This window comes from Colius striatus, chromosome 3 (assembly GCF_028858725.1).
Source record: "Colius striatus isolate bColStr4 chromosome 3, bColStr4.1.hap1, whole genome shotgun sequence".
In the NCBI taxonomy this organism is placed as follows: Eukaryota; Metazoa; Chordata; class Aves; order Coliiformes; family Coliidae; genus Colius; species Colius striatus.
Window position 1 is genome coordinate 87,285,719 of NC_084761.1, and position 1,153,433 is coordinate 88,439,151.

A 1,153,433-nucleotide genomic window follows, 5' to 3' on the forward strand; every position below is an offset into this window, starting at 1 on the left:
GCCTAAATCAAATTTAATACTAAAATTGGGCGCTAAAGGTGTCCAAAAAAAGAGGCAAACCCTAGCTAAAACAAAAATAAAGAATTATGCTTCTCCATCAGCAAAAGGCTAGGAGGCAGAGGTTACTATTTTGGCTTGTGTTCATGTTTCTTACAAGATATATTTTTGTATACAGGCTTGTCAAAAGGCCTAAATGGGACTACATCTAGGGTGAGCTCGGTTCCAGTGGCTGAAGATACTGTTTGCACAAAAGAAACTGAGTTAGCCAACGTAGATGACATACTGCTTTTTGGAAGTCTAGGAGCCACACGTTTAGCAGTGAATAAAATAAAGAAAACCCTTAGGATTATGCACACACAGAACACTTACTTTGACATCTTACATAATATTGACTTTCCTCAGACCTGTGTGTGTTCATATATTTGAGAAATGTGTCCTGGTAGTGTACACCTGAAAAAGGTATTATTATTTTCCCAATTAAGAATCTTAATTACTACTTTGGCGTGTCTTTGTCGTATTTTCAGGCCTACAGGCCCATTTTCACTCATTTACTATGCTAAAAATGTCGCTCTTTCATTACTCTACAGTTGTGTAAACAGTTCTGATTAAGTTGGCATTTAATCAATTGGAACAAAATTCTTGAGGATCTCACCTACTAAAGCCGACTTTCAATGGCATCAATCTTCTAATAGACGACTTTCCTTGCAGATGGGCTTTCATTTAGCAGCAAAATAAACTTTATTTGCCAACCCTACCCTCGGAGTCCTTAAGGATTTCAAAAGGACCTCAGATTACAAATACCGCCACACTCCCATCATTACATCGCATTTCCTCCTTCGTATTCCTGTCTCGGCCCTGGGTGTTTCCCTCTCTGTCGTTACCACCCAGCCAGCCCTCCCGAGGGGGTGAGAGTGGCTCCCGGCGGCGGCTCGCTGAAGGGAGGTAAGAGGAGTAAGGGTGGCTCCCACCGGCAGCTCGGCTCGCTGAGGGGAGGTAAGAGGGTTAAGGGTGGCTCCCGCCGCTAGCTCGCTGAGGGGAGGTAAGAGTGGCTCCCGCCGCTAGCTCTCTGAAGGGAGGTCAAAGGTGGCTCCTGCCGGCAGCCCGCTGAGGGAAGGGGAGGGGAGACGAGGGTGGCTCCCGCAGGCGGCTCGCTGAGGGGAGGCGAGAGACGGCCGCTGCCCGCCTCCCCGCCGGGGTGACGGCTGTACCGAGGCTCAAGGGACGCTGCCGCTCCACCAAGGCGGCCGTCGCTGGCTTTTCTCCCTGTCGCACGGACGGGGACTTTCAAACGCCTTGCCCGCCCCTTTTCCTCAAGCGGCTGGTGGACAGTGCGGCGCAGTCCCGGCGGGCGGGGCGAGCCAAGGCTGTGCAACTAAGGGAAAAGGATACTTTCCCTTCCCCACCCGTCTGCCCGCTCGTCCTTTGCGGCTGCCCGCCATGGAGCCGACTCGTTGGCGCCCGGACACTACTGGACGGGGACAGAGGGACCCAGCCGCCCTCTCGCAGCCCGCGGAGCGCTCGGCGCGTCCCTCCCTGCGCGCGCACACACTTCGCGCAGCCCCACGCCTGGCCCGCGCGCCTGGGCGGTGGCATCCGGGCCGCCCTCTGGGCGGAAGGATACGGGGAGGAGCCTGCGGCGCGGCCCGCCGGGGCGCTGAGTCCCGTTGCCGGGTGACGGAGCGGCCGGCCCCCCTCCCTCCCCGTGGCGCTGGGAGCCGCCGCTGCCGCCGCCGGTTTACGTAACGCCTCCCAGGGCAGGTCCCGGCTCCGTCCCGCCCGCCTCACTCGGGGACGGCAGCAGCGGGACGGAGTCTGCCGCCTCCTCCGGCTGCCAGAGGCCCCGGGCACCCCTCTGCGCCACCACGGCAGGTAAATGCTCGCCGCGGGCCCGGGGAGTAGAGGGAGAGACAGGGCTAGAGGGAAGGCGGCAGCCGCCCTCCCTGTGGCAATGGGAGGACGAAGCCGGGAGGCGGTGGTGGGCGCCATCCTTACCCCCACCGCTTCTTTCCCGCCGCTGCGTTGAGGGACGGGCGAGCTCAATCCCGGGCTGCGCCGGGTCAGCAGCTCGAGGCCCGCCCGAGGAGGCCCGCGCCGGCCCGCTCTCTCCTCCCTTCTCCGCTAACAGCCCGGGAAGAGGAGGAGTTGCGGGGCCGGGCCTGGCGGGCCCTGGGAGGACGATTTAGGGGGACGGCGCGCCTTCTCTGTTGCGCCTGCTGCAGCGCGGCGGGAGCGTGCCGGGGAGGCCGGGAGCAGGGCCGGGGGGAGAGGGGAGGAAGCGCGGCGACGGGAGGAGAGGGGCCGCGGAGGGGATGACAGGGAGTGCGAGGGGCCGGGCGGAGGGGCTGGCTGCAGGCCGGCAGCGAGGCTGGGCTCGGAGGCGTGGCTGGGGGCCCGGCCGGGGTGCCCCGGTCCGAACGCCTGCCTGGGAGCTGAGCCCTTCTCGGACCCCTCCCGCACTCCTGCCCGGTCCCGGGGAGCCCAGCGTCAGGTGAGCGGCTGGCACCGGAGGTCGGGAGGGAGGCGCCGGCCTGGAACCTGGATTTCGTGCCTTCGGGCCGGGTCACGTCAGGGAGGAGAGGAGGACGGAGGGGGAGGCGGCAGCTAGCACCCACCAGTCGTGGTTGCCGGCCTGTGCCGCTGTCACCCCGCGCAGTGGACGGGAAACCGGAGGATGCAGGGCTTCGGATCTGATAGGGAGAGTCTGAAGCGGGCAGCCCCTTCCCTTCGCTGCCCGACCTGACTGTGAGGTTGAATTGACAGGGCTTTCCGCCAGCCCCCTAGGCTGCTGCCAGGCCCGGCTGATGTGCGGGTATGGCTCACGCCGTGACCTTTCATCCTGTGCGTAATGGTACAAAGCGCAGTGGCCAGTGAGGAGGAGCCGGGAGCCGTGTCTGAATGCCCCGACTGGGGTGGATGCGGCCGCCGCTGGCTCTGCTGCGGCCGTACAGCATTCCCCCGGGGGCCGAGCTGGTGGGGCTCGCTCCCATCCTCTTCCACCCCTCCCAACAGCATTGTCCTTCGGGGCCTATTGAAGGCAAAAGGCGGATAGAAAGGCTAGGGCTGCTGCTGTTTCAGGAGGAGGAGCTGGGCTGATAGGAGACTGATGGGAGCCGCATCCTATGGCCGTTCGGAGCTGGCGTCGGCTGGGCGGGCCCACGGGGCCGCAGCCTCTCGCAGGCAACGGGCGGGGGGGGAGCGGGGGGGGGACAGGACGACGACGGCGACGACAAGGTTTGGCGAAGGTTACAGCTGAATGCAGAAGTAGCACAAAATGACACTTCGTTCGAGCAAACTCATTTCCATCTTCTCCTCGTGTCTACTCGATGAAAAGTGTACATTTATTTAGTCGTGTTATCAAACTTTGAGAAAAGCGAAGTGTGGTGCTTTTTATTTTTTTCCAGATTTGTCTTTGTTTTAATTACTCATTGCAGTACCTGATACTGGTCTGAAGGGTGAAAATAGTATGATTTGCTTATCCTTTCTGTATTCTGGTGTTTTCTGTACATAAGTAGTTTGGGTTGTAGTTTGTAGGCCTGGGATCAGAGGACACTGTGGTACAGAGTAGCAGCTTTTCATTATGCAAATCACTATTCTGTTGTGCACCATATATTACTTCTGTGTTCCTGGGATGAGGTGGGAATTGCAGATCAAATTTGAGTTTGTAGCTATCAAAAGTAAGCCCTTGATGATTCGGTAGATAATTGTGTAGAACAAACTACTTCACTGCAGTGCTTAAAACCCAAATACTGCAGGCACCTCACAAGCTATGGGAGTCTGGAATTGACATTTCTCTTTGTTATTTAAGACAAAAATGTGTCTTATAAAAGTAAATGACATGGAACTTGATTGTTACTTGACATGTAACTGTACAGATTTTATTTTGTACTAATCTTCCATCTGCTGTTTCTTGTCAGTATGGATATGCTAAAATGGTAGTTTACAACCCCTTCCAATCAATAAAGCATATAATATAGGTATCAAAATCTTGTGTTTTGAGCACTGAGATATAAGAGGGAAGATCAAAGGAACTTGAAAATGTTTTATAATGTTTTTAATTTCCAAATACTAAGAACTCTGGGGGGAATCCTGATTTGTACATGCTGTTGAAAGTGTCAGCAGTTTATGTCCCCGCCATATTCTGCTTAGCAGATATTTTTACACATAAGAGTCACATAACTTTATCAGTTTGTGTGCTATGGGGGAGTTAATGATTCTTTGAGACCAGTGTGTGCAAATTTGGATTGGATACTTGACCCTTTGGCTTTTCTGCTTGTCAGTGAGGGAATCGGAAGGAAAGGGGCAAAGAGATCTATATGTGACCCAAGAGGAAAAATGGGAGGCCTTGAACTTCTCTTGTTATCTTAATATGCTGATTTCATAGTCTGCATTCCCCACTGCTTTTGTTGTTGCTATTTGTTATTCTTCCAAGTAAGATAAATTCCATAGGGGTAAAATGATGTCAGCATTTTCCTTTTGCCGTGCATTCTGTCAGGAATAGAGAGAGAGGAAGACTGAAACACTAGTCATAACTTCAATATTTGTCCTTCCTGAGCATCTTGTTTCTAGATGAATAGAGTGAATGAAAGAACCCAAGAGGTTGGTTTTTTTGCATTTAGAACAGGTGTATTTTCTGTGGAATTTCATTGGGTTTTAGGTGTAGTGCTGTAGAGTCAGAATATACTCGACTACAATCTTAACGAAATCATCGCTTTGCTGCTTCTTTAAGCTTTGCTTAAAGCAGCATACAAAATTGGTAATGATGTTGAAAGCAGTATGTGTTAAGTGTTTTCTTTAAAGGTGTCTACATGTTAATGTGTTAAAAATGTGTTTCTGTTTCTAATCTACCTTTTTTTTTTTTTGTAGTTTGTTAAAGACCCTTATTTCTTGGTATTCCAGTGCAGTTTGTTTTCCTTTCTTAAGACGTGCTTTTATAGTATAGGTTTCATACCTATCTGATAGACTGATAATGTGAAGCCCCTTAATTTGTATAATGGTAGTAACAGCTGGTAGCTAATAACTAAAAATAATAGCTTTATTACTGTAGGGACTAACAATGTCTGGTAAAGCAGAATGTGATGAAGACTGCAAGACATAGAATTCTTGTAGGCTAAGAGATATGCTAGTTATCTGCAATGCTAGTGAAGCTTGGAATACAAATGATCTTCTAAAAGCTATTTAACATGCTCTGTTTATTGGGATAGTTTATTCTGTATTCCGGAACAGAGATTGGAATCCTTCATTTTAGTCCAAGAATAGTGACAAGCTGGTTAGGTAATTTGTAAATGTAATTATAGAAACAAGTTGTTGTGTTTTGTCCATCCCTCCAACCCCACCCCAAGAATTTTTTCCAAGTAAAGTCAATTTCATGATACAAAATAAAAGTGTTCAAATGAATATTTGAACGCTGAGTTGCATTTCAACACCCAAATGAAAAAGAACATTGTTTGATAGGAGGGAAAAGTATATGTTGGTTTGTTTGGGTTTTTTTTTTCATCAGTTGGAAATTATTTACCTTTCAAAAGAATCTGTTTGTAGCAAGAATTAAATCTGAATAGCTTTGTATTCTTTTTGTAGATTTAAAAACTCTTTTGCTAGTTACTATCAAATTTATATAAGGAACAAGGTCTGCTGGGTACAATGCTGGATTAGGATTGAATATACCTGCAGTTGTCTGTCAGCAAATTGTTTCGTCTTAATATGCCTGTGTTTAAAATGCTTTACAGACAGGAGGAGCTATTCTGCCTTTAATGTCATTAAATTATGGTAGTGTGGGTTTTCTTCTCTTTTTATAGTTTGGTTAAATGAGCTACCTTGGTTATATAGAAGAGTTCTGAAACAAGCCTTAGGTGCATTGCAGATGAGGTTTTGTATGTATAGAAAGTGGAAGAAAGGAGAGGTAGAGAGAAAAGAGACTAGGGGTAGCTGAAGTCTGGAAAAGCTAAGGCAACTTTTCATAAGATAAACTATAAACTATACTTTTAACATCAGAACTGCAGAGATGAGTTCCAAGATACATGTACTGCAAGGTCGTTCCAGGTAGTGTTGGCTTAGACAGGACTTCACTGTTGAAGATTATTATCTCAATCTAAGTGGGAAAACATGCTAAAACATAAACCAGAGTGATTACAGGAATTATTTTTGTAATTTAGCATGTACCTTAAGAAAATTAGGTGTTTTGTTAGCCTAAAAAAAAAAGGCTGCTTGAAACATCACTAATGAAGAAATCAGTTATGCATATTGCTGCCATTGGATGAGTAATTAATTCTCACCAAATTCTTGTGACATTGTAATCTGTTATTACAAACTTGAAACAAATTTGAAGACTCTGTCTGAGTGGGAGTGCAACATTCAAACACTGCACTGAATTTAGGACACTGGAGTGTCTTGAAGAAACAGAGACAGCTTACAGTGATTGGTCTGGTTGCTAACCTTACTTAGAAAACTTCAGGAGAAACCTTTCCTGTTTTGTGGTATTTTAATTCTGCTGGCTGAAGATTCTGAGCTAATGACTGTCACTAATTAGCTAAAGGTTGCTGTTGAGTAAATTCCTATTCTCCTTGTTCTGTCTTCTGGGTTAAAATACACTGCTGCTTATTTGACTATTGCACTTAACAGTGAAACTAAATTACCTATAATAATTTTTGATTTGTTGAAGTTTTTGTACCTACTTTGCTGGAAGTCCTGTTGAATTGTGTAGGGTGATACAAGAGTTTTAAATGTTTCTGTAAGTTCAGATGTTTAATTTTCATATTTATATATTTTTTTCACCAGCTTCTCTGAACAGGATATCTTATCAGCTTGAGAGAAACCTCAGAGTTCCAGTTTTTAGTAGCTTTTTTCTTTAGTTGTGAAAGAAGTGCCTTGGTTAACAGTACAGTAACTTCCTTGAAGAGAAGTAATATAATGCTGACCTGCTGTTTTTGCAGAAGGTTTTCTGGTGTTCATACTTAAATATTTTGCATTTTAGTAAAATAAAATTTTCAGCAAAGAGCAAATTTAGTATTTTAAGAGCAGTAATAACCTGTCCTACCTGCTCAGTTTGTAAAGATTGTCAATTTTTTAAAATAAGCACTAGTGTTTTTAAGCAATATAATAAAAATGGAGATTTGATATGGCAACAAATATCACCAAAATTTTTAAGCAAAAAAAAAAGAAAAAAGTTTTCTTGGAAATCTTTTAAACTGAACAAACAATGCTTATGCAAATGCATAACCAACTTGTCAGAACTCTGCAATTAGAGTGTCTTGTGGCTGACACATTTTTCATTTTAATGCATTTTTTTAACGAAAACATTGTTTATATGTAACTTCCAACAAAATTAATAACTTTTTTTTATGAAAAGAACTATTGAAAAGTCTATATAATTAGGCAATAGTTACATTTGTTCTCAAGCCCTTCATGAGGCTATTTTAAGCTTTTCAAAAAGGTAGAACTCTTTGAATCACAGACCAAGTGTAGAAAACCTCAATAGTAGGCATTCAGTGATGATCTTCATATGAATTAATGAAGTTAATAAAAGAAAGTAGCATATATTGTGTGGTCACTAACTGGTTAGATGTTTATATACAACTGGATTGTTAACTTTGGAAGTATAAATAGCTGGAGAAAAACTCACTTTTAAATGGGTAGTAGTTATTGCACCGTTGGAATTCATAATTCATTTCCCTTCCCAACTAAAAGATGCAATGTATGCCTAAGAATAAATTGTATATTAATTGAAAAGAATCCTGTATGGCTGCACTAAAGGAGTGGCCACTGGGCTACTTGGTGCTGCAGTAGCGTTCCAGCTGATCTGAAGAACACTGAATATTTTTATTGGTGCCTGAGGGATAACTGCTTCTGGTGGCTGCCTGTGCCTCAGAGGAGGCTGGCAACACCTGCTGAGGCCGCCTATCTACACACAGAGATGTTATGGAACTGGAGGCAAGTCTCTTTAATAGGCGCCCAAGCAACTTGTCTTTTTGGGCCTCCAGGCCATTATCATTCTACTTGGGAAGGAAGTTCAGAGGTAGGCAAATAGTTGTCAGTACTAAGTATTTCATACTGCTTTATAAGTTGAGTAAATCAAAGACATCAGGAGGGCAGGAAGAGGAGTGATTGTAGTAGTAAAGAGCATGTGTCTGATCCTTCCATTACTTGACTGCATCCTCTGTTGTGGTATGGTGCCCCGCATATGTTCTAGGTGATAGAAAGGCTAGTTAATATAGTGAGACATGAGTAGTAGAAAGCTTACAGATTTTACACGCCAAAAATTCTGAAGATAAATGTCTCTGAGCTTAAAATGTGTACATCCTTTGTGATCCTAATTATAGTTGAGTTTAGTTTTTATTAACTCCATTTGTTACCTTAAATCTGGGAGAGTTATTGAGTATGATGGTAATCAAGGATATGTAGTCTGTTACTTGTGTACATAGTAAAATATGTGGCTTTTGATAAATAGTGTCCCTGTACAGATTCTTATGGGACTGACCAAAAAAGGACTTTGTCTCCTTAAAGTTACAACTAGGCAAGTATTTCTCCTCAGGATCTCTCAGGCCCTGTAGCAGTCTATCCAGGTAATCCTTGTGTGTAATAGATTTGAGGTAAATGACGGCGAGTGAAGTTGGCTTTGCTCTGGTATGCTGATAAGATCTCGAATTTTGAATTCAAAAACTTAAATCATACCACTGCTTTCAATGTTAAAAGGAATTGTAACAGAACAGTCTGAAAACTATGTCAGTGATACTGAAATTACACCAGTGGCTGGGGAATACTGTGAAGTATGACCTGAGGCAATGTCTGTGTTTTTGAGGTGTAGACATGCTAGCTTTTTCTCTTGAGTTCTCCACATTTTGGTGGTGCAGAATATTGCAGGCTAGTTACAATGAAACACCTGCCTCTCCCTTGCTGAACTTGAAGCAACCAGTAATTTCTTTGTCATCTCCAGGCTACTGTTGTGGGATTTGTTTTGAGCCTGAGTTTGCTGAATGGTCAAAGTATGTTGCAAGAGTCAGCAGGAAATTTCTGTAAAAATGTGGAAACACATGTATCTGTTGAAGTACCTAGATTGACTTTCACCCTTCACATCCCAGAGAATAATTGGTGGTCTGAAAGGCTTGCATCTGAATTAGCTACAGTGTAGTTTTGGAACTCTACCCTCCTAATGTTATCTTGCTATGTGTAAGTGGATGTAACAGTGGTCTGCGGCTGAAAAGCACAACCCCACTTCGTCCTTTCCAGATGTAGACATTTGTGGCAACAGAGTTGATGGCTTATTTTTTGAAGACTGGCACAACAAAAAATAAAACTTTTCCATTTAGAACAAACCGATCTGGTTTGTCCTTGCAGTCACACAGTGGATGGGTTAAGTACAAGGACAAAAGGGTGAGAACACAGGAGGGAACAATGGTAGAAACTGTAGAACACCCTCTCTTGGTTGCAATCTGCAGGTGCAGCACAGTTTGTGTTTTGCTGATAATTTTTTGAGTCCTCCACACAGATTCCTCTGTCAAGATGCTGCTACTGATGTCATTCTCTTGAAAGTTAGTTACTGCTGGTACTGAAAGCATCACTTCTGGATTTTGCAAGCTGACACTTGTGCTGGCAATAGTAGTAATTACTTCAAATATTGTCAGTTGTATGCAACAATGTTTTGAGTTAACTTCTAGTGTGAAAAATGTTTCCGTGTCATAAGGTGCTAATTTGTATTTTTAAACTTCGAAAAATGCTTGTATTTCTAAAGTATGTGATATATGTACATTTTTCTTTCCTTGGATAAGTTGTTTTGTTTTTTTTTACTCTGACTTCAATAAAGGAATAAAATTAAGTTCAAACACTAGTTTAAACAAGTTTGACATTTAGTTCAAGTCTGGACAGTAACAAACTAAACCGGAAAAGAAGTTTCTTATGGTAGTTTATGTTCATCATTTTAAAAGAATAGAATGGATTATTAGGACTGTATTGGTAGCTCAATAACCTTATTTGGACAAAATCTTATCAAAATAATGTAAATATTGCCATTCTTAATGGCAACTGAAATTAGTGAGGCAGTATTTATTTCCTCTAGATTCAGAAAGTCCATAAATATCTTTCAGTTTATTAGGATCTGATCAAAGTTTGTAAGTGTTTTTAACACTGTAAAACCTTTGTAAAATTAATACAGAATTTTTTTAGATGTAATGCTTTGGGTTGGAGTGGCACAGGTTACAGATAGACTGTGCTTAGAATTACCTGGTGCAAACACATAACAAGCTCTGGTACCAGAAATTGTTTTATTTGACAGTTTTTTAGCTTGTCAGAAATGCTCTCAACTCCCTTATGTTTCTTGAAAATGGAAGTGATGGCTCTGTGCTACATAATGTACTTATTTTTGATCTTTTTTAATGCACCTTTAATACTGAATCTTGACCTCCTGAAAGAAACAATTTCCTGACTGATGGTATGAAATAACAATACTTCTATCTTGAAGGCAAAATTTGTTTCCTGAATTACCAAGACACCTATGGAATCATGATCTGTAAAACTTGCCAACTCTCAGGATTTATTAATTAAACTTTTAAAGTCATATTACTGTAGTAATATGTAGTAAAGAACCACTTCTAGATTACCACTCTGCAGAGATGCTTCTTCATGAGCCTGCTGGATGTAATAGGAACCCTTTGAAAAGAGTCTGTTTATGAGGCCCCTTTCAGACCTTCTTTCTATAGAGTGATGAAGTTGTAGTAAATGATGGACATAGTATGCTGTGATTGTTCTTTAGTCTTTGTAGGTTTTGCTGCTGAGTCATGCCTTTTCCTCCTTCCATCTTGCCTTTTTTCCTAACTTAAAAATTGTACATTTTCCAGTTACAGATTTGTTTTGATGACATGGAGAATATTCAGGTTACTGAGAATTTGGGGACTTGGATATGCAGCTGAACCCCTACTGCAGATGCCTCACCTGCTAATTCTAGAGTCCATGAACAATTGTTTCCCATAGATCAGTTTTTGCTTGATGACAGGACTGATGTTCTGACATCTTGTAACAAAGTTCATATATGTTAATAATGTGCAGCCCTGTGAGGCAATCAGCTGATTAAACTCCTCCAGCTACTGTTTTTTGAAGTGATGTTCTTGGATTATGGTGAACATTAATGTTTTATAGGAACAGCTGTACTGGTTCAGACAAAGGCTTTGTCAAATCCCGTGCTTGTCTGCAGCAGCATCTCTGAGCTGTTAGGGATGAAAAAGAACAGCTAGAGTATATGTGATACCTCTCCTGAATACTCACTCAGCCTTGCACCATTTTCAGTCTAGGGAATTTCCTGTGCCTGATGTGGTTTGTCTAGTTTGAAACTCTCAAGGGATCTCTCTTGTTCAATTTCATTTGAAGCCCATCTAAGGTTTTTTTTGAGTTCTACGTGTGTTTTGCCAAGGGATTTCTGCTAGCTGTTGAGTGAAGTTTTCTACATAGTTCTTGCTAACTTGTTGGTACTTTAAATATTCAATGCCTTTTTTTAACAGAAAGTATCCATCTCTATCCATGGAGAGGCATGTCTTCTTTAATATACAGGACCAGGGTTGCATGTTATATACAATATCTGGAAAACAATTCAGTGACACAAAGATGACTGTGGTTTTGTGCTGTGATTTGCTCTTTTGACTGCTGCTGGGTTTGAGCTTGTGTAGTTTTGTGAAGTATCTAACATAATACTTAGAAACTAGATCCTGGGATTGTCAGCTCACAACTCATTGTTCTATGTATTAACAGCATGAGGTTATTAGTCCCCCTGTGCCTCATTTCATTGAATCATAGAATCATTTCAGTTGGAAAAGACTTTTAAGATCAACCACTAAACCTAATACTACCAAGCCCACCACTAAACCTAATACTACCAAGCCCACCACTAAACCATGTTCCTCAGCACATCATGTATGCTTCTTTTAAATATCTCCAGGGATGAATGGTGACTTCACTACCTCCCTGGGCAGCCTCTGCTGGTGCTTAACAACTGTCTTGGTGAAAAAGCTCTTCCTGATCTCCAATCTAAACCTCTCCTGGTGCAACTTGAGACCATTTCCTCTTGTCATATCATTCCTTACTGAGGAGAAGAGACAGAGCCCCACCTGACAATAACCTTCTTTCAGATAGTTGTAGAGAGTGATCATGTCTCCTCTCAGCCTTCAGGCTAAACAACCCCAGTTCCTCAGCCACTCCTCATAAGAAAGACTTTTTCTCCAGACCCTTCACCAGCTCTGTTGCCCAAATTTCAAATTTACCTGTGCTGAATTTTGTTTGCCTTGTTCTTGCCTAGTCCAGTTTCATAACATCTATCCGCATTTTTTTCAGCTATTTTGTGTTCACTATCTGTGATAACTTTCTGTCATTTGGTAGCTTCTTAACTGTGTCACCCATCTCATCTTTGAAGTTGATTACGAATTTAAATTGTACAGGTCCGAGTGCAAAATCCTACAGAACTGTCCTGGTGATTCCCCTGGTATCACCTTGGTTGTGTCTCTGTTCTTTTTATTTTTTAACTTGAATAAATGAGGCTTATGTGGTAGCTCTTGAATCCTTTTGAGTAATTCCATTAAGCTTTTATACAGGATTAGCAACTTCAGTTTTTCATTTGGATAAGTGTTATGAAAATAAGCTTGCAGATTTGCAAGGAAAAAATCCTGCAGTAGCACCCACGCACTGCTTTCTGTCTCCTATGGGTTCTCTGACTTCACTTGAGTTACAGTAGAGCTGTAGTATATGCCCCGCCTCATTAGACATCAGACAACTCTAAAACATATCCATTACAAATGAGATTTTATCACTCTTGCACTCTCTGATAATACTTATTAAAAAAGGGGAATTCTGTGGATATCTGAAAGTTAATTCACAGAGCTACCTTTATGCTTCGATCCACTTGCTTTGATTCCAGCCAGATGTTTTAATCTGTGTTTCTCATGGAATGGCAACACTTCTGAAGCTTTGTGGCAGAAACTCAACTGAGATGGAAGGAGAGTTTTGTTTATAGTATGGGCATTATCAATTTTCTTTTTTTGTTTTACAATAGTGTTTTGGTGCCTTCATCATGAATCAAGCCCTTGCTCTGGTGTTTATCCTACAATAATATCAAATATCGCCAGTGTATTAAATAGCTGTCCTTACTCTGAAGACTATACAGCCAGATTTCCTAGATTATCGAGGAATGTGATTATAAAATACCAACTTCTTGTACTTCTGAATTCACGTCTTTTAAATGCCATGTGAAATTTATTAAGGACACAGATTCCATTGTTCACTAGATTTTAAATAGGCTTTGTTTCTGGGCTTTGACAGTGCTCTCCCCAGTGTGTTGCTGTTTGGTTTGTATATTAAGTATTTGTTTAGACTTCTCACTGAAAGAAACAAAAGAAATGATGGTAAAATTGCTGATTCCTCCATAATATGTAGGAACAATTTTGGACTTGTGTAACACACATATGATATGACTCTGCTTTTGATTATCAGTCTTCTAGAGGGGACTGAAATTTACTGGAATAGGTGATTTTAGTTTTTTATTGACCAAAGTTGAGGAAATTTTCACTTTGTTTTCACTCATTAGGATTTACATGTTTTTGCTTCGTGTAGTTGTTAGGGAAAGCAAGGATTGTTTGTTCTTAGTACAACCGTGTTTGGAAAAAATACTGCTTCTAAGAAACTTTGTTCTTGTTAAAAATGTGGATGCTTTTTTTTCTGTACATTGAAAAATTTTCATACACTGTCAAAGATCATAACAAGGAAATAGCCTTTTGAAAATAGGAGCTGTTAATTATAAACTGTGTAATGCACTGGCATATTTCAAAGAATGATAGAGGAAAGTTTTTGTATAAAATAGGACTGTGAGAATGTGTTTGATCTAATTGGTAACATGTAGTAGGCAGAGTGAAGCACTGGAAAGACATCTTATCTCTTTTTGGAATGGAAGGAAGGAAAAGGGTAGCATCTGTAGCTTTATCAAAGATATCCACTTCTCTGTAGCAAATGTATCAGCATGTGTAAAGAGCAACTTTGAGGCCTGAGAGGCTTTATTTGCAGATTGTATAAGTAAATATATTAGTTTTCAACTTCATCATGTAGATTCTGTGGGATTTTTTTTCCCAGTGTGAGTGTAGGCCACAGTGTAGTGCACTTAAGCCTGCAGACAATTTGCCTCAGACAATGATCTCTGAGAAATAGCCTGTGCATCTTTAGTTTACCTGAAAGAACAATAGTAAAGGGTATGTGTTTTACTCCAATATTTTCTGTTACTTTAAGTGTTGATAGTAGATATATCTTTAAGAAGGCCTGAAAGATTGTTAAAGCATTGTCTAATTTTTATTTACAAAAAAATGTTTGTTCAGAAACTTACTGTGTGGATACATGATCTTCAGAGGCCTCTTGATGCTGATAAAATACAGATGAGGTTACCTTAGATTAATTGCATGGGTTTTGTGTTTTGGCTTTGGTCACTGTTTCCCACGATTTAAACCAATTGGAAATAAAGGTCTTATTTTGAACCTCCTTAAAATATCTTTTTTTTTTTTTTTGTAAGAAAGGTTGTTACATAGAAAAAAAAAAGCTGTTAAAGACATGGAAATGTCTGTTGTGAGCTTTTAGCCAATCTAATCTTCTTGTTGATAGTGTGATGAGGACCTTTACCCATGCTAGCACTTTCTTGATGGTCTTGCATCAAGTGTCATTACGGTGATTTAATCCTTTTTTTTTTGGTTTTTTTTTACTGTAATCTTAGTGTAATTTTACAGGAAAGCAGCATGATAGTGTAGACACAACTGTCACAAGAAGGTGTTGGTGTAGCTCTCATTATTTATAGTACCAAGACATTTAAAAATAAAAAAGTATTTGTTATAACAATAACTATTCAATTTCACTTACAGCGGAGATTATTGAGCCTTCAAGAAGGTTATTTACCATACAAGAACAATTCTGCTGTAGGGAATGAATGCGGAGCATTCCAACTTCAGTTTCTGTACCACTAAGCCTCCTTGTTTCTTGCTATAGCTGATTTGTGTTTTTTGCACACCTTAGGAGACTAAAAGTCAGTTACAGTCTTCTCCTGTGCAAGTCAGAAGAACTTTGAGTAAATATCACACTGAGTAGAATTTAGAGAAAGTATCTATTCTAAGATAGTCAGTCCAAGTGTTCACACAATATTGTATTTTCATTCCTTTACTTCAGAAACTGGTCTTGTTAACTGTTAAGCTTTTGACAACTTATCTAACAGTCATGGTCATTGTTCAGTATTACAAAAACTGAAGGTTACTTAAAAGACAAGTTCTACTAGGAAGTGCATTATGTGGAAATTCTATTGGAAGAAATTAATAATAGATTTTTTACAAGCATTTGTAAGTGATCAGTAATTTTCAGAAACTATTGGAAGAGATGTGTAAATTTTTATTTGGTGATTCTCATATCTCTCCATATTTCTATAGCTGGAAATGGAGAATTCTTTCTAACTTGGTATTTATAATAACTCACCTTAAGCTTATTACTTAAGTGGTGTTGCAGTTTCCTTGTTCAAATTGGCCATGATTGTAGAAAGTTATTGGCTAAGGATGCAGAAAGTTATTTTTAACAAGACAGTGTGAAAGAGGGAGTCAGCATGGCTTCACCAAGGGGAAATCCTGTTTGACCAACCTGATAGCCTTCTATGAGTGCATAACTGGCTGGCTAGATGAGGAGAGAACAGTGGGTGTCATCTACCTTGACTTCAGCAAGGCTTTTGACACTGTCTCCCACAACATCCTCATTAGAAAGCTCAAGCACTGTGGCTTGGATGAGTGGACAGAGAGGTGGATCGAGAACTGGCTGAATGACAGAGCGCAGAGGGTGGTGATCAATGGCACAGAGTCGAGTTGGAGGCCTGTGGCCAGTGGAGTTCCACAGGGATCAGTTCTGGGGCCAGTCTTGTTCAACATCTTCATCAACGACCTGGATGAAGGGACAAAGAGTACACTCAGGAAGTTGACTGATGACACCAAGCTGGGAGGACTGGCTGATTCCCCAGAAGGCTGTGCTGCCATTCAGCGGGATCTCGACTGGCTTGAGAATTGGGCAGAGAGGAACCTCCTGAGGTTCAACAAGGACAAGTGCAGGGTCCTGCACCTGGGAAGGAACAACCCCATGTACCAGTACAGGCTGGGGGTCGAACTGCTGAGGAGCAGCTCTGCATAGAGAGACCTGGGAGTCCTGATTGAATATGAGTCCTCATTAAATATGAGCCAGCAATGTGCCGTCGTGGCCAAGAAGGCCAATGATATCCTGGGATGCATCAAGAAGATTGTGGCCATCAGGCGAAGGGAGGTTGTTCTCCCCCTCTCGTCTGCCCTGGTGAGGCCTCCTCTGGAGTCCTGTGTCCAGTTCTGGGCTCCTCAGCTCAAGAGGGACAGGGCCAGCACAGGGCCACCAAGATGATCAGGGGACTGGAACTTTCTTCCTTATGAGGAAAGGCTGTGGGAACTGAGGGTATTTAGTCTGGAGAAGAGGAGATTGAGGGGAGATCTTAACACTTATAAATATCTAAAGGGTGGGTGTCAGGAGGTTGGGACATCTCTTTTTTCTATAGTAGATAGCAACAGGGCAAGGGGTAGTGGGATGAAGCTGGAACACAAAATTTCCACTTAAATATAAGAAAAAACTATTTTACTGTTCAGGTGAGGGAGCAGTGGAACAGACTGCCCAGAGGGGTTGTGGAGGCTCCTTCCTTGGAGGTCTTCAAGACCCACTTGGACATATTCCTATGTGACCTGATCTAGGTGAACCTGCTTCTGCAGGGGGGTTGGACTAGATGATCTCTAAAGGTCCCTTCCAACCCCTACCATTCTGTGATCCTATGAAAGAAATTTAAAAGGGATCATTACTTGTTTGTCATAAAATGTTATCTCTGGAACTGAGCCTCATATCTGTTAAGAGAAATGTTCACTCTTTGAGTGACTTACATTAATATGATATGGAAAACATCTCTCTAGTACTGGGATGAGAAGATACTCAGTTGGTTTGACATCTCATTAATTCAAAAGCATAAAGGAAATAGATATAAGACCCTGTGAAACCAAGTAATTTAGACAGTGGTAAAATGAGGACTCTCTAATATTCAGAATTTTGTTAAATTTCCAGTTTTTATATAATGTACATATTTTCAAAGTTAAAATAGGGTTAAAATAGCTTATTTAATATGATCTTTCAAAGAGTTGGATTGTTGTAGAAATTTTGTTGCCTTCTTTTCCTAACTTGACTCCTGCTTTCTTCCCTTTCGCCCCATGCAAAAAAAAAAAGCAAGACAAGCTTTAATTGGTTAGTCAAAGTAAATCAGATTTTGTTAGCCTAGATCTCAAGAACTTAACATTTATTTTTATGAGGCATTTCAGAAATTAAGATAGAAAATAGGCCACATTATCACCTCATTCAGGGAAAAGGTGAAGTATAAACTCAGTCCTTACTAGGTGCTAAGGATCTAAGTCATGTGTCTAGATGTTTTGATTGAAGTGACTCAGTGTACAAGAAGTCTTTTGTTTTGATATACCATAGAATCAGAATGATTTGGGTTAGAAGGAATCTTCAAAGATTATTTAGTGCATGCTTCCCTTCTGTGGGCAGGGCCATCTTTCTTCAGACCAGGTTGCTCAAAGTCCTGCCCATTCTGATCTTGAACACTTCACATAGGTCATTCAGCTTCTCTGGATAAGTTATTACAGGATCTCACCACTCTCACTGTAAAAATACGTCTTTCCTTTGTCCAATCTAACATAAAAAAACCACCACTTTTATGTCTAAAAGTTTTAAACTTTTTTTTTTTTTTTCCACAGATTTACAGACTGGTAGGAGTTCGAAGGGATCTCTAAAGATCACTCAGTCCAACCTCTCCCTGAAGAAGCAGGTCCACCTAGATTAGGTCACACAGGAACATGTCCAGGCAGGTTTTGAAAATCTCCAGAGAAGGAGACTTCAAAACCTCCCTGGGCAGCCTGTGTCAGGGCTCCCTCACTCTTACAATAGAGAAGTTTAAACTTAAATGGAACTTCTTGTGGTCCAGCTTTTGTCCATTACCCCTAGTTCTATCACTGAACACTGCAGAAAAGTGTTGCCTCATCCTCTTGACGTACACCTTTCAAACACTTGATAAGGTCCCCCCTCAGTCTCCTTCTCCAGACTGAACAGTCCAAGGTCCCACAGCCTTTCCTCATAAGAAAGATGCTGCAGTCCCCTGATCATTTTGGTGGCCCTGAACTGGACTCTCTCTAGAAGTTTCTTGTCTCTTTTGACCTGTAGAACCCCACTAGCCACAGGTGTCCATTTTGATCTATTGATCACCACCCTCTGAGCTCTGTTATTCAGTTGGCTCTTGATCCACTTCAGTGTCCACTCATCCAATGCACACTGCCTGAGCTTTTCAATGAGTCTCAAAAGCCTTGCTCAAGCCAAGGTAGATGACATCCACTGCTCTCCCTCCCTTCATCTAGCCATACAGTTATACTCTCATAGAAAGCTATCAGGTTGGTCAAACAGAATTTCCCCTTGGTGAATCCATGTTGAGTCTAATCCACAACTGTCTGTTCCTTCCTGTGTTTTGAGATGGCATCTAGGATGCGTTTTTCCGTCACCTTTCCAGGGATGGAGGCAAGGCTGACTGTAGTCTCCTGGATCCTCTTTCTTGCGCTTTTTGAAGAATGGAGTGGCATTGGCCTTTCTCCAGTCCTCAGGCACCTCACCACCTCACTTTTTTTTTTTTTCTTTTCCTCCAATTTAAAACCATTGGGCCTTGTCCTGTCACTACAGGCCTTACTAAAGAGTCTGTCCCCATCTTTCTTGTAAGCCCTCTTTACATATTGAAAGTCTACAATAAGATAAGCCTGAGCCTTCTCCAGACTGAGCATCCTCAAGTTGTTCAAACTTTCTTTGTAGGAGAAATTCTCTGGCCCTCTGATTTCTGTGCCCTCCTGGATCTAGTCTGACAGATCCATGCCTGTCCTGTACTGGGACCTCCAGAGGTGGATACAGTACTGCAGGTGGGGTCTCACCAGAGTGAAATAGAGGAGTCTCGTCCTTCAACTTGCGGGCTGCACTGCTTTTGATGCAGCCCAGGATATGAGTGGCCTTCAAGGCTGCAAGCTCTGGTTCATGTCTAGTTTTTCATCTACATGTATCTCTGCATTCCATGTTGATCTACTAGTAATTCATTCATCCCCCGCTGTGAATTGATACTGGCAGTTGTTCTAACCCATGTGTAGGCTCTTGCACTTGGCCTTGTTGAGCTTAGTAAGGTTCACATTGGGCCCACTCTTCAAGCCCATCAAGGTCCCCCTGGTTGGCATCCCTTCCCTCCAGCTAATCAATTGCACCCATCAGCTTCAAGAGACCCACAGAAGTGCTGAGAGGACAATCAATCACACTGTCATGGATGAAGGTGTTAAATAGTACTGATTCCCAGTATGGACCGTAGGGGAACACCACTCATTACTGGTTTACACTGGACACTGAGCCACTGATTAACTCTTTGGGCACAGCCATGCAGCCAATTCCTTACCTGTCTACTAATCCATCCATCAATTCTGTATCTCTCCAGCTGAGCAGCAAGGATGTTATGTGGGATCATGTCAAAAGCCTTACAGGCGGTGTGGGTGACATCTATAGTTCTTCCTTTATCTGCTGATGCAGTCATTTTTAATTGAAGTAACTCAATTTCTGGAAACCCATTGTTTTCCTTTGCAAAACCTTCAATGGAAAGTGTGATCAGTGTAACCAAGTCCTCTCCATCCCACCTTTCTGAACTGTTTTTGATGGTGCATTTACAAACCAAATACTAATTTAAAGTTGTCTTTGCTGCCCCTCTCAGTTCTCCATACACTTTGTAGAAAAAAAGGTTATGGGTAGATGGGAGACTTGAATTAGAATAAATTAATTTCTCATTCAGTCACTTTATTACTTTTTTTCCCCTTTGATTTTTTTCATCTCTATCCACTCATTCGTAATTCCCATTTTCAGTGGAACTTTTGTCAACTCTATCAAAGTTGTTCATTTTCTGAACATTCAGGTATCCTTGTCACAAAATCAATTTTTTCTTATACTTTCTCTTAATTATGTGATGAACCAGTAACCTCCAGGCTCTTTGGAGGATGTTTCTACCTACTGTTATTTGTGCTTACTTAGGATATTCTGAGTAATACAAACATGTTATTGATAATTATTGATTACTCTTGTGCTACCTAATTTCTGAAAATGACCCATGGCATTGGAAAAGGTGGCTTTAGCATAGGGATGGGTTTTGTCAACTTTATAGCAATGGATAATTTGTTTCTTTTTGTCAGTATTAACTTAGCAATGATCTGGAACATGTATCTGGGTCGTGATGCAAAGAAATGTCTTAAAACCTACAATCTTCTGTTGTGTGTATGTAGATGTCAGCTGTAGGGTCAGCGTTCAGTTTTGTTTGGCCACAAAGCACATGATGCCCACATGAACTGCTGCACACAGTATATAGTTTAGATGGTTATATTAGGTGATGCCTGTTTTCAGGTGTTGGTCATCTTATAGTGAGGCTGAAACAAAACAGTAGATTTTGTTTCTATCCTTTAGTACTTATTTCCTTTCCACTGATATTTTCTGCTAGGATTTAAGCTTCCTTTTCTCTTGATGAGAAACTTGAGAGACAAGAAAAGGCCTACACAAATGCCAGATTGGCATGTGATTGATTGGCAGACCAGTTCAAAATCACCTTTTTTTTTTGGACTGGCTGCTTCTGGGTTAGAGGGCAGACTGCCTACGTGTGTGATATTTGCACCTTCTGCCCCTTACTTACCGAGATTGATTTGGGATTGTGGGTGATATAAGTCTTAGGATGGCTTGACTATTTTAGGATATGGTTTAGAGTGTAAGCTCTCAGGTGAGACTGGTGTATACTTTCTGTAAAGAGGGTTAAATGTTATTTCTGACACTGATAAATTATATTCTTCTTTTATGAAGTCAGACTTTGGATGACAAAATGTTTTGCTGTCTTGAGACAAGGCGAATATTGAAACTAAAAAATCACAACCAACCAAAAAACCCCAAGCCTGGAGATAGCAACTATCTGGTGGCAGTGTTTATGAAAATTCTGGCCAGATGAATTTCATAAATTCAGTGTTTTATAGACAAGATGCTGCTTTTTTTCCTGTTCCAAACCCAGAAATCACCGGAAACCAGTAGGAGTATATTGTCTTCTAGTTGTTTTTTTGTTTATTCATTTGTTTTTTCCTGTATTAAAAATTACCTTTTCGAAAAGTCACTTTTAAACTCAAACTCCTGTTACTCTTTGAAAGTATTTTGGTGTACTATATATGTGAAGTGAGCAGTATCTAAATGACTGCATTCTACACTGGATGTTTTTTTATTCCACTGTTTAATATTATTCACGTATGGATACATATTATCACAACTTATCATTTTTTCCTCTTTATAGGTCCTGCTGGGGACTTGCATCTGGCCTCAATGTGAAATTAAGGTAGAAAAACACATCTACATATGTGTTTGCTATTAGGATTTAGTATTTTCACTGGTCATGCCTGAAGAGTGATGTTCGTCTCTAGATGGCTAACTGCCAGGAAATATAAATGATTGTCCTAGAAGTCAAGCCTCTCTCCTATTTACTGGAGTGAAAATCACCTCCAGATATCGACGGAATATCAACTACAGAAAATGCTTCACGTTATAAGGATGCCAACCACCTAGATTCATGCGCCCTATCTGTACAGTTGTTGTGGATGGTTTGCCATCTGAAAGCTCCTCAAGCTCTTATCCAGGCCCTGTATCTGTTTCTGAAATGTCTCTGCTACATGCTTTGGGTCCAGTGCAGACCTGGCTGGGACAAGAGCTAGAGAAGTGTGGCATTGATGCCATGATTTATACTCGGTATGTCCTCAGTCTTCTGCTGCATGATAGCTATGACTACGACCTGCAGGAACAGGTATTTACTTATTTTAGATGTTGTCCAGTGAAAGTGAGTTTTTGTATCAGTTATGTTTTGTGTATTATACATGGGCATGGCTCAGATGCGGGGCTGGTTGTCTTTCATTGTGTGGGTGGAAGGGGGTTAACCACGTGGGAATCGTTTGATGGGCGAACTGAGATTAATGTAGTTACTTTGCTGTATGAGCAATTACATTAAAGAAAATTTTCACATTGCTACAATTAATACCACAATTATTAACATTAGAATGTTCTGTGTCATAAATGCAGACCTTCAGTACCCCTGAGTATAAGGTTAATTTAATACTGAAACATTAAAAAACTAATGTAACTCTTGTAAACTGTGTGTCAAGTTGGCCTGCTTCACAGTAGCTTGTAGATTCCCTATCACTTCACATGGATTTAATCTTTCTCAGTAGAAAAAAAAAGGGTTTTTTTAATAGTATGGATGTGTTTCAGATACATTATTGCACGTACATTATTTATATTGTCAAAGAGAGTGTTAATGATGAATTCTGATAAAAGGCATGCAAAAGAAATACAAAGAAGAATTTCTTCACTGTGAGGGAGCACAGGAACAAGCTGTCCAGATGAGTTGTTGAGTCTCCTTCTCTGGAGACATTCAAAACCCACCTGAATGAGCTCCTTTGTGACCTACTCTAGGTGGTCCTGCCCTGGCAGGGGGTGGTTGGACTAGATGATCTTTTGAGGTACCTTCCAGCCCTTGAGTTTCTGTGACAGTTGGCTCTTAAGTCAAAAAAGGCAGGAGAAGAAAAGTGAATCTGGGTGTCAGATGGGCACAAAGTTATTACTGTTACCATGGATTTTGTATGCCCCTAGAACATACTTTTCAGTCCTGATTTCACCTCTTTTTTTCTAACTTTGATTTGTCTGCATCATCAACCTATATAAAAATACTCTTAAGAGTGGGGTTTTCTGGATGTAGGACTCGAGGTTAAAGTGTTTCCAACAAGGGATTAGGAAGCTGTTGATCATAGACTTCATCTTACAAGGTGGCTCTGATTACAATGTGAAGGAAGGAAAGCAAATACTTCTTATTTGATGGCTTAATTATTAGCTCTTTTTTTCTTACTGCTGTTTTGGTTATGCTTCACTCATTGCTACCTAACTACTTCAGAACTTTCATTTTTTTATAGTTTAAAAATCAAGCAGGAACAGGGCTGGGTATTGTGGAATAGATGCAAATGTAGCTGAAGCAGAAAAAAATTTGTCAGGTGCTGTCAGTTTCTGAACTCCTACCAACTATTACTGTGCATAAAAGCTTTCATGTGTCTGTTGTGTAAGACAAACTTTTATGTGCAAAAGTAATTTTTGTTCAAAAGTTTATCTGGCAACAGTGGAAGTCATCAGGAACAGCCTCATGATTAATAATAATTTAAAAACCCACACTTGCAAGCACTCTTTGGAATGTACTTTGGCAGTGAACTTATTTAGGTCTTGCTCAGGCATAAATAGCTATATTTTAGAAGAGGACAGAATAAAGTTCCAGAACCTATTTGAAAGGAGAGTGTGAGGTGAGGACAGGGAAAAAGAAATTGAGACCACACCAGAATTTGAGGATCTTTAGATAGTCCTGTGGCCTTGGGGGAAAATGAAGACTTGTTTCTTTTTTGGTCCATTTTAGAATGTAGTCATAACTGAAGTGATAATACGAAGTGCCAACATTAGTTTGCTTCTTGCAAAGCCTGATCAAAAGAAGGGTAACTGTATTATGAAAACCTCATTCAGTTTACTTCCTGTTTTGATACTTTAACTGGATGTCTTGTGGGTTGAGAGCAGAGCTTTAAGGAATGTTTCTGTTCTTTTTCCAATTTGATTATCTGAACCTGATGAGACAGAGGAAGATACCACATGCTGGCAGGGTAGCCAGAACCTGTGTTGCTGAGTGGGTGCTGTAGTAGAAACATAGAGGGAGCCTTCAGAACAACACGGACATTAGAAGAAGCTGAACGTTTCTTTTCTACCTTCTCCAGTTTGATCCTACTTATACTTCTATTGCATTTGTTCCCTTTACTTCAAATAACTTCTCTGAATTTGATGATGAAAAGGCCAAATTTAAGGAGTCTTTGTCTTATGAATATCTGTATAAATCATCTTCATTAGAAGTGTTGTAAACTGAAGTTAAGATGGTCCTTAAAATTTTTCCACCTTGGCATGTTGATGACATCATTAGCACTGTTTTAGTCACTTCAGAGAGCCTCCTTCCATGCTTGCTTTATAGTGTTCTGGTGTCATCAACTGTAGCAGGGAAATGGAACTCTGAAGGCCTGGACTGAGGTACTGTCAGGTAAGTACAGAAAGATCTAAAATTAAATGAATGAAAAATCATACCCAAGCTTTCTAGGCATACCCAGCTATTCTAGATATCAGTGTTATTGTGTTATCAATCACTTTTGTTTACACTTAAAATAAGAATTTCAAAAGAATAAGGGAGTCTTGATTAACTAGATCTTCAGGGTAATTTTTTACAATAAGCAGGATGTTCCATTCTGGTTTGTTAGTGTATTATATATGATTTCTAGTCTTGGTTGTGCTGCACACTTCTGTCTTCAGTTACTTGTTCTCTCTTTGTCCAGTAGTATCTGTCTCTGTAGTGAGGTAGTTTGATATGTGGATAGAAGATAAAATGTGCTTGAAGGTTTGATTTGTGGGGTTGTTTGGATTTTTTCTTTGTTTTTTAGGTTTTTTTAGTGTATGAGTTGGGTTATTTGGGAATCTTTTGTTGGAGGCTTTTTTTATTTTATTATTACTGTTAGTTACATGCCTTGCTCAATTAGCATGGTCTCTGTTGGGTATCATTATGTGGAGGCAAGTTTAATATCACAAAACAATAGAGTAGTAAGTCATGAGTTTTTAGAGAGTCTTTATAGCTTTTTGCAAGTTCTCATGTAGGAGGCACTGAAGGGAAATCCAGTAGAGAAAAGAGCTGAAAGTAAAACCCTGATAGTTTGCAATCAAGTTTTACTCAAGTATTTGCAGTTTTATCTTGAATTGTTGGCTTAAGTTGAAATATCAGTTACATTTTTGGGAGAATTAATGAGCAGATATGTTTTGCCCAGTTATGTTCCAAAGTACTGGAGAGCCTTCAAGAGACCATTCAAGAAAGAAATCTTGTTTATAGTGAATCACACTGTGGTACCAAGATCTTCCAAAGCTGCTATGGCTATACTGTATACATAACTATCAGGAATTACCATAACACCTTGTAGTGGGTCTGGGATGATAGTGATTTTCCACAGCAGCTCTTGCAGTGCTGTGCTTACTGTTGGTATCAATATTATGACTACTGCTTGCACAGCATCAGGGCTGTCCCTCCAGCATTCTTTCCCTCACCTTCACCAATAGCTGTGGGTGGGCACAGTCTTGGGAGGGGCCAGGGCCAGAACAGCTGACCCAGGCTGACCAAGGAGATATTCCATACCATATGACTTCAGCTCAGTAATATAAACTGGGGGAGAAGAGCAGGAAGGCGAGGCAAGATTCATTTCTGGCCTTCCAAAAGCAACTGCTAAGCGTCCTGAAGCCCTGCTTCTTGGGAGGTGGTCGAACATCACTGCTGATGGGAAGTAGAGAGTAACAGCTTTATCTGCTTTTGCTTTGCTTCCCGCACGCGCAGCTTTGCTGTTAATTAAACTGTTTTTATCTCAACCCATGAGACTCCCATCTCCCACCTGCTGAGGAGGTGGGGGATAGAGTGGTGTGGTGGGCACCTGGCATCCAGCCAGGGTCAAACTACCACAGCCTTTTGGTGCCCAACGTGGGGCACGATAATAGCAGTTTTACATTAAATGCATTGTAATTACAGTAAGCCAATGAGTGCAAAGTTCCTGTGCTGGTCATGGAGCCTTGCCGTAATGCAGCTTATCTTTCACTTTGTAATGTTTAGGAACATGCTGCTACTAACACTGCGCTCTAACCTTGATAGTTGGCTGTATGATTTTGTGAAAAGGATGAAAGGGCCTGGGAACATGATGGCCCAAATAATAGTTGTGAGTCTCGTTCTGTTACTGATGGATTTAGTGTGCTGTGGGAGCTATCTTATGGAGGTCGTGGGGCAACGCACCTCTTTCCCCTAAACTCGGACTGATGTAGACAATTTTGTTATACAGACTTCCCAGATCCTTAGTCACCCTTATATGAGAGTTGTAATATTACTAATTATTATGGCTGGTATATTGCATATTTTGTGGAGTCTGGACTCATCTGGGTATCAGGACAAATTTGGGATGGAAAGGTGTTAAAATGCCTCCTGAAGCCGCCAGTCCCTGGGTGGCAGGGTGTGTGGGTGAATTTGAGCAAATTCCTAGGATGGTTATCAGCTCCTGTAACTTCTTAGGGCTCAGCTTTTTCTTTTATTTTCCCTCTGCCCCCTGTTTATGATACTGCTGGTGGAGCTCTTTCAGATTTCTTTTTTCCCCCAACATCGACTGATGCAAGAGAGAGTACAAAGACTACAAATTGGGTTGCACATTTTCCTTGATTACTGTGACACAGCAGGTTGTTTGTAGAAACAGTTTGGGGTTTTTTTGTGGCTGATTAGTTGAGATCTGTCATGTCAGAAGGCAAGTCTGGACTTCAGGTGAAGATTTGCCAAATTTTTTTTCTTCACGCGCTTCCCCCCCCCCCCCCCTTTTTTTTTTCCTCCTTTTCTTTTTTTCCCTCCTAGAAACAAAGTTATCTTGTTCTTACAGTTTCTGGAGAACATGACTATGTGTACATAGTCAAAATAACTGAGGGAATCTGTTGAGACAAGTTATATAACATGGTGTTATGGTTTTTTTTTTTTGTTAGTTTTGTTTCTTTAAGATTTGAGGCCTATCACTGGTCTCTGCTCAAAATTATTAGAACCTAGTAATGTTTTATTCTGAGGCAGATGGCCTTCAAACAGACTTTTGCTCTGTTAAGTAAAACCTTATAAAATTGGTACAAATCTGCTGGTAAGACTGTGCAGAATGTTTCTGTGAAGTATATATGCTTTCATCATTTGCATTTTTACTGGTTTTTGTCTTGGAATAAAGATTAAGTTGAGGAGAAAAACTCATAAGGACCCATAGAATTGCTGTTGGGAGACCTCTGAACTTTGTGAGACAGACTTTTGACTTCACACTAGATGGACTTTTTCCTATTTTTTATTTTAAATCAGAATGCCTTGCTCTTAATTTCCTAATATTATATTAACTAGGTGCTTTTAAGGCTTCTGAATGTTATTTAAATGCTAATTAGAAGTATATTTGTAGATACATGTGTTCTCAAAGCAGTTTGTGATATAGTAAATATTGCATTAAGATTGTCATCTGTGTGAAGTAGAAAGGATTGCAATAAAACATATTTTTTGTGAAACATTATTTCATTTACCTTATTTGTACAATATTAAAATCAGTGTTCTGTGGTGTGTCTTTCGTATGCTATTCGTAAGCATATCGTTTTTTGAATTTAACAAGATCATGTGGATTTTTTTCTGGAGACTCTTCTTCCTTTTGAAGGGGTGGATCTTTATTTGAAGAAGACCCAACAGCTAGACACTCTGTGAGATAACGGCTTTGTTTTTAAGTGTTTGGTCATGCAATGTGGAGGTCTAAATGCATTTGTTATGCATACTTCCCATATCAAGTGTCTTGTGTTGCTTTTGATCTGTTTCTTTCAACTCATTTTTTGAAAGTTTGTATTTTTTTCTGACTCCCAAAAGTAAGAATCCTTTTCAAAGGTTTTTTTTTTTAAATTATTTTTAAAGATATTATTTTCCGAACTCTTGAGAATGAAGTAGATGTTTTTCTTCTGTGATCAACATGAGATTTTTTTTTCCCTTTTGATTTCTACGAGGGAAGGTTTTGTTCATTATTTGTAGACCAACCATTCACATAATCTTTACATGGAGGGATAGAAAAAGTCTTCAGAATGATAGCTGCACATTTGCTGACTGTCTGATCATAGTGTTTATTCTTGCTTTTTTATCATTAGTACATATTTAAAGTCCAAAATGTAGTTTGTTTTTTTTATATTAAGAGGTAGTGGAAAAGAGACCTCAGACCATATGGTAAATTTGAGGTATTTACTCTGTGGATTTATTTCTGTAGAATGCTTTTGGCTGATCACCTTGAACTGGGATGAGAGTATCATTGCGAATGGTTTTCTATTTGGGTAGTGTGTGCTGGTGACATGGGACACTTTTTGCTGACAGCACTTGTGATGTACCTGCTAGGTTCCAAGATCCATTTGAACTTGGGAGTTTGTTCTCTCTGCCATTCCATGTTAACCCAGTAGAGGGACCCGATGTCTAGATTTATAGTCTAGTAATAGATTTTTAGTTTCTCACATATATATTTTAGGGGCACAAGAAGATGTGTTTTGTGTTGAAGTGAAAATCTCATCCATAACCTGCAGTAGAAGGGGAAATGAGGATTTGGTCCTGTGCACTACGCTGACCCTGTATTAAATGTTAGTGTGGTTGGTATGCCTGTTTAACAAAAGATGACAATGCAGGTGAAACCCAGTTTTTAAAAAATGCGGAGTATAGTTCAGTTACAATAGAATAACACTGTGTGACTGCACATAAAGTTTCAAAGTTAACCAGAAATATGTAGAAATAAATTTCTTGAATGCAAACCATTTTCAGTTTCATTTGTTTGTGTTACTTAAGCTGTGCAATGTTCCTGTAGGAACAGTTTTTTACATTTTTAACCTTATTTTTTAATGATTATCCAAACTACATATGTAAAATTCAAGCTGTGGCAACTTCTGTATGAAGAAAATAATAGTTCAGTAGGAGAAGGAAATGTGAGACCAAGGCTTCTGCTTGTACTTTTTTATATGATTAATTTGAAATCCTATGAGTATACAATTGTGTTTATGTTTGCAGGGTTGGGAATAAACTCCCTCTTCATATGTAAACATGTAAACTGAAGATAGAGCAGATTCATCGGAAGACAGAGCAGATTCATCATATTTAGGAAACAGTGCTATATCCTTAAGTCAATATACCCATTAAGCATATTTATTATTAATAGAAAACAGTTAAAGTTTTGTAAAAGCTTTTATAAGTGACTAACTGAAGATTCTAAGACTGACATATTGAAACTTTAGAAAATAAATCATTTGTATACAATATTAACTTGGTGAGAAAAACGGGCGATGTGAGTACCTCTTCAATTAAGAAGTGGAAAATGACTAGAACAGTTTTACTGTTGAAGGCACGTGCCTCAGAAAACTCTCAGATACTCCCTCTGAACTGCTGGATGTGCAGCATGGTAGAGCCTCTTGTTTTCAGTTGCCCAGCTGACTGGTGATTCCCACAGTGCAATGAGTTTTGTCCTGTGAATTGTTTGGTGTGTGAAGAACATCTGCATCTATAGCTGTTTGGCAGGTGCTGAAGGTATTTCTGTTGGGTTCTTTGCAAGTCCTGTCAGTACAAGAGCTTCCAGCCAAAGTTCGTGTAACAGTTCTGACCAATGCAACTCAAGTTCTTAGTGGTGCAGTGTCTCTGTGGAACTTAGTCTTTTTTGTTTGTTTTCTTTCTTTAACAAAAAAGTTTCCTATTTTTTAATTGGTTTTTGGCCTTGTTAATTATGAGATGTCTGTGCTGCTCTGTATTTCTGTCTTGGTGGCTGACAGATGTGGGATGGGTTTGGGATATCTCAGACTGCTCATTTGTATTTGCTGTTCTCTAGTGATAGGAGTTGCAGTAGCAGGGATTGGAACTCAGTAATAGGCTCTCAGGGTCATTATATTTGCACAAACTGGACAGTTTTCAGGGTAGTCAGCCTAAACTGATATGTCAGTGCAAAAGAAAAGTATTTCTTCTCAAGGACTATGGTTATCTGAGAATTTTTTCTTTCAGACTGTCTTCTGCCTTTGTACCAGTGTGAGAGATCATGTTGAAATGCTGATTCCTTTGCAAATGTGTCTGTTCCAATATGAGAAACATCCATTGCAGGACATCAAACTTAAGTAGACTCTCTGGTGCTTATCTTATGTATTGTGCTATTAAAGTAGGCACATCTATAATGTAGTTAAAATGTTAACATTAGCTTCTGCTCTTAATAATCAAAGCTGTTGTTTAAGACAGTACTGTATTACCTTTTGTGACTTCTGAATAGCATTTAATGCTTAGTTATGGTATCTCCCAGTCATGCAAAAAGTATAACAGAATCACTTTTTTTATTTTTATGGCTACTAATGTGTTCTTACAAAGTCTTACATAATGCCAGGCTGGTTAGTCCTTCTAACAGTCAACATTTATTTGCCCCCATCTCTGTGCTCATACAATTGTACTATTTGAGATTCTGGGGTTAGCTGAGATGCCTCCTTGGTGTTCTTTGTACAGTAGAATATTGCATAACAGTACATTTGCCACATGTATCAAGCATAGATGCAACAGAGCTACCATAAATGCTGTGAAATAACTTCTCCAGTCATAACATGTTCCTTTTGGGTATCTGACTGTAGTGGCAGTTTCTTTTGAGTTCTTGGCTTTATTTTCTGCCATATAGGTCAGATGTGCAAGTAAAATGATGTCTTTGTAGGTCTTAGTAGCTGTAGCTTTACTAAATTTTTTTTTTTCTTTTTCTTTTTTCTTTTTTTTTTGCTATTACTTTAATGGGAAAATTCTACAGGCATCCTGCTCAACAAACATAGGATTTCAACAGATGCAGCATTTGCATGTTCTCTCGCTCTTGGGAGTGGGTGTGATCAAATTTCTTCTGCTTGGTTTCAGCCTAGAGTAACTTCTAATTAGCAAACGACACATTCACTGCCCTTTCAAGTTGTTAGAACTATAAGCAAGAGTTTGTAACTGACAGGAACTCAGATTACAGGATTTTATACTCAGACTGTATTGTTTTTGATAGGTAGAGTTCTTCCCTGCTTGCAGATAGTGTAATCATCAGTCCTGAATACTTAAAGGACCTTGAAGGACCTTGCATGATGTGGTGTGATACATTGTCAGCTGTTCTGTTACAGTCCAGCTGCATAAGAGTGTAATGTTCCAGTTATAGCAAGTGGAAAGGAGTTGACTGTAGTGGTTAGATGGTTCTCTGGCTTTTCACAAAACATCCAAGATGAATTACTTCACTGGTAATCCTTGGCTTTGCAGTAATTATCTACTATTAAGTAATGTGTTCCAGTTGTCTCCATTCTGTGGTAACATGGCTTTTGACGTTGGAAAAACTTGTGCTGCTCTCTGAAAGTGTATATACCTGCTGTTTGTTGAACTTATGGCCCGTGTCCTTTGAAGAATATATACTGAGCTTGTGACACTATTCTTGTCTTCTCTTCTGAATTGTCTTGCTTATGTAATATCTCGTTATCTTTGGGTCTGAGGCAGCCTGTGAGGAATGTCTGAGCTGATCCTGGCCCATTATAGACCTTTCTTAGTAATTATGAGATGGAATGTCTCATAAAAATTTTCTCAAGCAATTATGAAAACTTATATATCTCTGCAGCTCTAAGCAATCAGTGTGGGTTTTTTTTCTGATTCTCAGTTTAGATGAAGTATTTTTCTCAGGGAAGATAATTTAAAGTATTTATACAGTCTGCATTGCATAATTTTAAAGGTGAAATACATGTGTGATCTGTTCCAGTTTTCCCCAAATTCTGCATTGTGAGATCCTAGAGGCAGTGAAGACCCACTCCATTTTGGATATGATTTATGGCTATTTTCTTCATTCCCTGTCTATACAAACATCTCAAGAGCTGCTTTTTGGAGTTCTTCGAAAACTTTCTTGCAGTGCATAATGGTTCATACATGTCTACCTGAACATTGCATTGCATTTATTTAGACATCAATGCTTTGAAAAGTTGTTGCCAGGAGAGACCAGCATTGCTGGTCTCAGATTATATAGTCTTTGTTTCATTTATTCATTGTAAACCTTAACAGTTGTCGCTGACTTTTGAGATACAGTGATAACAGACTTAAGCAGGGGAATTTTTGGGACTGTGTATTGATACTTTGGAATTATTTTGCATATGTTTGTGAAGAGAGTACGTGAATGCATGCCTTTGGAAAATGCTGCTGGCTTTAAATGAGGCTATTCTCAAAAGTAGTTCTGCCAAAACATTTTGAACTTTGTGGCATCTGGTACAATCCAGGACTACAGTATAGCAGTTGATTTTTTTGGAGTATTTTGAATTATTGATTTTTAGTGTCTTTAAAAAGTTTTTTTTAAGAAAGACTTGGCCTACAGCTTGGTAGACGAGTCTGCGCCTCATGCCCCAGTTTGGAAGGAGCAGATGAAACTTAATCTTTATGCACTGCAGTGGATGGGAACTGGTTAGGCATTCAGTAGACATAAAACTCTAAACTATTTATGTCAGAAGTACCGGTCAATTGTTCTACTGAATCTTTGGCAAATGTTTGCCCCTTTAAAAAAAAAAAAAACAACAAAAAACTATGAGTAGATAATTATTTTTCTTCTTCCTTGGAGATATCTCTTGATCTGTTAGCTGAGAGTTAAGAAGGAAAAAATGTTCATGTATCTTATTCAATCTTGTATATAATAGTTTGGGGAGTTCTTTTTCACATTGGATGATTTTTGTCTAGATGCTTAAGTTATTTATTTTGATAGTATGTGTTCAGTTGGATCCTTAAAAAGAGAGACTCTGATTATTTTGTTTATTGACATTTTATGTTTTTTGAATCAGAAATTTTTGAAATTCGGTATTTTATTCTCTGAGAGAAAAGTCTCTTATATATAACTTGAAGTAGGTGTTGACCACATAGGTAATTAAGACTGTTCTCAATGCATTATCTGAAAATTCAATATACATTGTATTTGTTTATCTTAATATCTAAATCTGTAATGCTTTTACTCAAAGAATCTTAGGGAATCAGCTTATCTGAAATTAGTTAAGAAAATAATGTCAGATTAAGAAAATAACGTCAGATTTTTCCCTGGTGAAGGGAGAGGGTGAGGGATCACTAGAACAGACTGCCTAGGGAGGATGTCGAGTCTCCTTCCTTGGACGTCTTCAAGACCCGCCTGGACACGTTCCTATGTGACCTGATCTAGTTGGACCTGCTTCTGCAGGAGGGTTGGACTAGATGATCTCTAAAGGTCCCTTCCAACCCCTACCATTCTATGAATCTATGATTTAAAAAACCATGTTTTTCTGCTGATTTGATTTCCTCATTTTGTGAGTTTGGTGATCAGGTTAATTAAATCTGATTACTTTCCTGTGTATTCTGCTGATAAAGCAAAATTTAAGCTTCTTACCTGAATAGAAACTGGGACTTTGAGTCATCCAGTTTCTGCATCAGTAAGCTTGACTCCAGCTCATAAGGGCAGTTCCTGCAATATTTCTAAAGTATGTTAAGGTTTTCCTTTTATATAGACTGTGAGCATCAAAACAATATTGTCTTATCGCAAGGTGCCATGTTGGTTCTCTTACCAATGGTACATAGTTCTCTATTATCTTTCTAACAAATGAAAGTAAGAAGAATCAAACTTGCCATTCTTTTGCTTCTTGGTAGTGTGGATGGAAGTGGTAGAATTGCTGCTTTTGCAGGGTTGAGCAGAAACAATTTAGAGAAAGTTTTCTAAACTTTGCACTGGTATATTAGTTCAGGATTGAATTAAGCACTCCAAATCCTGGATTTCTTGAGGCAACATTAGCATAAAGAATATAGCTACTTCACCAGCATTTGTTTAGCCATATCATAAGTTATTCTTGTCGCTTTGTGCTTTCAATATCTTTGCAATTAAAAATCTCTAATATGAAATTATCTGGTTACTTAGAAGATAGGTACAGTAGGACTCTGAAGAACAGATGTTTAAATAGCAGTTCAGATATTCAAACTTGATTATTTCCAATATCTAGATGGCCTCAGCTTATTTTTGGTATTTATTTAAAAATGAGTAATTGACCCTTAAAAACTTGTAGTGGTAGTCTCTTTTAAATATTAGAATTGTATAAGTTAAATTTCAGTTCTGTCTGTATGCATGCTTTTTAAAACCTATGAGTTGGAGTGGGCACTGCTTTTATGAAATTTTCAGTGACTGCTGATCAGAATTGAAATATCTCAAAGTTATGATAGAGCTATTGCATTAAAATGAGCATTATCATATAATCTCAAAATCTGTTAGAGACAAAGGTAAATGAGCACGTCTAGTTGCTGAAGAGAAGTCCTTAGTGATTCTTTCCATGTGAAGTAACTAGTTTACTTGCCTTCATGCATGCAGAATGTCTTGTTGAACTGCTTACTTTCCTGTTTGTCATGGGCTTAATATTTTCCAGTCTAAGGCGTAAACCTAATAGGCTCCTGACCACTGGAGACAAAGAAAAAAAAAACAGGGAAGAAAGCAAGAGATTAATTTAAACCATTTGAAACTACTGGATTGTCTTCCTTTTCTAAAAAAAATTAATCAGTTTAGTCATTGTAAAAGCGTAATTCTACTCTGCTTCTATGTCACATTCAAGTTCTATGAACTCTATAGAGTCATTGTTTTGTTTCCTAGCTGTTCTACTGTAATGCTTTTTTTTTTTTTCTTTTTTCTTTAAAACAGATTTAGTGTGGTGCATAGTTCTGATAGGTTAGAACACAAGAATGATATGTAAGGATTTTCTTTTTTACTGTTGTGTAATCCATGGTGATTGCTAAAAAATTAGCAGGTTTGTCCAGGAAAAATGTTTTCAATAGGCTTTTTCCTATAAAACCTAAAATGGTAATGTGAAGCACTAGCAGCCAGGTGTGACTGAAAATCATACAGTCATGTACAGGAACAAACTTTTTGTCTTGTATAAAGAGGTAGGAAGCAGAGCATTCTACTGGAGCTCTGTCCTTGATTTCTCTATCCTACAAAATGACCTATCTTGTTCCCAGAGGGCACAAGCAATGTGCTTTCTCATCCTCTCCTTCCAGAGTCTGTGATACAGGTGGCTTTGTGACAGAGGCCTGAGAGAGAATTGCATTTAGTTTCCTTCTTTCATTTAAAAAATCGACTATTTGTTGCAAAGGTTAATTTTTTTTAATTGTCAAAGTTGGGAGACAAGTGTCAGATACTTTTCAGCTCGTGTATGGAGAACCAAATTTCTGTGAGTATGAAGATTCTCAGTGCTAATGCTTTAATGTACCAGTTTATTGATATTGCCTTAATCAGCTTTCCACCTAAAAGTAGTATAAATGACATTTACCCAGTGCACATTTACTGTTGTGTCTGGACTTTGATTTTGAGTAATGTATTACAAGTGGGTGTGCATTTTTCAACTCATAATTGTGCCCATGTGGTTGAGCAGGGCAGGGTCTGAAAGCAGGTGCAGGAGGAGGCAGGTCTGAGTTTGTGTACCTTCATGAGGGTATTGGGAAGTTGGAGTGCTTTACAGCCTCAGTGTGTGTAAAGAAATACAGAAACTAGAATTTTGGAAAAGGGAAAATAGTGTGTCTGGTAGATTTTTGGGTTTTTCGGTACTGAATCCATTTTCTCAGTTTTGACGATGAAATAAGACTTTTAGAAATAAATTCAACAAATTGCTATATTCCTGTACAGTTACGGATGGCAGCCATTTCAACAGCTGCTTCTGAAGGTAGTTGTTCCTTTACTCTTTTTTTTTTTTTTTCATCAAGTCATTTTATTTCACAGAGACTACTAGTTTTCACTGACAACTTGTTTTTACTTCATTTTCAAGTCCTGGGGAACTAACAGGTATATGGAAAAGGTTGAAATGGGTATGTTGAAAATCATCAGGTGATTGTACATCTCTGAAGAAGATGGTTTATACCAGTATACATTAAGAGACTTGGAAGGTTGTTTTCTTGGAAGCTAAAATATTTCTTTGAGATGAACACGGGAAATGATGTGTGTACCTAAACAGACAGTGAAGAATGAGAAATCCGATAATAAGTTTGGTAAATCCTGAAAAGCAATATAAACTGGATGCAATGTATCTCAGATAATTACATATAAAACAGTAGAATTCTTCTTTGGTTTTATGTACTTAATTAAATGTCCTTACACGTGCAACCTTCCCTCAGGCCCCTCAGTGTTTCATTTGCTGAAAAGAGTTGAGGTTCATTTTAATACAAGCACTATCATCTCTAGTCATAATGATGTTCTTTGTGAGACTGAGTTGAAGACTTTGGGATCTAACATCACATTTTCTTCCTTTTGCTTGTTTTTCTTTCTCTTAAGTTTGAACCTAACTCTGAGCTACTTCCTTTTCATCTCTATTATTTCAGAGATCAATAAACATAATTTTGTGTAAATTGCAGTAGTACATTCAAACGGAAGTTAGACATAATGATTTTTACAGATAATGCTTTGCAATTGGAAAATATTGTAGTGAAATGCTTGTATGTCTCCGTGTCCTGTGAAAAATATATGTGCTTTACTGAATAGTAAGTGCAAGTTTTCTGTAATCAAACTGAAGTTTCATTTGGCAAAAAAGTAGGTTTTTGCAGGTAGGATGAGATAGTTTTTATTTTGAACAGTATGTTATTGGTAGTCCGGTTCTGCTATGGTACTGAGATATTAATGTATTTTAAATAATGTAACTTCTTTATTTTCACATTAGGAGAATGACATCTTCCTGGGCTGGGAAAAGGGAGCTTACAAGAAATGGGGAAAGAGTAAGAAAAAGTGCTCTGATCTAACACTAGAGGAAATGAAAAAACAGGCTGCGGTCCAGTGTCTTCGCTCTGCTTCTGATGAAGTAAGTTTTGGGCAATTTAATAGATTCTTAAGACTTGATGACCTTCTTCGTGTTAGATACATTTACCCTGTTATGTTTGTCTCTTAATTTGTGGCTTCTTAAAATGCAAGTTTGTCAAGAGCACTCAACAGTTCTTTATTTTTATTTAGGAAGTTATGAAATCTGTGTATGGCAGCAGGATTTCACAAAAGAAACTATGATATAGTGTCATGCTTTCCTTTTTGTCTTCACCTGTTGTTGTCAGGGACAGTTGCAATGCACCAGTTTGTTTTGAAATTACCACAAAGCCTTGCATAAAGATATTTCTTAAAATTGTAAATTTTCTTAATGTTGTGTGCAAGCAGCAAGGAGTGGAATATTTGGGCCAGAAAGTCATCTTGCTTTATGTGCACTGTATGTGTAATACAGGATTGCTAAAATAAATGCAATGTTCAGATTACCTCATTGAGTGGAAGTGGAGTTGAAGTACACTGACTGGTTAACTTCAGGAGAGATGAAGGCAACTTGTTGAAGGAAGATACCAGATGTAGCAGTTACCATGTAGCTTAATGGAACAGTGGAGAAAGGGAGAGACCAGCAAAGGATATGTTTAAAAAGTGAAAATTTTCTGTAGCTCAGGTCAAGGAAAGCACTCCATGGAGATTCTTCAGACAGCACAAATTACAAAGTCAGTCCCTTAGTTTACAGAACTACAAATACTCTGATCTGTCACTACTGTAAGACAGAACTCTACCCTGCCTGGTTGCATTATTGCTCCATACAGCTTCCTGGTCACAGTTTGTGCAAGCTGTGTGGGCAACTTGATTGGGAAAGTGAATCAGTTTCCTGAGATTAACCTGTTTGGGGCGGAGGAAATATTAACCGAGAGAGGCTTGCTGGTCAGATTTGTAGCACAGACACCAGCGCCAGCAAGAATGAGGAAAGTATGTGTACAACAATAATGAAGGAAGTGCGGTTGATTTGCAACCTTCAGTAGTTTTGCTATCATAAACTTACTTAATGTTTGTGAAGCCACTTAACATTTCAAGTTCAGTTAATACAGTGCTAATTGCCAATTGGGAGATATCTGAACTCTCATGTTCCCACTAGTTACTGTCCAAGAAGGGTGATGCTAAACATAATTTTGTTGGTAACTTGCTCTGCTCTCATAGTTACAGAATATTGATATCGGCACTCTATCATAAAAGTTCACTTAAATATGAAGCAAATGTAAGCAATAATTGCAAGAAATAATGTTGTTCTTGAGGATATGACAATTTGTATACATATGAACAACAAAAAGTAGTAGTCTCCTACATAGACCACAGGAATATGGATGATTAATTCTTGACTTCAGAAATGACTCTCCTGATGTGTTTTACATAGCTGAAAATAAGGGGAGCATCACTTAAAGTTAAATTTATATAGAGAAATCTAGTTGAAAAGAAGTAGGTAGATTTATTAATAATCCTTGGTCTGTCTCCACGTGGGAAATTTGTATAATCTGAAACAGAAGGGAAGAAGCTCTTGAACTAGCATTCTGAAAGAATACCTGATCTAGATGAAACTGCTTCTGCAGGGGAGTTGGACTAGATGATCTCTAAAGTTCCCTTCCAACCCCTACCATTCCATGATTCTATGAAAGGTTGTACAAGTAACTTCCTCCTTTGATTTCTGCTCACCCTGTCAGATTTTTATTGTTCAATATTAACCTATAGTCTACAGTTTAGATTTGTGTTATTTTGGTCCTCTATTGATTTCTGTTGCATGCTTAGGCAAAAGTTGCTGTCTGTAATGAGATTGTAGGTCATTGTCTGTGTGTGAAAATATATTTTTTTAAAGAGTGGAACCTTTAAACATATAAAAAACCAAAAAGTGTTCTGTAGGTAAACACATGTATTGCATAAGAGAGGAATACAGATATTTTTTTTTATGCCTTGGAGTTGAGGGAAGGATGTTAGTGATATAATAAAGTAAGAAGTAAGGTATCAGTAGTTTTTGGACTGTAAAGCATAGTGCTAAAATGCTATTTCTGCTGAGGCATTTGAGCTGCTTCATGTAATGTTACTGGTTTAATCTCTACAAAACGATAAAAATAGTCTATTAACTGTAGCCAAAATTGATGTGTACTGGTGAGAAGCATTTATAAAAACTGTTGAAATACAAATTAATACTTTATTTTGCGATTTTGAATGGCTTTAGATTGTTTACCTGTAGAGATTTTTTTTGTGTGTGTGTCAGATAAATGTGTTCATTAGGATCTTCATAAATACATCAACTAGCAGCTTTGTTCTCACAAGTTTTTTTTTCTTCTTGCAAGGGATCTGGCAATAGTCCCTGGGTGCAGTTCTGGAGCTTACTTTTAGTTTTGCTATCTTTCTGGGATCTTTTGTCCAAGTAGGTGGATATGAAAATACCAATATCCTCACATGGACATGGAACACTTGCTCTTCCAGCCTAACCTCTTCTTTCAACCTTACAGAAGCAAAGCAAGCAAGGCTGAGGTAGCTCTATTACTGGGAATAATCAAAAGAAGTCAGTGTATTTAAACTTAAGTATTTTTAAAGAAAATTGTATTTAAGTGAAATGGTTAAGAGTGTTTTACCCTGTATGTGTCTGTAACAAGAATATATATCACAGAATCTTAAAGATTCGAAGGGACCCCAAAAGATCATGTAGTACAACCCCTCTGCCAGAGCAGAACCACCCAGAGTAGGTCACACAAGAACTCATCCAGGTGGGTTTTGAATGTCACCAGAAAAGGAGACTCCACAACCCTCACAGTGAAGAAATTCTTCCTTGTATTTCTTTGGAACTTCTTAATTTCCAGCTTACACTTGTTGCTGATTGTCCTGTCATTGGACATCACTGAGAAGAGCCTGGCTCCATCCTCCTGACACCCAGCCATTACATATTTGTAAATATTAATGAGATTACCTCTCAGATGGGGTGCATCCCATTAGAGACATTGGATTTATGTACACCCAGATTAATCCTTATGTGTGTGTGCACAGACACAAAAAAACAACCAAAAAACCCCCAAACAAAAAAAAGAAAAGCCCCAATAGGACTGTGGACTTCGGGATTCTGCAGCCTGATAACGTTTTAGGGGGAAAAAGTGTGCAGAAGATGAAAAGGTACTGAGGGTTATTAACAACTTTTTGAAGTCTCATAGGAAATGACAGAGATTCAGGTACTGTGATTTTGCTATTTAGTTATTTAAACCACTAATATGTTGAGAAAATGCAGTCAGTCTGCCTCCTCCCCTCTACTTAGTAATCAAAGGTCCTAAAATTGGGCAATCACTTAAAAAAGGTGCCTGGTAGAGAGAGGAAGTAATGAAGTAGATCATATGAAAAAGGAATACTGTTTTGTCAGTCTTTTATTATGAGTGAAATAGAAGAATAATGCTGTAAAACATTAGTCTGAGGCAGAAAGACAAGATTCTAGTTAAAATTTCATGGTGTAGAAAACAAACATTTGACTTCAAAAGCCTTCAGTTTAGTGTTCTAACATTTCCTAAGTTATGAAGTAAGACAAGTCAGAGAAACTGCAGGCTTTTGACTGCTCTGCATCACTGTCTTGCAGTGGCAAAGCAGTTGTGGACCAAGTGCTTTTGTGAGAGTAGGCCTGATTTTGACAAATATTATCTGGTATGTGTAAGAGTGTAAACTGTTAGTGTGTATATGTTCTAAGGACAGTACTTTCTGTGTGACAAGCATTTTGGTGTCTCAAATTGTCTGTTTGGCTGCAAATGCTCTTGATGCAGTCAGAAGCAGAGAAAATGTAAATACATTGCAACTTGCCAGAAAATGAAGATAGAATTATGGTGAGAAGAACTTTTAAGACAAGTGCTTTAATGTAGCAATCAATTGCTATTCTTAAAGCAATTCCAAAGTTTTTTTTTTTTCGAAACCACTTGAATAGAGTATAAATAGCAGTTCAAAGACATGCAGAAGAACTGTTGAAATTCTAAAAAGATTGTTAATACTGACCTTGAGTAGAGATTTTTTATCTTAAAAAAGATAAAGAAACTTTAAAATGTTGATTTGCAATTTATTTGTCGCAATCAATTTGGCAAAGTAGCTGTGTCTATTCTAACAAAACTGGGTAAAAATCCCCAAGCCAATAACTGTTTAGGACTAGGAAATGTTTATGTAGAAATTACAGCCTCACAGTAGTAGTAAAAACTTCTATTTCTGTCACGGTGAAATGGCTGATTTGTTTGATTAAGTTTTTCAGTAGTTGTTGGTTGTTTTGTTTATTTAAATTCCTCTTTGGTATACCTAGAACTCTAGAAGGCCAATTTGTTCACATAGAGAAGCATGTATGGTTTCTGAGGTGGACTTTTTGTTTTCAAAGGGAAATCTGTAAATTATTTTGGATTTGAATAATGAAACCCATTGGTAACGAGACAGAAAACAGTATTGTTGAGATTCAGTACTTGAGTAAAAAAATCAAGAGTTTAGAAATTCGCCTGTGTTGTATTTTTGCAGGGTGGATATTGTGAGAGCAAGATTGCAATTAAAGGTTGCTTAATGAGACTCTGTATGAGACTTTACAGTAGGTATATTACCTAGCAAAAATATTTAAATTATTAATGTTGCCTGCCCATTGGTCATAAATCCAAGCTTAATTACCTTTTATTTGACTATTTTTCTGCTATGTTGCACGGCTCAGTAGAGTAAGCAGATTTGCAGCTGTGCTGTGGCAGTTCCTGTGTAATGTAGTTCAATCACTGAACACTCGCAGTATTGCATCTAAAATTCCACCCCAAGATGGTGCTAGAGTTTCAATTAAAGCAATCGATGCATCTTTATTCTGCTGAATAGGATGTATTTTAGAATGAGCAAAGGAGCCCATTTCATGTGTAGGTTTCTTACTACACATTGCTAGTGTCTAATGCTGCTGATCTCTCAAGGTGTATCCTAATGGGATTTTGGCAACGTTGTCCATTTCTGAACTAACTAGGCTGCTAAAATCTGCTGATACATGAAATAGTGTGCAACATGTTAAAGTGAGGATTAGTCTTGGTTGATAGATTCCACAATGAATTTTGAACACAAAAACAAACAATGCCTTCCGTCTCACTGTTCTAAGAAGTTATTTGGTTGGGAGTTAACACTGAAATGTGATTCTTAACAGCAATTTCATTGAAACGTAGTCAGATGTGGGCATGCTGTTGTTTGCTTACTTAAATTATGAGGGGGGAATAGAACCCTTTTGATGTCTATATTATCATATGAGAACACTTAAAGGAGCAATTGTGGCTCTAGTGAACAGTGTTGTTAAGGATTTGAAATTATAGTCTTACTCACAAATGTACCTGACTTTCAGCACAGATTTGAGATGTGTCTAAAAGAAGATTCTGTTGGAAATCTCTTAGCATTTGTCATCGTTCATACTCTTTAAGTGCAAAACTGTCAAACCCTGCATACAGTTATTGCAGTTCTGAACATAAACCTTATTTGAAGAAATAAGCTCCCAATCAGGCCAAATTAATAACCAATTGGTTATTATTCCATATCTGAGCATGTTTTTATTGCTGGATTACTCTGGCCAACTATAGTGGTCTGCAGAGATGATGGTATCTGTGTGTCAGTTAAAACAAGGCACCATTGTGTTTTCTAGTTTGCAGGAGTGGTGTGGGAGAAAAGAGGCAAAAGGACTTGTGGAGTCTGTAGTGTAAGGTCTCTGTTTCTTTCCTCCTTATGTAGGATGCCAGAGCAACTAGATTATTTAAAATTCATTTTAGTCACTGATTTATTTCTGCTGTTCTCTGCTTCTCTGTTTTAAGCCAATATTAATTAGTAATAAACTCTGACCATTATGCTAGGGTATCAGGAAATCAGACAGTATACATAAGATGGTTTAGGTGATTTAATTTGGGCATCCTTGTATAACTAGTAGTCTCTTGCAACCCCTACTATTCTATGATTCTATGACATGAACGAGAGATGAGTAAATTAGGTGCCCAAAATAAAGTGACTTTATTTTTAAAAATAAGGAGACATATTAGTCAAAAAGCACTGCAAGGAGGATAACGAAAGTACGGGGGTGAACACCATTAATGTAAAGATAAAGGACAGCACAAGAATGAAGCAAGTGGTGTAAAAGCCATCTTGATCAATCATAATATTGAAATGCTGAAGCTGCTGTTATAAAATCTGAATTTTTTAAAGGAAAGAAATAAAGTTAAAACTTAGAAAATAACCATAATGCTTCTTAAAGCTAGCTAGTAAATAGTAAATGTATCTGAGGATGATTGTTCAATTTTTTCCAGGAAATGCCAAAACACTTTACAAAACCAGTGAATATCTATCTTCTGGATCATATCCAGTTGTCCCACTGGAAGGGGGTATACAGGCTCTTTTTAGAACACACAGCATTATTTAGGAAAGAATTTTCAAATATTTTCAGGAATTTTAGACAATTGTTTTGAAAAATCAATCTAGAACTGATGTTGCTCAGCTTCCTTGGTGAGAAGGTCACCACAGGGTTGGAAAATTAGGAAAAATTCTTTTTTCCTTATGACTTTGGCCTTTAAATAGATAATCGTAGTAACACATACCTAATTTATCAGGTTTCTGAAGCTGCTGCCCTGAGCATAGTAGTAACTTTAACAGAAGTTGACAGAACTTTCAATTATTACAATTTTTGTGAGGTTTTTCTTGATACAGAAAAAGTATACATTGAACTGGAGAAGCTCTTTGTGAGAGTTTTGGCTACACGGAAGTTACCTTATAGTATTTGGGGGAGAGGCATTTATTTCCCAGTTTACATCAATCCATCAAAAGTAAATTAATGCTGAACTGGGATTTCTTATGTTCAGGATTCTCCTATACTATATAGAAAATTTGGCCTTGGAGACTGAAAGCTCATGTTCGATGTGATTGAGCAGGTCCTCTCAATGGTAATAACAGCAAAATGAGACAAGGTTTTCTCAGCAGCAGCTTATCTCTGATCAGTTTGCTCATGCACATCTTCAGATGGAGAAGGCAGTACAGTCTTTCAGATACACCAGCATGGCCACAAAAAAGGCCAGAAAAGTCAGTTAATAAAGCTCTCCTGAGTAATGCCTTATGTTTCATCACGGAACAATGTTATTAGATGATAATCTTCCTTAATGTAGAAGACCTGTTTTCGCTAAAAACTTGAGTTGGAGTCCATTACAAATTCTCATCATATGCACAAGCAGACTACAGTGAATATGGCATAATACCTACTGAGGAAACTTCAAGTGTCTTTTCTGTATTTTGCTTGATGCAGAAAATAACTCTTGCATAATTGGTGGGAATGCATTTTAAAAAGTGAGTCCCATTTCGTTGATAATGTAGCTAAGAAGATTTCAGCATCTGCAAGCTGAAATACTGTGATTAAGTGAAATCTCAGCAGCACTGCTTACAAGGATAGTCTTTTTTTCGGCTTTAAGTCAGCATGTTTGTTTATAAGTGATGAATAAGAATCAAGAAGAGTAGTTTCTCAAGTGGAGATTTATCCGTTCTCGGAGGAATAATTTTTATGTCAATGTAGCCCACTATGAGAGGGAGCTACAAGAATTAAGTTTTAAATAACAGAAGTCAGATTAGCTGCTCCAGTAACCTACATGTAGGGATGGCGTGTTCATTTTAAGTCAACTGGAGCTGGTAGTTGACCTCTTTTATCTAGCATTAGCAAATAACATGTGCTAGGTGGTGTCAAGTGGTGAATTACAGCTCTGAAATCTGAGCCTGATCCTAGATATGTGTTTTAACTTTACCTATTGCTTTCACATTGCTTGAAATTTCTTGGATTTTTGTGACATTTAAGTCATTTTGCTTGGAAATCAACATTCTAAGGTTTCAAATTCAAGATAATTTGAATCAAATATTCATGAATCTCAAAGGAGAGGCTAATACACAGAAGTTGTTGTTCTTGACTAGCCCAATATCTTGTAAATCAATTTTCAAATGGAAACATGAAGACTTAATTTGTTGTCACTGCTGAAGCACTAAAAAGGTGGTGTGCACTTACATACTCTTAAATGGTTTTTAGTGTCATTCGCCTTATGCTGGAAAAAATTGCATAATGTGAACTGGAACCTTCTTTTGTGCCTTTGAACTCTACCTGAATTGAACACCCCAGGGAGGCTGCTGATTTTGTAACTTTATTTACACAGTGGTCATCTTGGGGGTAGGAATTATTTTCTTTTTTTTTTTTTTATCTTCCTATCTCTTGAGCATCTCTTCTGAGATTATTGCTATCCAGATGCATTATACTGTCTGAGAATGTTAGAAAATGAAAACCTAGACTTTTCTCTAGCTCTCATCATCCTACAAAATATAGAAATAGATGTGTGGTTGCAATGAATCACATTTTATGTCTTATTCAGTTCATGTGGCTTAACAGCTGATTCATATAGAACAGCTACCTAATCCTGCTCTTGGTGACAGGCTACGTGCCAAGAAAACAGTCCCAGTACACTAAAGTCAGACTACCATCTCTGTCTGGAGAATCTTATGACCTGTTAAAAGAATGATTTGAAACTCTAAATATATTGATTTACTTTTAATTTCTACTTTGTTTGAACCTATTTTCTGTGAAAGGTGTGTCTGTATTTTACTCTAGCTGGTTGTGTTTCAGCAGGGGTTTGGACTACAGGAACTCCAGAGGTCCTTTCCAACCTAAACAATTCTGTGCATCTGGGAAAGTGAAATTAGGATTTGTTTTAAAAGCATCAACTAGAAAGCTCTCAAAAACCTAAAAGCAAATGAGTGATTAATTTGTTAAAGTAAAATTAAATGTAACCTTTTTTGTCTTTTCAGAAAACTTAAAGAGGAACAAGGAACTTTCCTCATACCTTACAGGCCTCAAGTAACAAGCCTTATTTAGTCATTATTTACACTGTTCAAAGATTCTGGAGGAAGCTATTAACGCTAGGCTAGCAAGGGACAAAAAAGAGAAGAAAGTTCCAAAAAGCAACTCTTCCCTTTGAGTTATATAATTTGATGGATTTTTTTTCAGTTTCTGTGTATATATTTCTGGTGCATCAGATGTGGAAAACTCATTCTGAATACTGGCTGTCACAACTTTGTTTTCCTTTGTCCAGAATTTTTGTCTGTCGCATCTACACAAATGTGCAGAACAAAATATGTAAGTGCATGGCATTTTTTGGGTCAAAGTACAAGAGCCATCTCAAGGGAGACATTATCACTAGGTGATGGGAAGGGGTGAAACCTCAATAAAAATGAATAATGTTGCTGATCAATGCTATCTTCAGTTGCATAGAATAACCCTGTGAAAAAATAGTGGTTCATAAATGTTTGTTATCAAATTCAGGAAAAACTTGTTAAGTCTCCTGGATGGTGACAATACCCTTGTTTGGAACATTTAGGAGTCATCTTCTAGCAGAGATAAATGTCAATAAGAATTAAAGTGATTTTTTTTCTCAAGAATCTGAGAAGAGCTAATGCTTTGCTGCTTACTAAAATATCACAGAACGTAGAAGCCAGTGCCCACTGTTAGCATAGGCAACATCTTTTAGTGGATTTTAATTTGATATTGTATTGTGTATTTTCCATGGTTCACAATTAATTAAACCGATGATTTAAACTTTATAAAAATATTTCACAACAAACTAAATTTATAGACTTAATATCTTTTGGGAACACTTTCTGCAACTACACATGGTTTGCAACATATGTAAAAAGGCAATCGCGTTGCTTTAAGCTAATGAGACACTACTTGTCATTTCTGACTGCTCTGCTTCTGAAGTAGAGCACATGAAAAAGATAGTTGATTTAAGATTTGGCATTACACGCGTATACACATATAATATATCTGCATGTTGAGGGGGGAACCACAAACCTTTTAATATATATATATTTAAAAGGTGTGCAGGCTTTGCTGATTCTTTTTAATTACTCATGTTCCTTGTTATGCAGAATTTCCTTAATTTGTCTCTGAATAGAGTCATGTTGGTGAGTAAGGAGAACAGTGGCTATTAGAGTCCTGCAACTCCACCAGTCAGATTGACTGTCCTTGTTTCCTGCCGGCTGATCTCAGAAGCTTTATTTATCTGTTAGCATGATCACTCCTATGCCAGTAACATAATACCTGTCCTTTATGTAATCCTTCCCTTGCTTCAACCAGTGGATGAAAAACCAACTTTCCATGGAACTGGATTCAAGTTAAGGCAGGGGAAGAAACCAGAAGTATGTTGGAAAGAGCGGAACGGAATAAAATGTGTTTTCATTGTGGAGGATGTGTTGTTATGCAGAATGTAAAAACTGAAAAAAAATTACTTGCTGCCTTTTGTAGTTTGAATGAGAGAAAATGGTTAGTAGAAATATGGGTCAGTAGTTTAAATAAACTTACAGATAACAATAAGATTGTGGCCTTTCACGGTGGAATTATAGAAGCAGTCATAATTAGGCACTTCCATCTTGGGAAGTGATTTTAAACTACTCCAGTATTTGTACTATTTGGGGACCATCTTTAAATTTGAACACAAGCAGATCAGTTCAGGCACATCTAGTTTTGTTAACTGATTGTTTGTTATTGAACCAAGCCAGTCCCTGGAGTATCTTATTTTCTATTAATGGGGTTGCTGCAACTACAATTTACTAACTTCCACAATGAAAAAGTGCACTAACTAAATCTCATGTTTGGAAAATGACACTGACATGTACAAAATAATTGCTGAGGCATCAGTTACATGAAGTCTGCAGCTTCTTTTTCTATACTGCAGTAAGGGTTTGAGCAAGTGGTCTCTATAAATTTGGCAATTTGCACAGTGGCTTCCCCCCCTCCTGTTTTTTTTTTTTTAAAGCTACTGCTGGCTACATCAGTGTGCTGTGGGCCAGCACGCAGTCTGTCAGCTGACTCAAGTATTAGTTTCATGGCACAGGAGGAAATGAAGTGTTTGATTCCTAAAGTTTTCACTTCTTCAGTATAATGGTGAGCAAGTTGTTGTCTGTTTGGGGGGATTTTTTTGTTTTTTGACATGATGATGTAATTAAGGAAGTGAATCTATATGCCTTAGATTTTGCATGTTTGCTACAGGTGTCCTTTTGATTAGGCAGTTTGGAGAGCTAGGCAAAAACAAGGCCAGCTCCTCCTCTGTTGCCCTTTTGGGGGGAGGAAGGGGGAGTCAGGAGTGATCTAGGCATAAAATGACAACTATTACAACTGTGTAGATTTATTCATATTACTGTGCTACTTAGTACTGTCTTGATGATTTAATTTTTGTTGTTAAATTTACTAATATAGAGGATGCCTTCTAAAGTTTTAATATTGCTAAGTCATCCTCAGTTAACTATGTGGCATAAAGGTTTATTTTTAGCACTTCAGTGCAGCAGTGCAGTTAGGAATAGAAAACTGGTTTCTCTTTTGACTGCAAATAATTACAATTTGGAAGTTAGTGTACAAGTCATTGCTTCAGTATATATTTTTTCGAGTTTGTCTGACAGAATTGAACAAGCTAGTTTCAGTGTATGAATTAGTATTGTCTTTTCTATAATAATCTCTTGTGCTTTGGCTTACATGTATTAACGCTTATCAGCAATTTCTAGCCAGTAATCAGGAGAGAGGAAAAATGAAATCTTTGTGCCATCATGGTGAAACACCAAATCCATCTCTATATTTCTGTAACTCAATATTTGATCTGCTTTGGAGAGAATGCATATTCCATGACTATATGCACAGAACATCATGTCAAATTCAGAAGTTTAGATAATTTTGTAGGAGTTTTGTACAAGGAATTTTGTACAAGTCTCAGTCTCCAAGTATGACAGGGACAAGATGGTGGAGTTGTTATTGAGGAGACTGCATAGGACACAGGAAGCTGCACAGGAAGTTCTCCCTCGTTACAATACCCAGCTGTATGGTTGGGTGTGCAGGCAACTTCTTATGTTCTTCTCACTTGTTTTGCATAGAATGGCCTCACAGAAAGGCATCACTGCCTTTAGTTATGATTCCAGCTTTCTGTTTGTACTTATGGAAAGTGCAATTTCCAGGGATGATCCTTGATCATCAAAATATTGAGAACATGAATATCTACGCTGTACCCACCTCACCTACTTTTCTCCATCAGTAATAGTCATTTCAGGCAGTAGATTGGTATTTAGTATTTCATTGACTGGTATTCAACTTAGATTCCATTAGAGTACCCTGGGATTTTCCTTTTTGGGACAACTGATAGTATATTATATTTTGCTGTTCTGATTCTGTTGCTTTATCTAGAACTGTGCTTACAAGTCTGGGCAGATAGTAAATGCAGAAGCGTGTGAGAATAACAGCAAAAGAGGGTTTAAAAGGAAACTTGAGTTTGTGGAAGGTTTATATGGAGGAATAAAGGAGGCAAATAGAGGCTCCTAGAGGGGAAAAAAAGTCACTCTGCTTTCCTGAGCAAACTCCACAATGTTTAATAAGAAAAAGCCTGGACATTGTAAACTGACAAAGCTATGGAATACATTTTGCATGAAGATACTATAGTAGCTTTTCTCCTCTCTCTCTGCCACCTACATGTCTTCACACTGTTCTACTTTTCACCTTTGCTCCTGATATTCTGTATCCTTTTAACAGCTCCATTCTCACAGGTACAAATTGTGCAACCAAAAGGGTCAGACTTAGCTTATTTAAAATGCATTTTTAGTCAGTTGATTCTTGAACTTTCATCCTGAGAGTCTAGGCTAAATACTAAGTGATGCAGTGCTGTGAATGTGACAGTGCAGTTTTCAAAACCTTGGGTAAACAATGATGCGACAATGTGACCTGTAGTTTGAAACCTATATGTGAATGTGTCTACGTGCTTTGTGGAATCATTTTGACCTTTAATTAATTTAGAAGAATGAATTTATACCTAGTAATAATTTTGGTTGGTTTTTGATGTGTAATTACTGTGCAAAAAGAAAAATGTCTGCTGAGATGTGTTTATTGTATTGATCTCTTTCTACAAAATTATTATTTTTTTGTAATTTATGTTTTGGGGTTTTTTTCCTCTTTCCTCTCTCTGTGGTTTTGTCTTGTAGAGCTCTGGGATTGAAACTTTAGTGGAGGAGCTTTGCTCCAGACTGAAAGACCTTCAAAGTAAGCAAGGTGAGGAATAAATCTTCTGAGGCCATATATTTGTATATATTGATGGTGTAACTAACGTTCTGAGACGTGGGGATGGGGGAGCAGGCTGTTAATTCAGTAGTTTCTAATGCAAGAATGCAATTTTAAAATGCGTTTGAATAATTGCAGTAGTTTAGGCAATTCTGTACTGTACACTCTGTTTACTTAAGAAGTAGCCATTCACAAATGGAATTTTCTTCCTGAAAAGCTCTAAGTGTTAATATCCAGCTATGCTGCTTTTTAGTAAGTATTCCATATTCAGCATCCCTTCTCCCCATCAAAAGAAATCAAAATATAATAGGCTTGATTCTGTTCCTTTTGTGTATTGATGTTTGCAAGGAATAGATTGGCCTCAAAATAGTTATGCTTAGCTGTTCCTGTGAAAAGCATCCATTGCATAGAGGTATACTTCAATTTCCGGGCTTTAGGGAATGATAATGGAATGCCTTATGTTGTCAAGCTTAGGGCAGGTGCATAATAGATAATGCTAGTGTCTGCAATGAAAGTTGCATCACCCATAAAGGCACATAGCAACAACCTTTGACTTATTGATGCCCTTATGTAGTATAAGGGATACATGTTTACCTCCTTAAAGCATGATTTTCACTGTTTCCATTTCATTTTTCTCGTTTTAAACAGTAATTACTACTCAGCTCTTAGTATTTTGTGGTGCTGTGCTGTGGACACGTTCTTACTGAGATGTGGTGATGCTGACCACTTTTTTTGGACAAAAAAAAGTAAAATTAGTGTATATCTCACAGTATTTGTTGAGCAGTTTACAGATTTTAATATAAATAATTAGAAATGTGTAGAGCCACCTCTCACACAGGAAATATGTCTTTACATCCACCCAAAGCACAGCAAGCACTGCAACGGTATTTCCTCTTAGTGAAACACGAGAAGTTTGATGCAACCATTCACAAAAATACTTACTTAAATAGTTATTATTTTTAGGGGTTTTTTAAAATAATCTGTTTTCATATGTAGCAATGCTAGAAGGAGATGAGAATTTGGATATGAAGTAACTGAAAATTCAATAGAAGGTCTCCTTGGGGGGTCGTTGTTAACCATGAACTTCCCTGCAGGTTGCGTATCCAGTCATGCTTGGTGAAATTCGCAGGGTTTAACAAGACAACTGTGGAAAACTTTAATCTTGGGTGGTAACTTGTAATTTCTTTCTGTGTAAAACTTACTTTAAATTGTTCTGTTATTTACAGTGTTTTATAGAAATTTACTACTATTAAAGATATATATCCTGGTGCTTTTTATTAAATACTGTTATAAAATACACTGGCTTTTTGAATTTTTCTGTTAAGCATTTGGAATTTTCTTCCAAAACAGAGGAGAAGATTCACAAAAAGTTAGAAGGCTCTTTGTCTCCTGAGAATGATTTATCTCCCACAGCAAAGGATCAAGTAGAAATGTATGCATATTTTATTGTTATTATTATTATTATTATCTGAATTACTTTTCTCCTTTTACTCTTATATTTTAACACAGTAAAGTTTACTTAGTGGGGAATCTTGAGTTTTGTGGATATTAAGAAATAAAGTTTTTTCCCTTCCATCTCATTTTGTTAATCTCATATATTTAAATATAAGCATTTGGTACCAAGGGCTAGTTTAATTCTGGCAAAGTCCTGACTGAATTCTTTTGACAACAGCAGTATTCCAATCATACTGTATTTTAGTTTCCTTAAGACCAAGTTAACTAGACAAAAGCCTTAAAGTCAAAAGTAATGCACTTGTTAGACTTGGAGGGAGAGAATCTGTTTCCTGGGTTCAGAGTTCTGTTGTCTGTTGCAGAAGTGGGAAACAAACTCATAAATGACCTTTAAACTCTTTATAACTGAAGCGGTTTACTAGTTACCAAGTACCTGAATCTGGTGTTACTGAAGTACCCAGGAGTTTTATCATTGACTTCTCTTGGAGATATGACTGCTTCCATATAGTTTAATAATAACCCTTAGTAGGAACAGTCAAACAGAAGTGTTTTTAAATGGATAATACTTCAAGAGACTGCCTGTGGTAACATGCATTTAACTTTAATGATTTCTCAGTGCTTTTTAATAGGTTTACATTTAAATATATCTAATTCAGTATAAATCTCTTTACTCTCAAACATACAGTACTTTAAATGTTGCAGAAAAACACATTTTAATCTTGTCCCTGTTGTGCAAAGCTGTTAAGTATCTTGAATTACTCAAGGACTAATATTTGCTGTAGCTTTTTACCAGACAATCAGACTATGTAGAACTTAACAGATAGTGTCTTATTTCATAAAGGAGAATTAAAAACCCTAAAATTGAGGGCTGAACTGACTGAAATTCAGGACTTCCTCATTTATACTCTAAATCAAACATGTTTTAAGACAACTGTAGTGAATTGTTAGATTAGCAATGAATCTGGAGTCAAGCCTTCACTATTGTAAGCACGCACAATTTCTGTCTACGGTGAAGTGTAGTGCTCCCTAAAAATGGAATTTATTTGCTTGGCAGGATATTTTAAAAGATATATAAGCACTTTTAAAGCTTCATTTTCCCATGTTATTGTTGAGATATGCAGATGCCACTCATTGAGGTGTTTATGTAGCACAAAATAGATTTTTTGGCCACAGATTGGTAGTGGTTTGATGTGTTTTTAGTAATACTTCTAATTGTAATGCCTGTTGGAAGTTCTACTGTCTGAATGTCACCTTTTTGTTTTGCTCTCAGGTATTATGAAGCATTTCCTCCTCTTTCTGAAAAGCCAGTTTGCCTGCAGGAAATTATGACCGTATGGAATAAATCCAAAGTATGTTCTTACTCTAGCTCCTCATCTTCATCCACTGCTCCACCAACTAGCACGGATACATCTTCTCCAAAGGACTGCAATAGTGAAAGTGAAGCAACTAAAGACAGAAGTACTAAAGTATCTGCCACTGTACAAGAAAGAAGCCAGCAGAAGAAAAGTAAAAATGAGAAAGAAAACAAGTTCAGTAACAACACTGTTGAAGAGAAGCCCGTTTTGTACAAAAAGCAAGTCCGACATAAGTCTGAGGGAAAGATGCGTCCTCGCTCCTGGTCATCTGGATCCAGTGAGGCTGGCTCAAGTTCTAGTGGTAATCAAGGAGAGTACAAGGCATCAATGAAGTGCATTAAAGTAAGACATAAAACGAGAGAGGTTCGAAATAAAAAAGGGCGTACTGGGCAAAGCAGGCTTTCGGTGAAACCTAGTGAAAAGGCCGATAGAAAAGTCCACAGTGGAAGCAGTAGCAGCAGCAGCAGCGGGTCCATCAAACAACTGTGCAAAAGAGGTAAAAGGCCATTAAAAGAAATTGGAAGAAAAGAAGCTGGTGGTAGTGATGGAAAAGATTTGTATTTGGACAGCAGAAATGAAAAGGAATATAAAGAAGAACCCTTGTGGTACACTGAGCCGATCACAGAGTACTTTGTTCCTCTTAGCAGAAAAAGCAAGCTGGAAACTACATACCGCAACAGAGAAGATATATGTGGCGTAACATCAGAGGCTGTAGAAGAGTTGTCTGAATCAGTGCATGGTCTTTGTATTAGCAACAATAATATTCATAAAACATACCTCGCAGCAGGTACTTTCATCGATGGTCATTTTGTAGAAATGCCTGCAGTTCTAAATGAGGATATTGACCTCGCTGGGACCTCAGTATGTTCTCAACCAGAGGACGACAAATATTTAGATGATGTTCATCTGTCAGAACTAACACACTTCTATGAAGTGGATATTGATCAATCCATGTTGGATCCTGGTGCCTCAGATATGATGCAAGGGGAGAGTCGGATTTTAAATATGATTCGACAAAAGAGTAAAGAAAAAACTGATTTTGAGGCAGAATGTTGCATAGTGTTAGATGGAATGGAGTTGCAAGGGGAAAGTGCAATATGGACAGATTCGACCAGCTCCGTTGGTGCTGAAGGGTGGTTCTTGCAAGACCTTAGTAATTTAGCTCAATTTTGGGAGTGCTGTTCATCTTCTAGTTCTGGTGATGCAGATGGGGAAAGTTTTGGAGGAGATTCTCCGATCAGATTCTCCCCCATCTTGGACAGCACAATGCTTAATTCACACATGCTTGCTGGCAATCAAGAGCTCTTTTCAGATATTAATGAAGGGTCGGGTATAAACTCTTGTTTTTCAGTGTTTGAAGTGCAATGCAGTAACTCTGTTTTACCATTTTCTTTTGAAACACTCAACTTGGGAAATGAAAATGCAGATTCTAGTAGCACTGCTAATATTCTTGGGAAAACACAGTCTAGATTGCTAATATGGACCAAAAATAGTGCCTTTGATGAAAATGAACACTGTTCCAATCTTTCAACAAGAACCTGTAGTCCATGGTCACACTCGGAAGAAACACGTTCAGACAATGAGACTTTAAATATTCCATATGAAGAATCCACACAATTTAATGCAGAAGATATTAATTATGTAGTTCCTAGAGTGTCTTCGAGTTATGTAGATGAAGAAATTCTAGATTTTTTGCCAGAAGAAACCTGCCAGCAACAAGCTAGAACTTTAGGAGAAATGCCCACTTTGATTTTCAAAAAAAAATCTAAGCTAGAATCTGTCTGTGGTATTCAGCTAGAACAAAAGGCAGAAAGTAAAGACTTTGAAACTACACAAGGGTGTAGTGAAAGCAGTCCACGTGGAGATGGCTACAGCTCAGGGGTTATTAAAGATATTTGGACAAATATGACAGACAGAAATTCTGCAGCGATGGTAGAAATAGAAGGAATAGAAGATGAATTGTTTCCAGCTGATGTAAATAACTATTGCTGCTGTTTGGATACAGAAGCAAAAGTTGAAACCCTCCAGGAGCCCAATAAAGCAGTGCAGAGATCAGAGTATCACCTTTGGGAAGGTCAAAAGGAGAATTTAGAGAAGAGAGCCTTTGTCTCAAATGACTTATCAAAAGTAGATGGTGGTGACTATACTACACCATCAAAACCTTGGGATGCAAACCAGGATAAAGAAAACTCATTTATACTTGGTGGCGTGTATGGGGAACTCAAAACATTTAACAGTGATGGAGAATGGGCGGTGGTGCCACCTAGTCACTCAAAAGGGAGCTTATTACAGTGTGCAGCTTCTGATGTAGTGACAATAGCTGGTACAGATGTTTTTATGACTCCGGGTAATAGCATTGCCCCGGGTCATAGGCAATTATGGAGGCCATTTGTCTCATTTGAGCAGAGTGAGCAATCAAAGAGCGGAGATAACGGATTGAATAAGGGTTTTTCTTTTATCTTCCATGAAGACTTATTGGGAGCTTGTGGTAACTTTCAAGTTGAAGAACCAGGGCTTGAATACTCATTCTCTTCCTTTGACCTGAACAATCCATTTTCACAAGTTCTTCATGTAGAGTGTTCCTTTGAGCCAGAAGGAATTGCATCTTTCAGCCCTAGTTTTAAACCTAAGTCAATTCTGTGCTCTGATTCAGACAGTGAGGCTTTACACCCCAGGATATGTGGTGTCGATCGAACGCAGTACAGGGCTATACGGATTTCTCCAAGGACTCACTTTCGCCCAATCTCTGCGTCTGAACTTTCTCCAGGTGGTGGAAGTGAGTCAGAATTTGAGTCCGAGAAAGATGAGGGAGGTATTGCTGTCCCTTCTCAAGTAGATGTATTTGAGGATCCACAAGCAGATCTCAAACCTCTGGAAGAAGATGCAGAAAAAGAAGGGCATTATTATGGAAAATCAGAGCTTGAATCTGGAAAGTTCCTTCCCAGATTAAAAAAGTCTGGAATGGAGAAGAGTGCGCAGACATCATTGGATTCCCAAGAAGAGTCGTCTGGGATGTTGCCAGTAGGGAACCAAGATCCCTGTGTAGAATGCAGTATGAAAGAATCTCTAGATGGGAGGGCAATGGAGAGCTCTAAAGTAAACTGCAGGATAGTGGAGCCACGTGAGGAGACTGGCAGGTTTTGCAGTTGTAAAGCTGGGTGCCATTTCCCCACGTACGAGGATAATCCTGTTTCTTCAGGAGAGCTTGAAGAGGTATGTGGATATATAAAATTAAGGAATTTGCAGCTGGCAGCTGACAACCAGCAATTTGTCATGTGACAGTTCAATTTAAATGTTTGTGATTGTATAGCTCTCACTGGAGGTTCCATCTGAACATAAAAAAAACCCTGTTTTTACTGTAAGGATAACCAAGCACTGACACAGGTTGCCCAGGAAGGTTGTAGAGTATCCGTCCTTGGAGATGCTCAAAAGACACCTGGATGCGATCCTGGGCAACCTGCTTTAGGTGGCCCTGCCTAAGCAGAGGCAGTTGGACGTGATGACCTCCAGAGTTCCCTTCGAACCTCATTCTGTGATTCTGTGAAAAATTACCCATCTTCAGGCATCACGGTGTCATCTTGCATACCTTTAGAAATATATGCATGTATACACTCATGTGACTTTACAGTCTGTTTACCTTAGGTTTTTAGCTTATCTGATTTCCATATAATGTGTTAAAATGTGCATCAAGTTTTAGAGATGAGATCTTACTGATTTTGATTCAAACCTATTTTAAAATTTTGAAGAGGAGGATCTGAAGTCAGTCTTTTCAAGATATTTACTTCCAAGGAGAATTTGGAGTTGAATTATTGGATGTAAACTTCAGCAAAGAAATTTTTGTAGAAAGGCTTAATTGTCTGGAAATTAAAATGTTCTCATGTCAGCATAGACAAAAAAACAAAGCATGGATGCAAAATATCCAGCACTACCACAGTACTGTAAGGAGGCCTAAACTATGGGTTAAGCTCAGAGTTTTCTTTCAGGTAATTATAGTTATAGATAACGATTTCATTGTAATTAGCTAATGATCAAGAGCAAAAATCCATTCCAGACAAAAATACCCAAGTTTTTCTGTCTGTGAGCTCCCTCTGCTCTCCAGAATAAATGTTTGATCGACAAAATAATTATGTGGCTATCCCAGAGATAGTCTCTGGATAGTTAAAAATTTGCATCTCAGATCTACCTAGTTAATCTAGGTGAATCTGCTTCTGTAGGGGGGTTGGACTAGATGATCTCTAAGCGCCCCTTCCAACCCCTACCATTCTATGATTTTATTTTCCTCTTCATCCTGGTCTTCCACATATTCAGCAGTTGTAGTATCTACATCAGGAGGGAAATTGTTTCATTTTCAAATTAAGAGTCGCACCCAGTTGTGCAACTGTATACTCAGTTATAAATTTGAAACAGTAATGTATGGGAAAGCTAAACTTTGTTTTGTTAAAGCTAACATTTTTTCTGAACAAAATCAGAGTTTATTTTCCTTCTTTTGCATTTGTTTCTCCTCTTGTCCTCCTCTAAATTTAACTGCTATTGCAGCTTCCTTTCTCAATGTCTGTAAATTGGATGCCTGTTGCTTGCCTGAGAGTCAAATGTGACTTTTCCGTGCCCTTTCTAGATATCTTGCTTCCTGTTGCTTTGTTAACTTAATGAAGTGGCTCCAAAAACCTTCTCTGAAATCTGGGAAGTTTCTGTGTTTGTGCCAGGCCTTCCAAAAAAAGCTACCAAAAAAATTAACAAACTTAGACAATAAGTCTGAACAGATTCTAGAGTTACCTTTAACCAGGAGTAAGCAGAATCCAACTTTCTCATGCAGTAGGCCATAGCAAATGAACAAATTGTATAATATAGTCACTTGTGACAGCAAGAATCTTAAAAATTCCTTCCAGCCTATTCCAGATCTCTTTTCTGGATGCTTCTGTAGGGGGGTTGGACTAGATGATCTCTAAAGGTCCCTTCCAACCCCTACCATTCTATGATTCTATGCTTAGTGATCTGTGAGGCTGTTTATTCTCATCTTCACTTCAACCACTTACCCATTCAACAAAGTTGTAACTGACAAAGTTGTAAGGAGTTTGTGGTGGTTCCATAGTTTACAGTACCTTTGAGACTTGAAAAAAACCCTCCAAACCTTTAGTACTGAATAGTGCTCAAAAAGCTCTAGTATTTATTTTCAAGTTCCTTAGTGCAAGAAGGAAAATAGCTGCCTCACTTGCTCAGGTTGTATGATTTTATAGGCATTTTCATAGCTTCAAAGTTAGAAGCCACTGAGAAGTACAAAGGGCCAACAACTGTCTCAGCAGTCTAAGCTCCAATGTGGTTTGCAATTAAGCTCTTTCCTGAAGGCCTGAGGAGCCTGGTTACAGCCTAAACTCAGAAAGGCTGAGTTAACTATCCCTCCTTCATTTTGCATGTCTCAGAAGGATGTGTACTTACTGTGGGCTTTTCTGAGAGCCATTATTGTGCATTTGAAGATACATGGCTTTTTGGCTTGAGAACATTTATCTGAATTTATTATTGTAGCTAAGTCTACCTGTCAAAGAAGAGTTTTTAAAGCATTACAACAATTCTAATATGTTGGTTATGAAGTAAACTTTAATCAGTAAAGATGCTGACCATGTTGTGTGCTAGAAGGGGTCTATATGGCATGCAAATGTGTCTTACTGTGCAAATTCTTTTCGTTTAAGAGTTATATTACTTATTTTCGTGAACATTAAGCAAATTCAATGTCAAATACCTAGAGATAGAACAGTTTAGCACAAACATTCTTCCTGGACACCCCACACATTCATGCATGGGAAAAAGTTTTAACTTTAGCAGAGGCTGTGGAATTTACTACTTAGTACAGATCTATCAATATCTGTAAATAACTTTTTTCAATGAGATTTCTGTGCTTCCTTTTATTGACATGACAAAAATTAAAGTTATTGTTTAACTGACTTATCTAAGAAAGTTTGAGTTGTGTTCTGAGGTCTCCACCATTTTTGCATAAATAATACATGTGTAAAAAACTAATATAGACCACAGTGTAACAGTAACACATTCTATTTTGCATCACATAAACTTGAATTCTATACATGCTGTGCAAACACACGTCTTTGAATACCTCCTATTTGTAAGACAGTAGAAGAATGTGATTCAGTTTCTTCTATTCCATATTAGAGCACTTCTTTTAGAATTGAGGAATATTTTGCAGCAAGAATTTGCTGATAGCTCCTGCAGATGTTCTTCAGAAGTGAATGATAATTATATGTCTAGCCTTAAGATTAGAAAAAAACGAAACACCATCACCCAAACAAACAAAAAACCTACACACACACCCCCAAGCCCCCCAACAATAACAACAAACTCACAAAGAATACCCCTGAGTACTGACCTTTTTCTTCCAAATAAATATTCGTACTATTTAGCTGTGCAGTTGTTGGTAAGTACACAGCCTGGTCCAGTTAATGGTTTCTGAAGATAATGCTAAACCTCTTATCAACAGACTTTCCATGGACTAATCTAGTATCTGTGCCCTAGGAATGCTTATACTGTTAGGTCCTTGTGGGTTTTATTAGGATCAGTACCAAATTTTTAAGGTCTGAACATGCCTAAGACAATATGTTTGGGGATGAGGAAATAATGGAAGTGTCTATGGACCTCCTCACTTGGCCTGTTAGATTTGGTGAGGTACTTGGCTTGACTGGAGTAATGCAACATAAGTGTGTAACAACTTGAGGGAAAAGAAGAAGGATGCCTCTATGTACATTGGTTCTGAGATACTCTACCTAAGTTTATGGCATGTTAAGAGGGAGACAAAATTTGGAGGGGTCTACTTTGTGCCTTAAAATCAGAAGTGAGTGGGAAAAACGTTAAAGAGAATGCAGAGTCATTCGTATACAAAGCAAAGGGCTTGATTGTGAAAGAGTCATCTTTGGGCTAGCTGAGGGAAGGATTGGTGCAGATAGAAGTTCTGGGTATCTGCTGATCGTGGCAAATGATGAAAATGCCTCCGAAGACTTGGGAGTTCTAATTGTCTAATTAACAAGACGTTAATTTGCTGAAATCCTGAAGAGTGAAAGTAACTGGTTAGAGAGAGACTTTAAAAAGGGTTCACAATGATAGTGTAAGATTGTGATTGAGGAAAAAACAAAGTATTGATTTATCAGAGAGACTGCACTCAAACTAAGTCATTTGGTTTAGTAGGGGACAAGGGAGGTAATCAACTTTTCTGGTCTGGAGTGTAAAATATCCCTGTTGATAACAAACTGGGAGAGTCTGCAGTTAGGCTGCAAGGCAAGGTTAGAATGAAAAGGTTGTTAAATTGGAGAGATGGTCTGAAAAATCAAATGTAATATAGCAGGAACAAATACAAACCTATAAAGAAAATAATAAACTTGAAACAGTGTGAGGAATGACAGGCAAGGAAATTATGTAAAGCAGAAAAGCATCTTCAAGTAGGTCATAAGCCAAGCATAAATCAGCAATGACATGGTGCAAATGACAGCAACATTGTGATATATAAATAGGAATGCTCTTCTATAAGAGGGGAAGTAATTATTCTGCTGGAGCTGGAAAGCAGTCTGCTGGAGTACTGGGCTCAGCTCTCATCGCCTTGTAACAAGAAAGATGTCCTGAGGAGAGCAATATAAAGATCACTACTTCTGAAAACAGAGTGAGGGAAGTGGGATTGTTTTAACTAAAAAAAAGATAAAAACTAACACAAAAACAAAACAAACCCCCAGAACTTGAAGAACCCAACAGTTTTGCGGAAGCTATGTCCATAACTTGTAACAAAAAGCTGTGTTGTACTGTGGGCTCCAGTAAACAGAAAGGAAGTAAATGTGATGACCTTAAATCACAGCACAGGAAATTAAGAGAGAGTTCAAACTGAAAAATGAGCTTACTGTAATGCTCAGTTATTTTTAGGGAAGCAGGGGAAGTTCAGTGTGCAAGAGGAAAGACTGTATTATCTCCAGTACATATATATTTTCAGTGAAATTCAAGAATTGGGTGATTGTCAAATAGGTTTTAAGAAGTCTAGGCTCAGGTCCCTTTGTTTATTTGTGACCAGCTTCTTAAGCCAGATATATCTTCTCTGAGTTAGCCGATGAACTAAAATTGGGATCTGATCTTTTGGAGCGAGACTGCATTCATTTTACTTTGACTTCTAAATTATTTATGTGTTTCTTGCTTTCCTTCTAATGGTAAAGGGTTACAGAGCAAGTTCAAGGAAACTTGTACTTAGAGATTAATACAGCTGCTTTTTCTGTGGTTGGTTAGGAAACCGTCAGTTGAACACTTCAGATAATATTCAGATCACGATGAAGCTTCAGTGCTCATTCTGTTCAGACTCAGCCCTCGTCAGCACACGTTCTGAAAGCCTGGAAATACTCAGTGTTGGTGTTTTCAAATTAGTATCTAAAGGCCAAATAAACTGATAGCTATATCAATTTAAAATGAAAAATAATACCTGTTTAGATGGGTAGCTGGAAAATTTAATAAAATTTTTCATAAAATACTTGAAGTACCCTTTTTTCCAAGACCTTCAGGCAGATGGTCCTTAAAACTATAGACCTCAGCTCTGAGAAATGCTTTGCATAAAATTTTGCTTGAAGGATAAATTACTGGCCAGTGTAACTTTTCTAAGTAGCACATGACTAATCTACCATATGAACTTGCTGTGGACTCTTGTCCACAACTTGTGAATGTTCAAAACTTGTGATGGAAGCAAGGAAATGAACAGAAATGATTGTTACGTCATGCAAAAATGTTAGTTAAGGAACAGAAAAAAAAAAAAGTGCTAATGTTTCTCCCATGCAGACTGTCGATAAAATAAGATTAAAGTTGTTAAGCACATCCTATACCAGTTCTTAGTGGAGAAAAAAAATGTGTTGCATATTCATAAGTCCTCTAAGAAATTTGTCTGAGGTTACAAAATAAAACTGTTCTTTTCTGCCAAGAAGAAAGAATAAAGTAATTCCTTGGCTGCTTTGTTCCAAATATGTGAGTGGAGGAGGTGAGGAAAAATCCGATCATCTGGAGGAAAATGGCATTCATGGTTCTCTGCTTGTATTCTGTTTTATTCAGTTGTATCCCTAAAACACTGAAGTTTGTTGCCATCATGACTCTGGAGATCAAATGAACTGGCTGCCCGGGGAGGTAGTGGAGTCCCCATCCATGGAGATATATTGAAGATACATAGGCGATGTGCTGAGGGACATGGTTTAGTGGTGGGCTTGACAGTGTGAGGTTAGTGGCTGGACTTGATGATCTTAAAGGTCTTTCCCAACTAAAATGATTCCATGAAAGTAGTCTTGAAGGTTAAAGGCCACTCCTACTAGATTACTGAGTTATTTCACTGCAGTTTGATCTTTGAAGCAGCACTAGATTTTCTTTGTTTGAAAAACCCCAAAACTTACTTATATTCCTTTAGAACATCTTTGTACTGATGTTTGCAGAGGGATGGTTCTTTGGTACAGAGAGGTTAAATCTGAAATTTTGGATGAAAGACCTAAGTGGAAAACTCTTGAACCTTCTGAAGAACTTAATGCATTTGAGAAAACAGACTTCATGGTTGTTTTTTTCAAAAGCGATGTTGGAAGGAACAAACCCAAGCTGGATTCCAATGAAAGATGTATAAGTGCCGTTCAAGGTTTTGAAACTGTTTTACACTCAAACTCTTAACACAAACAACATAAAACATTAAGATTTTTTTTTCCTGCGGTTAGCTCTCAGTATGGGAAAGGAACGGGGAGACAGAAGCAAATTTGGAGTTTTATTTTTCTGTATGTAACTGTACAACTCTGACCCAAATCCACTGAAAATTCATAGACCATTGCAGTTGAAATCAGCCAGGATTTGGGGCAGGAGAATCTTGCATAACTACTGACATTAGCAGTATTGTTTAACTTGTGAATGCTGAAGTCCTCAAATGATTTTAGATCAGCTCAACCAGAGGTTCTTAAAGAAGCCTCAGTATGCCCATAGAATGATGAAGGAAACCCATCAGTTGTCTCTCAGCTCTCCAGTAAGAGTGGCAGTGAAACAGCGTTGCAGTTGGATTTGTCTTTGAGCTCTACTTAAGAAGAAAGGAAAATAAATATGAATGGTTTGAGAGAGGAAAGACTTCCACTAGAAATTTCTAATACCAGCACCATTGAGAATAATAGCTGTGGAGATGGGTAACCAAAGAATGCCAACAAATTTAGATAGAGTCGTGGTACTATTCTGGAATTTGCATTTCGTATTTACTAATTGGGAGTATTTAATTCACAGAAGTTTTCATAATGATAGGCTGTGCAATTACAGTAAAGCAGCTGTAGGGAGAAATGGTTTTCTTCAGTGAATGTGCAAAACAGACATTTAGCTTATTCCCTCCATCCTCTCCCAAACAGGGCCCCCAAATGGATTTTGTGTGGAGAGTGGGTCTTTCCTTTCGCTTTACACATCTGACCCTAATGCTGGTTTAGAAATGACATGAGTCATTCTAGGAGGGTCAGCATGGGGTCAAAAAGGCCCAAGTCTGAGCTCAAACTGAAGTCCTGCTGGGCTGCTACTCAGTTCAGACAGGAGATGTGTCTCTGGCTTTCTCTGACTCTTCTAGTATCCAGTCAATGCTGGAAGGACACAGGAGCTGAGGCAGCCTGAGCCAACATCACTTCAGTCACAGAGCCATCCTGAAGTAGATCTGTAGGCTCTGTCAGTGACTTAGCCTGGGAAGCAAGAGGGCTTGTAATTCCCTGCCAGGTTTAAGCTGGCTCTGCTTGTAACCTGCTGTGGTGCATCCAGCATATCCCCTGTACAGATGTGACACCAGTGATGTGACCAACTGGGAAGCTAAAAAGCATTGTGCCTATGGAGTTCAGATGCTTCTGTCTGTAGTCAGCAGCAGAGTGAGGCAAGGAAAAAAGTGTAATCTTGCACACATTTCTAAGCACAGCACTTTTGAGTTACTTGTTTGGTTTGAGAAGGACTTAATATTCTTTATTAAGTGGTAAAGTATTTCTAAGTTTAGGTTCTTGAGGTGTGTTGTTCTACAGTTGCTTATGGAGGAACAAAAGACAATTAGTTAATTTTCCGTGCTTAAATGTCCTCAGATTTACAGAGGAGGAAGCTGGGCAAAAACTCACTGTTGAACCTCATTTGTTAATGTTTTTAGTAGATAGTTGCACTATAGTTTGGTTGTGAATCATTCTACCTGATACCTATAGGGAATGTTACAAGCTGGTGTCATCTTTTGAAGGCTCGTGGGGTTACCTTTATGATGCAGTCATAAAATTAAGGACTTGTGAGTTGTGCCAAACCTTTGGTATTTTAGCCACATCTGGGAAAGGACTCGAGTAAACATAAATTACAATTATAATGGGGTAGGGGAAGTATTTGGGCATTTTTAGTGAGTGGATTGAGATTATTTTTATTATAACGACAGCTTATTAATCATAACCAGTTTTTCTCCATGTTGACGCGTTAATTCTCTAGTGCAATTCTATGTTACCACATTGAGGCTGCTGCTAATTCCCCACTCCAGACTTTAAACGTTAAATTTTGCTGCAGTTTCTTGGCTTTCTTTTCTGTTTCATTTTACCTGGAATTACGTGTCACATTGACTAATGCTGTTTCGCTGTATTTTCATCTCTTGGGTAGCTATCTGTTCTCTCTTGGTTTGTACTTAGATTGTAAAGTGTAGGGGTTGAATTAATCTTTTTGTTCTGGATTTATACAGCTCTCTATGAGCACAGTATGAGCTATAAGAGTTCAGATTGTGGATGCTATGTTATAGTTTGATAGCCCTTTCCCATTAGTATTAGAAATGGAATGATGTGATCTATGAGACGTAACAAATTGGTTGTAATACCAGAGTTTTCTCCTTTACATGTAAGTATATTTATGGCATAATGAAGTGTGATTATTGTCTAAATGCTTTCCTATATTGAATACTAATCTGCAGAGAATGAGTGGCAGCCAGGAAAAGCAATGCTGGTGGGAAAAGGCGCTCTATTCTCCCCTTTTTCCTGCATCACAGTGTGAAGGTAAGAAGCTATGCCTGTTTGACTTGCTCTTGCACCTATGTTAGAATGAAATGCTCTTTCTTACAGACTGCAGTTGTTGGAGATGAATTAGAACTACCATCTGTATTTTTAAAACAAACAAAGTAAACTTCCATAGTAAATTATTTTTATCTGAGAGACAACTGGGATTCCTCAGTTGCATTTGTAAGAAAACTGTCATGCTCTTAGTCTTAAAATGAAAGTACTTAGTAATCTTAACTATGCTAACTATATTTATTCTATGCAAATAGAGTATTAATCTCTGACTCTAAAAATATTTTATTACATTTTTTAATATGTTTCAACCTGAACAATGCTCATTAAGTAGCTAATTTTACAAGGATGTGAAAACATGGGAATTCCCTTTTATGGGTTGGCATAAATAACATGCTAGTTATCCAGTGAATGTGTAGAATTTCTCCCAAGCAGGGAAGGAGAGGGATTTGTCTGTTGGCCACTCCTTTTGGAGTGACAGTCTGGAATTCGTGTGTCCCGCACAGAGTGTAACTGCAGCCTTGCCAGGCAGGCTACTGGCAAGCGGGAGCAGGTGTGCTTGCAGCACTCCTTGCCTCCCAGGAATTTGGAGCATCTGACAGCTGGCCCAAGCCCAGCCTTTCAGTGGGCAGGCAAGAATCCAGGCAGCTTCTGGTTTTTTCTCTATACCCATTTACCTTTTCTGGAGAGAAGGCAAGATGCTAAATAAGAACATTCTGTAAACTGACATTACTAGCAACACTTTCTGATGGCAAGGGCTTAGTTCAATAAGCTTTTGATCAGAAACGTGGTTCCTTAATAACCTGCAAGTAAGTTAGCCAGTAATTATTACTGAACTATTTTTGGAATGCAGCTTAAAGTGCAACCAAGTAAGCCGTGGTTTTGATGCCTAAAATGCTCTAATTTGATGTTCAGGAGAGTTTGGAAAAGCAATTTCTTATTTTAAGAACAACTTTACTCCCAACAATAGAAGTGTGTTGCACAGTGGGAGAGAATAGATTGATCTTACAGGACTGTGATTTGCCTCCTGGTCACAGAAACTTCCCATATTAGAAAAATACCCAGTATTTACAAAGTAAAGATATTTAGTGTCCTTTTGTAAAGTTGTGGGGTTTTTTCCACGATGATAATTGCAGAGGTATGACCGGTCTAACAGCAACTGCAGACTGGTACTCTTGAGTCGATATTTTACACGGTAATCCTGTAAGGAATTCCTGTGAGCGAATTGTGTCACCTCCTGGTGAACCTGCAGAACTGCACCAGTGCTTCACCACTGCCTTCCTCTGAAGGAAAATCGAAGAGACGGTATAAAATACGAAGTCCAGAAGCTCCTTGATACAGTGGCAGAATTTCTGCAAACTAGAATAGTTCCAGGACTTCCACTTTCAAACTAAGTTTATCTTCAGAGCAAGTGTTAACTTTTCAGCTGTGTCTACTTTTTGGTGTGGGTATTTTTTGTATATGGATGTTAATATGTGTGATCCATACTATATGATACATGTTGATGTTGCATATGGAGGTTTACTCTGGTAAGTAGAAACCACGGCCATATGCATCAACTTTATTTTTTTTGTTCAGTTAGGATCAGGTTGCTGTTGCAGTACATTTTGTAGGACTATAGAAATGATCTAAAGCTCCATGCAGTATCAGAACTGAAAAACATACTGAAGCATTTTGAGTAAAAAAGAGGTCCTTGCTCTTTGCAGCTTACCAGTTCAGTGTTTTTATTAACTAGGGAGCTCTTTTTTAGTCATTATTTGGTTATCCAGGTAAGATATGATGAAGGTTCTATAGGGCATTATACTTATCTCTTTAAGGATGTCAGACTATAAACCCCCCCCCACAAGCACAGACTTTACATGCCTTAGAGTGTGAATTTCAAGAATGCTTCTCTAGATGCTTTCATTTTGGAAATAACAGTGTTCCTCAATTCTGTTTTTTCTTCCTTTTTCCTCTGCCCCCCCGTCCCCCCCAAAAAACACAATGTCAGAGTGTTACACAAATGCCAAGGGAGAGAATGGTGTAGGAGAATTTGCGGATGTAAAGGAAACATCCAATGATGATGAACATCTTTTAGATTTTAATATGGTAAGTTTGTCATTGGTTTGTGGGAGGAATTTGGTTATTTTATGAGGGTGTGCATCTTTCTTTCATCACAGTTTTCAGTCTGGTCTCAAATGAAATTCCTCTGAAAACCTTCAAAATCTTTTCTTTCCTTGCTTTGTTTTTTTCATCTTCTCTGCATCTTGAACATTCTTCTGAAAATTTCTCTGAGTGATGCACTTTGGGGAGTACCAACAGTTGTACTTCGGGTAGTTAAGCAAACTCACTTTCCTTTGGGAACACTTGGCCTTTGCTTGTCTTGTGTGTTAAACATGAGTCTTCTTTTCTCAACTTCTAATTTCAGTAATCTTAGAGTGGGCTGATGTGCACTGTGAAGGTAGAAGGGACCAGTAACTAGAGACACAAACATAATGTATGCTGAATTCTGTCCTTGTCACAAGCAAGAAAAAAAAACTGATTACTTTTCTGTGGGGGGAAAAAAAGAAATATTGTCTATATGGGCACTTACTGTTATACTTTTAAACTTTATAGTGATGATAGCACTTAAATTTATACTCTGACCTGCTTGCTAAAGCTTTACTGATTCATCTGAAAATACACTGGGTTTACTTGGAAGTTTAGTCTGATCTCTGCTTTGTTTTCATGATACTTACACTTGCTACCAAAATTGGGAGATGACTTTTGCAGTAATTTTCTAACATGACCTGTGACAATGACGCACTCTCACTGAGTTCGCTTTTGATTCTCTTGCTGTTTTGTGCAAATCCTGAAATTAAGGAATAGGAAACAATAATTAAAGCCCCGCTTTTTTTCCCTGCTGTTCTGCAGTCCTTTCCACATAGGGGACTAAGTCAGGAAAGAGGAGGACTTGCCCGGTAATTGTGACATCTCTTGAACAACTACAAAGCTACATCACCTCCCAGCCCAGAAAAAAGCAAGCGTATTCTTTGTTGTTCCCCATCAACACTGTCAGTTTAAATCCTTAGGTTTCTTCTGTTTATGAAGCAAGATGTGCAGATGATATAAATGCTGAGGCAAAACCAAATGGCTTCAGGAAGAAGATCTACTCCAGCGATAGCTCCAGCTCTGAAGACACAGCTTCAGAAGGTGGAAGCGAATGGGCTGATCCATGTGAGGAGGAGCTTTTTTCTCGAACTCAACTATAAACACTGCAGAGTAGAACAGATGAGTTAACAGTAACATGAGACGGAAAACTATCCTCCTTGAGGGTCTGTAGCTCTAAAACAACAACTTCAGTTTCCTCTTCAGTTAATGGATTCAGATGTGTATTTATCTTTCTCTTCTTGCTTATTTTATAGATGAGGACACAGCTGTCCTGTTGAAGATTTCCCCCTCCCCCCCGAAAAAAAAAAATCCAACCTGTTAAATTCTTGGCTATTTGAACTAGACTAGATTGTGTTGTCAAATCAAGAATGGATGTGCATGTGCTTGTCTTAGTAGTACCACTGCTTTGTTGCATCTTAATTGCAGTTATTTTCATTCGTAACTGTAGTCCTACCACTATTACTATCTTCTTAGCATCGCAGTGTCTACAACTCCTTCTGCTGTTCAGAGACTTCAGCTTTCTGCACATTAGGCTTTGTTCTTTAAGAACTGGGAGATAAATACTTAACACTGTAATCTATCAGTGCCTTTCTGAATGCAGGAGTAAAAGCATGAATGACTTGTCCAGTCTTCATTCAGTAAATCTCATAACTTTGAAGTAGGAACAACAGGGTTGTGCTTTAGAGACTTACAGAAACTGTGTTTTCTATCATCTGATCCCCCTCTCCCACAAACCAACACTGAGGATACCATGGTTTGTATTTTTGCTAACTGGAGAAGCCAAGGATTTTTTTGTAGGTATGGAGGCAATGTGGTGGGGTTATTTTGGGTTTTTTTTCCCCTTTTTTTTCTTTTTTTTGTCCTTTTTAGCAACTTGCCAATGTGGGGCAGAAGTTGAAAAAAAGTTAACACCAAAAATAGTAAACCACTGGGGTGATGTGTGGATTGTTGTGAATTTTGTAACGAGTAATGAGAATGTTGTCTTGTTGCAGATGATGGCATTCATGTAACCTGCAAAAGCATCCTGTACTGAGCTTGAGCCCGAATGACTGAAACTATCTAAAATGCTCAGAGTGTTCCATGTTCTAAATGCAAAAGGGTCAGTGCGTCACTTGAAAGGAATCCTGTGGCTGCTGCAGTTAGCTGCTGTTGTGGCTGTAATTTAGTAAACCCTCGTAGCTCATTTTGTGTTTCCGAGAGAATGTGTGGGGCAAGATACGTGTGGGGGGCGGGTGGGGGCGGGTAGGGAAGGCGATGACTTACAACATACACGTGTGATTGCAGTAGTGATTGTTGCTTTATGTGACTTGCTTTTAAATTTATTTTGTTAACTTAGAAAGTCAATACATCGTCAAGTTGCATCTGTACAAGACTATCAACTCCTTGTGCTTTGAACACATTATGCAAAATGTAGAAGCCAGGAGGAGCAATATTTGCAAAACTAAACATTCTAAGTTTTTACCAACTCATAGTTTAAAAACCAACAACAACTAACTAGTCTATACACTAGCAGCATGTCTATAACATCGGGAAGTGCAGAAAGTCCAATACTGACTTGAAAAGCTTAACCATTGATTTTTGACGGGCAATAAACCTCGCGAGAACTACAGCCGTTTGACACGTGAGCTGAACTGCCTTTGAAATATGTTCTGTGCTAGAAAGGCTTTCAGAGTAACTGGGTCTTGTTGCCTTTATTCAATAGATGATGTAAGAATTTAAAGCCGTGGTGTTCCAACCCTGCCATTTGTTGTGCAGCACTTTTGTTGAGATCCTCACTTAAAATCGGCTTGGTTTGCCCTTACCCAGGGACTTTCTTTTGGTCCTCCTCTTAGTCTGTGTTTTAGGGTTTGTACTCGTACAATGATCTTTTGACACTTTACAGTTTCTTAATTTATTTGCAGACTTTGGATAGATTTTTTATATATTTTAGTTTCTTCTGGAGCTTCCTTGAGAGGTTGTTTAGCACCTGCACTGAGAACTAGTTAACTGTAACATGAAAGTAAAAAAGAACTTTACACACCAATTCTTCAAATCACTACAGTGACGAATGGAATAGACCTTCATTCAAGAACAAGAAATGACCAAATGGACATATTTCAAACACAAACTTCAGCTCAGTTACTTTTGGCTAGAGCTGCTTTGGTAAGAAAGGGCTCAAAACCGAAAAAGGTGTTGCTTGTAGTTACATCGTGGCACGTAATAATTCCAACACCTTTGGGGAAAAGAAAATCGTACACTGAGCTTGGGCAATAACAAATTGTCTTTACTTGTTTTCATAGTTTAACGGCTAAAGCTCTAAAGCTTTCGGTGAGAGTTGAAGTGTGGATTTTAGTTTTTCTGTATGGATAGAAACACACACAACAACAACAACAACAACAGCATTAAAGGTTGGCATACGCTGAACTGCACTGTGGTATGAAGCGCATTGCATATCCATAGCACTGAAGTATCAGTTTTCCATTCCTGGGCTGAAATTTGTTTCTACTTTTTGCTTCAAGTGGTTGTATTGTTCTGATTTCACGTACACCAGAGTAACTGATTTTGTTTTCTTGTGGAGTTACTTAACACCGAATAAAAATGTAAAAGGACAATTGGATGGCGTGTGCGTGTGTTCCTTTTCTTTGGCAAACACACTTCACTCAGCTCTAACGTGGCAGTTGGGCATTAAACCTTCTGGAGAGACAGTATGAGATACCTACTGTGAGAATCCTTTGCATTGCTATCATTTTTTATTATCTTTTTTATACTTTTTCAATACAAGGCGAGAAAATCAAATGTACTTCATACGTTCTTAAAAAAAAAAGACAAGGAAACAAAAGCAGCTTAATCACCGCTTGATTTCTGGAGAAAATACCATCATTTCATTACAGAAATTAATTTGTAATGACAACTTCATGTTCAGAAAACACAGGACCCCCTCTCAAGTAAACCCAGACCTTCTCTCACATAACAATTAAAGAACTTCTGTGTAGTACAGGATCTCAAATAGCAGGCTTTTGTTTCTGCTTTCACTTTGTGTTGAGCTGTCAAATGGTTGGTATCTGATTTTTCCTTTTAGAAAACCGGCATCTGTGACAAGAAAGTGCATATTCCGCGGCCAGACCTCTTTCTATGAAAAAGAAATAAAAGGCCCAGTTTTCAACAGCTCACCTAGAAGAGCAAGGAAAACAGAGAATACTTTTGTTCATTTCTATCTAGTGTGCTTTAAACTCATTAGTTGACACTTTCAAAGGCATAAATGACTTTTCATTATGTGTGAAATGTAGCAGGAGTGTTATTTTCATTGTGTTTGCAAAGATGCTTGATTAAAAAAAAATCAGCCAGGCTTTTCAGTTCTTCAGGATCTCACATCATTTTCTTTTATGACCTGTGAAACGAGTAGCAACAAGACTCCAGTGGTTTGGGACAAATGAGACTTAACCAAGACATTTTTCTTTTTACAGTAAGATCCCTTTTCCATTCAAGTTGCTTTTAAAATGTACTATGATGTGCAAAGGCTTATACATTTTATGAGCTATTTCTGTGTTCCAAGGTGATAATAATGGGATTAAGAAGAGCAAAGCTGAGTGAGTGGGCGGCAGATCAACACCCTGCTGAGCAATGGCAACTGGGTGGCAAAGTGCAGCTTTCCCTGCTCTGCTCCATCCTGGTGTCGAGCTTCACCTGCAAAGAATGCACTGGGGAAGGAGACTGAGGCAGAGACTCCCAGGTACACTGCCTCCTCCCATGTGACAGCCATCTCGGAGGACAGGTGCTTGGGGAAGAGCTGGGTCTGTTACTGAAATGTGTTCCAGCTTCATCTCATTACCCCTTGTCCTGTTGCTAGCCACTATAGAAAAAAGGGATGTCCCTACCTCCTGACACCCACCCTTTAGATATTTATAAATGTTCTCCCCTCAATCTTCTCCAGACTAAACAGCCCCAGTTCCCACAGCCTTTCCTCATATGAAAGATGTTCCAGTCCCCTGATCATCTTGGTGGCCCTGCACTGGACTCTCTCCAGCACTTCCCTGTCCCTGTTGAGCTGAGAAACCCAGAACTGGACACAGAACTCCAGATGAGGCCTCACCAGGGCAGAGGAGAGGGGGAGAAGAACCTCCTGGCCACACTGGCCTGCTGGCCACACTCTTCTTGATGCATCCCAGGATGCCATTGGTCTTCTTGGCCACGAGGGCACATTGCTGGCTCATATTTAGCTTATTATAAATCAGGACTCCCAGGTCTGTCTCTGCAGAGCTGCTCTTCAGCAGTTCGACCCCCAGCCTGTACTGGTGCATGGGGTTGTTCCTTCCCAGATGCAGGACTCTGCACTTGTCCTTGTTGAACCTCGTGAGGTTCCTCTCTGCCCAATTCTCAAGCCAGTCGAGATCCCACTGAATGGCAGCACAGCCTTCTGGGGAATCAGTCTAAAGAGTCCAGACTCTTAAAAAAGTACAGATGAGTATATTTTTGTGTTCATTTCCATGCTTTTCTTGTTGGTAGCCATGGAAATGCCCGTGCAAAGGGCACTGCAGTGCAGTAGCAGTACTGAGAGCAAATGCATAAGCATTAGAACAAACTGTCTGAATAAGGCATTCCACTTCGACCATCAGAGTTTTAGGAATAGATTAGGCAAATGTGTCAGAAATTATGTAGGTATGTATATGTACATCTTGCCTTGGGGGAAAAACAAGTAACTAAGGGATCCTAGATGTCTCTGAATCCTCTTTTCCACACCGGAACAGTTTATATCCATGAGAGATACTACATTGGTTCATAGTTTAAATGAGAAAAAAGAACCATCAGTCTGCCTGTGGGACATGAAAACTTGTGCAGTTTGTCCTTTATTGATCTCAAAACCAGTGTTTGAAAAAAGTGCACCTTGTGCAGGGTTTAAGCCCATTGTCCAAAGAATCCTTGGCCTCATTAATCCCTCCCTGTGGCTGTGCCAGAACCACCCTGACCCCTTCCAGATACAGCAGAGAAATTAGTACTCAGTTTGGTTTTTTTGCAGTTACTTTAATCATACAATAATGACTGTCACCCGATGGCATCCTTTTTGTTCCTGCTAATCCTTTTGGTAGGATTTTTCCCTTTTTCCTTTTCCTGTTTGTTTTTTTTTAACATTTCCTAACTTCTAATTTTTGTATTGATGTTTGGTTTTTAATTGTCTTCACTTTACAAAGGGAGTTTTAGCCCAGTCTTCTGACTCTGGAACATTTGTCTATTTGACCAGGCAAGAAATCTCAATTGTCATTCATGTTGTTATACTATTTTCCTATAGTTTTAGTCACTACAAAACATTAAATTCTCGGCAGCACTGCAGATCCATACAGGCATCATAACTGGATCTGTTATCTACTCGAATGGAATGATATTTGGTTTCATTCATCATTACTAGTTCTAGATAACAACTAATTTTTAGTCCAGTCCTTCTTTTTCCTAGCAAGTTCCAATAGAAAGTTACCATGGAACCAATCCATTTGCATTTGGAAATGTAGTTGAAATTGTGCTTGCTTAAGAGAATAAATGTGCTACAGCATCCCCAGTTTTCCTCATGCAGATGCGCATAATAAAAACCTTGTTTCCTTCTCTGGAATGATTAAGAGATGAGTGAAGATCCGTAACAGAAGCAGCAGAGAGGCTTTATTAGCAGTTATGTGTGGGCACTTAAGATTGTGCAGTTCTGGGATAGTAATGCAAGTAGCGATATTTTTAGTTGTATAATCTTCACACCTTATTACTCAGTTTGTTTTTCCCAAACAGCTTGTAGACAGCCAGAGAAACAAGCCAGCCACACTCAGCACGTTTCAGCAACATCAATTCAAATGTGCTAGAAAGTCTCACACCATCTTCCCCCACCTTTCTGGCTCTTCGTTTTCTTGCTGTCTCACAGAGGGGAACTTTAAACAGTGTAAGTCTAGACTCAGTGGTAACAGAAGGGTTAACTCATGGTAGCTGTGGACCTGGCTTCATTTTCCTCATTCTTTGTCAGGGGTAAGCTCCTATAGGAGGAGGCAGCCTTTTGGGAGGCTGAATGGCACATTCTCCAGCTGCTCCTCTGCAACCTGGGAGCTGAGTGCAGCGGTTTGGCGCACAGATGTTCCAGTGCTGGCAGGAATGTCTGCAGGTGGTGGCTGTGTTGGAAATGCACTGCTGTCAAACACAGCAGACAAACATTACTTGTGTGTAATTGGTGTTGAATTTTAAGCAGAAGAGCATGGTATTCTCCATCAAAAACATCACTGTTTGCTACTTTGCTGTTGTATTTTTTATCAAATCATCATCTTGTTCATTGCTATGAGTAAGTAGAAACCTGAATTCATTCATTGTTTCTTTTTCCTGTGTCATAAAACATGCTTAAGTAATTCTGTAAAGCAAGGAGGCTGAAGATCAATGCCTCATCTCTATTTTGGCACTTACTTTCCAGAGAGAACTTTTCTTTCTTAGCACAATGGACAATAGCAGAGGTTACCCATTAGTTGCTACCCTTAGCACGCTTGCACTCCTGATTCATAGAACAGAATCATAGAATGGTAGGGGTTGGAAGGGACCTTCAGAGATCATCTAGTCCAACCTCCCTGCAGAAGCAGGTCCACTTAGATCAAGTCGCATAGGAATGTGTCCAGGCAGGTCTTGAAGACCTTCAAGGAAGGAGACTCCACAACCCCTCTGGGCAGCCTGTGCCAGGGCTTCCTCACCTCAACAGTAAAATAGTTTTTTCTTATATTTAAATGGAATTTTTTGTGTTCCAGCTTCATCCCATTACCCCTTGTCCTGTTGCTAGCTACAACAGAAAAAAGGGATGTCCCTATCTCCTGACACCCACCCTTTAGATATTTGTAAATGTTAATAAGATCCCCCCTCAATCTCCTCTCCTCTAGACTAAACAGCCCCAGTTCCCGCAGCCTTTCCTCACAAGGAAGATGCTCCAGTCCCAGATTGTGTGAGGGATGGGAAATGAAGACAGTAGCTGTACATCAGCTACCGTTTGATTATGTGCTTCTGTTGTACCTTCACAATGTGTAAGTCTTTTGTCAACTAAAGAAAAAAAAGTATTCTATTGAGACATCTCCTAGTTTATGACAATTCCCGACCTCAAGATGGGCGGGGAGCTGCATAGCCAATTCAAATGAGGCTCAGTTTGGCTGTCTCTGAAAGCAGCTTGCATCATACTTGGCTTCTGATGAATGAAAATTCCATCTACATGTTCCTATCTAGTTCTTGGGCAGGGAGAAGGGGGCAGGACATTGTATCAGTTGCAAAATTGTGGAAGCTTCAAAACAGAACTCAAAGTGTAAGAGGAGAATGGTTTCCCACATCACCAGGTATAAGCAGTGTGAGGAAAGCTTGTGTTTCTATCCCTTGACTCCAAAGGAACTAAGGAAGGACTATTGACACGCTTTTTTCATGTCCATTTGGGAGAAATCAGAGACAGAACAGAACACAAACTCTTCATGCTTTCTTGCCAAGTAGCCATAGAACCAGCATGTCAAATTCTGCTGGCATGAAGGTGAGTTTGTATGACAGAGCTTTTGAGTTCAGTGTTTTTGAAAGATTAGGTTTTTACTCACTCGGTGAACATCAGTTGCCAGTTTGTGGCTGCTCTATGTAGAGCTTCATTTCTACACAGCAGCCACATGCAGCACACTCTTGAACAAAACATCAGGATATTGTCCCAAGAATTTTTACAGAAGTATTTTACATGTTTACCCAACTGAATCAATGGTAGAGGACCGATGATAACCACACTGAGTGAGCACCAAAACTAAACCACGTTTTTGAGGATTTACTTCCAACCCATCTCTTAAAAGAAGATGACTTATTTCTTGGTGTGCCTTTCTGGATGAACTTTTAATTTTGCACAGATGAAAACAAAGGCACTGGAAGGTCCCCTTTGCACTTGCTCATGCATTTATACTTCCCAGACCTGTTACTACCTGCTCTGTTTCCTTTCAATAATTAGGACATGACACACTTCCCTGAGAGGTAATGGTGTGACACTGTATGTAGTCACTTGGTGTCAGCCCTTCAGCTTTTGCCAACATAGAGGAGTAATAACACAAAACATTTACAGATGGAAAGGACATGACCTCGGATGGAAGGGGCTTCAACAGAACTGATGCTAACTACTGAGGCAAAAAGCCAACTTTGCTGATAGTCACAACAACCAGAAATGCCATTTAACCTTTTCCATGAGCTACACAGGCATTCACATGCCATAAAGAGGTGGGGTTTGTTTGTTGGGGCTTTTTTTACATTAATTGGGCTGTGACTTTCTGTAAACGTTGAAGGCTGACCCTGGTATTATTACACTGCCTAATACATTGGGACCCTGGTTGTTCTGTGCTTCTTCAGTGCAAAGAACAGTAAGAATCTTCTTGTGAGTGGGTATCAACCTGTCAACTGAATAGGAAGAGTTATCTGTGGGTTGGAAATGGAAAATATCCACTAAAACAGATCTCATTTAGAATGGGATCTCAAAAGGGATTATGGCTAGGCAGAGTTCTATCCTTAAATGTGCTGACTCAAAAAGCATTTTAAGCACCTAACTCCTTGTAAAATTTGAACCTCTACTCAGTGCTCTGCTACTGCTGAAAGGTTTCCTGTAGCACAGATCTCTGAGTTTCTTCAGCCCATATGTTATCAAGACAGAAGCATCATTATTTCCTTTGGAGACACTGCAGATGTAGAGAACTCATGACTGTTTATTACCATTCAGTTATTTACCCTGAGAACCTAACAATGTCAACCCAGCTTGCACTCTTCTGGTTGCTCCAACAGAAGAACTGATTCTCACTCTCAAAACCAGAAGGAAAATATTAATACTGGAAAAGGAATCTGTGACAGCATATGCTACAAAAGAGCATGTCTCTTGTGTGTAAACAAGTTTATAGTGCTTCAAAGCTGGTTTATTTTATTTACCTTAATACCTACGGTGTCTGCAGAGGTAGCAGTGTTTTTCAAAGAAAGATATGGAGAAATCAGTGCAAACCCTAATTGTCTTATGTTGATACCCAACTTAGAAATCCACTAGAATAGGCACTGATGTTTATTGGTCTCTGACCCAGTCACAGAGAGTATCAGCAGAGGTATGATTTTAGGTTGCCAGTACATTTTCAATGCCTACTTCTCATCTTGAAAATGACATAATTATCATCTCCATAGCACAGAACTGGTGTCAATGGGGTCATGGTGACAAGTACTTCTGTGGAAGTTTACCTCAGGCTCTCCCAGTTTATTCAGCTGTAACTTGCCCATATCAAAGCTTGAATAATCACGGCTTTACTCTTCTTCACCACGAACTAATTAACACAAGTTCAGATACTTCTGCATTTGCTGTACATATACTTTCAGCTTCAGGGCAGACATAAGAGGCTGCTAGAATCTTCACTTAAGATAGGGGACAGTGTTATCTTACTGCCATTCCAGAGGCATGATCACTGAGCCCAGGTGAAAAACGTGTATGCCACTAAACCATTAAAAAAACAAACCCCCAAAGCAGTAACAACATTCAAAGGTAAGGAAAAGGTGTGCACCAATGTCCACCATGCAGCCGCCAAAAGGGAACACTTCTGAGGTGCAAGGTGGAAAGATAAACCAAACATTCTACAGTAGCAACGAGCATCCTCAGAGCCTCTGCTTTTGGCACTGCAGGCCAGTTCCACAGAGCTATGGATACAACTTCACTCGAAGCCCCAGACCTTCTGCAGTCCAAACTTACAAACCCCACATTTAGCTTTTCTCTTAAACGCGGGCGGGAACAGCAGGAGAGCCCCACCGCAGCCCCGCTCCCCCCAGGGCCGCCAGCGCCGGCCCCCGCGCTGCTGCGGCCGTACCGCGGGGCCGCCCGGCACTGACCGAGCAGCGCGCGGCTCCTCTCCGCGACCGCCCTCCGCCGCGGCCCCGCGCTGCCGCCCGCCGCTGCCCCCGCCTCGGCCGCGCTCAGGTGATGCAAAATGGCGGCGGCGCGCAGCCCCGGCGCCCAGCGGCCGCCTCTCGCCCCCCACCGCGCAGGCGTTTCGTTTCGCTCCTCGGCGGGCGGCGCTTCGCTTCTCCCCGCCGCGCTGGGAGGGGGAGCGGCGGCGGGGCGGGCGGAGGCTGAGCTGAGGGTGCGGGACGTCCCGTCCCGAGAGGAGCCGGGCACCTGTCCCGCCGGCAGCGCCCGTAGCCAGGTGTGCGCCGCGCAGAGCCGAGCCGAGCCTGCCGCCGGGGGCGGGCGCCATGGGAGGCCCTGCACCGCGCGGAGAGGGCGACCAGCGGGCGGGGGCTGTTCCGCCTCGTCGCCGCTGAACCCGCCGGTCCTCCGCGGAGGTCGGAGAGCGACATGGATCGCCCGCCGCAGCCGCCAGCCGCCCCCTAGTCCCGCAGCAGCTCCGAGGCGGGTTGGGCATGGCCCAGCCCCAGCATGAGGAGAGCGACGGAGGGCAGCGCTACCCCGGTGAGGCGTCAAAGTTTCTGCGCGGCTCTTCCTCGTCGGGCGGCTGAGCCCGGCGGGCGGCGGCTCGCAGCTCTGCCGGGGTGGGGGGTTGGTGGTACCTGCCGGGCTGCGGGGCAAAGTGCGGGGGCGAGCGGGCGGCGGGGAGCAGATCCGGGGGGTGGGCGGCTGCTGCTGTTTGCCCGTCCGTAGCTACCTTAAAAAGTTAAGAGGAGCAGCTCGACGCCGCTGGAGTCTTCACCGAGTGGTTTAGAGACCGCGGAGGACGGTGAGCGTGGCTTCCACAAGTCCTTGGGGAGAGGCATCGGCTGTGAGGTTTTGCTTTTGTTTCTTTTGGTATTTTAATGGATGAAGGCTAGCAGCTAGGAAACCTTCGCAGTGTCAGGCCAGCCTCAAAGCCCGTGAAAAGAAATCAGCTTTCATCTCCCCCGCTGTCTCCCTAGTCGAAGTCTCCTAGGCGCTTCCCAAAGACAAAACTGCAACTAACATGAGCTGAAGTTCTCACGACGCTGCTGCCAATTCAGCGTGCTCTCGGGTTTTTCAGTAATAGTGCTGTGGGGAGGAAGAAAGCCCTGTAAACTGCTTGTGGAGCAGAGGCTTTAGAAAAGCACTGTGACTCATTTTTATTGCTTGCCTGACATAGCAAAAAAACCCCAGAAATCTGGGAAAGCGGTGAATGAAAGCTTGGTTTATGTATGATCGCTTTCCGATCGCTCTCCAAGCGCTGCGCTCAGAACCGGATCGGTAAAGCCCCCGCTTCGTCAGGGGCACCGGCTGGGACTTAGATAAAAGACTTCTTAATGAAAAGAGACAATCCCAACTTGTTTCTTTTCCTTTTGCTAGTAAAGTGTTGGCACTGCTAGATATGTAGCCTTAATCGCCGATTCTCAGGCTTTGTCGAATATTCGACTTCTGTAGGGTCAGGAATCTTTCACTGTCGGAAGTGTTGTGGCCGATAGAAAGTCAACACTGAAGTGTGAACCAAGAAATGTTTAACAAACTGGGCTTGATGTTCTTGTGCACTGAGAATCACCTGCAGTTACACTTGATAACAGCAATGTGTTTCTTCTTCTTGGTACATGCAACAAAAATATTGTCAAATGCATGGAGGATATAAACCTTCCCCCTCTTTTTTTATATACTTTGAGAAGAAAATCAGTTGCAATTTAGTGATTCAGGAAATTCCTTGCTCTGAAAAACTTTAAAAGAACACCAAAATTGCTGACAGAGATAAGTGTTGAATTGACAAGGTCTGTGATAAAAATTGAGATGTTAACTCTTTGAGAACTGACAAGTGTATATATATATAAACTCTTCTTATGCCTACGAGGTAAGAAGGTATAAAGCCAGCTTTGTAGATAGTTGCCTTACCATTCCTTCTAAATAAGTCCGTTGTCTAAATTGCATTGCAAGCCATGGCAAAGTTGGAAGAATGTGGCCTGAGTTGGCATTTTTCTGATCTTTGCTTTAATAGTTTGGCATTGCTGTTAACTTTCTTTACCTTTTACATAAAAGTGGATTAAAAAGATGTTTTCTTCTAAATCGTAGGGATTATAATAGAATTATAATAAAAATTGTGGCTTGTTCCCTCTGTGTAGTTGAGTGATATGCAAAGTGAAAATCTGTTGTAAAGCCGCTGGTTATTGTCAGAACATGCCATCTTGCATGCTGTGATCAGAATCTGGGGAATGTGAGGCCGCCTGGGACAGACCAAAACTCCACCTGTTGTAAGACTTTACCTGGGAGAGGGTTTGAAAGCAAGACTAAGGTATACTGGCTGGTTCCATTAAGTTCTGATGCTTACAGTTCAGGGACTTCCCGAGTTTCCTTTTCTTTAGGAATCCTCAGTGATTTTTTTTCTTCTCTGAGCTTACATGTAGACTTCTGGCACCCACAGTGTACTAGGGCAGGAGTTATGTGGTTCAACTACCCTTTGAGTGAATGGCTATGTCCTGGTGTTAATTTTGAACCTGCCTACAACAATATATTTTTCTGGTGCCTCTTCTGTTGTAAGAGTTAATGAGTGAATAATATATACCTACCCTCTCCTTGCCAGTTGTGACTTCTGCTGTGTTTTCCTGTCTCTCGCTGTTTACCTTGTTATCTCTTCGGGGTATTCACACTTAGGAGATCATGATTGTTGTAAGACATAGGATGTTAAGACTTGGAAAATACTTTATTTAGGTGATAATTTATTTAAGTAAACCATGGAGCTTATGAATGTTGTGCAGACAAAATTGCTGTTTCTTTCTCAATAGTTTATTGTACTACTAATATACTACTAATGTTAAAATAATAAGTGAATAAATGATTTATGAAGTTAGTATTAGAGCACGTGATGCTTAGAATATTTGACACCAGTTGTCAGATTTTGCGCTTACCAGTGAGGCAGCTAAAATAAGGAGTAAAAATATCACTTCACTGTGTCCTTAAAAACAATGCTACAACAACCTAATGCAAAATTAATCAAGGAGCTGTATGTTTTTTGACGGCTGATTACATCTCCAGTTTTCACTTAAAGCCCGTGATGGGTGTACTTCAAAGCTTCCCACAGTTTCGCTGAACCGTGTAAAACCTTTGTAGCTTGTTACTGTGTAATTTGCTCTAGCAAGCTGTTGCTGTTATATACTTCTGTATTTGCTGGTTGTCCGTTTAAAGGATCTCTTCCTGTTAAATTTCTTGCTTTAAAAAAAAAAAAAAAAAAAAAGCCAAGTTAAAGTAGCTTTAGTACCCAATGTGGAAATTTATTTTCACTTCTCTTTGACCTCTTTTGTTTACATAATTGTTTGGCATTTTGAGCTGCTGTATTTACCGTCTCTTCCAAGGCCACTGGAAAGCTTAGTCGAGAAGAGCTGTGCAATTAAACCGAAGACAGGCTGCTGCTTGGGAAAATCACTGAGCAGAAGCAAAGACAGTTGCTGTAGGAATTCATTATGGGAACATGCTTGTGCTGTTTACCCAAACATCATCAAAGGTGTTCCTGGCTGACTACATTTCTGTACTTTGTTTTCTGGACTGCATTTTCTAGATGTATTCATAAGTGTGAATTGTGATAAAGCAAACACCTGCACCCTTGCTTATACAGTTACGTTGTGTGTGGGTATATACTTTATAGAGTGATGTTAGGGCTGGGTGAGTGATTTAAGAGTGATTATAATGTGTATGAAGGAGTGGATGAGCACAGGGAAGAGCAAACAATCAGACTTAGGTTAGAAAAATAAGTAAATCCAAGAAAGAAGCTCTGAGAACAGCAGATCTAGGTATATGCAGTAGTAATTATAACTAATGCTCCGTGTTATGTCATATTTATACTCAGGCAATCACAATTGATATCATGAACAGTTTATTGCCTGTATTCAAGCATAGCTGTTGGGGGGGGAGTGGTATTTATTGGAGTTTTTTTTCTGTCTCTTGCAATTTCAATTCAGTGAGCAGACAGGTTTGTGATGTATGCAGCAAGCGATCACAAGGCATCACTTCTTTAAACTGCAGGCAATGTAAACTTTTCGAACCCTGGTAATCTGAAAAAAGGAGAAGTTGCTATAGCAACTCTATAAGAAAAGTGTATATCTTCCCAAGCTTTTTAGTCAAAACAATAGGTTTGAAACCTTGCTTAGCCAAAGGATTGGGCAGTTGATGCATTGATTGATTTGGATGGGCAGTACATAGTTGGCTGTTAGAAAATTCTAAAAGAAAACCTAAAAAGAAATATCCAGGATTGTTTCTACTTGATTTTCCCTAAACTAAGGGATGGATTGTACTGGAGTGTCAGATTATCTAGTGAGTAGCATTTACTTAGTAAGCTAAATAGTATAGCATACAAAGCACATTTGGATTCGTTGTACTTATGTGATTGAAAGCCTATGGAAAAAATAGTTATGATTTAGACCAGTGGAATATGTTTGATACGTGTTTTCTGTCAGTCACTGCCTATCAGAATCACAGTGGCAGACTGCATTGATGGGCTCAGATCTGAGAGCATGCAGCACATTGAACCCTGGTGTTTGGCAAGGTTTGGGTGCCATTAACTGGGGAACTGCTGGGAGGAACCAATTTTCCCCAGGGAGATGTTTGGGTGTTGTTTTGGGGTTTGGCAGTGGTGGGGGAGTTCTTGATTGATTGAGTTTTTTTAGAAGTAGAATGCGGGAAGGGCCTCCTAGAGGCCAGCTGGCACCTGGAAGTGCTACACTTGAGAGAGGAGACCAGAAGCAGGAGAGCAGGCTTCAGGAACTGGAGAAAATTCTATCCAGAAAGCAAGCTGTTTGCAAGATGGGAGAAGCGTTCTTCACTCCTTCACACTTAGCCCAGTGTTTCAGAGTGAAGAAATGAAAGCAATATGTGCATATTTGTTCTGCCAACTGCTGCAGAGTAATTACAGCGCAAACTTCAGCAGAGCTGTAGATAGTTTAGATATTTGTATAGAAAGAGAAGAGCTATGCATTGTAATAATAATAATAACAACAACAACAACAACATAGTGTTTTTAAAGGGCCAGTAGCAGTTCTGGGAGCCAGAGCAGGAGTCCTAATGATGTTCCAGGTTTATGAAAGGCTGCATTTGTCCATGAGGACAGTGCATCTAACCTGCAGCTCATACTTGACTGCCCCCTCTTTCAGGGTTGCTCAGATTTAGACTGGAAGTGGGATACTTACGAGATTAACTAACATGCTGTCAGTCCCTGGGAAGACAGTGTGAATGTAAATTGCAAATATGAAGGATGGCAATTCCTGACTGCAGTAAATACAATATATTTACAAGCGTCAGTTTTACTGTATGTGCACTGGTGAAGTACATGGTGTGCATTGTCAAACCGTTGACTATGTGGACAGCTTTATAGCTACTCAGGTTTTGCATCTCTTCCTTAATGCAAAACTGACACATTAAGCACTCCGTTTCAGTGGCAAATGTATTACCAGTTTTATGGTCTACAGAAAAGTGCCAAGAAATGTTGTTTAAATGAGTACTTCAGAATTTTGGATTTTGGTCTAAGTGTATGGAAACAGGTTTTGTAGCCACCCAACAAACATAAACATGCATTTATCTAGGTTCCACTTAAACGTAACAAAAAACTATTTCACCGTGAGAGTGAGGGAGCCCTGGCACGGGCTGCCCAGGGGAGTTGTGGAGTCTCCTTCCTTGGAGGTCTTCAAGACCCACCTGGACATATTCCTGTGCAACCTGATCTAGGTGAACCTGCTTCTGCAGGGGGGTTGGACTAGATGATCTCTAAAGGTCCCTTCCAACCCCTACCATTTTATGATTCTATGATTTATGACTGTATAAAGACAAATGTCAAATATTTGTCTTAATATTGACATGGAACATTCAAGCACTGCAGTTTTTATGGTATGTGATTTCATTTGCAGGAGACATATATGAAGCAAACACTGACACCCAAACTATTTATGGAAAGGTCTTTCTGCATGATGTTTTTTAGAAGCCTAATTTAAGTTGCCATGGTCCTGCTTGTTGAAACAGGGGAAAAGGATAGTAACCATGTGCAAGAGAGTATGAGTAGCTTTTAACTAAAAGGTTAAATTATGACAGGAATCATAGAATCATAGAATGGTAACAGCCAAGAAAATGCCACAGCTTTCCTGCAAACACATTATCTTGTTTTTTTCTTTCTTTTTAAGCAGTTACAAGTTGGACCAAGACAACTGATGCAAATTTATCGAACTCCCTAAACGGTTTGAGCTTCAGGGGAATTCTGGATGCAAGAGTGGGCAGCAGTACACAGGGCCTTCAAAATTTGAACTCTGGGACCCCAAGATCTCTCTCGTTGTCGGAGAACGGGCCTGGCCAGCTGTCCAGTGCTTTAGAAGATTGTCATAGCCTTAAATCAGTGGATTCTGGTATTCCAACCCTAGAAATAGGAAACCCAGAGCCTGTTCACTGCAGTGTGTTAAATGTGAAGAGAAAGCAGTCAGAACCTGACCTTGTTCCTGACAGGGCTTTTCAGAGCGCGTGTACGCTGCCGCCTTACGTGCCTCCACACTCTCAGGCTTCTGAACATGACCACGCTGTGCGAAAATCCTCTACTTTCCCAAGAACTGGGTACGACACTGTCAAGCTTTATAGTCCAACTTCAAAGACACTGAATCGAAGTGATGATATCTCTGTCTGTAGTGTTTCTAGTCTTAGCACGGAACTGTCAACAACTTTATCAGTTAGCAATGAAGACATTTTGGACTTTGTGGTCACAAGCAGTTCAAGTGCAATTGTGAACCTTGAGACTGATGAGGCACACTTCTCGGATGTTACCCTGAATTCCACTAAAGACACTAGTGACCAGAGCCAGCAGGAGTGTTGTCAAGAGACAGACCTGGACAGTAAAAGAAAAATACTGGGACCTTTTACAAACTTCTTTGCCAGGTAAGGTTTCTGTAAAGTAGGTTTGTATTTTAACAATGAGGTTAAGTAGGATTATAGGAGAAAGGTCTTGTGTGATGTTTTACTCTGAAAGAGATAATAACTTGCTTTTTTAATGTAAATGTGTATTAATGTACTGTTTGCTGAGGGAGTAAGCAAATATTACTAGGGATTAATGCTCTGAATCCTGCTATGTATTATCTCTATGATCTATGGAAGCCTCTTAAATGTTGTAAAAAGATTCCTTCTACCTCTCAGTAAAAGCAGTTCTGAACAAGATTTTTTTCCCTCTGAACAGGGCTTTTCTTCCTGCCTTCTCCAGTGGTGTCTTTTGTGATTTTGGCCAAGGTCCTTAGTCTCATGTCCCATAAATATAAAAATATAGATAGGATCCATACCTGCATTGAAAGCTTTGACATCTGAGGGTTCAGAAGTGGTCTAGTAATGATGGGAGTGTTTCATTGCTCAATGTCAGTGTATGATACTTGCCCAACACTTGTGTGACTGTTGGGTTTTTTCCAAATCTCAGTTAGTTTTGTTAACACTTTTTTCCTTATTTTTTATATGGAATGAGAGCATCTGACATTTTGTCCCTCAGTTGTTGAAATGAAAGCATTAGCCACTCAAAGCAGTTACGTGAGCTCTTGTGCGAAGAGTCACATACGTGTGGCCCCTGTATGAAGGATAAGATGTTCTAAATGCAGATCCCCAGTGGAAGTGGTGAATGAGGACTAGTCCACTTTTTGGAGGTATTTTTTTTTGTTGGTACCTTTTGGGGGTTTGTTTGTTAATGCCTTTGTAGTGTCTCTTAAAAATAAGATGTAGTGTCTCAAGTAAGACATTTTGAAGAAAGGGTTCTAGAAATAAACTTTAGCCATCAAGCAGAGTTGACTGTATCTAATCTGTTTTGAACACTGCTTCAGCTAATCTCTTTTTCCTCATGCAGTTGAATGGACTGATATGAATAGACTGATAAAACTACTTAAGAAATTGGCAAACATTATTCTTTGAAAGGCTGCCTTATTTGCCAAGCTTAAGAGAAGCAGTTTCTTTAGATCTCCTGAACTGGCTGAAACCTTTATTGATCTTTATTCTTAGGTTAAAGTTTGAGTACGATGCAGCAGAACTCCAGTTATCAGCCATATTTGAGATGTTGAAGGTTTTGTGGACTTCTGTCTGTTTGTTGCCATGGGACCAGACTTCATTCTGAAGCAGGAGGCTTCTAAGCACTTGAATGCATGAGCTTTTGTTACCCATTCTGATAGCGCAACTGTTAACTCAAACAAATGTCCTTCGGCCTTGGAGGGAGCACAGTGGAACAGGCACATTTAGACACTGCTCAAAGGAGAATGTTTATCTGCTTCTCAACATTTCTCATCCAACAAAATAAAGCCATCTGTGCAATAACCTCTAGTGATTTTGCCAGCGTTACTGAAAGGGTTGTAGTCCTTAGACTGAGCTTTTTAACCTCAATCTTACATTAAATTCAAGAGAACAAAGGCTGTCCTTAGAAACCTTTATGGGGAATGGGTAATCTTGGTCAACTCATGATGTTATCATGACAATATGAGGATTAAGTTCAAACTGGGAACTTCACATTGAAGTTCCAGATCTGTAACCTGGCTTTTAACTACCACTTTCTGTTCTGTTTTGAAAAGAGTCGCTCACTTTTTGTCTGCACTTGCACATTGTGCACCCATATTTTGTGCATAAGTTCTCTTATGTTGTGTTGATCTGGTGGTGAGTTTCACAGGCAATGAAAAAGGAGGGAGCTTTTGAGGACCCTTCTGTGTTACAGGGAATACTATCCATATTTATGCTGTCAGACTTGTCAGGGATCAAAACGTGCTGTTGCTAGTTTTTGTTGGTATTTGCAATCTGCTGTCCATGGAGTTGTAATTGCTTCCTTTGATGTTCCCTGGGGTTTCTGGGAGCTCCTTGGATTCCCAGGGTTTAAAGAAGTACCTCAGTAAATGTACTTGTGCCCTGCAATGTTTTGTTTGAAAGTAACTGACTTCTAGGGGTCTCCTACCTAGCTCACCCTGCACTGCATGCCCTGGATTGGTACAGTGTTAGAAGAGGAGGTGGCATGTGGAATAGCATCTTTGAAGACCAGCTTGCTCAGAAGGGAGCTTCTTGAAGCAGTTTCTAAGAAGTGCTGCAGTGGTAGGTATAAACAGAGTTCCGGAGACCAGCATGTTCTCAGCATTTCACTGTGCTGAAAACAGTTTCACTTGAGAGTCTGTCTTGCAGATTTAGTACATAAACCTTCTCATTTGGAAAGCAAAGATGAACTATGGCAGGAGAAGGCCAAGTTGCCTTGTCTCTGGCCGGTGGCTGGCACACTTGCGTACAGTGTGGAAGATCCCAGCACCTGAGTGATTGTTACACAGCCTTTCTACCTTCCAGCAGCCTGATGGTCGTGGTGTACTCCTCTGAGTGGTTTGAACCACTGAGAGTGAAGATGAGTCAATTTTTGCTCAAGTTGTTAATGTTTGGTAAAAGGAGCAACCTTGCTTCTTGAAACAGCGGCTGTGCTTATTGAACCCTGTCTGTGATCCGAGAGTGTCTTTGTTCCTCTGAACTTGGCAAGGCTGCGTTTGCTCTGTGTATGTTAATTAAAATTTGCAACTGCCTGTAGAGAGAATGCTGACAAAAATTAGATCCTTCCTGTTATTTGTCACGTGCACCTAAGCTGCTTACTTATCAGTTAAGGGTAAATCTTTGGTAGTATCAAGAAAATATTTAAGGAAGCACCTACTCTGGAGTGTCTTTTTATTTCTTAGCACTCTATTCATGAGATTGTATGTTCCATATCAGCTATGGCAGTGACTGCAGTGTTTTATGAAGTGTTGATGTTGGCTTGGGGCTGCAGTTGAAAAGTTGTAGAAGAGTTGTAGAAGAGATAAAAGAAAGGACAACCCCATTGGATCATTGCCTGTCAATACTGGAACCTTCAAGGGCACTTGGGGATGGACTACCCCTGCCCTGCCTTCTTGAGCACTAAGGTGAAGAAAGTTTCCCAACTGTTCCTCTGGCTCAGTTCCTGTCTCTCCTGCAGTTGGAGGCCCTGAACAATATGTCTGTTTCCTCAGGCTGTTACGTGCCTCTTTGGGTGTGACGAGATGATCCAAGTGAGAAAAAGAGGGTGCTTACACATAACTTCCCTCTCAAAAGAGCTTAAGGCATCACAGGTACAGTGCTAGGTGGAGTACTAGGCTCTCATTAGGCTCCAGATTGGCACATGAAAATGGGTTATTGCTTCTGAAAGCAGCTCTAACCGTGATAAAGAAGCCTGATGTGTTGATGTTTTAAGTGTCCCATGTACTTGTATCAGCTCTAAAAGGCTGGAGGTCTTTCACATAAAGCAAGAGTTAGAATTTATTTTCTTCATTTGAATGTACACTGGAACCTGGTTTGAGAAATAGTGTGAGCAAGTAATTGGCTGGGAGACAAAAGAGTCAGTGGCTTGTCTGTCCCTTTGCCCTGGTGACCCAGAGCAGCAAAGGTTAATGAGTTTTGCTTTTGGACTTTGCTTCCATACAGTACTGTTGAAACACACACTTTTTAAGTTGTTGGGTTTTAAACAGCTTTGCTAATTCAGGACCATTGTAGAAGTCATACTTTTCATTTATTGTCTTCATTCATCATTTTGGAGACTGAAGATGAGTCTTTATGGTTAAACGCAGAGTGACCATATGTTATAAGCCACTCAGTTCTTTCCTTTTAATAGACTTTAAGAATCCTGAGCCTTTATTTAGTCAATTGCAATGGACATTGTCTATGTTTCCAGGAATCGGGATCTTCTTTCTTTTCAGACTACTGTGAAATGTTTTTTGATCCAAGTGTTCTAGTTAGTGGGATCTCAGGAAACCTCCACAGCGAATAAGGACTACATTTGAAATAAAAGGCTTTAAGAAGAGTGCTGCATTTTACTGTTTCCAAAGAATCTCTCTATTTTCCAAGAAAGCTTCTGAAGCAGGATTGGTATCTTAAGTTATACATTGAAGCACAAACCTAGTCCAGACTCAGCCTTGTAGTCTGATAAGAAAAAGGGCTTAAGTTTTGAAATAATAGCTACTGGTGTCAGCATTAAGTGTGAAATCACGTGAATTTGATATGTTTATGTCATGGATACACACTCATATGTTTTGAGATGTCTGGTAGTGCATAATTTGGAGTCTGAACTTAGGAATTAGGTCTGTTGATAGCATAGGTAAGTCATCAGTGTTTATGAATAGAACCCTTTCATAATGATGTTTATTGTTTTTAGTGAGAAGACCGCTTACGGTACCTCTTTAATTTTTGTGTTAAAAGGAAAGTAGAATAACAAGGACCATTATGGTGTTGAATTCCCACTTTCATCTCTCCAAAAGGGAATTCACTGACCATAGAAGGGAACAGAAAGGATGAAAAAAAATACTATTCACTAGTCTGAGATGTTGAACTTTATATATGATATTGTTTCGTCTTCTGTGCATGTTTTATGTTAAATGAAGTCAATTAGATAGAGTATAGGCTTCAAGAGGAGACAGGCTGAGAACAGGACTGAAGTGTGTCAGGAGAGGGACAGATATACTGTGGGGGAGGAGATAAGGAAACTGTTTTTAACCACAAATGAACAAAAACTAGCTGAACTGCAGGTGGAGTTGTCCTGAAGCTGGGAGGAAGGACTCCAGAAGCCCAGCCTCTGATGGAGGGAACCCGCATGGACACACAGCACAAGGTGCTTCACTGGACTGTGTGGTGCCGCGGTTGGCTGACCCTGTAGGATTCACACTCCTCTTGGAGGGAAAAGTAAAAAAAGCAAAAGGGAATTTATTAGCAGTTTTATCCCCATGCCCCTCCCCCCCCCCCCCCATCTGAGTGCTTATTGACATATTTGTTGTCAATGTTGGGCATCTGAAAGCGTTGAGGAGAGCAGAAGGAAAAAAAGCTTCTGTTTCCATGGTGTGGGAAGCAACATAGGCACTGGGGATCTGTATTAACAAATGGTACTGGAGATGGTATTTCAGCAACCCACAAAGCATGCAGGTATACTCATCTGATGGATGCTTCAGTCTTCAGAATATGGTTTTGAAGACTGCTTATCTGAAAGCCACTTTATACTTGAGACAAAAGAGTTGTGGTCTTCCCCTCCTCAGTACTTACTGTCACGTGTCAGAATGAAAGAAAAGTTTGCAGAATTTGTCTGAAATAAACATTTTCTTGAAGCAGATCTTCGATAGGTGCAGAGTCAAGAGTTCTATAAAGACAAAGCCTTTTCTTTTGATAAAGGCTGAAAATTGCTGGAAATTGTATGATACAATTTTGAGAATTCCTGTCCTCTAATTCAGTGTGAGATTTCGAATTTTGTAGTGTGGCCTGTGCTCAGCTATATGATGAATAGAAACTGTTCACGTTAGCTTTAATCCTTATTTTCTCTCTGTGTGCAATGACATAACTTTTGTTTAGAATGACTGTTCTGTTCTTCCTTAAATTTTGCACGACATCTTAATTGCGATTTGGCCCTTTAGAATAAAGGGAAGTTGTTTTTGCAGAGAAAATTGTGCTTTATTTAAAGTCCTATTTGTGTGAAATGAGTTTTCAGTTACTCAACAGCAAATCTAGGAGGCTTGTTGGAGATATTTGTTCGTTATGGAAGTTAAAATCTGAGGAGCGGTGCTGTGAGTTTTAGGGGTTTGGATTTTTTTAGTAATGGTGCAAAATCATGCAGTGAGTGAAGACTTAGTTTGGTCCAGTTAAGTTGGTCAAATTTGTAGGTTTCTTTACTAGATGCTGGTGGGAAGCATTAGCAAAGCCTTGTGCTGGGTAATGGATGAGATTTGTAGAACAGATGGGGGTTGTATGTTGCTTGCAGCATTCCACTGTGATATCTTCCCCACACCATTCCTTCTCCTTTATCTCCTGTGTGGGACTGTCTTGTGGAAAGCTTGTAGTTGTTCAGTTCTACTTGCTTCTGAGTAAAAAGAGTTACATATGTTTTGATAGATATATACAAGTCCTCAGAAAGTAATTCAAATTAATGAAATTTAAGTTTGTTTTCATTCTGATTCTTTGTCTATATGAAGATTTGGTGAATTAGTGGGTTAAATGGTCTTTGTGTTTTCAGTTAAATTGCAAGAACTTTGCTGATATTTCTCTTTGTTAAAAGGAGCTGTGGGAGAAGTGGATGGGCAGTGGGAAAGAGGGAGAAGATAGCATGATCGCTGCCATATGACGATCTGTCTAATCAAAATACAATTTATTGGTCAACTGACCTTTTGTTTCCTCCTTCTTTATCGGCAATATCAACTGTTGTAAGTTATTGAAAGTACAGAAATAGTTTTTTAAAAAATTGAGTGTAAAGTGTGCTTAATTGAGAGTCAACATTGTGAGGGAATGTTATGTATGCTTAGGGTTTGGGAAAATGCAGTGAGGAAGGTGAAGTTAGATGGAAGAAGTATCAATTCTTGCTCTTGGATTATTTTTCTTCTTTAATAGTGTCTTCTTGTGCTATGTCATCCATGGGAAGGTTGGAGTCAACATTAACTTTTGATTTTAAACTCTTTATAGTCTCAAACGAGATAGTATGTTCATAAAATTCTATGTATGGGTCAAGACTTATTTAACAGAAATGGTATATGGAGACCACAGGTTCTCTGGAGCAGGAATATGTGTTTTTATGCCTTGCTCTGAATGTTCGGGATTCTCTTAAATACATGTTGAGTGTGCTGGCAGCAACAAAAAGTGATCTATGAATTAATCTTTATGAAGTGTCAATCTCAACTTGGGCATTAGTTAATTGCTGTTCTAAGGATCTGTCTGTATTAATCCTCTCTTTGTAGTCCTTAAGTGACTCAAAGGTTTTCAAACCATACTGTAAGAACAGTAAAGAAATAATCCTACAATAAATGGGTCATTACTCACACCTTACATTGACAACTGATACAACCAACTTCCTGTGTTTATTCTAATCATGAAGTAAGGTGAGGTATTTAGTTAGGTTGTTGTTTAACCCCAGCTGGCAACTAAGCACCAGGCAGTCACTCACTCGCTCTTTCTCCTCACCCTGATGGGATGGGGAAGAGAATTGGGAGAAAACAACTTGTGTGTCATGATCAGTTTAGTAATTGAAAGAAAATAGATTATTAACAATAGATTGTTAACAAAAAAGAGATATAAAGAAAACCCAAGAAAGATAAGCGATGCACAATGCAATTACTCACCACTCACTGACAGATGCTCAGCCAGTCCCCGAGCAGCAGTCCACCCCCCTAGCAAATTCTGCCCAGTTTATATACTGGGCATGAAGTTCTATGGCATGAAATAGCCATTTGACTAGTTTGGGTCAACTGTCCTGGCCCTGCTTCCTACCAGCTTTTTGCCCACCTGGTTGCTGGCAGAGTATGGGAAGTCATTGAGTTAGGATAAGCGCTGCTTACCAACAACTAAAATGTGAGTATGTTATTGACATTCTTTTCACACTAAATCCAAAATACAGCACTGTACCAGCTACTACGAGGAAAATTAACTCTGTCCCAGGCAAAATTAGGACAAGTTAGTTGCTGGACTACCCTTTCTGAGCTGCAGCTTTTTGTAAGTACAGAATCACAAAACAGTTCAGATTGAAGGGACTTCTGGAGCCATCTGGTGCAACCTGCTGCTCAGTGCTGGGCTGACTTCAGCACTAGATCATGTTCCTCAAGACCTGGCCCAGTCAGTTGTGAGTATATCCAAGGACAGAGTTGCTGCAGCCTCTCTAGGCCTCGTGTCCAGGATGTATCCACTACCACTGTTTTGTTTTATTTTTCTCCCCCTCCCCTTTTATCCAGTTAGAATTTACCTATCAGCAGCTTGCTGCTTCACCTCTTGGGTTTTTTTCTGTTTCCATCTCTGAATGGTCATACAGACTAAATGAACCTACCTCTCTCAGCATCGCCACTTGTATGTCATAGGCCTCAGCATCCAGCCATCATAGTGGTCATCCACTGGATTTCCTCTGTTTTTTTCCTCTCTACTTTAGTCTAGGGGCCCAAACCTGGGTACAGATATGGGTACCATGTAGAGATTTTAAATATTTTTTTTTCCTTTTATCTTGTAATGCGAGTCAGTCCTTGTTCAATCTTTATTGCTGCAAGGTCTTATTGCCAACTGAGGTTCAGCTTTTTGCTTAGGGTGACACTTAATGAATTCATTCCATTTTGGATTTCTGTGGCAATAGTACTGCAGATCAATGCACAAATCTGCTTGCAGACTCTGGAAATAGAATTTTGGATTATTCTGATAATATTGGACTAACTAGGAATTTTGCCAGCTAGAAAAGCACCATTATGTGTTGCTGGTTGACTGCAATAGTTTGAACTTGACCCAAATACTGCTTTTTGTATGAGTCTGAACTTGCTGAAACTCCTGTTTCTGTGAGTTCTGCACCATTCGCATGATAGGCCAGCACTGTGCATCATCCTCATGCAAAGTGGTTCTTGGCTTGCTGCAACCAGGCCTAACTGATAAACATACAGGATTATTATCTGATTTGTCTTTTCGTGTCTTTGACACTTCAGTGCAGTCAACAGCTGGCTGCTGTTTCAGCTCTTCTCTCTTATTTGCCGAAATGAGGACTGCCCTCTAAGAAAAAAAAAGGTAGATGCAGAACATCGTTTTCTTGATAATTTGCTTATCAAACCCTGTGTTTTTTTCCCCTCAGAAATCTAAAGAGGTTTTCAAGTTACTCTATTCCAAGCTATTGGGTGTCCTGTACTGTTAATTTGTATTGTGTTACTTGTCTCCCTCAACTCCGGGAATCTTTATTCAAACCCACAGGTATTTGTTACACTGTGAAGTTTCGTTATTCTTGGTTCTTACTGAACATACTGGAATGTCAGTGGTTGGAAAACTTTGTTTATAAAATGTGATAAGGATTTATAAAACATAATTTGTCATTAGTTACCTCTTTCCTAGATAGGTCAACTTCTAGACTGTGTGTCTCTGCTTCTGTTGGGTTTGTTTATCCATAAACCAAGCATTGTTCTTCCTTTACCTTGACCTTTGGCAATCACTCAGAAATAAAATTCAGCAAAAGCTGCTTTTGTATGTGACTTTTGGAATCTTGTCTAAAGCATACCTTCTGACTTGTTGATGGAGATTCTTCACTATTTCACTATAGCCAAAATACTTCCACTCTTTTTTTATTATGTTTTGCTTTATTGAGTTTTCTGTTTTGTTCTGGATTTTTTTTTGGGGGGGGTTTTTTGTTTTTTTTTTTTTAACGTAAAAAGATGATTGAGAGATGATCTGGGGTTGGGAGAGAAGAATGCAGAAACTGACAATCATTCCATCTAGTGAATTTTTTCTAGAAACCAGTGTCCTCTGGTCATGGGTGCCAGTGTCCCCCAGTTGGGATTTGGTACCCAGTATGCAGTAAGTCAGTCTTACCCACAGAGCTGAGATATTTATTTCCTGTTGGTGCAAAGATAGGTGCTAGGTGGTAATGTTAAAAAGCTAGCACGTCCCAACAGGACCTCCTGTGCTGTGTTTATACACAAAACATTAGCATATTTTATATTCTGATACATATGTATTGTTATTCTACTTAGTCATCAATTAGTATTCTTAGGACTGGCGTGTAAATGAGTACACGTGTTTAGTTCACTCCCTCCACCCTCTTCTTTTGGATCTGGGATATGAATTGGGTAAGTGGGCTATGAGCTGATGGTCCCAATCTCCTACTGCCACCTTTGCTTTTCACCCAGCTATTGCTGCTTGTGCAGTCATGGTCTCTGGCACCTTGTGCAGCAGAAGGTTCCATTCTTACCAGTCTGTCCTTCAAGAAAGCGGTCATTAGCAAGACGTGCATTATTTATACAAAGTAATCAGGCTCACACCCTGAAGCTGATGATTAATGGTCATTTTACCTCAGCATCACTGTAGTCTAGACTTAAACCAACTTACAGATTTGTTTGGTCTACACCAACTGTTGGCTTTTACCTGTGGAGAATGTAGATTTAGGGCTTCTCAGAAAATTTTGGTAGATCTTCTGGCAAGAGTTTATTCTCAAGTCCATCATTACCCAAGTCATCATGATTTACGTTTGTTCCTCCACTAATCGAGTAACCAATATTTCCTATGACAGAATATGTTGCTGATTTTTCAGGGTTTATTTTATGTGCATCTGAAAATTAATTGGGCCAGAGTGCACACTTGAAACGTAGAGACGGGAATCTTTCATCTGTTTATTGAGGGTAAGTTGTGAAGGTTATGGTGTTACACAGAACACGAAAGGTCATTGAAGCAGGAGAAGAAAACAATGGTGTTGCACCTTTTGCCTAAATTCCTAGTAGTGTGAGACTGTTTCCCAGATAGCGTTAATAGAATTTGCACCATGCCCAGGTGAGGTGATTGTGACACTTTTGCTCACAATGCAATAAAATTTATGCTAATATATTTTTTTTCTTTAAGTACATTACTTAAAATGTCTTGTTTCAGTGTAGGTTTCTGGATGTCTTGTGGAATAGTGTCTGTGGAGACATCTCTTACACTGTGCTTGTGCTCAACATGGATTTACTTAGTTCTTAAGATTAATATCTGCTTACTGTCAGACTCTCTACTTACTGTCAAACTCTTTAGATAAAGTCTGTGATACACTCCAGTATAATGGACTTTGCAGTCTTGAAGGGCTCAAGACCTCAGTGCTCACTCCTCAGGTTAGTTTAGATTTATCAGGGAATTTCAGGATCTTCCTCCAGAAGCAGTTGATTAAACAAATATTGATTTACCTCACTTCTTTCCTGCTTTTTAAGAATACATGTGACTCTGAGACTAATTTGAAATTGTTTTTCAAGACAATTTTATTCTTCAAAATCGGAACCTTTTGAACTTTCTCCGCTGTCCTTATTTTTCACCTACTCTACTCCTGAGACTGTAAGTCCTTCTGGTTGTTAATTTGCATGACTGTTCCAGTTGTCTCTGAAAATAACCTTCTGAATTGAAAGGCTAATTCAAATTTGGATGTGGCATGCATCTGGAGAGAGGGAAGTGTTGAATGTGTTTCTAACACTTGTAACAAATTTATTTGCAATAGCAACTTAGATTTGGGTAAATGGAGATAAAAATTGCATCAGTCTATGTGAGTTGAGTCAGTTTCCAGTTAACTCTTGTTTCTTTATAGCAACTATCTTTAGGAGGAAAGAACCTGTTTATTTGCAAATGTAATCTCTATGCTAGGCCAGCAGTGTTCAAGAAATCTATAACAGAGCAGCGTATCACTTCTCTTTAACTCACAACTGTCATTCCATACTGCTTGCTAGTAGTTCATGTACTGCAGAACTTTGTCCCAGGAGCCACAGCAAAATAGTAAAAGTCATTACTTTCAGATTTTCTGAAGAACCAAAACACTCCAATTGTGAAAGCTCCAAAGTCCTAAGCTTCCATGCCCTTATATTTCAGGGAATTGATATATCTTGGGACTTCTGGGGAATGAAAACCCGAAAACTATGCATTGCTTGGAAAATCAAGTGTAGGGTGTATGTGTGCACCAACAGACATGAGTGAGTGCACATCTGTCTGACTTGCTCCACTGCACCTTCCGACAGCTACTGTAGAGTACTGAGCCAACCTGACTGGAGAAAACTGTGCTTGATTTTTCTAAAATAAGCAGTTGCAGACACTTAGTGTAAAATGGTTAGCATGTTCAATAGCAATGCAAATGTAGCCTATGACACTTCAATGGCTCTACACTAATGATAATGCAGACATGATGTATCATGTCAAATATCTCTATTAATATCTCTGTTGTAAATCAACATAATGGTTGTGAAGAGGACAATGAGTCTGAGACAATCATCAGCATGTGATCATTTCTTTCCAGGCATGTCAATAGTTTTTACATTCAACACCTCAAATTAATTTTTGGATCTTAAAACACTTGTAACTAAACTTTTGAAATCTTTAATCCTAGGTTTGCTGAGTTTGTCTGTGGAGTGAAGATCTCTCTGTGTGTGTGCTTGTTTTCTAACAGAGATTTTTTTTTTTTCTCCTTGGTAACCTGTATTTTCCATTAGGCAAAACCTTGTGGGGTTTTTTTGTGAATTGTATTTGCTTAGAAGTGAGACTGCTTAGTACTGTTTTTGAAAATCCTGGCATGGCAGGAAAGGAATTCCTTTTTGTGCTGTGGCAGCAGAAAAATGAAAGCTTTTACTATGAATTATTTGCTCCAAGATAGATAGAGAGATGTACGTATAGGGCAAAAATCATTACTTCCTTCTAAGGAATGTTTTAAGGATCTACTTTCAGCCCAGAACTCTGAAGTAGTTGGCTTTATCAGGACCCCATGGTGTTGTCCAGATTTATTGCAAAGCTCTGCAGAAATCAGACCAGAGAACATTCCATAGTATTTTTTTCTCCCTTTAAGTTTTCTAAAATCAAATGCAAAGGGAGCAGTGTTTCTCCTGCTCCTTCCATGCCAACTCAGCTGTCATGTGGTTTACTGTTGGCTTTTTCCAGTCTGGGGCAGATGAGAATTTACCAATGTGGTGTGTCCTCAGTCAAAGCAAGAACAGGTTGTAGTTTGCTGGTTTACATCCAATTGTGCCAATTTGTGACTTTTGATAATGTTAGGCTTTGTGGGAGTTTTGAGGCCTTTTGGAGTGTGTAAAGAATGTGAACACCAGCAAAACACCGGGACTTAGAGAGCAGGGAAAGTGAAGAAAGGGAGAGTAAAGTCACTCTGTACAGAATGAGAATTGTATATTGATCAAGTTTGGTGCTATCAGTTCTGGAAATCCCAGATACAGTAAAAAGAGAGGATGAGATGCCTTAGAACATACAGTTGAAGTCACACAGATGGAGAAGAGTGAGCTGAGCAAGTACCATGACATCTGCTAGATAAACTGTAGAACTTATGATGCTTCCTCTAAAGGGAAAACAGAGATAGGATTTTGGAACTGAACTGAAAGTGAATATCGGGGATTGACTTTTCAGGTTTAGTTCATCTTAGGCAGACACCTGCAGCAGAGAGCTATTTTACTTTATAACTGCAACTGATCTTTATTTTGCTCTTATAATCCCTCAGAGGAGATGGAGGGGATTGTTGCTTGTATATACTTGTGCTATCAATCTTTAATGTGAATAGGTAGTGAGAGAAAATTACCTGTGTGTCCTTTAATTTTCACGTTATTTCAGTGCTAATGAAGTGTGGTGAAATCCTTTCACTTGCAAAAGGAAATCTGGATGTGCACAGAGTTGTCACATATAAAATGGACCTCCTTATGGGGCCCTTGCAAGTGTCCCCAGTGCTAGAAGTTCTTGTTTTCTCCAAAGACAGACAGTATGTAGTCTGGAATTTAGTTTGGTTGCTTCTAACGAAGTAACAACCTGAAAGAGAACTTTTTCCAATAACAGACAGCCTGTCTTGTTATTCCTGTCATGTTTTCCTTTTTATTCATGATTTTAAAACTTGATTGATATTTCTTCATTTGAAATTAACTAAACGTACATAGAAAAAATAATCTCACAACTCTCTGGCTTTACATTTTATTTCCCTGGTAGCTACCTCAAATGCTCATACAAATCCATCATCTCAGGCTGTCTTACTTAGATGTCATGAACTTGGGCAGGGGTAAGAAGGTAGGGAGTCATAAGGCCTTCAGACAGAATGGATTCTTTATTTTGCCAAGGTGAAAGAATTGCCAGCTGTGATAGCTTCCTTGGAGGTTGTTTTTACGATGGTATGTTTTTCCCAGCACTTGCAGTTGTAGTGATAGTAGTGTAGTCAAACTCTCTGATTAGCCAAAGCTTATAAATCTCTTAAGTAGTGTTACAACTATAACGATGAGCTACAGCAGAACCTCATAACACTGAAATGGAGTATGCTAGTTCTAGAGACAAAGCAAGTCTTTGGTTTTGAACCAGTAGTTTACCTGTAGAACTATAATTTTATGCTTTGAAAGAAGTGGAAAGAGAAAACATGTCAGTATGTCTCTGTTTTCCATGCTGTTCTTCAGTGCTTTCCCTACAATTGTTTCCCCTACATCTTTATACTAGTTTTTATTTTATGTGATGTAGGGTAGAGGAAAGCTGAAAGGGTTTTGTACGAGTACAGTTACTGCATGGCTTTGACATCCGTTGTTATTGACTTGTGTGATTTCTATACCCAAACACTTTGTTCTTATCTTTAATATGATAATCTGTTCCTGTTTTGGGTTTCAAGGTAACTCTACCCTTGTGATATAAAAGCATGTGATCATTCCTGTAAATATATGCATGTTTAAGGATGCCAGTGTACCCTATTAACTGTATAATACATTCCATTGCACTCTGATGTTTGTGCCTCAACTGTTTTTTTGTATTAAACATTTCTTCTGTATTCCAAGCATTGTTATCTCTGTTGGTGTATTTATGGTATTGCTTGTCTTAGCTGATCTAAAGTGGCCAGGAACCATGCACCAGTACAGGCTGGGGGTTGAACTGCTGAAGAGCAGCTCTGCAGAGAGAGACCTGGGAGTCCTGATTGATAATAAACTAAATATGAGCCAGCAATGTGCCCTCGTGGCAAAGAAGGCCAATGGCATCCTGGGATGCATCAAGAAGAGTGTGGCCAGCAGGTCAAGGGAGGCTCTTTTCCCCCTCTACTCTGCCCTGGTGAGGCCTCATCTGGAGTCCTGTGTCCAGTTCTGGGCTCCTCAGCTCAAGAGGGACACGGAAGTGCTGGAGAGAGTCCAGCGCAGGGCCACCAAGATGATCAGGGGACTGGAACATCTTTCATATGAGGAAAGGCTGCAGGAACTGGGGCTGTTTAATCTGGAGAAGAGGAGACAGGGGAGATCTTATTAACATTTATAAATATCTAAAGGGTGGGTGTCAGGAGGTTGGGAGATTCCTTTTTTCTATAGTAGCTAGGAACAGGACAAGGGGTAATGGGATGAAGCTGGAACACAAAAAGTTCCACTGAAACATACGAAAAAACTATTTCACTGTTCAGATGAGGGAGCCCTGGCACAGGCTGCCCAGAGGGGTTGTGGAGTCTCCTTCCTTGAAGGTCTTCAAGACCTGCCTGGACATGTTCCTATGTAACCTGATCTAGGTGAACCTGCTTCTGCATGGGGGTTGGACTAGATGATCTCTAAAGGTCCCTTCCAACCCTACCATTCTATGGTTCTATGAATAACAACTTTTTAGGGTTGCAGATGTGTATTCAGCCCTTTTAGAACGTTAAGCTTAATACAGTTCTGTTTCCCAAACTGCCACACTTTATGAATAGGAAACAATCTGAACTTGATGGATCAACCCACTAGGCATTAAGGTAATAACTGGAAGGAAATGCAGTAATGCCAGACTGAAAGCATCGGTGGTATGAAGGTGCTACAACTGCCTACTGGCTGAAGTAGCAAAAATACTTTTGTCTCATTGGAATTTTTTTTTTCTTTCAAATGATGGAGTGAAAGCCTGTAGTTCCCAGAAAAACCTACCAGAAGGCATGTAAATAATTGAATTAACCTGGGCATATTTGAATATTTGCTGAATTAGACATAAGGACAAAAGAAAATCTGTTACTTTAATAGTCTAGACATACCATGGATGTAGAATATCTGTTGTGCTCTTGGAGGAGCTGAGTGTTACCAGAAGCATGAAGACTGACCTGTACTGTATGTCCTCTTTTGGAAAAACATGTTTGTGGTGTGAATATGCAGGTCTGACTTATCAACTCATGATTAAAAACTAGCAATGTCAGTAAAAACAATTTAATTTTCAGTGGCTTTGTGTCTATCTTTATGACTGATACAGTGTTTAAGCTGGTTAACTTGAGACTTCAGAATTAATGTGTTTTGATAACTGCTTTTAAGTTTATACAGAAAAAATTTATTTCGTGAAAGCAGATCATATACAGTAAAAAGCTAATATGTCTGAAACTTTTTTGTGATCTTTTAGTACTAGTTTGTTGTAATAGGCAGGTGGAGAATGTTTGTGCAGCAAGAGATTTGGTGTCTTAGTCTTTTAAAAAAATGAGACTGAGTGATCTAGAGGAAGGCTAAAATAGAAGACCACTTTCAAAAAGTTACACATGAACTTTTTTTTTATCTACTAAAAGTTCTTATTTAACAAAGTCTGTTGCCTAGTATGGTGATAATACTGTGTGATATGCCTCTTGAGGATGGGAAACGCTGCTTTCCAGCACAACCACAAGAGGAACTGGAATATGTGACTGGGATACATAAAGTTAGCAGATTGTCTGTTCTTCTTTTTATTACAATTAATCAATCCTTTTTCTTAAACTTGCTTTTTTGTAGGAACTTGTTTACCAGGAAGCAAAATGCAAGATTTGAAAAACAAAATGATATGGGATGGAGGTTGTTTGGAAAACAGCTCAGAGAAAACTCACAGAAAGACCCAAAGAAAATGCAGAAGGTATTTGTTTAATTCTGTGTTAGGATTAACAGTGAATGTAGAAGCCACTTAAGTTTATGATTTGTATATATGACTGTAAAGCCTCTTTATTGAGTTGCACACAATTTCTTGGTCAATATGAAAGAAGGTTCTTCATTAAAATTGTACTTCTGTTATAACAATGCTGTTCAAAAAGAACCATCCTCTATGTGGTCATTACAAGGAGTACTCTATGAAAACACTCACCACTTTAGCGTAAAGCATTTCATGTGAAAATTCAAAGTTTACAAATGCATATTGTTTTCTTATAGTCAAGCTTTGTGGGTATTTTGAAAGTCTTTCAAATTTCTTTATGTTCTAGCTTTCACTAGTTTTCTAGCCCTTGTTTCATAGATCCATCTATAATATGCTGATTGAAGGGAAATTGTTTTCTGCTGGGTTTTAAATACATTGTGAATGTGGTAGAGTGCCAGAAACTTGTGTTGGAATGCTAGTTTCACCTCTTCCTAATTTTCTGAAGTCTTTGCTGTTTGGAGGCAAAATTTTCCACATGTGGTCTTTGATGAAAATTTGTTTTCTGTTTTGAAATGTTGGAACAACACAGTACAGTTTAGGACAAGTGAATGGAATAGTTTTTTTTCTTTGTACAGTATAGCTCAAAAGGGAGTGTGTATTAAAATTGTTTATTGAAGTGGTTCCCTGAATAAAGAAGAACTTTTAAAGCATCAGAAACGCCAAAGGATTTAGGTTTCTCCCTGTCTTCATTGCCGCTTAACTAGTTCTGACACTTGTTTTTTATTTGTGTGTCTGTTGCTTACATATGCCAGTAGTTAGATCCATGATTTGTCAAATTTTAGCAGTTGCTTTTTGGGAACAGGGGAAAGGGATGAAGGGATTATACAAAAATCCTCAGGCCTTCCTTAGTGTGTCATAAGAAAATAAAAAAACCCAACAGAGTGAAAACCCCTTTTCGTCTCATTGCAACACAGCGTTTTAGAGGACTGGTTCTACTACACACCAATCCAGGTGAATCAAATGCTTTCCTAATGGGGAGGAATCTTATGAAATCGAACTACGTGGTCGGTAGTTCATGAGCTGCTCTTTCAGTGAGAAGAAAACATCCTTTTTCAATCTGTCTTACTTTATCTGGAGTTTTAGGGTTGCATATAGGCATTTTATGTGTTTGAGGCTTTTGTCGTGTTCCATTCAGTTCTTGCTTCCCTGTTTAAACCACCGTGGGAACAGGAAGGTTTGTACAGCTAGAGACCATGTAGTAAGGACTTGAAAACCAGCTGCTGTATGTGAAATGAGAACACTTACTTGAAGGACTGTGGTGCTTAATTTGGGGTAGAGTGCTCTGGAAACCCAGGTTTGTCATCTGATTGTTCTTAGCTGTAGCTTGGCTGTTAATTTAAGTGAAATCTAAGCAGCTTCTTGAAGTTGTCACTGATCAGCCATTCAGACTTTTAGATAAAGCTGGTCTTGGTACAATTAACAGAGTGTTCACTGAAGATTTTTGATGATACAATGGAAGAGACTTAATGATTGCAGTACTTGGACACTTTAGCAGTGTATCTTATTGTAGTCATCTGTTCTTTGGAAGTGGGTTAAATAATTTGGTAACATTTTGTGGTTGTTGCCGGTCCTGTGAAAGTTTATCTCAAGGAAGAGCGATCTTAGACTGTGAGTATTCAGTGTTCCTAGCTTTTGATTGTATTAAATTTGTTTAAAAAAAGGTAGGTGTTAAAGAATTATGTGGTATGGCACCCAACCATTGGTGAGTTTCTGGAAAGACTGCAAGTCTGAAACAATTGTGTCCAATGCTTCTTAGATAATAGTAACTAATCCTTTATAATGCTTTCCTGAAGTTATTTTTGACACTTAGACTTGGAGACATTTACATGAGTAAATGCTGTAAATACTTGAGCCTCACCAGTGCCCAAAAGCACATAGTGGTTAAAGTTACCCCTCACAGGTTGCTTTGACAATGGCAAAGTAGCACTTGTGTTGCAGGAATTTTTCCCATTTACAGTCATGTCTTTAACCCTTTGATTTGTGCCTAAAGAACTTGTATATGTCTAAGTGGGGAAGGTGACAGCATATGGCTATTGAGTTGATGCATGTTGGCCAACAGCCAATTCCTTCTCCTTCCTTGAAAAAAAAAAGGTGCTAGGCCAGAAGAATAAATGCTCTGGCTCTATTTATGCCTTGAAGTATGTATTTTGTTTCCAAGGCCAGAACAGTAGGTGCTTGAAAGATGGAGATACGCAATGAAATATGGGAGATGGGTAAGAAGATGGCTGTGATTAAGGTAAATGATTAGTGTCACAGAATGGTAGAGGTTGGAAAGGGACCTCTAGAGATCATCTAATCCTACTAAAAGATTTCAGTGTCTGCACTTTTTCCTCTGGGGCATGAACCAAGGTGCCTAAACTCTTTCCTCTATAGACAACTGTTAATTATCTACACTTTATATATAAACTTTCCTTGAAAGTGGCCGTGATTCTTTTTAAACTTATTTTTCTTTCCAGAAGTGCTGGGGCCTTCCTTAAATCTCAGTGCCATAGGAGTTAATACTTGTATTATATGAAAGCTATTTAAACATTGGATGCCTTCAGAAGCCAATTGTTTGGGGCTGCAAAGTTGGTGACTGTTTTGGAGCTTGAGACTACATGTCTTGATCAACAGTGTTCACTACCACACTGTCTTACGCAAAGACATGTAGAAAACATTGTGGAACACTCTTACGTGGGCTTGTCAGTATGGGAGCTGGGGCCTGAGGACTGTGCAGGGAGTTGTCAGGCCCTAAACAACAGTGGCAGCATCGTAATTGTTAATTGAACACTGCCAGCTCTACATAAGCTCTACCCTGAGTGAAGTGTGTAGAACACACAGTCCAAGTGGAAAATGTCACTTAGACAGAAGGGACTAATTCAAAATCTATGTGTTCTTTTAGCATACCATTTTGTGTCACTTGCTTTGTGTCAAGAAAACCCAGTTGGAGGGGAAAAAAGAGTCTGTTTTTCAGACATCAGAAGAAATGAGTGGGGTTTGGAACCCTGATGTCTGTTGATCTCTTGAGCTAACATAGTGATTTGTAGCAGCAGTCACCTGTCACTCCATACCATGAATTTCTGATTTTGTTACACAACTGGGCTTGTGCAGACTTGATGAGAAATAGACATTGCTCATGTGCTGCTGCCTGCAGTTGTCATGGGTATTGCTTCCTTCCCATAGTACATTTTATTCCTTCTGTCTTCTGTATGTACAGGATTATCCAACTTCATTCATAGGATTCAGTGATCTAATGGACTTATTTCTAGTGTTCTGTGCTGCTGATGTGATGTACAAAAGAGTTGTATGTTGGCATACCCTTTTAACTAACTTTTCATCACTCTGCGTCTTGAGTATTCATCTGGATTTGTACTGAAGAGATACTCTGTGCCCTGTTAAAGGATTTCATGTTTATTTGTTGGTGGCAGAAAACTGACAGGCTTCTTAGAGTCTGTTACTTGAGGTCCCTCAATATTGGGAAAAGGTGGAGATGTAGGCTCTGCTGTCCTTTTGAGCTTGACCCTCTCCCTGCTGTTCTGGTTCCTGCCTCTGTTGGTGCTGGTACTTGAAACAGGAGCTGCTTATTGAGCAAGAGCCTTTTTGTTCTCTGGCTGCTCAGGCTTGCCTTACTGATTCTTTTCAATGAAAAAAATCGAAACTTATTCATTCCATACAGTCCCAAGTCTTCCTGCAAATTGTCTGCTTGTTGTGATGATATTGTCTACGTGGTGAAATACTCATTAGCCCATAGATTGTAGGAGACTCAATCTTCCTAACTACAGTGGGTCTTGAGCAGTGTTTCTATTAACAAAATCTTCTCAAAGTTTATTTTAAAAGGCAATGTAGTGAAAAAGTGATAAATCCTTCATCGTGATTTTTAGTTGATTATGGTTATCAATTTCTGTTTGTATCAGTCCTCAAGTTTCACATACCCAGGGAGATCCATTTGATTGTACATGTTTCATATGAAGCTCTTTGGGCACAGGAGCCAAGGTAACTGAGCTACCAAGTGATCCTTTCTCAAGTCAGCTTCTTTTGCTTAAGGCCAAATGTCAAAGAAATCCTTTGTGTCACGTCACTAATTAAAGCCCTGTGATTATCCCATTAATTTGGCTGTAGACTCCTGTAAAGTGTTCATTTGAATGTTTGTGATTCAATCTTCTTATACCTTTATTATATGAATGAAAGATAAGTAAATAAACTCCATTTCCCATTTTCAAAAGGAATGTTATTATACCATGACTGAAGATGGCTGTACACATACAACTGAGCCAGACGAAATATGTAAGAAGTAGCATTTTTTTTCTTCTGACTAAAAAGTGGTCAGGCAGACTTTTAAGTACATAAGCCTTTTTTCAAGCCCTATAAAACCTCTTCTGACAGCACTCACTTAGAATCATAGAATCATGGAATGGTAGGGGTTGGAAGGGACCTTTAGAGATCATCTAGTCCAACCCCCCTGCAGAAGCAGGTTCACCTAGATTATGTCTCATAGGAACATGTCCAGGTGGGTCTTGAAGACTTCGAAGGAAGGAGACTCCACAACCCCTCTGGGCAGCCTGTGCCAGGGCTCCCTCACTCTCATGGTGAAATAGGTTTTTTCTATATTTAAATGGCACTTTTTTGTGTTCCAGCTTCATCCCATTACCCCTTGTCCTGTTCCTAACTACAGTAGAAAAAAGGGATGTCCTAACCTCCTGACACACATCATTTAGGTGTTTGTAAATATTAATAAGATCTCCCCTCAGTCTCCTCTTTTCTAGACTAAACAGCCCCACTTCCCACAGCCTTTCCTCACAGAAAGATGTTCCAGTCCCCTGATCATCTTGGTGACCTTGCACTGAACTCTCTCCAGAAGTTCTCTGTCCCTCTTGAGCTGAGGAGCCCAGAACTGGACACAGGACTCCAGATAAGACCTCACCAGGGCAGAGTAGAGGGGAGAAGAACCTCCCTTGACCTGCTGCCCACACTCTTCTTGATGCATCCCAGGATGCCATTGGTCTTTGTTCAATTAGTATATGTTTGACATAGCATCGTACGCTGTTTTAACAGTGTGGGAATTAAAATCACTCCAGCTCTTTATCCTACTTTTAATGCTGACAATATACATGAACATTGCCTTTGATGAAGAGTCAATATTGGGATATGCTCAGATTGGCTTACTTTCCATGGTAACCAAGAGCTTTTGTACAGTTTTATCCAGTTAGATGTTTTAAAGCTTAAAAGCCATCAGAAAAGTAATGTCATCTGAGAAGTTGAAGGTACATTTACAGTGGAGGTTTGTGTAATTAATTTTTTAATCGATTTTGATCCTTTTTGAGCAGAACTGGTTATGCTACCTGGTTTTGTAATTGATGTGTGAAAATGCATTAGAAGTCAGATAACAGTATTTCACTGAGAATTACCACCAAAGCTAAATTCTCTTCCATTCTAGTATATCATAGAGCTGAGATAGGCTTTGTGTTCTCCATTTCTTTCAGGAGCTCTTTTCAAGATTGTCAAGAATAGCAGGTGTAAATGCCATATGTTGACAGCTTTCTTTCTTCTTTCTTCCATCAATGTTAGTGAATGCTCTTGAAAGAGAACTTCCTTAAAAAATTCAAGAAGCAGCGACACCATCCTTAGCATACCATTTATCCCCTCTCGTGGTCAGTCAAGATCTTGTGTGTTAAGAGATTAATGTCTATAGAGGAAAGTCAGATTTTAGCTGTATCCTAGAGACATGTTACTTCTGTCTTCACTGAAGAAGCAGCCTAAATTAAGTTACTTTTTTTTATAGTATATGTCTCCTTTTTTTTTTTTTCTTATAATAGGAGAATCCATTTTTTAATCAGTGCTTAATTTTTTTCCCTTACAAGTGTGGCTTGACTCTATGGAGACTATTCAGTGTAGCTTCATGAATTCCATAAAGAGCTCAATGGATTGTCTTCACTTTCTTTGACTTTCAATACTAGTAAAATTCAGCACATAAAACAGTTGAGACTTTTCAATAACAATCTTTACTCATAAATTCAGGTCTCAATATTTTATAATCTCATTTGCTGATGTTCTGTATCAGAATATTTGTAATTCCTAGTGACAGTTGCTTAATAACAAGAAGTAGCTATGATTCTTAACCTAGGGATTGTCATCTTCCCAAACTTACAAGGACTTCTATTCAGAGAGCTATAGTGTGCTTCTGTGGGGGAGTGAGGGAGACTTCCCCTCTCACCAAGGATAAGGATTCAAATAAATGAATTGCTGGAGAGTTGGATTCCTGTCATGAAGCTACCAATGATGACAATAGTCTGCCCACTTCAGATACAGTGGAAAACTATGGGGGCTTATGTGCAGCTAAGGATAACAAGTTTGCCTGTGCAGGGTGCAGATGTGCATAGGATGGAATGGCAGCTTATAGCCAGGGTTTTCTGTACACCTTGCTTGTTCTGCCCTTCCCACTGCATCAAAGTAATTTCAGACAGATTATTCAGCTTTGATGATCCCATTAATACAGTATTGCTTCTGTCATATGAGCTGCGAGCAACATGTTCCCACACCCTCCTACCAGACTATTTTGAATTCTCTTTTTCCCAATCATTCCTATATTTCTTTCTTTTAAGGAAAAGGGGAGATGGAAAAGTATCACACTTTTTTGTGTCAGTGATAACATTTCTCAACTGGGCTGTCTTCAGCTGGAGACACAACAGGCTTTCTTTTAGGTGTGATGTGCCAGCTGTCAGTTATGTTTTTCTCTAATTAGATCTTGACTGTATGTTGAATCAACATTTTGGTCAATTGAAATCAATTGTACTTAAGAAACTTACTCTGCAGCGTATGATAAAGTGAAAATGAGCTCTTGAAGTAGCTAAATATGTTGCTTGACTCATAGATGATGCTTTTTATGGGATGAATAGTTAAGCTTATATCAGTAGTGCAGGAAAAGCCTTTGTTGATGGGTTACTTATCATTCATGTCGATGTTCACTGATTTTCTTTTTCTAAGCTATAATCCTAATTGATTAATTAAATCACTTTACTCAGTCTGTTTGCTGGCCTGAGCCTATTAGGTGGAAAAGAGTTGCAGAGCAACAGCGTTGAGTGAGAAACACTGAGAGAAATTACTACAACCCACACTTTAGGAAGACAATGGCAAGAGCTCTGTTGAGAGCAGTGTGTTTTATCCAGGGGAGAAAAAAAACCAAACCAACCAAAAAAAAGCCCCAAAACCAAACAAACAAAAACCCCAAAAAGAAAAAAGGGAAAAGTCTACTGCTTGCTGGTAAATGTGAGCTCTCAAGGTCCTCAGGAAGGTCCGTGTGCAGCCCCACGTGCAGCAGCACCATAGATGGAAGCTGTGCATGGGGCTGGCAGCTGCCACATGTTTTGCTGATGGGTAGCAGTTGTCTAAAAAAACTGAGCCTTTCTAAGTGTTTGTTTTAACCATGCTTTATGCTGTGTTCAGACCTGCAGGGCCTTTTGAAGAGGAAGTGGTTGGTTCAAGCTCACTGCTGATTCTGGCAGGAGCTAAATATACAATTTTGGATAAAGTATTGTCTTCTGCTCTTGTTGAGTTTGTCTTTGGATAGACCACTGAATAAATCATTGTGACTAATGGCTGTAGCTGTTAATGGCAGGGTGAATGTTTGCATGCAGACTCCATTCACACTTTAGAGCATCTAGGCTACAAACTCTGTAGTGCATTTTTTTCTGTTCTGTGTAAAAGTCTGAGGGTGTAAATGAGTCACTTCCTGTGTTTTCCTTCTCTGGGTTAATTTCTACTTGTCAGCATTCAAAAAGGCAGAGTTTAAATCTGTCATGGTGTGCCAGAGTTCCTTTTTTTCCAAAAAAAAAAAAAACCAAAACACAACAGCAACAACCAAACAACAAAGAAGTAGAATTTCCGTTTCAGTGCTAGATAGCATAATCTAAAACTAACCTATGCTTATTCTTGTTGCAATCTCTAGACATAAAAATGTAACTCTAATTTTCCTACTTAGAAGTTGTAACCAAAACCTTGCAAGTTGCCTTAATGCATTGCTATTTCATGTCATTCTTTCTGATCCCATTTAAAATATTTTAGTTTTACTGTAATAGTAGGGACATCTAATTTTTGTGACAGGAAACCAAAACAAGAAAACTCCTTTTGCCTCTGATAGAAATAGTCTAAAATATCTTTTTTTCTTCCAAGAAAAACTGTATTAGATTATTCATCAGTTCCAGTAGGCTCTATTACTCTACAAAGACTGTGTTGCCGTTGTTCTGACTGGAAAATTACTTGCCTCAAACAAATCGACTATCATATTTAAACAGATAAAGCAAGAGTAATAGCTCCATCCACAGCAAGTGAAAGGGTAATTTAATACTATGCCAGAAGGATTGTTCCTGAGTATTTTAATAATAGAAGAATGTAATATGAACCACCCAGGTATCATAATCCAGAAGAGTCTGGCTGCCAAAGTGCTGCTTTTGATGCCATTAGAACATCTTCCCTTAAGTTAGGAACATGTGAAAGCCCAGAATATCAGGTTAATAGAAAATAATAAGCCTTGAGTGCCAGTTTTAACAGTTACAACAAACAACAAAGTATTTTTTTAAGAACATGAGGGAGGTTTTTTTTCTCCTTTTATGGCTTTAAGGCTTTTATTTTAGTTTTATGACTCTCTAAAGTTCCTTATAAATTGTCTGGGTCAAAAGGCCCCTGAAAGCTGAAGGACTCCTAAGTAGGTATAGCAGGCAGTATTTAAGGCTAGTTATTTCCTTTCTCTAATAAAGATACTAACTCGATAGGAGTATAAACTTTGTTAGTTTTTAGTCCAGGTAAAATGTCGGCTATTAGTCTCTACTGAGGAGTCAATTTCTGTGCCAGTGATATGTTTTGGGGGAAATGCAGTAAGCTTGAAGTTGTTGAAACAGTTGCTTTGTATCCAAGGTTGGTGCTTAGCATTAGATGGCACAAATTCACGTGGCACAAGTTTATTTTTAAATACAGGAAGCCACAAATTCGTGGAAAAATGCCTGACTTCTGAGGGTGAAACACACAGTTCTTTCTACCCCCAAAATTTCAAGGCCAGGGAAGGCAATTTTTCAGAAGACATGGTACATCACTGGAGTTTGTTCTCATTTGTTGTTAAATGAGAATCCAACACGCAGCTGGTGTTTGCGTATCTGCCAGTGCTTATAGATAGGTACATAAATACCTATGTCCTTGTGTAGACAGCAAGTTTTTGGTGTAGTAACCTTCCACTATAAGTAACACAAAGGAAGCTTTTGGATTTTCCCCTCCAACACCATTGGGTTTTGAATGAAAATAGAAGTCTGTAGAGAGCAATCCTGGAAATATTGGCACATACTTTTGAATGTTTTATTGCACAAACACTTGTCAAAGCATTACCCTGAAGCAAAGGCAGATATGTTAGCCTCTAAATATTGTGGTGGAACTTCTTGTCCAAACAGTAGACTAGAACTTGGACAGCTAAAATGCAAAATTGAGAAACCTTTGCTAGACTTCAGCAGATTATTTTTGTGTTAAACAGAAGCAAGCTCTGAGGAAACCTGACCCAAAGGTTTTCTTTGTCTGTCTTGCAGTTTATACATCTCAGACTTCATCTAAAATTAAAGAATGGGGGGAGGTGAAGGTTTTTGAAAGGCTTTTTACTATGCTCACTAGCAACAGCAAGTAAAGCTGATGTTCTTTGGCTTTGCAAAATGAATGGAGTGACTATGTGTTACTGGAAACCCCAAGGATTCAGTTGTAAGGAATTAGAAAAGTCAGACTAATACATTTTCCTTAGATGTCTTTCTGAAGAAAGACTGGGAAAATATTTATTCAAATTATATGTTCTCATTCTCCCTCTTGATCTCATTTTTGACATGATTTCATTACATGTTTTTATGCCTGTTACAAATTTCCACATAATTTTTTCCTTTTGCTGTGTTAACTTGTTTATCTAGAATGACAAAGTTCAGTGGAAACAGTTTCATGAATATAAAAGACTGGGAATAGTCACTGTTTTAAGCTAGACTATGAAGATATGTTGTTTTCCTTCATATAATGTATTTATACTTGTGTGTAGCTTAATAAAGCTACAATCTCTTCTCCTCAGGACTGAAACTAAAGTAGTAAATAAGATTGTTATTCAGGAAAATTTACATTTTGATACAGTTTTTTGTAAAATTAAATACAGAGTGCACAAGCATCCACTAGTTCGAACAGATGAATCATAGAATCACATGATGGTAGGGGTTGGAAGGGACCTTTAGAGATCATCTAGTCCGACCCCTCTGCAGAAGCAGGGTCACCTACATCAGGTCGCATAGGAACATGTCCAGGCAGGTCTTGAAGACCTCCAAGGAAGGAGACTCCACGCCCTCCCTGGACAGCCTGTGCCAGGGCTCCCTCACCCTCACAGTGAAATAGCTTCTTTTTATATTTAAATTTAACTTTTTGTGTTCCAACTTCATCTCATTACCACTTGTCCTGTTGCTAGATACAAGCAATGATGAGAGATAATATGAAGCATACCAAAATCATGAGTAGAAAAAAAGCATTTATTAGACATGTAAGAAATTGGCACCTGTAGCTGTTTCAAGGCTAACTTCAGGGATCAGAGAAGTAAATACGAATGGAGAAAACCAAGAGGCTTTAGTGCACTAGACTTATTGCCTTGCTTTTCTATCACTTCTAAGGGCAGACAGGTATCAAACTTGAAAAGGCCAGAGATCTGTAGAGGTGCACAAATTCTGATGAGGAAGCAGAATAGAAATTAGCAGAGGAATTTGAAAATAGGAGGGGAGTGGAACATGGATAAGAGTATCAAATTAATTACCTTTTCTCACGCTAGTTTGGTGTACATACTGGAGTCCTGTAGCTCAATCCCAGCCTGCATACACCTCTGTAGAAAGCAAACAAAAAACCAGTAACTGCCTGCTGCAGTGGGTATCCAGACTTCACAATAGGATGAGTTGTTGTGCATGGTGAAGCAGGTGGCATTTCTGGGTGATTTTTATACTGTCTTGATTGCAAGTACTTGAGGGCATATTTGCAACGGATTTGAGAACTTGCAAGATAAAAGATGCCATATTCCTGTAACTTCTGGAGTTAACCTGCTGGTTTGGCCATTTCAGAATGGTGTCAGTGTGAAGCTGATGGGGCATGGAGAGCCCTTTTACTTCTGTGTGTTGCTTGTAATGAGTGGGACAGTTCTGACAGTAGTCTTCAGCCAGGCTGAAGTACATGCTATTTGAGACTTGATAGTAAAAATAAGTTTTCTTCTGCAACGTCAGCACTAATGTGAAATGCTGTAACAAAAACTTGTTGAGAGATTACTTGGAAGGGTATAGTGCTGAGGGCTAGACAGAAAATTGAGGAGGAGACATCAGTGTGTGGACAGATAGTTATGTAAAACTGTTTTTACATGAAGTCCATATGCAGTGTAATCTCAGTCCTTGGAAGTGATGTTTAAGGGATAGGCTGAAAACCATTTAGCTTGTACTCTCTTGCTCAAGCATTTATCAGATGCTTGCACTGCCAGAAGCATTTTTTGTAGATATTTCCACTTGTTTGATATTGCAGTGTATCAGATAGTATCAGCGTATAGGGAAACTGTACACATGTTTATATCTGCAGATTCAGTTTCATCCTTTTCAGTGTTCTACCTAGTAGGGATTTTTGTTGCTTTTGTGACTCACATTGGAGTTACTTGTAACACTATGGTGTATGATCGGAGTGAAGATCCTGCCTTTGAGAGTAAAGAGCTGTTCCTAAGCCACGTGGTTGATAGGTACACTTTGTCTTTCACAGTACTTCAAATATAGCAAACTATTTGAGATTCCTTCCCTGATTTTAATAAAGCATGTCACTCTATATGAAATAAAAAGCACTTAAATTATTTACATACAGCACTAGTGAAACATGAGAACCATCTGATAGGTAGCACCTTGCATGATTAGAAGTGACAGACTCCAAACCAGCAAACTTTTATCCTTTCTTGGGAGATTTAATTTAGCCTTATCTAGGTTTAGGTTTTAAATACTCCTTAATTTGATGCCTCTTGCTCAAAATATGATGCTATAAAAAGTACATATCCATAAAAATTTTTAAAAATAGTCCAGAGGCTGGAGCACAGGACTGCAAAGCAGAGTATGTGGCTTCTCGTTTTACTCTTAACCTTTTGGAAGATGTGTGCATTATTTTATTCATTTAACATCAGTGTGGTTGCATGGGACGACAGTAGTTGCAAGCCCGAGGTCTTTTATCAGTTGTAATCAGAAGAGGGAAGTAGATGCTTCTTAGGGGAGAAAGGGGAAATTTCAGAATGCTTGAAATGATGCCTAAAAATAGGTAGTGTGGCCATAGTCTCTTACCCTTACATTGCTTAAGCGTTCCTAATTTGTTACGTATGGAACTGGAGAAATCCATGGTATTCAAGACAAGAAGAATGTCTGGTGGAAGATAAAACTTCACACATGTAATGTTATATCAGTCAAATTCTGTCATCACATTGATATCTTCTAGTATCCATAAGGGGATTAAATATATATATATAGATGCGCCAAGTTGATTCTTGAACCATTAATTAACTGTAGAACTTGCCAGGATCACTTTGGCAAATTGTGTAGGTTGAGTGTGCAACTCGAATTTCTCAGGTTTAGATCAATAACTAATAAACTAATTGCATTTCAGAATAGCTCTGCACTGGATTTGGAGTTATATAAAAAGCCCACATATATATCCCTTAAGGTGTTGTTTGAAAGTTTAATATCAGAGCTCAGCAGTTTGTATTCTCCTTCTGTTAAATTTTGAAGGATATTCTCATAATCTGAGCTTTGCCTGAGGTGTCAGTCTCCTTAAGTTCACTTTGATTACTGTACATGTAAGAGTCTCCATTAAAATTAACTTTTTCATGGCCTGGTGCCATGTCAAGAATCAGATCTTAGTTTCCTGACTCAAAGATCATCACAAGTTTCATGATCTACTGGTTTCAATTAAGATTCTGGAATAAATGCCTTTGCTGCTTGTTCCTTTTCCTTCCTTATTCTTCCACGTTGACATTGCCCCACAGCAGGCATTGCCAGAGTAACCAAACTCACCCCACAGAACAAAGGGTTAGTTTTTAGCAGTTCTGTTTCCCCAATTCAGTGTATTGTACAGTGACACAACTACTTAACAGTGGCACAAAAAAAAAAAGTGGTGTGAGAGGCAGGAAGGGCATGGAAGTGCTGGTTGTGTACTACCTTAAATTTATCTGGTAAACCCCATTAAAAGGCAAGTGATTGCAAATGGACAGATGGACGTGCAGAAGAAAGCTATGAAGCAACCAAAGGGAATGCTGAAGCAATATTTAGGTAGCAGTCAGATTTAAAACCCAGAAAAAAAAAATCTGTTGGCTTGTGCAGAGCTGGTCAGGTTGCTGTCTTGTATGCTGAATGAGGCAGGAATTCCAGTGGAAAAAATACCATGTCATTAAACATAACTTGTTTGAGTAACCTCAGTTAGCCTTATAATTGTGGTAGCCTAGAAATAGTGACTGACACGAACTGAGTCTTGTGTGGCTAGCTATGGTTTTAGTTACAGAGCCTGCTTAGCTTTTGACTCCACAGAAGTCTCTTCCCATGTCTCTAGGCATCACTCTTTCCCAATCAGTGCTTTGCAGAATTCATAGTTGATTGAGCTCTTTTTTAAATATATTGACAAATGGCCATTTCCACCATCTAGAAGAGCTGCAACATCCTTCTATTTTCAGCCTCTGAAACCACAGACACATACCACAGGAATAGTGTTACGCACCTAAGGTTGCTCTTCCTTGTGACCTGAAGCTTTCATCGTGTTAATAGCTGTAATTTTACATAATTTTTTTAATGTCTGCTAATTTACTGCTTCAGATAGCTTATGAGAAAAAGCATTAGCACAGCATGCTTTAGTGCTTTTCATGAGCTGCATTGACTTGCCATCCTAGTGAGTATTAGTGCTCTTGGGTGGCAGACAGATGTAACTGGTGGTGGTGGGAGTGAAGCTGAGATACTTTTAAAACAGTGAGCTGTTCCTCATTTGGCATAGTATGGCCGCATCCATGAGTTAGGTAAGTCGCAGGTTGAAAACAGTAGCTGATAAAACTGCTAGAAAGTTATCTCAGTATTTGCAAAGCTACCTCTTGAAAGCAGAATACTTGAGTGACTGGCTGTTTTAAAGTCAGTCCCAGCTGCGCATTTTGTGATTCAGGATCAGGCCGTGATAAAGGCCATGAGCAACAGCAGTTGCAAACTGTAGTCAGTGAGATTAAAGAAAATGAAATCCGTGGTGTGATGCTGAGAGAAGGGTGACAGTTGCAAATGAATAGATAATAGGATAAAAGGCGGGTCTACCAAAGATAGTGATGCATCAATGTGGATATCTCCCCTGAGCTAGATAATGGAGCTTCTGGCCAAAGGAAAGACGGCCAATTTAATTCATCTGGACTGAGGCAAAATATTTAACAAGATGTGATGTGGAAGCTGTCTGAGCTGTGAAAGATTGATCTATATCTAAGAGCTGTCTGAAGAGGACAGAGAGTCAGTTGTACTGAAAAGATGTGTATGCTGTAGGAAGTATTTCAGCGTTAACAGTGCTGATGGTTCTTGGGGCTTGCTGTACGGGCTGGAGACTTTGAGCTGTCCTTGCCCAAGGGAGACTGTCCCAGAGGCCGACTCAGCCGCGCACAGCCCCGGTACCCGGAGCCAGGGCTGTGGGAAGGCGAAGCGCGAAGGTAGGGAACGAGAGGAGAAAGATGCCCGTGTGTCGGGAATGCAGCTGCGGCTCAAGACAGCAGCGGCGGAGTCCTGGGCTGGGGTAGGCGAAGTTGATTGTAGGTAATGCAGATGAGCGCGTGCGAGGTTTCAGCTACCCCTCTCCGGTTTGAAACGGGCTGCGAAGGGCTGCGGCACAAGAGGTGGAGAGCTGAGGGCGGGCGGAGCCCGGCGCCTTGGCAGGGCGAGCGCCCGCCGCCCCGAAGCTCGGGCCGGGGAGCCGCGTGTCCGGCGGCGAGCGGGGCGCGGGGCCTGCTCAGGCAGCGCTGGGCGAGACGGAGAGAAGCGATCGGGTGCGGCGGCTCCGCGGGTGATTAGCGGGGCTGGCGGGGCGGGGCGCGGCGGGCGGAGGCGCGGGGCGGGCAGCGCCGGGCCGGGCTGGGGGCGGGCGGCCCGCGAGGCCGTGCGGGCCCGGGCGGCGGCGCGACGGGAGCCAGGCCCGCGGGGCGGGCGGGCGGGCATGGGGCTCCGGCGCCGCTGCCTGTGAAGGACCCGCAGCTTTCATGGTGAGTGAGGCCGCGCTGGGGCTGAGGCTGCGGGCAGCCGTGCCGCCGCGGGCACGGCAGGGCAGGGTAGGGTAGGCGGCTGGCTGCGGGGCGCTTAGGTCAGAGGGAGAGCGGATGGAGAGGGCGGCGGGGATGCGCACTTTAACGCGTATCGATAAAACGTGGCCTCGTCCGCTTTTAAATCGCTGGGTCCGGGAGAGAACCAGCTTCCCGGGAAGCGCGGAGCTCTTTTGTGCGAAGCGGGGCGGGGCGGCGGGACCCCGACGGGGAGGGAGGTGGTGGCACAGGCCCGGCCGGGGGCTTGGGCTGCCCAGCTGCGGGGACAGCGGCCGGGGAAATGCCCGGGGACAGCCGCCTCCCGCCCCGGGCAGAGCTGCTGTAGCCGCGGAGCGAGAATCGAGCAGTCTGGTGTCTGCCACTCCGGCAGCTAGCAGGAGTATTTCATATTCGACTTCCTCGGAGGGTGGCTACCTTTACACAAACACGGCCGAAACAAGATGACCTTGATAGAGCAGTATGGGATGTTGTAGGCTCAGCTCCGCCGTGCTGCTGGTCCCCGAGGACGCTCGGTGCCACAGCCCTCGTTCGGTTAGTGCAGCCGATCCTTTAGCACTTGCCCTCTGTCGTGGTGGGTGGTTTGTGCTTCTCTGTGGAGGTTGTTAAGGATCCCTTTACAGATTAGTTTCTTTTTTTTGAAAAATTGTGGAGGATCACCACAACTTGAGCTTCTTGTATCTCAACTGTGAAGCTGTCAGGATCACCCAGAATTAAACTTGATTTCGGGAGTTGGGTGTATCTGTGGGTTTTTTGTTGTTGTTTGATTTGTTGGTTTTGTGGGTTTTGTGTTTTGTTGGGGTTTTTTTTGTTTGTTTGTTTCTTAAGCGAGTGCTTTAATCTGTCACCCGCTGTCTTAGAACATCTTCAAACCCAAGTTCAGCTATTGTGGCTGAATGTTGAATAGGTTAAGATGAAACCTGGAAGAAAGCCCAAGTGATCTCAGTGATAAGGATATTTTCTAAGTCGTAAACGATCATCCTAAATTGATCCTAAAATTAACTTGCAACTGTATCAGGTTAGTAACTCCTAATTACAGTATAGGATGTAAATAGATGCTGAATTATTATTACCTAGTGAGAGATTTGAGTCTGTTTTTTAAAGTAATGCAAAAGCTTAACGTGAACTATTGTGTGGTTCAGCCTATTGCAGTATGTCTGTATGTGCAAATACTTCTACTTGCTCAGTCAGCAGATACTCTTAATATGAGTTTGTGGAGGCTTCAATCTGTTTCATTGCTCTATCATACATTGTGCTCTGTTCAAATTTACTTTGGCTTCTTACTATAATAAAAGATGGTTTTCATGTCTTTGTGAATTTTGGGCTGTTTGATTTTTTGTTTTTGTCGTCTTGGGATTTTTATTTTTTAAACTGTTTTTTCTGTTTGGGTTTGGTTTTTTTCATTTTCCACAGTGAGAAAGCAGTCTTGTAGATAATCACTGTCACCAACAGATGTTTTTATTCCTTTTTTTGGCTACCACAGGAAAGGATGAAATTGTTACAAAGGACTGGTAATCTGATAAAATGTGCCACTCCCATTTTTGTGCTAGTCTAGCTTCTTTATTGTAGGGTAGTGCTGAATGAGACGTGTCTGTGAATACATGCTGAAATGCAACATGGGCTTTTGCCTTTAAGAGATTTGAATAACTGTACTTAAATGTCAGTAGTGTACCTAGCTACCTGTATTCTAAAACAAAACATTGCTGAACCAAGACATTCTTTGAAGAATTCTATGTGTAGTGATAGTCTGGAGAACTTTGTGCTTAGCTGAATGAGATTTCCAAATTCATTCTACTGTACGGAATAAAATCCCCATTGCAGCCCAACGTGTACAGTTTTTCTTACCTCCCAAAAGCAATTTTGCTCCATAGTTAGCTTTCAATGAAAGATAACGACCCTGAAAATAATTTTTATTAGCCAAAATTAAGCACCTTTTCTAGAACTTCTGCTGTAATAAGCATTGGATGCATATGTTGGATGTCAAGTTTTGTGGTGCGTTAGAGAGATCAATATATGATGATTTCTGCGTATTGGCAGTTTTTTGTGGATGCTGGATGTTTTTTCTTTCATCAGTAGTATCTCAGAAGAGTAAAAATGCTAGATTTAGGGACAAGGTTCACCTTGTCTGTGGGAGCAGTAATAGAGGTTAATATTTTACTATCTTAATTTGTGAAAAATGGGTAATAAAAAACCCAGTCTCCTAAAAGAAACTGGGAGAAAGAATAGCTATTTGCTTTGTTCCTGTCAGCACAGTTGATGTAGTCCACTGTTGAAGGTGCAGCCAAAGCACATTGTAATGGTGCACTTATATGCTCGTTACTATCAACTGCTTGCAAAGAATTCTAAATGCAAGAATAGTGTCTTAGCTTTCTGAATATGATGTTAACCACAATACCTTTTCTTTTTTTACTATATTTCTTTGCTTATTTTCTTGCTAGAGGTTTTGGTGCTTTGTGGGGATTTTTGTGAACAACTGTGTCAGCATGAGCACTGTCACTCTACTAAACAAAGCCAAGTGTTATTAAGTAGCTGAAATACATTTTTCTTGGTTCTTTTCCTTGTTTTCAAACTGATGTCACACATAGCAGTGTTAACTGGTATTAATGAGCCAGACATTCCAAAATCATGACAGTGTTTCCCGTCAGAGCAATGTGGGCATCATAGGATTGATTGCTGAAACAGTGCCAGTTAACAAACATGGGAAAAGAGAGTTTTTCTTTGTCCAGAGAGTTCCACAGACTTGTACCCGTGGGTCCCATAGAATTATCTTTAACTGGAATGGAATTGTACAACAGAGTAGAAGACCGTAGCTGAGTTCCTCTGCATTCATGTGTGGTTTCCATCCATCCTTTTCTTTAAGGTAGGACTGGAGGAGAATGCCTTCCTGGAAGCAGGGCTCTTGGTTTAGATTCTGAGTGGTCTAGGCTGTTGTGATTGTGTTAGAAAAGTTGGATCTGTTGCCCAGGGAAGTTTTGATGCAATTTACAGGTTCGACTGAGAGAAAGAGATTGGTAGCACTTGAGGAACTGTTTATGCTAATGGGAAAACGTCCATGTCTGGAACAGTTCTCATAGTGCTCATTTATAATGACTAGTTTTCACAGTGTAATTTCTTTGTCTATATAAATAAAAAAAAAAGTATAAATAAGCTGCACATGGAAGCAGGTGGATTTTGGAAGTGACAAAATTCATTATGAAGTTGAATATAACAGTGTCTATAATATGAATTTCTTTTTTCCGTTAGACAGTTGGACCATGTTTGTTGTTTGTATGTCACTGCTACTTTGAGTACTTAATGATTGCTGTGGTACTTCAAGCATTGGAGTAGATGAAGTTGTGTAAAAGTTGTTTTATCCCATTCAGTCATGGTTTTGATACATTTTCTTCCAAAACAGTGTTCGTAGGAAAAACAAAAATAGCATTGTACGTGTAACACTAAGTCTTCTACTGTAGGTCATAATGGTACAGTAAAGAAGGGTGGAAGGACCTCTACCATTTAGCATTGTGGTACTTCAGGGTATCATAAAAAGTTGTGGGGTTTCTGTCTCACTGTGATTTTAAACTTTTTTCCCCTTCCCCCCTATCGTTGAACTATTGATGTTGGAAAATAGGTTGAGTAGGAGGAATCTCATGGTGAGATTTTAAGAGAAGGAGCTTGTTGGTTTTGGCTTCAATTTCAAAACCATGTAAATCAAAACAGAAATATTTTAAATAGGTCTTTTATACCTCAGATAGTATCTGCTTTTTGTAAAGCTCATTTTTAGCAGTACTTTGTAAAAGTAAGCTGTCAGTCAGAGGAACTTAAGATGTTTCAGCAAATAGAAGGAATGGAAAAAACCATCACTCTCATCACTCCTGACTGTTTTCAGTTCTGAGATTCTTCTCTTTAAATGGGCTGTAATTGGGCAGAGATTTAAAAGCATTATCTTAAAGACTTGTAGACTCTTTGTATGTTCTCCTGTGCATTGTCTTGGCATTCTCCACACTTGTAACTTGCCCTATCTTTTTCTTCTTTAGGAATGTGAAGAAAAAACTGGACGAGCTCACAGACCACTGTCTCCTAAACAGAACGTGAGGAAAAATCTTGATTTTGAACCACTCTCCACTACAGCACTTATTTTAGAGGACAGACCAGCGTAAGTTTTGAGAACTACCATAGTGAAGGTTTCGTTAAAATGAGGCTAACAGAGCTCTTCTTACTGTGTGTCTGATTAACTTGAACAGATGATTTAAAATTTGAGCGTATCTTTTTTTTTTAAGACTACAGAATATGAAAGTGGGATGACTATGAGAAAAATTATTCAAACAAAAGTAGCCTTATTTTATAATAAAAGCAATAGTTTTGTACAGAAAACTAGGAGAGGAGAGCTCTAGTTTTGAGTAATTCTACCTTACAAACACAAGTAAGAGGGTTTTATTTTCCCTGAGAGGACATAAGCATAAAACTGAAGCTGGCGTATGCTGAAGAAAATGAGAAGTAAGGATATGGTGTCTTGTTTAGACAGAGAAAGACCACACCTCCATAAATAATGAAACAATATAATTATTGTTCTGCAGTGGGTTCAGCTTTGTATTTTAAAGGTTGTCAGGTGCTAGATGTTGTTTCCTACTTCTGTTACTGCACAAAGATTCTTTCACATGCAAACTAACTCCATGATGATTTACTGGCAGCTGCTTTGCCATGGTTTGCTGCAGAATTACACAACTTCAGTGATGGTTAGTCACTTTATGGATGGTACCCAGCTTTACAGGCATGGCATTGGTAGTTTTACCAGCTTTATGCATTGCTATAAAGAACTGACATAACGTACAGCTTTTTTTTCATCAACAAATCTGCATGAGGAAGGCTCATATCAAACTAGCCTAGTTGTAGGGTTATTTAAGATATTTTTTGGCTTGACTGGGAGACAACATGGCAAGATTTCTTGGGACATCTAGAACAATGTAAGAGTGTTTGTTAGAGCAGGTTTTCTGTGTACAGCTGGAAACAGTACATACTAGCTTGTTTGATATATTTAAAACCTGTCTGTTATCTATCATTCTTTATGTGAGGTAATCTGAGGAATACAGATTGCTTGAATTGGTGATACATTACAGAGTAACATTCAGATTTTACTTTCCTAGTGTTGATAGATTGAGGAACTTCTAGCAGAAAAGATATTTTTAAGATTCTAAATGATTGAATCATCATTTCTTTTGTCTATCAGGGAAAATTGTTCCGGACATCAGTGCTGTCATCTGATAAATCTTTCTAAAGAATCTGTTTTTAATTATTTACTTACAGTTTGCATACTATCTGGTTTGAGGATTTATTTATTGTTTAACCTATTAAGCTTGAAGTAAGTTCCTGTTGATTTCCTATGACAAAAGTTCTTAAGGACTTCTGAAAGAAAAATGAAGTTAGATTTACTTTTCTAAAATGGCTGCTCTTGGTTTGGTACTCACTTGTACAGTTTAGATGAATATCCATAGCCCATCTAAGTGTTAATTGAATCTCAATAGATACTGAACATCATGTCACATGTATGATGATGTCATTAAAAGATAGGACATATAATTTAGGTGGTGGAAGTTTAAGTTAGCAGAACATGTTTCATTTAGTTTTCCTTGTAAAACCTTCCCTAATTTACTCAATTTCTAAAGATTTGGCTTTAAAACAAGATGCTGGCCAGTTTACATAAATTAAACTGGAGAAGAGTAGATTGTGGTTAACAGTGACACTGATGTGAAAATCCACTTCTGTTATTCTTTTATCATTCTTGATTTTAAAAAGTACTCCTAGACATGGATCCTACGGTTGTGCATGCTTTACAGATAATATGATTGTGTAAATGATTGTGTAAATAGTAAAGCATTCTAGTATTAGTGGTGACTGTATTACTGGTTAACAACTGCCTTAAATGTCACACCTTACAGGAATGTGAAAGTGAATTCTTGGATATCTTTTTTATTAACCAAAGATATGAACTCCTAGGAATCCAATACAGTGTTCTACAATACAGAACAGTATACTTTGTCATTTCCTGTTCTGATGTTTTGGTGATCTTGTAGCTGTATGAGATACTTGCTCATTATGTTAATTATAAATATGATTAGCTTAAAGTTAATATGATCTGACATATGGCCATGTATATTTGTATGGCAGAGGTGTAACTAGTCCAGGCTTTAATCACAAATGAAGATGGTTGTGTTGGTATGAATAACTGGAGAATACAGAAGATAAGTCCAGCACCACCTGTTTCTGTAGAAGCAGGGAGAGGAGTTAAGTCTTTGAAATAGAAATGAGAGTCTCAGAGAGCAGAGGGGAAAAGGAAGCTGGTGTAGGGAGTCATTACTGAATGGATAAAGATGCACAGTAAGAGTACAGTCTTTTATCTTTAGAGATCAGTTTTGAAGCAAAACTACCAGCTTGGTATATACCAGTATATTCCTTTTGTTTATCAAGATCAGCCTGCAGGTTCACTTGGTTTAATAATAAAAATGCTGAATTTACCAAACATAAGGAAATTAGTCAGCATATTTTGTCTATAAAAGTAGTCCTAGCTGGTCAGTTTTCTTTCCCTCTCTTCTGCTGACTCTGGCAAAAAAAAAAATTCTTTCCAAGGATTTTTTGCTCTACTCTTTGATCAAATATTTTGACAAGAAGCAGTCTGCGCTTTTCTTTCAGATGTGTCTAGAATTTTCTTGACATAGGCATGCCAACTTTAAATACTGATCTTAATTTTTTCTTAATTTAAGGAACCTCCCTGCAAAACCAGCAGAAGAAGCTCAGAAACACAGGCAACAGTACGAAGAAATGGTGGTTCAAGCAAAAAAAAGAGGTAATGGAATTTCTTGTCTTCACAGGAGAGAAGTAAAGTTAAGGGGTATTCCTAAACTTGAAATGCACTTGTGTCAGTCTGTTGCTCAAGTTATGTGGGGAATCTGTACATGTTCTCAAAGAAAAATCGATCCAGAGAAGAGAGTCAAAGGTAGTTTCATTAAAAAGCCTCACCCTAAGCTGAAACAATCCTAGAATCAGAAGGAAAGGATTTTTGAGGTTCATTTGAGGTTATAAAGATCTACTAATATATTGAAGTAGGTTATTGGTCGAATTAGCAAAGACTAATTTAGATAACTACAAGATTCATGTTGGGAACAACCTGAGGCCATAGTACTAAATACAAATTTTTCTACATAGGAAAGTGTACATAGTTATGTTTATTTAATAATCTGTCTTCCATTTCAAATTTACAGCTTTCCCAAAGTTTTGCTTGTAATTTCTTGTCTGATATTGTTCACAGAAGTGTCTGTACTGTGCTCAACAGGTAAAGTTGACAGCAGTAGTTTCCTTCTGCTGATGCTTTTGACAATCAGGGTTTTCTAATTAAAAACAAGCATTGCAATAATAGGAAAGTTTTGTGTCCAGTGAGAGTTACTGGAAATATGCCATATAAACCAGTGGAAAGACTATAGGATCACAGAACTTGCTTGCTTCCTGCAATTGACATATTAAAAACAGTATCCTTTTGTGGTTTTGAACATCATACACCCACCAGTGTTAGTGTATCCACTTAAGGTGTCCAAGGGAGTTTCTCTGTTCTTTCTTCAGGTGTCAGGTTGATGGTTTGGGAGCAATGGGATGATGCTCAGGTTCGGCAGTGGGCTGGGTCCTTGTGCCGTCACTGGTCTGGGCTGTGTCACTCTGTTCAGATAATACCCTGACAAACCCATTTTCCTTGAAGCTGTTCCAGATGAACAATTTTGCAGAGTGATGCATTGTGTAGCAGTCAGGAAATCAGAGAGTATAAACGCCCTCTTTTTGTTTAGAGAAAAATTCAAAGCCTACTTTTAAGCAGGCTTACAAAGCCCTTATATCAAAGCTGAAAAGAGTGAGGCAGTTGATCTGTTCAGACACAGCTTCAGTTGGACTTTAAAGTGAAGCCATCAGGTTGTGCGTGTTCATTCCAAAGACCTTGTTCATGGTACTGCTTTTCTTCTGTTAGTTTCCCTTCCCAGATCAGTGCCTTCCCCCATTGTAGACAGTGTGTTTGTGCACACAGACATTTCCTGTATTTCCAGTGTGCTACTATAAAGACTATCTTGTGTTAAGTTGCACATCTAACAAATTTGCCAGTGGGAAAGAAGTAGTGACTGATGATACAAGAAGAAAGACTCAGTGATAATGTAAAAATGTAAAATATGTTTAAAGTAAACACAAAAAATGATTTCATTTTAATGAACTGAAGGTTTACAATACAAATATAAATATAAATATAAATATAAATATAAATATAAATATAAATATAAATATAAATATAAATGTATTTGTGGAGCATGACATTTAAATTAACCTACACTCTATGTAGCGTCAGAAATGTGGCTCTTGTGGTTTCCTGACAACATACCCAAATCATCATTGACAAAGACAACACATAAAACCAAAACACAAACTTTATATTATTTTAGCCTGTATTTTTGAGTCTGGCAAAAAAAAAAAGGGGTGGGGCTTTATTAGGAAATATTCTGTGTTGGCCTACTAGGTGGGGCAGTTGACTGTCAGATATGCTAATTCAGAGTTAATAATGTGGTTAGATTGGAAGGGTCAAAGAAGCCATATGTTATCTAACTCCCTTTGTCTTGTCCATGGAAAATGAGCCTTATGCATAGTTCCACTTTATTCTTTATTCACATTTAGTTTGCTGTGGCTGGAAAATCTTTAGAATTTGAACAGTCCACTCTACATTTGAGTGAATATCATGGGCTGTTACATGGCTATATAGCCATGACTACCTAACTATGAATATTTGATTCCCGAATTTACTAACTTAAAAAGGAAATTGCTTTTTTGCAGAGCTTAAAGAAGCCCAGAAGAGAAAGAAACAACTGGAAGAACGCTGTAAGCTGGAAGATAGCATCGGCAATGCTGTTCTAACTTGGAACAATGAAATCTTGCCCAACTGGGAAACCATGTAAGACAGTAGGTTATACTGAGTTTAATTAAACTTGCTGAGTCTGTATCCTGAAGAGAAGAGACAAAGTTAACAAGTATAATTTTAAATGGTCTGTCTAGCTTTTGTTTGAAAGTCACTTTTGGACAGTTGCAAAGAAAAGGAGCAATATACATTTAATTATTTCTAGAAAGTGGCTGAAAGTGATGCAGTTCTAACTATTTGTCTTTATTGGAGATTCGGGTTATTCAGAAACTGGGAAACACTGAAGTGATCCGTGGTAGAGAATGTCAAAGCAGAAAGCTTAATGCTTGAGTGCCATGCATTTGTGAGAAGCGAGCTTTCCTTGTCTACTTGAGCTGTTGATGTTATGTCAGATGTAGATTGAAAGATGTGTATGGTATTATGAAGCTCCTTTAATTACAGAGTGGTATACCTGCTGGGCTAATCAAGGGATTGAAAAGAGAAGTAGGGAAAAAGTTATTTTAAAAAAATACTAAGTGCTGAAAGATTTCCTGCAAAGACACAGCACAGGCAATTGGTAAGCTACCTTTGCTGTCTGTTTTTTTTATGGACTTAGCTAGTTATCTTGGATAAAAGAGCCCTCTCCCTGCCCTGCTCAACATAACCACCACTGCAGCGTTGTAAACCAAGCTCCCCAACATACACAAGTACCTTTTGCTCGATCATGGAATTCATTTGTCCTGAGAATAGATGTTAAAATATGGACAGAATTGGTTGAATAAAGGCATTACTAGGGAACTGAAGTAATGACTTCGATATAAGCAAATTGTAGATTTACACATCTCTCTTCAGAATTTGATTATGACAGCTATAAAAATAAAGACACTTTTTCCTATCTTGGTTTATAAATCCAGAACTTCCCCAGCTTATTCTCTGTTTTACATTTTAGTTCATAGTCTTTTTTTTAGCTGAATGTATTGTTGAGGTTTTTGTCACTACCACAAGCTCTCATTGGTGCTTAGGTGCTGTTGTGTTCAGGGTTCTTAGATTGCTGAACATCAGCTGCAGCCATTTCAAAGCCCGTCTTCTGTTGAAATGTCTTTCATGCTCCCACCTAAAAGTTATTACATGTTATATCTTGGTGCATTTCTCTAGAGAGTTAGAGCTGCAAAGGTGAGTGGGAAACTGCTTATCTCATTTGCACAGTAGAGCAATGACAGAGGACAGAATTCTGTCACTTAATTGTGTATTTCATTTTACATGGAGGTGTCCAGCCTGTAGCATAGGCAGTGACATAGATGTGGATTTCTTTTGCATTTTTTTCTGTCCCCTAACATTTTTGCTGATCAAGTGTGATTGCAGGCTAGGGATATTGTGGTTGCAGCACTTCTATCAAAATAAACCATTAACTTGGAAGTAAGCTTTCCTTTATAGTTCAAAGCAAAACAGTACAAAAGAATAGGTATGAGCAAATCAGGTTGGATTTGTTTTCCTCTTTATATTTGTTTTGGTTTGGATCCCTTCAGCAGTGGTAGGAGGACACATTTGTAATTCAGCAGTGCAATACTTGAAATCCTGTGTTTTACTTGAAACAGGTGTTGTTCCCGTAAAGTTCGAGAGCTGTGGTGGCAGGGCATTCCGCCCAGTGTGAGAGGCAAAGTCTGGAGCTTGGCCATTGGCAACGAGTTAAACATCACCCATGGTGAGACTGTTTTTCTTTTTGTACAGACAAATAGTAAGGGAGACAAGCTTGTATTTATTATGGTTCAACTAATGTGTTAGAGTTATTGTTACTTGTAGTGACTGGGGCAGCATTGCTGGTGTGGTAGATAGTACCTGACAGTGAACATGAGGCGTGAGTGTGAGGAGATGTTATCTAATTGCACTTTTTTGGTGATGCTTTGACATGTTTTGTTTAAAAATAGTGTCTTTTAATCTTGTACCTACTGTAGGAATGCTGTTGTGAATCGTTTCTGATTATTCCTGTCGCTCTGTCTTGTTTTGATGTTAGATGGAGATGGTCAGAATTAATGACAAAGCTTGTCATTGTTTCTTTTTTCCATTTTGAAACTTATAATTGTTGTTAATTTTGTAATGCCTATGGATATATATGTAGTGTGCTTCCTTTAATTTAGAGCAAGACACTAGGTTTGTGAGAGATTAGAGGACCCCTTGGAAAACTTGTTTATGTGTATGTTTGTGAAAATAAAAATCGTGCTACTTCAGAGTACAGGAGAACACAGCTCTGAAAGACTAACTTACATAATCAATTCCAACATGGAAATGCAGTAGACTGCCTGTACTCCTGCTGTATTGTGCTGCTTTTCTGTGCTTGACTTAGTTATTTTGGGGTAGTACTTAGGTGGGATTTGCTAGACTTAGCACAATTATCCATCCAGACTATACTGTTGAACGTCAGTGCTCTGTAAGAAAAGCGAATGCTTGGTCATAAAATGCAACTAGTGTCTAGACTGCCTTGTATTTTCATTTAATCTTAAGGTCTTTCAGAACCACAACCTACTTAGAAGTTCAACTACGGTGTTTGTGTTATTGTTACTTGTAGTGAGTGGGACATCATTGCTGCTATGGTAGGTAGTTAGTACCTGACTGTGAACACGAGCAGATACAAGTACTGGACTTGCCCTTCTCTATTTTTCTTTTTCCAGAACTGTATGATATCTGCTTGGCTCGTGCCAAAGAGAAGTGGCGATCACTTAGCACAGGAGGCCCGGAAGTAGAATGTGAAGGTAAGCTTTTTGTAAACATTTTATACTATGCCATGAGAGAAGAGATTTTGAAAATTGTTCCTAAAGTGAAATCACAGATTTTAAACAAACAAAAAAATCAGCTGTAAAGATTTGTTTGGTAAAAAGAAAACATTTGGTGGAAGCAAAAAATATCTGTGTTCTTTCTTCTCAATGAAAGTGTGAACTCTTACGAAATGCACTTGATTGGGGAACTGGAACATCTTTCACACGAGGAAAGGCTGTGGGAACTGGGGCTGTTTAGTCTGGAAAAGAGGAGACTGAGAGGGATCTTATTAATATTTACAAATATCTAAATGGTGGGTGTCAGGAGGTTTGGACATCTCTTTTTTTCTGTTATAGCTAGCAACAGGACAAGGGGTAATGAGTTGAAGCTGGAACACAAAAAGTTCCACTTAAGAAAAGACTGTTTCACTGTTCAGGTGAGGGAGCAGTGGCACAGGCTGCCCCGGGAGGGTGTGGAGTCTCCTTCCTTGGAGATCTTCAAGACCCGCCTGGACGTGTTCCTATGTGACTTGATCTAGGTGAACCTACTTCTGCTGGGGGGTTGGACTAGATGATCTCTAAAGGTCTCTTCCAACCCCTACCGTTCTATGATTCTGTGATTTTTTTCTTTATAAGTTATCTCTAGGTAAAGTTCTTACTTGATGCCAATTTGTAAGAAAAGTTGGAAAGTTTTGGGGCTGTCATTTGAATTGCAGCACTAAAATACTTTGCATCTGTCACTTTGGAATTGAAACTCGAAGCAGGAAATTGCGTTTTAGTCCCTTATTGCAGCTCTGAGCCCATCTCTTGGGTGTGTTTTAAATAGTGGCAATTTATTTTTGCAGATGAAGTGGTTTGAGATTTACTTATTGATTGGAAGAGTTGTCTGTTTTTTAGAGAGGACAAAACTGCATGCAGATGCTTGAAATTGCCTTTAGTGAGTAATTGTGCTGAGCAGAAAAAGAACATACATACTGGCATTTATCAACAGAAAAACGTTTTTGATTGGAAATCCTGTACTTTGTTCTCTTAAGATTGACTGCATGTTAAATAAGATGACATCTAGTAGGTTTCCAGCTTCCTCTTGCACCCTTTTTTTTAGTTGCTCATATGAGATGTAAGCATTGGCTAGTGTGACAACTCAAGTTTTTTGATTGCTCAATAAAAAGCAGTAGATAATTCCTAATTATGCTTACCAGAACAGACAAAATCCAAAGAAAACTTTTCTATCAGAAGGAAAACTAGTACTTCAGAAATTTACTTTGTATGAGATCCATGTCAGTTATGGAGAGTGTATTGCACTGTCCATGATTGTGGAAGGAGAATGGACAGTAGTAGAGATATGTGGCATCCATCAAATGCTTCCCACCACAGTATTTCCATAGAGTCAGCTGCTTCAGGAGCCACTGGGAAACAGTTTTGAGGATGAGGGATCCCAGGTTAACAAGCCTGTGTCTGTGATGTTTTGTCAGCAGATAGCAGTAAAGTACCTGCCCTGCTTTGCCCTGTGTCTTTTTCCTCAACACTTCAGAACACATAGAGTGTCAGTGTGCACCAAGGGTTGCTTCGAGTCAGCACATACTTGCTTCTTAGTTTGTGTGCTTACTTCAGGAAATTGTCCTAGCTTATGGTGGTTTAGCCCTGGCTGGTTGCCAGATACCCACCTAATCATTCTATCACCCCCCTCCTAAACTGGACAGAGGAGAGAGAAGTATGATAATGAGAGGTTTGTGTGTTGAGATAAGGATGGGGAGATAGCTCAGCAGTTAGTGTCACGGACAAAAAAGACTCAACTTGGGGAGAAATGGTTTGATTTATTAATGAACAATCAAAATGGAATAGGGAGATGAGAAATGAAACTGAATCTTAAAACACCTCCCCCCACCCCTCCCTCTCCCTGAGACTCTCTCCCCTCCAGCAGTGCAGGATTGCAGTCAGTTCATTACAGATGGACTTTGCTGCTGCTTCTTCTCAGGGGGAGGCCCGCTCACACTTCCCACTGCTACACTGTGGTGTCCCTCCCCACAGGAGACAGTCCCTCACAAATTTTTCCAGCGTGGGTCCTTCCCAGGGGCTACAGTTCCTCATGAACTGCTCCTGCATGGGTCCTCCCACAGGGCAGCTCCTCACACCCTGCCCCAACATGGGTCACTCACTGGGAGAACAGTCCTTCAGGTACCAACTGCTCCAGCCTGAGTCCCTCACAGGATCACAAGTCCCGACATCAAACCTGTTCTGGTGTGGGCTCCTCTCTCTCCATGGGCTCCCAGGTCCTGGAACTTGCTCCAGTATGGGCTTCCCACAGAGTCACAGCCTTCAGGCATCTACCCACTGTGGTGTGGGGTTCTCCACGGGCTGCGAAGGAGTCTCTGCTGCTCCATGACCCATGGACTGCAGGGGCAGGACCCTTAGCATGATCTTCACCATTGTTCACAGGCGAATCTTCTAGGGCTTAAGCCCTCCCCCTCCGTCTACCCTGACCTTGGTGTCTGCAGAGATGTTTTCACACTCTCACTCCCTGTTGCTGCTGCAGTTTAGCACCTGCACAGTAACTTCTTCCCCTTCTCAAATATGTTATTCATAGAGGCGTTATCTTAGAGACACTAATGGCCAAACCTGGGTCAGGTGCAGTTCCATCTTAGAACTGACTGGTCTTAGCCCTGTCAGCTACAAGGGAAGCTTCTCGCAGCTCTTTGTTTAAAGCAGCCACGTCTGTAGCCCTCTCTGCTACCAAAACTTGGCCCAGGCAAAACAAACAGAAAGGGCTATACCCTTATTCCCTAGCATTTCCATGTAGGTAAATGAACTGTGCAAAAGCTAACCTTGACTGGGGAGGGGGAAAATCAATGCAATAGCAATAACAAAATCCATTAAATTAGTGCAATAACTTTGGCTTTTGTAGATGCTGGATTTTCTGCAGCTGACAGAGAAGCAAGCTTGGAGTTAATAAAACTGGATATCTCAAGAACATTTCCTAATCTCTGTATATTCCAGCAAGTAAGCAATATTAACTTTTGTTTTGACTTCTCAGGGAAACTGAGTTTACATAATCTTGTCCATCCCTTGGCTGAAACAGCCAATTGAGTTCAAATCTGAAGGAGTAGATGTTTTGAGGGCAAAAAGTTCCTAAAGATTTTGGAAAACTATAAGTAATCCAGAAAAGAGTGATGTCAAGGTATTACATGTTTGGAAGAGGCAAATCCCTATCTGTTGCCTAACCATTATTACTCTTCTAGCCTAGTTACTGTTGGTTTCTGTCTGATGAAGTGATGCAAATGAGTGTTTCCAAGTCAGTGAATGAGCACAATAAATAAGAGAGCACAGCTCAGCCAAGCAAGATTTGGTGGCCTTTGTTTGGTTCCTTGCAAGACTTGTATGGTTTTGGTGTGCTTCAACAACACATTTGTGGTTCTATACACAAATTTCAGCAGCCCTGTTAAAAGTTTAGATTGTGATGAATCAACAGTTCTCCTTACCTTTGAAAACTCTTGGTCAGTTGCAGTATTTAGTGATATGGCAGCTGTTTCAGTCAACAATGTGAAGTTGTTTTTAGGTGTATGTGTCATTCTTGATATGCTCTGTTTGTGTTACAACATGTCGGTTTTTTAACTGTTTTCTTCATGGTTGAATTCTGCCTGTAGTCTTAGTAGACAATTAAGTAGTTCTTGTAGTTGTTCTGCTTTCTTGCCAGTATTGTTAAAGTGCTGCTAAGCTATAAGGAGTCTCGTAGGCTTACCTTGCTCTGCTGTAAGCATTTAATATGTAATCGATGGGTTGGATGAACTGTTTGCATTTGTAATAAATATGGTATAGAGGCCTGTTTCATGCTTTTAAAGCCAAAATTATTTTGAAAGACTTGGGGCTATTCAAAGCTGCATAGGGAAATAATGTGTCCTTCATCACAAGTAATGGATACTGTCTGTAGCACTGAAGAGTTTTTGACATGTTCGTTATATACTCAGATACATTGTCTTTTTGTTTCATTATAGGGCGGTCCTTATCATGACACGTTGCACAGTATTTTGGGAGCCTATACCTGTTACAGACCTGATGTAGGCTATGTAAGTAAAGAATTTTTTTGAGCATGTGGGGAAAGTAGAGGGAGGGAGGATTCTGTTAATCAGTTATTACACAGAAGTGTATATAATGGTTCTGATGCTAGATTTAAGCTTTTTAACAGGTTAAATAATAAAAAAACTCGTAAGTGCTTCATAGTGCCTGAAAATTGGAGTCAAAAGAGAAAATTTAGTTAAATTGGTCCTTTGAAGCACGTATTGTTCTTAATGGAAGTCTTACTGAGACTCTTCTGTTGAATTGAGTATCTTACTCACCTTAACAGGCATTTCTGTGCCTTAGCACTATGAGCTTCTGAAACAGTCTTTAAAGCGATGCTCATCAAGGCTACCTGAGCTCCCACAGAGTATCCAAAGTAGTAATTATCAGAGGACTGAGTGGATTTTCAGATATTTCATTTAGTCTTTTTTCCCAGAGCAGGGGTGTATCTAGAAGCTTTATTCGGGAGCAGTTGTTTTAGAGGAGGTAACTGTTGAAAGGTGACATTCCTATTTTGTGAGCAGCACGCGATGCTTGGCAGAAGCTGTTGAATGAGACTGCTGGGAAACAGAACAAAGGGCAGATCAGGTGGTGTGCTCACTTGGCATGGCACCTGTTGTGTTGGGAAGGAGCTCGTTCCTCAGGTTTGCAGGAAGGACTGTCACACCTCGGTCCACATGACTCTGTAATGGCAGCCCTGCACCCTCTGAGTGAGCTTTGTCTAGTTCAGCATTGATTCCATTGCATACTTTGTAGAAAGTCCAACAGCATCATGAGCTTTATGGTGAATGAAACCAGAGTTTAATCTCAAAATGCTACTACTGCTTGTCAGATGAGTCACTGCAGTGTGCAGTTGTCTGTAGCTGCCTTTGTTTCTAGTGTCTTAGTCCAACTTTCCACAAATAGGGGTATCTGTGACTCATCGTTAGGAGAAGAGGAATTAGAAGCAGCTTATTCTTAAAAAAAATCTGCATATTTTAAAATGCTGTCATCCTAGCCTATCTTAGGAATTTTACTTCAAGTCTTTGAAAGGAGGGGAGGTGGGGATCATTAGCCTCATGCTGTGGACAGGCAGTTACCAAAGGGTCACGTGGGTAAGAATCTCCTGCTTTCCTGAACATTTTGCAAAATCAACAGCATAATGGACACTTTAAACACTAGTCATTATGAGGACCAAATGGGGCAGTGTTCTTGGAAAGAACGGTTATTGCTGAGTGGTAACACTTCTCCTTTCTTCAGGTACAGGGCATGTCATTCATTGCAGCAGTATTGATCTTGAACTTGGATACTGCAGATGCCTTCATTGCTTTTTCTAATCTTTTAAATAAACCCTGTCAGATGGCGTTTTTCCGTGTGGACCACGGCCTTGTAAGTACACAAGAAAACTGTAATCTATGTGTTGTAGATATTTGATGGGAAAGTTTTTCTTAAATAAAAAATCAGTGGGCTCAGTAGCTTGGAAAAAGAAATCAGAATTTGTTTTAAAGCACCACTCTTGATAAACAAAAACAACCCGAGTACACATGTGTGAGTGCACACCCCTTCAAAAAACCCAAACCAAACCCCACTAACCTTTTTGAACAGGCAGGTGAAATCAATTGTTCAGCTGCTGTTTTATGACACTCAGAATAGTTAAGGGAATGTTCTTGTAGGTGTTTCTCAAATTGAGCACTATAATAGAAAAATGAAAACACCTTAATATTAGAATTCTGACAGCATTGCTGGAAGCAGTATCAGTCATCTCCTTTGTGTACTTGGAAAAAGAGGACATGCTCAGGCACTCAGTGTGGAAATATGGTTCCTGTGAAGGTCATTTTGGAATTAAGTTTGCTAGAATAGGGGTTTGGGTTTTTTTTATCTGAAATAGTGGTTTTGGTGTGCTCTTGGATAGTGCTGTTAAGTTCTATTAGCCTGTCTAAATATAGGCTACAGGACAAATGAATGTATACTGAAGAGTAGGAAGAGTATTAACATCTCATGAAATTACAAAGCCATGATTCACACCACAAGGGAAACTTCATACCTAATATTTCAAACAGAGCTGTGAGACATAAAGTGAGACACTTTGGCTTCCTGTGGTTAACATACTCATCTGCAGTCTTCTGTCATCTCTTTGTGTCAGTTTTATAGCTTGATAACCAAATGTTGATTTGTTTTAACATATAATAAATTAAATAGTCCCAGCATAAATGAGTTGTGGAAATGTTACTAATTTATGCCAATTGCTCTTTATTTCTTTTGTTGGTAACAGTTTCATTAAACTGGAATCATTTTTAACTACAACTGAGTAAATGTCTTGTGGAATGTTGATTTAATCAAAATAAATAACTGCTATTGCATTTCTAATAGAGCTGCCTGTGTTACTGCCAACAGATGTGATTGTAGCAGTTATGATTAAGATCCCTTCTCTAAAATACTTCTGAAACTTAGTGTGGTGCTGGCATATAAACAGATTGTTTGAGAAGTAGGACTGTCTGTTTCATTATTTACTTCCTTCTTTATACTCACAGATTTCATGTGATGCTTGGATTTCTTGCATTTAAAAATCCCTGTTAGGAAACTATTTCAGTTGTTCAACTCTAAAGTGGGTTTCTAGATTTCTGTTGTTGTGTTTGCCATGAAGCTCTTTCTCAGTAACTGAAGGTTCGGAGATTTTATGTAACTTTGGCTATTTCTGTAGCATGCACCTATCTCTGATTGGCTTTTAAGCCTTATACTCTTGCTCACTGCTAGGCTCCATTTTTTATTTGCCACTGTTAGTGAAGGTAGTCCACCATCTGTTATTTCATTCAGATTAAATAGGAAAAATTTCTGTAGGGACATCAGGGAAAAAAAAGGAGGGAAACAAATCTGTTAAAAGCGTTTCAGATGAAAGGCTCCAGAAGGCTCCTCTTTTCCCTTTACTGTTGCGGTGTTTTGGAGAGAAGCAGCATGATACAACTTGTACTTTGAAGAAATCACAGCCATTCTTTATTGATTTGATTGGAATACTGTAATGAAAACTACTGAGTCATGCAAAGACTCTGCTTAACTTTTCTCTCTATAACATTAGCAGAACAGAGAAGGAGGGAATGGAAGAGCTAAAAAGCCTTTTGATTTAACTTACTTGGATTGGGAGATTTTGTCTGCCGTCTTGTTAAGAAATTTGACCTAAATATTAAAATTTCCAAATGACATTAAAATCTTTGTTTTAAAAGCAGTACAGCTCAGAATTTATGGTATCAGATGGGAGTTACAATCTGTTTCTCTCCCACAGGTGTTTTGTCTTGATCTTTGGCATTTCTGTGTAAAATAAACTCTGGTATTAGAATACGATTTATGAGAGCAGCTAAGTGGATGCTTCACTCCTGCTAGGGACTATTCAATTATTTTAGTTTCATGTTTCATTTAATAATCCACTGGGCCTTGGATTTCATTCAGTATAATATTAAATTACTGCCTCAAGCACAAAACACCATTCTGTTATCATAATTATTTAGGGAAATCAGCAAATAAGTTCTCTCCTGTTGGTATTTTTCTTGCCAAAGGAAGCTGGCCAAGACCCAAACCAATAATTACGTTGCTCAGTATGAGGATGGTATATAGGGTGGATCTAAACTCTTAGGTGCTTGCAGATTCTTTCCTTTATGTAAATGTTTAGCTTTTTATTGTAACTCCTACAGTCCTGTTTTTGAAGAGCGTTAGTTCAACAGCAGATGATATATTTAAGCTTATTAATGCAGCTAACTGCCTTTTTTTTTCCCCATTGTATCTTCCCAGATGTTGACTTACTTTGCTGCATTTGAGGTATTCTTTGAAGAAAATCTGCCAAAGTTATTTGCTCACTTCAAAAAAAATAACTTGACTCCAGACATCTATCTTATTGATTGGTAAGGCATTGAAAGGTTGTTTAATGTGCGTGCTAGCGTGTAGCATGTAGTATTCATGACAGGAGCTGGAGTGCTTTTACCTGATACTCTTTTGAGATAAAGGCTTTATCTTGTCTTCAGTAGTTGAGTTTGTCAATCCATATCGTTCTCACACACTTCTGTGGTATTTAACATTTGCCTAACCTTTATTATTGTACTTCTATTGAGCTTAATGCCTATTTTGAAATACAGCTGTATCATAGTGCTTACCCATATTTAGTGCCTTTTGGCACTAAATAATCTGCTGAGAAAATGTGTTAGTTTCTCTGCTTTACATGCAAGATGTGAACCAGGGGTGTATATCCACACAGGATTACTAGGCTTACATTTGAAAGCTTTAGTTTGTCTTCTTTCACAGAACAGGAAAAGAGTAGTTAAAACATGATATTTCTATCCGTACAACAAGAAGCTGGAGGCTGCAGAAAAGCAAGCTTTTGGCAGGATGAACTATGGCTCCTGTGCAGTGTCTCACCCATATGTTAGGTGGCCCTAGATGCTGTTCAGAGGATCCCTGTACAGGTTAGTAAAAAACTGGTCTTAAACTCATTCCAGTTGAAGAGCTAAAGGGGGAATGTTTTAATTGCTGCAGCTATTCCACTTAGCAGACAGCCAATTACAGCCTTTTTATTTGGTGAAACTACCTTCCTTTTTAGTTCTTTTTCCTTAAAGACAAAAAGAAGACAAGGCTCTTACCTGCACTTCTGCCAAATTTTGGTTTGATATAAGACACTCCAACTTGAGTGTTTGCATTTCTGTCTATCAGACTCAGGTTTGAGGCAGCTAAAATGTCTCTTAGTGGCAGCCAAGCCTTTGGTGTCAGTTTTGGGATGATATAAAATCTTTTTGGTGAAAAACTGGTTTGCATTAAGTTCTCGACAGCTTCTCCCATCTCAGGTGTCTGACCGAGTAACTTCTGCAAAAGATTTTTTTTTTTTCTAGAAGTGGTACATTGTTATTTTGGAAAACATTTGTACTGTTAATACATTACCTGAACCAAGCTCTTGATACCCTGGTGATGTTTAAGACCTAGTTGTTAGCACTGAACACGTCGCTGATCCATTTTCATCCAGAAATCCATTTAAAGTCACAGAATCATAGAATTGTTATGGTTGGAAAAGACTTTTAAGATCATTGAGTCTAACCACTAACCTCACACTACCAGACTCATCACTAAACTAAACCATATCCCTCAGCACCTCATCTATGCATCTTTTCAATATCTCCAGGGATGGTGAGTCCATCACCTCCCTGGGTAGCCCGTTCCAATGCTTAACAACCCTCTCGGTGAAAAAGTTCTTCCTAATCTCCAATCGAAACCTCCCCTGGTGCAACTTGAGGCCATTTCCTCATGTCCTACCATTCATTACTGGAGATAAGAGATGGATTCCTGCTTCACTATAATTCCCCTTCAGGTAGCTGTAGAGAATGACCATGTCTCCTCTCAGCTTTTTCTTCTCTAGGCTAAACACCCCCAGTTCCCTCAGAGGCTCCTCATCAGACTTGTTCTCCAGACCCTTCACCAGCTTAAATATCCATCTCTGGACATCCTCCAGCACCTCAATGTCCTTCTTGTAGTGAGGGGCCCAGAACTGAGCACAGTGTTTGAGGTGAGGCCTCACCAGTGCCAAGTATAGGAAGACAACTGCTTTCCTGGTCCTGCTGGTCACGTTATTTCTGATACAAACCAGGATGCCATTGGCCTTTTTGGCCACCTGGGTACACTGCTGGCTCATGTTCAGCCTCCTGTTGATTAACACTCCCAGGTCGTTTTCCGTAAGACAGCTCTCAAGTCACTCTGCCTCAAGGCTGTAGCGTAGCATGGAGGAGTTGTGGCCCAAGTGCAGGACCCGGCACTTGGCCTTGTTGAACCTCATGCAATTGGCCTTGGCCCATCACTCTAGCCTGTCCAGGTCCTTCTGAAGAGCCTTCCTGCCCTCAAGCAGATCTACACTCCCACCTAGCTTGGTGTAATCAGCAAACTTACTGAGGGTGCGCTTGATCCCCTCATTGAGGTCATTGATAAAGATGTTGAACAAAACAGGCCCCAGCACTGAGCCCTGGGGAACACCACTGGTGACTGGCCACCAACTGGGTTTAACTCCATTCACCACCACCCTTTGGGCCTAGCCATCCAGCCAGTTTTCCACCCATCTCAGAGGGGGTCGATCCAAGCCATGCACAGTTTCTCCAGGAGGATGCCGTGGGAGACTGTGTCAAAGGCCTTACTGAAGTCCAGGAAGGCCACATGTACGGATGTTCCTTTGTCCACTAACTGGGTCATCTTGTCCTAGAAGGAGATCAGACTGGTCAAAGAGGACCTGCCTGTCATAAAATCATGATGGCTAGGCCCTGAACCTTTGGTTATCCTGTATGTGCTGCAGGATAATCTGCTCCATAACCTTTCCTGGCACCGAGGTCAGGCTGATGTGTCTGTAGTTCCCAGGATGCTCCTTCTGACTCTTCTTGTAGATGGGTGTCACATTTGCCATCCTCCAGTCCACTGGGACCTCCCCAGTGAGCCAGAGCTGGTGGTAGATGATGGAGAGTGGCTTGGTAAGCACTTCTACCAGCTCCCTTAGCACCCTTGAGTGGATTCTATCCGGCCCCAGCAACCTGTGTGTGTTGGAGTCGCAGGTTGCACACCATTTCCCCTTGGACTAAATAGCTCGAAGTTGGAATACGTGAGTTTTCATAGAATGGTTGGGGCATTGGAAGGGACTGGAGATCATCCAGTCTAAACCTACTACTCGGAGTTAACTTGAGAAGGTTGCTCAGGACCTTGTCCAGTTGAGTTTTGAGTATCTCCAAGAAAGGAGATTCCACAGCATCTCTGGGCAACTCTGTTCTGTCATTTACCACCCTCACAGTGAACAAGTTTTTTAGTTTCTTATGTTTAAGTAAAATTTGCTGTATTTCAGTTTGTGCCCATTGTCTCTTTCAGTGGAAAAACTGAGAAGAGTCTGGCTCTGGATTCTTTCTGCCCTCCTATCAAGTATTTTTACACATTTAGGTCCAAGCCATCTCTTCTGGCTAAGCAGTACCAGCTTTCTCAGACTGTCGCTATCAGGTGCTCCAAGCCTATAACAATATTTGTGTCAGGCTGGATTTGGTGCAGTATATCCATATGTCATGTACTAGGGAGCCTGGAGCTGGCTCACTGGGACTGACCTGCCTTGGGCTTTCTGTTTGTGACAGTGTCTTGGCTTATTTCCTCCTCAGGAACAGGACTTTGTGTTTCCCTTTGCTGAACTTTGTGAGACTCTTGTCAGTTCATTTCTCATGGTCCCTATGGAGTAGTGTATCAGCTACTCCTCCTAGCTTGTATCGCCTCCAAATTTGCTGAGGGTACAGTGTCACCCATCATCTAGGTCCTTATGAAGACATGTAAAGGTATTGGATGGGTATCAAACCCTGGAATACTACCATTTATACTAGTGGATTGACTCGAAGCTGTACTTCATGCCACTAATGGTGACCTTCTGAGTTTGACAGTTCCAGCCAGTTTTCAGTCCACTGTCCATTTATCTACTTCTTACTTCATCAACGAGGGGTTTAGGGGATACAGCATTGAAAACGTTGCTAACATCAAGCCAATCATTAAACTAAAACCAAGCTAGTCATCTTATTGAAGAAAGGCATCAGGTTGCTCGGAAATGATTTTGTATTAAATCCGTACTGACTCCTCCCAGTCACCTTTGTGCCCATCATATATTTTGAAATGGTCTCCAGGACTTTTTCTTACATTATTTTTCCAGGGATAGAAGTGGGACTGACCAGCCTGTAGTTCTCTGGATCTTGCTTCTTGAAGCTAGGAGTGACATTTGTTTTCTTCTAGTACTCAGGAACTTCACCTGATCGCTGAGACCTTTCAAAAATAATTGAGAGTGGCCTCACAGTGATACAGTAGATGGTTACCTCAGCACTCATGTCTGTATCTCACCAGGTCACCTGCATTTGTATTTGTCCCATTTGATTAAATGTTCCCTAACATGATCCTCCTCTCAGAAGGCTTTCCTATTGGTCTGGGGGACCTGGGATTCCTGAAGGTAAGTTCTCAGTAAAGACTGAGATGAGGGCAGCAGTGGCCTCCTGCATGTGCTTTGTCACTGGTTTCCCTGCCCCATTCAGCAACAGGCTTGTCTTCTCCTGAGTATTTTTTTCTGCTGATGGACCTGTGGAAAGCCCTTCTCATTACCTTTCACATCCAGTGCCACATTCAACTCCAGATGGACTTTGACCTTTGTAACACTTTCACTGCCTACTCAGAAAACATCTCTGTATTTCTTCAGGGTCATCTGCCACTCCTTCAGCCTCTTATATGCTTCCTTTTTGTATTGAAGATTTGTTGAGAGGTTCTGGCTCATCCATGCAGACCTCCAACTGCCTTTGCTCGAGTTTCTTCATTTTCATATGCCTCTTGCACAGAGGTTTGACTTGGCTTTTATACTGGGATTAAATTTTAATGCAACAGGAGTAGAGGAATGAGGGGATGTGTAATGGGTGGGCTCATTTCTCCCAGTATTTGGTGAAATAACATTGGAAGGATTTTGATGGCTAAAGGCTGAGAATATTAGAACTGGAATAGGATAGAGGGGAAGGAAAAGGACAGAGGCTGATCTATTGGATGATAAGGGAAAAGAAGCTGAAATTATGTTGCCTCAGACAATGTTGTGAAAAGCCTGTGTGTACAGGAAGCAATTGAGTAAAAGGCTTAGGAGATTGTCAACATGCTGAAGAATAAGTGGATAGACAATTACCACGTTATCTTTTTAATGGATTACTACTCTAATACGATACTGCTGTAAATAAGGTGAGTTTTTTTCGGTAAGAGAGACTAAAAATGAATGTTTTCGTGATACAGGGAAGTTTTATCACTTGGTTCTCTAACTTCGAGCTTTACATTGTAAAGACAAAATCCTGAGAAACAGATGAGAGACATAGGAAAAGACTGTTTTGATGAAGGTTGAAGGTTTACCTTCCCCTCAACAATTTTGTTTTGATAGATTAGTCTTTACTGAATTTTATTGAGTTAAACATTTGTGATCCATTTACTCTGAGCACATTTATACATTAAATAAGAAAAAAAGACTAGGTTGTGAACAAAGAACTGAAGTGTTTGAAGTCTGAGTGTGTGGGGCACATCAGGCTTCCCTTTCATTCCTTCAATGAATATTGAGAGCACTTGAGAGAACCTTCTGTCAGGAGTGCTTGTGGATGGTCCGTCTCGAGGTCTTTGTACGAATGAACTGACAACCCTTAGCATTTCATGCTGACTCCCTGTATCCACATTAAAGCCATTTTAATCCCAAGGACAATTTACTGTGTTCCTCCCCATCCCTGGAGAGTCACAACACTAATCTCATACGGGAATTAAGACAGTTGAGGTTTTTCTGCCCAATCCTGTATTAAACTTTTTTGACATTTGTCTTACTCATTCACAGCTTGTCTCACTCTGTCTTTAATTTTGTTAGACAGTGGAGCTGGTATTTAACTGTGTAAGATTTAGGTATAATATTTAAATATGTGTGTGTTTATGTGTGTATAAGTATATGGATACATACATGTGTGTGCATACATACATATACTTTCTACTTTAAAATACTTTAATCCTGTGGGAAGCAGATGCAGGTATTTTATTTATTTATTTGGTTTTTAATGGCCACTGGAATCTTAGTGAATTGGACTTTATATGTGCTATCCTTCCATTATTTCCAGGAAGTGATGTAGGAACGATGTAAGGAGAAATCAAGTGGGTGAGTGCTCTCACAAGTGAGTTAACTATTAAGGCTGGAAAATGTTGTTTATAAGGTTGCCTGTGGCTAGAGGCAGACAATGGATTTGCTGCAGTACAGGTACTGCACCATTAAAAACACAACTGTTTCCAGAAAGATAAGGATGTGGTTTCAGTGTGTTTAAAGTCAGGGAAGAATACGGTACAGCGTCCCTCTGAATAGACAGACCTTTTGGTTGTAGGCGAAAATCTCTATGAAACAGCCTTACTTGTATTTAAATATACCTTTGTTCTGAGCTCCAAAGGGATGCCTGCTGCGATCCTGGTGGCTGGTGTCGCAGGCATACGTGCAGCAAATCTCAGTTGGTTCCAGCTTCCAGGAGAGCTCCACTAGCCAATGCTGCACAGACTAGTTGCTGAGGAACCCTCCTGCTCCTGCTGTAGTTAGATCAGAATCAACTCATCTCCTTTGTACTGCTTCCTGTAGCCAGGGAACAGTGGTAAAATTGGTGCACCTCAATCATTTGGTGAAAAAAAAACTTCCAATAAAAAGAAGTACTGTGTGTATAGATGGACCCGGCTATGCAGGTGATACAGTGCTGCTTTGGGTTTTCTTGGGGCTGGTAGAGGACATGAGAAAGGAAGACCCTCTGCCAGTTCACTGCTACCACTGCTTTCTGTGGTGGGAAAACACCAAGGACTTGAGAATTTAAAAGGTACCGTGACATGATTGTCAGCAGATACCTGCCAGAAGGAAAACATCTCTTTTATGAAAAGACGTGTGTGCTTCAAGCCCAAACTCCAGCTGATGAATCTCATGGAAAGAATTAAAGAGCTAGACAAGGTTTTACTTATTTTTTGAAGAATATAAAGGGCATCAAGTGTGAGAGAGTTTTAAAGAGCAACGTGTAGCCAAGTTCACAGAGAATAGAGGGGAAATAGTGTATCTGAACAGCCCAGTTTTGGCCTCTCAGCTTCATCAGCTGATGTAGCACAGGCTCTTGTGAGCATACAATGTGGATTTGCAAAGCACACATGCTGTCTATTTATGGCCTGCTGCTGCTATGCAAACACCTCTTTATCCCTGCTCAGAAAAATGATTTTGACAATAATTATAGCCGAGGGCTTTGTTTGTTCTGATGGATTGATCGGTGGTTCTTTAGTATTACATTGTCTCTGGTTGTGCTCCGTGAACACTGGCTTTCTACTGACACCATTTGCTTGTTATGATAAGGGCCCAAGCCACTTTGTGTGAGTGTTCATAGTGGGGACTTCAGTGAAGTGTTCATAAGCTTGCTATCTGTTAGATTAAGAAAAGCATAGTCCATGTCATGCCAGTAACACTCAGCTCCCGCTTCTCCCCTGCAAATGAAGCTTAAGATGATGCTTTAAATGTGCTTGCCTCCTTTTCAAAGGAAAAATGGACTGCAGTTCTGTCCAAAGGTTTCTGGTGTCATCCTGATTTTTGGAGTTGGGCTTGTTACTGGACTACAGTCTTCAGGGCAGTTTACAGTGTGCTCACTCATGCTTCTGTGGCTGCAGGGTAGGGTGGAATCCAGTGCAGTCCCGCACTGCTGTGTAGAGTGGGGCTTTTTGGGTGCTTCCCACTGGCTGGAAGTTGCCCAGAAACTCACACAGTACTTGTATTGATACATTTTACAGTGCAAACATTTGTTGAGTGCTAAGAAGCTGCTCTTTGGTACATAAATATTTAAGTTTTTCTTTTCCTCATAAGGAACAAAGTAAATAATTCACTGCAATAATTCCCAAAGTGCTAGTAAGAACAGAGATGACACTTTACAATAAAGTAATGTATGAACACTTAGAAAGGTGCAATCTTTGTCTCAAAGCAGATGTTGTTGAAACCAGAATGTAACGACTAAAAATGAGTACTGTGCTGAAGGAGGAAGGATCCAAGAGTAAATAAGAAAGATAAATTAGTTCATCAGTTTCTGCAACTGAACTCAAAAGTTGCAGAAATATTTTTATGCTGTTACAGACTTGGGAAGAAGACTGTGTAGTGCAGGATTATGTAAGGTTTGATTTGTGTCAGCATTGTGTGTGAGTTGTCAATCCAAAAGCCAGCATACCTGTGTCCAGTGCTGTTGCTAACAACAGCTTATTCAGCGTTTTTAATTAAAAAAGAGGGGGAAAAAATGGGGGAGAGGAGGGGAGAAGGAAGGACAAAGGAAAGAAAACACAGGGCCTGGGATTATCATGGTAACTGTGTTTTTTTCTTAACATATATGGTCATATGCTTTCCTGTGAGTAGCAAACCAGCCCAGGATTTCATGCATCTCTCTCAAAGCACACTTTTCTCATAAGCAGGGCTGGGAAGAGCATGAACATCTGGTTCTTGGGGCTACTTTTCCCCTCTTTCAAACAGATGGGGGCTGGCAGCCTACAGTGATGGTCCTCTGACACTGGCCATCTCTGTGCCACTTAGCCCTGCTCTCTGCACCTGGGACTTCTGAGCTGGAAGAGAGCCGCAGGCAGAAAATGATCCTGCAGTGGAGCCAGAGCTGTGCGTGTGCCAGTCGTGTGCTAGCACTGAGAGCTGCTGTTGTAGTCTGACAGCTGCTTTGGTAATAGATTTCAGTGGGGTTTTATACTGGTACCTCAGATGTCTAATAAAAAATGTCTTTCACTAGGAAACGTTTGAGAGGAGCAAATGCTGTGTCCATCCTTAGCAGTAACAATTCCTACTCTTGTTTCATTGCTTATCCGAGGGAGCCCTGTCTCCATTCTTAGGGCTTTGATGCATTTAATTCCATGCTAGTATTAATGAAATTAATTGCCTTGCAAATTTCCTGCAAATTGAACTTCCTTCCAACTATGAAGAGATCAGTGTCAAATAACTTATTTGATGTGACAGCTTTTTTGATGCAGATAAATCTTTTCCTACAAAAAGTAGTGTTCTAATAAATGGTTCTGACTATTTCTTCTGACAGTTAATTTTCTGCATAGCTGCAGATTTAATACTACACGTAGGTAATTCAGGTTAGATCTGAATCATGACACAATAATAGCTTTTGTGAATAAGAACAGATCCAAAAAATAGGCATTGTTACTTAACCAGGACTAGTTTCTGTCTGAACGATGACTGCTACTTGGTGACCAGGAAAGGATCCAATTGAATTGCTTCCTATTACACTGTTCTTCTGAAATGGAAGAGCTGTTGCTGTTTCCTGTGCACGTGTGTGTATAGACAAAAAAGTCCTAAGGCTGCTGTGTTCAGTTGTGGGACATTTTTGTATGGCATGTGACTGTATAAAAACATTGGAATAGTGTACAAAGTGCAATGCATGGTCAGCCAGTAACCCAAAGAGGCTTTTCTTGTGCTGTTCTTCTACATTTGTATATGTATGTGAAATAGAGATATATGAACAATAGTGGTTTTTTTCATCCCAGGTATTACCTGTTAACTTCTAGTTCAGTGTTTTGGAGAATGGAATTTAAATGATTTCTACCTACTATAAAAACATTGCAGTGAGATGTAAAAATAGGAAAAGAAAAATCCGAAGGATCCCAAACATGCATTTAGTTGTCACTTGAATTTGTTGATACCATTTAGTTTTGTCTTGTTCTTGTAAAATTATTTTCCTAAAGTGCAGATTCACAGACAAGCCAGGTGCTTCACAAGACATCATCCAAGTGATCTTTAAAAAGTAAAAAGGAGATAGTGCAGAAAACCTTTGATTATTAATGTTTGCTGTGAAAATGCATTAATTCCTATTCTATCCCTATGCATATGTCTATGTATATATCTGTTCCACTGTATTTTTTTGAATGTGAACCCAAAACTGTTTGATTTAGCATCCTTTAAAAGAAACTTTGTGTTGAAAGATGTGGAGAAGTTTTACTTAAGTCTGAGGCTTTGCTGGCCTCTGCTGGAGAGAGACTTGTTTGCAGTCTTACAGAATCCTTTTATGTAGTGTGTCTGTGGGGAAATGTTCTCTGTACATTCTAAAGGAAAAATCATTGACACTCTTTTCCCTGATAGACTGTAGCATGGTGCCAGGAAATGGAATTCTCTTCACTTGCTGTTATTATGTTGTTGGTGGCAACAAAAACTGCTCTGTCTGTAGTGAAGTGTTGGATAGGGGAGAGAGTAAGGAGCATCTTCACCTTTCAGGCTGCAGGGCTGTCAGCATTTTGATAAAAGAATAAATATGCTCTTGGAAGTTGATGGAAATGCAGTTTGAGCAGCTGGGAGGAGATGCTTACTTCTGCTGCTGCCTTTACTCTTTGGGAATCTCACACGTTTACACTGAGCTACTGTGTTATCACAGCTTTCTACATGTTCTCACTGGACATCTTTTCTGTTTCAAACTCATTAGAGTTTAAACTGATCTTTCCTTCAAAGCTTGTGCTATTATTACCTTGGCAGTCAAGCCTGGAACACAGCATTAGTTTTACACATCTCCTTCGTCTGATCCACAGAATTTCCTTTACAATATGTTTTATAGTTCATTTTTTTGTGTTCTCGCAGCTAAAACTGCATCAGTCTTCAACTCTGAAGTGATTATTAAGTGTGCATTTGATTCTAGCTGTGGCCAAGGTGTGTCCATCATAAAACCACATATATTGTTTCTTCTGGTGTAATCTGATAAAATTTAACTTGGAGACGCAGATTGATAGCAAGAGGCCTGAATGCTTGTACAGTTTTTATTGTTTCATAGAATGGTAGGGGTTGGAAGGGACCTTTAGAGATGATCTAGTCCAATCCCCCTGCAGAAGCAGTGTCACCTAGATCAGGTCACACAGGAACATGTGCAGGCGGGTCTCAAAGACCTCCCAGGAAGGAGACTCCACACCCTCCCATGGCAGCCTGTGTCACTGCTCTGTCATCTCCACAGTGAAATAGCTGCTTCTTGTGGTTAAATGGAACTTTTTGTGTTCCAGCTTCATCCCATTACCCCTTGTCCTGTTTCTAGCTACTATAGAAAAAAGGGATGTCCCAACCTCCTGACACCCACCCTTTAGATATTTGTGAATAGTAATGAGATGAATGAGTTTCATGTGTTGGTATGCTTCAGACTCACTGATGGATCGGTCTGTACACTTCTGTGAGTATCTAAGACATTTTTCTTGTTGAGTAACTCTGAAAATGTTATTGTGTTTTTCAGGATATTCACATTGTACAGCAAATCTTTGCCACTAGACTTGGCATGTCGTGTGTGGGATGTGTTCTGCCGTGATGGAGAAGAGTTCTTATTCCGTACAGCCCTGGGAATATTAAAACTTTTTGAAGATATTTTGACCAAAATGGACTTCATTCATATAGCCCAGTTTTTAACAAAGCTACCAGAGGACTTGCCTTCAGAAGAATTCTTCGCATCTATTGCTGCCATTCAGATGCAAAGTAGAAACAAAAAGTGGGCTCAGGTAAAGAAGATGTAAATCTTTGATAACAAACTATTGTACTGTACTCATGAAAATGGGGCTTGGCAACACCTAGAGGCACGCTTTAGCAGTGCTGGTGTTTGCAGGTAGGTAGGGCTATGTAGCTGGCCCCGTGCTTTTAATATACATTCAGGTGAGAGGATTCCCTGAGCTCAGTCTCCTCTGGAAAGGGGACAGCTTGGTCAACATTCAGAATTGAAATGTTGAGTGAGTGTCAAAACTTTTATGACTTATTAATCAGAAAGGTTGCTGGCAACCTTCCAACTTGGTTTTTAAAAGCAGAAATATACTCTTTGGGAAAATACGACAATTTGTCAGGTCACATCATGCAGTCATCATCTCAAATATTCTCGAGGACCTACTTTTTTTGCCTAATTTTGGGATGTACAGAAGTCATGGCATCTCTGACTTCTTTAGTGGAATTTAGCACTGAAGCATTTGTTTCAGAAATTGTTCAATCACTGTATTTTCAACTGAGTTCCTGTTTAAAGAAAAAGGTGGAAGTGTATTGTCTGAATGTGGAAATAGTCAAGTGGCTATAACAACCACTCATGCTGGAGAGTTAGGTCAAATGTACTCCATAGTGTTAGGAGTGGAAACTCCTTTTTGTTTTCTTTCTTTCTTCAAAGCAGTAATACAGCCTGCTTCATGAGTCATGCTGTAATATAGAGCTCTGCCCTTTTTATCCAAATTCTTTTCTTGCAGTGAAACTGAAAGGTGATGTTAAATGTAGTGGTTATGGCAATTCAGCTGTAAATGGGAGTTTGTGGTTCTTTCCTGGAGTCATAGTCTGCCTTTAGATGCCAACTTGCTATTTGAGATGAGAACTTCTAACCTTCACAGCAGGAGTACATTGTAGCCTTCTGAACCTTATCTTATGTATAAAGGAGAACACAGCTACTGGGTAAGAGCAGCACACTGCCAGCATTTCCTCCCTGACACAGCTTTCCTCACAGCTTAGTTTGCATGTCTCTTCTGATCTTGGTCATAAGTTGCTAGTACAAATGAATTTTGTTTCTATCAAGAACATTTTTCAGCCAATAACACCTCTACAAGTAAACTCTTTATCTTGTTTCTGTTCAAATGGCTCACTTGCTTTGAACATGTTGCATGGGGATGAGAGTTGCATAGCAAATACTCAGCCTACTGCTACTTCACTTACAGGGAAGCACAGATAAGGGCGCTATTCTGCCAAGTACTCTAACAAACCTAGGCTTTCTTAGCCTCTGGTTTTCAGTCTGTGACACTTGTGAAAGTTTAGTGGTGATTACCACAACAGGAGGAGGACTTCAGAATAACCTGGCCCAATCAGTCTTCCTCCATCTCCTCATCAGATCCATTCTGCTGGAATTTGCCAGATTGTATTTGCTTGTTGTGGTAAACTGAAGAAAAAATGTTGCTGAATTGTGGTTCAGATAGATCTCGGTCAGGATGCTGTAGGATTGGTGTTGGCTGACCTTCTGCCTATCTTGACTTCTGCATTAACTGGCTTTCTTCACCAGGTATTTCCATTGCTGAGCAAGTTTTCCTTAGGAAGCCTATTGACTCTCTAGCCCCTGCCATCGTTTTTTCCAAGCCAGAAGCGAGCAAGGGCTATGAGTTTGCTCTCATCATGCACTTACTGGGACTGCTCAGTTGCTGAGGTACCGCTGTTGGAACGAATCTTAGAAAACAAAGAGATTTTGTTTTCTATTACTAAGATGCTGCCTGTGGTGGCTTCTTAACCACTTTCCCATCTTTAAAGGTAGCCAGGAGGAGTTTGGGCTCAGAAACCTGAACTTTGCTTTTCTAGGACAGACTGGCATTTGGTAGCATGTGACTTGCTTGCACGGGGGGACTCATGGCAGTGCTGGGTGAGTCCCACAGTGTGCCTGAGAAGCCTGTCTGCGGTTGGGATGCTTCCTAGCTGAATAATTTTCTGACTGTGACTATAACCATGGGAGTTAGGTGCTTTGCTGTAGTATCCATGTATTTTCTGTAGGAAATACCTTTCCAAGTTAGCAAAATGAATGTCAGGAGTGATGAATGCATCATGTTCAAGATAATGGCTTGAGTGGATTGACTGACCAGGCACACTTCTTCCCAGAGGCTGCAGAATGCTCTCAAGCTTAGAAAAGTTGGCTTTGAGTTCTCACCTCTAGTATCATCTCATTTGGATACAGTAACTGTATTGCATAAGCAAGCAGCAGAGCTTGAGGTATTACTTCTTTGTAGGAGTATATTAGACTGTAGACCTCAGGAGTAAAATTCAGCTGCATATCTCTGCAGCTGATGTACTTGGCACTCAGAAAAACAGCCCCTTACTCAGCCTTTCATCTCACTGTACTATGGTAATCATAGTCCTGTTATCCCGTGGGTCACATTCTGACCTGATGCTGTCTAGAGATGATGTATGTAAGACATGACAAATGTTACAGGCTGCTTTTGAATCTGGTTCCCACTATGCTAGTTCCCTCATCAGACAGACTGGTGTATGTTTTTCCACCTCACTCCATTTTTCTTTGGTCACTTGCAATGTGATCGGGGAACAACAGACTGAAAGGAGTCCTGGTAAATCATGGACATGGCACTTTCAGTAACAAGGACTCTGTTTATCAATAAGAAACCTGCAAGCTCTGTTTTTCTTCTGGAATTACCTAAAAAGAACCTCCAGGGCCTTGTGCCAGTAAAGCCATAGCCTGATATGTGAGTGAATGTTTTTACACCTACTGCTTTGTCATCAACGATAGAGGGATGGAGATGACATAACAGTCTGGACTGCTGACCTAGCATTTCTGTAGTCTGTATACTTCAACTCTTAGCTCCATAAAGTTTTCCAAATAAGTAAAGATCCTGAGCTTTGTTAGTTGGCTTAAGACCTGTGCATTTCTGCTTGTCTGAATCAGTATTTTCGTGTCATTCTCACATTCCTTAAAAAGGGTAACTTTTGTCCACCAAGGACTTTGCTGCTTTGGCATTTGAAACTCCTGTGAGTCCCTTTGGTTGAGTAGCTGTTGATTTACCCTGATCTCTGTGAAGAGGACCTCACTGAAGTCTCTGTCCAGTTCTAGAAACTGCTGAACAGCCAGCCAGCTGCATGGTGAACTCCTTTGTTGCAACAGCTATGGGTGCTTTTGCATCCAAGTCTAAGTGGTGTGTGATTGCCCTGTGAGTGATTTAGCCCCACCTCCTGTTCAGTTCTGACGGTCCAGAAGTTTGAAGTCAGGCAGAGGGAGAAAAGAAGATTCCTTACTCATAACTGCAGTTCTTTGAGATGAAATGTGCCTCAGTACATTCAATTGCAGAGTGATTCTTGAGGATGCTGCTGGACTTGTACAGTTATTGTCTGCTGAAGGGCAGGGCACATGTTAAGCATGATGAGAAACTGGCTGTTGCTGTGCCCTCTGCATCAGGGCTAACAGAACAAAGTTGTACATAGGATGTTAGGAAATAGAAATTTTCAGCATGGATGCAAATGTGGGCTTTTTTGCTTCAGAAAAAGACGTCAGCAGATCTAGAGACAGTGATGTGCTTTTGACAAGCAGCAGTCAGCTCTGAGGTAATCCTGCCCTGAACTCTTTAGCTAAGGTCATACTGCTTGGGCTCCCAACTTGCTGCATTTGAGACATTCCATTTATCTTGACAATTATGACTTCCCTTCAGGCAGCATCCCAAATAAGTGCTAGGCTTGTATAATCTGGGTAAGAATCTCATCTCTGGGCTTCAAAGGTGTTTGTTGGGGGGGAGTTGAGTTTAAGCCTTTATTATATCTATTTGTATCTACCATGCTACAGGGACTTGTAAGCATCAGCAGAGAGGTGCTCTAAATTTGAGTATGGTTAATAGTTAAAATGGTATTATAGAGATAATAAAATAGGCAGACAATGATTGATTGGGTCACTTTTAAAGTCTAATCCTGTTTTTTCTCCTCATTTCATTCCTTGAAATGTCTAGATACTGACTGCTCTGCAGAAGGATAACCGGGAAATGGAAAGAGGAAGTCCTTCACTCAAACGTTAAGGTTATGGCTGCCTCCAGTGGCTCACGGGAACAGAGCTCAAGTGGCAGACATATGGAGTACTATTTGACATGTGTGAGCCTGCAAATCAAAGTGTTATTTCAGAGTTTTGTTTAGCAGTAGGATAGCCTTAAAGGGGAGAGAGGAAAAAAGAGGAGGAGGGGGAAAAAAAGAAAAAGAAGGAAATTAAGGGATAAAACCGTTATAAACGAGACCTGGGCTTAGCCTTAAACGCTTAGTGGAATGAGCATTTGCTCTGGACTGCGTTACACGGTCTGTGCTTCTGATGAGGGCAGTGAAACTAAACTATCCTAAGGGGGTTTTGATTTCTTTTTCCCTTGATGTTTTAACAGACGACATTCAGCAATGTCTGTTGTTTTGAAAGCTATTCCCCAGTTCCATTCTTAGGCAGGAATATTTCCTATACCCGTAACAGTAGCTGGATATGAACTTTAAATAACTGGTGCTTGAATTTAGAGTTAAAAGATGTAAGGACCATTTCTTTGGAAATGTTTTTTGTTTTGTAGGCTGTGGGTCCCATTTACCAAAGAACTCATGTAGACATAGAACTACATTCCATTCTTGAGTACAAAGTTAAGTAGAAAGTGAAGTTGGATGACAAGTCACGCTAGCAGTGCAAAACCGATTATTCTTCAAGATGCCTTGGAAATCAGTTTCCAATCTGGATACATATGGAAGAAGTTCCATTAATCAGACTAGATTACAAACTTACTGGAGGGTTTCTGGTATAAGCTGGTATCATTTCCCAATTGTACTCTCTTTTTCCTTTTTAAAGGAAGGGTCACATACCACTAAACGTGTGTTTCTGTGTCTTCTTCCACTGGGGCAGTGCTGTTTCAGGATGTTCTGGCCTATGAGCTGCTCATTCCTGTGCTGTCTCTCCTCTCATGCTCATAAAACTGTGGGCCGAGCAGATAAACTGAGAAATGGATAAAAGCAATTTTTGTAGTTGCTTTAAACCCAGCTCTGCTCACTGGCATAATGGAGGAGGAAGAGTGTAGGGGAGAAGTTATATCAGCCAACATTGCTGCTGAAAAGAAAAGGTTCTGTGGGATCTCCTGAAGCTGCTGCTGCCACAACAGGAAAGCATTATGTAGAGCTGACCTGAATGTACTACTAGTGAAAGAAGTTTATTGGGGAATGTGCCAGACAAATGCCATCAGGATAAGTACAAGCTGTCACTTCCTAGCGTTTTATCCAGCCTCTTAATAGGCGGCAAACTGCGGTTGGGTAATTCTGTTCTACAGCTTAGATGCCTGCCCTGCACTCAGATGAATGTTGAGCTGTTAATCATGAGTGCCTCTGATTTACAGGAATGTTTATTGCATAGTGTACAGTGTAAAATCTATTTTATAAATAATGATGATCATCGAAAAGGGAAACTAACTGAAGCAATATCTGTGTTAACTGTAAACAGGCGTTACTAAATCCTCTAGCTGTGTGGTCAGCGGTTTCCCAGATCTCTTCAGTCTGCTTGATGCTGATGAATTTGGCATTGTTTGAATAAAAAAGAGAATAGTAGTTGCACACTGCTCAACTCAACATGTAATGGACTGTGGGGCATGATCAAAATACTGTCCTTTAGTACAAGTGTTATTTCTGTGAGAGGGAATAATTGGTAGGACTAAAAAGAAGATTCCCTGGTAAGTGAGGGCTCGTAATCCCTTTGGAAGGTGTGTAGTGCAAATGCAGCTTGCAAGTCTTATACCTCATTGGCCTCTTTTCCTGTCCACGTTGTGTACCTGGGTGTCGGGGTTTTTTTGTTGGCCATTTTACTTCCTCTGTAACACTGTTTCTAGGTCATCGCTTAATGGAGAGAGACGTTGAGATGCTGATAGGAAACATGTTAATTCTCCCAGAATTTGTAGGCTGGGGTCCCTCGATGACTGGTACTTGTATGCCACACTGCTTTGAAGTGCAATAGAAAGCTGGAAGGTCAGTAAGTGGTTTTTTAATATCCCTTTTTCTGTTAGTACAACTATACCTTTCCATGAGGGATGTGAGGGGCCTGACACCTAAAACATTTGCACTATGCTTTTAAACAGTTCATTAAACCCAGAGACAGCTTTTCCCTCAGTATACACTTTTAGGTGGTACTGTAACCAGCTTTGCGATTTCAGTCTTCATTGCAACTAGATTTCTATTTCCTTTTCAACCAAGTGTGGCTCATTTGTCTGGTTAAAACGTATTCTTTTAGCTACTGGGTATCTCTGCAGCCATGGACAGAGCCTCTTCTTTTTCTCTTCAGTAAGATGTTGAATGTACCAGTGAAAATGGGCAGAGCTGTGGGGAAAAGGCCTGCTGCAACACTTGTGCACTGTTTGTTACCTGCAAATGTAATTATTTTGTTTTGTGATTTGATCTTTCTGTTCTTAGAAGATGTACATATTTTCTAAACGATTTCTTTGTGTATATAAGGTCTGTTCTTTGATGAAGAAAAGCAATGCAATAAGGAGCTTTGCACAGTTCATTTTCAAACACAATGCATTTGGAAGAAACAAATCACCTGCCTAAAGATGCAATTGTTTCAGCTTCTCAGAAATTGATTTGGAAGTAATGCTCAGATTTTGATAAAAACAAGAGATAAGTAGCAAGGGCATAGAATTATTTGCCACTAGGCTTCTTAAGTTTCTTGCAGCATACCAAATTTCTTAATTACCTATTAAGGAAGATTTCTTTAATAAATACAGGGATTGCATTGAAAAATTTGACAATTTTATTGCCCAGGGGCTTGAGAGAATCTCTAACAAGACACATGAGATTTTCTTTCACCGAGCGAGTGTCCCCATCAGGCAAATCATCTTTTCTTCCCGAGTTTAAGGAAAAATGAAAATGCTGCAATACATCAGATGTCTGTGATTACCACTGTTTGTGCAGCAGATTAGAGAAGCCAGGAAACTTCAACCAGGTTTGGAATTCTGTACAACCTGCACTTTATAATAAAGCTGTTTTGCAACTCCAATCAGCAATCAGTCATCGACGTTGTTTCATTTAGTAAAGAATTTTATTTGAGAGGAAAATGTATCTTGTTACAGCTTACTTTTGAATGTGTTAAGAGAGTGACCTAGAGAGAACTGTTGATACATCCCTTGTACGTCATGATTAAATTGCTTTTATGTAGTTACCAAGTTTGTTATGTTTAGATATGTGTGTCTGACTGGAACTTTTTTCAACTGTAAATACACAGTTTTGTTAAATAAAGTCATGTAAAGTTATCTTAATCACCTATTCTCAGTGAGAGCCAGAAATTAAAAATTCATTCTTCACAGGCTTAGTTAGCAGTTTGTGTCTGCCTCAAGTCAGGACTTTTTAAGTCTTGTGGGTCTGGGGTTTCCTGGTGATGCTTTCCAACTTCTTGTGTTGAAATACCTGTTACATTAGATGTGACATTTAGAAGTTTTGATACTCAGGTGCCCATGATTTAAGCCATTTCTCTGGACTAGCTCTGAGATCTGATAAATTTATTACAAAAAGTAGATGTGAGTAGGTCCTTGTGAGATGTGCAGAACTGGGAAATGGTTGAATGCCTCACTCTTAGCTTTGAAAGAGGAAGTCATCTTTTCTTAAAATCATAGAATCATTTCAGTTGGAAGAGACCTTTAAGGTCCTCGGGTCCAGCCTTTGTCCCAGCCCTATCAACCACTAGACCATTTCCATAAATGCAACATCCACCTGTCTCTTAAACTTCTCCAGGGACGGTGACTGCAGCACCTCCCTGAGCAGCCCTTTCCAGTGCCTGACAGCCCTTTCAGGAAAGAAATTCTTCCTCATATCCAGCCTGAACCTCCCCTGGTGCAAATTGAGGCCATTTCCTCTTCTTCTATTGCTTGTTACTAGGGAGAACGGACTCACTCCCACCTTACTACAACTTCCTTTCCTTTCAGGTAGTTGTAGAGAGCAATAACATCTCCCCTGAGCCTTCTTTTCTCCAGGCTAAAGAGCCCCAGACCCCTCAGCCCTTCCTCACAGGAGACGTGTTCCAAATCCTTTCCTAGCTTGGCACTCTGCCTCTGTATCCTCTCCAGCACCTGAATGTCCTTCGTGTAGAGAGGGGCCCAAAACTGAACACAGTGTTGGAGGTGCGGCCTCAGCAAAGCCAAGTACAGGGGAATGATCACCTCCCTGCTCCTGCTGACAACACTGTTCCTGATCCAGGCCAGGATGTCATTGGCCTTCCTGGTCACCTGGGCACACTGCTGGCTCATGTTCAGCCACTGTCAACCAACATTCCCAGGCCCCTCTGTGCCTGGCAGCTTTCCAGCCCAAGCCTGTAGGGCCGCTGTGGGTTGTTGTGGCCCAAGTGCAGGACCTGGCACTTGGCCTTATTGAAACTCATGGAATTGGCCTTGGCCCAGCCATCCAGCTTATTGAGATCTCTCTGTACAGCTTCCCTAACCTCAAGCAGATCAACACTTCCACCCAGTTTGGTGTCATCTGCAAACTTGCTAAGGGTGCACTCGATCCCCTCATCCAGATCATTAATAACAATGTTAAACACTACTGGACCCTGGGGGGACACCACTTGTGACCAGCCACCAACTGGATTTAACTCCATTGACCGCAACTCTTTGGACCTGACCATCTAACCAGTTCTTCACCAAGGAAAGTGTATGTTCATCCAAGCCAAGAACAGCCAATTTCCCTAAGAGAACACTGTTTTGTTCCAAGTTTCATAATCGAGGCACTTTTGTGCTCACCTTAAGACAGTATTTTTTAATTCTTACACCAGCATAACTTCAGAGGTTGAAGTGGAGAAGCTTTCTGTTCTGTACTTAACTTTTCAGAGTTTAAAGCACCAAATAAGATACAAGCAAAGGAAGGAAGACAGTACCTGTACAACAAGGCTATGTGGGAGACGCAGTCAAAGGCTGGCTGCTGTGGATCTGATTTCTCCAGAAAGCATGTCTCTCATTTTTGTCTTACTGTTTCATTTTCTGCCTTGGAACATAAAGTCAGAATTGGTTTATATAAACCTATAGATAAGATTGGTTACCAATAGAGGTAAATACTACAGGAGCTGCACAAGATTATGCAAAGCTAGATTTACTTTTCCGTATCTGTTTTCCCAGTACTAATTGCAGTCTGAAGAGAAGCAAAATACTTCCCTGCGTGCCAGCAGATGAGATTAGGAAATAAAAAGACGTTTGTCTCCACTGCTTCCTGACAGAACATCTCCCTGTATTTATAGGAGGAAAATGCAGGACTCTGATCTTCACCCTCAGGGTAGCAATGGCTTGTCTCAGCAACTCAGCACTAGGAAGTTAGAGTTCTGGATGTTAGTTGTTTCAGTAGGAATACTCAGTTAAGGGAATATACTATCAACCTGAGTTGCACCTTTGCCTTCTTCAGATGTCCAACACACAGTAGTGAAAGGCATCTTGAGGTTTATTTTCCCTTATTCTCCCTTTATCCATCCATATTTGTTAGTTAATCGTGTTTAAGAAGTAAAAGCAGGTTTGTATGTCTTGAGGCAAAAGTAGCAAGAGGCGTAAGAATTTTCCTGGCAAGAATTTGTATGAAGTCAAAACAGGTAAAAGTAACTTGTCTGAGGGAGATGACTGCTGGCTGTTCTTAATTCTTAGTGAAAAGAGTTGGGGAACACCAGGAGGCTACTCAACTACTTACTTTTCAGCAGAAGAAGAGCTCACTCTTGGTAAGAAGACTTAAAATGGAAGGTACTGAGTCTGCTGTCCATTATTTTTTAAGGCAAGCGTTTGACAGTTAGACTGGTCTCCTTTTGCTCTCTAGCAACAGCAGAGAGAGGTAGATGTACCAGTATCTTGTGAAAAGTTCTTCAGTGTTGGATGTGTAGTATCTCAGCACAAGCAGAGTGTGTGAACTGCTGAAGACAGAGAGGTGTTTGCAGAACCAGAGCTTGCTGTGTTCTCCTGTGTTCATGCAGTAGTTCTGCAGAACTGTGAGGTCCTTGGGAGAATATAACCACGTGGCTATTGCATAATAGCAGGAAGGGCAGGAAATCATGGAACTGTTATTTCCCTATGACAAGAAGATTTAAACCCTCGGTAGTGTAATAACCACTTTAATTACATTTTGTCTTTTAAAGATCCAGGCAATTCAGAAAACGTAGGTCAGAGATGATATAAGAGGGGAAGGTGTGAGTCATTCTGAGAAATGTCTTTATGACAGTTATCTACTTTATATCCCCGTGTAAGTGGCTCGTGGGCTTTGTTTAAAGGCATGTGTGACTTCTTTGGGAACCAGAACCAGCAGCTCAAATACAGCTCAGCAATACTGGTCCCACAGGGTGAAAGTCCAGCCTGTGGTAGAAAACCAAAAGACTCCACTTCTGGAGTGGGATGTGGTATATTTCCTACAAAATTCACAGCTGTTGAACAACTCTTGACTATTAAAATGGGACTAAAGATTGCTGGTTTATCTAAGCAAAGTAGTGGTATGACACAGAAATGAGCAGTGAATGAGGCAGAATTGATTCAATAATTGGGCACATCAGAGAGTGGTGGCCTTATAGGAATCCTACTAAAGCTGCAACTCCTTCAGAAATGTGAAGGTGGGATATCAGAGCTGCAGCATTTTGCTGGCCAAAGATGTTTCTGTATTCTTGATACCCATCCCATGCCGTAAATCAAAAGTAATGCTACAAGGGCAACTCTAAGAAGGTCTTCCTATCTATATATTTATAGTGTGAAAATAGTTCTTCAAATAATAAACCTTTCTTCTGGTGCACCACGCAGGCAAGCAGGGCAGCCAAGGATACCCACAGGATGGGTGAGTGATTTGGTGCTTCTGCAGCATAGTGGCTGTATGCAAGTCCGGTCAGGCATTGACAATAAGCTGCTCTCTGTTTTTCAGCCCCAGTATGAAAATGACCCGTAGCCAGGAGGCAGGTGTTGAGTTACTGTACAGATAGTGTCAACAGTGAATTATAAAACCATTCAGAGAGTGGCAGGATCAGGACTGGAGTTAGGCTGTGGGGAGTGCTCTGTTACACAACATGGCCATGGCCTTAAAGGCCTGAATGCCAAAATGGATTTCTAAAAGCACACACTGGAGGCTTTTTTTGTTTTGACAGGCAGGTGTATGTGGGTTAGTTCAAAAGGAGTAACTAGTGTCACGGTCCATGGGGTGTGTAACACCCGTCCCTCGGGAAAGGCTTTGTTGGGAACACAGGTGTAACACGTTCCCCAAGACTTGCCAAGAAGCAGCATGTTCAAAATGACGCTTATGGAAAACTTTATTTCTTTTTCATGCTTTCTTTACTTTGGTCAGCCTGGGGAAGGAGGTAGGAACTGGCTTCCTTGATTTTCTTCTGCATTCTCCTACAGGCGAGGACCAGAGCAGCATGGCGCTGTTGCAGCGTTTCCAGCCGCTGACTGAGCAGCTCTGCAGTATCTGCTTTTTCCTCAAAGTCCCGAAGCAACACCTCATCTCCAAGCAGCCCACATTTCTGCTGCAATTGCACGTTGTTCCTCCGCAGTCTGTCTCTGGCCTGTTTTGCTTTGGTCAGAAGGTCTCTCTTCTGTGACAAGGCGACCTCAATGTTCATCACTTCAACCTTTCTGCCTTTATTTTCAGCTTCCACGAAGTGTAGTTTTTCCTTGACCTGGCTGAGAATGTTCTCTGTGGTCGATATCTTCTTTCTGAGCTTCAGGATTTCATTGCAGAGGCCATCAATCTTTTCATTGTGTTTCTGATTCTCTTTCTTCATGTGCTCGAAGTCCGTAAGCTGTTGACTCTCTACCACTTTTCCATGAGCTTTTAAGATGGTTTCAAGAGTTTGGATTTCCTGCTTCAGCTTGATGTTTTCGGCGCGGGCCTAGACAAGGAGAAAGAAAAGAGTAATTACTTATTTTCCCCAGCAAGGCAGGGATTAGAAGTGCTTCTGTTTAAAGTAAGTAATGATAATAATAAAGCTTCAAGGGGAGGAAAGTGTCATACACCATTGGTTGTTTAATAGGGAGCAGTAGATGTCAGGGGAGGAAAGCCCCGGCGCTGTGAGAAAAGGAAAACGTTGCCCTTTTCAGAAATGTTTTTCACCGAGAGCAGACAGATGGAGCTGCGCTGGAGGCGCCTGTGGCCACAGCTCTGCCGGCGCCGGGGTCTTACCTCCCGCACTTGCTCCTCTTTAGCCTGTTCCGTGGCTTGGATGCTATCCACCAACGCCGTCGCCGCCTGCCTGCTGCCCAGCAGCCGCGCGACGTAGGGCACGGCCACCGCCTTCTTGCGAGCCTGGAACGCGGCCCACGCAGCCTCGGCCCGGGCCCGGCGCTCTTCGGCGTCCTGCCTTAGGGCTGCCGCCCGCTCCCGGCAGCTCTCGGCCAGCCGTTCCCGCTCCTCCCGCAGCTCCAGCAGCTGTAGGAGCTGCTGTGCGTACAGCCGCGGCCCGTCCGCTCCCAGCGCGGCCGGCGGCCGGCTCTCGCCCCGCTGCAGCCGCAGCCGCTCTCCCAGCCGCAGCTCCAGGCGGGCGATGGTCTGCCGCAGCCGCTCCCGCTCGGCCGCCAGCCGGCGGTGCCGCTCCAGCAGCGCCGCCCGCTCCCGCCGTTCCTCCTCGCTCTGCTCCGCCACGTCCCGCTGCTCGGCCGCCGCCCCGCCGCTCCTCCGCTCGGCTCCGCCTGGGGCAGCCGGGACCGCGGGACCCCGGGCCTCTCCGGCTCCGCCGCTCGCCTCCTGCTGCGCGGCACCGCCGGCTGTCGGCGTGGACACCGAGCGCTCCAGTTCTGACGGCCCCGGCGGCTCCTCAGGTCCCGCCACTCCCTCCGGCCCCGGCGGCTCCTCAGGTCTCGGCTCTGACGGCCCCGGCGGCTCCTCAGGTCCCGGCTCTGACGGCCCCGCTGGCTCCTCCGGTCTCGGCTCTGACGGCCCCGGCGGCTCCTCAGGTCCCGGCTCTGACGGCCCCGCTGGCTCCTCCGGTCTCGGCTCTGAGGGCCCTCGTGACTCCTCGGGTCCCGCTGCCCCCTCCCGCCTCGGCGGCTCCTCCGCCCCTGGCTGCTCCTCCTCTGATGGCCCTGGCGGCTCCCACGGCTCCTCTGGCCCCGGCTCTAACGATCCTGACCGCTCCTCGGGTCCCGCCGCCCCCTCCAGCTCCGCGGGCTCCTCCGGCCCCGCCATCCCCTCCGGCTCCGGCGACTCCATTGGCTCCTCGGGCCCCTGTTTCTCTGTCTCACGGGGCTGCGGCTCCTCTGGCCCCGGCGGTTCCGCGGGCTCGCCGGGTCCGTCTGGCACCTCGGGCCCTGGTGACACCCCTGGGAAGCCCGGGCTCAGCTCCGCCAGCCCCGGCGCTCGGGCCGCCGCCTCCATGGCCGGGCCGCTCCCCGCGTCCACCGTCGCCCGGGCAACGGCGCTCGGCCCCGCCCCGCCGCGCCGGGGACTACCATTGAGCGCCGGGGCCGCGCCGAGCCCTTCCTCCCATTGGTCGCGGGAAAGGAAGACGGATCCCGGCTGGCCAATCCTAGCCCTTCATTCATTTCAATAGCCCCACCGCGCCCGTGCGCGCCGGTGCCATTGGCCGGCGGGGCGAGAGACGGGACGAGCCCTCTGCGTCCATTGGCCGCGCGTGGCGGAACTCCGCCCGCCGGGCGCGCTGCCATTGGCGGTACGGGCGAGGGGGCGTGCCGGCGCGTGCGCGCGGCGGGCGGGCGGGCGGGCGGGGTAAGATGGCGGAACTGGGGAAGAAGTACTGCGTGTACTGCCTGGCGGAGGTGAGCTCCCTGCGCTTCCGCTGCACCGAGTGCGCCGACATCGAGCTCTGCCCCGACTGCTTCTCGGCGGGCGCCGAGATCGGCCCGCACCGCCGATGGCACGGCTACCAGCTCGTCGACGGCGGCCGCTTCACCCTCTGGGGCGCCGAGGCCGAGGGCGGCTGGAGCAGCCGCGAGGAGCAGCTGCTGCTGGACGCCATCGAGCAGTTCGGCTTCGGGAACTGGGTAAGGGCGGCGGGGCGGGCGGCGGGGCCGCGTCCCGCCCGGCAGCCAAGGAGCGGGGCCGCTCCGCGCCGTGTGCCCCCGCGGCGGCGGGCGCTGCCCTGGGGCCGGGCCGCGGCGTCCCGGGCCCGGCGGGAGGGCGGGAGAGAGGCCCCGCCGCCGTGTCCTGCTCCGCGGGGCTCCAGCGCGCTGCCTCTGGCTGGCGAGGTCCGGCCGCCCCGGGCTCCGTGGCGGCTTCTGGGCCCGGCCTGCGCTCCCTGCGGCACAGCTGCTGGCCTGGGGAGCGCTGCAGGCGTCTCGGACCTGTTGCTGCCTTAAGCTCCGGCGCACGCCTCCCCACGGCGTGTTTGTGTGGCAGATGTTACACCCTCTGCTCAGCCAGCGTTCAGGCCTTCCCCTCGCTGTCACAGCTTTAAGCAGCTGCCCGCCTGTCCTGTCAGTGTAGGGCCACGCCGGGTTCTGCAGAACAGGAGTGAAAAGCATCAGCATTTGGTTCACTGATACTTGGTTATGTTTTGCTGCATTAAACGTAAAGACTGTTTAAAACTCTGAAGGTTTCTGATCATTGTAACATGATTTAGTTCTTATATAACTAGGAAAGAGTAAGTACCACCATTCCTCACTGTAAAAGCTGTCTTTATTTCTGCATTGCTCTAAATGTGCTTCAGCAATGCAGTAGAAATGAACAAAATGCAGAGGATGAGGTGATCTTGGCACTGCATTGGGACTCAGAGAGCCTCCTGGTATTGTAAGATGCTCAGTTCAGGGTACTCGGGAATCACCACATGGATCCAGTGTCCAGAAGATGTTCCTGTGCAGGTGTTTGCCTTGGCAGTGTTTGTGATGCTGCTTCCATGGTTTTTGTGCGTGCCCTTGTGTGCTTGTAAACACTTTCTGGACCTAAACATTCAATTAAAACTTAAACACAAGGGAAAACTTCTTTACCGTAAAGGTGAGGGAGACCTGATACAGGCTGCCCAGGGAGAGTGTGGGGTCTCCTCTGGTTTTCAAATCCACCTGTGCGACCTGATTGAGGTGAACCCGCTTTAGCAGGGGATTGGCCTGGATGATCCGTAGTGGTCCCTTCCAACCCCGATCACTCTGTGAAAATGCAGGTGTGTTGGAAACGTGCCCCGTTTCAGTGTTGGTAGGAAGGCGTGGGCGTTGCCAGCTGGCCTCTGAGGAGCAGGGAAGGAGTGGCGCCCCAGCCCGAGTGCCCGTTGTGCCGGAGACACAGTGGGGGTGGTTTGACTGGTGCCCCTTCTCTCCCGTGCAGGAGGACATGGCCGCTCACGTGGGGGCATCGCGCACGCCGCAGGAGGTGATGGAGCACTACGTGAGCATGTACATCCATGGCAACCTGGGCAAGGCCTGCATCCCCGACACCATCCCCAACAGGGTGACGGACCACACGTGTCCCAGCGGCGGCCCGCTGTCCCCCAGCCTCACCACGCCGCTGCCGCCGCTCGACATCTCGGTGGCGGAGCAGCAGCAGCTGGGCTACATGCCCCTGCGGGACGACTATGAGATCGAGTACGACCAGGACGCTGAGACCCTGATCAGCGGCCTCTCGGTGAACTACGACGACGACGACGTGGAAATTGAGCTGAAGAGAGCTCACGTCGACATGTACGTCAGGAAGCTCAAGGAGAGGCAGCGGCGGAAGAACATCGCGCGGGACTATAACTTGGTGCCGGCCTTTCTGGGGAAGGATAAAAAGGACAAGGAGAAGGCTCCCAAGCGGAAGATCACGAAGGAGGAGAAGGAGCTGAGGCTGAAACTGAGGCCTCTGTACCAGTTCATGTCTTGCAAGGAGTTTGAAGACTTCTTTGAGAACATGCACAAGGAGAGGATCCTTCGAGCGAAGATTCGGGAGCTGCAGCGGTACCGTCGGAACGGGATCACCAAAATGGAGGAGTCGGCGGAGTACGAGGCTGCCAGGCACAAACGGGAGAAGAGGAAGGAGAACAAAAACATCGCCAGCTCCAAGAGGGGGAAGGAAGATGGCAAAGAAGGAGAATTTGCTGCCATTGAAAACTTACCCGGCTTTGAACTCTTGTCGGACAGGGAAAAGGTGCTCTGCAGCTCGCTCAACTTGAGCCCCGCACGTTACGTGACTGTAAAAACTATCATCATTAAAGACCATCTCCAAAAGAGACAAGGAATTCCTTCCAAGAGTCGCCTTCCCAGTTACTTAGATAAGGTACTGAAGAAAAGGATTTTAAACTTTCTAACAGAAAGCGGTTGGATATCCAGGGATGCTTCATGAAACTCAGCTGATGTGACTAAACCCAGCAGAGCCCCCATGCAGGCCTCGAGGACTCCGTTATTTTTTTTCCTTCCCTCCCCAAAGATACAGAAATTCTGTTACTTTAAAAAGAAACAGGCGAACACAGAACCCCCTCCAGTGTTCATGATCCATGGTTCAAACGGACTTTTGCTTTGGATCATGGCAAATACTTAATTGTGAAACTTCTGCATAGGATTTCATTGCTTTTGGTACATTATTAGAACAGACTTCCTTCACGTGAACTTCCTCAAGTCCAGTAGTCCCAGAGTAGTTACTTTACTCTTACTACTGGACGGCTGAGTGTCGGTGTAATCCTTGCTTTTCTTGGAAGGTGGGAGAGAGTTTAATTTGCTGGAAACTTTCTTCCCCCTTTGTTTTGTAGTTTGTTTTGGGGTTTTTTTTGCGTTGTGCTGTCAGCAGAGTGAAGCTTACAGAAGTCTTGAGCTGGGAGCAGGGTGAGCAGGGATTTTTGTGACCATTGCTAAGCTTTTGGGATGTTCTCCTGAGTAAGTACAGCCGTGGGGCTGGGACAGCTGGAGCGGCTGTCAGGAGAACGTCAGGGAAGAGCCCTGGCAGGGAAGGGAGGGAACGTGGGAGGAGGGAGGCCTTCAGGTGCTGCTACTGCTGTGGAGAGGGCTCTTGGAGAGCTCATCCGGACAGAGTTTTGTCTTAGTTTTTTGCTGAAGCAGCCCCCGCTGAAGCTTCCGTGTTAACTAATGAGTAGAGAAGTTGCAGGAGTGTGTGACGGCTGCGGTGCCCTGTTCTGGAGGACGGGTCAGCACTACTGTGGAGAGGCTGATTTGGGCCAGAGACAGGGTTTAAGCAAATAAGCAGTGAGTTGTCTTGCAGCAGTTCAGAGCCTCAGGCAGCAAAATAGCTGTTTCTGCTGGAGGAGCGTGCTCTTTCTTTGCTATCAAACTTCTGTGCTGCATGGGCTGAGGGGGTGGAGCTGATTGGGAGGGACAGGGGAAGGGAGTGAGATTCTCAAGAGAGGGATCACTGAGATTGGTTTTTAAAGAACGAAAATGAGAAGTGATATGCATGAAGTCAAGATGCACAGCTCCTGAAGCACAGAGCTGCAAAGCAAGCCATCGCAGGGTTCTAATTGCACTTACCTTGAAACGTGAGGGACTGAAACACGTTGAAGTCACTGCCATGGTGGGAGAGGCGCGGCGGGCACGGCTCGGGCCACTGTCATCTGCGCCAAGTCACAAAGGCCAGCTCCACGGCAGTGTCTTCAACAAAGATGTTGAAGGAGGACTTGGAAAAGGATTTTAATGCTCATTTCATCCTTAAAATTCCCATGGTGATATTTAACCAAATGAGTAAGAAGTGGTGGTTGCCACATGGAAGAAGGCACGGTGATCCTGTTCCCAGGCTGACGGTGCTCAGAGCGGGAGGCTGCAAGCGGAGGCCAGTCAGGCAGGTGTGCCAAACAAGGGGATTGCCTGGCTTCTGAACAAGCACAAGCTTGGAAATGTCACCTTAGCCTCATGCTTTGGGCTGTAGTCAGCGAGGATACCACAAAATGTTACCACAATGTTATTTCTGCAGCTTGGCAGGGGTATTCTGATCAGAACCGGGTTTTAGTTAATCCAAACTAGTGTTACCAGGGAGTTTAGAATAAAAAGGGTACAGTTACAAAGCCAGCATTTCTAAGGTAAAAAACCAAAACTCTAGTGCCTTTTTCTTTTGAGCTTGTGATGATATGTCCCTTCAGAAAGGTAAGGGCTGTGTCCTCTCGAGTGTACTGCTGTGTTTGGCTCATCCACCCTCGAGTGGCTGGTGTGGAATCGGTGTGGCAGCAGCAGCACTGCCCGCCGTGTGCCAAGCAGCTTTACCAGCCATTCCCACCTCTGCGTGTGTGCACACAGCACACAAGTTCCTGAGCTGTGAACCCTTGGTTGTTTTCTCTGTCCTGCTCCTTTGGAAAGGAAGCTCAGCCTTTCTCATCAGTATTCTAGTTATGCAATTGGGTTCTTCCTTCTGTTGTTCAACTGCCATAACACACCATTACCAACAGCGTTCTGCAGCCTCAGCTGGGAGTTTAAGAGAACTGGGTGGTTCTTCTTAATTATTTTTTTCCCCTCAAATCTGTGATTTTTATATTTCTAGACTGTTTTGGCACATCTAACTGAAGTCTAACTGAAGCAATAGCCTAAAGCCCATTGAACAATAAAAAAACCAATCCAGGCACCAAGGAGCGGTGTAAATGCCAAAGTGAATTCTGCATTTACACTCTGTAGTTTTCCTGATTCCTCAGCCCCTCCAAAATGTTTCTTTGGTGCTAGACGTAACTTATTGAACATCGAAATGAATGTAAAATAAAAGTATTTTTAATGTATGAAATATGGATATCAATATTTATTTTATATTTGCAAGCAAATTCAAGGTGGTGAATGTTTGTTTTAGCAATTACGGTCCCTTGGAAAGGGCTTCCCTAGAAGCAGTGTCTCGCTGTCAGCTATGCTTTTCATTCTAAAGGCAACTTGCACTAGAGGATGCTGCTGTTCCGTATGTTCAGGTGGAACTGATTTAGTCTAAGCATTCCTTTGTTATGAGCTGCTGTTTTTTGTTTGTTTGTTTTTAAGCTGAGATGCAGTTATGTTAAGCCAGCAACTTACTAGAGCTACGCTGCTTCTCTTCTGTGGTGAAGGGGCTGAGGGAAAGCCTGCCAAAGAGCTCCTCAACTTGTGTCTTGTGTTGATCGGGAAGTGCTTCCTGTACTGTACAATAACTTGGCCTTCATGTTGCTAATGAAAAGCTGTTTTATATGCTTAATGCTCTTGACTCTTCTAATTAAAGATACTACTCATGCTAGCATCTGCTCTAACAGCATTGATGTAAGCCTACGGAAAAAGTGACACTCCGTAAGCTGTTCAAAATACTGATCTCTGCTACTGCCAGAGGCACCACTAAGTCTGTTTTAATGCTGGATGTTACTTCAGTCAGCCAAGTCCCAGTCATGTTTTACAGGAGTATTTGCTCGCTGGGGAGCATTAATACTCGTGCCATGTGCAGAGGGGCTGCAGCCTCTCCTGCCCACTGCTGCAGTCCCATGGAGCGGCGGGCACAGCGTTGGTAGCTGTGCACCAGCCTCTGGCCAGCGCCTGCCTGGCCAGGCAGCGAGCCTGCCGCAGCTTTCTCTGCAGCTCCAGTGCACTTCAGTAGCCTTTGGGTTCACTGTGTCTTCTTGCACAAAGTTTCTGCATGCGTGCCAGTAGCTCTGAGATGGCGATACATGAAATACTGTGAAGGAAGGTGCCTGGTGAGCACATTCAGCTCCGGAGCTTCTTCCTGGAAGGGAATGTTGCACTCAAATGAGTAGTGTACTGGTGTAGCTGTGCCAGACAAGCAGATGCCTGTGCCCAAATCATGTAAAGCTGAACTGATGTGCACACTCATCATTTTACAAGGTCTTTGCTTTGTATATTGGTAAATAAACTTGTATTAAAGTTTCTTTCTATTGCTGATTTAATGGTTAACGTAGCTCAGGTAATGGGGAAAAATGACCCAAGTCTCTGCAGTAACACAGGGAGATGCATTTTAACTGAATGATGATGGGTGCCGAAGTTGGTTTTGTGAAACAGTGAAACCAGAGGTTTTCCAAAAGCTTTGCTGGCTGCTCCTAGGTTCACCTTTCAGAACCCTCTGTTCTTCCATTTCTCTGGTGCTTCTCACTGCTGTACGGCAGAGCACACAGGTGCCGTGAGCTCCTGGTGAAGACTGAAGCTCTCCATGCTGAAAGCCTATGAGAAGGCAGGCCCAGGAAAGGGAGCCACTTCAGTGTTAATCAGCTTTAAAGCTACTAGTTTCAGTCTTGGGCTAACCGTATAACAGTAACTTGTTTTTAAGAACACCCTGAATGAACAGTCCAAAATAGAGTTTGTGTGAGGCATTGGAAACCTCCTCAATAAAACCTTAATCTGACAGGGAACTGTCAGATCTGACAAGGACACTGTCCCTTTGTTTTAATGGCCCTACTGGAAAAACTTTTATACCAATGGATTTGTTGTTAGATTCAGTTTAGATGCAGAGGGGTTAGGAGGGGGTAGACACATGACAGTTTTTGAGTCGTATGTAAATTGACCCTTGGTGGCAAGTCAGTTGAGCTGGGGTTCCAATCGAAGCACAACAAAACCCTTTTCAATCCTACTTCACACAGCTACAGCATGCTCTAACCCAGAGGGAAGAGAGTTTCTTACACTTTCAACTACATGGAATCCCCTTTCTTTTTCCCTGTAGTTTCACACTCAATCTTTGCATTTTCACCTCTGTACTCCATTAGTTTAAAAAAAAAATCACACTCTTGTATTCTTCCATGCACCTAAAATTTTTCTCCCTCCCCTGTTTAGTCAAAGGATTGGTTTTCTTTCTTAGGGGTGAGAAAGAATGAATCCTTAAACACAACTAACCCCCAAACAGCAGCGTGTGCTTAGCTTGGTCCTTGCTAACTGCCTCTGTGAGTCAAACCGGCACTGGGGAAAAGAAAAAGTCTTAGAGAACAATCACTTCTGAGCATGAGTGGTAGATCGAGTGTTTAGGTCAGTAAATTGGTGGCAATGCTGCATCTGGACCCCAAAAAAATAATCCATACTTGACCTTAAGGTAAGCAGATCATTATCATAGAATCATAGAATGGTAGGGGTTAGAAGGGACCTTTAGAGATCATCTAGTCCAACCCCCATGCAGCAGGTCCACCGAGATAAGGTCACATAGGAACGTGTCCAGGCGGGACTTGAAGACTCCACAACCTGCCTGGGCAGCCTGTTCCAGTGCTCTGTCACCCTCACAGTAAGGGTGATTAATCCAAGACAACCAGAAACAAGGGTGCAAAATTCAGTCTTATTACTGGTTACCAGGTCCTAGTGACACATTGGAAGTGTCTGTCCTGTGTGTTAAATGTAGGGGCCCTGAGGACAGAAGCTGTGGCACTTGGGTAACTTGCCAAGTCCCATCCACTCCCATCCCTGTGAGCAGCCAAAGGCAGGAGAAAGCTTTCAGTTCCTGCTGGGTGGGATCTGAGAGCCGGACCCTGCAGACTTCAGCTCCAAGTGGAATCACAAGTGGCAAGAGCTGTGTACGAGACAAGTTCTGTTGCAACCTGAGATCCAAGCTGAGTAAATGCAAGAAAAGAAGGTGGAACTAAGTTCACATTTTTGTTTGATCACTCACATGCAATTATTTATGTAACTAAAAGACAGCATATACCAAACTCTCAGCTACTCACTTCTTTGGGTATCCTGGCCCTCAGTAGGGCTGTAACTACAGTTTGCATAACAAACTGATTGTAAAGCTTGGCAGTTACAAGACTATCAAAATTGTTTAAACCAATTTATACAACACTAAGTTAAAAATCCAGACCTAGGATAAATTCCGTTGGTTCTTCAATGCCATACAAGCATTAGATGTTTTTCTTGAGTCAATGTTAGTACAGAAGAAAAGGGGCTGAACACCTACAAGGCACGTCTACTCTCCATTCCTTTTATTCACAGGTCAGAATTCATAAAGGGTTCAATTTCAGTTGTTGAGATTATTTCTGAATAGACAAAAGGGGAAATTTATCACATCAGTGTGTGCAAGCTGATGGATGCTTGCAGAAAACAGGGTATTTGTACTGCTTCACCCACTTCTACCACGCCAGGTTCTACAGAGGAAGTGTTTGAGCCACCATTTGGGTTTTCAATGTACGCACAGTGATAAACCTGAGATCACAACACTCTTGTGAGCATTTAGATACTTTCAATCTAACCCACCTTCAGTAGCAATTGTCATAAAAAATGTTACCTAACCTACAGCATCAGAGGGCCAACTGGCTCTTGTGTTGAAGGAGAGAGCAGACAGAACAGTGATGATGAAGGCCATTAAGCAGGAGAATTTCACCAGTTCCTTCATCTTCACTGGGAGACCTCAACCGATTCATTTAAACCTCTCAGGGGACAGAGGAATGAGGAACGTGTGGTTGGTAAGAGAAAAACCATCCAAGCTGTTTAATAGCTGTATGGCATTTGGGGTGCTCTGGTTAAGCAGCTACACGTCTTTCACAACGCCGACGAGGGCAGGCCGCAGCGTGCGCCCGTGCAGCTTGTAGCCGATCTTGGAGACCAGCGCGATGGTGCCGGGCTCCTTCCCTTCCACGGGGGTGTGGAACAGCGCCTCGTGTTCGTAGGGATCAAACTTGGCGCCGATGGGATCCAGTCTGAGCAGCCCGTGTTTTTTAAACACTTTTTGGATCTGTACTTCTGTCATGACAAGACCTTCATATAAGCTCTTCAAGTGAGGGTTCTCATCCTTAATTTCTTCTTTTGGGACACTTTCTGTTGCTTTCTCCAAAATGTCTGCAACTTCTAGTAAGTCCTTACAGAAGCTCTGAATCCCTGAAACGAAAGAAAAAGAGAAGGGAATGAGCTTAGTCCACTGAGGCAAACAGCGCTAAAAACCCCAACCCCAGCCCCAACTCCTACAGTAGTAATCTGTACTCTTGTAGATTTTTCAAAAGGTATGTGATACTATAAATATTTGGGGTAAAATGTCCTTCCCAGTTCTACCTGATACTATTACAAATACCTTGAAATTCACACTGCCCCTTCTAATTCTATGGAAAAAATGTATTTCAACTTAAAAGAGCTAAAGCTATGGTGATGACCTGACACGTGTTACCCTGTAATCTGATGTGCTAACAACACTGGCAGAAGAAAATTAATGTAGTCAGACTGATGAGGAATCCAAGAGATGAACAGGGATTCTGCTTTGAATGAAAAGAACTCACACCTCTCCCCTCCGGTACAAACCACTTTAACAGAGTCAGGAGCTGTGCCTTGTAACAACTGAGCGATTCCTAAGCTAACGACAGCCCGTGTCCTGAAGCTGTGCTCTGGCTCGCACCAGAAGAACCTGCACTGATCTCACTGAAGGCAAACTGTCTCCAGAAATCATGAAACACCAAAATGATTCAGTAGAATAACAAACTTCTGTGTAGAGGTAAGACAATGACAAAATGCACTCCGTTTTGGTAGCCTTGTTTTGGGTTTGTTTTAACCACAGAGAGCCTTTTTCATGCCCTTTTTAGATGATTTTTTTTTTTCCTTACCAAGAGGCAATATGAGCATTACCAGAGGACAAGTCCTTGGTTTGAACAAAAAAAACCACAAAGTACAGAAACACCCTGCAAGACCTGTAGGGCTCTGCTGGTTCTCAAGAGTCACTGTGACAACTGCACAGCTACAAAGAGACTCAAGCTCTTTACAGAACAGTAACTAGCAGCAGCCAATAGTTCCAAGGATATGAACAAATCAATCAAAGTTTTAATGTAAAACTAAAACTGATAGGGCTGAAGTGTCCCAAGCATCTGGATCAAACTAAATAACCAAACTCTTCAGAAGGTAGTTTGGGTTTTTTGTGTAAGTTATTGCTGCAGGGATCTGTGACTGAATCTCTGTGCATTTATGCAAGTCTCATTTCAGAAATAAGCTTTTCTTCCTTCAAAAGAAGCAGCAGTCCTACACAAATGACAAAACCATGCAGATTACCTGTAACTTTGTTTTCACAAGAAATTTTACTTGGATATTCCTTTCTATTGTAGCATCTCTGAGCTCAGACGTGACTCAGAGTCCTCCTACACCCAGTAATGTGTGAGTGATATTGAAATGCTATCAATGCTATAAAAAAAAAAAAGCTATCAAAAGCATTCAAATGTCTATCAAAATGACACAAGAATACCACTACATCACTGAGAAGTGCTTTTTCTTGTAACATTAACTGGAGACCCTGTGCTCAGAAATGAAAATTTCTGTATTCAGAATTAAGCTATCCAGCTGTACTTAGTGTGTGGCATGAAAGGCCAACTCATTTGTCAAGCCAGAGAGACACTGGGACACTGAGATGATCCAGCACTGTTCTGCTGCAGTGTTTCCACACAATTCCTGTTTTACACATTTGTCTTTGAATTGTCAAAACCATCAGCTGTCAGTAGCCTGGCTCTTGAAGAAAGATGTGTTTTTAGCCCTCCTTGTAGCAGGTGATTGTACATTCCTACCACTGAAAAGAATCCACCTATCTAAACATATTCTGTTTGAAAGCGATGAGCTTCAACAGAACACAGAGGTTATTCAAACATAAAAGGCTGAAAAAAACCCACAACAGAAAACCAAGAGAACCAAACTCAAACCAAACACCAAGAACAACAAAAAAAAACCCAAACCAGAAGGAAACCAGTCAGTTTTTTGCAGTCAGTTCTGAGAGCAAAGTGTGTCGAAAAGGCAAACTCCAGGCTGCAAACCTTACTGAAAAATCTACTAGGGCAGTTACATCCTGAAGGGAAACAGATACCAAATGGAAAGAAAATATAGAAGTTGCTGACTCTGTTGGTTCAAGTCCTGCCCTTACCTAGCAAACTGACTACAATGCTGGTGCAAAGTGAGGAACTGTTCAAAGCCCTCTGCTCAAACACATCTTTTAACCAAGCAGTCAGAACTCCTGTGAATTACAACTTGTTAAAACTGAGGGCCTGGTCAGCTCAACTTTCCAGGCTTTGCATTTCCTGGCTCCTATGAGTATACACAGAAGGAGCCTCCACTGACCGTATAACTTTGCCTCTTCTACCAGCTTCTGGCTTCTTTGCCTCACGTTCTCTGCATCTGCCAAGGCACGCTTGTACTTGTCCTACAGGAGAAAAACCAGTAACAGAAAAGAGTTCATTCCTGGTGGTTGGGTAATTGACAGTAATTCAACACAGCACATTCAGTATAGAACAGCACGTTAAACATACAGCCTAAACCCACCATGTAAAGAGAATTGAGAAGGCAGCATCCTTCCTACCAAGGCAGATGTGTGCCTCACTTCAGTGCAGATGGAAGAGAGAAGAAAGAAGATGGCTTTCCAGCCTGCCAGTATTTGTCCAGAGATTAGCTGGAAGAAACTTCTACCTCTAGGGATATGTCAAGTTTTATGAATCAAAGATTTCTGCCTTTTCTGATGAGTGTTCAGAGAAAGCCTTCATCAGTCATAAAGTACTTTAACACTATGGCAGAGGAGATTTAACCCAGCAGTGATTTTCAAACCATCTGTTCCCTCTCCATACACACCACAAAGTGTCTTCTTTATAAACTATTAAGACTTAACTCCTCTGTTCCCGAGATTAACTTTTGGTCTGTTCTTACCAACATAACCATCTGGCAGCAGTTGTACTAAGAATGAAATTCAGTAACTTAGGCACTTGTGGTGGAGTGCTTCCCCACCTAACCCAGAAGTCTATGCTGGGCTGCCACTCCGAGCTTCACATGCTAGTGAAGAATCTCAAAACAGAATAAAAAGAGTCAACGGGTTGACTGAAGAGCCACATTAGGCAGCCAATAGCAAATGCTGTCAACAGAGATGCTAAATGACCTTTCAACTTTGTCCTTCGCTGCTTTGGGAAGGGCAACAGAAACAAAACTCAATTCACTTATGGCCCACAGGCATTGCTTCTATAGGAGGTTCTGGGCTGCCTCTGAAAAGACATTTTATTTGAAGTACACATCCAGAAAAGCAACACCTTTGTTTAAGCCATGCCTCTCACTTCTCAGGACATCCTTCACCCTCTGCTGATGTCATGCACAGGAGAGAATTCAAGAGACATTATGCCAGCCAGAGGAAACGTGACACTTCAGCCTTGTGCTCAAAGGGCTCTCTAGCAGAGAAGGTTTGAAACTTCTGCTTCCTAAGCATGTAATAAGTACCCTATTCTGTAAAAGCTAAGCATCATTAAGCCTGACCTTTGACAAGTCAGCAGCTGTTTTTGGGAAGCCTACTCTTACCACGCACAAATAAACACATCACTCTCCAGCCCTTAGTGGGCTTAAACATTTACTTCTCCACTGAGCAAAATCTAAGAGAGCTGGAGTCAGCGGAACTCCACAACAAATTTTCAGGCTGGAGAAGGTCCAGTTCCATCCAGAAATCAGAAAGCAACTATCCAAAATCTTGATTTTGGGCCAGGGATGCAGCTTGGGTCTTGTAGTATCTACTCTTAAGTTTATAGAAATGATGGAATTGCAGGCTTTTATTCAGCAGTCCTGCAACTGCACCCAGACTGTGCCCTGAGAACCCATAAGGAACACTAAGGGGCATGCAGTTTAGAAGGTGTGCAACCTGATGACCAAAGCACACTTACAGTAACTTCTTTTAGTTGTTCTTCCAGTTTGGCCTTTTCTTCAGTCAACATTTTTTCAGCAGAGCTGGGTTCAACCTTCTGCTCATTTTGGCTCTGACTCTGGTCTTCTTCCAAGTTCTGGCCAGTATTTTTCTGTTGTGTTGCTACACAAAGCAGTCGTGGAGAAGTCCTAAGGCAAAAACATATGGACAATATTACTCAGTTGCTTACTTTGTAAGATGTACGTCTTTCCTGGACAGACTAGACACTTCATTTAACACATCAATGTCTACAAAATTCTCACACTGAAGCACTACTTACAGAACCTTTCACCAGAGGTAACTGAACTTGGCTCATCCAACCTATTGCAAAAAAATAACTTTGCTACAAGATTACAACTGGGCAGCAGCTTCTAAGTGTCCATTCCATTCAGTTTATAAAGTTGCGGCACTTTTAAGAGGAACGTGAACTTGTTTTCAGCACAGTACTCTATCAGGAAGCAAATCCAGTTTAGGTGATGCAATCACTTGCAACAGTCTCCCACAAAGCACACCAACGAGGACAATGCTTTGCTGCTGATAGCTACAAGAGCAACGGAGAGACTCTTTTGTGTCACGCCTGTATCTCATTGCACTGTCACAAATACTACGTTAAGAACGGGCCAGTCTCAATGAAGATGACTATCCCTTTCTAACATTTCTTAGGCTGAACCGGCTGAGCTACCGGAGCAAACCAGAACAGGGACAAGGCACAATGGTAAAGGGCCTCGGATCGCTGCACGCCACATCCAGGCTTCAGGCCCGCAGGCCTTCACACTCGGGACCGGGGCAGGAGGGCCCCGCGATGCGCGGCCGGGCCGCTCTCCCGGGGCACGGAGCGAATACGGCAAAGGGCAGCGGGGGCCGGGGGCCAGCACCAGCGTCTCCCAGCTGTAGGAAGGGGCTCCCCGGCGCAGAGTCGTGGGGCTGGAGCTCGGGGCTGGGCCCCGCTCTCCTCCTGGCGCGGCATGGCCGGGCCAAGGCCAGGCGGCAAGTACGAACCCGGACACGGACGCAGACCCGTTCAGACACGGACGCGGACCCGTTCCGACGCGCCCGGCCCCGAGTGCGCCCGGCGCGCCCCTCACCTGAGGGAGATGCTGAGCAGCGGGTACCGCGGGCGCAGCGCGGCCCGCACACACTGGGCCACCGCCGCCATAACGCCTTCCTGCCACCGGCCGCCTCAGCCCGCCCCTCCGCGCCCGCCCAACACTGCCGCCAATCAGCGAGCGGGCAGGCGAAGAGTGACGCGGCCAAGAACCAATCATCAAGGCCGATGCGAAGATCGGTCCGAGCAGGAGCGGCGGGAGGCGGAGCCTGAGGCTGTTCCGGCGCGCTGCGGGGCGTGGCTGCCGCGCGTGGCGGAAGGTGACGCGCCGGGCGGGGCGAGGCGGGGCCGCGCCGCGCCGCCATTTTGTGCCGTGAGGGGTCGGGGCGGGGAGCGGTCGGGGCAGATTTCCGCGGGGTCTCTCTGGGTCCGGACCGCAGTTCCGCAGGGTGATAAGGTGTAGTGTCGGAAACGAGAGGCTGTGGGAGTTAGCAGGGTACTGGCTGAAGGCAGCTGTTGGTGATTTCCTGTCGAAAACCCAGTCAGCCACTGTGAGGGTGAGGGAGCACTGGAACGGGCTGCCCAGATGGGTTGTTGAGTCTCCTTCTGTGGAGACATTCAAAACCCACCTGGACGAGTTCCTCCGTGACCTACTCTAGGTGGTCCTGTTCTGGCAGGAGGGTTGGACTAGGTGATCGCTTGAGATCTCTTTAAGGTTCTGTGAAGGCAGTTGGTTAGTAGCAGGTTTTGACATCATTCCTGGGCAACCTGCAACTGAAATAAAAGTTTGAAGAGTGCATCCGTCTCTTTTTTTTTTTTTTAAACTGCCAAATAACTGTGCTATCAGTCATGCCTTGTATTACTGATGTACCGTCTGTCACAGAATCACATACATGTATACCTATATACCAGAGCACCTGTGTACCATCTGTCAGTAGTTTATCTGCAGACCTCCACATACAGGTTTTTATTACGTGTGTACCTGCTCCCTCTTAACTGCTGTGTACACACTGGCTGGAGTTTTCAAATCTTGAGCTTTCATTGAAAGGGATAACGCTAATCTACTGCTCCCAAATTTGGCCACCTGCTTGTGCTACGTGTAGGTGTCCTGTGTAACTGAATGCTCCAGAAAACTTGCTTGATGGTACTTGGGTGACTTTGTAACTTCGGTAGTGTCATCAATTAGATTGTCATACTTTTAAAAGGGCAAAAGAAAATCCAACCAAGCAAGGCCATGCATTTATTGTACAGTCTCAAAGTGAGTGCTAGATTATTCACAGATGCCTGAACACTGTTAACTTGATTTTTTCATGCATTCATGAACTTTCCAAATGAAATCCGAAGGACAGAGAAGATGCAGATTCCATAATGAAAACTCAGTAAATGTTATATTTGAGTGTATAATTCAAGTATTACTAAAACAGAAGCTGCAGAAGACGTTTCTGGCTTGCTGCATGAGAGTCCTGCAGGTTAGGACCATGCTAAATTCAATCAGACTTTGGCCAAGTGCACTCAGTTTTCAGCATGACCTTTATTTGGCAGGTTTGCTTGTCTTTGATGTGTTGCTTCATGGCCTCTGCATAAAGCAGGATAAATGGTGTAATGAGTCCAGTGGCCTCGTACTGTGACAACTGTTAAATCCCAGGGAATCTCAATGTCTCTTACAGTTACATAGATGTGATTTTCTCCTGGTGTGAGAAGATGTAGAAGAGCTGCAAGCATACTAATAAACACTACTGGGTGATAGCAGGCAACAGCTGTGAGACAGCAACCAAATATTTTTGCAGCTCATGGTTTTTCTGTTTTGATGATGGTTGTTTTGTGATGTGACACTGGTACAGTCCAACAGCTTGTTTATACAGAACATGGCAAAGAAAAAAGGTGTATGCCATGTGCTATCCACAAGAAGGAGTGGCTGCGATGCTGTCAGTATCTGCTTTCTGGAAAGTAGATAAGCCACAAATTCCAAGCTTCATCCTCAGAAACACTGAAAGAAGTAGTTGAGGAAATATGTTAAAGATGCCGATAGTGCTGAAGAAGGAACAGAGAGAACAAGGAGGCAAATAGTAATTTTTAAGATCTTCCACTGTGAAAATGAATTTTATCATGATTTTCTCAACTTGGAACAGCTGTCAAGGAAAGCTCACAGCTAGCACAGATACTAATAGGTAAAGACTACAAAGTGCACCACAAAATAAGAGCTTGCAAGTGTTTGTTTGCATCACGACTGACTTTGGCTTTGAGTATTGTCCCGCTTTGACCCAAAAATGAGTTTCTATGCTACGTTCTGCCTGACACCATTGCAGTCCTCTGTTCTATTTGAACTGTAGTGCCACCTAGAGGGTAGCATTTTGTTTTCAGCTCAGCGAGTGTTCTGCATCTGTTGCTTGACTTGGTTGGCAGTCACCGATGTTCAGTAAGGAGCATAGTTTTGTTCTTGAACAATCCATTTCAAGTTTTTTGCTGTTCACATAATTAGAGGGTTTGAATATGATTTGATGATAAGTAATGCTTATCCTGAATTCTAAAACATTAACCAGCTGCTACTTTTCAACTTGATGTGGTTAAAAGTGACTCCAACCTCTAATTTCTGTGGACTACTGATAGAATCAAGTAGTCTGGATGTAATTCCCAGTTCAAAGTGATTCACTTTGGTGTCTTGTGCAGTTATTTAACCTCACTCCCACATCTCTAGAACTGCAAATTAAAGGTAGTAATCTTTCAGTACCTTACAAGAAAGTTGTTTAGAGAGCACGAGGGAATTTCTGTGGTATTTTAAAAATTCAAAATGTCAACTGAACGATAAGTCTCTTTTTTATTATTAACATTGCACTTGTAGGAAAGAGATTTGTAGTCCTTTGAGATGAAAGATGCCATAAATGCAAGATTTGTGCTTGAAAAGTTAAATGAAAAATTAAGGCATTTCTGTTTCTCTGCACACAAAAAGCATGCTAGTTCTGTCTCCTAAGTGAACTGATATTCAGCCAGCAAACAGAATGCCATTACGTTTGTGTTTCAGATATGAACTGTAGTATTAATATTTTGAGGGTAGAGGCAAAAGGGTCTCCTGTCTTACCTGATCAGAAACGTTATATGTCATCCCAACCAGAACCAAATGCTGAGCTGTGATGGGGAAAAAAATCAAACAAAAATGTCTTTATAAATCTATATGTATATATTCATAGCAATGACCTTTTGGGCTGCTTACCTGGAAATACCTAAATAAAATTAAAACCTCTTAATTTAGGTGTCAGCCTGTTACTGAAAGGTATAGCAGCAAAGACAAACTTGTTATTCATCTCTGTGCCCTTTAGAAGAGATCACAGCTCAGACCGCTTAGCCGTAGCATTCCAGAATCCTTTGTGGGAAGATTTCTGGTGTAAAACTAAGGGACTGATCCTTGTGTATAAAATAATAGAACTTTTTTCCTTGATAAGGATGATTGAGACTGAGGATCAGCCACAACTTGGAGCTGTTTCAGACAGAGGGCAATAAAGCTTAAAGCATTACTTGAATCCAGAAATTTTAAATCCTGAAATGCAGGTTGAGGTGTGGGGCAGAGGTAACTTTACTTGCTTTTCATTAGAGTAGTACTAAAGTGATTAGTCTATATGTTCTGAATTCATAATTTTTAATACAAACATTTTAAGAAATCTCTCCCAAGAGAGAACGTGCAATACCTACTTTGCCTGTTTTCTCCTGAGGCTGAAAATACAGAACCATACATCTTGCTCTGATTAAAGGAGTACTCTTTGAGTTCCCATAGCTTTTTGCTAACTAGTTTGAAGGGTACATTTTGTAACTATTTTGTTGCCCGGAGAATGTTGTCACTATGTTGGAAATGTAATAGCTATAGCCACAGGGCTCTGAAGAGAGCTAATTAGAGCAATTTAGAATAACAAAAGTTCTGTTCCTGGGAGGAGATCCTTCCCCAAAGCAGCATGCCACAGTTTCAGAGACAATTTATTGTAATATTCCTGCATAAGTCATCTGGTATGGCAAGGTTTTACAAATCTGGCTATCTATTACAGTGTGTTCTCTTAGCCCTTATGCTATCAGGGGCACTCGGGTGTGTCTTGTGATATTCCTGGAGATATAAATGTGGAAAAATTCTGTAAATCAAGCATTGTCTATCTTACTTTTGTCTAGTTACCAGCCAGAACCAAACTGTTCAAATGCACAGAAACAGTCTTCTGTCATGCTGATGTGGCTTTCCACCTCAAAACAAATTTATTGAACTTTGAGAGCAGAGTTTTCAAATCAATTGTGATTCTCTCAGTGTGATGTCGTGGATTATCCTAATATTTTTCCCAGTTGTCTCCTTGCAGTTTACCAGAACGATTTGATAGAAGGGGAGGTCAGCTCTCTGCTGTCACGTTCAGATTTGCCAACAGGACAGCAGTCACTGGTGACCATTTCTGTACAAAGGCTGACAATGGCAGTGCTGTTGCTGGAATGGTATTTTGACATTCAGAGGTACATTTTTCTTCAGTGTTTCTTTTTCTTGAAGATTTGATGAATTAGTTGCTGGGGGCCCATATTTGCTGCCGTTGATGTACAAGCGATTTGTATTAGTCAAAGGGAATGTCGTAGGGTGAAGCACTGCCAAGCCAGGTGCTAGGCAAATAGGCTGCCAGTAGCTCTGTAAAAGCCCGGGGCCTGGCTATTTATTGCTCAAGTGTGACTTGTGCAAATGTTTCTGCCTTGCCTTTTACATATTTTCTCGGATGGCTGCCGGGATGTTGAGCGGTGTGGTTGGCTGGGCCGGCGCGTGGAGCAGCCGTCAGGCACCATCTTTTAGTGCTCTGATTTGCAGTTGGGTCCCACAGGCAGGCTGCTCTTTGTGCACCCAGCTGGCAAACAGAGGAGGAATGCTCATTCCGCTGGCGGTTGTGTAAGGGTATTGAAAAGCTAAGAAGGAAAGAAATGTTAAACAAAATTGAAAAAGGTTTTGCTTTTCTTTTATTCATCTCCTCTGGAAAGCAACGAGAGCTTTTAATTGTGTTTCTCTGCATAACTAGTGAATGGGTTAACACTCCTGTGGGATCATTACTGTGCTCCATGATGATCAGGGCACTGGAACATTTTTCATATGAGGAAAGGCTGTGGGAACTGGGGCTGTTTAGCCTAGAAAAGAGGAGACTGAAGGTGGATCTAATTAATATTTACAAACACCAAAATAGTGAGTGTCAGAAAGTTGGGGCATCCCTTTTTTCCATTGTATCTAGCAACAGGACAATGGGGTAATGGGATGAAGCTGGAACACAAAAAGTTCAGTTTAAATACAGGAAAAAACTATTTCACTGTGAGAGTGAGGGAGCCCTGGCACAGGCTGCCCAGGGAGAGTGTGGAGTCTCCTTCCTTGGAGGTCTTCAAGACCCGCCTGGACACATTCTTATGCAACCTGATCTAAGTTGACCTGCTTCTGCAGGTGTGTTGGACTAGATGATCTCTAAAGGTCCCTTCCAACCCTATCGTTCTGTGATTCTAATCTGGCTAGGTGAGTCTGGCCACAACGGGGACAAAGGATTCAGATAAAAATAGCTGGAGTGGGAAGGAATAAAAAGTTTACAAAAATCTGAATGCCACACAAATAAAATCTACCTTACACCTTTTTGGTGCTTTACATGAAGGTCGTGGTCTTTGAACTTGGTCTTAAACCTGTTCCCAAAATGAGGGCTACACCCTTTGTTCCCTTCCCACAAGCATCTGAGAAGGCACATCAGTCCTGTTACAGGAGCTCATATCATCATTAGTTTAATTAAATTTAAGTGGTGTGTTTTTCACAGATTTTCCTCAAAATCTGCTGGGTTGTGTTACCAATATCTATACTATAAAAACTCCAAATTTTGGAGTTTATTTGAATCTAAAACTTTTGCCAGGCAGATACGGACAGAACTGAATGAAAGCCCTTGTTCAACATCCACGGTATTTGCACCTTGTCCAGAAAGCAAGAGCACAGCAGCTTTAAGTTTTCTAATAATTGTCACCCAAAGTACTTTCACAGCTGTTTTAAAGGTCACCTCAGATTTATGAATAACCTCAGGTTAATGTGTAATTAGTCCATCAGAAACTGGTTGGAAGTTATTGGTCCAGCACTGTGCATGCCCTTGTGCAAGATGCCAGGAAGAGAACGTGTATTTCCATGCTACATGTTAAATAGGAATGCTGTGACTGCACTTGAAACCACATTGTCTTCTGCTGTGACTCCATTACCAGCTGATCTCTGTGCTGTTCTCTGATCTGACCGGGCAAACTGCTTCTCATTGCCTTTGCAACCCACTGTTGTCCTTGGATTTTGTCCAGCCTTACACCCTCCTATCTCCTTCTTTTACCTTCTGCTCTTCACTTTTCATCAGCACATCTGCTCTGTTGGAAAAGCACCGCTTCCATCTCTGCTTGATCCGTCGTTCTCAGGTTCTGCTGAAGGAACTTGCTTGAGATCTCATTGTGATTTGTGATCAGGAGGACCTTCACCTTTTTGATAGTAAACATTTCTTCAGTGGTACTTTGTTCATTTCTAGAGATGGTGTGACCAATACCCACTTCTCTGGTTCATGATACTTGTGTTGGTTGATAATTAGGCTTGTGCAGTTGTAAAGCATTAAGGTGGAGAATCCCTGCCTCGCTGTGGCTTCCCTTTTAGTCTTTATTACTGAACAAAGCAGACTCTTCCATTTCAAAGAGCTTATAGCTTTTTTATGTCAAGTCCAGTCTGTAGTATATTAAGCCACCTTTTTCTGCTTGCTTAATTAGTATTTTAAGTCTATTTTAAGTTATATTTCTATTGTGTCTTTTAAAATATGTTGTTTATTACTTTTCTATTAGTCCCAAGTGCCTTGGCTGGCAAAGTCTTAATGAATAAAATTACTGTTATGTTATAGCCATAAAAATCCACTCCCTCTTTGGAATGGGGCATGCAAGTTTGAAAAATCTGAGGAAAATGAGACATATAGTTATTTTGGAGTTATTTTAAGTAAAATAGGATAAGTACATAGGAGAAGTTTATAAAATTATTTTGCAGTTGTGATCTTTCTAATTCTACGTTATACACATAAGCCAAATGATGTATCAGTCCCATCATTACAGTGATGTTTGTTCTGTAGGACAGATCCACCCAGGCTAACTTTGGACAAGTTGAACGATTGCAGTAGTCTGGAAGTACCAAAGAATTCTGCTTATGCTAGAGGACCTGCTAAATGTCATGTGCATTGTTATGCCAATTAGATCTGAGCTGGTTGTGCATCTGGAGAGAAACTATTATCTGAAGCAACTTGTTCATCATCCAGCTCTGTACTGCTCTGCTGCTGCATTAGGGACTAGCTACACATTGATTTGACAGCTTTTCAGTTATTTGTAGCAGAAGGAGCTGGTTTGGACTGCTGGTTGTTGCTCTTCAATAACAATTGTTAATATCTTGATGCAACACAAAGTGAATAAAAGATAGACAAACAAGAAGTTGAGGCTTCAGAGATAATTGAGAGCTGTAAAGTAGATGCTGTAGAAAACAGCTTGACAGACTCAGAGGATCTCCACATTGCAAATAACTGTTTCAGAGCCAGATTTTCAGTGAACTCCAGCTAAACTGTGTAGGTTTTGAAAGCAGCTGGTCAGCACAGCTACAGGCAAGGTGAAGCAAAAGCATGGGAAATATTTATGTATTAATGGCAGTTTCCTTGTTAGAGCTCATGGCTTGCAAGGATTAAATTCCCAGTTGAGGAATTCTGAGGCAGCAAGCAGATTTACCCAGGTTTTCACTTTTCAGATATTCCCTGCATTTGTAAGGGTTCTGCAGTTCACTAAGTCAGTGCAAAATACTGATAAAGCTTGATGATGACTTAAAGCAGTCTCACCTTTTCAGGCAGAATCAGTGAACAGGAGGGACACCATACATCTGTCTTCCTCTGTTGGCACAGTGTGATGGGTTGACTTAGGCCAATGACAAGGCACCCACCAGCCACTCGCTTACAATTCTCCCAGCAGTTACAGGGGAGAGACTCAGACGGGTGACAGCAATAAAACCTTGTGGATTAAAATAAAAACAATTTAATAAGTGAAGGAAAAACTGAAAATATCCCCAACCAAGTGATGCCAGAGCAATTGCCACCTCTCACCAACAGACTGATGCACAGCCAGCCTATGTGCAATGACTGCCTTGGAAAGACTTCCCTCCCCAGTGTTACTGCTGAGCACGACATATGGCCTGGAGTAACACTTTGGTCAGCTTGGCTGTCTCAGTCATGTCTCCTCCCTGTCCTGCTTGTCCCCAGCCTATTTGCTTGGGGGCAGAGGGGAAACTGGAGAAGCCTTTGGCACTCTGTAAGCTTTGTTCGGCAGCAGATAAAACATGTTATCAATGCTTCTTTTAGCCCTAAATCTAAGTCATGGCATCCTACAGTTTGCTGTGAAGAAAATTAACTCCATCTCAGCCAAAGCTCCTACCTAAAATAATAGATAGGCCTGACCCTACAGTGGAATAAACACCGGACTAACTATAAATTCAACTTGACTGGGTTTATATCTTCTCTCTGTATTTTCTTAATTTGTGTTAATGACATGTATCCTGTTGACATAAATACCAGTACCTTAAACTCTTCATACATTTTATACAAGCTATATGCAAAGTTTCCAAATAGAATGGCTGAAATTGTGCATTTGAGCTTTATTTATGCACATAAATATTTTGATCTTCAGATTTTCTTTTGTTCTTCACTTGCAGTTCCAAAAAATTTTTATTAGTTTTCAGTTTACAGGGGTTGTATATTCATCACTTTTTCCTTGCATTTAGTCATATATTTTCATTGTATATTTAGGTGGAATTCTAGTTTAGAGAAATCTGTAACCTAGATAAATATAAACATCTGGTTTAGAGAAACTTGTTCCTTTAGAACTATCTGTTTTCTTCTAGAACAGTTCATACCTTGTGGTGAATTCTCACTGTTTAGGGACTTTCTGGAATGTAATTTCTAGCATTCCTCTATTTGCTCTGTGAGTATTCCTACTTTACTTGAACTCCTGTTTATTTATGTGAATTTTGTTACTCTTATTTCTGGACTGGACGATCACTTGGAGCACAGGAGCTGAGATGCATGTAATTTGAGATGGAGATGATATTAGGCTGGAAACAGCAATACATTATTAAAACTAAGCAGTGTTTTGATCTACAAAGGGTAAAGGGATAAGTTGAGTGCCAGGCCTCATTTTCTTTGGCCAGCAATGCCACTGTGGAACTTTTGTATCTGTTATTTCGGCTGACAGCAGAGTTCTGTGTTTTTTCCACCATATGAGTTACAAAGCGGGTGGTTCAGGTGCTAAATGTGTGCAATTCCTTTTGTAGACACCCCACATACCCCACCCGGCCTCTGGCAGCTGTTTCAGAAGTGCACAAGCCTGAGTAAGTATTCATAGAATCATAGAATCATAGAATGGTAGGGGTTGGAAGGGACCTTTAGAGATCATCTAGTCCAACCCCCCTGCAGAGGCAGGTCAACCTAGATCAGGTCACACAGGAACATGTGCAGGCAGATCTTGAAGACCTTCAAGGAAGGAGACTCCACAACCCCTCTGGGCAGCCTGTGCCAGGGCTCCCTCACCCTCACAGTGAAACAGGAGGTTACTCTCTGCCCAACTCTCAAGCCAGTCGAGATCCCGCTGAATGGCAGCACAGCCTTCTGGGGAAGCAGCCAGTCCTCCCAGTTTGGTGTCATCAGGGAACTTGCTGAGTGTACACTCTGTCCCCTCATCCAGGTGGTTGATGAAGATGTTGAACAAGACTGGCCCCAGAACCCATCCCTGTGGAACTCCACTGGCCACAGGCCTCCAACTCGATTCTGTGCCACTGATCACCAGCCTCTGGGCTCTGTCATTCTTTTGTTTCCACCAACTCTATGCTGATGTCTCATTTTTAGGCACCTGAATCACTCTTTATACATCAGTTCTAGCAAATATATCTTTAAAAGTCCTGTAAGCCACAGTTCTGCACCTATGTCAGCTATACCATTGCAGCTAGTGTACAGATTCCTCTGCGCATGTGAAAAGAAGAGTCTCTGACAGATATTTAAGGCCCAGCAAGTTGCTCTCTATCTTGCAGTAAGGATGCATCTCTACATCATTGGGTTTGTCTCTCCCTGTGCATCCCCTGTCTCTGTGATTCTGCTTGGCTCGTGACAAAGTTATTTGTGCCGTATCCAGTCTGCTTTCCAGAGTCACCCTGAGGCCCTTTTTTTGGCTCAGTGTTCTAGTCTTCGGTCTGTTTTCTTATGAACTCCTGTTTATTTATGTGAAATTTTTTACTCTTATTTCTGGACTGGATGATCACTTGGAGCAGAGGAGCTGAGATGCATGTAATGTGAAATGGAGGTGGTTCCCTGACCCTACTCTCATTTGCTACACTTAGTAATTCTTTTGATGATGGCTCTTGTCGGTGGTTTATCCAGCTATTTCAGGAGATAGCCTGTCTTTTGACTCTTTTACATTTTGTGCTTCAGTTGGTGAGCAGGCCTGAAATGTGAGAGTCACCATAACCTTGGTTTGAGTCATCTAAGTGCATCCCTATGTCTTATGTTGAATTCCTATTTACTATCATGTTCTTCTTGCTTTGAACTCTAAGACAACCTCAGGAGACAAGCTTTTAAATCAAACATTGGCCTAAGAAGGCTTGGGATGCTCCTTAAGAGCCTCTTTCAGTAGCTTTGGATAACTAGTTCCTTCTAAATGAATAGGAATAAAGGTAGAGTCTTTAGAATGGTGAAAGATTAGTTTAACCTCAGGAAGGACTTCATAAGCCTTAGCCAAAGTTGAGCTTGCTATTTTCAAATCAGATCATCTTTGTTCAGCAAGATTTGTGATAAGCCAAATTTTGCTTGTCCTTGATGTCTCTTAGGCTAACATACATTGGTGCGAGAGAGGAAGTATGTGCATCATACAGACAGAAATATGTGTCATGGTCAGGTTAACACAGTGTCAGGATACTACCGTGGCTGTTTGATGAGCATATCGATGCATATCACAGACTGAACTGAACACGTCACATACATTTCCTTGTTTAGAAGAAAGCATGCAGTGCTAGTAATGGCATTACAAAGATCTCTTTTCAGTCATGTCAACATTGGTGCATTTATTCCTACTTGTTAAAAAAAGATAACATACATTGATGTGATTTAACCAGAAATACTTACCTTGTGTTTGGACCACATAAAAGCTAATTCCCGTTGTATTTAGCAAGAAACGCCTCTCTTTAAGCTGCAAAGAAATGTCAGCCAGCATACAGCAGATTCAAAAGATCTTCTATGATTTTTCTGAAGTTCTGAAGCAAAAAGAACATGTCCACGAAAATATTTAAGTAATATTTTCTTTGTATGCTGTAGTTTGTGTTCTATAAAAGCTCTGAAAATCAAAACCAACAAATCATATCTGATGTATTCTGTGTTCTGCAAGGTGGGCGAGCCTTTCCCCGTGATTTATTAATGTTTGGAAAAAACTCATTGCATATAAAAATCCTATATTAAAAATAGTTATTCATGGTGTTTTAATATTTTTCACCTAGTTAAAGATAGGTAGGAAGTATAGGAGTGATTGGTTTTTACTGCTGTGAAAATATTTCTATTTTTGGCAGTAACTATCATCAAGAATAACAATAAAACAAATATAAGCCATAGTCCTCAATGTTTTGTGTCTACTCAGAGAAGATAGGGTACAGACAATTGTTCAGCTGCAATAAAGTTCTCATTTTTGTTATTCAGAGCTAAATTTATCCTTGCTGTAATTTTTCTGAAATCAGCAGTTACTTCTGCTAGGCTCCTGCAGTGACCTGCTCTGATTATGTTGCTGTTCTGAGAGACTGCACTCGAGCGGAGTTTCTTCCTTTCAGCTGAATACACACGTACATGTAAATGGTGTTTACCTCTGCAACTGCTTGTGTGATTGTAGCCAGCGCAGATAGAAGAGCACAGTGACTTGAATCTGTGGCTTTCAGGTGGATAAGATAAGCATTTGTCATTTCAGAGGAAGGATGCTGTTCCGTATTCACGTACTTCATCTAAAATACTTCACCACATACCTGCCTAGCAGAAGCCTTCTTTAGAAACAAATCTGGAGTTAGTACTCACTGGCTGAATGACAGAGACCTGAGGGTGGTGATCAATGGCACAGAATTGAGTTGGAGGCCTGTGGCCAGTGGAGTTCAACGGGGATCGGTTCTGGGGCATCTTCCTTATGAGGGAAGGCTGCGGGAACTGGGACTGTTCAGCCTGGATAGGAGGGGACTGAGAGGGGACTTCATTAATACTTACAAGTATTTGGAAGGTGGATGTCAAGAGGATGGGCATCCCTTTTTTCTGTTGTGTTCAGTGATAGAAGTAATGGACAAAAGCTGGAACACAAAAAGTTCCACTTAAGAAGAAACTTCTTTACTATAAGGGTGAGGGAGCCCTGGCGCAGGCTGCTCAGGGAGCGTGTGGAGTCTCGTTTTCTGGAGATTTTCAAAACCTACTTGGATATGTTCCTGTGTGACCTGATCTAGGTGAACCTGCTTGAGCAGGGGGGTTGGACTAGATGATCTTTAGAGGTCCTTTCCAATCCTACCATTCTGTGATTCTGTGACATCCAGTTTTCTGTTTGGAGATTATTCATTTTTTCCCTGTTAGGCTGTACAGGCCCAAACTGAGCAAGTTTCCTGTAAACTGAAGATTCAGAATTTTTTCCCAGCATTTCATGTTAGTATTTCTTGTATTGGTGAGACTGAGTCTGGATTTTTATTAGAGCTGATCCTTTTTTCCTTTCCCCTGCCTTGGAAGTATCAGATGTTCAGAATTTTATATGGTTCATTTCTGTGACTGCTTATTTTTATTTATCTTTAATGGATTCTCACTCTCATCAGTAGCTTATGTATGATACAGGTTGCCATGGTAGATATAAATTTTTTATTAACATTGTAAATATTAATTTAAAACATGAGAAGCTGGTAACTGAGATGTTAACAGTGCTTTGGAGATTTTCCTGCTCCTGAGGTGATAGAAATGATATATGGGATTACAAATGTGAAAAGCAACATGTCTTGGGAAGGAGGTCTGTCACCTGAAGGATGAGGGCTTGACATTTGCCTATCAGAGTCCCTCCCAGGGACTTCACTGAAAGCAGTTTTGCAAAATTAAGAGTTAGAATTTGGTTTATGAGCCAGAATTTCAGAAGGCTGCAAAATAGGTAATTTATTAAGGTGACAGGACACATTTGAGATTGCTGTTGATAAATACATTTACTGTAGTAGTGCTAATATATGATGAAATGGCAGCAATGGCTGGGGATTCTTACCAAGAAGGTGTCCCTGTCTTGGTGCAGGAAGAGGAGTACAGCCCATTGATTGTCCCGTCTGTGTCTTTAGCCTCTTTCTCTCTCTAAGTTGACTTGGGAAGCAGCAGAGCAAAAACACAGAAGGCTAAAAGCTAGAAGAGCTACTCTAAAGAGCAAAAGGCTTGCCGTAAGGAAGAAAAGGGTATAAGCACTAAAAGAACTCAGAAGAACTAAAAAAGACTTTTATACCTCAGACTTTTCTCACTCCTCCCTGGGGTGACATTTTACGTGGTTTTTAGCTCATTATCCTACTTAGGAGTGTTAAAGAGGTGTTAACTTTAATATCAATATTATGGTTAATTAGGCAAAGGTTAGGGATGGTGTGGAGTCTCCTCTGGAGGTTTTCAAAACCCGCCTCTATGTGTTCCTGTGTGACCTGATCTAGATGGATCTCCTTTGGCAGGGAGGTTGGACTGAATGATCTCTAAAGGGTCCCTTCCAACCCCTACCATTCTGTGATTCTGTGAAAGGTTTCACTCCTTGCTGAAAGTTGCCTTGCTGAAGCTGTTTTTGAAGTTGTTTTTCTGCTTATTTATAGCCAAAACAAGACCATCCTGCCTCTGCAAGGAACCTTGGCTGGTTCTCATGCTGATCTCTCAGGCCTCCACCTGACAGGTCTGCACAAGAGCTAAGTGGGCCCTGGCTCTTTTAACCTTTTGTATGCGATTCCCACAACATCGTGCAGTGATAGCCTAAGGGCACAGAAATGGACTGTGAAGCAGAGACAAAGGGAGGTCAGACATAAACTGCTGAAAGTGAATACTAGAGGTGACATGGAGCCCAGGTTCGAGTTTTAAACTCGTTCCTTACATTTCTAGGCTGTTTGCAACCAGTTCTTTGCATCAGAGTGTGACCAGTTGGCTCAGCTAACTCCAAAGGAAAAAGAGTCTGAAGAGATGTGCTCAGCTTCAAGGCACAGGGGCACAAGAGAGGGGCACAGGGTTGGCCTCCCTAAGATCCATTTATGAGTTTGCAGCTAATTTGCTGTATGGAACAGATCATTTTAAGCAGATTTTTTGAAACTTCCAGTTACTCAAATTTCATTGAGCTCAATGGAAGTTACCTCCTAGGAAGATACTGAAAATTCAAAATTTCTAGACATATGATATCTCTAAAACTCATGTCCTTCAGCCTCTGTTAGACTGTGAAATGAATCCCATACTGCTTGCTTTCTTGAGAGACGCAGAAACAGAAGAATTTTTGGAGAGGTGGTAGTTTTGGCCAATGGTTTTTTTTCCTGATAACTTATGATTGCTTATGGATTTTTATTCATCCATGAAGTCCCTGGTGTTATGACAGTGTTAATTTTTCAGTGTGGATTCACTTTGGAGCAGAAAGTTATGAGGTTGTTTGTTGTGCTGCCCCAGGACTTTGACTCGTATTCGATGCTGTCACTGAAGAGTGATTTTAGAAGAAGCTACATGATGAGAGGTACTATCTCTCAGCTGATATGTTAAATTGAGGTCACTTCTGTCAATGGCCCTCTTAAAAATCACCTCTATGTCTTGTCAGACATTCCATTTCCTAGGGAAATTAATTCTAAAAACCAAGGACTGTGCCTGAGATATTACAAAGCCCGTAATGGTGGCTCTGTTTGCCCTGTCTTCATTGTACTACTGCCATTCCACTTACTATTTTTGTCAGGACTTATATTATAAAACTCAATTTTACTCCGTTCTATATCACAAAGCAGCATATGTCACACGAACTTCGCTGAGCAGAGTAAGATTACTACATGAAATCTTATATCATCTTGTGATATATATACACACAAGATTACTTAGAAAATAACTTGTCACCACTGTAGACACTTCATGGTTGCTGGAGAAAACACTCCATACTGAAGGTCACATGTATATATACACTGATTTAACAGCTCTATTCACCCTTTGCTATAACAGTGCTGCTAGCAGAATGACAGGAGGAGACTAGTAAAGCTTCAGACTTCACAGAAAACTTTCTGATACCTTCTGTTTAAAGGACTAATGTTCTTTATATTAAAAGGACACAGAACATAGAAACTGTGTTATTTAGTGAGAATAAAAGCACTCTCAATTCTGCTCACACTATTAAGACTATTAATATTGCCCTACAGCACACTGTAGTGATTGCAGCATTACATTTGACACTTTCAGAATGTTAATTCCTTTGTTTAAATCAGTTCAGCTAGTTCAGTGTCTCTGCCTCTCTCAGCTGAAATGTTAGAAAGATGTTAGAAAGTTATATTATTTGTAGACTGAAATCTTGTAACCCATTACTGAGAATAGGACTTAGGAAAGCTGGGTTTGGGTACCTCTTTCTCCTCCATACTCTGTCCCTGTATTGCATACTCTTCTTTAGATGTATTTCAGTAGTGATTTCAAAGGCAAGAAGGCTTGCTTTCTGCTGCTCTCATGAAAGCCACTTAGATTTTGCCAATTTTTAACCTATTGAAATATCACCTTTACTGGTAGTGTCCTGTGCCTTTGATGTGTCTCCCAAAAGCCCAGCTCTTTCTGTTGGTTCTATGTGTTCTCAGCTGAGACAGTTTTGCAGACTCTCCTTTTATGTGTTCTGACTGTGTGTCTAGAACTAAAGTTCATTTTGGCTATATGACTGGTTAATTTCTTGTCTCAAAACATTTCACAAAACCAGTAAGTTTGCTTTATTTCTGTGGAATGTATTTGATAAGAAGTGACAACATTTCACATTCTTCTTTTGTCACTACACAAAAATTTTATCCTAAGTGACAAGACTTCTAAAAGGCCCATATTCAGTTTTTCACAAGGTTCTGATTTAGCTTTGTGTTAATTGATTTCGTTAATAGTTCCAGCAATATCCTACAACAGAAGAATGTTATATTCAGCCCAGTAATGTTGTGCTCTTTGAGGTCCACAAATCAATAAATGCACTTAAAAAGCTAAACTCTGAAAACATTACTTATACATATAGGCAAAGATCGCTTTCTCTGTCAAATTCCTCTCCCTGTCTTATTTCTCAATAAAGAAATTATAAAGCAGTATGCAGTTTGTGAAAGTCTAGTGACAAGGTTTGCTCATATATAAAAATTAGACTGTAAGGATTCCATTTTGGAAATGGAATGGAAAAAATGCAGTGAGCAGAATTCCCTACCTGTTTAATAAAAGTGGAGTCTCTCTTAGTGTATTATGTAATGACAACAACAAATCCAGAACCATTATTGTGCTCACTGTCAGTGTCTCTGTGTGGGATTACTTCTTGGTTGTAAAATGGCAGCAGTTTCTTAGCACTTTCTCAGCAACCAAGCTGGGACCTAATTTGGTACTTTACCACTTTCATTTAAATTTTAGCAATTATATAAAATAAATAGATAGGCACCTTTTGATATTTTTTCAAGCTCTGAATGTTGAATCAGAATGTGAAACTTCCTCATTATGTCAAATGCTGTCATGAGGAGTTCACTTGAAAGCAATTCAGACATTACAGAGAAGGGAAAGGCTTAGTCAGCTTATTATTTCTTTCACTTAACTTGAGTTCTAATGTGAAATTGCTTTAATAGCTCTGTTACCGTTTTAAATGTTTTATGGACTTTCCTACTCCACATAAGTTTCAGTCATTGTATTTAATTTAGGAATCTTTCCTTAATGAAATTATTGTTATTTATAAAAGTTGGCAACCTGGTAGGCAAGATTCTGTGCTTATTCTCAGGACAGGTGTAGCATAGACAAGGAGATGTGCTATCCCTAGGTAGACTCAATCCCTAGTTGTCTCGATCAAGCTTAATCAACTGAAGCCACCATCACAGTCCCTGGAAATGGCAGCACCGTGTCCTATGCTCTGCAGGGTGCTGGTTATCCTGTCATGGTCTAGTAAGGAGCAGCTTTTGTGTGGTAACAGGGGGAGGGTTTTGCAGTGAAGACCCAGTAAAGAGTTTTTGGACTCTCCCCCAGCTCCTGGGTTCAGACCCACCTCTGGCTCGACTGGGCCAATCTGGCACCTCTGCGATCACTATTTAGGGATGGGAATTTGAAGTGCTGGCAGGAGATGTAAGAGTGATACAAGATGGAGATGAACACACGGACCCCACAGTAAGAGAAGGAGGAAGGAAGGAGGCGCACCAGACCAGAGACCCCTCTTCAAGCCGTGGTGAGAATGCAGCTGTACCCCTGGTCTATGCCAGTGTAATGTGAACGCAAAACACTTTTATTTTGAGTTAATAACACTGAACACTTCTGCCTTATTTTAAATTGCTGAAAATTATGTCATGGATTTTAGGACTTTGAGGTTTTTCCACATTAGATAACAGGACTTGTGATAACTGTGTGATAACTAAGCTGTAAAAACTGTAATATACACAGCCTGTTTTTCTACAGCAGACATAATTTTGTTTCTTTTTAAGGTAGCATTTATAAGTAATTATCCTCATGCTTTTTGACATGTTAATTTTTTCACAAGAACCAGTCCACTTGCTTTGTCAATTTTGGCTTGACTTAAAAGGGCACTATTGAACCAGTATTTGAATCACATGGATGCTGTTGAAATGTGGGTAGACCTGCTATCCAGATGGTGGATAAAGGGACAGATACTCTCTTCAGCTAGAGGTTAGCACACCTGCTGCACAGCATCAGATTGGTAAATGTACAACATGCTGCAAAAGCAACCAGTGTAGCTCCAGGCACAACTGGCATGGTTTAAGGTAAGCTTTGACCTTGCCCTGAAGAAATGAGGCAGACTCACACATTCTGGCTTCTTGGCTCTCGTGCAAGGGGAATAACTTCCATCTGAGAGATGGTAACATGGAGTTTGAGGGCAGTGATTCTGCCTAAGGCAGTGTTAGGGCTGTGACTGCTCCAAACAGCTGCTAAAAATCTAGTTTATATTTCTTAGTTTTGTAACATAGAAATACAGATATAACCTCTCATAAACTCAGCAGCAGATGCAAACTACACAGGTGTAAACCGGATTACATGTAATTCAAGAATGTCATAATATTCATGTATAATACCTCAAAATTGCATTCATGAGCCTGTGCAAGTCACAGAGAGATTAGGGGGGAAGAAAAGAGTGCTACATTAAAAAAAGTTTCTAAGCCTCACTGTCTAACTCAACTGAGGCATTGGAAAGGATAAATGTCATGGAAAATCACTAAGGCTTGGCTCTTGAGTAACCCAATGCTCTGTACTAAATAGTGATTCATTCTGTACATGTTACTGAATCTTCTTGGGAAATGATCTAGATTAAACTAATGCCTGTGGAAGGAGCAGTCGCTCCCTGGCCATCCATTTCTGGTTTTTGATTCTTTAAATAAGGATACTCCTGCAAGGGATCTAAGAGGAAAAATGGCTCATAAACTAAAGGTGACCCAAATGCTTAGTAAAGATCTATGGCAAAGAAACCAAAGGTGTCAAATGTTGCATGAATTCTGAGACAGGAATGTTACATACAGAGGCAGACACACAGCTCTTAAGTTTAGTTCAGGTCTGAAAGAGGTTTCATATGTACTTACAATTTTCCAGTAAATATTTCACTGAAGTTGTATTTATTTTAAAATAAACATCTTTAATTTATGGAGCTGGATACTATAGTGTTTTCCAGTTTCTCCTCTCTCTAAACTCTGCCTAAGTATCCTCAAAGTAACACAAATGGGTTTAATTCTCAAGTGGTTAACTTTTAATTCCAGGTTGTTTTTTGGAGGAAAGCTGTTTTTCAGGTTCTGTTGGAACAAACAACATCAGATTGTATGTGTGCTGGTCTCAGCTCTTGCTTCGTGATACTCTTGTACTCAGTGCAATCAATGGCTCAGTCTAACACATACTGAAAGCACTAGGAGGTATTCTGCTGATGGATAGGAGTTGGGCTTCTAAAAGAAAAAGAAAATAATCCTCTGAGATCAGAATCTGGCATCCAGTTTCCTTCTACAATTTTAAGTATACTTCCCGACATTTTTTGTGAACATGAGAGAGATTTTAGAGGACCATCTTTAAGTTTACAACAGGAGTTGAGGAAGTGGAAATATTTTGTCTTGTTTCTGTTGTAACCAGGTACATGCTTGATTATAGTATTCTCCCGCATGACACCATAGAAAAGATCTGGTAGTTAATAACTCTGTTTCAAAAGCTGTGTACTTTGGCTGTAAATAGCATTCCATGTGGAAAATTGGCACAGCAGGTGTCAGCTCAGGATACTCAGAATTCTTCCTCCCTCTGCTACCGAGACAGGCACAGGAAACATTGTAAGGCTTTTGTGGTTTCATGTTCCACTGTGCTGCTTTTCATTCTCGTTACTGTCGCGTTCCCTCCCATCCAGCCTTCCACAAGTTTCTTAAATGTATGAGGTTCTACAAAAGTGCAAGAAGGAGGTCTGTGTGAACTGCAGGCTTGGTAGTATCACCTCAGTCTCTGAAGAGATTATGGAGCAAGTCATATTGGAAGCTACTTCCCAGGCATTTGGAAGAGCAAGATAATTGCAAACAGCACAGATTTACCAGAACAAATGATGCCTGACCTATTTGTTACCTTCTAGAGTGAAACGAGTACTCTGCAGCTGAAGTAATAGCTGTGGGTGTTGTTTACCTTGACAAGACTTCTGACATGGTCTCCTGTACTAGCTTTGTAGTTAAAACTGGTGAGATATGAATCGGGTAATGGATGAAAAGCTGGACTGTTGGCTCAAAGAAGAGTGATCAGTGATTTGGAATAAAACTGGCAAGCAACTACAAGAGATTTTCCTCTGAGATTGGCACTGGGGTTGATACTGTTGAACATCTTCATGGGCACGAAGGGGCAATATGCACCTCAGCAAGTTCATGAATGATGCCAGATAGTGTGTGGGAGCAGAGCATCTAGATTGAATCAGAGCTTCCATACAGAGGAACCTCAGCAAGTGGGAAGAATGGACTGGTGAAAGCCTCATGATGTTCACAATGCAAACGTAGTGTTCTGCCAAGACAGAGTAGTACAGGCTGGAGGCCAACTGGCTGAAAAGAAGCTCTGCAGAAAGACTTGGGAGGTCCTGGTGGGCAATGAGTCAGCAGGAGCCCTCAGAGCAATGAAAGCCAACTGCATACTGGGTTGCCTTGTCAACATAGTGCCCAGCAGGTCAAGTGGTTACTCCTCTCTGTTCTTTACCTACAAGACCTCATGTAGAGAAGCATGTTCAGTTTTGACCTCTTATGCAAAAAGAGATTAATAAACTGGAGCAAGTCCAGCAGGGAGTAAGATCATTAGGGAGCTGAAGCATAGAAAATTAAGGGGAGTGAAGGCAGTGCAAGGAAAAGTTGAAAGCGCTGTGCTTGTTTACTCTGGACAAGTTAAGGCTAAGGGAGGATCTAACTGTGGTCCTCCACTACCTCAAGGAGGTATATAGAGAGGATGGAACCAGAACTGCACATCAAAAGGACAAGATGCAACAGATAGAAATTGCTACATAGAAAATTCGAAGGCATTAGGAAAATTTCTTAGATATAAAGTAGTTTTGTTTCACAGGAAGGGTGCTTAAGTACTGGAAAAAGTTGCCCAGAGTAGTTGTGGAACCTCCATCCTTGAAGATACTGCAACTTGTTAAATCTCTGATTAACATGATTTCACTTTGCACCTCACTGTGTCTTGTTGATCTTCAGAGATCCTTTCCAACCTAACTATTCTATAATTATCTCATTTTATAATAAGTCTTTACCTCTGGATGTAACATCCTTTTGAAATGTAGGAGAGATGTAGTGAGGAGATGGGAAAGAAGTGTATGTTTTGGAAGTTTTTCTGTGTACTTTTGTAGAAGATTTTTTAGATCTTCTATTAGGCCTTGCTCAGCTCTCCTGATTTCCATGGGAGTATTGATCCTTAGAAGCACTGCAGAGCTCAGGTAATTCCTGAAGAGGCAGCATAGCCCAGCATGTGGGACAAGACTGATTTAGCTGGCTTCTGGACTTGACCATGCTGCTGCCTTCATAATATACAAGCCACTAGTTTATTTCCCCTTCTCATTCCTTCCCTATTTACACTACAAACTTTTTGAATCAGGAAATGAATTTTTAGTAGTAATTTAGCATACAGCATGCTAGGTCCTTGTATTGGGTAGGCCTGTAAGTGCTGTTTTTTGTAAAACATCATCTGAGGTGAACAATGCTGTGAAAATGCAAAGTGTTACAGCTGGAATTTCCCTCACACTACAATTCTCATGTAATCCTGAGAGAAAATAAAAGTCCTCAATGCTGTACTGCATCCAGTGAGAAAGTTAAATAAACTCGTATTATAAATGGAAATGTTAGCAATGGTGACTGGAGACAGGGACTGAATTAGAGGGATGTGGAGGAGAGAGGCTGAAGAGTCTTGTTTCAGTTAATGGGGTAAGACAGTGGAGAAGAATCTGTATTTGCTCATAAGACTCTGCTTGTTGCTTGGTTCCCTTAATTTCTTTTCTTCTAAGAAAAAAAAGCTCAACAAAACACAGAGCTGTATTTGAGGCTGAAATTCTTCTGTGACTTGGTGGAAGACTTTCTGTTGATTCTGTAGTGTTAATTCCTGGAGAGTATTGTGAACCCCTGGCTTCCAATTAACATTGATGTAAAGTGCTCACAGGATTTATGAACCACAATTAAGAAAAATAACTGATGTGGACTGCTGGCATAAGCTCTTGAGATTCTCTTGTAGCCAACTTTGCTGCCACTGCAATTGTTTCTGGCAAAGTACTGCAGCTTCATTTCTTTTCCTTTCCCAAACAGAAGGAAACGTCTGATCATGCAGTGTGCACGTGTTCTCTGCAGCTTCTTACACAAATATTGAAAGGAAGAGTTCAGAGACCCAGTGAATAGTTTGACTTGCATTGCCACCCATGAGGCCATGAAAGAGCAACTGAAAAGCCCATTCCATGGCCAAGGGCAGATTAACTCACCCGTGGAAGTTTGATGGGTTATTGTTACTTCTTCCTGGGCCATGCAGCTGTGGGTATGACTGAGACAAGATCTGGTGCTTCAGTAGTGTTAAATGCCTCAATACCCCACCTTCGCTCCCCCCCACCCCAACATCTGCCAAGTGCATTTCTGACCATTGGATAAAGGAATTGGGAACTATATTTGCAAATTTCCTTACCTTTCCTAAACTGGAAGCCTACATTTGCAAGAGCTCAGAATGGGACTGAAGCTCTAAAAAATATTTGTTGCTAGCAAGAATTTTTCAGAATTCACTTTTTTTCCATAGAAAAGAAAAAAGAGGTTCTTACCTACTGAGAGTATAAGGCTCTGGAAATGGTATTTCTGAAATAGTATTAAGTTTAGAAGTTTTGCTCTTACAGAGCTACTATCAATTTAAGGCAGATGGCACAGGAAGCTTTTAACTTAATTTTGTTACTGCCCCTGCTTGACTCATTGTTCCTCATGAAGTTCCAGGATGTGATCTATGAATAATTTGAGACTTTATGCAAATAGAAAGGAAATGCTGGTCTTGCAGGAAAATCTTAGGATATGATGGCAGGAGTTCTAGGTTCTTTCAGCTTCATTATGTTTGTGGCCTTCAGCAAGTCACTGGATTTTGGTTTCTCACAGCACCTGTTTGCCTAAGGGGGGTCAGAAGCACTGGCAAGTACAAGAGATATATATATACAGATTTGCTGAACTTGTAATGGGCTTCTGTGTGAAAGTTAATGATATGATTTTGTAAGTCTTAACCTAATATTTAGAGCTTACCTAGGTAGCATGTTTCTGATGAAAACATTGCTGCTCTTACTTCTGTTGTTTGGAAACTGGATTAAGGTGCATTCAAGGGAGGAAAAATAGCAAGAATGCCTGAAGTCTTAGTAAAAATATGGCACAGGGCAACTTCTGCTTTTATGTTGTAGCAACGTTGCTATCTGTACTTAAAATAACTGTTTTTATGATGGTCAGTATTATAGTGTAGCTTCAGAAGAGGAATTGAAATCCTTCTGAAATTAATAGGCTGTAATCTGAGTACCTTGACTAAATACATATTTGAGAAGAAGTCTCTTCCAATAGCCAATTTTCTGACAGAAAAATCTTGACCCATGGTAATTCTTCGAAAACTGATCTACAGCTTAATCCTGCACACAAAATAGATTAATAGATGGCCAGAAGTAACAGGATGTCTTTATCAAAGACATAATTCTTATTGATTAAGGATTTTTTTTTTGTTGGTTCATTCTGTTGTAGATTGTGATAACTGCTGTGCACAGTGACACCTGGAAAAGAGCTGAGTACAGAGAAATTATTATAAGGCATAAGCTTTCATTTTTCCTTTTTTTTTGTTGAAACACATTTATGACAATGTAGCTTACTGTTATGATGGCTGAAGGAGAAATATCTGTGCACATACTTCTGTAATATGTATTTTTATGAGTAGTGTATTTTTATGTGACAAAGGGAGGAAGATAAAGTGATATAGAGAAGCAGAAAGATCAGTTGAACTCAAGTGATCTCAAACTGTATGCTGGAGTCACAGGCTCATTTAACTGCAATATGGAGAATTCTAATTCCTGAATACATTTTTTGGGGTATGCTGATTTTTAAATAAGCCTTTAAAGTGTCTGTATTTTTAAGGACTTTGTAGTTTTCTTGAAAGTATACAGGAGTAATGGATTGACTTTTCCTTGAGCTTATAATTCTGGTACCTTTATGTGGCAGTTGTCCTGGTTATTTGAAATTTGTGTTGATAAAAGTTGGACTTGAGAACAGATACAATCCTTCATGTCCTTGACATATTCACACTCTCAAGATTTCTGATGGGTTTAAGCTTTTGGATTAACCAACAGGAGGCATTATTCGTGTCTGTCAGGTGCTTTGAAATCCATATATGAATGCTGTCCTAAAAGCAAAAAGCTGTTCTTTGGCCATAACAGGAAAAACGGGCATTGTTTTCAATGTGGACCATGGAGTTATTCTCAGCCCCTCCCTTATCATTACTTGGCTTTATGAAAAAATAAATAAAACAATGGGGTATGACTGGGCTCATTGAAAACATATTTTGTTATTAAGCATCCTATAAAGAACATACTGTAATATCAATTACTGGCTTCAGCAGTTTTAGGAAATGAGAGCACTGAAGTACAATTAAGTCACCAATGGTGTAGTCATTGATTTCATAGGACTATGGGAGTCAAAAATGGAAATTGATATTGCAGTGATGTCCTGGGTAATTGACCATTTAAGTGATTCGTAGTAGTCATGTAGGTAAGGGAAGAAGTGCCCTTCTTTGGTGCCTGTTTCATATTAATGAGTTTTGTACTTTGTCTTTTATGCTTCTTTCACTTACAGTAGAGCTCTAAGTACCTGATCTTGACTTGAGAGTACTTGGCATCTTGCAGGATCAGGAACTGTGCCTATTGAAGCTTGCTGCATTTAATTTAATTGTATCATTTTAGTCACCATTCTTCACTTTATCTCTCCCAGGGGGAACAAAGAAAGGAAAAGAGAAGGGAGTGAGTGCTAATAAACTATAATAGCAGAAAGAAGGAACTAATTTTAAACTGCTTTGAAACATGCTTTGTGTAAGCAATGTTGTCTTTTCAACAAAGAGCTTAACTATTGAGAAGAACTGCAATAAACTTAGGTTTTCTTCTGGTGGCATAACAGTGGTTTGATAATACATACTCACAAACACTGTCTAAAATGGGGGTGCTAACCTAGGGAAATCATCAAATGGATAAGACCTAAAACCCCAGAAATCCTTATTAGGATCATCATTTATAGTGAGAGTCATACAGGAGGCTAATAAAAGACTTAATAGATATTTGAGGAAAAGGCAAATCAGCCATTACAGTCCAATAGATTGCTTATGGTCATTGTTCCTATCCATTAAAACTTTCAATGATGTTGTCAGTGTTAATATGTAAAACATTTAACTATATCATCTTTGTAACATATTGTAATCATTTAAACTTTATAAAAATTTATAAATGGAACCTTATTGTAAGTGCAGCCCATGTTTTGTGTCTTTAGTTTCCACTCTGCAGCTTATTGTGCAGATCGATGTTGTCTTATTGCTTTCTTGTATTCCTCTATCTGCATCTAGGTAAGAAAAGAGGATTTTATTTAGATTAGTATCCTCATGATCCTGTAAAATCGTTCAAGTGTGTTTAATGGCACACACAAATATTAGGAACAGCTTCAGAAAGATCAGTTCAGGAAATGGCAGAATGAATATTACCTGTCCCAGTTAGAGGCACTTGCGACTCTGATGTGAAGGGCTCTCATCTCACACAGATGAAATTGGGAGTTAAGCCTCTGTGCAATGTTGTTTGTGAAGCAGTGTTCCTCTTCTTCCTTCTGTGCCATGACATCCCATGTTAGAAAACTACAAAGATCTCTGTCTCCGTTAATATTTTACCCGTAACTTCAACTTCATTCTAGTGAAGGCAAACCATGAGGACAGTACCAACCTTCATATTAGTACATAAACTATGTGTGTATTTTAGGTGACTAGCCATAATAAGGACTTGGCTTGTTTTCTTCCTCTTTCTTAGCCCGTGTGATAATGAACAAACAATTCTGATGAGTTATTTATCAAACTTGCCTGTCAGGATAAAGTAGAATAAAAATAAGGTAATTGAAAATTAATTTTTAAATTGAAATGAAACATATTTTCTTTTGAAAATACATCTTTTCAAAAAATACCTTTAAAACATGGGTATCTACTAAGCCCTGGCTTTAGCAAAACCACTTTTAGTTGTTTTTATACATTGAAAATTTATTGTATTGTTGTCAATATTTTTAGTAGTCCAGCCACTGCAGCTAATGGATAAGTGCTTGAAGGCATAGGTTACTGAGGCTATAGTACAAGGTTAGGTTTTTCTGCAGACACAAAAATATAGTCCCTTATTTTGGCCTTTTCAAATAGTTCAGTTCAATAATTATTTAACTTCAAGCTAAGAAACTGACCTGTGCTGAAAAAACAGAAAAAATTGTTTTTCACTCCCAAACTGTTGACAGGATAGGAGGATCAGATCTACTAATTAAACACTTGGAGACAACAGCTATAACAGACAACTAGATTAGTTTGCTAATTTTAGATTAGTGAAGCCTTCTTTATCAATTTGAAAGTTTTGAAAAGAAAATATGAGTTGACAAACATTTTTCTTCAGGTACAGCATATCAAAGATTTTTACTTAATTTAGAAAATAGCTTCAAATGCTGTGTTAGGCATTTGGTGTGAATTAGAATTTTTAGTCTAATTCAGTTTGACAGAAGTTACACAAAAGCAGTCATTTAATTTACAAGGCAGATGCTACTCACAAGAGTCCGTCTCTAAGACCCTGAAGAATCAAAATCATTACATATTACTCCAGTAAGGTCTTAAATTATTTCTGTCAGCAAAGAGAAAATAGCGAGGCATGCCACCAATGAAAATTAACTAGGTAGAGAATACAACTGCAAAACAAAAGTAGTGATTATTTAAGGTTTTCTACCTGGTAATTGAATTTGCCATTAAAATCTGTAACTATCAGCATAGCTATAAATTATCAATAATTCAAAGGCATCAGCAGAATGTTACTCTTCAGACAATCTCAGTGTTCAAAGATAGAAATTTCTGTGGCAAGATGGGAAATAGAAGAAAAATTATATGGAAGGAGACTGATGATTATGTTTTCTGTAATTTCTCAGTGTCAAAATGCTTATTCAGCAATTGAAATGTTCTTACATATATTGAAATGTTAACTCTGTCTGTGGGAAATCACATCCATTGCAGTGTGGTGTTCAGCAGTGTGGTGGTTAGTTAGTATAAGACCACTTTTTTAGTTTCATCTTTCTTACTGCTGGTAACACTTTCTCTGTATTTTTAACTGTAAGTAGCTAAAAATAAACTGACCACCATAAGGAAATTAAGCCAACAAAAGCAGCTTACCTTTGGATATGAACTTCATGGAGAAACAACAAAAGCTCTCAGAAGACCATTAATTTGGCCTGAAAAAGCTGAGCTGTATTTTTAGTTGTAACACTTTTAAATTCTGAGCTGTTACTTCATGTTGTTTCTCAATGGATTTGAATGGTATGTGATGAATAAAATATTGATTGGTGGTTTCGGATGACAGATGCTTCTAAATCTGAACAAACAAAACTAATATGAAATTCAAATTCTGATCAAACAAAAAAATTAATATGAATTTCATATTTTCTTGCTTTTAATAACCACAGATGTCTTGCCAGTGGCTCGGGCTCTGTCAAGCATCGCTGCATCACTTTTTGTGGGATCAGACAAAAAGCTATAGAGTTCTATCTGTGTCTGTGCCTTGCATGCAGAATCAAACTGGTTGATATTCAGGCATAACTGATGTGGATTTTCTCTAATGGCAATCATGGTCCTAATGTGAAAATCCTGAAACCCTTTGCTTTTCTAGTATGATACACAGTTAGTAATTTAGGACCAGGGTCCCAGCTCATCAGTGAATCACATCCCTTGGTTTTGTAGACAGTTTGATCACATAATCCTTTTAGCAGACCAGTGCAGCTCTGTGCCTCTTACTACTTGTCAATAGGTAAAGAAGATAAAATTTTGGATAGTTATTTTATCTTCTAGCAGGTTACTGAAGAGACATAATACCTTTGCATAAATGAAGTATCAGCTTAGTGAACGATGAAGCATATGAACACCAGAATTGTCATGTAGGTCAAAATATTGTAGAGCTAGTCCAATATCCCAAGGTCATGTTCCAGAGTGAGATTTAAGAAACTTTTCTGAGTCACCACACAGTGACCTTTCTCTGGGGGAGGCATTTTTATAATGGCTGTCAGTGAGAAATTCACACAAATATGAGATATAACTTATGTGTTCATCCTATTTATATAAACATTTGCTTTTAATGCCTTATAATGGTTGAGTTTCAGAGGTAAACTTGGCAATTTTTATAATTTTTACTATTTCTGTCTTTTACCTTCAGTACTTCACTGAGTGAAGGTATACCAAACCTTGACTGACTGTGGCTACGCTACTGTTTGTTTTATTTATCTCCATCATATGTCTTCTTGTTGGTGTCTTGCTGAAGCACTTCGATTTCTCCAGTTACCTTTGGAATTAAGATGCCCAGAACTAAATGCACTATTTCAGCTGAAGGCATACTGATGACTAGAATAAAAAGGCATGCTAACATGTTTCATTATTCTTTTCTGTATCATTTCATTACGGAAAATAAGGCTGAGAATCTAAAGAAATCATCTTTTCCTCTTATTCTCCCATAATCCTCACAAATTGTTTGCCTCTCTATTTGCAGTTGTGTGTTGATCAGAAGCTTTTGTGTTCAATCTGTTTACAGTAGTGCTCCAGTCTCTTTCCTGACAGGTTCTAATTAACTTAGAATTTATCAGTGTCTGAGTAATTCAGACAGGATTAATGTATAGTAAACTGTGTCTGGATTGAAATCCTCATGTGTTGCGTTGCTGTGCAGACTGCTAATAACACACAATGCTTTTCAGTTCTAAGGCAGTTTGCTATGGTAGTGACCAAAAATTTTCACCAATAGGAATTGACTTTTGTGGTAGTATCATCTTGCTACTTTTTCTTTTTTCATAATTGGTGTGTTTTTAGGAAGTCTTCATCAAGAGGCCAAGGCTGGCATGAAGTAGAGCTTGTGCAGGTGTGTCAGGTGTGACATTGCTGTTCACTCTGCATTATTAATTCTAAAAAGGCCCTATGGAAGAACAGGAAAGTATTTTTTTGTCAGTCGGGACTTAAATCATATTTCTTCCCTCTCCAAAGTGATATCCTGAATGTCTTTTGCTCCTTGGGTCAGACAGCTATATCATTCCTTTAATAATCTAACCAAACTCAGCCTAAAGATGTGCTTGGGACTGTGGTCACAGCCAAAGGATACAACAGTAATAATACATTCTGATTAGGAGGCAGCTATGCCTGAGGATTATAGCTTCATTAGCCACAATTAGCATGAATATGCACAAGCTGAGACATGCCCAAGAGCACAGGATGAGAAAAATCTGAAGAAAATTACCATTTACATCCCATTGCCTCAAAATACTTAAAGTGGACAATAAATATCTGACTGTACAGGAGCAGTACAGTGTACAGCCTATTACCTGGTTGAATCCTGGTGTGCATATAGATATGGAAATGTCATTTCATGGCTGGAATGTACACACAGTATTCAAAGAGTGAAACGTAACCAACATATTGAGTACATGAATTATCAATTTATGAGTAACTACCTATCATTGTAGATTGATGTAACTAGTAGATATGTAGTAGATTGATAAATCTAGTGCATGTACATATATATTGGATGCAGGAATAAAATAAAATAAAAGATCTTTGCCTAGTATATATCTGACATTTTATTAATTGCACACATTTCATCTAGACAGCAGTGTGTTTTGGGAAGAAAAATTAGTCCTTCCAGAAGTCCCATATGCAAAGCAATAAAAATCTGTGGGTTTATTACAGACTTTCTGTTATTATAAAAGAATATGCACCTATTGCATGTGTCAACCCATCATGATAAGCTTTATCAGAGATCATGGGCTATTACGTACATGCTCAGCATTCATCCCCAGTGTTCCCTCTTAATAGTAACATTCCATGCAACACTCATGCTAGACATACGATATTAGAAGGACATTACTCTGTCTTGGTACTGGAGTTGTTAATAACTCTACCACTAATCACCAGTATTAACACCTGTCTCACTTGGAGGACCTGAAGAGGACCAGGGATTTCCTGTGCTACTGACAGGAAAGTGCTGGCTTCTGCAGCCTAAGGTTTAAGGTTGCCAAGAGAGCAGTGAAGAAGCATACAAATATCCAAAACAAACGAGCATTAGATGTGTAGTGTAGAGTACACACATACCTGTATCAGGACATACGTTTTTGCTAGTTTAAGTAGAGAAACCATTTAGTTTAGTTACAGGTTAGCTCATTTCTTCTGGGAATTGTGGCAGAGCCAGGTAATAGTAAAAAAGGGATGATCTAGGTGCTGCTCCTCTAACCTGATGGGAGTTTAAGTCTCAGGTAGATAAATTCTAGAATCATAAAATGCTTGTGTTAGAAGAGACTTCTGGCTGTCATCAGTGTCGTTCCCTCATCCCAGACTTCCCTGGCTTTAAATCCACAGAGGGACCTGACTATATTGACAGTCCTCATACAAATTGAGATTCATTCTTTCTTTGCTCTTAACTTCATGTACTCTGTTCATCTTAATTACGTGAAGCACAGGTGCCTAAGCAGGTAATTTTTCATGATGCTGAAAGATTGATTTAGCATACTGAATAAGCAAAATGCAGCACTCTCCATTTCTTTTGCACCTTGCATTGTTTCTGTGGCTTGTGTGGTAGCAGCTAGCTATTGTGGTTTTGTTTGCGCTGATTTTTACCAGTTCACCTTTAGTCTGGCTCATCGCACAGCACATGCCATACACATAGTTTCTAGTGATATAATAACAATTCTAATTCAGGTTTGCTGCTGCTCAATATGTCTGCAAACTGTCAAAGTGATCACAGCATTCTCATCATTCAGCGCTCTTCTGCATAAGGCCAATAGATTGCAGCGTTTGAGCAGCTTTCATGATTTCAGACTCCTTGTTTCTGCTTATACACATTTTGCACAGAACTGAGAATTTATCAGTATTTTTATGAGAAGGAAATAAAATCTCAGGAGCAATTTATTTTCATTTTGTTTATGATGTCTTCTGTTGTGATTATAAGATCAACTAGTCCTTTTATCAAGGAACAGGGATTTAAAAATAATTTTCATCTGAAGTTTGCAGGAAAAACTTTGATTTTTCATTTTAAATGCATTTTCAGTTTTTCTGTGGAATATGAGTTATTTATTACTTTCTTCTTTTCCTTATCACAGAGTATGAGGTTCTTAAGCTGTTATGGAGCTGTATTTCCACTTTTTTTCCTACATGGACCAAGTTTACCTCCAATAAACGTGCTTTTCATTTCAGTAGGTACCATTGTGGTGAGAATTGTCTCTCTGATTTTAAAACTGCTGAAAATCATTTGCTTTCATTCAGAGAGTTGAAAAGACAAGAGAATGCTATAAATAGACCTAAGAAGAAAGCCAGCACCAGATGCAGCCATAATGTAAAAGAAGGGATGTTGCTGGATGACTGCTTCTGTATCTGCCTAATATCACGTGCTTCTCTTGGTCCACTGCTTTCCCCATAGCCACAGCAGTGGATCTGCCTTTGTGAAGTGTAGGGAGAGAGAAAGGAGTAAAGTACCATGTCCTGACTTTCCTCCCCATCTCTTCCCCTTCTTTGTTTTGTTTTTGGTTTTTTTTAATTTTTTTTTTTTATAGCTATATCTCTTCTATTTATGAAGACAATGATGTACTTTTGCAGCTGGACATACCACTTGTGGTTTAAGCTTCCTTTGTCCTCAGAGCAACATTGACAAATTTGTCAGTCATTTAGTGACAGTAAACAATAACAGCCTGCTTTCCTAGGGAAATGACACAGCCAGGTCTGGTTTTGCCAATAGCAATGTTTAAATCATGTGAGTTTGAAAGGGAGTAGAGTTATCAGAAGTATTACCCTCCTGCAGGTTGTGTGAGAACAGGCTGGCTGATGAAGAAGGTGTCATGTGTTAGTTTGATTAAAGCACGTTCAGATGTCAGTGCCAATCCATCTTGAGTATTAGATTTTCTTAATGCTAGTAAGTGTAGAAGTATGTATTGTAAAATAGAGACACTCACTAAATGATGGTTTATTTTGATTGGAATTTATCAGTGGAACGCTGTATCTGGGAATAACTGGATTCTCTGTTACTTTTTCTTTAATTACTTCTTTCTAAACTGGGTAGCCTTTTGAATACAGCTTCTAAATATGGCACAAGAAATAACTGGCAAAATTGTAAAGGATCTTAATTTCCTTAAAAGCTATTGAAAATTATAGTTCTAATTTATTTATTTGTAAAGAAGAGTTTCTATTGCAGGAGCTCAAGATAGATACTTAAGGCTCTCTAACAATTCTGTGCTTATCACCTCTCACGTACTGTAACAGCAGATATAGCACTTGGATCCTTATGTTTGATCCACTTTTCAAACTCACAGAAATCAGGTACATCATGATGCTTTCAGAATGTAAATATTTAATACAGACTACTTCCAGGAGACAGAACCATATTGATCTTGTATTCTTAGTCTTTACAACTTTATAATTTGTCTGACTGAAATTTGAAAGCTATCCGTTGTGGATTTTGGAGTTCTCTTTCCATTTATGCTGAATCACCTGCCTAAACTCCAGATCATTAGGACTGTAATTTGTGTAATTTCTCAGCATCTCTATTTCTCAGCATCTTTCCATCTTCTCATTGAAAAAGTGTGGTTTCTTTCATTATTGAAATAGACTGTAACTTACTGTTTAGCCTTCAACAGGTAAGCTAAGGGTCTAAATGTCAATGAAGGGAAAAATTCTAAACATACACAGAAGCTGTAATTTAAACAGCAAAGCAGATATTTTTCAGAAGCAGTAGTCATTAAATAGAATAAAATCAAAGCTTCCAACATTTTGTCTATGTTGAGATTGTAAATTAGCATAGTAAAAGCTTCAGTAATGAGGATCATTTGATTGAAGTCATATACAGACTATGAAGTCTATGAAATTAAGCATATGTGTTTTTCATGTTCTAGATCTAGGATTTTTAACAAGTAACAACTACACTGTGTTCAGGTGAGTATTAATGATAGGTTAGAGCCCATAATTTCTGGTATTGTCAGCTGGTGACAAGACTGCCCAAATCAATCTGGAACAGACTTTGGACTTTATGGAAAAGCAAAGAAGCACGTAGAGGCCATGTGGTGCTACTCTAAAACTGAAGTTGTCACCCTGCATAAGGCTAGAATGTAATGTTCAGAAAGTTGACAGTTTGCATGTCCTTTTCCCTGGTGAGCATTACTGGAATTTTGCCAGCATAATGCAACAGGAAGTGTTCAATGCATTTTAATGAAAATTGTTGCTGAAAATGTCCAGTGACTAATAGTAATCTTTCCAACAGATACAGCCTTTCTTTCTGCAGTTCTGTTTTTGCCATTATGTCTTTAAAGTTCTTGGTCCAGACCACATACTCCAGTCCACCCTCACTATTTCTGAGGCACTAAATCATTTCATTTCCCTAAATCCCTCTGTGACTAGATGATGAATTCTTGCAACTCAGTAATCTTGCACCATTTCCCTCACTGAAGTAACCTATTCAATAAGAGGGACACTTTAAGCTTGCTGCTTTTGCACCAAGTTTCTTGAGATCCAGATGTTCATGTGGCTGACTTGCTTAATGTCTTGCAAAAGTTAATTCAGCTTCATTACATTAATGGGAATAAGACATATTTCTGGTAGTTATCTGGTTAGTGAAAATGACATGTAAATAATTGCATTTCACATGCTTGTGGTTTTATTTTTTTATTACTACTCCATATCTGATTGTCACTTCATAGAGATAGAAAAGTGCTTGCTGTTGCTCTCTCCTTTTATAGTTAAGCTACTTTGCATTTAGAAAGTTAAAATGGTGACACAAACAGAGCAGAGATGTATAAATAGAGCACTGTTTTTCAATATCCACTAACAGATGTTCAGGGAAAAGTGAGAGAAACAGGGCAAATACTGATAACCTTTCTCTGGTGCCTTCCAACCTTTCTGTAAATGGCAACTTAGGGACCCTCAGCCTCAGATGTTTCATCTGTACCATGATGCTCAAAAGCCTAGATGCACCATTACCTCTCTCTAAGGTCTCTTTATACTTCTGGCTTCCACGGTGTCTCGTATGGAATTTAATTATGTTACAAAGTATTTTATTTTGTGTATTTTAGACCTGCTGCATGCAGCATTCACAAGCTACTTTCTCCCTACCAATTATTTTGTAGAACTGTACTGTAGTTATTCTTCATCCAAGCTCAGGAATCTGGCAAGCTTCTCATACAGATGTTGCTTATACTTCCCATCATCATGTCTTTGCATCTCTTCTGAATTTGTTTTCTAAAAATTTGGCTATCCTGGGGGAAGGGAATGTTTGAATACCTCCTTATGACATTTACAAGGTCTTTACAGACCTTTACATCACTATCAGCTATAAGTTCATTCAGGAAGGGGAGACCGCACCCCTTAGATCTGGTCTAATGCACCCATTCCTTGTCTTAAAGAATTGCAGACCTCCCAGGTGGCCAGATTCTCTTCCCTAGATATGACTGGCTCTGGACCAGATAGTTCTTTGACCTGTATTTCCTTCAGGCTTTTCAGTTCTGAGCCTCAGAAACAGCTACTGCTGGCTGCTTGTTTATTGTAACTGCTACTGCTGCAAAGGTGCATCCCAGTCCACACATGTCCATAGTCTCCCTTCTCCATTGTTTTGTTTATCTGTCTTTGTTTATCCTCTCACTGCTTTCACAGACATGAAGTACCATGTTCTTCCTTCACTCCCTGCTTCCCTTTCAGGGTCTTCCACTTCTACATTTGTTTGTATTATTTTTTCCCATTTCATCTTTTTTAGAAACGAATGGTGAAGGATTCAGTGTGATGGGAGATTAGAGGTCTGTGTCTTCTTTTGTCAAGCAGCGTACAAGCTTGACAGAATAGGTAGCTGTAGTTCATAAGAGCTTGCTATATGAGTTAAAGGTAATTGGGGGCTGTGACAAGAGAAATATAGCAGAGCAGTAAACTGTAAAACTAGAGGTAGTCACAATGGCACTAAAAGTAGACATAAGTCCTGGAGACCTATAGTAGTGAAATGTGAAGTGGTGGGAATAGTCCTTGTGTTTATAACAGGCAAAATCAAACCTTTGATTTGGATGCCACTAAGCACTAAGGTAAGAGAGTGTTTAAAATTGAGACAATATTTTCTTGTGTCTCAGACCCATGTTCAGGTGAAGACTTAAAAAAAAGTCTCTGCAGCTACAGCAATAAAAACACTAAATAAAACCACTAAATACACTGTAAGGTTAATAACAAGCACTCCCTGTCATAGTGTTGTATTCATGGTTCTGTGCACAGGAAGTCTTTTGTACCTATGACATGACAAAAAGTTACAATTGATGGATGAATTATCTGCTTAAAATAGCTAAAAAGTATTCCACTACTAACAAACTTCTACCAAAGATATACTTTTCTACTCATATTTTTTAATAACATCTTAAAGTGCTGTCCTAGACCTGTATGTACATGTAAGGGTTTTGAGAATAATAGATGAAAGTTGCTACAGAAATAATACAGGAGTGCTTAAGAATGACTTTTTAATGGTTTGGTGAAGTAGATACTGGAACACCAATCTAAATTCTATCAGACAAGGTAATGGAGGATAAAGAAGCTGGCAAACAGAGTGACTGGAAAACGAAATGATAGCATAAGCCTAAAGCATAGAAGAGCTTTGAAAAGCTATACAAATGGTCCAGGAAACTAATGTATACATGAAGGACTGTAGCTTGAGAGGAGTAAAAGGAATATCTGGTTAAAAAGGGGTCAAGGAAGAGCTGAGCCACAGGTGTTACTGAGTGCTTTTGCATGGCATCCATGCAGTTGAGGGCTAAATTCCCATCTATGGTGTTTTGATTAAAATAAGGACTATACACAAACAAAATGGGGCTGGTAATGGTCATCTGGTGAACCTCTTGGCTCCAAACCAGGATCAGCTCTACCTCAACCATTCTTACAAAACCTTGTTCTACTGGTCCTTAAAATCCTGCCTGGGGATCTGCACCCACCAGAGGTATTCTTTAGCGAGTGCTGGGAATTCACCTTGAGGAACTTTTTCTGATACTCCACCTTAATATTTCTTTCTGCACTTTGGAACCCTACTAGCCACATCCTCAGCTGACAAGGATGAGATCTTGCTGCCATATTAGGCTGAATCTCAGGCTTCACTTCTCAGCTTCCACAGTTATCCCTGATGTCTGTATGATATTCCTTGGGCTCTAGTCTGGAGTGACCCGGCTCGTCTCTGTACACAAGGATCTCAGTTCATTGGCAAAATGTTACAGATGCCATATTTCTGTCCAAGGCATTTTGCACAGAAATATTTGCACGGTGATCTGATAGCTACTGGTAGCTGCTATTTTAGCTGGTACCCTGGATATCTAGCAGTCAAATGTAGGAATCCTCCATGTTAAACCTGGAAGAAAATCCTGGCTTGAGAAGAGCATTTTAGAGAAATCCATGGGAATACAACCTAGAGGGGAAACGTTCGTAGCTGGTGATTTCTAGTTGGAATGTGTTTAGTCAGAAGTGTTCTAAGAATGGAGTGTTGATTGATAGTTATTTGAGAAATATTTGTAACCGTAATAAAAAGAATAGAGAGGCAATCTCAGTTCTCATATGGAACAACCACTGAGAAAGTCGTTCCTAGTGCTTTTCTAGAACTAGACAAGTGTTCACAGGTTTCTTTAGCAGTAAAAGGGCTTGAAGAAGAAAAGTATCCTGAAGGAGTGAATCAGTGTATCACATTTGCATCACAGGGGAATCCTGTTGGGGTTTTATAGATTTGGTGTGTACTGATGATGTGGCTGCTGCTGAATGTAGTAAACCAGCAGCTACTATGTTGAAATTTTGATTGAAGATAAGACTGTATGTAAGTATCTCATCCAGCATGTTTCCTTGAGAGTTTGGAAGGAAGGATGTTCAGACAAGATGGCAGATGAATGTCTTTTTCTGTACTGGTCAGTCCTACAGCCATACTTGGTCTATAATCAAGCCTAAGCTTCTCAGCACCTGTGGTGTTTGGAATAATTATCTCTGTTGACTTCACAAGGGATAAGAATTTGATGTAATTTGCTCTGGTTTTAGCCAGTTGGACAGTGCCACACATTATTTAGTTTTGATTAGCTTAGTCAATGCACAGAGCTAGTAAATGTTAAACATCAATATTAGTCATGCAGTGCCACTTACTGGCTCTCGGCATTCTGATCTTTAGCCAGAAGTGCAGGTGTGCAAATGAGGAATGTTTTGGCTTTAAAAGCCAGACCTTTCTGCCTCTCACACCTGCACATGTATGGAAAATAAATATAGACAATAAAAGCTTTTCTAAAGTATTATTGCTCAGGGATTTCCTACCCAAACACTTGTGAGATGTGCACACCTATATAAAAGAAGCAGATGCTATTCTGAGAAGTGTAAAGCATTCACATTGCACAAAAATTGATGTGATCTACTCATGCTCATCAGAAGAGCAGCTTGTAGGAAGTATTTGATTACCTGCAGAGTCTGGCCTTGGCTGCGTAGACAGGTATATGATTATCTAAAAAGCCTCATCTTGCTTCCTCTGAAGTCAATGAGAATGTTCTCTTCTTGTCATTAGTGGCAATATTTCTTGGCAATATTTCATTTGATTGTAGTTCACATACATGATCTTCCAATTAAAATCTTTGCAAATATCTCCTTTCTTATTTGTTTTAAGGGAGATATTTCCACTTGCCTTCTCATTTTTTTGGTTATCTTATTGTAGATTATTTTTTTTAACCCTCAAAATTACAATGTCAAAATAACTACAGGAGTAAGTGGTATGTTACTCTGTTGATTTCAGTAAACTTACAAATGCATAGTTTACAATCTGCATGGCAAAATACAAAATCTGGTATTAATAATCTCAGTTTTTGTAAGAAAACCTACTTTGAACACTGCTTGTTGCACTGTATTTTTGAAGATGTTTGTTTAGAATGAAATAAGAATTTGGTAAAGTGTATTTGTGAAAAGAATCAGTCACACAGGGGTTAATGACCTCTGAAACTTGCACAGACCCTCATGAGAGCTCTGCTGCTGGAAAGCCAGGTCCTCTTGTAGTATAGGATACACATATGCCTAATAAGTACCTTAGGAAAGTCAAGGAGGAGATAAGAAGATCAAAAGTGGTAAAGAACATTCATAATCAAGAAACCTTTTATGAAGAAAAGTTGGATTCTGATTTTCCCTCCCAGGGAGCTGCCAAAAGAAAAAGCAAGTATGGATATGAATCTCTTCCTAGTGTCCAGTGAGACAAGTGATTTGAGAAGGAGTTAGTGCAGTTGCTGTTGGAATTTTGGCTGTGTGAGTTAGCATGAGCACAGCAACCTTGGTAATGTAGCTGGGGAAGCTACAACTGAACTCATTTAGAGCTAGTTTGGTTCTCTCTTTTAACAGTACAGATGAATCTGGATTAATGTGTAAAACTTGGGAAAACCTTAATTACAAGATGATTATGATAATGGGAAATATTGACAGAACTATTAAAAGCCAGCAATGTGTCCTTGTGGCCAAGAAGGCCAATGGCATCCTGGGATGCATCAAGAAGAGTGTGGCCAGCAGGTCAAGGGAGGTTCTTCTCCCCCTCTCCTCTGCCCTGGTGAGGCCTCATCTGGAGTCCTGTGTCCAGTTCTGGGCTCCTCAGCTCAAGATGGACAGAGAACTTCTGGAGAGAGTCCAGCGCAGGGCTACCAAGATGATCAGGGGAATGGAACATCTTTCATACAAGGAAAGGCTGTGGGAACTGGGGCTGTTTAGTCTGGAGAAGAGGAGATTGAGGGGAGATCTTATTAACATTTACAAATATCTAAAGGGTGGGTGTCAGGAGGTTGGGACATCCCTTTTTTCTGTTGTAGCTAGCAACAGGACAAGGGGTAATGGGATGAAGCTGGAACACAAAAAGTTCCACTTAAATATAAGAAAAAACTATTTCACTGTTCAGGTGAGGGAGCCCTGGCACAGGCTGCCCAGGGCGGTTGTGGAGGCTCCTTCCTTGGAGGTCTTCAAGACATGCCTGGACACATTCCTATGCGACCTGATCTAGGTGGAGCTGCTTCTCCAGGGGGCTTGGACTAGATGATCTCTAAAAGTCCCTTCCAACCCCTACCATTCTATGACTCTATGAATAAACATCATAAAGGGAAGAAAGATTAAGGTTTTCAGAGGGACTGAGAGGATATCTAACTAAATGTAAATAATGGAACAGAGTAAAAGCAAAACTGTTGGGAAATGCATCTCATTTGCATTGTGGCTCCAATGGAGTTGCATTTTCTTACACCTGAGCTCATTTAAGGAATACATCCACCTAAAAAGATCACTGTGGGCTTGGCTTGCATGGTAGTAAGTCTATCTAAAGTTTAAAATCAACATTTATTATAGGAGAAGAAATAAGTGAATGGCAGTAGCTGTTAAGACATGATTCAATTTGATGTATATGTCAGAAGTGGTTAACTTCTGAATGGCGAGAGGCTACTTTTATTATCTGGTAGGTGTTCAGTGACCAGAACTAGCAGCTGCATTTCTGTGGCATTGTATGACCTGTCCTAGATTTGCACCTTCTGTATTGCCCTCACACAGAGGTGTCCTTTAATTTGGTTTTTCTGTTGACTTGATAACATTCCTGGAATCCAGCTGTCTCTGAGGTTTCAGCACTGCAAAACCTATAAACCTCAGATTACTAAGTGGTCACTCCTTTTAACTGTGCTACAAATGGGTTTCCAACCCAAATTATAGGTCACAGCATGAGTAAGATTTTAGGGTAAGCTGGAAATAGAAACTTCAGATGACAAATGTGACAGCTTATATTGGGGCATCACTAAGATGGGAAATTCTACTATGAAGTCAATCCCTTCCTTTGAAATGCTAATACTTAGTGAATGCAATGGACATGAAGTCAGGATTTTCTCCTATTTGTATCTTTTAAAAAATGTGTTTCAAGGGGTGCAAGGGAAGATTCCTCGTGAAACGCCTGGATCCACTTGCATGACTGAAGTTGAATCTGTGCTCAAGGTCTCTGCTGATTTGTGAGCCTTGGCAAAGACCGCCCTTTATTGCTCTTTTTTGTCATTGCAAAGTCAGTAATGTATTCAACATATTTTCCATAATTTATAACCCAACAGTGACAAGCACTGTATCAAATACTGCTGTAATGACTGATTGAACTAATGCAGTCCAGGGGCCATGTGCAATATTGCACAGCTTGACAAAGAGTTAAGCTCTTTTTGGAGATGAGGGGAAGCTCAGCTAATTTAAAAAAAGATCAAGTATGCACCCAATTCACAGTAATACTGATATCCCTAGGGATAACTACTAATATAGCTAAGTGGAAAACCTAGAAAATGAAGGTAATTGGAAAATAAAGAGGTAGAAGTAAACTAAGGATGAGAAAAATTCTGCATCAAGGAGCTACAGGTGAATATCTTCAGTACTATTTTTTTCTACTGACAACAGAGACCCCATGAGCAGTCTTTTTTTTTTTTTCCTTTTTCTTCTAAAGCCAGAAGATTTGTGTCCTGTGATGCAGTTCCATGCCAGCCAAAACTACAAGAGCGCTGCTGGAAAATTGCAGGGACAATGATTTATTCCTGAGTTGAAAACTGAACAAGGGAAAACACATAAACACTGCACTATAGGCACAAAGGGTGATTATTTTTGCCACATGAAAGAGTTTTAAAATTCATGGGAAAAAGTAATTTTTTATACTATGGTGTAGGTGGTTTAAGTCTTATAAAAACAGCTACAGATAATATATTTGCTTTTCAGACTGCTATCTTTGCTATACCATTCAGGTATTTTTAATGGCTTTTCTTGAATAAGACTCAGGGTAGTTATGTTTATTGATGAATGAATTTCCATGATTACAGCAAACTAAAATTGCATAATCTTTACAACAGCAGAAACAAATCTGCAGCCTTAGTGTATTTTTCTTGAGCAAGTTGTCTTGGGACAAAAGATCTGATCATCTATTTGATTGATATTTTTTTTTCTCCAGTTGTATTTATTTTAATAGATAAATGTAGTGCTTTTCTGAGTGCTACATTCTAAATCATATATGAAATTACAGAGGAGTATGAGAATTTAGCAGTAGGTTTGTCACTAAAACATACATAAAAGTAATTATTTGTTTCTTTGTCTATTTTTACAGTTTGTTCTTCCATGAGCCACAGGCAGATTTGTTTTATTAGATGTTTTGTTAGGCATTTCTAAATCTTTCAAAAATTTATGGTTCTACCTTCTGTAGATCAGGGATAGAGAATTACAAACTAAAGATGAAAAAAAAGTCCTAGTTAAAGTCCTTTTTTCTTAAAAATGATTTCCCAAGTATCATTTGAAAACCAGAAGAAGTCAACCCAGCTCCTGTAACATACTAATCACTAAAAGCCTTTTCAAGTTTAGTCAGGCAGAAGAAGATGGTTAGAAAATAATGCTAGATCTTTCTGCCCTGCAAAAGAATAACTAAAATGTTGGGAAATCATGAGAATATCTTAAAGAATGTGATATTAAAATGAAATTCTCTACTCCACTATCTTTGTCTTCCAATATCCCAAGTCTAGAGGATTAAATTATGCTGTGTTTTTAGCTTTTCTTTGAAAATATGAGGACTATCACACTTCCTAAGTATCCACACTGAAATTTTTATGCAGTCACCCGATTCCAACAACTGGAGCTCTAAGAAAAACACTATGAATCTATAAGCTGTATAAGCTTTATATATCATTTCCTATGGATACACATTTGCTCTTATTTACCTCTAATACAGCACTTAGGCCTAGTTTCCAAGTAAATGATATAGCAGGCATATGGAAAACCAGCCAAGACGCCTAGACTTCCCTGCTCTTTGATAATCCCAAAGAAAATTGAAAGAGCCGTTCTTGCCAGTTTTCTAAAAGTAAATTCATTTTCTAAAGCATTTGGGCTCTTAGTTCCCATTGATCCTTGTAGAAGTTTTGAGCCAAAAGCATTGAAAATATCTACCTGCATCTTTACAGATTTAGGCTCTTTCAAGATCCTGGACCAAAGGGAACTTTGACTGTTTGGGATTGGAGAGAAAACATTGCACAGGGGAAAAAAAAAGAAGAGAAATTATTTTCTTTTGGATTTGTTTTCATCCTATGTGTTTATAAGAGGTACTGATAATGGAATTTATAGAGGGCTGTTCAAAACAGTTTGATATCTATGCACCAGTTTGTTTTTTTCAAGTCAGTTAGGTCATGCTATACTCATAGGACAATACTAAGAGATACCTTTTCTTTGGGAAAAGTAGTACATTGTTCTGATATAAGTGACCTGGCATGGTGCATAAAACAAGACTTTAAGATGTTAAAAATATGGTTTGTTTGGGTTTTTTAAAATTGTTTTACTAACTGAAATACAGTGCGAGAATGATTTAAAATAAATTAATGTTTAAAAGTAGAAATAAAATTGACAAGGGGAACCCTGGAAAGTGTGAAGTCATTTGTATTTCTCCAACTTGCGATGCCAACGCACTCCTGCCTTTTACTTACACAGAACACCTGCTTTCAGCTGTTCCATTTTTCAGGAGCAATAGCTTGTAGGAGAGGAATGGGTGCCAGTTGTCTATTTCTTTAATTTTCGCTATTACTCATAGGGCTTTTTTTGAAAATGATGTTCTCAAAAGTGTGTGATAGTCAGGTTCCCTGGCATCTGATAGTACACCTTTTTTCACAGTGCTACATTACTTTCAGTGTCTTGCTTTTTTGGGGGGAAAAGGGGAGGAAGACTTATCTTTATCTATTCATGTAGACCATGTAAATCTATATTGCAAACAAACAAGGGGGAAAAAATGATATGAAAAAGAATAAGCCAGCTCAAAAAAAATACTACCTAAACAAAATTCAAGTACTAGTCTGTTAATTAATGAAAGCATCTATTCCTGAAGGTTGTTACTTAACGTAAATCTGTTTCACAGATTGAAAACAGTATGGTCTTCTATGATGTTTTTGTTGAATAAGTCTTCTGCATGAAACTCTCTCATTTTTGTTGGTTTGGCTTTGAACCAGCCACTGCTATATCTGCAGACCTTAGCCATGAGACAAAATTTAGCAAACTCCTTGGCAAACTTACAGTAAAATCCTTCCCCACCCCTTCAAATAAGCATGCAAGACCACACAGTTAGTACCCAGTCCCACATCAACTTAAGCTTGATTGCTTCCAATTGAAAGGACTTGCTCTGTTGGTTGAAACCTATTAACCATAAATTGGAGCCTACTCACATCTGCATTCCTCCCTAAGCTCTTTTCATGAAGAGTTTGAGAGGATCGAGGTAGCTGTAAACATGTCAGACCAACTTCCCACTAAACATTTACCAGATGGGAAGACCTCCTATTAGAAAAATGGTGCCTTCAGGGATCCTTTGCAAATGACCAAAGACCGATGTAGAATGGATTGGTTTGACTTATTTAAAAAAACATTTATTTATTTTTCTGATGATTAATAAATGATGATAATAAGCTGATGAATAGAGTACCACTGCTAAAAACACTGGTAGGATTAGATCAGAATGTAAGTGGTTAGTAGGACATTAACAGTATTTGTCACATAAAAACAACTGTATATCTGTACCTATATGAAGCTGAATGTAAACCTGAGAATTACATCTTTCACACCACGTTTTACTTATGTAAATACCCAAATCTTTCCCAGTTTTCCATATTTTCTCAAATAAGCTTCATGAAATTTTAGGACAGAAAAAGCAAAGCTATTCTGTGGAAAACAAATTCCCACAGTTCAGTTAGCCACATCAAAGAAAAAGTTCTTGTTCTTTGTGGCATCTTAAGGTCTAGACAATTAATCCAACTCTCTCATGTTTTCAGAACTCTCTTCATTATTTGTTGGTAAGAAATTATGAAGGCTGAAGCCAGACAGTCTTACAGTAGCCACCACAACATTATGCTTTGTTTTATGTTTTCTATTTCAGATTAAGCTACTATTTCAGGCTCTGTGGCATAACAAATTTATACAGGTTAGTCATATTTTTGTTTGTTTTTTTTTTTTTTCTAATGGATGGAAGAGAAAACTTGGAGGCTGAAGGCATGTTGTATTCATTGTCAGCCTATTTTGTGACAGTAATTTTACAGCTTTTTTCTCTTTATGAGCTAGAGAAAATTATAGTGTATATTTACCTACTTATGAGTAAAAATCCTGCAAGATGATGAGCTCCTCAGTTGCTTTCACTGAATTAGAGAACCACTGTAGATGCTCAGAAGATAAGCTTCTAGTCTGCCTCAGTGACTTGTTCATGAGCTACTGGGCTATATCAGCATGAGTGTTTGTGTCAGTTTTTTCTGTGTATGTACTGTTTGTTATCTTGATCCTGATAAAATTAGAGGTTATTTAGCTTTCCCTCAAATGATTTACAACTCTTCCATTTTTTTTTTCTCATAAGTGTATGTCAGCAAACTCATGGCTGATCACAGCTCTCCATAATACTCAGCAATAATACACTGTACTGGAATCCTCTCTCTTTTATATTGTTAAAATTTGAATGGGATAATTGAACATGTACTTTGTCGCTTCATAGAGTCCTTCATAGAACAAAGACAGCTTCTCACTTTTTTGACTTCAGAGCTGCCCACAGAAGTAGAGTTTTGCTTTACTAGTGACAAGTATTGCTTCCTATTAATGAGGCTTTCTTCCATGGGCATTAGGGCTAGCTGCTGACAGCAACGTATCACGGAATTAATGTGAACAAACCAACCTGACATCTGCTTGATTTTTTATTCTCTCAAATGGAACTATTGAGAAAAGTCTTAAGACACCTAGATTTGCTGACTATAGAAAGAGATCCTTTTTTTTGGCAATTGTAGTAATACAAATTGAAATGATTTTGGACCCTGAGAGGCCTAGCTAAATAAAAACTCTACTATTTGGCACAGAGGAAATGAGGGAAGGCATTATGTATAATAATTTGCATTTAACACAGAAGAAAGCATTTGTTTGTTGTTAATTGGATAGCAAGGCAATAAAGCTTTGCCCTTTATTAATTTGTTAGCTTAGAATGTGGCCAGAGTGAATAATAAGGCTCTTTTGGAGTCAGGCGTTTTGATAAGACACGTATGGGATTAAGTTGTTTTCATGTATGAGCATTTTGTCGAAAACCCTGCAGGTCACTGTGCTCCTAATGATGTTGTTAACATAAACACAATGTGGATGGAAACTGGTTTATATCTAATGAATAGAATAAGGTATCCTAAATACATGTCAATACATTAATTTAAATCAACCTTTAAATGAGGTATACAATCTATAATAATCATGCTTAAATGGGTAATTCTTCTGTTATTTCCTACTCTATTATGCACCTGCAGCCATCTTGCATTATCAACCTAAAGCTGTGAATACGAAACATATAACAAATTGTTATCATTATTTTTATTTGCAAGAATACTTCTTAGGTCCAGTCACAAAAGGAATATTAGCATTGCATTTCGGTTTCTGCTCAAGCAGAACTCGTGGTTTTCTGTAATACTTTCAGTGCTTGATCAGAAGTGAACCTGGTAAAGATAAAGTGGGTTAATTGAAGCTTTTTTGTCTTCATCTAATCTGGCAGACAATAAAAATGTGAGTAGAAATTATTAGTAGAGTACTAATAATTCAGCCATTAACAGGAAGACACTTGCCTTGGATTTACAACATGCTGATTCTTTTTCAAGCTTTTTCTAGTTCTACACTGGGACTAGAGGAGCTCAGAGATGTCTGATACTGGATTATTTGTCTTTTTGTCTGATTGCATGTATTTCCTGAGCCAGAGTTTATAGGAGACATAAAAGGTGACAGAAATTTAGGGAAGCCTCTTTTGTTTTAGGAATCCATAAACTCAGTCTAAAATAGCTTTTTGGCAGCCCTTAAGAAGTTCCAGATAAATAAGCTCTAAAACTGGGAAAGCCCTTCATTTGTCAGAGTTGTTCTCTTACATTGTGTAGCTTGTTTGGGCTTCCAGACAAAAATGAGACTTGCTGGTCTGTAAATTAGCTTCCTTCCTTTATTAACATGATGTTAACATACCTAGAAAAATCAGTAGCTGTTCTCTTCTGTTTGCGTTTCAGTGGAATAGTCGCAACGGAGTAATTAAATATTCTGGTCACGCTTTGGACCAGGAGTATGTTAGTTTGATTATCCTTTGCATAACCAAACATTTCTATGAAGCTGGATCACCCTTTGTTTTCTCTTCTTATAGAGCACCTATCTAACACAATTTAACCCTGATCTGTGCTGTGGTCCCCTGACTTTGGACAAACCAAATATATGGTTTTACCTTTTAGGCAATTCATCTACAGGACTTTAGGTGGCATTCGTGGGGACTGAAATTCCCTTTCCTGTTTGGCAAACCTCACCCTTCTCATCCAACCTGCTTGACAGTTGTACTTTGAAAATATACTGTGATTAAGCAGATACATCAGTGATATAATGTGATACAGGTATTGTTGCTACCACGTCCCTAGTCTGAAGTTACAACATTTTATTACTGTGACTTATAGGTATATTAAATATACATTATTTATTAGATTGTAAAATTCAGTAAGTGTGTATTAATCTGGGTGATGTAAAACCAGCTTCAACAGCCATTGAAGAAGTGGCTGGGTAAAAGCCATTTAGTGACAGAAGTTCTCTTTATCTGTCCCGAGAATGTCTATTGCAGTTAAGAAATGGTGCAAATATTTTCATAGCATTGCCCACACATCTGTCTTGGTTATGATAATCTCTAAAGGAGGCCAAATAGAGAAGTTACTTTCGGTTCCATTTAATCCTTGACCTCTTAAGAGCTGGATACAAAGGGATTCAATTAGTGACAGGCGCAGTGGTAGGTTGAGTGATTCATCCCCAGACTCAAGTCTCAGAATTCATACAGAGAAATAAGAATTACATCAATTTATCTCTGCTTTAGCATCCTTCAGGTGAGATTTTTAATTGACTAGCCTATGAATAAATGGCCTATACGTTAATTTTTGGTCAGTGAGCAGTCAGCTGGGCTGCATGTCTGTCCATCCACCTTGGTCAACATCTTCCAAACCTGTAAGACAATTTCAACTAAGCTGGCAAACAGGGAGAGGTCACAAAAATAAATGACAAGTTTTGTGTTTGGGCAGACAAGGAGGACTTTGTTAGTGAATTTGTTAAGTTCCTGTGAAGATACACGGGAAAGAATTCTGACAGTGGGAAAAGATTCAAGCACACCTTGCAGTTGACCATAAGGCTGGAAGAAATCCTGATTCATCAGTTCTAGAACTACTGCTTGGTTTTCTTTTCCTTTTCAGGTCTCACTGTGGGAAAATGCCAGTTACTGACAGACATAAAGAGCTTGACTCTTAGGAATGTGGATGTTCTGATATCTTCTCTTATCTGCTGCTCGCTGGGAGCCCTACCTGTTGAACAAGGAGATGGAACCAAAATGGATAAACATGACAAAGTTCAACCGTATGCATTCAGATGAAGCATTAGGTTTTGTAGGCCACTTTTAACATGGAGGGTCTCAGGCCCTTCAGTCTGAGTATTTTTAGGTTATTCTACAAATGTTGAGTGTTATTCAGAATTTCACAGGAGACAGGCCATGATGTCAGAGTCAGAATTACTGAATTCCTAATAATGGACAAATCACCTCTTCATGTTTGTTGATACAACTGTTGTAGATAGGTTTCTTCTTAGCAATTCAGCATTATGTTTTTCCCTTGGTCCTTTTTATGCAGAGGTGAGAAAGACAGAAGGTGACATGCTTAACACACAAGTGTCACCCCAGCAGGAATGACCTCCCACTCCTGTGTCTACTGCAAGTGGATGAATCACTGTCTAATTTCTGAGCCCCTAAAGAACATGTCCAAGCAGCAATGATTCAAAAAGCTCAGTGCCTGGAACTCTGAAAGAGGACTTTATTGGCAGCTGTGGAAACACCTGAGATTTAAAAATAACAAGTTTTTATTTTAAATCTTTATTTATTTTGAAATGTGAGAGTCCTCCTGAATTTGAAACTGCCTTGGAGTTTGGGCCACTACAGTAGTAACAGGGCACGTTACTATAGGTCTCCTAGCACTGAAGGTTTACAGCGCATATGTAATCATACAGGTTTATGAAAGTAACTGTTGTATGATTTTGGGATGACCAGGTTACTTTAGGTCACTATGGTTGTCAACCCAGGTCTGCAAATGGTGTAGAGTTAAACCAGCGGATACTATTTTTTCTATTAATCTTCCTAGAAAAGCCTCTGTAATCCTAATTTTCTAGGCCATTAGGGTAAAGGCAGATTACAACTAAAACTGGGTTATGGACTTAACTCACCTTGGTTTTACCCAGCCCAGGTCTCTTCTGTTAGCTGTCATCTAAGGTGTCTGCCTGTACCTGGAGTCAGTACTTCCCTCAGTGATCTTTTAAATGTGTTTTTTAAGATTTAGGTCTGACCAACCTTATCTTACTACAAAGTCAGACTGAGTTTCAGAGTTGGCCCTGGACTGTGCTGCAGGTCAGAGGAGGAATCCTCTGGAGGTCCCTGGAGGCCAACTTCAGTTTCCCTGTGATTCTCACCTGCTCCCTCTCACAGCACCAAAAGGCCTCACAAGCCCCTGTTCATTTGCAGTTATGCAGAGTGCTGCAGTGGAGAAAGAAAAGCATCTGATTTCTGAAGCCTAAAATCTTCTTCCACCGCCTCACCCATCTGTTTTGAGTTACCCTGCACCGCACAGACCCTGTCACTGCTCTTCTTGGCCTTGGCCACCTAGCCCTGAGCACTTCCCAGTGCTTCTGTGCGTCGGTCACAAGTTATGGGTCGCATGTCCCTACAGTGGGCAACACTGGATTAGCAACCGGCTCCGGGAAATGCAGGTGCTGAACCCGGTGCCTCCTCGGAGCCGAAGAACGGGCTGGCTCCATTTCTCCACGGATGAACACGTCTTAATCCCCCAAATAGCGTTTTTGCACCTGCTTCACTTGTTCCTCGGCTTCCAGCTGCTGACAAGCAGACCCTTGCCGACTTTTTCGCTGCCGTCTCCCGAGACCCACGGCCACACCAGAGCCGTGTCCTATGCCGACAGAGGCAGGGGCGAGCGCTCGACCCCTGGCCCCGCGGGGCTGCGTGAGTTTCGCTCGAAGCGCTGTGGAAAAGCCTCTCCTCGGCGCTCCGCCTGCCCGGTGGCAACCAGCGGGCTCGGCCGGTGCGGCCCTTTTCCGCCGCGCCGGGAGCGACCGTCCCCGCGCCGCTCCCGGGCCGGGGGGAACGCTGACCCCGCGCGCGGCCGCCCGCGCCAGAGCCGCCCCCCCGCCGCCCGGCGTTTCGGCGCGGGCCAGCAGATGGCGGCGCCGCCCCGGCTGGGCGCGCAGCCCCGCGCACGCCGCTGCCGCGCGAGCCCCGCTCCGGTTACAACCCTCCCCCGCCCCCGCCCTCCGCGGCGGTGTCTCCCTCCCCGCCGCTTCCCCGCCTGTCACTACCACGCCGGAGAGCCACCATGGCGCACGGCGGGCCACGCGTGTCCGCCGCCGCTCCGCGCGGGGCTGCCCGCTTGCCGCCGCCGCTGCTGCTGCTGTTGCTGCCGCCGCTGCTGGGCGCCGCAGCCGCGCTGGGCTGCGCGGAGCCCGGCGGCCGCCCGCGCCCCGGAGCCTTGACCCGCGGGGCGCGCAGCCCGCCGGAGCCGCGGCGCGGCGGCGGGCCGGCGGCGGGGGACAGCCGCGCCAAGAGAGCATCCTCGGCGGCGGGCCGGGAGCAGGTCTCCCTCATCAGCACCTCCTTCGTGCTCAAAGGGGACGCGTCTCACAACCAGGCGATGGTGCACTGGACGGGCGAGAACAGCAGCGTGAGTGTGGGGAGCAGTGCGAGCGGGGTGGGAGGGTCCCCGCCCTTAACCCTGCCTTCATCCTCCGTCGTTATCGCAGCTTCGCTCCTCCAACTTGCGGAGCGCAGTCTTGCCGTTGCCGCCTGCGTTCCGCCGGGCTCGGTGCGGCCGGAGCCCGCCGCCCGCTGCCTGGCCGGGGGCGCGAGGGTCCCCGCGGGCTGCCTTCGGGCTGAGCAGAGCCCCGACGGCCGTCAGGGTGCCGCCGGGAGGCGAAGCGCTGCCGGAGTCGGGCCCGACCCGCGCACCCTCCGCCAGTTCCCCAGAAGTTTGTAAAGTTTGCGAGCGCGCATCTTCCCGAGGGGCTGGGTTTGCGGTGCGCTCCGCGCTGCGAGGAGGAGGAGGAGGGCTTGGCTGCGGAGCGGCGAGACGGTGTCCGTGTGCGATCGGCTTGCCCCCGGGGCTGTGCGAGAGTCTCCGTGTAAAGGAGAGGCGAGGGGCGAGCTGCGGCACGGGGATTATCTCCGCAAGCCCCGCATAAAGTCTCAGATTAAATTGTCGCGGTTTAATCGATTCATCTCGATTCAGTCATCCCTGTGTAATCTTCCCCGCGCCGCGCTCTGCCTCGTCAAGCGCCAGGGAAAGAAAAACCCCAAACAAACAAACAAAATCAAATAAAACCTCGTCCTGGGCTGGAGGTGAGCGGCAGGAGCGGGAGATGCGTGGGGACGGCTGAGGCCGGGCGCGCTCCCCCGTGCGCGGCCCGCGGCTCCCCCCCGCTTCGCCGCACGGCCCAGGGTTTCACCTCCGCAAAGGTCCGGGAAGAGCAGCAACTCTCTGAGGACCTGTACAGCCTCACCGATGGGTAAAAATCGCGTGCTGGGACCAACGTTATTGAATTAGAGCATCAGTGTTTCACAACTTTCCGCAGTTAAAGCAATGTGCCTTGCTTTTATTATTTATTTACCTATTTTAGACAGCAGCTCTCACAGTGAGCATCCACAATATATTTTTAACTCATTTTCGATTCCAGCTGGTCTTAATTTCTTTATGTATTGACCCATTAATGGTTGTGTATTTGCACGGGTAGTTTCAGGGATTTGCTGCTTCTAGTTTATCCTTCACTGAAACATTATATCGTAACTGTGGATGTCATAGGTAAATATTACATAGCACCTTGCACTGTCTGTGTAACTTCATAGGTAGGAAAATACTGTTATGAAGGCTCAGGGTCAGCTTTCTCCTGGAGGATTTGAGTGTTTCTGGAAAACTCTTGAGAGCTTTTACTGCAGGTCTGCTAAGCTCTGACTCTGCTTGAACTTTGCAATTTTAGCATAAAGTTTACTTAAACTTGGCTCAGTTCAGAGAGCTTGTATTGTACTTCTTCTAAGGATGTGAACTATCATTTCTCAAGGAAATGCCTGTTTTGTTAGGGCATCACCCAGGATGTGGAGCTGCTAAGGCTCCATTGGTAAGGATGCAGTAATTCCCTTGAGCATGCCTAGCGCTTGTCTTGCTGCTCTTGTATAATCAGGTGTCAGAGTGGGGCATCATAAAGCTTGACACTTTCAAAGGCAGTTTTTGATTTGCACAGGGAGGAAGCGTAAGATGATGGCCATTTTCTGTGAAAAGAAAATGTTGCAAATCAGCAGGCTCAGCTGTTCTGTCTTTCCTCCATTTCTCTGTTGTTAGACTGCTGCCATTTCTGTGGACAGTGCTTGCAGGCTGCTCAGACTACTTCCTTGAATTCAGTATTAAAAAGTTGGCACAAGTTCATTTTTGACATAAAAGGCAAGTAACAGCTTTCATGCAAAGTGCTCTGCACTCCAAAATGAATATAGTAGAACCTTGCTAATCCACATTTATGACTAGTGGTCTCTCCTCACCTCTTTGCAAAGATTTAATAACAGATGCTGCAGTGAGGGCTTCTATTGCTAAAGTGTTATTTTTTCACTGTTCACTTACTAGAATATTACCAAGTGTATCTTCAAAAGCAAAGATAAATGGCAACTGTCAGAATAAATGAAAGCGGTTACAGTCTGCTGCAACTTTGTTCATTTTTGTTTGCTTAGTTACTATCTGCTAATTGAGGCTTGCGGGATGATACTCCCATCAGGAATGACTACAGACGTTCTCTACAGTATTTACTCATTCAATAAAAAATACTTTTTCAGAGTTACTTGAAAAGTCTCGTGCTTACTCTGCCTGCCATTGAGTGATTACCATCAAGCAAGATGGGATTTGAATGAGTGACCTGGTAACGAAAGACTCTTTGCTCCCTTGACCCAAGTGAGAGCAGCCAGTTTTTTTGCACTGGATGTTTTACAGTATGACTGTCAGCATTTTTTTTGCACCTTCTTTTCTTGTTAACTTTGTTTTATTGCATGCTTCCAGTAGAAAAGCTGATTTTAACAAAAGCTTTCAGAGAAAAATGATTTGTAAAGACAGTCAGTAAAATCTTTTTTTGTGTCTTTTTGGTTTTTTTTTAAGGAAGTGGGACAAATATGTTAAGCCCAATTAAAGAGGATGGGCTTTAAGAGTTTGCAGAGAATTTTGTATATATGTGAGATTAAAACAACTGAATATAACCTAATCCAAAATATACTTTAAGTAATCTTGGTTTTTCTTTTCTTAAATCTATCCATCTATTTATTTATCTATTTTACTCTGGGTTAACTGTTTGGAGGTAGGAATGCTAAGATCCAGTGCTTCTCAAACCTGACACTTTACCCTGCCTACTTAAATCTGTGGCAAATCCTGCCTTGCTTCAGAGGCACAGGCTTGAGCTGTTCTCTCCCAAGCACATTGCAGTTAAGGGAGGGGCTCTCATTCACAACAGTGGGGTTTTCAGATCAGGCCCTTCGAAACTCAGGAGGCACTAAGCAATCTTAAAATGTCACCATGCACATTTGGCACCTCATTGGAGGTACTCAGCACTTTGTAAACCATGGAGCTAAACTAGCTCCTTTGCCTTTTACAGCTGTGTGGCTCAAAGTTTGACAGTGATGAGCTCCAGATGACCACGTATCCTCTTAAACACCTCACCTAGTAAAATAAATGAAGAAGAAATATGCAGTAGCATTTTGAGCTCTGTGATGGAGGGACAAGTAACAGTAAAAGCAGAAGAGGCAGCTGCTTCTCTGTGGGATGTTCGCCTGTGTGGATAGATCATTGAAGGTGCTACCATGGAGTACTCGTGTGTGGGTCAAGGGCAAATAAATAAACTTGAAAGGGGCAGAGGTTAAGTTGATGTGCACATGGAGCTTTAAAAAAATGTATTGACATCTTGTAAATTCTCTGCCACAGTAATGGGAGCATTTGATTTTTGATTGTGTGAGATTACAGAATCACAGAATGTTAAGGATTGGAAGGGACAAAGATCATCTAGTCCAACCCCCCTGCCAGAGCAGGACCACCTAGAGTAGGTCACGCAGGAGCTCATCCAGGTGGGTTTTGAATGTCTCCAGAGAAGGAGACTCATCTGGACAGCCTGTATCTTGAAAGAAACTAGAGAGGCTATAAATTAAATTAAATTGATCCTCTCTCCCCCCCCTTCTTTTCTCTACTGTAGAAGTCTGAGATGTGCTTTATTATGATCTAGGTGGACCTGCTTTGGCAGGGGGATTGGACTAGGTGATCTCTAAAGATCCCTTCCAACCCCTACCATTCTATGATTCTATGATTATCTTCTTGTAGTGCCATTACTTTTGTGAATTAGAGAAATGGTGGATTTGATAGGATGGCAGAGTCTATGGTTGCACTGACTATGTAGTGAGCTGAAGTAACTGTACACTTCCTTGCTTTGTCAAGAGACAACTGTGCAGGGAGGTATGCAAATTGCTTCCTGATTTATGTCTTCATGACTTTTATTTTGTACTTGAATAATTATTTATAAATTCTATAAACAATGAGCCTGTCCCTGACCTTTCTTGACAGTGGGATATGTAGTTAAAACCATCACTAGTGGTGCAAGTCTTGCAAAGCTAGTCCTTTTAACAAGAGAAAACGGTCTCAAGTTGCACCAAGGGGTTTAGACTGAGTGTCAGGAGGAATTTATTCACCCAAAGGATTATCAGGCTCTGGCACAGGCTGCCCAGGGAAGTGGTTGAGTCACCATCCCTGGAGGTATTTAAAAGATGCGTACATGAGGTGCTGAAGGATAGGGTTTAGTGGTGGACTTAGCAGTATTAGGTTAACAGTTGGACTCAGATCTTAAAGGTCTGTTCCATCCTAAACGATTCTGTGATTTTTGTAACATCAAGAGTGTATCTGGTTAGTGAATTCCTGCAATTAGTATTTCTGCTCTCTGTCCCTTACGCCCACAGAAAGCTGTTGTGTACTATTACTTTCAAACAAAGGCTCATGCAAGTGGAACTAATTTTCTTTCCAGTCTTAAAATATCAGAAACTGAAGACATGACGGGTGAGTGGTGCAGCGCACCATTTACTCTGGTAAAGGCTAGTGACTGACACTGGTGTAACTGATAAATAATAGAGAGTTGTGTACCAGAATATATACAGGTAGCACGCTTACAGAATAGCCTCTTTCTGTGTTAAGCTGAATATGCATCTTCCCAGATTTACTGAAAATACACTACCCTTTCTGATTTGGGAAAAAAATAGTCAATTGATAACAGCTTTTAAAGAACTTGGGGTTTTTTTTAGAAGAGACTTTATAGTTATCCCAGGAGGGTTTTTTTTGTTTTTGTTCTAGATATGTAACTTTCTTTGCAAAACTATGTTCTTTTGGACCCTCCCAGAAAACTCCCATTGTGCATTAATACCAACTGATTTAAAAAAAAAATAAATCAAAGCTAAAATGAGAATATGTGGAGAATGAGACTTGTATTCACAATTGATTTTGATTCATGGGCTGCTCTTCATGCTGTGTGCAGACTGCTAAAGGGTTGTGAACAGGACTCTGTCCAACTAGTTCCAAGTCTGCAGTTTTGTGGTGCCAGTACTTCCTTTTTTTTGTTTGTTGTCAAAATACTAAGTGCATGCAGACACTTAATTATCCAGTAAGTTGATGTCATGATCCCTCATAAACATGTAACTCTTTGTTATGGAAAATATAAATATACACACATTTTTTTCCAGACTTAATACTTAGCATCCCCTTATCAAAAGGAAGCTTTATTGCACTTCTACAGAAATTGCTGCACACAAACACTCTAGCTGATCCAGAGTTTTCTGTATTTGATATACAGATACTTCATTTAATTTTAAAAATATTACTCTTTGCTCTACAGTTTCACCATATATTATTTATACTGAGCAGTGATCGCTAAATGTATTCTTCTGGCAGATATCTTGTCTAATTGGTTTTCTGTTTTGTTCAGTTTGCAATAAATTTTGCTGAGGGGATCTATAAAAAACACTGACTTCAATATTACTGCAGCCATATCTGTAATGGTGTAATTATCTATTCAAACTGGGCAAAAGTCCATTCGTGGTAAGGTTTTGGTACTGTTTCTCCAGAGCAGCCAGATTACTTTTAATGAAACTAAAGGGAGCATGAGGTTGAAAACCCTGATGGCTCAGACCTTTGATAAATGTCAGATATATTGCAAAGTGAAAGTCAGATTTCCCACAGGGAGGGTTTTTTCCCAAAAATTCCTTGAGATGATAGTGTGATTAGAAACCAAACAGAAACCAAACCAAATAATTGTATTTGAATTGAACAGCAGAAGCCCCATGGAAAGCAGAATAATTTTAATTTTACCGACTTAAACATATCTTTTACTATTTTTTTTCTCTGATACAAAGTTTATGGCTTACTTCATTTATTTATTTCTACCAGCCTCTGTTTTGCTTCTCTTCCAGCCTTACATTTTGTTAGTCATGTTGCTGCCTGCTGAGCTCTCTCCACATTTCAGCAAATTCTACCTGCTAGAGAAAAGAGAGAGCACCTCTCGTCGTCCTCTGAGTAGACACTTAAATTGATACATACTTTAATTAGTAAGTGTGTGTTTCAGACCTACCTGAATGTTCTTCTCCATGCACAGCCCTCAACACCTGCAGTTATCCCTGGTTTAACTGGCATTGCCTGCTTTGCTTAGGAGCAAGCTACTAGCAGCCTTAGCATGAGTAGATATTGCTGTGCCGACATTGGGATGAGTTCTGAGAGTTTAAATCTAGGAGGGAAGTTGAGCAATGAACACTAAAGACAGACACCAGATTGAAATCCAATCTCTGATACTGCAGATGTATTACATGTATATGATAAACCAAATACGGCTTAATACCAGTCATTAGATATGTCTTTAGGCTCTTTATAGCAGATTCAGGTAGCACAGTAACAACATACTGCATTCTTCCCAAGCTTGGCAGTGTTAGGACTCCACTGATAAAGGTCTTTGGTGAAACAATTGAGGATATGCCTTTGATGAAAAGCTCACCACTTTCCCCTTCTATTCTTTCAAAAAGAATCTACTAGTCTATTGAATTTTAATACAATGGTGAGCTTTTCAGAAAAACAGAAATTGTTCTTCTAAAGTGGGAAGTTCTGTGAGGTGTGGACTGATTTATTAATTTAAAACATGAAACTGTCCAGATTTGAGAAGATTTTATGCCAAACTCTTTGTATGTCCAAATAAAATATTTTCCTAGAATCGTTTAGGTTGGGAGAGACCTCCAAGTTCACTGAGTCCAACTATAAACCTCACACTGCCAAGTCCACTATGGTCCTGTCAATTAAGACTAAAGGATGTTAGCATAAGGAGACATAATCTGCAGTACAATGCAAATGAAATTCTTCCAGTTCTTGAAAGCACAAATTCATTGAAGCAAAAGCTTAAAGTGTAGCTTGAAAGTAGTCTGCACTACATGACTGCTCAACATAGCTCAGGATGAAACTTCATGACCTTCAACATTCCTTTGGCATTTTATTCCCATAGTCACACATTCTTCACCAAACATTCCCATCCTCAGCCCTCTGTCTCAGTAATAATAATTTTAAACCCTAACAAATCACCAATGACAAAACCACTTTTGAAAGAAATAATGGATGAGGTCCTTTGTTATTCCTGACTTCAGGCTTCAAGTCTAAGCTTGGATTTCTGCAGTAGGAAAGAGGTGGAGATAGTTCCTGGATTGATCTCTCCCCTGACAGTTTTAACATCTCTACTTGGGAAGGCTTGGGTGAGTTGACTTCTAAAAGTATGTATCTCTGCTTATGGTAAAGGGGCCTAGATGACAAACTTTGATAAAACACAGAATTTAAAGTTATCCCTAACCCAAATATCTGGAGTTTATTGCTGCTCTAGTTATTTTCTTCCTTACTTATTGTAGCATGGTTGTTGGAGTTTTAGTTATGGATTAAGACTCTGTTGTGTTAGATATTGCACAACCTCAATGCAAAATACAGATGCATCTCTAAAGATTTTATAATTACAGTTCTACCTGCATACATCTCTGAGAAACAGAATTATACACATAAAGGATGTACGTTGATAGAAGTTACCCAGGTCTAGGCTTCAGTCCAAGGACTGCTCCAACAGCTCTTTATTTTCTTTTCTGGTGACTTGAAATATTAACACATAGGCAGTCACTGGGACAAGACCTAAAATTTGCCCTCCAAGTTGAAAGTTAATCAGGAATTTAGAAATTTGCCCATCTTTGTGTGTGTATGTAGGTATATTTTTCTCTCTTTTGTCCAAACCAGTAGACACACAATGCATCAAGAAAAAGTGAAACATTTTAAAGTAAGGGTTGTGAGTCTCTGTTCTGGCAGGAGGTGTGCATTTCAAGTCTTCATGTTGATGGGGGAATTTGGCCCTTCTGCTGGGTAAATACTCTCAGCCTGGTGCCGTTGTCCAAGGGAGAGGAGGACAGTGTCACCTCCTGTGAGAAGTCCCATTTTGATGGGCATTGCCTCTGCACGCTGTGGAACGCACTGTACGGTAGGTGCCAGCTCCCTCATTTGATTGCGATGAGTGGGGAAGTGCCACGTTTATGGATGCTACTGGGTTTTGTCAGCCCTGGGGAAGGCTGTTGGGGAAAGAGGAGAGCTGCTGAGGCGCTGCTGTCCTGCGGGACCATGGGCGTGTGTGCTGTCCTTGGCAGTGCTGGTGATGCTCTGTGCAGCCCCCTCACCACCCTCCACCAGCTCTGAGGCAGTGCTGCAGGGTTCACAGTGTGCCTTGGGGAGATCTGAGGCTTGACCAGACATGGGGCAGGAGGTTCTGAATGAATGGCTATTGGGTTAAACTGAAGCTGAGTTGGAGTACTGAGGAATTTTGCCAGTTACCTACCAATATCCTCTGAAATAGCACTTGTTCTTTTATGATTTTATGCCTCAGTTTCCTACCTGCAATGTGAGAATAATGATACTTCCCCATCTCTTATGACTGCTATATATTCTATATAAGCTGTGCACTTTGATATCAAAGTAATGGTTATCACCTAAATACCAAAAAGAGGCAGCAATATAGAAAATCACATGGTTTTTATTTTCCTTTGACTGTTTCATAACATAGTGTAGGAATTAGAGAAGAAAAGACTGTCACAGGTCATGCAAACTTGTTCTGATGCTTGTTTTTAGCAGATCTCCTTCTAGTGTGTAGTCCAGCTTAATTTAAATGTCTAAACTCTGGCAATTCAGGATCACTGAAGAGACTTAAGATTATCTGACTAAAAACATTTTCAATCAATCTTAACGTGTATTTAACATGATTTTTTTCTGCCCTCATTTGCCAGTATACTGAAATAACTGTGCTTCTTTCTCAGTGTTTGTACTTTTCTTACTGTTGTGGGACAGTACAGGGCAGTTGTAGGACAGTACTGTCATACTGCAGTACCATACTGTGGGACAGTGTTTTGACCTTTAAAATTTTCTTTTATAACTCATTTTTGCTAGCTCCTTAGTTGCACCATGAGGACAGGACAGTACCTACATATAAGAGTATCTACCTACTGTGTATTTGATTTGACACAGTTTTAGAAATATATATATATACACACGGATTATTGTTAATTTCTTACTTCTGTCTAATCTCTCTAATGTCCTTGTGATTATCTGTTTTATAAAAAGAAAACCCCAGAACAGTAAGTAGTTTTGTTCTGTTTTTTTAAAAAAAGAAGGTAAGTCATAAAAACACTTCAATAATTATCGAAAAACCTAATTCCTGTGGTTTCTGTACACAATAGCATTGTTAAAAGTTTGTTCTGTTTCTTTTATGGTCTCTGGAAGCTCATCAGAGGTGTGCCAAAACCACATGAAGTGTTGTTGAAGGGTATTTGCAAGAGCCAATTACTGGGACATGTCCTTTTCCTGAGGAGCACCAGGCCCGTGTTTAACTAGCCAGTGTGTTCCGTTTCAGCAGATGGCAAACTACACTGTCTGAAAACACCTTTTTTTTTGGTCACTGTGACTGTCTCTTCTCTGCATCTAATCTAATTCTCACCTCTTTCAGTTTGAAGCCAGAGTCCTATCACTACATCCTTGTAAAAAAACACTCTCTGGATTTCTTGTTGGCCTCTTTAGGTTCTGGAAGGCTGCTATAAGGTCTCCCCGGAGCCTTCTCTTCTGCAGGCTGAAAACTCCAACTCTGTCAGTCTGTCTTCATAGGAGAGGTGCTCCAGCCCTCTGCTCATTTCTGTGTCCATCCTTGGGGAAATAGCTGCTGCTTCACTGAAAACACAATAGTATCAGGGAAAGGTAGAGTGCCATAAAATCCCCCTGGGTCTAAGCTCACTAAGATATTTTTCCTGTGTTTCCTAGCAGAAAAAAACTTGCTCTTTTCAGAGATTTGGAACTGCCTGTGATGTCTAAGACATCTGAATCTGCAGCTGTACTTGTTAAACCTTGCCATTTAGGAAAACAGAGTGCTTGTTTCTTGGTTCTTCTTTTATACTTCTAGCTGTTGTGTTGGATGTTCAGCACAAGTAGGCATCAGTGTTAGCATGGGCAGAGTTAAGAGTAACCCTGAGGGAATGAATGAACACGTCTTATATGAGCAGCTCTTTTTCTAGGCACGATTTTTGAGGAGCTCCATGGATGAGGCAGGAAAAAAGAACTAGAAAAAACAAAAGCGACATGTACCAGCTACAGGTGATTGCTTTTTGGGTGCATAGAAGTCTTTGCCAATCAATTAGTCCTGCAGAGAGAGACCTGGGAGTCCTGGTTGATAATAAACTGAATATGAGCCAGCAAGGTGCCCTTGTGGCCAAGAAGGCCAATGGCATCCTGGGATGCATCAAGAAGAGTGTGGTCAGTAGGTCAAGGGAGGTTCTACTCCCCCTCTACTCTGCCCTGCTGAAGCCTCATCTGGAGTCCTGTGTCCAGTTCTGGGCTCCTCAGCTCAAGAGGGACAGGGAGCTTCCAGAAAGAGTCCAGGGCAGGGCCACCAAGATGATCAGGGGACTGGAACATCTTCCTTATGAGGAAAGGCTGTGGGAACTGGGGCTGTTTAGTCTGGAGGAGACTGAGGGAGGAATCTCATTAATATTTACAAATATCTAAAGGGTGGGTGTCAGGAGGTTGGGACATCCCTTTTTTCTGTTGTATCCAGTGCCAGGACAAGGGGTAATGGGATGAAGCTGGAACACAAAAAGTTCCATTTAAACATAAGAAAAAACTATTTCACTGTTCAGATGAGGGAGCCCTGGCACAGGCTGCCCAGGGAGGGTGTGGAATCTCCTTCCTTGAAGGTCTTCAAGACCTGCCTGGACATGTTCCTGTGCGACCTGGTCTAGGTGGACCTGCTTGAGCAGGGAGATTGGACTAAATGATCTCTAAAGGTCCCTTCCAACCCCTACCATTCTATGATTCTATGAATTACTGCCACAAGGGAATGAGTACCCATCGGGAAGTAGTGCACATACACAGTACTCCCACATTCATCCTCTAACAGAGCTTGTGAGGTGATCTCTGGGGAGATTTGTAGCAGCAAGTGCCTGAAGATGTGCAGGGACCTGACTGGTGATGTTGAAGACCTGTAGCCACATGCAGTTGGATGGCACAGAAACATTACTAATGCCCTTTGCCCGGCTCACCTCGACCTGCAGTGATCTCCCTAGTGGGAAAAGAAGTCAAAATATTTTAGATCTGCTGTGTTTGTGTATTTGTACTTACAGGCTCTAATCTCCATGATTCTTATCCTGCTCCACACCAGGTTGGTATTATACTTCTCTCTCTAGATTCTCAGCTGATTTATAGAGATCTCTCTGTGCCCTTTCAGAGCACTTTATGGGGCCCTATTGGGGCTAGTAAGGGTTCACATTAGATTTGGCTGCTACATGTTAGTTTGCAGAAACGCTGTGTGGATATCATTCCTTCTGGCCTCTCTCATTCTAGTCTTGTAAACTGCAAAGTTTAATTGATAGATATAGGACTTTGGAGTCTTGGGTATTGTATTTCATGTGGTTAGAGCACAGAAGCAAGAAGGCATGAGAACAAAAAGGCTTTTCCTCTCCTGGGCTCATGTGCACCCCTCCCAGGCACTAGGACTTCATCAGAATGGCAGCTTTTGATTTAGAGGGCTCTTTCTAATTTCACTAATTTGTTTGGCTTTTAATCAGTGGTTTCCTATGTATCCTTGACTGTTACCCAACCACATAATGGCAAGCATGTCAAAGGTCTCAGCTGCCTTGAGAGCTGTCTTGAAACATATTATTTGCCTTGAGTGAGAACAACAAACTGAACATAAACTGTGTATGTCGGGAGTACTGTGGCTTTGGGGTGAGAACTGTGTCCTGAGCACCACAGACAGCCTGTAAAGCAGTTGCAGCAATCTCCCTGGTTGCCCTTGGCTGTGCTGGTGCTGGGGTTAGAGAATTGGGAAGGTGTTACTATTGGACATTTTGAACTTTTCTTTCCCCCAATACTGGCAGAGTAAGTTGAGACCTGTTCCTTTTGAGTTTTCTCAGCTTGATGGAACAAACAAATGTGAAAGAATCCAGAATTATTTTTTCCTCTCTTGTATATGACATCCACTGAGGTGCTGCTGAGCACATGCGGGAGGGAGGAGGATGTGTGGATGGAACAAAAGTGCCCATATTTTTGGAACAAGCAGCCCACTGTCAATGTTTTAAATTTCTCTCATGTCACAGATATTATGATTAAGCTCCATCTAAAACCACTGCAAAGAAGAGAAGCAAGAAAGTATGTTGTACACGAGCCAAACAACATTTCTGTAGTTCTGTGAAACTCACTTTGTGATTCACTGGTCAGACTGTTGGCTCTCACCAGCTTCTGCAAATGAAGACAGAGAAATACATTCCCCTGGATATAGGCTGAATCAGGTACCTTTGCTTAAAAGTGGTAAGATGTAGCTCAGCAAACACTTTTTCAGTTCATAATGAAATACATATGTTCATCTTCATGCAGCATCTGTCAAGGGATACTGTGTGGAGCACTGAGGGCTGCTAATAAGATCTCCTTTTCCTTCCTTCCTTCCTTCCTCCTTTTCCAACTGCTTTAAAACAGATTATTTCTTTTTTTTTTTTCTTTTTTTTTCCCCTGAAGTGGGCTACATTAAGAAGGCTGTGAGCCTTGGTATGCCTTTAATATTCTCATTGCTCCTGGAGAACTAAGAGACAGTGTTTTAAAAATTTGTTGTATAAGCACCTTGTGCCCTATGTTCCATTTCTTTATTTAAAAAACCCTTGGAGAAGAGGAGAGAGATGATTGATAGCTGCCTACCGTATATAATCAATGTAAGAGATAGGCTGTTAATTGGTAAATTATCAATATAAAATACTTAAAAAAAATTAGCTAAGTGCAGAAAAGGCACTTCTAAACTGGCATGAACTGGCACAACTTAAGAACTGAATGAAAGGCAAGCTTCTCCGTCAGTGGGTGGATTTGGTTCAGCTTGGTCTGCCTGCAAGCACACAGGAATGTATGAGCTGCTTTTGTGTGTGCTACTGAGGCAAGAGATGTTTCAGGAACACTGGAGCTGCATGAAAAGAGGAACCTCCACTTCCCGTTTGAATCAATGTCCATATTACTATGAGGGATTACATTTTGGCTCCAATGTTCACGATGGCAAAGAGACTGTTCTTGAAGATGGGAATGTGAGGCTAGAGAAGGATATAATCTTTATCTTGTCTGCACAAAATGCCAGCAAGTCTGGTTATTGCGTTGCTGTATTTTGTGAAGTATATTGAGGCTCCCTGAGGGCGCAGGACTCAGTCCAGTGTGATGTTTCACAGGGGTCGGTAGCTCAGAAGTCAAGCCCATTCAGATGAGAGCACTGAAATTCACATTTAGGCATAGACTGTGTGCCAGGAAGTAATATAAAGAGTTCACAGTCTTTGATCCACAGTCTGTTGTATGTGAAGGGCTTGCACAAAATATGCAAGCTTTTGATTTTTTTCTAGCAACTAAATAGACTTATATTTCTTAACTCTACCTAATCATGAAAGTCACTATTACTCAGTGAGAAACTCTGCTCCCCTTTAGGCAACGTCTGTGTCTGTCCTTTGTTTCTGTTACTTTTCTGTGCACTTTTTGTATATCTCTCATTCCTCCTCCCTCCTTTCTTTTCACTCTCTCTCTGTGTTTCCTTTGTTATTCTCCCTTCATTTTCTTTGCATTAAATCACCTTTCTCACCCCTGAGGGCTTAAATAGCATCATCGTCCTGGTTCTATTTGGAAATAAAGATCTTCAAAGACATGGTTAGTAATGACACAGACATATCATCAGTTTTTGTCATTGCAGTGAATATAGATGTTCACACTTGGTCACATGCTGTCTGCAGGCTTGGACAGATAGCAGGGCATTGCCTAAGGAAATCTTGCGTTCATGGCAGTATCTGTAGCCCTAGAGGACAGCAATAGCAGATGTTTTAAAAAAAACCATTGCATCCAAATACATAATCTAAATTGCAAGTGGCCCAGGAGCAATGTATTTCATCTCATGCCCTCAGCCTAAAGCTGTGATCTCTTGAGTTCACTTAGGGTGAGTTTTAGATTTGGGACACTAAGTTAAATACACTGCTTCTATGTCAAGCTTCTGAGTGAGTTTAAATGATCATTGTTAGGCATGAGAGAATCAAAATCCCATTTCCAGACATCCAGTTCTGCAATCTGCACATGCCATCTAATAAGATTTTGTATACTACCCATCCCTGGAATTACTCTGCTGCCCATCCAGGTTTAACCAAAAAATAATCATAATCTATTCAGTGTTAGACTTAATGCATAAATGAGGTATCATTGAGCAAAACACAACTTCTAAAACATCTATTACGTTGGATTTTATTGTCTGGATTAAGTTCAGGTATTAGTACATGGCATTGTGATGTTTGGGCCATGTCATTCTGGTATGTGACTTCGTCAAGTACATCTCATTATAAATTAACACCTATAGGCAGTGAATTCTCTTTCCTTTAAATGAAATGAGATATTCACAAGCTGTTAGTTATTGCAGGAATTTAAATGAATGAAGCTTCTTTTGAAAACAAATGCAAGCTGAGGAAAAAGACCACAGATGAGTGTGAAGCTGTCATTGGAGGGAAACTGCAGCTCATCTGTGCAAGCTCTGGGGCTTTAGCTGAACCTCGAGAACGGGGGAGTCAAAAGCAGGAAAGTGCTAAGGTCTTGGTTTCTGGCATAGCTTGTTTCTCTGATACAAGTGCACTTGCTGTGCAGTCACTACAGTTCATGGACTGAAGGAAGATGAACAGATTTAGAGTGCTTTTATCTAACATGAAATTGATGCCGTCTTACGGGAATGACTTCTAAGAAGAACATAGAATGAATATCTGTACTAGGCTAGACCTGTGGATATCTAGGGAAGAGCATCAGACTCAGATGAATATTTTGTGATCCTTCACTAGACAGCTTTTCTGGGCAACAGCAATTTGTGGCTCAGAGGTAAATAGAAAAGCTTTTCAGGTGCAAGAAACATACCTTGTTTACAAACATGAACATGAGATGGAAGATGAGCTTATACACTTAAATGCAGCAGCTAGCCAAAATTACCAGCACTGGATTTCCGTTGATTATATCATCCTTTCCTCAAACCTAAGTGAGTTCAAATTTTGAGATATGTTTGTTGAGTGATTTGAATGTTGCAGATTTGTAGTTACATTTTTGATTTTAAGACCCATTTCTAACTATACTGATTTAAATAGTACTTAAATTCCAATGAAATATATAAAACAGCAAGTAGACCAACCAACACATAATTTACAACGTACTTCTATTCTTAAGTTTCTCATGAATTTGAGAACTTGAAAGGATACTATTTGTCTTGATTGAATGGTGTTTCTAGAAAGTCCGGTGCATGGTAGAAATAGTTTTTAGGTTTCTTTGTTTATGTGGAATTTATTAAAGCATCGTTTTAGAAGTGTTGGATGATGATACTATCGTATGGAAAAAGTACTAAGTATCCTGAATGTTTTCCTTGGTTGTTTAAAGTTGAATAAGTGTTCATTAAATGGCCAGCTTCATCTGAGCCAGGATTAATTTTAAATTCCAGCCATTATTCTCTTGGTACATAACCAATACAGTATGTTCTTATCAACAAGTGAGTCTCATTTTTAATTTATGAAAGTTTACCTGAGAGTATTCAAATGTCTCACCCTTTCTGAGTATTAAAAAGTGCCTTTGATGTCTCAGCGTTTGGCTTTAAAACAGCTGATGTTCTGGTGTGCTGTATAATAAAGTTGTTTTGATACATACAAGAAATTCTGCTTGTTTGTTCCCAGTTTGCATGGCATAATTAAGCCAGGTTTTTGTTCAGTAAAAATTGGTGATTCTGTTGAAGCAAAAGACAATCCTTTTAAGTTACTTTAAGGCCAATTTTTAAACACACATGATGAAGTTTCTTAGACTTTAAGAAGTGCTGAAGGTGGATTTAAAAAATGTTGCACATTCTTATTTACAAATAGTTCATGATTTTTAAATAAAGATTTCCAGTGCTCTCTTTTCATTTTTACTATTGGATTGAAGGATATCAATAAAAACATTCAATTATAGTTGAATGTCTGTGGGCTCCACAGGAGCCCGTGCCATGATTAGATTTCTCAGCTAGAGTAAAGCAGGATCATTTTATGGACTTAAATTTCACCCATTATGGAAAGATTCTCAGCTTTGGTTTGTCTCACAGTTAATGAGATGTTCCCAGTAATGGAAAAGAGGTGCAGGAGCCTAGAAAATGGAGAAAAGTAAACAGAAACAGGTAATGTCACAAGAATTATATCTTAAAGGTTGAATTACACACTGTTCTTTTTTACTGCATTTCCTTTTTTTTTTTGGTCTTAAACACTTCTATATTATTGAGTTTATCTAGACAAACCAAGCTTGTTAACTTGAGCAGAGTTTTGTTGGAATTTTTGCCTTTCTTTGTCTTCTTACTCTTAGTCCACTCCTTTTCTTTTTATGGGTTGGTTAATTTAGTCTTTTTGGCTGCTGTGTTGGTTTGTTCAGCATCACTAAGGTCAGCATGTTACATATGGAAGGCACCTCAGCTGAAGGAAACTAATATCCCGATCAACTTACCATCACTGCAGAAAGAGGGAAACCAACTGGCATGAGTGAATTGATTTTTTCATCCATCTCTTTGCACAGGCAATCAATTCAACAGAGAGAAACGAGACCCGAGTCCTCATCACTTTTCTGGTGTAGAAGGCTCCCTGTATCGAGTCTCTCCTTCTTCTGAATTCACTGATGCACTCTACTGTCACTTAGCTATGAGAGCAGTGGTACTTCATACAGTGTTACTGAACCAAAAGTCTGTGCAAGCCAACAGCAGGCTTTAGTGTCTTTTGAATCAGATCCTTGGGCTAGCACTGCAACCATACTGGTCACTGGGTAATTAAGCCCCAAAAGCATTAGGAGGGATCTCCTATCTCTCAGTGCTACCAGCCTGAGGCTCATCCTGATAACAAAGCAGGACCAATTTTATCTGCATTTTTTTTGGCAGGCACAGCTGCTTTTTGTAGTTTCTGAATCACATATATACTAATAATTCTGAGGAATGACATACAGTTTTAGTAGGCATTATTATTGTATCTACCTGGGGGAAAACCACAATGCTTTTGTTCTCCTTCCTCACTTTTTTGGTGGAGGAACAGTAGTGCAGCAAAGCGAGTCTGTTCTATAATAAAAATTTTCAGGGCACTGTACTGTATTGCTTAGGTAATGGCTTAAATAGTCAAGTTAAGGAGAAAATAATTAGAAGGATAATATGGATTCACCCTTCCTTATTACCACTTAAAGATGTTGATGGTAGAGTTCTGTTTCTGTTCCATTTAGCTTCACTGTTGCAGTGATCTCACTCCTTGTGCATCAGACTGTACTTGTTCAGATATAAGGTAGGGTTTTTGTGTGTCAGACTGTACTTGTTCAGATATAAGGTAGGATTTTTGTGTCACTGGATCAGAGTATGTAGTGCATGTGGCTTCTCTGCTACTGTTGAATTAGGAGCAAATAAGCTGACATTGGCTTACTCAAGGTAACAGATGTGGTCTTCTTTGGTCCCAGAGGTGTCAATTCTATTTGTGTTACACGGTCAAATATTTGTACATGGTATCACTGAGGCTAACAAAAGGTTGTCGTAGGGCAGTGTTTATGTCACAAATTGTGACATTTACTTGTTGATGGGATAGTATAATGTCAACATATCATGGTGCAAATGTCATAATTTTGTGGTGTGACAAATTGTCCCTAAGGATGGACTTTTCGGAGAGACCTTAATGGATGCTGAAAAAAAGGAATAGGTTTAGACTGATTTTATTTGCATCATATTTAGGAACAATCAGAAGTTTAGAAAGCAAAGCTTGCAGCAATTTGTATCACATGTAATTCTTGAAGGCTCTTTGCTAATGTCACAAACTTTAGTCATTATATACATGATGCTTCCTTAGCAGATGAATTTGTCGACTCATCATGCTTCAAGGCAGCTCCAGAGATGACAATTCTTCAGTAGCTAACATTCTTCATTTGTAGCAGGCTGGATTTTCCTACTTTAACTGCAAAATAGTAGGAGAATTTAGAAATTTTCCAGTCTGTCAAAACTAAAGTGCAATAGGAAGTAGGATAATTTTGTTTGTATTTGTTCTGTCCTTCATTCAAACTTTGTTAGAGGCAATTGTGAAGCATACTAAACAGCACTAATACCTTATCTACAAGGCAAATCCAGCTGAGATGGCTGGACTTTGTTAACATAACTAAACCAAAACAGAAGTGTCTTTGGTATTGTAGTATATTCCTGGTCAGTTCCCCGTGTTTGCTTGAGACATGCTGAAAGAAATTGGAGAGGATGTCCTGTAGTTTCCAGAAGATGTTTCAAATAAACTTAAGGCACGTAACCTGTGCTGAAATCAGAGCCTTTGAGAATGTCGATTGGATTTCTTAAATACAAAGGAGTTATTCAGGCAAAAACTGAAGGTAGATTTCTGGTTCTATAGAAATAGACTCAATATAAACATTTTTTTTTGTCCAAGCAGAGAATAATTAAAACATAAATTTGCTCTTCAGGTGAGTTTTTTTCTGGATTTAATGATGAAATTTAGTTTTAGACAGGCCTAGTCATGGTACGGTGTGGTAATGGCACACAGGCTTATCCTGTCAAACGTAGGTCAGAAATGCAACATGTCATAGCATCAGGAGGCAAGATCCTTCCCTCTCTTCTTGAAGAGCTGTGTGCTCAATTCTAAGCTGGACTTCAGATAAGTAATTTTGTACAAAACTACTTTTCATTAGATTTGGAAAAAATTCTGGTGAAATTTGTGCTTTCTACATCTGTGTGTTCTCAACTTTGTGTTTGCACAGAAATTTACTTTTGTGTGTATGAAACTATATACAGGTAGTTTCAGGCACTTACTCTGCATGTATAGATTTAATGCAGAAGTTTGAGGTCCCGTTCTTTGAAAACACAGATAAATACAAATGAAATCTAGTATAACATTTTCTAAGTGGGGCTGGGATGGACAGTCACTGGAGGACTCCTCCCTAGGGGCCAGTGGGAGCCTATCCACTTAAGTCAGCTCTAACTATGACACTACTGTCAGAGAACTGTGCTCATGTGGACTCTTCACTTCTGGCTCACATTCTGGTAGTGGAGAAAATCTGTGTACGCATATGAAATGGAAGAAACATCATTACAATGAAAAGAACTGATCTCATTGTAAGTGAAGATATTAAAGGACTCCTGTAGCAAACGTCTCTATATTGATTTCAGGGTGATATTTTAAATAACTATAGCAGAGGCAGCACACTTCTAATTAAGAAGACAGAGGTTGGACTAGATGATCCTTCAAGGTCCCTTCCAACCCTTAAGATTCTGTGATTCTGTGATATTTGGCAAATGTTGAGCTAATGCACTATGATTACACCAGGCTCTAACTTACTGCTAAGGAAGAAAAAGTCACTAAAGAAAAAACGTAGTGTTTGGTGGAAGTAACAGTGTAGAAAAAACCCTTTGATCAGCTTTCTAATCAAGATATTTGGATGTCAGGTACTTTTTTTCAAACCATTCGGTCTGGAACTGATCCAGAGCCAGTCGTTCTCCTGAGAAAATTCCTAAAGTAGGACATTTTTCCTCAAGTTACCAACAGCATAAGTCTCTGTTTCCGTAGTTTCTGTGTCAGTTCAAAGACGGACTCCAGGTGAGTTGTGATTTCTCTACAGATGACTGTCAGTGGTTGCAACATGACACAGTTCCTGCAGAAATGGCAAACAAGGAGGGTCTGGTTGTTTTTGCATCTCTTGGGGTTCAGGAGAACCACTTCTGATTTGTGGGGCTGCCAGAGGCTTTGTGTTTAACCTTGAGCAGGTAACTTGAATCTTTCTATATCTAAATGTCACATATGGAAGTCTTGTTCCGCCTCTTTGGTTATAAAGGGCAAGATCAAAGATCATGAAGTGTTTGGATACTTTGGAAATTTGTGTGATCATGTTACCATAAGTAAACAGAAGGGAAAAGAAAGGCAAGCTACACAGGAAAGTTATTTTTCTGATGTTAGTCTGATATAAGGGAATCTCATTTTACAGTCCCTTATCCAGAGCTTTCTTGTGGCCTTACATCTTACATGATACTGCTTTTTAAATACTGTCCTGTAAAAACAGTAGAGCATTATGAGTGACTTTTCTTTTATGTATATTTTTAATGCGTGATCCTTGCATTAGTGAAATATACTTCTTACTAAGCTGCTATTTTCTTTCATAACATCTACCTTAAAAATCACTGGGAAATTTTACCTTCCTTAAAGAATGTTTGGGATTTGAAAAGTTCTTTTTCTCAGTGATGTGTTTTTTAAAAGTTTTAATTCGTTGAGAGTTATAAATTTCTTAGAATCATTGCAGACATAATAATTTGAAATTTTTCTGGCATTAGTTCTGTAAAAACAATCTGGATGTTCTCTGATCTGGATCTACAGAGCCATAAAATATATATGGCACTGTATTAAGTTTTATAATGCTCATTACTTCCATGTTGTACCTGTTGGGTAGAAAACCACTGAAGCAGATGAAGAGTATTGCTCTTTGAGCAGCAGAAATATTAGAAGTGCTTTTACATGGCTTTGTCTAGAGATGAGTTTCACTGCAGGGTTCAGCAAAGAAATAATTAGTATTTAAACTGTTTGTGAAGGAATATGACTGTTCCTCCAGAGCAGAAGAATTACAAATCAGTGGAGCGCTGCAGAATTTTTCTTTGGGCTAAAATAATTGCCATATGAGGTTTTCAAGATATAATGAGGGATATCTGTGGTCTAGCAAAGTGGGCTTAAAATTTGATATAGTAGGACCCTGTTTTAATTCCTGAATCTTTCACATGACTGTCACTGTAATTTGGGGCAATGCTCTTTGTTCCTCTTCCAGTTGTTAGAGCTGTATTAGCAACGTAATCTGTGTATCTTTAAAATTAACCGTGCCTTTATATTTAGTTACTTTCAGGATCACTTGCTAAGCTACTTAGACAACAAATTTAACCTACCTGCTTTGTAATCACTGTAATTGGTACTCTGGAAGGCCTGGGATCTACATGCATGTTCTTCAACATTGACTATTGTACTCCAGCAATGAGCTCTGAAAAGTTAAATATTTAGATAGTGTTAGCCAACCTTCCACTTATAATTATAGCCCTAATAAACCCCAGTATTTGTCTTAATATCTTTCTGTTTTTATAAAGGACTTTTTATTTACGATCTGTAGAAAATGTGTTTGTTTAAAGGGCATTGTGTTAGCATTGCTAATGGTCATAGCATGTTTAGTTTCAAAGGATACCTGCTTTGAAATTTACTGCAGAATAGTGGAAGTGCCACCATTCACTTGGGAGTGTCTAAGAGAAAGTTGTATTAGAATATGTCATTGTAGTGTTCCATTACTGAAAAGGCAGTTGTATGGTCTTAGTGAAGATGTACGGAACGTGAAATACTTCTGTAAGTATCATGGTGCAAAGCCATAAGAAAAGGTGGAAGTTTTTGGTGAGTGTATAATCCCCAGTTCAGTTTTGCATGAAGAGAGCTTGTTGTCTAGGTTTTGGATGTAAGTGACTTTGGAGACTACAAAGCAGGATACGTGCTCCATCTATGTGTGTGACCCAGGTTCATACCTCCCATGCGGGTTTGGATGCTTTACAGTATGTTGATTCAGCATTCTCCCATGTTATAGCCCACTTAAACCATCCAAACCCAAAGTTGCTTCGAAGTTGGCTCATTTCGCTGTAGTGGTGCACAGTGCAGCTCTGAACCCATTGAAAAAGCATTGGGCACAGGCAAAGGGCTGAGAATAAGTGGCCAGAGCAGTAGGGAAACAGGGACTCCAGGAAGTAGCTTCAGTGCTGAATGAGTGTATTGTGAAACAGATTCCTTCACAAGGAGTTTGCTACCTGTTTCTCTGAGTAGCCGTGTTGTCTTAAGCAGCCACGGAGTATCTCCAGGCCCATACAAACACTCAGCTGGTGTCAGAGTAGTTGTTTATGGTGAGGTGAACAGGAGAATTGATCATGATAAGAACCTGGACAGCTGGGTTAGATTATTTTCTTTAATGTCTGATTTAAATCTGCCTTGCTTCAGTTTACTTCTTTCTCTATCCTCTAGGGATATGGTGAAAAGTTTATTCCCTGTCTCTTTTCATCAAGCTTTAATATATCTGAAAGCCTTTATTATGCTTCTCCTATATCTTGTGTTCTTTAGATTTAATAACCTTAGCTTTGTCATCCTTTCCTTGTTGCTCACTTGGTGCTGCTTTTCTAGACCTCTCATCATTTTTATTGCATTCTTCCAGGCTCTCTCCAATTAATCCATGTTAGTCCCGTGATGCTCTGGCATGAGCGCACTCTTCCAACTGAGGTCTTCAGGATGAAGTAGAAGTTTCCTTTCTGAGACTCATAGTCTGCATGTGTCTTGCAGCCTCTTTATCCTGTCTTCTGGTATGCACCCCAATTTCCATTAATGCTTTAAGAAACAAGTGATCTCATAAGTTATGGAAGTGCTTGAGGGTCTGAGGATGATGTTCATCTTATCTACTGGTGTGCTTCTATTGCCTGAATTCTTTTCCTTTTCTCCATCTCCAGGCACCTGTTATTTTTTTCAATGCATTTCACTTAGCTTTGCCACTACAGCTCTTTGTGTGACTTTGTGGTAAAGCAGATGGGTCAACCAATTTGTGTAAGAGTAGCTCTGTAGTCATTCTCCACAATGCCTTTCATGCTTTGCTTGATGCCTCCCATACACCCCATCCTTTAATCCACACCCCTGCACTGGGGGGAATCAGAAGTGGAAAAGTCTGTATCCAGAAGTGACTAACAGGAAATTTTGGCAAAGGCTGTATCCTGCTGCATTCCTTTTCCAGAATATGTCTTCTGAGGAGCTTTATTCACTTTATTGTTAAACTCCGTGAGCTGAATTATTCTTTTTGAGCAAAATATGCAAAGACAGGAACCTTTTGGAAAAATATGAATTTCTATATCTCTGTGGGTTTTACTTCGCTGGGCTGCTTTGAATTAGTGCATCTTCTTGAAGACTTGCAACAGTGTCACTGGGTTTTCCATGCCATTGCCTGGATGTTCTTCCACATTGGTGTATGGACATACAGCTTATGGCCTCCCATGCCTCCTCTCACCTCAGCTTCACTGCACTTTCACTGCTGGGCATTCTCTTGGTCTTCCATAATTTGTTTTATTTTTATTTCTTCTCCCGACACTGCTAGAATTTTCTTTCTCTCTCCCTCTGCATCCTTAATTCTTCAACTTGCTTCCTAATGCATTTTTGGATTATAGATATTTATAGGTAAATTTTGTATGATGAAAATATGCAGCTGGTAAAATAAGTTCTATTAAAATCAGGGAAGGCTCAGAAGCTCTGTGTGTGTGTATATATACATATTTATATCTCAGTTGAAATACTTGGTAGGCTAGCCACTCATTTATATTCTCCCGAGAAAATCATTGAAAAGTTTACAAATAATGACTTCTGTTGCCCTGCTTCAGTGTTTACTTTTCTCTGTCCCTTTGCTCATGTAGCCATTGTGAAATATATGCTTCAAAAATAGTACCTTATATGTCAGTATGATGTTGATTTTGATCTTGCAGTAGGACATATAGGTGCTATGGTGAAGCAGGTAATAATATTCAGCAGATGTTAATGCATTAAACATAGGAGTTGAGAAGCAGGCTTCTCACTTTTATTATTACCACACAGCTTGTAAGTGCCGCTGTGTCTTCCTAGGCAGGTATCTGGAATTTATTGAGTGGAGTAGATTCCTTCTGGGTGTTTACAGGAAAAAGTGACAAATGTGATTTGATAACATTGACAATTACACGATTCCCTTCCTGCTGATGAATCCAAAACAATTTTTGAGACCAATATGAGATTAAGTTATGACCAAGGCCAGCCACTGTGAGTGACAGTAAAACCCAAGCGTTTGGTTAAACCCTCAGAGCTGCAGAATTTCTGACAGAGTCATTCAGAAAACAGAAGAAAAATATCAGAATGTTAATGAGATTTATGCCTACAAGAATTAAACCGATTTTCCAGATAAACAAAAGTGCATAGATTGTGGAATAGAACAAAGAAGAAACATTGCCGGTGCTCGTACTAAGGCATTGCTACACAGTGTGATGAAGCTGTTGAGAAAGATCTTTTGAAAAGTAACCAATGGGACAGGGGGTACTAGTGAGCAAAGTGTGTCTACTGTGTACACGGGAAAGCTGTGGTAATTACACACCACATTAGGTGACTCATCCTGGTGCAGTTCATGTGTAGCAAAAAGCCTCAGTTACTTGCCTGCTCTACATTTTAAGTTGAGTAGTTTTTATAGGCTACTGAAAGTGGGCAAGGCTTGGCCTAAGCATGAGGAAAGTGAAGTGCTGGAGGTATAGAACTATGTATTTTCAGTGTGTTTCTACAGAGCTCAGTGAAGCTGTATCAGCAACTGGGCACACAGTCCTGGGGGACCAGTGTTGTAAAGAAGCACGAAGAGCTGTGATACAAGAATTACCTCTGGTAGGATCCAAAGACTGCTAGCTGAGGGCTATGCAGAGCCACTGCTCTTGAGAGTGCTGAAGGAAGGCTTAGCATGCCAGAAGAGAGAGGTCTTGGGTCTTCAAAACACATTCTAAAACACTTGGCGTTGAGTAGTTTCAGTAAATATGAAAGAAAGCTCTGAATTTGACATTGTTACTGATTGGACTGGTTTTTAATATGGACAGTGAATTTTTGGAGCTCATGATGTTCTTGCTGTAGGAAGAAATAATGAAGTTTGTAAATATGTAGCAAAGACTCTGAAGACATTTTTGGAGAACTTTAGAAACAAACAGAGGAGATTGTGCCAGTGGGAGTTGCCATCGTGATTTTAAGTCTGTCACCTCTTGGGAGCCAGGAAATTGAGCTGTGACACAGTGTAGGGTCATGTTGAAAGTGTGAGTATATTTAGAGATGCAGGAGTTTTGTGATGGGGAAAAGTGATACTATATTGTGGTCCTCAGGCTCAGCTTTTCACTTTGGCTTTACTAGAGCCAGATTTGAATTTTGAACAACTCCTGTAATCAATCTCTTTCTTGATCTTGATAATCTACCTTTTATTTTCTTTTTGATCCTTTCTATCTATTCAGATAATACTTAAAGGAAAAGGCAGTGTTTTTACCATGCATTTCTGCAGCACAAAGTGCAGAGGAATCCCAAATTTGAACAGAGTTTTAAAGTTCTACAATGCAGGGAGAGAAGTTAACCTAAAGCAGAACTGATGCAAATTATTTTGCCTACTGAGCTGCAGCAGATCTTAAGGAAAAAGTTTACAGAGAGCCTTGGCTCCACTTGTCTAATAATCCATGGTTCAGTAGTGTGTATCCTACATATGTTCTGCTTCAGGCTAGATAATTAGCGTTGCTAGTGGTTATCACTTTCTGTGTAATAACTCATATCTGTCCTGGGCTAGAGGATGATAAGCTTTTGTTCCATCTAAGGGTTGCTGTGCATCCTCATGCTGCTGTATATATGCTACTTAAACAGTAGTAATTTCTCTCTGGGCTTTCTTTCTCTCGCTTTTCCATGCCAGTGAGCATCTTTGAGGGTTTGAGAGAGAGAGTAAGTGAGTGGGTGACACACTTCACTGGGGAATGAGGACTGTGAGAGGAGGTCATGCTATGTCATGCTACAGTATTTCTTTATCTTCAGCTTGGACAGACAAGATTTCCTGTCACCTAGGGCGCATATTTTAAACTTCCAGAGTGGGAAAAAAAAGGCCCATGCGTTTGCTTCCTAAGTTAGAGACATGTCATACAGGGCAATGCAGCATATAGAACTTAATAGGAGTATTTAACCATTGGTCCATGTCAGCACACAGCAGATCAGCCTGTAGAGTTTCTGGTAACTTGATGGTGGCTTGCAGAGGGCTTATTTGAAGATGACACTTGCTGCACCTGGACAGCAGCAATAACTTGCAGTGGGAAGGGGTATGGCTCCATGCTCCCAGTTTCCTTGGGAGAAACGTTTACTGTCACAACATCCAGTTGTGACTAAGAAACAGAGTGTACAAGTGGGGAGCAGGAGGCCATTACCTTAATTTATAATTGTAAATACTCCTTTGTAATTACTCTGTTCTGAATCTGAGTCAATTAGGAATAAGCAGTGAGGAATACGCAGAAGTTGTGAGTAAGCCATACCGTGTACCCAAGCCCCAAAATGTTTACAAGATCATACTTTGATTTTTAAACAAGTGCTTGAACAGATAATTTATTGACACAAGAACGTTTCTTGAGTTTGAAAATGATTTAAGATTTGTACAGTAATTGAAGTGGCAGTTACTTCATCACACTTAAGTTTATTGATTGCATTAGTACACTGACCTCCTTTCTGCTGAACCACCAGTTTGAATGTCTGTGCTGTGTGGGATAAGTTGAAAGGAGAAGATGCCATTTACCTGACTATGCAGGACCCAATTTTCTGCAAGAAATAAAAGAAAGAAAGCAAACAAACTAGTAGAAAATGAAAAATCACAGAAGAAATGATGCTTCTCTTTACATTGAAAGGATTTTTCAAAGTAACTTTGTGTTTATCAGAGAACGTGTCAGGTCAGTGATGGATGCCAAGTTTGCTTGCTCTGTTTAAGTGGCCAGCATCTATATTACAGCTGTTTGAGTGAGCAGAAGTCCAGAAGAATATGAAAACCATCATATGAGTGGGAGAACAAGGCCAGCTGGAAAGTGATTTCTGTATGATTTCACTTCATATATTCTACATGTTTAGTAACAGTTTCTGCACTTCTGTTTCTCCCAGAAAGATCGCTCATAGTTGGGCGATGCTCAAAGCTGAACATAAAAAGGTGGAGCATTGGCATGTGAACTGAATGGGAGCTGAAAGACTGAAGTTACAGAGACAGAAATCTCTCTTTGCTGATGTTCTGCTGGGGAAGCAGCTTGCTTCTCCTCTGGCCTCTTTGGAACAAGCTGCCTTCTGCTGCAGTTTCTCTGTCTTCTCTCACCTTTGGGAAGATAGTGGCTTTGTGCAACAAACAGTGCCTGTAAGAGCAGGAGCTGCTGCTTGGCCAGGAGCAAGTGAACCTCCATCTCTCTCTGCCCTCCCCGAGCTCCTGGCATTGTTCAGCTTGCAGCAGTTTCCCTGGACAGGGTGATATGAAAGCTGGTGGGCTGCCATGGCACTGAGTGCTCATCTAGTCTGAGCATGGCACCAAGGAATGGACATTTTGGCTTTGCTGTGTGTCTCTTACATTTGACAGGTTTTCTGCTTTCTCTCCTTAATCTCTGATGAAAGTCAGCCAGACTGAAAGGACGTGTTTTGCTCTTTGTAGCTGGGAAACAGAACAAAACAAAGTAAAGATTTGGCCCTTGGGATAATTGAAATGAGGATAACCCATCATTCTGTGTCTGGTGGAAGGATAGTTAATATTTTTACCATTGCTTGTACATGCTGGGCTGTGTAAAGCTTCAAAAGCACTTGTAGGATATTCTTACCATTTAATAATGCATTTCTGAAAAATAAAGAAATTACAACCAAGGCTTCATATAGCAATATCAAGCTAACGTTCCAGGTCTCTTAGCAGTACTTAGATACTGGTAGAACAGGTATTTAGCAAACTCATCTTAGGAGCATCATGTTTTCAATGGCATTTATGCCTGGATTATCACAAAGTGAGTTTTGACGTGACTCCAGGAGCACCTTTTAGTGGGATTTGGCCCAGACATGCTGTACTTTCGCTGGAGTGAGCCTGGACAAGCTGAATGGCAGAAAAAGAAATTGGGAACTGTCATGCTCTTTCCAAAAGGTTTTTAAAACAGATTTGTTTTCATCCTATTGCAAGATGGAAACTTTTGGATGCAGAGCCTGATTCAGAGACCAGAGGGATCACATAGTCTTGCATTTATTAAAGATGTGTGTTGGTCCATATAGCACAGAAACAGAGTAGGGGGACTCTGAAGGGTTTTCTTCGGGGATCCAACTCTCTTTCTGTGCCTACAATGGAGTTATTGCCATTTCATGGTGCAAACATGCTCAGATGCTGCACTGAGAAGTGCAATACAGTAATCTGAACTAGACTGAGTTAATTTCCTCTATATGACAACAAAGTCTCTGGCCATATTATGAGGTTGGCCTCCTGTCATCTTTTTTGATGGTGGTACTCTAAATTTGGACCATATGTGTGGGGTTATGTTACTGTTGTTGCTCAGAAGTTTACAAGCTTTCTAACAGCCAAGTGGAAAGGGCATTTCTCATTTTGGTACTGATGGCTGAAACATTAAATGCATGTTGTTGTGTTCACAAATGAGTGTACAGATTTTTGGCAAAACGAAAGAGTCAGATTCACTCATGCAGATTAAGATCTTATTACAGTATGTCCAAAGGGGGTTGTATAAACTCAGGTTGAACCACCAGGTCTTTCACGTGAAATGAAGAGTAGGTTTTAGATAAATGGTAGAACTGGCATAATATTTTATCACTCCATTTTTGTTTGTTTGTTTTCATCACTTTGATTAAAGACAAAAGCCAGGATCTAATTTGATTTCCCTTCCTCCTCCCTGTAAAAATCTGTGTTACTGGCAAATCAGGGTGATGAGAATTTCTGAAAATTTTATCAAGCAAATACTTTCCATCTGACAAGGCTGAAACTCCAAAGTTGCCAGGAAACCAGAAAGCTAGTGTGACATTAATTAGAGGAGATGGTCTGGCTCTTGCTTTTGCCATCTAACTCCATTGTTCTGTCCTTGCATCATTGCACAGAGAAAGACCAATAACTACTTCAGGTTCTGTAGCCACCTGATTGTCTTGTCTTTTATCCTGCAGAGCATGAATAAAAAAAGGGTTTATTTGCAGAAGCATCATGAAATATTTGGCTGTGCTGCCTATGAAGATCTAGTAAATATTTTATTTTGTGTGGCCTGAGCTTGAATGAGAAAAGGGGAAATGGTGACCAAAAGAGTGTCTGAATACATAAAACCTGTGAGAAATCCTTCCACAGGCTCACTTTTATTATTTTATTAGAATGATGATTAGGAACCAGAATGAATACTTTGAATACAGAGGTTATGCTTCCCACCTCCTGATTTAAGCAGATGCACAAGGATTAAATTAAAGTAAATATGCCTGTAATTTACTGTATTGCATGCATTCAGCATACTTGCTCTTTGACAGGTATCCAGCTCCATTCAGTGCCAGCTACTTCCCAATCAAGTAATAGATGAAGCTGGAAGGAGGCTGTTCAGCATCCTCTAGTTGTGCTTTTGCTGCTGAGTAAAGAGGTTTAAGGGGGGCCAGATGCAATATAAGCAAGAGTAGGCAGGATGATATAGAAGCATGGATGCTGGGATGGTGGAAGGTGCTTCAGCTGCTTGTTGTAGGCATTATTTATATCTTTTTTCTTAAAGGATCGTTGGTTAAAGTGCATAAATGGTTATTAAAGCAGCGGATTTAGTGTCTACAGTTGTGTTGATACTTGTCTCAAATTAAGTGATCTCCTATTTCCCTGGCTAACGAGGGTTGGACAAAATTTTTTGAAGTGGTGGTTTTGGATGCATCCATGTTGTCTTTTTTGCTAGCATGAATATTAGGTACCTTTTTTGTCATGTAAGCATCATTGCAGTGTTCTCTTGACTTGTTTGTAAACACCTGCTGCCAAAGCCACTCAAAAAACTAATTATGAAGGAAGTATGAATTTAAGGTGAAGCTTCTTTAGTCCTGGAATCAGAGGGACTGACTACATTCACTGATCTGTAGTATGGATATATTAGTACTGCGTCTTCTACAAGGAGAATTAAAACAGATATTAGGGATGAGTTTAACAACCCTTCGGAAAAACTGCAGAATAGTCTGTTTAGACTGACATAAAGTGAATCCATTTTTTTTCTCAAAGTATTTCCATGGACTTTCCTGAGAGTTTTGGTTAGAACTTTGGCTGCAATGGGATCCTTAAAGTCATAGTAATAGTGATCCTTAGTGTTTGATGATAGAGATCTCAGTTTTAGATCAACAAAAGACAGATCAAAGTGACCATTTTCTGGGATCTTGAGCTTCTTCACTGAATCTGTAAAGTGGGAATAACCATAGCTCCTTATCTTTGTGTAGTTTTCCTGAAAATTAATTCATGATCATCTAGTTGCTGATAATGGGAGACCTACAAGTATGTGGTGGGAGAGATTGGTATTGGATATGGTTATGTACATACTCTATCCAATTGGATTCTGTGGAATACATAGTGGTATTTTTGAGGTTTTCTGAAGTTTGGTACTATGGATTACACTGAAATGAGGGCAAAAGTGGAATCTGAAGTTTTTGTTTTCTTCAAGACTATCAGTTCACATAACTCTTTGTTTGTAGCTGGAGACTTTGTTCTTTTCAACCACGGTCCAAGTTAAAACAAAAGTGAAATGTTTTCCATTGTCTCCCAGTAGGCATTGGAGATGATTGTACGTGTGCCTGCACCTTAGTTGTGTTATATAGTGCATGTAATGGCAATAACTCTGGTTTGTGTTACAGAGCTCAGTCCTGCAGTGTGCCAGACACTCCTGCCAGTTCTCCATGCCCTTGCCATAACTCAGAGTGTTCAATGTGCCCCCTAGAACTGTACCGTGTAACCAAGCTGAAACACATTGCAGTGCTTAATGTTTATATTTTCATGAGACTGTTTTTTCCTTCCCTTTCTCTTCTTTGTTAATGATTTTCTTCACCTGGCTTTGGGCTGTAAATATTCTCAGGTGCTGCTTCATTAAGCTTATTAAGAGTGGATCTCATTGGTGCTCAGTTAAGCTGGTGCACGCTGACAGGTCAGTGAAATTGCACACATCCCTGCTATGCCAATGTGAATGATGCTGCTGTTCTGTCTGCTGACATACTTCAAAGCAGAGGCAGTTTTGAGAAAGTGCCATACCTACCTTAACTTTCACGTTTAGAATGGAATAATGTCAAATGCTGTATCACGGAGTAGGAGCTGGCACTCCTGGGTTTGATTTTCCAGGCAGATCTGTAAGACGCTGGCGCTGGCTGTCCTGCTGATTTGTCATTGCTGTTTCTTATGGTGTTACCACATGTTTGTTACCACAGCATGTAAGCATCCCAGGAGCTGAACATCTTTGTTCTATGTACTCTGTACACAAAATAGAAAATGTGGTTTGGGGAACACTTTAAAAACTTGTATGAGTAAAATTAATTTTCTGAAATTTGTGCTTAATTATTTAGATGAAATTGGCTGGTTCTTTTTCTGAGAGGTGATAGTCTACCCTTACAAAGACTAAGGACCTAGCTCTTATGGACATAAATTGAAATAGCAAAACAAAGAGTTTTAGAAGTGATTAATTATAATAACATATTTCCAGGTGTTTATTTCAAATATTTAAGATCTTTGGATAACCCGTTTTGAAGGTTTTTTTAAAAGGATCATTTGAAAGAATTGAGAATGAAGGACTTCATGAAAATTAGATCTAATTAAGGTTGCCTAAAGTGGAAATGAGTGCAAGTCAGCTCACCAGTCATTTTTGAAAATCTACATCTAACTAAAGTCAAGAAGCCTGATTTGAAGTCCCTGTTTGGAAACACACATGCCTTTTATTTTTCCTAGCTTCATCAAATCCCTCTGTACGGGGGGCTAAAAGAGATAGACCTCATCATGCTGCTGTCAGAGTTAATTCTTTTGAAAGACTCCAAACGCTTTACAAATTACACCTCTAAGGTATGAATTTATTTGTTATTGTGACTCCTGGTGGAGACATACTTTACTTTTCTGTATCTATAGCTCTCTAAAATGAACACAATGGTATTATTTGGTATTAATCTGTATTTTTCTTGTGGGGAAGAGAAACGAGTTGGTGGAGGTAGGAAATTCTGATCATATCCTCCTTTGCAGGTTTTGTACCTTAAGAGTTTGTTCTGCCACATTGCTGTCCCCTTAAACTGAAATTTTAAGTTGTTTCCCTCTCTCATTTTGGTGCCTACTTTGTAAAATATTCCTATTAGCATCACATTTGTGTCCTGCATTAAATCTGGTGCTGCTTTGTAACTGAGAGGTGCAGGCATTTCAACCCAGTTTGTGGCTGGTATTCATATTCAAATTTTGGTATCATCTATCTATGAAATTATTCATCAGATTCCTCTGTGAATGCTTTTAATGGTTTAATGTGTTCAGCTGATAACAAACTGCATGCTCAAACGTGATGTTGCTCTTTTTAGACTTGATTAGACTCTATCCTTGATTGTGATTTAATGGCTGTTCACAAGCTTGTTCGCTCTTGCTGTTGCATATTAAGTACCAAAGTATCCAGTCAGGTCTGCCAAAGTCTTTCAAGGGACTGTGGTTTCTCAAGGGAGATGAAAAGCCCTAAGTAGGCTAGCGTTTTGATTCAGGACTTGGATTGTGTTTGATTGTTCTTGATCACCAAAGATTTTGTCCATAAATCCCTCTGGAAATAATGCTGAAAGACCTATCTCAGCACTGGATTTTACTCTCCTAAAATGCTATTTAAGCAATCAAACAAAACCTTTTTTTAAAGTAATTAGCACACGGAATAGCCATCAAAATAATTCCAAATATAAGTTTTATTCACTTTCTTCTTTTCATTCCCCAAATGCCTATCTGAGCTGTTGTGCCAGAAAATGCACTGTACGATTAGAAGTCAGCTGTTTCTCATATGTTTTGTACATAATCTCTAACACCTCATGTTTGTGTATCATGGGTACTTGCATGCCCTTGACTACCATAACCTCTGCTTTGTGGCATAAGTTGTTTTTCACTGTACTTCTACAGAAGTACCGATGAACCTAACTCACAAACAGAAGGATGTGGGGGTTTCCACAAGTCTACAGAGCACAGGTTTGAACTACAGTCCTACACTAATGTCATTACCAGAGAGTTACTTTTCCCATAACTAACTAATCTCTATTTAAACTAGGAGAGTATTAAGAAAATGTGGCAGTGATGCAGTAGTTAGGAGATTCTATAAGCTAGACTTGAAATTATACCATACACTCGAACAGCTCAGCAAGAGATGAAATGTCTTCAGTAGTTTTTCGGACAGTGTCAGTTGAGAGAAGATGCCCACTGGGCAGTGGGAATGTGGGACCAAGGAAGTAAGTTGATGTCTTCTAGTGATGTGCTCTTTACCTTTGGCTAATGTGTCTTTTATGAGCCCTGGTGAACTCATGTTCTCTAAGGAAATATCTGTAAGAATAAATTAGCTTTTAAAGTGTAGGTTAATGACAGCTGACCCTCAGGCAATGTTGAGAGTAGCCTGTCAGCAATGGTGTTTTAAACCAGACCTGATTTCCACAGCCTGCTTTAACAGTTGCTTTTCTAGAGAAAGAAATAGTCTAAGGATTCCAGTGCTTTTTTGTACCAGCGAGTCTGTATTGATTTTGGTGGAATTGTTTCTGGTTTGCTCCTGCTAGCTGAGAGGAGTTTAGTTGCCAGTGCCTCTCCTTTCCTTTCTCATGTCTTGCTGTGGCTAATATATCTGCTACAAGATTATTTCAAGATGATGTTTTCATTTCAGTTGACATATGAACTGAGTCCTTTTGAACTGTATTTTGTTTATTAAGCAAAATATGTTGATTATTTAAAAAAAAAAAGTGCAAAAGAGAATAGACTAGAGTAGAACAGACTATTTCAGTTGGAAGGGACCTAATCTTACTCTCTGACCAGTTTAGGGCTGAGCAAAAGTTAAAGCATGCCTTTGGTCAGCCACTGGCTCTCCTCCAGCACTTTGTATACCCTCCCTGAGCCAGCGGAGTCACAGGCCCCTGCACCTCTCACCTGGGGCTGCTGTCAGGTCACAGCCCTTGGCCTCCTTCTTGCTTTCAGGATGGGGCAGAGGGAGGTGGAGCCCAGCATGAGGGTGCAGACAAATAAATGTGGTACACAAACACCGGGGAGCAATTCAGGTGTTTAACATGCTATCGTAGTGCCAGTTTGGCTATCCGAAGGCCCAGTATCCTATGAATATACATAAAATTGGCAGAATACTGGACCTGGGAAAAAGACATGTTTTTTTAGGTCAGCCAGGTGGGGAGCACTAAGACATCTGAAATGGCATTGAATACTCATTTTAATTCCTGTTGTAATGCCTGGAACTCCACTGGCTCCATCTATGGACAGCTAGCTCACACCTGGCTGAACACCTGTGCTTGGGAAAGATACCAAGCTCACTAGCCTTTTATTAAGCACATCTAGAGATTAAATGCAGAAGAATGTACAGGAAGGAATGAGTTTGCTGTAATAAGTAATATGGTAAATACCAGTTATCAGCGAAATGCCATATGTAAGATGCAATTCTGACCCCTGCTGAGGAGGTGCAATTGCCTTGCCTTGAAAGTAGTCTTACAAGGAGGCAGATTCATGTACGCTGCTTTAAAACACTTGCAAAGATGAAAACCTCCAACATGCCTGTTCTCGTCCAGGTGTCTCTTTTGTGCTTGTATTCAACCTCATGCCTTCAACATTGCCTGCTAAAAGTCCTTCACTTTTCTATGGGGAAATAATCACCAGCTGAAGTGGATCAAGAATTACTTTTATGTGGATCATACTAGCAACAAGTTTAATTACAACTGAAGTGGCAGATATCCTTCTTTTATTGACACCAAAAGAAACATTTATCAGTGGAGGTACTGCGAACTTCCAGAAGAATATTCGTTTTTTTTCTGCTTCTCTGACCAGGTGACTTATGTTAGCCCAGCTGCCCCTTTCATCTTCCCTTCAGGAGAGAAGCAGAATATATCTTGTGATTTAATGCATACCCAGCACAAGGACTGGGTGTGATATTTTAAAATCAGCAAAATATTCTGCAAGCTGAAATTGCACGATAGTATTTTATTAAGACAGCAACTCTGGATTTTGTTAAGATGTAATGTAGACATTTTTACTACTTATTAATCAAATCCCAGGTATGTCAAGAACATGATTTAATTCCTACTTGATAATCCTCTAAATGTAAATATTGGAACTCTTTAAAACAAGCTAAATTTTTTTTTTTCATTTGAACTTTATGAAGCTGATTAAGAAATATCTACAGTAAATTCATTTAGTTCCAGTGTTAACTATTTGTTTAATAAAACAAATTACCACTTCAGGGGAGTGTAAAGAGAAACACTGGAACATACTAAGGGCAAGATTTTCAGAAGGACTTTGCAGTGGCTTTAACTCTGCTCTGTGACTTTTACCCTTCACTTCAAATGGAGGAAGGTGAGGGAAACATCCGTGTCCATCTTGGATAAACAGCGCACAGAGAATGCAGAAAGTTTTTTTTCCTCTATATTCCCTATAAAATGTTTGTTCAGCAATGCTGTGAAATCCTGGTTGTCTTGCTAAAATCAAAAGTCTTCTGCCAAAGGCAAGGACAGGTTAAACTTAAGTGAGCTGAAAAACAGCTGTACTTACTGGCAGTACTTTATTGTCTGTGCCTTGTTAGCTTTTTGTTGGATTTGGCTCAGTTCCTTCAGAAACAATCTCATCTCTTGAAGAAATAAACCTCACGTTACCACCTTAAAATACTATGAAAAGTACTTGATTCTTCTTACTACATTCCTCCCATCTTCTTCTCTCTTCAAGCTGTGGTGTTTGGCCGTTTTTATGTCAGCCTCTTTTGGTACTGAACCCGATACCTGCAATATTTTTCATTCCCTTATCCCCTGTCATACTATTTCCCAGAAGACTTTCAAGCAAAACATTATCAATTTATGAAATATCTTTAATTAATATGCATAGACTTATGAAAAATAGGAAGTGTTAAAGACTCTTCAGCCAAACTAAGCATCTTGCTGTTGTTTTTATCCAGATCTCCCCTCCTTCCTTTGTTTGAATCTCTTTAATCATAACATTAAGCTGGGCGTCCTTCAGAGGGTGTGGGATTCAAGTCGTTTGCCAGGGAGTTGGGATCCACCCTGCCTTCTGCAACCTGGGGAATAATAGGCCATGTTAGGGAAACAGTGTGGATCCCATTTGAAGTCTGAGAAGCTAAGACATTTTGTGGCAGAGCAAAAATGCACAGCTTTTAGCCCACTTTCTCATGCCGGGCTCTTGCTGATGTCCTTGAGAGCACAGTGATGAAACATGACAGCCAACACGCACTACTCCAGCTAAGCACAGTGGCACAGGGACAGGCAGAGTTGTGGCCTTAAATCTGGATTTTCCATGGTTTTGTGATAGATGGGGCGTGACTCTGTTGGTGCTAATTTACACGTGCGAATTTCATGTGCTGAGAGGGAAGGCACCAGGGCTTCCATGATGCCCCACGTGGCTCCAGCCTCCATGAGAGCAGGGCAGGGCTGGCAAGCAGTGATGCTTTGCAAGCTTATGTGTCAGCAGCTGTTCACAGCCACCTCTTCTGCAGAGCACCCAGATTACAGATGGATTAGCTGTTATTAGTTGTCCTTCTGGATGTTGATAAAATACACAGTGAAAGATATACTGAATGCTAACTGTAGTGCCTTTTTTTTGCGTGATGGAGTTGGGTGCATCTCCTAGTGTAAGTTGCACACTGTAGGAGTGGAGTGAATTAAGTGTCCTCCGGAAGTTCATTGCCGGAGAAACTGAATGTGATTGCCTTTGAGAAGTGGATATATTGATTTCAAGACCCTACTTACTAAGCTTTCATATGGAAGGAAAACGTGCATGATCCTTTTCCTGCAGATTGAAAACCTCTCTCCACAGCTGTCTGCCTTCTCTAACTCTTCGTTCTGTGCTAGAAGCTCACAGACAACTTTACATTGAGAAGGCTTTGGTTAGGCAAAGGAACCAAAGGTGAGGTTATATGGTTTTATGGCCAGTTCTTATCCCTGACTGTCTTTGCAGCCTTAAATAAGTCATCTAGGCCAATGTCTTCTGAATGCTGATGTCCGAAGTTAGACATCCAAACTGTTAGTTAAGCATGTAAGTAGGACTGCTCTGATTTTTATAGACATTGACTCCCACAGTGTCTTTATGTGTTATATTGTGTGGGGGTTTGCAGCATTACTGAGAACTAAATGTGGATTTAGGAGCAAAACGTAAGGCAGTTGAGTTTGAGAATGTCAGCCTTGACCTACACAAACTTAATGTTTTTCCCCTCAGTGAAGCTAACCTAATAAGGCTTACCTAGCTGAAGAGGATGCCAGAAGGATATCTGATGAACAGTGAGTTTTCCAATTCTGAAAGTGTTTTGATCAACCAGTAGCTGATATTTTCTAGTTTATGAATAAAGGCAGTGATTGCTACAATATAAGGAGGTAGATTTCTTCAGACCCATTGCCCAGACGTAGTGCTTTTGTCAGGGGCAAATGTAGCAATCTAATACATTCCTGAATATCAAGACTGCTGCTAAGCACAGCCTGGTTTGATCCACCCTTCACCAAAATGCAGTTTCTTAATAAGCAGTTAGTTTCTTAGGGATGTGTGCAATATCATATTGATGAGATAAGGGCTCCTTTGTGGCATTCTGGATTCAGAAGCATTCTGGCTCCATGGACTGGGGCAAAATGTTTGAGCATTTTATTAAGAGAAAAAAAATTCCACTGTTTTGTTAAACTTTCAGGGCCACATTCCAATCCCGTTCTCATCATGTATCTCTGGCATAGAGAACAGAGGAGCTTACAGCTACTCTGGTGGCTAACTTCCTTTTCATCACATATGGACCAAAACATAGAGCTCTCCTTTTAGATTGCTATAGTCCAGATTTGAAGAGGCAAGGACATGTTAATTTGGAACATAAACAGAGTGAGCTCCATGGCATACTTTAAAGAACTAGTTTTGATGGAAGTAAGTGCATTTGCAGCTTTCAGCTTTTTGCAGAATGAAGCTCCAGAGCGTGTGTGTTAAAAAACAAGTTCCCATTGAATATCATATTATTTGCAGGCAGAAGCGCCTTCAATCTAGTTTCTCTCTCCCTTCCATTTCATTAGTGCTGTGACAACTCTGCCCCTTTTGGGGACAGACCAAAGTCTGCTGCAACTTTGTGTGGAACGTGTATCAAAGCCTACTTTTGTCTTGCTGAATTCAATGGGAATTTTGTCTTTAAATGTAGTGGCAGTCCCGCTGGATTCCTTCTGTTATAATTTATTCTTTAAGGAGTTTATGTCCAGAAGAACTGCCTCTTGCTTCCAGTGAATTAAACATGAGCTGACTGCTTATCACCCTTGGAAGGCAGGGTTCTTTCCTGCAGAAGATTCCAGTTTAAACAGACAGACATAATTGCTCTGAAACAATTTTTCCCTTGGCTCCTGATGAGGCTGTCTCAAGTCAGGCAGGGTTTGGTGTGCTTCAGTACAGAGGTGTGACAGTGCTTTTCACGTAACTGGGTTAACACTGAAAGCGTTGTCTATTTCAGTTAACATGGTGCAGTTTTTCTTTAACAGGTACAGAACCAGTACAGATACAGAATCCTTTTGACTGCCAGAGGAGTGTTCTTCAAGCAAATGGGTTAATCGGATACTTGATCAATCTTTCAAACAACAGCTGTTGAGCAGAATCAGCACAGGCAATTGTGTTTTCTGTGATTTTAAATAATGTATCAGAAAGGATCTTGACTTTTAAGAAACATGTTACCTCTGTTGTTTTTTCACTCTTCAGCCATGAAGCTGCTTTGCTCCAGGTTGGATTCCAGCATCTTGTGCAGCACAGGGCACACAACTGCTGGAATTGTTTCCTTTTTTAACTAAGAGATTGGCAGCCACTTGGATGAGTCACAACCATGAGCCTAATTTTAGCTGGTATGTATGTATTGGGAGAATCTACTAGAGATGGTTGTATCCTTAAAGGTTGAGAGAGGTGAAATGATTTTAGTTTTGGAGCTTCTTAGAAATCAGCTTTTGTGTCTGCATTCCGTTTCTTCTCTTGTGGTTTTGTGGTCGTATTATATAACCTTTCTGTTGAAGTTCACCCAATTCCTTCACCTTCAAAGAATTTGTTGAAAAGAGAAAGTCTAGAGTGACATCAATACCTTGATTGATGCTCAGTTGGTATTTTTTTGACTTGTGTTTGTGTTTTGAACCTAATGAAGTCCAGAGTTTAAACTGTCTGTAGTGTCCCAATTCATTTGTTAAGTTATCCATATGCAGCCTCTGTCGATTTCCTCTAGCTGGCCTAGGAAATAGTATCCAAGAATGTGTAGTAGTATGTAGTTTGAGAGGAGTTTAGTATATGCAGTCAGAGCCCTTCAGTCATTCAGGTGGCATAATCTGACTGCCAACACTCATACCACTGTTTAGTGACTGCTGCTGTTATTTTGAGGCAGTAAAGGATTCTGTTGAATACTGTATTTCACTGTGTTGGTCCACCTGTATTGAAGTAACACAACCTCTGGCAGGAGCTGGTTCCTGCTTCTGGCACGCTGTTAGGAAAGCAACATGAACAGCAGTGCCTGCCTTTAAATGCTGCATACATGAGAAAGAAGAGGCTTTTTATGGCATCTTGCTGTTCCCTAATGCATTTTTCTTGTTTCCTGTGAGGCAAAGGTGACAGACTGGATTGTGCAAGGAGATGGAGGCCAAATTGTCATTTACTGCCCATGTTCAGAAAGCAGCTATTAGTAGTACCCAAGTCCCTCCTCTGCTTTGTGTTCTGCTCAGCCACCATGTGTACCTAGGTAGTAAACTGCCATATGTTGTTTATAGAGAATGCAAAGGCAGTGTATCATTTTCCACTTAATCAGGATGTTCCTAATCGGGAAATTGCCCAGAGAACTAATTAAAGCCAAATGTACTCAATAACTACTGTTTAAGAAACACAGTAATTCTGCTTAGCAGGAACATCCTCAGGTGATTTACAGGTACCTGGGCCACGTCCCATTTTTAAACTCAATGTGGCTTGGTTTCTCCTAGGAGAGCTCTTACTTTTGTCAGAGTTATGATGCAAGGAATGTCTGTACAAACAACTTCTTTCTGATCTCTGTTGAAGCACTATCTTTTCTAGACCAGGTAGGAAGTGTCTTCCCAGCCATTGCTGTGGCTAGACAACAAGCTCTGCTCCTGCCCTGGGCAGAGCCACTTTTTTCCGTTACCCTGAGATGTCTCCGGCTGTGGGCTGATGGTGGTGATGGTACCTTCTAAGTTTTGCTTATGCTGAGCATAAACACCTCCTGGCCCTGGACACATGTTCTTGATTTGTGCAGCTTCTGGTGTTGTCCTGGCAAACTGCTTGTTCAGCTGTGCAGCAGCTAAATCTGGATACTGAACTGGCTGAAAAGTAACCCACAGAAAGCGAGTGGAGGGAAAGAAAAGAAGAGAGGTGTCATATCCAAATCATTTTTCGAGCTTGGTTCATGATGTGGCTATGCAAACAGCTGTACAAGCACAAAGAAGGGAGTGGTAGGAATAAATGGGTGAGGTCAGGCAGAACGGAGGCTATTAAGCCAGCACTGCTGCCAAAATATTACTTGCCAAATTACTTCTCAGCTCCTCTGTTTTCTTGAACGTTTCCTCATATCTGCTCTGTCACAGTAAACTCATATGGATGTTACCACTTTTGCATAATAACGTGACAGCTGTACTGAGTCAGACAAAGGCTTCACCTAACCCAATACCCCATCTCCAACAGTGACTATAATAAGCAGACCCAGAGAGTAAGAAGCAAACAAGCGTGTCGGATATTTCCATGAATGTTCTCTTAGCCTCAAACAACATTTAGCTCAGAGGATTTCTTGAACCTGATATAATTCATTTACACAGTAACTCTCAATGCGTCTCTTAACTACTTGTCCAACTCAAGTACTCCCCTGAAGGCCATGTAAAATCATGGTGGTCATGACATCTTTTGGCAAGGAGTCTCATAGTTCTCCTACTTGAGATAATCACAAGGTCCATAGGCAGGGCAGACCTGTAGTACCAACATAAATGGGCCTGGGATCACACACTGGTTTAGAGCATGACAGTTGTGAGGGCAGCCCAGGGCTATCACAGCTTTGCTCAAACAATGTGTCCTCCAAACCAGGATACCTCCGACTGCTCCTCCCCTTGGGACTGGCCTCTGTATCACCATGGTTCTCAGGCTGAGTCAAGGAATTGTTGGCCATGTTGACTTCAGCCCAATACGTGTGGGGCCTCGTGACAGCTCTTTAATTTATAGGAGGAGGTGCAGCCATGGTGCCTTCAGTGAAACATATGTGAACTAATATCACTGGGATGTTCCTATATGAGCATTTTTAACCTCTGAGGGTTTCAGGAAGATGCCAATTTCCAACAAGAGATGATAGCGCTTATTTAGTGTGCTTAAATGGATAATTCCATTGAAACAGGTTTAATGTCCAGTCATTATTTTTATTAATATATCTTTTTACATAATGATGATTCACCTGTGCAACAGATGAAAATGTTGAAGAAAAGGCTTCCCCAAAGAATTAGAGTTATCATGAAGTTGATAACACTTTCCAGCTACTGCTCAGCAAAGATGAAATGTTTTGGTTGTCTCAGTCCAGTATGTGAAAAAGATATGAAGGTACCCTTTTCATAAGTGAGGAGTAATGAAGTTCTCAATTGATGTGCTCAGACAAAATGACCAGGAAGGAGCATCAGGATGCACATTATATATTCTCGTCTGGGGTAGATGGGTTGACTTCATGTCTGAAAGCACACCAGCCAGTGGAAAAGCTTGCAGTCTGCATCAGTTCTGTGGGCAAATGAAACTGATTTAGACTACAAACTGTCTGACTCTGTATACCATCATTTTCTGTGCACATCTGTGCTTTATGACTAAGTCTGTGCATTGTGGTCCTGCTGGAGAAGACTGAATCTGCTGAGACAAGGCCATGTTGATAAACCAGGGCAGATTTTAAATCGTTTTTAGTGATGTGCTTGATGGAGATTATAATTGTTGTTAGAATGTACATACCCATTTACTGGGATGAGAGGGAAAACTCTCCAACCCTTTTCACCTGATGTTCATTTTGTTTCCCACAGTGATCCATGCTTAGGTCTGTGAGGCAGTGCTGGTCGATGCAGAGATGCCTCAGCCACCTGAGTTGCTATGTCAATGAGCAACACACGGGCTGACAATAAAATGACCTGGCATTTATTTGCACATTAAACTATTTTTATGAATAGGCTGTAGGTTCCTTTGGGATGTGGTTCCCCCTTTGTAAAGTATTCACAGTTTATGTAAATGATTGTGATTGCCAAACTAATCAAACCAAGGACAAAAGCAATCACAGGCGCTCATCTAACAACCAGCTTCCTGACTCCAGCCCCTACATTAGCTTCTACTTCATTAAAATATATATGACCCAATTCAAGAGCTAATTTGGACAAAACCATTAGGCTTCTGTCCTCATCACTGGTAGAAGTCTGAAGTTCATTTTCACACACGAGTGAGCAGTTGCAGCTTTAAGATGCATGAAGGTTATTGCTGTATATGTGCATATGAAGGGGAGAGGGAAAGTGGCAGACAGTGGACATACTGTTATTATTTCTGTAACGCCATCGTTTTATAGAGTCTTATTTGTGCTCCACCCATGGAACACTAAGCAGGATATAGAAATATATAGGTGAGTTAAACGTGAAGCCTCTGAAAGGGAGAGTGGCAGCTTGCTTATGTGGCATCATAACTGTTAGGTGGCTGATAAAAAAGTCAGTGGTGGTCTCAGTGGAGTCCCTGGTGGAAGGTGTCTGATTGGATCTCCAGAGTCTTTGGATCAAGCCTGGAAAATCTCTACACATTCTGCAAAGTGTTTTGTTTTGTTTTCATATTGGATAGCTATTTCAAATGCCTTAACTTCAAAAGAAGCCCTCAGCAGGCAGAATTTGCAAAAATACTTAAAAGATCTAGAGATTCAGCATCTCAAGACATTTGTTAGCCCAGAAAATCCACATAATTTATCCCAGTAATTTCCCAGTCTTGGGAAAGATGCCGTGACTAGATTGTGTCAGTAATATCTACCAGCATGTGTGGCATGCAGGGGTTTCTTCCCTGGAGCCACTATCTGGGCTATCAATTTACTCTCTGGACTGATGGATGAGTCTCTAGAATCTCTGTTTTGTTTGTGAGTTTTATCAAAGATCATCAGGCAACCATCAGTATGACTGACTAACTCTGTGCCAAGTGTCAGGCAAAAGTAGCTGAAGTAACACAAGTGACAGCTAAAGAATAAGCAACAATCTGTCTTTTCAAATGAGTTGTTCGGTTGGCAATTTGACAAATTGAACGGTGTAACTGAACATTGTAGCTAATGTGTTACATTACTTTATTTCAAAATATTCTGTTATGAATTGCTTACATTCAAAGTCTGCCAGATAGAATGCTTCATGACATCGGTACAAATACAATAAAATTGACATAAAAATGCTGAGACAGTGTAAGTCTTCTGAGATTTATTCCTAAATATACTTGCAGAGTCCTGTTTCAGCATTTTGAAAAATAATTTGACATTTTTGTTTTCTACAAAAAAGAATGTAATGGAAGAGTTCTTGATATAAATGAGCAAGAGTGAAAAAGGGTGGGATTGGAAACAATTTGTTTGGCCACAGAAAACCTGCACACTTTTGCTCAGTAGATTTATTTAGATGCCATACCAACAGATTCATATAATTTGTCTGCCTTGCACAGGTAATTCATGTTTTTTTCTCATCCTAAAAAAACTTGACTTCTTTTTTCTTTGAGTTTCATCAAAATTACTCTGGTTCCATGATGTTAGGATGCCATTTTAATAGGACATATAAATAAGGACTATCTCTGTGAACTCCAGTTTTGTTGCACAAATACACATCAGGAATGTTGGAAGAATTTTCTTCCAATCTTCTGTTTTTCCTGGCTGGTTAATGCCTTGGGAGAGTTCACAGCTCTTGTGATTGTCAGTGTTTACCCATATTTCTTGAAATTACTATCATTCTATTAAAAAATACCAATCATGGTTAATTGAGCAGTGGCTGTATTAATTTATTATGACCATATTTCAAGGTCTCATAATTTGTTTCTCACAGCCTGGCCAGTCAGAGTCCTGTACATGGCTAGATAATGATACAGCTTGTAAAAAAGCTTTACTGGAAAAATTAAAGTGTGATTTTAAACAATTGCAGTTTTTACTGGTATATGTGCCTATGGGGATATCCTTATTCTACAATGAACTTTTATTTTCCCTTTTCCCCTAGACTGACAAGTCAAATTTGTGACTAAATTGAAGTGTTATCCTCTGATCTCAGAGTAAGCATCCCCACATGAAGAGCTATTTGTAGGCAATCGAGTGGCCATATTTAAAATCTTGCCGTGAAGATGCTGAAAATGACTTTGTTTTAGTTTGCATTGCAAAGGACTAGGAGCGTACATTGTCAGTTGCCATGCTCAACTGAGAGCACTAAGTCAACCACATATGATCGTTTAAAGTGTTCACTGTGCATTAGATCACTAATGTTCTAGTTTGGGCTAAGATTGTTTGGATGTTTGCAACAGTTTGAAGTATCTAGGTGCTTGAGGTTTCCTGTCATGCTTGTTAGTCTGATAAAATGTGAAGACACATTGTTTCTGTTGTCAGATATGGGTTGTAGATTAAGCACCAGTTGTACAGCATTGCATCTCCTGTTTGTCTTTGGCACTGCTATCTGCTCATGCTGTGGTCAAAATTGGTTCAGGAGTCTCCATGAGAGCAAGAGCAGACAGCAGGAAGAGATTTTTGGAACTGTCACTTATTTTACGAGACAAGCAGCAAAGCTTTTTTTGCACGTAACATTCTTCAAATTTTAATCTTATCCCTACTGATGATAACTGGCATGGTTGTTGGGAAGCAGTGTAGACTGTGGTTTACCATCATCATCATGAGGAATGGGATTAACACAGAAGACAGGGGAAAGCTACTTGCTAGTTGCTCTCCTGAAAGCAAGGCAACATCTTATTGGTGTCACTCTTGTGGGACTGGCACTCTTCCTGCTGATGCTAAGGCTCTCCCTCATGCTTTGGCTTGATTTAAGCACCACTGGGGTCTAGATGTGTGACTCTTCTAGCGTAGCTGATGTGATCAAGTTTCTTTGTCAGACTAGCTTGATACTGGAGTTCAGAGAGAGGCTAGGTGGAAGCCTAACATAGATGAGAGGGAGCAGAGACCATTTAAATAGAAGATTACCGGCAAGTTAATGCAGAGAATATAACCACTGCTTGCCCTGAAGATATTTATGTATTCTCTAATAGCTGAATTTGCAATGACATTTTAGTGCCTGTGGCAAATGGTGCCATAAGAACTTTTTCTTTCAGACACAGGCTTTGTATCTAACCTTTAAAAGGCTGTGGTACCCTCAGAAGCTGCTGTGTGTGTATGCTGGAAGCAGTGAGGCTGTGCTATCTCAGCAGACCCCGCTGCAGCTGCAGCGAGGCCAGTTGGTGCCTGTATGACCTGTGGCCCCTCACAACACTGTCTGACTTGGGACTCCCTGCCCTGTACCTGGGGTGGCAGTTTTGGAGAGGAGAGCACATTTCTGTGTGGGATTCTCCACCGATGAGAAGCTGACGGGGTTTTTTTGGAGGACATATATCTGCTGGCATCTTTCCAGAAGGTGTTAGACATGACTACTTTTGAGATCTGTTTTGGAGAGCTGTAGGTGGACTCTCTTGGCAAGAGTTTTTAGAAAAGCAAAAAAGACAATTGTACTAACCTAGCTTTTCTTCCCTGATTTAAAACCACTTGAATGTTGGCGTTTTCTCTTCCACTTTCAGAAGGTTGAACACTAATCCAGAAGCAATGATCATAATGGTTAGTGCGTTTACTTTTGTTTTATAGTGAGTTTTGTGTTATCCTTTTGTTCTGTGATTTATGGTTAAAAATAAAACTGCTGACAGTTCTGAGAATGCAGGGGAGGCTTGGCTAACATACATATTGAAAAAAATACATTATTAGTATATTTCAGGCTAATTTTTCTAAGGCAGATAAAAAAATTATGTTATCTAAATTCAAACAACTGTATTTAAAAAATTTCATTACTTTCTCGACTCTTTTTTTTTATTATATATCCCCAGACTTGTGAAACACACAGATCATCTAAAAGAATCCCACCACTACCTTAGTTTGCAAATTAGCCCATTGAAATATCAGCTGTACATATTTTGCCTTAAATAAATTAATTAAGGAAACAAGAATTTGATGGTTCAGTTACTGTGGATCAGACACCAAACATCTTAGTATGTTAGATGAAGCATGAAGCTGATCAATAAAAATGTTTCATTGGCATTTCTTGGAAACACCTTTCTCTAAATGTTTTTAGACCATGTGACTGAAACGCAAATGTCCTGTGCAATGGATCTGTGTCTGATCAGGAAATTCATTATGTATGAAATGCATTCCTGGAAAGAAGTTATACATGTTTGTTTGTATTCTATATGTCTGAGCGAGAAATATGGCTCCCATGAGTAAGAAACACATTATAAAATCTACACGCACAAGAATTTTGTGTATCTTAACATTAAAGCTGTGCTGAACACTGGCAACTGTCCAGAATCAAAACTGTCACGGGTTGTATGTGTCTGCCTCTTTTCTTCTTCTTAAAGATCCTTTAAATCTTGGCTTGAGAGCAGGCTTTTCCAGATAGCTTATACAGGATGCTGCCAAACTCATGGTGGACATGTTAGAGGCCACACAAAACAAAAAAAAGTCTTTTCACTGGGAATTTATGTGCAGAGTGATTGCTGAACAGTTTGCCTACTTTTTGGGAGAGGGAGTGTGTAAAAAATGTTTCTGTTACAGCTGATGGAATGGATCATGTCTTACTATGTACTGCATAACAATGACAACATACATCTGTTTTGGGATGCGGATAACTGAATATGACCCAGTGACCTTAACATTGATTTTCTTAATTTTGCTTCTTTTGGATTCTAAATATGGAAGCATCTGGCCATTGCTTGCCATTGTAAATATCTACAAAATAATGACTGTGATGGGAAGTAGTGTAATTATTGTGCTTTTGTTTGCACATTTCTTTAATAATCTTCAATTTGGATTCTCCAGGCCAAGTTCTGCAATCGTCTAGGTAAGTCTCAGACCTTTGATCTTTGACAAATATTGCATGTGGTTTGCATAATGTACTGAGATTAAGGAGATGACAGTGGCTTCAGTAGAGTTTCTTTCTATTTACACCTGAATAACCAAGATCAGAGTCAGGTCATTGGTGTTTGGAGCCCTGTTTTTTCTTTTTTCTTTACGAGAATCCATGTAATGATACTGAGCTACTTGAAAAATTTCAAGGGAGCCAAAGCCAGTATTGCTCCGTGGTTTGGGAGTTTTTCTTATCTTTGAAGAGTTTTATTTTGAAAAGAAAATTGCTCAAGCCAGTTTTAATGCATTTTTCAAAACTCTGTTTGTGGTCTATGATTTTTGTTATTCTCTTCCAGCCTGAAATCTCCCAGTTAGTCCTGGGAGATGAAATAGTAGTAGAAGAATCTTTATCCCTCTGTCTATGAACCTATAGAAACTACCACCACAAATCTACACAGATGAAGGAAGCAAACCAAACTAAAGGCAGACTTATGTCCCTTTTTAGACAAACACTTCAGCATACATTTGACTACAGACATAGATTTAATCCATCTTTAGTCAACAAGTCACTTAAGCGCGTGACTAAGTCTCACTGCAGTACCAAGAGAGGTGAGCGTGGGCAAATGTGCTTTGCTGGCTTGGATTCTATTCTACACGTAAGTGCAAGAGTCTGACAGTGTCATGTGTATGACGTTTGTGCTGTGGCAGTTAGGTGTAAAGCCACAGGCTAAGGGTGAATCATCAACATCACCACAGCAACAAATTTCTTAATACTTAAAACCTTTGTCTCTTATGAGACAGACTCTTATTGGAATGAGCTGAACAGGGAGTCTTGCACGTGTTCAGCCAGCAACCCTGCTTGGCTTTGCCCAGGAGAACTCAGTTTGGACTTCATGTCCTGGAGTTGCCTCCCAGATGCTGCCCTGGTGCCCACATGCACTTGTGGGAAGCTGCAGCCATCCCCACACCGATGGACGTGTGAGGAGACAGGCACTCACTGCCCTGCTGCTCCCTGCCACCTGCCTGCAATCCAGAGAGGATCAGACTTCATTAAAGCCACAAACATTTGTGTATCAGCAGCAGCTACATCTAACTGCGCTATGTAGAGCCATCCATGAAATTAAATTATTTGATATACCAGATTCTCAACTGGTGAGATTCAGTACCTGAATTAATTACAACGATGTAAACCAGCCAAGGGGAGGACCCATCTTCCTGTGTGAGTTTTCAGTTTGGAGAGTTTGCTCACCGAGGCAGACATTTAAAGTGTTGTTTTTGGTGGTTTTTTTTAATAGCAACATAAATTGATTATTTTGAGAGAATACAAATGTTCAGAACGAACAAATTTTAACCTATTTTGGGATTTGAATGACTGTACCAGAAACTGAGGCTGTTATCCCTTCCAATCTCCAGTAGAGTGATGAACTTTCTAGAATGAATTTGGTGTTGTCTCATTCTCCTCATTAGCATGGATACAAATGTTTCTGTGAAGACTCTGAAAAGAAAAGATATTTTTTGATTCTTTGCATAGTGATCTGAAGTCAGTCTGAGACTCCTTATGGGATATGGTTTGTCAAACACCTGTCAGTCATGTAAGATTCTCCGCTTTGTTGAATTCTCAGAAAAGGCATAGGATGCTGTTTTCAGCTTGGTGCTTTGAAATGATTTAACAGCCGTGATGAGTCAAATGTTTTATGAGGCTTTTTGGCTTCTGTATGCTTTTCTTGATATGGATGAAGGCACTTGAAGATGAACTCAGAGCAAGGGTCAGAAGAGGGGTTAGGATGAAATGACCATCATGGGAGTCCTTTTTTCCCCCAACAGTTTTTATTCTGATAATAGAGCTCTTGATGGCAGCAGCAAAGAGATTCATGTCTGCTTGTGAGCAAGAGGGCATGGCAGGCATAGCAAGGTTGGATGCTCATATGAAGAGTTTGCCAATATTCTTTAATTTGTTGTGATAATTACAGTTTGAGGTTTTCTCTGTTCCTAAAAAACAGCAGGAGGAAGAGAATATTAAAAACTACCTGAGAAGATACCACAGTAACTGTTCTTCAGTTGATGGCTCTTGCACCTGTGTGCCTTAATGTTTTTCTCTACCTTGACAAGTTTATTTAGAGGTAGTAGAGACATTTCTAAATTAAAACAAACATCAAACAAACAAACCCACAACAAAAAACCTGAAAGAATTTGCTGTTGTATGGGGGAGAGAGGAGACAAATGTATGGCCAGCTCATCAGTGTCTTTGCTTAACGACAGTCTTTGTCCTGATGGTTATCTTGCACATCTGACTAGGCTTATTTCCCCAAATTTATACTCATCATCTATAATCAGAAGTCAATGTAGTAGGGTAATTCCTGATTCTGTGCTCCCTCTCGTAATTAAATTACTTGAGACAGTTTGAGGTCAATATGGGCTGTGCTATCCCGAAGTTGTTACTTTCTGTCTGTCTTGATGGAGACAAGAGCTATGTCATGGGTGTTGCCATCAAGAATAAGAAGCTTCCTTCCCAGACAAGTGCAGTTCAGTTTAATGGTTTATGTTTACATCAGTCTCTGTTAAACCAAGATTTTGTGCAAGAAGAGTGCCAGCTAGTACTGAGAAGTCTTTCCAAATGCTCTGCCCAGCTCTTCCAAACATACACTGTTTTTAATATGATACAGTCGTTGGAGTTTAGTGATTTAACAGGCTTCAGCTGGCTGTCGCCTGGCAGTACTTCTACAATGTCAGTGTTAAGCACATGTCAGCTATGCATTTTGGTTCTGGGAATTTGATTACTATATTTATAGTTGATATTTTGAACTTTTAAGTGCTGGATGTGTTATACAGCATGGTTGCCCTCCATGACTATGTTTTTGTACAATTTTTAATGTATCATACCTATTTTTTTAATCAGTTAAAAAAAAGAGCACTTTCATTCCTGATAGCACTCTCTCCCGTGATAACAGATGTGAAATAAAGGGTAGAAAACCTGTGTGATACAAATCTGTTAATACAAAAATGCACAGGAGAAATAAGAGGACATTTTCCCCAGGTAATACAGCCTGTAGCTTGTTACTCTGCAAAGCAACAAAGGTGATGTGATAACTGTGCAGCTCAAGAGATATTCTTCATTGTAGTTTTTGGTCATTTGAACCAGTCAAGACCCTTATGACTGCTCAGTCTTAAAGAAATAAATGACTTTTTTTTTTCTCTTGAATTAGCCATTACATTTGTAGTTCAGCAATATTTAAATACTGCATAGACTCTCAGAGCTTTCCTTCCTCTTTTGATGTACACATTATAGTCATTTTTTGAAGCAGGATAGTCCTTTCCAGACACAATGTAAGGGTTGCTAAATAGTTCATGTTTAATTCCTGAAATGTGCATTTCTAGGGATATTCCTGGAGATGAAGCAAATATAATATAACATTATGGTTTTCTTTTCAGTCCACATGATTAATGTTTTCTCATGATATGGATACAACCCAAGATTTATCAGTTTCAGTTTATCAGGTCAACGATGGCCTTCTCTCCAAATACAACGTATCGAGCTTAGCAGACAGCAGCCTTTTCACATTTCTGTCTTCTAAATTGCCATTTATGTAGAGAAGACAAGTCAGTGGAATCATCTGGATTCACATTTTCCAAGGTCTTCAGAATGGAAGACACTAGAGGAAAATAAACTTTTGAGTGCCTTCTGGGTCTAATCAGCAGAGGTGGGTGATTCTCTGCCTATATTAATATATCATAAGATATTCCTTGCTGTCCACAGGCTAATAAATTGTACTGTGTACTATCAGGGGAGAGTAAAATATGACCTCAAGAATTTTTTATCCTTTTATATTGAGGGCTAGATAAGATATGGGTTCTTTATTTACCTTGAGGGTTCCAGAAATAGTTTCATATTTAATGGCAGCTATTATTTACTAGTTTTTTAATTCTGTCCTGAGAGGCTGGAAAGTGGAGTGCTTTTACTCATACATGAAGTAACAGCAAGCAAAATTTTCAAATCCCAGACACAGCTAAAGGTAGACCCCTAAATCAGCATCATCTCATGGGTGATCTTTGGACTACTACCTCTTGCTTTCTGTTTTCCTCCTGTCCAAGGAAAGGGACTCAGCCTGGTCTATGAGAAGGCTCCAAATCTGGGATGTGGAGTCTCTCTTTTATATGAGATTTTATCCCTCTTAAATAATCAAGTGACCTGATCTGTATCAGTGCCAAGCACCTGTAGTCTCTGATGACCTTCCTAAGTTTCATGGCGTGCATCATTTGGAAACAAGTTTCTTAGATAAATGTTTTGCACCTTTAGGATAAGTCTTACAGTATTTTAGCCTTTATTTCAATGACTTGATCATAGGCTTCGGTGCAGATTTCTGAAATAGTCTTTTAGATGCATCATCTTTTCGGCTGCCCTTACCTTCCCTCCCGCTTCTCATATCCCTCTCATCTCCCATCAGCATTTACAGTTGCTGTTCTTGCACTTGTCTGAGTCAGGCATATTGAATACTGGCAAATGAAACCATCACCATGGTTCCTCTAAGCCCTGGTATTTCACTCTGTTATCCAGAGCTGCCTTGAAGACTAGGGATGATGCGAACATCCATATGTAAGTGCAATTAGAAGCTGCGTCCCAGTAGCTCCATGCTATTGTGCCTCTGCCTGTGTTTAGATGTTGAGGCCATTATATTGAAGTAATGTTCATTTTTAAGCTTCAGAATACAGTCATGTCTACATTGTATGCTTTTGCTCCTTACCACATTGATGGCTTGCATGGCTAACAGTTCTTTTGATACTATGGGGATTTTTGTTTGCATGGACACTTTTCCATAGAAAACCTAGCAGGTTTAGTCTTTTAAGGTGGAGAGCACGGGTTTTTTTAAACATAAATTTGCTAATGCAGCATTTGTGTTGTACAAATAATAGTGCAGGCCTAGCCTGATTGATTGAAGTAGCAGACTTTATGTGTTTTTTGTGTTAATGCTAAATATTGTCTACTTCCTTATCTGTTTATGCATTGATATGCAAGGTGACAAGGTAAGTTGAAAAAGCTGAATTGATATAAAATGTTATACGTTTGAATAAATAATTTAGAGGACTAAGTCACTCATGCTTATTACTAAAAAATGAATGTTTCAAGTATATAGATGAAATTCAGTGTGAGCTTTGCAAAACAAGCAGTTGAGCTTCTTTCACTGAGTGATGGTTTTCTCTGGCTTTGCCTAACTCGTTGAAAATACATGTTTTGTCGTGTACCACAAAAAAATCCTCTGTAAGCCTCACTGGGAATTTGGTCCATTCATGGAAGAGATGTTTAATTTGTTAGGCAGACTGATGTTTTCTTAGAAAGAAAACTTCAAGACGTCTATAAAGGGTTTGGTATACATTGAATGAGTATGTGATTGGTGTACTGCAGAAAGAGAGAAACTATTTTATCTTGTGGTCTCTTGCCTATATCGAAGCTTGTGATATGTTAGTAAGGTTATTGGGATAGTGTTGATAGCCCATATTGGAGGAAAGACGAGCTCTGCTTGTATATTGCTTCAATTTTACTGAGTAATTTTTTATTATTTCAATTAAATTATTCTGTTTATTTAATTCCATAATGTCTTGATAACACAGAGGCCTGTGCTGCACACCTGCAATGTTGATGTCATGTAATAGCTGCAATTTGGGAGGGTGATAATAGAAGACAGCAGAATTCAAAAAAAAGTTGAATATAAACTTGCTGGTTTCACCTGGTGCTTACACCAAGAGTTTAACAGTGTGTTCTCTAATACATTCCCGTCTTGTGCATTTTGCTAACACTGTCAAATAAACATAATAACATTTTGGAAGAACAAATTATCAGTTTCTACTAAAATGAAGGATCTTTCTTGTAAGGAAAGGCTGTGGGATCTGGGGCTGCTCAGCCTGCCGAATTGGAGACTGAGGGGGACCTCATTAATACTTCCAAGTATTTGCAAGGTGTATGTCAAGGGGATGGGGCAACACTTTTTTCTGTAGTGTCCAGTGATAGGACTAGGGGTGATGGACAAAACCTGGGATGCAAAAAGTTCCACTTAAGAAAAAACTTTTTCACTGTAAGGGTGAGGGAGCCCTGGCACAGGCTGCCCAGGGAGGGCGTGGAGTGTCCTTCTCTGGAGATTTCAAAAACTTCCCTGGAGGCATTTCTGTGTGATCTGATCTAGGTGGACCTGCTTCTGCAGGGAGTTGGACTGGATGATCTTTAGAGGTCCCTTCCAACCTCTACCATTCTGTGATTTTGTGAAAATAATGTCATTTTGCTTGGTTTCATGTTTGGAGTGTTGGCTGCACTTGAGGCAAGCCTGCAGCTGTTCTCTACACTATTTCAGATCTCTGGTCTGTGGCATTTGGGATCTGGTACCAGATACCAGTTTCATAGCATTTTTCTTCATTATCATTGAGGTTTTTCAGTGGTGCCTATTCATTCCAAATAACCCTTTTCTTCTTCAAGGGACAGAATTATGCAATTGCCATAACACTCCTGCTGGGTTTGCTGACAGTGCTGGGGTATTTGTAAGGGTTGTAGTTGGAAATGCAGCTTCTGTCTTAGGCAGAGAAGAAAGAAATTGTACTCCTTATTGGAGATACTGCATAGCTGGGCCAGAATGGAAATCTTTACAGGGGGAATTTTCTTGTGAGTCATAGATATTGATGTAGCTACTAATTTTTTTTCAGTCTGACTCTACTAATTATCTGATAGGGAACTACTCAACCAGAAGGCCAGGCTGTTGCTTTCTAAGCTTAAGATATTTGCATTGCTGGAATCTAAATACATTGCTGGAATCAATAGGATGACCAGTTTTGTGCAAGCAAAGGCAGCATAGTGTATCTTGTATATGTAGCTTGTTGAAGTGATTAGAAAAATGATGGCATCAGTCTTTATTACAGCACTTGGGTTAGTTAGGGCTCTAGCTTGCAATATTATCCCAGAGACAGCAGATAAAGCAGCTGTTAGGGAAGCTTTACTTGTTCCTGTTTACAAAGAGCTTGCACCTGTACTTGTTTGTTTTCCAATGTGTGAGGAAAAGGCTGAGAGTGTAAAGCCACTAAGTGGCCAGAAATGATACCAGTCCATTACAGGTTTCATGGTTCATATTTTTTTACTGTGCTGTAAGTAGTTAATCCAAGCCACTCATGGAAACACACATAAACCACGTGCCTCCTGTGCTATAGTGGATGCTACTGTTTGTCCTCATCTTTCTCATTTGATATATTGCTCCTGATCCCATAGCCTTCCCCCATGTTGAACAGTAATCCTGACTCAGCAGGACCCTCTCTGGAACTTTGTGTTGGGGAGAACCTGCAGAGTCATGTTGGGGTTTCTGTTTTAAATTCCCAGGTGCATAGATTTCTCTTATTGATCAAAACCAGTAGAAATAAATATGCACATGCAGAATTAAGACATACAGACACCGTGCAATTCTTCCATTCTTTGGACATATATGATTTGAAGGGTAGATTTTTAAGTTTGTTTCATTTTTGGAGTATATGGGTTTTTTTAAAAAACTTTCCTTGTTAAATCTTCTCTGGGCTTTGAAATAGCTGTAGTTTCATTTTCAAAGGCATTGAATACTGGATCTCTTGACATCAGAGTATTTTCAGGGATTTATAGATAGAGGTTTAGAAATCCAATTTAGTTTCCAATGAAATATGAAGCTCAAGATATTTATTAAGCTTTGTTTTCAGAAAAGGAAGAATATTGGTATATATTCTAATGAAGATCGTCATTTGTTTTGCATTCACAAGCATATGAATGAAACATTCCTTTTTCTGCTTGTGGTGATGATTTTTATCGATGCTTCACCTAGAAGAAGTTTTCTCCAGAATGCAGTTTGTTTTTGGAGTTAAACAGCAGGCTTTGGCAAATTTCTTTTGACAAGGACTTTAATATTTGGCATCCAGCCATTGAAAATACACAGTCCTTGCTGCTTCGCTCAAAGCTGCATTGTTCCTCGAGAGCAGAGCTATCGTACAGGATCATGGAAAATGAGTGGATTGTAGAGGCAGCTTGGGTAAAGGCTTTGGAAATTTAAGACAAGGCTTTAAAATAGTCCTGAAACTAAAAGGAAACATTCATGTACTGGTGAGATATGTTTGTGTAGATGTGTGTTTTCATAGTTGTATACCGTGCGCTAAATATAGACAGATAGAGCTGTATCAGATCTCCATGGGAAAAACAGTCCACTGTCAAATTTGCTTTCATAAAAATGTCCTGCTGTTGGCATTATTAATTAAAACTAGGAGGCTTCCCTTAACAGTTGTGGCACTCAGAGGAAGAAAGGTGATCTTAAAAATAGCTTGGACTTAAGCCATGTAAAGATTTTTGAAGCTCAGCGTCAACATCTTGAACCGTGTTAGGGTTAACAGAGCAGTCATATGTTCTGAAACACTGTTATGTTGCGTTCCTTTCTCCATTGCTTGCAACTCTTAAGTGATCCACAGCTGCTCTGCGTAAAAATCAATACAGTAATCCATTCTGGAGGTCCTAAGGTGTAGCAGCAGTGGCAATTATGCTTTGACAACAGACTTCTGAAGTGTTTGGTATGGCTTCATTACAGCGAAGAACTTTAAATATACTGCCAGTTTTCTGACCAGGGCTGAGCTGATGTGGGGATCTTAAATCAAGACAGCTGCTCTATCTGAGCATCCCAAGTAAATGGGTCTTGATGGTGGCAGCTAGCGTGGTAATGAAAATCTGTTAGACTATTGCTTGGTGTAGCAGAGCTTTGGATGCAACAAAAGTTTGTGTTCATATGAGATGGAAGATTAGGATTAGTTTAAGGCAGACAGAGCAGATGGTTAAAGAAATTTAGCCATTCTGTATTTCATGAGAACAGTAGAGATTTCAGATTAGTTTGTGCTGCCTTAGTTGTTTTTTGTTTGTCTGTTGTCGACATTTGCAAAGTTTACTTTGGATGTGTGCATACCAGTAAAGTAACTTCTAGTTTATGCAAACAAGGAGTCTAGCTTGCACATTTATCTGAGATAAAGAAGATATTTAAGCTGTTAAGGAAGTGAAAACATAATGCTACAAATAAGTCCATATAGATATGACATTACTGTATTCTGTCTTCTGCCAGATACAGCCCATGGAGTAGTATGAGTGTTTTGCTGTTTTTAATATAGAGATGTGGCCACTGAGTTGGCCAGAGTTGGAAGTTACTTAAATCAGAATGCAGGATTGCCTGTTGAGGCTTGCAGTTGTAGGGGACTCTACCTTCATCGATCAGATCAAGATGGATGGCTGGAAAATTGGATCTCCAGCCTCTCTGAGCCACACTGGAATATGAAGGATGCAGGCAGGGGAATTATGCTCGTGTTTGGCCACATAGCTCCAGCCATAGCCCCAGGGCTACTGCTGCCATCCCAATGGCCTCTTGGCTAAAGCGTAACTGCCTCGCCTTTGAAGAGTTTAAGATAAAAGAATGTGTATTCTAGTCTGGAGAAAAAAAAATGTTTCTAGCTGTCAGTGCAGTGTATGTAGCAGGCCTTTTCTGCTCCAAGTTAGCTTCAGGTTCATATGGGAATTAAAAAGGTCAGTCTTTTTCAAAGTAACCGACAAGACAGCAATAAGTTGCTCAAACAGACATCCATCCATCTGTTTCTGTGAAGCTAATCTATCAATCATTTCTCAGCCTCTTTGCTGTCATGAGAATGATAGCAAATTAATTGTAGGTCTGTGCATCAAACTTTTAAGTGCATCTGTGTGCTTTGCTGCAAAAGTAAGTTTCAAGTACCTTGGAAACTGTAATTCTAGTGAGTGCTCTCCTTCAGCCTTAACACTTTATGAAGTCATGACAAAGAGTGAAACTTGGTTTAAATAGTTGATCACGTGGGCTTCTCTCAATAAAAAAATGCAACCACTCCCTTAGGGTCCCAAACCTCATTGTTGCTCAGGTTTTATCTAGCAAGCTGTCTTTATAAATGGGGAAAAAGTTTCCATGAAATTGATTTGTTTGACAGGAGTATCCAAAATTGCCAAAAATGCAGTATTATTCACCATTTTTGAAAGGGCAACAGGCTCCGGTGAGTTTGTGGGTCTTGCAGCAGCAAATGGGGATCTTGACTGCCTGTGCACTTGTGGTAGGATTGACCTATACAGAGCGACATAAAAGGGCATGGTTGTATTTTCACAGCAAAGTAAGCTTTAAAAATGGCATTCTTTATTTCTTAAACTGATTAGAAGGTGAGCACCTTTCGCAGAGCCTTTTGGAAATGCAGTTCTGTAAAGATAAGTATCTAGGTCAGAAGCTAGAGGTGCTGTCACCTGTTTTTTCAAAGCTATAGTATGTTTGGAAACACTTCAATAAAGTTGAATTTGATGAGCTTCTGAAACACTCATTGAATTTAACTTGTGAATTTTGACTTCCAGCAGGTTAACTGAGGATGATCAGCTGGTGCCTACATCTCAGGCTGACGTGGAAATTGTGAGAAAAAGCAAAGATAAAAAGGCAATATTCTCTTTATCCAATTCACATGCTTTCTGAGTTCTTCTCATTTACTTCACTTCCTTGATTACATTGCTAAATTGAGCTTAACTGTCTGTGTTTTAGCAGTGCAGAGCAACTGGCCGTGTGGCCTCGTTCTCCTGCTAATGAGGTACTGACTGCTGTACTGAGGATTTGGTGGCTGCTGGTGCCTTCTCCCGTTGGGTGCATCCAACAGCAGGAGCTGCTGGTAGCAAAGGAGGGAGCAAAGTGCTGTTGGCTCCATGGAGCTGAGCCCTGGGTGCAGCAACTTTGGCTGGGTTGTGTAGAAGCAAGCCATCAAATGCATGCTTGTTAGGACAGAAAACCCATCCCCCTAAAGGGGGCACCTTTGCACTGAAGGACTTTTTGGGACCATATATACGTTGCTGGTGACAGTGTGGTGGGGTTTTTTTGTTGTTATCAAGTGATACTTGTTGCTCTGGAAATCAATTTAATGAATCAGCTGTCTGTGGGAGTCTTCAGAAGATGCATCTTGCTGATATAAAAATACATTCTAGTTCTTGTTTAGATGCTTTTTCTTCTACTTCAAGGAAAGAGGTTTTGTAAAAGCATGTGTAGGTACTTAAATATTCAGGCAGAGACCTTGTGACATTTTAAAAAACAACCTGTTCTTAACCTGCAGTTACTCCAGGTGCCTAAATGCCTTTAAAATCTGCCATGTGGTTTCTCTACTCTAGATATTCCTTCAATAAAATGAAAAGATAACCAAGATTAATTCACCCATGAAAATGTATGGTAGTTGAACAATGTGCTGAGGATAAAAAGTAACTTCCAAGAATCTCATAAATGTGAAATTGTCATAATGCCTTTATGGGGCAAGTATGAAATACGTAGGTATGACACAGTGGTAGAGGTAGTAAGGGAGAAGAAGTTGCCTCACGTACTCTGTGATGAAACAACATCCCCTTAATGGCAAAACTTTGGGATCTTTCTTTGGAGAAAGCAGACTGACAGCATTTGTAGGTTAAATGAAATGAATTAGCACACAAGTAATTATATTTGCATGTAACCTTGTTAAGATGATATCCTGTCCATCTTAAACCTGTCGTATTAGACATACTGAATCTTTTTGACGCATGGAGCAATATATTATGTTTGACAGCTTCTAAAGGAAGAAGGACGAGAGCCTGTAATTGGAATGCTGCCGTTGGATAATAATGATGAGCACTTCTCATCTTCAAAGGTTTTTCAGCCTCTCTAGTTAATCCACACATCCGCTGAGTGGGAAAGGTAAGTTTTATCCCTGTTTTACGGATGGCGAAACTTAGATGGGAGAAGAATCACCAGATTAGAAGTTGAAGTGCCTGGATGCTAGCAGTCCTGTGTAAGAACAAAATTAATTTAATTTGTGCACTCAAAGTAAATATATTGTTTAGATTACATACATTACATCAATCATCCCCACAGCTGACCCTTCAGATATCAAATCAGTCTCCTGCACTAGCAGTATAGCAAGTGTTCTCTAGTAATTGTATTACTCTTGAGTTCAGTAAACTTTACAAGATGTGCAGTTTCTGAATGTTTGCACTTGGAAGGGAAGATCTGATCCTGAAAGCCTTCTGGGTATAGAATCTATTTTGTAATTAGTGGATCTTCAGACTCAGAAAACTGGGAGAATATCACTCATTGCACTGGCAAAAAGGCGTGCAACTCCTAAAGATTCCTGGATTGACATGTTAAGGCAATTTGAGTTTACTTGTTGTTAAAATGGTAAACTTAAATTAGTTGCTGATGTGTACATTTTCCTCAAGTAATTGCTTTTGGTATAAAACAAATAGGTGGTTTAAAATGGACATTATCTTTTGGTTTTAACTATGTACCTTGCATTATTAGACCGCAAAGTCTTTTTAAAATTGTTTACCTACTAATGGTCAGACTTTGTACTAGAATTTCTTTTATATGAAGAGCTAAAAGATGGGTCAGTTATTACACATATTATTCACCTCTGTGTGGTTCTGTTGTCTCATCAGCTAATGAGAACAGATATACATTAGAAATTTTTACAAAAATTCTTTATTGAAAAAGCAAATACAAAATTATTTTCTCCTCATTTTCAATTTAGTAAAACTTCCCTGCTGTCACCAAATTTTAAGGTACAGATGAGCCATAAATTGAACCATGCTATTGTCCCCCATTGGAACCCAGTGCGTGAGCTTTGTGCAGCTGGTGAACGGACACAAAAATATTCTGACTGCTGACATGTCTAATGACTCTCTATCTGGAGAATGATTCAGACATTAAAAAAAAGAGCATCATTTAAAAACATCATTAATAAACCCAGAAATGCTCCTTTTTCCTTTGCAATGATAGTCTTTCCCCTTTACTCATTTTTAGATTGCGGAACTGCCCAGTAACGTTGTGAGTAGACACCTGTTTTGTTTCCTTTCCCTTTAGTATTTTCTGGGGAAATTCCTACATACAGTTGTTAGTTCCCCAATAAAAGAAAATGTTTTTACGTTGCTTTACCTGAGTTCTATTGGCTGAAATGGCAACGCTGTTAAAAATCAATGTGCAGAAAGCCAGATCATTACTGAGGTTTTCCCTTGAACAGTTCATAGAGACTCAGGAAAACGGCCTGAGCAAACTGCATCGGGATTGATTTCAAGTACATCTGATGGAGTACAATTGTCTACATGTTCATTTCTTTTCGTTCTCTTCTCTATATGGTTCCTCTTTTTGGATCAAATAATCAGTAGCAATAATCACAAGCATCAAGAATAAAAAGAGAAAATACATAGAAATGATCCCCTGTCAGTTTTGGTTGACAAACCAAATAGCAGTAACTTTATATTTCATTTAAGAATTCTCATATTCCAGTATAATATCAGCAGAATCTTTGGAAAAGCCCTTACTCCACTTTGTATTAGCTTAATAAAAATGCACACATTAGTTTATGTTGATGATTTTGCTGTTAGTGGCATTGAGACTAGATTTTCAAATGTGGCAACATCATCACCAATATCTTCTCCCTTTTAATTTCTATTAAAATGTGGCAAGAGGATCAGTACTGTGAAGGGTAAGGAACCCAACATTTCTGGGTGGTCTGGTGGTTTTGTGTTTCTTATTTTTTTAATTGACATTCAATGATACCCAAAATGCAGACTCCCAATTCAGAAAATATGACTCTAACTGGCCATTTTGAACAGAACATTAATTGTTCAATGTGATCTGATACCTACTTGTTACAAATCCAGACTATTAAATTGATATTAATAAACTCTCTTCAATAGGAGTCCCAATGAAAATAAATTTAGATTTTATCACATAATCTTAACCTTGTAAATTTACATCAGCACAAACTCTGCTTAAATATAAGAAAAAACTATTTCACTGTTGAGGTGAGGGAGCCCTGGCACAGGCTGTCCATAGAGGTTGTGGAGTCTCCTTCCTTGGAGGTCTTCAAGACCCGCCTGGACATGTTCCTGTGTGACCTGATCTAGGTGAACCTGCTTCTGCAGGGGGGTTGGACTAGATGATCTCTAAAGGTCCTTCCCAACCCCTACCATTCTAAGATTCTATGATCAGAAGAGTGATTATCTGCCACAGGCCATAAATCTGTTTTAGAAAAATCGCACTCTGATTAAAATATTATTCTAAAAATTAATAGATTGGCATTTTTGGTTTCATGCACAAAGAAGTATCTTAATGCTACCTAAGCAAACAGTCTTGGAAAGATTTTTAAAAAAACAAACCCCAAAACTTATCGTATTACCTATGTGTGGTTATAGGCAGCCTGTGAATTGCTGTTACTGTGCTGAAAGAAACTGTTGTCATGACTGCGGCCCTTTTTTGGTTTGTTGTACACCCTGTGCTGTAACTGCTTTCATACCACTGAGGATGCCATTTGAGCACTGTGATTTGCTGTGAATGTTTGCTGTGAATGTAAGGTTGGATGTTACTCCTGAGCTTTGTTTAGTCTAAATTTCTCTCGCAAATAATGTCTTCATCAGTACATCCTAGGGGTCTATACCTGCAATTTCTCAATGTTTTTTGTACAGAATTTACTAGTGTAAAGCTCTCTGGTTTGGGGTTTTTTTTCTGTCAGACCCATAAAAATGCAATGTGAGAATTAAGTTATGTTTCTCCTTTTGTGTGTGCATATGTGTGTGCTTAAATCTATCTCCACTAAGAGATAAGCTTCTTCAGGCAAAAAGTTCATTGACATCAGGGAAAAAAAAATCCACTTTTTCCAGACTATGCCTTTAGTGACCTCACCCACTGAAGGTGATGGGACTGCAAGGAGAACAAAGTTAGAAGGAATGAAAGGAGTAGTATTTCATTTTGTTCAGGTATGTCTCTGCAAGGAGCAGATGCCATGGAAAAGAAGATGTCATTTTGTTTTGAAGCTCTTCAGAACAGAACAATGCTATGAAATATCAAAAAAGTCCCGTCTGCTGTCATTTTTATATGAAGACCATTATACACTTTGTAGCTATTGAAACATTTTCTCCCTTTGCACTCAATTTTAGGTGTACTAAATTCTTCCCTTCTTTCCTTTTTGCTTTTCTCATAGTTAATCATCAGCTACATTCATGTTTCCTTCTTTTTCCTTCAGCTCAACCCTCATCGGTTTAGCTTGCTTTAGACATTAAGTGTAGGCGAGCCTCTCCAGCTCTCATCATGTTTTGTTACTCTCAGTGAGAGCTCTCCAGTTTATCTGCATTTTTCAAATAATATTCTGAATAGAAGTGCTGGTTAGCCAACTAGAGTATGTTAATGGAACCTGTCAATAAGTGATTTAAATGTTTTCAGTTGTGTTACTATGTCAGTACAGGTAAATTTGATTGGTAGTATATTGGCAAATACATTTCTATAATCACACAAACTTCTGTATATTTTCTTTCTGTCTCATCTGTGACTTTAAGGGAGTGATGTTTACTTCTGCCATTCTGAGTGGATTCTTACAGATGTTTAAAAAAATGAATAGGAGGGCCCTACCTGCCTTGAGATCTTCACAAATAGTAAAGTTTTATGGGAAACAACAATGAAGAGGTTTCTGAAGAGAATTCTAGTTGCATTATTTGATTGTTTAATTGTATTAATTGTTTAATGCAAACTAACATCATGGGTCTTTTTATTGTCTCATGAATTCAGCAAGACAGCATAAAGCATAATGAATCTCTGGTTTAAAATGAAGGAAAACATTTGAGTCTCATGTGTAGACTTGAGTCTAATATCCACCTTCTCCTTCTGTCCTCTCTCTCCTTGTGTTTCAGGGGAGTTCAGATGTATCAGTATAGTCTGTGAAACTGTACAGCATGGAAAAATCTGTGGGATTTGATTCTGAATCCAGGATAAAATTCCACACACACACACAATTCTATCCCTACATTTTATGAGCTTGCAACCTATTTTTTCTTATTAATTATTACTAAAGTGCTTCTACAAGTAAAATCTCCTGGAATTAACTAATTATTTTTTTTAAGCTGTCAGTATGTTAGAAATAAACTTTCTGACATTGGAGGAGACTTTGAGGCGTGGTTCTCAAAGATTTTGGGCCATGATAACCCCTTTTTTAATTACATATTCATAATCAACTAGCCAATTGAATTCCTGGGAGAAGGAATAAATGTAACAGCTAATGCTGCATTGAATGTGACTAACTCAAAGGTCTGTTTCAATTGCACGTTAAAGCACAGGAACACACGGTTCTGATTTCATCTGCTTCCAAGCACAAAATTACATGTTGTTCTTCATTAATAATATTATTTTAAAAATAGTACAAGGAAGAATCCAGGACTATCTCTTAAAATGATATCCTGGAGCATTAGAGATACTACAAGCTACTGAGATACTTGTGAGCAGTGAGCAAATGGAAAAAGTCTGTGTATCGAGAGGCGATGAAGTCTTCCTGAATACTCTCATGCACACTTTCTCTTTGTTTTAGTGGATTTGGGTCTATACCCCAGTGTTTTAACTCCTGTGCAACATAACACATTAGTTTGTAATTACACTGCTTTTCAAACCAATGTAGATCTCCAGACTGTTTTTAGAGGTGATGGCTTAATACATTAACACAGAATACCAATCACATTAGCTGTCTGTTGCTGAAAATACAGAAGCTGTGCATTTATGGAAGGGGAAGACTACGTTGTGCCTAATGAAACCTGAGAGACTGAGACTCAAATTATTTCTCTTCCACAGGATTTCTGTGAAACTGTGAGAAAGTCATTTAGACGCATAAAAAGATTTGGGTCCTAGAACTTGCTTCCTGTGCTGTTTATTTCCCCTCTCCTTTTACCCCGCTTTTTTAATTGTGGAATACATGGTCAATCCCTTACACGGGCAATCTTAGTCTTGGAAAATATCTCTGTCCCAGTTGTTTAATGACCTAGTGGTTAGAGGACCTCTACCAAAGCAAGAGATGCAGGTTTCACCGTAGGACAAGTATCTATGGGATAAATGTTTTCTCCTTTGTATTAATATGCAGAACTGTGATAATTGAGAGTAGTGAATGACAGTAATAAGCTGTGAATATTGAATGTAGGTAAGTGCATAACCGAATGCAGAATTAACTCCTCTGCCAGGAAGCTTTGCTTTTTCCTTGTTGCTTTCAGGGATTTAAATTTACCAAATAAAACTTGTTCTATACAACTAGTGAGAAGAGTAAGAGAGACTGGTTTGGATGTGAGCCTTTGCTGTTGGGATGGGGTACCCTCCTTGGGGCTTTTGGGAAAATGCTTTTGGGAAATCTGGCTATTGATAGAGCCAAAAAGAAGCCATAGAGGGGCCATAACAACAGCAGTAGTGTTGGAAGCAAACAGAAACAGAAATTTGAAAGGTAATGCAGGAGGACTGAAGTACAAGATACCAGGGCAACCTGTCAGAAGAATTATTCTCATGCTGCCACGATGATTGTATATACTAGACTGAGAGATGAAAGACTAAAACCAAGTCACTTGTGAGGAAGACAAAAAGGTGCAAATCTATCAGAGACATCATAGTTGATGTTTCTAAATTTAGATGCTAATGCAATATTGTAGCTATATAAGGTGAGAGGAGGCTCGGTATATATGGCAATAGGGTTCCATTGCTTTGGAAAAATGCCTGTTATGTCATCCACCTGATTTGTTGCTAGAGCAAATCATCAAGAGAAACAGAGATCTTTGCAGGGGGAATATGTGTGGTTCTTACCACGACTATGAAAACTGCCCTCAAAAAAGAGGCATCCCTACTACAAAGCCTGCAGGATTTTCATTAGTTTTAAGGACTCTGATCAAAACTCCCAGATTTCCTCTTCAGTTCCTTTTTTGGTACTTTGTTTTTTCCTCTTCTCTGCCAAGGTTGTTTACATTTTATTGCTGTGTATTGCTTGTAGGCTATTTAGTCTCTATAAAAGACCTGTAGCAGAAAAAGGTCTAATAATGTGAGATGCTCAGTTCTTGTTAGTGCAGCTGCCATGTGTGCAAAGGGAATTCTGGTTGGGTGGCTGTAGGTGTGAATTGAAAAAAATGGGCAGGTGGTGAAGAAATCAAAGATGTTGTGAAAGTGAACAGAGAAATTGGATTGTTGAACATTTCTTGTCTTGCAGCATAAAATAATTATTGATAAAAGTTTTACTCTGCAGAAAATCTGTTTTGAGCCTCATGCACACGAGCTGCTCTATTTGACATACAGATTTATGTGATGCAGAGAGCTGTAGTCTCTTTTAGAAAGCAGACATTGACAATAGTGGCACTAACCTGGAATTTGTTTCTATTTTCTCTGAGTTTGGCAGAACAGACTGGAAAAGCATTGAGCATCCTTTGCTGTTCTCATGATGAAGAGGACTGATCTTTTGCACTGTGCTTTTGGTTCCTTTGACTCCACAGAGTAGATTATCTGTTGCTTTTTCAGGAAGAAGTTATAATAATTGTATTGATTGTCTTTCATTTGACTCTTGACTGAGAGGAATAAAAAGCTTCAGGATTATTGATTTAGTTTTGCACTCAAGTGTTTTACTTTTGTTTTCACTTCCCATAGGACGTAATCCCAAGGCAATTTAGGCACTTGTGTAAGGCCTTAATGCAGTGCAGATAATGCAGTTTTACTCTGCAGAAGCCTGAATCAGCAGACAGCATATGTGTCTCCTTGCACAGGCGTTTATATCATCTGAGAATAAACCTAAAGTGCATTAAGAGAAGTTTAAACAAATGGATTTGTTTGTTCCACCTTTTTAGGAACTTTTCTCTTTTGCACCCAAATCATAAAATCATAGAATGGAAGGGTCTGGAAGGGACTTCTAGAGATCATCTGGTCCAGTCCCCTGCTAAAGCAGGTCAACCTAGATCAGGTCACACAGGAGCATGTCCAGATGAGTTTGAAAACCTCCAGAGAAGGAGACTCCACACCCTCCCTGGGCAGCCTGTGTCAGGGCTCCCTCACCTGAACAGTGAAATAGTTTTTCTTGAAGTTTAAGTGGTACTTTCTGTGTTCCAGCTTTTGTCCATTACTTCTTGTCCTGTCACTGGATGCTACAGTGAAAAAATTGTTGCCCTATCCTCTTGACATATTTAAAAGGTTAAATACTTTTAAATATTACTGAGGACCTCGCTCTATCTCCTCTTCTCCAGGCTGAACAGTCTCAGATCCCACAGCCTTTCCTCATAAGGAAGATGCTCCAGTCCCCTGATCATCTTCGTGACTCTGTGCTGGTCTCTCTCCAGAAGTTCTCTGTCCCTCTTGAGCTGGGGAGCCCAGAACTGGACACAGGACTCCAGATGAGGCCTCACCAGGGCAGAGTAGAGGAGGAGAAGAACCTCCCTTGACCTGCTGGCCACACTTCTTGATGCATCCCAGGATGCCACTGGCCTTCTTGGCCACGAGGGCACATTGCTGGCTCATATTTAGTTTATTATCAACCAAGACTCCCAGGTCTCTCTCTGCAGAGCTGCTCTCCAGCAGGTCAATCCCCAGCCTGTACTGGTGTGTGGGGTTGTTCCTTCCCAGGTGCAGGACTCTGCACTTGTCCTTGTTGAACCTCATGAGGTTCCTCTCTGCCCAACTCTCAAGCCAGCTGAGATCCCGTTGAATGGCAGCACAGCCTCTGGGGAATCAGCCAGTCCTCCCAGTTTGGTGTCATCAAGGCACTTGCTGAGGGTACACTCTGTCTCCTCATCCAGGTGGTTGATGAAGATGTTGAACAAGACTGGCCCCAGAACCAATCCCTGTGGAACTCCACTGGCCACAGGCCTCCAACTCGACTCTGTGCCATTGATCACCACCCTCTGGGCTCTGTCATTCAGCCAGCTCTCCATCCACCTCACTGTCCACTTATCCAAGCCACACTGCTTGAGCTTTCTGATGAGGATCTTATGAGAGACAGTGTCAAAAGCCTTGCTAAAGTCAAGGTCGATGACACCCGCTGCTCTTGCCTCATCTAGCTAGCCAGTCATGCTATCATGCTGTCAGGTTGGTCAAACAGGATTTCCCCCTGGCGAATCCCTGTTGACTTCCCTGTATAACCATCTTTTCCTTCATGTGTTTAGAGTTGACATCCAAGGATGGAGGTGAGGCTGACCTCACCTGTATTTTCCTGAGTCCTCCTCCTTTCCATTTTTGAAGACTGGATTGACATTGGCCTTCCTTCAGTCCTCAGGCACCTAATGTGTGCTCCATGATTGTTTAAAAATGATGCAGAGTGGCTCAGCAGTAACATCAACCATCTCCCTCAGTACTCGTGGCTGCATCCCATCAGGTCCCATAGATTTATGGGTTTCCAGCTTGCTCAACAGTTCTCTAATCTCCTCCACCAAGGGAAGGTGTTCCATTCTCCAGACTTTCTCACTATTCTCCAGGGACTGGGCTTCCTGAGGACTGGCCTTAGAAGTAAAGATGAAGCAAAGAAGACATTCAGGAGCTTCACCTTCACTTCATCTTCTGTGTGATTCTGTGATCCTCTGTGATCACTGTCCTTGTTCAGCAGTGGGTTCACATTCTTCCTAGTCTTCTAGATAGATCCTTGCATATCTATATCCCTGTCAATGACCAGCAACAGAGGGGCAGAAATTTAGGGCTAAGGATTTTCAAGTGCTGTGCACACCTTCATCTTCTTGTTACAGAAATGCTGTATCTATTGTGGTAAAAACAGTCAGTGCATCTTCCTTTGCAAAATCCATGAGTAGGAGTTAGGCAATGTTGTCATAGTCAGGACTTAAATATTGGTGTTTAAGTGGTATTTTCATCTCCTTACGCGCCCTTCTGCACCCCCAGTTAAAGTAGAGCTTAGACAATACCAATTCAAGCAATTCTGAAGGAAAGGCTATTGAACTCTGTGCTAATTGCAGAGGTGATGCCTGGCTCAGAAGCTGGAAATGAGAATTCTTTTGTCAGTCTCTCAGTGCTTCAGTGTTTGTGGAAAACAGTCTGCCCTAAATGTGTTGGATTTTATGTTTAATAATGATTTCACCAATTCCTATTCTTGGAAAAATAATTAAATATAAACCTGTAAGTATAAACAAAATTTGGTTGGACAGAAACATTTAGTCACAAAACACAGTAAAGCAAACATGTAATACAAGATAAGCACAGAAACATGCCACAGAAACAAGTAAAACTTACTTCATGGATTAGGTTCTGTTGAGCTTAAAGGCCTTGTGGTTCAAAGAACATAAACAATTAACACAACTGTATCTGGCAGCTTATACACTTTGCCTATATATGTAGTGCTAGTGTGTGTAGGCGGAAAGAAAGGGGGCACATGAATCGATTGTTTATATAACACAGTTCCTGTGTTTGCTGTGCCTTTATTAAAAACACACAATGCTGTAATAATGTAAGTTTGTCTTAGACTACCTGGCCACATTTTTTCCATCTCTTTCAAACAGTTTTGCAGGAGTTACATTGGTGCAATATCCCTATATCCCTCCACCACCTCATTTTCTTGATGTTGGAGGTAAGGGATATTAAAAACTAGGAAATGCTTTGGGATAAAAAGGTGGGTGCATTCAAAATTGTTTGACTATATTAAATTCAGCTTCCACTCCATTCTGAAATAGTGCCTTGTACACACAAGAATTTTAGGAAGGCAATTAAATGTACTTAAATCCAGGTCAGGCTTGTTCTCTTGGACAAAGTTGTTTCTCCTAGGATGGTCTTGTCCTCTAGTATTGGTTTTGACCTACTGCATGACCATGGCAAATCTTTTCTGTATCTTGTCCTCATTTGTAAGATAAAGACAAGGAGGCAGAGATCCTTTACAAAATGCTTTGACACCTCTCATGAAAAATGCTGTGCTAAGTTTTTGTTATCATTCAAGTGTTGTCATTAGTATCCTGTTTCCTTGAGAATGTTAAGCTCTTCTCCATACTGTTCTTTTTTTCTTCAAGACTGATCATTAATATGTACATACCTTATGTCCAGGAACCTGCTAAGTAGTTTAGAAAGATGAGTGGATAATATTACCTCTGTTTTACAGATGTAGCAATGGAGAAGCTGTGAAGAGTAAGATCCTTCTTGGAAATTATACATCTTGCTCAGTGGTCCAGGTTCCTGTCTCCCAACAGCTTTAATTGCTAGACAGCTTTGCTACCCTTTGTAAGAGAGAGAGGAATGAAAAAGCCATCTGCTGCTTGTGCTTGCTAGGGAGTCATGTGCTGCCCTCAGGTTGGGCTGATGCACTTGCACTTGTGTGGACCACTGCTGAACTGAAGTTGACTTAGCGCTTGCTTTTTTTCTCCCTCTCCCTGTAGCAAGGCAACTGGACAATTCATGATAGGCTGCATGAGTTTAAATGTATAACCTCTTAATAAATATATGCAGAATGGGGAAAGTAAATGTAGATTTTGTAAAGCATTGTTCTTCTACTTGCTTGTTGTCTGCAGCTTGCAGCATGGATGAGGAAGAAAACTGCTGTTAGTGAAGAATACTCACACCCGAGACACTGACAGAATACTGAGGTTTATATAAATCTGTTCATTACGGCTCTGTGGGGAATTTCCAAGTGTATTAGCATTTTTAGGTCCTCTTATCAGCACTTCAAAGATAAAATGGTGTGAGATGAGCGCTTCTCCCTTAGCGTGCTGGGTTTTATGCACGCTGTGGACCCAAAATAGGTAGGAAAGTCTAAAAGAGGATTTATAAGCAGATGTTAAAAAATGCAGTGAATGATTTTTTGTATGGTTTTTAATTATGATTTGTCAGATGGCTTCTCATAGGAGCATAATCACAAACCAGATAATCACTGATGGTTTATTCAAAGAAAAAAAAGAAAAGAAGAAAAGGCATTCTGGGTAGTGTTTTAGTGAGGTACTGCTGATGGGGACTCTGTGTGTCTCCGTCATGTTTATCTCCCTGCTCACTGTCGTCATGGAAGCTCAGAGCCAACTGGGAGATCCTGCTCTGCACGGGCCTGGATTACTGACCCTAATGCATGGAAAATTGAATGTATTAAGCAGCAGCCGCATTTTCAACCCCAAGGACTTCACAAGGAATTTGAAACAAAAGGCCAGAGCCCTCTGAGGAGATTTTCATCCCAGGGGGGAGTCTCATTTTTAAAAAACAAATTAGCATCACCATAGAGAAGCAGCTTCCAATGACCAAAAATTAGAATACAAAATGAAAGATTTTTCATTCTACTGGGTGCTACTTTCCATCTTTTTTCTTTTTCTTTTTTTTTTGCCAGTTGAAGGAGTGCTCTTGTCTTAGATGTAGCTGAGGTGAGCTAAGCTCTGACCTCAATGCAGTCGGTTGCACTCACATTGGAAGTGGGAAAACTAGCAACATCAGAATGTCTTGCCAATCCATGGGTGAAAGATAAAAGAGGCTCATTCTTTTATAGAGGGTTAACAACAGCCATGTCTTGATTTATTTGTATATAAATTCACCAAAGGTCCATGAAAGGACATATCTACAGGAGTTAATCTAGCAGGAACAGATAGTCTTCCCCCAGCACCCCCTACTTTTCTTTCTCATGGCAAATAAAGTGTTTCACAGACTTCTAAGAAAAGATAGTCAGAATACTGAAAAGATAGTGAAAGAAAGCTCATGAGCTATAAAAGCTTTGCTTGTATGTACTTCCGTGTGGCTATCATATCCCTCAGGACATGGATAACCAGGAGCTGTGGGGAGCAGGCTAAAAGTTTGCATTTGGAAATGCCCAGGATGGAATTGGCAGAGGTAAGGAATGGACACGCCTCTTTAATACCATTTTGCTACCTTGTCCCACAGATTTGTGTGGCAGCAACTGGATGTTGAGTTGCATGGTGAGGTTAATGGCAGTTGTGCGTCTGTGTGTGAGAGATGGAGGGTGCAAGGCAAGCCTGGGGGAGTTGTTCTGCCATTTGTCCCCCTGGGACAAAAGCAGAAGAGTTGTGCCAGGGAAGGCTATGGGGTCTGTGTGCTGAATTAATGCAAAATGTGTTTTACCTGCCTTTTCCTATGATAGATGTTGTCTTCTGAGTCCAGTGTACATCTTTTGAACTCCTCTAAGGAGCTGTTTTAGCCTCACTGCAAACAGTAGCAGGTTTTTTAAGCTAACAAGCTTATACTGATGAGTGTTTTCTCTTAAGCCTGGCTATCCAAACGTAATAATACTCCGCAGATTTTTCCCTGAAGGGTGCCTGTGTAGTCTGTCACTTCAGAGGATAGGCAGTAAACCTGAAACAACACTTCATTAGAAAGAATAAGCAAATTTTAATAGCTCTTGTTGTATGAGATTCTCAAGTGAAGCATGCATTTTTGGTGCAACCAAACCAAGAGCAGACTCAGCAGTACTGTCAGTGCTTTTTGATGTTTAGCTGTAGTAAAAATACTGAAAATATCTGCACTTAGGGGGCTTTATATGCAAAACACTTCATAAATATTAAATAATTAGTCCTCAGAAAAGAGATACTCAAAGCCAAACCTATCACAATGCCCCTCCTCCCCTCTCAGATTGTTTCTTACTGTCTAATTTGTTTTTGATGGTAAGTACCTGATAAAATTGTAGTAGAGGAATGAAATACGTAGCTACCTAATTTATTTTAAAGGATTATACGCAACAGCATCCTTGCATGTATTTGTGTATAAGTCTGTTTGTGGTCATGTGTCTCTCTGTACAATTAACAATACTGACACAGCAGTTTCACTGGTGGACACTGCAGAACATAATAAGAATCTTTTATTATCAAGGTGGTGGCAAAATATCCCTTTTCTGCCTGGTACACTGAACATTTAAAGGTCATGCTTGTTGAGAACAGAAGCTTTATTTTTAGAACACAAGGGTAGTGTTTTGGCCAGGGTTTTATATGTTTTGCTCTGACAACTGAGTTGTGGCACTTGTAATGTGACTTTGCACTGTTTCATTCTGGTAAGCATTGGGTGACATACACTACAGGCAATGGGGGCTTGGGCACAGGAGCAAAACACTCTGCCATGATTTTGATAAACAAAGATGCTGAATCACTGTCTGCCCTGAAGAAATCTCCTTCAACAACATGTTTAAGATTAAATGACGGTAATTTCTCAGCTGTTCACTTTTTATTTTCAGTGTCTACTAGTGTAAGCATGCAGTAATGGTGAAAAGTAGGACAGCTAAAACATGACACATGGTAAGAGAAAATGGAACAAGAGGTTGTTTCTCCAGGGCCAAAGCTATAAGGAACATTGGGTGGGGGGGGAATGAAACAAAAAACTCTACACAAAAATCCACGCTCTGATTAACATTGCAAAAAAGCAGAGATGCTGGCATTCCTGTGTGTGAATCAGGAGAAGATAGTGATGACAAATGGACATGTGACAGCCCCCCCAGACATTTGCAGCTGATTAGAAGCACTACAGACGAGCAGCTGTCATGCCAGTGAAATATTATGGAATTGAAATGAACTTACAGCTGGTTGGGGTGCCACCCCTCGTACTTCAATTTTATCACCACTGCTCCAGGCTCCTACTCTTCACCTAGTCAATGAGTCTCTATCTCCCTGCATGCATCCCATTTAATTAGGTTCACTTTAAATCAAAATGGGGCTCAGTTTCTGTGAGCCTGTGTTTTATAAAGTGGTGAGACATGGAGCAGATTCAAGTGGTTCTAAGTACAGTTGGGATTGGGTAGATTATCACCTGTACAAGTGTGATGCTGATTAGCTAACAGTTACAAAAGTTTGGAGACTGCTAGCTTTCAGAAAATTCTAGTATCTCTTTGCTTTTTGCTCATCATTTGTCTTGCTCTTCCACACTCTTTTTTTCTCTAGGCCTGTACAGAAAGCTTGTTAATATTTTGTTCAGCTACCAGAATGAGGTTGCAAATAAGGGAAAGACTTCTGGAGTAGCTGTGTCCTTAAAAAATATATATACTTATGTACTTAAAATTCTGAGCCTTGGTATAACATGTGTAAAATATATTTGCAGATCATTTAGCTCCAGCCATGGTGTGAAAGGTAATTCTAGTTGACTGCTGGGAAATAGGAAGTGTAGCCTCTCATTTTCTGCTTTCAGTGCTGAGCTATTCATGGAATCTGCAACTTTTTCTTTTCAGTCTCTATTATTTTACATTATTCTCTAGATTTAGCTGCTTCTAAATCCAAAGGAATACTCTGGATTTAAAATACTGCCTCCGGGAACAGAAAGTCTGTTTTCCTGTAGGATGGATGTTTTGCTCTTGAGTCTATTAATTATGGCCTTTTCTTTCAACGGGAATAATTGTGTTATTAATAGTCTTTTCATGAACAGAAGAAAGGCCTCTTTGGAAAGAGAATGCTCTTGCTTCACAAAAGGTTTCTGATAGCCTTAAGGTGGATTTATCTGGTGAAGCCTTGGCTAACCTTCATATTAAACAGACAGAAGCAGTTTAGGGAATTAGGGGATGTGAAGCAAATTAGAAAATAAATTAAAAGCATTATAGCTCAATAGTATAAATTAATGCAGCTGCCATAAGCCCCATCCTGAGAGAGTTGTCAATATCTGCAAAGCTCCTGCGATGGGGAAGAAAATTAATGTGTGTTTTAACATTTGTGTTTTGCCCCACAAGAAGCAATTTGAAAAAGTCCCCTGTAGCTTTGATGGCTTTCCTTATCTTAACCGCTTCCACACCAGTGCCTCAGGTGTCCTCTGGGGACTGTAGAGCGAAGGGGCTAACAACCCATCCCTGGCAGTGCATGTTGTGAGTAAAAGCTGTGCAAAACAGATGCTGACAACACTGATGTCCAGGCTCCCCCCTGCAGCTGCTTTGGGCTCCCGGCTGTGCCGGTTCTGGCAGGCTTGGTCCACCAATTTCTCTGTCTTGCAGATGAGTAGTTTAGAGATAGAGGCATCAGCTGAGTCTGCATACACAGAACAAAAGCCTCTTCTGTTCTGCTATGGTTTTGTTAGTATTGGTGGGAGAACAGCACTAACTTCCCTCCACCTCCTGTATCCCAGCCCTCTGCAGTGCCATTCCCTCTGCAGCAGGTCTTTGTGTCTGCTATTGTCAACAGAGATTTCATTTTTCTCCCTTTCCTCCCCCGACACCTGAGTGGAGGCTCTACCATGAGACAGAGTGCAGGAGCAGATGTCTTTTTAGTTACGGAACAGAGAAAGGAGCGCTGCTCATCCTAAAGCGACCTGAGACAAGCCTCCCAAAGCAGGAAAGAGTAAGATAACAGGATTTCTTCAGGATGGGTGTACTCATTCAGAGTAGTTACAGGAGAATTGAGGGTACTGGAAAAAACATGCTAAATTACTGATTTAAAAGAAAACTCTATGGTATTCGTGTTCTCTGGAACTCTTAATGTATACAGGAAAGGAAAACTCTTGTTGCTGTTGCATTGTAGTTACACTGAGCACTCTGTGTCAGATCTGGTCCATAATGTTCAGAGAACTGTGCAAACACATAATAAATGAGAAATTATGTTCCAGGGAGTTTGTGATCTTGATCCAAGATGTTTTAAAGCGTATGAAGGGATGGAAAGTGCTGAAGGCAGCCTTGATGTGGCCCGTGTATGGCTAGGTAAAAATCAATCTCTAAAAGAGTTAGCAGAATGAGATAGTATCTGGCAAGAATTAAATGTTAATCTCTGAGAGAAATAGGTTTTAAAGAGGAACATTTTCAGCTGCTCCTGAGACAGCATTCCTAGTGCTAGATGTGTCAGAGAGAGAGTTTGAGGTGACAGAGGGCAAATGGCTCTTTAAGGTTGCTCTTATTGGCATGTTGGAGCATCCTGGAGTGAGACAAGTAGTGGACATGTAGGCTGTGCAAATGCTTACTGCGGGGGACAAGGATAGTGTCCTTGAATGAGAGCCCATGGAGAGACTTCAGCGATATGAATGATGTGTCAGGGCTTTCAGATGGTCCTTGTGGAGCCGAGCTGGGTGTTGAAAATGGCAAGTATGCATGCTGGGTGCATACTCCTCTTCCATGAGGAGGAGGATGCAATCTGTGACAGAATATGGCAGCAGATGATCTGGAGAAAATTTGATAAGTGTAACTCATTTGCTGTTATCTATGAGGAGATATCCTAGAGACCTCATTCCAGGGATGTTGATAAGACAGAAGATATTTTCCTAAATTTTAGCTTGCTGGCTCTTTTCAGGGTTTTTTGTATCTCAATAAAAAGAAATACTTGCTATCTTTAATAAATGCTACTATTATTTAAACATGAATTCAAAACCTAACACTGTGAAATAGATTATAGCATGCTTCTGGCAGAACATGACTTGCCTCCAGAGCAAACAAGAAAACCCATAATCTTGAAAATCTGACCTTTGCTTAATTTTGTCTTACTTTTCTCAGTATGTGTTTCTCCTGTAGTCTTCTCTTTATTTAAAACCATGAGAGAGTAAGAATATTAGCTTTGCCTTTCTGCCTTCCTTAAGGTTTTCAGTGAACTTTGGATGGCTCAGAATTGTGTGTGTAAGCAGGTGGCTGTGGGAAAAGGAAGATGAGGAATTGCATGTATGTGGCGAAAGATGGAACAGAGTGTCTGGAACAAAGTTGGACTGAAAAATTCTTACAAAATGAAAGCTCACCTAGGCATCACTCTACATTTAGTATGTAGCCTAAGCTGCTTGCAGCCTCTGCTGCAAAACTAGAAAAATACTATCTGGGCAATTTGAACTCTAAACATTACAAAAGGAGTAAGGAGGCCTAACATGTGACAGCAGGTGTTAATATCTTCATTCTGCAGCACCTGAGACCCTGACATTTTCCTTCTAGTTCTGCTGAAAATGCAGGTCAATTAATAGGAGCAGAGTTCTCATTTTTGATCCGGTATTTAATTCCCTGAAGCCGTTACTGCCTTGAGGGAGTGGGGAAAAAGCAGAGAAGATAATTAGACTTGACCTTATGCTATGGACTTCTGCAGACTATTGGATTAGCAATGAACACTGTCAAAGCTTGGTTAGAGAGTGGTGGGGGGACACGACACATTGTAAAGCATGTTGTTGTACATGCAAGAGAATAAAAATTGAAATGGAAAGGAAAAGAGGGAAGTGGAACACACGGTGAGGCTAACTCTTTAAGTGTGATGCTGTCAGAAGTTAATGTCTTCATCTTTTTTTGTTGTCAGAACATCAGTGATAATCAGACAAAATGGTGCTTGCTGCAGAGAAACAATTAAGTTGGGCCATCACAGCCTAAATGATTAAAATGAAAAGAAAGTGAAAAACCCAGGAATTACACTAAGCGAACATGTTACAACAGAAGTTGTGATGGCTAAGTGGCAGCTGTACATCAAATAGATGGAGCAGAACAACAGATTCTTATCAGCTTTGCTTTTTCTTTTCCATTTCTCACTGCACATTCTCTCACATTATCCTACTATTAGCATTACTGGCTTCCATTTTGGTGTGGATTACAATGGCTTGAATAAGTCTTTTTTGGAAACCATCTGGCCTTAGACATCAAAGAACAGCTGTAGATAGAGCTGGCTTTTAATATAGATAAAGTTCACGTCTCTGTGTAAAATAAAATGGAGCAGTTCCCACATTGATGCTGACATGGTGACACTGAGCCTTGGGGAATTCAGTCTCTCAATTTTGGTTTCTTTTCCTTCAGCCTCTTCCCCCCATTAGGGATTCTGGCCCAAATCCCATTCACCTTGCTCGTTTGAAATAGTTTTTGATATTAGTAGGATTCTTTGCTTGCATCTTTGACTGTGCAGTCTGTGTCCTAAATGTAGGCATTGTTCAGCATCTAGGGGTGAAAGGAAATTATTTGAAGCCAAACATAATCAGATATTTTGTTACGATTTAAGTTTTGATAAATGCTTTTTCTTGTTTGTCTGAGTCTTTGTGTCACTGGAAATCCAAAATCAAAAGCACTTCAGCAAAATGAAACACACCAGAAAACACTTCAAAGGGTGAAACCTTAGGGCTGGACTCTACTCTTGTTCCTAGTGGTGTAAATCTAGAGCAATGTGGACATCTTCCAGATTTATGTAGCTGTCACAAACAACTGTACCCAGCCTAGGAAATGGAACTGATTATTGTTTTCAAGACCAGGCTGAGTGCAGGGGCGGGGGGGGAAATTTGATGTGATTTATGAAGATGTATTAATTTTCTGAATTCCTAGGATTTAGCAGTTGCATTACAGCTCAGCTGGAGCTATAATGTGAAGTTATTTCAAAGGCAACATTAACAGGCAGATTGCTTCCCAGGAAACGGTGTGGTTGTTGCCTTCCCTGTGCATGAGTCCGCAGAAAGGAGAGCAGTGCCACGACTGTTTCCTGCCTACCCCTGGGACTTTGGCACAGCAGGCCATGCTGATCTGGCCCAGCCCTGCTATGCAAAGGAGGACAGCAGTATGTGAGAAGATTTGGCATCTTCGTACACTCCTCTGGCTTTTGAGAATCCATATAGAGCCTGGGAGTGATGTGGCTTGCTGGTCATCCCTTTCTACTCTAGTTTCTGCACATAAGAGTACCTGAGGCCCCATTGTTCTGGGACGCAAGAACTGTATTTGTGTTTTTGCTTTAGCAATGGGTTACACTTGACAAAACTGAGCAAATGGGGAGTATGCAATGAGAAAGGAAACTAATCCCCTTGCTTACACAAATCATCTTCCTTAACTCTCTCTGAGAGGAACAAGAAGAAAGTGAAGGGAAAGGGAAGAGGGTGCTGCAAAAACATGTTTCAATTACTTTATGAAGAAATAACTGTGAACATTCTGCTTTAAAATTTGCTAAGCTTCATTGATTTAGCATTGCACTCAACGTGAGGATTTTCCTCCTGAGCAGTTAGCTTACATTATACCTGACCTCTTCCCTGCTCTGTCTTTTATTTTTCAAGAGTGACTTTTTAATAATGATTGGCAAAACAAAATGCAGTTTGCTTTGCAAGTGCTCCTTCTACTTTCTTGTATTCTTTAGATGACTATATTAATGTTGTGAAAAAAACCCAGACCTGTAAGTATAGTGTATCCAAACTCATGTCCTTATCCTGAGCAGATTTATTTTTAAGATGAAGTGCCCTTGCATACAGTCTCACTTTTAACAAAATGCCATGACCTATAAATATTCCAGTGGACATTAAATGAAATAGATATCGGGCTGGTTGAGCTCTAATATTTTGTACTTCCTCCACGGAGTCTGTGAAAGTTAATCCAAACCCTGCTTCCCTTGGGCTGCCAAGGTAATGAAGAGCAGAAGAAAAAGGAAAAGAAAAAAAAAATCCCCAGAGAACTGAAGGGTAGAAGATTATTACAGGAGGGCACGAAATGGTAAAAGAAAAGCTTAAAATTACTGCCCAGCTACACTGTTGATTATACTTGGGTTATCTAATGAAAGCGGAGTGGGAGGAGGGTATATGATGTATCTTGGGGTGATGTAGATTATGTGATTATCGTGCTGTATCTAAGGAGGAAACAGTGCTTTAGATACATTAGTTATTAGACACAAAAAATATTTCCATATTTTAGGTGATGCGTAGGTGAATTCTCTGGTTCAGAAGAAGGTTATATGATGTGCTGGGGCTACTGAGCCAGTCGCGGCGCTGGGATTAACTTTCAGTAACCTCAGAGTGAGGGATGCAGTGTCCGGCTGTTGCCGACAGCAGGGCTGGGAACAGAGGGTCTGTACATGCAGTGTTCCTCAGGATAAAATTACAAATCACATACAATGTTCTGGTCGATTAAGGTTGAAAATAACCTGATTGCTGAAGATTTTTTCCCCTCTTCTTCGTTTCAGTTGTTCTGGCATGTGTCTGCAATGAAGGGGGGAACTTTCTCTGGCCTTGTTGCTGTGACATCTCTACACGTCTGTGGCCCTGTAGTTAGATAGCAGTCAGCAAATGGAATTAAAGGTATTTTCATGAGCTAACTTGATCCTGAGGAGCCAGATTTCATACTTGTCTGCCACTTTCAGAAAGAAACAAGTTGTGATTCTGAGTTACCTTCTGGAGGCTTTGTTTATCTTCTGGAAACTTTTACCATCCGCGGATGTGTCCAAATTTGATTTGTCTGCCCAGGCCATAATTTTCTTTGCAACTGTCTCCCTAGGAGTCTTGCTTCAAGGTGAGGGAAGGAGAGCTACCTGACTATCCCAGGCTCTCTTGCTGATATTTAACCAATGACTTTCTGGAGTTGGGCTTTCTGGGAATTGAGTCTCATTTTTCTTGGCACCAGAGTTCTTCAGATAACTCAAACTCACCATAGGTATTGTTGCTTAACCAGTTACTGTAAATCAGCTGAGCCGTGCTGACTTTCTGCTAGTGCTTGTTCAGAAGTCTCAGCCCTTAAATAAGCCCTAATTACTTCACAGAGATCTCCAGTCAGATCTCAGTGATTTAACTGGCTGCACTAGCTTACTATCTGCTCTCTTTGTTTTTCAATGATGTATTAGTACTCCAAAGCCAGAAATATGCTTGAAGTTTTAAATCAGCAGTTAGCGCCGGAGAAAGCTTGTTTTTTGTTCATCTTTAGATTCAGTTTCCTGTTTAGTTTTTTTTCCTTGTTTTAATCAGAATGTATATTACACGATAATTTGATCAACGCTGCAGCAACAAAGGCCAGGCAGTATCTCAGAGCCTGTTGTGCCCTCTGGTTTGAATAGCAGCAGCACGTTTTCATGCTGAGTTTAGATGAATTGGCTCCTGCCTGTGTATGCTGGGTAATGTCCTTTCATATTTTTGGGATTGATAATGAATAGGATTTTGAACACAGCTTGCAGATGTTAAGAATTATTGTAGGAAAAAGCCTCACAAAAACTTTAAGCTTATAATATATGCCTAAAAGCCAAAGAGGCTATCAGAATTATGGTACTAATTCAGTTGCTATTGGTTGCTTGCTAGCTCTCTAATTGCCTGTACAAATACTTAAATACATTTGGTGACAGGTGACTTAACTTTATAGTTCTCAGATTTTTTTTTTCCTGTCCTTTTCTCCATACACAAGAGACCTTTGTCAATCTGCTAACTTTTAGACCTGTATTTGTCTTTGATTTCCTGAATATCTTCTTGAACATTAGTGATGTTCTTGCATCTTAATTAAGATCAAAGTTTGACCTGTTTGTTTTTTTTTTTTTTTCCCCTGAAGTAACCAAATAAGTGTTACTGATACCATGGTTTACTACAGGAAATCCCAGAAAAAAACCCCTCTAAATGTCCAAACCAAAAACCCAAAAGAAACAAAAAAACCCCAAGATCCTGCTTAAATGTCTCTTGCCTGAAGAGAGTCGGAGTATTTTCAACCTTGTGATTTATTGTCTGGAAAACCAGAAATTGAAAATACCTTTGCAGTGTCAAAACTATCAGCTTCTTCTTTTAACAGGATGCATTTCAGAAGAGTAACACAAATTATAAACAAGTAACAAATAATAATCTCCTTTTTTTTGAGGAATTACTGTGATTTGCAGATCCTGTTTGATTTGACAGCAGAGAGTAATGCTATTGAAAAGCTGGATTTAACACAAACAGTTAAGAGGGATTCCATGTGTTGGGGTTTTTGGCTCTTTTTTTTCCTCTTTTTTTTTTTTCCCCCCTACAAGAGAGATGTTTATTTCAGCTGTGGATTTAATCCTTCCTTCAAAGAGAACTGGAGGATAAAGTGAATGCCAGAGCAGCACTGCAGGTTTCTACTGTACTTTTCCTCTTTGTTGCTGCAGTGCTAAACAAGTTTCCATAATGTGGTGGTACAGGTGAAAATGCTGGGACTTCATTCTTCATTAACAGTCCTGCTGATGAGGTGTGAGCCAGAATAAAAACCAGTTCCTCCTCTGTTTGCTGAGTGAGATTTGAAGGAGGAGCAAAAGCAGCATAGCCTGCTTGTGTTATTCCGCTGAACAGATTTCATCCATGGAACAGATTTCACCAAGACTCTACATGGGCAGTAGAGTAAAAGAAAAACAGCAATAAAAATGTGAAATCTTTCTGCAGTCACATTTCTGAGTAAACCCAAACATCTGAGACTTTCAAAGTGAGACTTTGCAGGCAAATTACAATGGTCATCTGTGCTGTAGCCAAAATATACTGAGAAAAATAACTCAAGAATGACACATTAACAAGGAAAAGGTAAGGAAATGAACACATCGTTTTTTACCTTGGAGCCTGTGTAATTCAGCACAGAGTCAGAGAAAGGGGTCAGACTCCAGCACAGATGCATTGTACTGCTTGTAATGGTGCCTGGCTTGCTGCCTCCTGAAGTGCAGAATGCAAAAGATGGAGGCTCTGGTGGCCAAAGACCTCATCTGTGTCTTACAGGTAAGTCTGAATAAATGATAATGATTTTTCCCAATGTTCTGGCTACAATGAATTAAAAAAAAATTGGAGACCAAATAAAGTGTTTAAACTCAATTAAAGCCATTGATTTTTTTCCTGCCCATTGGTCCCTACTCTCATGTGAGAGTATATTAAGTGATGTGTGGGTACTGTTGCGATGGGATGGTGTGAGCAGACAGGCAGGTGTGATCAGTCCTACCTGATTAAAAAGTAGCCAGCTCACAAAAGAATTACAGTAGATGTAAACAAAAACCTGGCTTTGTTCAGCCTTTCATAATCTCTCTGGTAGAGCTTTTTTCTAAACAGTGTTTTATCTAAAACAGTTTAACTCATATTAAAAAGAATGCTTCAACATGTTTTTTTAAGAGAGATGAACAAAGCAACCCTTTTTAAACAACAGGAAGTACATGTAGCAATTCACTGTTCTTAAGTGTCATAACACATCAGAAAAGGAAAAGTAGAAGAAAATCAGAGTCAGATGAAGATGGTAACAACAGTTCTTTAAAAGCCAGTGTTTCTTGTCTCTCGGTAATGCAGTCAATATAGTCTCTGTAAGGCAGTAGGAGTTTCTTTAAATAGTGGAGTAGTTTTTAAATTCCCTTTCATACCTGGGTATAACAACATTAAGTCAAGAGACAACATCATCAAGCTTGCTTTTACTTGTAAAAGGATGGTTGTCTAAGCCTAGTCCTTTTTTTATGTAAGAGACCATGTTAGCTGCAAGACAAAAGTCAGATTCTGCCTCCATATTACCTTCCTAGAGAGATCTTTGCAGATCTGACCAGTGTTTTCCCTTTTCCCTTTGTTCCTCCCTAGGAGTCACCAAAGTCTTCACTGTTTTTTACTCAATCATCAAAGTCTTCACTGTTTAAATTTTATTCAATCATACATACCCGAGGATTTGCTTATTTCCCAGGGCAGACTTCAGATGATGCATGCAACTTGGTCATGAACCCTGGTGGTAATTAAAGATCTATGGTATGTATACTCTAGGTTGTTAACTTGAGTATCTGGGCAGAATTCCAGCTTGGGTAATTACGTGCTGTCTTACTGACTTCTGTCAGCAGCTTCCTCTGGTTGGATATTGTATTTAAGTCTTCTCCTACATGACTATGTAATATTAATTGTTCCGGCTCCTCAGCTTGTGGTTCTAGGAGCTGATTTACCCTTTGAGAAATCACTAATGATTTTATATATCTATCTTGACACCCCATAGAACTCCAGTTCTGAGGGAGCACAACCTCAACACTTAATGAAAATCAAGTCTTTTCAGTATTTCTTATTAAATGAAGTATGTGAAATTGCCAGTTTGGAAAATTAAGCTTTCAGCAGAAATTCAGTAATTTCTGGGTAGGTTTTGTTCACTGGTAATTTTCAGTGCATTAAGAACAACAAAAACTCCCTTTTCGACAAAATGCCCCCTCTTCCCCCCAAATAATGCTGAATTTGTCTGAGGGTATGTGTACCTTTCTATGAGAGAAGAATGAGAGAGAACTGCAGTTCATGCTAAGTCTTTATTGGACAGGAGTCAATTAGTAGGAGAGAATTGTCATTGCTATTATCCCAATGTATTCATGTATTTATAAATATTGACATTATGTTCCACTGTGTTGCCTGAGTGTTAGTTGAAGGCTTTTGAATATCCAGATTATTAATACTGTAACGGATTCTAGTTTGAGGAAAATAATGCTACGTTTTATTCCACCAAATGCTTTGTGAGAACTGTATTTTGTCATGGGCATACTCTGCTGTGTATTATTGCTAAGTACCCAACTCCTGACGACAATGGAGATGTAGTGCTAACAGCATCTTAAGCTGCTCATTTGGAGGACTAAGTATAGCTATGGACATTTTTAGTTTAAAAACTGAGTTTTATTGTAAGAAGACGTTCCAGCAATGTATCCCAAGGGGCTACTGTGATGAAGTTAATAAAGCAGAGATTTTACGTCTTATAACATCACCTGTGGCAAAGTGTGTTGTCACCAAAAACATGCTGCTGTTGTGGAAATAATCTCCTCAGGCATAATTTCTGTGGGTTTTTTTGAACAATGGGAGTGGAACTTCAGAATGAAAATTTCCAGAAACATAGCATAGGTATTAATGGATTAGAAATATGTATCATGCCTCTCTAGAGACAGCTTCACCATCTGTAAATTTGATGCTGATACTGTTGACTGCTTCCACAGGCTTTGCTTTCTGGTGTCGAGAGGAATCACAGCGGTTAATGTCATGGATTCTGAGATGCCAAATAAGCAGATTTTCTCCCCTTTTCAGCTTCATTTTTTTTCCTGTTAAAAAAAAAGGGGAGAGGATATAGTATGTCATCATACAGTATGTGATCAGGAAACCTCTGTGCTATTGAGGTGGGACTAGCTACATTTCAGGGACATTCTTGATCCTTTGGTGCTCTAAAGAACATAAAAAGTACTTTAGATATTAGTAAAACCTGTTTCACCATGAAAACCATCAGTGGTTAAGTATTACAGCAGGTGTTCAGGCAAGTTATGGGATCTCCACTGTTTGGCTAGGTACAGCCCTCGGCAGCCTGCTCTAGCTTGGAAGCTGACCCTACTTGCAGCAGGGTATTGAACCTGATGACTTCCAGAGATCCTTTCCTTTATATTCCGTGATTCTAAATATCCATCTGAATATCTGGAGAGTAATTTATCACTTGTTATTCCACTAACTTAACTAAATGCTCTCTAAAAGGTCTGTCCATGTGCCATTACGGCAGGTGGAGATGTTAATTTTGACTTTGAGTCAGTACATGTTTCAAGGCTCTGTAGTCCTGTTCCAGCACCCATTAAATCAGACCTTTTATGACTCTTAATTCGTTTCTCTAATTTCTCTAATCCATTTATAGATGTGACATCTGTAACAGTGTGTGGGAGGCAGTTCCACAGTATCACTGTATGAAAAAAACCCCCCATCCTGTAGCCTAAAAGTTTATCTACTTTTTTATTTGCATTCCTTCCCAGTGCCTTCTCTCTGTGTTTTGATATGAGTTTGTCAGACCATTTCTATGAAGCAGAAACAGTAAAAAAACCATTTTGAATAGAAGAGCTTAGTATGTAACGCTGGATTGGGAACTGTCAACCATGACAGAAGATGAAAGTGTTGAAATTTAAATAAGCATCCTGGGCAGTGTATTTCTACCTCATCCTCAACACTAATAGCCTTGGCTGTGGTAGTAAGACATTCTGCATGCAGAAGTTACAGCCCCTTCTAAGAACAGGACTGATGTGCAATGGATTATTTCTCAAAACTTGCTGACTAGCAGCAAGACCTTAGCTGGTGTAAGAGTGTCCTTCTACCCAGCTGAGGAGCTTGTCTGGCAGTCTTATTGCTCCTGAGAGGAATCAGATTTGAGCCAGTGACTCGAAGGTGAAAAGCTCTGTATCCCATTAGCTATTCTCTGGGGGATGTTCAGTCTTTCCAATTTTAACCATTTAAAGATTGCTGCATTTCCTCCGATGGCTGCATTTGACAGATGTGAACTGTCAATAAGAAATGAGATCAGACCCATTCCCACAAGTTTCCTTCCTTACCCTTTCCGCTTGTAGTTCAACAGTTTGAATAGTGAAGAAATTAGTTCTTTATCAACGCTTTACAGTGGTCAAGCAGAAAAATGTCACAACATCTCTCTCATACAGTGTAGCTCCAAATCATGCAAGACAATGCTTTGAGATGGCTGGAGAGATGTATGACTGCATCAAGCAGAACAATTCTAACTGACAGGTTTGCAATCAAGTTGAAATGACTATATAAGAATATTTCCTAATATTTGCACCACTTGTATTGTGAGAGCAGTATTTTTGCTACTTGTAGGCTGGCTTTTTCTTGTAGGTGTTATTAGCGTGAGGAGGAAAATTTGGCTGTTTGGGTCTATCCCTTGTGCTTCTCACCCTTTTACAGCCACCAGTTGTGTGACCCTTTTTATTACTGGCAGGTGCTGCCAAGGTTTGTTAGTGCAGAGCTGAGCGGGACTAACTTCTGAACTAGCTGTAACCGCTAGAAATCCGATCAGCTGAAAAACAGAGGAGAAATTCTCTCTTAGTATTTTCTGCTCTGAGGCACTGGCTATGGTTCCAGTGCGTTGCTGAAGCCAACACAGAAGCGGCCTTTCAAACCAGACTTGTAGGCAGTACCAGCAGCAATGTGGCACGTGGAAGTGCAGTCTCATCCGAGTGCATCTTCTTGAACCTGCTGGGTACTGGAGTTTGACGTAACTTGCCTGCAACACAGTTTGCAGGTGGCAGTGGTGTGTGTAATGTTTGTAGCCACTTCACAGACTGCTCTTTAGGGCACTTAGTCAATGACATGACCTTCCTAGGAGATGGAGGGTGACATCTCCCAAGTTTATGCAGGAAACTATTTGTTTCGGTAAAAAAAATGTTGGCTAAAGTAAGGAAATAGTGGACTTTCCCATGAGCCTAATTCTTTTTCCCCGGAGAGTATATAGTGTAGGAAATGACTTTTATTGCAGGCATTTTGGTCTTCAATGATTAGTGAGAATGGGTGGTTCTACTTGAAAGAGCATGTGATAAAAAATGAACTGCAATATTGATATTATTTTTTTGAACAAACCAGCTGAATGAATTCTGTTCCGATGCTCCTGAGTATGGCCATATTCAGCTGCCTGTTAGAAGGAAACCAAGCAAGACATCTCCTACTATGTATGGAGAATCAATTTGAGCTGATAGGCTGCAATGTTGGCATCTGCCACGGCAGCCATGGTGCCACTGGCAGCGCCGGATGGCATTCCTTGTGGAGCCTGACAGGATGCCTCTGTGCAGTGCAGCTCTGCCAGCTGTCTCTCTTCCATGGACTGTAGCATAGTCCATTTAGATTCAGTTTTGTTTTGATTCTTTGATGAGTGTTTAATAACCATTTAAAAATCTCTGCACAGTTGGAAAGTGACATTGTCAAGAACAGGTGCAGCCAGCTGAAATTATGTGGTAATGCTTGTTGTAACAGCACTGGGAAGAAGTAAAGCAGAAAAGTTTTATTTCCTTCAGGGCAGAGTTGGCTAAATGGAATTGAGATGTCCTGGGATAAAATAACTACCCTCTTGGTTTTGGCTCACTCCATCATGAGAGAAATGGGATGGCATTTTCAGCTAGGAATAAAAAGTCATATATTCTCGTCCCAGCCTTGATATCAGCTTGAAAAGTCACATGGACAAAATTTTGAGTCTACTTGTGCTACAAGCAGGTGCTTATGTAAGCCACTGCATTTGTTAAGATAAACTCACAACTCTGCTTTTCATTCTGGACACCCAATGTTTCCAGCACTCACTGGGAGTGGAGTTATCAACCAAACAACATTTTGGTTAATTAACTGTATGTTGATACAGACACTTGGGACTGAAGGTTTCAGCTCTAATTTTTGTTACAGAAACTCTCTGGGTTTCAATAAAAATTTGTGGAACCAAGAGGCATGCAGCATCTCATGAAATAATTTCTTTGTTTCTCACAGGTTAAATTGGAGGCAATAATTCATATCTGATTGTCTTGTTTCAAGGCTTTTAATCAATCAGAGTTGGGTACTGCAAGATATTGAGCATTGTCAACTGTGATGGATATTAATAGATGAGCATGCAGAGCACCTGGTGAAAACAGAGATCTTAATATTTCTGTTGCTTTGAGATCTTTGCCTTGAGCTGCTATTCAAGTGCTAAGGCTTATTAAGCTCTATCTTTATGTGAACAGCCCACTGCACTAGCAATGGAGACTAGCAGGTTTTAGCAGTGTTCTTTTTATTCATGACACGTTTTACTACTTTTTCTCTGATCTTTTCTACTGACTGCTTCATATAAATGTTTCGGTGAACTCTGTAAGTGCTCAAAAGCCTCCTTTCTTGCAACTCTCTACTCTCCTCTGTTTTCATTTTCTGATATTGCACCTTTTGCTTTGCTTCTTCAGAGTGGCAAAACAGCAGGTACACCATTGTCTGTCTGATTACAGGAGTTAAATGTTGTAAAAGTATACATTGAATACATAATTCCCATTAGAACCCGGAATTGTTGACTAAGGGAAGAAAGAGAAGAAAAAGGCTTACTAAAAATTGTTGTTCCCTGTTGAATCCTTGTTAGTGTGAACAGCTGATGTCTGTGGAAACTCTTTAACCTCTTTGCTTTAACCATCAACCTCCTCTTCATTAATTCAGCTCCCTTTCTGCCAATGGAAGGGTTAACTCAGTAGATGGCACTCTCTTTCCTCGGAGTCAGCACAGAGAGGCCAGAGCTTGCAAGGCCTTCCTGCAGATGCCCTCTTGGAGAAAACACAAAGCCCCCCCGTCTGGTGCACTGGAGTTGGTCAGGATTGCAGTACAGATTTCATGAAAGTAGGTATGTTCCACCCCACTAGGCTCCAGCTCACATCTTATCTTCCCAAGTTAATAGTTTCTCCTTTAATTATACCCTAAAGTTTGGAAACGAGACATACATGAGATCCAAGCCATGTCTCACTAAAGATGGCTTTACATGACTGTTGAGCGCTGGAGCTGCTTTTTATTTATGTATGGGAGTGGAAGCGGGAGTTGATCACAACGTGTTGTCTTTAGCAAGGTGTTTGCCAAAAATATGAGAAAATCCCCATGAAAAATGGGTTAAACCCTAATAACATATGACTTACGAGGAGGTGTGCTGCTCCCAAGTGCAGCTGCTCACACAGATGTCCTGATGGAATAGAAGCTTTTAAAATTTTTATTTCAGTCACATTGTCACACTTGCAGCAAAAACCTGCACTGTGTTTAGTATAACACTAAAAATAATTTACTTTGTGTATTTTTTTACTTATCTTTAATTTAATGGTTGATATTTTATTAAAATATTTTAGAAAGAAATGCAATTTAATATATTGAAAACATTGAGTCCTAAGTCAGTGAATTAGACTTAAAAAGTCACTCCCAAATCTTAAGAAGAATCTACAGTGTATTTTAAAGTTGGGTTTTTTTGGCTTCTGAGTGAGGTGCTGCATGGTTTGACTTACTCCAAGAGAAACTAAGGTTGCTTTTAAACACTGCTTTGGGTTATCTGAGTGTTACCATGAGAAGGCAAGTCAACTTTCATCCCCAGGCACTATCATACGATGGCAGAAATTCCATGCAGGAGCTTACCATTAAGGATCAAATAGTGGCTAGATGTGAAGCTAAAAATGGATTTTTTTTAAAAGTTTGGTGGGATTTTTTTTAACTTTATTCTCATTGGTGAGTACAGTGAGCAGAGCATGAATGTGTGTGTGAGACAGTGGATCCGTTACTAACAGGGCAGCTGCTTGTTACACTGCTTGAAGTTTGGTTAGATCTCTAGCTTTCAGTCCGACGCACTGTGCATACAACACTTGGGCTTGGAGGTCATATATAATGTGGGATGATCCTTATCCCATTAGTACAGAAGAACATAAAGGCTTGAACAGATTAGTTAATGAGTTCACTCTAAAATGTCCTTGCTTATTACAATTTTTGCCCTCTGAGCTTAATATTTTTTTTTCTTAAATTAGCTATTAATACCTCTAATTTTGGAGCCACTGAACACATTTTGGTTAAAGATTTTAGCCCCTGGATTTTTACATACTGTAAGCTACCGTAGTATCGCTACAACACCTGCTTTGAATTCTTTTCTCTCCTACCTGCCAGTGCATCATTTCATGCTCCACTAAGTGGTGCGAATAGCAAAACCATCTGTTCATTACTCATGTAGCCATTGTGTGAAATATGAATGAAACATCTCATGTCTGAAAGAGTCATTGTCAACAGAGTCCAGCTGGTATGGCTGTATTCTGCCCAGAATCCAGAGCCCAGTTGCTTCTTTCAGTTGTTGTACTTGGTCTCAGTAGAGTACTTGTTCAAGCAAATGTCGAATCCGTGCTTCGAAATCTTCTGGTTATTCACTTTCTCTCTCTTGAAGAATACATTAAGGTTGAGATCCTTGCTAGATCCTCATTAACTGTGGCATGGGGTCATTCTTTGATTTTATCCTTGCAGGCACAGATAAGTGAATAGTATATGCACGCATACCTATAAATGAGGGAAGGAGATGAATTTGTTATGTGTTACAGGAAGTTAATGAATGCTTTGAAGAACTCATTTTTTTCTCCCACACTGTCTTTACTGAAAAAACTTCCATCAAAAGTTTTCTCCACCAGGTCTAGAGTTCCGTCTCCGTCAAAGCTATTCGTACAGTTCTTCTGCCAGAAAGAATCGTTCCTTGGGAAACCATCATTGTCAGTACTGCACAGATCAGATGGCAGTGGTTTCTAAAACAGCAGGTTAATATCTCTGTCTGACAGGATTAAATGCTTAACAGTGATTCTTGCTTTTACAGCTATCAGGGTAAGTGATGCCATATGCAATGATAAAGATGTGACATTGTTCAGCTTGCCTTTTGGAGAATGATTAAATAACATGCTTAAATCCTTTGTGGCCTCACAGATTCAATGGTAGAGTGATACAGTGCAACAGAACAGCTGTACCTTAAGTGAGGAACAATGGCTAAGCATTGTAGTTAAAATTTGGTTTATGCTTACAAGTTGAAGCAGAAGGAACAGCACGTACTATTTTCATTTGTAAGTAACAAACTGATGTATTATAAAATCTGTCTCTGGTGTAAGCTTTCCCACGCTCCTCACGAAGGCACTCATCCCTTTAGGGTGGAAAAGACTGGATGACAACACATTCAGTAAAAGCTGAACCTGCATCATCTCTTTAGACTTCTGTGAATTTAAATATCTGAATAGTTGTCAATATGTGAAGCAGAAAGAGTCTAAAGCTATTCAGCTTCTAAAGCACTGTGGTCTGGAGCTCTTCAGCTAACCAAATTTAGGGACCTATTTTAGGATGAGCTGAGCAGCTGATGTGGACTCTGTTGATTGGGATGAGTGCTCAGGTGACTTCTTTGAATGCCTGTGTGTGGCATCTATGTTTAGGTGTCCATCTGCAAGCCAGATTCAAGCTTCTTTGTTTGGTTTGCAGCGAGATGAATATACCGTCTCATGATCCATGGAATCATCTGGAACACTGCAGCACAACAGATGAGGAAGTTTGGCTTATTGAAATAGAACTGTCATGGTCAGGTGAACCCAGGGTACAAAGTGAGTTGCACAGACACACCTGAGACACTGAAGGAACAGCTGACCTGTAGGATTTTGAGGCTGGTATAAGACTTCAAGAATAAAAAGAAGGTACTGAAACAGAGGTTGATGTCTAAGTATCTTTGACAATTTGGGCCTTGGCATTGTGCACTGGTTGCTGACATCATATTTAAGAACAGTATTTAGAGTGGTAGTTTGTTGTGCTTCAGTGCTTTTTTTAATTGCTAGAATGGAGTTAAGCAGTTGTGTTTTATGACATTAATTCAAAGGATATTGAAGAAGACAGTACTGGGAGATGTATCAAGTGCTGAAATAATAATTCCCCCAAAGTCAGGATCAAGTGTACCAGTATATTTGGAGAAGGCTTTTGGTTGAGCTTGGCTGGTAGGTACTTGGGGGCCTCATCCACCACTGTCATGCTAATAGTCCTGTTGATCTGCCTTCTCTTAGAGGTGTTTAAGGAGCTTCTCTTCATGCTTTTTTTTCTTGAATATGGAGTTAGAAAAAGAGTACTCTAACTTTGGTATTCCCAGTGTTTTGACTGTTAATCTGTAGTCTTTTGGTGTTCTCCTTTGAGCACCATGTATTATTTCACCTATAGAAATGACATCATTAACCAGAAATATTGGGAATATGAGAATTCTGAGACTAGATTATAATATAATATTATGTAAGGCTTTTTTTGTTTTGTTTTTTAAATTAGAAATTGTGTCTGTCTGCTGTAAGCCTTCTGCCATCAAGAGCAAAACCTGTGATTCTTCAGTCTGTCTGTTGCACATCTGTAAGAGGTTCCCATAATGTGAGATTAACCCTTATATACTCAGGCACCTAACACTTTACAGTAGCATAAAATATAACCTGCAGTTGTATTATGTGCAGTTTCCAGGCTTGTAGGATGTGAGCAGGTTTGGGTCAGCCTTAATGCTAGAAAATGACTCAAAGTTCAGAAATCTGGAAAGCTGACAGTGTTTGCTTTGCCTAATAAAGCAAACTGTAAGTCAAACATTTAATCACAGCATTCTGGTAACAGGGGACAGGTTTTAATACAGCTCTTTTATTGGCCTCTTTGTAGTTCAGAAATAATAAAGGCGATTCTGGCGGATAAGGTGTTTTCAATGCAAGTCTCATGTGGAACCTTTATTTTCAGACACAGGCCTTGTATAAGAATATGAATCACCGACATGAGAGCTGTTCTGATCTATGGTGGTTTTTCCAGTAGGGAAATAACCTGCTGAGTTTATTAATGTTTGTCTAATTTACATCATTAGGGTCACTTTTTAAATAGCCCTGTCTGTTTGGTTTATTGCTGGTGCCGTGTTGGGAGGAGGGATGCCAGAGCTGGAGTGCTGCTCATGTCTGAGCTGAGAGGAAAGCTGAGCTCTGCATCCTCCCAGGCACTCCCTGAACAGAGAAGAACCTTGGAGGCTTCAAGCTCCAAAGGCCTGCACACCACTGCAGGTGGATGTATTTCAGTATGTTTTTTCTGGTTCTGCAAAAGACCTTTGTGACAGCAGTAGAACAGGGCAGGGGAGGTGGGAGAACAGAGTTTATAAGCTCAGCAAGGAAACAACAGGACACCCATTTCAAGATTTTAAAGGGGAGCCTGTGCCATCCCTCTTCTTACAGGTGTTGCACATGTCAATTAGCCAAAGGGATTTTTGTAGCTCATTGTGGGCTGATTGTTTGGTAGTGCCTACAGAACTCAGTGGGTTACACTTGTGCTTCTTATGGTGGAGACAGTGGTCCTGGAGAACGCTACAGTGTTTCTAAAATGCTTGTCTAGCTCCTCTGAAAGATGGATGGTGTTTTGCCGTGTCATTACAGGAGACAGCATTGTATCTGTTGCTACCACTTCTAGCAGGAGTACAGGTGAGACTGTGTAGTTGAAAAGACTGATCTGGAGGTCAGACTGAAATTCTGGGTTTTTTCCTCCATTTTCATTCTCAAAAGGGAATAAGTAAAAGGAATATGTAATACTAAATTGAAATCTGGCAGACCAAGTTGTGGTCTTTGTCTTCTCGTGAAAATCTGGAATCTCTTTTTGCTTTGTTAGTTACACAGGATTTACTATGATGAGATTAGAATTTTATCAAGCTGCTGTAATTTTTGTGAACTGTTTTTAACTGATATCTAGCTGTATATACAGAGGTGATATGTGGATAGCTGCCTATACTTGACTGAAATTGTCCTTTATTGTTGTAGTGGCAGAACCAATTCAGTTCTGCAGTTTCTGCGAAAAGGCCCTTTTCACCTCAGTGAGAGAACTTTAAGGAATTCCCCAGTCTGAGCTGTAGTGACTGTTGAGTTTGCTGGCAAGAAGCAGTGAGATGCTGTGTTCCATAGTGTGTCTAGACAGGCAGAGATTCTGAAAAATCCTGATCGTTACTGTTTCTGGTTTTCTATTAAATTTCTGAGTTAAACTTAACTCTCTCACTAGTAGTGTTATACAGATTCCTTGAAGGAATTTGAATGGCTGATTCTCCTTATGTAAATACATTGCAGAATTTAAAGTTTTGAGATTATTTGGATTTTAGATAAGAAGGAACTCTGAAAGAGCTGCTTGATCTGGTACACTGACTGTACAAAGTTCAGTATTAGACTGTAAGGAAGAACTTACAGGCAACATTTTCTTCTTTTTCCTCTGTAGGAATTTATTTTCTTCTTTTTATGTGGACAGCTGCTCAGCTGCAGGTAAAAAATGTTATAGTTTATGGGTCTGCCAGCTGGAGCCAATTAAAAGCTAATGGGCCAGAGTTGGCACTAAAATATCTTATTCTGCCCTAGCAGTGTAGAGGTTTTGTTCTGCTGCTTATACATGATTTAAAACATTTACAGTGTTGTTAAAAACCAAACTGATGTATCATTTTGTAAGTCATGATATGTTAGAATTTAAAATCTGACACAAATGTTACAGTTTGGGTCCTTTGATGAAGCTATGGTTCTACCAAGCATGAAAAGTTGTGATAGAAGGACTTGCTCTGCCTGATGATGATCTCCCCTAAAGAAGCAGAGACCTGAATGACTTGCTTTGCTCACACCAAGGATCTGCTAACTAGGAAAAAAAGCAGGTCTTAATACAGATGATATGTCTTTTACTTCTGTCTGCCTCAAGCAAAAGAGACACAGAACAAGACTAGGAGTTTGAGTTACGGTGCTGGAGAGTGAAAGTCATTAGAATTGAGAGTAAAATGGGCAAAGGGAAACACAGATGAGTTGTGCTAGGGGGACAGAGTGACAGCTCAGCAAAAATAATCTATTTCTGGAAAAATCAGTTCATTGGAATTGGAAGGAGCTGTTTGTTCTTCAAAAGTATAATTCAAACTAGTCTCTATGTGCAAACCTAAAGGTTTAAAAGGCATTTTTGGCCTTTCTAGAGTAAAGGTTGTCATGGTTTAAGCCCAACTGGCAATGAAGCACCACACAGCTGCTCACTCACATCCTCTCCCCCTCCTTCTGTAGGTGGGTGGTTCCAGTAAGATGGGAAGAGAGAAGATAACCAAGGGCCTTGTGGACCCAAACAAGGGCCTACTGATAATTGTGGCTCCAGGCAAAACAGACTTGACAACTTGTGGGAGAAAATAAGAGCAGATTAATCTTCTACCAACTAGAAGCTGAACAGATAGAAAGCAAAAACAGGTTGATGAGACAAATACAATCAGCACTTTAAGTTTTCCTTCCCCCATCACTCCCTTCTTCCCAGGCTCAGCTACCTGCTCCTGATATCTCTACCTCCTCTCCTCTCAGGAGTGCAGGGGGACAGGGAATAGGGGTTGTAGTCAGTCCCTCACAAATGGTCTTTGAGTCTCCTTCCTTCTCAGAGGAAGAGGACTTCTCACATTCTTTCCCGACAACAATGTGAGGTCCCTCCTATGGGATACAATCCTTAATGAACTGTTCCAACATGAGTACTCACTGGAGCTGCAGCTCCTCACAGATTCCTCCAGCGTGGGACTCCTGCTCCACACATTCTGCTCCAGTGCCTCCCCTCCAATGTATTGCCTCCCCCAGAGTCACAGCCACCCCCTCTGGCTTGGAGTCCTCCATGAGCTGTCAGCAGATCTTTGCTTCACCATTGCCCTCTATGGGTTACAGTGGAGTCTCTTCTCCTCCCTCACTGACCTTGGAGTCTGCCTGGATGCTTCTCCCTCATTCCACTCCACCACTATCTTCACCCCTCTCCTCCCCTTCTGTCTTCTTCTCCTTAAAAAGTGATCATGGAGGCCCCTAGTTGGCTCAGCCCTAGAGTTGGGTCTGACTTAGATTGAAGGAAAGTACTCCAACAGGGGCCACCACTGCAGGCGCTCCTTAGTTACCAGAAACAGCTCCATACAAACCCTATACAAGTATTTTTGGAGATTGAATTGAGGCTTTTATGCTTGGTTTTGAAAGTGGGAAGAATGGTTTTTTTCAAAACCTTACAAAATTTACCAACACTCTATGGAAAATGGCTTACACAGGCAATCTTTCCATAGGAAGCCTTTCTATTTCTTTATGGTAGTTTAAGAGCATTTCACTTTGTGTTTTCATTGAGAACATTTGATTGCTTAACAACCAAGGTTTGTGTTATAAACAGGGATGTGTGATTGTTTCTTCACATTCTTAAAGATTGCTCAGGGCACAAAAGATACCCCAATGAGAGGTAAAAAGGTAATCCTGTAGATGTTTGAAAAGGGAAGAGATGATTCTTAAGGTATCAATCTGGAGTGTATTGTCCCATAATTTCCACAAATAAGCAGCCTGTGCATTTGTAAGCTTGAGAAATGTGAATGAGAAAAGTGGGCATTTGAAAATGTGATGAACGTAGGTCAGACTTCTCTCTTCTGCTATTCGTGAGGCATGAAACATCCTTGTAATAATTCTGCCGTTTATTCAAAGATTCATGTATTCAAAGACTGGTCAACATGGCTGGTTTTAATCCTGATCTGACCATTTTAAACCCAGAAATGGGTTATTTCATGTAAGTATCATACTTGCTGCTTGTGGTCAAGTAGGCAGGAATAGAAGATGATTGGAAGTACAGTAAAAGAACATGAGAAATAATTGAGTTTAGAAATACTTGTATGGAAGAGATTATACAATGCCTGAAGAACTTGTGTATTTGGATGAGGTGCTTTAAAATGTCAAAGAAAGGTCAGAAGATCCAGGGCGCATCTAGTGTAATGGTGATAACAAGCGGTTGATGTTTGTCCTGTCTTGAGTGGACACCAGTCTCAGATCATTTTGTGTTGAGGGGCATTTACTCTTAGACCACTGGGAGGTAAAGATGCAGAGCTCAGAAAGAGCTGTTCTCAGAGGAATGAGACTGAGGCCAGGCCTAATTCAGTCCTAATTTTAATTTTTTCATAATCTTTCTTTTCGAAGGTCTTCAACAACCATTTCTATCAGGTTTTGTGAAAATAAGTTAATGAAGTTGCAAGTAATTTCTTAAAGCTTTACACAGTTAAAACCATGTAGCTCTTCTCCTTATGGGATATTCAGCTCCTCTGACTACTGAAATCAAGGGTTGAACTAGGACAGGAGGTTATACAGCTGTAGGGTGGTCCTCCGGCAGAGGACTGACACACTCTCAGGAAACGATTGGAAATATTGCCTAGGTAGTGGCGTTATGCCTTTATCACAGCCTCCTCTCTGAACTTGTCGATATGTCACTTTATTATAAGCATTGAGTTTAATATTTCAAGAGACACACAACTTTGTAATATTAATAACAGTTTCATAATGCTAAAGAGAAAGATATGAGATAATTGGAAAATGAATGTAGGCTTTTTTGGCTGCTCTTCCAACAGGAGATTTATTAGAAGCACTGTAGTACTCTAATTCCTAATCCATCTCCTCTCCCAGTTTAGAGTAAGTTACTCCATTTGCCTCTCTCTTTTAGGACTACTCTTGAAATGGCATCTTTTTATGTACCTGTATTGTAGAGAATGTGTGGAGGAAAAGGCAAAACAAACCAATCCAAACTAAAATATGGATGATTCATAGAAAGAACTAGTGAGGCTGTAAAAAACCCTGCTAAAGATTCTGATGTGTTGGCATATCTCCTTTCATGTCAGTAAATTTCTCACTGGTGAAAGTGTTTATTCCTTCGTAGTTGTATGATTTATGCTGGACCTTTTGTACTACATATGTGGACTTATAGCTCATCCTCAAACAGTAGATGATGAACTCTGACTAATGGATCTCAGCGACTATCCTGCAATTTATGCAGGATTAGTATTTTAAAAGGGTAGTGTGCATGATTTAAGTAGGATTTGAGTATGTAGCCATGGTTTGTCCTTTGCTGTCAGCAAAGCCACCCTAAGTTCATTTCTTTAAAGAAGCTCCAGGCCAAATGTCAGGAAAAATTAAATCAAGCAGTGCTGTAGTCCCATAGGGGAAATGTATTTCAATTGTGAGGTATTCATGGATATAATATGTCATCCTGTAGTCTGTGACTGTTGGGTGCACTTACAGGCAATGTGGCTTGGTAATTGCTACTTGTTAAGAAATTTGGCTATGATAAAAAATGACCTGCCAGAGAGAGAGACAGTTTTGTTAATTTTATTTATGAGACTTTCATCAAAATTGGAAGGGCGTGTGTATGTGGCAGCAAGTCTTCTGCGATACAGCATCTTTTATTAAAGAACATTGGTTTTGTCTTCCAGCAAGGAGATAAAATGATCTTTTAGAGTTTAGGCTTCTGCAAACTTAGGAACAAGCTGGACACAAGCTCCTTATCTTGCTCAGCCATCAACATTTTGCTACTCAATTTGCCCTTCCTGAGGGCAAGTTTAAGCAAATTTTCCATCTTCCCAACAGATGTGGGACAAAGCTACACTTGTCAGATCACCCTGGATTCAAACCTGGGAAGAATTAACCCCATCTTCTGTAGTGTTGTTTTCATAGAGAGTTTATTTATATTTTTTTTTCCTGGAATATTTTAAATAAAGCAAACCAGACCCTTACAGTTTGGATAATTCTTTAGTGTGCATACCTAACCCAGGAGCAAGATTGTGTAGGTCATAATTAGAGGTCTGGCAAGCTGAGATGGAGCCACAAACTGCCTTTCTGTGAGATACTTCCCTGACCATGCTGTTGTACTAGCTTATTCTCTAAGCTTTTCTGAGGGCATTAGAGCTTGTAGTGGTTTTCTGCATTTCTGTCTTTAATTACAGCTGGGTTGACTTTGTGGTATCAGTAGCCATACACACTGATGTGTGCCTTTCAAACATCCATGTTCTTAGCTCTGTTACTTGGTTACTGTGAAGCATTACATGTATAAAACACCTATAATTTAGGAAGAGTATCTTTTCACATGCAAATGGATGATTAAAAACTCAGAAACCTGAAGCACGTTTGATAGCATCATCCTTCCAGAATGAAAAGATTTATCACCTATTGAATCGTTAAGGAGCAATAGACCTGCTCCTTCAGCTGGCCAAAATCTTTATATTGCTTTGGACTTTAATGACCCACTGATGTTAATGATCTAACCTGGTATTGTTCCTATACCTGAGGAAGTGAGTAATGAAGCCACGTCTCATGGATTATTTTAAGGACATGAGAAATAGAAGGGGCCAGATTCTGCTTCAACTTGCGCCTCTCAAAGTCGAGAAGAGGTGAGTTAAAAACCCAAAGTAGTTTTAAGCAGAGTACTCGTGTTATTCCACAGTAACACTTTTCTAGCCAGAAGCTTAAAACCAATGACAGAAAAAAAAGACTGAACCATAAGAATTTCTGAATACTTTCATTGTGTGCTAGTACAATGCATGAGATGTTCTGGGGAAAGAAATAGGTTACACAGTTTTGAATAGGAAAGAAAACCCCATGTAGTTAACCCTTTGGAGTTTGCAGGCACAGGGAAGTGTCACACCAGCTTTAGGCAGGAAAATTAAGGTTGGGCTGTCACCAGATAGGTTTATCTTGCATGTCTGGCAAGCCAGTCCTTTTGGGGAATATTTTATTATTATTCATGGATAGTTGCAAAATAGTTCTTTTCGCATCAGGTTTTTCTTTAACACTTTTTTTTGGTGTGGATTTCTTGAATTAAAAGACCCATCTAAAAGAAGACAAGTTTTTCTTGTATCATTTAATATTGATTCTTCTTGTATGTCTTAGGAGAATCATGGATTACTTGAGGTCTGCTGAAACAAAAGTACTTCGGGAGACAGTTAACCAATGCCTCTTTGCTTGAAATGGAGTCAGTTGACAGATCAAAAAGCACATTTCCCATGACAGTGAGTGAAACATTTTAATGGAGCTGCCCATATGACCATGAAGGGACAGTCCTTTTTCCTGGAGAGTCAAGGCTGATTTTGAATTCATTGACTCTTCCCAAAGTGCATTTCATTACAGTGACTTTCCATTGTTATCTTGCTCAAACACTTTGCATTGCTTAGGTTTAGCAGTTTTACCCAGGTCACTTAGTCCAACCTAAAAGATACTGTGTCACTCACAGACATCAGTTTTAATTATATAGATTTTTGATGAAGATGGTACATAAACCAAAAGGTGCTAAGAGCACAGAAGCATATCTATTGATTAATTTCTTATCTAAATGCTTTATGTAATTCTTATTATAAATGCTTTTCTAAACATTGGTACTGTCTGTTTAGACCAATATCTAGTGTTCACAGTTCTGGTATGAATAAGCATTCATTCCCATTCTTTCTTCACCAGGTTCTTCACCTTTATTTCCTGCCATTTCCCTGCCTTTGATATTACTGCCTGCAGTATTTTTCTCCTTTGGTTTGTCTCCTTTCCAGTTTTTTTTTCTTCATTGGAACGACTAATTACTCTTTTTTCTGTATAGGTAATTTCCTCAGCTTTTTTCTTAGTCCTCTCACTTTTTTTTTCATGCTCTCTCCTCGTTTGAGACATCTTTTCCTTCATCTTGGTTATATTTTTTGCAAGTTGTTCAAATATATTTTCATGTTCTACATTGATTGTACTGGACATGAGGTGGTGGCTGTAGTAGCTATTACCTCTTGTATAATTTTCAGCAGTACCTGCAGGTATTTCCTTCCTTTTTAGAAACTCATTTATTGCCTATTGGCTTTGGTTGAGTCTCTTAAGAGCCAGAAGCTCTTGCTGAAGCTATTAAAAACAGTTTGTTAAGAGGGAAAGAGGAGAGTATTGTGCAATTGGTAAATGAAGCAATCTTTGCTGAAGACTGAAGACAGCACAGTTGTTGGCAGTTGCTCTTCCTACCTGTTCTTATTTGACAAAATAATTTATGTAGATCTTATCAAATCTTTCATGCATGTACTGTCTGCTTGTGGCCTGAATTTGCTGGTGGGAGGTGAGGAGAGCACATCCTAGAGCCAGCCTGTGCTGCTGATGGTGGTGGGGGCTTAGCAAGCTCCTCTCGGATCACTGAGGCCTTGGCTGTCCAGGCATGCAGCCTCCTAGCCTTTGAAGAATGCAATTAAAAATTTCAGACTCATTTGTGTAGTTTGGTGCATAATGACAAACGTGCTTTTTTAAAAGAAGCTACTTGTAGCACAATGGTTATGTTGCACTTTTATTTCTGAAGACTTGAGGGACTGTTTCCGGGCCGTGTGACTCAACTTTGAAGTCACTGAGCAAAGGGTCAAGCCCTTCTTTACTCAATAGATGCTTTCAGCTCCAAGTGCTACTGGTACATTGAAGGCTAAAAATCTTGTCTGTTGAAACAGCTGTAGCTTCAAAATGTTGTGAAGCTGCATTAACGCTTCGTTTCCTGCAGTGAATCATTTTGCTTATGAAAGTATAAGAGCTAGAGAATTTTTTTTTTAAAGAAGGGAAATAGAAAGAAAGAAACCTTCTGTGCTCTGGAATGGATCTCTTCCCCCTCCCCTCCTCCCCTCATTGGATGACTTTATCTCATCACAGCAGTAAAATGCAATGATATGGAATAATTATGTGTTCCTAAGCTTTTTCAATTGATGTACTGTTGTGAAAATGTATTTAGTAAATTCACCTGAGTGACTTTGGACAGCAAAACACAAAGACGTTATGAATAAAAGCAACACTTATTTGCCTGATATAATAGAATGTTGCGACCACAGGAACATCATTGTCAACCTCTATTCTGGATTAAAGTGGGTTTGTTGTCAGAAAAATGGGTACGTGTTTCAGAAGGTGAACTGCAAAAATGACTTCTAGAAGCCTTATATTTATTCCTTCCTTCTACTTTCTCATCCTAAAAGTTAATTTTGGACTGGAAAGTCAAGCTCTCTTCTTCCTGTTACTGTTAGCAGGAATGTGATTTTTTTTTTCCCTGAGAGAAACCAAACAGCAATTTTGCTGGGTGAGGAAACGGGAAAAATAAAGTCTGGCTGTCTTCTCTTGATTGGCTTTCTGTTACTACTCATATTTAAAATATAATTTAGTTTTAGCAACACTGAGATTTAAAGGAGCAGCTACTTGGGGAAAAAAAGAACAATGTGCCATTATTAGTGATTTGCTTCTATCAGTAGCTGCATTTTGAAGCAGCACTGTTTTCCCCAGGCTGTATTAGCAGTGTGAACAATGGGAACAGAAAAATGCAATGTCATAGATAAAAAGTATACTCATTAGTATTCCTCTGTTTTCCTGCAAGTATTCATCTTCTGCATTTGTCAGCTATACTTTAAAATACGAGGTAAAAATTGTTTAAATGTTTGTCAAACGGGGATGTAGGAGTTAGAAAATGCTGTAATGAGAAGTTGTTTGAATACAGGAGATAATATATATGCTATATTATACAGCTTGATATCATTAAGACATTATTGCAGAATTAAGAGATTTCAAAAAGACACTGTGTAATAGCCAGCAAATATGATTTATTGCAAATAAGGTCATCTTGTTATATAGCTAGAAGTAATAAATTTCTATGGCTCGTGATTGTTTTCCTACATACATCTATCCTGCAGAGGCATTTGAAATTTGTTTTTCTTTGTGTCTTAACAAAAGAAGTTACTGTAAAAGCTCTGAAACAGCAAAAATAGAAGGAAAATCTAAGAAAAGAGAGGAAGCAAAGGGCACTGCAGAGGATGGGTAGCAGAGGAGAATACCCATTCAAAAGTATGCTTTTTAATCTTTAATTTTGAGGATATAATTTTAATGAGAGACTGTAACCTCCCAAAGATTGTCTGAACAAAGAGAAAAGGAAGCATTCTGTGCTTTCAGTTCTTGCCTTATTTAAAACTTTAAAGTTTCAGCAGAAAGTTTAAAATTTTCTGGGTATTTAAATTGAATTTAAAATGCCATTTCCATATAGCTGCTGCCTCCCTCATTGATTTCACTACTGAGAAATGAGAGGATGTGGAAGATTTGAGAAAAGGATAAAAACCCCCAAACTACTATGGAGTTAAAAAAAGGACACCTATAAGTTTGTCAAAGAAATTAAAGTCTTTAAACCTAGATTCCATCTTTTTCCCCTGTGTTTTTAATTACAGAGAAGTCCATTTTTGTCTATAAACATCTACTATGGAAAAGAAATGGACTAGTTTTGTAGGGGTTTTTTGTTTAAGTTGTTGTGGTAGAAGTGAGAACATCTTAACATGTTTCTGAGTGGTGTGATAACTATAACTACCCAGACAGGGAATAATTTTTGAGACTAGAGGAATCTTTGGTCTAGGTGTCAGACGTGGCAAGATCAAGTGGCTGGAAACCAAAGCTAGACAAATTCAAGCAGAAGGTTTTTAATGGGATGTGTGGTGAGGGTGTTATTCATAGGAACATCTTGTCAATCAAGGTATGCTGCTCTCTCTGCATCACTTGATGTCTTACACTGGTAGGAAGGCTTTCTAAAAGATGTACTGGAAGGAATTGAGAGATTTCAGGGATTTAAAGGCACCATTCTGTCTGGGATTTATATACTCCATTCTGTAGGACGGGAAGTCAGATGAGATATCACAGCAGTCCTTCTGGTCTGGAAGTCAGAATCTATGAAACATGTTTTTTGGCAGCTTTGAGTCTCTCCTCTGTAGTTGTGAGATTTATCCTACATGCTGAGCCAGAGGATCCAGAAGAGTTTGCAGAGAAAGGCTTATCTGACTGTTTCAAGGGAATGGCTCAGAAGACCTGCATTATCCAGTACAGCACGTGTTGCAATCAGGGCTGCCATGGCATCTGTGAACCAGCTGACATTTGTGTGTATTGCCTTGTAAATACATACAGCTGAGACACCCTCATTCCTCCTCTGCATGTGCTTCTCTTTATTTGAATTTACACCTCGTCCCAAATCAGCTGGTAAACATGCAGTAGTGTCTTGATGTCCCCCTGTAACATGAAGAGGAATGTACTGACCATGTTACTGACACTCATTTCTTGAAGAATCCTAAATTTGGGAAGAGCAATTTTTGAGCCCAAAAGGATCTGCTCTCTTCTGTAGCTTTTAACAATGATGCTTATTGCAAAGCTAGGGAAAGGAAGAGGAGGGTCGTTTCTGTGAGGTGAGCAGCTCTTTACTGTTGACTAATAGGTCTCCTGCTGAGAGGTCAGTGCTGGAGAAGGCACATTTTCCACCAGGTTTTAATATTGGATGGAATTAAATGTGGTGTCACTAGCCCTTCTGTCTCTACAGAAATGTACTGTGCAGATCATATCCTGTAATTTCAGGAAAAGAATAGGTGAAAGAGTCAGACTTAGCTTGCCATGATTAGTTACAGAGCTGTTAGCAGCACAAAAAAGTTATCGAGCAGAGGGTGAACATCCTCTGAGTAAAGGAGACTGCTGCATGTGAACAGGAAGGTTTCACTTTAATCATAAGAAATATGACTGAAGAAATAAGATGACTGAGGAGATGAAAAAGTTATGTGAGGATAGGCAGAGTTAATGTTCATATTAGCAGAAGGAGTGCAAATGGGAGAATTTGGCTTACCTTTTCTGGGTTCTCTGTCACTTTGAATGCAGTGACAAGAGCCAGGATAGTATTACATTTTGTTGTATTTGTAGACTAGGATATGTGGTTGCCATTCCTTATATAACATGGCTTCATAGTTACCCAGAGGACAAATAAAAGTAATTTTAAGTTCACACTGTGAAGGAGTGAGATTGAGACAACTGAGATTTATCTGAGTTTTTCTCTGTAGAATATCTCTGTAGAATATTCGACCAAGAGAGGAGCTTGTCCTATGCTAGGATCAACTGCAGGTGGCTTTGGCTCCTGGTTTGCTCAAACTTCTGCCTGTGTGGTGGAGCAGTCAGGGTAACATGCGGTCTGCCATGGCCCAAATCTTCCCAAGGACAAGGGAAGTGAAGCTGGATAGAGCCAATGTCTTTGTGCCTGCTCAAGACTTGCTCTCGGGAGGACCCAGGAGACCTTTTAGTATGATACTGTAGAATTTTTGTTATCTCAATGGGCAAGAGGAAAGTAGCACCAGGTTAAATTGCGTACTCCAAAAGAATTCATTAGTTAAATCTTGATACATCAGAGGGTTTATGCAGGATTAGTCAGCATTAATACTGGGCCATTAGGAGTTAAATTATTTTCCCAGAGTCTCAGAAAAGAGTGGAATTCGAGCCAGGATTTGAAGCCAGGTCCTGTGGTTGGACAATGAGGCTCAGCTCTCTCTTGACGGGGTGCAGAACAGCTGGGTAGAAACATTTATTATTTGTAATATACATATTCAGAGTGTCTGCACAATTAAATGGTAGCATTGATACTTCAGCAGTTGCATTTGAGACCTCTGTGGACTATAAGATTCAAACCTTAGTAGATTTTATGTTTCCTAAATTGATTTTGTAATTATGTTTTCACTATTTCAAATATTGCCCCTGAAACACTGACATTTGATATACTTTCTCCATCTGTCTCTGTCTGGATTTGAATGGTTTGTGAGGTAAATTTAATCTCTCTGTTGCGTCATTAGATTCAACAGCTGCTCAGCATTTCCATCCTGAGCCATATTATGGATGTCTTTGTAACTCATCTGTGTACTGGTGAAATTTGGGCTTAAATAACTAAGATGTGAGTGGGTTTCCCTCCTGTTGCTTATGGGTAATTAAAATAAATTGGTATGGAATGCATTTTTAAGTTTGAGGAAGACCTAATGTTTACACAGGGAATTGCTTAGGAGGTTGCTTTTGCTGCTTACACTTAGATAAAGCCTGCCTCATTAGTGCAGTTTGCAGTTATTGTTAATTAGTCCATGTAAAACGAAGGAGATTGCCTAATTCTCTTCTAAATCTCACCTTTTAAAAACTGGTGTTATTCCAGTGTCTCTGATAGTCATTAAGTGTAAATCTATAGTAATTCTACCATGACATGCTGACTAATGCTCTCCAAATCAAGCGTGTTTCTTGCTTGGTAAAACCCGAGCTCTTTGATCTTCAGTTGCACTGAGTTGTATTTCAGGTCAAACGAGAGTATAGCTCATTCCCTGTGTGTACTTCAGTCACCTACGTTTTATTTTGGGTATTTACTGCCATAAGCACTGTATGCCTGGAGGGTGCAGATTTACACAGTTGTGTATCTTATACAATTCATTTAGGCTATTCACTGCATCAACATATAGTGGGACAAAGTGTTGAGCCAGGGCTTGTGGCAGTGTGAGGTCTGAACTTTGTGCTGGTACCTAACTCAAGGTACACCTGCTTGGAAACTTCCAGTTTTTGCTATGATTGACCTTATTTGTTCTATCTCATTCCTCTTATCAAATCTAGATATACACAGTGCATACATTAAAGGAATTAAACAATCTATTGAAAACCCACCTTAGCAACCCTGCCTTGTATGTCGTTCCATGCATGCCCAAAGAACCAGGTATGGGGTTATCAAGTGTGAGATTGATTCACGAGGAATGAGTAAGACAGAGCTAAAGGTTATGAAGACAAACAAGCAAATGTGGTTTACTTAACATGTTTTCAGATGCATTGCTGCCTGCATTATGTTCATCTGGGAGAGACCTGTGGTGTGCTGAGATGGGAAGAGCCTTGACATTGTTGCAGATTGCCTGATACCTTTTATTAAGACTGACAAGTGGCAGTGCAGGACCATTAGAAATGATAAGTATAACTTTTTATATGCTTTCATTCACAATGCAAATAGAGTCCTGAAGGGAAGTCTACTTTTTTTTCCCAAAGGGATTTTGAATGATAACAGCATTAATAGGATTAAAACCCCAAACACTTCCTGTATAAGAAGCTGGAGGCAGTCTGTAACACTTGTGCCATTCTGCTGTAGCCAGTGTCTCTTTCACTACTGCCTGTGCATCATGCAGTGGGTTATACCAGTGTAGCTGCTAAAATGAAATAATTACAAAATCTTAATTGGATAACAGTCTTAACTTTGCTGGCTGACGATGTCCAGGTTAGAATTCCTTTTTGGTGGCTCAAACTGTTCAGTTCATAGCAATGTGTACTCTTCTTAGTGCATCTGGCAATCTGCTGAACTGTTGTCTTGGCTTAACTCCACTGGCGACTAAGCCCCACGCAGCCACTCACTCACTCCCCTTGATGGGATGGGGGAGAGACTCAGAAGAGTAGAAGTGAAAAAACTTGTGGGTTTACAATTGTTCATACATCTCCAGGAAATCAGGGCTCTAGCATGCGTAACTATTACTTGGGAAGACAAACACCATCCCTTTGAATGTCTCCCCACTTCCTTGCCCCAGATTTATGTACTGAGCATGTCATATAGTCTGAGATATCCCTTGAGTCAGTTGGGGTCAGCTGTCCCAGCTGTGTCTTCTCCCTTGTGAGGCTCCTTGTGCATCCCTAGCCCACACATTGGTGAGGTAGTTTGAAAGGCAGAAAGGCCTTGTCTCTGTGTAAGCACTGTTCAGCAATAACAAAAACATGTCTGTCTTATCAACACTATTTTCATCACAATTCCAAAACCTAATCCCATAGTAGCTGCTGTGAAGATAATGAACTTTGTCCAGCCAAACTCTGCACATTCTGCACCCTTTATTCCGTACTATTAATATCATGCTCTGGTCCCATACTGACCAATACATCCTCATTAACCACCACTCTCCTTTCCATCCTTTGATATAATGGCCAGATATCATTCCCTTAGTCTTTGGACTATCTCTGTAAAATGTCTTTAAAATGTTCACTGAGTTCCTTTAGTCTATGCCTTTGTGCTCAGTCTGTTGTGGTGCTCACTCAGGATGGGAGAATCATAGAATTGTTTCATCTGGAAGAGACCTTTGAGTCCAGCCTTTGTCCCAGCCCTATCAACCACTAGACCATTTCTCTAAGTGGAACATCCAGCTATCTCTTAAACACCTCCAGGAACAGTGACTCCACCACCTCCCTGGGCAGCCTGTTCCAATGTCTGACAATGCTGTTGTCCCTGAGAAGTGGTGTGTTGTGTGGAGTTGCTGTCGCCAAAACCAGCTCAGGTTGGATCACTGCTGCACTTGCACTGTTTCATGCAAGGTATATCCTCCTCTGGGTCTGGTGGTTCCTGCTGTAGTTGATTCCTCCTGTAACATGCCACTCAAATCCTGGGTTGCAACAATTTAAAGGTTATCTCCATTACAATCTCCTCCTCTGGCCCTTTGAGGCAAGGTAAAGGATTTAACATTGCAAAGTACTCCCCTTCCCCCAGCTCCAGCTCAGACTTATCCCCCACAGGCTGCAGTCCCTTAGGGCTGTGCCTGCTCCAGGAGGAGCCTTACCTATGAGCCACAGTCTCTTTAGTGCTATGCCTGCTGCAGCATGGACTTAGCCACAGTCACTTACAGGTGTGCCTGTTCCAGTGTAGCCTTATCCATGGGCCACAATGCCTTCAGAGGTGTATCTGTTCCAGCATGGCCTTAGCCACAGTCCCTTCAGAAATAAACCTGCACCACCATAGCCTTACTGATGGCTGCAGGCCTTCCAGGAGTATACTTGTTCTGTCGGTGGTTTATCTACGGCCACACACTTTAAGGTGCTCCAGCATGTCCTCGTACACAGTAGATAATGCTTCAAAGTGTATCTGTTGCAACACAGACATAACCATGGCTGCACACAGTTTGAGATGCACTTGCTCTGGCATAGACCTGTTTGTGGCCACAGATACTTTGGGATGTCTCGTCCTGTGTGCAGTCATCTACAGGTCACAGTCCTTTCAGCTCGAGTTTATGCTGGAGATCCAGCCTGTCCAGTACAGCAGCACAGAACCAGCAGTGATGCCCTGGCTGTCTGCCAGTTCAGGCACATCACCATTGCTGTAATCAAAGTGTTCCCAGGCACAGCAGAGTGAGATGAGCAGTGAAAGCAACAAGCAGCCACTAACAAGCACTATACTAATTTACAGTAAGGCAAGCAAGCCCCATGGCAAGCACAGGAGCCTACCAATTAAAAGCTAACCAGGAATAACAGCTATAAATTCAATCTTGCACATTCCTATCAAACTTGTCATTATCTCAAACCCTTTGATCCCCATGTTAGGTGCCAAAAGGGACTATCGTGGTTTAACCCCAGCCATCAACTAAGCCCCACACAGCAGTTTACTTGCTCCCTCTCTGTGGAATGTGAGAGAGAATAAGAAGAGTGAATGTGAGAAAACTCGTGGGCTGAGATAAACACAGTTTAATAGGTAAAGCAAAAGCCATGCCTGCAAGCAAAGCAAGGAATTCATTCCTCATTTCCCGTGGTCAGGCAGGTACCTGGCCATCTCCAGGAAAGCAGGGCTCCAGCACGCATAATGGTTACTCAGGAACACAACCGCCATCACTCTGAATACCCACCCACTTTCTTCTTCTTCCCCCATCTTTATATGCTGAGCAGGATGCCATATGGTCCAGTATATCCCCTGGGTCAGTTTGAGTCAGCTGTCCTGGCTGTGTCCCCTCAACTCCTTGTGTGCTCCCAGCCCACTTACTGGGGTAGTGTGAGAGGCAGTTGTTGCTACTGTGAAGAAAATGAACTCTGTCACAGTCAAAAACAAGAACATCTGTTTATCACAGAGAGTTGACCTGTGTAACACCAATGCAGTATGTAGGACAGTCAGGGGGCCACTCTGGCTTCTGTATGATCAAGGCCAACAGAACACCTGTTCTGGAGAGTTCTGCAGACTTGGGAGTCTGTCAGCGATTACATTCTGAAGCTTCATTTCCTTACTTGCATTGTACTTCCTTATGTTTGCTTTCGTCATAAATCTCTTATATTCTGTGTCGGATGAAATGGTGACTCATCTGAAGTCATCAGGGCCAACATTTGATTTCAGATCTTTCTGGTCTTTATGCTTTGCTCTGGGAAGGATTTGGGATAGTTACTAGCCTCTGTTCAAGAGGTGAAGGTGAGCTCTCCCTTTCCACACCAACTCCATGGGAAGCTTATTCAGTAGCCCTGCTCTTGTCAGAAATCTTCACTGTATACACTTTTGATCTTACTGAAGTGTAAATAATACCTTTTTTCAGTCATTGGGTTAGTTGCATGCACACAGTGTAATCCAATATTTGGAGGAGTAGTAAAACTCTCCAAAGTGCTTCTAGCTTTTTGAGAATTTTAAGCTTTGCAAATTGACTTAACTTTTGGCAGAAGACTAGTATAAAGTGTCTGAGTAGAAAGTAACAATTATTGCATATCTATTGACATTGTTTGTGTGTTTGTTCACTGTTTGACAGTAAGTAATGTGCTAATGTGTTTTTAAAAAATGTTTATCTTACCACATTGTGGTGCACAGAGTACACCTGTTTGGCTTAAATTTAAGAGGAGAGATTCTTACTTTAGTGGTGAGATAGAATACTTGTCAAAATAAGAAACTAAAAATACATATAGTCTAGGACCATGAACCCAGTCCTCATTTTGCTTATGGTGGTCCAGCCGTTGTCCCTCCTAAGTTCCTGCACGTCTACTGGATGGATGACAGTGCACTCGTGTACAAAACTAGCAAAATAAAAGGAGTTCTGACTTCAGGGGTGGTCTTGCAGACTTGCTTGAGGTATCAATAGATTTGATTGCCAAAGTCCTTTTATTGAACTCCCTTTCATTTACAGATAATTAAACATACAGGATGCTACATAGTAGCTTTGTGCGTGACTCCTATTTTATTTGTGGCTGAACTGAAACAACCAAGCTTCTGAAGAGGTCTTTGGTAATTTAAAGATAGTAAGTTTGTAGTGTAGGCCAACCTTATATCTTGTATTTTTTCAGTCATGTGAGTGGCGTCTTCACATGATATTTAACTGTGTGGAAGAAGATGTATCCTTAAAATGTATCCAGAAAACTGTGTTGATGCTGTTGTCTTCATTCAGCTGCAGTCTCTCCCTACAGTCTCAGAAGAGATATTGCATGACCTCCTGATGAGAGCAGTTATTGTTAAAACAGTTAAATTCAGTATGGCTCTAATAAAGACAGATTTTATGCAGTAGTCACATGGAGGGTCTCTGCTGCTGTATTTACGACTACATAGCTTTATATTTTAGATGACAACAAGTCCAACTATTCTGACCAAAAAGGCTTCTAGAAATACAGGAACTATGGATATGACATATTAAATACAACATCTTGTATTTAAATAACTCAAATGTATGTGTGTGGAAGAGACTGATGCCAAAAAATCCAAAGCTGTGCAAGCCTTATCTTAGCTTCTTACTTGATTTTTTTTGGCTTTTTTAATCTTGATGGCTGGCATGTTTTTGTCATTAATATCTCTGTAGTACCAAAATATTTCTGATAACAAGTTCTAACTCAATTTGTGAAACTTGACTGTATGTATTTCCTGGCTTTGCCACTTTGGATAAAGCTTGAACTGCAGATAGAAAAAGAATGAAAAGGTCCATTAATATTAACTTTGTATATGGATATTGCTGGGGAGTCCACTGACAGCTGTGGCTTTTGGGGCTTGTGGTGCAACTGGCAACTCAGACCAAGAGATCCTCTAGTTTGGTTCAGCCTAAGGCAGAAGGGAGTTGTATTTCTAAGGTCTGCTGAATTACCACAGGAAAGTGGAACTCAGCTTAGTGTGGCTTCAGGGGTGACAGACATCATTGTCAAAATCTTTCTTGCACACTTGGGAGGTTTGAAAGAGCTTAAAGACCAACACAGGTGGACTCTGTAAAGAACTTGCCTCCAGAGTAGCGGGGGAAGCGTTTGCTTTCTTTTATGCACTTCCAATTTGTCCTATTTCATTTGTTGCTATCAGTATGAGGTTACGTTTATTTTGCATTTATTGTGATGGAGCAACTCTTTTTCAGCTTTTAAAGACTTTATTCAGCATTCTCTGGGCATCTTATTTCTAAATGTATGCTTTCTGTCTGTGACAAATGCTGGGAGTTGGCAGCCTAAAGGGAGAGGTAGCAGGAGGTGGGGGAGTTTGGTAAAGAAAAAACAAGAATTTGCCTTCAGTGTGGAGAGAAAGATCAATAATAGCTTTGATCATTGCATTTTTGTAAATGATTTGACACAGACCATTGGTGACTGGAGCATGCTAAAGCCATGTGGTCACTTTGCACAAACAATCAATATATTAATGCAAGGCAGACAGGAACAGCATGAATAACTCGTTTTCTTGAATACTTGGCTGCTTCTTGGCAAGTGCAATACATAGATGGCCTTTACGAATTGATGGCTGAACATAACTTTTGTGGTCTTATGTGTAGAAGCTTAAGCTACAATGATAAAATCCAATTTAATAATTTTTCTTTGGTGAAGATCCAACAAGGTTAGCTGTACTAGCAAATACTAACTGCAGTTTCACCAGGGCTGGTGTGCTTGCAGCTCATCAGTAGTGTGAGATAGGAAAATAGAGTGAAGTCGCTGTTTTCAGTTCTTTTCAAACCCCTCCATTACATTTCTTTTGTGTTTAGTGGTCTGTGAGTGCCAGTGTTGCTATTTTTCCTGTGTGCATATGTGGGTGAGTGATACTGAAAAGTGAAAATGAACTGTTCCATCCTCCCTTCTATAGACTTTCATCTCTCTTAGTTATCATCTGTTTTACTTTTATTAATGAACCTATTTTCATTGCTACATGATAAAAAGGAATGGCATTTGCATTGAAAGCTTTTGGAAACTTGGATAAAGGGATAGGGAATCTGACATGGTGAATATGAAGACAGGAGATGTATGTGTGGCAGATGTTTCTTCTTTTGCTGGTGAGCCCAGTTCCTGAGGTTTCGATTACATCAGAAAGCCAAACTCAGATCTGACTAGGCAAAAGCCCCGAACTCTGGAGTAGACTGACTTAAAAAAACCTCAGGATAGAAATTTTACTGTTTCCTATCAGCTACAGCTTTGAAATGTAAATAAGTTAATATTGATTTTGTGTGCATGTGAAAGTATGCAATGCTACGTATTTCCTTCCCCCACCAGCCAAGTATTTTAGAATTCTCTTTTCTGTATTTTTTTTCTTTCCTCCTATTTTGTCCAAGGCATTTCTACCATTTCCAACACATAAAAGATGCTATGGAATAAAAACACACAGAGAGGTAGGCACCTTAAACGAGCAGTCTGCATGTTACTGCCATGTAGGCAGATGCACAGACCATTTGAAGGCACTCTAGTTTGAGGAGAAAACCAGCTTCGGAGGAAAGATGGTGTTCGAGAAATAAAACATCAACTTTCTAGGACTGGAGCAGAGGTTGGATGGCATTCAGATTTTCCCTCAGTGTATCCCTTTCTGAAATTTCAAGTTTTAGGTCAAACCCCTGTTTTTCACAGAACTCTAGCTACTTCAAAAGCTACTTGCAAAAGGTTCACAGCTTGACCTGAAGTTACTGATTCAATGGAAGGTGCTATGGCTTTGAGATCTTGGGATGTTGCAGCCAAAATGCTCTTGTTCCTGAAAAAAAATAAAGTGGAAAGTTAAAAGCAAGCTATGGGAAAGAATATATACTGTTTTTTAAAAGTCTAGACATTTTAGGCTTCCTAAACTTTTAAGATTAGTGCATTTTATTGTGTTTTCCCAATGTTAAAAATTACCATGTGGCATTCAGTAGAATACATTCTAATACTTCTGTAATTAGTTATTGTTATGCTGGTGACATCGACTTATTCCCCCATAAATTAGTACCTTGTCTCTTGCAGAAATGAACCAATAAACTGGTGAGATTTGAATAGATTTGAAGCCTAAATTTATGGGTATTAGCAGTAGCTGAAGGATGTATTAGTATCTCCTTTTTGCAAACAGGAGGTATAGACATGGGGAAATTTGGTGACTTGGGCTTGCATATTCTGCATCGGCTCAAGGCCTGGATCTCCAGGAAGAGAGTCCACATTTTTCAAAATCTCTGAAAATATGAATCTCTTTTATATGACAGGGTCTGCCGTTGAACAGGTCACAGTTATTTAAAAATGATGCAGAAGGTGGTCTCCCCAAATCCTCACGATAAGTGTCGGTATTCTAACTGCTCTTTACTGAAAAGAGAACTGATAGAGAAGTGACTTGGGATTTCTGTGGTATTCCCAAGCCACATGTCCGAAAGAGGGATTACAAGGCTAATGTAGGAATTCTCTTGCTTTCACAGGAGTTCTTTGCTCAACTTTCACCTCTGAGATATAATGATAAGAATCACAGGCTTTAAAATTAAAGGCCGCTGCTTAGGTAAAAGGCAGGTACATGAAAGACTGCAAGCTGCTATATGCCTATGTGTGATCAAAGCAGCTCTAAAATTCCACCACTGTTCTAAATAAAAAAATGCTGTTGTATCTGTTAGTGTTGAGTTTGTTCAGGTTCTGACTGTGTAAACATTGGAGTTGGGTCCTCCATAGCCTTAGAACTAAACAACATGGTAATCTGATCAATAATAATAATAATAATATATATTTTTGTTGTAATTTCCTCTTTCTATTTAATTCTTTGTATTTATTCCTATCAATGCAAAAATCAATCCTTTTTGTTAATACTTTAATTTTTCTAAAAGTCAAATTTTTATACAAGAGCTAGTATTTCTCTGAGTTGGTTTTAGGGTGAATTAAAATCTACCTTTTGGTGAGCAGTTTTCCTTTTAATCATCTTTGTGAACCAGTAGTTGTGTGAATGTTGTTTCTTGCACTAAACATTTAGTTAATTTCCTTCCTTGTTATAAAACCACTTTCTATAACAGGATTGACGTTTATTTCAACAGTACAGAAATGTTCTGTATCATTATCAAAGTAACCACCTGGAGTGCTATAAGTAATGCACATACATGGAACAAAACTCTGCTGTTTATTACAGATTTTTGAATTCAAAGTAGCTGCATGTCAGTTTAAAATGACTTCAGCAGAGTTGCTCAAGATTTATACTTGTGTAATTGAGAGCAAAATGCAGCTTCATGTATACATCTTCTAATAATGCAGAAGTATTGCGTGAGAAGTAAATTTAAACTTTAATGCTGTCTAATAAATTATCCGGTAAGCACTATAATTAAACTACAAACCAGTTCATTAGATGCAAGCAGTATCACTAGATTGGTTCTAATATAACCTAGGTAGTTGCAGAATGTGAGTGGTTGATTGTGAATATTATTGCTGTGACAGCAACAGTTAATTCAAATAATGATGGAACTTTAATAGATGAGGTTGTGTGACAGAATTAGCAAAAGCAGATTTGCAGAATAATTGGTTCTTTCTTGGTACAGTAAGTCATTGATTTCTATTCTTTTTCCTCCTTCCTCTTACAGTTGTAATCATCAGTCTGACCCTATGTGCGTAATGCCCTGAGATTTCAGCTACAGCTGTAGCAAAGTTCCTGGCACTGGAAATGCCAAATCAAGTCCATCACCAAGCGAGCAGGTGCATGGTTCAGAAGGTGCAGGTTGTGAAATACAGCAAGAGAAGGGCCTCAGCTGGTGCTGCAGCCAGAGTGGGGGCAACAGGGGGTTCTGTCACAAGCCTGTTGAGCTCTTCTGCTTGTTTCTGGTTTGTTTTAAGTGAAGTTGCAGCCTAATTTAGTGCTTTCCAAGTGTAAATTGCTGTGTCCACACCACATACAGATTAGATGTGGTTGGTATTTTCTTCATGCACTTTTCTTTGGCTTGATCTGTTGCTAAAAAATTCACAGTCAACTTAATTTACTCCCAGATCAAACACTGTTTCTTGCTGTCCTTTTGTCTTTTGGTGTGAATACTTATCTGCTTTTATGTATATGAGCTTTTGCAAAGTGTGTGCATGCACATGAGCTCGTGATTGTAGAATCATGGAATGGTAGGGGTTGGAAGGGGCCTTTAGAGATCATCTAGGCCACCCCCCTGCTAAAGCAGGTTACTCAGGAATGTGTCCAGGCAGGTTTTAAAACCTCCAGAGAAGGAGACTCCACACCCTCCCTGGGCAGCCTGTGCCAGGGCTCCCTCACACTCACCTGAACAGTGAAATAGTTTTTCCTTATATTTAAATGGAATTTTTTCTGTTCCAGCTTTTTTCCATTACACCTTGTCTTGTCACTAGATATATCAGAAAAATATCATGCCCCAACCTCCTGACATATACTATTTAGATATTTGTAAATATTAATGAGATTCCCCCTCAGTCTCCTCCTCTCTAGACTAAATAGTCCCAGTCCAGCAGCCTTCCCTCATAAGGAAGAAGTTCCAGTCCTCTGATCATCTTGGTGGCCCTGCACTGGAGGTTCTCTGTCTCTCTTGAGCTGAGGAGCCCTGAACTCCACACAGGACTCCAGCTGAGGCCTCACCAGGGCAGAGTAGAGGGGGAGCAGAACCTCCCTTGACCTGCTGCCCACACTTTTCTTGCTGCATCCCAGGATACCATTGGCCTTCTTGGCCACGAGGGCACATTGCTGGCTCATGTTCAGTTTATTATGAACCAAGACTCCCAGGTCTCTCTCTGCAGAGCTGCTCCCCAACGAGTCAACCCCCAGGCTATACTGATGTGTATGTGAGAATACCCGTACTAGAATGTTTTCAAAGCTGTAATGCTGTAGTTTGTCCACAAATTCTTTCAGGGTCTGTAGCATGATCTAGTACATTATCCCATTTAAGGTATTTTTTCAATAGCACCAAACCGAGGGTTGTACTGACAGATTCAAATTTATAGTAGTTGTTGCAATAGCCATTTTAAGGAGAAATGAAAGACATGAACTAGCACACTGGAGGCAGTTGGTTAAAATGTGGCTTGATGGGCAAGTGTCCAAAGATCAAATGTAGCTCCAGACTCTGTATTAGGATAAATCAATTTTCTTATACAGTAACATTTCTCAGAAAGTTAAGAGTTGAAGCTATATTTAGTACCTCAAAAGCCATTCTTTGATTTTGTTTCTGCATGCTGAAAAAGCTTTGACTGGACCTGTGTGTTAACTTGCCACCTCTTCAAGGAAATGTTACATAGATTCATCAATACTCATTTTCCTGTGCCATGACTACCTGACGTGTTCTGCAGCAGATGTGGGGAATAACAGCTCTCTGCTGCCAATGTCTCTACACATCTCTCATACACAGATTTGGGGTTTTTTCATCTACTTTCCAAACTCTGGCATTGCTGAAACAAGGCTTTTTACAGAATCATAGAATGGTAGGGGTTGGAAGGGACCTTTAGAGATCATCTAGTTTAACACCACTGCAAAAGCAGGTCCACCTAGATCAGGTTGTATAGGAATATGTCTAGATGGGTCCAAGGAAGGAGACTCCACACCCTCCCTGGGCAGCCTGTGCCAGGGCTCCCTCATACTCACCTGAACAGTGAAATAGTTTTTTCTTATATTTAAATGCAACTTTTTGTGTTCCAGCTTCTTCTCATTACCCCTTGTCTTGTTGCTAGGTAGAATAGAAGAAGAAGAAGATGCCCCAACCTCCTGACATCCACCATTTGTATACTTATAAATATTAATGAAATCCCCCCTCAGTCTCCTCCAGGCTGAACAGCCCCAGTTCCCGCAACCTTTCCTCATAAGGAAGATGTTCCTGTCCCCTCATCATCTTGGTGTCCCTCTGCTGGAGTCTTTCCAGACGTTCTTTGTCTCTCTTGAGCTGGGGCCCAAAACTGAACTTTTGAATTTCAGAACTTTACAAATTTGAAGAATTCTAAAAAATACCATTTTTTCATAGGTGCTCGTACACTGGAGCAACAGGTACAGATTGTGCAGGTACAAAGAAAACGATTCCTTTCCTATGTGCTGTGTGTTATATCCTTGCCTTATTATGTCTTCTGGATTCAAGCATGAATTCACTTGGATTCTAGAATGCCTCTGGCTTTGGGTTAACCTTTTGGATTATAATTTCATAGGATAATGAGTTATTTACCCAAATTATGGACTATAATGTCCACACAGCTTAAAGAGATAGAAATTATCTAGATAATATACATGTTTTGGTTCCTCATTTACTAGTCTGCAATTTTTTATTTCATTTCAAAGAGTTGAGAAAGTCAGACTTTTTAATTTGCAGTCTGTAGGATTCCTGCAGATGCTCTGGACTGATCCTTTGCCAAGATCCAGGAGATATTCTCCTTTTTCTGATGAAGCAGGCAGTCTTTGCTTGGTATCCTGTTAACCAAGATCTAGACTAGCATAATGAAATACATGCTGCTCTATTATAATCTTTGGTGATTGGATCGCATTTAAAGTAATTTCCAAATTGTAAGCTCAATTGCAGTTCATCATTATGGTCCTTGTCTTACACAGAGACAAGATTAGGTGCAACAGATTAATAGCTCAAACCCTTCCTTAATTATTATAAACCTAAATACTTTTGAGATCTGTAACTCTATGCTTTAGTTCTGAAAAGGAATAGGCATATATTAGTTCTGTTATGTGCAGACTTTTTCATTCTTCCTTCTATCTGAGGAATGCTTTTAAATGACAATTATTTTTGTTTCATATCTATTTGTACTATACCTAAGACAATCTGATATACCCCTTTTTGCAGCATTGGGATGTTTGTAGACAAATTAAGCTTTGACTCTGGACATCTATGTTAATAAAGCATCAATTTCTGTTTACACACGTGCTAAATAAATAACAAAAATTTAATTTTCCAACTTCTCCATTATGGATCTTTTCTTACCAGTGCTGACTGAAGCATCCAGTTGAGAACTGCTGCCAGGTACTACTGGCATGGAATTTGTATAGTTTATGTAGAAGTGTTAGATTGTTCTTGGTTCCAAATTCTCTTCATATTTCAAGTTCTGCAGCTGATAGAAACTAGTATAGAAATTAGCAAATGTTGACATTTCTTTTCTGAAAGTCATGGATTTGCCTACACTTTCTTTTGGATTAGTCTTTTCCTTCTGGAATGATAACAAATGTAAATATATGAACAAGTAGCTCTGGCACCAGTTTTTGCTACATTGTCAGTGTTTTTGGAGCAGAAGTCCATAGAGTCTCATAAAACTATGTAGTTTTCCTGGTTTATTTGTGGGTATGCCAATTTAAAGTTGTGGGTTTGTTGTGCTTGTACTGTTGAAATTAATATTACTTAACGATATGGAAGAGGAGATTGAGTGCACCCTCACTAAATTTGGAGATGACACCAAGTTGGGCAGGAGTGTTGATCTTATTGAGTGTAGGAAGGCTCTGTAGAGGGATCTGGACAGGCTGGATTGATGAGCCGAGGCTACTTGTGTGAGGTCCTGCACTTGGGCCACAACAAAACCCATGCAACGCTATAGGGCAGAATGGCTGGGAAGCTGTCTGGCAGAAGGGGACCTGGGAGTATTGGTCAACAGCTGGCTGAACATGAGGCAACAGTGTGCCCAGGTGGCCAAGAAGGCCAATGGCATCCTGGCTTGTATCAGAAATAGTGTGGCCACCAGGATGAGGGAAGTGATTGTCTCTTTGTATTTGGCACTGGTGAGGCCTCACCTTGAATACTGTGTTCAGTTCTGGGCCCCTCACTACAAGAGGGACGTTGAGGTGCTGGAGCGTGTCCAGAGACAGGCAACAAAGCTAGGGAATGGTTTGGAGAATCTCTCTGATGAGGAGAGGCTGAGGGAACTGAGGTGGTTTAGTTTGGAAAAGAGGAGGCTGAGGGGAGACTTCATCACTCTACAACTACCTCAAAGGAGATTGTGGTGAGGTCAGTATCAGTCTATTCTCCCAAGTGTTAGGACAAGCAGAAATGGCTTCGAAGTGCTCCAGGGGAGGTTTAGATTAGGTATTGGGAAAAAATTTCTTCCCTGAAAAAGTTATCAAGCATTGGAATAGACTTTCCAGGGAAGTGATTGAATCAGGGACATGGTTTATTGGTAGGCTTGGCAGTGTTAGGTTTAAGGTTGGGCTTGATAAATCTTATATGTCTTTTCCAACTGAAATGATTCTATGACTCCGTGAAGTCATGGAATGGTGTGTTATATAACAAACCTTACAGCAAATCACTAACAGGCAATTCCTGAAGGTTTTTCAAATTTAATTCAACATTTTCTGGCTGGATTAGCTGCCATCTCTTATGTTAGTACAATGACAGTTTCCCTATAAAATTGTGTATAAAATAGTATGATTTAAAGAATAACGTGGATAGTTGCCTTTTGACTCTTTGATAATTATTATGATTGTTAATCCTTAAAGATCCAAGAAGCTGTGTGAAACTAATTGAGTCTTTTAGAGCTCTGCTGTTTTTATCTAAACAATTTAAGTGCTTCTAAATTTAGTTTGAAATTTACTTTTATTTAAGAATAAGTAAAAAGTAACAGATGTATCTAAATGGATGTGTATTCTTCCATGCACAACTTTTTTTTTTTTAAACCAGTTACATCAATTTAATTTGCATCTGAATGTTTAGTTGTGGAAATTAAACCTACCTGAGTTAGATTTATTTTGTTAAGGGCAACCACATGGGGTTCGGTAATGCAGTTTGAAATGACATTGTTTATGGTATGGACACAACTCAGTGTGGAATGACTCTAATTGCAAAGTAAAGCAAATTGATTGAAACTGCTTGTAGTGGTGCTTCATGTAAGTACCCACACAGTACAGTTGGTAAGTGGTAACTTCTTAAGTGATTGTAACTTCATGACTCTAAGTGAAGTACCCATATCTTCACTAGAAAATTAGGGCTCAGACTTGTAATCAGGTTATTACAGCTTAATACTTTACCATTACCATACATTACCGTGCGTCATCTGAGGCATAGTAGTGAAAGTCCAGCAACATAATCTACCTTAAATCTCGGTGTAAGAGGTTTGAGCTACCTGAGATTACCTGGCTGTGGGCCAAGAGTGCGCATAAGGAGAACAGTTGTGGTAACACGAATTTGAGATGACAATGAATAGTGTGTTAGGGATAAGCATTTCTTTGTTTTTCCTAAGGCATTAAAAAAACCTCAAGTGCCTCAGTGGATTACAGCCACCAGTTTGTAAATGAAGAATCTGTAGTATAATTCTTCTTCTCCAAAGCCCATAAATTAATTACATAGGTATTTATTTGCATTTCCTTTGCAAATTCCACTAAGCCTGTGTTTAGAAGCTTAAATTACATACTGTTTTGAAAAAACGTTGAACATTCACATCAATGGAAGTTGCTACAAGTGGAGCACCTTTAAAAACAAGCCATAATGTTTAGGTTCTTAATGAAATGTGTGAGCTCACTTTTTGCACCCTCAGGATATGGTCCAAAGTCTATTACATTAATAGGATACCTTCCATTTATCTTAAAAATGTTAACTCAATCTGAAAGTTGATTTTGAGCTATTATTATGTATTTTAAAATAAGCCTTTTAAAGAATACCTCATACTCCAATGGAAGGGCTTCTGGAGATATATGCACATACTGTCATCACCTCCATGTAGCTGCACAAAACAAACCAGTGACTCAGGTTAGAAAGAACTGTTCAGGGACTGAAACCTGTACGATACTGGTCAGCAAGTGAAAATGCAGACTGTGTAATGTATAGCATTTCTGTTATTTACAGATGTAATGTCTCCTCTGAATTTTCTAAAAAATAAAAGGTATTAAAACTCAATATTTTTACTTGAGCTTCTCTCTGAGAGGTGAAACAGTGCTTCTAACTAACCCTCTGTTTCCCAGCAGTGTCAAACAGTAGTCTAAAGTATGTTCATTCACTTTTGAAAAAGGAAATCAGGATATCAGGACTGCAGGCATCTTCCTGTTGACTTGCACCCAGCAGTCATTTTAATTAACACAGCCCAAGCTGGTGTACTTTTCTTTTCCCAGTTGACTGGGTGGTATGAAGTAGGCATTAAGACTGTGGTATAATTTTTCCTACCTGTGCATTTACCTTGCTTTACAAAAGCATGGCAATTTAGTGGTGCTGCAAGAGCTGTGGGAGCCAAACTAAGCTCTCTTCTTCTGGAGACCCATCGGGTGAGTTTGGAGGCTCACAGTTGGGCATGCCAGACCTGCTCTCTTGAGGTCAGCAGGCTTCATGCTGTCACACTCTTCTCTGTCTGTCTGCGTCACTGGTGTGCCATCGATCAGAATGTACAATGGAGCAAGTAGGTAGATATCTATAGCACTATTTTGAGACTTCCAACAATTTAGGATGACGCTTAGGTTTTCTGTTTCTTTGATTAAGCTGCTTTTGAAATCTAAGTACTAGGTGTTTAAAATTAAGATATATGAAATCAAGATGAACTAGTAAACTGGAATGATATTTTTTAGGAAATGAACCAAGATAGGATCTTGTCACATAATAGAGTATTTTTTATTAATGCATTTAAATAGTCAAACTCGGATATGATCAGACAATTAATGGGATTACAACTGATGTAAAGTTCAATTCCCATGTTCATAGACTCTGCAATAACGACTGAGTAGGGTGCTAGTTCGAAAGGACAGCTCTGCCATGGAGCTCCCTGAGTGAGCACACGCAGTCAGGAAGTGTCTTGGAATGAGTCAGAATTGTGTATTTAATACTGAAAGGTTTCTGTGATACTGTAGTGTTCTGTAAATATTAAGACAGAAACAGTAGCTAATTAAGGTAAGCTTCTGTCTTATGAACAGCAGTTTAGGTAACAACCCCAGCCTGGTTAAAGATGAGGTTTGTAGGTTTGGATTTGCTTTTTATTTTTTTTTTCTTTCTATCTGGATTTCACTTCCTTACATTAATTATTGAGCAGAAATGCCAGACTGACCAAGCTTCATCGTAATTTTTCTAGAGGGGAGTAAAAAAAAATCTCCACATAAACAATTTAACACATTTCTTTTTCTGAGGTTAACAGATAAGAAAGAAATGATAGAAGATTGAAGAACCGATAGTTTCTAATCAGTCCTTTACTGAGGTTTTTCTTCTTTTCACTTATAAAAGTAATTTTGATTTGAAGAGCCTCCATATGTATTTGCTTCCAGCTCTGGTCTTGTTTAGCCTTATATTAGAAATACGCTTGCATTTTCTTTTTGATATTATCTGTTTTTCACTTCTTCCAAGGGATACTTTTAATACTAGCATTACAGTCTAGAGGAGAAACAGTCAAAAATAATACCTGAAAACACAGACTGAAGAGTATGTGCTGCAAATATCTTTATGTGACTGTGTTTGTTGGTAGACAGTCTCTGTCATCTTTCCAAAAGGCTGATGGGCTTACTTTGATATTATTTGAAACTTAAGTAAGGTCAGAAAATGGTTATAAAAAACAATGTGAGTTCTGGGGTTGTGCCTGTTAGAAAAACCCTTTCAGGCCAGCACCTGTGAATAATGGTGCCAGCAAAGTAAAGAGAAATAGGACTGCACCTGACTTGTTTCCTTTCACTATTTCTTGTCCTAGTTTTTTAGCAGTAAACTAGAGGCTCGAAGCTGTTCAGTGGCACTGTATGGTGCTGTTCCTTTCCTGACAAGCTTGTTCCAATGTTATCCAGGTGTGAAAAAGCCTTTGAACCCTTTTATAGGTTGAGTGTGACTTTCTGGTAATCCTTTTCCATGTTTTTTTTTTTTTCTTTTATTCAGCAAGGGTGACAACTGCCTCTTTCCTAGAAGCTGAGATCTGAAATTGAGTAGCTTTGGTAGCTGCCTTTCATCATTCTGCTAGGAGGAAGAGGTCAGGCCACTTAAAGATGATGAAGACTGATGTATCACAGACAGGGTCAGAAGCAGAATTTACTTCATTCTCATAGAATTATGTTAACTGTTGAAGCACTGGATTTCTGTCTAGCTTCTACTCTGGTGGCAGTATTTTCAGCTGGCTTTTGTGAAGCAGTTCACAGAAAATGTCTTCTGTCAAGATGAATACATCACCTGAGTCATTGATTATATAAATATGTTTTTTCCCACCTTTCATCACTTTATGAACAGCTATCTTACATTTCCCTTCTTCAGAGTTTGAGTTTTCATTTTGCTTTAGTTACTGAGTTGCATAAAAGGGCTTTCTTTCAGCCAAAACAGGAATTATAATAAAATTCCAATGCATAATCTTTCTTAGTGCATCATGTGTCCATTGATATCAGCAGAGGTCCTTATAGTGGCACAGAGTTCTTGTTACAAAGGTTTACTTGTTGAAATCCAGTAAATGGAACTGAAGTTTTCAAACTCAATGTGGCTGCTACCTTGAACAGTTTAATTCTTTGCTTAGTGTGATATAGTAGTGAAAGAATATAGAAAACTCATTTGTCATGTATATTTTCAATGGTTCCTAGTGAACTAGATTGCAACAAATTTGGGAATTCCATCTGAGGTGGTTATTTTCATGGCTTCTGGTCATGTTTGTAAATAGGGATATGGAAATCATTTGTTGTCAATCTCTATATGTATAGGATGGATTTCTCAAAACTGTCTAGTATAGTCTGCTCTTGTTGGGACATCAAAGATAGTTTTACCTTTGACTTCGGTGAGAACAGAATTATATGCCTGTTTTACTTGCTTTTAACAATCCAGTTCCATAGTTGTTTTAAATATGGATACACTTATCCCTGGCAAATGTTCTTTGCCTAATGAAGTTCCTTCTGGACTTGGTTCTTCACTGTATCCCATGACCAGAATACCCTTGCTAATACAGAATTATAAACTTGTGAGTGATTTCATCTGACCTAACTTTCTGTGGTAGTGCCTTTATACTTTCACGATTTGATAACATTTTTGCTTTACTTGAGCAAAGAGTCTTTAAAAACCTTTCAGGTCTTAGAGGAAATTCAGCGGAAAGAGATTTGAAAAAGGTTTCTTCTTGAACATCCTATTATCCAAAGAATACGTAGAAGGCATAGTTATGGTACCATGAGGCTTGTACGAGAGTAATTGCTTGGAAGGTCATATTTTAATGGTAAGATTTATGCTGTATAAAAGACTTGACAGAGTATCACTTTGCATTGAATAAACCAGTAGGTGAGATCATCACTTAGGTAGTCAGAGAAATGACTGGCCATATCTGTCTCCTTGTTATTCTCTCCTTCATTCTCAGCCATTCTTTTCCTCTAGGTCATCCCATTCAAATTCACCATGCAGAACAGCTGCCCTGGGCCAGCTCCTGCTGAGCTGGGCTGATGTGAGAGCACAGATTTTTGTTGCTTTTCTGTGATAGGTTGGGGGTGAATGTTGGACATAATGAGCCCAGACCAAAAAAAAAAAAAAACCCTATAAATAATTTAAAGCAACATCCTAAACGCAAAATAGAGCCTGAGCACTTTTGGGGAGGGTGAGCTGGTGTTCTGGGAAAATGCAACTGCTGTATATTCCATCCATACTGGCATTGGAGAGGAATGGTTGTTAGAGCAGGACCCAGAGCATCACACCTGCAGACCAGTCTCTGTGGGATCAGTAATTACGTGTTAATTAACAAGTCTGGAATGAGTGAGAGTTTGCATGTCAGCAGATAATCTGTATAGTGACTAATAAGCTGCAGAATGTTTTCAATTAGCAGGCTTGAAAAGGAAATCCCAGTGAGTGTTTTGCTTGGTTGGGAAAGGACTGAATGAATGCACTCTGTTGTTAGGACCCTTAAAATAGGAAAATAGGAGATTTAAAAACTACATTGTAAAGATTGAGATCTTTGAAACACGTATGCTTAAGTTCCTTGCTACTGCTGTGCATTGATGAAATCTTACAGAGTAAACTTCAGTGAAATGAAATTTCTTACTTGATTAAGTAAGAGCAAATATGGAAAAATTCCACTCTTGCACAGATTCATTAAGGCATTTTAGTAGTCTAAAATGTAACTTTTTTACAAGTTTTTTTTAATGGACTGAAGTAGGGACAACTCCAGAATCTATTCACTGGGGATGGAAACAAATGTATTCTTTCTTCCACACAGATTCTGAGAATCATTCACTATACTGCACTTCTGTTAGGCCTTTCACTGTGATCTCCAGGTGTTATATTCCCTCCATTATACATTATATGTTTACATAGTAATGTAAGGAGAAAAGTTACTTCCCAGTGACCTTTCTTGTCTACTTTGACTTGACTTTATTTCTGTTCTGTCCATATTTGCACTCAAGGGCAACGTTTGGAGAGGTAGTTTTCAGAAGTGTTTCTGCAATTGTGGATGATGTTATAAGGGCATGTAATCAAGGATACAATTTTTAAATTAGCTACAAGGAGAGCTCACACAAGAGAAAAATGATTAAAGTTTGTTTGGGCTGTTACAATTTATAAAAGTGAATTATGAAACTTTTCCACTAGATTAGACAACAGCTTCAAGATACACAGTATATAATTTTGAACAACTTGGATCAGAACTGGTCAAATTACCTTAAGGGCACTGCTTTCAAGTTAATTCTTGATAGATGAGCTGTATTCAAATTACAGTCAGACAGAAGACATGCACTGTGATGGCCTTGGTGTGTTGAGAATTAGTTACAGAGAATGCTCCAAATATGAATGATTTTCCTACTTGTGAATATCCAGAACTACCTGGGCCTGGCTCCCACAGCTGCCTTTAACATTTTCTTCTAGTGAGGATTCTTTCTGGGACAGAAAGGCTGATAGAGACCTGCTCACTTGCCGTGGCTCATCTTCAGCTCTTTCCAGGCAGGGTTGGATGTGAGCTCACCCTGCCTAGACTGAACTGCGGGAGCAAGAGTCCAAACTCCACTCCTGTGCTGACGCCACATCATATATCTTGGATAATGAACATTTTGCAGCAAGTGGTGTTTTTTATGATCTTGGAACAAGTGCAGCTTGGATATGAATAATTCAACAGTTGTAGCTTTTCTGCTTAATAACCGTCAGCGTTCAAGTTGGCAGCGAGCTGTTGGTGTGTCTGAAGTGCAGAACACAGAATCCTTCCTTTTCATCACAGGTGATACCTCTTGCCCCACGGAAACCACTGAACTTCTGCTTTCAGTGTTGAAGGCTTGAGGGTCCTTCTCTCAACCTCAGAAGTGCTATTTCCACCCTCTTTCCCCGCCCTATCCCTCATTTTGCTGCTGCTGCCACACTTAGGAAAGCAAGACAAAAGGCACGTGAAGAGGTGCTCAGTCATTTCCATGTGGGGAGATGTAGCAGAGTTGGGCTGGTGACTTAAAAAGTCCAGATGCTACAAAAAATTTTTGTCCAATTTCTCATCTGCATTTTCCTGCAGATCCCTTCTTGGCTGCTGCACTGAACTCATGTTGCATGTAGGAGATATTGATACCATTTAAGGTATCATGTCATTCATGTAGCTGAAATTTTTATTATCTTGTAATTAATTTGTAAGGTTCTCTGTGGTATCCCTTAGAAAGTTGAATTGCATGTACAGATTTGACCAAGCTCTTCCTAGAGCAGGCAGGGAAGCATTCTGCTATGTCAGATAAACTATGATGCTTCACTTCAAGCCTTTTTAATTCTCATGGGGCTTATTAGTGCTCACCTCAATCAACTGCATGCTAGCAGGTTATTTTTAATTATATTAATCTAGTTCAAGATCTTCCCCTCCTCCCACCAATTTCTGAAGGACACCTGAGTTTGTGTCTCATATCAGCTTGCAGATTTTTTTAGCCTTCTCTTGTCATGTTAAAACCAGAATTGTTTGGAGCCTAAGAAACAGCATACATTTTGCACTCTGAAGACAGTATGCATCTAGAATTATGTCCTCACAGGTAAATGAAATTGCAGCTGTTGTACCAACTACCTCTTTCAACACTGTTAGGGAACAGAGGCATTGTGGAAGACATTCACCTCAAATCAACAGTTTGTGTTTCTAATGCATGCAGACCATTATGTGTATATATGTGAAGATTTTAAAATACATTAGAGTAACTGTAAATTGGTTAACATCAGAAGTTTCTTTGACTATAAAATGTTATTGTGGTCATCTTGTATTAATCCTTCTGGTCTTCCATCAGTCTGACAGCTGTCCTTAATTTGTTGAGAATGTTTGTAAAGTTATGACAAGTCATAGTGTTCCTCCCTTACCTTATTCCAGATTGAGTTAATTTAATGTAGTTATTTAAAAAGTAATTTTCCCTCCTACTTTTGGATACATGTAGAAATGATTCCTCTTAGAAAGTACCAGGTGCATTCCTGCCTCCCCTGCACTTGGACAGCTTATGCTATAGCAAATGCTAAAATAAAAATGCAAGTAAAACATTAGATTTAGTTGTCTGCATGTTGTGTTTGACACTGCTGTACCACTGAATGAATGGGCAGAATTTTTCATAGAATCATAGAATCACAGAATGGTAGGGATTGGAAGGGACTTCTAAAGATGATCTAGTCCAACCCCCCTGCTAAAGCAGGTCAACCTAGATCAGGACACTTAGGAACATGTCCAGGTAGGTTTTGAAAGCCTCTGGAGAAGGTGACTCCACACTCTCCCTGGGCAGCCTGTGCCAGGGCTCCCTCACTCTTACAGTAAAGAAGTTTTTCCTTAAGTCTAAGTGGAATTTTTTGTGTTCCAGCTTTTGTCCATTACCCCTTGTCCTGTCACTGGACACTACAGAAAAAAGTGTTGCCCCATCCTCTTGACATATTTCAAAGGTTAAATACTTACAAGTATTACTGAGTTCCCCCCTCAGTCTTCTCCAGTCTCAGATCCCACAGCCTTTCTTCTTAAAGATGCTCCAGTCCCCTTCTCATCTTGGTGGCCCTGTGCTGAACTCTCTCTAGAAGTTCTCTGTCCCTCTTGTAAATTGCTATGAAATAAAAACACGTGAAAGTGGCGTGTAAACTTAGCCTTTCAGTTGTTCAGCCAGCCTCACAGAACTTCTCTGTCTCTTGTTTGCCATCACCTGTGTGATTTGTAGTTTCTAGAAATTCGTCTCACGAATGTCTCTAAAATGCTGAGACACCTGTATACCAAAGAATTGTAAATATCAGCAAATACTTTTCTAATTCTTTGAGCTGCTAATTCTAATTCTTCTTCATACTGCTGTCTGAACTGGGGTCACCACTGTAGCTTCAAAAACAGACTCTCAAACTGCCATCTTGAATGAGAAGTTCTGAAAAGCTGATGCTTTTCCCAAGGTTTGTAAACCCAGCTACTCCCAAACAAAAGCTGATGTCCCTAGTTAATTTCCCTGTAATTTCTGCAAAGTTAATGGCTCTTATCCTGGCTCCACAATGAATCTGCCTGTGTGCCGTCTATAGGGGCCGCTTGAAATGATGCGGAGTGTGTGAGCTGAGGTGACTGCCCAAAACTCCATCCTTCTGTCTGCTGCAGGTTCAGCATGCCACATCAGGCTGGGGTGGCATGCTGAACCTGTTGAGTTTTTAGCTAGGCATCCTGATTCAGACACTTTACTGTTAAAAGTGTAGAGTGTGGGCTATTTAATTATTTGTTAGCCATAAGAATCAGAGGATTCGTGAGCCGCCTCTTTTGAGGAATGCAATGATTTCATCAGATAAATGTTTAAAGTGGGGCTAAGATAGGAGCCAACCACAGCAGAAAAATATTTTTTTTCCTTTGAAATAACCTCTTAAAGATATACATATTTTAAGCCATTTTATCTTCTCTAATTCTAAGCACCCCTTCTGTCAGCAGCAGACAGACTTTAAAAGAGAAAACCCTCAGTGGATGCCTTTAATTTTTTTGTGAAATGTGTCAGATGATAAGCAAAACGTAACTGGGTATTTATTTTACTTTTCATGTGCCCTGAAAACTATGGAAGGCAGCAAGAGATAGAGCAGCAACAGCCCGATAAGCACGTTTTTTCACTTTATGCTAGCTTTCTGTTTATACTGCCTTTGAGTGAACGCTGGGCTGGAGACCAAATGTTTTTACTCATCTGGGAGATTTCAGAGCTGCTGGGAATAAACTGGTGCAAAAAGCAACTCCTTGATTACAAGATCTGTAGGTAAATGTTACCCTTGCAATAATTGCCATTTCTCCTCCATCTCCTCCACGGCACATTCTGCTCTAGCAGTGCCTAACAAACCATAATAGCAAAAAATAAGGCGTGTTTTTTACACTGGTTATTTTCTGTCTCCTTACTGAAAAGGACACATAATGGAATGAATCTGGCTTCCCATCTGTTGCTAGGTACAATTCAAAGTGGCAGTTTTGACCTATAAAGATTTGGCTGGTTTGCGTCATGCCTACCCTAGAGACAGCCTCTCCCCTTTAATTTCTCTGTGTCTCCATTTTCAATCTGTGAAAAATCAGGATAACACTACTTTTCTACTTCACAGGGATTTTACAAGGACACATTTATTAAGAGACACAAAGCATAGGCTCTGTGTTAGACATCATATAAATGTCTATGTCTAAAAACTTACTGCTGCCCTCAGTCCCACAGAAACCAAGTTGGTTGACTTCATTACATGATAGAAGGTAAGTTGTTGTCCTAGGCTGTATTGTGGATTGCCAGTTCCTAATCTTGCCATTTAAAACATCTGCATAGCATGATATTTGCAAGTCACTCAGCTGAATTTGGTGTTTCTCATCAAATAGATTGAGATGTTCCAGGAGTATGAAGTTAGAAAAGTGTTTATATGTTCATCAGATAGCTTCATAAATGAGTATTCTCAGGTGTGTTTTTGCAGTCACGTGCCAGTCAGGTTTCAAAGTCCTTGTTTGGGAGAAGATGTCTCCAGGGCGTGTTGGCAGATCAAAGCATTATTTTAGACCTATACTAAATCATGGAGTCAGTTCTGCAAGAGTTCAGGGGACAGGTAGGGGCATTTTAAGGAGCCCTGGCTTTAAAGCAGCAACCCTTCAGTCCAGACTTAGGGTATTTCATACCTGTCCTGTTTCTGATGTGATTGTTGGAATGAAAAAGCTCAAGCTCAGCAGTAGTAGTAGTTCTGCAACTGAACAGTGGACAGGGCAGCAGCAGCATTTCTTGTGAATGATTACAAGGCATGGACCACCAAGTGAGATAGATTAATTTCCTCATTGGTGTGGCTCTTCACTTGGAAAACGTAAGGTCCATCCCTACCAGACTTTTATAACCCCTAGTCTTATCTTAATTTCTAAATCTTATTTCCCTGCTGTGCTAAGCATGGGCAGCACATCTACTACCAGGATGTGAGCCCTTGGTGGGGATTTTGGTGGCTGTTCCCACACTCACAGAGACAGATAAGATGCAGGCTGTGACAAAGTAGCACATGGGAAAGTCTTATAAGGTCTATTAAAGAATCGTTGCCATATTTTATGTTTTCTACCATATCAAATCCAGATATTCTGTTTTTTCTTAGTATTATCTTCATTACAGTAATGAAAATTGACCTAATTTGCTTTGATACTGTCTCTTAAGACTTTGTTGCAATATGTATGTACACTTAAACACACTGAGCAGAGCACATGAGGTCTTCTTCAGAGAGCTCCACCAACTGAAAAAAACCCTGGAGCTACCACTCAACCTAACTGAGTCCCCTTAATTCTGTGGTTTGTGTTTTTGTTGCATTTAGGAATTTAGCCCTTTCAGGTCTGTGTACCCTTTAGGAATCTTGTTGAGAGAATTTTAAAAAAAAAAAACAAACTAAAAATTAACCGCAGCAGAGTTTTTTTCAACCTCTGCTTAAAATATATATTAATAAACTTAAAATACGAGGCAAATTAAAATGTAGCTTAAACTGTCTTCAACCACAGGCCCCTTCATTTGGTTGTCAGTGATGTGGAAGCTAGAGTTTTTGAGGTTTGGCAGTGACATGGCTTCTGAGAACTGGAAATAACAATATCAGGGAAAGATAAGACAGCGCCTTATCCTGAAAGGCTTTACTCATTTGAATAGCTCTTCTTATTTCCTTAGGGCATGTTTGCCCATAGCACTGCATTCCAGTGAAAGGAGTCTTGATTTTGCTCAAAGAACGGGGTCAGGAGGAGGTGACTTTCCCCTGCATATGTGGAAGCCGGCAGTTTGAGCTACTCTGAACCTCCTTGCACTCCTGCTCAGATTGAGGAGCAATGCTTTAGCTTCACCATGTGAACTGTCTCACAGCACCTCGTTAGCATGGGATGATGGCTTTATTGAGGGAACAAGTCATAAAAAAGCTTCCTTTGGTTAAAAATGGGCAGTTTCATTTTAGTGCGATGACAGCCTGATACTGAGGATTGAATTTTTGCATTAAAGCGAGTTTTGTATGCATGAAGGCAAGAGAGGGGAACTGTGGGGGCACATACCTTCCAGAAAGCAACTGTTGCAAGGGGTGAAATCAAAAGAAAGAAAACCTGTGGCGATATTTTTAGCTTTTATTTCTTAAACTTCTGAGTTTTTCATTCTCCTGTCAGCTCAGTGGGCATCTCTTTAAGTAGCAGAACCTGTGTGTAGGAGTCCTGTCTCTGAATCTCCCTTATAAGTGATCATTTGCAACTATGCATGAGCAAATAACCAAGGATGAAGGTATCAGATGTGTTTTCTACTAACTGTAAAGCAAACTTTTAATTAATATATTGCACAGTCCTGTATATTTTCATAATGGAAACATAGTCTACAGAAACTGTCCATCTTATCTGCTCTAACTGGAAAAATCCAATGTGGGAAAATGTAATGGGATGTAATTTAGTGTAATGTAATACCAGTGTTTAACAATCCATGTTCACCTTTCATGTGAAGATCTCAAAACACTTTTCAGATGGGGAAAGTGGGGCACAGATTAATGATATACTACTTCTGGCTCCCTATGGCAATATATTTATTTCATCTTTTGTATCTTGTTACTTAGGAAGGCCAGGCTTTTTTTTTTGTTAATAGATCATACCATAGTAGTGCCTCCATCCTGCCCTGGCCCTGAAGTCTCCAAATGCTACTGTGATGTAAATAATGCCTATGAGCAGGTCACCTTGTGAGACGGGGGCAGAGGCAACAGAAGGCAGTCTCCAGGGCATGTGTTCCTCACCACAAGACTGCACTGCCTCCCTAGTGTTGCTTTCATCATTGACATCTTATTCATGTCCAAGGAAAACGCCATAGAGAAGCAGCCATGCAATTGTTGAAAACAGGGCCAAGCATAATAGCTGTTAGATTGAAAAGTGTAATGCATATGTAGCTCACCCAGAAAAGCACCTCATTATCTAGAGTCAATCAGAAGCTACTATGTCTGTCACAGGATAACCAAAGATATGTACCATGAGGAACATCATCAAAGTTCTTCCAGACAGACTTCTGTCTGCCATGTCAGTATAAGCTAGTATATGTGAGAACAGATGTGACTCAACTTCTTCTTAATGACTGGTTATTTTTGTGATGAGACCAGTAGAGGGCACTGGTAGATGTTGATATGGTACAGAGCGATGCATTCACTTTGCATAAGAGCCCAAATAAACCCACACAACTCCATGTGACTTGCTGACAAGATTACATTACATTTCTCAACACAGTACTTTATCCACCAATAGCTTAGGTCTGCTGGAGCTACCAGCAGGACGATTTAGTTCTTCAGCACTTACTGAGATCTCGTGCTTTAGGTCAAGAGGTCTTTGTCCAACTCCATTGACAACCAGAACAATAGTTCTTATGACACAGGATTTTCTACTGGAATAGCAAATAGTAATTTATGGGATATTCATGCCTTCATAATTGGGATACCTGTATGTAATATCCATACTTAGAGATTCAGTGGGGAAGGGGACAAAGTGTTGTACATCTTGTAGAGTTTAACCACCTTGATTGGAGGTGAACCAAACTGGAGATACTATACTTCTGTCCTTATTGATTATGGTTTTAGGTGCAGCTGTTCTCTGTGACATCTTTACTTGTCTAGATGGTGTGATGTACACCTAACACAGAGACATACTAACTTTGAAGGAGGAACTCATTTAAAAGGGGTATTTCATGTTGTGGGCAGGTCAATAAATTATTTGATAGACTGTACAGGCCCAAATTCTCACATGTGACACTGAGGCCTTGTCCCATTCTCTGCTATCTACATATTTACTATATTTTTTTAATTAGATGGGTCCAGTTGTGTCTCATTCTTTGTAAAATAACTAGGACAGTGATGCCCAGATTGTGATCATGGTCTGGGCATTTTCATGCCATAAATAACAGTAATATCATTTCCAAGTTTAAAGCAAAACTTATGATGACATCATGTTCTTTTAAATTATGTTCATTATTATTCCTCACAAAGACTACAAGAGAAACATTGTCTTGCCACTGAGAATATTGAATCTTAACAGATTAAGTTATGGCCATTTTTGGGTATTTTGGTGCCTTTGTATTCTTCAGGTTAAAGTACTGTTTATTCTTAGTGCTGTTGACCTGATTTTAATTGTAGTTAATGTCTTGCAGTCATTGAATGGAATATATTGAGTATAAAAATAAATTCAGTCTTACACACTGATGCTATAAGGGCAGTTTAAAAAGGTCAAAGATGGAATTTATTTTCTCTGTGTTGCTGGAACTCCCATGTCTGAGTGTTTAGAAACTTGATATGCCTTTATAACAAGTGAATAAATCAGAGACAAGCTAGAGCCTTATATTGGCAGTTCCTGAATACCTCACTGAGTAGCTTCTCCTTGGAGGTAATTCAGTGAGAGGTAAAAGGTGTTGAATGTCGTCAACTATTTGTGGATATAGAACAGATTGGAGCAGGATGGAATAGAATCCATCCACGAATTAAGTCGCCATAAGTGGTTTTCAGTCAATGCACAATTTTTTCACATACTAGAATAATAAATTATGGGGATGGCTGTATCAGAGGTCATAAGAAAAAAAAATGAACTGTGGTAAATGATTGCATCTGTCAATCCTGCTCTTTTTGGATTGGATGGAAAATAGATGAAGAAATCATGGTGCATGTCCGAAATGACTCTACACACAATCTGAGAGGTCTCCAAGGATAGTGTTTGATTCTGAACATACATTTTTTTCTCATTGGTCATCAAAGTGGCATTGTGTTATTAAGCTATTACCCAGCTTTTGTGATATGCACAGAATCTTTGCAACAAGATAATACCCTAAGTGAAACTCTGTGACTCACAACAAACACTTGTTGAACAAAGCAAAGTTCATAACACTGTTTTCTTCTGATGATATTGAGGGACATGTACATTTAATACATTAGTGTATCAGAAACTGTACAAATGGTTGTAATTGAGAGTCTAAAGACATGAAAATATTGATGGAAACCTACTAATGAAAATTGGGATTTTGTAGTTTGTTCCTTGGAACAGTAAGATCTGTTGAGCACTTACCTGTGATTCCTGTGACTTGATCAGGGCATGTGGAACTACTCTTAGAGGAGAAAGGAAAAAGCTTCAAAGTAGATATAGTACAATTTGCTACAGGGATAATTGGTGATTTATATTAATTTATTGACAAATGCTTTCAACTGTACCAAAGTACCAATTCACTTGTGAATTTAAACAAAATCCTGATGACTGATGGTAAGTATTTTCTTTGTTTTGGAGACTATAAGGTTAGACTGTGACTTCCACTGACTTTGCTGGTATAGGCCCAGAAAAAATTTCTCTTTTAGGGGGTAAAATGCTTTGGGTTTTATTTTTTTATTTTGTGTTGTTTTTTGCTAAAACTAAACAGAGTTTTATCTGCTCTTTTCTAGGAGAGAAAGAGGAAACTTACTTTAAATACAGCATTTATAGTAGAATCTTAAAAATTGTTAGAAATAATTAACACAATTTTTTGGAAAAAATTAGTTCTTTATTTCTTAAGATGCTTTGCCTGCATTTCAGAGTTATGGTACCCATAAATGGTACCCTTTTGGAAATGGGAAAAGTAGACAAGGAAGACAGGGAAATGATTCCCAGTATTCATTTAGTTTTTATACTGAAAGACATGAAAGATTCTTTTGGTGTTCAATTTTCTACAGATCGTTTAGAGCATATATTAATCTACAGTAGGTACATGTATATGTAAACTCTCAACATTTGGAAAAAAAAACAACCTTCTTATAATCTGTACAGGGTTTTTTTTTTTTAAAGACCAAATTCTCCCTTGTTATTCAGCAGAAAGGGCTGTATTCATAAGAGGACAATAGCAAATGTAGCAGAACTTTGCCAGCTGTATAGTAACACCTTTGTTTCACTTTGGGAAGGTGACTGTTTTAAAATGGCTTTTCTAATTCAGTATATTTTTCTAGTAAACAATTTTAAAGAATCAGGATTGAATGCCTTTAATAAATGTGTTTTAACTTAAATAGGATTGGAATATTTTTTTTTTTCTGCCTAGCATCAACTTGCCCTTCAAGTCATATTTTTGGTTAGCTCTGGATCCTTCACTGCATAAAGTCACAGAGGTCAGCAGAGTTAATCTATGCAAACGATTTTGCCCAATGTCATTTTTTGGTAACTTAATTTGTGCTTAATTGTTCAACATAATTACAAAGAGCACTTTAGTGGTAGTTTATGAGAGGTAGTCTCAATGAACCATTGCTAACATCATGTCTCCACAAAGGAAATGCTGCATCACAGTCTGCTCATTCTGGCATCAGGGTTTTTTTGTTGAGTAAATAAAAAGTGACTTGAGTAGATTTGGTGCTGAGTTCAGCCTACAAAAAAGAATAATTTCCCCCTTTACTCCATCAAAATTTCTTTCTTCTTATATCATTTCTCTACATCATTTCTCTGTATAAGCCATCTTCACAGTAGAATGAGTAGCTTGTCAAATAGCCCGGTGTATTCCCGCCTTGTGGATGGGCTGCTGTAATGGCACAGCATTGTTGTACTGGAGAGTCTGCTGCTTAAACGTAGCCTTTTTAATACTGTGTGGGTTGCGGAGGACTGTATGATTTAATTTGAGCACCAGCATTATCACAAAATGCTAGGCTGCCTTAAACTGGTACTGCAACTCAGAACGCTAAGGAGAATGATACCACCCGCAGACACAGAGCGTTATACAAACTGACATTCATGCTGCTGTAAAAAATAACAAAACAAAGGCTCAACACTGAATCCTAATGAATGAGATCTTTGTGTTAATTCAGAGAATGTAATAAGATTTTGTAGACCTTTTCTTTTTCAGGTGCCTAGAGTAACTCTCTACTAGAGCTATGAAAGGACGAGTCCAATTACCTGTGTAATGCTTCTAAGTGCTTAATATACTGGAAGTATTATTTGGATGTAAACTTGCAGTAGATGAATACTCTCTTGTCTTCAGCTGGTCACAATATTTTCCTTTACTTCTCTGAATTATACAGAGATTTCTGAGGTTCCTTTCAAGCTATTTCCTTAAATATTTGATCTAGTTAGTCTTATGTAAATACTAGCAATCTGCGACAAGATTCTGGTCTATTTTCATTTTCCAATGTCTGGAGTAACTGTACTTGTCTAAGTTACTCTGGACTTATGTGGTAAAGGAGATCACAGTCTGGTCCCTACAAGTAAACCTGAATTGTAGTCTCCCATTTGATTAATGCATGTTCCTTTCATTATCCTTAATGTCGCAGACATATATTGGTAGAACAGACCCTGTTAAGGAACTGTCAAAGACGTGAAATGAAAATGATACTCACTTTGTCTTGGATGAGGTATCATATTTATTCTATGGGATTTAAAGGATATTTTAGTGTTTAAATTATCTAATGCATTAGAGAATGTTTTAGGTAGGCTGTGGTTGATTGACAGCAGTGGGTATGTTTTAGAAAATTTTTTTACACTTTGGGATTTTAAGTTTGCTGTGAATGATATTATTTTTGGCGATGTAAATTGATGTCTCTCCCAGGAGAATAGTGTGCTTCTTATTTGATTTTTAGCAATAATTCAAATGATATGTTAATTTAGACTGAGGTAGTATAATGAAACAGGACAAACCTACTTGTGGGAGATTGTTCTGAGTCCTTGACAAAGCATGATTTTTTGGTAGTAAAATAAATAAACTATTACTACTAATAATAAATTACCCAGTAAAATAAAACTAGGTACCTTGTGGTTTGTATTGTAGAAATAATCTTTTTCTGTCTGTATCCTCACATAAGAAGGGCAAGAAGTCTGGCAGAGAGACAAGGCAGCAGAGCCGATCACTCGGACTGAGGGTGGGTGCTCTCCAAATCAGAATTAAACTAGTTGAGGAACAGATGAGTGGACATTGGCTTGCCTTGCCTTACTTAGCTGCCACAGAAGACAAACTTTGAAAGCTGTTGATCCTTTAATTTTCATCCCGTGTTATTCAGATCAGACAAGGCTGTGACTGAGGCAATAAGTACCTACATAAGGGCTCTGAGGGAGAATTCGCCACCAGCTGCATAGTGCAAAAACCTGCAGGTTACATTTCAGATCACTGGGCTTTGTGTTAGGGCTGAAGGAGGGAGTAAGGTCAAAAAACAGATCATTGGGTCTCCTTGTTTGAGCTTCATGGCTTCCTACCAGCAGCCCCAATTTACTTAAGGTTGTTATTTTCTCCCCTAGAGAAGAGAAATCACAAGAAAAGTAAAGTGACGTTTGTTACAGCTGATGGGAAGCAAATTGAGTGCAGTGAAGTGGGTGATCTTTATTGAGGACTATGTGGCAAAGTCACATATCAGCCTCTCAGCAGAACCTGGCAAGTGTAAAAATCTTCTTCCCTTTCTAACCAGACTAGGAGATGGTTGTCATACTAGATGGATGGACCAAATGTGGGAAGACTTATGGAGTTTTTTTATGCTTGTAATTGAGGAGAATCTGAGATAAACTGAATCTCCAAGAGACAGCAAAGAAAGTTTTATTCAGAGAAAGAAAAAGACTTAAATGTGAGTTCTAGCAAAGGAAATTGTTTCTAAATAGTGGTGCATGTGTTTGTGCTTGTACATCCTTAAATGCTCCAAGCACAAGGTGTTTGAAGCACAGGGTTGGGATTCGGAATAGCATTCCAATAATTTCCTAAATTCCAGCAAAGACATGTATAAATCTATCATATCAGGGAACTACAGAAGTAAGACTTAAATTAGTTTCTGTTTTACTGCCACATCTGCATATGCTTTAGAATGACGTAATTATGGACATGTTCTGTGATTTAACCATGCCGCTTATTACTAAGGTCAATCAGTGCTTTGAGACCACTTACTATCAAAACATTGGAAGGACCATGAAGAATACGATTCCTAGCATTGATTTTGAATCCCTTTCCATTTTTTTTTTCATGGGCTTTACAAGTACAATTTCATTTCAAAAGTCTTGTGTTTAATTACAAATCCCTTGTGTTCTTTAATCCTATAGGTGACTGTGTAGTCATAATTTAGGTTTTAATTTACTTGAAATAATTTAGTAAAAATTCAGATGTGGTAGGAACAATCTCAGGGCCTCAGATTATAATCCTCAGTGTCTGGGGAGTGTAAGCAAAAATTAGCAATGTGGTATCCAAACTCCACGGAATTAGGGACCATCTACCTAGATAGCCCTCTAGGCAAATCTCTGAACATGGTGGAAAGCCAGATACAGGGAGTGTGCAAAACTTGTAATGCTGCATCAGAACAACTGTGTGATTCTTATAGTCTCTCTTGCTAGGTAGTACTTGATTTTTCCAAAGGCAGGGATAGGAAATGGCCAGCAATAGGTAGCTGCCAAATAAACATTAATTTCAATGTTATTGAGGCTGATCATAAGCAAACTGAAAAAAATAGAATAGTATTCTCTTCAAAACATTATTTATAATATTAGCTGGTCTACTGATTGGATATCCTCTCAACCAATGTTTCTGACTTTATGTTCTTTTCTGCTCATCATGGTACTTATTCCTTTCTTTCTTCCTTTTTCATAGTTAGAGGCAAAAACATCATTTCATCTCAATAACAATAGGACTTGATGATTTTCACATTCATAAAAAAACAAAGAAGCCTGAGAAGATCCCCAAATCCTCCACATTCTTGATATTTCTGTATCACTTTCCTCAGCCACCTGTGCCTGCATCTTGATGACCACTTCCTTGGCAAATCAAAAAAATCTTCCTGCTGTCAGAGAAACTCCTTATTTCTGGCTTCTATTATGTGGAACAATTTCTCCACATCTCTCCACCTCATCAGCTCACCTTATTGACTGTCTCTTATGCTTCACATTTTGTCTAAGAATGTGTATTTCTCCCTCTCTGTATCTTTGCTTCTTTGTCATTCTGCTCTCTCTTGATCTTAGTCATTAATTGTATAATTTCAAGGTAAAAAACAATACGGGCACAGTTTGTTTAAAAAACTCAGTTTAAGATGTTGTATAATATTTTTTTTTTATTCTATTAGTTCCCCAGGCTGCTTTTCTCCCTGAAAAATGAGGCTTGCTTTCTGGAAGTGTTTCCTATCAGCTCCCAGTTCTAGCATGCAAAACTTCTTGAGGTTGGCTTATCTGTGTTGATTAAGTTCATGGAGGAAAGGAAGGCAAGCAGCCTTTTTTTTCTTACTCTTTCTGTTAGAACAAATGGGAATCACTCCTTCTCAAAATTACAAGCAGGTATTATTCAGCCACTTGCTGTGTAGCACATGTAAGGAAGAATATCACAGAGAAATGTCTTGATCAAGAAATATTGATAGCGTATTTCTAGATAGGAAGCTTTTGTACAGCATGTTACTGATATCTCTTGCGCTAAAACATTGTTGTGGAATTATTTTTCACTTTAGTTTGAGTGAAATCCTTGGAAATACTTTCAGAACTGAATGTGAGCAGAATGAATTTCAGCGTTTCTTCTCATTATTTGCTGTTTCCGCAGCAGAAAATAATGATATGCGTGGGCTGTCAGTATCATCAGGCTCATGGGAGGTTTATATCCTCTTTGGACAGCTGTCTGTGGCCATCGACAGTGGAACCACATGAAAGGTCTCTCTGACAAGTGCTGCTGGGTGGATGTAAGTTTGGCAGCTAAGGTACCCATGCCAGTGACAACCTGGGTAAAGAGCAAAAAGTGTTTTTTGCCAAAAGAGACAATATTAACCTGAAAGGAAATTTGAGCTGGAATAACCCCAACTGACAAAAAACTCAAATCCCTTTGAACTGTGTCTTCACCATGAGCAATTTTTTGCCATAATAAAGCAGTATAGCCATAGTGACAAAACTTTACCTATAGAGATGTGGCCAGAGAAGCCTGGATCTGCCCAACCCTACCAAGCTTGCTGTGTCTGTTAGCACCCTCACCTATCTTAGGTGCTCTGATAAACAAGAGCCTTACTTTTCTATCACATGAAGTAGCTTCATGTTAAGGAATTGTGCTGTCTTATGGGCAAGCTGCATATCAGTGTCTTGGCACAGAGTAGCTGTCTGGTCTCAGGGAGTGATGTTTTCCTCTGCTTTTGAGTGTATCATATGTTTTTCACAAATGAATTTCTTAGTCTGAATGTGATGCCATGGTGCTTGGATCAATACTGTTCCTCTGTGGCAAGGTGTACAGAATGCCAAATGTGTTTGGCAGTCTGTTATTATAAGGCAATGTAGCAGAGCCAAGAAGCCTGCAAACACCACATTCATTAAGGGTAATTATCCTTGAGCAGCTGGGATAGGAGCCAGAAGCCTGAATGATAATTAGCTGCAATTGTTAGGAGATACGTTTTCAGGTTCATTTTTTTCTTTTTTTAAAGAATATACTGAGGGAGTTGTGATAAATCTTGAGTGCTTGCTGTTGGAGAGGAGCTAGCTGCCTCCTGATCTGCTCAAATTAGGATGTTCTTTGTATGTCCATGTGGTCTCGTTGCAGTGAGAAATCATCCTGTACTTGGATGGTTTGGCTCTTTGCAGCAATGTTAACATTTTCCTATCTGTTTTCTCAACAGATGTATTGCTTTATTGTTGAGGTTTATGTTGTTATAAATTAAAGTGACAACTACTGCAGATCTGTTTCAATTCAGTTTTGTTATACAGGTAGAGAGATGCATGTCACCAGTGAACAGAATTATGAAACTGGTAGAACCAGACAGATGTAACCTCAGTAACAGATAAGACTGATATGTTTCTATCCATCAATGTTTTCAAAATGTACATTTTTAGTAGATGTCTGGTGCTATATTTAAATGGAAAAATAACTTCTCATTTTTAAAACATTTTTTTCTCCCCACAGCTTTCTTTGGTGTTAGATTTTAATGTCAGCAAATAGCATTGGATGCACTTGATGAGTCTTATGTTCTTGCTGCAACATCTTTTCATGAAATGAGAGAATTTGTAAAAAGAGGAAGAAGAATTAGTAAAGCTCAAATATATTACACACTTGATCACCCTAGCCCTGTCCTTGGACAGTAACAGTCCTTCATATATACTAGTGTTCATCTTCAAAACTTTTTACAAGTATTAGTTAATGAACTCTTGAACTACTATTTAAGCATTAAAAAGAGATGCATGTTGAAAATCTGAAGTAAAGATATTAGGTAGTACATACTTCTCCTGTATTGTATCTCAGTGTAGAAAAAAATACTTTTTGTTAGTTTAGAAGAAAAAATAAAGATCTAAGATTTGCTTCCGTGGTTTGCAAAGGAATCGTGTCAGTGAGAGTCAAGAGCATTCCCTTAGGAATTCCCTAACGAATCGTGTCAGTGAGAGTCAAGAGAATTCGACATGTCTGTCCTAGATACTGGGTCCTGGTAGGATTTGTCCTGGATGTTACAGTTGTCTTTTCTGGTTAACAATCATAGAATCAATTTGATTGGAAAAGACTAACCTCATACTGCCAAACCCACCACTAAACCATGTCCCTCAGCAGCTCATCTGTATGGCTTTTAAATATGATGGTGACTCTACCACTTCCCTGGGTAGCCTGTGCCAATGTCTAACAATCCTCTTGGTGAGACAATTCTTCTTGATCTCCAATCTAAAGTTCATTGACCGCCCAATTATGTTTTCTATGACTGGAATGCGTACTACGAAGAATAATTATTGACTTCTTTTCACATTGTATGTGAGAATAAACAGTGATTATCTCTGTAAAACAGACTTCATTTTCATAGTATTACAGATTTAACTGCATATCCTTAGAAATGTCATTTTTCTTGTGACCAGATTTTTTTTTTTTGCCAGTTAAAGTTTTTCTGCTTTCTGTTGGAAATCTAAAACAATGGTTTGATCCTCCAGTTCTAGCAGAATTTCATCATATGCTATTTATGACAGTACTGAGGATCACTGATGAACTGTATTGATGGGAGAGATTGAAGCATTTGAGGCACAGGTCTGTTTTTTGCTGTATGCCTTCAGGTAGTTTTTCAACTTTCTGAAAGCCTTTTTGGAAGTCTCCACTGACCTCTGGAGGGAAGGCCATGCTGATCTCTCTATTGATCAGTAGAAGTTTTCACCACCAGGTGCATTTATTTCTCTGATACTTTTCCTCTGAAAACCACGAAGTCCAGAAGTGCATGTTCTGTTGTAAGTGTGCTTTGTGGGTGCTGGTGCTGTTTTGACTGCTGCTTTTTTATATAGAAAAGAATGTGGTACGAAGGCTTGATTATCGTGACACTTGACAGGGAAGAGCTCAGAGTAGAGATGTTCTGATCTTAAAATAATAATCCACTTAAAAATAACAGAATCTATCCACATACCTTCCTTTGCAGCAGCTCTTCTCCCTGCCCTCTTCTTCTTTCTTTGGCTGTTCTTCCTGTCCAGCAGCTGTTTGCTTGTAGGTTATGTGAAGCTACAACTTAATAATTGAAATTTCCCCATTTGCTGGCTACATATAGGCCCCCTGGTGCCTTGTTAAGTGCTCTGTTACCACTGAATATTCTTAATTATGTTCTGGAAGATGTTGCTCGAGTCACAAGTCATTTACTCAAGGTTTGGGCCCAGCAGGTAAACATTTTCAAATTAATTTAGGTTGCTAAATGGAATCCACTTAGATCTCTTGAATGCTGATAACTTACACTGAATTCAGTGGGAGAAGAGATTATGTACCACATTTTGAAATCAGGCTGATTGCTGGTTAAATTACAGTATAGTCTTTTACTCCTCTCCCAGTTTGGAATGTGTTGCATGTGATTTGGCTAGAGGGGTGTCTATGAAGCGACTAACTTGCATATTTAGAAGGGATACTGAGCATGTGGTAATGAAAGCAGTCACCCATAAATTACTAGGAACAACATCTGATAATAAGTGACTGAACATGAAGATTTGTTGTCCTCTGTCTTACCCATTTTACATAAAATAAAACAATAAAACTGTCTTAAGGATCTCTATTATTCCTTTGTGCATGCAGATATGTACTATAGAAAATGCTCTAACTGTTGCAGATACTGAAGGTATTTATAGGTGAATGATTTCTCTTATATCCGTTTATAGAAGGACATAACTTTGGTTTTATAGATCTTCTCTTAATGTAATTTTTTTTCCCCCCCATTCATTGAAAGCTATAGAATCTTTCTAATTTCTTTGCTGTCATTATCATCATCAGCTTTGTCCTTTTGCACTTACTAATTGATGACAGCATTGGAAACCCAGAGTCAGCAAAAGTTATACAGAACTGTGTGCAGCGCAGAGGACAGGACTGTACTGCTGATGGACCCAGACCTTTACAACAGCAGACTTACAGCTTGACTAAAACCAGACACTGACAAATAATAGGTTCCCTGCCCACCATATCCAGTTGTAAATCAGTCAATAAATAAAGCTAGCAAATAGCAAACAAAAAACCCCTTCTGAACTGATATAAGTCTCCTTTAGCTTATCTTAAATAATTCTATGAATCTTTAGTGAGAAGAGCGGGCCCATATCCTGCTGACCAAAAAGAGAAGTGGAAAGTTGCGAGTTTGACATGAGCATGGCCTCAATTTCTGGTGCAGATATGCATCAGTTACCATGATACCTTAATGTACGAATCTTCATTTCAACAGGATCTCTTGGCAGGAGTATAGCTTGTATTAAAAGTGGTCATGATGGTTTATGTAGCAAACTTGCAACCTGGGCACGGGTATTTTTGTATCTGGAATGGAGGGCTCTTGTTATTGCACCCTGAAGTACATGCAGTTTTGTTTTTTATTCATTCACACTGTTAATAACCTGTCCACTTTTGGGAAAACGTGTTAGCTGTTTTAATCTGAGCTAATAGTGGTGAATATCAATACTGTTTAGTGCTATACTTTGGTTTCTCTGACTTTGTTAGTATAGAACTTCTGACTTCAGCACAGCAATCTTAATCATAGAAAATCTTGAGCTTGCAGAAAAACTTGTCAGCAACAAAATTTAATTTTATAAATAGCTGTAATGCTGTACTTGTTAAGATTTCATTGGGAAAATATCACTTCAACACAAAGCCACATTCACCTACAGTAAAAAAAAAAGATTTTTGGCTAGGTAAAACAAAAAAAAAATACCATTAAATGTCATGCAGGTTGTTCTATGTGGTTTGTAAAGTAAAATCTATGTATTTGTAAGTGAACTTACAATAAAAATGCAGATTTTCATCAGTGGATCTTGCTCAAAATAGTGTACGTGTAGGAGAGGAACTGAAGATATCAGACTTTATGAAAGTGAGAAATACAACCCCTGACTGACATCTCTTGCAAGCAAGAGGGTTGCCTGAAGCATTTGACAGGAAAGCTGTAATGTGGATGGACTACTTAGTCACCAGGAGGTGGGTGGCACTGAAAATGGGTTTGTGAGACTGGTGCGTGTAATGAGATCATGCAAGTTGTGTGGGTATTTCACAACTGAGTGGTCATGGAAACTGAAGGGCTCCCATTGGAAGATCACATAAATGATGGGGACTCGGGGTACTTTGGATAAAAAAGCAAGTAAGTGCTTGGTTACTGAGTGCTTGAGGAGTGTGTGCTACAACTGGACTTGGGAGAACTGCTAACCCAGAACAGTAGACCTTCTGCCTGATGGTTGTGCTTCCATGTCCCTGTGGCTTTTGCTAGTAAGCATTGAGCAGCTGGAGAGGAGGGCTCCAACTGCCCTTTATGGAGTGGTGGCTGTGCTCCTGGTGTGCACATGCCACGCTCAGTGGGACTTGAACTTTGGGCCAGAAGTGGTCTGAGACGAGGAATGGTGGAGGATCCCTCTCTGAAAGGTGGGCAGCCCACCAGGTTCTGCAGGAAGTGGGCCACAAAGACAGGGATCCTGCTTAAGTACCAGTAAGCATTTGGATACATGGTTAAAGTGAAAAAAAGACAAAAGCTTCAGACTTTGTGGATCTAGTGGTTGAGACAGTTACTAAAGTGGAAACTGACTCCACTGTCTTTGTAATATGGATTTCAGCCTCTTCATTTTTAACATTTCTTTAGGTCCCTTTCTAGGAATCAGCTAGCACTGAATAAAAATAGTGATCTTTTGAAAAATACATCATTGGCAGTGACTGATTTCTCAAGCTTATGTGACATAGTTGGCAATTTTATTCCAAGCTAGGTGTCTAGGATATTCACTGAAAGAGTTATTAACCACTGGAAGAAGCTGCCCAGGGAAGTGGGGGAGTCACCATCCCTGGAGGTACTTAAAAGACAAGTAGATGTGGTGCTTAGGGACATGGAATTATGGTGGACTTGGCAATGTTAGGTTTATGGTTGGACCTAGGATCTTAAGAGTCTTTTCTAACCTAAATTATTCTATGATTGTATGAAGAATAAAGAGATGACTTGTCTCAGATTTTTCTGCCCTTTCATTGTCCCAGGTCAACATAGATACAAATTTCTTTCTGCTTTCCCAAACACTGCTGAAATCTGTTTAATAAATAATTCACTTTTTTTTCCTCTCATGCATCTGAAGTTCCATTTGCTTCTGAACAGCCAGACATGATGTAGCTATCTCCCTGTGTACCAGATGACTTCTTCAGTTGTTCTGCCAAAGAATTCCCACTCTTTCTTCCCCACTTGCTGAGGATGTGCCTCTGCCTTTCCTAAGCAACCTAGATCAAAAGGGACAGAGTTGACAGGAGTTATAGTAGCCTCATCTTCAGTCTATTCATCATACTTGCCTGCTAATCTCCACATGCTCTTTTGTCAGTCTTTTTCAGTCATTTCAATGGGACAATGTTTCCTATAATATTCATATATTGATATCAAAGAGTTCATTGGGATTCCAGAAGCTGCAGTTGCTGATATGTATCAACAGTAACTAATATTCTTCAAGTCCTTGGTCCTCATCTATAACAAGATAACATCAAGGTCCCTGAAAATGAAGGAGCAGTAGCATCTAATAATGCAAAGGCTGTTTTCCAGGTGGTACATCTACACTTGTGTAGTAAGAGTTTGAGAGCAAAACTAGAAGCTCTATTATTTTTATTGCTTACAGGAATCCAACTACTTTAGTCTGTCATGTATGCAGAAGGTGTGTATACCTGCCTACTACTACAAGCAAGAGTGATCATAGTTGGGCAACAAAAAGACATTTTAAAGACTTCGTTGAGTAGAGGCTCTGGGTTTATTCTGTCAGTTTTTCAGAACTGATACCCCACTGCTGTGTAGTGAAGCACACTCAGCTGTTACCATATTTTTCTTCCCGCTTCCCCCTGGGATGGATCATCTTCCCCTTCCTTTCAGAGAATCGAGAGATGCTTTTTGATGTATGAACTCCTTGATGTTTTAACCACCAAGAATAATCTAACTAGCTTCTTAGTGACTATGTGAAAGAACTTAGTTCCTTTTTCAGTTGCAGAGACACCTCTTCCTGGTAACGATATGTTGCTCTCTTTCCTCTAATACTTCTGATTTTTCATATTTAGGGGTGCTGTCCTTAAACCACAGGGCACTGTGACATTACTGGCCTGTGAGCAGAAATGACCTTACCCACCCTTGTTGCCTGAATAGTTAAATCACGGTGGAACATGTGTTTAGAGAAGCCAAATATAATCAGTGAGGTAGAGTGGCAACATGTGCTGTGCTGGCTGGTGTCTGGAAGAGATGACAAAAGTCTCTCCTGACTTCTTGTTGGCATCGTTCAGACTCCAAACCTGAAATGTAGCGGTTTATCATCTCCAGGCTACTGGCACTGTGGGCAGTTTTAGGTCTCTTCAAATGCCTGATTCAAATGCTTCTTTATTCATGATATGAAAGTGGAGCAGTCTGAAGTATTACATGTTTCACTGCTATATCCATAATTGTTTTAGCCCACTTATTGGTCTGCAGCTCTTACACTACACGGTTGAAGAAGGTAGCAGGCCTTTCAAACCAGCTTATATGAGCTGATAGGGCTTCAGAAGGGGTATTTTCCTTGAAAAAAACCCCGAAACAAACACCCCCCATAAGCCCCAAACAACAAAACCCACTTGATAGCCATATCTGAAAAGTTGCAGATACCAAGATCTGCACTGAATATCTGCATGATACTCTCCCCAATGAAAAGCATCTTTGTTACAGAAACTTCCCCATACTGTTTTGGATGACCTTACTGAGAACACTGTCTTGTAAAACCTGCGAGCAGAAGCAAATTGTTAACTAGATCACTGGATTGAACTGCTATTGAACTACTCCAGGCTCAGTAGCCTTAGTTTCCTTCTGTAGATATATTGATGAGCCAACACTAATTCCTCAAGCTCTTTATGCTTCATGTTGTCAGAAGATCAATCTAATGCTTTTTCACTCCCTTCAGATGGCTGAGAGAATACTAAACTGCATTTTTCTTTCCAAGTTAATATTACACTGAAAAACATGTATTCAGCTCATTTCAGCTATCCAAGTGTTTCAATCCCCCCTAGCTGTACCTACTGATCACTTGCACTACTTTCCCTTACCCAGCCTTTATTTTTGTGCACCTTTCATCAAAAATTGATAGTTGCAGCAGTCTCATCTGGAGCTTTTTAGCTTAAAAACACTCATCCAGGTTCATTTCAATAATATCCTTAGTAACACGACTTGATTATGCTACATGGAGTTTGTCTGAACCACCAAAGAGAGCAACTGGTTGCTTAGTCAGGGAATGAGAGAGGGTGACTGCTTTGGAGAGGGACAAGGGGGACTACCTTAAACATCACCCAAAGCTAGGTTTGTTCTATTAATATGCTAGGAATTCTAATGAAACTGTCATCAAGGGGTGAACTTTCTTTTTAGTACAGCAGTATTAGAACTACTAGTCATTAAATGTATATATGTACCTTTACAGTGAGCAAAAACTTCTCATTCCATTGAAAGTATCGTTTTTCTTTTTTATTGCAGAGGCTGGTGGTGAGTTATGATTGATTTTCAACTTTTAGAAGAATAAAGAAAACAACCCCTCAATTCATTCCCAGTTTTATTCCATCCATAATCACTCTTCAGGGCCTTGCATCAGACCATGCTCTGGTTTTACAGCCCTCATCGTCTCCATTTGTCTAGCAACAGGTATCTGGGCAACTCCTCATATAGGCTGCTGTGCTAATTGCTGCTGGTTACCATTCTGTGTCAGCCACTTCTCAGTTCCCTGGCATGACTGGACTCTGCAGTTCAATCTCCAGTGTTCTTTGACTTCACATTATCTCTAAATGTCAGCCATTTGCAGACTTGCCTTGTAAATTGATCTTTCTCATCTGATCCTCAGGATACCAGTGACTAGCTTGCACATGGACCTTTTCCAATTTTTTTATCCACTTCCCTCGCAGTCGTTTCTTGAATTGTTACATCTGGTGTGAAGTAGTTGCCCTGAGGCTAAGAATTAGACCTGATAGATTTAAGAAAACCCCAGCTTCAGTATCTACTTTGTGAGTCTGCATATGACCATGTCTGTAGATTTTTGCTGTGTGTTTGCATTGCTCATGAGTACATTAGGAAGCTCCCTGGTTAATTATTTGCAAACTGACTTTTCACAGATGATCTCTTATGTCTTACATCTGGGCACAGAACTCTGACAAGGATGCCCTTGCCAGGTCTGGCACAACTGGCTTCCCCTCACTTAAACTGTCTCTTAAGACAACTGGCACGAGGAAAACTGCATGAAAGTATTTGCAATGCATACAAATAGGCACACAGAATTACTCTTCCTGTCTGCCTTCTGGCTTACCATCCCTTTTGATGCTTCAGAAGAGTGGTCTTTCCTGCCTCCTCCCCTGCTTGGCAATGCTTTAAGCTTGCACAGCTATCTCTAAGACCCACTCAGAAACTGCAAGCAAAAGGTCTTGGTATCACTGTTGAACATCCTGATAGACATAATGCAGGGATTTCTTTAGCTTTTTCATATACAGAAAGCAGTAACTCCAAAATTCAAGTACAAGGATGCTCATTTTTATCGACATGATGAGTACATTTAATCTCATGTGGAAATGCTTTTGCCATCTGAGTCTGCTGGCAGCACTTCTTATTTTGAAAAATCAGAATTTTTCAGCACAAAAAATTAGAATTTCATCAGACATAGGGAGGGCACAACTATTTGTTATTTGCTGTAATAGATAACCACTGTCGTCTTATCCTGCTTTAACACTAAGATATGTGTCTGCTGGGTTTTTTGGCTGATCGGTATGGTTTTACTTGGCAAATGCAGCTGGCTTGCTATTTCAGTTTATCCAGAAGTGACACAGCAGATTATACTGCCAGAATCACAGCCAAAATGATACAGAAAATGTGAAGAATTTCAGAATGTGAAAGCAGTAAGGGAGAAGGCGAGTTTACCCAAAAAGGTGACCTGTCTGTGCTGTGTATTGCAAAGGTGAAAAGGCAAAGGGCCAAGTCAGCTTGGGGCTCGTATTAGTATACTTCCATGTCAGGATAACAATATTTTCTTGTTATATAAAGAGATTGCAACCAAGCTGCATCCTTATTATACTGAACACGTACGACCATATAGCATTGGAAACCTTGCACTTCAGAAAAACTAGGTTTAGTGATGAGTGAAACAAATAAGCCAGGAAAGGAGAGGGCAGAAATCTTGGGTGTTGGTGGTAATTGCATCATTAGCGGTACTCCCAGCCTGCAGGACAGAGTTCTTGTGTCAGGCAGATGAGATCCTAGAAGGGATTTTGTAATGAGAGATGGCACCTTTTACGCTTCTAAAAACAAACTAACCAAAGATGGACCACAGTCTAGGAAAATTGTAGCATATGCTCATGGGTTGCTTGTGCTGAACCCCACTGCAGAAAACCTGGAAGCCAGACAGGTTTCTGCGCCTCAGCAAAGGCATAGTAGGTGTTTGGAGAGCAAGCTGATAGAGGTAACAAAATCACTGTGATGTTCTGCAAGTTGCCATCCTAATGCGGCTCAGGGCCAAGACTGAACAAGCTTTCTGGCCCCATATCCCCACAGATAACTGGCTCTTGTTGCTGAAGGACCCAGCTTGTCTGCACAGCCTGCCAGCATGTACTCCCTGCCGCAGTGGCCAGAGGCTGATGGCTGGAGACCATGCTGGAGAGGAGCATGGGGCTGAAGCCAGCTCTGCCTGCTCTCGCCTTGGTGAGTGGTGTGCCCTGGGCTGGTGAGGCAGAGTGGCCACATGTGCTCAGCACTGGTGGAGGCTGGGGCTGAGGGCAGGCCCTGACTATGAGAAAGGCTGGGAGTTACTCTGCTGAGATGGCCAAATGCAATTTAGCTGACGTTTCCTAGAAGCTGAAATATGACCCAGCTCTTCGGAAACAATTTAGCTGTGGAAGGCTATGCATCCTGCCTGCAGTGGCTCAGCTTTAGAGAGCGCAACGTCTTGTGGCTCCATGATGCATTGCTAGTCCCCATGGCCTTCGACTTAGTTTCCCTGTTTGTGAGAGAGATAATGTGCTTAGTTCATAATATACAGAGAAAAAACATAGTCTCAATAGTGCACATATTGGTGAAATTTCTTTTCTCTGAAGTTCAGAATCAAGCTGCACTTATGTGGATTTGCACTGAAGAAAAGATGGGCAGCAGGGTTTTGCAGAAACAGAAACCGAAGTCCCATGACTTAGAAACCATCTCTTGACGTAGCTTGCCAACATCTTGAGAATGGGATTTAGCTCATATGTTGAAATGTTGTCTAAACTTCTAGATTTTTAGTGCATGCAGATGCCAATGATTTGAATCTGTCCCGAGGTATGAGTGCATGGGACAGTGATCTGCAGAACCTGCTTGCTTACAGCTGTGAAGGAGCTGTTCAGTTTCTTTAATCATCAAATGCTCTAAGCATTAACTGTATTTTTATTCATTAAAACAACACAGTTAAACACTTTTCTTTAGTATTGCTTTGCCTGGAGCTGTTAGATACTCTTACAGAGTAATTAGGTAGTTAAGACACTGTTAAAATATGTAGAATTTGAATGGATTTTTCACTTATAAGGCTTTACTATACATGTATGTGTGTGTGTAGATATATATATATACACACACACAGCTGGTGGAGAAAAAACCCACCCCAAACCAAGAACAAAAAAGGAAATTCCACTAAGGAACATAAACCAACAACGAAGTAATAGCAAAGAATCTGTCTTGAGCTCAAAAATCCAAGGAAATTCAGAACGAAGGTTGAAAATCTATGTTGATAATGAGGCCCGATTTTTATTTCTCTTTGTTTTTTCAGTAATGAGAATGGAGGGTGGAGTTGTCAATCCTTCAGCTGTAGGTCAGAATCCAATTCCAAAGTCAGGTAATTAATGTTGCAGAAGTAAAAAAAAGGATTTTTATAAATCAGTGTTTTTTTTAAGAATGTGGTGTACTACATCTATAGAGAGGAGCTCTTAAAGAAAGCTATTCTTCCAGGTAACAACACCTCCAGCCTAGCATGCTAAGATGCAAGTATGAATGTGGTGTCTCAACAGCAGCAAATGTTCCTAAGGAGCACAACAGGATCACCACGTAGATAAAAGAGAGATGTGAAAGCAGAGAGGATGCAATGTTCTGCAAACCACAGGTGATCAAAAATAAGGTGATAAAACTTTTTCAGAAGTCAGTTAGTATCTTACTGAGAGCACGCATAAATGTGTGTATTCTGTCTATATGATCAGCATATATAATCAACGTATATGATATTTCTATCAGTGCTTACTTTCTGACCTCTGAACAGCTAGGTTTTACTTGCTGCACTATTTTAAACTTTTCTTTGAACTTCTATGTTGGGACACACTCATTTAAAGTTAAATAAATGAAAATATACTGTGGTGTTTAATTGGAATAAAATGTTAGAAATTGTTGATGCTGAATTCCTTTCCATTTAGATGGTCACTTCAACTTCTTTCTGATTTGCACTTTATTGATGTGTAGTTCTAATATTTACACCAACTTAGGTTGTGTTTTTTGGAAGTCTAAAGAACTCTCACTCTTCTGTCTCCTTGGCTGAACAGTGTTTCCCATGGATGCCGCGAGACCTCCTCCTACCATTTCATTTTGGTTTAAACACTGAGTGCACACAATGTCTATACAGGGAATGAACATCTCAGACTTTTTGAATGAGAGTTCCTTGAAATCATACAAAACAGCTAGTGCATATTGATCACTCATTGTGGTCCTCCCAAATGGCCATGACCAAACCCTTTTCCCCAAGCGAGATGGCTTTTCCTGCCAGGCTCCAGTGCTTCCCATTTCAATTGTGAAGTAACGTGTTCTGATGGGAATATCTTTAATGCAAGCTCCTCTCAAGTCCTCATTGACTGGAATCAAGGTTATTGACATCCACTGCCTTTGAGATGGAAAATAAATCTTATGATCTAGAACTCAAAGAAAATGTTCCTTGAATTTCCCTTGAGAGCACTAACCCTTATCTTCAATTGAGAGGTAAACTTGAAACCAAATATTTGAGTAGGCCTCATGTTCCATGAGGTGAAAGTGCAGTTTGCGTGGCAGCACCTTTGTGGTCCAGTGGTAGTGAAATAAACCCTTGAAATGGGTATAAACAGAGAGATGTTTAAAGTGTGCCAAACATCTTTTAGGAAAATGTTGCTAACATGCTGTGGTGTTGTTGGGATTTTTGATTGTTCTTTTTTTTTTTTCTTAAACAAATGTATATATACCTCTAAAGAAAGAATAGACTGTATTTAAAAATGAAATTACTAGATAAATCACTACAAAGGCTATTGCCTGTTCTTGGCTTCTTCACATTTATGTATAAAGTCATAAAGCTTTCATATTCTGAGTGTGTCTGGGGAAATTGCCATGCAGTTTAGAGTCATTTCAGGATGTTTAGAGTCTAAATGTCGGAAACATCACCTGAAGGTAACAAGCCTGCGTGATGCTATAAACAGATACCCACAGTTCTCTTGGCAGTACTGAGCTGTCTTGGGTAATGCTCTTACCTTTGCCCTCAATCCTACTCCAGCATCACATGCTTTATAGCTCTTGTAGATGTGCATGGCTGCTGTAAGCTGGATGCAGACAGGCTGTACTCTGACCACAGACATGCTCTGGTAGCTTTTTGTATACAAGACATAGACCTCTTAAGGATTTTTGTGGGCAAAAAAGCTCAGTTGCTGGAAAATGAAGGATAGTCATGCCAAGGACAAACCAAAGTAGCTTTATCATCTTACAGCGTAAAGCTTTCTTACTTACAGAGGAAAATACTAAATTGTGGTTTCAGTTAGTCTGGATCTGTGGATTGGAAGGGTTGACTTTAACTTCTTGGAGTCCATCCTGTCAGTAAGTGTCCTGCTAAGGCTGGCCTTTTTTTCCTAATTGCCTTTAGAAATGCAGTTGTAGTGAATTCTTAACTTCGGAGCTTGCAGTCCTGCTAGACTTGTTGCATGGATGGTGAACTTTCAACTGTGAAATTCTGAATGAAGGATGTTACAGGGACACAAAAATCTGAGCTAATTTCTCATTTTTCTCCTCCTCCTGAAAAAAAAAAAAAAGTCGAATGTCTTTTCTTACACATCGAATGAACTGTTTGGGTTCTACATGTCTCTCTGCACCTCACATTACAGAGTAAGCAGTCAGGACTGTTTTTACTTTAATAGAAAAAAACCCCTGTGTTTCCAAAGAAAAGGAGAAGCTTGAATTTGCTTAAACTCCTTAGCAGTTCTAAGTAATTGAAGCTATAGCCCATTCCTTATAGATCTGATAGCTGAACTCTGTATCTGACAAACATAATTAAATTTAATAAAGTGTAGATTTGAATCACAGTTTGGCCTGAATGTAACCCTGTAGTAAGTGTCTTATATTAATATTTACAATTGATATCAATCATTGCAATTAGTAATAACACTAATGAGACAAAAGGAATCTAGTAACCTTATTAAAATTCTAATTTCAATAATGTAATGTGACTCAGAGATTTGAAGTGAAGAGATGCATGCTGATTAAATTTGAAAAAGATTTTTTGTTGAGTCTTTTTCTTCTTAAAACCCCAGCTATTTATAATTTGATTTGTCACCAAAGTTTACAGTTAACTGTGCTGGAAATGCAGAGCTTCATAAAAATAAATCGAGACCCAGAGACAAAATAGCTGGAAGATCTACTCTTGTAACATGATCCTGCTACAGCAAGTTGGGTTATCATTTATCTCTGGGGTTATGTGTCTTGTAATTTAAATACCATTTTACATAACCTAAAGTCATTAGAAATATTTATAGTAACTGTAAAATATGTGATGATACTATCAGATATAGTATTCATAGCATCAGGTGTATTAATGTGTAGTGATCAAAATACTTAGTTTTCAGGTACTTTACCCGCTTTTCTAATCAAAACAGCACAATAAAAGAGAAGCACTCAATTTTGTATTGCTGTTATGATCTTTCTGCTAACTCAGACAGTAAGAGAGCACAAATACTTCTCACCACGTCCTAGCCAAGAAATGCACATTTACAAATGGATTCGTAGTAGTTTCTCCAGCATTCTGTGTTCTCCTGCCAGGAATCCTCTGTTCTGATCCTTTTCAAGCTGCAATCATGTAAGCCATAATGATAATGAAAGGTATTTGGTGCTCTAAGAAAATATGATAAGCAAGAGGGTAGAAAACTTTTTTAAAGGTGTCTTGGACTTTGCAAGCTTAATAATGTGACTGCTCTCATGACTGCAGTATTTGCCAAAACACCTTGTCTTGGATTCTTTCTCAACTTTTCATCTGAGTCTCTCCATCTCATCTTAGCTGTCTTTTTTTTCTTCAATTTCAGACTTTCATAATTGCTGCAAGACCTAGTACACAAAAATCTCATCTGAATACATCATGCAGAATCTTCCTGGCTGTTGCAGAAATTATTTCCTGGTTTTTGGTGTGTGTTTGTTTTCATTCAAAATTCCTACTATAGTAATTAAAAGCCTCCACCTGTTTATACCATAGGGATCGCGTACAAAGAAATTAATCAGCTTCTGTCTCTCAGTCATAAACCTGTCTTTTCTGTTTCTAAACCCATATTTTCTCTAGTGGTGAATGCTACAGTTGCCTCCTCTTGGCTGTCTACATTTGGAAAAGTACAGTTTTCAAAGTTCTAGGTAAATTAGGGATTTTTGAACCACCATCTTTGGTTGTTTGATATTAAGAATCTCCATTACTCCTTGGTATTGGAGAGATTTCCTCTGCAGCTCTCCGTTCTTGTGTTTAAAAAAACGCCAATGTTTACATTTTAGAGTTTTAAAGGATTTCCTTTTGGGTTTTGTTTTCTTTCCTCCCTGCACTTACGCATTCATTACAGCCGGTCAAACTTATGAGAAGGCCTTATGAATGCTGAGGGTGACGGAGCAGTGGAACAGGCTGCCCAGAGGGGTTGTGGAGTCTCCTTCCTTAGAGGTCTTCAAGACCTGCCTGGACATGTTCCTACGCAACCTGATCTAGGTGGACATGCTGCAGCAGGAGAGTTGGACTAGATGATCTCTAAAGGTCCCTTCCAACCCTACCATTCTATGATTCTATGTGTTTTATCAGAATGCTTTTCCATCTCACCAATGAGCACAATATTTCATCTTCTGGCTACCTATCTAGAGGGGTGTTGTGTTTTTTTCAGGCTGTTATGCTGAAATAATTGCTTATGGAATGAGAAAGAAACGTGGACTCAGTCTTTGGGAGTTTCTAACTCATTTTTCCAATCAGAGTCATATAAGTATAGCTGATTTTCTCCTAGAAGATGAATGATGTCCATTACTCTCCATGAGGATGTACAGGTTTGGCAGGGATTTTTTGGAGTCAGTGTTTGTGCAGCATCTAGTACAGTGGGTTTAATTAAAGACCTAATATGCAATGTCATCATGCAAACTAATGGTCTGTTAAAGTTCAGAGGATGGTTTAAGTAAAAACCCTCAGTCTTTCTTTTTATCTGTCTTGTACCAAACTTTTGGCTCATTGTCATCCCAGAAACAGCTCCATGTAAATGAAAAGCAGAGTATACAGGACAATTACAGAGGAGACACAGGGCTACTTGCCATAATTAACTTGCTATCCTGAGTGTCTTCCCTGTCATCCGTGTTGTTTTCACATGCTTTCATCTTTTCCCATGAATTCGAGAATCAGTTATTTCCTCCTTTTTATCATAATGCTTCTGAACTTGCAACCCATTGCTAGAGGCCCATCAGTGTTTTCTTGGGTTTAGGACAGTTTTTCATAACCTTGACTGGATTTTCATTGCTATCTGGGAATTTGACTGACAGGAGAAATTGTGAGAGTTTTCTTGCCTCTCATGCTAATGGTTTGGAAGAGAAATTTCCAGCCCGTTGTGCAAGGCTAATACCTGTATGTACCTTATACTGGGGTTACATATAAATTTGGTTTTATTACTGTAAGCTTTTGTTTCCTGATAGTTCCTGCAAGTCATTCCTTCATGGATGATGTTTTGGCACCTTAAACTTTATTTACACCTGGATATCATGGCTGCAGACTTAATAAAGTGTGATGCTAGCTGATTAAAAGTAGTCTTTTTGTATTCCAGTTGAAGAATTCACCATCTGTGATGTATAATTAGACTTCTTAGCAATTACATATAACACAGGTACATAATGCCAAGTTTGAGGAATATTTTATTAGAAATATGATGTAATATGTGACTGACTGTTTTTATTGCTTAACTGTAAATACAGTGTTCCTCTCCTGTCCTGGGTATCCAGAGTTTCCTACCACTGTAGGCTTAAACAATTCCTTTCAGTTATTCATGACACTACATTGGTTACTATAGCGATACCAATTTCCTGTCTCAAATTATTGTACTTCAGAGGTACATGAGGTCTTTTAATCTTCCTTCCTCCCCCCATTTTCATACTTGATTTTACAGATGCTCTTGCTGAAGGACTGGAATTCCTACATTGTTGATCTACTTTTTCCACTATTTGATAGAAACCAGAAGAATTTTATACCCTTTCCCCACAGGACAAATGAAGATTCCAGTTGCTTTATTGGTACCCTCACTGAACATTGCTCTATATCAAAGCCTTACAAAACTTAGTTAGTTTTGTTATGGGTCACTAAGCTAGAGTAGCACAGTCTGTTCACCTTGCCCAAATCAAGAGAAGCTGCATCCAACCAAGTGGAATTTACACACTTATGGCTTGTCTGCCATGATAGATATTATGTTGAGCAAGATGCTACTGAAATGCAGTATGAGATGTCCACTTGGGCCAAGGCTCCATAATGAGACTTGATAGGGACTGAACCCCAGCTGAGACAATTTGCTGTTTCTGTGATACATGTAATAGAAAGAAACCACAGAGCTGCATTATCTGATCCACACTCCCTTTGTTTCTCTACATATGACAAAGTTTGTGTGGTGGTTGAATTTTCTGGAATGATCAAGCTGGGGTTGTCACTGTACTAGGCATCTCTATATTGCTTCCCACTCTCTCAGTACATCCCTTGGAGGGCTGCTCTGATCACAAATGGTTGTGCATGCCACCATAACCTTGATCATCAGTATTATGTGGCATTTGGTATGTTTTGTGAGTCGCATAACCCTAAGCAGCCTCAGTTCAAAGGTCTGTATTGCTAAATGCCTTTCTCCTCAGGAATCACTTGTACAGATGAATGATGCAGTTCCTGATGCAGATCACATCCTGAAAACTATGAAATCAGACAGATTGACAGAGTTTCTAAGCAGAAGAAAAAAATTAATTACTGAATAAGGTAAAAAGGAAAATATTCCATGGGGAATTACTGGATTTCTAAATGGGCAAAAACTGTGTGGGGGAAGGTACATATAGAAAACATTGAGGAAAGCCAAGAAAAGGAAGGGATCTGTGTGGCTGGAAGCAAGTAATGTGTTTTTATTTTCATGCATAACACATGCTAAAATTGAAGAAGAAATGGAAAAATGAAGATGGATGTGTGTGGATCCCAGGATGAATTCATATCCCATGGAATCATTTGCAAATTAAGCAGGGTGGCAACAATGTTTGTGTAACTGAGAAGGAATGTACAATGTGCTCTTCTTTACTAATATCCTTCTCATCTAAACATAAGCTATTCTACCACATTTTCCTTATAATTTAGACTCTCTTCTGATTTCTGGCCCTCAAGTGGCTGTCTAGCATGGTGGATTTATGCTGTTTGTTCAGCAACATCCCTACTTTTCTGAATTCTGTCCCACGTGCATTTAGCATAATCTTCATTTGCACTTCTACTTGCTGCCTGCTTGTTTTAACACTTTTTCTCCCAGGCCATTTTCTTGTGGGGAAAAAAATATTATATGGCAGAGTAATTAAGTGTCCTACACTAAAATCATCTTCTTCAGGACACTCCTGATTTACTTCAATATCACTCCTACAAAAAAAATGAGTTGGTGACAAAAATAAACCTTGGCTTCTCATACACCTTTTCCAGACAATAGAAGTTTCTGTAGCTGAACTGGTTGGCAGCAGGTGGGTCTCAAGGCAGTACTGGCACCACACTATTAGAAGCTATTTGCTTTGGCAGCCAGAGACTTACCCTATGGTGTTTTCTTTCTTATCTGTACTACTGTTCTTGGGTAGCAGCTACTTGCTTCACTATCTCTTTTTAGCTGCCTGTGTGTGGACATAAAACTCATGCAAGAATCACTATACTGTGTTTGTAATAGCAGAAAATAGATGTGTTTTCATTTCTAAAAGGATCTTTAGATCTTTTCAAAGTGAAGTGAACTGTGATTGTGCAGGGTGAGAAGGGTCTTGTGCTTTTTAACTTCTATATGATGGCATGAGGGACAACTGCATTTCTTCTTTTTCTGTTGCTTTTATTGATGCTGAGAATTCAAAGCTTTGTCTAGCTCAGGGGAATCTACAGAATTTATAATTTCTTTTTCTTTAATACCTATTTGACTTCATACTGATGATTGGTTTAAATGTATTTTTATTAGCTTCTTAATATTATTGTTAAATATTGTGGTTCTCTCTTTGCCCCTCAGCTGCCACTCTATGCTGTTACCACCTCTTAGAACCTGGAAGAACATTGTACAATGAGCTTAGAAGAGTAGGTCAACGAGTGTCTGAAAATTTTTACACTTTCAATTTTTTGTTGCTTTTTAAATTTAATGTGGGAATAGCAATCCTAGATTAAAAACAATGTAAAATTAATATTTCACTATTTGTGGGCAGGGTAATATGTCAAGTCTGAGGTCAAACAATGGAGATCCAAGCAATGGTTCAGGAACATCAGGGAATGAGAATGGAAACAGACACACTTACAACATAGCTCAGACCAAGACCCTGGACTGGAGCTGAAATGAAGATCCCAGGACTGTGAACATGAGGCTGCATGGACTGGGATGAACTTACCCAGAGCAAGTGAAGTCCTATTGGTACTCTCAGGACCCTGACAAATTTAATTTTCTTTACTGGGAGAATCTTATGGCCAAAGTCACTGTGACAAGTTAGAAGTGCTGAGTAGAGCTGAAAGGTGGATAATGCTGACTGTGTTGAAAATGAGCATGAGGAGCTCTTGATGAGTGAATGATGGCTTTCAAATTATGAGGGAAAAAAGGAAGGGAGATAATATTGCAACAGTGGGCTGGATGAAGCCCACAGAGACCTCTGATTCCAGTTCATGTCCTCTCTTATGAAGACTTCTTCTACAGTAGAGGAGCCTGGTAAGGGAAGAGGACAAGTCTGTTTCTTAAAACAGCTCAAAAGGTGATAATTGTAATTACATAACTGAAAAAAATCAACAAACTTAGTTTATACCTGCTACCAAAGGTTGGCTTTCCAAAATCTTTTTGTGTTTTTAATCTGTGAAAGGAGCTGCAGGTGATACCTAGGTCATATTCATACCAAAATACTCAATTTCAGACAGAAATCAAGTACTTAGAATAATAAATAATTTTAATTCCTGGTATAATTATTTCCATGAAAGATAAGGATGCAAAAGGAGATAACAGTGAAGAACCAAGGTCAAAAACCTGAATACTGTCTGACTAATAGTGAAAACATTTTGTTTCCCAAGTAATTTGTCTTTTAAGCAGAAGACTGTTGTGGTAGGGGTATTTTTTTACACAATGCACTTGGCCTTCTGCCAACAGATGAGTGCTCCAGATTGATACTAATGAAAGAAATATTAATGCACCATAGCATGTCAATTATCTTGAAAAGGTCTCCAGCAACCATTTATCACTTAAATTTCACATCTTATAGCTGGGGATCAAATTGTGTTACATGTTAGAATAGTTCTGCCAAATTTGATCCATCATTAACTTTCATTTGTTGATAATTTGAACATGAATTTTTATTTAAGTTATACATCTTTGTCAACTTGATGGAAGCATCCTGAGTTGTCATGTTGTCATAGATGACTAATGCTGTTTCCCAGTTGAGACTCAACTATATTCTGAAATGGCTTCAAGGATATATTCCCTTGGTAGAAATCCAGTCCTGAGGCCAGGGACTTTGTTGCATTTAAGGGTAAAAAAGAACAACAACAAAAAAAAAGAGAACAAAAAAAAAAAGGGAATAAAAAGACTTTTGTGACTTAAATTGGATCTTCAGTTGCTGAATCATGCACAGAAACTTACTTGTGGTGGGTTTTTTTTCTCCTTTAACCTCATTTATATGATGGCTTCTATTGCTAGAGTTGCCAGGCTTCCAAGCAAAACAGAATAGTTATAAACGGGAAAGGTAACACCAGGGTAAACTTTATTTCTCTTCTAGGTGGGTTTCAGTGGATTGAGTGATGTATCTCAAGCGCAAGAACGTGAATTAATCCATTGTAGAGGATGTGATGCAGTCACAAGTCTCAGCACTAAAGAAACTTAACAGCAATTGCCACAGAATTTAGATAAAGGCAACACTCAAGAAGGTTTTGACCAAGGAGGGTCAACACAGAAAGCACCCTCTGTTACATATTGTGAGGGAGATCCTGTGGCTAAAGGAGTTCTATTGACTTGTGCAGTATGGAATGGCTACTTCTCTGTATTATTATGGTGTAACATGTGGTAGGCTGTGAAAAATATGTATCTTTCTGTATGATATTGGACCACTGCAAAGCTCATCAACTTATTTTCCCTGTACAAGGCATAATTTTTCTGCTTGCCTTTTTAAAAGCAAACACACAGCAGCTTAGACTTGTGTTATTTTTAAAGCTCACAAATAAAATTCTTGGTGGCATGCAGAATTCTGGCTGGAGGAAGCTCAGAGATGGCTCATATATAGCAGATTTTAATTGCAGTTTAATGTACTTCTGTAGTGTGCTTAAATACTGTTTTCAGTAGAGTGTCGAATAAACAGAACAAGAATCAAGTAAAATGTATTAAAGCAGCTAGTAGATAATTTAACAAGCTCAGGTGACACCCTCAGATGATCTGAATTAAAACCAGACTTAAAGAGACAACATAGAATTAAACACTGATTGTACCTGTATGAAGTGCCTTGGAAATTGAAGTGAAGCCTTGGTATTGGGAAGAAACAAATTTATTTTCCTTTTGGAATAGCTATGTCTGATCAGTGTTCTCATCAATGTTTAAATGGACAGAGCAAGCGGGTTCTAAATGCAAAACACAAGATTGCTGCCAATATTGTATTGGTGCCTGTGTTTGATTTAATTTCCTCTTCTGAGAACCTGTAGCAGTGTAGAGGCCTTAAGCAGCCTTTCACATCACTTGGTATAGTGGTTAGATCCTTGCATTCTAAGTCAAGACATCACAATTGTAGTCATTTCTCCATTATCCAGGGTATTGGAAGGTTGGCATTGGCTTTGGGTAATGTACCTCATTGAGGATCAGCTTGGAGTGTAATTTAAAGACCCTTGAATCATGTTCTGGGCTCCCCAGGTTTCTGGAAAGGCTAATTTGCTCAGGTTGTGAATGTGACATGAAATACCTCCGTTTGCTTCTAGAGAAAACCTGGGCAAGAAGCAGCAAAAATGAGTTGTTGTTGCACCTGAGCTAATAAACCTTTGTGTGCTCTGCAGAGAGCTACGTCCATAACCCTGTACAGTTAATTGGCAGCTTGAATAATTTGGTCGTGTCTGGGCATTATTGACAGTTGCCAGCATTTTGCACCTTTGTCACGTTGTCCCAGCCTTACAGTGACCAGGAGTTTGTTGTCTCTATCTCTGAATTGTTCTGACTTCGCTTGTTCTGAGTTGGCCCTTTTGCTATAGGTTGTTTTTTGGTTCAGCATGTAAAGTCCTAGTGTCTGTCAAAGGCTGTTTCTGCACACGTGCTGGGTACAGAGTGGAGACAGCTATATTTCTCATGCTAATTAAAAACCTAACTGTTTGTGTGGTTTTATGGTGATATCTCTTTAGGGAACCATGCTACTTTGTGGGGGAGTTCTTTTCTGCTTCTCTTAGCTTTTAAAGCAAAGAGGCAGTGCTATTAAAGCAGCTTGGGTTTAGAGAGAGAGCTGCTGAGAACCCAGGCTCAGTTATGAAGCTGTCACAAATGGATCAATGTCAAGTCACCTATGGTACCTGGTGTTAACATCCCTGGACACTTTTAATACATCTGTTCCTTATTTTGTATTGCTTTAAAAGCACCATGATTCATTAGTGGTACATGAAGAAAACCACTCCAAGTAATGTCTCAATTTGCTTGTTTTGTCACAAGTTGAGTTGTGCTCTGACAGTGAACATATGAGCATGTCTTTATCTAAGGGTAGTATACAGATTTCTATGTTTGTCTTTGTTAGTAAAAGGTAGAAAAGCTTGCAAATTTTCTTAGTAGATTGTTACTTTGTATCTGAATTACTCTAGAACCTATCTGACAGTTTTCATTTGAATTTTATATGTATTCCTTTACATCTTTTTGTACCTCTTGATTTTTACAGTTTATTTCTTCTTAATGTTAGTATCTCATCTACTTAATAGTTTAGAATTTTGCTTCATGTTTAGATTTGTCAGAAAAACAAATGTGTGAGTCATCAAAAAACCCAACAAAAAACCATTTCTCCCTCCTGTTTGCAAGAAATAATAGTAAAAAAAAATATAATCAGGCAGTGTGTGTGTATATTACAGGACAACAATGTATTGCCTGAGTCAGTAGTTTGATATCCTACCAAGAATTTAGTTGACGTATGTCTCTGAAACAGGGAGGATTTGAGTCCATCAGTCACTGCTAAAAGAAGAACTTTAGGATTTATTTCTAATGATGATGCTTATATGTTGATTGACGTAACTAGGGAAGTTTTTGATGACTCTTATTTACTTACTAGCAAGAAGCTATGTGATGAAAAACTCCATAGCAGGAGTAAGACTGTCTTTATATTACCAAGCTCTTTAGCTGATCACTGGATTAAGTAATGAAACTCAGTCATCTTTGTTTCTTGCTGTACTATGGAAGCCAGCTGGATGCAGAAATTTGTGTTTAGAAGACAAGTCATGGTCAGTCACATTAGCAGTGAGGCACAGGGGAATTGTTATGGAATTGATTTTACTCAAAATATTCTATAAGAAGGAATAATTCTGTTTCAGTTGTTATAAACTTTCTGCTTATTGGTAACATAAAATAAATTTTGAAATGGAAATTGTCCTTGGAAAAATGAGTTACAACAATTGTAACACCAAACTGTTGCTTCCTGTATCCCCTGTGGAGGTCTTGCTATCATTTCCCATACACACGTTCACAGTTCACGTAAGTCTGTTATCGACTGAGAGTGGTGTAATTTCTGTCTTTGGAGGTTTTAGGAGAAAATAAATGTAAATGCCAGGGATTTCAGTTATAAGCTTATAAAACCATTAAACTATATCCAGTAGTGGGGTCCCAGACTGACAGTGTGTCTTGACATTTTCCACTGGATGGTAAATAACCTGAATGGATGGAGTTTGTAATGCCACACTGTCCAGACTGGCCTGATCAGAATTACGTCTGTGCCACTCTGCTCAGTCCAGTGTGGCTAGGGAGTTATTTCACCCACGTTTGTAGCTCTGCAGCATGAGCAGATTACTGCAAGGCTGTTGCTCTGTCTCTGTGCCTTCCTTGGATGAGAGAAATGCTACTGGAGCTGCATGACTCTGACTGCCTTCAGATACCCAGAAACTGGGGTCATCTCAGTGCACAGTCCTAGGGGAAGGTTCTCTCAGGCTCTGAACACAGCCCAGGTTTATCAGCACGCTATTGCTCTGTCCTCTTCAGGAGCCTATTGCTTTTCTCAGGTCAGTGTGAATCAGAAGTAAGAGTCCATCTCTATGATTGTTAATCCCAGACCAGGCACTCCTTCATCATCCAGCAGCCCAAGTGTGATCTGGAGCAGTGCTGTCAAATTAGCCGGGCAGCGCAGCGTGAAATCCGTGCTGGCTCCATGCCTGATGCTGGAAGACAGATGTTACCTGATCCATAGGGATGATTGGAACGGTGCAGGCGGATAATACCTGAGCCAACATAAAGCTTGACAATGGAAAATTAACTTTTCAGCATTTGCTTGTCAGATTTGAACTGTCAGGGTGAGTTAATACTGAAGCAGCGCTTCAGTGTTTTTTTAAGAGCCCTTAGGGTAGCTCTGCTGTAATGTCTAACTACCTATGATACAGCAGCTGTTTATGTAGTGGTGAAACGTGGAAAGAAAACGAGTGGTTAAATGTCCTCAACTGTGTTGGAACCCTTACCGTGAGAGAGATTTGCACAGAGTGAGCACTGCAACTCTTCCTAACCAACAATTGGACTTTTGGCTCATCTTAATTTTAAAATAAAATAAGCAGTCTGGGCACATTGCTGCAGACTTGATTTTTCTTTCTTAGCTTTAAAGTTTTTAGGAAATTTTACTATTATTTTGAGCTTGTTGTATTTCATCCATTTTTCATTTCCAGAATGGGAGAAGGAGGTTACAGTAAAATGAGTTTTCCTTTCACATTATCAGCAGCAACACCATTTGCCATTTTAAAGACAGTGCTTGTAGTCTGGCAATGTGTTAGATACGTTCGTAAAAGAACAGATAACTTTTGTAAATGTTAAGGCTTACTCTTTACTAAATTAGTTCATTTTCTAGGCTGAAAGTACAGTGACTATCAAAACATTGGCTTAAGGATATAAATTGGTCTTAAAGGATGATTTGAGGAGAGATTCTTTTTCATGGTGCAGCATACTTATTGCAAGGTTGTAACCATTAAGGAGAGAATTCTTGCTTTAACGTATCTGGCATTATCCACTTGGACACAGACTATTGTTAGGTTTTTTCTACTATGAGAATACTTTGCAGTAACCGGATGTTACAGTGGTAGAATATATCATATTATTTAGAATTCTTTGAAAATATAATCTGTAGGTATGGTGTAAATGGCTTGTGGAAAGATGACTTTTTGAAGCTATTTTGTTCAAGCCATCAGTGCTTTCTGTTTAAAAGGAAAAGATCTGGTTCAGAACAAGAGCTGCAGTTTAAATGAGGTATAGGGTTTTTTATGTGTTCATGTAGAATCTAATGGGACATATTTTGATGCATCACAACGGACTGTTTAAGTGATCACATTCATGTAACAGGAGATATTCATATAACACTGAGTCTGTAGAGAAGGAAAGAACAAAGAATCAGACCAGCCAATTTTGGTTTTGTGGGAAGAACTTTATCCCAACTGAAGCTACCAGTCTTACTCTTTCACACTGAGACATTCTTAAAAGCAGAAATTCTGTGGTGCCATGAACATAGTCATTCTGTGGGGGCAAGGATTGGATGCTGAAAGAAAGTGTCTGGTTTGTGAGGTTTTGTTTTGTTTTTTTTTTTAAATAAATAGCCTGTGACAGCTCTGATATTTACAGAAGCGTGACAGGAATAACCTCACAGCTTGTCCAATTATTTTTTAATACTATAAATAGATTTGAAATATTGGGTGCTTCCAAGGTGTTACAGGCATTATAGATCATTTACAAAATTCTTGTCTGTGTTATAAAAGAAACCTTAGCTGAGCATCACTTAAATGGCACTCTATTGCATTAAAGTTCAGTCATGTTTGAAGAATTAACTCCTGCTGTAGGGATATCACAGTTAAAAATTAGACTAATAAAAAACCCTCTTGTTGCAAAGCATTTTTTCTTTAATTCTAAGTTGCAACTGGTCAAGGATATTTGCTAGCCCATGATATGAATGGAATAAGTTTGTTTAGAACAAATTGCTGCTAGCTTGTTCAGCAACACATTTTTCCTTTAGAAAAGGAGCTTTAGGACTTGAGACCCAATTTGATGAATACTTGGTATATGCCAGGATGCTTTGCTGAATCATGGTTTCTGTGCTGGAAGTACAGGGTTGGCTTCTCCTAAGTGACTCCCCTTTGGGCTGTCACAGAGTATTTACTGGATGGTATTGCAATTCTGGGAATCCTACACACTTAGACTGAGCTTTTTTTGTTGAAGGAACATCTTGCGCAATAGGGAACTATGTGAACTTGCCTGTCCCTTCTGTGGCACAACTACTGTGTTAAACTCCTTTTGTTAAATAGAAGCCTGTGTTTCTGTGCTTCCTAAAGGTCGTGATTTCTGTCCCCTTTGAGCACCCTGCGCAGGGTGGTAGGGAAGGGTCACTTTAAGTTTATGATGAATATTTGAGAAAGTCACCATTCAGACTTGGAAAATGTTGCTCATGCAGCTGAACAAGTCCATGCTTGTTGCACTGAGCTGTGGCCACTTGCTGCAGCTGCATTGCTTTTCTTGTCTTTTTTTGTTGTTTGTTTCTTTTCTTAAGCTATGGGTCCTTTTGCTCTGAAAGGTTCCAAGGTCTTCTCTCTGTGTTTGTGTGCAGCCTAACAATAAAAATACTTTGTCAATGGCTTTTGTATTTTTTTTTTATTAGCATCATTGATTAAGACAGCAATTCATGACATTTTTGGCCATCAGCCTCCATTGTGGTTTTCACAATAAACCATTTTCTTTCGTCTTCATAGCGGGCTACTAGCCCAGACTCCTTCCACTCCTGCTACAGTAACAGGATGGATTTCACAGATGTTTCTCTGGGCTCAAAAAGAAAAATGACTCACCTCCTCTTGCTCATCCACTCATGAACATCCTATTAAAAAGAAGTTTGTTTAATCATTTTATTATGAATGTAGGATATAGATTTGGTCTTGTCTTTGCAGTCTGGTAAATTTGTCATTTAAGTGAATACATTCAAAAGAGTGAATGCTACCTTGGAGGCAGGTGAGTATTCAGGGCAGACACTGCTCACTTGCTCTTCTGCAGCAGCACTGCTGACCAGCCTGGCTGCTCCACCTCATTGCAGGACGAGATGTGGAAGACATACGTTGCAGCTCTAGCCCTGGTCACTCTGGGAAACCAGGCACCCTAGCTAAAATTAGTCTTCTCTAAGTTTTGCTTGTGTATACACAGGCATGAAAAGCTGATTTAGGTAATAAGAGAATCCCATGGTAGACTAGGAACCAGAGCAATTTGATTTGAGACAGACAGGAGAATGACAGAGATGACAAAGATGTAGTGGTTAAAACCACTAGCATTGCCAGTCTATGGAGCGGTTGATGTTGCATCCTTTACTTTTGCTAACTACTATGTATTTCCTTAAGGTCTCAGTCAGGGTCAGGATTTCATCTCACTAAATGCTTTACAAATGTATAGGAGCAAGCATTTGTCTCGAAGACCATAAAGTTTTAGCAAACCAAGGAGAACTATTGTATCTTTGATTATGGGGAGTTAAGGTGAAGGAGATTTCCTTAAGAGGCTGGAAATTTCCCGTCAGAGGAACACAATCTGAATTTTGTGGGCTCAGGATGTGAGCCTCCAGACCGATTCCCCTCTTCACCATATTCCTTTTGACCTGGCTTCTTCCCTTTCCCTCTGCAAAGCTTTCTGTTACCCCAGTTCTTTACACTTGTGCAACTGAATTGAGCTAGTCCTGCTCCTGGAAGGAATTCCTCCACTGTGGGGTGATGCTATACTCATCGGTGTTTATTCACTGGTGGAACCAGCTCATTTTGTCAGCTATGGAAGTTTTTCAGCAAAATCATTTATGGTACAAGGATGAAAAAAAATATGAGGGTTGGGAAATGAAATAGATAAAAGCTTAAGTGGTCAGAATTTAAATCTTAAGTTGCCAATTGCAACTGGCTGGCTAGAAAAAGGAAATGTGAGAAGAAAAAGGAAGCAGTAAACATGATGATTAAGTGAATCTTACTCAGAGTAAATTATAGCATTCCTGAATGAAAGTCTTCCCTTTAACACAGAAATCATTAAACTCACAGAGAAGTGTTAAGCTCTCACTATTATTTGCGTTTCATTGAGTAGACTTGCATGTGCAGAAATATCCATTTTAATTAGTGTTGAAAAGAAGTCTCATGTACAGAGCACTGCCTGGTAGGTATTTTTATACTCTCTTTCAGTGAACTAATTTTATGTGATGATGATTTCCTCTAATTTTTAATTAACATGTCTAAGTTAGAGTTGGGGAAAATGATCAGTGTTTCATTAACTGCCTCACACTTGGAGATCTATGCAAACCTAATTGATACGGTTGCTACAGGATACTTTGTCAAAATGAGCTGTCCTGCCACTACGTTTCTCCCCTTGCTTTTCAGTTGAGTGAAAAGCATGCTGCAATAGCATACAGTTTTACCTCTAAAATGGCAGGATATTATGTTGCGTTGTATTTCAATACAGTATTTCATCCAGAATATTTCAGAGTATTTTACAGACTGTGTATTGGAAGTTCATTTGTTTATCACTGGTATATAGTGCCCTCCCTTTGCAAACAGCATATATAACAGGAAAAGAAGTGAGAATGTCTTGTCCCTTGTCTGGGGAAAATTATTTGCTCAACTCTAAGCATCACAATTAAAAATACACTTGCTCATCTATTACAAATACCTCTAAATTCATAATGTTTAATATCACAAATTATTAAACCCTGATGTTGATATTTATTGATTTATTTAACTATATATTCAAAGAAATTGTAGTAGCTCACTGGAAAAAGTAGTTGAGGTGTGTGAAGGCAGGAGGTCTCGGAGTAAAGGTGATGTACTTACAAGGCCTTGGCTCTGGTCCCAGCTCTGCTGCTAATGTGCTGAATGACTGGAACCAAGTCACTGGATACAACGACTGGTGTCCTAAAGAAGATAATTTTGAGGAAGGGGGAGAGACTATTGTTAGTCATAGTCATTAGTGAGTGAATATATTTATAGTAAATGTTTGTTGAGGGGTTTAGCTTTAGTGATAGGGTTCCTGTTGCCATACTGTGATAAAGTATATGAAAACAGCAAAGGTAAACAGAGCTGAAACCTAGCAGTGCACTCAGGACTCTGCCCACAAGATGTAATGTGAAGCTGAGTTAAAAATTGTAATGTCCGAGTAGGAATGCTATCCCTGAACTTGCTTTATCTCAGGAAAACCAGACTTCTTGGTGTCTGCTTATAGTGAGAAGAGCTAACTGACATAGCAGTAGTAGAGTTGATATAGTATAAATTATTCAAATATGTTTTTATGAAGCCATTACTAAAAGAACAAAAGCTTTGTTTTCTTTATGAAGTGCTGAAAATGGTTATGGTATTAAAATATACTTTGTTTCCTCTAAAGTTTTGGACTTAGAAGTTTGATCAAGAAATCTTCTGTTTTAAAGTGTGATGTTCACGTGAGATATGTGACATAGAATTGTAGAATAATTGAAGTTGGAAGTGAAATCTGGAGGTCATTTGACCCACCTTCCTGCCTCCTTCCTAGGTCAGTAAGGGCCTAGTCCGGCCACATTTTGAGATCCCCAAGGCTGGTGATTCCTCAGCCTTGCTGGGTGACCTGTCCTAGTACTTAACTACTGTCATGGTGAAAATATTTTTCCTTTTATAGCCCATTGGAATTTACCTTCCTGCTTGTGGGTTTTCTCTTTTTCTCAGACTCTGAGAAGAATCTATTTCTTTCTTCTCTTTAGAAGGAGTGGAAGATGCTGCCTTGGTGATCTTCACTAGACAAACGTAGCTCCCTTACTTTTCCTTATGTCATGTGTTTTAGCTCTCTAACCTTGATCCTCTACTGGACTCACTTCAGTCTGCCAGTCTTTGTTGCAACATAATCCCAGAAATACCATGAGAAGCTGAATGCAACCCAGAAGGATGAGTTGCCTAAATCTTTGCCTTGGCACCTTGTTTTCCAGTTCTGAGGTAAAAAAAAGAGATAGGATAGAAAGAAGAGTTTTAAAAGGAGGAGGGTAGAATGCTTAATAGGGATATTAATCATAAATTCCAATGCTTCATTTTCCTGGAGAGATGATGAAGTGAGTTATGGAGAGATGAGTGAGCGTGTGTCTTTTGATTGGAGCAAGCACTTTGGAAGCCCTCAAACTAACTGAAACGCTGGCGCCACTTTAGTGCTAAGCTTGATGTAATGCAGGGAACAGTTTCCTTTTTTAACTGTTTCCAGTTCTGCAATTAGGAATGTAACCCATTGCATTATGAGAAGAAAATTTATTTTTCCTGGTGGGCTTTTTAGTGTTGGGTAAATATGACAGTCGGAACACATGGTGTTTCCTTAAAAGCTGTGAATTCACATGTTGACTTAGTGTTGAAAAAAGGATCTTGGGTGTTTATAATCCAAGGCAGGTCTGTCAGCTACAGAAGTCAGAGCATGTTTTCCAAGAGCTAGAATAGTCTGCTTGGGGCAAGTGCCAGAAAAAAAAAAAATCTCCCTTGAGGAAGCAGTGGGGACTTAATTCACAATTTTGTGGGAACTCATTACCTTAGTTTCTAGGCTTTAGTTCTGAATCCAGTGCTAGTCAGTATTCCGGTATTTTCAACCAGTGATAGGGCAGTGACATGAATTTGTGCTGTTAAGTTTGTGGATGGCATGCAAACTGCTAAAATACTGAAGGTTGTTTCAAGGATAATTGGAAATGGTGGTGGATTAGATGCCAAAGTTCCAGCAAGATTAATTCTAATACATCCAAGTGAAAAGCTGTACATCAGGAAGTTAAAAAAAAATTAAAAAGGGTAAGACTCTTGGAGTGAAAGGCATCTTTGGGAAGCAGCATCCCAGACATAGGTGTAAGGTTATGGAGGGTAGCTTGCTCAACATGTACTTAAGCTGTATTGGTGTGGCAAAGAGGGCTCACAAGGGTAGTTCTTGATGCTGAAATTCGTATCTCTATTTGTGAACTGAACTTGGAAGATTGTTCTCTCTTTTATATATATTTTTTTCTCCTTGTCTCTGGCTGCAGACTTGTTCTTGACAAACATGTTCTTTCTTCTGCAGAAAATCATTTGGATTCTACTGGCAATTAGCCCAGGGAAGCAGAGACTAGTTAGAATAATTATTGCTGGAGGTGTAGGTGGAGGTCTACAAAGCCTAAGGCTGAACAAGAGGAGATAGATTAGAAACAGCTCTTTGGAATCTGAGACGAATGATGTCTGGGCTTGGAGTGTTCTTGGATTTTGAGGAGAACCTGATGTCGTGGATGAAAAAATGCTGCTTATTTTTGTATGTATCTGCATTCATTTAATCCCTCCTCTGTACGCCCTAATTTTACTGGTTGTGTTTGCCAAGTGATCTTACCCTTTTAGGGAAAGAAGAACAAAATGTTTACTATAGCTCTCCAACAGCAGCACTATGCTGACTTGTCCCACTACTCATGGGAACCTGTGATGAGGCGCCTGTAAGCTGTCTATGGGCTGTCCATAAACGGTATATCAAGTAGAAGTTAGAAAATTATCTTGCCTTTACCTCTGGTAGCTGCTGTTCAGATCTGATGCCCTCACCTCAGAAGAGTCCTCAATTCTAGAGGACATAATCTGAAGATAAAGGGTGATAGGCAGGGATAAAACCCACAAGACATGATCCAGATGCTGGAAAGTAGCTTTATGAGGTGAACTGTAGGGGAGCTAGTCATTAATCTTATCAAAGAGAAAAGGTCAAGAGGTAATGTGATTGCTGTGTATAACTACTTAGATATGGAGAATATATTTGTCAGCAGGGGCCTTTCAGTCTCTTATACAAGGACATGACAAGATCCCATAGCTAAAGACCGAAGATAGACAAATTTAGCCTTGAAATAAGTAATCATTACTTGACTATACACACAAATGAATACAGGGACTCCTTACTAGAAGAACATGTAAGAACTGTATGTTGTTTAAATATTGATCCATGTGCTTCAAGTATATTTCTGAGTTATATATATTTGAGTCTGGAAGGGAAGGGGAGGGGAAGCTGGAGCAGAAGGACCAGGTGATCCTTTCTATCTTTGGGCTTTGCATTTGATATAACTTCAGTTTGTTCCCTTCATTCAAGGGCCATTTGAATAGTGTTGTTTGAGTGTACATAATGGCTGCAAGTCTCAAGCAAAATGATTATCTAACACCTCAGAACATCAATCTGCAGGAGGTCAGGAGAGATCCCTTTTCCTCCTGGACACAAGGAGTCTGAGATAATAGATGCAAAGAACCTAGATTGCTGGTTTAACACCTGTTTATAAAAAACTTTTTAGGAAATATGACTGCATTTTGTGCTTTGTGAGGGCAATTTTCATTGCCCAGATTTGTGACTGCCTCATTGCTGCATTGAGGCACCATCTTCTCCTTATCCCTGTGTCACAGGCAAACAGCCTGTCCCCTTTTCCCAATATAAGAGCACAATATCAAATTAATAAATTAGAATAAATCGCAATATCATGCTTGTTTCTGATCCATAAATCTTTAGGAACAATCATAGGATCTTACACAAAATACAAATAACATTAGGCTAAGTTAGATTACAGGTGCATCTGAAGAGCTAAAACCTACAGTTTAGAAAATCTAAAAGCCAGACTGCTAAATGCCTTACATGCTGTCTGAGATGTCTAAATACAGAAATCATTCACTTTACAGTAAAAAGAAACCACCACTGGGAAGAAAAATGTTTTATTTTAGTAAAACCATGGAGGTTTTTGTTGATTTTTACTTCTTTTTTTTTTTTTTTTTGTAAACCTTTCTTCAATTTCTTTTTAGTTCAGGAAAAAATTGCCTTATCTACCACCCTAGTAAACATTTACCTCGTAGCCTTTATCCACTTGGGTTCATTATGAACTTAGGCAGAAAACATTTAGCTTTTGCGATCATTACCTGCCATTGCCCGCTATGAGGACTGTTACACTTCACTGTATTGAACAGTACGGGAATTAAGGTTGTAGCTGCAATTCCTTTAAGAAATACCTATTTCCCTGGATTCGCAGCTCAATTCTAAGCATTGTGGAGAGGAAACATTTAGCTACGGGCATTTATTTAATATTTTATTTCTGTCTTCTTCCTTTGCTGTAGAAAATAAAATTTTAAACAGAAACAATAAAATAAACAGATTATCTTGGAGGTTTACTGATTCCCCCCATCCCCAGTTTTTATGTTTGTCCATCCTCCTATCCCTCTCCTAGATGAAGTGGGATGAACCCTTTTCTCTAGTCTCAGTGTGAAATAACCATGAGAGTCGCTGCAAAGCTGGATGGTAATTAATAATTAAAAATAGATCCAGAAGAATGTATCTATAATGCATAGATTTGTGTGGGGAGGAGTGTGTGACTTGCCTTTTATTTTTATTTTTCTAAATAAAGACTAATGGCATAGTCTCAATTTTAGACACAAACCTATTTTACAAACTTCAGACTGAGCTTCTTATCAGTCACCCCGCTGCTTTTGGGGACAGAGACTTAGATACTTGGTTTGCAGATCACTCAGTCCTTGTTCATATTAGCTGGTCATGCACAGCCACAGACTGTTGTTTGCCCTAAGAAAATTAAAAAAGGAAAGGACAGCCCTAGGTACCAGGAAGCTAAAACCAAACCAAAAACTTGCCTCAGCTGTGATCAGAGACCCTGCACATTTCCCTAAGCTATTTCTCTTCAGGCACTGAGGAGTAAATGTTTCATAGGGACTGACAGTTTTCCAAATAGCTTAACCCGCTGAGAAAATGGACACTGCTTGAGTTGGATAGGAACCAAAGAACTGAACTGACGTGTTTGAGCATCTGTTTGCCCCTTCCTGGTTGATATATTTCTCTGGTAGCACGTTTTCTGCCTTTTTATTTTATTCACGGGGAATCCACATTGTTTTCAGGTATCTGATGATTCCTATTTTTTCACTATAGTCCTCCATGTCCTTTACATTCATACTCTAGACCTCTTCTTTCTTTGGTTTCAGATTGTTTTGATCATTGTCCTTGTGCTTTAGTTAGTTCGTGTAACTGATTAAGAGCACTATGCATTATGTCTCTTCCCTGAGAAATACATTTCAGACTGCTTGTGTCATGACTTAGGGAAGGAGAGGGAAGCTGCAGAAAAATATAGCTTCAGGTAAATTGCTGTCTGTTTGTTGTCACAGCAATTCAAGGATACTTTCACCTTCTCTGGACCAGGCAATATGGAGGAGACTTGATTTCTTTATATGATAGGGAATCAATGCCCTTGAAATTACATAGGATTGTGTGGGTAGCTCTCTGAGCTGGGTGTTTTGTGAATATAGGTACGAAGTGTCGGGACTGAGTTAACATTTCCCAGCACTGCACTTTAACATTTATAATTTTCTCTTCATGTATCAGTAATGCTGTATTAATTAATACTGTAATGTGTTATTCTTCCTCATTTTAAGTCTCTGAAAGAAAGCCTGAGGCATTTGGATCTGTATTGTTCCTATATTGTGCACAATAGTTTTCATTGGGATACCATTTGCACTCCTGACTCTTGAAAGACAAATTTTAGTTGAAATAAAGTTCCGTTTCCTTAATTTTGACATTGGCTTTCCTGAACAAATGTCACTGTTCTCACATTGGGAGAAAGAGAGTTTATTGAATAATTGGCAGGGAACACTCAATTTTTTATTTTTATTTTTAATTTTTTGTCAGCTTTTGACATGTTCCTGCCTTCAGGAGCTGGCTTGAGTAATCTTGAATGGATGTTCTATTCATCTTATTATGTCTACAAAATAAACTTCTACAAGCTATTTCTTGGACTGCATTGAAAACATCCTTTCCCTTCTATATGCTGGTGAGAAATACAGGCCTACTTCCCTCTCTGAGAAGATAATGGCACTGGGAGAGGTTGGAATAGTCTTTCTGTGCTGATGAACTTTTTGTTCCAAAGTGGGGAAATTAAAGGAGTTGAATGTTGTTTTATATATGTGAGACAACATATTTTTCCTGTGGCCTTTGATGTTGTAAAATCCCTGCAAGATATAGTATTTACAAAACCTTGAAATATATGTAGGTGTTCATGGATTGACATAATAGGTCTGAGGTAATTTCCAGGAGTCTATCTCTAGTCACTTTCTCTTCTACATTGTAAATGACCTTTTGCTGTACGAAATGTCTGTTTAGAAAGATCTTCAGAAGTAAGTTCCCACTATAGGATAGAAAAAGATTGCAATGTTAAGTGTAACCCCAGCTGTTCTCTTTGAGCAATCTTATATCCCTTTTAACTTGACATTTAAAGTCAGAAATTTGTACAGTTGTGCATTTTGATTGTTTCTCATGTGCACAGACTATACAAGCCTATTGGAAATACTGATTTTATCAAATTTGGATTGTTCTTTTAATTAAATAAATTTCAAGATCTAATTTACTGTTAATATGTTTAGAACCTTAATCCAGGTTCCCATTGGTTTAAACAAACTTCGGATTAGGCTCTTAAAAAATGCATGGTTATGGAGAGGTGAGGAGGGAGGAAGAAAAACATCCATTTACTGCAAACATCATACTGAAAAATTGCCCTTGGCTTTAGTCTGTATCCTCTGTGCTTTGGTTATTAGTGCTTTTCTGTCATGGCATCAGTTAAACTCCAAACTCAAGAAAAACAATTTGCAAGAATTAAAAGCTTCAGATTTTTTCTTTGTTTTGGAATAAGGTAATCTCCATAAGTAAAAGACTATTGACTTGTAAACAGAGAAGGTTATGCTGTAATTTTCAGAAATAAAATATAGAGACAGACATTTACAATACAAATATAGAACTCATTAGAAAAAAAGATTGGAGAATAAATGAGTTCCAGAGAGATACTCAATATAATGAAAGACAACAGTAAATGTTAGATATCTAACATGTGTTACATCTGTGTGTGGAAGCACAAAACTGTACAGCCAACTTTGCAGCCTCTTAGCTCTGCAAAGTGTTGATGCAGTGCTGTAAGTCATGGGTACCAGTGTCAGGGTAAGTCATCCTGAACAGATGCAAGACTTGAGTCTGCAAGCATCTTGTATGGGAAAAAAAGATTCTTAAGATTAGTGAGACATAGAATTTATATTGTGTCTGTTGATCCTGCTTCTTCATTTCTCCTTGTTTTGTATGTTCTTTTCTGTTCTGCTTGGACTTCTGCAATTTGTTTAAATACAGATTCATCCAGTCTTTCTAAGGGGGTCAAGCTGGAACTGTAATCCCTCAACATGGTAGATCAATAGGAAAATAAGTACTTCCAAAGGACTATTTAGCTCTAGATAGGCAAAACAATCTTCAGAGTTATCTGTTTCTGTCCCTAAGGACTGGTATGTCCTAAGGTTAGGTGGGATAAATCAGTGATACATCTCTGCCTCCATTTCCCAAGTGTAAAATAGTACTACCACCTGATGTTAGGAGGATGCAGGAAGCCTGAGGACTGCATTTCTACAGAAAAGAGCCATAAGAAGGCGTGTCTCTTGGTTTAGGCTAGGACAGAGTTAATTTTCTTCCTAGTAGCTGTTACAGCACTGTGTTTTTGATTCATGTGAGAATAATGTTGATAACACACTGATATTTTAGTTGTTGCTAAGTACTGCTTATCCTAAGTCAAGGATTTTTCAGTTTCCCATGCTCCACTAGTGAGCAGGTGCACAAGAAGCGGAGAGGGAGCGTGGTCAGGACAGCTGACCCACACTAGCCAGAGGGCTATTCCATGCTTTAGGAAATAATGCTCAGCACAGAAACTGGAAAGAGTTGGCTGGGGGGAGTGGATTGCTGCTTAGGGAGTGGCTGTACATTGGTCAGCAGGTGGATAACAATTGCATTGTCTTTTCTTGGGTTTTATTTCTCAATCTGTGATCTCACTGTTACTGTTATTACTGTTAGAAATAACAGTCATCAATTAAAAATATTTCCAAGTCTCGTGCTGTTCAACTGTTGTACTTCTATGTATGAAGACAGAAAAGAGTAGTTCTTGTAACATGAAGAAAGAAGTTCTTAACATATTAGTAAAAAAATCTGTGATTGCAGGGGAGAGACCAAGCATGAAAACCATGTCTCTAAGGGGAAGAATTTCACATTAAGAGTTTGTTACTGAAACTGCTTTGCAGCCCTAGCTACAGCATGCTAAATGCTGGTGTGCAAAAACTGTCTCGAAAGCATCTGTTAAATGCCTAAGTCTTTGCTGGAGTATAACAAAGAAATATAGAACACATTTATCAGGGCCTACAATCTTTTTCTACTTGTTTCTACTGGTTCTGAAGGTCATTTAAAATGTATTAGAGGTTAAGATTGGAATGCAAGGCTAATTTGAAACCTTGATCTAAGATGATCAAATGTGTTAATATTCTTCATACTGGTTAAACTAAAGTGTAGTGTCTGTGTGACAGGATGGATCTAAAATGACATGGCATTGCCTGGTGAAATAGCTGTTTCCTTTCACAGATAATGCTGTATAATTCCATTTAGCTTTAACGGCCCCATGGCTCTTAAAGTAATGAACACCTGGGGCTGAGGCTGAGGGAGAAAATACAAAAAGCTGGCGAAAAAGTGCTCACAGATTGGAAACCTCCTGGTTTGGCTTTGGATAGAAGGTGGAGAACTCTCCAGCACTCCCCTGGCCCCTTCCAATGTTTTCTCTGACATATTTGGCCTCTGACCAATTTTCCCAACTGCTCCCATACCCTTTCTAATAGTCTCCTAACCCAGTTGGATGTTCCCTCAGCTCCTTTATGCCCTTTCCATTGGCACAGATATGAAGTTCTGCTGCTTCAGGGATAATGATGAAGATAAATGTGCTTTCATCCTTCTTCCTCTCAAAGGGGGTCATTCCCAGTGTTTTACAGTAGCCGAATTCGGTTAATGTTATTTGAGATGTTCCAAATTTATTCTGAATGTGGCCACAGGGAGCAGATGGGCTGGGCATTTGAGTGGGAAAGGTCCCCTTTTGTGCTGTACTGGAGGCAGTGTGTTGGTACTTCTGCTGAAATTAATTATTTTAGCAAGATTAGTAGAGGTGAAACAGTTAAAGTAAAAAGCAGTTACAGAGAGACCAACTTCCACCCAGCAAAAGGGACAATGAGGGGATGGCACTGGGCATAGTCTGTCCCTGTGTGAAACTGCAGAGCAAATAGTCCTTGCTCGGAGAGGCACCTGTACTCACCTCGCTGGGAGAGTGTGCTGGGGGACTAGAGAGCTACTGTTAGACAGCACGTTAAGTAACAGGCCCAGATATGTTTTGTGTTATTCCTGTTTTACTAAGCAACCCTCTGACTTTTGATGTTTTTTGTTTTCTTGTTCCCTCTCATTCCCTTTTTGTGTCATTGTTCAGGCCTGATTTTGCCTTTGGCATAAGGCCTATTAAAGTACCTTGGAGTTAATGCCATTCAGTGCAATACACAGACACTTCATATCACAAAAGGTGCAAACCAAGTTTTGCATCTGCCTCTGCTATGGCTCTGATATTCTGGCTAAAATATTAATGAATATCACTCTGTCACTATAATATAACTGCCTTGATCTGTAGCATGTTCTTCTTGGCAATATGCCTTTCAGGTAGGAATGTGCTGTTGTCTCCTTTTGATTGTTTGACCATGCTTATCTTTTCTCATTTATAAAGAACAAATTCAGGTACTTACCATATTCAGGAAATATAAAGTCCAGTCTTTATTCATGGTGAGAAGGATATTAAATGTTGCAAGTCTTTGGCTGATTTTGATGCAACATTGAAGTCCTTGCTTCCGTATACAAAGCTCTTATAAAGCCTGGTTATGATAGGCTTTTATTTGACCTTATAATAGGTCTTATTTGAAGACTATAAGCTATTCTCAGATATAATTAAATGTAATTGTGAGGTTAGTATAGGTTGATGCAACCTCTGATAAATATGATGTTATCTGCTACAATGATATTTAGTTGTGTGGTTCTGGTGAAGACAGAGCAGCTGTGAGGGAGAGTAACCAGTCTAAACATATCTGCCAGCAGTCTTGTGTCAAATGAACAGTTTTGCCAGCCTGTGGTAACATTCCTCTACAGATATTTCCATATGTCTTGTATAACAATATCTTTCTTAAAATAAAGAGCATAATTATTTTTATATGGCAATGTTTTGGCTTTTGTTTTTTTTTCTTTTAACAAAAATTCTGGCTTTGAACAGGATTTAGTGATGCAGGTTGGAAGCTTGCTTTCATTTTCTTGTAGTTTGCTATTGGGTAGTAACACTGCATGACAAACCATGAGTTTTTCCCCAACAGTACTTAAAATTTCAGCATTCTTTTTCTGATGGTCAATACCTGTATAACATTGATGTCTGAGTTCAGTTGCCTATCCATAACGCTGGATTCCTGAAATATCCAGAAGAAAGAAAAAATGCTTTACACACATCTTTGGTTGTCAGCTCTGCTTCTTGAAATTTCATGGGAATAGAAAAGAATAATCAGACAACAGGTTTGCTTCTGCAGAAAGGACTGTTATTTCAATATAGAATACATTATTAGAGGAGATAAGTAAAGCTAGTCTATATTTTAAAACATTTACAATGAGTTAAGATGGACAAAAAATGATTTTTGCTTCCTGTATTAGAAATTTATTCTCTTGGGGTATTTGAAGATGTGGTTTTAAGAGCTTATAAAATGATCTGTTAAGTATTTTAACTTAACAAACTTTCTATTTGTGTAGAAAACCACAAAGGCAGAGAACTTGAGATTTTTGTGCCAGAGGTGACATTGTTTTGGACTTTCTGAAGAAGAACAGAAAGTTTAATTGAACAGGTAGTTAAAATGTTAGACATTGTTTCCTAAGATGCAGATTTAATCTAGATTTCTGGACCCTGTAATTCTGTGGCCTTCAAACTGAGTTCTCATTTGCTCAATGAATGAACTTTTCATCTTCAGCAGGCTCAGAAATCTCAGAGCTGCATCTAATGATTTTAGAAATGACTAGAAATGTGAATATGTTATAGTAGCAGCAATCCAGATTGGTTGATCAATTTTACATATCCTTTAGTTTTTGAAGACTAAACGTTAAAAGTTACAAGCACAATATACTCTGGGTCAGGCAGGATGACCCAGAAGCCTGTCCTTATCGAAGCAGCCAACTGCTATCAACTGAACTAACAGCCCAGTTGAGTTGCAGATTACTGAAGACTCGAAAATATCTTTAGGAAGCATCTTTCTTTATATGCTTCCTCCATTCTTATCTGTTTACCATCGTTGGAGCCTGACCTAGATGAACCTTGGGCCTGTGGTATGAAGTGAAATGGTTACTTAAGCTATCTGTCTCTGTCAAATACAATTGAAATCAGTCAGTGGATTTAGAACTTAGAAAGTAGAGATGAGCAGTCAAATGCTTAGATATACAGTATTACGTGCAGTGCCATCACATAAAAATAATTTTCTTAGGAGCTTGCACTGAAAATCTAACTTCAGTTCTCTTTTTCTGAACTTGGACTGTAGGCTTCCAAAGACAGTAGATTGTCTTTTTTTTCTGTGTTTAAACAGTGCTAACGGAATATAGTCCTATTCTGTACTAGATATCTTAAAGTTACTCGTCTGTATAAATGTTTGCAGGGTCAACGTGTAAGGTACTATATTTAACGTGGGTTTGAATCTGGAAGCAATCGCAGCCATCAATTTCAAGACTCTCCACTTGTTCAGCTCTTGTGGATATAAATACCTTTTAGAGAATAGGGATTGAGCCATTATCGTGTCTTTCCTTGAATTATTAATAAATTCACCATACAGAATTATTACTAATGCTTAAGACAAGTGCACTGGTCCAGTCAGTGACTTCATATGCAGTAAGTTCTCACTTCTTCCAATACAATTTAGTAGGAAGAACTATAAATCTAATTCTTTAAGTCTTTCATGTTAAGTCATGGGTTACTTTTATGAACTTTATTACCAGAGAGGAGTAGAAGCTTATACAGTGAATTCTTAATAGCTTTAGCAATGGTCTAAATGTCTCCTTTCTCACCTTTCATCATAAAGCTGCAACAGAGTAAACTTCTCTTTTTCCATTTACAGTTCTCCCAGCGTAATCAAGTTATTATGAAATTGTTAGTAGTATTATGGCAGTCCATATAACAGACTTGTGGTAATATACCTTCATGTTAATAATATCTTATTTTAGACTTTTCTCGTAAGTGCCTTTGTTTTAAATAGTGAATGTAAAAACTAATGTTGACCTTAGCATAATGACTGAAGAGCCTGCTGCTGCTGCAAAGTGAAAATGGCTTGAGGGTTTGGAGCAGTAGGTGGTTGCCTATAATTTGCTGGGGAGTTTTTTGATTGTTACTTGTCAAGAAAGTTTTGAAAATATAGGGGGTGGTGGTGATGAATTAATAGGCTATGCCTAGAACATCTTGATCTCCATGAATTAGTTACAGTTTACAGAGGAATGCTTACAGTTTAATAGCTGAAAAGGTGAGTTGGGCTGTGTTCTTGAAAAAAACAGCAGCTTATGTTCCAGTCACACAGAGTATTAAGTGCCCATTCAAGTGACTCTCATAAACACTTCTCTTGATTTCAGTGAGTTCATTCACATGAATTAAATTAAGCAGATGCTTAAAAGTTTTCAAGAATTTGAATCTGTCTGAGCAGCATATTTTTCTAGTAGCTTTGGCTGCCTAGAAGTATTTACAGTGTTCTCTAGCCTTTTAATAAACTTGGGAAAACACAAAAACTTGCAATCATACTCTCAATTATACATTTGAAAATATGAGTCCTTTGCTGTTAAATTTCTGAGTAAATGCCAAAAAAAAAAAAATTACTTCAAATCACAAATGGCTGGGGGCTAATAAAGCTTAATCCATAAGAATCTCTATGAAGACAGAAGAAGAGAGATTTGTGTTAAGAGTGGTTCATGAAAGAAAATATCATTCAGGACACATGGAAAAACCAAAAAAGAAGGGTATTTTTTCCCTAAGCTAATGAATATAAAAAAATCTGAATCTTGGCAAGTTCTTCATAGGAAAGGAAAAAATACCAAAAATAAAATAGAAACACTAGAGAAAATAATTGATCAAGAGTTTGTTCCTTTTTCTTTTCTCACTCCTCCTCGATGACATAGTGATGAGAAGATAGGATTAAAATAGGCTATTTTAAAGCCAGGATTTTATTAGGAAATGATTAAAAGCATACTGTATTTCTTAAAGTGAAGGTTTGCACTTTTTGGTCCAGTCTTGCTGCAAGACATTTTCAGAAGAGAGCAAGAGAAAAGGAGAGGGGAAAGGTGTAGGTCATTATAATTTAATTATTCAAGGATAATAATGTCTATGGAGTTTTCCATTTGTGTTCCTTGTCTGTCTTTCACTGAAAACTGAAGACAAGTCTATGTCCAGAATAGATTTTTGAGTCGGAAACTGCAACAACTCTCTTGTTTGGAGAGCAGTTTTCAGCTGTAACTACCATAACAGTGAGAATCCACTAAGGCAGCAACTAAGTTACGGAAGCAGGGGAATGGCTTGGGAGAATCTAAATTTTCTCTGGGCAGCCTCAACAAGAGGTAGGAGGAGGACAAAAAAGTAGAGGTAGAGGAATTTCTGAAATTCAGGTTTTCCAACCTGGACAATTTGACCAGAAATACAGTTATTACTTCCACTGAAAACATACTTCTAATGCACGGTGCATATGGCTTCTGGAATCTTAAAGGATATATCTTCCATACCTTGGACTGTGTGGAGAAATTGTGACTCGGGCTTTATGGAGAATTCAAGGACTTCAGTATAGAAGCATGCAATGAAGCACTGTTTTTGTTGCAAAAGCTGAAAGCTTTTATTTTCCTTTTCATGTTTGAAATCTGTACTGTTTGACATGGTTGATGTATGCCTGTCCTGTAGTATCAAAATGAAACAGTTTCTTGCAAAGAAAAGGGTGAAAAAATTGTCTCCTGAATTCTATGCAGGGAATGGGAGATCCAATGTTCAGTTTATGCTAATGGTCCCGAAGGGAGGTGAAACTGCAGTGGTGTCCCATGTGTGTATGAGCTCGTTAAGAATCATACCTTTGATCATGGCTCAGTTGCTGTTGTGCTTCAAGCTTCTTCCCATATAAAGGCCACCCAAGCACTTTCACTAGGTCAGTCATGTGTGTGAGCCATTGGCTTCCATCCAACCTGTAAAATGCCTGCAATTATAGAGTCCCATTGAAATTAAATCAGTGGAACAGGGCTCTGCTCTTACAAATGATGCACAGAATCCAGAGATCCTGAAGAGCTTTATGTTTTTTGGGGACACCTCCTGTTGTTCAGATCTGTTTATTAATTGAGAAAAAACCACCTTTCTGGTTAGCAGCGTCACTGTTTAGCCTGAACAGATGCCCACAGTTCATAGGACAATGCTGTAAAGTCTGTGAAATATCTGACCTAATTTTTTTTGGATATTGGAATGAAATCTACTGGCATAGGTGAAATAGTGGTCAGCTCACTGGCAGTGTCGTGCTTCTTAGGTTGCGAGAGGAATCTGCCAACAGTGTTTAAGAATTCAAAGACGGTTCATTATGGCTTTGTTTTTCCTACTAAGTCACTCTCCATACTTCTGAAATGTAAAATAAGGTATTTTAATTTTTTAATGAATTTACCAGTCAGATTGGAAAATACTGATACCTGTTTCTGAGAGCCATGGCTTGGATTAAACCAAACCTGCAGCATAAATAAGTCATCATGATGTGTGTGGCTGCCTCACAGTCCAATTTGCAATTACCTGAAAGCCATTCACTTGAAGTGTGTGGAACAACAGTAGCTTTCTTATTTGGTGTGTAAATCCCTTAGATGAACTATAGCCACCAAGCAGTACAGAGAGTCCACTCCTTGTTCCTGCATGTCTTTAATTTAGGATAAGTGCTTATCTGGGAGATGTTTTGTAGACTCTTCCATAGAGGTTAAGTTCAAAGCAAGTAGATTAAGGATAACCCAACAGGTTCTTCTGTGAGTGATAATAATCAGATTAATTTGGGAATTAAACATTTGGCTTACGCTGTGGCAGAGTAACTCCAACATACGTCTTTAACAGTGATCTCAATTAGAAAAGTGGTGGTTATACAGTGTACAGGGATAAAACAACTTGTTTTACTAGCTTCAGGATACAGTCTTTGGTTCTACATGAATGTAATGAAACAAAGTGTAGTTTCTTATCTCTTTTGAAATGTTCTTTTTTATTTTCATGTGTCAAATATTTATTATTTTATCTATTAGAAAAAAAAAAAAATCTTAGGTCATTTTTTGTGGCCTAAGAGGAATTTCAGTCATTCAGAAAAGCACGATCTGAAACTTTTTCCTTAATAATTGGAGTCAGTAGATGCTCCCAGTAGTGAAGTTTATTTCGTTTTCTCCTTAATTGCAAGCACCAGCAGAAAGCTGTAGTTAAGATACTGACAATAGAATAAATAGCTGACCCGATGGAGCGTGCTTGGGCTGTAGCCAGGAATCTCATCAGTAGATACTCTCCCCTTTGGGAAATGGTTATTCCTCTTGGCTTTGCAAGTCTTGTAGTAACAGATTTAAAAGTAAAATGTTCTTTCTTGCTTGCTTTATTTTAAACCAAGCCCTTATTTTTTGTAAATCATCAAATTCTAACAAAGTGGTCTGTTAGATTGTGACTCTTGTGAATTGGAAAGATTACTGCTATTTGTGAATTATGGATTAGTTCTGCTTCTACTTATATCCATATACGTATAGCAATATGTGTTGTGAATTTATTAGGCTTAGATAACCTTGAGTGAGACTGGTATTATAGCTCAGTTCTTCACAAAGTTGTGTTATTTCCAAAATGCCCTGTACATAACACCCGCATTTGTAGTTCTGTTCTCAGGCTCCAGTGTACAGAGACTGCAGCATAAATGTATCATCAGCATATTAATTATCTGTGTAATCAAAGTGAATGCCTACAGTTGCTGTTTGCTGGAGATTTCATCTGGTGGTCAGGAGCAGAGGAAGTGCCAGCTAAATAACAGCATGCTGCAAACTGTTGGAGACTGACGTTGACCCCACGTTAAAGAAAGCTAACAGCTGTGTGAGGAACCAGAGGTTCTGCCTGTTCTATCTCTATGGGGTTGCTATGGGAACATAAGTATAAGAACCACTAAAATGGACTGGAAGCAAGTGAAGGAAATCTGCTTTAAAAGATCTAAATATAAAACATAGCATTCAGCTTCATAAACCTGTTGTGGACTACTGCTTTATGTTGTTTGACCAGTAGATTCGTTAGATGTTGAGTGAATGCAAGATGTTTCTTGCTGACTCTTCTCATAGGTTGAAGATGTTTTGTGGATGAAATCTGTTTGTGTATTTTGTTAGCTATTGGTGATGTAGATGAGTAGTTTACAGAGCAGATTCTTGAAGGAAAAAATGTGACTAGGAACAAAAAATTACTAATATGGAAGTTGCATTTCTGATCTTATAGGGAAGACTAGAGCTCATTTTCTGCCTGAATTTATCTGGATAATCAAAGTTATTACCAGTGTTTAACACTTTGGATAAAAAATAAAAATTATGTCCGTAGATATGCAAGAGAGTTGTCTCCTAAATTTAAACTAGCTACCAGATTGGTTCTTCCTGCTGAGAAAGGCATACAAGTTGCTTGGGGGCTGTTATGGGGTGAGGGGATTTATGTGACTATTCCTACTCCACTGCTCATGTAAATCGGGCGGTCTTTCACAAAGTCACCAGATTTGCAGAAACCTTTGAGTGCTGAAATCCATCCTCTTAGAAAGGAAAAGCCCCAGTGTAAAAGCAAAACTGGTAAGAGGTTAAAATAAAGTGGGAATAATAACTGAGGTTTTCAGGAGCCGCACTTTGGCATTCAGTACAATGCCCATGATCTACTTCTATTTATTGTATCAGTTTCCATATATAAATATATTTATTTTTGTTTTTCTTTTAAGGTGATCCTAATCCTTACCAAGTATTATCATACTGACATGGGGAAAGTGCTGGAGAGCTCTCTGTGGAGGTAAGTTCACTGTTTTTCCTATAACCTTTCACCACTCTGTGGTCTCAGAACACTTGCATCTCTTTTTCCCTTTCCAAATTGCTGGTGAGTTGAATTGGTAGCTAACTGATGCTAATACAGCAAGATTATTCATATTGTCATGAGCTCTTGCTCCTTCACTAAATGCAGTTTCTGCAGTTTAGTAAGAAAGTTGGACATAAATTTTAACAGTAGAGACAAGCAAGGATAGAGTATAAGGTACGTTTCTGATGTCACTTTGCCACTTTCTTTTCCTTTATCTAGAAATTTTGAATCAAAGATACTTAAAAACTTCAACATATTTATTGTGTTGGGATGTGTCTATTGGGAGTTCTTACTTCAGTTTCTGTATTGAGGTTAGTAAACAATCCTGATTTGGAAGCAGTCACAATTGGATGAAATATAATACCAGTGCAGGTTGTACTGTGCCTTATGTCAACTGGAAATGTATGGTAAGCCAAATAAATGTCTAAATTTATTCTCATTTCCTTAACATTCATGAATTAAGGTATCAATATGCTTGTTGTGTGTGTGTAGCAAATGCACACTCAGCTGTGTATCAGGACAAAACCAAGGCTAGGATAAGCCTACGTTATACTAGTCATACTAGTTATCTTCTCACATGTTAATATTCTTTTGCTAAGTGAACTTTTTGTGTTCTAATTTTCTGTATATCTATATAAATCTTCCACCACAAATTTTTGCTAGACTCTTTATGTAAACTTAAAAAATGAAAATATTTCACCCTTACCAATAAATACAATGTTGCTGCAATGTTTACTAGGCTAGTTTTTCTGTGCCACCTGTAGCAGTACAAATATTCTTGAAATAGTCTGCCAGGATATCTAAAGAGTTGTTATAAAAAACAAAATAATTATTTGAGGAGTCTTATGTGACATTATGTAGCCTGTAAGCTTTAGGTCTAGAAACAAACGTGTTATCTAATACCTTGCAGCTTAGGTACTTGTAAACTTCATACTGTGCCAAGAGCTTGTACTGGGAACTTAACTTTCATCTGTGTGCAAGGACCTTTACACAGAAGATCCAAGAAAAGGAGTGGGCAAGAGAATACAGAGTGGGAAAAGGCTGTGACCAGGACATGCTGCACACCAGCCTTGTTACTTGTTTTGAAGGAGGCTGCATTGTTTTAACCTTGTGGGATTTCTCATAGTGACAGCATGTCTTTGCAGTACCTTATTGTCATAGGAGTGGCTTAGTGCAGTTTGGCCAGGGAAAATGGTCCATGCAGCACAAAGGTATTTTCACGTAAAAAAGAAATTTCTAGTCATAAAAAAAAGTATTTAGGAAAGACAGTAAGATCAAATGGAGATTGCTTAGTGTTGGCTCAGGATTGGCCTTTTTAGGGCTATGATGGTTCATTTATAATTGTCCTTTAAACTTACAAGATGTGAAATTAACTGCACATTTGTTTCTGGTTTATTATTTTTCCAACATCTCGTGCAAAGACAGCAACCAAATGGCAATTTGGATACTCCCATAATTGTGTCTGCACACATTGCTTTCCTGTTATATGCCCCTGGCCTGTACATGTGCAATAAGTTGCAAGTTTTGCTATCTATGACTCGGTGTAATCTATCATAGAAGTCTTTTAAACTTATTCAGTTAGACTCTTCAAAAATAAACTTTTGGCTCTTTCATAATAAACATGAAACAGGCTTCAGATAATGTTGCTTTCTTTTGAGAACATAAACACTTTAAACAAGGTCATTCAGAGCTTGCTGACAGCTGGTGTAAAGAAGAACTGGTGTGAACTGCATTCAAATAAAATTGATGCTAGCGTGCATCACAAGGAAATCAGGCCCACTTACTTATGAGAAAGGGATGTACCAGCTGCTTTGGCTGTTTATAAAACTAGCATAGAAGAGCTGAAAGGAAGCAAGTGCTTAAGATTAGCAGTGAGGCTAGAGGTAGTGGCTGATCCTTCCCTAGATATTTCCTCCTCTGGGCTCACCCCCTTCCTCCACCTTTGCCCAGTGTGGCATAAAAGCAGCACATGTAGTTGTCAGACTTTGGGAGTGACAAAGTGTCTGGATCTGGAAAAGCATAAATGACACCAGCTGGTGCAAAAGTATCAAATAGTGCCTCTCTCTGTTGAGATGTAGCCTTTTGCTTGTACTAAATAAAATAAAAATAAATACTGTCTGTGACGTCAGGGGACTTTTGTTTTTTTCTCTGTGTAAATTGGTTGGGTGTAAATTGATGAGACTCCGTGTTTGCTGATGGAGCTGGGGTCTGGTACTGACCTTGGCAGCCTGCCCAGAATGTATAGTGTATATATTTTTACACTGGTTTGTTTGATTGTCTTTTGCATTCCTCTCATTTGCATCAGAACAAATATACTGTAAAATAGGTGTGAAAAATGGTATAGAGTGAGGTTTTTTTTTTTTGTCAGTGGACAAAACTCATTAATCTTTGTGAGGTTTGTGTGCCTCACAGAATGGGAGAATGGATCCTGTCCAGTTATTCCCTGAATCAGCCCAATGTTTTCCTTGTTCCTGTCTTGCTTGGCTATGTCATACCAGACACTTCTTATTCTCTAAGTGAAAATAAACTTTTCTAACCTGATCAATCCCGAGCAGGTTAATTTGTTAATGTCGTTAATCTCTTACTTCTGTCTTACCAATCAGTAAATCTTATCCCAGCTTGACATTTATCAATTCTTTTCTTTCTTGAGACTGTATTGTTCTTTTTTTCTCTAAAACATAATTCCTCTTCATTTCTCACTCTTTTTCTCCCACAAGTAATTTTTTTTTCTGTCTTAGTGGAATGAAGGAAAAGGGAAGGATGACTCAGTGATGCTTACTTGTTCTTAGTGCCTTTGGAGCTGCAATCAGCCTTTTAAGAGTAATGCTTTCTTTTAAGAGTGGGGGAAAACATACATGCCCATATAGACTTTATGTTAAGAAGATCCATTTTTTTGGAAGTAGATCTAGGTGATGAATTTCTATGCCTCTGCAGAGCATTGTTAATTTCTGTGGGTAATTTATGCCTGCCCACACAATTTAGATTACAGGATTGGGATGCCTAAATTTTAATTACCTAGGAATTTTTTCACTGTTGGATAAGACGGGAAAACGGTGCTGGTTAATGAAAGTCTTAAGAGCTTTGTACTAGTAGCATCCATGTCTGATTACACTGAAGAGGTTGAGTGGAAGCGCGTAGTTAGAAAGCATCAGAGTGTGCTTCTCTAGCCAGCTAGTTCTGATACTTTGTCCATTCACTTATTAAATATCGTCAAGGTTGGGGTAAAAACAGAGATGACATCAATTGACTCTTGAATACAATTAAAATAACTTTCTGAGAAGGAACAGAGGATTGTTTTCAGATTTATTTTTCAAGTTTCTAAACTGCAGTATGCAGTGGGAATAAAGTTTGGTTGTCACGCCAGGCTTCTTTAGCATAGTGAAGAAACTGATACTATGACTAAAACCCAGAATTCAGGTGCTAAATAATCTTCACAATTTGTGCCCATATTGAAGATACTTTTGCATACCAGTGCTGTTCCTGTCAGAGTCTGCACACATATTTATCCAACACAGTGGCAATATGAAGAACCTGAATCAGACTGTCTAGGATAATAGATAAAGATGTGGGTTCGTGCCCTTTATGCACCAGTGAACGTTTTACAAGTTCAGATACCTGCTTGCATAGACTGCATGCCTGCAGCTATAGATTTATGTACTTGAGTCTTACAGTCAAATATTTTAACTTTTAATTGGTAGCCACTAAAAAAAATTAATGCTAATGCTTATCTGTGCGTGAGTTACTAGTAAGGACTCTTGGAAATATATGTACATTATTCCATTTTGTACACAGGACAGCTGAGATGGTAACTAAATGCTGAATGTTATGCAGTGACTCAGCGCTATATGGACCACACAATTTAGGTTACAGGATTGGGATGCTGTGCTCAGAGTCCTGCTTTTAGTAGGCATGCAGCCTTCCCCTTCTTAGCTTGGTCTAAGCAATGAATAATAGATGCTGCTGATGATTGCTAATAAAGTTTTGATTGCATATTATCAAACTGTAATGATATGGTGGTGCTAAAGTGACTTGCTGTGTAATTGCCATTTTTCCCAATGGCATCACCATGTTTTTATTACTTCACCGCAGCAAAACAAATGGCATTATTCGATGTTAACTGCACTGCTAATTCCTCTTAGCATTGCATGCTGAACCCTAGGTGGGCCTGTTTTCAGAGTTGTTGGGCTATTTTGCCCCATGTTGTCCATAAGAACTGCTCAATGAAGAAGCAGACTTCCCTGCCTGCTTAAATATGTTTGGGTACTCTAGTTGAACTTCCTGGGAGTCCTTTACTCCAAAAGCAGTCTGAGGAGGAGGAGGCAAAGTTGTAGTGCTGTATGGGGAGATTTTAAATCCAACTCAGTTGCTGTGCAGTTGGAGGTGAGAGCAGAGCAATTTGGTTAGCCTCATGCACAGCATGAGATTTGGAAAACCTCAAGGAGTCAGGAAAATCCTATCTTTGGTGACATAGCTGTTTCTACCTGCACCCGCAAAGCCCCGTATATTTGGGGCAAGACCTGTTTGTACAAGCACACTGGCTATTGTTGGCAATTAATGCCCAGTGACTACGTGGTGCTTTCAGACTACAAAAGGCAGGAGATTCCTTATAGGCAGATGCAGTAAACAACATATCACTCTGGAAAGTAAAATTTCTAGACTGTGTGTAGTTCACAGAGTGTGAGAAAATGAGTGTGGGCATTTGCTTCCAAACTCTTTGGACTTGCAGGTGAAACTCATTTCACCTGTTCCCTGAAATTAAGTTAAACAGCAAAACAAAAAACCCCCAATAAAAAGTCTAGTGCCCCACTGAAATTCTTTCTTAGTGTGAAGTGATACTTAATAAGCGAGCAACTGTATTCTGCAGCAACTTATGCTTCCAGTTGGTTTTACATTGTGGTTCTTCTTTGAAAAGTGACTTTGTAGAAATGGCCCCAAGGGGTGTAATTATTGCACCTGTGATTTCCATATCAAATTTGCACTCTTTCCAAATAAAATAAAAAAAAAAAGGCTTTCTAATTATTAGCCTTGCGATCTCAGCTTGGGATCTAATGTCTAGCTGTGCTTTCTCTGGCTAATGCATCATCATGAGTAATGCAGATTCTTCAATCAAAATAAACTGCCCTGAGTTATACCTGAGCAGCTCCTTTGTCCTCCTATTATATCCTTATTTACACCTGTTCCACCATGAAAAGGTTTTGGGCAGTACTATTGAAAAGGCAGTCCTACAATTAGGATTTTATTTCTCTTATTGAACAACAGATTTTTATGTTCTCTTTGATCATAATTCCATATTCCCCTAATAGCTTTACAAAGACTTTCATTATCTTTGATGCAATTTCTGTCTTGCTAACACTGTGGATCATTATGAGCTGATTTGTGCAAGAAAGTCTCTATTTTAAATTTATTTTGGACATTTAAAATGAGCTGTAAAACCACAGAAAGTGAATGTAGTGAATTTCAACCTATTAGCAATGTTTTATAATAGGTATCAGGTAAGAAAAATAGGTAAGAGATAAAGGAAATGAAAGGAACATGTCTTGACAAACCTTAGAACGTACAATTTATTGAAGAGATGATCACTGATGTTTCTGACAGGCAGTGATATTGATTTAGGTATCCAAAGGGGGAAGATATTGCAGTGTGCTTCTGATGGACACACGACCCACCATAGACTTTCCTAAGATCAAGACCTATCACAGAGCCAATAACCTCGCTGTTACCATAGTGCTGCACTCATCCTGTCACATGTTTTGTCTGTAGCCTTTGGACATTCAATGAAGAAATGAACTTTGGTCATGGATGTTGGCAACCATCATTCTGAGTCGTGACCTGGAGACCCTGATGAAGAAAATGTCTTTTAAAAGGCCCTCCAGGGCACAGGACATAACTTAAGGAGGTCCTTTTATGTCTGCGTTACCATAACAGCATGAAAAAAATATTTTTATGTCTAGTATGTATGAAGGTCTGAACTGAAAACAATAAATCTCACAAGCAAAGTAAAAGCTACCAAAGAAGTCCATTTAAAATTCTTTACTGAGTATCTGTTGTTCAGAGATGAGAGCTCTGTGTTGTAATGACCAAGTTTTCAGCACCTCAGAGTCATGATAATGATTTTGAATGTTGACTTATTTCTAGACTGGTTTGTAAATACACAAAGAATATATGACGTACTGATTAAGATCCAATTGGAAAGCTGTGATTTACGTAGTTAGGAAAAGGCTCTTAATGGTACACTTGTATTTATTGGAGCTGGTTGCTAAATGTCTCTTGGAGCACAGGAATTTTGCTTCTTCACAGGTTGATTTCTTTGGGTTTTTTTATTTGATTTTTTTTTTAATCTTTAATCCTCCTTCTGGAAAACAAATCATCGTGAGATACAACTCATAAATTAGTCAATTTATTAAGAAAGAATAACCATTCATTTTAAAAGGTTTAAGAATCCTGTCCTATTGTTTAAGTAACATGAACCTAAGTCATAGAATTTCTGATTGCTTTAACCGGAACTGGTATCATAAACATTTTTATAGGCACAGACTGTGTGGGAAGCGTGCCACAGGTTCATGTTTTAAGTAGATTCCTTTTGGCTGGGACTGACAGTAATAGGATAAGCAATCTTGCCTGCCCAAAACCCATTGAGGTCAGTAGCTTTAGAAAGGTCAGTAAAGCCACTTCACTGGCGTTTCCTCAGATTTGTCGTGGTATCTTATTGCATAAGCCTCCTTACAAGAAATGATCATCCTTCTTGCTAGCCTTAGCAGGCAGGTTTAAGATGAGGAGTAGAGAAACAATGACCTTCTATACGTTAGTTGTCTGTGAGGTTTGCGAGTTGCTTTTGCCCTCCCTCCCAGAATAAAACAGGGAGGCTTGCATTGGCACTGCCCACAGACCACTTCTATACAATCAAACTGAGAGTTGCAATCTCAGAGCTTTTATTGTGGCATTATGCCTCAAAATTCATATAAAAACAGTCGAGCCATCAGTTTTTAGCTAATCAGAAGTACTTCCCTGCATTGCCATCCATTAAGTCCCACTGTCAGCAGGCCAGCACGGTAGGGAGCTGCAAGGCCCATAACCTAAGGGCAGATGGAATGACACCATATATATATTAAGCAGTGTTTCCTTTGCCACTCTGCAAATGGAATAAATAAAAAACCCCAATCAAAGCAGCTAGTTTCATTGTTCGTCACATTTTTATGATAATGAATGAGGTATAAAAACCTGAAGAGGATATCTTTTTAAAACCTGAGGAGGGTGAAGGCATGGCTTAGGGGAGCATGTGATAAAGTAGGTATGACGTTGTGCTCAGCAGCTAGTGATGGTGCTGGTTCCACTTTCAGCCTACTGTGGGACCTTGTCTGAAGAATCTACCCTTCCTATGGTTTTCTCTGCTTGCTGTTTGCCCAATTTGTTTCTCTAGAATATAATTTAGAGAAGTGATTATACAAGTGCAGTGGGACCCCCATCAGTGCTGAGATCATTAATGAGAATAATAAAAAGGAGCTATAACACTTAGGAATGATTAACATTTGTCTCCTTGAAGTTTTTGACTTGAACCTGAGAAGGACAGGTGACTATCAGAGAGCACTAATATACCATGAGATTCATCCAAAACCACTTACCCATAGTTTCAGTACAAGGCAACTAATGACAAAGTGGCTTTTCTCAGCTGTTGTTTTGAAAATGCTGTTTTGCAACCCCCTGTTGCTTCTCTTAGTGCTGGGTACCTTGTGTCACTGATGTGGTATGTGGCGTGCAAGCAGCTTTGCGTCCATAGTGTGTGCATTCTGCTCTGTGGATCCCCTGCAAACCGACTGCAAATTAATTTGGTTGTTGGGCCTGAATGAACAGCTGCATAGTTAATTATGCAGAATGGTATAGAAAAATGTAGCGTTAATGTTTTATACTCTCATTATCCCTTCAGTATGGAATATATTTTTTTCATTGTGAAAATAACAAAAGCAGTATTTCCACATAACTAATTTATTAGGAACTTTGTGCTCTTAGGCAGCTTTCTCTGCTTTAATTTCATAGGGATTGGGACAAGTGAAAATTCCACACAGGGTAATTTAAAAAATGTAAATATAATCTTAGGTGCTGAAGAATTTAGGAGCATGGGTAGTTCACAAAAATTAAACCAATTTTAAAGTAAGATTTATATGTCAATTCTTTTGATGTTCTGGAATATGGAAGGTTAGTTGAGAGTTTTTCCTTCTCCCCCAACCTCTCATTAAACAGCTGATTGTTATTAGTGAATTGAATCTCTGTTTCAGATACATTTTGAGTGTTTTGGTTGTTTTGTTTTCATATGACATTTGCTTTTGTCCCTTCCTACTTCCACTCCACCCTCATTCCCCTTCGGTGTAATTTCCTTCTATTGCATAATAAAGCAGGGATAGCAATTAACATGGCTTCAACAAATAGCCATTCTTGAGCAAACTTCCAGAAAAGATATTTCACTTTCTCATCAATTTTCTCTCTTAGTGGCCTTTTCTCACTAGTTGTTAGCCTCCCTCTTTCAGAGGGCTGGGTTTCTGTCTCTTGCAGGCCTGTCTTCTCCAGGTCTGACTGGACAAGCTGCTTTTGCATGAGGTGTTAATCGTAGAATCATAGAATGGTAGGGGTTGGAAGGGACCTTTAGAGATCATCTAGTCCAACCCCCCTGCAGAAGCAGGTTCACCTAGATCAGGTGTTAAGTGCCTATCAAAAGTTTTTGCATTTTGCCTAACATGTCAGCTCCAAGGTGGGCTTTCGAAGCTGTTCCAGAGCTGGTGTCCTTCTGATGGCAGAGCTTTTCCCCCATATCTGATTTGACAGACTGTAGATATTTCCATGACCTATGGGTGTATTTGATCCAAATTTTCTATCATAAGATCTGAAATTGTAATTTCAGCCAGGACTGGGGGATGAGGGGCAGGAATGCCTGTAACAGCTGATATGTTCAAAAGCACCTGTCTATCTTAGTTTTCCTTTTTTCCGCATCTGATATGTGTTTTCTTTGCCAAATGGATATTGTTTTTCTTTAAGGGGGTGCATGATGTTGGAATTACACCCCTTGATGAAAAGACATTGCAGTGTCAGTGAAATACACTCACTCCTGGGCAAAAGTCAGAGAAACAAGTAAAGTAGATGTGCAGAAAAGTGTGCTTTCTGGGTCTCAAAAGGATGGATGGTTCACCTCAAAAGCATGTATATTATTCAACCTTTTGATATCCAGTCTTTTAAGCTTTCCTTTCTGGCAGGAAGAGGATGTATGGTCATGCTTTCTGTATGATTCAGATAGTTTTCTGTAACACTGATCCATCCTTAGGATCAGTTGGCTGTTCTGAAGACTTCAACATAAAATGTTAACACATGGGAGAGAAAATGATTTGAAATTTTATTCGCTTCCAAGAATTTGGAGACTTATCACTGTTTTATCTTAATTCTTACCATATGCTGTCCACTCCTTAATTTTGTAATGTCTCTTTGGGATAGAATTTAAAAATAAAGTTGTGCTGTTCTGAAGTACATGGAATAGTTTGAGATTTCTATCCCTTTACCCTAGCTCGAGGTACAGTGTCTGTGCTAAATACTGGTCTCTCAGGTTTCAGCAGTTTTTAATTTGCTTTTCATTTGCTTTTTCTTCAGCCTGACATGTAAAATTAGAAAAATAGTAATATTTAAAAATAATTGGAAGCAAAATATACATGTATTGAAGTTTTGCACGCCTGATGATTTCGATATGCAATACTTCAACTCTCGGTGCTATTTTGGTGCAATTTTCCAGACAGCTCTGTGCTGGTGGGAAAGACGCAACAGTAAAATATTATTCCTTTGTGCTGTGAGAGAGCAGCATTTTCTGGCAAAATGCAGAAGCCCAGAGTGAAAACTCTCATGCCTTGACTTTCCATATGGCCTCAGGTGAATATATGAATCTGTCAGTTTCAGAGTGGAAAGCATCCAAGAAGCACATTTAAATACAGTTAAAGAAGGAAAGGAAGTTAATTATTTAAAGATCAGAAAAGTGTGTTACAAATATAATGCATAAAACACTATGACCTATCACAGCATTACCTTAATACGTCACAGCTAGAGGAGATTTTGCTTAAATATCCTACAAGTACAAGATCTCTTATCGTGCACTGGTATGTGAAATGCAGGGTTGAATTTCCAAGTGCTTCGCTGTGATAATAGGACTTAGCTTCTCAAAAGGCATGTTAACATTTGTAAAGTACTTCAATAAGTAAATATAAGTAAAATATTTAAGTATCAGATTGTTTTTGATTTCCATGTTGACTGGAAGTCTTGGTCTTCGTACTTCCAAATACTTGAATTTAAAAAAAAAGATAAAAATTTGAGACTTCATCTTTGGAATTGATACATATTGATATTATTATAATAAACTATTATTTCTTTTTTCTTTAGCATGTTTAATAGGGTTAGGAATAAGATACAAGTTTTCTGATTCCTGGTTGATCACTTCCATAATTGCTTTGCAGGGAAGTTTCTTCTGTATCGCATATCTTTAGAGAATTATTCCGGTTGCAAGGGAGCTCTGGTATAACCCCTGCTCTAAGCAGAATTCAATCAGGTCACTCATGGCCTCGTCCTGTCCAGTTCTGAAAATTTTCCAGGTTGGAAATCTCATAGCTGTGCTGGGCAACCTCTGCCCATGCTTTGCTACTCTTATTGTGAGGGTTATGTCAGCTGGAATTTCCCATCTTGTAGCGTATGCTTGTTGTCTATCACTTTTTCACAGTACACCCTGGTGCTGTCTTATTTATAACCTCCCCTTAGTTACTGGAAAACTGAAACCAAATTCCCCATGAACCTTGCTTTGCAGAGTAACCTAACCCAGGTTTCTGATCTCTGAAGTGACAGGAAATTATTTTATCCAATTTGTAGAAGTGGGATGATCTGTGCTCTGAGGATCCCTCTCTGCTATTCTCCCCATATAAAATAGATGCTGCTTGGGTGAATGATCTAGAATAGTTCTTATTTATTTGAATATTAAAATATGTGTAAAAATCTCAAAATCTCTAAATCATCAACAGGAAATTCAGTTCTTTAAAAATTACTTAGGCAGCCAATTCACTTCATTACCTCTTGAAAAAAATAACATAGGTCTTGTTTGCCCTGATCCTCTCAGGGTAAGAACAGTGGGGATACCAGCATTTACTTTTTCTCCTCACTGTTGTTGTGCAGTATGAATTCTTGATAGGTTTTGATTTAGTTGCTGGTACATTATTTATGACATGTCTTGGCTGCAGCTGCTATACTCCACAAACCAAAGCCAAGTCTATTGTTTCTAGTCATAGAATTGTAGTTTGTTGTAGAGCAGCTCTCAGGTAATTAGGTGGGATGTGATGTAATTGGTTGGAACATGGACACTTCTAAATAAAGCATTAATCAGACTGAATGACAGATTAAAGTTGTTTTTGTTTTGAAAGTTTCTCTGTCACAGGTAGACATTATTGTGGCCAGAAAGGTTAGGAAGATTCATTGCTCTAGGAAAGGAAGGAGAATTATTTGTGGGTTTTTTTAATGATCCTTTACTTAGAAGAGAGTTCTTGTAAGTGAGAATATTGCAATGTGCAAAGTTTTTGAGGGCAAGAATTCACATACTAATCCTGGGATATAGGTAAAGTTAAAGTCATATTCAAACAGTGGGCTTCACACAGCAGGTCTTACTGCTGTTTGATTTATGAAGTTTTGGATAATTTTTGAGTGATCTTTAGCTTGACTTACAAGGTTTTAAGGGTCAAAGGTAGATGCATGAAATCACTGATTGCTTTAAAAAGTAATATGAATTGAGAATAAATTGTAAAAGGTTTGGTGGGATTTCTTGTCTTATGGCATCTTCCCATCAAAGCTGGATTCTTTTGTTGAGTATGTGATGGATACAAGTTAACTGGAAACAACACAAGGGAAATAGGATGAAAATCAATGTTAGCTCTGAAAATCAGCATATACAGTACCCACCCCAAAATATGTGTGTGAAACTAATGGATTTGCCTCAATTCTTGCAGCAAGATTGTGAAACAAGTCTTTGCCAGGAGAACATTCAGGACTGGGGATGGGAAACAAAAGGGCGTCAAATTGCATTTGTTCCATTGAAGGTTATTCTCTTGAAGATGTTATTTTGCCATAGCGTTTTGTCAGGAGAGAAATTATAGAATGAAGGTTCAAAGCTTTTCTTTCATCATTCTGTCCTTTCCTGTACTGAATCAATGTGTTCAGTTTGACTGGCCAATGGGGAACAGTGCTTGTGACTTTGCACAAGACCAAACTCCAGTCTGCGCTTTTGCAGGTGGCCCAGAAAAGTGAGTTACTGTGTTACACGTTACAAAGCAAGCATTGGGATGACACTGAGACAGAGCCTAGACCAGACAGGAATTACTCCAGTTTTCATTTTGTACCACAGAGTGCTGCATATTCAGTATGTAATTTTTCTTTGCACTCTGTCTGTAAAATTCCCATGAGAAGTAGCAGCTGTTGTTGCTGCTGTGCTCACAGTGAGCTGGATTTCCCCATCGGCAATGCACAGAGTGATTTCTCTACCAGAAAACAGTCACTGCAGAAGAAGTGAACTGTGTGGTGTCACCCTTGGGGACAAGCTAACCTGCGTGACCCTCCACCTTCTCTCCTTGAAAACAGTATTTTAGGGCACAAATGCACGTGCCCTACTGAGGGACAAGGCAATAAATTGTGATAATTGGTGTAAAGAGTTGCCAGTGTTTTTGGAAGCAGTAGGCTGTAATGATTTGCACAGGTTACAAGTCAGGTCTTAAAACCAACAGTAGACTTCAGCTGTAGTTTGTACCAATTGTGGATATTTTAGAGCAAAAGTTTGTCGACTGCAATGTTATTTATTGTGGAAGTAGTAATCATCTGTTACCATTCAATTTCCCCTCTGCTTGGTAGCCTCTGAGGAGAAACTCCTTTGGTCACTGGAATATCTGTTCCACAGATGAAGCCCTGCAACAGAAAAGGGGTTAAACTTTTACTCAACAGCAGGAATTTTCTCATCTTGACAGTTTGCACAGCAAATTTGTTTTGCATCATAAAGCATTTTCATCTAGGCAGAAATTGGGTAATATTACTTGGGGTGGGAGACTGGGAGGAAGGCAATGTCAATTGTGGACACATTATTCTGACTGAAAACTGTAGGCTTGAAAGGCCTTGGCTTCCTCCATGCATCTGATGGTGATTGTGTTGGTCTGGACATTAAAGTGGAGAGAACCGGCATGTTAGAATGAAGTCTCCTGATCCATTAGTTCTCAGCTCCCTGACCTATTTTTTGCTCTGTCACAAACAAGGATCTTTGTTGAACCTTATCCCTTGTCACTCATTTTGTCACTTAGTGCAATGGGCAGAAGATTTCGAGGAGGTACACTGGAGGCAAAGTGGTTCTGGAGTGGATTCTTGGCTCCTGGTTTCCTTCTGAATTTAATAGCAGTTGGCAAGAGTCCCAGTGTTGAACCATGCCCTTCTCCCCCAGCCAGGCTTAACTCAATCCTGCCTAGGCAGCTGAATAAATCTGGGGCCAGTCTTGTTCAACATGAGCCAGCAATGTGCCCTCGTGGCCAAGAAGGCCAATGGCATCCTGGGATGCATCAAGAAGAGTGAGGCCAGCAGGTTGATGGAGGTTCTCCTCCCCCTCTCCTCTGCCCTGGTGAGGCCTCATCTGGAGTCCTGTGTCCAGTTCTGGGCTCCTCAGTTCAAGAGGGACAGGGAACTGCTGGAGAGAGTCCAGTGCAGGGCCATGAAGATGATCTTCCGTATGAGGAAAGGCTGTGGGGCCTGAGGCTATTGAGCCTAGAAAAGAGAATACTGAGGGGGGATCTTATTAATACTTACAAATATTTAAAAAAGTGTTATGTCAAGAGAATGGGTCAGTCCTTTTTTCTGTAATGTCCAGTGATGGGACTAGGGGTAATGGATGAAAGCTGGAACACAAGTTCCACTTAAGGAAAAACTTCTTTAGTGTAACGATGAGGGAGCTCTGGCACAGGCTGTCGGGGGAGGGTGTGGAATCTTGTTCTCTGGAGGTTTTCAAAACACACCTGGATACGTTCCTGTGAGCCCTCATCTAGGTGGACCTGCTTGAGCAGGGGGATTGGACTGGATATCTTTAAAGATCCCTTCCAACCCCTACCATTCTGTGATTCTATGATGAATGACAGTGAGGCAGCCAGCTGCAGAAAGGTAATAGCTTCTGTCTGTCACAGTTTGCTAACAGCACTTGGCTTAGCTCCATATTGAAAACAGGCAAAGGAATCAGTCCCACCTCTGCTTAAAGACATGAATATCAAAATGTAAGCATAAGAGATACGATTGCCTCCAGCTATCTGAGGCTAGTGCTCAGAATTTGTTCAGTGGTAGGGCGCACACTTGGTGTGGCGTTTGGCCTTCTCACTTTATTTTAAAATCATCACAATACTTGCCTGGAGTCTTTTAAGACTCACCATAGCTATTACCTTGTGCCTTAAGTTGATCACTGTATTAGTTCACATGCTAAATGAATTAACACAGTATTATTATAATGTATAAGTAATTACTAATAACCCACCAAACTATCAGAGGGTGGGTGATTAATGGTTTCTAGTTAGCAAGTTCTTCCCTCTAAGTACCCAGAATGAGATTTACCCCAAATTTTTATCAATCTGAAGATTAAATGGCAATGTCTTTAAATAAAAGAATTTGATAAACTAACAAAGAAAATGTACTGTTGACCAAGTTTTGTGTTTTAGTTACTGAGAATCCAGACCTCAGGATCTGGTAAGAATGACAACTGTTTCCTTTATGGAATAGAGCCAGAAGTATTACCAAAAAAAATTTAGAAGTGGAAGTGGTTTTGTTGATTTCCATTTTGTTTTTCCACATCTTGACCAAAATTCTGCCTAAGCTTTTTTCTTTAGAAATTAGTGTGGCAGTTTTTGTACTGATATATCCATCTCCACTGATTCTTTTCTGTACCATATTCTGGGAGTTTCCTATCTTTTTAAATGGAAATCTCCTGATACTCATTCTCTGTTTCAGGGGATGAGGGAAAAGCACTATGCACTATCAATAAGGCACAGGTTAAATGTTTTAAAAACTTGTTAATTCACAGATCTTTTCAATTTAGTTAACACTTGAGTAATTTTTACTTCCATCAGTAAAAAAATCAGAGTTTAGCAGCCATCATTATCAGCCTTGCTTCTAGTCAACATTTAACCACTTACTTTGCAGTAAATACAAATGATTGCTGATTACAGTTGCGGATGTCAAAAAAAGACTTGACAGCGGTATGAGAACTGGGCTGACGGGAGACCTTTAAGTGAGCCCATTATACCCAAGTTCAGCTTAATGGAATACTATTTATCTGGTAACAAGAAATGTGGGATATGATGTACAAAATATGTTGGCAAATGGTAGAAAATTGTGACGTTAAAAAGGCTCAAGGGATCAGAGAAGTGACCTCTCCATGGTGGAGTAATTCTCTTGGGTGATATGAACTTCATGTAAACCACAGTCATTGGTAGGGAGAGGAGCGGTATCTTGCTTTGCTTGCATGCTGCTGTGAGGGTGATGGTGGAATATGTCAGAGCCTCTTGTCCATATGTTCAGACAGATGTAGAAAATTGGAAGACAATCTTTGGAGCATTTGAAAGCTGGAGAAAATGACCTGGTGTGAGACATGCACAGAGTCCAATCTTTCAGTAAAGTAAAGGGCTCTTTAATCTAGTGATTAAGTTTTACAAGAAGGCTTGATGCTGCTCTGCTCGGCCCTAGGTGACCTTGGCTGTAGCCATTAGGCTGCAGGGAAATGATGGCTGGGTGTATTCATTTGTGCTTGCTTTATGAAATCTCTCATCTTACCTGTTTTGACCAAAAATACCTTTCTGACTCTTTACTCCTTAGATTTTTCATAAACTATTTTCTAGTAGTTTTCCTTAAAAAAAAAAGGGAAGGAGGAACTGTTCTGTTGGATGGGCATATTCAACCTCCAGTTGTTTTTGCAGGGATGGGATAGAGTGAAGGAAGGCCCAAGAGTAATAAGAAAACAAGTAAGAAAATAACGACATGAAAGAAGTCATTGCTGTCCTTTACAAAAAAGTTTCCAACATTCTGACATGCTAATGATGCTTTTTAAACAATATTAACTTAGTTTATAAATTTTAACAGTAGATAAGCACCAGTTGTGTGCCGGAAGAGCTGATAGTCTCAGTCTGATTGCTCACAGCAAAGTTCTTAACGTGATCAGAAGCCCCACCACAGTAGATGCTGATTCACGTTCCCATAGACAGCTACAGCAGAAGGACTGGGGAGCTAGTACAAATGCAATATGAAATATGCTCTTCTCCATGGATATGGATAATTCAGATCAGAACTTTGGCCATGATCATGATGATCAGTTTTATTTTCTCATCTGTTTAGTTTCATGTACATCAGGTTTTGAAACTCTGAAACATCGCTAGTTAATCCTTTTATAGACCGTGTGAAGTAAGGAAGTATCATAACCGGCTGGCTTCAGTGCATAACCGGCTGGCTAGATGAGGGGAGAGCAGCGGATGTCATCTGCTTTGACTTCAGCAAGACTTTTGACACTGTCTCCCACAGCATCCTCATCAGAAAGCTCAGGCAGTGTGGCTTGGATGAGTGGACAGTGAGGTGGATCGAGAGCTGGCTGAATGACAGAGCCCAGAGGGTGGTGATCCATGGCACAGAGTCAAGTTGGAGGCCTGTGGCCAGTGGAGTTCCACAGAGATCAGTTCTGGGGCCAATCTTGTTCAACGTCTTCATCAGCCACCTGGTTGAGGGGACAGAGTGTACCCTCAGCAAGTTCCCTGATGACACCAAACTGGGAGGATTGGCTGATTCCCCAGAAGGCTGTGCTGCCATTCAGTGAGATCTTGGCTGGCTTGAGAATTGGGCAGAGAGGAACCTCATGAGGTTCAAGAATTACAAGTGCAGACTCCTGCATCTGGGAAGGAGCAACCCCATGCACCAGTACAGGCTGGGGGTCGAACTGCTGAAGAGCAGCTCTGCAGAGAGACCTGGGACTGCTGGTTGATAATAAACTAAACATGAGCCAGCAATGTGCCCTCGTGGCCAAGAAGGCCAATGGCATCCTGGGATGCATCAGGAAGAGTGTGGCCAGCAGGTCAAGGGAGGTTCTTCTCCCTCTCTCCTCTGCCCTGTTGAGGCCTCATCTGGAGTCCTGTGTCCAGTTCTGGGCTCCTCAGCTCAGGAGGGACAAGGAAGTGCTGGAGAGAGTCCAGTGCAGGGCCACCAAAATGATCAGGGAACCGGAACATCTTTCATATGAGGAAAGGCTGCGGGAACTGGGGCTGTTTAGTCTGGGGAAGAGGAGTCTGAGGGGAGATCTTATTTACAAATATCTAAAGGGTGGATGTCAGGAGGTTGGGACATCCCTTTTTTCTATAGTAGCTAGCAACAGGACAAGGGATAATGGGATGAAGCTGGAACACAAAAAGTTCCACTTAAACATAAGAAAAAAACTATTTCACTGTTGAGGTGAGGGAGCCCTGGCACAGGCTGCCCAGAGGGGTTGTGGAGTCTCCTTCCTTGGAGGTCTTCAAGACCTGCCTGGTCATGTTCCTATGTGACCTGATCTAGTTGAACCTGCTTGAGCAGGGGGGTTGGACTAGATGATCTCTGAAGGTCCCTTCCAACCCCTACCATTCTATGATTCCATGATCATCACCTCTGTGTAACACAGAGACGGAAAGGAATCCACACTCCAAGAATGGGTGGTGTTCACCAAGAACCTGCTTTACTAAGGTGTCTTATCAAAGTTCAGCATGTACAGATCGTTTCTATGTGCCTTCAGGTGCCCATGCAATCTCAGGCTTTGGGATTTCCTTCTGAGAGAGAGGCAAGGACATTATTGCTGTCTTGTTTGCTTCTCATCAGCATATTCTGTCACTTCAAATGGGAATGTTTTCCCAAGAGAGTGTTAATTAAAAGGAAACAAGATATTTCAAATTGAAAGGTTATCAACAAATGTTGTGTGATTGAAAATGTTAAATGAATCTCCCAAATGTCTTCTTGGTCATTGCTACTTACAGAAACAATCCCAAGGAAGAGAGGAAACACCCAGTGACTTAGATTGGTAGTGTTAAACGATTTTACATATTCTGATTTACCAATGTAGTTGTCGGGAGAATGGGTTGGTACTTGGAGGGAGAAGAGATGACTTACATTGATTCAGAAACAATATACATTAATAAATGTGGATTTTGTTTATGTTTAAATAGAGATGTTATGAAATGATGTAAGACAGCTAAGATGTGGGGCATTTCTCTAAGCGGAGATTATATGTTTTCATAGATTTTAATGGTCAATATGAGTAGCAGCCACAATGAGTAAGCAGTCCTCTAATTTGAAAACTCATTGAAGTTTTGTTCTAAATTGCACTCTTATGTTTAGATAGATTGAAAATTATATCAATTTAAAGTAAATGGTCAGGATGGGGAAAAATAAATCGAGATTAATTCTCTATTGGGGGATACGGGTTTGAAACCTCCTACTATAAATACCTTCCAAAACACCTTGTAGATGCAGAGAAAGCTTTCTAGGAGGTTATTGGTTTAGGAAAATTCTTTTACATTTTTCCCTTTCTTGCAATGTTTTTTTCCCTTTTTTTTTTCCTATCAGATAAGGAGTGAGAATAAGTGAGAATAAACTCATTGAGTATGGTGATAGTTTGAGTGATGTAGTGCAAAACAATATTAAAGTCATTCTCAGCTACATGTTTGTCATTTTCAGCCATGTATTCTTTGAATTGGGATAAGGAACCATTGAGTCCTTTTCAGTTAGCTCCATACACATTCTCCTTTAGAAGAAAGATAAAGAAGAAAAATATTCTTCAAATAACATAACCTCCCTTTAAATCCTGTGGAAGTTGTATTAAAAGGAGAATCACTCCCTGGAAAGCTTTTGCAGTGTGAGAATTGAATTTAACAGGCTAAGCTTTCTGTGATAATAATTGCACAGCTAAGGATGATGCAAATTTAATGGCTCTAATCAGATGAGGTGAAAGAAAGCAAACATTAGGTTTATGCTTTAATTTGTGGTTTGCTCTACTCTTGATTATTCCCTGCAAGAAGAAAGGTGTTTTGTGTGTGTTGCTATTTTTCCCCTTTTTTCCCCTTTTCCTTTTTCTTTACTCTAGAAAGCTTTGGAAAATCTTAAGAGTACTTTTCATCAATATAAACTGATTTTAGCTTTAAATGATACATTTAGACTTAAAATAGTTTTAGAAAAATTATCATCTAGAGAATGAGAATGACCATAGCAGGTCACAACTACTGTTGTGCTGCACTGGACAATCCTTTCTCCTATGTCTCTGCCAGTAGCTCATTTCAAATATGGACTATAGGAAAAAGACACAAATCTGAATCGCATAATGATTGGGAGTGGAAGTAACCTCTCTCCAGATCATCTAGTCTAAGTCTCCTGCTCAAAGCACAGTCACTATAGCGAGTTGCCTAGGACTATACTCAGGTGGGTTTTTAATATCGCCAAGGATGGAGTCTCCAAAACCTCTCTGGGCAATTTATGCCAGTGTTTGACCCTCCTCACACTCAAAAGTAGTTATGTTTTAATGGAATTTCCTGTCTTTCAATGTATATCTGTTGCCTCTTGACCTGTCACTGAGCATCAGAGAGAAGAATTTGGCTTAGTTTTCTTTACAATCCACCCGTCAAGTATTAATACACATTAATAAGGCCCCCTTGGCTCTTTTATTCAGCAGGATAAATACTCTGAGCTCTCTGTCTCTCCTCATGTGTGAGATGCTCCAGTCCCTTAACGATCCTTAAAGCCCTTGGCTGACTTGCTTCAGTATATCTGTGCCTTTTTTGTGCTGGAGAGACTAGGCTTGGACCCAGCACCCAGACTGCTCTTTGCTGCTAGCCATGCTTTACATAATGCAGCACAAGAGACTATTGCCCTTCTTTGCTGCAAGGGCACAGTGCTGGCTCACCTTCAACGTGTTGTTCACTCTGGTTGAATTTCAGGAAATTCCTGTTAGCCTGTTTCTCCAGCCTGTGGAGGTCCCTCTGAATAGCAGCCCAACACATCTGATGTATCAGTCACTCCTCCTGATTTTATATTCTCTGCAAACTTGCTGAGGTTACAGTCTGTGCCCTCGGCCAGGTCATCAATGAATATATTAAGTAGTACTGGCCCCAGTGTCAACCTATGGGCTATGTTTCTACTGCCTCACCTCCAGCTGGACCCGTGCTGCTGATCACAACCTGATGAGTCTGGGATTTCAGCCAACATTACCATGCACATACCTAGCCCATACTTCCTCAGTTTGTCAATTTGGATGTTAGAGAGATGATGTCAAATACAGTATCTACTACACTTTCCTTATCCTGTGAGCTATCTAGAAGATTATCAGTTTGGCTAAACATGATTTTCCCCTTTATAAATCCATAATGACTACTCCCAAAGCTTCTTGTTCCTATATGTAGAAATGGGGTTCAGGATTGTTTACTCCATCGTTCCCAGGGATGAATGTGAAGTGGACGTACCTATAGTTCCCCAGTTCCTCCTTGCCCTTCTTGAAGATAGGAAGGACATTCATTCTTTCATGAACACTGTCACAGCCTCTAACAATTTTTGACTTGGGCAATTCCTGAGCCTGAGGAGCTGCAGTGTCTTTATTTAATCTCCTTTCATAGGATTTTTTTCCCTCCCATCTGAGGTTCCTTTTTTTTTTCTTTCTTTTATAATTTGGGGACTTTTTTTAAACCATAACCGTATGTTGTGATGAAACATCTCCTGCACTTTATCCTGTAAGTTTTTGATCTTATGGACACCAGAGCTTTTGGTCCTTGAAGAGAAGTCATTTCATCCCTTCTCTGTATTATGTGTATTTCTTGTGCTTTCCTTGTGTCTTGTTTAAGTAAAGCACTATTGAACACAGTGTTAAAGGTAGGGGCACAATGAAGGGACTAATAGAGTGCTGTACTTGAATTTTCTGTTTTGTTTTCTGTTACCTTCCTAAAAAAAAATCTGAATTTATTTGATTTTTGTAATTGTCACTGAATGGCAGATTGATGTTTTCATGGTACTCTATATCATACCTCTGAAGTACCTCTGTGAAATGGTAATAGTTTGTGCAGAAGCTTTAATTTTGCATGCAATGTTAGACCATCTCTCAAATTTATCTACTACAAAATTCTTATGCCATTTTAATGACCAGTCACCCAGTATCATGAGGTTCATCTACAACTTTTTATACTTACTTTCTCATTTGATATTTACTTGTCTTCATTTTATTCCTTTGCATGATGTACTATTATCAGCAGACTTATGTCACCCTCTGCCCTTGTTTCTGTAATTATGAACATATGAAATAGGACTGACTGAAACACCTTGTGGGACTCCTCTGATGACTTTTCTCAGTAGCAAAAATGAATCAAACCTCCCATTAGATTATTTTTAGGATAATTATTCTTCCAAATGAAGACCTGTCCTCTCACCCTCTTATTTTCTAGCAGTATATTTCTTGGACACATTTTGCGGGGGATCTTTCTTGAAAGATTATTTTAGAGTAGGCTATTTGCTTAAATTTTCCTTTTTATGTATTCACTGATCCCGTCAAAAAATGAGGATGTTCATGACTCATGCATTCCCTCTCCGAAGTCACGTGGACTTCTTATTTCTCATACTACTTATTTCTCTGTCTGTCAAATTACAGAATTGGAATAGTTTATACTGATTTTCCTATTGCTGACACCAAACTTTACTGCCCTCAAGTACCTCTCTAAATTGCTCTTAGAGACCTTTAAAAAATTGGAATCCATATTTGCAATGTTCATTTTTCTAATACAAACATTATTTTAAATGAGAAGACACTCTGCAATTAATGACTTAGTGATTTCATCCTTGAGTTCCTTTAGAACATTTGGATGAGTACCATCTGGTTTGGGCAGATGAGTGGTGTTGATTTGTGTAAAATGTCTTTCACTGACACTTTAATATGAGACGTATCTTAATACAGTGACAGCAAAGAAGAGCTCCGACATGGCAACCTTTCAAAGCAGCTCCAGGGGGAACAAAGATGCAAAACATTATTTTGCTTTCTCTGCTGTGGCTTCATCTCAGATGCTCTTTTCTCACCTTGCTCATGTTGCTGGTTACAAAGAAAGCTGTGCTAAGCTTCACATCTTTTGATAGGTTGACAGAAGGTTTATTATTACAGTGTAAACTTGTTCAAGTTCTGTTTCAAAGGTTTTTATTTTGGCCTTTTGCATTATAGTGTTATCCTTCTGAGGTTTTTTCTTTCCACTGTTATCTTCAACTGGACAAAAACTGAGCTTGTTAAAGTTGCCTTTCTTCAAGTAATGTTTGTTTTTAATCATGCCTTATTTTCTTTGGTCCACTTTAGGTATTATGCACTTGTGCTGAAATTCAATCTCATGCCTTTAAAAAGACATTTCTGATATTTTTAGCTAAATCAGTGCTCCTTTTACCTTTTTTTTTAACCAAGCATCCTTCTTTTTGTGCAAGAATCCTGTTGAACCCACTCCCATTGTGGATATTTTGGCTTCCGTGCTTATGCGCACATGTTGAATCTACATCCGTGCTGATCCCGGTTGCAGAGTGACTCACTGACAACCCTGCTGAGACGCAGTGAAGAGTTGCTTCCCCTCGCAGTTTCCTGGCTAGCTGCTCACGAAGCAGGCTGTGAAAATTTGCTCTTGGCATGGTGCCCTGATTTAACATTTAAGCAATCGACATGGGGTCAGCGAAATTTCCCATTACCACTATGTTTCCTGATCTCGCAGTCGTTGAGTTCACAAAGCAAATCAACGTCCTTCCTCCCAGTCCAGCTCAGTGGTGGAAATGCTAAATAGTCTCACTGCACTTCCAGCTTTGTGTTGGACTGAACTTCCAGCCCACAGGGACTGCATGTTACTTTATACAGTTCACTTATTTATTGGATTTAGCGTTAAGCTTTTCCTGATGGATAGTACCTTTGCTAGTGTTTTTTTCTGTAGTCCTCCCCCTAAGTCCTAAAGCAATAAACAAATATCTTAGATATCTAAGGACATTATCCTCTGGTCTGATTTGCTTTTTCAGTTTTTTTTTTTTTTTTAAATGCTTGCTTATCTGGGACTTTATTATATCTGACTGCTTTTAATTGTCTGCTATTTCAGATTTGCCAACATATCTCCTGTTCTTTGCTTAAGAATACAGCATTTGACTCCCTTCTCAAAAAGATGCTGTGTCCCAAACCGCATGTCCTGCACGTTTCAGTTATTTTCTTTGTGTCTTTTCTGTTTGCTTTCTCATCAAGTGGCTAGCAACATTATTGACTTCAAATCTACTACTAAGTAGAAATATGAGAGGAAGAAGTCTGCATGAAGTTCTCAGTTAAAATAAAAAGGATAATTATGCTAAATATTATCATATACATATTTTTCCTATCAATATGTTTGGGGATGTTCTTTCATTTTCTCTTTTTCCTATGACTATGAGTTTATACATTGGAGGTGTTAATAATGAGGCAGCACTACATTTCTTTTTAGGGAAGAGTCCTGAACTCCAGCGGCTTCCATGGGAAAATTTTCACTAAGAGCAAGGCAGCCTTTGTAAAATACTTGGCCATGTGTTTTGTGTACATTTCTCATCTGGCCTTTTCCTTTTTTCTCCCCACCCACCTCTTTCTTTTATTCTTTTAATTATACATATTTGATGTAAAACCAAGTTGAAACTAACCAGAATTCAGAAGCTTTGACTTCTCTGGTGTATAAACCCAAAGATAGTGCATATGAATAAACCAGGCTTTGCGTGTCTGCAGCAGCATCCCACACTCCTCGTATCTAGCAGCTAACATTTTTTGTTGGCTTTTCAATTGAAGCTGTATGCATAGGGATGGATTTGCATCATTTAAAGTAAAACTGCTATTTAATGCTTTATAGACATTACCTCCAGCACATTATTATTCGTTAGTTTTTACGGCTAGAGACAGCTTAATCATCTGGATTGTAGTTTATCTCACTACCATTTGTGCCTGTAATAGATCCTGCCTGTCTGTGATGCAGAGATGTTTGGTAGCCCTTTTCTCACTGTCTATGCCTCTTGCTTTTGCATCTCCTGTTATAAGGAGACATCCCTTATAGTCTTTCACTTGAGAGGAGATCTCTCCTCATCTTCCGCCACCCATTTTTTTCAGGGTGTTTTGAAAATACAAACTGTAATGTTAATAAGAGATCTGCATTCTGAGAATTTGAATATTGTTGATAATTTCTAGGAGGAATTTCTGAGGAATTTCTTCATGTTTCCATACATTTCCAAACATATATTTTTTAAGACAAGGGCTTTTGTTTGTTTTTGCAGTAGGAAAACTCTGTTCGTGACAGAAAGTCCTTTTCTTGCTGAGGAGCCTATTGCAAGAACAAGTCTTTATATCAGACCTGTCAGGAAAAAAAAGAAGAAAGGCTTGTCCCCACATCCCTGCATATCTTTCATCAGGTGTATTCTATGACTGAAGAAAAGGAGAGGGTAGCAGGAGGTGAAAACTTGAAGGAATTAAAAAAAGAAAGAGAAATGGGAGGAATTCCTAGGAGACTATTTAATACTTTCTCTCTTTCTCTGCAGAAAATACTAATACACGACATATAACTAAATGCTGCATGCCAGCTAAACAGTGAATTAAGACTTATATCATCATTAGATAATCAGCTTCTGTATGTCACCTCAACTGAATGTATTTAGGAATATATGGTTGCATGAAGAGATACTTGGGAATCTGAAGTCCTTCTTAAGCAAGGACTGATTGTCCTTCTTTTGGGATTTTGCACTGCTCTTCATCATCAGGAGCAAAACAAAGACTAAGTACCGAAGAGTATTTTTTAATTGGCTTTTAGTACCAGTGTCAGTGGTTTAGGATGAGACCTCAGGATATGCCAAGTATATATGGAAATGAACTTGTCTGTCATGGGGTCTTGATCGTGGGTAATGGTGACGTGTACTCCATGTGTTTGTGTGTGTTTCTGTATTCTGACATGTATAACATTTGGAAGAAATTCACTGTACTTTTAAACAGAGGAAGTACCAAATACTGGAGAGTTCTACATGAGTAGGAGCAATGGCTAGGAATTGAAGCAAGACAAATTCAAATTAGGACTCAGATGCACATTTTTAATTGGAAACATAATTATATGCTGGAACAAACCAACTAGAGTAAGTGATAAGATTCCTCTAGTCCAGACTGAGTATCTTTCAGAAAGATATGTGTTGGTCAGACAAGAGTTACCATAATTTTATGTTGCTATATTTAAATGAAATTCTCTGACCAGTTTTATGCAGCAGGTCAAGTTGGAGGCCCTAATGCTTTTTTCCAGATTAAAAACTAAGTGAATCTAAGTGCTAACAGTGTTGTTGAGAGACAGATGTATCTCAAACTGGGGGGAAAAAAAGCAACCTAGTTAAAATGTAGAGGTGCAAGTGTTGAAGGGAGGCTTGTGTTAAATTCCTAGTTTTGAATTCCTGATTTCCAGGTCTGTTTGTAGTGTGACTTTTACTTGTTTTCCTTCTCATGGGTATGTTCTTTACCTGTGTTGGCAAAGAATTTAAATGTAGGACAGCTTTATAAATTGAGATGTAACTGCATTTCTTAATATTCTTTTGTCATTGGTTGGATTGGGCAATAATAAGATGCTTTCAGTTTCTGAAAGGAACTTAAATAGAATTAAATAGAATTTCTTTTCACATGTAGATTTAGGAATATTTTTCTCGGTGCTTTTTCTATTGTGTGTGTATCCTATTTGTCATTAATTTGTGACTTCTGTATTATCCAGAAGCTTAGAGTAGAAAATTGGATAATGTGTATGAGAAACTTCCAGTGGTCTTTCAACTGGAGGAGGCAGCTTGTCCATTTCCTACACTGGCTGCTCCATCAGCCTTAACATCAGAAGGAAGAAGCAGAGTGCTGGCAAAGTGAGAACGGGGGATGCTGAAAGAACTGAACTGTGCCAGCCTCTGAGGAAATCGTAATGATTGCCCTTGTATTCTAGCAAACCCTGACTCTGTTTATATGTCTTGGGGGAATGAAGAGAAGTAAGGTCTGAACAGGCATTTTTAACTGTTTTTCTGTTCCTTCTGACAGTATGTTGGCAGCCAGGAGCTGCTGGCATTCCCTGGAGGGACAGGAGGATTCCTGCCTTGAGATTACATGGACATGATCAACTTTCAGTACTTGTACGATTACAGCCTCCCAAAGCTGCTCTTGCCATCCATCTTCTTCATTTCAAAAATCTGCTTTTGAACGTATTTCCTTAAAGCTACAAGAAGACATCTCGTAGCAATGAGTACAAGAGTATGCAAGATTTTATATACCTGGGAGACTATGTAATGTATTGGATCTCTTGAGGAGGGTGGATTGTCTGTTTCTATCTCTTTTTTTTTTCTCTTTTTCCTTTTCTTTTCTTCTTCTTTTTTTTTTTTTCCTCTCTGTGGTATACAGATTACACAGGAAGTAAAAATGCCCTTCCAGCTGCTTTCACAAATTCTAAATAGCTTTGGAAGCTTCCTATGAAGTCATCAGTCACCTAGTTACCACACATAAATGTGTTCCTAAATGTAACAAGTTTCAGATTTCTGGCTGAGTTCCTCTTTCCCTATGTCAGAAAAAGCCCCACAAAGTACAGACAGCTGGAGCTAAACAGAAATAATCATTCTCTGGAAGTGCCTTTACTGTGTATGGCAAGTGGACTACAGTTACTTAACTGCTTTTTAACTTTGTGTATTTTTTTTTTAAAGACTGTACACAATATTAAGGAAGTTATAAATTTTAAATTGCCCTTTCTGCTACTTTTCTTATAGGGAGTAATTTGGACTTGGGGAACTTATTAGTGGAGGCTTGAATCCATTTGTTCTGCCCAGCAGAAACTATCTAAAATATTTAGCAATGCTACTAGAAACAAATTGGAAAGCAAGGAAAATACAGATACTTAAGCTTTCATGAATAGAGTTGTAACTAACTCCATTTCCCATTTCTCCTCTCCATGTAGGTTTTATTTTTTAAAGGAAGAGTTCTCTTCTAAATGCATCAAGTGACTGTGAGCCCCAGATGTTCCTATTAACTTAAATGTGTAAAGTAGGCAGGTAGGTGCCTGAGGCTGTATGTATAGCTAATGGAGATGAGTAGAGGTCCCCAGAGGATGATTGGGAAGATAGCAGTAATGACATGACCATGGCCATTCCCCTTCTCTTTCCACTATTTTCTGCAAAGTGATTGTTAAGTGAGATGGATCAAGACCATTGGGAAGGGAGGAGTTGGTAGGTACAAGCTCTATAATTCTTTTGTTTTGGAATTAGAGATGGTGATCTAAGACATGAGCAATTTTGAGGAGGTGGGATGGGTGAAATTCAGCTTGGTGGTCTTGTTAAGCAAGAAACAGTAAAGAAGGTGGGAAGAATACAATAGGAGAATGCTTTTCTCACTCCAGGACTGAGTCAGTAGCAGATCAATCTTTTAGAGTACCTTTCAGAGGATACTCATGTCTGGTTCACTCCTATTGCTTAAGTCCATGTACAACATTTCTGGAGTAGGGAAAGATTTGCTGATGGTGTATTGTGTACTTGGAGGTCTTGCTAGATAGGTGATGATAACTGTGACTGGTCTGTTTGATGCAACAGTGATGCTGCTGCCATTGCTTCCAGCCTTGTTCAGTGAGTTGCTAGATTTTTCCTTTTGAGGAGGAGTATCTAAAAGAAGTGGACAATGCAGTCATCCCTGACAAATTTCTGGATGTTTGGGTAGGGAGGCTTCCTTTTCTTATGGAAGGAAACAGCTCAGTGTGCCATCTCCATCTGCTGGTTGAGCAGATTGGCAACAGGAGTATCTGAACTGATTTTAGAAGAAAGAGAATTAACACATTGGAAAAAACACCTAAGAAAATCAAAAGCATAATATACCTATTAACCCTGAGTGAAAAAATGGCATTCAGTCAACAAGATATTAAAAATTACAGCCTTCCCTTGGATTATTTCAGTAGTATTTTTTATTTCTGTGGCAAGGATATAATTACATGTTGTTTGATTCATTGCATAAGATATTACTGTGGAATAAAATTTGACTGATACACACCTATCAGTACATCTGTATTACTGAAAATATGCTAAAATAGGCATCTTTACTGGGAAAAGGTATTATGGTTTGTTTTAACATTTAACCGTGTGTAAAGCAATTATATAAATTGTATATTTTACAAACTCTGTGCTTAGTTTCTAACAATGTGTGTGATAATTTCATTGTTATCCTTAGGGTGTAAAATTACTTAATTGCTAATGAAAATGTTCAGCCCACCTGAAAAAATGTATTACATAAGTACTTCTATTACATTTTTTTGTGTGTTCTGTACATAGCAGGGGAAGTTCTTGTGTTTAAACTGAATGTCACTTAAGTATTCACTTACTTTTGCTACACTTTGTCATTTGAAATGTGCTTAAAGGAGGAACTTGGGAAATGTATTTTTGTTTTCAAACTTTAGTACATAAAATAGACTGAGTGGCATGCTGATAACTTCCAGGGCACTGAGATTTCTTCTGTACCCAAATAATGGAGGTGCAGATTCAAGGCTCTCCTGAAGCAAACTAGAAATGTTAAAAAGGGTAGAGGGGAACTCTGCTAACTGGCAAGTTTTCTTGGCAGGTTAACTTCACTAAAATAGTGTATTAATGAAGTAATGATCTGTAGCTTTGCAGTTCAATCATTAGAAGGTGTGTATTTACATATTTTTAAATTTATGCATGTGTGTGTATATTACAAGTACATTCCTGAAGTTTAACATTTGGATCCTCAGCAGAGCATTATATATATATAGTTTCTCTGCTGGTTTAATCTACATTCAAAGTGAAAAAAAAAAGGTAAACCTATATAAGCACTCTGCTTTCCTTATTTCCATAGAGTATGGTTACCTTGAAATCAATCCATCCCTCCAGTCAAACATGTGTTTTTGTATGCATGTGTATGTGTAGTTACATAGAGAGCAATGTGAATTTCTCTGATGCACATTTCAATGAGAAGAAAACCGAAGTGATACAAGAGCAATTGTTCTCATCATCTTCTGACCTCTCTGTTTAGGGTCATGGTTTTACATCTGGATATCATAGGGACTTTTTGATGGAAAAATAGTATGCCTTCACATTCAGTGAATCCATTGTGAGAGACTAGCGGGTTCCAGTTGCAGGCAACACATATAACCAAAACAACTGAAGGCAGAATTAAATTAATTAAAATAGAATTAATTTTCTTATTCTTTTTACTAGAGGACTACATAAAAAAACCCAACAAATCAAACCAAAATGAGTGTTTTAGTATTCTAAAAAATGTTTGAAGTGTAAGCCAAACTGTTGCTAACTGCAAGTAAGAAGCAAATTATGGTGGTATCATGGTAGGTATAAATAAATAAACCTCATGCTTTGCTCCATGTTCCTCCTCTTCCAGAGCGGCAGACAATGTAATTAGTATTATGTAACTGTAACATGCAATATTAGTAGTTAGATATAACTACAATACAAAAACATTGTGCAATAAGGAAATTTTAACTGTTTGAATAGTTCTTCCAAAAGCAGAAATGAGAAGGAACTGATATAAATCTAATCCAACTGTTCATTCTTTAAGAGCTGGTTATCCTTAGGTAAGATCCTCTATCCAGTGTTTGCCAGTTTGTAAACCGTGACTGGCAAGAATATATATCCAATATGAAAAAGAACTGACTTTTCATGAAGTCTCCTAGAGATGATGGTCTGATAGACGTCCTTTTGCCCCATTCTCTCCTGTGAAAGGAGGAAATAGTTTTGCCTTCATGAGAAATATTTTCTCAGTAAGTACACTTTTGATTAAGAGATCATTTCTATCTTTAAAAAATTCAGCTCAAATAGAGTTTGAATGACCAGCAGCAGCTGTGCAATATTTCCATATCCTATTAGAATATGAGTATGTACCCTGATATTGCAAGCAAGAGAGCAGCTTACATAAATGCACTTTGAAGAGCAATAACTGTCAGCCTTTTCACTGGGCAGTTGGTTGTATATTCCTGGATAACATACCACTACTAAGAACTTAAAAACCTGTAATTTGTTGCTGCCTGGACTGGTGGAAAATATTTTAGTAATGATAAAGCCTGTGAATGTTGGGTCAATGAGCCTATTAGTGGGGCTTTGTGCTAGCTCCTGCTTCAGAGGCACTGATATTCCTTCTTCAACCTTGCCTACAGGAAACTTAATTAAAAAATGAGAGCTTGTTTTATTGCTCCAAGACTTCAAATCCAAAGGGCAGAAAATATACTCAGAGGGATCTGAAAGGATATGCTGGTATGTCTGCCACAGAAATGTCTGGTTTTGATGTCTTTCCTGGAAAATAAAATACATTCTTGTGATACCCCTCAGGCTTTTGAGCTCTTAAGCTATTCTTCAAGCCATGGATTATTTGAACAAATGACCCATATCTCTCTAGCAGGCCCTTCCTACAGGGGTGACAGCACTAAAGATTTTTTTTTGTTATTTGTCTTGGATTTATTTCAAGTGAGGATATAGAGTTCTGGTGATGTCTAAAAGAGGCTAACTATATTTCATACGCCATATACCAGGTCCTTTTTGTAAACTCTTCTGAAGGGGAAGAGTTTGTGTTTGCAGCTGGAGTTGCCTGCTTACATTATATCTACTGGTGTTGTCTTGGCTGAGCAGGCCAGAGGCAGGGTTCTCACTTTTGGGAATAGTGACTAGAATGAAGTCTTAGCTCTGAGAAGTCAGAAGAGGATAACTCAGCTACATGACTAAGTTGCAGAGCTGATGTAAATACAGAGGTAACTGGGAAGGAAAGGAGCTTTCTCAAAGGTGCTGCTGAATTTCTGCCACCCTTCAGTGCCAGGATTGAGTGTACAATGCTTGAGTTTCTCTTAATATTTCTGTCTTCCCTTGGCAGAAGGATGTTTGAAACTATTGTTATTATATCTTCAGACTGGGGAGCTTGGGGACTTGGACCTCCTACCAGATGAGACACACTTCTATGTCCATGTGCTACAGAGTGCAACAGAGGTTGCAGGTGTCAGGATGAAGCTGAGCTACAGGCATCTCTAAGGACATCTCCAAACTGCCTCTGGCACGGCAGCAGTGGTTTGAGGAGAGGTGGCATGGCACAGAGGTAGTGCAGGAAGTTTCCTGACATGAGATGAACACTAATTCCCTTTGTAGGGACTGGAAATGGATTTGTTTGTGTGTGGTCTAGTCTGAGACTTCATTAACCACAGTTTAAAGCTCACAGGAGCTGTAGAAGCAAGATCACAGAATTACAGGCATGTTGGCTGGAAGTGAGTTTTGGAGATTATGTAATGCAACCTTCTGAGATCTTTGCACTGGGCAATTTCACCATCAGCAGCTGTGCAGACCGAGCTGAGGGATTATTGCTGACGTATCTGTGGGGCTGGGTATTTAGCTTATCTGTTAGCATATGTTTCAGCGTTTTCTTACTTTAGTACTGTTTCTTTTCCTTGCAATAAAGGTACCTTATAAAGGGCTTATGAGAGGGATCAAGCCACTGAGGTGTACTCATGTAAGAAAAAAAAGTCTTGGATGTTTGCATCCTTCCATCTTTGCTGCTTACAACACTGCTCTTTACAAGAATTTCAGGACTTGGCTCCAGACATTTGACTTTGAGTGAAAATGATGGAAGTTATGGTCAGTTCATTCCAGATGGACTTTGCTGCTGCTTCTTCTCAGGGGGAGGCCTCCTCACACTTCCCACTGCTACACTGTGGGGTCCCTCCCACGGGAGACAGTCCCTCACAAACTTCAACATGGGTCCTTCCCATGGGCTGCAGTTCTTCATGAACCACTCGGACATGGGGCTTCCCATGGGGGCAGCTCCTCACAGCCTGTCCCAGTGTGAGTCATCCACCGGGAGAACAGTCCTTCAGGTACAGACTGCTCCAGCCCAAGTCCCTTAGAGGATCACAAGTCCTGACAGTAAACCTGCTCTGATGTGGGCTCCTCTGTCCCCACAGACTCCCAGGTCCTGCCAGGAACTTGCTCCAGGGTGAGCTTCCCACAGAGTCACAGTCTCCTTCAGGCATCCACCTGCTCCACTGTGGGGTTCTCCATGGGCTGTGGGTGGATCTCTGTTCCCCAGTGGTCTCCATGGGCTGCAGGGGCACAGCTGCCTCACTGTGGTCTTCACCACAGGTCACAGAGGACTCTTTCATTCAGGGTCTGAGCACCTTCTCCACCGACCTTGGTGTCTGTGGAGATGTTTTCACATTCTCACTCTCAGTTTAGCAGCTGAGCGGGAACTTCTTCCCCTTCTCAGTCAGTAATTGGCCAGGCCTGGGTCAGCTGTGAGTCTGAGAATTGACTGGCATTAGCTCTGTCAGCTACAGGGGAAGCCTCTGGCAGCTCTTTGTTTAAAGCAGCAACCCCTGTTGCCAAAACCTGTCCCAGGCAAAACCACTACATGAGGGAAATAATACGAAAGTGGAAATCAGGCTTGCATACTCACAAAGCACTCCAGGGTTTTTTATGTAGAATATATATTTATCCCTTGATGTTAGATAAGATTGGTAACATCTAAAAAACATGTAAAAATGTACATAATAGCTGAGAACTCTCTCTTGCTATGTTTCTGAAATATCTTAAGGTATCTGAAGGACAAGTATTTAAGAAACACTTAGTGGTTTTGAAATGCCGGAGAATCATAGTGTTGGAAAGTAAAGGTCACCTTTTATCTGCAGAACTGGTTCAGCAAAGGTCGAGGTAGGAACTGTTTCTCAGCTCAACACTGTTTGGAAGGACCACTTCTAGCAGAGGGAGAGTACAGCCTCCAATGCTGAACCACTAACATCTAGTGTGTGATTGCCAACCAGGCTGTCAATTACTGCTATACTGCTAATTGTGTTGGTAGTTTTTGTAAGTCTGACTTTTTCAAACCATTTGAACTGCTCTCCTTAGTCTTGCTGAATTATTCAATGTTGCTCTGGAGAAGACATTTATGCTTAGGTCACATTGGTGCTGTATTAGATGATTTAATAGCAATACTTTGTTGAGAGCTGATTCTTGCGGCTTAGGAGTACCTGGATGGAAATAAACACAGACAGCATCTAGGAGTAATAATTTGGTTCTCTCATTTTTAGTTGCAGGCTTTTGCACATAGATGACACCTGCAGGTGTTAATAAGCCTGTGTGCTCTTCCAGCATTTGTCCATCAACTCAAACAGGCCAATAGGATAAGCGACCAGAGCTAGATGATGGGCCATGTCTTTGAAGATGTGACTTTATGTCTACCAGATCTGATGAGTTTTACTTTAATTTCTCTTATCAAAGCATTTGTCTGGGAGTAGTGTAAGGAAGTGTTCATGTTTCTGTACGTGATGGAGTAGGGACTAGGACTGAGAATGAAAGTGAGCTCTTGGAGCAGAGGGGAAGGTACAAGATGTTAGTCTTCTGCTTCTTAATATAGTTCAAGATGTTTCTTGGCTATTGGAGGGTTCCTCACATTGACAGGAGCACTCAGCTGAGTGCTCTGGCATTTTGCCACTTGCTAACTCATCTGAGGCTAATCTGCAAAGTAATACTAATTTTTCAAATAAGTGTTTTAAAGATATAGGATGTTCACACACTGAAAGAAACTCCAGGGGAGCATCCATTTCCTCTTTCCTGCTGCAGCAGGGGAGGTAATTTCTACCTCTTTCTTTCCATACTATTTTTTCCAGCAGTACCCATTGTCCCAAGTTGTACAGTAACCTAGACACACAGCACTGCCAGTCAGAAGTAACTCAGGAATTCAGAATTGTGGGTCACAAGCAGAATGAATTATTTCCCACCCTTTATTTGGCTCTACAGTACTGGATGAAAAGAAAATTGTTATTTTGCTGTAGGAAGCGGTGAACCTTTATGCTCCATAGATTAATTCGCTGGGTATTCAGAACTTGATATATTCTGGCTTTGTTTTTTTCTAGAATGAACTGCAAAATTTTTGTTACAGTAAGAGCCAAAAAGCCTATTTACTTGATCTTTGAGGAAAGATGACATAGAAATATAAATATCCATTGGCATTTTACTTAAGCACCATTTAAAAATTAATAAAGGAACTAGCAAGGACATACATTTTCTTGTTTGAACGTGTTTTTTTAGATGAACTAAAGGTTCCTGTGGCACTTATTCTAGGTAGTGATCTGTCCAAGATGAAAAATTTAGCCTTAGATCCTAATGCAGTTTGTGAGCATCCTTTCTTATTGCTAGAAGTCATGGACCTGATATTATATCCTTAAAGAGGTGGTGTTGAAGAACTGAGAGCATGTTCAGAATGTAGAATTGAGCCCAGAGATCTGTCTTCTCTATTGTCAGATTTGAGAGCCTTTAAAAATTCTAGAGTTTTGCCTTGGTTTCACCAGTTTTATTCCTTAAGCTTATTATGTATAAAGGAGTCAGATGGGGAATATTTTTTCTTCTTTTTTTTTTCTTTTTTTCTTTCCCATTTATGAATACTGCTTTTGCTGTCAGGGCACAAGAGAGTTTCTTTAAGGAAATTTATTGCTGAAATAAGGGAAGAAAATGAAATTCTGCTGGCTGTTGCTTAAGACTTATGGACAAAGAACATACGGACAATAATTACTTTTAAAGCCTCTCTGGAAAATGTAAAATCTCTTGCTATTAACTAAACTGCCTTTAAAACTAAAGAAGGCATGTGCAAGGCCTGCACAATTTTTTCACGTGTGTCCATGTGTGATTCTCAGTAGATTTTTCATTTCTAGTCTACATTTGGAGTATTCTCCATTTCTTTCTTATTCTTTTAAAGAACTTCTGTCTGTTTAGACCCAGAAGATCCATAATTCCACTGGTGAGCTTGTTTATTTCTCATGTGATTATTACATTTTATTAAAATATTGCATGGGCATCTTGGTTAGCGAAACATATGTTGAGCTGATTAATTTACAGTTGGTGCATATGTCTTAATATAGGCATTTCTTCCTTCACAAGGACTTTTCTGGTAGCTTGCAGTCTATTTGCACTTTCCTTGGTAATATTTCCCATAGGTGGGATTTAAGGAAGGAAATGGAGCAAATCTAGATTCAGACTTTGCTTTTGGATCTTCTTTCTCTAGAGGATCAGAACAAATCCCTCAATTTAATGATGCACTCGAATGTAATGAAAATTTGGATATTAATCATCACTGGGAGTTTGTGTTTCGTTCTTATTAAATAGCAAATTTTGGTGAGTGCTTCTCATTCCCTTATGAGATACCATAACAGCAGGTAGACACCAAGCAACATCAGGTCATAATGCAAATTTTCTTTGAGGCAGAGCAGTGCATATTGCATTAGTTTTCAATGAAACCTCAGATGTCACTTCTACTGATGTAACTTTAACATCATAAATATGCAAAACTGCTTTATCGTATGCAATATGGGAGCCTCATCACTTTTGTTACTGAAAGTCTAGACTATTTAGAAAGATCAGTTGTTTGATTCGACATGTAAATTAGATTGAGAAATGGATTTCAGGAGTGAAGAATAATAATTCAAGTGGCATTAGAAATAAATAACTGCTGAAATATTTTCTGATGTACTAGTGAAGTATATCTTTTACAGTTAATTCTATTTGTATGTAAGGGTGCAACGTGGCCTAAATCTTTGGGGTCATACAGAACTCTCAGCAGTGTTGTCCATCTGATTCATTCAGAAGGCAGAAATAAGCTTGACTTAATCAATTTTGAATTCTTTATGCTTGTCTTCCGGTGTTTTTCCCTCTAGGACCTGTATTTTGAAGTCTTTTTTAGAATTACAAAGAACGTAAATTTTCTTTTGTAATCTTTAAAACAAGAAGAAAGATGGGTGATTTTGTATCTCCCTGAAAGGAAACAGATCATTTAAAAGGAAAACAAAAATAATCTTAGGTGTCAGGATGATACTTAGATTTGTCGTAAGATTTCACAATATGAAGAAAGAAGATAATTTCCATGGTTAGACCCGTGTTTTGCCTGTTTCCAGAATAGGGTTCCTTCCTCTTGTCAAAAAGGCCCACATTTGGTGCAGCTAAAGTATATTGAGTCATGGCGTAGGAGTTTTCTGATCTGATGCATTCCTATGCAGCGGGGCTATAGGAAGACATTCAGAGTCCAGCTACAACTTACACTCCAGGTTGCTTCATGTGCCACCATCCTCCTTCCTTACTCCAGTTAGCTCTGGTTTTGCAATATGTCCTGCTGCTGACACGTGTGGAGACAGTAAGGACTGTGAGTTTTAAACAGCGATGACTGCATAAGGATCCATGGAGCATTTCTGTGGAAATACAGTGTCAGTGTGGTGGCTCTTCCACCCTGCAAGAAATCTAGCTTTTTATATTCTGCATAGGCACATGATGTTCCCCCATATTTACTGTTTGGTTTACACTATAGGAAGCAAATGAATGACTGAAAAATTACTCAGATTCCATCTACAGTACAGGCTGGGAGTCGAACTGCTGAAGAGCAGCTCTGCAGAGAGAGACCTGGGAGTCCTGATTGATAATAAACTGAACATGAGCCAGCAATGTGCCCTCGTGGCCAAGAAGGCCAATGGCATCCTGGGATGCATCAGGAAGAGTGTGGCCAACAGGTCAAGGGGGGTTCTTCTCCCCCTCTACTCTGCCCTGGTGAGGCCTCATCTGGAGTCCTGTGTCCAGGTCTGGGCTCCTCAGCTCAAGAGGGACAGGGAAGTGCTGGAGAGAGTCCAGTGCAGGGCCACCAAGATGATCAGGGGACTGGAACTATGAGGAAAGGCTGCAGGAACCGGGGCTGTTTAGTCTATAGAAAAGGAGACTGAGGGGAGATCTTAATAACAATTATAAATATCTAAAGGGTGGGTGTCAGGAGGTTGGGACATCCCTTTTTTTCTATAGTAGCTAGCAACAGGACAAGGGGTAATGGGATGAAGCTGGAACACAAAAAGTTCCACTTAAACATAAAACAAAACTATTTCACTGTTGAGGTGAGGGAGCCCTGGCACAGGCTGCCCAGAGGGGTTGTGGAGTCTCCTTCCTTGGAGGTCTTCAAGACCTGCCTGGACATGTTCCTGTGTGACCTGATCTAGGTGACCCTGCTTCTGCAGGGGGGTTGGACTAGATGATCTCTGAAGGTCCCCTCCAACCCCTACCATTCTATGATTCTGTGTTTTATCAGAATGGGTGAAAAAAAGGATTTTTTTTAGGCAGTAATCAATACAAGGCTCTTAAGAAGAAACTAACTATCACAGTGAGTTTAAGTTGTCTCTTTCCAAACTGCTTTCAAATTGCATTAGTAATATCCATATTAACCTGTGAAAATGCTACTCAAGTTGCATAACGTCTGAAATTACTGAGTGATAGAGGTAAAACGGTGTTTTTAGAATACAAGTATGAATTCACAAATACATGTGTGTTGTTGTTGTGAAGGCAATAATCACTCAAAGACGTAGAGGGTCTAAGTAATGCACGTGCAGAGACGTACAGGGGCAACACAGTACAACCACCAGAGTTGACTCAAAGCCACCCTTCCTTTGCTAGCTACCTCCTTATATGCTGCTTCTGCCCATGAGATCACCCAGGGCCCAATTGATTAACTTGCAGCACCTGTTTCTGAAGTAGCATGCCAGCTGCATTAACTTATCCCTACCATCTTTATTCAAGCTGGCTGGTCCAAGCTACGTCTGTGCCTACAATTCCCCCCTTTTTCTTTTTTGAACCAGCCAGCCTTTAGCAACACATTTCAGAATTAAAGGTACATGAAGAAAACATAAATATTTTTACCCATGGCCATGAGTTTACAACAAAAGGTCAATAACAGCTACATCGCTGAACAATACAATACAGAAATCCATAAAGTCAAAATAAACAATCTGATATGTGTTGGTAGGAGGGACGCACACTGGCAGGAAGGGATGAGGTCTTGGTAGCTCCACTGATATTTCTTTTTCCTGATGTAGTTCTGGACTTTTCTTCAGATCCTTTAGCATGCTGATCTGTGAGCATTATCAATAAGATGGAAGTATCTCTTCATCTGTTGGTCATCTTAAGTTCTTTAATTCTTTTATAGCTGAAGGAATTTACAGCAGCCTAAGTGGTGCCACAGTTGCGAGGGTTTACATTTTAATAGAGTGATGGATTGAGGGTGGATCACTTGGTTCTTTCCTCAAGATTGTTTTTTCCATTGGTCTTACAGTTAAGTCCTTTCTGTTGATGTGGCTTGATCCATTTTGCCGGAATCCATCGGGGACCTTGATCTGTAATGACACAAGCATAGCCTCTTCCCCACGTTAACAGATCTGCAGGTCCTTGCCACTCTCCAGTAGTGGGATTCTTATACCAAACTTTAGGTTTGTCAGTGAAATCCAAATCCCGACTCATTTGGGCAAAGTGTGTTAATGCCGGTGGTTCATTCCGGTTTGCCACAATTCTGAGATGATTCATTGTATAAAGGGCTTTCATTAGTCTGTCTTGAGGACTCACCCCCTCTTCCCCCATTTTTTGTTTTTCTAGAAGGCCTTTTAAGGTTTGATGTGTCCGTTCAATAATGGCTTGACCGGTGGAATTTCCTGGGATACCAGTAGTATGTTTAACACCCCATAAGTTTAGAAACTTACGTGTTTTACTGGCTATGTATCCCGAGCCATTATCAGTTTTTATCTCTCTTGGAACACCAAGGACAGCAAAGCAACTCCTCCAATGTCTTATGACGTCTCGAGAACTGTCACTGGTTAAGGCTGTGGCCCAAACCATGGCTGAATAAGTATCAATAGTAACATGTATACGTTTAAATCGCCCAAAAGGAGCATAGACAGTGATATCTGATTGCCATATACCTAATGGTGCCAGACCCCTGGGATTGACTCCTACTCCTAGGCCGATCTGATTCTGGCATGCAGGGCACGTGGAAACAATACCCTGAGCGTCCGATATGGTCAGGTCAAACTGCTTCGCCAGCATTTTCGCACTTTGATGAAAAAAATCGTGCGATCTTCGGGCTTGAGAAAATTTGTCAATTATTGGCCCCGTAGGTATCAATAAAGGAGCTGCCACTATCCTGTCAACAATTTCATTGCCAACTGATAGGCCATCTTTTAAGCCCGAATGGCTTCGAATATGTCCAATATAATAAGCAGTTTGCCGTTCATTTATCTGATGCCAGAGTCTCAGAAATAAGTTATACAGATTCTGATTAGAGATTTCTTTCAACAGCGCTCTCTCTAATCGAGTGACAGCATCGACCACATAGAGGGAATCGGAGATGATGTTTAATGGGACGTCTGACCATTTCTCAAAAGTTTTAACTACAGCCATCAGTTCCAGCAGTTGAACTGAACTGCCTGGGGAGTGGACAGTTAGATTTTGCCATTTTCCATTTTCCCACCAAACCACTCCTGCTTTGGCTTGGATCTTACTGGCGTCGGTAAAAACAGTCAGGCCTTTAACGGGTACTGCTGATCTCAACGGCCGGTCTTCCATTTGAAATTTAACAGAAAACAATTTATGGGCCGGATAATGATTATTTATAGTTCCTGGATATGACAATAAGGCCCACTGTAATTCATCAGATTGTTGCAGTGCCCAGTTCAAGAACTCATCTGTGAGAGGAACAAAAATGATGTCTGCCTCAATCCCTGCTATTTCCAGCAGACGTTTCCTGGCCTTAACTATTATTTTCGCAATTGCCTCAAGCCTCGTGGTAATTGTTTTTTGTAAATTATATGGCAAAAATATCCACTCCAAGATCCTCAATGGGTCTTTCGCTACTGAATCCCATTGCATCAAGATTGCCATTACATGCTGGTTTTGACTTATCACAGCAATGTTAATTGACAAGTCAGGATCATATCGGTGACTGTAGTTATTGACTATCTTGCTTCCTATTTTTTCTATTGCTTGGATTTGCTGCCGAGACAGTCTTCGCGCACTATCAGCCTCTACTGAGCCCTTTAACAAAGGCATTAGTGGCGCAAGATCCTCATTTGTGATACCACATATGGTTCGTACCCATTGGATATCACCTATCAGCTTTTGAACGTCTGTTAAGTTAGCAATATCTGTTTTAATTGCCACCTTCTGAGGATAAATGCGCGCATCAGTGATAATATTACCTAAATATTTCCAAGAGGCGTGCATTTGTACCTTCTCTGGCGCGATCACCAACCCGGAGTTGCTTAACTGTCGGTTCACTTCTTGTAGAATGCGATGCTGGTCCAGGTCTTTTCCTGCAATCAAGATATCATCCATATAATGGTAAAATAAGACACGAGGGTATTTTTTGCGCAGAGGTGCCAGCGCCCAGGCAACATAAGTTTGACAAATAGTTGGTGAGTTCTTCATTCCCTGAGGTAAAACAGTCCATTGATATCGTTTTGCTGGCTCTTGTTTGTTAATCGATGGTACTGTAAAGGCAAACTTCTCACTGTCATCCTCATGTAAGGGAATTGTGAAAAAACAGTCCTTTAAGTCAATCACCAACAGGGGCCACTCTTTTGGAAGCATTGCAGGAGAGGGTAATCCTGGCTGTAAAGCACCCATGTCCTGCATCACTGCATTAACAGCTCTTAAATCATGTAACAGCCTCCACTTCCCTGATTTTTTAGGGATAGTAAAAATTGGTGTATTCCATGGACTGGTGGATGGTTTAATATGACCCTTCTCTAGTTGTTCATTTACTAATTCATGAATGTGGGCGAGCTTTTCTTTGCTTAGCGGCCATTGATCAATCCAAACTGGTTTATCTGTTAGCCAGGTTAACTTCAGGATTGGTCGCCCATCAATGGCCGCCATTAAAAATTTTCATTTGACAAACGAAAGCCCATTTGGCTTAAGGCGTCTCTACCCAAAAGCCAAACTGAAGTATTCATTACATAGGGCCTAATTTGCACACATCTATTCTCTTCGCCCTGTATACATACCGAAATCAGGTCTGTGCTAATTTTTGTCATCTGTATTCCTCCTACTCCAACGACAGGGGTGTCTAAATTCTCTAAAGGCCAGCTTTTTGGCCAATAGGATAATGGCACAATAGTAACATCTGCTCCCGTATCCAGTAATGTGTTGTACCCAACCATGTGTTCACCATTTGGATGTTGGAATACAACTGTCTGAGTGGGCTTTCCCTGTGAAAGCGGCACCGCCAGTCTTACCTCAGGTACTCCAGTGGATCCAAAACCACCGTCTCGACGCTTACGACTTCCTGCGAAAGGAACTTTAGCTCTGAAAGGAACTAATTGCGCTATTTTAGTTCCTTTAGGTATATGAACTGGTGGCTGCCAAACTTTAACCATTATTCCAATATTTCCTTCATAGTCTGCATCAATTACACCGGGGAGCACAAAAATACCCTGTCGAGAGGCCGATGACCGTCCTAAAAGCAAAGCGCTTAATCCATAGCCAAGGGGTCCATTAACGTTAGAGGAGATAATTGTTACCTCTGTGTTGTGGATGGTTACATCTACTGCTGTTTCCACATCCACTCCTGCGCTTCCTGCAGTGGCTGATCTGAGGCCATCCAGGCAGCTCTTGGTGTTGAAGGGCGTTTTTGTGTCATCGCGCTCGCCCTTTTTGCGCTCGTCAACCCGTTTCCCTTATGCATTGTATGTCTGGCCACTCGAGAGCGGCACTCAGTGGCTCTATGGCCAAACTTGCCACATCTGTAACAATTACCATGAAATCTGCCGTTGGACCCATATGGCCTGGCGGAGCTGTTTGTCCATACCAATGGTCTGGACCGACATTGATTTTTCACGTGTCCTATTTTTCCACAGTTAAAGCACTTTGGCCTCCGATCTCCTTTGTGGGCTTGAACTAAAGGTTTCAATGCTGTTGCCATTGCCTCAGCTAAATGTGCTGACGATCCTACCCTAGAGCAGGCTTCTATCATGTCGACCAAAGTTGCTGTCCGCGGGAGAGCCTGCAGGATCTTTTTGCAGTCATGATTAGCGTTAGCAACTGCTAAGTGTAATCCTATTTCCGCCTTGACTTCAGCCGACATGTTTGGTACACGATCCAGAGCTGCTCTTAGACGGTCTAAGAAGGTCATGAAAGGCTCATTAGGTTTTTGAATAATAGTTGTATATGAGGGAACTGGCACCCCCATATCAGGAACAATCTTAAATGCTTGACGTGCCAGTGTCTGTGTTTGCTGCAAGATAGCTTCATGCAGCCGGGCTTGTACCTGAGGATCAGCGAATGCTCCTTTACCCAGCATCATGTCTGCTGTGACAACTCGCCGCGGATCTCCCTGTTGTAAGTCCATGTTTTCCACCACCGTCAGATCAACTCTTTTTTCCCATTCAGACTCCCATAATAATACCTGAGTGGGCTTCAGGAAAGTTTCTGCAAGCTTCCGGCAGTCAAATGGAGTCATTAACCCACTGGCAAAAATATGATCTAGTAATGTCTGAACGTATGGGTTGGACAAGCCATATTGCATTACTGCTTTCTGGCCTTCTCTTACCAATTTCCAATCTAAAGGTGCCCATTGTCGTTTTCTTTGTGCTGTTATTACTGGAAAGGCTTGCGGAATAAATTCGCCTTCGATTACCGCATCACGTATGAGGCCTCTCCATTTCTTAGCCGGATCATAATCATCTGGACGAGGATCTCTGAGTACCTGTGGGGATGAAACTTTAATCTTTGTTTTGGTTAATTCATTAATTCGTTCCAACAGCTGATTAGCTGTTGCTTTTGGTTTTTCTATCAGTTCCTCCAGCTGGGCCAAAGTGTGTTTCATATCTTCTCCATGTTGTATTAACTCTTCCTTTAATAATTGTCTTTGTTGATCTTCACTAGAAGTTGGGGGTGATGATGGCAGAGGAATACACTCAGGGATTGATGAGCTCAGGGGCAACGGCATATCATTTGTAAAACGTACCTTCCGTTCTCTGTTAGGTACTCCTTCAGGTATAGCAGAAGGGTGGGATGGGGCAGGATGGTGAAGGGTGGGTGGGAGGGGAGGAGAAGCAATGTGTGTATTCGGCTCCTGGAACGGTGCTCTAGGGGGTTCTGGGGGAGGTGGGCTCACATCCATGCTCTCCTCTTCCAGAGGTGGAGCCGAGGGTATTACAACATTATCCCCTCCGAAGAATCTCTGAGTATTTTCTTCTAGAGGTGGAGCCGATGGCACTATAAAGTCACCACCTCCAAAGAATCTTTTAGCATCCACTGGGAACGCAGATGGTGCAGCAGCTTCTGCTTTCATGGCAGCAGCGGCAGCACGCTCAGCTTCTAGCTGGTGTATAATGGATGATACCAATTTACACAAGCCAATAGCATTATTCAACATGTCTCCTAGCTTTTCCCAGTGTCCTTTTTCATATACTTCTTGGGGGGAAGCAAAGAGACCTACTTCCTGTCCCCATCTTACAAGCCTTAGCAAAGGCTCTCTTTCATAATTGAATCCTTTTTCCGCAAGGATATGCTGGAGGGTGTCAATAGGACTTTCCTCTTTGCTTAGCATTTTTCCCATTATATCAGTTTGCTCAGATTACTTGCCTTTTCCAGCAGAAATCCAAGTGCTTTTCTGCCGAGGGTTCTTGATCCAACCGATTCAGCGAATCACGTCGGGGTCACCAAATGTTGTTGTTGTGAAGGCAATAATCACTCAAAGACGTAGAGGGTCTAAGTAATGCACGTGCAGAGACGTACAGGGGCAACACAGTACAACCACCAGAGTTGACTCAAAGCCACCCTTCCTTTGCTAGCTACCTCCTTATATGCTGCTTCTGCCCATGAGATCACCCAGGGCCCAATTGATTAACTTGCAGCACCTGTTTCTGAAGTAGCATGCCAGCTGCATTAACTTATCCCTACCATCTTTATTCAAGCTGGCTGGTCCAAGCTACGTCTGTGCCTACACATGTGTTTTTAAATGTGCAATACACCCCTGGCAAGTGTGATGTTCTGGATTAAGGACACTGCAGTTCCCTGCAACAGCTGATAAGTTTGTATGCATGAGGCTTGCAATCCCAAATCCAGAATTTAGCAAGAATGTAAGGGCAGTATTTTCAGATTAATTCCTATATATAGTATAGGATGGTATATGTTTAAGTCTATGCTTATAGATTTTTCCAGATGTTTAAAAAATGCAAATCAGATTAGAATATGACATTTTTCATACATGTTCTTTACTGGCCAATGTTCTTTTAAAACAGACTTTATATGTATTTCTTTTCTATAGATACATGTTTGTTCTCTCCATAGAACAAAAATTACTTGCAAAGTTAATTAGCTTGCTATGTTTGTACTCAATTGTATATTAGAGAATTACACATTAATATGTTCCATGTTATTTATTAAAAATGAAGCCTCTGAAGAATATTTCAACTTCTCATTGTTTGTTACTGATTTTATGCAGTGGTACTTGAATATTCTTAGTTCTGAACACTGAATAGGAAGTGCTGGAATGGAATAGTGTCAATTCACCTGCAGCACTGCCTCATTGTTTGCATCTTTGGATTCTTTTAATTTAAAGAAGAAATGTTTAGTGTGGAAGTGTCAGCTGTGTTTTTATGTTTGTCATGGGTGCTAAGCTGATCTACTTCCAAGACTGGACTAGCAAAACTATGTGCTTTTATACTAATGAACTTAATATTAGATTTTATACAGATTACTTAACAAAGCCCAAATGGGAGCAGACTATTGATGATATTCTTCTAAATCCTCTTGTGCAGTTTCATACTGATCTATGTAATTCCTGGTTAAATGAGTATCTGCAATTATTTGCTCAGTTGGCATTCCTTCCTAAATGTCATCTTCTTGTTTGCTTGGTTTGTATGCAGGAGAGGAATGGGGACACAAGTTTGTTTTATTTTAATGTTATAATAGCACATTTTACTTTACATGTATATATCAGCAAATGTAGGTTCTGTGCAATAAAAGTAAAGAACATAACTGTTTTTTCTAATATTTAGCATAAGTTGCTTCAGTTGAGTCTAGGTTTTAAAAACTGAGATCTTCAGCCCTGTAAACCCATTTGTCTGTAATTTACTGACTATGAAAGCCTGTTATTTGCTTGTCCTTCCCATGCTGTGCTGACTGACTGGTTTGAATTTCAGGAGTAAATGAATTTGTGAGTGATGGTTTGTTCCATTCTGACTTTAAGGCTTAATGAGACTGTAATGTATCCAGGCTGAGGTTTCTGTTTGATCTCATAATAGTAGGAAACAGACAAGTAGATTCCACTCATCATTAACAATTGCTAATACATTTGTTTAGCTCTGTTCTGACAGAATGACTCTGCCATGCGTAGGTTGCAGTCGGGCACGTGGTAAAACAAGAAGGGTTATATTATCTTACTTACATAATGTCACTGGCAAAAAAGACATAGTTGGTCATGGAGAAGGCTGGCCATTTTCTGCATCACCCTCCTAGGAACTGAAGATGGAAGGGTTAGATTTGTTCAGAATATAGCAGTATGTTTTTATTGGGAGCCTTCTCCTGTGATTCCGTGAGCCACTCGGTAGGCAGGACAGAGATCATCCTCATGCCAATGGAGGAAAAGGGATGCTTTCAGTCCTGCTGTGTAGGAACTAATAGTCCAAAGTATTCTGTTGGAACTGACAGCACATTTTTCCTGTGAAAGTAAGAGTTCAACTTTAGTGTAGTGACTCTGATACTCTCTGAATTAATTCTTAGAATCACAAAATGGTAGGGGTTGGAAGGGACCTCTAAAGGTCATCCAGTCCAATCCCCCTGCACAAGCAGGTTCACCTAGATCATGTCACTCAGGAACGCATCCAGGTGGGTTGTAAAAACTTCCAGACAAGAAGACTCCACACTCTCCTTGGAGGACTCATGTTTAGTTTATTATCAATCAGGACTCCCAGGTCTCCCTCTGCAGAGTTGCTCTCTGGCAGGTCAATCCTCAGCCTGGTGGTGAGGTGCATGGGCTTGTTCCTTCCCAGATGCAGGACTCTCTACTTGTTAAACTTCATGAGGTTCCTCTCTGCCCAACTCTCAAGTGGATTGAGATCCTGCTGAATGGCAGCACAGCCTTTGGGGAATCAGCCAGTCCTCCCAGTTTGGTGTCATCAGCCAACTTGCTGAGGGTACACTCTGTTCCCTCATCCAGGTTGTTGATGAAGATGTTGAACAAGACTGACCCCAGAACCGATCCCTGTGGAACCCCACTGGCCACAGACCTCCAACTTGACTCAGCTCTGTTCATCATCACCCTCTGGGCTCAGTCATTCAGCCAGCTCTCAATCCACCTCACTGTCCACTCATCTGAGTCACACTGCCTGAGCTTTCTGATGAGGATGTTATGGGAGACAGTGTCAAAAGCCTTGCTGAAGTCAAGGCAGATGATATCTGCTGCTCTTGCCTCATCTAGTCAGCCAGTTATACTCTTACAGAAGGCTATCAGGTTGGTTAAGCAGGATTTCCCCTTGGTAAATCTGTGTTGAGTACCCCAGTAACCGTCTTTTCCTTCGTGTGTTTTGAGATGGTATCCAGGATGAGTTGTTCCATTACCATTGCAAGGATGGAGGTGAGGCTGATGGGCCTGTAGTTTCCCAGGTCCTCCTTCTTGCCTTTTTTCATTCCTGAGACTCAGTCCTTTTATTCTCTTATAGGTGTTGGAGTGAATTATCTGTCCTGCTAGAACAGTGTAAAATGAATATACTTCCTTTAGGAAAACTGCAAAATTAAATTAAACTTTAAAGAAACCACAGAATCCCTTTGAATATTCAACTTAAACCTTGACTGTTTTGGCTTTTGAGGTTTTTTCCCTCTCACTTGGCTCAACATGGGACATGTTGGAATGGAAACCAGGGTGGGAGGGCAGCCCTGTGCTAGAAGTTGGGTTATTGGATGGTGGCCAGTCATGCTAGAAAGCCAAACTCCAAAACTTGCAGAGGTGTTAAAGGCTTTGAGCCCACAGACCTGCAGCTCACTGATCTAAGCTAGAAAAACTGCTGATCTGAAAAGGTAGTACGAAGCGTATTGTAAAACTATTGGATGGCGAAATAATGTATGCGGTGAAATGGGAAACAATCTTGAACTTTTCAAACACATCTGGATGTTCTGGGGTGTTTTTTTGTTGTCATTTATTTAAGTTAAGTAGGACTTAAAAAATCTACAGCATATGGGAGCTGCAAATTCCCACCATGTGTTGCTGCTAAGTGTAAGGATGTATGGTTTCTGCAGCAGCTTTTATTGCTTTTTAAAGTGTCCATGTGATTTAGCTGCTTGCTTTGCTTCCCCCCCTGCCCCATTCCCCAGTGAGTGAAGGCTGTCAGTTTGTGACAGGAGAGAGCATTAGAGCTGTTGCAAATGTCACCGTGGTGATCTGGAGAAGGATGTAGATCCTGGCAGCAATGAACCCTGGGAGCCTACAAGTTTCCAGTGTGACCTGACTAGCCAGCCTGCTTTCCACAGGCCCTGTCAGCAGTGCTTACCTGTGGTGCTGATAAGTACTATAAAATGTCGTGGATGTTGTCTAGAGCCAAATCCTGATGATGGTGTGTTAGATTTGATCATGGGAATATGCATTCTCTTAGAAACAGTTTTGATATTAAAAATAATCTTTTCTTGCACCAACATTTGGCTGGCAGCTATATAGACACTTTATATAGAGAGCTGACAGCTATATAGACACAGACAGCTTTATTTGCTTTTGGAAGGTTTTGCTGCCTGAGTTCATGCTCCTTCCCTGCCTTTCTCCACCCAGTGTTTTGGTTTGTTTGTTTGTTTTTTTTTTTTCTGAAATAAGACCAGATCAAGGCACTGTGGGTTTTGCAACAAACCTTATGCTTTTTGGTGTCTCAGTGACAAAACAGATAAGGAAACCAAGTGTCTTTTCCTGGCATACAAACATTTTCTGACTGGAAGAAACAGTGCGTGGAGTATCCAAACATTTGCAGAGAGGAATGACTGTGGCAGCTGTGCCATATTTTATAACTGTGATAAAGATAAAATTGCTCTGGTACTTTTTTGAACCTAAGGAAACAATTTAGTTGGAGAAAAAAAAAACAGAAGAGACATTTTCCAGTGTCTATGAAGAAACCCACATGCACTCGTGTACTTAAAATTCTAGTGCAACTGTTTCAGCAAGTCTGAGAGCTGGGAGTGTGTTCCTTGTGGCATGACATTCCCTGGGCACACATGGGAGCCCAGGTAGGGTGCAGCAGGTTCTCAGGGATCCTTAGGCCTTGTGATGTGTTTTTAAAGGGAGTTCAAGGTTGGGTTATCTGGTTTTCAGGAGTGAGCATTTAGCAACAGGCTAGCTCCTCTCTTTGAAACTTTGTCAGTGTTTGAAAGCCTGGGATAACTTCACAGTTCAGAGGGTGTTCTGCACATCTTGTTGGCGTGGTGAAAATATTAGAAGGTGCCAGATAGATGATATGATATTGTGGGTGGATAACAAGGACTATGAACTAAGACTTGTGGAGGTCCAGCTGTAACATAGACATTCAATAACAGATGCTGTATAATTTTCTAGTGCAAAGGCAATGAAGAGTATCTCCCTGTAACTTAGAGCATTACCATGCTGTTGAGTAGGCAGATGGTTCTGGGAACCATGAAATGAAGGCATTAACTACCTGTTGTATATGCTAGTATTTGCTACTAGTGATGGTTTATTAGTTTTAGAAACAGGTCACACGTTTTCTTTGTTCTTTCTTTTGAAAGATATTGTTGTACATGATGACTAATGTTTGCAGTTTTCATTGAGGTGGTGTATTTCAAGGCTTTTTTTCTGAGACTGCAAAAACAATCTGCTAAGTTAAGAGATAGCACAGGATTGTGTTTAGCCCTGAAAAATGGCAATTAATCAGATGAGAACAAAATGCAGTCTATCGTTTTTTCACTTACATTCTGGGAGATAGAATAGATGGATAATGTTCTAGTCCAGGCATAAATCCCAGGTTTAATTCAGCTGTAAAGTTCATACGTGGTGGTCTCAGAGGTTATTCAAGGAGATCTACAGAGGATCTCAATGGCCAATTTTGTTCATTTAGGAAACAAGAGGCTTCAAGGTCAATCATGGCTCTGGGAGAATGATTCCCAGGGCTGGATACACAGCTCCTGTCACTGACAGCTTTACACAGATACTGTATTTCTTTAATCCAGTACAAAGTGCTCACTTTTGTGAAATTATCTCTTTTTGGACATTGTTCTCTCTTTATAATTATCATAATCTCAGCACAATTACAGTCTCCACAAGGACCACTCAGAAAACATTACCTGTCTTTCATGTTATATTTTGACATGTTGAATCTCGGTACAAAACTCTGAGATTTGCTATGAAGATATGGGCTGTACTTCACAAGGTTTCAGGCCCAAGGGAATGACTAGAGGATGCAATTAGAATTTTCTTAAGAGAAAATCATAGAAAAAGGTAATTTTTTGTTATACTTGCATACTGCTTTGTTAAGACTAAAGAATTTTTGTCTTCTGAAAACTCAATTCTTTGTGGCAGATTGCAGGAGAGATCATTAAACTTCCAATACTTGATACCCTTGGAATGACAGGGAATTTATTAGGTATGATTCATGAGTCCATTAGAAGAGAAACAGTTCATAACACCATTTTTATAGTTTTATCTTTTGCTTGTTCTTAATCTCTGATGCCGCAAGAGCAGCTAAATAGAGTTCTTTCCTTTTCTGCCTTTGGAGTAAGTCTAGATAGTTGCATGGGAGGGAAAAGGTGGTGTTTCTGACCTTTGTGGGTGATTTTGGGAACCATAAACTATGTGATTTCAAGAAAATTATTTTCTTAATGGAGAACAGAAGTAATTCTGACTCTTTTGGGAGAAAGACAAGGAACTCTCTTTTTCTGTGACCTGTGGAGGAAGAGAGATGAGCAGGCAGAGGTTTTGGAGTCTGTTTTGGAGTCTTTCTGACCCTGAAAGTCAAAATATGATCTTTCCTGTCCAGTCCAGCAATGCTTATTAACTGCAGACAATTTGTTTGCGAATCAGGAAAAAATAAAAAAGAAGAGGAGAAATATATTCAAGAAGGATAGCATAATTTTCTTTTAAAGACTTCAAGGAAAGCAGTGTCCCTTGGTGAAGTATTTCAATTTGATTTTCCCAGCTGTGAAAGTAATCAAAAGCTTCTTTCAAGGTTTAAGTTGCTAATGAGATCCAGTGACTGGAAGTTAGTTACGCCATTGTCTGCATGATTAACTATTTCCATTCTGTTATCAGATAGGTTTTATGTGTGAAAATACCTGTGCGTGGTGATGAAGTCAGCCTATAACATCTCTTTGATCTGAATATGTTGCACTTCTTAAGTCTCACATCATAAATCATGTTTTCTAGACTTGAGTCATTTTTGTGGGCCTCCTTTGAACGTTTTCCAGTATTTCCACATGTTTCTTAAATCTTGGACACTATGCTGGTATTCTGTCAAGTCTCAGAAATCATATAAAAAAGTGAAATGATATCTATTTGTCTAACCTTTAATTATTCCCCCCCAAGAATATCATAGATACTTTTCACTGAGAAAGTTTATTATAAGCAATCATCCTTTTCTTTCCTCCAATTTCTCTCTTTTTTTTTATCTGACTTCCATTGAAGATCTTTTCCAAGTTCCCAAAGTGGGTGGCAGCTATGGCAGCGATGGACTTACAGCCTTAAGGCATCCAACTCTGCAAGAATTTAATTCTTTTTCTGTAGTTCTGTAGGAAACATAAGCATGTATTTATTTTTTTTTTCAAGAATCTAACCTAAAGTCCTTAAGTAGTCAGGCATGTCCTGAAATGCCCATTAGGCACATAAAAACTGTTCTTAATTCTCCTTGTGTTGTCTTGCATTCAGTTCTATTAAAATGAAAGTTGTTGGATTTTCCTTGTAGGCAGCAACTCTTATCTCTTCTCAGACACCACATTTTCTCCCCTAACCTTTGAGAAGCTGTCTCACTGACCACTGTTAGCACAAGTGACCTTATATTTTTGATAAAAATAACTTTTGATGAAGAAGGAATCCCTTATGGCTCCACTAAATGAGGAGTTGTTGGTATCAAAAACATTTTGAGACCTGTGAGTATACTATAATTGAATCCAACTGAAGTACACTTTGTTAATTCCACATCATCATTTTTCAATTGAGATGTCATGTTGTACTAAGTCAAATGCCATGGAGAAATCAAGTGCACTATAGCGTACAATTGCCTTTGTCACCCAAACCTGTTATCTCTTCACAAAAAGACAATAGGTTTGTTTTACAAGACCAATCTTCCATTAAACTAACTGATTGACATTAATTAGATTTTTTTCTTTGTTGATGAAATTCCAAATTAATCACTCCTTTCACCGAATGCTAAATAACTGTTCTAGAGGTCTGTGGCCCATCTCTTTTATCTTTGTTTAAATATTGGATCTCCTTTGGCAATCCTTTAATTCTTTGGAATTTCCCCAGTTTTCAAAGGTTCGTTTAAAAAATTTTAGCAATTCAGGGAAGTTCCTCAGTATGTCCTTTTAGCACTCAGGGGTATGTGTTATCCCAATTGCTGATTTGAACATTGTTTAATTTTAGCTGATGCTGCCTAACGTCTGTCTTTATCGCATATGGCAAACTTTCTACTCCATCACAGCTTTGCATGAGGTGAATGCATCCTCCTGCTTTGTGATGAATACAGAACAATTAAAAAATTAAAAAAACATTTCTGTGTACTGGCACAGGCTGCACAGGGTGGTTGTGGAGTCTCCTTCTCTGGAGATTTTCAAGAGCCATCTGGATGTATTCCTGTGTGACCTGATGGTAGGTGGACCTGCTTGAGCAGGCAGGTTGGACTGGATGATTTCTAGATGTCCCTTCCAACTCCTACCATTCTGTGATTACATCATCCTTTACAGGTTTTCCACTCACCTCTTGCAGTTCTATCTCTTCTTCCCTTCCCACTGTTATCTTTTAAGTATTGTTGTTCACTTACCTTTCTTCAGCCTTATACATCCACATGCTCTGTTTTCTGATGCGTATTTTACATGTTCTGCTTTATTTTTTGTTTTCATTGCTAATTCCCTGTCTCCTTTTAACGTTTTTTTTGTGTGTGTGCATCTGGGTAATGATGACTTCTTGGAAATTGAGAAGGTTTTCCTTGTAAAGACATCCTTATATTTTGTTAAAACTTACAACTTAAATTTATTTTGTTGATTTTCATTTTTTATGCCAACTGTTGCTTTAAATTTTTGAAAAAATGACCCTCTAGAGTTTTCAAAGTTCCTGTAAAACATGTACCTGTGCTTTTAGGTAGAATTTGTGTTTATGTGTGGAGGTGTTTTGCACAAGGTAAGTGCAGTGAAGTTACTGTCATGAGTACTGCAGTCTGACATTGAGCATATATTTTTTAAACAATGTTTCAGGTTCAGATATCTGAAACAGATTGTGGCTGATGAGTTTCCGAGGTTCTGACATATTAATGTTGTCAACAGATGAAGACAAATATTTGCCTTCTGAATTTCCTTTACTTTTCTTATCAGAGCTGAGCAAATAAGCTGGTACAGAGCCCATGGAGAGCTGTGCCACTGTGCCAGCAGAGAGGCTCCATGCCATCAGCGAATTTCAGCAGCTGGTATCTGCAAATATGATATCCTTTTAATGATACTCAGTGGTATTTACATAATATTACAGTGAAAACCATTCAATCAGGCCCTTTCGTGCATGAGCTGTTAATGCAACATGCTAGATCTCCTGCTTGCTGTTCCTTCTGTGTTACAATTACAATGATACTAATATTGCTTCCTGCTCTCCCAGTGTTGGAGGCGTGGTTTTGAGTCTTACTGAGATATACTGGCTCTCTCTGGCATCTTCTATGTGCCACCGTGGTGCATGTTCCTGTGCTCAGCAATGTTTAGTTTATTTGCTGTGAGAGAGCTGTGTAGCCCTACAGGTTTACATTTACATTTAGGAAGTGCTATAAAGGGAAAAAAAGTACCCTGAAGTGGCTGGTGCCCAATATGAACCCAAGACAGGCAGCACTGCTGCCCTGCAGCAGAGCCTGTTGGTGGGGGGTCTCCCGTCAGCCTTTCCCTCTCCATTGTTCGGGCTCAAGATGAGAAAGAATCATAGAATCACAGAATGGTAGCCGTTGGAAGAGACCTTTAGAGATCATCTAGTCCACCCCCCTGCAGAAGCAGGGTCACCTAAGTCACATTGCACTGGAAAGTATCCAGGTGAATCTTGAAGACTTCCAAGGAAGGAGACTCTACACTCTCCCTGGGCAGCCTGTGCCACTGCTCTGTCACTCTCACAGTGAAATATTTTTTTCTTATGTTTAAATGGAACTTTTTGTGTTCCAGCTTCATCCCATTACCCCATTGTCCTGTTGATAGCTACTACAGAAAAAAAGGATGTCCCAACCTTCTGACACCCACCATTTAGATATTTGTAAATATCTGTTCTCTAGACTAAACAGCCCCAGTTCCTGCAGCCTTTCCTCATAGGGAAGATGTTCCAGTCCCCTCATCATCTTGGTGGCCTGGCATGGGACTCTGTCCAGCAGTTCTCTGTCCCTCTTGAGCTGGGGAGCCCAGAACTGGACACAGGACTCCAGATGAGGCCTCACCAGGGCAGAGTAGAGGGGGAGAAGAACCTCCCTCAATCTGCTGGCCACACTCTTCTTGATGCATCCCAGGATGCCATTGGCCTTCTTGGCCACGAGGGCACATTGCTGGCTCATGGTTAGTTTCATGGTTAGAAAGGGCTACATGCAGGGAGGTTTTGTGAGTCTGATTATGAATTGTGTTCCTCGAACATCTGTTGAGATTTTTTTTTAAACAGCAGAGAGGAGCAGAAGAAGAGAGGCTGATAGCTGAGGGTAGAGAACACATTTGAATGGGGGAGGCTCACATGCACACAGCAGCTCGGTCTCACAAATCTTCCTGTAACTCCAACTGGATTGCTTCCAGTATCTGAGTTGTGGTTCCATATCTTTAATATCTGTTTGATGTAGAAGTGGCTCACTTAGCTGTATGTTGTTCTTAGCCCCAAGAGAACAGTTGGGAGTAAAATCAAGACTTTGAAATGTAGTCTTAGAACAGTACAGACTTATGTCCTGAGTGTAATTGCCTCCTGACACACCACAATATTTTCTATACATCTCATCCACCTCTTCAGATTTTTGGATCTGAGTCCTGTGCTTTCTTGTCTTGTTCATTTGGACTCCTGCATATATCAGTACATCCTTGACTGCTCTGACTGTTGTGGTAAAGATGACTTTAATATGAATACCATTAGAAATGTTCTTTATGGTTTGTTTGACCCTTCTTAATCACTTTAATCACTTCCCTTCCCTGAGTTGCTGGCTGCTGACAGATGGACTTTGTTTTCTATCTATCACTGAATGCATGGAGACTAAATAACCTTGTACTTCAGTCACATCTTCAATGCTTGTGTCTCTAATGGAAAATTGATTGATCAACTAATTGATAAAATCCAGCTAACAATTCACTAAAGTGCTTGTGGGCACCAAAGAGGTGAAGGAAAAAATGAAAAACCTATTTATTCTAATTAACTCAGTAAAAAACAATTTTAGGAAACAATGCCTGCCTCAGTGGTGTGGAAACCTACAGAGATAGGCAAAATAGCTTTATATAGTGTTTCTTCATTTTATTAAGACAAAGTTTCTGATTTGCCAGAGGGGCTCACTTTGCAGTGTTTTTGCTATACAAGTAAGGTAAAGAAGAAAATTAAACTAGAGTCCTGGCAGCTTGAATGTAAAGTGTGCTCACCAATGGTTTTTGTTCCTCCTGCAGCCCTAAGCACAGAAAATCTTTAGTGCTGTTTCATTTCTTGCCTCAATGCATATATTTAAAGTAAGGCTGGGAGTCCAAGTCAGTGGTAAAAATCAGTACCCGAGACATGGGAGTGAAATGGAAAGGAGCTGCAAGGCATCAACTGCATGATTCTGAATCTCATTAATTTTATCTCCTTTTTAATATGTTGTAGTTCAGGAGAAGTTTTTGCCTTTGCCCCCTGCTTCTTCCCCAGGAATGACAAAAAGGTGTTTTTGACCTGTAAATGCTTTGGAGTCAGAGTGTAAATGCATGTATGGATAACTCCATCACCGTCTGCAACTCTTTGTGCAACACAAAATATCCTGCAGTTGATAACTTGGGTTCAGTCCAGTCCCATAGTTAAGCTTTTGTTTAAAAATACCGAAACCACCACCACCACTGAACAAAAAAAAAAAAACCCAAACCAAAATGACAACAACAAAAAAACTCAACCCAAACCAATCAAAATCCTCTTTCTTCAGTAATTTCTTTCAGCTGATCAAAGTGTAAACCAACAGCTCTTTGCTTGTCTCATTTTAAAGCCTGACTGTATGAATAATCTTTAATGAGTGTAAACATTTATTTCACTGAGCTGTCAAACTTTGAAAAAAAAAAATCAAATGATACCAGTGTGAATAGCAACTCTTTCAAGTTTAGTTAATTATTTCATTGCTTAGATTAAGCAGTGGAATAATTAACTAAATAATATGCTTGATTTCCAAACTCAGACTGCTTCCTCAGGTATCTAAACCTTCCAGTATTTCCTCTCCATCTGTCAAATTTTCTGCATTCCCTATAGCCTTTTCTAACAGGATTTATAAGGTCCTTGTGCATTTCCAGTGCAAAATTTTCCCTGTGTTGCTGTTTCAGTGTTCAGAGCTACTCAAGTTAATTGAATATAAAGTATAAAATTAAATGAAGACCTGATCATTTAATATTATAGTTAGCTTTAAAATTTTATTTGTCATTATGCTGTAAGATTTTCCTCTATGTTACAGTAGACTCTCTGAGGGATTTTTCTGGCAATAGGTCGTGCTTTTGTGCAGTGAGGTTATTCCCCATGTACAGGACTGGGGTGGACAGCAGTGGACACTCACTAACTTTGGCTGCGATTCACTTCTAGCTCTAAACAGGATTGTTATCTCACTTCATCGTCTTTAGCCTTTATCACTTTATAGATCAGACATAAAAGGTATATCTTTGAGAGGTGTACAGGACATTTTCTTCCAAAAAGTCTTTGATTCCTCTTCTCCTTTATGAATAGCACAGGGCTACCGCTGTTAAAAGTGCTGAACTGAGTGGCAAAGCAGCTTATTTGGTAGAGTTGCCTCCCATCTGTAAATGCCTTTGTGACCCTCTTGACTGCTTCAGATATAACTGACTATTGGAAAACCAGGAGCAATGTACTGCTTTCACTAACCTTAATTTAAAAAAGAGGGAGATCTTTTTGAAATTAAAGAAGTAATGTATTTCTAGGAACCTGTTTTGGGTTTCCAAAGCAGCATTACTATATTTTACAGCTATATTACAAGTATGAAAAAGGATTAAATTTAATACAGAGAGCCTGTGATCTCTTCAAAGAGTTTGTCTTATTATGCCTCTGTGTACCATAAGCTTTATATTCTCAAGTGAGTATATTGTCATGGAAGTTACAAGTTCAGTTCAGGATTCAAAATTCAGCTGAGATTGCTGCAAACTGAATAGTTCTGGTTCAAGGCTCCTATAAGCTCCTCAAACCTGAATGTTCTAGCTCAGGGTATTTATATCTCTTGCCTGTGAAGGCCAGGGTAGTTTGTTCTGCAAGAACAACTTGAGACTTCTTTTCTCCTTTTCTATTTATTTCATAATGTGATGGTTTGTAGGTGTTTGTGAGGTGAAAAGGAATACATCTAAATATTAAAAACCCTGAAACTAAATCTTGAATATCCAACTTTAATTTGTATCTGCAATAAGACAATGTGTCTCTTTGTGACATTGACTATCATACAATAAAATTTATTGTACTATAAAAAGTTAAGATTTTAAGTTATATCATGTATTTATCACAGACTTTGAGAGCAATATAAAATTTCATTCATAGACCAATTAGTCTGTGAAACTTCAACATTCTTAAAAGTTACATTCTGCAGACACAAGGCCTTTAAAATAACATTTATTTCTTCCAAATAAAAACCTCAATGATATTTAATATAGGAAACGATATTTAATGTTTGAATGCATTAGTACTTACTGATAATTTTAACAGGAAAATTTGAAAAGATGTTCAGGTTAACCTTGAAAAGTTGGTATGACATGAGAGAGCCAGTGAAAACCAGTTCTCAGGAGCTGGGAGAGCCTCTGGGAGACTGTATAGCAGCGAGGCCGCGGATGGGCTCTATAGGCACTGCAGATCCTCTGTGGTACCTGCTGGTGCTGTGTGATGCCAGAGCCTAACAGAAACCCTCCACCAAGACCAAGGGTTCCCAACACTGGGGAAGGGCTGTCACAATCTCGAGCTAATTTTAGGCAAGCTGACAGTTACTGCATTTATAATCTGCTGGTGACGCCAATAAAATGTATTGTGACTAATTTAAGCTATGTGTGGACACCAGGCAGTCAGAAGAAAATGACTTTTTCAGGTTATCCCCTTGGAAAGCAGCTGTCGGAGGGAGGGAATGGGGTTGCAGGGTATGCTGATGTAAGGGATGCTCAGGCACACAGAAAGTGGGAAGCCTTCTTCTAAAACACTGTGGTTTCCCAGCTTCTGCCTGTCTGTGATTTCCTAGAATAATATAGCTTTTTTGTTTGTTTGTTTAAAATGTCTTCATGGACCCCTTTACTTAGGTTCATTTGTCTGAGATTCCTACTTTACAGACAGTGCAGACAGGAGCCCCTGCCCCGAGTTCAGAGCATTGGCAGCTCAGAGAAGTGAGCTGCTCTACCTCTAATTCCTGTTGCAGAAACTGTTGTTAAAATACAGTATCCAAAATACATCATCTCTGTGGGAACTTTACCTGGCTGTATACTAATAAGACAAGGAAAACAGGGAACGTTAGGAAGTCAAAGAGCTTCATTTTTTTGAAAGCCATGTAAGGCAGCAGTAATAGTGAAAAAAGGGAAATGATCTTCTACATATATACTTTTGCCTTAAGCAAATCCCTGTCAAGAGTACACCTTCCATAATAGTGCAACATTTTTTGCCCTATTTGGGCAGTATTGTATAGCATTATTTTTATGTAATGATGTTTATGTAAATAAATGTTCTGATTAAAGCTTACATATTTTCTTTCCTGTTAGTTTTCTGATACTGCCTTCCCTTCTTCCTCCCTATTTCATTAATAAAAATAAATTCATGCTCTTGGAATGCAGATCCTAAAAGATAAAGGTAGTATCATACCCTTGCATATTATCATTATCTGTATCCATATATGGACATAGACTTTTATTGTGAGTAAATCTTTTTGATGTTCCCGAAGTGTCACTGAGAGCTTTTGGTTAAAAGGAAGTAAAAGTAAAGGTGAACTAGAAGAAAGTTGGGCTTCGTCCTTTGATATCTTACAAACAGGAGGAATGTATCTGGAAAATGACTGCCTTCTGAGGCCTCCCTCTGGTTCAACTAATCTTTTAAAATTGATGCCAATACTCACTTTTGCTCAAATCTGCGAATAAAACGTATTCTAACAATGACCTGTGATCTGCTTCTGTTTTTCTCTGCTTTTTTCCTCTGCCGCTTTCCCTTCATATAGAGCCTCCTTGTAATGGAAGAAAATGGTCAAGGTGCAATTCACACTTTTGAAAAAACTCCATAACTATGTAAAAATGAGTTCATTTTGAGCAAACACAACCATTTTTTTTAATTAATGCCATGCCAACATTTACATGCAAGCCCCTTTTCTAACTGAGAGTCACCCATGAACTTTTTTAATCTTAGGTTTGAGGGTTGTAGAGATGAAAGCTCTAGTGAATGCACACATATTCTCTGTATGAAAATGCAAATTGGACACAGATTAAGCAGAAATTTGTGTATTTGAGTTCTGGGCAGAGTTCTGGAGCGTGCACACTTGTGTGCACACGTGGGTCCTGAGTGGTAGGTCCTTCTTATTTTTATTTCTTTGAGGCCGGGTTATATGGTTTTGAAATACAAAATCAGTTGGTGTTTAATTCAGTTGATGAAGACATCAGCATTATTCTTTCAGTTAAGTGTCCTAGTCATGGTAAATAAACTATACAGAGACTACAAATACCCTCCAGTGTATTCCACAAGTTGCATGTGAGTGCTGGTAAATAATTCACTTTTACTGGGTTAAGTGTAATCAAACTTCTGTTGAAGTTGAGCATTTAATTGACAACTTGGGGTGTACCTTACAGCCAAAACACAAATGATGTTTTGTATTTCACATAATTTAATACCAGCCATTGTCCAAATGTTCTACGCATGTGTGTCATTCTTCTTAGAGCAGAGAGGACTGTGCTTGTTCATAGTGGGAATATGGTGGCTCACAAAGCTAATATAATAAAGCTTGCAGAGTCATTTTCCTTTCCATAACCTAGTTATGAACACAGTGGATGCTCTTACAAAGCAGACAGACTGTGCATATCCTTAACAAATTGTTTTGGGAGACAATGGTAACTCATAGTCTGTGAAATTGTTTTCTGTGAAATTGTTTTCTGTGAAGGCAGAGCACAAATGTTGAAGTAGTTGAGTGTCGGTGGCCAAGTCCATCCCTAGGAGTGGAAGATGAAGTGCTGCGGTGTAGTATGCACATTGTGGTAGGCTTCTGCTTGATGTAGCCATCCACAAAACCCCCCCAGTAATTAACCAAAAAAATATCTCTGTTCTACATAGCTCTGAAGCAGCAGCCTTTGGTAGCATCTGTTGAAGCAAGCAGAGCATGAGGAAGATGGGAGGATCATGGCACTGTGTCCCCAAATTCCAGAGTGATACTGCCTATGAGTGGAGCTGGGCATGTGAGAGCACAGGATCATCTGGGTTGTGAACAGATGCTGTTACATCTCATAGATTTGCACAAATGTTTTTGTTTCAGTGGTACCCGCGTATGGCTGTCAGCTCTGCTGTGCTGCAGGCTCTGCGGGAAGGCAGTGTGTTAATACCATGGGCTAGAAAATTCAGCCAGGTGTGAAGTTGAACAGGAGTCAAATGATGATCTTGAACAGTTGTTTTGGCCTGTTATTTATTGTCGGTATACAAACACGTAGCACTTAGCATCATAACATTTGCATCTCCCAACAGTTAAGACTTTTTATGTGTCGCAGTCTTGATGCAGATAATGATAGCCATGGAGCAAATACTTTCCATGCTCCAGCAATCACTGTTACATCTCAAGATAACCTTTTCCCAGGAAAAAGAAATTTCATAATTAGGATATATGTCTTTCTCAGAGTCAATTAGCTATATATCTAGTGTTATTCTTGCAGAAAGTAATATTGAATAACTGCAGATGTGATTACAGCACTCTCAATTTTGATATGAAAAGATGCCTTAAATTCTTCACAGTGTCTTTCATGGATAGTACTCCCATTCCTTATGACAGAATTGTTATCCTCATGATACTGTCCCTAAATGGTCTTAATATCTTAAATGGGATTATATAGCAGAAATTGAGATGGGTACCCTTTGGTTGTTTTTGCAACAGCATGCAAAAGAATGATGATCTTTGCATTGTGCCCAATTTCATAGGAAGTTAATTTTTACCAAACTAAGGCAACATAATTGTAAGTGATTAAAAAAAACCTCAGTCCTGGGAAAAACTGGAAAAAGTTCAGCGCAATCCCCTCACTAACAATGACCAACAGCAGATGCTTAGTAATCAGTATGAAAACTAACACGAGTTACACATTCAGAGATGCCTCCTGCCAACAGTGGATGTTTCAGACTTGCTGAACTAGAGATTGCATCAGGATTACTGCATCCACTGCAACCATTTATGGATACTTCTTTGCTGATAAAATATGGAGGCAAATGACCTACAAAAGAGCCAGTAAGGTGGAAGTCTGTCCTGCACACTTCCAGGATTACTTACAGGCATAGGAATCTGCTGCTTCTGCTATGAGCACATCTTTTGGAAAGCTGTCCACCTTTTTGTATAACCTATTTTGTTATCCTCTCTCTTTTATGCATACAAATTTTGCTATACTACGTCTGTGAAACCTCATCTTCCACATCACATTTTTTCAAGAGGATTTGTCTTTTAAGACAAAGACTTGCCTTGTGCACTGTACTTCATTCCCAACTCCTTTGGAAGCAGAATTAATATTATTTTTCTGTAGAGATGATTTTTTTAAAATGTTTAAAGATACTGCACTTCTAGGTCCACTCCATATAATTATATTTTATTCATGAACTGGACAGTGAATAAAGGTTATAGTACAGTGTGATCATGAGATGCTATTTGGGAGCCAATTTAAGTTTACTTAGTGGTGAAAATTCAATACACAGCTGAATAGCTCTGTCTGTCATTTCAGAAATATACATCTGAAAGATATTGAGCTTTTTCCTTTAACAACACCTCACTGTGGATTGTTTTTGAGTAGAAGTAAGTAGACGAGCCTTCCATTGTATATGTACTCGGAAAGACCTTAACTAGCTGTCATGTAATGATGGTTAAATAGTATCTAAATTTTCCTATGAGGTTTTAAACTCTATTCTTTCAGGCTTTGCTCTCATTCTTAAAATGTAAAAAGCCCTTTGATTCCACCAGCTTGTACTGTCCATATTTGCCTGGTTACTCAACCTGGCATGCCACAGTCAGTTTGCTGATTTCAGCTCTTCTAGAAACTGTTGAAAAAACCAAGCCGTCTTTTTGCCTTGTAGTATGTCAGAGAAGTAGTGATTTATTGCATTTATTTTCAAGTTAAAGTATGGTGCAAGAGGCTGGTTCTCATTGTGTTTTATTCTGGTCTAAAGCACACACTAAAATGGGTGTGTGCTTGCAATGCACATTAACTGGCCTAAAGTGGCTACTTGCATGTGGGAGATGCTTCTTAAATTAACTACTGAAATGTAATAAGAAGGAAAACCTCCATCGTGCTGTAAGGTTCCTGTAGGAATCTATTCTCCCTTCTATGAAATGTCTAAGGGATGTTATCTCCTTGTAACTGCTGCGGCTTTCACCTCCTGCCTCACGAGGTGATTCTTTTTTATGGTGGCAACATTTTTTAGAAGGTTGGGAAAATATAGAACATTACATCAGAAAGAAAGATCACTTACTGATCTGGCTGTTTTAAAGTGGATATTTATCCTCTGTCGTGATGTAAATTAATTGAAAAACAACTATACTAAAAATAAATGTACTGTTGTGGTAAATGAGTCAAAATTGTATTATTTCTCATTGCATTGTTCTAAATGATACATTCCGTACAATGCTGTCCTGTCCTCTTGTACCTTGGTGTTGGTTTTTATTAAACGATACTGCATTCCTTAAATAATAGCACTGAGTTCAAATGCAGGAATGATGCAAAGCTGCTACTGTTCCAGTTTCTCCATGCCAGCTCAGAACTGAACTGAACAGCCTCTGTTTTCAAAAAATGTTTTACTGAAAAATGTTTTACTTGTTGACCTTCAGAGTGAAAAAGCTGGTGCATTAACTTAGAATGTCTCCTACTATAGTGTGCTTATTGATTCATGGGGCCAGAAGTGTAGATAATAACGAACTGATGTGCTTTAACGGCAATTTATTGTAATAACTAGTCATGATTGTTTGATGGCACCTCTTCTCCTTTTCCTTCCCTCCTGCAATATTATCTCATCTTCTATATTTTTGCTGCGTCTCTGTAAATCCATTGGTCCATCTGACTTACTAGTGTCTGGTTAATGCTAAGTGCAGGAATTTGAATCCCTCGTTAGTTAATCAAACAATTTTGTATGCACCAGGACAAACCACATGTTTTCATAATAACATATTTGCAGTTCTTCTGGATCAAGTTCAATAGGCAAAGAAAATCTTTACTGGATACCTAATTTTAAAATTTGGTTTGTATCTTCAAAGTAGTGCAGGTATTACAGAATCTCAAGGGCTGGAAGGGACCTCAAAAGATCATCTAGTCCAAACCCTCCTGCTAGAGCAGGACCACCTAGAGTAGGTCACACAGGAACTCGTACAGGTGGGTTTTGAATGTCCCCAGAGAAGGAGACTCAGCAACCCATCTGGGCAGCCTATTCCAGTGCTCCAGCACCCTCACAGCAAGGAAATGATTCCTTGTATTTCTTTGGAACCTCTTATATTTCAGCTTGTGTCCACTGCCCCTTGTCCTGTCATTAGATCTCACTGAGAGCAACCTGACTTCATCCTCCTGACACCCACCTTTTACATATTTGTAAACATTAATGAGGTCACCCCTCAGTCTGCTCTTTTCAAAGCTAAAGAGCTCCAGCTCCCTCAGACTTTCATCAGAAGGGAGATGCTCCACTCTGTCATCTTTGTAGCCCAGCACTGAACTGTCTCCACCAGCTCCCTGTGCCTCTTGAACTTAGGGGCCCAGGGACACAATGTTCCAGATGTGGTCTCACGAGGGCAGAGTAGAGGGGGAGGGGGCTCTCTCTCGACCTACTAACCACAGCCCTTCTAATACACCCCAGGATTCCATTGGCCTTCTTGGCCATGAGGGCACATTGCCAGGTCATGGTCATCCTGCTGTATTGTTTTACTAGGAAATGAAGAGCTGATGTAGGTTGGCTTGTTCATGTGCTAAACCAGATATCTGTTTTGCATCTTTGCTTCTGACTTTGGTCTTGGGAGGTTGAGAACTCTGCAGGCAAAATTTCTTAAATGTTTTAGAAATCTTTAGTAAATTAGGTTGTAGGTTACATAAAAGTAACATTAGGTCTCATTATCTAGAAGCAGCATGACTTGCTGCAGAATTTAATGGTTATTGTTGGATTAGATTGTTTTTTTATGCTGGCTACTCTAATTTCTGGTAATGTAGATGGATACACCATTACCTGATGTGGAGCTTATGGAGATGTCTGGTATATAGCTTAAACTTGGACAGGAACATGCTGAAGATAAGGGAGGGGGACAGGGGAAGAAGCTATTGATTTGTGAATATTTATTTTTCATACATTTAATTGTTCTCTCAGTGCACATGATATTAAATAGATTTGTTATGTTTTATTGTGTACATGTAATGTTTAAAGAGGAGAATAGCTAATTCCTTTAGGTGTGAGTGGCCTGAACTTCCACCAACAGGATGTACAAATGCTGTGTCTGCCAAGTACTAAATTTGTGTGACATGGCCTGGCTGTAGATGCTGTAGGTGACTAAGCCACAGTAGGGAACTACTATACTTGCTTAGTTTTGTAATTTCTATTAGTTCTTGAGTCTTTTCAACTATTGATTAAAGTAAATTTTAAGGGTACTTTTTTTTCCCGTTGTGGACAAATGTTTCCTTGACTAGATTTAAGATCAAGGCAGTGGAGTGGCCTCCTTATTAATAGTATGAAAAATTATCCTCTTCATTCCCTGTCCTGTAAGTGAAAAGATAAAGCAAAAAGCTTCCATAGTAATGAGAGGTTAGAATAGACCTGGAAAGTAATCTAAAAGGCCAGTGAATTACATCTTTCCCAGCAAAAATGTCTTTCTATATGCGGTGCTTTTAGGTAAAATTTGACTTGAGCTTTTGATAACTGAGCATCAGAGTGTAGGGGATAGGTCAAGGCAGAATTTAATCCAAATACTAAAGAATGTGGTCTGCTGCGAATGATCAAATTGCTGGCTGTGTTTGTCCAGCATGACGCACTAGGTTTCTCTGAAGCTCTGCATTGAAGAGTGAAACAGCATGTCTTGTTCAGATATGACCATTCATAACTTTTGGTGCCTGTGGTTGAAGTCAGTTTCTGGAACTCATAATGACCATTTCATGTCAGTGGACATGGGTAATAAAAGGCTCTGGAGGTGAAATATGTTCCGCGCCCTGCAAGGGCTCTAGTGAAATCTCACCATGGATTATGTTTCTAGTGCTGTGTGTAGCATGATTATAAATTCATTTATAATCAACCCGTATCATATGTTGGGCTTCATTGTGTTACTTCATATATAGAGGTAGTCTGATATGGCTTCCACATCAGTTATCTTACAGTTTTTGAGTTGTACAATGTGTTGGTTAAAGCACCTTCAGAAGATCTTCATTCTCCCTGCATTACTGCAAGAAGAGATAATATTTTAGTGCAGCTGGTTAAATTCCTTGATGGGAGGTGTAAAGTAGTTCTGCAGAGAGCAGAAAAGAAAGTACTACTAATGGTTGCAAAGTCTTTATATTCTGATTTCCCCTTTCCAAGGCTTACTCTACAAGACTGTTATGTTTATGCTTGGTCTCTGCCCAACAGCCAGGGTTTTGTTGGGGGACAGGGGGCCATTCTATCTGCTTTTGTTTTCAAACTTAAGCCAAAATGATTTAGTCATTATATAGAGACATGAGAAAATGAAATAAAACCATTGTCACGACTGTCACTAAACAGAATCAGAAAGATTTGAAAAGCCTAAATAAAAAATGAGCAAAATCCTTCCCTTGGAAGAATTTTGATTGGGTTCAGCAGAGAGAAAACATTCATTTTTGTGTTGACTAGGACAGCTCTTTTTGCCCTCATCATGAAATCTGGCTCAAGTACATATGGTTGAGTATAATTCTCCATACATCACAAACTTTGCCTGTCTAGTTATATTCTTTGTTGAGCATGTAGGAGGTGTTTTTCTCAGATCAGGGGACAAGAAAAAAGAAATAAATGGAGACCTTCACTTGGCTGTTTGCCTGAGTACTGGGAAATGTACTCACTGTGCATCTAGTTCTCTGGCCATGCCTTCTGCTCGGGACCTAGGCACATTTCTCCTTACAAATGTTCATCTGAGTGATCCTTTGGCAGCAGGGCTGTGTGAATGTAAGGGTAGTCCTTGAAAAACAGGAAAGAAGGTGGACTATGAATAATCTTTGTTGCTGTGGTCTCTAAAGAAGGGACTGGATATGGAGGTTTGAATAACCTCTGTAGGACAGGAAGATACCAGGTCTAAAGATCATGACTCTGGGATGACAGATATGCTAGATATTTGTTGAGCTTTACAAAATTTCCAAAATGTGGTCAGTTTTTGCAGTTCACTAAGGGCAATCTTCTTTTCATCTCCTTAGTAATTTACCTAAAGGACAAAATTGATACAAAAATACGCCCAAAAGGTCAAAACAAAAGCATGCTTTGCATTGGCCCAGTATGTGTTTTCCTAATACACAGCTATGATTTTGGTTGGCATTGGTGGAGATCTGGGACATTGTTTGCTTTTATTCTGCAATTTGAGCTTGGTTTGAGAACAGACAATTATTGACCAATTGTTTGAGACAATTTATACTTAAATCAACCTCGGAAGCCAAGTGATCATAAACGATAGTTGCCTAGTTTCTTAAATAAAGCTATTCACAAAGCTCCTTTAAAGATGTAATTTAATTCTTCATGATATAATGCTTGTTAGACCTCAGAATAACAATTTCCATTTATAATACTAGTGTGCAATTGTTACAGTATAACACTGTGCTCTAGATAGTATTTATTCAATGTTTTTAATTGGAAGAGCTTAAAGCATTTCACAAAGCATTAATAATCCTTGCAAGTGCCCTGTTAAAGGAAATATTCATAGCCCCAGTTTCCATATAAAAGAAGACAGAGACGTTGAGTCATTTGCCCTGGGTTACAGAACAAGCCAGTGACGGAGAGAAAATATAACCTATGGGTCTTGATCTCTGGGAAGTGAAATAAATCTAACCCAGGCAAATGTTTTTCATTGTATGGGAATTCCTTTATATGAGCAAGGGGAATAAGATAGATGGATAGGTTTTACGAGTGAGTGCTTATGGAATTATGTACTAATTTTCTTGAACTCTTTCTCATAACTTTTTTTAAAGTTCTTTTTGAAAGAGTAGAAGTAAAATTTGCTAATAAGACTATGTAAGAATTATTACCTTCTGTACTGTTGTTTTTTTCTTTTTTACTGTGGTACTACAAAACAAAAAAGTATGTTCAGTGCTTTTGTGAACATTTGAATTGTAGATTAGTATTTAACTGTTCAGCTGCAATGATATCAAGCGTACCAACCAGGGCTGACACAAGTGATATGGAAATACAGAACAATACAATTTTTGCATCTCTGAGGAAAGTCAAATCATTAGCCCGTGCAGAATAAAGTATATTTGAGAATATACTTAATGAGTATATTCAGATATATGAGAACAGACATTTTTAATTGAGTCAAGCTCAGCCTTTGCATTTGAAAATGTTTTATTTACATAACCAAAATTATGCTCCTGTTTTGGGTTTTTTTTCTGTCTATGAGAAGTTTCCATTTTTAGAGCTATAAAAAGTGAAAGATCAAATTATTGTTATGGTTTTAATAATTAACACTGCTCTAAATCAAGTGCATTGCTTATTTTGATGGTTTTATGTCAATTTCTCAAGATGTATAGCAACTTAAAATTTAAGCTTCATATCACAAAAAAACAGTTCTATATTAAAAGGGAAATAACCATCTTGAAGAGCTTATTTGTCTGAAATTTCCTTTCTTCATCTAGCACAGCGTATTTTATTCACAATTTATATTTAGCAAAGAGATGATACCAATCATTTTCATGGTCTGTAGTGTGTTGAAATGATATGAATGATGGCTTTTGCATTTGGGAAGATAAGAACCCAACTGCACTTAGGATCTTCTGCCTTTGCTATTGAAGGAAAGGTGTCGGGTGCTGTATTGGTTTCTAACGTAAATCTCACGTAAGTTCATTGCACTACATCGCTGTGGTGATACAGCGGGAAACGGAGACTGTTTTATAGCCCCTGTGGAGAAGATAGCCTAGGAGGATACTCTTCTCCTTGGCTCCTCAGACCTGTGCTAACACTAATCTTTTTTTTCTACTGTTACCGATTTTAGAAAAATGATCTTACTTCACACTACTGTGGTGCTTTGTAAAAGGAAAAATGGTGAATTTAAAGTAAAAATAAAAACATGTTTAGTGATAGCTTTGGTGTCTTTCTGTAGAGTTAGGCACCTCATTGAAAAGAAACTCTCTGTGAAATGCACTATAACTGGCTTTGTGTTGACTTTAGCTTATGAGAAATGAGTTGTTTGTATTCAGATTTTCAGAATCAGTATTCAATCTGCAGTGCTGCATGAAATGTTATAGATTGAATATATTATGAGTAAAGCTGTCAGATCTGCTTCAGGAGAAATAATTAATGCCAGCTGCAAGGCGTGCTGTCGTCATGACAAAATCCAAATGTTAAGTTGAATATACCTAATCTAGTGACTGATCTTTGTAAGCGTCTCATTGCAAGACTGTCAGGTGCCCCATGTCTACGTAGCAGCTCTTCTTCCATAGTCAAAAGAACAAAACATCAACAACAAAAATTTTTCTATTTGAGAGATCTACCTTGGAAGAAAAGTCAAGTATTTAAGAGCAAGAGACCCAGGATTGCAGATAAAAAGAGAAATGAGGAATTTCACAACAGCACAGTTACCCTTTCAAGCAACCTAATTACTGGCTCTTACTGATACAAGAAAATCTGCGCAATGATCTTCAAGCAGCTCATGATTACTAGGTGACCAAGGATCTGGCTAGTCCAAGGCATAACGTTTGAGTACTGAATACTTAAGAAAAAATGTGGAACGAATTAAGAGATTTCTTTGGTGTCTAAACTGGTTCAGACCCTGAAGAATTGTGTTCAGTAAGGTTTCCAAACTTTGCTGGATCAGTTGCCAGCAGCTCTAGAAATTGTTATTTCCCTAAATATCATGCCATGACCTAAATGTCATTCTTAGTCTTGCTCTGCTTGTTTTCTTTCCTATGTGACAGGGAAATCCATGGATGGATTGCTTGACAAAGATTGTTTTGCTTGATCAGGTTTGATTTGATACATTCTTTGTTTTGTTCAGTATACCTTTGTCTTGGTACTGCATTAAAAAAAAGTGTCAGATCAGCCCTACGTAGCCTGTGCTTTTGTTATATAGCATGCTTATCATGTTGCCTCCAATTCTATCTTTATCAAATAATCTTTCAGTGCTTTAACTTACTCTTTTTTGTGGGAATGCTGCTATCATTCTATAATTAATCTTATACCCCCTCCTTCCTCAATCCCTGATCAGCTCTTTAATAAATAGGTTTAGCCATTTGGATTAGCATAAAGCAGACTAATTCTGCAGCTAGAAATTGATTTAAACATGTACTTTAATGTTTTCCTGAACCTTGGCCTAAATGAATACATTGGTTAAATCAGAAGTGTTTCTTAATTAGTATGCAGACACTGGTGAATGAATATTAATTTCTTATTAGCTATTTTAGGATTAAGTTAATAAAATTACTGAGCATATCATAAAGAACCATTTTAAATGTTTTTACTCTTGTGCGCTGCCATCTTAGTATGTGAGTGTTTTTTTCCGATTTTCTTTTGCTTCTTGGTGGATCAATGCCACACTTGGTTAACAAACTTGCATTTAGTGTAGGACCCAAATTACACAATGTTAAATTTTGGCATAAAAAAAGTTCAAGGAAATAAATCCTCCACTTGTCAAAGGCTATAAAAGAAACCTGCCTGACCTTTAACTATAATGTCATAATCGCCACTATATAGCAGAGAACACCATATAAGATTTCAGGTGAAATAATTTATGTTAAAACATTTTTGGACATTGGAACAAATCTCTTCCCTTTGGTTCCAATGAGCCCCATGCTGTAGCAGCTTTGTTAATCTTCCAATATACGTAAAGAACACCACAGTTTAAATCTTTGCAGGGGATAGGTGCACATACACAAACAATAAAATGATTGTATGAATTAGGTGAAAAAAGTTTTATAATGTGGATTTGTTAGGATTACCTTCTTTCAAAGCCCGAGCTGCCTGTGTAGCGGGAGTGCAGTGTGAAACGTAATACGGTTTGGCTGATGAGTCTTGTTCTCTCCCCCATTCCCTCCCCTTTTTAGCTTGGTTCCCAGCCCGAAACCTGAAGCTTTCCCAAATCCATGTCCAATCCAGAGGGATAAGTTGCTGGGAGTCAGTTAGCCTTCCAGTGAAATGTGGCTGGTCTGGGGCACTGACATCTGTGGCCGTGACCTTCCAGTGAACCCTCCAACAAGTCTATTGCCATTTTTCTGCATTTCATTCAATATATGTGGCAAAGATTCACTAATTGCATTTGCTGCATATGATACCTTTAAAATATAGCTTTTACAATGTCCTTTTCCCCTCATCCACTCCCCCTGTTTTCTCTGTCCCCCGTTCCCCCCTCCTTTTTCTGTGGGATCTGGAGAGTATCAAACTGATAGTTGCAAACTGAGAAAAGCTTTTGAAGTCCAAACACTGGAATATTGCTTGGCTTTAATGGTGAGAGCAAGTATGTTACGGAGAGGTATTAAAGACAACTGGAGTCCTAATTACGTCAGGTCTGAAAAAATGATTACTCTATCAGTAGAACATTTAATTTCCAAAAATTAAATTATGCATAATTTCCAGATTTGTAATAAAATAATTAGTGCCTGCACTTTCTCATTATCGACTAGTTTGCTCCAATTTCTTTATATGAAAGAAGCTTTGTCGTTTAGTGAGGAGTCATATTATAGTCAAGTTTTACACATTTTATTGTCTTGACTTCAGCTCCAAGAATTACATGTCTACTTGGGAAATGAATTCACAGTACCACAGAGGCTGGCAAGCTTCCAGATTTTAATTGCTTACCAGTGAGGTTCAGGGCAGACTGTTCTTCCTAGGGTGGGAAAACAAAAAAGAAACAAACCTCAGTTGTGCTAAAGAAAACGAAAATCACCTTCTTGAAAAGAGTATTCACTGATACAGGAATCAAAGAGCTGTGTCATAGTTGTCATTCCATAGTGGAGCCTGGGGCTGAATTAACAAAGTTGGGGACCTAAGCAAAATTGGAACTGTCATGGTATTTAGCCAAGTCTTGGTTCTTTTTGTAACTAACTTCTTTCAGGCAGACTGAGGTAGCTGATGAGGGAAAAAAAAGGACTTAAGATCAAAATACTTGAAAAAAATGAGAGGAAGGATGGGCTAAAAAGCTCTGTAGTAGCAAACCAGAGAAGTGTCCCCCAGCACATCAGCTGCAATGTAAAGGTACTGCACAAGGAGGTCGAGTGATGAGATCCTGTTACGGAAAGCCAAGAAATCTGGATTTCGATCTCTGGCTGCACAAGAGGCTCCACTTGGGACCTGTCACACCTTGTTTCTGGTATGCACTATCTGCAAAGAGGAAATATTTTTTCACGTTTTGAGTAAAGATCTCTTCCTCTCCTTTAAAGAAGTATTTTCCATTGTATAACTTTATATCATTGCTTTCACGTCTCCATCTTGCAGTGTACAACCATCACGATACCAAAAAAATAGAATATCAGAGAGCAAAGAACTGCTGAAGGGTAAATATCTGAAGTGAAATAGTAACTGAAAGTGTAGTAAGTTCTATTCAATTTATTGCCATCAAGCTGTCTAGAAAACATGTTATTTATATGATAGAGCTTTGAAAGGGATCATTGGTCCTTTGAGGAGAGGACGACATTTTGTTTCACCTATTGACACTACTGTAGCAGCTGCTTAAGACTGCAAAAGGAGGAAAAAAGGAAAGAGGACAGTGTTGAACAGGCTCAAGTCTAGACTCTTCTAAAAAGTGATTCGACAAAGTGAAGCGGTAATAGGTGATAGAAAAGTGAATTTTATATTTACTGTGAAAGTGTGTAGAGAGCTAGTGGAGCTCTACTAGGACGGAACTTTATTGCACTGTACATGAATAGATGAAAAAAAAATGTGCTTGAATTTGGATATGAGCAGCTTGGGAGATTGCAGAGTAGGGGAGGTGCAGTAATCAAGAGTTGTAGGTGAGCTTGACAGCTGGAAGGATGGCTGGATTGGAGCAAGGAGTCTCTGTTCCAGGACTTGTTTAGTTAGAGTGTGGACAGCCTGACGTCTGGTTGTCTTCTAATGAAATTTAGAGTTTCAATTTCATTGCCTCTCCTGAGCTTACTTTCATACCTGTTAACTGGCTTATACTACCATTTGAGCAACCCCTATATTTTTCTTTCTTCTTTTCATGGCCAGCCTGGTAAATGACAAGAAAGAGATCAGTAAAATATGAGGTGAAAATATTTCTGTGCAGTGCAACATGGACATTAAAATATATCCACCAAACAAGAGGAAACATACTGCTTACATGACTTCAGATCTCTCTGTCAGCAATTACGTGCTCCAGTAGGTAGTTTAATCTCAAGACACAGATGATACACATGCTAAAAAGAACTCTAGTTAGATTTGTCAAATCCAAAACTTTATAAGCCTTCCTGGTCATTCACTAATGTTCACACTTACCACTGTTCATGCTCTTTAAATGTAACACTCATTAAAAATATATAATCCATATTCATCATTTTAGTTATCCATCACTAAATCAGATTAATACATCACCATATGATTTTACATTCTTTTTACAACTTAATGGAAATGATCCATTATTCAAATACTGAACATTGCCCATCTGCACTCTTATTTTTAATTTTTTTTTTCTCCAGTTGAGTCACTTATTAATGAACGACAGAAAACGTGACGCTGACAAATGTATTTGGAGATCTTTGGGATGTTGTTTCCAAGAGCCTTTGCAGAGCTTGGTCAGCCTTTTGAGTCACTACTCTGTGATTCTGGCTTTTGGTGTATCCTCAATGGAGTACTTCTGTTTTGGCAAAGCCTCTGAAGGACAAGATCTCTAGGATTAGATTAATGGACTCCTATATCGTGTCTGATGGCATTTCATATTTCTCATTTTCCTCCAGTTTTAAAAAATAGCCTCATGTCTTAGTAGCTTTCTTCCCATTAGAGGAGATCTGTTTTAATAAAAACACTTCATTAAAGGGAATTCTTGGTAAATGCCTCATTCTCTTTCCCAATACCACCATATAAATACCACATAGCATTGTCATATATTTTTAAATGCTGAGTATCTGGGTCAGACAGGACATTGTATATGTTTCTATTGCAGTTTATGGTTTCTGAGTATATTAAGGAGACAAAAGACAATATTATGTCATACTTCAGTATTAATCATAACAATAACTAACTACAAGCATATCCCCCACTGAATTGTTTCATCGAGGTGTAGCTCAAGCAAAACCTTCTCTAAAAGAGATTTCTCCCTCAGGATTTTTCTATCTGTCTCTGTCTATAATTCTAATTGGTTTTGTCTTGAATAACATCTCCAGAGACTGTGGTTACTGAAAACCAGTTTGTAGTGGTCAGTCCTTAGAGGATAGCCTCCATCCCACAGACCTGTCACTATGAGGCTTGGGAACAAGGTCTGTAACCTGAAAGTGGTAGCAGCTTCTCAGCCATTGTCAATGCTAATTGATGTGATTGCAGGAGAAGCTCTTGGAAATCTCTTCTCCTACTCATAATCAGCAGTGAACTAGAAGATGCACAGAGTGCCTCAATTCTTGACAGTTCAGGATGAGCTAAGCAGACCTAGGAGTTTCACAAGAAAGCTAAAGAGGGAGGTGAAAAAAGGGTGAGGGGAAGATAAGTCTGAGCCTGGTCATTGCAAAAATAATGACTTTCTGGCACCTCTGAGGCTTCTATAGCTCAAGATGAGTTTTTTCTCTCTCGGCTGTGCTTTTGTGTTTATGTGTAATTCCATTGGCCAAGGACTGACAAGTTGTACACATATTATTTTAAAAATACACTTAGTAAACCTGTCACATTCCATTTTACTCTTCTGTCCTTCTTTATCCTTCATTTTGTGCCCACACTTCATTCTACTCAGTCTTACAAAGACGTGCTTATTGAGGCTGCCATCAGTAGGAATACTGGGCAGGTGATGTGCTGGGGGAACGCCTTTTCCTTCTGGCCTTCCCTCACTCAGCCAGTGCCCAGGAGCGCTCCCAGAAATGGTACAGTGACCTCGTGAACCTACTTCCCACGAGGCTGACAGCTTCAACTGACTGTGCACAGAACCAGGTGTTTGGTTTTCTCAACTGGCTCCATTCCTCCCAGTTTTCCTTTCTCTTTTTACCTTGTTTCCCACACCTGTCCTCTGCCTTCCCTCCCAAGCTGCGTCCTGTTAAGGGAAGTGAGTGAAAGCTGACCTTGCTGCCTGTGAAAGGCTTTCACAGAGGAAACTTGTAGGAGGCTGAAAGGTGAGAATTGTTTTCTATTTCTCTCAGTAAACACTTGAAAAAAAATCCAGCTTTAACAATGAAATAAGCCTTCAGAAGTGATAGTAAATGTAAAAGTGAAAATTCCACAGCATGGAAAACATATCAGGCGACGTGTATTTTAATTACAGGAAGCAAACAAAGGAACCCATGAAGTCTGCAGTTTTTTGATTCAATAATAGTAGCTTTGTGAGTTGCTGAGAGGGGTGTTGCCATGCTGTGAAATCATCAGATTCCCCTATGCTCACCCTATATCTGTAAGGCAACACCAACTGCACTTTGTGTATTTATCTAAAGCTTATTTGCTGCTGCTGTAAGCTTCCTCACAAACCGAGAGCGGATCTGAGTTACTAATTGCTCAAAAGTAAGAAACTTTAACAGAAGAATAAAGAAAACAACAGTAGATCCTATATCAGTGTTTGAAACATTAAGCAAACACATTTAAACACATCCTTTCCTAATCATGTATTTAGCTGCAGATTTTTACTGTGTAGGTCCAGTGATGCAGTGAGTGGGGTTTGTTCACTTGCTGTGCGACAACATTTCAGCTCAGGAAGAAGTGATCAGATAACCTGTACAGATAGAATGTGAGCTTTGTCCTATAGCTAAAATGTGACTGTCCAATTTGTTTTCATCTTTCAAAATGTTTGGACAGGCGCTTACATTTTGAACATTTTCTTCTAACATTCAGTGATTTGCTAAGATTACTCTTTGCATTTCCTGTTTTATCTCCCTACCTGCTCAGCCTTCATACTTCCTTCACACAAATGTATCTTCTCTGTATGTCTTTGTATCTTTTTCTACTTCTTTCTTTCCCCATGGTTTCTAATTTGATTTCCTTTGTCTCTTTCAGCCTCACCTGTATCCTTACCCTGACTCTGTAAAGCCTTCTGGAGCAATCTTCCTCTGATAAATACATCTGTCTGATATTTAGCCTACACTGCTTGATTGGAACTGTGTGCTTTTATTTATTTTTGTAGTGTGATTATTTTTGTAGTGTGAATGGCAGTAGTGGGTCTTCAGGAGGGATGTGAGCTGTAGAGGAATCATTTGTTTGAGTTGTCTGTGATGGTCATGGGAAGGAAGGGAGGGAAGTCTTGTTGGTGGAAGAGGGAGGAGAGGGAGCAACTTCGTCAGGACAGTTTCCTGGACTTTCTGCTCCAAGTTCAATGGAGCTTCAAAATGCAATGAAGAATTTTGGATGACGGTCTGGCCTTTTCAGAAGATGAAGGGGTTTGTATCCTCCTTAAATATTTAAAGAACACAAGGAGCACTTGGAAAAGACTAAAGGCAATTAAAAGAGAAGATTCTGCCTAGATCTTGTTTTTGAAGAGGTACTGGAGAGGTACAAAAGCAGGCTACTCTAAATGCTTAAGTACACAGAAGACAAGAGATAGTAATTGCTTAAATAAATGTGTGTTGTAAAAAATAGAGAGCAATGCAAAAGAGGTCAGTGTTTCCAATTTGCCAATGAGATTTTCAGTACAGTTGTGCATGTCTGCATTAGAAAACTGTGGACTTGCATGGTAGTGTATAACACCTCTCTGTACTGATGAAATTGGGAGCTTTCCAGCATTGTTCTACTTCTTTCATTCAGCCTCTGCCCATTCTGTCACTGAGAACCGATGGGACACCCTGAGATTTATTGTGTTGTGTAGGTTTTTGAAAACTCACGGATATTTCATGGTTGAAAATCTCTCCAAAGGAGTTAATTGTAGGATTTATCAGTCATCAACAATCTCTACACCCTTGCTTGCCACGAGGATTTTTGTCCTGAATATGGAGATCTTTCAGACAGCTAGAGCTACCTGTAATGTGTTTCAGAAAAGCATAAACAGGAAAGGCATAGGTCATTCAGTAGTGGGTATTCAGAATTGAAAGAATCCTCAGAAAATAATTGACTTCAGAAGATTTTTGATTTGTGATTAATTATTCACAGCACAATTTCTCAGCCCATCTTGGTCTTATACTTTAATCTCTACAATTTGTCTGGCCTTCATTGGTTTTATTTGTAAGTTCATTAAAATTAATCTTTCTGAAAAAAGAAGCCTGACTTTGAATATAATCTTGCTTGTGCGGTGAGCATGAACGTTTTGCTTTGTTCCACGCATATATGTTTAGGAGAGCCGTGTATGGAAGGGTAGCCATGTGGATTAGATGAATATGCAATCAGTTGTCTCCGAGTGCATTATGTTGCACAGCTTCCCTTCTAGAAGGCAGCAGAGCATCTGCGTGGACACGTTCCCCACAGCAGCCCTGGCTTCACATTGCTCTGCATTTTTGGAAAAAGATGAAAACAGCCACTATGAATGGCTTCAAATTATTTGTGAGAGGCCTGCAAATGCAAAGCTGGGGTACACTTTAGGAGCTGTGTTTGGTTTATTAGCCCTTGTTACTTCATATGCTTGCTGCTGGAATCTTAGGGCTGGGGTTACACAAGGCATTTTAATGGTCAGGAATTCCTCTGTCTCAGGAAAAGGCAGCTCATTTCCCTCTCCTTCCCATTCAGTGTCCCCCTCTGCAGGTGAGCTGAAGTGATGGATAACATAGGATGTTTAGGACGGTATTAGTCCTAACAAATTTTGGTAGTAATCAAGGTTGATGCATGGTTTGCTAGAGTGTTTATGTATTGGTTACTAGAAAAAAGTGAAGTACTGCTTTGGCAATTTTGGTATTTTCATTTGTACATGTCCTCTGTTGTAGCTGACTGGAAAGTAGTGTAGGATACCTTCTGATTTGGGGCTCTGTTTTATAGATATTTGCTTGAGTTTCACACACCTTCTTTTGATCTCTGTAAAAAGTATTTCTGTACCCCTGAGCAGATACATTCTTGATCAGGTAACAGTGTTTCATCTGAGCCTTTTTCAAAATTATAATGATGCTCTGCTAGTTCATATTCCAGGAGGAGCATCACCTTGTTTTAGTTGCTATGAAATTATTGCTTTGGTTTTTTTGTCCTCTGTGTAGATTTTAAACATCCTTTACGACTCAGTTAAATATAGTTGAATTTGCTTAGAACCTTTTTTGTGGACAAAATAATAAGCCTGAATTAATATTTCTTAATTAGCAGTCCCTAGTCTTTGCTGATAAAAGTCACTTTGAAAATGAATCCAACTAATGTTGCTATAGTGCTGGAGATACTCATTAGGTGTTTCTGTCTATAAGACTGTTCCAGATGTTCCCCCAGGTTTTTGTGCTGATATTTGGAATGACTGACAGCATTTTGGGGCATAAATTCTCAAAATGGAAGATCTGCAATTTTGCAGTCGACCAGTATGGGCCAGAAATAAGGGAAAACAGAGTGAAGTGTGTAACCAGCATGAAGGGAGATATGACACATTGGTGGTTACAATTTTTAGACACTGTGCTTGCAACCAACCCAGTTAAGGATTAATTTGCCACCTTCGTGTGTTTCAAATCTGTGTTTTGCATGAAGGAAGAAAGGAAAGCATAGTGCTTTCAGAGTCCTGTGATAATGAGCCTCACTGCAGAGTGTCCTGCTTTAAACTGTCACACATCTCAGTAAAGCATTTTGGAATTGCACAAAGGCTGGGTTTGGTCTTGGGTCCTGTAAACTGAAAGCACTAGTGAAAGCTCCACCTCTCTGGGGTGATGAAACGTCTCACAGAAGTGGATTTTTTTCAGATGAAAAGAAGGACTTGGAACTGTGAAAGCTTCCAGTGGTCAGCTGGATCTGGAGATAAGGCACAAGTGAGGAATTGCCACCCATATGGGTGTATGCAAGGCTTAATTGCAAGATGCAAGACAGTGCTGTGCTGTTCTGTTCTGTGCTGTGCTGTTCTGTTCTGTGCTGTGCTGTTCTGGGCTGTGCTGTTCTGGGCTGTACTGTGGGGTCACGTTTGCTTTTTCCTCTGTTCTGGGAATTTTAAAAGTGGTTTACAGAGACAAAATGACCAAGTCCGAGGTGAAGAGAATTCATGCCAGTAGCCTTCCTTTGGTGTAAAACGTCAGGGATCCTGGAGAGAAGCATTTGATATCCAATGGACAGATGACAGCCAGTACAAAATAGCTGTACTGAAAGCAAGCAGCACACACCAATGTGTTTTATGGAGGAACACAATGGTTTAAAATGAATATGAAGAAAGAAGTAGGTATTTACATGTGATCACATGCTTATCTATGTCTTCTGAAACTTTGATGATCTTATACAGTTTCTTCTCATGAGATACAAACACTACCTAATAAGAACTTTAAATATTCCTTTTGCCTGTCAGGGATAAGTGCCATTTAAATCTGAGCTGAGATTGGAAGCCTCTTCCCAAAAAAATCTGCATATTAATTTTTACTGATAAATACCACTTAGAGCTTTACATGTGGGACAGAGCACGTACTTTCCTCTTCTCTCTATGTTAATGTTAAAGTTTGTAGCACCGAAGGGAGGGATGGGCGTGGACACTCAGACCTTAGACCCTCTTGAATTAGCCCCGTACCTATCTCAGTAGTAATTTCCTGGAAATTACAGATACCACCATAATCATTTGGGTCCACAGATTAATCTAACATCTTTTTAATTCTGGAGTTTGATTTGATAAGATGCAGTACCTGATTGCTTAAATACTGACTATATCTGAACACCTGCAGGTTATTTCTAGTATTCCGCTTTAACGGAAGTAGAATTTAACATTTCAGAAGCTTGCCCTCACTCTTAAGTTTTTAGCTTCCATAAGATTTGCTGAACTTGAGATTCAGAAATGGGATATGATATTATCAGGCAATTACTTGTTTTGTTACAAAATATTGTTATTGGCTCAGGCATTTACATTACCCATGTAGAGTTCAGACAGTATTTAACTTTGGCCATCCTTGCTTTGCCAATTGCCTTCATGGCCAAAATTTCCAGGTGCTATATTCAGAATTTCACAAATTTAAGGACTTGCTAATGGCAGGGAGTTTATATTTTTCTAATGTTGCTTGTGTGGATATATCTCAGAGTAGAGATTGCTTTAGAAATCTGCAGTAGCTTGTGTCGAGAGAGTTAAACCTGCTTTGTGTGTTGAATATATTAGCTGCATCTTCTTGTAGGGATGTATTTGAAAAAAATGAATACTGGAAATCCTTGAGTCAACATTAATATTCCTCGCAGAAATTCTGCCACTTTGGCCTTCAGGTAGTGGGTGGTAGAAGAATGATGGTTGTTACTCTTCTGGTCGATGGCTTTGTCTTGGTTCACTGAGTTTCTCTCCCCACAAACATATTGCATGTGAATCACTACTCACTATGTGTCCGAACCGATCTGGCCAATATTGTCTTCTTTTTCCAAGTGGACTGAAATTGGGCAGTCAAATGGAAACTCCTATTCACAGTTTGTGATGAAAAAAACTAATGAAATGCTCCATTAATCATTTAGTTCTCCTTTCATTCCCACTGTAATGAAGACAGAGAGGCAACATTAGCCCATCTGAGCGGTTCAAGCATTTGAGATTGATCTTGAATGGGATACGGCCATGCAATGATATGATACGGGATCACTAAAGGCTTAAATAAATAACTCATGTCTTATAGTGTGTTAACACAACAATCAGTCATACATAGTACTTCCAGGTACTGTATTTAAATTTCATTATTGAAATGCCTCTCACTGCTGGGAGTTTCGTCTGTTTACTGAGAAACTTGGGAAAGCTGGTTATTTTCACTATCCAGTATTTTATTGCACTACTTATTATGCTGTAAATGTTAATAATGCAAAGTGAGGCAGGAATTATTTTTAAATACCTGTAAAGTAAGAATACTTCTGCTTTGTGCAGAGTTTATTTAATCAATATCAGCAATGTTCTCCTTTTGTGCCAGATGATCCCAGATCCAAATCCCACTTAGAGACATGGATATCAACTGTTTCAACATCTCGACATGGTGTCTGGTGTTTTGTGTGGGCTGTTGAGCTGTATCCATGCCCAAAGTGCAAAGTCTGACATTATAGGCAAGATAACATGGAAAGTCTAGAGGAATTTGAGGTGCAACGTCACTTAGGTTTTGCTTTTGTAATACTTGCTTCACAACCTTTATAATTAGGACAGAACATCTATGGAAACAAGCATTGGTATTCAGACGACTTTCCATTATAAGTGTCTCCATTAAGTAAATAGATGTAGAAGTCATAGCAAAGCAATTTGTTGTTTAGTTGTATAAAACAGCAGTGATTTTTGCGTATTGAATTTTAAAGCAGTGCAAAAAAGTTAGAGCAGAATTTAGGAAATCACTATGCAGTTCTTGTTCACTGTTACAAAAAGTTGAGTGATGCATACAAATAGCACTAATTAATTTTTCAGTAGGAAACCAACACTTCATGCATACAGATTCTTCCAACACTGGCATGAAATTGGTTACACTGTCGTTATACTGGGAGCAAGAGGCATTGCCGCAGGGAATTATAATGTGTGTAGAAAGGTGTTATGCAATCAGCACCTCTTGGAGCTGCAGTCTCATTGACTGAAAGCATTAAAAATGGGAAAATGTATCATTCTGGTTTTACCTGTTACTTACTTTGAAAATGTATGAAATTGAAATGTAATTTTCTGATTTTTTTGCTTTAGGTAAATGAGGCTATAATCAGTCTGTAACAAATGGAAGGATTACTGTGATGCTTGAGTCAAGCTCTAGGCAACGATCGTCTTTAGAGGAGCTGAACTTGTTGCTTGTCAAACGATATTTCTCAGTAGAGCAGGTTTAATGTGAGAGTTTTAATAACAATAAGACTTTGTGGTTTTGTAAAATTCTTTTTAAAGATCTGAAGAGTTCCTGTCTTCCTATTAATGACTCAGAATACATGTTTTTTTTTTTCCTTTTATCAGGCTGCAATATTCAAGATAATAAGCCTTTAAAAGACCCTGAAAGGTAGTTAAAGGTAGATGTTGTTGCTGCTTCTTTGCATTTAATTTTTTTCAAAGGCGGCAAAAAGCAGAAATGTATGTGAAATTTCTGAAAGTCAGGAAATGAAATCGATCTTTTTGACAATAGGGTGAAGACATTTTCTGAAATGTTTTTACAACTGAAAATATGCTAAAATAATAAATGAGTCATGACATATAAAACTTCATTTCATTGAGGGAATGCCCCTGCATTTCCACTATGAACCTCACTTATTAAGTACTTTCTACTGTTGGATGACAAAGCATGAGAAAGTGGAAAAGCACTGTTACTGCCAGAGGATAGGGTATAAAAATGTTGATGCAGGGCTCCTCACAGTCATTGTCACTTTGTATTGCCTTTGAAATTACTGTACATACTTTCCCTGGGACAAAAGTACAGTTTGCAGAGTTAGCAGTTGATGAGGTTCCCACCTTTCGCTGAACAAAATATTTTTGCAGCTCTTCTGTTGAAATAACTTGGAAATAATTTAGAGAGGGCACATTTGTGGCTTTATGAGATGACCAAATTGTGTATAGGACTTTGCAAAATGTCTAAATCACAGTCCATTGCTTGGCTGCAACTTCTAGGGTGATTTTTCCAGACCAGGAACAATTAGAAAGTCTCCCCCTGCCCATGTCAGAGTGCTTACTCTGCAAGCTGATGCTGTAATCTCGTTTCCCAAGGACAGGGTAGCTTGCTATCGATATACACCACAGCAGATGTTTGGCTGAAAGACTTGAGGATATTGAACAGTACCAGCCACAGAATGCAGCAGCAGAATTGTTAAATTTTGTGTCTTAGTGAAATACTGGCTATTAATTTTACTGGATGCAAGCTCAGGTTTTAGAAATGTAGAGCACAGTACAGATTTTGGTGTCAACATTTTCAGCATCCTCTAGGAAAAGTGATTTCTAGCTCAGTCCCAGCCTTTGTTTATGCCTTCTTTAGAAGGTTCCCCTGTTGACAGATTGACTGATGTGGAATGGTTTGGAATATTTCAGAGGTTTCTTTTGTAGTTCTTTCTGACAATAGCAATTCATCCTGGCAGGCAAAGGGCTCAAACAGTTTTCACCAAGTTGGTGTATCAGGACCACTCTGAAGTACCAACATATATTGCTGCTGTGAAGCTCTGGGAGGAGCATGGAATTTCATTTCACAGCTCTGATGCTCTAATGCATAGCCTGGGCATTTTTAATAAGGCAAGACCTTTCCCCAGCTGGAAAATCTGAGCTAAGCTGAGAATCAGCTAAGTGTTTCTAATGATTTTTCAGTGCTACCTACTTTGTAACAAAACACCCAACTGCGCAGATTTATTGTATGATATTACATTTCTTGATGTGCTCTAACAAATTTTGGGTGCATGAAATCAGTAAATGACTCATTCTTTATACCACTCAGAATGCAAACTGCTCTGTGGTAATGGGACTGTTTCTTCTGGTGTAGAGTTCACTGGGAAGAGCATGATTCAAGCCCCATTCTTTGAAGAGACAACAGTATGTTGTTGTTGCTTTTTAATTGGACTATTTTAATGTTAGTGAGATGCAAACTCAGAGTGATACCATTTCTGTCTAAAAGAGAAAAAGGAGAGCACTCTGTCCAATACAAACAGAAATTTATGGTCAAATGATAATGATGGGCCAAGGTAACACTGTTGAAAGTGATATTTTACTGTTAATGTTAGAGCATTAATAGAGTTATTAAACTCCCAATATAAAGTCATTTCAAGAATTCAGATCTTTTTAAGAAATATCATCTTATTTGTATCCTAAAGCTTTTGATGAAAGGGGTTATTATATTGAAGTAAATGGTGGTACAGTCTATAAGACACCTCTGGGAAAGCGCAGAGTCAAAATTTCTTATGAAATAATCGAATCTACATTCTGATTCTTTGCTCCTCTCCCTGATTGAGTTGTATTACTAGTTTTATGCCTCAGTGTATTTTCTTATACTGTATAAGGTCCTATAACTACCTGGCAGCTTGTTCTATATGTTATACAGAGGGGCCTTTATGTAGCATGAATCCTTCCAATCAATTTTGTGGCCAGCCTTCCCCCACTTTTCACAACATGTCTTCTTTTATTGAGTATGACACTGATTCAAGCTATCTGATCTGTTCCTTTTAGACTTTTGTCACTTTGAGACTTCTCCTCCATGTCTCGTGGCAAATGATTGCTAAGGTTACTCTTCTTCCATGTTGTTTTTTTTTTATTTGCAATTGTAACTGAGGCTTTGTAGCTTGCATTTCTCTGTAGGATACAGTAGGATATCTGAAATAAATACCTTGCTATGTCTGGATCTTTCTACATTATTAACAATTTTATTAATATTTCTATTTCTATTACCTGTGAATTTATATTACTAGTATTTTCTAAAGCTATTTAGCCTCCTGAGTTTTTGATCAGCTGTACTATTGACCACTTTTAAATTCAAGCTATTACGCCTGTTAGTTGTCTCTTCTACCATTGCAAATAACCCCTTGCCAGAAGAGATTATTCTTAAAAGGTATACTCTCACCTTTTCTGCCAGGTATAAACGAAACATTCTCATTCCCTGTCCTCTGGGCCTTATCTTTACAACACTCTCTTTGTTTTTCTTGCCTGCTTTAGATTCTCTCTAATTTATTAATGTCCTCTTTGTAATAAGTGCCCAAAATGTCATGCAGTACTTTAAAGCACAGGTGCTAAATAATTTATTTTCTATGAATAATTCAGTCCATACTCTGTTAATGAACCGATCCTGCCTCCACAGAAGCATCTATTGTTCATAAATGTGTGCCAAATTGTTTATGCAAACAAATCTCAAGTGATGTGATCTTCAATATTTCAGCTTTTTGGTTTTGGTGGCATACGACTATTAACATAAGATCTAGTCTTACCACAGTCTTCCTTAGTTAAATTGGTGCAAAGGACTTATGTCTAAAAAGGACTTTAACACGCTTCTGGGTATTATCAGTGCTACAAGTTCAGCTCATGAGATCATTTTCATCAATAGAATCTGTGCTCTTAGCCATCACAAATGTGAGATGAGACTTTTGTCTCCTTTTCAGATAAGCAGATTTAATTTAAGACGCTGCATACAGCTGTTATGACTCACGACTTTTCAGCACATACAGCTGTATTCTTGGTTGCACATCTGATGTGTTCCTAAGAAAGTTGAGCTAAACTGAAATAAACACATGGCTTACGCTGAAGTAAGAGCAGATGCAACACCCTGTAGACGTGCACTACAATTCTGCGATCCTGTCCTGCACAAGTGCCAAGAGTGCAAGAGCGGTTTTTCAGTTCAAGAAAATAGGATTATAGAGTGCTATTCAGTGAAAAGAAACTAGATATAGGCCTGCTAAAACAGACAAATAGGGGACTTATCACCAGAATCCTTTATTTCTTTCAATAATCAATCTGAATCCTTTTCCAAAAATTAAAGCAGAAGCAACGTGTAACAATGTAAGCACAGTTTTTCACAGATTGTTAAGAGTAAAATTTCATGTGGCTTTGTTTTTTGATGATTATACCATTTTAAAAATACAAGATTTAAAAAAAGATGCTGCTGTGACCTCATCATTTGTCAGTGAGTCAATGAAGGATAACAGTGCATTACATTTTTAGTTATTAATCTGCTTGCCACAGTCTGTGGGACTGGAGACATTGAATTTTGACAGAGATGTTGGATCTTGTAACAAGCTGTTACAAGAATATTCTAAGGAAAGTATCACTTAAAATTATTTAACAAGCAATTTATTATTTTGACTTTGTATTCAATGGCTTAACTGCCTAGACTATAAGAAGTTGTGTCAAGACCATCGTCTTCTCTGCTTTGCTGTCTGCCTAGGGTTGAGTGATAGAGACAATGTAGTGCCACAGATATATAGTACTAGTTTAGCTGTGTAGATAGTTTGTAGTTTTTAATTCATCCACTCTAAATTAAAAAAAATAATCAAAATATAAAACTATAGAATGAAAACCATCTTACAGCCTGTAATACCATAGAATCATAGAGTCAGAGAATGGTAGGAGTTGGAAGAGACCTTTAGAGATCATCTAGTCCAACCCCCCTGCAGAAGCAGGTTCACAATATATCTGAATTTAGAGATAAAGTCTTTCTGATACTATATTCTGAGGAGAAAATTCAGCAGACTTTGGCTCTGAATGTTAGATTTTAACTAGGGAAATCAGTTATAATTCCTCTATATGAAAACTGAAACATAATTCTAGTTTTGGTTACTAATTGACTTTAGGTTTGCTCAATTAAATAAATAAATATTTTTAAAAGATTCTTAAGGGTTGGAAGGACCTTGAAAGATCATCTAGTCCAACCCCTCGATTAAGGGGACCATTTTAAAATGCATTTCAAAAGTGCTAAAAAGTTTCTATCCCATCCCTCACAAATAGTCACAGAAGATGGTATTTCTTTGACTGATGGGCTGATTTTGACTTCTAGTAAAGAAATTAATTTCAGCCATAACTATGAACTCTCTATTTTCAATTCCCCTAAGTGCTCTTCTATTGTATATTAAGGATGTGAGATCTGAAAGAAGATATAGTAAGAACGGCTATAATTTAGAATTAATAGAATATCTGGAGTTATATCAAGGTATTTGATAGGCTAGTGAACAACTTATTATTCTTTCAGAGTTCATTTAAAACACATTTCTTCAAAATAGCCATATGCCTAACACATTTAATTTTTGTTATGACAGCAATAAAGTGAGTACAAGTTGTTTCTGTGGAATCGATTCTCCCAAAGATTTAATGTCCAAAGAAGTACCTGCTGTCTCAATCATTGTGCCTGACAGAGGTGTGGATAGCTGAAAAACTTGAAAAAGTCTGCCCTAAGGCATAAAAAATTAGAAACTGTATCAAAACAAAAATGTGAGATGGTTTATAAATAGGTATTTACGTTTGGACCAAGAGGAACTAAATAGCTGAGAGCTGTTCTTGAGAAACTTTAAGATGATGTAATGGAAACTAAGCCCATAACACTGAATTTTAGAACAAAATTGTAGCTTGGCTTTATTGTAATTTGACCAAGAAGCAAAGAAAATTGCAGGAGAAAAAAAAGTGAAACTTTAAAAGTTTTCATAAATGGCAGAAGTAAATGAAAGCAAAACATTTGAATCCATTTATAGTTATTTGAGATTTTTTAAAAAGCACTTCAAAGATTTATTTTAGCATATCTGTGCTGGCATCCAGCTCCCAGCACATTAGAATTCAGCTTTTTTTGAATTCTTTCAGTTTGACGATGATAAAACACTATTAATACATAGATTTGTAAACAAGATCATTTGGCCAAACTGGTAGAAGTAGGTGACAGAAAATTGACTCATGTACTTTTGGCAAAGTTACTTTTTTTTTTTTTTCCGTGCATTGGGCCCAATTCTGTACTCCCCGTAGACTGTTACTGATTCAGTATCATTTGGAGAATCTGTTGACAGCAGCTAAACATGGACTTCCAAATGTGGATTGACAATAATGCAAGACTTTTCCCCTAATTAAAGATAATATCTAGTTAATACCCCATGATTATCTTTTAAAGACCTCTTGGTATGTGAATTATTTTCACAACAAAATCTTTAAAATTTTGTACTGATTATGTAACCATGAATTGAGAATAATAAATAGTAGTGTCTTCTGTAGGAAAACACATATATCCTAATGCACAAAAATAGAATATATTCTAAAAGCTAAGCAAATTGAATCCTTTAGATTAGGTAGATTTTAAGAACTCAGCTCAGGAAAGCACTCAGAAGAGCTTAAGCATGATGTCCCCATATTTCATATAATCATAGAATCATTTGAGTGGATCATCAAGTCCAACCATTAACCTAACACTGCCGCCCACTACTAAGGTCCCTCAGCACCTTATCTATACGTCTTTTAAATATCTCCAGGGGTGGTGACTCTATCGTCTTTCTGGGTAGCCTTTGCCAATGTCTAACTCTCTCTGTGAAAAAGTTCTTACCAATCTCCAATCTAAACCTCTCCAGGCCAACTTGAGGCCATTTCCTCTTGTCCTATCATTTATTACTGGGGAGAAGAGACTGACTCCCACCTCGCTACAATTTCCTTTCAAATAGTTGCAGGGAGTGATCTTGTCTCCCCTCAGCCTCCTCTTCTCCAGACTAAACTCCAACTCTCTCAGCCACTCCTCATCAGATTGTTCTCCAGACTCTTCACCGTCTCTGTTGCCTGTCTCTGGACATGCTCCAGCACCTCAGAGTCTTACTTGGAGTAAGAGGTCCAAAACTGAACACAGTACTTGAGATGAGGCCTCACCAGTACCAAGTACACGGTAACAATTCCTTCCCTGGTCCCACTGGTCATGCTATTTCTGATACAAGCCAGTATGCCATTGGCCTTCTTGGCCACCTGAGCACACTGCTGGCTCATGTTCAGATTAACACCCCCAGGTCCTATTCTTCTATTCAGCTATCCAGCCACACCTTCCCAAGCTTGTAGCATTGCATAGGGTTGTTGTGAATTGGCCTCAGCCTATCTATCCAAAATGACCAGGTCCCTCTGAAAAGCCTTCCTGCCCTCAAGTAGATCTTCTCACCCACTCAGCTTTGTGTCATCCACGATCTTACTGAGGGGGCACTTGATCTCTTCATCCACATAATCGATAATGATATTAAACAGAACAGGCCTCAGCACTGAGCCCTGGGGAACACCAATGGTTTAACTCCATTCATCACTGCTCTCTTGGCCTATCCATCCAGTTTTCCATCCAACACAGAGTGGGTCTGACCAAGCCATGGGCAGCACCTTTCTCTGGGAGGATGTTGTGGGAGACTGTGTCAAAGGCTTTACTAAAGTCCAGGTAAACAACATACACAGCCTTTCCCTCATCCGCTAAGCAGATCACTTTGTCTTAGAAACACTGTTGTTCAGTGGTTTTGAAACCAAAATCAAAACAACAAAAGTCATTCAATCTTCCTAGACCTGTGTGCCCTGAAGGCACCAATGGGCCTTGATGGCCTTGACCAGCCTCCCCTGGGGCCTCTCCAATCCCCTGTCCGTGGGTCCAGGAGCCCCATTTCAGCTCAGGCTGAGATCATCAGCCTCTGCCTGAGACAGCCATGGGTGGGCCTGCCTCCAGTGCTGTCACTTCCTGTCCCTGCCAGGCCACGGGCCTTGATGATCTGGACCCTGACAAGGCTGACTTGTTGGCTGGACCTCAAACCTGCCTCAGACCTCAGTATTGCCTTATAATCTGGCTCATGGTTGGACCTGGCCATCATCTGCAGTTTGTCCAGCTCACCTCACTTGAAATGATAGAATGGGGCTCTGGTCAGAGAGTTTCTTGCCCTGCTGACCTTGTCATTCAGGGAGCAGTCACCCCTGGTTGCTCCTTGACAAATTAAAGACACTTTAGTATATTTTACAACAGTAAGAGTTACCTCTGCATGTATGCAACCACTGCTATCCAATGTTTTAAGAGTTACTTTAGGTTCATTCTATCATAAATCCTGATGAGGGAGGAAAGGAGACAAAATACACAAACTACATGCTCTGTTTCCTGCTTCTGCAAAACAATTTAAAGGGAATGTCCTATCTGAAAATGGAAGTCTAAAAATCTAGATTTCCTTATGCTGGTAATTATCTATCTGCTGGGAAAAGTGCTGTGTGTCCTGTTGGTTTCTGGAATACAAATTTGAGAATGAGATCAACCTATACAGGGAGAAACAATACACTGGGCTGAAGACTTTAAGAAGATCATAATCAATGACTTATTTTCCAAAATCAAAGCTACAGTTCAGTACAAAATCGCATCTGTTATGTAAATACAATGCCAGGAACGGTTGAATTTTTTTTCTTTACAGGGCATTTTGTCTCTCTTATTTTTCTGCTGTTTTGTTGTGTGATTCTGTAAACTCATCAGAAGATTGCCTTTGATTTTTCTTCTGGAAAGAAATCTCCAACCAACCAACCAAACACCAAGCCCCCAAACAAACTCAGTAGAGGTTTGTGTTATTAAAGTGAATGATTAAGCAGTTTTGCAAAGAGAGACTGTATGTTGATCATGCTGGGACAATTTATCGTAGAAGATAAAGCATGCTTTCAAATCTAGGCAAATACTGATAAATTCTTAGACTAATCCATGGAGATCTTGATGTGGATATATAAAGAACAGAATATTGAACTGCAGGCATCTTCAGTGAGCTACTTGTTTTTACTCTTTCTTGTTCAGTTCCTGTTAAAACAAGAACCAGAAATTTGGCATCAAGGATGCTGGCATAGGATGGGGTAGAGCTTTTCACGGAGATGTGGCAACTCTGCTTTGATGGATGTAGCTACTGAACAACATTGTGTTAGCAGCATAACTGAATCAGATCCTTCTCTAGGCTATCTCCTTGATTCTCTCTGAGTGTTGCCGTTGCCCGAGTAGTAGAAATCGCTTTTATTTATTTTTCTAAAGGAATTGTTTTACAGTTTGACAATTTTCCCTATTCTAGTTGTGAGGTGGGCACACCAACATCTCCTCAAGCATGGTGCTGCATGCCATGCAAAAGCAGGAATGAGGAATAAGTGCCTGGGATTGAGGAGATGATTACTTAAGCTGCCATAGGCAGTACTGCTGGTGAATGTGTAATTGCAGCCCAGCTCCTATTGACTTTCAGCCTCTGTCACTTGTGCTTATGGGAATCTGAATCATTGAGTATGGCCCAGCAATAATTCCTGTTGTAGAATTCCAGCATATTTGATCTGACTATTTTGTGTTTTCAGACTGAAATGCCTGACCTCTTTTTGTCCTGGCTGTCTTTATGTGTCACAGTAAAGTTGTTGAATTGACAATTACTTTCTTCCTCAACAATGTGAAGGCTGAGATGCAGCTGTAATTACTGGCTCACTCAAACATTTTGGAAGACATGAGCTGTTTTAAACAATTGCATCAGGTGAGCACTTTCCCTGCTAGTGAAACCACATGCAGTTACTTAGCACAACCTGCTCTCGTTTCTCCACCTTGGAAGAACTGAGTTTTTGCAGATTACTGCTGCTTAACAATTCTCACTTGTCCTTCAGCTCCATTGCCCCTTCTCCAGAGGGCCTGTGATCCATAGTGTAGGAGTGTAACACCACATTGGTATTCATAAATTGAATGTACGAAGTGTGTAACTCAAAGTGAAGTTGAAAAGAGGAATATAAATTTTGTAGGAGGGGAAAAAAGCCTTTCAGAATCTCTTAATCTCTTTTTGAGCTTTATCATTATAAGAGAATACCTAGAAGAATACATGTATTTTATTAACATGAAGACCGTATTGCTTGCACCTTATTTTAAGTCACCGTGTTGCTTTCACTGGAGCTATTAAGAGAGTAAGACATGAATCAATGTAACGTTCTAATCTTTCTGTAGGTAATGCTTGGAATTATAGTTTGTTTTTCATGACTTGGGCTTCTTTATGAACTCATTTTTATTTTAAATTAGAAATGACTATTTAGCATGGTTTTCTGAGTTGGCTATGGTAGCTTGCCATGTTTCTCTAACCGACACAAATCCAAGCTTGAGACCATAATTTGAAAGCCCATGAGAGTTCGAGAATAAATTTTCATTGTTCTGAAGCTCAAGGTGGGATTGATTACAGTAATGATATCAGTGTTCATGTTCTTTGGTTTGCTTTATGATCTGAGAAGGTTAAGAAGCAATATTTCAGCTCTGTGAGCCAAAGATGAAATGCATTTATAGTCTTTAAACTAGTTCAGACTTTATGTTTGTTAATATATAGAAAGTTTCTCCCTCACTTACTGTCTGTGCAAGGTTAGCGTATTCTCAGCCACTACCAATTAGCTCTTGATTTCTGCTAGTTCAGTGTATTTGGATTTTGAGGTGGATAATGCTCTATTTTTTCTCTTCCTATTTTTTTTTTTTTAATTGTAAAAGCCAGATGAAATAAACTTATTCTAGAGATGTCTGGGGTTGGAGGGTTCCAGCCAATTTTTCATTATTATGTGCTCTTACGTTACACTTCATGCCAATGAAATGTATCATCTGACAAGGCTTACCTTTCATCCTCTTAAATATACAGTTGCCCATTGTAACATAGCATGGAGAGTTTCTTATGAGTGATTGAAGTGTGATGGCTCTCTGTTGGCTCATGCAGGAGATGGTAATGGAAATCATCACACCTTTGTCTTGAGCTTGAGCTGGGGTCTGCAGCAATAGCAGCTGTGGACTGGGCCAGCACATTCTGCCCAATGAGCTGTTTAACAAGCTGGCTAAACTGTAAAGCTAGATAAGAATCTTTCCAAGACTTCAATAAGGTCTGGACTTGATCCTAAATAAACACTAAAAAGTTTGAAAAGGCTGTAGTCCCAAGATGTGCTTTACACTTGTAAGCCACAGATTTTCACATGGGCCAGAAATAGGTTGTTATTAAGGAAATGGCAGTAATTTTAAATTTATTTTATTGATGTATTTTTATTTAATATTTTTTATTTTATTATTTAATTTTATTTATTTCTTGTTTGTTAGCAGGTTGTGCTAAGAAATGCATTGATTGCCTGTAAGCAAATAGGGATTTGTGGTTTAATGGCCACATAGTGTCCCTCCAGGCTTACATAAGTTATTGATGGAAATGTTTCATGCCTCCAGTATATTTTACACTTCAATTGGAAGTATATTTGTTTGTATTCTAGTAATTAACTCTACTGAAGATGGCACATACCATTTACCATTTTGAGGGGACATGATCTGTGTGCAAAAGAAACAAATTGTTACATTTTCGTAGAGAGGTAGATGAGTTCTTTAACTCCGATTTCTGTAAGAAATATTTTATGGGGCTTACAGCTGAAAGCTAGCCTCAACTGCTACTGTGGAGTGATAGTTGCTCTATAATGAGCTTACAGTACTGTCATAGGATGAAATATATAGATGTCGGCACACAGTTGTGTTATAAATATTTGATTCTGTGTTTTTTCAAAGACTCACAGCTTGAATCATGGGCTTTTGTTGATTTCCTTTACAGACTGTAGGATGGTAAGTTGATTCCACATTGTACAAAACAAAACCTTTGGAGGAGAAAGGAGAGGTATTGAATATTGAGCACAAAAAAGGTTTATAACAAACAGTAAAAAGGAAGACAAGCAGGAAAGAGGAAAAATTAAGATATAGAGCTTGTGGGAGTCACTCCATCAAGTACTAAAATAGACTTTTCTTCTACAACGTGCCTGTTCAGTCTGCACTGTTTCGGGTTGCTGAATCCTGTACTCTGTCATACTTCTCAGGTCTTTGACTCATCTGTTCAGTTTTTTCTTCTTGTTCACAGGAAAGAAGTATTTTCCAAAGGACTGTAGTGATAAATGAATAGAGACCAGGACATCCATCTTATAATTATGACCTTGCAACTTTTAAGGAGTATTGGAGGGATTTTTTGGTCAAGAATTCCCCAGAAACTGCTCCTTCATACTAATGATATTCCAAATGAAATTGGCAGTAAACTGTTTATAACACAGGAGCAGTGAGTCACCTATTGATAGTTAGCTGTGGAAAAAGATATTCTCTTTTTAACATGCAGATGCTGTTAGCATCCTAATGTCTATAAACATGGCATTGAATGCCCAGTATCCTCTGTGAATTATCATTTAGCTTAGATACAAGGAAAAAAATGTCTTCAATCTAAGTCAGGTTCCTGTCTTCATATTAGTCATGGTTAACACTGTTTGTCACCTGGAATTGGAGACTGTCTGAGCTGTGCAATATTGAAAGACACTGCATCCCTTTATAGTGCCTAGGGTTGCTAAATTTTTTTCTTTAAAAGTATGTGATACCACTTCTACAACGGGAAGCTTTTGTACATCCAGGTTGCATCCCTCTCGCTGTGCAGGAGCAGCCTTAAGGCCAGACTTGAGGAAAAATTAACCACCTGTGTACTTCATTTTCTCCAATGCCTTTAGGGTAACCCAGTGGTGCTTCTGGAAACTCCCGTTTCAGTGCACACTCAAGTTTGTTTTATATGCCACCTGGAAGTCTCCCATGGCTCTGGCACAAGTGTAACAGACATTCATGCACTGCTTCTTAAATGGCCACCAAGCTTTTGTGTCAAAAAATATAGATGGATTTCTGCAGTAGCAGAAGTTCAGGCTGTCTACAAAGAATATATGGAAGGATGATGCAAGCCTAAGTATAGGCATGACTAGAGCACATCAAGTGGGATCAGAATCTTTGACAAAATAGAAACAATAATAAAAAGGGAATTGGTGGTGAGAGACTGTGTGCTGTCTAGGCCTTGGGAATATAGAGGAAATATGAAAAAGTTCAAGCTAGGTTATTGCTTTATATTCATCTTTTCTAATTTTTTTCATTTTCAATGTGATATTTCCTGTGGATTCCCACATCCACCATCTCTCTGACTTTGTAGAGCCTCCCCAGGTGTATTGTATCCAACAATTTTGCTCTGTGTTCTTCTATGTAGCTTTCCTTGCTGCTTCTATTTGATCTACTTCTGGTCAAATATATTGGTCCAGATAAGGGAATTACTTCATACCTCAAACCCTAAAATAGTAATAAAAAATGAGTACTGGAGAGAGAAATCAATGTTTCCCCTTAATCAAATCTGTTAACTCTTCTCCAAACCATTTTTGCTTGTAGGCACAGCCCTACATTGGAGTTACTAGCAGCAAGAAAAAAAAAAAATCCCTGAATTACAAAAAAAGCAACTAACCCAACCCCTATTTTTTTGCTGATGACATTACCTCCAAATATATGGCATGTGTCTGCCTAAACAGGACAATATAAATAGTAACACAAGAGTGAGATAGCAAAATGTTGCAGCATTGATATCTTTCACTGAAGCAAGCAGGAATCACATTGCCTTCCCTACAATCATTATGATAGCATTAAGACTGGCTTGGTGAGTCTGGCAGCTGTCCGTAAGTGTGCAAAATGAGATATGTGGGTAGAAAGGAAAACTATGTGAAGAAAATACATCTCTTAATTGAACTGGGACTGAAAGTGAAGGAAGCTTTATGAGAACACCTTTTATTATTTGTCTCTGCATCAGGTACAAGAAGTGACCTAGAGCACTTTGTTTTAGAAATATTTTCCACTGTTAGCATGCGCATAGCAAACAACAGCACAGCAGTCAAGATGCTAATGTGCATTGGCAGTATATGCAAATGCTCTAAAAAGAAGTTTGCATTTATTTATATACACTGCTATCAGTGTGGTGGGAATTCAAGCTAATGTCTGAGTCGTTTAGTTGTTTTCTGGATAAATGAAAAGCGTCAACTGTAGCAACCTAGCAGTATATATATTAGTTTTTTAGATGGGATCATTTAAAAACATTTTTATATATCATGTTCTAGAAGGTGCTTTGTTGTTGAAGACACTTGCTCTGTTCTCTGAAGAATTGCTATGCTAAACAAGACTCAATTTATTGAGGTGTTATCATTTTTCTACTAGAAAATGGGGCATTCCTTTTCTAGGTACTCGGAAGCTTGTTCTCTAGGGAAGGATGTCCATTACTCAGGCTCATTGTGCCGATTCCAGCACCATTTTCTTAATCTGAGAACAAGTTTTGAATTTGCAGGACAGAAAAAAAGGAGGAGGATTGATGTAGCTCAAGCTAGACAAGAAGAAATTAAAGCTTGGCTGTGTTGAAAGATGGATACCTCCCAGCAGCTCAGAGAAGAATTGCATGTAAGAATAGAAAGTGGGGACAGGTTGCTGGGAAACAGATTAATGAGCTTAAAGATAAATTGAGAAGAAAAATTAAACACCAGATAGACCCTGCCTTTCGTGTCACAAAGACAGATGTCCAGTTCCCTGTAAGTGAAGAAGCTGTGAGTAAAACTTACATCTGAAATCCTCGTGCTTCTGGTTTCCAGACCAAAACATGTTCTGTAATCACATCTGGTGGTGAGACAAGCTGGGGTATGTTGCACTGCATGGGCGTACTCATGCCTGCTCATAGTGGTTTCAAGACCTGCCATAGATAGGATTACATGGCAGAAAAGCAGAACTGGGCCCTAGAATGAGAAGAGCTACCGATAATGTGCTCTGTGAAGCCATGGTTGGATGCATGTACTTTCTCTTCAGCAGATGGGAAACAGCAATGTTTTCTAACATATTTTTAAGTTTTTCTTAATTGATTTCAAAGTTTATCTGTAAAAATGAATGTAATAGCTAAAAAATTGCTTTTGAAAACAAACTATTAAGAAACTATGCATGACATACAGAATCAGTCTGTCATAATTCTACAACATTCACATTTTGGACTGAGGCTAAATCAGCCTTAGATCACTAGGAAAACCTTTGACTGTCACAAAAGTCCTTCTGTTTACCAGAGTAATAGTGCTGGTACGTCATTATGAGTGAGGCAGTGATGAAATTTGTAAGCAAGAAGAATGTTTTGCATATACATGAGAGGTGTACTGCAGCTTCTTGGACAAAAGGAGAACACGTCCCATTTGGAGAGACAACAGTAGAAAAAGCAGATTATGGAATGGGTCGTATTCTGAAACAATATGTAATGCTTCAGGGAGTATTCAAGAAATATCTGAGAGCTGGAAACGCAATGACACAGTTATGGATGGAGCAGCTCTGCTCTTCCAGTGGAGCAGAAAGCAAATATATCACTTTGAAGAGCAAGATAGGACAGGTGCAACAAGACCTGAAGGGAATTAAGAGTTAGATAGTGTGTAAAGCCCTCCTGTGCTAAGGTCTTGGCATTCAGTCCTTTCGTACACATTTCCCAAAATATAAGTTGTAGAGTGGTTTATTTGTAAAATATTATGCCCTGATTATGCTTTTAGTTATCCTAATGCAAATTTAGGGTCAATCTGTTTAGTTCAATAGAGTTACTTGCCATTTCTAGTGAGGCAACTCAAGCAATGTCTGGCCTCTATGGATATTATGCAATTGAATGCAGAAGAGGGCAGTGGTATGAAATGATGCTCTTGTCAGAGCATGAGAGCAAGAATATTAACAGGAAGGAGGTCATCCTTCTAAACTTATAAAACAGCATTGCAGTAAGTTTTCTAAAATTTTGGCCTTTAACCCAAGTGAAAGCTAGCATGCAGCTGAATTTTATAGGCTAGATAATCAGGAAGATGAAGAAACCAACCTATCTGAAAACAGGCTGAGATGACTATGTAGAGAATGATATTGCTGCTTTCAGCCTAAATCTGATCACATTGTTCTCAGTGGTTTGCTATCTAGGCTCCAGAGAGCTAGAGATAGAAACATTAAGTTTGGGCAAAAGCTAGGTGACAGACTAGTTAGATTTAAAACTGTTTAGACTATATGGATCTAGTACAGAAAGAAAAAGATAAGAAAGAGAGGGAAATAACACCCAAAGTATATCACTTTTAGATAACACAGAATATTTTATTGCTCATAAGCAGTAGAGATGAGCAAATGCTCATCTTCCAGGTTAGAGAAGGAGGGAAAACATGGGGAGTTATTTTTGTTTAACCATACTATGTATCAAGGTAACTCCAGTGATTTTAGGTGCCTTTGTTTTGTTTTAAGCCCAGCCAGGAACAGATTACCATGCAGTCACTTGCTCAGTCCTCCCCACCATGGTGGGATGGGGGGAGAAGAGATAACAAAGGGCCTCATTGAATGAGACAAGGATAGGGAGGGCTTTGCTCAGCAATTATGGTCCCAGGCAAAACAGTTGGCTTGCTTGACTTGGGTAAGAAAACAAAATAATCCTCCACCAACCAAAACCAGAATAAACAGAACACAAAATAAAGTAGGATGATGAGAAAATACAACCAGCCACTTAAGACTGCTATCCTCCCTCCCCTCTTCCTGGGCTCAGCTACTTGCTCCTGATTTCTCTACCTTCCTACCTTACAGAAACAGGGAGGTAGAGAATGGGAGTTGCAGTCAGTCTGTCACAGATGGTCTCTATTGCTTTATCCTCTTCAGGGAGGGAGGACTCCTCACATTCCTCCCCTGCTGCAATGTGATGTCCATCCCATGGGATACAGTCCCTAATGAACCTTTCTGGTGTGAGTCCTTCACTTAGGCTGCAACTCCTCACAAACTCCTCCAGCACAGGTCTCTTCCATAGCAGCAAAACTCCAGACACATTGTGCTCCAACACCATTTTTCCACCAAGTCACAACCTTCTTCAGGCACAGTCATCCCTCTCTTGTGGGCTCCTCCACAAGCTGCCGGCAGATCTCAGCTCTACTGTTGCCCTCCATGGGTTGCAGAGGGTCAGCTGCCATCTCACCATGGGATGCATGGGGGTCTGTATTCCAGCACACCTCCTCTCTTCCCCCACTCACCTCAGGGTCTGCATGATTGTCTCTTATTCCACTCCTTCCACCTTGCACTGCAGGTATCCTCTTCTTAAATAGTGGCTGCAAAGGCATCAGATTGACACTTTTCAAAATATGCAGAAGAGCCCTCTTTGTCTTGATGGTTGGTGTACTGCAGAGTTGGGTGATCCTAAAAAAGTTGGCTTTGAAAGTACGGGTAACTTCTTTGCTGTTTTAGCTTCCCTGGCCTCTTTCTGTAGTCCAGCAAAAGACTTTTACAGGTTGCCCCCAGATTTCTATTTTCTTACTATCTGTTAAGTTATGAATGGTCGTTTTCCTGGTGAAGCATCTGGTTAATCTTGAATTCTGTTGTGAATAAATTCTAATGCCTTTAGCACTGATGTGAAATAATGGGTCTGACCTTTAATTTCAGACCCTAGTCTTGTGGGATAAAGTGAAGCATAATGCTTTTTTTGCAGCTCCAGGAGGTTCCCTGTTTAATGTTGACAAGCCTACAATAGGATCTCATGTCTCATTACCATGGGGCAGTTTTAGGGATTTTATTAGAAGCATTTAGAACAATAACAAGAGATGCCCTTTGTAGAAGCTAGCGTATAGCATCCTGATGAAGCTTTTCCACAGAAGTTCCTTATGAAGCATCTCAAGGCCTATTATACACACCTGTCTCAAGTCAGGCAGTTGCACCACTTTTCCTCAGTCTATTATGTGCAAAAATCCTAAGAACCACTCCTGTCTTTCAACTGTTTTCTTTTTTTTCCACTATAATCCTGTGATTAAGAGTTTCACCTTGAATCAGATGTAAAAAAGAATTAAGATGAATATTAATTTGCAGGCAAAATTCAGAGTTCTAAATTCTCAGATTTCTCATTACGAAAATGAAATTCCCCCAATGCAGACATGGGAAATGTGATGTTAGGAATAACTTTACTTGAAGAATATGAGAGAAATGCTCAAAGGAAGTGACATCATATCAGGTTATTATGAGGAAATACTATCAAAGGATCAGACATATGCACTAGAATCTTGCTTTTGAACCCACAGTTATTCTGACAAGTTTAAAAAATGTGAGGTGTTTATAGAGGGTTTTTTAAAAAATGATCTTAAAATTGAAATTGCAGAGGATTTAAATTTGACCTCGTGCCTTCATTGTACTATTAGCCAAAAACTTTCCACTTCTACAGAATTTTTCCTGATTTTCTCTTCACACTGATTTCCTTATGCTTCACCTTTCTACTAATGTGTAATTTATTGTCTGTTAAAAATATGGTAATTTTCAGTAACACTAATACCGGTAAAGTAAATCTCAACAGCAAAACCTAGCATAGAGGTAAAGTATCTTTGTCTCTACATCTCTGCTGCTAAGAAATCACATTATAATTATGTCAGTACCTAATAATGTGTGTGAAGGTTTCCTTTGTTTTGTGAAATCATAGAATCATAGAATGGTAGGGGTTGGAAGGGACCTTTAGAGATCATCTAGTCCAACCCCCCTGCAGAAGCAGGGTCACCTAGATCAGCTTGCATAGGAGCATGTCCAGGTGGGTCATGAAGACCTCCAAGGAAGGAGACTCCACAAGCCCTCTGGGCAGCTTGTGCCACTGCTCTGTCACTCTCACGGTGAAATACTTTTTTCTTATGTTTAAGTGGAACTTTTTGTGTTCCAGCTTCATCCCATTACCCCTTGTGCTGTTACTATCTACTGTAGAAAAAAGGGATGTCCCAACCTCCTGACACCCACCCAATATTAATAAGATCACCCCTCAATCTCCTCTTCTTCAGTCTAAACAGCCCCAGTTCCTGCAGCCTTTCCTCATATGAAAGATGTTCCATTCCCCTGATCATCTTGGTGGCCCTGCGCTGGACTCTCCCCAGCAGTTCCCTGTCCCTCTTGAGCTGAGGAGCCCAGAACTGGACACAGGACTCCAGATGAGGCCTCACCAGGGCAGAGTAGAGAGGGAGAAGAACCTTCCTTGACCTGCTGGCCACACTCTTCTTGATGCATCCCAGGATGACATTGGCCTTCTTGGCCACGAGGGCACATTGCTGGCTCATACCCCCAGCCTGTACTGGTGCATGAAATACACTATAAAACATCAAATTAAAGAAAAAATTGCTATGTCCAACCCCGATGACTCTGCACGGTGCATTCCAAATGGGAAAAGATCTCTTTAATTTCTGGGTTTTAAGGATAATTTATTTTTATCTCATGTGTTATAAAATACACCTTTTGACCAGTTTTAAATTTACTTGTTGTTTTTAGTCTGATATATCTAGAAAAATATAATTAAGTTATATATCCCCTTTCCTCCTCTACTTGGAATTTGCTGTAGATTATAATGGCAATTGCAAAAGTCCCAGTGCTTTCAGAGTGGCCAAAATATCACGTGTTTGTGGAAGCTTACTGAGGCCAACAGAGATAGTTTTCACAACATATTTTGTTTTCTTTTGTTCTGATTTAAGCAGCTGTTAAGCAGAATATGCCAGAATTTCAACTTTAAGAAAAGATGTAAGAAGTGGAAATTTGAGAAGAGAAGAAACCAGTGGAAGCTTTCTTGCCTGCAAACTAGCATCTGTAATCCATGAGCATGTATAGAGCCGTATGGCCCTCATTCATAATCCCCCAAATGGTCCTTTATAAGTGAAAGTTATAAGGACACAGCTATTATAATTTAGTAACAAACATTAATTTGGCTGTAATTTCAAAAGAGAGTAAGTTTCCATCAGTCGGTGTATTGCTAAGACACTGACTATCGATTCATTTGTTTCCAATTAGACTTGTTCTCATTTATGGATATTTCCATTTGTTTGACTGCCAAAACTGTGGTGAGATGCAATTTGTTCCTAAAATGCCTTGAAGTATGACATGTCTGTCATCTTTAGAAGCCAGTGGAGAGATTCATCATTAATTTCTGTAGGAACTGGATGATGCAAAAAATTATTTGGCTTTAAGACTTATTTCTACTTTCTTTTTACCATCACATATTTTGGGTTGGGCATTTTTTCCATACTTCTCTCTCGTGAAAATAACCACGTTATTTGGAGGGAGAAGCTCTAAGCATTATGTGGTTGGGAGACAGGAATTCTGCTTTTCAGAAGTAGAGAAGAATTTCCTTCTGTCTGGAGAGACTGGAAAGACTTATTTTGTCACCTATAAAGACGTTTCAACTTTGACATGATCTATAGTTGCAGTTAATGCTGTTTCTTGTATTTACTTTTTACTTCTTTTCAAGAAAAGAAAGATAACCATGGGGTTCCTAAAATTATGAGATAGAAAGCAAAGAATTGAAAAAACAGATGGGGAGAATATGGGTGGGCGTTTACCATTTTTGGTCCTTTTAAAAAATCTATAAAAAGATTACTGAGTTCTGCCTTTACAGTTTCTGAATAGAAAAACAATTGTGCACTACAGGAGTTGTCTTGCACTAATCTAATCTACACACAGGCTTAGAGTCACAACACTCAAGTTTCAAATCAACCCGTAAATTAAACTAAATTCATATCTATCTTTCAAATGATGAAAGTAAAAATTACATTTGTTCTGTCTTGGATAGGAGGGAAAAGTCCATGAAATGTGGGTGGTCAAAAGTCTGTGCAGCAGATGAGAGCTCTAATTTATGGAAGGGCCATGATTTTAGCAGATAAGTGTTTAAAGTCCTAGATGGGAAAAGATCTTAGAAAAGTATTTTACAGTCATGAGGTTGCTGTTCAGAGAAGAATTATCTTCCTCTGGTTATATCTTCAGTGATAATTTAGTTAAATATGTGTTTGTACGCTAGTAATAATTATGCACCTTCCTTCTGTTGTGTCTTACTATGATGGAGAGAAGCTTTAATTCTTCAGTGAATTCTGTCTCTCTTTTTTCCCCCTTCCATTGGTTCTTCCAGATGTCTATAATAGATGCCATGAAATGACAAAAGGATTAAGCCATCTCTAGTGTTGTAAGTCTCCCTAGCTTTAAAAATTTTAATTACATATCTCACCGTAGTACACATTTTCAAGACTCCCTTTATTTTATTTTCAATGCCCTCCTTGTACCCTCTTTTAAGGCATAGATTTACTTTTTAATCTATTTGAGAGATCAAACATTCAGTACCTTGGTTATTGTCATAGTTTGAACTGTTTCTGGTAATAGGGAAGGGGCTGTAAAGATGGCTGCAGTAAGAAGTTGCTTGACATTCTCCCCAGCTCTGAGCCAGACCCACTTCTGGGGCTGAACAAATTAGACGCCTCCACGGTCACTTTTTAAGAAGAAGAACAGGACAGTTCTTCCTTCTTGTCTGTCCTTCCTTCTTTTCTGGCTGGTGGTGGTGCAAGGAGTTAGGAGAGAGAAGTGGCCATGCAGACCTCAAGGTCAGTGAGGGAAGAGAGAAGGTGTGCTAGAGCAGAGACTTCCCTGCATCCTGTGGAGAGGATTGGTGAAGCTGAGATTTGTTTACACTTCATTAAAGACCTTGCACCAGGGGCAGTGACTATGCCCAGAGGAGGCTGTGTGTCATGTGAGGGACCCTGTATCGGCAGAAGCCACAGATGCTGGGAAGAACCCACACCAGAGAAGTTCATTAAGGACTGTGTCCTGAAGGAGGGACCCCTCTTATTGGAGCAGGGGAAGAATGCCAGGAGTCATCCTCCTCTGAGAAGACAGAAGCAGCACAGCCCAGCTGTGAGAGACTGACCGCATCCCCCATTCCCTGTCCCCCCCCCCGAGTTGTTGAGGGTAGGAGGTAGAGATATCGGGAGCAGTGAGCTGGGCTTGGGAAGAAAGGAGGGAGGGGGGAGGGAGATCTTAAAGTGATGGCTGTATTTTTCTCATCATCCTGCTCTCTTTTTGCTTTTTGTTCTGTTCTGTTTCTTGTAGGTAGTAGAATAAACTTTCCTTACTTTCGTCTCTAAGTCTAGTACTGGAGTCTGTTTTACCTGGAATCATAATTGGTAGTGAGCCCTCCCTGTCCTTGTCTCAATCCACAACATACTTTGTTATCCTTTTCCCCCCATTTTGCTGGGGCTTCTGCCATCCTAACAAGGGTGGGGGTGAATAGGGAGCACCAAGCGTGAGACTGTCCTGGTGCTTTGTTGCTGGCTGGGCAAAACCATGACAGCTATTTGGGAGTATTTTCACTTGCTGAAATGACTTTAAAAATACTGGGATATTTCTCCTATCATTTTGCTACATCCATTTAGTTGTGAAGCATATTTATTTAAGTTTAGTCCGTATTCTGTGTTCAGTAACAACATTTTAAGTAATTTTCTAAAGTAATCTTTTACCAAAATGTCTAAAGTCCAGATTTTTTTACTGCATCCCTTTGAGGATTTGGGCGTGACTCGGTGCAAGGTCTGTGGAGTTCATGCCATACAGTGTGATGGAAATGAAATGAGCGTTAAGCTTCTTACACTGCACTTCATACAGTTGCTTTAATAAGCCAAATGCTCTCAGTGTAAGTGAAGCAGACAGCTTACAGGTGGCTGAGAATTGTAATTGTAAAATTATCCAGTCCTTCAGAGTGGATCTTCCTTGCAAGTGCTTCTGAGTCAATCCAGTGCCTGTGGATTGAGCAGAGAGCTTGCAAATGCATACCACGTTTCTAGAGCTCACTGTCAACACCCCAGCAACAGTTTCCACACGATTTTCAGAATGGGAAAATATGGTTTGTAGTGGTGTAAAAAAGCATTGCAGGCACAGGAAGATTCTACAAATAAAATGGTCAAAGTTATTCAAGGCAATGCTCATGTATTTTTACTCAAAGTGATTTAAATGAGTAGGAATAAGTTGGCAATATTGACCAAAAGCTGCTTTTTGATATAAGAGTATTGTCATCAGATACTGCATGATCTAATCTAGTTGCTGATCTCCATGTTGATTGTCTGGACTTCTGTTTTATATATGTTTGTGTAAAGAGTGTCTGTGTCTAACAGAATCCTAAAGCAGCTTTCCAAACCAGAGCCTTTGTATGCTTGTTTCTCCTCATTTGTGATAAAGCGAACCCAGGTGATTGTCTCAGATGTTGGTATTTACATGTGGAGGTATAATGTTTGGCAAAATGAGTCCCACCATTGGCATGGTAAAGTCAGGAGCCCTCAGATCTTACTGACTGATGATTTTAATATGCAAGCTCACTTGTCAGCAGAGGAGGCTATATAAAGGCCATGTGGAATATAAATTGCCAAGTAATTTATTGCAGTGACATGTTGTGTGTGTGTTGAAATGGGCTGCATCTCATAACTTATTTTACAGAACAGTAACTTTCAGTTCAGTTATTATGACTCTAAACTAGTGGGGAGTCATGTCTGCACAAGAAATCATCAAAGCAGCTATGATGTGAGTGCCACTGACTGCAGTACCAAATGAGGAAGAGCTTCTTAGACCCATATCCACGAGGACCATTGCTTTCACTAAAACAAGGAAAGATGTCAAAACTCTAAGTAACAGGAAAGGTGTGAACTGTTTCTCTCCTTTTGGAAATGCCAGTCATACCAGAAATGGGATTTGACTGCGTGAAATTCAACTGCTACTGAAATTTCTGAAGTGAAGACCGATGTTGTGTGTAAAACCCAGATACAGAGGAAGTTCTGGCTGACCTTTATAAAATAAATTACTGATAGATTTTCCTCGTATTACTACAGACAGTTGTATAACATCACTTGCTATATTCTATACCTAGACTCCATGTTCCTTTTTCTTAAAATTGATAAAGTCCTAACCTGAGGCATCTGAAGTAATTCAACAGTAAATCTGCAGCCCCTCTTAAAATTCAAGTAAAAGTACCATCCTGTTAAGTACATGAAATTCTTTTCACCTTTATTAATGAACTTTAACCAGGTTTTTGTTTTGGGGAAGATTGTTGGTTTGTTTGGTTTTTTTTTTACTAATCTAAGTTGGCTGTTCAATTTCTTTTTCTACCCTTAGGATTTTAATCAGAAGGCTGAATTTTCATTTCAGTCTTTTAGATACCATTCATTCCAAAAGAGACAGGATAGCTCTTTGTTATAATAAGGAAAATGGGGCTTTGGGTTGGGATTTACATTCAGTCCCCAGGTGACTGTCAAAAGCAATTCATAGCTTTTGTAATCCCTTTCCTTTCAGAAGGGGAAAAATGTTTCAAGCACCCCTGCTCAACTCTGTTAGTCACTTCAGTAGTTTCTCTAGGCTTAACACTTACCAGTGAACCCAAAACAGAAAGGATACACCTGGATAGGATATGTTAATAATCTGAATTCAATATAGAACTGGGATATCATAGAATCATAGAATGGTAGGGGTTGGAAGGGATCTGTAGAGATCACCTAGTCCAACCCCCCTGCAGAAGCAGGTTCACCTAGATCAGGTCGCATAGGAATATCAGAAAAGACGTTTTACAAAACAGCTTTGGCAACAGGAATGACTTAATAATTTGTGGGGTTTCTTCAGTTTCTAGCTGGGATAATTCTGTGGAATATACTGTTTTCTCTCTTTTATAGCTGGAGAATTTGTGTGTACTTATTAGCAGTAAAACAGGATAGGAATTGGAATCTGTTTCTCTTGGCTTGAGATTTTCTTTTTTTTTGGAATACTTTTACTTTCTAAAGATTTATAAGTATCATTTCTAAGTATTATAATATTTATAAGTATCAATGTTACCATTTCAGTAACACTGCAAGATCATTAGCAAGGGCATTGGCCAATTCCTCCTTCCCCTTCTAGTAAATCTGAGGCTGAACAGCCTCTAAGCAACCTTTGTCTCCAGAATGTCATCTTTTTTTGTCCAGGATGTCCTAATTTTTCTTGGGAAAGAAAGTAAGTACTGCTGCTGTAGTCAGGGCAGGGGTCCTGGCAGCCCAGTTTCCTTTCTCCAGGAGAGATCAGTACCTTCTGGAGAATGGAAAAAATAAAACATTGAACAGAAACATTAAAATACATTGATTTGTTGAATTTATTCTAGCCATTGATCCAAACAACACAGTTCTCAGCAAACAGCACTCTCATATATAAAATAGTCTTTTTCATGGTTTTAGCAGCCTTACACAGTGATGAGCTCTGTATTATGCCAAAGCATAATTTTCTCTCTAGACTCATATAAATCAATGTATGAAATATAAAATTTTGATAAAAATGCAAATATAACACCTACATACTCCTCTGCTCATAGCAGAGCGTTTTAAACTTATCAGGCCTATGTATAATAAATTTTAATCCACTCTGTTTGCTACATACGAAAAAATACTCTCCATCTGTTGAAAATGAGTGCAAGTAATGTTGGAGAAAACAGAAGCTGACATAGATTAAGTGACCTTTATAATAAAAGGAACAATAATTGTATTTTAAAGTTTCAATTATCCAACAAACCTATGGATCAATATCTACACACGAGTTTCCTGTTCTGGCAATAAATACTAAGAGAACGGTCCTATATACAGGAAAAGTGTTTTGTACATTCTCTTCCTTCAACCTTTGGGATTTTTTTCATGTGGAGCTGTGTTTCTGTCCTCCAAACTGGAATTTCTTTTTCCTATGTTCATTTTTGTTGATGTGCCCTTGGCCTCTCTTCATTCTCTATCCCTCCTCTTGCCCTCACCACTGCTCACTTTCTTTTTCCCTGGTTCTCATTGCTAGCAGAGCTAATGCCATCCATTTGTATTCTCTGCTGCTGTTTACATTTCTGATTTTCTCACTTTCTATTTTCACAGCATGCTCCTCAAATTAAATAATTTCTTTTGTTTTGTTTTTCCACTCTGAACTTTGATCTCTTATTTACATCTGGAGGATTTTCCCCATTCAGTGGGGAAATAAGCTCTTTTCATTTATAACCTTTCTTCGAACTCATCTCCTTTGTATGACTGATAATGATAAGCCATGCAAATGATTTTAGGTATCCTTAAGATGATTTACAGTAGGAGATAAAGTCGTCTTCAGCTCTGTAATGTCTTACGTGTCTGTCTTGTGATTATAGCTGCCTTAGGGCAGAGTTCCTGCCTTAGTTCCTTTTGCATGCAGCTCTGAGCATGTTACCATCACTAAAGAAGTCATGTTGTGATTGACTAATAGATGGGGTGTTTCACTGCTCTATTTTCAAACCTGTTTGAAAGGTGATTCCCTTTTTTAAAGTATTTAAACATTATCTTACAGCTACTATTATTCTCAGCCCAATGGAAACAAACAAGGTGTTTTGCCAGCAGAAGCCTTTTTGATAAAATGTACTGCTGGCATGACTCCAGAGTCTTGATTTAGAAGATTTTAGAACAGATGTTTTGAATGATTTCTAAATGAAATGCAGCAAAGAATATGTTGTGTTTGCTTCAGAGAATGACTGACATGCAATTTAGAATTTCTTCACACTTGTGTAGTTATTACTTTTAAATTTAATATGAAATTCAAGCCACCACTATCAATTTGATTAATGGGATAATACAACTTGTGACATTAAAAAAAGCTAAATGTTGATAAAGATAGCATTTTCCTAGGAAGCTGAAAATATATTCTGGTTATTGCTGGTTATGAAATCTGGTCTCTTCAAAATGTTAGCATAATTCTTGATGTTATAACTTTAAATAATACTTGTCATCTGAATATTTGTTCAGTTCTCTGTTCCGTAAAACCTTATGCTGAAATCTTAATCTCTGCGGGGGCAAAGAACTTCGTTACATAAACTAATTGATTGTGAAGAAAGGAAAATGGCATAAAATTGACACAAGAATAGGCAGAAATGCCACTGTCTTTGAAATCATCTGATTAGAATAGCTCTAAAAAAATTGCATCTACAGTAGGAATGCACAAGAATGTTGGCTTTTTAAATTTTCACATTTTATTTTCTTGTTCTGTGCAATATGTAATGTTTTTATTATATTTGACTATTGTGGTAGAATAAAATATTGTCCATTTATAAGCAAACACCATTTTCTGCACAAGTAAAAGCATACAATTACAGAGAGAGACAGAAGAAAAGTGTACAATGTATAGTTTAACACACATTATATTCTTATAATGGTATGTGCTTATGGGTAAAAATTAATGGCCAGGGCAAGGCAGGTGATATTGTTATAGGAGTCCACTACAGGCCACCTGATCAGGAGGAGGATGTGGATGAGCAGCTGGGAGCTCCCTCATGATCACAGTCCCCGGTCCTCATAGTTGACTTAAACCACCCTGATATTTGCTGGGATAGCCACACAGCCAAGCACACACAGTCCAGGAGGTTCCTACAGATTGTTGACGACAAATTCCTGTTGCAGATGATCAAGGGACCAAGGGGTGTGCTGCTGGACCTGGTACTGACAAATAGAGAGGGCCTGGTTGGGGATGTGAAGGTTGGAGGCAACCTCGACTGCAGTGACCATGAGATGGGAGAGTTCAAGATCCTGTGTGGAAGGGGCAGAACACAAAGCAGGACCGTGACCTTGGATTTCAGATGAGCCGACTTTGGCCTCTTCAAAGATCTACTTGGACGGATCTCATGGGATATGATTCTAGAAGGTAGAATTGCCAATGAGAGCTGGTCAATCTTCAAGCACCACATCCTCCAAGCCCAGGATCAGTGTGTCCCAATGCGCAAGAAAGGAGGAAAAGGAGGTAGGAGACCTTCATGGATGAGCAAGGATCTGCTGGGACAACTCAGGCAGAAAGCAGCCATCTATGAGAGGTGGAAGCAGGGGCTGGCTTCTTGGGAAGAGTATAGGAACATGGCCAGGGCATGCAGGGGTGCAACTAGGAAGGCCAGAGCCCTTCTAGAATGAAATTTAGCCAGGGATGTTAAGGAGAGCAATAAGGCATTTTTCAAGTACATCAGCAGCAGAAGGATGGTGAGGGGGAATGTGGGCCCGCTGCTAAACACACAGGGTGCCCTGGTGTCTGAGGATGCAGAGAAGGCTGAAGTACTGAATGCCTTCTTTGCTTCAGTCTTTACGGCCAAGGCTGGCCCTTGGGAAGCCCAGTCCGGCAAGGATAACAGGATGGCCAGGACAGCAGAAGAGTTGTCCTGCGAGAAAGAGGAAAAGGTTAAAGACTTGTTGGCCAAGCTTAAGGCTCATAAGTCAATGGGTCCTGATGGGATGCATCCGACAGTGCTGAGGGAGCTGGCTGATGTGATAGCTAAGCCTCTCTCCATCATTTTTGAACAATCATAGAGGACAGGTGAGGTGCCTGAGGACTGGAGAAAGGCCAATGTCACACCAGTCTTCAAAAAGGGCAGGAAGGATGACCCAGGAAACTACAGGCCGGTCAGCCTCACCTCCATCCCTGGAAAGGTGATGGAACAACTCATCCTGAATGTTATCACTGAAGATGTGAAGGAAACGATGGTTATCAGGTGGAGTCAACATGGCTTCACCAAGGGGAAATCCTGTTTGACTAACCTGATAGCCTTCTATGAGGGCATAAGTGGCTGGCTAGATGAGGGGAGAGCAGCGGATGTCATCTACTTTGACTTCAGCACAGGCTGCCCAGAGGGGTTGTGGAGTCTCCTTCCTTGGAGGTCTTCAAGACCCACCTGGACATGTTCCTATGTGAACTGATCTAGGTGACCCTTCTTCTGCAGGGGGGTTGGACTAGATGATCTCTGAAGGTCCCTTCCAACCCCTACCATTCTATGATTCTGTGATATTCCAGGAGATGATGTTCTTTCAGCCGTAAAGGTGAAACAGGAAAAAGAAGGTTTTAGGAGATTAATGCTTAAGGGTAGAGGAAAGTAGGGTATGTAATAGAAAGAATTGTAGAATTGAACCCCTCAGTACCTGTCAGGTTTATAAATCCCTCTTTCTAGAGATAGTGATAATAGTACCAAAGGAGAGATCTCCACAGTGATACAATCTCTACCTGGTCTTTCTTTTCTGGATTATCCTTTTAAGTGTTCTTGCAGCCTTTCTTTAAAATACAGCCTCTCTTCTTGTCAAGGCAGATCAGTCTTGCCATCATTACAATGTAGTCAGGCAAAATAGCGTATGTTCAGAGATGGGGAAAAGCAGTATTAGTGGGGAGGCAGAGAAGATCACCATATACAATTAATTAATTCAATAGTATTTTGTTTTCATAAGAGACCTATACTCTGAGAAAAAAATCCTTTTCTTAGCTGTGAAAACAATGTTGATTCCTATGTGATTTACTACTGAGTCGATGCCTGTTAGTTAATAATTCTTAATATCCATTGACATGAAGCGCTTCTCTGTAGGAGAGGAAGTCAGGGTATGTATATGGAAGTATTATGTGTGTATCTGTCTGCAATAATACTGTTTTATTCTCATCATGAAAGAAAAGTTTGATTGGGAATAAACAAAATTTCACTCCCTTTTACATTTACAAAGCTGAAGAACAGATAAATTTAGAAATTTGAGGCCACAGAACTAATCACTTTTGACAAAACTAGGACCTTCTGAAGTCAAAACTTTCCTCCATAGTAGGAGTGTTATTGCTGCCAGTCCTTCAGCTCTCCACTTGCAAAATTACAAGACTTGGATCAATCTTGTCCATGAGACACATTACAGGGCAATTAGATTTGTATCACAAAATACTTCAACTTTTAGGAAACAGCGTTATCCTCAGTGTTGTCATCTTGCCTCCCATCTCTTTAATGATTTGATTAGTCTAAACTTGTCTTTAATAGAAGATTGATCCTCCTTACAGATTTTGTAGTTTTAATTACCTTTGGTTTAATAAAGATTGGATTTTTGTTTCAGTGCTTATGTAGCTTCTTTATGAAAAATAAGGAGCTTCAAGTGGCATCTTTTATCATTAGTTTTCTCCAAATAAATTGACAATTTCAGATATTTAAGTATTATAGCTCTACCCTCAGCCAAGACTGTGAGTAGGCCCAAAGGGAACTGTGTTAGAATAATCAGATATTTCACAGAATGTATTAAAATAGCAAATTCCAGTCCTATGCTGTTACTAAAATGTTGATGCACCAGAGACATATAAAGTTATGACTGGAAAAAAAAGCATTTTAAAGGAAAGCAGAGTATAGACAACTATGAATAAAGCTTTAAAAATACAAAGAAGACCTGAAAGGAGAGTAAATTTAATGTCCATCCTGCAGAATGAAAATTAGATTCCTTCTCTTCTCCCCAGTGATATTTTTGCACACATGCTTTTAGAAAACAGCAGTGACAAGTTAATGCTTTACACAATGTTTTCTCTATGACAGACTTCAAAGTTTCAGCATTCTTGAGGAAATCTAAGTTGCATGGTAAAATATTAAAATGATGTTGTTTAAATTCTATCATGTTACGCTTTTCACAATGAGAACCCATTTGCTTCTGTGTTTCCACTCATTTCGTTTAGTGATTGCCACAGTTTTGACTGTCAGTTCCCATGTCTGGTAGGCTAGAGGGCTTTCCTATGATGTTTGAATGTGGACTGGTACTTTCCAGCTCTAAATACAAAGTATTTTCCAAGATTGAAGCACAGATGCTGCATTAGTTTCACTGAATTTTCATTTCCTGTGTACAAATGCAATTCAAAGTATCATGAGATGGGTTTCGATCTTCTTGGTCCTCTGTAAGAATTTCTCTGAGACTGTTGAATCTAGTATCTGTCTCCAGACAAAACACATTTTTTCAGAGAAACTGTCAATATACTGGCTTTGAATTGACTGATGCCATCTGTGTGTTGATTTTCACATGCTCTGTGCGCCTATGCCCAGAAATATGAAAGTTTTCTTTATTATATAGATAAAATCAGGAGCAGAGATATGTGGAATTATATTGCTTTTCTTGGTTTATAGTATTCAAGTATAATGAATTTTATTTTTTGCTTTTTAATCACTAGCTACTGGTGTAGCAAACTCAAAAATAAAGTTGAGCACCAACATGTTTTAATGTAGCTGTACATCAGGTTTTAGTATTGTATCTTTATATCTAAATGATTTCTTCTAGTTATTTCTGTCCTTGATGTTCTACAATTTTACATCCAGTTTAAGCAGTTTTATGGTTGAGAGGTTTTTTTCTAAAGCAAAAGATGAATGAAGATTTACACAAGAATTTTAATGCAACAGATGCATTCACTTATAATGGAACCTCAAAGACTCTGACAGCAAAATGAAAGTACACTAGTTTGTCTTAAAGAAATTTTGAATTTCTTACTAACTTAGATAAATGCAACAAAATGTATTTTTGACATCTCATTAGTTAAGTTGGTTCCAATAGAGTTGTACATTGTTAAATACACTAAAGCATAACAGGACTGGAAAATAGAGTACAGAAGAAACTGGAATCAATTTGTTTTGTGTTTGTTTTCTGGTAAACATATCCCAATATGTTTATCTCTGTCTTTACACTGTATTATTATCATACAGTCTTAATGAATTGGTAGGCATTTTGGTTGTGGTGGTGGAAGCTTGAAAAGATTAAACACTTCATATGCACCAAAAATAAACTAAAGAAATAAACAAACTAGGCCCCAAATTCATTATTCTCCAAAATCTTTCTTTTGAGAAACCTGGCATATGTATATTAAAAAAAAAACCTTTCACATATTTGGGATTCTCAATGCAGTCTCACAATGTAAATTTTTTTGACCTGTCATCATTTATTTTAATCAATATCACCCGTGTATTTAGCATTAATGTTATTTCTTGCCAAAATACAACGTTTACCTCCAGAGCAGCTTTATGCAGGTACAGCCAGTGCTAGAGAGACAGCATTTCTGCAGCATCATTTTATCAGATTTGGTTTTGGTTGAATCAGAATCAACTGCGAATGTAAAAGTAACAAGTAGTATTGGAGTGTAATTCTTTAAAAGGTCCTTGCAGAAAACTCAAATGAAAAAGAATGGTAAAGTGAATATGTACTGTGCAGCAAGTCCTACTGGTGGCTGTTAGTTGTCTCCACTTAAGGAAAAGCTTCTGTACCATAAGATTGACAGACTACTGGCACAGACTGCTCAGGGAAGTTGTGGCCTTCTCTGGAGGTTTTCAAAACCCACCTGGACGCATTCGTGTGTGACCTGATCGAGGTGGAGTTGCTTGAGCAGGGAAGTTGTACTAGATGATCTCTAAAGGTCCCTTCCAACCCGAACCAATCTGTGATTCTATTATTCTTCATCAAGATTGTAACACCATTCCTGAGGACCAGGGAATCTGAGCATAGATTTAAGGAGATATTACATTGACAAGAATATGTCATGATTTAAGCCCATCCAGGAACAAAGGACCACAATCAGCCATAAGTACTGAGGGCCTTTAGAAGGCCCTAAGTACAGGGAGGGCTCACTTTCCACTTATGGTCCCTACAACACAGACAGGGCTGCTCAACTTGGGGAAGAAAATGAAACTTAATTTAATCTGCCATCAGCCAAAAAACATAATAAACAGAAATACTCAACTGAAAACAATACAGAAGAGGGTGAATGATGAAAAGTGCAACCAAGCACTTTAAGGTCCCCTTTCCCCTAGCCTTCCACTCTTTCTGAACTCAGACACCTGATGCCAGTGATTTTATCTCCTTTCCCTGTGAGGTGCAGGCAGGCAGAGAATGGGGGATGCAATCAGTCCTGTTCAGATGGCTGCTTCTGCTTATCTTGCTTCTGAGGAAGAGGTCTCCTCCCTGGTCCTCCCTGCTCTAGCATGAGATCTCTCATATGATGGGCAGCCCTGCATGGACCACTCCAACCTTCTCCCATCTCAGGGGCTGAATTGAAACTGGTATGTTTAAACATTTCATGGCAGTTTGTATTAGTAAATACAGAGAGCTACAGTTTAAACTAACCTATATGAACACTGGAACATTGATAATATCTATCTATTAACATTTTACATTTTAATCTTTTGCCAAAGACAAACTGAGAATAGAACCAGTTGCAGACAATAATGTTTTTTGTACTGAAAATATTCTGTTGATCATTTGATGATTGAACATCCCTAGATTCTTTTTGGTTTTAAATCAGAAGAGACTCACTATCTTTTATTCATTTGTTGTCCCTAATAAGTAAGTGCTGATAAAGTTGTCACCGAAACGTATTTTCACTCTTTCATTAAATATTATTAGAGAAGAAGTCAGTACAAACTTGTTTTCCCAGGTTGCCCATACCATTGGGGATGGCTGATGGAAATATAGTTTTCTGAAGAGCTGATAGGCTGGTTGGTGACTGGTGTTACCTTCTGGAAACTGGCTTTGTGCAGGGACAGCTCAGAACAATCAGAGTTTAGGACTTTGATTTGGGACTTTAGTCACAAATGTGCAACTGCGCAAAGGCATCTATACTTTTCTGGGGAAGGGAACATGCCTGGCTTCAAACTGATGGCATGTAGTTTATCACCAGCTTGGGTCAAAGATAGATTGCCAAGTCCATCTCAGTCCAGACCACACTGACCCAATGAGTCCCATGCTTCTGCCTCACACCCCTGATCTGGAGGGCTTTGGTAGAGATTCATCTTGCATTTTATAAGCCCTCTCTTTATGATGTGTGAGCCAAATTTCAAGAAGCTGATATTTTCCCAGGTCCTGCTAGGGTACCTCTTCATATATTCCAATGTGCCTCTTTCTATAAGGATTTTTGTTTTCTCTCTTTCATAATACTGTGCCTATGGTAATGTAACACAAACAACCAAGCCAAGCTGAGTATTAGAAAGCATGGTATTACAGATTTACAGAATCACAGAATCATTACAGTTGGAAAAGACCTTTAAGATCATCAAGTCCAACCAGTGACCCTACGCTGCCAATCCCATCACAAAACTAAACCATCTCTCTCAGCACCTCATCTATGCATCTTTTGCATATCTCTAGGGATGGTGACTCCCTGGTGGTGAGGCTTTTTTTGTCAGGATTCAATCTTTCCAATGCAGATGAGATTGAATACTGCTCCAAAATCTTGCAAAATCTTCCCCAGTTGACATAATGTTTATCTAGTCTCATTCTTTGTGTAAAATTAAGAAATTACTTGCAGAGTTACTGAAGTGTTCATTGCTGAAACTTAAAACGTAATTCAGGAGCATGAATAAAATGCAGATCAAACTGCATGGAAGTGATAAATGTATCTTTACTCCTGTGCAATGAACCCCCAATACAGATAATAGCATGTGCAACAGCACAGATGCAACTCTTTATAATAGGATTTAATGATTGTATAAATTTATAATTAATATAATTATTTTATAATTTATGTATATGTTTCTGGAAATAAGAAAAATTAAGAAATTAAAAATAACTCAGTCTAGAAACTGGCTGAAAAAAGTAAGAAATTTAGCAAAGCAGAGATGCAGTGTTTTCACAGTGCTGCAGAAAGGGTGGACATCATTATAGGAGTGGCCAGTTTATGGCAAGAAAGATAATGAGCAGGAAATGAGGCAGCAAAATGATAAGGTGAAAAAGAATAGATGTGGAAAGAATGATGTGAAAAAAAGATGTGCTGTTTGGTGAGAGAGAACTTAACATGATGATCTACAAAATTAGAGAGGAAAGAAAGATACGATGAAGTGAAATTGGATTTAATGAGGTAGAAGAAAGGTGATTAGGGACAGAAAAAAACCCAGAATTTAGTGATGAGAAAATCCTACTAAATTACCCAGTAAATCATCTTGCCATTCAAGGATTTCCCTTCTTTCTCGTCCTTCACCCTTCGATGTCTAACCATACGGGAATGCTGTTTTCTGTATGAAGGACTTGACAGCTTCTCTGTAAGACCAGGCAAGAAAGACAAGTATACTCCTGGCACACAGCTGTAGCCTTTGGACTCGTAGTCTACGTAGTGTGTTAAGCACTATGTTTAAGAGACTGGGTTAAGTTTTTTAAGGACTGTTTCGTTTTAGGTGTTTTTTGAGGGGAATTATATCCATTCATTATATCAAATACTGTGTCTGAAATGGCAATCTTTTGTTTTTTTCCAGTAATCTCCATTGCATAAGTTAAACCCCTGGGCTTTGTACCTCTTGCTTGCTTTTAATATTGTTCATTTCTGTATTACAGCTTTTTAAAATCCATGCAAAGTAGATAGGAATGTCGATATAGTGTACCTAGCAGATGGCTTTCCATTAGAAAACAATCAGTTTATCTGAATTAGAAGCTAAAGTTCACAGTATTTATGCAGCTTCTTCACTTTCTATTTTTTCATGGATAAAAAGGACAATTCACCACTTCATGTCTTAGCAAAACCACTTCTAAGACAATCCATCTAAACTACAATTACAAAGCGGCCACTGTTGCATTCTCAGTGTATGACCTTTCTGCCTTGATGTCATGTCATTGAGACTTTGTTTGGCATGAATTTGCTTACAGGTTAAAATTTGCTATGTTTGCACAGGAAGACAGAGGTATCAGCAAAATTACCTATTTCCTATAAAAAGTGGTTTAACAAAGCAAGCCTGACAAGTCTTCAGGGATAATTCACATTTTACTGGTCTGAAACAGGGCTCTCTTCAAATCAGTGAGCTGGTAGAAATGGAGGGGTGTGTTGGAGGGATGTTCTGAAGAAGGAATGCAACTAAAGTGCAAAGTAATTAAACTGTAGTTTAATTTGCATATAGAAAGCTTTCCTGTGAAGTTACAGTAGATCTGATGCACCAACTAAAGATCAGTCTTAAAATGGTGTCTTTTACAGAGTGGAAGGCAGATAAATTGACCATTGTTTCTGGAGGTTCTCCTGAATTTTTAGTGATGACTAGTCACCAGTTTTCATCCCCTCCTCCCCCCTTTGGAGTTAGTTTTAGGGCTTCTAAAAGACTTTTTTGAAGGCTGTTTTGCAGGAAAAAAGAAAACCAGGAACTAAAATTAACGCAGTTGTCATTGAAAAAAAAGTTGATTTAGTAAAATAATAAAACCTCTTGAAGTGAGAATACTGAGCAGAAATAAATGTGTGCTAACCAAGTCTTTCCACCTCTTTGTCCTTCATGGGAAAACATTTTCAGTGCTGCAGTTCTACAAGTCTATTTGTTCAGCTTGAAGTGCATTTCCAAGCTGTTCTGGTCAATTAGATAAGCCTGATGTTGCTCAGCAAAGTTCTTAATTTTTAGTGCCATAAAGTTGCAAAAAGGTTCCCTTAAGCAATAGTCCCCTTGACATGGAGGGTGCTGAAACCAAAACTGAGTAAGCTACTTTTCTATAGTATCTGGCTGGTAACCCTGTCTCTACGAGTTTGTGTTAGCCATTGTCATCCTTGAAGGTGCAGCTGACTCCATTTTAGAATTCTGAATTTACTTTAACAAGAGAACCAATACCTAAATAAAGTCTATACACCAGGATTTTGGAAATGTATGTGAGTATGAAGTAAGAGAATTCCTAATGACTGTGAAAAAAAATGCTGAAGCAATGATGGAATTTAGGAGAAATAAATGTGTACTTTTAGCTCTGTGCTGTATCTGTTCCTTAAATAGTTGGCATTTAATATGCTCTGCATATTAATCTGAAAACGTCTCTTTACTGGGAAGGCAAGGCACACAGAGGTTGCTATGCCAGATGTTTTTCCAACCATATGAGTACAGTCTGTTTTTATTGATGGACCAACACCCATTCTTTTAGCACTGGTTCATGCATTGGGTTCAGGGCAAGTTCCTGCTGTGTGTGTATCAAAGAGTCAAATTGTATGTGAAGTGAAATTTGAAAAGAAGACAACAAGAAAGAATTTTGTAAGGAATATAAAATAAAATGTGATAGCTTTTGAAAGCTTAAAGGAAACATGAAGTAGCAAGAAGAGAGGAAGTATTCTAAATTTATAATGAAAATTAATTATGCATTCATTGCATTTGAAGAGGTCAGACATGATGAATTTAAATAGTACATGAGAATGAAGGCCATCTTTTTTATCAGAGGCATTACAACAGGGTGATATGAGGAAAGGCAGAGAAATTAAGGAAGCAAATGGGAAAAATTGAAACACTGAAGGTAGTAACAAGAACATTAAATTGAATAGATCTGCTTTGTGCCTAAATTGATTCATGAGTTTTAGGCAATTCAAAATAATTATTTATTAGCAGTAAAATTATAGTGGAAAAATGTTTAAAGCTGTTGAGAAAGTTAATAAAAGAAAGATTTTGAGAGTGATTTCTCATCAGCTTGCAGTAACCTTTACAACTTCTGCACTGTGGATTTATTTTTTTCTTAAGATTTTGTTTCTTAGCTAGAGTTGCTATATATGCTTCTTGGGGTTTTTTTTTTGAGAAAATACCATTTTTACTATTTTCTGCTTTGACATCCTCATTTCATTTGGAATATCATATTTGAGCAAAGAAACTACATACGAGACTATGTAAATACTATATGGTATGACTAGCTGTAGGGCTAAAGCAGAGTATGTTGGTCCACTTTCTGGGTCACTGGAGCAGAGAGGTATTCTTAACAAGGGTAGACTATACAGAATAACACTGGTAAAAATACAGCATAACAGTTCTGCTTAACATTGTTTTAATATGCATATTCTGGGAGGTATAAGGATATCACATCACTCTCATACCTTTCTGTTTTGAAACTTAGATGCGTTGCAGATGAGGATTCCCGTGTGGAGTCAGGCAATGCTTATACTGATATTACAACACTGCTGGCAGACCCAGTAGTTCATTTTGCTCAAGGTATTGCTAAGCAACCTGAGGAGATGCAAATAGTGCGTGTATAGTAGCGTGACTAGGAAATCAGAAACTTGCACTGATGTTCCCATCAAAGCCATATCTTTAATTATGGAAATTCCAGGAGAAGGGAGTCCTTCAATAATTCCGTTTCTATAGACCTGAGCTAAGCATTGTCTGTGGCAAATTAAATCAGAGAGGCTTGGTGGTTAAGAATGGGGAAAAAAGGAAGAACAGCAAATAGTAAATTCTCATAGTAGGCTATTACAAAATAGCACATAAGAGAAATACAGACTATTTTTCCCCAGAGGGTGGTTTCATGTACCTAGTTGTCCATGTGGTGCAAGGTTATCAGAACAGGATAGTGTACCATTCTATTCCCCTATGGCAGCTGTTATGATTCACTTGCTTTAGTATTATCCCCAATTTCACTTGAGGGAATTCTTCAGACAAGCTTCTAAAGCATTGTATGCAACCTAATAGCATTATTGTTTTATTTATTTTTTTTTTTATTACAGGCATGCTCTTTATTTACTTACAGTCTATACTGAAAATGGTACCATAATTCCTATAGCCACAATTAGATAACTACAGTTAGGTTGAATCAATACCCATTCTTCTGAAGAATATTATACTGAAATTGTGGAGTATGCCTCTCTTTATCCTGACCAATACAATTACCACTGGAACCTCAGTCTAAAGTCCACCTAATTAATGTAAGAAGTTATTTACCAATTAAATAGTATATTAATAATGGATAAGTTGGTATTTAACATGTGTATGCTGTCCTTGTATCTTAGAATCCTAAGTGTTCGGCACTTTTGTCTCTTGATGTCTAGTTATTGTGCCATATTTGGTGCAAATCCTAAGTTTTAACAGCCAAGAACAGTTTTGTTGGGCTTTTAGGGCATGAGATTTTTGACACTGGATAAGAAGTGTTGGGTTTTCATGCTGTATTTCCTATTCCCTTTTGTTTTCTTTATTCTTCACCCTAGAAATGAGGGTAATTGCTATTGTGAGGGTAGAAAAATTGTATGTCTCCTTGTCCCCATAGTGCTTCTTTCTAGTTCTCTCTCAAGCTTGGCATTGCATTTTGAACTGACAAATGCTTGGGCTGGCACAGTTCTACTAAAATCATCAATGATGAAAGCACTTTAACACATCATTTTCCTTTGTGGACTTCACAGTTTACTCCCTTAACACTGAAAAACCGATTCCATTGATTTGCCAGTAGGAAGTTTTCCTTTGGAAGGCAGTTGTGCAGAACCTGTGTGTTAACCTGCTAGCACCTATGGATGTTCCTAATTTACCGTTGGTTTTATGGAACCCAAATATATTACTAGATGTAGGTCTTGGTGACTTTTTGATGAAGTCTGAGAGCCTTCATTGTGATTGTGCATTAGCTTTAAATCAGCTTCCTTTGTGTGGCAGTTGGTGCAGTATGTAAAATGAGATGATATACAGGGAACTGTACCAAAGATAGGCTTAGCTTAACTTGTCCAAGAGATAAATCAAGCACAAAATTACAAAACACACCATTGCTTTTTGATATAGTTATGTTAGTGCCTTTGAACTATCAGTCAGGCCTATGATCTTTTCATTTTGCCCACAAAGTTCTAGGCACTGGGTAACCAAGTCATAGAATTGTTACAGTTGGAAAAGACCTTTGAGATCAAGTCCAACCACTAACCTCACACTGCTAAGCCCATCAGTAAACTAATCCACATCCCTCAGCATCTCATCTACACTTTTGAATATCTTTATGGATGATGACTCCACCACTTCCCTGGGCAGCCCATTCCAATGCTTAATAACACTCTCAGTGAAAAAGTTCTCCCTAGTGTCCAATCTAAACCTCCCTTGGTGCAACTTAAATCCATTTCCTTGTATTCTATCACTCATTACTGGAGAGAAGAGATCAACTACCCCCCTCCCTACAACTCTCCTTCAGATTGTTGTAGAGAGTGGTCATGTCCCCTCTCAGTCTCCTCTTCTCTAGGCTAGTCATCCCCAGCTCCCTCAGCCACTTCTCATCTTCCTTCTCCATGGAGCCTATAGGTAGGTATTAGGTGTTTCTGGGAAAAGCAGTTATAGTGGTCCATGAGAAAGAAATACTAAAAGGAATATGGTGGGCTATCAGCAGACGATATAAAGCAAAAGTTCATTTCTTGGAGAAGCGACAGATAAAGTAAGAGGATCATCTCCTGTTTTACACTTGCCATTTTAAAGCTTTCCAAGGGCATGACTGAAATTGTGACTTAAATTTTGTTTTAAGTTTGACTTTAAAATGAAAATCCTACCCTTTTTCAACTTCTATGGGGTTTTAAAAATGTTTATACATAATTTTATTTATTTCAGTACCTCTGTCATCAACCAGAAGTAGACTTTTTCTTTTAAAAAAGGCATACCAGGGAAAAAAAATCTTTCCTTGCTAGGACCCAGTCAAATTTTCCTCATCAGCTGGACTGACAGTAGCTTTAGCACATTTATTAATTATGAGTGCAATTTGTTAGAACAAACAAGATTCCAAAACTTTAGGAGGCCTAGCATGATTATAAATAAATACAAAACTTGGAAAAATGCTTCAAGAAAAAGTTCTGCAAAGAAAAACTCTCCACCAGGAAAGCAGAGTACCTTACTCTTCTGAAAACTTATGCCAGATAGGTTAGCAATGCATTAATGGTCTACAAGGGTGTATATATAGTTTTGGCTTACTAGAGGTTCATCAAAACAAAACATGTTATGAACTTGTCAGTGGCTCTCCTTGTGAATTTTTTCTACCTTCAGAACTAGTGATAGTTCTGTTCTCGTTCTTGTGCACCTGATTGTATTTACAGCTTTGGGGGACTTGTCTGTGCTACTCAGCAGTGACTAGGCTGGGAAGGTGGTTCTGGGTTAACACATGCTCTTCTTTTTCAGGAGAATGGATGCTTTCTAGGGCCTTACAGCGATCTAAAGAAGTCATCTAGAAGTCTAGTCAAATGCCCTACACCTTTTTCAAAATCGCTTCCATCATAATTAACCAAAAGAGGAAGGTTCATTTTTCAGTCATGATTCTTCATGTTTCATTTGTTGCCTAACAGACTACTTATTGGGCAGAACCAAAATAATAATGCTGGGGACATCCATTGTCTTAAGTTACTACAGAGCTGCTTTTTGTGTACCAACAGATATGAGAGATTTAGGTGCTTATCAGTTGTCATGGTCAACTACTGTATTTAGGGAATCTTAATTATGCTGTGGTAGAGGCAGGCAGTGTGGCAATTTAGTTGGATAGTGCCAAGATTATTGATTTAAGATCTCAGGAGACCTGTTAAATATATAATGAAAGCCAGTATTCATTTATTTATTATTTTATGAACAGACATCAACACTGAAACAATGAAAGTGGACTGTACAGCAGTGATATGAATAAACCTTATGTCTTCAGAAGAAGCAAATAGGTTGCTGTTCGCAACAAGCACAATCATATTTCTTGCCTTGACTTGCCCTGTGTCTCCCTATTTGTAAACAGTTGAGGTTTCCATGATCTCCAGTTTTACATACCTCACCCTCTGAATACATTCCTTCCAGTGCTGTAGCTACTGCAGTTCTTCATTCAAAACCAAATGAACAGTTATATCTTCTATTACTGTCTCGGGATCAGCATATCTATATTTTCTTCTATGGCAAAGGATTTACATCCAGTAGTTGCCTTACCTCTATCCCATTGCTATACCTTCAGCCATGACCAGCAGAAAATAATGTAATACCACCAAATAATCTGCTCATTGCTGACAATAGAACTTTAGAAATGAAAACATTTTTTTCTATAGCTAACCTAGATACTCTTTTCTCAAGGAAATGTAAGAGCACTTGTGCTTTGAGCCAGACTCACCTCTTTGTTACACTGATGTAAAAAAAGTGTTCTGTGGTTGCATTTCTGGTGCAGTTCCAAGGAAATTCAGGGAGTTACTCGAGCTGTACAGCTTTGTAAAACGGAGCTGAATTTGACTCATTAACATGGTTTTCCTCAGATGTAAGATTTTATTTTGTTGATGTGCTACTGTAGTGTGCTGCTTTTATAACTGCATTTGTTTCTTTGAAGCTGCATGTATGACACTGACATGCTGTCAAGGTAGGTCAGGCTTACAGAGGTGGATGAGACAGTCAAGAGGAGGATTTGTAAGCTGTTAGAGTGTCTGTGACCCAGAAAGTTGCACCAAAGTGCATTTATTCTGTGTGCCAATGTCATACTTGTTTTGTTTTTTCAATAACTCAGTTACTCATTTTCCCACTCGATTATATTTATTGGACAAGTTCCACATATTTCATGATCAGCAGAAAACTGAGGTCATATCATTAACATTTTTTGGCATTCATAGCTAGTCTCATTTTTTTCCCCTTCTAACAGAACACATCTTTGAAAGAAATAAATTAAGAAACTCTAAAGCCAATTGTAGTACCTTGTGGGTCAATGACTTGGTTTTCCAAAAATTGACAGAAAAAATACCTATCAGCAGCTGCTCATCCAGTCTGAAAATCAAGGCATCTGCTTAGGTACATGAGTGTAAATACCACTGCCTGATTTAAGGATTCTTTCTTTGGGGTTTTTTATCCCTCTAGTTTCTTTATTCTTTTCCATGACATAGCAGTGAACAACCAAAGAAAACAGACTCACATCCAAGTGGCTGAGTATAAACCAACAAACCAGTGAAGGAGTCTTAAATTTTGACATTTAATATCTGAGCTGTTTGTCTTTGTCTGTGATGCTGTGCATTGTCCGAAAGGTCTGTGGTATCAGTTGAAAGGCTGATATTTATGTCACAGTTTTAAAAAGCCTTAAATGCTTTGTGCAAGCACTCCTGATTTTCAGTAAGATGAATTCGCTTTCAGAATATTTACAGAGATTCCTGAAGGACCAAATGGTAGAGGATTCACTCAGTGACTGTCTTTCAGGACGCCCTGGACTTTATAATTTTTTTATTTCAATTCTATTTCAGCTGTGACCATTTATGACCATATAAACAAAGTAGATTAGTTTAAGTATGTTTTAGATCTGAAGTCTACATTGTTCTTCAGAGTTTTAAGACACAAACCAGATACATAATGAGTGTTGGTACAGACATAATTTCCAGTCCTTGAAAAACTTCTCAAAGAAAGCTGAAGTTAGGTTGTTTTAAATTCTCAGGTGCTCATAGACTTATTGTCTTGTTAGCTGGGTATTCAGGAGGCTGTTTTATCTTCTATTATGTGTATATACAAAGTATTCATATAAAGATAACTGTATTATTGAAATGGCTAGCCTCTAATGAAAGATATATTTCAGGATCTTGATATTAATTAAATATTCAGAAGATTGGTTCGTTACCTCACAGCTTTGTGTTCTGCTTTGTGTTTGCCCTGCGGAGTCCTCTTTCTCTGAAATCCTTTCCTTCCTGCTGTTGTCTTCAGTGACTCTCCTACCGTGGCTTTCACCTGTGGCCTCTTCAGGCTCTCCTACTCGCTTGTAAAGGCTTGAGTTGGGAAGGAGACTGTTGTGCATTTGAGGGATTGCAACTTTCATTTCGTGTATGCAGACCAGACACGATGCTTCACAGTTGTAGTACATTTTGTCCCTCCATCACCCACCTCACATGTGGTCTGTGCTGCAGGACTTGCTTCATACCAGCAACTACTCTCTTTTATTACCTTTTCTCTTGTTATGCCTTGAAGCCAGAAAAGCATAATTTCAGCCACTGTCTGCTCCTGTGGTTCAGGCAGGACAGAACCAAGAAGGTTTCACAGGATTTAATGATGCTCTTCTGAGGATTTTGGAAGATCCTGTAGTTAAAATTTTCATGAATCAGTCTTTACAAACACTTTCGTGAACGTTTCATAGCCAAGCCCAAGCTGTTCTTCATGTTTAGTGCAGGCAAGGAGAGAGGATTTCAAAGGAAACATTTTGTGCCTTTCTGGATGACATCCTGCTGCTTCCCAACCACTTTTTGTTTTTCTCTCTCTCCTTTTTTTTTCTTTTTTTCTTTTACCTCCTCTCCATCATACATTAATTCTGTCTCTTCCTCCTTCAGAGCCAGATGGTGAGCTGGTGATACTAATGAGCTCCCTGCTGCCCAGGCAAGGCAGACTGAAATGCTTTGTGTTCTGAGAACTAACAGGCTGAGTACCCGCACTAAGGATGTAACACATGTGATGAAAGGTTTGATGCACAAATACTGTAGCAGACTTTCTTTGCACGCACCTATGAACCGTGTTTCCCCATGAGAGCAACTTCCTGAAACAGCCTACCTAATAGTCCGATCCTTACTGTGTTTATTGGGGTATTGCTCTGAATGGTACAATAATCTCTCTCTTTTATGGAGATGGAGAGAGCATTAGGTTGTGGACACATGGCAATTGAATGCCCTGCTTCTCTGGCATTAGCACATTGAGAAATAAAAACAAAAAGCACCTGCTGTTACTCAGAATGAGTCTTTGAACATTATAAAAACTTTCTTGGCAGAAAGCCATTCTATTCTGGGCTGACTTTGAAAGGAATGCAATTAATTATAGGAACCACAGACCTTTAAGGTAACAAAATGCAATTATCCAGGGATTCATGATGGATTCAGTTATGTCTTGTTTAAAATGTAACAGGATTGTCAAAACCGACTTAGTCTAAGTATGCAATTATAGACAGAATCGGTTGGTCTGGAAGTCTAATGGCTGCAGTCATGTGGCTAGTTCAAGGCTTCCTGCCTACAAAGTTCCCAAGTGGTGGTGGTTATGTGGATTTAGCATGATCCTGAAGAGTTTTTCAAAACTAATGAATTGGTTACGATTCTGAGAACTTTCGTAATGGATTCATTAAATGTTCTCTTTCCAGCAGAGATCACAAAGAGAGTTGTATCCCTTTCTCCACACTCAGCAGAAAAACAGCAGTGACACAAGAGTTCTAATTGAGTGAACGTGAAACCTTCACTTTTTGTATTTAAAACAAAATAAATGCTAGTATCAAAGTATCTGTCTTTTAATGTGGGATCTCTTTCTCAAGAAATAGCACGTTGGCACAGGAGTATGAAGAATGTTTAAAACCCCACGTTTAACTTTCAGTTACCAGATAGAGATATATCAAATAAGTTTCCTGGAAGGATAATAAATCTAACCTGACCAACGATTACAGCTGATAAAGAGGTGTTGGTCTCTTATCAAAGCAGGTGCTTTGGTATCTATTGATGCAGAATAGTACCTAGTCCACATTTAAGTTAATTACTGTATACTAGCAAGTAACAGATGTGCTGCAGATGGCTAGGGTGATTAAAACAAAAAAGCTCACAAATAAGGATTTTACAGGTTTGGAAGCTCACAATAAATAAATGGGTTAAAAGCACTATGCTAAAACTAAAATATTTTAGTAATTGAATTAAGACCATATTTGTTTCATTATTATTGTTCAGTTGCCATGAATAGGTTTAAAACAAAATAATGAGTTACAGAATTAAACAGAGATGTTTTGCCCATTTGAATTTATTATTACTATGCCAACAGTTACTTTGGGAAAAAATGTGTGTACTCTCAGTGCTGTGCTTTCAACAGCTTTCAGTAGGAACGTAAAATGAGGGTCAGTCTGAAACTGGCTGAGGGTCTTTTTTTTTTTTAGAACATGTATTTACATTTACTGAAATAAAAGGCTTTTACAGGAATGTACTCATTTCACCAAGAATACTTTTACAAGCATTTCTAGTTTATGACTGGAAATTTCAAACTGAAAGGAGAGGGAGCCACATACAGACAGGCAAACACTTATCAGAAAAAGCAAGGTGGTCCAGTAGGTACCATAGGATCAAGAAGTTGAATCGGATGTTCCTACAGGACTAGTGGGTATCTCCACCATAAGGTTTTTTTCTCTTCCGAGATACTGCTCCTTTTTCTGGGTTTTGTTTGGTTTGGATTGAGTTTTGGTTTGGGGGTTTTTACAGTTTTGTGAAAAAGTTTAGAGAGTTTTATTTCATCCTTATTTTCATTCTAATTCAGACTATGGCAATTTATGGGGTCTCAAAACTTTCATAGGTTGAGAAAATTGTTTCCTGCCTAGCTGTGAGAGGCATCATTGTAAAGTGAGAAAAATTATGAAATGTTAGTAAAGTAAATGGTACAATCTCAGTAATTCAAATGTGTATGGGTAGGCTTGACCAACTTTCCAAATTGTAATAAAATGTAGCCACCTTGCTGCGAGATCTGATCAAGAACAGCCACTTACACAGATACATCATTTTACATTGAATTAGCCTAAAGGAACTTAGAATGTTCAATGTACTACAGGAAGTAACATGTACAGAAGACTCATCATAATGTGATATTCTGGATTGGATTTAAAAAAAAATATTTTAGAAATTGTTCAGAAGTAAGTTTTTGTTACTTTGTTTTGTTTTGTTTTCTTTTGGAATTGCAAGTGGTGCTTAATCAGAAAAATCATGCATGAATATTCTAAGCAGGTATTTTAAATATTAGGTGAAGTAACTACATTCTAAAAGAGATGACTGAACATGGGTGAACTTCTTATTTCTGGATTTTGCTATGACTGTTTTTTCCAGCTACTTGCTAAGAGGGAGATCATCACAGAATTACAGAATGGTAGAGGTTGGAAGAGACCTCTAGAGATTGTCTAGTCCAGTCCCTCTGTTAAAGCAAGTCCACCTAGATCAGGTCACACAGGAACATATCCAGGTGGGTTTTGAAAACTTTCAGAGAAGGAGACTCCACACTCTCCCTGGGCAGCAGAGGAGGTCTTACCATAAATGGTAAAGGAATACTCAGCTTCTAGTATTTGTGGTTATAGAACGCTGTGTATGAGGGAAACATCAGATAACCCCACTTACTGCACAGAAAGGTCATGAAAGTTTCTCCCCATATCTTAACACATTCTACTTTTAATTCTGCTAAGCTTCTGTGCTGCATTGTTATTTACACCATACTCATATGGAAATAGCTCTGGTAGTAGAATCACAGAACACTTATGGTTTTTTTCTTCTATTCACTGTAGTAAAAAACTTACTTGCTACATTCCCTTGACCTTCCTCCTCGACTTTTGCAATACCCCATGGTCATCTCCACGTGCTTCTTGAAAGGACAAGAGGTAGTACTTGCTGTGGCTGATCATGAGCCATGTGACTGCTAGCAAGCCAGCTGGCTGCACCTGCCAGACCTCCTGATGGCCTCTTCCATTTGCCTTTCTCTCAGTGGAGATGAAAATTTGGTCTATATCCTTTATTCAGCTATTGCTATTCATAAAACTTGCAGGAGTTCAGGATTTTTCAGGCCTTTCTTCATCTGAAATTTCAGTTCAAAAGCCATTTTGGATGGAGAAAAGAACTGGAAAACAAAACATTGTGTAAGTCCTGTTTCCTTAGGGAACTAGATTAAAGATATGTATCCAAAACTTGTTTCACACATTACAGATCAAGCAGAATTCATCCTCTGGTGTATAGGTATAGCAGTGAAGCTTAATTACCAGAGTGATAGAGAATTTAAAACTGCCCTTATTACCATGTGGTAGCTCTGGATTTGTGTTATTTCAGAGATGCAGTTGTCATTTTTCAGCCATTTGTTCCTATGTTCTAGGTAGTTGTTATTAGTTTCTGACTATTTTCTCCCAGGTCATAGATGGAGATTACATAATTATACGCATTTATATATATATATATCTCTCTATGTGTATATGATACTTCATTTGCCAAAAACTGTTGCACTGTGCAGTGTTCTGTCATATGAGAAGGTAAGCATGAGATGCACTTAGAGAAATATTTCCTTGCACTGTTCTCTCACTTACTAAATTAGGTTTCTATTAATGCTTTCCATTAGTTTGGATTTCCAGATATGGTGGTCCATTATCAAGTATAATACAATTGTGTTGTTGAGACGAGTTTTAGGTTTGCGTCATGACAGACACCCCCTTAAAGAATTAGACAGTAGGGAAAAGTAGGTTGCCTTCTCCTGAATTTGCACTGTGAATCACCTTCTTAGAAATTACTTTTAAATTTCTGTCATGTCATATGAAAAAATCCTTCCTTTCCCTTTAGTTGTGAGACAAATACCCCACCACTCACCCAAATGTACAGAAAGATGTAAGCTGAAGAAGTATTTAGAATTGTCTAACCTTTCTAGTTTGAGCATGTGTTGGTGGCATTGTGGAAACCTGGGAATCTCTCCCAGTAAAGATAAGTGAGAGAAGATGCCTTTTCAATGCTAAATGAACCACTTCTCTTTTAAACACGGAGAAGCTTTGGTATTTTGTATTTAATGAGGCCTAAATATGTCAACATTGGAGTCTCTTTGCTTTTGTTAAACAGTTGGCACACTACACTGGCTGGCATTATTGTATTTGCTCTGTCAAAATCCTCTGCAAGTCGTTGTTTCCCAAGCTATATGGATTCACGTCTTCAAGCCTGCCTTTATATTACACAGTTCTGTTTAGTTTTAGGATGAACTACATCTGCTCTCTATTTTTTTTTTTCCAAATGTCTTCCTATTTCTTCTGTTACACATCCTACAAGCATTGAGACTGACAAATTAGTGTGACTAATTCTTTTGAATAAAGCCAGTACAAGAAAAGTGGTGCATTTGAATTGTGAACTGTGGAAGTTTAGCTCATGTAGATCCTGTAATGCAGTCTGATCATATTCAAAATTGGCTTCTGAATGTCCAAGGCTACAGTTTTGGCGAGGGGGAAAAGGCTTTCATATATGTGAAACTGAATTGCTCTGCAGCCGCAAATCTGAAATCTCCTGGTTCATACTACAACTATAACTTCTTACAAGTGACAACTCTATAATTTGCAATCAGATTTGTCCACCAAAATCATTCTAGTCAGAGGACTACTTTATTTAGTCTCTGGAAAATATATTTTCTCCACAGTTGCTACAGTTTTTAATTTATCTTTCTGTAGTTGGCATGCAAAGGACTACAGTAAATCAACTCCTTTGCTGTTGTGTACCACTCCCTCTTGTAAGTACAATGCCAGATTATAATGCAAATTGTTAGTTTTCCAATGCTGAGCACTGAAGTCAATGGAAACTTGGCATTTAGGATGGTGGGCTTATCCATATGAGTTCAGTAAAAGACATGCATGTTTCATTTCTTTACTCAGTCATTTTCCATGAGGTAATTTTGGAGTATACAGTTTTTTATTTCTGTCCAAAGATTTTTATGGCCTCCTGAAAAAATACCCAACATCAAGTGAAGCTGCTACAGAGGAGGTTGGTCTGAAGACTTTCTCAGAAAGTGTCATTACTGCTTCTCTGAGAAAAAAGAAGTGTGAAATAAATGGGATTCTCTAGAGTTTGTGTGTTCGAGGTCAATTTTTATTAGTGGTCTGGTTGATGGCATAGACAGTGTATATATTAAATGTGTAGATTTCATGGAGTCTGAAGGAATTAGAAACATGTTAGAAGACAAAACTGGAACGAAAAACAATCTTGCCAAACTGAAAAAGAGAGGAGATTAATTGGTAGGTACAAGTGCAAACTGTCGCACTTCAACAGGAATTGTCAGCTTCACAGCTACTGATGAAGTGGAAATTTTAGAAATAAAATTTGATTGTTAAAATGGACAACAAACTGAACTGCTGCCTTGGTGATGCAGAAAAGCTGCATTTTAAATATTTAAATATAAGCATATCTGAGTTTACATGCAAAAGATACAATTTAGTCCTTCTGGTCAATTCAACTTTGAAGGGCATCAGATGGCAGGGAGCCTAGAGAAGAGCATCTGGACTGAAGGAGGGTCTAATGGCAAAGACTAGAAGGGTGTGGATTATTTATTTTAGAGAAGAGCAGTCAATGGGCAATGTGTTAACAGTTTTCAGATGTATTTTTAAATGTCAGCAAAAAGGGTACAGTCCCTAAATGCATAGTGCTGAATGATGAATAACAGACTTGCATGTTTGTGAGGAATCACAAGTTAGAAATTAAGGAAAACTTTATAAAATTATCTGCCATTTAAAATATTTACCTGAGGAAACTATAAAATCTTCATTACTGGAGGTTAATAAATATATAAGCAAACATATGTTAGGGTTGACAGACATAATTCACCTGCCTTGGCAGTGGTGGAAATTAAGTAGGCATCTTTTGAAGAAACTTGCAGCTCTGTTTTGTGGATTTCTGTGTGGTTTTATTTGTTGTGATTCTAATGGCAAATTGATACTATCAGAAAATAATTTTGGGGTTTAGGACTACTTACTGCTTTACGTACTTAAAGCCTGAAAAATTTCACACTTACAGGTAATATTGCTTGTATTTAAGTGATAAGAGGGTTTCTTAAATTACGCAAATCAATACTGGTGTGCTGATAGATAAGTATTTTATATACCTGTGATAGATGAAAATCAGATATTATTGTTTCAGCATGTGGTAAATTGTATCTGGAGAACTTCCTTTTATGACCATGCCCAAAATAAACACTTATCTGCTCTGACATCTTGATGGTAAATAAAATATGTTGTTAGTATTATAGCTCTTATTTAAGTCTCAAATTTATTCTGATTACTATTGTGACCTCCTGAAAGGTGTAATTGGGAAAACACAATAAGACTGTTAATAGGCTCCACAGGCATATTAGTCTACATAACATTAGAGTTTATTTCTAACTTAAGTAGAAGTTGTGAAATGAAGCAGTGTTTGCCTCTGTGCCTTCCATCTCATTCACACTGATTGCTGTTCTGTATGGCATAGTATTTCTCTGTAAAGTAGCATAAACTTAGATTGGAAAGTAGTGTGGTATCTTTATCATGAATAACATATCTGATGAGAATTTAGGAGAGGCAAAGGATTTAGTTTAACTTATCCCTGAAACTGTATTACCTACTGTGGAGATGAGAATGGCAGAGCAAGGAGCATGTGCTGTGGTGTCTGAGGTGGATGGGACACCTGAATTAACCTCTACAGAGGTGAGCAGTTCACCAGTAATCCAACAGACAGCAGCTGTTCTGCCTGCCTCCAGAATCTTTCATTTGTCATAGAGAAGGTAAGTTCTTGATCCTGTGAGGTGCGTCCTTCATTGTGGATTGCTAGTATGATGGAAATAAGTGTTTAGATCCACAGTTCAGTAATGAAATGATCAAGGACCGAAACACTTTTGCTGAGCATAAAGTTATTTTTACAGTAGTTGTATACAAGAGAGAAATATTTATAGGCACTGTGATAGCAAATGGGAATCCTGACTGCTAATTGTGATTTATGTTCAAATCAGGAAGCTTCTGTTAGATTTTTCATGCCTTGCATGTGTTCACATTTCTGCCCTAATGCATTTTCAATTCCTTTTGTCACCTTCAACATCTTACATCTTTTAGATTTGGAAGAATGGACAATTTCCACCAGGCTCATTTGTTCTGAGTTGCAGCATTCCCTTGTGTTTTTATCCCATCAAATACAGTAAACAGTTAGCTCTGTTAGCTCTCCTGGATCTCCATGCAAAGTTGTAAATAAATTTGATATTATTCACAAATGTCAGTTCTGCTATAAAGGTAGAACACTCACTATCACTTAAAAAAAATAAATGCTATTGTTGGCTTTAGTATTAACAGTAGTCTGCTGCAATTACTGGCTTACAGATCTTGAGTATTATGCATGGCAATGCTTGCAGGGCCAGAGTTGAAGCTTGGTTTATATGACTGCTATGTTGTACAACCATTACCACTTGAAAACATTTTCAGGCAAATACAAATGCTCTCCAAATGTATGAGAAGAAGAGGAGCCAAGCGTTCGTGGTACCGACAGATGACATTTGTAATTTTCTGCAATGAAATTACATTTTTATGAAAGCTGGAGCATTCCAAAACACATTAGAACAAGTAATTTCAAAGTTAAGATTGAATTCAGAGTGTTTCCAAAAGGTAAAACGTTGCCAGAAAGACATAAGTGTAGACCAGATGAAGAAGCACTCACTCAGTGGTTGGTTTTGTTGGGACAGGTACAGTGATACTTTTGCATCTCCGATAAATACAGCACACATCACTTGCGTTTCTTACGGTTCTGTTCAATCGTATCATTGCTTACAGTTCTGTTCAGTCACTATCAGTTTCAGACAAGAACAGTGTGTTTGGGAATTACTTAGGCAAAGGGGCATGCATTATTTAGTGCATATGCAGTGTAGGGGGATTGAGAGGCCTCATTAAAGGGTAGAAAGCTTTGTTGCAAGTGATTGTGGTTGTTTAGCCCTAGCTGGGTGCCAGATGCCCACCTAATCATTCTGTCACTCCCTCCCCTAAACTGGACAGGAGAGAAATACGAGAGATTTATGAGTAGAGATAAGGACATGGATGTAGTTCTGCAGTTAGCATCATGGGCAAAACAGACTCAACTTGGGGAGAAATGATTTGGTTTATTAATGAACAATTAAAACAGAGCAGAAAAATGAGAAATAAAACCAAATTTTAAAACACCTCCCCTCACCCCTCCTTCTTCCCAGGACTCTCCTTGCTTCCCCTCCAGCAGCACAGGGGATGGGGGTGTGGGTGTGTATTTTATTGAAGGAGGATATGATTTGTACCAGATGGATATTTCCTTAGTTTAAAGAGAGATTACAGTTAAGTAAACAGGGCTTGTATAGCAAGGGAGTTAGATAAGAGAAACAAGTTGTTACAGGAATGGAATGCTGAGGGGCTGAAATTGGCAAGTTGTTTCTAACCATTGAAGAGCAGGTGCTGTGAGCACAACACATGAACAAGGTAGAGCAATCAATTGGGCTTTGCCTGATCATGTGTGTGGAACTAACAATCATTGGTATATAAGGAAGTAGAGAGTGATCAATAAACAGCTTTGTATCAACCCTATTGGTTACGCTGCGTTGTCCATGTGCGTCCCCGCATGAACACCACTTGCTTTCCTGCATGGAGGTTGTGGTCAGTTCATTACAGATGGAATTTGCCACTGCTTCTTCTCAGGGGGAGGCTTCCTCACACTTCCCACTGCTACACTGTGGGGTGCCTCCCACGGGAGACAGTCCCTCACTAACTTCTCCAGCGTGGGTCCTTCCCATGGGCTGCAGCTCCTCATGAACTGCTCCTGCATGGTGCACAGGGCTTGATTCCCAGTGATCTACATTTTAGTGGGGACTTAGACAATGGACTGTTCTCTGCCTCTCAAAATCTCTTCCTTTCCTGTATATATCTTTGCAGAATATTTACCATTTTTAGAAAATACAATTTGTCTCACCATTCACAGAGCTTCCCCTTTCCTCTATTGTAATGGAATACAATGTGATGGGGTTGGCAAGTGAAATCAGAGAGGATATGCTAAATCCAGAGTAAGTACATGGTGATGATGCAGTTAAATAAGCAGATGATTGTAGATTTAGATGAACATTTTTCGAGCCATCTGTCCTATTTTTATCTCCAGAAATAATGGCAGAGTATCAAAACTGTTGAATATTTAGTGATAGCTGTTAGAGGTATCTGTAAGCTCCTTATATAGCAGTCCACAAATGGTGGATATGGACCACTGGTGCTCTGCAAGTTGATGGGAAATGCTCAACAGCTGAGTTGTGGAACTACCTTGCAGATATGTTGTTTTCACTTAGAAATGTGAACTATAGTGATATTTGAAATATTTTGACAAAGAAAATTGACAGAGAAAATTTTTGGAACCAATTGCCTACAGACATCATACCTGATATTTAAGGCATGTTTTTCTCTTCTCTGAGATAGAACAGTAAATTGACACCAAGCACTGAGGTGTTGAAAGAGAATATAATAGAAAATTCCAAAGCAAATATGAATAGGCCTTCTCATTTGTGTGCCAAAGATGCCTGATATTTTTATCAGTACTATTAGTGATGCTTTACCTACAGTTTATGTGAAATCTGTTCCTAGCATGTCCAGCTTTCAAAATAAGGAATAATGCTTTTCTCTCTTCTTGCTGATGCTACACAGAGTTTTGTGTAATCACTGCCAAAAGATAAGAATGAAATGGGACAAAAAAGAAGCAAAAAAACCCCGCTGTTCTGATGAGGAAAGCGAAGAAAAGATAAGTATAAAAGAAGATTGTATGTGCAATTGGTGCTCTGATAATAATTTGAAATGCAATTACTAAAGGTCAGCCATCTCCAAAGGCAGATTTTGTTCTGCTGCTTGTGGACTTGTAAGCTGGGGGTGGAGGGGCTTACAGGAAGTAACAAGTAGGGATGGGGTGAGGAGCGGAGAATAGCAGGTCATCTTTTCCTCCTCAGGCCTCAGATCTTCTAATGATGAAATCACTTTTATCTGTAGTTATCATATACCTGATAGTATCACTTCTTCTGTACAGCTTCAAGGCGTGGATGACCCTGTCCCATAATACCTGCTTTATTATACCTCTGCTTTTGCTTATCTACTGCTCAAGGGACAGGGGAACAGCAGAACTAATTCCCTCCCACACTCTTCTATGCCATTTGACATATATACTAACAAAACTCGCTTTTTTCGCCCCCTCTATATCTATACCTAAAGATTTGAAGAGACAGTGCAAAACATAAAATTGAAGCCTGAAAATCTACCTACAGTGTGCAGAACCTAAGCTGTATTTTCTTTAAGATATTCCATTGAAAATATGACGTAATCTTCCTTTCTTACTTTTTACAGTTGGAAGTACATGTGTAAAGGTGTGAGAGTCTGAATGAGATGTTATTTATTAATGCTGTTGTTGTTGGTCATATTTAGTTATTCAGCCATAGAGTTGAGATGATAAGTAGCCAAAACCTCTCAATGAGTAGATATAACTCATGGATTCTCATAAAGTATTTGTTCCATTAATCTAACTCTATCGTGTGGTTTGAAAGTAATTACATTTTCAATATCAGTATGAATAACTTAATGGTTTGGAATCACTTGAAGTTTCTTATCAATCCACCAGCTAATATCCCTTATTTCTGATTTCCATTCATAACAGAACAAATGACTCAACACTACTTCTTATTTTAGTTCTTTTTATAATAATTTAAAACTTCCTTTGATCATATGTTAATATCTTTCTCTTTTACATTTTTCAGTGTCTTAGAGGCAACAGGCATCAACTTCATTCTATTTTTATGCTTTATTGAAACAAACTCAAAAGTTTCTCTGTCCTCTCATAATATTTGAAGAAATTTGAGGAATCTGAAGCTCAGTTATGTTGAATGCACCTTTATTTATCTGTGAAAATATGCATCTGAGACATGAGAATCTGAGACAGGTCTAAAAGCTATAGCCAAAGAAGAAAGTTAGAAACTTTAACTGCTAATCAAAATGCTGTCCACACACCACTGCCAAATAGGCCATATGTGGCCAATGCAAATACAGGTGTGACGTGACTGTGCTTTGTTCTGCTAGATTAGTCAGTTCCTGAAGACACTGCACTAATTTTAGAGGACAATTTCTCTGGGATTTGATAGGTCATCTGATTATCATATTTTGTATTATTCTTACTAATCTCATGCTGTAGGATAGATGAATTTCTGAGCAGGTAAATAAGCAAAGTGCAGCTATGTTGGAAAGAGTTGGAACTAAAGATCTTTTTTTTCTCCTGAGACAGTTATACAGAAAAACAAAGGGTCTTTAGTAAATACAGGAGAAAAATATTGCCATAGGTAATTTTTTATGTAATATTGCTAATGAAGGAAGGAAAGCATTACTGTGGAAAAAGATTCCTTCCTCCATCCTCCTTCTTAAATCTAGATCATGAATCTGAAGTGAAGGAATGCAGGCCCTGTGTTAGTGGCAGAGGGACAAATAGCTTGTTTTACTCTTTCATCATTATCTACACTGTATAAAAACAGCTTTACGTCATGTAGGCTGCTTCTCAAACTTGCCCAAAGCTGGCTCAGTAAGAGATGGCTAAACTTCTTAGGTTCTGTATCTCCTTCTGGAAAAGGTGTTGCATCTCTCAAGTCCTTTATTAAATAATGTAGCTTTTTTCTTGCTTTCCCTCTCTCTCTCATCAAAGAATATTCTTCAATTAAAAAACCCACCAAAGAATAAAAAGTGCTTTGAGAATTGTTTTAGTTGTCTTTAATCCCAAGGTTGAATAATGAATTCTGTCTCTCTTACAGTACATTACAGATGACCCTACTGTACAAACTCATTTACTATTATTAGGTCTTTTCAAACCTGAGAAGTGCTGACATCCTGTCATTAATACTCTTGTAAATTCTGAAGTAAACAGATTTCAAAGGCACTTGACTGTTAGTGTGAAGACAAGGTCAAAGAGTTGAATGACAAGTCCTCCTGGTACAATAAGACTACCCATCAATCAGTTTTACTAGCAACTTCTTAATAAAGAAAAAAGATCAGAACATGAAAAAATAGTACCTTAGAAAATATATGCACATGATGTCCATTTTGGTATCCTTGGACTAACAGTTAATGGTGAACAACTATTATATATGGTCTGGAAATATGGCAGTAGGAGAACCTCTTCTGCAGTTTAAAACTTCTGCAATTTAGAAATTGAAGAGAAATCTACTATGCCAAAAGTTTCTGAACATCATATATTAAAGTTACTAATACATGCAAGATGGTTAAATTTCATTTAAGAATTAGCAGGTTTTAGTATTGATACCTCAAGGATGGTCATTTAAAGTCATTAAAACCAATTTTATTTCAGTTATTAAGTACTCTTTTGTGAGTGTGTGATCTTCACTGTCAATGCATTTGGCAAATACGTGGCTCTGAAGCTCAGTCGTTTTTCTCTAACTTTCAGGTTAAAGTTTTTAGAACTTTTTAGCCTAACCTATAGTGCCACTGTGTTTCATTTCCTTAAATCTTCTATGGCATTTATTCTACAGGATTACATGCTACAGGCAGGTAAATAGATAGTAATATCAAATATAGCCAGTCTACCACTTAGAAGGACATAGTCTGAAGTTAGATAGATAGCTCTGGAAGAAGAAAGTACTTTTATCCACTAAGTAAATGTAAATGAGCAACAAAACTGAGGCTTGGATTTCTCAGTCTTATTAACATAGGATATTAAAAATTAGAGAAAATATAAAATCCCTATGTGTGAAAAGGACTTCAGAGGCATTCAAGAGTCATGATATTAGAAGCATCTTAAGATAAATTTTGAGACTTTTTCACTTGGGCATTATTTCATGATGGTAATGAGTTTTTCTTGGTAAAAAGAAGAGTCAGAGTATCTTGAGATCCAATCTGATCCTGTCTGAACACAAGATACATTTACATGCAAATTTACTTTACAATATGAAGCTGAGAGAAGGGCAGACTGCAGTCTGCTGTATTCCATGGGATTACCCACAAAGGGGGGGGCAACAGGCAATGCATTGAGTGTCTCCTCCAAACCACCTTCCTTTTCTACAATGATAACTGTAGTCTTGATTTATTTGAAAAAGACAGTCTTGGAGTGGGTATAATTTGGAATAAAATAACATTGGCATGCTGGTTTTCATTTTATTGGTGTTTTCTGAGCTGTTTTCTGAGTCATTTGTAAAAGGTACTTAATAAAATATGCCTGGTGGGACTAGTGGCTAGCATTTGAGATCTGTACATTTATTTGTACAGTAGTGGTGTTGTGCTGAACTTCCACTATGAACCTGAGGCTTGACCGCATATACCAAAAGGTTTGCCAAAGCCTGCATAGGTTAAATTCCCCAAAGTGGTGGTTTTGAGTGGAATCAACAGCAGAAAAGAGAAGGGCAAAGTAAGCTTGACTGTTTTGAGCAGTTAAGTAAGACTTGGTTACATGACTGCAAAAAAAAAGAAAAGTAGATAAAATGCTTCCGTGCCACCTTTCAAACTGCAAAGGTTGGGTTTTGGATATGACTATAACTTCAGACTTCATATCCAAAGATTTTGCAGGCTCTATGTTGTACCTACTTTGCTTACCAGTCAATATGAAGGTATCCTTTTTGGCTTAATCAACACCGCTGCACAGTTGGACACTTTTTTCAGCACAATAAGATTCCAGGCAGCTTTTGTTTTCTGTATGGTCAAGCCTTTCTGTGGATTTTCTAGAGAATATTCAGAATAATTCCTTCTGTGACTTGATGATACTCTAATTGCATTGATTGCCTACAGAAAATTATTTTGCTTGCAGAGTATCTTCAACAAATACAAATCATGTTACATAATTTTCAGTAACTGCAGAATGGGAAATTAATTGAGGTTGTAAAGGAACTCTTAACATCACTGAATCCAGCCCCCTTGTTCAAAGCACAGCGCACTAGACCTTGTCCAACTGAGTTATGAGTGTCTCCAAGAATGAAGCTTGCACAGCTTCTCTGGTCAGCTTGTGTCAGTGTTCAACCACTGGCATGGTAAAAAAAAAAAAAAAAGATTTTTTTTTTCTTATTTTTAAGTGGAGTTTAAGGTATTTACATTTGTGCTCATTGCCTCTTCTCACTGGGCACTGCCAAGAAGAAACTGTCTCCATCTTTTCTCCCTCCCATCAAATATTTATTTATATTTATAAAGTTTCCCCTGAGCTCTCCAGGCTGAACAGTCTCAGCTCTCTCAGCCTTGTCCTGTATGGTAGATGCTTCAGTCTCTAATCATCTTAGTGACTCTTTGCTGGGCATACTCCAGTATCACAGAACCACAGAATTACAGAATCTTAAGGGCTGGAGGGGACCTTGAAAGATCATCTATTCCAACCCCCCTGCCAGAGCAGGACCACCTAGAGTAGGTGACACAGGAACTCACTTCAAAGAAGAAGACTCCACAACTCATCTGGGCAGCCTGTTCCAGTGCTCCATCACCCTCATAGTGAAGAATTTTTTTCCTTATATTTCTTTGGAACCTCTTATGTTTCAGCTTGTACCTGTTGTCCCTTGTTCTGTCATTGGCCATCATTGAGAAGAATCTGGCTCCATCCTCCCGACACCCACCCTTTATGTATTTGTAAACGTTAATGAGATCACCCTTCAGTCTCCTCTTCTCCAAGCTAAAGAGCCCCTCTTTCTTACTGAGAGGCCACAGTACTGCAGATGTGTCTCACTAACGCTGAGAGGGAGCCCCAGCTGCTCCAAACCTGCAGATATGAACCCTGTTGGCAGCTCCATCTGAACTTGAATGTTATATGCTAAGGTTAGCAGCAGAACATGTAATAATCTTCACTCCTACCAAAATAACTCATTTTTAGATGTTGAGTTACTTTTTTTCCCTTCCTAGTCTCCCTTAGTGCCAGACAAATATGTGATTGATTTTTTTTGGCTCCTGGAATGCTTTGTATTATTTTGAACGTAGAGAACTATCCTTATTCTGTGAGAGGTATTTTTCACTTTCATTTGAAATTATGTGGCAATAATTTATAGTGGACTGAGCTTCTGTTAAGAGCAGTTAGTCATCATCAAGGGAACAAATGTATTAGCATGTCACCCTGGTATATATCCACTCTCCCTCCTATAAAGCACAGTGTCAGCTGTGAACATGCTCTTGGTACGTCTTTGTTTTTACAAGATAGATTCATTATGGCATGTCTTCATGAGACATCTTCTGACAAGAAACATCTCCTTACTGTTTTATTTTTAGGACGTTCATTACTATGGCATGGAAGCACCATAGATACATGTGAAAGTGTTAATGGCCACAAAACCTCCTGCTTCTTGTTCTTGTTGCTATGAAGTGTGATCTTCTCAGTTTGGAAACTCCTATGTAAATGTAGTTGTCTTAGGATTCTGTTTCCTAGCAAACTGTGACACAGTGCAAAATGTGCTGCATTTGCAGTGGCTGGCCCGTGTAATCTGTCAGTATAATTTATGAGAACACTTCACGGCACCTTCTGCTACTAATGGTCTCTCAGGGTCCTGCCGAAAAGGCTGGTTCTGCCTCCTAATTTTAAGAGCCATGGTGGTGGCAGTGGTTGTCTCTTTTTGGATCTCTTTTGGATTTATGTCTGGCCAAGGGTTTGGAAGAGCTGCTATAAAAGCAGAAACATCTGCTGAGGTTTTATGTGCTGCTAGCTTGCCAAGTTCAACAGCAGGCCAAAGTACAGCTGATGGGCTCAGCCCTCCCCAGGTGTCACTGCAGTTACAGGAGATCCACTGCAGGGAAAATCTGGCTGCTGAAAGCTCTTAAAAATGCTTTTTTTCTTAAAAAAAAAAAAAAAAAAGCTTTGGGCATTGTAGAAGGCTATTAGGAGATGACAACTGGGGTCAGTAGCAAGTAACAAAACCACTGTGAAGTGGCTGTGAGCATCTGAATTCACCCAGTTGCCCTAGTCCCAGCAGCACCCTCAGGTGTGCCTCCTCCCACCACATTCTACAAACTGCCAGTTCGGGTGGCACAGACACCTTTTGCAGTTCAGAAAACCAGATCTTGTTTAATTGTCTGTATATTTTTTTGACTTAAGACACATTGTGCCAACCTTGTTCATGGGCAGGTGTGACTGAGGAAGGCAGCGTTTTCGACATGGGCAGTGAACTTCTATTGTGGGAGGAATTCAAAAGGATGCCTTAAAATTCTTTGTGAAGGTTTTACTCCTGATGAAAGTGTAATAAGTTAGAATAATCAGTTCTTTGACACTAGGGACATGGCAGCTGATGTCCTGGATGAACTTGTGTTCAATCTGGGCACTGCCCAGCCTCCCTCCATGATGTGTACTAGCAGTTTTGGAGAAGCATGCCAGAAAACACACGACAGATAACTGTGGAGCATTTGATGGGTCTCTAATACACTCAGCATAAGGCTTGGTATCTTCCAGAGTCTATTTATTTCTATTTACTTCGTGTTTAGGATATTTTTGTTCATTACAAAAATGTCCAGTTATTCCTCCTTTAATTCTGCTAAGCATTTGGCTTCAGGTGCAGAGTATCGCAGTCGAATTACTGACAAAACATTGACTTTATTTACCTTTTTATAAAGTGCTACAACCTGGCCATATAATTCACTCCCCCTCCCAGTTACCCCAGAGTAATCATAAAGTTGAGGTCAGCATTTCAGCAGCAAAAGCAAAAACTTCTACATATGGAGTTAAAGAAGAGTTCCACTTGGTGAAGAGTAAGTAGCTGACTATTGTGGTTGCAGAGCCTATTACTAGAGAAAAACATAATCACATGTGAATGTGCACATACAAATAAATTATTATAATTTCCTTTTTCAAAATTGCATAAATATTCTTGTTGCAGCCAGATCTATCCAGTGATTACAAGAAAATTTGCTGTTCTGCTCAGAAAACACAAGGCACAAATTCCCTGTTTTCCTACATCTCAACATCTTTGTTGCCTTCCAAGGAGCTGCCTGACTGAGAATAAAATTGTTTGAAAAATATTTCAGCTGTGTAGTGGTTTAAATAAAAAGCCTGGGCTGTGAGAAATACCTAGCATTTTTCTATGGTGGAGAATTTTAATGTCCCTTGCATGCCTCAAGAAAACATTCTTAAATCGTTCCCTTTCCCTTAAGAACACAAGTATGTGAGATGAGAAACTTTCCTTTGTAATTACTCATTTCCAATCACAGCACTTATAAAAGAGGAGTTGTTCTGGAAGTGATATAAGGATGTTTCTACTTCTGGCAAGATAGTAAGCATAATTTTTGAAAACTGCATTTTAGCACTAAAGGCTTTTCTTTCTTTTTTCTTTGCTTTAAATTTTCAACTAACACACTTTTTTTCCAAAGGTGGTTGTTTGTTCAAATTGGTAGAAGAAAGTTAATACTATATAGGAAGGGCATTATTCATTTATTTTAGGTAGTAATTAAATAGTTAAGAGAAGCCATTGTTTTTTTCCAATGCAGTACTTTCAGGAATAATAAATTGAGCTTTTGAAGGAAAGCCGTTTTATTAAAAAATATACAACAGTTAAATTCTTCTTATACTCCAATCTAGATAGCATTTTTCTGTTACAAAAATCCCCAAATTAATATTAATCATTTTTTGGCATTGTGTCAATTAGCAGTTCTGCTATTTTATTTATGTTTCTAATATACCTGAGCTGTCTCTCAGTAGCAAACCCCTCAAACACTCTATGATACACTCTCGTTTCTTGCTGAGACCTATTACTGCAATGTTGGATTGCTAATGGTTAATTACATGATACATTGAATTCAATGAGGAAAGTGTGGTAAGAGATTGAACTTCCCTGGTTTCCCACAATTTGCTTGTTGTTTTCTACTCACTTACTTAGGTCACTACAACTGTTTATGGGACTGAGTTGTAAACAGGGTTATTGAAATGCTACAGATTGAAAGCAGGTCTGCAAAACTGTTAATCTGAACATGGCTTATTTCAGTAATGTTTTTAACAGGACCAAAGAGCTGGGGTAGAATGATGGAAAGGAATTTTTAAGGTGCCCCCAGGTCTGGCTGTGTTCAGCGGCTGCATGTCAAGGGCCGTGTGCTCCATTGTCTGCCCCAGCCCCACCTGTGTTGAAAAGCTAAGAAAGAGGAAATAACACAGAGCTTTTACTTTTTACAAAAGTAAGACGTAACCTTGTCTTCCTGGCAGACTTGTGTGCTTTGTGACTGTGACACTGCTTGTTTCATGGTTGAACGGATTCATCACAAATACTTGTGTACTGCAAGTGTGGCTACAGGCTATGCTTTCCAAGACCTGCTGTCAGCAAGTGCTATGTGTTGGTGAGAGAATGAATGAACCAAGGCCGTAGTTTCAGAGTAGTTGTCTTACCTAAACTAACAAAGGTGATGGCTGCAGCTAATAGAAGCTAATGGGATCTTTTACAGGCCTATAAAAATACAAAGTTTAATTGTTGGAGCAATACAGCAAATGAGGAGCTTGAAAATGTAACTGATAGCAACACGATTATAGGCTAATGAGCAGGATGCTTGAGGTATATTGAAGGACTAATGAAGGGCTGCAAAAGATAACTGGTGGTATAGCATGAAACTAGGCAGAACATGAATGTTTAAATACAGCACTAAAATATCTGTAGTATATACTAAAGACACAGTGCTGCTAACTGTTGGAATTTAAGTGTGTGTGTATATTGTACAGATTAAGTAATTAACCAAAAGCAGTACACAATGGATGCACAGAAGAAGACATCAGTAAGGAAAACCATGATACACTACATAAGTAGGTATTATATAGCTTTAATTACTTCACCAAGTAAAACCCCATTGATACACAGAGCTGTTTTTATAACCTTCCATGTTTTCTCATAAGAAAACAGGTAAAGCTCTGTGTCTGGACAGCTCTAAGGGTACTTTCTGGAAAATGTGGGCTTTGAAACACCTTTCTGCAAATGTAGTTGCAACATCGGGATAAAAAGTGGTAGCCTGGCATGCCAGTATGAGGCACAGTCAGCCCAGGTACCAGATAGCATCGGGGAAGCTGGTTGTCAAACCCTCAGGGGAGAAGCCAATATGTAGCACCATTTAGCATTTGTCTTCTGTGGTTTTAAAGTATGTTGCAAAATAGGAACGTGTGCTATTCCTACTATGAAGTAAATAACCATAGTTCCTGAGGAAGGATCTGACTCTGAAATCACCTAACAGGATAATCCTTGCTTTTATTATTGGCTACAGAGGACTGATTTTCCCTCTCAGTGAAGCCAGTTGAAATGGATATACTTAATGCATTGAATAAAAGTCCAATTCTACAGTTTGTGACATTTTCATCCTCTTTGAGTTCTCACTCAATACAAATGTGGCAGTTTGGTGTTTTGGTTTCATTTGGATTTGTTTCTGGGGAATTTTAGGTTGCCATTTTACAATCAAATAAATATATTTACAGGTTACTAAAAAGCCATTATGAATGGTCCTTTATTGTGCTCCCATAGAGTGACTGAGACTGTAAGGCTCTTCACATGCACATAATACCTATAAAAATGGAAAGGAACCTCTATAACTGTATAAATACAGACTTGCAGTACAAGTCATCAGAGCAGTACAAAGCAAGTCACTTCAGCTAAAGAGGCTTTTGTGATAATCCACGTTTTTAAAAAATATCTGTTGCTTTCATACATGATCAATATATATTATCAGTAATGGATTGGTAAGTAAGAACAGGATATATTCACCTTTGTAGTGCTTTTGGAGAAAAAGTAAATCTGTATCACCTAAACGTGAAGTTGCTAAACTGTTTATCTGTTAGCTCTTGCCTGTGCTATTGATTCTGTAGTGTAAAACTGGATTAAGGAAGAAACAGTTCTTCATTTCTGTTTGTGGGAGGAAAAATCTGCAACTTCAGAAAGTCTCAACTTTTCTGAAAAGCAGGGAGAGAGATATTTCCAGAAAGTACTCCATGAGAGCTGATAGCTGATGAATAATCTGTAATTGAATGCTAAAACTCATAGACTTCTACGGCCTTTGAAGAAAATTTAATCTGTACAAATTCCTCGATACATGAGTCAGGTATTGGAACCCAAAGTTACCATGTGTTTCTACTCTGAAGAAAGGCTTTGGGGTTTTGGAGAGTTTTTGTTGCTGTTCAAAAAGATTTTTTGAGGCTAACCAGAGTCTCTGCAATTTCCACATTGCACATGTAAAAGGCCTGGAAGTCTTCTGTGTTGTTTAATAAAGAAGATATATTAGTGTACTACTTCTTTAATTATATTCCTCTGATTACTTCTCTTTCAGTAGATTTGTGCTGGCATTTGTTGTTGCAACTTTCGATGTGTCTGTTTTAGATATTCCATCAGCCAGTCCTTCATTACTCTACTGTCCAATAGATATCTATGTTTCTTACAGATATTTGAGCTATAGGAGGTAGTGTTGTCTCTATTTTTACAGATGAGGGACCAGAGCACAAAGAAAACCCTACTGCTAGACATGTTTGTGATAGAGCAAGAACCTGGATTCATTTTTCTTGTACTTTAAAGTTCATGGTGTAAATACTGGATTGTTCTCTGACCAAAATGAGAGAGAAGTAAGATGACATTTGTAATACAAGTCTGGAGAAAATTAAGAGGGAAGAAGTCCAGTGAGTGTTATGCCCAGATCCATTCTTCCTTGCTTCTGTAACTTGCAAATCAATTGAATCTTTTTTTTTTCCTATCAGATTACAGTTAAGAAATCTAAACCAGCAGATCTTTTGTATGCTTTTTTTTTTTTCCCCAAAGGTTTTCTTTCTGTTTCACTAGTTAAGTAATCTATGAGACATTTGAAATCTCTTTATTGATGTCTTCCAAGATTTTCAGGGCTTGTATAGTATGGCTCATTTGAGTTAATCTTCAAGAAGAAAAGGTAGAGGAAGTCTGATGAACATATGTGTTAAGTGTTCCAACCATTGTCTTTCCAATTCATCTCTTCAATTCATTAAAAATCATTTTAAAATCCCCAAGGAAATAAGCATTTCCAGTTGGTGTTTTCTTTGAGTATTAAATTTGACGTGGCAATGCAATTTTCATCTCTCTAAAAATTTTTATTAACATCTTACTGTATACATTCTAATGTTTCTTATACATATATTTTAATACGAACTTGCAAATATAATTTGGAAAATCAGCTAACAATGAGTAAGCCTGAATCCTAGTTGTGAGTCATCATTGGAGAACTATATAACGATAGTGAAGTCTAGACAGGCAAACAGTTGGTTTATGTCTCTTTCAGTATCTAAAATTTCTTCTTCCTCAATATTTCTGTTGCGAGATGCCCAGACTTGGCATTTAGGTATAGTTCCAGATTGTGTTAGGTATTGATTTATTTTAAATCAAATATTAAAAAGTTATTTTTTTCAGGATGAGATCCAAATTTCCTCACAGTTTAGGGTCTTTAGAAGTTTTGTTTCATGAGAGTTCATTTCTGTATCACTTGGAAGTTTCCACGGCTATTGTTTGAGCTCACGGTACTAAAACAAGCAAAAACACATAACTCTGTGCACAAGCCCTGCCAGACACAGGTTGCATGATATCTGCATCAATACATGAGTAATCTTGTCATTCTACCCTTGTCATTCTACCCTTGAACGGCCCATGACCTGAATACTGGAAGGTGTGTTTCCCATAATTTCTCCATTGAGATTTACTTTGCTAAGAAACATCCATACAATCTGTAGTCCATAGAGCACAGATGGGTAAGAAGCAGCAGCAGGAAGCAGACTGTGGTTAACTTGCTGCATCCCCTGGAATGTCTCACAGAAAGCCAAAAAGCTCACTAACTGCATCCAGATCACCCAGAACTGCAGGTCAGGCTCATCTTTAAGAAATCAGACTTTACTCATCTTGTTCAGGTTTATAGAGTTCTGCAGTTGTGCTATTACTGCAAATGCTATAGAAGAATGTTTTACACTTACCAGGTACAAGTGTATCCCCTTTCCATTATACCTTGAAATATCTTTTTCATGAATTTTTAGGGAGGAAAGAGAATGGATAAACACAGATGGTTCATTTGGGGTCTTTATTCCCTCTCTAAACTCGACACTGTACATGTTTTTAACACACAAAAATCTTTGTGACTGGAAGAGAATGAAGGGCTCCTCTCAAATGTGGTGCAAAACACATTTTGTTCTGTTTATTAATATAATCTTTAAACAGCCATGCACTGAGATCCCAGAATTCATCCCCCCAAGCCCTGACTCTAGCCCGCTAGTGTAATTACAGGGAATTCTGTTCTAGCTGCATGCTACAACATGTTAATTCTTTATATATGCAGAAAATTTGAATTTATATCTCAAGTAAAAGAGTTGTCATGGCCTGTTTTCTCTGGATTGTAGTAGATTTGGAAAACCAATTACTTTGTGCAGCGTTTCTCTTGAACAATGTCCTTGAACTACGTCTTCTTGTATGTAAATGTCTCAAAGAGTAGCTGGTATTCTTGGTCTCCCTTAAGACTGGGTTATAGCAAAAAATATTTGGGAGTCTAAATAAATTTCTCTATACATCCATGGATCTCCCTCCTCTTGAGAAAGCTAATTTCTTTGAGAAAATAAAAGAATTTTTACTATATAATTTTCTACCTTTATCTGAAAATACCTTAATTACCTTAGGGTACTCTTTTTGTTACAACTTTATTCTTTTCCTGTAGCCCTTTCTATAATTCATGAGAATTAGAATAGGAAGGTTTACACTGGAAGTTTTTGTCTTTGAAATGGCTTAACTTCTTTGAGCTTCCTACCTGAACTCTTTTCATACCTCAATACAGTTCCCACCACTGTCCCTCCTGCAGTGTCAGTCCCCAGTGGTCCCATTGTATTAATCCTGGAACTGCCTTTTCAAAGTAAATTGGATCATCTTTAAGGTTCAGAGAATAATTTCAGGATGTTATTACTGCGAAAGCCACTGACCTGATGTTCTTTCCTCAAAAAGAATAGACTAGGTTCTATTTCCATCATACATACTTTTACTGCATTATTTCAGTACATCTGGCTGAAGTCACTATTTTAGTCTTTGCTTTAATTTATTTTCTGTCAAACACCTCCAGCAAATTTGGTTTAACACTGTCCATCCTATTCCCCTTGGAATTTAAATTAGCTCAGTGCTGAGTACCCACTGCAGTGCAATTGTATGTTCTTGGTTTCTACATAATTATTTGTCAAAACTGAATTGCTATGATTCCATTAACTTTTGTAATGCATTGCTATGTATCTTCAGGCAATGGAACTTACGGAGGAAAAAAACTTCAGATTAAATCCATTTAGATGTCACTATAAAGTAGATAAAACTCTGTGGTCTGTGTGTCATAGGCTTATGCCCAGTCATTTTTAGGCTGGTAGAGAGGGAAGAGTCCTGCACATGGGGAGAAACGACCCCGTGCACCAAGACACGCTGGGGGATGACCTGCTGGAGAGCAGCTCTGCAGAGAGAGACCTGGGAGTCCTGGTTGGTAGTGAACTAAATGTGAGCCAGAAATGTGCCCTTGTGGCCAAGAAGGCCAGTGGTACCCTGGGCTGTATTAAGAAGAGTGTGTCCAGCAGGTCAAGGGAGGTTCTCCTTCCCCTCTACCCTGCCCTGGTGAGGCCTCATCTGGAGTCCTGTGTCCAGTTCTGGGCTTCTCAGCTCAAGAGGGACAGAGAACTTCTAGATAGAGTCCAATGCAGAATACCAAGATAACTGGGAGACTGGAGCATCTTCCTTATGATAAAAGGCTGCGAGACCTGGGGCTGTTCAGCCTGGAGGAGAAATCTGAGGGGGTTCCTTGTCAACACTTAAGTACCTAAAGATTGGGTGTCAAGAGGATAGACTGAGTCTTCTTTCTGTAGTGTCCATGTGAAACAACAGAGCCCACCAGGGAGCAATGAATGTTGTAGAGTGGGGCTGTTGGGCAGGAGTCTCTGCATAGGCAGTTCTCAGTGTCACACTGGGAGAGACAGAGGTCTCATCCTGTTTCTCTTGGACATGAGAGCTGTTGCATATTCTCGATTGCTTGAATAATGGAGAGATACCACACAGGGCACCTTCAGCACTTTTTGTTAAAGAAAAATGTTATTCCAGTGGAAAAAAAGGAGTATAGAGTAGAAGTCCTCTCACCAATTGTTTGTCCTAGGGAGAGCCTCTTGGTGCAGGGACAGATGTGTCTGAGTCCCCTTCCCAGTGCAAAAAGAAAAGCTGTAAATATGGAGAGACCATATGGTGCAATTTGATCTTGTATAGAACAAATGAGGCTTCATCCAATGCGATTTAATTTTGGATATGACTTGCTTTGAGTTTCACTAATAAATATTTTCCTATACTAAGAGTTTACTTGTCCATTCTTTTTATATGAGGCATTGCCAATACAAGTGCATAGCTCAGATACCATTTTTCACTGTATGTTTTTCAGGAGCATAAAACAATTTCTGCAGAGTGCCCACATTTGAAATATTCATAGATTTGTGTATATGACACACTGATGGCCAGATGCAGACTTTGTTTTTTATTCATTCAAAATTTGGTGATCCTCTGAAAAAGAGCTGGAGGGGTGGATGGGTACCTTTGTCAGATATTAATTCTGGTAGATGTCCATTGTGAGACTTCCCAATCTCAGGCTAAATTGTTCTCTTACTCAGCATCAGATTCTGAAGCCAACTCTTCTTCTGCATAGCTGAGGAAGTCCTGATAGTACTTTCTGATGAGCATATGCTCTGCTTAGCTCTTTTTTCCCCACCTCGTGAAGGGTGATGAAAAGGTATAGGTGTTGGGCTTCTGTCACTGTATGGTGCAGTGTCGGGATGAAAACTAGCACCATAGGGATCTGCAGAATACAAACAAAACTGAGCATGGTTTTTTTCCTGGCGTAGAAAGATATTCTTAATAGTGGTGGGTTTCTTTGAGCACTGAAAAGAACAAAGGGATGGCAAAGAAGCACTGAAAATGGATAGTTAGTGCTACAAATTGGTGGGGTTTTTTCAGTTTCAATGCTGAAGCCTTTGGAAGGGAGCACTTACAGATGTTTGATTTCTTCCAGGTCTTCAGATTTTGGGACGTTATACACAAAGTTGAATCTACAGCCTGGGATTTCCACTGTTATTGACAATTTCTACATTTGTCCCACCAACAAAAAAAAGGTATGTGGCAAAAGAATGACTTTTTATAGTGCTGCTGAGATCTTGCTACTATGTGAAGTGTGTTCTGCAGGTTTTCAAAATATATGCAAGGGGTTTTCACAAAGTTGCAGGCCACCTTAGGTGCATTTGTGACATGTGGAAGTGGGATGTTTCTTTTTCCTGAATAATATAGAAAGGAAAAAAATGTCTTGATGGACTCTGAAAACTTTTGAGGAAGTTGACTCCTGGCAACTTGGGCTTCCTTGGAGTTTTCCACAGAAATGAAAAAGGAATTCCTGTAGGTTTTCTTACAAATTCAACCTCTTCATCTTTTATACACAAAGTCCTTTGCACATTCCTTAATAGAAAGCTTGGGGATTGGGGAGGCTGTCAGTGAGAATGATATTTATCCTGTGTAAAACTTAATTACAACATTTTTAAAACCTTTCTCCTTGAAACTCTTTCTTAAAAAATGTTCCTGCCTGCATCATTACTGAACCAAAAAGCTATTCATGGAGACAAGGAATATTAAGTGGACTTTGTAAGTGAGAGTGAAATCGACCCATTTAGTGTATTTAAAATGTATGTTATATTAGAAGCAGCAGGAAGAGAGATTATGAGAAGAAAACAACAATAACAATCTTTCTATGTCTGCAAAAGGCCTGTGATTTTAGTGGCAGGAATTGTGAAATACACTACGGAGAACATAAGCACGGTAGATCTTTCATGAAACAAGACCTTTCTCTTGATAAGAGCCTTTTAACTCCAGTGTAATACAGAAGCATTGATTTCATGCAGAGGCCACTGATTGGAAGGACAATGTTAGTTGTGTTTATCTGTCTGTTCTGCTTAATCAAAAATCAGTGGAACTCGATGAAGCTGCCTGGATGATTAAGTACATATTTTATTTCTCTTGCAATTGTCACTGGACTTTTTGTGCCAAAGCTTTGCTCTGTCTGATCTTGGTAATATATTTTTAATCTACTGCAAAGTCAGAAATTATTTCTTGATTTCTTGAAGTGGAACTCCCGCCAAGTATAAAGATTCTGCAGATTGTCTGTCTCACAGTAAGACCTACCGGTGATTTCAAGTCCAAAATAATAAAACCAAAAATCTTTACCCATCTCACAGAAGGCTGAAAGTATGAGACAGATGAGAGCCCTGTGGAGGATTTTTCTGAGCTCGCCCATCTATGTTATAAAAGACTACATGAACACAGGGGGATCAGGGACAACACAGTTGTGCCAGTTGTCTGACAGAATCAGCAGTCCTAAGATCACTGCTGAATTTTAAGCCTGAAGGACACACCAGTATTCACAAAAAAAGTTCTTATGTTAACTCCATGTTAGAAAAATCTACATTCTGCACAAGACCAGTTGAAGTTCCTAGAGATACAAACCCTGCTTAGTAAGCTAATATCATATTGGAATCCATCTGTTACAGAAAGTCACTTTGAGTCATTAAACATGCTATTTTTATGCTGACATTTACTTCTACAAAGATGCTGTTCGATAGTGTACAAACAACAAAAATAGAAGAGCAGAAAGGATTTCTGTAAATGATGCCAGAGGGAGATATATTTATACAAGCAAATGTACATACATGCATGAGATAAAAACAGTGAAAGCATTGGGGTGAAATGCTGTAGCAAACAGCTTTAGAGTGCGCTCTTGGAGCTATTGCAGTCGCACGTGACAGGTAAGGGGGAAGTCTCCATACCAGTTGTAATGGGAACTTTTGATTAGGACACTGGCTAAGACTACAGGCTAATTTCACAAAAGTTAAGATGGAGGAACATACCTCCCCATCCATTCATTTCAACACAGTTGCACTGGGGTGGAATAGAACATTTAGAGCCCTTACTTCCTTTTCTGAGCTGAGGAGAAGTCTCAGGATTTTATTCCTGATGTTACCAGACTTCAGGTCATTGTGATGTGGGTTTTCTTCAATCAGTTCACATCTTTTGAAATGTTCTGAAAATTGAAACTGGAGTGCTGACCATGCGTGCTGGAACTGAGCATGCATTTTAAAACATTAGTCTCGTGGTACTACTTAGCATTTAGAGACTGGGAATATGCATGAAAGGAAAGATGAAAGACGTTGATGGGGATTTTTTGAATACTTTGCGTATTAAGCATTATTCTGTGCTTTAATTCCATTCACCCATTGTAGACCTAATCTGTGGAAAAACTGATACTACACATTTAATGCTCATCCTTTCCACCTCAGTGTTATTAGAGCATTAACCTCACCTGATGTTAGCTCTGTGGAATTTAAATGTCTAGTCAAGCTCTCTCTCTTTACTATCAAAAGAGAAATGTGGGTACCTCCAGGCAGTTCATCCTATTAAAATCATAGTTCTTTGTACTTACGAGAATAAGAGTGCATGTTCTTGTGGAGATTCCTATAAATGACTTTGTTGCTATTGTATATCTGAAGCAAGTCTCACTGCAGCTTCCTATAAAGATGTGCGAAGAGATGAGTAATGGTTTAACCCCAGCCAGCAGCTGAGCACCAAACAGCTGCTCTCTCTCTTGCCCCTCAGCAGGATGGAGGAAGAGAATTTGAAGGGTAAAAGCAAGGAAACCTGTGAGTTAAGAACTGTTTAATAACTGAAATTAAATAAAACAACATCAATAATAATCATGATTTGTAATGGAAAGGAAAATAACAAAGAGAGAGAAATAAATCCCGAGAAAGACAGAGAAATGATGCAAATGAAAACAGTTGCTCGCTACCAAATAAACGATGACCAGCCAGTCCCCAAGCAGCAGCTACCCTGACAGTTTTACTGCGGAGCAAAATGAATACCTCTTTGGTCAGTGGGGTCAGCTGTCTCAGCTGTGTCCCCTCCCGGCCTCTTGTGCACCCCCAGCCCACTTGCTGGCAGGGAAGGGTGAGGAGCAGAAAAGGCCTTGACTCTGTGTAAGCACTGCTCAGTGGCAGCTGAAACATCACCATGTTATCAATACTGTTTTCAGCACAAATAAAAAAACATAGGCCCATAGTAGCTACTGTGAAGAAAAGTAACTCTATCCCAGCCAAAACCACCACAAGGTGGATGATCTTTTTGTTTTGTTTTGGAATGCAATTAGATGAAATATTTGCTAGAAGACTCCAGTCTGGTTTTTGGACTGATATTGGTTTTTTCAGTTTCTCTTTGCCACTTTACCATCTTCTGGAGTGACCTACAGTTTCACCAACGTGCCTCCACTCTGCGAGCTGCAATGATACTCTTCAGACAAATGAACTTATTAATGAGCTTTATATAGAAAATGTTAAATTGTACTAGAAAATTTCAGTCCCTGTGAATTAACTCTAGTTTGCATTTTTTTAAGATGCACTGAAAAGAGTTGACATTTCTTATCTTCCATTATGAATTGTTTAAGAAGTTCGAATTCAACAGAATTATAATGCTTTTCGTGAAGAAGTGGATTAGCAGACAGAAAGTAAAGCAGCATCACAAAGTAGAGCATTGTCACACAGTACTACATGGAAGAGGGTTTGTATAAAAAATAATACAACACAAAATTACCAAGTAAAATATAGGAATGCTAGGGATTTCAGACTAACTGGTGGAAGGGTGGAAACCATTTATAAAACCCACTAAATCCATGCCAAGAAGTGGCACATTCATTTTCTGTCTTACCCTTCCATGAACAAATTGTGGTTAGTACTGTTCATGGGTTGAAGGGAAGAATCAGGAGGGGATTGTATCAAGGTCATGTCTACACAGTCTTTGGACAATTGAGGTAAATTCACTCAGTCTGAGTCTTTTTTTGGGTGAATGCAGTAGAAGTCGGGTGCAGAAATTGCGTTGCTGTGGTTACCACAGGACTCAAGCTATGAAACCCAATTTTGACAAGAAATGATGACAAAGCTCTGAGGGAAGAGCTTTAGAAGGCTTTGTGTATAGTTCTGAATGGGCCTTTCTGATGAAATCATGGGATGGAGGCAGGAACCATGGCTGTATTGTTTGTGATTCAGAGATGAATTGCAGTCAGGCGGCAGCATAAGTAGAAGACATTTGCACATACCTGCGAAGGACCATGCAGGCTCTCCCAAATGCTATGAAACAATATAGCAGATAGATAAAAGGGTGCACTAGAGTAGACTGCAGTTAAAAGCTCGTGCTTCCTAAGGATTCATTAATATTTGCTTTGCTTTCTGGCTGGTTTTAGTGTAGTGTAAACCTGCAACCAAAGACACTGACACAGTTATCCTGATATGGTTTTGGAAAGTTGTGGAGTAATGAAAGTGAATTCTTCTGTGTAAACTCTCTGATGCAAGCTTCTCCATATGAAACACTTGCATTGATCTCTGACATAAAATAGCCTTACTCTATGCAGACCTTGAAGTGCTGTGCATTGATAAGGGATATTCCTGCACTTTAAACAATGGCTTTATGTAATTGTCTCCTTTTCAGTAATTACATTATGCCAATAGTGTCAAATAGTGCGGTCATCCCACGATGTACTATGTGAGGGAAATAATTTGATTTGTATCTGCCATTTTTCAAAACAACTTTATAGTTTTGATTTGTAAGTGGTACATGTGATTCATGGATTATAGGATTATGCTTTCCATAGTATTATTCTGGAGTTGGCTGAGCAAAGTAAATTCTTTCTACAGGAGAAAAGAGTTTGTAGAATTCAGCTTCACAAAGCTAAAATATCAACAAAATATTTAACTATTTTATAGGGCATCAGTGCCTATAGAATATAGAAATTACATGTTTGCTTTAATTCTGTTGGATAATGTTGGTGGGGTGGAGCTGAATGAACACCCCATATTCAGTATATATTTTGATTTTCATTGGTGCTAATGCAAATGATGCATCCATCCTTCCGCTTCTATGCCTCTGGAAAAGAGGCAGCTAAGCAGTATATATTCAGGCTTTTCATATTAAGAGAAAATAAATGTTGATTGTGCATACACTGACTTATTAGTTAAATGGGTTGAACACTTTCCCAGCTGTCACAATAACCAATAGCTGCATGTTTTTCCAAACTAAAAGGCAAGGAGACAAATATGTATTCTTACTTGAAAAGCCATGCAGAACACTTAAAAGAGTAATAAGGATATAAGCTATCCAGTACAATATCTTAACTCCTGATACTTTAAGATTGTATAAATCACACATGATCTCAAAAGGGTATTTGCCACAGCTATAAAAGCATTTCCTCAGATGCAACTGGCTTAAGCAATGTTTGTGAGCACTTACAGGTAAATGCAGTCCTACAGCATTTTGACATTTGTCTTTCAGAGCAAAACAATTTGTAGTGGCAGTTGTCAAAACACAGTATGACTACATTTACTGATAAGCAATAATTCTACTCAATATCAGTTTCATTAAAGAGCATACTAGAACATCTGCAAATATAGCAGAATTATCTTACATTTGATAATAGAAGTTATCAACTATGGAATATTCCTTTCAATAACCTGAGTAGTTACTTCAGAAAGGTTTCACTGTGCAATTGCAGAATATGAGTGTGTATGTTGTGGTGCATCATCTCTCTACCATGATGCATGCTTTCCTTATAAGCAGTGTCACCATTCAGTTTTATTCTAGCAATGGACCACCAGAGCACTGATCTAACCTGACAGCATCATTTTGCTTAAGAGTTCTGTGCAGGACTGTTCGGTTCAGTTTTCCAAATGCTTCTGGAAGTATGCCCAATAATGGAATATTTTTTCCCCCCATACTTTTCTAGGGAATTGCTGTGAGAGGCATTCCTATGCAGAAACCTCAGATTTTATTCAGACAGAGCTGGTGAGCAGTTGCCCAGCTGACAGCCAGGAAGCTATTAAATGCAAGTGGAACTCAATAGGTTGTAACAGTCAGAACTTTCACTGAACCGTTAGCCAGGAGTCACCATCTAGGGCAGAGGTTCATGTAGCACCACCAAAACTAAGCCACACAGGGGGAGGATTTGATGGATGCTATTTGATGAGGTGTGAATATATATGTGTGTAGAAAGTATGATAAAGCTCTGAAAAAGAAAGAGTGGAACAGCTGAAAATTGAAAACATGCATGGAACAAACACTAGGAATCTGGCTATTAGAAAAGTATTTGAACTACTGGCTAAAGGGAGGCTGGGAAATACAGCTTTACTTGACTCATTTCTGCTGTCTTTGAGAAAACAGTGGAAACAGAGCTGCATCAAAAAAGTGTAGCTCTTATGGGATTTTTGTATTCTGACTCCTTGTAGCACATCTACTGGTCAAAGATAGTAGCAGTGTTGCTACATAAATATACCCTCTCTCTTAAATGGTAGACTATAAATGCATTTTTCTTTATAGTGTGATGGAGGTTTGGTTTGATTTCAATAAAAATTTTGCAGAGATTTTATGTGTATTTCTCCATTCTGGTCTTCTGTGTATGGAGCTAGAAAGGAACCCCCATCTCTCGTTGATTAGATACGCTGTTGCCTTTGAATATGTTTTTGTATGTACCAGTGCTGAAACATTGAACCACACAGTCTGAAGCTGACTCTAAACCTTTTTGTTTCAGTTCTGCTCTCTTTGACCTAAAATTTTTTATAGTCCAGCACATGGACTAAACTGTGGTCAAAGGCTGTCCCTCATTTAAAAAAAAAAAACCCAACCCACCTCCTCCCAAACTAACAAATCTGGCTGGCAATACAAGTGAACTGTAGACAACCATGACTAGTGTGTAGGTTTGCCATAGCATGTGGGATAATGACTCATCAAGCTGTGTTGGCTATATGAGTGCACATTTGAACAGACATTCTGTGTTATTAGTCTATCCTAAAGTTTATTTTATGCTTAACATAGAGATCTCAATTCAAGCTTCTGAGATTGACCATCCACTGTGATTTTGTAGCCTAATGTGCAACTTCCGCATTCTTTTGTGCTCAGGCATACATTTATTCTAAGGAAAAATAGTCCAGTCTTTACTGCATGCTTATTATAGATCCTTTTGTTCTGTTTTTATGAATTTCTTGTCTAAAACTCATTAATCATAAAAGCAGACCAACAACTACCAAAAAGCCATAATGTTAAATTAAGTTTACTGTAGTGAAACCAAAAATAAAAAGACTAGTATGTGGGAGTACAACATAAAGAAGATTTATGTGATAATGGAAAAGACCTGTGAGCAAGTTTTAAGAGACCGTTGTGCATATGATTCTGCACTTGAGAGACATCCATTTTCCTCCTGGTAATTCTGGGAAGAAAAGGAATCCAAGCATCATGTTTTCAGCAAGGTTTTATTTCCTATTATGATGAGCTGGAGTCATTGCTTGAAGAAATAGGAATAGTCAATCAAGAGCATGTAGTGGAGAGCAGGTCTGAAGCTACCCTCAGCACCTGCAGTAATGTGTGCTGCTGAATGGTGGCTGGTCAGAGAGGAGCCATAAACAGGAAAGCATAATGTTCCACACCAGAAGGGTTTTAAGATTTGGGATTTTGATTTGGTATGTCTGAAAATAAGGGCAGCTTTGAAAAATTTAGACCAGGCTGTCATTTCAAAGCTCTTTATTTAAAAATGTAGATTCTTATACAAAAGCTCATATCTACATTTGTGTCCTACGCCAGAGAAAAATCTAGGGAGCAGTAGGGGTAGATTTGATGTGCAGATGGGATGGGTTTTACTCTTGACAGATGTCAGGTGCCCACCAAAGCCACTCTATCTCTTTGCCTCCTAAGCTGGACAGGAGCGAGAAAATATAACAAAAGGCTCATGGGTCAATATAAGAAACTGGGAGATCATAGCAATTACCATCACGTGTAAAACAGACTCGACTTGAGGAAATTAGTTTCATTTATTACCAATCAGAACAGAAAAGGGTAATGAGAAAGAAAAACTAAATATTAAAACACCACCCCCCACCCCTCCCTTCATGAGTTTCTACCTTATCCCCCTCAGCAGCACAGGGGCATGGGGAATGGGGGTTGTGGTTCATCATAGTTCATCTCTGCTGCTGCTTCTTCTCAGGGGGAGGACTTCTAACACTTTTCTCATTCCAGCTTGGGAGGGGAGATAGTCCTCCACAAACTTCTCCAATGCGAGTCCTTCCCATGGGCTACAGTTCTTCATGAACTGCTCCAGTGTGTGTCCCTTCCATGGGATGCAGTCTTTCAGGAACAGACTGCTCCAGCATGGGTCACCCATGGGGTCACAAGTCCTGACAGCCGACCTGGTGTGATATCAGCTCTGTCCATGGATCCACAGGTCCCACCAGGTGCCTGCTCCAGTGTGGGCTTCCCAAAGGGTCACAGCCTCCTCCGGGCATCCCTCCTGCTCCAGCATGGGGTCTTCCCTGGTCTGTGAGTGGATCTTTGCTCCCTCTGGCCTCCATGGCTGCAGGGGCAAGGCCTGACCATGAGCTGCACCACAGGCTCAGTGCCTGGAGCAGCTCCTCCCCTCCTTCTTCACTGACCTCAGTGTTTGTGGTGATGTTCTCACATTCTCATTCCTCTTTTCTGCTGCAGTTTACTCCTGCCCAGTAACTTTTTTTCCCCTTCTCAAATATGTTAATTACAGAGATATTACCGCCATTGCTAATGGGCTTAGTATTGGCCGTCAATGAGTCCATCTTGGAGCCATCTGGCATTGGTTCTTTTCGACACAGGGAAAGCTTCTAGCACCTTCTCACAGAAGCTATACCCAGTATCCTCCTGCTACCAACATTTTGTCATGCAAATTCAATACAACAGGACAGTAGGAAATTTGTATTTCCCCTGTCCAGACTGCCTATGGTCTCTTTGACCTGAAAGTTCGTCTTGATTCCTTCTCTAATTGAGATAAAAATGAAGGGGAGAAGAAAAGTCAACTAAGCAGCCAACCTAATGGTAAGTCTCTAGACTTGAGTGAGACTTAGGCTCTTCTCCAGTATGGCAAAGACATTCTTGTTTTCTAGCTAGAGCTACAACTGTCTTCTAATCAATGGTTATGAGGATCATGCAAATCTCTTTTTTTGAGGCAGTACATTCTCATGAGACTATCATCCTGAAAGATTTTCTGGTGTGATATGGAGCTTGCAGAATTAAATATATCAAGGAGTCAAACTGTGATATATGGGATACTGTCAAAAGGAGAAAGTGTCCATATGAAGAGTGAATAGAGAGTTACTGATTCAAGACTGTGTGAAATCTGTGACAGATAAAACCAGAAAGGAAGAGGTGGTTATATTACCAGTGCTGAATCTTTGCAACTGGGAAGAGAAGAAAAGAGAGAGAAGCTGATTGTAAAGAGGAAATGGTTAAGGATTAGTAACAAGCATCTTGCGGTACTTAATAAGTATTTAGCTCTTAGCCTGGCATGCTAGGATGAAGTGGATATAGGTAAGTCTATAGAACAGAGTCAGGTTTCTGCTAAACTGCCTGACATAAGATGAGGTTTTTCTGTGATTCATTTATATCTGTTGCAATTACTCTGTGAGTTGAGATTACTTTGGTCTAATTATTTAACAAATATCACAATGTGCCTAGAGGCATATATCAAGGGTCCCGTGTCACAGAACGAGGAAATTGGGAACTCTTTCATCTGAACTCAGATTCTAGCTGCAGCAGCAGCTAACCAGTAGGGGAATGTTGAGGAGGTTATGTGAAAATTCTTAAACAATATTTGAAGAAATATGAGTAATTTAATTCAGGAGGTCTGCAAGGCATATATAGTATAGTAGGCATATTCCCCAGTTTCATGGTTTAACCCTAGCCAGCAGCTAGACACTGCAGCTGTTCCCTTATTCCTCCCCCCTCATTGGGAGGGGAAGGAGAAACAGAAAAACCCCCAGATTTGTTGGTCAAGGTAAGAAAAGTTTAATAATTGAAATAAAATAGAATATATCACTAGTAATAAAAATAATAACGTCAATAATAACAACAATAACAAGAACAGAAAATAATGTAACAACAAGAGAGAAATAAAACCCAAGAAAAGAAAGTGATGCACAATGCAATTGCTCACCACCCATTGATGGCAGCGACTGGACCCTCCCCACCATCTCCTCCAGTTTCTATATGGGTCATGACTTTCTGTAGTATGGAATAGCCCTTTGGCTAGTTCAGCTTAGCTCTCCCTGCCCTGCTTCCTCCCAGATTTTTGTGCACCTGCTTGCCAGCTGGTTCTGGGAAACTGAAAACTCCTTCACTTAGGAATAAGCACTACTTAGCAACAACTAAAACAGCAGTGTGTTATGAACATTATTCTCACACTAAATCCATGTAACTTTGCATATCTGTTTCTAATTCTTGAATGAACCCTGATTCCCAGTAGCCCCAGCACCCTGTAGCAGCAAACTTCTACTCAAATGTGACAAATCTCTTTTAATCATATCCTTCTCATGTTAGTCTGTACCCGTGTATTTGAATACAGTAAGAAAAAATGCATGCAAACATAAAACAAGGTTTTGGTTTGGTTTTTGGTTGGGTTTTTTTTTCATTTCACACACTGTGTTTTTGTCAGATTCTGTGAAACCTTCTTGACAGTGGCCTCTTTGAGGTACAGACAGGCTTTTTTTGCTTCTGTGAGATTAAACACTAACCAGGTTGCTGTCATCCTTTCATAGCAGAAGATTGCTAGCAAATGAATGGTGGATTCTTTGTAATTTCTGATTTTGTTTTGAGAAAGGATTTTCTGCAAGCTTGTTTTGTGTGTAACCAGTATTTTTCTCTTCCCCCTTTTTTTTCATAATGACTTTTTTTTCAAAGTTTCACCACATCTTTATCCTCTGTCTCTCAATCTTTTTCCAACACTTCCTTATTTTACTGCTTTTCTTTCTTATGTTTAAATGGAACTTTTTTTTTGTTCCAGCTTCATTCCATTACCCCTTGTCCTGTTGCTAGCTACAATATTATTAAACACAGCCTACAATCATAGAATGGTAGCGATTGGAAGGGACCTTTAGAGATCATCTAGTCCAACTCCCTGCAGAAGCAGGTCAACCTAGATCAGGTTGCATTGGAGCATGTCCAGGTCTTGAAGACCTCCAAGGAAGGAGACTCCACAACCTATCCGGGCAACCTGTTCCACTGCTCCGTCACCCTCACAGTAAAATAGTTTTCCTCATATTTAAATGGAACTTTTTGTGCTCCAGCTTCATCCCATTATCCCTTGTCCTGTTGCTAGCTACAACAGAAAAAAAGGGATGTCCCAATCCCCTGATACCCACCATTTAGATATTTATAAATGTTAATAAGTTCTTCCCTCAGTCTCCTCTTCTCCAGACTAAACAGCCCCAGTTCCCGCAGCCTTTCCTTGTATTAAAGATGCTCCAGTCCCCTGATCATCTTGGTGGCCCTGTGCTGGATTCTCTCCAGAAGTTCTCTGTCCTGCTTGAGTTGAGGAGAGGGGGAGCAGAACCTCCCTTGACCTGCTGGCCACACTCTTCTTGATGCATCCCAGGATGCCATTGGCCTTCTTGGCCACGAAGACACATTGCTGGCTCATGGTCAGTTTATTACCAAGCAGGGCTCCTAGGTCTTTCTCTGCAGAGCTGCTCTCCAGCAGGTCACCCCCAGCCTGTACTGGTGCATGGGGTTGTTCCTTCCCAGATGCAGGACTCTGCACTTGTTCTTGTGGAACCTCCTGAGGTTCCTCTCTGCCCAACTCTCAAGCTGGTTGAGATCCTGCTGAATGACATCACAGCCTTCTGGGGAATTAGCCAGTCCTCCCAGTTTGGTGTCTTTCTTCCATTTCTGAGCATTACTCTTTTCTGTAGCTCACAAGTAGATTCTGGACCAAATTAAACATTTTTCTTAGTCACAATTACTGGAAAAAAACACTATTTAGAAGAACATACCTAATGGTCTGTCTCCATTTAAAAATCACGATTTTCTTAGGATAATAATAAAACTGCTGACACATCCCTAAATATAATTCGTAGAATGAGTCTCTTCAACAGCAGTAAAAGGATGATTTGATGAAGTAGCTGTTAGCCAGGAAACCTGACTTCAGTTTCTATGACCTTGAGCAAGCCTAAGCCTCTCTGAGGCCTGACTTCCCATTGCCCTGCACCTTGTAATGTTATTTGCCTTGTGTAAAACTGCTGTGACATGACATGATTTGCCAAGCCAAGTTGAGGTCAGATCACGAGATTTTTGCAAAAAGTACAGAATTAGTTTGGTTTAGTTTCCTTATTTAAAAACCTAAGACAACAATACTGAAGTTTGCATAGCACCTATGATCCCATTTCAAGTGGAATGTGTATTTCCAAGATTTTTTTGCATGTCACATCCCTGCAGCACTGAACAGCATTTTAAGATTTGCAGCATGCTGAAAGTAATTGTTACAAATCTATTCCTATGTTTTTCAAGATTGTTTAACATTTATCAGGCATGACTGGTTCAGGACATAGCTAATAATTTGAATACAATGATAGTCCTTCTGTTCTCACACAAATGAGGAAATTAAGCTACTTACCCCAGTGAAACAAGATTAATTTCTGCTGCAATTGATGGATCTACTGTTTACAGGTTAATAGTCTTATTCTCAGTCTTCTAAACAATATTATCAGTCTGAACATGGAAATGGCTTTCAGCTCTGTCTTTATAAAGCTCTTGTTCTTTTGTAGAAGACACAAAATCTGTGCAAGGAGATCTGGTGGAAATGTCTAGCAAAGGAAATGCCTTAGGTAGCACTGAGGGATTGTGGAGTGTTTATCTTGTAAAGCTTGGTGCCAAAAATGGACAACTGTTAGTTGCATAAAGAACTGTGCTTTCAGTGTAACTATGACTACAGGATTCAGTCTGGGATCCCAGGGAATAAGCAAACATCTTGTGTCCTTTTAAGATACTAAATGCACTGGAGTCAGTCTTTAGTGGTAATATATGTCCTGTTTACTTCATTCAGCTGTACCTGTGAGCTATTTTTTTTACACATTCCGTCACTTTGTAGGAGTTTCTGTGTATAAGTGCTTTTACAGTTTGTTTGTGATGCAGTGAAGGTAAGCATAAACTAGTGAGGGTTTGGCTAAAGGTTCCAGTCTATCTGTGAAAATTATAGTGCCTTCCAACTTTCTTCTTTCTGTGAGGTCCAGCAGTGGTTCTCTTACTTGCTGCAGCTGAAGGTTTGAGAAATTATCTTCTCTGCCAGCTGCTGTAACACAGGAGCAGAAGATCTGGGCCTCTCTTTTCTCACATCTTTGCTATGTAAAGCTCAGGGATACACGGTTTCTGCTGGGCTTCAGGATTGAGACTCTCCCATGCTGTATATTATTGCAAGGTCCAGTCGTAATTTTTCACTTGACTTAAGCAGACATAGTCTATAAAACTGTCCTTTCTGGAATAAAATGCTGTTGAGGAGGTAGTAATGTTCCATTCTAATATTGCTCAGTATATTGTAAGAGCATATTTGAGCCACTTGTGAGTTGTACTCTTGTCATAAGATCTCAAAATTTTATATGCATGTAGATGATTTGGTGTCTGCTGTTAATAGCTTGGGGAATTCTGAAGAGGTTATAGGATTTCTCTTTTACAGATGTGGAAACTGAAAGATGTAAATGGCTTGTCTGGGAAAGAAGTGAGAGAAATTTTGTAATATGTCACACATCTAAGCCAGCCTTTGTGCCTGAAGCACAAAACTCCACTTTTGCCCCTTGACAAAATTATAGATTAATTAAATCAAATGCGTTTTTACCAGTTTAAGGGAGAATATGGGTTTGTGAAAGGTCTGTCAATACCATAAATCTTATCAGTAGTCAAAGACATGAAAGCTTCTTTTTGAAGTAAAACAATACAAAAATCAGGATGGTTAATATTTCCAAAATGAAGGACTGAAATTTGTGAAGTATTTTCAATGGTAAGGTCATAATTAGCTTTACACAAAGATCAAGTGGATTTTTACTTTTTTTGTATTGTCATTTTAGAAGATTAAATAGATTAATACAAAAAATTTGGTAAAATCCTCAGCATTACCTCTTCTAAGACTAAAGATGTGACTTCTGAGCCAAATTTCTTAGTAACTTCATAGAAATCTAATCTGTGATGATAATGAAAGAAGCTTTAAAGCTTTTCTAAAGTGTTAGAGGTAACTTGAACAACATCTTAAAAAAGTCATACTCAGAAACAAAGAAGGGAGCTGAATTTACATCTAGACCTTATTTTCAGATACTGTGTTGGAATACATTTTCCTCGTGTTTCTGCACAATCCATAGAATTCGCTTTTTTATAAACATTTATGTACTACAAACCAGGTACCACGTAAAACATGGCTGGGTTAGAAGAAGGTCAGAAATTTTTATCAATACTCTGAAAATTTCTGAAAACATTATATCCTGACTTACAGATGGAAATAAAAACCTTGGAAAAGAGCTGATGTAGCCAAGCTAAGGAAAAAACAGATGAGATTAAGTGAAATGTTTGTGATTAAGTGAAAAAATTAAATTGTCACCCTCTTAACTTTAGTGTTTTAAAAGTATGGCAAGATTCACTTATAATAAATACTTCTAATTAAAATTAGTATTTGAATTAGGAATTTTGTCAAAATTAAAATGGATGTTGGAAAACATTTCCTTTGCCACTTCAGCATTTTCTGACCAAAATTTATCTTTTTCTGAATATGAGCTGTCATTTTAATAGCTAGTAAAGTGCCAGAAACATACCTTTTTTTCCCCCCTTATAGCTGGTAAATTTTTGACTTACGGAGTATATATAGCTCTGAGTTTATCTCAAAGCCATAACATATCCCAGTTCATTTATTTATTTTTATCTCCATGGGATTCTTTGATTTGTTAGTAAGGGGATTATCCTCTTCACATGCTTTTTTATATTAAGATGTTAAAAGGCAAATTCATTAGGCTGATGATCACAGTCTGCAGATGACACTGCTGTGTTTTTCTTTTTTCCTGTATTCAATGGTCCGTGATTTAGGTAATTGTCAGTTATTTATCTTTTTTGAACATTTTGATAGCATGCTGGGTTTTGTTTGTGGTGTTTTGTTTTACTCTGTTCTCTTTGACTGGTGAAAGGACACTTCGCTGTTCCTTAGTACTGTTGTGTCACCTCGCTCTGCACTTAAGCCACATTCACAAATGTAGAGTAAATATCACCCAGGTGAAAACCAGAGAAAGACTAAATCTATAAATCTTCATGCTAGCAAAAAGTTGATTTAAAAATCACCCAGTGATCTGGTGGCAGAACCCAAGAGTTCCCCTTTCTGCCTTCTCTGCAGGTCAATTTATAAGCTTCAGCTAACAAAATTATTCCCAGAGAACACTGTGGTTGTAAACTGGCAATGACATCTACTGTGATGGGGGCTGCAGGATTTTACCAGAACTCTCAGAAAAAGATCTTTTCTCAAGGCTGTAGCCATTTTGAATAGATCTTAGAAAGGTGAAAAATAACATAAGAATGCACAGTGAATTTTCAATCCACTTTTTAATCCAGTAAATATATGTTGATGGCAGCACAGTAAGATGTTATTGTGCTTTTCCCCTGAGGATTTGAATTTCCAGCTTATTTTGATTTCTTAAGGAACCAAAAAAGTCAGGAGGAAACCTCCAATTTAGACTTGCCCAGCTCTGTTGTAGTATATTATATGATAATCAGAGGTACTCCAGCTTGATGACCTTTCATCTAGCGCTGTTGTTTAACAATGTACATTGCTGCAATCTGGGCTTTCGTGTATTTTGAGTGTCGATTTTCCAGATAGGGAGAATTGTAATAATAACCTGGGGAGGTCTGGTTCACTGTAACCTGGTTTGCTTTTATTTCTTATGGCTCTAGGCAAAGCAGCCAGTTTCTGGGAGCACTGAGCTGCTAGAAACTGCATGTCTCTCCTTACTTTTCTTGTATGAAAGTGCAGAAAAAGTGTTTCTCTGGTGTAGAACCATAGAATCATTTCAACTGGAAGAGACCTTTAAGAGTCCAGCCTCTGACCGAGCCCTATCAACCACTAGACCATTTCCCTAAGTGCAACCTACAACCATCTCTTAAACACCTCCAGGGACAGTGACTCCACCACCTCCCTGGGCAGCCCGTTCCAATGCCTGACAGCCCTTTCAGGAAAGAAATTCCTCCTCATATCCAGCCTGAACCTCCCCTGGTGCAACTTGAGGCCATTTCCTCTTGTTCTAGTGCTCGTTACTAGGTTGAACAGACCGTCCCTGGTCTCGCTACAACTTCCTTTCAGGTGAAGCTGGCTCTCCCTCTGTCTTTGCTTTCCAGCTAATTTCCATTCCACTTCTCTTTTTCTCTTCCCACCCTTCCAGTTGCAGATGGGCCTGGAGGTGGTTTTTACTGACACCTCACCCCAGAGGCAGCAATTTTCAGGAGCATACAGCATTCAGCCTGTACCTCTGGGCAGCCTTGCACCAGCACTGCTAGTGGCTGCAGCATTGGAAGCTGAGGGAGTTTCATGTCAAATGCAAAATTTCATATCAGATGAAATTTTGGTTAAGAATCACCTCAAAATAGTGCTCTGATTTCATAATGTGGTGTCTTTCCTTTGGATAAAGAAATGTGCTGGCATTTTTAAATTCAATCTTGACTTATTTGCTTTCTAAATCTCTAGGTTATGAATCCCATTCACATTGAGGTTAGAAAAGACCTTAGGATCATCAAGTCCAACCATTAACCAAACATTGCCAAATCCACCACTAAACCACATCCCTAAGCGCCAGGTCTACACATCTTTTAAATGCCTCCAGGGATGGTGACTCAAGCACTTCTCTGGGCAGCCTTGGTAATCCTTTTGGTGAAGAATTTTTTCGTAATCTCTAATCAAAACCTCCCCTGGCACAACTCAATGCTATTTCCTCTTGTCCTATCATTCATTGCTTGGGAAAACAGATTGACAACTGCCTCAATACAACCTGCTTTCAGATAGTTGTAGAGAGTGATCATGTCTCACCTCAGCCTCCTCTTCTCCAGGCTGAACAATCCCAATTCCCTCAGCTGCTCTTCATCAGACTTTTTCCTCCAGACCCCTCACCAGCTTCTGGACATGTTGATGTCTCTGGACATGTCCCAGCACCTCAATGTCCCTCTTGTAGAGGCCCAAGACTGAACAGAGCACTCAAGTTGCAGCCTCACCAGTGCCAAGTACAGTGCCAATCACTTCCCTGGTCCTGCTGGTCACACTGGGCACGCTGCTGGCTCATATTCAGCTGACTTTCAGTTAACATCCCCAGGTCCTTTTCGTCTGTTTAGCTCTCCAGCCACTCCGCCCCAAGCCCGTAGTGTTGCCTTGGGTTGTTGTGGCCCAAGTGCGGGACCTGGCACTTGGCCTTGTTGAACCTCATCCAATTGGCCTTGGCCCATCAATCCAGCCTGTCCAGGTCCCTCTGAAGAGCCTTCCTGCCCTCCAGCAGATCTATGCTCCCACCCAACTTGGTGTCATCTGCAAATTTACTGAGGGTTCACTTGATCCCTTCATCCAAATAATTGATAAAGTGATGGGTAACTTCCAAATACCAAAGTAAAAAAGTGTGATGATGGTTGCTGTGGTTTTGTATTCCCTTCATTATCCTCTTTATATGAGTCTAGTTCTATGTGAAGAACATATGTTCTATACTAAATTCATTCTATGCCAAAGGAATGACAGTACAGAAAGCAGTGGTGCCTCATGGGGTTGATCTGGTGAACAATGTCAGTACTGCAGGTTTCTAAAGCTATGTCACTAGATGTCTTTTCCATCTTGGATACATTTGTTCATTCTAAAAAGCTTCCTTCTAAATGGGTTTCTCTCACATGAATGAGCTTACTTACCAACTATTTCAGAACATTAGTATATATGAGTATATTGTCAATATTTGTTCATCATATGTTACAGTGGGTGTCATGGTTTAACCCCAGCTGGCAAGTAAGCACCACACATCTGCTCATTTCATCCTCAAAGTGCAATGAGGGAGATAATTGAGAAAAAAAAAAAGTAAAACTTGTGTGTTCAGGTAAGAACCGTTTAATAGGGTGGAAAGAAAGGAATAATGATAATGATGATGATGATGATAATAATAACAGAATATACAAAACAAATGATGCACTATAGAATTGCTCACCACCCACTCACCAATGCCCAGCCAATCCTCAAGTCATGATGTCTCCCAGCCAACTCCCCCCAAGTATATGCACTTGCTGTGCCATCATCTGGTATGGAATACCCCTTCCAGTTAGGATCAGATGTCCTGGCTGTCTGCTTCTATCTTCTTGTGCACTCCAATGACAGGGCAGAATGAGAAGCTGAAAAGTCCTTGATTTAGTATAAGTGCTGATTAACAACAAATAAGACATTAATGCTTTCAAAATTATTTTCATCCTAAATTCAGACCACAGCACTATACTAGCTATGGGCAAAAAGTAACTTTATTCCACCTGAAACCAGAACAGGGAGTATGCAATATTTAAAGCTTTTCCATAAAGATTGCCATAGGGAATTGTGGAGTTAAAACTGATTGCCTCAGCTGCTATCTACAAAAGCCAGCTCAGTTTCCATATCATGCATGGAATAATCTACCACTGTATTAAAAGTAAACACAATGCAGTCGGTGCCTCTTTGAAGAGACCTCACTCATTTCAGAAGTCTCAGAAGACAAAATAAGTTATTTGTGTGGCTGAACCACTGAATGTAAGAGAAACAATTTGTTATCTGAAGTAACAGGACAGCATATGTTTCACTGCAGTATGGCTGGCAGCCTAGAGCCTTGAAAAATATGTCCTTGTCTTCAGGGGAGCACAGACATCAACTTTGTGCATCTCAAGAGTTGTTAAAACAACATCTGATGAGTCAAGTTGCGATCAAATGAACCTTGCTAAGGGACAACATGCAACATATTCAAGATTTTGGCAACTGCCATTTTACCTTTGCCTTTTTTTGTCAGAGAAGATCTGCTGTGATATTTCACAAGTTTTCTTGAGCTTTACAATACAGAAAGATGCCCTGAGCTATTCTCTCTCACCAAACCATCTTGAAATTTTAACCTGAGAAGTGAAAATACAGCAAAAAAGTTAAAATATAGTTTGCATTTTAGCTTTTACTCTCTTACCTATTAAAAACAATTGAGTTTGTCACCTAAGATTTACTGAGTTAATCACCAGAGGAGAGACCTGTGGAAACTGTCTCTATTCGGGAATAAATAAGTTGTCAATTTTTATTTTTATCATTTTAAAGAACACATTAACTGCTAAACAAATATCCTGAAGAGTTAGTTCTACAGATGTACACAGTTATAAATTTGTCATGCTTGTGTTGAGATATGCCATGCCATCTGTCATGATTATAAGAAAGCTATTGTGTGTAATGCTTTGGGTAGTTTTGAGTTTGAATTTTGTGGTAGAAGATATCAGTGATGCCCACATTTTTCACACCATCACACTAGTAAAGAAGAAAAGATGGCAATAATTAGAGACTTTTTATGCCCAGCAGCTTGCAAACACTGTGGAAAATAGTCAGTCCTTGTCCAAGGTAAAGATGAAAGGTGTGTGAAATGTTTTTCAAAGTCCATATGTTTCTAGAAGGACGAGCAGTTTTAGCACCAATGCTAGGCAAGGATAATTTTGCTGCCAATGAAAGCATCCCAGTTGAAAGAGGTCACAGTCAAGTGTGTGGAGAGGTTATGTACCTTAGTTGAATCTGTTATTCCATTATGCTGTCGGAGTAGAGGTGTGTGGTAAAGGAGTTTCACAGCAGAGCCTGAAGCACTGATTCTTCTCTGGAAGCACAGGGAAAGAGAAAACATATTCTACCCAGATTTGGCTTGCTGAGATTGGAAGCAGAGATTAGATCCACACCACCTAAGTGTTCACTAGAAGAGCCTCAGCTGGGACTGTGATACATTAATTAATGGATAAATCCGTGACCATGTGGATATCAAAGGCTCAGACTGTTCTGGTCTTCCGTAGTAATTAACAGCTTTATTGATTGAACATGTCCACCCAGTACTATTCTGAACCAATCCATTCTTACTGTGCTGCAGTACTCTTGCACATCCACTTAGAAACAATTGCAGCAACAGGCTAAAAGGTAGGTAACGTAGAGACGTGAGCCTGTTTACGTTTTGCTTGATCTCAATCAAAACTCTTGTGCTTAGTTTCCTACGTTATCCTTTGCGTTAGTGTAGTAGTGCTACTGCTATTTCCTGAACAGAATGTAGTCAAATGGGAGGAGATGCCTTCGCTGTGAGGCCTCACATTTCTGATGACTTTTCCCCTCAGAATCCCTTTTCCCTCACAGAAGTAATATTTAGAATAGATTAATTAATTAATAAGGATTTTGGAAATCCTTTCGTCTTCTATCTTCTTGCCACGTTGAGGGATTATCACTGAAAGTGAAAAGATTGACCTTTTCTTCTTTCAGAAATAAGACGGAAAATTAATTCAAACAGTACAGATTATTTCAATATATCTCAGACAAAACTGTTTAGTGGCACCATACCTGTTACATCCTGGGGAAATTTTTACATTAGGATACCTAATAATTGCCTTGATGAGTGATCTCCTATTTTGTTAGAATACTTTATGCTGTTGCGTGTTTATTGAAATTATTAAGTAACAGAGTGGTTCATACACATGACACTGCATCTTCGTATCAATGCTTGGTCATGTTCTCAGGAGCAGTGGTTTGGCTGTTTTGTGGGTGACAATGATTAGTAGAGAAGACAGCAAAATCTTTTAAATATTTTTTCGCTTTTCTTTTTTGACTCTTCCATGGCTGTGAGCAACGTGGAAGAGCATCACAGGCAGTGTATTGCACCCAGAGCTGCTTTATGGGTGGACCTGAAGAGATCAGTAGCTAGCTGAATACTGAACAAAGAAATAAAAGAAGAAAAAAAAAATAGGTGGGTTTACTCTTCAGGATGTAATTGAAGGGGGATTTACCAAGATATTGTCCAAAACTTCTGCTGTATTTACTTGTGTCACTTCATTCACATGGCATCACACTTGGAGCCTAAAACTTCCCCTACCCCTAGAACTTGAGTGTTGAAAATAGTTTCTTAATTGTTCTATACACTATCAGTATGTTTATTATCAGATTATACCCTTATGACACAGAATATAGCTATAAGCAATATAAATATAAGTGTCACTAGAGCTCATCCTTGATTAAGAGTTTATTTTACTCTCCTTTTAACAAGGATTGACCGGATCACAGGCCATTTCATTTAGGAGGCTGTATGTGGGAGCTTTGTTGATTTTTAATTTTCCTCCATTGATTTTCAGCATCCAGAGAGCACTTGTTCTCTAATGGCTCTGTGTTGGTGTTTGCTTGCAAATTGAAGTAAAAGATAAATGGCTTTCAGGGTAATACCTCTCCAAGGGCTTCCACTTGAGGACTCGTGGCTGTTAGCAGAGCTGCACGGTGTTTAGGCAAGTTCTACGCTCAAACAAAAGCATTCCTGAGCCTCTAAGTGTGGTAAAATTGTTTTAGGCCTGCTGTGACAACATTCTCTAGCTGATTTATAAATCTTTACAGGAATAGCCCACATTTGTCCACATTTTTCTGTGAGAGTGAAATGCTCTTCACTTTTCTTAATAGGGGTTCAAATGTCTTCTCTGCATATGTTTTCTTTTCTCAGCAAACAGTTGATTTTTCACTAAAAGAAGGGGAGAAGAGCTGCTGTTATTCAGTTAGTTATGAACAAACATTTACACTAAAATGCAGGAAATTTTTGCTTGTGCTAAGGTTGAAATTTTTGTCCCATCTCTTCAAAAACAGTATTTTGAAAAGATTATAAATTAAATTTTCAAATTCTTTGCTTGCTTAGAAATGTTAAGCATGTCTATAGCATAAGCTTCCTTTATAGTTGAACATTTCAAGCCTGATTGTACACTGTTGCTGTGATACATCATTGCATTGTGTAAGATTTCTGTCTATAACCTCTGCTAATGAACGCGTTCTGCTTAGCACCCCTTCCCCATTGCCTTCTCAAACCAGGCTTCACTGTTTAGAAAAGACATGTCCTTACTCTAGGCTTGAGGTAGAAAACCATGGAAAAAGGGATGGAGGCTCTTGGAGCTCCAGGGAGGTGATCCTGTGGATCATGAGCTTCATTTCCTATGCGTGCTGGGCAGCATCTCTTTCCATCAGCTCCTCTGGAAGTGATTACTGTTCATTCTCTCAGCACGTGCACACAGACTGCAGGATGTATTTTTCACAACTTTAAATTGTAAAATTGGGCTAATCCAGATTTTTAAGTGAGCGTGGTTCATATACTGCTTATATAGCATCCCTGTATGTAATTTCTTAATTAGGTTTTCAGCTTTTCAAGTGTCCTGTAAAATTGGTAAGAATTTAGCTTAAGGAATCTGTGATACATTTTTATTACTCTGCTTCTCATGCCACTTCAGATCGAGCTTCATTCACATGGCTTCAGCAGAGGTCTGGAGTAAGACAGACATTTGCATGTCTGGATCAGGACTGAAACAGCTTAACAAACTACTTCATTAGCATTAAATTAAAGACTCAGTTTGAAATGAAGAGAAGCTACTACTTCCTGGGCTCCTTTCTTTGTTCTACTGTGTCATTTTCTGTGTCCAAAATGGGTATTAAGGACAGTCTTTTTAACGGTTACCCCTCCCCATTCTGGAATGTCCAGCATCAGTCACAGTTTCATCAAAACTGAAGAATAGAGACCTGAATTTCAGACTGGTTTCTGTGTTCTGCTTCAGCAGAAGTTTAAACTGTTCATGTTTGGCATTAAGCACATGGATGATGCAATTGACTTCAGTTCAGTGCATAAGGTTAAGCATTTGCACAATTGCATTTGAGAACTGGGGAATAAAAATGGAATGCACAAAAATTAGTCTTTACCAGAGAAGTGGGACAGTAACCTCTGCACATTTTAATTTATAAATGAAAGGAGTAGCTTTTTTCCAAGCAAATGAAGTCACTGTTTTATAGCAAAATACAGTTTATCTGAAGGCCTCCATTAGCTCTTTATTTAAAGTCATAAATTGCCGATAGATGCATGTGCCACAGGGCACACAAAAATCTTTTTCTGAAGGCTTTGTTTCAAGCTTGTGGGGCTTTTCCTTCTCAGTAGCCAGGCATATTACATCAGATGTGCTTTTGTTTTGTTTCTTCAATGAAGCTTTCAGGGTGACCTCTGCTGAGATAAAAGGACTAAAACCACTGTGGATTTTCCTGAAGCAACATCATCCACAGTGATGTGCAGTTCATCGCTCTGAAAGCAACTGAACACTCCAATAAAGAACCCAAACCAGACCAGAGCAGACTTGGCAAAGCTCTTGTTTTTCTCAGTCCTTCCAGCATTGTTTGTGAATCAGGAAAATAGAAAATCTTAAAATACAGTAGTATAGGTAATGTCCATAGTAATGATTGAGAAAAAACATCTTACTTTTCTCTTGAGGAGAAAAATATGTTCCTGGTCAGCTGTTCATTAGGGACTCTCTCGGAAGAGGTTGAATTTTGGACTGTATCTTCACTGCATGGCTTAGTGCAAACATAAATGCCAAGGGGTTTGAAATGCTGCCAATAATAAGGGCTGGTTTTAATCTGCTGTTATGAGAAGCACCACTTAAATAGGAAGGGTGACCAGGTTTGGACCATGCAGAGGCGCCATGGCTGCTCTGTAATGGAGGGACACGTATATGCTGGGGATCCATCCCAGGAACTCGTTGCATATTTGATGAGTTTAAATAGGGTTTTTGTACAGCACAGAGCTCCAGAAAAGGATCTTTTCCACCTGCCCTCCCTCAAAGATGAGGGAGCAGCAGTTTGGGCTTGAAGGAGCTCTTCTCACAGAGGGAAATATATATCCCCTAAATGATCAAAGGGCAAAGTTGCAGACCCAAGGAACATCAAATGGATTGCATCCTGATGTCTCCTCTGTTTGGCTTTTAAATAAAGCTTGATGCATCAGCCTTCCTGCAAGAGGAGTGGTGCTTCTTTTCTGGTATGGTGCTGATGAGGCTGGCTGCTCTTCTTTATGCTGCAGGAGCTCTGTAGGGATCCAGCAGTTTGGGGTGAGAGGGTATGGTGGTATGTGTTCAGCTTTGCATAGTGGTGAACACCTAAATTAGAAAGTCACGAACTAGAGAAATGAAACCTCTATCTGATATGGGAGTGGCAAATAGTCTCTATTGTGAAGGTGCTGTTTACTTTCATTGCAGTAGAAGGTAAGAGGTTTTGTAAGCAATATTAGACCATTTCAAAACCCATAACTCAATCCATGTTCTTTAAAACGGGAGCAGGGGTTGTGGGGGGGTAACGTGTCTGTTTATCAGCAATGGATGCCCTAGAGTATTTAGTGGGAAACAGGTAAGGCCAATATCAGGGAATAGTTCTGGAGTAAGACTTGAATTAATCAAATAATGAATATTTTTCATGATTCTTCTTAATAAGATGCCTAACAAGGGAGTTGAGGGAGGGCACTGAAGTGGTTTGAAGCTGAAAATCAAGCATTTTTATGGAAATAGACTCATTAAAGCTGCCTTTTATAGAAGTGCAACTATTTTTCTATGAATGTGAGATTTGTGCAATAATTGAAGTACATTTCTTAATGAGAAATTTACTGTCAATTTTATTTTTTTGGTTATATAATTTATAAATACTATTTCTAAGTAGACTAAATACCTTGCCCCAGAAAGCCTGGAACACCTCTACCTGCTTTTTACTGGTCAAGTAATGTAACCAACCTGCAAAATAAAGGTCTATTTTATTACCTTTGGATTAATTACTAATACGAATCAGTAAGTGGAATGTGGTTCTGCACCACAACATGTATTGTCTAATGATAAAGCAGGCTGAAGTTGCTTTAAAATCTTTGCAATGTTTAAAATACCTTCTATGAACTAGTAACTTATTTTACAAAAGCAATTATTTCACTCTGAAACTTCTCGTAGATCTTTTAAAATAGACTTTGCTATTGCCTTTGCACATAGGCTTGGGGAAGTCACTTGGTTACTTGCTATAGTTATGATTCTATTAATACTTAAATTCTACAGAGTACTACTTAGATTTTATTTCTGCCATGCAGAGTGACAGCCTTGCCTTAAAGGAAGTCTACACAGTTTACTCCAGCTTCAGTGCTCAGTGTCAGGGCACAGCGTGGGGTGGCTGCTCCACATGGGATGGTGGATCCTGCAGCCAACGGGGCAGGGACACAATTTACCAGGCACATCCAGAGTGACAAGACCATAGATAAAGGGGTCAGTGCTCTCTACAAAGGGCATCTGGGAGCCTCTTACTCCCTCCCACCCAAAACGTTTTGCAAATATTTTCAACCTGGGTTAGCTGTTCTGCTAATGCCATGAGTCAGCCCCAGGGGAGTGGAGGCTTCCTGAAGTCTGCTGGGCTCTTGGTATTCCTGAGTGCCACACACATTCAGAATTCAGTTTCATGGTTCTACCAGACAGAGGTTATGATTTACTTAGTGTGATTTTATTTTACATGTCCAGTAGTTTGACTTCAATTCAAAACTGCTTCAGGCTCTTTTTTGGATAAGACAAGCAGTATGATTTGGACTACTTATGTATACAATCTGGATATATAACACACCATGAGAAAGGAAAATTCTATGAAGCATGCAGTATAAATCCTTCCTCTGGTTCTCAAAGTCATCCATTTATCACTGCTTATTGTACAGAAATGTGTTTGTTCAACCCACTAGCTGGCCAGAGACTCTATTTTAAACATTTATCTTTAATTTCCTTAATATCTTTTGCTTTTTGTTAATATTTGAACTAGACTGTTCAATAGTGTAGCATTTCCTTCCTCCTCCTTCCCTGACAGGACAAAAGTTCAAAAAGGCCAATGGCATCCTGGGATGCATCAAGAAGAGTGTGGGCAGCAGGTCAAGGGAGGTTCTTCTACTCTGCCCTGGTGAGGCCTCATCTGGAGTCCTGTGTCCAGTTCTGAGCTCCTCAGCTCAAGAGGGACAGAGGACTTCTAGAGAGTCTGGTGCAGGGCCACCAAGATGATCAGGGGACTGGAACATCTTCCTTATGAGGAAAGGCTGCGGGAACTGGGGCTTTTTAGTCTGGAGAAGAGGAGATTGAGGGGAGATCTTATTAATATTTACAAATATCTAAAGGGTGGGTGTCAGGAGGTTGGGGCATCCCTTTTTTCTATTGTATATAGCAACAGGACAAGGGGTAATGGGATGAAGCCAGGATACAAAAAAGTTCCACTTAAATATACGAAAAAACTATTTCACTGTTGAGGTGAGGGAGCCCTGGCACAGGCTGCCCAGAGGGGTTGTGGAGTCTCCTTCCTTGGAGATCTTCAAGACCCGCCTGGACATGTTCCTATGTGACCTGATCTAGGTGACTCTGCTTCTGCAGGGGGTTTGAACTAGATAATCTCTGAAGGTCCCTTCCAACCCCTACCATTCTGTGATTCTATGAAAAATGGCTCTTGTCATGTCCCTTGGAGCCCGAGTGAAGCAAGAATCAGTTCCTTGTTGGGCTGAGAGCGTCCTGAATTCTCCAGGGATGGAAGATGGAAAGCCATGCTGTTGTAAGCAAGATGACCAAATTTCACTTGGTTTTGTTGCGTTATGGATATTAATATTGGTTCTTTTGTCACTTGACTGACTTGTCACTTCACAACCTTCCTGTTTTCAAGTCTAGTGGCACGCTGGAGACCAGTTGAACCTGAGAGTCACTGGTGATCTATTGGGTTGGAGTTAAGGGCATCTGAAGCTGTGGTTTGCAATTCAGTGAATGCTGATCAGTTGCTGTGGCACATGCCATTAGTTATGGTTTCCCTTTAAGCAAAAGTTTTGTGCCTTTGTATCAAGTTCATTGGTAAAAGAGAAAGATATAGTGTGCAGGAGTATTCACTCCCTTCCAGACTGGTCCACTCTTCTGCAGATGTTTTTTTTTCTTTTTCTATACATTATATACTTTGTTGTTTACTGATGCTTTTGATTTTGTACCTCTTCCATCTGTTTTTGTTTAGAATATAGCTACCTGGGTAAACAGGTTTACACTTTTCACTTTGGGTTATTTGTTCAGAGGTATTAAAGCACGCTACAACTGTCTGACCCACTGTAAAACTGAGTGTCAGGTGCCAGAATGCAATTTTTCGTGGAAAAAAAGGAAGCTAGAGGCCATTGAGTGTCACACCCAGTGTGTGACAGAATCAGGGATTGCTTGCAGAGTGCTGATCACATGCCAATTAATAGACTGTTCTCAACCTTTAGTTTCGTAGGTGTATATCCGCACTATTAGTGCGTGAATGGTTGGGTCTTTGGCTGTTCACACAGAGTATTGAAGTCCTTGTATAGGACTTGTTTGGTTTTGGTTTTTTTGTTTTTCTGAAGTCTTTTTAAAGTAGGCAAGCTGTGAGAATCTGCAGTATACCTATAGACAAAGTACATGCTGTACATCCCATTTCGTGACCCCTTTCAGCTCTCCCGGCAAAGAGCAGAGCACCTATTGATGGACTTTGTGTTGGCATTTTCATCGGGTTTCTAAAGAGGCAACATCACTGGTTCAATCAATAAAACTCAGATTTACTGATTACACAGTTCTCTTTTCCTGAGACAAACAGTGAGTTTGTAATTGCTCAGTATACTATATTTTCTAGCAGCTACATCCAACCACAGCTGTCAGTTTGTATGCTGACAGAAGACAGGATTCAAATCACTTCAGATCTCTTTCTTCTCTCACACTTCTGTGAGCTGGTGGACTTTCTTTAGCAGGAAAGGAGAGACGTGCTTTTTATGATTTCAACCTGTCACTGCAGTCTTCACAGCAGGGATCATAATGTGAAAGAAACATTTTGAGATTTTAAAGGGTTGATTGTGACAGCTGAGTGTGCTACCTTAAAAAAAAGGGATAAACTCTCTCCATATGGCATACTAATCCTGTAAATGAATGATGTGAAATGAAGTTATTACAGTACATTCAGCTGAACTACCATCACTGATTTGAATTTTATTTCTGAATACAATTTCTGTTGTTTCCAAGAATGGGCTAGGATCTGTGAAATGCATTATGTGTTGTTACCTCTACAGCTGGATATCTGGTCTTTTCTTGTACATTGACAGCCATGCCAGTCTCAAGTTTGGGAAGTCTTAAGTCTTCAGTACACATAAAAACTCTGGACTTCGTGTAAAGATTGGGCCTCTTTCACAAGCTAAATGCCAGTCAACTGACAGTTTAAGTCTTGGAGCTGAGGGTAATTAATTCATTTAATCAAGCCTGTTTGGATATCTGCAAGCCACTATGCTAGATGTTAATTGGGCGAGTCTCTCAGACTGCCTTTTTCTCCCTGGGTTTGGTAAAGCAGTTATTCCAGTCTTTGAAAATGCAGGTCATGTACGACTTGGAAAATACGTGCTAAAGAACACAAAACAGTTAGATGAGAACTCCCATTCCCGTAATCACTTTTTTCCCAGAATTGCTGTTGCTTTTTAGTAATCTATTTACTGCTGTAAGAACACTGCAATTACTGGTCTGAGGCATACTTACAGAAGTGCTTCCTAAGTAGCGCTGTTAGAGGTACATCTTTCTTTAATTTGGCTGCCTGTTAGAGAATAACAGCCATTCTCTCCTAGTTTCCTTTCTTCTGGAGCACAGATTCTCTGTTGACATGAACAAACAAATCTTGATAACAACACTTGATTTTGAGCCCCGTCTTTGCTGTGTCCTCTCCTGCACTTTGATTGTTACTGCTGGGAGAAGCTCTTCTCATCAGCTTGCATAATTTGTTTTGGTAGATGTAATAGCTTGACCACCCCTCTTGCTGGGTATGCCAACCTGGTATCTCGGGAAAATCCATGGAAAAGGAAGAGGATTCCATGATACTGAATGGCTGGAATTGCCTTCTTTCTGGAGTTATGTCCTTGTTACTAAATAATTTTGATACTCTTGGGAGTTGATTCTCTGCTGTCCTGAAACCTGCTTAGTGACTTTTGAAAGTGTGAGGAGAAGCTTCAAGCACACAAGTACTCCATCAGCTCTGTGACAATATGAAATGGTGGCAGCAGAGAAACAGGGCTGGTTTTACACATCAAACAGAAAATATTTGAGGGTTCTAATACAAGGGTTAATAAATGTTCTCAAGGGTAGAAACAGTCTGAGTTTCCTAATGAGTATTTTATTGCATTTTGGGCAACCATTTCACCAAAATGATCATATTTGCTTTCTTTAAAACAGACTGACCTGCAGCTGAACTGTGCTAAGGCACAGTTTTAACAGAATTATACCAGCTGTTAATGGACAGTTAGAAAAAACATGTGCCAGATTCACAGCTGGTATAAATTGATGCAATTAGAGTACGTTCAGGGGAGCTTTGCTCATTATCTAACCTGAGGGTCTGGTGTTTGGGGCTTTTCTCAGGCTGATGTGCAGCAAGTGACTGCCGTTTTCCTCATGTGTTGTGCTGTTTTGCTTACTGTGAGAAGGTGCAGATATCTAGGTTTAGTGTTACAGATTGCTCTCTTGGATTTGGAAAAGTATCCTGAATTTGGTCTTTTGCTACCCCTAATGCTTCGCAGCTCTTGAAGAGCACAGCATTCCAACTGTTTTCCCAGCTTGAAGTGTACCAGCCAGTCACAGGTATGGAAACTCCCTGAGGTAGACATAAATAAATATATGTGATACATTCTTTAACTTTATAGTGTAAAACTGTTTAAAAGGACATCCCATTTTCAAGGAGAAAGTGTATATAGTAACATGTTGACGGTATTGATTGAAGCTGTATCTGTATTGTCTTACCCACTGGTATGCAGGTAGTCGGAAATAAGGGAAAGAAATTGATGGGCTTATCTTTTCTAGGTTGCTCTCTCCTTAGGAAAATGATAACTAAGTTTTTCTACTTTAAACAGATTTCTCTCTTCTAGAAATCAGTTGGATTGTTGTTTTTTCACATCAGATAAAGTTTTTAATGAATAGCCTAATCTTTAGAAGTTTTCTTGTAGTGCTCTTAAATTATAGAAATCCTATGAGATGGGTGCTATCAAAGTCCACGGGGACTGGAAAAAAATTCTAAGCTGTTTTTGTCCAAGGCAACACTTCTCAGTATCTGTCTGCAGTAGTTCAATGTCTGTGATAAGCTGAGATTTTCCCACATCATTGTGGCACTGTAAAGTAATAGCTTTATAATATAGGTGCTATTTAGTAGCTATTGCTTACTTCCATATGTACAAGTCTTCAAAAAAAGGTAAATAAATGTATGCTAAAGACATTTTGAACATCTTTACTTTTTTGGGTTTAAAATGGAACACTTTTTCAGATGATTACAGCTTGCCATTTTAAAGTAGGGATGATCTCTAAATGGATGTGGAGGAATGAGATATGAAATCTGTTTAGTCTTTGCTTCATGGGCACCTTGTTACAGCTGGAGCAAAGGGTAACCAAATTATAAACCACCTGTCTCGAGGTATAGATGCTAGTTTCAAAGACAGCACTCAAATACAGAAAACATTGCTACCCTTCCTTGTACTGATACCTTTCTGCATGATTAAGAGGAGTTATTCCATACATGTGAGATACAAGCTATGTATTGCTAGCCTATTTTAATATGATTTAGCAACTGGAAGAAGGAGCAGAATTACCTTCAGGTGGCCAGGTACTCCTTGGTGTAGCAGCAGCAGGTGAACTGCTGGCCTCTAGTGGTAAATGGGCAGTAATCAGAGTGACTGAGTATCTCGCTCAGAGATTGTGTTTCTCATGTTACTACATGTAAACTACACCAGAATTTGAAGTACAATTCAGACCACTACTGTGATGTAGTTTCAGTTACATGAATTATTTCCAGTATGATAATCTTGAAATGAAACACGGTATTGGGTCTGGTTAAGATGAAGTTAATTTTCCTCATAGCAGCCCTCCCAGTGCTGTGAATTGTATTGGTAGTTAGGAAGGTGCTGATAACACACCAGTGTTTGGCCACAGTGAGTAGTACTCACATGGCATCAAGTCTGTCTCTCCAACTTCCCCCTTACCAGTAGTCTGAGGGGTCAGCAAGATCTTGGAAGGGGATGCGGCCTGGACAACTGACCCCAGCTGACCAAAAGGAATAGTCTGTACCATATGATATCTACTCAGCACTGAAAGCTAAGAGAAAGGAGGAGAAGAGGGACATTCATTATTACGATGTCTCCTGGAGAAGCTGTTCTGCAGACCAAAGCCCTATTTCCCAGGAAGCAGCTGGACATCACCTGCTGATGGGATGTATAGAATACGTATTTTGTTTTCCCTTATTTCTGTGTGCAGCTTTTGCTGTACTAAACTGCTTTTACCTTATCCCACAAGGAGTTTTTCCACCTTATTTTCTCTCCCTTATTCTACTGAGGAGGTAGGAATGGTGCCGAGCTTGGTGGGTACCTGGTGTTCAGCCAAGGTCAACCCATTGCAAACACTCTTCATTTTTACTGGCATAAGTGAATCTTAAGCTGTGTATGAGCACTGGAAGAATGAAATTCTTGTAACAAGTCTGAGGGTAGAGCTATTTCAAGGGAATATGCAGTCAGTGTTTTCTAATTTCTATAAAGAGGAAAAGCCTCTATCAGGCTGCTTGTGACAGACAAATAAATTTCATTATAAACCATGTAATCCTCTGAAGAGAGATATTTTTTCTTTGACAAGTGAATCTATGAAGAGATACGACTCTCCCTGGGCTATATGGGAAGGTCTCTTTCTACAGTTTATGAGGAAAATAATATAAAGGCCAGTTCAGTGGCCTACAGGTAGGTGCTGTGATACAGGGCCGATTTCTGGCCTCCTGAGATGGCAGAAGCTGTAGAGGGAATGAGCTGTCCAGCAGACTCTAGGACAAATGTTCATTAAAGTAATACATTAGAGGGATTCAAAGAAGGAAGGAAAATGCAAACCTTTCAGGACACCTAAGAGAAGAAAAAGCTCCTTCATTAACCCTTGAAGCAATTAGTGTGAGAAGTGAGACAGTCTTACTAATTTGTGCAGTGTCAAATGCAATTTCATTGCTTTAATTTAATTTGATAAATATAGAATTAAAACTTGCCCATTGCCCAACTTATATTTATACTATATGTGGTTACTCTCAGCTTTGTTCAGTCCTTTATTTTAAAGGACAGAAATAGTGGCCCTGAGTCCTAATCACAGAAAATGGTGTCATTCAGATGTTGACCAAAGGATCTGTGCCAAGGTAAAACCAGAATGGAAATTGCTTGGCTCTGAATGGTGAGTTTGCTGTTGGCTTTGAGGTTGAGCTGACATTTTCTGTTTAGCTCAGTCTAGCTGCCATTTGAATTGCCCACTGGAGTGACACTTTCTTCTGTAGGACCTCCTTCATCTCCTTTTTCCTCTCTCTCCACAGTCACTGAAGTGACAGAAAGGATCTGCTTACGCTTACATGCACCTCAATAACAGTATTTGCAAAATGTTTCCTGGCAGGACATTTTGTGGTGACTAAAAGTTTCTCTTTGTATATCCATTTACTCCTTTTTTTTCTTTTTGGTCTATTTGGAGACATGTAAGGCAACTGCAAGGTTTCTGGATGTGTTCTATCCAGCAGGAGACGGTATTATGGATGGAGAAATCCCAGAAAAACAATTACTCTTCTTCATAAAATATAACTTGCACTGTAGATGGTTCAACTGCAGATCAAGGATTTTAGAGCCCAGCTTCTCCCTGGCTGTGGGCTGGCTGATGGCACTGGGGATTGTTAGGACATGAAGGAAGGAAATGGCAAAAACAAATGTAAAAAGCCAAAAACTGCAAGAATCTTGACCTCCCTGTGAAGTTTCTATTACTATAGAAATTTTAACATTGAAGACTTGCCTCTGAAACCATTGATATTTCAGCAGCTCCTGAGTCTTTTGGAGCTTTTCCCCGGGTGTTCCCACCTTAGAAGAATGTGTGGCTGTACTGTAGATGCTTGAGATCAGGCTTTTATCTTTGATTCTTAGTGCTATTTCCCTCATTCATAGCGAGCAGTGGCTTGGAAGAAAAGACTGATGCCCTTCCTGGTATTCATAATAGGATTTCCATCCATTTACAGGACCTTGACATTACTTGCTCAGCTGTGCAGGAGTTGATGTCAATGAATAGCTGGCTCAGTAATTTTTGAGTTATTTAACATGTTGAGAATAAGCCTGAAGCTGTCAGATGAGTAACATCTACATAGGCTTTTTCTAGCTGCAGCCATTCTTAATTTCTGTGCTGTATTAAAGCTAAGCTAATAATAGCACTTTGGGTGATACTTTGATGGGAACCTTTGTAATGCATTTGTAAGGACTAAAGAGGTCGGTTAATTCAGTGCTAGAAGTGTTAGAAAGGCAATGATGCTAAACTGGGAATAGAATGAATAGGTGGAGCAGCTAGTTCTTCTGCTAAAGAAGATAAAATATCTGAGAGTGGGTCTTTCCAGCACATTAGCTGGAGAATAGGCACAATAGCTGTGTTGTCATAGTTGGAGCTGCTTCTTTGCTCTAGGAATGGATGCTTAGTGTTTCAAGTAAAAAGTGATTGCTAAAAGTGAGACTAATTTTAAGAATGGGTAAAGATACACCAGTGTCATTCTCACACTGAATCTTTTTTTTTTTTGAAATAGCCTGTTGCTAAGCCCCAGTTAATTAGAAAGAAGAAGAGTGGCATATCCCTGAGCTGTCAGCAGGTGATGTACAGAAGGCATCTGTATCTGCACTACTGTGCAGCAAAATAAACTAGGGCTGTCTCCACGCTGATTTGGTGACTTGAAGATTAAGACAAGTGTAGTGGCAATGAGAGCTGCATCTGAGAAGAGCAAGTGATGCTGCTGAGGATGGGGAGTTGTACTGCAGAGCTTAATAAGGCTACTGTTGTAGCAGAGCTATGTGTCAAATACATCTGTGCATGGAAAGCCAGGCCTCTTTTTGGTGGCATTGATGGAGTTAGTGGAGCTGTAGTGATTCACTGCATACGAGATTTTTGTCTCCAGTAGTCAGCTGCCTTACTGAGACTTTGTGGGCTTAGGGGTTTGGAGTAGCTGGCATCCACCACTGACTAATCTCAGAGAGATATCATGTTTAGGACAGTAAGATGGGGATATCTAGTAATAAACACAAAGGTCACTGTAAGACTGTAACCCTTCAGAAATCATTAACTTTTCTATTAATTAGAAAATTAGATGTTAACTGCTAAAAAGCAAAACTTAGATATACACTTTCTTAAAATGAATTGGTTTACATTTGTATCGATAAACTGATAATAAATATTGAATGATATATGTTGACTTCTGTGTCTATGTATTTTTTGTGTGGAAGAAGTTGTAGGGTGAGATCTAAGTGTATCCTGCCAGAAGTATTTTGTTTACTTTCTTACTTTTCCTTACCCTTTGGTGTCTTTCTATGGAATAATTGTACTGTATAATATAAATTCTATGTCTTGTGTAAAATTGCATAGATAAGCTTAAAAAGCATCCTGAAAGAAAATGCTCCACTAAATTCTGTGGACTGTGTTTTATTTCCTTTATTCATTGTGACTAAGGCTACAGAGGAAGAATTATATGTTATTCGGTATTGTTTAGCATTAGTAATAGTGGCAGAAAACAGCTTTATGTACTTGAGTAATATTTCCTTGTCCAAGTCTGTGAAATCATCAAGGGCAGCACAAAGGAACAGGCCAGGGTAAGAGACGGAAATGCTGAGAAAGGTGGTAAATAGTGAAAATACATTAGTTCAAAGTAACTAAGCTTGGAATAGCCTTTTATTGCTTTCTCTGTAAATTCCCATGTTTAAGGGGTAAATATCTGCATGTCTGCTTGCTGCTGACTGCTACTATCAGCTTGTCTGTGGCATTTCCCATCCAAGCATTTTGGTACAATTTTGATACGGTTTTCAAGCATTAGAGAAACCATCAACTGGGCAAGTAAAGAGATTTATCTGAGACTGTGCAGGGATGCGAGGCAGCTGCAGACCCCAGCCTGTGGAAAGCTTTCTTCTGTCTTCCCTTGCATATTTCTGTGTGGCAGCATCTTTGCCTTTGGGTTTCATGTATTCTTTTGATTGCAAAAGATTGGTTGGTGTAGAGTCACAAAATTTGTCCTGTAAGTTACCTTCACAGGAGTGTTGTGGAGACTGCCAACACGTGTTGTGGGAGATGTTGTCTGTAATCTGTATACAAAAGGTGCAGAGACAGATCTTCAGCCTACCTAGCAATGGCAATTTTCTGTCCCCATTTGCTCCTGCATTGGATATGGGGAAGGCAATGGAGTCTATGTCCTGTATTCTCTGTATCCTCTTTTGCTCCAGTTGTGCAGTTTGCTCACAGGGTACATAGGCAAATAAGCTCCTCTCTTGTTTTCCTTTTGTGATTTGCTGGCATATTGTCTTGTTTGGTTTTTTTCCCCCGGCTTCTTGTGTGGACCAAGTGATAAGTCTTGAAAGTGAATCTACAAGAATAAACAGATTGTCCACTCTTTGTGTCCTTTACAAACAATACAGATTTTGAAATGTTTTTCTTTCAGGTAGAAATGTCAAAATAATCAGAGACTAGAAACCTACTGCTTTGTATTAAGGGAAAATGTTGAACACAATTTTTACTAGCATCAAGGCTCTTAATGAGCAACTGTTAAGGAAAACAGGACCAACAGAAGTAATTGTATTGCTCATTGGGATTACCCTGTCAACAACAGTTGTCCTTTTCAGAAAAGCAGAACAAGATTTTTATGGTAATTAGAAATGTATGATACACTAAAGACTGAAACTCTATTTTTACATCTGCAATATGAAGCTTCAAGTCATCCTAAAGATGGGATAACCATTTCTGCCACTGTATTTGAGAGCAGCTTGCAGGGCTGTTAATGAGTCAGTGGTACATCATTGTCCTGACCTTGTCCTGACCTCTGTGTCATTCACAGGTAAAGTGTGAATATTGTTGGATGACATAACTGAATAGGATTCATCTTCTTGAGATTTCTGAACCTCAAATAGTCTCTTGCTTAGTGCAGTTATTCTTGCAGGTGCAGCGGAACAGGGACATTCTCACATCTCTTTGCCATTTAAGCACACCAAGTCTATTAATACAATGGTGATAATGCTTGTAAATTCTGCTAGCACTCAATTGTAAAAATAAAAAAAAAAGGAATGTTGATCTAAAATATGTATATTTTTGGCCAGGATTGTCTGAAAACTGAAATATTGCTGTTCTAGAAATGTACTGAAATGGCTTTTGTTTTTATGAAGAACTAGAGCAATCACAAACTTCATGAAATGAACATCACTCACTGGTCTATGTACTGTGTAGATGTGTTGCTTTGCACTTTGCCTATTCCAATGTCACTATCCCAGATTTAAAGGCAGTTTTATGCAGGATTTTGATAGGACAGGGGGTAATGGCTTTGAACTGAGAGTATATTTAGATTAGATGTAAGGAAGAAGTTTTTTACTGTGAGGCTAGTGAGGCACTGTAATGGTTTGCCTAGAGAGGCCATTGGATGCCCCATCCCTGGAAGCGTTCAAGGCCAGGCTGGATGGGGCTTTGAGAGGCCTGATTTGCTGGAAGATGTCCCTGTCCGTGGCAAGGGGGTTGAGTCTCTTCCAGCCCGGATGGTACTATGATCTGTACACAGTGAAATTATTACTTTTTAAAATACACACACCTTTATAAGATAGCTCTGTGCAAAAAATTGCTTTAATAGTGGGACAGAGTCAGATTTTTTTGTTGTTGTTAATAACAGCAGATTTTTGTGTTGCAACTCTTGGTAACGTTTTAAGCAACGCAGAGAAAGAACAGCATGCCAAGGGGCTAGATTAAAACTCCAAAGACTACTTTCTGTGTACTGTCTCTCATTACTCTTTCTCTGCTTCCTAAATGATACTACCTACTGATTTTCCTACTTATGTGATGTTTTAAAGAACTATCAGCTTGAAAATTTGATTTGCTTATACACATCCAGAATAATTAAGATTTTTTTTCGCTGTTGAAACTTATGGATTTATTTTGTGTTTATATTATTGCTAAAGGCCTAATTATAACAGCTGCCATTTTTACTTGCTCATTGGAGCCTCACTTGTAGAAATTAGAATTTAACCTCTTAACAGTAATAAGGACTGACTTGTTTGCTCCTGAATGCTTTGGTTGTACATTTGCATCTCTCAGAAGGTCACATGTCCTGGCTGGCCCTCAGGTTTTGAAGAAAATGAGATCCTTTAGATACATTTTGTGTTTCAGCCTGACAAATAATATTTGGTTATGTACTTAATGAAAAAGATTGCTGTGGATTCTCTTGCTCTACTTGCAGTTGTTATCTGTGCTCATCGATCCATGAGAGCAGTTTAATTACACCGAAAATGAATGTCGATGGATGTAGAAAGAAATAAATCTTTCAAATCTGTGTAGTGTACTTCACTGAAATAACTGATTTTCTGCCCTTCCTTAGGCTACCTTTAAGAAAGGTTAAAAGAGAGCTATAACATGCTGTGTGTCTGCTTCCTTCAGCACTTGTGTTTAACCTGTCACTACTTTTAAAATCAAGAGCTGGGACAATTTTTTAGAGGAGACCTTTGTAGACTTTGAGTGATCAGTCTTTGTGATGTCTCATGTTTATATTGGGTTAATTGGCTGTGGATTTATTTTAGCCACACTTAAAATGGCACAAATTAGCTATGAAAGGGTAGGAAGTGGGCTTAACTGTTACCGAGATAACATCTCAGAAAGGGTTATAGACTGAGCTTAGCTCTGTCTCTTAGCTATCCAAGCAGCAACGTTTTAGTTGAGTGGGAACTCTAGTCCTCATTCTGTTTTTCTGTCAGGAAGTGTGTTCTGGAGGTTTTTTCTTGCACATAACCTATTGTTCAACCATCAGAATCACCAGCTGTGTTCCAAATTGTGGGATTCAGGATACTTATTTGTATGCATGTGAGGCAGAAGGGTAATTGATGTTTAGGTCAGTACCTTGAATGGTCTCTGAAAATAACATGGCAGTTGTGTGATCTGATTGTCGCTAATCTCATTTCCTGGTGTAAAAAGGGTTTGAGATTTTTGGCTGTGTTTTCTGTCTATCTACTGAATTGCTGGGTGAAAATACAGTAATTTAGAACAATTCACATTTTCCTTAACTCTGTTTATAAGTGAATTTCTTGAAAGGCTTGATTAAACCTTTAATTTCAGAGTAGCTCTTGAATAAGTATCCTTAGGACAATTCAGGTACCTTTAAAGCTCACTTACATCACCTTTATGGCAATCATGCTTAATGTCAACTAATGAGCGTAGTGTTCGTGAGAGAGTAGATGTTGGCAGGATAACACAGCTGTTACTGCAACTATAAAAGGTCATTGGATTTTTAAGCTTTCAGTTAGCAAACAGCTACTTAAATGAGATGGAACCAGGATGGATGTAAAGTCACTTAAATACATATGTACAGCCACTGAAAATCTGACAGCTTCCACCTTCGTGGCAATCAAGGGGAGGCTGGCCTCACCTTGGTAACTTTTACTTTCCCTGCATTAAGTGCAAGCCAAGCACTAGTTGAAGTGGTTCATGTTTTCACCCTCCTATGCACTCACTGACTTCAACATTGACTTATGTCTTCAACTGTCCCTTCATATAAAACAAAACCTCAAACCTTTATATTAAACAGTAATCAATCCTTTTAACAGATTTTGTTTGCCATTCTCTCTTAAATATTAGTTTCTACTTCTGAAGCTGACACTGAAATGATCTCCCAGAAGTCAGAGAGGAGCTGTGAAGATAGCAATTACAACTTAGGTTTCCTGGCACTGGTTTCATGTCCTGTCTATTAGGATGTGCTATCTATACTAGTGGTGTGTGTCCAGTATTTCCAGTGTGCGCCTGTATTTGGTTTTATAGTCACAGTAATGTGTGTTGCTGATTTTGTTTCTTACTAGACCATTTATTGTACTAAAATCTGTATGCTGTGTTATCCTCAAGTTGAACTTGAGGGTTGATATGTAACAGTCCAATGTTTATGGCTTATTTCACCTTGCAGTTTTTAAACGTGGTTATCAATACTCCTCTGTCCTTTATTTGTAATCACTTCAAGGACTCAGTGGTCCTGACTGATCAAGGGTATTGGACAGAAAAGTAGTTTGCTAAATATTAAAGATGAATGGGGAAAAAAGGAAAAGTTCCTTGTTAAACTGCATTTCTAGTTCTCAGGTTTTAGGAAAAGGGGAAGTTATTCAACTGCCTTTATTTTTAATAATGGCATTTTCTCCCCAATATTGTTTGATTCCGTGACTTTTTAAAAGGGAAACATAAAATTATTGTTGCTGTGCTTCCATAGTCTGGTACATAGTAGGCCTGATCCAGAATGCTATAAATGTTGATATTAATTATGTACTAGTAATCTAGGAGAGACGAAGGACTTGCTTCCTTCAACTATAGCAATCCAAAAAGTTAGGTGTTTAGTACATTTTAGTTGTCAAAATTAAAGAAAAGTCAATGGGATCTCAATGTGACACATCATAGAGTTGAGTGAGACAGCCTAAAATACATCATTATCTATGGAAAGGATAGATGTGACCAGATTTGTCTATAGACTGAGGAAATCCTCAATGAGAGGCAGGTTTTTGAAAAAATCTAGTGAAGAAGATTTAGAAATTGTCCTTTGATTGTCATTATTGACTACTTCTTTGTGTGTGTGTTCACTGTTAAAACGTGAAGCATCTTAATCCTGTGTTAAGTTTGCATTTCTAAATCAATACTGCCAAAGGAGAATTTTGCTTGCAGAATTTATTCTTTGTCTAACAAGTCAAAACTAGTAATGAGGAAATCCTAATTTCCATCTGCATTTCTACTGTGCATCATAAATTGGCTTGAAATCGTAGATCGTTGCTCATTCATAAATTGCTGTTATTATTACTGTTAAGAGTATGTCAGGTGTTTGGGTGACTGTTGCTACTGGTACTTCTTGCACCAGCGGCATATTGAACACCTTCCAGAGCAGTAAAATATGGCTTTAGAACCTGAGGAACTGTGATATGGATTGCCACTTGGTGTAAGGAGAGTGCGACAATGCAGAAAAAATAGTAAAAACTAGAAGAGTCCTTTTATTCAACAAGATATAGCATGCATCAAAGAAAAGGAATGGGAGGTGGGAAGGAGTGTGTGTCTATTCTAACTTTTAGTTTGTTAATAGCACATCTCCTTACAACCCAGGGTTTTTTTGTCTTTGGAAAAGGTATGCTCTTTCTCAATTGTGTGTGCATTGTTAACCTTCAGGAAGAAATTACCTGAAAAGAAAGGCCTGCAGAATAATGTGTGCACATGGCAGATTAGACTTGAGCTCCATCCCTTAGGAGTGAAAAGTCACTTCACCACAGTAATTTTGTTGTTTGGTGGGTGTTTTTTGGTTTTAAATTTAACGGTAAATACACAGCTAGATGATGTGTGGCCATTGTCCGTGGCCATTTCCTATTGATTACAAAGGCATAAAAGTGTTTGCTGCATTTTCCCATAGAAGGACTCTGTTGAAGTACAATATGTCTCTCTTTGAAGACCACAGTGGTATGAATTTTAAGCAGGTTTTCCTGCAGACACGGCAAACAGAGAACAAAACCAGGTTTGTGTCTAATGTTAATCAGAGATGTTAAAAAGGAATAGACAGATGGTCTCTTAAGTCACTCTGTATTTGTAGATCCAGACCACTTGCAGCTCAGTTTGAACTAGGTGAAAATTTGCATTGGGCATTGTTTTAATACAGTATAATAGTATGTTGCCTGAGAAAGGTGATAGTTCGAACTAGAAACTATGGTCAATAAGATATAATTGAAGTAATTAAATTCCTTTAGAATTAACCTTTAATGAAAGTCTCAATGTGATTAATGAAGAAGACAGATTCTTAGTAAAGGTTATGTGTTAATAGTCTTAAGATGTACTGAAAGTTACTGTGATGTATTTTCAGAAGTTGAGTGTATTTCTCTGTCACATACCAATACATGCCTTTTGAAATACATAATCAGTGGACTACTTCAGTGTGGTACATGTCAGATTTGACAGCAGGTGTGATTATATTCTCCTTTCTGAAGCATGTTAATTGTCAGTTGTTCAGTTTAACACATATATATTTTCCACCGAAGGTGAAATACCAGAATGCTACGTGCTTGATGAGGATATTTAGATTCCACAGCTCTTCTAGTAAAGTTGGAATTTTTTTTTCCTATCATTAAGATTGTAATCTACTGAAGTTGTAATTACTAGGTACATTCTTTCTCTGTCAGCTGTCACTCTGCTACAGAGACTGAAGCTTTTCGTTGGCACTTTACATGACTTTGAAGCCTTCTAGGGTGAGCAGAACTGCTGTGTTTAAGTATTGCTAAATAAAAATATAAATACCAAAAGACACATTATCCCAAGAAATTCAGATGTGCAGAATGTGCAGATCTATGTGGAGAACCTTTGTGAGGACCAACAGCCATAGAGATTTGGGTATTGAAGATGAGCAACGTCATCTTTTCATTCTTCAAAGTATCACAGATGGCAAGGAGGCAAATTAACAATTCTTTGAGAAAACAGTTGTGTGTGTTTTTTGACAGATGGGTTTCTGCAGTAAGGCCTGCAAGCTATAGTTTCCGCTGCTGCTGTTGACTTAGGAATTCAGGGGAGTTAACGCTGGATCAATAGGGATTTCAGAAGGCTTCAAGGCTTATGCTGGGAGGTGAGCAAGTGATATCCTTGGACATTCAGGAGGTTACTCAGTAATAAATCAGACAAAGATATTAATTTCTATCACAACAGTGATACGAAAGAATGAACTTTGTAGCTTGAAAGACATTAATTTTTCTCTCTTCAATAAATGTGCATATGACTGAGATTCGGTTAATTTAGATTGGTAATTGGATCAGTAGTTTCCATGGTAAAGCCTGACTACTGGTAGTGCTGGTGACAAAAACATAGATCTGTTATTCCCTCTGAGAGCTGAAAGACTGATCCCTTCAGTGCTGTTTTCTGTGAGGTGACCGAGCCCAATGCCGATGCCCCTCTGGGTCTGTAAGAGCAACACCTCATGGATCTGTCGTGTGTTCATCCTGTGATGCCTGTGCTGAACCACACTAGTTCCTGGAGGAGGGAAGGGGTAAAGGTTTTAAGGAGAAGACAGGTACCATAAATTGATACTGACTAAAAGAAATTGAAAAGGATATAAAGCTAAAAACTTGAAAAAACAGAGAGAGAGAGACCATAGCAGGGTCTGTGCTGTATGCATGGATTCACACTAGCTCATCTTCTAGGAAAAGACAGGTGTATGCTGATACTTCAGTATTTTTATCTTAAGCTTCTTATTCCACACGTATTCAGGTATTTGATAAAGGGAAAGAATTAAAAAAAAAGCTGGATTAAACTGACCTCAGATCTGCTACCGAGTGTCATAGCCAACCTGGAGGGAGAGTACGTCTTAAAGAGAATTCTGACTGTTTATCTGACTGGTTGTAGAAATTCTTGTCATGTTGGATAAAAAACAATATGCAGAAAGAAAGAATTAGGAAACAAGGAAAAAGCCTAATGTAAACAAGAGTGCTAGGATTTCTTGTTGTTAGGGATATCAGTAAATGGCTTGTGTCACTTCAGAAGATGTGGAGAGGGTTGCGTGGTGGGGTATTTGATGGGCATTTCATCTTGGATTAAAAATTGTAGGCAGAATATGAGCCAAATTATTGAAGATTCCATGTGGAAAACAAATATTTCAAAATGCTTTTGTTGAGGCAACAAGAGCAAATGGGGCCACAGCAAAGCAGGCAGTTCACCACCCTTGCTGTCCATGGTCTGCAGCAGGTAATCCACTACATTCATTTCCTAGATCACCTGTAAGTGTCCAGAACTTCTCAAGTGAGGAACTGAGCATTACCCTTCAGAAAATCATTTTAGAGCTTCAGGAGCACAAATTTGGAAGGTAAATCTGTTTGAAGGCAGTTATTTTGCACATTTATGAATGACCATGCTGGATTTGGGGCTCCCAATGGTCAAATTCTCAATGCCTAGCAGAGAGGAACCCTGATTGCATCAAAAAAAAGTCTGCACCAAAATACAAATGCATGAATTATAATCTTAATAAAAGCAGCAGCTGCAGATGGCATTAACATCTTTTGAGAAAATTTTAAAGAATTACTGTAGATGAATTTTCATTTTCTAAAATCACTGAACTTTTAAGTAACTCAGTTTCCAGCCACTGGCAATTATTCTTATTGCACTGGATCAATCAGCAGAATGCCTAATGCCAGGGAGGGAATGCTTCATACTGACAGGCTAAAGGAGAAAGCAGAAACTTTAAATTCTTTCAGAGTAAAGAAGCAAGACAATTTATTGCTGATGGTACTTTATGAAATATTAGGAACAGCCTGTCAGGTGCATTGGTGAATACATCTTCTGGGCATACTGATAGGCAAGGCTAATAAAGCGAGGGCTCAAGAATATGAAAGAAATAGTTCCTTGTAGGAAGCCATAGGCAAAAAGTTCATCTCTGTATTTAGAAATGAGTGAAATTACATTTGAAAGGAGGTGGAAAAAAGCAATTCTAGATGTATAAGGAAAACCAGAGCACAGATGCTATGAGCAAAGGAAGCACAGGGATGCATATTGCACAGGGACTGGCTGTAGATTCATCCTTATTTCACAGTGTCTGAAATGAGGAAGTAAATCATGCGAAGTTCAGACTGACTATTAAATTCTGTTGACCAGTGTTGTACTGAGCCCAAGAAATTTGCTCAGTCTAGTTCTGTACCAAAGCCTTGCATAGTAGAAGCAAAGCAGGAAGGTTCAGACATGGATAGTACCTGAGGCTTCAGCAATTGCAGAATGTGCTGCTTGCTCCAGATGTGTGCTGCACACCTTGGCTGAACAGTTCTTGGTCAGCATAGTCTGAGTTAAGATTCCATCTCAAGGAAGATGGTGGAAATGAGACCATGAACTTTAAAAATGGTTAATTTTCACTGTCACAATTTCATGTATTTTTATTTTTACTTTCAGCTATCTTATCCTAACATAGAAACATACAACTTTGAAACTGAGAATTTATCTTTCTGTACATCTTTTCCCTATGTGCCAACAGTTTGTCCTCGGTGAACAGTTTGAGTGCATGGTAAAGCTGACTTTTCAGCTCTCAGTGCGTTTCTGTGACCTTTTTCCTTTTCCTTACAGTTCTGTGTATTATCACACTGTGGGCAAATCTATTCGATAATTATACCCTGCCCTACCTCCCTAATTGTATTGGGTTTTTTTATCACCTACAAATGATATCAGCAAAGAATATATATGAGTCTCTATTATCAGTAGTGGTGACTAGGTACCAGGAGATAAAGAACCCTGAATGCTACTTGACTATATGTGCTGCAACTGGGACAGCTGACTATTTCTTGAGCTCCTTACAGAATATGTTACTTTCATTGTGAGGCTGACTTTTCAAAGAGTTTCTTGCTGGTCTAGTTCTGCTCCTGCTGAAGACCATAGTAAACTTTTCCTTATAGCCAGTGGAAGCAAAGTTAGGCAGGCAATGAGACCTTCAAAAAATCCCACCCTACAATTATTACCAAAAAGAATTTTCTAGCAAGTGGTTGTCTTGTGTTTCTATGTTTGTTTTTTTTAAGCTAAGCCACCCACTGGGAGTTTGATTCTATAAGACTCTGAAGATGACTGGGAGATGGAGGGGAGGGAAGAATTCAACCTAAAAATAACTTAGAGGAGTTCTTTTATGTCTCAGCAAAGACACAGTAGTAGGCCTGTCACTGCTGGATTTCCATGGCTGACAAATAAGGGTTAGATGCTTTGGAAAGAGATGATGTGCATATAAGCATGTATGCTGTGGATGTATACACAGAAACTGTCAATTTCTGCCATCCTTGGGATGAATTAGAAATGTTTATTCAAGAATATGGATTGCTCTCTTTTTCAGGATCCTTACTACTTTCTTTCTTTTTTTTTTTAATAGGCAATATCCAAAGTACTGCAATTCTTTAAGACTATTGTTAGCTAACTTGTTGGAAGTCTTTTAGCTGCAGCTTATGAAATATTAATACTGTTGATACAAATGAGTGAATTGTTGTCAGCAGAACTGGAGAAAAAGACGGATTTTCAAGAAGGAATTTCAGATGCTGCTTTGAAAGCACAGCAATAGAATACAAGACTATGTTGTGCTCAGTGATTAGACCAGAGTTGATCCTAGTCAGCTCCATTAAATTTACCCAGTCCATGCTAACTTCATGATGCCTTTATGTGACAGCAGAATATGACTAATGGTATCCTACTGTTTTCTTTCAAGAAAGTTTAGCACTCACATTGTTTACTTGTGACTCCCAGTAGTGCTTCTCTCCTTTATTTCATCTCTGACTAGCACATCATAGGAGGCTGATGGAAACGTTACTTGGAGATGAGGTAGCCAAGTTCCTGGGAGTAAAAGGCATATACATGTTTTCCCTCTAGGAGACCGAATCTGTCACCTGAAGATTTATTTCAATATTCAGAGTCTCACCTGGCAAGTGCACAGAAAAGTTTCTCATATGTATTTGAGTTGAAGGACTTTGAAATACAGTCTTTTGGCTTTTTGTCATTGGTCTTGCAGTGCAAATGCATGGAGATGTCTGCAATGTTTGCTGGAAAAGCTGGCCATGTGATGTAAGGTAAAGGAAAGCCAGAAAGATAGCTCTTCCTGATTGAATTCTATAAAGATTCTTCCATAAAGATTTCATATTCTTCCATTTGTTTTGAAGTGTGATGATTTTTTTTGTTGTTGTTGTTTTATTTTACTTTAAGCCTCCAATAATACCCATGAAGTCTGATTATATGAAGGGTTTGCAGTCAGGCACTACTCAAGGAGAAGGAAGGATGTAAACATTGCTGCATGCTTCATAAAGAAGCGTATTAATCTCACTCTGCTAGGACTTGGTAAACTTTGCAGTGGATAAATGATATCACAATTCTCCAAGGATGTAGAGAAGGGAAAGCTAGTTACTTCATTTGTGGTGTCAGCTATCATTGGTAACATAAGGTCTGTATTCCTCCAACTGCTGATGGTTTATGGAAGTTGTGAATAAAAATATGTGATTTTAGTCAAATTGTGCTGCCTAATCCCAGTATGCTGTTAGCATGAGATCCTATTTTGGAATATAATAGATTTGATGGAATAATTCTGGTTTGAGTGTAACATTTCATCTTTCTGATTACATTTTCAAGGCTATAAATAAATTCATGTGATCATTTATATATTACAGTAAATATCTATGGTAGTTCTTGGATAAGAGATAAGAATTAATGTGTAATTTTTATCAATGGTTACATCTATACTTATGTATATTCATTGTTATGCAATATAATATTCTTTGTCACCATATTACAAATACTTGTAGTTGCACTCTAAGACTGTAATTCAAGAAATGTTCTTTATGTTAGTATTGAGTGGATGCTATAAAAGGTAGACTATAAAAAGGATTCCATTCTTTCTGGAGATCATAAATAAATCATAAATATACCACAACAATATAAATTCTAATTCCTATTTCTCTGTAATTATAGGAAACATATGTGGTTATTTATCCTCTGTAATTTTCTGGATCTGTTTCCTGTAAAGGCCATCTCTACCTTTTTTCTATATATTTTCACTTTCTCAGCTGAAGGAAAATGTCATTTCCCAGTAGACTGAGTCATCTGTAAATACAGTAAATACTGAAGTGTAAAATGCCAGCAACTGTTTTAAAGAAGGCCATTTTGTTTGTGTATCTGCATGCAGTGAGTAGGGAAAATGAGTTGCATTTTTTCCCCAGTATTGCTGATAAGGATGATACTTCAAGCAGCATTTTTAATTTGTTCTTCTCCAGGGGCTGATTGGTATAAAATGGTGGTAATGAATTACTAACAGTTTTTAACAGATGCTGCCAGTTCATGGGGTGCCCATATTCCACAGTCAGGTCCTGTCTGACTTAAAGGAGTAGTACTTTGTTCTGTAAAATCAGTGGAATTTCAGCTGGGGCAGATGACCTTCAGGAAACAGCTGTAGTAGGCTGAGATGGTATCATCCTGGAATTGTTTGTCCTTTGCATCAAAGGTTGAGTTTGAAGACAGCTGAGGTAGTAGAACACATCATCCAAGTGCTGTTCAGCAGCTTTCATGCTCAAAGCAAAATCAACTATCTTTCTTAGATCACGTTTCACTAGTTATCCAAGTCAAGCCATCTGAGTCTGTACTGAAGAGGAGGGATGCTTATACAATCAGCTTCTCAAACAGTATGAGAGGGGACTCTCCAGCTTAAGAGTTAGCAAAGGGCTTATACAAGGGAAAGGCTTAGAACTTGTAGAAATATATAGCCATGGGAAATTCCAGCCTTCAGTTTTTCTCAATCTGTTTTAATCTTGGAGAAAAAAGTTGGAGAAGGTGAGGAGATTTGTACACTGGGATCCAGATTTGTTCCAAAAGCTGCATAGCTATCTTGTTTTGCCTTCTGTCCTGGTTTAGGCTCATTTAGGCACAAAGGACCACAATCAGCCATAAGTAACAAGCAACTTTGGAATGCCCTAAGGACAGGGAGGGCTTGGTTACCACTTAAGGTCCCAGGCAAAACGTACAAGGATACTCAGTTTGGGGAAGAAAACAGAAATTGATTTAATTCACCACCAACCAAAAGCATAAAACCCGAAAACATAAACAGAAAACACCACAGAGCCCTTTCAGACCACCTTCTTCCCCCCCGACCCCCCCTTCCCAGGCTCAGAGCCCTGACCCCAGTGTCTTTATTTCCTCTTCCCAAGAACAGCTCAAGGGGACAGGGAATGCGGGTTTCAGTCAGTCTTTCCTTGATGGCTCCTGCTACTTGTCTCTCCTCAAGGCAGGAGGGCTCCACCCTGCTCCTCCGCAGGGTACCTCACACACCCAGCAGCCCTGCACGGGCCACTGATGTGTGTTCATCCCAGAAGCTGCAGCTCCTCTCTGCCTCTCATGTGGGTCTTCTCTGCGGCCTGCAGGCTCTCCAGCACAGCCTGCACCATGGCCATCTCCTCACACAGTCTCTCACCCATCCAGGCACACTCGCCTGGAGCTGCTGGTGGCTCTCGGTCCTGCCATTGCCCTCCATGGGTTGCAGGGGTACAGCCTGTGTTCTCGCCTTGGGTTGCAGAGGGGTCTCTGGTCTGTTGGTCCTCCTTCCTTCCTCCTTCTCTGACCGTGGAGTCCGCATGGTCATCTCCATCTTGTACCACTCCTCCACCGCCTCTTCCAGGTCTGATTCCCTGTCTGAAATAGTGATGGCAGAGGCACCAGATTGGCCTGGCTTGGCTGGAGGTGGATCCACCTCAGTGCTGGGGAATGTTTAAAAAATTGCATACTGGGACCAGCACTGCAGCTCCCTCCCCAAGTTGCCAAGCAAAAAGCGGTTCCATGCAAACCCATGACACCTTCCTAACCTGCTATCTTAGTCTTCCCCTGTAGAGAAGGACTAGCATTGTGAGGATGCATTTCCTTTTATCTAGGACGTTAGTAGCCTTGTGGTTGGTCTTTTCAATCACTGTAGAAGGACTAAGTGCTATTTCATACATTAAGTATTAGCCTTGGTTGTCTATAATTAGGTGGGATGAATTTGGTGTTAAAAGCTTAAACGTGCAATCACGTTATTGTGCTGACAAATTACCTCTGACAAAGTCATGCAAGTTATCTTTAGCAATCTCTCACTGCATATTAAGTTGTAGTGCATGAATTTGTATTTGTTATTATCTTAGACTATGCACACCTGATGACTGCCTTCGGTCATGTGATATTTGGTAGCTGAATAAACTGTAATAATTATATTTGGAATCTAATCCTAAACTGAATGTGTGCATGAGGAGTGTTGTTATTGAACTTCTTTAGGAGAGTATCTGTGTGCTAAGAAACCAAGAATTACATTTAATAGATGTGATCTAGGGTGGACAGATGTGATCTGCTTAGTTTAATATCCTGTCTCCAAGAGAAATTTGTTTGGGAGAAACATTAGTATCTCAAAACAAGGAGTGAAGTGAAAAGAGTTAATGTTTCCTATATTTTTTTTCCTTTTTTTTAATATACCACTAGTCAGTTTTGTTGAATGACCCTCACTCTTCTGTCATGAGACAGAGAACTAAAGCTCCCTCTCTCAACATAACTCATTGTTTTTGATACATTAATTATGCATCTTCTTGTTTATTTCCCTTCTGGGATAAACACTATCAATGTTTTCAAATCCTACTTCAAAGGAAGAAACTTTGTTTACAAAGAATTCCTAAAAATATAGCTAATCTTAAAAGTGTGTTCCAGACACAAACTCTTTGATAAATGTAACATTTCTATTTTAATAAGGCATCATGGAAAAAAGATGGAGTCTGAAAATATGACCTTTCTGTTCATTGACATGATGCTGCTAACTTCAAACTGAAGATAGTTGGAATTGGTAGGAGGAAAATCTATCTTAATCTGTTTTTGGAGGACAGGGAAAGTACATCGTATTCCCTATGAAATCTGCAATTTGTATATTTGTTTTTTTTAATGGATAAGCTGGACTACCCAGTTCCTCAGCAATGTGTTAGAAATAAATAACAAAAGGTAGCATAAACCAGGCAACACAGTCACTGGAGGAACAAAGAAAATCTACATATTTATGAGAATAAATAAGGACAACATTTTGACTACTTATTGCTGTCTCAGTTGCTTCTTCCAATTATAACATCCCTTTTATCTGTCTTAATAGTGATGAAGTCATTGTCATCCATGTTGTCTAGACATCTTTTTTCATATTTAAACCTTTTAATTTAAAAAAAAAAAAGTATTTAATATTTGCAACATTTTTTTGGATGGTTTGAATACCCCTGGTAATGTTTGCTTTAGGCTGCTTTTTTGTCATATTGGTGACTTGTAAAGTAGATATGAGTTGGAGGACTGGACCTAGAACCCAAGCCTTCAGTGTAAAGATCAGAGAGAGCTATGTGATCTTGAAGGTGGATGGGGACATTGTTTATGTTTATGAGTGTATATATATATATATATATATATATATATATATATATATAAAAATATAAAGAATCTGAACAGAAAATTGGTTCCTCTGTAAAACCCTCAGACATTTTTCGCATCTCAAAACTTTAATATTTCAAATAGAAGGTAGTCTCTTAGATGATTTTATTTTTCTTGAGCACTGGCACTCAATTTATTACTGCAGATGAGAAAGAACATTGAAATGTAAGTCACGATGTTCTTCACATCTCAAGATCTATTTAGCTTGCTCTTGCACAGGCATGATGATATTCTGAAAGGACTAAGGTATTAGAATAATTTTCAAATAGGTTTTACAGCTTCATATATTTCTTGCAAGTGATAGATGGCTTGTTTTAAAATACAAATAAAGTAATTGGAATTAAATATGGGGCATAAAATTAAATATAAAATTGCTGAGTCCTTGCAGAATTAGCTTAACTATTACTATATCCTGGAAAATTATTTGATTTTTTTGACATCTCAAAACTTGGCTTTTAATTCAGGAGATGAATTTGAGCTGTCTGGCTACTTCATGAAATACATTATATAACAAAACTGAAAAAATAAGTTTGATAGGAGCAGTTGTTTCCATGTATCCGCATTCAGTTAAAACACTACTTCTGGTTGGCAAACTGTGTAATGAAGTCTTTTTATCAAAATCTGATAACTGTTAAGAAAAGATAGGTCAGAGAGGGGCAACTCATAACCAGCCCAGGGACAAGCCTAAAGTTCCTGATTCATCTACCTCTATACTGCTTTTTAGGGTTTATAAAGATGTCAGAAGGTGCTACAAGGGGACTATCCTTTGTAGCTAGTGTCTGTTCTACCAGACCATGGCTGTGTGCAGCAGGGACTGCACATGTGCCTTCTTTGAGAGGTCTTTGCAAAGTAAAGAGGAGAGCAAGCTAGGACTTAATCTTTTCTGTATATGTTGAGTATACGTTCCCACCATATACAATTCTACAATGCAATAACAGTAGAATGGCAATTCTACAATGAATTTCTCTTGCTGCTGTAGAATAACAGTAGAGATTGCTTGAACTTTGTATTAGGTCAGAGAAGTTCAGATAGAATGGGTACAAATCAGACTGTGTTCAAACTTGTGTTCTGTAAATGTAATTCAACTTTTAATATGCATTTTTGGAGACTTTTTGTCATGGTTATATTTATTAGTATTATCCTGCTTCAGGAAGATATATCTCAAAGAATATTTATAAGACTTTATCTTCTGTTAGCAAAAATAAAGATATAAGCAGAGTTAGTTTGGGAAAATGAAAAATTAGTGTCTTCCATTTTATGCATAAATGCCAATTTTACATAGTCTCTAACTTAAAAGATCCCTTTACTAAATTTTGCACTTCTTTGCTCATTGATATATTAAGTGAAACACCTGTTTTACTCAGTATACACAATTGTAATGCTAGAGCACTCGAACAGACTGCCAGATGGGTTGTGGAGTCTCCTCTGGAGACATTCAAAACCCATCTGGACGAGTTCCTGTGTGACCTACTCTAGGTGGCCCTGCTCTGGCAGGAGGATTGGACTAGATGATCTTTCAAAGTCTCTTCCAATCCTTAAGATTCTGTGATTCTCTGATTAATCTATAGTCATTACAAAGCTGTCCTTTATTTGTGAAAGAAACACAGCAGTTTGCTTCCATATAGGTTCACATATTTGGGCCCAGGACTTTGGAAGAGGTAGCTGATGTCTGGCTACCATTTAAATTGAAGCATCAGTGTCCCACTTCTGCCATCTAAAGATAAAGCCGGTCAAGATACCGCTGAATGGCAGCACAGCCTTCTGGGGAATCAGCCATCAGGATCCATTGACTTATGAGCCTTAAGCTTGGCCAACAAGTCTTTAACCTCTTCCTCTTCCATCCAGGACAAGTCCTCTGCTGTCCTGGCCATCCTGTTATCCTTGCTGGACTGGGCTTCCTGAGGGTCAGCCTTAGCCACAAAGACTGAAGCAAAGAAGGCATTCAGTACTTTGGCCTTCTCTGCATCCTCAGACACCAGGGCACCCTCAGCTTTTAGCAGCGGGCCCAAATTGCCCCTCACCATCCTTCTGCTGCTGATGCCTTATTGCTGTCCTTAACATCCCTGGCTAAATTTCATTCTAGAAGGGCTTTGGCCTTTCTAGTTGCACCCCTGCATGCCCTGGCAATGTTCCTATACTCTTCCCAAGAAGCCAGCCCCTGTTTCCACCTCTCATAGATGGCTGCTTTCTGCCTGAGTTGTCCCAGCAGATCCTTGCTCATCCATGGAGGCCTCCTACCTCCTTTTCCTCCTTTCTTGCGCATTGGGACACACTGATCCTGGGCTTGGTTGAAGTGGTGCTTGAAGATTGCCCAGCTCTCATTGGTACTTCTGCCTTCTAGAATCATATCCCATGAGATCCATCCAAGTAGATCTTTGAAGAGGCCAAAGTCGGCTCGCCTGAAATCCAGGGTCACAGTCCTGCTTTGTGTTTTGCCTCTTCCACACAGGATCTTGAACTCTCCCATCTCATGGTCACTGCAGCTGAGGTTGCCTCCAACCTTCACATCCCCAACCAGGCCCTCTCTATTTGTCAGTACCAGGTCCAGCAGCACACCCCTCCTTGTTGGTTCCTCGATCACCTGTGACAGGAATTTGTTGTCAACAATCTGTAGGAACCTCCTGGACTGCATTATATCGGAGACTAGAAATTAAGTAACATTTGTAGAATGAGACTTATTATAGAATAAAAACTATTCTAAAACAATAATGTATTTGATACACTTCAGTATGATAATAGTTAAGACATCCAAGAATGTAGTTCTCAGTTATACTTTATCTGTCTTTTATTTTTTTCCCCCCTTTTTTTCCCCTAAGACTTCTCCACTGTTAACCAACAAGAATTAATACTTTGCTAGCAATTTTTTGTATTCTCATGCAGGGAGAAAATAGAGACCTTTTATAAAAGAAAAAGAAGAAAGGCCACAGCAAATAGTTCAGCTTGGAGCACTTTCCTCTGTGGCTGTACAACTTTAAACTGACAGAATCAGTTTCTCTTAGCAGAGGCCAGATGAAGAGAGACCAGATCACAGTTAGTATAAATTCAGTAGCAGAAGTCTAAAATCAGAGTTTAAAATGAACAGTACCTGCTAACCCCACAACAGTTACTGTTGTGTCTAACTCTACTCATGTATCTCCTGTTTATATCAAGTATTGATTTGTTTGTCAAAATTCTCTGTAAGAAGATAAAATCTACATAAATCTTATTGTAATGTTTGGCAACTTGCCTTTCCACTTCTATTTTTCTTTTGCCATTTGTTTTTGCTTGCATTGCTATATATTTCTGATGGTCGAGCTGATGCACTTGAAGGCATTCCTGCCACTGAACTTGGTTAACAAGTCATTTGTGGTTGCAGTAGATGTTTGTTGTATAGGAGTGCATTTTACTGAGCATATTTTGGTATTTGTTGTACTCTGAAGAAAATACAGGCATGGTTCCCTGTAGCAGAGCTAATGGCAGGAGCAGCCTCTTAATATCCAAACCAAGTCTTCTAACCATCTCCTTGCTGATGGCTGATGCAGACTTTTGAGTTAGAAAAAGCTGTGTCTGTGAGAGGCATTTGACTGAAGGCTCCTTTTTAGAACTAGAAGCTTGAATAGGCAGTGTGCTGTCTGGTGCTTCCATGTAACTAAAGGTGTTATAGTGCAGACCATAAATCTGACCATTGACTGTACATTGTGATTATGTTGTATAAGTGCAGCTGGAAGAACGTTTATCTGGCATTAAACCAAACAGCTCAACTCTTTCAGACATTGGCACACATATAACAGTTTCAGATCATTCATCCGTCTAAGTTTTGATCTACTGTGAAAAGAAGTGCCAGAATTTATGCACTTGGTCATGCTGCTGACAGATTCCTCAGGATGCTTTGAAGAAATCTGACAGCTCCAATTTAAGTTTACTAATGTGATGAAGTGTTTTTTTTAAGGGAATAAACGTTTTATATGGGGAGCTGCAGTCTTTCCAGGGAAAGTGGCTTTACAAAAATATAAAGCAAACAAATGCATCTCCATAAAATAACGGGTTTACAGTAATTTTGTTAGAGTTATAAAGTTAAATCTTCTGAATTTAAGGATTCCATTGGCCATTGGATTTCAACATTATATTTAACAGAAGAAAATATTTTTAACATCATATTTTAAGAGAAGAAGGGTTAAATTGTGTAATTAAAAACCTCCAAAATATAACACTTTCTGCTTTTTCAACATTTTCACCTAAATTGAACATGAAATATAGGCTTAAATACCTTTACAAAGGTATTCACTCTTCACAGGGAAGATAATTAACTGGTTTGATTGTTTCTATTGTGTCAGGTGTAATCTTTGAAATAATTTAAAGAATGAAAGAAACATACTGCCCAAAATGAGTCAAGATGTCCCCCCACCATCACCCTTGTTCATAAGGACCATATGAGAAGATGAAACTGAAGTGCCAGTAGAGGAAATAAACTAAATTGCCAGGAGATTATGGTAATCACCCAGCTGGGAAAAGGAATTTAGGGATTAAATAGCTCTGCCTTACTCTTGTTGCTGAGATCTGGTGGCACACCAGAGGACCAAGAGTAAAATACACCTCAGAACTTGAGGAGGAAGAAAAGGGAGGTTGTGTGATCACAGTAAGCTCAGTATCCATAACTAATAATTAGAAACACTTTTAATGAGTAAAAATAATAAATAACATTCATATTTAAGGGATTCTAGATTAACCTGAAGGTCTCAATGTTACAAGTTTATTTGAGGAACCAGCCAATATTTGAACAAGGAAGACTTATTTGATAGTCTATCTGGATTTCTGATGCTCCTACATTCCTCCTTCTACAGCTGCTTTGTGTGTCTTGGTATTGGCATAGGAGTCTGTGCATGCTAAATATTCACAATGGTATAAAAAGGGATTAAGAAATTAATGGAAGATAAGTATATCTAGACTGTTAAACACAAAAGCTACTGCTCCTGTATGGGAAACTGCTGAACTGGGAGATGGTGGAAGATGGCAGTGTAGGGAACTGTAGGGCAAAGCATGTTGGGCAAAGATTTACTTTCCTATAATGCTTTTTCGCAGAAATCCATTCTTCTCCAGTCCTAGAGAAAAGACATTCATGTGAACCCTCTGTCAGCACCAGTGTAGCTGATCTTATGAATATCTGAAGAGTATAAATCTCCAAAAGCCTCTGTGTGGCATCTGTGTCTTCCTCTGGCCAGTTACTCCACTGCTAGATATATATATTTTTTTTTTTTTTTTTTTAGATGTGAAATGATAAATGCACTCAATATATTTTTACGTTAAATTTTATAGTTGTTCTCTGAACAGGTTATTATTGAATGTTTACTCTCCTGTAACTGAAAATACTTACTTAATTTAAAATCGTTCCAGTAGTATGAAAGATGCATCACATGGTATATGGTTCTGTTCAGAAGGAGATTTATCAGAATCCACCTGAATGCTCCTGAAATGATTCAACATAGTCTTTCTCAGCATTCAGAATGAAATTCCCTTATAGCTTTATCATGTGATGTTTTCTATATATTGTCTTTAAGTGATGGATTCAGTGGATGAACATGATATTGGGTGCTAAACTTTCTCATCACTTTCTAAATCTTCTCATTTCATTCAGCAGATAGATAGGGATACGGACTTCTTTGTGAATATGACACATGCCTCTCTCCAGTTATTCATTTCTTTGTTGGTTCTTATAACACACTCATCTTTCTCTTAAGCCTAACTCTAAATATAGCATCTAAATACAATTTTGATGTAATTGAAGTACAGGAGAATAATCCTGAGAATGTTACTGGGTGAGTTACAAACCCTCGAAGTCCCAACTTTTTTTCCCTAGTGGAATTAGGAAAGTTCCACGTGAGCCCAGAGGTGCCTCAGTCTCAGCTGAGCTGAATGTCTTGGCACCTACTTGGTGACTGAAGCAGTGCACAGTTCACTTCACCAACATCTCACTGCTTAATCCCCTAAGCAAATAGCCTAGTAGGTATATTGAGCATGTGTCTAACCTGTGCTGAAAGTGTTTTAAAGCTGTTGCTATTGTTATTGCTCTGAGGGGTGGTTGTACCTATATCACACACAGAATCACAGCATAGTAGGGGTTGGAAGGGACCTTTAGAGATCATCTAGTCCAACCCCACTGCAGAAGCAGGTCCATCTAGATCAGGTCACTATATACCTGTATGTAAGTGATAATATCCAAAAAATGGAAAACCAGGATCTTAGGACTGGTTTAGCTAGAGGGAATCCAGGCCAGAGCTTGCATTTCTCAGAGGTGTTGCCTAAATTTCCATTCTCCTAGGAGAGATTGTCTTATATTAAATGATCAATGAATATTTAATGTATTTCTGTAAGCCAAGGCCAAATTTGTCTTCCCAAATTATTACCAAAAGAATGGACCTAGAGAGGGGATCCCCTAGAAGTGTTCTGCTAGTTCCCCTTTCTTATCTCACTAGATTTCCTCTTCTTGCCAGCTGAATGGCCAAGCATTAATGTGTGATCTTGTCCAGTCTGGCTTAAAGCTGATAGGTGGCATGCTCTTTGACCTTGTGCCTAGCTTACCGTATAGTAGATAACAATTCTTACACTCCTTCTTCCAATTTAGAGAAGAGCATTTGTCAGTTCTATCTATACAAAGCAAAGCATGTAATTTAGGGGAAAGCTGATAATCCTGGTTGTCTGCCCATATTAAGCTGGGGCCTTTTGCTCAGCATACAATGTCTAGAAAGAGGCGATGTTTTTGACCATTTAATCTCACTTAATTTAGGTGTGCTCTTGATCCTCTGTGCTTTTCACTGTACTAACAATAGCTGAATTCTGCTCTAGATGCCTCAGTCTCTACAGTCAGAGTAGAGTGCGCTAGATTTTTGGGGTTTTTTTAAAGTGAAAATTTAACACAGACCCAAAGGAATTCCAAATGTCAAGACACAATATTTATGCATTTTATTTTTTACCCCTGGAATTAGTATGTCTATGTTATGCATGATAGGTAAGAATTTCAACTCAAGTGTCTTTACATCATGCTTCTGCTTACAGGGCTGGCTAGATAAACTTAGACAAACTTTTATGCCTCTAAGGAAGCAGACTTGTTAATTCTGCTTTGGCAAGTAGATGTCAACTCCTCTTGCAGACATGACAGAAGGACCCTGTTGACTCCTATATTGGATTTCAACATGTGTCTTCATTCTTTTCTGCATTTCTAAAGTATTCCTAAGATTTTTCCATAAGGAAAGTAACTTGAGCTGTGGAAGTTTCAGAAGTCATTATGTTGAAAATGCCATAGAAGACATGGTTCAATATTTTATTTTAAATAGATTTATAATTACATATGGGAATTGCTTCCACAGACCTGAGTGGGACGGAAGGAAAAGAATCACAGCATGTGTGGGAGTATTGATTTTATATAACTAGACTATTAAATGATAGCAAAAAATGTACCTCTCAGTAGATACTGTTAAGGATGATATCACATTTGTCTGCCACTGTGGAATGAAAAAAAAAATTTAGACTAATACTTCAGCTTTTGATATGGATTTTATAGACCTTTTTGCTTTTATAATTGGATTAGAATTGTTGCACTTGTAATCTTTTTAATAATTCTCATTCAAGTATTGACATATGTCTGTGTTTTATTAGTATCGCTCTTGTTGTGCAAGGGCCTGTGATACAAACAAATAGATATCTGGCTCCCTAGAAATGTTTCTCAATGACTGTAAATTCCAAGAAAACATATAATTTATAATAATATTGATTTTAATTTGTTCCCTCTACTTGAGTTTAGCAACATCTCTTCAGGTTGACAGTGCTGGCTATTAAAACCCTCTGTTCAGGTTCAGTTGAAACTATAGTTCAAACAGTCTCCCTGACTGATGCTTAAATCACATCAGCCACTCTGCAAGATCTTTTATGACTGTTTAGTAGAGTTGGGAAGTGTTATGTTGCCTATAATAGCTGTATCCAATGAAATCCACAGACCTTTACTTAATAAAACTACTTTTAAATGTGTTGAATCACAGAATCTTAAAGGGTTGGAAGGGACCTCGATAGATCAATCTAGTTCAACCCCCCTAGAGTAGTTCACATAGGAACTCGTCCAGGTGGGTTTTGAATGTTTCCAGAGAAGGAGACTCTACAACCCATCTGGGCAGCCTGTTCCAGTGCACCATTACCCTCAGAGTGAAGAACTCTTTCCTTATGTTTCTTTGGAACCTTTTGTGTTCCAGTTTGGACCCGTTCCCATTGTCCTATCATTGGCCATCACTGAGAAGAGCCTGGCTCCATCCTCCTGACACCTACCCTTTGCATATTTGTAAACATTAATGAAGTTACCCCTCAGTCTCCTCCAAGCTAAAAGCCCCAGCTCCCTCAGCCTTTCATCATAAGGGAGATGCTCCCCTCCCTTCACCATCTTGGTGGCCCTGTACTGAACTCTCTCCAGCAGCTCCCTGTCCTTCTTGAACTGAGGGGCCCAGAACTGGACACAATATTCCAGATGTGGTCTCACAAGGGTAGAGTAGAGAGGGAGGAACCTCTCATGACCTACTGTCCACAGCCCTTCTCATATACCTCAGGATATCATTGGCCTTCTTGGCCACGAGGGCACATTGCTGGCTTATGCTCATCCTGCTGCCCACCAAGACTCCCAGGTCTCTTTCCCCTACACCGCTCTCTAAGAGTTCATTCCTCAACCTGCACGGGTACATGAGATTATTCTTTCCCAGATGCAAGACTCTACACTTGCCCTTGTTGAATTTCATTAGATTTCTCCCCATCCAACTCTCCAGCCTGTCCAGGCCTCGTTGAATGGCAGCACAGTCTCTGGTCTGTCAGCCACTTCCCCCAGTTTAGTATTGTCAGCAAACTTGCTGACAGTGCCCTCCGTTCCCTCATTGAGGTCATTAATGAATATATTGAACAGTACCAGCCCCAGCACTGACCGCTGAGGGACTCCACTAGACACAGGCGTCCAACTAGACCCTGCCCCATTGATCACAACTCTCTGCCTTCTTCCCTTCAACCAGTTAACAATCTACCTCACTACCTGAGCAGCCAGCCCACACTCTTAGTTTTCCTGGGAGGATGCAGTAATGCATCATTTTGATTCCTTTTGCTGTGAGAATGCAATAATAACATTATTACATAAGGGACTGAAAAAAGTAGTTATGATATTGTGAAGTACTAGTTTATATTTTTTTTTAATTGAATTTTGAATTTAAGTTGTTTTCACAGTTAAAACAGTTGTTTTAAGTGTGATTCCGTTGTGCAGTTTTTAATTCCTTTTTTTTACTTTAAATATTTGGGGCTAAAAGAAGCATGTCTTAGAACCATCTTTTTTTTCCATGTCAATTTCTAAGACTCCCTAATTTAGAGATTTAGAAATTCATGATCAGGAATTATGAATTAATAGCGTCTTGTAGATATAAAGCACATTTCAACTGGAGACCTGATGTGTTATCATATTTCATCTGGAAATATGATGAGAGTGGCACTCTGATTTTTTTGTGTAGATATCTGAGTTCTCACAAACAAATGCAAACCTTTTATCTAAACTTATATGAGAGTAAAGTTGATCCAAAAATAGTTTTTGTAATGTCAGAGTATTTATTACATACACATAAGATGTAATATTTTGAATTGTTATGGTGGGCAGAAAACTGTATTGCTGTCTTGTATTATCCTGAGAGATGAAGTTTAATTCACTTTAGTCATGATAACACCACTGGGAGTTTCATGGGAGAAGGTGATATAACACCTGCCTATTGCAGAGAAATAGGTGGTTTCCAAACACATCGTGTTAAGGCCTAATCATGTACTTGAGCCATCAGATATGTCTCACGTGGGACCATTGGTTTACGCAAAGATAATTTCCAATTCATTCTTTCCACAAATACAAGCCATCAGGAGTTAGATTATGTGTAATGCCAACAATGTGAAAGTGCTCACTAGAACAAATTTTATTCTTCCTTTAAATAAAACATACTTTCCAACCATGACTTTTTTCTGTATGTTTTGCTGAAAATACCTGAGTTTAGCTGAGGAAGCTGTATCCCTACGAACAATCCCATTAACATCAAAGTCTGTGCTCATTAGGCTACAGAAGAGTGGCACAGGCTCATGTTCTCAGGGTATTTCTTTAGGGCTAGGAATTTTTTTCTGGTTTTTCTCCCCTTCCACTCCATCCTTGGCCTTTTCTAGTGGCTTTTTTGTTTGAATTGTTTTTTTTTTTTTTGGTCAGCTTTTAAGCTCTGAATATCTGTTTCCCTTTAATAGAAATGGTAACTTTACACACATGAGTAATCTTTTTTAATTCAGTGAGGACTACCTGTGAATAAAAGACTGCACATCACCCTCATTCTCTGAGGCAGGGATTACTTCTCATCCATGGCAGTTCACAGCATATCATCACTCTGAACAGAGAGTAGGTAGTAACTACACATAAAATATCAGGCTTAGATTTATCAGTGTGTAGAGAAGTACAGACTTTTTTGTTGTTAATAAGACACGACTGCTTTCCCTCTTTTACTTAAATTACCGAAAACTGGCAAAATGATCTTGTGTTAACCATTCCAAAGTATTTTCTTTTGTAACCAAGAGCAGGCAGGGGAAAGATCATCCCAGATGTATGCTTTTTGAGGAGGCATACATGATGGAAAAGTCCCAGTTAAAGGTCAAGTTGAAAGAACTTCTAACATCCATCCCAGATGATGGTCTATGGACAGCTCTGCTGGCTTCCACTTTGGAAAGTCTTGTTTTAACCTAATGCCTGGCATGCCAAAGCTCCCCACCATCTACATCTTCATTATGGCAGATGCATTTCTGATCATTCAGGCTTTGGGTGGAAATATGCTGGTGGAAGTTGTGTTGGTGATGGTACCAGTCTCTATTTGGGGTCATGAGAGTCAGGTATTGGTGTTTTAGTTAGCTGGAGCTTTGGTACCTTGCTGATATTAACTCACTTGTATTTCGGACAGCATGTGGTGACTATAGGAATGAGCACCACCATGATGACCTGATCTCACCTATCTTCTCCTTCCTGATGGCAATCCTAAATTACTTATGGCAGCAGACTTGGCAACGTTAGTTGAAGTAACTCAGGCTAGTAATTTAGGTCACTTATGGGATTTAAAAATCTTTCTGTTAAATTACAGAAGGCTGCAGCAGGAGGTGGATGTAGAATCCAAGAGCAGATGCTACAAAAGGGGGCTGGAAAGGAGTTTGAAGATACTAAATGGGGATAAAGAAAAATAAGCTGCAAGTCCATTTTTAAAGCTTTGGAAGGCATAATCCATCTTTGTCAGAGGTTTTTGTGGAGTCTAGAAACCCATGTCAGGGCAGCTTTTTCAGCTTCAGATACTGGTAAAGGCAAAAGGTTTTGGGTTTGTTGGTCTTTTTTTTAGTGGAATGAAATTGTAGTAACTCTAGTAGCAGAAAAAAGCTGAAGCTGCAGGGGTGAACAACAGCTGACATATCAAAGTATAAAGTATGTTTTATCTTGTTTCTCAGTCCTTTTGTAAGATATTAATGGTTTATTTGAAATGCAAATAAGAGAGGATGAAATTTTATTGCAAAACCATATTCCATATCAAACTTTGATGTCTGATTAATCAGAAAGAGCTTCTAAAATTTTTCTGTAGTTTTAAAAATCAGCACAACATACTCTTAAAGGGCCTGCATTTAAGATGAAAGACTTGGTAAGTAAACAGCAGTTGCTGCTTTAAGTGCAATTTCCTATCCTCCAAAGCATCAAGGAGGAGAATGGTTGGGTCTCCTTTGTTTAAGTTGAGTGGAAGGAGAGGGCAGGAGGTGAGTAAAGACATTGTGATTGTTTTCACAGAGACTATTTTATAGAGCCCTTTTGTACCACCTGACTGGGAATCAATAGTACTTTATTAGAAAACAAACAGGCAAAATGAAAAACCAGGAAAGCTCCTGTGCACAGCTGCCTGCACTGCCATTGGGAAAGGAAATCTTCCTTCAACTTTCAGCATTTGCACAAAAAGGCAGCAGTGATGTGAAAGTTTTACACTACATTTGATTTCTTTTTAGGACCTGTTTGAATTATTATTTTTCTTTTCTACAGCAAGTATAGCCTACTGATTTTGTGGAATATGAATCACATATGCTTATGTGCTGTACTAATACAGTAACTTCTACTTGGAAAGGTTTCACTTTTTTCCTCCTTCCTTTATTTTTTTTTCATTCAGCTCTATGTTCTCACTCCTTTCCCAGTTTTCATCTTCTGCTTCCATTCCCAACTTCTCTTTTTCACAATGGCACAATTGGTAACCAGATTTCAAAGCAGTGGAGAAATAGTCTTAAATGACATCGTCTCAGAGAAACTCTTGGATTCTTAGGTTTGCACTCTAGGTGTCTTATCTGTGTGCCCTCCTGCACAAGGAAAGCATGACTGACTCAACAGAGTAGTAGAAAATTCAACTCTGTTATTCAAGCTGGAAATTGTCAAACTACTGAAACAGAAGCTTTTTTTCCCGAGGAAAGAAAAAATTTGTTTGAACAAGTCATCAAAAAAAGTGACAAAGCTGTGATAATTTGTGAATGGAACAACATTGATTTTGAAATGTTTTCATAAAAATCAGTGTTGACCCGTTCTGCTAATCCTGTTTTTCTGTGGTTTAGTAATGACCACTTTGCAAAACTCTGGCTTCAAGCCTAGGAGGAAAATCCTCTCCAATTATTACTGTGTTTTTTCTATTATTTGGGTTTTTTTTCCTTTCAAGGCCTTTTTTGTTACTTCATTTTTTAAAGCTTTTTTAGAAATACAAATAGAAGGAACTGTGAAAATTAAAGATAGTTAACTTTTTTGGGGTAGGATTCCTTGGGCCTAAGGTGTAGATGTCAACATCTCAGATAATTACAATTGTTGAAAGGAACTGCAATTTTAGGATGGAGTTTAATTCATAGGATGGATATCTGACTATTTACCTTAAAAAGCCTTTTTGTTTTTGTTACCTAGAGAAGCTTGGATAACTAACTCAAGACTAGGTATTTATGTAGATGTTTAAATTTAGAAATTAATTTTATGCTCTACCTTGACAGCATCTAGTCAAAAATAGACCTTGGCATCAGTGTAGACAGTTTAGTTCAGGCTTCTGTGTTTTGTGCAACAGCTGCCAAGGAATAAACAAATATCCAAAAGTTCAAACAATAGGAATGAGAATAATGCTAAGAACACTAAGGCTATGATTTTATTAAAAAACAAGAAAATTCAGTGCTGTGCCTTCACTGGGGATATTGTGTTTGGTTTCAATTGCTGCATCAGAAAGATACATTGGAGAAATAGGATGTATGAGAAAGATGATGGGGGTACAGAGAAATTATTCTCATAAGAAAAGAGATTGAAAAGACTTGGACTATTTAGGGAGAGATGAATGAGAAGGAAGCAGTAAAACTAGCCAAAGTAATGATTACAGTAAAGAAAAACAGGATGGGAATTTATATTTTATTTTTAAAGCTTGAATAGAAGAACAAGGAAACACTGATTGAAAATGGAAAAGGGGAAATTGAAAACTGATTGAAGAAAAGTCTTTATTCACACATTGCGTAATTAACCCGTGCCAGTTATTTCCCCAAGATGGCATTGAGGCTACTGTCTTGGAAAAAGGAACTGGAAATATATATGAGAACAAGCAAAACCTCTACAGCAATGATAATTTGCAACATTTCCCCTCAAAAACAAGAGAGGAGTGTTTTCAAAGCAACTCCAGCGCTCCTAGAACAGCATGACTTAGAGAGGGTTTCAGATTTCACCGCTTCTGAACCAAGCAGAAAGAAAATGATTGTGAGAACTTTTTTTTTCAATAGTTAATTTGTTTATGCAAAACAAATGCACTGTTTCAAACTCCTAGATTGAATATTGCTTGGTTATCATCTGCTCTCATTTATTCAACTTTATGCAAAATCTGTGGCAGCCCTCTATCAGAATGAAGGCATATTTTTGTTTGTGATATATTAGGTGCAAAATAGCAGCAATCTTTCAAAATAGTGGGCTAAATCAGTTTCAGTATATTGTCTGGCTGGGAGATGAGCTCAAAGGAATCTGAAAGCAATTCAAGCAGGTTGCAGTCTTTAAATGCTAATTGAGTTTGTCTGCAATGTTATTGATAGAGCCTCTAAGGAAGGGAATAAGAATTCATTATTCTTTATATGAATAACTGAAGGAAGACGGAGTGAATTAAAGCGTCATGTACTTTTTCTTTCTAAAGTCTAGGTTTATCAAACAGATTTCACTCATTTCAATCTTGTTTCTAGTGGTCAATGTAATGTTTCAGGTTTTGTTCTGTTTGAAGGTCATTAAATATCTGTTACAAATATTGTTGGGGTTTTTTTTTTACTTAAGCAGCTAGCACAAATGTGATCTCTTGTTGATTGCTTCAGTTGTGGGATGAAATACAGTGATTAGTTGATTTCTGCGTCTGCTTTGGTGTTTTCCACCAGGACTTTCCATCAAGGTGCTCCTTGAACTGTCTGTTAAGTGCCTCTGTGCCTTTTTTGGCCAAAGAGATCTGGAATTTATGTTCTCGTCTCATTCTTCTCCCCTCTCTGTGGCATTGTGTTGTGCTACGCAATTCCCTGATTGTCATCCCAAGCTGGGATGGGGTTTGTGCTGTATACGAAGGCACCACAGCAGTTTCCTGTAGTCATTTTGTGATCTGTGTGGAAAAAGTTTCAGGAGACCACTTCCAGAAGTATATGATAACTATGTATAAGGTAGCACACTACTCAGAGGTGGTGGGAAGCAACAATAAAAGCACTGCTTAGAACTAATCCATGGGGGGTTTTGCTGTTTCATCTGGAATGGCTTGTCCTTTCTCAGTGTGTTTTGCTGTGGTACAACTCTTAAGATTGTTACTAACTGAAAATTTCCATGAAGCTGCTTCTGGGAGTGTCAAATTGGGTTAGAATGTGACTTGGAACGAGCAAGAAGGAGTTTAAAACTGGGAGCAATGGACTATATTCATTAGTGTATACCAGCTGCAGTATTTCAATGTGAAAGGTATGAAAACACCATCAAACAAGGAGATTAAACTAGGTTTATGGTTGCTTTCGGTTACTTTCAAAGACACTGCTGTGCTATACTGGTGAATCCCTATAATTTTGAGACTAGTTTGAAAGTGGAAGGAGAGTAATCTTTTAAATTTACTTTGTTAAACCCTAGGAAAATGGATGTCATTGAGAGGGCTATTATTTTTCACAGATTTGCAGTAAAAGACTGTGCTGGATCCTGTATGTGTATACTGTGGGTAGGTGTGCCCCAAACATCTTAGGAACCATTTGCTAGAATGATGTTTGTTTTTTTCAGTTTAAGTGAAGATCTTTCTATTCACTTCTTTTTTTCACAAAACAGACTTAAAACAAAGAGCCTGCAGACCTTCAGATATTCACTAATGAAGTGCATTAATTATTTTTTGGCCTTCTTTTTTCTTGTAGCTTTGGAATAAGACATATAATTATGCTCTCTTAAACCAACCCATAGAGCATTTCCATGTGTCTGCGCTAAAGTTGTTGCCCTTTTCCACAGCACTGCAAACCAGAGTCTGTATGTGTTTCTTGGCATTTTCTCTTAATCTTAAATTTAAAACAGAAGAATAGCACAAGTTGTAGTACAGAATTTTTTGATTGAGTGATTATGGTTTCCTCTTTGCCACAGCCCCTCCTAGCTGCTTTTATAGGGTCTCTCCAACTACTCTGACTGTATTTCTTTATCAAATGTTTTCATACTGTTGATACAGGTATAATGGCACCATTCAAGGCAAAACAGTCCATCAAAATAGCTCTTTGTGCATTGCAAACCTGTCTTGGGGCCTTTTATTAAATATCTTAAATTCTTTTGGGAAGCAGCAAATAGTTCTCGGGTTTGCAAAGGTTCAGAAGAGGTCTTATTTCTTAGCATTTCCATGAGATGTAGTGCTGGTTATCTCCCCTGAAAACCAGCCCTTATGTTTCCAGGCCTTAAAGTTAAATGCGTTACACTTAGTAGCGGCCTCTGCTTGAAGTTTCTTAACTTACTTGCTGCCATATGCATCATTCATAAAATAATAACAACAATTTCTTCTAAATTATTTCATTCTCACATCAAAGTATGTTTTCTGTGTGTCCATTGCGCTCCATTCTTAAGTAAAGAGTGATAATAATGTAAGTAAACAAAATGCAAACATTGTAAATATACTTGCATTCAGGTTCTAAGTGATGAAGATTTAAATATAATCACTATATAAAATGAGTTATATATATATTTACTTGGCAGCTACTAATTGGAAAAAGAGTGGATGGGTATTTAAACTGAACATGAATTGAATTCTGTAAGCACCAAACATAGATGGGAAGATTCATTGCAGCTATTTGTGGTAGAGTTCCTGAAGAGAAAGTCTGTTTAGGTAAAGGAGGGGGAGAGAGTTTGTAGGCTTATAACTCTGCTTGAAACCCAAACTCTAAAACTAATGAGGATAGTTGGCAAAGTTTTTCCATGCATATACTTTAGTATATGCATGTATTAATCATAATAAATCTATTGTGACTAATAGGCAGCCAGAACCTGTCTGTAATCAGTATGTGTAGATGGATAGCTAGATAGAGAAAGCTTTACATCTGTAGCAGAAGAAATGTTTCACAATGAAGAGTTGGGAAGCATGCATTTGAAAAGGAGAGCTGAAGTACAACAAAATAAAAGAACAAGGGAATTCCTACCATTCTGTGATTCTGTGTAATAACCTGTGCTTTGCTGCAAGTAGGCTGGCATGTCATGGCAAGTGTTAAGTGCTCAGAGATGATGAGTAGCATGGTTATCTTAAATTGTTAGTGCTCCTCTGAGTATCACAGTGACTGGCAGGCCACAGAGCATGTCTACTTGGTCCTTGGAGCCGGCAAAGCATCTCTCTTTTTCGAATAATGGTTGTTGCTAATTGTTGTTGAATTGAACTATGGCATAGAGTTTTTCAGAGGGCTTTTTGGACCACTTAATATTGAAGCTTTTAGATACTATCTATATGCCTGCTTCATGTTTTTGTTTAAGTATTTTGGTGCCAGTTCAGCTATGATCAGATATGCAGAGCACACAAAGTGGTCACAGCCAACACAGAGAAAACAGGGAAAAAATGTCAGCGTGACTTCAGAAGTGAAAGTGGGAACAATAAAAACATTATAACTGGTGCAGAATGAAAGTTGATTTCCAAATAACTGGGTTTAATATTCTTTTTTACACTATTTTACAACAAAAATAATATTGATGAAAATGTGATGGGAAAGCAGAATATTACTGTCTTCTTAGTGCCTGGTATGCTCCAGTGGTCCCAACTGAATGGAAGTCTGGTTTAAAGTGAACTTAAAGTAAAATGAAACCTATTCCTATGTCATTGTTGTCTCTAACAAAGTACCAGTGGCTATAGCCCTAAACTTATATTAATTTCCTGGGGAGGCAGGGGGGAAAGGATTTGGCTTGGGAATAGAAACATCATTAAAAAAATTCGCTTTCTTTAATGGGTAAATCATAGATATATTCATGGTGGTTTTAATGAAAACTTCAAAATTATTGTTTACTCTCTTTGAAATGGTGACTAAAGCTTTCCTTTATCAACGTTGTCTTTGCCTGCAAGGGAGATAGCTCTTTTTTCATCACCTTCCAAAGGGAGACGCAACAAATTTGCAGCGTTGGGAGAGAGGTTCATTAAATGAGAATATTATGGTGTTTCAAGGCATTCAAAATTAGCTGTACATGCTTAAAATGACTGTCTGCTCTCCATGATGAACCATATACTGCAATTAATTGGATAGCCTTTGAGAATATCTCCAGCCATCTGGATATCTACAAAAACGGTGGAAGAGCTTTATTGCTTCAGGTTAAAAAACAAAACAAAACAAAACCAAAAATGAAAAGCTTGAGTTTAATATCAATTAGAACTTAAACATCTGTTACTAAAACTAATAGTCCATAAACATCAGAATACTCAACATCAAATGTTAAAGGTTGGAATGTATCCAACTTCGTGTTAGCAGTATAAATGTTATACACGTAGCTACAGGTGATTTTTCTAGTGTTTCTGTCTAGTCAAATGTACAGAGACATCTGCAGAGGATGACTTGTTCTTATGTCCAGGATGACTAGAAGTCACCCTTTCAGGGTGTTTACCTCTTTACCATGACTTTAGAGAGAAACTAGGTGTTTATCTTCTTAGATTTGTACTATTGGAACACTATACTCTTATATTTGTTTGCTATCACAGAGTAGTATGGGTTGGAAGGGACCTCAAACCTCTAGAGATCATCTAGTTCAAGCCCTCTGCTCAAGCAGATCCACCTAGATCAGGTCACACAGGAATGTGTCCAGGTGGGTTTGAAAACCTCCAGGGAAGGAGACTCCACGTTCTCCCTGGGCAGCCTGTGCCAGGACTCCCTCACCTGAACAGGAAAGAAATTTCTCATGTTCAAGTGGAAATTCCTATGTACCAGCTTGTATCTGTTACCTCTTGTCCTGACACTAGGCACCACAGAGAAAAGACTGGCACTATCCTCTTGACACCCAACCTTTAGGTATTTCACGTAGAATCACAGAATGGCCAGGGTTGAAAGGAGCCTGTAGAGATCATCTAGTCCAACCCTCATTAGTTGATAAGGCCCTCTCTCAGTCTTCTCTTCCCCAGGCTAATAGCCACAGGTCTCGAAACCTTTCCTAATCTTAAGAGATTATCCAACCACCTGATCGTCTTGGTGGCCCTCTGCTGGACTTTGCAGAAGTTCCCTGTCTCTGTTGAACAGGGATTGCCCAGAACTGTACACAGTACTCTGCCCTGGTAAGGCCACATCTGGATTAGAGGGGAGGAGGATAACCTCCCTTGACCTTTCATTTCTCCCATTTAAGCTCTCTTTGGGATTCAGACCTGAGAGCCATGCAGTATGTATTGACCTATACTTTTAGACTGAATTTTTCATAGCCACTCAAGTGTAGATGCTGATGGTTCTGTGCTATAAGGATAATTACCATTTTCTCACCTTAATAAGACTTTTTCTAAAGAAATTAGAACACTTCCATCTCCATGCTTCTTTCTCAGTGATTCAGCGTATCCCTGGTGTATTTTAATTGTTCATTAACCAGATGCTACCTAGATTAGAAGGGAAAAGGTAATCTACCATGCAACATGACCCTTGCTTGCTTAAAAATGAACTAAATTTGTTCCAAACCATAGCAAACAACATGGGCTTGTCCCTTGGGCTTTCCACTGAAAATTTCATGCAGAGCTTATAAATGTCATCTCTGTATCCATATGCAGTTTGTACCTATGCCATTCTGTATAATGAGGTGTCAGTCTTGGACAAGGTCAGGATAGTGTCATAGGGACAAGCCACAAAGAGGCCATTCCTTTTCTTTTTTAAAATTCCTATTCTGAAAAAATCTTACCATAAAGGGAAAATCAAATAAATAGTTCTGTAAAGATTCTGGAAGTAGATCTGGCTCACTTCTGCACAAATCTGCTGATCTCTTTAGGACTTCCTGAAGCGTTAAGCCATGTGATTAGAACTGGAGACTCTGGTTAAGGCTCATAAAGAGATTGAGGGACTATATGAAGCAGACAAACCTTGCAGAATTTGCATGAATATTTAAACAATTGGGTGATTAAAACCAGAGTTTAGCTAAACTACTGGGGCACTGCAGTAGGTCATTCTAAGCATACATTTATGTTTGAGTGCTTTCTATGTCTTCATAGCTCTAACTAGAGGAGCTAAAACCTTGAATAAATGTATACTTCTGGGGGTTTTCTTTAACAATTGTTCTCATTTACAGTCCATAGCTCTATGCAGACCATGGGAAATGCACAGAAAATGAGTGCTAGAGGAGGAGCCAAGACTTTGTTCTCTTCACATGTCCACTTGCCTTAAATTCTTATGGTATCAATCACACTGCAACATGTTGAAAAAATGCAAGTTAATTACCATAGGCTTTGTATGATGATAGCAGTAATAGTAATGTCATTGTAACATAATACAGATCTGAGACATGCTTGTCATCTGTTTGCCATAAAAAATGTCTAACTTCTGTGCCTGTTATGCTGTAAAATCTAGCTAGAAGAGTGGCTCTGAACTTAATTTTTGTTCTTTAATATTATTGCCTAGTAACATACTCCTAACATTTTAGATATTTCTTTCATCTTTCTTCCTCTGTCTTACAGAGCAGGTGAGCACTGCGGTGTTCAAGATCAAACAATTATGATGGAGAGGATTCAGCTTTAGTGAAATGAGTTCTCATTTTAGATAACGACATAAAATGTATAGTTTTGATTTTTGGAACTGCCATATGTATATAGCAGAGTTAAGTGTTACAAAGCAATACTTCTCTTCCTGGTGAACTTCTAATGCCAACATGCTCTGGCAATATTATAAACACATGTTTGGGGGTTTTTTTTCTGTAAAAAACCCAACAGACAGATAAATTTTCTGTATTTTATTCACAAGTGTTCCCAGCCAGGAACAAAGAACAACGAGCAGCTGCTTGTTCACTCCCCTTCCTGACAAGACAGGGAAAATTTTTGAGGGCCTTTGGAACTCCCTGAGGACAGCAAAGTCTCACTACTTATGTTTCCAGGCAGAAAAGACAAGATTGTTCAATGTGGGGAAGAAAATGAAGCTTGATTTAATCTGCCACCAACCAGAAACATAACAGAAAACATACCCAGGTGAAAGCAACACAGAGTGGGACAATGATGAAAGGTACAGCCAGCCCTTTAAGACCCTCTTCCCCTTCACTGCTCTGGGTGTCTTTAACTCCTCCCCCCCAGTGTCACAGCAAGGCAGGGAATGGGGGTTTCAGTCAGTCTTTTCCCCATGGCTCCTGCTGCTTATCTTGCCTCAGGGTGGGAGGACTCTTAGCCAGTTCCCTACTCCTTCATGGGGTCCCAGGCAGTCCTGCACAGACCACTCTGATGTACATTTATCCCGCTCCTCTCTGCATCTTCTAGCACAGGGTCTGCAGCAATCCCCCTCTGGCACAGGATCCTCCTAGAGCTGCTGGTAACCGTTAGTCCTGCCATTGCCCTCCATAGGTCACAGAGACACAGCTACTCTCTCACCACAGTCTGCAAGGGGGTCTCCTGTCTGGCATTCTTCCTCCTTTCCTCCTTCTCTGACTGTGGGATCACCTCCATCTTATCCCACCCTTCCACCTCTTCCTACACACTTAAATAGTGATGGCAGAGGTGCTAGATCAGCCCGGCTGGGCCAAAGGTGGGTCCAACTCAGAGCCAGGGGAAGTTTTCTGAACTGTTTTCTTGGGCAGCACTGCAGCCCCGTCCCCCTGGTACCAAGCAAAAGTGGCTCCACACAAACCCATCACAAGAAAGTGTTCAGTAATTTATATGCTACTTTTTATCCAATTGTAGAACTAGAATTAATTTCTCCATCTATCCTTACTGCTACTGCTTCTTTTGTATGGTACCAGTGTCTTTCTGACCATCAGCAGAATTTCCATTCATGTGGAAGGTTGGGGGGTTTTTACAACCTCCTCATTGTTTTCATGTTCTATTTGGAGTCATATATTTACAGGAAAATGGCAAAATTGCATCAGCTACAGTGAGATAGAAGTACATTTTCCATTCTCCACTTAACATATTGACAGATACCTCCCTCCTGACCCATCTGCTGAGTAGCTGGACACTCATCCCTGCATTCTCACTTTAGAAATGGAGTTTTTTCTTGTTGATAGCTTTAAGCAAAATTGCTTTACCTTGTTCATACAAATGTCCATCATAAAATACTTTAATTAGAGTCAAAAAGGTAAATGATGGTTATAGTTCTGTATTATTTTATTTTATGTTCTGCAGTTTGACAAACTGACTCTCATGAGTTCACAATAAAGAAATGAAGTGTCTTGGAAAGCTCTGCTGACCTCAGAATTAATGAAGTAAAGACCATCGATTTTACTGGGGCCAGTGCCATGTCAATTAACAAACAAATTACTTTGTTATATGTAGGATTTGAGGACGGTGAATTTTCCTCCAATCAGAGTCTGTAGTGATACCCACTGCATTCAGTGCATGAGCAACTTCTCCTGACTGCAATACATTGCAAGGAGGGAAAGAAAGCCATTTGGCTGCAGGCAATATTTCAGTGTGTGGAAATGTTCATAAATGTGACTTAATTTTGGTTAAACTGTGAAAATCAAGTGAGTTCCATTTGTGGATAATTTCATGCAAAAATATATGCACTTGCTAATGGTAATTGCCTTTTAAATGTATTAAACATGCATGAGGCACTCAATCTCAGAGCAGGTAGAGATAATTGCAATAAGGTGCCATTGGTATTCTATCGGGTTTGACTAGTGATCAATAGAATAGGTTAGCAGCAAAGGCACATTGTTTTGGCTTGCTTTTTCCCTTGATTGAGAAAGCAAATAGTTCAGATTTTGATCTAAAATCTAAACTCCTTAAATTGTTCACAGCTATTCTTATGGCATATTGACTGTTCTTATGGCTGGCAGTAAACTAAGCTCACAAAGGCTGGTTGGACCAATGTTATCATTCAGAATTTTTTCCAGTAGTGATGGGATTTTTTGTTTTGTTTGGGTTTTTTCTTTTTGAAATTATTTATTTTTAACAAGATATTTGCAAGGGAATGCAAGTTAGAATTGGGAACAGACATCTTGGCAGTCATTGAATGGTCAAAGTTGAGATAAAGGTATCTACAAGTCTTGAAAGTGAAGCCAGGAATTTTGTGCATCACAGGGACAGGAAAGAGCAAGAAGTGATGAGTGAAGAGGGAGATTTGAAAGTTGTTTGGATCAGTATCAGTGGGAGAAGGCTGTGTAAAAGCCAAAAAAAAGGAATCTACAGTAATAGTTTGGCAATGTATAATGAACAAAACTGAATATTATGAATGTCATATTAAAATGTAGATATGTGATGAAAATGTGTGTGAGTGGAATGCTGAGTCTGAACCAGCGTAAACCAGTGCCATCTCCTAATTGAGAAGCTTTCAAATTGCTGAATTTTGCTGAGTTTTGATTAACAAAACATGCATTTTACCAAATCCGTTAGTTAAAGGAGACTTAATTGATTTAAGCATGTATGCTGTTGAGATTTATAAAAAATTAACGAGAAATTTTGAATTGATTCAAGTTGAACCAATTCATTTTCTCATGAAGATTGAATTTCAGGTGTATCGACTACTAGACTAAGAGATTAGAGCAAAATTTTTCCTCAAAGAGAATTTACAGATATTTAGCAGTTATAAAAATCAAACTTCTTATTGATGGTTAATTCAGATGTAGGAACTTAACTCTGTTCTCCTTTTGTCTCTTGGCCTTAGTTACTCACCCAGAGTCACTCTGTGAGTCAATGGCAGAGCTGGAAATAAAACTGAAGAATTATTACTTTCAGTCACAGGCACTAACCACAAGACAATCTTTCTCCTCATTTCCCTTTTAATGGACTACACTTACATTTAGCATTCTACACTAGTCAACAGGGAAAAATTATTGGCTATAGTTAGACAAGCGTACTAAAGAGTACCTCAGAGTTTATGCATGAAAACAGCTATAAAAATGCTCTGTTTTATTGTTATTATTTATTGTTTGCAAACATGGAAATTCAATAAAAGTTTACAGATAAAGGAGGTTCAGCACAAGACTTAAGTTTCTCATTATTTCTTCTCTGTTCCAAAAGCAATATGCATTACTTAAAATATTGAGGTTGTTGCCAACATTTTTCCAATATTTGTTCTTGGACAAATATATTAAAATATGGAAGAACTCATTATGAAAAATTGCCTTAAGTTATCCTGTTCCTATTCTTAGCTTCTCTTCTTCACTTGGTGATTGTTACATGGTTCTCTGCTAATAATATAAAATAGGACATATTAGTTAAATCAAGAGACCTGAGTAATCTTTGAAGGGTTTTCTTTCATTGCCAGATCATTGTCACTAGCGTGAATGCCAGCTCAGCTCTCCATGCTGAGGTCAGCTCCCAAATATTTCAGTTGATTTGTATTCCTGTCGTTGCCAATCACTATAAGTGAATGCTGGGAATCAGTTGTATTATCGAGTACCGTTCAACATGAACAACCCATAAAAATGAATGGCTGTGTTTTTCCTTTGGGAATTACAGTAATTTAAATTTGAACAGTATTTGACAGCAAACATTTACACTGTGAAATGAAATAATTGAGACAAAAAGCTAAGGTGAACAAGTTATGAAACTTCAGACAGTCTAGCTACAAGTTGAGCAAGGACATCACAGCATGTCCAACAATGGGTGAGACACAAGATGAAGACCGTGGTCTTAGAGACATAGTCCCTAAATGAAAAACAGATCTGCCTCGTAGAAGCTGGTAGTGGTTACAAGGCTGTTAAACACTAAGCAGCATTTGTTTTGCCTATCAACTGCCCGTCCTTTGAGCAAGCTGCAGAGATGTGCCATACAGCTCACCCTGGAGAACAGAGAATAACCTTCAGGACATGTGCAACAATGAGGCTTCAGGGCAGCACATCATCATGTGCAGGAATTTCAAATTACTTCCATGAGGAGAGGGCATTCAGGATTCAAGAGAGATGCTACATCCCTCTAGCTGCAGAATGAAGAGGCAATGGTGTAAAACACTTACTGATGCTACAGAGGGCCACACAGCCCTGCAGCAACCACTGTATATTTTTAAATTCAGAATCTCTACTATCTTTTGTTTGTGGGATGAGCATCTATGAGTAAGCTCAGGGTGGCTGAACGGGGTATTGGTGCTGATAATAGATAAAATGCTAGTATTGCTAAGGAAAGGTGAACAGATTAGCACCAGCAAGTAGTTCAGTAGTGCCACTGCAGAAATAAGGGAGATATTTTTGCATACTGTGCTTGGGGAAGTAAAGTCATATTCAGAAGCACAGTATGTGCACTGGTGTGTCTGGTTTTGATACTTATGCTAAACTTGAAAAACAAAAATTGCAGTTCTTTTGAGGAACTGCAGACAAGTGTGTTTGTGTGCCTGGAACTATGTGGAGCTTCTTTTTCATTATGTTCATCTTGTGCTATTTTCATTTAAAGGGCTTTCTCTCTTCTCTTCCTTTTTATTTATTTATTACTAAATGATTGAGAGTATAATCAGCCTCAGTTGGCCAAGCAACAGCAATCTGGAAACCTCTTGCTCCTTGGTAATTTGCGTGCCTCTTGTACTGAAGTTTTGTTTATTCTTGAACATTAAATCCCAGTAGAGTGGGGAAAAAAGCAAGCAAGCAAGCAAGCCTCAGAACCTTAGACAAACTACAGTCAACAAGTAGTGGAATCCAATAGCAAATTTCAGGCTTCACTTGGCTACAAATTAATTCTGCATTTTAACTGTGCTCTCTGGTTCATTAACATTCCAGTTTCTTTTGTGTTTTCTGAGCACTGCATTTAACTCTAACACATCCCAGTTTATTTCTTCTTAACCTCATTCCACCACAACATTCCAGTAGCAGGCACCAGGCTTAGAAATGCAGCTCTCTTTTTAATTTTAACCTCACCTTTGACATGTTTCTCATCAAAAGAGTTTTACTATCACCTTCCATAAGGCGGTATTTCACCAATGTCCATTAAAAAGAAGGATAAACTGAGTATATCAGTAAAAAACAGCCTCCTTTGTTGTTTGGGGTTTTTTTCCTCTTTTGTCCCCTTTTTATTTGCAAGCCATTTGGATTGTTCTGAACTCTCATAGGTCATTAATATTGTTATAGTACTCTCTAGTCTTTGTAGAGAGATACAACCTATTAAATAGTCTTAAGGAGGGGAGAACCTTCCATAATAGTAACAATACCAATCTTGTTTTGCAAGATTCCTCTCACCAGCTCCACCCCTTCAAGGGTATAATTTGTAGCTAATAATCTGAAAATAACATGAAGAATTGTTTTTCATGTGAAAATGAGTACAGTAAATTTTACTGAATGTGAAATCATCATGTACTCCTATTAATCTAAAGTACAAATGATGTAAACTGCCAAGCTTTGGGTTTACAAGCTGATCAACTAGAGTAAGAGAAATCTCCAAATCTCCAGGTGCATGGTGTTTTATTCATTCCTCTAAAGCATTAGACCACAGCTGGAAACAGATGAGGATGATCTGTGGCACTTAGTGCAACAGTTCCCAGGAAAAAACCCATGCATTAAGCATTTGCAGCCATGAAATGAGTACATTTATTTAATGGATTTCTGTTTTTCCCTGGGACAAACAGTATTCCAAGAATGAAAGGCTTGTCATACTGCAATTCAAAGTCTGAGACAGTTTTGGGGTTTTTGTTAATCCTTTTATTAAAAGTGAGGGATGCAGTTGTAATTCTTTTGCTCTGTTCTGCTTCATGCACCTCAGCCACAAATACATAATGGAAATGTGGTGTGGATTGTGTCACCTTCACAAGCTGCTCTGTCCTCAAATGTCAGGGTTCTCAGACCTGACTGCAGTCTTGCTTGTGGTAGTATTTCTAAGCAGGGAATATAACCTAGCTTCTCCTATGTCCCACTGAAAACCTTAAGTTTGAGGCCATAGGAACAGCTCACTCTGACTGCAGGTACCTTCATACCTCTAATGTACAGCCATGAAACACATTTTCACCAGACTTTCCTTTAGCCTGGGGACAGGCACTCTGACTTGTATTCCTCTCACTAAATTCTAGATACTTCATTGAAATACAAAAATTCAGGATCTTAATCATAGAATGGTTTGGGTTGGAAGGGACCTTAAAGATGATCTAGTTCCAACCCCCACCCCTGGGCAGGGACATTTCCACTAGACCAGGTTGCTCAAAGCTCCATCCAACCTTGAATGCTTCCAGGGATGGGGAAGCCACAGCTTCTCTGGGCAACTCATCCCAGTGTCTCACTGCCTTCACAATAGAGTTCTTCCTAATATCTAATTCAAATTTATCCCCTGTCTTAGCACTACCTTCCCTTGTAAAAAGCACCTCCCCAGCTTTCTTATTGGGCCCTTTAGGAATTGGAAGACTGATACAAGGTCTTCATGGAGTCTTCTCATTTCCAGAGTAAACAACCCAAACTCTCTCAGCCTGACGATAATGAATAGACAGAGAGAAACAGTTCTCCATCAAAAACACTTAGAGGTAAATTGCCCATAGGATACACGCACATATGAGTACACACACACACATGTATATAGCATATATGTATACCCTCTCAAGCCAGAGAGATCCACAACAATTCTCTCCAGTTTAGGAAAGCACTTAGAATTAGATGGAGGAAGACTTGTCTCTGAGATGCATAACAAGTGGGTTTCAGTTTCTTCTATGCAAGGGAAGATCCAGATCTTACCTGTTCCATACCTGATTGTATGTGCTAATCTACGGGGCACTGTGTAAGCAATTATTGTCACACTGGACATGGCTTATAGATCCAAGCCCTCCCTGCAGGTGTGGCACCTGGAAGGAACCACCAAGTCCTTACTCAAGTACTTTTACTTCAGAGCACTGCAGGAATTTGGAGACAACCATGATGCCTGGCTATAGTTTTCTCTTTGCTAAATTTGTGGCCTTCTAGGTCATTCTCTAGAAGCTTTTGCTGCCGATGATTTTTTTTAAGGGGATACAGAGTCCTTAGTTAAAAACAAATCAGGAACATGTGTATATGACTGCCTGTCTGTGAGCTGGCACACATAGTAGGAACAGTTACTAGCTTAGCAGAACTAGGCAAGTTTCAGACACCAGACACAGCCCAGACACCTTCCAGCTCCTCCACTGATGCTGTTCTCTCTCTTGCTTCACAGTTTAAGGGGTAATACTCTTCATTCCTCCTTCCCATTCTGGATGAAGTGAGCACAAGCAGGGCTGATTGTACCCACAGGAGATTACTAATCACTTCTGGCAGCTTGGTATTACTATACCCATCACAGCATCAAATCCTGGTGCTGTAAAAAGGAAATGCATATTCTTAAAGCTCTTAGCCCGAGATACGCAATTTAGTTGCCAATAGGGATATTTCTGCTAGAAATATAATCTCCTTTCCCCAGTTTTGCACTGAAGACAGTCACCTAGATGCTTTTATTTGCAGTTATAAGTTTGTAGCAAACTGTATGACTTAAGCATGTTGCATATCAATGTAATGCATCATAGTCAACTGAAAATAAGTCAAATCTTTGCATACATGAAAATGTTACTCAAGTGAACCTAAAGGTCATGTTTGCATGACATTTTTTTCTCCCACTGTAAGCACTGAAGAGTAAGAGAAATGCCAATTGTTGATATGCAGTTCTACCACTTACTGTTGTTAAAACATGCTGGATTTCTGAACAATCTAATAGTGCTTCTAGTTATTAGTCTTTTTCATACTTCTAGTAATTACTTAGTTCCTCACATGAATAAGTAAAGATATAATAATATCAAAAGATGTTGCAGTAGCATTTTAACCAATGTAGCATGAAGAGCCTTGCTGTAAATTGAAGGAGAGAGCATGTTAAATATTTTTTGTCAAGCATGCAGTTAGGTGGCTTGCTGAGGAAGGAGGTCCTGAAGTAGGAAGTGAAAAACTGCCTGTCTCTTCTTGCAGCATTTCTAGTTTAGTGTCTTAAAGTTCTAAAGATCTAGCTGCTTTGGTGTTTTGTTTTTAGATAATGAGGAAGAAATGACCTGCCTCACTGTGTTTTGTAGTAACACAATTCCTCCTCATTCCTTTTTAGAAGAGGTCTTTTACAGCTCTTCTAAATAAAGCAACGTGATCTTTGCCTCTCTCATGAAAGATAAGGTGTTACAACTGATGCAAAACATATCACCTGAGCTACATTCCATGCTAATTACACCTCCCTTCAAAGCTGTAATGTGATAAGAGCTGTTTGATCTGCTGTAAAGCAGAAAATACTCATGTGATCTCACATGCCTTTCTTTAGTACTTGTACTTTCAAAGACTATCTTGAATTTAGTAAAAATCATAGTAATTTAGAACTCAATAAAATCAATCCATTAAAAAGTTCACCAAATAATTGGCTGCAGCATGCTGAAACCTGTCACTGAAAATTAGGTAGGTTTTTGACTGCTGTGTTTTTATTATGCTTATATAAATGAAATATTTGAATAAGGTCATTTTTTCAAACTCTTCAAATGTCACAACTATATTTCTAAGAAGAAAATGGCTGGGGAATAAGAAGCCTAGGCATTTAGTTTGCATGAAAATTGAATCAACTAAGCATTTAAAAGTGTTCTTCGTTTTAGATTAATAGCTGATATATCCACAGGACTTCAGCAATTCGGTGAAATTTATTACATACTTGACTTCAGTTCCTGGAAAAATGTTGGAAGAAGTCACTAAAAGTACCTGTAAGCACCCAGAAAAATAAGGGAGATGAGGAACAGTAAACAGACATTTGCTAAGAACAAAATGTGTCAAACCAATTTAATTTTCCTCTCTCATAAAATAACAGGTCTTGTGGGTAAAGGACAGGCAATAGATGTCATATATTTTGACTTCAGCAGAAGAAATTATTGTAGGTGGATAGAAAACTGTTGAAAAAAAGCTATAATAGGGGAGTGTTATTAATATTTCACTGTTGAAAAGAAGCATGTGTCAAGAATATGCTCATTAAATCTGTAGATTGTACCAACCTGAGAAGTACTGTAAGTACTTAGAAAAGAGTGAAGCAGAAGATCAGGAAAAATAGTTACAATGTGATTCTATAGGAAGATGTACCTGGAAAAATGTAATGATGTTGCAGTAGGTAGGGAATGCCTCAGTTTTGGTAAAGTTTAAAGTGAATTGTGACTGAATGGAAAGCATGGCAGATCATGATATTTGCTATTTTCTTGATGGTTAAATTGAAAAATAAATCCATTTTTCAGTGTCCACTTGAGATGTGATGTTACTGTCTAATTATTTGGATTAAAGACTGTGCAAATGAAAAGGGACATAAGATCAGTTTAAGAAAAGGGCAAATCACAGAATCATAGAATGGTAGGGGTTGGAAGGGTCCTTTAGACATCATCTAGTCCAAACCCCCAGCAGAAGCAGGTTCACCTAGATCAGGTCACATAGGAACACATCCAAGTGGAAGCTAGTTTGTAGCTGCCTAAAACTTCAGTTTCAGAATCGTACCTGATACCTCTGTTCTACCCATCCATAACTTTTTTTCTCATATGAATTGCTCTTAAGTAGGGAAAATACATTGTATTTGACCATTTGAAAATATTGGAATAGAAGCTCTATAATGAGGCAATTTTCATCTCTGTGTAACAAGAAAGCAGATATTGCTGGTAAAATTAGTTTAGCACCATATTTGAATATCCTTCTTAAAAGGTTGTTATCCAATTTGTTGTTTGATTTTTGTACCCTATATTGGTTCTGATAGGAGTGTATTAACAGCTTTATACAAATCTTGTGTATACCTAATATCTCTCTATGCATGTTAGTTATACCTGAGAGCCATAGTTTTGTGAAATTCTGTCCTTAAATCCTTTTTAGGAAGCTACTTTTATTTTTTTTTTAAATATTTACTTACATTCAGAAAATAAATATGGAAGAATTGGAATTCAAACCTCAGTTCCCTCATAACATTGTATTAACCTCATTAAAGAAATTCTATTAAGTGTAGAAGTGCTGGGGGGTTAAGTAAAGGATTGCTGAACAGTTCCTTTTCATCATATCAAAACTCTTGGGCTTAAGTGATCAAGTCTCAGCAAAATAAAAGCTTCCAGATTTGTTTAACTTCAAAATAACCGTGGAGAATATGTATATTTTTAATAGAAACCTTCTGCTTAGTTGGCATGTTAGCATTTTATTTGTTGTATTTCTAGGCAATACATTTTAAATATTAATCCCATTAAAATCACATTTTCTTTAATAAGATGAACATTTAATGTGCTCTTGGCATGTGTTAATTTTTAATAATCCATTAGTAAGTCAGATCTCTATGGATTTCTTTCCCTTAAAAAACAAGTCTCTCCCAGAAAGGAGTTTCTTGATAGATCTTGGGTTTTGAATTTATTGTAGCATTTTCAACATTATTCATAAGAAGAAGAAAGGAAGAATTCTAGTCAGACTGTAGATGATTTTTTCCCCCCCTTTGATTCATTAATGTGACAGTGTAAAATTTATATTGCTAGAGAAGCAGATTCTTTTAAGCTCTGGTGAAAGCCTGGGTTGTTATATCATGTACTCTAATTTCCTAGAAGAAATTGGCAACATTGCAAACTTTATTTATTTATTGTGTCATAGTCAAGCATTGATTGACTCCAGTTGGTTCATGAGCTTCTGTGGGAGTTTTTGCATTGATGCTTTAAAGATCTGGGTTGCAAAACCGATGTGGTTTGGATATGGAAACAGTCTGCTTAGAACTTGAAAACCTGCCTTGATAATCTGTAGATCAAGCCTTCTGATTCTGTCCAATACTTACAAAAGAGTAGCATGAACTTTTTGGTAGTTGATTTAATATTGCCAGTGATCACACTTCAAATTAAACATGCCCTGAATTTACATGCAAACTCTGTGAAAAAACTGTACATTCTGGCTCTGGTGGGTGGATGCTTAATGAAAAGTGGAAAAGGTTGAGTTGTTGTGCCCAAGGAGAGAGAGATCTAGACTGTAGAAATGTAAGCTCTCATTTTAAAAGAAGGGACTTGTATGTTATTTGCTCTGTGTAAATTTAGAATATCTGACAGAGGGTTTTCCTCACATGTATTCAGCAGTTATACCAGAGACTTTTTGTTGAACTCCAGTGGGTTACTGCACTGAAGTCAGTGACTTTTCCCATTCAGTGAAAGCTGGAGTTGGAGCTGTGTAATGTGTTACACATAGCCTGTTGTTCTGTGGACCGTGTTTCTCTTAGCAGAAAGCTTGAAGTCATTGAGTGGAAGGCTTCACTTAGATCATTTTGTGTGACTGAAACTCTGTTTCAATTAAAGTTAATGCAAGCCTTGTACATGTTTGCATAAAACATACAGAAAAAAACATTTGCTCTCCATTTTTGACTCTGCTGTATTACAGACTGGAAGTGGATACAAACCCACTCAGTGAGCATCTACCTGGAGGCAAGAGCAAACCTTGGTTCTGTTTGTACCTAATTGATTTTAATAACTCTTTTAAGGACTAAGGCCTGACTCCTGAGTAGCATTTAGTCATCAGGTCCATTTCAGCTATGCTAACAGCTCCCTCAAGTTAAATGAGGCCTTCCAGTTGGAGAACTGAGTGTTCAGGCTGTCTAAAAACTGGGATTTGGTGATCTCACTGCTCCCAAAGGTCTCCTCTGGGCCTCACCCCCTCCCTCAAAACTACAACAACCCAAAAACCCACCCCCTCCCTCCAAAACCTGTGTTATTAATAAAATAATGAGAGGGAGAATCTCATTAATATTTACAAGTATATAAAAGGCCAGTGTCAGGAAGTTGGGACATCCTTTTTTTCTATTGTAGCTAGCAACAGGACAAGGGGTAATGGGATGAAGCTGGAACACAAAAAGTTCCATTTAAACGTAAGAAAAAACTATTTTACTATGAGAGTGGGGGAGCCCTGGCACCGGCTGCCCAGGGAAAGTGTGGAGTCTCCTTCCTTGGAGGTCTTCAAGACCTGCCTGGACATGTTCCTATGTGACCTGCTCTAGGTGGACCTTCTGCAGGGGGATTGGACTAGATGATCTCTGAAGGTCCCTTCCAGCCCCAACCATTCTATGATTCTATGAAATGGTGGTGAATCAGAATTAACTTTAGCATTCTAAAGGGACAGATACAAAGCAGAGGAACTAGTGTGTGTATATGGCAAAATATACGCTTCTGTATTGTGCAAAACAAATGTGATTGGTTGTTCCTCCATTGCATTATGGAGACAGTATTCTTCAGGGCTGGATCTTTCTTACTATGCTCAGAAGTGTTGCCATGTATGTAATCAGAAGACGGGATATATTCCTGTGTTGTTGCATGTAAAGATGTTCTTCCTTTCAGCCATTCATTTAAGAGGAAACTTAGATTTGTTTTTGTTACATTGGAGCTAAAGGTCTTTAGAGTAGACTTCAAAGAGGAAAGGATAAAACAGCCTAAAGAACTTATAATTGGCCTTGATTTATTAACTATGTAGCTAAATATAACTTGTGGTTTCTTCTGAAAAGCTTGTCAGCTTTTTACTTCAAAGGTGCTGACAGTTTCTCCTTTAGTACAGTTTGAATAAGCCTGCAAACAAGCAAATGCAATTCAAGATAACTTTTTACTAACACTGAAAACTGATTGATCTGGTCTAGTGACAGAGGAGGCCATGCAGGACTAAACCAAAGTCTGAAGAGGATTCTTGTTCCTTTGTTTTTAGTATTTTTTATTGCTGTTTAATCACAAACATGTAAGGGTAACACTGACAGGCATTCCCCTGTAATGTGGTTTTGCAACCATAAGGATCATGTATTTTGCAAACATATTTATAAGCAATTACTGATCCTGTGTACCTTATACCCATTTTTATTGTTTTCTAACTTAGTTACCATGCATTTTGATGTTTGTTACCTCTATTTCATATTCTGCCTGTACTAATTATGTCTATTCTGTAGTAAAGAATCCTGAATAGTTGCCATCTACTTCTGTTTCAATAGGTGCAATCTTGTTTCTGTTGTTTGGGTTTGGTTTTGTTTTTTTTAAGATTTCATAGAATCACATAATGGTAGGGGTTGGAAGGAACCTTTAGAGATCATCTAGTCCAACTACCCTACAGAAGCAGGTCCACCTAGATCAAGTCACATAGGAACATGTCCAGGCAGGTCTTGAAGACCTCCAAGGAAGGAAACTCCACAACCTCCTTGGGCAGCCTGTGCCAGGGCTCCCTCACCCTCAAATCTAAAGTAATCCAGCATGGAGGATGACTGTGGTGGTCTGAAAATTGCTGTTATTTTGAATGCAGGAGCTTTTTTTACTGTTATGAAGCACTTCAAAAATAGCATAGATGGATACTATTAACAAGTGTTTTTGTTGAGGGTAGGGGTTGTGGGTTTTTGTCGTGTAACTAGTTTTCAGGCTATGATTGTTGAATGAATGCAATTACTGCTTTGTGTATGAGTGCATTGAGCTGCATATTTTTTATGTGTTAATATAATTAATATAGTCTTTGTTCTTGTGATTTATCTAAGGAATGAGTAAGCATTCTTGCAGTGATGTTTTTAGGCACACAGGGCAAGTACTTTTAAGTATATGGCCTCAGTGTTGTTCAAGCAAGGTAATTTCAGTTCTTATAACATAAATTAATCTAATACACTGGAATGAAATAGAAAATACGGTTTTAAAGGGATTAGATAAATATTAGCATTAACTTTAAGAATATATATGGATAATAATTGGTATTTTTAAGTATTGTCGATTAGAATAATCCACACAGACCGCATAACATAGGAAACCTTATTAGATACCCACCCTGTAGGAAAAACTTCAACTTTCAGGATTCTTTTAAGTATATGGTCTCTATAACTGTAAATGAAAAAACTGTCATGAATCGTGTCAAGAACCGATACCAGGATTGCTAAGAAAGTTCTTAAACACACTACCATGCATTGCAGTGTTTGCAGATAACCACATGCTGCATTTCTCACCTAGGACGAAATAACCATGTAGTAAGTAGTTGCTGCAGCAGCCTGCTCAATGGAAATGGGGCAGAAAGGCTGAGGATGAGAGCTGAATTCTAGCACCTAGTATTCAGTGTCCTTTATCTCTGGTATAGAAGTTATACTGTTGAGTGCAGTTTAGGAAGACTAAGGAAATAAAGCTAAATATCCCAAATGAAATATGAGGCACATTGAGCCAGAGGAGTTGCTGAAGTACACACTTCCTTGTTGGTTCCTTTGCACAGTCTAATGCAAGAAAAATGGGGAAAAGAAATCTAAAATCTGTCAGTGGTCTTCTAAATGTAGTTTGGAAGGGTATTCTGAAGATATTAATGTCTTTAGGTTAGTGGACGTTTGCTTAGGAGGTGAAAGAGACTGGTTCAGCGCTGTCATCAACATGACAGTTGAAACTGTTCACTCCTGCTGAAACTGTCTCATTGTGTAGAGTGTAGGACACAAGAAACTAGAGAAAAAGCAAGTGAGAGGGAAGGAAAACACAGGGGTGATATGAATCCCTGTGACTCAGCTTCTGTATTGAGCAAAGTATATTTACCATAAAATATATATGTGGTCTTGTAAGCAGGGATGCAAGGCTTCATAATCCCCCTTTCTCCCTCCTCCATTGCTCTCTGAGGTAATCTCATAGTTAAAGCTGCTTTAATAGGGGGTATCTTTTCAGGTAGAGGAAGAGGTTGTACTTCAATCTGCTACTCTGTCAACAAACTGCATTTTGTGCAGATTTTGATGCTGGTGATAAAGGTAACTAGTACGTTGAGAATGCCTTACAGACTGAGGCTCCTGAGGCATATTCACAAGAAATAATGTAGTTTTTGTGAAACTGGCTGGTTTTCAGTGCCACAACACCTTTTCATCAAAACATGAGTGAAAAGGGCAAACATAATGCCATCTGTTACACAAGGGAAGGAGGAAGAATCTTGGTGTCACGAGGTAGTCAGTATAATTCACTTTTATTTAGAAAAGCATTGGAGCAAATAAATAAATTCTTTGCAAGCAACTAGAAGACTACAACTATGTGTAATGACTGTAATAAAAAAATCAAGGTTAATCAAGAAACAAGTATGATATGAATTTAATTCTCTATTCTGACAGCTGAAGAGTTCTGGGAGACAGAAGAGAAGCTGTAGATGTCTGTGTACATACACATTAGAAAATCTGTCAGAATGGACAAATACATCAAATGTGACTTTTTAGGAACCTGACTTCAGCCCAATTATTATTTTGTATTTTCATTAAGTACATTGAATGAAGGATAGGGACTGCTTATTCAGTCTTCAGGTGACAACTACATTAGAACACAGGGAAGGATGTTTGAGAGGCAAGGTCTGAATTCTGCGGACATAAAATCATTTTATTTACTGAAACACTATGGGAAAATTAAAATAAGCTTAGCTGGGTTACCATGTAAAAAGGACAGATTTAAACTTCTATATTTAGATAGGAACAATGAACTACACAAGCACAAGTTGGATAATGAGTCTGTAGGCGTCAGCAATATAAGAAAAAATGTGGGTTAATAGTCAATTTAAACTTGAACTTAGGTAAACAGTCTTGTTGATGTCAAACGCCATCTGGAATATGTGACAGGAACATTGTGTTAAACAACAGAAGGAATTCTTTAGCCCTCCTTGAACCTCCTAAGGTCAGAAAGGATATGGGCCAATTTAAGAGAGTTCGGAAAAAATAACAGCAGTCCTCAGAAGTTTGGGGTTTGGTTTTTTTTTAAAGACTAATAAGAAATGGTTGAAGGAACTGCATTTTTTTAATATAGAGAAGGTAAGAATAAAGTGTCATGGTAACAGCTTTCAAATATATAAAAGGTTATTGCAAAGAGGTAGAGAATACATTCACAGCTTTTCACAGGGAGATCAGTGAGAAACAGACTTGAATTGCAGTAAGGTTATACATCAGAAAAAAGACTTCTAACAATAAGGATGGTGAACTTTTGAAGCAGGTAGCCTAGACAGAATGTGAGGTTTCCATTATTTGAAGTTTCATGAGCAAGTATCTGTGCTTGGTATTGGCAGAATACAGCAGGAGCACAGGGAGCTGTTTGACCTAGGGTGACAGATGGATATGAGTCTGATGCACCAAGTAACATCTATTAGCTTTATGCTGGATTCTTGGAAACAACATTGTTTGTAATTGAATGCTTGTTGTATGGCATTGATACATTAAAATACTAGGATGTAATGCAGTTAAATATGTGTTGAACTTGAGAAAAGGAGCATAACTTATTCCCTTGCTCTCAGTTATTTCTACCTGTTTGTCTTTCAATGGTGAAGTAGAGAAGAAATCTGAACTGCTTTTTTCACAGTTTTTTTTCCTTCTACAATGCTGGTTCAGCACTTGGCAGCTCTGAACACAATATTTCCACAGGAGAGCTGTACTTCTGTTCTAAGCCCATCCTAACAGTGCCGCTGGGCCCAATGCTTCTTGGCCAGTGCTTGTTAGTGACTTTGATTTTGCAGAACTTGACAGCAAAGGTCCTGCAAATTCCAGCATATAGTCTCGTTTCTGTTCCATAACTTTTTTTTTTTGTGTGGGAGTTGTTTTTGGGGTCTTTTTAACCCTCTCTTGCTGTTAAAACCCTGCTTGGGATTTTATAAAATGATGTTCTCAAACGTCAGGTCCAAAGCCACATGTCTGTTTGGTGCTGCTTTTTGTCTGGTTTTCTTTTGATAACAGCATAGGGCTTCACTACAGGTCAGAGTGTTTATCTGAAAGGCACTTCAGAGATAAAAAGAAGAATGCTGTATTTATCTTGCAGTAACAGCAACATCCAGCAAATAATGCAGCCATCTCCCTTGGCTCATGTGCCTGAGACACAAGCAAACAAGCTATAGAAAGCAGGTCATGTTGCTATAGACTCTCTGTTTAAGCACTGCCTATTAAAGAACATCTACATGGCATTTTTTTTTCTTGTTTTCCTCCCTCAGGAGGTAAAAAGACCTAGTCACAGAAGTTTTAAGTCCCAACAGATGGAAGAGCTGTCATCTCTCTTCTCCTTAAGTGGAAAAAGGACATTCATCAGCTCTTGGAATTAGGTGGAAAAATCAATCGCTTCTATGTTGTTAAAGCCATTCAAAGCAGTTGTTTGAGAATATTTGTAAAACAGCTTAATGCAGTCAGTTCTTTTTAAAAAAAGAAACATTGCAACAGAGAACAGTTCACTAATTTCAGTATTAGCCAGAATATTCACTATTAGCCTACTCAGATATTAGTATTGATCCAAACTAGAAGGGTTTCTTTCTTCTAATACAAAATAGACTGAATTTTAAATACCAGAATTAATTTCTCACATTGCTTATCTCCTAAATACTTACCTCAAAATTCAATTTGTCACTAGCTTAGCTAGTGCTGTCTGCATTGTAAGCTGTGACAGAATTTCTTGTACAAGCTAGGCTATTCAGAGCCCAGAAGGAGATGGATGGGTGCTGCTTCGCTGAGTTCCTGATTTTTAACTGATTTGTAGTATGTAGCTGAGCCTCTACTGCAGTATCCTCCAGTGATGCCATTTCAAGGTCCTGGAATTAGTCTAGGATAAATACATTGAGTCTTTTGGCAAATACAAACTTTTTTTGCTCTAGGAAGGGGAGAGCATAGTAGGATTTTTTCCCCCTTTTTTTTCCCTGTAATTAATGTTGAGTCTTTCACTGGAATTAGCCTATTCGGTTTTTTTTTTCAGAATATATGGCAAGCTTCAGTTCGCATACTGACACTGTTCATTTGAAACTTTGTGACCTTCTGTGACTCTCTAGTTTTTCTAAATTCTAGAATAAAGTTTGCTTTATGCCAAACTCTGTTTAATCTCAGAATTAATAACTCCTGGTCACTGGAGAGGAAAACGTGGAATTATTTTGTTGAGGCCATGCTGCAGCAATAGCCTTTAACAGAGATACATTTCACATCTCACTTATGATAAAGCATACATGAAAAACTGAGGAAGTTTTTGTATACAATCAAGAGACTGAGATATAAAATTTTTTCTGCACATAGAGCTGATATGACTGCTTACTTCCCATACAGTCGATGAGTACTCTAACTTCTATGTACTGGGTATTCTGCCTTGAGGAAGATTTAACTTTGGGAAGAACCTGTGTCATCAGATGTGTAATGAAGTTTCATGCTCAGCACTAGTTCAGTGTTTTAGCTACTCTTAGTAATGAAGCTACTCTTAGTAATGATCACAGAATAGTTGAGGTTGGATGGGCCCTGATCCAACTCCTGCTTAAGCTGGTTGACCAAGGACCATGTCCAGATAACTTTTTAATATCTCTAATGTGGGAGACTCCACAAACTCACTGGGCAGCCTGGGCCAGTACTTGGTCATCCTCATAGTTAGAAAATATTTCCTGATGTTCAGAGTGAAATATCCTATGTTTCAGTTTGTGCCCACTGCCTCTTGTCTGGTCACTGTGCACCACCAGAAAGTGTGGCTCCATCATGTATGTACTTCCAGGTAGTTGTATACATTGATAACATTCTGTCTCCACTCCCTACCCCTGCTATATCATACTAAATTGTACTGTCTTCATGAAAACTCATTAATGTGTCTTTTTATGTCAGATTATTTACTGACCTGAAAGCAGTTGTACCTGTAAAAATCTATTGAAAGCAGTTTGTTTGACATATTAGTAAAGTCGGGGTTGAATACTATGTGTTTTAATCAATATAATCATAATGTAATAGATGAAGCTGGATTTATGGTGATGACGGCAAACTTCTGAGCAATTCAGCTTGACTTTGAGATCCCAGATTGAGGTCGGAGTGGAGGACAAATAAAGAGCTGTGAAAATTTCCAAAATAAAATATCTTCTCTTTCTATGGTTGTATTTGTAACACACATTTCACTGAATATGTGTACTTCAGGATAAGCAGGAACGTTTTTTCTTTGTTCAGGCAGATTTATCCTATGCTACAGGGAAATCCCTTATCTTATCACAGGTTTTCTTCTGTGGTAACAAGGTTTTGTCAATTGCATTATAGTGACATCAGATTTTGTTTTCTTCTGGAGAGCAAATGCACTTGCAGTAGTAGATTTTGTTCAGTATACTGTTTTCAGGGCAAAACCTTGAGATATCCTGCTCTTAATGAGAAAGCTTGAATTCTTACATCTCATTATTGCTTAGGTTTAGAAGCAGTTTTGTTAAAATTAAATTGTTTTAGCAAAAATGGTCAATTGGTTAAAAAATTCTTGTATCAGTAACATCTCTTAAATCGCACCTTTTTTGTCTGACTTTAAAGATTAAAGGTGACATATGGGGTTGTTAAAAGTGGATTTCATTAATAGCTTTGAAGAAAATCCTGGTCTACTAGTCAAAGACGACACAAAGCTGTAATTCTTTTTTTGATGAAGTCCACCACTGTGAGATGTGACACTTGAGTCCCCATTTTGTGCTGTACATGCATGATGTATTTCTGATAAAAATATGTGCTGCTTTGTCATCTGGCTTTGTCTGTGTTTATGTGTGGTTATTGTAGAGGTTATATGACATCTCTATCTATGCTTGCTTGTTCTCAGGGTAAATAGAAGAGCTTCTAAAAATTTTATTGTATAAATTAAAATGTAGATAAAGAGGACCTTGGTGGCTCATTACTGCAGGAGAAATAAAATTTCCCTTTAATTAGCATGTAGCACTGAGGAATATGTATGCACAGGCTTTTGAGAATTTTATAAAGTTATCCTCAATGTAGAGTTTCCTCTCTTTAATACTTTTTAATAGAAATGCAGAGTTCAGTTTTGAGTACTTGATATGTGGCAGTTAAACATAGATACTAAATAAATATAACTTTGCCTGGTTCTTCATAAGAACATTAAGTTAATTTTTCTTTAGACTGGATAAAAAATTAGGAAACCTTTATCATGACATTGCCCTACGTGAACAGTGTTACTGGTGGGAAGATATAATCTCTTCAACCTAAAGAACTTTTTTACTGAGATTTCTGCATCCTGTTCCTTTTAAAAAATGAGAAGGTAAAAAAGTCAGTGTTCAGAGACCAGAGTATCTTAAATAATGCTTTTGTGGCACACACTTGGCTTATCTTAATGTTTTCTTCTATGAAACATATTGGTAGGTATTTTATCTATTCTCTCTTAACAACACTTTGCTACTTGCAGTTTCAATTAAAAGTAACGTGTTGAAGAGAAGTCAAAGGAACTACAATTCTTTATGGGTATGAAAGTATCGCAGCTTGTGTGACATCACATCTACAAAATATATGCAAGGATTTGAATGTCATATGATTTGGGTTTTTTGGGAGCTGGGTGGATGATGACAGGATATTAACCCTTACATCGCCAATGTTCGAGGCACATTGTACTGAACATTAGCCATTTTTACAGCTGGATTAGAAGAATGGAAAAAAATATCAGTATGCTGGAGGGATATTTTTGCACTGAGATTTTGTTGAATTTTCCGTTGAGCATTTGGTAAGATGAGATTGCAGAGGGATAAGGGAGAAGGAAATGGGAAGTACCTGAGGACTGAGAACCTGACCGTAGCCAAATCATTTGTCAGAGAAGTAAGAACAGCTCAGGCAACTGGGCAGCTGGTATGTTACAGCTGTGGCTCTGAGGCTGTAGGAGCTGGACATAATGGTTTAAGCCCAGCTGACAACAAATCACTGCTCAGCTGGGGAAGAGCGAAGATAACAAAGAGCTGTGTGGGTAGAGACAAAGACAGGGAGGGATCACTCAGCAATTATGGTCATGGGTAAAATAGAATTGACTTGGGGAAAAAAAAAATCATTTTAATCCACCACCAATCAAAATCAGAAACAAAACTGAGTAGGATGATGAGAAATACAACAAATCTTTAAAAACACTTTCCCTCCCACCCTTCCCCTTTTTCTGGGCACAGCTTTGCTCTCAATTTCTGTACCTTCTCCTCTGCAGTAGTGCAAGGGGCAGAGAATGGGGTTTGCAGTCAGTTAATCACAGATGATCTCTGCTGCTCTGTTCTCCTTAGAGTGAGAGGCCTCCTCACATACCTCTCGTGCTCAAACAGAAGACTCTCTGACATGAGTCTTTGCCAAAGGCTGCAGCTCCTCACTGACTCTTCCAGCATGGGTCCCTTGTTGAAGTCTTTCAGAAACATTCTGCTCCAACACTGCCTTCTGACCAAGTCCCAGCCTTTTTCAGGTGCTGATACCTGCTCTGCCATGGGGTCCTCCAGGTGCTGCTGGCAGATCTTAGCTCTGCCTCCTCTCTTCCCTCATTGACCTTGGGGTCTGTACGGTTATTGCATGATTGCACCAATCTGTCATCCCCCTTCTACCTCCCAATGCAGATTTCCTCTTCTTAAATAATGGCCACAGAGATGCCCAATTGGCCTGGCCTGAAATGAGTCTGACTTAGCGCTGGGGAAGTTTCGAGCAACTTCTTTCAGAGGCCACCACTGCAGCCCCTCTCCCACTACAAAAAAAATGCATCCACACAAACCCAACACACTGCAGTGAGGAGAAAAGTGGCAACAGATGTGCTATGTATGTGCTTTGAATGTTCAACACCAGTTGTGAATGCAGCTGATGATGCAACACTTCTTCAGTCCTGGCAGGTTAACAACAAACCTTTCCAGTGGATTTTGTGTGTCGTTATTGAGAGCTCTAAGTGTCCACCCTCATTCACAGTCTGTCTTGCAGCTGCAGTTATCCATCCTGGTGATGGCTTCTTAGGCTTTTAAGTAATACCTATGTACTAAAACTTTATCAGCACTTAATGCCTGCAATTAAATAAAAGGTAGCAACCCAATATTTTATTCTATTGTGAACCAAATCAGGTTTTTTTTCTTCTTTTTTTTTTCCCTTTGGCATCAGGAAAAGGTTTGCATATCTTTGTTTTATTTGGATCAGAAAGTAAAATATAGGGACATCTAGATTGAATGTTATCTGAATTTTGTTTGTGGTTTTTTTAAACTCTAGAGGTATTGCTCTCAAATGAGTAAAAAATACTTGTAATCTTAAGTGTCATTCAGTGGACTTGGGAGTTAGGTGCTAGTGTTCAGTTCCTTGTGGTTCACCTTGCAGCTCATGAGTTCATGTGAGATGGAAGCTTTTGCAACATAATTAAAAATTCCAGATTGTCACAAAGTTACTGTTTGCTGTTAGAAAGCTGCATATTTAGGGGATTATATATGTATAAAAATCTATTTTTAAACAGTTTTCAAGTAGTGCAACCTCATTAGTTTATCAAAAGAAATACCAAGATACAACATGACTATAATTTCTATTTATAGGTATGGTAACAGGAGATAGTTTTCAAGAAATACCAAACCAGACAATTTAAGCTTAATACTGCATATAGAATTTAATGGGTTGAGACTTTTACCTCTTGAGGTTCCTGGCTTGAAACTAGTGACTTGTTTTATAATATAAAATATACTGTAGTCAAATACTAGTTAAAATTGAGAATAAAAAGTACTATTGCATAGTCTTTACTGCACTGATTTCAGGCTAGGAGTTTTGATGATCCATCTCTTAGAAACCTGTGAATTGGTGATTCCCAAGTAATAAAAAAGCTATGACAAAAATAAGCTAACATTGACCACTCAAATTCTTACTAAAAATGAATTGACAAAGATCAAAAAAACTAAGCTTCCTTTGTAGCCTGAAAACCTCTCTTCAGTAGATCTGGAAAAAGAGGGAGCTTGAAATTCATAAACTTTTCATGAGATCTTGGCAGCTACATTTGACTTGTTCTGCATGCCTGTGTCCCAGACACAATAAGCTGTTGACACATCATCTTTGTTACAGTAAATGGAGCTATCTGTGTGACTGTTAGTGGATTCTATCACAAACTTTGTCTGCAGTTCTTTAGAACTGACTGAACATTTTGTTTTCAGTTTAAACTTTTTCAAATGATGAACTATGTCTTAGTCTTCATTTGTTTTCCATCTGAGTTGACTAACTCTGACTTAAATGGGTAGCTGCAAATTTGTCCAAATTATCTCTTTTAGAAATTATGTTCTTCTGAATCTTTTCTGAGCTAATGATAATGTTAAGACTTGATCCTGTAATAGCATGGCTGTCACTCTCATCATTTAGATCGCCTCCTCAGGGTTTAACTTTTCTTTCCTTCCCCTTATTCACACAGATGTTATCAGCTTTATGGAGGTAATCTGGGGCTTCTTCTGGATTTGCAGCTGCTAGAACAGAACTGTCAATCCATAAATTTTGGGGCTTTTTCTGCCATTCACTGATGTCTCTTTGTATTAATCTCCCTAAATAGCCTTTTTCTTTTCCCCCTCCAAACTATTCTAATGAAGTTGTGATTTTATTAGTTCCCAATTTGTGAATTGTATTGAACATTTACCTCATCCCCATCTACTGCTCCACTGGGAGGATTTTTTTTTTATTTTCAAAGGTTTGAAAGATGTGTTAAAGGAATGGTAAGAGCAGAATATCACAGGAGATAACAGACATAGAGGATGTTTTATAAGAAAATACTTGTTTCTAACAGAAAAAGCTATTCAAGAAATGAAATTAAGTGATGCTCATTCAATAAAGATGTCAAGAGAAGAAGAGGAATGTTCTCCACCATTCTTATGCTGTGTTTTAAAAAAAATGGTGGCATCTGTCAGAGAGATCTCTTCTTTTTTGGAGGAAGATAGCTTTTGATAACTAGAGTTCACTGGGTTACTGGGTCAAACTCAAGATTTTTTTTGCATATAGAGGGAGCAACTTGTGATTGGTGAGGATTAAGAGACCTGAAACAGTTTGTGAGGAAGATGTGTCTGCTGCTGTTTTGTTGTTTTTTAAGAGAAGTTCATCAATTAAAAATCTTAAGCCTGAAGGTCCATTGATTTTTTTTTAATGTGTATGCAATAGAGATCACAGGATGTCACCAGTGTGGTGAGCTGAAGAGCTTGCCTGGAGTCTGTAGGCAAAACATTTTGTTTACAAGATGCCTTGAGTAGTATTATTAAAATATTGGTTTATTAAGTCAGAAAATCTTACTAAAATATTCAGATTTATGAGGCATATAATGCCTAAAATGCAGAAGCACTTTGGATAATATACATAAGGATTATGAAATAACTGCTATAGCATGAGATAATAATAATGGTAATAGCTATTCTTCAGTAAGAGACATTTCCTGCTCATTGCAGGCTTTTTTTTAGGTTTTAAAATAAATTACTTTTATGTTTAAATATGATTTTATCATAGAGGTTTCTGTAACTTAAAAGATCTATAATTTCGATAGGAAAAATGTCCAAACAGTAATAACCAAACAAGAGTGTTCTCAAGAAAGTGATTTCTTGGCACTGCTAGGCTCTTATATGTGGAAATTGTCTATTTTGGGACAAAATCCAACACCAGGTTATAAATGTGTACAAAGATGTTTCCTTTTGTTTTTTTTAAAATTCATACTGATTGAGTTCTGCCTCCTCTCAGTCTCTGACAGCTTCTTGAACATTTTTTAAAAAGAAAAATCTCCTCACCATTTGCAGAGCGTGGTATTGACTCCCATTGAGAGCAAAGGAATGCAGTCTGTCATTTTATCCATAAGCTTTCTTTCCAACTGCTTGTCATTCTCAACAAGGCTGAGGAGTCTGTTGCAACCTAACTGTGGTTGCGTTTGGAAATGAGCCCCATCATTTTTACATAGCAGTAGAACCTGGAATTCCTTCATGTCGTGGATTTTCTTGTTAAATTAAGGCAAACGAGTGAATCGTGAAGGTGTGTTGCTGTGTACTTGTCAGTGAGGTGTTCTAAAATAAAATTCAGAAATACTTCCTTTACAATTCTCTTGTGCTTCAAGGAGAAATATTTCTATGGAAAATACTGTAAATCAGTTTGCTAAAGTATGTCATCCATGATTGCTAGATTCCTAGTTCTCAGTTGGGTGCATGATTTTATTCATTGTGACTCACTTGGGAGGTTTGTAATAATCTGTCATCATCTCCCTTTCCTTCCCACCTGTCCTGTCTGACCCTTTCCTCTTGCTAATCGGTGACTGAGATGTCTTTATTTCCTTGAATTTTGTCATTGTGGTGACTCCTCTGGAGATAGTTCTGAGTTCAGATAATCCATTTCAACTCGGAGCTCCAGAGAAGTTCAGAGGAAGACAGCAGGGAGTGATAGAAAACGCCATTGAGAGGAATAGAGGATAAGCAATGAATTTTTAAAACCCAAGTGATGAAGAAGTGGGGACACAGAGGGAAAGAAAAAGCAGCAAAAATATTTCCAGAAATAGAACATTTTCAAATTGTGAGTTGAAAACCATGGGTCATGTTTTGATGTCCTAAATCCTTGCTGCAACTTTTAAAGAGACATCACACTCATGGCTTCAAAAAAAGTCACTGCAGTGTTGAGTAAATTCTTTATTACATTGATTTCTCTTTGATAAGCACCTATATCCCTTACTAAAATATTATTTGTATTTCACTAGGAAGCTCATTAATTTGTTACATCAAAACTGCAAAGCTAGAAGGATGTTTAGTTGTACTCAGCTTTTTAGTACATTGTAGATGGCACTAATTGAAATTCTCAGTGATTTCTAAGTTCAGAATGTAAATTTAAAGGAATACAGTGATTTAACAAGCTGGTACTGCTGACTTGTCATGATTGCACTTACACCTTCCTGTACTTTACAGCACACACAATTTAAAAAATTCAACTGCTAGGAATGTGCTAGCTCCACAATAGGATGGTGTGTGAAGGTGAGATCAGCTGACATGTCACCTCCAATTTTCTGCAAGACCTGAGATTTTTTTTTACATGAGTCTTTTATTTTTTCTCCCTCAGATAAATTGGAGGAATCACAAGGAAAAGTTGTCTAAGGTCACTCAGTAAAGTTCATGGTTCAGTGCCTAATTTTCTCTGGGCTTTCTATCCTCTGACTTAAGTACCTGATTGCACGGTCTCATTAAAAATGAACCGGAAGCAAGAACATACAGGAATCCTACCAAAAACAACTACTGTAATTTGGAAGTTACAGTAGCCAAATGGTAAGGCTTTAATATTAAATAGAGATGCAATGGCTTTCCAGCACTTTAATTGGAGGATGGCATAACTGGTAGTGGAAAAAAATATTACTCAGTACTCAAAGTGATAAAAGCTATTGTGTAGGCACAAATGTGGCTTGGACCAGCCAGCTTGAATAAAGATGCTAGGGACAAGTTAATGCAGCTGGCAAGCTACTTCCAATTATACTAACAATTATAAGAAACCTAGATTCTCTACATCTTTGAATGAATGTTGCTTGCACCGCTACAACACTATTGTATGACATAGCTAAGTGCCTTTCAAGCAGTGACATAGTGTAGGGTAAGTAAGTATGTTTACTCTTAACTCTCCTCTTGGATTATCGTTCCAACAGTGGCTTGAAGAAAACAAAAATGTATCATATCTTAATTGTAAACTGAAGAAGATATTTAGTGGTGGTAGAGTAACTGTTTAATATGTAAACAGATTGGATATATAAATGCTTACAAGTATGAAAACCTCAACTGTAACAGCTATTGGTTGTCATATTCAAACCTTCTAGAAAGCCTGAAAATAACAACGGATGTCTTTTAGTATTGAGATGGTAGGCTTGCTTTCATATCTTCTCTATAGTAATTGTTCTTAAGTGTGAACAGTGTCCGTGCTGGACCAAGCAGAAATCTGTCTGCACTGCCTTTGGTCTGAACCATCCAACCATTTAGCAGAGTTGACTTAAAAAAGCCTGGAAAGGGAGTTATTGTGATTTGCTGCTTGTTAATTAATAATCCAGATTATCGGATTGTATATTCTGCAAATACGCAAATGAGCTGTGTTTTTATCAGTTTCCTTATATAAGATGTCAGAATAATCCTATGGTTTTGAGTGTTTTATGTATTTGTGAAGTAATTAAGAAAATTTTCTTTCCATTAATTTTGCCACAGAGAGTAATTTTAACTCTTTGTTGAGGCTGTTTTTCCATTGTACTGAGAGGGATAAAAAGTGAGGAGGAAGACTTGATCCCACCACTGTTGAGGTCAGTAGCAGATAGTCTGCTCAGTGAAAGTGACCTCTGTGAATTTTGTACCAAACCCAAGAGAAGAAAAGCAAAAAGAGCAGAAAAGCAATTTTCATCTCAATTTAGACAAGTTCAAAATAAGGACCTTGAAGTCTTGAATACCCTAAAGGGGCAGTGAGACATTTTCACCTTCATTCTGTCAAAGCATAGCATATCATCCAGCAGGTCTGCAGATGACCTGGGAGGGGACTTGTGATATTGGTGAACATCCTCACGGTTCTTCTTTCAATAGCCAGCTCCAGGAACAGAGCCTACAAGCCCACCTTCCATTACCTGCTCTTTATAAAGTACATGGAGACTGTCAGGTGTCCAAGCATGTGAACTGTGCAGGACAGTATCAGCTCGAAGTTGTAGCCAGTTGCCTGGGGCTGCAGGAGGTAATGCAGATGCATCTGTAGGCTGTCAGCTGTATCATGGAGTGAGATCCCAGAAGGGACATGGTTTGGTGAAAAATGAGACCTGCATCCATATGCAGCTTGAATGACTGATTCCCCAGGTCCCTCAAACTGAGTTCCTCCAAATTAGGCAGACTCCAGTACAATTCCTGCATCCTGCCATCAGTCTGTCTCCCATAAGCCCCATCAGCCCTTCTAGCCCTTGAAATGCTGATGACTGCTTGTGCCCTTTCTGTGGTTCTCAACCCACTGTGTTGCTATGGCAGAATTGATTTGTGCTAACAATATTCAAGCTTGGAATCACCTGCGAGTCATTTGACAGGGAAAGGTGAACAAAGACTGGGTGCAGAGATGTGTCTGTGGCCTGTCTGGGAGTGTTCCTGTGGTAGGCATTCATCGATTCAAAATTCAGGAATTTAATTATGTTTATTGCTGTTTCCTTAATTTATTTGGACAGGAAGAGGATTCTACTATTTGTGCAATAGCCTCATGACTACACATCCTTCCTGTGAGCACTCAGTTGGGTTCAGTTGCTGAATCCCCTGTCTCAGCAGCGCAGCCCTGCCCTGTGAAAGCCAGACTGGCAGCAGAAAGGCCAGCAAAGAAATTGGGCTGCAGCTTATGTCTGACTGGGGTTTATGCATTTTTTCTTATTGCTCTTCAATGAAAAAATGAATAATTAGTTTTCAAGCAAAGATCTAGAAGCCAGGTCTTGTATTTCCTGGGCTGGGGCCCCAGCCACCACAAGCTATTAGGTAGATGCAAGCGCTGCTGCTGTCTTCTGGACTTCATTTTCCTCCTTTTTGAGCTTGGTACTGTCCATGCTCCTGGGCACGCGCTAAGTCCATCTCCCAGATTAGTAGACACAAATTCTAGGCCCATGGGTGCCTGAATTTACAAATCAGAGTTGGAGCTGTCATGTGTTTACATATACACAGCTGAGGAAAGATGGTAAATGCACAGCAAACTCAAAGCACCCCAGTAATTTTTGTGGGGAAAACAGCAGTTCTCAGGGAACATTACATATGGAAGATGTTACAACGTGAATGCTTTTGAAGCCCCCATGTTTAGCCTTGGCCTAAATTTTGCCAAGATAAATTACTGCTCGAGGAAAGTTGAGGCATGCATAAATAACACCATTACATTGCTCTAGAGTGGTTTGTGTTAGAAATTAGTTCTCAAATCTATTGATGGATTTTTTTTTAACCTTCCTTTTCATTAAAAGTGTATTAGGACCCAATAGGAGCTAATGATCTGAAGATGTAATAGGCACTGTATTTTGCAAATGAATGAATATACAAATTCATTTTTTTAAGAAAGAAAAGATAATGCAGCTCAAAATGTATTTTAGTTCTTTATTTGGCAAATGTAGATTAATAGTGAATTAAAGTCTTCCTAGAATACTAATAAATATTATTTGATGAATTTTGGTAAAGCTTGATAGTCTATGGTAACGTACAGTAAATTGCAAATCTCATTATGTAGTTCTTTAGAAATCCTTTCTGAGAAGGAAGTAGATGGTGATTATCATGCAAATTGTGGAGTGCAAACTCAATATTAGCTAGCAAGGTGCTATTCTGTTTAGATTTTATGATTCTTATTTTCTCAGATAGATAAACCTATTTGCTTTTATTTTAAAAATAATAGTGTTACAGAGTTTCTGTGTGTATTGTGTGTTAGATTAAAGTGCTAATTCTTTTTTTTTTCTTTTAGTTCATGGGGTTATTTAATATGTTTCTATTTATGTGTGGACGTAAAGAGGAGTGCTGTCATTCTCTCTTTCCTCGTGCTCTGAAATGTTTATTTTCTGCAGTGAAAGCTTACTCTGAAGAAGTGGAAGGAAAGGTGGTTTGAAATGGTGTTACATGGCTTCTTGGTTTCCTTGGCACCTCTTGTGGCCTTAATTTCTCTGGACTGGTCATGACTTTCCTATTGAGCCATCATCCCATCTGTCTCCAAAGTGATGATGCTCAGAACTACTTTGACACCCTTTCGTGATGATGTGGTTGTCAGAAGCATAACTATTTGTCAGCACATGCAGTACATAATGCAACAGTCTTTCTGTCTAGGGTGGATTCCCACAGCAACAGCAACATATTTGCTGAAAGGTTAATTACAATCACGGTAAAAAGACGAGTTCTAGGAGCTGCATGGTGACTAATCCCACCTACCTGTGCCTGCCACCGAGGCATTGCTTGGTTTAGTATCATTCCCTGCATTTTAAAACTATCTAGCCAATGCCTTTTCACAACAATCAGAGCAGAGCACATTTTGTCAGTGTTGTTTTAGTCAGATTTGGGCCATCCAGGAGGCTGCTCCACTGACATGTGATCCCACAGGGCTGGGAGCAGCAGGTACCTCTGAAGCACCTTATGGGATATTTCCCTTGGCTGAGTTGGGGACCTGACAGCCAAAGCTCTTCACTTCTAACTTGATATTTTATGAAAGTTTTCACTGGTTTCATTGGTGCAGAAATGTAATGTCAAAATCCATAACTACTCTTGAAAACAGAGCAAAGAGATAGGAGATAGAAGCCCAGGGTTTATGAGCAGCCAGTGTGTTATCCATTCCTCCTTGTTTGACCTCATCATCAAGAGTCTGTAAGGAACTGGTACACAGAGTGAAAACTTTCAGACCAAATCCTTACAGGTTTACTAGAATCTATTTTCTTGCTATCTGACAACAGATATGAGAAATCTCTGCATTAGCCCTACTAAGGGATCAGTGCATGAGGAATGTATTCAGAAAAAACTCTTCTGAAACACCGTGGAGGGAAATCTACATCTGTCCTCTTTAAGCTATAACTAAACTTTTCGAGGACAAAGGAGACTGAATTGTCACGTGTAGTTTCAAATACATCTTATATTTCAGTTAATTACTTTTTCCAGTTTCACATGTTGAGTATCATGGAATCACAGAATGTCTGGAGTTGAAAGGCACTTGTAAGGATCATTGACTCCACCCCCCCACTCCTTGCAGCACTACCTCTATCCTTAATATATATGTAAAGATACCTAGTATCTTTGTTATACTAGTCCCATATTACATCTATACAATTCCCTTTTGAAAGCAAAGACTGATTCAATTATAGGTTTTTCATGGTGTAAAATGTAAATAAGATCCTTAATAATGTAACTTGAACAAAACACAGGATTGGTTTTGTTTGGGGTTTGGTGGGTTTGTTTTTTTGCAGTAATAGTCTGCCTTGAAATGTATTTAGGTGAGGCACTGGGATACTCTTCTACCATTTAGGCCCAGCATGGATGATATCAAGAGGGGGAGTGTATATTGCAGAATTCTTACATGTTACTCCCTACATTTTGTCAGGCAATGACTTTCTTTGTAAGAAATGTATACAGATGTGGAAGGAAAAGCAAATATAGTTGAGACAACAAAATGTGTACAGAGCTTAGTCATGCTTTTATCCATTCTCTTTTTCTTTTTTTAACTAGTTTGGTTTTTATGCCCTTCAGAATAACATCTATCTGTCTGTGGGGGTACATTACTGTTTTTTTCTGACACTCTTCAAGTGATAAATACAAACAATTTCACCAGACCTGCAGTGAGAAGTCAGGGGACTCTTGGTCAGAGAAATTTACTCAGCATAGTAGAAAAAAAAAATCATATAAAATTATTGGGATCTTAGACTTTGGAAGACTGTAATTGCAGTTTGCAAAAGCATTTGCAGATTTCCTTGTGGAAATAATTGAGATGTTTAAACTGTATGTACAGTAATGTTTTCTTTTTTCCTCTTTTTTTTTTTTGAAATCTCTTTTATAGAGATCCATCTTTTAAATATATCTACTGTGAAAGCTTATTTCTTAGTCCAAACTTAGATCATTCCAGTGATGGATGCAGAATAGTTAGATATCCTGTTTCTAGTGTGACTGAAGCCTTGTGAGATGTGATAGCTGCTTATCAGCAAGGGTAGCTAGCAATATGTTTGAAGGACATGATGGAGGTCACTTCTTAAAAAAATCTAAGTTCTATCAAAATTTTCTGTAGCCACTTAGTTTATACTGCAGCATATCCTATCCTTTTGCACAGATCAGTGTAAGCAGAGAACAGCAGAAATATGCAGAAACTGGATGAGCTGTTGCTATTAGCAGTAATTAGTTACTGGAATAATCTACAATAGACTCATCACAGGGTGCTCTCATCCCTTGAGAATTGGAGTCTGTCTGCTCTTTGTGGGGACAAGGAGGTAAAAAGTAATGAATACGGCACCTGCATCTGAAAAAAATGTGTGAATGAGATAATTCCATTCCTCAATTTTAGTTTGAATCTGAAAAAGAAATATTAAAGCTTCCTCAAAACAAAACAAGGAAAGGATGCCATGGGTTACTGCCTTGTGTGGATAATGTAGGTGCAATGTTGCAGTAAAGATTTTGGACAGCTAAACCAGTATGTAAACATTTGTGTATGGTCTATCAAACAGGAATTTTATTTAGAAGTTTCCTTGAAGAGACAGGATCTGTCCAGCAGACAAAAAAAAGCACTATAACTGATTGAGAGTGACTTCAAAGGCAGAGACCCTTGTCAATAGGTTTTGACCCAAAGCTCCAATTGCTCTTAGTAAGGTTCAGTCTCCAGACTTGAATGTAAAGGCTAGAAAAGCATGTATTTTTATGCAAAAAGAAAGGAACATTGGCTGCTCAGTAAGTGGCTGGCCTGCTGCCGTCTTTGGGTAATCTACTACAATAGCATACGCTGACAAGAAAACATGTTTATGTAAATGCCCAATTTGTAGACAAGGAATGCTGAGTGGGATTTGTCTCCTCTGAGCATGCCTGACATTAGAAGACTGGAAGATTAGCCTCGTCAATAGTAATTACTTCCTTTTCCGCCAACCCTTGCAGGGGAAGAATGATACCCCAAGCACTTTGTTGCTCACTACCTGCTGCCATGTGATAATTGCTTCGGCTGAATCATACCTTAATTAAAATGTTATTGATAATTTGTCTGCAAGAAACACTTGCTCAATTCTCTTAATGACAGGTCAAATCATCTGAGCACTTTTAACTTTACCAGGTAAAACTTTAATAGAAAATAGCTAAAATGTACCTTTGTCTTTTTGCTGGACATGTTCCTATGTGACCTGATCTAGGTGAATCTGCTTCTGCAGGGGTGTTGGACTACATGATCTCTAAAGGTTCCTTCCAACCCCTACCATTCTATGATTCTACAAGTAGTGGTCAGTAAATTTGCACCCTGATGATTTCTGTGTGCAGAATTAACTGGTGAAAGCAAAGATTACAGGATGATATGCAAGGAATACAGAGATGGCATGCAAAAAAAAGATACATATATATAGAGAGAGAGATAACTCTTCAAGTAAGATAACATATCAATTGCTTAGCAGCTGTAGGTGAGCAGAATTTCTAGATCTGTTTAAAGACTTTCTCTTAATTTTTGGATCTGAAGTGTAACAACAAACAATTTTCATCACAATTTTCATTGCAGTAGAAAAAAGACATCTTTACACTAAAACTCAAAACTGCTCAACTTACCTGCATTTGCACTGAAATACATATTTCAAGTGTTTTTAAAGAAAAATCAATGAAGTTGACTCCACTCAGGTTACTTCAGGGGTAAAGATTTTTCTGAATCTTAGCAAGTTCATAACCTAATCTTCTATTTTGAATTTATAATGTGTAGAGATAATGGAACAATGTGTTTTACATTTACTTACTTTTCTGAAAAGAATAGCTAGATTTTGTATTTACAAATCAGGTAAATTTTATATGATTTCAAATTTGGGTATATGCATTGAGTCAACAACGCACGAGCTATAAACTTAAAATGCTGTTGTTTTCATTAAGTTGCCTGGATAGCACTGATGTTCATACCTGAAGGGAATATAGTGTGAATGGTGCAAATGATGAACAAGGTTTTTGTGTTAGTTATTGTATATACTTATTCTGATTTCTGGTCTGAAAAATCCTGTGGAGAAAACCTGTCATAGGCTATACCCAGGCTGCCTTTAGTGTCATCTTTCACTGAATGTGTGGTACGTTTTGCTGGGTATATTTTGGTAAACTGTGACTATTTTTTTCCCCCCATATTTACTGGTCTTTCTTTGAATGTGCATCCAACAAGTCTTTACTTTGGTTTTGGTTGTTTTGGGTTACTTTTGGGTTTTAGCTGCTTTTTAAATTTCTGTACTGTGATGTTTTTGTTCTGAGGCCAAAAAGTAATTCATGCTTGTAAACAGCCAGGTAAGAGAAGCAGCTTGATGATGAGCTTGATGGAGATAGTGAGTTTGATTCTGTAAAAAATTAATTATTAGGAAAGATATTGATTCTACAAGAGAATATTATGTAGCACACTTAAATTCCTTCCAGTACATGCATGTGAAGGAGTGATTCAGGTATCCACAGTTGGCACTATACAATCTTTTGCATGTAGTTTTTGTGGGATAAAAAAGGACAAACTAGTGTATTTACTTGAAATGAAGTTTACTAAGAGCATATAAGCACTTTCAGAAGCAAAAAAGTTGTGCCCAGAAAAACATTGGCTAACTTGTGATCTGGGATATCATTACTGAACGTTCATACTGTTTTGATTCCAATTTTTTTCCTAACTGTTATTTTAGAAGGCACAGTTTTTAATTTGTAGAGTGATTTTCCTCTTTGGCCATCTTCACATCAAAGTCTAAACATTCAGATTGCTTCCATGATTGAGGCAAACCTCTGTGGGAGGAGATTTATTCCAGTATCCATCTAGCAGATAGAGTGGGGATTTTCTTTGCTCTCATAAGTAGATAAGCAGGCATAAATTGAGTCTCATTAGTGCTGAATATAGGAAGGCCACTTCATTCTCTATCCTCCAGTAATTAGCATAAAATGTTACTCCATGCTCCAATATGCTTTTGTGATCTTTCTTCATAGCTGAAATAACTCAAATACACTAAACGCTGAAATGGTGCTCTGCGTTACCGTGTTGCACAAATCATTAACAGTCCTTGTCAGTCATCTTTCGTTTTTGTGACAAGAAAGGCATTGTCATCATCATCTTTACAGAAAAGTCTAACAGACATGAAGGTGAAGAGGCTTCATCACGATTCCTTGGCAGAGATTCAGCCCCAGATAATGACAACACCCGGAGTAGTGCGGGTGGTCACTAGGGTGCAGTTCTGACTACTGAACCATTCTGCCTTGCTGGGAGAAGAAGTAAGAAAGGATTTAGTAGTAACTGGTAGGTGGCTGGAGGCAGCTACATTAGGAAATGAGGCAGTATTTATTGCAAGATGCATATAGCTGTTGTATTTCCTCGCCAGGGAAGTGAAAGCATAAACATTCAGCCAGATTTCTAATTATTCCAATCCAGTTAAGGAGACTATGCAATCTGTTTGGAGCTAAAACTCTGTGAATAGAATGGCCATTTTTAGTTACAAGACAACTTCTCTCTCCTATTCTCTTGTCTTATACAGCATATACATCAAGCATAGCCATCAGATTTCTGTAATTCCTCATTGTGCTAGTCTTATTTTTCTGTTTTGAATCCACCTCGTAGGAGACCAGTTTCCAGTTAGATTCTTCAGAGGTGATTTTGTTTCAGTTGTAGTGAGGCCAGCTTTTTAAGTAAAAAAAATCTGGTTGCAGATCAAACATTTTCATGACTGGTGAAGTCCTGCTTGAGGAGATTTCTTCCACTTCACACCAACCTTCTGTCTGTTACAGTGAATATTTCTGTCACTGCTACATGAAGAAATAAAGAACTGAAGAGTAATGATGGAAATCAATAATTAGAAGTTGAGTTGAAATGAAATGTTTGATTCTCTTCCTGTCTTCTGCACTTTGGACATGGCACGTTTTGGATTTTTTCTATTTGTGTATATAAGGGAGAGATAGGTGAAAACAAGTGTGACTTCAGGGATTGAAGAGTTTCAGATCTTGGACTATGAAAGTATGACTTTACTTAAGACATGGGTCATGAAATGGACTTATTTCCCTTTACTGTCTGCAGATCTCTTATGTAAAGAAGAATTTATTTTATCTCACCCCAGCCATAGAAATTATTAACTTTTATTGTGTCATTAATTTTAAACAATTACTGCTCTTGGAATAGTGATACTTTCAATCTCCTTCACTTTTCTGAGGACTGTAGCCTTAGTAGGTCATGTTTATTTACTGTCTTGTCTGTTATCTTGACTATTTTCAGTCTTAATCCCACCTAAGCCCACCTATCTGGTTTGCAAAAGTTTTTCCTCATTAGTTTTACTATCTAAATTGTTTACCATTTGAAATGTGAAGCACGTGTACCATGCCTTGGGCTCATCTGGTGTGATTTGTTTCTTTGTGATTTTATTTTTATTTCCATCTAAAACTAGATGAGGAAAAAAAATCCTCAATGATATGAGCATAATTGGACACAAAAGTAAAAATAGAATCCAGGACTGATGATGTCTTTGTAGTCTAAGCACAAATTAAGCCTAGGCTAAGTAAAAGATGACCAGCCCCAAAGGATACTTTTGCATTTTCAATCATTGTGACAAAAGCATCATAAATAATACTGTCAGAAACTAGTAATCTTTTTTTTTCACCTAAGAAATCCCACTGCTTTGCTATTAATATATTATCTTATTTTGTGGCAACTACACTACCCATGAAGAAAAGCTCTATTATGTATTATGATAGCTTAGCATAAATACTTACCATTTAGCTTGTTTCTTTGAGATCCTGTATTATTAGTGACACATTTATCTTCCATCATAGTTTGACCAACATGACATAAAAGTATTAGCAAATTCCTTGAAGCCGCATGTGGTACCTTTGTGTAAAAGATAAGCCTCTCAAGTGTGTATTGTATTAAAAGAGAAAAGTTGAAGGGGAATATGAAGTTGTGCATGATGTTTCGGATTCCTCTAGGTGAAAAGTCCTGAGGACTTGGTATAGTGAAATTTTATCATCAAAAAAATTACCCATCTGAAATTCTTCCCTATCCCCATAAACCATGTAGCTGTAGTTGTCAGATAAATAAAGCCTCCGCCTAGTTCAGTCCTTGGCAAGCTTGGATGAGTATGAAAAGTGATGAAATGAATTAGAACCTCCTACCCGAGGAGGTTCCATAGCCCTGTAGTTTGAGGTCAAAACAGCATTGTCTAAAATTGTGCTGATGGGTTTGTGCCAGGATAGCATCTCATGCTGTGGGTCAAGGTCATCCACTCTGCCAAATTTCTGTTGTAGTCCAATGAATAATACGTGAGAATAAGAACAAGGATCTGCAGGGGCACATCAGTTTATTTAAAGTACTGATGATACTTGATTTTGCCAGCTGCTCAGTGTTGGAAGTTGTCATTATCCGTGATTGTCGTACGATATTTAACTTGCAGATGACATATATAAGTTTTCCAATAACTCTTATTATACATAATATTCAACCTTATCTTCTTGTTCTAAAGGCACATTCTTTCCCAATGAATCAGAAATACAGACCTTCCAACAGAGGGATTTTTACAGCAGTATTTTCCCACATGAACCACTTATCAATTGTACAACTGTCTACTGAAGAAACTTAAAAATTTCCTGAAATAATCATCACTGAAAGAGAAGAGAATGAATAATTGTTACAGTAATACAACAAGAGAGTACAGAAGCAGATGAGCTTTTGCTGCTCATGCAAAGGTGTTTTATTTTTCTCCAAATGTTTGTTTCCTTTTCAAGTCTGGCCTCTAGTTGAAATTTTGGTTTACATAATTGATTTTTTGGCAGGGAAACCCTAAATGACATGTCTAATGTATATTGCAGGCAACTGTTCTTTGATAGAAAGTCCTGTTAGAATATTTTAAAGCCTTTCAACCAACAGATAGCTGTGTGAGTTTTCCAGAGAACTTTCACGTCTTGAACTTGGTCCCAGGTTCATTTTGCACAAAGCATTGGGGAAATACATGAGTACAGTCCTACTTAGTTTAATGATACATACTCATTGAAGTTTCTGTTTTTCGGTGTACTAACATTTAAAGAGTCACAGTGGCCCATTTTGTGATGGGCTAACTTCCTTAGTATTACATGATTTTTAGAGTTTGTGGCAGTTGTTTGATCATTTAGGAAATACAGAATTTTCATACTGAATCTGAGGGTTTTAACTATGTATGGCAGAAACTCATATGCCTTACCAAGCAGAATCAATGTGTCCCTTTGTAGCTTTTAAGATAAGGTCCTGGTTTACTGGGTTTTAAATTTAGTGACATGATTTTAATGTGAGCATTCCTACCATTGGCTGGTTGGAAAAAAACCCCAACAAAACAAAGGAAAAAAATGCAAAAATGCCTTTATATTGGGTCCTAATTGCTTTAAATATTAGGTTCATTTTGAGTTTTAAAAACTTCATTAAGTAATCACAGTAGATATAGCTCTGAGTCACCCTGTTTGATTTTTCTATTGTTCATTTTAATTAACCGTAACAAGGAGAATTTGAAGTGACCAAATGACTTACAAAAACATGTAAGCAATGAAAATGGTGTGCTTAGATACCTTTGAAATTATTGTATCCTGTGTTTACTGCAATCTATGATAATGATGAACTTTACAAATGCATAGAGCAAAATGTTCTACAATCAAATCAAGCACTCTGATGCATTCAGTAATAGTTTTGATAAAATCTTCATTTTCAAAGCATAAGCATTGCTGTAAAAAATAATAAACATGAGTTTATGAAACCACAAGGACCCTTGAACATTTTGTCCTCTTTATGAGATTTGCTATAGCACCGTGTCTGTTAAGCAGAGCCAGAGGTAACAGGGATATTTTAAAGAGCTGGAGGTTTTGGAATATCCGGAAATAATCAAGAAAATGGAATTGACCTTGACTGAAGTTTGGGTTGCTATATGGTCTTAAGTTAAACAGAATCTTATGTTTTGCTTTGCTTGTCTGTTACATGAGAGCCTGATTCGAAGCTGAATCTTCCCATACCCTCCACTGGGTTTTGAATCGGTTTCAGATTCATTTCCCATGGTTATTATGAAGGTGAATAAGCTGATGTTTGTGCAGCACATATAAAATGTAAAGTAATCCCTACCCAGTGAATATGTTGAATTTAGAAGCAGCTGTAGTCCAGGTAGAGATGTAGAGAAAGGAGGACGAAAGGTTTAGGCAAGCTACATACTTAGTCAGCCATGACCATGCATGTGATTCAGGAATATATAAAGCTGTGTCTAGTGATAATTGAGGAGCTATAACTTTTTTAATCTTCCTTATTCAGTAGAGGAGCAATAACCTCTTTAATCTTCCTTATCCAATAAATCTACCCTATCTGAAATAAGCCTTCCAAAAAATTTAACGAGCAGCAGCCTCTGAGAAGACAACCGTTTCATGGTCTTTGTACCCCATGAGTATGGTTTTACTGTTCTTTAATAAGAATGAACAGTTTCTTTGGGGAAAAAAAAAATATTCTCTTTGAGCAGATGTATAGATAAGTTATTGTTGGATTTTACTAAATATTAGGGATTTGAGGTGAATGCTTCTGTTTTGAAGCTTCCTTGTCTGCATGTAGACTAACTAGTGATGCTAGCATATGGATTTTGTCATACCTAAGCTATTTTAGACAGGCAGGAGGTTTGATTACTTGCAAGCATATCCAAAGACCAGCTGTAGGGGTAAGGTAACATTGTGCAGTGAGATATTTTCAGTTTAGCTCTTGTCAAAGATAGTTTGTTCCTTAAGTCAAAGAAATACAGCCTCATTCCGTTTGGGTTCCCAGTCATAATGTGCCTCCATTGAATCTGAAGGATTCAGGAAGTCAGGAAGGGAGAATGATGAAGATGGGAGAGGACTGAACTTGGTTTCCATTCAGTGGAAATCTGTGCTTTCACATGGTGATGTTGTGTTTGGAATAGTGAAACCAGTTAGCAGTATTCCGTGCTGTAGAAGAGTCCCCATATGCATGTTAAGAGATGAAAAAACTGAGAACATTCATTTTCACTTACTAGTGAGTACCTTTAAAGATGCTTTGCTTCCTGCTCTCTGTGCCCTTTCCATGTAGAGATTACCTTAAGAGCCTTGTGGCATCAGAAAAAATTCATTATTTAAACAATTTTTAATGTGCTTTTGCTTAGAAGCAGAGATACTGTTAAACTCTGCAATAAGCCATGAAGTCCTTTTTTGTTGCAGTCTGTGGGGTTTTTATTTAAACGGAAAATTGTTGCCAAAAGAATGTTCCCTTTTTTTTTATTAACTGACATTTCTTTGCCTCACTTTTTCAGTAAAGTACAATGGAGATAAAGGAGGATAGTGAACTTTTGACGTAAAAATCAGGGACAGCTGCAAGGTATGTTTTACAGCTAAAGAGGATCACTTATCATCTGTGCTGCTGAGAGCCATGGGGTAGCTTCTGTCTTTATACATGTTTTACTGAAAAATTTAAAGATAACCAAAGATGCTGAGAAGCATTCTTTTAATCCCACCTCTTACACCAGAAAGGCCTGAGAATTGAAGAGCTTAGAGTCCATACTGAAGTGCTGTAATAAATAAACATATTTGACTGTGGATAAAATTGGCTGGACACACATCCCTCCAGAGATGAATAATATAGCCTTGTGTGGCAGCCAGAGGAGCCAGTTAAAAGTGATCTGATCAGCTTGTAGACCCCAGGAGATATTAACAATTGCATTTAATGCTTATGCAGCACTTTCTCAGTCTTTAACTGGATTACTAAGGCTTGTAACATAAAGGCTTCTGGTGACTTAAGACAGAAGAATAACTGAAATCCATAAAAATAAAAAATGCCCGCAAAAAAAGTGCACCCTTCCTTGCCTAAACCTCCTGCTCTGCAACAAGAGCGTGATAAAGAACACATACAACTGGAGGGCAGAAACTTCTCCTTGTGGACATAATCTGAGAGATGCTCAGCAGGAACAAAAGATGACACGAATCCTCTCAAACTTGAGCCTCCCCAAATGCAGTTTACATACAGAGTATGCACCAGGTCATATACTCAGTGATAAATCTAAAATCAGACATGGGTTCGTATTGGTAGTAATGGCAGATAAAGGTGGGTTTTTTCAGCATGATAAGAATAAATTATACTCAAATTCTTGCTAGCCAAAATGTCATTTATCCCTGACATGTCTCTAAAGGAAACAGTAAGGAAGACATAAAACAGAGCTGAAATAAAGCCAGTCCATGTAAAAGGAGAAATATATTGCAGTCTGTGAAATTGGGGAGAGCAGCTAAAAGTTTACTTTTTCCTTAAGTGGAAGTGAAGAAGTTGCTAAAGGATTTTGGTGATGCAGAGTCTTCTCCCTGACTTCCCTGCATGCTGATGGAGCTAAGAGTTGATTCATGTACAAAACACAAAGCAACAGCATCCTAAACAAACTTGCTAATATCATGCACGGATTAGACAGCAAGAGTTTGAAGCAAATCATGACAGACATCTTTCATAACCCATTAAAGGCATTACATTGTTGCCAGCAGATAGCATGGCATTAGAAAACAAAATGCAAAGATACCAAAACCATGAGATCGTGTCGTGTGTGTTGTCAAAGGGACGATCCAAATATTTGCAGTTGTCACTAAAGTTGCCAAGTATTTACAGTTGCTTATAACTCTACCTGGCTTTATTTTTGTAAAATTTAGACTAACTTTTTATGCTGTGTATCTGTTATGTGATCTTTTTAAAGTTAACTGTGAAAGTTCTAGCTTGTTGGTTTTTTTTAATGTTAGGCAGTAAATGGCCTTTGAAGATCAGGTAAATATCTTTTGCCAGTGAGTGAAGGAAGTGTGTGGAACTATGTGCAAGAAGAAAGAAACATATGCTCAAAGGCTCATTTGCAATATATAACTAAGAAGCTGAGCCAAGGTTACACAAACAACATCAGTGTAAGTTTTGGTAATTGCAGCTCCGGCATTTCTGGTCCATATCTCTGGGACAGGAGTGCTGCAATATTAAGAGTTGGGTAAAGACATCTCTACAGGCCTGTGGGAATTTTAATTTGAATCAGTTATTTCTGGTCACCAAGCAAGTGAATCGTGGAGGCCTCTACCAGATTAAGAGCAACTCTGTAACCAAGAGGTAGTCCTTGTTCCTTGGAGCACCAGAGAAGGTGGTGCCATGGGTTTGTCCTCGTGTGCTGTGTGTTCTTCACCCTCCTGTGCATATGTGGCAATAGAAGTGTTATTTGGTTTTCCTTCCCTCTCCTTGTTCCAACTCCCAAAATTGTAGACTTTACTCCAATGTTGTTTTAGGCTGTTTTCTGAAGAATACATCTCTTGCCAAACCATTTGTGCTTTAGACACAGGACAATTATGTGATAGATATGTTACTTCTTCAATCTTTCCCCTAAAGTGCAAGTGAAAACAAGCCAACATCATGTTGGAGCCCAATTTCAGGTCTCTAACCATAAGTAACTGCAGAGAAGTGGTTCTCTAGCACTAGACAAGACAGAAGATCTGTTAAGGAAAAAAGTTGAGGTCTTCATTATTTCTTTTTAGTTTCGAATGCTAGCTAGTTTTCTTAAAGCTAGTGGTAAGAATTGGTAGGAACATAGAGGGAATAAATGCTGAGGTAGCATATCAAGATTTGGATTTTATTGGAAAGGAAAAAAAAAGAGATATTATTCTGATGCCTATAGCTCAGCACACTGCAAATCCAGCAATGCACATGCCATGTGAGCAGTTATGTGCATGGTTGACCAAACAAATATAATTGTGCTCAGTCAACCTGATACAAGGGTGACAGATGACGTGTACCTTTCAGCAAGACACGACGTGTGGTTTCATCATGCCATGTTGCATGGGCCAGTAATCGGCCTAGAAATGCTTTTGGTAGAGGAAATCATGTGGTTTTCTGATTAATACTAAGGAAAATAGACTGTAGTTGTATTTCTGCTTGACGTTTGTGCATGTGTTTTTCTGTCAGGAAAACACGTTTCATTTTATAAACTTAAGTCACTATCCAGTTGAAGATATACATTGTCATTTAACCTTCATCTTAGAATTTTCTGGTTTTCTTATTTTTAAATTCCAAACATATATGAAACCAAATGACTCTGTTTTCAATAACAGTCTTCAGTGACTTTATTCAAATTTTTGGAACACATATGTATGAAAGCATGTAGAACTCTGTGAGCATAAAACTCTTGACATCTTTCATAGTGATAGTGAAAATTCAGTAGTTGCTTCTACAAACATCTAGTTACGTACTTGCATCTGTATGCAACTTTTTAGAAGTTAAATCATTCATAATTAAAGTTACTGTGTCTAAATTGTCATAACCTGTGCAAGTCCTTCATATCCTACTGTGAGTCTGAGGAAACATCCTGCCCACTGCATTTTTTTTTCCCCATTTCTATTCTAAAATGATGTTAAAGTTAAGACTGTGCTCAGTGGATTGCTGGTTTATTTTCAGTCCTTGTGTGTTACTTCCATGTATCAAAAAATGAATTTTTTTATGGATTTTTTTTTTTTGCTGGGGAAAATTAGTTTTAAAGGTTTTACATTTATTCAAAAAACATGCATCAGCCAAACTTTATGCTTCTTTTCAATCCTCCTTTTATGAACACCTACTGAGATGGAATCTTAATTTTCTTTCTTCAGTGTTTTTTTTTTTTTTTACTACCACCTTGATTAAAAATGTGAAATGACAACAAATTCTTCTCTCAGAGTATATCTGCACAATATTTGGTAGTAGTCATGTAATCTGTCTGATTACATAGACTGATTACAAAAGCAGGTGTTCAGATTGATTACATAAAACAGTTTCCCTTTTGGAAATAACTGTCATTAAGGGGTGAATTGTGATCTTGTGATAGTTGAATTCCAAAGTCACTCCATTAAAATGAATGGAAAATCTTTGGATTCCAGCCAAGATAAGGTGTTTAGTGAATAGTTCAGGTGGCAAACTGCCAGCCATATGTATCTTGCATCTTACTGCATTTTATTTTCCCAGATATTCTCCTAAAGCCAAAGGGACTGTTTGCAGATGATTTTGTGCAGAGCCCATCATCTGAGATACTGAGATTAAAGAAGAAGTTATGTAGAATTGAATTGGTGTTTGTTTGTTTTTAAAGAGTGGGAATTTCAGGTCTGGTGGAAACAAAGTATTTCATTTTGTTCGTGTCATTAATGACACTTAAAAATTGCTTGGAAACCGTCCCCAGGAAAACAAATATAGTATACTTCAGAAGCACCAGTTATTTGTTATACAGCTACCTCTGCAATTCCTAATGTGGGTAGTATTCTTCTGTGACAGCTGCAGACTTTTCCTCAGTTGAAATATGATTTTGTTAATGTAGAGATGTATTGAGGTTACTTGGGTACTAATGATGTCCCAATATCTTTATGTCATAGAAGGAGAGATAAAGGTTTCTCCATTTCAGATTTTGCAGTTACTTGACTTTCTCAAGGATGCCCTATGTTTGAACAGAGTGCTGTTTAACGCTATCATTTTGTAATCCAGGTTCATCACACTAAAACCAACACTGCCATGATTTAAGCCCAGCTGAGTTGCTTCTGTTGTCTAATCTGTAATTTTACAACCTGCTGTACAAGTGATAGCTTATCAAAACTTGATTAAGAGGTAGAAGCTGGGGAAGCAGGATAGGAATCTCAAATGCTACATCTTTTGAGCTCTTACTTGAAAACTCTGGCAGCAAATAGCTGGTAGCAGTAGGTTGCTATTGCAAAGGCTTGAACAGGTCCAGTAAAGGGCAGTGTTGCATATCTGTGTCAGCTGTGTATCAGCACTGATAGCTGCGTCTCAATTACACTTATCTCTGAAGTTTCATGGGTACCTACCACCTTCATAAAACATACTAAGCAAGGATATACCATGCAAAGAGCTCAGTAAAAAATTGACTCTTTTGTGTGATACTGAGTTGGAAAGTTGCTGATGGAGGATCTACAAAGGGGGATGAAATTCAGAAGAGTAAAACACTTTAATAAATCCTAACTCTTGACTCTAATGAATGTTGATTGACTGTTTAGCTTTTAGGTAGATTTAAGTTGGAATAAATGTCAAATATAATTCTGTTCACATAGCAGTGTGAAAAGAACTGTTACTTCCCTCAGAGAAAACCTGACAGCCCAACTTTCTTAAAGGGCTTTTCTGTCTTGCTCACTCGTTCTCTCTTTTTAATGAAGCCTTTCACAATTGACACTTCCCTAACAAAAGGTAGCACAGGTCATTCTGTTTGACAGAATATTCTTCCATCACCAACACCACAGTTGTAATCTGAGATCAGAAGCTATTATTTGCTTTCATCTGGTGGAAAGGATGAGTTGTTACTCATAAGAATAGTGCTGTCTCCAGAATGCAGGTGCTTGGTATTAACAGCACATGTTGAGAACAGGTATTTAACTGCCATAAATATTTAAAATAGATATAGATATGAAACTAAAAAATGTGCAGTATTAAGTCCTCAAGCAAAGCAAAAAATGCACTGTGTTAATACCTAGCTCTGTGACAAACTTCACATAGTCCTTTTGGGAGAGGATTCGGAGCATGGCAGGAGAGAAGAAAAAGGACCCAAATTGCTTACTGCCTGTGATTAAATCAGATTTTTCAAGAGCTTAGAGTACTGTGTTGTGACAGAATTGGAAAATATACTCATGGGGCCACAACAGAAGTTGCTATATGCTCTGTTTTTTTGAAACCACACTTTATTTACATGCTTCAGTAGAAGATAGGGTGTTTTGAAAGCCAGTCTTTGTTTTTCTCCATCAATTCACAACATGGAGAGTGATGGAAATATTTTCTCCTTGTGCTGCAGTTCATTTTATTTTTTGCATTACAAATGATGGTTGGAATCCATCTCCCTTTCCCTGTGCTTATTTTCCTGATCTTCTGGGGTTGATAGAGAGACATGGAAGTGTTCAAAAGTCCTTCAGATCTATCTGTTGCATTTTAGCTTTCTAGGGTAGGTTCACACAGGTTTTGATTATTGGGGATTTTTGAGAAAATGACCAGAATGTATGCCAGTCAAAGTTGGGAGGAGTGGAAGTGTTAGGTTTACATCTAACTGGGAAAGGACCAAGCCAGAGTGGGCTGAAAAAGGAAGACTTTCCCTCCAAGGTCAATCAAGAAAAGTGCAAGAGTCAGGAGAGATAGGAAGAGAAGAACAGAAAGTTGTAGGACCTGGAGATAGCCTTTGTCAAGTGATTCAGTAGGCAACTCTCATGTCAATAATACAGCCACATTGAACCAAGCCACATACAGTTCCACTCCTTATTGAATATTGGGATATATGTTAATTCACACTAACTGAGAATTAGTGCTGAAGTATTAACATCCAAAGAAGGACAACAAAGCTGGTGAAGGGTCTAGGGAGCAAGCTTTGCAAGGAGCATCTGAGGGAACTGGAGATGTTTAGCCTGAAGAAATGGTATCTGAGGGAAGACCTTATCACTGTTGACAACTGCGTTAAAGGAGGTTGTGGCAAGGTGGGTGTTGGGTTCTTCTCTGAAGCTGCAGGCTACAGGACAAGGCGAAATGAACTCAAGTTGCACCAGGAGAGGTTTAGATTGGATGCTATGACAAATTTCTTCAACAAGAAGTGTTGTCAAGCACTGGAAGAGGCTGCCCAGGGAAGTGGTGGAGTTACCATCCCTGGAGATATTCAAAAGACATATAGATGCGGTACCTAGGGACGTGGTTTTGTGATGGACTTGGCAGTGCTAAGTTAAAGGTTGGACTCAATCTTAGAGGTCTTTTCCAACCTAAACACTTTGCTGAATTCAGCACTGTGATGAAAACAGGGAAATAAATGTGTCTGAATAGCAGAGAGCTGGGATGAAGTACTAAGAGCCATGACTGAAACATAAAAAGGGTTTGCCCTCACATAATGTAACAAGTTCTATTCTGACAAGACTGACAGATAGTGAAGAGATGATGGAAGAAATATGCCGTTGTATTCTTCTCAGGTAAGACTGAGATTCGATTTGTATTAGTGTTTCTTATAGAAAACACAGCAAATAGAGATCCAGTCTGGTGAAAATGCAACTATTAGATATAGAGTAGGAATTATGAGGGCAAATCTTTTCTATTCCTGACTATTTTTTTGTAGTTCTCTTGATTAAGAAAATCACTTTGGTAGTCCAGTCCAAAGAAAAATTTTGATGCTTTCCAATCATTCCTTAATTAGAGTTGTTTATGACTTGGGAGAAGCTGGCTATGTGGTGTGAGTAACGATATATCCCCAATGATTACTCAGAAGGCAGCAGGACTTGTAATGTTTCCTGCAATTCTTGTCTACATGAATTGTAGAAAAGCTACTCTGGGATATAATATTTCTCAAAGAGCCAAATACTGTTCTTCAAAGGTTCTTAAAATTACTCTAGTAAATATATTTTCTATGCAGGTAAAACCAAAATAACTTACATCTTACAATGATTTGCATTTGTGTATTTCTCTACTGTATTTTGCTGCTATGGTATATATTCCCACTTGCATTGGAACATACTAATACTTCTTGGAAGTAAGAAACATACTTGATTTTCCTTCATTTCAACCATTTACCTTTTTACAAGATGACCATTTCAAGGTGAAAGCTATGGGACACACTGCCTTCCAAATTGCTATTCAGAATGGAATGGATTGAATTCAGCATAGATATTGGGGAGTAAGGAAAATATTCTGAAAATTCAACAGCCTTTGCAAATCATGTATTCATTTATTTGCAATGGGACTCCATGGATATTGAAATCCTCCTTTATCCTATTACTCCCTAGCTCAAGAGGGAAGCTTCTCTGTGCAGAAGACAAAGCTTTCTCGGGATTTGGTCTGAGGGAATGCTAAGAACTGACAGAAACCTCTGTGTCTTCCATTTGAGAGAGACACTCTTAATCTTGTATCCTCCAGAGTACAGAAGTGTATGTATTTTAATGAAACTTCAGATTGACACTGTGCACAAGTGCCTCCTTGAAAAAGATTTTTAAGGATCTCTCTGTGATCAGACTGTATTGTTCCATTAATTCAAGTAAAATGGTACAAAACTTAGCATCCAGAAACACCAGTAACTCACAATGCCTTTATTTTCTGAGGCAAAGAATAGTTTATACTGACTTGTAGTCACAAGGATTTTACATAATCATAGAATGGTAGTATATGTGACTTTTGATTTCTTTTTACTCAGCAATTCGAGCATAGTCCATTCAGAATTTGTAATATAATGGTAAATGCTGTGATTCTGCTTTTTCTGCAGACTAGTGAGACTGCTAGTGGTAATTACTGTATCGAAAGGTAGACAGCTTACTTTCAGATCAGAAATAGGGAAGGGAATGGAGTGCTAATACAAGTGTTAGCTTTTCACAATGAATTGAGCACCTCTTGACAAAATGTAAGTTGTGGAATACTAGTGTGCTATAGCAGATAAGCCAGCTTCAAGACTTGAATCCTTCCACCTCTTAAATTCAAGAAACTCATTACAAATTACTTTGCATCCACAGATGGTCACAGAAAACCAGATTCTGCACTCTCCTCTTACATAGGAAATGGTTACTAAAACACCTCATATTAAGGCGAAGAAAGACTGCATAGACCCCTACCTCTGGCTATATTTTTTGACAGGTCAAAATAGATTGGGATTTCATAGCTATAACCACAATTTTATACTGACAAATGTGATTGAATGAGATTTTATAGCAAGAGCATTTATTTCTCAGGGTAAAGATTCATATATGTTAGACTGAGCTTCAGCAGATTTAATGGTCTTCGTATTTGACTCTGTCATTTTTAGGGTGAACTATGAAGTTGAATGGATGGTGGTTACATTTTTATGGAAATCTGCTTTTTGAGACTTTTTTTGGCAGCACAGACGATGTTTATTTTTCTTCATGGTAACATTTGTTTCCTTATTCAGTAGCTACCATTTTCATCTACATTATGCCCATTACAAAAAACCAGTTTTATGTTAAGTATTCAAAATTCCAACAAGGCAAATGAGAAGAAACCCACACAGGACGAAACTTTTTCTGAGATGTGTAAGTAGGAATACTCTGAAGTAGTTACAGCAGAGTACAGTTTCATATCAAGTCATATTTTAATTCCATCATCTAAGTCCTACAATGCATGTAAGTATTCTCTATTATGCTGCTACTGAATATTCTAAAGCACAGAGTGGTGAGGTAAATAGTCCCTCAAGGCTTATAGCTAGTTGCTGAGACAATCACAGATACAGCTTGAGGTCCTGACTCTCTAATGCCTGGTTTTGCTGCCTGCCCATCAGCTCCACATTCTTGTAGTGATCCAAGCGTCATCTTCTGATGAATCTTGTTTAACTATCAGTGTAGTGGTTTGTCACGATATACTGGTCTATGACCAGAGGAGCCATTTTGCCATTCTTTTTCTAGACTGTAACCTTCAGAAGATAATTTGCAGACACTCACCTTAAAATATAGCAAAACTTGACAAAGCTTTAGGGTCTTGTACGGAGGGGGAAGGCTTTGTGAGTATGTAATTTCACTACAGATCTTCTGTTGAGAAAGATTGTGTGGTTTTTTGCAGCCATGATCTATGTTTGTGGAGAACAGAGTGCTTTGGGAAACAGTTACTGTACCTCATCAGCTTGCAGTATGTACAGCATTTACAGCACATTGTTTTGTTACCATCACTCTATTGCAAAAAGTACTGTTCAGTGAATGAAGCTGTTGAAGGTTTTATTTTTTTCCCCTTGTATTTAATAAAGTAAGTATGGATTAATAAAAGTCACAGCAGGTTCTTTTGCCTAAAAATTCAACTGCTGAACTTGGGAATAGATACAAAAAATACAATGCATTCCTAAGTTCTGAAGGCAAGTGTAGACAGAATACTGACATAAAACCAAACCCTTTTTCATTGTATAAGAATTTAGAGTTTCACAGAATCAGCCATTTCTGTTGTACTACATAATGGGAACTGCAGACAATCAAGTAGAGGCTCAGATTTGATAAAGGGCAGTACAGAAGTCACTTTAACTGAAACTTTTGATGAAGATACTTATACGAACGTTTAAATTACTTGTAACCTACACTATTTATTCTCCTTGAGTGATATTTTGTTAACTTGCAGTTTCACTTAGACATGAATAACAGAAAGAAGTAAAAAAAGTTATCTGGGAGTTGAGGAACAGAATACATACATTCCCAGCCTGAGCATAGTAAATCTTGGATACTAATGACAATACAAACTTGAGATGCATATTGTAATGTGGTCTGTATCCATTTATGTTTCCAATGCCTTGTAGGCATGCAAAGACTTTGTCTAAACTTATTGTATTGATGAAAAACAGAGATAACCCCCAGTTAATAGGTTATGATGTGAACATATGGGCAGGCTGCAAAATTTAGCTGTTTCGTGTCTTTCTGAGAAATGTCTCAATATCAGGCAGATCTTTTTTCAGTGAGATTGTTTTACTGTAGAACTGATTTTAGTTGGAAAGTAAATCTGCATCAAATCTGCACAACATTGAGCCATATGGCCCCAATTCACTGAAAGGTGTTTCTCTATAGCAGAGGTAGGCTCCATACTCCATAAAACTCCATCTGAATTCACAAATTCTCTCAAAATCCAAGGATTAAATATACTCACTAACTGTGAATTTGAATGTGGATGAGAAAGATGTCAACAATTGCTTTGTACTAGAAAAATATTGGTATCATGCTGCAGCTGCCCCACCTGGTTGGATTTCTCTAAAAACGTGTACTGACGACCTGTGCCTATTCAGCAGAGGGATCTGAGAGTCCCCAAAGGTCATGGAGAGAGTTAGGAACAAGATGAACAGGTCTTCCCCAAGTCTTGACAGCTTATTTTTGAGAGTTTGCAGGAATTTGCCTTTCCCTATACTTGATATGAGCCCCTCTAAATACGTAGCTTCAACTCCTTGATTAATCTTGTTTCAACTACCTGTTGGCAATCTGATATTTCTTAGTCGGAGCTTGTTTTCCAAGTGAGCAGTTCCGTTTCTCAATGGCTTGCAGTGATTGCTGTCAATGAGCATGGTGCTACAACAGGTTATTCAGACATGAACCTGCATTGTTCTCTTTTACTCTCTCCCTCATTGGCTGTAGCAATTATAAAAGCCTGAATTACTTCTAACCTTTCATTAATACCTACTGCCATGATTGTTTGCAAAGTTACATTCATAGCTCTAAGATACTGAAAACTCTTCCTTAGTGATAAACCTTGGAAAAGATGCTTAGGAGGCCAAGCAGAGTCGGGCTTCTCTGTAGGCATAGGTTTAAAATCTGAAAATTGTGGAAATTGTGAAAGGAGATGATGCAACTGGTGATTTCTGATGCTGAGCAGTTTGCAAATCACACCACTAGTATCAGAAGTAGTACAATGGATTAATTTAATGGAGCTGCTTTTTTTATATGACAGTGGAATTGAGGGTAGTGTTGTAGCACATTTCAGTTAATTTGCCACAAATATTTGATGTTTCTTTAAAAATTGCCAAGTTCTCATTTAGGGGTTAAAAAAATAGAATTGAGTTCAAAAACCACTGAGCAGCTCTTGAGCACTGAGTGTAGCCAGTCTGGTTTTCGCAGCTGTATTTATTTATTTTTATTGTGGTTGCACCTACAGGTGAAGGTATGATTGAGCTCTGCACTGTCCAGATGTGAAGCAGGGAGGCAGTCTTGCCCTGGGCAACTTGTAATTAGGCTGACAGATAAATGGATGTGCTGAAGCCATTTGAAAACTTAGCTAAGACTATAGGCATGCTAAATGCATTTCAGCTGGTGGGATCCTCTTGCTGCTTTGTTTATAAACATCAGTAAAATTTCTGCATTGCCAATGACCACCTCAATTTATACAGCTAAAACTCACAGAAATTTGGTTTATTGCGTTCTGAAACAGTTTGATTTTAGGATCCCTTGGTTCTGTATAAACATGCAGTACTGTTCAGTTTATTTCACAGACCACAGAGGCCTGTTTTAAGTCACTTTGGGAAGAGTAGCCATCCGTCTGGGTAGTCTTTCTTCCTTAGGAGATTCGATGGGGTGTGATTTTTTTGCAATTGTGGCATCTTTTATGTCTTTTAAATCCTATAGGCCCTTTTGTTTTCAGTAGCAGTAAATGAATTGTAGCTCATTCCTCTACAAACTTTTTCTTGCCTGCTTATTAATTCCCACAAATGCCTAGGAGCAAGCTGATGAAGCGAGTTAGATTTGGCTGTGAAACACTGTCAGGAAAGAGAGTAAATAACCTCTCTCTTTTTTTTTTTTTCTTTTTTTCCTTTTTTTTTTTCCCCTGCCTGTCACTGAACTGTTTAACTTGCAATAAATTATGAAGAACCACTAGTAAATTAGTATGCCACCTGGGACTGGCTGTTGATTATTGTGTGATTTCTATTTGCTTTTCTGGAATGGGCTGCAGTCTCAGATGAGTGCTTCTTTCAGGAAACTCACTTGTGCATATGACAAAAGGCCATTTTTTTCTGGATATAGATTATACTGAATGTTTTTAATTAACTTTCATTTACGTGAAGGAGGCTCTTTGTATCTCCTAGTGTTTCTTTTTCTAATGTCACATCCTTTATGGCTAACTCCCACTACTCAGCATCCACTCAGTTAGTTGTGCACAGTGAATTTGATGTGCTTACAAATTTTTAGGAGCAGCATTATCTCAAATACAGTTCATGTAAAAGACCATAAATCTTCTTATGCTTTTTATCAGTGGCTAGCTGTGGCCCAGGGCTGCAATGGATTAAAACATGAGAGGTGAAGGACAAGCTGTCCTGGCAAGTTATACTGGAATGGATTTTAGATCAGAAAGTACACCATGTTATTTGTAGGGCTAATACCAACAGGAAAAAAAAAAAGAACAAAAAGAAAACTTGAGAAAATATGAGAACCAGAGAATGTCATTTGTCTTTTGAATATATTCTGGGACATAGATGAGCAATTAAACATTCCTAATTGTAACTAATTCTAGAAAACCAAGGCTAGAACCTCATCCTTCTAGTTTAGGAATCTGAGATCCTGCCTCATCAAAATGTTAGGGACTTAGACTAAGGGCAATTGACCCCACTTTACCTGAGCATCTAATTTTCTCCAGTGACAGATAGAAACCTCTGAAATATCCAGAGGGCAATCTAGTGTTCCCAGCTTCAATGTTTGTCGTTCACTGTGGGTTGTACAGGGAGCAGCATTTGTGGGGGACAACAAAGTGGTTGTTGTTGAGACAATAGCAATTGTTCAGTGCCTCCATCTACACACATTTTTTTTCAGGGTGCTATTTTCAGAGTCACATTCACTATGCAGACTGGAGAAATGAGCTGGTAGGAAACGTGAAGTTCGACAAAGGCAAATACAAAAAAAAAAATCCTTCATCTGGGATGTAATAATCGAGCAGTTGTGCAAATGGGGTTGACTGGCTAAAAAGCAGCTTTTCAGGAAAGATCTAGTATTCCTTGTTTATCTCCCAAGACTGGAGCAGTGTGCAACGTAATCCAGCTGCACACAGGACCTAGGGAGTCATTCTTCTTCTCTGTTTTTGAGTTTGAGACTGCATCTGTAATAAGTCCTCCCATTTTGGGTGTTTTTTAGGACAAATAAGGCGTTGACATATCTTAGGGAGTGCAGTGGAGGGCCAGTTAGATCAAAAGAAAGAAGTAGAAGCTGAGTGATCCAGGCTTGTTCAGCCTTAGCAAGGCTCAGGGGAGATCTTACTGCTGTCTAAAACCAGCTATTCATGAAGTGGAGTCAGAGTCTTCTCAGTAGTGTGGACTGGAGGTAGAGCCAATGTCAGAAGCTGCAAAAGAGGAACAGCTTACAAAGCAATCAAGTTGTTATGAGGAGGGTGGTTGAAGACTGAAACAGGCAATACAGACTGTGAGATCTCCATGCTTGGAGATATTCAGGACTAGAGGAGACGTGGTCCTGGTTTATGTGCTCTACTAGACCTTGCTTGGAGGAGGAAGTTGGATTCTTTCCTGCCTATATCAAGGGGAGTCAACATGGCTTCACCAAGGGGAAATCCTGTTTGACCAACCTGATAGCCTTCTATGAGTGCATAACCAGCTGGCTAGATGAGTCCCCTCATCTAGCAGTGGATGTCATCTACCTTGACTTCAGCAAGGCTTTTGACACTGACTCCCATAACATCCTCATCAGAAAGCTCAGGCAGTGTGGCTTGGATGAGTGGACAGTGAGGTGGATCGAGAGCTGCCTGAATGACAGAGCCCAGAGGGTGGTGATCAATGGCACAGAGTCGAGTTGGAGGCCTGTGGCCAGTGGAGTTCCACAGGGATTGGTTCTAGGCCGAGTCTTGTTCAACTTCTTCATCAACGACCTGGATGAGGGGACAGAGTGTACCCTCAGCAAGTTGGCTGATGACAGCAAGCTGGGAGGACTGGCTGATTCCCCAGAAGGCTGTGCTGCCATTCAGCGAGATCTCAACCGGCTGGAGAGTTGGGCAGAGAGGAACCTCATGAGGTTTGACAAGTGCAGAGTCCTGCATCTGGGAAGGAACAACCCCACACACCAGTACAGGCTGGAGGTTGAACTGCTGAAGAGCAGCTCTGTAGAGAGAGACCTGGGAGTCCTGATTGATAATAAGCTAAATATGAGCCAGCAATGCGTCCTTGTGGCCAAGAAGGCCAATGGCATCATGGGATGCATCAGGAAGAGTGTGGCCAGCAGGTCAAGGGAGGTTCTTCTCCCCCTCTACTCTGCCCTGGTGAGGCCTCATCTGGAGTCCTGTGTCCAGTTCTGGGCTTCTCAGCTCAAGAGGGACAGGGAAGTGCTGGAGAGAGTCCAGCACAGGGCCACCAAGATGATCAGGGGAATGGAACATCTTTCATATGAGGAAAGGCTGCGGGAACTGGGGTTGTTTAGTCTGGAGAAGAGGAGATTGAGGGGAGATCTTATTAACATTTACAAATATCTAAAGGGTGGGTGTCAGGAGGTTGGGACATCCCTTTTTTCTATAATAGCTAGCAACAGGACAAGGGGTAATGGGATGAAGGTGGAACACAAAAAGTTCCACTTAAACATAAGAAAAAAACTATTTCCCTGTGAGATGAGGGAGCCCTGGCACAGGCTGCCCAGGGAGGGTGTGGAGTCTCCTTCCTTGGAGGTCTTCAAGATCTGCCTGGACATATTCCTATGTGACCTGATCTAGGTGAACCTGCTTCTGCAGGGGAGTTGGACTAGATGATCTCTAAAGGTCCCTTTCGACCCCTACCATTCTATGATTCTGTGATCTATTTGTATATTCGAGGAGTTAGACTGGACAAATAACTCTCTGTAGCCACATGGCCTTTTCCTCAGCACAACAGATGATCTGAAGAGCATAGTTAAGGGAGAGTGAAAAACAGTGGGATTAACTGAAGTTCTTACCTGGGAATTAGCACATGTTCGTTTGAAAGGTAATAAAGAAAGGGAGAGACTGTAAAAACATGAAAATTCTAGGTCAAAGCACAGTACTGCAACGCCTGGGCACTATCCATCTGGGTGTATCAAACACTGGAACTCTGTCTCCCAGAACGATATCTTAATTACCAATTGAGATGAATTACTCTGATCCTTTCTGTCTACTTTGGTTATTTAAGACTGCCTGTTCAACTCTGAAGCCATGTATTGTAGACAGAACACAGACATGTATGTGCCTGCCAGCTGACCAGTAGACAATAAAAAACATACACATCTGCAGCAGAGATTAGAAATAGGTTCCGGAGCAGTAATAAGGCATTCTTCCCTCATCATAGTTAACTTTAAAATACTGAGACCACTGGAAGCATCAGTATAGTTTGCTCTTAAGATACAGTAAAAGGCTGAAATTTATTATTCAGTCATTGGAAGTGGATGGCACTTTAAACTGAAATTTTGAAGTTATATTGCAATAGGTGCTGGGTGTTCTTTCATGAGAACAACTGCTGGTAGCAATTTGAACTTTTTTCGTGATTAACATTTATTTCATTGACAGTATAGAGGGGCATGAGGTGTAAGAAAGATGAGGTTTTTTCTATTTACTCCTAAAATTATTTTCTTTTTAATATGGGGCTACTGGGAGTAGCCCCAAATTTACTTCCAATATGCCTGAGACAACCTAATGACTTCTATGGTACCTGGTACATTCTGCTAATGAAATTAAAATGAGAACAATATGAAGATTTTGAGGAGAATGGCAGGGAGGTTGTTTTCCTCATTTGTTTATTGAAATGCAGTTATTCTTGTCAATATAATTTTTTCAATATTTTGTTTCCATTCCTGAATTTCTCTGGTTTTGTAGTTCCTCGATTTTTCTTTTAACACCACCTATAACAGACATATTTTTATTTTAATCTTGTTGGTATTGATGTGAAACGTAGAGATACTGTGATGTATGTAAAGTCTCACAAGACATTTGTGTTACAGCCTCAAGAACTGCTGCAAAATCTTTTCATTGTCACTGATAAGACCAATATTTCATTTGGATTCCATTTTAGATGCGGTAAATCCTAAAATCTGCAAAAGAATCAGTTTGCAATGTTCCTGCTGACTCAAGAACAGAATTGGTATCCCAAGAATATCACAGAATGGTTGGGGTTGGAAGGGACCTTCAGAGATCACCTAGTCCAACCCCCCTGCAGAAGCAGGTTCACTGAGATCAGGTCACATAGGAATATGTCCAGGTGGGTCATGAAGACCTCCAAGGAAGGAGACTCCACAACCCCTCTGGGCAGCCTGTGCCACTGCTCCATCACTTGAACAGTTAAATAGTTTTTTCTTACGTTTAAGTGGAACTTTTTGTGTTCCAGCTTCATCCCATTACTCCTTGTCCTGTTGGTAGCTGCTATAGAAAAAAGGGATGTCCCAACCTCCTGACATCCACGATTTAGATATTTGTAAATATTAATGAGATCTCCCCTCAGTCTCCTCTTCTCTAGACTAAACAATCCCAGTTCCTGCAGCCTTTCCTCATAAGGATGATAGAAACCTCCATCAGACCATCCTTGGTCTGATGTTTTTGGGCTATGTAGCTATCTGTCTTGGAAGGAAAATACTACTATCACTTGGATTTTCATTTTCAGTATAAGCCATAATTCACAGTGGAATCACCAACTGTATTCTTATCAAGAAAGAAAGCTCCTGAAATCTTCCTATCTGCCTTCTATGTGTGTAAACACGCTGCCAGGATCTGAACTCTCCAGCTTCTCATTTTTAGTAAAATATTATGATTTAAAAAAAAAAAAAAAAAAATTAAAAATCCCCTGGATTAATTACAAACTTTTCATGAAGATTAAATGTTAGTAAAACTGGGAGAAAGAGAATTAGTAGAACTGCTTGGGCATTCATTTAACTTACTTTCCTATTTACTTTTCAACTTCTCATTAAAATTTACAGAAAAGGAGAAAAATAACATGCTTGGGAACAAATATAGAAATAATAACCTTTGCCCATAAGTTTTTCCAACCTAGCAAATGAGCAAAAGAACTTTTTTTTTTCTGTTTGGGTTTTGAAGACATGCAGGCTTTTTTTTCTCTCAAATATATGCAAATATGTACACATCTAGTTAACAGCATTTGACTGGGAAGATATCGAGACTTGTTCCTATAACAACACATGCGAGTGTTCTAACAGATCATCTGCAAAGTCAATGTCTCTGTCTCAAAATAATTTTCTATCCATGTGCTTTGAGTGGAACAGCCCCAGAAGGAATGCCCTCTCTCCCTAATTCCCTTATGGGCCTTAGGAATCATGCTGGTAAATCTCCTGATGGAAATTTTCTGCAATACATCGAGTTAAGGCAAAATGATTCTTTTCAGTACAAAAAAAATGTTTTATACACCATCTTTCAAAAGGTCACATTAACACACATCCCAAGTACACCTGGAGAAAACAAGTGCAGTGAGTGTCAGGTATGTGCATTTACTAAAATCCTACCTCAATATAAAATGGGAACTTTACAACTGCGAAAATCTAAGCCCTGATGGAGAAAGGTTTATTATCTACAGCGCTGCTAGAATCAGGCACAGCAGTACTGTAGGCTTCTGAATATAAAAGCTCTATTCTTCAGTGAAGTCCTTTTTCTGTTAATGAGATTCGCCCTAATGGGACCAAAACTTACTTTAAAAGACATTTCCTTTCTGCTTTTCAAGGGCTTTTTTCCAGACCATTTGGACTGGATATCAAAGATAAGGGGAAATATTTCAATAGCAAGAGCTTTTATAATTAAGCTTTGTAGCCTACATAATGGAGATATGGCCAAATTCAAGTGAAAAATAATTACTGTTTTTCTAGCACTTGCTTCTGCTGCTCTGCCTCTTTTTCTTCTCTCCCTTCCATTTTCTCCTTCAAAACCACCTAATCAGTTGTGGCTCATGTCTGAAAGATTTGCTCAATGCAACTCCTTTCCCCAGGTTTATATTTTCCACTGTGGTCTAGGAGAGAAAATATGTTCAATCTTTATCTGTACCCAGACCTCCGTTAAGGAGAGCATCTATAGCTCTCAAAAAGCAGATGCTTCTTTGGGAGGTAAAGACTTCACCAGCTCATTTCATAGTACCTGTTTAGATATAGGAACAGACAAATTTGCAATACAGTGTGAGACATATCTAAGAGACTTTTATAGATGATGCTAAGATCGGCATGGTGTTTGTTGTTTTCCCGTCTTCAGGAACCTCTGCCAAGCACTGGAGCCTTTCAAAGCTCTCAGTGATTTCAGCCAGCTGCTTCAACAACTTTGAATGTAGCCTATCTGCTTGCATGAGCCTCTGTTTATTTCCAGATGTGTACACACAGACATCCAAGTTTGGAAAGTACTTTTTTTTCTTTATTATGTATAACAGTGGTGTTAATTATATTGATCTCCATAAGAAATGCTCCATAGAAGCGAGAGAGAGAGGAACAGAGGTGCATGAAGCTGATGCCTCAACTGGCGTTAGGGGCTTCTGGGGACCATTATAGGAAGGTCTTTGGTTGTGAGAATACGGGGAACCTCTTGAGTATTTCGGATTAGAGGGGATGATTTGTGCAAAGTGAGATTCCTCAGAGTAGTGTTTTGAGAGCTCCATTTTACAGTTTTCCCAGAAAGTTCTTATGCAGTTTTACAATAGAACTGAGTTTCATAATAAAAGACCAAAAGGCACACCTGTAATATTTTTAAGGCAAATCTTATTTACCTAGTACACAAGATGATGAGGTCCTGATGAGGTCCATATGACTGATATTTTTAACCAGCAGAACTGGCTTTCTTTCCTTCATGTTTTCTCCCTTTCAAAAATTAGCACCCATGTAATTTCTCTTTGAGCATAGTGCTGTTTTGCTGCTGGCAAATTAATGACTGGCAACTAGGAACTGTTTTGACCTGTTTTTTCATTAAATTAGATCAACACACATATGCAGTCATTTGTTGTGCATCCATTATCCTGTTTGGGAGACGTTTCATATTTTTGCTCTGTGATGTCTTCAGGCAGAATATATTTCAGCTTTATTAGAGGTCTGTAAAATAACTTCTTGAATTAGATTAATCTGTGAATGACTGAGCTAGAAAGATTGGTGTATGCCTGTTCTGTCTGGGAAATACTAGTGTTTGTGAAGATACTGGTGAGAAAGAGTGAAACTTGCCCATTTCTGCTGTGCAATGAAAAATCCCCCCCTTTTTTTTTTCTTTGTCCTTTATTTTTTGCTTCTCTCCAAGACACACAAGGCAATATAAAACCCGGTTAGGGAACATTCTCCTGATATGGGAAGGGTTGGCACTGTGCCTTCCTCAGTGCTTTTCTCCACTCACATTGCTGATTTAGAGCATACTGGGAAAGAATATCTGAGTTAGTTCCTGGTATACTAGAGTGTAAAGATTGAAATGAAACTGTTTGAATATGTAAATATATGAATATGGTGATCATCCCACAAAACAACATTAAATTTTGCTCTTTTTGGATGCCCAAACTGTACAACAGGTACATGAAATAATCAATTTTGAGGAATCAGCAATAGCTGACATTGAAACTATTTGTTATAGACCCTACTTTTTTGGCTGTTTACAGTGAAAACAGAAGAGTTCTTTGGTTTTCCAGTAAGGTTCAGATTCCTTTATGTCAACCTTAGATACCTAATAAAGCTTCTCTTCCTCTCAGTATAAGTTCAACCTGTGCCAAGAGATCAACATATTAAAGGTCTTCTGTATTAGTGAACTACTTACACATATAAATACCAATGTATTTTGCAGAAGATAAGCAATGTATGTGTATCTTAGCTTTGCAAGGCAGGTGCAAAAAGCATTAGAAAAAATAGCTACTCAAGACTATCTATGAAGATGCTAAGTACTGTTTATCCTCCCCCTCTGCTGTGACCTTTGACATAGTCACACCTCTCTCTGTTGCAGGAATACCGAATTTCTGATTTGTGTAACGTGTGCTGGTTTTTTAGAATTCATGGGCTGGTGATATGAGTTACTGCTGTGAAGTGTTTTTAAACAGATGAGATTTGTTCCTGTGGAGGGAAGATGTACTGATGAGCTTGCTTTTCCTACCTGACACTTCTCTAAAGAAGATGGAAGAATTGAGCTGTACATAGGATCCCCTTAGAGAGTTGGCACAGTCAGCGTCTTTGAGGGGTTCACTGTCAGATTTAAATGTATACAGGTTGCCAACAAGTGCAACAGGGCAGAATTTTCAGGCTGGTCATTAACATCAGTCAGAACTTTTGTAGCTATTTCTTTGTGGACAGTCATTATTATGACATGTAACCAGCTTTAAACTTGCTTCCATTATAGTGAATGTCCAAGGAAAAGCCAGCTATTTCAAAACTATGTCTTTTTATGATCAGATTATAACATTACAGGCTTGCCTAGTTAATGATGTGAGCCAGTTGTTCTTTCTTGCTATGAACACACCTTTCTGTTAAGGTTCTAACTCTGTTCATTCCCTTTTCAGCATGTCTTGTGTTACCAGCTGCTTAGTTAGTAATCAGCTTATTTTAAGATCCTAAGCTCTTAGTATTCACTCCACGTCCTAAAGTACCTATTTTACTTGTACCAGATAAATAATATTACGGCTTCAGTTGTGATATTCCGAATGATAAATGAACTGACCACCACACAGGGGAGATGAAACCAATACAAGCTTTCCACTAGTCCTACCAGGATGACTTCAGATGGCCTTTGATTGTTTCCTGAGGTTACATGATTAGCATAGCGGATATTTCTCCTTAACATTCCCACCTTCTCTTCCATTATGACAGTTCTTACAGAGATTAGCTGCTGTTTTGAAATGCATCTGTGTGTCAGCTTGAAAAGGGCTCTTCAAGAGAAAGTAAATACAGATTCCAGAGGAAACTGAGGATGCTTACTGTGAAAAGTAATATACTGTTCTGGGATGTATGTACATTTATGTATTCAATGAATGTGCATTTACAGAATTAAGTTACACACAGAAGCTGATTTTCTAGCTCTTCTTAATTTTCAGTGACTCATTAGTGATTGGATTCACTAATAACTAAAATTTGTGAGGAGTGATTTTGGGTGCAACTTCCAGGGAAAAATCTACAAGATTAAACTACTATCTAGAAGGCATTTTATTTTACTCTTTGGAATTATTTTAGATTGATTCTTTAGATATTGTTTTTACCCCTATGACAGTAAAGGGACTGTATTTCACTCTGCAGCTTTTCTACTTCTGAGTTATCAGGTCTTTCATATTATCCAAGATAAAAATCATAACCATTGTCAGTCTACCTTGTGTGTTTTATGAATACCATCTGAGAAGCAAAATCTCATTTACAGTTGGGAACAGAAGCTAGAGTAATTTCTGTATCAGCCAAGCGTATCTAATAACACATAAATAATGTCAATTGTAAAAACACAAAAAATGGATGAGTTAATCTGTAAAATGTTGAGGGTGTGACTGCAATGCTGTGAAGCTCTATGAATACTGCTGTGAAACTGGCAATTGTGCCACATGGAATATTTATCCTCAAAACACATGAAGACATACAGGTTTATGTGATGGTCTCACTAGGAGTTTGATACTGCCCATGTCCAGCAGCCTTGTTTCTGGTTGTCATGGTTTAGCGAGGAGTCGCTTTTGCTTGATAACAGGGGCAGGGGGTTGCAGTGAAGATCTGGTATAGAGTTCTCAGAACTCTCCCCCAACTCTTGGGTTCAGACCCACCTCCAGCCCTACTGGGCCAATCTGGCCCCCCTGCCATCACTATTTAGGGACAGGAATTTGAAGTGCTTAGGAGGAGTTGTAGGAGTGGTACAAGATGGAGGTGACCACATGGACCCCACAGTCAGAGAAGGAGGAAGGAAGGAGGACCAACAGACCAGAGACCCCTCTGCAACCTGTGGTGAGAACGCAGGCTGTACCCCTGCAACCAGTGCAGGGCAATGGCAGGACTGAGAGCCACCAGCAGCTCCGGGTGAATGCACTTGGACGGGTGGAAGACTGTGTGAGGAGGCGGCCGTAGTGCAGGCTGTGCTGGAGAGCCTGCGTGCCACAGAGCAGCCCCACACGAGAGGCAGAGAGGAGCTGCAGCCTTTCAGATTAAGTTACATCAGAGCAGCCCATGCAGCCCACAAATTCTATATTCTATGTGTGTGAGATGCCCCACGGAGGAGCAGGGAGGACTGGTGTGGAGGCCGCCTGCCCTGAGGAGAGACAAACAGCAGAAGCCATCAGGAATAGACTGACTGAAACCCCCATTCCCTGCCCCTTGAGCTCTTCAGTGGGGGAGGAGATAAAGACATTGGGATCAGGACGCTTATCTCGGGAAGAGGGGAGAAGGTGGTCTTAAAGGGCTGGTTATGCTCTTCATCATTGTACTACTGTGTGTTGTTTTGTGTTGGTTATGTTTTGGGGTTTTATGGTTATGCTTTAGTTGGTGTTGGATTAAATTGCTTTCTGTTTTCTTCCCCAAGTAGCCTGGTCTGTTTTGTCCTGGACCTTAAGTGGCAATTAAGCTCTCCCTGCCCTTTGGCAATTCTCAGGTCTTTGGTACTTGAGACTAATTGTGGTCTTTTGTTCCCTGAAGAACCTTTGTCTAAGTGTTACATGTTCCTAATGGAAATTAATTGACCTTCCTGGGAATGGCTTATAAGTTTGCATCATTAAGGTTTTTTGCTGGAGGAAGTCCAACACTCTTTAGGATAGAATACCCACAGCCAAATCTTCGGTGTCCAATGGGGGTTGAGTCTACTGGCAGTTACTGAAGAGGTGTAGGTGCTTCCCAGGCACACATGACTTCTCAGTGCATGACTGCTGTATGCTTAAAGAGTTTATGTGTTTTGATTTCTTACTCGGCCCAAAGGAGATTTCTTCCTTCAAGGACAGTTGAGAGTGCTGAGGAACGTGAGGTGTCTTGCTTTCTGACTATATGTGGGATTATCAAATAAAAAAATGGTCTTATCTCTCTCCCCACTTACTGCAGAAATCTCCTGTGGCAAGTCAAATGCCATGGGTCTAAAAATTTCTTCATGATGATGTTTTTGAAGTTTATTTTTTTTCCTTTTTTAATTCTAGAGAAATGAAGAGGAAAATAAAGCTGGAATTAAAATTAAGATCAGTTGCTGAAGCTCAAAGAAAGGGCACAATTGTAATATGTTAGAAGATTGCCTTGGTTTAGAGGAAGTGCTGATTAAGATCAAATTTATCTTGAGTTTACAGTTTGATTGGACCTAAACTGAGGGGAGGGGAGTTATATTTCAGACACAGTGCAAATGATGCATGTTAATATCCTGTGTTTATTGCCACTTGAAATTACAGCATAGCTTTGAGTTGCTGCCAAGTCCACAGTTAAGACTCCCTAGTAATCCCTGTGATTATTCCAAGTCTTCATGGTAATAGCAGATGCAGCATGGTACACAAGCCTAAGCTGTCAGTCTTTTTATCCTTTGGGTCTCAGATTGTGATTCCACTCAGTGGAGTGAATGGTTAGACATGTATGTTGGACAATCAGACCTGAAAAGCAGATTAAATACATTGATTTAATCATAGAATCATAGAATGGTAGGGTTGAAAGGGACGTTTAGAGATCATCTAGTCCAACCCCCTTGCAGAAGCAGATTCACCTAGATTTAACTTTTAAATTGACTCCTGCCTCACAAACTTTTCCTGAAATGAGGAAAAGCAGATTTTCTTTATTTTTGGAATACTTTAATTCATATGTTAGCATGCTGTAGTATTTTTCATTTTTATTAGAAATCATTTTTGCTTTCCTTTCTGTTGATCTATAACACATCCTATTTTTACTCATCTTTATAATCTATTAGATAGTTTATCTCCTTGAAATATTATTTTATCTCTGCTTAACTGTTGTAGATTTACATCTGATCTGAATGTATATACATATGTTATTGTAGTTCATTTACCTGACATTAAAAAAAAATAGGAGGGACAAATGCTCTACAAAAAGGTATTTAAAATAAGCTTAAGTTAAATTTAAAAGTGATTAAAATCTATTCTGGTTTTTGGATACATAATTATTCAAGCAAGTAGTTGTTTATTTTGAGTTAAGACCCTCAGCAATCACTGTTAGTCAGATCTCCAGATAGTGTGTCCCAGTTGCATCCCTTCATCAATTGTCAGCAGGAAAGTTTTGCTATTTTTTCCACTTACAAAATAAATAAAACTTGATATGGAAATCATATAACGTGAGTACAATTTCACTCTGGAATATTTTCCTCAGCAAGTAGCGTTAGCCAGCAGGCATGCCTGAGCACCCAGCGTGTTAGCTGTGGGAAGCAAATCTATATGCCTGGCACAAAATGATCAGTTTAAACTACTGAAATATAAATCAGAACACTGAGTGAAATTCAAAAATATTTTGTTAAATGAATTATGATATGTGTGAATAGAAATGTAGTCAGGGACTCTGCTTTGTATCTTGGATGTCTACAGTCTTTTGACTATTTTTTTTCTGCTAGATATTATCTCTGAAAAATACATAATATTTTTGAAGGACAGCATTAGCAAATATCACAGTATGTTTGCATTTCATTATATCTGGTATTTTTCTTATGACTTCAGTTTCTAGGATGATGTTCTCTGCAAGCTGCTCTTGGGTCTACTCACTATGAAACTTACACGTGCCTGTACTCCAAGCTCATTAACAGTGAAAAGCCACTCTCAATTTTATAAACCTTATTTCTTTAACTATTTTGAAGCCAGTATTTTGATTTTTTTTTTTTTTTTGGAAGTGTAAGATTTTTTGGGGCCAGAAAGAGTAAGCAAAACAATACCACTGTAGTGCAGAGATTACCCTTCTGTGCAAGTGCAGTTCAAGCCTTCTATGGAGTATATGCTCTATTGATATGTATTTGTGTACATTTTTAAAAATATTAACAGGAGAGAATGAAGATAATGATTTTTACAGCAAGTGTTATTTGGATAAGAACACTGAATCCAAAGATATTAAGTTTTCTAAATGGAATTACTATTGTACTGCTTCTAGTGATACAGCACGGAAAAACTTTTACACACTGCAAGCTAAGCCGGGGTCTCAGGTCCAGGAAAACTATTTATCTTGAGCCTGAGTTGAAGATGATAACATGGCAAGGAAGTCACAAACCTCTGTTGGACATAAATGCTTCTTCACTCCACCTTGAGGTGCAAGAAAAGGGACATGGCAGCATGTGACAGCCAGAATCAGTTTTAGGTTGGTGCCGTGCCCTCTGCAATAAACCTGCCAAATAAGTGTGTTACTGGAATCTTTGAATGTTCTATCTAGGCTGCCAGCAGCATACTTGGAGTTAATGTAGGTACTGTTTTGGAGAGTTTATCAAGAGAGAGGAAACCATTGGATACAGTAAGAATAAGAGGATGGCACAGGCAAAGATGTCATTTATAGAAGTTTTTCAACAAGAATGACAGTTTCCTACCCTTGGGTAAAGCATACAATTTTAAAAAATACAAGATCATAGCAAGGTTATGGGCTATTGTCTTGCTTTTCTGACTGACCTAGTCACACAGGTAATAGAACTAGATTTGACTTACTATATACTGTAGTGTGAGGTTTCAGCAGTGAACCATAGACGCTAATGTGTTTGCAGTTCTGTCTCTCATTCAACAGTGTACTTCAATATGTGTCCTGTTTTAGGTATATGAAAGCTATGCAGAAATTACAGCAACTCTGTATATGCTTCAAGTACAAATGCATATGCTCAAGTAACCTGCCAAATAAGAGCATCTCCAAATGTTGTATTTCTAGTTTTTCCCACAAGACCAATCGCTCTAAGGGCTTAGTGCAGCTGTCATGTTTGTGTTTTTCACTGGAAATTTCGAATTTTTTACTTCCTCTTTACTCCTAAAAGGTGACTTCATAAAAATTTTACTGTTATGTCTGATATATTTCCTCCTCTGTATTCACATTATTGTAATTCTGTGTGCAGAACTTGTGAACATTTACCTCTGTAAGCCACTTACAGTCACTGTATCACAGCCAACCCTAATCTGTGATGTCTTCTGCATCATTTCTAAAGGTCCCTTCCAACCCCTACCATTCTATGATTTCCTGAATATTCTAAATACGTTTTGAATTCAGGATTTCATTTTATATTTTAAACTGTTTCTGAAGTGTACGGCAAATAGAGCCCAGCTGGGCTTTAAAAATCCTTGTTTTGTTCGAAGACTATCAGTTGATAAAAGCACCTTTTTGAATGCAATCTGGGTCTCTTTGATCTGGAAATTCAATAAAAATAGGTCCTCTCATTGGCATTTTTAAAACCATGCTGTAACTCTCTGGCCAAATGCAAAAGCTGCAGGAGTTGAAGAGAGTGAAATCCTGATAAAATTATGTGGGGAGAATTTCTTTGTTGCTGAAAATGACATGAAGTTCACACAAGGAGACAGCTTAAGGTGTTACTCTGTTTGAGTCAAGGTGTTATTTGGATGAGAAAAGGAAGTGCAAGTAATTTATTGACATATTTTTCTACATCAAAGTGGATTGCCTTTATATACAGAATATGTTATCATGAGGAGAATGATGAAGCAATGGAGACATGTTAAAGACTAGTTCTTTCTCATGGGTCATTCTGGTCTTTCTTCTGATAACTATAGCAGTGATCATTTTTACATTTAGTACTTATAAAGGTAGCCTCGCTAGGTAAAGAGATGTATTTATATGGAGATGTTAAAATGAGTCATTACTAGTATTAATCATTTTTGTTAGTCTGGAGATTTTCTTAGTGGCCTCGTGAATCTTGCACAGGACCAAAATCTAAGCCAGTCATTTTAAGTAGAGATGGCAGAACAAGATCAATTTGGTGTGATTTGTAAGAGAAGTTACAGAATTTAACATTCACAGATTTAGTCAGGGAAGTTTAATAGGATCTTGCAGTCTTTATCTCTTTGATCCTTTCGAGTCTCTTGTCTGCATAATTTTGATAAGATGTGTACAAAATCCACCATTTACACAAGAAAAACAAGACTGTGCTGTCTGTTAGAGAGAAAAGTCTTCTGAATACGTTACCTTTTTTGTCTTTCAGATAATTCTAGTGAGTTCTTCCCATAATGACCGTGACCGAAGCCTTTTCATAAGCACCGATGAAGGAGCGACTTTCCAGAAACAACCCATTACTTTCTTTGTGGAAACTCTCCTTTTTCACCCGAAAGAAGAAGATAAAGTACTTGCTTACACCAAAGAAGGCAAGGTAAAGCTTGAAAATACTGCATTTGTTTTAAATTTAGAAATTATTTTGTTAAGGAGGTATAAACCAGTTCTGATATTCTGAATAGGATTGGGGTTTATGATACATTAGTTAGTTGTAAGTGAGTAATATTCTGGTTTGGAGGTTTATTTAAATATAGATTTTCTTCATGTCCAAATCTTTGTTTTCATGGTAATTCCAATACTGGAATTTTGAGTTGAAATGGGTATTGGTATTTTTTTTCCTCCTTCATAATGTAGTTAAATAGTACCTCTGAAATGTGCTCCTCCCTAGAAAGTGACCATAAGCAATTGCTCTGTAATTTGTAGTGTAGTAGGAAGTTAATGAAGCTGAAATAGTGCCTCCAAAGGCTGTTCATGGGATATAAAATAAAGTAATATAAAATAACCTGCACAGTCATACAGCAGAAGAAGATTTGAGGAATCAATGAATCTGTTGAAATGTAGAATAATTATATCTCTTACAGTATATTTATATCACTTTAATTCATGAGTTTTATTATGTTTCTAAGTTTTTGCCATCTTTCAGATTTCTTCTGGTCAAACTGTAAAGTCATTTTGTCTGTATGGTTTAGACTAAGCACTGATGAGTGGACACACAATGTGTAAGTGTGTAGTTTATCTCTTTTCCATGGTGCCAAATCTACAGCTGTAAAGTCACTATGATTCTGGTCCTGATAGTGGTATGGACTCATCTCTATCTTTTGTCCTCTTTTTTGTCCTCATAAATAGCAACCAACAATGCTTCTCTGTCTACTGGCTCATCACCAGCATTTGTCACAATTTCTGATTTTATTTGGGATGTTATTTTGTGCTGCGAAATATGAGTTGTTTTGTCATTCAGAACCCTAGATTTTGTTTAAAAAACTCTAGCCTCTAGCTGACATTATAAATGAATGCAAATCCAGTCAATGTGGTTGGATTAATCCATTTACTGCCTCGAATCTACACTATCTTTTTCTAGCTACTTCAGTCATAAGGAATAACAATCAGTTATTCACTGAGTCTATATAAATGCTTCTAGATTTTTTAAACCTTGACATGGATGCAGTAGATCTTAATTGTTCATTCAGATGCTGAAAGGATAAAAAAATGGCAAAACTGAGAAAAGCATTTTCAATTTTTTAAAAACGTAATTCCACACATTTATCACGTGTGTGATAATAAACAGAATGATGAGATCTAGTAGATGTGTTTACTGAAGCCAGAGACTTTAGCTGTCCACTAATATAACAGTTTTCACTTCATATCTAATCTCATTTAGTAGTTTTATCAGGTGTACCTGTTAAAAAACAAAACATATGAGTCATTTTTTTAGTTCAAGAAAGTTTTATGTACACAGAAGTTAGTTACACATTATTTTTTTATTTGTTTGAATTACTTTATCAATTAAACAGTCCTCTTAGAGTATGTCTTGTTAGTCCTGCTTTGCCTTCCCGTACTGTAAAATTGCAAGGATTTCCTTCTACGCTATGCTAAGCTGTTCATTCATATCTCCCAGACTTCAGTCTCACATATGTGAGGAGAAAAAGTTTGGGTTTTGGTTTGGTCTTTTTTGGTCCTACTGCACAAAAATCATTGTTCTAATGTCAGGAATCATCTCTCATTTTCTTCTGAAATTCATCCATGACAAAATTATATCCTTTTGCTCATGTGCCAGTGTTGTCCCTTATCCTAAATAGTTCTTTTCTTTCTTGCCAGGAGCCTGAATTCTTGTCTTTCTTTGCACCTTAGACATCAAGGTTAGAACAATATATTAAATGATTTTATCTCCTCCAGACCTGTAGCAATCTACTGAGGCAAGTAACTGACTGAACAGGGTCCACTCTTTTAGAAAGATGGTCGAGACAATGGTTATCTTTTCTGTAATGCCTGTGGTGGCAAATGTTTGAAGAAGCAGCATAGGTTCTTGTCCTGCACAATCTAGGCCGTTCCAAGACACATCACTCCTTCCCAGGAGGTCGCTTGAAGCTGTATGCTATAAAATACAGTGGTTGCAGTGAACTCCAACTCGCTTAATAAAACTAAGATCAGAAAGTTAACAGAGAGAACCTGACTCTGCGGTCCCATCATTAATACATCTAGCTCTGAGGGCAAAGGCTTTTCAGTCCCTGATTCTCTGTCTGTGCATTTAGTGAATGCTCAAGTAAGCAATCTGAGTCCTGATTGTAGTTTCTTACCTGAACTGTGGTTTACCTGCTTTAATTGACTATGCAGTGGAACAAAACCGAGTACCTGGGAAATAATGTTTTATCTCTAATTCAACTTTTACATGTTTAGCAGTAGAGTTTATGCTGTTACCTCAGCCTTTATCTTTACTTGTTAATATTGTCGGTTTTCTGTAGTAAAACATACTACATAATCATGACGTTTTTTTCATTTGTCATTGAACCTGTCATTTTAAAACAAAAACATTTCTTACTACTCCTCACTTTCCCTCAGAACAATCAGCAACTGAACTGGTGACTTATTCCCAGATCAGAGAAGAACAGTTTTACTTGCTTTTTTTTTTAATCTCCTATCAGAGATATTAGGAGAAAACCCATCATATGTAAATTAGATGAAATAAGAAATACATGCAGACAGCAGGGGGCTTTAATCTGTCTCTTTTAGAAGTCTGATAGATATTTCCTATTTCAACTAGAGGAAACACATTATGAAGGCAAATGCTGAAGGAGGGAGATTTTTTAATAGCTATTTTATATCCCATTTTAGTCTGGGGGAATATAGCTTTCATCTGCACTTTTAATATCCATCCATATCATTAGCATTTGTCTTTTTACCAGGGGTCAACTGTTCAGAGAGAAGGTAGAGCTGGAGTCCTTCTCCTCCTCCAGGCCTTCTCTTCCATCTTTGCTGAGTGACCATTTCCCTCAGGTCACAAATTGGTATCCATGATGGAAGACCTTCAGTGGACCTCTCATCATCAGATCTCTTAGGCATTTCTCTTATATCTTTTGATCCTATTTTAGCAGAGTTTTAAGTCCATTGACTTTCCTGACTTAAATACTTCTGATGAAATTAAGACTTGACGCATAAAGGGAACATTTATGCTTGTTTGGTCAATGAATGGGAAGGAGAAGTGTCCTTTTATCATCCTTCCTGCTTAACCATGCTAAGGTAAAAAAGAATGTGACCCAAAATGAACTGTGAATTGTTTTCATGGCAAACAAGATGACATAGTCGCTGAGTTTTGTTTATTATAGTTAGTATTTTAAATTTTTTTCTCTATGAAAGGCTATTACTCTGGAAATAATTGTAGAGACTTCCTGGTAATGACTTTTCTTTTTTTTTTATTAAATTGGTGTGCAATCTGTCATTTTAATAGTGACGTAGGGTCTGCCTTTGAAGATGTTCAACATTAACAGTTTCCTGTCACCTAATTTTTCTTTTTTCTTTTTTAGGTTTATGTATCCATTGACTTGGGGAAAAAATGGATCCTTCTGCAGGAACGTGTTTCAAAAGATCATATTTTTTGGTAAGGAGTTTGATATTTTCCGAATAAAAAATGAACAGCAAAACTATTTCATTCTGACCAAGAAAGACGTTGTAGAGGTACTTATGGGGACAGTACAAGTCTTGCAGATTGAGTATGTCAGCGTTGCTATTTCAAATTTGTACTCAGGCCAGTGATCATACCTGGTGTCAGCACATATAAGGGTTATAGGTCTGAATCTATGAAGCCCAAGATTTAAAGAGAGCTGTAACGTCCAATGAAGTTGCTCTTCGTTATACTGCTGAAATTATCCTTATAAAGGAGACCAGTTTTTCTGCAGAAAGAAGTCTATAACACTCTTAAAAAAGGTTGAATCAGAGCTGTTAACTGGAGTCATATATAAACCTACATTATTAGGGAAAGTGATGGAAAATATAACTATTGAGTACACATATATCTAGTGATTTCATTTTCCGATGAAGTATTTTGCAATATACCAAGTGTTTAAGAAGTGATTTAAGCGAGTTGACAGAATTTTTGAAGAATAAGTCAATGCTTGATTTTTATAAAAATGAAATTAATTTGAAAAGTTTATAACTTCTTTTGCACCAAAAATTAACCTTATGATAGTGTTATAATCAATTTTATACATAAAAATGGTCAGTTTGTGCACTTAACATTTATCTGATTTCTGGTTCCCTCTTTCACATTTTATTTCAGTGTGTAAGTATGGACTATGCATAACTGTATCATTACCAACAATTGGTGCTTTTATTACAGAATTAGTCATAATATACTAGAAACTTCCATTCCCTAAATAATTTTAATTTTAGAAAGACTCTGACCCATGTCAGTTGTGTAAAGTGTAATTAACCACACATCTATGGAGCCATATCTACCTTTCAGCAATATCTTGTGGTTTGCAAGTGGTGTTGCCAGTATTGAAATGGATATAGTTGCAAGATTTGTGATGTGTTTGGCATTCATGCTGTGAGCCTTCTTATTCAGGTAGCTGCTTTTCTCTTGAGTTGAAATAGATACTCATCCTGGCCATACTAGGGGGAAAACCAAAAGAAACAAAACCCCAAACTGCTTAAACTGGTGGTGTAGCGGTTACAAAGCATACAGAGCTGTTACAGTACCTACAGATAGATTGACCACTGGCCCAAAATGTAAGTTGACAAGTCCAAAGGTGTGCTGATATGTGTTCTGCTGCTGAAGCTGAGCAAAAGGGAGGTTGTGACCCAGAGAAGGGATACAGAGACAGGTTAAACACTATTTGAAAGTACTGGAAGAACAAGATTTAACCTGCCCTGATACCCTGTTGTTATAATTGTCCCTGGACAGATCAAGGGAGCTTTTGCACGTTTCCAAATGCCCCTTATTCAATCCACAACCCTACTTATTGTCCATCATTTTAGAAAACCAGCTTGCAGTTGATTTGTAGTAACACCCATCTGTTTTCTCTAATTTGTCTCAACCTTTTTTGCTGAAATACTTGAGTCAGCCTGACACTTTCTGCTTACTTACTCCTGCAAAATATAGCCTTGTTGAAGTCTTTATTTCTGCACAGCTGCTGGAGTTTCATAGGCGATATACTATACACGTCTCTTAACTACCATGTGAAAGGGTATAATCATTTGAAAGTAACACAGCGGGTCAGAAATGTAATGTCTGCATTGTTTGCAATTTTTCCTTAGCAAGATATATAGTGTGTAAATCAGGAGGGCATGTGGCTCTCTGTCTTCAATGATTTTTTTTTTCCGACTGTATTAGACTGGAAAACCATCAAAGTCACTAACAGGTGACAAAGAAGAGTGGAAACCTCTTTTCCAGACTTGTTTAATAGTGTTTTTCTTATCTGAGTCTAGGTATATTTGGCACACTTAAAGGATGAAAAATGTACCGTACCACTGAAAGAAGTGTCAGATTTGCTCTGACTTGAGCAATCTGTCAGTGGTTTTCTACGTAAGAATTAAAGCTATCAAGTGTCTGTCTAATATTAAGTCTGCATTTTGCTTTGTTTCAGAATCCTTATGTTTCCTTATATAATTCAGACACAATCAGAGAAATATCCTGGAGCTTCAATGAGAAAAACTCCCCTGCAGTACCTTAAAGTTATGATTGTACATAAATGTCACATTCCTCTCAGATAAAAATAATAAAGTCTAAGAGTCTCCACATTTATAACCATTAGAAATATTTTCTAGATTTTTGGTTTCCTCTTTCCTAGACTATCGTGATTTCTCTTAAGAACTGTATCAGCCAGCAACAGCAAGGATTTGGGTGCAGACATTTAGTGCCTTATCAATACCAAATGATCCTTCTCTTAAACTGTCATAGAAATAAAATATATAAATATGTTTTACTTCTAATATCACATGGAACATTACATTGTGTAAAGAATCTGCTGCAAGTGTTGGACACAATGGCCTTCCAGTGGGAGTTTGTATGTCATTATGTGAAATTTTTCACTACTTTATGACCTTCATCAACTGAGATATTGGAGTGCTAGATAGAAGCAAGCTATTTGTGTAGTTTTCACAGGTGTAAGAATATAGGCTTTGTCATATCTCAACTATTAAGCAGGTAAGTTCAGTATTCTTTTTCTTGACAACATCTAACATCTGATATGTTAAAGATATCTGAAATTAATTCAAATTAATCGTGCATCTCACTATAAATGAGGGTATGTCTCGCTGTTACGGACTGATTATGCCAAGACATTTTCAATGGGCAGAACTTTAGCAGATGTTTCTTCTTTGATTTCAGTTGAGCTTTGCCACTGATGTTGAAAATATAGCCCAAGATTTTTATTTAAGCCTGGTAACTCATGCTATTTTCTTGTGCTTTCTAAAACCAATTTTTTCCTGTGCCTCCAGCAACAGGATTTCCTGCATTTCCTGAAAAAGCTTTTTAAAAAAAAAAAACAATGAAAACATAAATGTAATTAATTTAATTGAGTATCTTATGTATTTATATTAAGGGAAGGTCAGTAGGGACTGAGTATTTTAAACTATTTATGTTCAGATCTTATACTGTAGGTTTATAAGCTCTATTTTAAAATAATCCAGGCTTTATTTGCTTTGCAAGTGTTCTTGAAGGAGGGAATGCAAACAGATATGACCTACTCTAGCCAAACATTAAACACCCACATATCACATGGTATGTAATTGGTATGATGTGTCAAGGCTGTTTAAAAAAAAAAAAGATGGTGTATTATATTGTAATCCTTGAAAAGAAGAGAGTAGTGCAGTTTGGGATTCTTCTGGCTCTGCTTCTATTCTTCTCATTCCCCAGGGTTTATGCACCAGTTAAGTTCCTTTTGATTTCTCAAAATAGACCTTAGTAATACATAAGCAAAGAATAGATTGTGAATCATCTGTCTACACCAGCACAAATATACCCCAGGACACCAAGTCATGAATTGGTAATTACTAGAGAATTAGGGCCAGCACATTTCCTTTATGGCTCTGTCTATAGATATGTGGATCATATGCTATGGGTATCTGTTACTCTTATTTTTAGCTATAGGTTCTCTATTTTCACAAGAGCTGAGAACACAAAAATAAAAAATGACAAGTTTAGTTGGGTATAGCAGTTGTTCTCAGGGGACCAAAGCTCTGTTCTCATTGTGAAATCTCATACGAGTAATCAATCACAGCCATAGTCATTAATGTCAAGTGTAGCAGGTTCCTGACTATTTAAGTGCCAGGTGAAAGGAGATTTCAGTGATATTATGCCCTGAAGGAAAGGGACATGCAAAGAGGATTTCATTGAGCCTTGAACATTAAATTTTGTGTGAGTGAAAGGCTCTTGTGTGGGAAGCCAAGAATCTGTGTGGGCAGTCATTCTTATATTTGACTTAGTCACTTGCAATGGTATTGGTTTCTATTTCTGTGTGGTGTGTATGACTGTATGGGGCTTTTGTGCCAAGGTTTGGTAGCAGGAGCCTCTCCCATTTTGGACAGAACCAGTTCCAGCCAGCTCCATCCAAAACAGACTAATCTCTGACCAAAGCTGAGCCCCTGAATGGCAGTGGTAGTGCCTTTGTTATCACATACTTAAGTAAGGGTAAAAAAGCTGTGCAACAGATTCTGATAAAAATGGGAGATACAGCCCTGTGGACACCAAGGTCAGTGCAGAAGAAGGGTCAGGAGGTGCTCCAGGCACCAGAGCAGAGATTCTCCTTCAGCTCATGGTGAGGCCCTGCCTCTGCAGCCATGGAGGCCACAGAGGAGCAGAAATCCCCCTGCAGCCCTCCTCCTGCAGGGAGGACCCCACACTGGATCAGGGGTTGTCCCCTGAAGGATTCTGTGACTCCATGGAGAGTCTTTGCAGGAGAGGGTCCTGGCAGGAACTGTGGCCCCATGGAGCAGGTTTTCTGACAAGACCTGTGACCCTGTGGGGGGTCTACACTGAAGCAATCTGTTCCTGAAGGACTGCAGCCATGGAAGGGACCCACACTAGAGCAGTGTGTGAAGGGACTATCTCCCGTGGGCAGAACCCCACCCTGGAGCAGGGCAATTATGAGGATGAAGGAGCAGCAGAGGCATGTGCTGAACTGATTGCAACCTCCATTCGCTGTCCTTGTGCTACTCTTGGGGAAGAGGTAAAGAAATCGTGAGTGAAGCTGAGCCTGGCAAGAAGGACGAGGTGGGGGAAAGTGGTTTTTTTTTTGTTTGGCTTTTGTTTCTCACTACCCTATTGTATTAATAACTGGCAGTAGTTTAAATTAATCATTCCCAAGTCAAGTCTTCTTTGCCTGTGGCAGCAAGAGGTGAGCAATCTCCCCGTGAGCTTTTCATCTTATTTTCTTGCCCTATCCGCTTAAGAAACAGGAGTGATAAGCAGTTTGCTGGTCACCTGGTGGCTAGCCAAGGTCAACCCACAGCAATGACCACTCCAGCTCTGCTTCTTAATAAAGGTGGCAGGAAAAATGTTTTTGTTAGAAAACATTTAAGCATAGGGAGTAAATAAGTTGCAGCACACATTGGTTGTGGTAGGGTATTGACTGAATCAATGGAGGTACATCTTTCAAAACAGATATGAAGGTGGGAAGGCCTGTGGCTTAAATCAGTCATCATCAAACATTTTTTTTTCTCAAAACATAAATCAGTCATAATTAAACATTTTTAGCTTGTATGTAGCAAATCACAGTTTTGTCTTACTGAGAAATGAAGTTGACAAGAGTTAATACCATTTTAAGCTACTTGGTGAAAACATTTGCGTGCTTTTGACTTGCTTTCTAAGCAGAGCAGTGCCCTTAAGCCAATTGATTAGTGCTGGCAGACAACTATTCCCTGACAAAATGAGCCTGGACTACTGGAAACAAAGAATCGTTTTCTGCTTGAAGTAAAATACAAGTCGTAATTACCATACCAAGAGACTGATGCTTATGATTCACATTTTGAAATGAGTGGTGTTACTTGTCAGTGGTAATGTTTATTCATGTATATTATCAAATACTGAATTTGAGGTGAGTATTGGTGTTTTTCAAATACTGCATGCAACTAGACTAAGAAAACACTGGGACATTTTGTGAAGAAAAGAGGTATCTGAAGAAATAAATTATTATTAAAGTAATGCTAAAGGTCTCATTATAGGAATTCTTAACAGAAAATTCTGAGTTCTATTTTTGCATAGTTATTTGAAAATATAGGTGGTCCTGCTCTAGCAGGAGGGTTGGATTAGATGATCTTTTGAGGTCCCTTCCAAGCCTTGAAATTCTGTGATTCTGTCATGGAGTATACATTTATACACAGACCAAGTCAGATGCAGAGGGCTTTTTAATTCCCCTCTGTTGTACCATTTTCATGTTGATGTAATGCTGTTAAGATCAGTAGAATCACCTGGCAGAGTACTAATACAGAGATGTGAAGAGTTAGGTCATACAACAGCTAGTCTTTCAATAGAACTTCCTCAAAGTCTAAAAAAAATATATATGTGTGCACAAGAAAGTGCTCTGGTTTTCCTCAGGAGACCGAATTCAGACCTGAATAGCAACAAATCTGCACTGATTTTCTTCTGCTTCTCATGTGGTTATTAGTTGCAGCTTTATGACACAAACAAGGCTAGACATGTGCCAAGTCAGCATGCTATCTGAGGCAGTTTCACCTCTGCACCACCAAAAGTGACTATCTCATCATTTCCTTCTGCAGGATTGGTGCTCAACTGCTGGCATGATCAGTTGATTTACAAAGCAGAAAAACTAATATCTCAAAAAAGTTCTGAAATTACCTTCTGCAGGACTAGTTTTTCCAAGAGGCATAACATGGTGTCAGACAAGCACAAGGGAGATAATCAGAACTTGTGTTCACAGGAAAGGGAAGGAACATATTGAGGCTGCCTATATTTACACCACCCTACAATCAAGTTGGCCTATTTTAATTCTGAAGTGTTGTAGCCACACTGATCTGGAGGACTGACATGTTGCACTTGCTTTATCCAGCATGATATACTTGGTCAAGAGATATTTCTTTTCTTAGAGAAGACTTGTCTACTCTAAAATTAAAGATAGCCTGAATTTCATTGGAAATTTTAATGGCTCATTGTAAAATGCTAAAACAACCCAAACCTGAAACCCTAAATTGAGTGGCAAGCCTTCCTTTGTCCAGATAAAACAAATTAACAAAGAAATGATTCCAGATTGCTGAGATGGGAACATTGCCATTGTAAAGTATTGTGAGAAGAAAAGTGGGGAGAGTCTAACCAAACAAAAAACCCTGCTGAAATGGAGAAGATAGTTCCTGAGAAAGTGCTTGTTCTATTTGGGGGCAGGACGGGGGTGGGGTGGGGTGGGCGGAGGGGAAGGAAGAAATTGTTGGATTTGTCAGTCTACTGCATCTATGCCTTATAAGACAGAAGAGATCCTATCCTAAAGCTAGCTGAGAAGAGTAAACTGCTTGAGAATGGGTGTGTGGACGCAATCCTCACACTAGTACAACCTCAACTGTGTTTAGCCTGCATAGTATCATACAACTTTTTCTTTGGTGCATGACTTGAGCACAGTGGAACAATAGTGTTTCATTTTGAAGTCCTGTTGGCAGAAGATTTCACTGAAATGAATAGATTTATTCTTCAGCAAAATAGTTTCAAATTCTCAGCATTAAATATGTTTTATTTAATTAATTTATTTAATTTAATTTATTTAATTAATATGTTTTATTATTATGCTTTAAATCTCTGAAAATTTCTTTGGCAGACCTAATATATGGGGTCTTTTTTCCAATAAAAGAAGGGACAATTCGTATGTGTTTGTAAAGCTGGATAAAGGGGCTTTGGAGCTCAGAAACTGCTCCATAGCTGACATTCAAAAGTAGACCTTGGGGTTGTAACTTCTTCAGTGAGTATACAGTCTCTGCTGTCATAGCTTATCTGTACAATTAGATTAATAAAAACCACGAAACATATTTTTTAAATACCCTGCTTACTTAATTTGTACATTTCAGAATAGATAAATTCTGCACTTAAAGGATGCATCTCACCTGTTACACTTGTCTAAAGTTAGAGATCTACGGGTATAGTGTAATGATTATTTCCTTTGGCAGCCTGGTGGCTTACATCTTTGGAGAGTCACCTTTAAATTAGACAATTCCTGCTGCTAGGACCTGGTAAGTTCAGTGGCATGCCTGAGGCAGTGAAGGAGAGGCAAGATTGGAGATACAGAATGGGATGGCTTAATCTGGTAGGGCAGTGAGAAGAAATACTTGTTAAACTGCAGCTTGGAGCTATCATACCAAACCTTTTTAGTCAATGGACACCATGGGAGATGTTCCAGCTGGTTTAGGAATTGAGGACTTACCTTTTGGAAGTAACTGTCCTCTGGGAGTATGAGTAGTTTAGAAGGGGAAGGGAGGAAAGAGGAATTCCTAGCTGGGTTAAATTAAATACAAGGTTGGTTGATAAAAAAGGTTGCTTCAGAAGTACCTCAAAACTTTCTTTGCATTATTGATGCTGATCAGCATGTCAGGCTGAGCCTCAAAAAATTTCAACCCTAAAGTTTCTGTTAGTTTGTGATTCAGCTGCATGAAGTGTAGCACAAAAGATAAGCTATTAGGCAAACAATTTTCTTCCCTCAAAAAACTGACTGCAGACTTGATAGTAGGTTTGTTTTAGTGTTGTGAATATCTAGGAAAATAAACACAGCACACAGAGTAAAAAAGTTCACAGATCTCTTCCTTCTCGTGCATTCTTATCATATCTCAATTAATGTAACCTCTTCTCTGACTTACTGTGTTGCCTCAAAATGGTAGAATAGATTTTTTTCATGCATCTAGAAAAAAATTCCCATAAGAAGTCTCCTTCTCATCTTGTGGCTTGATGAAGGCTCATCCTCCCCTTCTCCATCATTCTTTGGACTGATCATTTATCTTATTATGGAAAAACAGCAAATGTGATTATTTATTGCAAGTTGTTATTCAGCAGTGGAAATCATCCAGTCTCTTCCCCCTGACCTGCATTCTCAAGGAGCCACCAATTACTAAGTCGGAGTTTTAATAGCTCCTTATAAATTAATGCTATTAAAATCATTAAAGGATGATGTAATTTCAATCCAAAGTTAGAACATTATTGCTTTTGAGTATTAATAATGATATCAAAGTGATCATTTTCTCTTAAGTATTTTAATAGGCTTTCTAAAATACCTGCATTCAACTGTACTTTATCACTCACTGTATCTCCTTTGCGTGTCTTCAGCTCACATCTGCTCTCTTACCCTGCTGTCTTACTATGCTGTCGTGGTTTAACCCCAGCTAGCAACGAAGAAATACACAGCTGCTCTCTCACTCCCTCCTGGGAACATAGAGGAGAGAATCAGAAGAGTAAACGTCTGAAAAATTGTGGATTGAGATAAACACAATTTAATAAGTAAAACAAAAGCTGCACACACAAGCAAAGCAAAGCCAGGAATTCCTTCCTCACGTCCTATGGGCAGGCAGGTGTTCAGCTATCTCTAGGAAAGCAGGGCTTCTAGTGCACCTAAAGGTCCCTTGGAAAGACAAGTGCTATCACTCTGAACATCCCTCCAAATCCTCTTTCTTTCCCCAGTTTTATATGTTGAGCAGGATGTCATATGGTGTGGAATATCTCCTGGGTCAGCTGGGGTCAGCTATCCCTGCTGTTCCCCTCCCAGCTCACCCCCACACTTGCTAGTGGGCTGATATGAGAGGCAGAAAGACTCTGACTCTAACTAAGCACTGTTCAGCAGTAATGAAAACATCCCTGTGTTATCAACACTGTTTTATTCACAAATCCAAAACATAATCCCATACTATCTATGAAGAAAATTAACTGAGCCAAAACCAGCACACATGCCAACGGAGAGCCTTGTGAAGAGTGATGTACCTACGGAACTCTGGCCAGATTCTGCTTCACTTAGTGACAGTACATCTGTCAGCTCAAAACTGTGTCTGTAGAATCTGCATTACTAACGAAAATGGAAGAGTCAAAAGAAAAGCACAACTGGGGCTGCTGTTCCCAGGAGGGGTTAAAGGCCTGAGGGTAGAAAATTCATCTGTGGCTGATTATATTTAACATGGAAGATATCAAGAGAAAATCAGACTGGATTCCCATTACACCTTTTCAAAGTTAAACTGCCCCTTGATCAATTCTGACTGAATTTCCTTCACAGCATATTCTCAAATTTATTCTTCACTTTCTCCCTTTGTCAAAGCAGAATCTACTCCTCTTTTGAATATACTCACCAAAGATGTATCAATTCATTATGGAAGCCACGTGTCAGTTTTAAGATCTTTTTAAGAGGAACTGAATCCAAGTCTTTCAGCACTGAATATGCCTTGTAGTCTCAAATGTCAAACATAGCTGTAAAAAGATCCTCTAGTGCTTGCCAGATCATGTGAGTGTGTGCATACCTGTTGTACATGTATCAATGTATATATATCAATTTATGATTATGAAATTTTCTTTCCCATTTCGTACCTCTTTTTGTTCTTCAATTGGTCCTATTTGTAGATGTATTTTAGTAAAAGAGATTCTAAAGAAATAAAAAAAACCCCACCATAATGTCAAGTATGGAAAAAATAGTTTCCATCTAGATGCTGGTAATAGGACATTATAAATGAGGTTTATTTTAATTTTCTAGCTAGAATGTTAAATGTGGTTAGTATGAAATCCTCTCTTTTCCTCCATCCACATAATTGCTATTCTGTAGCTGGCTCTGCATAACTTGATTATATTATGTTCTCAGGGCTGTTGCTGGAGTTGACGGAGACCCTGATTTAGTTCATATGGAAATCCAGGACCCCAGTGGAGGTAAGCAAATGAAAACGTGATTGATTGCTACACTAGCGTGCAGTCGTTTCTCTTTGTTTTAGCAAGTACCTTTTGGATTGTTTTTAAAACTAGTCAGAGAGAAACTGTGCCAGTCAGATTCTTTCTCTATATGTAGTCAGCAAAGCTGTCCTGTTATATAAAAATACAGTATGTTTTACATTTTTTTTGTTTTCAGTTCTAAGATGAATTGACGTCAAGATGCTATGCTTCACTGAAAATGTCCATTAATACTGCAATTTATTCTGACAGTTAAACATCGAACATTTTTTCCTGATTTCCAAATAAAACTGGCAATGCAGTGTTAGTGCTGGGTAAACGTCTGTTAAAATGAATCGTATATGTCAATCCTACTGCACTAACCACCGTCTCCTAGAATTTCCTTACGTTACTCTATCCGGTATACTTTGAGACCTCAAAAGGAAAAGAAATTAAAAAGCAAATTAGCAGTCAGAATGTGCTGTACTAAAGAATTACCGTGATTCTAAAAGCTTACATAGTTTCTTGTTACCAATTGTACTCTTGAAAGACAATTTAATTCATTGCATCAGATCATCTAAGTTCCTGTACAGTCTTAAAAATGAATTGTAAAGAACGCAGTTTTACTTTCCCTGATCCAGAATCTTTTCTTCATTTCAGCTCTCATAAAAGATCAGTTATCACACTAAAATCTGAATGGGAAAGTTTCTGTATCTTTTAGCAGTGAGATTGCTGAGACATTTTGACCCCTACACAGCCTTATCAGCTGCTCTGTTTAGAGACAGCATAAGAAGAATCTTCAGGAGCTGGATGGAAGGAGTATTTTTTTTCATTTAACAGAAACAGCAGGAAAATAAAAACTCTTATTAAATATCTGCTGGCTGGATTCTCAACAAACTGTGTACTTATGGTCAGTACAAGCATTGCCACTGATTTGAGTGGAAGTGGCATCTTTGTACTACCTGTCTGATAAAGAACTATAATGCCTGTCATGTCGATTGTGAATAGCTGCAAGACTTTCTAATGGCTTATTGCTGCACCTGCTCAAACATCTCTGTGGTGATGGTTTGGACATAAGCCTGAGAACTTGGATTGACTCTAGCTGCCTCTTAAACGCTTCCAGATTTTAAACCAAATATTTGTATTTAGGATACCTGTTTGGCCTTTTCTAATTAAGAGTCACGGAATAAAGTAGCTTGGAATGCATTTCCTATCACACTGCAAAAGTAATGAAGGACATGGGGGTGTATTATTTGTACTGTCATATTGAACCTGGAGCGTGGGGATAATGAGTGGTTTGGTCACAGGATTGTGTTTAGCACGTTTTTGTCACTGTGCTTGGGAAGGTCACTCAACTACTTTTTACTCAGGAGATTTCAGTGAAGTGTGAACTGTACAAGGGGTTAAATCTAGGACAGTCTTTGAGCCACAGCTGGTGTAAGATATGATTATTGTCTCTGTTCTCTCTGATGAGAGCACATTGCATCAAAGACACAGTGATGCTGTTCTAACAGCACAGAGAGGATATTCCTTGTCCATTGCTAACTGGGAAGAGAGGGGCCATAGCTTCCACTGATATAAATTAGTCTAGGCATTCTCAGTAAAGTATTAACTCTGAATGTACAAATCCTGCCCAAACAGAGCAGTTCCAATAGTGTATTAACAGTGTGTTGTAACTTTCCTACAGAGCTTTGAAAATGGCCTTTAAAAATCTTTAAAATTAACACACTGTCTGTTAAATGGAATCTGACTCTCTTCTTGCTCATCACAATTTTATACTGGGCTTGATCTACTGATTTCAGTTATGTTGTGTCAGGCTGCCGTTTCTCCAAGTGAATAATTCGGCTCTGTGCATAGGTTAAGTGAGAAACGAGGCTCCTTCTATTATCCCCACCCATGAATGTCTCATTCATCTAACCCCTAATCTCTCTGGACCAGCAAAATTTGGATAATAACAGGCTGCCTCCCGGGAATGATCTGAACTGTAAGCAGTTAATATATTCTCGGTACACTGGAGATTGAAAAACTCTTGTATGAGGGTTTAATATAATAATTTTACAACTAACTCATCTGGCAAAGGCAGCACTTTCCCTGCATGAATAACATTTTCTATTCCTCACTTCTTTTTCCCTTGATAGTCCTGTCGTATGTTTCTGTCTCTCTTCCCTCAGGTTATCGCTACATCACTTGCCAGATTCAAAATTGCTCTGATAAGACAATGACAGTCCAGTTTGCTGGTGGCACTGATCGGGATTCCCTGACTGTACAGGATGACTACATATTTCTTCAGGTACTGACAGTTTCTGGAGAGACAACCTATTTTCAAATTCAAACATAAAATTTTAAGCCGTGCAGCGACACTGCAGTTTGGGAGCACGGAGAAACCTGTTCTAGGGTATGAATGTTGATTTATGAATTTTTACATGGAACAATGCAGACCTTTATCAGTGAAAGAAATGTAAATCTTTAATTTGTGTAACCAGCTTCTTATTTATATGGTTGATTTTAATTTATCACTGATACAGCTTTTTTTATGACTTTTTATAAATATGTGTTATGCAAAATGTAACCCTTTTGTTCCTCTTCTGGGACATCTTCTGGGTTCTTTCCAATACCTTCAAGGTTATCTGAGAAGAACATCCAAAGAAGGACACTGCAGATTAGTGGCTTGGCTTCTTCATTTGGTTTCTCAGCTGGGAAAGAACTTACATCTCTGTGCTTAGGAAATGAAAGTGTTAAATGACTATAGATGTTAAACATGGAGCAACTTAGAATAGATTCACAGAATTATTTAGGTTGGGAAAGAACTTTAAGATCGTTGAGTCCAACTGTAAACCTAATACTGCTGAGTCCATCGGTAAACCATGTTCCTAAATGCCATATCTACAACTTGTGATGGTCCAAATCACGTTGGGGTTATCTAATTTCCAAACTACAAGGTCTGCATGTAGAAATGTGGCCAGAACTTAAGCTTTACAGCACCAGTAAAGCTCAGGTACACTTCAAAAAGTAATTTTATGTGTTTGGAGACTGGTTGTGATTTGAATCTCAGAGCTCCAAACTTCTCAAAGAATAGTTCTGTCCCTCCTGGTTTTTAAGATTTTGCTATGGAAGTCGCTTGTACTTTCCTCAATGGTTGGTTATCATTTTTCCCTTACTTTGATGTGATTAGCTTAATGCAAGACTTGTCTATTTATTGACTTTTGCAGGAAAGCAGTATTGTGGCTTAGAACCTTTAGCATCACAAAGAAACAGCAAAATAGATTAGGGAAAGAATTGTTGAACTATAGCAAGCATTTTTCAGCACAGGTCTTGCACTCATGGCCCTCGTTTTTCTCAAAGGCATTATTATCTGTGGCTTCCCCCAGGCACACTCTAAAACCCATTTCGCAATGTGTAGATAGTGAGAAGTGCTTCTCACCACATGAACTTCCAGACTAGCGTGCTCAGCAAAAAACTAGCTGCGGCTTCCTCTTCATGCATTTTTGTCATGCCAGGCATCTTGTATAATTGCATCTTGAGCTGTTGTTATTCTACCTCCTGCTAGGCATGGTCAGACACAAAATGGAAGTGCAACCTGGAAATGTATACACATAAAATAGTAGACAGTTTCTACTAAGAAAGTGATGCCATTGGTAACATGTCTCTGTAGATTTCAGACGTATCAGTGCCAGTGGATAAGATGTGCGTGTAGTCTACATAAAGGGGTAACATCTCTAGCTTTTTCCTTTCAAATTTATCTGAAGTAATTCACAATATATAATATAAATCTCTCTTATTGCTCAGTTGGTTTACAGTTAGCCATATCTATATTACTAGAGGATAGAAGATAATGCTGGGATTCTGTAGTCATATTTGAAGCACAGCCACCCCTGAGGTGTGATGTAGGGCAATACTAGCCTGTTTCTGTGAAGCCACACAGCAGCCACACATCTGAGAAACAGCATACTTTTGAAAACCCATGGAAAGGCTTTTAAGACCAGACAAAAACATTGTAGTTTGAATAATAGAGTCTTAAGGGTTGGAAGGGATCTTAAACGATCATATAGTCCAAGCCCCCTGCCAGAGCAGGACCACCTAGCGTAGGTCACACAGGAACTCAGCCAGGTGAGTTCTGAGTGTCTCCAGAGAAGGAGATTCCACAACCCATCTGGGCAGCCTGTTCCAGTGCTCCCTCACCCTCATAGTGAAGAAGTTTTTCTTTGTGTTTCTTTGGAACCTCTTATGTTTCAGCTTGTACCCATTGTCCCTTGTCCTATCATTGAACATCATTGAGAAGAGCCTGGCTCCATCCTTCTGACACCGACCTCTCAGTCTCCGCCAAGCTCCCCCAACTCCCTCAGCCTTTCATCATAAGGGAGACGCACCACTCCATCATCTTTGTGGCCCTGTGCTGAACTCTCTCAAGTGTATTGCTATATAAGTTAGACCAAGAACTTCTCTTAATATTACAGGAATATCTGTCAGAAAGAGGATGAGCATCTGTGCAAAAACAGAGGAGAGTTTGAGACTGTCTTATTGCCCCAGCATTGCTCATGTCCTCTGAGCTGTGCAGCTGTGAATCAGAGCGTTGCAGGACTGTGCTGCTAATCCTGGACCAAATCTCAGACTTTTAGCATCTTAGAGGAAGATCTCAACCCCATTTCTTTAGTGTGTCTATATACAAAAAGATGAGGAAGTCTCTAATATTCATTTCTTTTCCAATTTGCACTGACAGTCAGTTTCAGAGGTGATTTTAGTAGGAGAATTAAAGTTTCAACACTGTTTTTAAGCACACACCAGCCTTTAGTGTCAGTGAGGCTTGACACGACTAACTGCCTCACCTTTGATTCTCTGCTGCCATTCATCATCTTTGGTCATGTAAAATGAGTGACATAAAAAAAAGCATAATGAACAAGAAGGATGTGAAAAGATTAATAAGACTGCTATTTAGCACTAATTCAATAAATGGTGAGGGTTTGGGTTTAATCTGTCATTCAACAAATCAAATTCCTAAAGGACATTACACTCCTTCTACCATAAAAAAATTGGAAATTGGTTTAAAGAAAGCATGAAAATTATTACAGAATTAAACACTTTGATATCTTTAAAATATTCATTCAGGTGGACCTACTGTCATGCATCAACTCTGTCTTTACCAAGCTAAGTTTGCATGCTTCAGAATAAGCTGTCTTCCAAATCAAGTTCCCTTTTTAAACACATAATTTGAGGAGAAAAGCAGTGAGATTGGGATAAGATTTTAAATGGATTTCACAAAATCATTTTGGTTGAAAAAAAAAAACCCAGTCTTCCCTCTCAGCCCCTTTAGGTTTAACGTCAGAGGGTCTTTATGGTTTTTATTTTTCATGTAGACAACATCAGCAAATCGGACCAAGTATTTTGTATCTTACCGTCGAAATGGCTTCGTACAGATGAAGTTGCCAAAATATGCATTGCCAAAAGTAAGTATACACATTTTTCTTCATGTATTTTTCTTCTTCTCTTTCTGGCTGAACTAGACTTGTTCTTTTTTTTTTTAGACCTCATTATTCTGAGATCACAATTTCTCCTTGTAAGGATTTCTGAATCTCATTTGTAGTATGTTCTTACCTTACTGGTTTTATTTTTATTCTGTGAATGTAAAAGCTCATAAACCATAGAGGGCAAGAACATATGATAGATTATTTGTCATCAGTTGCCACAACAGATTTTGAGCTTTGCTTTATGAAACAGTGCTACATACCCAATGGCAATGTAATGATATTGAGCAAGTGTTCCTTCAATAATCAATTACTGTTTAATTCCACATGGTGCTTTCTGATATAAGTATGAATAGTAATATAAGAGAATTTTACCAGCTGATGGTGCTCTGTTTCATTAAAGAATTTCTGTATGGACTTTAATTACTTAACAAAATTGCTAGGCTTTTTGAGAGGTTCCTTCAGTCTAGCATATTTTTATAGTGACAGTTTTTCCATATTTGCATGGTAAATTAGCAATAAAGCACAGGCAGATATTTACATGTGTCTAACTGATGCAATTGCATTTTTCTTCTGCACATAGTGTGTTTCCTAACTAAATAAAGTTAGAAGCCTTCTGTAATCCTGAAGTAAAATTACTTGCAAGTTTTAAAGACCTAAATGGATAAAGCCCTCAGTAACCTGGTCTGGCTTCAGCTCACCCTGGTCCCAGTGGGAGATTGGTCTGAACACCTCCTGATGTTCCTGCATTTTCTTAGGATTTTGTCACTGATCAGAGAACTAAGATGTTATCTTTGCATGTCTTGAATTGAACAAGACATTCAATTCATTGCTCACCTAATGAAGAAAAATGTTACAAAGCAAAGAACATGTTGAATTTGGCTTTTTGCATCTTCAACATTTTTATTTATTTAAGTCTTATGGTTTTAAATGTACAACATATTAACTAAATCTTTGATAGAAGGCCTCAGATGTTAGTTGAATAAGAATCTGAAACTTGGCTACTCTCCTAGTAGCACTATAGAAATAGCTATGTATTTATTTATCTATCTATTTTCACAAGAAATGTGTAGCCAAGGACAGGTAAATGTATTAACCATTCCACATAATTATTTCAGTGCTTTTAAGGCCTTCAAAGCATCCTTTACATTTTCTTGGGGGAATTCCTGGTTAAGACAGTGGGAGAATATCCAGTGTTAAATGTTAAAACATGCCAAGCTTGGACACCCCAAGGATGACTCTCACTGTGGCAGAAGAAAACAAGAAAGAAGCAATGGAGGAAAGTAAAGAACAAGCAGAGAATTGCAGAAAGAAACTTCCACAGATGACCCCCCCAACCTCTTGAACATTTCATAGCTTCACTGAGAGAATGAGGAAGATCCAAATTGACATAAGGTGAAAATAAGGAAGTTGAGAGTAGGAGGTGGGGAGAACAGGTGTTTGATTAAGCTGAACCTGGAGAAAGGGGAGGAGGGGTGTTTCCCTAAGGGTATGTTTATGTTTTGAGGGTTTTTTCTCTACCCAAATCAATAATTTAAAGTGTGTGTTAGCTGGTAATAAATTGAATCAGGTAACATTCCCCAAGTTGTGACTGTTTTGCTCACAGCAAATTTCCTGAAGAAATTTCAGTGCATTTCAGTGCAAGTGTTGACTTATGCCAACTTGTGTGGGAAAACGTTGTGTGTTGGGAAATGGAAGGACAGAAATCTTGTAAGAGATATCAGGGCATTTCTTCCCCTTGCTTCTGGATGGCCCATGCAGGGGGAATCTGTACCTTTCTATTGCACTTTCCTTCTCACACCCGTAAATCTACTGGATTTGTCCAAGGCAGCACTGTTTGTCCTTCCCTGACGCTATGGTCACATAGAAGATGGACACACTAAATTTGTTCAGAGTTCTACAGTGTTATGATTATAGACAGTAGTTAATGTTACATATATGGATGATTACATCACACATTCAGGAAAGTTAACTATTTTTGGCAAATTGGATGTGTACTATACTTCCTTGATGACACATGCCTCTGATTTAAATATCAATATTGCAGTACATGATATTAATAGAGGATATGCTATTTGAGTTCATATCCAGGTATCTGACAGATCTGAATAAATTGGTGGAGGCTGTCAGAACTCAAGAACTATATGACAGTCTGGTTTAGTAGGCATAAGTGAGTTTACATCAGTTATGAAGGAGAGAAGCATGTGAATGGGAGAGCTAGAGACAACAGTACAGAGTGGGTAACCTAGGTCTCCTAGAGCTTTACTTGACAGCCAAAATTAGTTTAAGGTGTTCTCCACAGTCACCTGTTTCTACAAATTTTCTGTAGACCATGAACACCTCTGTTGTGTTTGTGGGACTGTGCTATGAACAAGATAGTGTAATGATCTCAGTGAAAAATAACCCTGAAAAAAGTATAATCTGTTTTTCCAAAAGGCAGACCAAGAGGCAACTACGTTGTAATGGAGAGACCTCCATGGAAAGTAATCTTAAAAGTGCTTTAGTAGAGAAACCCACTGAAGCTGGGAGCTGAGTTCAAATTAGAAGTTCAGTTCAACTTCCTAATGGTGTTGGTGGTTACATGTTTGAACACAAGGAAGGTCACAGATATTCTAGGTTTTGAAATTCTCAAATAAAAGCTGAGTGCTTTTCTGAGAGATTTGCTTTAACCATATAGAAGGTATTTGCTCCTCATGCATCTTACAAAATATGCAGAAATGTTATAAATTCTCTGTTTGGAAAGACAGCAGAGAGCAAACTAAAGGATGCAGTCATCACTTTTAACTTTAAAATCCATTAATCTGCGCAGGTTGCTTTGTTTACTGGGCATATGTTCTTAGTGCATTTCTGACATGCTCAAAAAGTGTCAGTCATACATCCTTAGTATTTCTGTCATATTTATTCTAGATTGTTTGAAATAGTGCAGCATGTTAAATTCTTTGTCTTGGAAAATATGGGTTTTATTTATCTTCTTTTTTTTTCTTTTTTCCTCACTAAGCAGATTAAGTCCAGGCTTGACTGAATAAATAAATTAGAAGTTAATGGTTTCATTTGGGATACAGTCAATAGCTACCTATGAACAGGATAACTATGTCATTTGGAAAAGGATTTTTTTGTGTTCTTCCCAGTTCAGGCAGTACCTGATGAGTGGAACAAAATAAACTGTATCTCTTTAGCATTTTGATAAGGCCTCCAAGAGAAGTTTCTTTGGTATCTGCACTCAACAGAACTGAAAATTTCACTTAGGGAGTTGGAAAGTTGGATAGCCACTAGAACAGTGGTGAATGTGAAAGATTTAAAACACTTCTATACAATGTGAGAGATTTTAACCTCTTCTGTAAAGGTTACTTTTTTTTAAGTGATTTGGTACCCCCACATTATAGCAGATGTTTTAGATACTGAAGTCAATAAGAGCACAGCTCTGAAATTTTTCGTCACACTCTATTTCAGTGAGTATCATCTGAGTGAAGTAGAAAAGTGTTTTCCAATAAAATTTGAATACAAAGGGAAAGATTTATATGAGCTACTCACTGCTGAAATTTTGCAAATAAGCAGGATATCAGCAAAGGCTCTGGCACATTAAGAGTACATCTAGGACGTGTGACTGTGGAGTTGCTACTTTTATGGTGGTGGGAGATAAACAGAATGAAAAAATTTACAGAGATTGATTAAAAACAATAGTTTTTGAAAGAACTGAGTGTGAGAGGGTTTTAATTATTAGATTCTGCATAACCAGGAGATGAAGGAGATGAAATATAGTAGGCTATGTTTCTATTTCAAAATAATTGAATGAAACTTAATCTTTTTCTAAGTCCTTCATGTCACTGAACAGAGTTTTTTGACCAGGGATTACATAACAGGGAGGGGAAACTAGCCAAGTCAGAAGATTCTACAGCTGGTCACGGATGTATCTAACAATGTAGGAGAGCTATGCTGGAACACCAGGCTCTGACCTGAAGGAACAGTGCCAGGCTCTTCAGATATTATTCTTTTGCTGCACAGATGTATTTGATTGTTATTTTCTATGTAGAGATAGAATGAACATTTTCAGACTGAGTAATTTGAAAATGTTGCTGATGTCTCATTTCCCTTTTGATGTGAAGATGTAAACCTGAAAAAAAAATCAATAGTTTTATATTATTTGTGTTTGTGTACACCAGAAGAGAAATGTAGCAAAGGATAAATGTTTGCCTTTGGAAGTATCTCAAGACCTTCTTGCTTCAGTATCAAAGGCTGCTAAAAGCAGCTCCCAGTCAAGCTTTACAAGCTTCTGGACTCCAGCTCCACGGTGCAACTTAGAAAACCTTGTTGTAACACATCATAGCTCTGTATTTTTACAAAGAGCAGAGTTATCTAATGAGCAGAATTCAGGGGTTTTTTAGCTTTTTTTCTATTCTGTAGAGAGATTTTTTTTCCTTTTTATCTTTTATGTTGACAATATATTGGACATAAGTTCTGACTGTTGCCAGACAGGGTGGTAGCACAGGTTGGTGAGGCCATTTAAAGGCTGCTTGTACACTCCTCAGAACAGAAGAAATTTGGAGTTGTTTTAAAAATTGTTTGGTTTTTTTATACTGTATTCCATTTTACCAAGATTCTATGTTCAATGCTGCTGAAACCTGGTCAGAAGTTAACTTGTAGAAAGGGAATATCAAAACCGAGGCAAAAGCAGCAGGATTGCATTTGTTTGTTGAGATGACTGGCTGCAAATCATGTATTACTGTTGCAATGTTTAAGGAATTTAATTATTTTGAGTCCCTTTCCCACTCTGGTAAAGAAACTTCATTGATAATGATCTCCTTTTATGAACTAATACGAGGCGTTCATTGATTCTGCATTTGTGCATGCCAGCCAAAATATTATTAATATGAGAGCTCTATTGTCTGTTATATCCTGCTTCAATTCAGAAACTTTATTTCAGAAAATATATTATCTATTTTAATCTATGTCTTTTCAATCTTGTGAAATAGGCAATAACATGAAATTTTTGGGGTAACTAAGATAAAAGAGAGCACATGGGAACAGTAAACAAAAAAATAAAATCTTGGTGCCTTAGAAATTAGTTAAAGTATTTAATATATTCATGATAATATGACTCCCCTATAAATATATTTTATCAGCTCCATACATTTTTTTTATTTGATTATCAGCTAGTGCCGTTCTGAGGGGGTGGAAACAGGCTCACTTCTTCCTTGCCTCAGTCTGAGATGTATGTCACTATTTTAACCGCAGATTTTCTTCCAAACTTGTCTGTCATTCAGTAATAGATATAACACTACTAGGAGTAAAACCTTTTTGAGCAATTTACTCTTTCTCCATGAATAACCTTTGGTCTTTTGAAGTAAGTTATTCTCCCCTCCTCAAGCTCCCTCTTCCTGTAACTTTTTTGATGATTCCTTAAATGGGTCCATTCTTTAACAGCCGAAATAGCAGAAGAGATTCCTGCAGACCTTTTGTTAGAAAAGTTCTCTTGAGGCTCTGGCTGCATGATGACTGGATTACAAAGTACTAAATCTGTGAGAACTCATTTAACACAGCTCTGAATCTCCCAAGAATTGTTTCTCTGCTTGGATAGGCCCTTCACCATCTCTGCCATCTGCTGTCCTGGGAGGCTTTGGCTCAGGCTGTTCCTCTGTGTGAAGCAGAAGAGCAGTTTGCAGCTGCAGCAGGACTACATACCCATTCTTCTGGAAGTCCATTGGAATGGCTGTTCAACAAAGAATACAGGTAGTAGTGGCATTTGATAGAGGAGAAATATTCTTTTCCAAGCTGGTGTCATGGGAGTAGCCAGTCAATTGGAACCAAAACAGCTGTCTAGCTCCCCAGTCACACAAATCTGAGAAGGATTCAAGGAATTATTTTTTCCTTCAGAGTATAACTTGCTATTGATTTCTCTCCTTGCACTATTTTACTCGACCAGGCAAGGAAGATTAGGAAGATTATCTCTGTGATACGTGCCATCCAGTTACCTTGATTGTGCATGGGAGATTACAGAGGTATAAATGCAGTGCATGTGGAGGTCAAGGCTGAGACTACACAGCCTTCAGTGCTTACATCTGTTACACTTCTGATATATTTACTCCTCCTGATTCTCTTTTTATCACTTCCTTCAGGTTAACATGTTGCCCAACCACAGTATTAAAAGATTGCAAAGGGGCAAAATTCTTACATCGGACTGGAAATCATAAGATTTGAAAAACAGGAATTTTGAGTGGGTTATTTTATTTGCCTTATTGGATAAAGTGCCACAGTAGTATTATACCAGCTATGCTGAACATTGCCTACAGTGTCTTCACATAATGGTATTTCCTATGGCATCAGCACGTTTTACTACACAAAGGAGCCCTGGCTTGCTGTACAATCCTTGTCATCTTTTATATCCTTCTGTCTTCAGGGTGTAATGGTATTTATTTGTCATAGAATTTCCTATCATAGTTAGTAATATAATAAGCCATATTGAGCGTTTCTTCAATATATAGTTCTATAAAGTATTAGCAGACTTACAGGCTGGTGAGTTACTAAATATAGGTTATATGGGGCTGTATACAGTGAAAACAATGTATTTCTCTTCCCTTTCTTCTCTAAACCTCTTTCCTTCCTTCCTCCTATTCTCAGCTCCCGAAAACCCCAACTCTTTTAATTATTTCATGGTTTTGGGCTTCTTGAATGATATTTTTATTTTTGATTTGCTGTTCATTCATCCTTCTGTGAAAACAGACTCAACTGCATTAAAAGCAAATAATTTTGGGAAAGCATCAGACCAATCACTGTTGGAATCTCTGTGGTAAAAGTAAAAAAAAAAAAGTTCTCAAGCAGTGTGGATGTTTTTAGGAAGTAATCATTACTCTGTCTTTGCTGGAATTGTTCTTGGGTGCTTGTTCATGTCATGGCTGAACACGTACAGTTCTTTCAGTGGAAATTTGAAAATTGAAATTCTGATTGGAAGGTACAAAGTTCAAAGAAGCATCAGGACTATCCACTTGTTAAAACCAGGATCTGTTAACATCCATCAGTCCGAGTGTACAAACCTTTTTCTTGGCAACAGTCAGTGCCAAGAGAAAAGTAAATTCTCATTTTCTTTCAGTAAACTGTAGTTCATCCCCTCTTTTTTTCACCTGATCCCTTATAGTCTGCCCAAAATGAACCTTTCTGTCCTTCCTGCAACACACGTTTTAGCTCTTTGTTGGTTGCTTTTGCTGGCTCAGCAGCTCCTGCCCCACCCTGAGATATGACAACAGCAATTGTGCCCGTTCTCCCAGCCTTCACCTCTGCCACCACAGGCCACCCATGCAGCCACTGCCACCCCAGGAGCACTCAGGGCAAGGACAGTGCCTTACTTACATTCCTGGGGAGTTTTGCATTTGTTTGTGACACTGTATAAATGTTGTATTATAATAATGTACATGATAATTTTGCTGAAACCTCCTCATATCACAGGAGAGTAAGAGTTTTCTAAAGGTTTTTACATGAAAAAATAGCTGTTTATTCCTTTTGACTCTATGCTTCACTTTCTTCCTTACTTATTGGATAGTTAAGGGAGCACCCAAAAGAATATGTGAATTTGTTATTAGATGTGGCGCAATGCGAGCTGCCTACCCTCATATTGGACTGGTTTAAGGCAGGAGATGAAGTGTTCCGTACATTTAAGAGACTTTGCTGAAAATCTGTTGGGACCATTTGCTGTGTTTTGCTGGTATGTCTGCCTGACTCTGCTTCCAACTAATTCTTTGACTACAAGAAAAACTATTCATAGGATATTAAACAAAAATCTATTTAGAACATAGTTCAACATGGAAATGTTTGAAAAGAGCATTGGACTGTCATTGATAGGAAACTTCACATTGGTTCTTTTGCTTGAGATGTGTCACATGTCAAAATACTATAAATTTGACTAAATGATGAGTTATCTAACAACTGTCTTTTGTTCATATTAAAAATATTTTCATTGTATTATTTAAGTTCTATTCAATGTTTTTTGATCTGTCTCAGTTGCATCTTGCATGTTGCCTAAAGTGTGACTTCCATACCTTGCCAAGTATTCAGTTTGTTGCTCTGTAATTCACATTTTCTTCATTCTTAACTGGATTCTTACAGAATTAGTTTTATTTCTCTCTTAGATTTCTATAAAGTTGTTTTCTTGATTAAAAAAAAATAAAACAAATTTTCCCCAAACTCATATTCACTTGACATTTTAGTAGCTTTATTTAATATTCACTCCATTGCCTTAGTTATTTTTCCAGTAATAGGATGACTAGAACTGTATACAATATTCTAGTTAAGTACCAATTAATAATTTACAAGCTTTCGGTCTCCGTGACTAGATGTCATTTCATATGTAGTCCCAACGTCTGCCTTTATGCTGCCATATCCTATTGCAAACCAACGTCCTTCTGTTTGCTAAGCTTTGTTCAATGTTGCTACTTCCTGATTTATTTCTTATGTTTAATATTAGTTTTAAATTATTTTTCCCATCTGTGTGTTTTTTTTGTCTGAAAAGTTTGGAGTGAAGAAGCTGGGAAAGCTAAAAGCCAGCTGTTGCAATAACCATGCCTGAAATTCTTGAGAAATGAATGCAGAATGTTGATCTCAAGTTATTACTGTTGAATATTTAAGTCAATCTGTCTACATAGATATATAAATTAGCATTATATTCCACAATGTGCATGAGCTGTGTATGTGATACGTACTGCTTCCAATGTGTAACTGCTGTAAATTATATTTAAGCTTCTTTGTGCTATGTTATACTTTATGAAATAGTTCGTAACATTCTAATTACTGAGGATCATTTGTTAGATTAGCTCTGTTTATGTTGTTTCAATTTTTCTTTGACTCTCATCCAGATCTTGGAAAGTCATTTACTGCTTTTTTCCCTGCCTTTTTTTCCCCTTCTTTACAAGAAGTCATTTTCCATAGCAGATCTGTCAAAGCAGATCACAGCTTTTGCAAATTCATGACTTTGGTCTTCACTAAGCTGGCTTGCACTCTGATAACCTGTAGCCAACAGGCAGTAACTGACCGTGGGATATAGCACATCAATTAATATTATGTTGAGAAATTACTGTTGCTGAACTTTCAGATGCATTCCCCCACCTCACCCTGGTATTAAACTCTCCTGGCCAACTTATTGTTTCTAAAATAAAAATATGATGGAAGATTTTGCCACTTTCTATCTGATTCTCTACAGGATTTACAGATAATCAGTACAGATGAAAACCAGGTGTTTGTGGCTGTTCAGGAGTGGTACCAGACAGACACGTACAACCTGTACCAGTCTGACCCACAAGGTGTTTACTACTCTATCCTGCTGGAGAATGTCCGGAGCACAAAGCAGCCAGAAGAGAATGTCCTCATAGATATTCTGGAGGTAGATCTTTCTCTCTTCCAATGTGTGTAGTCTGTGTGGAGGTTTGTTTGGATTTTGGGTTTGGTTTTTTGGTTTTGGGGATTTTTTTCTTTTTAGTGTAATAATTTTACATTAACATATTTTCACAGTTATCCAGGATTTCTTATTGATCATGTACTGATTTCTTGATTTCTTATTGATTGTGTATTCTTACTACTTATATGTTTCTATCTTGGCCTGCTAATCTACCTTGCATTACCTTGAACTACATTCTTTGTATGGGCTTCCATGGATGTACAAAACCAGAACTGACTGAGGTGGAGTTTTTTTTAAGATATTGAAAAGTGAAGCTGGCCAGCACAATTTATTATTGAAGCAAGATGTTATGCAGCTGCCTATGTACAGTTGTTTTTTTCTAAGTGATTCAGTGATACACTTCCTGACTTAGAGCAGGATAATACTTTTAGCCAGTATGATCTTAGATACTAATCCTGCGAGCCTTGTGCTAGATATTGGACAGCAAATCCACTTGCTTTCAATGCTGTCTTGTGCCAATAGCATTTGCTGTGAGTCATACTCTCCTATAAACAAATCTATCTTGAATTTTAACATCAGTGCACTTGACAGAATAAAAGAATGAAGAATATAATTTTTTGGAAGAGTAGTAGAAACTGTTATCGGTTCCATTCCTGTTATAATAATGATTCCATTGGCTCTGATTGTGTTTGTTCTTACAGCATGTAGGTGTGGCCATTAGCACATACTGAACTAATGGACCTTTGTCTGCTGTTACATTCTAAACTATCTGGTGTTAGCTAAAAGAAATAAAAAAATTTAAGTGCCCCAAACTCCTTTGAAAAGGGTTTGTAGTAATTCTGGATAGAAGTCATGCCCTTACAGAGACATTAAGTGGCTAAAGTTAGACTTTTCTTGCTAGGGTAGAACAATAGTAGCTTTTACCCCCAATCTCTCTTCTTTAGCCTTTTCTTTCCAAATGGTTGTAGTAAAACAAATAAGTCTGTCATCAATGATTATTTTCTAGACTCTAACTTTTCAGAAATGAAGCTTTCCAATGAGTAATGCTATACATTGTGTATACCCACATTCTCACAGAGTGATTTATTGAGAGTGTTAGTTTGCAGCTCTTTGTTCCTGGTCACTCCTGTGGGATGCAAAGCTAAAAGGGAGTCAGGTGCATTCTCTGCTCTCTGCATCACTTGTAGCATGTAATTTCAGATAAGTTCTACAGAGGTGCTACTCCTGGCTATCCTTTTGTCTACAGGATTCATTTGCTTAATTCAGTTTCACTGATGATTTCAGAATTTCATAATGTTTCTGAGGGCATAAAGAGAAAGAGAGACCTCCTAGATAATTGTGAGTGCTGGATTAATTTGTAGGATTGCATTAAAAAGCACACATGATAAAGAGTAACTGAAAGACAATACACACAGAGCCATGCAATTCAATTTTTTAAATCTATTTTTGGAATAGAGTTGCATTATAGGAGAAGGCTTTTATTTGCTACAGCTTCCAAGTAGCCTGTATGATAAATAATTAATAGTCATCTTTTTTGCTGGAATTTGATCAAGTAATCGTATGTTCAAATAATGTATGGGTTATTTACACAGAACAAAATAGCTAATAAGTATAACACATAATGCAGTCCCTGAAGATGGGATTTTTTTGGCTGTTCTTGATTTTCTCTCTGGACATTTTTATGCATTTTTATTTCCCCATCTTGGGAAGAGAAATCTTCAGTGCAACACAGAGATAGACCTCAATTGTTGACAATTTCTTTCCACCAATGCATAATTGTCCTTAAAATTTGCACTGTTCATTTTCATTATCTTCTGTTGACCTCACTGCATCTTTACCTGTACATCTAGAAAGTCTTCTATAGCTTTCTACCCTTCTGCATCAATTTTCTTTTCTGTGCTTTATCTTGTTTTGTACTGTATTTCTTTTCATGTTGCTTGAATGAAAGGGGAACAATTCTCAAATATTTGTTCAAAGAAGGAAAGAGAAAGAAATGTAGAGTATTAAGTGACTGTCCAAAAGGAGTATGCTCTTGAAATTTATGACTGTACAAAATAAGTATGTCCTTGAATTTATATCAAGTGCTGTCACTTGTTGTGATTCCTCCTATAGATAAGAGCTACACAATTTGCAGTAGACATTCTTCATTATTTTTTCCCCCAAACAAAAAATGAATATATTTAAATTTTAATCAGATACCTATATAGTAGTAATTAGTAATTTTTGTATTTCAATAACTCTTGCTAATAAACATCATGAGAACCACCTGAATTGTGCTCCTTGCTACCATCTAGTATAGAATATTATCTGGCTCTAAAATCAGTAATGTAACAATGCAGCAATTAATGTGTTGGAGATTACATAGTCATAGAAGAAAACCTGTTTAGAAAATAGGTTTATAAAGTACATTATGCTTTTATAAGAGTAGTAGGGAATGACTAACCCCTGAAATGTTTTGGAAAATGTGTTCCAAGAACTAATCTAAAAGTCTAAAGAAAAACAAAAGATGAGTACTTTTGAATTTACTTGTTTGTCAGTCTTGGGTAGCTACTGCACTGTTCATCAGAGTAACTGAACACTTCAGAATGTTGAAATGTCTTCTTTTCCATAGCACCTTGTTATTAATGTGAATCTTTTCTCTTCTGGTTAGAACAGTACTAATCTCCCAATTTTAAAGTAGTGTACTAAATCAAGGAGTAGAAAGTACAGAAGATTTTGAGTGCTTTGACATAGCTGTCAAATTGAGAACGTTGATTTAACATACAGCATTTACAGTATTTACAGAAAGAATCAGGTGCATATTTACATAGGTCACAGGGCAAATAAAACAGAGAGGGAGTGAGGTGTTTTAAAGCTGCCATTTTTTACACACCATAATTTTATATTTGTTATTATTTTTTAGGCTAATTCCCCACTCTGAACAGCACACCTCTGAACTTACTCTGAAGCTTAGATGCTTGAAACTTATTATTTCAAGCAGGGTTTATGCTTTTCATTCAAAATACAACTGCTGACACATTGGTCAGCTTTTATCTTTTAGGGCAGCAGTCAGAGAAGTTAGCTGAGACACTGGAAAAAAAAAATCATAACCTTTCTTTGTCGGATAGATTCAAACACTTATGTACCATATTGTAGAGAGAAGTTACTTGAGCACTTGGTTAAGTTAGAGATGGGAGTGGAAATGGAGAAAAATTTTAGCCTGACTCCCACTAAATGATTGTGTGGAATTATTAAATATTTATTAAACAAGAATGAGAGGAAAAGAGAGAGAAAACAAAAGCATTCATGATGCAACACTGTTCTTGCCATCCACAAATAAAGGAAACCTCAATTGCATTCCCTGATCTAATTATTGTTTAAATATTTAATATGGTATTCAGTAGAAGAAAGATATGAACAGAAATTGAACCCCAGGTCTGTCTTCCCAGGTAAATGTTTAAACTGACAGACTTTTCAGTCATATTTATGGCTGTGCTGTCCCTGAAAGGTGGAATATGTAATAAAGCCTCAGCAAGATGAAAATGCTATGAAAGTAAAGAAAGCAGGTTTATAGTATGTTTGACCTGGAGGTGATTCTGAGCATTCAGCATTCTGGATAAATAAGCTAACCATACATGCATGGGGTTTAAGGAAGAAGAACCTCATGAGAGAGCAGGGTATTAAAATGTCTATATAGGATTTGGTTATCTAATTTTTTTTTATATATATATATATACACACATATATATATATATAATAATATCTTTCCAAGTTCTAGACTGTTACCAGCAGAATGTTCTTATTCTCTGTAGATTTGAGTCAATTCCTTAAGAAAAAAAACTCATATATTTATAAACAATAGTTACCAAATCTGTAGCCTACTGGAAGGGCTGCCGTCTCTTCACTCTAAGTGCAGACTTTTGTTAAATGAATGTCAAAGACAGTTAATAACTGTTAGTTAGAAAAAAAGGAAAATGGTAATTTTCAAATAGTAAGGCCAGGGATGAATCATGTCAGCATAAGGCAAATATTCCTGATCATGCAAAGAGCTGGCTACCTTGTAGATTTATCTGTCATGAATGCTTTTGTAAGCAGATTAGAGAGCTGTACTATGCTGGAGACAGTATGGGAGTTGATACAATGTCAAGAATTTTACAGAAAATCAAGAAGCTTCATAAGAAAGGGAAACAAAATGACTCTTAAGAAAATCTTCAAATTTAATACAGTATCTTATCTCATTGATTGGGATATTAACATATAGCATAAATATTAGCACTAGAACTTAAAATGTTAAGGTGTGATTACTGTCAGGTGGCTTATAAAATTATCCTTGAAATCTGGCACTCTGAGTTAAAACATTTTTCTAGTACAGATTGTTTTTAAAGACAACCAAGATAATCAGGGGACTGGAACATCTTTCATATGAGGAAAGGCTGCAGGAACTGGGGCTGTTTAGTCTGGAGAAGAGGAGATTGAGGGGAGATCTTATTAATATTTATAAATATCTAAATGGTGGGTGTCAGGAGGTTGGGACATCCTTTTTTTCTATAGTAGCTACGAAAAGGACAAGGGGTAATGGGATGAAGCTGGAACACAAGAAGTTCCATTTAAACATAAGAAAAAACTATTTCACTGTTCAGATGAGGGAGCCCTGGCACAGGCTGCCCAGGGAGGGTGTGGAGTCTCCTTCCTTGGAGGCCTTCAAGACCCACCTGGATGTGTTCCTGTGCGACCTGATCTAGGTGGAGCTGCTTCTGCAGGGAGGTTGGACTAGACGATCTCTAAAGGTCCCTTCCAACCCCTACCATTCTATGACTCTATGAAAATAACTGTTTGCCCAAGAGAAGACAGAGCCTGTAAACTAAGGGAGTCTGAACGTGTGGAGGTGGACTGGATGTGGATGTTTTTCAGATACCTTAGAGATCACTTCTCACTGTTTCTTCCCCGAAAGATCTGTCTGCATTTATTTCCTACAGAAGGCATTTGTGCTTCCTAATTCAATGTATTACATTGTATTTTGTTACTGTGACCTATTTGTGTACTACCTATATGATATGGGTCGCATGACTTAAGCTGTTGCAAATTGCTTACCTCATTTGTAGAATTACATTTTCAAGATGTCCATATTTAAACGTAATGCAAAGCTGTAATTTTAACAGTAAGGCCCTGCTATTGTAATTTTTGTATTTTGCTATATAAACTAGATGTCATTTGATTAGCTTCTGACATTGGGATACTTGTATATCCTCTTAAAATACATCTAGAAATAAAAATAATTTTGTAATTGTCCTCCCTTTTCTCCTTTCTCCATTTTCTTTTAACCTTTTGCTTTCCTTATTTTTTTGAAGGTATTATTCACTTTCCTAATGGAGAAAGTACGTAAGGTAAACAGTTCACAGCCACAAAGAAGCAGATAATCAGGGATAATCATTGTTTTAAAAAAAATTGTATGTATGCTGGTCATTGACCTTCTCTCCTGTGTGCTTCAGGTCAGAGGTGTAAAAGGAGTCTTTTTGGCCAACCAGAAAATTGATGGGAAGGTTACAACTCTGATAACCTACAACAAAGGCCGTGATTGGGATTTTCTAAACCCTCCAGACATTGATATGAATGGCAAACCAACGAACTGCAAACCTGTAAGTGGCTCTTTTTAGCCTATCCTTCCTCTAAAGTGCATGAGAATTATTTGTATGGTGGGATGTGTGGTAGCTCCAACAGCCCAAGAGTTTTGTGCTGAGTTTACTATACACACTGGTAAGCAAAACCAATTGTATTGGATGAACAGTGGTTTCACAAGCTCTTAGTCCAGTCATCTTGTAGATTGAGTCAGAACCTTGTTGCACTGCCTTTTGTATTTTAGATCACTTAGACATGAAGGGGATATTTTTGTGTGTGTGACAACTACACAATCCAGTTCAGAATAATCATGGCAATCATCATTTGTCTGGATATAAAGGGTACATAATCAGTCAAAAAAATAGTTTACCAATGCATTTCTCTTTCCATCTTTCATATTTTTGTTTCATCTTAAACGAAGGTAACCCTTGGTTCCCTGTTAAAGGAAACACTTGAGAGTTGCTTTAATATACACACCACAGTTAACTGCATGAAAAACTCCCTTTTTGTTGTAAGATGATGATATTTCAGTTTGTTTTGATGTCTCATGTACCTATAATATATTTTGTTATTTGTGAGACTGTACTGAAAGCCTTGTATTTTTCACACTGTCTCTCCACTCCTGGGGACTCCAAGCTCTGCATTGCTGAGCAAAATAAATGTTTTTAGTCCTTACCCTGACAGAGCTTTGATCCCTCTCCACATGGTAGAAGCAGAGATCTGGCTCACTTTTGAAGAGTTCAAGACTTGAACATGGTTCAAGCCTGCAGGGCCTGATCCAGAGTTCTCTGAGATGAGTGGAAAGATTGCAATGGCAGCAGCTCCCAGGCAGTGATAGCAGCCTGCTCCTGGTAAAGCTCATGGTCAGATTACTGTGAGCAATATGACCTTTGAGTGTCACTGCAAAAAGAGCAAGGAGAGAGAATCAGATGTGCCCAAAAGTCATTATGTTATTTTTCATAGCACTTTTTTTTCTTTAAGAAAACCCCCCCTATTCAGCACAAGCAATGGGTTTAAATCATCATTTTACCAATTACCTGAGACCACAAACATGCAATACTTGTTGCTGTTGCTGTCACTTAGCACTTTTAAACAATTATTCTGTCAGAAGGGATTTTTGTACAGTAATTTCATCATGACTTGAGTTTGGAATTCTTTTTCTTTTGTGCGACAATGGCATGCTTTTCAGACATCACCAGCGATTCTTGTTATAAAGCTAACGTTGATATTTTAGCCTGGAATTTGTCTCCATGGGAAACGTCCATTCTCTTTCACTATGAAAATGTACTTTGTTGAAGCTGCTCTGTGACTGAGCTTTTGTTTTTGTAGGAACTAAACTGTTCAGATATTTTTAAAATATATTATCTTCTCCTTCTTCCCCCACAAGCCCGATTGCTACCTTCACCTCCATCTCCGCTGGGCAGACAATCCCTATGTGTCAGGAACAGTCCATACGAAGGACACTGCACCAGGACTCATAATGGGGGCAGGTAAATGTATCACATAGGTTTTTAAGACCTGAAATATGACATCAGTAGTCTTCTGCCTTATAACAATATTGTGCTACAAACTTTGTCAAAATAAGGGTTTCCCTGCAGAATAATCCTTTATGTGGTCTTGTGATCAAACAAAGTTAATTGAAACCCCAGAGCTATATCTTCTAGGGCAGATCTATAACAGTCACCTGAGTAGGTTATGCTTCTCTGTGCTGTGTAGTATGTCCTTCACCAGTACTGCAGGACTTGTCCTGCTGTTTTTTTCCTCTGGAAGGGAGATTTATGGTCTCCAAAGCTTTGTTCGTTAAGATTAGATACAGATAATTCATCTTGTAATTTTTATTCATTCCTTTCTGCCTAAAGAGAGATGACGTAAAAGGGGCAAATGTGTCTCTGTGTTGGGCACATCACTGGTGGTGGCTCCTCCATTATAACATGGTACTGTGAAGTTGCACTCAATAAATTTCAGTGTAGTGTTGACTACTCATCAAGGAAAATATTCACATAAATGTTTTATTTTATATCCTTCTGACTCATCTGTTTCAAAATTATCAAAAAGTTAACTGTTGTAAAAGCATTTCAAAACTGCATTATTTTATGTTATGGACTACATTTAGGTGAAATAGACACATGAACTACTCGGTTCTCTTTCTGTAGAAGTGTATCTGTTTTTAATCAATAATGATTTCTGCCTTACCTTACACTAGTGTCTTAAAAATAAATGGAAATGTCCTGAGAATATCAAGGTGATATTGGTGTTTAAAGGGAATGACAGCTGCCATTACATCAATTTCAAGTTTCTCCCTAGTGTAAGTGGAGTTTAAAGTAATTTATTGGAGACAGACCTACCTGGTGAAATGCTTCTATGTTTTTGTTGTCACAATTGAGACAAAGAATTTATACAATGCCTTTGTAAATACATTTCCACATGTGTTTAATTTGCATTTTATGAACTTCAGTATTTAAAAAATTAGATCTGTCTCGAGGATCATCTTTTTACATAAAGGGACTCTTGTTCTAACGTAAGTTCTTAATTATAACCTTATCATATTGTACCTCAATGCCTTCTAATAGAAAATTAAGCAATAAGATTTAATTGATTAGTCCATTACTTCTGATTTGTTTTTCTCTATCTTTACGTTATAATTTGATGTGGTTAAATGATATTCATTGAGATGTTGGATTGTTTTCTTTTGGCTGGGTTTTGTGAGGTTTGTTTAAGTGTACTGTTCTCAGATGATATTAGGGATGGCAGGTTGGAGAAGAGTGTTTTCCTCTTAATTCCTTCCTAGGATAGGGTGAGATTTTATCACTGTGATATTGTCTTACTGTGTCAGGTAGGTAAACTCATCAACAGCATTACTCAATGTGAACATGAGGAGTCTTTTTGATGACATCCAGATATCATTTGACTTGATTATGGAGTAACCTATAATGTAAATGGAAATGGTAGAGGAACCCTCACTTATAGCAGCTGTCTAAAAAACTGGGAGAGATGATATGAAGGTGGGAAAATTTTTCCCAAGATTAATGCAGTACATCCATTCTCTGTTAGAGGGTTATGTTGTTGCAAACAGAGCCAAACAACTTATTTTGAAGTTTTAAAAATCATAAACAGCAACTACATCCCTTTGGCAAGAGATGACCTGAATCAACTCAGATTTTGATTTACATTTACGTTGTTTGGTTACTCAGGTTGTCTGGATTCAGTACATGTGTTCAATATTACATGGCAAACCTCATGTCCTTGTAAAGTCAGACTTCTTATCAGAAATACTTTAATTCAGTGGGCTTGAGTTTCTTCTGGCCTGGTCCCTGAAACTGATAATCCTATGCAAATCAACAGAAGTACTAGGTTCATACAGAAATCAGATTACTTGGACCACATCACGCACTATTGGAATTTTACTGTTAGATTTTGAGAAAGCACATCTTCTTGAAATAACTTAGGATGATAAAGATCTGTGAATGCCAGCTGATCACAGTGTGTTTGGGAACTATCAGTGCCTTGTGCTGTGAAAAAGGAAAATGTATTCTGAAGGTGAAGTAAGTAAAAAAATGCCAAAGGGGAGCAGGAAATATTAATACTCTGTCAAAATTTGGTACAGTGACCTTATTAATAAGAACTTGTACAATTCTAATTATCGATTTTCAAGGACCAATGAGCAGGTGCTAAGAAGGACTGCTTGGTAGTGGACAGAAATATAGTATATTTAGAAGAGGAACTTCACTTTCTGAGAAGAACAATGGACAACAAAGAATATTATTTTTTTTCCTGAAAGTATAACCGTGGGGTAGAAACGAGGGGTGTAAACAAGAGTACAAGAACTAGACATTATAAAATTGTTTCTCATCATAAGAGGCATGAAATTTATCATCTCAATAATGGCAATGAAGTTATCAATCAAAAAGGAAAAAAAAAATACCCCAAAGAAAAAAAGCTTTAATATGAATTTTGGCTACTTTATAGGAAGTGTATACAACACAGCTGCTTGTGTTAACAGCAAACCTGTGACATAAGGATGATTTTGATACTGTGCTTGAAAAACCAGAACACAGAGACTGCTGAACATTGTTTTACTTTCAAAAAAAAAAAAAGTGAACAACATTAATACCTAGAGCATTTGAGAAAAAGGCAATTTAAGAAAATTGCATTTTTAAAAACTCATATTTATAAGTAAAAATTCCACTCTATTAAAGCTACATAAATAGTTCTGAGGAATGCATATTTTTAGCTAATGTATATATATAAATTGTGCAGACAGAATATTAAACTTTATAGCTGCATGTTAAAGTGCTCTTTTAAATAACTACTTTGCTCCCTTTAAGAAATGTAATAGGATTTTGCATTTACTTTTGATTTTCGTGCATTTTAATCTTGGCAACAGCTTCTATTTCTTACAGCATCAGCTATGAAATGTGTGTCAATTGATGTGTAAATTTTTACTATAAACTTGCAAAGGGCTTTTCTGTGAAAAAAATGTTTAGAGAAGTGTGGATTTTTCAGATGCTAGTTTACAATAATTGTCTGCTTAGCTTCCAATCCAGATGGCATATCATCAAGCAGTAAATTCTGCACTTTCACACAAATTGAGGAAGTGCTGGAAAAACTCAGTTTACTTTTTGTTATATCAGGCCCAAATACAGTGCATGCATTGTGATAATATTCTGTCATTTTTCTCAAAAGTAACATACCAGGATGCCACTATAAAAAGTGTGTGAGGGAACAGGGAGATGATTGAACATTACCCAGTGCATTTTGAAGTGAAGATCCTGCAATTGCATGGGATTTTCCACAATCTAATGGTGTGAATCACTCCCCGAGCTGAACACATCTTCAGCTTGCCAGGCAAAAGCTGTCTGTCTGGGGCATTTAAACACAAATTGGTTTTATGTTTGTTCTATGCTGTGACTACAAGTTTACAAACCATGAAATTTTAACTTATTGTGCATTGACCGAAGGGCTGTTACAACTGTATTAATTACCAGTAATCTAGGCAAGGCACATCGCTCTCTTTGGAGTAGGTGTCTGCCTGTATGCTAAATTTAAGTGGCTGGAAAAGATTTTCCATATTAGAAGGATTAGCGAAGCATTGCATGTGGGGATTATTTCTTCTCACAGTAAGCATGTCTAAAATCACATATTAAAAGTATGGGTAAATTCAGAGATAAGTAGTGCTTAAACATGTAAATTAATAGTAAATTGTAAGAGAAAGTAATCTCCCATATTCCCAGTAGGAGCCTGCCAAGATACATGTGCAAAGACAAACTTTTAATTACTTTCTTGAGATCTGTATATGTTTTTCACAGCTATAACACCTATCCAGAGAGCTGGCTGGCCACTAGTCACCACTAAACCTCATTGCTTTATTTCATGTCCCTGTGCTATGAATTGCTAAGCTGGCATGTGCAAAGTTACAAATAGTTGTTTATACTTCGGTCTTCTAGTTTTTTGTACTGCCAGCCTGACAGGGATGGAACATGTGATCATGCCCAGTTACTTTAAAATTACCTTTTACTCAGGACAAATGGAAAAGCCAAACAGGATTTCCTGTATCCCAAAGCACTGTTTGAAAAGTCATATAAGAATGCAACAAACAGAAATGAAAAACGACTGTATTTAATATGTTAAAAAAACCCAAAACAAATGTAGGCCAACATTTTTCCTTTTCTTTCCTAAATTAAAGAAACAAGGTATGAGAACATAACAACAAGCAGAGTCATACTGGCTCAAGCCAAGAGTCTGGCTAGCACTGAATCTTAGTGTTGTTGGGAACAAAAGCCTTTAGGGAAGCATTTAAGAAAAATTCAGGTGTGTATAGTCACCCAGTGCATATTCTGGGAGGAGACAAATACACTAGATGGTTTCTGATAATGTGCTATGATGAAAATAACACAGTTCAAATAAACTGTTGTACTTCAGACTTCTACCCTCAGACAACACCATCGTGACAGGGGGAATGCTACAAGCATACTTACTTTCATCATGCATGAAAACACCATTTCCATGTCCTATAACATAACCCTTGTGTTATTTCAGGTAATGTGAACCAGTAAGTAAGGGAGAACCTCAAAAAAATGCATCATCTGGCCATGGCAGCACCACCTGGAGAGAAGCAGGGCTGAGCACTATGTGGTGTAAAAGCAGTTGGCTCATGCCAATTGGGACTGTAGGGCAGTCTCTGGTCTTCTCTTATTTCATATATGGATGGTGTTTACAATAATGCCATCCATTTATTAGGGGCAAAGAATGAACTTGTATCAATACTTGAACAACAATGTATTTAAAATTGTATGAGAAATGTAGAAAGCAAAATTGAAACATTCACAGTAATTCAAAGTTCTTTTCTGTTCCTTTTCTGTTCTGTTTGTAAGACAAACTTGAGAAGCATCTGTATTAACAAAAAAAACCTTCTCAAAACTAGATGGCAAAATAATGTGTCATGTTTCAGAGGAGTTTTCCGGTCATTTATACCAAAAAGTGATGTTAAAATTATGTAATTTTTATCTGGAGCTGATTACCCATTCCAGATGCAGGAACTTTTTCAGTATGAACTTGAATTGCCTTCAGTGTATTAGATTATCTTATTGCAGCAGATGAATTTTGAGATAACACGGACCCAGTAAAATGATAAAAGTGTCCATGTTGTAGTGCCACACCTAAGGAGGTAGTGCAGATATTTATATATGTAATAAGCAACACAGATTTTGGTGTAATACACCAAACAAACTGTGCGCTGATATTTGTGGGTATGCAATACAATCCAAACACTTTAGGATGTCATGGGAATGGTACTTACATACTAAGTGTTGGTTCCCAGTTTTGGGGCTTAGCATAATTTGACTCTTTCTCATCTTCTGTATCAGTTCATCATGTCAGTTGTTGTATGTGTTATTGACTGCTACACTTGCTAGAAATATGATGTAGTTCTCAGATACGGCATGCTTTATTTTGAGTGCCCTTGTGACTTTGCAGTCAGTTATAATGTTATTAATGTCAGGATTTTTTTTGTTGGAACTGTTGTGAAGGGGTTTATGGGGTGGTATTACATGTGCTTTGGTTAGATAGCTGGTTTAATGTAGTAACATGACACATTGCAAGGTAGCTAGAGCCTAAAATAATGAAGTTTATTTTACATCTCAAAAAGAACAGGATGTCCCAAATCTTTGAAGTTCTTTTTATTAGAACATAAAAGAATGTTAAAATAATGTAGCTCTTTAAATAGAGAAGTGACACAGAGTAAACATATATATGAGGAGTCTAGTAGTCAGCTCCTCAGCTCAAGAGGGACAGGAAAGTGGCTGGAGAGAGTCCAGCACAGGGCCACCAAGACGATCAGGGGTATGGAACATCTTTCATATGAGGAAAGGCTGCGGGAACTGGGGCTATTTAGTCTGGAGAAGAGGAGATTGAGGGGTGATCTTATTAACATTTATAAATATCTAAATGGTGGGTGTCAGGAGGTTGGGACATCCTTTTTTTTTATAGTAGCTAGCAACAGGACAAGGGGTAATGGGATGAAGCTGGAACACAAAAAGTTCCATTTAAACATAAGAAAAAACTATTTCACTGTTCAGGTTTTGGAGCCCTGGCACAGGCTGCCCAGAGGGGTTGTGGAGTCTCCTTCCTTGGAGGTCTTCAAGACCCACCTGGACATGTTCCTATGCGACCCGATCTAGGTGAACTTGCTTCTGCAGAGAGATTGGACTAGGTGATCTCTAAAGGTCCCTTCCAACCCTACCATTCTATGATTCTATGAAATGTTTACAAATAAAGCTGTGGTGAACCCACTAATTTCTTTGAAGGGCTTCTTTTTTTCCAGTTCTACTTTTTCAGGCCAAGAGCTTTCAAAGATATCCTTAATTTAACAAACTCATCCCATGCCCCTGTGTATTCCTATGGAAATTTCCTTCTGCCTGTCACCTTTGAGATTTGGCTGCATGGCTGCTTCCCACTGCAAATAACCTGCTGCGCTTTGGACAAACAATCTTGTCTCCATTGCTAGTGCAGCTTTCCTACTTGCAGCCTCACCTGCTTTTTTCTTCTGAATCCATTGATGCTGGTTTTCAGCAACACATTGCCTGTAGTAGCCACACAGCAAACTGCAACTAAATTGTAAAGTTTTAACCTCCCTTACAGAAAGGGTTTTCCCATGTGCTTGAACACTTTATAAAATTTGAAAAATGATGTAATATAGTTTTGTCTTCTGAAAAGAATCTGGAAGCTGTGGATTTTACAGCCTTCATTAATGTACAGAAAATTGCAGCAGTCAGATGTTCCTCCATGCACCACTTCTGGGTTTTCAAAATTGGCCCGAAGATGCACTACTTAAGTCCTTTTTTTCCAAAGCAGTACACCAGCCTATATGCCAAGTTTGTAATCAGTTGTGTTTTTTGATGAAATGGCATTTCTTTGTAATTATAACCAAATCCACCATCTCCTTTTGTTCATATACCAAGAAAAGGCAATAAAGGTAAAACCAGAACTAGGACAAGTCATGTCTGTCTTGTCACAGAGCTGCAATTACAAAGCTGTTGCTAATATCTTTTGGTCATTACCATATCAGCTGGATATAATAGGCTTTCTAATGAAGCACAAGTTGATGCTCTTTAGTTTACAGACTAATTCTCCATTAGCTAAGGCAATTTACTCCTGCACTTTTTTAAAGTGCAGCTCTGTAGCAGTTCTCAAAATACAGATTTTCTCATGCAAGAAGATTCACCAGTAAGTGGTGGAAAGAGGTAGAATAAACAGCATTTATCCGCGAGCAAAACTAACAATGCGTTAATTAAAGGTAGCTCTGCAAGGAAGAGCACAGACTGACAGCAACACTTCAGATTCTAGCAAGCAAATAAATATTTCTATCCTTGGCTATCCCAAAGGAAAAATTCTGTAAGTAATTGCAGAAGCACGAGAACATATCCCTTCATGGAAACATGTACCAGTGAAAACTATACAGAGGAAAATAAGAATAGGAAAAGAAATATGGTTTGTATAAATAGCAAATCAGAACTCTATTCCCTTCCTTTGATCCTGAGAAGGTGATCTTTCATTCATACATGAATGCAACATGACTATAAGATGTATTTTTTCAAGGACTATTGAACAGAATAAAACCGAAAGTTGAATCTATTCTTTAAAAAAATGGAACCTTTTGTTAGGCCTGTGGTCCTTTGTCCTTAGCACTGGTGATGTGATTGTAACGTTTTGTCAATTCAGACATGGAGGCTTCATTCTGAGACTTTATTTCTTAAAGCTAGACAGCCTTATGTAAAAATAATAACCCTTTTGTGAAACCATGCCCACGATGACCCTCGCTACCCTGTTCTGCATGGGCCAAGATAGCAGGCAGAGTGGTGGGAAGGCGAGAGCGCATGTCTGCCAGGCAGGTACCCTGCAGCCTCGGTACTGACTTAGGGGTGACTGGTTTTTGAAGATGAAGGTCTTTGCAGGGAAAGAATAGGGGCTGTTCACACTGTTACCCATTTCTCTCTCCTTTTCACTTGTCACAGGTGCTGTTACGTCCAGTAGTAGTCATGAGGGTCATCCTTGGACTTTGAGCTGGTTTTGGCATTTTTTTAAACTTACAGATCTTACATCTATTTCATCCATATGAGCTTGTGTCCAAGTCCACATCACCTTCATTCATACTGTAGTGACCTGACCAATTTTCCTCATTATCTACATGAATAGGGTCTTGTTTTTAAAATGACACAGCCAACTAAATCTGTGCAGAATGATTTGATGAGACAGCATAAAGTGGGATGGAAAGATGAAAATCCAAGGACAGTGGCGTCTTCTGAAATGTTAGATGCAGTTGAAAGAAATTAACTGACTCCTGTAAATTCCCTGTTTCAACATAAATATCCTAAGCCTATCTAGGCTGTATTTAGGGTTGCATAATGTAGTTACACAATTAAACAGTGGAGCACAAGCAGTGTTGATGGTTCAAATAGAGTATGTATGCTGTGGGTGTTGTTGCTCCTTTCAGGAACTTTTCAGCACTAGTGAGGATGCTCTGCATAAACGGATCTGTTGGTGGTTAAAATCATCTGTTTATATAACACACAAGTGAAATTTCATACTGCTACCCTAATCTCAAGTGTTTTCTTTTCTCAGCTCTTCTGCTTAAGAGGATCTGATAACTTTTATCTTATTTCTACTGTAAAAACATGCAAACCATATATTTAAGTGAAGATCCCCTGGAGGATATAATTTAGAAAGAATATTGTGCTCTGATTGCAGAGCACTGTAAACTGCCTAGTGCTTTAATAGTTTGCTATTTGAAATACTGCATGTTAAAAGATGGAGTTCTCCGTATTTGGAAATGCATCTGCTAAGATAATCTTTCACAAGTTTGTTTCCACTTCTGTTTGCTTTGCAGTTATCTGAATGCTAACTCCTCACTTGCCCCCAGTGCTTTTTGTCAAAACAATCAGTAGCTTCCTGGTCAATGTTTAGGCAAATCAAGTAATTCTGCTTTTGATTCTTTTGTATTTACACATTTTTTCAAACCCTCTGCCCCATCTTTTCAGTGTTACAGATTTTTATCTTACAGATAAAACTTATTTTTAATTTTAACAATTCAAGTTCAAGATGAATAATTTTATATATGTGATTAAGGTTAAGGTATGGCTTTTGAGTTTATTGCTGTTTCAGACTTACATCTTAAAAATGTTTTTTTTAAATGTTTAAATAAATTAAATTGTAAATACTATTCAGTAAATTTTTAATTGTTTTTAAACTAACTTTTCATCATGCAGCAGCAAAGCTAAAATGTTGGTTTGACCTTTGGCTTTTGGCATTACAATTAAGCCTTATTCTTCCCTATGAATAGTTAACAATGTAAAGGAAGAAGTTAAAAGGGTACATATATGTTTTTAAAAGGATTTATCTGGTGCTACCAGAGTTGAAGCAAGCATGCTAATCACCTGAGTTTCGTTCTTGATCTGACCTGGCATCATCTCACTCTGCCTGGTGTCAGGACTAGGTCCAATCCCTCTTGCTCATATGGAAGTAACCTTTGTTTCCTCCTCTTCCATGAACAGGTAACCTCGGAACCCAGCTGGTTGAATATAAAGAAGAGATGTACATAACATCTGACTGTGGGAAGACATGGCGTCAGGTATGAAACAGAAATCATCAAAAGCACCTGGAAATAGTTTTAATACACTGAATGTGATGAATTTTATAATTCTTCACTAATCTTTATATAAGTGGTCTTTTGAGGAAGATGGCTATAATTATCCCCATTTTGCTTGGGAACTGGGAGAGATTAAGATGACCTGCAAAGACTCAAATTCGTGGGGCTATCAGGTTCTGCTGAAACTTGAGTATTTTGTAAAGATCTTTTAAGTATCTTGTGTAAAAAACCCAAGCAGTCTTTTTAGGATTTTAATAATTTATCTTCTTATGCTAATGACAAAGTGGACTTGAGCTAGGCCTTGTAGTAAAAATATTCCAAGCCAAAACATGTGGTTTAGGTAGAAAGGTGGAAACTCTTCTGCTTTGTAGTCTGAAAATTAACACTTTTGAGTTTGGCATTTAAGCTTGAACTTTGTTCTTTATTCAAACAGAGAAAGAAAAAACAGATTCTGAAAAACCAATAAATCTTTGAATGTCTTATAGTATGATTTAATCAATTTTGGGACTAGAAACACCACAGTATTAAAAAAAAGTCATGTAGTAGCTGTTATACCATTTGAATTATGAATGTCTTTTACTTCCAAGGCCGAGTGTCAATGTGAGCATTGTACCTTTATTATGTATTTTTTTCTAAATTACTCTGTCTCAGCAATGTTTAATCACAGGGATATTTTCTCTGTGTGTGTGTATTGCAACAACACACAACATTATATGAAATCTACTTATGTATTAAAAAAATCCACCCTCAAAGGACCAAAGTGTGTCAAAAAGTCATGTAATTTCAGTTAAAATAATGTTTGAGTATTCAGCTGAAATGAAATTATGTTGTGTTTTTTTCTGAGAACAAGCAAGTATGAAAGTGTTATCATTAATGTTACTGAGCTTGGGCACTTTAAGATTAAAAGAGAAAAATAGAGACACTTTTTATATTACTATTGCACACTGTCTGTTTCTACACTGTCTATTAATATTTGCCACTGACTCCCATAACATCCTCATCAGAAAGCTCAGGCAGTGTGGCTTGGATGAGTGGACAGTGAGGTGGATCGAGAGCTGGCTGAATGACAGAGCCCAGAGGGTGGTGATCAATGGCACAGAGTCGAGTTGGAGGCCTGTGGCCAGTGGGGTTCCACAGAGATCGGTTCTGGGGCCAGTCTTGTTCAACATCTTCATCAATGACCTGGATGAGGGGACAGAGTGTACCCTCAGCAAGTTGGCTGATGACACCAAACTGGGAGGACTGGCTGATTCCCCAGAAGCCTGTGCTGCCATTCAGCAGGATCTCGACCAGCTGGAGAGTTGGGCAGAGAGGAACCTCATGAGGTTCAACAAGGACAAGTGCAGAGTCCTGCATCTGGGAAGGAACAACCCCATGCACCAGTACAGGCTGGGGGTTGAACTGCTGAAGAGCAGCTCTGCAGAGAGAGACCTAGGAGTCCTGTTTACTAATAAAATAACCATGAGCCAGCAATGTGCTTTAATAGTCAAGAAGGCCAATGACATCCTGGGATGCATCAGGAAGAGTGTGGCCAGCAGGTCAAGGGAGGTTCTTTTCTCCCTCTACTCTGCCCTAGTGAGGCCTCATCTGGAGTCCTGTGTCCAGTTCTGGGTCCTCAGCTCAAGAGGGACAGAGACTTCTGGACTTCTGGAGAGCATCCAGTGCAGAACCACGAAGATAATCAGGGGACTGGAACATATTTCATACAAGGAAAGGCTATGGGAACTGGGGCTGTTTAGTCTAGAAAAGAAGAGACTGAGGGGTGATCTTATTAATATTTTACAAATATCTAAATGGTGGATGTCAGGAGGTTGGGACACCCCTTTATTCTATAGTAGCTAACAACAGGACAAGGGGTAATGGGATGAAGCTGGAACACAAAAAGTTCCATTTAAACATAAGAAAAAATTATTTCACTGTGAGGATGACGGAGCAGTGGCACAGGCTGCCCAGGGAGGGTGTGGAGTCTCCTTCCTTGGAGATCTTAAAGACCCGCCTGGACACGTTTTTTATGCAACCTGATCTAGATGGAGCTGCTTCTGCAGGGGTGTTGGACTAGATGATCTCTGAAGGTCCCTTCCAAGCCCTACCATTCGATGATTCTATGACTGTAGGCTGTCTTTAATACTTAGCAGAAGGACTTTTTAAAGGAAATACATTATATTTGTCAGGATACTGTTCTTTGCAGATTAACAGATACAATTTTAAACAAAAATCCTTCTTGAGACGTAGCATGTTTTAAATAGGTGTTTAAATGCAAAAGCATTACAGGATTTATAATGGGTACAGTGTTATCTAATGCTTCACAGAGGCCTTTCTAATAATTTGTCACCATTTGCCAAAGTTCTGTAGTTTTTCTGAGGTGAAAAATAAGAAAAGAGTGAAGGGCATCATATTCATATTTTTGCTGCTTTTTATCTGTGAGACAATCAGACAAATGATATGTGATTAAACTTGACCTTAAGATGACTATTAGTGCTATAAAATCAACTACAAATTGATCTCTCATTATGACAGTTAAAATGAAAAACACCATTGATAGTTCTATTTTAATTAAAACTGCTACAAAGCCTTTGAAAGAGCTCATTCAATCCTAATATTTGTGATGAGAATGAAAATGTGGGTTGTATGTATTTTATGACTTTAGTTTTCACAGTTCCTCTAGAGGACAGCAGTGCATTTACTTTTTTTTTGGAGTTCATGCAAAAAAAGACAAAGCTTTGGTCATCTGATATGAGCATTATTTAGACAGTAAATTACAGGTCTTGTGAGCTGGCAAAACCAGAGGAAAGTTCAGGTTGAGGCACAGCCCTTCAGGTGGATTTAAGTCACTGACTCAGAGACTTTGCAGTTGCTATTAGTGCCTGTCACCCACCTTTCTCACATGCCGCGTGTGATGTTACAGAGCTGTCTACAGACTAGTAGAGGAGCAGTTTGTGCTTGCATTGAGTGACAAAGTCATGCTGAGAAGTAAATATAAAAGACTTAGGAATGAATTAAAAGCTTTCCTGAGATGTCATAGGAATACAGGACTGGGAGGAAGGTCAGAGATAATGTAATTCAACTGTGTTCTCTGAGACAATATCAAATGTACTGGGAATATTTCTAACAGAGGTTTATCAGACCAATTTTTAGTGCTTTGTTATAGGAGATTCTGCAGTCTGGCTGTGTTGTGCATTCCTCATAGATTTTTCTGACTATTTGACAGAAACTGGTTGTACTTTTTGCTGTTGTTCTTGTGGTTTCACAAGTTCTGCAAAATTAGTTTATTTATTCTTGTCTTTGGGGAAGAGTGATTTCCTGTCACTTTTGAATAACTTTTCAGATGTTGAAAGGTGATTGTCTACCCAGTATATAAGCATTTTCCTCTTGGAAAACGTCAGTCTCAAATCCATTGAATTTCTTAATGGATCAAATTTCTAAAGCACTTTTTTGTTGCTCCTTGGTTAGACTATCTAATATGACATTCCTCTCCTGAACCTTGGTAAAACAGAATGCAAAAATGGAAGTTTTATCAGTATTAAACAGAATTAATTGCTTACTTGACGTTACTGGACAGTTGATTCTTCTTTTTTGCACTAGGATCACATTGTTGCCTCAGATTCAGTTTGTGATTCATAACTGGGACCAGCCTGAGTTTCTGAATTTGTAATACATTCTCAATTTAACTATGATCTACTAATCATTTTCCTTCCATAATTTCTTAGCCAGCTGTATACAGGTAAATCATTTTAATGGAACCCATATTTCCATAGCTTGCATATGGTAGAGTCATATGAGTGTTCAGGAGTGTAAAGGCAGTGTTTACAGGTAGAAATAAAAATTCCCTAATGAGGGTTTTGTGAAATTAGGTAAATAGTGGTAATAAATGAAAAGTAAAAACATGGGTTGTGGTTATAGGTAGCCATAATTCCTCTTGGACTGTCTCCAGTTCTTCTGCCTTTCTGTTGCATGATAACTGATCTGCTTGTTGATATATCTTGAAACCTTCCTGCCATTGCATACCGTTTTAAGACAGACCAGAATTTGTGACTGTGTATTGTACAATATTGCCCTTTAAATAGCAGTAATTTAGGAACTGATAGACAGGTGGCTTAAAGGTCCATGCGGCAGCAGTGATTAGGCATGTAGGAGATGGGAATCGCACCTTCTCATTGGCATGAGCCACATGGGCTTAGATCATCTAGTGAACCACAAGGGTGTGGCCTACTCAGGAGATGGATATGTCTATTTGGAAGATTTCTCTGTCTATTATACAAGGGAAACAATATCATAAAATGTGTTAATGAACACGATACTGAGTCAGAAAGATAAATAAATCTTGCATCCTGGCAGAAATGGGCTACCTTTGAACACAATTTCAGACCGTACAGGTTTTAAGCATTTTTTTCCCCTCTGTGGGGCCTTTTTTTCAGTCCTTACTTTAAAAATATTATGATGCTCTGTCAAATGTTATGGATGACCTTGTGTATATACATGAGCGTGTTTTATTTGCTTTTTAAAGAAAATTCTTTCTATTCAGAATTATGGTTGCCATTGCCATTTAAACAGCATCTGTTACAATACTGTACTTGAAATAGGGCAGAGTAAGAGAAAGGTCTGGGTTTCAAAACAAAGGTCTTAAATAGACAGAAAAAAATTATCAACAAAAAACCTTTGCTATTTGATCTGCTACCAGACTAGCTAGTCTATCAACAAAATGCTCGATTAAGCTAATAAGATTACACAGAAAATCTGTTGTGTGTTTGAGAACTGAATAGAGGTACAGTCCTTTGTTTATGGGAATGTTATTTCTCTGTGTCAAATCCTTTTGTGTCAAAGAAATTTTTAAACCTGTGTTTAAGCAAAGATACTCGCTTTTCTGCGGACATCTGAAGAGATGGATGGTAACACCTTTAACCACAACAGAAAAGACTGCAATCCCAACCTCTCAGCTGTGGGAAGGTCTATCTGACTCATTCAGTGTAGGAAAACTTCTGTTTTCAGATTTGAATTTACAAGTAGATGTCACTTTGGGCAAGTGACTTTGGGCATTATTGGTTATTTTTGAAACTTCTGTATCTCAGAGTAAAATTGTGTGGAGTATATTTCTCTAAGATTATTTAAACATGTTTTTTATTGATTTCATGGAGCTCTCCTAGTTGTTCCCAAAAGATTCTTGCCTGAAATAGCTGCTGAGATATTTTAGGACAGACACAAGAAAAAAACATGTAGAGCAGAGAGAAGAGGGAGAGAAAAGAAGTTGACATTATGATTATAAAGCACATAACATGCTTGAAAAAACATAGAAATAGGTTATAAAAGTCTAGTTCTGCAGTGGCTGGTGCTAGTAAGAATCATAATAAATTTATTACCTGGAAAGACAGTAGTTTGTGGCTGACGATGAACACACATATCTTATGTTCTTGGGTTTGAACTTCATCTCTGATGCTGAACACCTTTGCCTAAATCCTTTGCAAATTGTTTGTCTTGGTTTTGTTTCCAGAAAGTAGGGATAAATATTTACTTTTGTGCTGAGCTCCACAGGCATGAAATCATTAATCCTTTTCAATGTACTGAAGATGAAAAGTTGCTTTCATAAGGAATTTCATTTATTTTGGTTATAAAATGTTTGAAACGTGTGCAAGAAGAGCATGATATTAAAAAATGGCATTAGTACGCCTGTAATGGTCTGCTGTGCTTTATAACGTGCTAAGGATGGAGTATTAAAATGGTACATGAGAAAGTACTATGGTGCTTTTCTGGGAAAACCTAATTTGGATAAAGTGATGCAGTTACCAGTTTCCTTTATCTTCAGTATGATGGTGAAGCTTTAGGAGACTTCATGTCCAAGCATATATGGTGTCATGTGGATTTGAGCAAAGGTTCAAACAAAGTTTAGAGGAGGATCAAAACTATTGCTTGTTTATCTGACTCCAGCTGATCTCATCCTTTCGATGTGCTTCTAAAATTGTCTGTCCTTTACTGAGCTGTCTTCTAAAATATGCAGCTATGTGGAATGAGTAGATAGGACTGTAAAGGCCTTATATCAGGGTTTTGCCTGTAAATTGGCAACATTGAAAAACTGATCCAACACTTGAAACCCTAGGATTCCCATAAAATATGCTCTTACTAGACAAGAGGAAGACCAAATTTTCAACCCAAATTAAATGCTTACTATTTCTGAAGTAATTGTGAATGTGCTGTAATATATTTTTTCTTCCTTTCTAGTTCATTCTTACTGATAAATTCCCTAAATGTAGCATTTAGTATTGCCAAAAAAAGAAGTATACACAAGGCAAATAAAGCTAACTTTTATGATTTTCACCTTTGCTTTGTCAAAGCACATAGGAGGCTGCATGTTCGCCTATTAACTGCTAAGTGTGTGTAGTAACTCTCACTTTATCACCAGCTCTTATGTTAAATGAACTTTCACAGATTAATAACATGAGTAAACTCTGTCTTAAAACAGATTTCAGGTGTAAAAAAGTGAAGGTAACTACCTGATCATTTATTTCGGTACTACTGAAGACCTCTAGAAAATGAATTAAAATAATTTAGGAAATTTTGAATCCATTACACCATTAAATCAGTATTTTGTGTACTTTGGTTCAGAACTCAGAGCAGCTTCTTTGTGAGGTCACCTAAGTTTTGAAATTAAATAAGTCATTGACACTGGAAATGCAGAAAACATGCTTGCAGCAATTATTTCAAGTTCTGCAGAGTCTGGAGAACATGTGAGAAAGTCAGGGGCAGCACTACTTTTCCTGTTTTTCTAAGAATTAGAGTACAAAGCATTTTGTTCTGCAACATACACAGAATATGACAAATACTAAAGTAAGGTGATAGGTCACTTGATGATATATAATACGAAAGAATGCAGAATGCAGACTGTGAGAAATATAAGCTTGGGCTAAAATCACTCTAGACAGTTTAATCTGACTGTGGTTTGAACCTGAACGTTTTCTGATTCACCTGCTTAACTTTATTTTCTTTTATAGCAGGAGAAATAAAAGAATTAAACTGATTTTTATGTCCTTTTCAATTTGATATGCAGACTTTATAAAACATAGAAGGTGTTAATTCTTGTTTGCTTGTACATTTTATTTCTACCCTTTTGTACTTTTGCTTAGCTGGCCCTTTTTTGTCTAACTTGCAGGTCTTTGAAGAAGAGCATCACATCTTATACCTGGACCATGGTGGAGTTATTGTGGCCATTAAAGATACCTCTATCCCTCTGAAAATACTCAAGTAATCCTTTAGTCAATTAGAGTAAAGCTATTGTGTATCTGAGACTGCAGACAAAGTTGAGAGTTTAAGACAAGCATTTCAATGTAGTCATGTATGAAATGCAGATGGAGTCAATTTAACATTCATTATGTCAACAAAATGCAGGTAGATGTCTTCTTAAAGATTATTTCACGGTGCTGAAGATACCATGTCAATGCAATATTCATAATCAAATTTTCTTGGATAAGTATATGTGATTTTGCTTAAAAGTTTATCCTGGAACTCTACAATACCAGCCATGTTCAACTTGATTGCTACCAGCTACTGGTTTGCAGCAGCAGTATATGGCATAGGTGTCCAGTCAGGATAGTTCGTTCATACTAAGATAAATCTCTGTCCCCCCCAAGGGCCACAGTGAATGAAGACATTGCAGAACAACCCTGAGTTGCTCTGGCATAATGGAGACTTGGAGGCCAGTGGGGAAAGGACTTATGTGTGCTTATGTGCTGTGTAACAGAGTACACGAGAAACCCTCTTCATCTGAGATACTCATACACAAATTAACTGTAGGCTATGTGCTTGGTTTGCTAGAGTGAATACCGCTGTTAACATAGCATCCAAAAGACTTGGAGGAAATGTACAGAAGAAAAGAGATCTTGATTCATAAATTTTAGGTGCACAAAGTATTTGAAATATGTTTTGCTGATTCATCAGCATCTTTTGCAAGTTTTTAAGTGGATGGTAGCAGCTGTGAAGGGCCATCATCTTGGTACCTGCAGTTACTACAAGTTCTGCATGTTTTAGGAGAGACAAAACAGCCCAATTGCTGTTTCACTGACCTCTGTGTAACAGGTCTCTAGCTCAGAGACTACTAGAGAGAATGAAGTGTAAATTAACTTGGCCTTGAACCTACAAGGCAGGAGGACAGTTTGTTGACAGATCTCAGTTATCTGTCTGAGAATGTCCATTGTTTTGGCAAATTTATTACACACCTAATCACAATGTGAGCCCTGAGATACGTTACTGAGGAGATCACATTAATATAATGTACTATCCAGGCATATTGTATTTTGGTGATCGTAAATCCTGGGCTTTAGTAATCAGGGGAATTCTAATGAAAATTAATTCTGTTTTTAATAGTATAGTGGTTGTAAGTGAAAAGCTTTTGTGCTTTTTTTTACAGATTCAGCATAGATGAAGGCCAAACTTGGAGTACGCACAACTTTACCAGCACTTCAGTCTTTGTGGATGGATTACTTAGTGAACCTGGAGATGAGACACTGGTCATGACGTAGGTTCCTGGATTCGTTGCTTTTTCAACACTCTCTCTGCGTATGCACTTGAGCATATTTTTACTTGTGGATATTTGAAATAGTCCTTGAGTCAGTAGCTTTTGCTTCTTGCAGTCACACAGGCTTACACTGATGTCTAAACAGCTCTAGTATGCAAGCTGTCTTTGAATTTATCTGAGTGCAGTATTTCATATTGTAAAGATGAAGTATTGTTTTCATATGAAACTTTGTGAAGCTACCACTAGGGAGAGTGGAACGATAGGACCGTGAATACAAATCTGAGAAACGTAGGTAAAAAACCCAACCTATTTCATGCTTTTTTTCTTGTTCTTTTCTACAGATTCTTAGGCAGACTTCAAAAATCCATTATTCTTCTGAAATTTGTCTTCATGGTGTAAACAACCATATTGTTGTCCTAGTAGCTAGCATTGCAGTACTTTGCGTAACCAAACATTGTGCTAACAATGATATGTTGTTATTCTGTGCAGACTGGAGTAGATGCTGTGAATGGAGTTAAAAACAACCAAGTTCTAAAACTCAAGCACCTGTTTATCTGTTTTTTTCCAGAGGCCCAGGGACATCATGATCCGAGCTGCAGGTTTGACTCCGTTTGTAGGATAAATCCTAATACGTAAAAGTGTCTGAGAGTAAAAAACATTGGTCCAATTAGGGAGAAAAGCACATGCTGACTGCAGCAAGAAAGGGGAATGCTCTCAGAGATGTGCAGGTTGTTACCTGTGCTTCTAGCAAAACTTCTTGTGTGTTCCTTTATATTGGAGCTCGGTGTGTTCATGACAGGCTTTCTTTCCTAGGAGTTACAAATAGAGCTGCCTTTGACATCTATCAGTAGCCTTTTCCCCAGAAAAAAATAAACCAATCAACCCAACAAGAAACAGTCCAGCGTAGGGTCTTGTAAAGGATCCTCAGAAAAATAGAAATCCTGCCCAGTGTACTTAAAAGTGTTGCACCAGGTTTATTGGAGCTGTACTTCACGGGGGCGAATTTGTTCTATTAGTTATTTCTTCACTGTCCTATTTATTCTCCATTATATATACATGACCTGAAAACAGTATTATCCCACTGTCATCCTCTTCTATTGTATAGGGGTTTTTTTATGGTATAATATGTGCCACAGGGAGATACTTACACCTCTGAATGAAGGATTTCCATCAATTTTAGTGGAGATAGAAGGATCAAAGGTTTATCCTAAACTATTCTTACTGGCAGATAAAAGGATATGTGATGAGAATCTGCTCTGATTGGGTGTTTTTTTCCAAGTATCATTAAAAACAGTGATTTCATGAAGATTTATTTAAATATCTGTTTGAGTGGACTAAAGAGCTTTTGTAAAAGGCGATGCCTTTTTGAAGTCATCCATCTGAAATATATAAACTGTAGCTAGTTTTGGCACATGAGCTCAGATTGACAAAAAAGCATCATGTGATTTGTATGTTTCTAAAGGCAGAACATGAATCTATTTCCAGCATCTCAGTGCCAGGCTTGTAGGATCTTACTTGGCAGCTAGTTCTGCTGAAAATGGAAGACATCAAACACTTGCTGTCTCAGGTCCTGAAAAGACTTGCAGCCTTCCTACCAGACTCAAGATAATGAGAAGAATAAACCAACAGCACATGTTTCCTTTTTGCCAGTGTATCTGTTTCCTTGCTCCTACTGCTTTTGATTGGCTTTTACCTTCAGGGTGACGTCGTCTGCTCAGTGGTATTCTGTCTGACTTTACATCAAAATCTTTTGTAGTTCTTTCTGGCTTAGGCCATTTTCTCTTAAAGCTCCATGCTTGTACTGAGTTGCTGTGCCTGACTTGATCTACGGTGATTTATGGCTTTTGAGAAATGTTATCCACTAATACACACTCTGGGAAAAGAAAAAATCAACTAAGTCATTGTTTTCCATCTTATTGGATAAAAGTGGTTTTTTCCTTCTGAGTAGAACATGGTAAGATGGACTTGTGTATGGTAATGAAAATAAATTAGTGGTGTCTTTCACCCTGAGAAATTCCCAAATCCATTACTAAAGACCTAGTCTGACATTTTTCACTTGTATCTTAATTTAATTTTCTCTCTTTGATATATAATTTGTTTGATTAAGAACTTTGAATGAAGAGTCCAATGTCAAAATCTGCTGAAATTAGGAAAAATAGCGTAATTCTGAAGTGGAAGGGTAATAACTGAAAAAAGTGCACAGAAAAATTGTGGAACAGACAGTATTTCATTTAATGAATTTTATAGAATAAACTCACTGAGTAGTCAAAGAATATTTTACTTGTACAGAAAGTAGCTGTTATTTTAGGGAAAAATCATGTTCCACTGAAATCCGCCTAGGAATTTCCTTCAAGATTTTTTAATTTGTATTAAAAAAAACCCACAAAAAGATAATCTGAGAATGATGTTAGGGAACCTGGTAACACTGTCTCATTCAGATGAGGAAAGGCTGTGGAAACTGGGGCTGTTTAGTCTAGAAGAGAGGAGACTGAGGGGGAATCTCATTAATATTTACAAATATCTAAATGATGAGTGTCAGGAGGTTGGGACATCCCTTTATTCTGGGGTATCTAGCAACAGGACAAGGGGTAATGGGACGAAGCTGGAGCAAAAAAAGTTCCATTTAAACATAAAAATCTATTTCCCTGTTCAGGTGAAGGAGCCCTGGCACAGGCTGCCCAGGGAGGGTGTGGAGTCTCCTTCCTTGGAGGTCTTCAAGACCCGCCTGGACACGTTTTTCATGTGACCTGATCTAGGTGGAGCTGCTTCTGCAGGGGGCTTGGACTAGATGATCTCTGAAGGTCCCTTCCAACCCCTACCATTCAATGATTCTATGATTGTAGGCTGTCTTTAATACTTAAAAGATGGACTTTTTAAAGGAAATACATTAGATTTGTTGGGATACTATTCTTTGCAGATTAAAATATACAGTTTTATGCCAAAATCCTTTTTGAGACCTAGCATGTTATAAATAGGTGTTTAAATGCAAAAGCCTTACAGGATTTATAATGAGTACAGTGTTACCATCTAATGTTTTAGGTGATTTCTGAAGGTCTCTTCCAAACCCTACCATTCTACGATTCTCCATCATGATGACTGGGATGTTGATGGGACTTCTAAGGGAGTTCCATTTGAATTTCTCTTCTGTCCTAATTTATCCAAATTAAGCAGTCTGGTAAACTTTACTGAAGAAATGGGGAAATGTGAACCTGGTTGCTTCAAGTCTTCATTTCGGAAAGTTTTATGTTTTCTCCAAAATGGAGAAAAAAACAAATGTTGGCTTGTCAAAAGTTTTCATAAAACTGAGTTGTCATCTGCCAGTCGACATTAATCTAAATCATTCATCCAAATCCCCTGCAGAATTCAAAATATGTATCTCAGATGCCAAGGAAAATATATTTTATTCCATTGTGTTCTGCAGTAGACCTAGTTGAGATTTGTATGGGTGGTAAAGTATTAAAAAACTTTAGGAAACTCATTCTGCGTAAAAGTCAATTTCTAAACAGACCTAGTTAAGAGTTTTAGGAAAGATAAGCAATATAGTATTCATAAAGTTTAGAACACTTGATCTGTGTAAAAATCAGTTTCTTAATGAAGAGCTGAAATTCCACATTTATTGATAAATTAATAAGTAAGGTTTGCTAAGAAATTTTCTAAACTAATTGATGTCATACAATCATAGACCTGTTTGATTGTGAAAGACCTTTAAGATCATCAAGTCCAAAACCTAGCCTAACACTGCCAAGCCCACCACTAAACCATGTGATTTGTTGCTAAACCAGATATTCATCAAAACAGTGCATGGTCTAGTAGGCTTTCTTTTACTCTCAATTCTTTAAGAATTACTACAACCCAGTGTTATACTTAATATGTTATATTTGGGGAAAAAAGTACTTAATAACGCTGGATTGAGTAATGGCCTAACTCAGTGGAAAAAGGGAGAATTTTTCTGTGTCTGAAATATTGATGTTCCTTTCAGAGGATGTAGTTCCTATAATGAAAATTTCAAACCTGTTAAAATGACTTCTGAGTCACACTTCTGCTCCTGGGAGCGTTTCCTAAAGCAGGTTATTTAGATTGCAGTGTAAACCCAGTAGGCTTGATAACCATGGTACCACAGTCCGTGGCCCCTTTAATAAGACCAGTAAGAGGTTACATAAAAAGACTGCTTTACTGATTGCCTTTCTTTTTGTCAGGTAGAATCAAAATCTTCCTTACGGATAATGTTTGGGGTTTTTTCAGAAGGCTTTTGTTAGTTTGGTTTGGTTTTTTTCCCCCCCAAGTTCTGAGGGTAAAAGATGCTTCTGAGAACTTTATGACATCTCTGAACTGCAGAACTGCATGTGTGTTTTTCTGAAAGTCTGTTGTATTCCTATTGGGTTCCTAGGTGAGAATGGAAGCAAAAAATAGTCTAGTTTAAGCTTAAACAAAGCAAGATGGTTATGACATTAACAGGTGTTAGATATTGGAGAGAACCATCTGGATTTTTGCAACTGTCGATTCTGCTAGGAATGTCAGCCTCACCTTTAACAACATCAATGATAGTCAATATTGTGTGTAGTTTGTGGGGCTTTTTTTCCTGCCACACGTGGCAGCACACTACCTTTTCTGTTGTTTTTCAGTGTCCTGCTAGGTAGATGTACTTCTCTGTGTTGTGATTTCTTAACTACTAACTTTCTCAGACTGTAACCCTTAAAAAAGGTAGATAAATAGTAGGTAAAGCTTCATTATGTGAGAGAATAGGTGATTTGCCAAAACAAATTCTAGGTTTCATGTGCAGCTAGTTTATCTCTTGTTTGTGAAGCGTTGCTCAGTTATGAGATGCTTGGTTTGCTCTCTGGGAAATGAGCAGCATATCTGTCTGTCAATAGATGAAGGAAAAATGATGGAAATTAATGGTGAGAAAAACAGAGAAAAAGCAAGCTGGTTACTCTGTTTTGATCTAATCCGAATATCACCTAATCCAGATCTACAGATGCCTGTCTAGTGGCAAGTCTAATGCTTTTGCTGTTGTCTCTGTGGACAAAGATGTTAGCAGAGCAAGTCAGTGCATTCTAATGTCACTGCCAACCTGTGGGCTTGGCACCAGGACTTTAGGATTGCCTTGATCTCTCCCACTGCTCAAAAGTTCAGCAACTAAAGCTTTGTTTTTTTCTCTTCTTTGCATGAAGTTTTCCTAACATATTCAGAAGCATGGGAACAAAGGTGATGTTTTCAGTGTCTTGCTAAAGCCCATATTTAATACATTTTGAGGTCAGACCTGGAAATATCTTTGCATACATGGAACTGAAAAGTCAGGAATCCATGTCTTGTAAGAATATTTTATCACCTTGTTCCTATTTAAAGGATAGAAGAAGGCTGACAAGTGACTTTTTCATCTGGATAGAGTCTTTGTGTTGGTTTGAGCCCTTGTCACCAAGTGACTGCAGCTGTGATACTCTAACTTCTCTTTCAGGGAGACCATTCTATTTTAGTTTCCAGTTTTAATAATTATTGATGATGAGGTAGCCATTAGAGACTTAGGACAGTGATATATTTATTTAAACATTTTGCTTTATTTTGAGTGGAGCCTTGAACTCCATTTGGCTGTATTTTGTTCTCAAAATGAAGGACCATAGCTATTTACTCTAGTTCTGACTGGTGAAGTCTGAATAAAGACATTCCCAACTGTGACAAAAGAGACCTGATTTTTAAAGATGTGAGTAGAAAAAGCATTTTTTAAAGTGTTAGCTAAAGAATTAATTGTAAAATTTTGAAAATATCCCAAATTCATTTGATCTTTAAATGACAGCGTAAAACTGAATGACACAACGTTGTCCTCTACAATGTCGTTTGTTCCTCTAATACATTTTCTTCACTGATGCAGAAGGCATCAGGCTAGGCATTCAAAATGCAATTTTTTTCCAAACAACTGACATGTTAAAAGTATGTTCTTGGACAGGAATTTACCAAATAGATCGGAAAAAAATATGTTGGAGTTAGTTCACCAACATCACGGAGCCGCTGAGCTTCTGCATAAAATGAGAACATGCTCATCCTGGTCCTCCCCAGCACTTCTCAGAACCTAAGCATTCATTTCCGTTCCTTTTCCCCAAAAGAGCTGAAACCAAGATGTTTTGGCATAAAAGAATGAATGGCAATTATTATTTTGGTGGGGCAGGAAACAATGAAAAAACATATTTTGGTTCAATTTCAACTAAATTGTTTCCTTCCCTCATTTTTCACTCTGGCAGCCAAACAAAAAACCCAAAACAAACAAAACCCCAAACGTCCCCAAACTACTACTCTGTAGTGTATTACATATATGCATATGTTTGTAGTTTAAGGCACTTAAATCATAAGCATCTCAGCATATTTGCACATGATCTGTTGTGTACACAAGCACTGTTTATGTGCAGTTGCTTTATGTAGACAGGTGTCTACTTTTGCACATGGAAACATTCATCATTTCTGTAGTTTCAATTTAGGAAGGCCACTGAAAATGTGACCTCTGTTACATTCTTTGGGGGAATTAGAAAAATATGCTGAATTATAATCTTAATGTATAACAGACTGCTGCTTGAATCTTACGTTACTTTCATCCATTTTACTAGTATAAACTCTTTGACATGTAGTTTTTGTTAACTTTAGCGTGATGTAAAGGAAGCAAAGACAACTCTTAGAAGGAAAACATGTCTGTAAAGATTCATGTGCATTTTCTTTTTGAAAATGTGCTTTTGTTTAAATAGCATCATAGGACATAGTCATGGCTAACCTGCTCTTACAATATGTATCCTCTTGGAAAATCTTTCATTAACAATATTATTCCTTCTGTGAGTTAAGGAAAACACTACCTGTTGGCAGTGGCTACACTGGAGATAAAGTGCATCCTTCCATGCCACAACCTCATCACTTTACTACCTTAACTTGGTAATTTTTTTACAGATTTTGACATGGGGGATCATGTGTCTAGATGTATGTTCAAAGGTACTGTAGGAGTGTGAATTGCAACAGGCAAAACAAAAAGATTCTTACATTTATTTGCTTTTTCACAAAGATTGCCATCATTTGTAGTAAAGATCTAAATGAAGCAAAGGAATAAGTTCTTTGAGTCCACCATAAGAAGACAAGAAACTTCTCATACCTTTTATATAAATGACATCTGAGAAGGTTGCTGCTGTTTTGACATAAATGACCTCTGATATCCAGTGAACTGTAAGGTGGATAATAGAATCATAGAATGGTAGGCGTTGGGAGCGACCTTTAGAGATCCTCTAGTCCAACCCCCCTGCAGAAGTATCTCCACCTAGATCAGGTTGCACAGGAACGTGTCCAGGCAGGTCTTGAAGACCTCCAAGGAAAGAGACTCCACACCCTCCCTGGCAGCCTGTGCCAGGGCTCCCTCACCTGAACAGGGAAATAGGATTTTTTTTTATGTTTAAATGAGACTGTTTTGCTCCAGTCTCTTGATCATCTTGGTGGCATAAAGTGTTCAATCTGAAATTAAACTTGTACGATAAAAATAATCAGGGAATGTGACAGTTAAAAAAAAATTCAATGACAATTATATTTCCTATTAATATACAGGAACACAAGCCTTGTATGGGTGTCAGGATCTAAATATGACTTTTTGGGATAGCTCTGTGACTGCTTCCATTTAAATAAATACTTTCTGAGACAGACTGATAGTTGGTAAAATAATTAGAAACATAGAATGGTAGGGTTTGGAAGGGACCTTTAGAGATCATCTAGTCCAACCCCCCTGCAGAAGCAGGTTCACCTAGATCAGGTCAAACAGGAACATGTACAGACGGGTCTTGAAGACCTCCAAGGAAGGAGACTCCACAACCCCTCTGGGCAGCCTGTGCCAGGGCTCCCTCACCCTCACAGTGAAATAGCTTTTTCTTATGTTTAAGTGGAACTTTTTGTGTTCCAGCTTCCTCCCATTACCTCTTGTCCTGTTGCCAGCTACTATAGAAAAAAGCGATGTCCCAACCTCCTGACACCCACCCTTTAAAAATGTTAATAAGATCTCCTCTCAGTCTACTCTTATCCAGACTAAACAGCCCCAGTTCCCGCAGCCTTTCCTCATATGAAAGATGTTCCATTCCCCTGATCATCTTGGTGGCCCTGCGCTGAACTCTCTCCAGCACTTCCCTGTCTCTCTTGAGCTGAGGAGCCCAGAACTGGACACAGGACTCCAGATGAGGCCTCACCAGGGCAGAGTAGAGAGGGAGAAGAACCTCCCTTAACCATCTGCTGGCCACAGTCTTCTTGCTTTATCCCAGGATGCCATTGGCCTTCTTGGCCACGAGGGCACATTGCTGGCTCATATTTAGCTTATTTTCAATCAGGACTCCCAGGTCTCTCTCTGCAGAGCTGCTCTTCAGCAGTTTTACCCCCAGCCTGTGCTGGTGCAGGGGGCTGTTCCTTCCCAGATGTAGGATTCTGCACTTGCCCTTGTTGAACCTGTAAAAGGATACGAACAAAATCCTGAAGACAGCAGAGAATCTAAAGAGGAAGGCAAGTGTAGTGGTTATAAAAGGCTCTGTCTGTGACACCTGAGATGAGATGTGTGTTGTCAAAACCAGGATCGTTCCTCCTGTATGAAGTCATGGAAGCTGAATGTTTATCTATTAAGTCTTTTGGAGTCTTCAGCATCAGCACTATCGTAGCTGCAGTCAGGTGGCTTGAAAATCACACAGACAGAGCTATTATGGCTCATCTGAACTGGGAACAATCAGTGAATAGATACTCTTTTCTATAGAATGGAAACACGAATTTACTGGAAAAAGATTATGACCGGATATAATTTGTGTCAAATTAGCTCTCCCTGATTATGAGCTTTATCAGGAACAGAAATAACCAGCAATCCTCCAGGAAATAGTTTAAATGGGTTGGCTTAAAAACTGCATTAAACTGTCTTATCTATCAAATGATGCAATCAAATTAAAAAATTATGTGCTCATAAATGAACTAAGAACAAATGTATGTTGTTATGGCAAATGAAACATTGAAGTTAAAATTATGGATCCCAAATTCTTGCAAATAAAAGTAAATTAATTTCCAAGGTAATTGGAATTTCTTTCAAAAATTATTTATCATAGCATCATCTTTCACAGCTTCAACAGAATTGACTTGATGGCTTTCTAATGAAATACAATTAATCAAGAGGAAGGTTTTAGTAGCTTATGAATTACTATCATCTTGATGTTTAACTTCTAATCATCAGTTACACTTGCTGCACTGTTTCCATTTTTTCCATTCATGTGATTTTATTGAATATATTTTTTTTGCTTCTGAGCAATCAGATTATGATTGCTGTTATATATTGCTTTATTGTAGTTCATGTTTGCATCTAATTTGTTGAGTCCTACTTAATACATGACTTGCTTGCTTGCCTTGGAAACTTATTTTTTTTATTCTAGTGATATTTGACAATACGTTTAAATGAACTCTTCTGATATGTCTGCAAAACCATTTCCTCAATAGAGCAACAAGTGTGATTGCAGCAACAACATTAATAAGGCTTTGGTTTTTTTTCATCAGTTTGTTAGGCTGGGTGCATTTAAGGTGCTGGATTCCTTAGGAAACTTTGCACAAGAATTACAAAGCTGTACAACTGCATTTTTCATGGGGTTTGTGACTGTGTTGGGATACTTCGTTGAGTCTCAGGAATTTTACTTAAGCCAGAGAATGATGGAATCAGTGGTGCAGTTACTGTGCTCTGTCAGAACATGGTTTACAGTCTGAAGAGTCAGAACAGCCATAATGGAAATGAGATGTGTCATTTTTTTTTGGCAAGAGGCTGGATCAACAGGCAGAGAAGTTATTTCTGCCTTTTGCTAAAAAAAGGTTTATAGTTCACCCCTTGAAGCAGCACCTTTGTTGCACATATGTATAGTTTTGCGTATAGCTTCCATTTTACTCTAGAATTTATACATATTGATATAATCTCACTGAGCCTTCTCTTCTCTGGCTGAACAACCTCAGCTCTCTCAGTCTTACCTTATAGGAAAGATGCTCCCATCCCTTATCACCTTCATGGCCTTTTGTTGGACTCTTTCCAGTCTGTCCATGTCTCTCTTTTACTGAGGAGCCCAGAACTGAACATAGCACTCCAGGTGTGGCCTCACCAGTGCTGAGGAGAAGGAATTAGAGGATTGTACAGTCGTATCTTTAAAGTTTATTGATTTTTCTCCTTACTGGTTTTTACCCTTCCTCCAAGACTCTTTGAAGACAACTCTGCAATCTATAACAAGACTCTGAAGACATTTTGTGTACTTCTCAGCTTTATCTTTTTCACAATAAAACCCAATTCTTTCAATCTTTCTTTATTGGTTACATTTTCTAAGCAGTTTATGAGTAATCCTTGCCCATCTTCAAATTCATTTTTAGTGAGTGTGTAAATATATATATAACATCCAAAATTAGGCACCATATTCTTTCAAAGGCTCCACCAGTGCCAGGTTTATAAACATAATTACCTCCATGTTTTCCATTTCTGAGTACAACTTAGAATTAATCTTTCTACTTTTGCAGCAACATTGCACATTTGTTTTAATTCCCCAGAATTCCCCAAGGTTTTTCTTTGATATTTGAAAGTTATCTTCTGTTTTGGTTTTGCAGCTTTGTTGTGTTGATTTTTTTTTTCTTTCCTAGGAATACTTTTTGCAATTGATTTTGAAGTATTTCATCATGTTGATTTCTGAGCATTGACTTCATCAGTCAGTGTCCGCTCCATTCCATCTTTGCTATCTGCAAAATTTTATGTGCTTGGGTGTTAATGCAAATAGTGAGTGTGGAGTCATCATGTCTTTGTGATACATATCTGAAAATATTTCCCTGTTTAATAACTACTTTTTGAAAATGAATTCTTCTAGTTGGACTTGTACTCTCATTCCTCATTACAATGATTTTATCTGCACTAATGTTTTCTTTTTATGTCAAGACAATGTCAGCTAAAACTGTGCAACGGTTTTAACACAGGTCAAAATACGCTCCATTTTCTCCTTTCCTTTATCCACTAATCCAATTACTCTGTAAGAGAAGAAAATTACGTTAGTTTGACATGATTGGGTTTTGACAAATTCTTGGTGGCTGTTTGTTATCATTTTAATTATCTCCAAGGTGCTTATAAGTTGATAGCTTAGTACTTAGTTTGGTATCTTTCTTGATATAAAAAATAATTCCATAATTCCCTGGTCTCTATTTTGCTCTTTTATAGATATGGTTATATATACACAAATGTGTGTATATATTCATGTGGAATCACTCTCATCCTCTGTGAGGTCTCAAAGACGATTATTAATAGTTCAGAAATCTTGTTTTACACTTTCAGAAAAATGTAATTATTCTCTTCTGCATTGAACTCAAACAATAAAATGCTTTCTTCTCCTTTCCTAACTAATCTGCTAACTGACATAAATGAAGAAAATCCAAAATATTCTGTAGCAAATACTTTTCTTGAATATATTTGTTGATAAATGAGTCAATAAAGAAAAGTAATCAATTTGTAAAGTTCTGTAGTGTCTAAAGAAGCATTTGCTGAGGTAAGGAGCTGCTTAAGCACATGGTGAAGTCTGCCTTATGTCAATACCTTGTATGCAGAAGAAAAGATTTTAAAAAGAAAAAAGTACTGGTATTTAGCATGCAAAAGACACTTCATGCCTGTCAGCAAAGCCAGTCATATTGAAGCAGACATTGTGGAAAAAGCATGAGACCACCTAAGTAGTCGCTTTATTGAGTTTGTAACTACAAGTGAATAAGATTATATGATGACAGCAGCTCTCAGGATCCAGCTGAACCAGAGCAAGGAACCAAACCTGTAGGTCTCAAGGAGGGAAGAGGGACCACACACCTATGTGCACATTTAGTCAGTAGACTAAGCTACATTTTTTAGTTTGTGTGTATTGTTTCTGATTCTGAGCCATGGGTATATTTGAGAGGAAAGATAGTAGATGATCCAAATCCTTTAATCTCAGACCCTTACAAGAAAAGAGTTAAGACATACAAACTAACTGCACATGATTCTGTGCATGGGTTCGATCATTATAGTGTGAGCAGTATGGGCAATAATCTATAGATATCTATGTCTCAGTACAATGGCTGAGAAACAAAGACATCAGAAGAGTAATCCCTGTACACCCTTAGTCACTCTATGTCCATCTGCCAGGGAAGATGCTCAGTGTTAAGATGTTGTCTCTGTGCTGCAGAGAATCCACCATTTCCTCACTTCTGGTCTACTGTAGTTCCACTTTGAAATTAGTATTCATGAAAGTAGAAATGACTGCACAGCAGAATACTTTTAGCAAAACTGTACTATTCCTGATATATCTAGATTTGGGCAAAACTGACTGCAAAATAAAAGGCATGAATTGGTTTGGAGAATGCTGCTAAAATTTGGAATATGAACTCTGTGCAGTATGAACTGCATAGAAATTGTTGGCTTCAGAATCAACCTTAAATTCTTTGGCAAGTAAGTCACATGAGACTGATGCAAACCACAAATACACTTGATTTTTGCCCAAAGAGAGTCTTTATCCTTTCGAATTTGTTACTGGATGTCATACTTACTAGTTTTGTTTTGGAAATAAATATTCTGACTTTGAAAATGTTGGCTGCTTTGAAGGTGCAGCTTGGGGTTTAAGACTTCCCCGCCCCCCCCCCAAAAAAAAAGAAATTTACAGTTTGGGGCTGTTTTTTGTTATATATTTGACTATCTGAAATGAAGAGGAGACTCAAGTGTATTTCTTAGGAATAATAGAGTTTCATTATACTGCTATGAGTTTAAACAACAGCAAATTTCCATCTGAAATCTGTAGAAGTTTAAAATAATAAAACCCAAGTTGCATTGTAATCATAAGGAATGAGTGACAATACTAGAAATTGAATCTGATGATCCTGGATTCTGCTCCCTGATATGAGCCCCCTGTCAAAATCTGAGAGCTCTGTGTGTTTCATATAACAAGATAATGGACAAAAACGTTGAGTTCCAAATTCAAAAAGGTAATACATTTCAATTAAATTTCAACATAGTTTCTGGGGGAAGAAAAAAAACCCCTCTAATCTGTGAGCTTTATTTTTTCATTGTAAGTTTTTATAGACAGTTGGCAAAAGTTTTCTAGCTAGATACGTTGTATATGAAGAATAAAAGTGGAAGAAAAATTAACCAGGGACTTCTTCATAGAGAATCAAAACCATGGAAAGATAGAACTTGAAAATTTGAATCCCAGATTCATTGGAATAAGTGTTTACTTTTCATCTTTTTATTCAGCGTCTTTGGACATATTAGCTACCGTTCAGACTGGGAACTGGTGAAAGTGGACTTCAGACCATCCTTCCCCAGGGAGTGCACTGATGACGACTATGAGTCCTGGGAGCTCACAAATCTACAGGTATTCATGGCCACAACTTTTCCATAGCTCTCAGTTTCATGTAGAACTCTGCTAGGAAAATGTTTTCAAATAGAATTTGGATGCTATATCCCTGCCTTTGATCTCATTGTGTTCGTATTTGCTGATTTTACGGTAGTTTAAATGGGAGATGATTTTGTGTTCCCTTTGAATATGTGATCTGTGTCCTGGGAAAGGTAAAATTATATCCTGTAATAATAGATGGTCCTGCTAGATTGTGAAGCGTATTCCATAAACTAAAGAATGTAATATTGATTGAAGCAATTTCAACATGCAGTCATGTGTTCTGCCAACTTCCTGACCACATACCATACTCATATATAAATTGCCATAAGTAAAGCCCATTCCAGAAGTAATTTAGGATCTCAGTGGGCCAATCATGTAATGGAGTCCAATTGTTTTGGGCAATACCATTTCTGCAGTAATGCATTAAGACTGTGCTAATCCTGGTGCTCTGGCCAAATCCAATTTTGGGAATCTCTGTTCTCTGTGCAATGTATTGATTAGCAAGACCAATGTGAGGGAGTTTTTTTGCATTAAATGGAATATGTCTTATTCATCATAATTCTGATTATTAAGTTTTGCTTCATCTAGTACATTTGTTCTCTTGCTCTCCGTCTTTTTTGCATACTATTCAGTGTTACTCCAGCTCTCATTTGCTAGTTTGCATGCCTAAATTTACACTTCTTGTTTGGGAATGCTGTATATTTACAAAGAATGTTTTATGTAGATCTCAGCCTAAAGAGTAAAAGTATCTTGGGATATTGGCACTGAAATGTCTTTCAGAAATTAGAAAGTACTGAAATGACTTTGACAGAGTACTTGTAGCTGCATAAGTACCAGAGAAGAGTGTTCAGATAATCTTCCTTCTACCTCTGTCCACATGGTTGGGGCTTCCTGTTGGCTACCAGGATGGGACATGGTGATTGAGATAGAACTTCAGGCATTTACATGCACACTGAGTTTTTAAATGACCAGTTTTAGGTTTGTGCCTAGATTGTGCACACAGGAAACATGGGTTAAATTGCACTTCAATTTTCATCTACATCATATGCTACAACTCTGTAATGTCTTGTTAGTGGACAGCAGTATATATGAGAGCTTTCTATACCTATACATTTGAATAAGAGAGAAATGATACAAGTTTATAGCCTTGGCAGCAAGACCAGCCTTTCTCAGGACAACATAATGTCATGTCTGTGTGGTGTGGGTTACAGTGTGTGATAACTCCAGTGCTTTGGTGTTCAGGGTGATCACTGCATCATGGGCCAGCAGAGGAGCTTTCGAAAGAGGAAGCTTTCATCATGGTGCATTAAAGGGAGAAGTTTCACATCAGCTCTTACATCTAAAGTTTGTGAATGTGGGAACTCTGATTTCTTATGGTGAGTCTATTCATAGACCTTTAGATTTATTGCCACTTATAGATCGGTTTATTGTCTCCTTTTGTCCCTCTCCCCATATAGCCATGTATAAACAAATAGGCAACCTATCATTTGAATAACAGGTTACTTTTGCTTTTGCATTTGCCTTTGTTTAAAAACATCGCCATGGTTTAAGTATTTGTTTCACCTGACTGAACAAGTACTAATGTTTTTCTCCATTGATCAGGACTTGAAAAATGACCATTGGATTAATGTATAAGGCAAGCAAACCCTTTCTATTTGCAAATGAAGCAAAACACCCAGAAGAAACATATTGGTATGAGTGGCAAAGAAAACTTTTTAAAAATCTAAACTACCAAGACAGTTAATTTTGCAGAACTGACAAAGTAATTACAGCCAGGTTTTCCCTCAAGTGTGGAGAACTCCCATTGAAATTTGAACAGAATTGGCTTTATCAACTTGTATGTTCAGCTGGTAGAATAATACTAAAAAATCTTTTTACTCTTAAAAAATAGTTTCCTCCACCCCAACTTACACAGCTGAATGAAGTGGGATATTAACACACTTGACGTTGATGTTTTTCAGTGACTATGGGTTTGAGCGCTCTGCACCTCAGAATTCAGAGTCTAGCAAATGCTTTGCTGACTTTTGGTTTAACCCAGAAGCACCTCCTGAAGACTGTGTACTGGGACAGGCATACACCAGCAGCACTGGGTAAGATGATTTTGTATTCAGCTGGCTTGCAGAGGCTTCCACAAAGGAGGAGAACATTCCAATCAAGGGTTACAAAAGTGCTTTAATGGAAATGTAAAAAGGGCAAACTAAAAGCTGGGAAACAGAAAAGTTCTGGCTCTGACTTAAAGAGTGTGCAGAAGCAAGATATGCTACTTCTCATGTTCACAGAAATTCAAAAGCTAATCCATTTGAGAAGAAGGAGAGCTGTCCTGTTCTTGATGTTTTTAAAATGTTTTTTGTAATGTTTTATAACCATTGCTATATTTCTGATAGCAACGTGCATCCAGAGGCTTTTGTTTTAGCCTCTTGTGTGGGTTCAGATGGATTTTCAGTTTGAATGTAATGAATTACTCTGAGGAGCCAGTAACATCTCACAGAACTTCCCAGTCTCTCACTTTTGTAGGGGTAAGGAGTTCTGTGGATAATAGATTCTTTTCCTGACCATATGGGACACTCATAATCAAAGGAAAGCTTTAGTAACTGTAAACAATACTGCATAGAATATACGCTACAATGTAGTCTGACGTCTGTGCTGAGAATAACTTGCAGCTGGCATCTATTCTGGCTTATCATAACATCATCTCTGTCAGTTTTGGAGATGAGAACCAAATGATGAAATGTCAAATCTGGCAATAGAATCACAATCTCTGTGTATATTTGCCTTAGTGAAGAAAATGATGCCTTTGGGTTGTGGCTGACAGCTGTGATATACAGAACAGGAGTTCAAAAGAGAGAAATCTGACTCCAGTTTTAAAGGATGTTTAAAAATAACATACCTGAGTGAATCTGATCAGTGAATAATTACTGTACACATCCAAGTATGTCATTATTAGTTCTTTGGAAGTGTCAGGCTTCATTTTTATACTGTTATGTTAAATAAATATATGTTTTAAGAAATGCATAGATTTGAGATTAAGGAAGTGACTCCTGGTTAACACCGAAGGTGCTTGATGTGATTTCGTCTTGATCTTGGGGTTTGAATCAAGACCTCTGGAACACTGAAAACTGTTGAATACTAGGAAAGGGTACAGCAGACTGTCCCAGAGAGGACAGCAGGCTATCTAGCTCCTGGAGGGTTCACAGAATCACGGGCTCATCGAGCACGTTTCTGACTTTGGAAAGCAGACTTTTCCAATGCATAAAGTGAAATCCTCAGCATGCTCCACACTCTTTCTTCATCAGGTTTTACTCAGTAACAGCAATGTCCCTCATCAAAGTATTTGCATCATGAGTTGGTTTTGATCATCTGCAATCTTATCTGTTTGTAAACCCAAGGAATTAGATACCATCACACTCTCATTCGAGTCTCTGATGGTGCTTCCCTGCTCACCTCAGATTCACTGTGCTCACTGCTTAATGTTTTTGCAGGTACAGTAAAGTGGTTTCCAACGTGTGTGAAGGTGGTGTAGACCTGCAGCAGAACTTAGCACAGCATATGTGTCCATTGATTGCTCCCAAAGGACTTGAGATCAGCATCAGAGAAGAAAGTCTGGCTGTTAAACCAGGGGAAGACATCACCTTCATCATCAGACAAGAGCAGGTAGTAATGGACATTGGCTTTCAGAAAGTTTCCTATTTTAGGATTCTTTTTACTCCTACCTGCTTGGCTGCTGACTGAAGATTAATTTGTGCTTGAAACAAAGAATAATAGCTCTCTAATTATTGAAACTTTTGTTTTCAAGTGAATCAGACAATTCAGTAAGCTCAGAGAACCACCAACTTCTGTCCACAGAGTGGGATTTGTCTCCTTAGTGGTGTAGTCAGCCACTATTCCTTAAATGCAATATTCTTGGAAAATCAAAGAAATTAAATTATCAAAGTCTCCTTGGACTGAAAATTTCAACTGCTGTATCAGAGAAGAATAGAGAAGCAGAGAACTTTTAATATTCTGGTGTAAGTGTTTTTGAGAATCTGCCTTTCAGAAAGAAATGAGGTGAAGCTTTACAGAAACCAACAAATAGCAGAGCATAAAAACATTAATCATATATTAGCTGTTTTGAAAAAGATATGGCCTTTTTCTGGTTATTGAGAGAGACAGTGCCCTAAGGCCCCAATCAACATCAGTAACTTTTGGATGAGTTATTTGCTATTGATGTGTTTCCTAATGCATGAATTTTAGCATACAGGCTGTAACTGCTTGTGTGCAGGTTACCAGTGTATTGTACTGACTGTCTAACCCCATTGATTTGCAAGAACTTGAAGAAAGTTCACATGTTTTGACAAACCTGTGCAGTATAAATCAGGCATTTGGGATTTATTTCTGTAATGGAGTCAAGAAAATTACATGACGAATACTTGGGCTTGCTTAATGCCTCACAGGCTCTGCGTCCCAATGCTTGCAGTGCTCCAACAGTTTGTGTGGCAGGTTGTGCTGCCTTCTCTTTCAAAAATTTGTTTGAAAGTGTTTATTCTAAGCATGAAGCATTTGGTTGCAATTTGGACTCTTTATGATTTTGATTAGCAGTTTGAATTTTTTTTTTCCTGCTGAAGCTTTCATGAATCTCTGTGGCAATATGTAAAACATTTTAAACTATTCAAAAATCTTCAGGAGGGAGTGAGCTTGAAGATATTCCCATGCTGTATTTTCTGAAGAAGTCTTTGCTCGGTACATCGAAGTGGAAGGCAGATTTAGGAGAATTGTAGCAGGTTGCTGCCCCCTATGGCTAAGAATAATATTTATACTCAAATGTCCTGTGTTGCCTTTGATTTAATCCATACAACACAATCTAATGAGAATTCCTAAAAATTCCTCAGTTTAAAAAACAGCTCAAATAGAATAAACCAAAATATACAACTTTCTCTGATGAACAAAATTAACTAGTTTAGATGAATGCATGTTTCAAGGTGTGGGATAAAGGAAGCAGGGTTTGGGTACATTTGGACAGTTTACACGTGACCTCAGAAATAACAATTTATAATTGTAATTTTTTTTTTCACAAGTTCTATTTGGAACAATGTCATGAAAGTCATCTATTTCATACTGAAGTGGAAGCCCCAGTTCCTTTTAAATTTAGCTGCCTATCCCTGTACGACTCTTTTGTTATCTGTTGACTGGTCTCGGTCTTTCGTGGTCAGGGAAACACTGGTGCTTTGGTGTTATGAAGACAGCACTGTCCTCTTTACAGTGGGGAAGCTATTAGAATAAAACATTAAAAGAAACTTGCATTTACTGGCTTTCAACATTGATTTCTGTCTCACCTGGAAAAATATGTATGTATACATGTTAGCATAAGGAAGAACAAGAACTGTTTGCAAGCTAATGTCGTCTAAAGAGATTCCACTTACTGGCACATTGCTGGCAAGAAGACATCTCTTTTACTTTAAACTTTAATAACATATTATCTGCTGTACTAAATTCTACTCATCTATTGTCAAAAGAAAGATGTTGTTTGGAAGAAAAATATTCATGGTGAAGAAGCTTTCAGGGTCCTATGTGAGAGCTGAATTATGGTGTTCAGGTATTTGATAACCCTACAAATTCCTTATTATGGGTTTTCTTTTCCTTTATAAGCAATGCTCTTTCATCTGATAAAGCATGGAAGAAAATCAGCCAAACTGCAAAATTATAAAAGAAGGAAATAACAGCATGTTTTCTTTACTTTTGTAATGCCAAGGTACCTGAGTTCCAGACTTTGTTGCCTCCTTTGATTTTACATTAGTGCTGCCAGTAGGATTGAGAAAGTGTTGCTGCTCACAGCTAAAATGAATTTTCCTTTGACTCCATCTACACTGCCAGTCCACACAGCAGAGGTCTGACTTCTCTCCTGAGCAGTGACAATATGACTGATGGGCATGTGTTTGTCTTCTGTCAGTAGTATCAGTCTTGCTGTGTTTTGGACCTGAGTTTAGAAACACAGTGCTCATTTAAAGGAGCACTTAGCAGAAGTTCAATGAATTATAAATTCTGTGAGATGTTTGACATGACAGAATTATTTGGCTGGACTTTTAAACCCTTTCCCAAACTCAGCTCAATAATCTGCTTAGTTAAGCATGCATCTAATTTTGTAGTAGGGCATGTTAGTTCTAGACATGCTGGTAGCTCTGTATAATGCTGTATAACTCTGTGCAAAGATCCCAGCTTGGACCTTTGTTGTGGTTTAACCCCAGCCAGCAACTAAGCTTCACACAGCCGCTCACTCACTCTCCCCATGTCAGGATGAGGGAAGGAACCAGGAGAGTAAAAGTGAGAAAACTCATGAGTTGAGATAAAGGTAGTTTAATAAGTAAAGGAAAAGCTGTGCGTGTGAGCAAAGCAAAGCAAGGAATTCATTCCCCACTTCCCGTGAGCATTCAGTCATCTCCGGGAAGTCAGGGCTTCAGCACACATAACAGTTACTTGGGAAGACAAACACTATCAGGCCAAATGTGTATCTCCCCCTATTCCTCCTTCTTCCCTCAGCTTTATATGCTGAGCACAATGTCATATGGTTTGGGACATCCCCTGGATCAGTTAGGGTCAGCTGTCCTGGCTGTGTCCCCTCCCAGCTTTTTATGCACCCCCAGCCTACTCACTAGTGGAGTGAAGAGCAGAGAAGGCTTTGGCTCTGTGCAAGACTTACTCAGTATTAATAACAATGTCTCTGAATTATCAACACAAATTTCAGCACAAATCCAAAATATAGCCCCATACCAGCTACTATGAAGATTATCTCAGACCAGCACATTCTTGAAGCACATGATTGACACTCAGAGACTGTAGTTAGAAAGTGCTGTGGAGAAGGTCTAAATGAATTAATTTTACTTTATAATTGCATGGGCTAGAAGTTCACTGGATGAGTGTTAATTCACTAAAATAACAATATGCAGTTGTTTGCAGTCGTATGAGCATCACTTCAGAACTTGGGGCTGTGCTGCACCATTGAAAGTTAATGTCCAGCTGCACTGAGACGAGAGTGATGATTTCTATTTCCTACAGCTTGGTTAGTAGTCTGGGGTGTCTTATTATAAGGTAACACCTTATGATGGAAATTGGTATTATGTCCATTGCTACACACATCTGTTGTACTAAAATCTTTGCCATGGGTGTAGTGGGTTTACTGCAACTATAGCAGCTGAGTCAAAATATCTGGCTGAGTCTGGAAATGCTGTTGTGACTAAAGAAGCAATTATAATCATGTGTCCTGTCTATTATGGTTCTGGCCATTTAAAATATTTTTTACATGTTTTCCTTTTAGGGTGATACATTGAATACCAAATACCAGGTAGATCTTGGAGATGGCTTCAAGGCAATATATGTAAACCTTACAATGACTGGAGAACCCATCCGTCACCGCTATGAGAATCCTGGGATTTACCGTGTCTTGGTGAAGGCTGAGAATGTGGCTGGGCATGATGAGGCTGTGGTGTTCATCCAAGTCAACTGTAAATCAGCTCTTTGATTTTCTTACTTTTGCTTTTGTGTAAAAACCTCATGACATCTATGAAGTAGTAAAGAAAGTTACTAGTCACATTTAGGAAAAATGCATATTTTTTCAGTAACCTCATACAGTCTTGTAGTGCTGTATGCTGTTAATGCTTGTAAACTTAATGTATTAGGAGATCAGAGTTAGTTTTATCTGGATTTGGGAGAAGTATGGTGTATTAATCTTTTAAATAATGAGCATGCCTTAGTTCAAATCTCAGGTTTTATACATCTCCCCGACTCAAGACCCTGTTGGCAGTCTTAGCAGCTAAAATTTTTAACACTTCAAACTATGTCTTTTTAAGACCCGCTAGATTTCATGTAGAACAAGTGAATAGACATATTGAGGCATATATAAGCTCCTGTATGATTTTAAAAAAGAATAAAAATCTCAGTGTTTCTAAAAGGCTACTGATTAAAGTACTAGAATCTAGTTTTTAGGTAGCTAATTCTCACAAAGTTTTAAAGTAATACTTGGATATAACTTCATTTTGGCAGGCAGTATTACTTGACTTAGACTTCTCTCCCTCTTCTTAATTGAGACCTCAAAACTCCCATCAAATAGATTTAAAAGAAAATAATAGCATCACACAGGGAATATCATATACCATTGCAAGCTTAATGTACCTCAGTTATCTCATAATTGAAATGAAGAAGGAAATTTATATCTGGAACTGAATTTTTCCTGCTATCAAGATTCAAGACAGCTATTGCTTTGCCTCGGATGTGTCAGAATTCAGAAACAAGTAACATCAAAAGATGCTCATTTTGCATTCTCCAGGTGTCTGTTTCCCTCTTTTGTGAGTGGTGTATCTTCCATCCTAATCCCAAAGCAGTGGAAATCACTGGAGACACATACAAGGCTGTTCACAGATCCATGTATTTTATGTCAGCCTGTCTAGTGATTGCTGATATTTATGTGTTTTGCCAGTCTGAGCAGAATTTTCAGTTCTGCTTTGATTAGCAGATGGAGCTCAATCCATTAATGCTAATGGGCAATCTCCTATTAAAATGAAATGGAGAGCATGAGAATCAAATCATCTGCCTCGGTTTCATTGTCTGTTTCTTTGTTGTGTTTGATTTTTAAATAATTTTACAACTCCATAGAGCTCAGATAAATTACTTAGGGCTTCACTGTTACTTTTAGGAGTTTCTAGGTGATTAGAAGTAGGTTAAGTTCAGGAACAGTAAATCCGCACAAGCAACAAACAGCAAAAAATCCTGCAACAACCTCTCTGAGTACAGTTTCTTACCATTCAGAGAATGGTGAGCAGTATCAAGACCTGACAGAAAGCAGAACAACCACTTTCTCAAAATGTGCTTTTAATGTGGCCTACATCAGGATAAACAGTAAAAATAAAAGATATCAGTTGTGTTTTATGCTGTAGATTTACAAATTGCAGAAGTCAGAGGTATTTTTCATGAATAAAGTGACCGGTGCATTAAGAGGACTTTGAGGCTCAAATGTAGAGGAAACAGCACTGAAGCAGATATGGCCCATTCCTGAGCTTGGTCTAGAAGACTCACACAAGCATGTTACCCAGCCCACTTGAATAACTGCTATCTGTGTGATTTACTCTCTTTAAGATTTTAAGTAAATTGCAACATTTAAGGAAATTGTGGCACTAATTAAACTGCAATTTCTACATTCTAGAGTAACACTAATAGTGTTCAGGGACGTTTTTAATCATGGAACACCGTAAAAGCAGAAACAGCCATAGAGTCCTGCTTTCACTCTGTCTCCAGCTGGTGTATTCCCAGGGAATTTTATCAGGAACAAATGGTAAAGGATGTGTTTTTTCACTTCTGCCAAGTTCTCTTGCTACACAATGCCCTGTAATGTAGGAAAATTATGTGAACTTTGGTCTGTCATCCAGATTATGCTTTCTGATCCAGATCACACCATCTACAACTTGTAAATATAAGAGAAATTAGAGCAAGTCTGATAGTATGAACCTGAGTAGGTAACCCAGAATAAAAAAGAACTGAGGAAGAACTAGGCATACATTTTCTTTTTCATGAAACTATAATCTCTATACTGTATGAATAATCAGGAGCTTTGAAAACTGCACTGAAATGGTAGCTTCGTAAATCATAAATCATGTAAGTCAACTTCATGCCCAGTTGTACATACTTAAGGATACTATGAAGCTTGTTCAAATGCATTATGTAATTATGTGGCTGAGGCAAGCAAAAGGACTCACAATAATGATTTTTAGCTCTTCAATATATGAGTGGCAAATTTGAAATTACAGTTATCATTCAAGGACCAAATAACTTCCTTTAAAAAAAAAATTGGAAAAGAAAGTAACCTTCTTCAGGAGCAAAACCATATCTCAAAATGATCAATTTCCTGTGGGAAAATATAAATTCATGACAAAATCAAATCAGAAACAGATCTTTGTAGACTTCTTTAATTTGCCTCATCAGAAGGAAAATTTATTTCTAGGATTAACAAATGTAATGGAATTCCTGCAATTTCTGAATTTTCTTGAAGACACCAGCAACAGGAGCATTTTAACTCTGTTTTGATAAAAAACCTATTGAAGAAAACATTTGTTTAAGCACACAAGTGTTGACTTCATGTAAGTGGTTGAAGAGTCACCAGAGAAAGTGCAGAATGAAAATAGAGCATTAGAGTTAGATGAAGCAGCACACAGACTGATTGAAGTGATGTGGAAAAGGAAAGTGTACACAGCCTGGACAGCTTGCTGTCAGAGAAGTTCAGTCAGTTTAGACAAAGTGAATTAGAAGTGAATGAGCCATGATTCAGTTCATGAGAGTAAGAGAAAGACTTCAGATTGGTGCTAATTGCCTTTAAGTTTACACTGAGATGATAGATGAATGCTTGAGTAGGTGAGTTGGACTAGATGATCTTTACAGGTCTCTTCTAATCCCTACCATTCAAGGATTTTATGATTCTGTGTCTAGAATGGAACAAAAATGGGTGGGTTAGTATTCATTCTATATAATGAATACATATTGGACCATGCAGCAGTTTGGTATCCTGTATAGATGAGGCAGCTGAAGTTTAGAAATTCTAGTTTTCACATTACACATGATAAAGCTTTTACTTTCAGAGATTCTGAGAAAGATAAACTCAGAAACTTCCAAAGGAACAATTTTCTTTCAATAAAGTTATTGTACTATGAAGCAAAATATAACATTAAGCAGCAGATAAAATTATTGTGATGAGGCATTTCTTTTATGCAAATAATAATGTTTACAGCCTTTGTAGGCAAAAGTTCAGAAAGGAATAAACTTACTCTAAGACTCATTTTAGAGTACAAAGGTTGTCTATTTTGATTTGCAAGTAAATGCTCCCTGATGTACACATCTATTTAAAAGCGTGTATTAATGAGAGTTTATGTGTGGTATGAGCCCAACAGCTGATATTTTAGAATGAAAATGAGTAGTCAGCAACATTCTTCTTCAGTGTTCTGCTTTTCCCTTAGCAGCTTGAAGTTTGATAGACTTATATTCATTTGGTCTTTTATTATTTAAAAGAAAATAAAAAAGGAAGAGAAAGAGAAGAAAAGAGAACAGAGAAAAAAGAAAAAAGAGAGAAAAGAGAAGTTGAGACTAACCTTTCCACTTTTGAACTGGGATATTTTCTTATGTTCTCCAGAATTGTACCCTGATCTCTCTGATGCACTTTTTTGTGGTGCATTTTAGTGATCTGTCTCATTGCTCTATGATTTTATTTGTGATTTTGGGGGCAGGTGTTGGTTGAAATTATATCCTTCCAATTATGCCTCTAGCATTCAGCACAAATGTAAAAGCAGGAGGGAGGGGAAAAATCAGAATCTTACGTTATGCAGATGAGAAGCATTTGGGGAAGGAGACATAATTAAACTGATGGATTCTTGTTCAATGATATTTTGGGAACTTTGTTCAGCTCCATTGCAGGCTCTAAATTTAGAAGTGGTGCCAGTCATTGGGAGAAACCAGGAGGTGAACCTGACAGCCATCATACTGCCTAAGAACCCTAATTTGACAGTCTTTTACTGGTGGATAGGAAACAATCTTCAGGTACATGAATGATTTTGACTGACATTATTTTCAATCTCTTTCCAATAAAGGCTGAGTGACACCTTTTACTTTAATGCAAATACTACTGTGTCACATGACTTATTTTAGACTGTCTTTCATTCCAAATAGCCAGGTATGGCAAGCAGTATCTAACTTCTGTTTTATCATGTACATTTAAGATGTTAGTTTCCCTTTATTGCTACTTAAGTGGAAATAGAAATTTCTCTTCTAAAGTTGGTTTGAATTTAAAAAGTGTTCTCTTGGGACGGAGGGGACAACAGCAATTTATTCTATTTCATTACCTGTGGAAAAAAACTTGTGGAGGTTCAGGAAGCATTTGGGATCAATAGCATTGGTGAAGAAACCTGGATTTGTGATATGTGATTCTGTGGTGGCAATGTGAGTACTGTAAATTTAATTGCTGTACAGAAATATATATATTAATTGTATAGATAAATATTTTCTGGGAGTCTAAAAGAAACTGACATATCAAAAATAACTGGCATATCTAAATGGATATCAAAACAGCAAAAGCACTCAAACAATCTAGTGATACTCATTTGGTGATAGAAAGTCTAGATAAATGTATCCTAGAGCAATAAATACCCAGATATTTCTCCTGGAAATCTTTCATGTCTAGCTGGGTTGATTTCTTTTAAGGTAATTCTTTCAATTATAGATAGGTAAAATATTTTCCTTATGAGGCAGACTAAGATTGGCACGGGAATGCTTCAAATAAACAAAATGAACTTTCTTCTTGTAAATGTGCTGTCTACCGTAATCCCAGCCTATATCTGTTCATTATTATTGATTTTACCATTGCTAGAAGAGGCACTGCAGATTGATGCAGTTTTGTGGAGAGTTTTGTAATTCATAAGGATGTGGTCAAGGAATAGAGTATCTCAGCTCTCCCTTGGAGGTTACCGTGGACTGATGGGCTTCCATGGGTCATGCCCTGAGTCAACAGAATTAATCCTTTTGACCCTGACATTACCTACATATTTTGAAGCAAATTATTTGCTACATATGATCTTGTAGGGATTGTTGAACCTGCCTGGAAATCCATTTGCTTCAGTGGGATCTAAATGAAAAGATACTATTCATATTCATTAATTGAATAATTTATGTGAAAGCTTTTCTGTTAATATTTTTAATGGCAGTCTCTTCAGACCTGTTCTCGTGGTTCCTACTGAAATTCTATTTTCAACTTTTCTTTGTTTTGTAAAGCCACTCCTGACACTGGAGAGTTTTCTGGTGACAAAGTTTGCTGAGACAGGTGACGTCAGAGTTACAGTGCAAGCGTCCTGTGGGAGCTCCATGCTTCAGGACTCAAAAGTTGTCCACGTTTTCGGTGAGGCATTACTCTTGTTAAATGTTTGTTTGTTTCATGTGGTTTTTTTCTAATAGCTCTTAAACCAGCCCTGATATAACTGAATGTGGTGTAAAATTATCTCTAATGCCACATTTAATTCTTAAAATTTAAACCGTTGCTAGGTCTCTCCATGAAGTTGAATCCATGGAAGAGTTTCAACTGAAAAGCTTTGTCTTTGCTTGTTGAATTTTTTCTTTCCCAAATGCTATATGTGTCTAAGTAGTAATTTGACCTATGACTTAAAAGCTTCTTAGAAATCCTAAATAAAGTAGTTTAAATACCTCTGTAAAAAAGAGAAAAATTAGTTGTGTCTGTGCTCTCAACATTACAGCCAATGTGATATAATTGCCTTTTATAGTAATATATCACTGTTCCTTTGATGTTTGTCTGAGAGCTTGGATCAAGTATAGCTCCACTGTAATTATTGAACAACCCTTTAGCTCATGTTTCACAATGTGCCCAGGTGTGTTTTGTTGTGTCTTATAACATGGTAACAAGGCATAATATACAGTAAAAAATGTAGCACCAACAAATTCTTTACATTTGTATTTCTGCTGTCACATGTGGAAATTGTGATAAGTGAAAAAGCTTCTTTTTAATGCAGAGCTAAAAGCTTTCAGATGTCATGAAACACATAACATGATACATCTCTGTTGTCTGAAGGGGGTTTTTTTGCTTTTAGTATGCTTATTAATTTAAAATAATGGTAAAAACCACATTCATGCAAAATGGAGCTTTTATGATCCTTCTCCTTTCCTAAGATAAATGGATTTAACGTTTACACTACCACTTATAAGAGCATCGCATTTTTTAGATATCTTTAGAAGTATAACCCTCTTAGTGTGACTAGATCAATGGCTTTGGCTTTCCAGAACATCTTCTCCTCTTAAGTTGACCAATCCTGATAACAAGAGTGAGAAAATACTAGCCATGAGGGAAATAAAGAAACCTTTGGAAAGGAAAACCACATGAAAATACAATTCTGTTGGAAGTGTTGGGGATGCCAGGTTTGACTCATGCATTCCAGCAGATCTCTTTCTCTGGTTTGCATTAAGTTTCCCAGGTGTTCATCTGAGGAGCCTATATGGGGAAAGGGAAGATTTTAGAAACTGTTTACTGAGCAACAGTCCATTTCTAGTATTTCAGATATTTCTGACCTTGTTTTTATTTTTTCACAGAGGGCAATAACTAGCTTTTTGTCATATCATTTCTCTTCTTATTTTCATAGCTAGTTTATGGAGTATATAAAATATTCATTTTACATGAAAAACAGGAAACTGTAATTGGCAAAAACTGTGTTTATGATGCAGTGAGAACAAAATCCTTTGGTGTATTCCTGTTGCAAGTAAAAGAAACCAACCATGTCTCTGTGGTATATTGTCCTAAGGAACAGTTATTCAGAAAGTTATGACCTCACGTTTGTAAATATGCTTTGTTTATTTATTTAATTCCTGATTTTGTATCTTTAGGCAAAAAATTGATGTTGATGAAAATACAGGAAGAAATTGGGTGCTTGACAGGAGTGTATTCTTGTTCCACGCAAAAGTGCACAACACAATGCAGCAGGGTTTCTGGACAGCGCTGCACAGCAAATAATACCAAATATATAGTTTCATCTTTTATTTCTAGAAAACTGTTTATACAGCCTGGTTTGTTCCTCCTTCAAACAATTTCTTTTTGTTTTTCTAGATAATTTTCATATTCTTCCTCTGAAGTTTACTAAGCACCTGGACATGTACAACCCCGACATACCAGAATGGAGGGAAGACATAGGACGGGTAGTAACACGACTTCTTGCAAAGGTGCTTTTTCAGATTGCTCGTAAAATGTTCCCTCACCAGCTGTAAAGCTTGAAGGTTAAGTTCATGCCTTCTCATTTAGAAAAAAAAAAAAGCAGGCAGAGCAAAATAATAAAGTGAACCTCATGAGCCACATTTCAAACAAGTTTGAGCCTAGTGTCGCTTTTATGTGCAGTCTGTAGCCGCTTGATATTGTAACATAGATAGTTTAGGTCTAACAGAACCTAACTGGCAATTAGTGCTAAATACTGCTCTCTGGGATTAGGGATAGACTTATTTGCAAATACTGCTGACTCCAAAACAGGAAGTGTAGCTTAAATGTGATATATTTGGAAACAAGCAAAGGATGCTGTGAAATATAAAAGACATTGTTTTTGTGTAAAAACAAAGCTGAAAGAAAGAATTCACAATGCCAGTTGTGTAGCTTTGAAAATAATGTATAATATATAGACCCTCAATCCATACAGCTGGTTTTTTAGATCATGTTCACAGAATAAATGTGGATTGGGATCTGCTGAACCCTGTAGGTTAAATCAAGTACAAAGCCATGCAGCAGTACTGTGAGATAAGTAAAGATTACCCCATGAAATCAGTGAGCTCTAGAGCTGTGCTCTACAAGTACACACTACCAGCAACTGAGTATGTGCCTGCTGACTTTTGTGAGGGCAATAGCACTGAGGTACAGGTTGATAATATTTTTTAAATATTTGCATTTGAAATCACTTGACTGTTCTTGGATGTTCAGTAGTGCAAATCGAGTTCTGGAATTTTGGCTTTATAGTGCTGTTTCCTGCCCTTTTTAAGGTTCACATCAAATGTCAAACTAAAGTAATTTCACACTTTTATCTACTTAAACCCATTCCGTAACCAGTGTCAGTCAGACAAAGATTTTCCTGCCCTTGCATGTTAATAATGGCTAAATCATTTGCAAAAGAATATGAAGGATATAATGGAATTTCAGAATCTGTTTGGGGAAGGCTGTAGGAAGTACCCAGGGTGGCATTATTTGAATTGTGTGACAGTGTTATACAACACATGGAGGAACTTCCAAATTTTGCTTTTAGTCTAACAAACTATATTGAAAAGGGGTGCACTTGACATTCAGTAGAGCATACAGGTATTTGTTACAGTTTCAGAAACTGAACAAAAGTGCTGTAAGTCTCACCCTGGAAGACACCTCTGTGTCTGTTAAACACAGATGGAAAACTACACTCCCTAAGCTAAAGTTAGCTGTAATGAATGTGCCCTTCTAAGACATCTAAGTGTCTGAATGGCCCACAAAGGATCCTAAGTCACTTAAGATTTTTTTTTACTTTGCCTTAGAAGTGCACAGCCATGGCAGAGTTGTGCAAAAATCGCATCCCACTGACTTTTGCTTCTTTCCATGATGCCACTACATCATTTTAATGCGATAGCAATGCTTAGCTCTTTTAATCTTCAAAGAGCTGCTCACATTTCACTTAATTTATGTTTGACTTTGTTCATGTTTTAGCTTCTGGTGGAATCCTCTCTAAATATTAAGGATCTGAACACTGAAGGCTAAAAGACACATGTGGAGCTACTTATGTATATTCTATAAAATATAAAGTACGCTATTCTATAATTTGCCATATGCCTTTGCCTTCACAGGAAACCAATATACCCGAAGAAACACTCGTGACAGTTGTAAAACCTGGCCTGCCCACAACTGCTGACTTGCATGTACTACTACCAGCAAACCAACCAAAAAGGAAGAGAAGTGTAACTAGTGATAAGGTAACTAGAGCAATGCATGTCTGATTAAGACAGTCTTCTGTTTTGCAATCAGTGGCTGTACTGCCTTTGTCTTTATGCAACATTTAAAGGTAGTCCTTAACTATGTAAAGATCTGATTCTCATCTGACAAGAGACATGTAAAATCTGGCAACAGGTATGACTTTTTTTTGCCAATGTGTAAAGCATTATAATCTGGTTCTTACTGGTATTAGTGTATTTCTCAAGAAGAACTAGTATTTATTGGCCAGTGGAGTTCCACAGGGATTGGTTCTGGGGCCAGTCTTGTTCCATATCTTCATCAATGACCTGGATGAGGGGACAGAGTGTACCCTCAGCAAGTTTGCTGATGACACCAAACTGGGAGGACTGACTGATTCCCCAGAAGGCTGTGCTGCCATTCAGCGAGATCTCGACCGGCTATATGAGCCAGCAATGTGCCCTCGTGGGCAAGAAGGCCAATGACATCCTGGAATGCATCAGGAAGAGTGTTGCCAGATGGTCAAGGGAGGTTCTGCTCATTCGCTACTCTGCCCTGGTGAGGCCTCATCTGGAGTCCTGTGTCCAGTTCCGGGCTCCCCAGTTCAAGAGGGACAGAGAACTTCTGGAGAGAGTCCAGCGCAGGGCCACCAAGATGATCAGGGGACTGGAGCATCTTTCATATGAGGAAAGGCTGCAGGAACTGGGGCTGTTTAGTCTGGAGAAGAGGAGACTGAGGAGTGATCTCATTAACATTTATAAACATCTAAATGATGTGTGTCAGGAGGTTGGGACATCCCTTTTTTCTATAGTAGCTGGCAACAGGACAAGGGGTAATGGGATGAAGCTGGAACACAAAAAGTTCTATTCAAACATAAGAAAAAGCTATATCACTATGAGGGTGAGGGAGCCCTGGCACAGGCTGCCCAGAGGGGTTGTGGAGTCTCCTTCCTTGGAGGAGATCAAGACCTGCCTGGACATGTTCCTATGCAACCTGATCTAGGTGAACCTGCTTCTGCAGGGGTGTTGGACTAGATGATCTCTAAAGGTTCCTTCCAACCCCTACCATTCTATGATTCTGTGATTCTATGATTCTACAATCTGTTTATTAAATAGACACAACATTAGTGGAGTGTCTGTCTGTGAAGATCAAAGAGTATTTTTGCTGGTAGAGCAAAGAGTGATTCTGAAACAGTGACATTTCTAAAGAGGGACAAACTTTCTCTGCACTGTCTTCAGAAACAAATTAGATTTCAGGTCAAATAGAACCACAACCTTAACAGTCGACAGTAAAGGGCATCAAGCAAGAAGATTCTGCCTTTATGAGCAAGTGTCTTTTTCATTTGTCAAGAAACAAATATAGTGTACACAGGAATAAAAATCAGATACTAGTTTCTTCCTACTTATTTCCAAACCATATTTATTCCATATGACCTCATGCTAGCTGCTCTTATAATTTATGATATTCATGCTTTTGCTGGGATAGAGAGTGAAGAGGTCCCTGTATCTATCAGTGGCAGCTCACATCCTGCCAGTTACAAAGAATCACAATGTAAGGCATCATTAATATTGAAAGGCATTTTGCAACATTTTGAGACAAGTTCACAGTATCCAAAGAACTGGAGAAGTACATAAGATAAAGGTTTTCCTATTAAGACAAAACCAGTAGGCTGTGTTTACAATTGGTGAGTTACACTTTAGAAGGTCCAAAGGAGTATGTAGAAGTTGTCCAAGTACTAGGACAGGTATCTTACTTTACAATGCACCGAGTACAGTGTGAACGCACAATGTTTTCTGCTTTATGGCAACCTCAGACTCTTATTGCTTTCCCTCTGTAATCACAGTGGGAATTCCTGGGAGTCTGAAATCCTGATTATATTGCAGGAAAGAGTTAATTTTAATAGGTTATTTCTTTAGTGGAGGGCCAATTATGAACTGAGGGTGAATATTACCACTTCAAAATTACTTTTAATTTCTTGAAGAAGGAAGGAGCTGCTTCTAAAGGAAATTATTACTCTTTATTCTGAGCATATTTGGAATGGGTGCCTTTAATATGTAAAGGGAACTGATGGTGATAGATTCATAGGTTGTGCAAGCATTTTATTTTTGTGCAAAGCGTTATGCATGTTAGTTCCCTTTAAATCTCAACTGTTCCATTAGTGCTGTGCTTCAAGGCAGCTTAAAGAGTAACATAAATTATAATCAAAGCTGTCTCAAGGTTTCTTTCATGTTTGTGTGTGAAATATCCTGTGAGCTACTCCAATGCATAAAGAAGAGCAATGACATGTTGCAGATGACTTGAGAATCCTCTGTTCACTGGGGCTATGGGGAGATTGCAGTAGTTTAGTAGGGCAGAGTTTCTCTAAAAAGCTGTCCTCCAGTAAGACCTTGCAAAGGTTTCTTGAAACTTAGAGAATCTCTGAAAGGTGAAAGTAGTTGTATAATCTGGAGAATAGATGTACCTTTCTGACACTGTTAGAATGGACCAGGTCAGACCACTGTTGGAGACCGTGTTTATGAGCATACCAGATATGATACAACCTACATTTGTTTGGAGCAGGAACAAAGGGAGACGGGAGCAATTACAGTGACACATGCTAGCCAATGATAAAAAATCAGATACACTAGTATGGAAAATCCTCATGGTGTCACTTTTTTAAACATTCATTATATCTTGAAGGTCTTGATCATATTTCACTGGAAAGATGTGCTTTGTCATGCTGCTAGTGCCAGTTCTAATTCAGTGTTGTGACACCATTGTGAGGAGACTCATCAATGCCAAATGTTTTCTGCATGTTTAGAGGACATGTCCCTGAAATCCTTAACTTAGACCTGATAATGAAATGTCTTCCCTTAAAGAGAACCTGTTTGTTCTTGGTTGAAATCCTTTTAGATTTGTGATGTTATGTGATTTCAGGACTGTTAAAGGAAATAATTTCTTTTTCAGGTAGAGAACATCAAGTTGGTGGAGCTTTGACTGATGTTTTACAGTAACTGTTGTGATGTGATGCTATTTATTGTCCATGGTCCACAGTAGGAGTCATTACTGATAAAAGTAGCCAGCGGTAACATAAGATGGCAGTGTAGCAGTAGGAGCCCTTTGGATAATTCTGAAGTTTGGTTCCATTTTTGCACAGTCCTTTTTCTTTCTTCCTTATGAGGAAAGGCTGTGGAAACTGGGGCTGTTTAGTCTAGAGAAGAGGAGACTGAAGGAGGATCTCAATATTTACAAGCATCTAAATGGTGGATGTCAAGAGTTTGGGACATCTCTTTTTTCTATAGTAGCTAGAAACAGGACAAGGGGTAATGGGATGAAGCTGGAACACAAAAAGTTACATTTAAACATAAGAAAAAACTATTTCACTGTTCAGATGAGGGAGCCCTGGCACAGGCTGCCCAGGGAGGATTTGGAGTCTAGTCTCCTTCCTTGGAGGTCTTCAAGACTCACCTGGACATGTTCCTATGTGACTATAGGTGGACCTTCTTCTGCAGGGAGTTTGGACTAGATGATGTCTAAAGGTCCCTTCCAACCCTGCCACTCTATGATTCTAAGATTCCTTCAAGTTTATGCATGTAGAAATAAGACCTGAGCATGGTTTAGCCTAGTTTTAAGAACACTGCAATTTCAGAAGTATGTAATTGACTCTACAGGAAAAGTATTCTGTTTGATTTATGCAGATCTATTACATGTCTAATGTCAGGTGGGATGAGACCAATAGAAAGAGTAAATGAAAGTGCATTTAAACTATAGCCTGGAGAGCAGTGTCTCTGAGAAGGATTTGGGACTGTATCTAGATAAAATACTACTTGAAATTTTCCAGTGAGTTGCATTGGCAAAAAGGGTAAGTCATACCCCGATATACAAGTGAGTAAAAACTTCAATAGTTTCATTATTTTTGCATTCCTAGAGCACAATGCAGGAGCTATTGTGTCTATATGTTCAAATATTTCCATGGGAAAGAATGTAGAAGATAGGAACTTCAGGTGCTGGTATGAGAACCTTAGAGAGTCTAGGGAGGAGCTCCAAACACTGGATTTGTTTTTTGAAAATGTGGAGAGCTGTCAGCAGTGTTCTCAGTAAATAGCTCAGGGCAGAAAGCAAAGCAACCCCGAGAGTACTGAATCAACCTTCAATCTAACAGTGAAATAAATAAGCCAGAACCTTTGACTGGATTCATAGAGGATTCAAATTTTTGACCTGTGGAAGTGTAGTTCATATAGACTTGGGTGGGAGCCCAGGGATGGGGGTAGAAATGATGAACAAGTGTTAGTTGCATAAGTGAAAACCAGAGTAAATGTTGGATTCCTCATACACCTGCCAGGAAAATATGATGTATGTAGCTCAGTAATTTCATTTGCTGACTGAAAGTCAGATTAGTTTAAAGTACTGGTCCCTTCTGCATTGTCTACCATGAACGTATGAATGAAACTGGACAAAGTAACTATTTCAGTGTTGCCACCATCACTTTAAAGACTGTGATCAAGATAGTCTTCATTTCCCGTCTCTTTTCAGACATTGGGCAAAAGATAAATACTTAGGAGCTATCTGGAGTAATTGTCTTGTAAAATAACGAAGCCATCCTCACATTGCTATTATGTTGAGTCATTTCCCCACAAAATGTAATCAAGCCAGTGGAATGGCTTCAGAAGTCAGATATTCGTCAGTATGAGTGAGGCTATTTGAATTTGAACTTCGTGTAGTCTCTGTCCATAACACCAGAGAGACTACGGGAATTTCTGCCTATTATACTGCAAAGGTTTTTCAAAGAGGAGTATGGTAATTGATAATATCATAAAAGGAGTTACTCATGAAGGTTTCAGGGGTATGAAGCATATTTCTAATTTGGCATCCTGTAGGAAGTCATATCCTAAATTATAAGGCATAGAGAATAAAACTAGCTTTGCTCTTTTAGAAAATTAGCCTCATTGAAGACAAAAGGAAGTAGAAGGGAAAATTCAGACAATTTGTCATCTGGGGTTAGGATATGATGGTATATTTAATGGTTCCGCTCCATAAAAATGTGAAAGGCCATATTTTACTGTGCTCTAGCCATTGGAGAAAAATAGGAGGACTCCTGATTTTTTCCACATGGGTGGATATATATATTTCTATAGAGTGTTCTTAAAAATTAGGTATAAATGGAATCCATACCATTATAGGTAAGGAGATGAGCAAAATTATGACATGTGGTTCATAAGTAAATAGCAATCACTTTTCATAGCAAGAAAGCTAAAGTGACATCACAGTTTTTCTTCTGATAAGTTAGAAGAATGGAAATGTTTTAATATGGAGTATGCATTGTGTGATTTATAACCAAAATAAACCCAACAATACATGCAGATGACATGGTGTCTGTCATATACTGGGTAAACATAAAGGCTTTGGTAAACTGAAAGAAAGATTTGAGTGTAAAGTTTTGACATTTTCAGTTTTTATGGCTTGTGGAGTTTTGCATCATTCTGAAATGTGGTATTTCTTTAACACTTCAGCTTATCATTGACGAGTCCTTTCTCAGTTTCTCAGCATTTAATGAACCAGAGGTTTTCCGTTTTGGACCATTGAAGCTCTCAAAGTGGAACAGAGTGTGAGACATCTGACATTCTCTCTGTTGTGTTTTCAGAGAATTGCGGCTATAAAGCAGGCCTTGAATGCACATAACATCAGTTTCTTTCTGAGAGGAGGATACTGGGTCTTAGTGACTTTAGCTGACTCCAGTTCAGGTAAATATATAACAGATATCCCAAGAGATCAACCTTTTGTCTGAGTTCTGATAAATTAAGGAGAAAATCTTCCTATCACTATAACTGTGTACATAAACACACATACATATTAATTTACTTGGTACTTGTTACATATAAATACCCACATAAATATTTCTGTGTGTACAGATATATATATATGTGTGTTTATGTAAATATGCATACACATGTATATATGGATATATCTTCATTTGGGGTTAACAGTCACTACCAAATAAATATTTCTTACATGTTTCCACTTTGTTGTACCTGATTTGTTTCAGAAGATTCTTACATTTTTGTGTAACCATGACATTAACTAGATACTTCTATTATACAAAACAGTGCCCTGAAAGAGGAACCAACACTAGGCTTCAAGAAAACCATCTGGTGAAGCACTTTGGCTACACTGGCTGCTGAGATAGCAGAGTTTCTTTACTTTAGCCATTAACTCAGTAAATATAACTCCAGGGGTCAGGGCCTTGCACCTCTGTCTTGTATCTCTGATCTTCAAATCAAATGATGTGAAGCTTGCTGTAGCATCTCCACATTGCTAATCCCATCCTAAGATAAATTATATGCTTTTTCTTTGTTTAAAACTAATGGAAACATTTTTTGCACATATTTCCTGCATCTGTGGATTCATTATGTAGCTCGAGTATGTTGCAGAGTATGTGTGCATGGCACGTGTGTATATTTTGAACAGATATGTTAAAAAGATGTTTTAACCAAAAGTTCAACTTAGTCATAAACATTATATTAGAATGTCTTTTAATTTTTGTTTGTCTCGTTTCCCATAATATATACTTCTTTCTTATTTCAATATGTGGTGGTGAAACAGCTTAACTGACCACAATCAATTTATGGAAATACTAGTTTGATAGTTTATCTGTCATCTCTTTGTAGAATACAAGGCTTTTTTATCTAATGAAGAATCGTGCTGCAGTTTTGCTGTGTGGTTCCTCCTTTGGCTTAAGGACTAACATTTGTTAGCCAACACAAAACAAACTGGAGTTGAAAGAAACTCAGTCTTTACCAGTGTATGACTTTGATGAGTTCATTTGTTGAGCATTAGTGTCTCAATCTATGAAATTAATACAGCCCTTCTTTTGCAACGCATCTACATAGTGTATGGGATCATTTCCTATGATAACTTTAGATTCCTAGAAAAAATATGCAGTGAGTATGCAAATAATCAAATATGCAAGGTTTTGATTTGGGGTTGTTTTTTTTTTTTAATCAGTCCTCTTTCCTTTATTCACAACTCACCAATTAATTTTGTGGTGTTGCCTTTTTGAAGAGGCTACAGATGGAGTGGAAAAAAGAGGTTACACAAATAACAAAAAATGGTTTTGACCTGACAATTAGAAAAGAAAGCCCAAGATTGTGATTGATGTGAAACTGGACATGCTAAGCTATTCTTTTATTTCATGTTTCAGACTTTGAGAGGATTGGAGGAGGCAGTGGCTACTGGGCTATTGTGGTTCTCTTTGTTATCTGTCTAGTTGCAGTTGGAGCTTTCATCCTCTACAAGTTCAAAAGGTAAGTAAGCTTTAATCAGCAACATATGCATTTTAAGAATTAGATTTATCCACAGATCAGCAAAACAGAGTTTGTTATTTGAATAGGAGATTTCATGAAGAATTGCAAAAAATTCCACCACTTTGAAAATCGTGTTTTTCTGAACTTTACAGACATCAAGGTACTGCACTGATGCTTGCTTTCACTTGCTGTGTTCCAAGATAAATAACAATGATGTAAGCGTTTGTACAGCTTCTCTAAATAAAGCTTCTCTCAGAAAGAGAGCTGAGCTAAAATATTATTCCTGATTCATTCCCACCTCATTACTCCTAGCAATTATGAATAAACAAATGCTATCAGGACAATCAATGCATCTGCTTTAAAAAAGTCTTTTTATCAAAAGTTGTACTGCACTAGAGTTTCTCTTGGCACGTATTATGTTTTAATTGCTGGGGCATTGCCACATAAAATGAGTGATGGAAATCGATGAACACTAATTTGATACCAGAGTGTGTCAAAGGGAGAAGTGATTCTGAAAGTGACCTTTATGAGAGACATGTTCCCAAAATTGACGGGGGATACCATGCCAATCTTTGATGAAGTGATAGGCCTTCGATCTGCAATTTATTGAAATTGTATAGTGCTGTGCAATTTAAAGAATTTTGTTCTTGCTGACAAGTTTGTGTAACCATTGGCTGTGATCTTGTTATTTTTCTATCTCTGGTGCATTTAGAACCTATTGGTTTTGACCATGCTGGAAACAAGCCTTCAGCATCATCAAATCCTGGTGTACATAGGCAGTGAGGATTCCTGTTGATTTGTCTCATACTTCAAAGGTTGATATTTGTTTGGAATGAACCGAAGTGTATACAAAGGGTTCTGGTAGTGCGTTTGTCATAGCAATAAACATAAAGGACACTTTAGGAGCAGTTTGTTCAGATAAAATGTTTTAAAGACAGTAGCAAAACCTCGTTTATTTTCCAAGAATCTCTTCATTTTCTCACTGCAGCACCTAAGTTTCTTAGGGCTTGTAGTGGCTGATTGCTCTAAAGGATGAAGCACAGAATGCTGTGTCAGACTAGCTACAGCTGAATAAAAATCCATTTCACTATTTTAGGTGCCTGCAGCAAGGAAAAGCATAAAAATGGTTGATGTGATGTAATTATATTATTTCAGTAGCAATATATGGAGGATTTGCTGTTTGTAGTGTGGGATCATAAAAATTGCTTGTGATATCTTTTTCAAGCTGCATTATTTATATCTTTTATTAGCTCTTAAATGAGAGCAATTAAATAACAGATACAATTACTGCATGGCAAAAGAACATATTCAAGAAAGGAAGAAAAAAAACAATATTTTCCTTGGGTTCTTTCTAAAATGCCCAATGAACCATTGCTTTACAAATAGAGCTTTTATTAACGAGGAAACTATAGTACAATTGTCAAATGGCAAGCTTTAATGTCTCTCACACTTGCATACATAATTTGTGAAAATCATTTACATTTAAGTTTTGTGAGAGTTTCATTTAGGTGTCAGTGGGAAGAATTGTGAGACATATTCAAATTTTCCTCAATAGCCTGAAAACTGCTGTTGGCACTGATAAATGAACTTGCAGTAGTATTCAATTTTAGCCCATCTTATATCTGTTTCTGAGATATTTGACAGAATTATTCTAAAATATTTCTCATAAGCTTTACCAAGGTCTTTTTTTTTTCATCCTTCATTTGCAATTTGATTTTCAAAGACTATTGGGCACCTAATCGATGCTATGTTGAAAATTCATTTTTTCCCCGTGTGCTCCCTGTGAACTCCTCTGCCACCCAAATCTTTAATTCCTTCAAAAAACATCTTTCCTGTATTTATAAAGATGGATGGTAAATTGTTGAATCCCTGTGGAGTACTTACTTGTGAGTATACTCCCTTTAAAGTCAATACAGTGGGTATGTAACTTTACAAAGTGATCCACAGGGACTCAGGCTATGAAACTGAGTGTCCTTTATAGATATAAAGGTTGCGAGTTGTAATGCAGAAAGGCAACTTGTCAATATTATATATCTGTATATTGAAAAATAATTTGCTGTAAGAATGCCATGGGCAACAAAAAAGTGTTCAAGTTTAGGAGACAGTTTCAGCAAAAGAACACTTACAGGGCTCTATGGTGACTTAAACAACAGATGCATACCTAAATATTAATTATTTCCACATAGAAATTGCATACATGTGCAAATGTTGAAATGTTAATACTGTCTGTAATTTTTATGTGTGATTCAATTAAGGAGGAGATGGAAGTTAAAACTTTTTTTCCCCATATCTGAAAAAAGTTTGTTGGTTTTCTCACTACGCCAATCGGGTCTACAAGACTTGCAGTTGATTCTGAGACATGGACCAAACAGGTGGTCTGCAAGGGATCGCAGGGACATGCCTCTTTCTTTCTCTCGCTTTCCCTTTTCTGGCTCAAAGGACCATTCTTTACTTAAGGCTAAGTTTGATACCTGGAAAGATGCAAAATAGAAAGACTGCCTTGCAGATAAGATGGTGACTGGATTGGCAGGAAGGTTACAGCTTCATACATGAGAGCATTTCCTCCATTTACAAGGGGCAGATGTACTGTTCAGGACTTGTGATTAAAAGTAAAGAGAAAATAGTGGACTTCTGTGTAGATCACAGAATCATAGAATGGTAGGGGTTGGAATGGACCTTTAGAGGTCATCTAGTCAAACCCCATCATAGTACAGCTTTGATAGAAAATGGAGAAATTGTGCCAAACTGCCCAATGGTACCTGAGTGCAAGGCTCCTTGTCTGCAAGCATGGTCACCTGCCCTCCCTGCCCAGATTATTTCTGAAATTCATGTTGGAAGAACTTGGGTCTTAATTTCCGCTAATTTTTGTGTGGCAGAATTGGGAGATGTAAGACAGTGTTGACAAGACATCAGGGACTAATTTTATACCTCTTTTTTATTAATCTTTCAGGGTAACCTGGACAGCTATGATGAAACTTGCTGCTCCTGTTTAATTTCTCATTTTTTAAAAACTGCAATGCCCAGCAGTAAAAATTGGTGTCCCTTGCAACAAGTAAATCTCACAAAATTAGTTTGCAGGAGAGCAGTAGCCTAAAAATACCAGTCCTGCATAAGATTTTGTCAGATGCCTCATATGCAGAACATGAAGAGAGTATTTTTTCTAATTAAATAGAATGATAAGGGGGAAAAACAGAGACAGGTTCATATAGGGGCAGTGGGATTTGGGATGATTAATTATATGTGTAGTAAAAACCAAATCTCTCTCATGACTCCTGAAGGAATGCCCATTAAAAACAAAATATTAAAATCCTGTCATTTCCCTCTACTCTGGAAAAATTGAATAAATTTGGAAAGCCTGATGGATAATCAGAGCTGTCCTGACTATCTAGCTAATGACTAGATGAGAGTAGTTGAGAGTCCAGCACAGGGCCACCAAGATGATCAGGGGAATGGAGCATCTTTCATATGAGGAAAGGCTGCAGGAACTGGGGCTGTTTAGTCTGGAGAACGGGAGACTGAGGTGGAATCTCATTAACATTTACAAATATCTAAATGATGGGTGTCAAGAGGTTGGGACATCACTTTTTTCTATGTTATCTAGCAACAGGACAAGGGGTAATGGGATGAAGCTGGAACACAAAAAGTTCCATTTAAACATAAGAAAAAACTATTTCACTGTTGAGGTGAGGGAGCCCTGGCACAGGCTGCCCAGAGGGGGTGTGGAGTCTCCTTCCTTGGAGGTCTTCAAGACCCACCTGGACACATTCCTATGCAACTTGATCTAGGTGACCCTGCTTCTGCAGGGGGATTGGACTAGATGATCTCTAAAAGTCCCTTCCAACCCCTACCATTCTATGATTCTATAACTATGTGGCTGTAGGTTACATCAGTTCTTGCCCTAATTCCAAGTATTTAAACACTGACTACGTATACTGCTGCTCTCTGTTCTTAGATGCAATAAAATTGCAAGCATTTATGATTTCATCTCCCTGACACACACTCCCCACCCTTTATTTAATGGCCTGTTTGTACATTCAGCCACTTCTTGCCAGGAACAACTGCTCAAAAAACTGGTGCTGGAGTCCCCAGGGATCATGGGACACTCCTGGTAATCCTAAGAGTGGTTAGTTGCCTTAGACAAAAGAAAACAAGAAGTCAAGGAGTCTTGAGACACACAGGGGTTTGATCCTTTGTGATTAGAGTAGGTAAACAATTCAAATTGGGGCTATTTTGAGCCATTGAATGAAAAGTAAATTTTAAATGATAATTGTTAGTGGTTTTGAAAACTAATGAGTCATTTCCCACAAATGAATGACGATTGATTTTGGATAGTTTGGGGTGGAAATTTTCAGCATGGTAGCAAGGAGTGAGAAGTGATATACTCACTGTTCAATCTGACCATGGCTGTGGCACAATAGGAAGGGCAGACAACCAACATGAACGACGGACAAGCCAAGAATCATTTGCCTTTTCTTTGCTTTTACTTTGTGAGTATGGAAATCATCGATCTGATGCCTCAAACACACAGTATGTTACAATACTAACTACCATGCTTCATTTATTTAGGCATCCAGGTAAAAGGGGCCACAGCTGCTTCTTTTGACCAGAACAATATGAAGCAGATGGAGAATATTTTTTGAGAAATCAGCTCTCTTTTTTAATGCAGATCTGGGACCTCCATATAGGTTTTTTTCTACAACATACCATCTTTACTAAATTTGGTTCAGTAAAAACACACTTCTTCCTTTCCCTTTGAAACAGTGTTTGTATTTTTTGTGGGTTTCAAGTTGGCATCCAGAAAAAGATTTCTTCATCCTTTCAGAGCAAGCTTGTATGGTGTGAGGTCCTGGGAAACAATATAGAGAAGGCAAATAACTGTGTCTGCACTAGGCAAAGTGAAGGAAAAGAAAAATATATTTTAGCCACATCAAAGCTGCTGTGTAATCATCATGTTACCAGTGAAAGATCTTAAATCATCCTTTTCTTATATTTTTTTTTACTTCTGTGTGACAACAGGATATTAGAAGTAGCCAAACCAGAGGAAATGATTAGCTTTTCTGTTTAGGTGTTTTACCTGATTAATTGCAGCAAATTCAATTATTTAAAAAATATTTAAATCTTCATCTTTAAATTTGTATCCAAACTACTGTCAGTGTACTTAAAGCTGCATACTTTGTTTTCAGAAATCAGCATGAATCTATTTCAGCCAAATGTATACCATTTACTATATATTCCTTTTTTCCCCACTACTATCAAGTGCCACTTTTGGTAAATGAACCCCCTCCTGGGCCATTTCCACAATCTGGAGCAGAACTGTGTTATCTTTCTGCCTCATTGACTTACTGTCTCATTTTCAGTCTCTGAAGAAAAGCTATCTTTTTTCCCACCTTGCTTATACTACTTTTATGTTCCATGAGAGCAAATCTAGTCCCAATCCATGCCATTTAGTTATAAAAAAACCAGTCACTAATTTAATGATCCATAATATTTCTTAAAAACTTCCTCAGAAATCAAAGTAATAGCATGTAGAAAAGATTTCTGAAATGAAAGAGGCAAGTAAATCAGGAGTGCCTTAAAGCACAAAGAAATCAGTCATCTGAACATTAATCCAAACATAATAAAGCAAACACCACAATAAAGTATTATGTTTAATGGATTATTATTGTTGTTAGTTTTATTGAAGTTCCAAGAGAATGCTACATTATTCCATATCCTTTGCCATGCAAACATATTCCTATTTTTTATACTAAACAGAATCTTAATCAAGACTCTGGAAAATGAATGTAGTTGCATAAAGGCCAATGAATATTGGCTCGACAAGGAAGGAATTGAAAGCCAAATAAACTAGAGAGTTTAAATGAGTGGGAATCAATATCTCATCCCCCTCCTGCTGTTCCTTTCTGCTGAACATTTTCAAGTGCAAATAGTTTCAGGTATGGGCTGATTAGAATTTGTGATTATAGGATGGAAAAAGAAATACTTCCTGAAATATCTTCTAGAAGCTGTGAGACCTGGAGAGTTTGGTGAGAGCCATGAGCTGTGATATTCGTTAGCAGGTCCGCCTAGAGTTAAGTCTTCAGTTCATATTTTTATGGTCCTCAAAGCTGACATGACTATTTCTTCTTCTTCATCATTGAAATAAAATGCTACAGCAAAAACAAAAGGAACTAAAAATGTAAACCATGGAATGCTGCTCAGCAGAGGTAATTGTCTCCAGTGATGGATGCACATGCATTTTACAGCTGGAGAGTAAATCCCCAAAAGAAACTATTGCACAAACTTTTTCTCTGTTTATATAAATGTGCTTTCGATTTTCATATTGCTGATATAAATCTCTTGGGTCAAATTTTGTGTCTTGTCATGTTTTCACAGTAATCTTTTAAGTCTACCCAAGGCATTTCAGCTCTGCCTACTTCAAACAGTTACATTGGACTCAACATAAATTGCTTCCTTAAGAAGACCAAAGCACATCAGGGTACACAAGAATTCCTCCCTGTATAATTAGGAGTAGCAGCTTCCTTCCTACATGTTAGAGCAGTGAGGATCCCCTGGAAAATTGCCAGAATCGAGCCCATCTTTAGCAAGGATTCGGTATTCGCATCCTGTTTGATCCTGCAGCACAGTTGTCCCTTATAAACAGAACATCTGGCACATGTATTAATATGCCTCTTGAAAAGGCTTTGGACTACCATTGTAAAACCAAACCAATATGAAACACATAGAGATCTCAAGAAAGTATAAAAGGTCAACTGCCTACAGTGTATGCCTTCACAACACCTGTTATATTCTCCATCCTTCCATCATACTCTGTTAAAATCTAAGATACTTTCCTCTGTAAGTGTGAGGAGTAAAGGAAAGTACAGAAGAGTCACCGAGTACCTCAACTTTTTACCTTCCATGAAGGATCTGTATTCAGCAGATGTTGTGGTTTAAACCCAGCCAGCTTCCTGTGGGTATTAACCCTAGCCCAGCCAAACCCAGGACACAGGATTTGGTCTATGGGGTTTAGGTGAGAAATAGCAGCTTATACCTTTTATCTGTAACCCATAAGGAGGTGGACTTAACAGCAATATGTTTAATGGTTATTTGTGAGCTTGTGAGGTTTCTTCATTCAGGAACCCCTTTAATAGTGTGTGTTCTAGTAAGTCTTACAAGAGACATAATTTGGAGCCTCAGGATTTACACCAAAGGACACATGTTGTTGACCTGGTTACAGACAGATCCTTCAGCCTTAGCAGACAACAGTTAGACTGGCAGCTCTGCTCTCTACTCAACTGCAAAGATCTGATGTGCCATATGGGTTTGAGATGGATGACATTTTTATTATGTCAAAAGTGTTTTGTAATGCCATTAATGCTCCTAAAATCTTACAGAAATACACTTTTGTGAAGGTCTCCTAATTATTGCAGAAACATGTGTGCTAATTCTGCAGATGTCTTGCAAAGACATTCTTCTGAGTTTTCTTTCCCTTAGGCATTTGGCAGTAGACTGAAAGTGAGCAATTTGACAGGTTTGATGCACATCTGATTGAGAGGGATATTGTTTTCCACATGACCAGTTTCATTAGGAAACAGATTAAAACCAGTCTGGAGTTACTGGCCCTAGAGAAAAAAAAATCAAAATTAATTACCTAATATATTTGTTTTGGTAATGAGAAATGTCTTTCCCCATTCCAATGTGGCTTTTTTCATCCAGTTAATGGGAGGAGAGTGATGCAGGGTTTGGCTTTGTGTGTGTGTTTGTGTTGGAGGAGCCCTCAGACCTGTTGAAATGGTCATTAGTAACATGGCTTTGTGCTATCAGACCTTCTTTCCATCTTTGTCCTTTGCATTTGGATAGTCCTATGCTTTATTTGTTTACTCCATGCTCACCGAGATAAAGAGCAAGAGTAATCAGATTTCTTTCTTTGTGCTGATTATAAATAATGTGATAAAATACCTGATTTCTGTATGTATAGAATTTTGTGTGTATGTATGTATGTACATCTATTGGTCTATAGGATGCAATATTCTCTTCAGAGAATAGGGAAGAGATTCTCTTCAGTTGTCTTTCATTGTTTACCAATTTCTGTTTATTCTAATTACTTTGAAGAAATGGGAGATGCTGTTCAAAATACCTTGCTGCAGTAACTTTTATCTCAAACTGAGCCTTTCAAAATGATGTTTTAAAGAAAAGGCTAGAGAAAACAGAGCAACTTGTGAATTTATTCAGCTTTCAACCTGCTGACAGAGTATTGAGCAGAAGATGGTTGCTTTTGGAGAGATGCCTAAAAATTAGTGTCACTTCTTCTGTCTTCTCACTGTCTAAAGGAGCTCAGCAGAAACCGCAGCTTAAGCTCAGCAGTTCAACCCTGTTTTCTCTTTTCTTCTCATTGCCTGCCCATTGCAATAATCTGTGTTTAAGCAGAAACTTTGACAGCCATGATCTGCTGTCATGCTGATCAAGCTGTCAAGCTGCTTCTTGCAGTGTACGAAACAGAGCTCACAACCTGCAACTCCTTAATCAGAAGTGTCTGCTTCGTGGCTTGGAAAGGATGTCCTCAAGTGCCTAGGCAGATTGCAGGTGGATGCAGCTACAGCAAAGGATATGGCTCTCAAGAAATGTTTAAACCATAAGTTCTGTTGCAAAGTTAGGAGTCCCTGATTATTGCCTTTGATTTTACAAAGTCAAATTTAAGTTAATCTAATTAAAAACTCCTTATCATTACTACGTCTAAAAGCCCCCAGTCTCAGCCATAGTGCTAATTGTTCATTAAAGCTGATCGATGCATTTAATACCATGCTTTCTTTTTTTCTAGGTTCAAATAGAATGAATTAATGAAATGCTGTCTGCTATGTAGAGCTTTTTTCTAATTCAGCATATTCTAGTATTCCTGGGCCAGGCTTTTCACTCTGTCTCCCTCAGTGCTGCCTGCTTAACTTCACCAACCTCCCCATCTTTTTATTTGCCCTTACTGATGCTTGTTTACTTCATTACTTCTTACTCCTTGGTCCTGGCTTCCTGGTTCTTCACTCTCAGCTCCCTTCCCATTCCTGGATTTATCCTACTTCTTTCTCCTCAACTCTGATGGAGTAAGAGAGTGCCATTCAATGCCATCACCCTTCAGTGTCAGCCTACCTCAAAAAGGAGATGTGATAATGATTATGACCCAGCTTAATGTTTGTGAAGACACGTGGAACCAGGGGTGAAAGCCTGTTGGGTCTTTTTGTTACTTTAGTTCTTAAAATACTTTGACAGTGTTTGGGTTTTATTTTTTTGGGGAGAGGCTTTTTTGGTATTGTTTATTCTCTGTAAATTTTAGTCAGAAAGTGATGCTTAATTATAACATTGGTATGAACCTCATGATAAGACAGTTACATGAAACTGTGACTGAGAGTACGGAGTTGATAAGTTTAGGTTGTGAACTCAAAATGAATGAAAGGTGCGACTGGTGCTGTTTGGTAATTCTGGAGGGACTTTGTTGGACGTTTGCTCTGATGTCAGCATGTGTACCACATGAACCTATATCACAGGACTTTTTATCCTTGTTCAATTTAGGAAACTGCCAGGGAGAAATGTCTATGCCCAGATGCACAACGAAAAGGAGCAGGAGATGACAAGCCCTGTTAATCATAGCGAGGACACCCAGAACATCATCCAGGGTGAGGAGTTTATAGATGATGATCTGGACTCTCAAACACTAGGTAACGCAAGAGGTAACTTTGTTTTTAGCTTATACATTTTTATAAGTAATTGATTTTTAATTAATGTTTGATTTCATTTTAGCTTTTTTTCATTTCCTACTCAGTCTCGGGAGGAAGCAAATAGTGCACCACTAACAAAAGATTATATCTCAGTTGTCTTCTGGCTTGCTTGTGATACAGGCTAATGTATGGATGACTTGCTATACAGAGCACGAGTACTGAGATAGTACAGTTTGATGGCAGGAGACTTACTTGGACAATTTTAGAGAGAGAGATTATATTTAGTAGAACAGGATATAACAGGTAACAGTTGAATTAACTCAATAATCCTCTGTACTAGTGGAAAATGGACTTTAGGCCAGAAGGATTTGTAGAGTCAATGTTTCCACAGTTTCAGATGAATTTTATCTTGATCCATTGCAGTATTTGCCATCATATTCCAGTGTCATTTGGAGTTTTCGTGGTTAGGAACATTACATTTATTCCTGTATAAAAGATATCATAAGTCTTCCCTGAATTTAGCTGGCATCATTCTAGTATTCATGGGGTGATCATAATGAACTTTCATTTCAAAGGGAAACTTTCTATGAATATCTCTCAGTACAAATGATTTTGATGTCAGGCAGATGTGTATACCCTGGCACCCTGTGGTTTTATTTAATGTAACACAGAGTGCTGATCTATAAAGTTCATTTCTTGTGAAGCTTGCTGTTGTGTTCAGACTGCTTCCAGGTCACAGTCTGAAGTGTAGGACAATGTAAAAAGCTCCCCAGTTCCATTTCTACACATTTTGTGAAAAGAAATCAGATAACCCAAAGCCTTTGGGATTTGTAGCTATAGATTCTTAGTGTAAGAAGCAACTGTATTGTCTTCATGAACCCACAGGAAAGGATGTTTTATAGCTGCACCAGAGGTAGCCTGGGGAAAGACAGAACTTTAGCAGAGGAGAGATTTCTTTATCCTGGGTTTCACTTTTACATTTGTTGTTGATGTCTTTGTTTTCATTTGCTGAACTGTGTGCCGCTTCTAGGTTCTTGTTTGAGCACAAGGGAAGAATCCAACCTCCTGCTTTGCTTTGTGTATTTCTGCTTTTTCTTTGACAACTTTTGTGTATGAGTATCACTGCGTTTTCATTCAGCTTTTGCAAGATGACCTTGATTGCACTCCTGACTTTACTGGAGTTAGTTCCAAAAACAACCCTTGAAAAACAAAGTCTATGCTAAAATTGTTTGATCAACTCATCTCCAGGGTCTTTAGAAGAGAAGGCTGAATGTTAACAAAGTCCATGCAGACATGCCTATTAAAGTGGAACATTCAAACACCTCTAGTAATGTAGAAAAGCATCACTTCTTTTAATGTTAGAGAATCCCTTATGGCCTATTTATATAAGGCAGCTTGGAATACTGGAATAAAAAAAAATGTTACACTGATTTGTAACATGTTCAGAAAAAATCTTTACCTACCCTGTACTCCTTATCCAGAGGAAAAAAAAAAAATCTAGACAGAGCATTATTAGGGTTAAAAAGTGGAACACATTTTGAGGTGAAACTTAAAACGTTTAGCAAGCGCAGATCTTGAGGTGATTTGTGCTTCTGCCAGGTTGTCACACCAGCAGTAGTTCCAGGGGAGCATAAAGAGTTCATTTCTGTGGATCATAGTCATCCATATTTGTCAGCTACTGTACAAGACTTTATTTAAGACATAAAACTGTACTTCTGCTCACTGTACTGTTTTGTTACTTGCAATACTTTCCACTAGCTCCAGTATTGCTCAATACTGCCAAGAAAATATTCCTGTTAACGATACTCCTCTATTTTATCTGGCCAGAGTACGAAACCTGTTATAATCCACGCTTTATATTAAATTCTGGTTTACAACATCATTTGCAGAAGGTTCCTGTGCTATGGAGACCCCTTCTAGTTCTGGTGAAGCTTTCTCCCTCCCTGCTGGGAAATGTCAGTAGCAGCCTCTGCTCCATGCACAGCAGGGAGTTACAGGCCTGGGTTTCTGTTTGTTCTCTTTCTTCTCATAACTTTTGAATTTCCACAGTACAGTATTTCCAGACTCACCCATCCACTTTTTTTGTTTTCTATATATTTTATGTTGCCTACTTTATCGCAACCCCCACCTTGGGACTCCTCAACACCATTACCTTGCAGTGACTCCTTCTGGGAGAAGTGGCAACTTGAACAGCTACAGAGTTCCCTTATTGCTGATGCCGGTCAGTGTCCAGTCCCAGGTCAGTGGCATGTCGAATGGATGCCTCAGGTTCCATTCTCCTCCCTCACCTGCACCCCTCGAGACAACTACACCTTTTTAAGCCACAAAGAGAACCAACTTACGCTGTCACTGAGATAGAAACCCTAGGAACTCACCACAAATTCACCACCATGAGCAAAAGCTTTGCGCAAAAGTGTGCTGTAGGTACATGGAGCTGTTTCACCAACCTTCACCTGACCTGTTGTTTGATAAAGCTACTCTCTTTTATGTGATTGACTTGCCCCTGCCATAAAAGGGGGATTTATTGTGAAGTATCTGAAACACACTAATGCTAGCCTTTTGTTTCTGTATCTTTGTAGGCAATCACTCAGGCGTGGTTTTGAGCATCAACTCCAGGGAGATGCACAGTTACCTGGTTAGCTGATATTTACAGCTGAACACAAAACCCGAAAGACTCTTCTCTGTATTGTTTTATTTTTCCCTGGTGATATCACAAAATTGCAAATATGGCTGTAAGTGCTGGTGGAGAGGAGGTTTCTCATCTGTCCCGTGGAAAAAAGGTCCATCATCAGTTACCGAGGGAAGAAGGATAATACGTCTTGTGTTCACTCTGTGGCCTGGGAACTTGTTACGATTGAAACTCAAACTATGGTAGCAAATCTGTAGCCCTAGGCACCTTCAATGCCACCTTATTTCTTTTCTGTATGTGCTCTAGTTCTTTATTTTGTAGAAGGATTGACTGTAAGTTTTTAATTCAATTTTTAATTGGGGTATTCAGTGGAAGGCTGGGACTCCTCAGCCTGGAAAGGTGATTTATACACAAGTGACTAGACCAGAAGAGATGGTTGATCAAGATGACAATTTTTTAGAAGGACAAATGTACTGGGAGAGGACTGAGCAAGGAGACAGATGCGCTCCTGATCAATACAAACTCTTCAACGTGTGTGAGACAATCTAATGAATTTAGGCTGAGGCCCTTTTGTGGATTAAAGGAAGTAAAGTGTTAATGAAGTATCTCATAATATAGGATAATGCTCTTGTAAGTGTAGCAAATCCTGACACACCATCAGCACCAGTATCTACCCCAGTCCCACCCTATTTGAAAGAAAAACACCAGCTTATGCTGTTTCCAGACCAGGTGCCTTCACTTGCAGATGGTTATTTCAGTTGCTCTCTTCTGTCTCCTGACCAAGCCCCTCTAGGACAATGACAGCTTCCAGATTAGTTATCCTGTAAAACCCCATGCTGGTTGTCTGTCTGTTTTTAAATTTCCAGAGAGTATAAATACCTCTTTTAAGTCACTTCCTTTGTGTGGTTATTTTTGTAAAGTGTCTCTTAGGGCATAGGTGCCGGGTGGGCCAGAGCTCTCCTCCAGGCAGGGCTGGGGCATGCGCCGCAGTCCCCTTCCCACCCACATCCATCTTTGGTATTTCCTCTGGGTGTTTGCAGATAGGGCTGAGCAAACTGACCTGACCAGGTTTGACAATCCAGAGGGCCATAGGCAGGATGGGCTGTGACTTAGGGGTTCGTTATTTCCTTTCTGTTACCACAGGGTGTCACTCAGTCCCTACCACCACTGGCTTCTGTTACTGCAGGAAGAGTGGTGGAGGTTCTGTAGGAGCTGCCGGCAGGGAGGCCTGTCGGGTCAGTTTCCTAATCCAAATTTTGTGAGATGAGTCAGTTTCCTAGTCCCGACCTCTGCATCCCTAGAGAGCGGCAGTGAGGTGAATCCACACCTCGCTGGTCTTTTCCCTGTGGTTTATGGAGCCCTGTAGGAAACAGACTGTGGTGTGATGAGTTTAAACATCTGGCATCCTGTGTGCCACAGCTGCCTGAGATGAAGATGCATCTCTCAGAAACCTATATAATCTCTTCACTTTTTGCCTTCGATAGGGAATAAATAGCTCTTTACTCACTGAATGTCATAACAATGCCAGTTGCAAGCTCGCACACCACCTTGTTTATGGAGGATACAGATAGCTAACTACATCTTTCTGAATAAACAAACATAATAAATGCTGGTAAAATAGAAAAGAACTTTCTTAACATTATCATGTGCGTTGGAGTCATTCTTCTATGTATGTTACTGTGGATATCTTACAGCATATCGTCATCAAATGCAATAGACTGGGATGTAGTGATTCAGCCTAGTACCGTCAGCTCTCACAAACCTCACGGGATGTATATGTAAAGCACAAGGAAATCTAGATTATGAAGTTACTGTAAGTAACTAGGTGGAGAAGATTGAGTGAAGATTCTGAAAAGCACTTGCAAACTGCTCAGGAAAATAGTTTCAAAAATTGTTCTAAAATTTCTGCCTGTGTAGTGATAGATTGCCATGAAAACTGATTTACAGAGAAGCAATGCTCTAGCTGACTATTGTATGCCAGACTGGGCAGAAATCTGAGGTGTTACATATATCTGAGCCTGGATTTCTTGAAAAGAAGCACAAATACAAAATGTGCTGTGTATTGGAAACTCCTGGGATCGTTGCACCAGAGGCTTTCCCTCCTTTCTAGCTCTTTATGCTTTTTCTAGTGGAAATGAGGTGAAGCAGAGAATAAAATAGTATTGCAAACAGCTTACCTGCTCCTGTGAAATAAATCTGAAGTGGGTTATTTGTATGCAGCAGGTGAGTGGTAGGTTAGCTTCATGGACAAGGGATGGGATGGAAGTTCTAGCTCGGGGTTGTTCTCCCACAGTTCATCTGAATGGTGAAGGATGCTATTGGAACTAGTTCACACATCTAATTCAGACTTTAACAGCAATTTTTATACATTTAATACAGGGTGATTTGTGTCTCTGATAACAGGGGTCCTTTGGAACACCATAGAATATTTAACCGCTTGCTATGCTAATTAACACTTAACACAATATAGTGCCTGTAATAATGTTCTTCGATGCTCATTAATTTGATTCATGCAGCACTCCTGTGAGGTTGGTTTGTCATATCTTGAAAACATTGTTTTCTAAAAAGATGTCAGTGTTGGTAATAGTATCCACCAGATAATAAAGGAAGCCTTCAATTCCCTGGCAAGAGTAACTTTAAAAGGAATTATTTTAAAACTGAGAAAATACCATTACTATTTTCCCATTGATAGTATCTTGGCTTATCTTTAAATAGAAAGTCTTAGTATTGCTAGGTTTCAAATCTCTTGAACTACATCCATGACATCTTAGCCTTTTGTCCTTTATATGTATCTAAAATTCCGATGTATGTGTGTACAGAGAGTTGTTGTGTGCACAAACACTAGGCACACGTGCATGCACACACACATGCAGTATTTATACATAGCCCAGTTAAATTTTTTAGTGAGAAAGGGTGATTTGGGGGCTAAGAAACAGAAGACGACGGTCAAGTCCCTGGCTTCTATACTCAGACTTCAGGCAAGTTCCTTAACCTGTATGTGCCTCAGTTTCCCCATCTGTAAAATGGGGTTGCTAGTAATTACCTACCTCACAGGGGTATTGTGAGGCTAAATTAATTTGTTCAGGATCTCCAGAGTGAAATAATTTTGTGCACCTAAATTATTTGTTTTACTTGTAATTATCGCTGTTATTAAAGGTAATCTACTGAAAACAGCTGCAACTTTATATAAATGTAAAAGTGCTTAATACAAAAAAGGTACATCACTGTTAAAAAAAAAGGTAATTTTATTTAAACCTGTTCTTGGAACATCTTTTTACATGGTAGCATTGCAACATCAGCTGTGATTTTATTGTTGCACGCTAGTATCTTAAACTTCCTTTTCTGCAGTATTGTTTGGTAGCAAGTTTTATAATAATGGGTGCAGTGATACTTATCAACATTGATATTGAACTATACTGAAATGGAGAAAACTGGCAGTGTATTGGCCTCATTTACATCTCTAGGTCTTCTTAAACTCTGATGGATTTTCAGTTTCAAAAACGCCCCAGTGCTTCTGAGAGTGCCCCAGGCAGCACTGATTTGAAGTGTTCTAACAGGGCCATTGAGATTTAGAGCTATTAACTTTGCTTTCACTTTTGACATGGAATGGTTGGTATGGCTTTGGAGGGATCCATCCACAGAAAGTGCTCAGAAATACTCAGAAGGCATTTAGGGAAAATCCAGACATGGTAAAAAGTAATTTCTGAAAAATAAAAGCAATATAAACCAATGCATGTTTTTATAACTCATGGAGGAGGTTGGTGGAAATGGCTGTGAAGAAATAGAAGGTATCAGCCTAAGGCAAGATGTTGCTATTGTCTCCAATTCACATCCAATTTCTTTGAACTCTTTGAGGATATCTTCGTTCATTGAATTACATCCTTATGAGAGAATTTTCTGTTTTTAATGACCAACATAAAGAGGAGTGAAGTGTTTATTCGTGTAAAGTGGATGATTTCTTAAATTACTGTCATCTGGACAGAGACAAATCAGCACTTTGCCCTTCCTAGTGCAAAGCAGATGTCATCTGACATGATTACAATGGTTAGCTGTGGTTTAGGTCCAATGAGACATCCCTTTGGTGGGAATACTCTACTGCTATTTGCTGACCTTTAATAAAGGTTGGTAGAACAGAAATGCGTTGGTTTCCATCCTTGTTACACAAATACATGCTCAAAATAGTGTGTGGTTTTAAAATTATTTTAAATAAATTAAATGTATGCATTTGTTTGCTGGATCTTTCTGATGATGAACCAGTGGTTCTGAAAAGCTTTCAATTTCTAGTGTAATTTCAAGTCAAACACAATGTTGTTAAATTGATAAATCGGTGACAATTTCAGTCATAGATTATTCCTGTGTTTCCTGTAAAACAACAGTGCTTTGTAATTTTTCATTAATGAGACTTGCGGGGGAGGGGAAAGGGAGACTAACATTTTTATTTCCTTGCACAATCCCTGACAGTTGGAGTTGTTGTTGTATATTGATGGATATCACTGTACTGTTTCCACCTTAATTTCTATTTTAGTTTGAGAAGAATGTAAGTGCATATTTCTCTCCAAATATTTGCTTTCCACCAGGAAGAAATTTATAAGCATTTACTTTTCTAAGTATTGATTTTTGAGATGCAAAATTTTGTTGTGTCTTCTAAGGCTATCCAAAAAGCTGCCCCCTGGCTCTTTCCTCTGTCCTAGTCCCAGTTGCACGTTGTTTCTACAATTTTCTTTATTAGATTGGCATATTCAACAAGACCTGGGCAGGCTGGAGAGTTTGACAGGGATAAATCTAGTGAAATTCAACAAGGGCAAGTGTAGAGTCTTGCATCTGGGAAAGAACAACCCCATGTACCAGTACAGGTTGGGGAATGAAGTCTTAGAGAGTAGTGTAGGGGAAATGGAGCTGGGGATGCTGGTGAGCAGTAGGATAAGCATGAGCCAGCCATGTGCCCTCATGGCCAGGAAGGCCAATGGCATGCTGGGGTGTATTAGAAGGGCTGTGGGCAGTAGGTCAAGAAAGGTTCTCCTCCCCCTCTACTCTTCCCTCGTGAGACCACATCTGGAATATTGTGTCCAGTTCTGGGCCTCTCAGTTCAAGAAGGACAGGGAGCTGCTGGAGAGAGTCCAGCGCAGGGCCACCAAGGTGATGGAGTGGAGCATCTCTGTTATAATGAAAGGCTGAAGGACCTGGGGCTCTTTAGCTTGGAAGAGACTGAGGCATGACCTCATTAATGTTTACAAATACAAAAAGGATGGCTGTCAAGAGGATGGAGCCAGGCTGTTCTCGAATGTCCAGTGATATGACCAGGGGCAACAGGTACAAGCTGGATAAACATAAGGAAAAAATTCTTCACTGTGAGGGTGAGGGAGCACTGGAACAGGCTGCCCAGATGGGTTATGGAGTCTCCTTCTCTAGAGACATTCAAAACCCACCTTGACAAGTTCCTGTGTGAACTACTCTAGGGGTTCCTGCTCTGGCAGGGGAGTTGGACTAGATGATCTTTCAAGGTCCCTTCCAACCCTTGAAATTCTGTGATAGCCTAATCTAACGAGTTTGAGAAAGGCTTTCTAAAACTTCCATTAGAATAGCATTTAATTGTCTAGAAGTAATTACATGATGTGCTCAGACCTTTTTCCTAATGTTAAGTCCTTCTTTTTAAAATTCCTTATTTCTTTATAGTATTTTAGTATTAGCCATATCAGTGCCATTTAAATGTATGTTTATTCACGTTAGAGATATATATGTAATGTTTCTCTCTTGTTATCAGAGAGTGATTATAAACATCGAAGTGACAAATTCTGAAATAACTCAGAAATAACCCAGGTAGCTATTGCAATTAAAAGCCTAACCCCACAGTCTTTTGGAAATGTCAAGCTGTGCACTCTAAATTTGTTAATCTTCTTTCCTAAGTCAACCCTTCTAAGTCAGCCCTTCTACCAAGTTGGTCACCTCAGCAGCTTTTCCTCCAATTCTTTTTGTAACCTCGAGATGGAGGGAATGCAGAAGGGTTTCTCCGTGTCAAGATGGGCTACAACAGCTCATTGCCTAAATCTGAATGGGAATGTCAGGTAGAAAAAGTGTTTCTTTTTCCTTTCCTTTCAAGTATGTTGCATAGAGCAGAGAGGATTATATACATGGTTGGGGAAATAAGCACCTGTGTTAGTAGTTTGGAGTGGTGTGAAGACTAAAGAATGCATTCATCTTGGAAATATAGGTGGTTTTCCCCTGAAATTCATACACATAGCCAGTTAGTTTAGTGACTTTTAATATGTGAGATCTCATTTCTTTAAGTCCCAGCCTTTTCCTCCTGTTAAATGGAGTAGCAAATGATAGTATTGAAAACACGAAATACTGGAAGGCTTAGAAATACATACTCTGAAGTGCAACAAGATAGCTGTGTGAACAAAATCCTTTTCAAAGAGCTGTTCTGATTTGTACAATACTTTTTTAAATAGTATCTCTCAAAATACATGTTCCTAATTGCATACTCTTTGTCTCTTGCTCTTTCCAGATTGATTTTCTTTTAGGAATGACATTTGCTAGCCCTGAGAAAAAAAGAAAAGAGAGAATTCTTCGCCTTACACTAGTAATTCTGATGAAAATTATTTCCTTGCAACTCTTGAAAGCATTACACAAACTTGAGCTTTATTGATCAGGTGATTTCAGAGTTTCCAGAGAATTTGCCTCTTTACACTGATTTGTTGCGATATAATGGAAGTCAAGCCCTGATGGGCAGCAATAATCTGTGCAGCAGTACGTGACACTGCCTAAATAATATGCCTTTCTTGCATGTATTCTTAATGGTATAATGAGTATATTAATCACCAGGAAGGGCAGGTGTTTCAAATAGCTTTCTTAGCATGTCTTATATTTCTTTTATTTGTTACTGATTTTAGCCAGCTATTGATACTTCTCTTTAGTTCTCAGTGACAGTGTCTGCTCTTGCAGATCAAAGGGCAAGAATAGGCTTATTCTCTCTTAACTATTATTTCACACCATTTGCTTATTAATTAGAGCAGTTTTAAAAGGAAATATTTCTGAAATGGTGAAAGAGATGCTTTTTAGTGAGAGCAACTCACATTGGAAAACAGCACGCTTGTGTCCACACCTTGTGACATTCTTGTTATGGATAGGCAGGACTGTTCAGAGGGACAAGTGTGTGCCCTGAACATCAGTTACATGCACATAGGTGGTTTGCAAATGATAAAACTAGTCCAAAGAATATTTTAATACACTACTTCTATGTCACAGATTCACAGAAGGCCGTTTAAGTGGTTAAAATTACAGGATATCATCATAAACACAGGAAGATGCCCAATTCATGAGCTCCATTTGCTTGTAAATACACTCCTCGCTTTGGGGTTAACCTGAACTCTTCCAACCTTTTGCTAAGAAATTTGTGACACTTAATAGAAAAAAAAAATCTGAATTTCCAGTCTGTTCTGTTTCTCCTTCTTTCTTTCCCCCTTCTTTTTTATCCTTTTATTATTTCTCATTATTGCTGCCGCTCCTTTTTCTGCCTTGTCAGCCTCCTCTTGCTCATGAGAGTTCTCTGAAGTCCACTCGTTTCTACATAACTTTCTGTTTTGCTTTGTGTTGTTTCTATCTGTGTTTTTATTTGTATAGGCACCCTACTGTGTCCTGAGTGAAGAAGAAGAATCACAATCTCTTCCCCATCCCAGTCTCTCCTCTGAGCTCTGCTGTATTACATGGCTTGATGTAGTTCTCCTGTGCTTTGTGTAGCTGTAGACCCTCCTTCCTATTTCTTTTTGGCTTTCAGTTCTGTCAATTCTGGCTCTCATTTTCTCTAAATCTTTCTAGAACTCTTCTCTTTTTGCCTTTCTAGAACTTCTCTCAGCTGCTTGTCGCAGAGAGCACATACTTAAAGTCTGAGAAGTCGATGAGTGTTGTACTCTCTGGAAGAATAAGTAACTAGCACTTTCCTCTTTCATCCATGTTGATCTTGCTGTCACTCTGTAGTGGAGAATATATATTTCATTGACAGATAGCTATACCCTTTATCTCCCAAATGCCTCTTGCTGCCTTGTTTTAGGTTATGGGGGTGCAACATGGTATTTGTGTGAGTTTCCTGTAGCACAGCAAAGGCTGACTTGCTTTGCCAGCCCTTTAATCTGGCAAGTCCAAAATTACAGCAAGGTTGGGCAGAAACACCTTGCCAGTTCATTGGGCTGCATTTGTATTTCAATATGAGAAATATCGAGACTCAAGCTATTACATAGGCTTTTAGTTAACCTGTTATAATCTGAAGCTAAAGAACAGGTGAGGTAAAGAGGGTCCATTACTAACAGAGGAGCAGGACCAGGTATCTTCTGGTCTCCCCTCTTGGAAGTAATTTGACTTGCCAGGTTTGTGGCACAGGTCTGTATCTAATCTTTCCTGAGGCAGAGGCAAACAGATTGCTTTCAATTTCCATAAAATTCAAGTTTAAGCAAAGTCACCAGATAGATTTGGCAGAATCTTCTTGTTGGAGGGGCTTGGAGAAGTTGGTGGGAATAGGATATTTGAAAAGCTCAGTGCTATCTTTGAAAGGCAGAGCCTGTGTTAGAGAGGATGTGAGAGATGCAATAGAGGGAGAAGCAAAAGACAAAGTCAGTGTTACTATTGGGTATGATTTTGTCATGAGTTGCTGATTTTGTTTTGCTTAAGCCGTGGAGCTTCCTTTAATTTTAATGACAACTATCTTCAGTTATGTTGGTTGCATATGGAGACTTTAAACCATGAGTCTGAATTGATGCAGCACACAGGAACATTTGAAATTATCAGCATTTATACCTATCACTTAAGAGGGATCTGAATCACAGCAGCATTCCTTTTGAGGTGCATTGGAAAGAGGCTCTTTCCAAGGACTCAGGATGCATCTATGTGCACTCCAGAGGTAGCTGCAATGTAGGTTGACTTCTGAGAATGATTGTAGGACATTTGCTAGTGGTGTTTCTCCTTAGCACAGCACTGAGCTAGGAGGCAAGGGAGTAGAATTATTTCATTGGGTCTGTGTCTTGGATTTATACTGCTTATATGTGATTTGCTAGAATCCTTCTATGAGCTGCAATTTCATAACATTTAGAGAGGATGAGTGGAGTTGGTACAGTATTCCTGAGGGTAAACACCAGCCGCTGGAGTTTACTGTACATCTGACTAGAAATTGTAATTTTGGGAGCACGGAGTTCCTCCATTTCCTATACACATATTTGGGTACAGCTCCTTTTTTATTTGTCATTGACAAGCTGTGATTTATTTCCTCATGGGTGTAAGTCACAGGCTGTGCGTGCTGCAGTGCAGAAGACTCTAGAGGGAAAGCGTAATAAAATGGAGAGGTAGACTCGAATTCTCCCCTATTGATCCCAGTCTCTTCTGAGTTGCAATTCTCTGATTGTGGTTCTGCCAGTAAGATGGGTTGATGTCAAAAGAGGATTAACTTAGTGTTATCCCCTTCTGTTTGGCTGAGAAAGAAAATACAAGAAGAAATATGTAGAGGAAGAGCAGATTGGAAGTGGTGGGGAAGCTGATCAGCTGGCAGGGCGCTTTGGGAAGCCTCCACTTTTGTGCTTTAATTACCACTCACTTTTACAAATATGTACAGCTACTGTGATTTACCTTTCCATTAACCAGAGATGTGTGTCTTTGCAAAAGAGGAGGGAATTCTAGAGAATATCACCCTTGTGCATTGCAAGTGTAGTTTTATGAGTCACCGGATATTGCCCTTCCTCACCTAAATGAAATTATCACAGTATGGTTGTTCTGTATTTATGAAGCTTCACTGGGAAAATCATTTCACCCTGGATTAAGTATTGGAGAAAGATAATGGGAGTTGGAATGGGAGAATTTTCCATTTTAACAGTAAGGGATGAATACTGGCATATTTACAATGCATCTGTGGCTGTTTCAGCACAGGTGGGTCCAAAGTCTCTCGTTCCAGACTCAGACAGATAAATTGTACAGATTTTTGCTGGCATTACTCATGTGGACAAAATGAGGAAAAAACTAGTCATTAAACCAAGCCCAAATCATTTTTTTTTTTTTTGGCTAATTAGAGCTACAGCTCTTGGTAAAGATATGAAAGCCAATAAAATAAGAAGATTCACAAAGCATTTATTGCTACCCTGTTGTTCACATGGAGCATTATTTATTTGGCATTGCAGGGCCAAATTCTACCCTAATTTATGACCAGGCGGTTCCACAGACTTTGTCAGTTCATCTTTGTGTTACGGATGGAAGGTGCTCACCCATGGTGAATATGAAATGCAGCTGCAGGCTAGAAACAGTCATCTCGCCGCATCCATACTCACACAGGTGACTGGCTGATTTCCACTGCTAGTTCTTATTCCTATGGTTAGCTTGAGAGGACTTTGGAGAGATGTAAGCCAATTACAGCCAAGGTAGAACCTAATTTTTTAACTGCTTGCAACTGCTTTTCCAGAATGTGATCAGCAAATGCTTAACATTGTGTTTCTAACCCATATTTCTGACAAAGGGGCCCTTGTGATCTGTGTAAAGGCTCTTAGTTGTCATCGATATGCTATACTCCATACCTTTAACATACCTGACTGCACACTCCTCTCCTCCTGCCTTTGCACATTCTAATTGTAAAAACAGTACATGCCTTTTCCTAATTTTGTTGCAGGGGACCTCGACTTTGAGTGGGTTTCTTTGTATACGGTATCAGGGCTAAAGGGAAGAATGAAATTAATCCATAGCTGGTGCATTGTCATAAATGGGGAAAAGTGTTATTTGTATATTTTTGTAAATATGTAACATTTAATGGCAGTTTTGTAGTGACGTGCTGTTTTTGAGGAAAAACAAAAACCCAACAAATATATGTTTGACTATGCTTAATGTAACACTTAACTGTGATTCGATTGCACAATTAATATCTTAATCAAAAGTCTTGTGCAATATGTAGTGCACACACATAACCAAGTATCTGTTAGTGATCCACAACCAAGTTTTTGGCAACTTTTAACAATGGTGATGAACTGTGCAGTACAGATTATCACAGTCTCCTTCAGCTTCCAAACATGTAGCAGGCAAACTACTGTATACGTACCTGTGTACTCCACTGCATCCAAAGGTATGCATTTGTCCTGAGAACCTGCACTACAGGTTTTTCTTTAATAAAATTTGATTCTAAACTATTGGTTGCTTTGTTTTTCGTGGGATTTGTGGAGGGAAAAAGGTGTAACCAGTCCACAAAGCTTGGGGGAGGGGGTTGGGTGGGTGTGTTTTGATTTGTCAGTAATTACTGTCATAATTGTCAACTCAAAGGCTGCAGCAAAGTTTCATCCTCCTCCACTTTGAAATCATAGAATGGTTTGGGTTGGAAGGGACCTTATTTATCAGCTAGTTCCATCCTGTCAGCCATGGACTGGGACACCTCCCTCTAGACCAGATAGCTCAAAGCTCCATCTAGCCTGGCCTGGAACACTTCCAGGGATGGGGCAGCCACAGCCTCTCTGGGCAATCAGTGCCTTACCACGCTCGCAGTGCAAAACTTCGTCCTTACATCTAATCTAAATCTACCCTCTACTTCCTCCTCCTGTACTGCAACTCTCTTCCCTTTTCAGTTTTTCCCTGCGAGTGGAGTTGGTGTCGCATAGTTGGCGTGAGGGTGACGCTCTGTGGTGAGGCTGAGGCTGTGCAACTGCAGCCGAGAGAAAATACCTGTTCTCCGACCACCACTGATGGATCAAAGGCTGAATATTTCTGTCTAGCTAAAGAATTAAAGAATTCATCAGGTTTTCAAGTCTCCCTGTAATAGAGAGGCGTAAACAAAATGAAACTGAGTGTATTTTACTGTCCTTCCCAAGTCTTTATTCCAATCTCTTCCATTTTCACTGGCTTCACACGTTACTTACTCCTTATTTGTTCTTTTTTCATTATTAACTGCATTGTCTTTTTCCTGCTGTCTTCCTAAAGAGTTTCCTGTGCTACACAGAAACATCATCCTCCTTGGAAAATGAGGAATCTGCAAACCAAAACTTGTCCTTGAGCTAGCTGCATGCAACGATCAGGCCCCACTCTCACAGTTCTGTTTTACTGATCCTGGCAAGTGCACTCTCTCTTTGCAAAGGTCACTGAATTGCTAAAGTCAAAATATGCTACGAATACCTACAGTTTGGACATTCTTCCCTGCTTCCAAGTTTTGAGGCGAGCTGCTACTGGCTTAGCTCAGATTTAGGGTTGGGATACAGTTTATGGCTTGGTGCCCTAAGATGACACGAGGTTTGGTACTGCTGTGAAGCTTTGATCAGCAGCTTGGCCTTCCCAAGGAAGGGAAGGTAAAAGGAAAACTTGATGGTTCTTTTCACTGTGCATTGTGAAGTCCTATTAAACGTCATACTGGGACAAATCAGCAACATAAACTGTTATCTACCAATTTTTTGATTCAACATAGAAATTTTATATACAATGAAGTTTTTACTGGAGCGACAAATGGATTCACTGTGTGCGTATATTCTGAAGATCAGAAGGTGGGCAATTAGAAGGAAAGGTAAGTTTGAAGTTAATTTTCTCAGTCTACCCTTGTTCTGCACTTTCTTGTAGTCCCTGCTGAAAGATTTAGCAGCCAGAGGAACTCTGTGGTATGGACTGTATGATCCTACCCTGCGACTCATCATGCTAAATGTGAGGCTGGGTTCAGAAATGAAGCTTGGGGCTTTCCTCACTTGTATAACTCAGCTAGAAATCATGTTGACGGTTGCCATTTCAGGTTCTGCAATGCCATATTGTGGCCATCTATCTGAGGCTATAAATGGTGATTTATCACTAAAAAAGCAGCCTGTTGAATTTCAAGTGACTGTTTCATTTTCCATGTGTAGTGCTCTGATATTATATAAACAAAAAATGAAAAGAAACCCTGAAGTCTCTCATTTTTAATGATGTTCCAGTTGTTCTTTCTCAGGAAAACTCCTGGGTTGGCAGGGCAGGAGTGAGAACAGAAAGAGACAAGCTGTTCCCCTAAATGAGACACCAAATGAAGCTTGCTAATATTTGACCTGAAGGGATACTTTACTTCAGAAACCAATTTCCATGGAAAAAAGAGTAAGATAATCACTTCACTTCTGTTTCCTTTGCTGTCTTCATCAGAGCCATATTAATTGTTATGGTATTTTGATGCCTAACTGGTTTCAACATCATCGTAAATTATGTCTCTAATAAAAGTTCTGAGTCATAAGCACCAGCCAATATTTTTTCCTGTTTTCCCTTAAGGCACTGCTTTCTTTTCCATTTTTTTCCCTTTTGTGATTTATGCCTTGAAAGATGCCTTACTTTCATATGAATCCAGCTGTTGTAGTGAAAATGATACTGTACACTGACCTTCATAGTTTTCAAAAGCTGAAGCAAAATACTACAAATCCTGCTTGGTGTGTTTTTAATGTGAAAAAAAGGATCCATCTCACAATTACAGCATCACACCAAAATCAGAAGCTGCAGTACATGCTAAAAAAAGTAATAATTCCAAGGAATAATTCAGTGACAGCAACTATCAGTCAATTTAAAAATTAATAATGAAACCAGGAATGAAGCTTTTCACTTAGATTCAACTCAGGCCCATCTAGCTGTAATTCTATTGAGCTGTAATTCTACAAAATCTACTAGAAACATTATTTCCTTGCATCAGGAGAGATTATTGAAGACAAATATCCTTGATGTAATTTAACTAGTTCAACTGCCCAGATGGGTTGAGTCTCCTTCTCTCTGGAGACATTCAAAAACCACCTGGATGAGTTCCTGTGTGACCCACTCTAGGTGGCCCTGCTCTGGCAGAGGTGTTGGACTAGATCTTTCAAGGTCCCTTCCAGCCCTTGAGATTCTGATCCAGTTATCTAGTATTTTGTGCAGGAATGATGTTGCATCATTTTAATCTTAAGACAGATGCTTGCCTTAAAAATAAAACTGCAAAGAATATGATACATTATTTTATAGGACAGAATGCTTTTGTAGGTGCTGGTGGGAAAAGAGAAATAGTCTTCTATGAAAGAAATCAGTTTCTTTTCTCAATAGCAATATGGTGGGAAAACATGGAGAAACACGCGAGGAGACTTACCAGTATGTGCATCCAGACTCCATGCACCCCGGAGCTGAGCCTTTCTGCTTTGGAGCTGGTAGCTTTGTGTTTTGATAGCTGTAAGTAATTATTTTCTTCTATTAACATTGCTTATGGACCCATATAAGCTTTTAGCATCAGTAAAATTCTGTGGCAATAAGTTCCATCCCTGAATTGGGCAGTGAGTGAAAGTACCTCTGTGTAGTTGTTTTGAACCTGCCCCATTAACTTTTATACCCTCAGAGTCTGTACTGATTGTGATAGGGACTGTATCATTCTCCATTCTTCTGATGACTTTTTAACCTTTTAACATATTCTCTTCCCTCCTCAGTATTTCTTTTCCACACTGAGAAGACTTTGTTTTCCCCTTGAGTTTCATTACATCAATAATATTTCTCCTTGTATGGACGGATCTCAATGTTTTTGTATTTCTTTCTTGCTCTCGTACCATCGCCCATATGAGTTTATCTATTTATGGCAGTAAGAGCCTAGACTTTGGATAATGTTCAGTGTGTCCTAAAGGAAATGAGAGATACCAGATGGGTGGGGGTTTTTTTCCTACTTGATTGTGCAAGTTGTGAAAGTCGGACAGGGTCTACAGCTGCACTTTAGACCACAGGATGTTTGCCAGGTTTTTGTGGTTTTGGTTTTGTTTGTTGGTTGGGTTTTTTTTTTCCTAATTATTGTTATTATGCTATACATGAATTACTAAAACTACAGGACCATCCTGGGTGTAGTGCTATTTTAGCACTCATCATTGTCTAGATTGTGGGGGTTTTTTCGGTTTGGGTTTTCTTTCTTCTTAACCACAGGCAGCTCTTTCTGTATTTCACAGAATCATAGAATGGTAGGGTTGGAAGGGACCTTTAGAGGTTATCTAATCCAACCTCCTGTAGAAGCGGATCAACCGAGATAAGGTCATATAAGAACGTGTCCAGGTGGGTCTTGAAGACCTCCGAGGAAGGAGACTCCACACCCTCCCTGGGCAGCCTGTGCCACTGCTCCATCACCTGAACAGTGAAAAACACTGAATTTCTCTACATTGAATTTCTTCTGATGTTGTAACCACTGGTGAAGTTGTGAAAAGTACGTCTACAAATTCTTGTACTTGGCTTTTAGTGTTACTATCTCAGAGTAACAGCAACCATTCACCCATTTCTGAATGTTCTGATATGTACAAGGCTCAGAGTCCACCCCTGTGGGATCCAAAGGCTGACTGGAAAGGCCACTGGGAATAAAGAATTTATGCCCTATTCTTTTTGTTTGTTTACCAACCACTTATTTATCCTATTGGGCATTTTCCTTTCCTTCAGCAGCTACTTAAACCTCTCCTTTTTGAAAGGACATTGAAGAAATCGAAGCAGGGTATGTTCTTTTCCTGGCTGCTTGTTAACAGCCTTACAGATCTCTCACTTCATGAGCAATGACACCTCAGTATAAAACCTGCATTGGTGCTATCCCAGTACAGCGATTTCTTGATGTGTTCAGTAGTTCTTTGCTTCATTATAGCATCAATCAATTTGACCAGTACAGCTATGAAGTGTGTGTTTCCCAAATTTTTTCCCTCTCCATTCAAAAAGTGGTGTCACATTTGCCATTTCTCTAGCCTGCCTTCTTTATAAAGCCCTGTGCTGAAGTACTGTCATGAGGAAGGTGTGATGCTGCTCAACTTTTACACATAGACTGAAAAAAAATCTCTTAAAGAAGTTACCATTAAAGCACTGCACTGCTTACAATGTGGGTGCAGGAATAAACTGCAGTAAGTTAGATGTTGATTGAGGCTTTCATATAGAACACCTTTGTGATGCAAGTGGGTAGACCAAACATTAAATGTAGCTTATAGAAAAATCACTAAGATACTCTTTATGGCTTTTGAGGCTATGAGCCTGAGTAACTTAAGCTCTTAATTTTCTAATTTTTACATCTATATATAATTATTCTATAATAATAGTGCACAGGTGAACCTGCTTCTGCAGGGGGGTTGGACTAGGTGATCTCTGGAGGTCCCTTCCAACCCTACCATTCTGTGATTCTGTGATTATATAGAACTTTTGTAAATATATATTGTTAAATATATGTGTTTATAAAATGTGTCATATCTATCTTTTCTACAGATATTCCTTCTCTAGAGAAATACAAACAATTTTTTGGCTTTTGAAGGCTTTGTAATTGACAAAAGGCAGTGAAGTGTTACAAACTTTGATTAAGCAGACAGAAAGCTGTGTCTACTTGAGATACAATTCTTATTAGTTACACCTCGATGATGACTTGTTTTACAAATACTGACCAGCTTTTTCTCCTGAGGTCAAGGAAGCTGTAGAAAGGAAAACAATTAGACTACTTAATAACACTGCTTCCCTGAGTTTGGTGAAATGAAATGTATTTGCCACTTAAGCATGACACTTGGTAATAATTTTAGCATAATGGGAGCAAGAGCTAAATTTAAGAAAAGTGCCAAGGAGTAATTACGGTTCATCACTTTTCAGTCTCACCTGTCAGTCATCTAAAAGGAATTGCTACATTCATCCTTAAGTAGCCTGATAATTAGCTCAGTTTAATTTTAATCCACTCTAATTTCTTAAAGGTATTTTTTTAACGTTTTACATTTTGCATTATCTATTTATGGGGTTATAACCTGGCCACACATTTTCCAGCAAAGAGCACAGGAGAATGGTACTGGCTGAGGATGCCTATTGTGAGGTCCTGCTACGGTGCCACCTACTTCCACTGACAAAGACCAGGAAACAAGGACGCAAATACTTCTTTTTTTTGGACAGGTAACTTTATTAATAATGGTCTTGGATCTGTCACACCTACCAGGTGCCAGTCTTCTTTTCACACTCTGCAAGACTTTCTGGAGAGTAAACTAGAAAGGCGTGAAGTTAGTTGAAGCTACTATGACACACATTTGAGGGTGGGGCTATTTTGGACTTTTTTTTTTCTTTTTAACAGAAGTTTCCACAAATGTGTGTCAAAAAAACTTAAATACATTGAGAAATACAGTAGAAAGACGATATTTACAGTCAATGATAATGGGCACTGCCAACATATCGAATAACAAAAATAAAACAAAAACTTTTTTCATGTTTCTTTCATGCTTTTTTTTTCACAGAGATTTTTTTTTTTTGTTAAATATGATTTTGTTTTTTAAAAAATACAATAAGGAAATAATTACATTCTTAATATGAGAACATTATCTTACAACATACAGCCTGGGCCAATTGATTTGAAAGTGTCTTTAACAGAAATTGATACTAAATTAAGTATTCTCCCTTTGAAAAATCAAATTGCCACAATCCTCTCATTAAAAAAAAGAAAAACAAACACATTTGATCCCCTTAAGTTATGATTTTTTTTTTTTTTGGAAAAAAAAAGCATCACCCATTAAAAAGCAATTTCAAATGCACCTGCTACAGTAACAGGAGTTGGTTGAGGAAAAGCAAGTGTAACATTTTCTCAAAAGACATAGAAATGGTTTAAAATACAAGAGTTTTCCTTTAAAATAAAAGTCATGGTGGTCTATTGCTGAGTTTGCTTGGTGATCCTGAAATCTAAAACCAGCGAACATACAAGCTCTGTCGCTTCTTATAAAAAGTTGTGCAGCAATAAACAGAGTACATACACTTTCACAGCACCAAGTGAGGTCTAGAGAGAGGTTATTTTCCGAGGTTTGTGGTTTGTTTTTTCTTGTCTTCCCTTCAAAACCTTGGCTATTATATAGCATTGATGTCTAATGCAAACTGTGATGGTACCTATATGAGAGACATACAATTACAGTATGTGCTGGGTTTGGGGCAAGGGGTGGTGATGGCGTTACAGAGCCATTGCTGGAGGAAGGACTAAAGAGGCTTGATTTTTGCCAGCAGCCTCTGCTGCAGTGAGTGCTATGGGTGCTGTGAGTGCTATAGGTGTTCAGGGTGTGATTCTGTGTGCTATAGGTGCACACGGATGACCGTGTCTAAGTTGAGCAGAAGGCTGCGGCACTATTTGTGTTTGCTTGGACAGAAATGTGCACACTTCTGTCTCAGGCATAGATTAAAACCTGTCCTTGCCCAGGACTTTCTTTGTTTTTTTTCCATGAGATATAGGGGGTGGAAGATACAATGCCAACATTGGGTAAACAAGACAAGTGATTTGGCTTTTGACTACTCTGTGTTACTTGTGGGAATCACTTCTTAATGGCAACTGTTACATCATTGCAAACGTTGACTAGAAGCCTAATTGGCATCATAAATATGTACACATATAAATTAAATATTTATTGAAATATACAAATAAATAACTTAATTTGAAATAAAAAGCCTAAATGAAATTACTTTTGCTTCAAATTTGTTTCTGCTAATATTTATGGGAACTTGATACTATTTAGTCCATAGTCATACAGCATAGAACGTGCCCTCCACTTATAGAGTTAGTAACTAAGCAGATAACCTAAAATAATACTAAAAAAACGCTGTCCTCAGTGCAAACCACACTGATGCTTGCTTCCCTACTGTATCTGCATTCCTGTCCCAAGCATAGTCCCAAGAAACAAAGAGCCTTTTCTCATGTTGGGCCCCATTTCTCCTCTGCTAAGGTAAATGGGATTCCTGGCACTAATTGCATTTGAGAACAGAACACAGTCCTGTCTCCCAGCAGCCATCGGGTCTTTGTGATAGGTCTGTGCCTTCAAATCCCACCAGCTCCTGTGGGAAGTCGCCTGGCATCCAGCTCAGCTGGGAATCTCAGTATCCCTTCAGGAGTTAGATACCTGTTCCTAAGGTAAGAGACAAACTATACGCTGGGCCAGAAAGGAATGTGATCCTTGATAACTGCTGCCTTGCCAACTTCTATGGTTTTATTTGCAAGTCTTAACTAATTATCAAGACTCCAGCCCTAACATCTGTGATTATCTCAAAATGAGAGTAGTATTTTAAATTTTTTAATTAAAGTAATTTTCTAATCCTCACAGTTGAGGAGGGGAAAAAAAAATCTTGAGAATGTGACTGAATGATCTCCAAAGGCTTAAAAAAACCACAGAGAAAAAAATGAAAAGAACCCAACTCATTATATGGGTTATTTCCCTCTCTCTTGATTTTTAAAAGCCAGTCTTGAGATTTTGAAGGACTTTAGCTGGCAAATTACTGCATGTAAATTCTCAGGAATGACACGGATAGAGACCAAGAAAAACAGATTAGTATAATTTTTACAGATTAAAATGCAAGACACTGTTTCCTAGTAAGCAGAAATGGACTCCTGTCTAAGAAAAATCCCCAATTCTTTCTAAAATTGTAAGAGTCTGGAAATTACCATCTTTTCAGTCCATCTTTCTCAAAAATAATAGCTAAGGCCTGAAAAGACGAAGGGAATGAAGTACAGCAGTGTTCCATAACTCAAGTTTAACAATACTATATTATAAAACAAAACGAGACTGACTGCATAAGCTATTCTGAGTTGCCATTACCTGCTGAGGATTAATTTCCATTATGTTTTCTTCAAAAATCATAGAAAAGAAGCACCTAAAAATACCTGTTTGCCTTTTAAAAAACATCAAGAACAAGTCACAGTTCAACACCACGACCTTTGGAAATGACTGGTGCTTCAGAACAGTCACAAAGAGAATGTACTGAAAATGCTTTTTTTCACAGCATGGTGGTTTTTTCTCTCCTAATGACAAAAAGCACCTGTCTAAAAAAGTATCCAAAAATTGCTTCAGAGCTGAGTTATGTCATCCCACCGTCTTGCAGCAGTGTAGACAGCAGCACTGAAGAGCTCATGCCATTTCTGTTGACTACATATCCTCAGTTGTCTTTTGCATCGTGAACAGCTAACAGCAAAGCGACTACTAACGGAGGCAGACTTTGCTCAGCCACCTCTGTGGCCGGACTCAAAAGCCAGTTTTAACCTGTAAAAGTTACAATTTCACATCATTCTTAATGCACCAGTCTTCAGTGGTGTTCAGGCCATCTGATGTGACGTAACACACCTGTTTCTGCAAAGCAAACTTGCAACTGTGACTTTTATGCTCCTTTTCAATCACTATGGTTGGCTTGGGGGTTGGGTTTTTTTTGGTTTTCATTTTCTTTACCAGCGACGTTGGAAATAAAGAGTTACAGCTAATAAACAGGGGCACACGTAGTTACACAGCAATACAGTAGAGGGAACACAGGCAAACGAGCGCCAAGCAACCATCAACTTAACATCATCAGAAAGCCTCTTCTGTTGTGTCGCCTGATACCGCCTTTCAGATGAGTCTTTTTGCAGCCTACATCTTGGTCCATAATAGGTAAGGCCTTTATGGAAACTGAGTGGTTTTGCTGTATTTATGTTCCATTTTTCATCTCCCATTCCTGGAAAGGGCGGGGGGAAAAAGAGGATACAGAAAATGTTAAAGAAATCAGAATATTTCACTGATGTCATCAGATTGACTAAGCCAAAGGTCAGTAATAGCTTTTCCATTAACTTTTCTGGATCCAGTCTCCTGCCCACAAATTAGTTGGGGAACGCTAACAAGTATGTCCTGATAGCGTCTGTCTGCAGCTTGCACCCCCCCAAAATTACATATGGCAACTTCTTCTCTAATGCAGTGCAACTATGCCATGTTTGGTTTTTGCAAAGAGTACTTAGGGGGCAAATTCACAGGCTGCAGTTGGTGTAAAGCACTTGGCTGGAGCTGAGTAAGGGAGAGGCTAATTTAGCGCATAGGGCTTTCTAACTCACTTGCATGAGACAGCAGGAAGCACTCAGCATCTCTCATAGCTCACACCAAGTGATTGCTTTACTACTCTTCAATGTTTTATTATAAAACTCATAGCGAACATACATTTTTATGGCTAAAAAGAGAAACTTACTGAGGCAGAGAGACTCAAAGAAGTGGTAAAGAAGTCAGTTTATACTGCATTTGTTTCCCATATACATAATCCGAGTAGAGCTATTGCTCAGCAAGTTAAAGGAATCACGTTGCATTCTGTGGCTTAGTTTCCCCACTTATGAGCTGAGGACAATGACACCCACAATCCACAGCAAAGCCCATACTCTTTTTCATGTTGTCATGCATATGTCTTAGCCCAAGGTGCTGCATTCTCTTCTGCCCCATAAGTGAATATTGTGAGATTGCCATAGCTAAACAGCCAGTGAAATCAAACTTGTGGCTCTTGAGTGATACCTACAGTGTTTCCTAACAGCACACAGAAGAAGAGCTGGAAAGGGATAGGCTCAGCTTAGGATATCCATACTGTACTTACCCCCTGAATTGCACCCTTAAAACTAACAAGAACTAATGAAGATACTTCAGCAAGAGGCCAAATCCTCTGTGATCCCCATGCAGCAACCACTCCACTATTCCCGGTCAGGCCCAGGGGGCTACAGATTCCTCTCCCACTCCTCTACTCCACAGAGATGCTGCTCCAAACCCAAATTCCTGGATTTAAAACCCATTCCCCAGAACTTAAGAGCTCTGACAGAAAACTGTTGCTTTTGCACGTGAATATCTGTTTCTGCTGCTGAAAGCAGTAATTACATTAGTTTAGTTTGGTTAAATAGCTGCATGACCATGACACCTCTTCAGCCATTGTAAAGGTCACAGTTGGTGGCTGCTTTAGCAATATAAGACAAAACATCTTGGGTGTAAAGCAGGGAGACAATAATTTGTGGGGTTTTTTAATCTTGTGGGGTTTTTTTCTTCATTTAAATGGTGCCTTTATTAAAACACAATGTATTTTAAATATTCGGTTTTATACTTCAAATGATGGTAAGCTTAAATATAAATCAGAGAATTTGTAAAACCTAGATTACTTTAAAAAGGCTACTAAATGTCTATTCCCTATATATACACTACCAAAGCTCTGAAGCTTGGCTAAGCAACTTGGAAGAGAACTTTTTTAAGTGTCAAATAAGCCTTGAAAGCAGTAGCTTCTTCTGCAGATGTAGAAGAAACTTTTTCTTTTCTTCCAGCAGGTTCAGGCCAAAGAAAGAAGGTTTAAGCCAACACCGACAGCCTCACTGAGGCCTGGGAAACTTGGAGAGCTCCTTTTCCTCTCCAGTCCCTGAATATAAGCAAAATGTAAGCTACTGACATTCACCAGTCCACCAGTTTTGAAAACAACTCAGAAATCATCATTGCAGTTTCCTTGCTGCACATAACAATTTGGGTTTAGAAACTAATTTGAAATGTGAAATGTTTAAATAATTGTTTTTCTTGTAAGGCAGAGATATCTGGACCATTTTACTGCTCTAGAAATGTTAATGCTGAATATTGTTTTCCACGTTTTAATAGTCTCCATTTCCAGCCAAGCAGAGATTAATAAAATTGCAATTAGAGTGTCTTCTGACTTCATTAAAATAGGCACTATTGCTTTCTAAAAAAAGATGAATTAAAAGCATCTGTTACAAGCAGAAAAGTTTAAAAATTCAAGTATATGTTTATATATCCATATAGTGTCTGTCCTAAACAGTCCATCCTACTTCTAGTTCTTAAGATTGGACACTAGATCTGTCCTCTTGCTTCTCCCTCTATTTCCTTCTTGTGTCAGTGGACCTGAGAGGATAGAGATTTTGCTGGAGCAGATTCCAGAGCTCTTGCTAGCAGAGAGCAGCGTGGTGCTCAGCAGCATAACGGGAGTGGCTGCCAACACAGGGCTGGCTTTGACAGACTCAGCGTCCTTCATGCAAGGGAAGAGCAAGAAGGGAGGCATTCAGTGCATTCAAATATGTACTGAGGAGAGAAAAAAAAAAAAGAATCTGCTATTTTGAATGCTTACAGAACTCCCTGTAAGACTGGGAGCTTTGCCAGTTGCTAGAGATGCAAGTGCAAGCAGAGACGTGAAAGCCACTCCCCTCCCACACGCTGCGCTGACATCCACGTGTGGAGAGCCAGGTTCTGCTCTGGGATACTCACGTGTGACACCCTTTCCTTAGCCACATCTATAAGGCCTGGGCTCGCTTGTAGCTGCAAAAGGCCAAAAGAACTGAGAGCCAAGTTCCACCCTCGCACACGTACAGCCGGAGGCCCCCTGGAAATGGGGTGTGCTGCAGACGCATACCTGACGGCGGGCTTGGGCTGCAGCTCTGTGCCAATGGGCTGAGTATGGCTTGGGTTGCACTAATTCAGCACATTTTCACTCAGAATTCAGTGCACTAATTCAGCAAATTTTTCACTCAGTATTCAGTGCGTGAGGTTTTTAGGCAAGAGCTGTTAAAGCTGAACTGGATGCTTTGAGTCACTTTTTCCTGGATGGGAAATATGCTTACTAGCTGCATATCCTTTTCGATTAGCCTAATCTTATAACCAAGATTCCTCCACAGAAGAGCTTGATCATCTGTGCCATCCAAAGCAGAGTGGTATCAAAATAACGCAGCAGGGTTTTTCCTGTACGGTATCTGCTGAGCATAAAAACCAATGTACTCCAGCTGGAAGGTACTCTTTACACTAAAAATGTTTAAGTTTTTATAGTGCCCTGGTTTCTCTAGCTGTAAAATTAAATGGTTGGCTTTAATGTGCGTGTCCAGAGTCCAGCTCAAATCCACACTGCCTTCTGTAAGGACTATGCTCTGCTAGACCACATTCCCCAAGTAATGCTGTGCTAATGTGCAAATCTGAGACAAAGTGTAGCTAGAGATCATATCTTTATGGGACAAATTAGGGTGTAATAGGGATATACAGACAAGTTTTAGAGCACATGTATCCTCCTTCAGGTTTAACACAAGCAGCAAACCTCAAAGTTAAATAGAACTGAAATCTATTACGTTGAGTTTAATTGTTCTTAGTTGAATTTAAATGAATCAGGCTAACTGGCTAAAAAAACCAGTTGATGTCCATGGGAAGGATGGAGGAAATGGTGGTACAAGAAAGGTGAGAAAGCTCTCGTATAAGGTACAGCAGGAGAAGTAATTCACAGTCTGGGCAATGTAGAGAGGTTAAAGGAGCTGAGAGGGAGGAAACAGGGAGATTAGGATGTACTAGAAAACCAAATTTTTTGTTGAGATAATGACTTTTCAGTCTCTACTACATTTGGGTGCCAGGTTCACACTTAGTCACTGTAAATGTACGTAACCAATGCAGATGTTATCAAAAGCTGCTTTGAAAGAAAGCTCTATGTGGGATACTTCATCGATTTGAAAAAAAAGAAATGGTCTGCATGAAAGACAAATGTCTATGATGATTATTGCTTATATTGTTTATAATTAGCACTGAACTAGTAAATCAACAAAAGCTTGGATCAACACTACTGTCGCCCTTGGCTATGTGGTGCCCATGTGCTTATGCTGCTAGCAAATTTAGAAGAATGGTCATGCACATCCCATTTACACTAAAGCACAAACATTAGGAAACTGGAGCAACATAAGACAGTGGCAACCTTCTCTTTTAAATGTACCTTACAAGTAGATATTTGCACAGCACGCTGCTGATTACGATAATGTACAATTATTCTGTTCTTGCAGCAGCTGGCAAAGATCAGACCCAACTTTGTGTTGTTTCAGAACACTTACTGTAACAGTGGTCTTTTAGCCACTTCTCTGCTACACAGATTAGTGGAACTTTATGAATTTCAGACAGACTGTCAATTACTGTGGAAATGAAATATGTAATGGAACACAGAGAAACATGGAATGACAAATCTGTCTCCCAAACCACTTAGCAATTCTTCTGCAAAAAGTTCCCCCAAACCAGCAGTATTTATGTAGCGATACCAAAACTTTAGATGTGGCATATTCTCTTCTTGAGGCTCAATTTCACCCTCAGAAGCAGCAGGAACCAATTTTTCCCTCTGTCCAGTTCTGCCTCTGTCTCTCTCTCTCCACAGCCAAATAAGATTTTTTAAGACAGTAAGAAAAGGAGAGAGAGAGGAAAAAATCCACAACACTAGATGCAAGTGTTCTCACCTTTGCTTTTCGAAGGACGTGGCCTCGACAAGGAGAACTATTTGATGAGGGAGGTCGCTTCAGAGCTGCTGCACTGTTCACAGGTATCGAGCATTCGGTATCGCTGGTATCACAGCTGGAGATCGGTGAGTTTTCCAATGTTCGGTGCTTGAAAATTGGAGACTAAGGAAGAATGAAAAGCGTACACTGAGTTTCCTTCAAGTAGCCCCAAGAACAATTTTCTATCTAGACTTAGAACTGCAGGTTTTTTTAAAGAAACCACATTCATAATAATGATTGGTAAATGAGAAAGAGGTTAGAACGAAAGAAAACAAAACAAAGTGTGTGTTCTGCAGTGAAAATTAAAGTTTGTTTTCTATGACTAAATAACATTGGTCATCCAGAGGAACTGACACATCCCAGTCTGATCCTGCTGATGGCTGCTTCTGACACAGATGTACAGCATCAGCCAGGACTTATATGCTCTGTGGTGATCATCTGAGATGCAGCCCTTGCAAAGAGTGATGGTAAACTGACAGGGTACTGGCACAAGTAGGTCTCCATCACTGCACCATAATTTGGTGCATTTAAACCTCTCTGGGTTGGAGCAATGTCTAAATTCAAACACTTTTGCAATCACTGAGGACAATGGGGTGTCAGGTTTTGCACATTATCCGAACAGATCCTCCCATGGCTACCTGCTCCTCGTTGCTGTAGAAAGTACACCACATGTAGGTGAAGAATGCAAATAATGCAGAGAGACATTCAGTTCTGCTCTTATTTCCTGGGCTTAATAAGACTCAGTCACCACTCATTTCACTGGAGCTGAGAAGGCAGAGCACTCCCAGCCCATGGTATTAGGATTTGTATGTTTAAAGGCTTTGAATACCTGTGGGCTTGATGTTCCTGACTTGGGCTCAATAGCCAAGCCCAGCGTGATGCCACCTGCCAAAGCTTTCTTAAGGCTCTCCTTCACCTCCGTCAGCTCTAGCTCCAGGTTTACACGTTCAGCCTCCTTCTGCTTACACTCCTCTTCCAACTTCTTTAACTTGTCTTCAAGAATCACTTGGGTCTTCCTGCCTGTCATCCACAGCAATGTTGTTATTTCAATAAGAAGCTTAAAATGACACTTACAGAAATTACTTTCTTGTTTCAAAAGTAAGCAACAAGGTTTCTAGAAACCAATGACATCACAAAAAAATTAGGTACTTTGCAAAAAAACCCATTTTTTTAATGTAAAAGTTTAGCAACAGAAATCAAATGCTTAATTTCAGGCACCTTCCCTAAGTTTCTATTCTTGTTTCAACTCAATATTTGGTTTGGTTTTTTTCTAGGTCATGAAACTATAATTAGCTAATCGCAATGAAACTATTCCCATGTTATACTTTTCTGAAGTCCCCATCAGTGCCATTTCATAAGGGAGGGTGTGTGTATATATACAATATCTACACATATACACCTATATAGATATAATACATTTTACGTTTTTATCTATATAGAAAGCAAATATACACATTACAAGGTATTGTTCAGCAACAAAACCAAACCTCATGTAGTGGCATGTCTTCAGTACAGAATACAAAAAGCTATTTGGTAAATTAAGCCTTCTCAGAGCAGGATTCAGCACAAAAAAAAAAGCACCTCATACCAGCATTGACTTCAATGGCAGCACGTAGATCTTTTCTCTCTTTTCGGAGCTGGGCAAGCCTATTCCGGAGTGCTTCTTTCCTCTTCAGTAGTTCCTCCTCTTTGCTCTGCAACCTCTTTGCATCTGCCTCCACACGATTTTTGCCATATTTGTACTGCTCTGCATCTGTATGTAGTTATTTGTGGTAAAAATTAATATTAAAACCCTAAACTATTGCCTGAGACTGAACATCACACAAAGCCATGTCATGGTTTCGGAAGCTAGTTTGCTACCCTCATTCCACTGGCTTTTTCTCAATGGCCATGATTCCCACTGAGAAATTTTATGGGATAGTTAGTTTTATACATTTATATGGGGAAGATGAGAAATACCAGTTACTTTACAGTATATTGGTTTTGAAAAATGGCCTTGACTTTCTGTGTAGTTCAGAGAAGGAAAGGAGGTTCCTTTTTAGCACCGAACCCTTGATTTTTAATTGGAGGGGTCAGAGGAAAAATTACCCTTTTGCCTGGTTTCCATTCCTACTTCAAGTGCTTAAGGCACACGTCTGTCTTCTCACCTCACATAAGAGGAACAAAAATGTTCCCACTTTTTTGATACTTGAGAGCTTTCTTTTTCTTTTTGTTTAATTTCCCATAGAAATGCTCTCATCTCATGGCTCACATGTGTCTACGGTCTAATTTATACCTCAGGCCTCTCTATACCTCTGCTGCAATTGCAAACTCAAAGAAAATAGGTCAGCTAGCAGATCACTTTGTCTCCATATCTGAAGGCAAACTCAAAGACACTAAACCATTCCTGACAAATAGATGGCAAACCAGTTTTAGTCAGTCATCAGTAATGGAGATGCTTTTACTCCCACAACTGTCTTATTCCAGCACCAATTGACCTCTATGATTAGACAGACACAAACTTTTTTTCCTGAAGTCTAAAGCAAATTTCTCTGGTTGCCATTAAATCTGTGATTTCTTAACAATTTTAATGGGATTAAATAAACACATTAATTCCTTCTCTAGAAGTCAGGCTTTTGACTCCATATTTTGAAAGTATGATTATAGCCTTTTTTTTTTTGTCTTTTCTTTCATACAAAAAGCAATCCCTGTTAGGGATTTCCTGAAAGAATCCACCTGCTCAGAAGAATCTTTTTCCTGAACATGCCACTCTCCATTTGAAGTCTTCTCTCTCTGAAGAAGCTTTTGAGCTGTACGGATGTCTTCATGATTTTGTTATACCTTTTTCATTTTCATTAGTGATAATAAGTCCACTTTTGAGCAACATAAGGTTCTCATGTCATTCCCAGCTCCTTCTCTTCCAGCAAGAATACCAAATTACTCTTTGCCCTAAATGAAGAATCCTAACCCTTTTTTTTTTTCCCCCCTGCTGCCCTCATGACTTTCCAGCCATGGATCCACATTTCCTATTTATCATTCTCCATACGACAACTTTTATCTTGTGGCATGGCTGGAGTACTAATGAGTCACCAATGCATACAATATCTCCTATTCAAAGTCTTGGTAGGCATCTCCTGCTCAGCCTCTGAGCCACAGAAGAACCACAGTGGGTCTTTGTTTGCTAAGAAGATCCCAAAACAGGGTACCCTCATGACTCCACTCACAAGTGAGGCGGCAGTGAGGAGAGATACTTACTGGACGCGGTGCGCTTCACACATGACACTGATTCAGATTTCTTTGGCTGGTTATTTAAAGTTCTCCCTTTTCCAGTGATCCCATTAGCAGTCACAGGAGGCTTCTTGCCTTTAAACTGTTTGGGAACAAAAGTACAAATGGGCTCCAGCTATTCCTGTGCCATTGGCATTACAGTCATCCTTTCATCAAGGGCAAAGCCTGACAAAAAGCCGTCTGCTCAAAGAGCCTTAATGGAGTGCATTGATTGAGCTGGAAACGGCGCTTCCTCCAGAGATATCGTCTCTGAGAGCTGCCTGCTCAGCGGAAGCTACACCAGCACTCACAGGAGAATAAGGGGATGAACTCCCCATCTTCGGTGGTATCACGATCTCCAAGGTGTTTAAAAGTCTGGCATTTACAGTATTAACGAAGCCCTTGCAAGGCAGAAAAGTTGTACCTTGGAATCACTTTCTACAGTAAAAGATTCTCGAAACACAGGTTTGTCAGAGTTAAATTCATACAGAAAAACCCAACAGGTTTGCCACACAAAAATTCCATGCTGTTTGTTATTTACTGTGACCTAGCCATCCTTGTGGTGCAGGGATTTATTTTTTCTAAAACAATATAATTATTACCCATTTTTACATGTTAGAAGTTAATATATCAATTTCCTCTTACACAACCTCTAGCTACTAATTAAAAGCTTTCATTACTTTAAAAAAACCCTCTCATTATGGCCAGACAAGCTCACAAGACTACTAGAAAGAGAACATTTCACATCCAAAGGGCTTCCATTTAGAGGGTTCCTCTGCAGTGAACTGAACCCTGGGAAAAGCAACCTTGTCCTGACTAATTGTAGTGTCTCCATGGGGGATGACTTAGCTGAGCACAGGGCATTCATGTGCCACACTCTGGTCACCTGCTTCCAAAAGCTTTTGAGGACTGAACTGGGAGTGCAAGAAGAAGCCAAGGATCAGGGAAATTTATTGGTTAGGTCCACTTTCAATTCTGCAGCTTCACTGAATTCTAATATTTCAATGTAAACTTTTTGTATGGGTTAACACACAGTACAACAGGTACACAAGGAAAACACTTATGTAAATGTCTTCCATTTCGGATTAGATTGAAAACCACCCATTCTTTTGATACCTTCACAGGCTTATGCCAATGACCAGCTTCCAGAGACTGACTACAGGCTCTGGACAAGGTCCCTGTGAGCGAGACTTGGAGTCTGCTTGTCTGCTACTGAGACTGATTTCCAGGAGCCTAAGGTCACTCACAGAAAGCAGCGCAGACATAGGCTTAGGCTTTTTTCAAGGAAGAAAATAACAGGCAATAATTTAAATATGGTATATACACACTATATATATAAAATATCATTTAGTGTGTGTGTATATATATATATGTATGTGTATAATATACGTTACTCTATATATATATATATCTATATAACCAACACAACATAGTATATACAATATACAGAGGAGTAAAATTTTAGAGAGGCAAATTTGCTGTCACAGTCAGGTCATATTTCGCTTTTTTTGTTTTGTAAGTCATCTTTGCTAGATAAGCATTCAGGTTTAAGTTTGGAAGCTCACATCTATTTGTTATGTCATTATCCACAATCTGTGAATCATCAAGAACTGTCGGGGAAAGCCCTTCCCAGGTGCCAATACTTTTACATCAGAATTTACAATTTAGCAAACCTGTTTCATTTGCTCATGACTTAACTCCAAGTACTAAACTTCAGTGCTCACAATAAGGGAATGAAATAGCCCAAGGCCCTTACAATAACAACCAGATAAACAGAAGAGCCAAAAAATAAAAAGCTTTGTTAAGTATCAAACAGTACAGTACCTGCGAGCCAGATCCCCTCCCCACAGCAGAGGTATTAGTGACAGACTGAGCAGAAGACAGATTGGATGAGACAGGGTGTTTGTAATGGTTAGAGGAGAGTTGGTCAGCAGATAACCTATTGGGCTTTCGGTCAGCTGGCGGATAGCGCGCAAAGATTTTTGGAGACGGCAAGTTATCGTACAGGCCTGTGTTATCATAAAGCATTTCTTCTCCCATGTTCCTGCTACGAGAAGAAGGAAAGCCATCTTCTGGTTCCCACTGCAACACATACACTTTGGCAGTTAGTAAACAGTACACCATGCAGAACCTCCTAAGCGAAATTAAAACATTAGTAACTCTTTTGACGGTTGCAAGCCCGCGGTGTTTGGCAAGCATATGCTTATGGCTTTCATTTGAGTCAAACTATTTAGAAAGGGGAGGACACAGTGGGGAAAGGAAGCATCGCACTACATGGCTCACAGCCTCAGACTTATGCCTCTTCCATAGTACGAGCAAACTGGCACTATCCCATCACCCTTGCTACTTCATAGAATGCACCTTTAGTGCTGTTAGCCCTAGCACTGAGGGTGGCATGAGCAGACTGTGTCAACAGAGAGATTCTCACAGGCTATAGAGGAATCTGTGGGCTTACATCTGGTACATGAGTTGTTAAAAGCAATATGGCTTAACAGCAGAAGCCTTTTTTTTTTTTGGTGGTTTTTTCGTCTTCCCTCTTTCTTCAGGCTACATGTCTTCCCAGTGAATACCAGCTGCCAGTATGCTAGCATTACATTTTATTTGCTGAAGAATTATTATTCTGAGCTAACCAGCTAAAATAGCTACAGGGCATACGGTGGGGTTTTATTCTTTTCAGAAAAATGGAAAGCTCAAGAAGAATACAGCAGTGACTCATTCAGTTAGTCTTAAAAGAAACCAATCTGGTCGCCCTATAGCCTTCATTAATCCATCCTGGCTGTGGCAGTACACTGCTCATACAAAAGCATGAGCACATCCAATATACAGACTACTCATCACACATGGGGTCATTTTGTTGCTCCCAAGTGGGGCTTTCTACCATCTTTCTGACATTACTAAGACATCATGGAAAACTGAACTTTCAGTGCACACCAAACCTCTGAATTCCTCCTGAGTTCAGCATTTGTGGGGGCTTTCAGGAAGCAGCCCAAATTAAGAGCTGACACAGGCCATAGCTACCTTGTAAATCTTCCCCAGGACCACATATTGCTATGGGTTGGCATCCACTATGTGTTAAACCCGATTACACATCTGCCTACAATCAGCGCTGCAATTTCTGAGGATGGAAATGATCACTGTGGTTCTCCTTTGGGATGAGCAGTACCTGTCATCATGAAGAACGCAGCCTCAGGGACTGAGAAGTGTTTGAGTGTTTTTTTAAATAGACACCAAAAAGTACCTGGTGTAACCAACTCCTTGACTTTGCCAGGTTCAGTGTGATCTAAAAAATACCCCCTCAAGTGAGTATTGTATTCAAGGACCTGGCAACAAATCATCAACAGGCAACTGCTTTCTAAATGCACGTTGGCTCACGTGCTGGTTAATATAAACAACATGTCCCACACCCCTAATACTCTGTAGGTGTGAGAGAAGTTTGCAGCCTTCAGTCACAAAAAAAACAAACCCAGGAGTTCATCTGGAAACTGCCCAGTGAGGCTTTTTAGATAATCTAATTCTCAGATGTCCATGCATTCGACACGTGCAATCCATTTGTTCTGTGCAAATTCAATTCTTACCGATCCATTTATGCAAGGAACATCATCGTAATGAAGTGCCATTCCACTTGGACAGGCGTAGCCGTTGGCAGTGCTTCCCCGGTACGGATTTGTGGATATAACTCGCCTGTTCATGAAACTGCATAAAGTAAAAGAAAATTAATAAACCCCAGTGCTTGAACTCTTAAATCTAAATGATGATTCAGTGGTAAGTTCCTTGTATCTCGTTATGTAGCCTAGAAGCACATATCTTGTCACTTTCTGCAGGACAGTTTTTCTTCTTTTGCTACTGACATGTTGCTGCTTGCAGCCAATATTACAACATATGTTCCTGTAGTCTGTTCTTACGGGGGGTATATGACTGTGTGAAAGCCAGGAGGGCAACAGCTGTAACTGCTCAGTGGTATGTTTACATGGGAACCTGCTGATCTATGTTATAAACCATCTTGCCAGCGTCCCATAAAAGTTCCCTTGTTGTCTGCAGTGGGGAGAAGCAGGTGTTTCTGGGTGCACACATGCTCAGGGAGGATGCAAATGTAGGAACAGGGACAAACAAAAATCAAATCCAGGAAAAATTTGACAGAAAAAAAAAAAAGTAGAACTTTGGAAAAAAAGAAAAAGTAGATGAAATCTAAGTTAATGTATCTATCAAAATTTGGCTGAATAATTACTTCCTCAAAATCTGGGATTTTTTGTTTTCCGTATCATAACTTTTGGCTAGAAACTTCAAAATGGTCAGACGTATTTCCTCTCTCCCCTACCCCATCCCCATCTCCCAAATCAACATTGTAGCTTGTTTTACTGGAATTCTGCAGAACATGTGCAAGATATCATGCACTGCAACGGGTTTGCAAAGGTCTAACAATGTAGAAAATGGCAGAATCATCCCAAAGAGCAATAATGACCCCAAGGGTGAGATTTCCTTTGAACAAACTGCTGAAATTGAATGAGATATAGAGTGAGATCCCAAATAATTCCTATAGCTTCAGGTGAATGTGAATGGGAAAACAAAGCCTTCCATCCCAAACAATGGAACTATTCAGACTCTATGCTGACATTCATAAAATATGATAAAGCCCAACTGAAGCAGAGAGGGTCTTCTGTAGCACTGGCTGGAGCTCAAGAATGCTGTGGTTTCAGCAGTTGCTTTCTTTTGCTTTGAAATAACGGACTCCACTGAATTTCTCATTCAGTGGGAGACAAACCACATCCAACTGTGGCTCACCTGAGCTGTGGGAGACCCCAGCTCACCAGTTGGAAAAACGTGCCCAATTCGGTGTGAACCTTTCAGGGCAGTGTGGGGGTGGAATATTCATTAGACAGAACCTTTTCTCACTTCAAACAGACAGACAACAAAAAGCCCAAGATAAATTCTGTGGTTTCTAACTTTATCATATCTCATACTTTATTGAGTATTATTAAAGGGTTGCATTTGTTTACTGTTCTTCTTAATGAGGAGCATTACTCAAGTGTTTCTGGTTAGTCTAAAGGGCTGTGTTTGGAGTCATTATTGTACTTCTTTCTATTTAAGTAGCTTCAATACGAGTGATGCATAGTAACCATGTCTGAAAACTGGGATATTCATTAACAACATCTGATGGCACCTGTAGTAACTATTTCCACCACCAAAAGAAGCTAAGATTTATCTAAGTATCTGCAAACACTTCATAAGCAGTACTTCATTGAGACTCATTAATCCTGTTTACAGATGCATCTATGTAAGTTAATTGTATTCTGAAGCTGCTAGATGTGAAAGAAAACAGAGAAAGCTTGCTTGGAAGCATTTTTTCTTCAGTCATCTCTAGATACTTAATGATTTAGATGAAGAAAATTGATAGGCCTATTAATGCAGAGCCGATTGTTTGGCAAAGCATCAGTCTTGGGAAACGACTAACTAGTAATCCTGAGGTGACTGTGTGATAATCAAAGCCTTAATGACAACTGCAGTTAATTTGGGATCATAGAATGGAAGGGTCGGAAGGGACCTTTAGACATCATACTGTTATTTATTCCATAAAAGGCAGCAACGCTTAAGTATCATCATAATTTCTCCTCATTTTCTAAGAGTAGTTGAAAATCAGCAGACAGCTACTTTAGTTGCTTATCAACAAGCTCTTTCAGTCTTTTAAAGACACCCAATGAATTTTAACTAAGTCTTCATAGGGGAATTCTGCTATTTTGCAAGTTGTTTGACATTCCTTTCTAACATGTGTTCTAGTTGCATACGTTTTTTCACTTGGCTCTAATTAACATTGTATTTGTTCAGAAAAGGAAAGTTATGCAATATTGAGGTGGGAAATGTTTCCATTCTATTTCTCTCTTAATGTGGTTACTGCTAGATGCTGACTGAAGCAAAAATACATGTCAACACGGGATAAACTTTTTGAGCCCTAGTAACTTCAAATATTAACATAAATCTGTAAGCTAGGTGCCTTTTGATTCTATCAAAATGATCTGATTTTCACAAAACTGGCTTGTGGTATCATTGAGTCACATTGATTTCTATCAGAAGTCATTCAGACCAGATCCTGAATGAAGCTGCACCTTTTCCCTTGTAAAAGCTCTGAAAACACCTCGCTAATGGCAGGAAAATCTTCTTTCTAGGTATGATGGGCAGACAAGGTGTGATTCTCTAATGTACTAAGTCACACAAATTCTAAATTTGTGTGGGGAGCCTCACTTTGCAGCGAGATGAGGCTTTTGCCAGCTGTTTTCTCAGGCCACCCACTTTCTGAATGCAGGAAACCATGGGCAACATCTGTAGCGGGGCATCCTGCCTGTCCCAACTCTTCCTTTACTCCCATTTCTGAACAACTTCATCTAGCCAAGAAAAAATGAGTCCTTTGCAACCGAAGACTGCTTTAATGCCTAAAACGATTTCAACACATAAATCACTATGTATGCTAAGTAACATTACTTGTCTCAGCACAGGATCAGTAATTCACTGTACTGATTTGCAATTTAAACAGAGTTTCCGTGCTGCGCCCCAGACACCTTCTCAATTTCCACCTCCTAAATTAAAAGCCAGAAATTAACCTGAGTGAGTGGTGTGAGCTTGAGGAAGTTTTTAATTAAGGAACTTGAGAAGGAAACACTTGAGCATGTGACTATCCAAGACTTAAATTTGCTACACATCTCTAGTATGCAGCATATATTAGCTAATGTATGCTGTGCCTATTAGCTATATGTACAGCAAATACAGACCACAGGTAAATGTGAACTACATAGCGTGTATTTCAGCAATGTTTGTTCTCTTTCAGGGTTAGTTGTAAGTCTTCAGGCAACATAAAAGATAGCATTTGATAAAGAGACTTATTGAAAAAATGAGTAAAGAGTTAAGTTGGATAGTGTCTGCATCTTTTACAGAACCTAGCAGGATGCCAACATGATAATCATAAACACATCTAACATACTGTGACAGTGAAACACTTCAGGAGTTCAGTATCTGGCAAAGGGGGAGGTGAATTTTTGATAAGCTGTCTTGGCATCAGAGTTACGATACAGATATAAATTCTCCGAGTGCTGGAAACACATGAGTAGCTGTAGGCCTCTCACCAGAAGGTCTGTTTTGCAGCCTGGATGACGCTTGCTGTCATTTCCACATCGATGTAGTCATAGTGCAAAGCTCCAGGGTCTGTCGAAGACCCTGTTTCCGCCAGCAAAATTCCGATCCATCTGCCCATGTCTTCAGAGGAGGATGCCTGCGAAGAGGGGGCAAGAACACAGGTCAGGTTTTTACTCTTCCACTGAGCTGAGCTGAGCATTATTGCAAAATGGCACATTCTTGTTGGCTGAGAAACTGTTACTACAGAGTATGAGAGGCTCTGGTTTCTCTCTGCTGAACTCCTAAAAACCTCAGGATTTCTTATTAAATCTGCTTTACTAGGAGTGCTCTTTAAGCTATGTGCTCATCAGTTATGATGTAATACAAAGTGGGCAATCTCCAAAAAAAAGAAGAAAAATTAATAGTTTAAGGATAGTGGATTTAGATTCAAATCATGCTTATTTTAGACTTTAGAAAATTGAAAGCTTTAAGAGAATAATTTTCCTAAGCCAGGCTGGGGGATTTTAGTTAGCATGACTCCTGAAAAGAAAATGTTAGTGCTAAGTAGAAATGCAGGGGGTATGTGTTATGACAGAGTAATGAGATTTTAATGTTAGTTTATGAAAGATTCCACTAAATTTGTCTAATAGTGGCAGTTTTTTTCCTGATGCCACAAAACCAAACAAGAATATTATTTAAATTATTTTATGTTTTTGCTTCAAGTCCCCTACTGTAAACAGCAGTAAAATAAATAATGTAAAAAAAGAGAGAGAAAGCAAATTTTGTGGTTTCTAAATATCCTGTTCTTTTTAAAGTATTTCATTGCCTTTCTCAGTTCCTTGAGCTGCTTTCTAGTTTGTCAGCTTCTCTGCTCACATATGACAGACCTGGCTGCAAGGACTGGAGACTAATGTGATCTGCAGTCAGAAACCTAAAGCAGTCAAAGTGTCCTGTTACTGAAAGCAAAATGTTGCCTCCTTTTGTGTCTTCATTACACTTGGCTTTAAGTGTCTTCTCCTTTGAGCTTTCAAAATATGATGAATAAAGCCCCTCAAAAAGTCCTGACCCACCTAACACACATGAAGGTATGATCTTTGTAGTGCAAGGGGTGTGCCAGTGTGTATACATGCAGTGTGTCAAAAGACACAAGACACATCAAAGCATGCACCAGGGCTGACACACTGTATTTTCTTATTGCAGAATTCCTTAATAGGGATAGAGACTGAGCAAAAGGAGTTCACATAAGCAGCAGACAAATGAGAGTTAAGAACTCTTGAGTTCCCATCAACAGTGATCCGTTATTTAATTATTGCTAAGTTATTTACCCAAAGTAATCATGTCCCTGATGTAAAAGTGTATCTAGAGAAGGAGTAGGGATAGTTTAGTAGCACGTCAAGGGGAGGTCAGTGTAGATAAAAGCATCTTACTGAGAAGATTTCTGAACAGCATTAAATCTCAGTTCTCTCTTTGCCTGCAGCTCTTAACATTTCTTTTCTCCTTCCAGTATCTATTATCCAGCTCTGCAAAGATTTTTTTTTTGAACGGCCAGGTTGTATGAAAGCACTTGTGGATGTTCCTACATGTCACAGCCATTAGCAACCACCACACCTCAAGCACAGCCACCTCCTGCCCGTTTCGGAGCAGGCGGAAGGTCAGAGGATGCTTTGAATCCAGTCCCAGGATGACTTCACAGCCACGGAGAGGGATAGAAACAATGTGCGTCTTCAGATCCGTCCTGTCTTTGTGGAAAATGAGTTTATTGTCTTTCACTCTGCACCAGCGCTCACGCCAACGGTTATTTGAGAGCACGTTGAGATATCCTGCAATAAAATGAAATGTGAGATATTTCAATCCTGGCTTTTTTTGAAAAGGGAAGAAAGAAAAAAAGAACGTTACTTTTCAGTACAATGCTAGCACTTAAACAACTTACTCCTCTTATAATAGAAAGTCCAGATGGATTTTAGGAAGACAAGTAAATGACCCTGCTCCCCTTCTTTTAATGAAAACTTCCAATATGCCAATAACTTAGAAAAAAGCATATCAAGATGTGATGCTGTTCATGTGCAAAGGGCTGTTCCGTGTTAACCACTGCAGCAGCTGGATGAGCAGAAGGACATTGATCCCCAAGATTTTAGTAAGAATGGAAGAGGTGATAAAAAACATGTGTACACAGGTGACATGCTCACACAGAATGCCCACCTCCTCCATGTGTAATAGCTTTAGCAACTGTGGCTGACAACATTTGTTTGGGGAAAATTACAGTTCATGTCATATACTTAGCTGATGAGTTACCTTCTGCAACATCTAAAATCGGTGTTTTAAAGACCTACTCGGTGTTGACATTATATGTTCTGATTTCATTTAGAGAGAAGAATGCAACACTTTTAAAATAGAAAAGATCATTACTGATGCCAATAAAAATAAAATCCATATGGGTTTAAAATCCAAGAAGTAAATGTATATGAAATTTTGCTAAACCTTAAGACAAAGGTTTAAACAAAGTTTGGTTTTTTTCAGGGATAATACAGTTTCCTTAAAACAAATCAAAATTTCATCAACAATTTGCCTTTTAAAAACCCCAATTTTCTTATCATGCTCTATATCAGACACAGTGTAAAAGTACAAAATATCATTAAATGGGAAGTGGTTTATAGTTTTCCTTTTCTGACCCATGGCAACAAGCATTCCCGACTCAAACCTTAAAATCAAGACAATGCCTAGTTTTCCTGCCTAATATTTAGTTTGGGAATGGGAAAAAAAACCTCCACCTATTACTTTTGCTTCCACATTACAAATGATACATGAATTGAGTATGTTGCTGCTTCCAAACAGGCTATGAGGAGGGGAACAAATCAGATCTTGCATATGTCAGAATTTATGTTAAAAAATTGTCTTGTATCTCAGGTCTGATTTTCATTTAATCTGGTTGGATAGCTATTGCTTTGGTTTCCATTCAAACTATGACTTATCATTAATTTTTCTGGATTTCTTTTCCCACATTATGGATCCAATGTCAAAGCTTGAGCCAACAGGATATGGCAGATCAGAATTGCGCACATCTTGGAAGGTGCCATAAAAAAAGGAAGGATGTGCACAATCCTCTGATTTTGGCCCCTTGCGATAATCAAACTCTGCAGCTCTCTTCCCTCCCCCTGTACAAAACCCTGTATAGTTGTTCATTATACTATAATCCCTAGAAATGGAAAACCCTTCACGTGCAAGCCAGCTGGCTTCTTTGGCATGAGAGTCCTGTTTCTCAGACAGTACTTGGTTTTCCCTTTTGCTCCCAACATACCTCTCAGAAAAGCTCTTCCAAACCCTCTGACTTTGGGTGAACTACGCAGGATCTCATGGTTTTGTTCCTACATTTCCCTACTTAAACCTTCAAGAGCTGATGTGATAAAAATGTCTTGTGTGTGTTCCCAGTTGGGGCATTAGCACTTCAGCTTTGTCCAGGCACTCAAAGACCAGTGATGCCATAGGGAAGAGCTTTGCCATGACTCCATAACTACAGGTGGGGTTTAGTTTCCCCATTAGCTGGATGTCCTCTGCAGTTACAGAGTTACAGCTAAAATGGGCTTTTCCCTTTGTTCATGGGAGGTAGAACTTTCCAAAGTGTAAAAGACTTCAACTATGGAGTAGCCTCCCAGAAGGCATTGAATTGAGCCAAATTTCTGCTGGTGAGAAACTCCTTTTGTAAAGACTTCCTGCAATGACCAACGCCTAGACACTTACATATTTTCCTATAAAATCTGCAAGTGGTGTTGAGCCAAACGCAGGCACTAGCAACAGCTATATTTATATCTATGTCTGAATAATGACAGAAATATTAGGAATTAGCTTTTACAGCTGTGGTTAACATCTCACATCACACAGCATAATCAACTGAGAATCAGACCCCGGAAGTTTGAGCTTTTATGGAAGCCAGATGCTTCAGACAATGCATCTGGCTGGACATAGCTTTTCCCAGCTGTTCTTTTGGTTGATAAATCACATCTGCACTTAGCTGATGTATAGACATATATACACACACTTATTTAGTCAAAGATTACTTATGTGAATGAGTACCAAAGTGTGGCTTGAGAGCCACCTGTGATCTATGAAGTTTTTGCTGGTGGTCCCTGGATCTCCTTTCAGATCAGGCAAGCATCTATCACACTTCATGCACTGATGAGTTTTGCTAACTGCTGCCTAAGCATAGATTTCTGCTTTCCCAGTCTTCCTTGTCAAAGATTCAAATTCAGAATCAGATACATTTTCTTCACAGTTTGTTTTCCTACGAAAATTTTCTTCAGAACGGATTGGAAGAAGGGTGAGTTCAACCTTATTCACCTATGAAAGTGTTACTTAACATTGGAGCACCAAAAGGCAAACAGGAGAATGTAAATACATTGCATTGTTTGAAAATACCAGAGTTGTGAGGACACAAGCTAAGTGCATTACACAAAGTCCTAAATGGTGAGCAAACATTAAGAGCTAAGATACAAACCTAGGCACCTTCTCCATGCTTGTGGTGGTTTGACCCTGGCTGGATGCCAGGTGCCCACCACACCACTCTATCATCCTCCTCCTCAGCAAGTCAGGGAGGGGAGAAAATAAGATGGGAGTCTCAGTTTGTGCAATATTGCCTCTGGTGCACCATCATGGTAGCAATTGGTACCTGTTGTTCTTGAACTCGCAGCAATCCCACAACAAAAGGGTCTTCCGAGAGGCCAGGTAAACTGGAGAGTTGTTTGATTTTCTCTGTGTCTACAGTGGCTATACCAAAAGCCTATCGATACCACTTCGGGTCTTTGAAGTACCCTTTCCTGAGGTAATCTATGCCAAGAATACAAGGGGCCTCTGGACCAGTCACAATGGGGTGTTTTTCCCATTTGTCCCCTGTTAAGCTCACTTCTGCCTCTAATACATATAATTCTTGACATCGCCGTCACTCCAGAGATCCAGACACAATCTGTGCCCCTAAACCTTGATGGAATCAATGTACACTGTGCTCCTGTATCTACTAAAGCCTTATACCTTTGTGGGTCTGATGTGCCAGGCCACTGAACCCACACAGTCCAGTATATTCGGTCATCCCTTTCCTCCTCCTCGCTGGAGGCAAGGACCCTCTATTTCTGTTCTTCATCAGAGTATTTGCTATCTGATCCTTGCAATTGCAGACCTGAAGTCTCCTCATCGGCATCAAAGGAGGTGATTGCAGTTCTTTTATGTCTGGCAGATTGCTGATCGTCTGCTTTTGTCCTTGCAGCTACTACGCTGACAGCCGCCCTGGGTGATCCTTTTCTAACAGTTGTCTTCCCCCTTTACTTCATGTACATAGGCTTCCAGCTTAAAAGTGGGTTCACCATCCCATCTCCTCATATCCTCTCCTTGGCTGTGCAAAAAGAGTCAGAGTTCATTTTGTGGTGTATCCGTACATCTGGGACTTCCTTTTCCCCTGGTCAGGGCAGTGGATGACCGAATTCTTGGGGCATTTCTGACAGGCCATTATCCCACACTGGTGGGGGACCACAATGTCATGGTTTAGCAAGGAGCTGGTTTTTTGCTTGATAACAGGGGGAGCGGGTTGCAGTGAAGAACCAGTAAAGAGTTTTCGGACTCTCCCCTGGCTCCTGGGTTCACACCCACCTCCGGCCCTGCTGGGCCAATCTGGTGCCTCTGCCATCACTATTTAGGGATGGGAATTGGAAGTGCTGGCAGGAGGTGTAAGAGTGGTACAAGATGGAGGCGAGCATGTGGACTCCACGGTCAGAGGAGAAAGGAAGGAGGAGCACCAGACCAGAGACCCCTCTGCAAGCCGTGGTGAGAATGCAGGCTGTACCCCTGCAACCCATGCAGGGCCATGGCAGGACTGAGAGCCATCAGTAGCTCTGTGTCCATCAGTAGCTCTGTGTGAGTGCACCCGGTCAGGCGAGGGACTGTGTGGGGAGGTGGCCATGGCGCAGGCTGTGTCAGAGAGCCTGCAGGCCCAGAGCAGCCCCACACGAGAGGCAGAGAGGAGCTGCAGCATTTGGGATAAAGGCACGTTGGAGCAGCCCGTGTAGGGATGCTGTGTACGTGAGGTACCCCATGGACATGCAGGGAGAATGGGAGGAGCCCACCTGTCCTGAGGAGGGACAAACGGCAGAAGCTATCAGGAATAGACTGACTGAAACCCCCACTGCCTGCTCCCCTGGGCCGTTCAGGGGAGGAGGAGGTAAAAACACTGGGATCAGGGCTCTGAGCCCAGGAAGAAGGAAGGAGTGGGGAGAAGGTGGTCTTAAAGGGCTGGTCAGACTCTTCATCATTGTACCACTCCGTGTTGTTTTTTGTTGATAATGGTTTGGGGTTTTATGCTTATGTTTAGTTGGTATTGCATTAAATGATTTTCTGTTTTCTTCCCCAGTAGTAGCCTGGGCTATTTTGTCCTGGACCTTAAGCAGCAATTAAGCTCTCCCTGCCCTTTGGTAATCTCAGGTCTTTGGTACTTGAGGCTAATCTCGGTCTTTTGTTCCCTGATGGGCCTAAACCATGACACACCACAATGCTTTTCTATATACTTCCTTGGTGCTGCAGAACACTATAGCTGTCATATGGAGTGATTAACATTAGGAGTTAAAATAGCTTACTAGAGATTTGTTATTTCATAGAGTCATAGAATGGTAGGGGTTGAAAGGGACCTTTAGAGATTATCTAGTCCAACCCCTCTGCAGAAGAAGGTTCACCTAGATCAGGTTGCATAGGAACATGTCCAGGTGGGTCTTGGAGACCTCCAAGGAAGGAGACTCCACAACCCCTCTGGGCAGCCTGTGCCACTGCTCTGTTACTCTCACAGTGAAATAGTTTTTTCTTATGTTTAAATGGAACTTTTTTTGCTCCAGCTTCATTCCATTACCCCTTGTCCTGTTGCTATAGAAAAAAGGGATGTCCCAATCTCCTGACATCCACCATTTGGATATTTGTAAATATTAATAAGATCCACCATGATTGCTATGCAATAAAATCTCACCATGATCCAGCATAAAAGACTTGATCCTTTTCCAATAAACTTATTCTAATTTCCAGTCTAAATTTATTTCATAGTCCAGGTTATATTTATTTTATAGCCATTTGTCTGAAAACAGCTCTTGTTTCTTTCTGCTTTTTGTCCACATTTCTCTTCACCCTCAACTTTGCAAAGAGCAATGGTATTCCTTCTGAGCCTGTGCTACCATTTTATTTCAAAAGTCAAGTGCTTTCAGTCTCTTTTCAAATGATAAGCTCTTGATTATTCTACTCTTCTTTCAGTCTCAGTGCATCCTTCTGATGTTGGGGGAAGAATTACAACAGTAAAAGCAATTTTAGGGAAGTTTCTAGGCTAGAAGTTAGTAGTAATTTGCATTTAAGATTCAAGAAGGAAAAATCACTTACCACACGTTGGAACATCTTCTTCAGCTGATGAGGTCTGTTCATCTGTTGATGGCTTTTTCTTTCCTAAACCAATGATCTTTGTTATTTTTTTCCCAGTTACTTTAGTCACAGTGCCCTTGGCTTCTGATTTTGAACTTTTTTTCCTCTTCACTATTAAGAAAGCAAAAGTGCATGTTTTAGTGCCTTTAAATTAACCAGTGAATAGAGAGAATCTGAACAAAAGTAGCCGTTCACACAATCACATGCAACATGAATACTGGTACAAAAGTTGCAGACTGCAGTGAGATAAATATCATATGTCTTCTCTAATGCAGATGCCTATAAATAATGCCTTTGCCATAAAAATGATGCCATTCAGAAGGATAAGAAAAACAAAAATCAGGCCTCTAATTTAATTTAATCAAGCTGAAAGTCTTTTTCCACTGCAGTCATCATCTAATCTATCAGTATGGCTGAGGTACATCAGTATAAATTTAGCTCATATACACAAGAATAAAAAAACAACCAGAGGATCCTTCACTGTTTCTAAACATTTACCTCAAAACATTTCAACAACTAAATACACAAGAAAGACAGAATATGCTTGCTTAGCAAAAGCATTCCTGCCCTCTACAATTAAATTAAGGTATCATCAAAATAGACCTTTTAGAAAGACAAGACTTATAAATTGACAACAAACAATTACATTAGTGGGATAAATAGAAGCATTCAATGGTTAGAAGTTGGCACGTTTTGTGATCACGAGGGCTTGGAAAGAAAAGGCTCTGCTGAAAACAGGTCTTTTGCTAACATTCAGTCTGTGCTTCCATTGACTGAATATGATACCAGTAATGTTACAGGCCTGTTCTCTGAGGCATGTTGAGCTGCCAACTGTAACACAGTAAGGACTATGGGTGCCATTTTTTAAAGTCTCTTTCTGTGTAAAATTATAATTTTTAGAAGTTTCTAAGATTAAATAGAATCAGAAAAAAAAGACATTTTATTTGCAAAACAGAAGAAACAAAACTTTCAGAAACTGCATTCAGTGGCTTAATTTGGATTCCATCAATAGAACAAAAGTCATTCTGGTAACTGACAGTGCAGGAAAAATATCCATCAACTTGCCCTGATACACAATTTTGATGAAAAATACATTTAGGATAGTTGCTGATTAAGCTGCTGTACCTTTACCCCTGACATATCAATTCCTTTTGCAACAGGGAACATTTAGTGATTATGGGATTGCGTAAACTGAGGAAAAAAAAAAGGAAAAAATGTTCATATGAGGAATGACTATAAGAACCGATGAACTGGAAAAGTAGAATGCACAGAAAATACAGCAGCAGCCTGGGACTCACAATGGGATAATTGATCATATTTAATTGAATGGTTAGGAATCATGGAACATTATTTGAAAACTGTATGTGTAGCCAGGACTGTACCATCTGTCACCTGCTGAGTGTAATGTTGAGGGGGAAAGGCAGCTTTTCAGGTGTGGATAGCTGCTCACCAGCAAACCCCAACATAGTGAGGCATGTGTGCAAGCAAATGTCTAATCCTCTCTTCCTAAGAGAAGGGTGTTCACAACTTATATTGTGCTCTCTATAAACATGCAAGGAGCTTCCAGTGTTCAAAGGAGGAAGGCCACCTGCCCCATGTCCTCTCTGCCTGAGGCAGCGCCTGCCTGCGGACAGGTTTCCAACCCATGCAGTGGCAATCCATGACCCACTGTGGCTGTTGAGTGGGAGGAGATGAAAAACATTGAAAAAAACAGAGACTGAGGAAAACTCGTGTCTGTCAGAGAGAAGCCCACAGGAATCATTTTCATTAGCATGAGCAGACAGTGGAACAAGTCCATTTTGGTGACTTTTTTTTTTTGTTTTCCTGTACTCTCTTCCCTTTATACTGCTGCTTTATTCTCCTGCAGAATGAAAGACAGCAGGAAAAAGGCCTTCATGACATGATCTTTTTGAGTCTAAAGAATATACTGATTGCCTGATTTTTTTGCAGTGATTTTTTACAAATGCCTTTCCTTCTCATTTCCCTCCCCACAGTAATACAAACAGTTGGTTAACAGTAGAGCAGAGGCTGACCAGTGGGTAAGGGCTGGAGGTTACCACTCTCCAAAGTCTCTCTTCCCACTATTAAAAAACAGTGAAACTTCATCCAGAATGTCCATTTTAGTTATTGCTGAGCAGTGCTCACATAGCATCAAGGGCCTTTCTGCTTCTTATATGGCCCTACCAGCAGGCTGGAGGTACACAAGACATCAGGAGGAAGCATGGCTGGGAAGAAAATGAACTCTATCCCAGCCAAAACCAGAGCAACTCCTTAAAATTATGCCAGGAATATTTGAGTATATATCGAAGGTCAGAGTTTTCAAATGCAACTAGTATTTTCAATTAACCAGTTTAATTATTAATTAACCCTCTTTGAGACATCTAAGGTGAGCCAGTTTTCCAGCAGTGCATGCTCGATCAGCATGTCAACCACAGGACACCTCAGACACCAGGCACTTTTGGACAACATGGAAAACATATTTTTTGTGTCACACGTTCCTCAGTAGGTTTCAGACACTAAAATAGTACCGTGATTTTTGAAATCTTAGCAGGAGACTTTATAGGGTGAAATCTAACCATGTACCACACCTTCTAGAAACCACAGTTGTTCTATACTGTCAGATATGTCAGAGATCCATATAGTCAGGAAATGTTGGAAAACGACCCAGGGAGAAGATAAAGGAAATGAGTCAAAAGGCGAGACAGCGCTGGCACCAAGGCCAATATTGACATTGTGCTCACTGCAGCTCACATTACCCTTCCTCTTAACAGCTGCAGAAAGATGTCTTATTTAAAGGATACCACTGCTAAATGGCAACTTAACAAAGTCACAGAAAAAACTCAGAAAAAATTCCCTCTGGGTTTCAGATATGACCTTGTTAGATTATAAGGACTACAAAACATGTGTGGCTACAAAGTAGCAGATGTAAACTTATATATATATACTCATATATATATAAAAGACTGAATATATATGTATACTCACAAACCCACATTACAAACCCATATTACAAGATTATTTACATTTTAGTATGTTAATACAAATAATCATACACAAGTTTTTATATATGTCGGTGTATACACACATATATAAATTGCATATATATGTATATATCTATATTTAACAACAGGTTTTTTGCTTAGAAGCTATAGACTCACTATTTATGTTGCCACTATAATAAAAGCAGCTGCTAGCTGCTTATAGTGGCCACTCAAGCTTTGAAAACCTCTTATTTTGAAGACACAAAAGGCCCAGCCAAAATTTCTCTATTCTGTTTCCTTATTCTAATTATATCGATTTTACCTGCATAGTAACATCAAATGCTTTCTGTGACTGCAAAATTTTAAGGATTTACTCTTTGAAACTTTACTGCCCATTCTTAAAAGACAAAACTCGGGTGTTTCACTACCTATTGCTCCCTGTGTTCCCATATTATTTACACCATGCATCTTTGGATCTGAAACTTACCTTGTTCTTTCCCATTGCACACGGTAGTGGTGCCATTTTCCCCAGCACCTTCCCCATCTGAACTTGGCCTCTCAAATGACAGCTTCTGCAGGGAGAAAGAATAGCTGACATACAATATAGACACCTTCACCAAATGCAGTGGCATAAGTCAATTTAAAAGTACCATTACTACAAAATAAAACACATTTCAATCTCTCCATGAGAAGCCCTGGCACAGGCTGCACAGGTAGCGTCTGGAGTTTCTTTCATTGGAGGTCTTCAAGACCTGACTGAACTTGTTCCTGTGCGTCCTGATCTAAGTAGACCTGCTTTTGCAGGGAGGTTGGACTAGATAACCTCTAAAGGTCCCTTCAAACTCCTACCATTCTATGACTCTATGATTGTCTCTTCCATTTGCAAGAAGACAAATAGAAGGTAGTAAAAACTTCAGTTTTATAGGCTTTAGAAATGCACAGGAACCACAAACTAGGTCTATATTTGAAAGTGTCCTCAAAATAGTGAATTGATCGTAATTTAATATCTCTTATTACACAACATTTTAATTAATTTCTCTATGTAATTGTCGCTGTTTATGATCCACTGAGCAATGAATTATCGCATGCATCAGATAAGAATAATTTTTAAATTATTTCTTTAAATAATATTTCACATGTGCATTTACAATCATGACTTATCAAAAAACAGTTAATTCCTACAAGGTGCTTCAATACTTTCAACATGTGCAAAAAACAGGCTTTTGAAGTAATTTTTTAGCACCGATTATTCTGTAGTGTTTGTGTGTGAGATATGAGATGACAGCTTATGCCAACACAGAAAAGTTGTCATGAGTGGTGAAGTCATGAAGAAGATGTAGAGATTATAATGAAAAGATAGAGAAGTTTTGCTACATCTTTTTATGGCACACATTTTAGAAAACAACAATTTCAAGACAGTTTCAGTTGCTTTGTTAGTATCTTGCAGGTGTGTGCAAGCATGCACGCACAACAGCTTTTGCCTTGTGAAATCAGGTCTGAGCTGTCACAGAACATGCTTTGCTCTTAGTTTCCCAGGTGCAAAATGACATGACACTACTGACACTGGCATCGTCCCACCCCAGGGGTAGAACTTGTCATCAGGAATTTGGTGGTGAAACATTTGTCACTGACACTTTTAAGCAGGGCTTGCAAAGTAGTATGTTCACATCTATGCCTCAGATGAGCAGGGACGTAAATTGGTGCTGATAATACACTGATCAATGTAGACGTGCTCTCTTTCCTAACTCTTACTCTCATATCCTGCTGAGTCAAGGCAGCAGAGAGCACCACATGTGAATAGCCAAGTTTCTGTATTGAGGCACGAATGCTTGGAAGAGTCTGCCAAAAGAGTGACCTCAGCATCGCCGGGGAGCTCTTCAAGAACTAAATTCCCCAAAAGACTTTCCTTTAAATGTTTTGTATAATCTTCAACTACTCTTCCCCGAGAACTATGTCTGTGCCTGCTTATTGCACTCAACAGAGAGAGATGTATGCCCAAATAATAGGGAGACTAATAGTCTAAAATGGTAGGACAGGTTAGCGACTTACACCCAATATAGTAAGTAAATAATAAGCAATCACAAGGAGCTTTGTATTCATCATTTTGATAACTTTACCTTTTCAAGCTCTGTCTTGTGTACTGGAGAACTAGACAATGGCCCATCGGAGTCTACAGCTCCTGTACAGTTGCTGCACACATCTTTTATAACCTTAGAAGACAAGGTAAACCTTATTAATTATTCATAAAATACAAATCAGAGAAATGATATATGAATGTGAAGGGAGATGGGAAGGAGAATCACATGTTTACTAGGCTGGCAGGTGTCAGATAGGCTGCCACTACACCAACTTCTCCACGTTGCCTCCTTAAGTCATTTCACGTATAACCTGGAGGAAATATAGTGTCTCAAGATGGAAGGTTCCATTTCTGCACAAGCTAAGCTCCACATCTCTCCTGATTTCCACATGCTAGTTTTGCAATATGAACTCAGCTGACACCACCAAATTAATTTCATTACAATGACGAAAAAGTGGGATTAAGTCCAAGGTCCACAAGTCAAACAATAGGAGTTTTGCATGATACACTACCCACTTGCTTTCTTTTTGCTATTGGAGAATTAATGAAGCGCCGATTGACTTACAGCTAATACAGGTATTTTGTGGCTTTTTTGTATTATACTTGCACATCAACATAAAGATATATGTCAAAGTAATTGTAACTGTATTGTAGGAAATGGGAATGCCACTGTCTGCTTTTAAAAAGTCAAAGACAAATACAGAACCTGGAATTCAGTGAGACTCGATAGAATTTAAAGAACTTAAAAATCTGAAACTATCTAAAGGTGAAAATCTGTGATGAGTAAAGACATATGATGATTCTCCATAGACATAATTTTTTTCACCTCTCATGAGATTACCATGAGCGCATTATCAGTCTGAAATTGTTTGTGCTGATTAGAACAGGTCCCAACTCTCCATCCAGACTAGTGCCATGGGAGTGCTAGAGGTCTACACCACTGATGACAGCCATGCAGCCACACAAGGACAGCAGAGCATTACCACTAGACATGCAAACGGTACCCTTTATATGTGTATATGTATATATATATATTTCCAGTTCCTCCCTTTACGCTGTTTACAGCAAGCCCCACTGCCAGAGAGAAGGATCTGGTCAGAGAACCAGAGGGAAAACAGCAGTTAGCAGACTGTCAAAATACATGTTTCCTTTAAGAAGAGGAAAAGCAAAACAATGACCAACATCTTTTTAGTTTTGAACTGAACAATTTTGACATAGAAACTATGGAAGAGCTAAAGATGGCATCAAATACTCCTTTCACAGCACAGAATTTCCTTTTAAGGGTGAAGCTAAACGAATCAAACATTTATGGGCTTACAATAACTCTGTTGCTACAACTCATGAGCACATCATAAATTACCGTGATTACATGCCATAAAGAAAGAAAAAGCACCAGCCCCATTTTTTCAGATGGAGAGCTTGTGAACAAAAGGAAGATAACTCACTCACCCAATGTCATCTACAAAAAATTTAACCAGAGTAGGAAATGAACCAATATTTTTATTTCTGAGCTAGTATCTTAGAACACTTCAGCATCCTTTCTTGACTGTCTGAACTTTCCCATACCTTGCCCAAGAAACACAAGCACAGAATTTCCTGCCACTTGGTATCTTTTGTAAGAGAAAGTTTAGATGTATTTTTTGCAGAGCATGTGCATCTCAGAGTTAAACACAGATGATTAAGGGAGTGGAGCATCTCCCTTCTGATGAAAGGCTGAGGGAGCTGGGGCTCTTTAGCTTAGAGAACACTGAGAGGTGACCTCATTAATGTTTACAAATATGTAAAGGGTGGGTGTCAGGAGGATGGAGCCAGGCTGTTCTCAATGATGGCCAATGATAGGACAAGGGCCAATAAACTGGAACACAAGAGGTTCCAAAGAAACATAAGGAACAATTTCTTCACTGTGAGGGTGAGGGAGCAGTGGCACGGGTTGCCCAGATGGGTTGTTGAGTCTCTTTCTCTGGAGACATTCAAAACCCATCTGGACAAGTTCCTGTGTGAACTACTCTAGGTGGTCCTGCTCTGGCAGGGGGGTTGGACTAGATGATCTTTCGAGGTCTCTTCCAACTCTTAAGATTCTGTGAGCCCAAATTCCCTAAAATCATAAGATTTTTTTATCTGTATGCTCTTTTATTTTCAATTGCTGGTCCTCAATATGGTGTAAACACACTGCTCTTTTCTTCCTAGAGAAATGTGACTGTACAGTTTCTGGGAACATTAATTTCTGTCTCCTGCATGACCCTGATTCAATGGCTCATGTTTTCAGCATCTGCTCACACCAGTTAGTTAGTTAATTTTGGCAAAGGCAGATAGTAATGGGAGTTACAGACAGAACAGAGGAAAATTACTTGGCAGCACTAAATGAATACTATGTGCGAAGTCATGCACTCAAGTAAATCCAGTTCTTACCATACCTCACATATTTAAGGAGAAGTTGAAGTGTTTAATTGGGTTGTAATTAAATTTTGATTAAAAAAAAAGACACACTATCAAATGGAAGTTCATGGCAAGATCTGAAATAAATGAATATTCAAGGATCCGGTGCTTCATTTGTGTTCAAGGAGTTCACTGGCAAAGATTTGCTCATCACTGCCTTTGCGCTATATAATTGTGTTCGATGCACAGCATAAAACTCAAACTCCTACAGCTCACCAGCATGAAATGCCTTTAATATATAATGGCTGCCTGGATGCACTCTCTATAATTGTGTTTGCAGACAGTTGCCATTATAAATGTGGTTTTCACATGCTTATAGCTTTAACTCAAAATTTAAAGGATAAAACATTCCACTACTGTTGCCAACTCGCATAATTTTAATCACAAGACTCAGAGTTCTTGTCAGTTTTTTCTGGGTTCTATCTCCTGGAGTCATATGAAAACAGGAGATTGCTATTTTCATTAAAAAAAAGTTGTGAGAGAGACTGGGGAAGAGAGGTCAGCAAAATTTTATCCATTGCAATGAAATCTGTGAAAATACAAACAAACATTTCTCAGTTGCTCCAAAACTAGAAAGCAAATAAAAGGAATCCCCAAATGTATTGTTTTTAATAAAATGTCACAAACTGGAAGGCTGTACCGAGAGTACTTTGTGATGGCACATACTCCATTAATAGTTCAAGTTTCCTCACACATTAGAAAAGAGAAACAGTTCTCTTTTTCTCACTACAAATGCCTTTGTACATTACACGTGCACGCACGCAAGGTGATCTGCCAGAAGAATCAAACTGAGATCATAAAAAGACTATGTATTCAAATACTTAAAATGCATGAGCAAATGTAATCAGATAACTGAAGACCTTTTCTTTTTTTTTTTGATAGCTTCAAAATTAAATACTTTTAAAATAATCTCTTATTCTATCAGGAGAATTTTAAATGCCACAATCACCATTACAATGTTACAATAAGCAGACTTCAGAACTGCCTCTTTCAAATGCAGACCCAGAAAAATCTTGTGCAGCCTGAAATGTATTATTATTCCTCACTTATTTTACAGAAATATCTTGAATCTCCAGCTGGATCAGGGTATACACCAGTGTATCACATTGAGTGAAGTGACATGAGGAATAGAGGGGAGAAGGCTGGGAAGCTTCCCTGCCCCAAGCCATTGACAATGATGGTGTGCTACAGGGGGCATCTGGAACATTTCTCTCTTTAAAACTATCTTACTACCCAAGCACTAACATTTACTATAAAATCTCCATACCTGCACTCATCTACAAATCTCTATAATTCTTGTATCTTATTTTAAATGATACACCAGGGCTGAGGGCAATACACTAGCCCTACATTTATTCTTTCTACATACAAAGTCAGAAGAATCAAATTAGATTTGATATTGTTTTTAATTACCTTGAAAGATCCAGGCTTCAGCCAAAAGGCCCAGGCTATGCACTAAAATCAGAAAGTCAGCTGCTTGCCAGCCAAACCCTACCAAACTGAAACCCAGTAAATTCTGAGTAAAAGTATTACATTTGTAGATAGTTCCTTGTGGTTGATTAATTTGAGGCCTGATAAGGACTAAGACTGAAAGTTTGCAAGTGAGCTTGCAAATCTCCCTCCTGCAGATGCCATGGGATGAGTTCAGGCTACAGGCTCTGCTTAACAGAGGGATGTGATCATAGCATCTTGTCTTGTGTTTTTATGAAACACACAGGAGAAGCTCACACTTCTAATATGATTGAGTTCAAAAGCAATCTGGCAGAATGCTGATGGCCGCCAGCCTCTCATCTCCATCTACACATGTGTCACACATACAGGAATTGATAGCAATGGGATGGGCTGGATCCCATCTCTGCTGCTTAACTCTGAAGAAAGGAATATGGGAAAGCTGCAATCTGCTTATGTAAAACATAGCAAAAGGTTTGGCTCCACATGTAAGTCAGTATTTCTCATTCCTGAAACCCTTCTTTTTCAGTGCGGGAAGAGTACCGATTTTCTGAGACTCTGTCGTTTTGGCATGACAACATTATCATTTTCTCCCTCTTTGGACCCTTACAGACTAAATACATTAATGTCAATCTCCTCCTTAAGACAGCACCAAAACTCTCTTAGCCTTTTGCAGAGAAGAAATGCTCTAAGGAGTTTACTAGATAAATTAGAGGAAAAGTAGAAATTATTCACATCATAGTCTATCCTTTAATTCTCAAAAGGAAAAGCCTTTAGCTTGGGTACCAGAAAACACAACTCCCAAGCATAACCTAGCCTGAAAAGATTCATCTTTCTGCCTTACTGCTGTTTGTCTGAGCAATGTGGGGATGAGACTGTAGCAGACTAGCAGGCAGCAAGCCTATCTTTAGCGTCTGTACATTCCCTTAAAAATACTTTTCTGACATATTCAACCAGGACAACCCCTGTATCATTTCTCCTGTGTTATTACCATGAAGGCTATTGCCGTATATGGCCACTGGATCAGACAGAGCCCAGGGAGGGAGGTGCTGTGTTGCTGCATGTTGCTGCATGATGGCAGAGGTACTCTGTGCAAAGCGAGCTGCACCTCTGTGCAGGCAGTGCTGAGATGCAGAGTGCATCATAGGTTGTAAATCTGAGCTAGATATGATTTAAATAATTTTCCGTCCAAAGCTGGCAGTAGGAGAGAAGAGGAATCCTCCTGGGTTCTGCTCTGAGATCTGCTACAGCTTATATTTGTGATTTTAGCCAGGAACTTACAGAAAACAAGCAAATAGAGTGGCTTAGGTTCTGTATTTGTTGGTGTGCTGGACTTTTAAATTTTAAATACTTATATATCTCTTTTTTTTTAAGTAACATTGTTTTCTGTGGTGCTGATCACACACACACTGATTGACAGCCAATCTGGGATCCTTTGGCTCTGTGGATGCATACTGGCAGCATCCTGTAGGCTGGTCAAAGCTCTCACAGACAGCTTGGTCCATCACATCTCTAGGTTAGGCCCTAAATAGTTCTTCTGCAAACACACTGATCTTGTCAGGACTGGAACCGAGGTGTCTAAAATCATCTCTTTGAGACAATAGGGGTGAAGTCCTGGGAGGTTTCATACAGTTTGCAAAGCCTTCACTGCTGCTGCTGATGTGTAGTGAAGAAAGAACCAAACCTCACTGTCTTGGTTCACAATATGTTCCTAAGTTACTTAAAAACCAACAAATGCTATGGTCCCTTGGACCAAGTATACATCCCTAAACACATTTTTTCCAGTCAGTTTTAAGGCATGATCATTTAGCACTTGACCCTGCTCAGCTACAGAACAGCGATAATAACCTCTTTGGGGAACATTAGTTATGCCAAGAAAGTAATGTTTGAGTGTTTTGAGTTCTGTAGTTGGAAATTCCCATAGAAAGTAAAACCAGCCACATAGTGTTTACAGTTACAAGCTCAGTTTTGTGCTGATTTAAACTGGTGAAAGAAGAGTGTTGTAAGTAGTTTACTCTTCAGTAAAACTCAGTCCACATTAAGACCAGAGCCCAGAAGTTCTTGACTCATCTCACTAAGCTCAGGGCAGTGAAAACAAAAGTTGTTTTCAGAGATTTTTACGAGAAACAAAATACAGTTATCAGAGATGGAAATTGGTTAGGACAACTGGGTTAGCTGCCCTGCAAGAGTATTGCAGAATGCAACTGGACGACCGGATACAGTCACAACCTTGAATTTGTTCTCTCTTCAGCACAAAAAAATCCCTCTTATCACAAGTTAAGAACTGACTTAACATTGTCATAATAACAGATGCAAATATATCTACTTAATGCCTGAAAGATACGAGACCTCCAACTGAAGAGATTGCTGCAAAATGGCTGCACGAAGTAAAATGAAGGAAAATTAACAAGTGCCTAACATAAGGAGAAAATGAAAATCAAGGCTAGTGCTCCAAAATGATAGATTACTTCTCATGCATAATAAATCAGAAATACATTTTTGTGGAAGGCAACTCTAAGATAAAGAGAGGCCTTGGGACCAGACAACACCACCATTTCCTCCTTCTACAAGAAGCTACTTCAGAACATCATTTCCTTGGCATCCATGCCATTTTAATATTCAGAGAGGTTTTTCTGTGGCCTAGTCTGAAGATCCCGCACACAGAACACATTCATATGTATGAAAGAAGGCACTAAACAAGCATCTTCTTGTAATGTCATGTTCTTAGTAGTCCTTTTATTTCTAATGTAGCTTTTCCCAGGGATGCTGACAAAGAAGTGTAGTTTCACCAGTCTGTTGGATGCGTTGAGATAAACAGGCAGATTTAAGACCTTACTTGACACCAAATTCACAAAAGGGCACACAGATGCACATATACTCACTAGTGCATGTGGAAAAAGATCATTTTTGGGTCATAGTGTGTAATTGCATACTTTTTTTCACATGCATTTTTGTGGGAACATTTTAGGACTCAAGTTCAGAAAATTTCACCACTTCATGTTGCCCACCATATTACTACTATGACCTCAGCTCTAGCCTGAATTTATACATGTTATGCTTCTTGCTCTGAGATCTTGACAGGCTCTTTGGTGACATCAGCTATCTTGTTTTTCATCAAGCATTTGTCAGCTGGTAAAACTGAAACTCCCTTTGTGGTTTCCAGTCTAGACTTCAATTTGCACCAGGTTTATCAGCTGGGGTTTTTTGGTATCATCTTTACCAAAAAGGTCTGAAATATTCTGCATTTATTTCACACTTGTCTTCCAATAGATATTTTGAAATTATTTGGTTAAGTAAATGGATTCTATACCGATTACATGTGACAAACAAAAAAACCATCTGGTTTTGCTTTCATGGGAAAATCTGTCCTCCAAAGCCATTTTGACCTTTTTAAGCTCAAAAGTAAAGCTCTGATTTGACACTTATATAGGAAATTCATGAAAACCCATTCTTCTTTTGTGATAATCTGGCTCCATTGGCACATGGTATGATATCTTTGACTGAAAAGGTATCTTGTGATTTAAAAATGTGGTTGTAGAGACTTTGCTCACTGTTGGTCTCTGAATGTGCCCATTTTATAAACTACAGAAATCTCATGCAGGTGACAGAGCAGTGGGGAAGACCTTGGGTCTCTGAGGGACAGGCAGGAAAAGCTCAAACTGCTTCTCCACTGACAAAGCAGCAAACTCTTTCTCAGTGCAGGAACTTCCTACTCAAAGGTGATTTTCAGAATTTTAAGTGGGGTCTGAATGAGAAAAAAAATCCATAATAATTAAAAAACCCTTAAATTTTGCTAATTTTAAAAAATACAATACTTCATGGTCTTTTTTCTCAAAAAGTTGTATTTCATGCAAACACCGGAGCTGTTGCAAGAACTTCAGAGACCATATTTGGTTAGCTACACAGTCTGTACTGCACAGTACAGAGTACAGAGTGCTGCAGCAGTGCTGAGACTTGGAAGCTGAGCATCCAGTAGCACTGCCAGGTAGTTGGAAGAGTTTTTATGAACACAGAGCTTCACAGCATGAAGGAACTAAACATACCATCTGGCCAGTCACCCTTGGCACACACAACTTTGTTAACATGCAACAGTACAAAAGGTTTGATTTTGGTGGTGGTTGTTTTTAAGCAGTAGGAATGCATCTGGGATATGGGAGATTCTAGTATTGCTCTGTCTGCCTGTGTGGGGAATGCTTTATTTATGATTTTTTTAAAAAAAGAAAGGTTTATTAAAGTTTTTATGAAAGACAGTCTGATAAATGCCAATGAATTCAGCATCACTAAACCCAAGTTTAGAACAACACAGGAAATAATGGTGCAGTCAGTATGATCTAATTACAGCGGAATTCCCCTGGAAAAGAATATGACTTATGAATTTTTTTTCATTCCAACCACGGCTTTTGAAACTCTAGGTGAGTTAGTGGGACACTTGGATTTTAAAACAAGATATTGATGCTAGAAGAAGCCTAACAAATACATGTCTATGATTAGTTCCTACTAAAAAGACAATAGAGAGTGCATTTTCTCAGCTAAGATTAAACTCCCAGTCAAAACCAGACACACAAACTGCAAACCCCCAAAAGGTATATTCACATATTTCAAAATAGGAAATTACAGATTAGTTTCCCATCTAGTAAATTAGCCCACAGCAGAACTCATACCTCTTAGGTTGCATTTTATGTATCCCTCCTCTGTAGGAAAACTCTTTGCCGTCAGGAAATTCCTATGTGTTTAATTCAATTGTATTTGGAAAAATACAATTTATTTTTAGAAAAATAAGTACCATATAAGGTAAGATCAGAGCACAGCATAGAGAATGCTTGATGAGTCTTATGCATTCAGACTTGTACATGCATTTAAAAGGCTGGATTTCAAGGCCTTAAAACAAGCCACTAGAACTACAGTGATAGTTTCCCACACTATTTCACTGAGACTGGCAAAGTCCAACACAAATAATAGTAATCTGGTTAGGATCTAAAACTGCAGCCCTTGCATTGGGATTTTCCACATTTGCAGACACTGAACAGAAAGGAGTGGAAGATGACAAAATCCTGTTTCTCAGAAGCTTGCATTCCCAGAGCAAACCATAACAGATGATAACCCTGCTCAGTCAGGATTAGCAAACTTGAATTGACTTCAAGAAGCTGAAGGATTTTTTTTTCCATCCAGGGCAATTCAAACAGGTGCATCGTCAGAGATCCTTCTTTTTAAGAAGGTGACTGTGGTGTTGGTATGCACAATTTTTGCAGGGTAGTCTATGGTGTCAATGCATATATGCCACTCCAAAAAGCAGTCTGGGTACCAAACCCCTTCCACCTTCAGGAATTTGAACCTTCAGCTCACTACCAGTGTGCCCTAACCACCAAACCACTCCTGGAAAATGAGATGGACATTGGAGAGAATTTGCCACCTTTTCTCTTGGTGCCAGATTACTGTACAATTAGCAGTGAAAACCATACCCAGCAGCCACAGCTGTGTAATACTCAGTTTCTCATTGCCCAAGGAGTTACTTAGAGGTAGGAACATTAAGGCTGCTTTTTTGCAGTCCAAAATTAGGCAGGACTTAAGCGATTTGGATTTGCCTGAATGTATCTCAGTTTTTAACAGCAAGCGAGAAGGCAACAGAAGCACATTGTGGGTGGAAAGGCTCCCAGTCAGAAAGCTCCCCTTACCTTTAGCCACTGTTCGGCTTGCTCTTTGCTCTGCACTGCCAGAACCAGCGCATCTGCTCCTTGGTGGGAGATTTTCAGCTCATGCTTCTTCTTTTTGCTGTCTTTGGGAATGTACATGATGCTGCAGTCATTCAGGAGCAGTTCCATCTGGGGCTGCTGGTCCTTGGAACTTTTGTAACACTAAATATAAGTAAGGAAAGTTCAAAAGTTAGGTATCAACTTTCTGAACCTTAAAGGAAGGCTGTTATTTTATAGAAATGTTGTTTTTTAGCTTTTCCTATTTTTCATGCACTCCTTTACCACATATCACAGATTTCAGACAATGCCAGCTTTGCATTTCTCATCCTCATTTTCTCTGTAAAGCCTCCAGACTGACATTAATAGGCATCTTTACTTGCAGCACAGATAGAACATATGGAGAGCATCCTTATGCCTCAACCTTGACTTTGATCAGGTAGGAAGATGGTGATTTAGGATTTCTGTTCAAATGTAGTAGCAGAATAAACTTGTATAGTTAACAGCTTTAAAGCCAGATATTTACCCTGCCATTCAGTAACAGCCCCGTGTATCAAGGCAAATCTACATCTGTGCCTACAATGCTGTAGTGGCAAAAAGAAATGGCAGATGCCTTACTTAGCTGTTCCTTTTTTTTTTTTTTTTGAGATAAAGAAAGAAAATTGTCATTGTATGGAATGGGGGCAAAGTCCCACTTTATCAGTTACTACAGATGAACAAACCTGCTTTAGCAGGGAGGTTGGACTATATGATCTTTAGAGGTCCCTTCCAACTCCAACCTCTATGATTCTGTGAAATCCCTGTGTTAGTTAACTCTGTAAGTTCATGGCTAAAACTATGACTTATGCAATGCTTTTTTTCCCCTCATTAGTAAATGCTGTCAATAGACAGCCACTTCATGCTGACCACTGATAGCCTGACCTAAATTTGAATTGATGATCTGCAGATGAGGGGTTCTACATTACATTACTTGTCCAATAGACTCAGTCCCTGTTCCGGCACCAGCTGAGGCTCCTAAAGCTAGCACAGTGCCAGACTAAAGAACAATGTTTAACTGTGTATATGAATGTCCAATTATTTTATATATTTATGTAGATTAGGTCTTCACGTACACAAATAAGCAAAAAAGCTAAAAAGGTATCTGGTAATAAAGACTGAAAAAGAAGAATGCATCTGCTAACAAAAAAGACTATTTAGCATACATATCAATAGAACAGCTGAGTACAAATGAGTACTAATGTGACTAGGGAAAAATCACATAAACTTTTACAAGCCTGCACTAGAATTCACGTCATGATGCAAATGCCAGGAAGACACTAGCTAGCAAAAACATGTTACAAACAGCATATCTTAAGTTGAGTAAATGCAGTCACTCTAAATAAGCCTCTGAAAATCATTCATAATCCTCCTTCCCTCTCCCAAGTCCACCACCTCAAATTTTCCTTAGCTAGGTCACAGATTTTAAGTTTGCAACACTAAAAAATATAGTTTTCAAGCTATTAAGTCTTAAAAACATACACCATTAGTCACTTTAAGAAGCAATAAACAGCATATAATCCCCTTTATATTAATTTAAATATTTTATTTATAATTATACATTACTAAACCTGAATTATTTATGTTAAAGGACTTTAAGTGAAAAATGACTCCCTACTACAAGTTATTTCTAATGTCTAATTCTAATTAAAATATTTTGGTTTTATGATGACAGCTGCATTTATAACACAAGCAATTACTAATCTCTAAGAACACATATTTGTTTTACTTGCGTATCTCATAAGTTAAACGTCTAAGTCCTCCTTTAAATAATAAACCACTTATGTAACTTGGTTGTTAGACTCCTATTGTGATTTTTATTTTCTTAATCCCCATTTCAGAATTATTGAAAGACAATCCCTATAAGGAAAAAAAATCTTTTCAGACCACACATGTGGCTAAAGGAAATGAAAATAGAAAAAAAGAACATATTTCTATACAGGACAACAAACACAATTGTAAAAGAACTAGTGTGTGACTTCAGAGAAATATCTCTCATTCCCTCTTTTGTTTTTTAAAGCTTTTATTAGATGGTCCTGAAATCTGATATGATCCTGATACATGATGATAAAAATGTGGATCATGATATTATAACAATGTAATAAAGACTGAATCGGAATTGACATTCTTTTCAACATTTAAGTAGATGAGGATACCAAAAGTAAATCCTCAGAAACTACTGAAAACCAGTAAATTAATTCTAACTATATGTTCAGAAATCTCTTACCTCTATTTAAATCCTGTTAGTTCCCACACTGTCGTAAGCATAAATATCCTTGAAGTGAACACATCTAAGCTATATTGTACCAGTGTAGAATAATAAGGTTCTACACAAAATGTTCCATCAGCTTTTACTGTTTGAGAAGTTATTAGCTACAACTGTTGGAAGCATCAGCTAGGAAGGCAGGCAGTGCCCAAGACCCCCACTTATTTACTACTGTAAGCATTAGTTCACTCATAGTGACACAGAAATAAAGCGTTTCCCTCAATTAGGATCTCTTTTCAGAAAATGAAAAGGCATCTACGAGCAGATAATTCACTAACTCGTGGAATCTTCTACTAGTTTCTCCAATCAGAAAGAAATGTAACAAATTTGCTGAGGGAATAAATGTATCCACTTGTTTCTTTCCTTTCTATAATGCAGCTGTGCATCATGTGAATACTGCATCTGTAATTACCACAGAACAGATGGCAAAGGTTTAGTCTGAAGTGTATACATTACCACGGCATATGCTGCCAAGTGAATTCTCAGTCTAACAAGGGACTTTTCTCTCCAGTGGTCCCATCCAACAGCTCATACACAAAGCTCCCTATGAGACTTTTTTTGTCCATAGAGAATGAAAGATTGGATTTACAGTTGCAGCCTTTTTTTTTTTTTTCCAAGTGAAATACATTAGTAGATAATAGGCCAGACTTTCTTTCCAATATCAGGGAATTGCCTGGGTTTAAGTGCAATAAAAATCAAAGTTTTAAAGGGCTAAATGATACACTTATAATTTCAGTGCTTCTCTGCTTCTTGGGTAAATCACAACCCAAGTCTTTGGTAAGGTTACTGTAGACTTGGCCACTGTTTGCAGAACATATTCCAAAAAACAGATTACTGTAAAAATAAATACATCATGTAAAAGGTACAAAAAAGATAGATAAAAATAAAAAATTACCAGTAGTTTGTTTTCTTTGATAACACACAGTAGTTTGGTCCATTGCCCAAATCGTTTCTTTCTAAGAAGGAAGGCACAGATTTTGGCATCCTTCACCAGATCCATAGAGGCCTCCTCAGAAGGCCACTGATGTCTCATTTTCTTCCCCTTTCCATCCTCCTCCTCTTCATCGTAGGATTCGTAAGAGCTGCTCATAGCATCTGAGTCATAATCTTTAAGAAAAGCATAAAAGTGTCAAGGTAAAACATTTGGCCATGAAGCATATTGAAATAACTGAAAATTTCAACACAGTTCATTTTAAAATAAAGCTTTTGAAAGTCAGCTACAAAGTACTGTTTCAGTGCTTAGTAACATCAATATATTCGGTTAACTGAAGAAGAGATGCTGTTCCATTATGAAACTTTATAGAAGACCTACACTGAAACCTTGGGAATTTTAAGTGAAAGAATTGAAGAACTGAAAGATGTTAGAGAGAAACATCTTCATCTTGCATTTTTGCATAATCACAGAATCTTAAGAGTTGGAAGGGACCTTGACTGATCCAATCCCCCTGCCAGACAGGATCAGCTAGAGTAGGTCACACAGGAACTCATCCAGGTGGGTTTTGAATGTCTCCAGAGGAGACTCCACAACCCATCTGGGCAGCCTGTGCCAGTGTTCCCTCACTCTCACAGTGAAGAACTTTTTTTCCTTACATTTCTTTGGAACCTCTTATGATGCAGAATGTAGGCACAGATATGTCAATATTACTACACCATATCAAGAAACAACCACGGATTATGACAGCAGTCACGAGAGTGCATTATGGAGCACTATCTACCTATCACAACACTTCATATAATTCTCAAATACAGCAACTGGATTGATACAGTCTGATACAATCAGTGTTGAATAGACAATGTTGTTTCTCAAACTATAGATTCTGCAGGAATTACAGGCATTCTGCAAAAAATGGTTTGTTATGTGCTTAGTCTGAACAGCTTAATTGTGCTCCCAGTTTGGTGATGGAATGGCAAGATCCCTTTTTAATCAAGCAATCTTTGTTCAGGTCTTTCATTTTCAACAATGCAGTCAGCAATAGCAGTCCCCTCAGCTACAAAAATAATTTGCCAGTAGCACAGAATGCCTCTCTTTCACCATCCATACTTATTTTTTTTGTTTATGTGGGGGGGTGTATGTATATATATATAGATAGATAGATAGATAGATAGATATGTGTATATGAAGCCCTTCAGGTAATAACACCTGAAGGCATACCTGTTATCCACCAGCACACGCTCCCATGGAGAAGAACTAATTTGAATATTTTTAACAGTTGAAATTTCATCCACACATTTCAAGAAGACTTTTTGATATATCTCTTGGACAGAAAGTGGAAGAAAGTCATTTGCTTTACCCAGGTATTTAAGACACAGCTGGGATACAGGAAAGAGACCTGGGACAATTGGGAAGAGGACAAGGGAGTGGATTGCTGGAGAACTCATTCTATATGAGTTCCACAGATAGAATGAGATGTACCCAGATCTCACATCTTTGAATCAAGACCAGATATTCTAATCTGATTTGTGTTTTCACAGAAATATACAGAACAGTGTAGCTCCATTCCAAAGTGACCAAAGTGAAATGAAAATAAAATATGAAGCTCCAGAAAGTTTTTGTTTATTATTTTTAAAATTGAATTGCTGTCTTCTGGTCAGTTCTGCTATGGGGTGTTTGGTTTGGGACAGCTCCATACAGGCAAATGGTAAAAGCCTCAGATGATTATCAAAGCTAAAACACTACAATTTTTCACTTGCTTTACAAAAAACAAGAGAAAGATGGAAAAAATTAGGGTAGATGTTTAAACTGACAGTTTTGGAAACATTTATTCCAGAGTATTTATTTTTGTATATTTGTTTAAAAGAATGTATAAGATCTGGCACTTTATCCTTCTCTTCCTCCTTTCTCCCCATGAAGCAGGAAAAAAGCCTAAACAAAAACCTAACAAAACCAGAACCAAAACAAAGCATTCTCCCCCTTGCCCTTTTGGGGTGACTATCCACAAACTTTCACACTAAAACATCAGGAAATGCTTGAGAGATCATCAACCAGTCTCAAACACACAGTAGCACGCCAGTCTGTCTGAAGCAAAGGCAGAATGATCCTTGTGGTGTTGACCAAATACAAAGATATAAGATCTAGTCATTAAATCAGCCTCTTTAAGAAGGCCTTCTCCCAAAGGCACGGGATAAGGAACAAGCTGCATAACCTAAAGTTGCTCCCTCTCTGGGAACTTCATCTTTTAACTCCTGTCATTCTTTTTTCAACAAAATAACTTAGGTGCCTATAGCCTCCTTGTCCCTTTCTTGAATTTAGCAGTGATCTTTGTTGCAGCTATGCTGTTGTCACAATGTTCACCTTGATGTTTGTTCCCTTTCTACAATACTCTTATTGAGGTAAGAAGCAGAAGTCACTGTTCATATATTGAGATACAGAAACACTATTCTGCTAACATTTTTCTGTTTAATTACTAGTGATATTTTTTTTCTCCTTCAATCTTTTCAAAGTTAGATTGTCAGGGGATTAATTTTCATCAGACCAACTTGAAACATGACTCTACAGGAAAAACACTCCTCAAATATAGTCTTCCCAAGGGAGTGGAACTTGGTCATTTTTCTACACTCTTGAGTGCATATTGAAGAAAAGGTGTTTGCATGACAGAGTCAAAGATTTTCCCAGCAGATTATGGTCTATCAAATATGCCTTCTTCATCTCATTTTTTGGTGCATCAATTAAAAGCATGCAAAAACTCAATCTATTTTAACACACTGTTTTTCCTTCCTCTTTAGGACATGTCTTAACATTTGTATAGTGCTGAAAAGAAGGTTTCACCCTGGATAGAATTATCGGTCATATATCATTAAGTTGTTTTTCTTCTTACCATAAACCCCACGCTACAATCTTACCCTTTCAGCAAAGTTACTGAATTAAATCATTGCATTTTCCACACAACATTAAATCTTAAGATTTTTTTTTTTTACAGTAAGTTTTAAGAGTTTCAAAAATAAAAATAAACTGTAGGAAGTGCTGATAGAGATTGAAATTCTACATGTCAAATATCCTACAGGTACTCCCTATGTGGCTTACAAGCAGTCTAAGAGCAGAATTCATTTTAGCCACAAGTTGCATGATCAGCAGAGGGACTCTGCTGGCACAGCAGTTGCAATTCATCCAAATCTCTGTTTATAGGAAGACGAAAACCAGCAGCTTCTGAGGCTCCCATCCTCACACAGTCTAACGGCATCTCTGAGGACATGTTGCCATATATACTGGCCATTAACTGTTCCTCTTGTTTCTCATCTCCTTGGTTTGTGGGACCCTTGGCCAGAAGAGTTTTTTGTGTAACTCACACCAGGAAGGATGACAACCTTGTAGTACTCATAACATCTAGGCTGAAACTTCACTGCTCTTTGCCACATTCAATTTCTATTGGTTGTTTCTCCAAACTGCTGAATCATATCCAAAACACAGCTTTCAGGCTGAGACACAAACTAGGATTGTATAGAAGAAGTGAAAACTGTCTCTTGAAAACTAAGTGGTTTTATTAAGTCTACTAAAACATCAAAGACTTAGGATGCTCTGATACAACATGTGCCAATGCTGCCAATCTGCCTTCTTTTTCTTCTACATTTTCTGATTATTCCAGCTTGTTTTGACATTGACAATCACCCTCATCTTCACAAAAATTTTCCACTGTTAAAGGGTGAAAAATCACAGTGGATGTTCACATTACTTGTAATAGTGTGTTTCAAAGATAAGTCTGTATTAATTTTGGCATGTAGTACAGATCAGTAGCTTTTAATAAGGGGAGAGAGAGACTTATCAGACAAGGCATGCAGTCTTGTTTTCACCTAATATGCAAGTGTTTCATTACAAACAGATTACAGGGACTTGTGGAAGTTAAGGATATTTAATCTTCATGACCTATATTCTGCAATTTTCTTCAACTTCTATTTACCTTCAAAGGTAGGACTCATGGTACAGAAGCCTCCTTGCTATTAATACTTTACAAAAATATTCCATAGAAATTTTTTACTTAACATAATGATATCTATTGCAACAAATGTTTAACAGTTTATTTTTGCACTTATACTTCTAGCACTTCCTTGTCATGGTCTTCTCCATCTCCAACAGCCCGAGGAGCTCAGGTGACATCTTTGGTTAATAAAATGCCCTGGTGACTTATTTTAATTTCTACACATAGATTTAATAGAAGTTTTGCTTGAGTGGAGACATACTACTCATGGTATATTGAATTGAAAAGCAACTTTATTACCTGTGAAGAGTGGAATACTTTAAACACAAATTAAAAGAGATGATAAGGAGTTTGGGACGTAAGAAAATGTAACAAAATCACAGCAAGTGAGATGGTAAGTTACACTAACTGAGCTTTAAAATGTCTGGAAATATACATTTAAATTATGGAACTATTAATGAACTTTTAAAGCTGATACCCTAAATATTTTTACAGATTTGGATGGTTAAGTATTATAAGAAATCAGTTTTGTATTTTGCTTTTTCCCCCTAAGTAATCCTTTAGCAGTGCTATTAATATTTGTACTATTAATATTTTCCTGCCTGAGCATGGTTCTTGTTTAATGACAAAACACAAATCAGCAGTTCACCAGATTACAGGGCGTAGCAGGACCACCCTGAAGCATTTCAAGGGAGGAAATGAAGAGAGGAGTGGCTTTGCTGCTCTCCTAAGACTGTATGTTCCTTTATTTGCTTTACAGTACAGGAATAACTTTCTCGCCTTGAATTTCTTAGGTAAATTAAGATCTGCCAAATAATTGCATTTTGTGCAGTGTACAAATGAATAATTAGTGTTCTAAGATGATTTCTATGCATGTTTTAAGAATAGAGATATGATTTTATTCACTTGTTTGGTTAAAATAATAAAAATGGCTATAACATGGGGGAAGATATGCCTTTAATCTTTAGGCCATAAAAAAATTATTAGTGACAAGTCATCCATACACAGGTAATAAATTACCCCAGACAACTCCTAAGTAACAAAAGAAAAATCTTTGCAATTTTTTGGTACATAATGTCCCATTGATGGACCCTGTGTCAATGTTCACAGCAGTGACTTCAGCATTTCACCAGTATGCTCTCAGCATAGCTCCACTTAAATGCATAGGTCTTGGATAAGTATTAAGATGTGAGAAAAAGTGTTTGTCTGTTGTAGAAGGATATTTTCTGGTGATCATTCGAAAAGCAGCCCTGTGCCTTGTGCACTGAATAAGTAATCATAAAAATACTGTAAAGTGCAGTAACCACAGCTTGTGGGAGCCAGTATGACTGATTTATCCCTTCCCACAATGTATCATCAGAAATTCTGCAATTCACATCCTTTCAATACTCATTTTTTCTTTCTATTTGTCTACTTTAGTAAGTAATTCAGTGCAACAGAGGCATACCAGAAGATTTGCAGATGAGCACCAGTTTCTCAGACCTCTACATTTACATTTGTGGGGGTCAGTCTTTTCTCCTAAGAAACAAATGATAGGACAAGTGGAAATGGCCTCAAGTTGCACCAGAGAAGGTTTAGACCAGATATTAGGAAGAACTTTTTCCCTGAGAGAGATGTTAGACACTGGCACAGGCTGCCCAGCGAAGTGGTGGAGCCACCACCCCTGGAGATATTTCAAAGCCGTGTAGATGAATTGTGGAGGTAGTGGCTTGGCAATAAGTGACTGGACTTGGTGATCTTAAAGGTCTTTTCAAACAAAATTATTCTATGATTCTACAGTATCGGTTTACTCTGAATTATACTTAACTCTGGTCCAATGTCCTCATCACATTTGTGCTTCAAACCTGTCAGTGGCTAATTTGGACTCGTCTCCAATAGCAGCTGAAACATATTTATGTGCACTCAACTTGAGCTCCAGGTCTAGTTTCCTCTAAAAGGAGGCTGGTTTGCGCACACCAAAATAGCTCTGCAAACCAAACCAATGTATGGCTGGTGAGGATAACCAGAACCGGTCCCATATAGTCAGCCACACTTATGACACGTCATCTCACTAGTAGAGATGCAGCTGCCAAATACTAAAAAGCTGAACAACACTGAAATGACCAATTGCTCAGAAACTGATCTGGAAATATAGTACTCACTGGAAGTGATATACTCAGGAGCCTTCCCAGGACTAAGTGGCACTGCCTCTTCGTAATAGCCTTCAGGAAGGGAAGATGTTGGTAATGGAGGAGGCCCATTATCTGGTGGCTAAATGAAGAAAAAAAAAGTGATTACAGTCCAGCAAGGTATTAAATTGAAGGACATCTGCTCATGACGAGTACTAAAATTACCATTATAAACCTTATAAGCCTTACAAACCCAATGGCTGCTCTTGTGACTATTTCTTATGCTAACTATCTCTAGAGCAAGGCTCTGGAGGGATAAATTCAATGTTGTCCTTTGAATAAGGCTTATTCTGCAAGGTAGCAATCTTTTAGAAGGAAAAATTCTAAATCTCAAGTTCTTCATATGTTGATATACTTGAGGTTGAGATTTGAAGCAATAAAACAACTTAATTATGCATTATAATATTATATGTTTAAATGTACCACTATTATGAGCTTTACCTCAGCTCATAATGAGAAAGGAGAATCTTGCATGTCCTATAACTGAGTATTTTGAGGAGAGAAACACAGTAAGATCCTGCTTGCCATTGTTAAGGAGGGCAAACGCAAGATAACAGCTACATTAAAAGATATTCTCTCTACAATAGCGTTAAGTGGTGAAAATGTTGTTAAAAAGATGTTCTCAATTTAATAACTACAAGTAAAAAGAGTCTGTTTAGGAAAGAGATTTCTGTGCATATACCATTTTTACAGAGTTAAAGCTTAATTGTTAGTATTTTACATCTAAAATAATTCATATTACAGCAGCCAACAACAGTTTGGTTTAACAGTTTAGAAAAATTAAATAGCCAGGTCTGGCAGAGATCAAGGACAGATAATTTAGACCATACTTTCACAAGGCATTTTGTTCTTCAATGGTGAATCAATTCTTAATATAGACATGAATTTTTAAAATGATATTTCTACACAACGAAAACTGTGGTACAACCAATGAAAAGCCTGGAACATCAAGAAACTATTATGTGATAAAATAAATATTTCAAATACCAGGTCAAATTCTAAAATGATTCTTTTCTAAATACAAACCTGTTTTAAATTTCAAACTGACTGACTGCTGATTTGTTCATAAAGTAACAAAGTAAATTTAGTACTCTCTGACTTCCTCCATATGACTTTACTGGTCTATTTCCTTAACAAGTACCAAAACAACTGTATTTTATAGAACTCGTTCATATTTACCACAGGTTTTTAGTTCCATATTTTGATGTTAGAGAAAGTACTGATGTCTTTTTCCAGCTCGTGCTTTATTTTATGGTTACAAACTATAACTTCCAAGCAGTCTCATTTCTACAGTAACTTTTTTTTAATAAGTCTTTCTCTATTCTCTATGTAATGAAAGAGTTGTTTAACCGTGTTTGTCTGCAACAGAATGAACAGATACTGAAGTATGAAAGTAGTCAGGGTGGGCTTTGCTTATGGTCAGATACAGACACCAGACTTCCAACTCAGATGGGTTGAAAAGTAGTAGAGGCATTGAGCATTCTTCCATATAATATAGATGAAGCCACAGTAACTATATTCCTTTTATGCTATAGACATAAAGTTACCTTGGAGGGAATCTAAGCTTTAATCACATGGCATTAGCTATAATGAAATTACTTGTGTGGGTACTCTTAGGGCTGGATTCATCATTGCCCGTTTCAAAGCCAGACGTCTCCAAATCTCATTACTGATTACATGCTTATGCCAGACACCTAATTCTTATTACCGAGTCCCACCCTTAGTGTGCTCTGTAGTTAAATTTATATCAAGTGGGTTATTCCACCTTGCAAGTAAGCACTTGTGAATTCCTAATGTGCAAGAAGGCAAGGAGCTAGTGACTCAACCTGCCCTTCAGCTCATCCAGTACTGACTTCTCTTTGTGGACCCAGTAAAATCAGAAACTTCCTCACAAACAATAAACTGATTTGTTACTGAACACAGAAATTCTGTTAGATTGAGATTTATGTTAATACTACTTCTATATCAAATACTATTGTCAACTTCATACGACTCATTCGATTACAGACATGGCAATTATTGTTATCTACAATGTGAACCAAATGAGTTTTCCTCACAGATCAATTTTGCGAGAGAAATTATCTGTCAAAGAAGTAAAATAATGAAAAATACGTGACTTTAAGTGTCTCTAATTCTGCTGAGGAAAAACCCCTGGACATCATCACAAAAGAAATGAGTCTTTCAAGGCCAGCTGCTGCTGTGCAACAGGTATAAAGGACATTAAGAATATTTCATGTTTGTTAATACTAAAAAATTGACAGCAATTATGAATTTTGCCCTACACATCTGCACACATCAGCTCTGTGTGGCTTGAACTGCCAGACACAATAGGGAGAACTGCCTCCAGTTTGTACTTTCTCCCTTCGCTCAGGTGGGCAGAGCCTTGTTCCAGTGAGTTGGGGTCAAGGTTTGTTCCCAGAGAAGTGTAGATTCATACCATCCCTTTCCTTAGATATATACGTTAGTATCTTGGTCTAGCCTTAAGCTATTTTTCCCATCAGGTGTACATACAAGATATGAAATTCCTATCATTATTAAACCTAATTCACCCAGGAAATATCCGTCCAAAGAGTCACTCCAATTTTGACTTGACACGGCACTGAGGTTTCAAAGATGCCTTTTATCCATAAACAAATAAGAGGTACCAATAGAGATCAGGGGCAAAAAAAATTCATTGTTTTTAGTAAAAATGTTATTCAGAAAAAAAGAAAAAAGGAAATGAAACACAAATGGTGTTTGTCTGAATGCGACCCTGCTGAAGCAACAGTTACTTCATACAGCTGGGGCGGGCTGGGCTGTGCAGCCAACGTCAACACAGATGGAATCCATTGCTGAATTAACCAGGCCCTCCTCTCTGAAATGCATATTGCAGTGCTTGCCATAACAAAGTTGAAAATAATTATAAAAAATATTTTAAAAAAAAATCATTAGGAGAAGCAGAAACATCCAACATTAACTACTTTCTGATTAAAGCAAGGCTGATTTTAATACTGAAAGGAAACACAACTGATTAAATACAAAATAATTTTTATCTCACTCAAATCTGTACCATAAACAACTGCATCTTTTGGGAGCTATGGAATATGTAAGAGTTTGAGCATTAAGAAATGTAAAAAGGTACATCTGAGCACTCTGATACTACTTATTAATATTTACAGAGCTTTAAATGTTTTATTACTGCTAGTTGTATTGCTTGATTCTTTTAACTTGGCAATTTTTAATGGAATATTTTTTATGAAGTTATGACTTATGAACTGAAACAATTTTTGATTCAATAACTTTTCCTTAGTTTACCTGAAAAATAATTAAAAAAAATCCATAAAACCCACGAAAGTATTTACATAGTCTATAAAAAGATTAAATCTCCAAAACCCCTAGAACATATGTAGTTTGAGTGGTATCGGGAGAAAAGACCTGGAAACCTGCAGAGAAGGCATTAGTACAAATTTATGTTTTGTTTTTTTAAATGACAGGTAACAGGGAAGAAAACTAGAAAATGTTGCCTTTCAAGACAAAAAACCTTGCTCAATCACAGGAATAAGAATTGACTTAGGAAAAAAACCCCATTTTTATCTCATCGGAGGAAAAGGGGCAAAGATGAGTGAGTTATTGTTTCCCAGAATAGTAACAGTAATACTGAAACAATACTAGCTAAAGTGTTTGTCAGATGCTGGGTCTGAGATCAAACAAGAGATGCTCTATTTGAAACCAGTAAGTGGACAAGGTGATAATGGCCATAGAGAGATGGTATCTGTGGAGATATTAAAGATAAGACTGTGCACAGCATGCCCAACTCTAGTTTACAGGAGGGACTATTAAGAGAAAGAAGCAAATATCTCTGAATAATATGCAATATCTACCTGGATAACAAAACTTCATTATTACTATGGATACTATGAAACAGACTTAGTGGAAATATTAATTTTATGGCGTGTTATGATCTTCCTCTCCATCTGCCTCTGTGTGTTCCACAGACTACAAATAAATTTTCTTTCTTTACACTAGGAGATAAATTACCTTATTTCCCCCTTCTGTCCAAGGGTACCTAGCAAGACAGTTACTTAGGGATAATGTAGCTGATATCTGCTCAAGATATGGAAGTATATCATGTAGAAAGCAGTATGGGAAACAGGAAAATAAATGTCATCATATAGGGGCCTGAGGATATGAAATCACTTTACACCCCGATGAAACCCAGCACTATGTAGAAAATAGAAAGAAACACTTCCCTTTATATAATGATTTAGGATGTGGAGATTTCCCATGCAAAGCAGTGACTTTAGCAGAGACTGTCAGTACACCCGTGCTGGAGGCAAAGGCTGCCAGCAATTCAAGAGCCACGCTCGCATGTGTGTTATTAGATCAACCACCAATTTGGATCCAGCCGGACTGTGCAGCCAGCTGCTACGTAACCCCTCAACACTGAAAGCAGCAACATGAGACTGGAAAAGTGGTCACACACTGGTGGTGCATAATAAAGCTATTCAGAAGCGAGTAGGCAAATGTGGGCTGTCAAGAAAAAATCTTGACACACACAGATGACATTTGGTTTGGAGAAAGCTTAGATTTGACCTCTGTACAACCCCATCACATCCTCAGCCTAGATAGGGAAGAGTGCTCACATTTATATGAGCCCTCTCCCCACATGTGAAAAAATAGATGTCAGAAAGCAAGATGAATTAACAAATTGAGTATCAATACAATTGGCAAAATTACTGACTGCACACTTCTACCAGGCTTGATCATACCACTGTAAAGGCTGGAAACTGGGCACTACTACTTGCAATGCACTTAGTACGAAAACCTTTAGATAAACTCACAGTTGCTAAGTCAGTAAAGAAAAATGACCATTTATTGCCAGCAGCTGAGGACCTGCATGGACTTTGGATTTATTCAGGACAAAAGTGATAACCATATGAGATGTTAAGACCATTTTGAGCTGTGCAGGAGGGAAATACTAGCCTGAGAGTTGTCAAGCAGAAGTTGAGAAGAATTCTTCATTCAACCTCAGCTCCATAGCCTAAGGTTATTAATTTCTCAGCTCATCAGCTGAACCCTACAGAACCAAATAACATCACAGAAGTCTAACAACTTCTCTTTTCAGCTTCTGCATGTATCTAACACAGGACAGCAAACCAGTCAGCCAGCCAGTCACCAACTCAGCTTTTTGAGTAACCCTCAAGGTGGGGTAACACGGCTGCAGTACAGGCTGTTGGTGCAGTCCCCCTCAACCTCCATAAAGGTATATGCAACTACAGCAGATGCCTCTGGGATACTGGTGCTGTCAGGAAAAAAACAAGATAACTTGTCTAAAAAAATCAACATAGTCAGACATAGGCCTCTCAACCCTTAGCAATCCTACAAAGAGCTGAACTGGTAATCCACCAGCTGCTACTGCAGTCCACAACACATGAGGACAAGGAGGAAACACTAGTGTGATTATCAGGTGGAAGATGAGTATAAGCCCAAGTGAAGCTTTTCATTAGGGTGATCCTGAACAGTGACTGAACAGATTAAGATCAAGAACAAAAGACTGTACACACTTTGCACGCTGTCCTCCAGGGAGTGGAGACACATCTGACACAGCCCAAGAGCATGTCTGCTGACTCAGGGGTGAACACTTAATTAATGGTATCTCTGGAAAAGCACTTAGTATGTAGAGTATAGTGACTACAAATAGATCACAGTCTCAGAAACCACAGCTTGATGATGGGAAAGGGATCTGAACAGACTTGCCAGCATTTAAAGAATGAATCAGCGTGTGCTATGGCTTCACAGCTTGATGTGAAGATTGTCTGGAGAGCATTTACACACGAACGTCACTGAACTATCATTTCACAAATTATAACATGTCTGACTTCTGCTTAGATAACGTGACAATGCCTTTACCTAAGTAACAGGAAGGTAAAGATGGTAATGAAGAGAACTAAGTGGAAACAGTAAGAAACTGACATAGTATATTGAGTGAGCAGAGAACCCAATTGGTTCTTGCTTCTCTCTGATGGCAACATCAGTCTGCAGCAGAACCTAGGAATAAGCTTAAGTCCAGTTCTTGCTATTATATTTAATTAACATTTGAGATATTCAATAAAAACAAAAAGACTGGAGCACAGAATGCACCACTGAAAGGACAGATAGCTGGAAGGAGTTACACCCAAATGCTATGGAAGACAGGAGTAGAAATAAACTCCAAACTCCATGGAAGTAACAGAAGATCTAAGGAAATGACTCAGAAGTGAATGAGACAGAAACAAAACCACAATATTTCTGTATAATTCAGATTTTATAATAAACACTAATGCACAGCCAGTTGGAAGCATCACTCAGACAAAACAATACAGTTGACATATCAAGTAAAGGGTTTCAGTGTACCAAGAAAAGAAATGAGCATCAATTAATGCTGGGGAACACTTTAATGCATATTACACGAGAAAGATGAATCTAAATTTTAAGCAGCTGAGGTCCTCAGTCAGAGGTGGTTATTGTGTACTCCCCAGCAAAGACAAAATCACCTTCCTCTTTCAGGAATTAATAAGCTTATCCAGGTGCTCAACATGACAGTGAGGACAAGACAAGGCAGTACAGTGAGAAAAATGTAGGCAATATCATTTCCACCAGAATGGTATTCTTAAAGGGCCTGTGCAATGCATCAAACATAGTCAACCAAAGACATGGTACTTACTGGCCTAATTCCTTGCCCATGTGTTTGTGCACAGAAAATTAATGAGCATGGTTAGGAAAGTAAATAGGCTGATCCCTAACTATCTGCACAGGGAGGGTATAGCATAGAAAAAACAAATTTAAAATCTGAGACCAGAAGTGTAAATATGTTATAAAAAATGGTGCAAAAATATCTCATCAAATCTCTGGCATTTGTACTTTGATAGCTTTCCTATATGAAGGTCAAAGACCATCAGTATCTAGCAAAGACAGAAGCGTGCATATACCTTCACAATGATCATAGGAAGAATCTATGTAGATTTATCTATGTAGATCTAAGTAGTTCAGTCCTACTCTAACCTAACCTGAGTTCATCCAGTTTAAATGCAAATTCCAGCTAAAGGCAGTTGAGAACAGCTCATTCTGGCAGCTTAGACATGAAGAAAGCTTTGAAACACAGAGATGTGCACTGTTACAAAGCTACACTATAAATGAACTGAGAGGAAATTACTTTAACTAAAGCTTTTCTCTGATTCAATCTTCAAATGTAAAATAAATCACCAACAATAATACACTAATCCCACCCAGAGGAAATGAGAACAGCAAATACAGTGTCCTGCAAGACACAACCTTTATTCTTTATCCGATAACATATGATGACTGAAAGTATTCCACCACCATAGTGTGCCCTGGTGGCCATGAAGGCCAGTGGCATCCTGATTTGTATCAGAAATAGTGTGGTGAGGAGGACCAAGGAAATTATTGTCCCTCTGTATTTAGTACTGGTGACGCTGCACTTTGAGTGCTGTGTTCAGTTCTGGGCTTCTCACTACAAGAAGGACATTGAGGTGCTGGAGCATGTCCATAGAGAGGCAGTGAAGCTGGTGAAGGGTCTGGAGAACATGTCTGATGAGGACTGGCTGAGGGAGATGGGTTTGTTTAGTCTGCAGAAGAAGAGGCTAAGTGGAGGCATGATCACTCTCTGCAACTACCTGGCAGAATGCTGTAGCAAGGTGGGAGTCAATGTCACCAAGTAACAAGTGATAGGACAAGAGGAAATGGCCTAAAGTTGCACCAGGGAAGTTTTGGATTGGAGATTAGGAACAATTTCTTCACTGAAACGGTTGTCTAGTACTGGAACAAGCTGCCCAAGGAAGTGGTTGAGCCACTATCCCATGATGATATGTAGATGAGGTGTTTAGGGATATGGTTTGGTGGTAGCATTAGGTTAATGCTTGGGCTTGATAGTTGGTCCTTTCTAACATAAATGAATCTATGATTCTATGTCCAGAAGACTCTGCTATTCTGGTCACTTGTGATCAAACCAGAACACAAACCTTACAGAAGATGCATGGGAGAAATATTGATATAGTTCACTATAGTTAAGCTATAGCTCAAGTTGAAACTGACAGAGCCTCTCTATATGCAATAGATCTAAACCTGAGATTAATACAATTGTGATTTCAAAGGACATCTGAGGTACAGGTACCAAGATGAGGGGAAAAATGACCACTTGAACACAAGGACAAAGGCTTGCAATGAACACTGGGATGGTGGAACAGTCTTCCAAATTGAAATGGTGGGTTGAAGAAATTTAAATGCTAATAAATAGATTTTTGTAAGTTTCCGAAAGGGATAATATTTTGTAGTTGCCTGTAGTAAGAGTGCCACACTGAGTAATCAAAATAGCCCCTTTAATTGTTTCTTCATTATGGAAGAGCTTGTTGAGATCTGTTCAAACTGAAGCTATTAGATAGCTCTGAAGGAAATAACGGATTTTTTGTTGAATTTATTTTTGTGTTTTTTCAAATTTTACACAAGGGAAAAACCTCAAAGGCTACTACTATCTCAAGATTATATTTTCAGAAGAACAGAGAAAAATAACTGCTTCTCAGTGTTAGGAGATAAAGCAAGACAAAATGAAGATTCATAAGTACTCACCTGGCACATAAGCCCCTATCATTTGTTATAGTACTAGTCTCACCATACATTTTAGAAGCTTTAAGAGTGACACTTTTTGGTTGTGGTTCAAAGAATGATTAATGTCATTGGTGATGTATCACCTAAAAAATCCTTTTGATTTCAGGATGATTTTTTCCTTTTCCAAGGACACTATCTCCTTTTATCAATTTCTTATAAATATCTAAGAGTATACCTGACATGCAGCCAGATAAAGGGAGGCTGTCAAATCACTTCTCCACAATAGGAAACCCATTTATATGAAACACTCCTACAGAGTGACTGTGTACGTTGCAGGAAAGGGTTGAAGGAAGATGACCTATCTTTTTTATTTATATCTGCAGGGGTTCTGGCATCTTACTGGACACTCATTGCGGTTAAAGAACTATTACATTGTCAATATTCCAAGAAACACAAAACATACATGAGATTTTACTGTGGAAATCATGTAAAATAGCTAAGTGTGCTTTTGTATCTGATTTTGTTGGACTGCACAATGCACTGAAATCACTAACTGTCAGATATAATATGACAACCAAATGCCTGGAGGCTAAAAGTATTCTGTCACCGTCATGCTGTGGATAATCTATACCAGTAATCCTCAGGCGCATCTGAGCAGCAGGACACACCGGATGTAATCTTACTCCCTCAGTGGAAAATGTACTTCAAAGCAACCTGGTGATAGTGCAGTGTTGGGATCTCAGGTGTTAAACCATCAGCAGTACTTTGAGGTATAAGGCACAGAGCATTGGCTCTGTTATTGGCTCTCCAAACTCATCACCTTGCACTGCTCCTTGCCTGTCAAGAGCAGGGAGATACCATAAAAGTAGCTGCTGATATAGAGATGTAGAAATTAGGCTAAAAGACACAAGCTCTTGCAGTAAGCAGTTTCAAGAGGGGAGAACCAACATGACTCTCTTTCAAACACAGTGATCTCCTCCTCTGCTGCTGACCAAGACAAACCTCTCCCTCTTGATGGCACTGTATTGATGCCATCAAGCACATATAAACACACCCAGGCAAGTGGGAATTAAGTTCTGCAGAAGGAGTCTGAGTTGCCCTTAAGCTCACATCCTTTCTCTGCAGTTTTTACTTTTCTGGACATCTGAAAGAGCTGCACGCAAAGGCTAAAGCAGGCAAGAAATTGTGCTTTCTAAGCCTGACAGAAAGTCTGCTAGACCAGATGTAGGTAGGGGAATGTATAGAGAGAAAGAGAATTACTAAGAGACTCTGTGCTTAGTCATTCACTTCATCCCAGTATATGCAAGGGCCAACTTTGTCCTGGTCTAAAGATGACTTAGTCCAGGAAAACTCTCTGGTCTTTAATATGTTTTAATAACTGGACACTTAATTTAAACTATCATCAGTGTGTCTCTAAATAAAATGAACTTTGTACTCTTCATGGGCTGATGAATAACAAAACTAATACAACATTTGGCATGAGTACATATGCAGGTCCCTTTACAGATTTACAACGGACACCTTGCACGCCACCTGCCCACACATAATTCTGGCCCCTGGCACTACTTTAAGGAGTATTGAATTCCTTCCCACCCACACATCTTTACATAAGTAAAAGCTTAAACATCAATTCAGACTAAATATTTTTGAATGTGGAATCCCTCGAGTGCCATGAAGAGAAACAGTGGTGTAAATGAAACTTTAATTTCCATCATGCTCAATAACTGATGTGCTAAATACATAACATTTTGAAACAGTGCATAGTTTATTTAAAGTTATTGATTCTCACTTCCAGTAAATTCCTGTCTTCCAGCAGCACACTGTGTTTCCACTGGAGGCAGAGACCACCACTAAATGTTATTCAGCGAGTGGAAAAAAGTTTCTATCCTGAATGGCTGGCAAAAAGAGGTACCATACAACTTGCCATGTGAAGAAGGACAACCTGAAGTAAAATTTCCTAGTCTCTGGTAAGCCCAGGGGATTTCTTCCACTGCATTATGAAAACAGAGTCTATGAAAAGTGGCTAGGAAAGGTATCTCAGTATTTGTGTCACTGAGAAATGTAATTATGTACAGTTTTTACAAAGGCTGGCATCACCAGCTACACATTTTTATGAGTCCATTTATTCAGAGTAGGTTGATAATCACCACACAGGAGCATTAATGGAAGGGAAAATTAGATTTGGGCCACTGTCACTGGTGTCCAGCCTGGTTTAAAATGAAAGACAATATGACAGTCTCTGATGGTATCTAATAATAACAAGAGACTAACAAAGTAACATCTAATAGAGAAAGGATCCCCAAAACGAGCTAATGATCAATTCCATTAGTTCAACATGATTTCAGGAGAGGTTTTTAAACAGTGAGACTGGGGTTTAAGCTTGCCCTAGTGTTCAAAGGTAAAAAATGAGATGGTTTTGTCCTTCCTTCATGACTCCACCTGGTCTTTTGCAGGGCAGTAGCCACCTTTCATCTTTTTCACAAATTATGATGCGCTACCGTCTTAAAATAGCACCTGTATGTGGATAATGCATGACAACGAGAGCCCTGAGACATTTCCTGGCTGACCTCAAAGTAGCACCGATACCATTTCTGGTGAAAACCACCACTGTCTCACAGCAGCAACAGAACTGGAGAAAAACTAGCAAAATTCATCTTCTGCCACTATGGAAAAAACAACTCAGTTTGGTGACTTCACCGAGATGAAAGCATCTGCAGCACTATGGGTAAGTCAGATGGGAGGGCCATGTTCAAGCTCCGCTTTGCCAAGGCTCATTGTGGGAAGACCATGTTCCAGACCAGCCAGCTCTGTGTTAACTTTAACTGTGTTACACAGTTAACTATTAACTTCCACAATAACTCCTATTGTATATCAGAGAATTGTTTTTGTTACTCAAAACGAAACTGGACTGCTGCAAAAAAACCAGTACTGACCTCTCTGACTTGATCCATACTTCACAGCACTTCACTTGCTTCAGCTGTATCAACTTTATGGGCATTTACACATTAGCATAATGAAAAATGTAGGTCAGTTGTCTTGAGAAATACAACTTGAACCTTCAGAGTCATTTTATTTAACTGAACCAACATAAATACGAAAGCAAGGATCTCAATTGGCTTCAGTTTATGAAGCTAGCACCTGAAGACAACTGCATTTTGCATAATTTTCCTGTCTGTCATCAACCCCTTCCCTTATAATTTATGCTATATGCATTTTGAATTGAAGAAAAATTTTCAGGCACTGTTGACCACTAAATGGATTCTCCAGGTTTCATTGCATATGAATAGGATGACTTTTGCATCCATTCATATCTATGTATAATTAATTTTACACAATCTCTTTTAGTTGAATTTTGCTCCAGTACATATACCAACTTTGGATATGAATGTTTCTAGCATAAACATTCCCTTCCTGTAATGATTTCAGCATAGCTCATTACATGAGGTAGAATTAAAATTGAAAAAAAAAACCCCCAACCCAAACACCTTGTTCAGGTCACAAACCAAAAGCTGGCAGTGCTTAGGGAGAACTTATGATTAAGGTGTTCTATATCACATGCTTGTTGGGGTCTTTCTTCACTTTGTTCTGCAGTACATAGTATTATTTACCACGAAATAAAGGTTATTGAGAAAGGCTGGCCAAGAGTTTGATCTGATAAATTAGTTCTTATGTTCATAGGATGCTACTGGCTTATGTATCTCTTAGAACTGGGCAGAAATGAAGTAGCAGAATAATACACTAAAATGAAGCAGAACGCCACCATACTGAAGGAATAAAAAGATGGATACTTTATCAGTGTTTGGACTAAGACTGTGTCCCGTTTTCAACCAGCTAAACCATGACTTGCTTACGCTTCTCTAAAAATAATGCTGAAAATGTTTTCTTCAAATCTACTGTAAAGCCTGTAACAGAGGAACATTAAAACTTTGTTTATGGTTTGTTCTGTTAACAAGATGGCTGCTCCCAACTGGAGGAATTGAATTACAGATCCCAATGAGTATCTTTGCTATAAACAACTCCAAGAACATGTACTTCTCCCTGTTCTGCAGGGGATTTCCCACCCCAAGACTGAGCAGAGAAGGGCACCAAAGACTTTATTTAAAAATATAGGGAAGTATTCTTCCTCCATTTTAGAACCCTGCACCGTCATTTTTCAGCTATGAAGCTAGAGTCTTCTCATAATGCTTGCTCCCGGATAAAATCATAAGAAACTGGCTGGGACCTGTGTGTTTGGCAAAGACAACCTCCAACACAAGGCAGGTCAGTCTTTTAAGTTAAAATTAAGTCACTCAGGCTTTTGCTACTTGCATTTTGAAAAATCACCAAAGATTGCGATTCCACAGCCTTTGCAGGTGACCTGTTCCCAGGTTTATTTCACCACAGGGAGTTTTTTGCCTTCCTTTCTGCAAGTTGAATCCATATCTCTCAACCAGACCAGAGGTGAAAGGAATAATATTTCCCTGGACCCACTGGCTCCTTCCTCTTGCAACTATTTCTGGCAGGGCTTATCACAAATACATTCTCTCTTAGGTATATTTATGTATTTAAATTAACACTCACCAGCCACTGCTGAGGTATTTCTGGCAGAGGCATTTGAGGAGGCGCCGGCAAATTGTTGGCGACTTCTTGCTTCTGTACATGTTCCTTTATTTCAAAACCTGTAGAAGAGCAACAGACATCACTTAACACATTGGTGGATGCAAATAGGACTTTTTTCCCCTCATGTGGACACCATGTCTGACTGTCACACACCGAAATCTGGCACACAGCCCACAGCCTACCTCCCAACCACAGTTACTGAGGCAGGCCTGGAAGAATGCTGGGAATTCAGGAAATTAATCAAGCAGAACAAACACATACTTAATCTATATGATAATGACATATATGCTATTTGGATCAACAAATAGTAGACATAGAAAAAATATACAGGAAATAATTCTTCATTGCCTATCCATCTGGAACTGAACGGCTTAAACAGAATTCAAACATGTTGCCTGGCATCTACCATACAGATAAAAGAAAACATTTATAGGGGGAATATACCACATTCATGAACATCCCAGTGATACCATACAGCAAATAAAACAGAGTCAGCCTGAGGGCAGTATGTGGCTGGCTGCCTTTTACCAGTGGAGATGAGCAACAGTTATTCCCATGGCACATTTTGGATGTGCAAGGCTATCATGCAGAAACAAGTCCAAAACCACCTTTCATGCCAAAAGAGTGGAGAAGGCAGAAGAAGACATCCTGTCTACCTGCCTTCCTTCATAGAATCATAGAATGGTAGGGGTTGGAAGGGACCTTTAGAGATCATCCAGTCCCTGGCAGTAATGGTGACAGTTATTTGGCCAAGTTCACAAGTTCCCTGGGCTCTCTGTTGCCACCATCTCTGATGATAGAGCTGTGATGCCAGTCTGCACAAATCCTGGGAGACACACGATGAAGTGACACCCTAACTGAAACATGCTATTGCTTGTGGGACATTGCCCCTAACCAACTCATCATTAACAGGACCCCACACTGAGCATTTTTTTTCCCACTGTTTCCTTCTTCCTCCCACTTGTTTAAACAACAATCCCACGGTTTTCCAGGTGAATTTGAAAAAGGAAAAGGAGTTGAATGTCAAGGCTGCTTTGAGGATACTTGGTATTGCTGTTGCATCTCCCTCCCAGAGGAAAAGAGGACTGGCCCACTCATCCTGAATTTTTGGCACAATAATTTAAATCACAGTTGAACTCACTTCATAGGAACATGATATTGTTTATTTTTCTAAATATCAAAATGGAGATTAGGGTGCATCTCCTCAATGTTCTGGAAAAGATTCAGTTAACAGATTGTACTCTGCTTATCCTTACACTGAATTTAGCTTCTAGTGTTTAGTTTAGGTTTTCAAATACATATTTACACAGTCAAATAGATGTCTTTTGGTCAAGATCACACAAATCTCAGAAATGTAACCAATGATGAAATATTTCTTGTCATAATATCCCAGTCCCACTGGCTGTGAAGTCATGGATTGAAAAACAACACTGATAAAATAAACTGTCTCAGAGCCACAGATTCTTCTTTCTTCCTACAAATCAAGAAGGGGATTAGCCTTTGGGAACATTCCGGTTTTTCTCTTTTTTTTCAGTATAACTTTCACTTATTCCTCTTTATGTAGGATGAATCCATCTTCTGACTGCTATCCATATCTAAGCCTCTCATGCTTTCCGTAACAACCAGAAGTCAAATATGAAGGGCTTTTTACTGCAGAAAAAAAGTATTCCAAGTGAATTTTATTAACTCAGCAAAACTAGTTCTTCCCTAAACTAGGTGTATTTATGCAAGAACTTGCTCTAACATATCTTTTCTTCTACTAAATTACACAGCAAAGTGAGCACTAGGTTTACAGTATCAAGTCCCTTTAAGAAAAACAGGCAATGCTGACAGTTGTATTAAATGACTAAATGCAGCAATAGTTCTTACTCCAAAAAAAACTGTTTGTGTCTCTGTTTTTTAAAAGAAAGTCTGACTTTCGGAAGGAAATGCCAAGTGTTTTCTTCAGATCTACAATCCATTGGGCATGCCAAGGCTTGGGAAGAAAAATAAAGTTTATAGTTTTGCCAGCTATTCAGAGTAACCACTGGTTTGGATGTGGAGCAGGTCAAGGCCAGGCAGCTACAACCTGAAGAATACATCCGCCTGGCCCGGTTCTCTCTGCTTGATAGATATGAAGAAAACACTGTGTCTTTGGGAGATGGAACAAAACAAGGCAAAAGACTTCTAAAGAATTCCCCAAGTAAGAATTTACTGAGTTTAAACTGTTTTACTAAAAGCCAACCAGCTCATTATAATAATTTCCACACCTTTACAAAGAAAAACATTTAAATGTCCATTTCCAGATGTTATAAAGAACCCAGCCAGTTCCCAGCTGCCCAGAACCTTCACACCATTCCCAACTGATCTTAAATGGTTTGCTCCAGCAATCGAAATATCCTATTGGATTCACATAGTTGAGTTTTGCAAATGCATATAAAGAGTTTGAACTCAGTATAGTCCTCAGGACTCTTAAACTGTGCCAGCAACCCAAAAGCTCTCGTGGAGTTATGTGGGTGGAGTAAAACAACATTTGAAAAACAGACTCTGAATGACAGTTCAGCTTGGTTACTGTGGGTTTATGCATCTTTTATTGCTTTTAATTTTAATGAAGAGATGAATAGTTTCAAAGGGATGGGAGAACTGAATGTTTTAACTGATAAAAAAAGCAGCAGGGTCAGCTCCAGTAAAGTACATGACTCCCTGGGTAGTTCCACACACACTTGAAGCCAGCACGCGATGGCAGAGCTCCCAAGGAGGCAGATCCACTCCTTCCCTGCCTTGTTCCTGTCCCTGCACCAACCTCTCCTTTGTGCCAGCATAAGCATGTGTGTGGCCTCAGGTTGAACCAGACCAGGGAAGTGACACTGGTTAGGACTAAACCAGGAAAAAAAAGCAAATAATGCTTGTGTTAGCAGAAAGGAAGATGTAATATATGACAAGCAAAAATGAGTAGCTTGGGGAGAGAAACAGGATGCTTTTTTAGAGGCCATGCTGGCTTAAACTCTATTTAAACTGCAGTTCCATAAACTCGCATTTATAGATGTATAAAGCATAGTCCTGTGACCTCTTGCTTAATTGAACTGTGGGATTTCCTTCAATTAATTCTTGTTAGAAGTAAAGCATATCTTTTAGTAAAATATTCCATCATGACAAAATGCCAGCAATGGCATGTAGATCTTAACAAAGCTCTCCCATGAGTTCATAACTTCAGTGTTCAAAACATGTGCTTTATTTCCACTTTGAAACAAACAGCCATTGCACTTACTGTCATGTAAGTCTAAGTAAGAGCTCATTCTCAGTCATTGCTTTTCTACATTGAGATTAATTATGATACCTCATTTTGGATAATTTGAAGGCATATTTCTGGATCCTTTAATCACTTTAATGACTTTTCTTTGAAATGTCTAAATTTTATCTCTTTGAATATAGGCACTAGGAGAAGGGAAAATGTTCCAGTTACAATTGCACTGAGCTAAGCTCTACCACTTAATATTTGTATCTTGCTAATGGATGGATCCTGTAATAGGATGTAATGGATCTTGTTCTAGATCCTGTAATGAGCTTTGAAACTTAAATGTTAGGTGCTGAAAGGTAGAAAACTATGGGTCTTTTATCCTTGGCCACAACTAGAGTCAGAAATTAAACACATCTAGGAAGGTGCTCTAGTACAGAGAAATAGATATCCATATGGTTAAAGTCTCTCATCCCTTAAAACCAAGGTGGAGGGTGATGATTTTGAACTGTCAGGATCAGATCTCTGCCCATGCTAACTCTCAAATCATGCCTAGGAACTGATGGAGAAAACAAGTCAACTCAGGTCAAAACCATGCCAAAGAGCTCTCTATAATTCAATAACATAAATAACTGAGGTCTAGGATGCAGAAACATATCCAGCTGTGTTTAATTTACTAGCAGAGCAGCCGTTTTTGAGTCTTGAAACACCATTAACAACTGAGAATGAAATGATATGAGAACCTCTCCCTGCATTTCCAAAGCTGGTAACAGAATGTTGTCTGCCTTCTCGAGGAAGTCAAACGTTTTTCTTTAGTTGAAAAGACTACAAGAAGCACATGCAGTGTCAGATCAGCATTGTTGAGGTTATTTTGGACACCTGTAAAATACAAGTGTTTCAAAACATCAAATGGCAGGGTCTCGCCTACAGATTTTGGTTTGGGAAGTTTGGTGCATTTTGATCAACTTTGGTAGCACAAAGCCTCCTTCTGCAATATGTGAAATTGGTACCTGCCTTCTTCTCTCAGTAGTAACGTAAAAACAGTGCTGGTTCTTCAAGAATGTCAAAATGGAAAGAAAAATAATCACTATCGTCAAGATGATCTCCCTGGACTTGAATGCTCTGCCAAAAATGAACTCTTTACTGAAGGAGGGAAACTGCATCAAACAATACCATGGTTTTTTTAGCACTGGAGAAGAAACAAATCATGAGAAGTGCAGCTGCTCACAATGTGGCATTTTTCTTCAACACACTCTGGTATTTTTCAAAAATCTAAACACTGATGGTTTACACTGACAGTGTTTCTGTCAAATGTAGGAGAGACAGAGGTCTAATAGCCCAGATGCCACTTCACACATAACAGTCTTGTAAGGAAATATAAAAGTACTGTTAGAAGGAATAATGAGGAATGTTCTTTGTATAATCTCTGTGGAAAGGTTGCTATATGCTGTGAATCACTTATCCTGTATATCCATAATCTTGTAGGAGACAAAAGTGATTGTGCAATCAAAATGGTTTTAGATGGGAAAGATACAGGAAAAGTGAATATAACTGTAAATGTAAAATGTAAAGCAAACACGATGAGAGACACTTCCTAGCTCTGGCTTGACAATCCTGCATCAGCCACGCACCAGAGTCCACCTCAACATCAAGCCTTTTGATGGCTTTGCATCATTTGACAGAGACGCAGCATCCATCACTCACACATCTTTAAAATGGTGCTGTGGTCAGCACTCCCTGACACAGTATCACTTCTACATCAAAACTCATAAATAGCATTGCTGCCACAAATAAAATGAAGTAACCACTCTATCAGCAGATGGGAAAACATTCTATCTTGCACGCATTTCTGTGGTTGATTCACCCATGTGCAACCAAGATACTTCCAGTATGCCTTCTGCAATATATTACTGCTGAATATGAAGGAAAGTATTCAGGAAATTTACATTTGGGCTTCACCCTGTCTTTCTGTCTTGCTTCAATTTAGGGCTTGTCTTTAGCTCTTAAAGTTGTTTCAGTGAGCACAGACTTAATATTTGCATTCTGCAAGCAAGAAAACCCACCCCTGACACTGACCTTTTGATGACTGTATCCTCAGGAGAATATTAGTTATTACTGCCTTCTTCTCCCTGACAGTGGAAGTTAGATATTCATGGTCCAGAAGTTCAAGAAACAGGCGCAGCTCAACTATTAACTCTTCCATGGCTGAAAGACAAGAAAAGATAATTACTTTTTCTGAAAAGCCCTGTTAGTAAAAAGACTATTCCATTCATTTCTATATGTACCTATATTGAATTCTATATGATTTCTTAAAATTCTATGGTGGTCCCTGCTAGAAACAGACTATTCATTAGTAAAAACATCAAAATAGTCCATTAGTGAACACTACTGCCATTTGGAGTGGTAATCTAAAAACTGATCCAGAAAAGACAGTTCTTTTCACACACCGTATCATGAAGCCAGAATCAGTCAAAAGAAGGTGCAGGAGTGCTGGCCATCAATCAGTGCCATTCTGGTCTCTCTCCCTTTAACAAACAGTTTCTAAGTGCAGAACAAGTGAAGTTTGGTAAAGTTTCTAGACACATTGATATTTGCATAAATCTTTAAAGAAAGTCTCTCCCTCACCTTATTTTTCTTTGCTGTGTGGTAAAAAAGAGCAGTATAAAGAAGGTACTGCTTTTTTACAGTGATTTGTCTTTCTTTTAATTTCCAAAGACAAGCTCCCAATCTGTTGCAGAATTCCTTATTACTCCCTACATTCCTGATGATGCATTTCATATTTCATCCTATTTCTGTTATTCCAGATTTCATGGCTTTCAAAATAACTCAAGAATTATTACATTCCTTGTCTGTACTCCCAATGCTTTTCAACCTTTTTACCAATGAGCTTTGTAGGCACATTTCTAATATTTTTCTTTCAAATTACCTCTAAAGTCTTGCATTGTCTTAAAAACTGCAGTAGCTCAGACCATACATATAAACACATTTGTTACAGCCTAATCATATGATAATTCTTCAGAAGGTTTATGAGAAACCTATACTATATAACCTCATTTTCATGCTTCAGTTCTCTCATAATTCTGAGATTCTCTGGTCCTTTCACTGAAATGGACTAATTATTTTTAGTTTTGGTTTCATCTTGGATAGAACTGCTCATATTTCCATACATTCTGTACCTATCTCGTGACATTATCCTCATTAAAAGATAAGGAGAAATAATCAGTTTCATTTCAGGGCCACACTTAGGATTAATCTTAGTACTAGCCTCATTCCAAAATGTCTCTATTTAAATTTTTGTCTATTTAATCATATTTGTTTTTATAGTCTTTTCAAGGCATAACAAGACAACCACTGCTAAGCCTCTTCAGACCTCTAAAAAGTACATTCTTCACCACTTACCCCCTTAACAGCTCTTCCCTACTCCTAAAACCTTTTCTGTTACAGCTGTTTACCCCAGTGAATCCAGAATCCTTTTTTCCATTTCTGAGAATGTGTCTGGACATTTAAACAACCAACTCTTGGTCATGATGCATTTGTTTTCTCCTACACTTGTAAAGAGCACCAGGCAGGGAAACCTGCAGATGTCAGCTACATCCCTACATGGGGCTGTTGGTCCCTTCTTGTCTCTGGTGGATGCAGATTTTCCAGTTTATTTGCAGATTGCACCTGCAGGTATGCTCAGGTTGCTTCGGCAAACCCAACCTACTCCAAGCAGAAATCTTGCTTGGGCAAATGTCATCTGAAAGACACGATTAATTTGCACAAATACATCCCTCCTGCCCAAGTTTTGTTGATGAATACATTCTTCTATTCAACTGAGCAGTAGCACTGACGTTATATAAACTGTCCACTTTGCTAGGAAATATGTTTATCAAATATTTTTACAATTTATAGGCAGACAGAGGTGCCATACAAAAAAATTACACCAAAATTGTCTTTATGACTTCACAATGTGGTCCATGAATATCGTTCCGTGGCTACGAGTAATTTTTTTTGCCATCACACTTGGGTCATTTAAGCTGTTCAGAAGTCTGGCAGAAATCCCAAGTATTTCACAACAACCCTATTACTTCCAGCGTTGTCCATGTTGGAACAACAACATATATACCTACAGCATACAGCTTTCTGAAGCAAAAAGGTAGCAAGTGACCACAAGACTCAAGGAAGGAAAATGAAAGAGGATCTATGACTTAAAAAAAAAGTCCCAAACCCCTCAATTAATCATCTCTTAGGATATCTTTACAGTTATATACTTTATAAATTAGGTGTATATTCCATTAACTGTATAACATTCTCTTGCTTTTGTATGCTTTGAATATAAGATGTATTACTACTGTTGTTATGATATTAAAAAATATGGAATATATGAATCTTGAAGTATTTACTTATTTATTGCAATACACGAATTTCAAAAGCTATCATTACCATAGAATCTAGGCAGTTATTGTGAAATCTAATCAGTGTACAGTACAAGAAATATGTATTTTTTCAACTAGTTCTATAGCCAAATGGAAATTTCTGACAGTAATTGCATATATTACTGCACTAAAATTTCTTTACAATGGCATGTTTTCTGTATTCTTTAAGGCAAGGGACTGTACATAAGCCAAAAGGAAGCTCTCCCTTCTCCTCTTCACCAAATACCCTGTGCTACAGTAATCTCATTTCTCTGCTGAGAAACTTCACTTCTGGGAAGGAAGTAAGAAAAGGATCAGATACCATTGATATGTCCAGTGTGCATAAGTATTTCTAGTTAATAAAAACTGTAAGGTCCTTATATTCAGTAGCTTAAAATCTAATATAAACACCTTGTAAAATGATAAATCTAAACAGATCAAGAGGGAGTTATGAGGCAGAGACAAACAAGTAGCAGAAGAGGAGATAGGAAATCACTGGAGAGACTGGAGATACTCTTGGGAGCTGGCATCATCCCAATTCTCTCCTGAGGCCTCATCCCAAAAATGTGTGGCCTTCCTCTATGTCACTACAGCCACTGGTGACCACAGTCCATTAACCTACAATAACCAAGCCACCTAAGTTACTGGAAGCAGTTTAATTGTCCCCAGCAGAGGATGTTTTTAAAAAGTCTTAGTTAGGACCAATACAAAATGACAAGATTAATCTGATACCAATGAGATGATGCTTAAAAAAAAAAAAACCTCAGAACCACTGCCTTAGCAACACATTCACTGTAACTGCGTTTACATTTGGCTTTGTGTCCAGCGCTGCGGTTCAAATATCTAATAATGCATCCTAAAACAATACAGAGCCTTTGTAAGCTTAAAGGTATATGACACTGACTTTGAGCAAGCACTTGTAAATGCTAGTGTAAAATTTTAGTATGACAACAGAATTGTTAGCAGCTGTTGTAAAATGCTAGGCATGCACACATTGACATTGCTTCTCTTATTTTTCTACCAGGGTTGTATTTTCTCACAAACATCAAAGTGTGAAAGAAGGGAGTTCTCATTTTCACTTTAAACACATGAAATGATATCAAACTTCAAAAAGAAAGGACAGCAACACTGCTCCCAGCTCCATCTATCTTAAAAGTTCATTTCGATGTTTTAATACATTTGCAGTTTAAGCAAAAAACAAAAATAGTGGCATGGAATACATTTAAAATATTTGAAATAAGGAACTGAAAACATTTTTTCCTAGGTTGGCAAGAAATAAACTTGTATGCACTTGGGAAAAAAACAAGTTTGCCTGTTTTCAATCCTTTGGTTATTTTTTGGATTAAAGAATCTTCTTTTCTCATTCCTAGAAATGTAATGATGTGCTTACAAAATGTAATGGACATGAATAATACAAATCCACATAATGCATATTTTCAGTAAGCAATCATTACTTCTGAAATGGAGACTAAAAATGAGAGAGTGATGCAAGTCCCAAAGAAAAACATATTCCTCCAGTGAGAGATTACCCTTGGAAATGTGACATCACCACAAAATAAGAATAATAATCAGAAGGCTCTCAAAAAGGGGCAAATTTTTTTGACAGTTTTGGCTGTATTGTCATTGCCAAAGGAATTACTTGTAAGTGGCAGGTGGTGAAAGGCAGGGTGGAGCTCAGGGATGGTAATCACAACAGTAAGCAGATTTTAGCTTGACTGAGGAGCAAAATCACATTCCATATTAAATGATGAGAAGTCCATTCTATGCTCAGTAGGAATTATAGGCCCCTAATGGGCTGCTGCAATTGCCATGCACAAATAAAAAAGCAATGATACATCCAGAAGGGTTTCCAACACTGGCTCTCAAGAGTTTTAAAGTTTTTCAAATGACAGCACATAAAATCTATATACATAAGCCAACAACAGAATACACCAAGGTAAAAAATAATCAGAGAAAGGCAATTACATCACACTGTAGTTTTTGTTCCAAACCAGAACTAAAATCAACTGGGATTTAAAGAGCATGATGATGCAATTATTCCACATCTACATTTATGGGTACTGGCCTACTACCATTTACTGAAGAATACAAAGTTTTCACTTGTAATTGATTAAAAAATAAAATAAATTGTAGGACAGTGCTGTATCACACACATGAATCAAACTTGCTTAAACCAGAAGAAAAGACAAGGATATCATTAAAAGAACGGTCAGATTGGGATTTGGTCGCTCATTGCAATTACTGTATATTTTAACTTTGTCATACCATGAATGACCCAAAAGTGTTTTCCAGTTGACTAATACGTGCTGAAGAAGTTTTAAAGAGAAAGAAATACAAATCTAGGAAAGGAAGGATGACAAGAAGTATTTTTATTAAATACTGTCTTGTCCGTACAATACAAACCCCCTACAAAGTAAACACAATTCTATGCCTGCATGTCTATTATAAATGCATGGACACAAATAGGTCAGTATACAAATCTATTGTAGAAATATAAATTGAAATAGAGCTTCAAGTTTTCAGCAGATCTTCTGATCAGTTCCTTACATATTGTTCTTTTGCTCTCTGCTTAGTTTTGCTCTGTCATTTACAGATGTTAAAGGCCAGAACAGACCATGTCAATGAGATCCACTACAAGAAGTTACCTAATTTGACTTTCATCTATCTACTTCTCTATTAGTAGAGAGACTCATATTTACCTTAAGCACATCTAGGAATGCCAAAAATCTATGTCAGCACTTTGAAATCTACATTCCTGGGGAAGGGAGGGGATCTTATTTATCTTTCTGAAACAAATTTGATTGGATTTATAGATAATATTGATGCCAATCGTCAGCAATACATGAAAATCAAGTATTGAGAACAGGTGTGCTTCAATCTGAATACAACCCAATACAAGCACGTACAGGCACATGCATATGCATGTGCACATACACAAGCACTATATTTGGTGACCACGAAAAGGTTTTCAAAGCAGATGTCTCATCCTTAACCCTGCCTTTATGGTCTTTTACTGCAAAGCTATATTAAATGAAACACATATCTGATCCTATAATCACATTTATTCTCTAAAAAATGTTCATGCTGCAGTTTTGTACTCCTACATAAAGATGTTCTCTAACTCATACACCACATTGGCCAATTTCAATGCATCTATGCTTTCACCTACTAAAAAAAACACTAAGCCTCCATATTCTGTTAGCAGTGTGATACTTTGGGACTTTCTTCAGAAAAAATAGTTAAAGATGGAGATAGATGGCTGGCTGAATAACTGAAGCTAGGTGTTTCAAAATCAGATTAAAGTCTACTACCATCCGATGTGTAAAATCTTCTCGAAACACACAGACTCTCCCAACCTGCCAAAATAGCCTGTCACTGGAGTACACAAGCAGAAGTGAAGAAACCAGACTTGATCTAGTTTTGAATCAAAACCAGAGTGTGAACTGTATGTTTATACCCATTTTCTACTAAAATAGTGTCATCATCCTTAAGTTGTCTTCATTCGAGTATTTTATTAAAAAGTTCATAGTGAAATACCCCTGGGGAAAAGGATGTTTGTATTTAATAAAGATACAAATATCAGAAGCACTATGAAGAATATGGAGTCAACAAGGAGGTAAAAACCTTTATAAAGTAAACAACAAAATCATTTTGACTTGCTTCCACGCTATCCTATCACACTGTTACAAAAATGAAATAGTTACTGAAAAAGTTCCTTTCATTAGTACATTACCATTATCTGGGAAAATGACTTAGCACAGAAATACACAAAATCTGGAAGCAAGCAGTGATAGTATATTTAGCATGAGGAATTTTTTTACTTTTTTCATTATGCTACCAGAAAGTAGATGACATATTTGAAAACTATATCAAAGTCCTATCCACCACGATAAGAAAAAATATTCCTATCCAAAAATCCTATCCAAAAAAATCCTATCCATCCACAGCAATGCAAATGCATGCTGTTTGATGAACAATGAGCAAAAACCTCAAGACTTTTCACTAGGACAGTTTTCTCTTGGTTGCACTGGCCCTTCTCTGCTGCTCTAGTAATAGTGTACAAGGTGTGATGAACTCTGTTAAGTATACTAAAAACCAGTTAAGAATGTTAAAAACTTGTTAAGTATGCTATAAACCTACCCCAGAAAGAAGAGAGACCATATTAAGGATACATGGCATTACAGGAAAGAATGGTAAACATGTATGAAAGAGGAGTGAACCCTAAATAGTAGATGAAGCCTTAAAAAAGAAAAATTAGCATGGAGTAAGTAAAACACATGCAATGATTGTCATCAGAGTGTTTTAACATGAAAATGATATTTGACTCTCTCTGAAAAACTCTTAACAATCATCTTTTGTTTAAAATGTGGAGCTCCCCAGACTGTCAGAAACTCTCTTTCCAGACAGCCTGGGGCAAGAGAGGGAAAACACAGCTACTAAAAACTCCTCCTGTCTCATGCATATTTATGATCAACTTCGATGAGTGTCAAGGGATCATTTCAGCCACAACCCATATGTATAGGAATATACTTTTCTTTCTTCATTTTGCTTCAGTTTTCAAGGAATTGGCTTTTAAGAAATCAGCTCTCAGAAAAAGCTATCAGAGCTCCAAATGCTGCTATTGCAATATTTGGGTGATAAAACAAGAGGTGGAGAAGCGTTAAGGAATGTTTGGGCAAGAAACAAGTTGCCAAAAATCCTACTCAATCAACTATAGCCATACAGTGAGTGACAGCAGCGCAGGAGTGTAATCCATTATCGTAAGGTAGATGGATAAAGAGTTTATTTTTTAAAGTCCAGACCAGTGTTTAAGCACTGCCACAGACTTTTGAGAGGAATGTTTCTGTTTAAGCAAGTTCACAGACCCACAGGAAAAACAGAAAAAAGAAATCAGGAAAAAAGAAAGGAAAAAATGGCGGGGGGGGGGGGGGGGGGGGTTGGAGGAAAAAGAAAAAAAGAGATACAAGAAAAAAGGAACAATATAAGATGAGATAAGACAAGTAACAAAGAAGAAAATAAAGAATAAATGAAGAAAAAATAAGAACATTAAAAACTAGTATTATAGGCATTTATTTTTACTGAAGTACTAAATAACCACATTGAACTCATAATATGTTAGCAAAAAAAAAAATGCTGAGAACTACAGACACTTCAGTGGACTTTATCAAGTTGTACAAGGCTTTCTGTAAAAGTATATTTTCCACATGGGGTTCCTAAAATAAATATGACATACCTTGTAAAGCAAATGCACATGGATTTCACTCCAACTGCAGCAGGCTGGGCATGAGCCTTGCCCCTCCCACCTCTGTGCTCACTGTGGGCATTCAAGTGGAGTTTTCTTTTCAGACTCCCATTACCCTACTAGGGCAGAAAATGGAAATTTCTTACATTTAACCACCTCCAAATGATTCATCTGACATCATCCTGTCAGGACAAGACATTCCAGGTCCTGCTTTGCTGGCTCCTGCATTAGCTCAACTCCTCCATTACTTCAAACCACAAAAGATAAGCAGCCACTACAGAATTAATAAACGGGCTCAGATTCCACAAAAGAAAAGCAGTTCCCTCATGATGCAAAAAGGAGACAGAAAATCTGTGGTAGGAGGTGAAAGTCTGTCCCAGACTCCAGGATCCAGCAGGAGATGGAGCTCAGTTAAGGCTGAGACACACAGAAGCAGATAGCCTGCGGTAGATAAAAGAAGGCAAAGAGTTGCAATACACCTTGTGAATTCTTCACTTGTGTCCTCAGCTGCACACAAATCCCTTTCAGATTAGGATTTCTTTCAAAGTTATGAATAATTACATATCCAGCAGAATTGCAAGATAGTAAATTAATGAAGTTAATGAAGTGGAGAAACAGAATAGCAAAATAATGACAAAGAAATAAAAATACTGTAATAGTAGGAACTGTATCTGATAATTTGTTATTTTTGTATTCAGCAATACAGCTTTCAATACATGCGTCAAATAACAAACTTTGAAATTGTTAAAGAAGTCCTGATTATGTTAGCCATACAGATAGTAGAATCTAAAAATGGATTGCACTCTGTGAATCTGGTGCTCTATGCTTCCAGTTTGCAGCTAATTTAAAGACAGAAATGAGATAATACTAGTTTATAAGAAGAGAACCAGAAGTCCTCACCACAGTTCTCACTGGTGGATTCATTATGCATTGATTAAGTTCTACCATACATTGCTTACTGTCTGTTACACTTCCCAAAGAGAAAGGCATGTTCAGCTTTTTTCTGTCAGGCGTTTGAAAATTGATACAGATTTATGTTAAGAAAATAAGACCAAAGAAACATACTTTACACTTAGAGAATGGAATGGTGAAGCTGCAAGCTTTCTTCATGTGGAATACATCATTTACCACAATGCCTCAGGAAACCTCTGTTTCCTTTAGTGTCACTCCTTATTCTTATTTTGGAGAATTTCATTATGTGAGATGTAGATTATAGTCAAGAGGAAAAAAAAAAAAACAGACTTTAAGGTAACTTTGAAATTCAAGCCCCATAGGTGAAGAGTCATTAATATAAAAATGGAAAACTTACTTTAAAAAAAACCAAATCTGTAGAGAATGCTCTACGAGGCATGCTCTACAAATCTGTTATATCAAAAGTGCTTGAATCCTGTGAATATTATGTGTGTGCATATATATATATATATATATATATGTATGAAGTTATTTCATATCTTGAGTGCTCTGTTCCTTACTCAGAAACATCTCTGGGCCTTAGGGGCTTCACGCACTTTTATGTTTTCCATGAAATGCAGAAATATTAGTTTTCTTATGAACTTTTTGATGGCATTCACCCTTAAGATTGTCCAAGTGATTCACAAATTAAGTTTGCTAAAAAGCAATCATGCACAGGTTCCTCATTTTAGATGAATCATAAAATCATGGAATTGTTTTGGTTGGAAAAGACCTTTAAGATCATTGAGTCCAACACAAACCATTGTTCTATGGCAATGTTAGACTGCTGGAAAAATGAGAGTATGTTTTCTCTGTTGTATGATGGGTTTGTGTGGAGACGCTTATGCTTGGTAACAGGAGGAGGGGGCTGCAGTACTGCCCCTGTAAACAGTTCCCAAAATTTCCCCCAGGTCTGAGGTGGATCCACCTCCTGCCCAGCTCGACCAGTCTGGCACCTCTGTAATCACTGTTCAGAAGGGAAATTTGCAGTGTGGAGCAGGAGGTAGAAGGGTGGAACAAGATGGAGGTGACCACATGGACTCCATAGTCAGAGAAGGAAGAAGGGAAGAACAGCACCGGAAGAGAAACCCCCTTGCAGCCCACAGTGAGAAAGCAGCTGTGCCCATGCAACCCACAGAGGGCAATGGCAGGATTAAGTTGCCAGCAGATCTGGGAAGATCCTGTGCTAGGAGTGAGTGTTTTGGACCTCCAACAAGAGGAAGCAGGGAAGAGCGGCAGCCTTCGGGACGACCGCATGTTGAAGCGGCCCACACAGGACTGCCTGATGTGTGGGGGACCTTGTGCTGCAGCAGGGAGGACCAGTGAGGAGCCCATCTGCCCTGAGGTGAGACAAGCAGCAGGAGCCATTGGAACAGGACAGACTATAACACCCATTCCCTGCCCTGCTGTGCTGCTCAGGGGAGGAGGAGGTAGGAACACCAGAGCCGGAAGAGGGGGAGGACTGGGAGGAAGTGGATCTTAAAAGGGGCTTGTGGTACTTTTCATCATCACCCTACTCTGAATTGGTTTTGGTTGGGTGTTTCTGGTTTTGATTGGTTGTGGATTAAATTAAGTTTCATTTTCTTCCCCAGGTTGAGTAGTCTTGTCTGTTTTTCCTGGACCATATGTGACATGTAAGCCCTACAGGTCTTTAGGGGGATCCAAAGGCCCTTGGTGCTTTCTTTTTTTTTAATGTTCCCTGTCTTGTCAGGAGGGGGAGGAGTGAAGGAGTGGCTGACTGTGGTCCTTTGTTCCTGGATGGGCCTAAACCAGCACTTGCTGAAATTCTTTGCCCCATTCAGAAATCTAGAGGACACATACATAAGTGCCCTAAACCCAAGACCTTCTCCACTATGAACATAAATGTAACTGAAATTTCATAAAATTCCACCATGATAAAATATCATCATAAAAATTCCCAGCTAATTACTATGTTCCCTAGATGTATTTTCCAGGCCAGGAAAGAAGTGACCTTTTCTACATCTCCAACAGAGACTTTTAGAATCATAGGACCATTACAGTTGGAAAAGAGATAAAGGGAGACGCAGTTGCAATTGTATAGGACCTTAAGAGAGAATATCCTGCATCTACTTTCATAATGCTGGCCCTCCTTCATAAGTACTCATCTAAAACAGCTTTTTACACTCTGATGCTGAAAAAGTAACAATGTCTTAGACAAGTTGTACCCAGGATGTTTATGGTTTTATGGAGAATTGAAAATCAACACATTAAAATCAGTTCATAAAAAAAGTACTCAAGATGATACTAATAAATGGAGTGTTTACAAAGAAGCACTCAGTGTAGTAGTACTACATCTACTGTAGTAATAATAATAATAATAATAATAACATAAATTATTTGGTATGTAGCCCCTTGTATTGGAATTGTGTGTCACCAATGCAGAAATTTTTCAGTACCAGATCTGACACCACTCTGCAGTGGAAAATGGAAAACAGGGTTTGAGGCACCAGGCAGGAAATCAAAGTGAGGACCTACTTTTTGATGACACACAGGTAGGGCTTAGGGCAGAGCCTACATGTGAAGGAAACCCATCAGTGGGTGACATGGAACAGCTGTCCTCCTAAGCTAGGCGTTCAAAGCTTTTTCTCCAGTATGTACACACACATCTCATATCACTTTGCTGAACTACACTTTGGTGTACCACTCACTTGGACCTGTTTCTGACACACGTGATCCATAAATGTAACATGAAATACATTCTTTATTGAAAACAGCAATATATGCATTTCAACAGTGGATTCAGCTAGCTTTGAGAAAGGAGGAAAGTTGCAATTCTAAAACGGGGAATTTTGATTCCCTTTGCTGCTTGTTGCCCTCGAATTAATTCTCTGAAATACATCAATGTTGCTCTGATTTCTCCCTTTTCTGGTTCACCTTCATGATTTTGTAGACATTATTTCTATAGTTTCTGACCTCCTAAAAAAAGAAGTTAATCTCAGCCACCCAGAGGCAAATTATTCCTTCCAGTTCCTTCACTCAGCACACCTCTAGAGTATGCAAAAGAAGACTGACCAAAGACTCCATATGTAATCCTACTGTACAAGTTGGAACAGAGAGTGCTGGGAGCCTGGATGTGGTCTAGGTGCCTCTGGGCTTGGACAGGGCCAAAGCAGGGCCACAGCAAACACACTAACTAGAGGCAAGGGATGAGTGGAATTCACACTTGCTAATGGAGCTCCACAGAGAAACCTTCAAGGCCCCTTTTTTTCTGTCTCCATAAATGTGTTTATTAAGTGAAGGTTACACTTTCTCTCTAAAAGCAGATAAAGTTAGCAAGTACTTTTTAGAAATCTATAAAAATTTAGACCCCAGAAACTAAGTTATATTTCCTTAAAACAGAAGTTTAAAAGTGCATTTTTACATATTTGTTAGAAGAGGTGCTAAAGAACATCCTTAATATGAAGCTGATTCAGTAAGTCAACAGGAATTTTGTTAGTTGAGCTAATGATGGTGCTGGAATTCAAAATGCACATACTCATCAAAATCTCATACCACTGCCTTAGAAACATCCTCATTTAAATATTCTAGTATAATGTTGGAGGTGTCTAAGAGAGTTTTAGAGAAATGCAGCTCTAGAGTATGCATGTAAGGCTCACTGCCCTGGCAAAATACGGGCAGTATTATTGTGATGGGGCTTGAAACTGAACATTCTGTAGAGGAAAGATCACAAACACTCTGGGACAATATTCATGAATGGATTTAGATCCCACAAATCTGGTGTAAGAAGCTGTCACCATGTCACCAACAGCCACCCAGTGAATCATATGAAGTACACGAATTACAAAAGCAAACATTTTCAATAGCCACAGTACTGATATACACTGGGTTTTGTCCTCAGCGTGGATCAGGAAAAACCCAAAACCATTATACTTTAAAAGACATGAGCATTTCATGGCATGAAGACAAATCATGAACTCCTTTAAAAATAAATAAGTGAAACATCATTTTAATTATTGACTGTTGAGAGTGTGTTAAAATGGAAAGAATCATTGAAATTACTGAAGTTTCTTCATGGTAGCCCTCAAAACACACAATCAGATCCCTGAAACATTAAATACTGGATACTGCACAAGCTTTCTTACACTACCAACAGTTATTCTGAAGACTTAAGATGACATGCATTTTCAGAAAGATGGAGTGCAAGGCTGGATAGTAAAGTGGAGTACAGAGCTCTCAGTTCTGTTTCCTGCGATGTTTCTGTGGAGTATAAAATTCTAGCAGGAAACTTTGCCTGCAAAAAATGCAGATTCTGACAGATTTACTTAACAACTGTTTGTGGGGCTTTTTTTAAACATATAATCTGCCTGAATACAAAACCTGGAATTAAATTTTTTATTCCCTCATCAAACAAAATAAGCATTAATCTGTATTTGTGTTCTAAGGACACAGAAAAAAATAAATAGGCAAATTCTTCTTATTAAAAAGTTAGGGTCCTTATCTGGTGTAGTTCTAATGGTTTCAGTGATGTTCAACTAATTCACTGCAACCTATGATACACAGTTAATACTTGTATGTTATGAAGATTCTATTTTAGTTATAGACATGCCTTAAATTTATCATGAAACCAGAGAACATATGTTTAACAAACAGTAACAAACTGCTGCCAACATCCTTCTCTCAGGCTGCTCCAGCCACCTTTCCTCTTCTATCCAACTACCCTTGCACCTCTTTGGAATACAGACTGTGCTAGATAGACTTACCTACAAGATCTCAGGGAAAATTTACCTCCATGGTTTTCAGTCCCCTTGGCTGCTTTCTGTCTTCTGCACATTATCCAGTTTTTCTACATCTGGTTATGCTGCCCCATATGTTTGGAACGGCCTCCCTTCTCCCTGCCAAGCAACCTCCGTCTCTTCCATGAAATCCCTCTTTCTTTCAGCAGTCCCTTCAACAATCATCCTCACATTCCCCCTCGTCTAACAGTTGCGCCGTGTCTCATCATGCAGCTGGTTTTTTTATCTACCTTTAGGCCAGACCTTGAAAACACTTTCCCATGGTAAAATAACAAAAGTCCCAATCCTTCTGATCAGTTTCAGTAACCACAAAGACAGAATGAGTTCAGACAAAAAAAAAAAATATATATCTGTGTTTTAGTTATTAACCTCTGAAAGGCAAAAGTCTCATTCCTGTGCAACAGAGGCGAAACACACAGTCAGATGTCTGTTCCCCCTGCCAGGAGCAGGAAGATACAGTACTGAGCGCAGGAGAACAGGGCAGCTGCTGGGATGTGCTCCAGCACCAGCATGGGCACTGCCCAGCTGGCTGTGCCTGCTCTACCCCAACCCCTTCACAGCTGGCCCTTTCCAAGAAGAAGGTGATATTAAACATAATTTACAAAAACCCTATTCCACACAAGAGTATTTTAAAGCTCTGAGATTGTATGTCCTAAATGTTACTTAGCATTACCAGAGGTTCTCACCCTGAGTTTAGGTGCATTTTTTGAGGTAAATGGGCTGCCATAGAACTGAACAGCACAAGCAACAGCAGCTTCTCACTCTTATAGCATCTAAAAACATTATATCTGGCCACGTGTGATTAAAAAAAATGTACTTTACACATATCCTTACTATATTCTCCCCTTGACTGCCCACTTGGGTCAGCTGATGGACCATCAGATCCACAACAAAACGCTCTATTCAAATTATGCAGCTATCTCTGAACATACTTCAGCAGTATCACTTGTGCAAGGAAGCCACATTTAGTGACTAGGAGGATCACTGTGACTCTGTTTGTCCTCAGCACCTTCTGTCACAGCTGAGCGAGTATCCTGATCAACAGGAGCTTCACCACCACCGGCTGGGTATGCAATTGATCTTGTGCATTCTATCGCTGCATAAGGTCCTGGATGGCTTGTTCGCCAAAAAGGGCTTCTCTGTTCTTCTTGTATTCCCGAGTAACAAAGGAGATGCACTGCCAAATGTCCTCCCACTGAGATCTCAAAGGCAAAAGCCCAGCATCCTCCCCCAAGAAAAAAACCCAAACCATAAAGGATTTCAGTTCATAGCGAGTTTGCATATTTTTCCAGGTTTACGTGCTTTGTTTTTCATAGACTCATAACCTAAGTAGGAAACCACAGACAGACTGATATATCTGTTGGTCTCAGTTATTATCAAAAATGTGCTGACTCTATGTAAAAGTTATCCCATTGCATCATAGCACAAACAAGCCATGTCACGCCCGTAGCTCTGCGTGCAGCATCCTCGGCAGCCAGGCTGGAGATGGGGCAGCTGGTGTGGCTGGGCAGCAAGTGGCCCCACAGCCTCAGACCAGCATCACCCACAGCTATTGCACAAAGGGACAAGCTATCCATGGCAAACATTTGCATCCCTGCCTCATCTCACCATCTGCTTCTGCTGCTGCTCACTTGAAAATTAATACGGTGGTTGCTTGAATCAGAAGCATTAACATGCTACATCTGTCTTCCTTATCATTACAGCTAATTATTAGACTACACATGCAACCCTTTTTGAAACTCAAATGGGATGACAGTGGCCTCTAATCTGACAGATCTGTCCATCCAGAGAGACAAAAATGTTTCATTTGCAACTGTATACCCTGAAACAAAGTAGACTGTAGCTTCCTCCTCCTAGTCCATGTTCGCTTACTTTCCCTTCTTCTTCCCCCATACCATTTCATTAGAGAGAAAATGAAATTAGTAAAGTGTAACTCTCTTTCAAAGAACATTAAAAAAAATCTTTCACAAGCAGATGTACAGAAAACTCAGGGCCAGTCTTGCTTGTAGAAATCACATCAATTATGCCATGTATAAATTGGGCCTAGCTCAATTTCAAGGGGCTGTTCACCAATCATGGAAGATAAGGAAATAACTAAAATGGCATTTTATCATCTTCATCATTTACTCCTAATAGTTTCCTATTTGCATCTGATTTGCACTGCATGAAGAAAAGTAGAAATGTAAGAAGAATCAGGTACATATTGCCATAAAATCCTTGAGGTTAGCATAAAATCCTTGAGGTTATCATACTCATATAAATCTTAATTCTGCAGCCTTTAATCAAGAGAAAGTCTCAAAGAGGTATTCTCAAAGAAGGACTTCTTTTTAGAGAAGGACTAATTTTACAGACTTGAGGGGAAAAACTGAGATACAAATCTCTTCTTTTCCATGTAAGACATACTGGAAAACTACTTATAGGAACATTATAGGATTTAGTATTTTTAAAAGCCTCCTAGTTAAAAATTATTTTACCTTACGTGTACTTTTCATCATTCAAGTTAGAATTACTTACAATAAGAAAGCAAGCCATGAAATTCATTTTGATAGTTCATAGAGGAATCCTAGAAAAATATTTGTATCTAAAACAAGAAAGCCAAAATGCCTTCCCTCTTGTTCAAAGCAGTTTGAAAATGCAGTGAAGAAACTTCCAAGAGGAAAGTTGACAATAATTTTTTTCATAAGCTATAGTTTGAGCACTGTGATTACAGTAAATAAGCTGCTAAAACTAAAAAAATATAAAAAAGGATAAAAATGTCCTAGTCTTTTCAGTTCTGTCCCTCTACTTAGAGGTTCATGATTCATATACACATTATCACTAAAATAACGCAAGATCATAATCAAGATGACCTCCTTCGCTTCCTAGTGGCAAGACAACAATAGACAGTTGGCAAAAGGCAGAAAAGACCAGTGGAAAAGTGGGAATTTTTTAAATAAGCCTTTGTTTTAGAGCATTTGAGGATGACAAAAAGGAGCTTCAAAAAGGGTGTCCTGTGAACAGAAAGGAGCATGAGAAGAAAAACAAGTGATGAGTCATTCAGAATCTGTAAATCTTTACAATATTTGTTGAAGATAAACAAAAAGGTGTATTCTCAGTTAAACTGTTTATAGTAAAGATGTAAGCATGCATTTTTTGTAGTTTTTTTCTCTTTTATGCTGCCTTAATGTGTTTTCTCATGACTCCACTTTTGTCTCCCCATTTTTCTTGAGACATACAAAGAAAAGTCAGCTTATGCCTTCTTTTCATTTCAGATGGCAAACTGATGAGAACTGACTTAAAGCCAAATCAAGAAATTAATTATGATGAAGACATGGAATCTAAAAAAAACCTTTTCAATCTTTCAAGTGCAAGAAGCAGAAAAGCAAATATCATCACATAACTTTTAGAAAGTAATTTATAATCTAAAGGCACTGGAGAACCATTTGCTATTTTCACTCTTTTGCTACCACCCTTTTCGGTTACAAAGTAACATCCTTTTTGGTTTGTAGATGGGAAACTGAGGCAGGCTTAGTACCAAAAAGACCTTCACAGAACATAACTTGAGACTGCTGTCACCAAAAGGAACAGATGCACACACTGTTCCCAAACCCAGGTTGGCATTCCTGTCTCTCCTCTGGGCTAGCACATACAAGAGAGACACTGAGGTGCTGGAGCATGTCCAGAAACGGGCAACAAAGCTGCTGGAGGGTCTGGAGAACAAGTCTGATGAGACACGGCTGTGGGAGCTGGGGATGTTTAGTCTAGAGAAGAGGAGGCTGAGGGGAGACATGATAATTCTCTACAACTGCCTGAAAGGAGGTTGTAGTCAGGTAGGGATCAATCTCTTCTCCCCAGTAATGAATGATAGGACAAGGGAAAATGAGCTCAAGTTGCAATCAAGTTTTGATTGGAGATTAGGAAAAACTTTTTGACTGAGAGGGTTGTTAGACACTGTCATAGGCTATCCAGGGAGGTGGCAGAGTCAGCATCCTAGATGTGTAGATATGATGCTGACAGACACCATTTAGTGGTGGCCTTGGCAGAGTGAGGTTAGTGGCTGGACTCAATGATCCTAAAGGTCTTTTCCAACCAAAACAATTCTATGATTCTTGGACAGTCTCAGGAAGGACTAGAGCTGGCGACTGATACAGTTTTTAGGTCCAACACCTAGATACACTAGAGAAACTTCACAGTGGAACTGAGTGGGGGATCTCAGTATGAAAGAATCAGGTGGTCCTCTGACCTATTTCCCAGTATATCATGAGGAGAGATGGGACACACTGGGGGCTGGTGTCCTATCCACACTGCATGCTGGGGCAGTGTTGTGCACATTCTCAATCAAGAATACCTGACATTTCCTTCCTGGGTATACCAGCAAAAGGTGAGGGAAATTGCATGTTCTGCAGTTCTCTTAAACCACCTATTTGATGTCATCATTATTTTTGTGCTATAACATCACATGAGCCCTATAGACCAAATATATCCATGTTGAATGGGTAACATGGAAGGTTTGAGACAAAATCTCAGATTCAAACTGCATTTGCTGAATGATTCCCATTAATGGCAAAGTTCTCCCAATGCCAATAGCTGCTGAGATAATCTCACTCTTAGCAAGTCTGAAAACCCAAATCAAGATGTGGCCCTCTCAAAATAACCTCACTAATTTTATCATTTTTAGACAGTGTTGTCTATTTTTGGTTTTATCTTTTGTAATGAAAATTTGGATCTAAATCATGTGACCTGGATGCAGTAGAAAGTCCTTAAGTCCTTTTTAAGATGAGATAAATTTTCCCTAAACGTTGAAAAGGCCCAAACTCTTACATTAGTAAAAGATCACACATTTCTAACAGAGAATCAGAAAAAAAAACCACCACAGTTCAAAGTATATACAATTATTATGCTATCAGTAAATTTTATATTTCAGTTTAATATTCAAATTGCACACCACTTTGCAGGTTTCCCTGATGTTGCAGGGCTATCCCAGGGCCACAGCCCTGAGAAGGTGGGTAGACCTCACTTGTCAGGAGCTGCCTCTGTGCATGCTGCAGCATAGCTTGACCAGATGTGCAGATGCAAATAAATAATAATAACGATGATGATGATGGCAGAACCATGTAAGCATTCATGATTTTCTAGTTTCCAGCCTCTACTCAATCTATAATGCCAAACTGCCTCAGATGGCTGGCGAGAAGTCAGATGCTGACAGCCGTCCTGGCAGCACTCTCAAGCCCCCAGGGCCCCTCAGCTAATTAGCCTGACATGGAGCAGAAGGATGCTGTGTCGTTGCCAAACAGGGAGGTGCGGGCTCAGAGGGATACCTAATTTCAGCATTCAATGCTGTGCACCAAACCCAAGGAGTCTGGCCTGGAAGGACAATCACAGCCATGTTGGGCCTCCAGGTCTACATTCTTGGCTTGCACTAGCCTGCAGGCAAATGTCTTACCTAAGGCCAGAAGCAGTGAGGAAGAGGATTGGATTTCAAGCCAAGATGGAGATTATTCACAGCATGGATTAATTAAACTACTTGGATTTCACTTTTTACCCTCTCATACTGAGAAAGAACAAATGCTTTAGAATAAAAATGCTCAAGCACACCAAGACGTCTCCCTCACCAATGCCACCAACTGACTGCTGCATGTGCCACGGTGCAGCCTGGCCATATGTGGCTAGTGTAATTCTCTGACACGATGACACTGACAAAAACTATTTCACAGGCTAGGGTGAAACTCTATCCCACTGCATCAGCTCAGCCTACAAGGCTGAAACAAGTAGAACATGGACAAGTAAAACAAGAGGTGAGAATTCTCATATTCAAGCAAACCATATGCACAACTCTGAAATGTTCATTATAAAATTGCAAGCAATGGTCTCAGTTTTGCGGCACAGAGAGACTATATTTTCAAATAATGGAAGAGCAACGATGGAAGGGTGCTTGGAATAAAAGTCAGCAGGTGTGATTATTATTTTGAAAATTATTATGCACTTATTCTTCAGAGTACCGAATGAATATTCATTAAGCTTTTCAGCTTAAGAGGTTTCACATTGGAGTATTGGCATCTTCCCTTTATGGCATAAAAGCTCAGCTTCAGACGGCTATGGGAAACTTGAGGATTGTAGCTTCTCCATTGCCTCATCAAATCTTTTACCATTATCTTTCTTTAAGGCAAAAAGAGCAATAACTAAGTGACTGTGGAGAAAGGCAATTGCCTAAAACCACTACAAAAATAAACTGCAAAGCCAAAGATTAATTCTGAGCTCTGAAAACTCAGTCTAGTACCCTGGTCCTTTGGGAACACGACTTAAGCATAGCAAATCATGAGCTAATAATATCACTCTTTTGAGCTCTGGTAACAGTTTCCCAAAGCATGCTCTGCGAGGCCACAGTTCAATGATCCATGTAGCTGATCAATGGAGCAGTGCTGTCAGCAGTGCTTCAAATTAAAAGCTAAAATAGAATGGTTCACTGAGCTTTTGACATAAATTTGAGGTTCAGCAACAGTGCCTCAAAACACTGCTCTTTGGCAATGATGACGGTCAGATATCATTTTTCAGGAAGTATCTCAAGTTTGTAAAATAACATTTTATCAGGCCCCTATATTCTGATTTGCAGAATAGTCGAGAGCTACCACGGCAAACCTTCCTTGGGACGTAAGTTAGAGAAGGGCACCAATTTAAGTGTAATTTAGAGAATCCACACCCTTCAGCCAAACAGTTTTGCTTCAAGAAGCTTCAATAACATCTCAGAAATCTGTTTAAAGAAGAAACAATCCTGGTGGCAAAGTCTGTGTGGAAAGCCTAGGAAGCAGTCAAATTACATGGTCTGTCCCAACACCTTTGTTCTCTAAAAAATAGAGGACTAAAAGAAAGATGCTGGAGGACTCAGTAAACCTCCTTCTGGTTCTTCATGGATCCATGAGATGCGCTGAAGCAATCAGCATCTCCTCTGTCCTCCAGGCTCCCCATCATTGGAGATAAAGATATTAATTTTAATCCTTTTTATCTTGAGCCTTGATATCCACTAAACACTACATAGAGTCAGAGATCTTTATATCATGTTTTTTAAAAAACATACACAGAAGCAATAAATGAATTCTTGCATACATCATTTAATAGTTTAATGGTTTTGCAACCATGCAAACCTGAAAGCATAATAAGAAGATAAACGTGCTGCAAATACAGCTAACCAGAGTATGATCCCAAAGTTCTGCCAGCAAGCAATCAAACATGTCTGTCTTATTTGCTCACTCATTTTTAACTTTCCCTGCATTAAAATAAAAGAAGTTACTATTTATCTTCACTTCCAGTATATTCCTTTGAGTAAAGGACACAGGAATGGTCTTTGGTACCCTGTCATGGTTTAGTCTTCTAGGTGGTCTAAGTAATGGTGAAGTTTGTCCCAATGAACAAATAAATTCATATCTTCAAGCTAAGTAAACAATGTAAATTAAGAACTTTAAAGAGAGTAAAAATAAATCAAATTAAATCACTGAGGCAATATAGATGGTAGAAACATGCAGAATGCCTGAGAAGGGAAAAATTGGGAAGAAAGTTTAGGAAAGAGCTCTGAATAGATGCTTTCTATGCTTCACTTTCAAACTGGATTCCTTAAGTCTGGGCTACAATGATGCTGTTGGGAAAGGCTGCTGCCATCATTCACCCACAAACTGACACAGAACTAAAGAAATGCCCATGTCTACCATCTCTGCTGGGCTAGGGGCTCCTCTGGCATTCCCTCCTGCTCCTCCTCAGCATGGCCTACATCAAGGGGTTGAGCGCACCAAGTCACTTGTCACTTCTTAATGACACCCCAGCAACTCCCAATGTGCCCTAAGGCACCTCCTCAATCTCTTTCTGGCCCTGCCAGCTTCATTCCACACTCCATCCCATGTGACTAAAACAGAATACCAAGTGAACACATGTCCTTCATATACAATGACCAGCAACACAACAGGAAATGTATAAACAGTGATAAAGAAATAACACTAATTCACATAAAGTTACATATTGTTCACAGAATCCCCCTTTGGATGATTAAAACTGCTTGAAAGATCAGGAAGGCTTGCTTCAGAGAAAAACCAAAAACATAATCCACTTGTCTTAGGAAAGGAAAAAGTGTAAAGATGATGATGTAAACAAGACACTGGGATTCTATTTACTCCTCTTAATAAGTAAGCAGCAAGCAGATAGCAAAACTGAAAGACAATAAACAGATAAAATTAAATGGCACAAAATTTTCATGTGAAAAGTACAAGTACAAAATATCATCAAGAATGCAAAGAATGTAATTTTGCTAATAATTCTGAGTTACTGGGTAGGACAAAGACCAGGAATAAACCTCCCAGAGGCCAGGTTATGCCAAGATCACCAGATGGGGTGAGGCATCCTCTTTTTGCACATTTGTTAGACAAGGTGGATCTCTGGAAGCAGTGCACTCAAGACAAGGGCAGATCTTTGTGTTTTCTTATAGATTCTGCACCTCTTAATGAGTCTCTTTGCTGCCTTTTGGCTTTGGACAGTTTGTAGCCTTGTCTCTCTTTGCAAAACTTTATTTATTCTCTTTGTAAAACCTTATTTTTTGTTGGACATTGGATCAGTCGCCTCAGAAAACAAGTGTGGATAGTGTCCATGTCCCCGTAGAGTTTACAATCTAAACATTCACTCAGCAGAAAATCCTCGTTAGCTCTGTTTCACCCCTGTCTCCTACCCACTATTTATTTTGGCATTGTAAAAGAATATGCTGTGTTCTTGAAAACAGAAGTCTCCTCTATAGTAGGATTTAGGTACATTAAAATAGGTAAAGTGTAATTTTGACGAACATTTACATAGCAGCCTGGTGGGAGTGCATCTGTTCAGCTACGCTTTTAACAAAAAAGAGATGCTGAACTGCATTCAATAGCCACCAGCTACTGGAAAAAACAGTGTCTCGTCTCAAAAATGCAAAGTTTCCCATGTTTATTGTCAACTGCGTGGTTCTGAAACCCCTCCAGTGAAAGAGAGTTGTATATATGTGCATACATATTACATATCTGCCAAGGGTCTTTAGGAGACCCTTGAGTCATTTGAATTCAGCTTCATGTCCCCTTCTGATGGAGGTATGTCTTGGTGTACTAGAAGGTGTACTTGTGAAGAGTTACTTGGCTATTTTCTTCATGAGAATTGCATAAAATCATAGAATCATTTCATCTGGAAGAGACCTTTAAGATCCTCAAGTCCAGCCTTTGTCCCAGTCCTACCAACCACTAGATCAATTCCCTATATGCAACATCCACCTGTCTCTTAAACACCTCCAGGGACAATGACTCCACCACCTCCCTGGGCAGCCCGTTCCAATGCCTGACAGCCCTTTCAGGAAAGAAATTCCTCCTCATATCCAGCCTGAACCTCCCCTGGTGCAAATTGAGGCCATTTCCTCTTCTTCTATTTCTTGTCACTAGGGAGAACAGACCAAGCCCCGCCTTGCTACAGTTTTCTTTCAGGTAGTTATAGAGAGTGATAAGGTCTTCTCCTCTGAGCCTTCTCTTCTCCAGGCTAAACAGCCCCAGATCCCTTGGTCGTTCCTCGCAGGAGACGTGCTCCAAATCCTTTCCTAGCTTGGCACTCTGCCTCTGTATCCTCTCCAGCACCTCAGTGTCCTTCTTGTAGAGAGGGGCCCAAAACTGGACACAGTGTTTGAGATGCAGTCTCAGCAAAGCCAAGTACAAGGGAATGATCACCTCCCTGCTCCTGCTGACAACACTGTTCCTGATCCAGGCCAGGATGCCATTGGCCTTCCTGGTCACCTGGGCACACGGCTGGCTCATGTTCAGCTGCTGTCAACCAACACTCCCAGATCCCTCTCTGCCTGGCAGCTTTCCAGCCACTCCTCCCCAAGCCTGTAGCACTGCTGGGGGTTGTTGTGGCCCAAGGGCAGGACCCTGTCCATGGCCTTATTGAAACTCATGGCATTGGCCTTGGCCCAGCCATCCAGCCTATCGAGATCTCTCTGTAAAGCTTCCCTAGTCTCAAGCATGCAGTGACAGAGAGTGGGAGATCTTCTGCCTGTCCTCAACCATCCTTCTTTTTTCTCCTCTAGAGAATGAGAGGTAGCCACATCAAGAGGAGAAATTTGCAACATGCCAAGTATAAAAGGCAGGATCATGCCAAGTAGCAAGAAGCCTCCTCTGAAAACCTTTTATCAGTACAAAATATCAGGCCCCACTAACCTGAGGTAGTGAAATATGAGTCAGTAGGTCTTACTTACAGCTCCAGAGTGCTCCAGAGACATTTCTTCACGCTTTCAAGGCACAAGAACATTTTATTTCACCTCAGAATAATCCAGTATTAAATGTTAGAAAAAGATGGTCTGGAAACTTACCATGTAGGTTACCAGCAAATATCCACTTCCTGTCACCCTTGTCTATTTGGAAAGGCCTTTTGTTTAGTTTAGATTTTTTTTTTTTAAAAGACTATTTTACCAAGTAAACATGCACACATTATTACTCACATCCAGGAGGAAGTGTGACTTTTCAGGAAAAATGAACTCTCTGCTCAGGCAGTTTCCAATAGGAGCCCAGAAGAGTGAGTATGCCACAAGTCAAATTCAGTAGAAGTAAATGAAAATCATCTGTCATAAGAAACTTCTTTCTTTCCCATCTAAACTTTTGTTCTGAAGCAGAAATCAATTTCATTTGTACTTGAAAACAAAGCAAGTAAAAGATTTTGTAACTTACACTACCTCCCTAATTGTAGTGTTTATAATGAACAGAAGTTATTTGTTTTCAGAGAGCAAAAAATGAATGTTCTGGTATTATTTTTGGCTGGTTTCTGCCTTTTTAACAGCAACACATTTCATTCTTTTCAAATGTCTATTAATTTTTGGCCCTACAATACCTTTAGGTATTTTTTGTAAACAGAAAGATACTGCAGTCTGTCTTTACTATTTTACATATGTTTATAAAAAATGAATCTCATTGATTCATTTTGAAATTCCCCCAAGATTCAAAGTTTTCAGCATCTTTAAGAACTGGCCCCTAAAATACCATTATATATTAACCTGTTTGGAAACTAGAGCTTCTCTACTTAATCAGTAACATTACAGCTAATGTTGGACCTAAGTAATTTGCCAAATGCTGCAGAGGAGCTGGTGTCAGTTAGGAAGATAATCTATTTTTTTCCATTCCCAGAAACGGGTTTTATCCAGGGGACTGCTTTTTTCTTTGAGCTGTATTTTTTGGTAATTTGGGGCATTTTGCTCTGTGTTGGAACATTTTCAAAATAAAATAGAAACATTAATTTGGACACAGTATTAGTGCCAATACTACAATGTACTACTTTTATATGGTTTAATGTGAAAAAAAAAATCCCCATTCAAATAGACAAATATAATAAAAGACATAGTCCTAAAAAACCACCTCTCTCTTTCGGACATGTGGGAAATTTCACTCTGAACACATCTGCAGAACCTACAGCAAACTCAAAAGATAACGTCAATCATCTTCCCATTGCATACGTAGCTAGAAATGCAATTCGACTCCAGCATGACTGTGGGCTGCTGGCAAAGGATGGAGCTGCTTTGTCCCTTACTTTCTGCTGTGGGTTTCTGGGGTTTTTTTTCTGCATCAAGCCTGAGCAGTTGCAGAGTGCCTCCATTCAGTGCTAAAGGATTCATTTTCCTTGAGTAATAGCCATCTCATCCTACAGTTGCACAACTGTTAGCTCTGGTGCATCCATCACAAATCCAACCAAGTCACTGGTAAAGCAATCCAGTCAGGTGCTGTAATCTTCAGGGCTGATGACTTGAATTTTATGGTAACTCTGCAGCTATTCAGTTTCCAACAGCTTTTTGTTCTGCTGGCTGATGTCTTACCCTGAAGTCAAGAATGCAATGGGTTTAATCACAAACCCCATTTATATTTTAAAACTACATTCCTCCAATATTTATTCAATTGTACTGTCCTGAATTGCATTGGATAATTTATGATGTAAGGCAGTTTATGGCAGAAGCTGTTCATCAGGTCACTCTTATTTTAAGAGTATGTTTTGTTAACATGGAGAAATTCTGAGTTCCTAAAAGTGAGAAACATTGTTTCTATTTAGAAATAGAATTACACTTGAGATGTTTTCAGGAAGAACTGCTGGAGGGCGAGTGGCAGCTGGGGAACCTTCATCTTACTCTGTTAAGGTTTGCTTCTGCTTGATAAAAATACAAGCAAAATACACCAGACACATGCACAATTATCTGAATTCATGGGACTAGTCACTTATTTCAGCACATGCCCCTTACTCAGAGATTAAACCCTTTTCTTGGTCCTCAGAGGGCTGGTAGATAAGCTGGCAGGAAGGCAACATTTCATCCAAGTGCAGCAGGGCCCATATTGACAGAGATTTGTTCCCATCCTTTTGTGCAATCAAGCTGTACTCCCATCTAGGACAGTTAGTGCATTAAATACGTCAGCACAGTGCTCACATCTTAAGGAATCCCATCACAAAGTCACAGTATAGTAGGGGTTGGAACGGACCTCTAGTCCATCTAGTCCAGATCATCCAGTCTAAACCCCTGCTCGAGCAGATCCACCTAGATCAGGTCACACAGAAACACATGCTAATGAGATCCCCCCTCAATCCGCTCTTATCCAGACTAACCAGCCCCAGTTCCCACAGCCTTTCCTCATAAGGAAGATGCTCCAGTCCCCTGATCATCTTGGTGGACAAGCACCAGACTCTTTCTAGCAGTTCCCTGTCCTTCTTGAGCTGGGGAGCCCAGAACTGGACACAGGACTCCAGACGAGGCCTCACCAGGGCAGAGTAGAGGGGGAAAGAACCTCCCTAGATCTGCTGGACACACTCTTCTTGATGCATCCCAGGATGCCATTGGCCTTCTTGGCCACGAGGGCACATTGCTGGCTCATGCTCAGTTTATTATCAACCAGCACTCCCAGGTCTCTCTCCGCAGAGCTCTCCAGCAAGTCAATCCCCAGCCTGTACTGCTACATGAGGTTGTTCCTCCCCAGATGCAGGACTCTGCACTTGTCCTTGTTGAACCTCATGAGGTTCCTCTCTGTCCAGCTCTCAAGCCAGTTGACATCTACACTTCCCCCAGGAGCAGTAAGTGCTGGCCCAGAGAGCCCAAGGCCATCAGACCTTGGGCTGATGCCCAGAGTCAGAGCAGGTTAAAGCTCCCCACTCTCCTCTCTCCAGCCTAGGACTAAACTACACAGAGCTACACAGACTGCATCTCGCTCACAGTTCAGGAAAAGAGTGAAGCTAGAGAGCTGAAACTTTTGTCTACTGTCCCAGCACTGCTCCAGCTCAGTCAAGGAAGGAGGCATTGCTTCATGTTATAGGTTTTCCCCATGTCCTCTAAAAAACTTCTGCAAGACTTTTTCCATGTTGTTCTGTCCTCCCACAGCCTCTCCTCAGACTCAATACACTCCCTCTACATTGGTGCCATTACACTACATCTGCGTGTAAAAATGTATAAGTTGAAAGAAAGACACCTCTAATTTGTAAATCAATTTTCCCTCTACCATCTATGGTTGTAAAACATTATATCCTGTTTATTGCTCTAAACTTCAAAAGATATTTAATTCTGCATTGTTACAACTGCAATGGCATATGTATGGTGGTGTTTTTCAGTTTAATCTAAGTTCACTAACCTGAATGCCAGTGATGGGCTGTGAGTTATACACACAGATGTTTTTCTGCACAAGGGTCATGTCCTCAGAACTAGACTTTTGAGGAAGAGTCACAGGGCTTAGTACCATTTGCTGACAGCTAAAGCATTTTGATGGTATTTTTTATTATTTTCCTTACACTAACACCCAAATGATTGTAAAATGGAGTGAAATTAAGTGAGGTTTTATTATTGTTAAGAAGGCAGTACCACTACTTGCAGGACTGGATGCTCAAGTTGTTTTTTCCACATAAAATCTCATCTGCCTCTAGTATTTATTTTATGTTAGGAGAGTCAGTTCTTACACATCCTTTCCTTTCTGCATCAGGCTTACATTCATCTCAAGGTTGCAGACACAGATAAAGTAATTATAGCAAAGGTTATTCTACTGTGTCTGAAATACACTTCCACTGTGAAAACCTAGGTCTTTCTAAAAGCCCAGCAGGTACTGCATGGTAACATAATGGAAACCTCCAGAGGATGCTCTACTAACAGACCTCAAACATGATACAGTGAAAGATTTCTCTAGGTACAAAACTTCTCACATCTTAGGAAGCTCCACTATTTTGTTATTTATATATTTAATTTCACTCACTAGAAATATATTTCTGCAATTGCAGCAAAAGCATTTTACTATAGATGCTTACGAATAACTGGATGAGACTTCCAGTTCATTTCACACTAGGTAAAAACAGCCTCAACCATGTTAATGGCTTTGAGGCTGGCTGCATTTCAACTAATTACCTGAAGATGAACAGCCCTACATATCCAATTACTAATTAACTCCCTTCAGACAGACACTAACTGGACACTAATCTTTGTATTCAGAGATCAAAAAGGAAAAAATTCTTAGCCAGGATGGCAGAAACCATTTATTTGGCAACTGTCTGAACTAAACAGCAGATTTATTGGTTTAATGAATAGTCCACAAACTAGAATTGCCATGAAGTCAAACACACATGAAATTGTAGTCTTATTCTGAATTTAGACTATAATCTGTCAAATGACATGTCTAACTCAATTTTCAAATCTTAAAAGTCCAAGAAAGACTCAGTGGTCAATCAGAAAGATACTCAGTAAAAACTAAATTTGCAACAAAAGAGATTATGATCTACTGTTATATATTTTAAATGATAGGGTTTTGAAGTAAATATAGCTTTCTTTAAACACTAAAGGTTAGTCTAAGACTGCTTGCTCTTCTGTATTCCTTAACTTCTTTGTTTCAAATTTATGAAAGTCGGTTGCTACTTCTAGACCTATTTTCTTCTTAATGCTGCAGTGAGAACATGCTTCCTTCTATCCTGCAAATAAATACTCTGTGAAGATACAGAGGAGGACAAAAAGTGATAAACCAATCACTTAGCATCATTTACCATCTGAACAAACACTGGTTTTCCCTCAAGTTCTGTTAGGACAAATCAAGAAGAAAGAAGAAACATGAAAAAAAGAGAAATGCAAAGGAGAAATCATTTCTCCTCATTGCATAGTTATGTCACTGCATATTTGTTACTTATGAAACACAAGTTCCTGATGACCACCTTCGCTGTCCCTAGGAGACAGGATGCCTGCTCTGAATACCAGAAGGCCACAAAAGCATTTTAACCACAGTAGTATATGGGAAGGTATAGTAAACCTCAAAGACAACTTACACGTCTTCCAGTGGCATACATATCTGTCAGGTACCAGATAAAGAAACCAAAACCTCAAGGTTTCATGGTCTAATAGAATCAAAAAAGAATCACCTCTCTTCAGTAGCTAAGGAGTAACCCTTGGGGTTGGCACAAGACAAGAATTCAGTGTAATTCCACCTCCACTTAAGCTGATCTAAAGATAACTGCTGCACTTCTGGTGGTTTTCAAGATTCATTTCTCTATAAATCAGGAACCAATGGTTTCAAGGATCAGATAAAGGAGGCTGAAAATTTAGATTGCAACACTTTAACTTCAGGGTCTTCACGGTCTTCCAGCACAACCTACGTTGATGTTCTTTAAAGTCTATGAAAACAATAACACACTGCCACCTTTTTTTCACAAGTGTTGCAATACACTGAAGTCCTCTGATCAAAGCAACAGAAGTGCTCAGATTACCAACCATAGAATCATAGAATGGTAGGGTTGGAAGGGACCTTTAGAGATCATCTAGTCCAACCCCCCTGCAGAAGCAGGTTCATCTGGATCAGGTCACACAGGAACACATTCAGGTGGGTCTTGAAGACTTCCAAGGAAGGAGACTCTACAACATCCCTGGGCAGCCTGTTCCACTGCTTCTTCACCTGAACAGCAAAAGCTTTTTCTTATATTTAAGTGGAACTTTTTGTTTTCCAGTTTTATCCCATTACCCCTTGTTCTGTCACTAGATACAATAGAAAAAACGTGCCCCTTCAAGCCATCCTGTCAAAAAAGCCACAGTCAGCTTCTCAGAAAGGACATCATACAACCTACAGATAATTTAACTTCTAAAAATGTGAAATTATTCAACAGCTCCTGTACAAATACGCCTTCATGTGCCACATTAGCCGATATCATGGAGTAAATAATAATAGACTGATTTCAAACACATGGTGTTTTGTTAACTTTGATGCATTTAATCCTTGCTTTACTGCTGTCTATGGAAGATCCAGCTATACTCCTTAAATCCTTAGCATAAGGCAGCAGCAGTGAGAAACCAGTTCCTTGTCTCTTTGTATTTGTGTGATCTTTCATTCCTCATGTCAGTACTTCTGGAGAAGTGCAGCATCAGTGACAGATTCTGCTTGTTGGGAATTGTGAATACTTATTGCCAAAAACCACACATACCAGAAAAAAAAAAATACTAGGGAGCAAATGTAATAGAAAAAACATCCTGTTATTTATGCCAAAATGCTGTAGGCCACATTAAACGTTTGGACATGGTAGTTCACATTGACATTTAAATATTTAAGGAAGAATGATAAGATTCTTTTAATGTTATTTTACTCTCACAGTTTCCAAGGAGCACTACGTACCTTTTTGACACATTAAACATATAAACTCTATCTTATGCTGCCTCTCAGTTACTTCTCTGAAAAACTAAGTTTAGGATGAGAAAACCAGTAAACACTTATTATTTTTTCTAACTTTATAAGTAGAGAGATCATATTTTTTTGCAATAATTTCTAAACAAGCTTTTCTAAACAAAGACAGTAACAAAAGAGTGCAGTCCATCTCTGCCAAATCAAATCATTCTCCATGTAAATATAGGAAAAAGAAAGAAGGCTCCCCATAGACTTCTCAAGCATTACCCTTACAAAGCATCTATCATTTGAATGAGAAAAACTACAGGAATCTCCTGGAGAGTGAATATCCTCTACATATTCAAATAAAAATAGAAAGAATCCCGCTTTTTTTTTCAATTCAGAAAAATGTAGTACTCTTACCTCATTATCACTAAGACATTAGTATGGCTTTTGCAGAACATTCCAGTGGCCTTCCAAACTGTAAAGCCTGCCAAATTCTTTGACTCAGTTGCCATAAAACATTTATAAATTGCTGCAATCTGAGCCAAATTTTGTTTTATAAAAGTATAAAAAGGATATGAGTAAAACCGTGGGTTGATTCACTGTGAGTGTAACATATGTTAAAGGGTTTCCAGGTCCTGTTACTCATTATGAGAAAATAGCAATCCAGATACGCAGATACATTATGGTGGCTCCACAGATTTAGTCTCATCCCATTGTTTTTGGTAGTTTTCCCTTTCATCTAATCATCTGCATCTGGACTTTCCCAAAGCAAATCCATGTCTTCCAAAACCAAGTAAACTAAAGCAGTGGCATCAATAAAAGTGTGTCCTTTCTCCAGTAATATTAACCACACGCTTTCCTCTCTATCAACAGAGCAAATTAGACCACAGAGAAAATGATTCTTTGGACTTCTCAAAAATTCAGCTATAGTACCATGAAATTCAGAGCATTTTTATCCTTTGAGAAGACAATATAAACAGCTAGAGAGAATCATCAAGTATTTTCTTATTCTTACTTAGAATGTTTCAGTGAAGCTGTCCGTGAGTTTTACAGTTTAAACAACTCTTTGGAGGTTGTTTGGTAGTTAATACCTTCCATGTAGTCAACCAACCATTCATCATGAAACTCATACTTAAATACCTGCTAAAACTTGTCTTTTGCTGCAAGAACATCTGCTCTACTGCTCAAAAGATTAACCTGGTTCATGTGTGGGAAGACTATCAAGTATAGGTAAGACCCCTCTTGCTGTTCCAGATGGGTTTTGGGAGAGCTCCTGGGAGTATGTCTCCATAGGTTCATCATGTCCTTTCAAGAATATATGGACAGTTCCAGGAATGTAGAGGAAGTGTAATAACTTCTCTGTAGTTTGGCTCCATCCTCCCTGGGGAGCATCAAGGGTAGTAGCCTGCATCAACAGCCCACTCAGCTATCAGCCTATCTCCTCACGTTAACCTGCTTACCTCTTCTGAAAGCAGCCCCAAGCTCTGTTCATAGGTTTTAAACCATGTTTGAAAAGTTAACTAGACAGCTTCACAAGTGTAGGAGTGGTGTCTACAGAAGAAGCAGCAGCTAATTCATGTCCATCAATCCTTCCTGGAGTCTGAGCAGTCCCAGAGCTGTAGCCTAATGGGAGGTAACATAGACTTAATAGTACTGTTTGGCACAGTTGTTTGGGGTTTGAGTTTTTGTCTAAACTAAAGACTGGTATTACAAAGAAAGATATAAAGCAAGTTAAATTCTTATTAAAGCTTGTGATGTCCCTGTACTATGCAACTGGGGTTTCTGAATTTCACAAAGCATCTTTTAGAGAGTTCAAGTTTGGGCAATGCTGGGAGAGTGATAAATCTGTTTTGACCTCACTTACAAGGAAAAACATTTCCATGCTTTTAGTGTCAAGTTTTCAAAAAAGTAGAGGGTTGGTGGTTTTTTAATGGCTTTTTTTTTTCTTTTGGGCATTTTTTTTAAACTTTCAAAAAAAGACTAAAGTTATCCATTGTTTTGGAGGCCATGTGGAAGGGAGGTGTTTTTAACACATATCCTTAGATCTTCTTTAAAACTAAAACCTGCAATCACTTTTGCCCCATCTCTTACAGAGTTTTTCCCTGCATCCTGATTATTTTTTAATTATTTTTCAGTTTCTTTTTTTCTGTACTTTAAGACAAATGTTTACTCTCCAACATCACTACAAAACAAACTATTCTTTGATTTGTTTTGCTGACTGTGTCCCTTTCACAACCTATTTTGGTTTTTAATGCTCACCACTCATATCAAGCTGGTTTTAGGCAGCAGCACTTCAGGATTTCACTTAATATTCAGTATTCCTTTCCCTAAAGAGCGTTGGTATCGTATTTCAGCTTTTGCTTTATGTTTCCCATTGTCGTGTGTCCCCATGTGTTTTTTAAGACACAATTTAGGCAGAGTCTATTTCTGTGGGGTTCAGAGGAGGAAAATGTGCTTTTAGCAAAGACAAAGAGGATGACAATAGAAAAGGATGCAAGAGCTAAAGAACCAAAAAGGGAAAAATACTAGCAAGCAGGGTGTGATAGCCTCTCCAGACCATTTTTTTCAGCCCCAAACTGTTTATAAAAAGTGCAATCTTAGTCTTTATCTCTGTTTTTTTGTTTTTGCAGTTAAGTGATCATATTTGACACAGCTTGAAGCCAGCTATGTTTATACAAGTGTGTGTGTCTAACATTGAGAACTGAAGTCTGCCAATAGTAACTGAACCATAAAAGTCACTCAAAGTTTTCATGGTACACCAGAGGGGAAGAAATACAGATACTAGTTCTGTATTCTAACAAGACAGCTGAAAAAGAAAGTTGGACATTTGCTGGTCATGTTTTCAGAGATGATATTCCCATAATACTTCAAAGAAAACTTTTTTTATACTAAAGCCACTTCTAAAGCATCAGTAATCAGAGCAAGCAGGATGAGACAATGGAGGCAGGGGGAGGAAGGATAGACCGCAACACCAGAATGAGATGTCCTCTCAGTTGGAGCCTCTCCAACACTTATTCCTTTAAATGCTCGGTTAGATATTTTCCTCAAAATGTTAGGAATAATCATAGACTTCTACATTACTTTGAGCAGACTGTCTTTTACAAGTCATATCCCTCAGAAGATGCATCTCATAAGGCTGAGTGGTGAGCTCACTCAGTACAATGATGGACTCTCATCAAGGAGTGAGGTGCCAGCCACTGAAAAATGAAAGCAGGAGACAGTAAGCCTGTTCCAGCTTCCTCAGAAGGTTTTCTTCAATTTCTGCCCATTTTCAGAAGCAGGTGATAAGGAGACAAAGGGAAAGTATTGCTGTTGAGAAGAGGTGACACAGCAACTAATCCTGCAGCTGGTATCAAAAGTGAAGAGTCTACATCAGTTTTGCTAAGAATTACAGAAGTCAAATTCAACACCATAAAAGAAGAAAAAAAGAATAATTCCAAGTGTAAAGTTATTTGGAAAAACTTTGGGTGAATATGAAACTATGATCTAAGAAGACAGAACTAAGGATATGAAAGCGAAACAATGGCATTTTGCAGTTAAAACTTCCTCCAAGATGTCAAAACCTTTTTGCATTAGTTAGTTACTGTATGAGCGTCATATTCTACTTAAAATAGGGAAACAGAAGCTGTCAGGTCATTGTCTGAAGAAAGCAGCGAGGAAATCCAAGCTATCCTCATGAAACACATTCTTTACCAGGTTTACTTTGTTAAGACACCATTTTAAATATTAGCCTAAGGAATGCAAGTACTAAAAGACAGAGGAAAAAATGACCTCTTGGGTGGGAGACGGTTAGCGAAATATGAGAACTCACACAGAATAGTTTTTGTTCAATCAAAGAATGTAGCTGAAAGAAACATTGAGAAGTGATGTTCATCATTCTCCTCTAAGGTGAGATTAGCCATATCTATCTCATTGCTCATGGAAGTCAGTCCAACCTTTGACCTCTGCTGGCAATCAAGTCCAACCTTCAACCTGTTAACATAAGAAAGTGTTTCTAACCCGCCCTATCAATTTCGTTTGCTGAGCTTTAAGCCCATTTTGTTTGATTCTGTCCACAGGAGACATGAGGAATACATTCCCTTTCTCTTTGTAGCAGCCTTAACATATTTGAAGATTATTATCACGTCTCTCCTCAGTTTTTGTCTCTGATAAACAACTGAAATCCCACCATCAGTCTCTCACAAGTTTCATCTTCCAGCCTTCTGTTCCTTTCTTCTGAAATCTCTCCATCATTGGCAGCTCACAGGAAACACTGCTCCAGATGAAGCCCTCTCAAGGTTATTTGGGCCTGGGGGATTATTTCACATCTCTTTCAGACCACACTCCCAGTAAAATGCTTGCCTGTTTTCTGGCAAAGGTATGACATCAGTCCTTCAGACTTGGTCAAGTTGTGGCTGTCACATCTACATCTCTTGCAGTGCATACAGTTGATTTATTCTGGTTACAGGTAATGCAACAAAATGAAACTTTAAATAGCTTCTATTAAGCACAGGTAGAGGAGGGGCAGGGGTGACATTTTGTGACAATAGTGACCTTCAGACTCTGCATAAGCAATATCAAAAAAAAAAAAAAGTCTTCAGTGTTTCATGATCAAATTTGCCATACTAAAAATGAAAAACGACTCGGGGAAACTCACTCTAATTGCCTGGAATAATCAATCTTTTTGTCATCTAGACATGAGACTTGATGACAAAACAGATGGAAACATTCCAGCAAGTAGCTGTCTGGAGAAACTGCTTTGGCTCAAGGTTGAGAGACACCTTCCCACAGGCCAAGATTTTGGAGAAGGCCTGTTAACTCCTCCTCCATGTTATAGAATTCAGTTTTATGAGAGCAGAAAGATGGGGAGAGAGAAAGGCTTGCAAATGGATGATACAAATAAGGCACTTAGGAGTCCAAGAACAGCTTTCAGCCTGGACTTGCTACTTTTCTGTTTAAGCAATTTGTGAGCAATGGTGTCAGTGCTGGGGAAAAGAGCATGACATAATTATCTCCTGGTATTATTGCATATCATTTTAATCAGAGAATATATTAACGGTGACAACATAGACATAGCCCAGCTGACCTTATCTTTCCCTGATAAAAGAAGTTACAATGAGGAAACATTGCTTTGCTAATATGACAAATTAGTAGATTGTAAAGAAGTCAACACATGACAAAGCCGAATTATGGGAGCAGAGATAATAAGCTCCTTTCTGTCTGTCCTCAATTGTTACAAAACTTTAGGCAGGAGGAAAAAGAGGCAGAAAACTATGAGACACTATACAGGCCCTCCCTTCAAAATCAGCTCATCTCAAAAGAATGACACAGATCTCTTAGGGCTTGGACATACCTTGGCACAGTTGCAAGGATCTCACTCTCTCTCTTCCCCATACACGGAGGCTGCACCAGTTACCTCAGACAATGAGCCATTGCTGAAAGAGCTATGTTGAAGCTGAAGATCGCCATTTCTGGTTAGCATATAAATGCCACAGTAGTTCAGCAGCTGAATCACAAGTAGTTTGGGGATGCATGAGGAGTATTAACTTTAGCTGGCCATGATGGATTTTGAAGGTTTACCAGTAAAGAATTCTGCACAGACCCTCTTCTTTCTTGTTTATCATATGATATAATTTTCACAGGAAATAAGTGTTTCTCATTGATGATTTAGATCTAATAATGCTGAGTGCTGTTTAAGTAGGAAGAAGTCAAGTTCTTAAGGAATTTGTCTGATGCTTGTCAAGGAGTAGCATTTATTTAGACATTAGCTGTAACACATCATCCAAATAATATACTCTGAAAAGTAAGAAAAAAGTAATTTAGACCTTGCTGAGTGTTGAAATTAAAAAGGTATTCATCTACTTCTCTTTAGACTGGTATCAGATAAATAATACACTTTGTGAGGAGATGACATGTACAATTAAGCACAAATGAAAAACTCTCGTTGATGCTTTCTCCACTTCGCTCCTTCCCTTCCAAGATGCTCATGGGGTGCTTTCAGCTCAAGGATTTCCTAATTGGAGAATTTGCAATCCTTGGATCAGGCTGGATGTTCTCCTTAAAATGAATTACCAGTGCTCTGAGAGGCACTTTCTGGGACACTGAGATGACTTTCTGCAAGTCTGTACACGGGAAAAAAACATGCACAAGTGTGGAAATACATTTGTATTTCAAATTACGTGGTTATTTCTGTTCTTTTTTTCTTTTCTCTCTGCCTTTCCTGCCATCTGTGGGCTTAAAAAAAACCTGTGATTTGTGTCTGAATTGCTCCTGTGTGGGCCTGATCTCCTTTCTCATCTCTCATTTTCATGTCTTCCCTTGGGCCAACATTAGCATTTCTGGGCCATGGAGTGAGGCAGAGGAGGGCAAAGAGCCAGCTTCTGCAGGTGCCCGGGCAGGACAAGAGAAAAGAAGGGAAGAGGAGTTCAATCATTTATTTTAGCAGCAGCCTACATTTAGATTTAAATCCACTGTGCAATGTCTCTGGTATAGATCACACACAGAGGTTCACATTGGAAGGGACCTCTGTACATGCTTCAGTCCTATATATGTGCATGTACATGTGTGTGCATACACACAACTATACATGTACATATGTGACTTTCCTCACGTTGCAGTGGGTGGAAGAACAACAGGCGAGTGGTGGGAGAAAACATTTCTATCTCCTGGGTCAGGCACTTAGGATATAGCAGGAAGGCTGCAGCTTTCCCCCAGGTCCTCAGAGGAGAGTCCTGATTCCTGTGGGGTTTCATTTGTTTTTGTGTAGGACTCTAGCTATGTGGAAGTAAAAATAAAGATGTTTTTATTATGCAGTATACTCAGCTTCTGGAGCACACAAGGCTTGGACATAGAAATTTTGGGCTGCATGGACCATACTGTAACAAAATACATGAAGGTTTAAAAATGGTATTTATTAAACACATATGCAAAATATTTCAGTGTATTACATGTGAAATACACTCAGGCACTCTAAACTGCTGAAATTACCAGAGGCAATGTCACCAATAGCCTAAATGTTATAATTATTTTCAAATGAAAGCAATAGCTGCACGTAGGCTCACATTTAGCTTTCTGCTCCCTGAGGCAGCGCATTCCTAGCAGGGGTGTTATCCTGCATCTCTGTGGAAAGCATTAGCAGCTCTGATAACAATGCAGCTCTGTGCTTTTAAAGACTACAAAGCAATCATGCAAAGAGTAGTAAAGTTCATTCTGAGTATTTCTGTGAGAATTAAACAGTCCAGTAGTATTTCGTGTTTCACATAAGGGACATTGTTTATTTTCCCTTCTGAAATTTGGCTTAAGGTCAATAAATACAGCATCAGTAGAATTTTGCTGGGGGTTTTTTCACAAAAAAATAATGAACCAGTGGGCTACCACACCTACCCTTTTCCTTTTATCCATTTTACTTTGTGCTTCTACCTGATAATTATACAGAATAGACTGAAACTGGATAAGCAAATGTTATTTTGGAGGAATGAACACAGTTATTCACATCCTCCATTTCAAGGGGACTTACTTAATTTTTTTGATGTGTTTCAACCCTCAGGACATTGTTCTTCATGTGAAACAACGTGCAATACAGTTCCTTCTACATTCTTTTTCCTAGAAGTATAGTTTAACCGTATTATTTAATCCTTAGAGAACCAACAGTAAAAATAGAAAATATATACATATCTTTATACTGTAAGATTAATAAAACTATTTATTGGGAAAATAGTTGATGAGTATGTTGATTTGTGCTGACATGTAACAATCAAGAGAAGTCAACAACTTTTAAAGTATCTCCTGGCAAGGTTTTGGAATCCACAAGCAGCATGGCAAATGAATGCAGTCAATAAAAAATGTAAAGCCTCACAACACCACAGAAATCAACAAAGAGAACCTATACTCTTTATGGATGGAGTACAGAAAGCTGGTGTGTTCATGCTTCCAGTATATGAGAAAATGGAAATGTATCTGCAATGACAGGAAGAAATCTCTCCTGAAGGCTTTCAGAAATCCCCTACAATGGGTAACGGATGATACTTGCTTATCTATGGATGTCTACTACACAGTATAAATGTATGTAGCAAGAGACTACACATGTGCTCATATAGAGGACCAGTTGTTTATAATACGGTTTAAGTAACTGTGTCTTTCCTATCCCACACCCAAATTAATTCTCAATTGGAACTGTCTAGCTTTACTTAGTGCTCCTGTTTCTGCAGCAAAATCCCACAGCTCCATCATGGACTACTGAAAAGTGGGTAAACTTGCCTAAATTAAGAAGGAAATAACCAGGTCTACTGCAAAGACCCAGTAGATATATATTACTCTGATAAGGCAGTGTAGTGCAAGGATAGATACAGATTTGAGTGTCATTTCACAGCGTGGCTTCTCTCAGCCATCCTCTATTGACCTAAGAGCACCTGGAGTACATAGAGGTTTTCTATCCATCTGTCTTATTTATCTGTCTACCACACACATACACACACATCTATATACATATTCTGCCAAGCATTGGTTGTGGAACAGAAAGAGGAAGAGCAACGGACACCATCTAGTCACCTATTAAGAACCTCAGGCAAATTTTCCCCAACTACATTTATAGCCAGGAAATGAGGCTGCTTGAAGAAAAGAACATTTCCATCCTTTGAAATTGACAGCTTGTGTTCTCGTGATGTAGGCTTGTTCAACAGTGTATGGTTTTATTCCAGAACTACACCTGCAATACACTTTACTAATTAAGTCAGACTTCAGTACTTCCCAGGGGAAAATACTAGTTGCAAACTATTTTTAAGAAAGAAATCCTATCCAAAGTAGTATTTATTAATATCCTTATGAAGTGAAGAGGTATAAGCATCTAGGTACTATATGGGTGTGGGTACAAACCAGTTTCTTACAAATCAAGGTCAATAGTTAAAAGGGAGGCATCTCCAGAAAAATGCATTCCTGGCACTTAAATTCTTATTTCCTGCCCAGTTCTTTACATTTTGTTACATTTGTGGTCTTTTATCTGTAAGAGATACCAGCAGTTCTCTGCCTGGTAAGGCAGTGAAGGTTGTGTGAGTATCTACAAAAGATCTCTTCCTACCAACATCTATAGAAACTCATTTTGCTAGGGATCTGGATACAGTTCAGAGAAAGCACAGAAATATCTAGCTTGATGCCCTCATTGAGCTCTCTCTTGCCCTTCTGGTTAATACTGATTGTTAGTGTAAACTCCAGCTGCTCAGACTATCATAAGCCCTTGTAAAGAACATGTAAATGCACACTTGCCTAAACTAAACAGCAACCATGTGGTGGTCCACACTTCAATGAATGTGTTTATGAATACTACTTTCTGATAAATACTGTACCTCTCCAGCTCTTGATAATATTTAACTTATCACTTTCTTTCAACAAAAATTATTTGAGTAAAACAATACAGCAATAATCATCACACTTCAAGCAATAACGAAGCTGAGAGATCACCTACAAAAGGTAATATAAGCAATATGGCAGCTAGATAGAAATGATGAACTACGTTCTTTATAAAAATAGCTTAAACTATTTTTATGGTTTTGAACTATTTTGCAGACTTAAACAGCAACAAAAAGTCAGACAAAAGCTGATACCAGTAAACAAATATCAACAGGAAAAGAAATACAGAATGGCTTATGTGTCCTCTCCGCTTTACGAGTGAAGTGAAGCCCAGGACAAAGGAGCTTCAAAACACACTCTGCATCTTCTAGGTCTGCAGTTTTATTTGACCTTCCAGGGCGTTAATAGACATATTTTAAGTCTCTGAATTTTTCCCATTGGCTTCAATGCAAACACACACGTGTAAAGAACATTGCTTGCTTGGGTCTCCCGAGCAAAGCTCTATTTTTATAGGTGTTCATTTCCTAGTGCAGTGATATGAGTGCTGTTGCATATTACAGTTTCCAGCAACGTCTATGGAATCTCCCCATTAAATTCTATGGAAATTATTGCTATACTAAACTACCTGAGAATGATAAATATATATAATGTATTTAATATATAACATAGTATACAATAAAAAACAAAACAAATAAAACTTTGGTTAAAAAACCATCCCTTAAGGAAATCAGCTTGCAGTACAATACATTATATATGGGTTTCTGCTAAAGAAAGCCATATTTCCCAGTTATCTGTGTCTATAATTCCTGTCCAAATCTGAAGTATAGTTATAAAAGCCCAGGTTTTGGTAATAAATTCAAACTCCTGGTTCTCCCTGGACTTCCTTTCAAAATCTCAAATCCCTGAGAATACTCAACTCAGATGTAGGATTCATGTTTAAGTAAGTTAATAAATTACTGGTTAAATCCAGACACTTTTGATTCCCAGAAACTATGACAACTAATGTGCATCGTTTCCAAGAATACAAGCAACAAAATTTTCCAAAATTCTACCTGTAGTTTCCCACATGATGACTCCCAAGGCACTACACAATCAGTTCCCTTTTCCACTTTTTCTGTCTTCAAACCATACTTTTCTGACTTGACAACACTTTTGGTTTTCTTTTGTAAACAGTGCTAATAAAATTGATTATTTTTGGTTTATTTAAGATTAAGAACCTCAGTCACCCAAATGCAAAACAACTTAATTAGTAATGCACTGAGCACAGCAGCTTAAGTAAAAATCCCACAGGTGAATGAACCAACATTTGGTATGTGAATGACCTTATATGAAACTAATATGGCAAATTACTCATAAAGCACAGAACTAATACTATACAGCAATGCTCAGAAATGCACCAATAAGGATTTCATATTATAAAACTAATTTTCCAAGAATCTGTCTCAGTCATCAATCCTGCATTCACAGTCTCTCTTCAAGGATATTTCCACTGAGTTCCATGAGGCCTCAAAGCATTGAAGTAGCCAAGCAAAGATGTCGTGAGAGATTTTTTTGTAAGCACAGAGTAAACCCATATTAAGAGTATAAATAATCTACCTATCTATGCAAATCCAAAGAATGATCATCTTGCCTTCAGCCTCCTGAATAAATTCTTTTACTTCAGAAGAATTACTCATTTTATAAGGCTGAAAGTAGGGAAGCAGACCATTTGAGCTTTAGAGGTGACACTCCTCTGACTAAATGCCAACGCTTACTATGTAGCCAACTGTATCTCAGCCCTAGACTCAATGCACAGTCAACTGAGAAATTTAGGCTTCCTGAAACAGAGATCAAGAACAGATCATATTAATTACAGAGAAGCAGGTTTCTATCCTGTGACTGTAATGGAAGTCTACAGGGAAGGAGCTCAGACCTGCTCTCCTGTGTGTGGCTCAAGTCTCACAGAATGTATCCCACTCTACATGCTACCACCATTCACATGCTTTTAATTTGACAGTCTGATCTCATGTTTACTAAAATGAAAGAAAGTTTTCTCATCAGAGTAAAGCTATTTAAATACAGTTAGAAAGTTGCGTAGTTATATTTATACAAATATTTAACAGTGTTATTCTCACAGTTTTTATGTCATCTTTTACCTCTACTCAATCCAGTTTTATTGAGAAAGGAAATATATAGAATTACATTTTCTGAAGTACACATTAACTGGTACCACTGGGAGCCACAGCGTAGCTCAGTCTCCTCAGTTTCTGACTCACTCAGCACACATGTGAGGCTGCTGTTACAGGCATCAGGGACAGGTAGGACTTGTGAACATATGATGACACTTAGCTTCATATTCCCATTTTTTCAATACAGATGGTCTGAGTGCTTTTCTTAATGCCTTGCAAGTACCAATAGTTGAGTCTTAAATTAGAAGTGAATAGATTAAAACAAACTGCTTCTCCTCAGTTAGAAAGCACATTTCCAAATGCTAATTTTCATGATCAGTAAATGTAACACCACTTCAATGCATCCTCATTTCACTCTAACTTCAGCTTCCTTCTGTAACAGCCTCATCATAAAGCATTTCTTTCTCCCAGCCTAAAAACTCTGGTGTGAAAACCATAACAGATTTTATGTACAAATGACAGATTCCATCCCACTATCCATGAAAAGGGAGGAGGGAAAGCAAGAAATTCTGTCTCATAGCTGTCACCCATGTATCATGAATGCAACAAGCCACCACAGACATAATGAAAATGGTTTTAACAAACAGCCCAGTCCCATAAATAAGCAGGGTAAGGCTTTGCATTGCACTTAGTACCTTTGCTTCTCCTAACCTACCAACACCAGCTCAGCCACGTGGATTTAGCTTCAGGACTGCAATACACTCTAGAATGCACAGAATCGAAGAATAGAATCTTGGAACTGTTTAGGTTGGAAAAAACCTTTAGGATCATCAAGTCCAACTGTTAACCCAACACTGCCACAACCACCACTAAATCTTGTCCCTAGAGGGTCATGCCTACAAGTCCTTTGAATACCTCCAGGGATGATGACTCCACCACCTCCCTGGGCAGCCTGTGCAAGTGCTCGGCAATTTTTCCAGTAAAGAAATTGTTCCTAATCTCCAATCTAAACCTCCCCTGGCTCAAATTCAGGCTATTTCCCCTGTCCTACCACTTGTCACTCAGGAGAAGAGGCTGCACCTCACTACAACCTCCTTTCAGGTAGTTTTAGAGAGTGATCATGTCTCCTCTCAAGCTCCTCTTCTCCAGACTAAACACCTCCAGTTCCTGCAGCCACTTCTCATCAGACTTGTTCTCCAGACCCTTACCCAGCTTTGTTGCCTGTCTCTGGACACACTCCAGCACCTCAATGTTCCTGTCACAGTAAGGGGCCCAAAACTTAAGAAAGCACTTAAGGTGCATCCTCATCAGTGCTGAGTCCAGGGAGACAGTCACTGTCCTGGTCCTGCTGGCCACACTATTTCTGATACAAGCCAGTTACATATACAGCTACACGTGCTGTATATTAAATATTCCATCACTACACTTACATCTCATTTCTACTCTTCTACATCTGACATAGCTAAGCATCGAGACATTTATTTCACACACCTTGTTACTATTCAAAATCATTCTCCTCTTCGATCAATGTCCAAGTTGCTTGCCCTCTGCTTCTCTTTGCTTGAGGTTGCATCTATCAAGTTGCATCCCGTCCTTAAAGGACAGTGATGGAAAGTAATGGAATTAAATCTGCTGCATAATTACTATCCATGGTCTTTTGATAAGAAAGCAAACCCAAACCAATTCCCTTTGACAAGACTCTGTATGGTGGGACTGAAAATCACCATGCTGGAGCATCCATCCTTTCTTACAAGGGGAGACTTTCTCACCACTTGTCTTCTAAGGCAATTTGTCAGGATATTGACTCAGTCATAATCTCCTCCCACATGAAAATTCGCAACAGATGCAGGTACTCAATCAAATATAGAGTAAGGCAAGGGAAAAAAAAAGGATCACAGATAATTACATAGAGGATCAGGTACCATTCAGTCATGAATGTATGCTAAGTCCAATCTCCAGTATGGGAAAGGCTTAAGAAGAGCATAAACATATATAATAACTGAGATTATTATTTTGCTGTAGGACATTTTCAAGAGAAGTGATTTCACTGTGGAGACAAACCAGTGTAATGTTTTCCAAGTCCAGCAAAAATATTGTCATCTATAGACAATGCAGTTAGATTGAGCTCATCCTACATTGTAAAGTAACCTGTATGAGCAGATGCTGATAGATGGTCATTTGGAAATGTGTTTGGACAAAGCAGCTATCAGTCACAATGAATACACCAATTTTCCCTTCAGAAGTTAATATTTCTAAACTGGAAACTGCTATCAATCTGACCTAAGAAGTACCTTTGCAAATATCCTACAATAACAATAGAGCAGACAAGCAGTGACTAATTATTTATTACTTATCTTACAGAATACACAGATTCTGAAAGATTCTGAAAGTGGGAGCATTTATGAAGAAGGCACAAAAAAATCTCTGGGAAGATTAAGATGCTAGGGCAATATAAAACTATCCAAATCAATTCCTTTCCTAGTCTTAATATACATTTTACAGTTGTTTAGCTAGCTAAATATCATTTATTAGCCCCCACAGCTGGTACAGATGGGATACAGCTCTCTGATCCTTAATTGAAAGAACACGCAACTTTATGCTGACAAAGTTTTTAATTATCCAGGACACACTGTCTACCACTGTCAGAATCTTAATTCAGTGACATAATTCCGTGGTGTGATCAGATAAAGAAAGGAAAATAATGGTATCCTCAAAAGCCGTGATTCTAGTAATTTTTGCTCCTAGACAGAAGCCAGCAGATAAGCTGAATGTAAAACAAGACAATGGCAGCAGACAATAGAAGTTCTCACTCAAAGGGCTCTCTGTTGGTGTTTAGTGATTTCCCAGCAGTCCTATTATTAGTGTCCCAAGTCCCTGATCTTTCTCTTCTTAGTCAATGACAAAAATTCACTTGCCTACAGACAGAGAAGTCGTAGGCAGGGATGTTATTTCTTAAGCAGAGGAAGAAAGACGCATCATTATTAAATGCTGCATTGGGCTTACTACAGCAACAATTCCATAGAAACATGCTCTTTATGTGTGAAATCAGCAACCACTGAACATTTATTTTTCCAGATGGCTTTTATCACTTTGTTCTTAACAGTTTCAAATGGCACTTTCATCATCTGCTTTGGACAACTTCCACCAGAGAATGTGGTGTATCTGTTTCCTCCTTACAAAAATCTCATTGGGAAGAAATTTTCACTTGAATAAAGAAACAATGAAAAAGGTAATTTAACATTGGAAGTCTTCAAGACCCACCTGGACATGTTCCTAGAAATAACCTTCTAGTCGTGCCCTTCATCTGCTTTATGTAGTTACACCCTGACAGACTTTAGTATCACATGGTACAGTTGCTCAATATTACGCTGTGCCTTTCTGAACTATGCAAAACCCCTCTTTACTATTGACTGTAGCAAAACCACCCTGTGAAGTGCGAGTCATGTGAACAGAGCCATTTTTCGCTCCATCCCTCCCAAAGCTGATAAGAGCCTTCTCGATTTATACACATACTTTTAGTTGCTTCATTGCACTGGGTGCAGCTGAACTGAATAGGGGAAGGATTATTTTGGCAGACTACTGTAACAAAGTGAACTGGTCTAGGATGGTCAGGATCCTCTATTGCTAGCCTTGGTGGATGCCATCAGAGTAAAGTACGTGTATGTGTGGAGAGTCCCAGCACATCTTGTATCAGTCAGGTAACTCTCTTCTCTACTGGCTCATTGGGAGATGGAAGCAGTCTGTCATTTTAATAGCAAATAGTGTGGCATTACGTGACATTGCTCACATAAGGAACACAGGGCTGTAAACAGCAGGTAAGATGTTTGCTCCAGTAAGCTGCTAGTTCAAAAGTGGTGTGACAAATGGTCTTATGGACATAACATCTAGTGTAACTTCAAAAATTAAACGTCCCAGGTAAAGTACATAAATGTTTGTTTATCCCAGAGTTTAGGAGTGTTCCTAAACTCATTGGGGTTGCAGGAGTTAAGATGAAAGCTTATAAACCAGGGGTGACTATAGTAAAAAAGGGAAAAAGATACTATAGGATTCTACTATGCTTCTCTCTCTCCTCATTAAAGTGAAGCCTACAGGTCAGACTGTGGGAATGTTGACGCACCAGCAGGGCTGATGAGAGATGACTAGTCTATCAAAATCCTAACAACTTTATTACAGTTTTTTTTCAAGCATCCAGGCAGACTAAGTCAGGTCTCCTTCCCTTTGCACCCCAAGCATCTGTCATTTCCAATTCCTACTCCCTGCCCCGTCTCAAGAAGTCATCGATTTTTATGAGTTATTAAACCTGTAAAGAGCTGCTTTAGGGTACCAAGTGATCTGTAACTCACTGATGACAACTTGCTAGAAGGGCACACACTTCTTTGGTCATATACATAGATCAAGCTACAGCTTGGGCAAGGGCACATTCCTGCTATGTTGTCTCTGGGCAACTTTGGTCCTGGCTCAGCCAGGTGACTGGACCATCCAGGCGATGCCTGCTGGCCATGAACAGAGAAGAGTGGTGCAGTCACACCTTGGAAAGCTGCATACCTTCATTTCATGTACCTTGACTGTCAGATATTTACATTTTAATCTTGTTCTGAGTTGTTCAGATCCTGACTCACAAAAGAAAGCATTTACACCTCAGTAGGAAGCAGCCCCTACCCTACAGTGAAAGGGCTGGTCTAGTTCATAAATACTGCTTCCAAGTCACCTCCCTGGAAGGAAAAACTTGACTAGCATAAATGCAAAGACTGAGACTACTTAAAGCACACTCTAACCAAGCTAAGGTTTCATCCTTGTTTGGCTCAGTATTTTTTTTCTATATTTGGTTGTTTTCCTTTAAAGCTGGCAGAAGGACAACCCTAGAACAGCTGTTTTTTTCTAAGGGCTGGTATGTCAGGAAACCTAGCCCAAATGACCCTGAATCTCAAAGACAGATTTCACCCTTTGCTCTCATAAAGTACAATAAACCTCTGGGCAATTTGAGTTCACACTCAAATCTTGGAACCTGTAGATGTGCTGCTAACCATAAACCAGAAAGGAATCCCCAAATGCAAGTACAGCAGAGCTAGTCCCATAATGTTTAAAAAGATATTACTGTGGTAGGAAAAAAAAAAAGGTGCAGGAGTTGAAAATGGATGAAGACGTCTAAAAATCCCCAAACATCATACCTCTTCAAGACAGCATTTTGCCTTCCTTGCAATTTAATAAATATTTCAGTTGTTTCTTTGGGGCAGACAGACAGGCATGCCTTCTATACATACCTGGAATTGCCCTTAGGTTGTAAAGAGAGTTAATGTTTTCAGCGAAGCCTTCAGTGTAGCTTATTTTTTTAAACTCAAATTACTTCTAAAAGTTACATAGTTGGACTATAAGTAAGAGGGCAGAAAAATGAGAGACCTGGAGAAGATGAGGTGAAAGGGGTGACAGCTTTCAGCAAGATTTTCCACATATGCAAAATCTAGACTCGGTGTTTTGTAAACAATAATAAAGGAAAAGAGCCAAATGGGAAGGCAATTGCAGTGCTGAGAGGCTGTGAGGCTCAGTAATTGCAGACAGACAGATGGGAAAAGCAGTCACCAAGAGACTAATTGGAACTTGAGTCAGGTTAAAATTAACTGTTGTGTCTTTTTGGCTTGTTGGATACGGTTTGATCCAGATCAGCCCTGGGATCAGGCTCAGGATGTGGCTGTCACAAGGGGGAAGGTGTGTTGGTGTCTCCAAGCCACAGCTGTGGAGGTCAGTGGGAGGGTTCTTTTTAGGGACAGAAAGGTTGATGTGAGGTTAACACACCTTCACACTTCTCAAGCTGATTCCTGTGCAAGGTACTCCTGATCAGCACAGCAGCATAAACAAGCATGCAACCCGATATGCTAATCTCACCAACATCAAATAAGATGATTAATTTATCTAAAGCTGAGTGTTTGCATAAACACTTCTCCAAGCTCCAGGGAAAGAAGTGCAGGAGACCAAGAAGTTGCATGAAGTGAACCAAGGACAGCGGAAAATCCCAGAGAAGATGAAAAGTTCACAAGCCACAGGAACAGACAAACTTTCCCAGAGAGGGAACAGCTATTCCTTTCCCCAGAGGACACTTGTTTTGTTTATCTAAAGTTTCTGGTGTGTGCTTTCAGTTGTCTGCATGTTTGGTGGCTTGTTTTCATTAATTTTTGAAGTGAGAGGCTGGTTTTGATTTTTTTTTAAGGCCTCAACTTTTTTTTTTCCCTTTTAAATGACACTTTCCCTGTTCAATATCCCTTTTTTGTCAGTAGAACTAACTAACCCTGGAAATATGATTGTTTTTGTAACCAGGTGGGGTCCCGTCCATCTGCACTCAGCATTATTCACACTGGCCCTCACCCAGAATTTTCCCCAAGACTCTTCAGGGTGGATCTCACTCCTGTTAAGCTCAAAACAAAATGCTGTTATCTGACCTAACCTCTATCTCCTTTCAGCTCTCCTGGGTCTTCCTGAAGGACCCACCATGCACCCATCATCCCCTGTCCAAGGAGACTCGCAGCTTTTCATGGTCCTAATGGCAAACACATGGTGCAGATAAAGGGATTAGGTGAGGAGAAGAACTCTCTGTATTTACAGAAGTTCTTCAGCCTGAATATTCCCCACCCCCACCAAAGATGCAAATATTTTCATTTTCCAAAGGTTATTCTTTTCTAACATTGTATGTTACCAGAGCTGAAAATCAATTATCTCTTAATATTTTCAGGTATGTATTTTCTTCTGCCTGTACCTCCCACAGCCAGCAACAACATCCAGGAAGTATTTCACCCTATTCACTAGCACAGACTTGGCTTACAAGAATAAATCTCACTGTCCTCAAGGGCAATTTCTTTGTGTTTGATCTATGCTAAGCCCCAGAGCAGAACAGATCAAAGAGTGTCCCCTCTGCACCTCAGCTCCTGGCCACCACTGCCTTGGTGACACTTGGCAGCCCTACTTCTTACCTAATGGCTTTGCCTTTATATTCTCTATCCTATTTTCAACTCCTGCCATTTTACCACTTCCTCACTGTGGCCCACCCTGACTGCAGAGCCGAGGCGATGCCTTTCCATCCAGCAGGCAGGCTGCCAGTCTGCTGAGTGCTCATGAAGCAGGAGCCCCTGACAACGACACAGGACTTGACTTCCAAGGTTGATTCCTGCTGGCAGCTTTCCCTCTTCTCCTCATCCTCCTGCTGTAACAGGACCGCTTATGGCTTTGCCTTCTTAAAACCTCTGTATCCACTGGTTGTGCAGTGGCAGTACCTGGCTGATGGAGCTTCTGTTCCAGAGTTCCAGCCTCTCCTGGTCCCATCCTACACCCACTAGGGCAAAGATGCTGAGCTCAGAACCAGGGGCTCATATGCTGTGGCTGACAGCACTGTCAGAAATCACCCCAGGATGTCTCTCTGTCATACCCTTCCTCTCAGTTGCAAAAATCCTCAGGGACAGCCCCAGTGTTTGACAACTTGCAGCATTGTTTTGGGCAGGCTCCTTTTCACTTGGGTTGCTGTTCTCAGGGCAGAGGCTGAGAGCTCCAGCCACTGCCTTGCCTAGTGCCAGTTCAGCAGCTGGGGCTGTAAAACCTGTCAAACTGACAGGACACACACTGAAGAAAACCACAAAAGTCATTCTTTCCATAGCCAGCTAGCCAATTCAAGGGATTTTTTCCAGACAGAGTAGATAACCATTTTGCTAAATGTAATTCACATTTTATGAGCATTTTCCTTGCACCTGCTGTTGCACATTTCTTAGGCCATTACAAGCTTCCTTGCCTAAATCTAGTACCAAGGTAGCTTCTACCAAGAACTAGCTGGTTAAAAACCACCAAAATGATAGATCATACCCTGCTGTTGGCCACCAACATGGCCAGTTTGAAGTTCTGGGCCTTAACCTTTTACTTGATAGTATAACAGTAAATGTAATTATACGCAATTAGCTGTTTTTCTCAGAAAACCTGTGTGACGAAAGCAGCTCAAATATAATTACCTATACATGTACCCTATGTCTATGTATATGTATCTACATATAGATCTGTATATATCATATAGACACACAAACATATGCCCATGAAAGAAGTTAGAATTACATTACACACCAACAATCTGCCTGTCCTCATTGCTTCTTGCTCTCCCATCTCCCTGACAGCTAGGGCTTTGCCTCCAAGGAAGCCGGGCACAAAATAACAACCTGTCACTGTACTGGGCCCTGGAAAGGAAGGCAAGAAATTTGTACTTTCTACAGCTGGCAACAAAAGGAGAGCTAATGAATGAATTTGGAAAAGGCAGTGAACTTCTTGCAACAGTGAAAGAAAATCTGAGAATGTAAAATGTTTAAAGTTTCAGTAAAACTCCAAAACCTGACCAAAGTCAGTAGGGAAAACCAACCAATCAAACACAAAACAAACAAACAGAACACTTACAGTGTGCTGATGATGTTTTGCCTGTTTGAAAGCGGGATGTTACAGCTAATGGGCTGACCTTGGCCACTACACTGTAAACTTGCCTCCGGAAGAGCTCTAGAATAGACTGCAAAGGCACACACGTTCCCACAAAAAATAGCAAACCACCAAATCTGAGAAAGCTCTGTTACTTCATGCAAGAATCAGTGAAGACTGAAAGCACTTCTTTAATTCCCTAACATTTGTGCATGCAAAACCAGCCTGAATTAATCTAATTTCATCAACTCCTTAGTAAAAATAATGCTGAGGATTGGAATGAGACTGGAGAGCATCAACTTTGAGAGGCTGTAGCTGCAACAGCTTGTGAACAATTTGCCAATGCAGTTGAGATACAGTGGAAGTCTGCTCTACCATCATCTATCTCATTAATCTGCCCAACAGCACAAGGCAGAAATCGGAATTTGCTTACAAAGATGGCACATATGGGAAAAGATCACTCCTGGTTATTTTGTTTTAAACAAAACCTACAGTAGCTCCCATTGTTTGTTTGTTTTTCCCCCCAGACTAGACAGCATGTGGCTTATGAGCCACACTGATAGATGCGATAAAGCTCCTGCCAGATCTGATTGATGACAGCACTAGGAAATGCTGTGAAGGTCACACTGTAATTCTCTCTTTGCAGCTGCTCCTGGTAAGAAATGGTACAGCAAAACAAAATCTGGATCTGCTAATTGCTAATAACAGGGAAATTCCCTGCTTGTCCTCTCTTCCCAGTTTTGAACAGCAGGAATGCCATAAACATGTGTAACATGATAAGTTTGACCAGATAAGTTTCAAAGAGATACTCAAACATATTTTAATGGGGAAAAAAATCAAACCAACCCACCCACAGCAACTGGCCAAATATTAAGCCATATTTATACATTTGATGCATAGTGGTTTAGTACAAAAGCAGTATATTAAAGAGCTTTTACTATTTGCTTGTCTGCAAAATGGAGATAACATACCACTGTGTATTCTCTGCGAAGGAGCGTTATCTCTGATAATGGAAATACATGAGTTAAGCTCCTTTCTCAAAGTCCGTTAATTTCAAGTGAACCAAGTGGGCATGCTCATTAAAACTGGCTACCAGCTCAGGATAAATACAGCAAGGCAGAACATCAGTCAGCCAAGTGAGACACCAAAATCTTGTTTTCCATAAATGTTTAAGTGTGATTAGGACACCGATAAGAGACTTTGGGGAATTCCCAAACATAATATAATGACAGTCCTCTAATGAATAATATATATTTAGTGCAACTCATGGCAATTACCTCACATACACAAAGTGCTGTATTTCTTGGGGGTAAAATGCTGTTATCTTTGAGACATCAGCTGTGTTACAGATTAAACTTGAAACCACTTGTGTACTCTTCTCTGGCACTTACTATTAATGGAAATATTTTTATTCAGGATTTTGAACTCAAAGATTTTGGCACAGTAAGGCCACTAACAACGTCTGTCCTACAAAAGACAGCTTTTATCAACCATCTCAAAAATAAATGATGACAGAGAGATGCTGGCAGCAGAAATCCCCCAGACAGTCAGAAAATCCCGTCCCTATGACACCATGAAAGGAATAAGGCACTGATTTTCTGAAATGTCAAATTTTTTTTGTTGTTTAAGAAAGAGATTTAAAGAAGATTTTAAAGAGATTTAAAGGAGTGTTCTCGCCTTTGTGGCCAAGAAGGTCAAAAGTATCCTGGAGTGCATCAAGAAGAGTGTGTCCAGCAGGTTGAGGGAGGTTCTGGCCCCCCTCTACTCTGCCTTGGTAAGGCCTCATCTGGAGTCGTGTGTCCAGTTCTGGACACCCCAGCTCAAGAGGGACAGGGAAGTGCTGGAGAGAGTCCAGCACAGGGCCACCAAGATGATCAGGGGACTGGGACATCTTCCTTATGAGGAAAGGCTGCAGGAACTGAGACTGTTCAACCTGGAGGAGACTGAGGGGAGATCTTATCAATGCTGATAAATACCTGAAGGGCTGGTGTCAAGAGGATAGGGTCAGTCTTTTTTCTGTAGTGCCCAGTGACAGGATAAGGAGTAACAAGCACAAGCTGAAACACAGTAAGTTCCACTTGAACATGAGGAGAAACATCTTTGCTGTGAAAGTGAGGGAGCCCTTGCACAGGCTGCCCAGGGAGGGTGCGGAGTCTCCTCTGGAGGTTTTCAAATCCCACCTGAATGCATTCCTGTGTGACCTCATTGAGAGGAATCTGCTTTAGCAGGGAGATGGGCTGGATGTTCTCTAGAGGTCCCTTCCAACCCTGACCATTCTATGTGATTCTGTGAAGATGGTCCTACATGGTTTTGCTTATTGCTGCCAAACATACATCATCTACTTTCAAGATACCAGTACACATAAAAAGAAAGATCTACCAAAGAAAAAAAATTAAGCCTATAAAAAAAGTCCATTCTGAGTTTCTTTTGTAGATTTCTTGATGGACACGACAACAGATTATGATTCGTGCTTTTCATGATTCATGCCTTGTGTATTCTCCTAGGACTACTCCCAGAGAGGTACTTATTTGAATATTGCACCTTGAGCAATCAAAGCTTATTACGCACCGTACATCATGACTGACTTTCTGTTAAAAGTGGCAGAGGGGTAATAAATGGCAGATAACTCTATTTTCCTGCCATTCAGTATTTCACTTCTTATCATATCTCTGGAAAACAGGGCTTATGTCCCAAAAGGTTCATTTGTTATCTGCTATGAGATATCCTCCTTTCCACAAACCCCAATTACGTTCCTGCAATGCTATTGATCAGCATTACATCAGCACGTTTCATGACCTAGAGAGACAAGACTTAAGTTTTAATCAGAGAGTAAGAGCAATTTAATCTAGACATAGTATCTTAAAGTGCTGTTGCATATGCAGTACAAACACAAGACCTTCACAAATACGTAGATGGGTAGGTGCACTTTGTCAGTCATGCTGGTGTAACACCACGCTCAGAGTCACCCCTGTGCAATCGCAGCTACCTGTTCTATGACCTGCTCGTAGTGCTGACAGACTATTCTTGGTATTGTTTTATATAGACACTCCCCGAAAAAACATCTGGTACATTTGCTCTAAGGACAGCTTTGGATGCTTCATAGTAAAAAAGCTAACTCCTCCTAAATTTCTTAGATAACCTTACTAGATGAAGAATAGGAGTGCATTCAAGACAGCTCTTCCAGTCCTGGTTCAGAGTTCACTGGTCCTTTGGTTGATTTCCATTTTTCTATCAGTTTTGTTGGGTCTGACTATTAAAGAGTTTTTCTGGGAACCTAAGAGCATTTTCTATTAGAGTATATTAACCTGGAATAAAAGCTACTGAGTGTGTGAAACACTCACCTACCCTGTCTAGCCCAGACAAACAGTTCCTGTGTCAGATGAAGCACAGTATTTGTCAATAAGCTGATGAATCAGAGGAAATTCACAGTCACACCAGTAGCTAGGTGTCATTCACATCCAAAACAAGTTGAGCTGTGTAACTGGAAGGGATGTAAACAGTTTTTGAAAAGTTTGTGTGACCAAAACCACAATAACACAGAATGAACTAAACTGTACTGGAGTTTGGAAATGTTAAGTCCTGACAAAGCACATCCATTCCTCCTCCTCCTCACCCCCTCCTAGCAAAACAAAGAGCATAGCTTCGAACAATGCAGTTAACCAGGCAGGCTCCTGGATACCATCCTCCCTTTGACTGACCTATCAGATAAGAAACTTTTGAAAATGGATGTAAATTAAATCCATGGACTCCAGGTGGCATAAACCAGCCCTGAAACACTGGGTATTCGTCCTGGGGCAATGTCTCAAGGAAGTCTGCAGTGACCAGTGGGGCAAGATAATTCGTGATCTGGCCTTACAGCAGGTTCTCTTTGCATCCCCGAAAGGAATAGCACAGCTATTCATACATGTAGCAAATACAGTCAGACCCCACTGAGATTTCAATTTATTTCTTTTATGTCTCTCACAGTATCCCTTCAATTTTGAAACCTTCAGGAGATGAAATAACCTCTCCGTTCAGACTAAGATTTTAGAATAGTGTGAATGACTAAGCTATTGAAGTGTCTTTGCATTTTACCCCTCCTTGTTTCCACTGCTTCAAGAAACTGCAATTACGACCCCACAGATATTTCAAATCCCTTCAAAATATCCACCCAAGACCCAGGAACACCACGTAACAATCTGAATTTTGGTGTCATATTTCCTGGGAAACCCCAAACAGTGCCATCTATCACTAAAGGCAGTGCATGTCTGCTCATTGTTCTGTGCACAGGCTTGTCACTGCCATCACTGGCTATCCAGACACACAAAGAATAATTGTAGATGCTTCTTTTCAGAATCCATTTCAAACTCCTCTTAAACCCATGTGCTGCAGACAAACAGGACAGTTCTCCCCACGGCTCTAACACAAGATTTGCTCCTCTTCCACACCCATTTGAAAAAGAAAGAAATGGATTATTCAAAAAACCAAAATTGTTCAGAAAGTAACTGTACAGCTTTTCCTATGGAAACCAGCAGGAGGCAGAAGGGATGACTGAAGGGCACCAAGTGCCCATATAACAGAGCGCTGATGGATGGATCCAGTTGGCTGCCAAACTATCCCCTTGTCCCCCTGCACCCACCGTTCCTGGAGATACAAAGAACTTCATAACACTGCTATGTTCAGGAAAGGTAGAAGTGGCCTTGTAACACTCAGGGGTGAACAGAGCGCCTGCGAGTGTGAGATATACCAGTTATGGAAAGCACCTCTGAGAGCAGACCCAAGCTGTGCTGTGACATTTTTTTCCCCACGGACCGAAACAAAGAACCACACAAAGAACAGTCAAATCCATCAGCTTAGGAAGCCCTGGACTGCAGCACACTATTTAATTAGATCTTTCTGGCTTTAGGATATAGTATTTTATAGTTGCATCTCATCTGAAAATGTCATTGCAAAGGCAGGATAAATAAAACAGGCAAGAACACACTAAGTGTTTACATCAGACTGACTGTATAGGATCCAGAGGGAGATTAGCTAAACAGTTCTCCTGACATTTGTCTCGTCTTGCCTTTCAGAAGTGTGTGTTCATTCACCCACACTGCCTTTCTGGGCAGGTGAACGTCTCAGTTTCCGAGGGATGCCTTCCTGAATCCATTCACCTCCTCTGACTCCAGAGCTTGTCAGTTTGACATCTGCTTTTGGCCGTTTATCTGGCTCTTTTGTCGCTAGTACTTTCCTACCGGCTAAATCTTTGGCAAGTTTCCTCTGCCCTCCCCATACAAGACACACAGGCGCAGAGAACCGACAAAGTTAAAACTGAGCTTCCAAAAAAACCCTCAGTGGAAGAAATCAAAATACGTCGCTGCGAACTGAACCGGCGCCTGCCAATCGCAGGCTGCTTTTTAGTTTTAACCTCTGTGTTAAACAGGAAATAAAAAGGAGGGGTAGATGGGGAAGCCAATGGGACAGATCTGGAAGGATGGTTCTTTTCGCTTTTGCCCTTACTGAATCCCGAACTGTAACATGATGCAATCTCTCGGCTATGATGAAACGGGTTCAAATGGTAAAGTCGAGAGAGAGACCACCTCTTCCGACCCTAAAAGGCAGAAAATAACAAAACTCTCAGCTGTACCAAGCAGCAGCGCGGCTGCCAGGTTAGTCCTTTTCCCGGGAAGGGATGCGAGTTTGGGGACCGCAAACACAGTATTTCTGGAGGTTCTCGGATCTCTGCTCTCTCGGATACCGGGCACAGCCCCGCACAGCGATGCCGGAGCCCGGCGGGGAACTGGGGGGAACGGCGGCGGGGAGCCTGGGGAAACGGCAGCGCCGGAGCTGCCTCCGCCTGATGCTCCAGCAGCCCCACAGCTTCTTCCATGTGCTTTCCCCGGCCAAGAAAATGAGCGCGAGGTGGGGTTTTTTAGGCCCTTTTTCCTGTAATCCCACAGCTTTGTTAGCACGGGGCTGCCTGGAGCAGCAGCCCAGCCTGGTCAGAAGGGGGGAAAAATAAAAAAGCCCTTTTTTTGAATCCAGCCTTTCCCTTCCCTCTTTCTTCCTCCTCTTTTCCCTCCCCGTCCGCGGAGCCCGAGACAGAGATGTTGCCGGAGAACGGGGAGCTCCTCCTTACCTTCCCGGCCGTCCTCGCCGCGGGTGCGGCACGAAGCGCTGGCAGGCGGGCGGGCAGCGCCGGCGGACCCGGCCCGGGAGCGGCCGGAGCGCGGCCAGCACCGCGCCGGGACGGGCGCGACGGGGCGGGAGGGGACGGAGGGAGTAGAGGGAGGGGAGGGAGGGGAAGGAGGAGGCGCCGCGCCGGGCCGCCCCTACCGCCCCCCGCCCCGTCGGGGAGGGGACAGCGGTGAGGCGGAGCGAGTCGAACAAAGGCGGGGGGTGTGGGGTGCGTCTACAACATACCCCGGCAGGGGTTTGGGGGATAAGGGCAGGAGAGGGGGCTGAGGCCGCTGCTGTTTTTCCCGGGGTAGGGCAGGCGAAGTGCCCCTGGCGAGGCAGATGCTGGAAGCTGGAACATGGGCTTCAAAGCATCCCCGGCGGACGGAGGCTTCTTGCCCGAGTAAACACTGCAGTATCGTTAACTGCAGCTTCAGTGTAGTCCATCCCATTCATGCCGAGCAGATGAAGCCACTCTGGTATTCAACTGAGGGGGAAGTAACCCGAAGCTTGAGACTGGAGCACACTGAGCATGTTGCCATTTATCTAAAGCCACAATTTAAGCCCTTTTGTTAAAATGGTATACAACCATGCACAGACCCAACATGAGCTTAAAACTTGGTTCTGTCATCTTAGTTTAGCATGATTACAAGCCAGATTTAAATCAAGAGTGCAAGGTGAGACAGTTTATGCTGATTCAATTTTATATTGGCTGAAAGTGCTCTCCAAGAGCATAAAGCAGGCTTCAGATATTCACAAAACTGCAGGTTGAACCAGTGCAAACTTGCATATGGACAAGGTGGGTAAACATGTTTCAACCTTGACAAGTTCACGTATTTATTTTCTTGTCTGTCCTTAAAGAAATTGTAAAACTGAGGTCACAGAGGAATGTTGCTAAAGGGAGAACATTAGTTAAGGCAACAATATTTCTTAATCTTTAGTCCAGGTGGGTGTTGGAGCACCTTTTGTTTTACTTTGACTCTAAGAATTGACTGCACAAATGCTCTCTTGTGAGAAGTATCCGTGGAGCATTCTACATGCAAGTGCTTAATTCTCTACAAACTTGTAGAGTCTACGATGTTCAACAACAAAAGCTACAATTCATTAGAATCATAGAAGCATCTTCAGTTTTGATGAGTAAAAGCTAGTTTGATCTGGCCAAGTTTAATGTGGTCTTCTGTCTTGTTTCATCCTCTTCAGGCATTCCAATAGAGTGATACCCAAAGTAACAGGTTCAACCAGGGAAAATTCTGTTTATTCAGCATTTACACTGCTCAGACAGCTAGGATATGCATGAGATCTCTGTAGCCTAAACCAGGAGTGCTGAATTCACAGCCCAACCTTATCAGGACAAATTAGTTAGCCTAAAATCTCACTTTCAGGTGCTCTCTCTCTCTCTCCTATGCCTTCGGGTATGGGCAGGGAAGGACTTGCCTCCTGGATGAGCTCTTCTGACAGCAGCAGCCTGCTCCTACCTGCCTTCTTTTATTCTACTTGCCGGGAGCTGGCAGGAGCAGGGTTTGGAGTAGTTAGAAGTAGCAATTTTCCTGGCAATATTAAAGGGCTTAGTCGTCCTTGAAAAATTAAACCATAGCTCCTCTTCTCCACGGTTCAATTGCTTTCAGCTATTGCTGTCTTAGAGCTACTTGATTTGTATCATGACCTGTAAAACACGATCACTACAGAGAACAGTCCAAAAGTTGGCTGTAAAAGCACAGCCCTTGGCAGCTCTGGTGCACACAGTGTAATCCACGCATAGTAACACTGATTTGTATGCTTGCATTGAGCACTTCCAGGATTTGGTGGCTTTACTGCCTCTGGTTTCATAAATTTTAATGCACACATTACATGAAGTAGCACTTCAGGGTATAGTCTATGCCTTGCCCTAAGACGTTGTGTGTCACTTCTACACTCTGTGAGTAGAGTTCTTGCTTCTATAGCAGCACTACAGAGTCTTTCTTCCACAGAAATGTCCTGAAGATGTTGGGAAGATGAGAAACAGCCAGCACAAGATCAGCAAGAAAATAAGCACTTTATGCCCTATACCAGATGAGAAAGTGAGATACAGGGGTTTGTCTAAGCTGTTGGAGAGACTGGTAAGGACTTCATGTCTTCAGGGACTAAAGAATAGGCCATTCATCACAAACATCAGACAGTGCAAAAAGTTCCTCTTGAAGACTAACTCTCTCTAAAGCTGAAGGACTCAAAAGAACTTCTTCTTTATTAGAATTGTTAGTTTCCACAATGCTGCCTTTTAAAATGGCACTCATCCCACTGCCCAAGTCTGAGCTTGGCCATATGCACTCTGTAAGCTACTTCAGCTGCAAAACAGACCTTAACAATTCAGTGAATTTCTTTCCCATGAGTCTTTAATGACACATTTAAATACGAGTTCTACTTTATAGATTTAAAAGGAACAGCATATAACTCACCTTGAACACAACATTGTCAAAATAAATCAATTGATTACTAAGCAGTTTCTTGCATGGAAACTGAAGCCACATCATTAATAGGTTCACAGTAACTGCATGTCATACTTTGCACCCAATAAACTTCTTAAACAAATCATCTTCTAACACAAAGTAGCAGAAGGCAAGCTTGTATAAATCTCCCTATTTGAAACACACGTCCTCCATGCCTGAAAAAGCACCTCCTAGCTTTATGACCAAACATCCACACAGTGTTCCAAATACTTTGTTCTCAATCATTCACAATACATTTCCACTCTGGCAAGGGTAACTTCAGTACTGTAGCAATAGTTTTCATGAGCTTCAGGCAGGACTCAATGGAGCTTAGTCATAGGGATGCCCTTATCTTCCTGTAATCTTCTTAGAACTGGTTATCACAAAAGAAAGAAAATAATCACAGCAAAGAAAAACAAAATAATCAAGTAGTCCCAGCAGTAAGGTATCCAAAAATAGTTGTTTACAAGATTGGGGCCTTAAAGATCAGATAATCCCAAGTGTGTTGAAGAAAAGTCATGACAATGACAGGCCATATTTATTATCTTTAAGATGTGCTTGGAAGAGTTATTATGCATGTTTTAAGAATTTTTTTTCCTTGGAAAACCAACGTTGGATGAAATCTGAGAAACACAGGCATGAAGAAAAAAGACTCCAACCATTTGCTGTGATTTATTTCTTGTAAGGAACTCCAAGCAATTTGAAATTGGCTCGCGTAAATAATATAAAAAAGGCAGGAAAACAGTACTTTAAGCATTTAAAAGTATGGGTCAGTTTTTAAAGATACACTCAGTTCCACTGCAAATCTGCCTTGGACTGAGTCCATTAGCAGACAACTCGTTGGTTTTCAGAGACTCCAAAACCCCGGTGAGAAAACAAGTGTAAGAAAAGCTATTGGATCATGCAAATCATGATTGGTAACTCCTGAAAATCTGCTCAGTATGTTTCAGTAAGACCTATCAAGATGCCTCTACAAGAAAATGTTGGGTTTTTTCAGTATTTTAAAGTGAACTCATAGCAGTAAGCCTGTACGTCATCCTCATTTGGTACCAGAAAGACTGTCAAAACAATCTGCTGCTTTGGTTTTTGCAGGGTTTTTGTAGCATGTTGTGGTGAGAGATTTTTGACAATGGTCAAAATGTTGACTTCATGTAGAGACCAGACACTGCACTGTGTAGAAGTCACTGGCTTGTTGGACAGGGGATGGGAGGGGGCTCTGGATTCAGCCTCACTGCAGTCTGACCTTCTGCCCTTGCATCCTGTTGGCGTGGGAAAATGAACAGCCTCATGGAACAGTGAAAAGAAGGCAAAACCACTTTGCACTCTGGGCTGTCAAGAGATGGCTGTAACATTACTCCAATTGCTACTCTCCTTAGTAAAACCTGATGGCAGGATTTCAAAAACAGAAGGCAAGTTACAGCTTTTTAGAACAAGAATCTTCTTCTGTTACTTAGAAACTGTGATTCTTCTGTAAGGAAAACATCGGTGTTTCTACAGCTGTCTCAGATGCTTGAGGCTTTTCTAAACTAGGAATAAATGTCTTTCATGCATAGCAGAAAGCTCTTGATAAAAGGTGTTTTTTCCTTTCTTATCATATACTGTGTTCACATTGCAGCTTAATCTATAGCTAATAATCATCTAATACTCATCACCTTTCTGATTTATTGTTTTAATAGTATCTTTTTATAGTATCTCTTCAATAAGTTGTTTTTTCTTGGGTCTCACATATTCCCCGGGTTCACTGAAAAAAAAAATCATATTTTACATACACTTTTAAAATTTCTTTCAGGAATCTCACAGTGCTGAGTATGAACATGTCCCAGAAGGTCAAGACCCACCAGGACGTGTTCCTGTGTGACCTGATCTAGGTGGACCTGCTTCTGCAGGGGAGTTGGACTAGAAGATCTCTAAATGTCCCTTCCGACCTCTACCATTCTCTGATTCATAGAATCACAGAATCATAGAATGGTAGGGTTGGAAGGGACTTTTAGAGATCATCTAGTCCAACCCCCCTACAGAAGGAAGTTCACCTAGATCAGGTCACATAGGAACATGTCCAGGCAGGTCTTGAAGACCTCCAAGGAAGGAGACTCCACAACCCCTCTGGGCAGCCTGTGCCAGGGCTCCCTCACCTTAACAGTGAAATAGTTTTTTTCTTATGTTTAAGTGGAACTTTTTGTGTTCCAGCTTCATCCCATTTCTAGCTACTATAGAAAAGAGGGATGTCCGAACCTCCTGACACCCATCCTTTAGATATTTGTAAATGTTAATAAGATCACCCCTCAATCTCCTCTTCTCCAGACTAAACAGCCCCAGTTCCCGCAATCTTTCCTCGTATGAAAGGTGTTCCATACCCTTGATCATCTTGGTGGCCCTGCACTGGACTCTCTCCAGCACTTCCCTGTCCCTCTTGAGCTGAGGAGCCCAGAACTTACTTCTATAGAAATGCCATTCACTTTTCTGCAGAAAGGAAATTTGGACAAGTATGTGTTAGAGAACTTTCAAGAAGAGGGATTAAGCAGCTTTTGTATCATGCACAGGCCTTATTCCCTACACAGATAGGTCTCCTCCTAGGTAATAAAACTATTTGTGACTACATTCTCATCACAGACGTGCAAAATACCTTAAATTAGGCTCTTCATTCCACTGCTAATTGATTTTGAATCGGAGTGAAGGAGGGAATACATACAAAAGGATAACATATACATTACAGAATCTTTATGCGTAGCTAAAAATGGTAACTTTCCATTAATATTCTTCTGATTGAGTGAAATATAAGTAAACAATCCTTCCTTATGAATTCAGTTTTAGAAGAAATTCGATAGAACCTGACCTTTGCAGTCTTGTGTAGGTAAGACTGCCAACGATTTCAGTGGGCTTAGCATTTAGCTCCTGACATTTTCAGAATGCTATGCTAACATCCTTTTATTGAATGCAAATTAAAGCCCCAGCATCACTGAAAAGTAGCTCTACCATTGTTATTTTTATGATAAGGTTGAACACATTGGGAGATTTCCTGTAAATCTTGCCTTATTTGCATTTCTCTCTTTTAATTCAAGACAGATTGGGCCAAAAATTTAATCTCAGCCCTTCCCTGCCTCTTCCCACCCTCACCATTGTCCATCAAGGTATGAAAGTCTATACCTTCCTTCTCTAACAAGATCAGGGAAGAGCCAGTTCTTAAACATATCACCTGTCAAAATAATGCCTGTGTGATTCTGTTGAAAATCTCAACTATTCAGATAAACTCATTGTGTTGTTTTATGATCCCATTACTTTGTGCTTTTTTCCCCATAGGAGAACACTTTTGTAAGCATCACATAAGCTTATTTAAGTTACTCCTTATTGACATTTATTTACTGTCTAGTTGACTCACTGTCAGAGTCTCTTTTTTTACATGAGTAATTTTCTTATTCCTCCAAGGAAGTTTGGCCAGGTTTGCTTTAAATGGTACTTTCAAAAGTAACAAAGCCCTATTTTTTCTGCTCCAAAAAGTCTCTCCAGTTTTTCAATTTAAACTCATGAATTAGAAGGATTTTCAAAGAAAAAATCCTTACTTATGGTTGGACTACTGCTACTTTAATGCTTACCTCATATACAGTATTTGGAAATATACTGTTGGTCTGATGTTGTAGAATAAGTATCTTTGTAAGCTTTGTTTTGAAGGATTAGTTTATTTCTTATGGAATTTCTTACAGGAGATGTTTCACCATTTTTTAGCAAGGAAGAGAAAGTTCAAGAATATTTGCACAAATATTTCCAATATCAGAATAATATCAATGTTGCCAAACTGATACTAGCCTAGAAATATTAATCTTAATCATCTCATGAGTGAAGGCCCGTAGTATGTCAACTTATACGTGAGCCTATTTTAGAGGTACACAGGCAAAGGAAATGTGAAAGCACATAATCTGATATTTATATTTTTATAGAATATTTTCAAAAACACTTACAGAGCCTGGAAGAAGGCTTCTGCCTTGAAATTCAGCACCTCATAATAACCTACTGCAGAAGAGTCCTTCCACTGGAGAAAATAGAACCTTCCTCTGCAGAACCCTTTAATTTTAGCCCCTACTCAAAAAAATAAAGATACCTTTCAACTTCTGTTCTGTATTTATATTCTCTTCTATGCTATTTAAAATGGAATAAAGTATTTCAGTAGCCTTTGATTGTTAGGTTATTTTTATTCCACTACAAAAAATAACTAGGTATTTCACTGAAAAAAGGATTATGGGGAAAAAAAACCGCAATTTGTGCGATTTGATGCTTATAGAGTGACTTAGGAAGTCCTGCAGGTGCTTCCATCTATCTGAAACTAGCTTGGAGATGAAAAACGTCTGTTATAAAATTGGCAAAAGCTGGGGATCCCAAATCGTTTTTACTCCACATCACTGAGAAACATTTTTTAAAAGACTGAGTAACAAAATTGCCAAGTGACATGAAGAGTATTAACCTGATTCCCCAAGTGAATTATTCCAGGCCAGAGAACTGTAAGGAAATTCAGAAAGACCATTAACAACCTCAGTTGTTTCATTTGCTGTCTATCATGGTGCCTATTTAATTATCTGTTAATAGAAAAAATTTAGAGACGTAGTGTAAAAAATTATTATTACTCATGTCAGAGTTCAGAAGCATATCCTCTCATGGAGACAAAAACCCAAGAACTTGCAATAGTGACACTAGCTCAAGCACGGCTTGAGCATAATATCTATTTGTACTTTTAAAAAGTCAGATTCTTACCTTTCTTCTGTTACAATGTTTGACGTAACATGGTGAATATAATACTGCAAATATGCTAATGCCTTTATTCTGTCAGACCACTCTTTGAATACAAAGTACAATGGGTTGAGAGGAGCTTGCAGAAAAGTTATTGTCAAGGGCAAAACAGGTTTTCATCTTGGAAGAAACTGAAAACATTGCAAATTTTAGTGGAGAGCTGAGTAATGAAGGAATGCAGCATAGCAAGTGGAGAAAAGAGGTAAATAGCAAATCATTCAGCACACAAATGTAACAAGATTCAGGAACAGAAAACAAGGATATCCACATTTCTTTAACAAATGGTAAACAGATCATGGCTGAGACAGCAAACCTCTTCCTTAAAGCTTTGAAGCATTATTCCTTTAGATATGTGGGACACGATGCCTTTATCTGGTTTTGGTTTCCTACTCTGGAACTGCTGCTGTCGGGCAGTTTGGCACAGAGGGATGACTGCCTGGGCCAAACTGCTCAAGGGCTGCAAAGATTAGTTCAACAATTTGAAAAAGAATACAGAACCTCCCTACCTACTTACAAGTATGCATAGTAGTCAAGATGTCAAACACTGAGTGGCAGGAAAACAGAGCACTTAAAAAAACCACAAAAAATACTTAATTCTCTTACCTGTTACCCACAGAAAGAAGGGTTGTAAGGAGGGAATAATAACCATGTGCAATAACCCAGCAAACTTGTATTTGCTATGTGTGCCTCATTACCAGATAAGTAAACTATTCAGATCTATGGTTTTGAATGTACGGATTTTTACTGAGTACCACCTTTTCTAATATGGCTTTTCACAGAATAGAAAGAGTGGGAAAGCATACAAAGACTCCAAAAGCCTGAGCCAGCACCTCTCATGAGCCTGTGAGGATTTGGCCCATACCTCAGAGGCAGCCTGGATATGAACAAGAAATGCAAGCCCCCATTTTAAATATACAAGAGGGTTGCAGTCTGTTATTGTGGTATTAGAAACAGTTGTGCCTTTTTTTTTTCTTAAGATACTCAAGGGATCTGAAAAATAGTAGCCACACCTATCATCTGTAAAAGGAGTGATATTGGTCAAAGATTAGTCTAGACCTTCAGAAGCTTAGAAAAACATGACTCTTCCTCATACACAAGTCAAAGAGACAGAGAATATAAGAAGCCTCTGAAGCCCACGTACCATACAAATGGCAGTGCTTGGGATCTCACCTAGCTCATCTGCAAATTGCAGAACAGCATTTTCCTGCAGATCTGTGAAAAGGCTAATAAAATTAATGGCCTAGCTTGGTCACACTCGAGAAACATTAAATAGATGGTTCCTGACCAAAATGAAGAACGTAAGACAAGCCATCTCTCCTGCTCTGAACTGTAACTTTTTTCTTCATGTAAAACTAGCCTTGTCTCAGAGGATCATTAGATTCCAGGTAGCTTCTTACAACCATGTGTTTTCTTGTTTCTGCAATTCCAGATTTCAGAGTTCTCCTCTGAACTACAAGCAAAAGAAACAGCAGAAGGTCAGACAAAAATGTCCAGTCTTTTCAGACAGCTAGAATGGTAATCTGGCATGCCTGGTTTCCTATCTGGAATTGTTGGTCAGATATTCCTCAGCAACCACAAAAATCCATGTGTTCCTTTGTCTCAAAGACTATGATGATGAAATAGTTGGCTCTTTTCATTGCTGTGTTTGTGACATGCCCTCTTTAAAATACATGAGGTGAGAATTAGGTCATATATCAGGGTTGTCATGAACAGCTGAGACATATAGCTCATGAAAATTACATCTCTGACAGAATTCCCTTGCTTCTTGTGTAGATAAAATAGGATCCTTTAAGAGCTATATTGATCCTTCTGTAGCTTTCACCTACATGCTGAAAAACAGCATTTCCTCAAAAAACAAGACTGTGGAACAATATCTTAATAACTCTAAAGATTATTACCTAAAAACTGGCCAATGATTTGTCAAGACTTTCACATAATCACTGCCAATGCTGGACTGCACTATCAGATGGAATATTCTGGCACAGATTTATCTCATTACTCTGAAATGTATTTTCCATTTCATAATGTCATTTAAGATTAGCATATGGAACTCTAGAAATACACCAGAATATTGTTTATGCACATGTTAGTCTATTCACATCTAAAAAGACACTCTAAGTTCCTGAAAGAAGACTACAAGCCTAAAATTCCAATTTGAAGTTTTTAAATGGGGAAAATATGATAAATTTTAGATACAGAAATATTGTATTCCCTGATATGCCATGTTGTGGTCTACAGAGTTTAGGTGATGTATGGAAAACAGCAGTGAATTACACCACCACTCACTTTATGGCGCTTTTACACCAATATATTTGGGTGGTGACAAATTCTGCATAGAGTATTATGCTGTACATGATAATTTAGTTAGGCTAGAGAGCACACCTAAGTAGGTCAGTACATCGTATGACAGTAGATGTCTTAAACACAGAGTGATACACCGACACATATCAATTGAAAACCAGAACAACTTACCTAGTTATGCCGTGTTAGCACAGAAAAGACATCTACAGACCATTCCAAATTTTCAGGAAAATGAAATAAAGACATATAAGAGTACTTGTTCATCTAACGTCAGCAAAGGTTTTGTATATGGAAGCCAAAATTCCTTTTTGGTTTAGCTGCTAGTAGGAACATAAGTTGATAAACTGACTGTCTTCTAAAACATTTTTGCCTGTTTGGCATCGAATATGTGCCTGTTTGGTGAACAGTATAATGAACACAAAGAATTACCATGTTAAGGTGTTCTGTGAGATCTGTGCAATATCCAAGAACTCTCCTGGAGGCTTGAAAGTGATTTGGTAACATGGTCTAGGACTGACAGTGATTGTAAGACTGGTATTCCACCAACTTGGTAAAAATCCAGCTTATTATTTTCACTTACAGACTGTAGGCGTATATTCTAAGAAATATGATAGGTATAATCTATATAACTAGTTTTGAACATTAAGATGTGATTGAAGTGCTTCCTTTCTTTTCACTGACCATAGAAGGCAGCACAGAATCGCAAATTGACTTCTAAGCAAATAAGAAATAGGTGATGTGGTACCACTCCTAGCTGCGGTTATACACTGCAATAAGAACTGATACTCATTAGTTAAAACGTCCACATGGAGAACAAGAGCTTTATCTGATTGAGCTCAGGTAGGGCAAGGACTTTCCCAAGACATTTTTAAAGCTATTGACAGTGTAACAGACTGATTGGCTCAAAATAATGAAAATGGGTCAAACACAACTCACATGCTCTCACTGTCTTCACTTGTCATCAGCCATACCCCTGCAAAATACAGTACAGGAGCATGGAGCTGTTGATCACATGTGTTGCTCAGTAATGCACATTTTCCTTACAGCATAAGTTGAATCCCACACTGGTACAGTAGCTGCTGTGGTTAAGCAGTTTGCAAATAATTTATGAAGATACATGCAGAACCTCATCTGCACTGGTACATGGATCTCTGATCAACGTGGGGTTTCTTTGGTCTCATTGAGAAGATGCCTGTAATCAGTTCATCAAATGTCAAATTTACTCATCATCATTCCCTGACCAACTGTTCTCCTGGATTTAGATTTTCATAGTACCAAGGGACCTGTCTGATCATGTTTTGCACTGGCCCTTTTCACATATAGGCAAAACATAACAAGCTTCTGAGTTTGAAGAGCATTATGGATGCAGTCTTCAGGTGATCAGGAGCATTCAGTTATGGCTAGCTAAAGGTTCTGTACACTGAACATCACTAGTGAAGCAGTTTTTGCTTGGTGAGATGTGACAGTTGCTAGATGGATTGGTTAAAATGTGACCAACTTTAAGGTAACTTAACCTTCAGTGGTACACTTAACAGTCTTCTCAGTGAGTAAATCCATTGCAAATTAAATACTATTTACACTAATAACAGGGGAAGACTCTATCCAGAGCAGCAGCACAATCTAAAAATTATACACACATTAGCAAAGTCATTCAGTTGTGTCTTTGTTTTAATGAATTTTTTTAAACATTTGTATCATCAGACAAAACATTTAGGTGATGAGAAAATATTTATTTCCAACAGCATGGATTTTGAAAGTTAGTTGGAAGAAGGTGTGTTCAATGCTATGATTTTTCCAATGCTGGGTCAGTTGAAACAGTGTGTCATAGTGCAGATATTAGCCAGTTACTTTAAGGAAATGCAAAAAGACATAGTGAAGTAGGAAGTGAGTACAAACACTCAAGGCAATAAAAATGTAGAATACTGACACATGGCTGAAAAAATGTACTTTTTGTAATGCTCTTTTAGTATTACACAAAACTAGCAACCCACTTTAAAACATTCTTTGTCAGCAACCATACTTCTGACCATATGGAATTATTAAATTTAATACAGTCTTTTAGCTGGAAGAGATATTAATGTCTAACGCTCATATCAAACACTTTAGATTTTGTTATTAGCTTTGCTTGTTATTTAAGATAGTTTCATGGTACTGCCCCAGTATCACATAGGTTTGGGTGTTTTTAATTGATTTGTACAGAAACATGCAAATAGTAATGCATGAGGACTTTATATATTTGATTATAATTGGATGTATTATTGATAGAGCACATCAAGCTTTTTTAATTACATTTTATGCTGAACTGTTCCATTCCCACACCTACCAATTGCCATCACGGTTCTCATGGCTTACCAGGTAAGGCCAGAAAGCAGAGAAAGTAAGAATGTTTTTACTTAGGTCATATATTAATGAAAATAATTATTTTATACATAGATATATCTATCTACATATAATTAGATTACATGGCATTTTTATCAGCATGAAATGTAAAAAAAAAATAGTTCTCCAGACACCCCAAACTAGTAGGAAAACACAGTCAACTGGCACAATAACACTCTTAGACCAGTTTTGTATAAGGCTTCAGTTTTCCTGATGAATGGGACTAAATTTTTAGGTAGGTCTGTATACATTTTAGTCATTATAACTGTTTTATGTCACAATATATTCTTAATAAAATAAAAACTCTTATGTTGTAGTTAAAGATAGCTAGTTACCTTGTAGACAAATATGACCTTTTAGAGAGTAGGCTGTGTCTAAATATAAGAATTAAGGTGCTTCCATATTTTTGCTTTCATTCTTAAAAAGTACCACACATAAACAATTGCAATAACTGCTTGCAAACATGCTTTTCTTTGGCTTTTACCATGTTTTTAATAGCATGTGATCCCCCATTGAGGAATTTTATATAATTACTTACTTGATTTTGTAAAAATTCTGTTGTAAAACTTAATGGAACAAAATGTTGGATGTATTTCCTTTGTCACAGCTACATTTTTTTCTCTTCCTCTCTGAATTTCCATTTGCATCGAGCAATGACTGCAAGCAACAATAAATTTAAAGCTAGATTCTTTGCACGTTGTAAACTGGGTAGGACCAGGAGTTACTGACAAAACCAGCTGGTCATGCAAGATTAGCAAATCCTCTGTATTCCAACGCATTGCCATCTAATCTGTCCCATTTCCCCTGACACATACTAACACAATGAAGCTGGACAATGGTTCAACAGCAAGTGCATGTGATAGTTCTGGCAAGACTATTTGTGTTTTGATTAAGCACATATTTTATCCAGGAGGGGCTAGAAAAGCAGAGCCTTTTTCTTCAGGTCATTCCGTTTCCAGAGCGCCAGACGATCAAATTCCTCAATGCTCATTTTGAAGACTTCCTGGAACTCTTCAGGAGACAAATGCCTCTTGAAAATGAAAATATAAAAGGTATCATTTAGCTCGTCTGTGCACAGAAATATTTCTGCCCTTCCTAAGTTTTAAAACACATTGCAAAAATATTCATTAAGATTTGCATTTTCATTCCCCAGGTGGTTCTGGAAAAGACTACATCAAAACCAAATTAGCTCAGAGGAGCTGGGAAATGAAATTATTGATGGCAGTAGTGACTTCTGAAAAAAAACCAGTTCCAACTGAGCAGAAGGTATGGTTTTGGGAAAAAGATGCATTTATACATGGTGCTTGATGACAGAGCACACTGAGAAAAAATTAAGCTGTTCCAAGAGACTTCGAAGAGATTGATAACAATGCAGTTGCCCAGTTTTTTTGCCTTGATCTTTAATGAGAGCAGTGGACACCACACTAGTCCACTAATGGCAGCCTTATAACAAAGAAGAGAGCACACTGCCAAATTCCTAAATCCAGAATGTGCTTATCCATGGGGACAGATTCATATCAGAAGTCCAAAATGGATAAATTTGAGGGTTTTTTTAATTACAGAATCATGATGTTTTTGTGATTCAATATTAAAAAACAAAAAGAAGAGAGAGGAAAATGGGAGAATATCAACATAAAGAATTGGAAGGAATTAGGATAACAATTGGCTAACAGTTATTATTATATACACAGAAAAGGCAGAAAACATAAATGTATGAATTAGAAATGAATATTATATAAAAATCTTCTGATAATTTTGGACTAACTCTTGCTTAAGCAATTCAGTAGTATCAGTTATGGTCCCCTGTTTCTGATGTCTTAAGCACACACCATATAAAAGGGACAGATTTAGTACAAAGAAAACTACAAATTGCAATTTTGAAACATAGTCTCTCCTCTTCCACAATGATGTCCGTGAAACCTGGGGCCAGCCCTGCAATCTAACCCTTCCTCCTCAACAGAGCTTTTGATTTGAAGTTCCCCAGACCCAGTTCTTCTTCCAGGCCCATGTGAGCAGCCTCAGTCTGGGCACCTTGGTTTCTGCTGAAGCACCACCTACCTCCAAAAATTAGGTTCCCCAAAGCTGCTTAGCACAAGAAATACTTGGACATGATTCACACAGAAGAATTAAGCTCATCACACATTAGACAACTGTGTTATTTCATGGGAAGGATATCGGCCCTTTGCTTTCATTTCATTGCCTTCTAGTTGCAGGATTTCCCAGGAGGTGAGAAACCTGGATTAAATGTCTTCATCACCTGGAGGAGGCTCAAAACACCATCTAGTCCCCATTACTCACTCTCAAGAGGCATGTTGGCAAACCAGCCAGGAAGGTGGAGGTACAGTCCTCATGAACATGAATAATGCTACCAGCAAACATAGAGTGCAAGATGCAGAAAGAAAAGAGGAACACAGCACTCCTCACAGGAAGGGGAACCACTGGGTCATTTGGACTGTGTTTTTATGGTTAACTCAAAGAGGCCAAGGTTGTGTATGATTTGAACCAGGTCTCAGCATCATCTGGAATAGTGCTTGCTACCATTAGCCAAAATTGTGTCTAGGAGCATGCTAATTGTCTGTGTCTGGGAGCATCCCACAGTGGTTTACCTCACCAGGATGGACACAGCTCCACTGGTCCTACCCTACAAAGCTCTTTTTTTTTGACAAATTTGAAAACAAAATGTTACTTCCCACTTATTAACAGTGAGTTTATCTTTGTAAAGTAAATTAATCAAGGAAAATGAAACTGTAAGAGATCACTACATTTAATTACCTTGAACTGTCATTGTAGGCCCTTGTGGTTTCTTAAAAAAGGACAGCCTTGTTTTTTTTTCCCTTGAGATTCCACATATTCAGAACAAGAGTGACTAAGAGTTTGGAACTGAGCCTTCATTTCTCATTCGACCAATGACAGCAACCCACCATAAGCAGTATGCATAGCATGGAACAAACACGCCATGCATATTTGGCAGAGGAGATCTTGTTTTGCATGGAAATGAGCAACATCTGACAATGTATTTTAGAAACAATCTCTCACTGACAGAACTTCATTCTACCAAGTTTGGAAAGAAACAGTAACTTATCTCTGCATTGATTTTTTTTTAAAAGATATTTTCCTGGTAATCCAGTGGACAAATGTGAGCTTCAGCAATTTTGCATAACAAGGAACACATTTGTAAGTTGTAGGACTGAAAAAGAAGTCTGGGTGAACTAAACCTATCACATTTTTGGTGGCTGTGTGACAAAGCCGTGACAAACTGTAGTTAGAGAAACTCAGAAAGCATATACCTTGCAGGTAAATCCAATGATTCAGTATCATAGGAAATATATAACTTTAAAAGGAATGTGTTCACCTTTTTTTCTTTTTCTTGTAAACTGCACCACATCTTCCTAGACACTGCTGTGGTCTCATCAGATTTGTTTCAATACTGAAGATCAATGAAGGAACAGCCAGCAAGTCTTAAGAGTCAGCCCTTAAGCATTTCCTGCAGGGTGCCAAATACTTGCTACACCTTTACCACACAATGAAACTTGCCATCAGTCTCAGTACAAGCTCTGCAATCCTTCCTTTCCTCTCCAAGGCCGTACCTTGCAATTTGTCCTTTTGCTTTCAGACTGCATGCATCTATCCAAGCCAATATGAACTAAGTGTGTGCTCTGCTCGTATCTACATGACCTCGCCTTCATTCCTTACATGCACTCATTTTCTGATTATACTGAAGTTTTGTTTTACACCAGTATCACTTTTTTTTTCATCCTCACAACACTTCTCAGTTAGCGTTCCCTGGTCCAAAAGCAGTTGAGAGTTTCCAGTCCAGGGATGCAATAGCAATGATTGACATGAGGAAAGCACGAGCTCATATATTTCCACCTCCCATTCCACTAGGCAGTTTCTTTGCATTTAATTCTTCTCCACATACTGTCCCTCCCCTCAAGGACTACCAACCAGACTTTAAACTCAGCAAAGTTTCTTACTCCATCAATGCACTATCCACACTCAAAATTAATTCTAATAGGAAGAAACACTTCCCTTTTGGCCTGAATCCTGTCTGAGGACACCAGTCTGCCCAGGGTAGCAGAATTCCCACTGCCTCGCCTGTCCACTGTCTCAGAAAATTTTACCACCTCTTTCTTAAGAATGGGCTCTAGCTTTGGGACCAACTCTAGAAGCAGCAATGATTACAGTTCTGTCTGCAAATTTTGGAATAAACCTTGATCCCAGAAAGATGTCATCAAACTGGCAAAGCTTCAGATAAAAGTTACAAAAGTAATCATGGTTTGAAGAGTTTGATTTATGAGGACAGACCAAAAGACCTAAGTACGCAAAAGCTTAGCCAAATGATGACTAAGGGAAAATATGGTAAATGTCTACAAGTATTTGATAGGTCTAAACACCATGGGAATAGGGCAGTGTGGGAAGTTTGTGTTCATACTTTTCTTTGTATGTGTGATGTTAAATTTTGTGTGCATTATTGTTGGGAGTTTCTTAAACCTTATAGCTTTAAAACGTAGAGCTCTTCCCAAAGGCAGAGAGAATGTACCACTAAGAAATCTTAGATTGATTTATCTTTCTTCTCGGCTATTTGAATATTAATTTGTCTTTACTGAAGCGTTACCTTGTCTCATTAGTTAAACAAAAGAAGGGAAATTGAAAATCATGCATGGGGAATAGTGAGGATATTTATCTTGAGGTATGAGAGAAGACGTGTGTGTAAAACTATGCTTTACAAGGTCAAGAACATGACTTCTTTTTTGGCGGGGCATTGGATCAGCTATGTTAATAGTGCATCACTGGGCCATTAAAGGAATTGCCAAACTTATTAGTAAAAGTAACATTCGTTTCCCTTTTTTACTACTGTTGGCTTTGTTTACATAGGAAGTCTGGGCATTTTACAGTGTGCTAGTAACTGATTCTTAATTCCCTTTGTGACAATTTGGCCATATTCAGGCAGCTTAACTCAATCTGCTTTGCTGTTCTGCACCAACAGCAAAGCTAGGCACGTTGCAGATACTGAGGAGAGTATAGAGGACCAGACTAAGGTTAACTTCTGGCTACATTCTAAACTGGCTGTATTTAAGTGATCTCAATTTGGCAGCTGAATAGTGATGCCAACATGATGCTACCTGAAAGCCTTGCTAAAAGATAGTCCTTCACTAAAAAGTTAAGAGCTCATGGAATCAGAACATCAGTATTTTGAATATACACCAGTACAGGCTGGAGGTCGAACTGCTGAAGAGCAGCTCTGCAGAGAGAGACCTGGGAGTCCTGGTTGATAATAAACTGAACATGAGCCAGCAATGTGTCCTCATGGCCAAGAAGGCCAATGACATCCTGGGATGCATCAAGAAGAGTATGGCCAGCAGGTTGAGGGAAGTTCTTCTCCCTCTCCACTCTGCCCTGGTGAGGCCTCATCTGGAGTCCTGTGTCCAGTTCTGGGCTCCTCAGCTCAAGAGGGACAGGGAACTGCTGGAGAGAGTCCAGCACAGGGCCACCAAGATGATCAAGGGTATAGAACATCTTTCATATGAGCAAAGATTACGGGAACTGGGGCTGTTTAGTCTGGAGAAGAGGAGATTGAGGGGTGATCTTATTAACATTCATAAATATCTAAAGGGTGGGTGTCAGGAGGTTGGGACATCCCTTTTTTCTATAGTAGCTAGCAACAGGACAAGGGGTAATGGGATGAAGCTGGAACACAAAAAGTTCCATTTAAACATAAGAAGAAGCTATTTCACCGTGAAAGTGATGGAGCCCTGGCACAGACTGCCCAGAGGGGTTGTGAAGTCTCCTTCCTTGGAGGTCTTCAAGACCCGCTTGGACATGTTCCTATGTGACCTGATCTAGGTGAACCTGCTTCTGCAGGGTGGGGTGGACTAGATGATCTCTAAAGGTCCCTTCCGACCCCTACCATTTTATGATTGTATGATTCTATGATACTGACATGTGAAATTGCCAAAAGGACTACTGCATATTTTTGTTTTGAAATGCTGTATGAATCTGTGGCTTGTAAAGTCAATACTGATAATTTATTGTTGTTGTTCTGGATAGCATTTTGTGTCAGCTTGCATGAGAAGGCAGAAGAAAACGGTGAGCCTCTATTTCAGTAAAGTGTTGAGGATCCACCAGATGCCTCCACGAGTCACAGCAGTGGCTTTGTAGGGAAGACGGGAGTCATGTCTCCAGGAGCACAATCTCATCTGCACTGACAGCATTTTGGATTAGAGATACAGGATCACAACCTCTATCCCAGACAAAACCAGGACAGGATCCCACTTTGCGTAGCTTGAAGGTAGCCTGCAGCTTGGGAATCGAATGCTGCTGCTGTCATTCCTCAGCTGGATATGAACTATAGGGCACAGCACTGTGTAAGAAGGGTCACCTTGCTGTATTTATGTAGCTAGCTCTCCTAAAACATACAGATGCACAATAGAAAAATTAAAATGCAAATGTTTCTTATTAAGACATACAGAACTGAGCAAGGGCTGAGCTAAACCTCTCTACTGCAATGCAACCACTATAATGGAAAATCCTCATGGTCTATGAAACACGATCATTAAAATGAGCAGTGCAGATAGACGCTCATTTTGAGTCTCTGAGAACAAAAGTAATTAATCGCATATTCAAATCCTTGCTCCACAGTGTTAGCTCAGAAAAAAAGCGATTCTTTTTGCTGTAAATTAATGAGGCTTGTCTCTATTTTTATGTGGCTTCTTAAAAAAGCCACTAATCATTCCAAATAGAGTTACAAAATTTATTTGATTCAATGAGATTTCTTTTCCCTGAGAATGATTATGCTTTTAATGAAATTCAGAGATCTGCAGAACTAATACTTAGGCATGGCATTACGGTGAATAAGCCACAGGAAGGGAAAATTGCAATTAACCTACAGCCATCCTGCAGTAAGCTGTGATCAGGTCATGCTGCACAAGCATGTTTATTCTGTGTCAGTAATTGGATGGGAGTCCTCATGTGAAAACCTGCTGATGTAGGAAATTCAGAGGATATGGTACTTCCTCATGAGTCAATATTGAACCAATGAAGCAACAGAGTGGATGGCAGGAGGTGATGAGTTGAAGACTAGAAAAATCAGAGTCTTAATTCCTAGAGGTCACTTAACATCTCATGTTTGTTTCTCTATGTTATCTTCATAGGAACTGACAACTGAGCATTACATTGTCTTTACTTGAAACCACAGTGAATCTTCTAGCTAGTCTCTATTTGAAGGGCTCTGTTTTATAGTGTGTAATTCTAAACAGTTGTCCATTTTTGTTCAGTCCCTGTAACAGTTCCAATCTCTGATCCATAAAATCCAGAGGTAAAAGCTACAGGATCTTTTCCAGAGTCTTCAAAATGCAAAATATTCAAACTAAGCTAGGATTTCATGACAAAGGTTTACTCACGGGTAAATGAGCATTCATGTAAACAACCAAATGTTAGCTCTTTAGGGTAGTGCAGAGGTTTTGTTAATGTGACAGTTTTTTTCTGTATTAAGATTTAGGATGTTAGAAGCATCTCAACATTTGGAATAATAATAGCCTCCTCCCTTCGGCAGTTTTTCTCCTCTCCCTTCCCCCTCCATTCCTTTCTTGTGTGCCTCTCAAAGTTAGACCAAACATTACTTTCAGGTGCCAAATCGAATATATTTTTTTAAAATTCTGTGTATTGAATTTACTGATTTTCAAATTCTCATTTTGCTTTCACAAGGTCTTTACTCTTTATCCTTCTTTCTGTTTCACTGCTGGGGCTCAGCAGGTTTTTCAGAGGTGTCTTCTAAGCTTGCTGCGTGGCTAATTACAAAGCTGTAATTAACCATGTGCTATGTTCCCAAGGGAGTGTTGAAAGTTATGCTTATCTACAGAGTAATTAAGCTTCATGCTCAATAAATATTCCAAACTATTAAGTAATTATATGATAAGGGAAGGAAAGTTAAGAAATGGCATGATTTGCCACCTAATGAACTTCAAAAGATACCAAAAGATAACTAGAGCAGCTCCACTGATGAGGGAATGAGGCAGTGAGTGCTACAACTGTGGTTATGCTAGATGAGGGCACTTAGTCACAACAATGAACTGTCTGAGCACTCATGTGACTGAGCCTTGGCAGCAGTTGTAGATGCCCCTCTCTCTTCTGCATCTAACACAGCAATGTAAGTGGAGACCTAGGCTCCTGGGAAAATAGTGTAACAGAAGCAGTGAGGAAAGGAGCCTGAAGCATTTCCTCATGCCAGTGTCACTCTGAACATCTGTACAAGGCCTGACAACCCTTTCGGGAAAGAAATTTCTCCTCATATCCAGCCTCAACCTCCCTTGGAACAACTTGAGGCCGTTTTCTCTTGTTCTATTGCTTGTTACTAGGGAGAACAGATTGACCTCCACCTTGCTACAGCTTCCTTTCCTTTCAGGTAGTTGTAGAGAGTGATAAGGTCTCCCCTGAGCCTTCTTTTCTCCAGGCTAAACAGCCCCAGATCCCTCAGCTGTTCCTCATATGAAATGTGCTCCTTTACTGGCTTGGCAGCTCACCTCTGTATCCTCTCTATATCCTCTCCAGCAGCTCAATGTCCTTCTTGTATAGAGGGGCCCAAAACTGGGCACAGTGTTCAAGATGCAGCCTCACCACAGCCAAGTACAGGGACATGATCACCTCCCTACTCCTGCTGACAACAGAAGCCATTAACTGCTGATAACCTGAAGCCATTTTCTCGTGTCCTAAGACTCCTTACTTGGGAAAAGAGACTGACCATCTTCTCACTACAATCTCCTTTCAGGTAGTTGCAGAGAGTAATACGGCCTCCCCTCAGCCTCCTCTTTTCCAGACTAAACACACCCAGTTCCCTCAGTTGCAACTCTTCATACTGCTGCTCCAGATGCTTCCTCAGCTTTGTTGCCCATCTCTGGACATCTAACAAGCTGAAAAGATACAAGTATTTTTCTCAGGGATTTCAATATATTATTTACTCATTACTTATTCAACCAAACAAGCTTTTTCATACTGACACTGACATAAGTAATTGCCTTCATCTGACTGACTATAAAAAATATCATATAATTAACATGATCATTCATAAATAAAATGAAAACTATAAATACATAATTAATCATGAAAAAATATAGAAGACTTAGAGGTTCAAAAATTTAATTTCAGTTAGGTAGAAAACATCTTATTCTTAAAGCAGATTTTTCAGCTTTCCTTAGTTTGGGCTTTAGCACATCTGTGATATGAATGCTCCACATCTAATCTCTGTTTACTCCCACAGCGTTTCCACTCTGATAGGAATTAGCTTTCATACATATCACATCATTTCTGATGCATATTTTCATTTTATAACAGCTCCTTTTGTGAGGGCTTTGAAAACTGATACAGACAGCCAGCACTGATCACAACACGATCATATGCCTAGAATAAGAAACACCACACAAACGTTTTTCAAGTTAAACAGCGTGAAATTCCACTGAAGTCAGTGACCTGTACTTTTTCACTCCAGGTTATGAGCTTCATCTTTAAGTGAGCCCATAACCAAAAATCTAGCCCCAAACTACAAACTGTACTTCTCTACATTAAAAGACACAGCAGTTTTGCACTGATTTTCCCCATCTGATCTCCAGGGGAGGTAGGATGCACAACATTACTTGTATGAATGACAACTCGGAGCTGGGGCTGTTATAAATTCAGGCTCAATTACTGGAAAACAGTCCTAAAATGGTTGCAGCCCAAATGGCTAGAACCCAGGGTGATTGTTGAATAAAAACTAATGGAAAAAATGTCATCCCTAAAACAAATCCAGACAAGCAGATTCAGGAGGGAAAGCATGTTTGAATTAATCTGAGCACTCTGTTCAAACAAGACCGCACCCATGTTTAAATCTCGTATTTCTGTTTACAAGAGAACACGGTGGCAGATGGAGGTTTGCTACTTGACATTCCAGAGCATTTTCTTCCTTAGCAATTGTTTCAGTGTATACTTGTTAAAGAAGGAATGAACAAGCTCAAACAGAAGTGGAATAACTTACTTTCTACTGTGTTTGATAGGCATGAATGCATAATGCTTTTAAGTCTCTGACATTCAAAAGAAAAGGCTAAAGAAACTAAGATACATTAAGATAAGAAAATAAAAGGAAAACACTAAAAGACGGTTTCCAAATGGAAGACTAACTATGCTGGCTTTCAAGACTACCAGCCTGTGACCACAAAAGAAATCTTATACTCTGTGATTAAAGCAACTTCAGAAGGAAGAAAAAAACATAAAAATCCATGCAGCTGGGCATGAACCATCAATTTGGATGTGCAAGCACCAAACCACATTGCTGTGACTAACAGGTAAACAATATCCAATCCAAGATAAGAGAATCAAGTGCATGCCAAGCCCTAAATTGTAAAAGATATTCAAGTACTTAAAAGAGATCTCAAGATTTTCAAAAGTGTTCATAAACCCAACTTGCTTTGAAAGAAAAACAACAGGCCATGTTGAACACCATTGTGAAACCAGCAGGTAAGGAATGCTCTAATGTGCACCATCCTGGAAACTCAGAATTTAAATTGTCCAAAATAGGGAAGTTTGCTCCAGGACACTCACACTTAACCTCCTGCATAATAAAATGATCTTCTTGACAAAATGTTCCAAGAGAAACCAGATTATGGTTGGTTGTTGTTTTCCAAATGCTATTGAAGAAAGAGAGACAAATAACCCTATTTTGTAATTATATTATGTTAAGGTTTGGTCTTCACAGAATATACCAACCTAAGCAGATTATGGACTTATGGAGGTCTTCAAAGCAGAGCCAACTTGAAAATTAGACCACTTGTCCTGCCGAGTTTTACATGCCTGCACGGACAGAGACTTTACAGCCTCTTGAATAACCTGTTCCACTGCAATACTCTCCCATTGGAGAACTCTTTCCTTATATTTAATTCTAATTTCCCTTCCTGGAACTTGATATTGTTGCCTCTTGGTCTTCCAAGCGCCTACTTCTGAGAAGGGTATATTCTCTTCTATAACCCTTTTATTGTAAACATGAGCTGCTAATCCATCTTCAGTTTGTTTTCCAACAGGACCTTCAGGTAATTTTCTGCAGAGCTGTTTCCTCCTCATCTTGTGCTGAAAAATGACATTATTCTGTCACAAGTGCAGGAATCTGGACTTGCCTTCATTGAATTTCAGGAAATTCCTGTCAACCCATACTTCTAGCCTAGTCATGGCCCTCTGAACAGAGGCTCTGCTCACCTAAGCATCAACTGCTGTTCTTCCAAGTTTGTGTCACCTGTAGATGCGGTGAGGGATGCAATTCCTCTTCTTCATCCAGACAGTACAATCCAGCCCTGTGCTACTGCTTTGTTTTTTCTGCAGCATTGTCTGAATTACTTGTTCTTTACCATTTCCCGTTAGAATAGCTCATGGGAATGCTGCTCCATCCATCTAATGTTAGAATAAACAGCGCTCTGGTAGAAAAGAACATCTAAAAAAAAAATCCTGAGCCAAAACCTTATCTCATACAAATTCTTCACATTTCTAATCAGTTTATACTAAACGGAGATCCAGGCTATTCATTCAAAAGCCAGAGTGCCAGTAAAGCATTTAAAAATCAGCAAGTCATTTATTATAACCAGTTCTCAATCCTGCATGTATTAGTTCACTGTTGGCATAAACATCTCCTGCAGGAGCACAGGAACAGCACACTTCTGCCTCACTGCTGAGTTAGAACAAGCAAACAAAACCACGCTGAGTGTTTTTATGCTTAGATAGATACGCTTTTGAGGAAAGAATTCCTATTATTTGAATGCATTTATTACCAGTTGAGCCTTCCTAATCTCTAGATATCTCTTGGGTTTATGCTCATGCTTTTAGACATGAAAATATTTTTTACTAATCTTTAAAATAATTTTTTTGTATAACAGCATAATCTAAAAGATACTCACAATGGGAGTCAGGAAAACACTACCATCCATGGAAACCCCACACTTCTGCAATCTTTGACCACCAGCTGAGGCCTAAATGGCAGCCTCCCTCAATCTAACCCAAACAGCTGCTATAATTTACTTGTAATTCACTTTTCATGACTGGAAGGTTGATCACGTGTGAGATATCCCTAACATACTGCACACAGCAAGAGTGCTTTCAGGTTTGATAGCTGACAATGGTTCTAGGTCTTCTTTCATTGACACCATCTGTACCCTGTCCACAGTCGTCACATTCAGGAGCTTGTTTTAATTCGCAGCAGTGAGAACAAAGTGAGGCTTCAGCCCCTCAAACTGATCAGAATAAAACTAGGATATTAGAACATGGATTTTTTTTTCTTAAAATATTTTCCTAGTAAACCACTCTACAGTTCGGGTAACACATGGGCTGGGCAGTGCTATCATCTTCACCATTTCTCTAGGCACAATCCAGCCCTTTCACAAATGACATTGGATGTTCAGGATGAAAACAGAAGACCAATCAGAAACCAGTTTTGCCTGGAGAGAACATGTTCCTCCTAGAGATCTGTGAGCATTGAATCATTGAATCATACCTTCTAGAGAATGCAAAATGGAGCTCAAGAAAAGCTGAAATCTAACCTTGATACCTGCTTCCAGCATTCCTGGTGTTACCCCAAAATCTTGAACATACCATGATATGCTCAGTGGGTCCTCTACTAACAGATGGGGTGGGGGTGAGTGTCTAATCCTAGAATCATAGACTAGTAGGGGTTGGAAGGCACCTTTAGAGATCATCTAGTCCAACCCCCCTGCAGAAGCAGGTTCACCTAGATCAGGTCACATAGGAACATGTCCAGGCAGGTCTTGAAGACCTCCAAGGAAGGAGACTCCACAACCCCTCTGGGCAGCCTGTGCCAGGGCTCCCTCACCTGAACAGTTAAATAGTTTTTTTCTTATGTTTAAGTGGAACTTTTTGTGTTCCAGCTTCATCCCATTACCCCTTGTCCTGTTGCTAGCTACTATAGAAAAAAGGGGTGTTCTAACCTCCTGACACCCACCCTTTAGATATTTATAAATGTTAATAAGATCTCCCTTCAGTCTCCTCTTCTCCAGACTAAACAGCCCCAGTTCCCGCAGCCTCTCCTCATATGAAAGATGTTCCTTTCCCCTGATCATCTTGGTGGCCCTGCGCTGGGCTATCTCCAGCACTTCCCTGTCCCTCTTGAGCTGAGGAGCCCAGAACTGGACACAGGACTCCAGATGAGGCCTCAGCAGGGCAGAGTAGAGGGAGAAAAGAACCTCCCTTGACCTGCTGGCCACACTCTTCTTGATGCATCCCAGGGTGTCATTGGCCTTCTTGGCCACGAGGGCACATTGCTGGCTCATGGTTATTTTATTAGTAATCAGGACTCCCAGGTCTCTCTCTGCAGAGCTGCTCTCCAGCAGTTCAACCCGCAGCCTGTATTGGTGTATGGGGTTGTTCCTTCACAGATACAAGACTCTGCACTTGTCCTTGTTGAACCTCGTGAGGTTCCTCTCTGCCCAACTCTCAAGCCAGTAGAGATCCCGCTGAATGGCAGCACAGCCTTCTGGGGAATCAGCCAGTCCTCTCAGTTTGGTGTCATCAGGGAACTTGCTGAGGGTACACTCTGTCCCCTCATCCAGGTCGTTGATGAAGATATTTAACAAGACTGGCCGAAGAACCGATCCCTGTGTAACTCCACTGGCCACAGGCCTCCAACTCGACTCTGTGCCATTGATCACCACCCTCTGGGCTCTGTCATTCAGCCAGCTCTCGATCCACCTCACCGTTCACTCATCCAAGCCACACCTGATCTATTCATGTACAAAACTAAAAACCCACGTAGGCTTGGGCTTCCCAAGTCCTGGGTATTGCCCAAGCCTGAAATCTGCCGAATGTGCAAGTCAGTAACTAAGTTACAATCTTCTTCAGTCACAAGAGGAAATAATGATAAGCTACTTTTCTATACAAAACTACTTATTTGCAGCAACTCTGTAATGCAGAAGGATGGGATAGGGTGCAGAGGAAGAGGCCATCAAAGTAGGCAACAGTTTGTGCCTGTCACTCAACTCTGCTTTGAATGTGTAGATGAGCTGCCAAAAGTGAGGTTGAATAAGATAATGGACCAGAAACATAGGCCCATGTATTTGCTAGATAAATGGAGCTCACTTTACAATACTCAGGTTATTCTAGGAGAGTGGTTTTAATAGAAATTTAAAATTCCCAAGTTTCCACCCATCCCATTCCAACTTTCAATATCCTGTATAATCATCCAAAACTAATGGGTTTCATCAGTATCTTTGTAAAACATCACTTGGTCAGACATTTTCGAGGTTTTTGGTTATTCTTTTTTAGTTAAATTGCCTTTATACTAACGTTTTGAAATAAACCGTAACATACAATGTTATTCCTCTCTCCTCTCTTCTTTCATTGCTATTATTTGGCACAGGAGTATCTAAGGCGGTAAAGAAACAGGACAAACATTTGCAAAGCCATCAAGCAAATATCATTCCTACCTCCAGCCTGGTCCTGTCGACATCCTTAGGCAATTTCACACGAACTCGATTTGTTACAATGAGTGTTTCATAAGGATAAATCTGTTAAAAAGACAAAAGCATATGAGTTCCAGCCAAATCTCATTCTGATATGTTGAAATGAGAGTGTGGGAAACTTACTAATTTAAACGGTACATACTTGCATCCCTTGACAATATTTCACTGGGGCAAAAATTAACAAAACAAAATAAAGAGGAACACACGTAACCTTTCTAGGTAGTGCTGAATCTGATTGTTCTTCCAGTGTTGGGAAAGCCCTTCTTACCTTGTATTCTGCAAGAGAATGAGAACAGGTTCACACTTCAGAATTTATAGGCTTCTTTTGGAGTCACCATAATGAACATTTAGGTACATCAGTGATTTGTTATGCTACTACAGTTCTCCCTTTTCCATAGTAACTCCATGCATAGTAAGCATTTGACCCCTATGATTACAGGCTCTGAATGCCTATAATTTTGTCTGTTACCAAAGCAATAGTCTTTGAAATCAAAGGCTTACTACAGAAAGTCTATCTTGTGTTGCCATGGGGTTACACAGTGAGAATGTCTGGCAAAACTGGGAACTTCTTTTTACAGGAGGCTTTTGTGCAGAGTTAAGTCAGTCTGACATCTAAAAGTCCTGCTCTTATTGTTCTTTACAGATAATAGTTAAAGTAGATGGTTTTATTACAGGCACATCAGTTTGGGAACATGTATGAAACCCAATGAATTAATACAGTATTCCAAGATGTCAAAATCCTGCACTTGAGTTGACTGCAGTGGGAACAATGATAGCGAAGGAAAGATGATTTGGGGGTGTGAGGACAAGGATTCATGGATCTAAACTAGCACAAGAGTATTCTAATCAGTGTATGACTATATATGGTATGACTGGTCACAAAGGTCATCTGTTCACAATGATGATTAACTGCAACCACGATAGCTGGTAAGTTTCATAGACCTTTTTGTGGTCTGAAATAAAATCAAAGATAAGTCTGCTTTCAAAATCTGTACTGCAAAGTATTCAAATACAGAGACAAAGATTTGTATAAACACAGAGGCATGAAGATTTTTAAAATCAATTCAGTGCCTTGGAAACAAAATCCTACTCTTCACCATGATGCGTGTTCCTAAATTGCTCAGCTCTTTTGAAAACTCCAACCCAAATTCCATACTAAACTCACAATCCACTTAAATTGTAATAAAAAACAAATCAATGCAAATAAGTTCTGCTTTCTGAATTCTGTATGTTCTAATCAGACTGTAGCACAAACAAGAAGCATAATGGGCATTTTTAAGAAAAATTAGGCATGTCCTGAAAAAGTGATTATCTTAAATTTCTTCCTGTCTTTGATATGAGACCACCACCACCACAGAGGCTGTTGCCACACACTGAGGATACTAAGGTTGACTCAGCCAGGTTGCACCACTTTATGACGCCAAGACTTCAGTGAGGCCTCTATGTTTGGTTATTTAAAAAGAAGATTCTCTGTGATAAAAATGATACTGAGCTGGGTCTCAGGATAGTCATTGTTATGTGAACTCTGGGAAGATCTCAGAATAGTAACCTTTATGGCAATTTATTAATGAGCACCCTCAAAGGAAGAAAGCAAGAAGTGGAGTAGAAATAATATTGCAATGTACCTTTCATCCCCCAGCTCGTCTCCTGATCTGTTTCATAGTGGCCCATATTTTCAGGCTGAAAGAGTAAGAAAGAAGCAATCCAGCAGTGAAATATACCACAAAACCACTCTGCACATTGTTGACCTGCTAGTACCACACAGATCAAAACACTGATTCTTGCAAGAGAGAAGGGGTATAAAGTCTCATTCAGACTTGACCTAATTGCTCAAAGCAGGAATCCTGAGCGCTTGCAACACCCATCCATCCAAGATCATAGGGATGGAGCTCTGCCTCTAGAGAAGGATGGGGTGCCAAGAGAGTGTCTGGGTCCCTGGAGGCACTGCAGGTCCAGTCTGCTGCCTACACCATGAATTCCCACAAACCAGTGAAAGCTTGAGCTTGAATGCCACTCAGAAAGGCAATCACAGTGTCATATCAAGCCACTTCACCCCTAAGGCTTTTGGCCATTTTTGAGCTCTGATTCATCTCAGCTTTCAATGAGGCAGAAAGGTGTTAGAAAGCACCAGCCACCTCCATTTGAAGACCTGGCAGGAAGGTAAGACTGAAGTTGTCAGATGCCTTTCCCTGTGATGCAGATGTCTTACTGCTGTCATCACAAATCACTTATGCTCCACTGAAACCTGTCTCATTTTGCTTTCTGCTTCACATTGCTGATGCCACTAAGACCAGGGAGATGTCTGTGTATGTGCCACGGCTTTATTTGACCCTCTGTTTCCCTTTGGTGACAAATGCTATAATGAAAAAAATTCCAGGAGATCAGAAAAGCACTACTGCATTATTTTTTTCCCTGAGTCTCATTTTGGCCTCTTAGGGTACCAACAGTGTCCACAGCTATGCCCACAATAATCTGTAAGCCTCCTTATTGTTTGGTTTTGGTTTATTTTGTTATGCAGAACTGGGATGGCTGATTAAAAATAACAAACCACAAAAGCTGGTTTGAACCTGCAATCCAAACAGAGGACATGCATTCTGAGAAGAATTTTCGCCTCAAGGATTTGACCAGGAGCAATTTTTCCTTCAGTTTTGGGCTTGAGGCTGGACCCTTTGGACACCTGCTGCCATCTGCTGCTTCCAGATCACATTGCACGGCTTCAGCCTGCAAGCACAGCTTCACTGCTGACTGAGTTTACTTTGGCCTCATCCGTGTGAAGCCTCCTGAGTGCTTTGTTGCCTCACCAGCACAGTGGCTGGGTACTAATTGGTCCCTTGCACACTTCTCGTTATTGGTAACAGTTACTCTGAAAAGTCAGAAAAAACCTGGCTTATAGGTGAGGAGGGGTTATCTAACACCTTTAAAATTCCTAAATCTCATTTGATCAAGCTGTAGTGTCACTTGTTCCTTCTGACAGGAATTCAAGCAGTCAGGTATTAAAGCAACACAGGCACAATACAGTTTTGTAATATTAACTCAAAGAGGTGGACATTTCAATAGCTACTGAAAAATTCATCTGACAGTTGCTTTCTTGTAGTTCCTTTAAAAGACTTGCAGTTTGACTTTTATCACTGGGGAAATTTTAATCCTGCTCATGTACTTTTGCAGCTTTCACATTTTCCTTTGTAGAAAGGAAGGAATTTGAATGAGATCCTGTCCATGTAATTTAGACACAAATCAATCTTCAAAATGTAAGTGCAAGTGCACCTATGTATTGCCAGCTTATCACTATGAATTATAATGGCTTTATACCTAAATATATAAGCCATGAACTGAGAACTCATAATGCCAGATGCCAGAGAGAGAGATCACAGTGTCAAAGATGCCTTTTTTCCTAAAGAGTTACATAAATTATAACAATGAACTAAAAGAACTCTTAGTCTGATCTGATCATCATTTTATATGCATTTTGCTTTCTAGTTTGCTGCCTGCCATTCTCCATGTATTTCTTCTTCCCTGCCTTAAAAGTAGGATGACTCTTTATGTATACTCATTTATATACAGACACATGCACACTGGAAAAAACCAGAACAGATAGTTAAAAAAATGCAATGGCTGGGGGCTGCTCCTCCTTTGCTCTAAGATCATTACTTGCCTAATTACAGGCCTAACTCAATCATTAATTCAAGCTATACTGTGATCTTCTAATATGTACAGCTTGTACATTTTCGATCTTCATTTGTTTTGGGAGGAGAATGAAAATTCCTAATGCTCATGATGCACACAATTAAAAGGAGAAGCTTCAGTCAGTCTTACTCCTGCAGAGACAAACCATAACCCACATGGAGTAAGAAATTGTCAGACAGGGCTGGCAGCCAAAACTCTTTGAAGTGCTATTACTGAATCTACACAGTAATAGTCCAACTAGTTACTAAGTTGCCTATTTATGACACACAATTGCCTGCAGAATGCATTTAAATGTATACCCACCTGATGTAAGCCATTCTTTCCATAGCCAGGTAGAGAAGCAGATTTAGAATATGGAAATCCTGTAAAAGACATAACACACAGCTGTATTTTTTGTAAAACCTTTACATCCTACTAAAATACAGATTTCAAGAAAACATCCAGAAACAGCAATTGCAAGATCAATGTACATTCCATCAACAAGATGAATTAAGACTGAGCAATCCTCCTCTTTTCTCTCTATTTAATGTACCTGAACATGTGTAACAATGTCTATAAATAACAGCATGCCAGGATGCCCTCACCTTACCTGCATGGCATGATGGGAATTGTGAGACTCAACACAGAAGCCTTATGCAGCTACGTGGTGCAAGGTAGGTTTGAGAGCTTGTGAAATCTCTGCCCTCCAACTTGGTGTAAAAGCATGACTTGAAAATGAGATTAAATGTCAGTTTAGGATTATATCACTTCTGATCATGATGTATGTGGTCTGGTTTTGGTTTTGTTGGTATCCTATCACTTAAAAAAAGTCATACTTATAAATTTTTTCTCTTTAAAACGTTTTCTCCTGCTTCAAGTGGAAAAAAGTATCAATGGAGATATGGCAATGGATAAAGCAAATCAGTGAGAGTATAAACACTCAAGACAAAAAGTTTTAAGATAGACAAAACTTGCAAAATGGTGTTACCATGAATAAACTTGATGTTAATGAAATTGTGTGCAGTCACTAAAACTACAGAAGAGCCTTACTTCTAGTATTGAGAGTCAAGTAAGAAAATTTGGAAGTTCCTTTTGTCAGTGAAAGAACAAAAAGTGTTTCAGATCAGTTTCTGGTTAATAAAAATTATTCTGTATAGAAGTGACAAGCTGAATCAAGTTAAATTAAACAGAAGATGAACAAACTCATGTGTAAAAAACATTCTTGATTCCAATACGGGAAACTTTGATAAATTGATGCAAATAGTTACAGAAGTCAGTTAGCTCAAAGTACTGAATGTACAATGCTTTTTCCTGTCAAAAATGTTAGCAATCTCTGTCCAAAAGGAAATGCAGGAAGGGAATCCAGACCTCACTGGATTAATAAATACCCTAAGGAGATGACTAGGAATAAGCTTACAGAAAGAAAAAACAAAAGATGGATTAGCAAAGAGCTCCCAACGTGATGAGACACAGTGAGAACTGCCAGAAGTCAAGCTGATTTAAACACTGAAAATGATATTAAAACAAATATCAAAAGGTTCTCCAGCTATCCAAACAAAAAGACAAAAAGGAAAGAAGAAATGGGATCAGTTACACTATGTCAGCACACAGCAGAGGTGAAAAGCAACCCAGGTAGTGCTCCAACACTGAAGGGGCATTTCTGCTTTGTTTTTAGGAACAAAAGGTAGAGTCCTGAGCAAGGAGGGAAAGCTAATGGGGGTATACCAATGAATCACTGGCAGGATGGAAAGATAATTCAAAGCACTTGATATATGTGAATGGGGAATGATAAGTGCACATTTGCAAGTCTGACACCTCCTACCATTGGAGAACAGCAACTAGAGTTTTTACATTTAAGAGGAGGAAAAGATAATGAGGAACAACCAGTTTGCTTCCAGGAGAAAACGTAAGGAAAAACTAAACAAAAACATCAAAGTAAACAGAAAATCAACTCTATTCACATAGTTTTTAATGGGTTTGACATGTTAAAGACATAGTGCCAGACTTGCCAGGTAGTTCGCTTTGTTAAGGGAAATTACTTCTGCACAACATAGATTTTATTGTATCTCATCTAATGTGATATTGTTACAGCGTTTGGTATTTTTTGCACATGGAATTAAATGCAAATCTGAGGAAGGTGGAGTTTATGAGAGGAATTATAGGGACAGTACAGAAATAATGAAATGTAAGAAATGGGTAATGAGAAATTAGCAGAGCTGACAGAAAAAAGTGTCAGCATGGACACCAAAAATAGAAATGGGCAAATAAACTTTGCTGTCTACAAAGTTATAAAGCGCTGCTGATATAGAGGATATAATAAATAACTGGAATAACCTTGAATATTAAATATTAGAAATGAGATAAAATGCAATGATTCATAGGAAAAGTAATAGAATCATAGAATGGTAGGAGTTGGCAAGGACCTCTAGTTTTTCTGGTCCAACCTCCCTGCTTAAGCAGGTCCACCTGGATCAGGTCACACAGGAATGCATGCAGATGGGTTTTGAAAACCTCCAGAGCAGACTCCACACCCTCCCTGGGCAGCCTGTGCCAGGGCTTCCTCACTCTCATAGGAAAGAGTTTTTCCTTAAGTGGAACTTTTTGTGTTCCAGCTTTTATTTATTACCCCTTGTTCTGTCAATGGACACTACAGAAAATAGTGTTACCCCATCCTCTTGACACCTTTTAAATACTTGTAAGTATTAATGTGGTCTCCCCTCAGTCTCCAGGCTGAACAGCCCCAGATCATGCATTTGAGGACTAAATAAACACCCCAAACTTCTACTGTTTAAGCTGAGAGCTCAGAATTTGGAAATGACAGACAAGCTTTAATATACAGCTCAAGCACAAGATGACCTTGAGTCATTAATGTAATTGTGAAAAAAAACCACAAAAGCTGGAAATGTCTCTCCTGATACATAGAAGATATGGAAATAACAGTGTTTCTAGGCAGTGACAGAACCTGGAGGAATCTTTTGTGCTGTTCTTGTTCATCAGTGTTCAAGGGCGTTATGTTAACTCCACCAGACCAGTGGCCTACAGCATAATCACTGCAATGAAAGCCCATTGCAGGAAAGACAGCTTGATAAACTTATTTAAGCTAGTAAAATGAAGATGATCTTTAAAAGCAAGAGGTGTTTTAGAAACAAAATCAACCATCATCTGGATAGTGATATCAATTTTGAGCACAATTTTTGTGTGCAGCCCTGGAGGGGGGTTCCACATTGCTACAGGGACATAGCAATCAATACTGAATTAGATGGATCACTTGGCTATTCTAGTTTGGAAAACAGAAACTTATCACTGCCTGTTATTTGAATGGTAGTGACACCAAGTGGCAAACAGAAGAGAATAAATATATCTGCAGCAGAACTATCACCTCTGCTCCTGCTTGGAAAAAGATGCTGCTGTTGGAACATTAGAATGGAGTTCAATTTCTTGACCTCTTGGCTACAGAGATGAGTGAAACAGTTTTGTTCTGTCATGAAATACTACTACTCAGTGACCAAGGGAAAATGCACCAAGCGAAAGACTAGTTTGGAAACCAAGATGATTCCCTTTAGCATGTAGCAGGTGAGGAGGTGCTCCTGGGCTCCAGGACTGTGCCAGAGCCGTGGCACATAGAACATCATGGGATCACTGGGAAAAATCCAAGAGGAGAAGAAAGCTGAAATAGCTCAAAACAAGCTAGCAAGAGCACTTACTCCAGTGGGAACTGTATTTTACTTAGATCTGTTCCCACAAACTTAATTACAACGTGAAATGTTTTCTTTTTTTTTTTTTCTATAACGGAAAAATGTAACACCAAAAGCCAACAACCACACACTGCTCATTATCACATCCAATTACAGTTGTACCATTACAGCACATTTTCTGGAGTAACTGACCAAGATAAACCAACCTTTCTCTCTAATTAAGCACTATCTGATCATCAGCTACTTTCTACATGGATATGGCTCCTGCTTTTTCCTGTGTGACATTCACTCTGACCTGGAAATTCTGTAGTTGTCTCTCAGCACATCAGGGACACGTGGACAGCAGGGTTGCATAGCTTTTGCCAATTACCCCTCGTCCTGTCACTAGATACAAAAGAAAACAGTGATGCCCCAATCTTTTGACATCCACCATTTAACTACTTGTGTTAATGAGATCCTCTCTCACTCTCCTCCACACTAAACAGTCCCTGGTTCTGCAGCCTTTCCTCATAAGGAAGATCCTTCAGTCCCCTCAGCATCTTGGTGGCCCTGCTCTGAACTCTCTCCAGAAGTTTCTTGTCTCTCTTGAGCTGGGGAGCCCAGAACTGGACACAGGACTCCAGATGAGGCCCTACCAGGGTAGAGTAGAGGGGAAGGAGAACCTCCTTTCATCCGCTAGCCACACTTGTCTTGATGCATCCCAGGATGCCACTGGCCTTCTTGGCCACAAGGGCACATTCCTGGCTCATTTTTATTTTCTTATCAACCAGGACTTCCAGGTTCCTCTCTGCAGATGTCTGCTTTCCTAAACATGTGACACTTAAAATCATGACTATTACATATCTACATATAAAGAAACAAGACACATTTACACAGGTGGATGTAAGGAGCTGCAAGCTCCCCTCTAGATGTCTGCTAATTACATAGGTCTCATACTGATGTGCTTTGCTTTTAGATATATTCTTTTATGAGTATAGATAAGTATCTTCTAGAACACACCACTCCGTCTCTGGTTTGCTGAGATACTGGACAGATGAATACAGGGCTGTTCATCACACCCTAGCAGAAGTGTGAATCGTCTTTTGCATTTCTAGTTTTAATAGCTCCACATTCCTAAGATAATAAAAAAGTAAAAAAAAATGCTGGTATAGAAAAGAAACAGGTGTAACAATATTCTCATGGGAAAAAAATGACATCATTAATGCACAGCATAATTCTTGGTGTGCTATATACATCTCCCTACTTAAAATTAGGACACAAAGACTATTCTCTCCGTACATAGGTAGAAAAGTATCAGATCAATTCCAGAAAGCTTCCAAACATACCTGAAGTGCATACTACAATGAAAGGTTTAGATGTTCATTTCTGGACAATGACCTACAGATGTCAGATATGTGAGGTGGTCAGACTCGGTTTCCCCTGCACAGGAAATCCTACAATACACCTTGTGAATATGTACGTGACATCTTGTGAGGACTAAGGGATCAAAGCCCTTCAAGTTAGACCAGTGAGATTGATGATCCAAAATAACTTTTCTTTATCTGGTTGCAGCCTTGTGACAGACTTTGTAGCATCTGTTTTTCCTCTTCCTTGCATGGCTAAGCCATAATTTCCTTAATATAAGTTGATGGAGCCAGCTATCACATTACCAAAATGCCCACAAGACTGACATCCTAGCCCTGCTGCCAGACATGCCTCACATTGGATGCATTCTTTTGGAAAACTGCTTCCCCAACTTGTTTACCCCAGATGACCTGCTACTGCTGTATGGTGTAAAGGGAGAGGAACAGTTCAAGGGCACGCTGGATGAGGCTTTGAGTGACCTGGTCTACAGGAAAGTGTTCCTGACTATTGCAGAGGGGTTGGGAACTAGATGATCTTTAGGGTCACTTCTAAATCAAACCATTCTATGATTCTAGGAATCTATGACTTAACATATTTTTTGTCATTTATGTAATTTAAAAGTAAAATTCAGATCTGCTTCTGATGATTTCCTTCACCTTCTAACTTGCTGAAATTTGGAGTAAGAAATGTGTATAACATGCTTTTGGTACTGACAGCTAGCATGGACATATAGTCCTCAGACCAGTATTTAGTAACAAAATAAACCCATTCTTTTACCTGGAGGATTCCTGTGGACTTGTATGTATAACAGTGAGTGATAACAAAAAATGCCAATTTTAAGTTAATCTTTGGAGAAAAGTGTTCTTTATGCTTATGATACAGAATTGGCTCTACCAAAATTCAAAACATGTATTTTGTATCAAGGAGTAATTACCACAAGTCAAGAATCTGCCTGATACTACCATCTTATTAAAATTAGATAGCATATAGTAAAGAAGTGCTTTTATGTGTTCACGAGGATCAGGTGTGTGTGGTAAGGAACCTCTGCTCTTCAAAGAGACAATACAGAATCACACAGAGTCGTAGGGGTTGGAAGGGACCTCTAGAGGTCATCCAGTCCAATCCCCCTGCTAAACCAGGTTCACCTGGGTCGGGTCACACAGAAATGCATCCCGGCAAGTTTAGAAACCTCGAGGGAAGGAGACTCCACAGCCTCTCTAGGCAGCCTGTGCCAGGGTTCCCTTACCCTTACAGAAAAGTCTTTCTCCTCATGTTCAAGTGGAACTTCCTGTGTTGCAGCTTGTGTGTGTTACACCTTTTCCTGTCACTGCGCACTACAGAAGAAAAGACTGACTCCATCCTCTTGCCACCCACCATTTAGATACTTATAAGCATTGATAATGTCACCACTCAATGTTTTCTTCTCCAGGCTAAACTGCCTCAGATCTCACAGCTTTTCCTGGAGAGATGCTCCATTCCCCTCATCATGTTGGTAGGTGATACTCTCGTGAAGATCCCTCTCTCTTCTGAGCTGGGGAGCCCAGAACTGGACACAGAACTCAGATGTTAGAATGGGTTTGAAAGTAGAGGAAGCAAGAATTCTTCACCTAATATAAATGACTGTTTATTCAGTAGCAGATGTACTAGATAAATTATCTGTGTTTAGCAGCAAAAATGGGTTTCTTCATTCAAGTAATGTTGCACTTTCACTGATACAAAGCTAAAAACAGTGGTCCTATCAAAGCCTGAAGGCACTGAACAAAAGCATAGCAAAAACAAACCACCAAATAGGTGTAACTCCAACAGAAAGATGAAGCCAACTGGAGATCTACGTGGATGAGGGTGTGGCCACCTTCCCCTGCCAGGCTCCTCCCGGGCAGCATGGGCAGGCCAGGGGGTGCAGTACTCACGGGAGTAGCCGGCCGTCCTGCCCTCCTGTGCCCTCGGAAAGTTCTCTCTGTCGGTTCCGGCAGTGAGAGACAGGGACCGTGTGTCTGAATCTGGGGAATTCATTCTGGTGTCCATATCCCCTTTCAGGATAAGCCAGCTGGTCTTTAGCTGGAGAGAATAAAAGCCTGTTACTGGATTCAACACCTGAAGGCAGTTCCCCTGCTTCACTTGTCTAGGAAGTGTGTGAACTGATCCTATCTTTATGTTCATTGAAACTTGCACCATCTTTTATCAAATTACAGAAGCTGACTATGTAAAACTTTCAACTTTCAGCTGGGCTGAGGACAGTATCTCTGTTAATTACACTGCCCACTTTAGAAAATGCACAATGTCATTTTCTTATAATTAATCTGCTGTTAACATTTTCCTTGGATGTTAATATGCACCCTAGGTAAAAGTCCACAGGCTTAGCTGAATCACCAATGGATATATTGAGACTGAGTGAAAATACGTGAGCTTATTGCTCTTAATCTCAATATCTCCACTTCTTTCTTTACTGTAGAATGTAGATTCTAAACCCTCCATGTGAGAGATTAAGCTTTTCTATATCCTTTTGGAAAGACCTAAAAGTAGTAATGATTATTTCAGTCATATGAAAGAATATCTTTACATATGAACATGTTTCAAAAAACAGTTGCTACAAGAAAGATTAACAAAATACTCTCTTCTGTTCTTTCTGATCATTACCTTCTTACTGTCCTGGTCCAGACTTCCATCCTCTCCATCTGATCTTCTTGCTGCTGGAAGATTAAGTTAATTAAAAGAATTAGAACAGATTACCTCTTTTTTGTCTTCTATTTTCACTGTGGTTATGTTCCAAATATTTTTAACCCGAAAAAAACCCCCAAACAATTAAAGAGACTCACAGTAGAGCTGGACAGAAAATCCAATAAGCAGCGCTATGGTTTCACTTAATTACTTAAAATCCTTTTGAAATTGTTACAGTAACACTCATCCTGCAGGTACATAGTGAATTTAGACAACCTATTCCTGTTTGATTTTGAACCTGTCTTTTTAGGAAAAAAATACTTTTGAGGAAGCATCCTAACTTAGAGACAGATTTACATGCACACAGTGCAGTCACTTCCCCATTCTTCCAGGTTACTGTGATGATGAAAGCACATACAGTTACATAGATATTTTGTGGTCTGCACACCTGGGACCCTGTCCATGTGTAATCAAAAAAACTGTCCATGTGTAATCAAAAGCATTATTCAGAGATTTCAAATGTTTCAAAGGATCTTGAGAGCATCAGACTTCAAAGAGATGCAGAGTAAAACCAAAATCAGTGAAGGCCTACCCCCACCCCCCAACAAGTTCCTGAAAGGGCTTTCTGCAACATATTGTTGGCACATAAACCCAAGTAGCCTGATTTTCATCTGCACTGAGCATTAGCTTTACCACAACAAGTGATACTTGGTTCTGCTGTGAACCCCAACGTGAACTTCATGTTTCACACAGATTGGTGATAATGTTGCCAAAGGGCAAAACTCTTCAGTATTTTTTTTTAGCTTTGAATGATGTTCAAATGTTTCTGAAACATGAAGACACAGAAGACTGACCACGCACACACCCTCAATCTTCACTTTCCAGACCCAGCTCTCAGCCTGATCACTCGTGCATGCCATTTTTCACCACCTCTTTTTCATTCTGAAGTTGGGTGTTTACAATAGAAACACAGAAGCTGTAGCTACAGCAAATCTGTTGGGCACTGCTGTAACTTAAAACTTTTACAGCCAAATCTTTTGGAAGAGCTTGCACTTCTTGTTTTAAAGAACATTTTTGTGCTTGTTTGTACAAACTTGGTCTCTTCAACAAAGGAATGTTCTCTGGCTCCTTTTCATCATATATTAGCTCAGTGTCCCATTAGCTTGAGGAGCTGAATCATCAGCTGCTTAAGTGCTCACACTTTAGCCAAGTGTTCTTCCAGAAAAAAAGATTATTTTATTTTATTTATTTTTAATTAATTGTAAGGAAAGTTCATCGATTTTTTTGGTTTTTGAGTTAAATTATGTTTTGCTCTTCAGTAGAAAAACAATGAGCATGTATCTTCAACACCACTTTTCAGAACATCTATATTCTATAAAATAAATTTAAAACATATATCCTTGTTAACCCAAAGAGATTGCTGCCTCAATAATGTAGTTCTCCACTCACTCCGGCGATTATGAGGAACAACTCCATACAGCAGAGCAAAACTGACATAATCCAGACCTCAACTGCATATATATGAGGCATGGACAATTGATATAAAAACGCCTGGCCTTGATGAAAAAAAATGTTGCTGCTTGGAATCTTCTTTGTAAACCAAAAGTACCTACAAATTAAATGACACAGGCAGGACACAGGAGCAATATAAACCTATGTAAACTAGTGAAGCTATGCTGATTTACACCAGGTGACTGTAACTTTGCATTTCCTCATGATCTTTCCAAATACCACTACAAATTCAACCTTCTGTAGCTTTTTTTTTGCTGAGTAGTTGCCTCAAATTATTTGTGTATCTAAAGACAAGAAGATTTGGCAGATTACATTAAATCCAGCACTAAAACAAACAGATACTATCTTTTTGCCTGAGAGGTAACGTTAGTTTGTCCAAGGTGAGGACACTGTAAGCAGAAAATGCCTATCAAAGGCCAACAGATAAAGCACACTGAAACATCAGCAAGTTTGACTTTGCTCAAAACCATACCCAGAAAAAGCAGAGAGGTTATCTGGTTATCAAAATCTGGATGGTCTGGATGTGCACTTCCAGTGAACATGCACAGGATGACTCAGCTGGGAGACATTGCTGACAATTTTATTTCTCCTATTACTGTATCAGATCCAAACTATAATTTCACCCAAAACAGAAATAACTGTGAAAGACTGTATCAAAATGATAGCTACATAAAAGCATCATTTTAAAAACTATGTTAACTGGATACTTTAAAATCAGTTAAACCCCTCCTGTTACCACTAAAGAAAAATACATGAAGCACATTTTCCTTGTTCTGACCAAAAAGGCAGTGATGTATCCGAAGTTCCCTAACACTTCACTCAGGGAAAGTTTTCAACTAAAGCCAAAGTATGAGAGAAGAGACAGATGGAGCTTTCTCTTACATCCAACATGTGAAGTCACCTCTGTGCAGACAGTGTTTAGAAGGAAATGGAATGGGAGATGCTGCTTCAACAGACACTGTTCACGGGCACAGTGACCTTCACTTGCCATGAAGAGTGGCATAGCTTTGTTCTACCACCTTGTATCCCTGAGGATACATGCTTCCATCCCCAAAATGCCTTAGCTCACAGTGTGCCGAACATAGAATCATATGACCATTTTGGTACCATCTCCCATGTTTATTTTATTCTCTCATTAATTCCCAGGCAGGGGTACAATCATAATTAAAACAAAGTTTCTGGTGTGAAGCAAATCCACAGGGATTGGTTCTGGGACCAGTCTTGTTTAACAGTTTCATCAATGACCTGGATGAGGGGACAGAGTGAACCCTCAGCAAGTTGGCTGATGACACCAAACTGGGAGGACTGGCTGATTCCCCAGAAGCCTGTGCTGCCATTCAGAGGGATCTTGACCGGCTTGAGAGTTGGGCAGAGAGGAACCTCATGAGGTTCAACAAGGACAAGTGCAGAGTCCTGCACCTGGGAAGGAACAACCCCATGCACCAGCACAGGCTGGGGATTGACCTGATGGAGAGCAGCTCTGCAGAGAGAGACCTGGGAGTACTGGTTGATAATAAACTAAACATGAGCCAGCAATGTGCCCTCGTGGCCACGAAGGCCAATGGCATCATGGGATGCATCAAGAAGAGTGTGGCCAGCAGGTCAAGGGATATTCTTTTCTCCCTCTACACTGCCTTGGTGAGGCCTCATCTGGAGTCCTGTGTCCAGTTCAAGGGACGAGGAAGTGTTGGAGAGAGTCTAGTGCAGGGCCACCAAGATGATCAGGGGACTGGAACATCTTTCATACGAGGAAAGGCTGCGGGAACTGGGGCTGTTTAGTCTGGAGAAGAGGAGATTGAGGGGAGATCTTATTAACATTTATAAATATCTAAAGGGTGGGTGTCAGGAGGTTAGAACACCCCTTTTTTCTATAGTATCTAGCAACAGGACAAGGGGTAATGGGATGAAGCTAGAACAAAAAAAGTTCCACTTAAATATAAGAAAAATCTATTTCACTGTTCAGGTGATGGAGCCCTGGCACAGGCTGCCCAGAGGGGTTGTGGAGTCTCCTTCCTTGGAGGTCTTCAAGACCCGCTTGGACATATTCCTATGCGACTTGATCTAGGTGAACCTGCTTCTGCAGGGGGGTTGGACTAGATGATCTCTAAAGGTCCCTTCCAACCCCCCCCTCAAAAAAAAAATTATATCACTTTTTTTTTTTTCTTATTTATATCCTTTCCTTCTGAGTACAGGAGTAGTCCAGTCATGACTCTTTTAACTAGAAATGTACTTCTGCAATTTAAGGCATCCTTATTGCAGCTGAATCTCATATATTTGTTTCCAAAGATTAATAGTAGAATTCAGTTTAGAAAAATGGATTCCCTATCACTAATCCCATATCATGAAGCAAGACCATTGTCAAATATCACTGACAACACAATAGACACTGACACCGACATAGAGATTGCTCTGATGTTAATTAGTGAAATATACTGTAAAAATAATAATACAAAAAGACAGATCTTATATTTCTGTTTTTCTTAAGTATTAGAGTCTTAAGTCACATATATATATATTATATTATATTTCTTTTTGTTGTTTAGAAACTCAGACAAAAGTCTTTTTCATGGAATCACAGAATGGTAGGGGTTGAAAAGGATCTCTAGAGATCATTTAGTACAACTCCCCTGAGGTCTCCCCTCAGCCTCCTCTCTTCAGACTAAACACCCCCTGGTTCCTGCAGCCTTTCCTCATAAGCTAGATGCTCTAGTCCCCTGATCATCTTGGTGGCCCTGCATTGGACTCTCTCCAGAAGTTTTCTGTCCCTCTTGAGCTGGGGAGCCCAGGACGGGACACAGGACTCCAGATGAGGCCTCATCAGGGCAGAGTATAGGGCGGAGCAGAATCTCCCTTGACCTGCTGGCCACACTCTTCTTGATGCATCTCAGGATGCCAATGGCCTTCTTGGCCACGAGGGCACATTGTTGCTGGATCTACCCAAGGTTTTCCAGTCCCATTTTGCTGATGTAATCAGCTACTGTCATGGTCTGACTACATTTGTTATTGATATTTTAGTCTGAAGAACTTGTAGATGAAAAGTAGGTATTTCATAAACACCACTTATCAATGAATATTTTTTCCTCTGCAATGTAGAAAACATAAACTAGATATTCCAAGGCATGACCTGAAAACAGGAAAACAATCTGCATTATTTATACCATTCCATAAATAAAAAAACTGCTGAAGTTAGTATCACCTATGAAATATCAAGATAAATCAAAATATCATTATTCCAGTTACAGAGAACTTACTGAATCCTTGGGACAGTATGTTACACAAAATGTTTTCACGTTAGTTGTTTTCCTTTTCTATTTGAGATTATAGGGACATAATGAAACGCAGTGACTACAGCAAACTAATTTGGAAGTCAATATGCAATTCTTTACAAAGACATATATGGAAAATTGCAGCAGAGAAAAGCAGTTTGTACCATGCTGTTTGTAGATAGGAGGCTTCCTATAGATGTTATCTTTTACGCCAGTGTCTAAGGAAAAGGAAAGAGAAAGGAAAGAATAAAAGCATAAGTTCAGACCCCATCTCGTCTCAGGAACACTAAACATGCAAACATTTCAGCAAAGGTCACACATTCATTCGATGGTTTCTCATTCATTGGTTTTTACAAGAGAAAAATACTTTATCCATCACCTTTATATATTTAAAACATTGGCTATACCTACCTATGCAGCATTCTCTCTCCTAAGTCCCTCAAAAGGCTTTAAGACATCTTTAAGACATTTGCTGAAATGTAGGTGGCTACATCTGCACTACTAATGTATAGTTTACTGACAACAAAGAAAAACTGTCTGCTCTTGTCACTACTTAAAATTCATACACAACAGAGTACTATAACAGTCGTGCTTGAGAAGTGACTTTTTCTTCTTATGAAGACAGTGTACATGTTCATATATAGATGTTTATGTTAGAAATGCTCAATATTCTTACATTTGGAAACAAACATAAACAATCCTATAGTTTGGTTTTTTTGATTGGTACAGGTAACTTGGGTCCAGCCCCCAGGGCCATAGGCCAGGGTTCCCCTATCATGTTGTTCAGACACCAGATTTACTTGGTACTACAGACACTACTGAGCAGACACAATTCCTAATTATGGTGTTTACAGAAACTTTAACCCAAACATAAACATAAATAAACTTTTCCACTGAGTAAGTAGATGTGCTCAGCAGTCAAAAAGCTAAACAGTGTGGACACAAACTTCAAGTGCTTGTTGAATGAATGTGAACTTGAAAAAAGTACAGTTCATATGCAAAGACATAGCCACAGCGAGCTTCCTGGAGTTCTAAAGTCTCCTAGCTAGTCTTAAAGTCTATGTTAATATGACTCTATTTCAGAAAGTAGATGGACAAGGAAAAAACCAAAAGCAAAAGCCCCTTCCCTCCTGCACACAAATTCAACAGACCTATGCAGTCATAGCACTATAAATAACTGTAAACTGTAGGCTTAATAACATTTGTCATTGTGTGCCTCCTCCAATGTTTTTTTTCATATATGTAAGCACACAGCTCTCTGACTCCTTTATTTCTGAGATGAAATTCAGCAAGTAACAGATTTTCACTTAGCAGACATTTTCTTCTCTTGCAGTTCGAGTTCACAAATCAACACAAAAAGTAAATAATTACATTCAGAAGAGAATAAACAGGTGCCAGCAATTAGAGATAAAAGCTAAGCCGTGAATGCCTACCTGGAATATGGAAATGCCTAGGAGCCTGCTGATAGACAGAAGGTGAAGATTTGCTGTCTGAGTACATGGATAAACTTGGAGTGCTCCGACCACTTTCACTGCCTCCAAGGGGAAGAGCAAAGAAAGCAGATAAAAGAAAAAATGGAAAGCAAAGTAGAGTATTTCAAGCATAAAAGCTTATTCAGAATGACTTGTTAATCCAACAATTTTAAACACACATTTTTTTGTAATACCCATTATTTCTCAGCACAGTGTATCAGCTCAGTCTCCAAACATCAGCAGTAATGAACATCTGATAGATGGTTTCAGATTAAAGTGGCCCATTTTGGAACTAAAGTTGCTGTTTGGAAAACACTTCAATGAAGAAAATAAAAGGATCAGAACATCTGCAATCCTGTAGTGTGTTTTGCATAGCCTCAGCTGAATAATCTATCAGTCAAGTTTTTTGAAAGTTTAATGCTATGGCTCATGGCCTGTTCCTGAAGCCAATAAGGAAATAATTCAGTAGTTTCAATTATCCCAAAGCAGGAGTAGACCAAAACTCAGATGTTACCATTAAATCAATGACCCCTGCATATATCAGTGACAAAAACAGATATTGCAATTTGTTTCTTTGGTTATGAACTTCTCCCACAGGTAACATGACATGGCAAACAAAGTTGGATTATCAAGTCTTCAACCTATAATGCCATAGACACCAAATTTCAAGATATATGTAGGATTGATCTCTAATCATTTTCCCACTTGTTCTGTCACATGCTTAGTAGGTTTCATTCATTTCTTCTTAGCTCATTTCCCCGAAGAACACTCTATGGCATTATAGTGCTGCTTGGCAAACAAAAAAGTAAAGCTCTACTTTTTTGGGACTTGTAAAATCCTATCCATTTACAGCATTGTTAAGCAACTGGAAGCGAAACATGACATTTATTCTAACATAAAATGGTAGTTAATTTGCTGTTATTGTTTTAGTGTGGATGAAGCACAAATTTAACAGCTAGTAATGGTGAAATTATAGCAAGTTTTTTGGGGGTAAAGAAACAGCAGCAGCTCAGAGCACTAGGTCTGTAACAAGTTCTGCCTTGAGGGAGGGGAAATTCTACAACCATAAAACTACTAGATTACCATAACTGTCTAGGCCATGCCCATTGAGGTGACCTCTGCCTCGGCTGACAGGCAGTGGATGCATGTCCATCCGTCTGTCACCAGTCAGCCTTGACACGCACAACCAAAGTCAACTGAGCAGTGCCACTGAGTTCAACAGGAGCAGAAAGGCCAGACAAGGTCAGAAGAGCGTGCTGTGGCTCTCATGACAACAAGCTAAATCCATCCTAAATTTTGTGTCTGTTACAAAACTATTCAGTTGTTACCACTCTGTACTCAATAGCAGTGATTTCTCATTGAAAAAGTGTATTCTGAGCAGTTGAAAATTTGAAATTACAACTCTGCACACTGATAGCCTATGATCCTTCCAAAAAGTAAGGGAAGAATTACAGAATTACTACAAATCTGGTGCATCACCACCAGCTCACAGTGAAGTTGTCCTCGGACAAGTAACCAGATGGTTATTCCATTTCTTGACTCCCACTTTGCACTTGGAAGGAAAGAAGTGGTGACAGGTTTTCTCTACACATGTATTGACTCCCTCCTTCTTTGCTGCTTGCTGTCCAGATGCTTGGCCATCACCACTAAATGGAGGAAGCCTCAATGTCACCCCCAGTTTGAATGCAAAAAACAGTGGTAGACACTTATTTAAATAAGGTCATACCATCTCCCAAAACGTTACAAATCTCATGGTCATTCACCCAAATGGGATGTTACTACTGAAATTTTTTAATTTAAAAAGAAGATGAACGTTTTCAAGTGATTTTCACAGTGTACTAATTTCTCATTTACTTTAAAATTATATATTGTTTATTATGAATATATCAAAATATACTTATATATAACCTGTGTGAATAATCACTTCATTAAGCAGTGACTCCAAGCTGCTGTTATCATACACACATAGAGAATAGTTCTTCAGGGACAGAGTAGTCAGTGAGGAATCAGAAGGAAGTGTTGATTACAAGGAATAAACTTGAAGAAACAGAGGATGCAAGCACAAGTACCAGCGGACAGCAAATCCGCAAACCACTCGATGCAAGGATCATCTGTGTGAAGCAGTTTGCAAAGCCATGACCTCTAGCTTGCTCAAAAGGGAAGAATTAAGGATGAAATGAGGGAAAAGGGTCTTCCTGCAGCCCACTCACAAAAGCTGATGCACATTTAAACTTTAATTCTGCCACTGATTTGAACAATCACATGGAAGTAGTAGTATTTCACATTTTGAATACAAAAATAAGTACTTAATCATAAAGTACACTGAAGACTCATGTAGAAAGATCATGTTTAAGAACTACAGTCATTTGATCTAGTCTGTAATTAAAATCTCTAAAATGAGACTTTGCCAAGAATTTGTCTTTTTCAAAGTTGGCCTGGTATACACTGAAGAACTTCAAATAAGGTCTCAGAGAAAATACAACCACCATATCAGAGAGAGCAACTTTTCAAACTTTTGGTTTTGCCTTCTGCCACAAGCAGCTGCAGGCTGTGATCTGCTTCACTGGTCAGTGCAGAGCAAAAATCAGAATCTTGAACTCTTCCCTGGTCTTTGTTTAACTTGGAAAGAATCTGGGAAGGTTTATTTTGAACTTGAAGGTCAACCACAGAAACTTGTGTCTTTTGACAGAAAAGAGCTGCCGACAGGGTAGGCTGCTCTTTTAACCCTGTGTGTGTGGAGCTAACTGAGCAGAGCTCACATCATGCTTCCACTTCCAGGGACTGTCAAAGAAGGTATAACACTGTTCATACCTCCTTCCTGGTCATCTTTTATCTTGTCTGGGAGGATGGAAAATTTGATAACAAGTTACAGTAAGAGTTAAGCTGAGGACTGAAAACAAATACCAATTGGCCTAATGAGGGAGATGCCAGAGCCTACTCCCAAAACTGTATCCTTTAATATCTCTGTACATGATGCATTAAGCTAGACAAAGTTTTTTGAAGCTCAATGAGTAATTCTGAGTTTTGGAATCTGTGCTCCTGCACTAGAAAGGCGAGATACTACTCTCCATCATGTTTACACTCACTGACTTCATCATCTCACAAGGAAGAGTTACACCAACTGTAGGTACTTGGAATTTCACACCTTATGATTCGCAAGGGCATAAGCTGTGAAGCCTCCTTGAAATGAGCCTGTCACAAGATTTCTTTTGAAGACATTCTTAAGACAAAAATTCCTGAGAGCACAACTAAATCACTTGTCTGCATTATAAAGAACAGCTCATCTTGTTACACTTCAGAGTCTACAGTATACAGAAGGAAGAACAGGAACTTGGTAATCATATTTTTCACTGGAAAAAAGATGAACCATGTCATTCTCAGGAAGAATACGATGCAAACTCAGTGAAGTCAAAAGGGAGATTCTGCCTGTTTAATTTCCCTAGAGTAACAATGTATCTGTCTCCTGGAAGCTTAAAGAAATATTTTTTTAATGACAACTGTGGAGCACTGGTTTTACAAAGATTACTTCCAGTATTAAGCAGTGCACTATTTATGGATTTAATCTTTTTTTTTTTTTTAATGAGAGTGTTTTAACTTTTTTAAAACTGAAGGGGCAACATTAATCTTGGTCTGAATACAAAGAAACTATTGCTACAGTCCTACTCTTCCAACACTAACCACTTTGAAGAGAAAAAACCCAACACTTTGACACTCTCGAAAAACTTATCTTCTCCAGATAAGGAAAAACAAATAGCCTGCAACTCAAGAGAAAAGACTTGAAGAGGATGAGGGGAAATCTTTTGACTTCTTTTGGACTGAGACTTTAACTCAGTGTAAAACAGCAGATAATCTACACAACCTCTGCAGGCCTCAGGATTATCTGTATAGACAAATTATAAACGGGCTCACCTGCCTCACAGGAGTGTTGCTGGTCTTGGAAGCTACAGCTGGAGAAATATTTTAGCTCCTTGATAAAAAGTGCTGCAGAATTGCAAAATACTGTAATTTTGATCACACTACTAATAATTGTTTGGGCACAAGGAGGTGCCACTTGAGCATTTCTTCCTCCAAAACGCAGCACTAAGTAATTGTTGCTGCTTTGAGCAACAGCAAGGAGCACTGAATAACAGCTCATTTTAACAGGAGTGCTGCTAAGCAACTGCAGGCTGGGTTTCGATCAGAAGATTTCCATACAGTGAAACTGTGCACTGCAGCACATGAAAAAGGTTTTTCTTACTCAGTATTTCAAGCTGGATAATATAACATAAATTTAGAGAACAGATAACAAAAATCTGCTCAAGCAATGCCTCAGAGAATATCAGAGTGTGTGCCAGCCTTCCAAGAAATGATGTGAGGGACGAAGGTGGGGTGGGATTGTGACTGCTCATGGTTGTGGGAAGGAGCTTTGCCGGTAAACTTTGAATCAGCAACAAACAGTCTAATCTCATCAGCTTTTCCCTCCAAAATTTTCTCTCAGGGATTGTATTTAGAAGACTCAAGACTGATTTCCTTCCTGTTTATACGAGTGAAATTTGGCTGACTTTGACCAGAACTGTTTCTGGATGCATTAGGGCCCAATGAAGATGTATTAGTTATTTCTCAAAGGGCAATGAGTGCCTGCTATTCACTTGCATTTGCTAATCTGGTTCCTGCAGAGGGTCACCTCCTTTTCTGTAATGGTTACATCAGCAGGAAGAACAGTTTTGCTTTATTAAATCAAACAATACATGAGAGTCAAGAACAAGCACTGAAAATGTTTGCTCTACCTGTCTCCTCCCTGTTCATATCTTCACTAGAGAGGACAGACTCAGCGGAAGACACGTGGTAGCTGAATGTCTTCTCTTTGACACTTAACTAGCTAGCTAAAAAAACAGCCTCTGTCTCAAAGGTTCCTAGCATTCCTCAGTACTGTCTCACTTCACAACATGGAGGTGATTAAAAGTTAATGTTCACTGAAAGAAAAAATAAGGGCAAGGAAAATAGATTCAGTTACTCTGTTTTATAATATATGGCATAGATTATCTGCTAATCAGTGCAGCTATATTGATTTAACCTGCTTATCTGGCATAATTTTTGGTAATGCTACAAATAATATAAAGAATGTCTAAATTTAAATTAGAAGATCAGATAATTGATCATCCAATGTTAGACTCAATGTATATGCTTGTTATATTTATTTAGCATCATGAAAATAAGGTAAACACTGTATTTTAGAACAGACTTTTAAATTATTCCCTCCCTCATTATCATCATAAAGGCTAATTCCTTCTTTTCACCCCTTTGAAAGACAATTAACACTCACTGAAAAACAGCAAAAATAAAACAACCCATACCCATTCAGTTCTTAAAACTTACACAGTACATCAAGAAAGCACTTGCACAAAATTAAGACAAATTTTATCTAAGTGGAAGCCATGCTTGCACAGACATAAAAGTGAAACACATCTGAATAAGCCTACAGTATCACAGCACGGTTTTGCATTCCTGGACCTTACCTTTGAAGAAAGGGATGTAATGATGTCTGAATGTAGATGTAGGGCTTGGGTGTTGGGGCAGGGAGATGCAGCTACTGGTACCAAGACTGTGAGTACCAGCTGGGGGCAACAGAGAGTAAGTGAAAATAAACTATTTAGTTCACTTACTGAAAGCCACAAATTACAATGCCATCCTTTTTCTCAGGAACATTTTCCTCCTGATGCTTAGAAAAACATACACTTTCTAATTAAGATTTCATCTTTCTCTGGTTATTGCTAAAACTTAACTGTGGCCATAGTATGCAGTTGGCCAATAGACATAGGCTTTCTGCAGACAAAGAGTGGCAGAAAACTCTGATATTGGAATGCATCAGAAAATATTCCAGAAAAGGCACCACAAAAAGCATAGCTGCACTCAGGGGAAAATCTGCATATTCAAGAGCTGCAAGGGGGCATGATATATGCTCATAATGGATCTAATGAAATGAAATGGGGAGAGCCTTGTCTCTGCTGAGAACTGTGCTATGAGGGGGTCCAGTTCTCACTGCTGTTGGTGCACACTGGTAGGATTTAGCTCACAATGCACCAGAGCATTGTAAAGAAACATCCTTAAGTTATTTGAGCTGTGAAAGTTTGACATGTGATTAAGTACTTCAAGAAACATTCTCCAAAGTCATCTTTGTTTGCTTTGTTGTAATAATGTCCTGATAACATATTTTGGAGTACTAACTAATGTTTTGGTGGCTAATGTCAATTATTAAAAGTAGCAGTTGTGATTACTCCTGTTTACATTTTCAATTAAGCTGTAAAACCTTAGAATTAATTTGTATTTTCCTTCATATTTCTTCCTTGCTTTCACTGTGTGCAGATAAGCTCAAGCATGACACAACCGCCAGACCTTCAGCAGAGACTAATCTTTCCTCTCTATAATAGAACCTTGATACCCAATCTTATTTCAACTTCATCAAAGATCATATGTAGCACAAATACTTAATTCCTGAAAAAACTATTTTTGTTACCCATAAAATGTTAATTTCCATTGGAAAGATTAAGAACTCCAAATTTTCCAAACTAGTTTATAATGTATTTCCCATGAAACTGAAAGATATAAAGAAAATAATATAAATACTTGTTGTTCTCCACCTAAATGATGGAGTAGACAAAAATTACAAATTAATTTAGAGCACTTCAGTTGATTATTTCCAAGGATAAAACTTTGCACAGTGCCCAAATATGAATGGGCTTTTGTAAGGGAGTCCCATGAAAAGATGAAAATAAGGTGACCCCTCCTCTCTTGGTGGCAAGAGAACCAACACAGCTGCTACTACAGCTGCAATAAATAATTGGTGTAAACTTCTCAAGTAAAGCAACTTAGTCTTCAAAATCCAGTCATTAGAACCACTAGTCACTTCTCCATTTCTTGCATTGTGGAGAGGGGACGTGGACTGTAAACCTGTGGTACAAGAATGGATACAAAGTCACTCAATCACCCTCTTGGCTTTATGTAAAAATTCACTGCTGCCATGCCACACCTTGAAAGAGCTGTGGATTGAACGTGTAGTTTCAGGTAGGAAGGTACCAGAGTAAGTCTTGAAACCTTTCAGTTTTCTGTTTACAGATACATAAGATGAATCTTTCTAGATTCTTGTTATTTGGTTCTTAGATGCTTATCCCTGAAGCACTTTTTTCCTTTCTCCCTGTGGGATGCTCTGTTCACGGTAAATCAATGCAATTAACAGCTACTCCACCCTAAACCCATTTACCAGAGTCTATCCTACTTATAACACAAAGTAGTGGAAAAAACCTAGAGAATAAATAAGGCTGCTTTTATATTACCTGGTCTGCTGTAATGCTGAGGAGAATGGGAGGTTGGAGTGTAGCGACCATAGCCCAGCGAGCCGGCAGAGCTTGGACTTGATGTTCTGTACTGCTTGGAAGATCTGTCATCTTGGTCACCCTGAGAGGAAAAGAGCAAATACATGCTATTAGGAAAGAGAAATAACTCCCTAAAAGGGCAGATTAGGCTATTTTGCATGTTTCTGTGCTTTGAAGATAGACATTGATGCTGCTGTAACACTCCATGCAATCCCGGTGGAATGAGCTGGCTTTTGGCCGTAAGTACCTTCGCTGCAGTCTGACCAGATGAGCTCTGCCAAAGAATGGTCAGCTTCCCAGGAAAGTCAGTGTATACACGAATTTAAAATGACAATAGCATTTGAAAAGAATATAACAACACAGAAATGTTGTTTCAGGACAGTGTAATTTCCCTGAACTTACACAGGTGAGTGGAAGATGAGATCACGCTAGCATGATAGCACCATGGTCACTTGGTGCCCAGATGAATGGATGCACAATGGCACTTTTTGGCTTAATGAAATCACAGACATGACTGCATCTGCTGTATAAATTCCCCTGTGTACCATATTCCAACATGGTCATTACTAAACTAGGTAACTGATATAAACACTCATATATAGTATTAGTATTAACACTGCAGCATTGTGCAAAGTAATTCCTACAATCCATTTCCCACTAAACCCTTGGCTGTAACCACGAAAAACCATCTACACTCATTCCAAACCTCACACTCTCTATAGCTAGTTAAATTACATTGCAATCTGCATGTAGTGTCTTATCAATAAAAGCATCACTAATTTAAATCAATGTGGAAATGACTTTTGGTTAATTAGCTACAAAAGCAAATTCAGACTTCTTGTTTCTTTTAAGACAAGTGAGAATTGACTTCGGTTAACTTCAAATTACTACAAATCAATATAACCTGCAGATGGTCCCATATGTAAAGTCATACACAAAAAAATGCTTCCCTTCTTTTCCAATAGGAGTGAAGATAACGCTGCACCACAGGAGGTGTTAGTCACTTGTCATGAATACTGGGACATCTTTATACACCTGTGTGACTCCCACCGGATCATTCATCACTTAAATACACAAGAAATCCTACTTTGTCCTATCATCATCTCCCAGATTCCTATTAGGACAACTCAATTACATCCATCGATTCATCTTTAGATAGATTTATCTTCTCTGGGATTGACTTTAACTCCATAAGACATAAAATGTTTCCCTATCATCAGCTTTTCTTCTTTGGTTCAGATTTGCTTTGTTCCTTACACCTTACCCCAGACTCAATGACATAATCTTCAAAAATGGAAAATGAGTTTGGTGTAATGCTAAGTAGCATTATTGCTTTAATACCAATTTCAGAAGAAATGATACAAAAACCAGAGAACTGATGCCTTCCCAAGGATGAAATTCTTTGTAGGCATTCTGCCTAGGAATTCTATAAATTTTACCAATTCCTCTCTGCCCAGTTTTGAGCTACTCTTTAAGGAGTTACTTTATTTAATAATAATAATCCTTGTGAAGAGAACTACAAGCAGTATAGCAATGTCTCTAGAAAGTCTTGTGATAATGTTTAACTATCATATGAGTGTTAGCTAATGGTTTATGATAAGTCTGATTTTATGATACAACGGAATTGTCCTCCAATAAAAATCCCTGCAAAAAAAAACCTGGTGACAAGTTTGCAGATGATGATACCTGAACATCTGATCATAGACATTTTAGAAAAAGACAGCAAGCACGGCAAAGCTGTATAACATAAGAGTATTGACATAATACAAATCATGACAGCACCAACCTCCGTACCAGTGTCACTTTTTGAAATTTAATAATATTGACAGTTTGATAACTTGTGTAGCTAACTTAAAAGAAATTATTATAGTCTTCCAAAACACCAACATTTCATATTGATTTTTTCAGGCCTTACCTTGTATACTTTGTGTCTCTGCAAGGCACAGTCAATCTTCATGAAATCCAATATTAAATAAAGCATGTTTTTATATTTAAACCATCAATTAAATTACATCTCTACTGGTTAACTTCTCTGTTTAACAAGGGCTTATAGCGACAGTTTATGATTTATAATCCTTAATGGAAATTCTTAGCTGTCCACTCTTACCAAAATTTGCAATACATAAAACTGGGTCGATGGATAAATTAACCAGGTCTGTGACACGTAAATGACTACCTGGGAAACTGTGAAAATGCTATCACAGTTTCCAAGGTGATATTTACTGAAACAATTACTGGCTTCGGTCATTAACATACATCAAAAACAGAGACCTAGAAGTTCAGGTATGTGCAAGTGATTTAACAGTCTGTGTGCACAAATAGAATAAGCAGTTTTGCTATTTGTGAACTATAATATCAAAAATTAAGAGAAAACTAAGCCAAAGTGTTAATTCAAGTCAGCTCACGCCGGCAGCTTTAATTGTAAACAGAAATCATATTTCCCAATGTAATTTATTTAGTAGAGGCTGAAGAAGTAACTACCATACAACCTTTATTTTGGAAAGCAGAAGCATGGATGACAGTGGAGATAGATGCATACAGATGACAATCCAGAAGCAGAGCACATATTCAACACAAGTAATACTGTGAAAAACATAAATTCTAAAACCCCATGCACTGTAAAGGCAGGAGGCAAACCCCACATTCATATGCTGCTGGTTATCATTATGACCAGGTTTATGCATCACAAAATGAGTCAGAACAGGAGAACAAAGGTATTGAGGATTACCTCAGTAGGTGTTGGAGAGAGCAACTGAGGTGACTGCAAACAGCAACATACAACAAATTAGTGATACAATTCATGCATGATGTTACTTGTGAGAAGATCTACTCTTAAAATATCAATAGCTATTCACAACTCATGATACAGTTAGGAAAAACACCTGACAATTAAGTTAGGGCATTTAAAAAATTTGGTTTAAAATAAGTAGGTAAGAAATAAATGATTTCACATTAAGATCTTGTTGATTCCTCTACTACAAAACTGTGGGCTCTGGCGAGGCCAGTCCTGTGCCACAGAGCGCTGATAGTAGAGAAATCCTGTACTAGCAACTGCCTGAAGCTACACACAAGCCCTACCTAAATCATATTGAAGCAGTTCTGAAATCTGGACTAAAACAGCCAGGGAATGACTCACCTGGAATGGGTACAACAAGTTAAGTCCTCACAGGAGCTGGGTGGAGGGATATTTAGTCTATGCACCTTTCCAAGTCTAGATGTAAATGAGCAGTTGGGGAAGGCCACATTAGCAGCACCCATGAATTTTGACACAGAAAGGAAGTGTTTATAGTCCACAGGTTCAGGGCAAGGCAGTAGCTTTTGGTTTTGTAAAATCAGAAACATATATGCCATTTAAACTCTTTGCCAAATATAATCTTAATTCTTTTAGGATGCTTTATAATGGAGCAACTGCAGTTTAGCACTGAACAGAAAGAGGTTGGAAGACAGTCTGTGAAACCAAACATATGGGTTGCACTTCACCTGAGAACAGTACTGAGGCTTTTAATGGTATTGATTAAGTATAAAAGGTGTAAGTAATAGCAGGACTAGGGCAATTATAATTAGTATGACTATTATTTATAGCATTTATTCCTACTCATTCACATAAACCTATAGAGAACAAAGGTGATTGTATATATCTTGCTATTTCTAAGAGGTCTGATTTGTAAAAACATAGTTCAAATTACAAAAGAGATTAGATTTTTTTATAAAAGGTAGATATGGTTAGGGAAGAAAAAATAACTTGCATAAAAGGAGTTACATACAAATGTGCTTCACAAAAACCAGAACTATTATTAGTAAGATTATGTTAGGTTAGATTTCATTAGCATGAACTGCATTATAATAGCTCTGCACATGAAGAGGTTGAAATGCAGGGGTGACATGAGGATGAACTTTAGTAAGGGACAGTTGAAAGAAATTTGTACATAGGAAAGTGATACCATTGTTCTGTTACCAAAATAACATGGTACACTTTAAAACAATATTTTAACATCATGAAAGACATTTGGCTTTGCTTCTGATTTTTGCATTATAATTAGCAATGGCTCCTGTTTCCAACTGCATGCATGTAGAACTCCTCTCACAAAAAATGCATTTTAATTACATGTCATCTGTTTAAAAATGATCACAGAAAGCAATTCTTTAATTTCCACAAGCTACAAGTGAAATGAACACCTCGCTTGTTTTTTGTAAGGTCTTGAGAATGAATGGCTGATGTGACTTGATGAACTGCAGTTATAAAAGTTACTTGCATTTTTAAAAAATTATGCACGTTAAGATTGATCAGCAACAAGAAATCTCAAACTCATAGGAAAAAAAAATACCCATGTTTCAGTACCTCCCCGTAACTATGCCTGTCATCGGAAGAGTAACTGATATATGGAGAATAGGAGATCATATCTGGGCGGTCAATGTAATAGATGGCTTTATTTTTAGGAAGAGCAGCCAAATCCCTGTAGTCAAGAATTTCATCTCCAAGCTTTGCCTAAGAAAAGGAGGAAAGAAAGTAGTGAGATTAAGAAAGAATGGGATCAGGATGCAATCAGAAAAGGACAGGTAAGTGTAGGCAGGAAAGTCATTATCATTTAAATCTTTTATGTTTACTACACAATGCTAAATATTCTTGCAGTTATCTTTTTATATACTGGTGCTTTCTACTTTTCTTTGTCACTCACATTTGACTAATAGGAGTAGCATGGCATCATTCCAGTTCCCTTTGTTCTCTCCTGCTTACTGCTAGTTGCACAAAGACATTTAGGGGACAGATACTGTGGTCTTTTTCAGGCAAAACACCCTTCATTTTGAAGTGGTTTTGGTGTGTAGGGTTTCTCTACCATACACAGTAGTGAATAATCAAATATATACTTCTAACATATACTCTCCAAAAGCTGAAAAACATTAGTCAGGTCTTTCATTTTTCCCAGTCAGCTGTGTCCCAGAGCTTCATCCCCTTTCCTGACTATGTCTAAGTAGCCCTTAATTATGGGTCATAAACCAGCAGATGATGGATTTGCACTATGGTGGATTAGCTGGAAGATCACAGATGCCACTTAAGTAAAGTTCAAATCCTTTCATGAGACTCACAGAGCCAACAGAGGGAAAGGGCTGTGTCACTCCCCATTCTCCTTTTACTATGTTTATTCCAAAAAGTATAATTATCAAAATGCCACATTTTCACAGATTATCCTTCGGATAATGGTAACTTGAAGAAAAACTGTACCGAGCATGTTCTCTTGTGAATACAACGACAAGTTGGCCATATTGAGTGTGGAGAAATGGGCAGCACAATAGTCTCTTTCCCAGTACAGAATTTGCAGAATGATAAGCTCCTTGTTGGCAAAGAAATGCTGAGTGAAACTTGCTGTTCTCTGAAAATTTCAGTATGATCGACTATAAAACTGAAATAATGTTTTCCACATGCAAAAATGTTAAAGCATCCAGAATTTATGTGTGCACTGATTACATTTTTTCTAAGTATGAGCTAAGAAAAGTTAATAGATTTTCAAAGGAAGCTTTTTATTAGGTAGATCATACAGGAAAAATTTAGTGATGCAACCTTCAGTTATCTTTTTTTCTTCCTAAGCAATGTATGGGTTTATGCAAATATAAGCAACATGGAAAGGAGGAAGATTCCTCTTAACTAAGCAAGTAGAACAAAGCTGCCATAATCATCATATATTGTCAGCCTCAAAACCAAGGAAAAAAAGAGTTTTTAACCAAATACGTGATTCTTTTGTGATCTACGGATCTGACCTTTTTTGTGTCTACATTAAGAAGCTAAAGAGCAATGAAGTAGTCTCTTAATGAAAATAAATACTTCCCTACTTGAGAAGCAGTTGGCAAGCCTTGATACAGAGACAGTTCATGCAAAGCTAACAAGGAGTCTGTCCATTGGGTTTGTTCCAGGAAGACTTTGGGCAGCATTGTACCGACAAGGAAGGCCAAGGAAGCTGTGATAATTTCCTTTATAAGGTATCCAGCATTGTGGAGATTATTCTGGTGAACCCACAGTAGTTCAGAATTGTGAATATTTAAACATAAACTACAGTAATTTCAGTCCCTATCTCTACACACAGATGTGCAACTTGAGATCCTCCCACTAGACTTCAGAACTGTCAGAAGTAAAACTCACCTAGTTACATAATTCCTTTCATATTAAATATGAAAATATCATGGAATTATAGAATGGTAGGGGTTGGAAGGGACCTTTAGAGATCATCTAGTCCAACCCCTCTCCAGAAGCAGGTCCACCTAGATCAGGTCACATAGGAACATGTCCAGGTGGGTCTTGAAGACCTCCAAGGAAGGCAGAAACACCTTAGAGATACAGCTGCTTTCTAAATAGTCAGTTCTACAAATATTCAGCCTACATTGTTTTATTTGTTTCACCTACATTCAAAAATATGTGAGTGGAATTCAAATATACCAGGGAAGGCTTAAATTACAGCTATGGGGTTTTAAGCCATATCTTCAATAATCTGGGTTTTTTTTGTTTCTGTTAAAACCATGCTCTTAATCTAGAGTATCTATTTCATTTGGAATATGTCATTTTAGACTTGTATAATTGCACATATGATCTGTATAAAAATATAATGTGATTTCTATTCCTAGTATGAGAACATACAACACAGCTGTCTAACCTAACCTAATCTAAAACTTCCAGCTGGATATATTAAGTTGAAGCACCTAATTCTCTTCTCAGAACACTTAGCAAAGTATAAAGAAGTATTTTTATTTAAGTCTCAAGCCTCAGATTTAAAGGCATAATTTAGGAATAAACTAATTTTTAATTAGTATTTAGGGACTCTGAGAGGATGTCAGCACCAGGGTAAATTTCACTCTGGATATAATGAAGTCATCATTAGCAATTTTGAGAAGATGACCATTAAATTCAAACGATATTGACCTGTGTCCCCTCTGTGTGCAAGAAGACACCAAAGTCCAATATCAGCAGAGGAAGAAAAAGTGGTATGGCTTTAGTAAACCATCTACATGAAGCACATCCAGGTTTAGTCAAAGGCACACATTTTTCATCTTTCCCCAGCTGACCACTCAACCATGACCCAGAAAGACGTCTCCCATGAGATGGTGCATTGTTCAGAATGGATGTATTGCTCTGACTTGGTGCCTTTGAAAATATGAGCACCATGAATTGACAGTTCCTAAAAGCTTCAACCATTTTCTCCAAATTCTCTTTTGTCCAGCACGTTACTTCATAGAGCTCACCAGTTGTTTAGGTATCCTTTTATTATTGGTTTTAGTGATCTGGATCTATGCTACTGCTGATAGCAGCTCTCCTGTGTGTCCCTTCCCACTTTGCTCTGCCTTCTATGTTAGCATTAGAAGACAGCCAGGCCTCTTTTTTCCTGCCTCTTCGGTTGTCTCGAGGTTTTTTCTGGGTTATTTGTTAGCTGAATCTGGTCTCAAATTTGACTCATCATATCTCTGTGTACCCACTAGTACTAGCACCAAAGAGGAGATGGGAAGACATGGCCAGAGAGAGAAGGGCAGGGCTACACATGTGCGAGACTTTCCCTTCAGTGGCAGCATTAATTTAGGTTTGGTAAAACCAATCTTGAAAGCACTCAAGACAAATCTTGAGCATGTTTGTATGTCATAGCACTCCTGTGATAGAAAACAGATGCAAAAGACAAAGAATCATTTTGATAATATAGAGTCCACCAACATGTTTTTAATTCTTTTTACTTTCCTGTTCATGGAGCCAAAATAGGATTTAATCAATCTCGTAGCTTTGACAATTAAGCAGAGATGAGACAGATAGAGCAAGAACATGCATGCCTCTGGGGAATCTTTTTTTTTAACTGACTCATATTTGCTAGACAACTTTGTTATTTCACTGTCCCAGCTGCCTCTAAAGTATATTACAGTAACAAACATGAGAGTTGTGTGCTAACTTAATGATATCCTTTGAAACAATAAACCCCAAACCAGAAAAAGGAAACAGAGGTTTGTCCTTGACTTTTAGTAGCCTGTGAAGCAGATTTAAAGCTGTAATCAAAAATGTCAAGAAAGACAGGACCATCCAGCAGTTAGATAAATGTCACTAAACATATATATATATATATATATATATATACACAGATATAGATATATCTTAAAAGAATGCTCAAGCTTATAAAAACACTGAATCGGTGCATGGCTGGAGTGATAGATACCATCTGGCTAAAGAAAATGCTTACATGATAATAGGCTCCTAGCACAACAACCTGTCTTCACAGGAGCTGAAGTAATGACTTGTTTTTTTACTGGCAATATACCACTGATACCCACCAGGATACAGCTCTACTGGAAGGAGAACTCAAAAGCACCAATGACCATTTAGGTAATAGTTTTGTCACTTCTAGATCAGTCTTACTCAGACAAAGGGTTTATTGCACTCAAAATAGTTTTTACTTGAACAAAAAAGACAAGTTTGGCTACAAGGCACTCTATTGTTTTTCTGTAGTAGATAAAAGCCTTTAATCTTTGCATAATCATCCCTCTTGGCAGTTAGTTGTATCTCCAGCAATTTTCTCTGCATATCTGATAAGAACAAATCTGTCTATCTGAGGGATACTTGAACAGGACAAAGAATAGCCCTGTGAATACCAAAGCTCTCCAAAAGATGTTTGTATGGATCTGTCACACTTATGAATATTTTTAATCCATTGGTGGTAGCCTTGAGAACTCAGCAAATCAACATTGGCTACAGCAATTATGACAAGCAAGGTACACCTCGTATTGAAAGAAAACACTCAGCAGAGGCTTTTATCATACTTGTTATTTTAAACTCTCTCTATGAGCTTTCCAGGGCTAGCACTTCTTGAACCATAAACACATCAAGGGCCCTCTGAAGTCAGGGACTGGCATTTGTCAAGGCCCAAGCCTTGCAATCACAGGCATGAGTGTTTTCATAAGCTCAATTTAGAAAAGTTGCATTCAAAGCTAAGCTTATAATATACCTGTGGGCTCCACTGTTTACTTAAACTTTTCATCTTAGAAAACATTGTGGTATTATACATGCTTTGGTATAATCCAACTCAAGTTCTCATGTGCTATAAATACACCACCAAAAATAAGAGGAAACTGCCAAAATTCTGTTACAGCAAATGCAGTTTGAAACATTGTAAATGTGAAAAAGTAAATTCCATTTTAGAGGAACTGGCCAGCTGCAGCGGTTTGGAGATTCTAATTTTCCACACTGTGCAGAACTGCAGGAGGAAGCACAGGGTTATCCCCGCCTCACAGAACGAATTCCACTGTGAAATACTCACATAGATCACACGGCTTGGGGAACCTGATGTACTTGAAGCAGGTACAGAAATAATGCTCTCAGAGGAAGTTCTTGTTTCCTATGGCAAAGGAAAAGCAAAACATGAAAGAGGAAAGGGAGAGAAACTTACTTCAAAAAGACTGTGCAAGATATTTAGTTTAATTTAACCTTTTCTGCTCAAAAATGGCATATTTCATTGAGCTCAAAACATACAGGCATACCAATGGGGTAAGAATAAAGGAACACATTTAGTCAATCAAATTAACCTTTTGAAAATGCCATAGTTATTTTATCCATGACTTTTTCTTCAACTTATATCAGAATGAAATGGCATAGAGCATATCTGGGCTACCAGGACAGTCTTTGGGCACTGTCAGGGACAGGTCAGGTTACTGGATGATACAGAAGCAGTATTTTTACTCTAAGGTTATACCATCAAATCAATTTAAAATACTTCTGGAACATGTCACTCTACTGTGCCATTCAGTCATAGCAAACATCACAATAGCCTGCAAAGCATCCTGAATCAAATATCTAATAGCTTAGCTTCCCACCCTCTGACTTTAAGATTATTAGATTAATTTTAGTACTCAAACAGTTTTGCTCTAATGACACACTTTTATTGCTTTCTTTTCAGTAGATTCCTTTATGATGAAAAATGTAATTACTTTTAAATAACAGAATGTTGTGAGACACAATGATATTAACCATGAGTGAACAGACTTGACATTCATAATTAAAGTTTAAACAAATCTTACTAAGAAATCAGTGGGCTTATACTCTTTTTTACCTAGATATGTTAATTCTGGGTAAATATCCTTTCTCCTCTATGGAAAAATCTGTCTCTGACTACAAAAACTAAATATTTTTCTTTGTGCTCAGAATTACCATCATTTACTATCTCAAGAAAAGGTGACATTTCTTACCTGGAGGTTATAATTGTTCAAATTCTTAAAAGAATTTTAGCATTATTAAGCTGACAGGTCAAGGCAGTGTCCTTCCTACTACTACAGTCTCTACTTGAAGTATTTTCTAGAATTTAGAGGCAATATGTGACTACATCTCTGCTGTACTCTGACAGCAGAGAAACGAAACTATTACAATTATGCTACTGACCTTAATCCTATGGCTCTCTAAGACAATATGGGGAGATAATTATCCATATTAAAGAATCATTTTACTTGTTTTGTCATGTTTGACTAGGATTTGAAAAATCTTCTCTCTCCTTTTCAATTGTCTCACACTGAGGCTCTGTACACACTTGGAAGGTCCAGGGGAAAGCACAGAAATAAAGTATTATCTGAGAAATACTTGTGGTTGCAAACAAGATGATCATTTGACGTGGCCAGTTTAATTGCACTGCTCCTCTGCATAGTTAAAGCACATTGTAGTTTTCCAGAACTTGTGTAAATGACATAAAAGTAGCATCAATGCACTGATGGCCTCAAGTTGCAGCAGCGCAGGTTTAGATTAGGTATTATAACAACAACAAGAAATTACTAAACGCAAGCACTGGCACAGGCTGCCCAGGGAAGTGTTGGAGTCACCATCCCTGGAGATATTAAAAAGACAGGTTAATGGCTGAACTCAAGAATTTCAAAGGTTTTTTCCAACCTAAACAATTCTATGATTCTATGTCACTGCAAACCTGACTTCTCTTTCATGATGTCCCTACAGGAGGTACAATGCAGCAGAGAAAAAACCTCAAATCTAAAAGTAAAGAAAATAGCATTATTCCCGTGTTTTAAACTCTGTTGAAGTCAAACCACAGTTTTGGGTTAACCTCTGGATTCCCTAAATATAGTTTCAGAGCTTCTATCTGTTCCATGGTCACCAGTGGACTGTGTTCTACTGGCTGAATACACTTAATGACAATAAATTCCTGGAGGTCTTTTACCAGTTTTCATCCATTTAGAAGTGTCATCTTGTTGTTAAGAACCACAATTCATTACAATTTCTAACTTTTGCAATCAAAGTGCAGCTTCTCATCTTTCTAAGGTACTTCTGTAAATTGCTTCTGTGCTTCCTTACACTATTCAGTTACTTCTACAATTTTTGCCATTTCTTCTCCTGGTGATTAAAACCTGCCCATTCCAAATCTCACAGATGCTCTGTATTCTCTGCATGGTCCATTGCCTCTTTTAGCATACCCAATCTATGCCTGCTGCACATAATCTCCTACTTTTTGCAATAAAATCTCAAATCTGAGTAGACTTCATTGCCTTTGTTCAGTTCTTTTCTCCATACTACGCATTTTTATTCTCCCTCCACCTACCTCTTTTTTCCTTTATGCCTTTTGATAACTTTTTTTTTTCTTGCTACTTTTATTTCTTGTCTTTTCCAGCTTCAATCCATCTGCATACAATCTCACTCTCCCACCATTTCCCCCTTTGCTGTCACTCTCATAACTTCTTTTTCCTTTGCACTTCATCTCCAAATATTCTGAGTGTGCTGCCACTTACTACTGCTTCTGCCTTTGTGACCTACTTTGACTGCAAGCTGTGCATGTATCCATGTAACTATATAAAGATATACTTAAAGTCAACAAACTGCAAATTTCTCAACCCTTGTATCCCATTCCCAATTCTACAAGTTATGTTGTAAAGTATGTTACTACTTTCTTTGAAATGGCAACCTTTCTTCTTGGTTTATTTTTTTCAATAATGAGCATAGAAACCAAAACAAAAGAAAATCTCAGAGACAGGAAAAATCACTAGACTCAGGAAAATTATTTGAGCTCCATGTTGTGAGTTTTTCCCTACTCACACAAAACTCTTATTGACTTTCAGATACAGATGTCTTCCTCTCTGCTGGGGAAGGGTCAAATTTCTCCTTTATGTGTTATAAATGAGTCAGCCTTTACGTAGTATCTTACAGGTACAATTTGCTTTGCCTTTTTGAGGAGAAGGTAGTCAAGTAGGGACCTAGAACAACCTCGTCTGCTGAAGGAGGGGGAAAACCAACCAAACTCTACATTTTCAATAAATTACATGTGGTTTTAGCCTTGCAATTTCAGTTACTCAGCCAGAAGAAAAACCTTAAGAAGTCTGAAATACTTCTTAACAGTATTAGGCTGACTCAGCAGCACTCATTAGTCTGACAATTGCAAATATACATGTATTAAACAACAGATTTCATACCTAAAAGCTGCATATTTGATATTCAGAGCTCACCATGAAGAATACCAGAGCAATTGCTTCCCAAACACATGGCTACAAAAAATACAGCCAAGATCCTTCAGGAGAAAACACAAACCAATTTTTTTTTCAAAACTGTAATTTAGTCAAAGTTGCACTTGCTAACACACCAGATTTGTAAACACTCTTTTTTATAGCTGCTGCCTGCTAGTCTCACTTTTCCCACATGCATTCCATCCAAGCCTTGATGAACCAAAGCAGAAATGTTTCAAATAAGGATACCAAGGGTAGCACTTAGAGCACCAGAGAATATCAGAGCTGAAAAGCCCCATACTTGGCCTCCACATTAAATGAGATAGTTGTGTCTCAGTCCCACCGCTTCAGAGACATTATTTCCCCAGCTACAGATTAATGCTTCATTTCCTAGGGGCAGCTTACTCATCTGCTAACCTTGCAATCATTAAAGTTGCCAGAATTTCCCTCTTTTCCCTTTGCACACAGAGAGATGCACAAATCATCAAACTTAAGGAGGCACTTAAAACCAGAGATTAAATTCAGTTGGGGCTGGCTTGCCAACATTTTACAAACAAATAATTTAAAAGAAATTCCAAGGAGAGAGATTTTTTTTTTTTTTGGTAAAAACAAATCAAGTGAAAGCCCTCTGATCTTTTAAGTGTAGAGCTGCACAAAAAGAGAAGAGGTCATGCACTCATCATATCATAATCTGACAAAAGTTAAAAATTAACTTTTTCTTTCTTATTCATATTTTCACATATTTCCTTATTCAGCTTATAATACAACTCTTAGGTCAGCATTCTCTTGAAGTTATAGCTTGAACCACTAAGAAGAAGCAGAATGTTTATATAACATTATTGCATTAACCTTCTAGATTTCTGTCATTTAAATTTTAAAATTACAGTAGTGAAATAATTCTAAATCTTTCCCACTGGAAAAAAAAAAAAGAAAAAAAGAAAATAAAGTAAAGGGAGTAATATGACTGGGTAAAATACAGGCTTTTTACCTTGTTTTTTTCTTCGGCCTTTGCAGCCTGTCTACAAACTGGATGCCAAATGGATGTACCTGGAAAAGTAAATTTAAAGTTCTGCTTAATTCAGCTTCCCATAAGAACCTTAAAAGGTTTAAAATAATAACCCTATTAAAACTTCCTCTAAGGTTTTTATAAGACATGGCACACTGACTGATTCCACTGCAGGCACTATTTCATGGTTACTTTCAAAGCCATAACTGACAACATCAGTACACATGATCACATATGCTTTAAAGACTAGGTGCACTTCAGAAAGCTACATGTACTTGAATATATCAATGTCAAAACCTGAGCCCCAAGAAGTGTGACACGGGATCTCTGGAGCTCCTCCAGGCCAGTCTCCTGCTCAGAGCAGCTCAGGGCTGTGCCCAGTTGGGTTCTCCAAGGATGGAGATCTCACAGGATCTCTGGGCAACCTGTTCCACTGTCCTGGTACTTTTGGGGTTTTTCACTAATATGCAGTTAGTATTTCCTGTACTTTTATTATACATACACTTGCAATAGTGTGGCTTGAGTCCTAATAATTAGCACAGTGTGAGAGGATGCAATAGCACTGTGGCATTTAATGCTAGATGAAAATCCAGTCAGTCTTTCTGAATTATTCAACTCTGTTGATCTTGCACTTCCTATATGTTTGTCTCTCCTAAGTCAAATACAAAAGGAATCACATAAATTCAAGGAAATACTCATCCTGGAGAAAGCAGGAAAAAAAGAATAAACCAATTCTCTACTGCATAAAAATATTGAAGAGAGGATTGTGAACTCCAGAGATATAACTAAACATTGTGTGATAAAGAAACTGAATAGTTTCACTTTATCCACATAAGACAAAAAAAATCTTTTAAAAAGTTGAACAGAACGTTCAGTGGAAGTGGAAACTGTGTAACTATATAAAATAAAAGAATGATTTTAAAATTTTAATAGTAAAAAGGAACCTTTATGGTGATGCCAGTCAGAGCTCAGACAAGCCACACAGTTAAGTAATGTGGCTGCATTGCACCTTCTGCCTGATTAAATGGGATGTTGAGAACCTTTGTGTTACAAATATTTAATGTTTATATTGGGTGGAGAGCACTAAGAAGGCTTATTGAAAATGCTTTGTTTTCACAGCAGTTTGATAAGTTTTCTAATCACTGGATTTTGGAAACAAGATAGAAACAGAAAGTCTAATTCCCAGAGGACAGATGGAGATCATTACAACTTATTTCACAAAAATAACTAGATTCAAGGTTCAACAGTTTGAATCCAGGTTCAAACAGTAAAAGATTGCAAGTATAGACAGGATAAATTATGTTTATTAAGTTACCTAAGTTTCTGGGGACTGAACCACTAAGAAACATCTTTATAGCACCTTTAAATTCAATGCTAATTCTTCCAATTACAAGTGCTTCTGAGCTTTTGTCCTAACTGCTGCATAAATTGATGTAAATCTTCCCAATGATTTTAAGAAGCATTTTGATATTATTTTTTAAAAAAAACTTATTCCTATTTGTGGTTAAGCAAAAGTGGTTGGGAAACTTTTTCACACAGAAGAAAATTAGTCCTTTCATCCAAATGTCATCTGCTGGATGAGCACTGACAATTCAATGTCTGCTAAGGAACATGCAATACCTAAACGAACTTCACAGTAGCTTATGAGGAGGATGAAGAACAAGTTGCAAAACCCTAAGTTCTGATATTTTCTGTTATCTAACATAAGAGGTCAGGCAGTCCAAATAGCTTATCATAGAGCCTTCATGAAGTTAAGACCAGTTTTCAATGGAAACTGCTCTTTCACATGAAGATGAAAAGTGTATGATAATAAGCTGGTATGAACGTTCTGTGCTTAAAAAATAAAGTATATGGATTGAAATTAACAGGATCTGAGCACACTTTGTGATTATTTGAACTAAAAAGCAGTACAAAATGTAACAGATATTTAGCTTTATAACAAACTGCTCTTTAAAAGAAGATGCATTTGCAACTCCATTTCAGAGGGTTTGACATCTAGTAACAAATTTGTACTTTGATTTTTTTTTTTTAAGCACTGATTTCCCAGGAGATTTTAGGGCAGCTAAGCTGCTTTGCAATTGGAAGAGTCACAGCATTTTCTGGTTCCTGAGGGAGAATTCATGAGCATAGACAAGAATTTTTATGTTCTTTAATGAGCTAGTTCTTGTTGCAAATCGAAGTGACAATAAAATTGCCATTTTAAATAAGGTACTAAATTATAATTACTGAGACTACTGTTGTGTCTTAAATGAAGTCTAAATTCTCCATCTTAATGGAATGATTTCAAAGCACACTTCTAGAAAACGGAACAATTGTGAAGTTATAATACAGGTAAGCTGTGATTTTAGGATACAAAATGAGCCTTGCAGTTCCCACATCCTATAGAACTTCTCTTTTCTGTTTTCCTTTTAAAAGATACTAACAGCCAAAGACATAGGCAAAAGCCTTCATTTTCTCTGGTGTCTGACTCTGTAGTTAACTGCATGGACATTGTTCTCTTTGATCAGTTTAATACATCTAAAAGTTGTCACTTATGAAATATATATATTTAGCTCTTATCTACATTAAATAACTTTGTTTCTCCATTGAATAAACTATTGTGAAACTCCTTCTATATTACCAATGAAATTCCCTGACAACACTGAATTTCTCCTGTGCAACCCTATGCCCGTGTAAGGTATAGGGATATTGTATGGTTTCAGCTCCATGGCATCCTCTTCATCCTCTCAGGACACATAGGTCTGACTGAGAGGAATTCAGGCAAGGACCTTCAGACCTTTTCTCCTCATATGCAAATGGGCAATGGGTATAGAACTAGTCTTAGGATGGCAACAACAGCTTTAGGGAACCTGCTGTCCCATATGCACTTTATCTTTCATCTACACCATTTATCACTGCAGGAATATCCCATTTTTTTAGTAAACAGAAAAATCTGGAGTCCTATGTCCAGTTCTGGGCTCCTCAGCTCAAGAGGGACAGGGAAGTGCTGGAGAGAGTCCAGTGCAGGGCCACCAAGATGATCAGGGGACTGGAACATCTTTCATATGAGGAAAGGCTGCGGGAACTGGGGCTGTTTAGTCTGGAGAAGAGGAGATTGAGGGGTGATCTTATTAACATTTACAGATATCTAAAGGGTGGGTGTCAGGAGGTTGGGACATCTCTTTTTTCTATAGCAGCTAGTAACAGGACAAGGGGTAATGGGATGAAGCTGGAACACAAAAAGTTCCACTTAAATATAAGAAAAATTTATTTCACTGTTCAGGTGATGGAGCCCTGGCACAGGCTGCCCAGAGGGGGTGTGGAGTCTCCTTCCTTGGAGGTCTTCAAGACCTGCCTGGACATGTTCCTATGCAACCTGATCTAGGTGACCCTGCTTCTGCAGGGGGGTTGGACTAGATGATCTCTAAAGGTCCCTTCCAAGCCCTACCATTCTATGATTCTATGATTCCTTGTCAAGCACTTCCATCTGCAGGAAAGAACCGCTATCACTGATCCTTTCTGTGATTCACATTTGTCATTGGATCTGAACTGAAAGAGAAGTAATAGATACGATGCAATAGGGGTTTGTGTTTGCTTTTCCTTAGCCTACACATTGCAACCTTCACTTACTTTTGTAGTTATGAAGTGAGAATATGTGCAAAATAGCTCAGCTACGCTAGCAGGCATGGGCAAGAGGGTCATGCCATCAAGTGTAACTGTTTTGGGTTTTGTGGATTTTTTGATTGGTTGGGTTTTTGTGCTTTTTTTTTTTACCTTGAAGATACATTTCTTCGCCTTCTGCAAACATCTGACTGCACCTGACACATCGTGCACACGTTGGGTGATAATGTTTTTCTCCTGCCTGTTTGGGAAAAAAAAGGTACAGAAGATTAAATATACTAATCAATTTAGCAGCTTTGTTATAGGAATTTTTCTTTCCTTCTCTAGCATGTGACTAATTACAGCAAATTAGTTAATGCCAATTACTTCAATAATCTCCTACAAACTTGATACTTATTTTTGATCACAGACAAGTCATGATTTAAAGCATAACTATGGTCTTGCCTACACAAAAAAAAGTTAAGTCTCTGAATTGACAGAATGGAAACCATTTTATACAGTGAACACATTTTCTCTGAAAAAGATGTACTGTGCACCAAGTGTGAGGTAACCTAGGATTTACTTGCACAAGGAAGTTGGAAGGACATAACCTTGAACATGGATTTGAAGCTAAACTGAATGTTTGGCATGATCCCCCTGACAATATAGTCAGAATGCACAGCAAGAATCATCTTGTGTGTGGAATGTTTGTATCTACTTTGAAATTGTCTTGCAGATAACGAGTAATAAAGAGTTTCCATGAGGAATGTATGTGGCCTGCCTATGGGAGTTTAAGTTCAGAGCTGACACTTTTGGGTGCTGTGCACTAACTCCCTCACACAGACAAGCCAAGAGCTTTGCCAATTGTTCTGAGATTATTCCACATAATTTAAAACCATTTTCGTTGATTGGAGTGAGAATAAGACTGAGACCTAAATTTGCTCAGAACAGCTTAGTAACTCATTAATTTTCAGAAATTTAAATTTCCAATTATCTTATGATACCATTAATTTAAACTGTCTCAGTGTGTTTTTCAAGAGGAGACATCTACCTGATAGGTAGCAAGGGCTTGTCTATGTCAGAACATCAGTGTGTAACACAGACATGGCTGAAGCTAACCTCAAATTTGGTAGCTTAGCCAAAATTCAATTCTACAGCTGACTATGGGCAAACTTGTTAGTTCTGGTTTCCACAGACAAGGACAGCAGCATGGAAAGAAAAACATGGCTTGAGCCAGTGACAAAAAAATACAATTCAGAACATCGTGCTCTTCTGAGTGGATGATGTGGGCCAGCCCAGCCAAACTGCACCCCTACTCCACTCTTCAGGTGACACTCACAAAATAGAGTTCAACAGCCCAAAGCTGACTCTTGCTCATGCTTCCAGCACTCCTCACTCTTCAAAATCCCTACAGACATGAAAGCCAAATCTTGGCACCTTCCTCCTCCACTTTGACCCCACACTTTTCTATACTAACCAGAATAGGCCATGGTTTAAGGCTGATGTCAATGCCAGTTCCATTATTAACAAAAGCCAGGAGACTAATTAACTCTAAAGCTTAGAGCTAAATTAACCTAAGTTTAAGTTAAAGTTAAGCCAAGTCTGACTTCAGTAAGAATTCTCCTGGAGTTAAAAATTTTGGCCTGTGTAAAAGGTCTCATAACCTGCTTATCTGAAAATGGCTGAAAGTACTTACCACAATTCTGTATGTCTTTAAGAAATTGCTATCAGGTATCGCCCCACTTGAACCATAAATCCTCCTTCTATTAATCTAGAAATTTAACACTGTTACTACAGTGACTTGTCTTACTCTTTTTCCTTGACTGAATGTCAAAGCTTTGAGACGTATTTATCCTGAAGAACACAATTTGTGCTAGGGGGCTATTTTGCCATTCATTTTATCAAACATAGGAGTTTGGTAAATTTAGGTTAAAGAATCTCTCGTTTTACTTCATCAGTATTAACTTGATTCGTCCCTGAAAACCTGTTGCTGGATTTTAAATCAGCAATAAGGAAGAGGAATGCATCACATCACAACTGCCATTTTGAAAAAGAGCTTTGTTTCAGCCCACTTTTCTTTCTATGGCACTGTTTTTGCAGATCACTGAGCAATTTCTGCAACATGGAAGATGGGCACTACTAACTGTGTAGTATCAGATCAGAAGTATCAGCATTGGACTTAAACTTTAGTTTTAAAATCGCTTGCCTGAGTGCAAGTGTTTCAGCACAGAAGGGTATTTAACTATCACTAGATAAACTTATGTTTGGAATATCAAGCTGAAAAGAATTATCATTTCTCTTGGAAGATCTGTACTGCACAAGAATTGCTAATGCAATGCATAGTCTCATAATTCAATTGATTTAGCTCAGCTGAAGCAACTCCCAGGCTAACACTCTCTAGGGGAATTCAATTATTCCTTCATTAAAACAAACTGTCAGAACACATTCTTAGATAACTTGGATGCATCACAGTATAAAATCTATTTCCCCAAATTTAACAGTACAACCAAATACATCATTTTAATTCACTCTGTATAATACATTGTTTTAATTCACTCTGTATGGTAAGTAAGGTTAACTAGCTGTAGAATGGCAGAGAGAGAACTCTTTTGTAACTTAGATACAATTATAACAGAAAAATCAGGGGAGAAAGACAGTGATCTTTTGCTCATGTTCACACCAGGATAACTCCAATAGATTTTGCATAATTAGCTCAATTAAAATGAGACTTACTCAGACCTTTCATATAAGTGCTGACTGTAGTTTATTCCCCTCTTTAATTTTGTCCCTCTCTTAATGAAAGCACAGAAGACAAGACTTTAAGAACTTGAAACAGGTCACATCATCTTTCTATATAAGAGATGATAGCTCTGAGGCTGAGGACTTGATGCAGGAGTTAACTGATAATATTCCCCGATATGTTTATGCAGTTAGCCTGACTAGATACCATAAATCATATTCAAACCTGGAACTGTGTGTGTTGGGTCTGAATGTGAATCATAACCTCACTTGGGTATGTGCCACGGAGGCTTTCATCAGTGCCCTTTTCTTCTCTCTTCAGATGATTTCAGAGGCTTCATCTCACAGGTAAACAACTGGTTCCAGCAGAACTCAGAAATTTTACAAGCTTAGGGCAGCAACTGCTTCATGTTTTCAGTTTAGTTGGAATGATGCCCTCAACGTTTTTCCTTTTCTTGATTTTATTAATGTGAATGAGTTTAATGCAGAAAACAAATTGCTAACCATATGGTTATTTCTTTGCACAGTTTGAAAGCTTAGTTTGACAGACTGTTGTCTCAGTATTTAATAAAATATCAACAGACACACAGTACAGAAGTACAGAGGTCTCTTATGGTTCAAGTGGTGGACTGTAAGAAACCTTCTCAATATTCTACATTTCCTTCAAGACTGCTCCAGGTATTTGTGCCTAGGAATCCAGATGTGAAGACAGTGTTATTAGGAAGATCAACTTAAAGATTGTCAACTGAGATTTACTCAAACCTGAATAGCAAAGCATGTCCTTAGCAACACAGTACACTATCAACAGTTTAATTTCTCTTCAAGTGACTATATCAGTTTTCCACAACCACTAAGTCAAAGCCTTGGTGTCTAATTTAAAGGTGGAGACAAACCAGTTCTTAACACCGTATGTTAACAACTTTAGCGGTTGGACTTGATCATCTTAAAGGTCTTTTCCAACCAAAACGACTCTATGATTCTATGTGACAAAGTATTATTAATTGCCTCATTCCCCTTAGGTATGAAGGATTGCTTTTAATGGTAAATATCCTCTGCACAGCAGGCAGAGCCTTCTGGACTCGGTCAACATGAGGAACATGCTGCCAGCAGAGTCAAGGACATTCTGCCCTTGGCATGGCGGCCACTGCACTGTTTCTACCTGCCCCACAGCAGATTGCTAAGTAAACCCATGCTTAACTTAAAACAAGACCAGAAAGCTCTGCAACAAAGTACATACAACCATCTTTTCTTGTATCTTATAACTTTGGTGCTTGAACAAGACAAAAGAAGAAAGAACTCGATGTGACAAATGAGAATCACATCATTTACAGCACAGTTTGAAGACAGCAAGCAGCATCATCCTAAAGTCTGCAGAGCAGTATGAACACGAGGCTTGAGGAACATGCAAAGCTATCAAAATCAGAGTAATACATACCAGCAGGAATAACCCGAACTAGTTAAGGCTGGGTTTTAAATTAGCTGTCATCACTCAGGAGAAATATACTACATTATTTCAGACAGCTCAGTGAAAACCTCTGCTCGTTCTCTGGCTGTGACTGCCATTAACTGATGAAGTGGCAGAATATATAAAAGATGATATGTGTAACAGTTGTAATTCTATCACAAGGACATTGCTTACCTGGCCTCTCATGCCATTGCTAGGAGGGTGACTGATGTAATTTTTTATTGCAGTTGATGAGCAACAACTGCTTATGGATTGACACACAAAGGACTGAACCAGAATAGCCTAAAGTTCAAAGCACGAGTTCAGTCCCAAAAAGAAGATTCAAGATTTCTGATCACTCTCTCACCAATGAAGCCTAAGTACATCCAATCTCACTGCATTACTCAGTAAAGTAGCTAGTAAAAGGAAGAAAGTAGGTAAATTCATTTACTATAAACTTATAACTATTTAGTTCCTTTGCTGACAACAAAAACCTTTCGGTACACTTATTTCTGTACTCATCATCATCATTATTTTCATCTACTTTGTTATCAAAATGCCCAGTGGTAACTGGCATCTTTTACTGCTGGGATTGAAGAGTTTGTAGAAGTGAGAAACGTTAGACTGCTGCAATGATTCAATCATATAAAAGCACATTTTCTATTTTAAGGGTATAATACAATGTAGGTTGCTGCAATAGTGTATTATTACCACCAAGTGTTGTCTATTAAGATAGGTCCAAACCCTGCCATCCTCATACTTTAAAATCTCTAGATGAAGTCTTAACTGTATCCTATCCAGAACAAAGATAGTGGAAGTCAGCCTACAAATCCATGAGCCTGCTGGTATGCCAAGGAATGATGAAGCTGCATGACCCAGGAACAAAGCCCACAGAAGACTAGTATAAAGGATTCTTAGATAAAATCTTTTCACGTGGAACAAATTTGTTGGAGAGTTGGGTCATCACCAGACAATCACCTATTCAAGCAAAGGGAAACAGAACAAAGCACCAAACCACCGACAATCAGTAAACGCTTTCCATCCAGCAGATTCTCAACATGAAACAGAGGACTAAAGCTCTTACAGAAGACATATGACTTGGCTGCTGCTACCTGTTTAAGTGGAAGGAAGTCACTATCTGTTCAGGATGGGAAGGGGAAAAATACTGTACTGTAGGGATGTACTGTAGGATACTGTACTGTAGTGGTGTGTAGAAATTTAAACTTCAATTAGACAATCATTTATTCTCTTCTCTATACTTTGTCTCCAGTTCCTGAATAATTTCCATTCACATGGACACTCACATTCATTCATTAAAGGGCACTGAGATTTCCTCAAGAGTATTTTGTAATAGAGCTAACAGTAGAAGTATAATCCAGTTGAAAGCCAGGAAGTGTGCAAGCAGATCACAGAACAACAACATAATGTAAATTGGGAATGACCTCAGGAGGGCATCTAATCCAACATCCTGCTCAAAGCAGGGTTGATGTTCAGCTCAGATCAGTCTGCTCAGGAATTTGTTCAGTTGGATATTGAAAACCTTCAAGTATGGAGACTGCACAACCTCTGAGGAGTCTATTTCAATACCTAGTTATCCTTACACTTAACTATTTTTTAAAAAATCCAGTCAGAACTTCCTCTTTTTCAATTTATGATAGTCATCTTCTTCTCTCCCACTATGCACCTCAGTAAGGAGCTTGTCTCCAAATCCTTGAGGCCCTTCTCATAGATATGAGGTCCCACTAAAGCCATTCCTTCCCCAGGTTGAATATGTCTAGCTCCCTGAGCATCTCCTCACAGGACATGAGCTCCAGCCCCTAAACTACCATGGTGGTCCTCCATCAAAATCACTTCAGCTAATTGTCTTTTGCTACAGGACTGCACAACACTGGATGCAGTATCCTACATGTGGTCTAGTAAATGCTGAATAAAAGAGGGATATTTTCAATCAACTGGTTGTGTTCTTGTTGAAATTGCCCTCTAATTGCCAGGGCATGCTGCTCTCAGGTTTAGTCAACTGTCTACTATATCCAACATGCATTTTCAAGGACTGCTAATTGAATGTAAGACAGCAAAATGAATCAAGATGTGCTTGACTTACACACATCATACTGAAATAGAACATAAAATTAAGACACAACTCCTTGATAAATGTATCCAAAACAGCTTTCAGATTATGTGCATGGATTCAAATGAGTAGATCTGGGAGGAAAAGCATTTTAACATGTGGTAAGAGAAATTCATTATCTAACGTTTTTCATTCAATTTTGGGGAGCATGCACCTTCACGGGAAAATTTTCTTCAGAACATGCAAATGAAAAAGGGTGAAAAATGACTAAACTCCTTTAGCCAATATTTAATTCACCCTATTTATACTTCCTCATTCATCTCCCAAAAGACTGGTTTTACTGAGATACTAAACTATTATGTCAGTAAACTGTTCTTTTCCTTAGTTGAGAGAAATGTACAGGAAACTGATAATGAAATACAGGTATAAATAACAACTCCAGATATTTATCATTGTGAAATTTAATAAAGAACAACATATAGCATTTTGATGTTAAATAGTCCAATCAGTCACCGCATTGATTTCTGGGGGCAAAGTCACAATTTCTGTAAGCAAATGTGGTTTCCCAACTTCGGCTGAGCTTAAGGTTTTAGTTCCTTCTCCCAGAACTAAATTATTTATTATTTAATAACCCTCTGGCCTAACAGTATAGGACTTGCCCAGAAATTCTTCCTATAAAGTTATTACACCTAACAGGCTGGAATCTGGGGTTCTTCTTGCTAATTCCCACCTGGTAATACAGCCTTACTGTTCTCAGCCAGCACATGGGATTGTTAAATGTGGGTTTAATTCTAATGGCTCTATAAAATGTAGGGCCAGGTATTTGTCCTTCTGTCTTAATCTCAAGTGAAGGTGCATGGCATCACACCATCAAGTGTTGCTTAGTGGCTACATGCTCATAACTCTGTCATTGCATCCACATAGCGGCATATTGTGTGGACTATAATTGCTTCATAAGCTGGATTCTACAGAGTATTTTCAAAGCAGAGTGATGATATTCAGAACCTTTGCTGCTTGGAGTACCATGCTCAGTCACCAGCTTTAAGTGTTACCACATAAAATCTTCATTCACTCTTCTATCAAAGCCATAGTTGTGCATATGCTAGAGAAGAATTTGAAGGAATACTCAGTAATAGTTGCATACAAGAATGGTTAAGTTAGTAAACAGCTGTCATGTCATCTACTGGGTATGAAGGGACAGGCAACATTATAAAGGCAGAGGTATTTGGCAAAATATCTATTGCTTATACAACAGTGATGAGGAGAGAAAAGTATGAGAGCCAGGAGACAAAGAGAGGATTATGTGGAGAAAAACTCTTATTAATTCTCTTAGTCACAGTGGACCTGACTCACCACTGAGTCACTTCAGCAGTGTGCCAGGGCAAATGAATCGTTTTCAATGGGGTTTACACCAGCGTAAAGGTAGGGTAATGTTTTGAATCAATCCTTCTCCTCATCCTCTTCTTACTGGATTAATGTATCATCCCACTAGATGCCAAGAAACAGTCATGTGAAACGTTCAATGCATGCACCTGCAGCATTACTTACAGCTTTAGCTGTCTCACATGTACAGTTATTTCATATTGTCTTAGTTCTGGCTCATCCCACTGTACTTTGCAGAGCCTTGAGACTTCCCACCCACATTTGAGTCATTTTTACTGCCTCCCACACACTCTTTAGTCTTCCAGGTATAAAGTGCAGATCAAATGTACCAACAGGGACATTTATCTTAGAATGATAGTAACTTGCTACACACTGGACTCTAAGAAGAAGTAGTTTCTAATGCTTGTGGGAGAAAAAAAACCCAAACAAACAAAATCCCAAAGGGAATAATTAAGAAAAAGAAAGAAGAGAAAGAAAAATCAGCACTATTGTAACTGTAATCCTGTTCTGTGACATCTGCAAACAGGTTCTGACTCAGCAGCAATTTGAGCCCTGCCACAGTCTTGCAAAAGCAGGAGATGGACAATAATGCATTTTTTTCTACAGAATTTGGTACGTGATCTTGTAAACCAAAATGATCTGTCATGCCTAAAATCACTGATTTTGCACTCAGTTGCTTTTGTTATGCAACGAGTGATCTGCCCATTCTTTCTTCTCAGCTTTGCAAATTTTCTTACCACCCACTGAGACTGGAAGAGGCTTCTGTTTTCTGTTTGCTCAACAATCTCCATTTCATTTCCACTTTCCTCTACCACTCCTTCAAACCCACTTACAGGCCAAGACAAGCTGCAGCTGGCTCTCACTTGTGTCATCCCTTCATAGGGGAGAGGGAGCAAAGAAGGAGAGTGATGACTTGCTGACACATTCCCCTTCCTTTTGGCCTTTGCAGCCGTGCATGTAGCCCAGCCATTTCAGCTGCAACCACCACCTAATAGCCATGTAGAGGCATTAAGATTTATCAGATGAAGCCAGCACAGTCTTTTCACGCTGGTCAGGATGATCCAGGCTGCAAACATCTGAGGACAGGAGCTGTCTTTCATTCTGTGCTTGAATAAGAACTGATATTTTGAATCCCTGAATTTAGCTGGGACTGGAAAAGCTGCTGTCATATGCAGAACTGACAGTACTAGTCCTTCCTGGAAGTAACAAGTTGCTACTTTCAGACTTGTCCACACATTTCCAGCTCAAGGTTACATTCGAAGTTCTTTGTGGAGAAAAAAGAAATTTGAAGAAGCACAAAAATTGCTGAAGGTTGGCTGGATGAAAAAAGTCTTTAAAAGATACAAGAAATGAGTCACATAGGCTGCTTTCCTGCTATTAGCAGGCACACTGAACCATTGTCACATGGACCAAAGCATCCTGGAGATACTTTATCAACAAAGCCAATTGTCACTAAGTGCACTCACTGCTGCACCACTGCCATGGTTACGGGACAGACCTGGAGGGAGGCACTTGTGCTGTGGGCTGGATCACAGGGCACGGCAGAGCAGTGGTCTGGCCGACCGCCATGTGCCTCAGCCATGAGTCAGAAGACCACCAGAAATGAAAAAGACTGTGCAAAGTAACAAGATGAGGAAATAAGGACATTCAAAAAGTGCAACGTTTCACACTGTCAAAATATTCCAATGCTGGCAAAGAGCACTAGATAATAACACAGCACCACAGCAACACATTGCTTAGAGAGGCATTGTAACAGGCATACTGTGTGCTCTTCGTGTCTGAGGCTCAGCAGGTATCAAGGTGACTACTGGAGTCACTGATTTGATGTTTTCACTAATTAAGACAGTTTAAGATAGTTAACTGGTACTATATTTTTGCATAATGGGAAAAGGCAATGGATATGATTTACCTATCTGCTAGGCTCAAGAATCAAACTGTGCACTAAAACTCTAACATGTACAAACCCACACAGGCACAAATGCTCAGCAGCACTACCAGGGACTTTTCCTATAAATACGAAACAAATCCTCCACAGAAAAGCAAGTAAACAACTGAAAAAACCCACAAAACCTTCAATAATCATTCTTTTGTCTCTATCAACGAGTTTCTCTGAAATCCTGAACTTCTGTTCTGTGTCATTTAGAAAGAGTTTGCAGAATCTCTTACTTTGGTAAAATTTAACAATGTATCACCAAATGCTGCTCAGTGTTCTTCCTCAATAAACCTAAAAACTGATTTACAGGGTAAAAAAATATGCAAATAATTCCTTTCAACGTGTACTTCTTTCCCTTGGCATATCAAACACGATGAGTTTCCAACAGTTCAGACAACAAATGTGGATAGGTATATCTCTGTATCTATTTCTGGAGAGAATAGGTAGTTGAAAAAGGGAAAGGAAGAGGGTAGGAGAAAGATAAGGTGAGTTAATCTAAAACAATGCAATTGGGCTTCAGAAAAGGCTAAAAGCTAAGATCAAAGTAATCTGCATTGCTATTTATATGCTTGTTGATAGTATTTTTAATAATGTCTGTTTTTAAAGCAGAAAGTTTAAGCCAACTGTCAATTAACGCTCACCCAGTCAAGCTCCAATACTCTGTACTGACGAATAGCCTGCCTTTGCAAACGAGCAACCCCAAACAAATGCAGCTTGCACCAAACCAGAGACCATTTTCACCCTGCAAAATGCTTTGCATCACAGCAAACACTCTCCATTGAAAGTGCAAGTTAATGCTTCCTACCTTAGATGGTATCCTTTTGCAAGAGCTAATGCCGATTTATTTAGATGTATGTTTTCCAACAGTTTTCCTTCTTCTCTCGTGATGGGAGAGAAGTAGCACAGAGAGCAGTTTCTAAGTGAAGATCAGTACTGACTCTTGGATCCTTTTGCTGCTCTGACAGCCTTCACAAGGCTGTCCATGCTGCAGGAAGCCCTTCGCTCATATAAACCGAGCAGCTTGTATTGCACGTTTCAGTATTAATGCCTATATTATAAGCTGCTCAAGTACCTTTCACACATCACTAGGTTTTGTTGTTAGTGAAACAGCAGGGTAAGAGACATTTCAGAATGAACCATTCCTCCACACTGGAGGGAGAAATTTGTACACCCTGCTGTAAAGAATTAGTCTAGTCTCTCTGCTGTACCAAGACTTTTGCAAAGGGAAAAGCAATTGATTTACAAAGTAGATGTGGCTGCAAATAAAAGCAGCTCAACCCCAGGGCAAAGCAAAAACAAGCTACAAAAAGATTCATGTTTAAATTAATAAGTCGGTGAGGTGAAAATGGCATTTAATTGACATGTAAATCATTGACATTTCCAGTTCTGTTCCTGCCTGGTGCCCACTGCATTTCTTCTCTTCCTTTAAAGGAACATAACTTTGTGATTAATAGATTTAAAAAAATATATTGATTGTGCTTTTCTAGACAGACATATATATGTAAACCCCCAAAATATTAACCCCTTCTTCCCCCACACACACTGAGTGCCACGTTAGGATGTCAGATACAGCAGCTGGATCCATCTCTATTTGAAGTGATACAGCCATTTTCACCAGCACTTGTAGAGCACATTTTCACCACAGCCATGTAGCTGTAAACCACGGGACAGGTGTAGCCAAAAGTTTATCACGTCCTAAAAATACTACTCAGTGCTTACAAAACAGCTGAGTAGCATGTAAAAAGGCACCAAGAGATCATTCAAAAGTGTAACTTTCAACTTTTACACACATGAAATTCGTAACATCAGCTATTCTTCATCAGGAAGAGATTCAGCCTGTTCACCAGCTACCAAGTGCAGCTGCTCATGGAGGCCTGCTCCCAGTTGCTCAGCCTGGCCACCCCTGGGCTGTAGTTGCCCATCCAAACAATCACACCTGACCTCCTCACAGCCTATACCACATCTGACAGCAAAACATCCCCAGAAGGTCATCTTTGAATACACAGGTTTCCTTTAACAATGGAGAAAATCATCATCTGCTGCTTTGGCTAAAGAGAAAACCCCTCAAGTCAGTGTTAATGAAGCCACAGGAAAAACCACACTCAGTGTGAGGTATACCAGGAAAAATACTTTCCTTAGAAACAGTGGAAGGGGTTACTAAAACTGCACAAGGTACTGGTACAGTTGTACTGCTGAGTACAATGTCCATCCATGCTGAGAGAGGCTGTTTCCAGCTACTAATAGATGGTGAGAAGGCCCACCAGCATCATCAGCATCAGCTGAAGCTGACTTTATGAGGCAGAGGAGAATTTGCTCCATTCGATTCTGCAAAATAAAAGTTGGCAGGAACTGAGATTGTTCTCCATAAATTCTCCTTAGACTTCCTTTCCTTAGAGAGAGGGGAGAAGACAAACAAAAGCTAAAAATCCATCTGTATCCAAAGAGTTGTTAACTACATGCAGAGTACTTTAAAATAAGAAGTACTCAAATTGGGATAAAGTTTCTAAATATCATATATTAAGGAAACTCAGGCATATTCCCCAGGAGGGGACCAGGAGGAGTCACTGGATGTCACACAGCTCTTCCATGCATCACAACAGCCTTCCAAGCCTCTGCAAGGCCTGGTGTGTGGGAAGGATCAGGAGGTAGGCAACCCACCCCTGCCTCCTTTGAACAAAACACAGCTAGAAGACTGATTAAAAATCAAGAAACAAATGGAAACTGTTTTCTTGATTGAAAGGGGTTTGTATCAGGCTCTGAATTATCATGTAAAATACAGTATATTTTTAGAAAAACAAAGGACAATTACAATTTTTCTGTCTATTTCTATGATATGCTCATCAGTATAAATTGAGGTTTTAATTAATAAATTAGAGAAAAAGAGAGTGCCAAATACAGAGGAATAGATGGCAACACGACAAAAGGGAAATGGCTGGTTATAAAAATGGACAGCTTGTTATTTTAGAATGTGTTTATTTTCTGTGTTATTGCATGATTTTAGCTGTTCCTGGATTGTCAACAGAGCCATATCACAAGCAATAAAATAAACCTTTTCATACCCTAAAGGTATTCAGCTGCACTGCATTTAAAGCCAAACTAGAAAGTTTAAGATGGTAAGCTGACCAATATATATGCTGAGGGATAAAGCATAGCAATTCCAAGAGAAGAATTGATGTTGTATTAAACAGTGCTCTGTATGCTTCACAAGCAAAGCAAACCTTGACCATAAAAGCACTGGTAGGCAGTGATTTTGTAAAAAGAACAGCAAAACTGTTGCCTTTAAAAGCAAGAGAAGAATTTATGGTCTTTGTAAATTAGCTACTCGGACTCTTTTGTAGCTTTTCCAATACAAGTTCCCTGGGAGACTGGGAGTATGCCAAGGTGGTCTGAAGGGGAAGAAAGACCCAAGAAAGGAATTACAAACAGAGCTATCCTGTTTTTAAGTCCATTTACTACACAGAATGAACCTGGCCATCAGAAAAACGGGTTGAAGGAACAATTTAGGTAACTAAATCATTGTCACATTTGGCTGGCAACCTATAAAAACAGCCATATTTTTATAAGTTATCAGTAACTCACACTTGTTGACTCTCCCCTTCCTCCACTGCTGAATAAACATTTCAAATGAACAAGTGTTGGAAAGGGAAACAATATCATAAAATCTAGGCACCAAGTAATTGTGGAAGCAGCTGTCCTCCTGACATTATCAGAGAAATCAGAGATGGAAAAAATCCTATTAGGTCATATAGTCCCTCCCTTTGTCATTGCAGGACTGTTCCCTAATGTAGATTTTCCAGTGTCATGTCCAATTTTGTTTTAATACTATCTAAGTGATAGCTTCCAGCAGCTCACTTAGGAGATTATTCCTCTGCCTAATAGATATTGCTGTCAAGGTTTTCCCTTACTTCACCAGAAGTTTGTCCTATTATTTCTGTGTACCTTCAGATTAGATTCAAATTACCGAAGTTTTGAAAAACGTTTCAGGATTCCAGACAATTCCACAAAATATACATCCTACAGTGAAAACTAGCCATGGCTATTTTTGGTTGGTTTGTTTGGTTGTTTTTTTTTCCTGTCTGTCTATGATCAGGAGATGTAAATCAACAACTGGACAGTGACAAACACACACAGAGTTTGATACCAGACAGAGAAGAGATCAGTCCCAATTCCAAGTCTTTCAAACAAATCCATCTGTTGCAGCTGAACAACAAATGGCTTAAATCATGTTAGCTACAGATATGGTCTCTGAGTTCTGTAAATCTGTTTGCTTAGGTAATGATTTTTAGTCCAGATTCTTCATGAAATGAGGAGTGCGTGCTACCTCCTCATCCTCTCCACAGTAAACACTGAAACTTAACGGCCATTTAAAGTCATCCCTTATAGAGGCTTATAGCCAAAGTCTCATGGAAATCACAGGCTGATTGCCACTGAAGAAAGCTCATACTGTGTCACCTCTTGACCACATAAACAGGCAGTGGAAATATAAAGAAAGCAACATATTTCCCTATTTCACAGGGAAACAGCAGATGTCATGACAGACATTATGAGGAACAGGACCTATTGTGACTGCAGCATGCTAGCACACAGGACAGGCACCCATATTCAAGCTTCATTAGTTTTATTGCACACAAAACAACAAATTGTTTTAACAATTTTATGGAAAGAAGATTATAGACCATAAAGTTTATAGGTTGTTATACAGGCCTCTACACATTAAATATAACTGTACCTGTTCAAATGCATGGCCTGCTTCATACTAAATGCATCCTATCTTTCCTATTTCACAGAGACACTGACACTGCTGTGCTTTTACAGATCCCAAAAGTCCTTTCTCATGTTTTTTAAGAAAGGTTTCAGAATCTTGCATCAGTATTTTTTTCCTCGGTTAAATGCCACAGACATTGCTCCCAGCCTGTACCAGTACCAAAGTGAGAAGAGAATCAGTGCTACAGCACTGTCATCAGAGCAACACTCTGGGAGAGGAGGGGGGCACACATACACTAAACCAAAAACATCACCTAGAACTACAGTGAAGTATGTGATCAGTCATGGTAAAATTCCTACCACAGCTTCAAAGAATTAATTTTTCTCAAGTTTGTTCTTGGTCCATCTGTAATAAAGACAAATAACCTCCTGCTCTCACAACGTACATGCCCCAGCTCCCACAAATCCAACTCAGTACTGCTCACATGCAAATCTTTCAATTTTTTTTTCCTTTTCATCATCCACAGAGACAGCAGGGACCCAGTTCTTAATCACATCACATCACATGCTATTATTTAACCACACTATGGGTAAAACATTATCAAACAACAGTGTTTTTGTACGGATATTTCAAGGCAAAAACCAGGATAGAAAATCGCAATATTGTCAAGCCAAGAGGCAAAATGGAAATTGGAGCTTCTATTATTTTCCCTTTTTAGTATTAATCACTCCCTGTAACCTGCTATGAGTAAGTGTACCCCAAATTGCAATAGCTTTGACCACAACACTCTTCTCTCTACATTCACCTCTTTCTTCTTTACCACATCAAATGTAAGTTAATTAGCTTCACCATCAAAACCCAGCCCATCTTACCACCTTTCATTCAGTGTCAAAGACTGGCATCTCTGAAAGTATTTAGCAGCTCCCACTGGTAATTTTTAACATTTTTGAAGGGTTTTTTTTTAATGTTATCTTCTGATTTGCCTCTCACAATTGAGAGAGCTGTCCATAAAAAGTGAGCAAGCTGTCTCTAAACTCTTTAAAATCCCTTATTAGATGTCCGTCTTCGGAGATGTCTGTAAAGACCTTTGATAATGGAAAAGCCTCCCATGTCTAACTCTAACACTACATCACACCTCCTAGTACACACTCATTTCTTCCTTCCACTTGCTTCTCGATTTCTACCTAGCTATAATTGTACACCATTTAGGTAGTTAATTTTTTGTACATCTCCTAGCAGATCTTTCACTGGTGGAAACTGTTTGTGACTTCTCCAGGCTTTCTTATCTTTTGAAGAGAAAGAAGTGAACTGAGCAACCTGAGGGTCCTTTTCCTAACTCCAGGAAAGTTCCTACTAACTTCTTACTAAAGGCTTCACAAGATACGGGGAAAGAGCAGAAAGAAAAAGTGGATAACCAGAAACATTGCTAAGGTACCAAAACACTTAGATCCAGGGGTACATGCTACTCAGGTCAAAGCAATATTTCTGACCCTGAGTGAATTATGCAGAATTGTCTGTTGTATAAAGCATAAACACGCAACTGTGCTAAACAACCTCCTTCCTTTTTAGCAAAAAAAAAGTCCCTGCAACACAGCTCATTTCTAGGTGCAGAAATCAATTTCAAATGACTCATTTCAGTGTTTCAACAGCTTAATCCTAACTCTAGGGAATGTAAAACAGAACCCAAAAGCAGAAATTACAGAGAAATTTAGCATTAAGTCTTAAAAAGTGCTAATAACACATTCTCTTTTTACTCCTGCTAACTGAGCATTCCCCAATATACCACAAATATTCATTTAGGGAGTGTGTGTATTATCATAACATTAACAGAAGAAACAACAAAAAAAACAGAAACAGAAGTTTCTAGCATTTCAGAAATGTTACATTAAACTGTTGCATCAACACTCAATTATGAGCATATGACTACACCCAAAGAGTATGTCTCTTTTCATGCTTTGATAAGTGAATGACAGGACCTCCTTACCTCAAGCACTCTTCCTGTGATATACTTTTCACAGTTGTCACATCTGATACCAAACTTTGCATGATAGTCTGTTTCGCAGTATGGAACACCATCCCTAAGGAAAAGCAGCAGATCATACAGAGATTGCTTTAAAGTAGGCTCACAGGTTTACTGAGAAGTTAAAATATCTTAATGTTTCAACACTTCATAGAGCATTTAAGGACTTTCTCACCTTATATTCAGTAATTCTGTAAAGAACTGAACAGTCAATGAATTATTCTGGCCTTTCTAAGTCTACCATGATCCCGCTTTCCTGCTTTGTCACTGAATTCAGCCATCGACTCTCCCCTTGTCACAATACTCAGTCTCTGAGAGTCTCACACTACTTGCTTTTATTGTGTTACTCATTAACTTCTTCCACATGTTTCCTCCTCTTTGGAAAAAATAATTATTTCTATATATTATTCTTTCCTTCTTTACTTTTCATCTCTGTCTTTTAGCTTAGACTTTACAGAGTAATTTCTGAACTGAGTATCTTAATCAAAGGCAATCAAACCCAAGTTTTGTTTAACATTTCATAGAATCATAGAATCATAGAATGGTAGGGGTTGGAAGGGACCTTTAGAGATCATCTAGTCCAACCCCCCTGCAGAAGCAGGGTCATCTGGATCAGGTCGCATAGGAATATGTCCAGGCGGGTCTTGAAGACCTCCAAGGAAGGAGATTCCACAACCCCTCTGGGCAGCCTGTGCCAGGGCTCCCTCACCCTCACCATAAAATAGTTTTTTCTTATGTTTAAGTGGAACTTTTTGTGTTCCAGCTTTATCCCATTACCCCTTGTCCTGTTGCTAGCTACTATAGAAAAAGGGATGTCCCAACCTCCTGACACCCAGTCTTTAGATATTTATAAATGTTAATAAGATCTCCCCTCAGTCTCCTCTTCTCCAGACTAAACAGTCCCAGTTCCCACAGTCTTTCCTCTTAAGGAAGATGCTCCAGTCCCCTGATCATCTTGGTGGCCCTGTGCTGGACTCTCTCCAGAAGTTCCCTGTCCCTCTTGAGCTGAGGAGCCCAGAGGTGGACACAGGACTCCAGATGAGGTCTCACCAGGGCAGAGTAGAGGGGGAGAAGAACCTCCCTTGACCTGCTGGCCACACTCTTCTTGATGCATCCCAGGATGCCATTGGCCTTCTTGGCCACATTGCTGGCTCATATTTAGCTTATTATCCATCAGGACTCCCAGGTCTGTCTCTGCAGAGTTGCTCTTCAGCGGGTGGACTCCCAGCCTGTACTAGTGCATGGGGTTGTTCCTTCCCAGATGCAGGACTCTGCACTTTCAATCTACTGACATTCTTGACTGCACTTACTTAGAAACAGTCATGGATTAATCATCTCTGGAACCTGTTCTAAAGAGCCAATAATGACCATGAGAATTCAAATTGAGCATCAGAATAGACCTTGCAGTACGTCATTCATTATGTGAACAGTTATTTCACCACAAGTGAATTAATTTACAATTCAAAGATACGAAGAATAAATCCAACAGTTTTGGCTTTTATTTGAAAAAGTCAGAATCAGAACACTAGAGCTGCAGCTCTGAAATGAATCTATTTGTTAATTTATATCTTTTAACAAGTTTTACACTTATGCTATTAAATAGCTGAATGAAAATAAATCACTCTAAATGAAAGTGGAGATTCTTCTCCTTTTTCAAAGTGCAAGTTAAACATAGTTAAATATGCTTAGTTTGATATGCTAAAACAGCCCATGATCAGACAGATTTATCAACAAAGGCATCATTTTATTGGACGCTTCCCTGGAGAGATATAAAAATCAATTTTATAGCATACAAGTTGGATTACTTAGAGACTAATATATAAGTTATTACAATAATTAATTGAATTACTTGAAGCCAGGATGTTTCTTCTCTTGGGTTATTTTGTTTGGCATTTAGCTTTTCTAAAAGGAGGATTTCACAATAACTCTATCTTCATAATTTATGGTGGTTTTATTACTAGCAAAAAAAGCACTGTATCAAAATACAGCAGAGCAGCATAACACTTGAGATAATGCAAAGCCTTATTTAAGAACACCTTTTCATTAAATACTGTTTCTCCAGTACCAAATTAAACATTATCCTTATATTAATCCAAATCCAAACAACTATTGAAAGCCGGTGGGACATTGACTCTGAAACTCCATCATCTCTGGGCACTGGTGATTAAATGAGTTAGCTGTTTGGGAAAATATCAACAAATCAACACACTTCTCTGAAGCAGAAATTAATCCCAGGTGCCTTGGCCAGTGAAAGTTCTGTATCTCACTGGACTGATATGAGTGTCGACACGAGACTTTGTCTGAGTGTGTGCTTTGTGCAGCCTCTCAATGCTGTCATCACATTCAGTCCAAATCTGACAGCATGACGGTCTGGAGCAGCACGTAAGTGCGACATGTACCTCCTTAATTAACTTTTTGGGAACGTTTTTGCTTATGTGAAACACATGGAAAGGATTACATCTGCTTGTTCACATTACAGCACCACACAGAGAAAAGTCAAACGCTGATAACTAAGGGCGTATCTACTGGGCTTTGAAGCACACTCCACCCATTGTCTTTCTATAACATAGCTGCTTTGCCAAGTCCCATTCCAGGTAAACTGATAAATTTGACTTTGACTTTTCTTCATTTGATTTTTTTCTGCTTTTAATACAATTCAGATAACAATGCAGATGATAATTTCTAATCTTTTACATACATTCTAACATACATAAAGAAAATGTAAGTATACATAATGTTCAATGAATCATTTGGTATTAAAAGAATGCTGAACACAAGAGTGCTCCTCTGCTTAACTTACTTGCTGATGTACTCTGCATTCAGTAGCTTGCCGCATGTATTGCACTTAAAACAGCCCAAATGCCAGTGTTTGTTCAAGGCAATCAACGACTGCCCATTTTTTATTTCTGAACCACAGCCCCCACAATCTGCAAAAGAAAAATCCAATAGGAGTGAATCACATGCTTTACATGGTCATACAACAATACTAGTTACTGATGTACAAGGATCCATCAGTGTCCTAGTAACAGCTCATGCAGGCTCTAAAGCTTGCTGCTGGCTGCTCACTGCTGATAAGTGGTGCTGCCCTAACAGTGTCGGAAGACATGAATCATTCAAAATAAAAAACTAATGACTTAGATTTTAATTCATTTATACTGTGTTTAAAAGACATGAAGCTTTGCTGACTAAATTTTTGAACATCGCAAATCAGCCCAATAAAATTAGAGATAAAAAGATCTAAAACTCACGAGATTCAAACAAATAACTGAATCTTCTTATTAAACTTTGCCTCTGGGTTTGAAAGATTCACTTATTATTTCAAAATTATTTTGCAAATATGAAAAAACCCCAAGCTGAAATTCTGATGCGAAATTCTGTAACCAGAAAAAACACACCAATACTTAAGAGGCATTAGAAGTTCCTTAGTAGTAGTCACACTGCAAATGTCAAAGTGATGGCTGGCTTTATATTCATTACTTATAGAAATTCACTTATATGCTCCAAAAAGAGGTAATGAAAATTAAATGCAAAGAATAACTGGAAATAACAGGAAAACATAGGCTACATCTATATTCATAGCCCTATGTATGTTCACAGGCTATACGTGAACTAGCCATACTCCCCAGAAAAAGTAATTGAAGACAAGACTTTTTCTGGTATTTGGTTGCTTGTTGGTGGGTTTTATTTAAATGATAGATACTTTTGACTATGCTAGCAAAAGCCAAATCCACTCTGTTTCTACACCAACAGTCCCAAGAGCAAGCACTCTGTTTAAAGATGCTATTTAGAGGATTTAAATTTGTTTCTCTATATCAGCAAGGCTTTTGACACTGTCTCCCATAACATCCTCATCAGAAAGCTCAGGCAGTGTGGCTTGGATGAGTGGACAGAGAGGTGGATCGAGAGCTGGCTGAATGACAGAGCCCACAGGGTGGTGATCAATGGCACAGAGTCGAGTTGGAGGCCTGTGGCCAGTGGAGTTCCACAGGGATCCATTCTGGGGACAGTCTTGTTCAACATCTTCATCAACAACCTGGATGAGGGGGCAGAGTGTACCCTCAGCAAGTGCCTTGATGACACTGAACTGGGAGGACTGGCTGATTCCCCAGAGGCTGTGCTGCCATTCAGCAGGATCTCTACCAGCTTGAGAGTTGGGCATAGAGGAACCTCATGAGGTTCAACAAGGACAAGTGCAGAGTCCTGCATCTGGGAAGGAACAACTCCATGCACCAGTACAGGCTGGGGGTCGAACTGCTGAAGAGCAGCTCTGCAGAGAGAGACCTGGGAGTCCTGATTGATAATAAGCTAAATATGTGTGGGAGTGGTTAAGGGAGAATGGACATGGATCCCAGGGTATAATGTTGGGCCCGATGGGGCAAGGCAATCTGAGTTCTAGTTATATGAATTTAATGCACAATCAAGACCCGAGTCAGAGCCATGGTTAAAGCAGTTGCTGTCACGCAGACAGCAGGCCGCTTTCTGCTCCCTCAAGGTCAGGCTGTTTTCAGCTAACGAGCTAACAGCTCAAGGTGGAAAACAACTACGGGGGAAAAACAAGATGGGAAAATGTGAGGGAGCTTGCTTATCGCAGAAACCGCAAGTAGGATGAACATAAGAATGTAATCTATTAGCTGCTGTTGCTGAGCTAGCTTTGAAGCTGCTGTGTATATAAGTTAGAGCCTGCTCTCAATAAAGAAGAAGATTTCTGCTATCACTCACATTGAGTAGGACTGATTTCTTCCCACCCAGCTGAGAATCGGACCCTGGGTTGATCGCCGCATGAAGTAGGCTTGGAGCTGGTTGTTCAGACTTCGAGCCTGGGTTTTTCAGGCTTCGAGCCTGAGTGTTTCAGGCTTTGAGCCTGGTTTCAGACTTAGAGTCTGGTTTCAGGCTTCGAGCCTGGTTTCAGGCTTTGAGCCTGGGTTTTTCAGGCTTCAAGCCTGGTTTCAGGCTTCGAGCCTGGGTTTTTCAGACTTAGAGTCTGGGTTGCAGACTTCGAGTCTGGTTTTTCAGGCCAAGAGCCGAAAACTTCGCGGCAAATATGAGCCAGCAATGTGCCCTTGTGGCCAAGAAGGCCAATGGCATCCTGGGATGCATCAAGAAGAGTGTAGCCAGCAGGTCAAGGGAGGTTCTTCTCCCCCTCTGCTCTGCCCTGGTGAGGCCTCATCTGGAGTCCTGTGTCCAGTTCTGGGCTCTTCAGCTCAAGAGAGACAGAGAACTTCTGGAGAGAGTCCAGTGCAGGGCCACCAAGATGACCAGGGGACTGGAGTATCTTCCTTAAGAGGAAAGACTGTGGGAACTGGGGCTGTTTAGTCTAGAGAAGAGGAGATTGAGGGGTAATTTATTAACATTTATAAATATCTAAAGAGTGGGTGTCAGGAGGTTGGGACGTCCCTTTTTTCTATAGTAGCTAGCAACAGGACAAGGGGTAATGGGATGAAGCTGGAACACAAAAAGTTCCACTTAAACATAAGAAAAAACTATTTCCCTGTGAGGGTGAGGAAGCCCTGGCACAGGCTGCCCAGAGGGGTTGTGGAGTCTCCTTCCTTGGAGGTCTTCAAGACCTGCCTGGACACGTTCCTGTGTGACCTGATCTAGGTGACCCTGCTTCTGCAGGGGGGTTGGACTAGATGATCTCTAAAGGTCCCTTCCAACCCCTACCATTCTATGATTCTATGATCCTAAATGAATTCTCTAACACTGCACAGGGTCCAGCTCTCATTCACTCTTCACACTGTTATGAATAATTTTCTTATAATTTGATAAAATAGTCAGGATATGTGGAAAAATAGGGATAAATATCAGTAATAAACTAAATCTAGTATCGACATCTCAGGAACTCTTCTAATCCTCCACATGATTATGTCACTATTTTTAAGGAATTCTGTAATCAACAATCTGCTAGAGAAAAGACAAACTCTGAAAGACACATGAAGAGTAATTTAAAGATGCCAGAAGAGAAAAATACCACAACAATGTCCTTCATGGAAAAGACAGATACACAACAGCATTCAAAAAGATTTATCTAGTTATTAAGAATGAACTCTAAACATAGGATCTCATTAAAAGAATTAAACAATCCTGTTAAAAACTTTTTAAGATGCAATTTAGTTGGTTACATGACCCTAATGAGACGCTCTGTTAGTACAATTGTAAATGTTTCCCATCTGATTATATAACAATAAAGGACAGTTCTTATTTTCCTTTAGTGGATTTGTAATGGGTTAAGGGAGTAATAATAAGTTTCTCTAATGTCACCCTGTAGAGCACCAATATGTGGAAACAAGCCCAGAACAAAAGTGTATGCACCACAGATCAGAACATTTGAGTTTTGCTAATAAAAGAGAACATTTGGGTGTGTGTCTGGACTTAGTCCCACAGGAGAATAAATACTGCAATATTGTGCAGTACGTGTTCTCTAACTGCAATCAGAAATTTGTTTGTGATCTCCCCTCCACTGAGAGTTCCTCTGGAAAGGAAATCTAATTTAATCTCATTGGTTAAGGGTTTCTTTCATGAACTTAATACACCACTGTGTGCTCAGATGTCATTCACCTTTCATCTGGTTTAAGCTTGGGTGGGCAGACATGCAGCATTTTCAGAGCCACTTTTTTTGTTCTCAACCGCTGTTTTCTCTGTCAAGTTCCAGATAATGAAAAACAAATATTGTGGTTGCCATGCCAACAGGGCCTTCTGATGCGACATCCTTGTCTTCCTGTCTTGGATGCAGCATCCTTTGATGACTCACCTAATTTCAACCAATAACTGCAGAACACATTAATGTGCTGCTACATATTGATTTTCTTCTCCTAGTACTCTTTCAACATCAAGGCTACCACAAGAGGTTTTCACAGCTAACCTTTCATCTCAGCTAACCTTTCATAAATGAAACAAAACAGGTAGGTAGGTATTTATAGAATAATAAAAAAAAAACCCTCAGAAAGCAAATGTTTAACATTCTTAATTTCTTCCATATGCAAAGGAGGTCAAAACCAAAGTGGGTGGATAAAAATAGAAGGACTGCTCAGAAGAGGCAATGAGTCCCAAGAGATCTGCTGAAAGCATTCTTGAGCTCAAGTTAGAGACAGTCTGATGAATAACATATATAGTATCTATCAGGCAGTTCAGACCAAGAAGCAAAGCTAATAACAGTGGGTCAGCATATTACTTGGTCCTTGACTCAGCTTGCTTTAAGTCACATTTTTTGTGCACTACTGTTCTTTTAAAATATTAAGGTCTTTTTCAAGAAGACTGCTGTTAAAACAAGGGGACATGCCATTTATTGCTTTGTTTAAAGCAGACAGGCATTCTAGGCTTTGAATTTCCCAGTTCAATCAAGATGTCTCTGACTCTGCTTGTTAATCTCAGAAATGCTGGCTCTAGCCTAAGGATTAGGTGCTTGGAAAACAGCTGGTATTAGATGCTGTTCTTTCATATACTAAATATTATTCTGAATGTTTCCCAAATTACCTTTTTTTTAGATATTTCATTAACTTTCAGTGTATTGTCATGTCCTGCTACATACACATCAAGGCATCTCTATGCATTTGTGGCTGCAGTGCTTTCCATTGACCCACCAAAGCTCTATTCCCCACACCAAGAAGTGACTATATCTTTGCTATCCAATTTCCTAAGTCCCATGAGCTCCACAGCTCCTGGGTCAGCTGCACTGCAAGACACTGGGGAAACTGAGTAAGGGAAACAAAAGGATATTGTCTGCACAGGAAAGTATGATATTTCTCTGGGATCCTGGCAACATTATGGCACAATTTACTTCAAGGCCAGACATGGACTTCAGTTTGCCCTTTGACAAGTCATTGTATCTAACATTTCAACCTCATCAGTACATCACCTGAAAATAAGAGCTAGGTAGCCTCAGGTGAAGACAAGATCAAATTCCTTTAAAAGTCAAGGCTGTACTGTGGCAGATACCATTAAATTCTGAACAACAAAGACTCAATCAATTCCACCATAATCTATGGAAAGACTTTATGCATTTCTAATGAGATTTACAGTAGATCTGTATATGAGGTTTAAATATATATGTCTGAAATTTTATTTGGGGAAAATCTAAACTTTCCGTGTCCAAGGCCAAGTTTTGCCACAAAAATATGCTTCTAGTGCTGTTTCTTTGAGGCTAGTGGTTTGCTGAGGTTTGCAGGTAACTGAGCACTGGGGAGACTTGGTAGAGTGGCCTGAGAGAGCTGGGAAAATGCAACACAGGAAAAACTCTCCATGGGGAGAGGAAGTGTGTACAGAAAAAAGGAACGTAAGTACATTCTGTATAATAGATAAATAGATTCTGTATAATAGATAATCAAATGAACTTGTTCTGTCAGTACTCAACCGGGAAAATAATTTCTATTAAGGTCAAACTCACTTTTCCCATATGAAAGGGAGAAAAACAGATTATTAAAGTATGGATCTGAAAATGCAGTTAGCCAAGATGGCTGAGGTTCATCGATCTTTGGAAGAAGTGTCAAGGGAAAGGCAAATCTCCCTCTGGCCACATTGCATACATGAACCCTTCCTGTGTAGTACCTAGCCATGCAGTCCTGCCACTGCTATTTTCTGAAGCAGTACTGCAACACTTATAAATTATTAAATCTCACCCTGGATTATATTTTAGCTGGAGTTGGACAAAATCTTCAGAAATATTACATCTTTCTCTAAATAATTTGGTTTACTCCAGTTCTAAATAAATGTTTTGAGAAGTTCTGTATATTGTTGACCCTAAAACGGTTTCTTTTTAGAATCAGACTTTCTCTGAAAACTACTACATACTTCCTGACATGATTACTTTGTATTTCTTGACACCTTTTATGCAGCATAGGGTTAGAAATTCCAGCTACACATGCTGATGCAAAAATTGGTTCTTTAAACATTTGCAGACTGTGAAGTACCAAGAAAAAAGAGAAAAAAGACCCTACTTACTTCGCAGGTTCTGTACAGGGAAGGAGCCGGTGCTACTAAAAGGGGGCAGGGAACATTTCTGGCAGATGCACTCTTTCCCATTAAAAGTTACCCGGTCGCCTGCAGGAAAAGGCAGCCTACAATAGAGGAAACAAAAGCAAACAGGTTACAGTCTCACACCTTTATCAAAATGAAATGCTTTCTTATAAAGGAACTGATTATTACTCTGGCTTCTTTTCCTCTGCTTGCCCAGGTTTCATTCACAATCTTTCAGCCACTTGGAGGCTAAAGTAGCAAAGGGACAAAACAAACAGACAATTCAAGTGCAGATGTTACAGCTACGTAGAAAAAAACTTAACTCTAAAGATACAAAAATACACCAAGCACTCAAGTTCAAATCCTTGTACATCTGAGAAAGGTAGTATCAGTAACATTTGATGACTAACAGGATCAGTTACAGAATGAAAAACAACATTGGTATTACAGGGCTTACGTACAGGCAAATGCAGCTGATTTTATGCTGTTAAAACATTGCACCAGAGTGGTGATTTCTATACATGAAAAAAACAGCACTTCTCCTCCCAACTTTGATTATATCAAAGTCCTTCTCTTTATCTGTATGCTCAGAAACCCAATGGTGGTGAACTCTCATTGGAGAAAATCTATCCCAGTTATAAAATCCAAAGCATCTACCTAACTTATTTTCTCTACTCAACAACAGCTCTCCTTACACTCAATTAAATCCTTCCTTTTTAATAGTGTCCTTAAAATAAAAAGCTTTCCATCATGAGCTTTCTTGTCTGGGCACAAAAACTGCTGAGGTTTTTTTCTCTAAGAGACCAGATGGACAAATCACTTCATAATGCAGCAAAAGATGGTGAAGATTTAGAAACGCATTTCACTCCACCCAAAACTCATGTCAAACTAAATTTCAGGCAAACTATCAAAATATGGCTTAAGTGGGGCACAAACATAACATAGGCCTTCTGCCTCATGTTGAAGTCTATCTGATCAGATTATTACATTCACATTCATACCAATTGAGAGGTTTGTCTCACTACAAAAGCTGCACAGATACTTCTTGCTAAGCATAAACATTATTTTACTCCAATATCTTTCATTTTTATGCAGAGTTGTATGCACTGGACGGGAGATTATTATCAAGTATGTCTGCCATAGACTTTTTAGGGATCAAGACTTGGACTCAACTCATGATCTGACCAGACTCTCAAGAGATCATAGAAACACAGAATCATAGAATGGCAGAGGTTGGAAGGGACCTTTAGAGATCATCTAGTCCAACCCCCCTGCAGAAGCAGGGTCACTTAGATCAGGTCACATAGGAACATGTCCAGGTGGGTCTTCAAGACCTCCAAGGAAGGAGACACCACAACTCCTCTGGACAGCCTGTGCCAGGGCTCCATCACCTCTACAGTGAAATAGTTTTTTCTTATGTTTAAGTGGAACTTTTTGTGTTCCACCTTCATCCCATTATCCCTTGTCCTGTTACTAGCTACTATAGAAAAAAGGGACGTCTCAACGTCCTGACACCCACCCTTTAGATATTTATAAATGTTAATAAGATCTCCTCTCAGTCTCCTCGAGACTAAACAGCCCCAGTTCCCACAGCCTTTCCTCTTAAGGAAGATGCTCCAGTCCCCTGATCATCTTGGTGGCCCTGCACTGGACTCTCTCCAGAAGTTCTCTGTCTCTCTTGAGCTCAGGATCCCAGAACTGGACACAGGACTCCAGATGAGGCCTCACCAAGGCAGAGCAGAGGGGGAAAGAACCTCCCTTGACCTGCTGGCCACACTCTTCTTGATGCATCCCAGAATGCCACTGGCCTTCTTGGCCACGAGGGCACATTGCTGGCTCATGTTTAGTTCATTATCAATCAGGACTCTCAGATGTCTCAGTACAACAGCAGACTGCATCGTTAGCTATTCTGGAGATCGTGATATACTGGAAGTCATGAACGATTCACTGCTCTGAAGTACTGTGACTACTGAGAATTCTTGTATCTACTATATTAGGAGCAGTTGTCAGAGGAAAGGTTAATATATTTTTTGACTCGAGGATTTACATAACAAAAATCCAGTTGAACACAGCAGCCCATCTTAAACAGATGCATTAACCATCAAGTAAAGTAGAAGCACTTCAAATTGGCTCAGCTAGATTAGGCAATTAGACACCTTGAAAGAAAAGAAGTTAAAACTAGAAGAAAAAAATAAGACAACTGAACTCCTAAAGCACAAAGAGAAAGCCAGGTCAATGACACCCACAAAACGTGCCTAAGCTCACAGGCACCACAGAATGTCAAGGAGTCTCCTTAGGGGAGGACTTGCAGGAGGGTTCCTGCTCAATAAACATATCTTATTTCATTTATTTTTCTGAAAGTTTAGTACTCAATTAGTTTAGCAACTAATGCCCTTCTATTCAGATGTCAGAAGGCAACAATTTCAGTTCCCTATTAAGTTTTCCATGCCTTCAAGATACCCTGCTCTATAAAAGTAGAGAATTCCTCCTTGGAAGTTGTCCAACCTCACTGGTCTTCCAAAACCATAATTAAGTCACAGCATTTGCTTCATTATTTCATACACTTGGCATCCAGAATTTGTACACAACACATTTGCTAGTGTTTTTGTAACATCTGACCTCTGCCTTTCACAAGTAGCCCTGCTGAGGATTTCAATGCAGCTACAAGGGAAGGCACAACAGAAGGTGATAACAGTCAGTTAACAAGGCTTCTGTTTCTGAGCTCTTTAACTTGTGAGCAGGACTATATATAGCACTGTAGGTTAAGGGCAGTGTATCTGCCTTTGAATACAATGACATCTCACCACCAGTCACCCATTGAACATTGTTAAGTACAAGTTTTAATTAGTTACTGATCCTTTTAAAAATATTCAGTGTGATTTTCACAGTTGGCTAATCTATTTTTAAAATGAGAATTAAGAGTATCTTTAAAGAACCTCTCTGAAATAACTTGTAAGACTTTAATGCATCTTCTATGATTCACTTCCCAATGAATTTAGTTTCATCCACCTGCCTACAATATTTGTAAACCCAGAAACGACTGGAGCTGATCAACACAATTACATTGTAAACCATCAAACCATTGTCAGCCTAATTCATGTTAACTGCAGGCTCATACTGAAAGGTGTGATCCTGGTCTTGTCCTCCTCTGCATCATGCCTCAATCTATGCAGCAGTGGACAAGTCATTCATGCTTTCTGAGACCAAAAAAAACATTAAATTTATTTTAGAGTAGACTATGAAAATTGTCTTCAGTTCTTTAAGTTGCTGATCTAACTCTGACTGAACAGTCAACTAAATTTGAGATAAGAAAACTAACAGAAGCATATGGTCAGGGATGTGAAGAAGGCAAAGCTATCCATTTCAGTAGCAGACTGCAGTTACATTGAGTCAGGTGCGTTGTCATACTGCAACCTAAGGACCTACAGGATCAAATTCTGCTCTGATTTGTACCTGCTGCAATCACATCCCTCAAGGTTGCTCCACAGGGATGAATCTGACCAAAGCTGTTAAACTTCGTGAGACAAAGAGGACATTACTTGTTGTCTACTGCATTCATAAATACCAACAAGGGCAAATCCCAAGTCCTGAACTGAGGGAGGAATAAGCCCCCATACCAGTACAACTTGGGGGTCAATCAGCTGGGAAGCATAAAAAGATGTGGGGTTCTGGTGGACACCAAGCTGAACGTGAGTCAGCAGAGTGTCCCTGCAGCTAAGAAAGTCAAATGCATACTGGGCTGCATCCATTGATCATTTGAGAGATTGCATCTGGTGTGTACTGTTTTGGGCTCCTCAGGGCATGATTTACTTGAGGGAGACCAGTGGAGGTGGCTAATTCCAGAGATGGAGCACAAGATGCATGAGCAGTGGCTGAAGGAGAGGGACTATTTCAACCTTCAAACACTCAGATCTTATTGCTGCCTAAAACTACCTGATGATGTGTATCTGAAGTTGAAGCCAGGCTCTCACCAGAGGTAGTGTGAAAGGACACAAAGCAATAGACCTGAGCTGGAACATGGGAAACGCCAACTCACTATAAGGAGAAATAATCCTACCACAAACATGGCCAAATGATGGAAAAACCTGTCCAAAGATTCTGTGAGACTTCTATCCTTGATTTTTCTTTTTTAATGTGATTGGACAATGCCTTGAAGAGCATATTTGAACTTGACTTTCCTTGAGGCAGGGGCTTCATAGGTCCCTTCAATCCTACATGACTCTAGGGCACTAGGTATGCTCTATAAGTAAACCCCAAGAGCAGGATAGCAAGAGTCATTTGCTCCGGAAGCATCATATACTGGTAAATATATCTGTTTTAGAATCAAATTCCAAGAAGAACCCTTTGGCTTCAACATTCAGACGAAGAAACCTGCATCATGAAATGCTTTAAGAACTGCTTAAGTGGGAACCAAAATCTTTCAAAGTTCAGCAGCACTAAAAAAGCAAGGAATTAAAAAGGTACAGCATATTCAAAAAAAGAGTCAGACATAATTGTTACGTTCCAGAACAAACTGAATTCAGATATACAAATTCTGTAATGTAAACATGTTCCTGTCTGGTTACTAACCTGGAACTTTACTAGCCTATTACTAGCTAAGAGTCAAATAGTCTTGCTCTCCATCATTTATATGCCACAAAAAAATATATTTTTTCCAACTTGTAATTAAAAGAATACTGAAGTTAAAGGGATTATTGTTACATACATTCCTCCAACTGAGGGAATAAACAATATCCCCAACTTTCCCAATTACATTAACCCTTAAAACCAAACCCCAGATTTTTTACACCGTACAAATACACAACACACCAGTAACATTGACATAAAATAGAGAGTCCATGTGTATAGCACAACCTTATGCAGATCATACATGTTATGTATGTATGGTCAGCATAGATGTATTAATACATTTACATAACATTAGCAACTAAGACATCTACTGAAAAGTCCATTTTCAAAAGTATTATCACAGGTATAATTATCCATTGCTTTTTGAAAGACTCCATTTGCTGCCCTTTCCCATCCTGAATCAGATTCTCCTGGTAGAGGTACAGGTCTGTCTCTGACACTCATATATGAGCTGTGTGTACAATTTTAATAAAACTCCGCTGCTATTGATGAAGCAAGCCTTAATTTTGTCCTTTCTATATCACTTTTAGAAATATGTGAACCTTTTGGAGGAGATTTTTTTGGCAGCCCTCCGGAGGACACAGATCCTTCTAATAAATGAATCTTAAGAAGACTGCTCATCCACTTCCCCACAACTCAGAGTGAGCAGCTAATGTGCAACATTTTCACCTACATTGTTATTCTTTCACTCATACCTAGTTTTAGGCATTATTGTCATGAAATACAACAGTAGTTGTTTCACTGGATTATAAACAGCATAGGAAGAAGAAGGGGACAAACACTCAATCTTTACATCAGGAGAGAAAATATATGATTAAAAGTTAAATTTGCTTAGGAGCCAATTGGTAAATGCAAGGTAGAGAGAAACAATCACATAGGATGACACATTATAATGCACTTTTAAAAGTTTTTCTCTGAATTTCAATTCATTGTTTTTACACTTTGACCTGCTGCAGCCCTGGGCAATAGCATCTCAGTCCCACAAGATGCTCAGGGATGAGTTTAGGTTTCTAACACATAAACTCTTTCACAGAGGAGCTTATGAACACAGTGCATTGGGCCCCAGGGAACACAGCTCTTTTCTGTGACACTGGGCCACATGGCATTCTGAAGTAGTAATACCAGGAGCTCCAGAAAAAAAATGAACTTGTGCTACTGTCTTTTTCACGCTGCTTCAGCTAGCTGTATGTACATTAGATATTCTCACTGATTTTACCATCTGAAGGAATACACACTTCCCACCAGTTTCTATTCAAATCTTCTCTGAAAATAAGAAAAAAAGGAGTTGCTACTGTGACTGGTTTACTATTCAGTGCAAGAACAGTCTAAAAGTGTTACTTCAGAGCTACAGGAATATAGGTTACAAAAGTGCTTATTTAAAGCACTTAACAGTCCTGTACCACTCTGGAGACTCATGGCATGAGCGCCAAGTGCCTTCTGCTGCCAGTGTTTTTCTGCTGAACTTGGTAAGAGTCTTGCTTGGTTTCCATTAGAGCAGGATCAGCCCTGCTGTCAGGCTGCCATCACCTCTCAAGTTCACATCATTCTGGAAATCAGATTGATAACAGAGCACTCATATTAAAATCCAGCTGCAAAAGGTAATGTCAGCTGCAGCTTGTGTGATCAGCCAATTGCCTCAGACAGCGTGCTTTGGTCCCATTATTTAAGCTTTCTGCCCATCTCTATGAAATGAGGACACAAATGTTACTCCTGACTATTCCCATCAAAGAAAATGCCATGGTAGAGTGCTGTACAGTACTGTAGCTCAAATCAGATGGTTCTAATTTTTTTGCCTTTTATTTTTTTTTTCTGCTTAAATTACACATATTTACAGTCTACCCATCTTATTTAAACAGAGGATAACACTCAACAAAATAAATGCTGATAATGCTTAAATGAGACACTCCTTCCCATAAAAACATTAATTCTGTCTGGTTTGCAAAGACTGGGGTAATTGATGCAATGCTGATTTAAAGCAGTTGAGGACATGTTCTGTTTATTTTTTCCTATAAATAGATGATAGGATCCTTGTGTTGGTCTGCACCACGAGTCAGTGTTATAACCCCCCTGGGAGACGCTAATTGAATCCTACTAGTCAGCAGGGCATTAGCTGGCTCTGCTGAAGACAACATGAATTTGTGTGTCCTTCTAAGAAAAACAATGGAAGAACATTTGTGTCTTCCTACTGAAGTTTTAGATAGCAGCAATTGGAAATTTCATCAGTAAAATAGCTTTTAATCCAACTACTTAGTTATACAGAAGGTTAAGGACCTTCTCTGAATTTATTTTTTTTATATATAAAATACTGTCGTGTTACTAATTTAACTTTTAAAAGCTTAAACACATCTTCAATACAGATGACATTTGTAGCATGTTCTAGTGAGTATTTTCAATATATTGCAATTTCGTTCACCTAAACTGTCAGGTAATTAAGAACAAACAGTTTAGTCATACAGCAAATAATTCTGAATTTTCAGGGAGATAAGACAAATTTTACCACCAAGCTCCAAACTTTCAGCTGAAGGATGGAATAAATACAGTAAGAGGTTAGAATAACCCATAGCCTGACTGAAATCTGTATTAGCTATCAAGCTGCTAAATATAGTAACACCCAGGTAAATAATTTGTGCCTGAACACTAACCCTAATGGTATGGCTAGAGAAACAAGTACATTTAACAGAAAAATGGAATTAACAGTTTTTCTCTTAAATGAAGAAGTGTCTCACTTTACAAAAGGTAGCAGTGCGAAGAAGAAAGGGATCAAGAATTAGCTGTGTTTGTCTGCAGAGAAGCTGTAACACTGACAGTCTGCATGGCAAGAGCATGTGCAGCCAGCAGTTAACTCCTGACATCCACAATTACCTAATTAAATCATTTTTCCTCTTATTCAGAAATAAAAAAGAAGATTTTAGGCTTTTTTTTGTTATCTTTACTCCTCGGATTTGTTTGAAGTATCCAAAAGAAAAATATTATGGAAATGTTGATTAGGAAAATGTTTATTATGAAAATGTTACACGTAACGAAATTTGAACAGGAAGAACTTAATATAATAAAGGCTTGTCAGGCTCAGAGTCTTCCCTTTAACATGGCTATTTACTTATTCCTGCAACTGATATATTAAATCAAGATCCTGCCATGAATCATGACTGTTTTGGAATCTGAAGTCCCGCTTCTGCAGGTTACTCTTCTTGTACTGCTAAAAGCTTGAGTTCAGACAGAGAAATTACTAGAGTATTTCCATTTGCTCCAAACTGATATAATAGTGCATTTCCTAAGGCTTTGGTGGACTTAGAAGTAAGTATTTAATAGATTTGTTTGCGCTGTTCCATTGAAGATGATTAAGATGCAGGTCAACTGGACATCAATTGCTTGTACTGCATAGTTTGCAAATATCCCCACCAACACTGGTTGAAACGTTGCACATACCCACAGACGAAATGACTCCACTGAACTCCACATGGCTGCTGGAGGTAGCAGGAAGCCTTGTGTGCTGACCCTCACTGCTGACAGAGCCTCTTAGTGAAACCCAACATGTACAGGAGCGTTTGTGGGTCCAGGACCCTTCTGTCCATTTTAAACTATTACTGGAGTTTCTGGGAAGTAGCACTGTGAAACTTCATGTAAAATCTATTAATACAGTGCCCATTCAGCTTGCCAAAGACTCAGGCACTGGCTTTGGAATTCGTTGTAACTTCAATCAACAGCAGACTCCAATTAAACAAAGCATCATCTGGGGCTAAAGGTCTGACAGTAGAGGCAGTGGCAGTTTCACATATAAGATAACATAGAACAGAAAAAGCATTTGAAACAAAAAGAAGCACCTAGAATTTGCCTTTTTCATATTAAAAATATTGCTACTTTTAAAGGGCTATAGAACAGAAAACAAAACCTTCCAACCCCTACCATTCTGTGATTCTATGAACTCTTTTTCCCCCCTTCTATAGGCTCTAAGTTTGAATACTTGGCAATCACCTTTCAAAATCTAGTTTTTAAATGAAACACATGATGTAGGACACATACCTGCAGACAGCACACACGAAACAGTCTGGGTGATAGGTTTTGCCCAGTGCTGAGACCACCTCTCCCTCAATGAACTCATCGCAGCTGAAGCACCGTGTGCCATAAAGTCTCTGGTAGTCCAAAGTACAGATGTAGTCTTCCTGTCTCACAAAAAATCCTCCTTGAGCCAGGTCACATCCACAAGCTGCAGGAAGAAAAAAAGGCAGACTGAGAAGGCTGGAACAGCAAAGCTTGCTTTTTGAGACAATGCTTATTTTTCACCTATGATCAGTATGGTTCCTAGTGGAGCATATATGAGCTCATGATCATAGAAGAGTTGTGCATCTGAAAAACACTACTTTTATAGGAAAGTACATCAGTGATGTATTTTATACACTAGTAGTTTATTGCATGTAAGACTATTACCCTCAGTGCAGAGGCTGCCAGTACAGAGTTGAGTTTTTAGAGGCTGAGTTCACGGCAAGAATATACAACATCCATCATATTTAATATGTTAAAGGAAATGCCTGAAGGATATAGACACTCACAATCAAGCACCAATGCTACACAGAAACATCTCTGACAGATAACAATTGTGTGATACTCTTCCTGGTCACAAAAGTAGTTAAAATACTCCCTCTAAGTGCAGGGTCTGATGCACACTGCAACTACATGAAACTTCCACAAGTTTCCAAGATCCTTTTTTAAATCAGATCTTATGTTTTCCTGATAAGCATTGCTCACCAAGCATGAATTGGAGGGATCTCCAGAACCATCTGCTCTTGGCAAATGTAAAGTTTTTAATCATATCCATCAGTTTATATTTTTAAAGCTAAATCAGGAAGAAAGGGTTCAAGTTAATTACCAAAAGACTTGTGAGACTTTTCAGGGGCTTCCTCAATTGTACCAGGGATGGAGCTGGCTGGCATTTTGAGAACATATAAGGTGGGAAAGGAGAGATCCAACAGTCTGTCTGAAGTCATACAGAAGTAGACAGAGATGTAGACGATCCTTATTCGTATTGGCGAGGATCTTTGAAAACAGCTTTGAATTGATTTATAAGAACTGGAATTCAAAATGGTGATTCTACTGCTGTGCTGGCTACTACTTTACTCAAGTCACAGCATCACACTTGTTACTGCATACTTCTGCTCCTGGGAATATGCATGTAGCTCTTCCAGTAGCAAGCAGTGCTTCAGTCAAATGAGGCTGAACAGAGGGCAGGGTCACTACTCGCACACAGAGGAGTGGGAACATTGGTTATCAAATTTGGGTTGCATGTACACAACACTGCACAGCTGTTCAACATCTTGGTCTCAGAACAACAGAGATACCTACATGTTTAAAGTTCAACACTGAGATTTTTGCTTAAGTATCTGAGAGTCCATGGGCATTTTGTATTTTAAACATAAAGCGTTTTGACTCACATCAAAGCCTGTTTGCAACACCAGAATCAGTCACTCTGTACCTAAACTATGAGAAATGAGTCCAGCAAGCATGCTCAAGTCACAAACCAACATACACTTGCTGCACAGAAACCCAAGAAAACATGGGATCCTGAACATTCATTCAAAACCACATCTAAGCACTTATCTTTTTTTTATTATTTCTTAATAGTTAGACACTGCAGCACAAGAGACCTGGGCTCAAGGCCCTCTTTTAAACACTGAGTGGGCATTTAAATCCTAGCCTTTCTCCCGGGAGATGGCCCCAACCACTAGTGACAAAAAATAATAAGTCATGATGAAACTGTATTAGTATATGACCAAGAACTGAAGAATCATGGGTTGATTAACCTTTCGTATAAATCAAAACCATTTCAATTATATTGCATTTGTCATAGACAAACAACTATGGATTAGATGATTTATCCTGCAATACATTGTTCATGTGCTTTCTTTCACAAGCTCAACACATTCCATGATTCTATGGTTCTATAGAATACTTCTTTACGTCAGAAGTGGCACATCTTGAGGAGAGGAGAGGAGAGGAGAGGAGAGGAGAGGAGAGGAGAGGAGAGGAGAGGAGAGGAGAGGAGAGGAGAAGAGAAGAGAAGAGAAGAGAAGAGAAGAGAAGAGAAGAGAAGAGAAGAGAAGAGAAGAGAAGAGAAGAGAAGAGAAGAGAAGAGAAGAGAAGAGAAGAGAAGAGAAGAGACAGTAGTAGGAGTCGGAAAAGATGTTTAGAGATCATCTAGTCCAACTTCCCTGCTAAAAAAGGTCCACCTAGATCAAGTCACACAGGAATCCATCCAGGTAGGTTTTAAAAACCATCAGAGAAGGAGACTCCACCTTCCCCGGGCAGTCTGTGCCAGAGCTCCCTCACCTGAACAGTAAATAAGTTTTCCCCTGTGCTGAAATCAAACTTTTTGTGTTCCAGCTTATGTCCATTACCCCTTGTCCTATTACTGGAGACTACATAAAAAAGTGCCGCCCCATCTTACTGCCGTACACCTGGATAAAGCCACGAAGAACTGCTTTGAGCTACACATATTGGTCTGTTCAAGAGGAACTTGACTGTGTTTCCAGACCAAGAGGAAGATGAGGAGTTGATAGTGTACCCACTGCTCTGATGTACACTCTTGCCACTAATCACCTGTTAAAATGAACAGTAAGCACAAGCAAATTGCTCTGCCTTTACTGCTGGCATGGGTCCCCATGGGAGGCCAGGCAGGCCCTGTCTCACTGCTGCTAACTGGGCCTCACAGCCCAGGGTAGGTAGGGTGGGCAACAGCCCATCCATCCAGTGGCATTTGCTGACACCGTCTCATCCTGAAGGTATTCATCTTTCTCTCTGCCGTCACCAAGGTTACAACTACTATGGCTTGTTGTTTATTACTCCAAAGCAGCTTGCACTAATGCACTTAATCCTGGCTTCTCAGAAAACCCTACAGGGAAACTGTTCACCGAGAGACAGAAAAACAAGATATTTGGATTTCAAAATAAAAGTTGCTCTTGGCATCCTCTAATCAGGCTGCTTTCCGCATTGCCATCAATTCAGCCTCCCTGTGTGCAAAGAGTGGCTGAATTTAGTAAGGAGATTGCTACATGTTCATTTGAACAGCAGAGCAAAGATGAAGAAATGTTTTCTACTTAAGTTGTTCTAGTACCTGTTACTACACTTTCCAATGAACATTAACCTGACAGGAATAAGAGGTTCACTGCAAGTGAACTGCATGCCAAAGTAATGACTTCCCGTGGCTTTTGCTACACATCACACTACAGTGACATTTAAGAAATGAAGTGGACCAGGAGAAGTAAAAACAACTTACCAACATACTTGCTCCACAATACGGAATCAATGATTTAACTCCTGCAAAGGGCTATTTCAAGATACATTACTTTCTAAATAAACAAAGTGCTGTACATCTCACCTACCCACAGCTCTAGAGCAACACACGGTAGAAAAAACTAACAGGATAAGATTGTAATTAGGTAATTGGCCAAGGGGAGATATAAAGAAAGGGGAGATAGCCCATAGGAAGGTTATTAGTACAGCTAATTAATGACTAAGGAAATGTCAAAAGGAATAGTGTTCCTGCTATAACAAAGCAGACTCGTGGCAATAAAATGCACTCATGACCCAAGGCCCATAGGTCCTATGGGGGAACTGGATAGAAGGGGAGCTGGATACCTTGAAACATGGAGAAGGGATTTACTTTGTAAAAGTTGAAACATCTTCCATTTGAACAGCTGTAACAAAAAACTTCCCTTTTGAGCAGCAGAAGGAAAGGAAGACTTGCCAATATTGGCAATCATAGAATGACTACAAGTCATTAATGTTTCCAAATAATAAGAAAGAATACTCTGTGGGTGCCAGAGAGCAAACTAGTTACTAGAGATGGTAAACCTTGTGAACCCTCATATAGTGCACAGGGTATAACCTGCTCAGTTATTTCGACAAAAGGCCAATTCACGGCAGAGCAGGGCTGTCAGGAATACCTACAGATTGAAAGCCTATTTTAAGAGACAAGCAGAACTTGGCTTGTTTAGCCTAACAAAAAATTCCCCCGAAACAATATACATCTGAGGATTTAACGGAGTGAGGTAAAGAAAAGATTAAGAGCTATTTAAATACACTGAGAATGTTGTCACAAGAATAAGTGAGGAAACCCTGGCCGTGAATAAATGGCCTCCAATTAACAAAAAAATGTTTCTAACCATCACAGGAAAGAGGTTTTGGAATAGTATCCCAGTAAGAATTCAAAAAAGGATGGAAAAAAGGGCCTCAAATCTCTATAGCCTTGGAATGAACAATATTTAAAAGGGGTTATGAGATATGGTTAAAATATTAGCCTAAAAAGACTATATTTTAAAGTATAATGAGAGATCATAGAACCAAAGAATGCATCAAATGTGAGACAAGCTTGAAGAAAACTGGGAAAAATAGTTTTTCTTTTAACATTTTTTAGGGTTTGAGTACCATAAATCCAATGCTGTCCATAAAAGATAAACATCAACATTCAAAACCAAAGTTGTTCTGCTTAATGTTTCTGTGTAATTAAGCAGATGCCGCTGCCATCCCCCATCAAATCAGTACTTAGCAAACAGTACAATGTAACAAAAACCTGAACAGTTTTATTCAACTGTTCCCTGATAACTGCATAAAATTTCAAGTCCTTGAATTCTCTGGTTCAAGCACAACATGCATGAGAAATAAGGTTAATCGTGCTTTCTGTGTAATACATCATAGAAATAAACTGACTTATAAGTTATAGTATAAATTTATTTAGAACCAATCAGATTAGTAACAAATTGAATTGAGACTAGCGGCTGACATTCTTCAGAGATTTGATAACCTCTTCCACTCAGCAAGGCTATTAAACCTCCTGATGTATGTTAGTCTATTTCAAGACTATTTTGATGGCAGAGGATTATAATTTTCTTGAATATTTCTTTTATAAAGCCAGTCACTTCTATGTCACTAAAAACAGAACTTGTGAAGATCTCTGCTGAAGCAATCTTATATGTAGCATATTAAAGAAAAATATTCTTTTCCATTACAGCTTTTAAACAAAATCAGACTTTTCATGCAAAAACTGTAGGTACATTGTAAACTATTTATAAGAGAAAAATGCTGGGATAGAATGTTTTCAAATAGACATAGTCATCCCACAAGTTTTCATCTGTGTCAGTAAAAATGCTTTTGATATAGACTTTCAGTGTGTTAGCATTCCAAGAGGTACAAAAATTTGTTTGTATCCAACCTTGCTGCCATATTTGGCCACTTCATCTCAATCCTGTCAACAGTCATTAGTTCTTCAAGATTTCCCTCCAAATTGATTAGCTATAAGCAAAACTCCTAAAAGAGTCCATTAATGCTTTTTTTTTTGTCACAGAAAATTGAACAGGGTGAGCTTTTGGCCTTTTCTTTTCATCTTATTTTGGCATATGCCCATAACAGATACCATGTATGTGACAGGTCAGAGGTGCATCCTCTACTAAGTCTTTATATTTATTTATGAATGAAAGAAAGTCTAGCTCATGAGTGAATCTGGAGCACAGGAGGGAGTCTTCATGCTTATCTCTCCATCTTACCCACTGACTCTGTGGGATGAAGGAAGTCACAGCTTTTCCACAAGCCAAATACTTCTCCTCTGCTCTTTGCACATCCTCTACCACCAGCTATGCTCCACCAGCAACAACTTGAGTCACAAATGCTTGCATGCACCCACACTTTTTGAACTGTCTAGTACAACTTCACATTCATCTGACCAGAGGATGACAGAAATTGCAGTTAAATAATTACAGTTAAATTTGATAGCAAAATAGTTCCAATTTAAAGCTAAAAAGAGTAGCTCTGAAAGCAGACTCCTTAGCCATTCATTGGGCAAGATGCTGCTTTCCTTTCCTGCTACTTAATGTAGACATTGCCCAGTTAAGATGATCCTGCATACCTGCAGAGACAAGAAATCAGGGAATGGAGGAAGTCTAGGGAGCACGTTTGGAGGCAATTACCAGATCTTACCCTCTTAGGATAGGAAATGAGTGTTATGTCACAGATTCGTGCTTATTCAAAACTTGTCATCCAAAATGAGTATCTGGAGGAAGGGTTATTTAAAACCTTGAAATGGTTTCCAACCATTACTGAAGTTCAAATTGGCAAAATAAGAAAAGCCCTGCATACATAGCACTTACGATAATAAAAGAGACTAACACTGAGTAACGCAGCTGCTTGTCTTGGTATTACTCTGCATACCAAGGCAATGCCCTATTCTGAACAGTTATAAACTTTAGGAGTAATTTTTAAGTGTTTGTCTCCTCTTACAGTATCTGGCAGCAAGCCAGTACCTGGATGTGCTAAGGGACTTGAGATGAAAGCTATCCACACCATTTCAGAGGAGGGCACCTCAGAATGGCTGCTCTGACAACTCAGTAATTCCACTCATTAGATGGTTTTCAGTTACCTGACACCAAAATACTTCCTATAGGTCTCTAAAGGGGTTCCTCTACTTGCTTAGAAACAGGCTACACTTTTCAATCAGCCAGGTGTTTGTAACAGCACCTGGAGCACTATCATTTATGCTGTGTGATTTCACAGTCAATCTAACTCCATAATTCTTTACTGCTTATAGCCTATAAAAATAAATAGCAGCCATGGCAATTAATTCATGCACTTTAAGCACATTGCTAAAGTGCTCTTACATGTTACCAGTATTCCATTTGCACTGTGCAAATATAAAATGCATCTCTATTTTCCTTGTTGGCAAATGAACCTACTGAAAGTAGATTAATTTTCTGGCTGTGTACTGGGCCTGAAGAACAGTTGTGTACCGAGAGACTCAGAAGGTGCTATGCTTGCTGTGCTGCTGTACACTACGGCAGGCTGTAACAGGAGAATGCACTGGTCTTATGCAGTGATATTCTGCTTTCAGCCTGCCAGACAATCATGCAGTTTGCTTACATGCAACTGCATGTATGATGTCTATTTTCTGCTGCCTGATGTAAGCAACCAGGCAAGAATCTAATCCAGGAGAAGAGGTGCAGAGATCTTGAAAATACCAGAAGGAACAAGGACCCATTCACAACATTGTTACAGAAAAACCAAGAAAAAGATCTCTGCTTGCTTAGAGCTAAATAAAAGTTTCCTTTCTCAGTGCTGTGGCTTTATGTCCATTGCCAGTATTCCCCTCCATCCCTGAGATGGATTCTAGTGTCTGACTGAGATCATAGTAGGCTGTTGACATAACTCTCTTTTAATGGGTAACTTACAAGTATGTCTTCATGTACTATTGATGCAATCTAGGAGACCACTCTCCAAAAGCTCATGATTTTATTTGGAACATTTCTCCTGGATGCTATGCCTGTGAGAAGCAACAGCAACCACCTGGCAAACTTCCACTGCTACATCTTAGACTTAACTTCAAACTGATCTGCAATTCATTTGAAGCAGTCTGAGCCAGTTACCAGAAATAACTGGGACACCCTTTCTATTGTGTGCTCTAGTGCAGATGGGTCCAGGTAAGCTTTTCACAAAGGTTTGGGGGAAATTTTCCCCATCAGGAAGTTTGCTGGCCATGCAAAGTCTGCATGGGAATATCATCTTATTTGGCCTGTTGGACTATTCACACCTGAAACTTTCTGGAGTGGAAAACGTACAGACAAAATCTATCTTACAACACTTCATCATGCATTGGTAAAGTTGTAGCACTGATAAAGCTATAAAGGATACGTGTGTACAACACATCTACACCAGCTCTCAGGCTAGACCAGCCATGATGTGCATAAATTAATTTGTGGATTATGCACCTCAGTGCAGGAAAACCCTTAGAAATTCAGAAGGCTCTTATAAGACTGACAAAACATTAACCACTTGTGTACTAATTACAATGAAAGAGAGTCTAGGGAGTTGCCTGTACACTATGTAACTTGACTCCTATAACTTACTACACATGTAGTAATTTCTTTATCAAAAAATGCATTTCTATTTTTCATTTCCCTTCTGGAAATTAGAACTTCCCAGTAGCTCAAAGACTGTTAGTGTCCTACAAAAGCTCTCCTATAACGTCAAAGGTGAGAGATATCCTCAAAGCACTATGTACGTGGCTGTTCCAAGCTACTGAAACAATCTTCAGGAAAACTGAAAAAGTTATTTGTTTTATAGTGATTTATTATTTTAAAGATTCAATATGGTTATTTAAAATTTGCAAGCATGCTAAAGAGAAATAATGTTCTTTAACCCATTTTCAACCTAGTAGCATCTTAAGTCTATATGATAAAACTTTGATGTCATTTGCCAGACTAATTAAAATTTTGCTGCCTTTTTTCTTTTGACAAAACATGTAAAATAACATTAAATATTTCCTGATTTTTTTCATAATGATGCCTTGGGTGCCAGTTACAGGCTTGCAAATTAGGGGCTTGCTCTGACTATGCACAGGTATGGTAGATGGTGTCATGTTAATGAGTTGCAGAAAGCAAGAGGTTGGATAACACCACTGTGGCAGTGATGAATTTTATGTCACAACTCTTTGTGGGTGTCCATGCAGGCTTCACATGACCTTACTGCTTTGAAATGTCCAGTAAGTACTCCAGCATGCTGGCTATATCCCTGACATACTGTCATTGGAAAGAGCACGATAAAGATAGAGGTCCCCCTGCATAAAGGCATTCTTGCACTCACATTTCTGCATAGAGGAAAACTTTATCCTAATAAAAAAACTTGAATAATTCAAAAGAATTACAGGCTTTTCACAGGTGTGGTGTTATCTAACGTGGTCTGAAATTAGGTAGGTTCAAAACTTCTTTATCCGGATAGTATCTTTACTGCATGCAAGGCACTAATTTTTAAACACATTCAGTTTTTTCCTGGTTCTACTTTGATTTCAAACAGAATGAGTTTTACTACTATCCATTTCTCTGGTGTCTTTGCTTAAATCTACCTCAGTGTTCCCAGCATGGTTAATCACCTCTCCCAGGTACTTCTCTCTTCCTAGTTAGGAATCAGTCCCCTGCAATGTAAACATCTTCTGTGCAGGGCTGTATCTGCAGTTTGGATCACTTCTTGGAAATTTCAGCAACTACTTCTTTGAAAATCCTATCCATGTTTTTAAAGAGTACTTAAATTTCTAGTATAATTTCTCAGCCTTTGGTCTAGAAGGATGTAAATAAGGAGAAAAACAAGGTGATGAAAAGACAAAAGTAAAATATAACTAGTAAGAAATAAAGTAGAGGCATTATGTAATATCCTGAATATAAAGACAAGAATAATCATGTATAGCTTTACTATGCCCCAAAAATCTAAACCTCAGAGACTCTGTGTCTTTAAGTGAAATAAATCAAGTTGGGAACCAGAAATAACAGAAGCTTGGCTTCCTGTGGAGTTAGTTAACATTTAGTGCAATGTTGAGAAGATATTCTTTTACCAGTACTTTTAACTGTTATTTCTTCTCTGTCCTTTTCACCATATTTTACTGACATTATGTAAATTCAGGAAAGATATTCTTAAAAAAGTCATCAGACTCCAGATGAAATACATGCCACGAAACACAGCTTTCACCAAAGTGCTGATGTGGTTGGTATACGGCCAAGACATGAGTGGCTGCAGAAAGTTCTTTATGAATATAAAGAAAGGTTGCAAAATGAATGTGATTAAAGCAAAAGAAAAATCAGCAATTATTTTGTGATTGGGAGAGTTCACTAACTGAGCAATCTTTTTAAATATGGTTTCCTAATAGAGCTGCTTTTAGAATGTTAGTGATTATTTTTAAAGTTTGTCTCAAAACCACAACGTAGGCTACTGCATATAATTATTTTGCATAGGCAAAAGTGACTATGATTATCCTCATCATAATCATTATTTAAGTGAAATAAATATTAAGCTAAAGTGGAATTGCTAAGTCAGCCCCAAATGTACCATTCTGTCATGCCAGCCTCTGTGCGTCGGAAGCGTAGTTTCTCCTATTACACTGAGTTAATACGATCTGGGATTGCAAACTGTTAAACGACTCGGGAAGCGGTGGGCACGTTGCTGAGAGTGTCTGATGAACAAGAGCCCTTATGCCCATCCCCAGTGCCTAAGATGCCACACATGCCATCAACTGCTTCTGCTTCGGGACTCAGAAATCTTACTAGTGAGCTTCCCGTAAATGACTGCCATCCCGAAATGTGAAACCCTGGAGCAATGTTCAAACACCAATCCCTCAGCGCACTCAGTGTAGCTTCTAACATATTTATATCCTAGCAGATGCATTTGATCTAACAAACATATCACTCCTATTACCAACTTACTTGATTTTTTTAACCTTTTCAGCAAATATTCTGTCATAGCCCTTGCCATTAGTACAGCTTCACGATAAATGCCAGATGTCTGATATACATAACTCCGGGTTGTTGTATATTCTACTGAACAAAAATAGTAGAGAAGTCATATATCCAGCCCAGGACTTTTTCACAATTACTAGCAAACTGTAACACCACAACAATCGGAAACAAGGACCCACAGAAACACAGATCCAACTCTACATTGAAGCTGTATATTTTAACAAGTTGATTAAACAAATGTAAATTCATGAGGGAAAAAGTATCCTTTAAACTGCTAGCCATGTTGGCATGGAAGTCTGCATGTTCTGCTGCATCCACAGCAAGACAGCAACCAGGGAATATTGACTAGGGATAAAATAAGACAGATACACACATAGAGAAGCAGCACAATGGTCAAGTTTTTATATCTGTGGCTCGGACTTCAGGTTTACTTCATTTTGACACAACCAAACCAGTGAAAGATAAAGATATGAGCTATGCTTCTTCTCACATATTAGCAGTCTTGTGCAAAGAACAGCTTTCTGCAGGACTGCATGAATTTTCCCATTTAACTAGGGTGGAGGCTGTAAATAGATTGGCAAATGCACTATGGCTTCTCCATTATTTTGTCTGGTAGAGTGACTACATAAAATACTGAAAAATGTACTTTCTGATTTTATATGAAGTTATAGTAATTAAATTATCCAGACAATAAAGAATAACTGCACTTTCATTCATGCTTCCAGTATTTCCTAATACATAGGAAATGCCAGAATGCCATCACATTACAGAAAAAGAAACACTTCACAAACAGTCTTGAAACAAGATCATTTCCCTCTTTGTGAGAGATCAAAGAGGCTACTCAGGATAACATAATCGTAGCACCTACATCTCTCTTATCTACAATTCTACGTTAGTCTGTGTCTCTACTGATTCACTAGATTATGCTGTGTAATTACTCCAAGTGAGTATTTCATAGAATCACAGAATGGTAGGGGTTAGAAGGGACCATCCAGTCCAACCGTCCTGCTCAAGCAGGTTCACCCAGACCAGGTCACACAGGAACGCATCCAGGTGGGTTTTGGAAACCTCCAGAGAAGGAGTCTCCCTAGGCAGTCTGTGCTAGGGCTCCCTCATCCTTACACTAAAGACGTTTTTCCTTAAGTTCAAGAAGAACTTTTTGTGTTCTGGCTTTTGTCTGTTACCCTTAGTCCTATCACTGTGTACTACAGAAAATAGTGTTGCCCCATTCTCTTGATGTACACATTTCAAACATAAGTATTAATGAGGTCCCACCCAGTCTCCTCCAGACTGAAAAGTCCCAGTTCCTGCAGCCTTTTCTCATAAGGAAAATCATAGAATCATAGAATGGTAGGGGTTGGAAGGGACCTTTAGAGATCATCTAGTCCAGCCCCCCTGCAGAAGCAGGGTCACCTATATCAGGTCGCATAGGAACATGTCCAGGCAGGTCTTGAAGACCTCCAAGGAAGGAGACTCCACAGCCCCTCTGGGCAGCCTGTGCCAGGGCTCCCTCACCTGAACAGTTAAATAGTTTTTTCTTATGTTTAAGTGGAACTTTTTGTGTTCCAGCTTCATCCCATTACCCCTTGTCCTATTGCTAGCTACAATAGGAAAGAGGGATGTCCCAACCTCTTGACACCCACCCTTTAGATTTTTATAAATGTTAATCAGATCTCCCTTCAGTCTCCTCTTCTCCAGACTAAACAGCCCCAGTTCCTGCAGCCTTTCCTCATATGAAAGATGTTCTGTACCCCTGATCATCTTGGTGGCCCTGTGCTGGACTCTCTCCAGCACCTCCCTGTCCCTCTTGAGGAGCCCAGAGCTGGACACAGGACTCCAGATGAGGCCTCACCAGGGCAGAGTAGAGGGGGAGAAGATGCTCCCTTGACCTGCTGGCCACACTCTTCTTGATGCATCCCAGGATGCCATTGGCCTTCTTGGCCACGAGGGCACATTGCTGGCTCATGTTTAGTTTATTATCAATCAGGACACCCAGGTGTGTCTCTGCAGAGCTGCTCTCCAGCAGTTCGACCCCCAGCCATTTAGGATTTAGGTCATATGTACTCAGTTGTATCTGAGCATACATGAACAGTAGACATCAGCCAGTGCTCCCAGTTTGGTGTCATCAGCCAACTTGCTGAGGGTACACTCTGTCCCCTCATCCAAATGGTTGATGAAGATGTCGAAGACTGTCCCCAGAATGGATCCCTGTGGAACTCCACTGTCCACAGGCCTCCAACTCGAATCTGTGCCATTGATCACCACCCTCTGGGCTCTGTCATTCAGCCAGCTCTCCATCCACCTCACTGTCCACTCATCCAAGCCACACTGCCTGAGCTTTCTGATGAGGATGTTGTGGGAGACAGTGTCAAAAGCCTTGCTGAAGTCAAGGTAAATGACATCCACTGTTCTCCCCTCATCTAGCCAGCAGGTTATGCACTCATAGAAGGCTATCAGGTTGGACAAGCAGGATTCTCTCTTGATGATTCCATGTTTAGTCGCCCGATAACCAATCGTTTCTTCATGTGTTTTGAGATGGCATCCCGGATGAGTTTTTCCATCACCTTTCCAGAGATGGATGTGAGGCTGACTAGCCTGTAGTTTCCTGGGCCCTCCTTCTTGCCTTTTTAGAAGACTGGAGTGGCATTGGCCTTTCTCCAGTCCTCTATGATGGATCAAATAAGATTGAGAGTTGCTTAGCAATAACATCAGCCAGCTCCCTCAGCACTCATGGGTGCATCCCACCAAGTCCCATAGATTTACGGGTGTTCAGCTTGCACATCAGGTCTCTAACCTCATCCTTGTTTGCCAAGGGAAAGTTTTCCATTCTCCAGACTATCCTTCTATCCCCCAGGGACTGGGCTTCATGATGGCTGGTCTTGGCAATGAAGACTGAGGAAAATAAGGCATGCAGTAGTTCAGCTTTCTCTGCATCCTCTGTCACCAGGACACTCTTTGTTCATCAGCAGGTTCAAATTCTCCCTAATCTTCCTTTGACTGATGATGTATTTGAAAAAGCTCTTCTTGTTTCCCTTTACTTCCTTTGCCAGGTTTAATTCCAAAAGTGTTTTACCCTTCCTGGTTTTGTCTCTGCATACTCTAGCAATGTTCCTATACTCTTCCCAAGCAACCAGGCCCTTCTTCCACCTGATATAGATTTCTTCTCCTTGAGTAGATCCAGAAGTTATTTTTCATCCATGTAGGCCTCTTGCTTCCTTTTCATGATTTTCTACTTGTGGGGACACACTGATCTTGGGCTTGGAGGAAGTGGTGGTTGAAGATCAACCAGCTTTCTAATACCATACCCTGTACAGGAAGCAGCCCTGACCTGATAGACACCCTTGGAATGAACTACACAACATAACTTGTTTTAATTTGATAGTCTGAGTCATCAATATTTTATCATTTTCCTTGCTGCTTTTATTAACACAGTCAGAAATAAGAGAATTTGCAAACACAGGAACCAAAGCTCTTAAAGTTTAATGAATAAAATTTTTGCCTTAGTATTTGAAAGGCATTTACTTCCATTATAACTGCATTTTTATTAAACCTCATTAAAATGGGAGACATTTTAAAGGAAAGTTTCAAAAAATTTTGAACTGAGGCTAGATAGCCTGTTCCCTACAGTCTTAACATGAAATAATATATACAGACGTGAGTATAAATCTTATTTATAATGCTTATTTACCTCCATAGGTGTCCTATTAAACTTTGATCATGAGCAAAACTAGCACGTATAGGGATGTGTATTTCAATCTTGAATAGTAAGAAACATTGCATTTAAAAAACTTTTCTTAGCATTGCTTACAATCATTATTTAGGAGGTTTAAGAAGAACTGGATAGGACTGACTTAAACTCTCATGGGTTATATAAATTTATCTAAATATAAAAAGCACCCATATACTTGTTGCTACCATTCAGAATCTCATACTCCTCATAGTAATAATCAGATAAAAGTATGGCAATATAGAAAACTACCTTTCTACCCTAAAAAAAAACCAAACAAACAAATATCTCTGCCTTCCTGAAACCTCACAATTTATCCAACAATATCAAAGCAATGGTTTCACATTTTTCACGTATGCAAAAAAGGTGTGACTTCTTCCAGAGTAATACCACCTGTCACTGGTCATGTCCTTCAAATGGACCTTAGATATCTCCAGATGCCCTCTCAAAACATGAGTCTTTGTCAGTTTGTGGTCTCCATCATTGTTGTCATAGTTTTGTGAGAACCTGTTTTTGCTTGATAAGAGGGATGGGGCTGCAGTGCAGGCCTAGTAAAGAGTCCTCGGACTTTCCCCTGGTTCGTGGGTTCAGACTCAGGCTTGGGCCAATCTGGTGCCTCTGCCATCACTATTTAAGGACGGGAATTTGAAGTGCATGAGGGAGATGGAAGGGAAGGGCAAGATGGAGGCAATCATACAGACTCCCACTCAGGAAAAGACAGAAAGAACGATGCTGGATCAGAGACATCCTTACAGTCTGTGACGAGAAGCAGAGACCCTGTGCCAGAGGGGTTGAGAGTTGAAGGCTCCAGGCCCAAGGGAGCAAGCAGTTTAGATCCCAGCACAGAGATGAACTGGGGTTGTAGCATCCCGTGGGAGCGGCCTGTGCAGGACTGACTACACTCCCACTCCCTGCCCCCAGCACTGCTTATGGGGGGAGGAAGTAATGACACTGTGCTCAGGGCTCTCAGCCCAGGAAGAGAGAAGGAGTGGGGAAATGTGATCTTAAAGATCTCAAAGTGGTTGCACTTTCATCATTCGCCCTGCTCTGTATTATTTTTTCCATTGGATATTTCTGTTTGTTCTGTTTTAGTTGGAGGCAGATTAAACAAAGTTTCATTTTCTTCCCCAAGCTAAGTAGTCTTGTCTGTTTTGTCCCAGACCATAAGCTGCAATTAAGTCATCCCTGTCCTTTTGGTAGTTCCATGGTCTGTGGTACTTAAGTCTAATGGTGGTCTTTTGTCCCTGGATGAGTCTAAACCACAACAACTGTACATCCATAAAATACTGTGAGAAGGAACATACTTTTTGGCAGTTTTGCAAATAACTAAGGTTTTCTGATGAAGACTATGAGATGATTTAATACAGAGGCAGTTGATGTAAGCCTGCAGGCAGCTTAGCAGGGCAATGCAGCCAGCCCACAGATGGGATTATCTGTCCTGGGACTATCCTGCAGCTGCCCTGGATACTGGACACGTAGCCTCTTTCAAAGTGCTATCTTTGGAGGATGAGGTGAGAGCGGGTAAACTGCATCACCGAGTACCTCCAAAATAAATGTGCTGCAGGGAGGAGTCAACTGTAAGGTAAATATATTCCCAGGATCATTCCCCTGCCCATCCACAACAGTCCAGCAGCATGACAAGAAAAAGTTCACAAAAGGGACCATGGCACAAACCTCTCCTCTAAGGCTAAAAGGAGGTAAGTGGTCAACTGAACATGAGAACTGAGGAACTGAGTACCTTTTTTTGCTAAATCCTAACACATTAACTATACTTTTTCATACATTGACTTGAGTACATAATTAAAAACTCCAAATCACAATTGTCTAACCTGTTGTTTATTCCTTTTCATGTTAGCTAATGAAATGTGTGTTCAGTGCTCTCTTCCGCTCATAAGCTCTTCTCACATAACAACACGGTAAATTCACGCTAGAAAGCAACTTATGCTTCTTAAATAACAAGTAAAACCCAGAAGCAAAACAAAAACAGATACCAGAAGGATGTCAGCAAATAGATGGAAACTCTTGAAAAGTGACAAGAGAAATCGTGGTATTTAAACAATGATCTGAAAAAAAACCAACAACCATGTGTGCAAACTTAGCACTTAGCAAAATGATTAGTAAGAGGGAATTAGTAAGGAGTGTTCCAAGAGCCCTGACACCAAGAAGCAGTTTAACCACACATCTCTGACACTATCACACTAGTTCTTGTGCCAGCTGAGAGTCTGATGGGTGGCTGACAGATGCTACTCTGCTTCTTCCGAGAATAGAATGATTTTTTTTCCTCATTTTATTCAAGATCTGCCTGAAGCAAACAAACTCCTTATCTCTTACAGACAAGTAGGAGCAACACAGCTTCTACAGTACATTCATCAGCATCTTCTGCAGTTGAGTGAGAAAAAAAGCCTCCCCACTGCCTAAATCTGGGATCACTGAATAGTTTCAGAATCTCCTTGCTGCATTTGTGAGTGACCTGGAAACCTCTAAAAGGAGACGCTCTTTGAAATGAAAATGTGGATATATAATTGTGTCTTGTTTTCTCACAGCAATTCTGTATAAAAGGGGGCTTGGATTTCACCTAGATAATCATATGCAGCACACACCAGTATGTTACTGAGACTTCATGCAGGAGACAAGACTCCTGAGTAACAAATTAGCTGCTCTCTTCCTGAGTTAGATCTGAAAAGCTAATTTGATAATAAAATTTGCCATTAGAACAGGTGACTTTAAAAGAGTTTGAAATATATATTTGTGGGTTGTGTCCTGCTTTAAATAACATTCTTGTTCTAAATAGGTGACCAAAATATTTTTTGCTGTTTAGGACAGTGCACTATGCTTATTATTCTTGCTGTATGATCTTGCAAAGAACACCATTACTGAGCTGAACATTTAATCCTAACTCATTAAAGACTGACTCAAGTATTGAATACTATATAATTAATCCCATGGGATTTTTAAAAGTATAGTGTAACTGATAGATAATGACAATTTTCTTTCTGATAGTTTCCTCTAAACAGAAATGGAAATAGTCACATTAACTCAGCTGAGACCAGAGCCGTGCTCATGTCTCTAGACTGTGCTACAAGGATTAATAAATGTCATATTAAGCACTCCTTAATAATGAAATAAGCAGGCTGCCCAGTAAACATCAGTTAACAATCACTCATTTGTATATTCAAAACAAATTAGACCTTTGGAACTTCCAGATATTTTTTCAAGCCATCAAGTATTGGTTAATTCCATTTCCAATCCTTCTGCGATTGACTATATGTCAATATTAGATCATCAGGCAACAACCTGGAGGAACTCATTACAATCTCATCAGAAAGCTCTGGCAGTGAGGGCCCAGGAAACTACAGACCAGTCAGCCCCACCTCCATCCCTGGAACAACTCATCCTGGATGTCATCTCAAAACACATGAAGGAACAGACGGTTATCAGGGGGACTAAACGTGGGATCATCAAGGGTGAATCCTGCTTGACCAACCTGACAGCCTTCTATGAGTGCATAACCAGCTGGCTAGATGAGGGGAGAGCAGCGGATGTCATCTACCTTCACTTCAACAAGGCTTTTGACACTGTCTCCCATAACATCCTCATCAGAAAGCTCAGGCAGTGTGGCTTGGATGAGTGGACAGTGAGGTGGATGGAGAGCTGGTTGAATGACAGAGCCCAGGGGGTGGTGATCCATGGCACAGAGTCGAGTTGGAGGCCTGTGGCCAGTGGAGTTCCACAGGGATCAGTTCTGGGGCCAGTCTTGTTCAACATCTTCATCAACGACCTGGATGAGGGGACAGAGTGTACCCTCAGCAAGTTGGCTGATGACACCAAACTGGGAGGACTGGCTGATTCCCCAGAAGGCTGTGCTGCTATTCAGCAGGACCATGACTGGCTTGACAGTTGGGCAAAGAGGAACCTCACGAGGTTCAACAAGAACAAGTACAGAGTCCTGCACCTCAGGAGGAACAACTCCATGTACCAGTACAGGCTGAGGGTGACCTGCTAGAGAGTAGCTCTGCAGAGAGAGACCTCTGAGTCCTGGTTGACAATAAACATGAGCCAGCAATGTGCCTTCATGGCCAAGAAGGCCAACAGCATCCTGGGATGCGTCGAGTGTGGCCAGCAGGTCGAGGAAAGTTCTTCTCCTTCTCTATTCTGCCCTGATGAGGCCTCGTCTGGAGTCCTGTGTCCAGTTTTGGGCTCCTGAGCTCAAGAGGGTCAGAGCACTTCTCACCAGCACAGAGGCCGGTGCACGGCTACCAACATGATCAGGAGACTGGAGCATCTTTCTTGTGAGGAGAGGCTGCGGGAACTTGGATTGTTCAGCCTGGAGAAGACTGAGGGAGGATCTCATTAATACTTACAAGCATACAAATGGTATACCTGAAGTGGATGGGGCAACATTATTTTCTGTAGTGCCCAATGATAGGCCAAGGGGTAATGGACAAAAGCCAGAACACAAAAAGTTCCACTTAAGGAAAAACTTCTTTAGTGTAAGAGTGAGGGAGCCCTGGCACAGGCTGTCCAGGGAGGGTGTGGAGTGTCCTTCTCTGGAGGTTTTCAAAACTCGCCTGGACATGTTCCTCAGTGACCTGATGGAGGTCAGCCTGCTTGAGAAGTCCCCTACCACTCTATGATTCTATTAAACCAAGTAGTAACTACCAAAAATCAGCAATGCAGAGAGGATCACACTGGGATTCAAACATCATAGTCCAATACAAGGGAGTCTGAACAGATGTGGCCATGGCCCACCTCAGGGCATGCATTTGGAAGTCTATTTGTGTATGTTCATTCTCTCCTAACTCCACACGATGTTTCACCACCAGTTCTCTCAACTTGTTCTTCAGGTCCCAAATCTGCAGTAAACTCTATGGGTTTATATACATTCAAAACACACTCCATTTTTAGGATTTAGGATGTTTACAGTCTTACAGTAAGAGTTTATAGTAAGTCCTTACAGGCACAGATTGGACTGTAAAATACGTGTGTAAAGTTTCCAGTACCATTAAGTCACATACTCAGTACTAATGCCCAACCCACAGAAACAGCAGTCATAAGCACTCACCTTTGCAAACAAAGCATTTAATATGGAAATATTTTTTCTGAACTCTCAAAACTTCTCCTTTGCATGGTTTTCCACAGTTATTGCAGAGAATTGCAGTACTTGATGGCTTCTCCAGTTGGCTATGTACAGCCTGTGGTTGTGAAACTGCAAGGGAAAACAAAAGGCAGAGCATTTTAAAGGCCACCAGATGCATCTTCTGTAAGAACCTACAAATAATGACCATTAAAACTTGGGACAAAACAAGTCAAGCAGATAAATAGTTTTAACCTCTGGTGTTGGCTAGCATAGGAGAAAAGATCTGTTAAAGGAGCTAAGCCAAGCTTCTTGTTCAAAACTCACGCCTGCAAACATTTCAAACATAAATCAGAATTGGTTATAGAGGAAAGGATCCTCATGTCTTGAAAGCTTACACCTGAAGTTCATGTGGCATTTTCTCTTCAAAAAGTCGAGGACTATAGATAAAACCTATTGTTTTCATTCAAAATACCTTTCATGGGATTTACTAAGTATTACATTGCAAAACAGTGATCTTTAAAGTTCAAGATAATTGTCTTTTTAACTGATTTTAAGATAGAAATACACTTCTGTAGATGCTTTGAGTTCATACTTCTTAAACATTGACATCTCTGTAAATACTGTGTACATCTGACCATTAAACAAAGGTTGCTGTCATTTTGTCAGCAAATCAAGATTTTGAGAGATTATCTAGGTTAGTAAAATATTAAGTGAATTAAAAATTTGCTGCCATCTTGTGATGTAAATTAGAAATTGCATATGATAATAACAGTTGATAATAACAATATAAACTAGCATCCCAATGTGTTATGTGGAAAAGGCGAGATATGACCTTATTCTTGCAGTTCTGCTGCAGTACTTGAATCAATTTTTAATCACAGTGTACTTAGGAGTCTAGAGAGCAAACATCAAGGCAGTTAGTTATGAAGGGGCTTTTCTATAACTCAACAGATTTGGCTTTGTTCTTATGTGAAGAACTAATAGTAGGAAAACGTATCAAGTATTTTAAGTAAATGAAATATTTAACTGCATTCTTCTTCTGTAATGCAGCACACTTATTCTAAGGTTGGCTTGGTTACTTCAACATGATTCAATCAGCTAGCTTCAAAATAAACTTAGCCACTGGTTAACCTCTCAAAGGCCAATACACTAAGTATGAAAGGGAATCAGATGTATTTCCTTTCAGGGTTTAGTTGAGGTATAATGTCACTGCTGTGTAACCCTTGTCTTTCCTCAACAGCAAAAAAAAAAAAAAAATTTAGAAACTAACTTTTTGTATGAGACAGCTGCAAAACAATTAATACATTTGTAAGAGGCTGGGTTAAACTCAGATTGGCCAAGATCTTTAGTTTATATTCTTATTGTAATATCAGAGTTGCTATTTAAAAAAAAAAAAGGCTTCTAAAAGAAAAAAAAAAAAGAAAGAAAAGAAGTAAAAGATCCCATATAATTGACAATAATACAACAGTAACGTTTACAACTTCAGCATAGGTAGGGCTGATATAGGTAGAGGCAGTGACAGTACTGCCACTCTGAACACATACAGACAATACCAAAATCAGCAAGTGAGCATCATCCAGCTCTTGTTCCCCAACACCTGACCTTACTGCTCCTCCTCCTCTATTCTCACCCCATCCCTGCAACTGGTACCTTGAAGTGATCAGCGGGATCTCAATTGGCTTGAGAGTTGAGCAGAGAGGAATCTCATGAGGTTCAACAAGGACAAGTGCAGAGTCCTGCATCTGGGAACAACCCCATGCACCAGTACAGGCTGGGAATTGACCTGCTGGAAAGCAACTCTGCAGAGAGAGACCTGGGAGTCCTGATTACTAATAAAATAACCATGAGCCAGCAGTGTGCTTTCATAGTCAAAAAGGCCAATGACATCCTGGGATGCAAGAAGAGTGTGGCCAGTAGGTCAAGGGAGGTTCTTTTCTCCCTCTACTCTGCCCTGGTGAGGCCTCATCTGGAGTCCTGTGTCCAGTTCTGGGCTCCTCAGCTCAAGAGGGACAGGGAAGTGCTGGAGAGAGTCCAGCACAGGGCCACCAAAATGATCAGGGGATTGGAACATATTTCATATGAGGAAAGGCAGCGGGAACTGGGGCTGTTTAGTCTGGAGGAGACCGAGAGGGGGGTCTCATTAATATTTACAAGCACCTAAATGGTGGATGTCAAGAGGTTGGGATGCCCTTTTTTTCTCTTGTATCTAGCAAGAAGACAAGGGGTAATGGGGTGAAGTTGAAACACAAAATGTTCCATTTAAACATAACAAAAAAACATTTTACTGTTGAGGTGAGGGAGCCCTGGCACAGGCTGCCCAGGGGGGTTGTGGAGTCTCCTTCCTTGGAGGTCTTCAAGACCTGCCTGGACACGTTCTTATGCAAGCTGATCTAGGTTGACCTGCTTCTGCACGGGGTTGGACTCTAAAGGTCCCTTCCAACCCTACCATTCTATGATTTATGATTCTAGTGATACCTAAAAGGCCTTTCCACATCCATGACTTTAAGGAGTTATTATTCCAACAAGATGTTGAGCCTCTCTCTCAGTCTTCCAGGGGAGTTTCTGTAAGTTTTGTCCAAACTGTCAATTTCTACTCCTATAAGTAAAGGTGGGATTTTTTTTTTTCCCCCCTCCACCAATGGAGACTCATGGGATTGAGTTTCCCATAGCATTACTGAACACCCATTAGCATTATGTCTTATCTGCTGAAGTTATGCATTCTGGGATTTGTCAAAAAGTCCAGCTCAAGGCAATGTGAACTTTGGAGCATTTACTGGAGTCCTGGTTATAATTACATACATCTCCAACAAAAACAACACAGCCCAAGGAATTAAAAGTTTATAGAAAAACAGATGCCCAAATTTACACAGAGCAAACAGTGCACGTGTTCAAAATAATATGAGGGTCTGACTTACTCCTCAAAAGAAAACAAAGGAAACTGAACTTTGCAATAGTTAACTTTTGACATGAGAATTTCTCTTTACTGTAACCTGCCCAAAACAAACTACCCACCCAGAAAAAGAATCAACTCTGTAAGAGCCTGAAACAGAGTATTTTCCCAAGTTACTTAGTAGAGTAGCTGCTAAACTATGGATAAAGGAGACTTACTCTCTCCAGAATTGCTAACAAACATCAAATTTGTAACATTTAATTCATGGAAGGCTTGAAAAGAGCTGACCACACCCAGAACACTTTGCCCTAAAAAGTTACATTTCTGCAGGGGGGTTGGACTAGATGATCTTTAAAAGTCCCTTCCAACCCCTACCATTCTATGAAAATATACGATTCTGATTGGAACAATTAAGCATTTGACTTAATTTCACGTTCAACTCTTCCCATGGCTAAGGCTTTCTGAACAGCATCTCTCCAGAGGCATCAGTGGCTGGCTGATGAAGAGGCATGTACCTGGCAACCATCTTGTACCATGCTGTGTTCCATGGGTAGGGCAGTAATCTGGACAGGGAGTCCTTGCTGAAGCACTAAGGATGTGCTGGGGGGTAGATGCACTGTAAGAGTCCCAAGGGCAGCCCTCCACATCAAACACACCCCAATTTCCAGAGAAAATTTGATTTTTCTTTGTGTTCTTGCACCTGGGAGTTCAATGATGCACTTACTGCAAAGTACCAGAAAAATAAAAACTGTAAATTGGATTTGTGAATTGTAAAAATTGTTGCAAACTTCAAATTCTTGCAAAGTGGCAGCAAACAGAAAGTTTTGCTTCTCATGATGCGTGAGGTGCTCAGTGTCCAGAGTTACAGGCCAGGATGACCGTACATTTGCTTCTCATCAGGTCTCTGGATCAACGTTTAGAATGTAAAAAAAACAACTCAGCTATAAAATAAATTAAAAAAGAAAATATGTAGTATTTCTGTTGGAATTATTCCATTAATCTTGAAGTAATGCAAATCACATCTAAAATATGCATAGTAGACAGATGAATAATTATTTTGCTTCTCTCATTTCAGAACTAAGCTACTCAGTATTTCACACAAAATCCTGGTGGAAACATAGTGCCTTTGGGCTCATTAAAAACGGCTTCTGAAGACAGTTTTAAATACTTATTCTTCCATCTAGCACAAGAAAATGGTGCAATTAATGATTTATTAGTTTAAATTTCAATATTTTAAAACACACTATGCTTTCTGTTGAAATTACAAGTGCTGATAATTTTGAGAAACTAACTATATTAGTGAACTTAACATTTTAACTTACATTTCAAATAATATTTAAGAAAATACGTCTACATGGTAATTTTTAGCATTCTACTTTTATGCCTTTATGTATCAAAACCAGTCTTTGAAGAAGCAGAAGACACAGTCAACATATTTAATGAGTTAAATAGCACATTACTGATGGAATGTAATGATCTGAGACTGCTCATCAGATCATAATTAAGGAGCTCATTAAAAATTAAATGCTTATATTATATCCTGATTTGTAGAACTTAATTCAATTGAAACAAGAAATTTTCTTCTCAACTTTAAATGACTCTTTCTAAATGAACATACAAATGAATGTCTGATTCTCCAAATTTCTCCTTCTCTCAGACTGCATTCTGCTCTAGCAGAGACATTTCCACCAATCCAAAAACCTTGAGAAGATCCGACTGCACTTACTTTTTGACAAGAACAGAAACTAGCAAGAAATGAACTAATAAACACTATCTACAGTTGGTGTGCAAGACTTGTTTGCTGGGGACGTCACTGCCAAAAATCTTGCCAAATGTCAAGTGCTCCCTACAACTATCTGAAAGGAGGTTGTGGTGAGTTGGGTGTTTGTCTTTTCTTCCAAGTTACAAACAACAGAAATAGAAAAAATTACCTCAAATTGCACCAGGGGAGGTTTAGATTGGATATAGAATCACAGAATGATAGAATGGTAGGGGTTGGAAGGGACCTTTAGAGATCATCTAGTCCAACTCCCCTACAGAAGCAGATCCACCTAGATCAGGTTGCATAGGAACATGTTCAGATGGGTCTTGAAGACCTGTGAGGGAGACTCCACACCCTCCCTGGGCAGCCTGTGCCTGGGTTCCCTCACCTGAACAGTGAAATAGTTTCTTCTTGTATTTCTTATATTAGAAAAAAAATTTCACCAAAATGGCTAACAAACATTGGAAGAGGCTGCTCAGGGAATTGGTAGAGTCTTAATCCCTGGAGGTGTTTAAAAGACATGTTGATGTGGTGCTCAGGGACACGGTTTAGTGGTGGAGGTGGCAGTGCTAGGTTAAAGGTGAGAGTCGATGATCTTCAAGATCTTTTCCAACCTAAACAATTTTGTGATTCTGTGATATTTCTTATGTCAAGACTCATCATCTCTCTAACAGACTATGCAGTACATAGTTCTGCAGTTCTGGATAAATCAGGACTTACTGCATTAGCAATGGTTTGTTTAAAATAGTCAAATAAGATACATTCCTCAGATTTACTTCTATACTAGTTGCTTGAGACACATGTACTTGCTGTAAGTATCATGGAGAAGATGGTACAGTGGTGTCACTCATTAAAGCTGCATTACATACTCTACGGCAACAGTGGAGTCATGGCTTTGGTGTGCTTGCAACTTGACAAAGAACAACTGTTTACATAGATATTATATACCTTTGGTGTTCTCGAGCTCATTTCTTCAGGGAAAATTTGAGACAAACTGTTTAAGCTTTTTATAAAGGCAAAAAAAAAAGGTGACAGGATACAATATATTGCTTGTCAGTATTTTTAAAAAAAATAAATAAATAAACATAGCACCTTTATTTTGAAAGTATTTGGAGTAAAGGATGAAGCCTGACAGAGATGGATGTTACGACAGCTACACTGGATGCATGAAAATTCCCAATATGGGGTCAACCCTGCCCGGCACTTTGAATAAGCACAGCTCCTTCTGCATCGCCAGACCAAGTAGGATTTAACAGCAGTGGAGACTGGGATGAGGATGAGATTCGGCTGAGATAGGGGTGTTTTGGAAACAGCACAAGACAAGCTGCTGATGGTGGCAGAAGGGACATTTGCTAGTCCCTGTTCATGCTCAGTTCCAGAGCTTGAGGTGGCAGATGTCACCTTCTCTATGCTGTGAGCAAACAACTGAGGGAAATCAAATCCCTAGGATAAGATTCTGTCTAGGACCATTCCACACAGAGGATGACAAACTCCTTTGCTATTAGGCTCTTCCACAGCCAAATCAGAGAACTCTTCATGGTAGATTACCGACTTAGTGAAGAAATATACAGCCAAAAAGTGCAGAATTTGACACAGTCCTGATGCTCTTTTCCAGTTTGGTGCATTTTTGTTTAACAGTTTAAGAACCCATAGAACCCATTACTGAAATTAGAAATCAAGTACTGAAAAGTTAGGAAGTATCACACTTAAAATATACATTCAATCTTGAATCAAATCTCATTGAAGTTCAATAACGAAGATTGTCACTTGCTTTGTTCAATATGTGGACACAAATAAGGCCACATGTCCCATTTACTCCACATTATTTGACCTTGTTCTGAACAATGAGTTAGATCTACTGCTCTTGGTGATTGCAAAAGATTACAAAGGACCAAACAAACAAATTCAATGTTAGAATCATAGAATCCTAGAATGGCTTGGTTTGGAAAGGACCTTAACTATCACCTCATTAAAATCTCCCTGCCATGGTCAGAGACATATTCCACTAGACCGGGTTGTTCAAAGTCCCATCCAACGTGGTCTTCTGTGGTATTTCATATCAACATTTTAAAGAGTACTGCCAACTAAACTAAGGTGTAATTTGAATGGAAAGACAATATTTAGGTGAATAAATACTTTATTATTAAAGAACAAGATTTTGTAATCCTGACAATTACCTCTCAGTGCAGGGAAAGTGCTAATTCCTTACCAAGGTTCCTGGATGGATAGTGCAGAGATAGAGCTTAAATACACCAGTAAATGGAAACCCAAGGGAATTGGGGGGCAGGGGGAAATCGAGGTCGCCCTCTCCATTCTTTTTGTGGGTTTTCTGGTGTTATTTTTCATCCTGTTTTGGAGGCTGGGTAAAAAGTATATATCTTTCAGGCTCATACACATACAGTATCATTTGCTTCCATGAGCAACCCTCCATCAACAGAAAAGCTACATCAATTTTCTTTAGCAACTATCAGCACTACTGCCTTCTCTATAAATTCTTCTTCAGAACCCATTACATTTGCTTCATGAGATAAAAACTTTTTTTTTTGAGGGAGAAAAAATTTAGAAAGACATTAATATCTAAAATTATTAATACTGGCTGTTTAGTTCATCAAAATGTTCATTTTTTTCAACAAAGTTAAAGACCACATTCCAACTTTGAACCAAAACTGCACAACTCTGATAATGGATATTATTCTACATGAAGGAATTAGCAGAAAATTATGAAACCTTTCATCTCTATAGTTAGAGGTGGTTACTGAAAATCAAAATAAACAAACATGAGACCCAAATGTCATTTACTCCCTAAGCATTTGAGAAATAGGACAGAAGTATCAACTGATGAAATGCTGTATCAAGCAATTTGGGGAGGGTGTGGTTCACAGCAGCCCAGAGGGGAATTAAATTTGCTATCTTTTCTGAGCAGGATTATGGGAGAAGTAGATGAGTGTAGCAGCACCCGACTGGAATTAGAGATTGGAGTTCAGGTTGGTTTTCTGCCAAATCCTTCTTGTATTGCCTCAGTCAAAATATTCAGGGTTGGATTTTAAAACACACAGATGAAAGCAAAGGAAATAAGTCTCTAAATATCCTGTGAAGAATTATTCCTGGTTTTAAGTGCCTAAAGCTTGCCCCTGCTCCCTCCCTGCCTTGTGTCTGCGTGGTGAGGAGTTCTTCCAGTGTCAGTGTGGGGGTGAGGGTAATGTAACACAGTAATAACTAATATGGCAATACACGCTGTGTTCGGAGAACTACTTGAGTATGAGCTATAAATTTACTTTAGGTAAGGGGTTTGGGTTTGTTTTTCGTTCTCCTAAGAACCAGTGATTCATTATAGAACCTCGTGGGGGCCTGAGACCTCAACAGTCCTCTCCACAGAAAGGATGAGAAAAAGAGCAATTGTGAAACCAGGACTCCACAAGCTTTCGCAATCCATCCTTGCAACTGTGCTCAGCAGCAGGGCAGATCAATTCTCTGGCCCCAGTCATGCACCCTGGTGGTCTAGGTGCTGGGACAGGAGGGAGTACATGTGTCCAAATGGACAGGGACCAAACCTGCCTGAGCAGCAAGCATGCTAGAAACAGAAGTTCTGCAACAACATGTTAAGTATCTAGTGCTAACCTGCTTGATTGTATTTCTCAATCAGCAGCTTGTGTCAAAAGCAGTTTCAAATGTGTTTGCATGCTTTAAGGTGCCTTGTCATTATAACGCAACACCTTTCTCTTCTATACATCTCACAACAAAGTAAGAGATCATAAGAATAAAGGGAAGACTAAAGATGTTTCGCCTTGAATGCCCATATTACATAGATAGGAGCCCTCCAGAGGGCTGAACCATCCCCATGCCAGTGCACATGAGTAAGCTTGCTCCCCCAATAAGGCTTTTCTGTACCCAGTCAGTCCAGCTGATCCCCCAGAGATGATCTCTGCTCTTTCCAAGACCTCTGCTTTGGCTCTTACAGCAAACTGCTATTACTGCTTCTGTCTAGTTCCTATACCTTAAGACAGGTAATTCAGCAAATTCTCTAAGTCTTTATGTCTCTAGGTTTCTATTTAACTGAATTTATTCACACAGTCAAAAAAAACAAAATAACATAGTTCAAGAATCATGTTCCTTTTTTAAAATGTATTCCTGCCCTTTGTGATCAATAACTTTTGCAGTGCCTTTCTGTTGGCACTGAGGAAATGATTGCATGCCTTTTCCAGCACTTCTTATGGATCATAATCAAAACAGAAACTTAGAGCCGATACAAGACAGCAAGCAGGCAGCACAACTGAAGCAATGGGAGCAGAGATGAAAGAGAGGTGTTATCCACCAGAATATCCATGCATGAGAGACAGCACAGCACAAGCACTCAGCACATAGGAACTCCAAATCTCACCATATGGTCAGTGCAAGATTCACATCACATCAACAAGCTGAGCACAAGCTAACCTCCTGCCCTCATTATTATAACAAGATATTTACCAAATCCAAAGGCAGTTAGCAGAAACCCCTGCTGAATATTACAAACAGTTCCTGCAGCAATGTAAAGACTATTTTAGTATGGATTTAGTAAGATGACAATGAGAAAGAATGCAGGAACAGTACTCCAATATACCTGCATAAAACAATAGGTATTTTTTTCATTACAATCTAACATAAACTCTAAAGCCCGTTTAAATCAAATAAAATGAGGAAAGTTTTCAGATCAAGGTGTCAGCTAAGTGCCAGCATCATTACCATTTCCAAATCATCATTTATATGATTAAAAGACCACAAGGAGCAATTTAAAATAAACGTTTACCCATCTTTCTCCCCTCCGCTGCGTTTCCATGCAAACACAGAGTAATTATTCTCAAGACAGCATCAGCAATTTAGGTAACCGCAGCTCTGGATGAAAAACAAGTCATTACATCTCTAGGCTCTCCAAAATCACTAAGTCGTCACGCTGTACCTGTATCTTCCGGCATTCCCGCGTTAATCCCCCTCCCGAGAAACGCGCCGGACTGCGCGGCTGGCGGCGGTGGGGCAGGAGCTGCGGCAGCGGCTGCTCCGCCGCCAACGCGCCCAGGGCTCGGATGACTCCTGCAGCACCCACGCACAGGCGGGAGCCGAGCCAACACCTCGCCGCCCTGTAAAAATAGCGTCCTACAGAAGCCTAAACAGTGTCACGTCCAGGGGCAGGCCACCGCTGGCAGGGTCCCCGGGGACCGGACGCGGGACGTGCCAGCGATGGCTGTGTCTGCGTCAGGTGACGCCACCTTCCGTAGCCACTGCAGGATGGTGCTGGGCACCTGGGGAAAACGGCTCAAAGGAGGAAAACCTGCAAACTGCCCGGTTAAAAATTAAAAATACAGGCTGAGGTAGCAGGAAACCCCTCAGTCCAGGCAGTCCCTTCCCCAGGTGCTGAGAACCTCCGGAGGGACTCCAGCAAAGGGCTACAAAGATAATCAGGGGTCTGGAACATCTCTCTTACAAGGAAAGGCTGAGACACCTGGGGCTATTTAGCCTGAAGAAGATTGAGGGGAGATCTCATCAGCATTTATAAATACCTCAAGGGCATGTATCAAAAGGTTAGGGTGAGTCTTTTTTTTCTGTAGTGCCCAGTACAGAACAAGAGGTAATGGGCACAAGCTGGAACACAGAAAGTTCCACTTGAATGGCAGGAAAAAGCTCTTTGCTGTGAGGGTGAGGGATCCCTGGCACAGGCTGCCCAGGGAGGGTGTGGAGTCTTCTTCTCTGCAGGTTTTTAAAACCTGTCTGGACATGTTCCTGTGTGACCTGATCGAGGTGAACCTGCTTTAGCTGAGGGCTGGACTGAATGATCTCTAGACATCCCTTCCAACCTCTACCATTCCCCAGTTCTGTGCAGGAGGGTACAGCAATGGTGTCAGGAGATGCCATAAGCTCTATTCTTCTCCTGAAGGTGGTCAGTGAGATTTCTAGCAGCCAGAAATATTTCCTCTGATTGCCTACATGGAGTTGCACTGAATATCACTGAAACAACAGCAATGTGTTGAGCTATTTAAAGCAATACTTGCTTGCCCGGTTATCATGTGAATACTCCACGAGGATTAAAATCTGCAGCTCTTACTTGCCTTGTACTAAATTTGTATGAAGGTAGTAACATAGCCTGTGCTCTGGGAAAGAGACTGATGGCTTGGGGAAAAACTGGATAAATCTGGAGTAAAGCACTGGGATCGAAACAGGATTGCACCTCCCTTTTTCACAATGCAGATCATTTTCTTTCCCTGCAAGCTTCACAGAAGCCAAAACACTCTCCCCCCTCCATCACTCCCCATGCTTTACCTGGTCATTGCCTACTTGGTTACAAAGCAGCTAAGATAAAGGTTTTACTCTCCTTCAGCAAACAGAAACTACTGAGGGGTGTAAATATGAAAAGAGGTCTCTGCAGCTTCTGATGCTGCTGAGGGAGGGCTGTGAAAGCAACTCAGTTTGCGTAGCACTGTGCACAAAAAGCACAGTAAGTTCACTCTGCCACACAGAGTGCAGAATAGTTTGCACTGCACCATACCAAAATCTGTTGAACTGATCCAATCTGTATGTATATTAAAGGGTGAGTCCCCATCAACCATTGACCATTGAGTCCCCATCAACCCTGTTGATGCCAAATCACTTTGCAGAAAGTTCAATACCTTTCAATCTCCATCAAACTACTCTTAAAACTTGAAAGAGTTCATATTATCTTTGTTTTTCCTTTATTTCTGTAGAATAAAGAGCAAGTTTTATGGCTTAGTGATGCTCTTATGAATTTTTGCAAGCTCTTACCAGCTCACTATGGATGGAATTGTTACAAACACAATACAAAGAGGGGGTGGAGGCTCTTTATTCTTTTTATTATTGTTTTTAAAAGGCATAAATGGTTGAAAAGGACCTATATGCAACTATGATCAAGTCTGAAAATATTTCATGATGAGAAGCCAGCTGATAGTTTGTAGATCTTACAGAACTGCCCATCATCTCAAGCAGAAATCACGAATTGTCCTCAGTTTCAGAATGTTTCCCTTTGGTTTATTATTTACAGAATATGCCCTTACATTTTGTAATGGATACAAAACAAAGCATTGTTTGTCCAGCAATAACTACTGAGAACAGAATGAGCATTTCTGTAAGGACAATTGAGGAGTTCTGACTGCAGAAACCCATTAAGTGAGTAGACCACCATTCTGGGCCACACCAGATGAGGTTCATAACTTTCAGCAGCCCCTGGGTGACATGGCCTGAGACCCAGAGAGCAGATCTCAAGAATCACAGAATCATTTTGGTTGGAAAAGACTTTTAAGATCATAGAGTCCAACCATTAACCTAGCACTACCAAGTTGACCACTAGTCCACAAGTTCATCATGGTCCCTAAGCACCATGTCTACAAATCTTTTGCATACCTCCAGAGATAAGGACTCAACCATCTTCATGGGCAGGCTGTTCTAATGCTTCACAATCCTTTTGGTGAAAAAATCCTGTGTAATATACAATCTAAACCTTCACTGCTACAATTTGAGACTACTCCCTCTTGTCCTGTCACTTTTAACTTGGGAGAAGAGACTGATCCCCACCTCACCACTATCTCCTGTCAGGTAGTCAGAGCAATAAGGTCTCCCATCAGGCTCCTCTTCTCCAGACTAAACCACCTCACTTCCCTCAGCTGCTCCTCATCAGACTTGTCCTCCAAACCCTCACCAGCTTCATTGCCTGTCTCTGGACACACTCCAGCAGCTCAATGTCCCTCTTGCAGCACAGGGCACAAAACTGAACAGGGTATCTGAGATACCAGGTTCTGCACATTGAACCAAACTACAAACTAATTATTTTCAAAAATTCTTATGTATGTGCTATCTTGCACCAACCAACTTTTGGCATTAAAATCTTACGGCAATAGTTTATTCTGTTCAGTGCTGTTGTGCTCTCTGTGTGAGACCAAATCCCACACTCTTTTGGATCGTCATCAGCCACCCTGGCTGAGCTCTCCAGATATTTGCAGGATTTGGCCTACTTAGTTTTTCCCAGCGGCTACTTCAGCTTGGCAAAAACACAGAAGGCACTTTGCTAAATAGCAATGCTCTGAAGAAACCCAAATTAATAGGCATGAAAAGTGAAAACGCTTTCACTCTACCACAGCCCTTCCCTCTGCTCACCAGGCTTCCTCCTTTTCAAGGCTAAATGCTATATAACTCACATTTTAACTTTATATGATCACAATGCAGTCACACGGTGTACTAATTTGTATTTACAATCCTAGGTGCAATTGTTGAGACTCCCCTGTGGTTTCTCCACTTGGCTACAGCAAAGGAGAAATCACATTCAAAGAGCTCAAAGCGTTTTGATGGCATTTCTGCGAGATTCCAGCACCACTCCTGAGCTTCAGGGGCACAAAGTATGAGATCATTGTACTTCATTAGTGTGATGGGCTGACTCGGGGGAGCGTGACAAGTCTGCAGTGACGGCAGCGCAGGCAAGACAGCCCAGGCACTGGTGACACTTTGCAAATGATCAAGACAGTACAATAGCTTTAACCTGATTTCTCAAACCAACACAAGCCAAACACCTGAAATTCCCTTTTTTAATAAGTGCTAACAATACACTGCCCTTGCTATAGGAAAGGATGAGGAACTTGGGTCCTCTTACAACTTCAAGTGAAGTTGTGGTAGACACAGCAATGCCCTTGCCCATCCCTTGTTTCAAGTTTCCTTTCACCAAGGTTACATTGTCGAGGTCAATGCCTTCACTGATGTCTTTGCAAACAGCAGCCAGACAGCTTAGCAACGAATTTAGGGCATGCTGAAATGGATTAGTTAGCTACAAACTCTTTATAGCCTATGGTACCATTGGTTGTAAATGGCATTTTTTAAAAGATTTCAGATCTGTTCCTAATTAACTCGTGTGTTTTTTTCCTGTACTCGCATCTCTCTTCCCACTAAAAGCTGAAGTGAATGTCAATAGTAACTGAAGGCAATAGTATATGGTCTAATCCTTCTTTCTCCCAATAGACCTGGTTTAAGCTTTTTCCATGGGCTGCCTTTGAAAATGTTTAGAAATAATTCTTTATTTCATTAAATATGGAAGAATGCAGATTTTTTTCTTCACTATAAAATCTGCAATACTTTCTATTAAAGATTTAAAAAAAAAAATCAGAGCTCAAACACCACCTGAGATTCACAGACTTTGCAATACACTACATGTATGTACCTCCTTGCATACAACAGTTCTTATGATATTTAAGATCCGTATATTCATTTAAATTTTAGGTTGCCCTGTGTGGAATCAGGAGTTAGACTCTATGATCTTCAAAGGTCCTTTCCAACTCAGTATCTTCTATGATTTTATGAATCTACTTCTCTGGATTTTTAAGTCACAGAATCATAGAATTGCTTGGGCTGGAAGATACCTCAAAGGTCCTCTAGTTACAGCCTCCTGCCCTGGGTGGGACGTGTTCCTCGAGATCAAGTTTCTCAAAGTCTCATCCAAACTGGCCTTGAACACTTCCAGGGATGGGGCAGCCACAACCTCTCTGGACAAGCTGTGTCAATGCCTCACCACCCTCACAATGAGAAACTTCTTCCTTAATCTAAATCTTTTAATCTAGATCTTCTTCCTTCTAATCTAAATCTAGCCCTCTTCTTGAATCCATTGTTCTGTCACTACATGCCCTTGTAAAAAGCCCCTCTTTAGGTAGTGAAGGCTGCTATAAGGTCTTCCCAGAGCATTCTCTAGGCTAAACAATTCCAAATCCCTCAGGCACCAATATAGTTCTGGAGTGCACATTCAGAGAGGTGCTCCAGCCCCCTGATCATTTTCATGGCCCTCCTCTGGCCTAGTTCATTAAGCTTCTAACCAACTGCATACATGACTGGTTTAAGAGCGAATGGTGACTACCAAGTCCAGACTCAATACAGGATAAGAAATTTACTTTTAATAAACAAGATATAATTAATTAATTTTACTTTGAAAATGCTGGAAAATACAAGAAATTGTCATATTTCACAGATTTTTCTCACTATGTTTTAAGGTAGCTTTCCTTCTAAGTTGTAAAAACTGGTTGCAGTGTTTCCTCATGTTCTTTTTACTTTACAGTGGTTTTGATCCAGGTTGTGTTTATTTGGATTTTCTATTGAGGATAATATGATTCCAAACAAAAAAAAAATCAATAAAAATTAAGTCTATATCTCTCTATGTAATGATACAGATTTTGGCAATGCTTTACTAGGAAAAGTGAAATTCAGAAACAGATGTTTCCTTTTAACTATCACCACTTACCAATTGAACTGATATATTCCTTAGTAGTTGTTCAAAGTTGGCCCTACTGCTGAACAGTCCTTGCCCTCAAACACTTGTTATCCAAATAATGAGGACAAACACATAGTAGAAATGAAAATGAACAGTAAAAGGGTACAGGTTTAATGAGAGTTGGATAAACAGTGTCTCTACAACTAAACCCACATCTTCCAGTCTCTCTTGCGCTGGTCTAATTTCTCCTGGGAATGGACTTGCATAGTCACCCAATCATACTGTCAGTTACCACTTGCACCCTACCAAACCCTGGCCTGAAAATAGCCTGAATTTAAACCTTTGGCTCTCAAAAACCTCCATCCTCAAGTCTATGGTGTGAGAAAACATTTCTCATCACCTGATCAGCAATGAGCTGTATATATTGTCATCTGTCCTTGACAGAAAAACACAAGCAAGACAGAGAAAAGTAACAATTTGTGGGCTCTTGTAGTACAAAGTATAAGAAACTGACAATGCTGCATATTTATGAAGTGGGAAAACTTGAAATATGAAATCAGGTTGAGAATCTACTCCGAGCTCAGAACAACAGACAGTAAGCAGCTGTGCTTCCTCCAGAGGTAACTGGGGCATGAGTCCTCCTCTGCTCCCTGCTATCTCTTGAGAATAAAGAGCTTCCTTCAGCTATGAAACTCATGACAACAGCCCTTGTTTGCTGGACAGCAGGTCAGATGAATGAATCCAGAACTTCTCCCACTACCAGTTCCTTTCTCCTATGGGAGACTTCTCTACGGCAGACCTAGATCCAGACTGAAGGGTATGTTATTCCCTTTTACTCCTCCAACTAGAATAAATGCACCATCCAGTACACTTCAGAAAACAGTACATATGAAACAGTGGGAAACAAGGTGCAAGAAAATTCTTGGAGGACCAAAAAAACTCCCAACCAATCCTGTCTCATAATGAGGTGACAGAGTACCAGTACATCCAGAAAGCAGTTTGCAAAGTGGCACAGGTCAGAGGGTAAAGGAGTATGGTCTGGTTATCAGCAAAGAAATAATGAGAGCCACAGTGATGGTGCCGCAGGTCACACCCCTTTAGAAATCAATCTGCCACACAGGGAATGTGCTGACCCTAGGAAACCGATAAGGATGGCCAGTAATGAGTAGACGTGAGATAAGAAAAGATCTGCTGAAGCAGAGGTCATAGGCTACCATTTAGTGCAGGAAAAAATTGCTACATAATAATGATAAAGCAAGCAATTAACAAAAGGTATTAGTTTCTAGAAGGTCGGGCACTACAAGAGCCTAATTGGAGAAAGGACTTGAGAATGCTAGAGAGAAACTTAAACCATCTGCTGAGTAACTAGCAATAAGCTGGGAAAGCGAACTGGATAATGGGGTATATTGTATTAAGGCAATGCATCCTAGCTGCAACTGAAATGGTACTGTAATGAGAGCTACTAAGATAAAACTTAGAATCTGAGCCTGACATTTTATGAGAGGGAAGTTGAAGAAGCAGAACAAGGCAATAAATGTCAGTTCACATGGCCAAAAACTGCATATAGCAGACATGAAAGTTAGAAAAGCTCATTTATATCCTTTAGCACAGAAGGAATGAAACTACAATACGATCTTGACATTATGGGGATCATGAACGTTACAAGAAACATGACAGTCATTGCAAAGATGCCAGGATCATTTTTGGGTATTTCTTCTGGGAATAAATTAATGCATGAAGCAGGTTTCTAAGGATTGGTTTTTCTGTGTGGGCAGATGCTACATGCACACAAAGAAAGAGATAACCATATGTTAATTTATCATTAGTTTACATAGAAAATTACCATTTAAATTTAATAAATGGAAATTAAGTGCTTAAATAGAGACTAAACTGAAATATTAACTAAGTAATTAGATACATTTAAAGGATCTTTATTGTTTCACTTTCTTCTAAAAAGTTACCTGGACATTGCTGTAATACTGCAATCACAAGCTACCTATTGTATGAAATTGCCAAATGATGATGTGGGTTGGATGCTAGTTACAAAAAATGATTCAATCTCTTATGTGTTTTAATTAGAATCCAGAAAGTCACTTTAGAAGTGTCTTATAAGGAAAAACAAAAAGCAATGAATGCACACAAATACATATGCCCCTCCCCCCAAAACCAGAAGTTTTTGAGAGTTAGGAGGCCTTGGACTAGGTGTAAGGAAAGATTTATGTGCTTGAAATGCCACACACCTAAGCCCAAAGCTGCAAGGCTAAGAGCTCCCTTCTGAGGCCTGCTCCTTGTCACATCCAAAGGAAGAGCGAGGTAATTTTTCACTTCCCATTTCTCACTTCTCTCACTGTGAGAAAGTGCCTTCAACTTCTCCCCCTTTTCCACATGTAGTGGATGGTAAAGTAGCTAGATGCGCTTGTTTGTAGCTTACAGCCTTTGTGCAAACATGGGGCACTGAGTGCTTCCCTCGGTGTCACCCAGCAGGTCTGAGAATCTTCCTTTTGCCGAGTTACCTGCCTTGTTTTCCAAGAAAACACGACTATAGAGACCTTTCTGGATCCTTGGCACGTTTGTTGGAGGAAATGAAACTTTCCCTCTGAGCCCACGCTGCCTCGCTCCAAGGTCCTGCAGCTCAGCCTGTTTCTGATTCATGGCACTACCAGGACAGGCACGTGTGGCCAAACACACATCCAGAAACCACTCTAAGCCAAAAAATGGCTATAGTCTCCAGATTAGAGCAATTGAAGAAGGGGCAAAGGGAGTTTAAACGTGACAGATCCAACAGGGAACCACCACTGCCAACTCCCCTTTCTCAAGGGCCTGAGTGGATTGGAACATCTCTATTAGAAGAAAAGGCTGAGAGATTTGGGGCTATTTAAGCTGGAGGAAACTGAAAGAAAACCTTATCAACACTTATAAATACCTAAAGGGCAGATGTCGAGAAGTTGGGGCCAGTTTTTTTTCCTCTAGCACCCAGTGACAGGACAAGGAGTAACATGCTGGAACACAGGAACTTCCAATGGAACACGAGAAGAAACTTTGTTGTGAGGTTGAGGGAGCCATAGTACAGACTGCTCATGGAAGGTGCGGAGTCTCCTTCTCTCGAGGTTTCCAAACCCACTTGGACACATTCCTGTGCAACCTGATCTAGGTGAATCTGCTTTAGGTTGTACTGGATGATCTCTAGAGGTCACTTCCAACGCCAAACATGGCCTGATTCTGTGATTATGAGCAGCTGCAAGTCTAACCCCAGTCTTTGCACAGACAGCTCTGTTTAGGTTTACAAAGGCAAGGAGAGAGATACTGAAATCAGGTTCAAGTTCCTGACTGTGAAACTCAAGTGTAAAGCCCTGAACAAGAAACCTGACCCAGAGGACAGAGATTTCAGACAAGTCCTCATCTTCAGCTGTGTCCCATGCATGTGCATCTGACTCCCAGAACTTTAATCCTTGTATTTATCTCAGTGACTGCACCAGAAAATACTTTTCTGCCTGCTTTCCAATTCCCAGTCTCTGTAGAGACGCAGCTGCAAAACAGGCCAGATCCAAAGCCTACTTTAATACATTAATTTTGGTCAATAATCACTGAGGAATGTCAACAACATTCAGTGCTGATTTGAAAATAAAAGGATAAAAAGAAGTAATCATTGGAAATGTGATGCTGTTGGGACTTCATCCTGTTCCCAGCGAAGCCTCCCAGTAAATCTATTATTGATCTGGGTAGAATACTTTCAGCAGCACTAATTTCTAATCTGAATTCAGACAAGTTTTGATCTTAGCAATTTACTTATCACTGCTGGCAAGTTCAGCTTTTCTCTTCTTTGCCTAAGGTTACAATTTCTCATCAGTAACATCTGAAATGAAATTATGTCTCTGAGCTCGCTTTAATACCAAGAAACAAAGCTGAAAGGGTTTTCTTTCTTGGAGTGTGTTTAAATTAATTGATATTCTTCGTTGCTCACTACCAGCATAAGTAGCTCCAACATTTTAAGACTTGATTAATCACTTGACTCCTACTGCTCTGCAGCTCCCTGGTGGCCTGATAATAACTTCTATCCCCTCCATCAGTTACTCAAGCCTTATTTTCCTGCCAGTCCCCTCATCTTTAAGGCATTAAGCTATAGAGAGACATGACCCTAGATCAGAAACTAGCACTTCAGTGCTGCTCCCTCCCCCCTGGTCTGTAGCATCAACCAGGCCTGCACCCTTGCTTGGCATCACTCTTCACACTGATATTTGCTACATCTGTGTCATCAAACAGAGGAGGGGAACAAGCACATTCCATGGCTCGGAAATGAGCAAATGTTTGGAACTGGGGAAGAACAGTTTAGAAAGAATTTCCATGGCTCATTTCTCTTTCCATTCCCTGGTACAAACAGAATAATAGTAACAATGCCTGCTCATTCTAGCAACACCAACAAGCAAAAGCAAGATAAAATAACATAGAAAACAATAGTTTATTTTGCTAACCAAGCCACAATGACTCTCTTCCAATCATTAATTCAATTATAATTTACTAACTTTCCACTAATGCTATATGAAATGGTGTTTCTAAAAGGATTGCAAATCACAATTTAAGGACCTTTTCAAAGGTTCTTTCTTTTTCATGTTGCATTCTACAGTATGTAAAAACATCTTATATAATGACTCTGAAATATCAAACTGAACTCCTAGTTTTATTTGTTCTGTTTAATTTGGCATTAAGGAGAGATCTGCTGCTGGTTTATTGCAGTCATGCAGTTGCTTCAAACGTATAGGTATTTGCATTACAAAGTGCTGGTGCCAAAGTCACACAACCTTATACAGGTGCAAATCAGTCAACTTCAGTGAAGCTGTAACAGTATATGAATTTATCCTTGAGATTCAGACACACACATACAAATCTAACTGTGGTTCACCCTCTTTGGACACATCAACACTTTGGGTCCCTTTTCACATTCAGACTACACAATTTCTGCAATCAATTCTCTTTCAATACTGCACTAGTAAGAAAAATATGTTATATTCACACAAACACAGTCCTGGAGCCTTATGCCACTGTGCTACTTCTGGCACAGTTCTGCAGCTAACAGTTCTGCTGCCGGCAGACACTTTTTTTTTTGCTATCTGTACAACATGCTTTTTGACTGACTTTGGGGTTCCTTAATTTGCAACTTACCACCTCATTCAGACAGCAAATAAGTTTTATGTCAAATCAAATGTTTTGGTCTGAAGCTTTGTATTTGCCTTTTGCAGACAGAAGGGGAAGAAGTAACATCATTTGATAAAGTTGTGTGTTGTTTCTTAAAGAAAGATATTGCATATCATTTTTCCCAGGTACTGCAGAGGAATGCAATTCAGTGAAGGACAGATGAAAATCCAATGCCAAATCTCACTTTAACCTCACTCCTCTGATGTCAACAAGGTTCAAACACTGACAAATTACATTCATGTGTGTGCCAAGGGAACAACAGTAGGATACATGTGGTCTAGGGGCAGGAAACGTTGGAGCCTGCCAGTTCACATTCAATCTCTGTATCCAGGTTGCTTTTCCATGGAGAGCCTAGTTTAGAGGAGTTGAGGAAAACTGGTGGCCAACGTCTGGGCCCAGTGCTATGTGAGGGTGAGATTGCAGTGAGCACAAATAGGAGCTGCCACAGTCTTTGCATTGTCTATATTTACTTAGTCCAACTTTCTGGAAAAGGAGGAAGAAGAGCTGGCTCAGGGGTGACCTCATCACAGTATTGCACTATTTCAAAAGCGGCTACAAAAAGGATGGATGCACATGGAGAAGACAAGGGACAATGGGTACAAGTTGCACCAGGCGAGGTTTCATCTTGATATAGGAAAGAACTGTTACAGTGAGAATAGTCATGCCCTGGAAACCCCTCACCTAGGGATGTGGTGGGGTCCCGATTGCTGGACACTTTCAAGACATGATTGGAAAGGGTGCCACGTAATCTCATCTAGGTTCCGTTTACCATGAAAGGCTGGACCACGTGATCTCTCAAGGTCCCTTCCAGTCTGAGTTCTATGATTCTGTGAATAAATATAGCCTTACATGACGAAAAGTGTGATTCAGAAATTTTCTCTGTTTGCCATGGGGGGCAAACTGCAAAACATGGTTGGAGAAAAGCATCAAAGAATGCTTTGCAACTCAAAGCGAAATAAATTTGTTTGGAGGTATTTTCTTAATCTAAATTGGATTTTAGTTTCACTGGGACTGAACCTGGTAAGTTCACAGTCCATGCAAAAGCCACAATTAATCTAAAATTGTAGTCAAGGCTTGGTGAACATTAGCTACCTTTGCAAGAGCATTAGAAAAACCTTTGTTTTCCCCTGTCTCAAAAGAAGCCTTTATCTCTGTTCCTACCATAGAAGAGCCTAGCAAGTCTCTGTCACGTGGAGGATGGCAGCCTCACTTGAACGCCCACTGGGCAGATGTAGGTCACTCCTCTGTGCAAGGGGAAGGAAACAAGGAGTTTCATCTGGCTGCAAGCTGCTACAATTGCCAATAATCCCACTGATTCAAGTCTTTAATAACAACCTACTAAGACGACAATTATGTAGGATGCTATTCCTTGACCTATATACCACTGAAGCAAGGCTCAGTTAGTTGGGCCATCACTGGCACAGCCCTCCTGGTTCATGCACTCAGCTCATGACACTACATGTTTTACCACATTCCCTTCTTGCTATATACGTGGCTTTGAAGCTGCCTGTACTCACAGTCATTCCTCCTTAATCACTTCAAGCTCCCTCTCACTTCCCCAAAGGGATGACTTTTTGTATGTATGGCTTTGGTGTACACATTGATGACTGCTGCTGTTGGCATAATGCAGAAGCAGGAGAAATTATGCATAACCAAATCTGGGGTCCATGGGATGTGGGGATGCTTCCCACATGCATTTAACTAGGAGGTTGAGTGCCAGTTCCCACGCACACACTCCCACTAAACCCACACACAGAGTGTAAGAAGATGACAGGACAGATTGTGGCCATCAGGTGCTGGGCTCAGCTGGAGAAGAACACTGCCTGTCAGCCAGCTTATTGCAGCCAGACCTGTTTATCCCTAATTTCTCTCAATTTTTCCACAAGTGCTTCTACTTGACCCATTTCCATGCCTTCTTTCCATTGATCAATCTCCTGGACAACCCCCTTCTCCTGAGCACACAGTTTCTTCACTTTCCTTCCACCAGCCCCATATCTCCCTGTGGAGCAGGAGGAGGTGACTCTCCCTTACTGTTTTGCAAAACACAGCTCTCTTTACTACTCTTTACCACAGATCATATACAAAAGAGGCATCGGGGCACAATTTAGCTCTGGTCTTCTCTCAAAAGTACTGGGTTTAGTGAGAGTGGTGCCCAACTTTAGCTCAATGTGACACACAGAAAGAGCAAGTGATCCATGCTACCACAGCACATTTCCAGTGTTTATTTGTAAAACAGAACATAAGCAAGTAAGATCATTCTTCTCCCAGTCCAAATACTTATAAAGCAAATGATGACTCAGATGGTAAATACCCTTTCTATGACATCTCATTTCTCTCTACCATTTAGCATGACAGTCCTGCTCTCACTGAATTAAAAAGGGACAATTCTGCTTTGTAATGAATGAAATCAACATTCATTCTATTATGACTCGTTTTTCTGCACTGCTAAGCACTATCAGTATCTGAACTTCAAAGTTAGATGTTTTTCATAGTGTTTCTGTAGGAACTGGCTGAATTTTGCATTTCTGTGTACTCTCTTAAAACATGGATATGAACATAACACTGAGCTATGTAAGAAAAACGTGGTCTAATAAAGTTAATCCAATCAAGCTGGAAAAAGCAAGAATCAATTTCATATTCAAAGCATGATACCCAACTCCATGAAAAGACTGATAAGGTCCTAAGGGTATGAAAAATGATAGGACACAATTGAATTACCTCAGCAATACAGTTTCTTACATAAGAGCAAGAAAAAGGACACAGTAAGGGCTAACATGTTAAATAAGCAGAGAACTAGGAGCTATTACTTAATGCTATCCAATCTTTACATGAGTAATAGATTTCACTACAACTGTCATTGAGGCTGTGCAAAATGAGATATCTCCTGGAAGTGCTTCTCTCTGCTGATTAACCAACTTACTTACACAAGTCCATGAGACATTAGATGCCAAAAGCATGACTCTCTAAATTATCCACCATGACTTGCAGAAACCTTGAATTTGACAGAACTTTCAGACTCAATCATTCTAACACTTTCCTACTGCTAATCACAAATCAGTCCCATCTGTTTAAGCTGCTCTGCTAGGAATACCTTCCCATATCACTAAGCATTAGAAATTCCACTGCTATCTCAATTGTAGTCCCTCTTCTGACACTGAACTCAAGCTGAGTTTAAAAGTCTGGTCTGAGTTTCAGTCTGGAAGATAAGAATGACATGCACTTATGCCCCAAGCCATACAGCTTGATGATATCCATCATGTCACACTTTCACCAACTGACACCACACTGATAAGCCAAGGCAGACAGGTTTTAACAGCATGCATTGTACCACTGACTCCATAACGATAACGGTTTTAGACAGCTTTATATTTCCAAAGAACTATGGAAAAAAATGACATTAGTCCTCCTGAATGGCTGTTGCAATCATCAAAGAAACAAGTTTTCAGTCATTTCACTCTATGAAAACATGAGCTTTATTTGTATACAGAGTTCAGGTAAGACTTGTCTGCTAGAGTGGGAGACCTCTCGCCTAACTCCAGGCACCCAGAAATCAGGAAAGTAGCTAAAAGTAGGTTCCCACTATCATAAGAAAGAGAGAAACTTCCCATCATAAAGTCCACCACTGCTGCCATAGGATGGCACTCAGCGTCCTCTGGAGGTGCCCCCTTTCCACTCTATATTGGACTAGCTCAGGCTAGATTGAGATATCTAAAGTCAGATGAGACAAATCCAACCCTGAGCGCAATACTGCTCACTCTATTTTCTGTGGTTGCTTAAAATTCTTCTTGGGACTGTGAGTTTCTTTATTTCCTATGCAAACCATGTCTGAACCTCTGGGATTGAACTGTTACTCAGATGGCAGCTCTCTTGATCCTCCTCATCAGTGCTTCTTGTGATTCTAGTGTGGGAGCCCTATAGACATGTAAAAGCCTCATCTTTCATTAGGAGAAGAAAAATACAGCTTTCTGACCCCTCTGAAATGATTTGAGAATTGTATATAATCATTTTAAACACATATAATGGGGTTTGGAAGTTAGATTTTCTAACAATCTGAGGAGGCTGGTTAACACTTCAGTAAGAAGTATCAATCCATTACTTCAGTAATACGCCATACCATTTTCTTCCTTTTTGTGCTGTCTTCCCCTTTCAAGTACCTCTACAGAATTATGAAGTTTCAGTTGTGAATTATCCCAATTATTGTCTACTTAGTCTTTTTCTTGCCTCCTTCTTTGATTTTCCTCGACAGACATGAATCCATTGACAATTTTTCATATTTTTGGTGCTCATACTAGCAAACTGTATACTAATATGAACATCAACAAAGAATGAAAAGTATTAGCCCAGTATTTCTGCTGTATTGAACTGAAATATCCTTATGTGCAGATAAAAATACATGAATAGAAATTTATATTGATAGGTCTGACAAGTAAAGCTGCAAACTCTTTAGAGGGAGGATCATAATAATTTTGTATGTCTATATGATACCAGACACCTGGACAGGCTGGAGAGCTGGGCGGGGAGAAATCTAATGAAATTCAGTAAGGACAAGTGTAGAGTCCTGCATTTGAGAAAGAACATCCCCATGTACCAGTGCAGGCTGGGGAATGAACTGTTAGAGAGTAGTGTAGGGGAAAGGAACCTGTGTGTCTTGATCTACAACAGGATAACCATAGTCCAGCGATGTGCCCTTGTGGCCAAGAAGGCCAATGGCATCCTGGTGTGTATTAGAAGGGGTGTGAGCAGTAGGTCAAGAGAGGTTCCTCCCCCTTTACTCTGCCCTCATGAGACCACATCTGGAATATTGTGTCCAGTTCTGGGCTCCTCAGTTCAAGGACGACAGGGAGCTGCTGGAGAGAGCTCAGCACAGGGACACAAAGATGATGAAGGGAGTGGAGCCTTATGATGAAAGGCTGAGGGAGCTGGGGCTCTTCAGCTTGGAGGAGACTGAGGGGTGATCTCATTAATATTTACAAATACATAAAAGGCGGGTGTCAGGAGGATGGAACCAGACTCTTCTCAGTGATGTCCAATGATAGGACAGGGGGCAATGGGTACAAGCTGGAACATAAGAGGTTCCAAAGAAACGTAATGAAAAACGTCTTCACTGTGAGGGTGAGGGAGCACTGGCACAGGCTACCCAGATGGGTTGTGGAGTCTCCTTCTCTGGGAACATTCAAAATCCACCAGGACGAGTTCCTGTGTGACCTACTCTAGATGGTCCTGCTCTGGCAGGAGGGTTGGACTAGATGATCTTTCAAGGTCCCTTCCAACCCTTAAGATTCTGTGAACTGCTGGCAAACTCAGGTACCACCCTGAGGACAGAGGAGAATGACCAGGGGAAAGGCAAAACCTACCTATTACTAAACCCAAGAGGAAGAAAACAGCAATAGGTTCTCTGGAGTGGAGAAGCAGCTGAAAGAGGTGTTTCTGAATCAAGAGATCGCCTCATGTTCCTTGGCCCTGCTATTTGCAACAAAAATAGCCTTTCTTTGTGTTCCTTTCTTAAGACAATGTACTTTGTGAGGAATGCCTGCATTTGCCATCAATTCTTCTTAACCAAAATAATTCAAAGTGACCAAAATGCTAACTAATCATTTGCAAAAAAACCCCAAATCAACAAAAAAAATTGCTGTGTCATTCTAGAATTATTATCTATTATCCAAACATCTAAGATTCTTAAAATATTATTTAGTCAATATGGTGTCGTGGAGGACTTCTGTACACATAAGAATAACCTTCTCTTTACTGATAATTATACCACTAATTAAGTGCCATTCAATAAGGCACTTGAGAGAGCAGAATCCTGGCATGTCCAATTCAAGAAGATTTTGTGCTGTGCTTTACAATTTGCTTCCTTTAAGCCTCCACTTAACTTTCTTTTTTCAATTACAGGTTAATTGGAATCACCTAATTCACACCATCAGACCAAATACTGACAGGCTGCTAGCACAGTTATACCTACACAGATATAATCAACACTTAATTTACAAATTGATTAGGCCAATTCCAGTTGTGAGTTCCACTTATCAGCAGGGAAAGGTAAAGAAAAATTGCTGTCAATCATCTCTTTGTTCTCCAGATAGGCAGCTTATGTGTCTGATGCTTTAGCACTGTAACACCAATCTCCGAAGAGCTTCCAGCAGACCTACAGATTTCACACTTCCATATTTGATCTGTTAATAATTATCAGACACTGGGAAAAGACAGAAAATCAACTAATTATAATAAATCTGAAAGTTCCTAAGACAGTTTTTTTATTCATTCTTCATGTTCCCTTTTCAAGCAGCAAGATTACATTTGTACAAAGGTAGAATTGTAACAATCACTTTTAAGTGTCTTCTTCTACTCACACAATAAAATGTAATTATTTTGCTTAAAGCACTGATTCAAAATCTTTCAAATACACTAAGACCTACTCAGAGGCTTCAATGTTTATTTGCTAATCCTAAACTGTCATATGTATCCATCAATTTATTAGTTGTATGATGAGGTATGGACATAATTAGAAAATGTAATGAAATAAATTTTGCTTTTTTAAAAACTTGGAATTGGTCTAATCTTTAAAAAAGTTCCTTTTCTTCAATATCTTTTACAATCATTTCAGAGGCAGTTTTACACTAAAGAGATCCTACTTGTCATGTCTAGGAATTCACTATATATTTCATATTCAGTGCACAAGAAAATCACCATCCTGAGATTCAACTTTAAACCAAGAAACTATCTTAAAACTGGCCTATTTGTAGTAATGATGAATTAAATTAAAAATGAGCAGCTGGGCACTCTGCTATGCAGAAAATCGAAAAAACATTGGAAATGCATTGTCTTTTTCTCAGGTCAGCTGTACAGAGATTAGATCTTCTAATTATGGGAAATAGAAGCCTTGAATCTATTCAGTTGTTCAGTTTATAACATGCAGAATTAAGTCTGACTCCTTACAAAGTATATCTAAGCATCACACATCCCCCAAGATGTAGCTATGGTTTGAAAAGTCATGTCAGTCTCAGATAGTGTATCATTATTGTACAGAATAACTGAGTTTCCACTAAAAAAGTACATGTGTCTGTTTTTTGGAACTGCTGCACAGGAGTCCCAGGAGCGTTGCCTTGCTGTCCTGCTCTGGCGTGAAGTGTAATTTCAATCATGCCAAAGTCAAGTTTAGAACTCCCACATGCTATATTTAGAACCACAGAATTATTTAGGTTGGAAAGCACCTCTGGAGGTCATCTAGTCCAGCCTCCTGCTCAGCATGGATCCCAGTATATCAGGTTGCTCAAGGACTTGTCCCTTTCAGGTCTGAAAACCTCCAAGGATGGAAGGCTACCTCCTCCCTGGACAACCTGACCAGTGCTTTACCACCATCTTGGGAACTGTGTTTCTCCTTATTGCAATACAGCAAGTTCTGAGTAGATAACTGTCACAGTGTTGACTCTTGTCCTTTTGCCCTGCAGCTCTGAGAAGAGCCTAGGTCCATCTTCTCCACAAGCCATCGGCTGGGACATAAAACAAGGATTTTCTGCCTCGATCTCCTGAAGGTGCCTGGCTCCCACAGCCCCTCCTTGTACAACCAGCCTCCAACCGTCCAGGCAGCCCATCCACAGACCCGCTCCACTTCATCCCCATGGCAGGATCCTGGCATGACAGCAAAATAGTCTGAAATCTCCCTCTAATGTGAACATCATCATAAGCAAGTGAGGATACATGCTTTAAAGCACTGATTAAAATTAGCCTCTCAAACTCATATTTGCCATCTCTCAAAAAGTGACCTGGTGTTCAGTGATACTGAGTGCCTTCAACTCACAGCATCTTTGCCCACACAGCTTTTTCACAAGGCCAGTTTCCATCAGAATATTGTACTACATACCATAAGTAATAAAGAACTTTCTTCTCTGGATCTGTCATAAGGAACTTGGGATGTCCTGAGGGGTCAACATTTCCAATCTGAACATGTAGCTTTAGACCACTGGATTCCAACAGAATAGAAGCTAATTTTAGGCAGGCTCATGTGTAAATGGCTAAATGAATGAATTTGGGTTTTTTGTTTTCCAGAAATAAATGTCAGAATACATTTTTGTCTTGTAGTGCTATCAATCACAACAAATATGCCTATTTCGATTTACACTGCCTGCCTTTAGATTTGCAGCAGCCTAGCCTGAGGATTGACCCTGACAATTCAAGAGGAATTTCATTACAATCCTACAAACCAAATATTAGACAGACAATGACCTTGGTGATCCCACCACCAAAAAAAGTCACAATGAACCACAGAAGCCAAGTCATCTTTTTAAATCTATGCACACACCAAACATATAAAGAAACCCACTTGGTTTACTGAGGTACACATTTGAAATGGAAATTTGTCTTAGAAGCAGGGATTTTGTTGTGACAGTAAATACCAATCTCACCCAACCATATAACCTCTGTGTCACAGGCATTACTGCACAGGTATCCAGTTTCCAGCCTCTACACTCTGCACAGGTTCCTTGCAATTTAAAGAACAGGCAATATGATTAGCACTGCTAATCTGGATGCACTTTGAATTTTGGCTGACTCGTCGACAAGGGAGCTGTGGGAGTTTTGATTGCAATATGAGAAGCATTGTCAAGTCTCATAATTTCATCACAGCCTTGAAATACTTGACATTTTAAATTAAGTACCATCACTGGAAGAAAAACAAGTGTGCAGTAGTTTATTCTTTTTTATTATTATTATTTTCATTGTATTCTAGTTGTCAGTTGCAGGAAAAGTTGTAAAGTTTTTAACATTTTAAAAAGCCTTCTCATCCCTTTCCTGTACGAACAGCTAAAATCCAAATGATAAAAAAGGGGCTGCACTTGTATTTTGGTTTAGGAATAGAGATGCTACTGCTTACAATTTCTCCTTCAATTTTCTTCTGTGTGTACATGCCCTAATTGATAGATCTCAGAGATATACGTAAGGTTTTTGTTTCTGCTTGTATACTATCTCATAAACTAATGATACTACAGTAATTTAAAACAAAATAATACTATAAGATCATTTAAAGTCCTAGAGATACACTACATTAACCTGCTTTGGAGTAAGAACACCAATCACGTGAGTTTTGTTGTAAAGCTGCCTTCCCAGGCTATTGGGAAAAGCAGATAAAGTAATCAGGACAGTTCAACTCACTGGTGTAGCCCCAATAGCAGGAAATAAAACAATTACCACAAGTGATGTTCCCTTCAGAAACACCAGAAATGGAAAACTTCACTCCACTCACCAATTTTATTGCTGTTGTGGGGGAAATAAGATGGTGGTGACAAAGCCCATAGCTGAGCGTCTCCTACCAAACCATGGCAGGGCCAAAAGCATCTCATCATTGTGACTAGTATCAAGGGAACCAAAACTGGTCCCCAAGTGACTTTGGTGAATCTTGAGGTGCTGGATTCTTCCATGTATCTTTTGTCATAACACTTAATATTCAAGCCCATAGCCAATTGACAGAGCAGATGTCATTGAAATGACTTAATGCGCTACGTTGTTGTTTCTTTCATTCGGATCTGGAAAATGTGCCACACTCCAAAGAGTTTAGTATGGTAATGTACCACCACAGCAACCTACAGCAATCTTTTATCATTTTATTCCAGTTTTATTTGCATATGGATTTTATTTTAAATGACAAAACCCATTTTCTTTATTTTTACCTATGTTTTTCTAAGTGTACTCTCAACTTCACCTCTAGTTTCCTGAACTACTACCTCAAATAATCCTTTAATGTCCTAATATATTTTATCTACAATTCATTTGCATTAAATGACATTAAATAGATGTGAACTTCCAGAATAATGTATTCTGTTAATAACTTGCAGCACAATAGTTCATAGATAAGGGTGCTCTGGGGTTCCAACTTTAAGGAATAATGTTTTAGTGTATAGGTCTGTGTAAGAAAGCTGACCAAAGCTATGCTTGGAATTGGTCTCTCTGAGTATTATTATCAATAAAAATCTCTTAAATCTGAAATATTCTCATTTGAATAAAGATGCTTCAAATTTTCAGTTCTAAGGTAAAGGGCAGCTTTTAACAACTGCATCGTGAAGTATTGAAGCATTTGAGGAATCAATTTTAGAATAACTTAAAATGTTATGATAAGCACTACAAATAAGGAATTCCAAGCCATAAGCATGAATAGTGCTCATTTCAAACTAAAGTGGTAATATAATGCCTACTAAATGTAACTCCTTTGTGGATTTGCATCAGACGTTGCAGAGCCTTATTAGCTTGACGAACTGTAAGCATGTACTACTAAAATTAATCCTCTTGTATGCAGCTGCATTTCTTTGATAAGTCAGCATCCCTGGCTGAAGAAGCACTTCTGGCTTCTTGAAACTCTGGGCACGTGTAAGACAAGTTTTACTTGCCAGAGCCTCATGCTGATGCTCTGCCATGGTGCATTTTGACAGGCATTCCCTATGGGAGCTGCAGGCTTCAGGGCTGGCTGCTGCTTCATCAGTGGCTTTCATCAGAGTGTCAACAGCTCTGAAAATAACTTACATGAATTTCTTAAGCTCTAAATCTGAACAAATTTTGGAGTGTACTTTTCAAAATACAGCTTCTGAAACATGCACTTCTCTGGTATGAAGCCCAGCTAAAGCCCATTATTGTGTCATAGAATTGTTTTGGTTGCAAAAGACCTTTAAGATCAGGTCCAACCACTAACCTCACACTGCCAAGTCCACCACTAAACCATGTCACTTAGCACCTCAGCTTCATATCTTTTAAGTATCTTCAGGGACAAGGACTCCACCACGCCTCTGGACAGCCTGTGCCAGCATCTAACCATCCTCTCAGTGAAAAAAGGTCTTCCTACTCTTCAATCTAAACCTCATCTGGTGCAACTTGAGGCCATTTACTCTTGTCCTATCACTTATTACTTGGAAGAAAAGACTGACTCCTACCTCACTACAACCTCCTTTCAGGTAGTTGTAGAAAGTGATCATGTCTTGCCTCAGCCTTCTTTTATCCACACTAAACACCCGCAGTTCCCTCCCTCAGCTGCTCCTTCAGACTTTTTCTCATTGACAGTCTCTGGACTTGCTCCAGCACCAAAATGTCCTCCTTGTACTGAGAGGCCCAGAACTGACCACAGTATTCAAGGTGCAGCCTCACCAGTGCCAGGTACAGGGGGACAATCACTGCCCTGGCCCTACTGGCCACATTATTTCTGATACAAGCCAGGATGCTATTGGTTTTCTTGGCTATCTGGGCACACTGCTGGCTCGTGTTCAGATGGCTGTTGACCAACACTCCCAGGTCTTTTTCTGCCAGACAGTTTTCCAGCCACTCTGTTCCAAGCCTATAGCATTGCACAGGTTTGTTGTGGTGCAAGTGCAGGACCCAACACTTGGCCTTGTTAAACCTCATACATTTGGCCTCAGTCCACCAATCCACTCTGTCCAGGTCTCTCTCTAAAGTCTTCCTGAAATATGATATTGGGGTTCTTCTGCAAAGAAATACCTGTCTGCATTTCTCTTTACATCAGGCCCATTCAACGTGGTGGTGGTCCAATGACCACTCCTCACTAACAAGACTGCCATGACCTGTGCGCAGGGCAGGTGCAGGCACAACCTGCTGAGAAACACTTTGGGAACAAAGGCTGCATGACAAAAAAAAGAGCTTCAAACAACCAAGAAGCTGAAATGCATTTGTTCAACAACACATTTTTGTCTTCATAACCATCCTATGCTGTTGCTGCTCTGGTCCTCAAGGTATGTGACCTACCTGCTCCACATCTCATCTGAATAGCTCGTTAGGCAGATGCTCTCCATCCCAGTATTAAGTTATACTGGTGATTATGTTCCTCTGGAACCACAAAACGATCAAAACCTGATGACAAACACGGGAATATAGGAACTTAACGCTGCACACAGAGAACACTGGGGGACAATCCATGTAGTGCTTTTCAGTTAGATTTTACTTATGATGAACTTGGTTGTTTGGATGTCTTTTGAACAGAGAGGCTACCTGTGGCCTGCAGTAGTCCCACTGTATCTAGACCAATGTTCCCACTAAACAAGCCTGACTCAGTACAAGCCCTCAGGACTGAAATAATCTTCACTCAATAACAGCTCTCAGGTTACCAAGGGATGTAAAAGCTGACAATTCACTATAGTCTGATCTCGAACGGATCACAAACATTTCCAGTTTACCTACTGTATTCAAGTGATTGTGACTGATGAAAGCTGCAGAAACTGCAAAGTTTGAAAGTTGCTCCATCCCCAGGTTCCGTCTGTGAAAGGGAGATGGGTTGAGCAGAGAGAAAAGCAGGGCTTTTCCATTTTTCTGCATGCATCTGTAACACTGGCCTTTGGGGAAATATTAACTTAAGCCACGACCTGCATGTTATCTCTTTGCCACATTACGTCACTTTTCAAGAGCTTTAAAGAACTGGCAAGTGACAGTGGCAGCTGCTGGAAGGGGTCTGCTGGGATAGGCGTCACTGTGGGCTGCACAGATTCCTTGGTGGAGCTGCACACTTGCAGCTTGGGTGCCAGTTCATGCAGCCTCATCCTACCATGTAAAACTAAAAAATCCAACATTTCCCAGGGGTGGGTTCTTCTGGGATGATTATTTTATCTTAAATAAAGTATGTTACATGTGCAGTCCTATCTGATGGGTAGGACATCACTTGATTTCTGTTTGGAATGAAATCTCCTGGTGAATATGAGCCAGAAAGAAACAAAAAGCTGGGGGGGGGAAGGGGGATATTTAGGCTGCCTGAGGCATAGAGCTAACAGCATGAAGCCTGTTTTGTGGCAGTTGGTTCTTATAAGCCCAACTCTTCCCTCTCTCCTTCCCTCCTTGACCTGTAGGACAAAGTAACAACCAGATAATATTTTTAAAAACATAGTTGAAGAAGGCAAACAAATTAAGCTTTCATTTACCTTTCTTACTCCTGTAGACAAATTTCAGCCACTCACATCAATGTCAAATTAACCCAAAAAGCCTTATACGTGTGAAGTCAGAGTGACCCAATGGATGCAATGTTCAATTCAGACTTTGGTATTTCAGATTCTTTTCCCTTTGGCTAATTCTACTAAACACAAACCTCAAACCACTTCTCAGTTCTCCTGTGTGTACAAGCACTTCTCTTGTGAGAGCTTTGCAGTCAACTAAATAAAAATCTTATTTAAAAGCTAAATATATTTTAAAAACACACAGCACCAACAGTGGCATAATGAAATTCTAACAAAAAGAAACTCCAACCTTATACTCTCTGATGACAAAGAGTGGATACATCCTCCCAAAAAAAGGAAGAAGCTCCTGAAAAATATGGCAGAATTTTCCCAAAGAGGCGATGTTATCTTTCAGCTTGGGACTAAAAATAATACAGCTGGTTTTATAGTAAACAAAGCTAGAGATACCATCTCCTCCCAAACAACTACAAACAACACAAAATGCAGTCAGATGAAGCAGAGGCAACGTTAACAGAAAATTATATTTATATATCATTGATATATCAATTATATTATTTACATTTAAAAGTTCATTTTAATTGCAATTTTTTAAGGCATGACATTTTAAGATGCAACAAAAAGTCTAAATAAATGGATCAAAAGAGACAAGCATCAACAGTAAGATGCAGTGGTCATGTTGGAAGAAACAACAGAAGAAACTGAAGCTGAGAGACAAAAAGGAGTGAAAGGAGTTGTTTACTGGTTAGTGCAGCAGCTCTGCTCAATGCAGAGCTCTTACTGTCCACCCAAAGTCCTCCCTCCCTACTGCTCAAGTGCTATACATAGCTGGCAAGCTGAAATGACAAATAGCCTGTAACCAATATAGGTTCTTTGGTGCCCGTTAATTCTTCATGGTACCATAATATCAGTGCAGTGGAAATACTTTCCATAACACATTTTTTTCCCATCACATAATAATTTTCCTAGAAAATTCATAGGGGCTACCTGTACAGTCCTGTGCCTTCCAGCATAGCAGCCATCCCCTGCCTCCCAGCTCTGCAGCATGGAGTCACACAGCAGGCTAAGGGTAGGAAGCTTACTTTAACAAGTCAAGGTTTGCCATTTACCCACTGCTAAGGTCTCTGTAAGCAACACTGGTTGCACAGCTCCCTAGAATACATTCACAGGTTCACTTATGGAAAATAGGTTCAATTACAGAAAATAGGAAATTATTTTTTATGTAAAAAATTGTAAACTAGTACAGAATTTTCAAAGCAAGAAGAGTGATTAGTACATATGTGGACTACCAGGAGAAGTGATAGGCTCATTATCTTTTTTTGTCTTGAAGGAACACAGCTCTGCTTTTACAACCAACTCAGTATTGGGATATGTGAGTGAAAACAACTAGTCATACAGAGTAGTAGTACAAGATTAGATGGCTTCTCAACTGAGTTTGACCTATAACCTAGACAACATCATAGAAATAGTATAAACAAACACCTACAATTAAAGATGAATTTTGGAACTGAAACTGATGAGCTTTTTGATGACCACAGTGCAAGCAGCTACACTGAAAGCATCCATCACTCTATCAAACATATAATTACTGCTCTTAGCAAACACATGTATGGGATCAAAGTTACCAGGATTAAAGCTGGAGCTGCCTCAAATATATAGCATTCTTATGGCATTCTTATTTATTTCCAAAAAATATTAAGTACCTTTGTACTTACAAAGGCTCTTTAGAAGCTGCCTTTCTCGAACTCATAACAGGATGGGGTAAATAAAGCAAGTATCCAATCAACGTTATGGCAGCATCTGACAGCTTCAGCTTAACAGCCAGGCTTCTTCTGCCAACTTAAATGTGCAGCTTGTGCTGTTTGCTGCTTTCTAAAATAGGCATGACTATGGCATACTTCTAGACCCATGTAGACCTTATCTGCTTCAGTGACAAGATGCTTCAGAGCTGGCAGCATTACTCTAATGTCAGTCTCATATTCTTTATAGTATATGGACCACGTTGTTCTCATGGAAAATCAGCCTTGACCTTGGAAAAAACTTCTGGCATGTTGCAAGTTAAAATCATAAATCTATGGAAAAAAATGTGAAATGAGTATCTAACACTTCAATAATTTTCCTGAAGATGTAGCATTCCACTTTAGCCCAGAAGTTTAGAAATAATGGGAGTTAAGGGTCCTCAGCAGAACCTAAGTTTCTGTCTTAGGTTGGTCCAACTAATAATACAGACACAATCAAAGCTACAGCAGTGTAACTGGGTAGCTCTATGAAGATGTAAAGAACAGTTTATTGTTATGTTGGCCTTCTGCAGACCATGAAAATTAGGCCATGCTACCAAAAATCGGCTATAATTTGGCATTTGAGATGATGCATCACTTAGTACCATCTTGAAAGACAAACAAGACCAAGATGGACACAATTAGCCAATTCCCAGGCCAGGACAACGGGCACAGCAGGACACAGCCTACTGGGCCACACAGATGCCAAATCTGAGCTGGTAGAGAGAGTACTATGGTCTTAATGTCAATAAATGTGGCACATGGCAAACTGAAATACAAATGTTTATTACTAAAGGTCTCTTGGTTAGTAAGGATAGAAGTCATAAAAGAAGACGCCAGAAAAGCTTTGGTTGTTCTTACAGCTGACAAAGCAGTAAGACAACCTCTGAGATGCTTGTACTATGAGAAGCTGTGGCTATTAGAAAAAAGATGTTAAAATATTTACATCTCATTCTGTACTAAGGCACTTAAATAGATGCCCTGGTTTCAGGGTGGCAAAATACTGCAGTTCACAGTGATTTCACCTATAGGTAATGGATGCTTAGCACTTCTGAAACTCCTAAGAGCACTGGAGAAACCAGATGTTCCCAGCAAACTCTCCATCTCAATTAAGGAGGGGCTCTGCAGCTGCCCATACAAAACACAGAGGAGAAGTCTGCATTTTTAGGCAGTTGTTCGACAGATCTGTGGCACATAAGCCACAACACAGGCTTCTCCACAGGGCCTGTTGCAGGAGAACTTATAAACATTCATACATGAAGCTGATAATAGTTTTTCTCCTATTTTCCAAGGCACGAATGTGCCATTGAAATACGGCCAGGAAGACTAGTTGGTAAATGGCCATGCAAAACATTTGAGATCAACCTGCCCATGAGATCTCTGTTGCTGCTCAACAGAAGCTCTTGCAGTCACAGTTCAGGATGGCTTCAAATACCTGCAGAAAATTTTGGACCAGAGGTCCAGCACACAGCGGGGCAATTTTCAAAGTTGCTCAAGTATTGGTCGATCAGGTTTTGAAAAATCTCTGAGGCTGGAGATTTCACAGCCTCTCTGGACACTCTCCTCCAGGGTTCAGGCACTTCCACTGTGGTTTTTCTGTTCCTTATAACCAGAGGGCATTTCCCTTGCTATACCTTCTGACAGCTCTTGCCCAGTTTCCATGCACCTGTGAGAGAGAAGCTTGGCTCCATCTTCCCTCCACTCACTCTTTAGTGGGTTGAAGACTGTAATTCAATTCCCCTTAGCCTCCTTATCTCCAGGTGGAATGAAAGCAGACCTCTCCACCTTTCCTTGTTCTCCACACACTCAAGGGATGCACACAGCAGCTCCTCTTACCACACTCACTGCAGGAATCCCATTAGGATTTAGGGCTGGACTGTTGACCAAGTGGGTGGGAAGACGGTACCTGAGTGCACACTATTAGTCATCGAGAAGTTCCAGAAGCCATGCAAACCAACCTTGCTCTCTTATCACCAGCATTTACCTACTGCCTGTGCTCAGCACGCTCCCATAGCTTCTGCAAAGCCCAGGGCAGAGTGCGGGGTTTTATTTAGTCTGAGCAGAGCAAGAGTGGCTGAGTGCCCCAAGGCTTGGGCTGCAAGAAGAAACCCTACAATTGGCACTTCGAGTCTGACTTATAGCCAGGTTAACAGACAGCAGAATGGAGAGCATATGTGTGAGTCACAGGGGTGAGTAGTTGGAGTGGCTGCCAGACACTTGCTACAACTCACGGTACAGACATACACAGCCTCAGCTGCTCCTGATTGCCTCTTGTCCTACTTATGGGATTTGGCTGCAAAACCTTTTCCATTCCCATCTTCCTGTCATCAAGGGTAACAGTGGCAACACAGCCCGTTTCTATGGTTTCCTTTTGTCTCTGTGCCCTACACAATTATCAATGCAACCTTAAAGATTTGATCCTCTGTATCTATGTTGCATCTAAAATTGTAACCAACTGATTGCTTTAATGCTGCTGGTATTGCAAAACCAAAAGAAACACCAGAGCCAGGCAAACCCTCTAAGACTGTGTAAAGACAAACTTATCAGCTGAAGTCTATCAAAAACATTCGGCAGTCTGTTACAAAGTAACAAACAGAAACACCGGTTTGACTTGCAGGTCCCACCTTAAGTTTGCAGTACTGAGAATATCAACAGGAAAAAGAGAGGCAAAGAATTTGTAAACAGAACAGAGCAAACAGACGTAACCACAACAAAAATAAAGAGGCACCTGTGAAAATATTTTTAATGACTTCTAGAGTGTTCACATCCTTTTAAACAGCAGTATTTGTAGCAATCTGGAATTCATAAATACCCCTCAAGAAACTCTCCTGACAGAGATAAAAGTCAAGCAAAAACTCAAGTGGTCTGTGATCAAAATCTCTCCCAATTAATCACTGGACATAAGTCTGCCTGTCCACTGAGTCCCACTTTGTGTTGCTCAGCAGAGACGATCACAGTATATACATTTATACATCAACTAATAAACTGCCTTAGGTACTTATTCTGAAATTCTCTGCTATCAATGAATTCTCAGCCACACACCTGTGAGGGAAGGAGGTATATGACCCATTTTCTAAAGCGATAAAAGCTCTTGCAGGACAAGTTCTGTGGCTTCTTCATCTGACATGTATCAAACTTTGACTCCTACTTCACCAAGGATTTCAACATATGAACAGTGTCATAGGGACTTGATTTTACTTTGTCATTCTTTGAAATAGACTTGAAGGGACACAACTACTGCACTCATAGTGCTTGACAATTATAGTATATCCACTTATTTCATTCCATAAACCAGTATGAGTTTCTCTACTTTCTCCTGGAGATCAAATGAACTTGACAAGCAAGAAAAGAACAAGTGTAGGACAATCATATGTTACCCTCTTCTGAAGCACCAGAGTGTCCCATGCTAGAAATGAAATTACAAGATACTTGAAAACTCCCAAGGAACTGGATGTTGTATTTGTGAGCACCTACTACAACGTAACAACCAAGATACCGCACTTGTTCCTCACATCCACCATAGGGAACAATTGTGGTCTGATACTGTTTTACAATGACACTATTACTTACAGCTAAAAATAACAGTTTCTAAATAGGAAAAAAAAATCCATATTACAAGAACATAGAAGTCTTTTAAAAATATCACTAGTGATACTCTACAATTCAGGAATGTTTATTTTTCATGAGCAATTTCATTTAGGTTTTGTTTTCCTTCAACCACTGGTCAAATAACTTGTCCTGTAAGATGAGAATGTCCAAAATCGATCATTTTGATTAATGCCAGAAGAATTATTTGCTCTTACAGAGAAAGGGAGAAAAATGGGTCCTAAAGCAGACAGAAATATTCACTGAATGGAGTTTAAATTCCTCACACATTCCTTTTCTGAAACAGAAAAATAACCATGCTTCATGCAAAATAATACTTCATCTAGATTTCAGAGCATGAATATCAACTAATAAGCTGTGAAAGAAACATTCCAACATTTCAGACGATAGCGGCTAAGGACCTTGACACACTGCTAATAGATCTTGACACAGAGAATAATGTAAATTCACAAATGTTTGCCTTAAGGTTATAGTTAAGGATGCAGACAGCGAGCCAGCAAATTGTCCAATAATCTCAAAGGCCCAGCCGCAGCCCTGCATCTGACACCACGCTTGTGCTGAGGCACAGCTCCGCCAGCTGCGCCCCTTCCCATTCGCTGTTACAGAACTTGGCTTCCAAAGGCCCCGAGCAGCACAGTCCACTTCCACACAAATATGTCTAATTCATTACTGTGAGTGCTGGATGCTTGCTTTGAAAGCCCAAGGTCTGAAGGTGAGGTGAGTTAATGGCATCGGCAAAACCCCAAGCAGGACTAGAAAACGTGGCATTGAGCTTAAAGTTATCAACAGTCAAGAGAAATGAGTTTCCACTGCTAAAAGCCCGAATTTGTGCAGTATAGAGGGTGTATAGCTTGTAAAATCAGTTTTCTCACTTCTCCCAGAATGTTGGCCAGCCCATTGCACAGAACAAGGTAAGAGAGAGAAAAGGTTACCCTCAACAGCCATGGTTGGATTAGCTTTTCAGATTTCTTTACATTTCTTAGCCCTCCATGTTTATGTGACAAAGTTGATTATCGTACATTAAGTACATCAGGCATTAACATCCTGAGAAGCAAAACTGAAAAGAACATGGTGCTGAAATAGCAGTCAGAGGTGTACAGATACCAGCCATGGAGGATGCTCATCACTGTACACACGCTGTGCTGCACAAGAATCAGATATTGCTTCACAAAACCAAATGTTAGGTTTTGGGTTTTTTTTAAAGCAGAACTAGCCACCTTTCCAGAGATCTGTAGCAGCACTGGGGGCAGTGGGTGAAGGCCTGTGGCAGCTAGTATGTCTTACAGTAATGAGGTACCAGATGATTTATCATCACCTGATAATCTTTTCTGACCTGTTTCATCCACTTTTAACTATGCTATACGTTCTCACAGTCCAAGAACACAATGTCATAAAACACATCATACACTGAGCTGCAATCCTTTCCTAAAGAGCTATAAAGTACAATCTTCAACCAAAAACCTTAAAGAATCCTAAGATATGGCTTCCTATGTTTTACAGTCTAAGAAATTACATACAGCCTTTACAGTTCAACTTCAGAGGAAGAAAATGGCATCAGGAAATGTATGTTGTTGCTTATTTTTTCAGTGGAACACGGATAAAAGAGCAATGAAATAAAGTAGTTTTGTTTAATTGCAAAACTTGGAGGACTGCGTGTTGTAATTTGCACACACTTATTAGTGGAGAACTTTCAAATCAAGTCAATCTCTTGCTGTTCCTTTCTAGTAATTCAATGCTTTCTTCTTCTAGTGCTCAAAATGAAGGGCTGAAAGTAAAACACTGTATCAATATACTACAGACTGAAACAGCCATACTATCATCTCCAGAGAGGATTCCTATCAGTATATTTGCATGTGAACTTAGAAACAAAATTAAGCACCTCCTAAGCAGAGCAGGACTCTGCATGACCAACCTGCATGACCTCTTTTGTAACCAGAGCCACTATGTCCCTGCTCCATTTGGGCTGTGACACTCCATTAGCTGTTCTCTGATCCACACACTCAAATCTTCCCTCAAACATAACAGTTAAAAGACTAAATAGCCGTGTGAATTTGTGTCATGACATTTAATTTATTCTAATCTAAAATAATTCACCTAGTATGTAATTAGGTCTGCAATTCCTTTTTTTTCTTGCACTTAAATAACAGACATTATGTTACCCTATTTCTGGGAGCTGATAAGAACCTAATTTTCTCAAATCTCAAATTTTTAACCTACTCTGTTCTTCTTACTACAATTTCAAGATGGTAATGAACTGAAATGTTAGATTGCTATCCATATTATAAACTCTTGAAGGTACATTTAGAATCCTAAAAGCACAGCCATGCCACTTAAACCTCCTAGACATAAAAAGCAGTGAATGGGCTCCTAGAAATAGTTTCAGCCAAGACCACTGGCAAGTATATGGAGTGCAGCTGAGGAAAACCCTGTGTGAAAAAATCTAATTACAACATACGTAATAATGCATTTGGGCTGTGTTTTACTATGCCACATGATCATATGCTTTCTAAATTTAAAATTATAGCATAAGTCTGCAGCCCATGTAATACAGAATGATGGTTCAAGGTATGTACTACTGAGCCACTTTACATTACATTACATTATATTACAAACAAAGCCATGTTTACCAAATCTAAGTATTCTATAGCTAATGCCAAATCTTTGAGTTAAAATGACTAAATGGGGTTGCCTGAAGCCCTCTTGATACAGATAGCTAATGATGTGGTGTATCAGCATAAGAGGTGGCACAGAGTGAGTGAAGGTTTCTGGAGTAACCAACACCAAACCCTAACAGCTGACTCCACCTCAAGAGTAACAGGAAGAGCGAGGATTTCTCCTGGATTGCCAAACAATGCAGCAACTCCTTGAACCTTATGTGGGGCTGATTTTAGAATTGTATCACACCCTTATTTTCTTTGCTGAACCAGAAATATCTTTCTCTTACAATAAACACCAAACTTTGAATTACAGCCGTTCCATAGTAATTTTGGTAGAAATCTTTTGCAAACAGTGATTTTAGTCCAATTATGGCATTAAGTTTGCTGTACAATGCTTGTTCCATTGATGTTAATGCAAAATTTCCAGTGATTTTGCAGAATAGATATGGGCTCCTCAGATCTAATTTATCATGAAAATTGATTGTAAATGGTTTACATCATCCACATAGACATGCAAAAGTCAAAATTTGGAAACATCAAAGCTAAACCTGTACTTAAAACTGATATTCCTAAGGCTGACAGTTATAGTTTCAAATGAAAGCTAACAACTCTCTGAGGTTTTTTCCACTCTCTTTTTTCCCCAAGATGCTATTTTTATCTTGGCTCTGTTCATTTTTGCTTTTTCATTTACACCATGTTTGGTGCAATTACTGAGACAGAATTGTGTCAAGTGTCCTCTGTTAACTAGACTGTTACTCACTAACTTTTCTACTGGGTTTATAACTTGACAACCTATTTAAATTGGCATTCTAAATATTATAAAGATACAACTTCATACTTCAATACTCCCTCTTCTAGACTCCATTCTGTTGCTACAGAATTTGAACATTTCACAGTATTTCATGTTCTTCAGATTGAAATTAAGGATGAGTAACCAAGGATAGGATTCCGACGTGAAGTTTAATCATCTCTAATGCCAATTTCACTATCTGTGTTAACCATTTTCATTCCATTTAGAGACAGACCCAGGATTTTCAATTCACCCTGAAAGTGCTCTCACCTGCACATCCGGTCACCTGCCTTGACCCCAGCATTTCCCTGGAGAAGTCAGACATGCTGTCTGTGCATGTTTCACCCACAGACCACATGGGAACATGGATGATCCGTGCACATGGGCATTCCTACACTTTCAGTAGAAATGAGTAAGACCCAAACCAGGTTTAGCTGAAGTCTCCAGCAGGTGCCTGACCCCAGGTCTTGCCCTGTTCTGAGAGGGAGCTTGTTTCCCTCTTTCTTTGTACCAGACTCTCCTTTGGCTCGCTGTAAGGATGTGGTATGATTAAGCATGTTGACAGTTACCACATAATTGTAGCTATTCAACATCTCCCTGTTGTTGTGACAGAGGGTATATTTAGCAGCTACAGTTACCCTCAGAAATGAAATACACCGTCAACTCTCAAAGCATCCCCCTCTCCCCTATACACAACCCTGTATTTGTCTTAAAGACTAATATTTTGTGATCCACGGTGCTCTGAAGTAACCCCCCCCTGCTGCCACACGGCACAGATGAATGGTGAATGGCCAGAAAACACAATTCCGAGCCAGTTCTCCAATTCTGTATCATAGGATAAATTACTTTCTCAATGCCTCAGGCAACTGGATCCCTTCGGGTGCCTAGCTAGGGCTCCATGATTTTCACCACCTCTATCACCAGGATATCTCCACCAGCAGAAAAGGCCGAGCTTTCAACCCAAATATCCCCGTGTGAGGAGCCTTTAATAGGGGCGGGGACCAGCACCCTACCAGCCGCCCTCACGTCTCGGCTGCGGGGTCGGACCGTGGGGTGCGGGCGCCGGGGGCACACTGAGATGTGCCGCGGGCTGGCGACAGTGCGGGCACACCGAGCCGGGCCGCGGGCTAGAGGCAGTACGGGCACATAGAGGCTCCCGCCGGGGCTGTGCGCAGTGCCCGCGGCAACGGCGGCCCCACCGGAGCCGTCTGGCAGGGTCCGGCATCGCGGCGGCAGCCGCAGTTCCTCCCGCTCGGCAGCGCCCGCGGCTGCGGCAGCTCCACGCCACGACGCGCACAAAACGCACAGACACGCGGATTTTCTGCCTTTTTCCCGAGGTTACCGATTTTCAGCCGATCCCCTCCTACCCGCACCGCGGACAGCGGCCGCTCCGCAGCGCGACGGACCCCGAAGCGGAGCAGCCGCAACGTCCCCTTCCACAATCCCAACGCGGGAGGTCTCCCCGGAGCGCGCCTACCTGTGCCGGTGCTCATGGTGCGCGGAGGGGCCGCGCCCGCCGCCGCTCCCGCCGCCGCCCGGCACCGCGCCCCGCGCGCGACACCCCCCGCGCCGCGCAGCGCACAGCGGGCAGGCGGCGCCGCCCCGCCCCGCACCCCTCCTCCCGCCGGCAGGTGCCGCGCCGCCGCCGGCCCGGGAACGGCACCGCACGGCACCGCGCGGCGCGGCGGGCACCTTGGGAAGTGTAGGCGGCTCCGCGCCGCCCCGCGCCGCCGCCGCCCGCGGACTACATCCCCCTCCGTGCCTTGCTGTGGACGGGGGAGGCTGCGGCCCCGCCGCCGCTGCTGTTTCTGCGGGCAGAGCTGCTGCAGTACCCCCCCACGCCCCCAATCGCCACCCGCCACCCGTTTCGGCGAGAGACGCGGGCTTCTCGCACGCTCCTGCCCGCCAGCTCCTCATTTAGCTCCCCATTCAGTCCTCCGGTGCCCTGTCTCGTTTCCCTGCCAGGCTTGTGCTCGGTTTGTCTGGTGCTCGAGCCGGGCGAATTGGTGCACAGGTGCTGTGGCACGTCCCCCCGAAGCGCGGGGACTGCCGATGAGGGGCTTGCGTTGTTCCGAGGCGCAGCCGAGGCTCAGGCAGCGCAGCACCGCACCGCACCGCGAGGAAGGCATTTGACAGCAAGTCCAGCTGTGCAGAAGGGGAAGGTGCTGCTTTCTGGAGGAGGTGAACTCTCACTGATCCGTCATATTTGATAGTACAAGGACATACGGTGTTTTATTAAAGCCAGCTTGATCAGTATTTCATCAGTCTGAAAATCTACCTTAGTTCAGAAAGAAATGATTGGGGGGGGGGGGGGGGGGTGAAAAAGGAGAAAAAGAAAACATCTGTTCTGACAAGCCCAGAAGGAGCCAGCCGTGGTTACATAAGCGTTTGGTATTGTATGGCTCCTTCTAATGCTGACTTCATACTGGGTCTGGGCAGCTGGGAGTTACTGTTACAGCATCAGTCTCTTTCTCTGTAGGTTTTCAAAACCCACCTGGACACTTTCCTGTGTGATCTGATCAAAGTGAACCTGCTTTAGCAGGGGGCTGGAATGGCTGATCTCTAAAGGTGCCTTCCAACCCCTACCATTCTGTGATTCTATGAGGAAATAGGGGCATGAAGACTTTCTTTGCCATTATATTAACATACTTAGGCTCTTTCCCACCAACAGTTATCTAAAAGATAAAATTTAACTAATTGTTATAACCATTAAAACCTGCACAACTTTCCTGTCCCACAGCAGTTACTGAAGTGAGATGAGCTCTGCAGTGGTGCTTACATGTCATGATTTGATGGGATATCATGGTCCTCAGCTCCGTGTGATTACAGCAGCACAGTATGACTCTCGTGTCATCAGCTGACATGAACTGAGAGCCCCTGGGAGATAATCACAGCCACTGGGAAGGATATGGACCTGCCCTCAGAGCAGCTATACAGGATCAGACAATGTAATCCAGCTGACAATCCAACTCTGACAGTCACCAGCAATGGGTATCTGATGAGGGAACTTCTTGAGCCAGATGGGTGTTTTCTGTATTGAAGAACCTTCCACAAATTTTCTTCCATTACCTTGTCCAGTTGCTGTTTGAACCTATGCATGCTTTGAGCAACTACAGTATTGTATGCAAGGGATTTCATAGCTGAACTCTGTGTTGTGCAAAGAACTGTCTGCTTTTGCTTTGATCCTGATACTTGCTGTCTTTATTTGATGCCCACTCATTCTTGTAGTAGAGGTAATAGCAAATATCATTCCCTATTCCCCTTCTCTGTGTCACTCATGAATTTATACTGCGCTATCAGATTGCATCCTTCACTCCTACTTTACTTAGTCATTCCTTAAAACTGGCAACAGTACCATGCTGCTGTCACTTTCTGACATTTGTATTGGAGTTGCATCATTGATAGCAAAACACCCTGCTTGGCTGAGAGGTTTTGATTCTTGTTTCCCATTCTACTACCCATTTCACACAGAGTTCTCCTGAGCTGCCCAGCTGTACTGAAGCATGCTGATGTGCGGAACAAACTCTATAACACGGTTAAGGCTTATAAAGCAGGTATGTATTGCGCTGGTGGGTGCGAGGGAGATAATTCTGCCCAGCTCACACACACTATTGTCTAACAAAGGGCTACGTATAGGGTACAGGTAGGGGTATGCATAAGCGCCTATTACATATTCATGACCTATCCCCGCTCCGTATTGTAATAAGTCCTCTTCGAGCTTACACTTGTTCAGTGTTTCTGGTAGATTTCCATGCCATGGAGCAGGATGCAAACAATTCTGTTTTCCACAGTCCAAGTCCTTCTTATCTGCAGCTGTCTGCACACCAGCTTCTTAGTTATCTGCTCTCAGGGTCTTCAAGGCCTTTACTAATGATTGGTTCGAATTCCAGTGAGCTGAGGTTTCTTATCATGGTGTTAGTTTACAGTGAATCGTGTCTTTCTAATTTTCTCAGGCCTTTCCCTTCTGTATGTCTGCTTTTGCTCATCCATGCCAGCTGAGTTGCAGTTGGCCTTGTAGAACTTCATTAAGATGCTGGTATATCCATGTGTGTATGTATGTTTCATGTCCCATTCATAGCAATGTGTTGAGAGTTTCAGTTGTGGCTGTGAGGCAGGAACCATCTTTTCTGTTCTGCATTCATGTCAATGAGATCTGGCTTCCAGCATCGCTGCAATTTGTGTTTTTAGTGATGAACTGTCTTTGCATATAATAACAATCATTAGTTCAAGGCAGCCTTTGGGTGATGCTAGTAAGCCTGTGGCTATACACAAGTGTTGCTTTAAAAGCTAAATTAGACATAACTTGTTGTATTGAAAGTGGCAGGCATTCAATCCATATTGGATGTAATGAAGAGGAAACTGCTTTGGGCTTTAAGGCTGCTAAAAAGTAGTTTGCCCCTTCTGCTGAGCAGCAGTGCAGAAGGAGACTGTATGCTAAAGCTCTGGATTATTCATTGCAGTGAGAACCTCAGGGCCATAAAAGGATTTGGAAGTCCTCTCTATCAGTCTTAGAAACAACTGAAAAACCCAGGTCACTACAAAGACGCTCAGTGTCTTCATGGTGCTGGACTTTAGGGAATACTGTGAAAATCGGGTCATGGACTTCGAAATTCTCCTATTTAGGACAATGTCACTTGCCATGAGCTTAATTAGGAGACCCTACGACGCAGAGGAAGAGTCATATTCTGCAATTGGTAAGACTTGGCTATCAAAGCAATGGCCCAGGGAGTAGTCACTACTTTCGAGTCCCATAGATCTTCTCTGAGCTTATCCAGGAGAAAATAGGTAAGGAAATCCTTGCCTGAATGAGTTTTCCAAATCATTTAATATCGTGGATGGTATAGATGGGAAGAGGTCATAGCTCAGTGTTTGAGTGGTCTATGGCAAAAATAGTTGCCAGTTTGTTCTGAATGTTATCCTTGCTTTCCACAAGACATTGTCTCTTTTATTAGAAAAGGTCATTTGAAAGGTTGATAGCAAAAGTGTGGCGGAATTGTTGGCTTCACTGTCTAAGTAAAACTATCCAGAAGGAGCTGGGAAGGAGGTGTACTCTATGTGATTTAAACTGAGCATCAAGTCTCACAGATGAAACAGCTGAGATCTTTCAGGACAATGATCCATCCTAAGAATGGGCAGATGCACTCATTGGGCCACAGTAAAATTCAGTCTCTTGTTACCAATCCAAATCTCAGGTTAGTAGGCAGCCATCTCCTGATTTTATTTTTTAAAGCAATTAGCTTATCCAGCCACTGCAAAGAAGGCTGAAAAGTCAGCCTCTAAACTGTCAGCACTTTGCACCACTTCTGTCATTGCTAGAAATTGAGCTGGCACTTGGCAATCCTGATGATCCTGCTTCTTATTCCATATCCTCAATATCATCCTGAATTCTTTCAAGAACATCATTAGAAAACTCCATACAAGGCAAAAATCTTTCCTTTTTATTAGTATACAAGCCTTTTCTAGTATTTCTTCACTTAACAATATTTGGACATATTGTTATGGCAGAACATATATTGCATTTTACTGTCCCTGTGCATTTAAAATGTATGCTTCTTAAGAACCTTAACACTTGCTCTATTACATTTACTGTATTGGAAAAAAAAGGTCTCCACTATCTATTGAATTTGTAACCATCTCAGTTATCAGAAATGCATCCCATCAAGTAAGGGAACATATCTTCATGTATCTTCCCGTGACAAGCAAGAGAATATGTAAAGGCTTAATGTAAAGGAAGAAAGAATGTAAATGTAAATGACAACCAAGCAGTTAATACCATGTATATTAATTAATTGACATTAGCATTACACTTGACTATGTGCTTCTGTATGTTAAGTAAAACTACACATTCATGCTGAAGATAGTGTAGCTCAAGCAGCCAGAAAGTTGGTTTTATTTTCTATAAAAGGGAAGGTAAGCACAATAAAAAGCTATTTCCTGTTCTATATTTTGTTTTTCTTTTGTTACTTTCAAAATTCAGGGAATCCAATTTGGGTAAAACCCAATTAATAATACTGGTATTGTAAAATACAGTTTTACAGCAAAGTTATCATACAATATTTTTATTTGGTACTTTTCTTGAAAAAGTCCAGCTGAAGCAAGGAAAAATTGATGTTGCTAATATTTCTGAACGTTCAAACAATGGGGAGGTAATGGGCTTCCAGTGTAATGAACTTTTTACTTTTATTTGATTCTCTGCAAAGTTTTTTAGGTCATTGACAATCGAATATGAATGAGGTCATATTTTAAAAGTATGTCAATGATGGAAGGTGCAGCAAGAAGAAGTAGAACCTCTGCACTGGGCATCGTGCAGAACTTTTGTTTCTTCAGCAAAACAGAAAATAAAACAATGTTTTGAAAAAAACATCATCCAGCCAGTTGCCAAAAGTGATTTACATGCTATTGCAGAATATAGAAGACCACAAATTCAAGGAGCTGTTTAACTTGACAAAGTTAGCCCTTGGCTTCATGTTCAAAGCTGACATTGTATCACAAGATATTCAGGTCAAAAGGCAACTTGGAGTGAAGCTTAAAAGAACAATTAGTCAGTCTGTGCCAGCTATACTGGTATATACTAATGTATACTATATATACTAATATAGCTATACAGCTATATTAGTTGTTCAAATCCTTCAAAAAATGTCCTAAATGGATATCTCATGAAAAAAAAAAATCAGAAAGAGTATATATAATGTAGGTGTCTTTTTGTAAATCTTGCAGCACATCTTTATATTTCTTGCCTTTACGTTCTGTTAAATAGTCCTGAAAACTGAGGTTAAGATCCTAAGAAATGTTAGCATTTAATTACTTTTAAACCTGAAATCTAATTATTAATCTCATCTTCCCTCCATGCTGTTGCCTTTTGAAAACTACCTTATGTTCTGGAAGACAAAAACCACTCTTACAATTTAAAGTAATTTGTTTTGAAGTGCTTATGTTTCAAATGTCAGATTATCCTTCAAATGTGTTCTACAAATTTCCACAGATGTGCAATTCTCCTGTTACTTATCCTGTTATCACAGAAGACAAATAACCTGGCACGATGTGCTGCCATGACCCCGCTTTTGCTTTTTATTGGTGTGAAGAAACTTTCCTAAACATCTGTGTGATAAAAACATTTCTACAGTGTTCTTTTTGAGTCATATGACTCTTAGGAATCCAGGCCCAGACTGCTTTGCCTGGTTTACAATCCCATAACTAGACCTGAACCAGTAAAATTTTCTTTCCAATCCCAAATCTAATTTAGGACTTCATTGACATGACAGCTACTATCTCAGGGAATCACTGGTTCTGAGACAGTTGCCAAAATAATTGATGCTTGTGTTTGCAAGCTGTTTGTGCCTGTGACAGTTACCTCTGTCACCCTACTATGTTTGTTATATTGATGTTACATTGAGAGTAAATAAGAAGTAAGCCAAGTCTAAAGTTTCAGAAGAGTAACAGGCTGGGATCTTAAAATGAGATTCTGGGCATGGGAATAAATTGCTAACTATTCACTCAGCCAGAAGTACACGTGTTTATAAATAATGAATTAGCGTGAAGCAGCTGTAATGAAATAATAACATAGCACTTTATTGAGATGTCTGCATCGCACTATTAAGACATCTGTAACAAATTTTATGCGAAGCGTCTCTCACACCGTGGGTAGAATATAAATATTGCGTCAGCAGTTTTAACTTAGACATCAACTACCTGTTACAAACCTAAATGCACCATGATCAGTAGGTCAAATAAAAACTCCCAGGCAAACTTTGGAAACAGAACGAATGTAATAACATCAAAGGGAACAGTGGCTGAGGATGAAAGAAATCTTTGTTACAGTGAAACAGTCGTGGGCTGTTGTCTCATGTCAGCAGCCAGCCTTTGGATTGTTGGTCAGAACAAATAAATGTGAATATCTTAGACCACTGCACATGACAGGAAGTCTGGCAGGTAATGATTAGCATCAATATATAATTTATACAGAAAAAGGACAAGCACCCAGGTTACAGCAATGAAACGTGCAGAAATACAAATGCAAAGGAGAGTTTGGGAAAGAGCCAAGACAAAGCATGAATCATAGAGAAGTCACTACATTTCCAGTGTGAAAAAACTAATTTTGAGAAGGACAGATGAAGCTTGCAATGATTTGAGTGCAACATTCCACGGTCTTTTTAGCCAGTGAGATCAGTACTCTGGGCTGTAAACATGCAAATAATGTGCTATCTGGAGAAATGAGCAAGAAGTATAATACTGTCCCTTTTGTGCCTCTTGGGGAGAGGTTAGCACTCATGAAGCATATTGTGATCCTTGCTAATATGACTCATTGGAAAACTACTCTTTATGTGAAGCTACAGCTTCTCACTTAAAATGGGTAATATTACAATCCATTGGCCCTCAGTAAATTAAACTTTGTTTTGCAGTACAGGCTGATGTATGTGAATTTCCTGTTGCTTGTCCTACATTGCATCTCTAACAGTATTCGAATGTTAAAAATATACAGCATCATGCTAGTAGAATTTAGACAGTTCCTGGTTGATAAAATTCTCACATAGTACCATCTGTAAGTGAAGCTTTGCCTGATGAGATGCACAACAGTGTACAGAAACTATCAGAACATTACCAGGGAACATATTTGGCCTTGCAGACATCAGTCCCTAGGAAAATGCAGCTGTGACTGCATACTTATGTCCTCAGCTGCATTAAAGCTGCCCTGTACAGTCAATATTGCTCTTCAGGCTTAATGATATAAGTTGAAAATGTGTATCTAATGGCATAGACCAAAGACACCTACAAGGTACTCTAAAGGTTTTAGGTACATGGATGACATATGTATAGATGTCAACTAGAAAATAAGGAATGGAAACATATTTTTTCTTTTTTTTTCCCCAGACATGGGAAAAAAGTGGAAAAAATATTACTGAATATAATGAATGGACATGATAGATACTGTGTATTTAATTTAGTGAGCTAATACTTCCTACTTTTGTTCTGTTTTAGCTGCATACCCTTAAGCATATTAAGAACCTTTTTATAGCAGGCCCCCATATAGTCACATCTTAACATTATTGTCAATGATGGCAAGTGAAAGTATATTTCATTTAATCAAAAGTCCATAAAGGGAATTGCAAGATGGATTCAAGGCCAAAATTCAGGCTGGAAGCACCTAGAGTTTTGATGATTTGCAGATCTATATTGACAAAAGCTGCATCATACCTCACATCTTCTCTGCTAAATAGAAATTCCTGCCTCGTGTATTCTCAAGACTGTTGGTTGCACTATACCTTATAAAGATTTTATTCTTCTGAGAAGTACTGCCTTAAGTGTGCCAAGTCTGCATACTTAAGGAACAAAAAGTGTTGTTATATTTATTACTCTCCTTTTATATATATAGTATATAGTAAACTTCTGTGGCCAAGCAGTCTAAAAAGATACATACAACAGGAAAGATGTTACAAGAAGTTTTAATTTACATCTACATTTAAAACATGGACTCAGTTTTACACATGTGAGCCGTTCTTCAGGTCTCAACTAGAGGGCAGCAGCAATTTGAAAAAATTCTAATTCTTTCAGTTTACATGGATGCAGAATTTTGTTGAGTTATCAATATAGGAGTTTATATGCTGTAGACATTTTGGTGGCTGGAGATGTTAGTCCCAAACTATAAGATAGTATTTTGGGCTACCTTAATGAAAGAGAAAACCTTCACACGGCATGCCTACCAACAACAGTCATTTCATTTTATAAAGAATCTACTGACACTAGCCTGCATCACACTTCATGGATGGCACAGAGGTTATAGGATGATATATTGCAATCCTATGACCATTTCTAGCCTTATGCTGTCATTTTTGGTCCTCCACATACTCCTTCAGGCATGTTCTTCCACGGAGCATCCTCAGAGGCAAAAGTGGACCCTCAGTTCTACAGCATCCATGTTGAAATATCTATCCGACACTCTAAATGCTTAAGTCAGCCAAAATTTACTTCCTCAATACCAAAATTAGCTCAGGAGGTATTTGTATTCTGTGTACACTCAAGCTCCTATAAATAAAGTTTCCTCTCCCTGTATTTCTATCACTAAGCAGATGGGCAAAATTTCAGTACTACAAATTAAGTTTCAGCATACAACTAAGGATCCGTAGTGCTTCTCTGTTGAAAGTCCTTTTAGCCATCCCAGAAGTCCTTTAGCACCCTAGGAAAAAATCCACAAACATGAATATGTATATAGAAATGTGAAAATCGATTTGAAATAGTATAATTTTATGCAAATTCTCAGAAGGGGGAAGGAATTGAAACAGAGCTAAATATTCATTGCTACCGCTCCTCCTTCTTTTTGAAAGTGAAAGAGACATGTTTTTTTAGTCCACTCCTCACAAGAAGCAGTTTCAGATATAACGACATAGTTTTCCCTGTTTTAAAACCTAGTAGAAAAACTGGCAACTTAAGTGAGAAATCTCATTTGGGGAAATAGCTTGACTAGTGCCCTTTTCTGAGAGCCTTATATGGAAAAGATTTCTCTGAGGGAAAAGGGATATCAAATTCATTTGACCACCAACCTAATAAATAACCTCTACTCAATATATCATCATGTAAGTATTTCCTGAGTATCTATGAGAAAGTTATAAATCTTTCCATAAGAATATACTCTTATTTCTACCTGCAAACTTCAAGCAGCTGGAAAAGGTTAACTTTTAATGAAGAATCAATTCACACAGTTATAAAAGGAAGTAGCTGTTTTCCTTTAACTCACCTGCAATGCTATAAGAGGTGGCGTTGTATCCTCAGGAGGGTAAAAAAAAATTGTGTTTTTTTTAAAGAGTAGATGTTCTGTGGGAGTTTAAGTATGAACTGAATTGTTCATGGAGCTTATTTTTTTTCCCTTTTAATAGTTGGAGGTTCATTGAAGAACAGAATTATTGGTTTTATATCAACATTGTGTTACTTAAATTATTAAGCCTTGGTTAGATGTTTCAGAGGATTTAGTTACCAACTGGTTGGTCAATCCCACTAGATAAGAGTAGATATAAGGAGCTTAATTTCCCTTTTGAAATGAAACAAAAATAGAGAAAGCTCATTCCTTACACTGAAGCTTTAGGAACAAACTCTCTAAATGGGTTTTTTTTTTTGGTTTGGGGTCACTGAGAAATAAAAGCTTTTTATGCTATATGTAACTCAAGTCTGTGCCTAATTTGGGGAGTTTGTAATCCCTGTGGGTCAGATAATAACTCCTGGTGACTCAGAGAGTAAAGGATAGGAATGATTAATTCTTGAAGTGGTAAGTGCTAATTATCAATTGTTGTTGTGAGCTGATTACATTGTTTTAGAAGGTTTCTCTTTCATGGAGGTCTATGGTCAATGACATGGCTGAGATGGAACAGAGAATCTGATCATGGCTTTCTTGCCTGCTGGGCTTTGGAGATGAGCCCAAGTTGTTTCCTTGGTAGGAGTGTTTTGGCTTTTTGGTCCACGGCCAAAGATGTTCTCAAGTGAGTAACAGTGGCTCTCAGGAGCTGCTAAACTTAGGAGGAAGCTCTGCCAGGTGTGTACTATATTATTGTTTGTGCTGAGGAATAACAAGCTCAGTAACATCTATTATTAACCTATGGTAGTTGTAAGTAAATGTAGCTGTTGTTTAGTGAGCTGGGTAAATAGCTCAGGAAGTGTTTAAGTGGTGTAACAGCTGGATGTTTTGACTCAGCATTTTCCTGCAGACTACAAGGCGACAGCATTTCCTTACAGATGGATGGCAGTATATTTTTCTTTTCGTATCTTCTGTTTTTCCTTTTTGAACCAGACTATGAAGCTGAGGTGGTATTTTTTTTTCGAGCTCTGGGGGAAGTAAAGCTATCTGGATTCCAACCAGGCAGATGAAAAGATGACAGGATTCCATATGAAGTTAACACTTTAACTCTTTAGTTAGATCTCTATGCAGTTACTGGGGAGAGATAACATGCTAATCAAAAGGAAACATATGGCTAAACCTATTTCTGTGGAAGCTTTTGTGTAAGCATAGTGTGGACATAACACTATTATTTGTGCATGCTGCTAATCCTGCTAAGATTATTGTAATTATTTAGGTAAACTTGCTAAGTAAAGGGTTGCCACTGTGAGCACACACTTCAAGCCAGATAGGCTTCACATCTAGGGACTCAGCTGATATTTGACTTTGCAGTACAGATTGTATTATTGTTCTTTTTAAGTGAGTGTATTTCAATCACTGGATGAAGTAAGAACCAATAGAGACTGCTTTAGGCAAGAAGATAATCTTTTGTGTGATTTAAAATTTGCCATGCTGGTTATGAATAGCAAGGAATGCTAATTTTGGCAAAACGTGAAACCAAGGGGATCCTTTAGTGATAGGCTTCAGCAAGGAGAAAGAAACTTTTAGTGGACTTGAGATGGAAGAGATCACACAAGAATTTAGCAAAGGGCATAAGAAGTTTCCTCTTGCCTAAATTTGATATTTGCTATCAGTGAATAGTCAAAAAAGTTATATTTCAATGTGTTTAATGTGTTAAAATTAGTCCCTTTGGCAGCTGACTTTTCATAGGTATGCCCTCAACTGTGAAGGAATAGTAGTTGTGGTTGAAGGTATAACTTGGCCTTACTATTAAAATGTGTGGTTTTTACTAAAACAAGCTGCTGCAATGAAAAGTGGTCAGACAAACACACAGCTGCAGAAGGGCAGACAAACAGGATGATGAAAAGCAATGCCAGAGAGAGACAAGTAGAGGAAGTGTCATGTTTCAACACACAATGTCCTTGTCAGCATCCTGGCAGCTTCTTTTCATAACCCTGAAAATGAGGACCAAAACAACATAAATAGGACCATCAAGTTTTTGTGTAGTTTTAGTAGTTAAAGAAGTATTCTCAAGCTTATTTATTTTAGCAAATGGAAACCTGAATAGGTAGCACAATTTCAAGTGATTAAAATGTAGTATAAGGGATGTAATTACTCCCATGGAAACCCCTCTGTGCTATCTTTGTATTTTTCCTGCTTGCTGTAATATGTTGGTCTCTGGTATTATTTCATGAGAGCAGCTGTTCACATCTTCAACAAGGTTGTTCACTTACATTTCTGTAAAGCAGATTGATACTGTTTTAATAAGACCACAGGAAGTCATCAGCTTTTAATGTGATTATCCTGAAACTGAAAACTTTATTTTCCTCGTTTACTCAAATTGCCAATATACACTTCCCAAAACTGAAGTACTTTGTATGGCATGATGGAATACACTTTGGAGTAAAATCATAGAGGAAGCTGAAGATTCCTGATCTAGTCAAAGATGTCTGTGCTCATTGCAAGGACAGGTTGGACTAGATGACGTTTAAAGCTGCCTTCCAATCCAAAATATTCTATGATTCTAAGCAGTTACAGAAAAAGAGCCTGGAGTTCAGTTGTTGCTATCCTGTTACTTGTTTCTTTAAGTGAGTTGCATCTCTTTCAATTTTCCTTCTCTAAAATCAAAACTGGTTGCATAATTTGAGATATTAGGAGCACATTAATCAGTGGTAGTTTCTACAGTGATTGAGCCATAGAAACAAAGGATGGGAGACTGGTGTTCATTGGGAAAAAAATATAGGATTAGATGATTTTTTTCCTTTTTTTCTTTTGTAAATGCAAAATAAGAGGCGACAGGAATGGCAATGAAGAACTGAGACTATAAAACGAAATCAAAGATTTTCCTGAAATATACAAATAAAGCGTAGTTATGAGATTTCAACATTTTTTGAAACTAATAGAAAATTAGTCACTAAAATTTTGATGAAAATGTGGTATTTCATGTGGTTGGCACAGCTACTATATTAATAAACCCTGAAGTGGCATGCTTTCTGTACTGTATTATAGTGCAATACCAAATTAATTCCAGTGGGAGGAGAGCCTTGTGGGATGATTGATTAGCTGTGATTTTTACAATTACTTGAATACCTTCCAACTCCATAATTTCTGGAAAGATAGAGTTCTCAACTATGCTGCAGGAACAGATTGGCTGATCAGTATGAAGTAGCATTTGTAATTCATATTAACATGGTGTGACAGGATGAAGTAAGGTAAATGAGGGTATGATTTGTAATTAATACCTAGTTTATTAAGTCTAAAATAAACTTTGAAGAGCATGTTCTTTGAGACAGATTAGCAGGAGTTATAATTAAGGTCTTTAAGGCATCTGAAGGGTAATTTTTTTCTGTTCTCCCTGGCAAGAACTGTAGGAGGGCAACAGTGCTATATGGGACAGTTGATCACCTCAAACCATGTTCTGCAGGTGCTGCCCAGTTCTAAGGGCTCCTAGTGACATGTCTCAGGACAATACCTCACTGCCAACACACACACAGCCCACACCGATGGCATGTGGGATACCTAGTGCTTAGTTATCAGAGTAGCATAACTGTGACTAACTGTACATGAAATTTTCAATATGTTTGGGAGGAAGAGAATATAAAAACATCTCAAGGTGTGGATGATAAAAAGCAAGGAGGTTTTAAATAGGATGGATTATTTTCAGTTTCTCTTATGCCTTTCTGGGCCTTTTAGGATACGGCATCTTGATCAGTGATGAAGTCTTGTGGCACAAAATATATGCTCTGGATGTACTCCTCAACAGACTTGTTAACTCCCCAAACTGATATTTAAGCCTGCATTGCACATGATTTATCTGCAAAACTTTACACTTCTACAATTTAAACCCAAGTGTATGAGGTCAAATTCACTGTCAAAGAATTCTTCATCAGGCTTTTTGTAGCTGGAATGATGATGCTGTGAAGAAGCCAGTCAGGACTCAATAGCCAATGTGACTATTAAGCAGGTATTCTTTATTGCAGCGCTGGGGAACATGGGGGATTTCTCCACCAAACGTGCCCACCCCAGCCTTTGGATTTTCAGCTTATATTTACAGTAAACATGAATATTCATCTTGTTTCCAGGAAAGGGCCCACCCATAGTCCTGTCTTGGTCGACCCAAGTTACTCTTCCATCATGTTTCTTTCGGTGTCCTCTTGATTCCTTCAGGGGTCATTAGGGATTGTTGTTGGATTAAGATCCAAACATTCCTTGCAATGTATCTTTGACTCCTGGGTCCTTGGATAGGATGAAAACTGGCCTAAAAGCTCTGCCATCCCAGATAACAGCTTTGTTTAGGGCTAGGCAGGCCTGGTTATTACCAGTGAATGTACAATGTCCAAATGTTCTAGTGCAGAACTAATGTTATAGCTTCGCCATAATAATTTTGTTTAGGCACATACCAGCCTTGAAACTATCAGTGCTAAGCAGTAGTTATGTTACAAGAAATAATTGTATCTTTCTAATAGCTCTGTTTGTGGGCTTACAAGTCTAGCAATTTCATAAAACTATATGTGTGATTTTCTAACTAATATTTTAAGTTTTAATAAGCAAGCTTCTATAACCTACACTTATCTGCTTATGAATCATTGATTACAATGAACCTAATTCTGTGATCAAAAGCAAAGTGGCAATGAAGCCTGGTACTCCCTCTGAAGGACTATTTGTTACTTTATCTGAACAATGCTTGCTTAGCACAATGGCCTGGATGTGTCCCATGGAGACTTTTATCCACTAATGCAAAATGACAACATGAATTATTGCTTTGTAAAGCAGGAGTGTGTGAATGAACCTTCCAGCACACTTCATACATTCTCCTTTGCATAATGAACTTTAGTAGCTCAGCTCCATGCTCATGAATGTTTCTTTTTTAAAAAAGTTTTTGATTTAACGGTGTCAGTTAATAGACAACTTTTTGTACTTGCCATATCCAAGCCAGGCTGTGCAGTCAACAGGAAAGATAAGAAGGTCAAACAGGAAGAACTGTGCTGTAGTCAGTTTTAAGCAGAGCTAAGGAAGGCACGGATCTGTCTGCTTCTTGCCAGCATGCTATAGCAAATCAAACTGGGAAAAGGTAGGAGAAGTTTTGTGTTCTATATCTATATGTCAGTCTCTATTTCAAGCACTTGTGATCTAGGATTTGACTGTAGATTTATTGCCAATGTTAGAATGGCAGCCAGTTAAACACGGATGATTTCAGTAAGGTTCAATGCTTTGGTGTGTTCACAATGAAATGACTGGAAAATATGTGTAAGTGTGATCTGCCATGGTTATAACAACTTGCTGGGAGCTCCTGTGCCACACCTTGTTCCCTTCTAGGCAATATTGTGTGAGCTAAGTTACTATTCAATAACAAAATCTTTCCTCTTACTTTATTCCTCTGCATTAGTTGCCAAACTCTGTCAAATCTAGCACACAAAATGAAGTATTGAGATTCACAGATGCCTGTTTTGTCTTCTAAGCGATCTGATCTGTTTAAAGCCTCTCTAGAGTTTATGCTTATTTTTAATCAGCTATGAAATTGTGGATTTTAGTCTATTGTTTTCAGTATCTAAACTTAGAAGTTTTTCAGAGCTGTAGGGGGAAAGTATTTCATGCCCCATTTTGAAGGGAATCTACTGCACCCTCTCACCTTTTAGGATTAGAACTGTTAAAAGGAACTTTTAAAAGAAATCTGTTGCACCTGTGAAGCTTGCTAGGACTTTTTTATTTGTAGATCAACTGTGAACAATGATACTGCTTGCAACATAGTTTACTAAGAATTGCTAACTAACCTAAAGTTACCTCAGAGATAAAGGAGTCAATCTCCCCTTTTTTTTTTTTTGAGACTGCTTGAATTCCTGAATCATTTACCCTGATTACAGGTTTGCATTACCTTTCTGTGTACTACATAGCAGCACTGGAGGAAAAAGTGTGAAGTATTACCTTCACAGTACATAGCATAGACATTTTTAATTCATCCATATGACTGAATTTTGTAGAGATCAAGGTTGTGATTTACAATATCTGAGGAAAAAGTTTATCATTATCTTGTCTGTAAGATATCTGCAGCCTTATACCGAAGGTGGGAAGCAAATATGAGTTGAAACTGAGAGGAAGGAATAACAAAATAGCTATTCTAGCATCAGCTTTAGAAAATGACCTAGATTAATTTATGGCAGTACATTTGCAAGACTGCAGTATTGTATGACAAGTGGTCTGTACAGGAGGTGAAACAGAGCAGAAGATCAAGGGTGGGCACACAGTCAAATGTCTTCAGCAACCAAGCAGGCTTCATTAGCTACCTTGCCTGACTTGGAGCCCTGGAGGAATGAAACACAGGGCATAAGATATGTAAAAATGTGGGAGCTACCTGAGTTCTTTTGTCTTGGGTACAGTAGCAGTGGCTGGAGGAGTTTAGAGGCTTTCCATTCAGAAGAGTTGCCACTGATTCATCAGCAGCTCAGGTGAGATGAGGGGAGGAAGAGACAGTAGCTGAAGCTCATTTCCTTTGGATGAGATGGGAACTGATGGAGAAGAGAGCAATAGCAATAACCTTGTGCCATCCATGTGATTTTGAATATGTAAGAAAAATCCTCCTGAGGTAAATTAATTCAAGTTTACATTCACCTCTGGACACTGACTACTTCTCCACCATTTCTCCAGCATTCCTAAATGACTGAAAATAATCTTTGTCTTGATTTCCATCTCTGTAAAACTAGAATAATTAAAGTTACTGCTGGTAGCTTGCAGTTAGTAAGTTGTTCTGAGTGTCCTACAGGGAAGATGATGAAAGAGAAAACAATGTATTGCATGCAGGTCTTAGGCAACTACTTTGAATATAACCCATTTTTATATATACAATCCTATTCTCATACTTAGAAATACACCTTTAAAGAGAGAGAACCTGTTCAGTGAAAGTTATTAGTTTTCTTCTTCAATCCCTTTAAGTTTGAGGGAGTTAGTAGGAGAGAAAGTGTCCTTGTCATCTACAACTCATTTTAAAATAGTAACAGAAGGTAGTGCACTGGGGAGCCCTCAATCTGCATAGTTAAGGAAATGGAAAATGTCAAGCTCTGTGTTTGTTCTGGTTAGCTGTGTTTTGAAACCAGAGCTACAAGCATCCAATGAAAAGGAAGAAGCAATGTAAGGGAAAGGCATAAGACAGTTGTTCTCTATTTATCTTCTAGTAGGAAAAAATTGTCATTTTACTACCTTATGTTCAATAGCTGCTGAATACAGACATTTCCACCCTGCTGTGCCTTATGAGAAGGCAAGAGGAAGGTGGAGTGACTTCTAAGCCTGGAGAAGTACTACTAAAGGCTTGGGCAGCATGTCCAGGGAGCTCAGACAGCAGGGAAGGATGTCACTGGTGAACCCAGGAGTATGCCTATAGAAGTTGTTGAGCTATTCAGCATTTGCCTCTCCTCTCTCACTGTTCATCCCCACTGTGAGTGTCTGCCTTAGAAAGTGAGGTTTCCCTAAATCAGTGAAGAGCGCCACCTCTTGCCTGCATGGCTTTTTACATAGAGGTTGGCTCTTGTTTGGGAAAATGTGAAGATCATTACATTTTATGGCCAACATCCTGCACCAAATATGAATTTCTTGGTCAAATCTCAAAGAGCTTGAGGAAATTATTTTTGTCTAAATTATAAATAAAATGCTTTTTCAGTGCATATGAATGTAGATTGCAAGAACTAGTTGTAGAATACCAACTTACTTTACAAGATGAGTGCTAGATCTTGAATCCATTTCTTCTATTTGTTGTGATCAAAAAAGTCTAGCTGCTAATAAGTATAATGGTGTTAGCACTATAGGTTTATGAAAAATCTCTAATGATGAGAATAAAGTTGAATGTTCTTTAAATCTGTTTTATAGTAGATGAATGCATTTGTGTGATTTGGTGCCTCAATCTTTTAATTTGTATTGGAACAGTTTAATAATTGGTTAGAAATCATCAACATAATAAAGATGGTGATTATACTGTAGCATTATTTTGATCCTTGGGGTACTTATATGATAGTCAATAGTTAAAAGACAGAGATGTGGTGCAAAGTTTTATGGAATCTTTGTTGTGGACCAAAATTATATCACTTGAGATACTTTTAGTGCTAAATAAACATTCAAAAGGGCTTAGGTAGAGTTGGTGCCTAACTACAGGGAAGATATTTACTCTCTCTCTCTATATATATATAAACCTCCACTGGAACAAACTACTCAGGGAGGCTGTGCGATCTCCATAGGTTTTCAAAACCTACAGAGCAACCTGATCTAGGGGAACCTGTTTTAGTAGAGGGTTGGACTAGATGATCTTTAGAGGTCTCTTCCAACCCCTGCCATTCTATGATTCAACATTGTTCTCAGTACTTGCAGAGCCACATGGTTTGACATTTGATAAAGCAAAGTAAAGATGCATTAAAGATGGTAAAGGAATTTGTAGAGGAGATGAAGACTGTTAAAATTGTGTTTCAAGATTTGAATTTCCATTCTATGTATCTTGGAAGAGCCGAGAGAAAACATTAAGGGCACACCACTTATGCTCTTTCAGTGATTCTTTTTTTTTTTTCTCTTGGCTTAAGCTCTGAGATACTATGACTGAATCTTCTTAAATGGATTATATCCATTTTGATTCAGACATGCTCTACTTGCTCTTGCAAGAAGCTTGATAGGTTCCTTTACAACCCTGTTTATATGTTACCCTTACCAACATGCACTGATGTAGAAGGCATGAAGAGTTAATAAGGATCTTCTCTCCAACTCAATTGAGTTATAAACAAATATAACGTGGCTTTAATATTTTCCTAAATTTTGTCGAGGATTATATTTCTGTTTGTAGATAGGAGTCAATGGAAAAAAATATTCTGAATGCTGAATTTAATTTCTGGGATTAAGGATAATCCTGATCTAAAAATAACAGTTGGCTTTCATGGAAAAATGTAATTTAAACAACCACTTTGAATTAAATTATCATTAATATTACAATATTTACATCTTCTTCAATAGGAAACACCAATATTTACAAAATATATGCAAAAGAGCATTCGATTTTTAAGTGTGAAAATGAGAATGCATTACTTATAATCCTGGTCTGGTACTGAAAAGAATGGTGTATGCTGTCATTACTTTAAGGAAAACATGAACTATATATATATATATATATATAAAAGCATATCCCTAGCAAACTTGCAGGCCTGTATCTTTAAACATTTATAAGTAGGTCATCAAATCCAATAGGCAGTTTTTCAGGGAGATTAGCAAGAGAAACTGAGATCTGATGTCAGAAGTACAGTGTTAACTAAATGTGACTTGAAATCTGCTTTTCTGAGAAGGCATCAAAATCACTTGTGTTTGAGTTACTTGCTGTGTTTCATAGATATTAATTTATTCACATAGCTTTGTATGAAGAACTGTAATTAGAAGTTAGTATACTTATAATGAATGCAGCCCCTTAATGAGTATGGCTGGAGAAAGCAGAGAAGAATCTGGATTAAGTCCAAGCAATGGGAATGAAGCAAAATTGATCCTGTGACTTTATGAAATCAAAGACATGTGAGAGCCTGTCCACTGAGGAAAAGAGTCCAAGTACCAATGGGGCATGTGCTGGCTACAAGTTGCGTCCTTTGTGGATACATTGGCTGATGATCTGGCTGCATTTTGCTGAAGCTCAAGTAGTTTACATGCTGAAATGGGATTGCAGGGTGTCTCATGTCAGTGACTGTAGAAGGAGCAATGAAGCCTGCAACTTATTGTGTTCTACTTCTATTCCTTTTTCCTGATGTTCGTGCCAACAACAGTCTTGCTGCCAGACTTGGCCTGTGACTTCAGTAGATCACTCTTCTGCTTTACCACAAACAAGTCTTTGTATCCTTGTACACCAGTATTCCTGCACCATGTATTCCTGAAGAGGGTTCATTCTGTAGCTGAATGTATAAATACCTTCCTGCTTGATGGATTTAAGCACACAGTACCCAATTCCTTCTTGTCACCTTTAGAAAGTGATGTTCTTCCCCTGAATTGCCTCTGCTAATGTGAATGATGCTATCACTTGGAGACTCTGCATTAAAACTGGCCAAAAATTAATAATTGGCAGTGTGAACTAGTAAATTTCACTTCAGGCCTTGGATTGTTGCTATTAGTCAAATCTATTGCGTTTTTGCTAAAGCAGTAATGCACCTGATTTAGGAGCTTTTTCTGGGATGTATTTGTGTTACACAACAATTCCTTTTAAAGAAATCTAAAGCAAGAAATGTATATTGCAACTAAAAATAACTCCTGCAGGAGAGGGATAGCTCTTGAATACGTGCATGCATTTGTACACTTTGGAAAAAAATATATTATTGTTTTCTCCCCTTCCCTCAGATCACTGATAATGTTAATTGCCTCACTTTGAGGAACTGCAGGCGACGAAGAATTTGACAGCAGCAGGCAGCACATCACTACTCAGTGCTAAGGCCATCATCCCTGCTTTAGAGGAAAAGCAGGACAGGAACGTTGAGAGGAAAGAAATGGAGCAAGAAAGGTGCAGTTACAACTGGAAACATGCAGAGGCCAATGCTGCCATCAGCACTGTCAGAGATGGAGATGAGATGGACACATTGCAAGAACAAATGGGTAAGACCTCAATCAATATATTTAAATCTCTCTGCTCTTGACTTTTCTTTGTGTTTAAATTAGTATTCTTTAAGCATTGCTTGATCTGTGCAAGCAGAGAACTGTCATGTGGCTTTTTTTAGCTGAGCTTTTTTTAAAAAATATGTCTACAACTGTTAAATGCAACAAAAACCCAGCTATATTTCCTCCATGGCAATGCTCTATAGAGTGGATTGTTAAACTGTCTATAAAGAAATGCACTTTGAGCAGACAAATTGATTACCTATTAGTTGAAATGAAAATATTTCTGTATTCTGTCTCTTGGATCCTAATAATAAGTTCTTTGTCTAGCATTTTTTGCTATAATATCTAAGATTCAGAAGCAAAGATGAGTTAGACTGTATGTTTTTATTTCTATTGAAAGATGTCACACTCTGTTTTTCTGCAAATGAAAACACACTTCATGCAGTATAAACATGCTGATTGGAAACACTTTCTGAGTGAAAGGGTGGACTGGCATAGGTGGCTGTGTCAAAACCAGTGGCTAGGCTCTTCATACTAAGTTGAAAATCTCTCTGAATGTGAAAATACTTCAAACAATCATGGAAAAAGTATTCTGGTTTAAACTGTATGTCCTAGGGCTTAGACGATGTTTTTCTGTTCACAACTGCTGCTCAGATGACATCAAAGAATATGGGGTACAAGCTTTACAGGGCAGTATAAAGTTCCTCTTGAGCTTGCCAAGAAGTATGCAAGTCATCCCATTATTTAGGAATGGGGCATAGAGTTCATATTAAGTCTTTTAATCTAATTATAGCACTTTAAATACTCCCTGTTTAAAATGTATTTATAGTAACTCTTATGCTTTTGTTCAAATTTATTAGCAAACTATTAATTTTAATTAAGTTCCCATGAATAATAAAATGCTTGGTCATGGTTTTTGCTTTCTCATAAAAATTATAGAAATTAGGCTTAGTTTTTCAATAAAATATTGTCAGTTGGATATTCACGTCTCCTAAATGGGTGTCAGGAGGTTGGGGCATCTCTTCTTTCTATTGTATCTAGCAACAGGACAAGGGGTAATGGGATGAAGCTGGAACACAAAAAGTTCCACTTAAATATAAGAAAAAGCTGTTTTACTATGAGGGTGACGAAGCCCTGGCACAGGCTGCCCAGGGAGGGTGTGGAGTCTCCTTCCTTGGAGGCCTTCAAGACCCGCCTGGTAATGTTCCTATGCAACCTGACCTAGGTAGGCCTGCTTCTTCAGGGGCATTGAACTAGGTCATCTCTAAAGGTCCATTCCAAGCTTACCATTCTATGGTTCTACAATAAATATCTTTTAAGGAAAGTTCATAGCTGATAATATCGAAATAAAAGTAACAGCGAGTTGACAAACCAAAACCATATGCTAATTAATTGTCCTTATCGACTGTTAGATGACGATCAAAGTGATTGATAACATGTTGTTTAGATAATCATTCTGTTTGTACTTCTGTTAAAACAAGAGAAAACAGAACTACAACTAAGTGTGGTCTAGAAGCTGTGGGGAATTTAAAATTGTAATCTTTGTTAAATACAGCCAGGCTATGCTGCAGTATGCTTGCTACCAAACTTCTATTTCAACCCAAATTTCATTGAGTCCAGGTTAAATGAAAAAAACCCCTCAAAACACTTACCAAACACTCAACAAAAACCACAGTGTTTGAACTGCAATTTCTAATCCTAGTGTATGCCAATAATTGGCCTTGAAGATGATGCTTATTGCCTTCTTTCTGAAGCAGGAAAGTTCTATGATTATCTATCCTTATTTATTCATGTGACTTTGTTCATGTCATATCAACAGATGCACTCAAGGGAAGATGCAGAAGACTTTGAAATTATCACCTCCTACAATATTACAAGCTATTACTTAAAAGCAGAGCTACAGAGGCAAATGTCTTATGCTACATGAAAATTGCCTCAGAAGTTTTCTTCTAAAACAAATATCTATTTCTTCCATTTATAGTCTTAGAAATATTAAGCCTTGTCTTCATTTATTTTTGCCAAGGGAATGCTGAGGGAATGGAGTTGTTTGGAGTAGGTGTTTCTTGAGCATGAAAATGTATCCATTATAAAAGGTCTGGAAGAAATAATGGGCCTAAAATGAAACAAACAGATTACTATGATCATGATATATACTTATTTTGTGCTATTTTTCAAAAACTTCAAATCACTTGTTCTTGGATTCCTTCTCCCAAGTTTTAAGCTAGTAGCAAATAAAGAGAAGGATTATTTTTGTCCATGTATGAACTGCTGCAAGGCACTCATATCATATCATATCCTTGTTCCCTCCCAAATGGGTCTTCAGTTTTCTGAGAGACTATCTTTCCAACAGTTCTCAATCAGTGTGAAGTTTCACCTCAAAATGATAAAAACAAGATTTAATTCCCTCCTCAGTAAGAAAGAAATGATCTACAGATACTTTTTGTGGGTTTTAGGAATTATACAGCAAGAGGGGAAAAAATATTTTCCTTTAGTATAAATCAAATGTATCGAATGCTTTGGAAGTGTGGGATGTTCCTTTATTTGGGAGTTCTTTTCATGTGACTTATACAGACTTAGACAATGCACTTAACCATTCCTTTCATTTACCTTAATAGAGAGTTCTCAAAGTGAAAAATGCACAAATGTCAGTTCAAAGACCCTTCCCAGTCAAGCAGAGAATTTTCCAACTGGTAAGGCATTTTCTTCCATCGTATCTTATAAATGTAATGCTTTTCTTGTTCCTTTGTTTTTCAAATTGAGACAAATATATAAAACCATTTGCAATCCACTCCTGTAAACTTTATAATATACTTAATGGCAGCTGTCAAGTGGCCAACTTCTACATAAGATTTATTGAGAGTTTCTCACAAAAAGAGAAGGACTACTCTAAAAGCCAGAAACAATTTATGGACTATATTGTAATGGCTAAGATATAAAGGACAAAACAGTTCATTGCTTATTTTATGTACAGGTTTAAATTCTGGTCATATCTGACTTTAAGTTTGTAGCCTTTTCAAGTCTCAATATTTTAAAGTTTTTTTAGATGCTGTATTTTCAATGAAGTTGCAATTGTGTGCAGTTCTTCGGTAAGTAGGGTCACCAGGCTTCCTTTCTGCTAGGCTAATGGCCTGCTCTGTGAATTGAGGATGTAGTTGCTTGTGAAGGAAGAGGAATAACCACTGAAAAACCACACAGATGTTCTCTGCTTTCTAACTTGCCCCGACACATCACATCAGTGGTAGACAGAGTCTCCTCCAGGGGTATTACAGAATGGTTATTTGTAATTCAATCATTTGTACTTATGTATGTATTTATCTCAGTACAGAATTTGGGTTGTTCTTAACTGGGGGAGTGGATTAGAGCTCACCGAAACAGACAATGATACAACGAGATTTTTAGACCATGTTTCGTTTCCATAAGACATTATTACTTTGGCACAAGCAGCTATATCCAAATTGTTTTAATGAAATATAATTATTTCAATAATAAATTTTATATTAGACTTAAATATGTAACTGTATAAACACAATTGAACTTGGAGTCAATTTAATTATGTAAAACAAAAGTTTAAATTTTGAAGTGGTAGTTGTCTTCTGTGCCAGTATTTTTTATGCTTCAGGCAAAATGAAAAGAACATAGTTACCTAACAGTGATTTGAGTAATATTCAAAGACTCTAGTTTGTGTTCTTTGTACTAACAATTGACTGTATGACCACAACTTAAACACCTGAAAACATACATAGGAAGTCCTTTGAAAACAGATGAAAATGCAGTAGATTAAAAGGTGGAACTCGGAGGAGGTGGGACATCTTAGGATGTATAACAATCCCATATACTGCTGGAAGTGTGACCTGTTTACACACTTGCAATTGGAGTTCTTGCTGAGTGGGTATTATTGGCTTATATGTACCCATCTAGATATTTAAAACCTTCTGAATATTATTTACTGGTTGTGGGTTAATTTAACAGACACGCAGAACTAAAGCAACTTTATCTAAGATCCTCTTAGAGAGAAGCTAGCTGAAACTCTATCTTTAGCTGTAGTAAACGCTTCCCATAACAAATGCCAGGATTTGAGAACAGGTATCTAGCTTTTTCCAGATGTGCAGCAGAAATTATGTGAGTGAGCTTTTAGTTGGACCATTTATCTTGGTTAGTGCTGCTCAACCAGCTTATCCAAGGAACAGCTTTTTGAATATTTAGTTTCTAGAGGCCTTCTTCTCCAGCCCTAAGTGTGTCAGTTGTCTCCCAAAACTTCTACAGACTTTCACATCACTTTTCATGATATAGCTTTAGCCTTTATTATGCAACTGAAAAAAAAAAAACCAACTTGTTTCCTGCTAGGCTACTGTCTCTACTGGATAATAAAAATGAAAAAGAAACATGCAGTACATAAATGTTCTGTATATCTGTCTCTGAAGTCGGAAAAACAATTCTTAATGTGGATTCTATGATTTTTGAGGTGTTTTCTGGCTCTCCAAAGCTGCTTCACAAAACTTGTAGCACTGTAAATGGATTTTCTCCTTCAGATATCTCTTTGACATTAATGATGGTGAGACGAAAGAGTGGTTGTCCTGATCCCAGTCTCCAAAGACAACTCAGAGGGCAGCTCCGTCTTCTGGAAAATGATAGCAGGGAGGTGATATCAGTTTTCAGTGTAAGTCAATTGCTTTGGAATTGTTTTATTTATTCATATAATGTGTCCTGTGCTACTGAAATAGTCTGTGAGATATTTGGGTCTCATTTCCATATACATGCTGTATGCTTCAATTTGAGTGGCCAGAATTTCCCATGGCCCAAAGCCGTCTAGAGACATTACAAAGAGTGAACCTTTGAAAAAGATCAGAACATCAAGTTAATGTAAAATAAACCCAATTAAAAAGGACATTGAAGGATATTATTCATAAAATGTTCTGCTTTGGTTTACATCAAAAGAAAACATAGCTTTGCTGCTGTGTGGTTTTTTTAATTTGCCTTTATGTTGACTCTTCACTTCAGTTTCCAGTCATTTGGAGCCATCTGGCATGTGAGTTACCCAGGAAGCCCACTTCTAAGCCAAAGAGGAAGTATGAAGGATGATAGCAGAAATGTTGGACTTGCTAGGGCTAGATGCTCACTGCTTTCAATAGCACAGAAAGGGGTTGGCCAACTTTCTTAATTGTCTTTAATTTGCTTGTATACAAGAAACCCATCCTCTACAACCAATGAGCTTTGCTACAAATACAACTTAGTCTCCTCTCCCCTCTTGATGAAAAAGCAGGATAACACCATTTGACTTTTGGTGTCCTTTTTTTTGTCCAAGCCCTTTTTGTCCAGCATCCTTCACTAGGAAGCCAAAGACTGAAACCTTAATTAGTTATGTCTTTGACTGTCTTGGATGCACGTGTTTCTACACAATTTTCCTTTCAAGTGTTGTGAGCTCACCATTTTATGACTGTGGAAGCAGTCTGTACTGCTGTTGCTCTGCCTTTGCTTTTGTTTAGGGGGAGATGGAGGGATCAGGAGAAGGAAAACAGCATCCAAATAGATTAGTGGCCTTCCTAGAAACACACTTAAAAAAAAAGACTTTGAAGGAATGAAGATTTATAATATTTCCTTAGACTGCTGTTTTGCTATTCAACAGTGCATGAAGCTCTTGAGGCTGAGATATTTTAGCATGTGTTGTCAATTTATTAATAGATTTCAGGCTTTCATTAATATTTAATCTAGTGTAGAAAGGGACATGGAGAAGATCAAAGTAGTGATGAGGCAATCCTATTGAAAAGGCCTAAGTTGGACTTCCGTTTTCTAAAAGGAGTTACTATTCTAATCTGTTCATGTTGTGTGAACTGAAGAGATGGAAAATAAACAGAACCAACTCAGACATCTTTTAAAATTATAACTGTCATAAAAACAATGCATCAGCTCCATCTTACTTAGATTACAGAAAAAAGTTTAAGGGACATGTTTGGGTTTTTTTTTTCCCCCCTAGAGTTACAGTTTCCTGATCAGCCCTTAAATTGTTTTAAGATCCATTTCAAGTTTGATGTGATGAGATGAAAGGTACAATACTGGAAAACAATACAATGACATTACACCAGTTAGCTTTGCACTGAAATACCAGCTCAGATACTTGTCTCAAATTGCCACAGTTCTTTGTATTTCCATGAAAGACAATAGACAGCATGACTGGAGAGCCTTGTTTTTAAGCTCCTAACTCAAGTGCAACTAGACTGTATCATAGAATTGCTCTGTTCTAGAAAAGTATTCTTGGAAAATACCACTAGATGCTTACCTGGATTTGACAGTCAAAACAGAGAATACTAGCCACCATACATAGACATGTCTGAACTAGACAAGCTTTTAGTTGTCTCAGTGTGGTCAGTCCTGGAGTCTTAATTCCTCTGTACTTTAACCTTACTGGAACTCTTGGTACAGTTGGTAAAAGTCACTATAAGTTGTAGGTATGTGTTAAAGAATGTATATCTCATAGTGGTAAAATTCTGGATTATTTTTAATACTTCATAGTACATAGTATTTCAGCAGAAGTGTTACCTAGTAAGAAATTGTCCTCAAGCCTAGTACAATAGTAATTAAAATGTTGTTTCTGATTTTCCTTTTTCAGGAGCTATCTGCCAGACTTCTGTCTATTCATAGTGATCAAGATCTCATAGTGGTGACATTTAAAACTTTTGAAGAAATATGGAAGTTTCTGACCTACCACTCACTGGGTAAAGCTATTTCACTATGCAACACTATTTTTTTTTTTTTTTTAATTCCTCTGCACATAATTTCTGATTGACTGGGAAATTGTTGAACAGGTTTTTGAGATTCTTTATGTTAGTTCCTAACAGCAGAAAGTAATCTTCCTGAACAGAGTCCTACTGATAGGGCTGGAGAGTGAGACCCTCTAACATCAAGGAGATCTTGCCTTTGTGTCAAAGCAGATAACAGCTATTGTTCCTTGCAGATGTCTTGTCTAAGTTAGATATCTTGGAATAAGATCTTAACTTCTTTCTAAACAGTCTATTCTGATCCCTGTGGTTTTGTCCTAAAGTCTAACCTGTGTTGCAACTGATGTGCTTTCACAGTTTTTTCTGGTCACTGTAGACAAGTCAAGGTTACCCCTTTCTTTGCACCATGCTAATAACTAATTGGAGACTTCAAATCTGAACTTCCACTCAGTGTTGTTTTTTCACTAGGAAAATCAATCCTAATTCCTATAATTCTTCACAAAGTGTGTTATCTAGATCTCTGATCATGCTTTGTCCTGAATCCTAGTTTTTCCACAGCTTTCCTGAATAGTAGTGAGCAAACTGGACAGAGAGTATAAGACTCCAGAGGAAATATCAAGTAAACAAAGATTGCTTCATATGCTTGGTATGCCTCAGTTTTGTTTCTAAATCTGAGTAAGCCTCTTGTAACAATATGATGTCATCGAGTTCCATTTCTAATATTATACAACTTCACAGGTCTTTTCTTAAGAACAGCATTTGAATCGAGTCTGTTTCTGTTCACCTGATTCTTTTCCCCTGTGCTTGTGTCCTTTACTATTAAATTTGCCTGTTTCCAGGCCTGTTTTCCAGACCAATTTGAAATAATGAATTTTATTTTAAAATGTTTACTTGCTATTTACTTGCTTTTTTATATTTCAAAATATTCCTCCGAACGAGGGAAGAATACTGTTTCAATCCAATTTTACAGGGAAAGTACAAGAAGATGAAGTTTCTTAGGCAAGTCTATGTCTAATAGTGAATTGATTCAGCATCTTCCAAACAGCAGCGTAGCACCTTAATCACTGATCTTCCCATCCTTCCTTTTTGTGCCAAAATTAAAGCTTTTTGCACAAAGGACTTGCTGATGTATTGATGACCCTTTCAGTAATAACCTACAATCTACACTATGCTGATTACAATACATCAATCCAGATGTTCCTGTAACTATCACACAGCTTGGAAAGCCCTAAGTCTTAATGTAAGGAGTCCCAGTTCACAAGATCAAGCATTACCCACTTCTGAATTACATGACTCTTGTATACAGCATCATCTCCATCCCAAACTGATTCTATAAACCTGATACTCAGGCACAGTATATGCATAAATTAGCATGGCTGAATCAGGCAAACCAAAATTTAGAGATCTAATTTTGAAACATCTGTTAAGTGGTGCTAAGCATGTGTTACTTGAAGCTTGCTCTTTCAGACTGCAAACCTTTTGAAGATAGCTAAATTATGAGGAGATCTCGTAAGTGGAGGAAATGATCTACTTTTTCAACAGAATTAGGCAAAGAAAAATTGTGTGCCTTTTAGGTGTGGCTTGTGAGACCTAACCACTAAAAGTAGCTGTAATTTCTGTGACTTTGTACTGGCAGAATTACATCCATTATGTAGTATAAGTAGTTGCATATTCTGGGTTAAGCCACAATGGAGTTATCTGAATACGTGCTCTAGTCTCTGACTTTCTGAAAGGTTATTTTATTGTGTAAGACTGTAAAACTGTAAAGAAAACAAATTCGATTTTTTTTCCCTAGGTTTTATAAATCATTGCCTGGAGAATTTATTCCTAGATCAATCTTTCTGGCTCTATTCTCAAGAGGAGGAAGAAACAGGTATTGAAGTCTGCATAAATGAAAAGTCCTTAAATTTGATGTACAGAAGCCTGCTTGTACAGGAAGGTAAGGAAGACTAAAGCTAAATTTAGAATTTTAAAGAAAGGCGCTTTTTAAAAATAAAATATTAAGACCTGTTAACTTAATGAGGTTGAAATTTTAATCTCTTTACTCCAAATACACCAGAAAGAGAAAGGAAAAAGCCAAACAAAGATTGGGTTCGGTAGGATCATAGAAGGATTAGAGAAATTCATATGCAACTGGTCCATAAACAGATACTATAAGGATTAGGGAGGGATGTACATTCCAACTCACTTAATATTGTTTTAGACTCTGGAGATGCACAGGAGAGGGATTAAAGGTAGCTGTCTGGCTCATGTGCTGCTTCTAAACAGCATCATCTGATACAGTGTCAGAGTCAGAATGTCAGGCTAGATGGATCGCTGATTACTGTGATAGGAACATGCAAAACATTGAAGCAGAAGGTCCTACACTCCATCAGACACCTCAGCTCTGCTTTTTTATTTTTTAACCAAAAGAGAAATTAGGCAAAGTAGTATGAATATCTGACAATTAGAATGAAAAATCTGAAATCTTATTTTCAGTTTCTGATTGCATATTACTGATGCTCTAGAATTTAGTTTTAAAGCTTGTATGACACTAAAACATTACATAAAATGATATCTGCTCCAACTGCTTTCCTTTTAGGGGAATTTTTTGTTTTATGTTGTGATGGTTCGATAAGAAAGATAATGGCTACAGACAATGAAATAAACACTTATTTTGAGACTGGGGCTTTTACTGAAGATGCAACAGGTGGATCTATGGATAGTGACATGACTGTGCTGTCTAATGCTCCTTTGAAGCCATTGATCCCTTTTCATCAGTAGGTACCTGACTAGCTATTTCGTTTGTATGTGTTTTTATGCACACGTCTGCCTAGATATAGATATCTCTAAATAGTAGCTTATTGTGGAGCATCTGCCTTCCATTAACACTGAGGACAAATGCTCTTATTTCCTTTCATACCAGGCAATTGAAATTTAACCAGTTGCCTGGAGAGCAGCATTTAAAGATGGTTTACCATCCTGTGAGCTAGATACTGCTTTTTTCCATTAATCTGAAATGAAGTCTAACATTTTTACAATAACATAAAGTGAGAGTTCTCCGTTTTTTGGGATACTTGAAAATGTTGGTAGTAATAGGGGGACATACTTGGAAATGAGGGTGATAACAAGCTAGCACTATTTTTACTCAACACTATTGATAGGAGCCATCCACCTCCTTAATGCAGTTTTTCAACTTTCATAATTGCTATAAAGCCAAAATTACATCAGTGGATTTATCAATGAAATCACTTTAGGAATCATCAGAAAATCATTACTTCTTGGTTGTCTTAGTAGGTAAATCGTTATTTTTTTCCATTTACCTTGGGCAGGGAGAATTAGCATGACTTTCTCAGATTTGACTGAAGTAACACTTCTTTTACTAATATTACTTGAAATATAGCTGTATCTGAAGTGTATAGACAGTGCTGAAATTGAAAGATGATTGTGGAAAGGGTGCCTCTGCTTTCAAATGGATTAAAAATATCATTGTTATTGTCACAACACTTGTGAGGGGTTTTATACACTACCTTCAACTTCTTTTTCTTCTTCCAGGTGGTTTCTTAAAGCATATTCTAATCCTATTGATTTTACATACAAACCTGAATCTAAATCTATCAGGAAAGTTGGTAAGAAACCTAAATACTATGTTAAACAGATGCACAAAGTAGTAAAGAGTAATTACGCTGAGGATGCCTCTGTAGATTTGATGAAAAACTTTAAAATAATAAAATGCACCAATGTATTTATTGTGGATCTCTCACTTGTGTATTACTTTTTTAGTGCCAGAGAAATAAAACTTGTACCGATGATCTGAGGTTAAAGAGTAAATGTGGCTTATTTTCTACCATTCCCGTCAGTCTTAATACTGTATTGACAAGTATATGACTGCACATCTACCCAATAGGGGTTTTAATAGTTGGTAACAAATGTTTTTGCTCTAGTCCAAGTTCAGAGCCCTTTATAAGAGGGAAAGTAGGGATCTAGAACATTTATTTTGCTTCATGAGGGAATTTGCTAGAATTTTTAAAAAAATTTACGTGGCTCTAATGGCTGGGAAAGGAAGATTTAGATGATGTTACTTGCAATTCTAATTGCTGAAATCAAACCAATTAGGTTTGGATGCTTTAAATCTTGCCATATTGGTTACGCAACTCATGAGTTCCAGGAATGACTTTTGCTAAATATGTTGTTCTGCTGAGTTATTGTTCTATTAAGTGTATTATTATTCTTAAATTTGTCTGCAAATATTCTTATCACTTTATTACACAGCAACAGGATCTTGTCTAGCTGTGATGAATTATGAAAGTGTTCTGTTGGAAGAGCTGAGTTTTCAGGAGGGGGACCTAATTGAGATCCTCGGCTACTTCATTGAATGCATGGAATGGTTTCTTGGAAGACACATGTTTACTGGCCAAATAGGTTTTGTAAAGACAAGTCATGTTAAACTGGACTTATCTAGAAATAAGTAAGTAATAAACAAAAAGGGACTTAGTCACTTGAGTTTTAAGATACTTTATGTTAGACCCAAGTTTGGGGTTTTTGGTGTTTGTTTTTTTTTTTTCTTCTTGTTTTAATGAGAATATTATAGTATGTATTAGTCAAAACAAATGCAAAGAAACTGGAATATGAAATCTGCTTAGCTGTTGGAAGCATCAGCTTGTACCTGAATTTCTTACTGGGAAAAGGAGTTACTCTAGTTGTTATAACTGGTTCAGTCTTTATTCTTTAGATTGTAAGATCCAAGAAGCTCTACTCTTGCAGAAGGTTCTATTTTTGCTGGTCTTTCAAGATCTGTGTTAAGGCATCTGGGTTCTTTTTTGAGATTCTAGTACTCTCAATTGCAGGCTTAACTTCAAATGGGATTTCCTCTTACGAATGCTCATAAAGCAGACAGAAACCTATAAGAAGTGTGCATTTCAAAATGCATTTGCACCATGTAAACAAGATGTTCTTACTAATATGTCTATACTGTTTGCATGCTGAAACAGGGAGTTCTTAAATGCTGTTTACAGGTCCATTTGATGTATAACTTTAAGCTTATATTAGAATATCAATATCTTAATGTCCTTTAAAAATTGTACTTTTAATAAATTCTCTCCAAATACTATATTATGACACAAATAATCATAAAACTTACTCTATTATGGCAGAAACTGTTAGCTGCAAGCAGAGATACTATCAGTTTGTATGTATGCTTATAATTAGGACATTCATGCATCTAGTGTATGAATGCAACAGGACTTATATTGATTGATTAGTTTCTCTAACAAGCTTCAGTTTGACTGGATGCAGTACGTTCCTCAAGCCAAATCTGGTTTCAAATACCTTCAAAGTTGCTCCTTTCTTTTTTAGACCACAAGACCTGGATTTTCTTGAAGCAGAAGAGCTATCTTTTTTTTCTAAAGAAAAAAAATTGGAAGAAGTGATACATTTGTTGAAACAAACCTCTGTCACAGATGTTTGCTCTGTTTACAGGATAGGTAAGTGAATTTTACTCCTTTTGCTACACAAGATACATAAGCGGTTCCTTAAACAGTAAGGTTTTAAAACCTCTGTTAGTGAGCTGAACAGATATTTAAGCTTTCAAGTGTCAAAATGCTGTATTATAGAACACAGCATGATCACCCAAATACTGCTGGCTTTTCATTCACCTTAGGAAATGTGGCATAATAATTATTGACAACTAATGCAAACATAACACCCCTTTGTTCTTGATTTAACCTTCAAAAGTATAGAAAAAACCAAAATACATTAATTGAAACAAAAAAATAGTTTTAGCAACATCATCTGATACAGCTGTTATATAATGCATGAGCACTTAAATTTATTGATATAATGAAGGTTTCACCTTTAAAGACTTAGTGTAAGATAGTGTAATAGAATTGCCTTGCTGAAATGGACAGAAGCAGCAGCTTCTTAGCCAATACAGGCTGTTCTGTGGTGGTGCATATGCTTGTCAAATATCTAACAAAGTTTTATCGCTATTAGTACCATCCTGACATGGGCCCATAGGCTCCAATGCAAATCAGCTTGTGTGTTAGCAATAGCTAAGGCACATCAGACCTGAGTTGTGAAATGACTCCACATCACATGTTCCCTTGCTTAAATGAAAAATCTGGGGACAAAAAGCTCAGACTTCTACCAAAACAATCCAATTAATGGACATAATGCTGTTTTTGCCTGTTGTGTGTTTTTTCACCATGTCTTGTCTTCTCTCTAATCTTTACATTTGCCAATCTCTTTTCACATCTTTTCCAGCTAACAGTATCACCTTTATTGCTTTTTTTTAACCTCTTAAACTATGCAATGTATTAATGTAACTTTGCTTATTCAGAGTAAGCATTTTCAATGTTGACTTGCTATTTTCTTGTATGATCTGAGTACATAGGTTTTCAATTCCCTCTGTCTGGTCAATCTAAGGGGAAGTATTTAATTATAAGCACTTCCCCACTTACATACGCAGAGCAGAAAGTTATGACTCTTGTAATAATTTGTGGCGTTTGTCCAACAAACTCAGGTCAGTATTTAAAGAAAGAGGATGCAGAAGTAAATAGTGAGAAGTCATTCTTAAACACTAGTAAAATAGCTTTCTGTCAGCTTTAAATAGACCTAGTTGCTTTTAGATGTATCCCTCTTACAATCAGTACCACTTATATTGCATCTAGTGTATGAAATGCAGCACAACAACTGAAATGCCTTGAGAAATATCTTCTACACAGAATAGTCAGTCTTATATTTCTGCATATGTGCTCTGTTAAACATTTAAAACTAGATCTATAATAATAATGCCTACAGACTTTAAGGGTACACTTTTTTAAAAGAAAAGACAGACATGGATTTTCCATCTGCATGCTATTGGAATGGTCACAAAATTCTTCCACTCAAACCTATATAAACTAAGCTAAACAATCATTCTCCCTCCTGCCCTCAGGAATGACAGTAAAATTTATTTCAGTAATGTTAAGGGTTTCTTGTTACTTCATTTTAGGCAGGGATTGGGGGGAATGATTGTATCTATGCTTCCCACTTTAATGCAGCAGTGATGCATCTCTTATGCAGAGTGTTGGCTTTAATTCTGCCTGCACTATGCAGATATCTCCTCACCTTACCAACAGTGGTAGGTGCATGATGATAACCATGTAGAAAGTGGTGAACTGTATCAGTAGGACAGTAAGTCCCTTTATCTGTTAGCTTTGAGTCAGACTTAAAGATTTCTTCTCTTCTAAATTTCCAAGACACCACCAATTCTTCCGACATAGAACTCTGCTCTAAAGAATAGCCTTATTTTGGGATATTCGAAACTGAAAAAGAACTGAGATACCATAACTGACTTGACTCTTTTCTTTCTTACAGACCAATTAGAAGAACCAGAATTCCAGAAAGCTCATGATTGTGGTAATATTTTATATGCATATAACTCATAAAACGAATGCACCTTCTCATATTTTTGCTGTCTTCTTCAGTTTTCCTCCTTCTAATGCCTCCGCACATTTTAACTTTCTTCTGTCATTGTTTGTTTCCTAGGTTTTGCTTTAACCCCTTCTCACTAGGTTTTGCTGTAAGACATTGGGTTTTTACTGATATCGGATGCCTTTCTTGCTATCCAGTTGCAAACTGTATGAATAATTTTCATTGCTGTGTCATACAAACATGTACCATGCCCTGACACCCCCACACTGTCAAAATACTGGCAAGTGCTGACTTACAGAAACATGTTTATGGGATAAGGTTTTCTAGGAGACAGAAAAACTGCTGGAATTCAAAGTAGATATCTTGATGGGGGATGCAAAATTATTTCCCTCTGGCATTTAGATGCTAAGTTGTTACTGTCATTACTAGTTTTGTACTACACTTTAAATCTTTATATCTGATTCTGTGCATAGTTTCAGAAACAAAATTCTAAGGAAATTCTAAATCTCCAACTTCGGTAAGCTGCTGTTGACATGCAGCTGTGAGCTTCACACTATAATTGCAAACCACATCCCTACTCTCTGCCTTATTACTTTGTCTCGAGAACAGTGGGAGGACGGAAGAAATGATTGCATGTCTGTCTCTGAATATCTTGCAAATATAAAAATGTCAATAGTAGGAGAATTTAGATCAATGGCCACATCAATCACCACAAACTTGGTAATTTTGAGAGTTAATCTATGCCAGCAGAGAATCAATCTCCTTGACTGAAAGGAGAAACCTTATTGCACATTACACAGGCATGGCTAGTCACATAGAGATAATATAAACAGGAGAATAGGACCTTTGCAGGCATCCTTACAGTGCCCATGTGAAACTTCTACAACTCAAAATAGCTCAGTCTTACTCTCCTCCTGCCTCAAGTTAACCCAACTTAGCTTTCTACTGGGACCTGTAATTCACATGCATGCTCAAATTCACAGTTCCCTTAAATCTAATGACCATCCAGTACCCATGCCCTCCCTTTATCCAACATCTAGTTCAGACTTTGAGTCTTTCCAGATCCTGATCTTCTACTTGTCAGTTGAATTGTAATTCATTGGCAAATTGCTCTTGCTCATACACAGAGAGAACAGAAAACATACACTTGGAGTATACGTCTTGAGTATACACTTAGTCATAAACTAGTTTGAATTTATTTGGATTAGTGTTGGATCAGGCACAGTGCCTGGCTAGGCCACTGTGTTGATCAGCAACCTGCTTACATGTGGAAAGTCTTGTCTATCCCCACTCTATCAGTCTCCCATGCTTCTTTCTTAATCTCTCATTTTCCCCACCTTTGGATTGTCTCCTACATATAGAATCATAGAATGGTAGGGTTGGAAGGGACCTTTAGAGATCATCTAGTCCAAACCCCCTGCAGAAGCAGGGTCACCTAGATCAGGTCACATAGGAACATGTCCAGGCGGGTCTTGAAGACCTCCAAGGAAGGAGACTCCACAACCCCTCTGGGCAGCCTGTGCCAGGGCTCCCTCACCTCAACAGTGAAATAGTTTTTTTCTTATGTTTAAGTGGAACTTTTTGTGTTCCAGCTTCATCCCATTATCCGTTGTCCTGTTGCTAGCTACTATAGAAAAAAGGGATGTCCCAACCTCCTGACACTCACTCTTTAGATATTTATAAATGTTAATAAGATCTCTCCTCAGTCTCCTCTTCTCCAGACTAAACAGCCCCAGTTCCCACAGCCTTTCCTCGTATGAAAGATGTTCCATTCCCCTGATCATCTTGGTGGCCCTGCACTGGACTGTCTCCAGCACTTCCCTGTCTCTCTTGAGCTGAGGAGCCCAGAACTGGACACAGGACTCCAGATGAGGCCTCACCAGGGCAGAGTAGAGGGAGAGAAGAACCTCCCTTGACCTGCTGGCCATACTCTTCTTGCTTTATCCCAGGTTGCCATTGGCCTTCTTGGCCATGAGGGCACATTGCTGGCTCATATTTAGCTTATTACCAACCAGCACTCCCAGGTCTCTCTCTGCAGAGCTGCTCTTCAGCAGTTCGACCCCCAGCCTGTACTGGTGCATGGGGTTTTTCCTTCCCAGATGCAGGACTCTGCACTTGTCCTTGTTGAACCTCATGAGGTTCCTCTCTGCCCAACTCTCAATTCAGTTGAGATCCCGGTGAGTGGCAGTACAGCCTTCTGGGGAATCAGCTAGTCCTCCCAGTTTGGTGTCAAACATACTGTTAAGAAAGTACAATATGTTTACTTAATGTCTTCCTAACAGCACCTTCTGCTGATAAATGTTTTTGTTGGTCTGGTCTGTCAAAGATGTTTGTGTGCATTGCAGACATGAATCTGCATGATTGAAAAATGACAATTTGTAATTTATTTTTGAATTTCAGCAATTCCACTTTCACATTCTAGCACAGGATCCACTAGCAAGAATGGCAAAATAGAAGAATTTCTGAAGAACTTCAAGAATTTAGAGGCTGCTCAGGCAGAAGAGCCAGCTACTGAAGGCAAAGATTCTACTAGCTCTTCAAGTGTGGAAGTCTCTTCTCCTGAAGGAACTTGTTTCCACATATGTCAAGATGATCTTCAAGCATCTGACATGTTTGAGTCATTGTTACTCTTTTTAAATAGGGAAGAGTATGAGAGAAACTTCAAAAACCTGTATGATTTCTCTTATCCATTTATCAAAAGCATGTTTTATGGGTTTTCAGAAGAAGAAGAACTGGTTAGTTTTTTTAGATTAGCAAGGGAAGCAGCAAAGAAAGCAGGTATGTCCTGGGCACTAGCAAGGCTGTGCTTTCTCTTAGGAAGGCTCAGTGTTAAAAAGCTCAAGTTTTCCCAAGCCCGGGTGTATTTTGAGGAAGCTATGAGAGCCATAGCTGGAGGATTTGGTGATTTGTACTTTGTAATTGCTCTTTATACAAATCTAACAGTCATCTACTTGACACAGAAGAACAAAGAAAAATGTTCTCATGTTTTTGACAAGACTATGTCTCTTCTCATGGGAATTCCCAATTACATTTGCAGTGCTGACCTGGAGTCAGATATTCTAAAGCATGCTCTAAAGAGGACAATTTTGAGCCAGAATAAACATGCAGAAGCAAGAGCATGCTTTCTACTGGCAAAACATTACAGTGCACACAAACAGCCTGAAGAAGCGCTACCATTCTTAGAAAGGTTTCAGCTGCTGCTTAATGACTTGGGTTTACACAACAACTTTTCAAGTAACTGTTACTTTAGACTAGCAGAGTCCTACAATGAAAAGTGTTTGCCGCACATTGTATTAAGTTGCATAAAGGTCGCCTCTTCCCAGAGCTCCAGTACTTTAACAGACTCCTTAAAAAGGATTGATTTAGTCATCAAAAATGCTCCCAAGTTGTATGGCCTAAGAAAACTCAGACAAATACTCCCATCTCAAACTGTACCTTACCTCATACAAGCACTTTCCTCTGTGTTTACTAAAGAGCAGCAAGGAATATGCAGCACTATCAATCTTAGCTTAGCAAAACTGTACAGCCACCACAAACAGTATGGAAAAGCCATTGTTTACATGATGGAAGCATTGGATTCTGATGTTTCTGCTAAGCCAGAGGAAATTATTAACTATTTGGTGTCACTTGCTTGGTTATACATTCTTTACAGGAAATACGATGTGGCTTTATCCATTTTAAATGCAGTTGTAGATTCTTCATGGAGTAATCCTCAACAACTGGGCATTGCTTATAATATGCTTGCTATTGCTTTGAAAAGAACAAACAATATTAAAGAAGCTGCTGAGAGCTATTACAAAGCACTGCATCTTTCAGAAGAGACTGCTGTGGCCCATAACCAAGCTATAGCCCTGGCTAATTTTGGGGCACTCTGCCTGCATGCAGCAGCCAATAATCTAGCAGAACATTATTATATCAAGGCAGTGAAGCTGTTCTCCAAACTTCCAAGTATGGACTGTGGCCAAGAGTTTATCCAAGTCCTCCTTCAACTGGGATGTTACTATGTTGATAGAAGCCAAAGAGAAAAAGGAAGGTTTTATTATGAACGGGCTTTTTTACTTGCAATAGAGACAAGTCATCTGGAAAGTAAGTATGAGGGTTTTTTTCTCTCAAAGTTATGAAATGTACCCTGTTTGGGAGTATTTGTTATATAGGTATGTTATAGATCTTTAAACAACATTTTATGTCCAGTTATATAACAGCTAGTGAAATTACTGAAATCTTTCCTCTGTCCTACAATGGTGGAGAAATAAATACATGTTGGTTTTCTCTTCTGGTAGTACTTAGGTTTGTCAGAAATTATAGAGAAAACTAGATGTTAAAAAAACACTCCTAAACTTAATTAGTAAACAGTCTAGAGACTTCTATATTCAATAATATTTACAATAATTATATCATTGGTAGTACAAACAGCATCAGATTAGACTTTAAAACTACGAAAACAATCTGTAATCTGGATTACTTTTGCAGAAAATAATTGTACTTAGAAGGCCCACGAGTTATTGATTATTGCTACTATGATTAAGACAGCTTATATAGCTAAGGTAACTTTTATTAATTGATTTTGGAGGTCAAGCCTGAAAGAAAAAAAGTAGCCTTTGTTAACTTGGGGAGTAAAGAAACTGCCAGTGGAATAATCTTGTTACGGCTTTTTTATTGTTCTTCATTGACTGTGCTGTGATTTGTGAAAGAGTAAGACTGAGTTATCGTAAAACTAATTCAACTTCCATTTTAAAATAGAGATTTACGTTACTATTTCCCATCTCTTCTCCTAGGTCAACTACAAGCAATTAAACTGCTGTGTCACTTCTACAGTACAGTTGTTCCCAATGAGGCTCAGTGTGTCTTCTACAATGAATATCAACTATCCTTAGCTAGAAAGATGTCCAATAAAGTCCTGGAGGGGCAAATTTTGGAAACCATAAGTCAGCTGTATTTGTCTTTAGGAACAGAAAGGTAAGATGAATGACTTTGCTTTTAGTCTGATTGTAACTTATCTATCATGCTAAAAGCTGTCAATTTTTGCAAAAGCTGAATATGATTGTTTTTTTCTCTCTGCTTTGCCAATACATGTTACTGGAATGGTCCAGTCCTATTGGGTATTTCTCTTGCTGTTTTTTTTTTATAACTATTATCTCTCAAGGGAGACAAAATATTCAACAAGAATTAGCACCTTTTCAAGAGCAAAATTATTTTCCAAATCTATGTAAACACATTTTAGAAATATGTATATTATATAACTCTTAAATGCCTATACCTCTAGGATTATTGCTGGCCAGTAACATGCAAAAATCTTTCATTGCAAACATGACAATTTTTCTATTAGAATCATAGAATGGTAGGGGTTGGAAGGGACCTTTAGAGATCATCTAGTCCAAAGCAGATCCACCCAGATCAGGTCACACAGGAAAGTGTCCAGGTAGGTTTTGACGACCTCCAAGAAAGGAGCATCTACAACCCTCCCTGGGCAGTCTGTGACAGGGCTCCATCACCCTCACAGGAAAGAAGTTTCTCCTTATGTTTAAATGCAACTTTTTCTGTTCCAGCTTCTTTCCATTATCCCTTGTTCTGTCATTAGATACAACAGAAAAAAAGGGATGTCCCAACCTACTGACATCCACCATTTATATACTTATAAATATTAATGAGGTTGTCCCTCAGTCTTCTCTTCTCCAGACTAAGCAGCCCCGGTTCCTGCAGCCTTTTCTCGTATGAAAGATGTTCCAGTCCCCTGATCATCTTGGTGGCCTTGCACTGGACACTCTCCAGCACTTCCCTGTCTCTCTTGAGCTGAGGAGCCCAGAACTGGACACAGGACTCCAGATGAGGCCTCACCAGGGCAGAGTAGAGGAGGAGAAGAACTTCCCTTGACCTGCTGGCCACACTCTTCTTGATGCATCCCAGGATGCCATTGGCCTTCTTGGCCACGAGGGCACATTGCTGGCTCATATTTACTTTATTATCAACCAGCAGTCCCAGGTCTCTCTCTGCAGAGCTGCTCTCCAGCAGGTCAATCCCCAGCCTGTACTGGTGCATGGGGTTGTTCCTCCCCAGGTGCAGGACTCTAAACTTGTCCTTGTTGAACCTCATGAGGTTCCTCTCTGCCCACCTCTCAAGCTGGTCGAGATCCTGCTGAATGGTAGCACAGCCTTCTGGGGAATCAGCAAGTCCCTCCCAGTTTGGTGTCATCAGGGAACTTGCTGAGGGTTCACTCTGTCCCCTCATCCAGGTGGTTGATGAAGATGTTGAACAAGACCGGCCCCAGAACCAGTCCCTGTGGAACTCCACTGGCCACAGGCCTCCAACTTGATTCTGTGCCATTGATTACCACCCTCTGGGCTCTGTCATTCAGCCAGCTCTTGATGCACCTCACTGTCCACTCATCCAAGCCACACTGCTTGAGCTTTCTGATGAGGATGTTGTGGGAGACAGTGTCAAAAGCCTTGCTGAAGTGAAGGTAGATGACATCTGCTGCTCTCCTGTCATGTAGCCAGCTGGTTATGCCCTCATAGAAGGCTGTCAGGTTGGTCAAACAGGATTTCCCTTTGGTGAATCCATGTGTAGTCCCACTGATAACCATCTTTTCCTTGAAATGTTTGGTAACAACATTGAGGATGAGTTGTTCCATCACCTTTCTAGGGATGGAGGTGAGACTGACTGGCCTGTAGTTTCCTGGGTCGTCCTTCTTGCCCTGTTCGAAGGCTGGAGTGATACTGGCCTTCCTTCAGTTCTCAAGTGCCTCACCAGTCCTCCATGATTGTTCAACAATGATGGGCAGCGGCTTAGCTATCACATCAGCCAGCTCTCTCAGCGCTCTTGGATGCATCCCATCAGGACCCACTGACTTATGAGCATTAAGCCTGGCCAACAAGTCTTTAACCTTTTCCTCTTCCACCCAGGGCAAGTCCTCTGCTGTCCTGGCCATCCTGTTATCCTTGCCAGACTGTGCTTCCTGAGCATCGGCCTTGGCCGTAAAGACTGAAGCAAAGAAGGCCTTTAGTAGTTGAGCCTTCTTTTCATCCTCAGTCACCACGGCACTCTCTGTGTTCAGCAGCGGGTTCCCATTCCCCCTAATCTTCCTTTTGCTGCTGATGTACCTGAAAAACACCTTCTTGTTTTCCTTTCCTGGCTAGGTTTAATTCTAAAAGGGTTTTAGCCTCACTGGTTGCACCCCTGCATATTAGAAACTAAATTATATATTCCAAATAGGCCAGATGTCAAATTGTCTCCTTATAAGTGTTTCTCTCTTTTTTTTGAAACATATAAGCACAAAGCTTATGTGTAACACTGGACAGTGTCAGTCTCCAGCAATTTCCATACTCCTCTTATTTTCAGAATACCAAGTTTTTGTTTTACTTCATTGAATAAACAGACTGAACAAGTAAATTTACTTTAAAATAACAGGTTCTGGGGTAACTTACAGGTTTCTGTAGATGCTTTTTAAAGTGTTTCTTAAGGCAGCTTTGATTTCATTATTTTCATACAATATCTCACTTCATGGAGTCACTTAGATTCAGGTATTTTCAAGCACGCATCAGTAAGGATTGAAAAAGTATCTTTCATTATTTTGCATTGTTCACTGTTGTTTAATGACATAGTTGTTGAACATCTTTATCTTCAGCCTCTCCAAAGGGAGTTGGTTAAAATTTCACACTACCTTGAATTTGCTGACAGATTCACTAAGTGGAGAAGCTAGTTCTTTGTGTGCATGCAGTAGATGGAATTTATGTACCCCAGGAGCCTGGCTCCCATGTGTCAGCTGTGTAACCTTAGCAGACTACCAGATAATAGCACATATTCAATACAACCATAGTATCACAGTATTCTTGAGTTAATAGCCCTGGACAAGGATATGTGTCTATGATGAAGTAAACAAAATGGTGATGTCCCTGTTATCACCACCTCCATTGTAAATTACTTTGGCCACATCAGTGGACACAGCCTGACCCATTCCAGCTGCTGTGTGGGTTGTGGATTCATCTGTGCTTGTGCCTGCTGCAAAACTAAAAAACTCTGCAGGAGAGATGGAAGTAGCATTCACTAATTGGGCTGAGTTGGACTACTTCAACTACCTTGCCTTTTCTCATTTTAGCACTTCTTAGGAAAGAAGACTGAAATGTCAGGCTTGTTCAGTGGATCTTTATCTCAGGTATAATGAGTGACAGATCTTTTCAGTTTCTGTATGAAATAGAAAGTGGGAAAACCATTTTTGTTTATTTATTTATTTTACCCTCAGATAAGATACTTTGAGACACAACTGAAATCTTGACAGTGTGAAATACAAAGGAGTGTATTACTTTTAGATTTGTTTCAGATCTCTTTGGAGGCCTAAGTAGGCTGTTGCAAAGATGCACTGTGTAAAGACTGGATGTAACTCTATAGTTCGTGTCATATTTTAGTGTTTATCTTGTGCTTGGAGGAAAAGGTATCAGGTCAAGGTGATGAGAGTCTAACACAAGATGGAGAAGGATAAATCTGGGGTTTCTATATCTGATATAGAGTACTGCAAGCTCAATTAATCTGAAAGTCTTTCCTGAGTATAACCACTCTTCTTGAGAGAGTGATGCTCTGCTCAGTGATTTAATTTAGATGCTTCTAAAACTGGTCATGTCATGTTCTGTTCTCTCCCCTCCTCCCAAGTTGTTCTACAGTTGCTGATTAGTCGGAATTGTGCTTAAGTCAGATGCCTAAGTTACTTTAGAAAAAATGTTTATACATGTAATTGCTTTATGAAGTTTCTAGGAAAAAGCCATAAATGATAGAAGAGGTATAGATGAGGAAAGATTTTTTTGATCTGTCACTAGCCTGAGGTAGGGAAGGATATATCTAAACTATTCTGAAATAATATAATGTGATGACAATCTCAGAGGAAACATAGATTGGACAATAAAGGAAGAGCTTGCTAGTTACTAGAGTTAATACAGCTGAGAGATTACAACTGTGCATTGAATAGGTGAAACAGGTTGTCTTTTATATTAACACAAAGCTTTTCTCACTATTATAAAGTCTGCAATTCTGAAGAACCCCTTGGTGATCAACAGTTTTCCTTGCTTCAGAGCTTACAGGTTAGCTCTGGAATATACCAAAAGGAGTCTTGGAATATTTATAGATCTCCAGAAAAAAGAGAATGAGGCATATGCTTGGCTACGAGCAGGAAAGATATATTACGTTCTGAGGCAGAATGAGCTTGTGGATATTTATATTCAGGTATGTTGTCAACACTTACAGGCATGCACATGTCAACATGGTGCAGGTGACATGGTAAGAAAGTAATATAGTTATCCAACAGCTTTTGCTAATTGACATTCTGAACATATAGTAACACCATTTATATAAAGCTTAACAGCTGAAAATCTCAGTAATTTCTGTTCGTGCTCCATTTTAATCTGTTCCTTGCCTCTGGACATATTCTGGGCAATGACCTTTCTGCTCTGTTGTAAATTCTGTGTACTTCTCCATCACCCACCATCTCTATAGCACTACAGCAGTCAAACAAAAGCAGTATACGTATGTTACAAGCTGATGGATAACACATAATCATCTTATCATGCTGGCTTCTGGGCCTGATCCCCATGAAAACAGAATAGCTTCTTCAGGAAGCATTTCCGAAGCTTTCCTTTTGTAGCTGTGCCTAGCATGGCACAGACCCAGCTGGAGCGGCTGCTGCCTTTGCAACAGCGACACCAGAGGCATGTGGCTTACAGACCTCTGACTCCCTGCAACCGAGACCTGCTGCAGGTTCTGCTGCTGTGCTAACAGACTCAAAGATGACTTGAAATGGGGATTTAGCCCTTCTGGCTGCTGAAACTGGACGATCCAGAGCCTTTCTCAGAGCTGCACTGTAGCCCAGATCTGACTCTGTTATCTATATGGCTCCTAGCCATTCACTGAAGTGTTTGGGGAAATTCATTTTTTACTTCTGTAAGGGAGTTAAACGTTTTTCTCCCACTGTAAGGGAGAGTGCTGCCTTGTAGTGCAGGATGTATACAGAATGTAAGATCTGAGCATTGGCTGGTGCGAGTGGTACCAAAATACTGTCTCTAAAATAATCAGACATCTGTTAAGATGTTTTGGAAAAAAATCTACAAAGCAGAAGACATAGGGAACATGTTCATGTTTAAAAGGTACTGAGACATAATATGTGGGCCCACATTTTCTCTCAGTTAAGTTAATTTTTGAATACTTACCAGGAAAACAGAATAAATGTGTTTACAAGAAGAGACTGTGCTACAGGCCTGCTATTTCTTTTTCTTTTACTAAATTATTTTAGTTAATAGCCTGCAAGTCAGTCACCTGATGGTAAAAAAGCCAAACTGACATGTGGAGTGATTTGGGGTTTTTTTCATTTTTTTTTTTCCCACTTGCTTAATTTCCTCCAAAAGGAGGAGTGGGCTGGGGACATGCAGACATGTTTCATATTACTTGTATAGAGCCTGGTATTTAGAACACACAGTCAGTGCCTGTCCATGGGGGAAGTCTCAAAGCACGAATCTGTCCACTGAAAGGTTGACCACTGTGCCAATTACTTGTGCATGCCATCACATCTTAATTGCACATAAACCAACTTCCACAATGTGACACAATAGTCCTTAGGAGCCTGAATCCAAAGTAGGTGTGGAAAAGCATCACTGCCTTGTGCTTAGGTAGGGAGTCACAGTTGTATTAATGGAATGCAGTTGAAAACTAAAGATCACACAGCTAAAGCAATATTCTGAATTTTGTTCATATATAAGTTCTCTTTTTTATCGTTACTATCACTATTCTATCAATAACTGACTATTCTGGTAATGGAGGAGGATGCATGCTGCCTTTCAGGAAGTCTTTTTTTGTCAACATGGCATATATTTATTTCAGAAGATCGGGATAATGGAGTTGTGTTTATTATCACTTCACAGGTTTTTGAATCTGCATTGTTGGTTATATCTAACTTTCAACTAGAAATTATTCCCATAAGTTCACTCTATTTCAAATTTAATACATGGCAGCTATCAGACACACTATTACTTTTAGAGTACCATATGCTGATAAAGGTAGCAGGATCCTATTGCCAAAAAGAGGAGATCATAATGCTGTATATGCCCAGGTTGTTCTGTTACTTCTTCAGCAGGTACCATTGGCCCACTAGAAAAGATTACCAAAAAAGACAGAGCGTGTTCTCATCAAATGTAGCCTTTCCTTCTTATATTAAGAGGCCTTAACAAGAACTTTTTTCAGTTACTAATATTTATGATTTTTTTACCAAGAAGTAACCAAGATTTATTTTCTTTCCCCATTCTTTTCAGGTTGCTCAGGATACTGCTCTTTACACAGGAGATCCAAATTTAGAAATGGAATTGTTTGAAGCTGCTGGAGACATATTTTTCAATGGTACTTGGGAAAAAGAGAAAGCAGTGACTTTCTACAGGGTTTGTGCAGTTTTTCTACTGCATTGATAGTTATGTGCCCTCCCATCACAGCAGTTATTCCACATAAGCTGATCCTCTGAGCAACTGGTTTATCATCTATTGCAGCACAGTACTTTGTCATGGTGTTAATAGATAACCTCTGTTGCAACTTTCGTTCTGGGTAGAAGATATGGTATAAGCAAAGAACAAACTGAAACCAAAAGCTCCTTGATGTGACATAAATGGAAGCCTGTCAGTGCATATCTTGGGGTTCAACTGTACCTGAAATGATGTTATGTGTTTTAGGACAGGGCTCTTCCACTTGCTATTGAGACTGGCAACAAAAACACTGAACTCAGGTTATGCAATAAACTGGTGGAATTGTTGATGAACCTGAAGGCTTATGAGGAAAGTCTGGAATATGCAAGAGCATCTCTCACTCTCAGTGTAAACTTAGGTAAGACCAATTATAACTGAATATGTCTATCTCTGAAATATATCAGAACTCTAAAAAGTTTTCTTCCTTTGAATTCAGTCAGACTTCTTGCCAGGGTTTGATAACATACTACCGTTGCTAATTTTGTTTGTGTTCAAGTGTGAACACCTTTGTTATTGCCTCTCCTAACTCCAAGTTGATATGGAAAACCTTTTGGTAGGGCACAGAATTAAACCTGGCATTCCAAGTCTGAACTGAGTGTGCTTCTAACAGCTAAGATGTAACACTGAATAATACTGTCCCAAGAGGATTCAGAGAGTCATATACTTTCAGATTTGCTCACAGACTTGGTAATGAACCTAACTAGGATAAAGTAATAAAAAACAATAGGTCTAGTTTAAAAAATGACTGTTCTTCAAGTTTGATAACTGCTCGGCAGATTAAGGACTCTCTTTACCCCTCCACACAAGCACAGACAGTTCATTTTGATTAGTCTGAAAGTCATCTTTTTGCATACTTTTTTCATGTAAAGTATATACTGGCAGGGGAAAGGGAATCTTTAATACCATTAGCTTTATTTCTTTCATTAATAATAATCTATTTGTATCCTTTTTAAGCAAATGCAGGGTATATATATCTATACATGAGAGAAGAATTGAGTTACTTCTTCAGAAAGTCCCAGACACTCTAAAATATTACAGTAGGAAATCATTCATTAATTCTGTGGGATTTTTATTAAAGGGCAGGTTTTGACCACATTTCTCCTAAGCAAAATTGTTTTATTCAACAAAATCTCAGCAAATACTACATAGAAATAAACTAAAAAATAGATGTATTCTGATTTGAGAAAATTTGACTCCTTTGTCTCTTTGGTTTTGTCCTGGCTCATTTTATCTTGTTAGGAAACCAGCTAAATGAACGAATAGCTTACCATCGTCTGGCTGCCATCCATCATCATTTGGGTCACTGTGAGCTAGCTGAACACTTTTATTTAAAGGCTTTGTCTCTCTGTTCCTCTCCTCTGGAGTTTGAGGAGGAAACACTGTATTACGTCAAGGTCTACTTGATCTTAGGAGACATTATATTTTATGACCTCAAGGTAAGAAATGCTAAACACTACTGTGGAAAACTGTTACATTGAGTACCACTTTCATAGCATCATATTTAACCATGTTCTGGTTTCTTCTGTTTATATTATAAATAATGAAATGGCAAAACTACTGAAGTTCAGAATATACATTATTCTCATTTGATACTGAATTTGGATGTCATCATAGAATCACAGAATGGTAGTGGTTGGAAGGCACTTTAGAGATCATCTAGTCCAACCCCCCTGCTCAAACAGATCCACGTAGATCAGGTTGCATAGGAATGCATCCAGTTGGGTTTTGAAAACTTCCAGAGAAGGAGACTCCGCACCCTCCCTGGGCAGCCTGTGCCAGGGCTCCCTCACCCTCATAGTAAATTACTTTGTTCTTATTTTTAAATTGAACTCTTTGTGTTCCAGCTTTGTCCCATTACCCCTTGTCCCATTACTAGATACAACAGGAAAAAAAGGGATGTCCCAACCTCCTGACATCCCCCATTTATATATTTGTAAATATTACTGAGATCCTCCTTCAGTTTCCTCTTCTCTAGAGTAAACAGCCCCAGTTCCCACAGCCTTTCTTCATAAGGAAGATGCTCCAGTCCCCTGATCATCTTGGTGGCCCTGTGTTGGACTCTCCAGAAGTTCCCTGTCCCTCTTGAGCTGAGGAGCCTAGATCTTACAGTCTTTTGGTTGTACTATGGATGGTACTATCTCTGTCTCATTTCAGGATCCCTTTGATGCAGCAGGCTATTATCATTTGGCACTTGCAGCTGCCATGGACCTGGGCAATAAAAAAGCTCAACTGAAGATTTACACCAGACTTGCAATTATCTACCATAACTTCCTTGTGGATCGGGAAATGTCTCTCTTCTTCTATCAAAAGGCAAGAACCTTTGCAACAGAGCTGAATGTTAGGAGAATAAATCTAGCTCCTGATCAGTGTTATAAAAGTTCATAAGCATCTTCGAAAAATTCAGTTCAACTACAGAATTACCAAGAGAATTATTGTGGAGGCTTTGAAGGAGGTTGCAGAACGCTTTCACTGTCTCACTAAGTATGTGCTGTAAGCTGGAGCTCAGCATTCCAGACTAAATTACTGGTTTACATGACAATGAGCTACATTTCTCTCCAAGATACACAGTCTTGTTCTTATCATTTAAGAATCAGCCTTTGACTAAACCCAGGACTCGACAGTCTTTTTTTTTAACTAAATAATTCTTTGCTGTTTCTGCATAGCTAGATATGGGAAAATGATCAATGCATAAATGTAATGAAAAATATTTAATAAAGTGTTATAGAGCAAAAGCATTCTGTACAAATTGTGGCTTTCTTTCCATGGCCTAGGTCTTGTACAACCTAGCTGTATTATTTTTTTTATGACATCAAGTAAATACATTTGCATGATAAGTAGGGTATTTGAGAATTGATTTGATCTAGTTCCCCTCATTTCCTATCAAAATCATCTACTGCACTGATTATAGGCACTAGTTAAGACTTACCTGAAAACACCTGAAAAAGCTTATGTACATGTTGTAATAACTGATTTCAGAACTGCCAGTAGCATCTGCAATGACTTGTACATCTAAGCTTGTAAGAAACGCTGTAATAACTACACTATGTTTAGAAAAATGTACTACACTTCAGTTGCAAAAATTACACATTATTAATTTTGATAGTTCTAAATTTTTGTGCCTCAAAACATTTTCATAACAAAGGGTAGTAATCACATATAATTTTGTATATTTTGAGAAGGAATGTCAATGTCTTTTAAAAGACTGTTAAACATTCAGGTATACTTTGAAATGATGCCTTTTCATTCTCTAAGCACTTTATGAAGAAACTGCTAGTATATTTTTTTGAGACCTTACAAGGCATGGGAGTATGAAAGTGTTTTTGGAAGATGTGCACACAGTGTCAGACACCAGCCAGGGATTTTTGGCTACATATTTTATTTCCTTATAGTCAAACCTGGAAATGGTGCAAAAAAACCCTTTTATCCTTTTTTTTTTTTTTCCTGGTCTGTGTAGCTGGGTAAACTCATTGCTTTGGTTCTTTCCTAAGAATCTTTCTTTTCCTAAAATTTATCATTCACAGAGGACTCTGCACACTTTCCATATATTCATTCAGGTATCTGATTTTTCTTATCTTTTTGACCTTTTGAATTCTTCATTAGTTTTTTGACTTCTCTATGTGAAGAGAGGATGCTTACATGCATATAATCAAGATAGACTGACACTCAGGAAACACTACAAGGAGGTGGAAAGTGCATCTTCTTCCTCAGCAAATACTATAAGCACTAGTCAATATAACAGTTGCCATGATCATAATTGTGAAGTTTCAATTACTTTCAAGAGAAGACCTGACTTCTTAAGCAGACAAAATAACTATCTGCAATATTGCACTTGGCTCAAAGGCCCAGAAAGTGAAATAAGGCTTCAACACTATACCTTTGAGCTTCCACACTTTTTTAGTTTTAGAAAAGTTCTTTTACACAGTGAACTTTTTTTTTTCTCTTTTGACAAGAAAGCTTAATTCTCCTATGTTTTCAGTTTCTTG

The 1,153,433-nt window shown here is 39.2% G+C and overlaps 9 protein-coding genes across 29 annotated transcripts; 5 read left to right on the top strand and 4 right to left on the bottom strand.

The window, feature by feature from the left end:
- The first annotated feature begins 856 nt into the window (after positions 1-856).
- Positions 857-70,203, top strand: KIAA0232 (KIAA0232 ortholog). 9 transcript variants are annotated; one of them, XM_061991856.1, is made up of 10 exons: positions 872-942; positions 21,422-21,925; positions 36,451-36,588; positions 49,578-49,644; positions 51,004-51,085; positions 52,376-55,673; positions 64,390-64,471; positions 66,474-66,571; positions 67,534-67,678; positions 68,605-70,203. In XM_061991856.1, exons 2-10 carry the CDS (start codon positions 21,695-21,697, stop codon positions 68,643-68,645), a joined length of 4,182 nt encoding a protein of 1,393 aa, XP_061847840.1. In that variant the 5' UTR covers positions 872-942; positions 21,422-21,694; the 3' UTR covers positions 68,646-70,203. The 9 variants fall into 9 exon arrangements, with proteins under 9 accessions (XP_061847846.1, XP_061847840.1, XP_061847845.1 ...); XM_061991861.1 differs by having other exon boundaries at positions 874-942; positions 21,422-21,463; XM_061991854.1 differs by lacking the exon at positions 872-942 and adding an exon at positions 1,639-1,869.
- A 7,508-nt stretch (positions 70,204-77,711) lies between these two features.
- Positions 77,712-153,854, top strand: TBC1D14 (TBC1 domain family member 14). 3 transcript variants are annotated; one of them, XM_061992492.1, is made up of 14 exons: positions 77,712-78,032; positions 83,666-84,404; positions 100,664-100,781; positions 120,150-120,268; positions 122,871-122,953; positions 124,966-125,083; positions 126,622-126,728; positions 127,693-127,773; positions 130,679-130,773; positions 131,766-131,837; positions 133,069-133,197; positions 135,589-135,698; positions 146,598-146,856; positions 150,808-153,854. In XM_061992492.1, the coding sequence occupies exons 1-14, from the start codon at positions 77,984-77,986 to the stop codon at positions 150,871-150,873; spliced, it is 2,145 nt and encodes a 714-aa protein (XP_061848476.1). In that variant the 5' UTR covers positions 77,712-77,983; the 3' UTR covers positions 150,874-153,854. The 3 variants fall into 3 exon arrangements, with proteins under 3 accessions (XP_061848476.1, XP_061848477.1, XP_061848479.1); XM_061992493.1 differs by having other exon boundaries at positions 83,669-84,404; XM_061992495.1 differs by lacking the exons at positions 77,712-78,032; positions 83,666-84,404; positions 100,664-100,781 and adding an exon at positions 115,979-116,079.
- A 4,251-nt stretch (positions 153,855-158,105) lies between these two features.
- Positions 158,106-160,168, bottom strand: CFAP184 (cilia and flagella associated protein 184). Its single transcript, XM_061993218.1, has 2 exons — positions 158,978-160,168; positions 158,106-158,687 (listed from the first exon to the last, which is right to left on the bottom strand). Exons 1-2 carry the CDS (start codon positions 160,166-160,168, stop codon positions 158,106-158,108), a joined length of 1,773 nt encoding a protein of 590 aa, XP_061849202.1.
- Positions 160,169-160,524: 356 nt separating this feature from the next.
- TADA2B (transcriptional adaptor 2B) lies at positions 160,525-166,545 on the top strand. The gene is made up of 2 exons (XM_061992355.1): positions 160,525-160,794; positions 162,068-166,545. Exons 1-2 carry the CDS (start codon positions 160,525-160,527, stop codon positions 163,058-163,060), a joined length of 1,263 nt encoding a protein of 420 aa, XP_061848339.1. The 3' UTR covers positions 163,061-166,545.
- Positions 166,546-167,912: 1,367 nt separating this feature from the next.
- GRPEL1 (GrpE like 1, mitochondrial) lies at positions 167,913-174,443 on the bottom strand. The gene is made up of 4 exons (XM_061992356.1): positions 174,337-174,443; positions 173,232-173,400; positions 171,661-171,742; positions 167,913-169,458 (listed from the first exon to the last, which is right to left on the bottom strand). Exons 1-4 carry the CDS (start codon positions 174,405-174,407, stop codon positions 169,112-169,114), a joined length of 669 nt encoding a protein of 222 aa, XP_061848340.1. The 5' UTR covers positions 174,408-174,443; the 3' UTR covers positions 167,913-169,111.
- A 49,252-nt stretch (positions 174,444-223,695) lies between these two features.
- On the top strand, positions 223,696-798,239 carry SORCS2 (sortilin related VPS10 domain containing receptor 2). Its single transcript, XM_061993219.1, has 27 exons — positions 223,696-224,040; positions 408,945-409,012; positions 557,698-557,797; positions 694,826-694,990; positions 698,412-698,485; positions 708,651-708,715; positions 710,884-711,002; positions 714,064-714,153; positions 723,356-723,535; positions 729,019-729,165; positions 730,533-730,635; positions 740,191-740,267; positions 747,424-747,515; positions 748,678-748,785; positions 762,041-762,161; positions 763,428-763,561; positions 764,147-764,275; positions 765,665-765,836; positions 769,471-769,657; positions 773,596-773,729; positions 774,957-775,080; positions 776,791-776,903; positions 778,530-778,655; positions 784,253-784,352; positions 785,810-785,912; positions 795,450-795,553; positions 798,175-798,239. Exons 1-27 carry the CDS (start codon positions 223,696-223,698, stop codon positions 798,237-798,239), a joined length of 3,345 nt encoding a protein of 1,114 aa, XP_061849203.1.
- Positions 798,240-815,052: 16,813 nt separating this feature from the next.
- AFAP1 (actin filament associated protein 1) lies at positions 815,053-939,368 on the bottom strand. Of its 3 annotated transcripts, none has more exons than XM_061993123.1 (18): positions 939,271-939,368; positions 883,437-883,565; positions 878,108-878,205; positions 864,941-865,049; positions 858,785-858,996; positions 855,573-855,752; positions 846,056-846,148; positions 844,426-844,510; positions 840,919-841,068; positions 835,135-835,346; positions 833,538-833,683; positions 830,004-830,121; positions 826,417-826,531; positions 824,771-824,935; positions 824,012-824,202; positions 823,144-823,305; positions 821,159-821,209; positions 815,053-818,612 (listed from the first exon to the last, which is right to left on the bottom strand). In XM_061993123.1, the coding sequence occupies exons 2-18, from the start codon at positions 883,561-883,563 to the stop codon at positions 818,586-818,588; spliced, it is 2,241 nt and encodes a 746-aa protein (XP_061849107.1). In that variant the 5' UTR covers positions 883,564-883,565; positions 939,271-939,368; the 3' UTR covers positions 815,053-818,585. The 3 variants fall into 3 exon arrangements, with proteins under 3 accessions (XP_061849107.1, XP_061849108.1, XP_061849109.1); XM_061993124.1 differs by lacking the exon at positions 939,271-939,368 and adding an exon at positions 918,644-918,697; XM_061993125.1 differs by lacking the exon at positions 821,159-821,209.
- Positions 939,369-950,513: 11,145 nt separating this feature from the next.
- Positions 950,514-1,104,007, bottom strand: ABLIM2 (actin binding LIM protein family member 2). Of its 9 annotated transcripts, none has more exons than XM_061993292.1 (21): positions 1,103,931-1,104,007; positions 1,060,615-1,060,758; positions 1,041,588-1,041,771; positions 1,032,924-1,033,039; positions 1,026,790-1,026,916; positions 1,023,954-1,024,047; positions 1,007,872-1,007,959; positions 1,004,101-1,004,159; positions 999,944-1,000,021; positions 995,008-995,154; positions 993,397-993,429; positions 990,630-990,750; positions 983,281-983,382; positions 982,012-982,065; positions 977,049-977,101; positions 976,322-976,469; positions 969,697-969,755; positions 967,335-967,389; positions 965,921-965,985; positions 965,674-965,754; positions 950,514-952,256 (listed from the first exon to the last, which is right to left on the bottom strand). In XM_061993292.1, the coding sequence occupies exons 1-21, from the start codon at positions 1,103,944-1,103,946 to the stop codon at positions 952,143-952,145; spliced, it is 1,938 nt and encodes a 645-aa protein (XP_061849276.1). In that variant the 5' UTR covers positions 1,103,947-1,104,007; the 3' UTR covers positions 950,514-952,142. The 9 variants fall into 9 exon arrangements, with proteins under 9 accessions (XP_061849276.1, XP_061849274.1, XP_061849277.1 ...); XM_061993290.1 differs by lacking the exon at positions 1,103,931-1,104,007 and adding an exon at positions 1,070,215-1,070,315; XM_061993293.1 differs by lacking the exons at positions 993,397-993,429; positions 1,103,931-1,104,007 and adding an exon at positions 1,070,215-1,070,315.
- A 3,043-nt stretch (positions 1,104,008-1,107,050) lies between these two features.
- Positions 1,107,051-1,152,118, top strand: SH3TC1 (SH3 domain and tetratricopeptide repeats 1). Its single transcript, XM_061993220.1, has 19 exons — positions 1,107,051-1,107,147; positions 1,112,305-1,112,444; positions 1,123,640-1,123,859; positions 1,126,478-1,126,552; positions 1,128,392-1,128,519; positions 1,130,467-1,130,572; positions 1,132,371-1,132,514; positions 1,133,157-1,133,334; positions 1,134,110-1,134,183; positions 1,134,827-1,135,022; positions 1,135,910-1,136,037; positions 1,137,911-1,137,952; positions 1,140,368-1,142,053; positions 1,142,743-1,142,923; positions 1,147,024-1,147,174; positions 1,149,250-1,149,372; positions 1,149,658-1,149,808; positions 1,150,690-1,150,886; positions 1,151,605-1,152,118. The coding sequence occupies exons 1-19, from the start codon at positions 1,107,051-1,107,053 to the stop codon at positions 1,151,833-1,151,835; spliced, it is 4,248 nt and encodes a 1,415-aa protein (XP_061849204.1). The 3' UTR covers positions 1,151,836-1,152,118.
- The last annotated feature ends 1,315 nt before the right edge of the window (positions 1,152,119-1,153,433 follow it).

Bases quoted from the DNA above. Each gene is read 5' to 3' on its own strand.
- KIAA0232 (XM_061991856.1), top strand. From the start codon at position 21,695: ATGCGCCCTATCTGTACAGTTGTTGTGGATGGTTTGCCATCTGAAAGC. The intron at 49,645-51,003 runs GTGAGGAATAAA...CTTCCAAAACAG, and splicing joins AGACCTTCAAAGTAAGCAAG to AGGAGAAGATTCACAAAAAG. The intron at 67,679-68,604 runs GTGAGGAGGAGC...GTCTTGTTGCAG, and splicing joins AAGCGAATGGGCTGATCCAT to ATGATGGCATTCATGTAACC.
- TBC1D14 (XM_061992492.1), top strand. From the start codon at position 77,984: ATGGCCCAGCCCCAGCATGAGGAGAGCGACGGAGGGCAGCGCTACCCC. The intron at 84,405-100,663 runs GTAAGGTTTCTG...GCTTTTTTGTAG, and splicing joins TTTACAAACTTCTTTGCCAG to GAACTTGTTTACCAGGAAGC. The intron at 131,838-133,068 runs GTAAGTAAAGAA...TCCTTTCTTCAG, and splicing joins ACAGACCTGATGTAGGCTAT to GTACAGGGCATGTCATTCAT.
- CFAP184 (XM_061993218.1), bottom strand. From the start codon at position 160,168: ATGGAGGCGGCGGCCCGAGCGCCGGGGCTGGCGGAGCTGAGCCCGGGC. The intron at 158,688-158,977 runs GTAAGACCCCGG...CTCCTTGTCTAG, and splicing joins AAGAGGAGCAAGTGCGGGAG to GCCCGCGCCGAAAACATCAA.
- TADA2B (XM_061992355.1), top strand. From the start codon at position 160,525: ATGGCGGAACTGGGGAAGAAGTACTGCGTGTACTGCCTGGCGGAGGTG. The intron at 160,795-162,067 runs GTAAGGGCGGCG...TCTCCCGTGCAG, and splicing joins AGTTCGGCTTCGGGAACTGG to GAGGACATGGCCGCTCACGT.
- GRPEL1 (XM_061992356.1), bottom strand. From the start codon at position 174,407: ATGGCGGCGGTGGCCCAGTGTGTGCGGGCCGCGCTGCGCCCGCGGTAC. The intron at 171,743-173,231 runs GTAAGTGTGCTT...TTTCTCCTGTAG, and splicing joins AACAACTAAAAGAAGTTACT to GACAAGTACAAGCGTGCCTT. The intron at 169,459-171,660 runs GTCAGTGGAGGC...CTTTCGTTTCAG, and splicing joins AGAAGAGGCAAAGTTATACG to GGATTCAGAGCTTCTGTAAG.
- SORCS2 (XM_061993219.1), top strand. From the start codon at position 223,696: ATGGCGCACGGCGGGCCACGCGTGTCCGCCGCCGCTCCGCGCGGGGCT. The intron at 747,516-748,677 runs GTAATCCTTTAG...TTTTTTTTACAG, and splicing joins ATCCCTCTGAAAATACTCAA to ATTCAGCATAGATGAAGGCC. The intron at 748,786-762,040 runs GTAGGTTCCTGG...CTTTTTATTCAG, and splicing joins GATGAGACACTGGTCATGAC to CGTCTTTGGACATATTAGCT.
- AFAP1 (XM_061993123.1), bottom strand. From the start codon at position 883,563: ATGGAAGAGTTAATAGTTGAGCTGCGCCTGTTTCTTGAACTTCTGGAC. The intron at 844,511-846,055 runs GTAAAGTTATCA...TTCTCCCTGCAG, and splicing joins ACAAGACAGAGCTTGAAAAG to AAGCTGTCATTTGAGAGGCC. The intron at 835,347-840,918 runs GTAAGTGATTTT...ATTTTATTGCAG, and splicing joins AGAAGATGTTCCAACGTGTG to GATATCTCAACGTGCTCTCA.
- ABLIM2 (XM_061993292.1), bottom strand. The intron at 1,033,040-1,041,587 runs GTATGTGTCCTA...CCTCTATTGTAG, and splicing joins TTCGTGTGTGCTGTCTGCAG to GCTGCCTTTTCCTGCAGGCG. The intron at 977,102-982,011 runs GTACAAACTGCT...TTAATCTTCCAG, and splicing joins TCCTATCTACAAACAGCATG to CAGCAAGAAGATCAGATGGA.
- SH3TC1 (XM_061993220.1), top strand. From the start codon at position 1,107,051: ATGGACTTCGAAATTCTCCTATTTAGGACAATGTCACTTGCCATGAGC. The intron at 1,126,553-1,128,391 runs GTAAGGCATTTT...TTTCTCCTTCAG, and splicing joins AGCAGAGAATTTTCCAACTG to ATATCTCTTTGACATTAATG. The intron at 1,149,373-1,149,657 runs GTTTGTGCAGTT...TATGTGTTTTAG, and splicing joins AAGCAGTGACTTTCTACAGG to GACAGGGCTCTTCCACTTGC.